Below are 1,134,687 nucleotides of genomic sequence, written 5' to 3'. Positions count from 1 at the left end.
GAGCCCCACCAAGCCCCTAGCCCTGCCCGATCCCCGGTTCCCTGAGTCCTCCTCTACCCCCTAGCCCCCACCCGGCCCCCGCAAATTCCCCTCTCCCGGTTCTCTCCTTCTCCCCCACCGACCCCCACTTACTCCCGGGTGCCCCCTCCCCCCACCCTATCCCCGACCCTGGCCGGAGGGCGTGGCCACCTCCGCCCGGGTCACCGAGGCAACGCCCGAGAGGCGCAGTGCGCATGCGCGACGCTGACGCTCAGGCCGCCGGAAGGCTGAGAAGAAGGTGGAGGGCGCAAGGTCCGCGGAGCGGCGCCTGTACCCCAGCGCTTCAGGGCATCTTTCGGAGCCTGGGCGCCGGGCATCCGGGACTCGTCCCCTCCGGCGCCCAAGGTCGCGGGATAGTGGGGACGCCGAGAGGAGGCCTCGCCCAGCCCTGGGCACCGCGGGCTCGGCCCGGACTGACGGCTGTGGGGGGCCGGGATGGGGCCGTGGTGCCTGGCCGCGCAGAACCCCTGGGACCTCCGCGGCGCCCAGGGTGGGGCTCAGGGCCCGGAGAACGTTTTCCCGCGTGGCTATGGCTTTGTCAGAGTCAGGAGCGGGAGAGGCGCCCACAGATTCCTGAGGGCAGAACCACCTGCTTCCCAGGGGGAAAGGAGCTGGCGAGGCTATCCCCGAGCCCGGGACGGAGCCGCGGGAACGGGGGACTCTGGACGTCCGCTGCCGCCAAGCAAGTTAATTTTTCCCGCGACGCGCTTCGTATCGCTTCTTCCTCACACCAAATATGTATTCATGTGTTCAGTCATGTAAAAGCGCATTTTAAAGGAGGATCCAGAACTGTGAGCTCCCTTGAAAACTGCAAGCTTCGTAACTTTACGACTCTTAAAAAAATGAAATGTATCTTTTGAGTTTCCCAGAAGTGATGAGCAGCAAAGCTTTTAAGATGAAAGGGGCTCTGAATTGCCTTTGGGAGATGCTGGCCAGGATCCCTGAGAACCGAGGGGGTGGCGCCCTTGCCCAAGGCCTGGGGGGACCTCGGGGCCCTGGCGCGAGACGCACAAGGAAGGCGGGGGCTGGGCCTGGCAGGAGCCCCCAGCCGAGTGGGAAGACCCAGATAATAACCTAACGATACTAATCTAACTGTACCGTCACCCAGAGAGGAGGGCAGCACCCCTCCCACATCCCTGCCCCGGTGACCGCTAAACCTCCCGGCCACAAACTTCACGAAATAGAATAAAACACTGGTGCCTAATAAGGACCACTCCACCCAGTACAAACTAAATTTGAGAGTTCCTCTTCACGCAAATAATAAGAATGTTAAAAATGTATATACACTCCTTTTCAAACAAGGCCTAATAGGCCTGGCGTCCTGGGCTAGGAGGCTTACAAAATTGCAAATGCAAGATGGCATGGTGTGGCCCCGGGGTGTTGTCAAAATAAGCACACCGCAAGCACAAACTGATGAAAGTCAAAAACTATCAAACAGAGGTTGCAAAACAAAGCCAGGATCCAAACACGGCCCATATAAAGACGCTACAAATAAAACACAGAAAACCAACTCAAACACTTGGACAAATAACACAAATCCCCCTGGCTAATGGGAAGGAACACAGGGCTTATGCCCAGACAGCTGGCTTCCTCTCAGTCTAGCAACATCCACTGCATGAATTGTCATTAAACTGTAATCCCCTGCAAATCCACGACAATCTGGAAGAAGGCGAGAGTTGCTAAACAAAAAAGCTAACTTACTGAACATTTTAATACATTTAGCTTTCTTCTGCAGAAGAGCACAGCTGGTCAGGATATCTACAACCTAAAGGCCTGGCGCAAATGATAGGGAAGGGGGTTGGGTGGGAGAAGCCAGTGAAATGGCTGCTACAGAGCAGCAGGCATTTCTGAAATTTTGAGAGGAACTTTCCCGAGTTCTATGAATTTGACTCAGTTCATTCATTAGCTCCTCTATGAGTTTTATATAATTAAATCATGCTATTGTTAAGGTCCATAAGAGGCATACTTTACACAATCCAGTGTCATAAAAATACTATTGTTACCAGTAAAAATCCACTTTGGGATCCAGAAATTCATGGTTAAACAATCTTTCCATATACTGAGGCCTCAGTTGGAGGGAGCTATTCATTTTAAACTGAATTGCCCTGATTGGCTAATTTGGTCACTGAAAATTCACTGGTACAGGAACTCTAATTTTTTACTAAGTAAAGATCAAGTGTGTCATCTCTCTCTGAATTCAAAATGCGTAAGGCTCAACTTAGTGAGATTTTGCTCTGGCAAACTTAATTTTAAATAGGAGTGGGGTTTGGTGTGCCATATAGAACTTAATAGCAACCACAGCTGTTTAAAAACTACAAGTTTCTTCTCCGTGGAAGTGATTCGGCACAGGCTGGATCTGAAGACAGTTGTACCCTCAGTCCTCTGACTTTTTTAAAAAATGGATACATAATATTTTACATATTTGGGGGTACATTTGATATTTTGTTACAAGCATGGAATGTATAATGATCAAGTTAGGATATTTGGGGTATATATCAACGGGTATTTTTCAATTCTATGTGTTGGTAATATTTCAAGTTTTCCTTTCTAGCTATTTTGAACTATACAATGCATTGTTGCCAACTATAGCTACCCTACTCTGCTATCAAACATTGCCTTCTAAACTGCATGTTTATACTCATTAACCAACCTGACTTTACTTCTCCCCCAACATACACAACTTCCCAGCATCTAGTAACTACCATTCTATTCTCTACCTCCAGGATATCAGGATTTTTTTAGCGCTCACATATGAGTGAGAACATGTGATATTTGTCTATGTCTGGCTTATTTCACTTAACATAATGATCTCCAGTTCCATCCATGTTGCTGCAAATGACAGGATATGATTCCTTTTTATGACCAAATACTATTCCATTCTGTATATGCACATTTTCTTCATCCATTCATCTGTTGATGGACACTTAGGTTGACTCCATATCTTTACTATTGTGATTAATGCTTCAATAAACATGGATATGCAAATATCCCTTTGATATAATAATTTCCTTTCCTTTGGATAAATATCCAATAGTGGGATTGCTGGATCATATGGTAGTTTATTTTCAGTGGTTGTTTTTTTTTTTTTGAGAACTCTCTATGGCTGTACTAATTTATATTCTTACCAACAGTGTATAAGCTCCCTTTTCTCCACATCCATGCCAGCATCTATTAGTTCTTGTCTCTTTATTTTTTTTCTTTCCTTTGGTTTTTTTTTTTTTTTTTTGATGGTCTCGCTCTCTCACCCAGGCTGGAGTGCAGTGGCACCATCTCGGCTCACTGCAACCTCCGCCTCCCGGGTTCAAGCGATTCTCCTGCCTCAGCCTCCCGAGTAGCTGGGGCTACTGGCACGTGCCACCATGCCCAGCTAATTTTTTGTATTTTTAGTAGAGACAGGGTTTCACCGTGTTAGCCAGGATGGTTTTGATCTCCTGGCCTCGTGATCTGGCCACCTCGGCCTCCCAAAGTGCTAGGATTACAGGTGTCAGCCACCACAGCTGGCCTATTTCTTGTCTTTTTAGTAATAGCCATAATAACTGGAGTAAGATGATATTTCACTCTGGTTTTGATTTGCATTTCCCAGATAATTAGTGATGTTGAGCATTTTTTCATATACTTGTTGGCCATTTGTATGTCTTCTTTTGAGAAATGTCTATTCGTGTCCATTGCGTACTAATCGGATGGTTATTTTTTTTTTTTTGCTGTTTAGTTGTTTTAGTTCTTTTTATATTCTGGATATTAGTTCCTTGTCAGACGAATTGTTTGTAATATTTTCTACCATTCAACAGGTTTTCACTTCACTCCGTTAATCATTCCCTTTGCTGTTCAGGAGCATTTTTGGTTTGGTACCACTTGCCTATTTGTGATTTTATTGCCTGTGCCATTGAGGTCTTAGCCATAAAATCTTTGCCTAGACCAATGTCCTGAAGTGTTTTTTCTGCATTTTCTTCTAGGAGTTTTATAGTTTCAGGTCTTACATTTAAGTCTTTATCTATCTTGAGTTGATCTTTGTATTTTGGGAGAAATAGGGGTCCAGTTTCAATTTTCTGCATATGAATATCCAGTTTTTTTAGCACTATTTATTGAAGAGCATATCCATTCCCCAATGTCTGTTCTTGGTGCCTTTATCAAAAATAATTTGGCTATAAATACATAGATTTATTTCTGGGTTCTTTATTTTGTTCCATTGGTGTTTGTGTCTGTTTTTATACCAGTTCCATGCTATTTTGATTGCTATAGCCTCGTAATATATTTTGAAGGCAGGTAGTGTGATGACTCCTGATTTATTCTTTTTTACTCAGGATTGCTTTGGCTATTGGGGCTCTCTTTTGGTTCCATATGAATTTTAGGATTTTTTCCTGTGAAAATTATATTGATATTTTGATATGATTTTCATTGAATTTGTAGATTTCTTTGGACAGTATGGTCATTTTAACAATAGTAATTTTTGCAATTCATGAGCATGGGATGTCTTTCCATTTGTTTGTGTCCTCTTCAATTTCTTTTATCGGTGTATTGTAGTTTTCCTTGTAGAGGTATTTCACCTCCTTGGTTAAACTTATTCCTAGCATTGTTTTATTTATTTGTTTGTTTGTTGTAGCTATTGTAAATGGGATTGCCTTTTTTTTTTTTTTTTTTTTTTTGAGTCGAAGCCTCGCTCTGTCTCCCACGCTGGAGTTCAGTGGCGCAATCTCGGCTCACTGCAAGCTCCACCTGCCAGGTTCATGCCATTCTCCTGCCTCAGCCTCCCGGGTAGCTGGGACTACAGGTGCCCGCCACCACACCCGGCTAATTTTTTTGTGTTTTTAGTAGAGACGGGGTTTCACTGTGTTAGCCAGGATGCTCTCGATCTCCTGACCTCGTGATCCGCCTGTTTCGGCCTCCCAAAGTGCTGGGATTACAGGCGTGAGCCATCGCGCCCGGCCGGTATTGCCTTTTTTATTTCTTTCTCAGCTAGTTCATTATTGGTATATAGAAATACTACTGATTTTTGTATGTTGATTTTGTATTCTGCAGTATAACTGCGTCTATCAGATCTAAGAGTATTTTGGTTTTTCTTTAGGTTTTTCTAATGTAAGATGAAGTTATGATCTTTAGGTTTTTCTAATATAAGATCATGTTATCTGCGAAGAGTGACAATTTGACTTCCTCTTTTCCAGTTTGGATGCATTTTATTTCTTTCTCTTGCCTGATTGCTCTGGTTAGCACTTTCAGTACTATGTTAAACAGGAATGGTAGATGTGGTTATTCTTGTCTTGTTCCAATTCTTAAGGGAAAGGCTTTCTGTTTTCCTCATTCACTATGATGTTAGCTTTGGGTTTGTCACATGGCCTTTATTATATTGAGGTATATTATTTCAATGCCTAATTTGTTGAGAGTTTTTATCACAAAGGGATGTTAAATTTTATCAAATGCTTTTTTACATCTATTATCATATGGTTTTTGTCCTTCATTCTGTTGATGTAATGTATCACCTTCACTGGTTTAGTATGTTAAGCCATTCTTGCTTCTCTGAGGTCAATTCCACTCGATCATGGTGTATCATCTTTTCGATGTACTGTTGGATATATTTTGGTAGCATTTGGTTGAGAAGTTTTGCATCTATGTTTATCAAGGATATTGACCTGTAGTTTTCTTTTTCTCTTGCATCTTTGTCTGGTTTTGGTATCAGAATAATGCTGGCTTCATAGGACGAGTCAGGGAGAATTCCTTCCTCTTTAACTTTTTGGAATAGTTTGAGGAGAATTTGTGTTAATTCTTCTTCATAAGTTTGGTAGAATTTGGCAGTAAAGCCATCCAGTTCTAGACTACTCTTTGTGGGGAGATATTTTATTACTGATCCAATCTCATTATTGGTCTGTTCAGATTTTCTATTTCTTCCTGATTCAATATTAGTAGCTTGTATGTGTCCAGAAATTTATCCATTTCATCTAGGTTTTCCAGATTGTTAGTATACAGTGGTTCATAAGGGCCTCTAATTATCTTATGTATTTCTGTGCTATCAATTGTAATGCCTACTTTTTCATTTCTGATTATATTTGGATCTTCTCTCTTTTTTTCTTATTTAGTATAGCCAGCAGTTTATCAATTTTGCTCATCTTTTCAAAAAACACTTTTTCCTTTTGTTGTTCCTTTGTATCTTTTTTAAGTCTCCATTTCATTTTGTTCTGCTCTGATCTTTATTATTTATTTCCTTCCGATGTTGCGTTTGGTTTTTTTTGTTGGTTTTCTAGTACCTTGAGTTGCATCATTATACTGTTTATTTGAAATACTTCTACTTTTTTTTTTTTTTTTCGAGACAGGGTCCCACTCTGTCACCCAGGCTGGAGTGCAGTGGCATGATCACAGCTCACCGCAGCCTCAAAATCCTATGCTCAAGTGGTCCTCCCATCTCAGTCTCCCAAGTAGCTGGGACTGCAGGTATGCACCACCACACTCAGTTAATTTCTTTTTTTTTTTGGAGATGGACTCTTGCTCTATTGTCCAGGCTTCAGTGCAGTGGTTTGATATCGGCTCACTGCCACCTCTGCCTCCTGGGTTCAAGAGATTCTCCTGCCTTAGCCTCCCAAGTGGCTGGGATTACAGGCACCTGCCACCAGGCTTGGATTTTTTATTTATTTATTTTTATTTTTAGTAGAGATGGGGTTTCACTATGTTGGCCAGGCAGGTCTCGAACTCCTGACCTCAAATGATCTTCTTGCCTCAGTTTTCCAAAGTGTTGGGATTACAAGAGTGAGCCACTATGCCCAGCCCACTCAACAAATTTTTTTTAATTTTTTTGTAGAGATGAGGTCTCACTATGCTACCCAGGTGGTCTCATTCCTGTCCTCAGCAATCCTCCCACCTCAGCCTCCCAAAGTGCTGAGATTACAGGAATAAGCCACCATGCCTAGCCTTTCTACTTTTTTGATGTAAGCATTTATTGCTGTAAACTTCCTTCTTAGCACTGCTTTTTTGCTATCCCATAGGCTTTGATATGTTGTGTTTTGATTTTCATTTATTTCAAAACATTTTTTGATTTTCTTCTTAATTTCATCCTTGACTCAGTGGTCATTCAGATGCATGTGGCTTAATATCCATGTATTTGTACAGTTTTCAAAGGGTTCTTCTTGTTACTGATTTATAGTTTTATTTCACTGTGGTCTGAGAAGATATTTGGTATGATTTTGATTTTTAAAAATTTGTCGAGACTTATTTTGTATCCTGACATATGGTCTATTCTGGAGAATGTTCCATGTGCTGATGAGACGAATGTATATTCTGTAGTTATTGAGTGAATGTTCTCTAAATGTCAGTTTGGTCTATTTGGTCTAAAGTACAGTTTAAACCCCCATGCTTCTTTGCTAATTTTCTGTGTAGATGATTTGCCTAATGCTGAGAGTGGGGTGTTGCGGTTTTCAACTATTATCTTATTGGAGTCTTGCTCTCCCTGGAGATCTAATAGTTGCTTTATTTATCTAGGTGCTATGGTGTTTGGTGCATATATGTTTAGAATTGTTACATCCTCTTGCTGAATTAATCCCTTTATCATTATATAATGACCTTCTTTGTCTTTTTTTTTACTATGTTTCACTTAGTCTGTTTTATCCGATATAACTGCTCCTGCTTACCTTTGGTTTCCATTTGCATGGAATATCTTTTTCCCTCCCTCTGCTTTCAGACTGTATGTGTCTCACTTTACAATTGAGGTGAGTTTCTTGTACACAGCACATAATTAGGTCATGTTTTTGTTCGTTTGTTTCAATAGTTGTCTATTGTGCACTTAAAGGTCATTTTTTAAATCCACACAACCTATGTGTATATTTTATGTGAAAAGTTTAATCCATTACATTGAAGGTAATTATTGATATATGAAGCCTTATCTTTGTCATTTTATTAATTGATTTCTGGTTGTTTTGTATATCCTTTGTTCTTTTCTTTTTCTCTTATTGTTCATCACTGTGGTTTAGTGGTTTCCTGTAGTGGTAACATTTGATTCCTTTCTCTTCCTTACTTGAATGTTGGTTCTACCAGTATGTTTTATACTTCTATGTGTTTTCATGATGGCGGGTATTGTCCTTTTACTTTGAGATATAGGCCTCTGATATGGTTTGGCTCTGTGTCCCCACCCAAATCTCATATTGTAGCTCCCATAATTCCAACACGTTGTGGGAGGGAGCTGGTGGGAGATAATTGAATCATGGGGATGAGTCTTTCTCATGCTCTTCTCGTGATAGTGTTAAGTCTCATGAGATCTGTTTAAAAACAGGAGTTTTCCTGCACAAGCTCTCTTTCTTTGCCATGACTTTCTCCTCCTTGCCTTCCACTATGATTCTGAGGCTTCCCCAGCCACGTGGAACTGTAAGTCCATTAAGCCTCTTTCTTTTGTAAATTGCCCAGTCTTGGGTATGCCTTTATCAGCAGCATGAAAACAGACTAATACAGCCTCCCTTAAGTATTTCTTTTAGGGCCAGTCTAGTGGTGATTACTTCCTTCTGCTTTTGTTTATCTGGGAAAGACTTTATTTCTCTTTCATCTATGAACTATGACTCTGCTGAGAACAGTATCCTTGGGTAACATTCTTTCTTTCAGCACAGTGACTATATCGTCTAATTATCTCCTGACCTATAAGATTTCTGCTGAGAAATATGCTGTTAGTCTGATGGAGTTTCCCTTATAAGTGACAGGATGCTTTTCTCATGCTCTTTTTAAATTCTATTTTTGCCTTTGACTTTTGACAGTCTGACTATAAGGTGCTATGGAGACCTTTCTGAATTGTATCCATTTGGGGATCTCTGAGCTTCCGGTGTCTGAATATCTAAACCTCTTGTTAGAGTTGGAAAATTTTTACCTGTTATTTTGTTTAAAAGGTTTTCTATCCCTTTTGTTTACTTTTTACCCTCATGGACACTGAAAATTTGAATATTTGGTCACTTTGTGGAGTGCCATTTGTCATGTAGTCTTTATTCATTCCTTTTTATTCTTTTAATATTTGACTGCGTTATTTCAAAGGATCTGTCTTCATGTTCTGAAATTTTTTTCTTCTGCTGCATCTATTGGGGAAGCTTTCAAATACATATTTTTTTCATTCAATAAGTTCTTCAGTTTTAGAATTTCTATTAGGTTGGTACAAAAGTAATTGTGGTTTTTGCATTGTTGGAATTTGCCATTTGATATTGGAATATAGTCTTAAATAAATGTGGTTATGTTATACATCATTTTAATGTACATTGCTTTATGTTTTTTGCTAATGACATTACTTGCTGTTTATTTTATATTTATTTAGACTATGGAAATGATGTTAGACAAAAAGCAAATTTGAGTGATTTTCTTATTCGATTTCAAAATGGACCATAAAGCAGTGGAGACAACTCACAACATCAACAACACATTTGGCCAAGGAACTGCTGATGAATGTGCAGTGCAATGGTGGCTCAAGAAGTTTTGCAAAGGAGACAAGAGCCTTGAAGATGAGGAGCACAGTGGCTGGCCATCAGAAGTTGACAACCACCAGTTGGGAGCAATCACTGAAGCTTATCCTCTTACAAGTATACAAGAAGTTGCCAAAGAATTCAACATCGACTGTTCTGTGGTCGTTCAGCATTTGAAGCAAATTGGAAGGGTGAAAAAGCTCAATAAGTGAGTGCTCATGAGCTGGGTGAAAATTTTTAAAAAATCGTCATCTTGAAGTGTCATCTTCTCTTATTCTATGCAACAACAGTGAACCATTTCTCATTTGGATTGTGACGTGCAATGAAAAGTGGATTTTATATGACAACCAGCGATGACTAGCTCAGTGATTGGGCTGAGAAGAAGCTTCAAAGCACTTCCCAAAGCTAAACTTGCACCAAAGATAAAGGTCATGGTCACTGTTTGGTGGTCTGCTGCTGGTCTAATCCACTACGGCTATCTGAATCCTAGCAAAACCATTACACCTGATAAGTATGCGCAGCAAATCAATGAGATGCACTGAAAACTACAATGCCTTCACCTAGCATTGGTCAGCAGAAGGGCTCAATTCTTCTCCATAACAATGCCTGACTGCACATTGCACAACTGCTTCAAAAGTTGAACGAATTGGGCTACGAAGTTTTTTCTCATCTGCCATATTCACCTGACCTCTTGCCAATCAACTACCACTTCTTCAAGCATCTTGACAACTTTTTCTGGGAAAATGCCTCCACAACCCGCAGGATGCAGAAAATGCTTTCCAAGAGTTCATCAAATCCCAAAGCACGGATTTTTTCACTACCAGAATAAACAACCTTATTTCTCACTGGCTAAAATGCGTTGATTGTAATGGTTCCTATTTTGATTAATAAAGATGTGTTTGAGCCTAGTTATAATTATTTAAAATTCATGGTCCAAAACTGCAGTTACTTTTGCACCAAACTAATACTTGGTTCTTTTTTATATCTATCTATCTCTGGTAAATTTCTCATTTATATCCTAAACTGTTTTTCTGATTTATTTGTTTATCTGTGTTCTCTTGTATGTTGCTGAACTTCTTTCATTATTTTGAATTTTTTCCCAGGATTTTACAGCTGTTTTTTCATTGCTGGAAAATTATTATATTCCTTTAGAGGTGTCATATTTCCTTGCTTTTTTATGTTTCTTGCATCCTCATGTTTGTATCTGTGTATCTGGTATAACAGTTGCTTTTTCCAATTTTTTAAATTTACTTTTGTAGGAGAGGATTTTTTCTGAAGATGTATCTATGCTTTTGGTTGGGTAGGGCACGTTGGCTTTGATTCTGGATGCATGCAGTGGTCTAGTCTCCATATGATTTCTTTGGCTATAAATAGTGTCAGTGGTATCTGTGATTTCCTCAGTGGCTTAGGGTGCAATTGTTAGTGGAGGCTGTGGTAGAGTTTTGCTGGAGATAGGGACACCAGGTCAGCCAGTCCTCAGGCCCCAGTGGTGGCAGCAGCAGGTCAGGCATGCCTGTCCTTGCCAGGGCAGCCTCTGCTGGCACTGATGTTAGCCGGTCTAGGTGAGCCAATTCTTGGTCGTCCAGGTGGCTTGCTTAGGTGCCAGTGGTGACAGTGGTGGGCCAGGGGAGTGGGTAGATCCTTGGGCCCCTGGGTAGCAAGCATGACATGGGCAATGGCAGTAGTAGTGGAGGGACAACCCTCTGGTTCCCACATGGTGGTAGACCCAATGGGCTAGGTGGGCCAGTCCTCTTAGACTTAGAAATCAATGAAGTGGGTTATATTTTGCCATGGTACCCATTCCTCAAACACCTATGGACCACGAAGGGCATGAGTGTCCAGCAGAGTCTGCACTCCCTACTGCTAGTGGTTATATTCACCAAGTTAAAGTGAGACTCACATAGAAACTTCCACTCCCCTGAAAGTGGTTTTTATTAATATCAGGGAAACAATCAATAATATCTGGACATTTCAGGTAATCTGTAAACTTTAAGATCAATATGGCCTTAAAAATCAACCTTCATATCCTGATACATTAAAATTTATATTTGTATCCACCCAAATTTCTCTCTGCACTACCTGAAACTGTAAGAGTATGTTAATATAACATTCTATACCCTTGCCTACCTTCTGTAAACCTTCTCATATACATTCTTCTACAACTATACCGTGCCTGCTATAGTGTTAAGAACAAAGTATTTGCCAAATAAATATTCACTAATTGATCAATTCTCTTCATTGAAAAGTATTAATAAAATAAAAATAAAAGTTACGTCTAATACTGACTGCTTTCTCTATGCCAGGCATTTGTTAGTATTTTATATACATTGTCATATTTAATGGAAAGACCAGAGTAAATTGACCTGAACTGCAATTTTAGCTCTGCTAAGAAAACACACAATCTGAAAGGATTTCCACCAAATTGTAGTGCTGGTTACCTGTTGGGGGGGTAAGGTTGGGGGAACAGAGTGAAAAAATTCCACTTTGGTTTATATAGTCATAGATACATGAATTATAACACACACACACATTTTGTATAAGCCTTATATATCTAGTATGTGTTATGTAGGCAAAGTGTTTAAAACTTATCTGCTGTTTTGAATTAAGAAATTTAGTACTCTATAAAATGTAAAACATTTAAACATTGCAACAGATAGGGAATTTACAACAAATTTAAATTAAATATGATTGATATTTTCTAATTCATTTCTCTTATTTTTCATGTTCAAAGCCCTACCATAACCTTTGTGACCATATCCAAATATATACATAATAATGTGCATATGTAAAAGGTCATACTTCTGCCATTAAATATAATGTATATCATAATAATACTAACAATCACATATATATACAAAATTTGTTTTTTGTCTTTTCTATATTTCTATATTTTTGTCTTTTCTATATTTTTCTATATATATTTTCTATATTTTTCTAATTTTGTCTTTTCTATATTTTTTATCTTTTTTGTCTTTTTTTTATCTTTTTTTAATCTTTTGTCTTTTCTATATTTTTCAAATTAAAAAGTTATTTGACAAATATAAATAATTTTGCTCTATAGCTTCCTAACTCTTGTGACCTTCAGCAAGGCATTTTAGAATTGTAGCTATGATCATCCTATAAGATAGGGATGATACTGCTTTATGGGGTCACAGAGATGAACAGATGAGACATGGATGGGGCACAATATTGGCACTGAGATGTCATGCAAGTCACTGTGAGGCTAGGGAGGTTGAGTGCCTGCTCAACCCTGAGCCTCAGCTCTTCACTCACACCCTGAGAATGACACCCCCTCCACCTGCAGGGCCACACTAGCACAGAATGGACGCATGCAATGTGTGAAGCACTAAAACCATTAACCCACTTCTTCATTGGCAGACAAGCTCTGTGTGGGGTATTGAGGCTGCTCAGGGGATCTGGACACAGCCCTAATTCCTCATCAGGACAGCTTTCCCCGCTCACATTCCTAAATGAAGTATGAACGCAAGGACAAGCAGAAGTGCCCCACCCCAGCCCCTAGGGCCCCTTCCCAGGAGAGTGTCCCCATCCAAGGTGCCTCACCTTGCTGAGGCCAGTGGTGACCGCCATGCTCTCATTACCATACCAGAGGCCATTGCCTTTTCATTAATTCCCACTTCACTGCAAGGAAATTATACAATTATAAGAACAATAAATACACTTGCCCTTGCTCAGCAGGCTTTATTTTCAAAGCACTTTTGTATCTGGTGTCTTGTATGAGTCATTCTCAATATCTTAATTAACAAGGGTAATATTTCCTTTTTAAAAATTGTAACTGTTGTTAAAGGTGTTAAAAAGTCATCCATGGCATGTGTTAAGACAGAGAGGAAGACTTTATTCAGGGGTCATTGTGACAGTTGCAGTAACCACTGCAACGGGGGTTTGGCAGTGGCAAAGAAAGGATGGATTCAGTTCCAAATATAGCAAGGAAAAGTGGGACTTTATAGCAAAGGAGCAGGGTGGGGGTCTGTGGATGAAAAATGCTGAGAGGAAACAAAAGAGTTAAGGGGGATTCTGGCTAAGCTGAGTGACTAGGAATCTTCTGAAGACAGGCCAGGGTGATCCTTGGGGGAGGGTGGGGATGAGGAATTTGACTGATATTAAGCGTGATCAGATATTGAGAGTGGGGGGATCTGGATAAACCAACCTAGCAGAGTTCTTACTAAAGGTGGGCCCTGCAGGTAGAGACGGAAGTCCCGGGTCAGGCCTGGTGGAGGTGAGGGCTCAGGATGCTGACTAAAGTTTGGTCCAGGAGAGAGGTGCCATCAGTCAAATGTCCTTCTTTCTTCTGAACAATGTAAATCTATTACTTGTTGTGTTCCCTCTTGTTTATTAAGGACCAGCTGATTCATCTGGTGAGACTTTGTGGTAGAGGACATTTGCAGGATGGTGTGAGCAGTCAGGCATTTAATGAAGGATGTTTCTGTGAAAATAAAAGAAAAGCCAGCAGGGCACGGTGGCTCACACCTGTAATCCCAGCACTTTGGGAGGCCAAGGCAGGTGGATCACCTGAGGTGAGGAGTTCAAGACCAACCTGACCAAGACGGTGAAACCCTGTCTCTACTAAAAATATAAAAATTAGCTGGGCGTGGTGGTGGGCACCTGTAATACCAGCTATTCAGGAGGCTGAGGCAGGAGAATCACTTGAACCTGGGAGGTGGAGGTTGCAGTGAGCCAAGACCACACCATTGCACTCCAGCCTCGGCAACAACGCGAGACTCTGTCCCCCCCCCCAAAAAAAAAGAAAAGAAAAGCCATAATTAATGGTTGGAAACCCAGCTTCTGAATCCACAGGGCAGCTAGTCAAGATTTCTAGAATTAAGCTCAAAGCATCATTCACTGGAGGTGTGAGGACCGCAGTGGTGAGCTGACAGTTTCCTGCTATGCAGTTTAATGTTTTTGGTCATGGGACTGGGTGTTCCAGTGAACTTTCTGAGTGGCCTATTCAGCAGTGGGCACATGGGTTACTCATATGTGATCTGTTGTGGGGGATTCCTTGAAGCTTCTTCAAGGAAACATCTTCAAGGAAGATTCTTCAATTCAGGAGCTCACCCAGACTTTGCCTGCAATATCTATAGATTTGGGTGAATTCTTCTCTACCAGAGGTACCTTAGATATCTTAAGTTTCCTGTCTGCCAGGAAGTGACTTTCCTTAGTCACCTGCAAGGCTGGGAGTCCAGTAATTGAGGTACCAAGATGGTTTTTCCAAATGGACTCTGTAAGCATTGGCTCTTTGGAGTTAACCTTACTTCCCTAAAGCTGTCTGGTCACCACAGATTCTCACATGTGACATTCCAGTAAAAGCCATGGTAATCGATCCAATGTATCCTGTTACAAGTAAAACATAGTCTTATTGAATGCATGCAAATAACTGTGTTGCCATGAAAATAAAAATACTCAGTAAGAGTTTTCCAATCCTGGAGCAATCAGGAGGGGAGAAACAATAAATGTTTCATTTCTGTTTATAAAAGTACAATAACTTAAGAGAAAAGAGAAAGGGGTCTCTTATGTCCAGAAAAGAGAACATTAAAGGATCATCAGTGTTCCAGACAATAACCATAATCATTTTTTATACGTTCATTCGGTCCCATGTGATTAAATCTTGTTCTGTGTGACCCTGAGATAGCAGTTTCATGAACTATCAGCTTCTGCACAAGAGCTCTGAAAATTCTGACTCAGCCCAGCATGGTCTTGTAATGGTCAATTTTAGGTGTCAACTTGACTGGATTAAGGGATATCCAGATAGCTGGTAAAGTGTTATTTCTGGGTATGTCGGTGAGGTTTTTCTGGAAGGGACTGGCATTTGAATCAGTGGACTAAGAAAGGGAGACCTCCTCTCACCAACGTGGATGTCATCATCCAAGCCACTGAGGACCCAGATAGAGCAAAAAGGCAGAGGGAAGGCAAATTCTTTCTCTCTGTCTCTCTTCTGGATCTGGGACATCTTTCTTCTCCTGTCCTGAGACATCAAAACTTCAGGTTCTCTGGCCTTTGGCCTCAGACTGAGAGTTACACCATCAGCTTCTCCAGTTCTGGGACATTCGGACTTGAGCTGAGCCATCCCACTGGCTTCCCTCAGTCTCCAGCTTACAGACAGCCTGTTGTGGGACTTCTCAGCTTCCATAATTATACGACCAATTTCCCTAAAAAAAATCCCCTCTTATCCGTCTCTCTCCTATTGGTTCTGTCTCTCTAGAGAATCCTGACTAATACAGGTCTCAAAGTTTTTCAAACGATGCCATCACAAATCATTCTGGCCTACATCTGATTGCAAATGCTTTCAGGGAAGAATCAGAGTAACACAAACCCATCTGTGAAAAACAAAATATTTTAAATGGGTATGGTTAGATATCGGATGAGAATTCATTTGACAAAAGATTTTTTTATATCATACAACATTTAATAATAACAATTGAAATTGTGACTGATAATATGGAACTGGATAAAGCATGGCCAGTGCAGGCACTGACAGTTGTCCATAGCTCTGCACAACTTCTGAAAGAGTTACATTAAGACGATGTACTTATATAAATACAGCCTAAAGAAGGTTACACACCCTTCTTATTTAACAATGACTCTTGATACAATTCAACATATCAAATAAACCAAATTAGGTTTTGACATTCTCCTACAAGTTGTCTTAGTCAGTGCTGTGCTGCTGTAACAGAGTACCTGGGAGGTTTAGTTCTTACAGTTCTGGAGGTTGGGAAGTCCAAGGTTGAGGGCCTGCATCTGGCAATGGGCTCTTGGCTGCATCATCCCATGGTGGAAGGTGGTGGAATATGGGGGGAGGAAAAGTGGTTGAACTCATCCTTTTATAAGAGTCCACTCCTGTAATAACCCATTCCATTAACCCATTCATGCAGAGTGCTCATGACCTAATCACCTACCAAAGGCCCCACCTCTCAACATTGTTGCATTGAGCGTTAAGTTTCCAACACGTGAACTTTGAGAGACACATTCAAACCATAGAAAAAGTGAAAGAAGTCCTTTGGAATTATCTGGGACGTTCTGGGAAGTTTCAGGTGAGTTCAAAAACAAGATTGCATTTAGGATTTGATCTGGGAAGGCAAAATTGTCAAAAATATTTTTTAAAAACCTTAGCTATTTTAAAGGCAAGAAATGTCCATTTTCTTAAATAATCCAAGATATAACAAAGGTTAACAGAAAGCTCGGCTAAAGCAGTGTTAAGAGGGAAATTTTTAGCACTAAATGCCTGCATAGGAAAGCTAGAAAGATCTCAAATTGACACCCTAACATCACACCTAAAGAACTAAAGAAGCAAAAGCAAACCAATCCAAAAGCTAGCAGAAGACAAAAAATAGCTAACATCAGAGTGTAATTGAAGGAGATAAAAACATGAAAAACCCTTCAATAACTCAAGGAATCCAGAAGCTGGTATTTTGAAAAAATCAATAAAACAGACTGCTAGCTAGACTAATAAAAAAGAAAAGAGAGAAGACTCAAATAGACACAATAAAAAATGATAAAGGGGATATCACCACTGACCCCACAGAAATACAAACTACCATCAGAGAATACTATAAAGACCTCTACAGAAATAAAATAGAAAATCTAGAAGAAATTGGATAAATTCTTGGACACATACACCCTCCTAAGCCTAAACTAGGAAGAACTCAAATCTTTCAATAGACCAGTAACAAGTTCTGAACTTGAGGCAGTAATAAAGAGCCTACTAACCAAAAAAAGCCCAGGACCAGACGGATTCACAGCCAGATTCTACCACAGGTACAAAGAGGAGCTGGTACCATTCCTTCTGAAACTATTCCAAACAATTGGAAAGGAGGGACTCCTCCTTAACGCATTTTATGAGGCCAGCATCATCCTAGCACCAAAACCTGGCAGAGACGCAATGAAAAAAGAAAACTTCAGGCCAGTATCCCTGGTAACATTGATGTGAAACTCCTCAATAAAATATTGGCAAACTGAATCCAGCAGCACATCAAAAAGCTTATCCACCAAGATCAAGTTAGCTTCATCCCTGGGATGCAAGACTGGTTCAACACAGGCAAATCAATAAATGTAATCCATCACATAAACAGAACCAATGACAAAAACCACATCATGATCTCAACAGATATAAAAAAAAGGCGTTTGATAAAATGCAACATCCTTTCATGTTAAAAACTCCCAATGAACTAGGTATTGATGGAACGTATCTCAAAATAATAAGAGCTATTTATGACAAACCCACAGCCAATATCATACTGAATGGGCAAAAGCTGGAACTATTCCCTTTGAAAACTGGCACAAGACAAGGTTGCCCTCTCTTACCACTCCTATTCAACATAGTATTGGAAGTTCTGGCCAGGGCAGTCAGATGAGAGAAAGAAATAAAGGGTATTCAAATAGGAAGAGAGGAAGTCAGATTGTCTGTTTGCAGATGACATGAGCCTATATTTAAAAAACCTCATTATCTGAGCCCAAAAGCTCCTTAAGGTGATAAGCAACTTCAGCAAAGTCTGAGCATACAAAATCAGTGTGCAAAAGTCACAAGCATTTCTTTATACCAACAATAGACAGAGAGCCAAATCATGAATGAACTCACATTCACAGTTGCTAGAAAGAGAATAAAATACCTAGGAATACAGCTAACAAGGGATGTGAAGGACCTCTTCAATGAGAACTACAAACCACTGCTCAAAGAAATAAGAGAGGACACAAAAAAATGAAAAAACATTCCGTCCTCATAGAGAGGAAGAATCAATATCATGAAAGTGACCATACTGCCCACAGTAATTTATAGATTCAATGCTATTCCTATCAAACTAACATTGACATTCTTCACAGAATTAGAAAAAAAACTACTTTAAAATTCATATGTAACCAAAAAGAGCTCATATATACAAGTCAATCCTAAGCAAAAAGAACAAAGCTGGATGATGGTTTCCAGCTTCATCCATGTCCCTGCAAAGGACATTAACTCATTCTTTTTTATGGCTGCATAGTATTCCATGGTGTATATGTGCCACTTTTTCTTTATCCAGTCTATCACTGGTGGGCAACACAGGAACAGAAAACCAAACACCGCATGTTCTCACTCATAAGTGGGAGGTGAACAATGAGCACACATGGACACAGGGAGGGGAACATCATATACTGGGGCCTGTTGGGGTGTGGGGGGAAAGGGGAAGGAGAGCATTAGGACAAACACCTAATGCATACAAAGCTTAAAACCTAGATGACGGGTTGGTAGGTGCAGCAAACCACCATGGCACATGTATACCTATGTAACAAACATGCACATTCAGCACATATGTCCCAGAACTCAAAGTAAAATAAGAAAATTAAAGAAAAAAAAAAAGAACAATGCCAGAGGCATCATGTTACCTGACTTCAGACTATGCTACAAGGCTACGGTGACCAAAGCAGCGTGGTACTGGTACCAAAACAGACATATAGACTAATGGAACCAAATAGAGACCTCAGAAATAAGTCCACACATCTACAACCATCTGATCTTCAACAAACCTGACAAAAACAAGCAATGGGGAAAGGATTCCCTATTTAATAAATGGTGCTGGGAAAACTGGCTAACCTTATGCAGAAAACTGAAACTGGACCCCTTCCTTACATCTTATACAAAAATTAACTCAAGATGGATTAAAAATTTAAATGTAAAACCCAAAACCATAGAAACTCTGAAAGAAAATTTAGGCAATACTCTTCAGGACATAGGCATGGACAAAAATTTTATGATGAAATCACCAAAAGCAATCGCAACAAAAAGTAAAATTGACAAATGGGATCTCATTAAACTAAAGAGCTTCTGCACAGCAAAAGAAACTGTCATCAGAGCAAAGAGGCAACCTACAGAATGGGAGAACATTTTTGCAATCTACCCATCTGACAAAGGTCTAATATCCAGAATTTACAAGGAACTTAAATAAATTTACAGGAAAAAAACAAATAACCCCATCAAAAAGCAGGCAAAAGACATCAACAGACACTTCACAAAAGAAGACATTTATGTGACCAACAAACATATGAAAAAAGCTCATCATCAATGATCATTAGAGAACTGCAAATCAAAATCACAGTGAGATACCATCTCACGCTGGTCAGAATGGTGATTATTAAAAAGTCGAGAAACAACGGATGTGCGCGAGGCTGTGGAGAAATAGGAACACTTTTACACCGTTGGTGGGAATGTAAATTAGTTCAACCATTGTGGAAGACAGTGTGGTCTAGAACCAGAAATACCATTTGACCCAGCAATTCCATTTCTGGGTATACACCCAAAAGAATATAACTCCCTGGGCTGCCGATATTTAATGAATATCTGTCATTTAATTTAACCTAGTATAACTTCAAGGTTTCAAGTTACTAACAAGGAACTCTTTTACGCAGACATAATATTACACAAAACTAGTCATCATCTCAAGTTATTTCCCTGTTAACTCCTTTAACCTTATTTGGCTAGTAAACCCAAGTATTATACTTAATGCTAAAAACTCAGAAGACACACTGTTTTTATTAAACTGACAATATTAAACTAATCTTATTTACCAAATATTTGCTCAAGACATGTGAGCTCAAAAAGGCATTTGGAGTAGTTCCTATTCTGAGAGTTGGGAAATATTTAATTAGTATAAGTGCTCATTTATCTGTAAGTCAATTTCAATAGAATTCCTTGAAGGGATTCTTTGAGTCCCTCAAGAGTTCCTCTGGGGGTGGGGCCCTAAGTTCCAGAGACTGAGGGGCTGGGGTGGGAAGGGAAGGTCTAACAGGTGGATGGAGGGTGGTGGGGCATGAAGGGTGCCTGCCAAGGGCTGCAGGGAGGGGAAGCAGGGAAAAAGAAGGAGCAGCCAGAACCTGGGAGAGCTTCAGGTTCCAAAGAGGCTGGGGAAGTTCCACATTACCCTCAGCAAACTGCGGCCAACAGGGAGGGGTAGGAGGTGGAGCACGCAGTCCACAGGGCTCAAGAAGGGGGTTCAGTCCAGGGAAGCAGCCCTGGATCCAACAGAGAGAACAGAGGGCCTCACAGAGAGCTGGGAGAAAGAAGCTTCCAGCCCAATAGGCTGAAGAAGCCCCACTCAGTGTGCAGGGCTGGGAGAAGAGCTTCTAGCCCAGGAGGCACCATTCAAAGGAAGCCTGGCCCTAGCCCCACTCCTGGAGCATGCTCAGAACCTGAGGAATGGAAGTCTGCCCTGACCTCCAGAGGACATTTGTCTCGAGCCTGACTCTCCAGTGGATCCAATGAATCAGGAGCAAACACAAACGCTTCAAAGGTGAGCGCTCAGGGGCCTGGGCGAGAGGTCTGGGCCCAGTGGTGAACCTGATCTCATCTAAGCTGTGGCTCCACAGCTGTCAATGGCAGAACGATTCCCTGGCACCTGTCAGAGCACGGTGAGGAAGACCCCATTCAGGACATCATCACAGGTGCGGGGACCACCGAAATGGGGTTTTGCAGTAGGGGAGAGAGACTGGGCTTAACCCCAAATTCGACAAGGAAAAGCGGGAATCTATAGCCAAGGAGCAGGGTCGGGGTTAGGGTTAGGGTTAGGGTTAAGGTTAGCGTTAGGGTTAGGGTTAGGGTCGGGGTTAGGGTTAGGGTTAGTGTTAGGCATTAGAGCGGGATCCTGGCTGAACTGACCCACCAGGATTCTTGCTGAAGACAGGTGGGGCCATCAGACATCACCTGGGGGTGGGGTGAGGAACCCTATCAGGTGTCAAGGGTCAGGGCTTCCTACTACACCAACTTCAGATTCTTGCTTAAATCAGTCTCTTGAGGACGTGTCCATGTGTAAGGAAAATAAATCTTGGGACCCCAAACTCATTAAGCCAAAGGGAAAAGTCCAACTGGGAACTGGGTCATGCAAACCTGCCTCCCCTTTTTGGTTCCTAAATAGGATGGCTACAAGGTGAAAAGCTACACAGTTCCCATAAGGAAATCCCCAGGGAGCTCCAAGATATTTTCCCTAAAAATCTTGTTATTTAGGGTAAAAATACCCGAAAGCATTTTTGTTAAAGTTCACCATGGCAAGGTCAATGGACAGCTCATCCTTACAGGTGCACTCACCCCTCTGCCCACCTGGCACGAATACACATCTGATTGCTCCCCTGCCCCATTTGTCTATATTATCTTATGTAAAAATGCAGATTCACTGAGCATACTTCCCCCATCCCCCACCAAATGAAAATTGTGTACTTCTCAATACCCTGTTCTTTCTTCTTTAAATTTGGAGCCCTCAATATCATCTTCGGACAAAGGCCTAGACCTATCTCCCGGGCGCATGTCAAACTTTGGCAAATAAACCTCCTAAAATGATTGAGACTTGTCTCATCATTTTTCTTGATTGACATCCAAGGATAGGCATAGTTGAAAAAAACCTCAGAAGTCCAACTGGAGTTTGGTGAAGGAGAGAAGCTTTGTTAAATGCTATTCTGTATTTAAATAATTATATTTATATGCCTTTAAAATGTGGAAACTGAACCTCATAAACACATGCATTGTTAAAGTCTGTGACCTGTAATCACAACAAAGCAGTGGAGGTGAAGACCCAGACGGCTGCCAGCCTGACTGCAGATCCAGGCTCCAGCTGCCAGCTCCGAGGCTTGGGTAAATCACATGCTGTCTCCATGCCTCAGTTTCCTCATCTGTCAAACAGGAGTAATAGGAGTGCTTAGCCCATGGGGTGGCTGTGAAGATCTAAAAATAGTGTCTGGTTATAGGAGGTGCTTACCAAGCCTTTGCTATGATTATTGATATCTAGGGACGTGCAGAGTCACCCTGAGAGGCACAGCCATGCCTAGACTGGAAAACTGGTTTTGAACCACAGGGCCAGGAAGAGAGAGCCGGGGGCAGGCCCTGCAGGGTGGGCAGGCACAGAGCTACGGGTAGGGGCCTCTCTCCTCCCCAGCCCAGAGCTGTTTCTCCTTCCATCACTCAGAGCTGGCCAGGCCAAAGCAGCCTGAGCTCCGGGCCATCCACACACCACCCACAATACACGCTATGCACACGCATGCCACCCACCACACATACAACACACCCCATGTGCACACATGCCACACACATGCTCCATACACAACACATGACACAGGCACACATACACCACACATACCACACACTGGCAATACCAGCAGGACGCAAGCCTGCCTCCCTCCCTGTGTTTCAGTCGGTGCCGGGGGACCTCGGCCTGACCTCCTGCAGGGACAGGAAGTGGAGGAGAAGGGAGTGGCAATAACCCACAGCTAGGTCCCCCTCCACCACGGAGTTTGTCATTTTTGTAAAGATGTCAACACAGAACATTTTTAAAGCAGAGACACAGAAGGACGCGCAACTGCAGCCTCAGGCCAACCTTCCTGCTTTCTCGGTGGCAAATTCCAAACCCCAGAGGAGAAAAGCCGGACCCAGGGGCAGGAAGTTGGACGCCGCCCTCACTGCTCCAGGGTTTGCCCAGAAAAGCTCTGGGTGAAACAATGTGAGGAAGCTCAGGTATCGGTCAACAATGGCCTGGTCATTCCCAGCCCTTTTCAGGTTTTCTGCTCCCTGGCTGAAGCCACTGGCATCTGCCTATTTCTTTAGTGATTATATTTTTAAAGGTTTCTCCTTAGCCAATTTGCTTGTCCCATTTAGTAGAAAAATATTTGCTATAATGGTGTTAAAATATTCTATATCTTTTAAAATATATTGTGTGTGATATTTTTCCTGCTTTAATGAATAATGCACTTCATAATAGGCTACTTGGTAGCTAATGAAAAGCATAAAGTAACTAGAAATTAGCCAATCTGATAACATAATAATCAAGCCGAGCAAGTTGGCACTTCACCAAACACAGGGGAAGCCAATGCGTCATTTGGCAAACGCCTGGTGACTTAAAATTGTGATGAGACCCCAAGGCTCCCTGCCCTGCCCTCCCTCCAGCCACACAGCTCACAGGTGGCCCCAAGTCATCCCCTAGGACTGGGTCCAGCCTGGCTGGAATTTTGGGAACTCTCCAATATCTCCTTTCAGGAGCAATCGCCTCCTCCACTCCCCCTCCCTCTCGTCCTCCCACAGACCAGCGGTGACCAGTCTGAGCCCAGCCCGCCGCAGTGACCAGTCTGAGCCCAGCCCGCCGCAGTGACCAGTCTGAGGCCCAGCCCGCCACAATACGGTGAGCGCCGCGCCACTCCTTCTTCTTCTCAGGGGCCACGGAGTGGCCTCCATCAGCCCCTTCCCGGGGTCCTGCCAGGCAGCCTCTCCCGGAAACTCTCCAGCCAGGCTCGTCCAAATCCTCTCCCCACCAGGCCTCAAATTTAGACTTCTGTGTCACATTTTCTAGAGGAAACCTGCTGGGCCAGTTCAGCCAGAATCCCCACCCTGAATGGCTGTGTGTCCTGTGTCCGAGGAGGGCTCAGAGACCCCCAGAGACGCAGGGCGTGTGCAGCGAAGGGAGCGGGTGCAAAACCCCCAGTTCGAGGTCTGAGTCTGCCCTGGGAAACTGGCCCCCATGCTCAGGACGGTTCTGGCTTGGGCTGGTTGGCAGGTGCATCACGCCCAGGACGTTCCTGCAAGGCCCCTTTGGCTTGGGCTGGTTGGCAGGTTCACGCTGGTGACAACAGGATCCCCAATGTAGCCGCAGTCCATGCGCTTATTAAGAAATTCGGGAAGGACAGCGTCGAGATCCGAAATCACCGCCAAGCAGATGCGAGCCATCCCAAGTTCTCAGGCCAGGCAGGGTCCTCACTAAGCTATCTACGTGAGATGTTCTTCCTGGACCCTATCCACAAAATCCGCAGGCAGGGATATCCAGACCTCAAAATATGATTTAGTCATTTATTAAAATAGCTTTCCCAAAAATAAAGGAAAAAGACAACAAACTCTTAAAGTCTAACAATTAAATATGTGTTCATTTAAAAAAATTAAACAACGCTGAGAAAATGCCAAAATAAAGCAATGAACATTGATTCCTGCCGCTCATAGTTTGGGAGGCAGAATAATGGCCTCCCCCAAAGATGTCCCCGTCCTAAGCCCCAGAACCTGTGACTATGTGAAAAAGGGGAAAGGGGGATTGTGGTTGTAGATGCAATTAATTTCACCAAAGCTGATCTTAAAACATGGAGATTGTCCTAGATTATCTGGGTAGGCCCAACGTAGCCACCAGTATCCTTAGTAGTGGAGGCAGGAGCAGAAGAGAGGACCAGAGATCTTGAGGACTCAGGCAGTCTTACCGGCTGCAAAGATGGAGGGGCCTGAGCCCAGGAGCATGGGACCCTCTGAAGCCGAGAAGAAGAGGAGAAGGAGCCTCCCCTGAGCCTCCAGAAGGAGCCAGGCCTGCCAACACCTTGGTTTCAGCCCAGTGAGACCTGTTTCAGACTTTGACTTCCAGACCATAAGTTAATTTGTTTGTGCTCATTATTTTAGCAGCAATACACACATAGATGACATTCATTGCATTTGGAGAAACTTCATTCAGAATTTGTTTTAATGTTTAAGAACCTTTCTGTTCACTCTTTTTCTGCCCTTTAAAAAGGGCACAGTGGCTCATGCCTGTAATCCCAGCACTTTGAGAAGCTGAGGCGGGTGGATCACAAGGTCAGGAGTTTGAGATCAGCCTGGCCAACATGGTGAAACCCCGTCTCTATTCAAAATACAAAAATTAGCCAAGCATGGTAGTGCGCCTCTGTAATCCCAGCTACTTGGGAGGCTGAGGTAGGAGAATCGCTTGACCCCAGGAGGTGGAGGTTGCAGTAAGCTGAGATCGTGCCACGCACTCCAGCCTGGGCAATAGAGCGAGACTCTGTCTCAAAAAAAAAAAAAATACTCTAAATTCAAATTTTTCATCCAGCCATTTTCCATTTAATGTCATGTAATAAGAATTTTAATAAGGCATTAAAAATTCTCAATAGTACAAATCTGTGTATTTCTGTAGGAATGCTCCCAGCCAAGTTTCTTAGCACCATGACAGTGTCCAGATGGAGATAAGCACTCTGTGGTTTATTACAGCTCTGGCCACACAGCCGTCGTCCTCACAACGGTGTGTCCGGCTACCCCGAGAGTCACTGGAGTAGATGCCTCTCCCTTTCTCGTGTTTGTGCTCAGAGCTCAGGACCTTTCAGGAAGCAGGTGCTCAAAACAGACAGGCTGAATGAACAAATTTAAACGGATCCATTCACAAAGCAACTCACTTCACCATGTCCCAAGGTCTTTTTGAAAGATCCTCGCCCATTAAAAATGAGATTCTCTTAGAAAATGCAGGACTTGACCTCGTCAAGGAGGTGGCACTCTCATGGGTCTGGCGCTGCTGGAGTCCCTCCCAGAGGAGCATGGGTGACCGCCCTGCATGTGGCTGACGCACGTGGACAGGCTGTAATATCACTGACTGAAAAGAAGGACTTTAGGGCCGGGTGTGGTGGTGCATGTCTATAATCCCCACACTTTGGGAGGCTGAGACGGGGATTGCTTGAAGCCAGGAGTTCAAGATCAGCCCGAGCAACACAGAGAGACTCCTATCTCTACAAACAATTAAAAAATGAGCTGGGCCAGGTGGAGCACACCTACAATCTCAGCTACTCAGGAGGCTGAGGCAGGAGGATCACTTGAGCTAAGGAGTTCAAGACTGCGGTGAGCTATGACTGGGCCACTGCACTCTAGCCTGGGCTACAAAGTGAGGCCTCACCTTAAAAAAAAAAGTACTGTTTCTGGCTAGGTGTGGTGGCTCATACTTGTAATCCTAGCACTTTGGGAGGCCAAGGTGGGCAGATCACCTGAGGTCAGGAGTTCCAGATCAGCTTGGCCAACATGGTGAAACCCCATCTCTACTAAAAATACAAAAAATTAGCTGGGTGTGGTGGTGCATGCCTGTAATCCCAGCTACTTGGGAGGCCGAGGCAGGAGAATCAGTTGAACCCAGGAAGCAGAGGTTGCAGGGAGGCGAGATCGTGTCACTGCACTCCAGCCTGGGTGACAGAGGAAGACTCTGTCTCAAAAAGAAAAAGAATTACTCTTTCCATTCTGTGAATTGGATGAATATATTTTGGTTAAGATGAGCAGGTTCAGAAACACAGAAAAATATGTCACATCCAAAACACAGTACATTAGAGAGGACGTAAAGCAAACTCAAGGATGGAACTGTGCCACTGCCTGCTGTCATAGCTAATGTGGTTGGCTGCATTGTTTGAAAGTGTGACTTGAATCATGAACTTTCGATGGGCTAGCGAGATTCCTTGCGGGTTGGCTGATTTGGGGGGGCTTTTTCCTCAAAACTGCACGTAGCAGCTTGGAGAGTATATGCTGGTTGGTCAATTCATCCTCAGATATTATGGGTTATAGACACTGAGACAATATGTGATATTTTGAGAACAGAAAACGAACACAACACCAAGTGCCTCACAACACCACAGGTGTCCAGGGCAGCGGCAGAAGCCAGGGTGTGCCCAGGCTCGGGGAAGAAGTCACATGGATATGGACAGGCAAAGGCCCTGCATTTACAGCTGGCTGTGGTGAGGGAGCGGCCCCATCACTGTGATTGTGGGAGACTCACAGTCAGGCCGGGGAGCAGGAATAAGAGGCCCAGGTGGGCCCAGTGGGGCAGGGGCGGCTCTCCAGGAGCTGGCGCACTGTGGGACTCATGGGGGTGCACTGAGCTTTCTCTGCTGACCTGAAGCTAGGAGCAGGGACGAAAGTCCAGGAAGTGTCACGCGAGGCCATTGAGGCTGCTTGTCACAGGGGCTACTGCTTGGCCTCTGAGACCTGCTCCCGGAGTGAGTAGCCGGCCCTCCTGCAAGGCGGGGGCTGCCGTGGCTCCTGCAGGTGTTGGGGCGGCTTCCCAGGCTGGCTGCTCTGCATCATGGGCCTGAATTCTAGTTTTACAAATGGCTGGTCCCTTGTCTGTTTGCATATTCGATCACCTCCAGGGCGTGCCCTGTCTCAGGCCTGGCTGCAGAGGAGTCACAGGCCCTGGAGCCCGGTCTGGGAAGAGGGTGCTGGCAGACACTTCAGTCCCTTCTTCCTTTATCGTGGAGACCAGCTCTGCCCAGGAGCCCCCCACCCTGGGCTGACAGAGGCTCATCCCCAGCCAGGCGCCAGTCAGACCCCCTCCTGCTATACCTATGTCCGTCAGGACCCTCTTGCTGCACCCACGCCCGTGGCAGCTACGCACTCACCAAGTGGCTGCCTCACCCATTATCTCCACACTCTTGGAATTTGGGCACGAGGAACCATGCACAGCCCGTGAGGAGCCTACATTATTTTAAGGTGAACTCTTGGGAAACAGCTGAGGAACTGCCTCTTCTTACTCTTTAAAAACCTACTGCTAACTGCTGCTAACTGAAGTGTGTATTCAGGGCACCTCAGATCTCTGCTCCTGGGTTGCAGACTCAAGCATGGCCTGAATAAACCCTCTACTTAGCTTAATTTTGCCTCAGCTTCTTCCATTCAGGCTGACACAGGCAGCACCACTTCCAGGTCTCTTGCTACAAGCAACTGCAAACACCCCTGTTCTCTGAGATGACAGGCATCGAGCTCCCTGGCTGATGCTGCCTCCACCCTCATCACAGACTGGGGAAGGCTGGACCAATGGCTGATAGACAGGAATTTTGCGCCAACGATGGATCTTGGGGGCAATGTGAAAAGCAGATTCTATGACATCTGAAAGGGAAGACTTTCCAGTTGTAAACCAAAAGTAAAATCCTAAGCTCTCAACTGGCTGAGAGAAACCCGAAAAACCGAATTCCAGGAGGGAGGTTGGACACTCCCATTATACGCCCTCCCTGTGGAGTGCAGCCACGACTGGCCAGCACTAACTCCAAAATGAGTAAGAACAGACCCTCTGAGGGAACCAAACTCCAAACCTGACTCTGGAGCAGAACCACATGACATAGCAGGTCCTGAGGGAAATCAAAGTATTTCACTCCAAAATATGTTTCTTTGACATATTTTGAAATGGCCCTGCGGGGAGCCTTTTGTGGGGGAAATCTGCATCTGTAGCGAGTCTCCATTTATACTGCCAGGACTTCCCAGATCCAGGAGAATTGAATTGAGCCTGACACCTTTGAGATAGGAAAGGAGACATTCACCATTCTTCTCTCGGAAGGCTACTACCTGGAAGCTTCATCTACACAAGAACCTTGGCTTACACAACCCCTCTTACCTTAATGCAAGCATCTCTTTCTGCTGACTTCCTCTTTACACAAAGCTTTATTCTTTCTACCAACCGCCAATCAGGAAACCTTTGGATCCCCCTCTGACCCGGACGCCCCCCTTCAAGATGTTCCACCTCTTTAGGCTGAACCAAGGTACACCTTCCATGTATTGATTTACGATTTTACCCATAATTCTTGCCTCTCTAAAATGCATAAAACTAAACTGTAATCTGGCTGCCTTGGGTACACATTCTCAGGACCTCCGGAGACCATTCCCTGGCCCGTGATCACTCTACTGGCTGAGAATAAACCTCCTTAAATACTTCACACAGTTTGGTTTTTCAGCTAACTCAGGGAAACGCTGGTATGGCCCTAACTGCCAGGACACCCTGCCGCTGGCCTGTGAGGGGAGCGGGTTGGGAGTTAGGCTGGTGGAGGCCTGGCTTGGCACACTTTTGTTACACGGAAAGGGTCTCCATCAGACAGCAGGAGAAGGTTCCTGGGTCTCACATGAGAAAGAATTCAGGACGAGTCCACAGTGCAAAGTAAAAGCAAGTTTACTAAGAGAGTACAATGGTGAAAGAACAGCTATTCCATAGACAGAGTAGCATGTTCCCGACAGTGAGAGGAGGATAGCGTCCACCCTAGGTACAATGCTTGCTTATGTATAGGATAAAAAAAGGTCATGGGGAGATGTGCTCTGCTACAAGGGTTTGTGATAAAGTATTAATTTTCTTAATTACTATATTTTGCAATAATTCATAGTTATCTTTAAAGCAAAATTAGGAATGCCTTTGTTCTCAAGATATCAGGATATTAGGACACTCTCAAGCCTGGGTCTGTTTAGTAAACATTAATCTGTTCCCTTCACCGTAAACATCTAGAGGCCAGGAATGCCTTTCTTTCCGGGAATGCAGCTCAGCAGATCCCAGCCTCATTTCCCAGCCCTCACTCAAAATGGAGTCACTCCAGTTCAAACGTCTCAGACACTTTGATGTTAAGTAGCTAAACAGGCAGTGTTCTAACAGAATTACAGTGCTTGAGGAAAAGTGTAAGACCAAGTCTGTTTGCAGCTTACAGCCATTATTCTAAATATTTCCTTTGTGAATATAAAAATCCACTCATAAGTTTATAAAACAGCCAAGATCCGGTTACAGATCAAACAGCTCTCCTTCCTGTAAAGGAAAAACATTCCAAGAGTTTTTCCTTCAGGAAGGAAGGTGGGGCTGGGGGCACAGGTAAGAAAGGCGCAGGCGTTCCTAATTCCACAGCTCATCTTCACACTTAGTGCTGTTTCTGTCCATGCTTTGTCCTTGTCCTAAAGAGAGTCTTATTCAGTTGTAAACTAAACCCTTTCTGAATGAAAAGCAAAAAAAGCCCAGTCATGTTTTCAAACAATCAGCAATTTAAATTTAAAATAAAAAATAAGGCCGGGCGCGGTGGCTCACGCCTGTAATCCCAGCACTTAGGGAGGCTGAGGTGGGCGGATCACAAGGTCAGGAGATCGAGACCATCCTGGCTAATACACTGAAACCCCGTCTCTACTAAAAATAGACCCTCTGTGGGTGAGGTGGCGGGTGCCTGTAGTCCCCAGCTACTCGGGAGGCTGAGACAGGAGAATGGCGTGAACCCTGGGGGGCGGAGCCTGCAGTGAGCTGAGATCGCACCACTGCACTCCAGCCTGGGCGACAGCGAGACTCTGTCTCAAAAAAAAAAAAAAATCTCCATAAACATACGCCCACAGATTTTATACTTGCACTGAGGAGACAGTAAATTCTCAAAGGTCAGCTCACTGTGATGTGGGGGGTGTCACGTGGTCAGTAGAAGATTACAGAGGCACTGAAGATGTATTAAACATGGAAATACCCAAAAGGACAGAGAGTATCCAAGAGGGGAAGAGGCCTGTCCCGGAGGGCCCCGGAAGGGCAGGCACCCTGGGAGCCAGGGACAGCCCAAGCCGAGGCCTTGACAGGGTCCATGCACTCGGTCCCTGGTTGACGCACGTCAACGAGGCCTAAGTGCTTGGCACGTCTCTCAGAGGCACCTTCTAGAGAAAAGGTGTTTGCAACGTACAGTGAGGCCTTGAGACATAAAACGAAGGGAAAATCACGGAATGCAATTAAAAGAACCGGCACCTGTAGTCACTCAGCAACCCCGGAGGTTCACAGAGATGCAATCGAGCCAGTCACTAAACACCATGAGAAATGGCAGAATGCAAAAAAAAAAAAAAAAAAAAAAACAACAAAAAAACACACACACACAACCCAAAAAATAAAAGCACAATCATTTGCTTTTGTCTGCCTGCCACGCCTGCTATCTTGCGTGGCCACAGAACAGAGGAGCCTGCAGCAGCCGCATTGCAGTCCCTGTCTTCCTGGGAGCTGCCCTTGGCCATGGCGGCCGCTCAGAGCCTCCTTTCCCTGAGATCACAGCAAAGGCAGAACTGTGGGTGCCTCCATCCTGTGTGTGCCACAAGCCTCTCCAAGACTGGGCCTACGTGTCGGGGATGACACCCTCCTACAGCTGGGGCTCCCCGAGGTTTCAGCCCCAGATGCTGGGGGCCCTGGCAGCTCTGGTTCCACAGGGACACACTCATACTTCCACGTCTGCGTCGCGAGCTCTGGTTCAGAAAACAGAATCATTATGCATAGAGGCTGAGCGGGTTTTTTGGCATCCCATTTTTTAATTGGCTTATTAAAATTTATGGTGCTTTAAAAGGAATTACTGGCCCTCGCTTACTGCCCTATCACATAATGTTCCCAGAACACTGACTGTTGGGTGTGTGGTTGGAGCAGCTGCAGCCCTGGCCCTGTTACAGATCATCCAGCACCCACCAGGTCCAGTGGGTCAGACACTCAGGAGCAGGGCCCAGAGTCTAAGTTTTCTTAACCCCCAGCCGACGCCCCAGGCGGTTCTGACACTGGGTCAAATGTGTAAACTGAAAAAGGACCTGAGACAGGACTCAATCAACTTAGTTTATTTTGCCAACATTAAGGCAGCACCAGTGACACAGCCTCAGGAATTCCTGAGAACGTGTGCCCAGGTGGTCTGGGCACAGCTTGGTTTTATACATTTTAGGGAGACAGGAGTTACAGGCAGAGACATAAACCAGTACCTGTAAGGTGTACATGGCTTCAGTCTGGAAACGGGGGGCAACTCAAAGTGGGGGCTTCTGGGTCACAGGTAGATTGAAAGATTTTCTGATTGGCAACTGGTTGAAAAAGTTACTATCTAAAAACCTGGAATTAATAGAACGGAACGCCTCGGTTATAATAAGCGGCTATGGAGATCAAAGTTTTATCCTGAAGATGAAGCCTTGGGGTAGCAGGCTTTGGAAAGAACAGGTAGTAGATGTTTCTTGTCTGTCTTAAGGTCTAGTGCTGACGTTTGCGAGGCCCCCCCTTCCCATCATGGCCTGAACTCGTTTTTCAGGATAATTTGGAATGCCTTTGGGGAGGGTCTGCTAGCTGGATGGGGGGCTTAGAATTTTATATTTGGTTTACACATGTGACAAGCATCACTGTGCTACATCATTCACCCTTCGCAGAGGGGTCACCTTGCTGCCCAGAGGTCAAACAGTGTGGGGACCAGACCTGCGAACACCCAGATCTGTGATCTTCTGATGGTGTTCAGAGCGTGGCCCTCTGAGAAAAGCAGGTAGGTGACTCCAAACTACCAATCCATGAGAACAAACGGGCCTCATGATGTGATAAGTAATGGATAATATTTATTATGATAGGCTGCTTTTCTGAAGAAGAGGCTGTCGGGAATACCTATAACTTCCAAATGTCTTATCCATGTACTTGGGATTTGTCCAAGAAGGACTTTTTGGTTCACATGATTAAAACAATCCACAGAGCAAAACCAAATAGAGTGAATGAACATCTGATTTGACCCTGTTGAGCAGCCTGCCACAGTACATTGTTATCTCATTCTAAATTAGATATCAGTTTTCCTTATGGATGCCTAAGAAGGAAATGGAATTTCTCTTATGTCCAGTTTCTGAAATTAGGAGTAAGGTACCTTAATTTATGCCTAGAATGATTAAAACCAAGGATGCTTAGCCAATTACTGAGTGAATATGCCTATTTATGGGAGAAGAATTGAAAGATATAATTCTCAAGAAAAGGTGGAAAATCTCCACATCCATGAATGACAAAATAAACCATAGCTGACCCAGTGGAGCCCCAGCCACTGAGGATACTTTCTGAGTGTCCGCTGATGTCTGTAAATTGAACTCTGCTATTGAACACCTCTCACATCGCCCTCAAACTGGCAAAATTAGAAGCTAATTCAAACATAATTATAAAACAGTTCATGAGCATCTAGATTTTTATAATCCCCTCAACAACCAACAAGGAGGCAAGAAGTGGAATGCGGACAGGCATAGCCGGGTGAGAATCCCGGGGGTGGTGCAGAGGCAGGGCCAGAACATGGTCGCCCGCCCCACCGGCTGGGTCAGCACCCTCCCGGCCTTACCGCTGGGCCACACTGGCTTTCGCGCAGAGCAGGGAGCAGCCAGTACGAAGCCCACGGTGCTCTCTCCTCATCCTTCTGTCCTTCCTCCATGAACTGGGGTGTGTTGGTCTGGGGAGGAGTGTAGTGTTGAACGAAGTGCAATTATTACTAAAACCTCTGATCCCTAGATTTCTCCAACAAATAACTCTAAAAGAGGGAGAGAGTGGAAGGAACCATTCACTTTGTGAGAAAGGAGAAGAGGAATTTGTTTTGTGTACAGATGGAAATCTCTGCATGAGAAAACCACCTTCCAGTAGCCGTGTAGACCCAGAGGCCAGGAGCCCTCTCAGACCCGAGGTTTCCTTATCTGGGCAGGAATGGAGTCATTTTACAGCCCCTTCCCTCCGTTCCTATTTCCTGGAAGGAAATCTGGTCTCAGGCTTTGAAGCCCGTTCAGATGTTGGTGAAAAATAGCTGAACTCTGGCTGCTTGTTTAAAGACAAGAACAGGAGAGGTTAGATAATGCCCAGTAATGTGTTCTCTGAAAGAAAAAGATACTTTCATAGAACAAGAAGAGAACAAAAATGAATACTCCAAAGGGTAATAGCTTGCTGCCCATCTGCCACCCCCGCAGGAGGTTTTCCTTTCCAAAAGGAACTTCTGTGTTGTATCCAGATGTTTTCTTTTATCTCAATAGGTAAATTTTGTCTCCAAAAGGTCGAATATTGTTTTGCTTCCTTTCCTAGTGTAAAACAAATCTTTTTCTTAACACATCTGCATTAAAAAGTATCATTAGTACTTTGTAATGATCTCGTCATTCTCTAATCACACTCAATATAAAATTGTGACTAAAAATTTTTCCTCCTTTTCTTCTTAGGCCAGGGATCCTGTCAGAGAAAAATAATTCCTGCCTGTCTTGAAATCTGTGGGCACCAATTTGAAACCTGGGTAATCACTGACCTGTCACTGACCTGCCACTGCACTTGCTGGTGACCCAGCCGAGTGAGAGCCAGAGTGCACGGCAGGAGATGGCCCTGCAGCCGGGCGCTGACTGCTTTCAGGGCTGACCTTAATGTGGCTTAATTTAAGGGTTGGAATTACCTACAGAAGGAATCACTAGTATCAGTGCAGAAACGAGAGAGAAAGAGGGAGGAAATACTTTCTCTGACTGGAAATAGTTTAAAATTACACCTAAGTGCTGCCAACTAGCCTGGCCCCTTCCTGCCTGTGACGCTCTCTCAGCCGCTGGCTCTTTTCTCCCAGGACGTTGACATGGCTTCCTTGACGCTGATGGAAACCCAGGAAATACAACTTGCTAAAGTTTTTGGTGGAACAGGGTCCTCTTGCCGCCAGCTGGCACTTCTGTAACAGGAGGGAGAACTGTATGTTCTGGTGTTGGCCTAATTGTTACTAAAAGTGCAGCTGTAGAAAAAGAAACCTCAGAGGCCTGTTTGTGGCTAAGAGCATGAATATTATTTTGAAAGAAACCATACCCAAGTTAGGCCCCATGAATACAGACTCAGCAGTGGGCAGCAGCATGGCCCGTGCTGTAAGGAGCACAAGGAGGCCACAACTCCATCATTGAAAGGGCAGTTTTTTAGGGTTCTGCACGCATTTATTATTTTTGAATCAGTCACTTATCCATTAACAACAGTTTATGAGGAGCCTGACTTGCCCCAAGGCATGCTAAACCCCACTGGGTTGGTTTCCTATTCCCGGACGGACCGGGGAAGGACCCACTCCAACCCTGACGAGGACCAGCACAGGCCCTGAACTGGAGCTGGCCATGGCGACGGGGTGGCCACTGCTCCAGGAGTGAGTCCAGGAGGTCAAACAGTGACCCCTTAGCAGTCGCTGCCCCACGCAGCCAGGACTTGACTCATAACCAATACCTTCCGGGATTTTTTTTTTTTTTTTTTTTTGAGACAGAGTTTCACTCCGTTGTCCAGGCTGGAGTGCAGTGGTGCGATCTCGGCTCACTGCAACCTCCACCTCCCAGGTCTAAGCGATTCTCCTGCCTCAGCCTCTCGAGTAGCTGGGATTACGGGCGCATGCCACCATGCCCAGCTAAGTTTTGGATTTTTAGTAAAGACAGGATTTCACCATGTTGGCCAGGCTGGTCACAAACTCCTGACATCAAGCAATCTGCCCACCTCAGCCTCCCAAAGTGCTGAGATGACAGGAGTCAGCCACTGTGCCCAGCCACCTTCCCTGATTTTTCTCCTACTTATAGTTTAAGATCAACCAGAGAAAGCACAGTGTGCCCCCCGCAATCCTGCAGGACCGTCTCCATTTCCACTCCCTGGCCTGCCTGTGAGTCTCCGCCAGATACAGTGATGGACGATGGATGATAGTTGATGCATGGATGAGCTGGGAAGTGGAAGGAGGGAGGTGGCAGGGCTGGAAGAGAGTTAGGGATGGGCGGAGGGACGAGAAGTCACAGGGCAACAGGTTAGAGGCCGGTGAATCTGGATTGAGGGTAATAGGCAAACAGGAATTATCTTTGTTATTCCTGCACCTTCTCCGTACACTGGAAATTATTTCAATCTGAAAAGCCCATGAAGGAAAGAACAAAGTAGGCTGGATGCCAGCGAAGGGGCCACCCTGGCTCTCTCCATCTTGCCCCTGCCGACTTCCACAGGCCACCAGCATTCTCCCATGGCAGAGCTCTGGGCTCACAGCCTTAGAAACCCAGGGCCCAAACGGCAGGATGTGTTTCCTTTGTTCCTGGACGTTCTGGCCGGAAGATCGCCATGGAAGGCCTTTGCTGGCTCTGTCTTGGGTCAGGCCGACTCTGTGGACCGTGGCCAGGGTCAGAGCCTCAGTAGTCAGGAGCCCAGCCAGCTCCCAGGCAGCCCTGCTGCCACCCTGGGCTCTTGGTGATTTGCCAACCGCACTCGCCCCCTTCCAGGGAGCACCTGATGCCCCTCCCTGCCCTCCTCAGCCCTCCCTGAGTGGTGCCATTCCCAGCTTCAGAGGCTGACACAGGACCTGGGCAGTCCAAGCCTGGCCAATCCCTGGACTTTGCTGGGCCACTCTTTTCTTCTGAACTTGAGTGAGAGGAGGCCCCACAGAAGAGGGCAGGGCCCACATCACTTAACCCGCAAGTCCTCTGGGATACTGTGGTCCTGCTTCCTGCGCCAGGCGTCCCTGGGCTCAGATCCTCCTTCAGGTCCTGACACTGCCTGGGGAGCTTGGCCTGGAGACTCCTGTGAAAACCACGTGGCACAGACCACATTAATCCCTAAGTCACTGTGGCTGTTTGTGGGCCAGGGGCACCCACCCCATGCAGCAGGGGTGAGTTGTCTCCTGTAGTATGAGAACAGAATCGTCTGCAACCTTGCAGGGGACTCACAGCGTGTGATGGCCGGTGGGCATGGTGGGGACCAGCCAAGCCCAGATACATCCCTCACCCCTAGATCCGAGGGCCCGGGAGACACGCGGCTAGGAACATGTCTCATGTGTCGTCAAGACACTTCCCTTGGCACAGTCCTTTAAATTACTGTGAAAGCCACTGGGATATGCGACTGATTTTGAAGCCCAAAGTGCCACAAGCTGCCAGGATCATCCTCTGGGGCTTAACGGCTTCGTTGTGGCTATTGAAGGAAAATTGATCGTGACGAGTTGGAAAGTCACCAGATGTCCTCTATGACAGTGAGCGCTGGAGACCAGGCATAGACCATGCTGAGTGCACCCCTGCCCCTGCCCTCCTGCCAAACACCCCGCCAGGTTGGCTGAAGTCCACAGGAGACTGTTCAAGGCATCATTCCAGACCCCTGTCCCTCGGCAGCTGAAGTGGCAGCACATGGCTGCCTCGCTATGAACACCCACATTTCCAGCTGTGGGTACTAAACTCAGGTAAAAATCATCCCTCTCCTGAACTGGACCTTGCTAATGAACACGTTCGCTGCCCAGACCGCACTGTATCTTGAATCATGGTCCTTCCTCCGCTAGCTTTGGTCTCTTCCATCGGAGAAGCGTGAGCCATGTGGCCTCGAAGTGCCCCACGGCTGGAGCAGTTAGAAGCAGCCGCTGTGGCTCCATGGTTGCCATCACCCTGCACTTCCTCAGGGTCCTTCGTGAGGTGACCGAGGGCCTCTGATGGGCATAGGGCTGTGGTGTGCAGCAGACACTAATGGAAATGGGATTGGCAAAGACACAGGAGAGCAGCCCGTGGAATGCAGCTCTAACCCAAGCGACCTTGAGCTATGATGCTGCTGGCACAGCCGCTCCTCTCAGAGAGCAGCTACCGAGCCTCAGAAGAGCATCTGCCACAGCCCCGACCAGAGACCCCAGCAAGGACGGTGGATCCATGGGGCCCTGTGGCCCTGGCAGCGTGGACAATGACCTCAGCACAAGACATGGATCTGCTTGGGACCCCTCCCTCCATGGTGTGGGCGCTCACTTCCCCACAGCACATGGGACCAAGGACATGACAGTGCCAGGTCCCTTGGTGCCATGCACCGAACGCTGTGTCCCTCACCTGGTGGCTGGTCGGGAGCATGGACTTGGCATCTCTATGTCCCCTCTGAAGGGACAGAAGCCCCAGGGTGACTGGGCCATGTCTGGTCGGGGCCAGGTGATGGCTTCCTCATGACACCAGCATGCCGGCTCACGTGTGCTTGAGTGCCAGAGTCGGCTCCCAGAGGGCCCGGGACTCAGCGCCACCCCCACCGCGGAGCCCAGATGGGCACAGGTGATGGAGGTGCCCCCCGGTGACACGAGTGGCAGTGCCATTGAGGATCTCAACATGCCAGTCAGCATGGCAGGGGTCACTCAGACATAGCCTGTCAGTTGTGGGGAGGCTCTGTCCATAGATGCACTGCCCGAGGCCCGTCAGGCATGGTGGTACTGGTCCTGTGTGTTTACTCCTCCTGTCTGAGGGCTGCTCAGGGCACTCCCTGATGCTCCCCAGAAGCCTCTGCTCGCTTGCTGGTGCAGCCTTGCCTGGGCCGCCTGTTCTCCTTCCTCATGGCTCAGGCCCGGTGTACGTGGCCCTGTGCTCACCTGTGCTCCTGTCAACACTGCAGGCTGGGAACTCAATATCCCATTCGCTGCCTGGTCACCCACAACCCAGGCTGAGTGCAGGTTCAGGAAGCGTTTGATGAGTGGCTTTGCAGTGTTTGTGCCTGGGTGTGCTGTTTGTGAGCGGCACTGGGCTGTCGACTCCACTATCTTCTAACTCCGTTCTCTCCATTCTGCTTGGCACATCCGTCCGTGGTGCTGTGGGAGCCTCCAGGTTGCCTCTCGCTGCTGCTGGGGACCCGCTCGCCATGCAGCACCTGCCCATGCTTCCCACCTGACCGCCGCCCACATGCGGATCATGCTGCCGCTCCACTGTGCTCACCAGCATTCAGGGCTCGACTCTATGGGCTTTTCAAGACACATGGAAGTAAAGTGGTGTCTCATTGTTTTCATCTGCATTTCTCTCCCTTGCAGTAACTTTGAGGTTATGAGCACACACATGGTGCTTGCGTCTCTTGAACTGGCCTCCTGTGGTGGCTATCAAATGACCATGGACGCAGTGGCTTAAACACACACACTTATCTTCTCCCGCAGTTCTGGGGTCAGAAGTCTGAACATGGGTCGGGAGGGCTGCGTTGCTTCTGGAGGCTCCAGGAAGAGCTGACTTCCTCACCTTTCCCAGCTCCCAGAGGCCCCACATTCCTGGGTGAGGCCCCACGTTCCTGGGCAAGGCCCCTGCCTCCCTCTGCAAAGGCCCCAGGAACAGTCCAGGGCCCATCCTGATCAACCAGGCTCCTTTCCTCACCAGGCCCCCACCCAGCACCTCTGCAAAGGCCCTTGTGCCCTGACTCATCTCCACAGCTTCTGAGACCAGGGACCCAGCAGCTTTGGGAAGTCACATCTCACCACACATATTCATCCACAGCACTTGTACATTCTTCTGTTGGGTTTCCTGCTTTCTTCTTGATGACTTGCAGGAACTCCTTGTATATTTTAAATATAATCCTGGTTGTCTGAAATACTGCAAGTATTTTCCCCCTGCATGGATGGGTTTTTGAACTCTGCCTCCCTTAGACTTCACTGAACAGAAATTATTAATGTTGACTAAAATTCTATCTTTTTTTTAACCTTATGGATGGTGCTTTGGGATTCTTGTTTTAAAAAATCTTTCCCAGCCTACAAAGATCCTTGCTCTCATTGTCCTTGTCTCTTTTAAAAAAAATATTTTTTCATTTTTTTAAAATTTGGAGATGGGGTCCATGTTGCCCAACCTGCCCTCAAGCTCCTAGGCGCACATGATCCTCCCATCTTGGCCTCCCAAAATTTTGGGATTACAGGCATGAGCCACTGTACCCGGCTCCTAGTTTCATTTTTATTATTTAACAAATTAACCTATCTAATCTGGAATAGATAGAATCTGGAACCTACCTTTGCTTAAATGTTGTAAGACCAGTTTTATCCACGTTGTGATTTTCTAAATACCACTGGCCAAACTGTCATTCTCCCATTGTTTTGTGATGTCCTCTTCATCACTTATGTGGGTCTATTTTGAACCCTCCTTTCCCTTCATCTATGAAAATGTTCCTATGTCAGCACTATAGTTAATTTTAAAAAATTCATCATTAAAATTTTCATATATAACAGAAGAGAGTCGTATAAATAACCCATGTGTCCGTCTGCAGCTTCAGCGATAATCAGTCTCTAATCTGTTGATGCCATGGCTGTGTACTGTGGCTTGTTATTGGTAGGTTATTTTCCTGCCTTGATCTCCAATGAAAGAGTTACTACAGCTACTAATAGGCATTTCTGCTTTCATGTGCATCTTAGAATAAATTTATTGAGGTCATCAAAAAATCCAGCTAGAAGATGAATACTCAAAGTTTGAAACACTTATAGCAGTAAAAAAGAAGGAGTGAAAATTGATTAATTAAGCATCTAACTCAACAATTAGAAACAACACAGCAAAATTAACTGAAGGAAACCAGAAGGAAGGAGCTAAGACAGAAGTACAGGTAATACAATAGAAAAAAAGATAACAGGTAGACTAACAAACAAATCAGAAAGCCAATTCTTTGAAAAATAAAGCAAGATAAATTGATAATGTTGTCAAGAATACAAGGTGAGAAAGCACAAGTATATAAAATAAGGAATGATGACGTGAAAATAACAAGGAAACAGATGAAATTAAAAGCATCATGAGACCATCTGCTTAATGCTATTCAAATCAGCTTGAAATCCTAGAAAAATGGACAATCTTCTAAGAAAATGTTGACCAAATGGATCTCAAAAGAGATGGAAAATCTAAATTAGTCACTTTATTTTAAAAGAGAGGGGCTCACCACTGACACCCAGAAGCAACAGGTACAAACATTTTTATAGGAGAATTGTAACAAACTTTAAATAGCGGATAATTCCAAAAATTTAAAAACTCTTCCAGAGCAATGGAAAAGAAGGTAAACCTCCAATTTTTTTCTACACAGCGAATAACATTAGTGACCAAAACCTGAAAAGACTGCACCAAAAAGAAAACAAGTCATCCCCAATCTCACCTAAACATATCAATAAAAATGTAAATAAAATATAGTCTGTTATGGAGAATGGTCTAAGCAATAAATAAATACATAAAGAGAAAAAAGAAAAACGTAGAAATACAGTAGCACATTTAAAATAGTGCAAGGTGATCAAGAATGGCAGGACGGTTCTATAATAGAGTATTATTGCAATTTATCATATTAATTCTGAGAAGAAATTACATCATCTTCAGAATTGCGGTCAACATATTTTTAAAACATTCCTTAATACTGAATAAAATGACATAAATATTTGTTTACTATTAAAAACATATCTAATATGAAATATTAATTTGCTTGCTAGGTTAGTACTTTCACTGGAATCAAGAAAATCCAAAAATACCCAGTACCAGCACTATTTACTATACTGGAGGCATCAGTGCATGCAATTAGATAAAAGAAACAACATAGAGCATACAAATTAGAAAGGAAGAGATGAAGTTGTCTACCAGTACTAAAACTGTATGTCTACGTTTTCAATACGGTACAAGACCATTCAATGGGGAAAGAATAATCTTTTGAAGAAATGCATCTGGGACAGCTAGAAATCCACATGCAAACTAATGAAGTTAGACCCTTCTCTCACAACATATACAAAAATTCAAAACGAATAAAAAACTTAAATACAAGTGCTTAAATCATAAAAGCTTTTGAAGAAAACATAGCAGTAAATGTTCATGACCCAAGACTTGTCAATGATTTCTTAGATACGAAACAAAAATGCTAGCAATAAAGGGAGATAAATCGGACTTCATGAAAATAAAATACTTTGTGCTTCAAAGAACACAACCAAGAAAGTGAAAATACAGCCTATAGAAAGGGAGATAATATTTACAAATTGCGTATTTCATAAAGGTATCTGGAATACATAAAATCTCTTCTAATTCAACAACAAAAGACAAGCAACTCAACTGAAAAATGGGCAAAGAATTCAATGGGCATTTCTCCAAAGAAGATTTACAAATGTCCAACAAACATATATGTTAATAGAAAAACTTCAGAAGAATTAAATTTAAAGGAGTTTAATTGAGCAATGAACAATTTATGAATTGGGCAGCCCCCAGAATCACAGTAGATTGAGAAAGACTCCAGGGATGCCTCATGGTCAGAACAAATTTATAGACAAAAAAGTGAAGTGACACACAGAAATTGGCAATGAGGTATAGAAACAACTGGATTGGTTACAGGTTGGTGTTTGCCTTATTTGAACACAGTTTGAACACTAAGCAGTCTATGAGTGATTGTAGTACGGCCGCTGGGATTGGCCAGGACTCAGCTATTGTTACAGGCACATACTCCTAAGTTTAGGTGTTCAATCTTGTCTCCCTGTTAAGCTAAGTTACAGTTTGTCCACAAGAACTCAAATATAGAAGTATAGAGTCCTTCTCAGGGCATATTTAGTTTGCTTTAAATCAAAACCACAATGGAAACCACTGCACACCCATTTTACACCCACTAGGATGGCTATACTTTTTTAAAAAAAATAACAGGAAAACAACAAGTGTTGGCATAGATGCGGAGAAACTGGAATTCTTTATTTTATTTATTTATTTATTATACTTTAAGTTCTAGGGCACAGGTGCACAATGTGCAGGGTTGTTACATATGTATACATGTGCCATGTTGGTGTGCTGCACCCATTAACTCGTCATTTACATTAGGTATTTCTCCTAATGCTATCTCTTCCCCCTCCCCCACGCCACGACAGGCCCCAGTGTGTGATGTTACCCACCCTGTGCCCACGTGTTCTTATTATTCAATTCCCACCTATGAGTGAGAACATGTGGTGTTTGGTTTTCTGTCCTTGCGATAGTTTGCTCAGAATGATGGTTTCCAGCTTCATGCATGTCCCTACAAAGGACATGAAATCATCTTTTTTTATGGCTACACAGTATTCCATGGTGTGTATGTGCCATATTTTCTTAATCCAGTCTATCATTGATGGACATTTGGGTTGGTTCCAAGTCTTTGCTATTGTGAATAGTGCCACAATAAACATACATGTGCATGTGTCTTTATAGCAGCATGATTTATAATCCTTTGGGTATATACCAAGTAATGGGATCGCTGGGTCAAATGGTATTTCTAGTTCTAGATTCTTGAGGAATTGCCACACTGTCTTCCATAATGGTTGAACTAGTTTACACTCCCACCAATAGTGTAAAAGTGTTCCTATTTCTCCACATCTTCTCCAACACCTGTTGTTTCCTGACTGTTTAATGATAGCCATTCTAACTGGTGTGAGATGGTATCTCATTGTGGTTTTGATTTGCATTTCTCTGATGGCCAGTGACGATGAGCATTTTTTCATGTGTCTGTTGGCTGCATAAATGTCTTCTTTTGGGAAGTGTCTGTTCATATCCTTTGCCCACTTTTTGACCGGGTTGATTTTTTTCTTATAAATTTGTTTAAATTCTTTGTAGATTCTGGATATTAGCCCTTTGTCAGATAGATTGCAAAATTTTTCTCCCATTCTGTAGGTTGCCTGTTCACTCTGATGGTAGTTTCTTTTGCTGTGCAGAAACTCTTTAGTTTAATTAGATCCTATTTGTCTATTTCGGCTTTTGTTGCCATTGCTTTTGGTGTTTTAGTCATGAAGTCTTTGCCCATGTCTATGTCCCGAATGGTATTGCCTAGGTTTTCTTCTAGGGTTCTTATGGATTTAGGTCTAACATTTAAGTCTTTAATCCATTTTGAATTAATTTTTGTGTAAGGTGTAAGGTACGGATCCAGTTTCAGCTTTCTACATATGGCTAGCCAGTTTTCCCAGCACCATTTATTAAATAGGGAATCCTTTCCCCATTTCTTGTTTTTGTCAGACGTGTCAAAGATCGGATGGTTGTAGATGTGCGGTATTATTTCTGAGGGCTCTGTTCTGTTCCATTGGTCTATATCTCTGTTTTGGTACCAGTACCATGCTGTTTTGGTTACTGTAGCCTTGTAGTATAGTTTGATGTCAGGTAGCATGATGCCTCCAGCTTTGCTCTTTTGGCTTAGGATTGTCTTGGCAATGCAGGCTCATTTTGCTTCCATATGAACTTTAAAGTAGTTTTTTCCAATTCTGTGTAGAAAGTCATTGGTAACTTGATGGGGATGGCATTGAATCTATAAATTACCTTGGGCAATACGGCCATTTTCACAATACTGATTCTTCCTATCCATGAGCATGAAATGTTCTTCCATTTGTTTGTGTCCTCTTTTATTTTGTTGAGCAGTGGTTTGTAGTTCTCCTTGAAGACGTCCTTCACATCCCTTGTAAGTTGGATTCCTAGGTATTTTATTCTCTTTGAAGCAATTGTGAATGGGAGTTCACTCATGATTTGGCTCTCTGTTTGTCTGTTATGGTGTACAAGAATGTTTGTGATTTTTGTACATTGATTTTGTATCCTGAGACTTTGCTGAAGTTGCTTATCAGCTTAAGGAGATTTTGGGCTGAGACGATGAAGTTTTCTAAATATACAATCATGTCATCTGCAAACAGGGACAATTTGACTTCCTCTTTTCTTAATTGAACACCCTTTATTTCTTTCTCCTGCCTGATTGCCCTGGCCAGAACTTCCAACACTATGTTGAATAGGAGTGGTGAGAGAGGGCATCCCTGTCTTGTGCCAGTTTTCAAAGGGAATGCTTCCAGTTTTTGCCTGTTGAGTATGATATTGGCTGTGGATTTGTCATAAATAGCTCTTATTATTTTGAGATACGTCCCATCAATACCTAGTTAATTGAGAGTTTTTAGCATGAAGGGCTGTTGAATTTTGTCAAAGGCCTTTTCTGCATCTATTGAGATAATCCTGTGGTTTTTGTCTTTGGTTCTGTTTATATGATGGATTACATTTATTGATTTGCATATGTTGAACCAGCCTTGCATCCCAGGGATGAAGTCAACTTGATCGTGGTAGATAAGCTTTTTGATGTGCTGCTGGATTCAGTTTGCCAGTATTTTATTGAGGAGTTTTGCATCGATGTTCATCAGGGATATTGGTCTAAAATTCTCTTTTTTTTGTTGTTTTTTCCACGCTTTGGTATCAGGATGATGCTGGCCTCATAAAATTAGTTAGGGAAGATTCCCTCTTTTTCTATTGATTGGAATAGTTTCAGAAGGAATGGTACCAGCTCCTCTTTGTACTTTTTGTAGAATTTGGCTGTGCATTCGTCTGGTCCTGGACTTTTTTTGGGTGGTAGGCTATTAATTATTGCCTCAATTTCAGAGCCTGTTATTGGTCTATTCAGGGATTCAACCTCTTCTTGGTTTAGACTTGGGAGAGTGCATGTGTCCAGGAATTTATCCATTTCTTCTAGATTTTCTAGTTTATTTGCATAGAGGTGTTTATAGTATTCTCTGATAGTTTGTATTTCTGTGGGATCGATGGTGATATCCCCTTTATCATTTTTTATTGCATCTTTTTGATTCTTCTCTCTTTTCTACTTTATTAGTCTTGCTAGTGGTCTATCAATTTTGTTGATCTTTTCAAAAAACCAGCTCCTGGATTCATTGATTTTTTGAAGGGTTTTTTTTTTTTTTTGTCTCTATCTCTTTCAGGTCTCTTCTGATCTTAGTTATTTCTTGCCTTCTGCTAGCTTTTGAATGTGCTTGCTCTTGCTTCTCTAGTTCTTTTAATTGTGATGTAAGGGTGTCGATTTTAGATCTTTCCTGCTTTTTCTTGTGGGCATTTAGTGCCATAAATTTCCCTCTATACACTGCTTTAAATGTGTCCCAGAGATTCTGGTATGTTGTGTCTTTGTTCTCACAGGTTTCAGAGAACATCTTTATTTCTGCCTTCATTTCTTTATTAACCCAGTAGTCATTCAGGAGCAGGTCATTCAATTTCCATGTAGTTGCGTGGTTTTGAGTGAGTTTCTTAATCCTGTGTTCTAATTTGATTGCACTGTGGTCTGAGAGACAGTTTGTTATAATTTCTGTTCTTTTACATTTGCTGAGGAGTGCTTTACTTCCAACCATGTGGTCAATTTTGGAACAAGTGCGATGTGGTGCTGAGAAGAAGGTACATTCTGTTGATTTGGGGTGGACAGTTCTGTAGATGTCTATTAGGTCCATTTGGTGCAGAGCTGAGTTCAAGTCCTGGATATCCTTGTTAATTTTGTCTTGTTGATCTGTCTAATGTTGACAGTGGGGGTGTTAAAGTCTCCCATTATTATTGTGTGGGAGTCTAAGTCTCTTTGTAGGTCTCTAAGGACTTGCTTTATGAATCTGGGTGCTCCTGTATTGGGTGCATATATATTTAGGATAGTTAGCTCTTCTTGTTGAATTGATTCCTTTACCATTATGTCATGGCCTTCTTTGTCTCTTTTGATCTTTGTTGGTTTAAAGTCTGTTTTATCAGAGACTAGGATTGCAACCCCTGCTTTTTTTTTTTTTCCATTTACTTGATAGGTCTTCCTCCATCCCTTTATTTTCAGCCTATATGTGTCTCTGCACGTGAGATGGGTCTCCTGAATACAGCAGCACACTGATGGGTCTTGAGTCGTTATCCAATTTGCCAGTCTGTGTTTTTTAATTGGGGCCTTTAGCCCATTTACATTTAAGGTTAATATTGTTATGTGTGAATTTGATCCTGTCAGTATGATGTTAGCTGGTTATTTTGCTCGTTAGTTGATGCAGTTTCTTCCTAGCATTGATGGACTTTACAATTTGGCATGTTTTTGCAGTGGCTGATACCGGTTGTTTCTTTCCATGTTTAGTGCTTCCTTCAGGAGCTCTTGTAAGGCAAGCCTGTGGTGACAAAAATCTCTCAGCATTTGCTTGTCTGTAAAGGACTTTATTTCTCCTTCACTTATGAAGCTTAGTTTGGCTGGATATGAAATTCTGAACTGAAAATTCTTCTTTAAGAATGTTGAATATTGGCCCCCACTCTCTTCTGGCTTGTAGAGTTTCTGCTGAGAGATCTGCTGTTAGTCTGACGGGTTTCCCTTTGTGGGTAACCCGACCTTTCTCTCTGGCTGCCCTTAACATTTTTTCCTTCATTTCAACCTTGGTGAATCTGACATTTATGTGTCTTGGGGTTGCTCTTCTAGAGGAGTATCTTTGTGGCATTCTCCGTATTTCCTGAATTTGAATGTTGGTCTGCTTTGCTAGGTTGGGGAAGTTCTCCTGGATAATATCCTGAAGAATGTTTTCCAACTTGGTTCCATTCTCCCCATCCCAGGTACACCAATCAGATGCAGATTTGGTCTTTTCACACAGTCCCATATTTCTTGGAGGCTTTGTTCATTTCTTTCTACTCTTTTTTTCTCTAAACTTCTCACTTCATTTTCAATCACTGATACCCTTTCTTCCACTTGATTGAATTGGCTACTGAAGCTTGTGCATGCGTCACATAGTTCTCGTGCCATAGTTTTCAGCTCCATCAGGTCATTTAAGGTCTTCTCTACGCTGTTTATTGTAGTTAGCCATTCGTCTAATCTTTTTTCAAGGTTTTTAGCTTCTTTGTGATGGGTTCGAATATCGTCCTTTAGCTTGGAGAAGTTTGTTATTGCCGATTTTCTGAAGCCTACTTCTGTCAACTTGTCATTCTCCGTCCATCTTTGTTCCATTGCTGGCGAGGAGCTGCGTTGCTTTGGAGGAAAAGAGGTGCTCTGATTTTTAGAATTTTCAGCTTTTCTGCTCTGGTTTCTCCCCATCTTTATGGTTTTATCTACTTTTGGTCTCCGATGATGGTGACCTACAGATGGGGTTTTGGTGTGGATGTCCTTTTTGTTGATGTTGATGCTATTCCTTTGGGTTTGTTAGTTTTCCTTCTAACAGCCAGGACCCTCAGCTGCAGGTCTGTTGGAGTTTGCTGGAGGTCCACTCCAGTAGAGGCTGCAGAACAGCAAATGTTGCTGCCTGATCCTTCCTCTGGAAGCTTCATCTCACAGGGGCACCTGGCTGTATGTCACTCAGCCCCTACTGGAAGGTGTCTCCCAGTTAGGCTACTCGGGGATCAGGGACCCACTTGAGAGGGCAGTCTGTCCATTCTCAGATCTCAAACTCTGTGCTAGGAGAACCACTACTCTCTTCAAAGCTGTCAGACAGGGACGTTTAAGTCTGCAGAAGTTTCTGCTGCCTTTTGTTCAGCTATGCCCTGTCTCCAGAGGTGGAGTCTACAGAGGCAGGCGGGCCTTGTTGAGCTGCGGTAGGCTCTACCCAGTTCGAGCTTCCTGGCTTTGTTTACCTAGTCAAGCCTCAGCAATGGTGGATGCCCCGCCCCTAGCCTTGCTGCCACCTTGCAGTTCAATCTCAGACTGCTTTACTAGCAGTGAGCAAGGCTCCATGGGCGTCGGACCCTCCAAGCCAGTCACGGGATATAATCTCCCAGTGTGCTGTTTGCTAAGACCATTGGAAAAGCACAGTATTAGGGCGGGAGTGTCCCGATTTTCCAGGTACCGTCTGTCACAGCTTCCCTTGGCTAGGAAAGGGAATTCCCCAATGCTTCACGCTTGCCAGGTGAGGCGATGCCCTGCCCCACTTCAGCTCACACTGCGTGGGCTGCACCCACTGTCCAACAAGTCCCAGTCAGATGAACCTGGTAACTCAGTTGGAAATGCAGAAATCACCCATCTTCTGTGTCGCTCACAGTGGGAGCTGTAGAGTGGAGGTGTTCCTATCTGGCCATCTTGGAAGAGAGACCGAGAAATTTTAATTCTTATACTGTATTGGTACCTTGCCTTAGATTTGTAAAATGGCGAGGCTGCCATGAAGACTTTAACTCAACAAGTACCCAGCAATTCCAGTGTTGGGTATATAACCCCCCAAACCAAATTGAAAACTGGTGTTCAAAAAGAAACTTGCTCATGAACATTGATAGCAGCTTTATTTTCAATAGGCAGAAGGTAGAATCAACCCATACGCCCATCAACTGAAGAACAGGTGAGCAAAATGTGGTGTATACAGCCAATGGAGTGTTATCTAGCCACAAAAAGGAAGGAGGCACTGACACACGATACACATGCATGAAACTTGAAAACATTATACTAAGTGAGAGGAGGGAGGCATGAAAGGCCACATATTACATGGCTCCACTTACATATCCAGAGTAGGCAAGCCAAGAGACAGGCGGCAGATTAGGGACTGCCAGAGGCTGGGGGCCAGGGGATGGGGACAGACTTCTAGCTGGGACAGGGCTTCCCACTGGGGTGATGGAGTTAGGCAGAGGTGATTCACAATATTGTGAATGCATTAAATGTCACTAATGGTAAATTTTATGTTACGTACATAAAATAAAATACAGTAACAAAATTAGGAGGCTGATAAAGACCATATATCTGGAGCATCTGGCAGAATGAACTGAAAAACAACCTCAAACAATGAGAGAATTGGTGCGGCAGTCTGGTATGAAATTAAAAGACACAATCCAAGTGCTTTCATTAAGCAAATAACAAGCTAGAAGCTACAAACAAAGGGAAAGACCACATTTATAAAAGCAAAAAAAGAGCAGAGGAACAGCTCATTTGGGATGTACATCCTCTCTCTCACCTCCATCCATGGCTCAGTTCCTTCGTGCACCACAGGCTTGTTCCTAAGATGGGGCCCAGGCCCTCCCCAGGTGCTCTGATGGGCTGGGCCTACCAGAAGCACCACTGGTGGGAAGGAGAGGTCAGCCCTGTCTTCCTGGCCCTGTCTTCCTGGCTCCCTCTACAGAGACAGCTCCTCCTCTAAGCCTTCTGGAGTGTCTGCTAGGGATGGAGGTACTTTGAGACAGCAGAGTTTTAAGGATGCCCCTGCACCTGGGGCTGCTCTTATGATTGTGTTAAGTTACCTGGCAGGGGCTTCAACTCATCACATATTTGGTGAAGCAGGGAGCTTTCCCCAGCTGGTGCAAAGGGCAGTCAGACAGATTCAGGATATGCAAAGGACTGGGCTCACTGTCGTCTCTGGCTTTAAAGACAGATGTGGCCCTGAGAGAAGAATGCAGGTGTCCTGAGGAGCTGAGAGTGGCCCCAGGTGACAGTCAGTGAGGAAACAAGGGTTTCATTCCCACAGCTGCAAAGAATCAACTGCTGTCAATGACCTGAAGGTGCCCTGGAGCCCTTAGTTCTGTTCCTGCTGTGGCTGCACCTCTCCCTTTCATCCAACAAAGATGCCCCAGATGAACTCTCACTCAGAGAGCAAGGCACTGACAGCTGCACACTGTTCCATTCCCAAAGCATCATTTATTTAAGTTATAAAAGGGAAGAGAATAAAAGCCTGAGATGGTCTTCAAAATGTTGTATCTTGCTGAGCAATGAAAAATTATGCATGCTTTCTCCTATGATATGCGTCTATTAGAGAGAGGAGAGCTCTCTGAAGGCCAAGTGAGGCACTACCTCTAGATGTGGGGCACCGAGTCACTGCACACATTTTATTATATGTGTGTCTGTTCCTGTGCTCAGGGGACAGGAGTGCATAAAGCACAGGCCCTTCAATGAATCCACAGTTGCGTGATTGGACGTGGCCAAGGAACTGTGAGGGAACACACTCATGAAGAACAATGCCATGGAGGTCACAGCAGCAGGCAGCCAGGTCTGGATGAGATGTATGGGAGCCAGACATCCACATGCCAGCGAGGAGGGCGCCCCCAGGACTCCACAATTTATATGTCAGCATGAAAAATCCCATCTGGGACTTAAAATCCCACACAATAATAATGGGAGATTTTAACACCCCACTGTCAACATTAGACAGATCATCGAGACAGAAAGTTAACAAGGATATCCAGGAATTGAACTCAGCTCTGCACAAAGTGGACCTAGTAGACATCTACAGAACTCTCCACCCCAAATCAACAGAATATACATTTTTTTCAGCACCACATCACACCTATTCCAAAACTGACCACATAGTTGGAAGTAAAGCTCTCCTCAGCAAATGTAAAACAACAGAAATAATAACAAACTGTCTCTCAGACCACAGTGCAATCAAACTAGAACCCAGGATTAAGAAACTCACTCAAAACCACTCAACTACATGGAAACTGAACAACCTGCTCCTGAATGACTATTGGGTACATAATGAAATGAAGGCAGAAATAAAGATGTTCTTTGAAGCCAATGAGAACAAAGACACAACATACCAGAATCTCTGGGACACATTCAAAGCAGTGTGTAGAGGGAAATTTATAGCACTAAATGCCCACAAGAGAAAGCAGGAAAGATCCTAAATCGACACCCTAACATCACAATTAAAAGAACTAGAAAAGCAAGAGCAAACACATTCAAAAGCTAGCAGAAGGCTAGAAATAACTAAAATCAGAGCAGAACTGAAGGAAATAGAGACACAAAAACACCCTTCAAAAAATTAATGAATCCAGGAGCTGGTTTTTTGAAAAGATCAACAAAATTGATAGACCCCTAGCAAGACTGATAAAGAAGAAAAGAGAGAAGAATCAAAAAGATGCAATAAAAAATGAAAAAGGGGATATCACCACCAATCCCACAGAAATACAATCTACCATCAGAGAATACTACAAACACCTCTACGCAAATAAACTAGAAAATCTAGAAGAAATGGATAAATTCCTCGACAAACACACTCTCGCAAGACTAAACCAGGAAGAAGTTGAATCTCTGAATAGACCAATAACAGGCTCTGAAATTGTTGCAACAATCAATAGCTTACCAATCAAAAAGAGTCCAGGACCTGATGGATTCACAACCGAATTCTACCAGAGGTACAAGGAGGAACTGGTACCATTCCTTCTGAAACTATTCCAATCGATAGAAAAAGAAGGAATCCTCCCTGACACATTTTATGAGGCCAGCATCGTCCTGATACCAAAGTCTGGCAGAGACATAACCAAGAAAGACAATTTCACACCAATATCCTTGATGAACATTGATGCAAAAATCCTCAATAAAATACTGGCAAACCGAATCCAGCAGCACATCAAAAAGCTTATCCACCATGATCAAGTGGGCTTCATCCCTGGGATGCAAGGCTGGTTCAACATACATTAATCAATGAATGTAATCCAGCACATAAACAGAACCAAAGACAAAAACCACATGATTATCTCAATAGATGCAGAAAAGGCCTTTGACAAAATTCAACAACCCTTCATGCTAAAAACTCTCAATACATTAGGTATTGATGGGATGTATCTCAAAATAATAAGAGCTATCTATGACAAACCCACAGCCAATATCATACTGAATGGGCAAAAACTGGAAGCATTCCCTTTGAAAACTGGCACAAGACAGGGATGCCCTCTCTCACCACTCCTATTCAACATAGTGCTGGAAGTTCTGGCCAGGGCAATCAGGCAGGGGAAGGAAATAAAGGGTATTCAATTAGGAAAAGAGGAAGTCAAATTGTCCCTGTTTGCAGATGACATGATTTTATATCTAGAAAACCCCATTGTCTCAGCCCATAATCTCCTTAAGCTGATTAGCAACTTCAGCAAAGTCTCAGGATACAAAATCAATGTACAAAAATCACAAGCATTCTTGTACACCAAACACAGACAAACAGAGAGCCAAATCATGGGTGAACTCCCATTCACAATTGCTTCAAAGAGAATAAAATACCTAGGAATCCAACTTACAAGGGATGTGAAGGACCTCTTCAAGGAGAACTACAAACCACTGCTCAATGAAATAAAAGAGGATACAAACAAATGGAAGAACATTCCATGCTCATGGGTTGGAAGAATCAATATCGTGAAAATGGCCATACTGCCCAAGGTAATTTATAGATTCAATGCCATCCCCATCAAGCTACCAATGACTTTCTTCACAGAATTGGAAAAAACTACTTTAAAGTTCATATGGAAGCAAAAAAGAGCCCACATCGCCAAGTCAATCCTAAGCCAAAAGAACAAAGCTGGAGGCATCACGCTACCTGACTTCAAGCTATACTACAAGGCTACAGTAACCAAAACAGCATGGTACTGGTACCAAAACAGAGATATAGGCCGATGGAACAGAACAGAGCCCTCAGAAATAATGCCGCATATCTAGAACTATCTGATCTTTGACAAACCTGACAAAAAGAAGAAATGGGGAAAGGATTCCCTATTTAATAAATGGTGCTGGGAAAACTGGCTAGCCATATGTAGAAAGCTGAAACTGGATCCCTTCCTTACACCTTATACAAAAATTAATTCAAGATGGATTCAAGACTTAAATGTTAGACATAAAACCATAAAAACCCTAAAAGAAAACCTAGGCAATGCCATTCAGGACATAGGCATGGGCAAGGACTTCATGTCTAAAACACCAAAAGCAATGGCAACAAAAGCCAAAATTGACAAATGGGATCTAATTAAACTAAAGAGCTTCTGCACAGCAAAAGAAACTACCATCAGAGTGAACAGGCAACCTACATAATGGGAGAAAATATTCACAACCTACTCATCTGACAAAGGGATAATATCCAGAATCTACAATGAACTCAAACACATTTACAAGAAAAAAACAAACAACCCCATCAAAAAGTGGGCAAAGGACATGAACAGACACTTCTCAAAAGAAGACATTTATGCAGCCAAAAAACACATGAAGAAATGCTCATCATCACTGGCCATCAGAGAAATGCAAATCAAAACCACAATGAGATAATGTCTCACACCAGTTAGAATGGCCATCATTAAAAAGTCAGGAAACAACAGGTGCTGGAGAGGATGTGGAGAAATAGGAACACTTTTACACAGTGGGACTGTAAACTAGTTCAACCATTGTGGAAGTCGGCGTGGCGATTCCTCAGGGATCTAGAACTAGAAATACCATTTGACCCAGCCATCCCATTACTGGGTATATACCCAAAGGACTGTAAATCATGCTGCTATAAAGACACATGTACACGTATGTTTATTGCGGCACTATTCACAATAGCAAAGACTTGGAACCAACCCAAATGTCCAACAACGATAGACTGGATTAAGAAAATGTGGCACATATACACCGTGGAATACTATGCAGCCATAAAAAAGGATAAGTTCATGTCCTTTGTAGGGACATGGATGAAACTGGAAACCATCATTCTCAGTAAACTATCGCAAGGACAAAAAACCAAACACTGCATGTTGTCACTCATAGGTGGGAATTGAACAATGAGAACTCATGGACACAGGAAGGGGAACATCACACTCCGGGGACTGTTGTGGGGTGGGGGGAGGGGGGAGGGACAGCATTAGGAGAAATACCTAATGTAAATGACGAGTTAATGGGTACAGCAGACCAACATGGCACATGGATACATATGTAACAAACCTGCACATTGTGCACATGTACCCTAAAACCTAAAGTATAATAGTAAAAAAAAAAAAAAAGAAAAATCCCATCTGGAAAGGCAGTGATACACAGCAGTAACTAACAAGGACAAAAAAGGGTCAAATAAGGAAAAAAGCCAAATGTATCTTTTCTGAAATCTCTCCCAAAATCTTGAGAGGAGGCTACATTTGCACTACGTAACAGATTATCTCTCTTCCTCCTCCTCCTCTTTCTATCTCTCTCTGTCTCTCACACAGGCGTACTCCCGAGGCTCTGCACCCAGCTGCTCCCCTCAGCATATAGCTCTGAAGCCCAGTCAGCTTCTCCGATGCTGCCAGCCTCTCTCCTCTGCTCAGTACGTTTTATCTCCAAGAGCGCAGCGGGGCCTGACACATTGCGGTGTTGGGAACTTTAGGGTTTCACGTTCAAATCTGGTGCCAAAATTCACGGGATGAGGCTGTCTCTAAAGTCTTTCCTGGCTCTCATATTTTATGAGTCAATTCTATGATTTTGGAGAAAGGAGATATCCCGAACGAAAGGAGTGAGAACAAAGGTTGTAATCTATCTGGGTTTGAGAGGGAGAAGAGGAAAGAGTACTCCAGAGTAGGATAAAGGAACATAAGCCAGGCGAGCACGGTGGCGCCTGTGGTCCCAGCTACCCTGGCTACTGAGTCAGTAGAGATCATACCACTGCACTCCAGCCTGGGCAGCAGAGCTAGACCCTGTCTCAAAAAGTAGATAAATAAAAAGGAATACATTGGAGGCAGGAATGTCCTGGGCACCTTGGCTCTAGACCTGCCAGAGCACTGTGATAGGAGGGCAGTGAGGGCAGCGCTGTGAGGGGAGCTCTGAGAGGGGAGCACTGTGAGGGGAGGGATGGGAGAGGGGGAGCTGTGAGGGAAGGGATGTGAGGGGAGCGCTATGCCAGAGAGCTGTGAGGGGAACACTGTGAGGGGGTTGTTGTGAGGGGAGCACCGTGAAGGGAGGGATGTGAGGGGAGCGCCATGAGGGGAAGGATGTGAGGTGAGTGCCGTGAGGGGACAGATGTGAGGGGAGCGCCCTGAGGGGAGGGATGTGAGAGGGGCGCTGTGAGGGGAAGGATATGAGAGGAGTGCCATGAGCGGAAGGATGGGAGGGGGCGCTGTGAAGGGAGCACGCTGGAGGGGAGGGATGGTGAGGGGGCACTGTGAGGGGGAGGGGATGTGAGGGGAGCGCTGTGAGGGGAGAGATGTGAGGGGGAGAGATGTGAGGGGGATCACCCTGAGGGGAGGGATGTGAGGGGCACTGTGAGTGGAGGGGAGGGCACTGTGAGGGGGGGATGTGAGGGGAGGGATGTGAGGGGGCACTATGATGGGAGGGATGTGAGGCAGCGCTGTGAGGGGAGCGCCCTGAGGGGAAGGATGTCAGGGGAGTGCCGTGAGCAGAAGGATGTGAGGGGGGTGCTGTGAGGGGGCTGTTGTGAGGGGAGCACCATGAGGGGAGGGATATGAGGGGGGCGCTGTGAGGAAAGGGATGTGAGCAAACATTGTGAGTTGAACCCCGTGAGGGGAGAGATGTAAGGGGTGCGCCCTGAGGGGATGGATGTGAAGGGGGCGCTGTAAGGGGAAGGATGTGGGTGAGTGCTGTGAGGACAGCTCAGTGAGGGGAAGTTTTAAGCACAGTTCCTTGGTTTCACCTTCATCGTTCTCCCCCTTGTTCCTCCACACAGGCCTGGCACTGGCACATGTTGCTGAGAAGGCCCCTGAAGCAGCATTTCATCACCACCAGTGCCTCCTATGAGCCCTAGAGTGCAGGTTCTCCAAGGGCCGCTGAGGCCCTCAGAACCTTCCTCTGGTCACCGTCAAGGTCAGCCAGGACCTCGGAAGCTGCTGTTCCTCACTCTCTCTCATGTAAACACCTCTGGCTGACCTGGTTGTGGGAGCAGGCTCCGGCCTGTGAGGCCAGGCAAGTGTCCCTGGTGAAAAGGGCCTGGGCACCTCCCCTGCCTCCTGCCAGTCACTGTGGTTCTCTCCGGGGTCATCATGGAAGTCTCCTTCTTGGTTCTTCATCAGCCAAGAGTGACAGGAACAAGAACAACAAGAGGACCTCGTGCAAGGAGCTCCTGACACCTTCCCCAGTCAATTTGTCCACCCCTTGGGTGGCTCAGACACAAGCTGCTCTTCTCTCCACACCTGCTCATAAACACTGGGGATCATCACTCACGGATAAGGGTTGTTTTTTTTTTGTTTTTTTGTTTTTTGTTTTTTTTTTAAACCAACAATATCTTTGCTTTAAAGCAAAGCAAAGCAGGGCTGAAGATGGAGAGACAGAGACCTCCCATCTTTGCTCCTTCACCTGTCAATCAAAAGGGCAATAAAGTAATTGAAAAGGCATAAAAACAAAACTCAGAGAGGAGAAGACAGAAAGAGTCAGCCAGGTGGGAGGACTGAGCAATCCCAGGTAAAGCAGGAACAGGGAAGCCCAGCTACCACCCAGGGGATCTGAGCCAGACTCAGGAAGCCTCAGAAGTCAGGGCCGTCAGGGAGCTCGAGCGATTGTGAGGCACCTCAGGCATGCAGGGGCAGCTGGGCAGTGAGGGTGGAGGACACCGTGCTGAGAGGGGTGAGTGGAGCCCCCCTGTGGAGAGTGGGATATCTCACCCACCTCCCAAGCTCCCAGAATGTCAAAGGCCAGGCTCATACCCCCAGGCAGGAGGTCAAAGAATTAAAGGACCCCTCTCTCGGCTGTGGAGGGAAAATCTAAAAATGCAGTCTTTGGACTTAGGAGTCCCCAGTGGAAGAACTGGGCCATCTCCACCGCTGTGAGGTGAGGGCCACTCGTAAGCAAGCCCCCATATGCCGCCTACAGCTGTTAGAGCCCTGGTCTAGCCAAGGGCACTTGGCTGCAGAGCTGTTGTCAGCCAGGGTCCCGGCAGGAAATCCATGACAAGCTCAAGCTTGGTAAATCGACTAAAGTTTAATTAAGGAACTGCTAATGAAAAGCAATAATCAAAAAGGAACTAATGGCAAATGTGCAGGCAGTCTTGGGCAACCATGGGAGAGCTGTAGCGCCCTGCCACCAGCACAAACTACAGTCCTGAAGGACATGCCTGGGCAGTTAGTGGAACCCAGGAAGGCCACGGGACAGCAGGGATGCCCAGCAAGGCCTTCAGGAGAGGGATGCATATGACTGGAGGAAACCTCGCCAGGAAAGAGCCTGGCTGCATCTCCTCCCCACACACCATCCACTCCTATTGGAAGCACATGTGGCTGCTTCCTGCATGTGAGCAGGTTGGGGTGGGGGGTCTGTGTGGAGGATGCAGGCCAGAGACCCACGGAGACCCTAACATGACACAGACCCAGAGAGAAACCTGGAGGAAGCTGAGTGGATGGAGGGAGTAGGACGCAGACAAACCTATGATATTCGCGGAGAAACAGGAAGGCTGTGAAATAAGAACAGACACCATAAAACTACACACAGAACCTTTCAATTAAAAGTACAATAGACATAAGTAATTTAATAGAAATGTTGAATATTAGACTCATTTACATCTCCCAGAAACAGAATAAAAAGATGCACAGATGAAGAATTACGGAGGAATGACAAAAGAAATGGAGAATCAACCCAAAAACTCCAATACCCACTCAATGAGAAGAGAGACCAGAGAGGTCAGACAGGAGGGACCAGCAAAGAAATAACTCAAGTGGTCCAGAACTGCAGACAGGAGCCCAGATTGAGAGAGCAGTGCATGCATGAAAGAACAGAGTAAAAACACCTGTGTCATCCACATCCTCATTGCCAAGACACTGCAGGCAGAGCTCACCAGCAGCCCGGGGGCCAGAGCCACAGGCCCCAGCACTCTCGTGGCAGAACTGGAATGGCTGAGACCACCCTACTGAACACTGGAGTCCGCAGGGCGGTAAGCAAGGCCTTCTCAGTTCTGAGAGACATTACTTGCAGCCTAGAATCCTGGTCCCAGAAAGAAAAGGTCAAGGAGAGAATGACGACGTCTCCAGACATTGCAGGTCTCAAAGTGTTCCTCCCACACAGGGTCTCTCAGGGAGCCCTGAAGGTGAGGAGCAGGGAGATACAGGGAGATGTGGCTGGAGGCTTGGAAGCTGAGGCAGTGGGGGCCTCAGGAACGCCATGGCTGGACCGTCGATGTGCCTGATTGTCCAAGGGTCTTTCTTATTTCTGTTAGGAAGTGCGTGGCTAGAACAGTGGTCCCTTCCTAGAAGTCTAAGGAAATAACAACTAAAATGCAACAGCTTCTAACCCCAGAGGAAACAGGGAGTGCATGAAGGGAAATTTAATCATTTTACAATTACACAGCTCAGCTGAGAATAAGCTCTGCGTGATCACAGGATGGCAACCTGGAATACTGAGGTCGCCACAGAGTGTGGCTATTGCACTGGAGGAGAAGGGGTGCAGCGAGTGTGGGTGCATGCATGTGCTTAGCCGAAAAGTTAGGTCCTCCCCCATCACTGAAGGAAATCAATAGATGAGCCCCAAAATAAACAACATGAAACACAAGCATGTTCATTCACAGGAGGCAAATACCAGAAGACACAGTGACAGCCGCAGGGACCAAGGGTGGAATAAGGAAGCTGCTTTCACTACAAACCAGGCAGTAATGCTGGCACTTAGAAGCTTTGCAAGCAGTGATTCTTGACCTTTTGGCTAAGATCAAGTGTAGTACCTGTTCTTAGCCGTTTAAGAATTTTACATGTACAAGTGTAATAAAAATTACAAGTAAAACCTTAAAAATATGTAGAAAGTTACGTTTTAAATAGCAACAAATAATTTAGCTGTTGATGTATAAAACAGAGCAGGGCTACTGGGCTTAACTGGAATTTGAGGCACATGCAGCTTATAAAATTTCAATAATTACTTTCTTAAATTTTATTTTAAAAAACAGTTACAAGTAGAGGACACATTGCTTTTTATTTTGCTGGTAGTTTTCACTATACACAGGCTGCAATTTGGGAATTGCTGAAAGAGACTGAGCTGACCAACTTAGAGCTATGTCAAGAAAAGTCTCCATTAGGTCCTAAAGTCCCCAGAGGCTGGAGGCTAGGGAGGGCCTGCTGCAGGGGCCAGCTGGTTGGACACGGCCTGAGCCCCCATACTCGCCCACAGATGCTGTGGTTCTGCTGCAAAACCAGCCCCTTGTTTCCAGCATCCTCTGTTTCCATGAGCAATACCATAAGCCTTGAACAGAACAAGAGCTGAGCGCATGGACACAGGTTCCATCTCATGATCTCCACCTCCTGAACCGTGTGTGGGCACTGATGGCACAGTGGAAAGCGGAAAGCTGCTAGATGTAGTCCTTGCATGGACCTCATGGCCAGGACTACCTCAGAACTTCTGAGGGTTGTGTTCCAAGTTCATTCCTGCCCCTGCTCAGGCCCCAAATCTGCCTGCATCTGCAAATCCCTAGAGCCTGGAGTCCTTAGACTTAAATAAGGGGCTCCTGCTCCCACGAGGCCAGGCCAGTTAGGAGAGAGGGTCAAAGTCATAGGTCACAGAGTGATGCAAAGGATGATGAGATCAGGCAGTGAGGCTTCAGTCTGGGGGTTTCCACAGTGGTCCCAGCCCGTGGCCATTGCCTCTGCACCTAGCCAATGCACCACCAGCCCCCACGCCTTCCCTAGAGGCAGAGGAGGTGGTGATAAGGGGACACTGTGAGGGGTCTTCTGGTCAACTTGCTTTTCTGTGGCCTTTTCCCCTCTTCCCAGTGGAACAAATTGTTTCCCTGTAGGAGAAGAAAAATGGGACGCCTGTAACCCACGGCAGATGAACAAGAGAAAAACAGAAGTTTATTAATCCACACACCTCATGCATGGGTGGGAGACTCCAGGAGAAGATGCACAAATCTGCAGGAGGTGGCCCAGAACCCTAGCTTATCTTCAACTAAAACAAAGAAAGAAGTGGGGGGTGGCCAGCAATGGGGAGGTGACCAGAAAGGCAGGTGACTGAGGCCACAACTTGCTGTGGGCTTGTAATAGAGCTTTCTCCTCAACAAGTGTCTCTTGTAACTGAGTTTCCCTCCTCTTCCTGGATCCCAGAGGAGACACCCAGCACGTAGAGAATCCTTCACAGAAGCAAATTCCCCTTCCAAAAGGGCGACTTCTTAGAGCTTCTCCTGCAGCTGCCATTCCTCAAAATCCTTGTTCAATGAGGCACACTCTGGGATGGGGCCTTCTCTCTCCTGAAGGTCCCGTGGGAAGGCCTGGGCTGGGTACCAGACTCTCTTACAAGCCAAACAACCTATCACCTGGAAACACACCCACTTTTAACCACATGTTATGAGAAATGCTTTATTCTCTATTTGGATACTTTTAAGTGCCTCTGTACAATTGTCTTTGTCACCAAGCCAGTTCCACTGATCCGAGCACTGCAGGGGACATCAGGGCAGGGATCCCCAACCCCCAGGTCATGGACCAGTACTAGTCTGTGGCCTGTAAGGAACTGGGCTGCACAGCAGGCGAATGACAGGTGAGTGGGCAAAGCTTCATCTGTATTTCCACCTGTTCCCCACTGCCTGTGTTACCGCCTGAGCTCTCTCCTCTCAGAGCAGTGGTGGCATGAGATTCTCGTGGGAGCACAAACCCTATTGTGAACTGTGCACATGAGGGACCTAAGTTGCATGCTCCTTATGAGAACCTAATGCCTGGTGATCTGTCACTGTCTCTCATCACCCTCAGATGGGACCCTCTAGTTGCAGAAAAACAAGCTCAGGGTTCCCACTGATTCTACATGCGATGACTTGTATAATTATATTACAATGTAATAATAATAGAAATAAAGTACACAATAAAGATAATGTGCTTTAATCATCCTGAAACCATCCCCCCACCACCAGGTCCATAGAAAAACTGTCTTCCATGCAACTGGTCCCTGGTGCCAAAAAGCTTGGGGACCACTGCTTTAGGGTGGAAAGCACTGTGCAATCCGCATGTGCCATGGGCTCCACAATCCATCCCACACGATGCTGCTTTTAGGAGTCCAACAAACATCTACAGAGCATCTGCCACACACCAGGTGCCACACCTGGTATTTGGGTTGCAGAAATGAACAGAACATGACACTCACCTACTGAGAGGTCGAAGGGAGCTGAGGGCAACGGGTCATAATAAAGCGAGTAACCTAGAGCCGCAGGTCTACAGCCGGGCTAGAGCACGAGATTCTGTGGCACCAAGGAGGTCACCAATGCCCCTTCTGTAGGACTTATCTAGGAGCCGACAGAGTTTCCGGCAGTGGCCATGGCGCATTCCTCACCCCACCAGTGTCACAGGTTCTCGGTCTGAGGGCGACCAAGACAGCCTTGCTGGATTTGCTGAACTCACAGGCACGTCTCAGACATGCACTCAGCAGTACCAGTTTAGAGCACCCAGGGTCTGCTCAGATGCTGAGTCCCTGAACAGGAAAGCCTCTTACTTGTCTCTGTAAACCAAACATGCTCTCAGCACACTGTAAACCTTAGGAATGCTTGTTGAATAAATAAAATTAAAAAGAACCATAGGCCATAAGCTACACGAGGCAGGGAGCAAGGTGGTTCCTGCAACACAGAGTTGTGTAAATCAGCATGGCCCAAGCTTCCTGACACAGACAGGGAATGAGCAGAAGAGAAAATAGAGCGGGAGGAACTGAGAAAAGGCTAGGAGGTGAGGGAGGAGGTGAGGGGAAGATGAGAAGGGAGGCTGTAGGGAGGCTGCCAGGCAGATGAAGGGTGAAACATGAGTAGGGAGCAGTTCACACCACTTGTGTCTGTTTCCAGCTTTCATTTTCCAGTGAACAAAATGTGAATATTCTCCACATTTAGTGTCACAGAGAGGTGTTGTAAGAGGTTGCAAGTTCAGGCTTAATGCAGAATTTTAATGAGATGCATACCCACTTCTCTTCACTGGCTCATTTTGTCCCACTTAGGGCTCCACAGAGCATGTCACAGGGGAGATGCATGTTAGCTCATCTTTTCCATTTAGAAAACTCAGTGCCAGTGGTGCTGGCAAGTCCCATGAACTTGGACAAACATATCATGAAGCTCCATTGTTCTTGGCTTCTAAGACCTCTCTCCCGACCCGATTTGCTGCTGCAGTATTACTATGCTAATGATGAAGGAAGACACTGAAATACCGACTTGGCACAAAGATGCTCAGATACACAAGCTGCCTTAAAAACATGTGAAGACCCTTACAGACCACTAGGGGTAGACGGAAAGACTTTAAGTATTAATATTTTCAAAAGCTTGTACTTTCACACTTCATAAAGTGCTTTCATGAATATTATCTTTGCATAATGACGTGTTGGGCACTTTTCCCACTTTGTGGGTTATGGAGAGACTTGTCTGCAGTCACCTGGCAAATGGGGCCTCAAGCCAAGCTTCCTTCTGCCAAATCTGGGCTCTTCGGAACATGGAGTCACCATGTGGTGGGTGGTGGCTGCATTGGTTCAGCCCTGGAATTGCAAAGCTAGAGGAGACAGCTGGGCAGGAGCGCATCTGGCGACTCCTCCTGGCACGGAGAGGACAGAGAGGAGCAGTGGAAGGCGTTGGGAGTGGGAAGGGGCTGCCGCCTGCCATGCAGCCTGGGTTCTAACCCCCTCGGGACAGAGAGGAGCAGTGGAAGGTGCAGGGAGGGGGAAGGGGCTGCCGCCTGCCATGCAGCCTGGGTTCTAATCCCTTCCTTCAGCCCCCTCTGCCATGGAGTCACTGCTTAGAGGCATTGCCACGTTTCGCCTCTCTGGAACCTCACAGGGTTTTCTATGTCCTGAAACTGCTCAGTGTCATCTGGATGTCAGGGCTTTTCCACAGAGACCGACTGCCACGCTTACAGAACTCTCTCCAGGGGATACTGGACAGCACAGGCCACCCCTCCCACCTCCCCCGAGCACTGACGGAACCATCAGGATCAGGAGTGAGGGAGAAGCAAGAAGCCAGGAGCTACTGCCTGGCCAGGAGCAGGGGCAGGCAGGGGCGACGGCACTCCAGGGCCACTCAGGCTGCACCCGGAACCTCGTGGCTCTGGAGGGCAGGCCTGCGTGACTCTGCACATCCCATTGCTCACAGCACAAACTGCAAATATTTTTAAGGGGAATTTCCACAGCCAGCAACAAACCCATGATCAGAAAGACATGTGGCCATCCCTCCAATGAGGAGGTTTACTAGGAGGTGGGAGGGAGTGAAAAAAGGAGAAGGAGACAGAGAGAGACACAGAGAGACAGAGACACACACCCACAGAGACAGACAGACACAGTCAGAGAGCACCTTGAGGGAGGGGTCAGAAGGCACAGGTGCTGGAGGCCTGGAGGGAAGGGGGTGCTGGGCAGCAGAGAAGCGAGAGAGACAGAGCAGGAGGAGCTTTGATCGGGGCCCATCAGTGCAGGCTGTGTGAGAAACCATATGGATTCAGCTGCCGCCATGTAGAGACCAGCAGGGAAGAAGCCACGCTGTGCTGAGAACTTAGACAAGCCCTCCACACACACCACACGCGCCCACAGGATCTGTCTTGATCTCATTCTCTCTCTCCCTCTCCGCACGCCTCTCCAGGGTTGCACTACATCCCACACAGACCGATGGATTCGAGCTCGAAGCATCTGCAGGACTCACCAGCAGCTCCCTCAGAGACCCTGGACGGGAGGGAGGGCTGAGCCACGCAGACCACTGGGACTGGGATCTCTGGAGATCACGCCCAACCAGGAGGGTTTCGAAAATGCCCTGGTTAAGAAACTCTGACTCTGACCTCCGATAGGGGACAGGGGAGCGCCAAGACCAAGGAGGGTTCCTGGGACCTGCCAGGCTCTGGTGGGCCAGTAGCCACACATGGGCACACCCAGGCCCCTCCCTGAGGTTGGAGAGGCACACGCAGGCCCCATTTTAAATAAATATCCTCTTAGAAAATACAGGCCCTAAAGCAGTGGCTTCAAATTCTTTTGACCACAAAGCACACCACGAAAATTGCTTTACATCAGGACACAGCCGTGACTAAAATGACCCATCCACAAATAATGCCACGCTGGCGCTCAGCATACCGCGATCTGTTTATTCCATACTGGCTCACAGGGAAAGAGAATCTGGGCAGTGAAAGGGCTCTTTTGAGTTTCTCGCACAATGCCTGTGGGTGCAGAAGTGGGGTTCAGCCTGGGGAAGCCACCTCCTCCACCTGAACGAGCGTGGGTCTGTGAGTACACAGAGGGCAGATATGGCCGACCCTCGGGATGCTGCGTGGCTACCTCAAACATTCCACAATACTTCCAGTCAAAGTTTCTCACAAACGAGGGCCAAGGTCAGGAAGTGAGGGGAAGTGAGGCTGCAAAGGGAACCATCAGCTCCCACGGCTGACCCCAGCTCAGTGCCCAGGCCCCTCACACCCAACCCCGCCTCAATGCCCGGGCCCCCCCACACTCCACCCTGCCTCAGTGCCCAGACCCCCCATCCCAGACCCTACCTCAACATCCCGGCCCCCCAGATTCTGCCACTGCCCCTCGACACAAGCTGACCTCTGCCGCTGTTTTCTCATTTTGAGGAAAAGCAGCCTGCCCCTCAGCTCACACCCACGCTTTGCCTCTGCAGCTACTCCAAGCCTCATCCCTCCCGTATGTGACAGCCCCTCCCAGACCGGGCGACAGCTGTGTCCTCCTGAGATGGATTCGCTTCCTACCAGTTCTAGGCCAGGACACCCAGCATGTTTTAATGATGCTGCAGTCCATTGCCATTCACCTCATGTTTATTCGACTGCAACAATGACGCCCTGGAAAAATACATTGTAGTCGTTTCTGTAGAAATGGGAATACGATTTATTTCCATGGATGCTAAGGCACTAGGAAGCTCAAAGTTCGTTTGTTTGTTTGTTTGTTTTGTTTTAAATTGGTCCCCGACAGCGGATGTCCCAGTGGTGACTCCTGAAATTACTTTGGGAGCTTCAGATTAAAGAACCAGATTTAAGTGCTTTTAGATGAAGTATATGTAATATTTGTATTAGATCCAAGATCTTTAAAAATTAGATGAGAGGTTACATAACTACGGATTTAGTAATTCATCTTTTAAATTAAACCCTTTAATTCACAAGCAGGTGTAAGAAATTATACAGAGCTCCCTCGAAACCGTCATCTCCTCCCCCAGTGCTGATGTCCTGCAAAACCATGTCACATGGGCACAGCCCCGTGTCAACACCCATCCGGCCAAGATGCAACCCAGCGATGCCTTTCACGGCTGCACCTGAGGCCTCTGTCTCCCTGCTACCCTGATGGCCACTCCTCTGCTCTCCATCTCCTCTAATTTTGTTGCAAGAATGTTATGTAAGTGGAATCACGCAGTCTATAGCCTTTTGTGATTAACTTTTTTTCCTACTTGGCACAATTCTCTGGAGATTCATCCAGGTCATGGTATCATATTCCCTCCCTTTTAGCGTAGGGGTAGAATTTCATGGTCGGACATAACGCAGTTTGTTTGACCCTTCAGCCACTGAAGGACAAGCTGACAATCTCTTGTGCACAGCTTTTGTGTGGACATAAGTCTTCATTTCCTTGGGATGAGTGCCCGGGGTGCGAGTGCTGGGTTGCAGGGTAGTTGCAGGTTTAGTTTTTAAAGCCACTGCCTGGTGCCCTTCAGGGTGTCTGCACCGTCTCATGTTCCCAGCAGCAAAGCAGCAGCAAGCGGCCTCTCCCCGGCCCAGGGCCTGGCATTGCCACTGTCTGTCATGTTAGCCATCGGGATGGGGCGCAGTGGTTTCAATTTGCAGTTTTCTGATGACTAATGCTGTGGAGCGTTCTCATGTCCTTATCTGCCACCTGTAGGTCCTCTTTGTGAAATGCCTCTACAGCTCTGTTGCTCATTTTCTAGTGGCAATGTTGGCTTTCCTTTCTTGCTGGAGTTTGAGCGTTCTCTGCGTGTTCAAGGTGCCGGTCTGGTATTGGATTTGTGTGGATTGCTCCCACCTGGGGCTTGTCTTTCATCTTCTTGGCAAGGTCTTTCACACGGCAAGTTTTACGTTTTCGCAGAAGTCCAATTTGTAATTATTTTGCTTTGGATATTTAGTGTTAAGAGTAAGAACTCCTTGCCTTGGTAGACCCTGATGATTTTCTCCTATACTTTTCCTGACATGTGTGTCTGGGGTCCACTTTGAGCTAATTTGATAACAGATGTGAGACTCAGGATGAGGCTTGTTTTTGCCTCAGGGGTCCAGTGCCTCCCACTGCTTGTGGACAGAGACCTCCTCTCCCGAGTTGCACACATGCCTTCATCAAACATCAGCAAGGCGAATTCGTGTAGGTCTATTTCTGGGTCTCTAATCTTCTTGATCCAGGGTCTGCCCCTCCACAAGTGTCACACTGTCTTTACTGTCACTGTGAAATAAGTCTTGAAATTGGATAAAGTGTTCCCTCCCACTTTATTCTTCCCAAAATTGTTTTAGCTAATTTAGTTCCTTTGCCTTTTCATCAAATTTTAGAAAAATTTTGTCTATATTTCAAAAAGTAATTGTTAGGTTTTGAGATGGAGTCTCGATCTGTCGCCCAGGCTGGAGTGCAGTGGCACAATCTTGGCTCATTGCAACCTCTGCCTCCCAGGTTCAAGCAATTCTTGTGCCTCAGCCTTCGAAGTAGCTGTGATTAAAGGTGTGCGCCACCACACCCAGCTAATTTTTGTATTTTTAGTAGAGATGGGGTTTTGCCATGTTGGCCAGGCTGGTCTTGACTCCGGACCTCAGGTGATCTGCCTGCCTCAGCCTCCCAAAGTGCTGGGATTACAGGTGTGAGCCACCATGCCCGGCTAATTGTTGGGGTTTTAATAAGAATTTTGTTAAACTTGTATATCAATTTGGGGAGAACTGGTATCTTTACTGTGTTGTGTCTTTCAATCCATTGATAAGCTACCTCTATTTATTTAGATTTTGGTTTCTTTCATCAGTGTTGTCTAGTTTTCAGCACACCAGTCCTGTAGAGATGTGTTACATTCACATACATTTCTTTTTAGTAATTATGAATGGTATCATGTCTTCAATTTCAGCATCCACGTGTGCCTTCCTAGTATACAGAAATGCAATGGATTTTTGTGTGTTTAATTTGGAACGAACCTTACTTGGCCATGGGTGGATAATTATATCTTACATTGGTGACTTCTATTTGCTAATATTATGTTAAGAATTTCTGTAGCTGTATTTATGGGGGGTATTGGTTCATGGTTTTGTGTACTGTCTTTTTGTCTGATTTTTGTATTAGCATAATACCAGCTTCATAAAATCAATCAGGAAGCATTCTCTCTTCTGTTTTCTGAAAGAGATTGTGTAGAATTGGTGTTAATTCTTATATAAATATTTGTTAGAATTCTCCAATGAAACCATCTGAGCCTGGAGCTGTCTTTTGAGGACTTTTTACATTACAAATTTAATGCCCTTAATAGATATAGGGATAGTTGAATTGTTTATTCCATATTGGGTGAGTTGTGGAAATTTGTGTATTTTGAAGAATTGGTCCATTTCATCTAAGTTGTCAAATTTATGTGTGTAAAGTTGTTCATGGTGTTCTCTCATTGTCTTTGGATGTCTGTGGTGTCTGTACCGATGCCCCGTCTCATTCCTGATGCTGATCAGTGCCTTCTCTCTTGGTATTGTTGCCTGCCCAGGCAGAGCCTTGTTGGTTTTGTCACCTCCTTGCAGATCTTTGACGGGGAGAGTCTAGGCCCCCACACCCTTTGCTGGTACAAGTAAGGTTGGTGCAAGTGAAGCTGTGGCCCCAGCTCTCTCTCCCTGAACGTTCTCTCTAGGCTCCCTGGTTTCTCATCCTGCGGCTGGTGTGAGCAGGCTTCCCTTAGGCCTGTTATTGTCCACACCTCTTGTGTTGCAAGTTCCTGGCTTCTTCAGCTCCAGGTCTGGGATACACCAGGAAAAACCCATGGCTCACTCCATGCCACTTCTCAACTCTGGCATCCCCAGTCAGTCTGCTTTCTTCTCATCTTTCAGTCTTTTTTGTTTCCTTTCCATATGCTGTATGGTTTTTAATTGAACTTAATATGAGGAATAGAGAGAATTATATCTTCATCTTCCCATGAATGGAAATCCTAGTAATTCATTTCTGAGGAAAGAAAGTCGAGCTGAAACGATCTGTCACTTTGAAGGATCCTTCTCATAAAGGATCCTCCCATAAAAGATCTTTCAAAGTGATGATGTCACAAATGACCACTGTCTTTCAGGATGTGTAAATATTTTATTTTTGGCTTTCTGTGCATTATAATCTTTATGTGAGATTAAATCCTTTCTGGGTGGCAACTTTACAAATGTCCCTGAATTTTCTTCTACATTCTGTAAGATTTCAGTTAGAACTCATGAGCTCAAGAAAGTCTTCCTTGTACATTCTGGTTTTCAAGTGAAGACAGCAGTTTGAATTTGTACAGAAGTGATCATGACAGCACCATCAGACCCGAAGTCACAGCAGGGCGATGTCTGAGCTCTCCTCTGTGCCCAGCACATGACTTGACTCATACCAGATGCCAGATAGATGTTGATTGAATTGAATTTACAAATGCCGCTTCCTCACATCTGAGGTTTGCCTTGAACCTCTCCACACCTCTCTAACGTTGGCAGTTTGCGTGATTATTTCCTCTTTAAAGAAGAGGAGATGGAGACTGAGGGGCTGAGGCTACTTGTCCAATGTCAGAATACCAAGTTCAGTGGCTGGATTAGGACCAACATCATCTGCTTCAACTTAAGGGGTCCAGAACTTGCCACCCCAAAATATGCAACAATAGCATATTGATTAGTTTGAGCTAAAAGAAACTGAAGGCCAGGCACAGTGGCTCATGCCAGTAATCCCAGAACTTTGGGAGGCTGGGGTCAGAGGATTTCTTGAGCCCAGGAGTTTGAGACCAGCCTGGGCAACATAGGGAGACCCCCGTTTTTTGAAAAAAGTAAAAAGATTAGCTGGGTGTGGTGGAATGCGCCTGTGGTCCCAGATACTCAGGAGGCTGAGGTGGGAGGCTCACTTGAACCTGGGAGCTGGAGGCTGCAGTGGAAAAAAAAATTAAAAAATTGAGAGCCAACATAAGAATGCTCTTTGCCTCCTCATGAAATGCTTAAATTAATGCATTAGTTTCCTCTTTTGTAAAGGAACTGAAACTGATAAGGGAAGGCTCATAAGTAAAGATCTGGTACCAGGAGGAGAATTACTCTAGACAGCCTCTACCCCAGAGCACCAGAGAAACTTTTTTTTTCTGAGACAGGGTCTTGCTCTGTCTCCCAGGATAGGGTGCAATGGCACCATCATGGCTCACTGCAGACTTCACCTCCCAGGCTCAAGTGATTCTCCTGTCTCAGCCTCCTGAGTAGCTGGGACCACAGGTGTAAACCACCATGCCCAGTTAATTTTTAAAACCTTTTTGTAGAGATGGAGTCTCACTACGTTACCCAAGCTGATCTTGAACTCCTGGGCTCAAGCAAACCTTCTGCCTTGGCCTCCCAAAGTATTGAGATTGCAGGTATGAGCCCCTGAGCCTGGCCCAGAGAGACTCTTACCTGCACAACTAGGCAACTTTATTCACCAGACAGCACCTTCTTGCACCCTCCCAAAATTTGCCTCCACCATCCCCAAGAAGCCAAGCCTCTATTCCCTTCTGTGGCCAGGATGCTGTATAGCCCCCATCAGCTGGCCCTTCCCAGTCCCGATGGCCCTGGAATGTCCACCTGTGGATTGTGCGTGGTCACCCCCTCCTGTCCCCACTGTCCCCCACCCCACCTAACACAGTCTGTGGCCGCTAAGTCATTCTGGACTTGAACCTCCTGAAGCCCAGAGCATTCTGCTCCACACAGTCACCAGGAGGTCACAGCCACCAAAATTCCTGTCCTTGGAAGCGTGAAGCAGCATCCACTCTCTGCCCCGATGTCACGCCTTCTGAGGGAGATAAAACCAAAGGACATAATGAACCCCAAAGCAAAAAACAAAAGACAGTTCTGCCTAATACCCCCTCGCCACTCAGCCAAAACAATGAAACACCAACCATTTAACCTTCACAAAATTCTGGCTCCTTGACAAAAAGAAAATGCATGGAACACTGCTCTACGAAGAATAGAGAATCCACAAAATTACAGATGGACGAGCAGGTGGGGAGGATGCTGCCTTCACTCTCCATCCCTGACATACACACTCCAGTATGGAGTGGAATTTAAGAGAGTCAAGTGCATCGTCATCTCTCATTTCCCGTTGGATCTCATTCTGCCAGGGGGAGTTTAAACAATTGCAACGTGCTTTCTTATACCCTTGTCTTAATGTACACCAATACTTTTATATAACTTCTGGTGCCTTGAATTAGCTAGAGACACACATGAACTTGTCCAACATTCGTTCTTATTTTAGTGTCAGTCTCTCGGGGAATGTGCCTTGCTCTGTATAATAACAGAAAACACGGTCCCTAGATTTTCTGAAACAAAAATAATTTCAAAATTCTTTTCTATTTTCCCTGAACTACAGTTTTACTTGTGAGATTGTATCTTATTTAAACAAAATGATATGAAACACGTTTTTAATGATAAAGAATCATATTTTCATTGCATAAAAATAAGAAAATTCACTAAAGTATAAAGAAGAAAACCAAAACTATTCATAATCCATCATTAGAGGTAGCCATTAACATTTTGGTGTATTTTTCCAATATTGACACATATAATTGAGATCATACTCTGTATGCAATAATTTCAATAATTTTGAATATAGCATTTCAAAATAGACTATTTTTTTAGACAAGTTTAGATTTACACAAAAATTGAGCAGAAAGTACAAAGTTTCCTCATACCTCCCTCCAGCTCTCCCTATTATTTATATCTTGTCTTATTGAGGTGCACTTGTTACAATTCATGAACCAATATTGGTATATTATTATTAACTAAAGTCAACCCTTTAGAACGGTTAGAACTCACTGTTGGGGCTATAAATTTTGTGGGTTTAGATAAGCGTATAATGACCTGTACCCACCATCACAGTATCACACAGAGTCTCACTGCTCTGAAAATCATCCGTGCTCCGTGGCTTCAGCCCTCTCTTCACCAATCCTGGCAACCACTGAGCTTTTTCCTGTCTCCATAGTTCTGCCATTTCTAGACTGTCCTGTAGCTGGAATCACACAGTGTGCAGCCTTTTCTGATTGGCTTCTCTCACTTAGTAATCATATCCCGTTGTCTTGAGTGAAGGTTAAACTTCACCTGCCCTTAAAGGTATGAAAATGAAAGGATGGGGTGAAGTCTCAGGGGAGGGACTAAATAGAAAACCCAGAACTGATTGATCCTGATGGCTGACTGATTGGCAGGAGCACCAGTGTCATCTCTGGTGCCCCATCGGATCCCTACAAGCCCCCTGCCTTACGAGCAGGTACTTCCCTGCCAGGAGGGACCGTGCTGCATCCCCCTGGGGCTCTTGCGAGGATGATGGCAACCCCTCAAATAAAGCGAACAGCTAAATCGCCTCAGCAATGCTGCATTTATCAGTAACAGCATCCTGGCCCAGGTGGGAGGCAGGCAGGCTCTGTCTTGCGAGCTCCTGGCACGAGAGCTGCATGATGTGCTGGGCCTGTGAGTCACTGAGTAGCTGGAAGGGGCTCCGGGGACCTTGTAACATTTGTGTCTTTTTAATGTAATGATGATTTAATATCTGATGAGGTGTAATAAATATTTAGTAGCACATTTTTCTGCAGATGGTGAGGGAGGAGGTCAGTCCCTGTCAACAAAACACAAGTTGTCTGATTTACTGAACTTCCTGGATGGTTTGGGTTTGTGTAGAACCAGCATCTGTTTGAAAAATGCTTGAAAAATAACGCAAAATCTTTCTCCAAAAATAACCCAATTACCAAATACCGTAACTTATCTCTTTCTTCCCAGTGGACTAAGTGCTAAGTGTGGCTTCCATTTCCTAAAATAAAGTGCCTTGCAATTAAGTATATATTCAACGACTGCAATGAGATTTTCATGTTGAGGGTGCAGAGCCCAGTGCAGTGGAGTTGATTAACTGTTGTGAAAACCAATTCCATTTATTTTATCTTCCAGTGAATTTTTAAAAGGAAGTTAATATGCTGACTTATCTTGGAACAATGTGTCATTATACTCCACACTTAAGCCCTGGGTATTACTTTTTCTATCTTTAGAGTGACCTAAATTGAAAAGCCGCTGCCATTCTCTCTTCTGATCTAGAGCTGTCTCTAAGTTTGTCTTTCTTACTTGTAAAGACTGAGTATCACCTCATCACAACATTCTAGACACTGCCTATGAAGGTTCCAGAAGGCATCGTGGTTAGGTTTAGAAAGACTTGGGAAAATGAGCTTTATTTTGAGAGATAAAATGTCCCAAAGTGAGATTTGAGAGAATAGATGTCTAATAGGGTCATTCATATCAACCTCGGAGACAAATGATATTTTTTGCTCATTCTTTTTTGTGGGCCAAGCTCATCTATGTTTCAACTGCAATTTATTTTATTGGACTTTCTTTTTATGTAACTCAGACTTAAGAGTGACTATATGGCCCTGCCTGGCGCTGCCCGCCCAGTTCCTGTCCCCAAACTGAGGCCCAGCCTCCTTCGCCTGTTTCCATCACGAGTGCTGCCAGCATGTCTGACAAATTGCCCTACAAAGTCGCTGACATCGGCCTGGCTGCCTGGGGACACAAGGCCCTGGACATCGCTGAGTACGAGACGCCGGGCCTGACGCGTATGCGGGAGCGGTACTCGGCCTCCAAGCCACTGAAGGGCGCCCGCATCACCGGCTGCCAGCACATGACCGTGGAGACGGCCGTCCTCATTGAGACCCTCGTCACCCTGGGTGCTGAGGTGCAGTGGTCCAGCTGCAACATCTTCTCCACCCAGGACCATGCAGCGGCTGCCACTGCCAAGGCTGGCATTCTGGTGTATGCCTTGATGGGCGAAACGGACGAAGAGTACCTGTGGTGCATTGAGCAGACCCTGTACTTCAAGGACGGGCCCCTCAACATGATTCTGGGTGATGGGGGCGACCTCACCAACCTCATCCACACCAAGTACCCGCAGCTCCTGCCAGGCATCCGAGGCATCTCCGAGGAGACCACGACTGGGATCCACAACCTCTACAAGACCATGGCCAGGGGGATCCTCAAGGTGCCTGCCATCAATGTCAATGACTCCGTCACCAAGAGCAAGTTTGACAACCTCTATGGCTGGCAGGACTCCCTCACAGATGGCATCAAGCGGGCCCCAGATGTGATGATTGCCGGCAAGGTAGTGGTGGCAGCAGGCTACGGTGATGTGGGCAACGGCTGTGCTCAGGCCCTGTGGGGTTTCAGAGCCCACATCATCATCACTGAGATTGACCCCATCAACGCACTGCAGGCTGCCATGGAGGGCTATGAGGTGACCACCATGGATGAGGCCTGTCAGGAGGGCAACCTCTTTGTCACCACCACAGGCTGCGTTGACATCATCTTTGGCCGGCACTTTGAGCAGATGAAGGATGATGCCATTGTGTGTAACACTGGACACTTTGACGTGGAGATCGATGTCAAGTGGCTCAATGAGAACGCTGTGGAGGTGGTGAACGTCAAGCCGCAGGTGGACCAGTATCGGTTCAAGAACGGGCACCGCGTCATCCTGCTGGCTGAGGGTCGGCTGGTCAACCTCGGTTGTGCCACGGGCCACCCCAGCTTCGTGATGAGTAACTCCTTCACCAACCAGGTGATGGCACAGATCGAGCTGTGGACCCATCCAGACAAGTACCCCACTGGGGCTCACTTCCTGCCCAAGAAGCTGGATGAGGCAGTGGCTGAAGCCTACCTGGGCAAGCTGAATGTGAAGTTGACCAAGCTAACTGAGAAGCAAGCCCAGTACCTGGGCATGTCCCGTGGTGGCCCCTTCAACCTGGATCACTACCGCTACTGAGAGCCAGGTCCAGTGGTTCTTCAGCCCATGACAGATGAGAAGGGGCTATATTGAAGGGCAAAGAGGAACTGTTGTTTGAATTTTCCTGAGAGCCTGGCTTAGTGCTGGGCCTTCTGTTAAACCTCATTACAATGAGGTTAGTACTTTTAGTCCCTGTTTTACAGGGGTTAGAATAGACTGTTAAGGGGCAACTGAGAAAGAACAGAGAAGCGACAGCTAGGGGTTGAGAGGGGCCAGAAAAACATGAATGCAGGCAGATTTCATGAAATCTGCCACCACTCTAAAACCAGATGGTTCCTTTCACAACCCTGGGTCAAAAACAGAATAATTTGGCCTATAATGTTAAAAGAAAGCAGGAAGGTGGGTAAATAAAAATCTTGGTGCCTAAAAAAAAAAAAAAAAAAAAAAAAAAAAAAAAAAGAGTGACTATATGGAGACTAGAGTAAATCATGTCATGAATTACCCCACATCCTTTACCCTAAAATGCAGTTTGCTGCCAGAATTATGCTTCCAAAATGGTCACAGATAATTACTCTGTAGGGTCCAAGCACAAAACACCCTGTGGGGAGAATCTCAGATTTTCTGCATAGCTGTGCTTCCTGAGACCTGATATTTTCAGCAGAGTACTCTGGAGCACGCACACAAGTAAGACGCATCCCCGCCCTGCCTGGCACAGACTCGCCGGAGTGTGAGAGGTCTGCCTGAGGAGAAGGACCGTATCTAAAACCCAGTATCAGGATTTCAGGCTAGATTGCATCTTCCACTAAGTTTTTAAAATATAAGATTTTTTTAGAGAAGCATAAAAGGGTAATACCACAAATGTTCAAAAAGTTATAGAAATACTATTGCATATGGATAACACAGGATGCTAGTGCTCATTAAAAATCTCATTATAGAAAATCATGCCAGGTGCAGTGGCTTATGCCTGTAATCCCAGTGCTTTGGGAGACTGAGGCAAGGGGATCCGTTGAGCCTAGGAGCTGACACCAGCTGGGCAATATAGGGAGACTCCGTCTCTACAAAAATACAAAAATTAGCTGGGCATGGTGGTGCATGCCTGTAGCCCCAGCTACTCAGGAGGCTGAGGCAGGAGGATTGTTTGAGCCCGGGAGGTCAAGACTGCAATGAGCTGTGTTCACGCCACTGCACTCCAGCCCGGGTGTCAGAGAGAGATGCTATCTCTAAATAGATTTAAGAAAGGATGAATTGTATTTGCAACAAGCCATCGTGGTGAGAGTGAGGGATTCGGGTACCATGGAGCTCAATAGCTGGTTTTGAATGCACCAGAGCATTAAAGGAAGGAAATGACACGCTCAGGATTTTAAATTCCTGGATCAACTCTTGGCCAGAGGCTCCTGTGACTGTCCTTAAAGAACATCTTCCTTCCATCTGAAATGGATCCATTTTGATTGGAGCTAGCACGCTATATCCGCTATATCTTTCTCTACCTCCATCTCTATATGCTGCAGCATAAATGCATTCCCTCACAAAATAAAATACATAGATTTTCTTTCTCTTTTAACTCGATTTCTTATGATTAAAAGAGGAAGAGCAAAGTACTCCGCCGATGGAGCATGCGTGGCTGAGCCAGATTTGGTCTTTTCCAAGCCCCACGTCCTACTCACGGGCTCAAAGACAATTACAAGGTAGAGTAACAAAGCAACGCACTGCAATGCCTGCTTTTAAGATATCGGGGCAAGTCCTGAGGGTGTAAGTTACTTGAACATGAATCAACTGTCTAACACAGTAACTAGCAGAGTTTGAAAGGCCTCAACACTTGAAAATGCTCACGGCCTCGTTTCCATGGATGAAGAAAATCTTTGCAGATTTGTTGTATCTTTTATTAATGTTAATTTAGCTAAGTAAATAGATTTATTTTCATTTACTTTCCAATTTTTTTTTAAAATGACATGCCAGTGGATAAAATCTGGAGACCAATAAAGTATTTGTGCATATGCATGCATAATATACATAGAATGTGCAAAATAAAAATATTAAAGAATGAATTATGAACCTCATTATATGGATAAAATGCACTTGAAGTGGAAAATATTCCAAACATGAAAGAGAATTTTCATTAGGTAGAGTTCAGAAATTGTGACAAAGGTATATCTTAAATGTATTACTCTTCTTATGTAAGAACATTTGTTTAAATTATAAGAATGCCTAATGGGTTGAATTTCATATGTGTAGACAGATCCAAATTTTTTAAAATGAAAATTCAATATTCATGAGACTCAATGTAGAAAATACATTAGAAAAGGAAAATATATGGAAAGTTATAGGAGTAAATTACAAAATCCTAGTCAGAACTGATAAATAAAACACAAAATATTTGCTCAATAAGCTCTCCAAGGCCCCTGTATGACTAAATTTCTTTGTGCCTTTGTTTCATTCTCTGTGAAAGAGCATCAAAAGTTGCATAAAGTCTCAAACTGGTTTGAAAAATTTAAGAGCTGTATTGATTTATTGGTCATTCTTTTGGCAAATACTTATCAAGTGCTTTACTACAAACCCAGATGGTAGTCACCAAGACGCCTCTAGCATGTAATTTTCTCCATGACCAAATTCACTTATTCATTCTTTTGCCAAGAAGAGAAGATTCCCACAAGGATTGCACACTCCATCAAGCTTCCTTTCAAAGCCTTGCTGTCTCATGGCCAGCGATCAAACACCAGTGCCCTAAAGCGCTGGTGCCACAGGCCAAGCGCACCGTGCGTATTTCCCCCGTAGGGCCCAGGAACTCAGGGCAATCGCTGTTCCCATCTGTAAGTGAAAGCAGGGCCAGGGGGCTATTTCTTTCCTAAGGTCTCAGGGACTGCCCAGAAGTGTCAGCCTTAGAATGTTCACCTGCTGCCCGCGTGTCATGAGGAAGAACTCCCAGGCCCTGGCTGGCTCCTGGGTGGCTTTGGTACTGGTTTGGCCCCACCTCCAGGGCAGCGGGCCTGACTCCCAGGTGACAGGCAGGTGGTGATGGAGGACGCAGGTGCAGCTGTAGCAAGGGCTGCCTCTCTTTGGAATCTGCCCAAAGACGCAAGCAGGATTCCCAGGAGGCACTGGCACTGCAGACAAGTGATTGCAACAAGGACAGCCTTGAAGAAATAACTTTGAAAACCTTTCGGGGAGACTCGGCCAGTGTCTGAGAATTCGTGCATTTCTGTACGTGAATCACCTGTAAACGACAGCCTGTTTGCTCTGGAAAGCCCATAGGCCAGATTTTGCATTCCTCTTTTATGACCTGATGCCTCCTCTGTCAGCTGTCTGCAGTCCCGGCCATCACCTACTGCCCCACAAACAGCTTCCCAGCCACCGAGGGGTGAAGTCTGAGGAGCCTCATCTCAGATCCTTTGAAAACTCTCACGCTTTGAGACTTGGGGCCAACCTTTCGGAAATGCAAAAGGAACATCAACATACATCTTCATTAAGCCAAGACCACTGGGTACGGTTTCATGTTTTTAGAGATATTTCACCTCTCTCAGTTCTGGAATTTTGTTAGCATTTGAACTTTTGATTCATCTGACTCCAATATAACCCCCTTGGCATCTGTCTAGACAGGTGCTGCCTATGCAATACAGTATTTATTATTACAGATCTGTCAGGTTACTGGTGGGACCGTGTCAGGATCGCTAATGGTCGTGTACGTGTGTCTATGACCCCTTCCAAATTCTAAGCTCTTCATGGGTAAAGACTAGGATTTCTCTTCCTCTAGTGTTTCATGTAGGACTAAATAATAAGTATGAAGGAGTGTTGAGTCAATGTTTTCCATTCACTTCATTTCATCAATTCATTCTTTATTCAACATACACTTGTTGATGCCCGCCTCTGTGCCTGACACAATGGTAGCTGTGGAGATTGATCTGAAAAAGCATCCTTCGTGACAGGTGGAAGTCACCTGTCAATTAGGTTCCTCAGCTACATGACACCAAGGAGCTGCTGTCTGGGAACTGCACTTATTAGGAGAGGGACAAAGTGTGTGACTGAGCCACAGGCTCACCTCAGCCAGTCAAAAAGACTTGAGCACTGCCTCATTCAAGCCACCTTGGAGCAGACATGGCTACGCTCCCAGCAGCCCTGTACCCGTCGCCCACTGAAGAGCTCAGCTCTCGTCCGCCTTGCAAAGCTCGCTGCATCTGAGTCTTGGGTTCCTGGTCCACTGCTTAAAAAGTTATTATCACACAACGTCGAAAGCAGACAGTTCCTCTTGCCCGGGAATTGTCCAAGTCAGCACCACAGCTGGTTAAGGCAGCCCCTCTCTCTTTCCTCTTCTTATTTTCTCAGCCTTAAGTCTCCTTAGGACTCCTGGAAAATCAGGTTAAGGGAGATCAGTTGTGTTCATCATTTTAGTACAATGTTTATTGATCCACAGATGTGTGCCGATTGCTGGGATAAAGAGATAACTAAGATTAGTCTTCCTAAGCCCTGCTTTCCTCAGCCATAAACAGAACAATGATCCAAGCAGTGGTCACAATAGTGCCTGGGGTAGCTGTCATCTCTACCAGGACTGGTGCACTGATGCCATTCCTGCAAAGGGCAGGCTCAGACAATGGCAGTGTTGATTACGGAGGTGATGGCTGCAGCTGCAGACAGCTATTTGGCAAATGCTATGAACTATCCCTGATCCGCCCAGGGGAGGTGTGTCTGACCCTTCACCACTGGAAATCAACTTAATGGACTGTCCTGGAAAGGCAGTCAGTCTAGTCTAAACAGGAAAGACGACATTCTTATTGCTTGGAGGTTTACTCGAGTGCGAATTGAGTGGAATGACAGAGAAAACACCCATTCTATGAGCTATGTGGTAAAAGCTCAGAGAGGACAGAAAACTGCATTTGATTTTCTGATAGAACAACTTGTTAAAAATTTACAACCCTGTTTTCTGTCAATATTCTGCTTTCCTCTTTAATGAATATGCTCATGCAGTACAGAGAACCTAGGGAAATTATCCTAATTAATTACTAAGTTACAATTTTCCAGATGATGCCGATTGCCGTTTTCTTGAAAATGTAGACGTTTGGGAATTGTTGGAGACACACACACATTCTCAGCCCATCACTCCGCCCCGTCACCTTAGCGCACGCCATGCCCAGCAATGTGCAAGAGAAGAAAGTCCGTTAAAAACACCCTGTACTTCTGGTAATTTTTTTCTCTGTAATGATAAGTTATTAATAAGTATATTAACCTCAAGGGTGCACCTTAAAGAAATTCCATAACCTGAAAAGTGGAGTCACATGAGCTCATGACAGTTTCTCTGTGTTCAAGTGGTGTCTGGGGCACAGACTTTGTAACGTTGCATTTTCACATTTGTGTGGCAGGACAAGCATGGGGCAAGAAGGACGCGTTAACTGGCAGTTGCTGAAGACAGGCTCCTGTCAGCCAGATGTGGGCAGCCGCCGTCCTGAGAGACACTCCTGCCATGTGTGTGAGGCTGATCGAGCCCCGCACCCCCCAGGACATGCTCTCCTGGCTAAGCGGATTCAGGGCTGGACAACAAACCCGGCAGGTACGGCCAGAGCACTGCTCCCAGGAGTTTGGAATTGATATCTGGGGACCACAACACGCGCACCTGGGAACTGGAGCTGAAAAGCAGATAAAGTCAGGGCTGGAGAGAGAGGAAGACAGAATAATAGGAGGGGGGAGAGGGAGGCAGAGACAGAGAAAGAGAGAGACGGGGGTGCGGGGGACAGACGCAGAGTGAGAGGAAGACAGAGAGAGGGAGGGTGGGATAGACAGAGACAGGGAGAGAGAGAGGGACAGAGGCAGAGGGAGAGGAAGACAGGGAGAGAGAGGGAGATAGACACACACAGAGAGAGAGGGAGGCGGGAGAGAGAGAGGGACAGAAGGAGAGGAAGACAGAGAGAGGGGAGAGGGAGAGAGACAGAGAGAGAGATGGGGGAAGAGACGGGGGGGGAAGAAGAGATAGAGGGGGAGAGAGAAAGAGATAGAGAGAGAGAGGGAGACAGAGAGAGAGAGAGGGAGAGAGAGAGAGAGAGAAAGAAAGAGAGAGAGAGAGAGAGAAAGAGAGAGAGAGATTGATTATATAGGCAAGTAAATACCCAAAAGGAAGAAAAACGATTCAGGACCAATGAAATAATTCTGGTTCCTACTTTGATTCTTTGTCCCAGCCCACCCATGACTGTATGACAGTTCATATTATTCCAGCTTAGCTGGCTAGGAAACTGAGAATGAAAGAAGGCAGGAGTCCACTCAGGGTACAGGCGGTGGGGACCACACGATTCCAAGTGGTACCGACACCTTCATGAAGGGCTTCTATAAGAAGCGGGAAGTACTCCAATTGCTGGGAGCATTTTCGAGGGATGTTCCTGGCAGTTCAGGGCAGCTGAGAGGATGCCTCCTCAGAGGGTTTCCCCCACCATGTCCACAGCATCCCCATTGCTCATGGCTCCACGCCTGCCTCACCGTTCTCAGCACTGATCACTCCCTGTCACCTACTACCTGCGTGTTTATCCATGCGGTCCTCATCTGACCCCACTGGGGAGTGCTGAGTGCTTGGTGGTCGGTCTATGCTCACTTCCCTCTGACTGCTGAGTGCTTGGTGCTTGGTCCATCCTCACTGCCCTCTGAGTGCTCAGTACTTGGTACTTAGTCTGTTCTCACTGCCCTCTGAGTGCTTCATGCTCCATCTGTTCTCACTGCCCTCTGAGTGCATGGTACTTGGTCCATCCTCACTGCTCTCTGAGTGCTTCATGCTTGGTCTATCCTCACTGCCCTCTGAGTGGTCAGTACTTGGTGCTTGGTGCATCCTCACTGCCCTCTGAGTGCTTGATGCTCAGTCTGTCCTCACTGTCCTCTGAGTGATTGGTGCTCAGTCCATCCTCACTGCCCTCTGAGTGCTCACTACTCAGTGTTCCATCTGTCCTCACTGCCCTCGGAGTGCTCACCACTGAGTGCTCCATCTGTTCTCACTGCCCTCTGAGTGCTCGGTACTTGGTCCATCCTTACTGCCCTCTGAGTGCTTCGTACTTGGTCCATCCTCACAGCCCTCTGAGTGCTTGGTGTTTGGTCCATCCTCACTGCCCTCTGAGTGCTCAGTACTCTGTGCTCCATCTGTCCTCAATGCCTTTTGAGTGCTTGTACTTGGTCCATCCTCACTGTCCTCTGAGTGCTTGGTGCTTGGTCCACCATCATGGCCTTCTGAGTGCTCAGTACTCAGTACTTGGTCTGTCCTCACTGCCCTGTATGTGCTTGGTGCTTGGTTTGTCCTCACTGCCTGGAGCGGTGCCTGGCATAAGCTTAGTGGGTACATGCTAACTGACTGACTGATTGACAAAGCCTCCCCCTCCCACCCCACTCTCTTTCAGAGACCTTGGGCAACATTATCAAATCCTCCAGGCCTCAGCTATGAAATGGGTGTGACTGGAATCTCTCTCCAGGCTGTGGTTGAGACTAACTGTGTTATCACACACAGCACGCTTGGAACAGCACCCAGTGGACACTAACTATTAAAATTGTACTTAAACCTGGTGTCACGGACTACACTGCTACGTGTAATCTTAATTCAAGAGTACACAGACTGAGAGGGCCACTTGAGACACGGTCCCCCAAACGCCTGACCAAGATGGAGATCAGGGGTGGAATTTTCAAACCTAGAGGACACAGCTGCCGTCTTGGGAGTGGTGGACTCCTCCCAGAAGACAATCATTTAACCAGAGAAAATGGTTTTAAACATCATTTAAAGTCTCTGAAATTATCCTAAGAGCATACACAGAATGAAAAACTACTTATTCAGGAAAATCCAGTAAATTTTAGTAAGAACAGTGAGAGCCTGTGGCATTTGAGCCTCAGCCCCCTTTCTCCCCTCCCTCCAAGCCCATCAAGAAAATGGAAGCTCTGCTCTCTACAGATGTGGAAAAGAAAATGGGGGCCCTACTCCCCCAGTGCCCGGTCTGGGGCTCTGGCCACCTGTGTTTCCCACCTCGCAGCCCCGTGTTAAAATGTTGAAAGCCAAATAAAGAGAAAGCCTTGAGAGCACCAAGGGCATGTGACTCATCGTGCATGAGAGGCCCTGGTGAGACCCACTGTGCATGAGGGAGCCCCGGTGAGACCCATCGTGCATGAGGGGGCCCCAGTGAGACCCATCGTGCATGAGGGGCCCCAGTGAGATCTATTTCACACAAGGGGATTCTGTAGATAATTGTAAAAGACAGTATAACATACTTCTTCTGCTCTTAACTTATTTTTAAAATACTTACATAAAAGAATATGTATATAATTATATTATTTGTATTATAACATATAGAAATGTAATACATTTGAAAATAGCAGCACAAAGAAGGAGGGTTGGAACAAAGCTGTATTGGAGTGAAAGAAATGACATCAGATAGTAACCAGAATCCACGGGGGAAGAAAACAGAATCAGAAATGGTAAATAAGGAGATCAATACAACAAACTTTATAATCATATACTTGCTCTCCTTTATTCTCTAAACTTCCTTAAAAGACTTAAGATTATATAAAGTAGTAATTATAACAATATATTGTTGGGTTTGTAATATATACAGGGACAATATATTAAACAACAGCACAAAGAAGAAGTCTATGGAATGAAATTATGTTGTATGAAGTCTGTGGAATTCCACAAGAGTATGTTTCTGTATTTCACTGGTATTAGGCTAATATAAATCTACAATAAAATTTAATGTTAAGATGTACATTGTAAGCCCCAGAGCAACCACTAAGAAAATAAACAACCCAGTAAAAAAGTCATTTAGGTAATAAAACATGTTACATTATAAAATAGACACTTAACACCAAAAAGCAATAAAAGAAAATGGAGGAATAATAAGGACATATAGAAAACAAAAAGTGGGCCAGGCGTGGTGGCTCACACCTGTAATCCCAGCTCTTTGGGAGGCCAAGGTGGGTGGATCATGAGGTCAGGAGTTCGAAACCAGCCTGACCAACATGGTGAAACCTCGTCTCTACTAAAAATACAAAAATTAGCCAGGCATGGTGGCGCACACCTGTGATCCCAGCTACTCAGGAGGCTGAGGCAGGAGAATCACTTGAACCCGGGAGGTGGAGGTTGTAGTGAGCAGAGATCGTGCCACTGCACTCTAGCCTGGGCAACAGAGTGAGACTCTGTCTCAAACAATAAATAAATAAATAAATAAATAAATAAGTAAACAAAAAGCATAATGTTAGATATAAACCCAATAATCAATAAAAATAATATTTAAATGTGAATCAACTGAACAAGTCAATCAAAAGGCAGAGATTATCAGATTGAATAAAGGGAAACAAGAAACCTGCTTATCAAGTGTGTGTCTCTGTGTGTGCCTGCATAGTATCTGCAATGTACACTGACTTCCTATAGAAAAAGTATTCATATTCTGTGGAAAATCCAGTGTAGCTTTTAAAAATATAAATGAGTTGAAAGTTAAGGAACAGAAAAACATATGCCATGCAAACAGCAACCATGACAGAGCTGGAGAGGCTACACTAACATCAGAAAAAATAGACTTTAAAACAGAAAATGTTACTAAAGACGAACACTTTGTAATGATAAATGTTAACGTAACAATTATAAACCCATAAGCACCTAACAGTGGCACCCAAAAATATGTAAAGCAAACTGGTGAAATTGAAGGGAGAAGTGGACAATTTAACAATGGTTTTTACAGACTTCAATACCCCACTTTTAATTATTTATAGAACGAATAGGCAGAAGATCCACACAGAAATAAAAATTTAAATAAACTTAGATTTAACCACCATCTACAGAACACTTCACCAAAAACAGCAGAATACATATTCTCAAGTACACATAAAACATTCTCCACAACTGACAATATGGTGCATACACCATAAAATAAACTTGAGTATCTTTAAATAGGATTGAAATCATAAAGTATATTGTCTGAGCACAATGGACTTAAATTAAAAATCAGTAATAGGAAGAAACTTGGGAAATTCACAAATATGTGAAAATTAAACAATACACTCCTAAATAACCAATGGATGAAAGAAAAAATTACAAGGGAAATTAGAAAAAAACTTGAGAAGGATGAAAATAAAAGCACATCATGCTAATACTTTAGAATGCAGCTAAAGCAGTGCCCAGAGGAAAAGTTACAGCTATACATGCTTACATTAAAAAAGAAGCTCTGAAATCAATAATCTTTCTACCTTAAGACACTAGAAAAATTTCTCACAACAAAAGATAACTGTATGACGTGATGGATATGTTGATTAGCTTGATATAACCACTTAACAATGTATACATGTATCAGACATCACCCAGTAAATATATGTAATTTTTGTCAACTATATGTTAATAAAAATTTTTTAATTAAAATAAATAATTAAAATAATTAAATAATTAAAAAGAGAAAGTAGATAGAGAAGAGCAAACTAAACTTAAAACCAGCAGAAGAAAGGAAATAATCAAGATTAGAGCAGAAATAACTGACAGAGAGAATAGAAAAACAACAGAGAAATCAACAAGACCAATGGTTAGTTCTTTGAAAAGATTGACAAAGTGACAATCTTTTACAAAGACTAAGAAAAAAAGAGAGGGACTAAATTACCAAAATTAGAAATAGAAGGGAGGATTATCTTGTAAAATAATGACCTTATAAAAGTAAAAAAGGATTATAAGTGAATATCAACATTATATGCCAACAAAGTTAAATACAATTCCTAGAGAAACACAAACTACCCAAACCAACTCAAAAGGAAATAGATCTAAAACAATTAGAGATTAAATTAATAATGTTAAAACTTCCTTGTGGCTGAGTGTGGTGGCTCATGCCTGTAATCCCAGCAAGTTGGGAGGCCAAGGCATGATGATCACTTGAGGCCAGGAGTTTGAGACCAGCCTGGACAACAGAGTGAGACCATCTCTACAAAAAATAAAAATGAAAAAAATTAACCAAGCATGGTGGCATGTGCACCTGTAGTCTTAGCTACTTGGGAGACTGTGGCAGGAGGACTATTTGAGCCCGGGAGTTTGAGATTATAGTGGCCTAAGATTGTGTCACTGTACTCCATCCTGGGTAACACAGCAAGATTCTGTCTGAGAAAAATAAAAATAAATAGATAAATTCCTTGCTATGGTCTGAATGTTTGTATCCAGCCCCCATTTATATATTGAAACTCAATCAGCAAGGTGATGTTATTAGGAGGTGGGTCCTTTGGAGAGTGATTAGGTCATGAGGGCCCTGTGAAAATGAATAGGATTAATGCTTTTATAAAAGAGGCCCCCAAGAGCTGCCTTCCCTTCTGCTGTGCAAGGATGCAGTGAGAAGGCACCATATCTATGAAGCAGAGAACGAAGCCTTTCTAGATACTAAATCTGGTGGTGACGTGATCTTGGACTGTCCAGCCTCCAGAACTGTGACCAATAAATTCTGCTGTTTTATAAAGTACCCAGTCTGAGGTATTTTGATATCACAGTCCAAACAGACTACCCCTGAAAACCCAGGCCAGGCAGCTTCACAAGCAAATTCTATCAGACATTTAAAAAGGCAGGGCACAGTGGCTCACACCTGCAATCCCAGAACTTTGGGAGGCTGAGGTGGGAGGATCACTTGAGCCCAGGAGTTTCAGACCAGCCTTGGCAACATAGTGAGACCCAGTCTCTATAAAAAATTTTTTAAAAACTAGCCAGGTGTAGTGGTGCACACCTGTGGTCCCAGCAACTCAGGATGCTGAGGTGGGAGGATTGCTTGAGCCCAGGAATTCAAGGCTGCAGTGAGCCATGATTGCATCACTGTACTCCAACCTGGGCAACAGAGGAGATCCTCTCTCAAAAAAACAGTAAATAAATAAATAAAAGAAACATCAATACTTATCAGTACCAATACTGTCAATACCAATCCCACCAAAAAATTAGAATGACCACAGATAAAACAGGCAAAGATTTCGGAAGAAAACTAGACTAATATTCCTTATGAATATAGACACAAACACTAGCAAACAACTTAAAACAATGCATAAGTGGAATTACACACCATGAGTAAATGGAATTTATCCTAGAAATTCAAGGTTGGTTTGGCAACAACCAATGTAATAGACACCATATGAATAAAGTACAAAAACCACGTGGCTTCCCATTAGATGCAGGAAAGAAATTTGAGGAAACTCAATACCCTTTCATACTAAAAGGATGCTCAACAAAGTAGAAATCGAAGGAAACCTCCTCAGCCTGATGCTTGTGTTTATGGTCAATTGATTTTCAACAAGAATACTATAACAACTCAAAAGGGAAAGAACAGTCTACTATTTTTAATTTAAAAATCTTTGTTTTTTCCAGGTTTATGGAGGTATCGATGATAAAAATTGTATGTATTTAGGTTGTACAATAGGATGTTTTCATATATGTGTCGATTGTGAAATAACTACCACAATAAAGCTAACTAGCACATCTATCACCTCACAGAATTACCATTTTGTGTGCATGAAGAACAGCCATTTAAATAAATGATGCTGGAACAAGTGGACTTCACGTAAAGACGTGAAGTTGAACCCCTTTCTTACACTACACACAAAGACTAACTCAAAATGGACCACAGACCTTAGTGTCAGAACCGAAACCATAAAACTGTCCGAAGAAAACACAGGTAAAAGTCTTCGTGACCTTGGATCAGACCATGGTTTCTTAGATATGAACCAAAAGCACTAGTAATGGAAGAAAAAGGTAGATAAATTGGCTACATTAAAATTAAAAACTTTTTTTGTTGCAAATGATACCATTAATAAAGAAGACATCATACAGAATGGGAGAAAATACTTGCAAATCATATATCTAATCTAATGAGGGACTAGTATCCAAAATAAATAAATAACTCTTACAAGTCAATAATAAAAAACTCAACTACAGATTAGTGAAAGATCTGAATAGACACGGTTTTAAGGAAGTCATGCAAATGGCCAATGAGCACACGCAAAGATGTTCAACTTCATTATCCACCAAGAAAATCCAAATCGAAACCGCAATGAGACATCACCTCAAACCTGTGAGGATGGCTAGATGAGAAAGATAGATGATGTCAAGATTGGAGAGGATGTGAAGAGGTCGGAACCACTGAGATGAGGAAACAAGGAAAAGCATACATTCCTGATGAGGATGTGAGATGGTGCAACCATGTGGAACACAGTCCAGCAATTTCCCAAAAAAGGTGAACACAGAGTCACCACGTGAGCCTGCAGCTCGACTCCTAGGTACAGACCCAAGAGAAACAAAAACACATTCATGCCAAAGCTTGTACGTGATTGCTCACAGCACAGTCTGTATCAATCCTTTCTTGAACTGCTATGAAGAACTACCTTAGACTGGGTAATTTCTAAAGAAAAGATGTTCAATTGGCTCGTGGTTCTGCAGGCTGTACAGGAAGCACGGATGGGGAGGCCTCAGGAAACTTACAATCATGGTGGAAGGTGAACGGGAAGCAGCCACGTCTTGCATGGCTGGAGCAGGAGGAAGAGAGTAAAGGGGGAGGTGCTACACACTTTTATTTTTTTATATTTTTTATTTTTTTATTTTTATTTTTTTGAGACAGAGTCTCGCTCTGTCACCCAGGCCGGACTGCAGTGGTGTGATGTCAGCTCACTGCAAGCTCTGCCTCCCGGGTTCACGCCATTCTCCTGCCTCAGCCTCCTGATTAGCTGGGACTACAGGCACCCACCACCACACCTGGCTAATTTTTTGTATTTTTAGTAGACACGGGGTTTCACCGTGTTAGCCAAGATGGTCTCGGTCTCCTGACCTTGTGGTCCGCCCGCCTCGGCCTCCCAAAGTGCTGGGATTACAGGTGTGAGCCACCGTGCCCGGCCTACACACTTTTAAACAGTCAGGCTTCCTGAGAACTCACTGCCACAAGAATAGCGAGGTGGATTCCACATCCATGATCCAATCACTCCCACCAGTCCCCTCCTCCAACATCGGAGATCACAATTCTACATGAGATTTGGGTGGGGACACAAATCCAAATCATATCAGAGTCATTCACAATCACCCAAAAGCAGAAACAACCCAAATACTTGCTATCCGATGAATGGATAAAGAAAGCATGATCTACTCAAACAATGGAATAGCAGCCACAAAAAGGAAAGCAGCGGTTCATGCTGCAGGAGGAATAAGCCCTGAAACCACGATGCTGAGTGAAAGAAGCCGGACACAGGAGGCCACGTAGTGTCGTGTCTGTCTACAGGACACGTCCAGAGGAGCGGACAAATCTACAGAGACAGGAAGTAGACGAGGGGTTGCTGGGGCTGAGGGTACGGGGTCTGGGTGCATGGTGAGGTCTAAAGAGCACAGGGTGTCTTGGGGGTAACAAGTGTTCTCACGTTCATCGTGATGATGATTGTACAACTCTGAATATACTAAAAGCTGTTGAATTACACTTTAAATCAGTGAATTTTATGGTAAGCAAATTATATCTTAAGACATTCAAAATAATAACAAAGGACGGAACTCACACGTCTTCTTTAGACAGAAATGTAGTCTCACTGCAGCAAGTGTGCTTAAACCTGCTTCGGAACCGTGTGCAGTCGTAGGCCTGTCTCAAGTGTTCCGTCGCTGGCCTGTGTCCTGCCTCACTGGGGGATGTGTGTGTGCGGTGCAGTCATGTTCTCTGTTATGCAACAGAGTTTTCACCTTGGGCTAACACAACGTGATTCTTCCAAGGTTTATGGCAGAAATCCCATTTAAGAAACTGGTCCAGACTTCTTCATGCCATAAAATTGTTTAAAGAAGTGATTTATTCTGCCCAGCAAAGGGTATTATTTTTATTCCATTTTCATCCATTCGACAATAGAAAATGTACTTCACACTTCACGGCTTTCTTCTATACATATAAATCTTTCAAACATGTGAATCGTTTCCACACACCCTCCCTGGCCTTCTGTGTTGAATTTTCTTTGCCATTTTCTCAGGGAAAGGAAGCTGCATATTTTGTGGCTGTTTTAAAGACAAGCGAAAATAGACTGCACAGAATTGTCTGTAGAGTTTGACGTACAAATTGCTGGCAGTTAGGCCTGAGTCTAATTGGAAATTGTGATGGTTGAGAAAATCCCATTCTCTGACAGTTCTACTCAGAGCCAAATATTGAGGACCTGGGCACTCACGGCTTGAAAGGGAGTGACCGGGGGGCTGCTCTAAAGACCCTACTTGTCTCCTGAGCCACGTCCGAGCCTCTGCCGGGTCTGCAAGGGCTGGGGTGGGGTCGTTCCGAGCGGGTTCTTAGACGAAGAAATGCACATGAACTCAGCTCAGAGACACAAATAACATGATGCCTAGCGCACCTGCTGCAGGTATAAAGGTGAGCACCAGACAGAGCTCCCCGGGACACAAACTGAATGGACGCGCTGCCTGCAGACGCACAGTTCCCTCCGAAAAGTGACACTCGGCCGGGGAACAATTTCATTATGAATGACCTTGTCAAGGTCCTCCTAAACATGGAACTGTGGCTGATGGCCTGCCTAGAGGGTGTTCCAGCTGGTGTCTGTCTCTCATCGCGATGCCACCCTCATCCGGAACCCCTGGACTCCTGTCCTGTCTCTCGGTTGCAGGGTGAAGATTTTGTTTTCCATATTTGCTGACTTATATCACATCATGGAGTTTTTGGTCTCTTGATCTGAGAGGCTGTACAGGGAGAGCTAAGGAAATGTTGGCGGTTGGAACCTGCTCATTCTTGTCTAGAGTTAAGGTACCTTCCAGCAACCCCAACCCCAGCTGTGCCGTGGAGGAGGAAAGCGCAGCTTGGCCTGGTACTCACCAAGCTCTCGTCATGGTGCCCAACACTCCCTTCTGTCTCCTCGGAGGGCCAGGCTTCCGTTCTCTGGGTCCAGCAGGACGGGGATGGACGTATCCCTGGACACCTGCATCAGTCAAGGTCATGGATATTGGGAAGACAGACAGCAGCAGACCCAGGTCTGTGCTCACATGTAGCCGCTGATGTGCTGTGTGACCTGTGGCATTGGCCCAGGCTCTCTGAGCTTCAGACTTCCCACCTGGAAGTTGGAGATAAGAGCACTTACCTTACAGGATTAAAAAGGGGTGTATAACATGCCATGGGCTGGCAGACGAAGCGCTTGAGTGAATGACAGCTCCTTGTCTCCCATCCCTGGACAGGAAAAGTCTGCACTTCACTGAGAGCCTCGACTTCACATGCCAACTTCAACAAACTCTCACTGCACCTCTCCCAGGGGTCAGGCATTCACGCTATGTTATATCGTTAACTCCCAGCACAGCCTTCTAAGGTGGGACACATGACCGCCATCATTTTCCACACCAGCCAAGTTTTACAAAGTATCAGTGCCTTCCCAGAGCCATGCGGCCAGAGGGTAAGAAGATGGCTCTCCAGCCGCAGGCCAAGCACGTCGTCCTGTCCGTTTCACTGGCCTTCACGGAGGCCCGGGGTGCCTCCCTGCACCACCTGAACCTGACAGCAAGGCCACAGGGCTGTTGCTCACCCCAGGGCTCCTCTTGGCCTGAGAGTTCCATGTTCAGCCGCAGGGGAATTGCTGGCCCCTGGTCTCTGCCTTTTCCTTGGAGAAGCCTCTGTCCAACTGTGTGGTCATAGCAGAGAGACAGCGAGGGTCTGACAGGCTGGGGAGCCTAGGAAGAGGAGGGCGAGGACCAAGCTCTGGGCAGATCCCAGCTGCCTCCCCTAGTCCTCTCAGGAAGGGGAGGCCCAGCAGAGAACACAGGGGCCCGGGGGCCTGGAACATGCTGAGACCACAGTGCCGGACATTCCTGCTCAAGGGGCTGCAGCAGGGGAGCCTTCCTGAGGAGTGAGAAGCCAGCGGCCCCTCCCTTCCATTCTCGTCTAAATGGCCCTCTCTCTGTCCCCACCTGAGACCGCAGAGGAAGGAAAGCAGGTGCCATGAAGAAGCAACACGGGACCTTGAGACTTTCTAGATGGTTCATTATGAGGCTCTGGAAGTGCTGTGTGTGGAAATTATGAAATTACTTGATGTTATCTGCAGGCTAGCGAGGGCCCCAGGCAGGGAGAGAAGGGTGGAACTCTGGCCAGGGCCCCTGTGTCAGCTCAGAGCTGGCTGTGGGTGGACCTGCGTCCCAACTGTCTGCTGTGGAAATTCTACTTTACCGGGAGTTTCTCCTGAAGTTTGGTCATAACTTTTGGCCTCTTGAGAGTGGCGATCTCACAAACAGGACTGTTGTGACGGAGAGCAGGGCGTCCACCTGCACCTTCCTGGCAACCACTCCCCTGCACAGGGCATGTGGCTGCTCCCTGGTCCGCAGGCAGCTGGTGACCCTGGCCAGGCCCATCAGGGTGACCACAAGGGGCTGGGAGGGGCGTGGGACCTGAGAGGACTCCGTGGTGTCTTCTGGAACTCCTGTGGTGATCAAAGGCTCAGGGCTGCCTTTCTTAACATTCTGAAGTCAGCCTCAGGATGCGGCCGCGCAACAGAAAGCAAAGCCAGAGGAGGACGATGAGACGGGAGTAACACCCTGTGGGCCTTCCCCTCATTCCACCCACACCCTCAGGCAGTCCCTGCAGTTACAGCCCTGGGGTGAAAATCCTTCCTGCTTCCCTTTCAGAAGCTTTCATGAATGTTTCCTGGGCTCCCCCAATGCAGAGGCAAACAAGCCCCCTCTCCCAGCTCCCCTCCTGTGTGCCCTCCTGCAAACCCTTCCCCTCACGAACCTCGGGGTCCCAGGACCACCCTGGCTCAAACGTAAAGACTGAATGAGATGGGAGGGAGGGCCCAGCACCCGCCAAGGTTGCTTGAATCCAGCAGCGTCCTCTGCTCAGAAGGGCTCTCAGGGCCATGCAAACCCAGACAGCAGGACTCAGGCCATTGCTTGCATCCCATACCCCAATACAAAGCACCCCCAAAGTGATCAGCAGTCGTGGGCCCAGGGGATGGCTGAGGATCAGTCCTAAGGCTCTGACGGTCGCCGCCTCCTCTCCAGGTTCCTCCCATTTCAGCCAGGAGGCCAGAGGTCAGGCCAGGACCCAGTCCGAAGGTTGGAAATCATTAGGGACAAGCTCCTTTCTGTGAGACCAGTCACATGACAACCACATATGCCAAATTGAGCACACGTGATCACACATTCCCACCCAACACCCCCCTTCCTAGCAACACTCAGGGCTTCAGAGTGGCAACAAAAACTGCCGACACATTACCCCAGGATGCAGGTGGAACACGCAGATGACCAACCACACGAGATACAGCTGACTCACACCCTCCCGTGATCACCCACACGGACAGAGCTGACTCACACCCTCCCATGAACACCCACACAGACAGAGCTGACTCACACCCTCCCATGATCACCCACACGGACAGGGCTGACTCACACCCTCCCGTGACCACCCACACAGACAGGGCTGACTCACACCCTCCCGTGACCACCCACATGGACAGAGCTGACTCACCCCTCCCATGATCACCCACATAGACAGAGCTGACTCACGCCCTCCCGTGATCACCCACACAGACAGAACTGACTCACACCCTCCCATGATCACCCACACGGACAGGGCTGACTCACACCCTCCCGTGACCACCCACACGGACAGAGCTGACTCACGCCCTCCCATGATCACCCACACAGACAGAGCTGACTCACACCCTCCCATGATCACCCACACAGACAGAGCTGACTCACACCCTCCCATGATCACCCACACGGACAGAGCTGACTCACACCCTCCACCCCACGGACAGGCTGACTCACCCCTCCTGATCACCCACACGGACAGGCTGACTCACACCCTCCCATGATCACCCACACGGACAGGGCTGACTCACACCCTCCCATGATCACCCACACGGACAGAGCTGACTCACACCCACCCATGATCACCCACACGGACAGAGCTGACTCACGCCCTCCCATGATCACCCACACGGACAGGGCTGACTCACGCCCTCCCATGATCACCCACACGGACAGGGCTGACTCACACCCTCCCGTGACCACCCACACGGACAGAGCTGACTCACACCCTCCCGTGACCACCCACACGGACAGAGCTGACTCACGCCCTCCCATGATCACCCACATGGACAGAGCTGACTCACACCCTCCCGTGATCACCCACACAGACAGACTGACTCACACCCTCCCATGATCACCCACACAGACAGGGCTGACTCACACCCTCCCGTGACCACCCACATGGACAGAGCTGACTCACACCCTCCCATGATCACCCACACGGACAGAGCTGACTCACACCCTCCCTGTGATCACCCACACAGACAGAGCTGACTCACGCCCTCCCATGATCACCCACACAGACAGAGCTGACTCACGCCCTCCCGTGATCACCCACACAGACAGAGCTGACTCACGCCCTCCCGTGATCACCCACACAGACAGAGCTGACTCACGCCCTCCCATGATCACCCACACGGACAGAGCTGACTCACACCCTCCCATGATCACCCACACGGACAGAGCTGACTCACGCCCTCCTGTAACCACCCACACGGACAGAGCTGACTCACGCCCTCCCATGATCACCCACACAGACAGGGCTGACTCAGGCCCTCCCGTGAGCACCCACATGGATAGACAGAGCTGACTCACACCCTCCTGTGAACACCCACATGAGGCAGAGGTGACTCACACCCTCCCCCGCTGGACATGGCCTGAAGCCTGGCTCTGGGAGGAGAACAGGGGTACCCGTACCATCCTCTGCTGTGTTTACTGCCTGGTGCTGCCCACACACTGGCGGCACCCGCCCCCCGTGCCCGTGCTCCACGTCTGTGAGTATGAAAGTGTCAGGAGTTGGCTGCTCCGGACCCAGTGAGGTGGTGAAGGTGACTCAGCTGCCAGAGGGAACACAGGAGGCTGCTCAGAGAGAGGTGTGTGGGGCAGGGTCAGCCTGGTCATGCAGGCAGGTGAGGATGAGGGTGAGGATGGTGGGGATGTGCCCTGGGGTCTGTAACCTGAGTGGGAAGTGCAGAGGCCTAACAGTCCAATGTCTGCGCCTGGAAGTGGTGACGGATTGGGAGAGAAGTCTCGAGGCCTGGGTGTCTCCTGGGAATTTTGGTCTCTCCTCCCACAATAGACACTGCCAGGGAGCGGGGGCAATGCCAGGAGTTTTTTGTTTGTTTGTTTACATCGTGGTAAAATATACATGACATAAAATTTACCACCGGAGCCCTTTTTCAGTGTGCCGTTCAGCGGCACTGAGCGCTTCACACTGGTGCAGCCGTCCACACCAACGTCTCTAGAACATTCTGATCTTCCCAAGAACTGCCATGTTTACAGGCACTGACTAATTTTCTAGGATGACCTCGTCGGGTGATGTGAAGGTTTGCAGGTGCCGCCCCCACAGCTCCGCCCCATGCCTTTGCTCAGTCAACGCTGTACTTGTTGTACGGGAAGATTTAAAGCCCGTTCTCCGCTCTGGAACGCAAACCCTCCTCTTTTCCCAAAGGCGCTCCCTGTCCTTCCAGGGCTGGGCGAGACAACCCATGCTGCTTGGAACTCCCTCAGCTCCACAGCCAGGACACAGGCTCTACTCTCTGACTGGCAGGGCTGCGGGTCCCACTGAAACCTTTGTGCTCAGGAGACGAAAACTTTGTGGGATAAATGAATAAGGGAGGCTGTGACTTTTCCTCACTCTTGAATTTTGATGCTGCAGTGATTTGTCCCGGGGTCTCATTTTTCTATTGTGTGTCATATTTATCTTGATAACATCTGCTTTTCAGATAGTTTTTCTCAAAACTATTGTTGATTTCATCCAGTCTTGCTGACAATTTCTAATTAGCAGTAAAAATATAATAATAATGAATGCCAAGGCTGCAAGAAATGTTTAAAAATGATCTTATTTCAGATGAAAAGAAAGTGAAAGATCAAATAGACTAAAGGTTCTTAAAGCCCATGTTTCAAAAAAAATGTATGCAACTCTACAGTTCAATGTTTTATATTTCCCGTCTTTCTAAGAACAAGTTTCGAACACTGTTTTGGGGACAGCGACTACTAGAATAGAATAACAGAAGGTAAGTATCCAGAATACTTGAGGAAAATACAAAATAATAAGAATAAAGTGAAAAACCCAAAGAAAGGGGCAGACATTATGAACATAAAATTCACAAACAGGAAGCAGGAGTGGCCACAAGCCACAGACATGCTCAGTCCCACCAGTGCTCAGAAACACACAAACTTAGGTGAAATGGACAAAAATTCAGATCATCGTGGGCAACATAGCGCCCAAGTGGGTGACTTTGCCCTGGGGGACAATGGGCAATGCGTGGAGTCGTTTCTGGTTTCATAGCTGGGGTTGTCGTTATCATCTGTGGGTGGAGACCACGGATGCAGCTCAACGCCCCACAGTACACAGGATGCCCCACAGCAAAGAGCCGTTTAGCCAAAACCATCAGCAGTGCCAGACAAAGATGCCGAGACGCATGGAGGGAGGCAGATCGGCCAGAGCTCTTGGACGTTGCTGGTGGCCTGAGAAATGTACAACCAGTGTGGAGCCAGCGCGATGCCACCCAGGACAGATGGAGGCTGTGCACACCCTATGGCCTGGCGACTCTGTTCTGAGGTTTACGCCTTAGAAAACCTCTCACATTCAAGCACAAGGAGACCCAGCTAAACACGTGTATCGCAGCATTGCTATAACAAAAAATGAACACATCTGTCCAGGGGAAATGGATCAGGATGCACTTGTATGATGTACTATATGCTGCATTCAGTGAGGTACTCACAACAGCATGGTTAAATCTCAAAAACACAGTGTGGGAAGAAAAGGGCCCCCAAAGTACAGTAGTATTTATAGGAAGTTTTAAAGCCCTCAAAACAATATATCTTCCTGGGAAAATCTCAAGGATGTCTCCCAGAGAAACAGAAAAACCCTCCCTAAATTCACATGGAATCTCAAGGGACCCTGAATATGCAAAACCATCCTAAAAAGAACGAAGCTGGAGACTCACGTTTCCCGATTCAAAATTTCACTGCAAAGCCACAGGGATGAAAGCATCACAGTCCCGACATAAAGGCGGTGTGTGGACCAAGGGAACAGAGGCGAGGACCCAGAAATAAACCCTCACACTCCAGGTCGAATGGGCTTTGGCACGGCTGCCAGGACCCCTCAATGGGAAAAGACAGCCGCTTCCACCGATGGTGCTGGGAAACAGGACCTCCACGCGCAAAGGAATGAAACTGGCCCCTACCTTACAGCTGACAAAAGTCAATGCAAAATACATCAAAGGCCTAAATGTGAGACCTAAAACTGTGAACCTGTCATAAGGAAACACAGGGAAAACTGTGTTTTTTAGCTCAGTGGTTCCAGCAACCCCTTGAGTCCACGTCCCTGAGTGTCCAAAGCCTGGGACACCCCCAGGTGCAGTTTGAAGCCACGGGTGGCCAGACTGCAGGAGGGAACTCCGAGGGCCCCCGTGATCCCTTTTCCCTCCTTCCTTCCCCAGAGGCACCAAGAGGGCAGCCACAGCCCAGCCCACAACATCCACGATGTTGGATTTGGTAGTGACTTCTTGGAGGTGACACCAAAGGCCCAGGCGACAACAGAAAAAGCAGACAGTGGGACTGCGTGGAAACGAAAACATTTTGTCCATCAAATGACATTAAGAGTAAAACGGCAGTGCACACAACAGGGGAAATATTCACAAATCATGCATCTCGTAAGGAGTTAATAACCAGAATCTATAGAGAACTCCTAAAACTCAAAAAAACCAAACCTGATTCAAAAATGGCCAAAGGACTTGAATCAACATTTCTCCAAAGAAGATACAAAAATAGCTGATAAGCCCATGAAACGGTGCTCACCTCACCCGTTGGGATCCCTGCTATAGAAACAAAACAGAGAAGGTAATGAGTGTTGGGATCACTTGGAATCCTCGTGCACTGTTGGTGGGAATGTGAAATGGTGCAGCTACCGTGGAAGCTCCTCAAACAAGTAAACATAGAATTGCCACAGGATCCAGCAATTCCTCTCCTGGGCGTACACCCAAAACACTGAACAGGGTCTCGAAGATACGTCTGCACACCCATGCTCACAGCAGCCCCATCGGGCTGGCACCTTCAATAGCAGGTTTGTTTGCAGCTCACTCCAGCTCTAAGCACAGTGCCAGGCAGGCAGTAGGTGCCCACTGTGTGCACAGAAGGACAGCTGCCCTTGGCACCCACTCAGCTGGTCCCGGGCGTGAGAGGGGCCGCTGTGACACTGAGTCCCACACGGGATGACCACGGTGTCCAGAAGCCTCTGCACTTCCAAGCCCCGCTGAGCAGCCCAAGTCAAGCATCAGAAAATCAGGGAAAGGTTCTTTTTTTGTCTTAATTTTAAGAGTTTTGCCGCGCTATAACCTCTCTGCTCCCAGGAACCAGGTAACAGGGCAGCGTCGGGCAAGGACCTCGGAGGCCGGGCTGGGCTGCGGCTGCCCTCTTGGTGCCTCTGGGGAAGGAAGGATCACGGTGGCCCTCGGAGTTCCCTCCTGCAGTCTGGCCACCCGTGGCTTCAAACCGCACCTGGGGGTGTCCCAGGCTTTGGACACTCAGGGACGTGGACTCAAGGGGTTGCTGGAACCACTCAGCTAAAAAAAAAAAAGCAGCTCAGCACGAGTGGGCGTGGCCGCATCCGCCTCTCCCTGTGACCATTTCACGGTGAAACCCCCCGAGAACGGGCCCCTCAGCCTCAGGAAAGAGCCGGGAAATGCACGTCCGAGCTGACGAGTTTCCCTTGAGTCGCGTCAGGTCCATAGAAAACAGGCGTCTAAGTGTGGAGTCCCCCACACGGGTTTATCCGGGGCGACGACGCACGCCAAGCCCAGGCCGTCGGGACCAGCCAGAGCTTCCCTCCAAAGTCCCCGCCGGGCTCAGCGCCACTAACTACAGTGACGGCCGAGGCTGGCTGTGTGCGGGGCTGTCTATAGGGGGTTCACCTGCACCAACGCCGCGCCCAGCCCCCCGCCTGTCCTCCCTGCTACATGGGAGGTCTTGGGAGCCCAGATCACAGCCCGCGGGCGGCACAGCTGTGGTCGACCTGGACGCAGAGGCCGGCCCGGCCCCGACCTGCCAGAGGACCCCCGGGATGTGTCCAGGGACTCCCAGCAACCCGCCCCTGCACCCTCACACTCGCCTGTCATGACTGGCTTCCCAAGCAGGGTCCCTGGAAGCTCTGGCAACGGGGAGTGAGCACACGTGTCACCATCGAGTGGGGCCGACGCTCCCCCGTGTGTGTGTGTCTGTGTGAGTCTGCGGTCCACAGGCGTGCTGCACCCCACAGCGGGGACGGTTGGCTCACCAAAGTGTGGGTTCAACCAGCTCCGGATCCAAAGCGCAGCAGGTCCTTCAAGGGTTCACCCCATTTAACTTGCAAGCGGCTCTTACGGGGCAGGTGCGGTGAGTCCCCACCCTGGGGGCCGTTCAACCAGAGCGAGAAGGCTTCCGCCTCGGGAGGGACAGCCCAGAGCTGCGCCTTGCCAGGGCCACCTGGTGCAGCGAGGCCGTGGGCTCCTTCGTGCCATCCCTCAGAGATGCAAAAGCTGGGATCCTGTTACTAGCATTCTCTGTGGAAAACACTCAGCCTGGGGCTAATGTCGCTCTAAGGCGGCTGAATCCCTGTGCCCCGGCCACCTCCACGGCCCTGAGCCCAGCTGGGCGTGCACAGCCTACCTGAAACTCAGTCGCGCGGCCACGTGGGCTTCCACGTCAGCTGGGAACTGGGTGCAGCCACAACCAGGGAGCCAAGGCCTCGGATGTGTGGAAATCACTGATGCTTTCTGCTAGAGACTGTCCTTCTGCTCACGGGATGCCTTTTCATCGTTCCTCCCTCACAGAAAATACTCTCAGCTCTTCCCAAAGGAGACAGCCCAGAGAGCCTTCCTCTCCCAGGTTTAGCTCAGAATTGGGGTATCTGCATGGGTTCTGCCCCACTTGGGCCCAACAGAGTCTCCTCATGGACAGAGGCCTGTGCACTGAGCACAAGCCCTCCACCAAACCCTCAGCCCTGTCCCAACAAATGCAGCACAGCAGACAGGAGATCTGCAACAAAAGCACAGTCCAAATGAAGGGTCGCTGCTGCAGTGGCTGTGCAGCCTCCAACACTGCGACCTCCGGGCAGGAACGGTGCAGACCTGATGAGGCCCCAGATGTGCTCCCAGGAGGGGTGCTCTCGGCTCTGCCCTCCTGTCCAGAATCCTCCATGACTTCCAGGACATGTGTTGGGAATCGCCTTCTCAGCATTTCCCAGCCTGCACAGCCCACTTTCTGCAGGGTCCGAGGGTTGGTTCAGGACTTTGAGCCAGATTTCAAACGCACCCAAGGCATCCAAACCACCTCACCAAGTCCGTTCCTTGTGCAGTGACCACACCAGGGCTGCTTCCTGTTGCCTGAAGGCTAACGACCTGTTTCTGCTTCTCTCTTCTCTCTGCAGCCACTGTGGCTTCTCTGGGCCCGCCGGGCCTGCAGCTCCTGACTCTGTAGTTGTGTCTGCCCTGCTGGAAACAAGCTGGATCTGGCCACACTCGTTCTGTGAAACACCCGGTGAGGTTCTGCGAGCAACAGCCTCGTCCCAGGCATCCTGCATTCCTAGCCGCTTCCCAGAGCTGCCGCCCTGGGACCTCTTGGCCTGAGTGAGTGGGTAAAAGCCATGGCTGTGCCTGATTCTGTGGCTCCTGGGCTGGGCGTTCCTCCAGCCCCATGTGTCTCCATCACGCTGCCCGGGATTCCATCCTCACCGCATGCTCGGGGTTTTGCTAGGGCAGCTCGCCACTCTTGGGGTGGATTTCTGTGTACCCTCAGAGCCGGCTGGCCTAGAAGCAGAGCCCTGTGTGCCTGTTCTGGCTGTTTCTCCCGTGGAGTCATCCAGGGCCCAGCTCCTGCTGCCTGGCTCTGCTCATGGCCACTGCAGATGCTGAATTCAAGAGAAGAGGGCAGGGAAGCTGTGTGGGGCGCTCCGCCGTGAGGATGACATCACGGGGCCACAGAACCTAGTGGGGTACGGAAACGCAGCCCCACTGTGTGCCCAGGAGCAGGAGGAAAGCTGGGGAGCTTCTGCCAGTTCCTGTCACAGGAGCCACGGCTGCTCAGCTGGGCAGTGGAGGAGCCGGGAGTCAAACAGTGCTTGCCTGATGTCCACACCCCCCTGTAGTCACCAGCCATGCGAGGGCAGAGCAGCCAGGGCCCTGCTCTCAACACGTAGCCTGCTCTGGCCACTGCAGGCAGCCGAACAAAATGCAGGGGCCAGGCTTTCTGCTGAGGACTTTGACAAGCCCCTAAGTTCTGTGGACTGTGTTTTGTCAGGGCAGGATTTGATGCGGAAGCAAAATAATACCTTTACACAGAAGCCTGCTCTCCAGGAGGTCCTGATCATTTACTTCCGTGACCTGGGGCAGCAGTCAGGCTGCGGGAGCACAGCCCAGGCACAGCACCTGCGAGGAAGGGCCCAGCGTCCTGTAGAAGCTCCCACCATGCGTGGAGCGCCCGGCCCTGGCCTTGGCATTTCTTTGCTTTTACTTACATCTGCGATTCCAGAGCCTCCCAGTGTCCTAAGACCTTGTTTACAGGGCTTTGGGCCAGTTCCAACATTCCCGGGGCTCTATGGGAAGCCCAGCGCCAGACAGCCAGGTTCATACCCTCAGCCAGCACGGGCCGTGCTCTTCGGGGAGGAGGCCTGCTTGAGCAGTGCTGTGGGCAGGTGGGCCGGTTGTGCCTGAAAGGAGGGCAGTTGATGAAATGCACCTGGGAAGGTTCGTGGGTTCAAAACTGTCTTGTCAGGAGGGAACTGAGTGTGGGTCAGAACAAGGCCACGGAGGTGGCATCCACTGAGCTGTGATTGTGTACGAGGGCAGGATCTCGCTTAAATACAGTGAAACTGTCTTGCGATGGAAACTCCCTTTGCAAACAGCTCATGATTCTGTTTGTGGATAATTTAAGTTGCAGTCGTGTCTCCTGCCTTATGACAGCTAATTGCAATCACTCCTCCCACAGGAGGTGTGTCTAACCCACCTGAACGTGGCTATCCCTGAAGCCATTCCACCCTTTTGCTGCGTCAGCATTGACCCAGAAACCCCATTTTGACCCCGGCCTGTCATCGTCAAGAGCAAGGCCACGGCAGTCACGCGCTGCCGTTGTGCACAGTCACTGCTTGGTGGACGCCGCCTCCGTGGCCTTGTTCTGACCCACACTCAGTTCCCTCCCGACAAGACAGTTTTGAACCCATAAACGCCTATCTTTCCAGGTGCATTTCACAACTGCCCCCTACTAGTCACCACCGCCCCACCTGCCCAGAACACTGCAACGGAAACCATCTCTCAAGCAGGCCTGGCTGAAGACCACGGTCCGTGCTGCTGAGGTCATGAATGTGCCCAGCGTGGCCACCTGGCACTGGCCCTTCCCCATCTGGGGAAGCTGGAACTGCCCAAAGCCCTGGTCTTGGATTCTGCATTTTCTACTCAGATAAAGACACTGGGATCTGGGTCTGAAGCGCAGTCCGTGTTCCTACTCATCCCATCACGGAGCGTCTGTGACCCCAGGTCATGCTGCCTATTCTTCCCAGGCTGCATATCAGGGTACACATATCAATGTATACCATCAGGATGAAATATCTTCCTAGAAGTGATAGAGAAATAAATGAGGCGATGATTTGAAAAGCACTTTGAACTAAGAATTCTGAGCCTCTGGGCTGTCACTCTGGGCAAACCACAAAATATCAAAGAGCCTGTCTGTCATCAGCCACCAATCCAGTTAGCAGACAAGACCGAGCACCCTGGATTGAGAGGCAGCCCGGTTTTTCAGAACAAGTTCTGTTGTTTACTAGCCTCCTGGCCTTAATTAAGTTTCTTATTTCCTGAGCTTGTGTTTCCAGGTGAGATTCTCAAGAGACAAAGGAGAATAATGCTCCCTAAAAGCTGCCGCACACACACCCTGTGCGTGCCCATGACATGTCCCAAGCCCTGATGGGGAGTGGCTGATTTTGTAGCACACGGCTGTCATCTGCACTTTACAGAGGAAGAAACTGAGGGGGCTGAAATACTTGCGTGAGACATGGAAGCAGTCAGTGGCAGAACTGAAGATAAACGAGAAACTGAGAGGAATGCCGCCTAATCAAAGGACTGCTGTGGAGAAGGTCCTCATGAGAAGGCAGCAGGTGCTCCTTTTTTATAGCAAAAATGTTAATTCTTTCTATTTCGGCCGAACTTTTCACATCCCAATTCCTCTCTGGAGCTGCTGACACACAAGCCCCAGGTGGCAGCACGAGCTCTCGCTGCCTGCTTATGTTTTTTTCTTGCTTGTGACCCAGAAAAATTGCCAAAGTCAAGGAACATTCTGTAATGAGATTTAACTATGAAAAAGGAGATTTACTCCCATGAGTGTCGAATGGCACAACTTGTTTGTCAGCTAAGACCGCTGCTTTCCAGTCCTAATTCTGTTCTGGTAGATGTTTTAAGTATTTCATTTTTGTTTTGTTTCTAGTGAGAATGTAATGTGATAGGAGGCTAACCTCAAGCTGCAGACGTAGAGAATCACCTGGAATTATCACAGGGCGTTGCCCTGTGAGGATCTGGGCACTCCAGGTGGTGAGCGGCATGTGCACGAGAATGTATGGATGGAAAGAGTCCACGCAGGTTATAAGATTCCTCAGTCCATGTCATCAGTGTTGGTTCCTCGGGGACGGACCTGGAATACTTTTCCACATTGGGTGCAGCTGGGACTGAAGTTCTTCCAATTTGATTTTGACAAGAGCCAATAAAAGCTGGAAACACCGGACAATTGAAAATACTAGAAATTGTTAATTTCCTTAAAAATCTCAACTTTGTTTCAATTAAGACTTCCAAACCACTGCTTCCAGAGTCAGTGAGTTTTGAGGCAGATGTGGAAGGCAACAAAACACTCCAGGATAGTTCAGCTCACTTTTCGGCCTCACGCGGGATTCGCCCTGATGCTTCCCCTGCCCCTATTTATTAGGAGAAAACTTGAGTCAGCCCCTCTGAGACCCACTCCCAGCTTCTCACTTCTGAAGGTGGTTGACGTTTCCTTACTTACCCAGGACAGATGGAGGCAGAACACTTGACATTTAATCTATAATTTTACATAGAAACAGAGACATCGGTGGGAAACGATGGGTCATGTGCTGGAGTCTGACCATGAGTTGATTTTCAAATTTCCTTAATTCTAGCGGAGGAAAGTGGTACAAATCTGTGTGTAATTAATAATGCCACAGCAAACAATATTCATACTTTAAAAAGAAATCAGCCATTTAGGAGGCCACTTAATGGCCAAATATAAGCAGTGTTTACAGGGCCTCATTTTCAAAATTAAAAGAGAAAAAGAAATCGCCAAGTCCCCTTAAGTAGAAATCTTGAGGAAATTGATGCAAAGTGACATTGACAGCCTTAACCCTGGCTGGCTTTAATTAGCTTGGTAAAGGTTAATAGCTTGTATCGTAACGTATTTCCTCAAAGGTCTCTCTCATTCCACATCTAAAGGCCTTTTCACACAGATCATTCAAATTATAGCTTAATAATATTTCTTGATTAACTGCACTGGGAGGAGGCAGTGTGTCTGAGCGTGATCTAACCAGTGGAGAACGCAGTGGCCGTCGAGCCTGGGTTTGCTGGCGGTGGACCTCCTCCCGGAGGAGCCTTCCCCTCCCCGCCCTTTCCTCTCCTGTCTGCGTTGTCCAGGCTCATCTCAGATGCTGCCTCGTCGATGAAGCTCTCCTTGGTCCCTGCCAGACCTCATCAGAATCAACGCCCCCGCGCGCTGCCGGCCAAAACCCTACGGTGCCTCTGGCTGCATGCAGTCCTTTCTTCTGACCCCATCTCGCCCTCCAGTCTCCACTCGTCTCAGGTCAATAGCTTTTTCCAAGGAGGCATCTATTAAATGTTTAAAGAATAGATTCGCAGCTGCCACCTGCTCAGAGCAGTGGGAGACCATGTGTGAAAATGGCCTGCCAGGCGGCCTGTGCCCTTGCAGGTTCCTGATTCAAGGAGAACTTAGGGAAGGCCCAGAGATGGTTTCACTTTGGGTGAGAGCACATGCAAGAAGGGGCGCGTGCAGATTCTTCACAAGCCCTCCTTGGACATGGGCCCACCATCCCAGCACTTAACACGACTGGCCCAGGTGGCAGAGGCGCTGGTGTCCATCAGGGCCTGCAGGTCGGGAATGCACACTGCTAACTGCAATTTGCTTTGCTCTAATTCATCTTAGCAGGGGAATTGCTGCAAAGAACATCCCTAAAAAGAATATCATGGTCTGGACTTTTTTTTTTTTTTTTTTTGAGACACAGTCTCACTCTGTCGCCCAGGCTGGAGTACAGTGGCGCGATCTCTGCTCACTGCAAGCTCTGCCTCCCAGGTTCACGCCATTCTCCTGCCTCAGCCTCCCGAGTAGCTGGGACTACAGGCACCAGCCACCACACCCGGCTAATTTTTTGTATTTTTAGTAGAGACGGGGTTTCACCATGTTAGCCAGGATGGTCTGGATCTCCTGACCTCGTGATGTGCCCGCCTTGGCCTCCCAGAGTGGAATGTTCTGCATTGATCTCGTGAGGCGCTGGCTCCCTTCTTGGGGAGTTCTCACCAGCTCAGAGGGTCAATGTGAGTGAACCGATGTGTGCCACACACCCAGGATGTCTACAGGACTGGGGGCTGGAAAATTGAGTGACACCTCTTGCCCTGGCGCTTGTGGCAGGCAGTTCCAGGCAACCAACAGGAATCCCTCAGGCTGTGGGGCTGGACGGGAAACGGCAGCCTCCTGAGTGTGCAGGTGGGAGACGCCGAGGCGCTTGCTGGAACCCGGCCCTAAGCAAACTGCGGTTTTTGCTGGGCCCTCCCTTTGCTACTGGAAGAGTCTTGTCACATGGATAAGTACCCCTGCCCCTCACGGCCCCAGGACACCAGGTGCCCTTCAAGGTCCAGGGGAAGGCGCCCTGCCTGGCACAGCCTGGACTCTCCTGTACACAGCCGGGGACTGCTTCACACCGGGTGCCCGCATCCTGCCTCTCGTTAAATATTGAATGCGATTCCTGCGAGTTCTCTGGCATGAGAGGGTAACGCAGTAATGGGGTCGCAGCAGGGACGGGAAGCTGGCCGGGCGCAGGCTGCGGTGCGGCACAGGGGGACCAACCAGAGGGAAAGGCTGACCCCCTGGGTGTCTCAGAGTCTGGCAGATTCCAGCCTCTCCATGGCCCGGCTCTCATGGCACGCCCCATCCAGGGAGCATTTTGCACACTGGGGATAGGACTGTCACGGTGATGGGCGGCACTGATGGTCACCAGTGTGCAGGGCCCTGGGCCAAAGCCCCGTCCCTCCTGCCCCTGCCGGCTGGGCCCTGGCAACTCCCCCGAGCCCCACACCTTTGAAGAAAACCACATTCCCGCCAAGCCATCCTCAAAGGATGGACTTGGTGTCCATGTCTGTGTCTTGGGACTCTGAGCGATGGGACGGCGTCTGGAATGTCACTGAGCCGTCCGTGATTTCGGGAGCTTGTGGGATGTGGCGTCAGGCACGGGGCGGCTGCCAGGGCTGTCTGGACGGTTGTGGGCACCACTTCCTTTTGTCTGTCGTTTTTATTGCAGTGAGGAAGCAGGATTCAGATTTGAAATGATGTTTGTAAGTAGATGCTAAACTCAAATGATAAGATGTGTGACCGAAAAAGGAGGCACGGACTCAGCGCCTGGAGAGACACCCGGAATCGTGCTCCCAGCAGGGTGCAGCCCCCTGAGCACCAGCACCGTGGGCCTGACGGGCAGGCGGCTGTCCAGGAGCAGGAGTCCCGTGGGCCTGAGGGGGGCACACTGGGCTTTGTCCAGCTGATGTTACATTTTAAGTAGGGACGCAAATTGAGGAAGATGTCTGTTATGTCAAGTCTTGGCCGCATGGGGCCACTGCTGCAGGCATCACTGTGTGGCCTCCTGGCCCCGTCCTAAGGCGAGTGCCTGGCATCCTGGCCCCGTCCTAAGGCGAGTTCCTGGCATCCTGGCCCCGTCCTAAGGCGAGTGCCTGGCCTCCTGGCCCCGTCCTAAGGCGAGTGCCTGGCCTCCTGCTCGTCTGGCCCCATCCTAAGGCGAGTGCCTGGCCTCCTGACCCATCCTAAGGCGAGTGCCTGGCCTCCTTCTCGTCTGGCCTGTGGCAGGCTGGCTTCAGGGCTTCTGCAGAGCGTGGCTCCTTCTTCCTTCCCATAGGCTGTGGTCATCGTCTCTGTAAATTCAGTCTCTCGCTGGGGCCCACAGGTAGTGTTTTCTTGCTTGTGATGCTGAAAAATTGTCAAAGTCAAGGAAGATTCTTTAAATGAGATTTTGCTATGAAAGAGGAGACCTACTCATGGGAGTCAAACAGCACAACCCATTTGTGAGCTAAGACCGCTGCTTTCCAGGCCTAATTCTGTTCTGGTAGATGCTTTAAGTATTTCATTTTCATTTTGTTTCTAATGAGAACGTAATGTGATACAAGGCTAACCTCAAGCTATACACATAGAGAATCACCTGTAGCAAGTTCACAGGAGCCCAGCGCCTTCCAGGAGCTGCGTGAGTGGTGTTCAGGGCCTTGCTGCATCTCTCCCTCTCTGCCCCAGCATTGGTCTTAGGAGGGAAACATCCAGCCTGACCCGTTCTATGACAGACGTGTCGCCAACCTATCCAAACACTTCTCTCCCCGCAGCAGGTCTTGGGGCTGCTAAGTGGACCTGGGGTGAGTGGGGCAAGGTTTACCAGCAACGCCTACATGTGCGTTTCGGACTCGGCCCTGCACCCACTTCCCAGCAAGCCCAACAGACGCTGAGCACTCGCGGGAGGCTGGGCCCCAAACACACTCTCTGCTCTCTCAGAGGCAGGAGCTACGGGGCCCAGGACCAGAAGGACTGAGATCCTTCTCCTCCCACGGGCTGGCCACTGCTGTAATCTCTCCTCTTTGCTTTCTGAAAAATGAAATTTTTATCGAAGACCTGAGTCAGGGTGAGGGGATTTCAGAGGCAAATTCCACACAGAGCAGTGAAGCTGAGTTTCGCTGGCCCCGGGGGGAGGTGGGTGCAGCCCTCTGTAGGAAAGGCCCCTTTCCCTCGGCTGGCACTGGAATCTGCGTCGAGCACTGTCCTTGCATCGGGACGCACCTGCAAGGAGACCCAGTCCAGTCCCCACCAGAAACACGAGGCCTGGCCTGGGCCTTGTGGACTTTGCCCCAAAATGATTTCCTGTTGTTGAATAAACTTTCAATCTAACTTTCCCCCGAAATAACACCAGCAGGGTTTATTCTGGTATTTTTAAGTAAAAGATGCTTTGATTATTTAGAAAACACCGCATGCCGGATACTGTGCTTGAAAAGGGAAATCTCTTGAACTTTATGGCAGACAGTCGCATTTTCCTTACTGTCCCCCAACCCTCATCTTTCTTCTGAAGGAATTCCACAGCAGACCTGCAGTCATCCTGCCATTGTTCCCCCAGCCCTGACCCACTTCCAGGGTGTGGCTGTCCATGGTGTCAGGAAGGCCTCTGTGGTATCAGGGAGGCGACCGTGCTGTCAGGGAGGCGACTGTGGAGGTTTGGGAGTTGGCGGGAATTTGAATTTCTGTAATTTTGCTTTGCTGCCCAGGCTGGTCTGAAACTCCTGGAAGCAATCCTCCCACCTCAGCCTCCCAAAGTGCTGGGATTACAGGCATGAGCCACGGTGCCCAGCCCAGAACTCTGAACTTCTAGGACTTTCAGCTCCTGTATCTTTCACCGCAGCTCTAGCCCTGCTATCCACTTCACAACTGGCCCCCACTGGCTCCTTCTGTTCTGAAACGGAACCCGGTGCTAACTGGATGATCAGGCATTTCTGCATGTTGAGTGCCGCGTCTGTACATCCATGAGATGCACTGAGATGCATGTTTTTGGCACTGGCTACTCTCGTTTGTCTCCAGCACGCAGTTACTCGAGGATGAAATGCAGCAGAGAAACATGGATTGTTTAATTAAAGCAGGAGCTCTTATAATTCTTTCTCTGAAGGTTTGGCATTGGCCTTGCAAAATGGCAGCCATCATCAAAGGTTATCAAAACTCACTTGCTCCTCAGCAGGGGCTTAATGACGTCTTCATGAACTAAATATTATGAGACTCAACCAGGAGAAGACCACGCTTACTCAAACTGGCTTCACAATGCCACAAACTAGAATGACTTTGAGAAAACTTAATTAGAGCAATTCAAAAGCTCTAATTAAAAGGAGAAACAAGAACATTTTTCCCTGCCCGCAGCAGCCATATGTATTCAGGGTGATTCTCCATAGATTAAAAAAAAATGATCCTATCAAGAGTAACAATTTAAGTCCTACAAAAATCTTTAGCTCTCACAAAGACTAAAATTGGGAAATTTGCCTAAACTGGTGTTTAATTAAATGCAGAACAGAAATCCATTTTGGAAACTGCATTTTATTCCCAAGTAAGAAAACTGGCATCGAGGGGGAAACTGATGGAAGCTGCCAGGCAGATGAAGTATGTCCCAACAGCACCAGCCTGTCCTTGGGTCCTGTGGCCGAGCCCCTTCCGCGAGGCTGGATGCTGATGGAGCCGTGCAAGCCGCAGCCCCACTCCGAGGGCCACGTCCACTTGGAGGTGCATCAGAGCCCCGGCTTGCCCCAGCTTCCCCTGCACCTGCACTTGGTTGTCATGAAGAAGACGGCAAAGGAGGGCCTGGTGGTGTCTGCTATGAACAAGAATACAGGCGATACGTGACCTCTGCAAATTCCCTGCTGGTGCCTCTGGTGAGCGTCCAGTGAACCAGGTGCCCCAGGGGTGCAGAACTGTGCTGCCCACGCCTGCTCCTGCTGGCAAACAGGCTCATCCCCGAAGTCATGAGGCAAAGCAATTCATGTCAGTTAATCTGTGCCGAGGGCGTACCAAGCACTCCACGTTCATACAGGGTCCTCATTTAATCCTTCTCAAAATCCTGTGAGGGTAAGCGTCATCCCAGTGTTCAGATGTGGATGCCAAGGCTGAGCATATTGAGGTAGCCTGTCCACGCAGGTGGCGGGAGTCACACGGAGGCCCTTGGTGCGCCATTAGCAGCAGTTACACGGCCTGCTTTCAGAGACAGGTCGGGTCATCGTAACAGTTTCTAGATCACAAGGGGGAGGGATCCTACCTCTCAGGAAGTGAACCCTGTCATGCCACTGGTTGTCTCTGAACCGCAACTGTTACAACGGTGGCACTGGTGACAAGACGCGTGAACCTTACCAAGTGGATGCTAAGTCTGTGGTCTTAATAAAATCCAGAATTAGGCAAAGAGGAGGGTCTGGCATGAGTGTGAATGAATTATACCTCAACACTGGACTTACACAAGGGTCAGGAGTTTGAGTGAATTTTACCTTGGCACTGGACCCACACAAGGGTAGACATGCGTATGTAGGATAATTTAAAAAGGACTTGAAATGTGAAAAGAAATTTAAATTTTAATTTTAAAAGAACTTGAAATTTGAAAAGGAAACAGTGAGTAACACTGGAAAGGCAGAAGATAGCACAGTGGGTCTGCTAGGAGGGAAAACACAAACAAATGGACCCTTCGTGAATGGGTCACAGGTGACCTGGGAAGCTGTCGGGCAGCCCTGATGGATTTGGGCCAGCCCACTCTCCTGGATGGGCCCCAGAAACACTCCCCATAGTCTCTCAAGGTGGCATCCTATGGCTGTTCCCAGGATTTCTCTATGGTATCAGGGAGTGTCATCATTAGGGGAGCTGTATTTGTGGGGTGATGGGTTCAGGGGACATGGGGCCCTGCCCACGGGGCCAGCTGGACTCTGAGTCTTTCAGTCTTGATCTACTGCTGCCAGACGGTCTCTCCCCGAGGCTGAAGCTGGTTCCCTACAGCCACGTCACAGCACTCTAGCCCCTGAGAGGAGGGACAGGAGATGGGTAGACAGATTTTTTCATAAGGGCCTGGCCTGAAAGTTGCAGCCTTTGCTTTCCCTAAGGACCTCACTGGCCAGAACACAGTTACATGGCCGTGTGCACATGCAAGTTAAAACCCACGCATCAGTTACTGAAAGGAGGAGGGCGGAATGGACATGAAGACAACTCGTTTCTGCCACAGCAATGGAAACGTACAGCGTGGCTGACGGAAACGACGGCAAGTCAGACAGCAGCTAGCATCCACAGTGAGGTGCACAGACAGCAAAACGTGCGCGCATCTTAGAAACAGGCTGTGAAGAGGCGAGAGGAAGTGAAAGGCACGACACTGCTCAGCTGAAGGCTGCTGTGGCCTGAATGCGTCCCCTCCCCAGAACGTCAGCCCCTTCGCAGTGGGCTTCCCAGCACCCGGAACTATGGGAAATACATTTCTTTGCTTTACGGATGAACCAGTCTTGGGTATCGTGACAGCAGCCCAAGATGGACCCACACAATCATCCCGTGCACTTTAATGGAAACGACTCAAATGCACACATCAGGCCCACAGCAAGGACAGTGACTCCACGTCGCAGCAGGGGAGGTGCTGGGGACCCGTGGGGCTGACGCAGTCGTGTCCCAAACTGGACACAAATCACACAGCTCCCTGTGGCCAAGGTCACCAGAGGAAAGAAAAAGCAAAAAAAAAAAAAAAAAAAGTCGAGCAGACATCTGAACAAAAGGGATTTTTCACCCCAAGTATGAAGCCAGGAAGGAGCCCTCTGGTTCTCCCCTTCACTCCAGCGTGCACTATGTGTGAACACGGGGCTGTCCTGTGGGCACCGGCCTGGCACCACCACTGCCAAAGTGCATCTTAAATGCAGAACAGCAGATCATGCTTCTGTGTTTTGCATTTTGAAAATACTGGAAAGAAACCTCCTTTGCAAGTGATTGAAACAGTTATTTTATATTTTGATGACTGGGTGAACACCAAATTTCAGAGACGAAAATTAAAGAGGAAATTTAATAATTGCATAATGATAGTAGATTCAAATGTAAAATACTGGGAATCTAATTTTCTGAAGGCAAAAATAGGGAGCAGTTCTGTCATTTCCCATAAATCTATACACAGGACATTTTCCTGCCTATGATCTCCTTGCATAATTTAAAGTGGATTAGTTCCAACGGGTGTGTTCGGGGATATTTGCATACTAGTGCAAATACGTTAAGCTCGCAGGGTGGTTTCCCAAATTCATTCAAATGCTGTCATTGAGAACAGGATTTTCTGTAGAACTGTGTGCCACTGTGGAAGGGCTGATCTGAGGTAATGCCTGTAGAGACACAGATGCACCTTATTACCTGGATGAATTTAGACATGGGGGGCAGGAAACTGTGAGGCCAGGCTTTCCTCCTGTCCCCCATCATCTACCAGCATCCAGGGAGAGCAAGAGATGGCATATCTGTGCCAGTGGAGCTGTCTTTAGAATAACCAAATATTTAGCTAAAATTACACATACCTATTTCCTTGCATGTCACCCTGAAAACAACAAGAATCGAGTTTGCGGAAGGGCTTTTACACTCAGAGTGCGGTAAACTGGCTTCTCGGCTAAGAGCGGGGCTTGCTTTTATTCTATGCTGTCCTCAAGGTCAAGCACAGAGAATTCCAGGGTGGGCGTATCCTGTGCATCGTGGAAATGCTCAGAGCCCCTGGGCCCTGGGGGGAAGATCCACAGGGGAGAGGTGAGCCCTGTTGTCACCTTTGTTGGACGTCCAGGACCATACCTCTCCCGGGGGAGGGGCATTGGGGTGGGGCCGCGCCGGCTGCTCGGAGCCCTTCCCGCAGGAAGGTGGGCTCAGATCATGAAGCACTCCCTCCCGGAGGCAGGAGCTGGAAGACGGGGCTCCCAGGCTCTGTGGCCCCTGGCTGAGCAGTGCGACCATGAGCGCAGGCACCATCCATCCACGAGGAGACGAGCAGCCGCACAGGGCGGACGGCCTATCAGAGCAGGTGAGCTGACAGCTGGGCTCCAGCAAGAGCTTTCCAGGAATCGGTGTCAGGGCTGGGAGGAGCAGTGGCCCCAGGTCGGGAGGAGACGTGACAGGACTGGGCCTGGGGAGGCGTGTGCTGGGTGTCAGGGAGAAGACGGCAGCCGCAACAGCTGACACCTGGGGCTGCAGAGCCTGAGCACCCCAGACCGGGCCGGGCGAGGGCGGCCTCCCTGTGCTGAGTGTGACCTGCGTGTCCTGCGCTCGGCTTTGCTGCTGGTTCAGAAGAACAAGGCCGTGGGGTTGTGATCTCGGTGCTCGCCCCACTCCGGGAGCGCGCAGAGCTGAGTGCAAGTTCAGTGCAGCACAGCGTGGAGCCCGCGTTCCTCTCTGCACTCCAGGGAGCTGCTTCCCGTTCGGTGCTGTCGATGAGGGTGCCGGCCTCCGCCAGGCCGGGTCAGCACCCTGTCCCCGGGGTCTGACTCGGTGCCCCTGTCCTCGCTGGGTCTCCCTGTTCCAACTTCAGTGACACAGTCTCAGGAGAGGATGCAGGCAGAACGGGCTTTCCTTTTTCCTGCCCTGGGGGCTGACATCTGACTCACGGATGCCACTGAAAGGGTGGCCCTTGTCGCCTGAACTCGCTTTTCATCTCAGTTACCGTCCTTGGCAGGACATCGTCACACCCTAAGGGGAGGATGAGTTGGGCTTGAGCTCCAGCAGCAGCTGCCCGGTGGCTGCAGGTGTCCCCGAGGCCGGCCCCAGACACTGACAGGGAAGCAGCCAGCCTGGCCAGGGAGGAGCCGCTGTCAATGCGCCCAGATTCCAGAGCCGGCGCCGTGCCGTAGGGCAGGAGAGGAGGAGAACATGAGGCGCAGGACGCAAGTTCAGGCCACCCTGACGTGAAGAGGGGGCAGCCACCCCGCAGCGCACGCTGATAAAAAGGTCTCTTCTGTTGTGGGCTCCGAGGCCTGCAGAGCCGAGACCTGATCTGATAAAGCGAGAGCAACGGGCTGCAGCCACCGCAGGACGGTTCACCGATTCACAGTGAAAGGTCCAGGTGAAAGCCCTGGAGTGTGTAATCCCAGGAGAGCTCCTTGAGTGTGACTGAGAAATAGATCTGGGGTCCTGTCACCAAGGCGGTATGTAAACAGTTTACAAATGAGAGCAGACACGAATCATCGAAGCCAGGCAGAACACCCCTCGTTCGTGCACGATAGAGCTCTAGTCTTGCAGAGGTTCAATGGTTTAAGGAAGGTGCGTTGTTGGGGAGCCACAGTCCCTGGCTTATCACACATCTTGCCATGGCTTGATTCAGGCCAACACTGATAGTGCATTTCAGTTAAGCTGAATTAGACGCTGCAAGTCAATGTCAGTTGTTTTGGGCTTAAGTTCATGTCTGGTTCAGCTCAAGTTGTTAGTCCAGGGTTGGGAAGAGAAGTGGCGCTGGGCTTAGGGGTCCTCATCTCCCAAACCTGCCTGACACTGTGACACGGGGTTGGGTGGGAGTGGGAAAAGAGGGGAAGGGATTTGGAAAATACTAATTCTAATTTTGCGATCTATCTTTACAAATATCATCCCAGGGCTCCTTGGAGACGCAGCTGATCCCAGCTCTGGGCACAGAAAGTTTCAGGTGAGCCTGGGGCTTCGGGGCCTTCAGAGCAAGAAAGTGCCCTTGGCAATGGGGCAGGTGGAGAAGATGCAGGAGCCAGCCCAGAGAGGCTCCCACTGGCCAAAGAAGAACCTGGGAGTCCACGAAGTGGGAAGGGGCATTAGAGAGTGAGACAGAGAGCTGCAGGTGGGGGAAACGGGAAACCCAGAGAGAGTGCTGGTGGGCAGGGACAGGACAGCCAGAGAGCTAGGGAGACAGGCAGGGTGGGGGAGAAGACTGAGGGGAGAGAGGCTGAGATGGAGTGGGAGGGGAGGGCATCTGGTTTCCCTTCGGCGGCCACTCCGACATCACTGTCAACTCTTTACTCGGAAATCCATGAGGGAAGGGATTGACTTCAGCAGTTCCCCGTTGCTTAAGAGAAAGTGTGTTTCATTTCCTCTTGATGAGAAAAAAGCCTTTTTCACAGAATGCTTGGTAATAAATGTGGCAGGAACTGTAAAATTAGAAGATCAACTATTTTGCAACCCGAATGAAGGCACTGATTTAGGAAAAGGCCGTTGGCAGTTGCCGAGGCATCCGCGGACCTGGAGGCAGGGCGCTGGGGCATCTGTGCATGGGTTTACCACCGATGGCTCTGCACTCACCTCTTCAGACAAGCGATTGCCCTGGTGCTCCATGCCACCCCACCGATGCCTTCCCTGAGCTCACCCTGCACCCATGTGCCCTCTGAATCTGATGCCACCTGCAGACCTTACTTGCGGTGGCAGGAAATGCAGCCAGCAGGAGGAAAAGTTACGTGATGGAGGGAGAAGCCGTTCCACAAGAGCAAGACTGTGGCCTGGCCCTGTCAGAGTCACCGCCATTAGGGAAGCAGTGGACAGAGATAAATGAGACAACATAGGCCTGCAATCAAATGCAGAGCCCGACTGTTGTTGGCTGCTGGTTGGAAAGATGTGCTGGGGACAGTGGGGAAATCCAAATAGGAATGGAGTGGAGTTGGTATCACATAAAGTGACCACGAGCTTGCCTGGGATAGTTCTGGCTCACACCTGCTGTTCAGGCATAATTATTAACCCCACCTCATTCACTTTCCAAAGTGTTGTGTTCTGGTGATAATTCCTACGGTCATTCAAAAGCTGGGGAATTGGTGTAGTTGTCTTAGGTGTGAATAATGGTGTTGAGCTTACAGGGTGTCTCCTTTCCTAGGAGATGCCTCAGGCTCAGTGAATTTAAGCTACTTGGAGAGACCAGGGGCACACAACTCATATGATGCAGAACTGGTTGATAAAAACTGTGGTAAACAAAACAGCCCAAAATTAGGCACGGGACTGGAATGGACACTTCTCCTAAGAAGATAGACAAAGGTCAACACGCACGCAAAAATACGTCCAGCACAACTAATCAGCAAGGAAATGCAAATCAAAACCATGAAGTGCTGCTTCATAACCATCAGGATGATTATCATATATTTTTACCAACCAGAAATAAGTGCTGGAGAGGATGAGGAGGAATGAGCCCACTCATGTGCTGCTGCTGGGAATGAAAAACGGTGCAGCCATTGTGGAAGACGGGGTGGAAGTTCCTCAGAAAATGAAACCCAGATTTAACTACCGTATGATCCAGCCCTTCCACTTCTGGGCATAAACCCCCAAACTGAAAGCTGGAACTCAACAGGTGCTTGTACACCCATGTTCAGAGTAACATTATTTGAACAGCCAAAAGGTGAAAACAGCACCATGTCCATCTACAGATCAATGGACAAACACAGTGCCATGTGCTAACGTGAACTAAATATGGCCTGAGAAGGATGCCAGGATGTCTATATTTGAGTCCTTGTGGACGAACTGTAACCTACCTTAATAGCAGACAGGACTGAAAACCTAATTCAGGAGTCTGCGCCTGTAATAGTGGCTGAGTGTTGACCAATCCCAGCGGCCATACGTCAACCACGCAGACTGCCGAGTGTTCAAACTGTTCCAATAAGGCAAACGCCAACCTGGAACCAATCCAGCTGTTCTGTACCTCACTGCTGATTTTTATATTTCACTTCCCTTTTCTTTTGTCTATACATTTGTTCTGACCACGAGGCATCCCTGGAGTCTCTCTGAATCTGCTGTGATTCTGGCGCTGCCTGATTCATGAATCATTTATTGCTCAATTAAGCTCCTTTAAATTTAATTCAGTTGAAGTGTTTCTCTTAACAAATGGAATATGATTCAGCCTTAAAAAGGAGGGGAGTCTGGACACAGGCTATAACACGAGGAACCCTGAGGATGTTATGCTGGGTGAAATGAGCTGGTCACAGAAGGACGAATCCCACAGGGTGGTACTGAGGAGAGGTTCCCGGAGGGGTCGGAGCCATAGAGACAGAAAGTAGGATGGTCGGTGGCTGCCAGGTGCAGGCAGCGGGTGAGGAGTTCCTGTCTAATGGGGACAGAGTTTAGGTTTGGGAACTCTACATTTTAAAATGTAAATTTTACAGTATGTGTATTTTATCACAATACAAATGATTTCTTTAAGTGTAGTAGACTTTGCCTCAAAAGCCCCATTTCTTTCAACCTAAATAAGAAAATAATGCAAAACACACTAAAGGCTTTAAGACCCTGTTCATCCTAAGGCAACGTAACAGTTCACAAATAAAAGAATAGCTAAGTTAATTGAGGCCCGTTAACTTATTAGCATATTGTGCTACCATTAGGAGGGATGGCCAGGAAGCTCCTTCAGAAGCTTAGTAAGAGAAAACCTGGAGCGCCTGGAGGGGCAGAGCTGGGACGGGTCCTCCTTGAGGGGCTGCGGCGCTGGGGAGGGCTCTTTCCCAATCTGGGTATGGGTTACAGGGGTCTCGGCATTTGGTGAGAATTCAAGGAGCTGCGACGTTGTGGTTGATGTGCTTTTCTATAGGTATGCTATACGTCAAAAAAAGTTAACTACAGTTTTAAATAAATTAAAAAATGATGGATCCACACAGTCGACTGTGTAAAGACACACACTGAAGGGAAAGATGGAAAAGAACCTCCCACCGGCTACCAGAGATGGCTTAGGTGACGTCCCCGAGGCCACCACACTGACATCCCCCCAAGGCTGCCATGGAGACGTCCCCACAAGGACTTGGGCCGACCCCACACTGTCCCTGTTGCTGCGAGGGGGGCAGGCAGTGGTGTCCGTGGTGGCAGTGCAGGTGGATACACCACGGGTTTGCCCCAGGAGAGGACCCCCCCAGTGGCTGCTGTCCCCCAGGCGGGGACCCGGGGCGGGACCACCTGCCAAGGTGGAGACAGCGGGTCACAATGGCTTTGCTCGCGGTGACCACGTCCTCTCAGGCTGGACGCCAGCCCCCTGGGGAGTTGTGCCCTGGTGCTCACTTGGGCACTTTAATTATCTCTAGGAACAAATTCCCTTTAGCCCAACTCACTGGCAAAAGCCATGGAGAACAATAAAAAGGAAAACCAACCCGAGTGGTCTCCGCTGAGCCGAGATGCATGACGGGACCTCAGGCCAAGTCGGCCCCAAGGGACTAGGAAGAGCAGCCACGTTTGATTTTGTTCTTCAGCTTCGCCTTTCTAACAGCAAGGACTTGGCTCTCCCTAGACAAGAGACAGAGGCTGTCCAACTGATTCTACAATTCTCTTTCACTCTTACGCTCAGGCGCCCTCATGCCACAGGCAGGTTGTAAGCCAATCCAACGCAGCAAATAGTAATTAAGCCTGCAGAGAGGAATTTTGTATGTCAGCACACCCAGCAGCGTATGTAATAGGAGTCTCACTCGTTTTCGTTTGCACTTCTGTCACATAAACTTATGTTCTTACCTACGTGTGGGTTTCACGTTCTGGGTGATGGTGCACCGGCACCTGCCCTCGCAGGAGCTCCTCTTTTCTTCTTTGCTTTGGTCAGTTGCTGGGACCCAGGGGCCGAGTGGATCATACAGCAACCTTCATCACGGGGGTCATTCTGGGGGAATGTGTGGCCTTTACCCTGGCTTGCTCGCTTCTCATCTGCATTCATTCTGTCCTCTGCATTCCTTCCTTCTTTCCTCTGTGCCCCACTTGCATTCCACTCCTCTCTCATGCACAGTCACACACGGTAGACAGTGTATTAAATACATTCTTGCAGAATTTCTATTGTTGTATGTGCCTCACTTTTAACTCATGACAATGTTTTTCATGACACATCCTTTCCTGTCTTACTTTTCCCTCCACGCACGCAGGTGCAGAGACTGCATGCAGGTGCAGAGACTGCCGATCCACTGTGCTGTTCTCACAGTTACACCTGATCCCAACAGGTCCCTCCCCCTGCCCAGGTGGACACCAGGGGCTCCCTCTTCAGCGTCTGCAGATGATGCTGCAGGGCTGTCTCTGTGCCTGCAGACTCATGGCCTGAAGACTCCCCCAAATCAGGCTGTAGAGCTGCCCGCCAGGCCTGAACTGACTGTGACCACAGCCATTCTCAAGTCCTCTCTGAATGGCCTCGCTGCTGGCACGGTCCTCGAGGGACATGCCCCTCATCCCCACAGCATCTTCTAAACTCCCCCGGTTCCTCCTTTTTCTGTTTTCTCCTATGAGCCTTGCATCTTGGTGCTCAGTGCCAGTGGCTGGATCCCCACTGCAAAGCTGTTCCTCCCCTTCAAAATCCGCATCACCTGTGGGGTAAGGTGAGGCTTCAGGACTCTCCCCTTCCCCAAAATATCTGACCCGGTGATTTTAACATCCGGATCGTCCTTGTTGGGTGTGGTTATTATTCCCTTGGGGACGACAAAGCACTTTTCTAATTCTGTCATCTCTGTTTGTTTGCCCCACTTTTTTGTGAGAAGTAGAGCTTTCTCCTCCTGACCCTCCCCACCTGCGCTCTGGTGCTATGGACCATGCACCGTGGATTACACTGCCCTTTGTAATGCGTCATCTTCCATTAACAACCTTGTTCGCATTGAGGCTAAATCAGCCAGGGCTCGCCCCTGGGACCCTGTCACTCTGACAAGTGTGGAAGTTTGGGGCTTACTTGCCTCTGGTAATAAAGGACATCCCCACTCACGCTGTGTCTTTCTTGCTGCAGGTCTGGGAAGAACATTTCTACAAGGGGCCTCAGCTAGTGTTGTGCCAAACGGTGCACAGCAGTGGTTCCTGGACCCCTGGCTTCAGGACCCCCTCAATCTGAAGCGCCCCCCAGCACACTCCAGCCTAGAAACCAAAGCAGAAACTTAAACATTATGGATTAATTCATTTAAGATAAACAATACACTCCTTATATGTTAACCTAAATAATGCATTTTAGTGAAAAATAATTTTTAAGAGCAAACAATTTTACTATCATTTAGCAAATGTTTAATAGAACGGGAAAGAGGAGATTATGTTAATAGCTTTCTCAAATAAATATGGATTTTTTTATACAACAGCAAAACTCAACAAACTAGTTTCTTAAAGGTTGGTTGCAATGTGGAATATGAAACCATAACAATGGTGATAGATACTGCAGGAGATGAAGAAAGAAGAAAGAAACACGAAGAGGAGCTCAACAGTCTAAGACAGGTTTATTTTGGAGAATAAACCTGAGAGAGGCTTCTGCCCCATTTCGGTCAGGAGCCTTCTCTTGGAGACTAAGGTTATTTAAGAGTTCTGGGAGGGGGAGCTTATTGCAGACTACGAATGTTTCTGTGTGGAGGAGAGTCTTATTGCAGGATTGGAGTGTCTCTGGTCGGAGGGGAGGTTATCTCGGGGTTGGCACGTCTCTGGTCAGAGGTTTCATTTGTGGTTTAAGGTCATGCTGACATTAGCCATTAGGCTAATGTTTTGGGGCTGGATTCGGGCAGTTTTGAATCAAGGAGAACTCACAGGGGTGATGCTTGTCTAAGATGATGAGGCTTCTGCTCCGTCAACCCAGACTGGCACCATTGTCTCCCTGATGGTAAATCCAGTCTGGGTCCTGCGGGGAACTGCATCATTGGCCACTGGATTTTGTACAGGGGCTTGATTATGGAGTTCATCTGTGTGGGTTTCAGCTGAACGCCAGGGGGGCCCTTTTCATCAGGAGTGAGGGTGGAGGTTAGAATGATATAAATGTCATGCCACGTTAAATTAAAGGACTGAGTAATGTGCAGGAATTCCTTGCAATAATGAGAGGGATTTTCAGAGGAAGATCCCAGAGGCTGTTGGATCTGCGACAAATCAGACGTAGCAAAAGGGCCATGAACGCGAGCACGGCCTTCCACCCCAGCCACTCCCAGAAGAGGAAGAACGGTGGAGGTGGTTTGACTGGCTGGCGTTTCCTTTGCCTTTAATGTCCAAATACAAGCCTGGGCCCACCAGCCCCCAAGGGGCATCCAGGAGGGGCCCCACCCCATCCCCATGGACCACGTTTGACAGAGTGGCTGGCACAGCCCCTTTCTAGAGGCCATTCTTAGTTCTGGCTGCTGCTGCCCTTCTTCGTGCCCAAGTGGCCTCTGGCTGGGCCCCAGTCTTTGGCTTCCAGGGCTTGGGCTGCAGCTGGACTGTGGTTCCTGGACTTTCTCACCCACCCTCACCACAGGAACAGAAGGGCCCAGCCTGGCCCCTTGCTTCCCCCCCCCTTCTCATTTGTCCCCAGGTGAGTGGGGAGAGGGGCTGGTTTCCTATAGGAAGAAGACTGCCAGCCTGGCCTCCGCTGGGCTTCCTGGGAAATGGGTCACTGTGAGCCCCATGGGGTGGTCAGGCCAGAGCCCTGGAATTGGGTGGAGACACAAGGCCATGAGTCCAGTCCAGTGTAAAGCAGGGGCCTCAACCTCCCTGAACACCTGGCACTGTGGGCCAGACCCCTCTTGCCAAACCCGTCATCCCACCCCGAGGCACAGTTCTCTCCTGTTCCTCTCCTCAAATTATTCTTCCCGTGTCATGGGCTGAACTGTCCGTGTACCCCGTCCATGTTGATCCTGGCCCCCGATGTGGCTGCACTTGGAGACAAGGCCTTTGGGAGGTGACCAGGCCTCAATATCATCAGGGTGGTCCTGACCCAATTGGACAAGAGGACAAGATCCTAGAGACGCCCCTGGTGCATACAAAGGCCACGTGAGGACTCGGGGAGAAGGTGCCGTCCACAGCCTGGGGGCGAGGCCTCGATCGGGGACTCCACCTGCAGGACATGAGGATGCCAGACTGTGGGGCTTTGCTTATCCTGCTATGGGGCCCGAGCTGGCACCTCCCCAGTTCCTCCTTGGCCGTCTTTTCTCTGCCTTTTCTTCACTTGCTCTGCGACCCAGGGGCCCTTGCTAGGCTCCGAATTTCGGGAGCTGGGACTGTATCACCTCGTCTTGGTAGGGTCCCCACATCTCTGGTGTGCACTGAGTGTCTTGGGGAGGGGGTGACCATCGAGATCTCCAGTGTGCACTGAGTGTCTTGGGGAGCGGGTGACCATCAAGATCTCCGGTGTGCACTGAGCATCCTGGAGGTCTTGGGGAGGGGGGGGTGACCATCAAGATCTCCGGTGTGCACCTGGAGGCCAGTCCTCCTGGGGGAGGGGGTGACCATCAGAGATCTCCAGGTGTGGCACTGAGGCATGATCTCTGGGGAGGGGAGGGGTGACCATCAGAGATCTCCCAGGTGTGCACTGAGCATCCTGGGGAGGGGGTGACCATCAAGATCTCCAGTGTGCAGGCTTGCTGGGGAGGGGTGACCATCAGATCTCGGTGTGCACTGAGCATCCTGGGGAGGGGGTGACCATCGAGATCTCCAGTGTGCACTGAACATCCTGGGGAGGGGGTGACCATCGAGGCTTCCTCTGGCCGGCTGCTCCCTGTCTGTCCGTCCGCGTTCCTTCATGTCCTCATTCGATCCCTTACGAGGATCCTGGCCTCAAGCCCCCCAAGGGAAGGGGGCAGCCCCTTGTCAACTCACTGTGCCAGATACAGCTGCAGTGGAACAGAGGCCTATGCTGAGGCAACGAGGTGGGGCTGAGCTCCTGAAGGCAGGGCCTTCCCCAACTCTCCCCCTGGCCCCTGCCTGGTGTCATGGCCTCCCCTCCAGCATGTGCTCATGTTCACACACACCTGGGGCCATCACCTGTGATGAGGCCTGGCAGTTGTTATTGTAACATTTGACTTTTAACAAAAGGCAGATTACCTGGGCAGGCCTGATAGAGTCAAATGAGAGCTTTAAAAAGAGGTTCTCCAGACCAGAGGGTTCTTCTGCCACCCTGAGGTCGGCTGCCAGGTTGGAGGGGCCATGGGGCTGGGACTTGGTGCCTTGAGGTGTGGCAGCAGCCACAGCGTCAGCCAGCAAGGACATGGAACCTCTGTCCTGCGGCCACATGAACAGCATTCTGCTGGTGGCCCGTGAGTCCCCACACAGAGGTCCCAGCCCGGCTGTACCGAATCCTCACCCACAAACCCTGCCAGGCGGCAAATGGTGTCACTTCAAACCACTGTGCCTGTGGTCATTTGTTATGCAGAATAGGAAAATTAATTAATACTTGTTACGATAAAAATTTTGGAATTCAATTTCCTCCATCCCTGGCCCCGGCCCGAACTGGGAGGGAGCAAGAGATCAAAGAATGGCTGGGACACAGCCTGTCTGGACAGCCTCAGGACAGCGCTAAGATCCGCAGCTTCCGAGCTGCTTCTACGTGGGCTCCCTGGCTCGCTGACGGCCATGAGCCATGAGACTGCTCTCCTGGGCGGTTCTCGGGTTCCTGGGATGCCTGCTCCCCCGCCGGGTCCTGGACGGTTCTCGGGTTCCCGGGATACCTGCTCCCCCGCCACGTCCTGGGCGGTTCTCAGGCTGGCTCCGGGTTCCCGGGATACCTGCTCCCCAGCCCGGGCACTGTGACCTTGGCTCGCTCTCAGCCTTCAGGGTTCACGCAGTGGACAAAAGCCCTAAGTAACCTGGTAGGGAACTCACTGCACCACAATACCCTGTTCAATAGGTTTTGAGGAATTTCTGACCCTTTCAAAGCTGTACGCAATATTGCAAGGTGGGGCAGATGCATGCACGCTTCTTATTTTGGAGGGGGTGGAACCCATTCCTGCGATTCTCTGAAGAGCCCCGGGATGAGAGGGCATGTCACCTGAGAGTGCTCGGGGCAAGAGCTGCACAGAGAGGCAAAGCCCAGAACTGACCCTGTGAACCCGCCACAGCTCTGCCCTGGAGCCTGGCGGCAGCTGGGCCTAGGAAGCAAATTGGAGACGGGCTCGTGCAAACCTTCCCTTCCCAGGCTCTGCAGACACAGGGGAGGTCCCAAGGTGCAGGCAGTACTTACGGGCTCAGAAATTCTGTGTTTTTTTCCTTCTAGGCACAACTGTCTTAATATTGGCAATTCCACATGCTCCTGAGGGCTTCCTTCTCTGCCTGTCTTAACTGACATGGTTTACAGAAAATAAATTACATGAACTGAATATTTTGCACTATTGTAGAAGATAAATTGATCTAATTATTATCTAACTTCAAACACAGTGGAATAAACAGATTATAATATCTATGCTGACATATTACAGACAAGATTTATTTGCTTTTGTTTGGTAGAAGATGCATTTTCCTTTTTGGAATCAGAATGATACACAAAACGAATTAACCCTGAACACCCCACCTGCTCGACTGTACCCCTATTCCTCAGTATTCTCAGGGTCAGGAAAGTGAACGCAGGTTTCACAAAGTAAAGCCCTACAGGATCACAGAAGCAAGAAGGGAGTCTACAGGGATTCTGTGGAACCCACAGGGACCCAGGAAAAGGCCACACAGAACCCACCACCCCCTGCAATGGCACACTCACTTGCAGGGGATGGAGAACGTGGAAATGGTTCATCATTAAAAAACACAAATGGGATATTAAGAAGAGTAAAATTATGAGTCTGCTAATATTGAATTTATTTTCATATTTGCAAAGTATGTGCTATTAATTAAGAAGCATTTAGGCTGGGTGCAGTGGCTCACGCCAGTAATCTCAGCACTTTGGAAGGCTGAGACAGGTGGATAAACCTGAGGTCGGGAGTTCAAGACCAGCCTGACCAACATGGAGAAACCCTGTCTCTACTAAAAATACAAAATTAGTCGTGTGTGGTGGCGCATGCCTGTAATCCCAGCTACTTGGGAGGCTGAGGTAGGAGAATCGCTTGAACCTGGGAGGAGGAGGTTGCGGTGAGCGGAGATCGCACTATTGCACTCCAGCCTGGGCAACAAAAGCGAGACTCCGTCTCAAAAAATAAAAATAAAAAAAAAAAATAAAAAAAGAAGCATTTAAACGGGAGGTGTGCAGGCTGGTGCCTCTGAGAGCCCAGGTTCCACGAGGCCATGGAGGTTCTCGGTGGAGGTAGGAGTCCAGCTTGGGCACCGCTGCAGCATGGGTTCTTAACGTGGGATGAGGGGCTCCTGGCCACTCCCACGCCTCACAGTGACTTCTGAGTTAGGGGAAGAGAAGGGAGGGCAGGGGCGGGCAGGGCACCCTGCAGACAACCACAGCTCCCCTGATGCCAAAAGACGGTGAAGCAGCGGCGCCTGCAGCTCCTGCCTCACATGTGGCCTCCTGGGAATACCCTGTCTGGAGCAGCCTGCGTCCTGTCCTCGGGTGACACTGGGAAGAGTGGCGTCCGCTGCCACACGCCTGTGCTCCAGGGCCTGCAACCTGCATCAAGACGGGGACACTGCAAAGCCACTAGATCCAAGGGGACTATTTTCAGAGCCAGAAACATCCCTGTTTCACATGCTTCCAGAAGGTTCCAACTTGTGGAAGGGACGTCTCTTAGGGACCTGGAGGGAAGTGGCAGGACAGGGGCCGGCGGGGACGCCAGGGCTTCGTTCCCCTCCCTCGACGCTGCCCACCTGAGCATCAGCTTTGGGCAGGGGTGGTCTGGGCTGATGTTCTCCAAAGACAGACAGAAGCAGACAGCAACACTTGAGCAGCCACCTCCACCCGTTCGAATGGCCCTGATCAGCATCGGGGACGTAGGGAGCCCAGCAGCCCGCCTGACACCCCCTCAGAATGTCACCATCACCAGGCGACCCTGCAATTCCACTCCCTAGAGGAAGGCAGACAAGCACCCACACAGCGTCTGGGACACGGATGCTCACAGGCGGGACAGGCAGGACGGGGGGACAGGGCACACACAGGTCCCGGAAGGCACAGTGGAATGCTGTCACCACAAACAGGACGAGTGTGGTGGTCCTGGCAGAGCATGGCAAACGCATGTGGTACCTTGAATCATGCACCTAAAAATGACTAAAATGAGTTGTATGTATGTTTTACCACAATAAAACCCTTTTCATAGATACACGCACCTGCGCTCACAAAATGCTGTACCAATTGACTGATGGTTTTTTTTTTTGAGATGGAGTCTCGCTCTGTCACCCAGGCTGGAGTGCAGTGGTGCGATCTTGGCTCGCTGCAAGCTCCGCCTCCTGGGTTCATGCCATTCTCCTGCCTCAGCCTCCCGAGTAGCTGGGACTACAGGCGCCCGCCACCACGCCCAGCTAATTTTTTGTATTTTTAATAGAGACGAGGTTTCACCATGTTAGCCAGGATGGTCTCGATCTCCTGACCTTATGATCCGCCTGCCTTGGCCTCCCAAAGTGCTGAGATTACAGGCTTGAGCCACCACGCCTGGCCTGACTGATGCTTTTAACACTTAGTAATACCAAGAACTGACGACTGCTTCTGTGACAGAAAAGAAAATCGAAACAGGAAAAACAGGTATCCGATATGATTCACAAAGTAGAGAAGAGAAAAAAAATTCAACTATAATCAAACTACTTAAACTAGAACATTTTAATATCCAGAAAACATTCTTAAAACAGAGACTTTCAGATACAAGGTGATTGAAAACTTCACAAAAATATGAGCTTCAAACTATACAGCTTAACTTAACAGAATGTCCATTTTCAATTTTTACAGTAAGTAGAAAAACAGAATCAAGTTTTATGTAGTAATTCGAGACATATATAATTGCAAATAAGTGAAAAATTTCCATTTTACCCCAATTTCTCATCCGAAGCCTCAGATGGCACCTTGCCCATCAGGAACAAACACGTGAATAAATAATATGGCAGAAATGTCTTTCAAGTTCCCAGAGAACTAATTCTAAGCTCATCTCACATTTGTCTTTTAAGTTTTTTGTTAAAGAGGAGCTGTCCTTAAAGAGATATTCCATTTTAGTCACTGCTCTTCTCAGGAAGGATATGTGTGATCCAGTAACTCAAGAAAGTTGAGATTACTCTGGCATGGTCTGGAAAGCAAAAAACACAAACAAAACAAAAAATAAAACAAAGACAAAAAGAAAAATTATAAGTTATTACTATGTAGACACGAGCCTTTGGGCCCAAAGTGAACTCCCAAATAATCTAATAAAATGCAACTGTGGCATAAACCTGATGTTGAAAGTGACACATTACACTTCTTAATCACACATTCTGTGATCAGTATGGCAACACAATGGCTCAATTCTGAATACTTGTATTTCACTGGGGTATGAACCCTTGGTTCACTGGCTCTATTACACCTAAACTTCAAAACATCACAGTGCAATATTATAGGCTTAACATCAGACCTGGAAGAAACCCCACATACAAACCGAAATGAAAATGAAATACAAGTTTATGTCAAGGACGAACAAGTAGAAAAATGCCAGAAGTGGAGCCGTGAGTGAGACAACACAGGACCACGTGGCACCCACGTCATGAAACCAGGGCTGTGGCAGTGCAGGCCAAAGGCAGCCGAGACAGCACAATCGTGACGCCACCATCGCCCCTGATGTCACCACCAACCCTCAGGGCTTCACAGGGCGACATGGCTCCAACCTCTGAGCCCACTGGCCCCAGCTCCGACCTCTGAGCCCACTGGTCCCTGGCTCCAACCTCTGAGCCCGCTGGCCCCGGCTCTGACGTCTGTGCTCAGTGGCCTCACCGGGGGACACTGGCTGCCAGTGAAGGCTCTCCCCAAGGTCAGGTTTTACAACTTGTCAGGGCACCAAATGCTGCACCTGGAGTCTACTGCTTCTGAAGCTTCCAACCACAGAGAGCCAAGCCACAGACAACAGAAGCCTCATCCACGCTCCCCCCAGGCAGGCTCCATCGCACCCAGGGACAAGTTCTTGAGCTCTAGAAAGCCCCAACAGTCAGGATAATAAAAATCTCATCACCATACAGAGGCTTAGAGGAGGGTGATGTTCGGAAATCCGTAGCCCTTCTCAGTGCAGGGTGCGAAGAACACTCAGGGAATGGCAGCTACTCCTGATAAGGAGTGCGTGTAATAAAACGTCACAGCAGCGGGAGAGCTTGGCCCTAACGCTGGCATCGCAGCTGAATGCAGCCCCTATGACTGAGGAAAAGTAACTGCTGAGCCAGAGAAGAGGGAGAGGAGACACGATCGGCAGAAAACACCCACACCTGCTTTTCAAGTGTGATCTCTGTGCTCATCCTACAGAGGTGAGAGACACAGCGACCAAGGAAACTCCTAAGCTAGTTTTACGGAAAAAACCCTTAATTTCAAAAACTCGTATAGGCCAAGTCTGCATTAAACAAATACAACGTGTGAAAATGAACTTCATTGTTTGTAAAATTTTATTTCATAAAACAGCTTGACATAGAAAAACTTTAAGCACATATCCTACAGAACTCAAAGGAGTCCTTTCTTAGAGAAAACAGGTTCCTACACACAGTTTAGTTCTATTGGTGGCTTAACGTAAATGTGTGTGTATACAAAACCTGTCCGATGATTTTAATATAAGAAACCAATTGTTTTAATAATGGGGGTTCTGATAAATTCCCCACAACTGCCAAAACTCTTTTGGTGCATTTCAGAAAAGCCTCAAGTGTGAGAAACAGAACAAAAATTAAAAAAATTTAAAATTTAAAATCATCTCTCATAAAAATCTCCTATCAGTTTAACATAATAAAATCGGCTTTTTTTTCGCCGTTTGAGATAAATCTGATTATGGAAATCTAAGTTTGTTAAGTACTTGCTGTAAAAGGCCTGACAACCAACCAGAAACAAAGAGATGCCGGCCTGGGGCCAACGCTGCACTCTCTGCACACACAGGTGCCTTCTCAGGAGCACTGCCACCTTCCTGGTGGGGCTCCTCCTCTCTCCTCCAGTTGCCCGTGGGCCCTGCTTCCTCCCCCAGTGTCGTTTCTCATGGCCGCTGGCCACGCTCCTGGTGGGCATCTGTACTCACTGTCCCTGATCTCTCTCCTCCCTGCACTCCGGGCCCTACGGCCCTCTTGAGCCTCAGCTAGAACCTGAGGTCTGACTGGCACCTGCAGAGCTGCCCAGCCCTGCGCTCTGGGCACGGCCTCTCACCTCAAATCCTATCTTCCTGGGAGCCCCTCCTCCTCCAAGCGGTGACCTGGTCCTCTCAGTGTCTCACCGGCCACCCGGCAGCTCCCACTGGTTCTACCTCCATGGTCCACCTGGATGTTGGCTACAGCTGCCTAACCCGTGGCTGCACCTTGCTCCACGCTGCAGGCCCCTCTCGGCAGGTCCTCAGCAACCCCAACCTGGTCCACGCTGCAAGTACCTCTTGGCAAATCCTCAGCTGCCCCCACCTGGTCCACGCTGCAGGTACCTCTCAGCAGGTCCTCAGCAGCCCCCACCTGGTCCACGCTGCAGGTACCTCTCAGCAGGTCCTCAGCAGCCCCCACCTGGTCTCCATTCTCTGTCTCCTCCAACCAGCCTCAAGATAACAGCCCAGAAGCCTCACAGCCTCCAGGAACCTCCTGTCTCTGTCTGTGTAGAAGCCCACAAAGCTCACATGCTCAGGGTCCCATGTGCCTGGTCCTGTCACCTCTCCCCCTTCTGAGACTCACTCAATTCACCTGGCCCTGTCACCTGCATCCCCTGGTCCAGCCACCGGGCTCCTCCCATGTGCCTGGCCCTATCACCTCTCCACCTTCTCCACCTTCTGCGACTCATATCCATCCCCTGGTCCAGCCACCGGGCTCCTCGCAGCACCCAAACGCATGGGTTCACCCATCTCAGCGCATGTGCACTTGGCTGCAACAAAACCCTCCTCTTCCCGCTCCTCCACAGCCTCATCTCCAGGATCTATCTGCAGCTCTATGACGCATCTCACCGAGTATCTGGCTTCTCTTCCAGCTCCTCAGCTAGGGAGCAAGCGCCCCAGGGTGGGGTCCCCACCAGCCTTCCTCAGTGATAAGCTCCACAGCCCGGAGCACCATGCAGGGCAACACAAAGCCAGCACCTCCTCGATGGATGAGGGCGTTCTGCATAAAGGCAGCTCCTCCGGCACCCACATGCTCTGCACACTGTGATTCCAGCCTCGTGGTCCCCGCAGCCCCCGGCTCCCTGCGCCGGTGCCACGGCATCATCATGCCACGGTTATGTAACTGTTCGCTACCTGGCTTCTCTAACATGCTGGTCTTGACCCCTCACCAACCCTGAGGGTTTCTACGGACAGAAACCACTCCCGACACTTACTCTGAAACTCCCTCCACGAAATCTGCAGAGCCTCCTTCACTCCTTCTCTGGGATGGGTGCCACGGACCCTCCTCCACTCCTCCTCTGGGGTGGGTGCCACAGATGGGTGCCACACGCCAGCCCTGGGCCAGGTGGGCTGCTTTGCACTCAGTGGTGTGCAGGTAAATGGCTCAACAGCCTGAATTTCTGATTTTCAGCATCTGCAGGTTTCTGTGGCCTGAATACCCTCACCACAGCTTGCGTCACCACACATGGCATTGGGAAGACATAAGCACAGCTGCTCCAGCACACAACAGTTTGTGTGAAAAGGATGCCCGGTGAAGATGGCACAAAATAAAAGTCAGCATCGCCACGTCAGGGGTTCAATAAGGTACCAGAGAGTTGGAGGCCAGCAAAAATTTACCATCTACCACACCAGTAGAGGAGAAGGAAAAGAGGAAGAAATGAATTCATTTCTATTTAAACTTAGGAAAATTTGGCTCCAAGAGTTGACAGCTCCCAAGTCTCGAAACTTAGACTGCACATGCATTTCTGCATATATTATGGGAAATATTTTTATATCAAGCAGAGATGCAGGAAGCCTGTTTCTCTCTGGGACTCTGTTCTCTCATGCCATATGTGCAGTGTCATATTTTCCAACTCATTGCTGTTTTGGTGGCGTGTAAGTCTTTTAGAGGCAAACCTCGATGAGAGTATCTTAGCAGGACCTTGAATAAATCGTACGGTACTTACCAGGAGGCATCGTGCAGTGTTCTGGGAACATTTCCAGAGCATGCTTCAATCTCTCGGTATCTTGCAGAAGCAGCAGCGTTTTCATGTGGTACAGGATGGACACATCTGAGGGCGGCATGCTGTGTGACGCAAGACGGTACAGCAGCTCCTCAGCGGCATCTGCGAGGGCAGCTGAAGCTGCATCTCTGGAGACACCTACATAAAGTCAGTTGTGCTTGGAAATACAGTTTTGTTTTTATTTCTATAAACTAAAGGTAAGCTTCCGTCTCTTAAGGAAGGTCTCAAACCTATGCTTCCACATAGAATGAGATGTCTGGGAGATGAGAGGCTACCAGAAGAGAGAATCAGAACAGAGCTCAGTACAAAATACCACTGCTTCAACAACTGTGGAAACCTGGCCCGTCTACACGTCTGTCTGGTGAGATGGCTCCCCTGCCGGTCTACATGTCTGTCTGGTGAGATGCGTTCCCTGGCCCGTCTACACGTCTGTCTGGTGAGATGGCTCCCCTGGCCCATCTACACGTCTGTCTGGTGAGATGCCTCCCCTGGCCCGTCTACATGTCTGTCTGGTGAGATGCGTTCCCTGGCCCGTCTACACGTCTGTCTGGTGAGATGGCTCCCCTGGCCCGTCTACACGTCTGTCTGGTGAGATGCCTCCCCTGGCCCGTCTACACGTCTGTCTGGTGAGATGGCTCCCCTGGCCCATCTACACGTCTGTCTGGTGAGATGTGTTCCCTGGCCCGTCTACACGTCTGTCTGGTGAGATGCGTTCCCTGGCCCGTCTACACGTCTGTCTGGTGAGATGCTCCCTGGCCCGTCTACACGTCTGTCTGGTGAGATGCCTCCCCTGGCCCGTCTACACGTCTGTCTGGTGAGATGTGTTCCCTGCCCAACACACGACTCAAGGCTATGAACAGAAGCAGGATAAACCAGACAATGAAACCAACCTCTCTATGTCCACGCCACATCGCTTAAAAAAAGAATCAGACCATGGCTGTTGAGAAGAAATCAAGCAGAACTGAAAACAAGGCCCTGACTTCCCCTGGGTCTGGCTGCTGGTCTTGCTTCTCTGGCTGCTGTTCAGCAGTCTGACTGCAATGCGCTCGCCTCTGGTGGTTTCGGTGTTAACCCTGCTTGGACTTGGCAGGACTTCTTCAACCTGTGACTCTGTGTCCCATGACAATCGTGTAAAACTCCCAAGTGTCACGTCTCCGTCCCGCCCCCGCTCCGTCCTCTCTCCTCTCCACCTGGGCCTGTTTCAGGGACACCAGACTTCCCACTCCATGTCTGCCGTGCTCTTTCCTGTTTTCCATCCGTTTTCTCTCCACCCTGCATTCTGGAGACTTTCTTTCACCTGTCTTCCCGGTCACTAATTCTCTTTTATGCCAGCTCTCATTTGCTGTTTCTCTGTCTTTTGAGGCCTGGATTTTAGTTACTATATTTCTCAGGCCTAAAATTTCCATTTGGTTATTTTAGTAGATTCAAATTACCTGGCAAAATGCTCCGATTTTTCCTCCCTGCCGCCTTATTTTAGGCTCCTTGTCTGATAATATGAGCATCTCCCACTCCGGCTCTACTGCTCTTTTTTTCTCGTGGTTTTCGGTGCTGTGGTCCTGTCTCGTGGTATGCCCAGTAAACTGTTGCTGAATGCATAGGAAAGACTGCAGAGGTCTAGGATGGCGATATTTTCCTCTAGAAGGCTCACCCTTTGCTCCGCCACGTAGACCGAGTAGAGGTGGGTCCCCCGGACCATGCAGGGACTGAGCTGACTCCAGGGTGGCCACACATTTGGGACAGAGTCGTCTGCCTCTGGGCTGCCCTGCTCTGCTGGGCTCAAGGGTCAGGCCGATCCTCATCTGATCAACACCTCAAGATGGCAAAGAGGCCCCTATGTTATTCAGAGGCTCTCTGTGTGGCTTCTCATCTTCCACCCACAGCTTCAGAACTGGGCAAAGGCTCTAAGGGAAGCCATGCAAAGTGTTGAGTTCTGTTCTCTGACCTCTAAGTCCACTGGCCCAAGCTCCAACCTCTGAACCCCCCGGCCCCAGGTCCAACATCTGAGCTCACTGGTCCCCAGGCTCCAACCTCGGAACCTGCTGGCCCCGGCTCCAACGTCTGAGCCCAACGGTTCCCAGGCTCCGACCTCGGAACCCGCCAGCCCTGGCTCTAATATCTGAGCTCACTGGTCCCCAGGCTCCGACCTCAGAACCCGCCAGCCCTGGCTCTAATATCTGAGCTCACTGGTCCCCAGACTCCGACCGTGGAACCCGCCAGCCCTGGCTCTAATATCTGAGCTCACTGGTCCCCAGGCTCTGACCTCGGAACCCGCCAGCCCTGGCTCTAATATCTGAGCTCATTGGTCCCCAGGCTCCGACCTCTGAAACCCCCGGCCCCAGGTCCAACATCTGAGCTCACTGGTCCCCAGCTCCAACCTCTGAACCCCCTGGCCCCTGCTCCAACCTCTGAGCCCACTGGTCCCCAGGCTCTGACCTCTGAACCCGCTGGTCCCCAGGCTCTGACCTCTGAACCCACTGGCCCTGGCTCTAATATCTGAGCTCACTGGTCCCCAGGCTCCGACCTCTGAACCCCCTGGCCCCAGGCTCTGAGCCCACTGGTCCCCAGGCTCCGACCTCTGAAACCGCCAGCCCCGGCTCTAATGCCTGTGCTCGCTGGGCTCCAGGCTCTGCTTTTGGTCTCTCAACCTCTGAGGCTGGTTTTTCTGCCTCTCTGGGCTCCACCAGGTCCTTTCCCTAGACCCTCACTCAATGCCCACACTCAGGACTGGCAGATTCCTGAAGACAAGTGGCTGCAGATGTTTCCATTATAATCTCCCCGTGAGGGTTCCAGGAGTTTCATCTTTCTATGAGCTGGTTTCCTGAGTAGCTTGCTGATTCCTTCAACAGGTGTTTCTCAACCTGGCTTTTTGGTTACTCCTGGCATGACTGTTCGTCTGCCCCAAGCTGCTTGATCACACACACAATAGAAAGTTTAGTGAGATCTTTCTGAATTCTATGTCTACTTTGCAGTGTCTTAGCCATGTCTTCCTGATGTGCCATCTGGATATGTGTTTTCAATTTGTTAATACAATCTGCTGAGAAACACACTAAAGAGGAAGAGGCTAGAGTGCTCTTCGTGTTGAAATCAATCTATTAAAAATGGTACTTCTGCATCATTGTTAAAATCAGTTACTTACTTCCCAAATTATTACACAGCTGATATTTCTCAATCTTGTTCATAAGAACACCATCAAGTGCCTTGCTTACATCTGGATCTGCTAAACCCACCACATTAACCTGAACCTGCTGGTAAAGTCATTGAAAAGACACCTATACCCGCAAAAATTAAAAAGTATTAAAAAAAATTAAAGGGACGAAAGCCAGGAAGCCAGCCCACGGTGAGTGTATCTGTTCTGGGGCAGCCACGTGTCCCTGGGTCAGCTGTCAACAAAACGTAGTGTAGATGTAAGCAAGTGCCATCTGTGACATTAAACCTATGTTTATTTTCCTTATCTTACGTCACTACAAACAACTGCACAAAAATGCTTGCTGAGAAATCGTGCATCCGTTCTATGTGGAAGATGAAATGAAATCTGTCCTAAAGGCGCAAGCTGTGTTTCCTTCACCTCTCAGTCTGCTTATGAAGTGAGCTCAGCTCATCAAAACCTCCAATCTGGATTTATCTCTTGTTTAGAAAAATAGCATGGATGCCAACAAACTCCAAAACCTGACCTTAGAGGCATGGAGGACACGGGGCCAGCCCGTCCTTGGCACAAGCCACAGCTGGCCACGGCCACCACACTGCTTCTCTGGATACGCCAGGGGCCCACGCCCATCCACATCATTGGTGGAAAGCACATAAATACTCTGATCTTTGACTTATAACTAATTATTTACATTGAATATTTTTAACATATGTTTTAACATTTAAGCATTATATTTGCTTATTTTAATAAACTTTTAAGTGGATGTTACTATGCAAGAGAAAAACAGTAAAAAAACATACCGTCATAAAAATACATTTCCTGTGTTGACTTCAAAAAATTTAGAATACTGTCTGCCTTTTCATTGGTAACTGTATCATCTTCCTCACTGGCATCAGCACCGTCCTCCTCCCCGGAGTCTGCACCCTCTTCCTCCCCAGCTGGTGTCGGGCCTTCCTCGCTGGCGTCCGCACCGTCCTCCTCCCTGGTGTCTTTAACGTCTTCCTCCCCAGCCAGTGTCGGGTCTTCCTCATCGGGGTCTGCACCATCCTCCTCCCTGGAGTCTGCACCCTCTTCCTCCCCAGCCGGTATCGGGTCTTCCTCGCTGGCGTCCGCACCGTCCTTCTCCCTGGTGTCTTTAATGTCTTCCTCCCCAGCCCATGTCAGGTCTTCCTCATTGGGGTCCGCACCGTCCTCCTCCCTGGTGTCTTCAACGTCTTCCTCCCCGCCCCGTGTCAGGTCTTCCTCATTGGCGTCCGCACCTCCCTCCTCACCAGCCTCTCCCACACCTTCTCCTTCACTGCTGCTGTCCTCTGGCTGGTACATGAAACTGACACCAGCAGCCTTTGCTGCCAAGCCGGCTGCTTTCTTCCTTTTAATTTGCTGTTTCTTTTTCAGTTTCCTTTTTTTATTTTTGCTTATTGTAGGGCCATCTGTGTGCTGTGGCTGAGATTTCTCCTGTAACAGACTCTGCTGTTTCTCTAATTCTGCTTGTTCTATAAGAATATTATTGGGATTTTTAAATTTTTTCTTTGATTTATGCTTCCTAATTCTTCTTCTCTTTGGCTGGTCATGAGGATCCTGATCTGTTAAAAAAATTCAAATATAACAACTTTCAGCACAATGAAACCATAACAAACACATTTAGGCTAAATAAATTTTCCATCAGGATCTCATAGTTTTAGTAGAAAAAGAGTTTATACTATTTACTTTGGTGATTCTCAACTTTACCATCAAAGATCCTGGGACTAACATAATATAAATTACCAGCCTACTTTTTTTTTTCCCCATAAAAGGCCCATTTAGATGTATATACACTCACAGATGCGACAATCATAATATATGGTATGTTTTGAAGGATGTACAAGTTGTTGCTTTTTTTTTTTTCGTTTTTGAGACACAGTCTTACTTTGTTGCACAGGCTGGAGTGCAGTGGCTGAATCTCGGCTCACTGCAACCTCTGCCTCCCAGGTTCAAGTGATTCCGGTACTACAGCCTCTAGAGTAGCTGGGAGTACAGGCAAGCACCACCATGCCCGGCTAATTTTTGTATTTTCAGTAGAGACGGGGTTTGACCATGTTGGCCAGGGTTGTCTCAAACTCCTGGCCTCAAGTGATCCACCTGCCTCGGGCTCCCAAACTGCTGGGATTACAGGAATGAGCGATTGCGCCTGGCCAGCTGTTGCATTTTTATAGTAAAATTTCGTTTCTATGGGCCTTTCCCTCTATGGCGGGGAAAACCCTTATTTCTTATGTTTTTTTTAAAAAAATTTATTTTACAATTTAGTCCTTTCTAAAGTTACTTGTGAGAATAAAAAATAAGTAACAATGATTTGCCCATCTGAGTCAGAAACAGGTTGCGTTTTGACACGAAGTGAGGACAGAGGCGCGGTGCCCCCTCGGTGAGGACGGAGACGCAGAGCCCACTTGTGAGGACGGAGACGCGGAGCCCACTTGTGAGGACAGAGACGGGGACCCCCTCGTGAGGACAGAGGCGCGGAGCCCACTCGTGAGGACAGAGGCGCGGTGCCCCCTCGTGAGGACAGAGGCGCGGAGCCCCTCGTGAGGAGGGAGACGCGGAGCCCACTCGTGAGGACGGAGACGCGGTGCCCCCTCTGTGAGGACAGACACGCGGCGCCCCCTCTGTGAGGACGGAGACACAGAGCCCCCTCGGTGAGGACGGAGGCGCGGAGCCCCCTCGGTGAGGACGGTGGAGCCCCCTCGGTGAAGGTGGTGGAGCCCCCTCGTGAGGACGGAGGCGCGGAGCCCCCTCAGTGAGGACAGAGACACGGTACCCCCTCGGTGAGGACAGAGGCACAGTACCCGTGCTGCTGCTCCCTAATAGAAGGGTCTCAGATGAGTAACTGGCGCCAGGCAGGGGGAACAGAGGATGTGTGTGCAGGCCAAGAACAGACAGCACATGGCGCACACGCCCTGCCCCACACCCAAGCCATGCCCAGACACTGATGGGTAAAGTCTATACCACAGGCGTCTGTGCCACGGCCGGCACACGGCTCCCAGGTGTTGCCCGAGCAGATCTAGAACTACAAAGCTTGCCGCTGCACCACGCCAAGGGCGGGGGTTCAGACAGTTCTCATTTTTAGGAAGTGCCTGTTAGAGTTTTCTAAGCTGTGCACTCCATCATAGATTGTGAAGAATCAAGATGAAACAAGGTGAGTGAAGTTTGTGAGACACCGTAAAGGCAGGTTCCCTATCATTTCCACTCAAGCGCTTTCCCTTCACCTCCGAGATGAGATAGAATACACGAGTTCCTCTTCCACAATGAAACTCTTCAAAGCGGCTCCCTATTCTCTGTCTCAACAGCCTCCAGCACACCACCCTTAAAGTCCAGGGCCTGCCCGCGTACTGGAGAGGAACCCAGCAGAGGGTGAGCTCCAGGCTCTTTGCCAGCTGTGGACACCTCAAGCTGTGATGCAGTCCCACCCCACGGCTCGATTAAGCAGTCACATCGGTTTCTCTCACCCTGAAAATACAGAAAGTATTTTACCAAGCACCAGCCTCCCCTCTTCGTCGGATGTAGACACCTCCCACCCAGCTCTGTTCATGGTCAAACTGAACGCCGCTGTGAACTGTGAGATGACATTGCTGCCGCTTTGTGGAACAGAGTTCCCACCGTGTCTTGATGTGATTGGCATCCATTCTGCACAGCCTCCACCGCCGCAGCGTGGCACAGGCTGAAGCAGCTCCGCACACAGTCGCAAGATGAAGCCGCCCAGCCTGAGTCTCCTCGACACCTTCATCTCGCTCCTCACTCACCAGTGGGTGTTTGAATAATTTCATCTGCGAGTGTCTGCTGCTATTGGGGTCCACTGCGCAGGTCTGACCAACCAGACTGGTCCAGACATCTTTGAGGAGCAGCCCCTAGATCTGCCCTGAATGCACTGATGTTTAAAACCAACCACGTCTAGGAAATCCATTTTAATTTCCCAGGTTCCGTTAAAAAAAGATGAAATTAAGCCTCTACTCTTAGGTGTCTATTAAAAAATATGATTGCCTTCATTAATTTGGAGATAAGTAACACATCGAGTGTTTTCCCACCCACAGGAAGCCCCTCTGGGGCGTGACAGGTCACAGGGGCGACCCTCGTCACCCAGCAAGAACGCTCGAGAACGCTGGTCATCAACCCCCAGGCTCCTCCCGGCACGTCCTTCTCTGCCAGCTCTGTCAGTGCGGCTCATCGCCAGTGTCGTATCCCAGGGTCAGCTTCCCCTCCTAAGACTACAAGACAATCAAATGGTTGCCCTGTTGAGATCGATCGCGCTATTGATCTATTTTTATAAGACTATAAAACAGTAACTTAAAAAGGTGAAGGAGGCAAAAAGGCCACAAAATGGTAAGTTTATCATATTTTCTCAGATAAATGTGTGTGCATGTGCTTTTGAAAAGGAAAAGTTAATATACATTTAAAAAAAGAGACTGGACATCCATTTCTCAGGATGCTCCCTGCAGTTGCTCCTTGGGTGGTCTAAGTATAGGCTGCTTTTTTTCCCCCACTAATTTCTCTGATTTTCAAGTCTAGTTTAAGAGACGAGGCTTGAAAAACCAGCATCGGGAACACAGAAGTGCTGATACGTCTTGTTGGTGTTAAGAAGGTAATGAAAGGATACTGCACACAACGCCATGCAAATCAGTTAATCCGTTAGACTCCTGAGAAAAGTACAATTTATCCAATGGGCACACAAAGAAACAGAAAATCATAATATTCCTGCATCTGTCTTAAAAAATGACTCTAGTTAGAAATAATCCCACAAAAGAACTTCAGGCTTAGATAGGTTCACCTGAGACTTTTACTAAACATTTAAAGAAAAAGTCTTGGGAGGCCGAGGCGGGTGGATCATGAGGTCAGGAGATCGAGACCATCCTGGCTAACACGGTGAAACCCCGTCTCTACTAAAAATACAAAAATTAGCCAGGCGTAGTGGCAGGTGCCTGTAGTCCCAGCTACTTGGGAGGCTGAGGCAGAAGAATAGCTTGAGCCCGGGAGGCAGAGGTTGCAGTGAGCTGAGATTGCACCATCCAGCCTGGGCGACAGAGTGAGACTCCATCTCAAAGGAAAAGAAAAAGCCAACACATGTCTTACATACCCGTTTCCAGAGAGCAGAAAAGATACTGACCCCTGACGACTCCGACGTCCCTCAAGGCTCTGGGTCCTCATGGCTCCGACGTCCATCACAGCTCTGGCCTCTTATGGTTCTGGCCCCTCACAGCTTCAGCTCTGACCCCTCACGGCTTTGATCCCTCACAGCTCCTACTGCTCACAGCAAGTGACCCCTCACAGCTCCCACTCCTCACAGCAATGACCCCTCACAGCTCCCAACTGTCACAGCTCCAACTACTCACAGCAGTGACCCCTCACAGCTCCCACCCCTCACAAAATCTCTGGCCCCTCACAGCTCCCATCCCTCCCTCACAAAAGCTCCCACCCCTCACAGTTCCCACCCCTCGCAGCTCCGTGAGGCCCCCAGCGCCTCCACTTCCCTGACAAGAGTATTGCAAGAAGGGAGTGACACAGGCCCATCTCTCCGTGGATGCTGCTATCAATATTCCATGCAAAATATTCACGAGATTCCACTCATGTGAAGTGTATGATAAAATCTCGAATCAAACTGCCTCAGAAGAAGAAATTTAAATCAGATACAAGATACCTAAAAGAACCCACAGCCAAGGTCATAAGTGACGGTGAAATGCTCAAAACATTTTCTCCAACAGGTCCTGTGACATCACTGTGGTCACCTCCACACCGGGGCCCCAGGCAGGGCACGAGGGAGACAACGTGTGCAAGAGCTGGAAAGGAAGAAACACAGCTGCCACCCCTGTGAACACAGAAAGTACAAGAGAATCCACAGCTGCCACCCCATTAACAGGCAAGTGTGTCACAAACGCAGTGGTCACTACCCAGGAGAAAAAAGAACCCGCCACCAACACACACATCACGAGCTGCAACATCCTGACAGTGTGTGAGAGAGCCCAGACTGCCCCCGCTCCCCCATTTCCACACACCACCTGGCCCCACTTCTGTGAGTCCTGGGGTCTGTGAGCAGATCCACTGGGGCTTCCTGGACAGGGCAGAGGGGAGGAAGGGGCAGTCTCAGGGCACAAGGAGACCTGGTGGTGACTGACACATTCATTATTTCAACTGCGATAGTGGTCTCAGGGTCATGCTACACGCAGACTCATGAACTGCACACTTTGAACGTCTGTGATGCTGCCCAAAGCCTCTAAGAAACACCGTATCCCAGAGCCAGACGGGATACGTTTGGCAGGCTCTGCCACACCAGCTTGTGGCCTCTGCACCCCACTTCCCCTGCTGTCAACTGGGGGTGTGACAGCAGCTCCAGGGTCACCCAAATCCCCATGCCCAGAGCCCTGCAGCGCTGCCCCGCCTGAGGAGGCTGAGTCATGGTGGCTACTCCATCCCAGATCTCAAAGTTCCTGATGCTTCTGGACAATGGAGCACTGTACAAAATAGCTTACGATCTACCTCACGAGAAAAACAACATCCTTTAACTCTGTCTTATTTAAAACACGTGCCTGCGTTTGTGGTGAGACATACCCAGCAAGGGTCACACCAATTTCGCAACTGAGAAAAAAAGATGTTTATGAATGACTTTCACGTATGAGATGGAGAAAAGCTTCCCTGGGGATTGGAGTCTCATACAAAGAATGCAAGAGTAATCAGAACTTGGAGGAAGAAAACGCAAGCAGGATTGCAAAGCAGTGCCCTCCACCTAACTTAGACAGAGGTCCTCCGCAGGTCTTGCCACCAGAAGCCACAGAACCCATCCGTTTTACAACTGTTGAGCTGCGGTTCATTCAGACAGATCTATTTCTTTGTAATGATGTTTTCATTGTGCTGTTAGGTTTCCTGCCAAGCCAGAAACCATTTCTGAAGCAGAAGCCGCACTTACATCTGGGTGGGAAGATGGCCCGCAGAGGCTGCCCGGCTGAGCCTTTGTCAGGCTCCGGAACCTCCTCCGAGGCCCACCTGTGCGCTTCCCTGCAAAATCCAGTCTCAGCAACAACCCTGCTAAGTCACTTTAGCAAGGACCCCACCCTTGACACCTGATTGGGTTCCTCACCCCACCACCCCTCGGTGACGTCTGATGGCCCTGTCTGCCTTCGTTAAGAATCCTGGTGGGTTGGCTTAGCCAGAATCTCCCTCACCTTTGATGTCTCCTCTCAGTTTTCCATCCACCCCCACCCTGCCCCTTGGCTACAGATTCCCACTTTTCCTTGTTGTATTTGGTCTTGAGCCCAGTCTCTCTCCCCCCGTGCAAAACCCCGTTGTGGTGGTCCCTGCACCTAGGGTGATGTCCTGAATGAAGTCTTCCTCACTGTGGTCTGACAGGTGTCTTGATCACCGTAACACAATCATAGTTGCAACCTCCCAGCTTCTCAAAGTCTCATCTGAGGGGTCTGCCAAGCATTTCATTCTCAGGTTTAGTGAGGAACACAAGACCCTAAGGAATATTACCCAAAATAAGACAGCTGGCTCAGCAGGTCAAGGGGAAAACAACTGAGGCTTCATCCAAACAGCTCTGAGGCCCTGAGCATGTGCTCTGACATGGCGTCCCAGTGGCTCTGACATGGGACCTTTTACCCTGATGCACTGTGACTTCTCCGCTCATGCCGCACCCTCCATATGACTTTTCAGAACCACTCCACAGACTCCAAATGTCCACATCTCCAGGGCATCAAAGGCCCACAGTCTACGCCCTTCACACCCAGCAGCTGAAAGCAATGTGAGGGAACCAGAGGCCTGGCTGTTTATAATCTGAGCAGCGCACTTTGAAAAGGTGCCATCCCCAAAACATACCTTTCAGACACACTAACTTCAAAAGTTAGTGTGACAATGTGTCAAAACTCTCTCTGCTACTATTTGGCACCTACGTTCTGATGAACTGCTGGAGTAGAAATAGTTAGATACCAAAAATAACCAGTCTTCAGATTATTCTAATTCTCACAGCTGCACCTTCTTACATGAAAGTAGGCTAGGCATTTTAAAGGAAATATGAATTTTATTCTAGATTCAAATCTAGCCTACAAATTGCATCTGATAATTACCCTCAAGCTACCAATGTCCTCTAGGTGCCAAATAAAAAGTAGTAAACTTCTTCTCAAGTTGATCTAAACCCCATCTGTGAAAGCAGATCTTTAAAATGTACTAAGATGAAAAGCTTGCAATTGCTGAGTGTGTTGTTTGCCTGAAATCGAGGACAATATTTGCAATAACACACATAGATTGTACTCATTTAGCCAAGGAAACACTGGAGTCTCACAGACGTGGACACTCAGGCCTCCTGAGAAGCATGTGCTGCCCCGGGCAGGGTGGTTTGAGGACCCTGGAGACTCAGGGATGGATGAGCGGTGGCTGTGGCTGGTGTGGACCGTGGCAGTTGCTTTCCATGTAGAAGACCTGCCACAGAGAGAGGAATTCATGTTCGGTTTGGCTTTTGAGGATAAAACTCAGACCCGGCAAACAGGGCTTCAGGAAATGAAGGTGGCTCACACGGCTCCTGGGACAGAGACTTCTCCTCAGGGCCTCAGCCACCATGGACTGCCTGTGAGACGGGGAGTACCCCTCCAGGGTCAGGTATGAGGGTCAGCAGGTGCCCGAACACCTTCCGAATAAAGAGGACTTGAAGAGTTCCCTGTCACTTTAAAAAAAATGGATTCCCGCTCTCTCTCTCTTAATGGATCTGAATCTGGAGCAGTAATTTCCAAAGACAGCAAAGGAGGCGCAGCCTTGGAGCTGGAAATGTGGCTTCCTCCCCCGGCTCCATGCCAGCTGCAGGACATAATTTAGCTTTTGAATCCAAATGGCACTGAAAGAACATACGGGACCTCAACGTTATAAAAAACTGAGTTGGGCTAAAACTCAACAATCTAGATGCTAAAGTTTTTGTGATTTTGAATTTGGATGCCTGGTGGTGATCAGGAACCACCAAAGGAAAGATGTGTTTTGCTCTAGATGTGATCCGCTGCTAAGCTAAATATCTGCCTTATGAATACTTACTAAAATGTGGTCAAATACACGTTATTTCATAATCTTCAACAAGATTAGCTCCTGAATTCTTCCCTGAGACAGACTTTGATACCGAAATAATGTCCAAATTTTCTACGTTAGTTTTGAATAGGCTTGAATTATACGTACCCAAGAAAATGTTCTTATGTGTCATGTTTACATGTTTGAGTCTTAAAAACTGACTTAGTGGAAGAGTGAGTAGTTAGTGTCTCACCAAAAAACACTTTGAAAGATACTTTTAAAAACAACTCACAGTCATTTTCTATAACTTTCCATAAAATGGCCAACAAAATTTTATAAGCAATAAAAGGCTTAAAATAGGGCAATAAAGTGCTAAATTCCCTTAAATAAAACTGTCAAAACCATGAGGCAAGTCATTAAATTAAAATTAGATGAAGGAAAATTTTTTTAATTTAAAGAATAGGAAAGTTAAGAAATTAAAACAGTACAAATGAAGAAAAGGCATTGAATTATTCAATAAATATAAAGCCATAGTAAATAAAAAATTTAAATAGAGTAAATGTATCCTCAAAAAATGTTAAAATGAGGTTATATTTGTGGGAGGCTCTGAAACTAGGAAATGTTTTGTAAATATTCTTCATTGACTTGGACTCGTGACTTTTTGAGTTGAAAACTTAACTAAAACGCTCATTTACTTCACGAGTTTTCAGTGGTACCACAGAGAAGAGTGGGGCTCTGAAGCCTGCAGCTTAATTCCAATTTCTGTCAAGACATCTGTTTTCCTCCTGGGGATATCGGGAGAACCAGCCCCAGTATTTCAACGTAGGAATCGGGTTCCCACATGCACTGGGGAAAAAAGAAAGACCACATTGGGTGCCAGATAGCGGGGGAACCAGCCCCCAATATTTCAACGTAGGTTCTTTTGTATTTTCCCTAAGTGTCGGCCAGTCTGAGAAATAAGCGGAAAGAGTACAAAAGATAGAAATTTTAAAGCTGGGTGTCCGGGGCAGACATCACATGTCAGCAGGTTCCGTGATGCCCCCTGAGCCGCAAAACCAGCAAGTTTTTATTAGCGATTTTCAAAGGGGAGGGAGTGTACGAATAGGGTGCGGGTCACAGAGATCACATGCTTCAAGGGCAATAAAATATCACAAGGCGAATGGGTAGGGCAAGGTCACAAGGCCAGGGTGAAACTAGAACTGCTGATGAAGTTTCATGGCCCACTGTGCACGCATTGTCATTAATAAACATCTCAACAGGAAACAGGGTTCAAGAGCAGAGAACTGGTCCGACTAGAATTCGCCAGGCTGCAATTTCCTAATCCTAGCAAGCCTGGGGGCGCTGCAGGAGACCAGGGCGTGTTTCATCCCTATCTGTAACTGCATAAGGCAGACACCCCCAAAGCGGCCATTTTAGAGGCCCCCCCTGCCCCCGGGAATGCATTCTTTTCCCAGGGCTGTTACTTTTTAATATTCCTTACTGGGGAAAGAATTCAGAGATATTTCTCTTACCTGTTTTTGGCAATAAGAGAAATATGGCTCTGTCCTGCCCAGCTCCCAGGCAGTCAGACCTAATGGTTATCTCCCTTGTTCCCTGAACACTGCTGTTATCCTGTTCTTTTTTCAAGGTGCCCAGAATTCATATTGTTCAAACACACATCCTTTACGAACAATTTGTGCAGTTAACGCAATCATCACAGGGTCCTGAGGTGACATACATCCTCAGCTTCAGAAGATGACGGGATTAAGAGATTAAAGACAGGCATAGGAAATTATAAGAATATTGATTGGGGAAGTGATAAATGTCCACGAAATCTTCATAATTTACGTTCAGAGATTGCAATAAGCCAGGCATAAGAAATCATAAAAGTATTAATTTGGAGAACTAACAAATGTCTATCAAATCTTCACAATTTATGTTCTTCTGTCATGGCTTCAGCCAGTCCCTCCGTTCGGGGTCCCTGACTTCCCGCAATACAGGGATATTGTAGCATCTTCTTCAGAGGCCTTGTCTGGCATTTCAAGGGTCTTTCTTCATTATTATGGTAGGGACTTTCAACCACCTTTCTATTCCTGAGAGTCTCTACAGCTTTGGGCAATTCATGTATTATTTTTTCAATAATTGGCTGGGCACAGTGGCTCAGCCCTGTAATCCCAGCACTTTGGGAGGCCGAGGCAAGCAGACCCCAGGGGTTCGAGACCAGCCTGGCCAACATGGTGAAACCCTGTCTCTACTAAAAATACCAAAAAAAAAAAAAAATTAGCTGGGTGTAGTGGCGTGCACCTGTATTCCCAGCTTCTTGGGAGGCTGAGGCAGGAGGGTGGCTTAAACCCAGGAGGCAGAGGTTGCAGTGAGATTGCGCCACTGCACTCCAGCCTGGGTGACAGAGCGAGACTCCATCTCAAAATAATAATAATCGTCATCATCTTCTACCTTTTTTTCTCAGTTATTCTTTAACTTCAATTAAATAAATAATAATATCTAGTAAAATATTCATAAATCACTCTTTTTGTAACACATTCACTTCAAGCTAAAAGCAGTGTATGGATATACCAATATCTAGACATTTCTCTAATCCAAATTGCTTAGGAATATGTGCCAACAATAGCTTGGAAATCAAGTAAGTATGTTTAAAGAAAATAAATGGCAATAAGAAATGCATTCTTTTGTTTTTTCCTAGGCAAGCTAAAAAAAAAAAAACCGTGTAGATCCCACAGGTGAGCTATTTCAAAGTTAATGCCTGACACGCCGCACCCACAGTCTTTAATCAAACAGCCAATGCTATTCTCATTGGCTTCATGAAGCCCAGGAAGAATCCAGGAGATGCCAAAGATACAAAAACATGACCATACACAGTGCCAACATTTTAGAAACCATCACAGCCTTTTCTGACGGCCCAGGATGCATGAGACCACCACGTCCAGGCTCTCATCCCACTTGTGGATAGGTAAAGGCAGCCGAGCAACAGGTCTCTCGCAGGACACCCAGAGTGAGAGAGAGAGAGAGCGCGCACAGCAGGGCGTCTCTCCCCTGCTCTAGGACCGGGCGAGCTTGGACACAGGTGAATGAGTGAAGTCTCATATCAATAAATCAGCATGACAAGAAGGAAACACTGCTAGCTCTGACTTTGTCAGGCCCTTGAGAGGGTGAGATGCGAGGAATGCGCAGCGGCGGGGGGGCAGCCCCACCACTCCCCACCCCTTGCACCCATCGGCCACTCTGGAAGGGCTAAGAGAAGTCAGGCTAGGACTCCTTCAGCAAAGGCAAAAGGCAGAGAGCCACGATTCTGTCAAAACAGAGCATGGACGGATGTTTAACTCACACGGAATCCACATTAGAACTGTGCATTTACTGCATGCTTCCAGAAGCCGTGAAGTTAGTAACTATTTCAACTGCTGCTTGCTGCTAGAATCATCATCACAATAGCTCTCCACAGAAATGGCTTATGTTCATGATTCTGCGGCTGGATCTGAGCACGGAATCTAAGTCAATGCCTCACAGCGCTTGTGATTAGGAACCGGGGAAATACTGACACTTGCCTTACGGGCTGTTTTTATACATAATCATTCAACGCAGTTCACCAAATATTGACTTAAGACTTAATTCCACCAGGCGCCAGGATAACGCTCCTCAGGGAGTAAAAAGCCGGCAACGCTCACGTTTGCACAAGCTTTGCAATAAGCCCAGACGGTCTGGCACAACAAACGCTAAGCGTGTGGGTCCAGACTATCACCCTACGGGCAGAGAAGGGACCCGCTAACAGCACGCGCTGAAGGGGCGCAGGGGAGAGGCGGGAACTCGTGGAGGGAGGCGGCGGCGCGGGGAGCGCGACTGGAGGGAGGCGGGTCCCTGTGGAGCGCAGCAGGAGGGAGGCAGCAGCGCGGGGAGCGCCCAGGCGGCCCAGGCGAGGCAGGATGCAGCGCGGACTGGACGCAGGGCTGAAGCCGGCGGAACCGGGACCAGTGCGCGCCGCGCCAGGGGGAGCGCGCCAGGCCTGCGGGGCGGCCTCGGGGCGTGGCCAGAGGGGAGCCGAGGCCGTAGTAGGTGGACTTCGGGGAGCCGAGGCCGTAGTAGGTGGACTTCGGGGCGGCCACGGAGGAATCGGGGGCGAGGCGCGAAGAGGCCCCGGGTGCAGCGGCCCCGCCCCGAGAACGGAGCGCGCGGAACAGCGCAGGCCTCGGAGGCTTCCAGCCGAGACGGGACCCAGGTTTCCCAAGCAAGGTCTGAGGCTCCAAGGACATCCCGGCGGCGAGAAGGCGCCGAGAGGTCTGCCCGGGGCCCCGAGCCCCGACCGCGGCCCCAGCTCCCGCCGAGGCACTGGAAAGGCGGGGGAGACGCGGGGCGGCCCTCGGTTAAACTCCTCAGGCACCCAGTGCAGTTCCCGGCTGCAAAAACAGGGGAGACACGAGAGGAGGGAGGGTCTGCAACCCAGGCGGGGCAAGGGCGCCCTCAAGGCCGTGGCGAACGGGGACGCAGGGCGCGGCGAGGCCCCTGAGCCGCCCACGCAGGTTTCCCACGCAGGTTTCCCGACGTTCTCGCAGAACGGGTAAAGCAGGACCGCAGCGCCAGTTCCGCCCCGTCCCGGCCCACCTCGGCCCCATCCCACTCTCCGCTTCGCCCCATCTCGGGCCCCGCCCCCATAGCCCCTTGCAGGCGCCCAGGCCTGCTTCCCTCCCGGCTTCCCTCCCGGCTTCCTTAGCGCTGCGCCCATTCTGTAGGCCAGGCTCACACAGGAGCCTCCCCAGCTAGGGGTCAGCTCCTACAACGCCAGGGCCCTCCTGGCGCTCTTCCCTTAGGCCTGAGCACACCGCCCAACACAAGCGTTTAAAAACCATTTGATAATAGTGAATTACTTGGTAAACCCAATTACTCAGTGTACTTCCAAAAAGGAAAAGATGTAGCTCAGAAAACAAGCCCTATTTTAAGAACCTAATCTAAGAAGAATGAGTTAAGCAGCTGAGAAGTGGGGAAAGGTGGTAACTACCAGAAACTGGAGGTCAAAGGAAACAACTGCTACTGAATAAAAACAATGAAAAGCTGAAATCTGAGCTTCCTGGTGTCCAAAGCAAAAAAGGGTATCAATGGGAAATCTCTCTCTTACCCAACAAGAAGTACATGAGTTCATAAGAACAAAATATTTTTTTAGCGCTGAACTCTAAAGGGAATACCTTTCACCTGGATTTTTACGTAACTGCTAGTGACTGCACAGTGCCTAAGGAACAAGATTTTAAATGACAGTTTTACAAAAACAAGGAAAAAAGGTGAACACTCTCCAGGTCTTTTGATTAATTTGCAATAAAAGATGAATATAAAAAGCGAAACTCCAAGATGATATTTTCCCAGAGAGGTACGCTCACATAAATTAGGTGAAGAGCCCATGTATGATCTTTTTTTTTTTTCTTTTTTTTTGAGACGAAGTCTCACTCTGTTGCCCAGGCTGGAGTGCAGTGCTGTGATCTCAGCTCACCATGGCCTCCACCTCCCCAGTTCAAGCGATTCTCATGCCTCAGCCTCTCGAGTAGCTGGGATTACAGGTACGTGCCACCACACCTGGCTAATTTTTGTATTTTCAGTAGAGACAGGGTTTCGCCACGTTGGCCAGGCTGTTCTCAAACTCCTGACCTCAGGTGATCTGCCTGCCTTGGCCTCCAAAAGTGCTGGGATTGCAGGCGTGAGCCACTGCGCCTGGCCTCACCTATGATCTTGACTTGATGTAAGGTAAGCATTTCCAAAACCCAATGGACTGATCAATTCTTGTGTTCCCTGAACGAGGCTTTCAGATGCTGGCGGTGCCCCCACACCCCTTGTCTCCTCCTGGAGGGGTCTGGCAGGAGCAGGAAGGTGCACCACCATGCAAGTTGCCAGCACTGTGTGCCACTGGAAAACCCAGGGAAGAGAGGCATGTTGGGGGCGCTGTAGATATTTTCTTCTAAAAATTACATGGCTGGACTTGTTTCCGCCACAGTGGCATACGGACACGCTGTCGTGCGGCTGGGAAGGTGCCCAGCATCCCCACAGTGGTCAGCTGGGTCCAGAGTCCTATAATGTGGTCTACACAGGAGAAGACGGACATAAGGGATATTTTGAGGACAACGTGCTTATCCCAGCTGCCCGGAGGAATGTTCACATCACTGTAAAAGACTCTGTAACTGCATGTAGGGCAGTGTTCCTACGACACGCCTGGACCGTGAGAAGAGTGTCCTGCCAGATAAGTGAGTGCGCCTGCTAAATGCGGCTGTGTAGCATTCTCCATAGAGAACCTGCCAAAAAGGACAACTTTCTTCTGGCATAATGTATAGTGGGTTGTTCTGTAACTAACAGGCCAGAGGTTGACTGGCTTCTGGAGAGCAAGATGCAACCCCACGTCAACAAGAGGAGGAGTACGTGCATGTTTCTGTCTAGAGCCAAGACCCATCAACCAAGGTGGGAGAGGTCCCAGAACCACATCCAACACAAGCCATTCAAGACTGCCCACAGCCAATCTCCTTCCACCTGTTCCTGACAGGCTGTGAGCCCAAAAGCACCCTGAGTCTCTGCTTGTCACATTCAGAGATTACCCAAAGAACACAGACAAGACAGACTGAGACAAACGGCTGGTACTTAGGTCTTCCTGTCCTGGCTTTTGGGCACAGGCCTGCCTGTCTTCATAACAAATATACACAGGCCCTAATTGATATGGTTACTGAGCACTAAATCTCCACTTATCACAAGACAGTGGCCAGGTACCCAGGACAAGACAAAGGGCAGGGCCTCAGGCTGATGGAACTGGGACCGGCAGACCCAAAGGTGCAGCAAGTGCCGCTGCGGGGGCCTAGATGGCCTCCAGGAGGGTGGAAACCAAGTCTCAGAGGCTGGGCAGCCAGGAGGGGCCAGACTGAGGGCTAAGCACCAGGTATGCCACCCCTGCCTGGGCGACAAGGCCCTGGGCAGCCGATCCAAGTCGCTGTGGGGCCGCCCCGGTGCAGAGCAGGGCTGCGCAAGGTCCTGAGTGTGAATGCCCAGGGGGCCTGGTGCCAGGCACAGCAAAGGCAAAAACGAACAGCACTTTCCTCTGCAGCTTCCTGGGAGTTGACGTGTGGGCCCCACGTGTTCAAAATGAAAGCCAGTGACCTGAGTGCTTCCAAGAGAGATCACGACAAGAACGCTGGCCGTTATTTTTCCAGCTCCAGTGCTCACCTCTGTGCTTAAAACTGCAACCGAAAAAGCTCAAAGGCTCTTCCTTCTTGTGTGCCGTGTTCCCACACTGACCTTGGGGGGTGAGAGAGAGGGGTCCCATCCTTGCTTCTCACGGCCCCTGGCTCCTGAGGGCCCTGGAGGCTCCATCGGCTCTGCAGCTGCAAGGCTGTGCTTGGGGTTTGCTCTGGGCATTTTCTCTTTCATTTTGAAGAACAAAGGTAGGAAACACAATTAGAGGGTGGGCATTGCTGACTTTTTCCCAACTTTACCGTTTCGAGTCACTGGCGCCAGGCGATTCTGACAGCCTGCCTGGAGGAGGTGGCAAGGGGGCCCAGGCAACAGGAAAGGAGTGACTCCTCAAGGGCTCCTGGACACACGTCGTCAAGAAGCAGCTTGTGAAGTGAAATGCCAGTCTATGTGGTGCAAGTATCTTTCCACTTCCTGTAAGAACACTGCTCTGGCTCAGTCCTGACACAGCCTGCCTGGGAAGCACTGTTGGCTCATGGCCAAGCGAGCCTTCTACCCTGGGGTCCAGCACAGGCCTGCCCTGGGGACATGAACAGCAGGGACAACGGGGTAAAACAGGGCGTGAAAGCCAACCGCGGACAACAGGAAGGGCGTGAGTGAGGGCCGACGCACTTCCTTCTTGAACAGATTAAGTACACAATGAAGCATATTCACCCAGAGTAATTTATCTTCATAAGAACACAATTCAATTTTCTAGTTAAATAATCTACTTAATAATTGTGTTTCAAAGATTTTCAACAGGGCTTGAAAGGATGAATCCATTATTCCCTAGTTATCTCATTTTTGTTTTTATGGTTTCTGATCCTTGAATTTAGGACGCCAGAAAGACAAAAGCAGTCAAAAACCACATTTTGTTGACATTCAACTTAATTAATGTTTATAGTATAGAGTTTCTTAGTTTATATTGTTACAAATCATCTAGGTACAACTTTTACTTGAAAATTCTAAATTCCTCTTGTGCACCTTAAAAAAGATCAACGTGAAGCGAAAAACAACTATTTCCCCCTTAAGTTAAAAAGTATATGGGCAACTTCAGCTTTTCCATGCTCAACGTAAACCATATTAGGAGAATATTGTATATTCTTTCATTCATACGACATGCAACAACAATAGCAATTATAATAATTTTTTCCAAAAGAGATTCGAAATACGTTATTTCCTTGATTACACATTTGATACAATCTCAGAAATTTTGAAAAACTTGGAAAAATCAAGAAAATAATATTTTGCTAAACCAAGACAAGTAGTTAACAATTATTTAATGGTATTTAATGTGTATTTAGTTCCAGGGTACTCCAAAAGCATTAACAAACATGGGATATAGTCATATTCCCACTTTCAATCTCCCCCATATGAAGTCTTTTTTCCTGTCATTACGAGTTTTTTAAGCATCACTTTTCATGGCTGTAAAATACATAGGTACACCATGTGGTTCATTATACAGTGTAACAACGTGCTCACCCACCCCGCCCAAGTATAAATTTAGATACAGGTATTACAACACTGGAAAATTGGGAAATAAGAGCTTATCTGCAAAGATGTCTACCTTTCCTCCCACCCAGCATTTTACCTTCTGTGTCATCCCCGCTGGAGGCGTTCTCAGGGCTCCCACAGCTGCTGGGCTCCGGCCAACAGGGGACGTACCCCTCGGGAGGCCCGCTGGCGGTGTAGAGCCGTCGGACAGTCGCGGTCTCAGAGCCAGCGTCTGCAACACAGGAGGAAAATAACAGGAACTGGTAAATATCACAAAATGCAGTCATTTATTTGCCTTGATTACATCAGCATTGTTTCTCTAAATTCATTCAAGACGTGAAATCAAATAGCTCAATAAAACCTAACCACTGTCATAAATACTGATTTTAGTATGTCAAGTATTGTGCCAGAAAAGCAAGTCAGCTATACATCCAGCCAAGAAGAAGGAACTGTCCATGATTATTTGAATTCACATTAAATTGCTTATTATGTAAACTTCTGGGTTTTTGTAACACAATACAAAAACATAACTAATTCATGAGTATAAAGCAGCAAAATATAAACAGTTTGCATGACACACCCTTTATCATCACACCAGGAGTCCCTGGGGATTTCAGTGCACAGCCTTCTGGGTCTTTTTCTCCACACGAGCTAACAACATGTATACACTGTGGGTGTGTGCACACACAGCCACACACACAACAGACACACACGCAAACATCCAGAAAACACACAGAGACAACACAGAGATACACACAGACAGAGACACCATGCACAGCCACACACACAGACACAGACCACACACACAGGGACAACAAACACACACAGACACAGACATGTACAGAGACACACAGAGAGATACACAAATACACAAGCACACACAGACACACATACATCTTCAGGAGATCCTGTCACATACTTTACTATTATACACATGTAAGTTATACATTTATATATTACATGTATAATAGAGTGAATACAGTGTGTTAAAATGACATATTGTAACAAATCTGCATACTTTTAATGGCTACATCATATCCCATGCCATGGAATTATAACCAGGACTTAACCACTTTCCTCAAAGGCCATGTGGAGCTGACCAGAGGTCGTCGCCACTGCAGACGGCTGCTGGTACCTCCCTGCTGTGTGCCCCTCTGCGCACGGAACCTCCCCTGCTGTGTGCCCCTCTACCAGAGGTCGTCACTACCGTGGACGGTGGCTGGAACCTCCCTGCTGTGTGCCCCTCTACCAGAGGTCGTCACCACCGTGGACAGCTGCTGGGACCTCCCTGCTGTGTGCCCCTCTGCGCACAGGACCTCCCCTGCTGTGTGCCCCTCTACCAGAGGTCCTCACTACCGTGGACGGTGGCTGGAACCTCCCTGCTGTGTGCTCTTCTACCACAGGTCGTCACCACCGTGGACAGCTGCTGGGACCTCCCTGCTCTGTGCTCCTCTACCAGAGGTCATCACCACCGTGGACGGCTGCTGGGACCTCCCTGCTCTGTGCCCCTCTACCAGAGGTCGTCACCACCGTGGATGGCTGCTGGGACCTCCCTGCTGTGTGCCCCTCTGCGCACGGGACCTCCCCTGCTGTGTGCCCCTCTACCAGAGGTCGTCACCACCGTGGACGGCTGCTGGGACCTCCCCTGCTGCATGCCCCTCTGCGCACGTGGCTGTTTGGTTCCTGCACAGGGATCTGCTGGTTTAGGGGGCAGTGCTTTTGCCCGCTTTTCATGCGCACTGTCTGTAAGGCAGCAGGGCCACTTCCTCTCAAACTGTCTGACACTGGGCAGCCTCTGTCAGTTTAGTCTTCCTTTTTTCATGCAGTACATGGCAGTGATGCTCTCGCAGGTGACAAACACAAGTGGACATCCCAGCTGGGCTTTCACCAAATGATGTGCATTTGATTTTGAAAACAACAATGACAGATATTGAGCAAAATCACTAACACATAAAACAGAATGTAACTGTAAAAACCTTGAAGCCTTTTCAGGTTCCATTGTCGTCAATATACTTTGCTCTCTTGAGGATAGGGTGCCAGGATCCTAGTTCTTAAACTAATCTGATTCACCGCAGCTGATTAATTACTATGTCATTCCCTGCCAGAGCCAAGGGCAGATGGAGATGGCTTCTAAGTACACCGTCCCCTATTGGGTAAATCAACATTTGATCATTTTTCACAGAATATTTTTGGAAGCTTTTAATCAGCTAAATCTTTCTTAATAAGAAAGTTAAACAGAACTTAGAAATGTCATTGTTCACTTAATCATTAGGATGGACACGGGAGGGATCAGGGAACACTCAACGACTCATGCAGAGAAAACAAGGACGCAGCTAAGAGGACGGGTCCAAAACGTACCGTGCCAGGGAGACAGTTCCGGTCCGTGGGGTGACCGCGGGCCGGGGCTGCGCTTCTAAGCCTCAAGTGGCACCTCCTGCTACAGTCACAGGCACCGGGCAGACAGGAGCACCACAAGGGGCCTCAAGGCTTGGTCGTCGGTGAATCACAGTGACCATGTAATTCATAATACCTTCTGCTTCTGACTTTTTATATTCTTTTGGGTAATGTATGGTTTACTGTGAGGACACTTATGCCTTGCACAAGTTGGACGTTACATGCCTTGATCAGGTGCGAGGAAGAGACCGGTTACACTTTATGGGGTGGGCAGCAGCGAGAGGGTTCCCCGTCCCATCATCTCCTCCGCCGGACGCACAGAGAATGCAGCGTCTGTGAGCACAGCTGCCCTGGACCTGGCATCTAACAGTCAGGGTCAGAGAGGGGCGGTCAGAAACCTACCTGCCTGCTGGATGAGTCACAAGCATCAGCAACCCTCGGGAAAGGCAGAGGAGCATGCTGGCCCGGAGCCCTGGGGTGACAGGCAGCTGGCTGCCCTGGGGGTTCCACCAGTGTCACCTCTTTGCGGGTGTCATTGAACCTGGCTCCCTTCTCCCTGTCAAGTTCCCCTCGGCTCATCTGGGCTGCTCCTGGCACCGACAGCTATGGAGTGGCTCACAGCCAGCCCCTGGCCCACTTCAGGTGAGCGCTGGGTACCACCCAGCCCTGTGTGGAAGGGACCCTCATCCGTTCCCTCCTGGCTCTCCCACCATCTTTCAAAGCTCCTCCTCCCTCTCCCCACAGCCCTTGCCCTTGCTTCACCAGGAAAATAAAGAAATCAGAGAAGACTGCCACAGGCACCTGCCCACCATGCCGGCTGTGAGCAGAACCCGCATCTGACACAGATCCTTACGCCACGCACCTTGCAGAGGCCAGACACCCCTGCCTCTGAGACAGTGCAGCAGCTCCCGCCTCCCTCCCTCTCCTTTCCTTCCTCCCCATCAGCCTGTGCCTGTGCTGGCTCCTCTCACCCTCCACTCGTCTCCTTCCTCCCCATCAGCCTGCGCCTGTGCTCGCTCCTCTCACCCTCCACTCCTCGCCTTCCTCCCCCCCCCCCCCCCCCCCCCCCCCCCCCCCCCCCCCCCCCCCCCCCCCCCCCCCCCCCCCCCCCCCCCCCCCCCCCCCCCTCAGCCGCCCTGTGCTCGCTCCTCTCACCCTCCACTCCTCCCTTCCTCCCCATCAACCTGCACTCGCTCCTGTCACCCTCCCTCTCCTTCCTCCCCATCAGCCTGCACCTGTGCTCGCTCCTCTCACCCTCCACTCCTCTCCTTCCTCCCCATCAACCTGCACTCGCTCCTGTCACCCTCCCTCTCCTTCCTCCCCATCAGCCTGCACCTGTGCTTGCTCCTCTTGCCCTCCACTCCTCTCCTTCCTTTTGGAGCCCTCCGTGGGGCTCTCCTGTCCTCACTGTGACTTCCCTCCCAGGAGGCAGCTGGTCTTACCACTTGCTGCATGTGCTAGCAGGGCTCTCTGTGTATACACAGATGGACACGTATTGTTCTTTCCTCTGTCTTTTAAATGAATCCAGCAGCAAACTCTCGTGGCCTCTTGCTTTTTCACCCATAGCCTGTCTTGGTGCTGAGGCTCCCGTCCCTCCTGACAGCTGCAAATGGCCCCAGGCGACAAGGCGCACACCACTCACTCTCCAGCCTCCTGCCAGTGCAGGCGCAGGCTTGGCCTTGTCTCTTCTCTGAACAGCGATGGAGAAGCCTGTGCAACGCTGACCCCACGAGCAACTGAATCGGCAGGAAAAAGTGCTGGAGGGGGAAAACCAGGGCCCACGGTGCACCTCCGTCCTCCTGCTGCATGCCCACACCTCAGGGGTGCTGCCAGGGTGCCCAGAAAGAAGCCTGGCTCAGACTCCCAGTGACAGCCCTGCAGGTCCCCAGCCCCAGGCGACCCCTCCTCCTGCCTCCCAGTCAAATCGTCCCCTCACCTGGCACGGAACTGGAGGCCTAAGGGTGGGTGAGGGGTCAGGGCAGGTTCTACCAGCTCTTTGCCATTTTGATCTCCCTGCCCACCTCACACAGCCCTTGTGGAAGCCACACAGCCCCCGCCCCCTGCCCCCTCAGCCACCCACACTGGCGCCCCTCTCAGGAGGGGAGGGACTTCAGCTGTCAGCACTCTGTTGCACAGGTTAGAATGCAGTGGTGCGATTACGGCTCACTGTCTCCTTGAGTTCCTGGGCTCAAGCAATCCTCCGTCGTTGGCCTCCTGAAGTGCTAGGATTACAGGCATGAGCCACTGGGTTTGGCCTGAAAAGTCTTTTGTCCATTTTGCTGGAAAAAGTGCTGGAGGCAAAACCAGGGCCCACGGTGCACCTCCGTCCTCCTCACATAGGATGCCACAAAGTAGCATCCGATGGTTGTCTCTGTGAGTTTTTTTTTTTTTTTTTTAACCAGAGAGGCTCTCCAGGTTCATCCTGCAGGGGAACTGCAAGTGCCAAGCACAACTGCTGTGTGTGCTCCAAAGTCTCGGCTCAGCCGTGGCGGGAGGCTCAGTGGAGCCCAGGAGCTCAGGGCCGTGGGTGCCAGGACCATGCCTGGGAAGAGCACGGCACTCCAGCCTGCGCAACACGGGAAAGCCTGTCTCAAACAACCCCCCAAACCCACTACATATCAGCTCAGAAACTCCCCACGCATTTGGCTCCATTCTACAGTATGGTCACAGTTACCCTGATATGAGATGTGTAAAGTTGGTTATCATCAGGAATGAAAGAAAATGGTATTTCCCACCTGCATGGATAACTGGCAAAATGCTACCGCAGGGAGCGCTAGCCCCACCAGAGGGCTGGATGGAAGAGTGGACGCCACCCCTGATTGCTGTCCCGGCGGCCTTCTTCTCTCCTGGTACCACGACATTTCAGGTAATTAGATCTACATCAACGCGTGGCCACAATCACAGCAACTTCAAGTGAAATTAGTGTAAAATCCGAGGACAAGCACAATGCTGCCTGGTATCTCCACTGGGCGCCACACCCAGACCCTCTCCACCCCTCAGGGAAATGGCGACTCACAAAAGCAGGAGTTCCAGAGAAGGAAGACGGCTTCATTTCCCTCCTATTTTCACCATATTTAAACAAGCTCCAGCATCCAAGATCTCAGCACACATGTGAAAGCACACACGAGCACGTAGACACTCACAGACCCGCACACGTGCACAGACCCACACAGGCGCACAGACCCGCACACCTGCACAGACCCACACAGGTGTACACACCCGCGCACCTGCACAGACCCACACGGGCACACAGACCCGCACACGCGTACCGACACGCACAGGCACACAGACCCGCACACGCACACAGATCCGCACATGCGTACAGGCCCACACAGACCCGCACAGGCGCACAGACCCGCACACGCGCACAGACCCGCACACATGCACACACCTGACAGCTCCAGTGAGTCCTCACTATCCAGCTTCCAAGCTGCAACTCATTACAGCTGTTTCATGTGCAGTAAAAGGGCCCACTGCCTCGTGGCTGCTCGGAGAAGGTGCTCAGCGGTGGAGGTCCTGGCCCCATCGGATGGGCTCCTCCATGCAAATGTGGTTTGCTGTCTTTCACAGACTCTTAACCAGCTAATCAGTCTCGGTAAAATATTCCTTTATCAGAGGCTTCCAGACGGCAGATAAGAGGAAAAACTCTCCTGAAAAATACTTAACAATGCCAGATAAAACACAGCAAACCTACCTTAAATGCACAGCCCAGCTCTCAAGACAAGGGCAATCTGGCCTAAAAATGACAGAGGAAAAGCATCCGAGAGGACGTGCAGGTGCCAACCACGCTGCGTGCAGTATCAGGGACAATGTGAACTGCCTCCAAATCATCCACCAATGACACAAATGCAAACACATTTTCAAGATTTTTTTGCTGCAACTTGACCTGATTTTAAAATACACATGGAAAAGCCAAGGGCCAAGAAGAGCAGAGCAAGGGCTGGAGAAGAACCAGGTGGACGGGTCTGCCCTGTTGGATGGGAGCACGCCTTACCCACGGGTCTGCCCTTTTGGATGGGAGCACGCCTTACCCACGGGTCTGCCCCACCGGATGGGAGCATGCCGTACCCACGGGTCTGCCTCGCCGGATGGGAGCACGCCGTACCCACGGGTCTTTCCCGCCGGTGGGAGCACGGCGTACCCACGGGTCTGCCCTGCCGGATGGGAGCACGCCTTACCCACGGGTCTGCCCCGCCGGATGGGAGCACGCCTTACCCACGGGTCTGCCCGCCGGATGGGGCACGCCTACCCACGGGTCTGCCCTGCCGGATGGGAGCACGCCGTACCCACGGGTCTGCCCTCCCGGAAGGGAGCACGCCGTACCCACGGGTCTGCCCTCCCGGAAGGGAGCACGCCGTACCCACGGGTCTGCCCTGCCGGATGGGAGCACGCCGTACCCACGGGTCTGCCCTGCCGGATGGAGCAAGCCGTACCCACTGGTCTTTCCCGCCGGATGGGAGCACGCCGTACCCACGGGTCTTTCCCGCCGGAAGGGAGCACGCCTTACCCACGGGTCTGCCCTGCCGGATGGGAGCGCGCCTTACCCACGGGTCTGCCCCGCCGGATGGGAGCACGCCGTACCCACGGGTCTGCCCTGCTGGATGGGAGCACGCCTTACCCACGGGTCTGCCCTGCCGGATGGGAGCATGCCTTACCCACGGGTCTGCCCTGCCGGATGGGGGCACACCATACCCACGGGTCTGCCCTGCTGGATGGGAGCATGCCGTAGGATGGGAGCATGCTGTACCCCAGAGCAGCTGGGAGGCTGAGGCACAGACGCGGGCCCAGGACAGAGCCGCTGCCACAGGGACTGGCCCAGCACAGAGAGCTGAGGAAACTGCAGCGTCAGCTGGGCAACACACAGTCGGACCACCACCTCACACCAGACAACAACTGCAAGGGCAAACGCTGTCTATGATACGGGTATTTTTTTTGCAAAAAAGTATAAAATATCTTTGTTATTGAGGGAGATTTTAGATAAAGATTTCTTAAAACACAAAAACTATGAAATTAAAGATGAACTCACATTATATCAACTTCTAAACAATGGAAGACACTGACGTTTTTAAAAATGAAAAGGCAGCCAGGCGCGGTCGCTCACGCCTGTAATCCCAGCACTTTGGGAGGGTGAGGCAGGCAGATCAAGAGGTCAGGAGTTCGAGACTAGCCTGACCAACACGGTGAAACCTCGTCTCTACTAAAAATACAAAAATTAGCCAGGCATGGTGGAGTGCGCCTGTAATCCTAGCTACTCAGGAGGCTGAGGCATGAGAATCGCTTGAACCTGGGAGGCGGAGCTTGCAGTGAGCCAAGACTGCACCACTGCACTCCAGCCTCAGCAACAGAGCAGGACTCCATCACAGAAAAAAAAAAAAAAAAAAAGGCAATCCACTGAGAGAAGGTGTTTGCTGGGCTTGGAAGCATCTAAAGAACCCCGGAAATTGGTAAGACAAGCCCCGCAGAAACATGGGCAAAGGCAGATGGCCAGGACGTGTGAAAGGCTGTCCAGTTTCGTTAGCTGGGTAGTGCGCATTGAATAAGAAACAGAAACCTCACACTCAATTAGCGAGACTGCAAACACTCTGTATTGACCGGGGCCTGGAGAAACGAGAATGCCGGCGAGTCAAGTGAGCACACAGCGGCACAGCTCCTCTGAAGACAAGCTGGGAATCTGTCCCTACGATGAAATGTACAACCAGCACCTCTCTAGGCACACACCCCAGGGAAACTCCCTGAGCGCAGATACACAAAGACAGCAGAGAACAATGCCACAAACCACAGGAGCAGGCACCTCCCACTTCCAGCCAAGACGGAAAAGTCTTGAACAGACACTTAGAAGAAGAAATACAAATGCACAATAAGCACAATCAAAAGCAAAACATGAAAGAGGCCGAAGGTGCACCACGTGCTGCAGGATTCACTCTCCCCACACTCAGCACCAGGTTCCGCGACAGGCGACGGTCACGGCTTGGCAGGAGGGTTTGCATCTTGTGTGGGAGCGACACTGGTGCCTGCAGCTAACGGCCAAGAACCGCCAAAGTGGACCCTTTCAGCCCGCACAGCCTTGGTGATGGACGCAGAGGGGCAGGGTGGAAGCCAGAACGCAGAAGCGAGAGCTGGACGCCCCGGGAACCAGGTGGAAGCCTGTCTCAGTCCTTGCTGCTAAGGGTAGCAGAGGGTGTCCTACTCAGGCCAGGTACCCCGCGGGCCTGGGGTTAGCTGAAGCAGGGCCCAAGGAGCTGCAGAGAGCCGGAGGCCCAGAACTGCCCACACCACCCAGGCAGGCAGCAAGTCTGCAACCATGCACATGAGCTGCGGGAGCTTCCACCCCCAGGAGCTGGAAACTAAAAGGGCTTACGTCCACCTTCTGAGTTTCAGGCAGAATCGCCTCTCTTGGCCCCCTGTAACCAGGAACATTCGGGGAGGGAACTGTGGGAACCGCAGTTCAGCACAGCCAAGTGGACAGAAATGAACTCATCCTATCTGTTAATAGCACGTCAGTTAGATACAGATGAAGGTGCAGGACAGAACAAATGCACACACCCCATCCTCCTCCTAAGGCCCCACCAAAATGAGAATAAGTGGGTTTGCAACACAGAGAGGACAAATGAAGGACAGATGAAAAAATACAGTGTTGCAAAGTGAAAAGTAGATGGGATACTGAATCCTAGAATGGCAGCCGAGACACAGCAGACACGAGACCTGCTCCAGAGGGGCTGCCAAGGAGCCTGGAGGTGGGGAGAAAAACGGGTGCAGGCAGGCTGTGAAGCCTCCCCATCACCGGTGGGAGACCAAGACTTGCTCTCTGCAAAGGCCAGGCCTGGCCCCCAGGAGCCCCAGGCACCACAACTGAAGGCAAAGACCCCATAAGATAAACAGGGAGGGAGAGCCTGTCCATAGAGGGTGTGGGAGACCCTTCCTCTCCTCCTTCCCACTCCAACTCTGAGATGCAATGACAGAAACGAAGGGTGCAGCAGGAAGGGTGGAAGATGAAGTTTGAGAAAATCTCCCAGAAAGTGGCCTCAAATCACTAAACCTTAAAATCCGGGAGAAGATGTAAGAAAAAAAGGGGATCTATTGGGAGACTCAATGTCTGAATGACAGGAATTCCGTAACCGAAGATTGAAAGCAAAGAGGAGGAAATGATCAAGGAAACCAGAGAGTGGCACATGTTCCCAGACTACGGAGGCCACGACAGATGAAAACAGACCACGCTCAAGACCTCAGCGTCAGGCTCCACCACATGAAGGCCAGAAGCAAACCCTCAAACTGTCCCAAGGGAGGGAAACTGCTCATAGCCAAAGGAATCGAGAATGATGGCAACTGCCTTCTCACAGCGACATTGGATGTTAAGTCTTAAAGTGTGAGAGACAATTATTTAGCCCAGAATCCTACAGCCCGAAAAACTTTTAAGTACAAGAATTAAGGTATACTTGACCTTCAAGATCTCTAAAATATTTATCTCCCAAAAATCATTTTCCAGGAAGTTACTAGGGAATGTGTTTCAACAAAATGGAAGCAAATCTAAGAAATGAAAAGACTGAGGCCCAGGACAGCAAAGGAAGCCCCCAGGAGACTCGACACGCAGAGTTACCGCAAGGACTTGGGGACGGCCCATGCTGGGGGCGGAACGGTCTGGAAGAGGCCACGAAAGATGAAGCTCATTGAGCCCTGAATGTGTCTGACCATAGAACAAGGACAGGGAGGTGCGGGGAGAAATTAGTACTATTAAGTATTTAGAAGAAAATGTAAAAATCCAACAAAACTATTAACTCTACTAAAGCTCCGTTCACTCTACTAAACGTTTCACAAAATGGAATAATCGTGTTATGTGACTCAGCAAGAAACTGTTTACGGAGACATAAACATGTAAACAATACTGATGTACAAACATTTTGAAAAAATCATATTGGAAGGACAGGGGTTGTAAAAAATATGCATCCATGATGGGGGAAGGTGCTAAAAAAAACCAAAATCCTTAGTTTCCAAAGTCAATACCTAAGATTTAATCCCTTCCCTCCCCGCCAAAAAAGAAAGAAAAAGAAGAAGAAAACAGGAAGCAACAGCGTAAGGGTGTGACTCTGAAAGGGGGGGTGGTTTTACCCAGGAGCAGCCGCTGCAGCGCTGGAGGGTGTGTGACTGGAGTGACGGGCAGAACACTGCTGTTTTTAGTAACTCCTGAGAATTATTTCAATCTAAAATACATGCAACACATAACTGACAAATTAAAAAAAAAGTTCAATATGGGCTCTTCAGTGAAAAAAATTTACCAAAATGCGCATACACCGGTTATTTTGGTTGTTCACAAATCAGTCTTATCTTTGGGACAAATGGAGTTATCAACACTCTTCTAGAACCAAAGAAACAGATTGTGTAAAGTGAACAAATATCAATCAACTGGCTAAATCAGTGCCATAATTACCATGCTTTGTCCTAACTGTACAAGAACATTTTCCTCCGTCTCATGTCCAAGGGTGGATGTGGGCACCGTTCCTCCTCCGGCCGCCTCCTGTCCCTCACAGGGCGCCACTTGGCCGAGCCCTGATGTCCAGCGGGCCTCCTCCTGGACGTGCATCTCGACGGACCCTGCGTGATGGCCCGTGCAGAAGTGACCCACGCTTCTTACCTTTTTTATTGTGATTTCATCATTTTGCCCCTGGCCAAGACTTCTCTTTTTCCAGGTGCAAGTAAATTATAACATTTTTCCTTTAACATTTCCAAGGCATAACGCTTCAAAAAATATGTTGCTCTTTCATGATTAAAAACAATCAGTAAACCAGACATAGAAGGTAACTTCTTCAACATGATAAAGGCCACGTGTGAAACCCACAGCTAACATCATACAGGATGGTGAAAACAGGGATGATTTCTCCTCAAGATCAGGAATGAGACCAGGATTCCCACTCATGGCACTTTTTGTCAACATCATATTAGAACTTCTGCCAGGACAATTAGTAAACAACAATAACAAAAGGAAGCAAAGGGCATCCAGACTGGACAGGGAAAAGTACAACTATCTTTACTCACAAAGGAAAAAGTAAAACTACCTGAAATCACAGATGACAGCATCTTGCACAGTGATGCACCACAAAAGACGCTGGTGAAAGGCTGGCTGCATATAGGATGGCGGACCCTGAAGATGGTAACACTGCACTTTCACCGTACCTTTCTAAGGTTTGGATGGTGAAAGGCTGGCTGCATATAGGACGGCGGACCCTGAAGATGGTAACACTGCACTTTCACCATACCTTTTTAATGTTTGGATGCATGAACACTCAGCATCGTGTTATAGCTGCCACCGTGTTCGGCACAGGCATGTACTGATCGGGCAAGCAGCCTGGGAGCAACAGGCTGTGCCACACAGCCCAGGCCTGCAGCTGGCTCCACCGTCTAGTGTGTGTAAACTCACTTTGCTCACACAACAATGGAATCCTCTAAGGATGCATTTGTTGGAATGTATTACCATTGCTAAGTGATGTGTGACTGTATATAGAAAATCCGAAAGAATCCACAACAAAATTGTAAGAGCTAATAAACTAGTTCGGCAAAACTGCAGGATACAAGGTCAATACACAAAATCCCTTGCATTTTCACACACAAACACTGAACATGGTCGAAAGAAAACAAACAAAAAAGAAAGCAATTCCACTTACAATAGCACCAAAAAGAATAAAATACTTTGGAATAAGCTTTTTAAAAAAGGGTAAAACTTTTCTATCTCCTGGAAGTACTGTAAGGAAAAATATAAAAAAAGATAAGTCCGGGCGTGGTGGCTTGTGCCTGTAATCCCAGCACTTTGGAAGGCTGAGGTGGGCGGATCACCTGAGATTGGGTGTTCGAGACCAGCCTGACCAATGGGGAGAAACCCCATCACTACTTAAAAAATACAAAAAAAATTAGCCGGGTGTGGTGGCACATGCCTGTAATCCCAGCTACTCAGGAGGCTGAGGCTGGAGAATTGCTTGAACCCGGGAGGCGGAGGTTGTGGTGAGCCAAGATCATGCCATTGTATTCTAGCCTGGGCAACAAGAGTGAAACTCCATCACAAAAAAAAACAACAACAAAAAGATAAAACTGCAGTCTGAAAACTACAAAATATGCTTGATAGAAATTAAAAAGGACTTAAATGAATAAAAAGACATCCAAAGCTAGGGACTGGACAATGTAATAGTGTTAAGAAGACAATACTGCCCAGTGTTCTACAAACTAGTGCAACAGCCATCAAAATTTCAAATGATATTTTTTTTTGCAGAAATTGACAGGCTGATCCTAAAATTAATATGGAATTGCAAGAGACCCTGAGTCTTGAAAAAGAACAAAGTTGAGCAACCCACACTTCTCAATTCAAAACTTAGTACACAGCCACAGCAATCAAAATAAGATGGTGGATGGTACAGACATGGTATGGACATAGATGAATGGAATAGAATTGAGAGTCCAGAAATAAACCCCACATCTGTGGCCAACTGATTTTTTTCTTTTTCTTTTTTTTTTAAGACAGAGTCTCACTCTGTCACCCAGGCCAGAGTGCAGTGATACAATCTTGACTCACTGCAACCTCTGCCTCCTGGGTTCAAGCAATTCTCCTGCATCAGCCTCTCAAGTAGCTGGGACCACAGGCGCCTGCCACCACGCCCGACTAATTTTTGTATTTTTAGTAGAGATGGGGTTTCACCACATTGGCCAGGCTGGTCTCGAACTCCTGACCTCAAGTGATCCACCCACCTCAGCCTCCAAAGTGCTGGGATTACAGGTGTGAGACACTGCACCTGGCTGCCAACTGATTTTCAAAGAGTGCTAAGTCCACTTGATGGGGAAATGATGTCTTCCACAACTGGTGTTATGACAACTGGATATCCACATGCAAAGGAATGAAGTTGGAGCTCTACCTCACACCATACACAACATCAGCTGAAAATGGATCAAGGACCTACACATAAGTGCTAAAACTATAAAACTCTTAGAAGAAAACCTAGGCATAAATCTTTGTGAACTTTGATGAGGCAATGATGTCTTAAATATGATATAAAAAACACAGGCAACAAAAGAAAAAATAAATAAATTGGACTTTATCAAAATTAAAAACTTTGGGCTTTGAAGGATACCATTAAGAAGTGAAACGATAACTCATGGTATGGAAGAAAATATCTGCAAATCAGGTATCTGATGAGCACTCAGTATGGAGAATGTACAACCAACTCCTACAACTCAGCAACAGAAAGACAATCCGATTAAAACTGGGCAAAGGACGTAAACAGATATTTCTCTAAAGAAGATACACAAATGGACAACACGCAGGGAAAGATGCTCAACATTCTCAGTCATCACAAAAATGCAAAACCACAATGAGATACCACTTCACACCTACTAGGGTGGCTATTACCTAAAAAAAAAAAAATAGAAAATAAGTGTTAGTGAGCATGTAGAGAAATGAGAAGCTTTGTACAATGCTGGTGGACTTGTAATACGGTTCAGCTGCTGTGGACGAGTCCGGCAGTTTCTGAAAAAGTTAAACATGGAGTTACCATTTGACCCTGCATTTCCACTCCTAAGTATAAACTCAAGAGAATTGAAAACATGCGTCCACACAAGAACATGTGCATGGATTCTCATAGCAACGTTACTGACAACAGCTAAAAAGGAGAAACAACCAAATGTTCATCAACTGATGAATGGAGAAACAAAATGTGGTCCATTCATACAATGGAATATTATTCAGCCTTAAAAAAGAAAGTTAGTTCTGACCCATGCTACAACATGAATGAACCTTTAAAAAATTATGCTACATGAAAAAACCCAGACACAGAGGGTCATACGTTGCATGATTTCATTTATATGACATGTCCAGAACAGACAAATCTATAAAGAAGATAGATTAGTGGTGTCCAGAGGCTAGAGGGAGTGGGGAATGGGGGCTGAGTGGTTAAGGGATAATGAATTTTGTTTGTTTGTTTTTGAGACAGGGTCTCACTGTGTTGCCTAGGCTGAAGTGCAGTGGCACAGTCTTGGCTCACTGAAGTCTTGACTTCTCAGGCTCAAGAGACCCTCCCACCTCAGCCTCTTGAGTAGCTGGGACTATAGGTGCACATCACCATACCTGGCTAATTTTTGTACTTTTTGGTAGAGATGGGGGACTCGCCATGTTGCCCAGGCTGGTCTCCAACTCCTAGGCTCAAGTGATCCACCCACCTCAGCCTCCCAAAGTGCTGGGATAACAGGGTGAGCCACTGTGCCTAGCCAAGTGTTTCTTTTTGGTGGGGTAAGAATATTCTGGAATTAGATGGTGGTAATGGAATGGCTGTACAACAGTGTCAATATACTAAAAAACACTAAATTGTATACTTTGAATTGGTTAATGTGAAATGGTAAATTTTCAGTTACCTTTCTGGGGTGCAGCCTTATCTATCTCTGTCCCTGTGACACAACCTTATCATCACAAATCCCTTTTCAGCCAGGGCCAAGTGGTTTTGGTTGCTTGTAATTTAAGGGTCTAAATTGTCCAAGCAACTGATCTAAGGACATCAGACTTGACAGACCAGAGTCTGAACCCTCCGAAATCACATGTGAGACCATGTCACCGAGGGAACCAAAGCAGGGGCAGCATGTGCACCCTCACCCTGGCAGGGTCAGCCCTCAAGGGCCATAGCCTGTTTCTCCGTGTGCCCACCCATCCTGATTCTGCGTTGGCACCTCCACCTGGACACGATTCCAACTGTTCAGCAAAAGGCTTGTGCACCCAACCTTCTCATTCGCTCCCTGGAAAAATAATCTTTTACCCTTTTAGGCTAGGTCAACTCACATCAGTATTTTGACTTTTAATTCAACATCTTCTTCTTAAACAATATCTTACAAACGCCACTGAAATGAAGTGGCTGAATGCTGAAGCTTTGTGAAAAGACGTCACCCAAAGGATCACCAACAACTTCAAAGCCCAAGTGCTTTGTCAGAATCACAATGGACCCAGCCACTTAAAAACCAGAACTCTTTCAACACCAACTTGAAATAATCATCCTGACATTGTAAGCTTCCCATATGCCACTGCTGCATGAGTGCGTAACTCAGTAAAATGAAACACGAATAGCAATGCAAAGAATTGTCTCCTAACAATTTCAGAGAGTAAAGCAGGTCTTGAAGTGTTTATTTTTAAACAGTGATTTTAAAAGTGAAAAGCCAATCACTTTAGGCAAGAAAATATACATCTTCTGGAATGAAACTGGCCTGGAATTTACAGATATTATTTTTTCACTTAGAAATCATCCAGCATCCATCCATGCACACAGCTTCAACTGCCCCACCTAATTTCATCCTCCTACCACCAGATATGTTACTGGTGAACAATCACCGTTAAAACTTTAGTTAGGTTAGAGCAAAGAAAAAGTAAATCGACCGTAAAAATACAATTTTAAAAAAGATTAAAAATGTTGGTTCAGTAAAATTCACAGAAAAACAGGAAATGTTAGGGATGGCCTGCTTCTTGTAAGGCGTAACACTGTACATGCTCCCCATTATCATCACCGTCAGAGCCGTACATTGTTACAATCAATAAACCTACGCTGACACACGGTTGCCACCCCAGTCTGCAGTTTACACTGCGGTTCGTCTCGCACATCCTGTGAGTTGGAGTCCTGCAAGTCCTCTGGGCTCCAGCTGCTCCTCCCACTGCTCGGCAGTCACCGATCTTTTTGGGGTCTCCTCAGTTTTGCTTTTCCACAGTGTTACAGAGCTGGAATTGCAGTGTGTAGCCTTTTCAGATTGGTTTCTTTCACTTAGTAATAAGCATTTAAGGTCCCATCATGTCTTTTCATGGCTGGATAGTTCATTTCTTTTTAGCCCTGAATAATTTTCTGTTGTCTGGATGTACCACAATTTGCTTATTCGTTCACTTACTGAAGGACATCTTCGTTGCTTCCAAGTTTTGGCAGTTATGAATAAAGCCGCTATAAACATCCATGTGCAGGTTTATTGACATTTTCCATCTATTTGGATAAATGTCAAGGAGCATAACTGCTGGATCCTACGGGTAACAGCACGTTCAGTTGTGTAAGAAACTACCAAACTGTGTTCCAAAGTGGCTGCCCTGTTTTGCATTCCCACCTGCAGTGATGAGAGTTCTTCTTCCTCCAGCATTTAGTGTTGACAGTGTTCTGGATTTTGTCCATTCTAGTAGGTGTGGGGTGGTGTCTCATTGTCTTAATTTGCATTTCCCTGCTAACATATGATGGGAAACATCTTTACATAGGATTATTTGCCATCTACATATTTTCTTTGGTGAGGTCCACATCTTTGGCCCATTTTCTTATGAAGAATTCTTCAAACATTTTGAATAACAGTCCTTTGTCAGATATGTCTTTTGAAAATATTTTCTCTAAGTCTGTGGCCTGTCTCTTCATTCTCTTGACAATGTCATTCACAGAGCAGAATATTTTAATTTTAATGATGTCCAAGTTATCAACTGGACATCTACTAATCAATTCTTTCTTTGATTGATCAAGCCTTCGGGGTTGTAGCCAAAAAGTCATTGCCGAAACCAAGGGCACTGAGATTGCCTCCTATGTTATCTTCTAAGAGTTTATACTTCTGCATTTTACACTTAGGTCTAAGATCTTTTTTTCTTTTTGTTTTTTCAGATGGAGTCTTGCTCTGTTGCCCAGGCTGGAGTGCAGTGGTAACATCTCAGCTCACCGCAACCTCTGCTCTTGGGTTCAAGCGATTCTTCTGCCTCAGCCTCCCGAGTAGCTGGGACGACAGGCGCCCGCCACGACACCCAGCTAATTTTTTGTATTTTTATTAGAGACAGGGTTTCACCATGTTAGCCAGGATGGTGTCAATCTCCTGACCTCGTGATCCGCCCATCTTGGCCTCCCAAACTGCTGGGATTATAGGTGTGAGCCACTGCACCCGGTCCAGATCCATTTTTAGTAGATTTTTTTGTGAAAGGTTTAAGGTCTGTGTCTGTATTTTTATGCACGTGGATGTCTAGTTGTGCCAGCACTATTTGTTGAAAAGACCATTCACTGAATAGCCTTTGTTTGCTCCTTTATCAAAGTAACTCCGTGGTACCTATGTGGGTCTATTTCTGTACTCTCTATTCTGTCCCATTGATCTATGCGTCTACTCTTTTGCCAAAAATACACTGTCTTGATTACTGTAGATTTACGGTAAGTAACTCTTGAAGTCAGGTAATGCCAGTCCTTTAATTTTATTTTTCTCCTTTAATATTCTGCTGGCTATTCTCAGTCTTTTGCTTCTCCATCTAAACTTTAGAATCAGTTTATCAATATCCACAAAATAACTTGCTATTAATCAGGATGGTATTGAATGTGTATATCAAGTTAGCAAGAATGAGTATCTCTATTATATTGAGTCTTCCTATCCATGAACATGGAATATCTCTTCAAGCTTTAGTCTTCTTTGATTTCATCAGAGTTCTACAGCTTCTTCATATAGATGTTGTACACATTTGTTAGATCTACACCAAAATATTTTATTACGGGGGGTGGTAATATAAATGATACTATGTGTTTTTTTTTTTTTTTTTTTGAGACAGAGTCTTGCTCTGTTGCCCAGGCTGGAGTGCAGTGGTGCGATCTCGGCTCACCGCAACCTCTGCCTCCCAGGTTCAAGTGATTCTCCTGCCTCAGCCTCCCGAGTAGCTGGGATTACAGGTGTGCACCACCATGCCTGGCTAATTTTTTGTATTTTTAGTAGAGACGGGGTTTCTACTGTCTACTGTGTTAGCCAGGATGGTCTCGATCTCCTGACCTTGTGATCCACCCACCCTGGCCTCCCAAAGTGCTGGGTGTTTTTAATTTCAAATTCCGCTTGTTCTTTGCTGACATATAGGAAAGCAGTTGATGTCTGTGTATTAACTGTGTATCATACAACCCCACTATAATCCTTTATTAGTTCCAGAAGTCTTTTTTGTTGCTTCTTTCAGATTTTCGTTACCTGCTTTTTATATAAAACTTTGTTATGCTGATTGAAAAGGCAAGAAAATTTCTAACAGGCACAATGGACAGTGCATTAGCTTTCTAGGGCTGCCACTACAAAGCCCCACAGACTGGGTGAAGTCAACAACAGACATCTGTTCTCTCACAGCCCGGAAGGCTGGAAGGCCAACGTCATAGTCACAGCAGGGCTGGCTTCGGACCTTGGCTTGCAGATGCTGTTTTCTCTCAGCTGTCACAGGGTCAAGCCTCTGTATGTAGGTGTGCCCTGATCTTGTCTTCTAATATGGACACCAGTAGTATTGGATTAGGGTGCAACCTGGCGACGTCATTGACCCTTAATCAACTTTAGGACCCCATCTTCAAACACAGTCACATTCTGAAGTACGGGGGCTTAGGGCTTCAACATACAAATTTGCTGGAGGTGGTTGCGGGGCAGGGAGGGGCAATTCAGCCTATAACAGGTATATTCTTTAAAAGGTAAAAATATGCCCAAAAGCAGTCATTTACTCCTTAATTGGAACGTTATCCTACTACACTGGGAGCTTGTACCATTTGAAAACGTTAAGTCATATGGGAAAAAAGCAGAAAAGAACATGGAATACATGGATTTGTCCCATAGGAAAAGCATGCTTAGCGTAACCCCGTATCTAGGAGACGTGAAGGAAACTTTTCCTTCTCACTTCGCTTCTATCCTCGACCAAAACGGTGTTGGTGGCACTCATCACATCACAGGTTAGACAGGCTTTCTGAGCCGGCCTGGAAATGGAATCACCACACAGAATATTACATGTGTGGGAAAATGTGTTCACAGTCAATGGATATCTGACCTGTGGGGCTGGAAGGTGATCTATGGGATGACGAGGACTGCCTGCTGAGATCCCGGCGAGCGGCTCCATTATAAGGTGTGTGAAAACCAGAGACCGCGCAGCTCTCAGGAACACAAATGTGTGCAGAACAAATGCCCAGTGAGAGACCACTGCTGAACAAACATGAACGAGACCCCCAGAAATGGCACCCAGGAACCCACGTCTGGCTTTATGGACTTATGTGTTTACTGGGGAACCGAATGGACCCGCCCACATGTGCTGCACCCAGGCGGCCTCTTCCCGCATCTCTCAGTGGGATGTGCTCCACTCCACACAGGCGCTCTCTTCCCGCGTCTCTCAGTGGGATGTGCTGCACACAGGCCGTCTATTTGCATCTCTCAGTGGGATGTGCTGCACCCAGGTGGTCTATTCCTCTGTCTCTCCGTGGGATGTGTTACACCAAGGTGGTCTCTTCCACATCTCTCAGTGGGATGTGCTGCACCCAGGTGGTCTATTCCTCTGTCTCTCCGTGGGATGTGTTACACCAAGGTGGTCTCTTCCCGCATCTCTCAGTGGGATGTGCTGCACCCAGGTGGTCTCTTCCTGTGTCTCTCAGCGGGGTCCTCTCACAGTCTCACAGGTGAGCGGAGCTGCACTGCAGGGACCACAGCTGATGGGACTCTCATGGCAGATGATCCTGCAGCCACCAAGAGCTTACGTGGGGCTGTCATGGGACAGACGTCTGCCAAAGACCATGGGACAAGAACATCAGAAGCCTGTCCCTGAATGGGAACAAGCCAACAGGGCCAAGGAGGCTACCACAGTGACTGGGGACATGGGTGTTATGGTGGGGAAGGCTCCTGTCTTCCTCAGATGACAGGAAGGCTGGCCCAAGCCCCAGTTACAGTCCAATCGCCATCTTCAGAGCACACGAGTAAATGACCCCAAAAAGGCAGCACCCTGACCTGGCCTTGGCTGGGGAGTCCACAGGGGCCTTGGCAGAGCTTGTGCGGAGAGTGATGCCTGCCCTGCCCACCTGCTGCAGGCCCTCTGCAGACCTGCAGACACATGCCTGAGGCCCAGAAGACACATTCTCCAAAGCAAGTGATGATGACGGAGGTTAACTTCAGTCCCTGAGACCCACCCACATCTGCAGACAACCTCACCTGTCAAAGGCTGAGCATGTTTCCGGCTCACTTTCTCAGAGATCAGTTTCTTTGGTGGATTCTGGACGGTCAGCGTCTGGAGTTCCAACCTCCTTCCTTGGCCACTTGGAACACGAGGAAAAAGTCTCTGCAGCACCTTCTCCACAAACACTGTACAGACAACCGATTAAAAGAAAAGGAAGAAAAGGAGCGAGTTATGCAGTTTATCTGAATCACACATGACTTTTACTCTACACAAACACACACATCCTGAAAGCACCAACGGAGACCCAAGTCCCTGGTCCTCCCACGCTGGGCACTGCACACCAGGATCCCCCAGGCTCTGCCCCTCAGAGGAACCTCAGAGGCGGCCCAAGGACCCCCCACCATCCTGCCATCAGCTGACCCTCTCCCCAGGGCATCACCCTGCATCCAGTAGGCTGTGCACTGCCCGCAGGCGCTGCCTCTGGCTCCGGGTCGTTCGGTTCCTCCCTGTGAGGTTCAGGCGCATGCAGGCCGTGACCCCTGTCAGTGGGGGTAGTGGCCCTGGGTGGAAGGTGTCAGTGGCCCACAGCACCTGGAGCCAGGTGTGTGAATGCGACAGGTATGGGGGACCCTCAGGCAGGGCAGGCACCACCCCGCGCTGTGGTCTGCACTCTCTCCCTTAAACTGAACAGGTCAACAACTGCAACTAGGGAGAATTCCGTGCACCTGACGTGGTTTAACCACTAAACACAGATTCTTTACTTTGCTTGTTTTAGCTTACGTTGCTTAAACTGTGGGACAAACTGTCATAATGAATAAGTATCTCTGCCCTGATTTAAGTGTGGTTAATGAACAGGCACTGATCTCAAAATAGCATAGTGGATAAGGTGCGGGGAAAAGTTAATGAAATGAATTCTTTTAACCTCATAAAATTTAGAAAAAAGACAGCTGCTTTGGAATAACCAAAAGTCGCACAGTGGAAATCAGCACTCCTGACACAAGTGCCTGGTGCCTTCAGGAACAGGGAGGTGGGGACTTGGCCTGACTGGAGGCATGCAGGGATCTGTCATGGGCTCCCTGAGAGGAGACACTGGGGGTGGCTTCTAGGCGAGGCAGGGAGGCTCCATGGCCCTACATGGGAACACTGTGGCTGAAGGCACAAACCCTTCCTAATTCTGGCCTCTCGGACAAACACGTGATAGAAATAACCCTCCTACAGGCCCCGCTGTTAAGAACACTGTGGGTTTCCACGCAACGCTCGCCGGAACTCCCCATGTCCTCCATGGATGGACCATGAAAACCCTGACCACAGAGCTCAGTGGGAGCGGGTTGCAGTGTGATCACGAACACGGCGGCTGCTCACCTGACACTCTGCACCTCCGCGGCTCCCAACGAGTGAGCACAAAGGCTCCTTTTGCTGGGAGGAAAGGACCTCTGGTTAAGTGGAAAACCTGAACTGAAACGGCGTGATTCCTGAGACCCTGGGGTCTTCACCAGGTCCTGGCAATGAGAGGGTCCCCGTACGCTATTTTTTGAATACGATGCAAAAGTGCCCTAGCACAGGACACCTCAAAAGCTCCTGCCGGCCGCGGTGAGCGGGTCCCACCCCTACAGAAAGGCCTTGCCTCAACCACACCTTTCCGGAGCAGACACCTTGGCTCTCAGGAAGCAACAGGCGGTCTGTGAAATGCTTTTAAAAATGTACTGCAGTGCTACCAGGTGTGTTCAAAAGAAGGTTCCAAGACTTCAGATAAAAATCCAATGGTCACATTTCCTTCAAATGTCAAAGAAGAAAATGTCCTATGCCCGATGACCAAGCTGGTGATGAGCAGAGGAGATGGTAGGCAGATAAGATGCACTTTATCCAACATCTTCACAAACCAGAACAAATTCTAAGACAAAACCATAACCAGCCACCCAATTCTGCAGACAAGGACAGGGCGCTCAGAGCTAAAAGCTTGCTAGGCCTGGGGCAGCCAACGCGGACGTGGGGCTAAATTCGCCTCCCCAGGCCCAGCTGCCTGTGAGTGTCTGGAGCTAGGAAAATACTACGGAGAAATCCCAGGCGATGGTCACAGCCAGGCAATGCTGCAGAACGCCTGAGGCTGGACAGGCACCAGACAGTCCCAGGGAGGGGGCAGGCCAGGGCAGGCCCTGACTAATAGCCACCGCCAGGAGACGCTGGACCCAAGCAAGCATCAGATGATAGAGTTTGCTGAAACAAGGCAGCTGATCCCAAAGAAAATGGCAGAACACACCAGGGTACGGATCGGAGCACACTGAGAAACTGCAGAACACAACAGGGTATGGATTGGAGCACACTGAGTCTGTCCCCAGGTCACAGTCTTTCAAGGCTTCCTGAGGCAGATATCTGAGCTAAAAGCAACATAATAAGAATGTACCTAAAAAGAGAAAGCTAGGGAGCATTTTCACTGAATTCTATCCAGTGCCTGAAATAAATTACATTTATAGCCTAATTAACAGTGGTTTTCCACCAACACTGTTAAATTTCATGTTTCTAATGAAAATATCTGATATAGGTGTATAGTACATTTAGAATTTTTATAAAAATTCTAAAATGGAAGTAGAAGGCGGGAACAATCTAAAGTCAGCTGGCTTTAAATTCAGTGACAGCTGGCGAGGGTTTCTCAGGGATAACTGACACGGCAGAGGCCACCCTGGGAGTCACAAGCTCTGCCTTTTGTAACACAGGCTTTTCTCTCAGAAGAGATTTACCTGATTCCAGCCTCACGACCTGAAAGCCAGGAATCAATCTGCTGGCACAGCGTGCAGGGCCCACAGAACCCCAAGGCCTCTGGGTCTCCAGCCTCTACGATTTCTGCAATTCCCCCGCACGCCTGCTCAGGTGCCACACGAGCAGATTCGGGAGGGGTGATTCCCAGGACCATGCAGACCCAGGGGGTCCAGGCCACATGCCGAGGCCCTAACACCCTCCTAAGGAGCTTCCCCACAGACCACCTAGGCAGGTCCTGGACTCACCTCCCACCAGGAGCCCGGGCCCTGGGGCCACTGCCTGGGCTGAGAGCCCCACCCTCGGGGCCTTGCCACACGAAAGCCCCAGGCCTGGCGAGGCTCAGGGAAGCCGTTTCAACCGTGAAAACTTGGGTTTCTGCCCCACCCCAGCCCTGGCTGTGTGAGCCCTCATCCAACAGCAGGCTCCCACATCAACCAGGCTCTGATCCTGCCCCATCCGCCCTTGGTGCCTCACTTTTCTCCCATTTTCCTCGTCCTCCACCGTCGTGACATCTCTTGCGGCAGAGTTATTTTTTGGAATTGCTGTAACTTGGGTCCAGTGTTCTCAGGGTGACTCTGAGGTCATTCACTTCTGCAGAACTGCAGATGGGCGCTGGTGCCCACATCCAGCTGAGATGCTTCTCTCCGCTGACGCCCTTGGTCGCCCACAGGTGCTGTGAGGTCTGCTGGGTTTCTCCCTGCCAAGCGACTCTCTTTCCTTTACAACCAACAAACTCTGTGGAGGAGACACCGCGGGACTAGATCCTTTTCCTCCTCAATCTCACCCACTAATTCTGGCATCCGCTGGCGGGTGGGCTCCTCAGTGGCTTTCCTTCCTCACTCCTTCCGTGTTTATCACATGGAATTCTGTACTGAAGAACTGCCCACACTTGCACATGTATTGAATTATTACCTTTGTGTTATTTAATACTTTAAGGACTCGCAGATGTTTCATTTGCTCCAAGGACCATCACCCTGTACTGTCCACATATACTTTGTTGCTCAAATAGTCCCGGCACTGGCCACAGGGTCCACCGCAGTGTGGACCCAGCGCCCTCCAGCCTGGACCCGGCGCCCTCCCATGAGCACACCCTACAAGGTACTGCAGGCTCATCTTGGATTTTCTCTGCCTAGGCCTGGAACCAGCCCCTTCTCCAAGGAGCCCAATATTTAGAAAGCAGAACGGGGCCCTAGACGTGCACCTTGCTCCTCGTCTTCTGAACACAAAATCTCATCATGCCAGTCCTTGAAAATCACCGACTACTCTGCAGAAATGAGGCCTTGGAGGAAGAGGAATGTCCTGGACACCCTCAAAGACAAATGAGACGTCCGAGAGGTAAATGCAGGCTGCACAGACATGACCAACGGCAGGACGCCGAGGTGCCCACGAGGAAGGACAAGGACACACACCTGCCCCGCGCCAGCATCACCCATGGACATGACCAATGGCAGAACGCTGAGGTACCCACGAGGAAGGACGAGGATGCATGCTTGCACCGCGCCAGTGTCAGCCACAGACACACAGGACAGCAAAGCTGATATCTGGGATAATAAATCAGGATGCCAGGAAGAGCATGCAACTACTTAAGAATGCAGGAAAACAGGTTGCTCAAAAATCTTATGCAAATAATACAATTTAAGTATAGAGGTTTAGTCCTTCACGTTTAAATCCCAAGTTTTCATATGGAGGGTGGGAGTGGGAAGAAGGCCGTAGGGATTTGGATGTGCTAATTCACGATGGTCAACACATAAAGGTCTGTACAGTTTACAGCCACGGGAAAGACAACATCCCTTTTCAAATTCAAACTTGAGCACGGTCATCAAAAAAAAACTAAAGCAAAAAGAAAACCTTTCAGCTGCCTAAGCTAAACTGGTTTAAGTATCTCGTGAACCCCTGTGGCTGAAGAGGCTCCATATCGCATGGGTGTTCTAGAACCTCGTGGAGGAAAACATCTTGCCCAGCGGCCCACACACTCCTGGAGGTCACCATGTCTGCTCCATTGCTGGAATGAGCCTGAAGCCACTCTGACCCCTGCTACTTCTGGTAAGCCTTGTTGCAGAAAAGACGAGCACATCCTGCACAGTGCTTCACTGACAGGAGTTATAGCATGATTTTGATACTAAATATTGGCAAAGGCCGGTTTTGTGTCATATTATCCATGACCCATGAATTATTCATAAAGCGTCCTGTAAACAGGCACAAAAACAGATGATCTCAAATAGACGTCAAAATGGATATCTCATTATAAAGCGGCAGATTTTGTCTTCAACAAGAATTTTAATAAATCTTTACTCAGTTTAATACAAATATCCAGGTATCTAAAAATTAATTTGCTGACAAATAAATGTCTAAATATTTACAGCTGCTAAAATGTAAATCATAAAGTATTTTTTAAAAATATAATTTTAACTTTTTAAAATCAGTTTTTAAAAGAGCGACATTTAAAATGCAAATTTAAATATTAATAATTACTTTCCACCAGCTAATATTGCTGGCAGATTCATAGACGAGTTTCACTTCCTCCCAGCCCCGGAGATGAGAGGACGGAGGTTGGGGCTGGGAGAGACCTCGTGGACACGGCGCCACTTGGGTTTAGCATCTGAGCTGACAAGCAGCAAGTGTGCGGCCCCCACACACCTGGCCCAGGCACTCAGGGCCTTTATCACCAGTGCTCACACTGTTTATTTACACACAAATAATCAGCTGTTTTGGACCAAAACCACATTGCATGGCACTGATGCCCTTGCTGGTTCTCGGAACCGTCAGAGGAATGACACGAGGACCCCACGAACTGCTGGTGGTTTCCTGCAGATATGGACACGATTCTGTAAACACAGCCTGTCTTCCAACAGGCCAGCTCTACTTGCTGACTAATACCAAAAGCAGAACATAAACGAAAGGTTTTTTTTCCCTCCAGAATAACCAGGACACAGTGAAGCATTTGTCATTTTTGGTTTGTGGAAATGCTCCTTTTTGATCTAATGTGTTTTTACCTAAGTGTGTGTACGTTTATAAGCTACAGATGGAGGCTGACAAAAATCAAGTTACGGGATAAAAGCCTCTTTTCTGTTTAATTTACAATGTGTTGAAAACAAAAAGAACCCACAACAGAGCTGGACCAGCTGGTGCAGCAGGAGCTCCTGCAGCCCCCAACGCTGTGTGGCCCAAATGAAAGTGCCCTGTACTCACAACGACTCCATGTCTGTCAGAAGCCTGAGGCTGGTTCCGTTCTCCTTCCCACACCTCATCAACGTGCTCCGCTTCCAGCAGCAAGAGCAAGTTTTAACTTGAAACTCTAGTGCCCATCAAAAAGCAATCACCGGAAAATAAAAAGACAGAGGACTGAGTGTTTAATGCCAATCGAAAAAAATAACCTGCAGGAAAACAAATAAATTACCAAGCAGGCCAAGCAATCAGCATCGAGAAAGGAGAGACACAACAACAACAGGCCAAGGCCCAGAAAAACACCCCGTCTGAAATTAACACGCCGCAACACCCCGCAGAAATGAGTCCCTTTCACAGGAGAATTAAGTCACTTCGGTATAATTCTCAGAAAGGACTGCTGCCTACACTTGCTATTTCAAGTCAAAGACACAGCCAAATACCAATAAAATCTTTCAGTAAAGTGTTCTTTGGAAATTAGACACTTAGGAAAAACTGTAAATATATGTACCTCACAAAGAAACGAAGTTTGACCGCTGGAAGTGAACCTATTCAATTCTAAACTCTTCCTAAATGCAGTTGCTGAATTTAAAATCTAACAGTCGGGTATGAAACTCTTGGTGCTGGAAGAGATTAAAATAATGATCATTCGTGATTCTCTAAAATTTCAAAACTTTTGCTATCACCCTTATAAACTGGTGTCTCTTGAAAAGTGTGACTTTCAGAGAAAATCTGTGTACAGCTTATTTGGGGATGTGAAGAATGAGATCAGTTCAAAAGGACCTATTTTAAAATGTGGATGCTTAGGAGAAGTGGTAAAACCGATAGGACCACATGCTTACAGGAATTCATTAAAATGAGAGACCACAAATATTCACGAGTAACTTTACAATGGAAAGCCCTGTAGGAGAAAAACATACTGATGTAGTTTGGATGTGTCCCCTCCAAATCCCATGGTGACATGCGAGCTCCAGTGTTGAAGGTGTGCCTGCTGGGAAGTGTCTGGGCCATGGGACAGATGCCGTGGGAATGGCTTGGTGCCCACCTCCCGGTGACGAGCTCTTGGAGATATGGCTGCTTAAAAGGCCGGGACCTCTGCCTTCTCCCGCTCTCCCTCCGTCACCATAGGACACTGGCTCCCCTCTGCCTTCCCCAAGAGTGGAAGCTTCCCGACGGGGACTCACCAGGAGCGGGTGCTGGCGCCATGCTCCCTGTACTGCCTGCAGAACGGTGAGCCCAGCAAACCTCTTTTCTTTATAAATTACGCAGCCTCAGACATTCCTTTACATCAATGCAGAACAGACTAATACTCATAGAGAACAAAATCGGTTTATAACATTCCTTTTTAGTTTCCACTTAATAGACTTACAAACAGAAAAGCGATTAGATTTTCAAACAAGAGTTGGCAGTCTTTTAACATCATATTTAAATGAAAAACTGCTACTGAAAACAAGACTGGAAATAATTATTAGTAGAAATTTCTACCATGGCCAGCTTGGAGGTGCTTGCTCCCTGCCTCCTTCACCCGTCATATTAGAGAAATCTCCCAAAACATTTCCACAAAACACACACACCACATTATTTCATCAGTCTAGAGAAAATATCAAAATTCTGCTATCTCAGCGAACAGCAGCTCTAGCTGATCTCTTTTTCCTCCTACATCTGCCTGTCTCATTGTAATAGGCATTTTAAATTTAACATTTATTAGGGTTATTGTATTTTTTGAAAATCTGTTTGAATTTTCTTTTTTCAGTAAAAACTATGTTTAAATGCCTGCTGAAAATATGCTGCCCCAGCCACAGCTTTCTTTAAAATGATAATCACTGTGAGTTTTTTTTTTTTCATTTTATCCCTATAATGAGGCAAGGTATTTAGCCTTTGACTATAATTTAGAAATAAAGGAATAAACTGGTAATAGAATTACATCACTCTACAAGAAAGAAAAGTTCAGTATGTTAATTCAATGAGTAGTAGATTCTTGAGGAGTTTCATAGCAGAATGACAAATGGAAAAATAATTGGCTAATACTTAAGCAGAAGTGGGCAAGCTTTCTGAAATATCAAAAACAAAAAACAAAAAACAAGTGCTTGACATCAAACCAGAAACAATCCTCAAATGGGACATCACCAGAACCTCACACCATGACCAGTCTGACGTGCGATCCTCACGTAGGAGGTGAAAATATACCAAATAGTCATTTTCTACTGAAACTCTAACCCTTAAACAAAGAAGAAAGCCGGGCACCTGTAGGCCAGCTACTCAGGATGCCGCGTCAGAGGATTACTTGAGAACCAGCCTGGACAACATAGTGAGATCCGATCTCTACAAATAAAAAAGGAGAAGAAAGAAAATATTCCAGGCAAACTTTGCGCGGAGTTTCTCCTGGTAGTTTTTTAACCAGCATTTGTCGTGTCATGAAGTGTTCATAAACATCTTACTTTCAGGGGCGGCTGCAACAGTTTTCATTAAGTACTGGTATAAACACACCCAGCGGGATGCCAGCAACCCAAGGGCTCCCGGGTTGACCCTCCGGCAGCCCACTCAGTTCTCGGAGTCAGTTTCTCACCATAACAAGGCTGGGCTAAAACATGCTGAGAGGTCACTGGGAAGGCAATTCAGCAAGCTGCTTTATGAAAATCAGGAGACACCAGATAAACTACACCTTTTACTCCAATATTTTAATTTTTTCCTGTTTCATTAAACATTGGCTTTTTCACTAGATAGGTCCTGAATTCAGCCCAAAAAACTTGCAACCCATAAGGGATTCCACACCGACAAGACCCATGTTTGCACGGGCAGGTTACACTCACTGAGGAACGCTATCAAGGATGTGGAACCCAGAACCCGGGAAGCAGCTGTACCTCCTGCACCCATGCTGCCTCGCCCAGAGCATGAGGGAGCCACGGCTGCCCCAGTGTGGCCTCCTGGACCCAACTTCTTCCCTGTGCCAGCCACGAAGGACCATGGGGTCCTTTTTGGGTGCTTTGGTTTCTCGTCCTACACCCTGACGCAGTGACGCCTGCCCACCTAGTGTCCCCTCCGGCTTCCGTGCCTGCTGCCCCCTCCGGCTTCCTGTCTGCTGTCCCCTCCGGCTTCCGTGCCTGCTGTCCCCTCCGGCTTCCGTGCCTGCTGTCCCCTCCGGCTTCCGTGCCTGCTGTCCCCTCCGGCTTCCGTGCCTGCTGTCCCCTCCGGCTTCCGTGCCTGCTGTCCCCTCCGGCTTCCGTGCCTGCTGTCCCCTCCGGCTTCCGTGCCTGCTGTCCCCTCCGGCTTCCGTGCCTGCTGTCCCCTCCGGCTTCCGTGCCGTGCCTGCTGTCCCCTCCGGCTTCCGTGCCTGCTGTCCCCTCCGGCTTCCGTGCCTGCTGTCCCCTCCGGCTTCCGTGCCTGCTGTCCCCTCCGGCTTCCGTGCCTGCTGTCCCCTCCGGCTTCCGTGCCTGCTGTCCCCTCCGGCTTCCTGTCTGCTGTCCCCTCCGGCTTCCGTGCCTGCTGTCCCCTCCGGCTTCCGTGACTGCTGTCCCCTCCGGCTTCCGTGACTGCTGTCCCCTCCGGCTTCCTGTCTGCTGTCCCCTCCGGCTTCCGTGACTGCTGTCCCTCCGGCTTCCGTGACTGCTGTCCCCTCCGGCTTCCTGTCTGCTGTCCCCTCCGGCTTCCGTGCCTGCTGTCCCCTCCGGCTTCCGTGCCTGCTGTGCCCTCCGGCTTCCGTGCCTGCTGTCCCCTCCGGCTGTCTGCTGTCCCCTCCGGCTTCTGTACCTGCTGTCCCCTCCGGCTTTCATACCTGCTGTCCCCTCCGGCTTCCGTGCCTGCTGTCCTCTCCGGCTTCCTGTCTGCTCTGTTCTCACAGGCACACAGGTCCCCTACCTCCGTGTCTCCTGCACCCAGGGGACAGGACCAGTGGCAGTGACCAGCTCGTGATTCCAACAGAACCTTGCCTGTAATCGGTCACCTGGCTGGGTCCTCACGGTGCTGCCGCCCGCTTTACAGATGTGCGACCTGAGCATTAGTAGAGTGAGCTCTGAGGCAGCAGCCCAGCAGGACTGACCTCGGTGGACGTCCCCATCGAGACCTAGGCCTGCTGTGCATTGGGGCGCCGGCCGTCAGGGATGGGCACATTTGGCATCCATCACCTCCTGGCCCACTTCCCTCTCCAGCCGCACACCGAGCAGGACTCTCTCCCAACCTGCAAGGAGCCGAGACTGCAGCTGCCCCCATGTCTGAGCAGCTTCTGCAACACTCCTCCAGCCGCAGTACCGCATCTCCTCATCCCCACGTGCGCTGGCCTTGCCACCACTGCACCTGCCCTTCCCTGCTGGGGCCGACCCTCACCCCCTAACCTCACCATGCACCAACACTCCCGCAGGGCCTGGCTAGCACGGTGCCTCTTGCTTTACCGGGATTCTCTAAACCTCCCTGTTCCATGAGGCTGATTCCTTCCTTCCTTCCCTCCTTCGTTCATTCAGTCATTCACTTGGGAAGTGCTCCTGAGCACGCTGTCCTTCCTTGAAGATGAGGAAAGAGGTGCCAACTCCTGTTCCAGAGGAAGGATTCTACCGCATCTGAGTAGAGAATGACACAGCCACACGTGTCAATGAACACAGCCCCACTTTTCCTGCAGCACAGCGATGACTCCTGTCCAGGTCTGCATACAGTCCCACACACGGAGCCAGAATGAAAGTCGGCCCCAACAGTCACCAGGCACCCAACCAGACCAACACCACGCTGTAAGAAGAAAAAGGGGCCTCTTTCCAACGGAAACAAACCCGAACCAGCATCTTCAGCTCTGGGACTCCAAGGGAGAGGCAGGTATCACAGGCAAGTTGCAGGGTACACCTGGGAGATGCACACACCACACAGGGACACACCCATACACGCATGTACACACACGTCACACGCAGACACGTGTATGCAGGCATACGACACACAGGCGCACACACAAATGCGCACATGCATGCATATATACACAGGCAAACACACACACATGTACACACATGCCACAGGCAGACACGTGTACACAGGCACACGACACACAGGCGCACACACATACACACACAGGCACACATGCATGCACATATACCTAGGCAAACACCCAGACACGCATGTATACACATGCCACACACAGACACGTGTACGCAGGCACACGACACACAGGCGCACACACATACACACACAGGCACACATGCATGCACATATACACAGGCGAACACGCAGACACACATGTACACACGTGCCACACAGACGTATACACAGGCACACCATACACAGTCACACACATGTACACACACAGGCACACACAGGCAAACAGATATGCACGTACACGCACACCATACACAGACACATGGACACACACACCGACACACACACATACATGAACATGGACACATGTACACACATCACACAGGCACAGACACCAAACAGGCACATACATATGTACACAGGTACGCATGCACACACATGTACATACACATCACAAGCAGACATGCATGTACACACACACCACATGCAAAACACACATACATACACCACACAGGCACACATACGTACACACCACACACAGGCACACACATGCATGCACACACAGACACCACTCAGGCACATACACATGCACACATGTACACATACACACATGCACACCACAAAGGCACACACATGCACGCAGATACACACCACACACACACCTGCACAGATGCACACAGACATGCATGCACACACACACCAGACGTGTGCACACACAAAGGTATACACAGACACGTGCACACATAGGAACAGCGGCACACACACATGCATGCACACTGACAATATGCACACACAAGCTCACAGACCCAAGCCTACACACAGACACCTCTCCCTGACTACTAGAGCTGCAGGAACTCTGGCACCAGCGCCAGCACCGTGGACAACGCCAGCGATTCCTGGTGTGTGAAGTCCGGGCAATCCACTCCCTGAGGTGCAGGAGAAACCAGAAGACGACAGGGAGGTGGCGAACAGGAAGTGTGACTGCTCACTGCAAGGCACTGGCAGCTCCAACTTCATCTGAGGAGTCTCAGGAAGACAGAGGCCGCCTGCCTGCTGCAGACCCCTTGGCCCTGGAGGATGCACCTGCAAGAGTGACTGAAGCTGTCGAGTAAAGCTGTCCTGTGCGTGCAGCAGTCACAGCAAGAACGGATTCTTGTTAAAAAGCAACCAAGCATCCCGCGCTCCAGCACATGTTCCCCAGGCTGACATAAGGCTGGGTGCCTCCCAGGAGGAGGCCTCTGCGACAGGGCTCTGTGGCCTTCCCTACAGAAGGCCCAGCTGGGCCAGCAAGGCCATGCCAGCAGCATGGTGCCCTTGGAGCTCTCTCCTCGACGCGAGCGGCTGGCACCACTGAACCACCTTCATGGGAAACTGCAGGACAAGGAGTCAAAGGACTGGCCTCAGGGTGCAGTGAGACGAATGCAGGGGGCACTGCGGGGCAGGGACTCTGCTTAAATCCAGGGGCGCGTCCTCCCACCACACACACAGCAGCGGGTGGTGAGGACAGGCCTGGTGCAGGGAGACAGGGAGCGGCCGGACGGCCTGGCACTCCTCTGCCTGCTCAGGGCTGGGCCCTGGGACGGGGCTCCCGCCTCCACGAGACTGTGGTCCTCACCCCAGCATCTGAGGATCGCCTCTGCCCAGCAAACCCCACGAAAGCTTTGCCTCCTCCGGAAACGTCCCTGAAGCACACACGGAGTCAGGGAGAGGACCAGAGCCAAACCCCTCACAATGACCAGGGAGGAGGCTCCAGAAGCCCAACAGCAAGACTCCGCCCAAGGAGCAGGGATACAGTCAGCGTCTCGGGATGGAAGCAAGGGGCAAGTCCTGCATGGCTCTGCTCACCAACACGAGATGTCCTGATAGGCACTGGGAACCGTCCAGGGAGCAGGAGGCAGCAAGGCTCAACCACGCCAACGCCAGACGCAGTCACTCCTTCCAGGAGTCACCCGGGCAGCTCGTAAGGTCCTCACCCACAGCAGCAGGCCCCTTCCTCCAGGAGCACGCAGCCCCTGGGGGATCTGTGACACTGGGGGCCTCCCCAGTCCACTGCAACCCCACTCCAGGCTCCCCTGACCGCTGGCTACCCTACATGCCAGAAACAGCCCGACCTGAGCTAACACTTAATTACATGCCAGATATTCACCCAGTCTCCCTGGGTAGAATGGAGGCCACAGTGCCCTTCCCCTTCCTGGGACCCTCTTCAATTAGGAGAGCGGTTCATGGTCAGAGCTGCACAGCACCTCTCAGAGGCTTGCAAAGTAGGCCCAAGAAACATCCTCCGGTGCTATACTTACACTAGCATAACACAGAGCACATTTGAGGAATTTTTACTCAAGTGGTGCTGCTTCAAAGGCACCACATTCTTCCCATTAATCCTGCAGAGTTTTGCTACACATTGTTACAGGGAAACTGTGGCATTAGCAGGTTATATTGCCTAGCAGAAACAATCTACTTCCAGGAAAAAAAAATGCTCAGAATCACTGTTTAGCCTGACTGCCAACCTTTCCACCTCATGTTTCTTGGTCTGTGCCAGGGCCAGGCAGGGGAGTATGGGCCCCTGGGTGTGTCCTCTGTCAGCAAGCACTGCCCTAACCCCAAGCACAGCCTCAAAGCACAGCAGAGCTTCACTTAGCTTGGGGAGGGAGGGATACCGTGCCTGATTCGCTGCCGCAGCCAGGGCCTAAGGGGCTCTGCCACACTCAGCAGATGCTCTGCCAACACCCGGTGGTGAATAAACGACGCCAAGTCAGTTCTGTGTGGGGTCTGCTCCAGGAGAGGCACACCTGCGTCTTGTGGCACCTGCGTCCTCTCCCACCATCAACAAGAGTGCCCAACCCCCATCTCCAACCACCCCATGACCCTGAGCTGGACTTTGGGAAAAGAGACATCCCTGCGAGGGGACATGCTAAGCTCTATCCCCTCCTCCTGCGGCACGTTCCCCTAAGTTCACTCGTTGCAAGCCACACAGAACGGAAATGCTCTGAAGAAGACACACACCCCAGTTTCCTACTCCATCAGGTCACAAATGCTGGGAAGTTTTATTCCAGCTAAATCCTCCCTTCAGTGCCTCTCAGAGCCTAAGTGCCACTCAGCCGACGGGCTCTTCAGGAGATCTTGAGGAAGACACACAGAAAACTAATATTTTCTTTCCCACCTACATTTTATACTTTTGGGATTTATTAATCCATCCTTCCAACCACAATGTCCTTAAACAACGTAAATTTACTTGACCATTCTATCACACATCCAATGGGAAAAAAAGGCTGTTTCGAGGGAAGATGATTTGTGAATGACTAAAACAATTAACAGCTTTCATTCACTTTAATTTAGTGAATGGAGAAAGGTTTTTTTTTATAAGTTTATTAGGTACATGACAGATGCTATAATAATTTCTTGAATAGAAAAGAGCATTTATTTCAAGCTTAGAAGAGCTGCAAACATTTGAAGGAATGTAAGAGAAGAGTGTGCTGTGGTTTAAAACGAGGAGAAAACCGGCAGTAGCAAGAAGCCCCCCACCACGAAGGCAGGGACAGCTTTGCAGGCAGCTCACCGTCAGGTCTGCTCCTAAGAACCTCGACACTGAATTCACAGCCTGCCAGCCCTGCTTCCAGGAGAGGGTCATGAACAAGGTATTTCTGGTGCTCATTAACATATGTGAATGTCCGTTTTAGAGCCTAACATCTGACTGCTTAAAAACTGTTAGGCCATTTTTAAACTGTGAGCTGATCAGGTGACAATTTCCTGCCCTGAAGGACAGGGGGAAGCTCACGTGCAGTGTTTCCCTAAAAAGGAAGACTTGAGACCATATTTTTCTCCACATTCTGCCTGAGAAATGTTTTCTTTTTAAGCAATTGTTTTATAACTATAGTTTGCCATTACCTTTTCATTTCAAACATGATTATCAGTTTTAAACACAGAGAAGGAGAAAAACTCATCAGCGCCTGAATTAATACAAGTAACACGAGATTCATGTCAAAAACCGCCACTCTTTTCATTATAATGATGATTACACGTGAGGGTCATGAGCTGGGGTTTGCAGGAGGCAGGAGCACGTTTTATTTTCTAACACTTCCGTTCTAAGGCACGGCCAGGTTAACCAATTCCATTTATTATGCTCCTGTCTTTGGTACTAACTAATACTATCACAGAATTTAATACGCACTAGGATACACCCCACACCTTAGGTCCACTGAAGGTAAACACCATGACCTCCGTTTCTCAGATGAGGACACAGTGGCTCGGGGAGGTTCTGCTGTACTTTTCGGTGAGGCTGCCAGAGCCGGCTGCAGCCCCACCCCAGAGCCCGGTCTAGGACCCCTCTGAAGAGCTGAGCGGCCCCTACTCACTCACCGACAGGGGTTCTGCTAAGAACACGAACCCCTAGCTGGGCTCGCCCCCGCCCACGTCCCCAGACAACAGGTGGGGCCTGGCAGGGCCGGCCCGACCAGCATCCATGCAAGCAACAACACGGGCGAGGGGTGGGCCGCGGTCCGGGGTCGGGGTCGGGGTCGGTGTCGGGGTCGGGGTCTGGGGTAAGAGCGGGGGATGGGTAGGGACTGGGGAGGAGGTGGGGAGTCGGTCTGGGTTTGGGATGGGGCCTGGAGAGGGGCCGGGGTCGGGGTCCCGAGTCAATACCGCGGTCTGAGCCGAGAGCCGGGTCTGGGGTCTGGGCAGGCCTCCGCGCCGCACCCACCTACCGTGCTTCCTGTGCGCCGCCATGCGGGACCCGGCCGCTGACCTCAGACCACCGCGCGCGGTCCTGACCTGAGCGCCGTGCCTTCCGGGTTCCGCCCTCCTGGGCCCGCCCACAACGGCAAGAATGCCCAATCCGAATACGGGACCCTGCCACGGGCTGTCAGTCATCTACATCACGGCCGTAGAATGGCTCATATCGAGTCTGTGGGCGTGTCGCGAGGCTCCAGACCCGCCTGTAGGAGCCTCGCTGTGGAGCATGCGCGGAGGGAGGGCTGCGGGGGCGACGGCGCGGGCTCTTTGGGGCTTGAGGACGCTGTGGGAGCGCTGGCGGGGACTGCTGTACGCGGTGGCGGAACTCTGGGGCGAACACTAGGAAGGGCGCTATGAAGAAGAGGGAAACCGAGGGCCCCGGAGAAGAGGCGCCCACCCCCAGCCCCACGGGTGCACCTGCAGATCCCCAGTGTCCGCTTCGCCCCCAGGCACCTGCCGGACACAGGGAATGGCCAGGGGAGTGTCCCCGGCCCCAAGGCACCTGCTGGACACAGGCAGTGGGCAGGGCGGTGACCCCCAGCCCCCAGGCACCTGCTGGACACAGGGATGGGGCAGGGCGGTGTCCCTGGCCCCCAGGCACCTGCTGGATACAGGGAGTGGCCAGGGCGGTGACCCCCAGCCCCCAGGCACCTGCAGGATACAAGGAATGGCCAGGGCGGTGTCCCCGGCCCCCAGGCACCTGTGGGACACAGGGAGTGGCCAGGGCAGCGGCCCCCCCGTCACCCCGGCTTGCCCGACCCCTTCTTGTCTCCCTGTCCAGTTTCCAGGGCCTCTGCCCTCCCGCTCCACCCCCTCAGGACCCTCCTCCTTGAATTCGTTTCTTCCAAAACATTTCCCAAGTGTGTGCCAGGCGCTGTTCCTCATGTGGGCTGTCTCAGGAGAGGAACCCACGGAGATGGGTGTTTTGGAGGAAAATGAAGCTGGTAGGGCCTAACCGGAGAGTGATGGGCGCGGGCTTGAGGTAGTTGAGGGAGCAAGACTGGGGGTACCCAGGGAAGGAGAGCCCACAGGAGGGAAACGATGTCCCAGGAGAATGGCTGCCCTGTTTGAGGTTGGGGACCAGAAGCAAGACCAGGATAAGGGGAGCTCAGATCAAGAGGAAAGGAGACCCAGGCCCAGGCGGGGTCTGCAGGGAGCCTGATAACTTTGCATGTTCCAAGAAGCAGGGTGGAAAGTTGTTACACGATGTAGAGCAAAGGGGTGAAATGATCTGACACATTTTCTTTCTTTTTGGGGTAGACAGGGTCTCACTCTGGCCCAGGCTGGAGTGCAGTGGTGCCATCACAGCTCACTACAGCCTCCAGCTCCTGGCCTCCAGCAATCCTCCCACCTCAGCCTCCCAATGTGTGGGATTACATGCATGAGCCACTGTGCACGGCCTGATGTACGTTTTAAAGAAGTCATTTAGCCTTGTGATAGGAATAGAGTTGCGTGGAAGGAAGTGTGGAGATTTCATCTGCTTCAGTAAGAGATGCTGACAGCTCACATCCAAGTGGTGGCACTACAGGTGGTGGGTGGGGTGGGGGGGCTAGTTGGATTGTGGATATGGTTTAAGGTAAAGCCAAAGAGATTTTCCGATTGATCAAATTGGGCTGTGACAGAAAAGGAGAAATGTAGAGTGGCTGTAAATTTTTTGTTTGGAAACTGGAAGGCTGGCGTTGCCCTGAGGAGGTGGAGAGCCTCCTGGGGATCTTCGTTTGGTGGTAGTGTGCAGTTTTAGACAGGTCAAGTTTGAGGTGCTCATAAGATGAGTAAGCATATGAGGTCATGAAGGGAGCAGGCCTGAACTTTAGAAATTGGTCCAAGGAATAAGCCCTGAGGGGCTCTGTCCTTTGAGAGGTGGGGAGATGAGGGGGCCCCAGCTATTGTACATGAAGGGTGGCCAGGGAGAAAAGGAAGGTCCTGAAGCCAAGTCAAAGAACGAACCATTCGTCTCCAATGATGTGGATGAAGCAAGACGAGGACCAGTGATGGACAGTTGCATTTGTCAAGGGCAGGGGCCATCAGGGATCTTGGTTATAGGAATTTTGTTGAAGTGGTAGAAGCAGAAGCTTGATGGAAATTCATAGGATTTTGAGGAAAAGTTAGACATTGACTGTACACTATTCTCTGGTGCGACCATGCAAATGGGGCAATAGCTGGAGGATTTTTGAAGACAACACACACACACACACACACACACACACACACACACAGAGAGAGAGAGAGAGAGAGAGGGAATTTGACCTGATCAAATTGCTATTGAAAATGAATGATGCAGGAGGGAAAACAATCCCTGTAATGAGGCTGCGTCTTGAACTTGTTCTCCACTTCATCATTCTCACCAGCACTCAAGCCCACTGTGGACTCCCCCATAACAAAATCTTCTCAGGAAATATGTATTTTACTCTAGCCCTGTTTCTTCAATCTCTCCCACATTCAAACTGGCGGAAAGAGTTGACTACAAAGCCAGTCTCCTCTTTGACGTCTTCCATGGACTCTGTGACCCCGTCCAGCTTTTCTCTCCACCCCTCCACTGCACCTGCTCATGCCAAAGTCCCCAAGGCATCCATGTCCCTGGCCCTAACACACAGTTCTCAGTAAGCATGTTAACATGCTAAGGCCTCCCAGAAGTGTCATCCAATTGCTGGGCCAAACTTGGGGGTCATTGGTGACTCTCCTCTTCCTCTCTTCCTGAATAACCCATCCAGAAAAATCACATCAAGCGCATTCTACTTGCAACGTGTCTTACTTCCACTGCTGAGTTTGTGTCTTCATCATTTGTCACTAGGATTTCTCCTGCCTTTTTTAAGTTGATCTCCGCAATCCCAGGATTTCTCCGAGCATTTTTAAATTGATCTCCCCAATTCCACTCTTGTTCCTCACTCCCACCCTACGGCCATTTCTTCTTATAGCAGCCAAAATGGTCATTTTAAAACCTCACTGCCATTCAAAAATCACTGAAGGTGGACCATCACAGCAACAGGACAGGGAAGAAAAACCACAGCATCACATCATTAGATGCAGACAAAGCATTTGACAAAATCCAACACCCATTCATGATTTAAAACCCAAACACCCTCAGCCAACTATGATTAGAGGGTAACTTCTTCAATTTGATAAGGGATACCTACAAAAACCCTAGAGCTAACAGCATACTAAACGGTGAGAAACTAGAAGCTTTTCCCACTAAAAGCAGGAAGAAGGCAAGACTCCCCCTCTCACCACTGCATCTCACTGTCACACTGGAAGTCCTGGCCAATGCAATGAGACAAGAAAAGGAAATACAAGGTATGCAAATTGGGAAGGGAGAAATAGAAGTTTTGTCTGCAAATGACAGGATTGTCTATGAAGAAAATCTCTGCGTTGCTCAAAATCCTGCATCATAATTCATTGTGTAGAGGATACAAATCAAAGTCCTTAAAATGTCCTGAAAGACCCCTGAGTTTTTCTCCTGTCACAAAATTGTGGTCCTTTTCTCCCTCCGTTTCAGTTATTCTGACTGTTCAGTTAAAGGAAAATGTGGCCAGGCATGGTGGCTCATGCCTGTCATCCTAGCACTTTGGGAGGCGGAGGCAGGAGGATCACTTGAGCCCCGGAGTTGGAGACCAGTCTGGGCAACATAACAAGCCGGTGTCTACTAAAAATACAAAAAGTTAGCCAGGCATGGTGGCACACACCTGTAGTCTCAGCTACTCATAAGGCTGAGGTGGGAGAATCACCTGAGTCAGGGAAGTTGAGGCTGCAGTGAGCCGTGACAGCACCACTGTACTCCAGCCTGTATAATAGGAGTGAGACCCTGTCTTAAAAAAAAAAAAAAAAAAGGCAAGGCACAGTGGCTCACGCCTGTACTCCCAGCACTTTGGGAAGCCGAGGTGGGTGGATCATGAGGTCAGGAGATCGAGACCATCCTGGCCAACATGGTGAAACCCCATCTCTACTAAAAATACAAAAATAAAAAATTGAGTTTGGTGGTGTGCACCTGTAATCCAGCTACTCGGGAGGTTGAGGCAGGAGAATCGCTTGAACCAGGGAGTCGGAGGTTTCAGTGAGCTGAGATCGTGCCATGCACTCCAGCCTGGTGACAGAGTGAGACTCCGTCAAAAAACAAACAAACAAACAAACAAAAACCCAAGTCCTTCTACCTCCCCACGTCTTCTGGCCTGCTCTTATCTCCCTAAATCCTGTTCCCAGGGCCATGGCAGAGGCCACCTCTGATGCCACCCTCACTGTGCTCTCAGGTCCCCGTGCACTCCCCTGCTGGTTGGCCTCTGGACTTTCTTTGAAGCTTTGGAAGGTGCTCAGCTGGGGGAGTGGGGTGTGTGGGTGAGGAGCAGCCCTCAGTCACTGAGACCTAGAAGCTGAAAAGCTGTCCAGCCTTCCTAAGCTGACGTGCACTCCAAGCTGCTCCTGTTAGAGCACCCCAGCAGGACGGGGTCCCAGTGGCTACAGGAGCAGCCCAGTGTCACTGCAGCCTCTGGGACGTCCGTCCCCTCCTGCCCTGCCTCTCTCTCCCTACTTCCTCTCTCTAGTTTCCTGGGATCGATCTCCCAAATGAACTACCTGCACCCAAATCCACCTCTCTAAACCAGCTTGTGGGAGAACACAGGGGAAGATTTAATAACGACGTCCTCAAAAAGTTCTTTTCTGATATCACAAACTGTATTTGTTGCCCTTTTCACATTCACCAGTAACACTCCATATGTTTCCTTCAGAGAAGTAATTATAACTTGTAATTGTCTGTTCCTTGGGTAACTTCTGGGCGGACCCCTCTCTAGACTGAAGGCTTCGTGGGGCCGGCGACCGTGGCTGTCTGTGCTGCTCACAGGCTGAGAACACAGGGGAGGCCGTCAGTACATTGGTGTGATTTTCTTGTTGCTGTTGCATGAAATAATAGAATTTTTTTTTTTTAAAGGTGAAGGGATGGGGACGAAATGCAGGGGAGGAAAGCAAAGGGAAAGTAAATTGTGAAATGAAAATAAATTGGCCTGGAATCTCTCCCTAGTTGAGGTTTGGGCGCTGAATCCACCGTTTTTTTTTCTTTTTCCTTTTTTTCTCTTTCTTTCTCTTTCCTTTCTTTCTTTTCTTTCTTTCCCTTCCTCCCTCCCTCCCTCCCTTCTTTCCTTCCTTCCTTCCTTCCTTCGTTCCTTCCTTCCCTTCCTTCCTTCCTTCCTTCCTTCCTTCCTTCCTTCCTTCCTTCCTTCCTTCCTTTCTCCGGGAACCATTTAGAAGACATGGACAGCGGCCATTGACCTTTCTACCCCCTCGTCGTTTAGCACTCTGCCTTGAAAATAAACTGCAACTGATGAATACTTGGGTGATCAATTATACGGGAAATTCTTACAGAGCCTGTTTTTTGTTTAAAGATCTTGGAATTTCTGGAAAAGATTGGTTTGTCCATTCCAAATATTTTGGATGACCTGATTTCATTCTAACTCCCATCCGTCTTTCTATGCGGTTTGTTTTCGCATCTTTTATCTCATTTAAATGCCATAGCCACGCAGGTGGAAAGCAGAAATCCATTTCTGCATTTATGTTAAACTCGGGCTGAGAGACTTGCCCAGGGTCGGTGACCGCCCGGGGACCCCCATGCCAGCGCGTCTCGCTCCCGCGTTCCGCTCCTGGAAGGGCAAACCCACGACCGTGGCGAGGGTCCCTCCACACGTGGCCAGGGTGGCTGATCTTCCCGGCTGCTGTGGTTGTCAACACCACTTCTCCGGGTCGATTTTCCCTTTTCCTCGGCTCTGTCGTCCATACGCCACTCACAGCAAACCCAGGCGGCGGCCCCCTCCGAGGGCGCTCCCTGCGTCCGGACCCAGTTTCTCGGGGGTGCCCCCGGTGAAGCCGCGGCCACACACCTACCTCAGCGTAGCCCGCCCGTGGAAACTGCAGGAGGTTCCGCCTCCAGCACCCAACGGCGGCCGCACCCCGCAGAGAGACCCTCGCAAGCGCCCGCACCTCCCTCGCCCCGCGTCCCCTCTGCCCCGCGAGCTCCCCTGGGCGCCGAGCCGACTCGAACCCGAGCGCGAGTCCCTTGCACAAACGCGCCGGCGCGTCTCTAACCGCAGTCCAGAAAGGCTGACCCTGCCCAGGGGTGACGGGTGTGACCGGGTCCCCCGCTAACTTTCGGGCGCGGTGAGCGTCGCCCGCGCGCGCCGCGGTGGAGGCTGCTGCTTTCCCACCGGGAGCCCGGCACAGTCCCCGGGTGACCCGCGCGCCCCGCTCAACAGTTGGGGCCCGCCTGTCCGCGCGCTCCCCGAGCCGGGCCCTTCCCCAGATGCAGCCGCGCGCCGGCCGCCCCCCAGTGCGCCGGTGCCTCCCCGGGCGCCGAGTGCGCAGGCGCCGGCCGTGAGGACCGACCGTGCGCCGGGCTCGAGCGCGGTCTGAGCGCGCGGCGGCTGGGGCGGCGGACGGACGGACGGACCGCGGACGGACGGACGGACGGACGGACCCCAACCCGCGAGCCCCGGGAGCCGTCTGCCTGAGGAGGGGCCGCTTCGCCATGTCGCCCCGCACCTGCTGAGCCCGGAGGGTCCGAGGATGTCCGCGCTGAGGAAGGTGCGAGCCGCCGGGGGCCGCAGGGAGCTGGGCGCTGGGAGCCGGGCGCGAGGCTGCGAGAGCCGTCGAGGCGGGGAGGGGGCGGCGTGTCGGACCCGCGGGGACGCCCCGAGGGCGTCAGGGTTGGGGGCGGGGGCAAGCGGGGGTCGTGCCGCCCGCTGGGGCCGGAGCGCCAGGGACCCCAGGGACAGCCTGTGCTCGGGGGTCGCGCGTTGCGCTACTCGCCAGGCTCCTCGCATCCCTGGCCGCGCTCGGGGGTGCTGGGACCCTGGGGTCCAGGGGTGCGGGAGCGCACCGGGCCGCGGAGGTGTGAAATTCTCCGCTCTGCCAGCCCGGGGTGGAGGGGGCAGAGCCTGGGGGGCGCCGGCGGGCCAGGGGCTACGCGCCCAGCTCCGGTGGGGCAGCTGCGAGCGAGTGGGGGCGGCGGGCAGCAGACTGCGTCCCCCTCCCCCCAAGCCCGGTGGAAACGCCGACGGGGACCGGGAATGAATGAAGGGTGCCGGGCTGGGCTGCGCGCACGGGGGCTCGCGGGGACGGGGGCGGCCAGGAGGGGCACCTTGTGCCGGGCTGCCGCGTCTGCCGAGACCAGGCGGAGTGGAGGGTGCGCGCAGCGAGGGGGTGGCCGCCGCCCGGCTCTCCAAGTGCGAGCGAGGAGCACGGGGGCTTTTTTAGGGGTGGTTGCTAAGCGAGGCGCTACCCAGCGCAGGGTTTTGTAACTAAGCCTCCCCCGGCAGCGGCTGTTGCTGTCTCCGGCTCCTTCGCTAACGATTGCAGGAGAAATAATGAGGATGTAATTATTACAGCCCTGAGCGGAGGGCTGGGGGGCGGCGGGCGCGGGCTCCTCTGCCTGCGCGCCCAGGTGGGGCTGGGCTGGGCTGCGCTGGGCTGGGCTGGACGCCTCTCCCCGCCCGGCCCTCCCTCCGAGCGCGGCGTGTGCCGTGCCCCAGGCTTCGGAGCAGGCTGGACCCGGGGACCCGGGGAGGGGCCTGGAGGAGAGATAGTTGGGCGAGGTGGGCACCGGCGAGAAGGCGGAGCCCCGGGACAGCGGAGGTTCGCAGGTGGAGAGCGGGCGCGGGGGCGAGGGTGCGCGGCGGGTCTGCGATGCGCGTCGGAAACTCGCGGCCCCCGGTCCCGGCCCTGCGCGCTTGGAGCCCGGGTCCTTCCAGCCCCTGCGCGACGCCGCCGCCGCCGCCGGTGAATGGCGATCCCGGCCACGGCTTGGAATTGGAAATTCGTGACTTATCGGCAGCGCCGATCTTGTATCGATTAAAGATAAAGCGATCAGCAGTGAATTTATCCTTCGTGTGGATGAACTCGGCCAGCCCGGTTGTGGGGGTTTGGGAGCTGGAAATATTCTCCAAAGCGCCGCCGCTTCTTCCGTCCTCCCGGACTGGAGGCTGGAGGCAGCTCCCGCGACGCGAAGGCGAGGACCCCCCACGAGATCGGGCCTGGGGTGCGGCGGACAGAGACCCGGTCCCAGAGCCTGGCGGAGCCCGACAATCCGCTCTGTCAGGAAGACTCTCATCAACAGTCGGTGAATTAATTGTGCTTGCAGTTGGGAAATAACCCGGTACCTCGTCGTAGCCCGAGGGAGTCCAGGAGGCTCTCCAAGGACCCTTCCCCCAGGTCGCGAAGCTGTGCTAAACCCCGGCCCCAGCGCACCTTGGAAGGCACATTTTGGCCTGAGGTGAACGCACCTTACACCATTTTCATCTTACTTCCTTTTCTCTGAGAAAGGTAATAGATAACCAAGGCCAAAAATGGCAAAATGATGAAAAAAGGATAATTATTGGCAGGTCAGGTTGTTACTCCGGGTTTAAAAAAATGTCATTAATCAGGATTTTCTAGTAGCCAAATTGTCTTGTGCCGGCAGCTGGGTGACTCACAGATTTGGCTCCAATAGTAATTGTAGAGTGTGCGTACCATTTCCTTCTGGATGGTGTGACTTTTTCATTGCTTGGAAGAGAACACATTAGAATATTTTATCCCCTACATCTGGCAGCATGGGGAGCAGGCTGTAGGCAATACTCTGTCCAAGCACATCTGGGCGGGAAGGCCGTGGAGGGACCGAGGAGGCACAGAGCCGGCCCTGTCCTCCGTTCTGTGTCGGGTCACCTGAGGCATCTTCTCCACCTACGCTCAGGCGCGTAGGATCTGCTCTCAGTGATGACCTGGGACGCATCCTGCCTCTGTGCGCCATTCCTGCCCCTTCACTGTCACTCCTTGGTGATCGCCCCTGTTCTTGGGTAAGAAGTGGAGAGGCACAGAATGGCTTCCTCTGTTGATCTACCGCGTCAAATCTGTATATTATAATTTCAGGTTAAAGGGTAAGCGTTGTAAGCAAAATGAGTACTACGTCAAGTAATTCAAAGGAATGAAGTAATTAAAAGTAAAGTTTTCTCATCACGAAGATGTTTTCTCAGATAAGCATTCTAAGTCAACTTTGCATAGTATTCAATGTCTATTTGTTATTCTTCGAAAGAACTTTGCACTTGTGATTGTCCAAAGTGGTACAGCTTGAGACAGAAATAAACATGTATTTATTTACCAGCTTTATGTATGCCTTTTGTTACTTGTGATTTAAATGAGTTAGTTCGACTTTTATTTTTATAGAATTCAGATCACATTACATTATTTGTCCCCAGTGACATACATGTCCTTCTGTGGCAATCTATTGCTTCTCTTATTTTTGTCTACTTATTTCAGTTTTGAAATTCGTAGAAATTCCAAATTAAATATTAAAAGCAAAAATAGGCTGCATGGAATTTAAACTACATTGGATTCTGTGTACCCAGAACCCAACTAATTCTGAAACTAAAGTGCCCTAATATCTTTTTAAGGGTGAGAGGATTTTTTTTGTTTTGCTTTGAAGACATTATCTTCCATAATGTTGAAATTGAAGAAATGCTATGATTTTTTTATTATATAACCTTATTTGAGGAAAAGCTTCACGACTCCTCAGTGATCCAAGGAGTTGAATGATGTATACTTTGAGTGTAGATTTTAAAATGAAGTTAATTAAATATTCTATTTATTGACCCTCAGGACGGATGCTCCGTGGTCATTCATTGGATACAATGAAAATAACTATGATTCATCATTTTGGCCAGATGGGAGTCATATTTAGAGCATTGCCAGCATGCTGGTTATAAAAGAATTATAGGCTGCCATACAGGAAGTTAGTGAGCACACTTTCTATGCAGTTAAAAATTATTCTTAATCAACCGTAGTTTTACCAAGTAGTTTTCATCATACGAGGCTTCCTAGTGCCACTAACTTCTTAAATATGTTTTGTTGTTTCCTAGGTACTTGTGTGTACAAAAACTGAGCATGGTGATTTCATGTGTGTTGATGACAAAAGACTTTAATTTCTAGGGAAGTTAAGCAGATGGGCTTCGGCATTGACCAGGCATGGGGTCGTAGGGTGTGCAAACTCCAGTTTAAATTTTGCATCTGCTGGTAGCAACCCTTCCCTTCCAGGGCTTAACAGCAGTAACAAATTAATCTCCTCAGCAAAGGCAGTAGGAGCTCATCGGTAAACCTCTGTTTTTCTTTTTTCATGTCATTCTTCTGTGCACTGACTTCATCTGCCTATGAAAATCTTCTCCCAATCCTCAGGTCACGGGCCTTGACATGCAGTCTCTTAACTCTAGCTCCAGGAGAGGAGCCTGGCTGTTCTGACATCCCCGTGATGGGTGTCCGCTGCAGGTGCTCTAAGGCAGGCACCTCTCCTGACTTGCTGGCAGTGTCTTCACGTGGGATGTCAGTTGCCTTAGTTCTGAAACTGTCCTGTCTGTATTTATTGGTGGGCCTTCAGGAGTTGAGCTTTCTGGACCTGTTACTGCAGGCTCTGGTGTATTCGCAGTTCAGTGTACGCTTGCCTTTCCAGGCAGCAGCCAGCTCCCATGGGAGAACACCTGCTCCCTCATGGGGTTGGCTTGGTGGACCCTACTTCCCGTCAGAGGTGGCTCCTAGCTCCCTCTCAAGAGCAATTGGATGAGTGAAGAGCGGGAACTTTCAAGGAGAGGAAAGCTTTAGGAAAAATGGTGGGAAAGGTGTAAGGCCTAGAATTGAGGCATCAGTGCACAGCCTTTTGGGGATGGCCTGTCTGGAAATGACGCTCTCATCATCTGTCTGTGGAGGAGAAGGGTGGCCATTATGCAGAGAGCTTGGTCCTGAGATGGCCTGTCTGGAAACGACGCTCTCATCGTCTGTCTGTGGAGGAGAAGGACGGCCGTTATGCAGAGAGCTTGGTCCTGAGGATGCTGTTGGAAGCTCTGAACTAAGTGATGCCTGAACCATCATTACCCCATGACTTTCAGTTACATAAACCAGGAGATTCTTTCTTTGAATTGAGTTTTCTGTCCCTGACAAGCAAATGGGATGTATGAGTTTTTAGTTTCTCCAAACATTTCCGTGTTAAACCTCTTGTTGCAGGGAAAGGCTTGTTCGTCTTCAGGTACTGTTTCTTACATGGAACATTGTGTGTATCGGCAGGAAAAAAAGAGAAAAATTTAAATCAACCATTTTAAACAATGAATAAACATTTGGAAACAGCCCATCTGTAAACGTGTGTTAAAAATGTTTAAAGTAACCCGTGAATTTGACTGATCATTGTCTTTAAAATGTTTCATACTCTGCACAAAACAAGAAAAATGGAAATGACCTCAAGTGTCCACAGGTATGCATTTTAAGGTAGGCTGTATTAAAAAATATCCTTTTGTGTGTAATGAATGTTTGTCCTGTGACTTTGGCACAGCATTGTAAGTGGCTTTTTAGAGACAGGGTCTCCGTCTGTCACCCAGGCGGGAGTGCAGTGGCATGATCATAGCTAAATGCAGTCTTGACCTCCAGGGCACAAGTGATCCTGCCACCTCAGCCTCTCTAGTAGTTGGTGTATGCCACTGCAGCCAACTAATTTTTACTTTTTTTTTGTAGAGATGGAGGTCTTGCAGTATTGCCCAGGCTGGTCTTGGATTCCTGGCCTTAAGGAATCCTCCTGGCCTGGCCTCCTCAAGTGCTGGGATTACAGGAGTGAGTCACTTTTCCCAGCTGCATTTGGCTCTTTATTTGATCTCACTGTATTTCAGTTTTCTCATCACCAAGAGTAGGGCCAATGCAATATTAACTTGATAGGGTTAAGGAGGATTCAATGAATTGATGACTGTAAAGTGATAAGAATGGTGCATGTAGTAAATGCTGGATTAGTCTTGACTATTTTCATCTTGAAAAAATACAATTTAGGCCTACTTTGAGCCAGTCCACAATGGAAGTTATCAAGCCACTCTTTGATTTCTCTCAAAACTCTTTTACTTATTATTTCTGGTCTTCTTTTACTCTTTTGTATATCTCTTGCCACTTTCCGAAAAGTTTTGGACCCAACTTAACCACAAAAGAACAAGGGCAGAAATGCTAATTAGAAAATAGAAATAGAAAATTGGAAGAAACAAATGTGATAACCATGAGGATGGACGTAATTCTCTGGGCATCACGTTTGACACTGAGCTTCTAGGGAGTCAGGTCAACAAAAACCCAAAACCACAAAGCCATGTTCAACCTCACGATCATGCTGTCAGGGTAGATGTTGCATACTCATTTTTTGGTGAAGATGAATTTTCTCTGGCACTAACTTGTAAGAGATGTTCTGAGGGTAGATCTTATTTTCAGGGGCTGGGGTTGTGTAACATATAACAGTTAACAATACAGAAGTCTTTTTTAATGATTTTGTCTTTATTTGGTTTCTTTGAAATAAACCAAAAGCAAAACTCACATGCACAGCCTACACTCAGCACTGATGACCTCTTCTTGGTATTTATTTACTTACTTATTTAGAGACAGTCTCACTCCCGTCTTTCAGGTTGGAGTGAGTGGCATAATCACAGCTCACTGCAGCCTCGACCTCCTGGGCTCAAGCGATCGTCCCACCTCAGCCTCCCGAGTAGCTGGGACTACAGGCACGCACCACCATACCCAGCTAATTTTTTGTATTTTTAGTAGAGATGGGGTTTTACTATGTTGTCCAGGCTAGACTCTGATTCCTGGGCTCTAGCCATCAGCCTACCCCAGCCTCCCAAAATGTTGCGATTATGGGCGTGGGCCACTGTGCCAAGCCTTTTGCTGGTATTTGCATGTGATTTCCGTGGCCAAGTCTTCATGTCTGCATCACTCACTAAGCTACTGTGGTTAGGGCTGAAGACATGTGGATTCACGTTGTGTGTCCTGCAGACAACAGCAATTTCTCAAGTTTCATGTGCCTTCACATTTCCTCTGAGTCTTTGCATCTAAATGCCCAGAAACCTGTTTTAGCTGAAGGTAAGTGACTGTTGTTCTGGTGGCTGTGGCCGTCTATGGATGGAGCCGTCATAATGGTTCTCTCAGACCCAGCGCCACTTCCTTCTTCTCTCTCTCGTCTTGTGCGTTGGGAAGAAGTGCTCGTTCGCTCAGCAAGCTTAGAGGCAGCGTCTCCTCTCCGCACATCCCCCTGACCCACGAGATTGGGTTGGGCAGGTTTCTCTGTGCTCTGACTGTTAGGGTGACACCTGTCACCACCTTGTAATTCCCACTTTCCTTGTCTTTGGTGTTTTGGAATAGCCACTCTGTGAGGAAGGGTCTTGATCACCCTTGAACCCCGGCCCCGGGTCTCGTCTAATAATCTGAATGGATGAAGGTGCAGAAGAGGGGCTGATGCCTCCTTGAGGTACGGATTCCTGAGCCCAACCTGCATCCCTCCCTCTTTTCCAGCCACGTCGCCCTCCCAGGGTGCTGGCTTTCTGCTCCCCACGGTCATTCCCTGCCTCTTCTCCAGCCACGTCGCCCTCCCGGGGTGCTGGCTGTCTGCTCCCCATGTCCACTCCCTGTTCCCTGCCTGGGCTGTGCCCCAGCAAGATTCTGGCTTCACCCACACTTGATAGTGCTTTTCATTCCCTCTTTTCCTCATGTCTGCTCTCTCAAATCTAGTTGGAATGCTGCTTCCCCGGCCCGGATGCCTGAGTGAGGTCATGCTCCCAGCCTCCAAATTCCTTGCTGGGGCTGGGTCCTGGCCTGCACCTCCCCCAGTCTGTCCACATGCTGTCCTCAGTGCAGCAGAGATGGCGGGAAGGGGTGACCCAGGCCATCCCCACACCTGCCACAGGGTTTTAGGTCATGTCACTGGATAAACAGTTGCATGAACTCGTAAATACTCATAGTTAATGCCTCGTTACGCCACTATCCCTTCTCCCGCTGCTTCTGAGTTGTGGGTGCTAGAGACAAGCACAGCGGCAGGTTCTTTACCTTTTTTCTTGGTTTTTAATATGAAACCTTTAGCTCTTTAAAAATAATTTCCATTTTGTAACATTCTTTGTAATATTTTGACATTCTGAACAAACTTCCAAACATCTGTTTTCTGACTATACTATATATAATTTAGAAATTTGCATAAACAATTGAGAGTTGTAGTTTCAACCTTTTGTTGTGGCCATTTTAGAATGTAACACTGCTGGGTCTGAAACAAAATGTTCTAGGTTGTCACTATAATTAGATTCATAGTTTTATTTTTGTTGGTGAAACTTGAGTTCCCTAGTTCTTTAAAGCAACCAAACAGTATTTCTCAGTCTTCAATTTATCCAGTACTTGCTTCTCTAATGATATTTTCTCGAGTCACAGCACTCAATTTTTAAAAATCTCTTCTTTGCATGTAACTATCCCAGCAATTTCACTTCTGGAAACTTTTCCTGAGGAAACAATCATGAATTTATAGCAAGTTAGCTAAGTGGATGTTCCCTCCAGTTTTGTTTCGCAGTATAATATTGGAAAACAGCAGTAACAGGATGGGGTAAATTCATGGTGATACAGCAATGTTATAAGAAATACACATCCACAAAAAGATGGAGGTTAAGTACTTAATTCTATAAGAAGGTGTTCATACCATATTAAGTAAAGAGAGCGGATTATAAGACAGTATGAATACTTTCATCCCATTTCCCTAAAGCTACTGAGTTTGGAGCATACAGACCAGACTGGAAGGACACTGACTCCAGAATGAGGAACCCTAGAAGCCTGATCACATCTCCATCTCACTCAGCACCAGGTCACCTGCCTATGGGGGTCCGCACCACCCCTCATGGCCCGCGCAGGCCAGCCAAGTTCATCCCCTCAACGCTCTGTCCCTGTCACCCAGGCCTCCTTGCTCGTGCCTGAACGTCAGTGATTGTCCTAGTCGGGGCCTGTGTGCCCTGCAGGAAGGCCGGGGTGTATCTCTCCCTTCCTCCAGGCCTTTCCACATGTGGAGCTTCTCAGAGAAACCAGGCCAAAGTGGGTGCTGTCCCTCCGGTGCTCCTGGCTCCCTTGCCTTCTCACACCCTGTGTGACTTATTGATTTTTGATGTTTTCTGATCATATCTGGCATCTGCTGAGCGCTTCTCATGTGCTGGGCGCTGCTGGGTGAGTTACTTACATTAACTCATATAATTCTCATGCCAGCCCTGTGAGGTCAGTGCTGGCGTTGTCTACAGGCTGCGGATGAGGAAACTGGGGTAGAGGGGTCACATGGCACATTGGATCCTGTGTGGGGTCACACAGAGCCGCAGGCCACATCAGCAGGGGGGCTCCAGATGGGGGCTGGGGGTGCAGCCTCCATCATCCAGTGCCATGGGCTGGGAGAGAAGATCTGCGGGATAGAGGGCCATCCACTGTGGTCATGGCAGTGTCCCCCATGCCTGACACCTTGCTGGGCACGAGCCCCTCATCTGCTGAATGAATGTGGATCAGAATGCCAGCTGCACACCGGCAGGTGCCGAGGTGGACAGTGGTTTTGATTTTCTGTTTTTGTTTTTTTTGCTGTATCAGAATACTTTTGGCTGCAAGTAATAGAAAGTCCCACACAAAACAACTGAAACTGAGGATTTTTGCGCTCTTACCACAAAGCACCACATCGGGGCGTCCTCAGCAACCAGTTTCCCGCTGTCTGCTCTGTGGCCTTCACCATCTGGGCGTAGCCCCTGCTGGCTGCAGATGCTGGCCCTTAAGGCATGATGCGAGGATGGTGCCCCTGTTGGTGACATCGGCCCTGCAGGCATGATGGGGACACCTTTGCAGTAAGGAAACCTTACTGTGAGTTCTTGGGAAGACATCCTCTCCCATCTCATCATGTCCGAGCTAGTGGCTGGGAAGGGAAATGGGGCTCTTGCCCTGGGCCTGGGGTGGTCTTACTCGCCCTCCTGGGCTGAGCTGTCCTGGTTCTCCGGGTCTGGGGAGAGCGACACCGGAAAGCCGGCCTGTCCTAGAGACCAGGAGGCTCTAGAGGGTGAGGGGCTGCCGGGCACTGCCCCGCCTCTGACTGCTCTTCTGAGTTTGTGCTTCTGAGTCTTACGGGACTTCTTTACGTTTGCATTCAATAAAAAGACTGTAAGATATCATAAAGCAGACAGGGAAGGAGAAACTTCCCCTGGAAACCGTCGAGCCATAGTGACAAATGCACCATTTACCGTGCTCCGCGCCAGTCACGCGATGGGCTTCACCGCCGGGCCTCGCTTAGGCATCTTTGGTCCCAAGTTCCAGAAACAAGCTCTGGCTGACGAAAAGCAAGGTGGAGAGGCTGGGAGGACAGGCCACGTTTCAGCCGAGGGGAACACAGAGGACACAGGAGGCTGGAGGGTGAGCTCTGAGGTGGGACGGGGTGCAGGGTGGGGGTGGGGGGGCTCTGCAGCAGTATGGGGGGCTCCATGACGGGACGGGCAGGCTGTGTGGCAGGATTGGGTGGGGGGGCAGGGTGGGGGCCTCTGTGGTGGGACAAGTGGGCTCCATGGTGGGATGAGCAGGTCTGTGGTGGGATGGGCTGCCCTCTACGGTGAGATGAGCGGGTTTGTGGCGGGATGGGCGGGTCTGTGGCTGGATGGGCGGGTCTGTGGCGGGATGGGCGGGTCTGTGGCGGGATGGGCGGGTCTGTGGCGGGATGGGCGGGTCTTTGGCGGGATGGGCGGGTCTGTGGCGGGATGGGCGCGTCTTTGGCGGGATGGGCGGGTCTGTGGCGGGATGGGCGGGTCTGTGGCGGGATGGGCGGGTCTGTGGCGGGATGGGCGGGTCTGTGGCGGGATGGGCGGGTCTGTGGCGGGATGGGCGGGTCTTTGGCGGGATGAGCGGGTCTGTGGTGGGATGGGTGGACTCTGGTTGGGGCTCCGTGGGGGACTCCTTGGTGGGATGGGTGGGCTCAGGTGCCTTCTGTCTCTGTCTCGCTTCTCCAAGACTGAGGTCCACAGAGCCAGCTCAGCTCTGCCATATGCTCCATGTCGCCATAGGGGTGCAGCGTCCCGGGTGGGGACAGCGTGGGCCATGTGGGCATCGGTGGGTCAGCATATCCCATGCTGTGACCCGAGGAGGAAGCCCTTACCTGGCGTTTGTTTTTTCCCAGAAAAGCACCAGAGTCCAAACCATGGAGGAGCCTGGAGATAGAATATCTCGTATCATTTACCACGCACTTTAGCTTTTTAAAAAGTGCTTACATATATTGGGTGACATCCAGCCCCGCAGTGCTGTGAATTTGCAAACGGCCTCACTGAGGAGCCTGTGGCGGCACACAGGTGCTCTGCACTGCCCATCAGCGCCTGCCCGCTCCTTAGAGCCCTCCTCTGCAGTAGAGTGGGACGCTCTCGGAAAGCAGCCAGTGGCTTCCCAGTGGACAAGGATGGGCGAAACCCCGGGGTTACTGCTTTGTCGTGCAGCATGGAGACCTTTCCTTGGCTGCCAGAGCTTTGCTTTCTGACAACTTTTATTATATTTGTTACATCTCTTGAGATTCTTCTCACCTACAATCTATTTTGTTCTCTCTGTATCTGGTGGTATAACGGGAGACGAGTTAGGCTACTTTTGTACATTTTCTTTTCTTTTTTCTGTATTTGAGAGAGGGCCTTGCTTGTTGCCCAGGCTGGAATGTAGTGGCATCATCATAGCTCACTGCAGCCTTGACCTCCTGGGCTCAAGTGATTTTCCTGCCTCAGCCCCGAGTAGCTGGGACTACAGGTGCACGCCACCACACCCAGCTAACTTTTTATATTTTCAGTAAAGCTGGGGTTTGGCTATATTGCCCAATCTGGTCTCAAACTCCCGGGTTCAAGCAATCCTCCTGCGTTGGCCTCCCAAAGTGCTGTGATTACAGGCGTCAGCCATTGCACCTGGCCTTCTTTTCTTTTATTTCTGGTCATTTTATCTGCTAAGTATTTAGGAGCTAATTAATGTATTACAAGTCAGCAATCATTCCATGACCTAGAAATGATTATAGTTTATTGGTATGTTTCTTTCCAGCCTTCTTCTAATTATTTTAAAAATCAGAATTGGAAATTACCTCTTTTTTTCACGTTATATTGTTTTCTAAGAATTTGGCCATATATTCAAAACATCGTTTTATAATTTAATTTTCTTCGATGTGTAACGTTCCTGTATGGAGTGTGATTAAAACTTTCCCCTATTGTTTGACATTTAAGTTACTTACAAAATGTTTGGCCATTGTTCTGTGGTTAATGTATTTTTAAAAAATATTTTCTGAAAATGTAGATCTTTTTTTTCTCCAGTCAATTCCTAGGAACAGAATTATTGATTAATGGGTGTGTTTAGTTTCCTAGGGGCTGCTATAACAATTTACCACAGATCGGGTGCTCGAAACGGCAGAGCGCACTCTTGGTGCTGGAGGCTGGAAGCCTGGAGCCAAGGCATCCTGGGGCCTGCTCCCTCCAGAGGTGCAGGGAGGGTCCCCTCCTCTCCTGGCTTCTGATGGCTCCAGGCGTCCTGGCTTGTGGCCTCATCACTCCAGCCTGCTTCTCTGTCTCCACGTGGCCTCCTCCTGTTCTCCTGGGGTCTCCCCTTCCATCCATCTCAGATCTCTCCTGCAGGACACATGTGAGTTTGGTCAGGGCCCACTCAGAAAGCCCCGGGTTATCTCCTCATCAAAGAGCCTTAGTTCATCACCTCTGCAAAGCCCGTCTTCCAAACACGCTCACATTCCTGGGTTGAAGGGCTTTTCCTCGGTCTCCCCAGGGCCGGTTAGGCCGGCTGCATGGGCGAACGTTCCCGAGTCTGGAGGCCGTTGCCAGAGCTCTCTCTAGACGCGCACATCCACCCTGGCACCACCGGTGGGCACTGGCCGTGCCGCATCCTTGCCACACGAGGGGAAGTCAAGGCGATTGTGCAGAGTGGGCTCAGGGAGGACGTCACAGGAAAAGTAACAAAAGAAACCAAAGTAAAAAGGGACAAAGAAATGGATCGATAGATCTAACGAAAACATTTAGAATCTTTTCTATGTCTACAGGAATAAAATCAAGTGCATTTAGAAACTGGTTAATACCCCAAATATGAGGGTTTTCCTAAGTGCATAAAAATGGACAAAGAATATAAACAGAAAATTAAAGAAGCCAATATTTCAGTTAATAAGCATTTGAAAATGGTCAAAATTGCCAATGAATGGTAACAGAAAACATGACTTTTAAAAACTACAAGCGAGCTATTATTTTACAGATAATTAACGGCCGTGCATTTTGGTGTCTGACTTCCAGGGCACCTGGCCCATGTCCCTGTCTGCCTCTGCCCTCCCCTGCACGGGTCCGTCTATCCTGTGGCCCCTATGGCTTGCCGTCTGCAGCGTTTCAGGCTGATGGGAGAACAGTGTGTCCTGTCTTTATAATGAGATGTAGATTCCCTATTTCAAAAGGCCTAATGGGATAGCATTTTTTAAAAAGAATTCAAAGTGGCTAAATTTAGTTTCTGAAAAATGTCCAGTCCAAAAATAGACCTATTCTGAAATATTCGTCTCTGGGCCCCTGCTCGTTTTGTCTGAGAAGGTGAGTTGGCTGAGTTGTGGACGGTTGGAAGTTTCTTTTTCCATCAGCAAACAGGTGTCCGCAGGCACGCTGATCTCCGGCCACCCTCCCATGGAAAGGAGCGTTTTCCTGGATCTCCGGCCACCCTCCCATGGAAAGGAGCGTTTTCCTGGATCTCCGGCCACCCTCTCATGGAAAAGAGCATTTTCCTGGTGCTTGGCTGCTGCAAGTTTCTGACAGTTGCTCAGGAGGTGTCGCGCCGTCTGTCCTTCTCACTCGGCCATCTCGTGACTCTGTGACCAGGCCTCATATTTTTTTCCCCTGGGACATTACAGAAGCTGGATCATGAGGTTAGAAAAACCTCTCTCTGAGTTTCTTGTCTCTTTCTGGTCCTTATAGTAATTTCATCTGACACTTTATAGTAAGTCCTTATATTAAGTTCTTCTGACACTTTATGGTAAGTCCTTATAGTAAGTTCATCTGAAACTTTATAGTAAGTCCTTATAGTAAGTTCATCTGACACTTTTTTCAGGCCCATTTTTTCTCTTTAAAGAAGTGGTCATTTGCTGCTAGCTTAGAAGAGGGTCTTCCTTCAGGGCTCTGGTGTGGCCCGGGCTCTTCCCTGGCATTCACTCACCCAGTTTTCATCTCACTTGCTGCTTGGAGATGAGGGTGCTGGGTTGCCTGCACCCCCTTCTCCCTTCCCTGTGCTGAAATCATTGGTCTGTCACTTTTTCCTCACTGTGAGGTCAGTGTGGGCTGAATTGTTCTGTCCAGTTGTCCTGCCATGAAGCAGAGAGGGAGAGGAGAGTCTCAGATAATCCCCAGGCTGCTGGCTACCACTAGCTGGCCCAGAAGGCAAGGTGCACATTGCTCCATGCTCATGCCTCGCCTTCTTCCAGCCTAGTATGTCCGGGCCGGTCTCACACCCATGGATTAAAGAGCAGATGAGGCCTGGTCTTGCCCGCCGGAGATCCACAGTCAGGCAGGAAGCACAGATGTGCCAATGTCGGTCGTGCCGCCAGGCAGAGATGCAGCAGTGCTGAGCCGGATGCCCCTGCTGATGGCAGGGCCCGGTCAGCGCCAGCTGCCTGTGCTCCATGCGGGGTCAGCACCAGCCGCCTGTGCTCGGTGTGGGGTCAGCACCAGCCGCCTGTGCTTGATGTGGAGTCAGAAGGAGGGGATGGGGCAGGAGGTTCACCAGACAGCTCTGTCCTTGCTGAGCACAGTGGGGGCTGCCCAGAAGATGAAGGCTTAAATTCCCTCCTGAAATTTATAAGTGGGGAGATGCCATGGCGGCCAGGAGGCACTGGAGAGAGGCAGCCTGGAGGTGCAGGTCGCGCTTGTGAGGGATGCTTGTGACTGGATGCTGTGTCTTCAAGGTGGGCAGGGGAGGCCTTCATGGTACTGTCGGCTGGGCCCAGGGCACTGCACGTCCAGCTCAGAGCCTCCTACTCCTGCCCCTCCAAGAAGGTGACCTCCGGGGTCCTCAGAGCAGCCTTCTGTAGGTGACTCTCAGCTGTTTAAATAGATCACCCTCACCCGGTTCCCAATTACTATCACGTGAAAAATGGCAGAAACTGCAGTCATTGTGTGGTTACCACTTTCCCACACCTCTTCCTTAAGGGAACAGAGTACAGCTCAAACAGTCTTTTAACTTTATGTATTTGGGGCAAGTGTTACCATGTGTCTTGCAAACGTGAAAGCAGAGGTGTGGAGAAGCCAGGAGGGTTTTGAGAAGCCAGGAGGATTTTGAGAAACCAGGAGGATTTACTGGTGGCACGCAGACATGACCGTTTAGGGCCGGATGGGTGTTGCTGCGGACCCTGTCACTTACGCAGAGGAGGGGCCCGGTATTTATGAGGAATTGCTACTCTGTATCACGGAACACAAACTTTACAAACGCGTCTTTGGAGGCTCATCAGTGCCGGGAGGTCAGGCTGTCCCCTGCTCTTTCTTGCGTTTTCAGCTCACATGGCCCTGGTGGGTTTGTTCTGCAGCCCCCTCTAGGGAAATGGGACATTCAGTCACTAGGAAGAATAAGGGCCTTGAAATCATAACTACGCCAGCAAATATTTACTTCCAGGAAAGAAGAATTTCAGGGATGCCTGTGAGGTGGGAGGTGCCGCTGAAGCTCTTTTCAGATTGTGGACAGACCTGCAGGAATGAGAAGTTCTCCACAAGGCACTGAGAGGGAGGCACAGATGCCTGGGGGAATGAAAAGGAGCTACAGACGGTGGATGGAGCAGGAGGAAGTAGTTGGTGCAGCAGCCAGCAGCCCTAGGAGCTTCGAGTTCTTTATTCATCATTCGAATGCTGTGGGTATAAAAACGTGCCGGCTCACCAGATGGAGCCTTATCCACTCCACAGACACACTTGCGTGTCCTCTAAGATGATCCAAGATAATGAAATAGATAAATACTTGTTATTTTCCTTGAGGTCTTAAAAAATCCTGCGCAGAGACAGCCGGGTATGTTGAGTGGCCTGCCATGGGGTAGGCCGTTCCCTGTCTAGGTGGCGCGGTATGGCGTGTGATTGCAGCAGGAAAGGCCTTCGCGGTACCACCACGCGCAGACCCTGGACGCGGCGTCAGGTGCTCTTTAACTCCCCATTTAACAGCCGTGCCTTCTTGTCTACCTTGCCTGGAGCCCTCTTTCCGAGGGTAGGAAGCTTCGGTTGCCTGGCGGATCTGAGTGAGGTTGGAGCCGCAGCGCTCCACGTGGGGAGTCAGTGTTAGCGCGTGGGAGGCCTCAGAGCAGGTGCCTTTCCGAGTCCTCACGGCAGCCTCTGCAGCAGGAGTCCCAGCCACACTTGACAACCTTTCCTGGGGCTCACTTTGCGAGACCCTGACGGATTTCGTCCACTGTCACTGCCGTATCCCATCGCCAACTCTGCGGAGTACTTCCCGATCTCGCTGACACACGGTTCCGTTCCACACTGACGTGGACAGATTTCATTGAACCTTAAACAATAGGACAACTCTCTTCCTAAAAAATCCAGGACTGACAGGACCCAAGACACTTTCAGCCTGGGTTTTGCATGTTTTACCTGCCTGCCTCTGTGCCCATGCCTTTCCTGAAAGGTGCAGTGAGCTTTGCGTAGAAACAATGGTTGCAGTGTCAGTATCTTACATTCCTGAAGCTGGGAATAATATTACTTAGACGTCCAAGGCCACAGAGTAGGGATTGAAAAGCAGTGTGCCTGCCCAGGTGCGGGGCTTACACCTGCAATCCGAGTGCTCTGGGAGGCCAAGGAGGGAAGATTGAGGTCAGGAGTTTGAGACCAGCCTGGGCAGCATAGTGAGACCCTACCTCTAAAAAAACAAAGCCAGGCATGGTGGTGTGCACCTGTAGTCCGGTTATTCAGGAGGCTGAGGTGGGAGGATCACTTGAGTCCAGGAGTCTGAGGCTGCCATGAGCCACACATGCCACTGCCCTCCAGCCTAGTGACAGAGTGAGACCCTGTCTCTAAAAAAGAAAGGAGAAAAGCAAGTAAGGAAGCAAGCAGTGTGCTGTTGTAACCAAGATACATATTTTTAGTCCATCTGGTAAATCATCCTAGCAATTTGTGATAATCTGGATGACTTTGGCTGAGTTTCTGGAAGCTTGCTGACAATATGGTCTTCCAGAAGAGGCTTTTGGCATGTGTGGTGGATACAAAAGAGGACACGAGGGTTTATTACTGATGAGTCATTCATTCATTTGATGTATTTACCAATAACCCCCAGTGTGCCTGTCACTGGGTTTGGCCTTGAGTATGCTTTTGTAAATATAGAGGACAGTGTTTTCTGGATTTAGGGTCTGTGGAAGGAGATAAATATTAAGTATCCTGTAATCCCAGCACCTTGGGAGGCCAGGGTGGGTGAATTGCTTGAGCTCAGGAGTTTGAGACAAGCTTGGGCAACGTGGCAAAACCTTGTTTCCACAAAAAAATACTCAAATTATTAATACGTGGGCGTGCTGGCTCTTGCCTGAAGTCTCAGCTACTCGGGAGGTGGGAGAAACAGTTGAACACAGGAGGCAGAGGTTGCAGTGAGCTGTGATTGCCACTGCACTCCAGCCTGGGCGACAGAGCAAGATCTTGTCTCAAAAAGAAAAAAAATTAAGTGCCAAGCAAGTGAATTGCTAAACATGTTTTTAATAATCTTAATTATAACTGAGCTCTGGCTGTGGGAGCAGCTGGAAGCCCATTGGAGAAGCGGCATTTGAGGTGAGGTCTGGAGCGTGAGCAGGAACGAGGGGCAGGTGGGGGTGAATGTATTCCAGGCCCAGGGAGAGAGGGAGGGGCGGAGCTCTTGGTGAACCTGAGGACTGTGAGTCGACTAGCGGCTGGCATGGCTGGGGGCCTGGAGAGGGGGCCCCATGCGTGTCAGATCCCTGGCTGGGCTGCCGTCCGCCGGGTGATGCCCCCAGGTGTGGTTTTGAAAGAGCAAAATGCCGGGCGTTGGCTGGGAAGCCAGGATTCTGAATTTGTCAATTGACTGTCGGGGCTGTGCCACCCACACACCAGAGACCATGGCAGGCAGGGAGGCGGGTGGAGAGTGTGGGATAATGCTGGGGTGTGCCCACAGGGGGTTGGGGGATCCACAGACATCCTAGTGCTTACCTGAGGCTTGGTATCCTGAGCTGTTGGGTTCCTGTTTTAGGTTATAACGGGTATTTGGCTGACAAGGCAGTTAGGAGCCAGGCTGTGAGGGCCTTTTGGGTCATGTTAGTGGCTTTTTTTGTGCTAATAGTCATAAGAACACACTGAGTTTGTGGCTGGAATACCTTGCCGGGGGCTGTGTGAGGATGAGCGGGTTGGGGCCCCGAGTGTCTGGGAGGAGCTGGCGTCTAGGGGGAATACTGCTGGTGGCATAGGAGACGGGAGAAGGTGATGGACTCACGCTGTTCAGCAAGTGGACCAGGCATTGTCATGACCAGAGGGGGAGCAGGTGTGGGCAGGTGAGGGCTGAGGGCAAAGACTGTGCCATTGTGGGACCGCCGTTGACGGCCAGGTTGGGTCGGAAACCATGGAGCTGATATTGAGAATGTTCTCTAATCTGTTTTTAATTAGCACACATGCAATCTTATGTATTAGAGAAGATTTTAAGACACAATAAAAAATGCATGAACTTTAGTTTGCCAAACCAGGCCTTGTTCTTTAGGTGTGAAAGTTGGGATTTACTTTTTTTCGTCTCCCTGATTTCATATTCATATCCAGCCTACCCTGAGATCATACTGGGATCTCGGGACAGAAGTCTGTTGAGTCAAGACCTGTGCAAGCTGAAAGATCGTCCGGTCAGGCCTCACCTTTCACAGATGCGGAAACTGAGGCTGGGCCTGGAATCCCCCTTCCCCTGAGTGCTGTCTCCCACACAGGCTCTGCCCAGCCACGCCCTCCTCACCCTGAGCTTGAGTCAGGAGAACGTTCTTTTAGCAGATCTCCCGCCTCCGGTCTCTCTCGGCTTGAAACCATCCTACACACAGCTGCCGGGATAATCTTTCTGGAGCCATTTTTATCATGTCACTTCTCTGCACGCGGTGTTTTCTGTTGCCTTTTGGCAGACCCAGATTTCTCCTTTCTGGCTCTCAAGCTTTCTGCAAAATGTCCTCTTTCCTGGGGTGCCCGCAGTGGGGCTTCCGGAATGTTGCCGCAAGAAGCTGTTTCCGAGCAGTTCCCTGATCTTGGCTCCCTGTTTCCCGCCATGGGGCCTTTGCACATGCCGCACCCGCACCTGGAATACTCGCCATCAGCCCCCACCTGGAGCTGTTCTTCCTCATCGCTCTCGGTCCCCTTCCCTTTCCCATCTAACTCAGGGCCCTTTCTGCTTTAAACTTGCTCCAAAAAATTCTTCCCTCCCCTGAACTCTGACCATTTCTTCACTTTTGGGTCCCGTTTAGCAGTGAATTATCCAGTTTACATTTATAGAATATGTAAAATACTGCAATCCAGCCACCCTGCCCTCATCCAGTGATGAGGCCGATCTGTGAAAAATGCTAAGAAGGCCCCCATGAGATTTACTGAAAACACGGTTTCCTTCATGTGTTGGCCATGGTGCAGTTGCATGAGACTCGATTTATTTAGCACCGTGTTTTGAGGACTGTTGCTCTGAAAGTTGAATGACACCCGTAGGCACTGGGCTGATGGGATGTTCTGGTGGGTTCCTAAGCGTGAGCCTTTGCCTCATTTGGGTTTTCTGTTTGGACCCTGCTGTACCCTCCCCTGTGTCACGTGCTGCTCACGGCAGCTGACGGATGGTGCTGAGTCACAGGCTGTGTGGTCCACAGGCTGGCTGAGGCTTAGGATCGTACGGGACCATATCTGAGATCAGATGTCTTTGAATTAAAGATTGTGTGTCTTTGGTTTTCCTATTTTAGGTTCATGTTTTTAGCAGAATCTCGAGGGTGTTGAAGTTGTTCTGAAGCTGTATCCAATTCCCTGGTGCTCTGCATCAAAGTCACTATGTAATCAAAGACTGAGTCTCCTCTCGTGTATTTTAAAGAGGAATCGGGGCACATGTACCAGGCATTTCCGAATGCGTCTTGTCTCCTCCTTTCCCACCTCTGCGCTCATTAGTGACTGCCGGGCGGCATGGCGCAGGTGTGTGGGGTTGAGTGCTGGTGCTGCCTGCCGCCTTTGAGCAGTGAGGACATGGCTGTGCCCTTTACTGTCCCTGCCCTGTTATTTTATCTGCAAAATGGAGATGATGGTAATTTCACCACCTACCATACATGGCTGTTACAAAGATCAGAATGAAATTGAGGTCCCTGAGGCCTAAAGAGCAGGGGTGGCCATCCCGAGGTTCCCTCATGGCCAGGTGGACAGTGAAGCCAGGGCTGATGGAGGGGCCCCTGTATTCTGAGCAATATTTCTTATTTTTGTTTCCAAAAATATTTTTTCGTCCAGCAAAAACTCGGTAGTGCCACATCTCTACTTTCTGAATAAACCTTGAAACAATCATGAAGGCCTTTCTGTAGGTAGAGGGTTACATCGTTTCCCTGTTATTGCTTATCAGGTTGTATTTAAAAACTTAAAAATGATTTAATATTTATATATTTATAGATATTTTAAATAAAAGTAACGTTTGCGTATAGTTTACAAATCAAATAGTTCAGAAGGAACTACAATTGAAAAGCAAGAGTGTCTTTCTCCACCTCTGCCCATCCGAAGGTGCCCAGGAGAATCACTGGTAAGTCACTGTTAAAGACTCCCTTTTCTGAAATTTTATTTGAGACAGGGTCTTATTCTGTTGTCCAGGCTAGAGTGCAGTGTTGCGATCATGGCTCACTGCAGCTTCAACCCCCTGGGCTCAGGTGATTCTCCCACCTCAGCCTCCTTAGTAGCTGGGACTACAGGTGTGCACCACCACACCTGGCTAATTTGTATATTTTTTGTAGAAATGTGGTCTTGCCATTTTGTCCAGGCTGGTCCTGAACTCCCGGGCTCAAGTGATCTACCCGCCTCAGCTCCCAAAGTGCTGAGATTACAGGTATGAGCCACCATGCCCGGCAAAGACTTTATTTTTCAAAGAGTTTTAGATACACAGCAAAACTGGGCAGAAGGCACAGAGAGTTCCTATCTACCCACTACCCTCCCCAACAGCCTTCCCATTATCAATGCCCCTGAAAGCCTTCCCATTATCAATACCCCCGACAGCCTTCCCATTATCAGTACCCCCGACAGCCTTCCCGTTATCAATAACCCCCACAGCCTTCCCATTATCAGTATCCCCGACAGCCTTCCCATTATCAATACCCCCCACAGCCTTCCCATTATCAATACCCCCCAGAGCCTTCCCATTATCAATACCCCCACAGCCTTCCCATTATCAATATCCCTGACAGCCTTCCCATTATCAATACCCCCCACAGCCTCCCCATTATCAATACCCCCCACAGCCTCCCCATTATCAATACCCCCCACAGCCTTCCCATTATCAATACCCCCCACAGCCTTCCCATCATCTATACCCCCGACAGCCTTCCCATTATCAGTACCCCTGACAGCCTTCCCATTATCAATACCCCCGACAGCCTCCCCATTATCAATATCCCCGACAGCCTTCCCATTATCAATACCCCCAACAGCCTCCCCATTATCAATACCCCCGACAGCCTTCCCATTATCAATATCCCTGACAGCCTTCCCATTATCAATACCCCCCAACAGCCTTCCCATTGTCAATATCCCCTACAGCCTTCCAATTATCAATATCCCCCACAGCCTTCCCATTATCAATACCCCCGACAGCCTTCCCATTATCAGTACCCCCGACAGCCTTCCCATTATCAATACCTCCAACAGCCTTCCCGTTATCAATATCCCCGACAGCCTTCCCATTATCAATACCCCCCAACAGCCTTCCCATTATCAATATCCGCTACAGCCTTCCGATTATCAATATCCCCCATAGCCTTCCCATTATCAATACCCCCGACAGCCTTCCCATTATCAATACCCCCACAACCTTCCTGTAATCAATACCCCCCACATCCTTCCCGCTGTCAGTACCCCCCACAGCCACCCCATTATCAATACCCCCCACAGCCTCCCCATTATCAATACTGCCTGAGTGGTGTGCCTTCCACAGTGGATGGACCCACACTGACGCGTCATTGCCGTGTGGAGTCCATGGTTGATGTGGGGCTCCCCGCTGGGCTGCATGTTCCCAGGGTTGGGACACGGTCCCGGGGTTGGGACGGGTGTGCACAGGTGTTTGTCCAGCACTCCGGAGTCCACGGTTGACGTGGGGCTCCCCACTGGGCTGCACATTCCCGGGGTTGGGACGGGTGTGCATAGGTCTGAGTCCAGCACTACGGAGTCCACAGTTGACATGGGGCTCCCCGTTGGGCTGCACATTCCCGGGGCTGGGACGGGTGTGCATAGGTCTGAGTCCAGCACTCCGGCATCCCCCAAGGTGGTTTCCCCATGTGACTCCCTACAACTGGTTCCTGTGTGTAGTTCTGTGGGGGTGACTTACCCACTCCTGATGTATCTACTCTAGACATTAAGTATTTATCACCTCTTCCCCTCTCTTGATAGAATTGAACCGTTGCTTTTAGTTCTTCCTTTGCTAACACATTAACTTTAAATAATAAATTGCACCTTAATTTCTTGCTCTGTCACCTCTAGGCAGTGTCAGTTGACAGCCCAGCTTGCCGTAGAGAGATGCTAGCAGCTCCACACTTAACTTCTCATTTCACTTCCACCACCCAGCATTTGTCAGGGTCGCGACCGTTGAAAGTCTGTTTAGTAATCAGAGTTAATTTTGGTGCTTTTTTATATAAGCCCAACATTGAAAATACATCTCTGTGTCCACCTGACGCTGACATTTTCCCTGCAGAGCTGACTGCTGCACACTGAGGGTTTTCTTTCTTGTCCTTCCTGGAATTTCTGTGGCTTTTTCTTTTCTTGCATTTCCATCTTTATTCCTCTTAAAGGCGTTCCAGAGGCCCAAGGGATGATGCAGTTTTTCACTGTGACACCTCCTGTCTCCTCCCTTGCTGCCTGAGCTGTGGGGGTTTCTTTCCTGGAGTCTTCACTGTGACCTTCAGAACCAACTTCTCTTTAGGCCTGAATGCAGTCCTGTCCTTTCTAACCCTTTCATCTCTCTCCTGGTTAGACTGATTGTTTCTGAAATTTCTCGTGTTTTTCTGTCTTTATTTCCACCCTCATTTTGTTGATGTCCATCTTCAAATAATTTCCTAAAGTTTCTCATCTGGCCTGTCTGAAACTCTACCCTAATATGTTTGTAAGTTTGGTTGGGTATAGAATTCTGACACCAAAATAATTTTGCCTAAGAATTTTGAGGACGTTTTCCTTTCCTGAGTTTGTTGGTTTTAACTCAGTGTTGTTGCTGGGAAGCCTGATTTTTGTCCCTTTGGTGAAACTGACTCGTGCTGTCCCGACACTCAGTTTCTTCTCTTTATCCTTGTGTTCTAGAAACTCACAAAGGTGTGCATGCATGTCAGGCTTGTCCCTCAGTGCAGACGCAGCTCTTCGTGGGCACCTCTGATTTGGAGTTGCACGCGTGCACCTGCTGCTTCCACAGGTGCTTGGCGGTGTCCCCCCACCCCTCCCACCTGCTCTTCTGTTGCTGGGGTTTGCTGTTCTCCTCAGGGTGCTTGCACTGAGAGCCATCATGCTGCACGAGACCCTCATTCCCAGAGCTTAGGTCTCAGATCAGTTTTTGAGAGGGAGAATGTTCCAATTTTGTGAGTGGGTGGTAGTTTCCAGGCTGATGGGCATTTTGGTGGGGGGGCATATGAGGACTGGCAGCTGACGTGGTCGGTCCTGGCTAGCATCGAGTGTTTGCCTGTGCCAGGCGCTGTTCTGAACCATCCGCTCTCCGCATGTCGCGTGTGTCCATTTCATCTGTGCCTGGAGTGACCAGGCCTGGGTGTCTCGAGCCTGGCGTCGGGGGCCAGGTCCCTTCTCAGCTCCCCCCACTTTACTTTCTCCTCTGCTCCCTTCCTCTCCCGTTCCCAGCAAATTGGTGGAACCTGCTGGTCTTCCAGCTAAGCCTTTCATGTCTGTAGATTTCTTTCTTTCTGAGCTCCTTTACTGTCACTCACTGGGGGTTTGAAGGAAGGGGAGGCACATACATACAGTTCCTCAACCACCTCGAATTGGGAGCAGACTGCAGTCCTATTGTATCACAGATTTTGACTTGAAATGTAGTATAATTCTCTAACGTCATTCACATAATAATGGCCAGGCCTTCTGTAAGATTGTAGTGTTTTCTATCTACATGGCGTTGCTTTAAAAAAAAATCTGTGGATTTTACAGTTTCACAAGTGGACGTGTGACTGAAAGGCCAGTGTGGGGGATCCTGGCCGGGATGGGCACTGAGTCCCCTCCATGCACCCTTGGGGAATGTCTTCTTTCATGTTTGAAAGCAGAGACATCAACAACCATGGAGTGAGAATCATTTCTGTGTGTCAGGCACTCCTGGAACTGTTTCTAGAAGACAGCCTGAAACCCGAAGCCAGCTCCCTCTGTCCCTGAAATGAGTGCTTGAGGAAGAGCCTGAGGTCCCGCTGTCCTCACGGCTCCGTCCCGGGCTGGCTTCTTGCACCAGCTGTCCAGCCCGGCGTGTGACACTCTGGGGAGGAGGCTCTGGAGAAGGGACGTGGAAACGCTGGCCTCGAGACTGAGAAAGTGAATGCCCCTGAGGGCTGGATGAGGATGCTTCTGAAGCAGGAGATGTTCGCTTTAAGAAAACCCAAGGGGGAACTGATGAACGTGCCTCGGACGCAGCATCGGGAATATTTACGATGATAGGTCGTCTTGGGTTTTGGGGTATATCTTCCAGGCAGTCAAAGGCTGTGCTACGTAACTTCACAGAACTCCTATGTATCTCTTTGTGAGCAAGGTTTCTCATGCTCACATCTAGAAAAGCAAAACATAATCCTAGAAATAATGCTTGGCCCAATTAGTCCAACAGAAACTAATATTTATCCATGGGAGAAAAAGCCTGCTCTTACCATGAAGTGGTAGAAGTTTACTTTTTATGTGTAACTTATTACTAACGATATGGAATATCTTTGTCAAACGCTTGGGACCTCATGGTCACAGGGTGTTTTAAAATGTAAATTGTGTTTGCATATACATCTTTGTTGCAGAGAAGCATAACATGATGGATGACAACTTTCAAGCATGTAATAGGTTATTTTGGGATGAAATCTTTGGCTCAAATGGAGTGGAATTAAGAAGTGAAAGAGAGTAAAAGTAACAGTGTCAAATTTGTGCATGTATTTAAGAGAAACCATTCCAAGTTGCCACTTTGCTGAATCTCAGGGATCACCCACTACTTTGCAGAGCTCTTCTGCTCGCCACCTGGGCAGCCCTACCATGGCGGCCACCCAGTGAGTATGACCCTGTGGGGTGCACTGAATACATTTAAAGGAACAAGGTGACAGTTTGGTTGATTGATTGAAAGAGACAGGGTCTCACTCTGTAGCCCAGGCTGGAGTGCGGTGGCACCATCACAACGATCACAGGTCACTGCAGCCTCAACCTCCTGGGCTGCACTGATCCTCCTGCCTCAGCCTCCAGAGTAACTGGGATCACAGGTACATACCACTACACCAGGCTAGCCTTTGAATTTTTTGTAGATACAGAGTTTCAGCATTTTGCTCAGGCTGGTCTCCAACTCCTGGGCTCAAGCAGTCACTCACCTCGGCCTCCCAAAGTGCTGGGATTACAGGCGTGAGCCACTGCGCCTAGCTGACAGTTTTATTTAAATGTTCAGTAATGACAAATGGAGTAGGAATTAAGTCACTTGCAAGACTTCACTAGTTATTCAAAGAGGGATTGGAGGAAAAAAAACAAGGGAAGACCAGTAGTTTAGGGAATCAGGAATCCAGAAATCTCGTGGGTTTAGGAGCGCAGGGACGAAGCCAAGCCCAGGCTGACTGTGCCCTGGAAGGAGTGCAGCGTTGTGGAGACGTGGAGGATCAGCAGTGCAGCCGGGATGAGGACTGGGGTTAACCCGCACTTGCCTTCACATGCTACTGCTGTATTTATTGAGAAGGTTGCTTGTTAAGGACCCACATCGTATTGAAGTGAAGATCACTGTTACTGTTTTCACTCATCTTCTTGCATATCAAGATAAAGAGCCCTCCATGGTTATCAGAAAAACTGCTTGAATGTGAAGGGGGAGCTTCACTGTTGCTGCCGTGCTGTTGTGCTATTAGAAGTTGTTAAAGGAGGAGAACTTATCAATGGCATCTTGAATGAGATTTTGATCCATAAGTCCCACTTTTAAGACCATTCCTCGTAGAATTTGCTCAAAAGGGTCTGTTGAGAATAAGAGAGATGGAGTGACAATTTATGATGGAAGCATATGATGAATGGCAGTCATTAGGCAGGTGAGCAGATGGTGGCGGTCAGTGGCGACCCAGAGAGGCAGTGCTGGCTGAGGAGAGAGCAGCACACCTCACCGGGGACTTGGTGTGTCCTTCATGTCAAAGACAATAAGTGTGTCCTGAGTGCAAGGCCTTGAACACACTTGAGGTGTGGAAAACCTGATACTTGGTGGTAGAATTTAAAAAAATGAAAAGAATGAGGCAAACGATGAAATAGAAAATCCTTCTAACTGCAGTCTTGACTCATAGCTGATGATTTCCTTAATTAAAATTCTGAAAGTATTTAGAATTAAACAGAAAGTGACAGCCTTATAAAGTGAAACCAATTGGTGTTTGGAGGGCCAGGGCCTTTACTGTGTTTGGCTGAGCTTCCGGCCTTTAATTGGAAATTTTCTTTTTTAAGAGTCTAGTTTGTTCCAATAGGGTGTGTATGTCTTAAGACTTCCTAACCTGTAACCACATGTAGTTTCTGTGGTTTAAATAGACTGGTGAGGTACTGAGTCATGCCTCTCCCTCTTGAAGGCATGACATGCTGTCTGAATTGGGCCAGGGCTCAGCACCGTGCCGCAGCTGCCGCTCATCCTGCCTCATTTTGGCAATGAAGAGTCACAGGCGTGGATTTAGACTGGAAGGCTTCTCACTACCCAGAGGTGAGGAAGTGTGGGGTACAACATTTTTATTCAAGTTTCCATCTAGAGAAATTGCTTGTATCACAAATCTTTTTAAACCCTTACTCGGTAATTTTCTCACTTCCTATGAATTACTCCATCCATCCGAGAGAAGAAATGAGATCAAAATTTACATAAATGCCTATTATATACTTTGTCACTTCGCTGTTTAAAAAAGAACTGTCATTTTCTTCTAAAACCCATCAATGTGTTTTCTGACAGGATAGCAAGTAGGAGATACCTGTGGTAGAGCCACAGACTCTACGGCTGATTTTGTGGTCTAGCCTTGTCACCCGAGTCCAAGCTCTTCTCAGTCTTATTGTTAGGTACTAAAAATCACCCTCGTATTATTCATCAGTTACTTTTCTAATTAGACACATCAGTAACCTGTACCGTAAGTACCATAAAACTGGCCCCATCACACACCTTATGGTTATAGTGGAGGAACGACTTGTGTCGTCTTCTAACCTGTTGTGTAAGGGGCTCGCTCTTGTGTAAGGGGCTCGCTGTTGTGTAAGGGGCTCACTGTTGTGTAAGGGGCTCATAACTTGCAGGTTCTCTCATAGGTATAACTGTGACCTGAGCAAAAAGCCGTCTGTTCTAAATACTAGCCACAGAACTTTACAAAAATTTTGTGCCAAAATTTACCTATAAATCCAGATGTTTCGTATCTAGCCTACTCAAAGCAAAATGAAGATTCAGGGAAAAGAATGAATGATTCCTCAGTAACCAGAATAGATTCAATACAGCTTGTGGCTGTTACTGATATAAATTAACAGTGACTAGTGGTAGTGAGCAAACTTTATTGAAAAGTTTGAAATGGCATTTAGAAAGTATTTAGTAAAATTGCAGTATTGCAGAAAGGGACTTTGGTGCCCGTCTCCATGCCCAGGCTTCAGGATGAGTTTCTCTGCTCTTATCTGTTTTTATATTGAAGTTTTTGCATATGAGTTTATTTAAAAGAAAACTTTATTGCAAAAAAAAACCCTAATATGAGCTATAAGATTTTCAAGGGCTGTTCTAGGTCTAAAATGATCTGATAATGTATCAGTGTTAAATACTGTATTTGGTAAAATATTTTTTTCTTTATTGTGCAGGTAGTTTATTAATAATATCCTTAAACCTGTTATGCGGTGGATAGAAAACAACAAATTCTTTGTCATCAGTCTAACAGTGTTGGCGCCACATGTTGGTGGAGACCATTTTTGTTGACTTGTGCTGGAACCAAAATAATTGTTAATTGCCAGATACGTGGCATTTGACCTGACTCAAATGACATTGGAATACAGCAGCCCTTGGGGCAGGCAAGTGTCAGTCTAGTTTATGTTGAACACAGTGCCCCAAAATGGTCCTGAAACAACCGTGACCCTAGGGAGAGAAATTAATTTTTGTATAATATAAACAAAGGTCACGTTTGGGACCTCTAAGGCTCTATGGAGGTTCCTCTATCATCAGCAACATGGTGCCTTCACCTCGTTGCTCTGCCATCCTTGATGTCTGTCTTTCATCTCATGGACCAAGAACGATGGTAGCCATCTTCCCTGCCTTCTTATTTGCTTCCTAGCCACGGCTTAGAAGAAAGGGGCAGAGAAGGACACATTTTCTGTTCTTACCAGTGTGTTTTAGGGCCACACACATATTTCTGCTAACAGCTTAACATCCAAAACTTAGTCAAATGGCCATTCTTAGCATCAAGATAAGCTAGAAGATATAGTCTTTATCTTAGGGCAAGCGCATGCAAACTTTTTCTTTAGAGGGTCAGGTAGAGTAAGTGTTTTAGGCCTTGCAGTGCATGCGGTCTGTGTTGCAGTTACTGGAGTCTGCCATTGCAGCCTGGAAGTGGCTCAGACAGTGCAGGAGTGAGTGCGCATCGCCACATTCCAGTAAAGCTTTATGGACCCTCGAATTTGAATTTCATCACGTCATGAAATATATTTTGACTTTTCAGTCATTTAACAGTGCAAAAAACATTTTTAGCTTGTGGGTCATATAAAAACAGGCAGTGGTATTTGGTTTACTGGTCTGAATTTGGCAATCCTTGTTCTGGAGTGTTCTAAGTCTAGGGGTTCTAGAAACAAAGAAGGACATTTTTACATTCATAAGAGACTCAATACAACAGGAAGATATGACAATTATAAACATGTAGGCACATAAGAACGGAGTCCCCAAAACATAGGATGTGCTAATTGACAGAATTGAAGACAGAAATAAACAATTCTACAATAATAGCAACTTCAATAACCCATTTTTCAATAGTAGAACAATCAGAAGATCAATAAGGAAATGGAGGACTTGAGTAACAGTATAAGCCAATTGGATCTAACAGATAGATACAGAACATTACAACCAATGATAGTAACTACACATTCTTCTCAAGCACGTGGTCTGTCCTGTAGAATGCTATCCAGACCATTCTCCAGATAGACCACATGCTTGGTTACAAAACAAAAATTTTAATAAATTAAAAAATTTAATGTAATGCAAATTATCTTTTCTGACCACAATGAAATAGAAGTAGAGATCAATAATAGAATGAAAACTAGAAAGATCAGAAGTACGTGAAAATTAAACACACTCTTAAATAATCAATGGATCAAAGAAGAAATGACAAAGGAAACAAGAAAAGATCTACAGACAAATGAAAGCAAAAGCATAGCTTACCAAAACTTATGGGACGCAGTGAAAGCAGCACTCAGTGGGAAATTAATAGCTGTGAACAACACCTACATTAAAAATCCAGAAAGATCTCAAATCAATAACTTAATTGCACATCTCAAGGCATTAGAAAAAGAATGGCAAAGTAAACTTAAAGTTAGCAGAAGGAAGGACATAAAGATTAGAGTGTAGATAAATAATTCAAAAAATAACAAAGCCAAAAGTTGCATCTTTGATGGGAAAATTGACAAGTCTTTATTGAGATGGATTAAACAAAAAAGAGGGAAAGCTCTCATTACTTAGAAATGACAGAGGGGGCATTACTTACTGAATTCACAGAAGTAAAAAGGACTAAAAGAGAATACTGTGAACAACTGTAAACCAACAAACTGGATAACCTAGATGAAGTGGACAAATTTCTTGAAACATACTACTTGTCAACACTGAACGTTAAAAAATAGAGAACCTCTACAGACCTATGACTAGCAAGGAGACAGAATTGGTAATCAAAAACCTCCCAAGAAAGAAAAGCCCAGGACCTTATGGCTTCACTGGTGAGCTCTATCAAGCATTTGAAGAATTAACACTGGCCAGGCGCGGTGGCTCATGCCTGTAATCTCAACACTTTGGGAGGCCGAGACAGGTGGATTATGAGGCCAGGAGATGGAGACCATCCTGGCTAACATGGTGAAATGCTGTCTCTACTAAAAATACAAAAAAAAAAAAAATTTACTGGGCGTGGTGGCACGCACCTGTAGTCCCAGCTACTCGGGAGGTTGAGGCAGGAGAATCGCTGGAACCCGGGAGGCAGAGGTTGCAGTGAGCCGAGATCATGCCACTGCCCACCAGCCTGGGCGATAGAGCGAGACCCTGTCTCAAAAAAAAAAAAAAAAAAGGAAGGGAAAGGAATGTCCCTAACTCATCCTGTGAGGCCAGTATTACCTTGATACCAAAAACCACATCAAATCACTAGAAGAAAACTACAGACCAACATCCTGCATGAATATACATACAAAATTCCTCATCAAAACACTAGCAAACCAAATTCAACAGCGTTGTAAAAGGATTGTACATTGTGACCAAATGAGATCTTATTCCAGGAATACAACAGTGTTTCAGCATATTAAAATCAATCAGTGTAATGCACCACACTAATAGAATGAGGATTGAAAAACCGCATGATCGTCTCAATTGATGCTGAAAAATTATTTGACAAAATCCAGCCTTCTTTATGATAAAAATACTCATTAGGAAAAGAGTGGACTTTCTCAACATCATAAAGACCATGTGTGAAAAACCCACAGCTGATATCATACTCAATTGGGAAACATTGAAACTTCTCTCCTAAGACCAGGAACTAAGTAAGGATGCCCACTTCCTAACTTCTATTCAACACAGTGCTAGAAAGTTCTACAGAGAACAGTTAGGCAAAGAAAATAATCCAAATTGGAATGTAATAAGTTCAACTATTTCTGTTCACAGATCACATGACATTATATATAGAAAATCCTAAACAATCCACAAAAAAAATCTTTTAGAGCTAGTCAACTCAGCAAAGTAAATTTGGCAAAGTTAAAAGATATACAGTCAGCCCGCAATTAGTTGTGTTTTTATGCACCAGCAATGAACAATCAAAAAAGGAAATTAAGGAAACAATTCAATTTATAATAGCATTAAGGAGAATAAAATACTCAAATATAAATTTAACCAAGGAGGCAAAAGACTTGTACATAGAAAACTATAAAACACTGCTAAAAGAAATTAAAGCTATAAACAAATGGAAAGACATTGTATGTTCATGGATTGGTAAATTTAATATTGCTGAAATGACAATATTACCCAAAGTGCTCTAGAGATTTAATGCAATTGTGGTCACAATTCCAACCACCTTTTGGGCAGAAATAGCAAACTCCATCTTAAAATTCATGTGGAATTTCAATGGAGCCCAAATATCCAAAATAATCTTGCAAAAGAACAAAGATGGGGGAATATATTCTTCATTTTAAGACTTAATTCAAAGCTACTGTAATGAAAACAATAGAGTACTGGCATAAGGATAGCCATATAGATCCGTGGAATAGAATTTCAAGTTTGTAAATAAACCCTCACCCCTCTAGCAAATTTTATTAATTTATTAATTAATAAAATAAAATTTTATTAATTTTAAACCTTTAAGTTTTAGAGCAGTTTTAGGTTCACAGCAAATCTGAGTGGAAGGTTCAGAGATTTCCCATGTACCCCCTGCTGCCCCCACAGACTCATTATTAATATCCTTCACCAGAGGTGGTGCATTTGTCAAAATTGTGGAACCTAGATTTACACATCATAATCACCCAAAGTATGTCATTTAGAGTTTGCGCTTGGTGTTCCGTGGGCTTGGACAATTGTGTATTGACATGTATTCACTATTATAGTGGCCGATTTATTTTTGACAAGGGTGCCAAGTCCATTGAATGGGGAAAGAATATTCTTTTAAGTGATGCTGTGAAAACTGTGTATCAACAAGCAAAAGAATGGAATTGAACCCCTATCTCACACCGTATACAAAAATTAACTCAAAAGGGATCAAAGACCTAATTGTAAGAACTAAACTGTAGAGTCTTTAGAAGGAAACAGGGCAAATCTTTGTGGCTTTGGTTTAGCAATGATTTCTTAAATATAACGCTAAAAGCACAGGCAGCAAAAGAAAAAAAATAGATGAATTGGACCTTGTTTATATGAGAGAAAAACTTTTATGTATAAAGGGCACTATGAATGGAAGAAAACACCTGTAAATCACACATGTGATAAAAGATTTGTTATTAAGAAAACATAAATAACTCCTACAACTCAACAACAGAAGGACAAACAGCCTGAATAAAAATGGGCCAAAGATAGGAGCAGACATTTTTCCAAAGATGATATACAGATGGCCAAAACACAGAAGGAAAGGTGCTCAGTGTCATTAGTCATAAAGGAAATGTCAACCACATGCACAACAGGATTCTGTTTTACACTGACTACATGGCGGTTAAAACAACGACAAAGGACAATAGCTGGTTTTGGCCATGATGTGGAGAAACTGGAAGCCTCACACATTGCTGGTGGGAATGTAAAACTTGGCTGCTGTGATAAATGAGCTGGCAGTTTTGTGACCCTGCAATTCCATGCCTCAGCCTATGCCCAAAGGCGGTGATGACAGTGACTCAAACAGATGTTTGTGCTCCAATGTTCGCAGCAGTATTAGTCACAACAGCCGAAAGGTGGAAGCAACCCAAGTGTCCATGAATGGATGGACAGATCAACACAATGTGGCTTGTGTGGACAATAGAATATGATTCAGCCATAAAAAGGAATGAAGTTCTGATACGTGTGACAATATGCATGAACCTTGAAAAGATACTAAGTGAAATATGCCAAACAGAGGCTGGGCGCGGTGTAATCCCAGCACTTTGGGAGGCCAATGTGGGCAGATCACGAGGTCAGGAGATCAAGACCATCCTGGCTAACATGGTGAAAACCCGTCTCTACTAAAAATTCAAAAAATTAGCCAGGCATGGTAGCGGGCACCTGTAGTCCCAGCTACCTGGGAGGCTGAGGCAGGAGAATGGTGGGAACCCAGGAGGCGGAGCTTGCAGTGAGCCGACATAGCGCCACTTCACTCCAGCCTGGGTGACTGAGTGAGACTCCATCTCAAAAAAAAAAAAAATATGCCAGACACAGAAGTATAAATATTGAATGATTCCGGTTATACAAGGTACCTAGAATAGGCAAATTTTAAAAGACAGAATCTAATAGAAATTACGGGGGGTGGGGGGAGGAGGGAAGGGGAGTTACCGCTTCATGGACACTAACACAGAGTTACTGCTTGTGGCTTTGACAAATTTTGGAAATAGGTAATGCCGATGGTTGTACAACATTGTGAATCCAATTAATGCCACTGAATTAAAAAACAGTTAAAATGATTAAAATAGCAACATTTGTTATTTATATTTTGCCACTACCACAACAAAACAGTTACTAAGGATGAAAAAGGGCGTGAGTCTCGGGCGAGTGTTTGTGCTGTGCTCCCTCCTCCTTCAGCAACCTGTTGAGCATGTCTGTCTCCACCGTGTTCTCTGGGCTGAAACAGGTGTGTCGGCACTTCCAGAAGAACAGCCTGCCATTTTAGTGTTGAAAACCATAGACCACTGAACAATAACAGCTATACCTTGAGTATTCATTAACTAGAAAACTTAACTATCCTATTAATTTGCTAATTCATTTAAGTGAGGGTATTTTTTGGGTATATTGTCATCCGTATACATTTTAGCAAAAATAAACATTATAACGATCTCTATTTCTACTTAACTACCTCCTTCTGTGTCTCCCACAGTGCCTCTGGTATCCTCGGCCTTCTTTGCCCACAGGTGGGGAATCTCTGGATAATGCATTTCTTTTTCATTGGCACCTGCTATGGTTTGGATCTGGTTGTTCTTCTCTCCCAAACTCATGTTGAAAAAAGTCTGAAAAAATGCGTAACATCACTAATCATCAGAGAGTTGCAAATCAAAACCACAATGAGAAACCATCTCACATTGGTCAGAATGGCTGTTGTTAAAAAGTAAAAAAATAACAGATGCTGGAAAGGCTGTAGAGAAAAGGAACACTTACACACTGTTGGTGAGAAAGTAAATTAGTTTAGCCCCTGTGGGAAGCAGTTTGGAGGTTTGTCAAAGAACTAAAAATAGAATTACTATTCAACCTGGCAATCCCATTACTGGGTATGTACCCAAAGGAAAATAAATTATTCTATCAAAAAGACACATGTACTTGCATGTTCATTGCAGCACTATTCACAATAGCAAAGACATGGAATCCACCTAGGTGTTCCTCAGGGGTGGACTAGATAAAGAAAATGTGTATATTTACACCATGATATACCACACAGCCATAAAAAGAACACAATCGTGTCCTTTGCAGCAACATGGATGGAGCTGGAGGCCATTATCCTAAGAGAATGAACACAGGAACAGAAAACCAAATACCACATGTTCTCAGTAGGTGGGAGATGAGCCTTGAGACTCATGGACATAGATGTGGAAACAGCAGACACTGGGGACTCCAAAAGTGGGGAAGGATGGGAAAGGGGCAGAGGTTGGAAAGCTGCCTGTTGGGTGCCATGCTCACCACTTGGGTGATGGTATCGTTAGAAATGCCGACGTCAACATTGCACAATGTACCTACCCATGTAGCAAACCTGCACATGTACTCTCTGAATCTAAAAAAGAAAAAGACTGAAAAATGAAACAATGCATGTTGAAATTTGACCCCCAGTGCTGGAGCCGGGGCCAAGGGGGAGGTGTTTGGGTCACGGGGGTGGATCCTTCATGAACGTGTCGGTGCTGTTCTCTCGGTGGGGAGTGAGTTCTCACTTTCACAAGACGGGATTCGTTCTGTTGGGGATGGATTAGTTCCCTCGAGAGGGGGTTGTTACGAACCCAGGATGCCCTGGATCCCTCATGAATGTCTCGATGCTGTTCTCTTGGTGGGAAGCAAGTTCTCGCTTTTGCAAGATGGGATTCGTTGTGTTGGGGGTGGATTAGTTCCCTCGAGAGGGGGTTGTTATGAACCCAGGATGCCCCTTGCGCATTGCATCTTTGCAGGTGTCTGCTTCACCTTTGACCTTTGCTGCTGTGTTGTGACATAGCATGAAGCCCCTGCCAGAGGCCAGAGCCAGGCCCTTGAACTTCTCAGCCTGTGGATGTGTGAGCTAGATAAACCTCTTTTCTGTATAAATTACCCAGTCTCAGGTATTCTGTGATAGCAACACAAATTGACTAAGACCTCATTCATTAATATGGTAGTACTCATTGCATGTGTGGAGCTGGTGACTTTATGTGATTTAAAAAGTGTTTATGAGGCCCTTGAGTAAAATGATCTAGATGTGGCAGCATGAAGCACCCCAGGACAGACGAGGAGAGGGGCGCACCTCGGGATGACGTGAGGAATTCCCCTACAGAGCCCATGACGGTGAATGCGCTACCGCTTGGCGTTTAGCCATGGTCATTCCATCCACGGAGCCGTCACTTCAGATGAGTAGAACCACATGTAGCATGCAGAGAAGCAGAATCACCTGGAGTGGGCTGGCCTGGAGCTGGCATGAAAACCATGGAGAGGGGACCTGGAGGGACGAACGTCTGAGAGGCTTGGCGCTGGCCCCTCACAGCTTCCTAGAGCTTCTCCGAGAGGCTGCCTTGAGTGGGTTACTCAGGCTCAGGCAGGGCTGGAATCCCTGCGAGGAGGGAGGCGTGAGCCTGGAGGAGCCACATCTGTGAATGTTGCCACATCTGTGAACAGTGCCACGTGCAGCCTGTGGGTGGGGGACTGGTACCTAAGTCTGGCATTTGAGTCCATGGTGGCCGCGTTCCCATGACTTTGAAGTTAATCTTTTTTTTGCTTTCCTCAGTGACACCCGGGTGCTTAGGATTGTATCTGATTTTTAATTTAGTTTTGTGTGGTGAGCCTCTTTGCTATTAATATTTTAAGTTAATTACTGGTGATGGCAGCACAGCATTGTGGATGTGCTCAGTGACACAGAAGTTTCACTTAGAAACGGCTCAGGTGGTGAATGTTAGGTCCCACGCTTTGCGTCCAAGAGGATGCTGGGTGCTTGATTTACTGAATAATACAGAGCTTTCCACGGATGCTGTGAGAGCCTCATTAGCCTTCTCCCTCTCGAAGGCATGCCTCTGCACCTGTCGTTTGGAATAACTGTGGGGATTATTTTTGATGGCAGGTGTAGATTTTTAAGAGGTGATGTGATTGGTGCAACTTTGTTTGCTTCTGTGTCATAGGTGTTAACTGATTAAAAATATAGTTGTTGGCTTATTGAACTCCGAAAATAATTTTTCAGAATGGTTTTTGCATTTTGGTTGTACATGCCCACTTCAGCATCTCTCATAGTTTAAAGAATAATATGTATCCTTTGTAATCAACTGAGTAATTTTGTACATAAAATACATTTTATGCCATCCCATATATTAAATTTGTTTCCACACAAAAGAGTTGAGAAGTCTGTCTTGTTGCCTGGAGATAGAAAAATGAATCCTAGCCTATTACAATTAAAATGATGTGTAAAAATGAAGTTGACCAACAGAGATTGTCGTTCTACCTCTTAAGCCAGAAGCACGTTAGGTAGAGTGTGTCTTCAAGCACGTGGGACGCAGAACTCTTCTCACGTGGGCTTTTTCTATTACATTTAAAATTGATTTTGTAAACGATGTGTGCTGTAAAATGGAGAATGTGCTTCTCCCAACATCTTCATTTCTGTTTCCAGACTCTTGCTACCTCTCGGCTTCTGTCCTCTCTTCTCTGAGAATTTCTCTCCTGTTACGTGCCAGACGCATCCATTCCTAAGGAGCGTCTTGGAAGTAAACTCACTCCGCTGTTGGGAGCTCACGTCCTGGGAGGGGGTGGGCTGCTGTGTTTGGATTCTGTTTGTAGGCATTTTTTCTGTCCAGGTGCACATATGTGTGTGCTTGTGTGTGTGGATGTGCACATACCACTCATCGTGTGTGGTATGCGTGCCACATAATCTGTGTTCAAGACCTGACCTTACCACTCACTCTTCTGAGTTTTGGGTAAGTCACTTAATTTAAAGATGGGTCTCCTTACTTCAAAAGGGGATGCTTACACCTGCCTTGTGGGGTTTCTGTGACAGCCGACTAGAGGGTGTGGGAAGAACTTGCATGGCTCCGACAGGCAGGTGCTGGGAGGTGTGCATCCACTTCTCCACACCTGCCTCTCCCTCTTCACCAGGGAGTGGTGTCCCTGTCCGCACAGACGCTACATAAGACTGGGCTCTGCACATCCTGGATGATGATTCCAGGGACCAGTGGAATTATCCTGGGGCGTCTGGTGGATGGGACTGTTTCTTTGCATTTTCGCATGTAATGGAGCTATATTCTTTCCATTATAGTTGTTATTCCATTCACATGTAATGGAGCTATATTCTTTCCATTACCGTTGAATTGTTACTGTCATTACTGTTGCTGTCGTAGTAACAGCACAACAGTAGTAACTCTGTAAAGTATGAGCTTCTCCTTGCTTTTCCAAGGTGGCTGTTGCTAATCTTCATTTTGTTTTCTCATTTTGCTGTTTTGTCTCCGTGTCTTCATGCTGAGTAACGCAGAATCCTCTTGCTTGACCGCGAAGCTTTTGAAACAATTTTCACTCCTCTGGAAATCACGGATAGACGTTAAGCAGTGTGTTTGCACACTTGTATGGAACCTACATGGTGCGGCCCTTTGGGAGGCAGGCTGAGGTCAGGGATAGCCCAGGTGTGGGCTCCAGATGTGAGCTTGCACCTCCTGAGACTCCGGACGGGTGTTGTTCACTCTTTCCAACTCGCTGCCAAGCTCCCACTGCATCGTAAAACAGGGGTTCAGAGAGGAATAGGAGGTCCCCTGCCTTCAAGACTGCACACCCCATGACATGTTGGAGAGCAGACAGAAGAGACGGGGAGACACCAGGCACGGCTCTCACAGGGGGTTTGCACCCCGGGTGCTGGTTGCGTGAGGAAGTCCTGCCTGGCTTTGACTGTGGAGTCCTTCAAGGGTGGCTTCTCAGAGTTAGCAAGGCGGGTGTAGACAGCAGGTGCATCTTCTACAACTTCAGCTTCTTCAGGTCTCTTTTCCTAGGCGCGTTACTGAAAACCTGGGTCAGGGTTAAATTTTACCAATTCCTCTGCCACTGTCCCTGGCACACTGAGCAATGGAGCCTGACTTCTTCCCTTGAGGGTGGAGACCTCATGCGCTTGGGAGAGTCTCACACCCTCAGCTGCCTGCTCATCCTCCAGCCTCTCTCCTTCCTGAGAAAACGTCTCTATTCCACTGCTCTCTGCAGAATTCCTCCCCATCTGCATCAACGCAGACTCTCCTGGCCCCGTGTTGCAGTGCGTTGGCCTCCCGTGCCTGGTTGCTGGTCACGCAAGCTGCCTCCCGGCTAGTGATGGTCATGCCAGCTGTCTGGTGCCCTCCCGTGCCTAGGTGATGGTCATGCCAGCTGTCTGGTGTCCTCCTGTGATGGTCACGCCAGCTGTCTGGTGCCCTCCCATGCCTAGGTGATGGTCACGCCAGCTGTCTGGTGCCCTCCCGTGCCTAGGTGATGGTCACGCAAGCTGCCTGGTGCCCTCCCGTGCCTAGGTGATGGTCACGCCAGCTGTCTGGTGCCCTCCCGTGCCTAGGTGATGGTCATGCCAGCTGTCTGGTGCCCTCCATGCTAGACGATGGTCATGCCAGCTGTCTGGTGCCCTCCCGTGCCTAGAAGATGGTCACGCAAGCTGCCTGGTGCCCTCCCGTGCCTAGACGATGGTCACGCCAGCTGTCTCGTGCCCTCCCGTGCCTGGTTGATGGTCACGCCAGCTGCCTGGTGCTGACGCTGAGGGTGACGCCGTAAGCCTGGGAAACCGCGTTCTTCCGGGATGTCTTCTTCCCCCGGGCCTTCTGAAACTTATTTTCTTGATCGCTGAGGAAAAACAGTTCCTCAGTGATCACAGGAAAGAAGTCTGATTGCTGCGTGGAGGTTGTGTTGGCTGTTTATGACGGTTAAATGCCTCACACGGACAGAGGTGGAGAAGAGCAGTCCTGTTCCCCCCAGGGCCTGGGCCCTGAGATGGCTCCGCAGGGCATAGTTCTGGGCTTTGGGCCTCTTGCTTTGCTTCTTACTCCACACGTGACTGTTTATAAGGGATGTAACGTTCCCATCAAGCAAGAGGAGTAAGTTTTAGAGGTCAGCTGCGTCACAGGAGGTCAGCTGCGCCACGGGAAGTCAGCGGCGCCACGGGAGGTCAGCCACGCCATGGGAGGTCAGCCGCGCCACGGGAGGTCAGCTGTGCCATGGTAGGTCAGCTGTGCCACAAAAGGTCAGCTGTGCCATGGGAGGTCAGCCGTGCCATGGTAGGTCAGCTGTGCCACAAAAGGTCAGCTGTGCCATGGGAGGTCAGCCACGCCACGGGAGGTCAGCTGTGCCATGGGAAGCCAGCCGTGCCACGGGAGGTCAGCTGTGCCATGGGAGGTCAGCTGTGCCATGGTAGGTCAGCTGTGCCACAAAAGGTCAGCCGTGCCACGGGAGGTCAGCTGCACCATGTGGTGTACGCAGCCCTCAATGATGTGTGGTGCACTTAAAAATTGCAAAGGGAGATTCCATGTGAAGGGTTCCCATCACGTTAGAGAACCACACACACACTCCATTCGGATTAAGCTGCCTTTCAAGGATAATTCATCTTTGCGTTTCTAGCACACCATCCATTTGTTTATTTACAAGTCAGCTTTTTCTTGAGTTTGAGACTTAGTTACGTAGCCTTGGGAAGACCTTGGGGTTGTGGATGGAGGAGTGTGCACTCGTGTGTGGGTGTTGCTGGGGTCTCTGGGGGTCTCGCTGCACTAGAACTGGGGGAAGAGGCATGGCCCCAGAGCTCGGCTGCATGAGTAACAGGACTTCCGGTGCCCTCTGATGTCACTGGGACTCTCCTCTCTGTGCCACCTGAGCAGGGGAGAGGTTGCAAAGCTGCCGTCAGGCCTAGCAATGGGGTTCGTCATGTTTATCAGGATAAAAGAAATACCGTTCTTAATTCTTTCAGGAGAGCTGCCTTTTGCTGGTAAGAGGGACATAGATTTCTTTTCAAATGATTTTCAGTTTGTTTAGCAATTTGTGCACAACATTTGATAAAAACAATTTAGAAAATGCGGACAAAATTTATCATTTTTTCTAATTAAAATTTTAGTTCTTTCTTCTGAATTTCATGTATTTCTAATACATAATTGGTTGAAGCAGAATGTTTCACAGACTTGCCCTACAGAGTGGGGTGGGGTATCTCTCATGCTTCTTTTTACCTGGATGTATTACTCAGCTCAGGGCATCGTAGCAAAGTGCCCTGGACGGGGTGGCTCACACAACAGGAGTCTGCCTTCTCGCAGCCCTGGATGCTGGAAGTCCGAGATCACGGCATCACCATGGCGGTTCCTCTTGAGGCCACTCTCTTGGTTGTGTGGACACCACCTTCTCCCCCTGTCCTCACAGGTCCGGCCCTCTATGTGCGTCTGTGTCTAAATCTCCTCTGATGGGGACGCCCATCAGATTGCAGCAGGGCCCTACTCCTGTGACTTCATTTAACTTTAGTTACACCCTTAAGGCCGTGTCTGCAAATTCGGCCACACCGGGGGTTCAGGCTTCAACAGGTGAACGTTTGGAGCATGGTGACACTGGGGGTTCAGGCTTCAACAGGTGAATGTTTCGAGCATGCAGTTCAGCCCATAACACAGGTTAAACCATGTATATGTATTTCTGTGTTTCCACAGATTAAAATGGTTCTTGAGTTCAGTTGTAGAAAAGCAGGTGCGGCCGGGCTCAGTGGCTTACACCTGTAATCCCAGCATTTTAGGAGGCCAAGGTGGTGGATAACCTGAGGTCGGGAGTTCGAGACCAGCCTGACCAAGATGGATAAACCCTGTCTCTGCTAAAAATACAAAATTAGCCGGGCATGGTAGTGTATGCCTGTAATCCCAGCTACTTGGGAGGCTGAGGCAGGAGAATCTCTTGAACCCAGGAGGCGGAGGTTGCAGTGAGCAGAGATCATGCCATTACACTTTAGCCTGGGCAACAAAAGCAAAACTCCCTCTCAAAGAAAAAAAAAAAAAAGAAAGAAAGAAAAAAAGAAAAGGAGGTGCATCCATCAGTGTCACCTCTGTGGATTCTTGTGGCTTGGTGACATCGTTCATAAGATGAGGGCACACGTGACTATACCAGAGTTAAAACAGGAGCAGCTTTGCGTTCATTTTCTAATCTGCAGGTGTTGTCTAGAGGAATTAGTTGAGTTGTTTTTGCGTGTCATGCAGGTGATCATAAGGGCAGAGGTGCAGTTGCCAGAAAGCCTGGTTCATTTCCATGGGAAAATGTTTCAGAACCACAGACCATCTGTTATCCGCGACAGGTGCTCTTTCTCTATCAATAAAAACAAGGAGGTGGAGTGTCCACTAATGTTCCAGGCACCGTCTAAGTAGGTCTGTTTGAGATAGGTCTATTTTCTTCGTTCAAGATCACACAGTGGTGGTACCATTATTTAAATGTGGGTGATAGGGTTTGGCTGTGTCCTCACCCAAATCTCATCTTGAATTGTAGTTCCCATAATCCCCATGTGTTGTGGGAGGGACCAGGTGGAGATAATTGAATCATGAGGGCCGTTTACCCCATGGTGTTCTCGTGATAGTGAGTGAGTTCCACAGGATCGGATGGTTTTATGAGTGTATGGCATTTCCCCTGCTTGTACTTCTCCTTCCTGCTACCATATGAAGACGGACGTGTTTGCTTCCCTTTCCACCATGATTATAAGCTTCTTGAGGCCTCCCCAGCCATGCTGAACTGTAAGTCAATTAAACCTCTTTCCTTTGTCAGTTATCCAGTCTCTGGTATGTCTTTTTTAGCAGCGTGAGAATGGACTAATACCATGGGTCTGTTTTGAAATTTGTTGGCGTAAAACCTAATTTAAGGAACTAAAATTAGCAGCAGAAATCTGATGATCTACTACACTCTTTTGAATGACGATGTGCCTGTCTTTTGTGATCTGTCCCTTCTAGTTCTTCTTTATATGGGTGGGTTCTGTCTGCACCTCTGTCCTGGGTACCAAGCACAGATGCATTGCAGAACTCATGACAGAAAAGACAAGGTTGTGCAAGCCATGGGTTTCCAAGGAGACCAGGTGCGATAACACGGATGGCTCTGGGTTCTTTGTAGTGTTCCTAAAAAACAGCTCAAAGGGCACGTGCTGCTGAACGTTAGCCACGGCGATCTTCTGTGCACAGAACAGTGCATCGTTATTGTAAGACACTAATCAGTGAATGTTTGTTTATTCCATTCTTGATAAAAATAGATTTGTGAATTCAAAGGTGATCTCTCAACACCATCCAATTCTCAGTACATCTTATGTTAAAAATGGAGCGTGGAAAACCTCTACATTCTGCAGTTTCAGTATTTGGTGCCTCCAGGAGTGGTGAGGCAGGTGCAGCTTGTCTGAGGCCATCCCAGGGTCTCTGTCTCAGTCCCAAGGTGGGTGCAGGCCGCCTTCTGCTGCTTTTCTTGCGAGATTTTCTCCCTGCTCCTTGCTGACCCCCACCTGGTCTGATCTGACACACTTGTTGTTCTCATGGGGAGCAGCTGCCAGTGGCTGGAGGTGTGGTGAATTCACATTTTTGTTGGCACTTGGGTTTACTTCTGGGCTTTCTGTTTTCTCTCTTGGTCTGTGGATTTACACACGTGCTAACTTGTGGTCTCTGCTGGGGTCTGTCTCAGGAGGCTAGGGCTGGGAGGGCGGCCATCACACTGGTTTTCGTGCATGTGACATGGTAAGCAGTGTCTACAGGAATCTGGCAGGGAAATCTTGACCCCGCTGCAGGGAACAGGGACAGCTGGGCGAGGGGCTGGGCCTGGTCATGGAGGGCCAGAGAGCCGAGGGCAGTTGACCCTGGGATCCTAATTGATTATGTGCCATGGAGCCTTTGCTCATTCAGGGTTGGGTCCAGGGAACACTCAGGCTGAATCGTTCCTTATCAGCAGTGGAGTCATCCTAGCGCCCAGGCTGCAGGCTGGTTCTGCCTCCCTCACTGGAGACCCTGCCTGTCCCTGTGCTGCTGAGGGAGAGTCCTGGGGACAGGGGCTCCCTTGAGAAATGAGGCACTGGCTGGTGGGTCTCTCTGGAAATGAGCAAGTTCTGAAAAAACCCAGGGCAGCGATTTCATTTTTATTTTTTATTTTTATTTTATTTTATTTTATTTTTTTGGACACCTGTCAGGAGAGAAGTGTTGAAGTGAAGATGTGTTTCTTGGGGATATCAGAAGTCTCCCTGTTCTGCCGGGAGGTTGACAGATGAAGAACTCAGATGAAGTAACAAGGGCAGGCCAGTTCCTGCGCAACACGAAATGAATTAAGGAAACACGAGACACTGCAAAAGAACTGGAGCCTGTCAGGTCCTTGGAGAAGGGCTTGGGTCTGACTCTAAGAGCCGAGCTTCCTGGTTTCCCCTTCCGTAAGGGACGGCCTGGGAGGCCTGTGTGTTCAGCTGATATGGAGCGGAGCTGTGGGCCGGAACCGGCACTGAGGGGGCCACCTGCACCCCAGCCTGAGTCTTGGAATCTGAGCCGGGAACTGATCCTGCATTTTGGGGAGGATCTTGGAGCCAGGTGTGAGGCTGAATGTTAGATCCTGGCATCCATAGTGGATTTCTCATTTTGAAACAGAGAAGGAGTTAAAGGATTTAATTCATTTTCTCAGTGTATTTTCACTCCAGAAAATGTTGATACTCCCTGCTATAACCAGACAGGCTCTGGAGCCCAGGCGGGGTCTGCCCGGAGAAGGCCCAAGTCCGGATATTGAGGGTGGGGCTGTGGGGTTTAGAAACCTAAGAGTCACCCAGGCACAGGAGGGCCCGTTCCTCACGCCAGGGACGAACTGATCATACAAGCGGCATTTTTAGGTTTCAGGAGGCTGCCCTGAAGCCAGGCGCTGGGGTGGCTGGTGGGTCTGAAGGTGAGGAAGCCTCCAGCTGGGGGCAGGGGAGGAGGCCTGAGAAAGCAAGTCAGCTTTTGTTTTTAGAAAATCCCCCTTCCCCCATTAGAAATGTCATTATTTTGGTGAAATCGTTTGGGTGTCTTAGACACAGGTTTCCAAACTGCCCCTTTCTATGCGAGAATACGCTTGGAATTCTGGCAGGTACCGGAAGGCACCGCAGGTGCCTCCTAAGTGTCTTTTCAAGCGTGAGAGGCTTTTGTGTTCCTACAGCAAAAAAAACAGACCAGGTATTGATTAGGCACTGTTGGTTCCTATGATTATATTTTGATGTTTTAGGAAAATGGGAATATATAAATAAAATATAAACTTAAATATACATAAATAAAAATACGCTGTTAGAAGAAACATAATTTCATGTCATACCTTAAAACCAGCTGTTATGAAGTATCATAGAACTCTGTGCATTTCAAATAGGAATGCAAGAACCACGTACACAGCTGTGTCCCGGGAGTGAGCAACACTCAGGATAATCTCAGCACACCTTCTCTTTTTATAAAATAACAGCTTTATTGAGGTAGAATTCACAAACCATACAGATCACTCGTGTAAAGCGTCGGATTCTCTGGCGTTCGTGTACTCACAAGGCAGTCACTCATTTAAAGCATACGGCTCTGACGTTCATGTACCCACAGAGCTGTACAAGGGAACCACTCATGTGAAGTGTTTTGTCCTGACGTTCGTGTACTTACAGAGTCGTACGAGGAAGCTTAGCCAGTGGATAAACACAGCGCTCTGGAAAGTGTAATTTCAAATATCAGCTGTAATTTTACACCTGTCATATTCACAGAAATAAAAAAGCTATACCAATCAGTACTGGAGAGGACACGGGGAAGCAGGAACTTGCATCGCATGTTGGCATGTAAATTAGTGCAGAGCTCAGTATGGGGCATGCCTACAAGTGTAAATTGTGAGGAGAACTTAGCAGTGTCTAGTAAAGTCAAAAATGTGTTACCCTGGAACCTTACGAACTCCCCTGGTTTGTACATCCCAGAGAAATTCCCACCCACGTGCCCGAGGACTTACTGACGTGTATTTCAGCCTTGTCAGTGATCTGCAGGTGACACTTAGAAATACTCTTGAGTGGAAAATACGAATGTATATGAAAGGATTATATCATAGGCGATAATTGACGCAGATTAAACACATGGGTAACTTATTTATTTCTGGGTAAAGATGAAAACATGGGTCACCTGACTCTAGATGAGCACTAAATTCTTCTGACCATGGTCTCTGGGGAAGAGGATTGCCAGGAGGCTGATGAACTTTTATCATTAATATTTCATTTCTTAAGAAAATACAGGTGGTGGTTACGCAGTTTTGTTGTATGACCCTTTGCATTGTCTTTCATCAAAAATTCAGATTAAGGGCCGGGTGTGGTAGCTCACGCCTGTAATCCCAACACTTTGGGTGGCTGAGGCAGGCAGATCACGAAGTCAGGAGTTTGAGACCATCCTGGCCAACATGGTGAAACCCGGTCTCTACTAAAATACAAAACATTAGCTGGGCTTGGTGGTGCACACCTGTAATCCCACCTACTCAGGAGGCTGAGGCAGGGGAATCGCTTGAACCCGGGAGGCAGAGGTTGCAGTGAGCCAAGATTACCCCACTGCACTCCAGCCTGGGCAACAGAGTGAGTCTCCATCTCAAAAAAAAAAAATTTCAGATTAAGAAGTAGCCACACGACATAAAGATTTTAATCAGGGAGAACATTCAAATACTTTGAGTGAAAGGCAAAATTCACGTGAATATTTCAGACAGACACGGTCCTTTAAATAAAATTCGTGCTGTGGTTTTTCTTGTGGCTCTCGCTCCACCCCTGCCTGGGCTGCTGCAGCTTGAACAAGCGCTGCTGTCTGCCCCTTGCCTGGCCTGTTGGGTCCCAGCACCAGGGATGGAGCCACCTTCCTTGAATCCGGTGTTTCCGCAGCCACTGGCTGAGGAGCACTGTAGAGTTTCTGAAGCAATTCCTGGCAAACCCTCAAGCCCCAAGTGTGCGTGGCTGCTGTCCAGAACACATCTGTGAGAACGCTCTGAGGTCCAGGCTGCCTCTTCAGCAGCACCTTTCCTGTGGGGGCCACGACCCCGCCACGTCTCCTGTGTCTGCACGCCGGTGCCTGCCAGGTTGGCCCCGCAGACACTGCCCATGCTTCTCTCCTGCCAGGCTGGCCCCACAGACCAGCATTTCTCTCCTGCCCAGTCGACGTGCATGGATGCCGTGTTTCATTGGTCTGTGTTGATTGCCAGTAAGTGAAAGGGGCGCGTCACGAGGCCATTCGGTCCCCAAACAAATCTGTTGTGCACCAGCTTCTGCTCCAATTGTAGAGGTGCGGCTTTCTGCTCAGTTTGCTCCTGGTTACCCGCTAAATGTCCCTTCTCTCTCACTCGGATTTTACGCAGTTTTGATAGTAGTGAAATCATTTTAAATGGCGTTCATACAAACCTTAAATCAGACTTCTTTCCAAGCAGAAAGCCTCGAACTCCTGCCGTGGGGTGTATCATCGGGCTTTCCTGGGAAGGCGCAAGTATTGGGTGTTACCTTTCTTTAATGGTATATGTACCTGTGTGTGTGTGTGTGTGTGTGTGTGTGTGTATTTTTATTCCCCAAGACAAGGTCTGGCTCTGTTGCCAGGCTGGAGTGCAGTGGCATGATCTTGGTTCACTGCAACCTCTGCCTCCCAGGCTCAAGCGATTCCCCTACCTCAGCCTCCCAAGTAGCTGGAAATTCAGGCATCTGCCCCCACACCTGGCTATTTTTTCATATTTTTATGTAGAGATGGGGTCTTGGCATGTTGCCCAGGCTGGTCTTGAACTCCTGGGCTCAAGTGATCTGCCCGTGTCCTGGGATTACAGTCGGAGGGCCCAGCTGCTGAAATATGCTGCATGTCTTATCAGAGAAGACTTGAGGCGAGTCCTCTAAACCAGGGGCTGTTTTCTCCCTGACTTTCGTTAAACACTGGAAGCTGATTTCCTAGTGAACGTGAAGGAGTTCCGGTGCCAGAGAGTCCAGGGCTCTGCTGCTCGCTCCGCTCCCTTTGGGGCGCGTCTGGACAACGGATCCAGCGTTTCTCCCACGCTTCCTCCTCTCCTTCCCTTTGGGGCTGGGCCAGGTCTGCCCCTGGCTTTCAGCATTTTGTTTTTCTCAGGTCTTCTCCTCTGTTTGTTTGGTTACATTTAATTTAGGGAACGATGGTTGGCGCTGTTATGAAGACATGCGCCTGTGGACTACGCAGTTAGAGAAGGTCAGAGGAGGCTGCTCCGTGCTCTTTGAAAGTTAAGCACCGGAGGCTGCAGAAAGCTACTGTTGCTGTCCAGCCATACCACACAACCACCAGAGCAGAGTTCATGCACCCCAGGGCCTCACTTGGTCCTCGGCTGTGTAGTCAGAATTGCCGTCTCCGCTTTACAGAGCGGCTGGGGATCACGGTGATCACGTGATGTTTCAGGAGACTCATGGTGAACTGGTGGCACGAGAATGCACTGGGTGTTTCCCTGGTTCAAAGTCATATTCGTGGGAATATTCTATTTTATAGCATATAGGGGCAGCCAATTTAAAAATAATGTAATTTTAAATCTCTGGATTAAATAAAATTTAGCAATAACACTTATTAAGGGATGCTCTGTGGGCACTGAATCCTGGGAACGGGACCTGGAACCCAGCGCAGCTCCTCTTCCTGTGGAGCTTTGTCTTTATCGGGGAAACGGGTGTGGAAACAAAAGCACGATGCAATATTGGGGAGTCACAGGTGCAGCAGAAAGGGAGGGCAACAGTGAGTGCAGGATGCTCTTTTAAGAATGTTCAGGAGAGCCTTCGATTGTCCTCTCAAAGGCGACTTGCCTCTTGTTTAATGTGCCTTCCTGTTGTTGACTTGGGGTCTGGGGGTGGTATCTCGTCATCAGTCAGTATTTCTGCAGTGGAGGATGTGAGTATTCACATGAGGGAGGGTGAAGACAGATGGTTTTGTATCAGTTCAGGTCCTAGGCTGCCTCTTGGAGGGTGAAGGAGCCAGGCTCTGTTGCCAGCACACTCATGATTTTCAGAACTTTTTGAATTTTGCATTTTTGGATGAAGGGATAGTGGACTGGCCTGTATTTGTGACAGTGGAGGAGACCAAAGAACTGAGAAGGGACACTTACAGGGAAGAAGACACAGGTCATGCATTTTTCGCTGCCGTTCTTTCCCACCGTGGCACATGTGTGTACACACATGCAGGTACACAGACACACACACATGCGATCATGCACACACAAATGCATAAACACACCTCCACACACATGCAACCACACACAGGTGCACACAAACATACCCACATATGGCCAGGTGCGGTGGCTCACGCCTGTAATCCCAGTACTTTGGGAGGCTGAGGCAGACACATCACAAGGTCAGGAGTTCGAGACCAGCCTGACCAACATGGTGAAACCCAGTCTCTACTAAAAATACAAAAATCAGATGGGCGTGGTGGCATGCACCTGTACTCCCAGCTACTTGGCAGGCTGAGGCAGGAGGATTGCTTGAACTCAGGAGGCAGAGGTTGCAGTGAGTCGAGATTGCACCATTACACTCCAGCCTGAGTGACAGAGTGAGACTCTGTCTCAAAAAAAAAACAAAAAACAAAAGCAACCCACAAAACCCACATACATGCAATCACACACAGGTGCACACAAGTGCACATATGCACACACATCCTAGGTGTGGGGTACATTACATGTACCCCAAACCTTTTCCCAGTCAGCTCATCACCCTGCAGTTTGGCTGCACACCTCTTGTTGGTCAACCCTCTTGTGTGTTCAAGTCACACTTATGCTGGAGGCCATCCTTCCTCTATCTGAGCTGCAGCGTTCTTTGAAATCAGTCACATAAATCTTTCTAATGTCCTGCAGAATTGAACTCTGGAGTGACCCAAATTAGTGCAGCAAATATATTGTGATAATAGATGAATTACACCCAGTGCCTCTGCCTTTATCAATGTGTCCAGCGTTATTGGCCGTTGGAATGGGAGGCAGAGCTTATTCCATCAGCATTTCTCTCTGGGCAAGCACGCACATACATGACACTTGGAGTGATCATGTCCGTTGACAGTGGGCACTGTGCAGTCTCACAGAGGATGGTTTTCATTCTTTGAAAAGCAGCTTTTGTTTTACCAGAGTAAAGCACCAAAGAACTAAGCTGTCCTGTCAACACTGCCAGCGTCAGACAGTTTAGCAGATGCAGTCCAGACGGACACTGTGTCCATCCTGAGGCTTGGCCAAAAGTGATCTAAGAGCTGCTTATTCTTGGGCTGTGTTTTCCAGTTCCTTGGGTGGATGGGCGGCCTAGACTTGTAACATGTGAAGACCCGGGTGGGCAACAGTGAGGGGACATCCAAGGCCATGACTCAGCAGGACCACAGCTTCCTCCTCCTGGGGCTGCCCTGGCGTCAGGTGCCCATGAGATGGGAAAGCCAGGCTCTGAGATTCTAGATGACGAAGGTCCTCAAGCATTGTAACTTCTAGGAAAGGAAGTTAGATCCAGGGCGCCATCCCTGGGCTGTGTCTCCTCTTTTGAGGTTGGTGTCCTGGTTATGAGCCATGTGTTTCTGCTGGGACCGCATCCACGGCCCTGCTTCTTCCTGGCTCCTTGTGGTCTGCGTGATGGACCTTCCACTCTTGCTAGCAAGGAAATAAGAACACAGGAACACCAGCCCATGAGGCACAGTCGTGGGAGGAAGTCAAGCGGCTCAAGGATGCCCAAAGGCACAGGCACAGGTGTTGCTGGCTGTTAGCTGTTGCCTTTTTTTTTTTTTTTTTTTTTGAGGCAGAGTCTTGCTCTGTCGCCCAGTCTGGAGTGCAATGGTGCTGTCGTGGCTCAGTCTTGGCTCACTGCAAGCTCTACCTCTCAGGATCAAGCAATTCTCCTGCCTCAGCAAGCAGCTGGGATTAGAGGCACCTGCCACCCTGCCCAGCTAATTTTTGTATTTTTAGTAGAGACAGGGTTTCACCATGTTGGCCAGGCTGGTCTTGAACTCCTGAACTCATGATCCGCCTACCTCGGCCTCCCAAAGTGCTGGGATTACAGGTGCGAGCTACCACGCCCGGCCAGCTGTTTAACTGTTTAAGGCACAAGGAGTTTGTGCATCAATCATTAGGGTTGAGACATTATATTTCTACAGAGGTGGTGAGAATATTTGAGACACAGGCTGCTATCTGCAGCTGCAGCAGAACTTGGGGTGAGCACTCTTGATAAGTGGTTTAGAATTAGCAACCGATAGCAAGATTTTTATCAAATTCAGTACACTTGACCCTCGGGGAGAAGTTTCTTGCAGTAGAAGGCTTCATTTGTGCCAGTGATGGTACAATAATCTCTTGAGATGGACATTTAAGCTGTTTTTTACAATGTAAGAAATAACCAAAGACATTAACGCAGAAAAGCAACACTTCTCTGATGTATAATTTAGAGGGACGTGATGGGGTGAAGGAAGATGTGTGTTCTCTTTCAGCTCTCCAGTGTTTTCCTCATTTCCCATGGGCTTTGGGGGTGTAATCAGGCGACAGGAAGATACAGGTCCCCTTACTCATTGTCCAGTTGGGTTTGAAATAAAAAGCAAGCTGGAGCCCATTCACTGCAGCATCTGAGGGAGGCCGGGGAGGCACTGCCACGTGCTGGTCAGACAGGCGCGTGGTAGCTGAGCCCTGCCTTTTGTTAGCGTCTCCGCCTTATTCCTGAACCACTTCTTCTAAGAGTAGCATTGTCGTTATTTGCAGTCACTCAGACAAATTACTCAAATAACTGTTATTTCAGTTAAGCTTTTCTCTGTGGGCTCGTAAGGACTTCGGCATGAACCTGGAGGGAAGGCGTTGATTTTTTTTTTTTTTTTTTATGAGATGAAGTCTTGCTCTGTCGCCCAGGCTGGAGTGCAGTGGCGCGATCTTGGCTCATTGCAACCTTCACCTCCCAGGTTCAAGTGATTCTCCTGCCTCAGCCTCCCGAGTACCTGGGACTACTGGCGCCTGCCACCATGCCCGGCTAATTTTTTGTATTTTTAGTAGAGATGGGGTTTCTCCATGTTAGCCAGGATGGTTTTGATCTCTTGACCTTGTGATCTGCCTGCCTCAGCCTCCGAAAGTGCTGGAATTACAGACGGCGTTGATAATTTTGGTCTTCACTCTGAGCCCACCCCTCCTGGTGCACTCCAGCATCACAAAACACTTAAAAATGGTGCGTTTCCATCTGAAAACCTAACATTTAAAATTGGCATGCTTTAAAAATATGAAATTCATTGGCTACTTACATCATTTCGTGTGTCTGGGGTCGGGAGAACGCGGTCTGTGTGGGGCTGAGGACACTGGCCTCACAGGGGGCTGGCTCTGGTCTGAACGTTGGCTGTCCCCAGCCTGTGTGAGGGGCATATCCTTATCCCTCATGGTTGCGGCTTCCCAGAGGAGGGTGACACCAAGGAATTGTTTTGAGTATTAGGTGAGACAGTGCATGCATGGTCAGGTATGGTCCCTGCACAAGCAGGTGGTCCGTCAGACTGGCAACAGTGAGTGTGAGCAGCTCGGATCTCCAGAGAAAGAAAATCAGCTCAGAAGCCTTTTGAGGTTCATAAATAATGATAAACAGAAGCGTTTCACCCCGAGGGGCAATTTGAAAGTTAAGAGACTAAGACATGAAGGCACATGGAGTGCTTGCAGTGTTGGGTCTCAGTAGGGAAGAAGTGTTGTTCTCTTGAGTTTCCACTTGGATATCCAGCAGAAAAATGCTAACAAGAACTTGTTTAAAGGTGATTGTCAGTGTCGTCAGTTGTGAAGTGGGATGCCCCATAACAAGCAAAACGGTGGCCGACAGGAAGCATAGCCATTAACCCCGAATACAGGAAAAAGGGACAAACTATTTAGAAAAATGAAACAATAGAGAATCCCCATGTAATTTTCCCTTTTAGTGTTGCTCCTTTTTAAAAAATTATGAGAACTCTTTCAGAAAGTTTGGGAAGGAATAGAGAAGTAAACTGGGCTAATTTATTGATTCGAAATTTTGATGAGTTACAGACATCTGTGGGGACGTGTTGGGATTTGAGTGGCTGAGGTGAAGCTTATGTGTCTGCACACCCTAGACGGTGGCTTGGGTTAGGGGCAACAGAGGCACTCATTTCCACCCCTCTTCCTCCTAGGGACACGAGCCTCTTGCATTCCCTGGGATTCTTCCCATTAAAAATGACAACTCAATGGCAACAGAAGCCACACTGTATGCGTCCACAGGCCCCCAGTGCAGCCTCCATGGACACGTTACAGAAAACACGAAAGACGGAGTCAGAAGCTGCGAAAATGGACCACGGCTGAGCTGGCTGGCTTCAGCAGCTGCGGGGGTCATGCCGACCCCAGAGTCACTCATGCAGCTGTACATGGGAGGATTTTCTTCCTGTTCAGAATCATGAAACATTGGGGTAGAGATAGCTTTAAGTATGAATAATAATAAGATCTTAAATGCATGCATCATTTTCCTAGCATACCTTCAAGACCTTTTCTAGATTATCTTATCACAGGTTTTGTACGGTTTTATAAAGAAGAAACATACATTATCCCTATTTATTCAGATTCATTTGCACAGCACAGTGTTGCTACAATTTGCCTGGAGTTGTGGAGTTAGTGAGGGGCTGTGGAATGCTCATGTCTTGAGGGGTGAGGGAGAGTGCGTGCGTGGCGTGCAAGGTGTGCGTGGCTCGGAGGGAGGATGGAGGTGTGAGGGAGGCCTTGCTCTTCCTCCGTGTCCTCCGCCTCCCACCCTGGGGAGCACGGTGCACTTCTGGGTTATTTAATCACAGGTCCATGCTATGCCAATTTGTCTGTGACTTAAGACTTTCTGACTGATGACCAAAGGCTTTTTTTCTTATAGAAATTGAATTTTGAGACCGAAGATACATGTTGTTCACTGCAGAAAGCCATATGTTCCTCAGCTTTACAGGGCTGCCAACCCCCCCGCCTCCTCTCAGCTGATTTCTGTAATTCACTTGGTGTCTCCTTGGCAGTTTCTGTAGGCTCCGAACAATTTCTAAGCATATACCTCTGTCCTGTGTGGCCGAGGAAGATTCGGTGGCGTCTCTCCTTCGTGCTGATCTCCTGCTTCTGGCTGTGGGATGTGATTGCTGGGCTGGCTGTGGAACAGGTTCAGGGGGTTATGCTTGCACTGTGAGCTTCTGAGCTGTAAAATCCTGGGTCAGGCATCACACAGTTATATAGTGACCTGTATTACTCTTGTCCTTGATAAGACATGAATGACATTTAATTCATAAACCTAATTTTGGTTTAGAAATTATGCCTTTTTTTTTTTTTTTAAAGTAGAAGGACTCTTAGGGATGGAAAAAATTTTTTTGTTTTCTGTGGGGCAGGTTGATGTAGTCTTCTTAGTGTAAACAGCGGTCTTTAAAATATTACTGCTACATGTTTTTATGATGATTTTGGAAGTGTGAGTATCCTATTCTCCAGACGGGTGCCTTCCAGCTCCATTTCTCCATTTCGTGAAGTTGTGACAGGTCCCTAGGTCCTCCTGTGCTGGGGTCAGAATCGAGTAGTGATTGCAAAATTACCTAATTTATGTCATGATTGCTAACACTTCCATGAACTCTAAACACTTAGTCATGCATATTGCTACTTTTCTGGCCACATCTACTTGCAAATATCCTTAAGAATTTTGTGCAAATGCTCAAAACTAAGAGCTATGAGTTTTAATGCAAACGTGCTGTACAGATGCATTTTATAAAAGGATCGAGGGACCTCTGCGAATGCTTAGATTTAAATACATTTCATAGAGTTATTAGGTAGATCTCCCTTATTAAGTAGAGAAAAACACTTTCAGAAACACATTTAGATTTTGCCAAAAGGGTTTTATCCTCTTTATCCAAAATCCTGGGCCTGCACTAGCCGGGTCTAAGGCCGGCCTGCTAGCTCTGCCACTAAGTACTTGCCATTTAATTGTTTCATACCCAAAACTTGTGGATTGCCAGGGCAACCTTCGATTCCAAATTAACAGGCTGTCTGTACTAGTCCAACCCGGGTAGTTTAGTTAGGAGTAACGGTTATGAGAGAGGCAACCCCTACCTTGCTACCCAGAGATGCACTGAAGACGACATGACCTCTGTGGCTCTGCCCCAGTGTTAGGAGAAAATATTTATCCACAGAAGCTCCTTTATTTTAAAATGACTTTGTTTAAAAAATTATGGAAGTAATTTACACTAACCATAAAAATCGAAGCGGCACATAAAGAATGAACGATGGAATGAGCAGTGCGGAGCTTGTCCATCTAGACTGATTGTGTCTGGTGGGGACAGAATTCTAGGCTCATCTGAAATTTTATTTCATGTTGTTTTTTTGGAGACAGGTTCTCTCTCTGTCTCCAGGCTGGAGTGCAGTGGCACCATCATAGCTCACTACAGCCTCCAACTCCTGGACTCAAGCGATCCTCCCGCCTCAGCCTCTCAAGTAGCTGGGACTAAGGCACGCACCACTCTGCCTGGCTAATTTCCTATTTTTTGTAGAGACAAGGTCTTGCTCTGTTGCCCAGGCTGGTCTTGACCTCCTGGGCTGAAGTGATTCTCCTGCCTCAGCCTCCCAAAGTGCAGGGATTACAGGCATCAGCCATTGTGCCTGGCCTCATCTGTAATTTTAAATTTTCTACTAGCCACATTGAAAAAGTAAAAACAGGTAAAATCATGTTTAATAATATAGTTTATTTAAACCATCATGTTTAAAATGTCATCTCATAATCATTATATTAATATTAATAATTTTTTTTGAGACAGAGTCTTGCTCTGTTGTCCAGGCTGGAGTGCAGTGGCACGATCTCTGCTCACTGCAAGCTCCACCTCCCAGGTTCAAGTGATTCTCCAGCTTTAACCTCCTGAGTAGCTGGGACTACAGGCACACACCACCGAGTCTGGCTAATTTTTGTAATTTTAGTAGAGATGGGGTTTCACCATGTTGGCCAGGCTTGTCTCAAACCCCTCGCCTCAGCTGATCTGCCTCCCTCGGGCTCCCAAAGTGCTGGGACTACAGGCGTGAGCCACTGCACCCCGCCTTAATAAAGTATTTTACTTTCTTTTTTTCCGTACTAAGTCTTCAAACTCTGAAGAGTATTTGAGACTTTTGCAGCCCATCTCTACTGGACAGGCCACCTTCCAGGTGTTTGAGAGGGATGTGGGGTCAGTGCGCCCTGGCTCCAGCACAGTGCCACACACGGCTTCTTGTGGCATACATGGAATTATGTGCTCTGCAAGTCACTTCTTTCACTGAACGGTGTACATCGGAGGGTTTTGTGTGTATGTGTAGGCAGAGCTTCCTAATTCCTCTGGGAAGTTAGAGCTAGAGTACATGGACTGCACCCCAGATGCATTGAGCCATCAGCACACACACTCCATGAAGGACCTTCCGGATTGTTCTCTGTAACAGCAAGATGGCATGGACATGCTTGTTTATGCTGGGTGAGGGAGTGCCCAGGCCATTGCTGACAGATCTGCTGAGCTGCTTGGCTGCCGTAATCAAGTCCTGGAGCCTGGGAGGTCTGAACAGCAGAAACTCATCTTCTCACAGCTCTCGAGGCTGTGAATCCGTAGTCAATGCGTCAGCAGGGCTGGTTTCTGCAAAGGCTTCTTTCTTTGGTGGCCAGACAGCTGCTTTCTCACAGTGTTTTCACATGGTCTCTGGTGTCTTTACAAGGGCACCAATCCTACTGGATCAGGGCCCCATCCTCATAACCTCATTTTACCTGAATCACTTCTTTATTCCAAATACACCTACACTGGGGGCTCAACACATGAATGTGGGGGAGGTACAGTTCAGTCCAGAGCATTCTTTTCTCTTCTTTTCTTTTCTTTCTTTCTTTTCTTTTTTTTTTTTTTTTTCAGACAGGGTCTCGCTCTGTCACCCAGGCTGGAGTGCGGTGGTGCCATCATAGTTCACTGCAGCATCTGCCTCCCGGGCTCAAGTGATCTTCCCGCCTCAGTCTCCCAAAGTGTGGGGATTACAGGCATGAGCCACCATGCCTAGCCTAATAGCATTATTTTCTGAGAAGGTGGTAGTGACTTAATGTTTTCTGGTTTCTAGAACTTTCTTCTAACATTGTTAGCCATTCAAACCTTTGCCTTCTCTCAAGCAGACACTAACAGGGAAGATTTGTAGCAGGGCCACATTTTTCTGTATCGTTTGCAGAGTTCATTGCATAGTCTTCCAGTCCTGCCTGCATTCCTTTTTTATATTTTATTTTTAAAATTTAATTATAAATTTATATTTTATTTTAAATTGACAAATAATCACTGTATATTTATGGAGTACAATGTGATGTTTTGATCTATGTATACACTGGGGAAAGCTAACTGACATACCTGTCACCTCACCAACTTAGCATTTTTTCTTTTTAGTGAGAACATTAATTCTATTCTAGAGATTTTGAAATGCTTGAATTATTATTAGCTGTGTTCGCCATGCAATGCAGTGATCACTAAGCCTTAGTCTAAACTTTGTACCCTTTGACCTACATCTGCCCTTTCCTCATCCCCGCCAACCCTACCTGCCAGCCAGGCCCTCACTGTTCTACTCTGTTTCTGTGGGGTTCACTTTTTCAGATTCCACATATCTGTGAGATCATGAGGCATCTGTCTTTCTGTGCCTGGCTTTTTCCACTCCGCATAATGTCTTCCAGTCTAATTCACATTGTCATTAATAACAGGATTTCTTTTTCTTTTAAGACTGACTGGCATTGCACTGTGCACACACCACGTTTTCGTTATTCATCCATTGATGGACACGTAGGTTGATTCCATATCTTGTCCATTGTGAGTAGTGACCATGCAGTGACCGTGGTGATACAGACATCTCAACGTAGTGATCTCACACCCAGAAGTGGGATTGCTGGGTCTTGTGGTAGCTCTACTTTGGTTTTTCAGGGAGGCTCCGCACAGTTTTCCACAGCGTTTCACTAATTTACCTTCCCGTCAGTGGTGAACGTGAGTCCCCTTCCCCCATATCCTCAGCCACACTTACCGTTGCTCGTTTTGAAAATATCCTCCGTAGTCGCATGCTGGTTAGCTCAGTCTGCAGGGCAGGAGGGTCTTGTGGCAATTTGAAAACTCACAGCACATTGTCATTAACCAGAGTCACCGTGCCTGGCAGATCTCCAAACCCGTTCCTGCTGCCTCACCGAAACCCGGTACCCTGTGGCCAGGTTTGTTCCTTCCCCCTTCCCCACACCTCCTTTTTATTCCTTTTCCAAGGATCCAAAGGAAGCCCCCTGTATCAGAATAGCAATTATTGAGGACATCAAAAAGTATACCAAGATATATTTGCTTGTGCTAGGATTTTGTGCAAGGGAACTAGCATCTGGAAATGAATTACATTTCTCTCCACGAGGTTGTATAGTACCTTATGATTTTCAAAGCATTTGGTAGCTTTCTTTCAGCCCAGGCATGAAAATATGTATAGATAACCGCTTTTTTTGGTTTTTATTATTAAGTGATCTGTATTCCCTTAAGAGTAAGTCATGTATCTGTTAAGAATTTCTAGTCTTTTTTTGTATTAAAACTTCATATTTATTGTTAGTAAGGACTATATTGCTCGGTATGGTATACCTGATAGTGCCAAATTTATGAGCATCATCAGATGTTAAAACTTTGTGTTGAAAATTTTTGCTTATGTTTTCTCTATTATTTAAATGATGTTAACTTTTTTTCTTACTATTTCTTGAAGTTCTTAATAATGAGGTTTGATTCCTAAAGCTACTCATGGAAGGGTTAGAAACATCACAGAAAATAACTGTTAAGACCTCAGGGATTTTTTTTTTTTTTTTTTTTTTTTTGCTATTTTAATTGCTTAAAAGGCAAACCTGAATGCAAATATGAAAGTATTTTGAGGCTTGCTACAACTGTGATTAACTGCTGTAATTAACTTTTAGTGTGACAGCCCTCTGAAAAGTGAGGTGTTGCCCAAGAACTGCATTCAACCTATGAATGACTGCAGATTACAGTGGTGGTGGGGAGCGCTGAGCCCATTAACACAAGAGGACAAAGAAATTCATTGTGACACGGTGTTTTGGCTGAACATTTAAATGACTTGTTAAGGAACGAACTTACTTCTTAGAGTCACACAAAGCACATGAAAAATTTGTCTAAGGGCCCATGTCATTGTTGCTATGGGAACTACAACTTCATTTCCTGACATAGGTTTGTTAGAATTTTTTTGCAACAACAATTATATAACCTAATGTTTGTGCTATAATTTTTTGTTTCTTTTGTGAAAAAGGAGTTGAGTACATTTAGGAGATAGGATAATACTACTGCTATTCAAAATTGGGAGCTGGGGGGATGGAGAGAGGCTGATTAATGGGTAGAAATGTACAGTTAGAAGGAGTGAGAAAACCTGGTGTTCAATCGACCAGCAGGATGACTACCATTAACATTAATTGATTGTACATCTCAAAATACGTGGAAGAGAAAAATTTGAATGTTTCTAGCATAAAGAAAAGATCAATAAGGTGACAGATGTCCCAGTTATCCTGATTTTATTATATGAATTTATCAAGTTATTGCATGCACCCCCCCAAATATGCACATTTATTATGTTTCAATAAAAAAGTATAAAAGTTAGATCTTTAAAAAATATTTACAAAAAACCAGAAGAGAGGGGAATGTCCTACTCATTAGAATTCCATAGATAACCTCTAATAACTTGTGGTATCTTGATAGAATTCCAGCTTGATTTTTTAAAAAAATCATGTAAGACTTAAGACTGTCTCTGGAATTGATGACATATTATATTAATAAATACTCTCTCACTAGGCCGTCAATTATGAATACCTAAATATTATAATGTTAGATATTCCATGTCACTTCATGTGGATCAGTATTTTAAGTTTAGCCATCCTCAATTATTTGTCAATCTGTACATGTCAATATTTGATGAAATATGTTAATTATTGACAAAATAGTAAGAATTGGAAAACAAATGCGGGTTAAATTATTGCTATGGCAGATTCAAATCAATGTGAAGAGACCTGAAGGCAGAGTTTATGTGTTAAGGCAGTTGAGGGCCCCCACCACTGAGCATTGATTTTATCACCTGTTTTTCTCTACTCATCACTTTTGCACTCTTTCTTTACAACTAGTTAATTCATGAGGATTTGTTGTCTGCCAATCCCATTCCTACCTCAGAATGCCTTGAAAAAGCAGAAATACCACTGAGACCTCGTCTCCCTGTTGGCCCTCTTCCGCGTCTACTGTGTCCTCAGCTGTCAGGTGACAGATGAAGAACCAAACCCCAAATCACAATGCTCCATTAGGGCTCAGAAACAGTGCGTGGCTGTGCTGCCTGACCCGGGAAAGCTGGATTAGGATGGATGGGTGTGTCTGCAGCACTTCGTGAGATTAACCAGTGACTGCATGATAACATAAAGCTGATGCAATTGACTTAAGTTACAACAAAGATTCTGCCTTTTCTAGGACATCATCTCACAATGACAGATAATGTGACCAACACAAGGTCTGTAACCTTTCCTACTGTAAAACTTTCTTACCTCAAGAAATATCCCAGATATTAATACATGTGTCTTTTTGTGCTGCTTAGGAGGAATGTAAGAATCAAACACTCTTCATTGCTCAGAAATACTACAGAGGATGGTTTGCCTGCACTGTTCCCTTGGAAACTTGTTTAAGGGAGAGAAGGAGGTTAAGGAAATTAAAATGCATGCTAACATTTCTTTCTTCTGTCTTGGTTCTGGTTTTTTGTTTTTACAGGTTTAAAGGAATCTCATGATATTACATACGCGGGAAAGTATCACTTGTGACTGTTTTCTAAACTAGGTGCAAACGACAGAGATGGTTTTCTGGGCATTTGGATCTGAAAAGGATGTTGTTTTGTGACCTCACCTTAGCACAGCAGACTTCACAATAACGTGCTCACCGTTCAGTGGCACATCAGGTTTCTTATAGGGGCTATGATATGAGATGATTTTAAGGAAGTTGATTTCTTATCTTAGGGTTCACGGATGCCTTTCCCTACAGTCTGCTAATCTGAGAAAGTGTCTGAGTGATGATTCTGAGTTTTTGCCTACTGTGTTCTCAAACTCACCCTTCCCCCTCTTATGAAAGAGGGAAAAGGTATACCCTCCCACCACATCTGGAATCTTGCAGGGAGTGTTGCCCTCGGGTGTCAGAACAATGGATAGTCTGGGTATCTGTCTCACTGCTGGTGAAGTTAATGACTGTAATCTATGGGCGAAACTTATTTTTGGTTTCCCATTTCTTGCTTTCAACATAATTAAAAGAGGATATCATAAAGTTATCGGCTAATTCTTAGGAGTAATTGTTAATGGTAAGTGCTCAGTGATTTCTGAAGGAGTTCCAAGGCTTGAGGGCCATCGCCAGAACAACACACTTATGTTCCATCCAGGTATTAATGCAATCTAAGTTTTGCATCTTACAGCTATTAAAAAAGTCATTGACACTGAACCCAGGTTTCTTTCACTAAAAAGTAATATTTATCCACAAATATATTAACCAATTGGGGAAAATCTCATTAAGAGATGCATTTCCAATTCAGTTTTAATGGTAATATTTAATGTTCATCAAAATGTATAATTATATTTTAGGGTCACCTCTAAAACTAACAATAGTTTAGTCAAGAAGACAGTTTTATCTTCTAGAATCTTTGTCACAGAAAATTTAAAAATGTATTTTTGCTTTTATATGCATACACATGAAATGTGTGTTCATGTGGGTATAGATAGAAAAAGAGGAAAACGTCTTTTAAGCTTAAATATATGTTACAGTAGGATATGGTTCTGTAGGAGGAGCTGGAATGGAAATAAGAATTTAAGGACAAAAATGAATACTGTAATATTTTAGGCCATTTAATACTAACATGTTCATATGTGCTTTGAATGGATGATGGCTGGTATCAAGTTGATATGGTAGATTGTGGTATTTAGTTAGATTACCGTTGATATGTTTAAAAGGGTGATATAACAGTTTTATCTCAGAATGTCAAATGTACCCTGTCAAGATCTTTTCCATGGGGAGGAATTTAAGATGTGGACTTGACCGTGTGACCCTGGACCCCTATACAGTGTTCACGAATCCAGCAAAGACCACACGGGCCAATGCCTGTGAAGACCGGTGCCATCTGTACACCTTTTGAAAAAGACCCAGTATCATAATTAACATGGGAAAGGTAAAATAAGCCGCATTTTTATAGTGTTCTTTTTCTAGTTTGTAAACTTGACCTCAGGAGGTGTGAGAAGAAAGTTTCTTATTTTACAGCCACTCAAAAAAGGGCACGTCCTGGCTGGGCGCGGTGGCTCACGCCTGTAATCCCAGCACTTTGGGAGGCCGAGGCAGGCGTATCACAAGGTCAGGAGATCGAGACCATCCTGGCTAACACAGTGAAACCCCATCTCTACTAAAAATACAAAACAATACAAAACATTAGCCGGGTGTGGTGGCGGGCGCCTGTAGTTCCAGCTACTAGGGAGGCTGAGGCAGGAGAACGGGGTGATCGTGGGAGGCGGAGCTTGCAGTGAGCAGAGATGGTGCCTCTGTACTCTGGCCTGGCCTGGGCGACAGAGCGAGACTCCGTCTCAAAAAAAAAAAAAAAAAAAAAAAGGCACGTCCTGACACTTTAGATGCGGCCGCATCCTGCCATGCTTGCGCCAAAGCTCTGGGCGATTCCCGTGTGGCTCAGGCTGAAAACAGAGCTCTCATGAGGCAGGCCGGGCCCTTGCACCTCATGCCCCTCTGAGACCGGCTTCCCTCCTCCCCTCAGGCCCCTCTGAGACCGGCTTCCCTCCTCCCCTCAGGCCCCTCTGAGACCGGCTTCCCTCCTCCCCTCAGGCCCCTCTGAGACCGGCTTCCCTCCTCCCCTCAGGCCCCTCTGAGACCGGCTTCTCTCCTCCCCTCAGGCCCCTCTGAGAGCGGCTTCCCTCCTCCCTCACCCGCTGTACAGGCTCCTGCCGGGCCTCTCCCTGGTGCTGCAGAGACGGAATGAATGAATAAGGGAACGGGAGCACCAGGCGATGTCACTCCTCCGTGGGGGTGTGATGTGTCACCGTCACCGAGGGCTGTGGGCCTTTTGTGCAGAGAGCTTCGTCAGGAATGGCCCAGACCAGAGCTCACTGCCCACCGCCTCCGTCACCGGGACCAAAGCCCCTTTGCGAAACACACCCATGCCTGAGCTTCGCTCCGCTGGGCCGGCGCGGGGGCGGGAAGAGCTGCTCCTGTCAGGCGTCCTTGCCCCTCCTCAGTCTCGGCTTCTGGCTCATCAGTTTCCTTGGTAGCTCACGGGGCCCAGTGGCGTGTGGGGCGCCTCCGAAAGCCTGCAGAGAGGGTGCAGTTGGTCCATGGAGTTGAGTCCCGGAGGTCACCAGGAGCCATGGTCCGGGCTCCCACTTCTCAGGGCCGAGTCACTGGCGTGGTGCTTCTCATGCCTGCATCTTCCGGGGACAGCCACCATTTTCGTCGATTCTCAAAAGAATGACCGAGGGGGAAGGGCCAGCAGAGGACTTAGAAACGGCAGCAAGTTTTGAAAGCGTTTTCTTCCCACCCTCACATAAGTGTAAAAAGCGTGAAGCAGCCTTGCTGTGTACACAAAGGCACTGCGCGGCCACAGAGAGGCGAGTGGCCCGCCCCTGACGAGCGCACCACGCACAGCTCCCTCAGAGACCCGGGAACCACCGGCTCCTCGGGAGACGCGGGCGCTGCCACGGTGGTGCCTGTAGAGACCTCCAGGGAGGGGCCTCGCTGCTGGCTGGGAGGGGTGGGGTGGCTGAGAAGGGAGAGTTTCCCTGTTAGCAACTGCCTCCAAGTGATGACTGCACCTTTTAAACTTTTACAAATGGTACGAGTTGGAAGCGTCATGAACCTTGTCTTCTGTTTTTTTTTTTTTTTTTTTTTTTTAACAGCGTCTCAGTGAGACCTGTGAATGTGGCTTCTTGGAGGGGTTACCAAGTGATTTGAAGGGGCCTTCAGCTCACCTAAAACCTCTAAGATGAGATGCTTCAAAACACTTCTGTCCTTTGAGCTCTTTCAGGTGAGGGCAGAAGGCAGATTTGGTCCTTTCAGATTCTAACCAGGAACAAGAGCTTTCTCTTTCGTTTTCTTTTGGCTTTTCTTTCTTCATTTTGTTTTGTTGTTAAAGAACTTGGAATATTATTCTAGGTAAACTGACGATGCTTTATTCAATTTTCCTTCACTTAGCAAACCTCCCTATCCCTCATTCATTTATCCCACCGGATGAATCTTCACCCTGCCTTAGTTGGTCCTTCCTTTGAAGACTGCTATGTGTCTTTCCTGCCTCCATCGCTCATGTCCAGGCATTAGTAACTATGGCAGAGCCTGACGGGTCTGTTCTCTCCCATTTGCCTGTCGATGGTGATACTGACGTTCTGTGATGCTGAGGACCCTCCTTCCCATGTTGTAGCAATCATATACCCCTGGTTAGCCATGCTCATTGCAAGCCGAGGAAGGGTGGCCTCTAAAAAATATCTTCTAACTTCTCTCTGCTTCTCCAAAAAGAGCACCCTTCTCCACACCTGTGCTTGTTTTGAAGGAAGGATGGTCCCGTGATGCGGTCATTCCATGGACCACTCAGGATGTGCAGGGAGCGCTGGCCCATGCTGCCCTGTCTCCCCTGCAGCCTCACTTGGTGAGGTCAACAGTGTTGGGTGGAAGCTGGAAGCACCCGGAGTCAGGTTCCACCAGCTGGTGGCCTCTTCCCCCCTCGGTGTCATCTTGCTCTGGGCCCCCTTGCCAGATGGCTTTCTCAGCATCCCAGATCACCCTGGGGGCTGTCTTTGCCTACGTCGGAATGGTCACGCATGAAAGTTCATCTTCTTGGAGTGTATTTGCGCAGCGCCCCTAGACTGGTGGTGCTATTGGGGCTTGAGGCCTGGGTTTGGGCTCGCTCAGCGCTTGGGGCTGCTGTGAGGTGAGGGATGGTGGGTGATGAGAGGCTGTGCCTCTAATTTTCACCAAATCGATTAAAACCACCTTGCTCATGTATGGTGGCATTCCAGGTGTGGCGTCCCTCTCCACCTCCAAGCCAGGATGCTCTGTGGCTCAGGATTCTAGGCAGTAGGACAGCAGCATGGTGGCCACAGGGGTCTGCCCCTGCAAAGGTGCAGCGATGGTACTGGATCCCTCCCATGGCGGCTATGCTGGGTCTCCCCCCACCAGGAGATCCTGTCTCATGATAAGCATGCTGTTTGGTGATGAAGTGTGATAGAAGATGGGTGAAGGATGAAGCTGGTATGTCTCTCCCAAATCATGAATCTGATCCTGTATTTTCTCACACAGCTTCCTGTTGTTATTCTGTAGCCAAATGGCTGTTTCTAGGGCATCGACATCCATGCCCATGTGGTCTGGTCGAGATAGCAGCGTTCTGTCGAGGCCTCGGCATCTGTGTCCACGTGGTCTGGTTGAGGCCTTGGCATTTGTGTCCACGTGGTCTAGTTGAGGCCTTGGCGTCTGTGTCCACGTGGTCTGGTCAGCAGAAGCCTCATCCTTTGGGGCTTCCCTTGCAAGTTTGGCACCATCCCAGGTAGTGTCCAGGGAGCTTGTGATTATATTTTACCCTTAGATAAGATAGTAGCCATTTACAAACAACCTACACCTTTGATAAAATAAATATTTTTTCTCAAGGTGAAATATCTCTGCTTGGAAAAAAGTGAAGTTTGATTTTGTGAGAAGAAGCCCAGAGGAGGGAGAAGTCAGTGCTGTTCTGCTGTCCTTCCTGGAGGCAGTGTTTTAATCAGATTTCTTTTAAGAAGTGGGGTGATACAGTAAAGAAATACAGCAGAAGTCACTTTTTTTCACTGGGCCATGATGGGTTCTGTTCTACTCTATCAAAAGGTTAATGCGTCTTTGTGACTTTTTCCTGTGGGTTTTTGTTATGCTTTCGCTGCGGGTGATGCAGCGTTTTCCTGGTGAGACGCCTTTGGCCTCAGGTGGGAAGCACAGGTGGTTCCTGTGTCCTCACAAACGTCAACACCAGAGCCAGCAGGAACCCTAATTGCCACCCGTCTCTCTTCTGTGGGGAAGTGACTGTTCAAGGTTTTGCCCATTTTTTAAAACATGCTTTTCTTCCTGTTGAGTTTCGAGAGTTCTTTATCTACTTTGGACACAAAATGCAGTCAGAGGTATGATTTGCAAATATTTTCTCCCTGTCTGGAGCTTGTCCTTTCTTTCCCATTACCATGTTGTATTCTTTCTCACACTGCTGTAAAGAAATACCTGAAACTGGGCAATTTATGAAGAAAAGAGGTTTAATTTGCTCACGGTTCCTCAGGCTTTACGGGGAGCACGGCTGGGAGGCCTCAGGAAACTTACAATCGTGGCGGAAGGTGAAGGGGAAGCAGGCTCATCCCGCATGGCCGGAGCAGGAGGAAGAGAGTGAAGGGGAGGTGCTACACACTTTTAAACTACCAGCTCTTCTGAGAACTCACTCATTATCACAGGAACAGCAAGGGGAAATCCACCTCCGTGATCCAGTCACCCTCCACCATGCCCCTCTTCCAACACTGGGGATCACAATTTGACCTGAGATTTGGGTGGAGACACAGAGCCAAACCATATCAATTGTCTTTTGCAGAAAACTGACTCTGGATGATGGATACTTAAATTTTCAGTTAGATAATTCTTATTCTTTTTGGGTAACATACTAGTATATATTCTAGATAGCACCCAAAGTGGAAGCTATTGCACTGTCAGCAGACACTTACTATAACTCCAGTGCATTCCAGTCCTTTGGAAGGTGTCTGCTGTACCCAAAGTTAAATGAAACACAGGCCCTGTTTGGCAAAGCTGGCAGTGCAGTTTAGAGACCTGGCCTGCGGAAGAGGATTGTTTCTCTCTCTCAGGTTAGTGTGGACCTGGACGAGAGGTATTGCCCTGTGTAATGATCACAGCAGCTGGAGATGTGAAGCCAGGAAGTCGGAATCTTAGCTGCACCCCGACCTACAGTGCTTAAGTTTTCTGAGCTCTGTTTTGTCCTGTGGAAAGTGGGGAGATGATGCTGCCTCCCAGGATGGCAATGGTAATTCAGTCATGGGATGGACGACGTCAGTGCAGTGCATGTGAAATACGTCCTGGCTCCTGTTCTACACTCCCCAGAGCCAGAGCCAGTGGAGAAAGTAAGAACTGGAGGAGAAAAGGTCACCTTGGAAGCTCACAGGAGAGAAGGAGTTTGGATCTAATCAGGGACTTGGAGAATGAGGAAGATCTTGACAGGGACAGAAAAGGGAAAAAGGAGGCTCGAGGCAGGGGATGTTTTAGAGGCTGGACAAGCACCATGCATTCAAGGGAAATAATAGAAGGGTTTGCCTGGACTGTGCAGGGTGCAGAGACAGATGAAGCTGTAAGAGATGCGTGGAGATGATGTGACCAAAATGAAAAGATATTTGTTGAGTCTATATATCTTGAGTTTGTTTCCCATTTTCTGGCCTGCAAGTGTCAGGAAATGTATCTCATACTTTGCTGTGGTTTTCATCTATAGAAGTTACCTTATAAATGCTTAGCATAGAGATCAGAATGTAGCAAGACCAGCATGGAGAGTGAAACCTGGAGAAAGGTGTGAGTAGTTGGCTTAGCTGGTAGATATTTCCTGGTCCCAGTGTAAAATCTGAATGGACTTTGTATTTCAGTAAAATAATATTTAATAATATTTGGTCTATGCTGACAGGAACTCCATATTTCATTTCCTGGTTTCTGTCTTTCATTTTAGGAGAGATAAACCCATCGGCTATTTCTCATTTTCACCCTCATTTGAAAACCATTTTTTTTTTTTTTTTCCTGATTTTGAAACAGGGTTTCTTTCTGTTGCCCAGGCTGGAGTACAGTGGTGTGATCATAACTTACTGCAACCTCGAACTCCTGGGCTCAAGTGATCCTCCTGCCTCAGCCTCCTGAGTAGCTGGGACTACAGGTGCACGCCACCATGCCTGACTAATTTTGTACTTTGTAGAGTTGAGGTTTCACCATGTTGCCCAAGGTGGTCTGGAACCCCTGACTTCAAATGATCCGCCCGCCTCGGCCTCCCAAAGTGCAGGATTACAGGTGTGAGCCACCACGCCCGGACTGACATGCATTTTTAAATCATTCTTTGTCATTGTGAAAATTGGATTTGTAATTGTTTTCTTATTGGCTTACTTTTTCCCCCAGTTTTAAAAATAATGCAAGCACATTGCAGAAAATTTGGAAAGCTTTAGAAAGTAAAGGGAATAAATAATCAGACCTAATCCTGCCAAAGATATTTGATTACTGTTGGGGTTCCACCATGTTTTCCGAGTGCATGATCCTCACTTCCCATTTCTGGGAATTATGTGACTGCCAGTGGCTCCCTCCACAGAGAAGCCCAGGCTGTTCTGGGTTCTCATCTTCCCTCCTCCATGCCCCAGTGTTATCAGGAGAAAACAATGTAAACAGGGATATGTTTTTAAATTATCTAAAAAATATTCTGGATATTCAGAGCGGAATACTGAATTTCGTTTCACCCTTCAAATTCCTATCCTCCCCACCTGTAACTGGATCTAATAAGTCTCTTGTGTCTCAACAGGTGTATATGAGAAAAACATACTGTATAATATGAATACACATTTAAATGGCCACATTTCGATTCTAACATAAATAATCATGATGTGCACAGTGTGCTGTGAATTCTTTCGATGTAATATGCCAAATCTTTGTTTTGATATGTGCACATAAAGTTGATTAATTTTAAAATTCCTTTAAAAAACCTTTTTTATTTGGGAGTAATTTCAAACTTCAGGACGACTTCAAGAAAAGCATAGCAGAGAGAACCCGTTATGCCTCCCCCTTATTCACCTTTTGCTGGTGTTTTCTTGTTGCTTGAGCTCACACGCGCTTGCTCTCCTGTACCCTCTCCACACACATGCACTGTTTTCTGAACCATAAGACAGTAAGTTGCACACCCCATTGGAGTTAACCCCTAACGACGTTGTGTGTGTTTCCTAAGAATGGGGATGTCTGTTACATAATCACAGTGCAGCTGTCACTGCGTTAAGCAAGTAGTTGGATTTGCTGAGTCGCTGGATGCACCTGTATGATGTTGATAGACACTGCATTTACCAATGTGGATTTTAACAGCCTTTTATGTTTTCTACTTTGATGAAGAATGATTATGATATGGTTTTAATTAAATTCCAAGATTTCTAGAGAGGCTGAACAGGCTGACATAATTTTATTAGATATTAATATTTATGTAATCACCACTTATTTCATAAATCACCTTTCCATATTCTTTGCCCATTTTTAAATCATGGCATTGTATTATTTTTCTTACTGAAGGATTTCTAATTGGTTGTCAACTGACACCCCCGGATTTTCTAAGTGGATAAATTATGAGTAAGTGCCAATTTTTTTTTTTGCCTTCCTAATATTTATACTCCTAGTTTTTGTCTTATTTCATGTTTTAGGACTTACAGCACAGTGCTGAATACTAAAATTGATCCTGGGTGTCCTTTTATGTTTCACCGTAATAAAAACGATTCTAATGTTTCATCATAGCATGAACGTTTGTCAGAGATAAGGTAAATTACCTTTAATCAAATTAAAGAAGTTTCCCCTTAATCGTATTTTACAGGAATATGAAGTAGAAGGTTCATTCACTCAGAAAATGCAACACAATACCAACGTTGATTGCATCTCTGTGTCAGAGTAAAAATGGATTGATCTTAGTTAGAAAGTTATTTATAAAATTAGGAATGGTGTTAGGTTTTATCAAATGCTTATTTGGTATCTGACTGATAGGAGTTCCCCCGTTTTGTAAGTTTTGAATGAAATAATAACTGTTTTAATACTGAACCATCTTTTCATTGTGTAGTTATGTATTATTTTAATACAGTGTTGGATTCTACTTGCTTCTATTTATTGAAAGTTTTTGCCTTTTTGTTTATGGAGCTGAGTGTGTTTTCACTTCCCATGCGTTTTTATTGTGCTTTTCTATCAGCACCTTTTACCTTAACAATGAGTTGTCTTCCCCGCCCTTCCCCATGCTGAGACGATGTGAGCTCAGTTTCAGAAGATTATTAGTTGACTTTGTTATGCATCGTCAGTCATTTCCTTTAGCCGTATTTTACTATCAGCCCTCCTTTCTTCTTGCCGCTGGCTCTTCTCCTATGCCTTGCTTGTTAATTTTTATTCGCTTTTCATTTGGCTGATGTCTATCTTCTAGAGAGTCTCTTTGTTCACATCTGTGGGTGGGAAAGCTCTTAGAATCCTTGGATGTCTAAAAATATGTTTATTCCCACATAAAATCTAATTTTACGGAGCACAAGAATCTCAATTCAAAATGATTTTCCTTTAAAACTGCTGCCTTCTACCAGTCACTGTGGTTAGTGGAAAGTCTAATTCTAATCCCGTTGCGTTTCTTTGTCAATAAATCTCTTCCCTCCTCCCCTCGCCCTGATGGTTTTACCCATTTTGCTGTGGGGTTTCACAGAGCTGTGCTTGCCTTGGGCTGCCACGGTCTGGGCTGGTGAGCTTGGCTTCCCCCCACCACGCTGCTGGGTCTTCACGGCTCTTTCAAAATCTGGTGGCTTCTCTTCCTTCAGTTTTGGAAATTTTTCTTCTATTATTTCTTTCTTTTACTCCCTCTCTTCTGAAACTCCTATCAGACGGGCCTTGAGACTTCCTGGACTTGTTCTTCATGTCTCTGGACATGTGAATTTGTCTACTCTTTGCATTTTGTGCAATTTCCTTATAGATTTCCCAGACGGAGTCCACAGCTCACAGTCTTTCTCTTCTGTGTTCTCCTGTGTGCCCAGGCTGTTTTCTGCTTCATCACGATGGATGTATTTTTGATTTCCAACAACTCTGTTATTTGTGTTTACAGAACCAAGGACAACGTCTTCCTGGCACTTCCTGTGGCCACGCTGGTTTAACCTGTGACCGGTTTCTCAGCTTTGTTTCCTGCTGACTGAGCTGGGGGCTCTCCATCTAGTGTGGGTTTTCTTCACCTGCCTTACGACTCCAGGCATCTGCTTGTCTTTGTCTCTGAAATCCTGCTGGCCTGTGGGCAGAGGGTGTTTCTAGCTGCAGGTCGGGGTCCCTGGTGATGTGAATGAGGTTGGGATGAGCTGTTTGCTGTCCTGTGGGTGAGTGGTGTTTCTAGCTGCAGAATGGGGTCCCTGGTGGTGTGAGTGAGGTTGGGATGAGCTGTTTGCTGGCCTGTGGGGGTGTGGTGTTTCTAGCTGCAGGATGGTGTCCCTGGTGGCATGAATGAAGTTGGGATGAGCTGTTTGCTGGCCTGTGGGTGAGTGGTGTTTCTAGCTGCAGGATGGTGTCCCTGGTGGTGTGAGTGAGGTTGGGATGAGCTGTTTGCTGGCCTGTGGGTGAGTGGTGTTTCTAGCTGCAGGATGGTGTCCCTGGTGGTGTGAGTGAGGTTGGGATGAGCTGTTTGCTGGCCTGTGGGTGAGTGGTGTTTCTAGCTGCAGGTCAGGGTCCCTGGTGATGTGAATGAGGTTGGGATGAGCTGTTTGCTGGCCTGTGGGTGGGGGGTGTTTCTAGCTGCAGAATGGGGTCCCTGGTGGTGTGAGTGAGGTTGGGATGAGCTGTTTGCTGGCCTGTGGGTGAGTGGTGTTTCTAGCTGCAGGATGGTGTCCCTGGTGGTGTGAGTGAGGTTGGGATGAGCTGTTTGCTGTCCTGTGGCTGAGTGGTGTTTCTAGCTGCAGGATGGTGTCCCTGGTGGCATGAATGAAGTTGGGATGAGCTGTTTGCTGGCCTGTGGGTGGGGGGTGTTTCTAGCTGCAGGATGGGGTCCCTGGTGGTGTGAGTGAGGTTGGGATGAGCTGTTTGCTGACTGCCAAGACCAGCTCGATCAGGGAGACCCTAACCCAGTGGCACTAGAGGAATTAAAGACACACACACAGAAATATAGAAGTGTGAAGTGGGAAATCAGGGGTCTCACAGCCTTCAGAGCTGAAAGCCCCAAACAGAGATTTACCCACGTATTTATTAACAGCAAACCAGTCATTAGCATTGTTTCTATAGATATTAAATTAACTAAAAGTACTCCTATGGGAAATGAAGGGATGGGCCGAATTAAAGGAATAGGTTGGGCTAGTTAGCTGCAGCAGAAGCATGTTGTTAAGGCACAGATCGCTCATGCTATTGTTTGTGGCTTAAGAATGTCTTTAAGCGGTTTTCCACCCTGGGCAGGCCAGGTGTTCCTTGCCCTCATTCTTGTAAACCCACAACCTTCCAGCTTGGGCATTGGGGCCATTATGAACATGTTACAGTGCTGCAGATTTTGTTTATGGCCAGTGTTGGGGCCTGTTTATGGCCAGATTTTTGGGGGCCTGCTCCCAACAGCTGGCCTGTGGGTAGACGGTGTTTCTAGCTGCAGGATGGGGTCCCTGGTGACATGAGTGAGGTTGGGATGAACTGTTTGCTGGCCTTTGGGTGGGGGGTATTTCTAGCTGCAGGACAGGGTCCATGGTGGCGCGAGTGAGGTTGGGATGAGCTGCCATTTGTGTTATGCGTGTGGCTTGTCGATCCCTCCAGGTGACCTTAGCTGATGGGGACTTCCCTGTCTTGAGGTCCTCCGTTTCGTTTGGGAGAGAAAAGTTAATATTGTCAGTGACTTGGCATACAGACCACAGAGCACTGTTTAGACACCCGACTGCATTTTCTCAAGTAACCACCTGGTTCCAGTGGGTTTTTGTTATTAACAGCGGTTAACATTCTGTGAAGTCACCATGAACACCGAACCCTTGCTCCTCGAGAATCACAGGTTCCTGCGAGTCAGGGCAGTTTTGTCAACCAATCAATGTATAACCTTGTTTTACGTGTGTTTCTGCTTAGACACCTCATTTAATATCTCCTGCTGACTCATCAGTGCTGAACTCAGAGCTGACAGCCCGCGGCCCGAGCTTGGGCAAAGCTTCTCTGACACATGTTTTCTCTGTGGGGCGCGTCACAGCCTTGCACTTAGAGTGTCTAGACAGCACCTCAGCACTAAGCTTGGGGCCATTTTAAACAGTGAAATCACGCACAAAAAGCACAAAAATGCACCAAATCTGGACCAAATAAAGCATGCAAAGGACATTTGTGTGCAGTGTGAGCTGACACGAGGCGGCGTGTCGTCCTTTCGACTGCAGTGGAAAATTGTGCGTCGGAGACTCACACGTTCATCATGGAACAGTTGTCCAGTGAGAGCAGGTGTCCAGTGTGAGCAGGTGTCCAGTGAGAGCAGGTGTCCAGTGTGAGCAGTTGTTCAGTGAGATCAGGTGTCCGGTGAGAGCAGGTGTCCAGTGAGAGCAGGTGTCCAGTGTGAGCAGGTGTCCAGTGAGAGCAGGTGTCCAGTGTGAGCAGGTGTCCAGTGAGAGCAGGTGTCCAGTGTGAGCAGGTGTCCAGTGAGAGCAGGTGTCCAGTGTGAGCAGGTGTCCAGTGAGAGCAGGTGTCCAGTGTGAGCAGGTGTCCAGTGAGAGCAGGTGTCCAGTGTGAGCAGGTGTCCAGTGAGAGCAGGTGTCCAGTGTGAGCAGGTGTCCAGTGTGAGCAGGTGTCCAGTGTGAGCAGGTGTCCAGTGAGAGCAGGTGTCCAGTGAGAGCAGGTGTCCAGTGAGAACAGGTGTCCAGTGTGAGCACAGGTTTGGGTGTTCCAGGTAGAGTTTAGCACGCAGGTGAATTCACAACTGGGCTCCCCGGTGATGAGCTGACTCTGGTCCTGGGATCCCACTTGGACTTTGTGTCCCTGTTCTGAACTCGTCATCTGGCCATCCGCTCCCGGGAGAATTCTGTCACGGCCCCTCTGAGCCTCCGAACTGACTTCTGCCTTTCACGGTACCCTCAGGATTTCCCTCCAACTGCCTGGATGCTTTCCTGATGTTTGGTGCCGTTCTGTAAAGTCTTGGTAACATCTGGAGGTTTGGGTGGGGAGGGGCAGAGGGAGTGGCCTGCTCTGTTCTCTCCCTGCCTCTCCTCCCCATGCCGCTCCCTTCACTCAGGCGCTCACTGGCCCTCCTTGGTCTGAGTGGATTTCTCCTCTGCAGCCTCAGAGCCTAGCAGTGCATCCCTCTTGTCCCTGCTTCCCTACTGGAATGCTTTCTCAGACACACAAGGCCCCCGTGCTGCTCCCCTATTTAAACTCCCCTGCTGGCTGCACCTCTAGTGTGCAGTTGTGACTTTGTGGTGTATGAGGCCTTCATGGCCCCATGCCCGCACTGTGACATGCCAGCTGGTTCTGCAGCTACACCTCCACTGGCACCATGACAGCCAGGTGGCTTCTATGTTCCAGCCTCCCGGGGCCACCTTCCTTTCCCTTAGTGCTGCCCACTTCACCCCACCCTTTTTGCTCAGCAAACACCTACTTATCTTGCAAAACACAAGTCAGGGATCACTTTTGCATAGGATCAAATGGCAAGCCTTCCCCAACTCGCAAACTTTTAACCGTGTTTGCAGATAGTATCTTGTACTTAAAATGTATTTCCACTGGAAGAGCCAATATTACTTTCTTGTTTTTTAAACTTTTCTTAAGGAATAACTTTTATGCAATAAAATGAGCAACTATTAAGTGAGTTCCATGAGTTTTGACAATTGAACATGACCGTGTAGTCACCACCCAAGATGAAGACGTCCCATCACCTCTGAAAGTCCTCTGTGCCCGTTCCTGGAAGATCTGCCACCCACCGTCCCCAGGGGCTCTCACTTGCTGCTTCTATCACTGTAGAATATTTTTCCTATTCTTAAAAAAATGGATTCATAGAGTATGGTATCTTTTTTTTTGAGACGGAGTCTTGCTGTGTCGCCCAGGCTGGAGTGCAGTGGCTCGATCTCGGCTCACTGCAAGCTCCACCTCCCGGGTTCACGCCATTCTCCTGCCTCAGCCTCCCGCGTAGCTGGGACTATAGGCGCCCGCCATCACGCCTGGCTAATTTTTTGTAATTTTTTTTAGTAGAGACGGGGTTTCACCATGTTAGCCTGGATGGTCTTGATCTCCTGACCTTGTGATCCGCCCGCCTCGGCCTCCCAAAGTGCAGGCTTGAGCCACCGCGCCCGGCAGAGTATGGTATCTTTTTGAGTTTGCTTATTTCACTCAATGTAGCGTTTTTGAGATTTATTCATGTTGGTGCATGTATCAATAGTTTCTTTCCTATTGTTGATGATCAATCTTCGGCTGAAGAATGTGCCACAATTGGCCTTTCCATTCTCTGGATGGACTCCTGGCTGTTAGGAATTTGAGGCTGTTGTGATTGAGGGTGCTATGACTATTTCTGTTGAAGTCTTTCCATAGACATATGTTTTCATTTCTCTTGGGTAACTGCTAGGAGAGGAATTGCTGGCCATAGATGTCGATGTGAGATGTTGTAACTTTTGGAGAACTTGGCAGACAGCACTCAGTGATGGCTGCACTGTCTTGTACTCCCACCAGGCAGGGCTGGGCGCTCCTGGCGATCTGGGTCCTCATCAGCACTTGTTGGTGTCAGTCTTTTGTGTTTTGTTTTATTTTATTTATTTTTTTGAGATGGAGTTTCACTCTTGTTGCCCTGGCTGGAGTGCAGTGGTGCAGTCTCTGCTCACTGCAACCTCCGCCTCCCAGATTCAAGCAATTCTCCTGCCTCAGCCTCCTGAGTAGCTGGGATTACAGGCACCTGCCACCACATCTGGCTAATTTTTTATATTTTTAGTAGAGACAGGGTTTCATCATGTTGGCCAGGCTGGTCTCGAACTCCTGACCTTGTGATACGCCCACCTCGGCCTCCCAAAGTGCTGGGATTACAGGCGTGAGCCACTGCGCCTGGCCAGTCTTTTGTATTTTAACTGCTCGCGAGGTCCCTGTTGCATCTTCACCAGGCTGTTTGCATTAGTTTCCTGTCTGTCAGCTGAAAGACTCTCCAAAGGGGCTGCTTCTCTGTCCTGGCACCCCCCGTGGTGCTCAGGAGCTGCTGTCCTGTGCCCCGGCGCTGGCCAGGTGATGGGTGCTGGCTTCCGTTGGCACTGAAAGCAAACGCTTGTTGAGTCAGGACCTGCAGCCCCGTGTCCCGGCGCCGGCCAGGCGGTGGGTGCCTGCCTCCGTTGGCACTGAAAACAAATGCTTATTGATTCAGGACCTGCAGCCCTGTGCCCCAGCTCTGGCCAGGTGATGGATGCCTGCTTCCATTGGCACTGAACGCAAACGCTTGTTGAGAGCCTTCCCACTTGATATTTTCCTTAGAATCTTGGAGTGTTTTTGTGTGTGTGCATGTCCTGACCTAGGATTTCAGGTCGCTGGGGACAGTATGACACCTGTTGGGATTAAGATACTCTGGCGGTCCCGTGCCCTCCCTCAGTGCCTCTCACCCCACACGCTCACACCAGCTGTGCCTTCTTTTGGATGAAGCCAGTGACACCCCAGGCCTTCTCTTTGGGTTTCAGCTCAGCCTGGGCTCATTTCTCAGGCTCCTTCCCTGGTCAGCACCATCGCGGCGCTGTTTTCTAAGTGCTTATGCATAGGCACTTACAGTTTCATGGGTAGAGGCCTTGTTTACAGTTATGCTTGTCTTGTGGGCAGAGGAGGGAGTGTGGCGGGAGGGGGTTGAATAACCAGGAGCAACAGGATCCTGGGTGCCTGGGTGGGAGGTGGTCGTACAGGAGAATTAGATGCATTTGACGTGTGCTCTGCTGGGAGTTGGAAAACAGGATAGAAGTTGGCAAATTCAGCTTACTTCACGTTTTATTTTTGGCTGGCTCTGTGCACCTACCAGAGTCCACATTATGACAATGTATATTCTGGAAAAATGCATATTGCAAATGATGCCTATCAAACAGCTGATATGAACTGTGAACTCACTTTTAAAGACAGGGTCTCTGTCACCCAGGCTGGAGTGCAGTGGTGCAAACACAGCTCACTGCAGCCTCAAACTCTTAGGCCCAAGTCATCTTCCCATCTCAGTGTCTTGAGTAGCTGGGACCATGGGTGCACGCCCCCATATCCAGGTAATTTTTAATTTATTTGTAGAATTGGGGTCTTGCTATGTTGCCCAGGCTGATTGCGAGCTCCTGGGCTCAGGTGGTCCTTGCACCTTGGCCTCTCAGAGTGCTGGGATGACAGGTGAGAGCCACAGCGCCCGGCCCCTCACTTTGAATTATTAAAAGGACTTAAGCCTCATGAATTAATGCTGTAATTGCAGTGATAGGATTCGCATATCTGATGCTTTAATGAAAGCTGCAGTCATGGCCAGGCAGAAGGAGCATACCGAGGAAACCATGTTTCTGGATGTCCTTTTAAAACTTTCAGCACAGGCCCACCTTCTGAAGAAAGCCACGCCTGCCGCTCTTGGTGTCTGCTGGCTCTCATCTGGTCTATGCCGCATGCCAAGTGGAGCTCCTGAGGATGTGGTGATGCTGTGCCCGAGGTGCGGGTCCTGCCAGGCTCCAGGCCTGCGTGAGGACTTTGTGCGGCAGAATCATCACATTCCTGGGTGGTTTGAGAGGGTTTTAAAGATGTTCAGAGATTGTGTTTTCTTTAAAGATCAGAGGGCAAGTGCTGGAGAGGCCCAGTGGGGCATTTCTGTGGCATTTGTTTGGTGTTGCCTGCGAAGGAGAATCAGCTAGATGTGGGCTGTTTGCACAATGAGTTTAGACGATTGTACACAAGCATGTAACCAACACCGGAGGCCCAGCCCTGGCTCTCCTGGCGGAGCAGCCTCCATCTGTCAGGCATGGAGACTCTAACCCACAGCTGGGCCGGGGCCTGTGTCCTGCTGCCTTGGGAGTTGAGATTGACGTGATGAGATGCCTGCATTGACTTCCACAGTGGAGAACCTTGTGCACCTGCATGTGTGTGTGTACATGTCTGTGTATATGTGTGTGCATGTCTCGTGTGCACGTCTGTGTGCGTGTGTGTACATGTATGTGTATGTGCATATGTGTGTCTGTGTACATGGGTGTGCCTGTGTGTCCATGGGTGTTTGTGTGTATGTGTATTTGCGTGTGTGCACGTATGTTTTCTCAGAGTGGGGTTGTGCAGGCGGGGCTGTGACATTTGCTGAGAAGACGCTGCTGTCGGCAGCCCTGCCTCCCTGAGGCCGGGTCTGTGCTTCCCACAGCACCCCCCGGCCGTGCTGTGTCCTTGCCCCCTCAAACGCTGCTTCTCTCCTTGGCTTGCTTGTTGTGCCCCCCACCCTTCCTGGGTCCCCATCCACCTGCCATCGTCACAGCCTGATACAATTTCAGTGGCTGGTGCAGGGTTTCTGGCTCATGAATCCTGTTGATATTAACCTCTCTCCAGATCCGTGGTCTTCTCTTACCACACCGCATGTTCACAGATCCCACTGCGTGATCGGTTGATTAGACTGAAGGCGTCGCTCTTGCGCGTTTCTCTCTCACTTCACAGAGTACTGGGTGCACCTTCTGTGGTTAACACGCACAGTGACAAGCAGGCGCAAAGCGATAATTATGATCAATACAAGTTTGTTGGATTAATGAAGCAGTTTAAGGAAATAAGAAAAGCATCTCCGTGAGGAGATAATCTGAGGAGTGCAGCAGTGGACCTTAGGGCCTTGGGTTCAGGTGTAGGGAATCTTCTTTGTAAAGAGAAACTGAGGAAGGTCGGGTTTGCATAAGGCCCGGTGGGCCCGATTCTTATACTAAAGTCTTCAGGCTGGAAGTGCTGCCTTCATTAGGATGGAGCATACGCAGTTTTAGAGCACTTGCGTTCATGAAGTTAAGGAAAGAGCGGTGAGATTACGGAATGCTAAAAGGCTGTGCTGCCTGGTTCTGCCTTGGCCCTGGGTCTTCCCTGAGTAGCTGTGTAGCCAGTGGGCTTGTGGGGCTCGCTGGACAGTGGGGCTGCTGGGATGGGCTTTGAAACACTTGCTTCTCCTGTGCAGCGGGCTTCTCGTGATGAGCTGCTGTCCTTAGCCCACTGTGCCTTCCCACTCTCCAGCAATATGACTTTCAGCTCATTCTGATGAAAAATAACGTTCACAATAGGCTGGTTATCTCCTGGGAGTTCACACAGATGATCCCTGCTTAGGGATGGCTCACCGCCCTTGCTCGCCACCCAGGTGGCTGTGCCCTTTCATACCTGAGTCGCCTGGCCCCATTGTCATCACTCAAGCTCACTGTCATAGTGTAATAAATGGCCATTCGGTGAACACTGGGTCCTCCGTCCTCATGGCCTGGGGAACGGTCCACACCCCTCCTGGGTCCTGCATCTTCACGGCCTGGGGAACAGTCTGCACCCCTCCTGGGCCCTCCATCCTCATGGCCTAGGAAACAGTCTGCACTCTCCTGGGCCCTCCGTCCTCACAGCCTGGGGAATGGTCTGCACCCCTCCTGAACCCTCCGTCCTCATGGCCTGGGGAGCAGTCCGCACCCCTCCTGGGTCCTGTGTCTTCACGGCCTGGGGAACAGTCTGTACCCCTCCTGGGCCCTCCATCCTCATGGCCTAGGGAACAGTTTGCACTCTCCTGGGCCCTCCGTCCTCACAGCCTGGGGAATGGTCTGCACCCCTCCTGAACCCTCCGTCCTCATGGCCTGGGGAACAGTCCGCACCCCTCCTGGGTCCTGTGTCTTCACGGCCTGGGGAACAGTCCACACTCCTCCTGGGTCCCCCGGCCTTAGGCCACAGCTTCCCTCCTCCAGCCCAGTCTTCCTGGTTGAAGTCAGTGCTCTGAGCCCCTGGGCAGCACCTGCGTCCTGGGGTGGCCTCGTCGGGTCCTGCACTGGGGTCGTGTTGTCCTTGCCGCTGCTTCCCCACTTGCTGGGTAGTGGTAGCTGAGGTCCCAGGTTGGCCCATCCGGTCCCGACCGCACATCCAGCTCTGTGCCAGGCACTCAGGGGCTGCATGGTGGGGCGGGACCCAGCCACCCTCAGAACCCACAGCCCTCGAGAGGCATGTCTCACCCTCTAAGGGGTCTTTTAGACGGGTTTTCCCTTGATGGCTGCCCTCCATGGAATTTTACTAGCAGAGACAGGCTGCATCTTTCTGTAGGCCGTGGTCTCTCAGAGGGTCACACACCCACCATAACATCTAAGATCTCTTCAGGTCCGAAGTACCCGTTTTCAACCCTGGGGCCTGATGTGGCCTCTCTGAGAAAGTGAATGGGAACAAACTCGTTTGCAGCAGTAAGCAGACTCTGGGCAGAGTGGACAGTGCTGTGTCCAGGAGGGGGTGTGATTTTACACATAGCCCAAATAAAGGAAAGGTGTGAGGGGTCAAAAGAGATAGAGAATGATTCCCAAAAAGGTAGGCATTTGTTGGGACCTTAAATCCTCTCTAGGGTTTGAGTAAGGTGAGAAGAGGCCACAAGGAGACCCAGGAAGCAGCCCCCATGACGGGCTTGGATGCTGGTGGCGGCTTCTGGGCTCCATGGCTCCCATGGCTCCTGGCATTGTGGCTGGGGTGCATTTGTGTGTCTAGACTTTGGGCCTAGGTTCATCCCCAGGCCCCGTCAGGGTCAGCTTGAGTGTCGCTTCCTCCCCACAAACCTCTCCATGTTTCTCCAGCATGGAATTGCTTCCCACAGCCTAGAGCTCACGCCCCATTTTACCTCTGCCTCTCTTCCTAGAATTATAGTATATTCCTTATATTATACTTACTTTTACTTGTGGTTTATTCCTTGCTATATAGGCTGTAAACCCTCTACAAATAACATTTACCTCTGCATGTATTGTCTTTTTTCCAACGTTTATTGATTGAAAGGGAAAGGGATCCTCGAGGCCACCTCTACTCCAGCTGCTCCTGTCCATGGGGAAATGGGAGCCCAGGAAAGCTTGGAGAAAGCTCCCAGTAGGAGCTGCCTCTGACGTTACCAGTGAGATGCCCACCAGAGAAGGATCCCACATCTACGTGCCTGGAACTCTGCTTTTAAGTTAGTTGTGGGTTCATTCTTTTATAAAACTCGAATCACAAGACACAATTAGAAGCAGGGCTGCCTCAATCCACTGGCCTTCCATGGTTAGTAGGAGTGGTTGGGTCAAAGGGATGTTTTACTGTTTTAGCCAGGGAAACATGCTATACTTTGAATTTTATATTCCCATTTTGTGATACTTATGCTAAAATCATGAGCATAATGAATGAGCACATTATGTTTGCACTGCACTATTGATTAGACATTAACATTTTGCTAACACCAGGAAGGAAATATAATGCATGCACTTAGGGCTTTCAAAAGAAATTTGGAGTCAGATTATAGATAGAAAGATGTATCCGTGAAATACATTTAACTATAGCTCCAGTGTGAATTTTAAGCTGCTGCCTTCTTGCTGGGTTGACGGGGATTGTGGATTTTGGATTTAAATGGTGGCAAGAGTGACGCTGGTTCAGAATAGGAAAAGGCCTCTCTGTGGCAGGTGATTAAGCACTAGGATATCCTATGCGTGGCCTTATAGAATTCTTATTGTAGAGATCTTTAAGAACCAGAGGGAGAATCATATATTTGTTTAATAATAGATAATTATGCTCCCTGGAGTCAGAGCTATTCTAGATTTTTCCTTGAAGTCTATTTTAGTCCAATGATTCTGGGGTTTTTAAGGAGACTGTTTTCCTCTGTGTCTTCTTAGATGTTATGGATCCAGTGCTGAGACTCTTATGTAAGTTCAAAGAGAGGCAGGTAGCGATGGTGTCTGTGTTTGGGGTCCACACACATCCCGCCCTCCTGCCTGTGTGGGAGTGGTGGAAGCTGCTACTGCACCAGATACGTGTTTCTGTTTCGAGGAGATCTGGGGTGACCAATCCTCTGGCCTTGTTGCTGTTTCCGTGTGTTATCAGGTGATGAGACGCAGGGCTGACATGCTGTGGTTTGCTCTGTGTTCTCTAATTCACAATTTGTGCTTATTCGAAGAAATGAACACTGGCTAAGCTGCCTGTGCTTCACCAGGAAAATTCTAACATAAGAAAAAAGGCTCATTATGTTCTCTCTTTTCCCCCAAGATATTTGAAACTTTTAAATAATCTTTTCATTTTGATTCAGCTTAAGTCTTCCAGAAAGGGCACTGGTTGTCCTATACAAATTAATATCCCTTCTTTTTCATTTTCTTTTTTTTTTTGGACGTAGAGTCTCACTTTGTCACCTAGGCTGGAGTGCAGTGGTGCAGTCATGGCTCACTGAAGCCTCGGCCTCCTGGGCTTAAGTGACCCTCCCAGTGCAACCACTGAGTAGCTGGGACTACAGGTGTGCGCTAGCACGCCTGGCTAATTTTTTTTGTTTGATTTTTTTGTAGAGACGAGGTCTCCCCATGTTGTCCAGGCTGGTCTTGGATTCCCAGGCTCAAGTGATTGGCCTGCCTTGCCCTCCCAAATTGTTGGGATTACAGGCGTGAGCTACTGCTCCCTGCCTCTTCCTTTTTGTAAAAGCTCCAGATAGTGATTCGTAATGGGAGTGATTTGCCCCCAAGCAAACTATTATTGTATAAAGGTAGAGTTTTTCTTTTCTCATTTATAATGACCAGGATAATGAAGGGTTTTCATGAAGCTCTGTCAGTAGTGATTAGGATAAGGACTACTTCTTCCTGTCCCCAACCCCGTGACCATATATCCTTCCTAAATTATTTTATTTCTCCTGGGTGGTTTCTTAGTCTAGGGAAGCCCTTCTGATCATCAACAATCCTTCCTAAATTATTTCACTTCTTCTGGGTGGTTTCTTCATCTAGGGAAGCCCTTCTGATCGCCCTTCTGACCCCTCAGTCTGCTGAGGGAGGGTCTTTGGGGCCGGGGCTTTCTTCCTACGACACTTCCTCATCTTTGGGGCCAGGGCTTTCTTCCTCCAGTGCTTCCTCACCCACTGCCACTACGCTTTTATGTGCCACTAGACTCTTCATTTATCTAAAGATCCTCCCTGAAAATCAAGCCCACACCCAAATTCAGATGGCTCCCAGCTCACAATCGGGTTGCATTTCAGAATGCCCTTGTGTCAGTTGTTTTGAACTCCCAGACCACCTGTAGTTTCTAAGGTTCTAAAAGTATCTGTACTATGATTTTTTTTTTCTTTTTTGGGACAGGGTCTCTTTCTGTCACCCAGGCTGGAGGGCAGTAGCGCGATCTGGGCTCACTCCACCTCCCAGGCTGAAGCAATCCTCCCTTCTCAGCCTCCTGAGTAGCTGGGACTACTGCTGAGCCCAAGCAGTCCGCCAGCCTTGGCCTCGGCCTCCCAAAGTGCAGGGATTATAGGCGTGAGCCACCACACGCAGCCTGTGCTATGATTTTCGAACGGCAGTTTCTAATGTCCCGTACGCTGCTGCGGTCTGATCTTGTTTGGATGTGGTCCAGGATGGGAACATAGCCAGCACCTACACGCATATTTCTAGGGGAAACCACATTCTGAATTTCAACTTGGTCTGTGAGTTCCTGCTGGGTTTCCCATCTAGCCCTTCCATTTTGAGGAAGAAAAAGATAGAATGATGCATTTTGCCAATTCCTTTTACACAGGCTTTTTGCCAAGACTGTTTGGAAACCGCATGGAAAATTGGGTGTCAGTTATCAGCTTAAGACTCGAAGAAGATGCCAGGCAGCAATTTACCTGCGTAGAATTCCAGCTGACTTGGCTAATCAGATTGACTTGGTTGCAAGTGACAGATACTCAGCTCATTCTGGTTGACAAAAGAAGAGACTTTACAGGATCATGTAATTGGAAGCAGGATCTGAGGCCGCACAGGTGTCATGGCGCTGGGTCTCAAGGTGTTACGGCTCTTCTCTCTGGAGGGCAGCCCAGGCAGCCAGGATTCACTGGCCATCACTCTGCAGCAGCCGTGCCGCCAACCGTTTCTGGATCTGTGAGGGGCGTGCGCGTCTCTGGACTGGTCACTGCGGCCATGGGATCCAATGCACACCTGGAGAATTGGCAAATCCTGGGAAGTACGGAGAGGGAGGGCTCCCCAAAGGGAAACTGAGGCAAGATAGCACGAGAGGGACAGGTGCTCTGCATAGAGAGTTGACAGGTGCCTTGGAAGCAGGTGCCCCCAGAGCAGGTGTCCCCGGAACAGGCTTCCCTGCTTGGCTGCTCCTGGAGTCCCTGCTGACCGATCTCCATTTCCTTTCTCGTAGGAACTTTTCAATGCATTTCAGAGAGGTCATGATGGATTAAGCAGCATTTGCTTCACAGAACCATTGTTGAGTGACACAGCAGACTCTCCTACTCAATTACCATTTGAGATATGATGTCACTCTTCTTATTAAAGAGGTTATATAAGTTAGAGAACAGTATATAAAAGAAGAAACATTAAATTATCACTGATACAAATGACTGGGACCCCTAAGACCAAGGCTGGAAGGAAAGACGAGATGCTTGATAACCGCACTGTGTGTTTGGGGTCGTGGACACTGTGGTTTTCCCCTGTAACTGGACATCTAATAACACAAGCACGTGCTTTCACCCTGAATCTCCTACCTGGGACAGAAAACCTCAAATAATTCTTGACCGAAAGACTTTCAGCCACTGCTGCAGAGGTCAGATTCTGCCATGCACTTCTGTATTCAGGGTTTTAACTTGCTCTGTGTGGATTTTTCCCAGTGGGCTGGTGGCATGAAATATTCATCTTCTCTTCCTAAACTCCGAGCTCTTCTCTGGTCTGATGCAAAGAAAGATGCTCGTTCTCGTTCATATATTCTCTCTCCTCTTTTTCTTTATTTTATTCTTGATACAAACCCAAGGACTGAGGTTGTAGATGCAATATGTATGTGTCCCTGTGTGTTTTTCCATAACTAAAAGGCAATTTCTTAGCTACTTAGCTGTCTCTTTTTACTGCTACCCATTTTCCCTTTGAACTTAAAGCTACTTTCAAAATGACGGGGTTGCTGGTGCACAGGAATAAGGAAGGGAGGACGGGGAGGAGTAAATCACAGCAGCCGGGGGAAGATAAAGGGGAGAAGGTTGGCGGGGAGCTAAGAACCGGGTCTTGTGATAAAATGTGGTAGCAGTGAGGCCCCTTTCTAAGCAATTTATGCTACTAAGCAATTGCTATGTGCAGGTCCAAGGCAGAAGATCTGTGGTGGAGTCCGGGCTTTGCTTCTGGTTGATTTGGATAATTTTATGCTCATCTGTGTCAGCCTTACCTGTCCTGTGGCAGATGTGACACCTGCCTCACAGGGTCGTCGGCACATGGATCCTCGGCTTTCTGTGTCATGGGGTGACATGAAGTCTCTGATTTCAGCATCACACAGGTTTGGCACATTTGACCTCTGCCTCAGTGATACGTGTTGACGATGACGTACGGGTGCATGTAGCGGTGTTTGGTGCAGCTCCATCTCCAGGGGGCCTGTGCACCATGCCAGGAGTGTGGTGGTGCGTTTCACTGAGAAAGATGCCTGAAGTTCGTGGTGTGGGGCCCTTATTTCCTCTGATGATCGGAGTCTGTTCCTGGGTCTGCTGAGATCCAGGAAGGTCGCATTCAGTCCTAGGAGAGGGAGTAGCCCCTGGAAGGACATTCCACCCCAAAAGGGTGTTCTGGGAACAGGGAGGACCAGCAGTGAGATTCCTTCCTCATGCAAATGGAACCACAGAGACTGAAGGGTGGGGTTGGTGCCTCCAGTGAGGATGGAATGAGGGGATGTGTGAGCGGCACCCGGGGCGGAGCCTGTGTGAGGAGGGCGGCCGCTGCCCGAGCTGCTGCCTACCCAGGGTGGACGGTAGTGCTGAGGGGCAGTGCTGCTTTATGGCACAGGTGTGTGGGCCATCTCAAGGCAGCCTGCCAGCCAACCCACCTCACGCTTGTGGGAGGCACCCACCCTAGGTTTTCAAGCAGTGTGCTAACACTTTCTCTTTGAGAGAAATACTTGTGAAATACTTGTTTAGCCAGCAATAACCCTTATATGTAACCATTAGGTACTTAGTACCTTTCACATTGGATGATAATTGCTGTTGCTGCTTTTTTTTTTTTTCTCTGAGACGGAGTCTAGCTCTGTCCCCGAGGCTGAAGTGCAGTAGTATGATCTTGGCTCACTGCAACCTCCACCTCCTGAGTTCAAGAGATTCTGTTGCCTCAACCTTCCAAGTAGCTGAGATTACAGGTGTGCACCACCACGCCTGGCTAACTTTTTTATTTTTAGTAGACAGGATTTCACCATTTTGGCCAGGCTGGTTTTGAATTCCTGGCCTTAAGTGATCTGCCTGCCTTGGCCTCCCAAAGTGCTGGTATTATAGGTGTGAGCCACTGCGCCCGGCCAATGATTACTTCTTCATATGTTATTTACACTCTCTATATTAGCACGTGGACACACTTCAATGATTTACTATTGAAACACCTTTAATGTCCAAATTGGTTCATAAACAATTATTTTCATTTAGGGTTCTTTCTCACTATTTGAAACTTTGCCCAGTAATCTTTTGACTTTTACCTACACCATTCATTTTGGTCTGAGTTTTGACTGCTAAGGAAATACGTCATCAGTAACGTGCTTAGGGTAAGTACTCCGTCTCTGGCAGGTTTTTTTTTTTTTTTCGTGGCTAATTTCATGCAGCCTGATATCTTAGGCACTTTCAGCTTCCCGTTTACACAGCATGAGTCTGTCTAGTTTGAAGTGGTTACTTGATGGTGTGGCATTGGGAAAAACCTTGAAATTACAGATGAAATGGCTTCTTTTTGCACAAGTTAGAATCTGTCTACCAATACGAGTCAACCTGACTGAAATTGGTAAACAACGGAGGTGCTGTTTTCATGTGAACTCACCTCCTTTGAGATGAGTGTTTGGCTGAAGATTCCCCTCCCCTGGCCTTGGAGAGAGAGCGTGACCAGAGGAAAGGGAAGTGCTGCCATTCTCCCGGTGTCCTAGGGTGATGAGTTTTCTCTGTTTGCTTGTCCCTCACTGTTCATTCTCTAGGATTTGTCACGGGAAGTACCACTCTGTCGTCCGTCTGGCTCTGACTCGCCCAGAAGCATGGTGTGCTCTGGTGCTGATTTCTCTTTGGTTGGTGATGTCTTGGAGAAGGCCTGGACTGCGGTCAAGGCCCTCAGCTCTGGGACTAACTCTGCACCTGACAATCTGCTCTAACTCCTCCTCTCAGTGGGGCTCAGCCCATCAGCACAACTGGGGGTGTGAGCTTGCTCTGTCTCCATCCCTTTCTAACTACGTTCATGACCTGTACGTCTTCAAGTCTCATCTCCTCACCCTCCTCTCTCTGGAACATGTGGACTTTCCGCTGTGAATCTCATGCTGTTTACTGCCCCCACCTCTAATCTTTGCGGCTTTCCTCTGCCTTTTAATTCCTCCAATTTTACTGATTCTTGGAATACTTGACAATTTAATATTGCTCAAAATACATTTTGTACTGAAATGCTGTTTCATATTATTTTAGTCAATAATTAAAATATTAGGGAAAATATGGGGTAGTTTATCTGGTACACACCATTACACATTTTATGTTTGTGGCAATACAGTGATTTTAAAACAATTGCAGATATGAAGTTGTAAGTGCCTAATACGCTGATAATTGGATTTCACACAAAGCTCTTTGCCACCTATTGTTTTTGAAGTACATTCTATAAATGAAACTTCATTACACAGTAAATTATTTTTCTGTAATCCTTATTTATGAGACATGCCGTGTTGCAATATTTTTCTAACCATTGTTTACTAAATTCTGTTGCCATTTTTAACATAATAATCAACAATAAAAAGGTGTAATTGAGTTTTCTTGTCCAATTTGTTTATCAGTGGGTTTTTAAACTGAGAAGAGAGGAGGAAGAAAAATAGCTGGCAGTGATTTATGAATCAGTTCCTTCATCTTATCCTGTGGCTGTTTTCCCACTATGCCAACACATGCCAGAGCTCAATTTCTGTCTGACACACTTCTAGTTCAGTAATGCAGTTATGTTCCTTAGGGACATGTGTTTACGCGGAATTGCAAACTTGATTAGGAGATCCTTTGTCAATGTTGACATCTAGAGGTGGCTGTGGTTGGATGTTCGGGTATAATGCCTGTTGGAAAAGGAAGAGCGTACGGGGAGGGTGAACTTGAGGCTGTGAGCTTGTATGGCCGCCGTGTAGAAGGCATCGCTCTCATCTCCTGGACTTTCCTCTTCGCTTTCTTGGTCATGACCCTGATTTCTGTTTGTTTGTCCACGGCGCCTCCCCGACCTGTCCCCGTGCAGCCTGGGTGTGCTGGTGAAGCTCACTCCATTATCCTGCCTGCGGGCGCAAGCGAGTAACCTGATTCAAGTCTGTGAAAGTGGAGAAGGGGCTTCTGGGAAAGGTTTCCTCCCTTCTCAGAGACAGCTTCTAGGAGTGCGATTGCTCCCCTTCCTGGGAATGAGCAGGAGCTATCTGGGGGCCCTGCCAGGGCTTCTGCCGTGGTGAGAGGCCACCAGCTTTCGGATGAAGCTCCCATCAAAAGATATAAGGAGAAGAAAATAAACCACGGCTTCACTGAGCCATGGGACCAAACTGACTCTGAGGCTCTGCACTTTGCCCTCCTGTGAGCCAGTAAGTTGCCTTTACTGTTAGGCAAGCGTGAATTGGCTTTTCCTTGAGTCTCCATCAAACATGACATGACCGGCACCGGCCGGAGTTCTGGAAGGACATGGGGTGGTGAGGCCTCCAGACTTCTGCCAAAGCCTGTACTGGTCGAGGTTCTCCAGAGAAACGGGATCAGTAGGATGTGTGTGCTCCTCCATCTCTGCAAGAGGGAGGGAAGGAGGGAGGGATTTATCGCCAGGAATTGGCTTGCACAATTGTAGAGGCCGGTGCGTCTGAAATCTGCAGGGTGGGCCAGCAGGCAGGAGACCCAGGGAGGAGTTGGTGCTGCAGCGAGGGTTCGAAGGCCATCTGGAGGTGAAGGCCCCATGACCTTCTGTGTGACCTTGTCCCTATGGCAGTGGGCACGCTTGTCCTGGGGTGTGTCCTGACTGCCCATGGGGGATGGTGAGGGAACTGGAGTTAGCGATGGTGTCTGCGGGAAGTCCCTGCCTCCCAGCCTCTTGTGCACTGCTTCTCCCTTCTGCCGGCCCCGCCAGAATCTCGGCATGGACTCAGGAGTTCTTCCCAAGAGGAGTGTGGAATTGAAGAAAGGGTGGCTGCGTTGAGTGTGGGAGAAATCAGGTGTGGCATCTTGTGGCAAAGACAGTGTCATTAGAGAAGGTAGTTTTGAGAATGATTTCTTTTGCTGATAATGAGATGCCTATGACATTTCAATTAAATCTGTAATTATAGAGTAATATATTATAAACTAATCAAATAGATGAAATTATCAGCTACAGATCCTTGCATTTGGTGTGCTGAGATTTAATGAAAGCTTTGATAAGGACGGGGATAACAGATTAGCAATCAGACGGCATACAGGAGCTAAGTGTTTAAATGGGGTTGAGAAGTCAGATCAAAATTACAACATTCAGCTTTGGAGCATGGGAGCAGCTGAATTCCAGGCACAATAGTGGTTATGCTAATGCACCCGTAGTAAAATTCCTATTTAAGTATTTAGGTATTGATTAGATTAATAGTGCTTTTGAATACATTTATGAGTTTAAAACCTTTGGTAGAGAATCTCTGGTTCTCAAATGAGGAATGGTTGATGGCTGTGTGTCGTGTAAGTGACAAAACATGATAATAGAACACGTGTAATTTTTCATAATACCCTGGTATGCTCTGCCATAGCTGCTTCTTACCTATAATAGAAGACTTTCTAAATTTTTTATTATTTTCAATCAGCAATACCTTTCAACCAACAAAATGGAACATAAAATTGCTGTATTTTCTCACCATATTATATGGTCAAGACAAAAAACCTATTGTGATCTGTAGTTTCTGTTATCTCCTGGATATCCTAGTGGTTTATATTTCCTTTTTAAAAGGAAAAAAAAAACAAAAAGCTGGGACATTTTGGGATTGTTATAGTATTTATGGATATAAATTAGGTGGGGGATATTTGATGAAGTGTTTACATTCATATAAACACTTGTATTTTGTATTACAGAAAATATGTTGTGATTTGGAAGGTAGATTCTATAATGTCATCTTGTTTCTTTTTATTAGAAAAAGATGCCCCATGTGAAATAGAAACATGAATTCTGCTCTTCCTGGCACCCTTGAGGTGTGTGTGTTTTGGATTTCTTCAAACCTATTCTTTTATTATCAAAACTGAGGAATAAATAGGAAGGTAAACCGATATGGAAATTATACAGTGTGTTTTAAAGGAGGTGAGGGCCTAGACACTCGTTGATGCTGCTGGGTGAACTCTCCTCCAGGGGCCTGCCCTGCTGAACTTTTTATCTCTAGCACAAAAGTGGAGGCGGTTCCCTCTTTCCCCAGCTCTGCATTCCCAGGAGAGCCAAAGAATCTGGGGTTCCTTCTCCCTCCACTGATTGAGGCTCCACGTTTCTCCAGCAGATAAACAGTGAGATGCCTGTTATCCTATGCAACAGCTACCTGCCTGTCAATGTCCTTCTGCCAAATGTTCTGGGGCCCCAGAAGCAGGACTCGTGTCTGCACTCAGTGTGTAGTGATGAGGATGAGTAGATGATAAAAAGTACAGGACATCTAAAGGGAATCATCCCCTTAAAGGAGGAAACATGCTGAATTTTAATTCTAATGGTGACCTCTTATTAAAATAAGGTTAAAGGAGGGACTGGAAAAGAACTCAGAGAAAGATCTAATGTGTTTTTGAAGGAAGGTTTCAGATTTCTTCTATAAAATAAGAGCAGGATGCCATAAAAAAGGAAAAATTTTAGAATCACATTTTTGTTTCTTTTCCCCTGAAAATCAATAGAGGCAGTGAAAAGTATAATAGACATTATAACACCTCAGTTTTGGTAACTGAGTTAAGTGACTGACCCCAGGTTGTGTAGTGCCTACTGTCGAATGGACACACTTGGCTCCAGATGCCATGTTTGCAACACTGGTTGAGCTCTTAGAACATTTCTATTCATGTTCTGAGGACTTTACCTGAATAATTCATTGAATCCTTACAAATAGCGTATGAGGTAAGTCTTATTACTTTCATGTGCCCATTAGGAAGCAGCCTTGGAGACTTTATGTAACTATGTCCTCAGGATGTATTACTAGTAAGGGCTGGATCCCGGATTCAGACCCTGATTCAGATCCCATAAAGCAATACGCTATGTGGAACACCTGTAAAGCAAGAATAGGTAGTTTTGTAAAATGACCAATTAGAAATACTATGAACATTGGGAGGCTGAGGCAGGTGGATCACGAGGTCAGGAGATCGAGAACATCCTGGCTAACATGGTGAAATCCCGTCTCTACTAAAAATGCAAAAAAAATTAGCTGGGCGTGGTGGCGGGTGCCTGTAGTCCCAGCTACTCAGGAGGCTGAGCCGGGAGAATGGTGTGAACCCGGAGGGCGGAGCTTTCAGTGAGCTGAGATCACATTACTGCACTCCAGCCTGGGTGACGGAGCAAGACTCCATCTCAAAAAAAAAAAAGAAAGAAAGAAAAAAATACTATGAACATTATAGCCCTTGAAATGAAAACTCAGTAGATATTTATAGATGAGATATAGCTGCAGAAAACATTAATGGACTAGAAGATGAAGCTAAAGAAATTTCCTAGTGTTAAGCATAAAAAGATAGAACATGAGAAAGCACAGTTAATGGAGTGGATATGTCTGAAAAGCAAAAAAATAGATCCATTAGAATCTAAAGAAGAGGTAATAGAAAGGGGGGTGTCATACTGCATGTGTGCTGCTACAACCAAATACTTGAGACTGGTTTCTTTATAAACAGAAGGAGTTTATTTCTCACCGTTCTGGAGGCCAGGAGTCCAAAGTCAAGGTACAGGAGGCTTGGGGTCTGGTGAGGGCTGCTGTCTGCTTGCAGGGTGGTGCCCTGTGTCTGCGTCCTCTCAAGGGAGGAGCACTGTGTCCTCACTTGGTTGGAGGAGCAGAACACCCTGTGCCTTTTTAGGAGGGCCTTAGCCCATCCATGGAGGCTTTGCCCTCATGACTTGAGTTTTAGCATGGGAATTTTGGAGACATTTTCAGACCATCGCAGTGGTCAATCAGTATTTGACATTGAAATGGCAGATAATTTCCCCAAATTGAGGGAAAATCCTTTCAGATGGATACCTTGTATCACCTGCTAAGCAGAAATAAAGATAAATTCAATATCCTGATGTATCTCTGTAAAATTTCGCTGTGTCCAGGATAACAACAAAATCCTAAACAACTTGGTAAAGAAAATATAAATTGGTTATAGATTGGTAAATAATGCCTTAACAATAATACTAGAAGAAGATGTTTATTGAATGTCTTGAATTCTATCTCTAATGTACGTATCATTTGATATTGAGGGCAAATAAAGACATTTTCAGACTTGGCAAGTTCACAGAGGCCATATTGAAAGAAGGACAAGAAGATACAAAACAAGAATACTTTGGAGCATGCGTTTTCATTTATCTCATTTCTTAGATGTAGTAGTCATTGTTTTATAAATTTAGGAGCTTCAGTGTTAGGTACATATATATTTAGAATTGTGATATTTTCCTGTTGGACTAGTCCTTTTATCAGTATGTAATGCCCATCTTTGTCTTTTTAAAATGCTGTTGCTGTAAAGTTTGTTCTATGTGATGTAAGAATAGTTACTCTTGCTTCCTTTTGATGTCCATTTGCATGGAATATTTCTTCCACCCCTTTCTTTTAAGTTCATGTGAGTCCTTATGTGTTAGGTGAGTCTCTTGAAGACAGCAGAAACTTGGTTGGTGAATTCTTATTCATTCTACCATTCTGTATCTTTTAAGTGGAACATTTAGTACATTTACATTCAATGTTAGTATTGAGATGTGAGGTACTATTCCATTCATCCTGCTATTTGTTGCGTGAATACCTTGGGGTTTTTTTTTCATTGCGTTATTGTTACATGTAATAGGTCCTGTGAGATTTATGCTTTAAGGAATTCTATTTTTGTGTATTTGAAGGATTTGTTTCAAGATTTAGAGCTCCTTATAGCAGTTCTTATAGTGCTGGCTTGGTAGTGGGGAATTCTCTCAGCTTTTGTTTATCTGGAAAAGAGTGTAACTTTCCTTCATTTATGAAGCTTAGTATCAGTGGATGCAAAATTCTTGGCTGATAATTGTTTTGTTTAAGGAGGCTAAAAATAATACCCCAGTGCCTTCTAGCTTGGAGGGTTCCTGCTGAGAAATCCGTTAATCTGATAGGTTTTCCTTTATAGGTTACCTGATGCTTTTGCCTCCAGCTCTTAAAATTGTTTCGTTTGTCTTGACTTTGGATGACCTGATGACTATGTGCCTAAGGTGATGATCTTTTTGTGATGAATTTCCCAGGTGTTCTTTGAGATTCTTGTATTTGGGTGTCTAGATCTCTAGTAAAAACAGGAAGTTTTCCTTGATTGTTCCCTCAAATATGTTTTCCAAATTGTTAGATTTCTCTTCTTCCCTGGAAACAACAATTATTCTTAGGTTTGGATATTTAACACAGTCCCAAACTTCTTAGAGGCTTTGTTCATATTGAGTGGATTGCGAGGTCAGGAGATCGAGACCATCCTGACTAACACGATGAAACCCTGTCTCTACTAAAAATACAAAAAAATTAGCTGGGTGTGGTGGCAGGTGCCTATAGTCCCAGCTCACCAGGAGGCTGAGGCAGGAGAATGGCGTGTATCTGGGAGGTGGAGCTTGCAGTGAGCCAAGATCATGCCACTGCACTCCAGCATGGGTGACAGAGCGAGACTCTGTCTCAAAAAAAAAAAAAGTTTTCTTTTCTTTGTCTTTGATGGGTTGGGTTAATTTGAAAGCCTTGTCTTAAGCTCTGAAGTTCTTTCTTCAGCTTGTTTGATTCTATTGCTGAGACTTTCCAGTGCATTTTGCATTTCTCTAAGTTTGAACTTGATTTCCAGAAGTTATCATTGTTTTTTATTTATGCTATCTATTTCACTGAAGAAGGTTTCTTTCATATCCTGTATTATGTTTTTTCATTTCCTTAAGTTGGACTTCACCTTTCCCTGGTGCCTCCTTGATTAGCTTAATAATTGACCTGAATTCTTTTTCTGGCAATTCAGAGATTTCTTGGTTTGGATCCATTGCTGGTGAGGTAATATGATCTTTTAGGGGTGTTAAATAACCTTGTTTTATCCTGTTACCAGAATTGTTTTTCTGGTTCCTTCTCATTTGGGTAGACTACATCAGAGGGAAGATCTGGGATTCAAGGGCTGTTATTCAGACTCTTTTCTCCCGCGGTGTGCTCCCTTGATTTGGTGTTCTCCCTCTTCCCTTAGGTATGTGGCTTCCTGAGAACAAACTGTAGTGATTGTTTTTCCTCTTCTGGGTCCACCCAGTGGAGCTACCAGGCTCTGAGCTGGTGCTGGGGGGTGTCTGCAGACTCCTGTGATGTGATTTTTGTCTTAAAGTCTTGCAGATGTGGACACCAGCACCTGCTCCGGCAGAGGAGGCAGGGAATGAAATGGACTCTGTGAGGGTCCTTGGTTGTGTTTTTGTTTAGTGTGATGGTTGGCCTCCAGCCAGGAGGTGGTGCTTTCAAGAGTGCATCAGCTGTGGTCCCATAGGGAGGAAGCAAACTTGCCCTAGGGTCACCTGGTTAAATATTCAGGTTTCTCAGGCAGTGGGCAGGACCATAGAGCTCCCAAGATATTATGACCTTTGTTTCAGCCACCAGGGTGGGTAGAGAAATATCACCAGGTGAGGAGCAGGTATAGGCATGTCTGAGCTCAGACTCTGCTTGGGTGGGGCTGGCTGCAGCTGCTGTGGGGGATGGAGGTGTGGTTTCCAGGCTAATGGAGTTATACTCCCAGGGGGATTATGGCTGCCTCTGCTGAGTCACACAGGTCGCTAGGGAAGGGGGGGAAAGCCGGCAGTGACAGACCTCACCCCACTCCCATGGAGCTGGCTGTCCTAAAGCTTGGTCTCACCCCCATTGTGCCCCACCAACAGCACCGAATCTATTTCCAGGCAGCCAGTAACCCCCTGAGAATTTTCCCTGGAATTTTCCCTAGACCACGAACCTCCCCATTGAGAAAGCACAGACTCATGGTTTTTCCGCATTTCAGGGAGCCCGCAGCAGTGATCCAGTTCCTTCCAAGGGTCTGTGGATTCTCTTGGCTTTCCTAGTATGTTCCTGCCATAGTTCTTGGGGCAAAAATTCATGACGTGAGTCTCTACATGCTGCTCTGTACATCCGAGTGGGCGCTGCAAGTTAGCCCTGCCTCCTGTCTGTCATCTTAATCCTCTCTGCTGTTTGAAAGAAGATGTGCAAACTGTGCTGGGAATAGGAAACTTGTGGCAAGATTTATAAAGAAAATAAAGAGAAAATTCAAGAATATACAGTTAGTGAAAAATGTGATAGAATCATAAACTTAGAAGAAATAGAAGATCTGTAGAAATTTTTGCTGAGAAATTTGAAAGTCAAGACAAATGATTTGTTTTCTTGGTGACTATAAATGATATAAATTGATTCAACAAAACTTAGAAAAATTTAATGGAACAGTAACCATGGAAAAATTAAACATTTTCATAGATGTCTCTTTATAAGAGGAACTGGCTCAGATATTTTATAGGTAAATTCTGGACAGCCTTTTAGGAAATGATCATTTTATGTTATCTCAGACTAATAAGCATTACTCTCATTTAATGACTGTATCCAGAATTTGATAAATATCACAGAAAAGGGCTGACCTTATTTAAGAATATATAAATTTCCTACCCAAAATGTTAGTCAATTGAATCTAGTTAGATGTTAAGTATGACCATAAGCTTTGCCTTAAGTGCAATATTATTTTAATAATAGTATCTCTATGTAGTAATGCATAAGATAAGGATATTTTAAAAACTCCTCATGACTATATCAATAGATATCACAGGACCTTTAAGCAATGTAGCAGCCACCTGTGATAGAAATTCTAAGTGAAAGAGAAATGGCAGGGAACTTCCTTGAAACAAGTCAAGATATAATCAGAAACTCAACAACAAGCACAGGAGTAGGTGGGAAAATGCTAAAGCATGGAGCAAAACGGCAGTGCCACTGTTATTACTATTATTCCATTTCTTCGGAAGTCTCTATTATCTTGGGAAAATGTATGAGAAAAGATATTAGGAATTAAGAGACTTATTTTCGTTGGAAAATGATAGAGACTACACAAAACCCGTAAGATAATTAGTAACGTTGAGCATGGAGAACAAGTACGAGATCAATGAATGCAAATTATTAACTGTACTGTGCTTGACAAAGTAGTGGAAAAGTCGGCTCATCCTCAGAAAGAATAAGCCTCACAAAATACATTGGAATGAAACAGGAATGTGTAAGATTTGTAGGGAAAAACAACGAAACACTTGGGAGGTACGTAAAACATCACCAAGTACTTGGTACAGAGCAGTCCTTATGTGGCCGACTCGGCGTGGAAACGTGGCACTTCGTGGAAGTAGGGGTGTGGATTATATCTTTCCGTGGGAACGCTCTCCTGTTTGGATTGGTCATGAAGGTGGGAATAGGGTAGTGGATTATGTGGTAATGAAGTTAACCTATAAGAACAAATTCACAAGATTGTTCAATAAGATGTGTTAGAGAAAAATATGAACCGTGAGAGTTCTTGTCTACTAAGAGAAACACACTAGTGCTGGAGGAGATAAATCAATCTGTAGAACAAACTCTTTTATATGGGTAACATTTTCAAGTTAGTCAGGAAAATATGGATTCTTGAGTAAATTTGTTGGGATAATTGGTTATCCATTGGAGAAAAAATTCATTTCCATCTCATAACTCAACAAAGTTTTAAACATGTTAAATATGTAGTCATTAAAGATAGTTACAAAAAGTCTAATAGAAAATTTAGTACAATGTGTTTTTTAAATTGTAGAATTGGGTAGATCTTTTAAATCATAGAAACGGTGAAGGAAGGAACTGATAGATTTGGACACGTGCATATGAAACCCTTCTAAACTGTTGAAAGATAGAATTAATGAGGCTAACAGGCGAATCATAAATTGAAAAAACATTTGCAATGTATAGAATAGATAAGCATCTGGCATATGTAAAGGTTCCTAGAAAGTAATGAAAAATGTATCCCCCAAAAGAAAAAAACTAAGAAACAGCTTACAGGGAAGTTTGTTTGCTCAATAACCACATTAAAAGGTCCCCAGAATCTAGGAAAACAGTGAGAAACTATTTTTTTCCACCAGAGGCAAAAGCAAGAAGATTGTTGCTATGTCGCAATGTAAATGGACAACAATGTTTTGGTAGCATTTTGGGCTAATGTGCTATCCCTTGACTCAGTAATTCTGTCTGGAAACCTACTCTGCATAAACTCACATAATGAGAAGCATTAAAAAATGTATGCAGAATTCTTAGGAAATGGGAAAATTGGAAATAACCTAAATACCCAAGAGTAAGGGATTTGTGGGGCTAAAATAATTGTGATTCTTTCATGCTGGGAAAGATTTATTTCTGTCTGTGCTGATATGGAGAAATGTTGATATATTAATATGAAGTGGATAAGGCTCCATGAAGAGCAGAATGTGAATTCTAGAAAGGTGGAGAGTTTAAAAGTAAGGGATTTGTGGGGCTAAAATAATTGTGATTCCTTGACACCGGGAAAGATTTAGTTCTGTCTGTACTGATATGAAAAAATGTTAATATATTAATATTTCACTTCAAGGAAGTGGGTAAGGCTCCTTGAAGAGCAGAATGTGAATTCTAGAAAGGTGGAGAGTTGAACAGTAAGTGCCTGGAAATGAATATGCAATTTAGACTGACAATCACATAAAGCGTACGTTAACTGGTTACAAGAAACCAACGGTTGATTTTCAGTTTGTTTATTATTTTATGAATATTTCCCAAATGTGCTTGCTACGATAAAAGTCAGCTAATTTTCTTACCTTATTAGGATTTTACATTTGAAAGTATTTACATGGCATTAACTAAGTAATCATGAAACAGATGTTTGGTCAGAGATTTTGGTGACAACAAAGTTTGAGCAGATAGCAGGCAATGTTCAGCAGCCCTTACCTTCAGGAAAGTTAATATAACATGATCATAGTTTTTAACGCTATGTAAAGTGTACGTAGGAGAGTGTTTTGCCCAGTGAGAAGAAAAGACTGGCATATCTTTCCAGTGTAACTTTATAAACCTAATAAGTCTCCTTAAAAAATAACACAAGTGTTCATACTTCCTCCGATTCATTTCTGGCGGGGAATAATAATTTCATGCATTAGTATGCCATGGAAAAAATGAGCAGGGAATTTTGTAATTTATCAAAAATATGTATATTAGCACCTTCTTTTTAAAAACATGTTATACTGAATTTCATCTGGGTACATAGCATTTTTGTCTCCTGGAAAGAAAATGATCAATTATTAATATTCTCTGGTACTGCTTTTTTGTTTCTTGGAATCTGTTTGGTTCTTTGCAGAACTGGACTGAGTTCACAGATACATTTTTTTCATCAAACTATGTAAGGAATCATCATAATTGCTGATTTAAAGTATGGTTTTATTATTTCTCTTTGGTTCAGTATTTCGAAATGGTTAATCGTATGTTATTATCATTTCAAATCCTGCTTTAGAATGGAAATAGTAGTTTCCACAATCATACATCCTGGATCCACTCACACAGCGTGCCGTTCCACGGTCTGATGTACAAACACTTGGTGGTGATTTTTATTTACAGTTTTTGCACCTACTTCTTCTTGCCGCATTGCTCTTTTCAGCTGATTAATTATTGCTTAGTCTCACTTTTTAATGTACATTCCATTTTTTTTCCATAGGGGAGGTTGTTTGCCCTTTTTATCACATTTTCCCCATCTCTATCCGTTCCTCACCTAGGCTTTCTCAGCATCCGAGGCTTGGCCCTAGCCCTGTGCGGCTTCCCTGGCGGCTGCGACCCCTCTGCCTGCGCCCAGCCCAACCACAATGGGGACTGCTCAGGTACAGTGCCATCTCGCTCTTGCTTCCTGTGTGTGTCCGTCCTGCGGTCCTTACTCAGCGTTTGCTTACTGCCTGCTGTGATGGGCGCTCCACCCGGGGAGGGGCACAGGGCTGACGGGGGCCTGGCCAGGCGCAGGCTTCCTGGAAGGAGCCAGGCAGCCGGGTGTGGTAAGGCCGGGGGGGTGAGTGTTCCTGGGGCAGAAGCAGGAGAGGCTGTGGACACTGCCCACAGCTTCGGCTGGATGTTTCTCTGTTCAAACAGAGCTGTGTTTAAAAACTTGTCATGCACGCAGTGTTTGTTGCTCTGTTATCATTGGCAGTGGTGAGAGAATGTTGAGAAATTCGGGAGGCCTGACAGAGAATAGGAGCAGGGCCACGTCACTGCGTGTGCTCCGAATGAATCTGTGCATTCACCGAATGTACGTGTGACTGCAAACTGTCCCCAGATACTGCCAGAATGGAGCTTTTCAAATAGCAGTCTCAACTACTTTCCAGTGGCTTTCAAAGAGCGTTCCTGTGGAAGCCGGTGGTGTGTGGGGAAACAGGAGTGCAGGTCCACAGGCCTGGGCGTGGTGAGACGGGACACAGCCTTCGGACAACAGCATCCTGGGGCTGTGGACGCCACAGTGACCACTGCCGGGTGCTGCAGGTCACTGCAGACTTTCCAGGGGGCCATGCCCACCTCCTGCAGTCCCCAGACCCACAAAGAGCAGATTCGAGAGGAGGGTTTTGTCAGTTTACCTGCCCCAGTGCCAGTGGGTGAAGCACACAGTCACGGAGACGGCATTTCACAAGACTTGTCAAAGGGAAGAGAGGATTATTTCTTATTTCTTATTCCAGAAGTGCTTTGCACTGATGGAAACGTCTAAATTTCAGGGGGGGCCATGTTGCTGCCGCTGCCCTGTCATCCCCTTCTGTTTCTTTCCTTCTTTTACGTCTCACTGCGTGGCAGCTTCACACCTTCTGGCTCAGGGTTCCCGATACTTTCTCTACCCGCTTGGTGGCCTCAGAAGATGGTGTTGACTTTAGGCTGCCAGACCAAGTTGCCACCCCAGGAACAGGCAGCTCTTGTTCTGGGATTTCGGGAGCTCTGTGTACAGCTTCTGAGGAGTCGTAAGGCGAGCTTGAATTCATTATTTTTTTTTGATATCTGCTTTCCCCCCAATCAGAAAAGATGGTCCACAGTATGCTTGTCAACTCTCCATTGAAACTCCCTGTAACCAGCAAGGGGCAATTGCTTTTTTGTCCTGTGAATTAGTTAGGGTGCTTAATTGCAACGAAAAGACTCACTCTGATGTGTTTAAGCAGAAGATAACTTGCAAAAAGGAAATCAGGCATCCCATAGACCCTTGGCCTCCGTCAGCTCCAGCAGCACGGGGCTCAGCAGCAGACCCCCGAGAGCTCTGCACAGACCCCTTCCTGGGACACGCACCCCAGCAGGGATGTGTGGGTGTCAGGATATAGCTATGGCACCTGCCTCCGGCTGCCAGAGATGTTGATCAAAACGTTTTTATTGTTGATGTTTGTTTTCGTTTTGTCTTGCACTTTGGGAAGGGGTCATTTGCAGCACGGGAACCTGTCAGAAGTGCAGGGAGGCCATTCGGGAGCCCAGGGCAGCCAGGATGGGGGAGGTCAGGAGTCTGCGGCCTGGGTCCATCCACCCAGGCTGTCCTCTCGTTCTCTTGTTGTGTGATGACAATGGCAGCTCCCGTGAGACACGGCTATCCCTTATACGATGGAATCCCACTTAGCTTTATCCCAAAGGGGAAGTTGCAATCGCATTTGTCACGTCCCCTAACTCCTAAAGGATCCTGGGACAAAGTTTCTTCTTCTTTTCTTTCTTCTTCCTCCTCATCTTCCTTTTTCCTTCTTTCTTTCTTCTTCTTTTCTCCCTCTGTCACTCAGGCTGGAATGCAGTGGTACCATCATGGCTCACAGCTCAATCTCCTGGGCTCAGGTGATCCTCCCATCTCAGCCTCCTGAGTAGCTGGGCCTATGAGTACTTGCCACCATACCTGGCTAATTTTTGTATTTTTTTGTAGAGATGGGGTTTTGCCACGTTGCCCAGGCTGGTCTTGAACTCCTGGGCTCAAGCGATGTCTTTGTCTTGGCCTCCCACACTGCTGGGATTGCAGGCGTGAGCCTACCATGCCCGGACACATTCCTTCTTCTTTCTCTGGTTCAGCACAGCCCCTCTGTATTTAGACGCTGCCAGGGTTCCCTGCAGGAAATGAGGGAGCGCGTTGGCTTAGTTTTCATATATAAATACCTACATGACACAGCAGTGATACGGGCAGCTTTTATGGTTTGAGGATCCAGTGTTCATGACTCCTGTCCCCACCCCCACCTGTGTTCCCCTTGTCCTGGCCCCAGTCCTGGCTCCGGGAGCTTCCCCTCTGGTGAAGACGAGTGCTCACCTCCTGGTGGTTCCGCCTATTTGGGGTCACTGGGATCACTGCCATCCTCTGCAAGCTTTGTCTGGTAAGTGTGGGAGTGCTAGCGATTCAGAGGACCCAGGGTCCAGACATGCTGCCCTCATCAGCAGCAATAGAGGCTCTCCTGCACCCCAGGGATGTGGTCACACCCCCTTCCTTTCTGCCCACTGGTCTGGTGGCACAGACAGCTCAGCCTTCAGCCGCAATTCACTGGAGCACCCCGCATGTCCCCTGGCACCTCACTCCCTGAGGGGCCATGGAAGCCGCAGGGCATCAGGGGACAGGAGACAGATATTGAGAGGGGCCGCCCCACCTCCGTGGCGGTCTCTGGAGCGATGTCTTCTGGCTGCAGGACAAGCAGCACCCTGTGTTGGCTCCAGGTGCGAGTAAGATACCCACCACATCCTGCAAGAGCCGGCTGGAGAAACCCCCCAGAACTCACCGCAGACCCTGCCAGAGGAGGGCTCTTCCTCTGCCCTCACTGTCCCCAACATGACCCCACAGAACCGTCTACAGGATCTCTGCTACTGTACAGCTGTCAGGACACATACGTGCCCTGGACGCCTGAGACCCACGTGCCTGTGGTTCAGCCACACAGATGCTGAATCAGGTTGTGCTGTTAGATTCTACCTGGGGAGGGTGGAGCTTTCTGTGGGAAACTGCACACCTTTAGGATGGATAGGCACCACGGTTAGGATTTGGGGTCAGAGAGTTCTCTGTTGTGGGCTTTCCTGGGCGTGGAGGCCGCTCCACAGCAGCTGGCCTCTGCCCAGAGGGAGCCGCACTCCCCTCCAGCGGTGAGTGCCAGGCAGTCTTCAGCACCAGCAATTCCTGTGGACAAAGCATCCCCACCCACTGAGAAAGTTTGTTAGCATGAAGCTCCTCATGTTCCCTTATTATCTCTAACGACGTCATCCCTCTCATTCCAGATGTTGCTAATTTGGGTCTTCTGGCTGTTCTTCCTCTTCAGTCTGAGGTTTTTCCATTTTATTGATTTTATCAATGAACCAGATTTTGATCTCATTGATTTTCCTTTTTAAAAATTTTTAATTATTGTGGGTACATATTAGGTGTATTTATTTACGGGCTACTTGGGGTATTGTGATGTAGACACGCACTTCAAAATAATCACATCAGGATGAAAAAGGTATCCGTCACCTCAAACACTTATCTTTACTTTGTGTTATAAACAATCACTTATACTCTTTTAGTTATTTTAAAACATACAAGAAATTGTTGACTGTAGTCACCCTGATGTGGCATCAAATACTAGACTTTATTCATTCTATCTGACTATATTTTTGTACGCATTAACCAGACTTTCTTACCCTCCACTACCCTGGTAACCATCCTTCTGCTCTATCTGCATGAGTTCAGGGTTTTAATTTTTGCTCCCACAAGTAATTGAGAACATGCTGTGTTTACCTTTCTGTGCCCAGCTTATTTCACATAACACAATGAACTCCAGTTCCATCAGTATTGTTGCAAATGACAGTATCTCATTCTTTTTTATGGCTGCATAGTACTCCAGTGTGTATGTGTACCACCTTTTCTTTATCCATTTGTCTGTGGATGGACACTTAGGTGGATTCCAGATCTTGGCTGTTGTAAACAGAGCTGCTGTCAACATGGGCATGCAGATACCTCTTTGATGTCCCGATTTCCTTCCTTTTGGCTTGGTTTTATTGATTTTCGTTGTTGTGTTTATATTCCCTGCTTCACTCATGTCTGTCTTGGTCTTTATTATTTCCTTCCTTTCATTCACTTTGGTTTTAATTTGCTCTTCTTTTTCAGGTTTTTTAAAGGTCAAAGCTGAGGTCAGCAATGTCAGACTTTTTTCCCACAGGCATTTAGTGTTATAGAATTTCCCTGTGAATTTTCAGCTTTTTGGGTGCTGGGTATTTTGTGTTTCTGTGACATTCTTGGGACATAGTTGTTTTGCTTAGCAGAATTAGCTGGGAGCCCTGCCTTCTGCCTGTGGCTGCAGCCTGGTGTCTCGAGGGGCCTGCGCCCTCTCTCACAGCCCTCTCTGCCCATCTGTGCTTCACTTAGTCATGCTGACTTGTCTCTTCTGTTGCTCGAGGGACCTCAGTGTTTCGTCGGTGGCCTATGTGATCCTGTGTCCCAGCTACGTTTGGGATTTCTTCTTAGACCTTTGTCATTTATGTGGATTTGAGGAAGGATAGAGAAGCTTAGGGGTGTCCTCATTTTCCAACCTCGTGCCAGTCTTTCTCATGAATGTTTTCGTAGAAATATCCACTCTTTCCATTCTCTCTCACTAGAGGAGGTGTTTCAGAACTAGAGGAGGGCTTACCCCATATCCACGGGGATGTATGCTGTTTCCCCTTATGGCAGTGGTTCTCAAATGGGGGCAGTTTTGTCCCCAGGGACATTTGGCAATGTGGGGAGACATTTTTGGTCACACAGTTGGAGGGCATTTACTTCCACATCCAATGGGTCATGGTGGGGGATGCCACAGAACAGCCTACAGTGCCTGGACAGCCCCACAGCCAAGAATCATCCAGACCAAAATGCTGAAAAAGGCTTCATTTTTATTACCTAACCTATAAAACTTAGGTATCTTCTGGGGTGTGAATAAGAAGGACAAGGAGATAATATAACCTTGATATAGAACTGATTGTCTTCAATGTGAGGATTTTTCATGGGAGTTCTTAGGACATTGAATGGTAGCAGACTTGCATGCAAATTCATTTAAATGGATTATTTTTAAAATACACATTTGGACTTTCAGGAACAACAATAAAATGTCTTTGAGACAACCTGCTTAGCTTATTCAAATGGTTATTTCAATGGTATGATAGTTCAGTGTAAATAACTGCATGTATAAGCCTTACTTTGGTAATTATTGCAATTGCAATCTTCATGCAGAACTTAGAACAGTATTTACATTTCTGTTGTGCTTACACAAACATAAGAACGACTGCATTTTGATATTTTGTCTCATTTGAAATAAGATAAATTATAGCATGAATTCTTAGCATTAGTTCTGGGTCAACCCACAATAATTCTGAATGTAGAAATCTAATTTATTTTGCAAAAGAAAATTCTCTTTCCTCCAGGTAACTGAATAGATCTATGTTGCTCAGAGACAAAGAGTATGTGGAAAAGAAACTAAGGAGGACACATTTATTATTCTAAGTGTCTATATGTAATGGATTCATGTACCAAGAAGCAACTCTGTATTAAAACATACTATTTTTTATTTCTACTGGGTAATGAATCATTGGGTTTTAGTTAGGGTTTGGGAGTGCCTTCTAATTTTTTCAAGTGTGTTTAGCTTTGACAAACCTAATTTTTTAAAATTAAACCCATGAGTCCTGTTTGGTTTCATTGTTTATGAGGCTAAACCAGGACAAATCCATAGTGTTTTCTTCCATTTCTCCCTTAGCTAGCAAGAACACCATGAGATAACTGACATTGCCTGTTATATTGGTAAGGAATCCAGTTTCTAATGTTGCAAAATAAAGTGGAGGCAGAATGTGTAAAAATAATCAATATTTGCCTGGCTGTTGGAAGCCGAGTTCTAGTTCAGATTTGTCAGTCTCTTTTTTGACCCTGATGAAGTTTGTTCCATCTCTCCCATTTCATCACCCATGAAGGTGACAAGCTTTGACCAAGTGCCCCGAGGTCTCTCTGTTTCTCAAGGAAAGAGAACACTTGTCTTATTACCAGGCCTTCTGGGTATGGGATGATGAATACCCATCATGCTTATTTATAAGTAAAGAATTCTAAGTTTTTTAGTTCAACAAATTAGGAAATAAGTTCATTATTTAAAAGTAAGTATACACATCATAAAGGTAAAAAGGACCTTTCATCTAATTCAGAGCTGTGCTTCTAGAAATCATGAAAACTATAAATTGTTTTAAATTAGTTATTTTTTTTTCAAACTATATAAGCCATATGTCTTACCATAGAAAAATTAACAAACAAAATGAGAAAAGTTGAAAGGTTCAGAGATGGTTGTTATTGACGTTTTGGTTTACTTTCCATATTTTCTATGTTCTTAGTCACATATAGGTTCATAGTTTATATTAATGAAAATTGATATCTTGTGCCTATTATAATAACTGCAGTATATGATAGTACTTTCCTTGTCAATCAAATATTCAAAATGTGTTCATAGCTATGAGGTTCCCCATTACATGGGCACACCTCAGTTTATGTACCAGTCTCTCATTATTGATAACAATGTTCAGTTCTCCAGTGATATAAATAATGCTTGGATAAATTACCTCTATTTGGGTACTTAATTATTTCCTTGGAATAGCTCTTTGGACTTAAAATATTTCAAAAGATGTGGAGATTTTTAAAGATCTTCATTGTAAAGTTTTAAAATAGTTTCTAGGCAAATGTACCTATTTGTACATGTAACATTTGCTTTTTATTTAATTTTTTTAAGTTTTAATTTTTGTGGGTACATAGTAGATGTATATGTTTATGAGGTACATGAGACATTTTGATACAGGCATGCAGTGTGTAATAATCACATCAGGGTCAGTGGGGTATCCATCCCCTCAAGCATTTATCCTTTTTGTTACAAACAATCCAATTATACCCTTTTAGATATTTAAAAATGTACAATTACATTATTAAACTATAGTCCTGTTATGCTATCAAATATTAGATCTTACTCATTCTTTCCATTTTTTTGGACCCACTAACCATCCCCACTTCCTTCCAACCCCCATGACCCTTCCCAGCCACTGGAGCCATCATTCCACTCTCTAACTCCATGAGTTCAATTGTTTTAATTTTTAACATTTGCTTTTTAAATTCTTGGTATAGTTGTTGGTTTGGCAGATGATACATAATTTGCAATTCTATTTATTTAAGTTACGGGTGCTACAGAGTATGTTTCTTCGTTGTTTTCCCTCTTTTTTTTTTTTTGGTGCGTGCATTGCATGGTCTATTTTCTCGTTTCAATATTATTAGGATGTTTATTTTATTCTTTTGAAATCAAAACAAGGTATTAACACTTTTTCATATATTTACAATTCAAGTATTTTTGTTTCTGATATTGCCATTTGAGTTATTTTGTTTCATATGTAAGAAGTAAAATTTCTGGCTTTGATGCCTTACTTTAAAAACCTTTCTTTGCCGACAAACCCTATTTAAACATTCAGCTATAACTTCTCTTTTTTTGAGATGAAGTCTTTTTCTGTCATCCAGGCTGGAGGGCAGTGGAACAATCTCAGCTCACTGCAACCTCCACCTCCCGGGTTCAAGCGATTCTCCTGCGTCAGCCTCCAAAGTAGCTGGCATTACAGGCACGGGCCACCATACCTGGCTAATTTTTTTGTACTTTTATTAAAGACAGGGTTTCACCGTGTTGGCCAGGTGGGTCTTGAACTCTTGACCTCAGGTGATCCGCTGGCCTTGGCCTCCCAAAATGCTGGGATTACAGGCGTGAGTCACCATGCCCGGCCCAGCTGTCACTTATTTTTTTTTTTAATACTTTAAGTTCTAGGGTACATGCGCACAACATGCAGGTTTGTTTCATAGGTATATACATGTGCCTTGTTGGTTTGCTGCACCCATCAACTCATCATTTACATTAGGTATTTCTCCTAATGCTATCCCTACCCCAACCCCCTACCCCCCAACAGGCCCCAGTGTGTGATGTTCCCTGCCCTGTGTCCAGGTGTTCTCATTGTTCAATTTCCACCTATGAGTGAGAACATGTGGTGTTTGGTTTTCTGTCCTTGTGACAGTTTGCTGAGAATGATGGTTTCCAGCTTCATCCATGTCCCTGCAAAGGACATGAACTCATCCTTTTTTATGGCTGCATAGTATTCCACGGTGTATATGTGCCACATTTTCTTAAACTAGTCTATGATTGATGGACATTTGGGTTGGTTCCAAGTCTTTGCTATTGTGAATAGTGCCACAGTAAACATACATGTGCATGTGTCTTTATAGTAGTATGATTTATAATCCTTTGGGTATATACCCAGTAATGAGATCACTGGGTCAAATGGTATTTCTAGTTCTAGATCCTTAGGAATGGCCACACTGTCTTTCACAATGGTTGAACTAATTTACATTCCCACCAACAGGGTAAAAGGGTTTCTATTTCTCCACAGCCTTGCCCACATCTGTTGTTTCTAGACTTTTTAATAATCACCATTCTGACTGGCATGAGATGGTATCTCATTGTGATTTTGATTTGCAGTTCTGTAATCAGTGATGATGAGCTTTTTTTCATATGTTTGTTGGTCGCATAAATGTCTTCTTTTGCGAAGTGTCTGTTCATGTCTTTTGCCCACTTTTTGATGGGGTTGTTTGTTTTTTTCTTGTAAATTTGTTTAAGTTCCTTGTAAATTCTGGATATTAGACCTTTGTCAGATGGGTAGATCGCAAAAGTTTTCTCCCATTCTGTAGGTTGCCTGTTCACTCTGATGGTAGTTTCTTTTGCTGTGCAGAAGCTCTTTAGTTTAATTAGATCCCATTTGTCTATTTTGGCTTTTGTTGCCATTGCTTTTGGTGTTTTAGTCATGAAGTCCTTGCCCATGCCTGTGTCCTGAATGGTACTGCCTAGGTTTTCTTCTAGGGTTTCTATGGTTTTAGGTCTAACATTTAAATCTTTAATCCATCTTGAATTAATTTTTGTATAAGGTGTAAGGAAGGGATCCAGTTTCCAGCTGTCACATTTTAATTTTATGGTTTACAGTCATTGCCTGCATTCTTCTGGATTTATTTAGGTGTGTCTGTAAGTCAAGGCTCTGCTTGTCTCTTCCTCTGATTGGTGAATCCACTGTTGTATTTACTGAGAAGTGATACTATTAAAGTTTTCTAATGTCAGATTATCTTTGTATTTTGGGAAAATGTTAATTGTGGTCATGGTATATCTGCTTGTCACTTTTCTTTTGCATTGATTTTTTTGATAAACACTTATGTTAAAGCTTTATTTCCCTTTTCAGAGTGCCTGTGGAGGAAGTGAGGACAACTGTGTTTGTGTAAGAATGTCAGATGCAGTAGGCAGCACATGCTGAGAGCCTCTGCTGGTCCCTGACAGGAGATCGTGCTCCGCTTTGGGTGGGGGCTGAGCAGCGAAGACACTGTGGGATCAACTAGGAGGAGAGAGATGGCACGGGGTGTATGGGCATGGGGTGGGTCTTTCCTCCTGGGAGTCAGTTCTTTGTAATGGGATGACGGTTACGGGGCCCCTCGTTCACTCTGGGTTCTCACACAGCACACTGATCTGGATTTCAAATTCATGTAGGTGAAGGTACAAACATAGTAAACATCTGTGACAAGCACTGCGTCCTCCCATCATCCCCGTGAGCAGCACTGGGGTTGAGACAGGGATTACCTGTCTTCATGCTGTGTTCACAGTGTTTCTAAAAAATGGCAGACATATGATTAATGCCAATGTCTGAGAGCTCTGTCAGAGTAGTGGTGACATCACCCAATTATTCCTAAGACTTTGGGAAGGCGCACTGGGGGAGTCAGCACTCCAGTACCCATTTCCTGAGAGAATTCAGGCTTTTTGCTGCAACAAATTGCCACACACTTCTTGGCTTAAACCATACACATTTATTATTTTAGAGTTCTGGAGGTCGGAAGTCCAACAGGGGTCTTGCTGGGCTAAAATCCAGGTGTCAGCCAGGCCAGCTCCTCTTGAGGTTCTGGGGGCACCTGTTTCTCAGCATTTCCCAGCTTTGGAGGGTCCTGCCTGCCTTGGCTTGTGGCCCCACCTCCGTCTGCAAAGCCAGCAGCAGAGGGTGGGGTGGGGATGTCTCTGATGCTGCATCTCTGGCTCAAGATTCTTTGGCTTAAGGACTCTTGTGATTAGAGTGGGCCATGGCTAGTACCGGATTGCCCTTGTCTCATCTCAGGACCCTTGGCTTCTCCCCTCTGCAAAGTCCCTCTGCCATGTGAGGTCACCAATTCTCAGCTTCTGAAGGTCACAGTGTAGACTTCTTGGGGGGTCATTATTCTGCTGCCAGAGGACTTGTTTTTTATTTAAATGTATGCATACTTTTCATCTTTAGAGATTTTATTTTTACCATGGATTTAGACAAAATTTCTGTGTTTCCTGGGAAAATAGTTGCAAAGGAAGTTTTTCATCTTTTATCTCAGAACATGACAGGTTGGATTAGCCTCTGCCATTTTCAAAGTGGTAAAAAAGAAAAAAATTATTTATGGAGCTGGTGGCTCCTCAGTGGGACGAGAATTCGTGCCTTTTCATTGGTGCAGTGGGCTCGCCCTTGTGTGGGACACACACAGGGCTGGAGACGTTGCCCAATTCAATCAGTAACCAAGGAGTGGGATTCATTAGGGGAAATGGAAACCAGGGCTGAATCACGTTCCCAGGCAACTCAGCGTTGCCTAGTACACCAAGCTCGTCTCAGGATGCGATCCTATTCGGTCATTTTGTGTCTCCACTCGTGGAAGAAGCGGAGGACTAGACCATGGGCTGACCAGTCCCAGTAGAGCAGCTCTGGCTTTTGTGACCCCACACGCCCCTGCCCCTCACTTGGGGCAGAACCAGTCCTGCATGCCAGCGTGTGGCTGTTTTAATTTGTGGGCTTTAACATGCAAAATACGAGCCAGGCATAAAGACAAGCTGAGAAGTTTAAGCTATTATAATTCCATGAAGTTCATAATAGACTCTGAGCAAATGCAGGCGGACTCATGCTCCTGCCTTCCTCAGTGCCACAAGCACATCATTCAGGACATTTTTGATGAACAGAATTAATGCTATTCAGCTTAAACATTAAGTGCAAATCTCATTGCTGTGTTCCACCTACCTGCACTTTAACTTGTGACTGTTTTAAGAGTGTTAGATCTTTCTACCTTTAAAACATTCTGTCTTCCTTGACCAAATCACTGCAAAAAAAGGAAACCTTCTGGAAAATGCAGTCCTGGACCTCCTCCTTGTTGCTAGGGAGGAGGGGGTCGAGTGGGTGCTATGCCCTATTGGGTACTATACTCAGTACCTGAGTGACACGATCCTATTGGGTACTATGCTCAGTACCTGAATGTCAGGATCATTTGTACCCCAAACCTCAGCCTCATGTAGTGTATCCATGTAACAACCCTGCACATGTAACTGTGAACCTACAATAAAGGTTGAAATAGTTTAAAAACAAAAACAAACTTTCTAGAATGAGACTTCATTAACCCAAGCAAGGCTGTCACATTGTGTCACGTGTGTATGTGTGCCTGTCTGTGTGTGCATGTATGTTAGTGTGCACGTGTGTACATGTATGTTGGGGTGCACAGGTGCATGTAGGTTACTGCTCACATGTGTGCACATGTGTTAGTGTGCATGGGTGTTTTTGGAGGGGGGGCTGCTTTCATATGGATGGAGTTAATGCTCCTCCTCTGGTACCATGCAGTGAATTGAATTCACCAAACAACTGAGTAGTAAGGAATAAAACTTTATTTGAAATATTGCCTACCATTTAAAACATTTACTTTTAAATATGTTTCTCTTTATATTCTTGAAATATTATCCACTTCTATTCAAATATTAGCTGCTTCCAAAATCTAGTAAGCCAACATTTGGGGTTTGAAGTGGCTTTCTTCAGAAACATTGGGAGAGATGAAGTGAAAAATCAAAACATGACGACATCACTCCCAGGCCAGGCCCTATTTTAGATTCCGCACGGTGCTTCACGCCGCCCCCTAGAATGCTCCCCACCCCACCCCCTCTCCCATCTTGACATTTCAGGGTTTTGGTGGTAGCTTTGTAGTCCATGGTCCGCCGTGCTCCTATGTCTGGGGGTTCGTTTGTAGCTAACCCTGCTGACAGGGCTTCTCTCCGCAGTGCAGGTTTTGAGGCACTCTTAAAACGAGCTCTCTTCCTGAGCTTCAGGTTTGCTACCTGTGAACTTGGAATTAAATGCTGTTCTCTGTGCTAGGCTGCGTCACCAAATTTCTGAAATACTTAGTTATTAAAGAGTATTTATGGCTGTTAATTTACAGTTAATTCAGGCTTTCCCTTCTCTGGAGTTAATGCTTTCTCCCTGTACCAGCCGGTCTGTGGCACGTTTTTTCGTGTGGGTCCAGGCTCACCGTCGCTGTCTCAGAACTGCTTTCCTGTTACGCTGCCATAACTGCGATGTTTGTGTATCCATCCCTTCATGTATCAAACGCAGACCTTTTCTCACAGGTGTGGTCATTTTTGGGTCTAAGACACGCTCCTTCCTTGGAAGACTTTTTGTCCATGAGGGTGAATGGATCCACACTTACACACAATAAATGGCGAGATGTAAAGGACACCCGCAGCCATGGAGCACAGCGGTGGCGCAACAGCTGTGTTGTTCGTGAACGCTTTTTCTCTGGTCTTAAATTTAGACACCGAATCCTACAGATATCAGGAAAAGCTGGAGAATACAGCTGCGGGCCGGGGACTCCGCCGAAAGCCCCGGCCGCCTCCTGCTTCCAGTGCCCGGCAAGTCTCAGGCGGGAGGTGACTCTCCCGTTCTACATTCTTTCCTGTGGAGTAGACGCTGTGCGGGCATCGGGTGAGATGTCGGCTTGGTCCTGGGCCCTGCCTTGAGGGCGTCCATGAGATAGCAGGTCTTAGGGCACTGGGCCTTGTCCTGGAAGAGGCACTGGATGGGGCGATGCTCTGCAGGTCCTGCAGGCGCCCTGGCAGGGATGGGGTCCGGGGGCTCCTGTGTGCCAGGCTCCTGAGATCTCCTGGGCAAGCATTCGAGGCCTGGCAGGTGCGGGGGCACAGAAGGCCGAGGCTCTGCCGGGGTGACCCTCTGCAGGCCAGCATCTGGTGGGAAAAAAGCCCGAGCTGGGGAACCTGCCCTGCGGGCAGGGGGTGGGGGTGGGGTGCTCCTACTTCCGTTTCCACGCCTGCGGGCGCTGCCCTTTGACCCCGGAAGGGCTTTGGAGAGAGGGCTCTGCTGGGGCCAGGGCCGCTTTGCTAAGGAGACAAGAGCGTTTCATGTGAACACCACGTTAACAAGCTGCTTATTTAAAGATGGCATCAAACGGATATCTTTTGTTTCCCTCATCACTTTACCGAAGGACGATACCAGACTCTGCCCTCGTCTCCTTTCATGTTTTTCTTCCATTCTGCCTCTCCTCGCGCGTCTCTCCCAGCGCACATGCGCACACATGCTGCTGTTCTCCTTAGCAGATCCCACCCCTAACATTCTGTGGTAGAAAAACAATGTTCTTCTCTTACTTGGCAAGATAATGCCATGGTTAGAAACACAGATTCTGGAGCCAGATTCCTGGGGTTCGAGTCCCATCTCGACCACGTCCCATCTCCTGGGCAGGGATAGGGCGCTACCCCCGACATTTCCATGTTCTCATCTGCGACACGTGGGTGGCAGCGCCTTCCTCCTGGCGGGGATCCCGGGAGCGGATGTGCTCAGGCCTCGGGATCTCTTGGGCCGTGTGCCCAGTGCTGCTGGCATGAGCTCGGCCTGGTGTTGGAGGCAGCCTGGCCAGTCCTCCGACCTGGGCAGCCTGCGGAAGAAGGGGCCGCACCTTGTGGATAAGGAGTGTGTTTCATTCAACTTTGTGTTTCTGGCACTTTTTCTGGTGCCTGATTCATAATAAGTGTTGTTCATTGAATTTATTAAACGCCAGTTTTGACCAAGACTCCAAACTGAAGCACGATGAGAATACTAGAGAACGTAATAATAAAAAATTACTTCTCAGAATCCTTTTCAACATTTTTATAATGTGTTCACCACCGTCCCTACTTTAGTAAGTAGCGATGCAGACGTGTTTTTATTTGCCTGCCTGACCTAAGGCGGTGCTCAGTCCGCAGGCAGCGGTCTCTGGTCCATCCTGGCTTCCCAGGCTGGCTGCTATGTGGGACGTATTGTAGAAATCTGTGTGTGTGTGTGTGTGTGTGTGTGTGTGTATATAAAATATATAATTTTTTTTTAGACGGAGTCTCACTCTGTTGCCCAGGCTGGAGTGCAGTGGCACGATCTCAGCTCACTGCAACTTCTGCCTCCCTGGTTCAAGCAATTCTCCTGCCTCAGCCTCCTGAGTAGCTGGGATTACAGGCGTGCACCGCCACACCCAGCTAGTTTTTTTTTTTTTTTTTTAAGTAGAGACGGGGTTTCACCATGCTGGCCAGGCTGGTCCTGACCTCAAGTGATCTGCCTGCCTTGGCCTCCCAAAGTGCTGAGACTACAGGCGTGAGCCACTGTGCCCAGCCTGAAATTCATTTACATTAATATTTGGTAAACAAATGTTCAATTAGCTACTCTGTATGGATCCTATAGTGTGGATGATGGTGGAAATTGCATTAAATATGTGCAGACTCCTGATGGTGTCCTAAACATACTTGACAATAATGTAAGCGATGCTGGCATCGTACTTCTTGTCTTTCCCCTCCCTTTGTTCCTTTTAAGTTACTTAATGTTTTTAAAAGGAAAAGTGGTCAGAACCTTTTTCTCTTTCAGCATAACGACTTCATTGTGTTTAGGAATCTCATGGTTAAAACCTAAGAGAAATCAGCTACTCCACTCACAGAAATCCTGGTTCACTTGTTCTGGGCTGTGGTCTTGGCATCAGTATTTTATTTTATTTTATTTTATTTTATTTTATTTTATTTTATTTATTTTTTAGTGCTTCCTGAAAAATTTCATCGTACAGCCAGGGTTGTGAACCACTACTGTATGTTGATAATATATGGGTCTTCAGGAATTTCATTTAATCCATCATATACATTGTTTGATAAGCTTTAAAGTAAAAAATATTAATTATAGATCCAATGGATTTCCGTTTCTAGCTTGGACAAGTGCTCAGGGACACCAAAAAAAGGGAAAAGCTCTTGTACATTTTTTTTTTACTCCTAACTATATTGTCATGTTAATGCAATTAAACTTCTCTTACTGCAAACAGGGATCCCTTAAGACTGAAAGAACAAGTAATGAAGAACTTTCTTTAATGAGAGAAAAAGAGCCTTCTTGCTTCCACGTCATGGCTGACAGCAGACAGAAGTAAAGGCAATTAATCAAAGCTGGATTGTGATTCCCCTGCTGGTGACTTCCTGGGGAGTGAGAGCATGTCTGTGGTTATGACAAATAGCATCTGAAATGGCGAAGTGCTGCTTTTAGCCAGTCTGTAAGCAGAAGTTCATCACAGTGATTAGATGCTCAAAATTCTCATCAGTGAGGTTACCTGTTATTTTGTTAAATCAGGAAAAGCTTACATATGACCACAGTGAGATATCACCTCACACCTGTTAGGATGGCTGTTATTGAAAACCAGAAGACAACAAGTGTTGGTGAGGAGGTGGAGAGAAGGGAACCCTAGTTCCTTTTCTACAGGAACAGGGAACTCTGTAGGTGGGAATGTAAATTAGAGTAGCAATTATGAAAACAGTATGGAGGTTCCTAAAAAAGTAGAAATAGAACTACCATGTGATCCAGCCATCCCACTTCTTGGCACAAATCCAAAGGAAATGCACTCAGTGTGTTGAGGAGATGTCTGCATTCCTATGTTCACTGCAGCATTATTTATAGTAGCCAAGATATAGAATCATTCTAGGTATCCAAGAACAGGTGAATGGATAAAATGTGCTGATATAGATGCACAATGGAATACTATTCAGCCTTTAAAAAGACGAAGGCATTTGTGTCATTTGGATGAATCTGGAGGACTTTATGCTGAGTGAAATAAGCCAGGCACAGAAAGACAAATGCCGCCTGTCCTCCCTTATGCGTGGAATCTAAAACATTGAGCTCACAGAAGCAGAGAGTACCATGGTGGTTCCCAGGCCTAGGCTTAGGATGGGTGGGAAGAGTCTGGCCAAAGGCTACAGAAGTTTGGTTGTGAGATGAATCTCCACCTCAGTGAAAAACAGGATGGTGCCACCTGTCCCTCTGTGTGCCTCGTCGTGGTCAGCACCCTTGCTCCCACCCTAAGTGCCCTGCCCTGATGCTCATGATTATTACTTCTTCATGTTTATTCACCGTTTCATCACCCACATGGGCATTCCCTGCCTCTGCAGCTCAGCCTTCAGGTCCGTCTCCACTGAGATGCCTTTTAGGTCTCTTTCGATCCACAGCCTCTTCTCCTGCTCCTCTTTCCCCGGGCCGTTTGGCCTGCACATGCCCCCACACTGTGGATTCTGCGAGTGCGTCTACAGGGTGCACGCCTGCACGTCTCCCCACACTCTGGATTCTGCGAGTGCGTCTACACGGTGCACGCCTGCACGTCTCCCCACACTGTGGATTCTGCGAGTGCGTCTACAGGGTGCACGCCTGCACATCACCCCACACTCTGGATTCTGCGAGTGCGTCTACACGGTGCACGCCTGCACGTCTCCCCACACTCTGGATTCTGCGAGTGTGTCTACAGGGTGCACGCCTGCACGTCTCCCCACACTCTGGATTCTGCGAGTGCGTCTACAGGGTGCACGCCTGCACATCTCCCCACACTCTGGATTCTGCGAACACGTCTACACGGTACACACGTGCACATTTCCCCACACTCTGGATTCTGTGAGTGCGTCTACACGGTGCACGCCTGCACGTCTCCCCACACTCTGGATTCTGTGAACACGTCTACATGGTGCACCTCGTGCATTCCTCTGTGTTTTCAGCCTTGGCAGCTGGATCCAGAGACTGGATCCCCTTGCATATTCTGTTTGGCAGGACTCAGCAGTGGCTGTGCCCTTTCATCCACGGACACTGTGTCTAGCTCTCGGTCTCTGGTGATGTCACAAAGTATTTATTGATGAGAGCCTAGGCCCATGAATTCACTGGGGGTTGGAGAGTGGTAATATTTTGATTTTACCTTTTATTTCTCATATATAAATTGTACTTGTTTCTATAAAACAACAGCCCTTCATCTATTTCATTATGAAATGGAGCAGTTCATACGAGAAGGCCAAGATAAATTCTCGATTCTTCCCCTGAATTTAAAAGTTATCAAGTAATGAATTGGTTTATCTCACCCTCCAAAGAGGACCAATTCATTAAAACTATTATGATGAACTCATGCATGGTGCACATTTGGCATCTCAGCGCCTTGTGATGGTCGCTCATACTGACACTCACACTGGTCCATCTTTGGCCAGTGGGGGCCTCTTCACTTGGCTTCTGAGTCCTTGGGACACAATCCTGGCAGCCCTTGATAGATGTTCATGTTGCCCGTATTCTGTTCCAGACTTGGAATTATCTGTTATCTAAGGAACTCTGCTATGTTTAGTGAAACCGGCATTTCAAGAACACAATCCAGTTGCTAGGGGTATACATTGCTACATAAAGGTCATTGTTTCTAGACCCTTCTGATGCAAAGCTAGAAATACATGTGATTTTTTTCTGAGATGGGGTCTTGGCTATATTGCCCAGGGTGGAGTGCAGTGGCCATTCACAGGTGTGATCTTGGGTCACTGTAGTCTTGAGCTCCTGGGCTCAAGCGATTCTCCTGCCTCAGCCTCTGAGTATGTGGGACCCCAGGTGCCGCCCCTACACCCGGCAGCATGTGAGTTTTTGAAGAATGTCACATGAATTCATACTGATACTTCCAATTTGAACTTAGGAATTTGGAATACTTTTGACTGTGGCTATTTCATATCACATTTGTGTCTCTTGTATGCCTTACTGACTATCCTGATTCTCAAGAGCACAGGATATAATAGAGTTACAGCAGTCCATAATTAAACATTTCCTCTGTCCTGTGTCGTGAACCTGGCAGTCTTAACATAACAGTGTGGACACTGCCACCAGTGTGACTACGGAAGACACCAAGCACCTTTCTCACGTGCTCCCCTGTGTTCTGCATTTTTAGTGCCATAATATATTGGCATTGTCAGAGCAGATCCATTAAATTCTGCATCCTTTCCCTTCTGGTATTCACTTAGGGTTCTATGAGTAGCCACATGTTTACTCCTAACTACTCGTCCTTAGGTCGCCATCTCTCTAGTCCTTGTGGTTCTCTGGAGTTTGTTGTCTAGAACTTTCTTCAAAACATATTCATGGGAACAATACTCCTTGAGCGATTGTATGTTGCTGTCAGTTTTTCTGTGTCCCTTATACCTGAAGGCCAGCTTTGCTGCATATGCAATGTTGGGTTTATATTTACTTTCCTGGCATATCTTAAAGATGTTGTTCTCCATTCCTCTAACCTGACATGATGCTGTTGAACAGGCATGTGCTCGAATCTGCTTCCCTTAACAGTAACTCATCTTTCTGTCTCGATGCCAGAGGACTTTTACTGTCTTTATTGCTCAGTAACCGTATCATTGTATGCCTTGGTGTTCATCATTCTGAGTTAATTTCTCTGGTACATGGTCGTTCTTTCAATATGTAGTCAAACTTTTAAATTTTCAGGGAACATTTACGAATTGTAGGTTCTAACATTTGTCCTCTTCTGCTGCTCTGATTTTCACTTTTAGGGATTCTTATTACCTGTTCTTTCTGTTTTCTTTGCCTGTCTAATATTTGCAACTTCATTTTTTGGGGGTTTTCTTCTTTTTTCAACCATATATTTTTCTTAATGCATCATTTGTGATTATTCATTCTTGTTTCCTCTATTTTATTCTTCATTTCTGAAATGAGCTATCATTTATTTATAAACCTTTTTCCCTCAGTTCTCTTGCTTTAGCTTTAAGTTTTTCTAATTCTGATTTACATTGTTCTTTTCTGCCTTATGTAATCTTCTTAGTGTCTTCCAACTTGTTTTATAGCAGCAGGTGGTAGTTTTGACTGACTTTGTGGATATGCCTGTCTGGCGGGCTTTCACTCACTTTGTGGATGTACCTCTCTGGCGGGCTTTCGTTGTGTGTAGGCAGGGGTGTCGTTCGGCTTCTTTGTTTTCTGTAATAACTTTTATTGGATTGATTTGACCATGATGATAGCTTTCTGTTGCTTGTTTTTATATGACCTTAATGTAGCTGAACTTTGGGAAGAAAGCAGAATCCGGGACAGCTTTTCCGACTTCCTAGAGCTCTCCCTTCTGTCGTTTTCATGTGAAGTTAAGAAGGTGGCAGTTTGACTTCTGAGATTTCGTGGCTCTGTTCCCTGCCCCTGGTTTTATCGACGTGTTTTTCCCTCAGTCCTATTATCATCTCAGAATGAGACCCTTTCCTGGAAGGACGGTGTGGCTGATCAGTATCAGGAGTTCATGGGGGCTGTCTTTACGGGGAGACACCTCTGCTCACTGACTGCTGGTGGGCAAATCCCCTTCCGGCTTTGAGGCCTGGCTTGGGCCACCATGCCGTGGTGTGGAGTGGGTGCCACGGCCTCTCCTGGGGTTCCACTGGGCCTGGCCTGTCCCTCACCAGCCACTGCCCCTCTGTCCTTGGACACAGATGCCATGCAGATCCTGGGGCGGTTCCCCATGTTTTGCACTCCCTGGGCTGTCTGGTCACCTGGTTGCTGTAAATGGTTTTTGGGTTTTGCTATCTTGTTGCTTTGTGTGATGCGATGTGTGATATGATTGGTCTGGGAGGATTGAAAGCTGATGTGTGATATGATTGGTCTGGGAGGATTGAAAGCTGTGTCGCTGCATTCGCCACATTCCTCACGCAGAGTAGTTGTTAAGGAGTATTTAAAAAGAAAGCCTTAGACTTTCTGTCACTGTGTCCTTGCTACATGATATCTTTACATTTCTTCATGTGTGTTAAGTTGTCAATAAGAGTAACTGTATGGAAAACATATGTTTAAGTCATTGATGTTTATCTGGCTTGTTTTAGACACACTTTAATGGATTACTTAGGGGATTAAATATTTTAAAACATTGGTAATATGTTTTAATGTGTGAGATGTAAATTGTTTTTTAAATGACTTTTGACATTTAATAGTACCTGTTGCCAAAAATGTTTTGATATGGAGTGCTCTACTAATTTTTTTCATTTGTTTAACATATTTTTGTTTACTTTGTGGTTCACCATGAATAGTATTCGTCAGCTCTGCCATTGCAGTGAATGAGTTAGAAAGGAAGTGTTTGTGAGAGTGAGGAATTAGTAATTTCTCTATTAGGAAGTGAAGCTCCATCAAAATAGTAGGGATGGTTCATGTATACATCGATTTACCTTTTTTTAAAAGACATTTTTATTGAACTATGACATACCTGCAAAAGGTTATGCCACTTGTTAAGTTCGCAGCCACTCAGTTTTCATGAAGGGAGCACAGCCTTCTGCTCAGCAGCCAGATCAACAAAGAAATATTGGTAGACTGCAGTCTCGATTGACCCCCTTCCCAGCCATGCTGTCTTTCCTCGCGCATCAAGGATCAATAAGGAATTACTGGTACACTACAGTCTCTCTCGACCCCCTTTCCAGCTATGCTGTCCTTCCTCGCCTATCAAGGATCAATAAGGAAGTACTGGTAGACTACAGTCTCACTTGACCCCCTTCCCAGGCACGCTGTCTTTCCTTGCCCATCAAGGATCCCCACTGTGGGGACTCCAAACCACATGGATTAGTTTTGCTTATATTTCACCTTCATATACATGAAATTTTACAGTAAATGTTTTTTTATTAACAAATTTACTTATATGTAACTCATATACTGTGCAGTTGAGCTGTTTAAAGTACACAATTCAATGGCATTAGCATCTCCCAAAGAAATGCCACCTGCCTTAGCCATCCTCCCTTCCCCTGCCTCCTCCCCAGGCCAGGCCTGGCCACCACAAATCCACTTCTGTCTCGGTTGATTTCCCTGCTCTAGACATTGCGTGTAAACAGAATCATACAATATATGGACTTTTGTGACTGACTTCTTTCACTTAGTATAATGTTTTAAGGTTCGTCCATGTTATGGCAGGTATTTTCTTTTTATTGCTGAATGACATTCATTTGTACAGATATACCACATCTTATTTATCCATTCATCAGTTGAAAGCTTTTGGGTTGTGTACACTGTTTGTTGCGAATAATTCTGCTGTGCATATTTGTGCACAACTTTTTGCGTGAACATATGTCTTTATTTCTCTTGGGTATATACCTAGGAGTGGAATTGTTTGAACATTTTCAGGAGGTTCCAGACTGTTTTCCAAATTTGCAGCACGATTTTACGTTTCTGCCAGCCATATAGGAGGGTTCTGATTTTGTCACATCCTCACTAGCACTTGTTATTTGGCTTTTTTATTCTATCCATCCTAAGTGGTGTGAAGGGTATGGTGTTGTGGTATTTTAGGGTATGGTGTTGTGGTTATGATTTGCATTTCTCCAATGGCTAATAATGTTGAACATCTTTCCATGTGCTTGTTGGCTATTTGTATATCTCCTTTGGGGGAAATATCTATTAAAATCTTTTGCCCATTTTAAACTAGGTTATTTGTCTATTATTGGATAGTGAGGATTTATGTATTCTAGATACAAGTGCTTATCAGATGTATGACCTACAAATAATTTCTTCCCATTCTATAGGGTGTCTTTTTACCTTCACTTTTCTTGATGGTATTCTTTGAAGCATAGATATTTTAAATTTTGATGATATCCTGTTTATTTCTTTTTTTGTTGCTTGTGCTTTTGATGTTATATTTAAGATACCATTGCCTAATCAAGGTCATGAAGATTTATGCTGTTTTCTTTTAAGAGTTTTATATACCTTTTGCTCTTACATTTACGTCTTTGATCCATTTTGCATTGATGTTTGCATATGGTGTGAGGAAGGGATCCAACTTCTTTCTTTGACATTTGGCTGTCCAGCTGTCCTGGCACCATCTGTGGAAAAGACTGTTCTTTCATAACTGAATTGTCTTGGCACCCTTGTCAAAAATCAGTTGGCCATAGATGTATGAATTTCTTTGTAAACGTTTGTTATTTATGTTTGAAAATAATACTTATACACACGGAGTACAATGTGATGTTTTAATATATGTAGAAATTGCATAAGGGGTAAATAAGGGCAATTAGCTTATCTATTACCTTAAACATTGGCCATTTCTTTGTGATGAGTACATTCAAAAACCTCTGTTTTAGCTATTTTGAAATAAACAATACGTTATTGTTAACTCCAGTCATTCCACTATGCAACAGACCACCAGAACTTAGTCTTCCTATCTAACTGTAGCTTTGCACTATTGACCTTCCTTTTGCCATCTGCCCCTTCCATACTCTTCCCCAACCTCTGGTAGCCACAATTCTACTCTCTGCTTCTGTGAGATTGGGTTTCTGAGATTCTGCACATGAGTGAGATCATGTGGTCTTGGCCTTTCTGTGCCTGGCTCTCTTCACTTAACATAGGTCCTTTATATTCATCCATGTTGCCCAAAGTGAAAGGATTCTACTTTTATGGCTGAATAGTATTCCACTGTGTATAAGTACAATATTTTCTTTATCCATTCATCTTTTGGTGTGTGACAGTTGGGTTGGTCCCATATCTTGGATATGATGAATAGTGCTGCAGTGAACATGACAGTGCAGAGATCTCTTTGAGACTGACTTTATTTCCTTTTGATAATACCCAGTAGTGGGATTGCTGGATCATATGGTAGTTGTATTTTTAATTTTTTTTAGGAAACTTGATACTGTTTTCCATTCCCACCAGCAGCGCTAGTGTTTTCTTTCCTCCAGATCCTTGCTGACATGTTTGTCTTTTTGGTAATAGCCATTCTCATTGGGATGAGGTGATATCTCTTTGTAGTTCTGATTTGCATTTTCCCAGTGATGAGTGATGTTGAGCACATCCATGTCTGGCTTGCTCTTATTTTGTTTAGGGTTATTCTATCCATCTTCACACATGATGCTAGCCTGTAATTCTTGCTTCTCCTGTTTTTCTTGTTAGGGTTTACTATTAAGGTTATATATCCTTATAAAATGAGTTGTAAAATGGTGCTTTTGATTACTATGGAATAGTTTTTCTATAGTTGGAATTCTTTTACCTTAAATATTTGGCAGAACTTGCCATTAAAAACACATGGGCCTGGGTGTTTTCTTTGTGGAAAGATTTTAAACCACTGGTTCAATAACTGTTAGAATTATAGGAATATTCAGGTTTTCTGCTTCTTCTTGACACAATTCAGGAAAATGTTGTTTTTTCTGAACTTTTCCATGTTATCTTAGTTTTCAGATGTATTGGCCAAAGTTCACAGTGTTTCTTTTGATGTATTTAATCTTTGCATTGTTTTTACTTATGTTTCCCTTTTCATCAATACTGGCTATTAGTGTTTTATTTTTAATTTTTGACTAAAATTAAAAACAGTTTTAATATCAGCGTAATTGAGATATATTTTACACTTTTTTTCCTTCTTTTTCATGTAACTCTGACCAGAATTTTAAAATGATCTTTTTGATTGGATAATCTTGATTGTGTACTTTTTTCTTTTCCTTTTTTCTTCTTTTTGAGACAAGGTCTTGCTCTGTCACCCAGGCTGGAGTGCAAGTGGCACTTTCTCAGCTCACTGCAGCCCCGCCTCTTGAGTTCCAGCAATTCTTCCACCTCAGCTTCCAGAGTAGCTGGGACTACAGGCGCACGCAACCGCACCCGGCTAATTTTTGTAATTTTAGTAGAGACAGGGTTTCACCATGTTGGCCAGGCTGGTCTCAAAGTCTTAGCCTCAAGTGATCTGCCTACCTTGGCCTCCCAAAGTGCTGGCATTACACAGGCTTGAGTCACCGTGCCCGGCCTTTGATTGTGGACTTTTTTCTGTTTAGTTTCTATGAATTTCTGCTCCTGTCTTTATTATTTTTTTTTTCCTTTACTTTCTTCTGTTCGGTGGTTCTTATTTTGACTTTTTAGCTTGGATGCTTGCTTGCTTGTTTGTTTATACTTTGATTTAGACTTAATGTGAGTATTAAAGGGGTAAACACTTCTGCTAAGATCTTGTTTAGTGGCACCTGCAAGTGTGGGCCTGTTACTCTTCAGTTCTGTGTTTCCTATTGCCCTGCTCCCAGCCACAGGCACCTGCCTGCCTGTTCTCTGTTTGTCATGTTTCCTTTTCCAAAATGTGACATAGATGGAGTTTACCAGAGGCAACCTTGAGACACTGGCTTCTTCCAGTTAGCATGATGTATTATAGACTTATCTATATTGCTATGTGAATTCATAGTTTATTTTTATAAATTGCTGAGTAGTATTCCCATATAGGATCATGTGGTGTGTGTTCCAGTATAGGAACGTGCGATGCATGTTCCAGTATAGGATCATATGGTGCCTGTTCCAGCATAGGATCGTGCGGTGCCTGTTCCAGCGTAGGATCATGCGGTGCCTGTTCCAGTGTAGGGTCGTGCGGTGCCTGTTCCAGTGTAGGATTGTGCGGTGTCTGTTCCAGTGTAGGATTGTGCGGTGTCTGTTCCAGTGTAGGATTGTGCGGTGTCTGTTCCAGCATAGGATCGTGCGGCGCCTGTTCCAGTGTAGGGTCGTGCGGTGTCTGTTCCAGTGTAGGAACGTGCGGTGTCTGTTGTAGTGTAGGAACGTGCGGTGTTTGTTCCAGCATAGGAACATGCGGTGCCTGTTCCAGTGTAGGGTCGTGCGGTGCCTGTTCCAGTGTAGGAACGTGCGGTGCCTGTTCCAGTGTAGGGTCGTGCGGTGCCTGTTCCAGTGTAGGAACGTGCGGTGCCTGTTCCAGTGTAGGGTCGTGCGGTGCCTGTTCCAGTGTAGGAACGTGCGGTGCCTGTTCCAGTGTAGGGTCGTGCGGTGCCTGTTCCAGTGTAGGATCGTGCGGTGTCTGTTCCAGTGTAGGGTCGTGCGGTGCCTGTTCCAATGTAGGATCGTGCGGCGCCTGTTCCAGTGTAGGGTCGTGCGGTGCCTGTTCCAGTGTAGGAACGTGCCAGGGTTTGTTCCAGTCTAGGATCTTGTGGTGCATGTTCCAGTATAGGATCTTCTGGTGTCTGTCCAGTATAGGAACGCGTGGTGTGTGTTCCAGCATAGGATCACGCGGTGCACGTTCCAGTATAGGATCGTGCGGTGTCTGTTCCAGTATAGGAACGTGCCCGTGTTCCAGTACAGGAACGTGCTGGTGTTTCTGTGTACTCCGTTGCTGAAAGCGTTGGAGCTGTTTGCAGGTTCTGGCAATGATGAATGAACTACTGTGAATACTGAGCGCAGGATTTTTTGTGGAAATTGGGTTCATTTCACTTGGGCATTTAGTTTGATGCCTGGGATGGGAGTGGCTGTGTCAATGGTAGTGTATGTTTAACTTTATGAGAAGCTGCCAAACTGCTTTCCAAACTGACTGCTCTTTTGGGTTTCTACCAGCCTTGCCCGAAGGTTCCAGTGGTGCCACATCCCTCCAGGATCCCTGTAGCCTGGGCTAATCATCTCCTAGCTGTCCTAATAGTGGAGAGTTGTATCTCTTTCAAGGTTTTACTGCATTACCCCTGATAACTGATGACATAGGAACTTTTTTCACATGCCTGCTTTCCGTCTTTACTCTTTGGTGAAGTGTCTGTTCAAATATTTTTCTCACTTAAAAAGGGTAGGTTGCCTGGGCGCAGTGGCTCACACCTGAAATCGCAGCACTTGGGGAGGCCAAGGTGGGCCAGGAGTTCGAAACCAGCCTGGCCAATGTGGTGAAGCCCCATCTCTACTAAAAATACCAACATTAGCTGGGCATGGTGCCATGGGCCTGTAATTCCAGCTACTTGGGAGGCTGAGGCAGGAGAATTGGTTGAACCTGGGAGGCGGAGGTTGGAGTGAGCCGAGATTGTGCCACGCACTCCAGCCTGGGCAACAGAGCGAGACTCTGTCTTAAAAACAAAACAAACAAACAAACAAAAAAAAGCTAGGTTGCTTGTATTTTAATGTTTGGTTTTGAGACTTCCCCCTGTATTCTGGGTCTGAGTCCCGTGTCAGATGTGACATTTGCAGATATATCTCCCCCACTTCTGCGTTGTCTTTTCATTTTCTTAAGAGTGTATCAAAATAGTGTTTTGAATAACAGAATATTTTAATTTTAATAATGTCTAGTTTATCACATTTTTAAATGCATTGTGCTTTTGGAGTTGTATCTAAAAGCAATTTTTTGAACTTTCCACCTGTTGCTACAAGTTAAAAGTTATGCTGCCTCTTGAAAGACTTCTGCACTTTGTGCAGAATTTTATTTCCAATTTACAATGTATTTTAAGAAAAAAATCATCAAATTTGCTTTTAAGTGTTTTTATTGCTTCACAGAAAGCTTTAAATTAATTCTTAATAAGAATATTTTGGAATAGGGAAACTGTTCTTTTCACAATTTGGCAGAGTATATATCTATGTTTATGTATATTTGTGTGTCTGTGTGTGGATGAAATGAGGCTGTTCCTTGAATAGCCCAACTAAATGTTGGCATGCTTTATTTTAGCTAAGAAGTAAAATTAGACCCCAGAAAGCAATATATGCATCATTGGCCTTTATGTATTTTATAATTATTTTATAATAGCATGAAATGTTAATGTTGCGAAACTGTCTGGCTACTATTAGGCTAATCCTGAAAGTTTGCCACAGTGTTGTAATACACTGTGATTGTCTCAATTTTCCTAAAATAATAGTTAATAATTTTTTTTGACTTTAAAGAATTCACAGATAAGTTAGTTAAGTTTGGTAACAAATTTTTCTCACATAATATTGTCTTTCACTCTCTCCGTTTTCGCTTTTGAAATAACCAAGATTCACAGCATTAGAAAATGTTGCAAAGAGGCCATGTAGAGAGCTATGTGATGAATGAGGAGAGACACAGCAAAAGATGAAAGACGCACTGTCCAGACGGAGTTCTCTGTATCAAAACAACATGTTTTTAAGATATGATTTTTCTGTTTGTGCCATATATGTTTGCTGTTGAGAGAAGACTTTTCTGTATGTAGTTGCACAAGTGCTGTGTGTTACAGTTGCCTTTGGTGTTCAGTACAGTCACACACTGTGCAGGTGTACAGCCCGGGAGCTGTGGGCTGTGCCATTCAACCCAGGGGTGTGGTAGAACGCACCATCCAGGTGTGTGTGAGTACACTCTGATGTTCGCAACCTGACAAAGTTGCCCGGTGACGCGTGTCTCAGGACGTAGCCTCATTGTTAGGTAACGTACGACTGTGTTTTCTTATCACGTCAGTGTTGTGTTACCTGTGAGCGACATGTAAGCTCATCGCTGCTTTGGAATGGTTGCTGCTATTTCCCTGCTACTAGGTAATTTAAAATAATGTGTTAATGGAAGCACCTGTATTAGTATATTATGATGAAGACTATTTGATTAGTCTATTTCAGTATAATTTTTTGTGTATTTTATTGTGTACATTTACAAACACCGTTGTGAGTTCCTGGGATTTGTGGACTGGTCAATTCAGCCTCTGTTCAAAAAACTTGTCACATTTATTTATCCAGCTGCCACATTGCTCAGATCAACTGCCAGAAAGCATGCAGTTTTGTGGTATTTGTGGCTATGGATGGGGGCATGGATTTCCTCCCTCATTTAAGAAGATTCATGGAGCCCACGCCATGTGCCCCACAGCCTGCTAGATGCCAGGAACCACACTCGGAGCTGGGAAGCAGTGACTGTTCTGTGACTGCTGGGTGGCGGGAGCTGCAGGTGGCCCCGCTGCGTTTCCCTCTCACCTTCACTAATACCTGGAGCTGTCTTTATTATTACTCCTCTCTTATTAGCGAGGACACTGGTCTTGGGAAGGTGCAGTGACTTGGTCAGGGCACTCAGCTGGTGGGCGGCGGTCCTGGGACTCAGCCTCTAAACCCAAGCTCCCACCTGCCGTGGGGACGACAAAGGCGTGCAGCCTCCTGCTAGCTGTGAGAATTGGCTTTGGTGTAAATTTTGATTTCCTCTTATGTGTGTGTGGAGATTCTGAGAAGGGACACATTGGAAGCTAAAAAAAAAAATACGTCAAAAACAGTTGAAGGAATTGCTCTGAGGGACAGGAAATCTGTCTCTCTCACCTTTCTCTGTCTTGCTGGATGGCACAGACTCCCGTGTCCCCTCTCCGTGCACCTGGATCTGGAGGCCACAGGCCTGGGGCTCTGCCTCCTGCCTCCACTGAGCTGTCGTAAAACCACAGTAGCCTCCTGTCTGAAATCTGAGATTGGCTTTTCACACGTGATCTTCAGTTTTCCAGATGGAAGAAAGAACACTAATGGCAAATCCAAGGAAACCATCATGATTCTTTTGTCTGTCTTTTATCTGCTCATCAGCTGTAAATTGTCATGAATTATTAGCTTGATTTTACTCAAGATTCCGTGGGTCATTTTCCTCTTTCTCTTGCCAGCTTAATGGATTGTCTGATTGTGGTAAATGAGCAAATCAACATCTCTCAGCCTTGTGGGCTTTTGTATAAATTGCGGACAGAGTGTTATGTTCCCAGTAGACGGGATTTGTGCTGATTATGTTCGCAGATGTCAGATAACACCTTGGCTACTTCAACGTTTCTGTAAAGGGTAAAATATCCACGCAAACCCAGCAAGGCTGAGTGTGTTCTCGGGTGAGTGTTTCCTTGGGAAATCCGAGTAGCACAGTTTCATTCTGAATGACAACGTCCTCCATGTAGAGTTACTGTCGCTTCACAAAAGGACCTCATTTTCCTGTGTGCTGTTTTTGTTTATGGATCCTCTGGCTGATTCCGTCATTTCTGCAACAGATTTTGGTAAAACTGGCTGTTCTCATGTGCAGCATGATGCCGGATCTTTGCGGATGGGTCAGACTGGCTGCTTTGGGGCAGTGGGCTTTGCAGTGACACATTAAATAGTTACAGATACTTTAGGAGCAAAAGAGGAAATTCAGTGCTTAGTTTATGATAACTGGGTGCTAGAGTTTGAGTCTAACATTACACTTACGTGTGTGTTGGGGTCCCCAAGAGTACCCGCAGCTCTGTGATTCACTGGGAGCACTCCCAGGGCTTGGCACAGCTGCAGGACAGCTGTGAGTTGTCACAGAGAAAGGACGTGGAGCATGGTCAGCAGAGGGAGAAGGTGGAGGAGGAAGGTCCAGGGAAACCAGGTGGAAGCTTCCAGAGCTGCTCCCCACAGAGTCCCAGGAGGGGCTTGGTTCTGCCAGCATCAGGCGCTGACCACACGTGTCATCCAACAGGAAGCTTGTGAGAGACATGCTGCCGAGGGTTGTGCTGGGGTCTGCTCAGATAGACAGCCCTGCCAACAGGAGAGCAGGTGTGTGGTATAAACATCATCTGCACAGATGGCTTAGGTACAGGATGCCCCTCATCAGTTAGGGAATGGTGGGGACCCCTCACGACATCCAAGTTCTCAGATGAAGCCCAGGACCAGCCTCACCCCTCATCATTTAGGGAATGGTGGGGACCCCCCACGACATCCAAGTTCTCAGGTGTAGCCCAGGGCCAGTCTCGCAAGCAGCCGTTCTAGGGGAACAGTCTCAGGCCTGCAGCCACACCGCCCCCTGCACAGGCTTAAGTAGTTTAAATCACTGGAGGATGTGTTTGTCATTTAATTTAATGAGAATTCAGTATTCATGCCCTGACTGCTACGGACTGAACCAGGGCATTACCCAAACAAGGCAGTTTTCTCTCTATGTTGATTCTCTCTGTGGTGGGCTGAAGGTTTGTCCCCCAGGTTCATACCCTAACCCCCAGTGTGATGGTGTTAGGAGGAGAGACCATTGGGAGGTCACGAAGTCATGAGGGTGGGGCCACCACAGGTGGGATAAGTGCCCTTTTAAAAGGGACCTGAGAGAGCTCCCTGCACCTCCTCACTAGCAAGGACACAGTGAGAAGGTGCTGTCTCTGGACCAGGAAAGAGGCCCTTGGCAGAGACTGGAATCTGCTGTGCCTGGATGGTGGACTTCCAGCCTCCAGAACCGTGGGAGATGAATTCCCGTTTCTTGTACGTCACTCGGTCTATGGTACCTTGTTCTAGCAGCCACATGGACTAAGACCCTGTAGGAAAACCCCGCAGCAGAGGGGACTTGGGCTCGCTGCCATGAGGGTAACAGTGCATTGCGGGGTCAGTGGGGCTTGTGTAGGGGACCTTAGAGCAAGGCCCAGCAAGCAGCAGCTGCCGAGTGGGGACCTTGAGTGGATATCCTTATCCTTTTATTCAGGAGGCAAAAAGGACAGAGTGGGCTCTGTCTTGGTCTATTTGCGTGGCTATAACACATCACCTGAGACCCTCACAGCCTGCAGGCTGCAGTCTGAGGCTAGGAGGCTGTGTCTGGTGAGGGCCTTGCTGTATTGTCATGTAGCAGAAGGGGGAGGTGGGTGAGAGTGAGAGAGTGGGTGAGAGAGGGCTGGACTGACATGTGTGTTCATGTGTGCATGTGTCTATATATGTTTGTGTGTTCATGTTGTATGTGCATGCATGTGTGTGCATGTTCATGCATGTATGTGTCTGGTTTTAGGTGTGCATGTGTCTGTGTGTGTGTTGACGTGTGTGTGCGTATGTGCTTTCATGCAGGGGTGAGGGGACATGGAGGGCCAGGGCTGTCTGCAGTCTGCAATGGTAGATTGGATTCAGGTGTTGTAGGGCCTGCCTCAGTGGCAGGAACGTGGTTCTGGAAACACTGAGCTTCAGGATGAGGTCCCTGAGATGTGATGAAGCTCTGGAGAAAAGCTTCCCCCATGGGAAATGCTCCCACAGGTGTCAGGAAACAGTGGGTGGGGAACGGCATGCCCAGATTTTCTTTGTGGAAAGATGATGCTGGCAGCAACCGAGGAGGGGCTTGGGCAAAGTGCAGGTTAAAAAAGAAAGAGGCCAAAACAGAGGTCCGGCAGTCAGAGATCCGGCAGTCAGAGTCTGGCAATCAGAGGTCCGGCAGTCAGAGGTCCGCAGTAGTGGGTCCAGCAGTAGTGGGTCCGGCAGTCAGAGGTCCGGCAGTAGTGGGTCCAGCAGTAGTGGGTCTGGCAGTAGTGGGTCCGGCAGTCAGAGGTCCGCAGTAGGGTCCAGCAGTAGGGTCCGGCAGTCAGAGGTCCAGCAGTAGTGGGTCCGGCAGTCAGAGGTCCGGCAGTCAGAGGTCCGGCAGTAGTGGGTCCAGCAGTAGTGGGTGGTCCGGCAGTCAGAGGAGGTCTGGCAGTAGTGGGTCCGGCAGTCAGAGGTCCCACAGTATTGGGCACGGGAGGGAGGGATGGGAGGCGCCTGCTGAGTGGTGGTGAGGAGGTGGAGCGGGTCCTTGAGTCTGGGATGTGCGATTGGGTTGCTGTGTGTGGTGTCTTCATGAGGGTGGTGGTTGAAACCGTGAGCATGAAGATTGTTAGGAGAAGACACCTGCAGGCGTTTATGTGGGATCGTTGACTCCAGCTATGTTTTACTTTTAGTTTCCTTTCTATTTTCTTTTCTCAGAACCAGGTATTCCCGTGGGCACTTTCAGCATGAATGCCTCTGTTTTCTATTAATTCATGTGCTCCCAGCTGGTGTGTACGGTCAGGAGCGTTCTCTGTGCTCCCCACTCAACACTGGAACCAAAGCTGAGTGTGAGCTGCAGGAATGTTTGCTGAATGAATGAATGAGTGACTAAAGAGGAGTGACCAGAGAGACAGGAGAATCAGGAGGCTGGCATATTCAGGGAGCCAAGAGAAAACAATTTCAAGAAGGAGGGTGTTTAACAGCGCCACATGTCACACAGACACATCAGCAGGAGTGAGAGGGGGATGGGTCTGTAAAGCTGGTGCTGTAAGTTCCCATGTAAGCTTCAGGTGCCTGAGAGTGAAGCCAGGTTGTATTTGGTTGGGGAAAGAATGGAAGTGCAGGAAGTGGGGTTATCAGTTACTGATTTTTGAGGCCCTACATAACAGGTTGAAGCTTTACTCTAGCTATGCAAGGCTGGTTCAATATTCAAAAATCAGTTGATGTAATCACCCCATCAGCAGGCTAAAGAAGAGAAGTCCTATGGTCATATTCATAGATGCAGAAAAGGCATTTGAAAAAATCCAATGCCATGAATGATAAAAACTTTCAGTGAGCTAGGGATGGAGGAGAACTTCCTGAACTCGATAAAGAAAATCTAACCCCCACACAGCTAAGTTCTTACTAAATGGTGAGAAATTTGGAGCATCCCACAGAGATCAGAAATGAGGAAGCGTGGCCTCTCATCCCTCCTTTTCAGCATCATACTGGAAGTCCCAGCTAATGCAATAAGACAAGAAAAGGAAATAAAAGATATGCATATTGGGATGTAATAAATAAAAATGCATTTGTCAACAGATGACATGATTATTTATGTAGATGATCCCAAAGAAGAATTAGTGGAAAAATCTTCTTCTTCTTCTTTTTTTTTTTTTTTTTTTTTTTTTAAGACGGAGTCTTGCTCTGTCGCCCAGGTTGGAGTGCAGTGGCGCAATCTCGGCTCACTGCAATCTCCGCCTCCCGGGTTCACGCCATTCTCCTGCCTCAGCCTCTCTGAGTAGCTGGGACTACAGGCGCCCGCCACCACGCCCGGCTAATTTTTTGTATTTTTAGTAGAGACAGGGTTTCACCATGGTCTCGATCTCCTGACCTCATGATCCGCCCGCCTTGGCCTCCCAAAGTGCTGGGATTACAAGCGTGAGCCACCGCGCCTGGCCTTTTTTTTTTTTTTTTTTTTTTTTTGAGATGGAGTTTCGCTCTTGTTGCCCAGGCTAGAGTGCAATGGTGCGATCTCGGCTCGCTGCAACCTCTGCCTCCTGGATTCAAGCAATTCTCCTGCCTCAGCCTCTTGAGTAGCTGGGATTACAGGCATGCACCACCACACCCAGCTAATTTTGTATTTTTGGTAGAGATGGGATTTCTCCATGTTGGTCAGGCTGGTCTTGAACTCCTGACCTGAGGTGATCTGCCTACCTCAGCCTCCCAAAGTGCTGGGATTACTGGTGTGAGCCACCACACCCAGCAGTGGAAAAATCTGAAACAATTAACAGTTTTAGCAGGGTTTTAGAATACAGGGTTAATATGCAAAAGTCAATTGCTTCATTTTATACCAGCAGTGAATGAGTAGAATTTGACATTAAAAACACAGAACCATTTACATTAGTACCAAAAAAACATAAAATGCTTAAGTAAAAGTTGAACAAAATAGCATAAGATCTATATGAGGAAAACTACAAAACTCTGATGACAGAAATGAAAGGAGATCTAAGTAATGGGGAGGCACCCCATATCCTTGGACAGGAAGAATCCATGCTGTTGAGATATCCATTCTTCTCAACGTGTTCTGTACATTCAGTGCAATCCCCATCAAGATCCCAGCATGTTCTTTTGCGGATATCAACAAATTGATCCTAAAGGTTACATGAAGAGGCAGAAGACCCAGACAAGCCAACACAGTATTTAAGGAGAACAAAGTCACAGAACTGATAGTTGACCTCAAGACTTACTAGAAAGCTACAGTAATCAAGACAGTGTGGCACTGGTAAATAAATAGGCAAACAGATCAATGGAACAGAACAGAGGGTCTAGAGACAGACCCACATAAATACAGCCAGCTGATCTTTGATGAAGGAGGAAAGGCCATTCAATGGAGAGAGGATGCTCTTATCAACAAATGGTGTGGAGCAATGGGACGTCCATGTGCAACAAAATGAACCTAGAACCAGATCTTACACCCTTCACAAAATTAACTCAAAATGCAAAACTATAAAACTCCTAGGAGACAATGTGGGAGAACCCTGGGTAAGCTTTGATTTGGTGACTTTTTAGATATAACACCAAGTGCATGATGCATGAGAAAAATTGAAAATCGGAGTTCATTAAAATGAACAGCTTCTACTCTGCAAAGACACTCTTCAGAGGATGGAACAACAAAGTCCAGACCGGGGGAAAATATTTGCAAAACACACATCTGATGGAGGACGAGCATGCAAAATATACAAATAATTTTCAAATTTCAACAGTGAGAAAACAACCTGATTTTTAAAATGTGTAAAAGATCTTAACAGACACCACCAAAAAAGATACAGAGATGACAAGCATCTGAAAAGATGCTCCATGTCGTGTGTCATCAGGGAAATGAAAAATAAAACAACAAGGAGACAGCACCACACCCCTGGTGGAATGGCCAAGGTCCAGACACTGGCAACACCATCAAGTGCTGGTGAGGATGTGGAGCAACGGGAACTCTCATCTTCACTGTGGGGAGTGCAAAATGGTTTTTTTTTGTTTTTCTAGCCATTTTTTTTTTTTTTTTTTTTTTTTTAAATAAAAAAAAAAAAATGGTGCAGCCACAGTGAAGACCGCTAGGTGGTTTCTTACGAAACTGCACATCTGCCATGCCATCCGGCAGTCAGCGTCCTAGGTATTCACCCAGATACTTGAACACTTCTGTTCACACAAAAACTTAAACATGATTTTTTTTTTTTTTTTGAGATGGAATCTCGCTCTTGTCGCCCAGGCTGGAGTGCAGTGGTGTGATCTCGGCTCACTGCAGCCTCTGTCTCCTGGGTTCAAGTGATTCTTGTGCCCCAGCCTCCCAAGTAGCCGGGATTACAGGCATACGCCACCGTGCCTGGCTAATTTTGTATTTTTAGTATAGACAGGGTTTCACCATGTTGGCCAGGCTGGTCTTGAACTCCCCACCTCAGGTGATCCACCTGCCTTGGCCCTCCACAGTGTTGGGATTACAGGCATGAGCCACCACGCCCAGCACACATGAATGTTTATAGCAGCTTGGAAACGACCAATGTGCCTTTAAAAGATGAATGAATAATCAAACTGGCCTATCTGGACAAGAAGTGCTGAGAAGGAATGATCTACCAGGCTGTGAAAGGACGTGGAGGAACCGTAAATGCATGTGACTACATGAAAGAAGCCTGTCTCAAAAGGCTACGCACTGTAGGATTCCAACTCCACGGCATTCTGGAAAAGACAGAACTGTGCAGACAGGAAAGGTTCAGTGGCTGCCATGGGCTGTGGGGAGGGAGGGGTGAATGGGCGGAGCACAGAGGAATTTTATGGCAGGGAAGTGCCTCTTTGTGATGCTCTCACCGTGGGGACATGTGTGATGCTGTCACCGTGGGCACATATAAGATGCTGTCACCGTGGGACATGTGAGGTGCTGTCACCATGGGCACATGTGAGATGCTGTCACCGTGGGCACATGTGTGATGCTGTCACCGTGGCACATGTGGATGCTGTCACCGTGGGCAATGTGTGATGCTGTCACCGGGCGATGTGTGATGTGTCACGTGGGATGTGATGCTGTCACCGTGGGAATGTGGATGCTGTCACGGGGCATGTGAGATGCTGTCACCGTGGGCACATGTGAGATGCTGTCACCGTGGCACAGTGAGATGCTGTCACGTGGCACATGTGTGATGCTGTCACCGTGGGCACATGTGAGATGCTGTCACCGTGGGCACATGTGTGATGCTGTCGCGTGGGCACATGTGTGATGCTGTCGCGTGGGCACATGGGTGTCAGGGCATGTGTGTGCGGGGGAATGTGAGTGCTGTCACTGGGGCACATGTGAGATGCTGTCGCCGTGGGCACATGTGTGATGCTGTCACCGTGGTACATGTGAGCTGTGGGCACATGTGTGATGCTGTCACCGTGGGTACATGTGATGCTGTCACGTGGAATGTGGATGCTGTCAGTGGGCACATGTGGGGGGGGGGGGGGGGGGGGGGGGGGGGGGGGGGGGGGGGGGCACATGTAGATGCTGTCACCGTGGGCACATGTGATGTGATGCTGTCACCGTGGGTGGGCACATGTGTGATGCTGTCACCGTGGGCACATGTTTTTTATGTGTGATGCTGTCACTGTGGGCACATGTGATGTGCATGCATGTGTGATGTGTCATTGTGGGACATATAGATGCTGTCATTGTGGGCACATGTGTGATGTGTCACTGTGGGCACATGTATGATGCTGTCACTGTGGGCACATATGTGATGCTGTCATTGTGGGCACATGTGTGATGCCGTCACCGTGGGCACATGTGTGATGTTGTCATTGTGGGCACATGCCACCATGCATTTGTCCAAACCCACAGAATGGACAACACCAAGAGTAGCCCTCGTGTAATCCGTGGACTTAATAATTATCAATATTCGCTCATTACAGCAAATGTTTCACACTAACACAAGATGTTAATGGTGGGGAAACGGGTGGGGAGGAGGGGTTATATGTGAACTCTGTGAACTTTGTGCTCAACTTTTCTGTAAGCCTATAAAAAATAGTATTTTAATTAAAAAATATGTCGACATTCTTATTTTATTGTCAGTAAAAACCTGAGAGGTAGACCAGCCCCGCCTTAGTCTTCTTTTTTTTTTTTTTGAGATGGAGTCTCGCTCTATTGCCCAGGCTGGAGTGCAGTGGCTCAATCTCAGCTCACTGCAACCTCCGCCTCCTGGGTTCAAGTGATTTTCCTGCTTCAGCCTCCCAAGTAGCTGGGATCACAGGCGCACGCCACGAAGCCCGGCTAATTTTTGTGCTTTTAATATAGGTGGGGTTTCACCATGTTGGCCAGGCTGGTCTCGAACTCGTGACGTCAGTTGATCCACTTGCCTTGGCCTCCCAAAGTGCTGAGATTACATGCGTGAGCCACCACACCTGGCCCCCTCTTAGTCTTCTAATTGGAGTTTAGGTGACTGGAGTTTACGCAAGATAGGGTGCCTTGCCTGAGAGCTGGTTAGCAGCACGTTTGAGCTGATCTCCAGTCTTCTAACTCTGTGGCTTAGTTTATTTCTACAACACAGGAACTGAATGGCCCATCGCCCCCTGCCCAAGCCTACTGGGGGAGGCTGGCTAGCTGGACATGAGAGTCTGGGGATGAAGTTGGCTTTCTCAGCACCAGGACTCTGGCTGCCTTCGGTGAGGAGCCAGGTCAACAAAGCAGAATGAGAAGTTCTTAGAATTCTGGATTTGCTGCGTTCACTCTGGCAGGTGATTTTTCTCCAGGGCCTTGGTTATTCAAGTAGCAGGAGTGAAGGGGTTAACTGGCAACCCTAATTAGAGTGAGGTGCGGTGTAGGGGCTGCCTCGCAGGCAGCCGAGATGGAAGACGTGGCTGGGTTTATAAACACACACGTGAGACTCGTGGGCTTATGTGGGCTTCCCGTAACATTTCCAGTATTGAGGTGTTGCTGTTGCTGTTGTTTGTTTGTTTGTTTGTTTTTGGAGCTTGTTAGTGTTAATGGTGATAAAAAGTAGATTAAAGTTACTGCTAACTGGGACGATTTCTTTACATACTAAATGTGGTTTTAGGTTTAGATTGTTGTTTCCAAATTAAAGAAATAAATGAAGAAGGATAAATATTTCTGATTTTTGGCCTTTTTGGTTTTTTGCTGTAGATTCTGTCGTGGGTTCAGGACCTTTCCGTAGTTCTTGTGGTAGCCTTAAATACAGCATTTCAGGTGGCCTTCGTTATGTAAATTTTCAAACCCACTGGGTAGAAATTAGAAAGGAGTTTTGGGATGACACCCCAGGTTTTGCAGAAAAATCACTTTTGTCACCAACGACTGGCTGCCGCTGCCAGCTCTGCTGACACCAGCGAATAGCAGAGCTCCTGACCTGTTGGCTGCGGCTGAGAAATGAAAACAGCCCTGGGCTCCAGAAACACCTTCAAGGCTCTCCGTTATTGATCTCCTTGGCTTTTGTGTCCCAATGGAATGAATTTCATTGTTGGGCCGTAGAGAACGGGAAGGGTGGACGCCTCCCAGCAAACCGTCTGCGTTTGCATAACACTCACAGCAGTGACTCAATTTTTACTGTGGGGACTGACAGAGTCTTCCTTTTCCAGTCCCTAACCTGTCACCCTGGACTTAAACCATTTTTAACTTTTATTTATTGGCAAAAAATGTAAAGATGATAAATGTCCTTTCATTCACTTTTTCATTTATTCCACAAATACTTAATCATGTGCGTGTGCCAGGCATGCTTCTTGGTGATGGAGATGGAGCAGGTAGCGTGTGTACCCGGTGTGGATGGGAGTCAGTGAGAAAGATAGAGAAGAAGCAGACAAATCATGCTATAATATCATACCAAACCGTGACGCCTATGAAGAAATGGTAAAGTAGGACTAGGGTGGAGGAGCAATGGCCGTTCTCTCGGGTAGGAAGGCTGCTTGTGACCTGAGGGTGAGGGCTGTGCCTGTCCGCTGCTGGACAAATATTCCATACATGGGGGCCACACATGGAAAGGCCCTGAGGTTGATGTGTATGTAAGTGGCCAGAGAACAGTGGGAACAGAGGGGACAGGAGGAGAGGGAGTGGGGCAGTGAGGTGGGAGGCAGCCGGGGCCGGGTGGTGCAGGGCCCAATCCGGGAAAATGAATGATTGCATGTGTTCTGAACATGCACAGACTTCTTTTGGACATTGTTCCCTAAACGATACAGTATAACGACTATTGACATAGCATTTACAATGTCCTAGCTATCACAGGAGCTAGGAGCTGCATATCTGGGAGCTGCGTAGGTTAGATACAGACACTACCCCTTTTTATGTAAGGGACTTGAGCATTTGTGGAGTTTGGTGTCTGCAGGGGGTCCTGGAACCCCTCTTCACACATACCGGGGATGACTGTACTTCTGTCTCATGCTTGCGGTAGAAGAAGTTTGAAGCCCCTAGCAAGGAATTTGCTTTGTCCGTTTAACAGAAACCAAGAGACCAAACATTTCATGGATCCATAGCTCCTGTCATGCTTCTTACTACTTAGTAGGTCTTGTCGAATGATAACATAAATTAGTAAGTAGAGTCAGGTAGTTTATCCGCTTTTATTTTAACAGTGCTTTTGAAAAGTTGTTACCTTTAATATGAAATCAGATATGGAATTCCAAACAACCCAGGAATAATTCAGGAAATGACGAGAAACGTATCTGACAGCGTTAGCTATGGCGGTTGCAAACCTGGCAAGGCCTCCGTTCCTACTCAAGGGACAGCAGCGTTGACGTGCAGCTTGTACCATTTTGCAAGCAGGACACACCTAACGTCCCAGTGGAAATGTGTTTGCTGGTGGGTGCTCGGCTGTTTTTGCCAAGGCTTTATTCTTTGTTGATGATTCACATGTTGTTTTATCCTTTAGGTAATATTGTAGGGCTCAGTATAAATAAATGCAAATTGTCCCCTTTGAAATCATTAGGAAATTATTTTACAAGGCACTTATGCATAAATTCTCATCCCACCAACTGTTTAGATTAAATTTCTTTTGAAAGAAATTCCAACCTTCTGCATCAGTGTTTCTGACACAGTTTTCCGTAAATCTCCTGAACTCTTTGTAGAAACAGTCATTTCTTGGTTTCATGAATTTATGGTGGGGTCTCTTCTAGTAGAGCAAAATAAAATTGAACTTGAAATAAATTAAAACCTTTCTTCTGAGATCTGTGTGAGCTGTGGAGATGCGTGATACATACATGCTGATGGGCAAAGCCGCTTAGAAGTCAGCCAGCGTGTTTCTGTCACAGTTGGAGTGAGCCCCGTGTGATGGCCAAGAGAAGACTCTGGGCCTCGTCCAGAACAAAAATAATCCACGGGCTAGGTCGCACCCAAATTCCGGACATGTCCTGTGGCGGACGGGACCCTCTTCTCAGTTGACTTGCAGTGAGTCCTGGACAGTCAGGAGGATTGGACTCCAGTTTTTTTTCTTTTTCTTTTTTTTTTTTTTTTTTTTTGAGACGGAGTCTTGCTCTGTCACCCAGACTAGAGTGCAGTGGTGCAATCTTGGCTCACTGTGGCCTCCACCTCCCAGGTTCATGCCATTCTCCTGCCTCAGCCTCCCAAGTAGCTGGGACTATAGGCACCTGCCACCACACCTGGCTAATTTTTTGTATTTTTACTAGAGACGGGGTTTTGCCATGTTAGCCAGGATGGTCTGAATCTCCTGACCTCATGATCCGCCTTCCTCAGGCTCCCAAAGTGCTGGGATTACAGGCGTGAGCCACCATGCCCGGCCAGACTCCAGTTTTATTCCTGGAAATAACCGTGTGATCCTGGGAAAACCTCTTGACTCCACCCTGGCGTCAGTTTTCTCACCTGTGAAATCAGCAAGTGAGAACAGATCTCGTCCACCATTGTTTGGAACCTCAGGTGTTTTGAGTCCAATTGGACATGGTTGAACTTGAAGCCTCAGCTTTGAAATGGCTTCCCCAGGGCCCCGAAGTCTGGTGTTGACTGAGGACGCACTGCTGATGTAGGACTGTGGGAGATCTCTGATCATGATGTTATTTTATATTTTACTTATTAGCATACATAATTGATCCACAAAATCAGGAAAATAAATCATAGTACTTTTCTACTGCCACAGAGAATATGGGTTATTTGAATATCTGAGTCAGTTTGTGTCTGTCTCCAGAAATACAGATATGAATATGGCAGTGAAATGGATTTCAGGGACACGCTGTGAAATCTTGTACTTTGCTATTTGTGAATTGTCTATGCATGCACGATTCCGTTGGAAGGTGTGAATCCTCTGGGGTTTCTTTGGTGCGTATTATTCCTGTTGCTCATGGCCAAGGAGGTTCAGACACACAGTGGTTAAGGGACCAGCCTATTTTGTGGAAGGGGCGGTGGTAGGATTGGACTGGAAATTGGGGTCTGGACATGCTCTCCCTCCGCCAGCTGCACCAGGGTCATCTAAGGATGTGCTTTGATCCCAATAACATGGATTTCCTTGTAAGCAAACCCTCAAGTCATTGATGGACTGCTAGATTGCATCACACAACAAATATTGATGACTTCCCAAATATTTAAGGTTAGCTGTCCTTAGACTCACTTTGAAGAATAATTTCTCCATTCTCATTTCCGTGTAAACAGACACAGCACCTTCTTGTGTTTCGGCATTCTACTGGTGCCCACACCACTCGGAATTAAAATTTCAGGGTGCTGGATATTACCCGCTGTCAGATGCATGCTTTGCAAGTATTTTCTCCCATCTGTGGGTTGTCTCTTCACTCTGTTGATTGTTTCCTTTGCTGTGCAGAAGCTCCAGTTTGATAGAATCCTCAGCACCACGGATCATTGGGGAGATACAAATCAAAACCACAATGAGCTGTCCTCTGGCTCCTGTTCGAGTGGCTTTCACCAAAAAGACAAAGACAGCAGATGCCAGCGCTGATGTGGAGGGAGGGGAGCTCTTACTGGCTGTTGGTGGGAATGTAAATTAGTACAGCCGCTATGGAAAACAGTGTGGAGGTTTCTCAGAATGCTATGATCCAGCAGTCCCACTACTGGCTACAACCCCATGGAAATGAGGTTGGTGTGTGGAAGAGAATCTGCACCCAGGTCCGTTGCGGCACTGTTCCCCATAGCCCAGAAATGGAATCAGCCTGCGTGTCCATCAACAGGTGAATGGATAAAGAAAATATGGCACACAGTGGATAGATATGACTCAGCCATCAAAAGGATGAAATCCTTTCATTTGCAGCAATGTGGATAAACCCAGAGGACGCTTTGCTAAGTGAAGTGAGCCAGGCAGAAAAAGGCAAACAGCACATAATCCCACTCGTGCAGAATCTCAGCGGATCTCACAGGAGCAGGGCGTAGAATGATGGTTACTGGGGACTAGGGGAGGTGGGAGGACAGGGATGCAGGAAATGAGTTAGGTGCAGGGACTTGGGTAGCGAGAAGAAGCTCTTGTGTGCTGCTGTGCAGAAGGTTGACTACAGGTGACAATATCGTACGGTGTGTTCCAAAATAGAAGAGAAGATTTGGAATGTTCTCACCATAAAGAAACGATGAAAGTAGGAGATGTTGGAAACGCTACACACCCTAAGTTGACCATGGCACAAAGTCTGTGTGGAATGGAACATCTCACTGTGCCCCATGGATAAGTACAACTATTGTGAGTCAACCAGAAAATTGTAGAAACCTCACTATTCCGGGACATCTTTTGGCCAGAAAAATATATAAGGCCAATCTCTGCAGTGGTTTTGGGAGACTTGGATCATCAAGGTGCTTCCACATGATATGATATTTTAACTCACTTTCGCTCAAATGACTGGGAGTGAGGAGCTATGAGCATAGGATTCAAGGACGACAGTCACCGGTGCACTTTCAGTAAACCTTTTGCCATTGCACAATGCTGAGTATTCTGTTTCAGAAGCAGATGCACCTGCTGATGGGAGGCCCGTGGGAGCTGCCAGAGTCCTGTGTTAACACTGAGAATTTGTTTTTAAAAAGGGATGGCTTAAAATATTAAAATATAAAATATTAATATTTATATTGGTCAATCTTCTTGTCATTGATAATTATAAGACAAATTATACACCTCCCTCTTTAAATGTTTCTCCTTTAATATTTCAAGTTAAATGTATTCTTAGATATAGGAAAACTGGGAAGTGGATTTAGGAATCTCAGATATAAACTTGTTGAACATCTGAATCTTTTGTAGATGGAGTAACCTTGTTTCCATTCTCAGATTTGGAAATGATGTTGTTTTCAATCTCGGCTATGCGGTCTCATGGCCGCTGTCCCTGTAGGACCGCCATGGAACCAGGGGGCCCCTTCCAGATTTCCATGGGCTGGCCTGGCCCACCGGGATGACGGGTGCCCTCGCTGGACACGCTGTATGCAACATCTTTGCTCCAGCAAGATTGATGTATGGTAATTTCCTTGAAGGGATCTCTAGCTGTTTCTGTTGAAGTCCAGTTAATTCCAAATGACAGAGAGGAGGGTTATCGCTTCTAAACGCTGAGCTCATGCCACAGGCTCATGCTTTTATATTAGCTTCCGGCAGAGAAGATGGGTTTTAAGATTGTGCTCTAGAGTTGGACTTTCTGGGATGTGTCTTGATTTGCAGTATCAGGTCTACCTGCAGGCTTTTTTCAAGCCTTGTGCTGTTCCCAGTGTTGATCAGATTCTGTGATGTTTCCCGGGGCTGAGTTTACTTTGTGAGCCATTGTGTGACTTCCAAAATCTATAATTCTCCATCTGTCTTCTCATCCTTTTCCTTCCAAATTGCTCACCTCTCTCCAGCATATGAATTTCCATGGTGTTTACTGTTAGGAAAGATAAGGTTTATAGCTAAATCCGGTTTTAAGGTTGTGGGAATGGCCGCTCGCCCTCACAACGTGCTCTTCTTTTTATAAGGCGGCTGTGAGCTGCGTGGATATCTGCCAAGGAACCCTTTTCCCTCCTGGCAGGGATGGGCCTTGGTGGACATTGCAGCTCGGTGGATGGGTCTGCCCAGCTATGGGGTCCTGAGCTTGCCCCGTCAGGGAGAGGTGCGATCTGCGGCTCACAGCAGGGCAGTGGGGAACAGCTGCCAAATGCATTCACTTGAAATAAGAACATCTTTTTCCAGCCCTCCCTGTTCAGCCTACATTCAAAACAGGGCAAGGGGAGTGCTTAGTTGGGTACAATATTCGAATCCAATTCCTGTTACGGGTCTCTTTTTAATTTTTATGGGGAAGGAACTGTGTGTTCTTGGGACAGGATGGTGTTTCGGAGCCATGGTGCCTGTTTGTTTATCTCAGGCACAGCGGCGGGCAGAGTCCTGTGATCTGTGTGTCCTGCAGCATGGCTGGCTGGGGCCCTCGGTGCCTCTCACACGCCCTCAGCACCCTGACACCCCACGCCTGGCCAGGCTCCTTGCCCGAGGCCTATGCAGGTCTTCCGGGGGCCGTGCCGGTATCTCTCATGGACTGGCTTCTACAAGGGGCACTGATTCCCCCTTCCAGTGTCTTGTCCAGGAAACGTGCGTGGGGCACCTGCTGTGTGTTGGGAGTCAGTGCCAGGCGGGCGCAGGCGACCAGGAGAGCTCAGGGCCTGGGGACCATCTCTCTGGGTCCAGGGCAGCATCTCCTCAGGCCTATCTTCCAGTGCTTTCATTTCAGTTCCCGTCTGCATAGGGTAGCTGATCAGTCCCCACTTTCTGGTAAACTCACTTCTTGAGGGCCTGGCCTGTCAGTTGATTCTGAAAAGAAGGGTCTGGAGGACCAGAGTGCTGGGGGTCGTGTCTCTGTGGGACTGGAGAGTCGGCCTTGGTCCATGTGGCCATCAGGAAGGGCTTGCTGCCAGCTGTGACGGCTCCTGATGTGGCCATCGGGAAGGGCTTGCTGCCAGCTGTGACGGCTCCTGGTGTGGCCATCCGGAAGGGCCTTCTAAATACTTTCCCAGACGTTGTTAGCTGTGAGCATCAAAATAATAAATGTTCTTTTCTAGAATCGACCATTTCTCCCTTTCTATGACTCAGACTAGGATTTGCCATTCATTCCAGGTCCGCTGGGCCTTTCCCGCTCCCTGGGACTTGTTGGGAGAAGCTGCCCAGAGCTGATTGTTCTCCTGTCGCCCCAACACGGGGAAGCCACGTTCCCGGGGTCTGGAGACAGTGTCTTCAGCACTTACAGGCTCACTGCCTCGTGCTGGGGTTTGTTCTGTCTCCAAATCGAGGGCCTCTCTCCTACCCCACGAGTCAGATGTCCAGCGTTTCCGCCATTCTGTCCTGTTCACCCGTCAGCTGTCTAACCTGGTACCACTGATTCGTGTGCCGCCTACCGGCCATCACCGTGGGCAAAGAATTCTGAGTTCAGACGTGGAATTCGTAAATTAATGTTACCTTTGTTGATCGGGGATCTATTTGCTTTATGCAAGAAAAATGCTGAGTTTTCTTTGGGTCTTTCCTGGATGCAACCAGCTCTTTGCTTTTTGCAGTTTTTTATTGGAATATGTTGAACTCAAGTATGTATAATTATTCAAACTTTGTACCCTCCTTGTTTTAATTAGCAAAGAAAAACCCTTTAAGCTGTGATTATTCTAATTTGCTGGAGTCAGTAGGAAGCCTGGTTGGAGGAGGAAGACAGAAGGTCCTTCAGAGGGTTCTAACACGCACTAATCCTTGAGGTGCTACCTTCTTTTGATATCCAAACTAGTTGAGAACAAAAGAGGAACAGTGTGTGATTATGTCATTACGTGGCTTTCTCTACGCTGCATTCAGGCTGGACCTGGTGGTAGCAGACGCTAGGGACACACACACATCTCGGAAGGCTGTGTATCTGGGATTACTGATGATGAATAAGTCACTGATACTGGCTCGGCTGTAGCCTCATGATTTAATGTGAGACATTGCTGTCACCTGGTCACTTGTGCTTTCTGCTGTGGTAGAGGATGCAGGTTTCTCAGTGCGTAATTCCTGTTCATATTGGTTTCTTATAGGGGAAATGAAGCTTTGAATGTTTCTGTTTTGAATAAACCTCAAAATTATGAGATGTGAGCCGAGCGTTATTTCAGTGGTGTCTTTGGCTTTCCACTTAACGCATTTATGGCAAACGTGTTTGCTCAACTTTCTTGTGGCAGTTGTGCTAATTTTGTACTCGTTATGAAAAGATTTATTAACATCTGAGATGATAGTTTAATATTTTTGTATCATTAAAAAAATTCAGCAATAGCTTCATCCATCATGCATCCATTGCTTAAAATGTATGATACTTATAAATTATTTGTAGGCGTCCGTTTTCAAAATGGTTATATACTTTAAGCTATTTTTAAAAATGATTTTGCATTTTTTCTTTATTATTTATATTTAAGGAGTGTAATTAACCTTATCGATACAATGAGTAAAGGGCTTATGAGAGGAGGAAGATTGTTTTTTATTCTGAGCACTTATTTTTGTCTGTGCTGTCAGGTCACATGTTCTGGAATAGCTGTGGCTCTTGTGTGTCAGCAGCTGTGGAGGTGCGTCTTGTCGTTAGCGTTGCTGTCGATCGTGTTCTTGTATCCACATGCGGATGCATGTACTTACAAGATCACCTAGCACCTGTTCCTCCAGAAGAGATTTACAGAAAAATGAGCCATCTTCGTCATCTTACAAGACACAGAAACGCCTCGCTGTGAGAAGGTCCCTGGTTGGTGCACAGTGAGCCATGCACTGTTTCACAGCCCCACACCCACACTGCCCAGAGTCAGTCTCAAGTGATCGGAGACGATGAAGTTGTGTCACTAATCCAGAAAAAGTGTCCGTCGTCTCCGAGATGATTTAAAGAAGAGCTACAGGTGTACTTTAGTGTCCGCCTCGCTGGAGCATTCATGTTCTCTTCCAAGGGTGCGTGACACCTTGAAGAAGGCGCTAGTGTGGGCTTTGGTGTGTCTGAGGTGTGTGCAGCCCTGTCTGTCACCTTGGAGTTCTGTCGCACAAACAGTGTTCACTCTTCAGGTGGATCACGTGTTTGTCTAAGGCCACCGCACCTCCAGGCCTAGAGAGCGCAGTCACTGGAGGCTGGACATGTCAGGCAGCCCAGAGTGAGGGTGAAGTGGGGGCCGCACAGGTTCCGGTCATTGTGTCTCCTGGTGTTTTGGGTTCTCCACGATGAAGTGAATATGTGACAATTTAAAAACTGAATTTCTGTCTCAGAAAAGCTTTGATTACCATTTGGTCTAACTTTGATCCACAGAAAAGGATGCCAGGTTTGTGCACAGGCGTCCTGAGTACCAAGTCAGAAAGCAAGTTTCTGGCCTGGCTGCCCTGGGACCTCCCTTCCTTCCTCCCCTCCTCCCCTCCTCCCCTGAGACACCGCTTCACCCCTCCCTTCTTCCCCTTTATTTACATACATGGCTTAGTGTAATTTTGAGTCAGTTCATTTGTTTTCCCTGTGGTTACCGACCAGCCACCCCCAAATGGTTCCTCTGTGGCTGGAAGTCACAGTGTGGATCTTCTGTTACTGTTAAGCCATTTTCGCGTCCTTCCTGCGCCGCATTTGATGAAGTGAGTTGAAGGTGCTTGTTTCCCTCACAAGAGTCACGCCCTCCCTGTCAGATCCTGAATCCCAGGGATTTATTTGCAGTTTTGTTTCTCTGGCTGAAAGAATGCTGCATGTTTTCTCTTTCATCAAAAGAAAATTCGGTTTACATTTGTACGCTGAGAGCTCGAATATACAGTAATTAAAATAGACATTTCTTAATTTTGCTCTGTGGAAAGTGATAGCATGTCACAATTAATAACTTTAAAAACTCTCAAACATGGGCTTTTTAATAACTCCAAGACCTCCCCATCTCTTCCAAGGCTGGCGGCTGGATAAAGGTGAATTTAATCAACATAAGAAAAATAAAAGTCTCCTTGGTCTTAATGAATACGCATATGTTTTGAATCGTAGTTGGTATATTCAGGGATCAGGAACTGCTTGGGAGAGAACCCGTGATATTTTGGCAAGGCTGTTTCCCCAAATCTGGGTCACAGGAGCTGGATGCAGTGGTTTATGGTGACGAGTGGGCGGGCCTGATGGGCACCCCGGCAGCGGACACGTTCTGAACAGCAGGACTCTGCTCAGGAAAGGACACGTTCTGAGCAGCGGGACTCGGCTTCGGAAGGAGGACTAATCAGTCAGTACAGAATGAGGTTACTGGTGGTTTCTTCAGGAAAGCAGGGCCATTTAGAAACTGGCTGAGAAAGATGCCATGCCTAATTTACAAAAAAAAAAAAAAAAAAAAAAAAAGATTTGAGACTTAAAGTCAAATTCTGGGTTGTCTTTTCGTTTCTTATTGTACATTTAACCATTTTATATCTACAAAACTATTGTTTTCCTAAGATTTTCTCTCTGGCTTCTGTAATACTCCAGTATCTTGATTTTATTTCTTCTGTGGCTATTTCTTTCCTCCAAAATGTGGATATTTTCCAAAGTTTTCTTGCAGATATTTCTCCTGACAGGATCCCTGAGCTGTCACCGCTTAACACCTGCGGTTATTACAGCCATGCAGATGATGTTTATAAACCTCTGTGTTCCATGCTGACCTCTCTTCCAGTACTGGACATCTTCACTGAGAGATACTGACAGCTCTTAAAACCGGTGTTTGTGTTTCCTCCCAGGACCCTAAACACGCAGCTGCCCTTACTGCTTACGTTAGTGGGTCTGTCTGCTTGGCACCCTGGCTTCAACACCTGGAGAATTCAGATTTCCTGCACTTTCTCACCGCTTTGCTGTCTGTCTCCTCTCACTTCCTGCTCTGTTTCCTCTCACTTCCTGCTCTGTTTCCTGGACTCCTCAGGCACAACACAGCCTCCTTCTTTTATTTTTCCTTCCTGTGGTCATGGCCCTAATCCAGACCCATTATCCAGCTTTTGGATCGCCGCTTCTTGGTGAGAGATTTCCAGAAACCTGCACAGCACCCCAGCACATTCCCTGAGCCCCTGGAGCGGGCTGTGGGTCTCTGGGTGTCTTCTTTCCCTGGTGACGTCCATGAATGACGGAGTGGAGGGAATGCCAGGCCGGGCCTGGAGTCTTGGCTCCCTCTCCCTCGCCGCTGATAAGGACAGAACTCGGGAATCTGAGAATCACGTCTTGGGACCCCAGCAGGTCTCTGTGACCATCCTGTTGTTATTCCCCCAATTCCAAAATGTGTAACTGTGGTAGACGTATCCAGCACCTGAGCTCCACATTTTCCTTCCCCTGGTTCTTCAGAATAAATAGAAAGGACTCAGTGTTCCCGTTTACCTTCCCTGAGATGTTCAGTGGCGGCGCGCACTCTTTGACATCAGTCAGAGCTGACCGCCTCTGGGCACCAGCGTGCAGGTGTCTGCCTGTGAGGATTTACTCCACTCTCAGGTGCCGTCCCCTGCCCAGCCCGCACCCCTTCGCACTGAGAAGGCCTGTTGCAGGCCCGGTCCAGGGTCCCTCGTGCGTTTCTTCAGATGGCCATCCAGTGTCCACCCCGATTTAATTGGCTGTGCTATCTTCTGTCCAAACTGTTAGTTGAGTTTTGGATGGAACCTTTATAACTTGCTACATTTCCGTTTGTGCTTTGGTTTACTTTTGTATTTTGCTGTTCTAAGAATAAGTTTGTATAAAATCTGACAGGGTGATCCTGCTTCTGAGTCCACCGTTGCTCATTTTCCTACATGTTTCTTCATCCAGATAAACTTTAAAATCAGTTTTCAAGTTTCTAAAGATTTATGTCTGAAATTTTGATTGGGATTATCCAGGTTTAGCGTCCTAAATCTTAAAATTTGAAATCCAAAGTGTCCCAGCTTCCAAAACCTTTAGAGAGCTGACACGATGCTCAACGGAACTGCTCATTGGAGCATTTCGGATTTGGATATGTGGATTTGGGACATTCAACCAGGTAAGTATAGTCCATATCTTCCAAAATATGAAAAAAATAAACAATTTGAAGTACTTCTGGTCCCACGCATTTTGGGTAAGGGACACTCAGCCCGGGCTGGATTTACAGATCAATGGGAGAAACTGACCCTCTGTTAAGGATCTGGGGTCTCGCAGAGCAAGGTGGGCCCACCTAATTCTTACTAATATTTCTTTCAAGGTCTTTGTCCCTTCATGCATTTTTTGTCTACTTGGTGTTATTTGGGCTGTTCTTGTTGAATTTCTTCTTACATATTCTACAGTTTTTGCTTTAGCTATTTCCACACGTATAGCAGGTTTTATGATGTGATTATAACCGATATTTTTGTGCTGTTCTTGTTTAGGTTTATATCATTGTCTTCATTGCTTAGAAACTTAAAAAAATTACGTGGTTTTCTTTATGCTGTGTGTGTATTTAGTGAGCTTTCTTCTCATTTTTCTCCAGAAATTTAGAAGGAATTTATTCGAAGTTTCATTTTTAATAATGTAATTAAATCGTATTTTTTTTATTATTCAACTTCAAAGCCAGAACTATTAGGACAGATGAAAAGATGCTGCACTTATATTTAATGACAGCTAAACTTCCTTTCAACAGAGGAAAGTTTTCTCTGACTTCTTTTTTTTTTTTTTTTTTTTTTTTGAGGCAGAGTTTCACTCTTGTTGCCTAGGCTGGAGTACAATGGCGCGATCTTGGCTCACAGCAACCTCCGCCTCCCGGGTTCAAGCAACTGTCCTGCCTCAGCCTCCTCAGTAGCTGGGATTACAGGCATGTGCCACCATGCCCGGCTAATTTTGTATTTTAGTAGAGATGGGGTTTCTCCATGTTGGCCAGGCTGGTCTCGAACTGTCCTCAAGCGATCCACCCACCTCGGCCTCCCAAAGTGCTGGGATTACAGGCGTGAGCCACTGCGCCTGGCCTTCTCTCACTTCTTAAAAGTAGTTTTATTGAGATATAATTCATATACCCCATACAACTCACCCATTCAAAGTGTACAATCCACTGGCTTTTATTGTATTCAAAGAAGTATGTGCAACTATCACCACAATCAATTTCAGAACACTCTCCTCACCTAACATAGAAGCCCTGCACTATTTAGGCGACCTCCCTGTCCTCCACCCCTGCCTCCTGTATCGGCACAGTCAGTCCTCGATATCCAGGGTGGGGCAGGTGCTAGGACCCCCACAGATACCCAGATCCACGGATGCTCAAGTCCCTGATAGCAAAAGGCTATTTTTGCCTATAACCTACACACATCCTCCTGCATACTTTAAATCATCTGTAGATTACATATAAAGCTTAGTACAGTGTAAGTACTGTGTGCGTGTATGCATGTGTAGTATTACAACTGATTCTTTATATTGACCACACATGCTCCCACATACTTTAAATCATCTCTAGATTATTTATAAAACTTAATACAGTGTAAATGCTTTGCATGAATAGTATTACAACTGGTTCTCTATATTGACCTCTTGTCCTTCAACCTTGCCAAACTCATTTATTCATTCTAACAATTTTTAGTGAATTTTTAAGAATTTTTTGTATATGACATCATGTCATCAGGAAACAGAGGTAGTTTTATGATTTCTTACTTTAAATCTGGATGCCTTTTACTTCTCTTCATTACCCTGGCTAGGACCTCCAATGTTGAAAGGAAGGAGTGAGAACCAACATCCTTGTCTTGTTCCTGATCTTAGAGAAACAGTATTTAGTCTCCCACCGTTAAGTATGATGTTACCTATGTGGTTTTCATAGATGCCTTTTATTAAGTCAAGGAAGTTTCCTTCTATTTCTAACTTATTGCTTGTTTTTAATTAATACTTTATAATTCTCTATATATAATTGCTGGGTTCATTTTACTAATATTTTGTTGAGGATTTTTTATCTATATTTATGAGATATTCATCTTTAGCCTTTTTTCTTATGATGTATTTGCCTGGCTTTGATATTAGAGTAATATTGGCCTGATAAAATGAATTAGGAAGTACTTCCCTTTTTTCCATTTCTTGGAAGAATTTATGAAGCATTGTTATTAACTGTTCTTTAAATAGATTTAAAGAAAGTTTGTTTTGTGGCTTAGTTAAGGTTTGTTTTGATTTGGCAGAATTCAGTAGAGAAGTCGTCTGGGCCTGAGCTTTTCTTTGGGAGGACAGTTTTTTGATTTGCAGTCTTGACTTGTGAGATGTCTGTTTAGATTGTTGTCTCTTGAGTCAGTTTTGGTAGTTTGTGTCTTTCTAGAAATGTGTCCATTTCATCTTAGGGCATCTGATTTGTTAGTGTAAAATTATTCATAGTGTTCCTGTACAATTCTTGCTATTTATGTAAGGTCTGTGATGATAGATATCCTTCTTTCATCTGATTCTGTTAAACTGAGACTTCTTTTTTTTTCTTTGTCAATCTACCTAAAAGTTTGGCAATTTTGTTGATATTTTCAAAAAGCCAGCTTTTTGTTTCATTTACTTTCTCTTTTTTGTGTTCTCTGTTAATTTCTGTTTTAATATTATTATTGTTTCTTTTTTCTGCCTGCTTTACGTTTAGTTTGTTCTTCTTTTTCCAGTATCTTAAAGTGGAAGTTTAGCTTCTTTATTTGAGATCTTTCTTTTTTCTTCATAGAAGCATTTACAGCTATAAATTTCCCTTGAACACTGCTTTGCCTGCATCTCATAAGGTTTGATATGTTGAGTCTTCGTTTTCATTAATCTCAAAGTATTTTCTAATTTCCTTTGGGATTTGTTCTTTGTCACATTGGTTATTTGGAAGTACCTTGTTTAATTTCCACAAACTGGTGAATTTCCAAAACTTTTTTCTGTTGTTGATTTCTAATTTGATTCCATTGTGATTAGAGAAAACAATTTGTGTTATTTGTATCATTTTAAATTTATTGAGGTTTGTTTTATGGCTTAACATATGGTGTATTCTGGGGATGTTTTATGTGCGCTTGAGAAGATTGTATATTCTACCGCTGTTGTTGGATGGAATGTTCTATTGGTGATTGTTAGGTCTAATTGGTTTACAGTGTTGTTCAAGCCTTCTCTTTCCTTGATCTTTTGTCTAGTTGATCTATCCATCATTAAGAGTGTGGTATTAAAGTCTTCAACTGTTGTTGTTGAATGACAACTTCATTTTTGTCAGTTTTTGCTTCACATATTTTGGTGTTCTGTTATTAAGGTGCATTTGTGTGTATATATGTATGTCTACATATGCATATACACATGTACATATATATTTATAATTGTTATTGGTCCTGATGGGTTGACTCTTTTATAGTTAGCCCCTCTTTATCTGTAGTAACAGTTTTTGTTTTAAAGTCAATTTTGTCTGATATCAATGTAGCTATTCTAGCTTTCTTGTGATTGCTGTTTGCATAATATATTTTTCTACCCTTTTACTTTCAATCTATTTGTATCTTTTAATCTTTAAAGTGTACCTCCTCTAGGAAGGATAGAGTTGGATCTTTTTTAAAAATTCAGTCTGACAACATACTTCTTTTGATTATATTATTTAATCCATTCACATTTAATATTATTGATATAGTTGGATTTACATCTAGTGTTTTACTTTTTTCCCCTCATATGTCTCTGATATGGTTTGACTGTGTCCCCACCCACATCTCCTCTTGAATTGTGGTTCCCATAATCCCCACGTGTCATGAGAGGGACCCGGGGAGAGGTAATTGAATCATGGGAGCAGTTTCCCCAATGCTATTCTCGTGATAGTGAGTAAGTTCTCATGAGATCTGGTGATTTCGTAAGGGGCTTCCCCTTTCCTTTGGCTCTCATTCTTCTCTTTCCTGCTGCCATGTGAAGAAGGATGTGTTTGCTTCCCCTTCCACCATGATTGTAAGTTTCCTTGGGCCTATCTAGCCATGCTGAACTGTGAGTCAATTAAACCTCTTTTCTTTATAAATTACCCAGTTGTGAGTATGTCCTTATAGCAGTGTGAGAATGAACTAATATAGTCTCATACCTTTTTTATTTCTTCATCCCTCCTTACTCATTTTTGCATTAAGTGAATATTTACCAATGTAGCATTTTAAGTTCCTTAAGGATTTTTTCACTATATTTTTGAGTCATTTATTTCGTGTTTGCTCTAGAGTTTCCCATATATGTTTTAGCTTATTAAAATCAGTTTCAGACTTATGCTGGCATAATTCTAGTAATAAATAGAAGCATTACTTCTATGTAGCTATGCTATGTTTCCCCTCTTCTGTGGTATTATTATACTTATTACATCTCTTAATGTTGCAAACTCAACAGTACATTGTTATAATTATTACTTTACCACCTGTAATTGTGTTCTTAGTATAACATACCTTTGCTTCCACTAACCCTCTTTGTGCTGTTATTGACAAACATGTTACACATGTATTTTTATGTTTGGTAGGTCCACCAATCTTTTTCATATGTACTATTTTGTACAATTTTATTTTAAATCGGTTGGGAGGACAGAGAAAATATGTTAATACTGTCTTTTATAATTATGTAATTACCATTACCAGTTATCTTAATTTTTCATGTGGATTTTAATATTATCGGGGTCACTTGCTTTTAGCCTCAAGAACTTTCTTTAGAATTTCTTGTAAGGTTGATCTGCTAGCAATAAATCCTGTGAGTTTTTATTTTTTGGAAATGTCTTTATTTTGTCTTCCTTTTTGAAGAATAAGTTTTCTGGATATAGCATTCGTGATAGACAGTTTTGTCTTTCTTTTGAGCACTTTCAGTATGTTATAACACTGCTTTTCTGGCCTCTACTGTTTCTGCTGAGAAGTCAACTACTAATCTGATTGGGATTCCTTTGTAAGTAACAAGTCATTTTTCTCTTGTAGCTTTTAAGATTTTCACCTTTTCTTTGACTTTCAGCCTTTGTACTGTGACATATCTGTTTGTAACTCTCTTTGCTTTTATCCTTGTTGGAGTTTGTGGAGCTTCCTGGATGTGTAGGTTATTGTTTTTCAGTGTGTTTGGGAGGTTTTCAGCTATTATTTTTTGCATATCTTTTTTTGCTGCTTTTTCTTACCTCCTTCTGAGGTTCTCATTGTGCTTGTGTTTGTGTGCTCTAGGTGCCCTGTGCTTCTGAGCTCCCTCAGTTGTCTCTGTCTTGTTTCCTGTCTCTGCTTTATCTTGCAGAACCTCTATGGATCTCTTTTGCAGTTTGCTTATTCCTTTTCTTGATGTTGAAATCTACTGTTAAACCCCTCGAATGAGTTTTTATTTCAGTTATTTTACTTTTCCAACAGCAGAATTTCCATATGCTTATTTTTGGTAATTTCTATATTTTTACTAGGTTTTTTTTAAATTTTTTGCAACATTCTTCTACGATCTTTACGTCTTCAGTCATAGTCTCCTTTGGTTCTGTGAACATCTTTATGACTCCTTTAAAATATTTTTCTAATAAACCTGGCACCTTGTCACTTTCACAGGTAGTTTGTGTTGCCTGCCTTTTATTGTTTTTTCATTGTATGGATCATACTTTCCTATCTCTTTGCATGTCTCATGATTTGTTTTCAGAAACTGGACATTTTGATAATATAATGTCACAGCTCTTGCCAGTGATAGTGGTCCTTCCCCCACCTGGGCTTGTTATCGTTGTTTCTTTGTTTGGTGATTGGCTGGGTTTGTTTAGAGGAGCCTACTCTCTGCCCTGTCCCCCATGGTGTTTAGCCTCTGATGTGGCTCCTTTTTGGGGGCAGGGGTTGCAGCTTTGGATGTGACCCCCTTACCTGAGATGACAGTTGTGTAGGCAGGCTTTCTTCCTCTCTGTCCCTGACCCACGCAGGTATTAAACTTCACTAATTACTGCTGATTGCCGTATTGTTTCAAACAATGTCCTGGGGCATGCATTGCTCCACAAATAAATCTAATCAAATTGTGGCTTCTTTGAAGGAATAGTTTGAGGTTCCTCTCTGATACTTGCTTTGACACAGAAGGATCCTCCCAGCTGTCTTATTCCCTAATTCTTCCCTGCAAGCCACTAACCTACGGGTTCGCCTGTGCCTTGAATCTCTTCCCAATTGCATTTCACCACAAACTCCAATGCTCCCGAGAGCCCCGTTAGGTTTAAGCTTCTCTATATTCTGTGCAAATGAGGTTTGGCTCCTTTGGAAAGAGATTGTCTTCTACGGTTCTGAATGCTAGTGATGGCCCATGACTATCTGCTTTTCTTCTGCTTCTCCACCAGAAAAATGAAGACATCCCACGTGAAGTCTCTGACTTTCTCAGCAGGGAGGGGTAGAAGGGAGTAGACTTGGTTCAAATCCCACAGGTGCTTGTCTCCCTGAATTTTCATAGCTGTTCTTGAAAGATATTTCTTCATACGCTGTTTGCCAATGGACCATTTTCAGAGACTGTAGATGTTTTGTTGTTGTCATAATTTTCAACAGTTTTCCTTGAGAGTACTGGGAGTCCTCATACCGTCATGCTGGAAGTCATTCTCCCATTTTTTAATGGTGGGGGAGACTTGAATATATTTAAATACTCATGGGAAAAAGTCAGTGGTGGGAGGAAGGTTGAATTTATAGACAGAGATGGAATCATCAATAGAAACAAATTCTTCCCTTTGTGGGTAACTCGACCTTTCCCTCTGGCTGCCCTTAACATTTTTTCCTTCATTTCAACTTTGGTGAATCTGACAATTATGTTTCTTGGAGTTGCTTTTCTCGAGGAGTATCTGTGTGGCGTTCTCTGTATTTCCTGAATCTGAATGTTGGCCTGCCTTGCTAGATTGGGGCAGTTCTCCTGGGTAATGTCCTGCAGAGTGTTTTCCAACTTGGTTCCATTCTCCCCGTCACTTTCAGATACACCAATCAGACGTAGATTTGGTCTTTTCACATAGTCCCATATTTCTTGGAGGCTTTGTTCATTTAGTTTTATTCTTTTTTCTCTAAACTTCTCTTCTCACTTCATTTCATTCATTTCATCTTCCATCACTGATACTCTTTCTTCCAGTTGATCGAATCAGCTACTGAGGCTTGTGCATTTTTCACGTAGTTCTCGTGCCTTGGTTTTCAGCTCCATCAGGTCCTTTAAGGACTTCTCTGCACTGGTTATTCTAGTTAGCCATTCGTCTAATTTTTTTTCAAGGTTTTTTAACTTCTTTGCCATGGGTTCGAACTTTCTCCTTTAGCTCGGAGTAGTTTGATCATCTGAAGCCTTCTTCTCTCAACTCGTCAAAGTCATTTTCCATCCAGCTTTGTTCCATTGCTGGTGAGGAGCTATGTTCCTCTAGAGGAGGAGAGGCACTCTGATTGTTAGAGTTTCCAGTTTTTGTGCTCTGTTTTTTCCCCATCTTTGTGGTTTTATCTACCTTTGGTCTTTGATGATGGTGAGTTACAGATGGGGCTTTGGTGTGGATGTCCTTTCTGTTTGTTAGTTTTCCTTTTAACAGTGAGGACCCTCAGCTGCAGGTCTGTTGGAGTTTGCTGGAGGTCCACTCCAGACCCTGTTTGCCTGGGTATCAGCAGCGGAGGCTGCGGAACAGCGGACATTGGTGAGCAGGAAATGCTGCTGCCTGATCCTTCCTCTGGAAGTTTTGTCTCAGAGGAGTACCTGGCCGTGTGAGGTGTCAGTCTGCCCCTACTGGGGGGTGCCTCCCAGTTAGGCTCCTTGGGGGTCAGGGACCCACTTGAGGAGGCAGTCTGTCCATTCTCAGATCTCCAGCTGCATGAAGGAGAAATAAAACCCTTTACAGACAAGGAAATGCTGAGTCATTTTTTCACCACCAGGCCTGCCTTACAAGAGCTCCTGAAGGAAGCACTAAACATGCAAAGGAACAACCGGTACCAGCCACTGCAAAAATGTGCCAAATTATAAAGACCATCGATGCTAGGAAGAAACTGCATCAACTAACCAGCAAAATAACCAGCTAGCATCATAATGACAGGATTAAATTCACACATAACAATATTAACCTTAAATGTAAGTAGGCTAAATCCTCCAATTAAAAGACACAGACTGGCCAATTGGATAAAGAGTCAAGACCCATCAGTGTGCTGTATTCAGGAAATGCATCTCATGTGCAGAGACATACATGGGCTCAAAATAAAGGGATGGAGGAAGATCTACCAAACAAATGGGAAACAAAAAAAGGCAGGGGTTGCAATCCTAGTCTCTGATAAAACAGACTTTAAACCAACAAAGATCAAAAGAGACAAAGAAGGCCATTACATAATGGTAAAGGGATCACTTCAACAAGAAGAGCTAACTGTCCTAAATATATATGCACCCAGTATAGGAGCACCCAGATTCATAAAGGAAGTCTTAGAGACATACAAAGAGACTTAGACTCCCACACAATAATAATGGGAGACTTTAACACCCCACTGTCAACATTAGACAGATCAACAAGACAGAAAGTTAACAAGGATATCCAGGAATTGAACTCAGCTCTGCACCAAGCAGACGTAATAGACATCTACAGAACTCTCCATCCCAAACCAACAGAATATACATTCTTCTCAGCACCACACTGCACTTATTCCAAAATTGACCACATAGTTGGAAGTAAAGCACTCCTTAGCAAATGTAAAACAACAGAAATTATAACAAACTGTCTCTCAGACCACAGTGCAATCAAACTAGAACTCAGGATTAAGAAACTCACTCAAAACTGCTCAACTACATGGAAACTGAATAATCTGCTCCTGAATGACTACTGGGTACATAATGAAATGAAGGCAGAAATAAAGATGTTCTTTGAAACCAACAAGAACAAAGAAACAACATACCAGCATCTCTGGGACACATTTAAAGCAGTGTGTAGAGGCAAATTTGTAGCACTAAATGCCCACAAAAGAAAGCAGGAAACATCTAAAATTGACACCCTAACATCACAATTAACCAGAGAAGCAAGAGCCAACACATTCAAAAGCTAGCAGACGGCAAGAAATAACCAAGATCAGAGCAGAACTGAAGGAGATAGAGACACAAAAAACTCTTCAAAAAATCCATGAATCCAGGAGCTGGTTTTTTGAAAAGATCAACAAAATTGATAGACCACTTGCAAGACTAATAAGAAAAGAGAAAAGAATCAAATAGGCACAATAAAAAGTGATAAAGGGGACATTACCACCGATCCCACAGAAATACAAACTACTGTCAGAGAATACTATAAACACCTGTATGCAAATAAACTAGAAAATCTAGAAGAAACGGATAAATCCCTCGACATATACACCCTCCCAAGACTAAACCAGGAAGAAGCTGAATCTCTGAATAGACCAGTAACAGGCTCTGAAATTGAGGCAATAATTAATAGCTTACCTACCAAAAAAAGCCCAGGACGAGATGGATTCACAACCGAATTCTACCAGAAGTACAAGGAGGAGCTGGTACCATTCCTTCTGAAACTATTTCAATCAATAGAAAAAGAGGGAATCCTCCCTAACTCATTTTATGAGGCCGGCATCATCCTTATACCAAAGCCTGGAGGAGACACAACAAAAAAAGAGAATTTTAGGCCAATATCCCTGATGAACATCGATGCAGAAATCCTCAATTAAATACTGGCAAACCGAATCCAGCAGTGCATCGAAAAGCTTATACACCTTGATCAAGTGGGCTTCATCCTTGGGATGCAAGGCTGGTCCAACATACGAAAATCAATAAATCTAATCCAGCACATAAACAGAACCAACGACAAAAACCCCATGATTATCTCAATAGATGCAGAAAAGGCCTTTGACAAAATTCAACAACCCTTCATGCTAAAAACTCTCAATACATTAGGTATTGATGGGGTGTATCTCAAAATAGTAAGAGCTATCTGTGACAAACCCACAGACAATATCATACTGAATAGGCAAATACTGGAAGGATTCCCTTTGAACACTGGCACAAGACAGGGATGCCCTCTCTCACCACTCCTTTTCAACATAGTGTTGGAAGTTCTGGCCAGGGCAATCAGGCAGGAGAAGGAAATAAAGGGTATTCAATTAGGAAAAGAGGAAGTCAAATTGTCCCTGTTTGCAGGTGACATGATTGTATATCTAGAAAACCCCATCGTCTCAGCCCAAAATCTCCTTAAGCTGATAGGCAGCTTCAGCAAAGTCTCAGGATGCAAAATCAATGTGCAAAAATCACAAGCATTCTTATACACCAAACACAGACAAACAGAGAGCCAAATCATGGGTGAACTCCCATTCACAATTGCTTCAAAGAGAATAAAATACCTAGGAATCCAACTTACAAGGGATGTGAAGGCCCTCTTCAAGGAGAATTACAAACCACTGCTCAATGAAATAAAAGAGGATACAAACAAATGGAAGAACATTCCATGCTCATGGGTAGGAAGAATCAATATCGTGAAAATGGCCATACTGTCCAAGGTAATTTATAGATTCAATGCTATCCCCATCAAGCTACCAATGACTTTCTTCACAGAATTGGAAAAAACTACTTTAAAGTTCTTATGGAACCAAAAAAGAGCCCGCATCACCAAGTCAATCCTAAGCCAAAAGAACAAAGCTGGAGGTATCACGCTACCTGACATCAAACTATACTACAAGGCTACAGTAACCAAAACAGCATGGTACTGGTACCAAAACAGAGATATAGACCAATGGAACAGAACAGAGCCCTCAGAAATAATGCTGCATGTCTGCAACCATCTGATGTTTGACAAACCTGACAAAAACAAGAAATGGGGAAATGATTCCCTATTTAATAAATGATGCTGGGAAAACTGGCTAGCCATATGTAGAAAGCTGAAACTGGATCCCTTCCTTACACCTTATACAAAAATTAATTCAAGGTGGATTAAAGACTTAAATGTTAGGCCTGAAACCATAAAAATTCTAGAAGAAAACCTAGGCAATACCATTCAGGACATAGGCATGGGCAAGGACTTCATGACTAAAACACCAAAAGCAGTGGCAAGAAAAGCCAAAATTGACAAATGGGATCTAATTAAACTAAAGAGCTTCTGCACAGCAAAAAGAAACTACCATCAGAGTGAACAGGCAACCTACAGAATGGGAGAAAATTTTTGCAATCTACTCATCTGACAAAGGGCTGATATCCAGAATCTACAATGAACTCCAACAAATTTACAAGAAAAAAACAAACAACCCCATCAAAAAGTGGGCAAAGGATATGAACAGAGATTTCTCAAAAGAAGACATTTATGCAGCCAAAGACACATTAAAAAATGCTCATCATCACTGGCCATCAGAGAAATGCAAAGCAAAACTGCAATGAGATATCATCTCACACCAGTTAGAATGGCGATCATTAAAAAGTCAGGAAACAACAGGTGCTGGAGAGGATGTGGAGAAATAGGAACACTTTTACACTATTGGTGGGACTGTAAACTAGTTCAACCATTGTGGAAGTCAGTGTGAGATTCCTCAGGGATCTAGAACTAGAAATACCATTTGACCCAGGCATCCCATTACTGGGTATTTACCCAAAGGATTATAAATCATGCTGCTATAAAGACACATGCACAAGTATGTTTATTGCGGCACTGTTCGCAATAGCAAAGACTTGGAAGCAATGCAAATGTCCAACAATGATAGAGTGGATTAAGAAAATGTGGCATATATACACCATGGAATACCATGCAGCCATAAAAAATGATGAGTCCATGTCCTTTGTAGGGACATGGATGAAGCTAGAAACCATCATTCTCAGCAGAGTATGGCAAGGACAAAAAACCAAACGCTGCGTGTTCTCACTCATAGGTGGGAAATGAACAATGAGAACACATGGACACAGGAAGGGGAATATCACACACTGGGGCCTGTTGTGGGGTAGGGGGAACGGGGAGGGTTAGCATTAGGAGATATACCTAATGGAAATGACGAGTTAATGGGTACAGCACAGCAACATGGCACATGGATACATATGTAACAAACCTGCACGTTGTGCACATGTATCCTAAAACTTAAAATATAATAAAAAAAAAGAAACAAATTCTTTTAAGACAATATGGGATATAGAACAGAGCTAGAATATTTAGATTGAGATCCATGGGACACTCTGAATGTAATGAAAATCAGAGAGGAACACATGGTAGGTTTTGTGGTTCAAAGTTCAGAAAATTCTTGATGAATGCTTTGCTCCTCCTTCTGAAGGTAGTGGTGGGGTTGTGGGTCAGAAGATGATGTGTAGAGGTTGTAGGGACTGCAGAGCTATTGGGATGAATGAGAGATTAAATTTCTAGGAAAATGGGTTAGGATTTCCTTGTTGTGATAGCTATTCTCAATCTTCTTGTTCCAGTGGTGCTATGGTTTGCTATGGTTGGTCCTCACCAAAACTCGCTGAGGCTTGGTCCCTATTGTAATGGTGTTGAGTGGTGGGAGGTGTTTGGGCCACGAAGAATTCTCATGGAGAGATTAAATGCCATCTCTTAGGAATGAGTTCTCCTGGGAATGTGTTGCTTTCCAAGAAAGTGGATTTTATAAAGTGAGGCCACCTATCCTGTTTGGTTCCTCTTTCAGAATGCTCACTTCCCCTCCCACTTCTCTACCATGTTGTGAGATAGCACAAGACTCCCACCAGAAGCCATGGGCACCATGCTCTTGGACTTTGCAGACACTAGAATCATGAATTAAATACCTCTTCTCTTTACAGATTACCCTGCCTCAGATATTCTGTTATGGCAACACAAAAGGGACTAAGACAGATGGCTTTTAGAGTCCTGGGACTGATGGTACTCTGGTCTGGGCTCAATGAAGGAGGCTCCCAATATCCTAATTGACCAAAGCCAACTAGGTTGTGTGTGAAAGCAACTTTATTATACTATGTTCTTTATTTTTATTTTTTACATTGACAAATGCCATCTAAAATCTTACCTAGGATCACAAAGGGAGTTTGTGGATATATCAGTGTGGGTTTGACCAGTTTATTCACTGTGATACAAGAACAAGTCCAGAGGCACATAGATAATTTCCCTGTTAGCCACTGGCTAGAGAAGAATTATTCACTCTCTGGGCAGTAATTTGTGAAGACCATTAGCCGGAGAAGACATTTGTTTTGCTGTTAGGACATTCACGGAAATGACACTGTCTGCTTGGGGAGCATAGGGCTTACTTGAAGATAGAGGTCCTTTGGGTCTGGTGGTACCCACGGATAAGTTCCCATGCAGGTGTCACTTTCCCAGGTGGGGGTGTTGAGCACTAGGCTCAGTTTGTCCTGTGAAGGCATCTTTCTGCCATCATTCCTGCCTTAGGTTAGAGTCATTACCATATGACCGACGATCTAGTGTTTGAACATCTCTGGTTCCTTCCTCCATGTCCCCCTGTTGTCTTCATTACTTTCCTAGGAGCCAAGAACACACAAATCCGTTCTTTAGTTAATTGTGCCACGACCTCCCTTCTGACTCACTTCCCTCCCTAATCTATCATTTTGTTACTTGGCAAAATTCCAATGTTGGATTTTTTCATCATTGACGTTTACCAGTCTATACCCCAAATTGTTGATTGCTGCTAGGGAGAACCATTTATCTGGGCAGTGGATGCTGCTAAAACAACAACAACAGCCTCCACTTTTTGTGAGCTCTCATTGTTACCTGCACTCTCTTCTCCATGTCATTGTCAAGCACTTCTCCATTCTCCTTCCGTGTCCCTCCTCCCTAATGGAATTTTATATCTTGACCATATCCCTCCAGCCTGCAGCCTCCGTCTTTACTCATTTGATCTCAGCAACCAATGGGCACCCTTATTTTGTGTAAGAAATGTAGAGGTCTTCAGGAAATTCTGTCCTGGCCTTCTTGTCCTGCTGCTCCCAAATTCGTCAGAACTGGTCTTTCCTTTGACAGGGGTGAGGGGAACTTTTCTTCACATCCGTGGTGTTTGTGTTCACCTGTGTTCTTGGCCTCGCCCCTTCTCCCTCCACTGCGCTTGCATCTCCTTCTCTTAGGTTTGTTCCTCCATCCCTGTTTTTGACCACATCCTCCTCATCAATTTCTGTGCTTCTAATATTCTCCTCATGCACACACTTTGTGCATCGTGCTGCCAAGGCCGTGCATCTTCTAGAATGTAGATGTGCTTCTGTCTCACAGAAGACACCGTAAATCATTCCCCAGTAAAGTGTCCATGCTCACACACAGAGGGTTCTACTATTGGGCTGCTGTCCGGGGTGACCGTCCAGTGTGTGTCCACTCTCCAGCCCTTGCCTGCGACATGGCATCGCGCTGGGGGGACTTTGTATGTGGGTCCTTTCTCTCCTGAGAATGTCCCCATCCCCCACTTGCCACTGTAAGTCCTGCTTATTCATGGACTCAACACAGATGTAATTTTTCCTGAGAAGTTCCTCCCTCATAAATTAGGGTGGGTGCCTCCTCCATGCATAAACATAATGCCCTGATCTCCACTCTGTTAATTTATAACTAGTTGTATCACTTAATATCTAATTGCACAGCCAACTTTCTATCTCCAGGAGCTGCACAACAGCTCATGCTTGAAAGGTGCTCAGTAAGTGGCTTATATATAAGTGAGTAAGGTCTACCTTCATTTTGTAAAGCTCAGGTGATATTCACAAGAATTTGCAAAGATTACATAAAAATGACTTAGAGCAATACACTTAATCTTACTTATTGCAAAGTAGAACATTTCTTTTTAAAACAATTCAGGAAAGTTATGCGACCTAGGATAGGGATTTTTACTTTTCAGAAAATTAGTAGATGATCTTGATTTGAGCTATAAAACTCCCTCAGAGTAGTCACACATCTACATGGACTTAGCTTGGCTGTGAGTCTCATTTATCCCTCAGTTTTATGCAGGACGTTTGCCCCGATGATTTGACTGGGTGTATCTCCATCTCTGTAGACACCAGAGAATCTGGTTTCTCTTTTGTTCTTGTTTCTCAGATTGTTCTGTTTTGGAAACAAAATTACAATGAGAATACTTTAATGCATCAATAGAAATAAATGCAAAAGAACATTTATTTTCTCATCCTCTCCTTACCATTTCATCTCTTTTTTTTTTTTTTTTTTTGAGATGGAGTCTTGCTCTGTCGCCCAGGCTGGAGGACAATGGCGCAATCTTGGCTCACTGCAACCTCCACCTCCCGGGTTCAAGCAATTCTCCTGCCTCAGCCTCCCAAGTAGCTGGGATTACAGGCGCACACCACCACTCATGGCTAATATATATGTATATATACGTGTGTGTGTATATATATATATATGTTTTTTAGTAGAGGCAGGGTTTCACCATGTTGGCCAGGCTGGTCTCGAACTCCTGACCTCGTGATTCACCCGCCTCAGCCTCCCAAAATGCTGGGATTACAGGTGTGAGCCACTGTGTCCAGCCCATCTCTCTTTTTATTGGAAACATATGCTCTGTCACTTTGTTCCCAGAAATAAACTGTGAAATGTCACAGAGAAAATATACATTCTCCCACCCAGTCCCCAGTCTGGTTGAATTTATTCGTTCCAGGATATCTGAGTCCCCTGCTGTGCAAACTCATAGCCTCGTGTGGTATATTCCACCTTTCCAGAGGGCATAAGTGTTCACCTGTGTCTTGCCCATTCTGGGCACTGAATTGTGTGCCAGTGGTCACATGATATCACCCAGTCCAGAGGCTTCCCTGTAAATACTTGAAATGGCTCCTTAACAGAGAACTTAAGGGAGGCGTCAGGGATACTCCAAATGAGACATGAGACCCAGCTGAGGCCTGAGACATGAATGAGACTTGACGGGAATTTATCTAATTTAGTTAGCACATCATCGGAGATCTGCAGAGGCCTCTCCTGCGGGCACCCGTGCCTGGCCCAGCTGCACCTCTCCCAGGTGTCGGCGGCTTTCCTGTCCGTTCCTCTCCGCCCCGTGGTGTCCTCACTTCTCGGCTGCTCATGCTGCGATGTTGTTTTGTTGGATCAGATCTCTTCATCGGTCTGGGTGTGAGTAACTACTCAGGGTTAATATCACAAGTAGAGTTTTTGTTGGTGACACTGACAAGCTTTGTTTCCCTCCCTGTGCTCTGCACAGGCCCTGGTCCTCTAACACCATCTTCCTGAGTCCCGTGCTCTGTGGGGCCAGGTCAGATGATTTCCTGAGTAGCGTGTATGTCCTGTGTTGCTGGAATGGAGTGGATTGGAAGAATAGCTTTCTGATTGTGATCTGAGTGGAAGTCACGTGCTGTCCCCACCACTGGGCAGACCTTGCTGGCCGTGGCCTCCATGTGCAGTGACCGTTTTCATGGCAGTGTCTCAGGCTGTCTGGACCAGCTGTCACAGTCTTGCTGTGGGTGAGTCATCTGAGGCACTGTATGGTGGATAAAAGGATTCATTGCCCTGGGAGGTAAGCCTGTGCCTAGATTGGCCTAGGGACAGTTGTGAAGCTTATCTTGTTTTGATTCCCTGGCCACATAGAAATTTGGAATAATGATCCTTTTTTTAAAAAAAATGGAATAATGCTTTTATTACGTGGTATGCAAATGCATATTCTTTTCTTTTGTTTTCCTTTATTTCTTCTAAAAAAAAACCCTGGGATACATGTGCAGAATGTGCACGTTTTTTACAGAGGATATGTGTGCCATGGTGGTTCGTTACATAGGTACACGTGAGCTGTGGTGCTTCGTTACGTAGGTACATGAGTGATGTGGTGGTTGCTTACATAGGTAGGCGTGTGCCATGGTGGTTGGTTACATATTCAGGCGTGTGCCATGGTGGTTGGTTAACATACGTACACGCGTGCCGTGGTGGTTCATTACAAAAGTATGCGGGTGCCGTGGTGCTTGTTATATAGGTATGCGGGTGCCGTGGTGGTTTGTTACGTAGGTACGTTGGTGCCATGGCGCTTTGTTACATAGGTACACGTGTGCTGTGGTGGTTTGCTGCACCTATTAACCCATCCTCTAAGTTCCCTCCCCTCACTCCCCAACCTGCAACAGGCCCTGGTGTATGTTGTTCCCCTCTCTGTGTCAATGTGTTCTCATTGTTCATCTCCCACTTATGAGTGGGAACATGTGGTGTTGGGTTTTCTGTTTCTGTGTTAGTTTGCTGAGGATGACGGCTTCCAGCTTCATCCATTTCCCTGAAAAGGACATGATCTCTTTGCTTTTTATAGCTGTATAGTATTCCGTGGTGTATGCGTACCACATTTTCTTTTTGCAGTCTATCATTGATGGGCATTTGTGTTGGTTCTATCTCTTTGCTATTGTGAATAGTGCTGCAGTAAACATACGTGTGCATGTGTCTTTGCAGTAGAATGATTTATAATCCTTTGGGTATATACCCAGTAATGGGATTGCTGGGGCAAATGGTATTTCTATTTCTGGATCCTTGAGGAATTGCCATACTGTCTTCCACAATGTTTGAACTAATGTATATTCCCACCAACAATGTAAAAGCATTCCTGTTTCTCTGCAGCCTTGGCAGCATCTGTTGTTTCTTGACTTTTTAATAATTGCCATTCTGACTGGCATGTGATGGTATGTCATTGTGGTTTTGATATGCATTTCTGTGATGATCAGTGATGTTGAGCTTTTTTTCATATGTTTGTTGGCTGTGTAAATGTTTTCCTTTGAGAAGTGTCTGTTCATATCCTTTGCCCACTTTTCGATTTTTTTTTTTTCCGGTAAGTATGTTTAAGTTCCTGGTAAATTCTGGATATTAGACCTTTGTCAGATGGGTAGATTGCAAAAATTTTCTCCCATTCTGTAGGTTGCCTGTTCACTTTGATGATAGTTTCTTTTGCTCTGCAGAAGCTTTTTAGTTTAATTAGATCCTATTTGCCAATTTTGGCTTTTATTGCCATTGCTTTTGGCATTTTTATAATGAAGTCTTTGCATTCCTATGTCCTGAGTGGTATTGCTTAGGTTTTCTTCTAGGGTTTTTCTGGTTTTGGGTTTTAAATTTAAGTCTTTAATCCATCTTGAGTTAATTTTTGTGTAAGGTGTAAGGAAGGGGTCCAGTGTCTGTTTTCTGCATATGGCTAGTTTTCCCAGCACCATTTTACTGAATAGGAGATCCTTTCCCCATTACTTGTTTTTGTCAGGTTTGTTCAAGACCAGATGGTCATAGATGTGTGGTGTTATTTCTGAGGTCTCTGTTCCTGTCCATTGGTCTATATGTCTGTTTTGGTGCTAGTATCATGCTGTTTTGGTTACTGTGGCCTTGTAGTATAGTTTGATGTCAGGTAGCATGATGCCTCCAGCTTTGTTCTTTTTGCTTAGGATTGTCTTGGCTATATGGAGTCTTCTTTGATTTCGTATGAAATTTAAAATAGTTTTTTCTAATTCTGTGAAGAATGTCAATGGTAGTTTGGGAATAACATTTAATCCATAAATGGCTGGCAGTATGGCCATTTTCACAACATTGATTCTTCCTATCCATGAGGATGGAATGTTTTTCTATTTCTTTGTGTTCTCTCATTTCGTTGAGCCGTGGTTTAAGTACTTCTCCTTAAAGAGGTCCTTCACATCCCTTGTTAGCTGTATTCCTAGGTATTTTATTCTCTTTGTAGTGATTGTGAATGGGAGTTCACTCGTGATTTGGCTCTTTGTCTATTGTTGGTATAAAGAAAGGCTTGTGATTTTTGCACATTGATTTTGTATCCTGAGACTTTGCTGAAGTTGCTTATCAGTTCAATAAGTTTTTGGGCTGAGGTGATGAAGTTTATAAATATAAAATCACAGAATCTGCAAACAGAGACAACTTGACTTCCTCTCTTCCTACCTGAATACCCTTTCTTTCTTTCTCTTGCCTGATTGCCCTGGACAGAACTTCTAATACTATTTGAATAACAGTGGTGAGAGAGGGCCTCCTTGTCTTGTGCTGGTTTTCAAATGGAATGCTTGTAGCTTTTGCTTATTCAGTATGATATTGCCTGTGGGTTTGTCATAAATAGCTCATTATTTTGAGATATGTTCCATCAATACGTAGTTTGAGAGTTTTTAACAATCAATGTTTATCAGGGATATTGGCCTGAAGTTTTCTTTTTTTGTTGTGTCTTTTCCTGGTTTTGGGATCCGGATGATGCTGGCTTTATAAGATGAGTTAGGGAGGAGTCCCTCCTTTTCAATTGTTTAGAATAGTTTCAGAAAGAATGGTACCAGTGCCTGTTTGTATTTCTGGTAGAATTCAGCTGTGAATCCGTCTGGTCCTGGGCTTTTTTTTGGTTGGTAGGCTATTAATTACTGCCTCAATTTCAGAGCTTGTTATTGTTCCATTCAGGGATTCAATTTCTTCCTGGTTTAGTCTTGGTAGGGTATATTCACCCAGGAATTTATCCATTTATTTTAGATTTTCTAGTTTATTTGCATAGAGGTGTTTATAGTATTCTCAGATGGTAGTTTCTATTTCTTTGAGGTCATTTTTCATTGTGTCTATTTGATTCTTCTCTCTCTTTTTCTTTACTAGTCTAGCTAGCAGTCTATTTTGTTAATTTTTTTCAAAAAACGGCTCCTGGATTTGTTAATTTTTTTTTTTTTTTTTTTTTTTTTTGAGACAGAGTCTCGCTCTGTCGCCCAGGCTGGAGTGCAGTGGCGCAATCTCGGCTCACTGCAAGCTCCACCTCCCAGGTCCACGCCATTCTCCTGCCTCAGCCTCTCTGAGTAGCTGGGACTACAGGCGCCTGCCACCACGCCCGGCTAATTTTTTTTGTATTTTTAGTAGAGACGGGGTTTCACTGTGGTCTCGATCTCCTGACCTCGTGATCCGCCCGCCTCAGCCTCGCAAAGTGCTGGGATTACAAGCGTGAGCCACCGCGCCCGGCCGGATTTGTTAATTTTTTTGGAGCATTTTTCATCTATCTCCTTCAATTCTTCTCTGATGTTATTTCTTGTCTTCTCCCAGCTTTTGGATTAGTTTGCTCTTGCCTCTATAGCTCTTCTAATTGTGCTGTTGGGGTGTCGATCTGACATCTTTCTAGCTTTCTGATGTGGGCATTTAGTGCTATAAATGCCCCTCTTAACACTGCTTTAGCTGTGTCCCAGAGATTCTGATACGTTGTCTCTTTGTTCTCATTAGTTTCAAAGAACTTCTTGATTTCTGCGTTAATTTCATTATTTACCCAGGAGTCATTCAGGAGCAGGTTGTTCAATTTCCATAAGACTGTGTGGTTTTGAGTGAGTTTCTTAATCTCGAGTTCTAATTTGATTGCACCGTGGTCTGGAGAGACTGTTATTTCAGTTCTTTTGCATTTGCTGAGGAATGTTTTACTTCCAATTACGTGGTTGATTTCATAATAATTGCCATGTGGCACTGAGAAGAATGTATATTCTGTTGATTTGGGGTAGAGAGTTCTGTAGACATCTACTAGGTCCACTTGATCCAGAGATGCGTTCAAGTCCTGAATATCCTTGAGAACTTTCTGTCTTGTTGATCTGTCTAACACTGACAGTGGGGTGCCAAAGTTTCACACTATTGTTGTGTGGGAGTCTAAGTCTCCTTGTAGGTCTCTAAGAACTTGTTTTGTGAATCTGGTTGCTCCTGTATTGGGTGCGTATATATTCAGAATAGTTAACTCTTCTTGTTGAATTGATCCCTTTACCATTATGTAATGCTCTTCTTTGCCATTTTTGATCTTTGTTTGCTTAAAGTCTGTTTTGTCAGAGACTAGAATTGCAACCCCTGCTTTTTTTTTTGCTTTCCATTTGCTTGGTAAATATTCCTCCATCCCTTTATTTTGAGCCTACGTGTGTCTTTGCATGTAAGATGGGTCTCCTGAATACAGCACACTGATGGGTCTTGACTCCTCATCCAATTTGCCAGTCTGTACCTTTTAATTGGGGCATTTAGCCCATTTACATTTAAGGTTAGTATTGTTATGTATGAATTTGATCCTGTCATCGTGATGCTGTTTGGTTATTTTCCACACTAGTTGATGCACTTTCTTCATAGTGTCATTGGTCTTTATATTTTGGCATGTTTTTGCAGTCACTGGTACCAGTTTTTCCTTTCCATATTTAGTGCTTCTTTCAGGATCTCTTGCAGGGCAGGCCTGGTGGTAATGAAATCCCTTAGCATTTTTTTGTCTGGAAAGGATTTTATTTCTCCTTCACTTATGAAGCTTAGTTTGGCTGGATATGAAATTCTGGATTGAAAATTCCTTTCTTTATGAATGTTGAATACTGGCTCCCAGTCTATTCTGGCATGTAGGGTTTCTGCCAGAGGTCTGCTGTTTGTCTGATGGGCTTCCCTTTGCAGGTGACTTGGCCTTTCTGTCTGGCTGCCCTTAACATTTTTTCCTTCATTTCAGCCTTGGAGAATCTGATGATTATGTGTCTTGGGTTGATCTTCTCATGGACTATCTTAATGGTGTTCTGTGTATTTCCTGAATTCCTAGCATGTTGGCCTGTCTTGCTAGGTTGCAGAAGTTCTCCTGGATAATATCCTACGGTGTGTTTTCCAGCTCGTTTCCATTCTCCCTGTCTCCTTCTGGTACTCCAGTCAATCGTAGATTTCGTCTTTTTATGAAGTCCCATATTTCTTGGAGGCTTTGTTCATTCCTTTTCATTCTTTTTTCTAGTGCCTTATGTAAGGTCTGTATGCCTTATTTCAGTAACGTGATCTTCAAACTCTGATATCCTCTCTTCTCCTTGGTCAGTTAATATTGATACTTGTGTATGCTTCATGAAGTTCTCATGCTGTGTTTTTCAGCTCCATCAGATTGTTTATGTTCCTTTATAAACAGTTATTCTAGTTAGCAATTCCTCTAACCTTTTATCAAGGTTCTTAGCCTCTTTGCATTGGGTTAGAACATGCTCCTTTAGCTCATCGTAGTTTTTTGTTACCCATCTTCTGAAGCTTACTTCTGTCAATTCGTCCATCTGATCCTCCGTCCAGTCATGCACCCTGACTTGCGATCATTTGGAGGAGAAGAGACACTCTGGCCTTTTGGGTTTTCAGCATTTTTTAAAATTGATTCTTTCTCATCTTTGTGAGTTTGTCCAGTTTTGGTCTTTGAGGCTGCTGACCCTTGGATGGGGTTTTTGTGGGGGCCATTATTGTTGTTGTTTATGCTGTTGTCACTTTCTGCTTTTTTTTTTTTTGTTCAATAATCAGGTCCCTCTTCTGTAGGGCTGCTGCAGTTTGCTGGGGGTTCACTTCAGGCCCTATTCATCTGACTCACTCCTGTACCTGGAGATGTCACTCAAGGAGGCTGGAGAACAGCCAAGATGGGTACCTGTACCTTCTTCTGGGATCTCTCACCTCGAGGGGCACCAACCTGTTGCCAGAAGGGTGTCTGACATACAGGGTGTCTGACAACCACTGTTGGAGGATCTCACCCAGTTGGGTGGCACGAGGAGCAGGCCCCGTTTAATGAAGCACTTTGTCCCTTGGTGGAGAGGGTGTGTTTCACTGCAGGGAAGCCCATTCATCTGGGCTGCTTGGATTTCTCAGAACTCCCAGGAGGAGAGGCTAAGTCTGCTGGTCCGCAGAGCCTGCGGCCACCCTGCAGCTAGGGGCTCAGGCCCAGGGAGTTCTGGGGTCTGTCCCTGAGCCTCTGGCTGGAGTTATTGGAGTTCTTGCAGGGAAGACACTCACTGAGGAAGGGTGGGTGAGAGTCGGGCCTGAAGAGCACTCTGGCCACAGACGGCCACAGGGTGTGTTGGGCTGTGGGGACAAGTTTTGGGACCAAGCCATCCTGGTTCCCTGGCTCCAGCAGGGGAAGAGCGCAGCCTGGAGCTATAGAAACGGGTGTCGGGGAGCTTAGCGTGTTAGGCCGTTGCGAGCCCCGGTGTTGGCTGCTGCCCCTCCCCAGGGAGTTCAAACACCTTAGACAGCAGGCTGCTGCAGCCAGTGCTAGTCACCCCTCCCCCCAGGAGTTGTGTAGGCTTAAGCAGAGTCCAGCTGAGAGGCTATAAGAGTCTTCACGTTCTGGCGCTGGAACTCTAGGCCCCAGTGGCATGAATTTGCAGGTGGGATCTTCTGATCCGTGGGTTGCACAGTTTCGTGGGAAAAGCACAGTTTCCCCCGCTGGGTAGTGTGATTACTCACCACCTCCCTTGGCTGGGGAGGGGCTCCCTTCCCCATGTGTTTCTCGGGTGGCCTCCACACCACACTGCTCTTCCTCCTCTCTGTGGGTCACGCCAGCCTTCTAGTGAAGTTTGATGAGAGAACCGGGATAACTTGGCTGCCGGTGAAGGATTCATACGCTTATTACGGTTTTTTCCAATGGGAGCCTCCAAACAGCCCTGCTTCTAGTCAGCCATCTGGGCCAGAATCATCATCCTTGGGCATTTAGTTTCTGATACAGACATTAAGAAAAGCCATCTAGGATGAGCTGCACACGCGCATGCACATGGCAGAGTGTGGTTTGCTGCAGGACTTTTCAGAGCGCTTGTGGCCACTTGTCATTGCAGGCGCCTGGATGAGTGTTTATTCCTTGATTCTTCGACTTCTTTGACCATCGAACGTTCTTTTTCCCCATGGGAATATAGTTCGGGAATTGCCACTCCAGCCTGATGGAAGGTTGGGGCCGTGGGCCATCTTCCGTTCTGGTTCTGGTTCTTATTCCTCTGCTCGGCCTTGCCAGGACGGCCCTTCTCTTCTGGGTCTCAAAGGCGCCTCCTCCTCCCATTCCTCCTCCCCTCCCTCCTCCCCTTCCCTCGGTGGCTGCACAACTCTGCCTTGTGCTTTCTTGATTCTACCTCAGGAGCCTCACAGTGAGGACTCGCAGGTTTGCCCTCACCCACCCGGTGCCACCCCCAGAGCCACCTGTCCAGGTGCAGGTTTGATGTTGTCCTATCACAGATCCCCTTGGCAGAGTGTGGCTGCGATCTTCTTCCCATGTGTCTCTGGCCTCAGTCCCCTGTCCTTTGCAAACCTCCCCTCTGTGCCCAAGCTGCCCTGGGCCATTTCCTGACCCTTCTCAACTCTAGGGCATGGCGACCCTGCTGCATGGGATGTCCTTGGCCCCCCGGCTGGGAGATCCTCACTGTGTGACCTTCCCGCCCACCCAGCTGTGCCCCTTACTGGCTCCGCCTTGTCCTCACTCCCCCCAGGACCCGGGTCAGTGCTATTGGGTTTGCAGGGCTGTGTCCCCCATTCCGTCCCCTCATCCCTTCACGGTGGGCAGGGTATGGCATCCTCTTCTGGCTCCCCCTCCCTTGGGGGGCGCTTTTCGGAGGCTGTGAGGAATTTGGGGGAAATAAGGCACCCCCCGCCCAGTTGCCAAGGCCGAGGACGTGGGCTTCCAGCCCGCAGATGTGATTCAGGGCACAGCTGAAGGTGAAAGGCAACCAGGACCCGTGCGGCGTGTGCATGTCAAGAAGCGTGTTTTATTTCATCTTAGTTTTGAGAAATGCTCAGGATTTCAATAGAAAAGCAGAAGAAAGGCCAATGGTGGGGGCTGAGAAACAGCAGACGCCCCAAAGCTCAGGCTGTGGAGAATGTGAGCAGTGCAGCCCTGGTGATAGACGAGGGATATGCTCCCACTGCGGTCGGAAGCCATTCTCTTGGGGTTCTGGTGATGCCAGGTGGCACCTTCCCTGCACCCATGCGTGCGTGGGCAGCTGCTGGGCCGCAGGATGGAAGCCTCACCCGGGGAGGGCGGATTGCAGGACTGCTCCGTCTCAGAGAGCGTGAGGCCGGCCTTGAGAGCCTCGGGGACTCAGAAGGTGGCCAGTTCTGGGAGCAGAGGGTGCGTTGTGTGGGCAGGAAGATCTAATGTAAATGATAAACAGGACCCTTGAGAAAGAAAAATCCCATGACAAAGAGACAAAGAGACAAAGAGAATTCCAAAAGACACTGTGGAGTGCAAAGCACGCCAGGATCCCAGTGAGCTGAGGAGGGGGAGGGCCTGGGAGAGCTTCTCACCGCCTGGGGATGGAAAGCACACCAGGACCCCAGCCAGCTGAGGAGGGGGAGGGCCTGGGAGAGCTCCCGCTGCTGCGGGGAAGCCGGGCTAGTGACTGGGGCCACATCCACAGGCGTCTGGGGGCTGCGCCACACAGCACATGGGGGTGATGCTTCCCTGTAACAGCGCACGTAAGTGTGCATGAGTTAGTGCTGAGAAAGCCCCTTTTGCCCCTCAGGACGGCCACCGGCAAAACTGCAGAGAATAACAAGTGTTGGGAGGATGTGGAGGAATTGGGTCCTGGGCGCTGCTGCAGGGAATGAAAGATGGGGCAAGTGCTATGCAAAGTGGTTTATGGAGATTCATCGAAAACTCGAAACGGAACCACTTTGTGACCCAGCCGTTCCACTCCTGAGTTGATCCAAATGATGGACAGCGGGGTCTCGGGAAAGCCCCTGCACACCCAGGCTCATAGCAGCTTGTGCGCTGCAGCCGGAGTGGCGGCAGCCGGCATGTCCGTCCATGGATGGGAGGATAGGTGAAAAGCGGCCCATCCACGCAGCTGAACATGAGTCAGCCTCAAAGAGGAAGGAGATCCCGACGAGGCCGTGGCGTGGATGAACCCTGAGGACGCTATGCTGAGTGGAATAAGCCAGTCACAGAAAGACCGTGCTGTGTGACTCCACTCATACAACGCCCCTGGGGTTGCAGATTCATAGAGGCAGAAAGTAGAATGGGGGGTGCCCAGGGATGGGGAGGGGTGTGGGAGGAGAACACAGTAGATGGGGAAAGCAAACATGGTTAGAGAAAATGGAGTGTTTAGCTGCGTGGCCTCCCTGGGTAGGTCAGCTCCCTGGTCTGTTCCCTGTGCTGGAAGCACATTTCCATTTGTGCTGCAGAACAGAGACGCGGGGGAGACCAGGAACCACCAGGTGGGGCACAGGGTTGGGTAGGAGAGGCTGAGCCAGGCGGGCTGTGCTCCAGCAGTAGCAGCAACGTCTCAGGTTTAGGAGGGAATTTAGGGTTTTTCCTGCTGCAGTTTCTTAGTCCTACAGAAATGTTAGATGAATGCAGTTTCTAAGCATCCCTAGCCAGCCAGGGCATGGCCAGGCCTCCACCCCCAACCCACCCCCACGGAATCCCGTGCCTCCTGGTCTGTATCCTGCCTCTGGGATTGGTTTGTGGTTGTGCAAACAACGGTTGGTTCCAGGTTCAAGCTCTCAGACTCACAGAAGTACTTTGCACCTCCAGAGGAAAGCCTGGGGCTATAAAGAGGCTCCCTTTGCCTTTTGCAAGATGACCTGAAGTGAGACACCCTTGCCTGCAAGTACAGAAGTGGGGGAACCAAGGGCTGCTGAGCTGCGTGCGATGTGGGGCAGAAGTGGAACCAAGGGCAGGCCGGGCCCTGCAGAGCTGTGTGCAACATAGAGTCCTGGGGGACTCCCGCCCTCCTGAGTCACTTTCCCTTTGGGTAAAATGATGAGGTTTTGCAGAATGCTGCTTCCAAGCTTTAAGATTCCACATCTCTCTCTGCTCCACAGCTAGGAAGGCAGACACCGTGGAACACCCTGAACTGCTAAGTGCCTTGTGACACTGCCAGGATGACCAATTTGATGAGGCCGCCCTGTGATTCATCTAACTTACGTGTGGTATCTAATTTCTCACATTGGGAATCAATTCAATTAGATTTAATTAGGCAGATGGAGCAAATATGCGCCCTTGTCTGCAGCAGATAGGCAGGAAACCTGTCCCATGAAGGGGAGGGCAGGTTAGAGTCCAGTTAGAGTCCATGAAGCTGCCCCTCCATCCAGTGTGGCCTTGGGGCTGCCCCTCAGCCCAGAAGCTGCCACGAGGGTCTTTCTGCAGGGAGGGAAGTCCGTTAGATGTGCTGTGGTTTCATGACAGAATCCAGCAGCCCTCCTGCCTGCGGGTCTTTCCAGGACTCTGTTAACCGTCGTTCTGTTGGAAAATGTTTGCAGAGCACCAGCTCTGCCAGGTGCTGGCCTAGGCTCTGGACAGGGGGTCTCCAAGGTGTGTCCTGACTGAACGAGACCCCCTTCAGCCAGCAGCACGGGGCCCGAGCCCCTCCTCTTGCTGTGACAGTGCGGATGTGGTTGTCTCGGAGTGCAGAGGTTCCCATGGTTACTGTTGAAGCATTGGGAGGTTTAGTGTCTCTGAGTAGCTCAGGCTCCTCTCCTTGGCTGTCGGCCCAAGGCTCTGAGGTCACCCAGGCCGTGTGGCTCAGGCGTCAGGTTCCCTTTTGCGCTTTCCAAGGTCACCCAGGCCGGGTGGTTCAGGCATCAGGCCCCTCTTGCTCTTCCCTTCTGGCAGTCAGGGGTTTCTTCCCCTCGTGGGTGAGACGTCCTTGTGGGAAGGGCCGTCTGGAAGCAGTGTGTGTCTCCCTCTCCCATGGCCACTGTGATGTTTCTGCTGTTGGAGGCTCAGTCAGCTGAGCCCTTGGGTGGGAGATGCCCCCAGAGCAGCCTCCCTGCAGCCTGGGATGGACATGGAATGAGTGGTCTTTGTGGCTTCCAGTCCTTAGACTTGGAGGTTGTCACTCCAGCACTGTCGAGACATCTCCGTGTTACAGAGACTGGTGTGACAGGGACAGGGCTGCCCTCCCCTCTGGTGCATTCACAGCAGCCAAGATGCTGAATCTGCCTGCGTGCCCAGGAGTGATGGGTGGGTGAAGAGAATGTGGCATGTACACAATGGAATACTATTTAGCCTTAAAAAAGAATGAAATCCTGTCGTCTGTGGAAACATGGGTGGAGCTGGGGGACACCATGACAAATAAGCCAGGCACAGAAAGACAAGCACAGCTGATCTCACTCACGTGGGAATCTATGACAAGGCAAATGTATGGAGGTGGAGCAGGGGTGTGGTGGGGAGAGCAGAGTGGTGACTGGCAGAGGTAGCGGCTGGCAAGGGTGGGGTGGGGAGAGCAGAGTGGCGGCTTGCAGGGGTGGGGTGGGGAGAGCGGAGTGGTGACTGGCAGGGCTAGTGGCTGGCAAGGGTGGGGTGAGGGTAGTGGAGTGGCGGATGGCAGGGGCAGGGTGGGGAGAGTGGAGTGGCGGCTGGCAGCGGTGCGGTGGGGGCAGTGGAGTGGCGGATAGCAGGGGTGGGATGGGAAGAGTGGAGTGGTGGCTGGCAGGGCAGGGTGGGGAAGTGGGGTGGTGGCTGGCAGGGCAGGGTGGGGGAGTGGGGTGGTGGCTGGCAGGGCTGGGGTGGGTGTGGGGAGTCAGGTGGGTGGGCTGGTGGGCTCTGGAGGCTGCACGGTGTGGTGACTGCGGTTAATAATAACACAGAGCTGCATATTTCAAAACAGAAGAGGGGATTTAAAATGTTCTTACCACAAAGAAATTTTAAATCCTTGAGGTGATGGATATGCTAATTAGCTCAATTTGGTCATTCCACAATGTATGCAGGATGGAAACATCGTATCAGACTCCATAAATATACACAGTCATTATTTGTCAACTAAAAATAAAACTGTTAAAATTATGGCTGTGTATAATGTAATAGCTGTTGCAGTCACAGCGTTGTTTTATCTGCAGGCCCCCCTGGGCTGAGACACAGCAGCTCTTTCCACCTCTGTTTCTGGGGAGCCGGGGGGCATCGGCCTCTGGACGTCACCACCCACCCCTCTTCTGAGACACTGCAGCTCTCTCCACCTCTGTTTCTGGGGAGCAGGGGGCTACTGGCCTCTGGACGCTGCCTGTCCCCCCTTCTGAGACCACACGCTTGGCGCTGATGAGGAGCAGGAAGGGTTTGTGTAGCCAGAGCTTGGGAAGAGGCTGGGAGTCGTAGCTCGAGCCACATTGCATGGGGCCTTCAGGCCCTTTAAGGACAAAATGTTTGGGGCCATCGCGGACGGTTTTCAGCAGAATGATGCAGTGTGACTTGGAGTTTACCAGGTTTACGAGAACCCTTTCGGTGGTGGTGTGAAGGAGGGTTATGGGACAGGAGGCTGCTGGACCAGTCAGGCTGCGGGAGGATGGTTGCTGGCCAGGTTGGTGTGGGGCAGTGGTGAGAGGTGTCAATCCTGAGGGTTTTTTGGATGGGGATAGTGGACAGGATGCAGGTTTGGAGGAGAGGATGTGGGGTTTTGTGCAGGACCTGGCTGGGGAGTGGAATGGTGGTACCATTTCGAGTTCCACCTAGCACCCTGAGCTGCCGGGATGGGGTGACACCAGGGTGGGGGGGCTGGGTGGTGGGGAGACGACGTATTTGGGGAAGTCACACTAATTTGGGGGTACTCATCCGACATCTAAGTGGTGCCATGGACTGAACGTGTCCCCCCCAAATTCCTATGTTGAAGGCTTGGTCCCCAGTGGGATGGTGCTTGGAGGGTGGGGCCCTGGGGGGCGAGAAGGGCGAGATGTATTCACGAGGGTGGGGCCCCCATGTTGGTATTCGTGCCCTTGTAGGAAGAGGAAGAGACCAAGTACTGTCCTGCATGGGAGGGCATGGCAGGAAGGCACCATCGGAGCCAGGAAGTGGGTCCTCACCAGACGCTGCCGTCACCTCCACCCTGGACTTGCAGCCTCCAGGACTGTGAGACATGAATTCTGCTGTTCATTTATGAGCCCCCCGGTCCATGGCTTTTGTTTTATCAGCCCCAGCTGACTAAGACAAGTGCTGTATCTTGATGAATTGATGAATTCTCTGTGGTTTGAAGAGTCTTCACGGATGGTACTTCAGCCCGAGGAGATGAGTGTGCTTTGTAAGAGATTTCAGGGGTGAAGTTGCCCCATGTTTTACATCTGTAACAGGCTGTGAATGACTGTTTTTGCCTCAGTGCCACCAGAGTCGGCAGCGCAAGGGAGAAGCATCGGAGGAAACCCCCTCAGTGGGGTGGAATCGGAGCCCCCTTCCTGCGCTTGGCGTGGGGGTTCAGCAGCAGGTCTCTGTTCACTGTGACAAATGCTGACGTTTCATGGAGATGCTGGAATCTCATGTAAAACATGAGCGTGGACTCGCCCTCAACCCCCTATTTGGCAGGTGTTTGTCACCAAGCGACCCTGGTCCTGCCAGGCCGTGTTGAGGGTCCGTTCTTTCTCCGAACCCTGTTTGCGCTTGTCTGGGTTTGCTGGACGCATGTTTTAAGTAAGAGGGTGAACACCACGAGTGTGCGGATGTATCTACATTGTAATGGGAAAGCTGTAGGAACGCCTGGGAGGACTTCAACTCCAAATGAATTTCACGGTCATTTTACATTTTTTCTTAAGGACATTTCAGCGCTGCTTCCTCACAGTTGTAAAAATTGTTGTGCAGACTAGCTGGATGTTGTTTTACGTGAGTCCGTTTTAATCTCATCTAATAAACATGGGCGCCCGGTAAGAAGCCGAGGAGTCACGGTGGTGTGTGCGAGCATGAAGGGCTGTGTCTCCCGGCACCCCCTGCATCCTCCGTTCTCTCTGCCGCCCCGTCCCTGCCCCGGCTTCCACTCTCCTCCCGCCCCTCCCCCTCCCCATGGGCTCACAGGGCTGCATCCTGAGTTTCGGGTGAGCCAGAAGTGAGCAGCGCAGATGCGTGAATAATGCTTTTCTGTTCAACGGCATTTCGTTATGACACTGATGAGGAAAACATTGATCCCAGCTGGGGTGCTGTCCGTGTGGGGTTGGCTCCTTCCCCCAGGGCTGTGTGAGTTTCTCTGGGGACCAGGTTTCCTCCCACATCCCAAAGCCCTGCACGTGCGGCGAGTTGCTGTGTTCCCTCGTTCCCTGTCTCAGTGCCTGCGGTGACCTCCATCCAGGCCTGGTTCCTGCCTGGCACCCTGAGCTGCTGGGATGGGCTCCCGCCATGTGTGACCCTGATCTGCAGTAAGTGGGTTGGAAAATGAATGAATGAATGAATATAAATTTTTGTAAAAACATGTGTCAGGTCTACGGTACCCGTACAAATGCGGGGTAAACCGTGCAGCAGGACAGCGCTCAGTCAGCCCCTGTGGGCTGTTCTTGTCTGTGACCTGTGTGGGGGCGGAAGTGCTCCCCATGGTGTTTGCTTTGCAAATGTTTATCCCATGACTTAACCCACTGTGGCCAGGGCTGTAGCCTCCTGCTTAGGTGAGGCCTGGCGACTTCACCCAAGAGGACTTGGGGCGACTTCACTCCCCAAATCTCTTACAAAGCACACGCGTCTCCTCGGGCTGAAGTGCATCCTGGCGTGGTCCCTGGAAGGCAGTCATTGGCCGGGGCGGCACTGTTTGGCGTGCGAGCCTTGCACTTACTGAGACGCTTCATCCGCAGGGCACACGTTCAAAGCCCGTGTGGCCTCTGGTTCCCTCTCATCCATTTCTCTAGTCACGGAGACGAGGTTGGGGTGCTGTGTGCAGGGAAGGGGCCTGGAGAAGCGCCAGGTTTGGATGTGGATTTTCAGGCACCTGCCTTTTGGGAGTCCGTGTGCGTCCAGCCCCGGCAGCTCATTGCTGGGGTCCTCACTCAGATGCCTCTGTGGGGACCTCCGGTCCTGCATTCCCAGCTCTAAGAAGGCCCTCCATCTGCTCCTTATCTCACAAAACACGTGGAAGCTGTTGCTTTGTGCTCGCGGAGTCCGTTCTTCTGGTGCTTGTGAGTTTTTGCCTTGGTCACTCTCCCTTGTAAAATGGGGTTTCAGCGGCAGCTTTGAAGGGGGTTAACGGAGTGGATCTCCCTGTTCACTGGAGGCTGAGCTCTGCACATCAGAGAATGTTTCTTGCACCAGCAGTACCAGCAGTGCCTGGGAGCTTGACATACAGACGGACTCTCGGGCCCCGCCCCGGAACTCCTGGGTGGGCCCAGCAGAAGGTGTTTTACAAGCCCTCCAGGTGGTTCTGACATCGGTGGACGCGTGAAGACCTCTGACTCGTGGATTACAACCGTTGACTGATTGCGGCTCATCCCAGTGCTGGTGAGATCCAGCAAAACAGTAGCCTGATGTCTTCACGCTGCTGACGCGACATGTCCAGCCCCTGGATGGTTCCTCTGTCCAACCTGCTCACACAGTGCCTTCCTCATGGGACTTCTTCAGTCCTCAGCTGCCCTACGAGCTGTGGTTTTGCCTGGACACGGAAGGTGCAGCACAGCCTGCTAGCCGTTGGCCAAAGATGGCCTTCCCGTGGCGGCAGAGCTGAGATGTCCCCCGAGCAGCCTGTCTGATGCCTGCACCTGCCTTCCCTGGGCCATGCTGCTGACAAGGGCCTCAGTGGTGAGTGTGACTCCTTCGAGCTGTTAAGACCCAGGATGTCGGCCCTGCCTGCAGAGGCACGGGTGTTACACGGGGTACATGACTGGGCTGCGAGAGGCAGAGGGGAGTTCTGGTCCCGGCCTCTCTGGCTGTGTGTGTGTGGTGGCAGGCACCTCATCTCTTAATTACTTTTAATGCCACAGAAAGGAGGCCAGAGATAGAAGACATTATCAAACAAATATGGAAATCTTTAAGTCCTGGCATCACAAAAATTAAAATGCTATACGTCTCATCTCATAGCAAGCTTGTAATGCCACATATGCTAGAAACAAACCTAAGGCAGTTTATTCTAGGTTGAATTAGCTGGAAAGAATTAATTGAGTACGTATTAACGTTCTTGACACTCTAAAGCGTGTAATCACGTCTCGGGCTCATGTGGCTAGAGAAGCACATTCAATGGCGTGGTGTAACTGCACGTGTTTCACGGACACATCACTTATTTGTTATGTGAACTGCAGAGGGTGAGGCTGTGGGACGCCCCATGGGACATGTACCCTCCCTCCCGAGGCCGACAGGAACAGCGAGAGGTACCATCCCAGAATGCAGAAGACACAGAGGATGGGTGACAGAAGAGAAAGCAGAACATGTCTTTAAGACCTTTGTGTTTGGAAATAAGTTCACATGTAAAAGTTGTAAAAAGAAAGGAGGACAGAGGGCGCTGGGTGCACGGTGGGCGCCCTCCTCTTAACGGCGTCACTCCCGGGTGCACGGTGGGCGCCCTCCTCTTCACGACGTCACTCCCGGGTGCACGGTGGGCGCCCTCCTCTTCACGGCGTCACTCCCGGGAGGACGGTGGGCGCCCTCCTCTTCACGGCGTCACTCCCGGGTGGACGGTGGGCGCCCTCCTCTTCACGGCGTCGCTCCCGGGTGGACGGTGGGCGCCCTCCGCTTCACGACATCGCTCCTGGAGCCGCGAGGCCCACATCTCCCCACTCCTGGTGTTCGTTTTGGTCACACCTTGGAGCTGGTGGTCTTGCCGGCATATAATTACTATTCTTTGTCTCCCCTTGCAGCAAATAAGCAGTGTGTGGGGAATAGTTTTCAACCACATGATACCTTGCTCCCCATCAGAATTTCCCCCAGTTCAGCACCCATGGATGGCTCCTGCCCCATCCTATGTTTATGAGGCTACATTTAAACTGGAAGGGAGGAGCTGGCGTTAAATCCATCACCAGGAGGCGGCTGCAGCCTGAAAGGAGCATTCATGGAGAGAAATGTCGGGAGGTTAACAGCAGGAAGGCAGAAGCTGAGATATTCACTAAAGGATTGGAATGTGAAGGCAAGAGAATTTCCCAGGGAGTAGAACAAAAACACAGAGAAACAGAAAACAGAAGTGAGATGTTAAAAGAAAATGGGCTCCATAGGTCCGACAGCTGAATAATAGAAGTTCCAGGAGAAGAGAACAGAGAAGAAGTATTTTGAACTTCCAAAAGTGGAAGGATATGAGTTTTTATTGTCAAAACTATAGATATCGTTTTAAAAGACAAGTTGGTGTAGGTTGGGTGTGGTGGCTCATGCCTGAAATCCCAGCACTTTAGGAGGCTGAGGCAGGAAGACTGCATGAGGCCAAGAGTTTGTGACCAGCCGGTAAAGACCCCATCTCTTTAAGAAAATTATTTTTAATTACCTTGGCATGATGTTGTGTGCCTGCAGTCCCAGCTACTCAGGAGGCTGATGTAGGAGGATTGCTTGAGCTGAGCCCAGGAGGTTGAGGCTGCAGTGAGCTGTGATCGCACCATTGCACTCCAGCTTGGGCAACAGAGCAAGACCCTGTCTCAAACAAAAAGCAGGTCCAAAGGATTAAACAGCAATGCAGTCCTCCACTGCACAAACCAATCTATTTCTATATTATTTGAATTTCTTCCAAAGAAAGTGAACACGTGAATCTCTTTATTAATAAAAAGTAAAGTGTTTATCTGCTAAGAAACAAAGCAAGTGTAGAAACACTTCTTGGGTGGTAGAGAGGATTGACCCTTGAGTGTGAGGGGCAGAGGCGAGGGTGCAGGCAGAACATCCAGAGAGGAGCGAAGTGTTAAATTGTCACGGTGAGACGTGTATTCCGAGGGCTTGAGAAATGAGGGGTGGGGGTTCAGAGGAGAGCCGTAGGTAGCGTGTGGAGTCTTGTTGTACAGGGAGGGCCGGGTGGGGGTTCAGAGGAGAGCAGTAGGTAACATGTGGAGTCATGTTGTACAGGGAGGGTTTGGACCGGAAGTTGAAACCGTTTCATCAGTGGAGACGGAGATCCAGCAAGAACAGCCTTGATGGCAGCACGGGGCTTCCCCATTGCCGTGGCAGCGTCGTTCTCCTGACGCTTGAACTTGACCCCTTCCAGGCTCATCAACAAGCATCTCGTTCGTTGCGAGCCATTTAATACTTGCCGTGTGACATTGTTGCTCCCATTTGCAGGCTGGGCATGAGATTTCCAGGGCTTTGCTGGACGTCTGTGGCTCAGTTGGGAGCCTTGGGGGTGGGCAGGGAGGAAACTGGCTGGAGGGCAGCGTGGGAGCCGTGCAGCCCCCACTGGACCCCACCTGCGAGGTTCTGTGGTCAGGGGAACCCAGGGGGATTCCAACCCATGGTCATCGGAACCAAGGAGCCCTGGTGGGTCCACCGCAGAGGGATTGGTCAGGAATGTTGCCCCAGAAGCAAGACACAGGCTGGACTGAGGCTGAGGCCAGCAGACGGGGGACAGTGCCCAGGCACAGACCCAAGCCCGGCCCCTCCTTGGGCGCCCAGCCATGTTCATTTATTTCTCTCTGGCTCTGATCATTCCTACTGGATAGGAGTCCTCGCTGAGCCCCCACTGTACCTGGCACAGAGCAGGCGTCTGCTCTGGGACTGTGTTTTAATTTGTGAGGGGAGACTTGGTCTTGCATTGGCGGGCGCAGGGGGCGGGTAGGCGCTCCAAGGGCAACTGGAGGGTTCAAGGAAGGAGTCACGGTGTGCAGTTCGTGCTGGTGGAGAGTGGAGGATGCAGGTGTGTGCAAGGTTTGAGCCCAGGGAGCCTGGCGTGAGTCACAGAGGCGCCGGGTGCCCTGCGTGAGGGTGACTGAGATACAGCCCCCGCGGCCTTGGGGAGCCGAGAACCACGAGGAAACAAGCGGGCTGGGACGGAAGAAGAGGGCTGGCGGCAGGAGGATGCCAGGGGTGGGGGTGGAAAGTGTGCGGGTGGGCGGGGGCTGGGGGTGGGGCGCAAAAGTGTGTGGGTGGGGTCGGGGAGGGGGTTGGGGGGTGGAAAGTGTGCGGGTGGGCGGGGGCTGGGGGAGGGGGGTGGGGGGTGGAAAACGTGTAGGTGGGCGAGGGCTGGGGGGGGGGGCGGAAGGGGCGGGGGGGGGGTGGGGGTGGAAAGTGTGGTGGGGGGGCTGGGGGGAGGGGTGTGGAGAGTGTGCAGGTGGGCAGGGGCGTGGGGGGGCTGGAAAGTGTGTGGGTGAGCGGGGGCCGGGGGGGGTGGAAGTGTGGGGTGGGCGGGGGCCGGGGGTGGGGGTGGAAAGTGTGCGGGTGGGCGGGTAGTTTGAGACCAGTGTTGTGGAGCCCCAGGCGAGGGATCCCCCGCGGCCGTCAGAGTCCCTGTGAGTTATCTTGTAGCCTCCATGCTCTTTAATCTTGTTAATGTCAGGACGTTTTTATCCTTTGATTTCTGGAGGCAGTCACAGGTTGGTTGGGGCCAAAGATTACAAACAAGGGTGTTTTATGAAGCTACTCAGCAGGTTGGGGAATAGCTGGGTTTGGCTGTAGGATAAGCGAAGTGTAGGCGTCGCATCCGCTGGTTCAAACATCAGTTCGAGAGCAGGGAGGGGCGGCAGAAATAACTGTAGAGCCCCCCGGGCAGTACCTTTGAAGGCTGTGATGTCAGCTCAATACAGGTGCAAGGCCGTGTCCATAAAATCAGCCACAACAGGCCTGTGTGTTTTTGTGGCTGTGGCTTGTGTAGAGCTAGTGACGATTGTCACCATCTCAGAATACAGCAGCTGCCAGTGTCAGATTACTTCCCATAGGACGTCATCGCGAGGCAGCTTGTTTCTACTGCTGGACCCCTGCCTCGTATAAGTGTTATTCCCCCACTCTGTACATGGGGCCACTGAGACCGAGAGCTTAGTGACTCGGTGCCTGGCACGGCCAGGGAGGACGCTAAGCCCTCCCTCCCGCATCCCTGGTGATGTTATGGCTGAATCGTGTCTCCCGAAAAGTGTGTGATGGAACCCAGTGCCTCCAGACATAACCTTATTTGGAAATAGAGTCTTGGGGGAAACCAAGTCAGCACATTTCTGATTTACGGTGCTTGTTATGCAGTCACCTGATTTACAGTTCTTGTTACGCAGCCGCAGGAGACTGATGCGTTCCACAGGAACACTTCCCCAGCTCAGACTGTCATTCATCAGGGACCCTCTGTTCCCCTGGAGGACGGAGCTGCACTGGAGGCATCAGGAAGGGTGAGGAAGAGGCGTGGCCGGGCCTGGGCCTCTGGACGCAGGGGACACACGTGGTCCAGGCCCTGAGTGGAGAAAGAGGACGCTGGTGGGGTGTCCGGAGCTGGCTGGGGCTGTGTTTCTTCATCTGAAAATTGGTCACGTATCTGACATCTGCAGCATTTGACGAGGCCACTGGCCACACATAGCCTGTGAGCATGTGGTGTGTGGACGGTGTGACCAGGCATCCAGATTTCAGGTTTTAAATGATTTTCATTAATTAAAATTACATCACTGGCCAGGCGTGATGGCTCACGCCTGTATTCCTAGCACTTTGGGAGGCCGAGGTGGGTGGATTGCTTGAGGTCAGGAGTTCGAGACCAGCCTGGCCAACGTGGCAAAACCCCATCTCTACTAAAAATATAAAAATTAGCCAGGTGTGGTGGCAGGCGCCTATAATCCCAGTGACTAGGGAGGCTGAGGCAGGATAATCACTTGAACCCAGGAGGTAGAGGTTGCAGTGAACTGGGATCGCGCCACTGCACTCCAGCCTGGGCGACTGAACAAGACTCTGTCTCAAAAAAATTACATGGCTGCATGTGACGGCCCCAGTGGACGTGCGGCCACTGACCTGGGGGTGCTCCCTCTGCAAGTTCTGTGATTCTGCTTTCCTCAGACAAGAAGGGCCCTGCCTAGGCTGATGCCACGCAGGGGTTAGAAATCAGTATTTCAGGAACACGTGTCAGTGCTCGCAGCTGGGCAGGTGTGGACAGACACCTCACGGTGACTGCTGAGTACATTTGGTGGCCCTGGCACCCCTGGCAGGCAGAACTCACACCTCCTGATCTTTCTCAGCTGCTAAATGCTGCTGTAGAACAGGCAGGTTGTGTGGAATTGAACTTTTAAAAGTGCCTTTGGGCAATAAGGATAATTTCATTCTCCTCTCAGGACTTCCATAAATCCTTCAGAGAGGAAGAAAGAAACCTATTATGGTCCTGCCTTCCTGCTCCAGCCAGAGCCGGCGAGGGAAGCTACGTGTGCTCAGCCTTCCAGAGGCCGAGGGTGGTCTGGATTTAATGCACTATCCTGCCTGTGACTGTGGCAGGCAGGACGCTGTCAATGTTAGGGATGAGCGCCTTTTTCGAACATAGATTGTCTGCCTTTAGGGAAGTCACAAGTGGATTCTAACCTGGAAGTGTGATTTGTCTTGGATCCTCAAGTAAAAAGAGCTAGTTGGGAGGTTCAAGGAAAGCTCTGTGGGAGCCTCAGGGTGGGCACTGTGTTTGTGGGACCATCCGACGAGATCCCAGGGTGCAGTGAGTGGCTCTGCTGGTCGGAGCTGCTGGGGGCTGTCTCCTGGGGAGAGCGAGAGGTTGGAAGGACCCCAGGGGTTGGGCGTACTTGGCTCTGTGAGAATGGACGGTGCACAGCTGCCCCGGGAACCCCATGACTGGCTCGTGGGATCATTCGTCATACGGCTGACACGTCATGCGTCTGAACTGGTGACTCTCAAGCGATTTCCTCCCCCGCAGCCCTTTTTCAAATCAAACAGAGACGGCATAAAACAGGCCCTGGCAGATGCCATTGTGTCATGCGTGAGGTCTGATCGCCTGAGTCCAGGGATGAGGTTTGAGGTTTGCAGTTCTGTGGAGCAAGGGCCCTGCCCGTCCCTGACCCTAAAGGAGACCCAGAGGCAGGATGTGGGCCTCCCGTCAGCACTCCAGCGCTCTGGTTCTGTGCATCGTCAGAATCTAGGGTTTGGAGGGGCAGTCAGTGGAGCTGCGGCATTTGAGGGGGGCGCTGGCTCCCATGGAGGTGACATCCTGGGCTGGTCCTGCTGCGGCAGACCACAGCTTGGGGTGCCAACCCCACCCTCCTGCCCCCAAACACGTGTCCTACTGACCTCACACGCACGTGTCGTGGCGTCTTGCGGCCCTCTCCAATGCTGTCGCCGCTGCGCGTGTTTGTCATCTGGGTAGAGACGTGGCTGAGACTGTGAAAGGGCAGCGATGGTGATGGAGTCCCGTGCTGTGATGTGATTGATTGAGACTTTTTTCCCGCTTCTTGAAGACATGTCTGTGGAATGGGGTCACCTGTGCTCGCGTTAGTCTGGAGCTAACGGTCGGTGCTGGGGATGCCGGGGCAGGGCCCTGAGTTCCACTGTGGGCGTGCGTGGGGCTCCCGTGTGGGCAGCTCCTCCTTAGGAGCAGTACCCAGCAGGAGCAGCTCGCGATTTCAGCCGGGAGGAGACTGTGAGGGAAGAGATCCCTTAGGTGGCGTCTGCAGCTGACTAGGTCAGCGTTTCCCCTCTGGCAGTTAATGGGAAGTCGGCACAGAAAAGTAGTCGGTGGGCAACAGAGTTTAGGGAAGGATGTGGCGGAGAAACGTGTGTCTCTGATCTCCACCTGGGGTGTGGAGGCAGCAGCCTTTTCAGACCTGGTGGATCACTGAATGCCTCCTGAGGGGGCGGGTTCTGAGGCCTGGCCTTGATCCCTGAGGCCCTTTGGAAAGTGCTGGAAAAGGCGAGTGAATGGGCGTGGCTGTGGAATGAGACAGAGGGCAGATCTGCAAGGAGCCCTCGAAGGCGTTGAACCCAGGACTTGAGTGTGTGTATGTGTTCTTGCACTGTTGGGCATGGGGGCTAGGAGCTCATCAGGGAAACAGTGTCAGATACGACCCCACAGGCTCAGGCTGCACTGAGAAAAATACCGACAGCTTCCACACGGCACGGGGCTAACACCTGATCCTGTGGTTATCACAAGGCTTAGCGCCTCCCTGCCCCAACTGTCTCACCAGGGTTTGCTCTCTCCCTCAGCCACACAGTCAGCTCTGTGCACGTGAGAAGCATGTGATTGAACTTTTAATTCCACATTTTGCACAGCATTTGCTAGGTACTAAAACTCGTTATTGTTTTATTTTCTGTCTGTTGATTTGCACAGAGTTGAAAGTTGGTAATACTGTCTTGTTTGCGATGGATTATATTTGGGAGAGAATTGTTCTTTTTTCAACCTAGAAGAATTGGTGGGGTGGGGGGATGGAGGAGAAGGGAGTGGTTATTCCAGATCATGTCTTGTGGTTTCATCCATTGCATTTATGAGAGCCTGCTGTATGCTCAGCCAGACCGAAAGTCGATCGAGGGCAAACGTATGACTGGTGTTTCTTTGCAGCAGCCTCTATTCACCCTCTCTCCTGAGTAAATTGCCCTAGAACAGGTAATAAGCAGAGACTTGTAGATGCTGTCTTCATGGAGGGCTGAGGAATGGCTGCAAGTTCGTCATGTGGAGTATTTAGGATGAAAGTTCAGCTTTTCCTCTAATTGAACTTAGAAAGATAATCACACCTTTCCCACAGACATCTCTTCAGCTGCATGTTAGCCGAGTCTGTGCTTTGCAGTTTGTTTTATGCTGCTGAATCTTGGGAAAGCCATTCTCTGTTATTTTCACCTCTCCTTCACTTACCAAATAAGATATTTTCTTCACATTTTACTACTGAAGTATGAATGTAAATATAGCCCTTACTTCCACATTTTTCTTTGTGATTCACCCTTGATGGAAGCTCAGACTCTAGAAGACCCAACACAATGTTCCAACAGCCCTCCATTTCCAGGCTCTAATTGCGCCTAATATTTTAAAAGCCATCACAAAAATTGGTGGGTCCATTTACCTTATTGTGGGAGCCCCTGGAGTACAGCTTTCAAGACCCTGATGGCCCATTAGGGGCATCCATTAAACCCGGCTGCATTCCCATTCCAGAAACGGCATAGATGATAATCACACTACCTGATTAACCTTTTCATTGAAAAATCTGTGTCATCAAGATTTTTCTGTACCGTTTAATTTGTTAGGCCTTTCTGGGCGCTCTGACTTTGTGCAATGTCGAACGACCGTATTAGAAGAAACACTCGCAACAGTTAATGAGATGCCTTCCTCCACCCGAATGATAACACATGTATTTTATTTATTTGTTTTAAAACAGGTTTTGCCTGGCATTCTGCAGAAGCATTGCTGTATCTTACCAGACAGGAATACAGGTAAATACATTTCATTCTTCTGACTGGTTGAGATTGTATGTTTCATATCAGTGGCAAAATTGAGAAATGTGATTACCTAATTTAGATATTTTGTGCATTTTTATTTTGTGGGATTTCAGTGCAAGATTGCATATTAACTAACTGTAAGACGTGAAAATAGGATATTTAGTTCTGTGGTGAGTTATGAGCTGAGCCCAGAGATCTGTTTTTATTTGACAGAGGAAATAGATTAATAGATGATTGTTGTCTTGGGTTTTTAAGGGAAACTGGTTGTCTTATAAACTAGAATTTGTTGGTTTCAAAGTTGTTTCTTTTGCTAATTATACTTATTTATTAAAGAAAATCACCATTCTTATTGGCTAGAGTGAAGTGTGTTTGGAGTCTGTTTGCAGTCAAGGCCTTTCTTTGTGATCAGGGTAGGAACTGGCTAGATGTTATGTTCTCAAAACCCTCAAGGTCTCAGTGAATAAAACACAGGCATGAATGTTTTGAAGTGGGAGATGCATCTCTGTAATTTCTCATGGCAGGACAGGCGTGTGTGGCCGGTGGTTGTGAGGAAGTGTTTTGCTTGACTTTTAAGGAAACATGACAGAGAAAAAGAAGGTCTAAAAAAAAACTTTGTTATCATACATTTAAGGGGCAAAAAGAATCAATCGGGGCTTGTTATCCTGTGGATATGGATCTGCATTTTTGTTATCCTTCTGCAAGGTTTCTGATTGATTTTTATCAAAGAAATTGCAAGTCCTGAGGAAAGTGTAGAGAAGGTGCCTCTTTCATGTGAGGGGCTCGGCGAGCAGATTGATTTCTAAAAGCAATCGTGTGCTGTCAAGTATGTATTTGTGTCCCAGGATACTTTAGTTGGGTATGAAACAGAGGTTTGCTGACTTTTTCTTACTTGTTTTCTAGCTATAACAAGGTAATTACAAAGACTCTTCTATAGTAGTTAGAAGAATTTAATTTGTTGGGATTTACTGTTGACTCACCACTAAGAATGATGGTATCTCAGTAGCCAACATTGTCTGTATTCTACATTCCAGAGTAAAATGCCAGGTGTGTTGAGAAAAATACAATCTTTATTAATTATGAGCACGGATGGATGACATTACTGATAGAACTCTTCTTCAGAAGACAGAACTGTCCCTATTTTGTTTTCTTTTACCCAGTCAAGTGTGTCTCAGCTACGAGTTTGAGCGTATCTGCTTACAGGGAAGCTTGTTGAGTGTGTCAGATATTTTTGAGCCTCTTTTTATTTTCTGGAAGTCTTGATTATGAGTAAAAATATATGAAAAAGTCACGTGTGCAAAAACAAAGATTTTTGTAACTGTGTCCATCAAAGTCAGCATCACACAATTTTTTAAAAGAAATTTATTTTCCTGATTCAGGTGAATCATTACTCTGATTCTAAGAAACATCAGGAATAACGATAAAATAAGTTAAAAGTTAACTGCTGTACTGTGGGCATCTCAGTGGGTCTTAAGTATGGAGATGAATTTTCCTTGTCTTTTTTTTTTGACAATTTGTTCTGTAAGTGGTTTTAAGTTAATTTGGAAAACATCGCCAACTGGAGATGTTTTATTTACTTTTCATGAGACTCCAAGTAATCAATCTGTAGAACCAAGAGAGCTGCCTTCCACTGGGGCCTCAATGCAGAGGACATTAGCTGGGCAATTTCCTCAAAATTACTTTTATATTATAGAATGTTTCACTGTCATTTCAGCTGTGGAAGACCATAGGCTTTAATATTCGGTGTGGACAAGGGAAGGAGTGGCTCCAGAGAAGAGAGAGGAGTTGGTTGAGATTATAACTCTTAAAAGTGTAAGTCCATTCAGAATGGAAAGATGGGGAGAATTCTAGCTTTTAGCAAAGAATTTGGTCCAGTATGTCCAAAGCTGCTTCATGATTTAGGAGATCTTGTTTGGAAATGTCTTCAGACCTCAACACGGTGGAGGTTCTTGGTGATTGCTTTTGCATTTCAGTGGCATATAAAGGTCCTTGTAAGGGCGACTGTAATTTTCTTCTACCTTAATGGCTTTGTGGAGGAGTTTTCACAATTTCTCATTAAGGAGATTAACTTCGGAATGGGCACCAAGTTTCCGTTCTGGAAGACGAAACGAGTTCTGCAGATGGAGGGTGGGGACGGCTGCCCGGCCGTGAGAATGCAGTGAATGCCCCAAACTGGGCGCTGAGGCAGCATCACCATGGTGGATTCTGCATTACGGGTGCTTGACCACAATTAGAAAGAAGATTAACCTTGGGATGAATCATCACTTTTTTTGCGTTTGGTTTTTACTTATTTTAGAAATGCTTTATACTCCATTAACTTTATACATGTCATGTTTCTGAATTAAACATGGCTGCTTGTGAAAGATAAATATACTATCATTTTCTCTTGTGATTTTGATTATTTGTGATGGTTTTAGGCAATGCCGTGAAGCGTCAGAGGGAATTCCACTGGTTACTTTCCCATACGGTCTTGTTTAGCTGCTTGTTCTCAGGAAAGTGTATTTGCCGGTGGAGGAGAATGTGACCCAGGAGACCATCCTTTTCATGAAGGCACAAACGTGAATGCATATGTGGCTTTTAAGCCTTTAAATAAAAACCCAAAACACATTTATGCCTGTCTTTACTTCTAAGCATTCTTCCCTTTTCTTGCTTTGGTGACCCCTGATTGGCCTTTCACAGCCCTTTGGTTTGCGACCTACCTGGAGTGTGCATTGAAGCCGAGATACACAGGAAGGTGGAGCGAGTCAGGGAACAGTGGATGTCTCAGGTGTCTGGATTTTTGCAGCTGCCTCTGGCTTGAATCCAGCACGATCTTTTGCTATGATTGGTGTCCTTGCAGGGACTTTCATCCTTAGCACCTTTTTTTTAGTTAGCGGGCTATAAAAAGGATCACCAAGCAGAGCAGGCCTTGGGCACAGTGTCCTGGATGCGCCACCATGTTTGGGCTGAAGGCAGGCCCACTTGCTGCTGGACTCGGGCTGTCGAGTTTCTGATGGAACTCAAGGCATCATGCAGTTAAAATAGTCCCAGACGCCTGGCCATTCCTGCCTGGAGCTGGAATCCTCATGTGAGGAGTGACTTCTTCACAAACATCCTTTCATGACGAGTCGCTGTTTTCTGGGGCAAAGTGAACCTGTCTAAAGTTTTATAGTCAGGTGTTCCTCCTAGCAATAGAGACCTCTTACATTTGCTTTAGTACTTTCAACCCAACTGGAGGGGTGAGAACTTTGGCTCCATGGTGAAGAGATGACATGGCCTAAGTGGTGCGTTTTCCTTCAGGGACTCTGTTTCTTAGGATGCGTGTATAAAGTACATTGGAAGGATGCTGGAGAATGTTGGAAGGATGTGTGTGTAATGTATGTTGGAAGGATGCTGGAGAATCTTGGAAGGATGCATGTATATGTTGGAAGGACGCATGTATAATGTATGTTGGAAGGATAGGTGTATAACATATGTTGGAAGGATGCGTGCATAATGCATGTTGGAAGGATGCTGGAGAATGTTGAAAGGATGCATGTATAATGTATGTTGGAAGGATGCTGGAGAATGTTGAAAGGATGCATGTATAATATATGTTGGAAAGATGTTTGTATAACATGTTGGAAGCATGAGTGTATAACATGTTGGAAGGATGTGTGTATAATATATGTTGGAAGGATGCTGGAGAATGTTGAAAGGATGCTGGAGAATGTTGGAAGGATGCATGTATAATATATGTTGGAAAGATGTTTGTATAACATGTTGGAGGGATGAGTGTATAACATGTTGGAAGGATGTGTGTATAATGTATGTTGGAAGGATGCTGGAGAATGTTGGAAGGATGCATGTATAATGTATGTTGAAAGGATGCATGTATAATGTATGTTGGAAGGATGCTGGAGAATGTTGGAAGGATGTGGGTATAATGTATGTTGGAAGGATGCTGAAGAATGTTGGAAGGATGCATGTATAATGTATGTTGAAAGGATGCATGTATAATGTATGTTGGAAGGATGCTGGAGAATGTTGGAAGGATGTGGGTATAATGTATGTTGGAAGGATGCTGAAGAATGTTGGAAGGATGCTAGAGAATGTTGGAAGGATGTGTGTATAATGTATGTTGGAAGGATGCTGGAGAACACATCAGAAGCCACCTTCCATCAAACCCACATTTCCCTGACAGTGAGATCTAAGCAGGGAAAACGTTGAGAGCTATTCAGTTCCTAGAAGATCTGGCTTCCTTACCTTGATTATTAATGACCTTCACTTCAGAATTGCCATGACATTTGGGAAAATTAAGTTACACAGTTGTAAGTGTAATACATTCTTTTCTTTAGGCTGCACAATTGACCGGGATTCTAACTTTGGGCTTAGCTGCCTTACACAGCCTTTATCCGGAGTTTTTCAGGAGACGGCCCGTTCTACTGCCAAGAATAATTAGAATTTTCAAGAATGAACTGATTTTGCAATATGGCAGCAGTAATTACCCATGCAAACTTTGATAATAACAACTGAATAATGAAACCTCGAGTAGATCAAGCCCGCGGGAGTACTATGTTTGATTTTTGAGTGGCACTATGTTTCTAATTGACAATGAATGCAAAATGACTGTGAAACAGATTATATATAAAAGTTGGGTGGAAAGGTTTCACGTGACTTCCCTGTGTTTGTGGGACTGACGGTTGCTTATTTGCAAATATGTAACGGAAACTCCTGATTCTGAAATCGGGTCCCTGCAGCGATGTGCAGGTCAGTGTTTATCAACTGACTTTGCGATGCTCAGTGAGAGGGAGGGTGGGGAGGCCTCGTTCTAGTGTTTGCCAATTTCTGTGGTCCAGTTTTCAAGCTGCTGCCATGAAGTTCCTGGACATGGATTTGTGAGGAGTTCTTGGCAGCCACCAGTTGTCTCCAGCTCATTGGAGCCGGCTCCTGCACCGTGGTGCCCACCTTCCTCTCTGGGTAGCTGACTCCCCACACCAAGATGCCCGCCTTCCTCTGTGGGTAGCTGACTCCTGCACCATGGTGCCCACCTTCCTCTCTGGGTAGCTGACTCCCCACACCAAGATGCCCGCCTTCCTCTCTGGGTAGCTGACTCCCCACACCAAGATGCCCGCCTTCCTCTCTGGGTAGCTGACTGCCCACACCAAGATGCCCCCTTCCTCTCTGTGGAGCTGACTGCTGCACCATGGTGCCCACCTTCCTCTCTGTGGAGCCGGCTCCCCGCACTGTGGTGCCCACCTTCCTCTCTGTGAACTGACCCCCACCATGGTGCCCCCCCCCTTGGCCCCCCCCCCTGCCCACCTTCCTCTCTGTGGAACTGACTCCCCACACAATGGTGCCGCCCCCCTTGGCCGCCCCCACCTGTCCCCTCCTCTGTGGAACTGACTCCCCACACAATGGTGCCCGCCTTCCTCTCTATGGAGCCGGCTCCCCACACCATGGTGCCCACCTTCCTATCTGTGTAACCTTCCTGTGGTCGTTCCCCTCAGTAGCTGCAGTTGCTGTGTGCTCTCTGCAGGGTGGCGAGTTGTTTAGTTGTGCATTGGCAAAATGAAATCTTGGATTGAAATGCAACCTTTGTAATGGAGTGCTTCATTTTAAAAAATCTACATAGGTTGAGCAAATTTTTTTTGTGATTTATGTTTGGATGTTGAGTATATTTGTATTACAAGGTAGGGTTTTAGAAGCCTACAGGTTGGCAGACCTAATTATACTTTATTCACGTTTCTGCACGTAGAGCTGTTGAAACAGAGTAGCCACTGGAGCAGTTTGCAGGTTTAGTTCAAAACGGCAGAGGGACACCATTGTTGAAATGTTAGGAAAGGTTCTGTTTGGTAATTGTAAATCCTCTAGATTTCTCGTGAGCTAAAGGTTTTAAAGAGCTTTTAATTTCATGATGGACAAATAAAGGAAAATCAGTGGCAAGTTCGCATTCTGTCCTACAGGCCTGTCTGAAAGGACAACAGTTGGCGATAGCTGTTGGCAGTGAGAGTTTGGCGTGAGCATATATGTGGAAATGAGACTTGACTTCATTAGTGTCACACCTCCCTGGTGTAGGATTCCTAAAGCTGTGTAGACAATGACATTGTTACTTTGAATTCTTACACTAATAGTGGATGTTACGTGCCTTTTTATAATGCTTTCCAGTTTATAAGGTGCTTTCACATTCATCTTGACTAGTCCTGTAACTTTGTTGTGAGATAGAAAATGTGTCCCCATTTTGCAGAAGAGAAAACAGATCCACAGGTACTTGTGACTTCACTGTCCCCCAGCTGTGCCTCAGATACAGGTCTGCGCTCAGTCAGTATGTATACCATATGACCCTGAATAAGTCCTGAATTATCCACATGTGACTTTCCGGTCACATAGGATGCAGAACAGCACGGTGTGGACTGGGAACCCTGATGTGGGAGCCGAAAGACGGGGAGGCTGTGGGCACAGCCTCCGGAGTCCTGGGACTCAGATATGCAGGCACCTCAGACGGGTTTGCTGATAAAATAGGTGGGAAATCTCCACATGTGGATTGCTTACCTGTTTTCAGGAGGTCAGGGAGTGGTATTTACCCACACAAGGTTAAATATGACGTCCCATTTCTTTGAAAGACCAAATACTTCAAGTAAATTTCTTTTTACCCAGATACTAAAATTATTTATAAAACCTTTTCTCTTTCCAAAGAGCACTCAGGTTGTGCAGATAGAATTCCATACGATGTGATTCACGCAGTAAGAACAGCAAAAACAAAGTTAGGGCTGATCTGGAGGGAGGAAGCGAAGGCAGATGGCCTTCCCCGTGACCTGCCTCTAATGACGCAGCGCCACCTTCTAGTGAGCTGGGGGCCTCTTTTCCTGCATCCTCTCTCCCTCCCCACCAGCTAAAGAGAAAAAAAGCCACGTTCCTCTTATGCTTGAAAGGACTTCATTTCATAACCTGGAAATGCCTTTATTAGCAAATTGGTCATGCTATTTAATTCCTGCTAGAACAAGGGGGCGTGGATCAATAGTGTTGGGACCACACATCTTTCATTTCATGAGGCTTGCTTCTTGCATGGATGCTCTCTTTGTGCTGAGTGGGAAAGTGTGACCCCCTGGGGAAAATGCAACCCCTGAATGAAGCAGTGTCAGCCCCCATCCGTTCTGGGTGGGGCACTTCTGTGCAGAGCAAGAATTGCACGGTTATAGATGGTGGCCCTATTAACCCCGGAGTAGGTTAATGTACCTATTTACCTAGGTTTGTGGTTTACAGCCAGTTTAATGGGAAGACATAAAGAAGTTTTATAGCTCAAGGCTGCGTGTTCTGTGGATGCTTCTGTGCTGAGAGGGTTCATGACTAAACCTGGTGTGTGATACTCCTGTTTTAATGATATACCAATGTATATTCCTGGGAACTTTCTGTGTGGTGCAGATCTGTGGGGCTGGAAGTAGACCTACAGTTACTTTTTGGGAGGTTTTTGGCTTTGTCTGAGGGTTTATCCTTGGGGGTGTCAGGAGGGTGGATTTCTGTCACATCTCCTGGTTCTCCAACCCCCACTCTCAGCCATCGTGTAACTTTGTGTGTAACTATCGATGCAGGGCACACTGCCACAGGTTCCTGTGAGAGGGTCTATGCCAGGTTCTTAGAGGAGGATGGTTCGGGCAAAGCCTCCCCTTGCGATACTCTGAAATCTCTTCCTAAATTGAGAGAGAGCCCTGTCTTGAAGACGTCTTCTACACCTCACCCTGCATCTGTGTTGATGGTGCTTTGGTGCCGTGGCGTTGGTCTCCCTTGGGAGCAGGGAACGTCTGTGAAACCTATGGCTGGGCCGGGCGCTGTGGCTCACGCCTGTAATCCCAACACTTTGGGAGGCTGAGGTGGGCGGATCATGAGGTCAGGAGATCGAGACCATCCTGGCTAACAGGGTGAAACCCAGTCTCTACTAAAAATACAAAAAATTAGCCGGGCATGGTGGCGGGTGCCTGTAGTCACAGCTACTTGGGAGACTGAGGCAGGAGAATGGCATGAACATGGGAGGCAGAGGTTGCAGTAAGCCGAGATCACGCCACTGCATTCCAGCCTGGGCGACAGAGCGAGACTCCGTCTCAAAATCAATCAATCAATCAATCAATCAATCAATAAAAAAAAGAAAACCATTGCTGGAATGAGACTGTTGTCGGAGTCTTGGTGTCACCTGCCACAGCCCCCACCCGCTCCCCTGAAATTCCTGAATCACACGGCTGGTCATGCCTTAGCCTTAGCTTTTGGAAAATGAAACAAATGTGTGGTCATTTGTTAAGTCTCCACTTCTGTTGATCTCTCTGTCCGTCCGTCAGTTCACCCGTCCATTCATCTGTCCCAGGGTGTGGTTTCCGTGTGTGTTAACTGCAGGTCCTCCTCATTGTAGACGCTCCCCACTCTCTTTTTCTATCCACCCCAGTTTTCACACCCACGTATTTGTGGGTTACCTTAAATTATTTCCAGTGTAAGACAAGCTACCTGTGCCTTCATACATACATGAAATTGATGACAAAACCCAAGGTTGACACCAGTGCTGATGTTGCTCATGAAACCATTGGGTTAAGAAAACGTGGCACATATACACCATGGAATACTAGGCAGCCATCAAAAATGATGAGTTCATGTCCTTTGTAGGGACATGGATGAAGCTGGAAACCATCATTCTCAGCAAAGTATCGCAAGGACAAAAAACCAAACACCGCATGTTCTCACTCATAGGTGAGAATTGAACAATGAGAACACATGGACACAGGAAGGGGAACATCACACACTGGGGCCTGTTGTGGGGTTGGGAGAGGGGGAAGGGAAAGCATTAGGAGACATACCTAATGTAAATGACGAGTTAATGGGTGCAGCACACCAACATGGCACATGGGTACATATGTCATAAACCTGCATGTTGTGCACATGTACCCTAGAACTTAAAGTATAATAAAAAAATTAAAAAAGAAAGAAATTAAAAAAAAAGAAACCCAATCCTGCCTTCTCCAGTGGCAAAGCAGAGGGGCACCTGAGTCACCCACTTGTTATGATTTCAAAGCAAAAGGCTGATTTGTTGGGCAGTGGAAGTGAAAATGTTAATTGAGCAGCGGGATCTTGCATCTTGATTTGGGAATTTGGTCTGGAAGCCTGGAGGTGAGCTCCTAGAGAGCCGCATGGAGACCAAGATGATCCTGGCACTGATGCCCGGGTGGGCACGCCCAGGGCTCAGCCTCCCGTGGGGACAGCCTGGGCCACAGCCTTCCTCAGGACTGGAAAGGTCTCTTCTCTAGGGTTTGCCCCTTCCTGGGAAGAGAGGAAGGTGTGAGAGGCAGGAAGCTTATGGAGCCACTGCTTTTTCATAGCTTGTCCTGTTTCAAAGTAAAACACCAGTGAAGCACATACATTTTCAGGAGTGAAGGCCCGGAGATAGTAAAGCGATTTTTCAGTCACCCATTTTGCCTATTTTCCCCACAAGGTTTGGACATCAGTATTGTTGCCTCCCTCCCTCCCTCCCTTCCTTCCTTTCTTCCTTTCTTTCTAGACAGTCTCACTCTATCACCCAGGCTGGAGTGCAGTGGTGCAACCACAGCTCCCTACAACCTCCACTTCTCAGGCACAAGCGATCTTTCCACCTCAGCCCCTCAAGTAGCTGAGACTACAGGTGTGCGCCACCACACCCAGCTAATTTTTGAACTTTTTATAGAGGCAAAGTCTCCTTATAATCCCCAGGCTGGTCTCGAACTCCTGGGCTCAAGCCATGCTCCTGCCTTGGCCTCCCAAAGTGCTGGAATTACAGGCGCGAGCCACTGCACCCAGACTGATTCTCTTTTGTTATTGTTGTTACTGGACAACGTCTCCAGAGTATTCTTTTGTTGCTGTTGTTGAGACAGAGTCTCACTCTGTTGCCAGCCTGGAGTGCAGTGGCGCAATCTCAGCTTGCTGCAACCTCCACCTCCCAGGTTCAAGAGATTCTGCTGCCTCAGCCCCCTTAGTAGCTGGGATTACAGGGGTGTGCCACCACGCCTGGCTGATTTTTGTATTTTTAGTAGAGACGGGGTTTCCCCATGTTGGCCAAGATGGTCTCAATCTCCTCACGTCGGGATCCACCTGCCTGGGTCTCCCAAAGTGCTGGGATTACGGGCGCGAGCCACCGTGCCCGGCCTCCAGAGTATTCTTTTGAGAGGTAAAGTTGATCAAAATGAATAAATAAAAGTTGAATGACAATGAGACTGCCTCCTGAGTTTCTGAGATATGTAATGATTCATTTGTAGAGTGCAGAGACAAATTATTTGGTAGGTTGCGTGTCTAGGGCCATGGATGATGTGAACAGCTGAAGATATTCAGCCCTGCCATTTGGGAGCTACGGATGTAAAATCTAAGTGAATTTACCCAAGTTTTGTGCCCTTCCCAGCTCTGGAATCTCAACCTCATCTGAATTCCAAAGGTATTCTTTCTGGTCTGTATGGGTCTGTGTGTAGGGGACTGGGGCATGGAAACGTGTGTTCATGCCTGCAGTTACTGGAAATTCAAAACATTTTAGATTTAAGCCTCCTGTTTTAAAATATGCCTCTGTTATTTGGTTTCAGCCAGTCAAGGCCCCTTAAAATGGTGAGTGTTGGTAATTTGTTTTCAAGCCATTCTTGGAATTAAGGTTTACCAGTCTTCTGACAACCTGTGTCGCTTAGATGGGCTTTTATAACAACCCACGTTTAGTTCTCGACTGTTTTCTGATTGTGTAGACTGGGTGCAGTATGATTCCTTGTGAAAGACAGTGAGACAGGCACGGCCATGTCTGTGCCACGCTGTGTGCCATGCTGTATCTGTGCCACGCTGTGTCTGTGCCACGCTGTGTCTGTGCCACGCTGTATCTGTGCCACGCTGTGTCTGTGCCACGCTGTGTCTGTGCCACGCTGTGTCTGTGCCACGCTGTATCTGTGCCACGCTGTGTCTGCGTCTATCCTGAACAGGTTTACTTGGTGTTCACTGCAATCTTCTGTGTTATTGTCTTTGTGAACAAGGCTGTGGTGATACCTTGTGGATAAAGTACCAGCTGCTGTAGATTTGTTTCCGGGAAGACAATTGTGTTAACCCACACTGTTATTCAACTTAAGTTCTTAACTAAGAAAATGTTGTTCCATCCTTTTCTTTTATGGCCTTTTAGAGCTAGAGGCATGTAGACATATATGGGTAAGACAAACTAGCTTGAATTGAAGACAAACTGATATAATTATGAGTTACTGGAGATGTCAAAGCATATTTTTTGAGTTATTGGAAAGATCTAAACATTATTTTTTAAAACATTCAAATCTGAAGTGCTCTAGGGTTTTTGTTGTTGTTGTTGTTTGTTTGTTTGTTTTGAAACAGGGTCTCACTGTGTTGCCCAGGCTGGAGTGCAGTGGTGTGATCAGAGCTCACTGCAGCCTCTAACTCCTGGGCTCAAGTGACCCTCCCGTCTTGGCCTCCCAAAGTGCGTGGATTATAAGCGTCAGCTACTGTGTCCAGTATGAAAGCTTTCCTCTATTTTGAGAGTAAAAAGTACGTGGCATCTAAAAATACATTATTATTTGACCTGAAATGGAACGACTTGACGTTGTAATTGAAACTGGTTTAATGTATTAGCAAGGAGTTGTGCACACAGTATGGTAGGACTGGTAGGAAGGAAAAACAGCCGTGCTGTCCTAGGTGCCCTCACGGTGCTGGGGTAGCTGAGACAGAGCTGCCGACGTCAGGCCGCGACGGGCGGGATGCTTATGCTTTCTGATGCATCAGTCTTTCTTCTTTGCCTGAAGGACTAGGTTTTGGGCAGCGTGGGTGGGGAAGGGAAGCTGGGGGAGTTTGTGAGCCCCCTCTGCTGATGAGCTCCAAGGAAAGGCAAGTCCTGCTGGGCATTGTTCACTTGCTGCCACCATCCACCCAGTTAACATCAGGTTGGCCTTGAGAACAGAGTCCACTGTTCACACTGGCGTCCTTAGAAAAGGAGAGGCTGCGTCAGTACAGGGTGGAGCCCCAGTGTGTCCGGGGTCCGTCCGGCCGAGAAGCAGCCAGTCCCTGGAGGAAACTGTACCAGGGAAGATGGTCAGAAAGAGCAGAGCCTGGGTGGGGTGTGAGCCGCTGGGCCGTGGTCGCCACCACCCGCCTCTCTTTCCTCTGGGGACACAGAAGGCTCCGCCATGTGGCTGTGCTCTCTGTGGTGTCTGGAATATTTTCTTCCATTTCCTCACTACTGAAATCTTTCCCTTTACTGAGAAGTGCCTTTAAAATGGAAATGTCTTTGAAACCTGGGTAGCAGTTTTAATAACTCCCTTCCACCCCATGTGTATAAGTAGCATTGGGGTCCCCAGGAGCACCCCCACTCAGCGATTCGCTGGGAGGACTCCTGGAGCTCACGCCCAGCAGGATGGCCATGATCGGTTACAGAGAAAGCGCGTAGAGCATGATCAGCAGAGGGAGAAGGTGGAGGAGGGAGGTCCAGGGAATCCAGGCGGAAGCTTCCAGAGCTGCTCCCCACAGAGTCCCAGGAGGGGCTTGGCTCCTCTAGCATCAGGCTGTGACTACGCATGTCATCCAACAGGAAGCTTGTGAGAGATGCGGTGCCCAGGGTCGTGCTGGGCTCTGCCCCCAGGGGCACCCCTGCCTGGCACTTACCCGAATTCTGGGCTCCCAGCAGGACAGCATTTGTGTGGTATAAACCACATGTTTGCAGAGTTTAGGCACAGGAAGCCCCTGTTATCAGCGAATAGCCCCCAAATCCACATTCCCAGGCCCAAGGACTGACTGTAGAAGGTTCCCTTTCTAGGGAGCAGAGTTTCAGGCCTGCTTTGTGAATCCTGTGTGCATAGTAACAATAAGCAAACCCAAGCACAATTCAGCAGGCACAGCGGCTCACGCCTGTAATCCCAGCACTTTGGGAGGCAGAGGTGAGTGGATTGCTTGATCTCAGGAGTTTGAGACCAGCCTGGGCAACAGGGTGAGACCCCAACTCTACCAAAAACAATTAGCCAGGTGTGGTGGTGCACGCCTGTAGTCCTAGCTACGCAGGAGGCTGAGGTACAAGGAGTGCTTGAGCCCAGGAGGCAGAGGCCGCAGTGAGCCATGATCGTGCTTGGGCAATCTGCCCAGCCTGGGCAACAGAGCGGGACTGCACTCCACCCTGGGTGACAGAGGGGAACCCTGTCTCAAAAAATATAAAAAAATAAAAAATAAAAATAATCACAAAAATGATTTTCAGATACACTTTGCCAGAAAAACCCGGTGAGGATGAGGGCTGGGCTTCCTGTGTGCTTGCTTCATGCTGAGCACGTGGCAGGGTGAGCTCAGTCCTGGTCCTCACCTCACTCTCCCTCTTTTTGTTACTGCCTGTCATTCATTCCTCGGGTGCTCTGGGAAACCTTCCACCTGCAGCTCCATCTTCCACATCACATTTTTACCTAAGTGTGCATTTGGCTCTTCGTGACTTCACAACTTGGTGCAGATTTAATCCTTGCCTTGTCTTCCTTCTTTAACTCACCATCTCCATCTCGTTCTGTGAGATTTCATCTCAGTCCCTTTTCTTCCTTTTTTGTTTATAGTCCTAGGAATCTTTTTTATAACTTTTTTCCCCAAGACTAGGTGGCTCTTTAGACTTGTTTCTCCTGATTTCTGTGGCACACAGTTTCCCGGGCTCAGGATTTAAATGTTGGTCAGACCCGACCTCCCTGTTGCAATGTTGAGTGTGGATGTGTGTCTGTGGCCATTTCTGTGTCCATGTGTCCACAGACCCGACCTCCCTGTTGCAGTGTTGAGTGTGGATGTGTGTCTGTGAGCATTTCTGTGCCCACGTGTCCACAGACCCGACCTCGCTGTTGCAGTGTTGAGTGTGGATGTGTGTCTATGGCCATTTCTATGTCCACGTGTCCACAGACCCGTCCTCCCTGTTGCAGTGTTGAGTGTGAATGCACGTCTATGAGCATTTCTGTGGCCACGTGGCCATGTGCTTTCACATGACCCATGCATCCCGGAACGGGAGGAGACCTCCCTTTCAATGACATCTCCCATAGGCAATCTGTGGGATTGTCCTGATCCAGTGTCCCTTCTGCCTGGAGCACCCTGGAAACTCCTCCACTGGCAGTGCAGCTATTACAGATGCTGTTCGGTACCTGCTGTGGCTACTGTCGCCCAGCCATCCTCCACCCAGGGGGCTCCGCTGCTCAGAGCAGGCTTCCCACTGCCAGTCCTGTCAGGCCGCCTCACTTTGAGCCAGTGGCCGCGACCTGGCTCTTCTGGCCAAGGGAGCCGGGCCAGCGTCCTCACCCACCGCTGGTCTCTGCTCGCCTCCAAAAACGTGCATCTTCCAGTGGACAGTGAGAGGTTCAGGCAGAAGAACTGGACAGCTGCTTCTGGGGTGATGTCAGCCTCATCTTATGGGTGGGAGCCAGCTGCAGGCTGCGTTTCTGAAACGGCAAACATCTGCATGGGACGCAGGTTTGTGGCATGCTGGCCTGGGTGTGGCACAGCTGGGCAGGTGCCATGTGCACGGTTGGCACCACGTTCATGGGAGAAATGGCTCCTTGTTCCTTGCAGCAAATGATGATCTGTCCTTGTTTTCAGAGGCACCAAGTTTTTGGTATTTTCATGGAAGTTGGTGGAGGCTGTGTCAGGGCTGTGAGCCAGATAATACTTTAAACTGGAAGCGGAAGCCTTCTCTCTTCTCTAACCCATTAACCGTATCTCTTTGGGATGAGTCCTGCTCGCTTTATTCTGAGAGAGAGAGGTGCAAATTGCGGTAAAGGGACAGCGGACCCTTCCGGAGGGAAAAGCAATCCCTGAGGTTATTCCAGTCATGCTGAATTTCTTACTTTGACGTGGAAGACAGTTTTAATATTCGCCCCCAAAATTTAAAAGTAATTCCAGGAAGGCATTTTATTGAAAAGAAGACTCTGCACTAAAGGGGAAAGGTTTTTAAAACTATGACTTACTTCATCTTTGATGAAAACTGTTGTTTGTTGGGTTTAAAATAAATTAAAACTATTTCTAAGCACCACCTTATTCTGGGATGGTTTTGTGGGGGTGTGCATTGTGTTCTGAGAAGCTTTGATTGTTTGCAAGCATGAACCATATCTAATAGAAATAGTTTTAGTATGTATTTTAATACCCTCCCTCTAAACAGAAGCATCAGATAAAGACAGTGATTGATTTTTCCAGCAAAGCTTTGCTTATTTAGGAGTGGCAGTTTCATTGCTAAACGGGTATTCAGGTGGCACATAAATCAAATTGGGGAGACTTGATTTATGGCCACTGTTCTCTCAGGTATGAGTTGGGGTTAATGTGCAGGCATCTTAAGCATCGATGCACAAATAATGAAAGAAAAGAAAATGTTTCTTGAGGGAAAATGAGGCCAGGAGTTTTGGAATATAGAGGGAGGTGCCCAGGGCTGGGAATCACAAGCTCTGGGCTCTGATGGATGCTTGTTACCATGGAGCGCATTACTCTGTATCACAGTCGGGTGTGTGTTGATTTTGCTACCATGTTAAAAGCTATGGCAAACCCCGGTGGGTGTTCCCTGACTGTGCAGCAAGTTACTGTGGAACAAGTTAGTAGGTAGCAAACCACAGGTTTTGCGGGCTGTGTCGTAATGTCTGTAAATGAGACGGCTGGTCTGTGTCAGTCTTGGTGGATAGGCTTTCTCTCCTGTGTCACATCCCGTGACAGTGTCTTTCCCTAGGAATGTGTGGAGGAAGACTCTGAGGGGCCACTGCCATGATGGATTGTGACACCCACCAGGGCATGGGTGTGAGTGCTGATTCCGCCCTGACCCTCCATTTTAATTACCTTCCACCCAGGAGCTGGAGATGCCAATACTCTTAACCCTGCATTCAGAATGAAAAAGCTACCGTTCCTGAAGTTTTTATAACTAGTTAGGATATTCGCTAAGAAGGAAGCAGGGGGTGACGTTTAAATGTATCTTTTTAAGGGTATGGCATAGAATTCCTTGGGAATCAGGATTGCATTTTACCAGTTTAGTGACCCCTCTGAGCTTGGTGTATAAGGGACAGTCAGTGGAAGCATTTAAATTTGAACTGAATTGAACCTGTGTTTGTATCGGGTGTCAGGGGTCTGTTCCCGGAGAAATAACGTCGGAGAAAAGCGTAACTAATTAAGGGAAAATGTCTCAGACACTGGCTTTTAAAATAATTAAACAATCAAAGACGGCCGAAGGTCTAAAATTTATTAGATGCACACTCAAGTAATTTAGCGGCCGTGTGGCAGGCAGAAATGGCCTGTGAGTGATTTCACGGTCAGCTCAAACAGAAATTACCTTCTGAAGAGAGGGTTCCAGCTTAATGTTCTTAAGTTAAATCAATGATGCAGTTAACATTGCTTTGAATTCCATAGTTACTGATGGATGTCACATGACAGCATCCATTGCGTATTGATGGCTGCAGATAGGAGACTATAAACATGAGAAGTGCACATTTGGAGGGAGCTTCATGGAAAGATCTCTGGTTTTCAGCTTGTAGTCCTTTTTAGGGTTTCCACGTGGGACCAACACCAGCCACGTCCCTCACAGCCACTGCTGATTATGTCTTGAAGGAGGTGACATTAATTCAGTCAATCCCAGAGATACTGGCCCTTGCTAGGTGGTGTGGGTAGAGGACAGTGAAGCCATCTCTGTCCTCGGGCTCATGTTTTTGGACGCGAGAGGGCAGTACTGACAGCAGGTCAGCAGGTGTTGGGACTAGATCCTCTCGGAGCCCTGGGCTTGGGCGTTGGGTGGGGTGGATGGGGAGGGACAATGTTGTGGGGTCATGTTGTGTGGTGACTGTTAGGGCAGGACTGTAAGCCTGGTGAAGTTTAGTGCTGGACTTGCCCAGGTGCAGGACGTGAATTTACAGAGGCACATTTCAGAAACATCGGGAAGCTGGCACTGCATGCTTCTCCGCATTATTCTTTTTTTTTTTTTTTTTTTTGAGACGGAGTTTTGCTCTTGTTGCCCAGGCTGAAGTGCAATGGTGCGATCTCTGGTCACTGCAATCTCCGCCTCCCAGATTCAAGTGATTTTCCTGCCTCGGCCTCCTGAGTAGCACAGGCATGCACCACCATGCCTGGTTATTATTATTATTATTATTATTTTGTATTTTTAGCAGATACATGGGGTTTCTCCATGTTGGTTAGGCTGTTCTTAAACTCCCGATCTCAGGTGATCCACCTGCCTCGGCCTCCCAAAGTGCTGGGATTGCAGGCATGAGCCACCGTGCCTGGCCAATCCGCGTTATTCTTACTAAATCCAGATGTTGTAAAGGCCTGCTTGCTATTAATGTATTGATAATTATACTGATAATGGTGGAAGTATAGGCACGTGTGGGTGATTGCTTGCTATCGGTGTATTGATCACTATGTTGATAATGGTGAAGATATATTGATAATTATGTTGATAATGGTGAAAGTAGGCATGTGTGGGTGATTGCTTGCTATTGATGTATTGATAATTATGCTGATAATGGTGAAAGTGTATTGATAATTATGTTGATAATGGTGAAAATTTATTGATAATTTTGTTGATAATGGTGAAAGTGTAGGCGTGCATGGGTGATGGCCACTTGGAGAGTTTTGGGCATGTTTGTTTTTAGAGAAGAGATCTTATTTTGTCACTCAAGCTGGTGTGCAGTGGCCCTCTGGGCTCAAACTCTCCTCCCATCTCAATCTCCAAAGTAGCTGGGACTACAGGTGCACACCACCTTGCCCAGCTAATTTTTATTTTTTAATTATGATTATTTTTTTTGTAGAGGTGGAGTCTCCTTATGTTGCCGAGGCTGGTCTTGAATTCTAGGGCTTAAGTGATTCTCCCATCTCAGCCTGTTTCATACACATATATGAAATGTGAATGGTTGTCTCTGGGCTGAAGTTACCTCATGGAAGGATGCTGTTCTGTGTGGATGCTGGACAGGGCTGGATTTGTGGTAGTCCAGGAATCCATGACTTGGGGGGCAGCCTGGGGGATGGGTGTGGAGACAGTGTATTAGCACAGCTTGGCTGTCTGCACGGTGGACGGGGTAACCCGGTGGGCTTTGCAGGTGTATTAGGGACCTCCGGAGAAGTGGAAGTCATCGGATATATGTGGGTGTGTTTGTTTACACATACATAGACCCCATGCTTATATATATAAATCTCATCATGTATATCTGTGCGAATAGAAGGAGATTTGTTATAAGGAACTGGCTCATGTGGTTGTGAGGCTGACGAGTCTGAGATCTGCTCAGCCAGTTGAAGGCCCAGGAAGAGCCGACGTGTCCATTCTAGCATGAAGGCAGGAAAAAACGTGGTGTTCCAGTTCAAAGGCAGGCAGGGGCGTTGCAGAATAAAATTTATTTTAATTAATTAATTCAGGGTTTTCCTGCCCTACTGAATGGGGTTGAGCTCCCAGGAGGAGCAGATATGTCATGGAGAATGAACACATCACACTTCCATTACTCAGTGAGTAACTCGCTTGGGCTCCGGGCCGCTCGAGGGCACAGAGCAGGTCTCAGCCACGCTGTCAATTTTCCGTGTTCTGACGCTTTTATGTCTGGGCATCGCTGACTGGGGAGGGGTGGCTATTCCTGGGCTGGCTGGTTCCTGGGGACAGTGAGCGGCTCGCCTGTGGTCGTGCCTGTACACGAAACCGACTTTTCCCACGCCCGCCACTCCCTCCGTGGGCTCTCATGCTCCTGACCTCTGACAGCCCAGAGCCCTGGGACCATTCAGCCTCACCAGGCCTAAGCCTGCTGGCCCTGCTTTCCCTTTTTTCCTTCCCAGATCCCAGTGAGGGTTCCCCGTGTTGGCCGCCCCCTCACGCCTCCTGGCCCTCCCGGTGCACCTGTGTGTCCCTGGCCCCATGGCAGGCCCTGCCTCCGGGTCTGGGGTCTGTTTGTTTCCACTGCCCCATCCATGGTGGTTATTTCTGTCTCTGTGTCTCACCGCACCTGAGTAAACAGATCCCAGGAACCCTGAAAACAAGCAGAGTCTGTGCCCGTTGCTCTCCTGGCTCCTGGAGGGCACGGTGGGCTCTGCTTCTGCTGGGAGGAGAGCGGCAGGTAGCACTGGGTGGCACAGGGAGCTGCTCTCTGGAACCGCCTGGGCGGCTGTGGCCAGGGCATGAGCTGAAGGGGGTGTGCGGCAGCCGTGGGTGGCCGCAGAGGGGCTGGCAGCAGCTGAGCCACGTGGAGCTAAACTGAGTGAGCCGGGAGGAAGGATGAGGGTGCTGGCACACAGAGCCGGCCGCACCCACAGGAGCCGTCACAAGCAGAGCTGCCCTCCTCCGGCAAGGACGGCTGTGGTTGTGTAATAATCCCGGTGGGGCTCACAGCACTGCGTGGCCGGAGCGGAGCGAGCCTCGTAGGAGTTCCAGGTGTTCCCTGAGCCGGATTAAATGCCTCTGCGCTGTGGGGGTGGGGACAGCGTGGGGGGAAGCCAGGAAGAGCCGAGGCCAGAGGACCCCCCGCCGAGAAAGAGAAAGAGCTCAGAGCCGGGGACTGGAGGCCTGGAGGAGCCGATGTGGGAGAGAGCCTCGTGGGAGGGCCCCAGTGGCCGGGATGGTAAAAGACTTCGGAGCAAACTGATCGATTGTAATTACATGAAGGTGAAGCTGGTGATGATGTGTCAGATGGGGAGTGTTCAGGAAAACTCCTACAAAGGTAAGAACGTTGTTTACAGAACATGATCCATTACAGGGGATTCCTGTTGCTGGAGGACAGTGATGAGCCTGTGGGGATTTTCTTGAAGCTTCTGTGGCGACTGTTTTCTTACTTGAACATGTTGATTCAATGATTAAAATTTACCGTGATTGTAGCACTTTGTGGGGGTGCGTTTAAAACGTTCTGGTCCCCAAGGCTGTTGGGTCTACCTGAGCATATGCGGCACACGCCAAAGGTCTCAGGGTGGAATTGTTCACATCAGGAATGTGCTTTCAGCAAGTGGCCGATTTTGAGGTCCTTAAAGTTCAAAGTCCTCCGTGTGTGTCCCTCACCCAGAGAGGGCACTTAACGCCTCCAGGCCTTGGTTTCCTCATAGATTGGACATAATCGTAACAATTCTGTTCTTAACAGGAGAATTGTGGGGCCCAGCACAGTGGGGTAGGGTGTGGGGATGTTGTCGGCTGTCATACAAACGTGTAAAGCCAGACACACCAGGGAGGGACAGAGGTCTCGGGATATATGGAGTAGAAGGAGATTTGGAGTATGGGGTTAGAATTGGGAATTATTGCTCTTGGTCATTCCTGGAGATTATAGTTAGAAATTTCTCAAGAAATATATAATGAGAAAAATAGGACAGAGTTCAGAGAGCTAAATTGCAAAAAAAAAACAAAACCAAAAACAAACAAACAAACAAAAAACCACAAAGGACCAGCACACAGATGCACAAGGCCCCCTGAAGGGGCAGAGTGGGGCCAGGCCCATCAGACGCCACGGGACACACTCGAATTCCATAGCACAGCAGAAGGAAGCACGTGTGTGCCGTAGAAGGGACGCCGGCCAGCCATGGGTTCCCGGGAGAATGGGACCAGAGTGCCCTGCCCAGGGCTGAGGGTCTCATGGTCTTTGTGGCAGGTCCCATGACTGGGGAGGGCGCCAGCCTGAAGCCACCTCCTAGGAGAATTTCTGGTCATGTCATAGACATGGATTTACTGAGGCTGAGTACATATTTAGTAGGCGTCATGGGACACAAATTTATGAGATTTTCCTGTACATGATTCACCAAGGTCCAGTTTGCGTTCACTGGGTGTCCTGGACACGGTTTACCGAGGTTGAGTGTGTGTTCACTAGGCATCCTGGACTTGGATTTACGGAGGTCGAGAATGTGTTCAGTAGGCGTCCTGGACGTGGATTTACTGTGTCCTTAGTGTATCCTGGGCTTCATGGAAGAGGAGTGAGGAACAGGTCCCCAGCTTGGTGCTCAGGTGCCTGGTTGATTCTTGTGGTGACAGCACGGGTGATATTGGCGGGGACTGCGTACTTGACACCTTGCAAAGGCATCTGTGAATGGTGGGATGCACTCAGAAAACAGCATAAGATTTTTGATTTAGAGGAATAAAAAAAATAAAGCACAGGGGAAGAACTCGGCCATACTGGACAGGTCCTTTTGGGGCCTTTCCCACGCACCCCAGGTCAGGAGCAAGGTGGCAGGAAATAGGTGGGAATCACTGCCCTCGATGCAGGAAGAACCGGAAGATTCACAGAGCCTTCAAGTTAGAAGGGACTCGAGGATTCGCTGTTGCAAAGCCTGATTTCACCGAGCAGGAAACAGGAGCGCTGAGGCCGCACGTGGGTGGGCTGGGTTCACACCAGAGTAGGGGCAGGGTGGGCCGGACGGCTTTTCAGGCAGTTTTGGCTGCAACACACTCCTCAAGATTTGTCTGGAAAGATGAAGACCCCTTCGCCATTCCCCCTCTAAACATCCCAGACCCCCTGCCATTCCCCCTCTAAACATCCCAGACCCCCCGCCATTTCCCCTCTAAACATCCCAGACCCCCCGCCATTCCCCCTCTAAACATCCCAGACCCCCTGCCATTCCCCCTCTAAACATCCCAGATCCCCCTCCATTCCCCCTCTAAACATCCCAGACCCCCCGCCATTCCCCCTCTAAACATCCCAGACCCCCTGCCATTCCCCCTCTAAACATCCCAGATCCCCCTCCATTCCCCCTCTAAACATCCCAGATCCCCCGCCATTCCCCCTCTAAACATCCCAGACCCTCTGCCATTCCCCCTCTAAACATCCCAGACCCCCCGCCATTCCCCCTCTAAACATCCCAGACCCCCCGCCATTCCCCCTCTAAACATCCCAGATCCCCCTCCATTCCCCCTCTAAACATCCCAGATCCCCCGCCATTCGCCCTCTAAACATCCCAGACCCTCCGCCATTCCCCCTCTAAACATCCCAGACCCCCCTGCCATTCCCCCTCTAAACATCCCAGACCCCCTCGCCATTCCCCCTCTAAACATCCCACACACGCCCGCCATTCCCCCTCTAAACATCCCAGATCCCCCGCCATTCCCCCTCTAAACATCCCAGACCCCCCTGCCATTCCCCCTCTAAACATCCCAGACCCCCTCGCCATTCCCCCTCTAAATATCCCACACACCCCCGCCATTCCCCCTCTAAACATCCCAGACCCCCCGCCATTCCCCCTCTAAACATCCCAGATCCCCCGCCATTCCCCCTCTAAACATCCCACACCCCGTGCCATTCCCCCTCTAAACATCCCAGATCCTCCGCCATTCCCCCTCTAAACATCCCAGACCCCCCTGCCATTCCCCCTCTAAACATCCCAGACCCCCTCGCCATTCCCCCTCTATACACCCCACACACCCCCGCCATTCCCCCTCTAAACATCCCAGACCCCCCGCCATTCCCCCTCTAAACATCCCACACCCCCCGCCATTCCCCCTGTAAACATCCCACACACCCCTGCCATTCCCCCTCTAAACATCCCACACCCCCCACCATTCCCCCTGTAAACATCCCAGATCCCCCCACCATTCCCCCTCTAAACATCCCAGAACCCCCCGCCATTTCCCCTCTAAACATCCCACACCCCCCACCATTCTCCCTCTAAACATCCCACACTGTGGAGCTCAAGCAATGTTTGCCTGGCTTTGATTCGGAGTTCCCGGCAACAATGAGGGCTGCAGTCTAATAATACTTAGAAGGAAATATTGATCTTGGTTTCCATGAGTTATACTATAAGTCATTTCCACTTTAATTTGAGTTACCAAGAATGGACACATTAGTGCAGGACGAAATTGAAATGTATTGGGCACTATAGAAATTACTTTGGTCTCTGTGGCTTTGTTTTTTCACCTCAGGAATGTGTATTTTTTTCTTCCTGCAATTGCAGTTCTAATTTCTGTGTTGTGTCTCTAGGAGGAGTGATTTGGTGCACCTGCTCATCCTGATTCATGATTTTCTTGTGCCTCTCAGTCTGAGACGGGCCACACTGATGCGTTTGCATCGGGTTGAAGGCTGAGAATTCTGACTCAGACCTGGTGACCCTGGCCTCTCCTTTTTGCAGACCTTAGAAAAGTGAATGACTCACTGTAGAACCCAGGGCTACACAGCCCCTTGCCTTCCTGGAGGAAGCAAAGGCCAGACATGGAATCCAGTTTGTTCTCCTCTTGGCTGATCGCATGGTCACAGAGTCAGTGCGCGATCCGCCTGCTCTGCCGGCCACAAGGGTTTAAAGACAAATGCAATGTTGTCTCTGCTTTAGGGGAAATTATTGTGTCCTACGGAGACAGCAACACGAACAAGGAGTTCCCGTGCTGAGGTGCACACCAGGGACTCCGGGCACACACAGCATGATGTAACAACACTGCATTGGCAGCCAAGGGCTGAGAGGGTTCTCTGCAGAAAAGGTCCAAGGAGGGGACTTCAATGCTGAGTCTTTTACAATAGATTGCCAGGCAGACAGAGATATTCTAGGTAGTGGAGGAAACCTGCAAAGACTACATGGAAATGCAGAGAGGGCAGGTGTGTCCTGGGCTTGTTGCCACGTAGGGTGTGGGACACAGGCTGTGGGCCAGACACCAAGAGCAGGTGCAGGTGTGCACGATTGGGAGCCTCATGGAGACCCCACCCTGCAGAGACTTCCTCCCGCTGTCTTCCAGAGCTGTGGGAGCCACAGCAGCGTGCCAGGGCGTGGCGCAGAGGCCATACTGTGAACAGTAAAAACCAGGGAACTCAAATTTACATCCCATTTATTATGTAATGGGAGGGAGGCCCCTCACTCATGGAGATCCCTCTGGAACTGCATTAATCGGGAGGACTCTGTGGGTTGTTCTGGAAATGAGTGGGGCTGGAGGCAGGGGAAGGGTGGAGGTTTGGGGGCTCAGATCCATTCTTCTGGGTTTCCTTAAATCCCCAGTGAAGATGACATAATCACAGAATTGTCTTCGTCCAATGATTTCACGAGGCGGGGGCAGTAAAAGAGAGGATTTTTTTTTTTTTTGCAGCTGAATAGAAACGCTTGTGTAGGTAGGAGGTGTGTGTGAGAAAGCCGTCAGCTGAAGTCCAGGCACTGAGGCCACTGCCTTGGGCTCCTGGATCTTGGTCCTGGGGCAGGCGGGTGTCTGAGGGCTGAGGAGCTGCGTGTGCAGCTGACACGGGCCGGTTGTGTTTCTGAAGAAGTGATTCCCAGTTATGTCCACACCCTGGCGTCTGGGGGACTCCCACGCTGAGGGAGCAGGGAATGGCAGGGGCGTTTCACGCGAGGGTGAGAACAAGAGCGCTCTGCCTCTCCCGCCTCCTGGCTCTGGAAAAAGAATCAGTAGCATGTTCTAGAAAAAGCCACCTGTCATTCCTTCCTACATTCCCTGGCTACCTTGGGGTCCTGGGATTCCTTCTTAAATTCCCTGGCTACCCTGGGATCTGGGATTGCTGGCCCTTCTGTTAAGAATCCCAGGTATCTCGGCCATTATTTTTAGGCACTGCCACTTGTCGTGATGTTCTTCCTGCAGTGAGAGCTGGGACATTTGGCTCCCGGGAAGCTTGGCGGGTTCCTTGCTTCCACTGGAATTTCATTTGTTCTCTGGAGCCCTTGCCAGCCCATTCTGAGTTTCTGATTAAAGCCCTTCCCGTCGTCCTGGTGGCCACAACCTGACTCCCTGCCCTTCTTACTGGGCTGCTGAAACTCGGTGGTGGGTGTTGGCACAAGAAAAAGGGCCCCATTTGGTTTTTCTTTAAAAATCTCTGGAGTCTTATGACAGCCTTGATCTTCATTTTTTGGACTCTCAATGAAACAACATAATGTATGTAAAACCTGCAGTTTTGAGTCCTTTCGCTGGAACTCGTTTGGCCTCTGTCTTCTCAAGAGGAGTAACCAAGGGGATGTTTGGTCCCCATGGCTGGAAGGAAACGGGGGAATGTTTGCCTTTCGCAGGTTTTATTTGGTAATCTTTCTTTTATTTGAGGAATGTTCTGTTATCAGTGGAAATATTCCCTTCTAGGAAATATTGCAGCACAAACATGTACTCTAAGACCTTCTGACATTCCTGTGAGTTTGCTGGGATCTTGGAGGAAGAGCAAGTGTCTGATGTTTTTGTCAACAAACCTTTTCCTTTTCACCTTTTCCCTCTCACCTTTGGCCTCTAGACACTTTCCTGACCAAAGTCCATAAACGCACATGCAGTCCAGCAGCCACGTGTGTTCTGAAATAGAAAAGGCTACCAAATGTTCTCTGAAGTTCATAAGCTTTGGATTTTCACACACTGTGAATAATTCATAGGAGGGACTCATGATCCAGTTCTTTTCTTCTTATGATTTCTAAAGGGAAAAATTCTCAGTAGAGATGGAGAAAGACTGATAAATGGTTCCAGGTTAGATAAAACTAGAGATGTGACAAGTGCAACATGTGGTTTTGTGCTGAGTTTTTTTTTTCCATTTCCTATAAAACACAGGAGTGGAACAATTGGCAAAATGTGAATAAGGTTTGTCAGTGAAATACTAGTATTTCAAGATTTTGTTGATCGTACTGTGATTATTATGAAAACGCCATTGGTTTTAGTAAACACACAATGAATCATTTATTATGTGAAGGGCTATTATGCCTGCAATGTAGTGTCAAGTGGCTCTGAAAAAAATTACGTGAAAGACAGAGAAAGAATAGTAAACATAAAATGTCAGGGTTTGGGAAATCAGGGTAAAGAGTATGTAGGAATTCCCTGTACTGCTTTTGCAACTTTTCTATATGTTTGAAATTATTTCAAAATGAAAAATTAAAAAAAATTTCTTAAGATGAAGAAATATTGATAACCAACAGTTTGAAAAAGATCAGTCAGCATTTTGCATTCTTGATTCAAAACATAACTTCCCCCCTTCCCCCCGATCTTTTTGTAGGTTCTTAGACTGCTTTGGGCAAAGATAAAGAATATTGGAAATATATGGTTAGGGTTTTTTCTTCTTTCCTGTAAGGATATGTGGGAAGGAAGTAATATTTCCTGGAGCTCCTGTGGACTGGTCTATAAGGGTACCTTCCGCTCCTGTCCCCATCCGTTCCTGCAGAGCCCTGCACAGTGGCAGCTGTTGTCTGTTTCTTTCAGACAAGGAAGCTTTGGCTTATGAGGTGGTCGGGTCGTGATGGGAATTCAGGTCTCTCTAGGGTCAGATCCTCTTTGCCACGTCCGCTGCTTCCTTGACCCCTGATCCTTCTGTGGGTTAGGGAGCCCTCTGTCCTGGAACAGCTGGTGGCCCTGGCCATGGGCCCGGGGGTGACGGCAGAGCCTGCTGTGCGGACACGTGGCCGTGGGCATGAGGGGAGGGTGAGGGCAGAGCCTGCTGTGGAGACACCTGGCCGTGGGCACGAGGGGAGGGTGAGGGCAGACCTGCTGTGGAGACACCTGGCCGTGGGCACGAGGGGAGGGTGAGGGCAGAGCCTGCTGTGGAGACACCTGGCCGTGGGCACGAGGGGAGGGTGAGGGCAGAGCCTGCTGTGGAGACACCTGGCCGTGGGCACGAGGGGAGGGTGAGGGCAGAGCCTGCTGTGAGACACCTGGCCGTGGGCACGAGGGGAGGGTGAGGGCAGAGCCTGCTGTGGAGACACCGGCCGTGGGCACGAGGGGAGGGTGAGGGCAGAGCCTGCTGTGGAGACACCTGGCCGTGGGCACGAGGGGAGGGTGAGGGCAGAGCCTGCTGTGGAGGGGGGGGGGGGGGGAGGCTGGGGACGGGTGGGAGGGGGGGGGGGGGCTGTGGAGACACCTGGCCGTGGGCATGAGGGGAGGGTGAGGGCAGAACCTGCAGTGCAGATACCTGGCTCTTTGTTCTCATCCCACTTAGCGGGAATGGCAGCCTGTCGGAGTCGATCTATTTCCAGCTCCATTGAGTGGGACCTGCTTGAAACAGGCCACCTCTTCGATTCTTGCCTTGGTTTCTGCCCATCCCTACTTGGGGTGGCTCTGAGTCAGCTGCGCATCCCAGGGGGCGGAGAGGAAGCGAGTGCTCACTCCTGCGAGGCGTGTGGCGTGGTTATTCCTGGCTTGCGGTGGGGAGGGTGGAGGCAGAGCGGGCACTGGGCGCAGATGTGGAGACTCATCCTGCTTCACGCTCGCTCGTCCTCATGAGCTCAGTGAGGCGGTGGACCCCAGCCCCGTGTCTGTTCTCGGGGAGATGGAACATTTAGGGAACCAGAGTACTCACCTTTTCTTCAGTTCAAGGCTATTCTGTCTGAAGAAGAACAGATCAGACGCACATGTGTTCCCGGCTGTAAGAGCAACAGAAGGAAAGAGTGATTTGCTGTCCAAAGATAGAGCTTTCCCCCAGCTCTGCCTCTTTAAAGTCTAAAGAGTATCCAGCGTTCCCATAGTCTCCTTTCTGTCTCTTCAACGTTTCCAAACCATCTGAGAGTGATTTGTAAGAACGTATATTACTCGGGTTCTGTTGGCACTGGGAAGGGCACGGTACCTCAGCCTGGCAGACCCATGTACCGTGAGCTGTGTAAGTGGCCATTAAACCCCACATGCTTGCAGAGGGCCTCCTGCCGTTCCTGCAGGAGACGCTGAGGCGGCTGCCCCTCGGGAGTGTTGGAAACACCGTCTCTGAGCGACTCCACCATGGGGGTGGTGTGGGTCTAGGGCTCAGAGATATGCTCTTTGCCTTGGACCCAAAGCTGTGCTTGGGAGTCCTCGCTGTACCATCCGTGTGTCAGCTGCCAACCACATGCGGTCGTGAGCCCAGGATGCCCGGCTCCTCAGTCCGGAGGGCCTGCCCATGTAAAACGTTTTACATGCTGGATTTTGAAGACTTGGTATGAAAACACACGTGAAGTAGCTTATTAATTTTTTTATGTTGATTGCATGTGGAAATGATATTTTGCATATGTTGGATTAAATAAAATATATTAAAATTAATCTCACCTGTTTCTTACGGTTTTAATACAGTTAGTAAAACCATAAATTGCACATGTGCTCACACTGTATTTCTCTTGCGTGGTGTGGCTCTATTGCATCTGCAGACTCCTCCACTGAATTCCATGTTTCAGGGCCGGGTGTGCCTCAGTCGTGTTCTGTCATCCGTCATGTCTAAGTGTGCGTCCTTCACAAGATCTCTACACCCCAGCAGCACAGGAGCCGTGCGTCCTGCTCTGGTTTCAGAGCTTCCCTCAAAGCACAGTGCTTCCTGTTTGTTGGATACTGGGTGGAATTCCACATAAACCTCTGGGTTGGTTTTGTGTTTTTCAGGAAGTATGAGCATTTATGTGCTTTTTATGTGGTTATTATTAAAATGTCTATTGATTATTGTTCATATTTGCTTAATGAAATTTGGAGAGCTGCGTAAGAGTGGGGACGTTTAACAATGACTGTTTCTAGGAAACTGGGAACATTCTAAGAGTCAGAGTAGGAAGTTCATTAAAATGACCGAGGACCCTGCCCAGTGGGACCCGTCTCCAGCCTGCTGGAAATTAGCTCGGGGAGCACGATGTGGGTTGAGCTGCCGGTGTGTTCTGACTGAGTAGAACAGAACACTGTGTACCGTGCATCGCTGAGTCACAGTCGGTTTATGAAGAGGGTCTCTGAAGAGAATGAGCCTCTGTAGGAGTCTGTGTGGCCCAGTCAGCAGAGCCCAGAGGGCCAGAGCAAGCAGCCTTGACTGCTCCCATTAAGAAAGAGAAGGGGACCCAAGGGGACCCTATTCGAAGGTGGCCACACATGCTTCCACATGGGAAAATGCAAAGTGCAGGAACTGATGGGTGTGTAAAACTTGGGAGGGACATTTGCTGTTAAGTGGGACCTCTGATTGCATTGCCTCCCCTGGGAGATGGTGGCTTGCCTTTTAAGAACTTAATGCCTAGGGAGGAAAGGAAGCGCAGCCGCCTCTCCATGGGTCCGAGCTGGAGCCTGGTTGGAAGCTGGAGCCTGGTTGCAAGCTGAGTGCAAGGTCTTCTCTTTTTGATTTGGTTTTTTGGTTGCTGTTGGGCACTTAGGGTATAGCGTGGAGGTGGCAGGGAGCTACTGTTTAAGGGAATGCTCTGCAGATGCCTGGGAAGTTGGGCAAGAGAGATCATTTAGTCAACTTTTTCATGACTTTTGAATAAAACAAAGTGCTGACCAGGAGAGTGTTTCCAGCAGTGTAGGAGAAGATGCTGGCCCATCGTTTCGCCACCGTGGACCATTTTCACAAAGCTCACCGCATGACATCAATGGCTGACCAATACTGACCTTTCTAAAGGCCTAGGCTTACGTGTGAACTTTCCTCAGGCCTCAGAGCTGGTGGCGGGGCCTGTCTCTGTGTACAGAGGTCTTGGCATGGTGGCCTCCTGCGTGAAGGCCCCGCACATCTACGACATGTGGTACCCTTCAGCTGTGGCACTCTTCTTAAGACCTTCTCCTGAGGATGCTCCTCAAGCCTCCCTCGCTCGCCTGACGGGCTGCTGCCTGTCTTGATGTCGTCCTGGGAAAATGCTATCATTTAGAAAGGATCTCTGGTGTATCAGGTGGGGCAGCTGTCCACATATGGACCAGGAAGTGCTTGTTAGACTTCGTATCGTTCTTGCTGTGTGTGCTCAACACAAGATGCGCTCACCACGGGCCGAGAGGCAGCTGTGAGTCCTCTGTAGTTATTATCACCATGATGGGCACGCTGTTTCTTATCGATTCAAAAACATGCCCATATTTCACCACATTAAGATCAAAACAAAAGTGACGTTTTAAGTTTTTCATCATCTCTATTGTTTTAAAATCGGATCTAATTGTCACTGGCTTTCTCCAAAAAAATTTTTTTAATAAGGCTATTTTTCCTCATGACTATGAGAGAGGCTTCTTTAAAGAGATGCCAGTAAATGGAATTTTTTAGAATGTCGCATGATTTTCAAAGCCGAAAACAACACAGCGGAAAGACCCTCAGCTCTGTGGATGGTGGGGTGCATTTATCAGAGACAGCAATCTTTCTCCACACAGATCCCTGGAGTTGCTTGGGGATGGAGGAGCCGGAGGAAATGCGGGAGAGAATACCCTTGGAAGGCGGGGGCCTCATCTTGCCCAGCTGCCTCGCCAGGTGCCAGGTGGAGCTGGGATGGGACAGGGTCTTCTCCTCCATCTCCCACAATCAGGGGAATCTGTTGTCTGCGTCTGTGCTCTGTGTCCTAAGGTGTGTGTTCCCTGTCTAGGCCTCATTTTTCTCTTACTGAAAGTGAAGGAGTGGGACCGACTCTACGGATGCCTCCAAGTTCAGTGTCCTGCGTTTTGGTGACTCTGTGAGGAGGTGACAGGTGCCTGGGGTAGGGGAGACAGGAGGTGTCCATCCCGGCCTTTCTGCAGTGCTGATCCAAGTTGGAGCTGAGGGTAGTTCAGCGGTTCTTACTCTCATATCGGGACCCTCTGGCCTTGTGTCTCAGACAACCACTCCTTCCACACACATCTGCTGAGGCCCTGCCGTGCACTGTGAAGGAGGGGCACCCCACTTCCTGACTTAGCACATCAAACATGCAGTGCGAGCCGCGGATCCCACACCAGCCTGGGAAGGCCACAAAGCCCAATGACAAGTCAGACTCAGCGTGTTTTCCTTTTAATTTGAGACAGGGTCTGTCTCTGTTGCCCAGGCTGGAGTATAATGGTGGCAGAGACCCTTCGAAGGCTCACTACAGCCCTGAACTCCCGGGCTTAAGCCATCCTCCTGCCTTCGTCTCTGAGTAGCTAGGACTACAGGTATGCGCCACCATGCCTGGCTGATATTTAAATTTTTTTTGTAGAGACAAGGTCTCACTATGTTGCCCGTAGAGAGTTTGAGGATGGATCCAAGTTCTCGAGAGGGCAGAAGTGAAGAAGAAAGACCAGGCCTGGACCCTCAGCAGGCTGTAGTGGATGCACGGTTTGTGTGGAGCACACGGCGGGGTAGGGAAGGGATCTGGGCCAGACCCAGCCTACAAGGGCCTCCCCTGCTCCCTGCAGAAGTGGTTCCTTATTCCTGGCTGCAAGAAAGAGGCTTGGGGGGCCACACTGGCCTCCTGCTCAGAAGCCAGAGTATGACCTGGGGGTGACCAGCCGGCATGGCAGCCCTGTGTAGCTCAGCTTGTGGGGGGCTGTGGCCTGGCTGTGAGGTGGCGTGGGCATGGCCAGCCAACGTGGCAGCCCTGTGTGTCTCAGCACAGGAGCCATGGGAGCCAGAGGGAGCCCAGGTCTCGGCTCTCATTGCCGCAGAGGCTAAGGAGAGGGCAGAGGACGCGAGAGAAAACGGCAGAAACTCCCAGGCCTCTGCCTTAGGACCCGAGGAAGAGTGTGAGGATGAGACCAAGGTATGAGGTGAAGGACATCTGTGCTAAGGAGGCTGATCCTGTCTGTTCAGAAACCTCTGCAGGCAACCTCCGGAGACGCAGCAGAGCAGCCACAGCCAGGGCTGCAGAAAGCGGGATCACAGCCCCTGTCTGGGAGTGGGAGGTGCAGACACAGAGGGGCTGGGGTGCCCACTTGGAGGCCCCAGGCTGCGGTCCTGTGAGGGGATGGCTGAGGCCTTCCCGGGGTGAACATGCACGGGCTCCTGAGAGTGCACACCAGGCCCCCACCTGCCCATGAGAGAATCCGGGAATAGAAGGAGCCGGGATCTCTGTCTTTAAGGTGGGAAGCGTCTTTGGCTGCTATGGAGTGCAGTAGGGTGCTTGGAATGTGAATGAAGACCACAGAGCCGTGGAAGGACCGTGGGGTGTGGGGCCTGAAGACATGGCTTATGGCTTGAGTTCTACTACGTATTTGATGACTCTTGTGACATTTACTTAAGTTCTCTGAGTTTCCATTTCACCTTTAAAATTGGGAGTACAATAATGGTGACATTCTGAGCTGGTCAGGTGGGTGGGATGGGCAGAGGCACGAAAACCAGTGCCTGCGACATGAGGTGGTCCTGTGAGGTTGACGGAGCCAGGCACAGGGACAGAGAGAGAGAGGGAACAGGGTGCTCAAGTCCAGGAGTTCCCTGCGATTTCACCCTGGCGGTTCATCCCTCCTTAGCTGGGATTCCTCATCTGAAATGTGGGTGTGGAGCTCGTCTGTGAGTGTATTGTGAGGAACATACAGGAGCTGACCACATCCGTGTCCACGACGTGGTCAGAGGTCCTGGGTCGCTTTGAATTCAGGACTCTGGCAACAGCTGGGGAGGGCAGCCTGGGATGTTTTGGAGGGAAGGGGGAAGGAAAGGTTTTCAGGACAATTTGGACAACCAAAGTTCATTGATGCTCTCCCTCTTCTCCCATGTCTCCAGATGCTGCGGTTTTGTTTTACAAAAATTTAAAATAGTTTTCTGCATCCGCTTTTGTTCTGATCATTATCCAATGAGAAAAGATCACCCCCTTTCTGGGAAGAGCTGTTGGTGGTGGTCCACCTACCTCACTGAGGTGTCTGGTCCGGGAGGAGGGGAGGGGGCAGTCCGGCTGCCCGGGAGGCTGAGCCCAGGAGTCACCAGCCCTGAGATGTCCCCCAGAGCGGGCAGAGGGTGCCACCTGCCAGGAGAGGGGAGCAGCAGGGTCACAGTTCAGGGATGCCCCCACCCACCTGAAGGTTTTGCAGGAATCGCACACAGTTAGCCTTTTTACCAGAAGCACGGTAAGAGCTCAGCAATGTGCTGTCAGCCCCACCAGAGAGCAGGCCCTTTCCCGGGGGCTTTCGTGTGGGACCCTCAGGGGGCTCCTGGGATGCTGCCATCCCTGTGTCTGAGTCCTGTTTGTGGGGTAGAACTGGTCACCTGATCTCAGCTGGGCACAGCTAGTGTCCAGACAGACAGAGCAGATGCTGTCTGGTTTTAGCATAGACTGAAGTTTGGGCAGTTAGCATCTGTGTATCTAGGATTTTGGGAAAAGCCAGTGGCTTTTCTTGGGCAGCGGCAAGGTGAGATGTAGTGGGGTCGTGTCCCAGGCTCGGTCCAAGCAAGGCTTCCCCATGCACTTTTGCTTTGTCAGCCGAGGGTCTATGTTACTCACTCGAGATGCGCACATCAGGCTGGAAACCCATCAGACTCTAGATGCCATGAGGGCTCATTACTGACTAGAAAGTGCCTTTAAAAACCATGGAAGAGTGTCTCCATCTGGAGATTGCCTCTCTCCCTGCTCCCCTTTCTCCACAGGCGCTATTGGAAAAAATAACAGCAACTCTCATCGTTCTGGAGATCGAATTCTCAGGAAGTGTACATTTCAATCTGCCAGCCACAGCGAAAAGCCGTCGTGTCCTAAGCAGCTGTGTCCTCTCGATGTTATTATTCTTTGTGCAGCTTTCTTTGATTGGGATGAGCTCTCTAGCATTTATGAAATTGCAAGCATATAATATTTTACATCAGTGTAGGTCCTATATTCTGATTCAGTAGCCACAAAATACATTTTTTTCAATATCCTCCCTTTCTTTTTTTCCTCATTGGAAGTTTACTGAAACCTCTGGCATTAAACTCAGCATTTACAGAGCTGACATTACAGGTGCCTGGAGGTCCTGGCTGGGAAGCACATGGGGCTGATGCACCATCAGTGGGAATATTTTTGTTGTCTCTCTTTAAAAAATGGTCTTTTTTGTAGAGATGGGCTCTCACTCTGTTGTCCAGGCTGGTCTCGAATTCTAGGCTCCAGTTATTCCCCTCCCCTGGCCTCGGGTCCCTGGGACCACAGGTGCATGCCACTATGTCCAGCTAATTTTTGTAGAGATGGGCCTTGCAATGTTTGCCCAGGATGGTCCCGAAATCCTGGGATTAAGTGATCCTCCTATTTCAGCCTTCCAAAGTGCTGGGATTACAGGCATGAGCCACTGGGCCCGGCCCTGAGCATTTCTGTTTATCTAAAGCTCTGCGGCAGCCTGTGTAACCTGACCTCACATTTATTCTTCCCACTTCAGGGAGGGAGCGACACACACTTGTAGTATTTCTGGCACACTCAGCACTCACCTTAGAAATGTTAGAGTCTTTCTCCTCCCACCTGGAGGAGAGAACAGAAAACCAAAGTCCTCACCTGGGATGTACTTTTCCCACTCACATCAGCCAGAACAGCCAAAATCTGTCCCCAGGTCCAGCAACCCAGCTCTCCTGGGCTTGGACTATCATTTCTAAACTCCATTGATGACTTTTACCTTTCACAGCATTTGGCAGCTCAGCTGCATTTCATGCTGTGGAAGACTCAGGAGCTAACATCTCATCTTCACCTCTTCATCCTTCATTTTCCCAAAGAAAGCTTTCTTCGTATTTCAGTGAGGCAGAGTCATGTTAGCGAACCCCACTTCTGACATCAACTTCACTGGGGTCCCTAAGACCAACCACAGGCTTGGTGATTGGCTAGGATTCACAGGGCTCAGCATGAGGTTTTATTCACAGGTAGAATTCATTACAGTGAAAAGACATAGAGCTAAGCCAACAAAGGGAAAATGTGCACAGGTTGGAGTCTGGAGGAAGACAGTGCAGGCTCCCAAGACTTCCTCCCAGGAGAGTGACACGGGGTGTGTTTGCCTCTCCAGTGATGCGTTGCAAGGGTGTGCGGAGTGCTGTCTATCAGCGCTGCTTATCGGAGCCTGGGAGTTCAGGCAGGAGAGTCACACGGGACGTGTTTGCCTCTCCGGTGATGCGTTGCAAGGGTGTGGGGAACACTGTCTATCAGCGCTGCTCATTGGAGCCTGGGAGTTCGGGGTTGGATTGTGGGTTGGCCACATGAGCATATCGAGCTTGTGTGACTGACCACAATCCGAATTCCTGACTTTCAGAAGAAAATCAGGTGCTCAGCTGGCGTCACATTGTTTATACAGAGGGTCTGGGCACAGTGAGGCACTCTTACAATTTTAGGGGCTATTTTATACCAGACCACAGGGTAGAGAAATGTTGAGTGCTCAGACAGACACAGGACGGCCGCCTTTCCAGGCAGCCTTTCTAGGGATCGCATTCTCAGGCTTGCTGCTTGCCTTTCTGCACATGTGTCATCAGTGGGAAAAAAAAATCATATGGCGAGATTTTACGTTTTTTAATGCGAAGTCCTTGAAGTCCAGTGTGTATTTTTATGCACGGAACACTTTGGTTTTGACTGGCCACGTTTCACATGTGTGGCACCTGCGTGTCGGGTGGCTGCTCTGTGGGAAAGTAGAACTCTGGCGTGTGGACGTCATGATGGGGCCATCCTGCCACAAGCACAGTGAGAACCACTGTGTACAAGATCATGTGGAGGAGCTGGTAGTAAATTTTGATCTAACGCACTATTTAGTGAAACATTATTGATTAGATTGAAAATTGTCAAAAGTTAATGAAGGTATCTGAACAGTAGTGCTTAAATTTCTCATCCATAATTCCAGGAAGTCAACCTTAGTCTCTCACAGATAAGATTTGAATCTATCAGTGTTGAAGATCAATAGTGAAGACATCAAGATCTCCCTCCAGATGATTAGTTTTGAGATTACAAACATAACGCAGCTCTGTTTTCACAAATCTGTGATTTGTTTTGGCATAGAGACCATTTGGTATCTAACTATGTTATATAATTTGCCCTAATGAGGAAGGTAGTATGACTGTTGCTCAGAAAATATTTTGTTGCTGATCTGTTAGGTGGTAACTGATCCCTGTGGGGTGATCCAGTGGGTGATAACCCATCCCTGTGTGTGATTCAGTGGGTGGTAACCAGTCCCTGTGGGTGATCCAGTGGGTGGTAATTGATCCCTGTGAGTGATCCAGTGGGTGACACCTGATCCCTGTGGGTGATCCAGTGGGTGACAACTGATCCCCGTGGGTGATCCAGTGGGTGACACCTGATCCCTGTGGGTGATCCAATGTGTGACAACTGATCCCCGTGGGTGATCCAGTGGCTGACAACTGATCCCTGTGGGTGATCCGGTGGGTGGTAATTGATCCCTGTGAGTGATCCAGTGGGTGACAACTGATCCCTGTGGGTGATCCAGTGGCTGACAACTGATCCCTGTGGGTGATCCAGTGGATTGTAACCAGTCCAGGTGGGTGATCCAGTGGATATGGTAACCAGTCCATGTGGGTGATCCAGTGGGTGATTACCAATCCCTGTGGGTGGTAACCAATCCCTGTGGGTGATCCAGTGGGTGGTAACCAATCCCTGTGGGTGATAACCAATCCCTGTGGATGATCCAGTGGGTGGTAACCAATCCCTGTGGGTGATCCAGTGGGTGGCAATTGACCCTGTGGATGATCCAGTGGGTGACAACTGATTTCTGTAGGTGATCCAGTGTGGTAACCAATCCCTGTGGTGATCAGGGTGGTATGATCTGGGGTGATCCAGTGGGTGGTATGATCCTGTGGGTGATCCAGTGGGTGACAACTGATTTCTGTAGGTGATCCAGTGGGTGGTAACCAATCCCTGTGGGTGATCCAGTGGGTGGCAATTGATCCCTGTGGATGATCCAGTGGGTGACAACTGATTTCTGTAGGTGATCCAGTGGGTGGTAACCAGTCCCTGTGGGTGATCCAGTGGGTGGTAATTGATCCCTGTGGGTGATCCAGTGGGTGACAACTGATTTCTGTAGGTGATCCAGTGGGTGGTAACCAGTCCCTGTGGGTGATCCAGTGGGTGGTAATTGATCCCTGTGGGTGATCCAGTGAGTGATAACTGATCATGTGGGTGATCCAGTGAGTGATAACTGATCATGTGGGTGATCCAGTGGATGGTAACCAGTCCATGTGGGTGATCCAGTGGATGGTAACCAGTCCATGTGGGTGATCCACTGGGTGGCAGTCGATCCCTGTGGGTGATCCAGTGAGTGATAACTGATCATGTGGGTGATCCAGTGGATGGTAACCAGTCCCTGTGGGTGATCCAGTGGATGGTAACCAGTCCATGTGGGTGATCCAGTGGGTGGCAGTCGATCCCTGTGGCTGACCCAGTGGGTGGTAACATCCCTGCAGGTGACTCAGTGGGTGGTAACTGATCCATGTGGGTGATCCAGGGGGTGGTAACCAGTCGATATGGGTGATCCAGTAGGTGGTAATGATTCCTGCAGGTGATCCAGTGGTTGGTAACCAATTTGTGCATGTGATCCAGTCAGTGGCAGCCAATTCCTGCAGGTGATCTGGTGGGTGGTAGCTGATTGATGTAGGTGATCCAGTGGTTGGTAACCAATTTGTGCATGTGATCCAGTCAGTGGCAGCCAATCCCTGCAGGTGATCTGATGGGTGATAACTGATCCATGTGGGTGATCTGGTGGGTGGTAACTGATTTTCCTAGTGATCTATGGAGTGATAGTTGGTCACTTCCGGGTGTTTAACACAATCTATGTGTTAGATGTGACTAATTCAAGAGCAAAGTTCTTTCCACTCCAATTTCTGTTCTGTTCAGTTTAGGGATTCTTTGACAGAAACCTGTATTGGGGAGAATGAGGATTCGGTGCACAAAACGCCCCTAAGAACCATGACTTTTGTTTTTATTTTTCCATTATCTGACTGGTTTATAAAAAGTTTGAGCACTGTTTCAAATCCAAGGCACCAGCAGCTGATGGCTGCTTCTGGTCCCCTTCCCTGCATTCCTGTCTGCATCCTCCCTCCCGGGAGTGGATCTATTCATCTCTCCTTGGCCTGTCACCAGAAACAATTCTCAGAATCAGGTCATTGGCCTATGCAGAAAGAGTGAGTTTCTATACCCCTTTTGAAACTGACACGTTGTTTGACCTTGAATACAGGTGTAGCATTTCTGTGTTTATTGTTAGACTTTAAATTTTCCTAGTTTCCTAGCAGTTAGAAATACTGAACTCAAGAAGAATGAGGCTGAGCCCCAGACAAGCTGGGGTCACCATTTCCCTGCCCACCCCATCTTTGTCTCTTCTTACTCAGCCTGGAGAACAGCTAAAAATGCCACCACTTAACGTGCATTTGTATAAGAGTTTGTTCCCCCAAAAAGCCTATTGAGCATTACTTGTGGTTTATGAGTTTAAGGAATGAAGATTGAGTCATTTCTCTAGCAGCATCTTTGTTGGGAACATTTACAGGGAACATTTTCTAATTTTCTCCAAGTTAATTCCTTTTCTTGCTTTTGCTCTCTCACTCCCTCTCTCCCTCTCTCCCCATCTCTCCCTCCCTCTCCTCCCTCTCTCGCTCCCTCTCCATCCCCGCCCCCCGTGTCTCTTTGCCTACATTAATTTTGTTTTGTCTGAAATATGTGTGTTGAAGTTCCCATTTTTCCTTGAAGACGTGGGAATTTTCTGGAAAGAAACGAGACTGATTTTCTCCTGTGCCCTTTTAGGAAGTTAGTTGATGACTGTGCCCCACTCTGCTGCATGGTCTCTGGGGGGTTGAACTCCTTTGCTCCCGAATAGACATAAACTTGCCCTCCAGGGATGCAGCTTCCTGTGCTCAGCACCCCCTTTTGTGTGTCCTTGTGATTGCGGGAAGGCTCTGGGAAGCTGCGCTTGGGCAAACCCTTAGTGTGACCCCCTGCCTCCCCAGGGAGTCACACATTGATTGTCATCTGATCTCCTGGAATGTGTATTGGCATTTGTCCGAATAACTTGGTGCTTCTGTGAGAATAATGCTGTTTCTTATGGGGTTTTGTTTTTGTTTTTTTTGTTTTTTTTTGACGGAGTCTAGCTCTGTCGCCTAGGCTGGAATGCAGTGGTCTGATCTTGGCTCATTGCAAGCTCCGCCTCCCGGGTTCACACCATTCTTCTGCCTCAGCCTCCCGAGTGTCTGGGACTACAGGCGCCCGCCACCACGCCCGGCTAATTTTTTGTAGTTTTTGTAGAGACGGGGTTTCACCGTATTAGCCAGGATGGTGTCAATCTCCTGAACTCGTGATCCACCCGACTTGGCCTTCCAAAGTGCTGGGATTACAGGCATGAGCCACCATGCCTGGCCTCTTTCTTAGTTTTTAGTTGTCACACAGTGTGCATGACAGAGTGACTAGATAGGGGTTCTTTCTGTTTTTGTTTCTAGATTGAATGAAATTTTACATGGTAACAGCAGACAGGTAACACCTGTCTAGGTGGCTGCCACCGCAAAGCCCATGTTATCACTCTGAGTGTCAGGACTGAGTGCCAATAGTGGTCTTGAGAATTCTCAATGAACTCTGTGGACTGCAGAGGCATTCTCATTACAAAAGAACCCCCATTACGCACAGAGAGAAATAGCAACAGCACGGCAGCTCCCCCGTCCCGCACGGTGGCTGCCAGCAGCCCTAGTAGCACAGTCTGTGCATAAAGCAGGAGGGAAAGCCACCGCCCGCCCTGTCCTGCTGCCGGGGTTGCGCACCGGGCGAGGGCTCTGGGACGTCGGGTAGCAGCACCACCTGCTGGACACCGGTGACTGCACTCAGCTGCACCTGGGGCTGGGACGGCTTCAGGCTCCCCGGAAGGCACCTCCCAAGAGAGAGACTCTCTAGGTCCCTCTGGGATGGCATCCCTGGCTCCCAGTGCGCCTGCATCTGCCAGGAAGACTGTCTTTCAATTGAACACAGCAGCCGAGTCATGCTTTACAGTTGTTCTTACTGTAAGAACGACCCAGGAGCCTGGGGAGCTGCATCTGCTGGGCTGCCCCACACCCTCTATCAGGAATCTCCCGGGGTCCATGCTCGTTCCAGTCAGGGACTGGGCCCCAGGTGGTTTGGGCCTTGGGGACGGCGGCGGGGGTCCTGTCAGCAGAGGGGTCCTGTCAGCAGGGGCTCCCTCACACAGGACATAAGTTTGCGGGAAGGATTTTCATGTTGCACTGGCCTCGCACTTGCTGCGACAGGCCCTGTACGTCCACGCTGCTCAGCCCTGCCTTTACCCAAGGGGTAGAGACGGTGGCGGCTGTGTTCCAGGAAGATGTGGCCTGTGGAGCCTGTGGTGGCTGCAGGTTGCCGATCCCGACCCCAGGTGCCTGCCAGCCTCACACCAACCGGCCCAGGCCCCGATGGCCTCAGCCGGGTCACCTCCCCCGCCCGCAGCACTGTCTGCTCTTGGCCGGGCCATCCTGTCCTGGCCCTCCCTGTCGACGACTCCGGGAAGGGCTCCGTCAAGAGACTTCTCCATTCCCACCTGTCACCTTTGAGGACCCGGCTCCCCGGTCCCTCCTGTGCCAGCCAGCATGTGCCATGGCTCCAGACCCCCTGCCAGCCCGTGTGTGCCATGGCCCCACCAACCCCGTGCCAGCCCGTGTGCGCCATGGTTCCACCGACCCCATGCCAGCCCGCGTGCGCCATGGCTCCCGAATCCCGTGCCAGCCCGCGTGCGCCATGGCTCCCCCGACCCCGTGCCAGCCCGCGTGCGCCATGGCTCCCCCGACCCCGTGCCAGCCTGCGTGCGCCATGGCCCCACTGCGTGTGCACCATGGTTACCCCCGACCCCGTGCCAGCCTGTGTGCGCCGTGGCTCCCCGGACCCCGTGCCAGCCTGCGTGCGCCATGGTTCCACTGACCCTGTGCCAGCCAGTGTGGGCTTATCTGCTGCCCAGCTGTGGGCGTCCTGAACCCCAGGCCGTGGGACAGCTTGGGCTGGGAGAGAAGATCTTTCACTTTGATTTGGGGCATAGGTGGAGGCTCCCCGCTACGGCCCTGTGTGGAGGACCCTGTTTCTTGGGTGCTGTGATGCCAGCGGCCTCGGCCCTGGCTCCTCGCGCATGTCGCCTGCGGGCGTGAGGTCCGTGCAGAGGAAGGGAGAAAGAGGAAGGAAGACGTGAGCTCAGCCCCGCCCCGGGTGCAGGAGGAGTGGGCGAGGCGGGTGACAGGGTCCCATGGGAGCGCGGCCATTGTGGTGGAGGCTTCTTCCCCTTCCTTCCTCAGGCCCGGCCTCCATCTCTTCCACCACACCAAGCGCCTGCTGGGTGATGGCGGGGTCACAGCAGGGGGGACGTTGGCTCCTCCGCTCTGCTCTCTGAGCCCCACGGGGCCTGAGTGCAGAGGATGGAGGTGAAGGAAGCGGTGAGAGTGGATTCCTCAAGGCGCCGTGGAAGGCGAGGATGCGTTCTCACAGCCAGGCCGGGGTTGCAGTGTGGAAATGCCGCGGCGCTGCCCGGCCCCACGTCTCCCTGCTGCTCCAGCGCAGCCCAGGCCACACTTCTCACTGCCCCTGGGGCTGAGTGAGCAGGGCTCAGGTCGCGGGGAGCCAGCCTTGCCGGACACTGCCCTTCGCCATGAGTGACCGCGGAAACACCTCATGCTTTGGAGTAGAGGCGCGTCCTGGCCTGAGCTATGCCTGAAGCCACTCGGGAGCCAGGGCTGGTGCTGGGGTGGGAGCAGGGCCCGTGGGCGTGACTGCCGCCATCTTGAGGGGACGCCGGGGTGGGAGCAGGGCCCGTGGGCGTGACTGCCGCCATCTTGAGGGGATGCTGGGGTGGGAGCAGGGCCCGTGGGCGTGACTGCCGCCATCTTGAGGGGACGCCGGGGTGGGAGCAGGGCCCGTGGGCGTGACTGCCGCCATCTTGAGGGGATGCTGGGGTGGTTGGAGGTCGTGGCACTGGAAAGGTTGGATATTTGGAGATACAGCTGAAGGGATTTGCGGGTGGAAAGGACGTGTGGTTCTTGGAGAAGATGGGATCAGGGATGCATCAAGGGTCCAGCCTGTGCTGTGGAGAGCCGTGTTGCCATTTGTCGGCAGGAAAAGGAGGAACTTTTCCTAGTTCAGGCACAGGTGCGGGCCAGGCCGTTGGACGTGAGTCTGGGATTCAGGATGGGTTCGTGGCAGACAACACGCTGGATAGTCCCAGCTGTAGACAGTGTCTAGAGCCATGGATTGGCTGGGGCCGCCCAGGAGTGAATGCGGATGCAGGAGAGAGGACGAGGAGGGAGGGGTCTGCAAGAGGAGCCCTGGGCTTCCGGTGCTGAAACTCGGGAAGATGCGAACATTCAAGCAGAAAAGAAGAGGAAGGCACAGTCGGGCCAGTGCCTGCCGGGCAGGACCCCACATGTGGGCGCGTGCCAGGGCGTGTGCTCCCCAGGACGGGCCTCCCCGCTGCAGCTTCCTCATTGCGGGTCACTCTCTTTCCCGCAGCTCCTCTTTCTCCTACACGTCCTCGTTCCCACCCACTCTGCAGTGTCCCCGGTTGTCCTCAGGTCAGTTCAGGGACACGGCAGACGTTCTGCTGTCAGTAACGGGCAGAGAGTAGAGCTAAGAGGCCTTTGTGGGGGCCTTCCTGGGTGGCAGGTCACGCGGGCCCTCCAGAGAACGCAGGCACCCACAGTGACCCTTTGGTTTAATGGAACCGGCGCTTTTCTCTTGAGGGCAGATGAATAAAAATAGCATTGATTTTCTGCTAACAGGAAATGGGAGTTGTGGAAGATATTTATCTGGGCCCAACATCTTTTAGTACATTTTCAAAGCGAGGCACACACACAAAGAGACACTCGGACAAATCGCTGCAATGTGTCCCGTCTTGCTTCTCCAGGGGACCCAGGTCTTCAGGACGCCTTATCTGCCCGGCAGCACCTGCCTTGGTGCCGCGGGGCTCAATACTCAGGGACTGCAAATGAAGTCACCTGGAGCAGGAAAGTCCAAAACAGTGACTTGGGCTGGGTTTTCAATCTCATGCCTGGCTGAAGTTAATTTTGTGATCTGAAGATGCAGCTTCTTGATACCGTGGTACCAAAAATCATGAGGAAATACAGCATGGCCCATTTTGCTTTATTTGATGATTGTGATACAATTTGACAGGGACGCAGGTTTACAAAAGAGCACTTCCCAGAGAAAATCATTCAATATCCCTTTGTTCAACCTTTTAATTATTCAAATAATACATAAAATAATGCCTCTTACCGAGCGCTTCCTGCGGGTCACGTCATGTCACTTGCAGGATTATTTATGAAGGAACATTTGGTATGCAGGTGAGAAAACATCTTTGATGATAAAATACAGCACAGCTGGTAAATTGTAAGAGCGAAATCTAAACCTGACCTGTTCATCTGACCATTACTTCTCACCTTTCCTTGTAGAAAAATTTGTAGAATATTTGTTTTTTTTTCTTTTCTTTTCTTTTTTTTTTGAGATGGAGTCTCGCTCTGTCACCCAGGCTTGAGTGTAGTGGCACGATCTTGGCTCACTGCAACCTCCGCGTCTGGGGTTCAAATAATTCTCCTGCCTGAGCCTCCCGAGTAGCTGGGATTACAGGCATGTGCCACCATGCCTGGCTAATTTTTTTGTATTTTTTTAGTAGAGATGGGGTTTCACCATATTGGCCAGGCTGGTCTGGATCTCCTGACCTTGTGATCCACCCACCTCGACCTCCCAAAGTGCTGGGATTAGAGGTGTGAGCCACCACACCTGGCCCTAGAATATTTCTTATATGATTGAGTGAAGCCAAGGAAAAACTCACCTGTATCTCCTGCCCAGCAATAATCACTGTGATTATTTGGATTCCTATTTTGTTCATATTTTCTTCACATAGACCATGTAAATAGCATAAGAATATGCATACTACATTCTATTTTTTTAACTTAACATTGTATTGCAAATATCTTTCCATATTCATTTTTCCAAAACGTTATTTATAATATTCCATTGTGTGCCTATACCATAATTTACTTAAATTATAGGATGTCTACCTTGTTTCTGATATTTTGTTACTTTAAAAAATATTGCAGTGACTCTGTGTCTTTTCACACATTGGATAAATGTATTCTGTTGCCCTGGCTGGAGTGCAGTGGTGTGATGTCGGCTCGCTGCAACCTCTGCCTCCCAGTTCAAGCGATTCTCCTGCCTCAGCCTCCCAAGTAGCCAGGATTGCAGGCACCTGCCACCACACCTGGCTGTTTTTTTATTTTTATTTTTTTAGTAGAGATGGGGTTTTGCCATGTTGCCCAGGCTGGTCTTGAACTCCTGACCTCAGGTGATCTGCCCGCCTTGGACTCCCAAAGTGCTGGGATTACAGGCGTGAGCCACTGCACCTGGCTGATAAACGTATTTTAAAAGGGAAAGCACACTTTTAGTACCCTTGATAATTATTGCATTCATGAAGCTTGTCCTAGTTCATGCTCACTATTTTTAATAACTCAGAAGGTGTCTACTGTGTGGCATGCTGTGCTGGGACATGTCCAGGTGCTCCTTGCAGGCATTAGAGCATCGTCATTCAGACGGGTCCTCACCGGGGGTGTCATGCATTTTCTAGATCAGATGAGTTTTAAAGGAGGAGAGTAACTACTGACCTTAGTGGCTAAAGGCAGTCTCAAATTCATGTTTATCTTACCCCGTTTTCCCACAACTGTTAAGAAACAATCATTTCAAGGTCCTGGTAGACTCATTGGAACCACTTGGAAGCAAAGTAACTTGAGGAGTAAGGGGATGAGTGGTCATGCCGTTTGCTCTTGCTGATCCTGACTCTGGTTCCTCTATTTGGACTTTGTCCTTGCCCTCCTGGGAATGCCCTCTCCCAGTGGGTTCTCCTCCAATGGCACTGACCTCTCATTTTTGGTTGAGTTTTCTACTTCCATTTTCTCCCCAGGTGTGGAGGAGTGCAGGCCTCCTGCCCAGCTCATGGAGCCTGCATTGATGGAACCACCTTGTAAAATAATCCAACCCATTTTGCACAGCTGAAAGGATGTGCCTCCCTGTCACCCCATATTTCCCAGTACATCCTAGAGCCCAGGTTTTGAACTTTCGGAGCTTAGGACCTCTTCATGCTATTACTAAGGGCCAACAATTCCCCAGAGCTTCTGTTTATGTCTCTTGATGTTTATTGCATTAGAAATTAAAATGGAGAACATTTCAATTCAGTGCTTCATTTAAAAATAATCCTTTGGGAGGCCAAGGATCGTTTGAGGTCATGAGTTCAAGACCAGCCTGGCCAACATGGTGAAACCCCGTCTCTACTAAAAATACAAAAATTAGCTGGGTGTAGTGGTGGGCACTTATAATCCCAACTACTCATGAGGCTGAGGCAGGAGAATCATTTGAGCCAGGGAGGTGGAAGCTGCAGTGAGCTGAGATCACGCCACCGTACTCCAGCCTGGGTGACAGAGCAAGACACGATCTCAAAAAAATAAAAATAAAATAAAAATAATCAACATATTTCATGTTAATAAAAGAAGCAGGTATATCTGAAAAAACACCTCTTGTCCAAAAAACACCTTACCAAATTTTTGATGAGTGGCATTATTTTATCTTATTTTTTCAAACTTCTCTAATTTCTGGTATATTAGAAGCGTGTGGATTCTCATGTTTGCATCATTGATGTGACGTGTTATTTTGGTTCAGGTATATGAAGAAAATGCATTCTCACGCAAATATGGAGTTAGTCCATATTGATAAACATTTTGTCATTCTTATGTTGAAATCTGTTGGTCTGTTTTATGCTTTGGAAGGTTCTTTTGCTCATACATGAGATTATAGCATCAAGCACTGGTCATTTGGAAATTATTGGTTCACTGAATTATGCAGGTCTTCAAAATGCTGACAGATCCTATACAATATGGAAAAATCTCGTTCGTTAATATCACTACCAATTTCATCAGAAAATTTAAAGTTTTGGAAAGCTTCCTTGCTCATGGTATTGAATACAGATATTCTAAATTTCTAAATTTCTTTTTCTTCTTTTTTCTTTTTTTTGAGACGGAGTTTCGCTCTGTTGCCCAGGCTGGAGTGCAGTGGTGCGATCTTGGCTCACTGCAACCTCCGCCTCCCAGGTTCAAGCAGTTCTCTGCCTCAGACTCCCGAATAGCTGGGATTACAGATGCTTGTCACCATGCCCAGCTAATTTTTGTATTTTTAGTAGAGACGGGGTTTCACCATCTTGGCCAGGCTGGTCTTGAACTCCTGACCTCGTGATCCACCAGCCTCAGCCTCCCAAAGTGCTGGGATTACAGGCGTGAGCCACTGTGCCTGGCCTAAATTTCTAAATTTCTAATTTTTGCTTGGAAGCTTAAATTTGATCACTGATAGCAAATACTTTCAGTTGTTTTTCTAAAAGTTATAGTCTCTTTGATTCTCTTTAAAGAATAGAATGTCTCCCATCTTGCCAAATCTCAATGACTGTAGTTTGTCCGTCAGTCTTTTTTCACATAAAAACAGAGTTGCAGGAAAGAAAGTGCCTAGTGGAGCTGACACTGTCACATTGAAATTGAGTACTTTCATCTGAGACAATCATTTGCTGTGCAGCACAAGAGCTTTATGGGACTTTCCATTTGGTCAGTCACTCAGATGGTTGAAAAGAGCTGAGATTTAATAAAACTGATCTTGGTTGACGCCTCATCAAGGATATTCTTTAGTGAAACGGACTTTTTTTAAACTGCAAGTGTTTGCTGTGGAAGGTGCCATGAGGACTTGTGCCATTGGCACTGGCTGTGTTGACCTCTTTGGAGGCAGCAGCAAGCAGTTAGCTCTCCCCTATATGTGCACTGCTAGGCAACCCTCCCCATTATTATGAAAGTAGTTTTGACGTCTTGAACCCCTGAAAGAATGTCAGTGGCTCCCAGGAAAAAGTTGTCCACGCTGCCTAAGAGAAATTTTTTTAAGGTGCATAATGTGGCATTTTTAAAGTTACCACTTTTTTGTGTAGTGAGAAAATTTGAGATCTACTCTCAGCACATTTTATGTGTACAATGCAGTATTATTAACTATAGTCACCATGTTGTACAATAGAACCCCAGAACCTGTTCATCTGTAAGTGAAAATTTGTATTACCCTTTGACATTTCTCCATCCCTCTCGCCTCCCTTCAGCCCCTAGGAGAAACTCATATCCAAGTGACCAAGAAATGTGTTCAAAATGTTCACAGAAGCAGTATCTGTAGTACTAAAATTTGGAAACACATATAAATGTTTACAGACTAGAGAATGTATAAATTGTGTTGTATTTATAATGTAACTGAATATTACACAGCAGTGAAAAATGAACTGCAGCTTCATACATCAGAAAGGGTGAATCTTAGAAACATTCCATGGAGAATAAAAAGCAGGTCATACAGGGAGACGTATAATAGGATTGGATTTAGATAAAGTTTAAAAACCTGGAAAATAAGCAATATATTGATTATGGTTACATATATGATACAGCTGTAATAAAAATCAAGGGACTAATTAGTTGAAAATGCATGACACTTGTTAGCCTGGGTAGGGAAGAAGATAGCCAGGGAGTTATGTCCAGGAGTCTTCTTGGGTAGGGCTGGTCTGGTAGGTTCATCAATGTAAATTTCCTTGTTATTTTTAATACCTTAGATGTATAGGTGTTAGTTTGCTGTGTCTAATATTTAAGTAAATTAGAAAAATTTTAATGGTCTTTCGATTTCAAATGGTCATCAGTTGTTCCCTAAGTGCCTAGATGAGAATGAAGATTTTTAAAAGGACAAGCAAATAGCATTCCACAGAACAGTTTCATTTTCAGTACAGAACTGCCAGTGCCTGTTTTACCAATTTGTCTCCGCTTGGCCAGTATTGATATCTGTGAGAGGCCATGAGAATTTGAAAGTTTGCCGTTGACACCAGGCGTCATCACCTGGCAGGTCTTCATGCTCATGGAAGCTCACCTGTGTATGTTGTGTTTGAGTTTGCTTCATGAAGACTGCGAGCGTGTCTCAGAAACCACCTTCCCGGGCGCACATTTGCCTCTTCACCTCACATATGTTTATGTAGTTAAACCTGTGATGCCTTTCTGTTCTTAGTATCCCCCTTACAGCTTTCCAAGTGCTCAGCGAGGCCTCTCAATGTCAGAAGCAGGCACGTCGCTCTGTTTCCACCCAGTGGAATCTTGTGTCCATTCATCGTCCTCCCTCCTCCCCACTGCTGCCTGCCCCAGTGTCAGTTTTTGGAAGTAAATGCTACCTTCTCTGTGTGCTGCTCTGTGTTAGGATCCTCAACCCCCATTTCTGAGCCCCGGGGTGGGTGGGCTTCCTTCTTGGCTTGTCTGTCTTACAGGGCTGCTGCACACGGACGTTACACATTTATAATACATGGGATTTACTACTTGGAGTGACAGCGCTCCGTTTTTCTCTTTTTTCCCCAAAACGTCAAGGCTTTTTTCACTTAGTGTTCCAGATAAACTTTTGAATTATTATCCCAACTTCTTCAAAAAGTCGTACATGAATTTTAAATAGGATTGCATTGATGCAGTCTTCCGGCTTGGGAAGAATGGACACGTTCCCAATATCTTACCTTGTTGAACAAACGTGGTGCCCTTGCCATTTGCAGCTCTCTGTTCTCATCTGTAGTTTTCCTGGGAACATCGAGGGGTGGTGGCCTTGAGTGGCGTGTGTTGCGTGGTACTAACAACACAGACAGCAGCCCAGACCGCCCAGATTGGAGTCTTGGCTTTTACCTTTGCGGCCCTGTGACTTTGGGAGGCTGATTAACCCCTCTTCCCTCATAGCCCTCCTCAGAAAGATGGGGTGATGGTGGAGTTAAATTCCCTCATGGGGCTGTTTTGAGGGTGGTTACCAACACAGGCCAAATGTTGACACTAGTACCAAGCACATTGTATAAAGCAAGCTTGAGGTATGTAATCTGTGTGTGCGTCTGGTGCATTTCTTTTGAGTTCATTTCTCACGGGCTTCACTTCCTGTGCAGCAGTGGATGTGATATTGGAAACTTTTCCACTGTGCACAGCATCTGAAGACTGGCAGCCCACAAGCTGTGCTTCCCAGGAGCTCAAAAGGTGCTTGGCAAGGCCAGGCCTTGTTAGGGAAACACAGTGTGCTCCAGAAAGCTCATGGTCATTTGGTGGATGTACGGTATTGACAGGGTCACAGCGAGCGTGTGGGGGTGGCCTGAGATCACTGCAGGCTAGGGTGGCCAGCGAAGGCCAAATGACAGGACCCTCTCACCTCTGAGAAGCATCTGTCCACCCGCTGGTTCCTGGCATGACAGGGGCCACAGCCCAGATACCACTCAGAGTTTTCTGAAGGGCCAGAGCAGGAGGGGCCACAGAGCCAGGCATCCTAGGCATGAAAACACCCCTGAAAGCTGATATTTTAGACTCCTGCCTTCATTTTCCTACAGCCACATTCCATTTACAAATCTAATACATGTGATGGCAAAATATCCAAAGATTTTCCATGCTTGTCAATTACAGTTACTTAGGCAAGGGAAGCCCTCTCCAATCTGTCCTGAGGTCTAACCATGATTCAGGGTTTATTTTATGCTTTTCCAGATTCTTTAGTGCACGTGTGTCACTGTTTAAATGCTATTTAAGTGGTAACAGGATTATCGTGGTTGTCCAGCCACTTGCTTTCTGCATTTCTTATACATTTCCACGAGAGAATGGATGAAATTGAGTTTTAATTTTGTTTTCACATTTCACACCTCCCCTCCGGTTCATCAGAGCTATCTTACTTGATTGCTCCAAGACACACACACGTCAGGGCAGAAGAAATGTCACCTGTCAGTTGTCCTAGCTTATAATTTCAAACACCCAATCTGGTTGGAAAGCTCAGACCATTTGCAAAGATGTGGGAGAGGAGGTTTGCTTAAAGAATCAGAGTCAGTTGGTAACATGGGGAATGGGGCCTTGAGCTGGCTTCGGAAAGAGTACTGGACCTGGCATAGGATGGATAATGGCGAGAGCTGTGGGCCTTTGAAGGCACGGTCAGTGCTTGTGGGACAGCCAGAGGCCCCTCCAGGGCCTCCTGTCTTCCCCATGGCACCACGGATGACCCTAGAAGAGGAGCCAGGGAAACACAAGAGTGCATTCCATCGGCCCTGTGTGTGGAATTCAGGTTAAAAGTTGTCCTTCGTTGATCTATAGAAAACGCAGGGCTGCCGTTTTCTGTCTTGGAAGCTGGATTTGAAGTGTATTTTTCACTCATGACTCCATTATGTTCAGAACTCTCACATGTCAAAGCAGCAGCCTAGAGATGCTGATATTAGGCCACTGCTGATGTGTATTGGGATTGTGTCCATGTTTTGCCGAAACGCGCAGCAGCGTTCATCTTTGTGCTCCTGTGATTATTTCAGAGGGATACATTGTTGCAATTTGTAAGTGTTGAAGTAGTCAAATGACTGTCTTATATAATGACCGTCAGTAGTGACAGTATCTCTACTGCCTTACCCTTGTCGGTCTAGTTTTATTAATCTTTCAAAAATCTTTGTCATTCAGATGTGTTTGTTTTATTCCAGCAGAAATGAACATTTTAAAAGAAGGTGTAGGCTGGCAATAATCTATGTCTAATTGGTATAGTTTCTCATTATGAAAGAAATTATATATGGGAAAAATAGTTTAAAAATATTTTTATTGTGGGAAAAGTATATTAAAAACACAGGATTTCCCACACTTGCCATTTTAAATGTACAGTTCAGTGACAGACAATACGTTCCTGGTGCTTCGTGACCCTCAGCACTGTCCACCTCTGAAACTCCATCATCCCCTTAGAAACTCTGTGTCATTAAACAGCAGCCCTCACTAACCCACCCCCAGCCCCTGGCAGCCTCTATTCATTCTTTCTGTTTCTATAAATCTGACCATTCTAGGTGTTTCTCAAAAGTGCAGTTATAGAATATTTGTAGTGTTTATCTGGCTTATTTCAGTTAGCATGATGTTTTCAAGATTCATTTATTTGTGGCCTGTGTCAGAACTGCACTCCTTTCTATGTCTCAATAGTAATCCACTGTGTGGACAGCCCCCCCGCCGCCATGTTTTGTGGATCCATTCATCTACTGATGGGCATTTGGGCCATTTCTGCCTTTGGCTGTTGTGAATAGTAAACAGTGGACACTGGCGCGTGAATATGTGTGCAGGTCCCACTCTTCCCCTCCATTGGTCCTCTCCCTCGGGAATGACCTGCAAGTGGAATTGCGGGGTCATATGGTGATTCTGTTTTTCATTGTTTCGGTGGGGATGAGAGATGGAAGCTGCTCATTCAGCCATCTTTCTGGAATAGTATTTTGCAGGCATTCCAGTGATTGTAATGCCATTAGTTATTGGAAATTAAACTAGAACTTACAAAAAAAAACTTTTCCCAGGGATGTTAATGATGGGAAAGACCCATTTGCAAGCCATGCAAATGGAAGCATTCGTGCTTCTGTGTTGTATTTAGGGCATATTTCTGTATCTAGCATATTAAAGCTTAGCAGAATTTCAGTAGTTTAGTTGAACCAAGTCTTTAACTATTGAACGAAGGTATTGGAATGGAAAGGGTATGTTGTGGGATTTAGAATGTGAGCAGGATCTATAGGAAAAGATTTGATGATGGGACAGGAGGCACTTGACGGAAATCTTATACATACAAACTACACAATGAGAACGTCAGGTGGCCTGATTTTATTAAAGAAAATTTATAAGTAGATGTTTTGGTGTGCAGGCTTTTAAAGTTTAGATGCTGAAGCTTATGCAGCAACAAAATGTCTTTCCATGGATATAATCCAAATTCAGTGAGAAGGGCATGCTATGATAATATCCATGTAATTTGAATTATGGCTATGTAGGGGGTGTTTGCATATGACTAAAAGCTAACAGAAATAAAGTGATATTATGCACTGTGTCCGGGTAGCTGGATAAAAATATATTTCCTAATTTTTTAATAAACTTGCTTATACATCTCCAAAAGACATGTAAAAGAGTGAGTGATTCAGAGGAAAGAAGAGTTGTGTAAGTGCAGCGGCTGGTGTTGTGGCTCTAACATGTTTTGGGGAAGGAGGTCTCAAGTGCATTTGTGTGGCACACGTGAAAGAATAATTGATGTCTGCTCCACTGTCACGGACGAGCCAGGCAGGGCTGGGTCCCTCAGAGAAACGGCCCTGTCCTGTGAGAAACGGCACTGCAGTCATGATTTTCCCACAGTCTCAGCTCGGAGAATGCCCTGGTTCATGCTGGCTTAGAATGTGATCTGGAAGAGCTTGAAGATGATGCTGTCTTCTGCATCCAGGGCAGCCTGGTGCGACAGCAAGCTCTGTGCCCGTCATCACAAGGCTGGTTCCTCACTGGGATGTGAGTCCCCTGGGCAACACTCTTCATTCCACTGAACTTGAGTGTGGTCTTCTGGGAAACTGTTAACTGGTTGCCAGTCATGTGACATTGTGAGAGTTAACTCATCATGGGTGTGAGAGGTCTTTGTGAGAGATGCAAGGTCTGGTTGGCTCAAGGGCAAATAACTTGTCCATGTGACATTCACTTTTATTTTAAACTGAACAGGAGAGAATATGACTATATTCTCATTTATAAAAAACATAATTATCAAGTCATTAAAAACAATTATTTTCATGTTCATATAAAATGAGTTTTATTTAACTTACTGATGAGGCAAATAGAGTAAACAGCTGTGTCAAAAAGGATTTACATAGCGAGGAAAGGAATACTGAAAAAAGATAGTTATGCGAGATATAAAACTGGGTATTGTTCTACAGGGCAATAAACTGATGTTTGAGGATTATCCTCTCTATCAGGAAGTAATAAAATCTTCAACCCTTAAGTTTTCTAGTTAGGCTCTACATTTAAAATGTTTTAAATATTAATAATTTGTTAGTCATGGTTATGTTTCCAAAGATGGCCCAGTTCCCCTCATATGGGTTCTTACATGCTGTTAGAAGGGCATATAGTCCTCTTTAAAAATTTATTTCCAAGTTTTGGGCAATTATTCCTGAAGTATATCTTTTTTTTTTTCCGAGACAGTCTCACTCTGTCGTCCAGGCTGGAGTGAAGTGGCGCAATCTTGGCTCACTTCAACCTCCACCTCCTGGCTTCAAGCGATTCTCGTCCCTCAGCCTCCAGAGTAGCTGGGATTACAGGCAGGCACCACCATGCCAGCTGTTTGTATTTTTAGTAGAGACGGGGTTTCACCCCGTTGCCCAGGCTGGTCTTGAACTCCTCCTGACCACAGGCAATCCGTTTGCCTTGGCCTCCCAAAGTGCTGGGATTACAAGCATGGGCCACCACTCCTGACCCTGAATTGTATCTTCTGTGATCGTAAATCTCCCTAAGGATTATTCTTGATCATAAAAGGCTACTCTCACTTGTGTTCACCCAAAGACCATTAATTGAATTTGTTGTTTAGTCAGCTGGTATTTACTTATCTGATAGATACTGGAAATTGGACATTTAATTTACAGGTGCTCCTCGACTTATGATGGAGTTATAGCCCGATAAACCTATTGTAAGTTGAAAATATTGTAAGTTGAAATGCATTTAATACCCTGATAAGCCCATGGTAAAGTTGAAACATCATAAGTTGAACCATTATAAGTCCAAATGCTTCTTGACTTACGATGGGGTTATGTCCCAATAAACTGATTGTAAACTCAAAAATTGTAAGTTGAACCATCATAAGTCTGGAACTGTCTGTATGCCATTTATACAGTTATGATTCTAAAAAGTAATTGTGTGGCCACTGATATTCTTTTTCATCAATTTTCTAATTTGGAGAAGGGATTCTGCACAGACCCCCATGTTGACCCAAATTCAGCGGTGGCTCTCTCATGTTGCCTGTGAACTGTACCTAGACACTGTACATATTCCATTAGGCTTGCCTGATCTGTGCACACAGATGCATTAAAAGGTCTTAGTTAGCATACATACTTCTTCATATGTGGTCAGTGAGAGCTGGGGCCATACAATATCAAGGCCACTGACTTCTATCATGTGGCTTTATAAAGTTCCTGATGTCTTATTTCGACCACTTCAGTCATTCCAGAACTGTGTGCTCAGGAAAATGAGTTCCATCATCAGCTCATTTATTTTCAGGCTTGGATCCAAGACCCATCCAGTTTGACTCCACACAATTTTGCATGTTTCACCTGTAACAGAGGGTGTATGCTTCTTTCTACAAGTCCCAGTTTGCCGAGGTTCTGGCTTGCAGAAGTGACATTCTTTTCTTTCTTTAAGCTGTGAAGTTAAGCCAAAATGTAGATGCCAGTTCTGTTTCTTAGGAGGGCTTTCTGGATGTCGTTTCCATATAGGGGGAGCCGTCCTGGCTGTGCAACAGTGGGACCTGTCATTTTATTGAATGAGATTTTCCTTAAATTTATACACAAGTATTTGTGATTATTAAGACATTAGAATTAATACATTTTCAAAGTAACATGCTAGTATTTTTATTTTCTTTTAATTAAAACATAACTACGTCAAAATTATGGAAGATATGAAAGAAATTTATCCTGACATTCTGACATTCTTAAAGTTACATGTTTGTCTAAATTTTTTGTTTTCTTCTCTGGTAGAAATAAGGGCAGGTTCTTATTGAAACTGTATAAGTAACTAAACTGTTATGATAAGTACTGGACTGGGGAAGGCTTCATAGACCGTTTGATCACCACGTGGAGTGGCTTTGCTGGCAAGGGCGATCAATATGTGGATTATTTTCTCCAGCGTCATAATGGACGCCACCAGTGTGGCCATCCACACAGAGATTTGATTGGTTTGAGGTTATAATAGTTAGAATGAATACCATTTAAATGTAATCGTTTATGAGATTTCTAAGCTTAGCATTTGTGCAAGCATTTCTCTGAATTCTATTTATCGTAGTCGTCATCATACTTGTGTTCGGATGGCTTATTTTCTTATAATTTGCATTACATTTTCCATAGGACATTTTTACCAAATTATGAGGAATTAGGTGGAACAAGATACCAGTGAAAGGGTCTCTCATCTCAAGCAGTACAATTACAGCTAAAAACAGATGGCGAAGTAAGGAGAGGGGCTTCTTCCCATGGCCCTAGACAGCAGAACAGTGAATACAAGTAAATTACCCTCATCAGTGCCATCCGGTCTCCATAATTAACTTTTGTTCTGCCTGATCTTGGATCAGCAGCTGCCAGTGCAAGTCGCCTGCCTTTGGAGTCAGTGTCCAGGAGTTGCTGACCCGTCCTTGCACTGTGGCCATGGAGCGGTGCTGGGATTCCATGCCGGGGTGGGCACCTTGAGGGAGCCTCCTGGGGCTGCTCACGTGGGCCCTGGCCTGATCTGTGCTCCCAGAGACTCCTTTTGAGGTCACCTGCTCCAGCAGAGGCCCCCGCCCTCAGAGAGGGGAGTGGAAAACCAAACCTGTGACAAAATGGAGAGGTTCCGCTTTGTATTCCTGGCAACAGCGACATCAGATGGAGCAGAATGGAGCCCTCCCTGGAGACCTGATGTGCTATGACTCCACAGGGGTGGCCGTAGCAGCAGGGGTGGTCACAGCAGGGAGCATGGCCCTCAGCCCCCAGGTGCAGGGCACTTTGCTGTGGCCCTCAGGTGACAAGAGCCTTGGAAACCCTGATGGCCTTCGTAGGATCCATCTTGCGAGTGGCTTTCATGCCAGGCTTTGTGACCGTGCCTCCCTCCATGCTGAGAGGTACCGACTCTAGCAGCCCATTCCCATGGGCAGGAGGCAGGTCTTAGGTTTGGGGTCCCCTGACGGGAAGAGTGTGGGAATGGGCAGCCCTTGCACAGCCATGCTGGCTGCTGTGCCCCTCTTATCCAGGACTGTGTGGGCTTCGGTGCGGGCGCCATCCAGGAAAGCACCAGTGGTATCAGCATGAAAAGCAGCAACAACGGTCGCCCTCCGGGAGCTTCTTGTGTCAAAGGAGGGTCCACACCCAGGAAGGAGATGGCCACTGGTCTCATAGGACCTTGCCTGCAGGGAGCAGGGGTGGATGTAGCTCAGCCACCCCCACGACCCCATTTAGAAACAGTGTTTGAAAATGAGTATTTCAGAAGGCAGCCTACATAAGACAAGTTAGATCTCAGATGTGAGGGAAAAACAAAAGTTAGCATCTTTGGAGTGGACATATTTTGGAATCTCAGCTCACTGGGCAGATTACACAAAAGATAAAGAATAACCTTTTACTGCCTCTTCTTATTTAATTACCAGTCTTCTCTATGTATATGGTACATATATGCATTTTTGCTTATTAATTTTAATATAACTTTTATGTATGTAAAATATTCCTATGGATGACTATTAAAGTAAGCGTTAAATACAATTCCCAACATAGTGTAAGCAAGGAATAATCACATTAATTGTATCATCTTAATTGGAACTTTATAAAAAGGAAATTTAGACAGTAAAAACTGTGGTTGGTGACCCCCAGGACGTACTCTTTCTCTGCCTTGGTGAATTTTAATTAATTTAATAATGTCTGCGTAACCAAAGATTTCTCACTTATTAACTCAATATTATTTCAAGATCCTAATGTCATTTATGAACAGTAGGAATTCCATTAAATGTTACATAAAAGAGCCAACACCATCACAGTTAACATGAAAAATTTGACAGCGAGATGACATTTAAAATTTTTGTGCAATCAATACAAGTGTAAGGCCAAGTCCAGGTGGCTTGTAGCTTTGCCTAAAATTTGAAAGAACTGACTCTTTTTTTTATCCCCTAGAGATCACTTATTAAAATTCAACTTAGTTGACCCAAATGTGTATATTTTCATAATCTCAAACATTATTTGGAAACGGTAACTGATAAAACTATATGGAAAAATTTAGGAAGTTTATGCTTTCCATGAGAAAACAAATCCAAGCCTTATGTAAAATGAAATGCATCCTTCCCTTGTATTCCATGTTGTGATACATTCAGGGAGACATAAAGCTGTTTTTAACCACCAAATTTTTGAACCTATCTGATGTCTTCAGGGATTCACCTTAATTTGAAGCATGATAGGCCTGTGTCTAGGTGGACTCTCCGTTTATAAACCAGTAATGAAAAAGCGCTTCACAGACGGCCGTTCACGCATGTTTTTATGCACGTGGCCCTGGTGGCGCTGTGCTGTCGTGGACTCTGCTGCGACGCAGTTGTCACTTGCTGTCCTGCCTTGAAGACCTTTCTACGTAGACACACAATTCTCCCACAGAGCAGAGTCGCAGAGGACCCAGCCTTTTATTCAAAGCCTATCAGAAATTGAGAACAATTATTTCTAACATGCTCTACCTATCTCCAGGTTCAGCTGTTTATTTGAAACATAAACAGAGTCCTTGGGAAATGTTGCTGCTATCTGCCGTGTTCCCACGCGGGAAGCCGGAGAGCGTGGCAAGTGTCTGTCCCGTCCTGGGGCCTCGGCCTCCTGATGTTCCTCACCAAGGCCTGGTCCTTCTTCAGGGGTCCCAGTGTGGCTTCCGCCCACACCCAAGGGGCCCAGGCCTTTTGACATTTGCTCCCACGGGTGGGCACCGCGTCCACTTACCCTCCCCTGAGGGCCACACCTCCTGCTGCTCTGTGCAGATTCCACTGGAAGCCCTTCCAACGCTGCCAGGCTCGGAGCCTGGTGGCCTTACGATGGCCATTGGCTCCGCCTGTGGCCACGCTTCTGGGGGTGCTGCCTTCCCGCTGGCTGAGCCCGACTTTCACGTGCACACGGCACTGTCGCCACCGCACACACGGCTCCTGAGCCCAACCCCCACGCTGCACACGGTACTGTTCACCTCACATGTCTCCTGAGTCCGACCCCCGAGTGCACACGGCGCTGTTCACCACACAGGGCTCCTGAGTCCGACCCCCGGGGTGCACACGGCGCTGTTCACCACACAGGGCTCCTGAGTCCGACCCCCGGGTGCACACGGCGCTGTTCACCACACAGGGCTCCTGAGTCCGACCCCCGGGTGCACACGGCGCTGTTCACCACACAGGGCTCCGGCGGCCGACCCCCGGGTGCACACGGCGCTGTTCACCACACAGGGCTCCTGAGTCCGACCCCCGGGTGCACACGGCGCTGTTCACCACAGAGGGCTCCTCAGTCCGACCCCCGGGTGCACACGGCGCTGTTCACCACACACGGCTCCTGAGTCCGACCCCCGCGCTGCACACGGCGCTGTTCACCACACACGGCTCCTGAGTCCGACCCCCGGGTGCACACGGTGCTGTTCACCACCGCACGCGGCTCCTGAGCCTGAGGAGGAGCGTGGTGGCAAGGACAGCTACCATGACTCTCCACGCAGCCGGGTACCCTTCTCCTGGGCGGGAGCCAGTGTAGAGGACGGGGACACTCCTCAGCTCCGCCGTGACCCCTGTGGTCTCCCAAGGACAAGCGCCATTCTTGAGGGAAGATCACAGCTTCTCGCCAGCCTCCCTGATGAGGTCAGTCACGCGCTGAGACCAGAGCGAGGGCATCATCCTCGTTTCTTGCACAGTAAATACAGCTGTAACATCTGGATCAGTGGAGCTGGTTGTAGGAATCCATAGGAATTTGAGTTTCAGCGATTGTTCCAGGCAGTGTTTTCCCAGGAAGTGTTTACCAGTTGTCCACGTTGGGGTGTGAATGAGTGAAGCTTCATGAATGTAACTTTGAACAGTTGATCAGAAAGAGAAAACAGATGACATGTTTCTGATAAATCATGACTAAGGTGATTTTTTAAAATATCATTTAAAAAGATAAGTATAGAGGAAGCTTCCATTTCAAACCAACTCCACAGGAAAGTTTTAGGGTGAATCAAACATCTTTTTCTGTAGTTGAGTTGATAACTCTAAATATATCTATTTGGTCTATGAGAATGCTTTCATATCTTTTTTAAGTATTTTTAAGTTTCAAACTTTTTAAAAAATGACAGGCCGGGCGCGGTGGCTCACGCTTGTAATCCCAGCACTTTGGGAGGCCGAGGCGGGCGGATCACGAGGTCAGGAGATCGAGACCACAGTGAAACCCCGTCTCTACTAAAAAATACAAAAAATTATCCGGGCATGGTGGCGGGCGCCTGTAGTCCCAGCTACTCGGAGAGGCTGAGGCAGGAGAATGGCGTGAACCCGGGAGGTGAAGCTTGCAGTGAGCCGAGATCGCGCCACTGCACTCCAGCCTGGGCGACAGAGCAAGACTCCGTCTAAAAAAAAAAAAAAAAAAAAAAAATGACAATGGATTAATGAGTATTTTTGCTAATGATGAGTTTATGCTATGCACACTGCTTTGTAACCTTCTTTTTCCCTCTAATGAAATGGGATGGGTGTCATCTTTTATTCACTTTCATGGTTTTTGCTACTGGTGGAGTCTTTTAGATCTGGGTTTATTCAAACACATAGAAGCAAATGGATTGAGAGTGAGCATCTGCCACTCCTCACATTTCCTATGCTAGAAATGACTGTTGTTAGGATGGTCAACCTTCTTCCAGCCTTATTTCCATGCCTATAAAATAAATGTGTCTCTATGTAAAGTACACTTCTTTTTCTCACAAATCAATCCTGAGCTTATTTTGTGCTTCACTGTGCCTTTTGTCACTTGACATACATCAGATAAATTTCCTGGCCATTGATGTGTCTCTTGCATTTGAGTGGCTGCATGACATTGCAAATACGGATGCTCCGTCACATGTGTCATGTGGACATTTGGGTTACTTTTCTTTTAAACGAATGCTGAAATAAACTTCTTTGTGTATTTACCTTTCTTGATTATACAGATGTCTTTCCAGCACAGGCTCCTTGGAGAGGTGGCTGGGCCATTGCTGACATTCGTGCCTTCACTGCGCATGTCATGTGCTCATACACTGTACACGTTTAAACACTTCCTTACTGATGGACAGTGAGATTCTTTCCCCATGTTAGTTTTTCCCAAAGTTCATTCTAGTTTTAAGCAAATGGGAATGAGCCCAGCTTAAGGTCATATCCCTTTTGAACATGAAGGTTCAGATAAGGCATGAACTTGAGAAATCTGTGCCAGTTAGGCTTTGGGTGCCTGTGGTTTTGAGAGTGGGTAGATTATTCTTACTCATTTGATTCTAAGAAAGAGTAGCTGTTGCTGAGTCTTAAGATGCCCTTAATTGTTTGGATACCTTCACGAATTTCAGATTTATTTATGTTCAATAGTTGTATGGAAAGATAAGGATGTGAAACCTAGAATTCAATTCAGAGCAAGAGGAAAATTTCAAAATTTTGCCATGCATGGCTATTTCAACATTTCAATGCACAATTTGTCTTAAATTGTGGATTTTTTTCTTGGATGGGTTGTGGATTTCTGAGGAATATACAAATACCTATGTACATTTATTGCTGAAAGAGGTTTGTTTTACTACTTTATAAAATCTTAAGGGATCCCAAAGGTGGTATTCAACAAAGAAGTGTATATATATATATTTAAAATACTTAAAGTTCCCGTAACAAACAGGTGTTTTCTTCATGATGACTGTGATGATGTATTTTCTTTATCTCTGGTCCTTCACTGTATTTAGTCTGCAGCCTCTCTGCTGACACACAAATGCACTCACACACATGCTCATTTGCCCTCATGCTGACACACATGCACACACATTGTTATTCACCTGTCTTCCAAATTTTTCTTTCCTTTGGTGTTCCCTCAGTTTTGAATTTTAATTTGGTGACTGCAGACAGATTCTGATTTGTGATTTCTGTTTATGTTGTAACTTGGGACTATCTGACTTTTACTGAATATAAGCCACATGTGGGCAGTAAAAAGAAGATTATTATGACAGCTATGCTCCTGGGGCACCTGTGCCCCCCCCCCCCACCACCCCCGGTGCTTTGCCGTTTGCTTTCAGGTACCGACCCACCTAATTCTCTGAGAACCTTTCATGGTCAGTAGGAATAGGAAGCATGGCCCCTGTGAGCTGAAGTGACCCATGGGGGTGCCATCAGTGTGGAGGTGTGCACGGGAAGTCCACAGGGAGGAACTCCAGAGCCTGTGCCTCCTGTTGCTCCCTGCCCACGTTCCTCCAGATCCTTGCATTCACTCGTGCACCTGGACTAGAAGATGGGGCTCCCTGGCATCCCTGTGGGGCTCCTGTTCATACTAGCCTCCCCTGGTGGCAGCCAAGCCCCAAGCCAGCACCACGAGTGCATCCTCAGTCGGGAGGGCTGGGCAGACCTGACCACCTTTTTTTCCACTGTGTTTAAGTTTTCGTAACATACAGGGACGAAAGAAAGAAAGCCCTTATACATGCACTGGGCAGCGCCTGTGTCAGCGAGTGACAGGCTTTCAGCAGCACAGTATGTCCTCACCTCATATCTTCAATAGGGTTCCTGGAAGTTGCGACTTTAATTGGATCCACGTATAATGAAACCAATGTTTTTTCCTCATCCGCCTTGTAAGGAACCAAAGTTGAACTAAAAGACATTATCGTAGTATTTGCTGTAAGTTGTTTCACCTAAAGTCACAGTTCCCGCGAACCAATCAATGACATTGAGGACTTGCTGCATAGCATGTCGGTTCATTTGTGGCTAGCTAGAGTGGGCCACGGGGTTCCCAGGCATCAGTCAGATGTTCTTCTGGGGATGCCTGGAGGCGTTTCTGAATGAGATTCTCATGATAATTTTTTGCCTCAGTGAAGCAGACCTCTCCCCAGGGTGAGTGGGCTCACGCAGTCCCCTCAAAGGCCTGACGAGAAGGAAGGACACCTTCCCCCAAGTCTGAGAGAATTCCTGTTTGATGGCCTCCGATGTCAGCTCTTCCTGGGTCTCCAGCCTGCAGGCTTCAGACTGGAACTTCACAGTTGCCTCCCTGGGCCTCCCGCTGGCCGACACACTCCGCAGATCTTGGGACTCGTCAGCCTCCATGCGCGTGTGAGCCAATCCTTTAAAATCTCCTTCTCTCTACACGTGCACACCCTATTAGTTTCTCTGGAGACTCCTGACGAATACACAAACCAGTGCAGGTTTGTAGCCCAGCAGACCCAGTGGTGCTGGAGCAGCTCGTACTGGCTTGCAAGAACCAACTGTGAAGTTTTCAGGAATCTTGTGTGCCAGTTAGAAAACAAAAGATATAAACTTAAATAATTATATTACCAACAAAGATAATACATATTCAAAACCTGTCATGTCCTGGGTACTTTGTGGGTGCTCTAAAAGTTCCTTATTTCTCTCTTGTCTGCAGGGAGGTGCAGTTCATGCTGTGCTGCTGCACACCTCCCCTCAGCTCCCTGTTCTGTGATGTCATAGGGGTGGCTTAGAGGGAGCCTCGTGGGAGAATTCATACCATGGGAATCAGCAGATATTTTGCATCAGGCTCTGAGTTATTGTTTTGGTGATCGTGTAGACTTAAACTGATGGGTTTTATGGGAGCCTAAGCAATGAGAGTGAAGGGGAATTCTCAATTCCAGCTCCATTGTCTTCCTTCCTTCCACAGGGGGAAGAAAGCTAAGAAGAAGTTGTGATGGTTGCAGCCCAGGGGTACAGGCTTATTATAGAACTGAGACCCAATCATAGCATTGTTTGGTGGCTCTTTTCCTTCAACACCTTTCCACCACATCAGTAGGGTTCCTGTATAATAACATGGAACTAGAGCTGAAAGGCGTCATTGCTAGATTCAGGCCCTATTTAAGAAGTCATCTTGGGGAAACCAAAAGGTGTAACAGGAGAGACAAAAACAAGGACAACAGAGGACATTTTAACCTCTTAAACCTACAGCCATAGCAGACATAAACACAGCCTGACTCCTAGATGGACAGACATAAATCTCACCCTAAAGGTTCATTTATCTTAGTGCACTTTTACCTGCTGCAGTATATCCAGCATGCAACAAAAAACCTACAAGCATGCTGAAAGGAAAAAATGAAAGATAATCTGAAGACGCAAAGCAAGCACCAAATTAAGACCTAGATATAGCAGACTGCAATTATCCACAGAGAGTGCTAGGGGTTCTAATGGAAAAAAGTGGACACTTACAAAAACAGATGAGTGATATAAGCAAAGAGATGGAAACTGTAAGAAAATCAAAGATAAATGCTGGACATAAAAACACTGTGACAGAAATGACAAATGCTTTTGATGGCCTAGTCAGTAGACTGGGCATAGGCCAGGTAAAAATCAGTGAGCTTAAGGAACTTCCAAACTGAGAAGCAAAGATAGAAAAGATTTTTTGAAAAGTGGAGCAGAATATTGAATAACTGTAGGAGAAATACAAAAGAAGTAACATGTGGAATGGGAATACCAGAAAGAGGAGAAAGAAAGAAAAGAAAAGAAGAAATATTTGTAGTAAAAGTTGATGAGAATTTTTCACAACTAATGGTAGACACCAAACCGGATTCAGGAAGCTAAAAGAACAAGTAAGATATATATTAAAAATCCACAACTAAGCATTTCATATTCAAAGTATAGAAAATCAAAGATGAAAATAAAATCTTGAAAGAAGCTACAGAAATAAAATGGCTCACATACAGGGGGGTAAGGATAAGAATTACTTAAGTCTACTCTTTAAAATCCATGCAAGCAGGAAAAAAGTTGATTCAAATGTTTAAGGTGTTGAAAGAAAAAAGTAAAACACCAACCTAGAATTCTGTAAATAAGTGACTTCATCCAAAACAGCAGAAACACATTCTTCTCAAGCTTACATGGAATATTCACCAAGATAGAATATATTCTGGGTTATAAAACACACCTTAAAAATTTAAAAGACTAGAAGTAACACAAAGTCTGCTCTTAGATCACCGTGGAATTAAACTAGAAATTAGTAACAGAAAGCCAGAAAATTCCAAAATATATAGATGTTAAACAACATACTTCTAAATAACACATTGGTCAGAGAAGAAGTCTCAAGACAAATTTTAAAATATTTTGAACTAAGTAAAAATGAAAATTCAACTTATCAAAATTTTTGAGATACCAAAAAAAGCAAGATTAAAAGGAAATTTATTTAGCATTGAATACATATTTAGAAATGGAGTAAGATCCAAAATCAATCATCTAAACTTCTGCTTTAAAAAACTAGAGAAGAGCAAATTAAATCCAAAATAAGCAGAAGAAAAGAAATACTATGAATGAGAAATCAATGAAACTGAAAATAAGAAATCAGTAGAGAAACTTAATGAAGCCAAGAGCTTGTTCTGTGAAAAGATCAAAACATTTGGTAAACCTCTGACCAGGCTAATGAAGAAAAAGGGAGAGAAGATCCAAATTTCTGAAATCAGAAATGAAAGAAGGACCATCAGTCCTGATTCCAGGAACATTAAAAAGATAACAAAAGAATACTATGAATAACTCTGTGCCCACAAATTTGATAAGCTGTATGAAACGGACAAGTTGTTTGAAAAACAACAAATCTGTCAAAACTCATGCAAGAAGAAATAGACAATCTGAACAGGCCTATATCTGTTAAAGAAATTTAACCAATAACTAATAACTTTCCAAAACAGTAAGCACCAAGCCCACATGGGTTCATTTGTGAATTCTATCAAATATTTAAGGAAGATAATTATTTCAGTACTCTACAACCTCTTTGGTGTTGTGGGGAGGGCGCTGGGGATGCCCTGAGGGGCTGGGTTCTGGTCTTTGGTTTTGTGGGGAGGGGTGTCGAGGATGCAGTGAGGGGCTGAGTTCTGGTCTTCAGTGTTGTGGTGAGGGCATTGGGGATGCAGTGAGGGGCTGGGTTCTGGTCTTTGGTGTTGTGAGGAGGGTGTCGGAGATGCAGTGAGGGGCTGGGTTCTGGTCTTTGGTGTTGTGGGGAGGATGTCGGGGATGCTGTGAGGGGCTGGTTTCTGGTCTTTGGTGTTGTGGGGAGGGGCATCGGGGATGCAGTGAGGGGCTGGGTTCTGGTCTTCAGTGTTGTGGGGAGGGCGTCGGGGATGCAGTGAGGGGCTGAGTTCTGGTCTTCAGTGTTGTGGGGAGGGGCATCGGGGATGCAGTGAGGGGCTGGGTTCTGGTCTTCAGTGTTGTGGGGAGGGGCATCGGGGATGCAGTGAGGGGCTGGTTCTGGTCTTTGTGTTGTGGGGAGGGGTTGGGGATGCAGTGAGGGGCTGGGTTCTGGTCTTCAGTGTTGTGGGGAGGGGCATCAGGGATGCAGTGAGGGGCTGGGTTCTGGTCTTTGGTGTTGTGGGGAGGGTGTCGGGGATGCAGTGAGGGGCTGAGTTCTGGTCTTCGGTGTTGTGGGGAGGGTGTCGGGGATGCAGTGAGGGGCTGGGTTCTGGTCTTCAGTGTTGTGGGGAGGGCGTCGGGGATGCAGTGAGGGGCTGGGTTCTGGTCTTTGGTGTTGTGAGGAGGGTGTCGGGGATGCAGTGAGGGGCTGAGTTCTGGTCTTTGGTGTTGTGAGGAAGGTGTCGGGGATGCAGTGAGGGGCTGGTTTCTGGTCTTTGGTGTTGTGGGGAGGGGCATCGGGGATGCAGTGAGGGGCTGGGTTCTGGTCTTCAGTGTTGTGGGGAGGGCGTTGGGGATGCAGTGAAGGGCTGAGTTCTGGTCTTTGGTGTTGTGGGGAGGGTGTCGGGGATGCAGTGAGGGGCTGAGTTCTGGTCTTTGGTGTTGTGGGGAGGGTGTCGGGGATGCAGTGAGGGGCTGAGTTCTGGTCTTCGATGTTGTGGGGAGGGCGTCGGGGATGCAGTGAGGGGCTGGGTTCTGGTCTTCGGTGTTGTGGGGAGGGCGTCGGGGATGCAGTGAGGGGCTGGGTTCTGGTCTTCAGTGTTGTGAGGGTGTCGGGGATGCAGTGAGGGGCTGAGTTCTGGTCTTCGGTGTTGTGGGGAGGGTGTCGGGGATGCAGTGAGGGGCTGAGTTCTGGTCTTCGGTGTTGTGGGGAGGGTGTCGGGGATGCAGTGAGGGGCTGAGTTCTGGTCTTTGCCACACAGGCATGTGTATATCATCTGGTAAGGCATTTCAAAGGTGGGATTTTCCCCAGAAGTCAATGAAGACTTTTCAAAAAGCTCACCTTTTGATAAGGTTGACGAAACCAGGTTTCTTTACGCATTCCCAGTTAAAAATAATGCTGATCCCAAATACTAATAGCCAAAAATATATGACATCTTATTGCAAAAATAACTCTGCAATCTTTCTCCGCTGGCAACAAGTTTAGGGTTTGCTGGTAGATAGGCAAGATTAGTGAGACACCCTGTTAGGAAGCTTGGGTCACTCCCCAGCTTGTTGCTACACTTCATTCTCCGCAAGAGTGTTCAGGAGCGTGCAATCCGAATGCTAGCCCCCTTCGTTAAGAATTCTAAATTGGGGGTGGGGGTTGGTTACTGCAGCTCATGAATCTAGATGAGCTCAACATTGTTAAGATTCTTCAAAAGCAATCACAATGACTCCACAAAGGATCATAATGGCACCTAGCGTCTCTTCTGATGGGATTATAATGACAAACTAATAAAAACAGTAAGCAAATGGAGATTACAGGTTTAAATATACTGACATCCGAAGAGGTGGGAAAATAGATGTTAAGACTGACGGGAATCTCAGTGGATATCCACCCTGCAAGGGAGAAATTGAGTAGTTGAACCGAACAGCAGACATAATAGTCTGTGATTTTATCCCTTTTCTAAAAATGTGCTGCCACCAAAGTGACGCAGTGACCTTGTTCCCAGCCTCATATCCCTGACTTGTAACTGGAGAGACAGGAGACATGGTATTGTAATATACTCGTGAAATTTGAGAAAAAAGTGCTTGCTGATTTTCACTATGTGGGCAGGTTTTGCACCTGCCTGTAATGATGGCGTAATTTCTCATTATCAGGTAAAGTGTGAGCCTACTTTGAAATGAGAACTGCCTTCTTAGCATCAGGAAGGGGTTGGGTTGGTGGAAACTAGGTGTGAAGCATAGCTGTCCACCCAAAATGACCCGTTGTTTTCAGGGACTTGTGCCAGTCCTTTCTCTTGGATGCAGTTTTAAGGAAGGGTTAGGATATTTTGACATGTAACAGTTTTGTCTCATGGCCTGCCTAAGTGAAAGAAGGGAAGCATTTGTAGTCTCGGACACTCAGTCATTTGGGAGGAAGTTTGCGGTTTCCTTGGGTTTGCCATTCCGTGTTCCACATCACAGCTGTGGTAAGAGAGGGATGAGGGAGGGGCTGGGAGTGAGGCAAGCAAGAACCATGCAGCTGCTAAGGGGAGATGTCTGTCTGCAACCTCTGGGACTTGGCAACTGTTCAAAGGTGGATTTGTGGAAGTTTTGGCTTCAGTGACTGGGGAAAGGATAATGCTATCCGTGCATGGGACACCAAGGCCAGGCTCAGAGCTGGACTTCCGGGAGTCGGGAGTGACTAAAGAGGACACCTCTCAGCAGGCAAATCTGCAACGTGGAGGGGTTCAGGCCAGACTTTGTGATTTGAAAATCATCTGTGTGGACATTGTAGCCAAAGATACGGGATGGGAGGAAATCTCCATAGAAGGTGCAGGGCCCACCGTGTGGAATGGTGGAATCCTACGTTTTGGTTAATGACCTGGGAAAGACATGCTTTGGGGTATTGATGGCTGTAGGGTCCAGATTGCAAAAGCTCAGTAGTGGGTAGGGATAGAGCTTCTAGAAACACAAAGTCAATTATTGCAGTTAAACTGCATATAATCAGCCGCAATTGAACCAAATTGTCAATTAGGGGATGATTCTTTAGTGACTTGAAAAAGAGCATAGAAAACAACATCTATGAGCGTGGCCTCATTAGTTTCTTAAGCAGATATTTTCTAACACTTAGTTGACAAATAGGTCTGAATCCAAGATTAGCATGACTTGTAATGCCCCATACCCCATGACATGACAGTGCCAGGACACACTGGCCGCAGCCCGCGCCCAAGGCACTCCATTGTGAGCCTCCATTGTGAGTACCTGGGTGATGGGGTGAGCTGCATCCAGGGAGCCTGGTTTTGTGAGCACCAGGGTGATGGGTGAGTTGCATCCAGGGAGCCTGGTTTTGTGAGCCCTGGGGTGATGGGGTGAGCTGTATACAGGGAGCCTGGTTTTGTGAGCACCAGGGTGATGGGTGAGTTGCATCCAGGGAGCCTGGTTTTGTGAACACCAGGGTGATGGGGTGAGCTGTATCCAGGGAGCCTGGTTTTGTGAGCACGGGGTGATGGGTGAGTTGCATCCAGGGAGCCTGGTTTTGTGAGCCCTGGGGTGATGGGGTGAGTTGCATCCAGGGAGCCTGGTTTTGTGAGCCCTGGGGTGATGGGGTGAGCTGTATCCAGGGAGCCTGGTGTTGTGAGCCCTGGGGTGATGGGGTGAGCTGTATCCAGGGAGCCTGGTTTTGTGAGCACCGGGGTGATGGGGTGAGCTGTATCCAGGGAGCCTGGTTTTGTTAGGCACATCACTCCTTAAAGAGTTTTTCAACATCCCCAAATTCCTATATCGTTAGCAAATCTGGGTTAAAAAAAATCATGCTGTGTGTTGAACATGATGCTTGGATTCTCACTGCTGGGGAAGAAATAGAGAAGAAGGGACTGACATTCAAGAGCTCGACAATTAAATTGAGCTTTTAAAACAGACAGTTAAAGAAGAAGATAAGATTTAAATCGACAATTCATGGGGACTAATGAAGAAGTAATGTTGATAAACTGATTGTAATTCAATAATTCTAGAGATTTTTTGTGGTCTTTATGTTGTCTTAACCTATACATTTTAAGTAATCAAGCATTAGGTGTGTAGGGAAAGGAAAGAATCAAAGCCTCATAATGAAAACTTACCCCGACTGTGCTTCTTGTTGTTGAAAGTGTCTTTAACAGAGTGGTTTATTATGCCTGCTATAGGAGGCAATGTAATGTCTTAACACTGCAAGCCAGAAATAAATCCTGAAGGGAAATGGGTGTATCGACGGTGATTATCCTTATCCTCAGTGCTTGGAACCAGAAGTGTTTTAGATTTTGGATTTTTTTTTATTTTGAAATGTTTGCGTATATATAAAACAAGAGATCTTAGGGATGGCATCCAAGTCCAACTGCAAAATTCACTTCTTTCATATGCACCTTAGACACATAGCCAGAAGGTAATTGTATGCAATAACTATAATAATTTTGTTCGTGAAACAGAATTTTGGCTGCATTTTGACTGCAATCTGTTACGTGAGGTCAGACGTAGATTTTCCACTTGTGGAGTCATGTCGGCACTCAAAAAGTTTTGGATTTTGGAGCACTGCAGATTTCAGATTTTCAGATTTGGAATGCTCCACGTGTACTTGGTTAATGGTTTTTGGTAACAATTTTGGTAACAGCATTTGCCTCATGAGTTATGCAAGCCCTCCACTAATGTGATTTCTATTCTTGCAGTGCCATAGACTGTTCTGTAATGAATATATCCAGGAAAACAAAGGCTTTTTTTTTTTTTTTTTGACAGTGTCTCACTCTGTTGCTCAGGCTGGAGTGCAGTAGTGCAGTCACAGTTCACTGCATCTTCAACCTCCTGGGCTCAAGCCATCCTCCTGCCTTGGCCTACCAAGTAGCTAGGACTCCAGACGTGCCCACCATGCCCAACTAATTTTTAAATTTTTTGTAGAGACAGAGTCTCGCTATATTGCCCAGGCTTGTTTCAAACTCCTGGCCTCAATCCTCCTGCGTTGGCCTCCCAAAGCACTGGGATTATAGGCGTGAGCCACTGTGCCCAGGCTGAGGACATTGTATACTTAGAAAAAGTACACCCTTTAAATGAACATTTGGAAAAGCAAGCGCATGAAACACTGAATGTCTCTGTATTAGGTCGCTCTTGCGTTGCTATAAAGAAATGCCTGAGATTGGGTCAATTCAGTAGAAAAGAGATTTAATTGGCTCAAGTTCTGCAGGCTGTATAGGAAGTGGAGCACCAGCATGTGCTTCCAGGAGGCCTCAGGAAGCTTCCAGTCATGGCAGAAGGTGAAGAGGGAGCGGGCATCACACAGTGAATGTAGGAGTGACCGAGAGGGAGGGAGGGGGTGCCACACTTTACAACAACCAGGTCTCATGAGGACTCACTGTTGTCTGCCATGAGGGGACCACCGTGATCCAAACACCTCCCACCAGGCTGCACCTGCAGCATTGAGGATTACAATTCAACATGAGATTTGGGTAGGGGCACAGATCCAAACTCTGTCAGTTTCTGAGTAAAGTTTTTGTGTGGTTTTTTAAACTTATATGCTTATTTTGTGAGCTAGATATTCTCATTAGCTAAATTTGCAAGATTTCTTTTTCCCATTAAAATTTAAAAGAAATAACTTCAAGTGATTTAAAAATTCATGAAAATTATTAAAAAATCAAATACCATCATTTTACTTTCAGAAGAGTCTTATCTAACATTACATGTCTATTTGTTTTATAATAAAATCATTTGTACCTATAAATTAATGTTTTTAAGAGGAATTTACATTTATATAAAGTGTAGTCTGTCAGGGATCTTTAAAGAATACACACGAATATGTGAATATCACCTATCTTTGCACATGCCATAATCATTGAATAAAATGATGGGTTGGGTGAAGAATAGGAAGACATCCTACTGTTTATCTCACAAACTAATCATTTTGCGACTCCATCCCACTTTCTTGGCATGTTTCGTTGTTCTCTGCGACAGCCAGTTGATCTGAATATTCTAGTCTGGCTCTGCTCTCTCTGGTGATTGCCGTGAGGGGAGCCACTGGCACAGCAGAGCCCTCCCAGGGTGTCCTGTTAACCGCGTGCTGTCTCACGTAAGTTCCACCAAATGCCATCTACAAAAGCGTGTTGAAAAATCAGGGAAATTACTCCAACACTGAGACAGAAACTGTTTCCTAAGAAAGGAAATGGGGCTTTGGTTTTATAGGTCTTAATGGACACGTAACATTGATCCATAAAAGCTGTACAATTTACATAATTGCTTTATTCAGTCTTTTTTGTTATTAATCAGGAGCAGTACATTGTCCACCTGCTTGACAGAATCCACCCTTTGTGAATTTATTCTTCAAGATGTTTCCAGGTTTTTTGGTTCTCGGCAACTTTCGAGTTTTGGAAATGTTTGCTCAGTGACCCTCACTGAAATAAACACCCAGCAGTTTCTTCTTATGAAGTACTTAGGTGCAGCTGACTTGATAAATATTTATCACCTAACAGGGTCGTAGCTATTCAGAAAATACATATAAATGGAAAGAGAAATCTTCACATTTTATTCCTAAATAGCCATACCTGTGTAATTTTTTTTTTTTTTTTTTTGAGATGGAGTCTGGCTCAGTCACCCAGGCTGGAGTGCAGTGGTGCGATCTTGGCTCACTGCAACCTCTGCCTTCCTGGGTTCAAGCAATTCTCAGCCTCCTGAATAGCTGGGATTACAGACGTGCGCCACCACGCCCGGCTAATATTTTTGGATTTTTGATAGAGACGGGGTTTTGTATAGAGTGTCTGTAGGCTTCACACAGCTTGTAAAGCTCTGGAGTCAGAGTGGACATCATTGCCCTCACTTACTTTTCCACAATGATTTTTGCTTGGCACTTGCTTTGAATGAAGGAGCTACCAAAAACCCAGCTTCCTAAAGACATGACCTCACCTCAGGGAATGACGCACGGCATCACGTCGGAAACCTGAACTCCTGAGAGGCAATCCTTTGTGTCCAGTCATTTCTGTTTCCCGGGGAAGTTTACATTTCCTGCGTCATCCTCGTACCTGAGAGTGCCTTGGAGCAGAGATTGGGAACTGTGACCTTGGGTGCTTATTTCTGTTCTCTCTTCACTGATTCATTCGCTCATGGTTGTGAAAACGTGCTATGTGCTGTCCACGGAGCTAAACTCTGTTGACACAGAGGTGAATCCAAGTGGGCAGGTAAGAGGAGGAGTCGGTTAAAGCAGCCGCACTGAGGAAAGAGAGACTCCAGCAGGAAGGAAGGAAGCTGGGTCCCAGGAGGACACGCTGGCTGAGCTGAGGGGACAGAGATGGAGGATGGGGAATGGGGGCTCGAAAGGTGGCAGCTGGGCGTTTGGGTGGCCTGGGGCCAACAGGAGTGGGAGGGATGGGAGTGGACAACTGGCAGCAGTCAGGGAACATCCAGGAACGTCTGGAATTCTAGACTGAGGAGCTGAGACATTCGTGTGATGGTGGCAAAACGTACATAACGTAAAATTTACCATTTTAATCATCTGGGCTCACAGTTCAGTGGTATTAAGTATATCTATAATGTTACGTGACCAACATCACCATCTATTTCCAGAACATTTTCCTTAGGCCACATAGAAAGTCTGCCCCTGGTGAAGGCTGGCTTCCTGTCCCCTGCCCCAGACCCTGGACCTATAACCTACTGTCTGTCTCTGGGAATTCACGTATGCTAGATATTTCATGTAAGTGGGATCATAAGGCATTTGTCCTTTGGTGCCTGGCTTATTTCACTTAGCACGGTGTTTCCAAGGCTCATCCGGGTTGTGGCATGCATCAGAATACCATTCCTTTCTGGGGCTGAGTTGCCCCTCCTTGTAGGCATACACCATATTCTGTTGATCCGTCTACCTGCTGATGGGGACTTTGGCTGTGTCCCACCTTTTGTCTATTGTGAATAAGGCAACAATGACACTGGTGTCCCAGTGTCCACTTGAGTGTCTGCTCGTGATTCTTTGGCTTTGTATCTAGGAGTGGAAGCGCTGGGTCATATGGTAAATCTGTTTAACCTTTTGAGGAACAGCCAAACTGTTGGCACAGCGGCTGTGGCATTTTACATTTTCCCAGCAGCGTATGAGGGTTCCAGTTTCTCTGCGTCCTCTCCAATATGGTATTTTTTGTTGTTCGATAGTAGCTGTACTAGTGAGTGTGAGGTGGTATCTCACTGTGTTTTATATTTGCATTTCCCTGACGATTAGTGACGTTGAGCACCTTTCATGTATTTATTATCCGTTTGTTCATCTTTGGAGAAATACTGATCCAAATCCCTTGTTTATTTTCTAATTGGTTTGCTAAAGTGTTGTTGACTTGTAGAAGTTCTTTATATATTGTGGATGTTAATATCTTCTCAGATGTTTTGTTTGAAACTATTTTATCCTGTTCTATGAATGCTGTTTTCACAAAGAGTTTGAGCTTTAACGTTGAATGGGAATCTAGTGCATCTCCGTGCCTGCGGGTCTTCCTTGTTTTCTGCTGTTCACAGATAAACTGGATACCACGTCCCTGGCCTTGGAAGTCATCTCTGGGCAGTGCTGTCCTTTTGCTCCTCCACCGTGAAACTTGCTTTGCTCCTGGCTGACCATGTCTTCTCTGCACAGCATGGGATGGGTTAGATAGGAATGCTCTTCGCCCTCCCAAGGGGCCTGGCTCTGGTGCCTTCCAGTGGAGCAAGTGTGGACAGGTTGTTTAACTCCACTGTGTCTCAGTTTCTGCATTTCTTCATCTGCAGAGCAGGGATAATAATAGTACCTAACCCACGGGTGACCATGCAAGTCCCATTAATGGATGAATGCACATGAACCCTTAGAACCATGCCTCAGCAGGCACTCAGTATGTGCAGCAGTTTTTACGGTAATATTTTTTATTTTCAACTAGACTCAAGAGCTGTTGATATTTTTGTGACTTCTTTACTCTTATCTCATTCTTTTACCTCTGCTAAGTGGAGCTGTTTAGCAATCAGTCGAGGGTTTGAGTGGCTTTTCTGTGCCTAGACCCACAAGGGGCTTTTTTTCTGGAAAGAATTTATAAAGAATTTTTATGAAGTGATAGATATTGTTTCTTTGTCAAGGAAAAATAGAGCCTTATAAAGAAAGCTAGCTTGCTATGGAGGGACGCGAAGGTGAAGAGGCTTAGGAAGATGAGGATTCTTTGCTATCAAATAAACTTCTTTCAAGAAAAATAAATGCCATATGGATATGTGCAAATTCTTGGATTTCTGGTCTCAAGACTTTTGTGAATGCTGCTGACCTAACCAGTAAGTCTCTGCGCTGTGCTGGGACCTGAAGCCGCCGGGCTGCCTGTCGTATGCGGCTTTCCAGTCCACAGTCGGTCTGTTTATACTGCCTGGTAGTTTAGTATTTGTGTTCATTTTTTATCTGCTTTAATACATTCTAGGACTTTTAAAGGTGGGATTTTTTTTTTTTTTATGTTTCTGATTCCTTCATGGGTTTTTGCACAAAAAGCTCCTTAAGAAAGATTTGCCAAATGCATATATCTGCTTTAGTTTCCTATTTCTATATAGAGCCTCCCTTTAGATAGGGAGCTGTTTGAGAGACAAGAGCTACTATTCACTTTTCCTGTGGGATAGGATCAGGGCAGGGTGAGCTTACCCGATGGACCTGATGGACTAGCCAGCCTCGGTCCACACAGCACAAGTTTAGCATTTAGATAATGTTCTCTTGAAAATCAGATACTGATGGACCTTTAAATATGCCCTTGGAATCCATGTGTTGGTGGAAAGTACAGGTCCTCGAGATGTTCTTCTGTTCAAGTTCCACCTTCATCGTACATACCCTGGATATGTCACGTAACTTCCCTGAGACCCAGATTCCTCATTTGTTAATTGGGTGACTCTGAAGATAAAAAGCAGTAGCATTTATTTTAATCTTTTTTAATTAAAAGAAGTTTTTTGGATAGGGTCTTGCTCTGTTGCCCAGGCTGGACTGCTGTGGTGTGATTGTGGCTCACTGCAGCCTCCACCTCCCAGCCTCAAGCAATCCTTTCATCTCAGCCTCCCGAGTAGCTGGGACTATGTATAGGTGTGTGTCATATGCCCGGCTAATTTTTTTTATAGAGACCAGGTCTCACTCTGTTGCCCAGGCTGGTCTTGAACTCCTAGGCTCAAGTGATCCTCCTGCCTTGGGCTCCCAAAGTGCTGGGAGTGCAGATGTGAGCCGCTGTGCCCAGCTGAGGTAACATTGCTAATGCCCAGTGTGGTGCCTCACTGTTCAGGATTCCTGACGAAGAATGTGCCAAGCACACGGAAGTCAGAGAAATGGTCCTTGGGTGTGCGGGTGGTCACTCCTTCTGGTGTCTCATGTGTAGCTTTTGGGCACCTGTCCCTACCTCATAGCAGGAAACCGTTTATTGGGATTCCCAAAAGTTTGTATTTTAAAAATCATATGGAAAGAATCTTGAATTGAGACTTAAACGTCCTGGATTCTAGCCCAGTTTTGCTGACACCTGACCTTGGGCACAGCACAGCTTTGTCGGCCTGTTTTCTTCTACACGAGGTGAGGTGTCTAAGCTGGTCGAAATCTCTCTCAAGGCTAATATTCTCTGTCTCTGTGAAATCCCAGTGCATGCCTTTCATTTTTGCTCAGTCCATAAAAAAAGTTCACTAAAAGCTTTTAATTGTGCCCCTATACGGCTCAAAGCCCCTGCGTCCAATCCAGGAGCTGGTAGCTGTCAGAGGGCCCTGTTTCTAAGGGGTTGGGCCTAGGTTTATCTTGGTTCTGGGGATGGTCAGCTTGGCCCACACTCCTGGCCACAGACCAAACCACGGCCTTGCCTGGCATCTTCCCTGCAAAGATTGTGTAGAGCAGGCCTGGCGCAGTAGTAAGGACAGTTCTTGACAAATCTGCCACCCTCCAGGAACAGCAGTGTAAAGAGCATGGCCTCCCAGTCAATATGCCGACCTCACTTAAAGACAGGACGTGATTAGCTGAGATGTGTTTAGATGTACAGCTACCCTTATTGCATCTGTTTTTATATTTTTAATTATTTAGAATTTGGGTTGCTGAGTCCCTCATCAGTGATCGATAAGGACAGTGAATGCAAGTGGCATAAACAAACGCACCTGATTCTTCACTGGTCATAAAATGAGGGTGACCTGAATTTTTCTCTGTCTGTGTCTGTTACTATTGATCATCATAATGGGAAAGATAGCCAGGCTCCTAACCTCACATCAAAATAATTGCTTCCTGTGTGTACTTATCTAAATGCTAAGCTTAAACAGAACAGATGTGAAATGTCTCAGGCATACTTCCAAATAAATCTTGAGGGGAAAGTAAAGCAAATATTTATAAAGAGACTCAGAGTTTGCATAATGTTTCCACGTAGTCATATCTTGACAGCGATTATGCCAGAGATCTTCGGGTGTTTCCGGGGTCCCTGGCTGAGCACGGTTGTGTGCAGGTTACAGCCTGACCCAGAGGAAAGAGAAATCACTGGAAATGAGTCAAGATACAAGGTCCGAAGGCCTGGCTCAGCTCTCCACACCCACCGTCCCTAGATGTGTGTCCTTCAGCACAGTCTCATGTAGAATGCTCACTGTTGGCATGGTGGATACATGAGCTTCAGAATCAGATCTAATGCTGTGTAGACAAGTTGCTTAATTCCTCAGAACCGTCATTTCCATACTGACAAAACAAGGGCCATGACAAACACCTCATAGTGTTGTCAGGATTAAATAAAATCATACATGTGCTAGCACATCCGTAGCCTCAAAGATGTTAATTTCCCTGTTCTTTCACCATTTGCTTAGAAGTAGATATGATTAATGCAGATAAAATTTTACAAAGAGAATTTATTACGCTGTGAAGGAGAGTTGACCAATCAAATTAATGTAGGATGTTTATAATGTTTTATAACATGAAATTCTAGTAAGTCTAATCTGTATTATCTGAGAGCAGAATATCTGGTAATGGCAGAATATTTTGCCTTTGTTAATTTCCCTAAAATATTGAGAATTTGTCATGAGAAAGATTACTTGGAGGTAATGCTTATCTTTGGCCTTTTGATCCCAGTGTTTCCCCAGATGTGAGAATGAGGGATGTGTGGTTCATTAGCAGCAAGGACCACAGGCACAGGAGCTGCCCGTTTGCTCAGTCAATCACCTGACCAAACCCCATGTTTCAGCTTTCAACCTCTTCCTGGGCCTCCATCCCTGAAGATGCTCTTGGTGGAATAAAAACGTCGCAAAGAAGATGCTCATTAGTGGGGAGTATGGCTGGTTGGGAAGAAGTTTCTGGAAACTCTTGATATCCCAGTTATCGGGGGGAAAGTGGCTGGTTGGGAAGTAGTTTCTGGAAACTCTTGATAGCTCAGTTATTAGTGGGGAGTGTGACTGGTTGGGAAGAGGTTTCCAGAAGCTTTTGGATCCCAGTCATGAGTGGGGAATGTGGCTGGTTGGGAAGTGGCTTCTGGAAGCTCTTGGGATCCCAAATCACTTAGGATGTTTAGCACAGCAGGGGTAGGGAGAGCTGTGTCAGCCTCTTGAGCCGCGTGGCTTCTGTGCCGGGTTTCCTTTATGTTAATGGAAATGTGAATTAAACTTTTATTTTTTAAAAAACTTTTACTTTAAGTTGTGGGATATATGTGCAGAACGTGCAGGTTTATTACAAAGGTATTCATGTGCCAAGGTGGTTGCAAATTAAACTTTCCTCTAGATAGTTTAGTGGCTTACTTTATGTGGTTCCTAATTATTATCTAGTGTTAAGTGTTGCATAAGTATAATTTCTTACTTAGAGTTAAAAATTACAGCTAAAACAAAGTTTCTCCCAATTGCTGAGAGAGAGAAAGGGGCTGTGTTCTGAGGCAAGTGGCCACAGCTCACGTGCAGACAATGTGATTGGAAGGAAGGACTGGAGGAGAAAAGGAGACTAATAATATATTTACTGGGCACTCACTGCATGTCAAATACTGTATTTGATTTTTCTTTTTTTTTTTTTTTTTTTTTTTGTGACAGAGTCTCACTCTGTTGCCTAGGCTGGAGTGTAGTGATGCGATTTTGGCTCACTGCAACCTCCTCCTCCCAGGTTCAAGTGATTCTCCTGCCTAAGCTTCCCGAGTAGCCAGGATTACAGGCACCCGCCACCACGCCTGGCTAATTTTTGTATTTTTGGTAGAGATGGGGTTCTGCCATGTTGGCCAGGCTGGTCTCAAACTCCTGACCTCCAGTGACTCACCCGCCTCGACCTCCCAAAATACTAGGATTACAGGCATGAGCCACCGCACCTGGCCCGTTGATTTTTAATAATGTGGTATCATTTAATCTATACAGTAATCCACAAGGAGGAAGTAAAAATCATGGAGCAAATTCCTGGTGAAATCAGGTTCAAATTTGATTTTTTTCTGCTTCACCAAATTCCCGTCTTTTTTCCTGTACTTCTTTGGGCATTTCGGTTGTCCCTGAATTCTGTCTGCCCACCTTCCTATTCAGTGATGCCACTGCAGGTTGGCTTGTGACGGTGTCTTTGCAGGAGTGCCTGGTGCCCTGGCCGGGGTTGCCTGAGATCATGAGGCCTGGGCAGAGATGGTCAGTCACCGTCTCTGAGATGGTGAGCTCACCTGCAGGCTTAGGACGTGTCCACGTGTCCTGCTGGGATTCTGCAGGCCTCTGTGGGGCTGGGCCAGGAATTGCCTTCGGCTTGGCTTGCACACCTGTAGGAATCTTGTGGAAGGAGGCATCATCACCTCCCTTGGCTGCAGCCCATCCTGTTGTGAAGATGAGGTCTACAGAGACCACAGGAGGAAGAGACAGGCCCAGAACAGTTCTGCTGGACGCTCCCACGGCCTTCCCTTGTCCATTTTCCAGCCTCTGTTGTTGAACTCCTGGTTTTGTGGTTGCCCTGGAAACTCAGCCAGCAAACAAAATAGACAAACTGCTTATTTGTCAGATCTTTAGCTTCCTGCTCTTATTGCAGCTCGTGGGAATCCTGCTCTCTCCCCCTTGAATCGTAACCTCAGCTTTTCTGCCTGGAGGTGGGTAATTAGTCCAAGCAGATGACAAGCCCACTCCTTTCACCAAGGCAGTTGCTATTTAAGTGATTCTCACTTTTACTCACACCGGGTGCTTCCTGTGTGCTGGCTTCTTCAATTTCCCCCAACGTTTGACAGATAATAAGGATCCTCTTTTTCAGCTGTTAATTTCCAACTCGCCTAGGATTCTATTACATGTTTTACATATATGGTCAGCAACATTCTCCGTATGTATTAAGGAGATCAGTGCTTCTCTGTGGCTTCAGTGATATCCATCAAAACAAGTCTGGTTCTCAATGTAGCTTCTAGTACCATTGAATTTTCCTCCATGTGCGCCTGACTGGGGAGGAAACTGTCTAAAGGGGCCTAGCATGGTTCTATTCTCATAGGCCCTGATGGGAGTTGCGTTATTTTCTGTGGTTTTCACATTCTTGTAGGTTGGTAGCTAATTGCATGATTTTTATGTGGAATGTGTATTCTGAAGAGTATGTATTTAGTACCCTTTAGTATTCAGATAGAGAAATAGGTCCCAAATCACCTTCAGAAGCAAAATAGAATTTTGTAAGTGTGCATTTTAAAAAGCAAATAGATTTTAGCTTCAGGGTCACTGTGGAATCTAGAAGTGAAACTGAAGCCCTATAAGTCTCTTGGCAAAGTGTCATTCTTCATTCTTTTCTCCAAAGCTGCAGGTAACGCTCAGCCTTAAATTCTCTTATTATCTGCCCAAAGTCATTTCCTTTGGTATTCATTTCACATGAAGGACAGGGATGTGGCGTCTTCTTTTTAATTTGCAGTTTCTTTGGCAACAACAGGCCTTGAAGAAAATGCTCCCGGCTCGGCGTCTGTTCAGCCTTGATCTGGCTCGGCCCTGGGGGTGTCTGGCCTCTGCCTCCTCCCTTCCTGGGTCTGATGTCCCGCCCCATGTGGCACCTTCTCTCCTGGGCTCCTGCCTCCTCGCCATGATTTGCTGTGGCCCTGACCTTCCATTTGATGTGCTCCCTGCCTGCCCTGTCCACCTGCCTTCTGGGTCCTGGCCTCCGTCCCCACCCTCCCTAGACCCAGGGCTTGTCCCCTAGGGACCTGGTGAGCGCATGGCTCTCCTGACCAATCCTGCTTTTTCTGCATCATTTCCAAGCTCCATTGGTGGCATTGCTGTCCCACAGTCACCTGCGTGAGAGCCCCCGGAGTTTCTCAGATGCTTCTCTGTCCTCTGACCCTGCAGGTGCCTCTCCACATGCTGTGGATTTTTACCTCTTTTCGTCTTAGGTCTCCTCCCCTCCGTCGCTGCCTGCACTGCCTCTGCCCAGGGCTTCCTGGACCTTGTCTCTGCTGTCGAAGGCTCTCCAGGTTGGCCAGGCGACTGTTTTAAAGCACAGATGCCATCTTGTCAGCCTCTAGTGTGACAACCACAGTGCAGTCCCAGCCTTCAACCCTGCGCGGCACCACCTTGCCACGTTCAACGCTGGCCTTTGCTCAGAGCACGTGGGGGGCTCTCCCTCATGCCACGTTAGGGCCCAGCAGTGCTCCCCCGGAGTCCCTCTGGGTTCCCAGGAAGGAGCACCCCTCCCCACTTCACTCACCCTCATCCTAACCTCCTCTCCATCAGTGGATGGCTGCTCTCCCAGGGCGTGAGGGAGGGGCTGTCTTTGGGTTTTTTATGCCTGACACCTTATCCATGGTAGACGTCCAAATCTTGCTTGCACCTGAATCGGCCACACTTGTGTTTTTGGCCTCTCCTGTGTCCTGGGCGGCTTCACTTCGTCTGTCCTCTACATCTGGGGTTCCACCTGCAGTCAGTGGAAATACCAAGATGCAAAGGCTTTGGTGCCAACTTTCTCACATGTCATGTGTGATGTGATCCAGCAGGACGAGTTCTTGCTGCCCTGGGGTCAGGCTGTTAACCGCGTTGAAAGGTAGACATTCCTCGAAGGCTGGTATGTATGATTCTGCTCCACCTGGAACCTGAGAAAAGTGAATGAGTGTCATAATTGATAATAGTTTGAAACTGCAATTAGTTTAAAACTTTGAAATTGGCTTAATCTTATGAAATACATAGTATTGTTTTTGTATTTTGGGATTCAGAAATTGAGGCTTCCCCAGGGTCCCTGCTAATGGCTGGCAGTGTGGCTTTGGAGGAAGTCTCTCATGACACCAGCTGCTCTTGTCACTTAAGAAAATATTTTATTTTTCTAAGTCTTTTAAAAATAACTGAACTGTAATTTGCATTCAGTGAAATATAGCTGTTGGCTGTTGAGTTCGACGAACTTTGAGGAACGTATTCCTCGGAAAGCCTGTCTTGCTGTTCCCAGCCAACCTCCTGGACCACTGTGCCAGCCTGATGGCTTCATTACAGATCACCGTTTCCCGCTGTAGAATTTCATGAAAGGGGTCGTCTATGGCGGTGTTACCTCCTTTCTATCAGCCTGATGATTTGAGATCCATCCATGGTATTGTTTATATTAGTGGTTCATTCTTTTTGTTGGTGAGAGTATTCCCAATTTTTCACCTGTTATGTTTGTGTCGTGATGTTGCCACGTGGGTGCCCAAGTCCTGTGCTGCATGGGAATCGGCCTTCTGAAGTTTTCTATGAAAGTGGCCCAGACCCCCTCCACCCCCATACTCGGAGTTCCTGTTCTTCTTTCCCATCTCCAGGAACTTCCAGGGGTGTTTGTTTCTCCTGGTCATCTCAGCTCGTGTTCTTCTATTGCTGATGCCTGGTGTGTATCCTTTCTCCTGTATCAAGCGTCTCCTTCATGGGCGATTCTGCCATTTAGCCTGAGAGGACGTCAGCACACTCATGGCTCTCAGGGATATTTATATTTCAACATAGTAGCCAGAGGAGCAGTTCTCTCTATGCAGACTTTAAGACACCATGCAAGCAAACTGATTGGCTATTTTTTTTTTATTTTTTGGTGTGTGTGTTTGTATTTTTGCTTTTTGTTGAGGGCCTTTCTAGGACCTTTGATAATATACCAGTTAGCTGTGTCATTTCAGCTAGTTAGAGGCTTGACTCTAATAGCAGATCCTGACTGGTAATTTTCCCTTTTTGGATTGTAATTGTGGAGTAGACTTGGTGTAGAGAATGAAAGTGCTGTTTATTAGTGTACTTTTGTATTTACACTCTAGCAGTGCGCTTAAACCCAGCAGGCGTTGTGTAGACAGTACTATCATGGTGTTTGGATGAGACTGGTGTTTTCGTATTAGAAATCACCACTGCACTACAATGTCATTAGAGATTATTACTGGGGAGTTTTAGGAAGTAGATAGAAGTTATTTTGACCTAAACATCCCTATGGTGTTTTGTTTTATTTTTTGAGTTGGAGTTTCACTCTTGTTGCCCAGGCTGGAGTGCAATGGCGCGATCTCGGCTCACCGCAACCTCCGCCTCCCACGTTCAAGCGCTTCTCCTGCCTTAGCCTCCCGAGTAGCTGGGATTACAGGCATGGGCCACCACGCCCGGCTAATTTTGTATTTTTAGTAGAGACGGGGGTTTCTCCATGTTGGTCAGGCCGGTGTCGAACTGCGGACCTCAGGTGATCCGTCTGCCTCAGCCTCCCAAAGTGCTGGGATTACAGGCATGAGTCACTGCACCCAGCCTGGTATTTTTTAATAACAGTTGTCTCCGGGAGTTTTCCCAGGCTCCAGATCCTCAAGAACAGTGCTCTTGTCTAATTCTGCACTTGTGCTGCTTCGTAGAACACGGTAGGTGGGAGGTCTTGGGATGGATGCATCTTTGCCTTTTAAGATGCATTTACACAGGGGCTGGAACTCAGCTCTGTAGGAGATGGCATGATCTATTGTCGTATGACTGCTGGGCATTGGAGAGAGCCGGAATAGTTACAGGTCAGACCTGCTCCCTTGCTGGCAGTGAAGCAAGTCCCCAAAGTGTGATTCAAGTTCCATATCACAGCAGACCAAGAGTCATTCGGCTCCAGTTTATGGACTGCTGGGGTATTTTACACTTGAGTGCATTTTGCTTTAATGACCTGGGAAATTGAACGTCTAAGGAAAATCGGACATTGGTGGTACAGTTGGCTTCACAGGGGCAGGGCGCATATTTAGTACCTGAAATATGTATTTTTCAGCTTACCTTTCAAGGTTCTGAAATAGATTCTAATGCTGTTCTGTTCAGGTCAACAGCCTCAGAGTCCATAAACATGTCTGTAAATTATTGAGCAAAGAAAAGGAATACATAAAATTATTTTTGTTGCCTCAGACAGCCTTTTAATTGGGTAATATGGAAAAAATCAGATTTTTTCACATTATACTGTATAAAGCAGTATAATTTTTTCACATTACTGTATAAAACAACTGTTTTGTGGGAGGAAGTGGGTGAGGTTGGAAGTGCGTTGCACTTAGAATAAGCACTCTGGTTTCTGTGACATCAGTTTTTTGATTTTTAAGAAGTTAAAATCCAACTGCAGTTGGTAGAAACATCTTTTGATGTCAATGAGATATTATAGTAACTTTGTAATTAAACATTTTATTTCCCAAAAGATGTTTCTAATTAACAGTGATTTATATTCCACATGATCAAAAACCAAGTCTCATTATGATTTAATAGTTTTCCTCTTATAGTTTGCATTGCTGGATTTTAGTATTTCCATTACATATATGTATAGCCCTTGCAAACAGAATTTGCACCACAAATGTTAGCCATGCTCTGCTTAGTTATGGGAAGAATCTGCCCTGTCCTCGTTAGGAAGCGACTTGCGCATATTTCTATTCAAGATCTAAGATGGCTAATATACCAGAAACAGAAGTGACTCAGCATGGGTTGTTTACAAGCAGCAACTGTTTCAGTTAGAAAAATACCAAAATAGTTTGAATCTCATTTATGAAAAGTAGGAGTGATTGCCATAAATTAGGTTCCCCCTGTTTGGTGATGCTGTGGTGCTAACAACATGGAGACTTGGGGAAGTGAGACGTGTCTCTCCATGGAGGGTTAAGCTTATGGCTTCACAGGTGGGCCGGGGGATGCAGGAGACAAAAGAAAAGATGGGATTTTTGTTTTCTTTGGCTGCAGCGCAGGCAGGAACCAAACAGGCTCCCGGCACCTGAACATCCCTCCCTTTTCCGTGTGGTTCTGAAGTCAGCAAAGGCAAGGCCGTTGTTAGTTACTTATCTGGAATTAGACTCAGGAGAAATCCAACCACAACACCGTTTAAGGAAGTTCCTCAGACCTGTATGCTGTGTTCTTCCGGCTCCAGGGACCGCTCCCCTCTGTTCCTCTCCACTCCAGAGCTAACGGAGGACTCACAGAAGGCAGGAACTCTCTGGCTAGACCAAAGCCTTCTTTACTGATAGTAACTTTTCTTTGATTGTGAGATGGAAGCTGTGAGTTACTTCCCCAGAATCGCTCAGGTTTCTTTCCGAGGGGTCATTCATGTTGTTTAGAGACTACAGAACTCTTCTCACAGGGCCCCGGTGTCGCCATGGGAACAGGGAAGAAATGGCATCTGACTGGGGTGTGGATCCCGTGTCCTCAGCGTGTGTGCTTTGAGCAAAGCAAAGGCCATTCTGGAGGCTGCTGGGTCCCGTGCTGAAGGAGCATTGTGTTAGGGTGGAGTGGCTGGAGGCTCAGGTTTGTGCCTGTAGATGGGATGTGGCTACATTCATCAAAGCCCTTCCGTGAGTGAGGGTGTTTGTTTTCAGTTCTCTAATGATGGAGAGACAAGTCTCGTTATCAACCTATGAATATAAAAGGATCTTTGCAGAAGGTTTAGTTTGTTCACTAGTTTTCAGCCTTTAAAACATTCCATGGATTGAAGCCCCCACAAGTTAATCGTCATCATTCACTGTTTAATACTCAGTTTTCTACCTGTGTTGATTGCTGGCCTAGTTGACGAGGAAATGAGGAGAATCGTAAGTGTGAGTTAATATGAGTGGCAGACGTCTATCTAAACAGTAATAGAGCTGGTTTCTTCTGAGAAAGCCCCCAAGAACTTACACATAGGTTTTAAAGCTGCCACCTTCCCACAAGTCACACTGTTTCTCACCATTTTTAGAATTTTGCTTTGGAACCCTTCATAGACCAGGAATCTGTCTGGAGGTATATTAATCATATCTCATGTGGACAACGATGTGTGATCGAAAGGCATTGATTGCTGTGTTTTTCAGCAGTAGGAGAATAGAGAAAGCATAATATGCATGCAGGTGACGGACTGTTTTGTTCATTGTATGAAAATTAATTGAAAAAAAACAAGGTATAGAGTAGCATGATCCTAATTTTGTAAACTATGTCGTGATCCTCAGTTTCTGGGTAGAATTCACTTAGCGACAGCGTGCTTTGGGAACTTTAATTTTCAGACTGATATATTAACCCCTACTGATTTACATGGGAAATGAAGTCAAATATTGAAATTAATTCATGAAAATTATAAAATATTACTTTCAAAAATGCTATTTAAATATCTGGAAAGCCTGGATGGTTTTACTTGGTACTTTTTCCCCTGTCCTTTTTAGATTATCTTTTTTTAAATGAAAAGAAATACATGTTGTGAGACATTGAACCAATATCGAAAACTGCAAAGAAGACAACAACTGATCACAAAGCCTTGTACCCGTCAGGGGTAACCATCATTCACTGCCAAACACACACAGTATAAAATGTGGAAGCACTTCATTAAATGGGATGATACTCTATGTGGTATTTTAAAATAAAGTATAAAATGTAACTATTTAATTTTAATAAAACTAATAAATTGACTTGAAAAATGGAACTCATTCCTATGCTTCACACAAACATTTCTTCATCCCACAGAGAAGCTTATAAATGGTCATATGAACCAGGCAAATTGTCTCTTTTCTGAAAGGTTTTAATTTTCCTTTAAAAGGCTAAGAATAAAGAAAGAGAAAATTTAAAACAATATAATTTTTGAAAAATGAAAGTACTATTCCTGCGTTTTCTCATGCATTTTCTCCTCTACCACGAAAATTGAAGTGTGCTTATACGTATGCATACATACAAACACGCATACATGTGTGCGTATGTACACACATACACACAAACACACATATACACATGCCTACAAACACCCATGCACATGCATGCATACACATAGACATACACACACACCCATGCATATACACAAACATACACATGCATGCACACATGCATACACACATACACACGTGTACACACACAAACACGTGCACACACAAACATGCATAGACGGGCACACAAACATGCATACACATGTGCATACACTCATGCACAGAAACACATATACACATGCACACACACGTGTCTGCACACAAACATACACACACGTGCATGAACAAACATGCATACACGTGCATACAGAACACACATACACACATGTATGCACACAAATGTGCATACACACGTACATACACACATACACGTGCATGCATGCACACACAGGTCGTCACTGTTCCATCTGTGTCATGTCATGCAACTCCTCAGCTCCTACATAGGCTCGTCTTTACTTTTAGTCAGTTTACCTAGACAGACAGGGTCTTGCTCTGTCACCCAGGCTGGAGTGCAGAGGCGTGGTCCCAGCTCACTGCCGCCTTGAACTACTGGGCTCAAGCTATCCTCCCACCTCTGCCTACTGCGTAGCTGGGACGACAGGTGTGAGCCACTATGCCGAGCTATTTTTTTTTTATATTTTCTAGAGATAGGGTCTCACTGTGTCACCCATGCTTATCTTGAATTCCTGCACTGAAGCGATCCTCCCACCTCGGCCTCCCAAAATGCTGGGATTACACATGCCAGCCACCATGCCTGACCTCTAGAGATAGGGTCTCACTGTGTCACCCATGCTGATCTTGAATTCCTGCACTGAAGCGATCCTCCCACCTCGGCGTCTCAACGTGCTGGGCTTACAGATGCCAGCCACCATGCCTGACCTCATCTTTTTTACTTTGATCTCTTGGCTGGTCAGTTTTATTATCAAGTTGTTCTTTTCTGCGTGGGTCATGAGGGTTTGCTTCACGATTTCTTCCTGGGTGAGAATGCCTGCCCTTTGCTCTTGTAATCTGAGGAAAACTTGGCTGCTCTTAACTGTTTGGCTCACACCCTTTCTTTCCTTGGAGCTTGAATATACTGTTTCACTGTCCTCATAACAGCAGTCTTTATACTGTGGATATTTTGGGGGAACTGGAATGTGTTGTGACATCCCCGTCTCCAGTGCAGTGGCCTGGGTTTCTGTTTCCTGCGTTATTCATGTGTGAAGCCGCAGGTGGTGTTATGCCTGAAGGATACGTGGGCTGGGTATAGCGTGCTTGGGTCATGTTACCTGTAGAATCCTGAGATCAACATTGCTCCCTCCAGATGAACCATACCAGGTTAGCTTCTTCCTGCATGCTATGCCTGTGTGATTGATCACCTTCTTAAAAATATGTATTTAAAGCTTAATAACCTAGTCAGGACATTTTCTGATATTTGTTATTCCACACAAAGTTGAGAGTACCGTTAGTACACCCGTCCAGTCAGTCCTCTCCTCATGCCAGAGATACTTTCTCCTACCGTGTTGGTGGAGCCGTTTTATCTCATGCTTGTTTTCATTTGGTGTTGTCCTTTGCTGCTGCGTCTCTGGCTGTGCCTGTGATCCTTCCTATGTATTCCCCTTTCCATCTCCTGTTACCTCTTCTCTCACTTTTCTCATCTTCTTTCCGTTGTTGAATTTAATGTGATTATTTTGAATCTTCTATGTCAAGAATTTTCCTGTGCTATGTATCTTGTTTTAATAGTTGCTGTCCTGATTTACCTCTTGGTCTTGTGGTGGTGGTTTTTTCTTTTTTTCCGATGGAGTTTCGCTCTGTCGGTCAGGCTGGAGTGCAGTGGCACGATCTCGGCTCACTGCAAACTCCACCTCCCAGGCTCAAGCGATTCTCCTGCCTCAGCCTCCCGAGTAGCTGGGATTACAGGCGCCTGTATTTTTGTATTTTTAGTAGAAACGGGGTTTCACCATGCTTGCCAGGATGGTGTCAGTCTCTCGACCTCGTGATCCACCTGCCTGGGCCTTCCAACGTGCTGGGATTGCAGGCATGAGTCACTGCAGCCGGCTGGTGGTGTGGTTTTAATACTCAGTTGAGTTCCTTTCCTGTGAAATTTCTTTTTTCATCTCTTTTATTATCTCATGTTCAAGTTCTTGCCTTGTTGAATTAATGTGCTTGCTAAGAATTTTCTCTAGAGCAGACAGATCTGGGCTGGGGTGGTTTTCTTTTGCACTGGATTTTCTCTAGAGCAGACAGATCCGGGTGGAGGGGGTTTTCTTTTGCACTGGTGTCTGGATTTGGTTTTTGCATGCAGTGTTCCATTTACTCATGCATTTTTGTTATCCTAGTTGCTCTGTTATTACTTTTCCTCTTGGTTATGCACTGTCCAGTATTAATGTTTGCTTTAATGTGGGATAAATTCTTCTCCAAGGTATTTTTGTAGCATTGATGTTTACTCAACGTCAACTGCAGGGGCGTTGGGGGTGGGGAGGGTGACGGTGTGGAGGTGGCTCCTGAAGACCTTGAGCAGCCTCTGTGGATGGCCTGCTTCTCTTCTGAGATGTGGGTGGACAGGTGTGGGGGGAGAGGACAGGGAGACCATGCTCATCGGGTGCTGATTCTTGGTTCCATGTGGCGTCCGAGAGTGCCTGGGAGCAGGTGAAACTCCCATCCAGGGATTTCCTCAGTGTGGGCAGGAGTGCCACTCACCCTGTTCACTGTGTCATTTAAAATCAGGAGGTGTCGATTACATTTGCGGGCTGTTGTTGATACTTTCCACTCACCTGTCTGAGTGTCGGTGACAGAGGGAATCACAATTCCTCCATTCCCTTCTTTTGATATAAAACATTTATTCATGAGTGTGTGCCCCTTTTTCTTGTGTGCTTGCTGCTATAGATATGTTTTTGGGGGAGACAGGAGAGCTTTGACTATTTTTCCCATTGTATTGTGATCAGGACAGGGTTGTACTGCATACAGCCTTTCTCCACTGGCTCTGTCAGAAGCCTGAGAACTTGACATCATTTTAGCCAGAAGCCTGCCGAGCACTTTTTGAACGAAAACATAAGTTTGTGTTTCATCCATGTATTCATTTATGTCTAATTTTTATCCTTTTTAGGCCAACATTTTGACAAACTTAACATAGTATTTATAAGCTCTCAAACTTTTCATCTAGAAAATGTTTTTATGACCTGATACTATTATTGATGAGAGCAAATGCTTTTGGTTATGAAACACTGTAATAATTAAAATATTGAGGAAGGTGTAATGAAATCTCAAACGAAAGTTATTGAGAAATGATAGGAAAAAACTGAATTGCTCTTAAGTGCAAAACAGAGGTAATATTTTAGAACTACATTTATTTTAGCTAAAGCATTCAAAATAATATTGAGGTTGTAAAAGTTGCCAAGTCCCATGAGTTTGGCAGCAGCCATTTATCTTTCCTCTACTATCCTTGTAATGTACATACACATTTGAATGTCCTTCCTCCACTCGCCCAAATTTCCATTACAATTTCAAGAACAAGGAACAAGGAAGAAATCTTGACGCTCAGAAGAGATCCTGGCCTCAGGGTCTGGGAGATAACGCCGCCGATGCTTTGAGGCTCAAGAAAGGGCTTGGTTTGAAAAGTGATCCCTGTAAAAATGTGTTTGAGCTTAAAAATGGTCGTATGAACCAGGCGAATTGACTCTTTTCTGAAAGGTTTTAATTTTCCTGTGCAATATACAATGTGGGCACTTAGCATATTCCGGGACGGTGCTACCTCTTTACATAGATTTTCTCAATTGTCATCCACCTGCTTAAATGAGCCATGATGCCTATCCCTTTCCGCGGATGAAGATGCCCAGGCACAGGGAATTCGGTTACTGGCTGAGGTCTCAGAGCTAATAAGGGGGAGCCTGGGGTTCCTTCCTGGGTGCTCAGACCCGAGACCCTTTTGTTTGTCCCGTGTTCAAAGGCACTGCTGCACAGACGGGATTCTTCCAGCTGCTTTTGAGTGAACATCTCCAGGACTTCCTCTGGGGTCTGTGACCTCATGTGTAATTAAAGGGAAAGAGATCTTCCTGAGATTAGCCCATTTAACTTGTTTAACTAGATGTATGCTATAAAAACTGTTTTCAAGAAATGAATAATTCACTATTTAAAAAGAGCCAAGCCTTAAAAGAAGACCAGGTTTTAACAGGGAAAACATTCAGTAAAATATGATTCTGCAGTACCTTGTGGAATGACTGCTGTGCACACAGCTCTGGGCTGGGTACCTGGCAGCTCACGAGCTTGTTTGCCTTCCCCGCCCGGACACAGGAGGTGTCAAGGTTGTGGTCAGCAGAATCTCTACAGCTGGACACTGAGTGGACGCCCTGTGGGGCAGCTGTGATGTGGGTCCACTTTGTAGTGGCAGCGTCCCTGATAGTACTTCTGAAAGGGACAAGATAGAAAAGCAAAGCAAACTGAAACTGAGAAGTCGTGGATGATCCCAGGGGGCACAGTGGCTGACAGGAAGAGCCCACCTGGAGAGTCTCGGAGCCAGTAGCTGGAGTGGAGTTAGTTTGACCGAGTCCTGGACTAGGGAGGGGACCCCCAAAACATGCCCAGAACAGCCCTAGTGGGGCCCAGGCACCCCGTTTGCCAACGGCTAGAACCAATAATCAGGTTAACACTCATTAAATAAGAAGTGTCTGTGCCCCCTGGGATAGAAATCCTTTATAACAATCTGGGACGCCAGCTCAGGTCCGTGTTCCCTTGTCCTCCGCAGTGGTGTGCAGCGTGGAACTTGGCAGTTTGGGGTCCCTGAGTCCCTGAGCCACTGTCTACCCCCTGCTCCATCCCAAATTGCGGGGACCCCTGAGCACTCATGTGGACATGCCCCACCATGCCCTGAGTGCTCCTTCAGGATGGCACAGGGCCACCGCTATGGGAGGACTCTCTATAGGGTGGGTCTCAGGCCCTCCCCCGCTTACCCTAAATCAGGAGAGCAAACCGAATGCACTGCCCTCTTCCTTCACTCCTGCGTCCCATCCCCCACTGTGGCCTCACTGTCAGGTGGGCATCTGTGCTCCTAGTTTTCAGGGGTGGCCCGACGGGGGCTGCAGAAAGTTCATGCATCGCATCACCCATCAGTGTAAGGTGAAGTGATCCTGCCACAGGTGTCTTTGTCGCAGATCACTAGAATGAAGGCTAATATATCCATGGGTGGATGGAGTATTTATTTGGCCAAATTGTCGTCTAACAATCCACTGGTTTTGGTTTTCTATTGCTGAGTAATAGGCCACCTCAACATTTAGTAAGCAGTGAGCATTGCTTGAAGCCACTGTTCCTGATGGCCAAGGTTGCCCAGGCTTAGCCAGGAGGCTCTTCTGCTCTGTGGTGTGAGCTGGGGCTGAGCATCTGGAGACTTGACTGGGCAGTCAGGCACTCACTCACACAGCCGGTGGGGCTGCCTGTCAGCTTGTAGCTCATCTAGGGCTGTTGTCTGAGTGCCTGGATTCTCCCTCATGAGACCTGTCCAGCACCTTGGTCCCCCTATACCCCAGAATGTTGGCTTGGCCCTTAGTGGGAACCACTGAGTTAATGATGACATGACATTCTATCAAGAGATGACACCACAAGCCATACTGACATTTCTTACTTGGTGTTTTTGTCATCATGTTTCAGCTTGTTTTAGCTTGGTGTCCCCCTCCCAAAAGATTATAAATTCTTCCAGTGCCAGGAATATATTTATTTCAATTCTTTTATACCATCTTTTTTTATGTTCATGATGTTGCCTGGCACATAATTGCCCGATACGTGTTAGGACAGAAGTGATATTTAGATTGTTTCCAATCTTCTGGCTTTTATAGTATTAAAACAAAAATTTAATTTCCTAAAGCTTTTTCCATACAAATTAAAATTCCCGTAGAATTTTTCCTACGAGTGGAAACACTGGCTGTAAGTATATGAATGTCGTAGACTTGCAATGCACACTTCCAAGCTGCCTTTTCTGTAGGGATCACACATATTTATGTTGCCATTGGCAAGCGTGAGAGAAACCTCCCAAGCAGCTTAACCAGCATTTGGCCACTTTAATTTTGTCTTTTATCTTCATAAATTTGGTAAGCCACGGTGACATTTTATTGCTTTAATTTGCGTTTTGCGATTATTACCTGCTGTTTCAAATACGTGAGCTCTGCTTTTTCACATACACATCGAGATTTGGCTTGACTTGGAGTATTACATTCAAAATAGAGTCGGCCACAGTCAGGGTTGGAAGTACCTAAGCTGTCATCTGGAATCTCCCTTTGGCCTCACGACTCTCTTGAGTTTCATACCCTCCCGCAGCGCCTGTGAAGGGATTGGGCTGTGTCCACAGCTTGCACACTGAGCCTCTGGCTCAGTCACAGCTTACAGCTGGTTACCAACTTAATTCTGTTTTCTTAGGAAGGTAGGATTGTCTCCAGTAGGTGCGGCATCTTTCTCAGATAGGAGGTCTACTTCACATCAGCAGGTCGAAGCCTGCCTTCACTGTGCCCTGCCCTTGGTGGAGAGACCTGTGTGGCCCAGTATTGCAGCTGAAGTGTCCACATCAAGGCGTTATCATATGTTTTGTATCCTCAACTGTAGCAAAATGAAAATGTGACACAGTGGCCAGAACTCAGGCAGGAGGGGGCTGCTGTCGGGCACCACGCAGGAAGGCTCCGTGGCAGCGGTGATAGTCACGGACACACACATGTGGCAGCGGGGATGTTCACGGACACACACACGTGGCCCTGGCTTTTCGGCTGGGTCTTGTGCAGTGGTTGAATGAGATGTGTCCATGGAGAGCAATGAGTGAAGAGCACGCAGAACCTCTGTCTACTGCCCTTGTGTCTTTCTGTGGATGGATCGTTATTTCCAAAGAAAAGATCAAAAGTAGTGTCACAGATGCATCTCTGCGGAGTTCCTGGCCCACTGATTGAGGCTGCTGACCTCACCTCCAGGTTGGAGCCCTTTCTGCTGTTTTCCCAAAATGCATTTGCTTGGCCTTGAGGGAACAGCTGTGGAGCTTGTATTCTTGGAGTTGAATCAGCCTTCCTGTGACTTCTACTCAGAAAGTCTGCAGAGAATGTCGTGGAAAAGGGAGCCGCCTCCTTAGCAAGTCAGCCCGTCAAATGGTTGATGCCCATGTTGTTTCCTGTATGCAAAACAACTCCACTTTTTTTTTTTTTTTTTATTTTGAGACAGGGTTTTGCTCTGTCACCCAGGCTGGAGTGCAGTGGTGCAGTCACAGCTCACTGCAGCGCCAACCTCCTGGCCTCAAGTGATTCTCCTGTCTTGGCCTCCCAAATAGCTGGGACTACAGGTGTGTGCTGCCATGCCCAGCTAATTTTTTTTTTTTGGTAGAGATGAAGATTCAATTTGTTGCCTAGGGTGGTCTCAAATTCCTAGGTTCAAGTGATTCTCCTGCCTCAGACTCCCAAAGTGCTGGGATTACAGGCGTGAGCCACTGCTCCCAGCCCTACATCCCCAATGTTCCCAGCTCTACATCCCCAGTGTTTAAGCCATGCCTCGTGCAATGGGAATTGCAGACGCCAATCTGGATAATCTCTCTTGTACTTGCATTGAGTGTCCCTCTTGAAATTCAGTGACCCAAATAATACCTTCAGGGAATGTGCTTCAGATGTCCCATGACTGGCAGAAGCAGAACTTAGGTAATGGGGAGTGAGGGAGATCAAAGAAATCTCACGTCCCGGTCTGGTGTGGTGGCTCATGTCTGCTGAGGTGGGCGAGTCACGAGGTCAAGAGATCAAGACCATCCTGGCCAACATGGTGAAACCCTGTCTCTACTAAAAATACAAAAATTAGCCGGATGTGGTGGTGGGCACCTGTAATCACAGCTACTCGGGAGGCTGAGGTAGGAGAATCACTTGAACCAGGGAGTCTGAGGTTGCAGTGAGCCAAGATTGGGCCACTGCACTCCAGCCTGGGCAACAGGGCGAGACACCATCTCAAAAAGAAAAGAAGAAATCTCATGCCCCACCACCACCCCGACCCCTGAAAAAGATGGACACCTGTGCTGTGCTCCTGGGGAGGATTGTGCCTTTATCACATCGGGGATGCCGTGCGTCTGAAGTCTTGGGATCTGGTCCTCTATCACATCGGGGACTCCTTGCGTCTCAAGTCTCGGGATACAGTCCTTTATCACATCGGGGACGCTGTGCATCTCAAGTCTCGGGATCTGGTCCTTTATCATGTCGGGGACGCTGTGCGTCTCAAGTCTCGGGATCCGGTCCTTTATCACGTCGGGGATGCCGTGTGTCTGAAGTCTCGGGATCCGGTCCTTTATCATGTCGGGGACGCCGTGCATCTCAAGTCTCGCGATCCTGTCTTTTATCACATCGGGGACGCCGTGTGTCTGAAGTCTCAGAATACGGTCAGTCCCGCCCTCTCATGCGTGTGCATGGGTTATCTCCGTGACTGCTGTGATTTCCTGGAGGGGTTTGCAGGAGGACCCGGCTGGCCGCTCTCAGGTGCCCACATCTCGCTGTGGTGACTTGTGTGTGCTGTAACCAAGGGGGAGTGAAGCCGAAGGAAGACCAGCGTTTTCCTGCTACCTTTGAATATTGGCAATCATGGCCCATTTTACCATGCCCTTCAGGCAAGAGCAAGTCAGCTGACTTATATCCCAGGAGGGAAAGATGTGTATTTAACTAAATCCTGGGGAGGCAAGGCCAACTGATGTACACGAAGCCATGTGGGCATAGTCTGGCGTGCTCCCTTTACGGATGAAGGCACCAGTGGTCCAGTGGTGTTCTTCTCTATGGGTAGTTTTTTTGAGGGCAATCTTCTGTGAGTCCACTGGCTCATCCATTGTTTTGGGAGTCATCCATCTCTTTGGGAGTCAGCAGTAGAAATATCTGCCAGCAGTGATGGAGACCTTCATATAAGGAAGCAGCTGATTTGGGATGTACAGTGAACTGTATTTTATGTTGCAGTGAAATTCATTGTGATTTTAGGGACAATGCTTTTGGTTAATTTGTGCCCAGTAACATAAAAACTTATAAACTTCTCAGTTTTTATGGCAAGGTCATTTTAAAAGAAAATGTCCCATAGTGGGGGAGGGAATCAACCCACTCCATGGCACTCGGTCCGTCTCGCTGGTGACAGGACACCCTCCATACAGAAGGAGATGTGTTTTTTTCCTGTGATGGATGAGCAAGGCCCTGAATGTGCACCTTCAAGTTATTAGTTGAAATTGACATGCACTCTCCAGGCTAGAATAAGTTTTAAAGTATTTTCTTTTTCATCCAAATTGATTAATGAAGCAAGATCGTGATCTGCCTTGCCATTTGGACATAATTTATGTTTGAAATCAGGAAGTAGTTGAAACATTCAAGGTCAAGATCTTGATAAAAGATAAATGTCAGTAGTTATTACATAGAACAAATGCTAAGACAAAAACAGGCCATTTGAAAACTGGCTTGCCATTAGTTTCTATCAAGAAGTTAAAACATTTCAGCTTTCTTTTACCTTCCTTTTCACAACGAGTGTCTATAATGTAGCCCAAGCCAGGAAATAGTGAAAACTGGTATTCATTTTACATATATGGTTTTAACATAATTATCATATTGTAGTAATAGGCAACTCAACTTTTAAAAAGAACTAATTATGTTCTTGAAAAGGAAACAAAGCAAACGTTTGTATACAAAGTCATATTTTCTTATTGATGCATTATAATTTCTGATGGCTGTTCCTGCACAAGAAAAAGTTCAGACTTGCATGAAAACTTGATATAACATCTTAAATGCTTAGAGCTGCCTTTGTCAGTGGAAGCCAGTGTCCTTTGCATGGTTCTTACTATGCCGTAATTAAGTTGGAGAACAGCTGTCTGCCTCTGCAGGAGGACTTGTACTCACTAGATCACCATGCCAAGGCCGATGTCCCGCTTCCCCCACCCCAGCACTGAGGGTCCGTCGGGGAGCAACCCTCTAGCTGCGGCATGGCACTGCACCCCCACCGGTGTGCATGGGAACTGGGAGAGGGGCCCTGGGCCTCCTAGTCCTGATTCCGCCCAGGCAGCTCCGAACATGGGTGAGACCACATGGCCCCTTCTGCTACCCAGATGCAACCCTGTGAGGAGCTGGAGTCAGGTCAGCAACACCCAGAGGCTCCCAGGGATGCAGAATCGCACTGCCATGGCCAGACCCTTCCTCACAGGCCTCCAGTACCCCTTTCCACCCATGGGATTTCCCTGGCAAAAGCCGAGTGGGGACCCTGATGGGGGGCAGACAGGAGTGTAGCTGCACAGCTCAGTCTGGGGACCCTCTCCCATGTGGCCGAGGGTGGTGGTCTTGTAATGCTCGGTCAGCTCTGCCTCCTGCTTTCCAATCTCCTAAGGCCCTGGACCCCCACCTCCCAGTTCTATGCCACAAAACTAGCCTTCCTCCCCTCCTTCAGTGGAATGCATTTTCTTTTTGTTCGTCAAGACCCAGCAAAACAGACATTAGAATGTTCCCAGTTTCCATTTTATTAGAACATTTCATAGATGTCATGTGGGATAACAGGCTTTTTCTACAATGGTTTATTTGACCTAAGGAACACACAATAGATTTTTGGAAGGAGATTCTAAATATTGAGAATTAGATTGTTATTCAGAGTTAATACCCTAGGACAGACTTTTGGTGTTGCTTCTGACATTTTCTTTGACTGTGAATGATGAAGTTGAATTCTAAATTCAAATGTGGGAATTAGCTTTACACGTGGGAATTTTTTTCAGCTCACACAGTTCATAGTTGAAGTGGATGGAGTCAGGTAATTATGTCTTGTTTCAGTCGGAAGCAGAGTCCATTACCGGGACTGACTTGGCTCAGTGCTGGTTTTCATTCTTCAAGGAACTTGCATGATGAAGAACCAGAAACGGAACCTTTTCCTTTCACTTGCTGTGTGTGTACAGTGGGCCGCGCCTCGTTTGTCTCCACGGCCTAGACCTTGCTCACATAATCCTGGCGCTTTGCAGAGGAAGGAGGTAGTAATTTTGCAGATTGTTATCTAAACCAGATAAAATATCAAATGCCCATTTATCTGTTGGAAATACCTCATAGGAGTTTCGTGTTTGGAATTGGTTTTTCATTAACAAGCCAGTAAGGTCTTGTGTTTTCGCACAGCTGATTAAAACAATGGAAGGTGATAGCACACCTTATCTTTCTGAAGAAGTTTCCAGGTACACCTTATGCTAAAAAGAATGTTAGCAATTCACTGTAGTTGCTTTTAATATTATGGTATCAGTGAGCGACGGACTTACTCATCTTCAACAAACTAAGGATTTTTAAAATATCTTAATTGGTTAATCACAAGCTGCTTAAATACATATATGCACACACGTATGCACACACAGACACATGCACATACATGCATGCACATGTGCACACCCAGATATCACACACTTTTATACACACATGCACACACACGCACACTCATATTCTCACGTATGTGTGCGCACATGTGCACACTAAAATACTACACATTACACACATACAAACATACGCACACACACACACAAAGTTTGGGCAGGAATAGTAGAGCTGTTTTACTGGTAATCTGCAAGTCCAGTTTACTTATGACATCAAATGGAGCTTAATGAGATTTAAACAAAACCTACAAGAGTGGGTGAGGCTTTTCCCGTAGGTAGCCACGTGAGTGGTGTCATTTCAGGGACCTAAGAACAATTTCTTCTCAATTTCCTGCCGTAATGCTTGATTTCTACCCTTAGAAATGAATTCCTAAGTGTCTTGAAGACTTTTTGTTTTTAGTTAAACGTTAAAACCACCTCAGAGATCTAATCCCCAGGGAGCATCACGGGGCTCCTCTCCTGTGGGTCAAGCCACAGGCAGGGGCCTGCACAGTGAGCCCTGGGCAAGGGGCCTCAGTCTACAAGTGGGCCCTGGAATGAGGGGTCTCAGTCTGCACAGTGGGCCCTGGGTGAGGGGCTCAGTCTGCACAGTGAACCCTGGAATGAGGGGTCTGAGTCTGAAGCACAGATGTGTAACCAGGAGATGTGGATGGACGTTTTCCCAGGGCTTTGTGTTTTACCGAGGACGCTCTGTTGCCCTCTGCTCTGCCTGGGCGTGTAGACGGATGTCTCAGCTCACTCTAAATTCAAGCTGCTTGCCTGAGTGGCTCAAGCCCAGCGGCATGGCTTTCACAGAAGATGTTTTCTAGGCCCTGCAAACACATGCCGGGTCCTTCACATGCACGGCCCATGTCGCAGGAAGACCAGACTCTGTTCCCCACTCGCAGACTCAGCCAGGTGCAGCGTCGTCCCCTTGCTAGGCTGTGTGATTTTCTCCTTGAAGTTCTGCCTTTTAATTTTCGTCCTCACTCAGGCCTGACATGTCTGACAGCCCTGCTGACTTCCATCTCGGATGGGCTTAAATCCCCTTCCCTGCACTCTTCCTGTAGTCCTCTCTGTTGCAAGGATTAAAGTTAAAACAGAAGATGATGAACGCACTCTCGGAAGCCCGCCTGCCACGTGGATACTGTACTGTGATAGAAAGCACTCCCGGCGAATGCTTCCTGGCCCGACAGGCTGGTGTGCGAGCGAGGATCTCCCCTGGTCTCTGTGTGGCTGCCTCTGCAGGAACTTCCAGTGCCTCTGCCGGAACTTCCAGCGGCAGTGTGGACACCCTCCCACCAGCACCCCCCCACTTCAGCAGCAGTGTAGACACCCTCCAACCAGCCCCCCCACTTCAGCAGCAGTGTGGACACCGTCCGACCAGCCCCCCACTTCAACGGCAGTGTGGACACCCTCCAACCAGCCCCCTACTTTCCAGTGTTCCCCCACCTCCACCCATCGCGATAAGCATGCCAGGTTCTGCTGAGACCACTGTCCCATGAGTATGTGTCGTGTGCCTGGCGATTGCACCTGTGTGTTGCTGTTTAACCTCTGCAACACAGGGGGTCCCTGCCAGTGTGGCTTCAGTTTTGCAGATGAGGAAGTTGAGACTGTGGACTAGGAAGGTGTTTCCCTTCTTCCTGCGGCTCATAGATGCCGGGCTCTCCATGCTCCCAGCCCTCTGGCCCCTGGGCACCTGTGTTCTTTGTGGGCCACTATGATGTCTTTTCCCTGTTCCAGTTTTTGATCTAGTTACTGAAAGGCCCATGCTGCTAATTCCTTTCATATGTATCAATAGTCAAGAGCTCTGTGTATAGACTTTCAGCATTTGAACTACGTTATTGGTGTGAAAAGTTAAGCATTTGTGAACTAACTGCCCACAGTGTACTGCCCCGTGCAGGATACATTAGAGCTTTGAACATCTCGTAGGTTGATAAGGAAAAGCCACAGGCACAGATTAAAGGACAAGAGGAGAGGGGAGAGCCTCACGCATGTTTGTAGAGCTGGTGTCATGACACTCTAGGGAGAAAGATGGGAGGTGCTGCTGGACCAGCTGGAATCGGAACAGGAGGCAGAGGAGCCAGCCTTTCCCAGGACGAGCAGTGTCACAGGGTCTCGGTGGGGGCATGGTGGGGGTGGGTAATGATGTTGCTGTGGATGTATCCAGACAGCACTAGTGTGACCCAGCCCAGCAAACGGACAGAGGGCACCTCCACTTTGTGTGACCAGGACAGAGGGCACCTCCACTTTGTGTGACCAGGACAGATGACGCTTCCACTTTGTGTGACCAGGACAGATGGTGCCTCCACTTTTGTGACCAGGACAGATGGTGCCTCCACTTTGTGTGACCAGGACAGATGGCACCTCCACTTTGAGCAGGACAGATGGCGCCTCCACTTTGTGTGACCAGGACAGAGGGCGCCTCCACTTTGTGTGTGACCAGGACAGATGGCATCTCCACTTTGAGCAGGACAGATGGTGCTTCCACTTTGTGTGACCAGGACAGATGGCGCCTCCACTTTGTGTGACCAGGACAGATGGCACCTCCACTTTGTGTGACCAGGACAGATGGCACCTCCACTTTGTGTGACCAGGACAGAGGCACCTCCACTTTGTGTGACCAGGACAGATGGCACCTCCACTTTGTGTGACCAGGACAGATGGTGCCTCCACTTTGTGTGACCAGGACAGATGGCACCTCCACTTTGTGTGACCAGGACAGAGGCACCTCCACTTTGTGTGACCAGGACAGAGGGCCCCTCCACTTTGTGTGACCAGGACAGATGGTGCCTCCACTTTGTGTGACCAGGACAGATGGTGCCTCCACTTTGTGCGACCAGGACAGATGGCGCCTCCAGTTTGTGTGACCAGGAGCCTTTTGACTTGTGTTTCCTGTGGGGTTTCCATACCCAGGGCCGTAGAAGCAGGACGGGGACTGACTGAGCCTGGCAGGGGCCTGCCGTGTGCGGGCGGACTCGTCTCAGTGTGACTGGCTGCCTCACTCCTCCTCATGCTACTGGGTTCATCCCTGTCACAGGCCTCCAGCTGCTTTAGTTCAGGGCAGGCAAACTGTGGCCTGCATGCTGCCACCGAGTTTGCAGAGAAAGTTCGATTGGGACACAGCCACACCTATGCCTCTGTAGGGCTTGGGGCCACTTTCCTAGTTGTGGCAGAGAACATGTGGACCCCACAGCGTAAACTATTCACACCCCATCCCTTTGTGGAAAGTGCTCACTGCCCCCGGCCCCTACAGGCCCTCCATCCTCAGCCTGGCCCTGCTCAGTCAGATGCTTTGTCCCAGACTCTCACACCGTAGGACTTCCTTCTTTCAACACTGATTCCGGCTGATGTTCAGTGCGTAACTAAACTGAGCTGTAATAAACCTAATTGATCTGACCACAGCATGTTTTACTGGGATTCTATTTTGTATTAGGTTGGGAAGTCCGCCTGCAAGCAAACCTGGCTTATTGTCTTATTAGTGAGCGCCCCAGCTCTTGGCTGCGCTCTGAATGGCAGTTGCTGCCAGGATCAGCCAGGCCTGCCCTGCTGAGGTTGACCGGCAGTCCCGCGGCTGAAGGCCTGGAGGCAGCAGTGACTCCTGTCCTCCTGGCTCTGCCTGTGCTGGGCTCTAAGCACACATTGCTCTTGGCAGAAATTAAAGTTTATCTGTCCTCATAATTACATTGAGGTCTCCTACATTAAGTAATCTGTGATATTTAAACAACGTTCACACTTTTTACATTTAATTGACTATTTTAGGTCATATTCCTTATCAACTGCAAATATTTTGTTAATTCAAAGGAAACACATTTCAACAGTCACTTTAACTAAAAAGTCATTGCTATTTGAGATTTTATCTTCTTGTCTGTTAAAAAACTGACGCCTTTTTTTTGCATGAATTGATTTGCAAATGCTCAAATCCGATGTATGCAATGACAGGCTGGTGTGGCTGAAATAGCAGTTGCTGAAGAGCATCAGAACAGCCTTCGCCGTGTGGGTTTACATGGACAGCACGGTGAGCAGACAGTGAGACAGGCGCTTGTCCACTTGTCCGACACCATGGGGCTGTAGGAGGCGGCGACTGAGAAGGTCAGTCCCATTAAAAATGCCCTTTGGCTCATCTGGAAGCTGTATCTCTGGGCGTGCACCACGCCAGCCATGCCAGCATTATCACGACACATGCGTTTAATCATGCAGTCATTGTTCTAGAGTGAGTGTGAACAGCTTTCACACCTGGGCACTGTGCCACTTCCCATGCTGGCTTTCCCACGTGCACACAGGTGGCTGGCACGCAGCTCTGCACCTCTTACTGTTGGAGCTCAGAAGCCTCTCTCTGTGGTGGTTTTTCATCTCGGGATAATTGAACCCAGCTGGGAAGTACCAAGACCAGAGAATCTCTGCTGCATAATATCACCACCCCGTGGCAACTCACAAAGCAAGATTTTCGCCGAGAATTGCACATAGAAAGAATTCCACATCTGCTTCTGGAGCACATTTCCCTCTACAGAGAGGGGCAGAGTGACTTCACCGTCTGTCTCATCTGGTGGTGGAAACCACTTCTAGGTTTGAAGGTGAGTTATTCATGCTGGAATTTCATGATCTCTGTCTGTGGGGACCGTGGCTTATTTCACGCTGGAGTTTGAATATTTTTCAGGGTTTGCTTTGGTGTGATTATGCGTATAGAGCTATGTCTAGAATTCATGTCTCTATCAGACTCTGATTCTTTCATCCTGAGGTGTACCCACTTCTGCCCTCCTGCTGACCTAGCACCTATGTCAGACTGGGGGATTCAGGTAAAATAAGCCGAGGGAAGTCTTGAGCTTGGGGCAGAGCCACTCATTTCTTGCAGGGTCAAAGTCAGACAGCAGTGACAGTGTTCCCTTCTGGGACAGCGTATGTGTGTGTGAATGCAGGGCATGGGGACAAAGTCAGGCATCAGAGGTAGCGTTCCCTTCCGGGATGGCCCGTGTGTGTATCAGGACGTAGGGAGGGACAAAGTCAGGCAGCAGAGGTAGCGTTCCCTTCCAGGATGGCCTATGTGTGTGTGAATGCAGGCCATGGGGAGGGACAAAAGTTGTTTCCCAGCAGCACAATAAAATCACTTTATCAACTTTGGTTCAGTATTTTAATTGTCAAAGATGTTAAGTTGCTTCACATTTTAATTGTCAACAAATAAGTAGATACATGCATTAAAATTTGATGGCCATTAAATAATTTTTATAAAGCAAATATATCATTTTCAAGTATAAAATAAATCGTATAATTATTCAAGTATCCACACAGTGGCCTTTTATTGATTGCCTTGCAAGTAAAATCTACTTATTTGTTTCTAAAGGAAGCCATCCTGCTTTAAAAGGTTTTCAGCTCCAGAGGGACCAATTTGGGTATGAAACCCTGAAGCATATTAGAAAGTGACCCTTAATGGCTAACCTGAGAGAACGTTTGTATTTCAGGCTGTCTTGAAGCCCCCGACTGGCTTAAGGACAGAGTATTTTATTCAACAGTTCTGGTTGATTTCTAACTCTAATCGAAGCCCTCTGTTTCTTACTCTACATGGTAAGGGCTGAAGCCTTATAGCCTAGCAGTTTTCAAAAATCTTTTACATGTATTATCGCACCTGATTTTGTACTGAATTGAAGAAAGGATTGAGGTCTCAGAGACGGTGCTCACACAACGTGTTGAGCCCATCGGGGCGTGTCTGAGAGGGAGAGTGAATGCTTTGACAGCGTTGTCTGGACAACAGTCATTAACCGCAATGGTGGTGAGCACACTGGGACCTGTGGGCACCCTGACCTTAGGACTCACTGAGTAAGGGGAACCGATACCCACTCAGACTGTCTTTGGTAAACGTAAGAGTGTAGCCGGGTGAGTGTCAGGAGAATATGCACAGAGCCCAGGGCACAGAGGGCAGAGGTGGGGCTCCAGCCACGGGTTTGGGACCCAGGCTTTACGGCTCCAGAGACTGAACAGTCTTGGGATTCCTACAAGAGTGACTGTGGGCCGCTCAGCACAGCTGGGGCCATCCCTGCCTCATCCCCCATTCATACAAATGGTCATCTAGGTCTTAAGAGCAGGCAAAGCAATTAATCAGTATCTCACTGCAGCAGGACAAAGTGTTATGCACCTCTTATAGATAAACTAAAAGGAAGAGACATTCCAAAGAGTACCATGCATGTGTCACATCTGGGATGCAGATTCATGGTACCGGATTAGCCCACAGTTTTGTTCCTGCGATGGTCACTTGTGTGTACAGATAATTAATATTAATTTGAGCATATTCTCGCGAATAAATAACTCTAGTAAAAGTGATATAGCTTAAATATCTTAAGAAGATATTGCCACCCTTGACATCAGAAACATAAGAAGGATGGAATGCATAGATTTGCTGATTTTTCCAGGTGTACAGATTATAAGCTGCCAGCCCTAAAATACAATATATTTTGGAAAGTGCTCTGAGAGAACAACTGAAATGACCCATTTCATTCCCTGATGAAGAAAGTGCTCTAAGGTGAGAGCAGAAACCATGAGGGTGGCTTGTGGCATTTTTCTTGCTTGGCTCGAGCGAAGGCATTCCATTATTGACACGGGCGGATTAGCCATGTTGAGCTCAGCAAGCATCTTTGGACCAATTATTGGAGTTGATTTCCCCTAATTATAGATCAACAGTTTGTGGGCAGGCAGACACCTGTCTTGGCTGTCTTGATCTCAGGCAGTCAGAGTTCTGGAAAAACTATTGATATGATGACAAGAGGTCAGAGACCGCAAATAATTCACTAAGTTAATAAGAACTCAGCTAAAGACTCCGTGAGACTTCAGCTCACATAATTTTATAGGAGGGTACTTCCCTGGGAAAGATGGGGGACCCAATGTCTCCTCCCACCACGTCTCCTGCCCATCTCCCCGTGGGACACCCCAACCCAGATGCTGTGGGGTTGGAATTTGCACACCACTGGCAGTGGTGGGGAGGAGGCAGGCGCCATCAGGTTCTGCCTGTGACATGTTCCTCTCCCTGGGCTTCTCCTCTTGTTTGTTCCACGACCATCTCCACCCCCCACTTCCCGGGAGCATCTTCTCTCTTGATGTTAGCGCCACTTTTAGGAAAGGGCCTGAGACCATCATGGCCAACTTGGATGTGCAGAAGCATCATGGACAAAGCTACTGGCCTTGCAAAGGGGTGAGTTGTACGAAGTCCTGCACAGAGCATGTTGGTTGTCACCAGCCAACAGGTGCAGAGAATCCCAGACAGCACCCAAAGCCCGTCTGAGGGCCGTGTCCCAACCACACACCCACCCTCCCTGGGAGTGGATGGTCCTGTGCCGAGGTAGACTCTCCAGCCGCCACCCACCCTCCCTGGGAGTGGACGGTCCCGTGCGAGGTAGACACTCCAGCCGCCACCCACCCTCCCTGGGAGTGGACGGTCCCGTGCCGAGGTAGACTCTCCAGCCGCCACCCACCCTCCCTGGGAGTGGACGGTCCCGTGCCGAGGCAGACACTCCTTGTTGGTATTCAGGGTATTCAGAGTGTTGTCTTTACACTGAAATTGGCAGCTTTAGAAACACTGGTGGATTTAAACAATCTTGATCCAAATCTTAGAGGCTGTCATGTGAATGTCCTCACGGGGAACATACGAAGAACATCAAACGTGCATGTGTCTCTGCACAGAGGGAAGGAGCGTTGCAATCTGCAGACATCCAGCCACACGCCGTGTGTGATGCTGGCACCATGGTCAAGATGGTGACCTTTCCTCCCCGGGGATTGGCGTGATGCCGGTTTTCAAATTTTCAAAGGTCACACTGTCGCTAATAGAAATATTTTCTTTTGTTCAGATGCCCAGGGCCAATGGACTCATGAGTATCTGGTCAGGTTGCTCTCAGAGTGCCTGAGATACAGCAGTTCAGAAGCAGAGCTATCACGTAGGGCTGTTCGCTGGGCTCTACGTCTGTGACTGTAGCTGGATCAACTCGGCTGTCTTTGCTCCTCTCTCTGTAGCAATATGTAGAGGGGGTGTTGGTTGATGGATTGATGAGGTCTTCACGATGTTCCCAGGCCAGATTCTAACTCCTGGGTTCAAGCAGCATCCCATGACCTGAGCCTCCCCCATAGCGGGCAGTGCAGTTGCACACCTGGCTGGAGTCCTGTTTGAGGTGCAGCAGCAAGCGAGTTACTGAGAATGAGAATGACCTTTGTGTGTGTGAACCTCAGTGTGCATGTGCTTCAGCGTAACAGTGTCGGCAGGCCCTGTTTGTTCCTGCTGAGGACCTGCTGGTCATCACTCCCCACGTGTGGCTCCAATATCGTTAGTGGCTCTTGTTTCTTATGAGCATCTTTCCCCCATCACAGCCCAGCCCTGCTGTCCTTAGAGTGCACCTGTGAGGTCTTGCCTCACCGTATTCTGCAGCGAGATGGGGCATTCCCATTTCAGTGTCTATCTGTGTTGATATTTTCAAGTGCTCAAACTTTATATATATATATGTATTTGTTGTGTATGTGTGTGTGTGTGTGTGTGTAGTTTGCCTCCGATGCTCTGCAAAATCCGGCTGCTGTTTTCTGTTGTAAGTGTGGGTGGCTGCGGGCCTGCACCTTCCCCTTTTTCTCAGCCTCCACCTTCCCCTTTTTCTCCGCCTCCACCTCTTGTGTTTCAGGGCCCCTTTCTTCCTCACGCCTCTGCCCAGGTGCCACGTGTGGTGTGGTATGTTTCAGACCTCTTCCTGCAGGACGAGGCCTCCGGCTTGGGCTCTAAGTGAACCCCCAGTGGAGGAGTGCCGGGCCTGCACCTCTGCCTGGCACAGCAGCTTGGGGGCGGCTCTTCCCCGGCTGTGCCCTCTGTGGTGGGGGCACCTCTTTGCTTCCTTTGAAGAGCTTTACTCCCTCATGCTGCGCTGTACGACTGGGGACAGAACTAAAACTAAAAGGAGGCGACAGAGGAGGAGGGCGGTGGGTTTGTTCTCTCTGCTTGTGAAGAACTCACAGGTGCTTCAGCAAGGCTGGGTCATGGTCACGTAGGGTCTTCTGGATGAAACGGACCTTCTTTCGGAGCCTACTGTGGGACACGCATGAGGGTCTTAGGCCAGTGGCATCTCCAGCTCCTGTCTTGAAGAACCGAGATGTGACTCCATTTCCCAACTGCAGCCCTTGATCCTTGTAATAAGGGGAAGCTGGGATAGAACCCTGGGGCGGCAGAGTCTGGAACGACAGTCAGAGGTGTCGGTGTGGGTCTGTCTCTTTCGGGAGTGGCTGCCTCTTTCCACAAGAATAGCCATCCTCTCTCTCTCTCTCTCTCTCTGTCTGTCTGTCTCTGCTCCCCCTCTCTCCTGTGTGTATATGCGTGTGTGTGCGTGTGCGTGTGTGTGCCTTAATTAGTTGCATTGTTTCTGTTGCCCTATAACATTCTTAAATCATAGCCCGAGTGACTTCCAAACAAGCAAAGCGCGGTGCCGCCCTCTTTCACGCTCCCCCGACCTGGATCCCTGATCCCGAATCCAAACTTCATGACATGTCTGAGGATTGTTTTCAAGGCCGTCCTCTTGGTCTCTGTCTTCCCATAAACTTACTGAACCCGGCATTGGGATGACAAAGATTAATAAAATAGGGTTCTTTCCAGAGGAGCGCATTTTCTGGCTGGAAAAGATATAACTACAGAATAACTATAATGTAAATAAATACAGTAAAAGAAGCACAAAGAGTTACCAGAATAGTTAAGTCAAATATCTTTGGGTTTTAAGTAATCGATATGGCAGAGAGCAGCTGTGTGGAATTCTGCCCCTCGGGGAGGATCAGCGATGTGTGGAGAACCTTCCGCATTTGGTCTTCTCTATACTTCCCACCCTCCCCTAGAGCCATGCCTGGCTCTAACAAAGTGCTACTTTATAAATTTTGGGTCATTAGAAAGAAACAAAAGGAACAAACGCCAGGGGAGGCAGGGAGGGGCCAGCCCAGCGGGGGTTCTGAGGGACAGGGTTGCAACGGCTCTCAGGCTGGTCAGCCTTGGGAGTTTCCAGCTGTGAGCATGGCGCCCTGGCTTCTGTGTGTACTGAGAAAAGACAACATACAAACAGAGGGACAGGGATGGAGCATGCTGCAGGGAAAGTTCTCTAGAGTTTCTAGGGAGCAGGGAGCGCCTGGGACACACAGCTGGGCTCCAGCAGCAGGGCTGAGACGGTGCCCTGAAGCTGCACCAGGGATGCCCAGCAGAAGGCTCCGGCTGGTCCAGGCCACCTCCAGCACCACCATGCACCTCATCCCGGCTTCCAGGAGCCCTGGCAGAAACGCAGCTCAGCTGCCAGCCTGCGTCCTTTAACATGCTGCGAGTGGCGTCGGTGCCCACGGCTGTGGAAATGGGAGTTTTTAAAGCTGGAAGTCTTTTGATCAGAATTGCATTTTCGGAAGCTGCCTCGAGCTGCAGCATGGAGATGGGTTAGCAGTGTGGAGGGAGGAGAATGGCGGGATGTGGAGGCCTCCACCGTGAGCCTGCGAAGGACGGCCTGACTGAGGGGCAGCCAGGGCAGGAGGGACGCAGGCCCTGAGGGAGGAGGGTCATTGAAGATGAATTGGACATGGCTTGTGAGGGCGAGGGATCCAAGCCGTCCTAGCTTCCCCGGAGCCTTGGAAGGACTCTGCACTTTCAGCTGCAAACAGGTAGCAAGGCTCTGCGAAGGGCTGCATGTGCAGGGGGAGGAGATAACAGTGCAGCCGGCCAAGTCCCCAGGGCGTGCCTGTGATCTTGAGTCTAGCAGGCAGCAGGAGGGCTCCATAGAGAGGCTACAGAGCCTGCACTGGAGCCGCTTGCGTAAGATTCTTCCAGATTTGGATGTCAACTGAAGCTGGAATTCTGGCTGAGGCTGTCTTGGATGGGACATTAGGGTGAGAAGAGTACAACCTGGGACAAATTTCCAAGGAATACCAGCATTTAGGGTGGGCAGAGGAGTGAGGAGAGGGGGCAAAGAGTGGCAGAGGTACAGAGGAAACTAGAGAGAGAAGCGTCAGGGAAATCATTGGAAGAGGTTCTGGTGGGATGGCCAGCGGCATCCATCGGTGCTGAGAGGTTGGGGTGGGACGGCCAACGGTGTCCAGCGGTGCCGAGAGGATCGGGTGGGACGGCCAATGGTGTCCAGCAGTGCTGACAGGTTTGGGTGGGATGGCCAAGGGTGTCAAGCAGTGCCAACAGGTTCTGGTGGGATGGCCTAGGGCGTCCAGCAGTGCTGAGAGGTGAATCTGTGTTTTACTGCTGAGAACAGTCACTGGGTTAGAGAAAGGCGGGTGACCTTGACTGAGGAACGGAGGAGGGGCTGGGCCTCAGTTATAGGGGATGAAAAGTGAAAGGGGGACGGAGAGGAGGCCATGAGCGCCAAAAATGCGTCCTTGTCTGGGAGGGGCAGGTGGGTCAAAGGAGAGACATTGGTTACTGTTCGAGCTGGGAAAGGCAAGAGCTTATCTGAATCTTGACAGAAAGACTCTTGCAGACCCAAAGGTGTGGGCAATGTGGAAAAGGAGGGTGTGGTTGGTGCAGAGACCTGGTTAAGGGAAGAGGAGCTCATCCCGAAAGGAAGCTGGGAGGCCTGGCCCGGTGCAGGGGAGGAGCAATGGAATAGGTTCATTACCTGGATGTCATCAGGATTAGACAAATGTTAACTTTATAAATCTTAAAATACATATTTTCACCCCAGTAAATAATAGTTAAGGCCCTAATTCCTCCTCCTCTTATGATATTCTAACTGGGAGATCTAGCTCTTGCTAACAGACCCAAAAGCAATGAGCGTACCTGAGATCCAGATGTTCAGCCTCTTAATTAAATAAAAAGTGAAAATCTGTTTTGCTGGACTTTATTCTCAAGACTCTTGGGTCCCATTGTGTTTTGTTTCTGAGGTGTTGTGAAACTCTTTGTATATTTTTTTCGAATACAATTCTGTTCAAAATTAGATTTCTTCATCAAACATACCAAGGCTTTGAAGCTCCAGGGCCGGCTGCAGGATACAGAATCCGAAGGTGCCTGGGCTGAAATGGACGTGCAGTGTGGGGTGCAAAGGTGCTCACGGACTTGGCTGTAATGTGTGTTTTATTATTGCTCTAAATATTGCAAAGAGGTGCTAGTTTAAAAACATTTGACATAAAATAGTCTCCGTAATATTTTTCACGTTTAAGCTTTAGTAAGGTGGACTCTTAGTGGATTAGGTAATGTGTTGTAGAGTCTGTTCTTAGAACAATCAGGAATGCGGGCTGTACCCTTTCTTTTGGTTGCTTTGCAGTTTTGCTACAGAGAAGCAGCTGTACTCTTGATGTCCTCAGATGCCAGGATGCTTCCTAGGGACCCAGGTTATTGAGGTTTTGTGAACTGTCCTAAGTTAAAGCAAAGGCACTGAAGGCAGCCAGTGGGGCCACAGCCGGGACCTTCCCTCTCCTGGAGGAAAGCAGACAAAACACTTCTCATACCGCAGCCACCAGACCCTTGAGGTCACTTCTGAGAAGGGCGCAAGGTCAGTGCCTGACCCAATTTCAGATCCACAGCGACCTCCTGGGAAACTGGCCAGTTGTTTTTGTTGTCTTTAGAAAATAATGTTTTTTAGAAAAGGTTGTTTTTCCTGGTGGCTGCAGGTCTTCTGCCTCCACTGTGTTCCCAGAGCCTGCCTGGTGTCTGCGGGAGAAGCTTCTTAGCAGGTGCTGGTATTGCGTCTGACGAGTTCCACTTTCCAGTTTTGTTTTTGTGTATGATGCTGCCTGTGCCTCACCCCATCTGTACACACTCGGTGTCCTTTACAAAAGAATATCAGGGTGGCAAGAGATGAGGGCTCCCATTTTCTTGAGGTTCAGGATGGAGGAGAAAGTGTAAAATCAGACGCTCTGCAGGGCATGGGTTTGGTGGCTCCAGGTCTTGTGCTAGGATCATGTTAGTTACAGCTGGGAGGCCCTGAGAACTGAGTTGGAGACTTCTTGCACTTTATATTTTTAAATTTTATTTATTTGTTTATTTAGTTTTTGAGACAGAGCCTCACTCTGTCGCCCAAGCTGTGGTGCAGTCGCACAATCACAGCTCAGTACCGCCTCAACCTCCCGGGCTCCAGGGATCCTCCCACCTCAGCCTCCCAAGTAGCTGGGAATATAGGGTGCATGTCACCATGCCCGGCTAAGTTTTGTATTTTTTGTAGAGACGGATCTCATCATGTTGCCCAAGCCAGTTGTGAAACTTCTTGCACTTTATAAAGTGACAGGATTAAATTAGATGTTCCTCTGTGATCACTTTCAATGGAAAAAAAATAATGACCCCTTTCAAAAAGAGCATTGATGCCGAAGTATGGAAATAGTTTATTTAGTATGTTTTTATTAAGAATGAGTTTACCAAAAAATAAAAATCATTATGATTCTTAGAAGATCTCTTCAGTGCATTAAGCAGAAATGCTGTTTATGTTAGAAATGAATTCACCTGTGGCCACCATTAGTCCATGCTCCGCTGGTCTCTCAGATCTGGATCCTTGACCCTGAACAAGCGAGTCCATCTGGGGTTACAGGGTTTGCATTCTAGCAAATCGCCAGAGGTGTTTCGAGGGCCCTTGCTTGGTTCGTGGGAGCTGATGACTGATGGCGTCAACATCTTCCATCCGGCTTACGATTCAAGGAGCATTAGTGAAGATGTCCACATTTCTGAAAACACGTCTGCCCCTGGGTCTGCAGTACGCTGCAGGGGTCTGCTCAGAGTGAGCCAAGACGGCGCAAGTTAGCGCATCCATAGAGGCTGGGGCCTTTCGCCTTCCCGAGCTCATAGTAGGTGGGGCAACAAAGGTGTGTTCCCCCCCAGCACCACCCGTGGCTCTGCTGTGCAGGCAGTGGGCAGCCGGCGGGCAGCCTGGGTCACAGCCGCACCCACTGCAGTCAGTGCCCTGGGACAGTGCCACCTGCCTGCCTGTCACTCGGCAGGACCCGGCTCCCAGCTATTTCTCCACAGGTGGAAGTATCCATCTTGAGCCAGCGCACGATGGAGAAATGTTTGGACACCTGAGAATCATTCCAAGCCAGCCTAGGGAAAAATGACCTTGACATGCTGACGTGTTGGCTGCCTATTACAGGACTAAGGGAGTCCACCCGCAGCTGTTTTTCTTTGTTGATTTAAACATTTTCTGGTATGTTTTTCTGTTTAGATCTACTGTGTGCCAAAATATTTTACCATGCCCTAAAAGTGAGATGTTGGAAGTGGACAAGGAGGAAATATTTATGAATATTTGAGTCTGTTATTCTTCATGTGAAGCCATTCTGGCTTCTTTTGTACTCCTAAATCACTACCAAGAGCAGAGAAAGAGCTCTGTCTTCGTAGAAATGTGATGTGTTCCTGTGTGCAGCCTGTGACGCATCTCGTTGTCACTGGAGTGCTGTGGCCCTAAGGAATGACTGCATTAAGGCATGGACGTTGAAGACAGACAAAAGCATTGTTCATGGTGTTGTATTTTAAAATGACGATGTGTATGACAATTAAACTATTGTGTCTTCATTTACTCCATGTGTTCTGCCTGACAGCGGGGTGCTGGTGTTCAGATGCCCAAAGGGTGATCTTGGGTAACTAGCACCTGATAGATTTAAAAGGTAAAACCTAAAGTATAAAAAAAAAAAAAAGGTGGGACAGTAAATCTGCAAATGATAGCAGTTCTGTTGCTTTTGTAGCGAGTGCAGCAGCTTAAGCTGATCCAAGGATGCAGAGATTCTTCCTCTCCCTCCCCCGCTCCCTCTCTGTCTCAGGCACTGACCTTCCTCTGCACAGACAGATGCATGCTGTGACTGATCATGGCCATCAGCTCAGGCCTGAGCATCTAAGCAATGCTCAGAGCTGCTGGAACAGGAATGACAAACGGGCCCATCGCCTCGTGTTCTTAAAATTCTCTTATAAAACTTGCTTGTCTTAGAAAACACATGAGCTTCTTATCTCTGTCTCAAGAAGGGAGAAAAATGGGATGAATGAAGAGTAAAGGCTTAGCTGGGGGTTGGGGGCAGTGGTGGCTCACACCTGTAATCCCAGCACTTTGAGAGGCTGGGACGGGCAGATTGCCTGAGCTGAGGAGTTCGAGACTAGCCTGGGCAACATGGCAAAAACCTGTCTCTGCAAAAATATACAAAAACTAGCTGGGTGTAGTGGTGCATGCCTGTAGTCCCAACTACCAGGGGGACCGAGGCAGGAGGATAGCTTGAGCCTAGGATGCGGAGGTTGCAGTGAGCCGAGGTCATGCTCTGCACTCCAGCCTGGGTGACAGATGGAGACTCTTACCCCAATTTAGGGAATGAGAACCGCGAGTGGATTCACACGCTCATCCGCACCCCACGTGTAACCACGAGTGGATTCACACACTCATCCCGACCCCACGTGTCACTGCGAGTGGATTCACACCCTCATCCCGACCCCGCGTGTCACCGCGAGTGGATTCACACTCATCCAGACCCCATGTGTCACCGTGAGTGGATTCACACTCATCCCGACCCCACGTGTAACCGCGAGTGGATTCACACCCTCATCCCGACCCCACGTGTCACTGCGAGTGGATTCACACACTCATCCAGACCCCACGTGTCACTGCGAGTGGATTCACACCCTCATCCCGACCCCACGTGTCACTGCGAGTGGATTCACACCTCATCCGACCCCATGTGTCACTGCGAGTGGATTCACACTCATCCAGACCCCATGTGTCACTGGAGTGGATTCACACTCATCCCAGACCCCATGTGTCACCGCGAGTGGATTCACACTCATCCAGACCCCACGTGTCACTGCGAGTGGATTCACACCCTCATCTGACCCGCGTGTCACCGCGAGTGGATTCACACCCTCATCCCGACCCCACGTGTAACTGTGAGTGGATTCACACCCTCATCTGACCCCGCGTGTCACCGCGAGTGGATTCACACACTCATCCGACCCCATGTGTCACTGAGAGTGGATTCACACCCTCATCCCGACCCCACGTGTAACCGTGAGTGGATTCACACCTCATCTGCACCCCACGTGTAACCACGAGTGGATTCACACCCTCATCCAACCCCGCGTGTCACCGCGAGTGGATTCACACCTCATCCTGACCCCTGCGTGTAACTGTGAGTGGATTCACACTCTCATCTGACCCCGCGTGTCACCGCGAGTGGATTCACACCCTCATCCCGACCCCAGTGTAACCGGAGTGGATTCACACCCTCATCCAGACCCCGCGTGTCACCGCGAGTGGATTCACACTCATCCAGACCCCATGTGTCACCGCGAGTGGATTCACACTCATCCAGACCCCATGTGTCACCGCGAGTGGATTCACACCTCATCCCGACCCCAGGTGTCACCGCGAGTGGATTCACACCCTCATCCCGACCCCACGTGTCACCGCGAGTGGATTCACACGCTCATCCTGACCCTGCTGTAACTGTGAGTGGATTCACACGCTCATCCCGACCCCACTTGTTCACGTGTTTAATGGACACTGTGCTAGAAGGTGGACAGTAAACATGCCACAGCACCCCGTCTCCTGCGGTGGATGCTGGCTTGGGGAGGACATAAGACCCCCTCACGTGTGGTGTGAGGTGGGGCCTGTGAGAGCTCAGTTCCTCAAGGCTGGAAAGGCTTTTGTCCAGGGGACCCTACACGAGGTGCGGGTGGGAGCTGTCAGTCAGTCTGGTGGCCGTGGGGAAGGTCACGGGGAGCTTCTCTGCTTTGTGGAGGGAAAGCACTGTCCCTCAGATGCTGGTGAGAGTGTTGGGGCCTTCAGGGATTCTGGAATGGGCCTCATGGGGCCTGGGGGCTGTAAGGGGAGGACTGGCAGGCTGTAGAGACCAGGGCTTGGTTAGGGCAGGGCCTTGAACCATGCACCCTAGAGAGCAGCTGATGTGTACATGGAGGGGAGGGCGCTGGCTCCGGCTCAGGACAGCTCCCAGCTGTGGTGGACGGTGGAGTGAACAGGAGGTGCTGCAGGCTGGGAATTGCGGTCACTAAGAAAAGTGTCAATAGGCAGTCATGGTTCAGAATCCTGAGCACCCTCAAAATAATATAAGGAGATTCCCTGCTCTTAATTTTACCCCTTGAAACATAAGCTGCTTTTTTTGGACACCAGAAGGTGGGCCCCCCTCCAGGAACAGTTCCTAAAGTCCGGGCTCCTGGCTTCCTTCTCCTGATGAATCAGGGGCCGTGGAGCCTCCTGAGCCAGTGACTGGGGAACGCACAGGCCCTTGCTGTTCTGCTGGCCAGATGGAGGAGCTCCCTCATGGCGGGCGGGCGTGCTGTGTCCCTGGAGAGTGGGCAGTGTGGGCTCCTGCCCGTGGTCATGGAGAGAGAGAGGAATCCCGAGGTGGATTCAGTCCTTCCTGCCACCTGCACCCAGGGAGCTCAACAGCCTCGAGCATCTGCTGCCGTCCTGTCCTCCCGGCCCCGAGCGCCCCGAGCTTTCCGCCTTCCCTCGGGCCTTTCCCTCTCTGTTTTCACCTGGTGTGACTCTGACTTCAGGCTCTGGCTCAACCCGAAGGACACCTTTTATCTCAAACTCTTCCTGCCCCTTCAGTAGAATCTGCTGTTCCACCTCGGGCCCAGGGCTTCCCTCGGTGTTATCAGTGTCTCGGACCGTGAAGGGGCCTCTCTCCACAGCCCCTGCACCCCCAGGGCCTGGCGGTAGCCTGGCTGCTGTGCACTGAAGAGGCAGTGCTGCCTTGACCTGTGCGAGGCACAGAGCACGTGGAGCTGTCAGCCGCGTCATCTGCTGTCCCTGCCAGCATCACCTGCTCTTTATCCCCTAAGGGGTTAATTTTACGCTTTTGTTCTCTACAAAATGTAGTTTTTAAGATGCCGATGCAGTGTTCAGTGAGCAGTGGCTCTGCCCTTGCTGGGTTCTTGTCCTTATCGGGAAGTTTAACCAAAGAGGAAGATGCAAAACCCAGCCCCCTTTTAGCCGCTTGGGGCCGTTAAAATATCCAGGCAGACTGGTTCCGTCTGCCTTGTCTCAGCCAGGGGCTCTCCAGCGTTAATGTGTGTCAGAATCATCCCGGGAAAGCTTATCAAAGCTCAGACAGCCGGCCCCTCCACACTTCTGATCCAGCAGGCCTGGCGTGAGCCTGAGCATTTGTGCTTCTGAGGCCCTGGCTTGACCACATTTTGAGAACCTCTGTGCTAAGCTGAGGTTTTGTAGACATGGAGCAGTTTGGTGTCCATTGTGTGTAACTAGAGGCTGGGAGAGCTGGTGTGGAGCCTGCATGGGCAGTTGGACCCCTTTGCCGTTGGCGTCCTCGGATGCTGTAGGTAGGCTGCCTGTGTTAAGTGTGTGTTTTCACATACAAGTGTTCGTCCCTCGGGAATGACTACCTGTGTGTTTCTCAGGAAGACAAAGTGTCTTCTGTGCTAATGCAGATGGTGTCTGTGGTTGAGGGTCCCTCATCCCTCATCAGAGCTTGCATCTCTCCTCTGGTTTGAAGAGTTACAGCTTCTTGGATGATTCTGCCAGAACCTTTTTTCCTTCCAAGTATCCTTCGGCTCAATGATGGGCAATTTGGTCCAGGAATGCCTGTGGGACCCTCTGTGCGATTGACCTTGGCAGGGACCCTCCAACCCCACCAGCGACTGTCCTCTGAAGTCCAGGAAACAAGGAAAACACCCGCAGCTGTGGGCAAAATGACGGTGTTGGTATCCTCTGGAGCCTCTGTTCAGTACCGAATTGGACATCACGTGGCAGGAAGGAATAATTCTTGAGCAACATTTTATGGGCTATAAATAAATATTAAACAGGAGTAATTTTCAAGAAGTAGCCCCACTGTGCGTTAGATAATTTGGATAAGTTGAAAGCCCTCTTTTGGTTAGCACTTTAATTTCACAGTGTCCTCCCTGTGGTTTCCGTTTCTGTAAAAGCAGTAAAATGTGAACCTTGAAAGGAATCATAGCACTCAAGCAAAATATGAAAGTAGGTGAGGGTCCAAATTAATACGTGGGTGGGAAGGAGGACAGTATGTGTAACTACGACCCCACATGTGCTCATGGAAACATCCGTGGTTTTTCCTTCGGAAAATCAAGTTGTTGTGTAAGGAACCTCTGTGAGACTTGGTGTCATATTACACCAACCATGTCAGTTTCTCGGGGAACCCGTCCATTTGAATTGGATGCTTTTGTGTCTCTCCAAGTTATATTTAATTCTTATGCACTGAAGTCATGTAGCCTGTTAGAAAGATTTTAGGATGTAGTTGATTTCTGTAATTTTTCAGAAACTTAGTTTTCAGCCCCACTTTCCTCCTTTACAAAATGGAAGCAATCACCTCATTGGAGCAAACTCACACAGTTGGTTGCGTCGAGGGAGACTCGTAGGAAGTGACCCACGTGGAGATGCGTGGTCAGCTCGGTTTCCGTGGTCAGCTCCGTTCAGAAGAGCCGCATATCAGGGTACACGATGCTTTGGGCTGTGAAAATGCGAATCCAGCAGGAGTCCGGAGTCGCGGCCCCTTCCTGGCGGGAGGATGTTTTTCATCACTGACTCCGAGGTGAGCTCTCCTTCCTCCTCAGCACGCACCCTCGTTCCTGGAGCTGCCCCTTTGTGATCGAGGCTGTAAACCAGGATTTGTGATGTACTTTTAGTCTGTAAGGGTGCAGGGTGTTTCCAGAAACAACATACATAGGACGTGCCGAAACTTCTGCTTTCAGCTACTCGGTGTGAGTGAGGGTGGCGTCTTGATTTTAATGGAGTTCCAGGAAATAGTGCAGACTGCTTTCCTCTTGCCTAAGGGGAGGTATCTGTCCTCGGCCATGGATATGGTTAATTTTAAATAACAGTTAAATATAATCTGTAATGGCAGGATTATTTAAATTTTGGGAAATTTAAAAGTCCCCACCCACGTTGCACCTGCCACGGACCCCAAACCCACATCGTGATGGCGATCGTATGTTAACACAGTCATAAATGGTAACCAGTAAGTTAGCTTGGAGGGGAGTGGAGATCGCCCCTTGCAGCTACTCTCAGCCTTTTTCTTTTGAGTTGGCAGCTAAAACCTACATGGCCGAGGCATCCGTGTCGACGCGCGCACTGGCCAGAGGCACTCGGGAGGGGACAGAGCCTGTTTCAAACCCCAGGTTTTGGGGTGAGGGAGGAAGTGGCATTTTCTCCTTTCCTGTATTTCTGTGCCTGTTTCTCCTGTTTCTGAGAAAAGTGTTCTCCGAGCCCCTTGCCGTAGGTCAGCTGGACTCTCGCCATGTAGAAGAATGTCGGGTAACCATCAGTGCCTGCTCTGCTCTTGGAGTGAGCTCTCTCTCTCTTTCCCCGGTTGTTTCGGGAGCCTGCGGGGAGTTCCTCTGCCTCAGCTGTCGAGGTAATTCTGTGTCCCCTAGATGGAGCCGTCGACCTGACTTGCAGAGCAGAACGGCCAGGGAGTGTCTCTGGGCCATGTCCTCAGACTGCAAACCCCGGACACAGAGAGGCAGGAGAGCCCGCAGCCCCAGCACCTGCCTGGCCAGGGAAAGCCAGCGCCCCCAGTGAGTCCCTCACACCTGAGTGATGCCTCGTCTGGCTTTCCAGGGAGGCTGCTCACCCCCTGGCTGTGGAGAGTGGAAGCAGGGACCTTCTTGGGGCACAGCCTTGATTTGGATTGAGCTGTTTCCAAGGTCATGATCCATGCTGGAGAAAATCAACAACGTGCCTAGTACAGAAAGCACATCTGTGGGGCTTCCTTAGTGGTTTCAGGAAAAACATATTGGACTCAGAGGTGGCTTAGGATTTAACGTCTGACCTTGTATCTGTCTGATCACTTGTTATCTTGTAAATGTGAGCCCTCAAAGGAAGCCGTAGGCCTGCAGTCGTGTTCTGCCTGAGATGTGCTTGGAAAATGGTGGTGAGAAGGGCCGTGAAGCGTAGCCCAGGAAAGCACTGCTGGTATTGACTGATGCATTCAGCACGTGAGGTCACAGACCAGGTCCCCAGGAGCCAGTGGCCAGGGAAGGCCTCCATCCTGGGAGCTGCATCCTCTGGGAAGTCCTGGGGGTTTGGTTGTAGGTGGTGGATGTGGGTGGTGGATGTGACTCACAGGTGCTGGATGTGACTCACAGGTGATGGATGTAGGTGGTGGATGTGGCTGGTATGTGATGGCTGTGGCTGGTATGTGGGGATGTGGCTGGTGGGTGGTGGATGTAGGTGGTGGATGTGTCTCACAGGTGGTGGATGTGGCTCACGGGTGGTGGATGTGGGTGGTGGATGTGGTTGGAGGTGGTGGATGTGGGTGCTGGATGTGGGTGGTGAATGTAGGTGGTGGATATAAGTGATGGATGTGGGTGATGGATGTGGGTGGTGGATGTGGGTGGTGAATGTAGGTGGTGGATATAAGTGATGGATGTGGGTGATGGATGTGGGTGGTGGATGTGGGTGGTGGATGTGGGTGGTGGATGTGGGTGGTGGATGTGGGTGGTGGATGTGGGTGGTGGATGTGGGTGTGGATGTGGGTGTGGATGTGGGTGGTGGATATAAGTGTGGATGTGGGTGATGGATGTGGGTGGTGGATGTGGGTGGTGGATGTGGGTGGTGGATGTGGGTGGTGGATGTGGGTGGTGGATGTGGGTGGTGGATGTGGGTGTGGATGTGGGTGTGGATGTGGGTGTGGATGTGGGTGGTGGATGTGGGTGGATGTGGGTGGTGGATGTGGGTGGTGGATGTGGTGGTGGATGTGGGTGGTGGATGTGGGTGGTGGATGTGGGTGGTGGATGTGGGTGGTGGATGTGGTGGTGGATGTGGTGGTGGATGTGGGTGGTGGATGTGGGTGGTGGATGTGGGTGGTGGATGTGGGTGGTGGATGTGGGTGGTGGATGTGGGTGGTGGATGTGGGTGGTGGATGTGGGTGGTGGATGTAGGTGGTGGATGTGGGTGGTGGATGTAGGTGGTGATGTGGGTGGTGGATGTGGGTGGTGGATGTGGGTGGTGGATGTAGGTGGTGGATGTGGGTGGTGGATGTGGTGGTGGATGTGGGTGGTGGATGTAGGTGGTGATGTAGGTGGTGGATGTGGGTGGGGATGTGGGTGGTGGATGTTGCTCACGGGTGGTGATGTAGGTGGTGGATGTGGGTGGTGGATATAGTGGTGGATGTGGGTGGTGGATGTAGGTGGTGGAGGTAGGTGGTGGATGTGGGTGGTGGATGTGGGTGGTGGATGTGGGTGGTGGATGTGGTGGTGGATGTGGTGGTGGATGTGGGTGGTGGATGTAGGTGGTGGATGTGGGTGGTGGATGTGGGTGGTGGATGTTGCTCACGGGTGGTAGATGTAGGTGGTGGATGTGGGTGGTGGATATAAGTGGTGGATGTAGGTGGTGGATGTGGCTCCCCTGGGGCTTCTCTGTGGAAAGCTCCCCCTGTCCTTTGTGGGACAAAGGATTCTTCAGGAAGCAGTAGGTGGCTGAGAGACCCCTGTGACAGTGTTGGTGAGTGATAATGAAAACCAGGAGGACTGCAGTAGGGAAGGGGGATGAAGGGGGAACATGAGCCTTGCTGCCTTTTCAGGGGGAGCTTGGTCCGTCACTGGGTTTGGACCAGGTGTGAAGGGGGGGAAGCGTTCTGGCCTTTTGGGTTGTCCAATAGTAATAATGCCCAGGGATTCTGTGCGTGGGATAACTTAATCACCTGTGTTTTGGGCTCTCAGGGGTGGGCGATGCCTCTTTGGCTCCTGTTAGAAGGACACAGTAAGGCAGTGAAGCAATCAGGAAGCAGGCGTGCCTTGCTGCTGGGCTCCAGGAAGGCAGGTGTGGACAGATGGGCAGTGAGATCTCAGCTGGGGTGCAGTTGCTTGTGATGCTTTCTGGGTTAGAGACTTTGCATCATCTCTGAAGCCCCCAGGACTTCCCAAAGGACGGAGCACGAACATGACACTTCTCACAGCAGTGACCGCACTGTCATGCCGTGCTCTGGTTTATAGCTCACTGGTGCCACTTCTGCTGAATGCGAAGCTCAGGATGGTGAGATATTGCCTCAGTCCCCCTTGTAACCCATGCCCTTATAGCCTGGCACAGACTAGGGGCCCAATAAAGCCCTGTTGAGAGGAACTGGTGGTCATAAAACCCAAAATATGGCAAGTTGTCCCTTAGTGTCATCCCAGATAAATGGAATATGTAAGAAAATGAAAAGATGGGGGTTCGTGATTTCAAACTCTCCCTGGGCAAAACTCAGTCATCTGTGGATTTGTTATGTTCCCTTGGCAAAGCCCTGTCCTGTACATGGAGCCTCCATCTTTCCTGCACCTGCCCAGGTGACTGCACAGGCTGCAGGGCCACAGACATCTGGGCGAGTTGGTCTCACTGCACATGCGTGACCACCAAGCTTAAACACAGTCCTAACACTGAAATCTGTGCCATAGGACATTTGCTTTGCCAGTTTGGGATCAGGAGTGTCAAAGTGTGCATGTGACCTGGCAGGACACGACGTCTCTCTAGGCCTCCAGACTGTTGTTTCTCTCGCATGTATCCCAGTGTCTCCTCTCCCATCCTGTCTCAGTAGGGGACTTCCATTCCCATTGCACTAAAAGACTAGAAGCTATCGGAGGAGAATTTCTGCTACGCTCCACCTTACCACATTTCCGCTCCCTGTGTCTGTGCCTGTGGCTGCTCCACACCCCCTCACTATGGAAGAGCCGCCCCAGGTCTTACCTCGGGTCACCTTTCCACCTGCAGAATGGACCCACCCACGTGCTTTCTCAGGGTCAAAACCCCAATAATTCTTCTCTCTTGTTCTGAATCTTCAAACCTTTCCTCTTGACCACATGATCCCCATCACCCCATGGTGAGGCCAGCATTCCCTCCATCTTCAGAGGAATACGCTTACCTTCAGCCACAGACTCAGAAGGCCCTTGTCTTTTCCTCATAAGTGCACATGGTAAGTGAGAAGAGAAAGAACCTCCTGCTTATTTCTTCCTTCTTTTCCAAGACAGCTCATCTGAGTGCCCGGTCCATTCCCTGAATGACAGAGGTTGAATGCAGAAACCCTGGTCTAGACTGCCATGCAAGTGTCCAGTCTGCTGCCTAAGAGCTGTTTGGCCTTTGGGAATTTACTGAAATTCTCTGCGTCTTAGCTTCCCTGTTTATGAAAGTGGACAGCAGTAGTGTCCACCTAATAGTTTGGTTGTGAGCATTAAATGAGTTAGTGTGTCTAAAGCACTTCGCACATACAGTGCCCAGCATATACTCAACAGGCCTTACTTTTAAACATTTTCATTTTTTAAAGTTGATAAATACAAATTGTATATGTCTATGGTATACAAAGTGTTGTTTTGAAAGATATATACACTGCGGAGAGACTAAATGGAGCTAATTAATGTATGCATTACATATACACTATCATTTTCTTGGATGAGACCCTTAAAATCTGCCCTCTTAGCAGTTTTCCACTATGCAGTGCCTGGTGGACTGCAGTCTCCATGCTGGGCATCGGTCTCTTGACTTACTCCTCCCGTCTCATTGGCATTTTGGGTCCTTTGACCTCCCCAACCACGCCACCACCCAGGTCCTGGTAACCACCGTTCTATTCGCTGCTTGTGAGTTCCTTTGTTTAGATGTCTTTTTTTAGGGACAGGTGCGTGTGTGTTGTCTGTTGTGTTCACTTTTGGATGGGGACACCTAGAAGAGTTCCTGGCACATAATAATTGCTCAGTAAACATTGGCTGCAAGCAGGAATGTGCATTTCTAGGAGACTCGCCGTAGGACGGCGCCATCTGGGTGCTTGGATGTCTGCGGGAGGTTGGAATGTTGACTCCGAGACCCGCCGTCTGTAATCAAGTTTAACGGGGCTTGGGTCCCAGTAATTTCAAAGTGAAGGGGGCAAGAGGTAAAGCCTTTGGGTTTTAATTAGTGAGAGGGGGAAAGTGAGAGAATGCTAGGAATGTGCTATTCAACTTTGTTGAAGATTTTTCTATTGAGTCACGGAAAGCAGCCCAGCAATATAAAAGCTGCCCAGTTAGCAGTAAATTAGTGGTAAATAGAATAAAGTCAGGCAGTTATTAGCAGAAACAATATTTTTAAAGGCTAATGTGCGTTTAATCACTTTTATTTTCCTACTGCCTTCATTTTTGTTCTGCCTTGAATGCAATCTGTAATTTGGCATAATGAAATCCATGCCATAGGACACTTGCTCTGCCAGTTTGGGATGAGGAGTGTCAAAGTGTGCTTGTGACCGAGGGCCATGATTCACTTTACCCCTAGTTTGGAGGTTGCTTTTTCTTTTGCTTGGACTTCATGATCTAAATTCCCCCTCCCATTTCCTCGGCTGCTGTGCGTATATGACTTTGCAGGAGTGGATGTGTACATGAATGGGACTGGCTGATTCAAACCTTTTCTGCTGGAATAAAAAAAGATACTAAAGAGACATATTAAAGGGGGCCTAAGTAAGAATCCACGTTGCATGTGGGCGTGTTTGAGGCTTTTTCACATAACATCTGTGTTTCCTTCATCCCCGTAACCCGGACCCTGTTGGAGATGTGTTAGCACGTGTTGAATAAGGGAATAAGCGAATCAACTCTCTCCTTAACATCAGTGTCGTGCGTATGTAGCTGCTTTACAAATATGAAATGGTTTTACAAATGCAAATACAGTATGATCTCTATTCAGCTCTTGATTAACAGAGATGCTTGTGGAATGAAGAATTTGTGATTTATTAAATTTTCTGCTGAATTTGAATTTCACCGCAAACTCCTTTTATTTATTTATTTTTTTTCTGCCTAGCCATCTGGGGTCAAGGCCTCACCCATTGTCAGTGCTTGGTAAATGCATGCAAGGTTTGAAAAGACAAATGCATCCTTTTTCTATTGTTTTATTAAAATAACAGGATTTTTTTTAACAAAACAGCTTTATTGAGACATAATTCACGTACCATAAAATTTACTCATTTCTAGTATAACACTCAGTGGTTTTAATATATTCACAGAGTGGCGCAGCCATCACCACTATCTAATTGCAGAATATTTCCTATCCCCATAAGAAACCCCTAACCAGTTGGCAGTCACTGCCCATCCTCTCCTTCCCCAGACCCTGGAAAACACCGCAGACTTTCTCTTTCTATAGGGAGCCTGCTTTCAGCATTTCCTGTGAAAGGAGTCATACAACATGCAACCTTTTGGGTCTGGTTTCTTTCACTTAGCAAGGTTGTCAAGTTTCTTCTATAGTTTATGATATACAGGTAGAGTATCTCCTATCCCGAAGTTTTGGGAAACGAAGTCTTTTGGATTTTGGATTTTTTTTGGATTTTGGAATGTTTGCGTTATACTTACCAGTTACTGACCCCACATTTTACAATCCAGAATGCTCCCATGAGCGTTTCCTTTGAGCATTATGTTGGCACTCACAGAGCAGATTTTAGGGCATTTTGGATGATGGAGTTTTGGATTAGGGATGCTAAACCTGTATCAGTGCTTTCTTATTGCCAAATAATATTCCATTGTGTGGATAGCACATATTGTGTCTCTCCATCGTGTCTGCTGATGGACGTTTTTGTTGTTCCCAGTTTTTTGCATGTCAGGGATAATGGGGCCCTGAACACCCATGTGCCATGCATGTGTGGCCCAGTTTTTTTGTTTTTTTTTGCATGTGTGGCACAGTTTTTTGCATGTTAGGGCTAATGGGGCCCTGAACACCAGTGTGACATGCATGTGTGGACGAACGTTTTCGCTTCTCCTGGGCCTCGAAGTAGGAGTGGTATATGTTGGGCCATGTGGTAAGTGTAACGTACTGAGGAAGCACCACTGTTTTCCACAACAGCTGCACCTGTGTGCATCAACCCCTGCAGGGTGTGAGGGCTCCACATTCCCTGCATCCTCACCATCACCTCTCAGTGTCTGCCTTCTTCATTATGGGCACCCTAGTGAGTGTGAAGAGGCATCTTAGTGTAACTTTGATTTGCATTTCTGTGTCTGTCAACTGTGTTCAGCATCTTTCTGTGTGCTTACAGGCCGTTTGTATTGGACAAATATCTATTCTGATCCTTTGTTCACTTAAAAAATTTTACTTCTTACACTTTTGTTGTTAAGTTTAAATAAATATTTAAATATTGTGGATATAAGTCCTGTATCAGTGATGCGACTTGCAAATATTTTCTTCCATTCTGTAGATTGTCTTTTGGGTTTCTTGATGGTATATTTGCAGCACACGAGTTTTGAATGTTGATGAAGCTAATTTACCTATTTTTGCTTTTTGCCACTTTTTTCTTTTGGTGTCATATCTAAGAAATCATTGCCTAACCCATGGTCACAAAAAAAATGTTTCCTAGGCTTCAAGCATTTTCGAGTTGTAGCTCTTACAAAAGGTTTGCAATTGATTTTGAATTAATTTCTGTTTATGGTATATGAGAAATCCACCCTCATTTTTTTCTTTTTTTTTTCCCCCGTATGGATATCCAGTTACCCCAGGTTCATCTGTTGAAAGGAATGTACTTTTCCCATTGAGTCACCTCACATCTTAGTTCGCTCAGACTGCTGCCACAGAATAGCCTGGACCTGGTGTCTTATAAACAACAGTATTTACTTCCCAAGGTTCTGGGGTATGGAAGGCCAAGATCAAGACACTGGCAGGGTCAGTGTCCAGCGACGACCACTTCCTGGTTCCTAGATGGCCTCCCACTGTGTCCCCCTGTGGCACAAGGCCAAGGCAGGTCTCTGCGGCCTTTTTTATAAGGACTCTAATCGCATTCATGAGGGATCGGCCTTCATGACCTAATCACCTTCCAAAGGCCCCACCTCGTAACACCATCACCTTGGGGATTCAGTTTCATCATATGGATTTGATGACAGAAACATTCAATCTATAGCAGCATCCTTGTTAAAAATCAATGTTAATGTTTATTTTGTGGCTCTCAGTTTTATTCCATTGATCTACATGTCTGGCCTACATACAGAGTGGAAACTGAGTCTTTATGTTTGAAAACCTCAGACCGTTAAGGCCTGCAAGGGTGCGGACACTGTGGTATTTGACCCAACTGTGTGTAGCTCAAGTTTTGGACCAACCTGCCTGAGTCCGAGTTTCCGCTGGAAAATATTTGACCTTGTGAGAGTTGTTCAACTCCCGAAGCCTCAGATTTTTAATCTACAGAATACAAACGAACTTGATGGAACTGGCCTGCAGTGTAAGTGAGACGTCTGTGAAAAGCATGTAGATCACGCACAACTGTGCCCGGTGTGTGTTCTCGTTCCACCCTCAGTCCTGTGAGGCTGTCGTCTCCACTTTACAAAGGACACCCCGAGGCTCACAGACATGCAGGAAGTAAACCAAGGTGAAATGTGAGTCCAGTTCCACCTGATTTCAAAGCCGTTGCTACTTCAGTTATTAGGGCCTCTCCGGGTCTCAGTAAGTGCTGATTCTAAAACCTGCCACCAGGTGTTCACAGGTAGCCATGGCGTCGTCCGTGCGTCTGGGCGCAGTGAATCCCTGGAAGGTGTGGGGTGGGCCCTGCTACACTTCGCAAGGCCCCTGATGTGCAAGACAATGTCCCTTCTCTTCTGCTTGAAATGATGTTTAACTAGCAAAGTACAATGGTGAATGCTTGGTGTGTTTCTTTGGGCCACATAATTTGAATAAGCTGGGCTCAAGCCACATGCCTGGATGTGGGTGCTGTGATGCTGTTTGACTGAGAAGAGGATGCCGCCCAACACCCTAGACCTGCAACTGGGGCTGCGGTGGGCCTGGCCTGTCCCCAGATCTGCTGCTGAAGCCGCAGTCTTGGGACAGCCATCCTCCCCCATGTGCCTTTCTTCTCTGTAAAATGAGTAGCTGGGATTGCATATTCTCCTGGTATGCTCCGACTTTAAAATTCAGTGTGCCTATAAATATGACTAAGTGATTTCACAACTATATTTAAAACTACATGAACAGACTCACTGGTAGAAAAACAGCAGTGATTTGACTGAGCCACGCCAGCTCTCGGTTTTCCAGGAAGCGTTATAAATTGTAGAATTTTCAGAATGACATTGTTAAGAGATTGACAAAGTTATGTCTCTGTCATTGACCAGTTGCTTCCCGTTTAGCATCCATTCCTGGAAAATACATGTGAGGGGAAGCATCCTGTGGCAGGTGCCATGAATAATGTTTAGATGACGATTGGTGTCTCTGAGCCTCGATTCCCCGAGACTTCATCCTCATCGTCTCTTGAGTTATGGGGGAAAATGTGTAATGAAATGGCAAGTTTTATGCAAACGGGGGAAATGTATAATAAAATGGCGAGTTTTATGCCAATATCAATGTTAGGATGGAGGCCTGTTCTACTTCTATAATTTTAACGTCTTTGAAGACACGGACACCTTCTTCCTGTGGCTTCGTCAGAGGCTTCCCCAACCAGTGCCACCTGGTTAGGAGCATTTGGTCAGCGGCCGCTGTTGGAGTGTTTCTTTCTAAACACACTGCTTAACATCACATGGGAATACAATTTACCCTCTTATCCTTTATTTGTAAAAATGTATTGTGCTTTCCTCGCATTAGATAAATATTGTTTATGTTATAAAAGGTAGGGTGTATCCAAAAAGAAAATATTCGGTTATTCCATATTCCTCCACTCTGAAATAACCACTATTGACAGTGTGCTGGATTTACTTTCAGGACACACACAAGCAGAGACATCCTTCCATGAAAACAGACCCATGCATGTGTGGACACAGACACAGGCACATATGAATGGAGGCAGAGACATACATGAACAGAGACACACAAACACGGTGCATAGACACAGGCCCATGCACACACGAGTGCAGGCAATCACACGTGTTCATATGTGTACATATATGCACAGGCAGTCACATGTGTGGATATGTGCACACACATTTGCAGTCGCACACAAGTACATATGTGCACACACATGTGCAGGCAGGCAGACCTATGCAAATGTACACATGTCGATATTTGTACACGCATGCTGTCACACACATGTACCTATGTGTATGCACATGCACAGGCAGGCAGACACATGCATATGTACACACATGCGGATATGCCTACTTACATGCTGTCACACACATGTACATATGTGTAAGCATGAGCAGGCAGTCACACACATACATATGTGTTCAGGGATGTGCACGCATTCACAGCCACGTGTACCTATACTTTCAGAGAACAAACTTTGTGTCCTTACAATTTTAACCAGCTTTTAAATATTCATTGTAAGTTGTAAATACAGACAGTCCCTGATTTAACCGTGGTTTGACGCAGAATTTTTTGACTTTAGGGTGGTTCAAACATGATACAGGCTTGGTGAATGCCGTAGAAGTGCCCCTCTGCTTCAGTTTTTCACTTTCAGGATAGTACTGAATATTGTATGGGATACCCAACCCTTTAGTATAAAAAAAGGCCTTGTGTGAGGTGGCTTTTGCTCACTGTAAGCCGGTGTGTGTGTTCTGTGCACGTTCAAGCTGGGCAAGGCTGAGCCGTGATGTTCTGTGGATTAGGCGTATTAAATGCATTTTTGACTTACAGCATTTTCAGCTCATGATGGGTTTATTAGGAAGTAACCCCATTATGAGCCAAGGAGCGCCTGTCCCTGAATGCAGGAAGTTGGTGTTCTTAGACCACAGGAATTTAATAGCTAATTGCATCCCATGTATATGGGAGAATTCTTCCAACCCAGTCTCCTCATCTTGACATTTGAGTAGCTTCCAGTTCATCACACACGTAACACATTTTAAAGTATCTTCTCCTTAAACTGCCTGGCTGTTTTCTCAGGAACTAGTTTGAAGGGCAGATTCTCAGAAACCTTTAGTCAAGAGGTCTGTGGAGGGATGAAAAGGACCTGAATTTTTTATGTGCTTCCTCATAGATTTCGATGTGGCAGTGTGTGAGGAGCATGTGTGACCTGCGGGCCTTAGAGTGAGAGAGGCTGTCACCTGCCTGGTCATTTCGTGGGTGGGGTCATTTTGTGGTGGAGTCCTTCCGTGGGTGGGGTCATTTTGTGGTGGGGTCCTTCCATGATGGCCTTTGATGGGACAGGGCACAAGAGGAGCAGCTTCGTCCTGGGCAATGTTGTCAGCACCACCTCGAAGCACACCTGCGTGATTTGACTTTATCCCAGAAATTTTCGTTTCTCCAGAGGCCTCAATGAAGGGAACTCAGGCTCTCTGGATGCAGCATTTCTCAGCAGCACTCACCTGGGAGTGGCACTGGGCTGTGTTGTCTCAGATCTGGCTGCATCTTCTCTCTATAGAAGATCATTTTACCCTCAGATGCAGAATGATCCAATACTGTCAGCACGTGGGGAGTGTGCTGTCACTTCTGAAGTGAAGGCACAGACCATATTAATGTTAATACCACTCAGCATAAAGATGACATATGCAGAGTATTTTGTCAAAAAGACACAACAGAGAATTTACACATGCACAGATAGACTTGCTACTATGTAATTTTATTTAAAGGAGCATTTCCTGGAGTCTTAAGTGGACTGATTTTGGGATCCACAGTAAAGTTACGTCTGGTCCACATCACAGTTTAGACTCATGGAAACTGCTTCCTCTCATGCAGATCCCGCCATGCTCAGCACAGTGGCTGTATTAGGCTGGGGGGCTTCACCTCTGTCTCATGCCTGCTCAGTCAGCTGCAGAGTCTCCTGCCTGGGCCCCTCAGGGCTTAGCTCTACTCTCTAAGTGGGGAAGTTGACTGGGAGTCTGTTAGGGATTTTTTCCTTTCAATGTCAACATGCCATGGATTCATGAGAGCAAAAGAGCTTAAATATGTCATCTATAAGCCTATTAATTTTTAAATTTGCACACCAGAGGAGTGCCACCTGCCCACATTCTACCCACAATGGGATGCCCCACAAGGATGCAGAGGAAGAAGCCAGGCTCAACACGCCTGTTACCAGCACGCCCCTGCCACTGCACACCGACGTTGTTGTTCTGTGCCTGGTGTTGCAGCCCCAGAGTGCCTGTTGTGGGCACTGAACTCCCATGTCATGAGGTGGGTCTCTGCCTGGCTGCCCTTCCTGGGTCTGCCTCTGACCACCCCTTCCCCCATTCTCATGCATATAGACAGTTCATACATAGCCCAGTGGGTTTTACCTCATTGAGCTGTTTCTTCCTCCTTTCTACAAATTCTGAGGACTTTCTTTACATACAAAACCATGCCAAATGCCATGGGGTATTTAAAGCTCAGTAGCCTGTAACACCTGACTCAAAGGCAGTAAGAAGGAAATGATTTTTGCAGGTAATTTTAGTGCATGGCATCGCAGCATACACTAGGAATGGGGAAAGTTTGCTCTAAGGTGTAGAGAAGACAGTGAGGAGAGGAGGGAGTATCATCTTTGGGGGAGTTACTATATTCTAGGCATTGTGTAGGAGGAATCCTCTGACGGGGACTCACGGGCAGGGTCCCTGGAAGAAATGGCATTTAGCTTTGGCCTCGAAAGATGGCCAGGGGATCATTAGCTTCTATAGGAACAAACCCCGTAGATGTTGCTTTGGCCTAGTAGGGGAGCAGTTTGTTTTTTCTGGTTGGCCTGGTCATTAGAATAACTCATCTGGGTAATACAGGGAGGGGTTTTCTAGGGGCTTGATTACACACACTGGACTTGTTTTTAACATATAGGAGAGGCTGGGAGCATTTCTGAAAAATGGCCTGTAGAAACACAGGGCAATGACAACCTGTAAGGAGGATAGAACTGGCTGCAATCCATACCTGTAATATTCAAACTCATTATTAATCTTCCCCCAAATGTCTATATAGAGAACCAGGCGATATCCAGGTTAAGCAAATATTCAAGAGAAATGTAAATGTGACCTTCCTTAATTAACAAATTTGCTAACATTTCTGATCTCTGCAGAGTTGCTATAGGATGTTCAGCTGCCCCTGGAATTTACGTGTGTAGAGTAACAAACAAGCAAGCATATGTAATGCGCTTTGCCATTTGCAGTTTCACAGTGGAAAAGTGCTGTACGTTTTGCTCTGTAATTTTGGATTATTTAAAAGAAATCAAAATAGAAGCGTGGATGTTGTGGAGTCGCATCCATCAGATGTGGAACCTTCTCTCTCCTGGTGAGTGGCCAGTCTATTTGGACAAATTATTTAACGCTATCAGACCTCAGCCTTGTAATCTGTTAAATGCCTTCTTCATAAGACGGTTATGAAGTTTGGGGGAACATAGAATGAAGTGCTTCCTACACAGGCAGTTCAAGTGATGAGTTCATACCCTTGGAAGAGAAGGAGCTTGTGCAAACTTGATCTCCACAGAGAAGGAACCAGAAAGACCAGGTGTGTCCCAGTCAGCTCTGTCATCCCAGTCGGCTCGCAGTCTCTGAGGCCAGGGGTTTTAAAACCTGGGAAGTGAAATGTGTGCATGCAGCTGAAGAAGAGACAGACGCGTGAGTGATGAAGATTGACACAGAAACACACCAAGCAGAGGCCCGATAACTGCGAGGAATTCCGCGGATGTGTACTGTTTTTGGAGACGAGATAATTCCTGGATTTAATTGCAAAGGGCCCCAGTCTTTCTGCCTGACATATTGGGTGCTAGCAGAATGTTGCCATAGCAACCAAGCAAGTAACTGTGGCAGGTTAGCAAGCAGCCAAAAATCATTATAATATTTAAGAACCAAAACTTTAAAATTATATTTTCGTTACCGTCACTGGTTTTCCTTCCTAGCAGAATGGATTCCTGTGCTATTTATGGGAACCTTTTCTGCAGTGCTTTTCGAGCAAGTACTGTTGAGTTTATATTTTCCAAAAGATTAAAAATGATCCTTTTGATGAATTTCACTTTTATTTTTTTTGTGTGTAAAGAAATCTGTGGTTAGTAGTACAACAAATGTGTTACACCGTCTTCCTTTTCCTGGTCAGACGCAGCCTTCCACTGCTGGGTGCTGTTCATCATCATGAGTGCTGAAATGGGAGCCCCTGAGCCTGTGTGCTGCGCCCGGCGTTTCTGGGAAGCTTCCTGTAGATTTTTCCTCTCCTGGTTTGAATACAGGCATGAATGCACGCACACATGTACACACAGGCACGCGCACACACAAGGACACACACGCATGCGCACACACATGTATGCACACGCACACATGGATGCACACACACACACACGCACATGCACACACATGGATACACACACACATGCAGACATGCATGCACACACACACACATGCATGCACACACACGGTCCATGCAGAAAAGTCATTTGCAGTCATGTCTATGTTCAAACCCAACGTTAAAACATTTCGTGTCGCTGTTTCAGTGTCTGTATTAAATGGCTTGGACTTTACTCTTGGTTCCAAGCATCTTAGATTTGTAGACACCAATTACACTTCGGCTTTGTGGACTTCTATCATGTCCACATAAGTTTTCACATAACAGCTGTCATTAAAGTAGTCTAACTTACTGTATATTAGAATATATGATATTTCTGCAAATATTTCTATTTTCCATGGCATTCATTATAAGTATAGAAATTAAATAAAACATGCCCAGTCATTTATCATCGCTTTTTTGGGTTGTGTACCTAGGAATGATGAGATAACAATTGACTGATTAATTTAAATAAAATAAAGTAGTATTCTCAGCAGGAATTAACATTATTTGGAAGGTTTGATTCATGGTTTTGGCATTGTGTTAGTGTTATGCTGTTGCATTGGAAAAGACTTTAAAAAGACTCTTGAAGACTGAGACTCAATTACTCTCAATCAAATTGTAAGGAAAAACCATAACTTATCTAAAAAAATTTTTATTAACTGTTTTCATTAATGCTTTGTGTTTGTTTTATAAAAAGCACTAGAACAAAATAATAACAGCCTTCATAGACAGTGGCACACAAAATTAGTTTTTTCCCATGAAGCAATAATCACATATAGCAAATTGAATATACTTCCACAGCAAGAAATGTTGAGCCCACATGGTCAGGAAACAGTTCCGTGTAACGATGCACGTTTAAGATGTTTATAAGGATCAGCTTTCTAAAAAATTTTACCAAGAGTGAAATCTATGGAACAGACACTTTGTAAAGATGGATGCTAACCGTGTGTGTTTTGAGACCACTTTTTCTCAATTGTCCAATTGTGTGATTGTGTGATGACATTCTCTAAACATAAAGTGCTTTTGCTGGTGGTTTGGGCCTGATGAGCTCTATTTTCGTGAAACAGAAGATGAGTACATTAAGAACTGTAGCTTCAACTTATCAAACTAGCAAACTGATTTTCTGTTTTTCCATTTCAAATCAGAATCACAGTGATTTGGAATCATCCGTCCACTGTAAGTCTCTTCTTCCTCCTCTAAATATTAATGTAATAAGATATCTAGGTTCGTTATCTATGAATGCGTTAGGACTTTATCTGGTTTACTGTTTGGATCAGATAAAATATTTTTCTACTTAAACTCTGTAGTTATTACTTATAAGAGAGTTTACATGTGAACTATTTATTTAATGGCCCTGCTGATATTTTCCATCAAATATCTAAAGCCAAGGACGCTCGCCTTCTCACTGCTGTACATCTGGATACGATGCTGGAAACAGCTGTTGGATGGGCCCTTGGTTACCTGTCTTCAAGCTGCTCCACAAAGCAGGCTCCAGAGCTGCTTCCCCTGCCATAATAGCCCGGGAATCTGCAGCCAGCACTGTTGCCATGCTGAGCGTTTACAGCTCATCCCACGGAGGAGGCTTCGCCAGCAGAGAGGGGTACCTGAGTCAGGCTCATCTGGGCTTGAGTCCTGATTCTTACTTCAAGGATTTGGGCACAATATTTAATCTCTGTGGATCTCTACTTCTCAATCTTCAGATGTCAGGGATAATAATACCTGGCCTGCTACAGAAAAGAGTGGTTTGGATTGTGGTCACCTTGGTGTGCCCTGGGGGATGTTGAGATGCAGGAAGCAGCTCCTTATGGAGGCAGCTCAGGGAGTCGAGAGCACAGTGGGCTTGGTTGCTCCCAGGTAGCAATATTTCACGGCTGAGTAAGCACTCAGCTGTATGACTTCCTCAGGCAATTCAGTGTAACACTGGAGGGCTTTTACAGAAAAACGTAATTCTTGTTTTAGGAAAACATACCCATTTGTTCCTGGTCATCACTTTTGATCAGACACCCTGGGTTGCGTGTGTTGTGTGGAATAGTTTTACAAGGGTCTGGTCACGTGGGCCTCTCCACTCGCGGCGTCCGTGGCTCCTCTCATGCATCCCATAGTTTCACGTAACTGTTCCGTGCATGTGGCAGAGGGTGGAATTCCTCTAGCTGTGCGTGTCCTCTGCCCTGGTTTACTTCAGCCTTCTCCCATTTTTCCCGTCTCTTTTTCCTAGTTTGCTTATTTACATGTCTTAACTTTGGAACCTTTTTCATGTTTTGGAACTGTGTTTCAAAGAGCCATTCTTTAGTCTCTTGTTTGCTCTAGAACTATTAGAGAAAACTTTATTTTTCCCCTAAGCCAGCAGGACTCCAACTAATGACTTCCAAAATATGTGTAATGAAACACAGCTCCGGTTGAAAGGTGCCAGGACACCGACACACCCGTGCCAAAATGTGGATTTATACAAGGATGCGCTAGCACTGTGCTGCTGTCAGCATCAGCTCTGGAGTCAGACTGAGCTGGATTTGAATTCTGACCCTGCCAGGTCATCACTCCAGAAGTTTCTTAATTTTGATCTCAGTTTCTTCAGTTGTAAAATGGGAATTCCAGCACTTACATCAGAGCGGCTGCAATGAGTACATGCAACTGTGCCCCTGAATTTCTAATTGTACCTAGTAGGTGACTCAGTAAATAGCAATTCCCTCTTAATCCTCTACCTTCATTTTCTGGTGAATACAACCCAAATAGGGAGGTGAGAAGTTCATAACGATAAATCCCCTCAAAGAGACAGAGACAGACTGTGTTCGTTAGTTTTCATTAACCCTGAGAACTCACGGACCCACCAGAATAATCCACACCCGCAGTTTGAGAAACTACTGTGAGATACATATTTTTTACATGAAAATGAGTTGTAAAATTATTACTGCAGAGTTTTACCTTTCAAACCTGTGAAACCTTTCAGTGTGAGAATACTTTTTATCCTAGGACACACACTTCCCGTGAGATGTGCATCTGTTACGATACGTTGAAGTTAGCTGCCTGTATTAACATAGGTTATTAAGAAACAGGAGTTTTAGCACAAGGAAGTTTGAATTACATACATTGAAGTTAGCCATCTGTATTAACAGGTTATTAAGAAACGGGAGTTTTCACACAGGAAAATTTGAATCACATACAGTTCATGTTAATCCAAACATTCAAATGCTGCACGTATTTTCCATTTTACTAAATCTTTATTCACATTAGGGTTATGCACACAAGGGCTAAGTCTTTAATTGATGATTCTTCCCTTCTATGGATATAAATGGCATTGCCTAAGATTTCACCTGTTCGTTTACTGTCTCTCTAACTTACTGGCTGTGCTATCTCTTGATTTCTTATGTCTATCTATGAAAGAAGATTAGAAACCTCTATTCTAAACACCGACAAAGTCTTTCTGGAGGATGTTAGCAGGGACCAGGCAAACAAGAAAACCTCCGGTGTAATTTTCTCTGAATTAGATTTGTTTGCGAACAGCTTGTGGCCTTTCATCTTTGAGAATTGTGACTATGTTCATTGATACTAACAGCAGAGGTTAAAGTGTGTTACCAAGAGAACAAAAGGGAGATAATCTTTAATTTAATGTAGCAAAACAAAGTACTTGTTGAAGCTTTGATGTTTAAGTCTGGAGAAATAAAAAAAAAAAGATGTTGAGTTTCTGGCTCTTATTTTCCGGTTCTTAAATCCTTCATTTTATATTAGGACCCAGAGACATCAAGCTGCTTTAAGAAGAAAACTTGTTTTGCTTTATCTGTGGCTCTACATGAACCTAGGATTACGGGAAAACATTCTATCAATAGTCTGCTTCTGGTGAACTTAACAGTTTCTTTTTTTTGAGACGGAGTCTCCCTCGGTCGCCCAGACGGGAGTGCAGTGGCGCAATCTTGGCTCACTGCAAGCTCCGCCTCCCGGGTTCACGCCATTCTGCCCCAGCCTCCCGTGTAGCTGGGACTACAGGTGCCCACCACCATGCCCGGCTGTTTTTTTGTATTTTTACTAGAGACGGGGTTTCACCGTGTTAGCCAGGATGGTCTCGATGTCCTGACCTCGTGATCCGCCCACCTTGGCCTCCCAAAGTGCTGGGATTACAGGGCGAGAACAGTTTTGAGAAGAAAAGATGTTACTCTGCTCTGCCACATTCCCCGAGTGAGGATCACGTGGGGTTGCATGCGGGTGGATGCCCACAGGGGGCGTGGCCGGATTGACTAGCAGTGGGTCTTGATTTCAGCATTTTGCTAAAGACCCTCTTTTGGGACTGAGATGTTGCTTTACAAATAGATAATCACTCACTTGGCACTGAGAGAATAAGCCCGAATTTCTGTAGCAACCCAGCACCTGCCATGGCTACAGTGGGTGACCTGACTGCTGCAGGCCACGCTCGGCTGTGAGACGCTGTGTGATGTGGGTTCGAAGCTTTGCACCGTCCAGTTCAATCATCAATACAACTCTGAGAGTGTCTTCTAATACCTGCCCATGCACCCATTCTCAGGTCAGCCTTGAGGGGCCATGCAACAACCTATCTGGCTAATGGGGTTCAGCAATGTGGAGCACTGTGTTGGCAAAAAGGAGATCAACTTGGAGGGAGCAGGGGGAAACCTGGCTCACCAGGGCTGGTTAAAATCCAAGTTTATAGCCATCTACCAAGCAGGTTGTTTAACCTGTTATCATTTATGTGGTTGGTAAATTAGGGTTGTGGTTGTCTCCTCTTAAGACAGATTGGCCTTATATTGTATGGACAAGCTACAAAGATCAAGTGATCTTACAAGTGCTATTTGAGGCCCACCCCAGATTATTGGATTAGGAATCAGGAAACACCTTGTGGTGTGACTTCATGTGAGTTCCCGGACACCTGTGCGCGTTCGTTGCCCTTGATGGCCACACCCATCTGTGTCTACCTCAAAAGACCTCATCAAAACTGGTGTTAGAAGCTTGAGGTGGAAGGCAATTCAGCAAACCTTTATTTAGCATCTCAGGGCTATACCTTGGGCTAGATGTTGGCCGTAGCAGCGTCTGCTTCTGTGAAGACAAAAACAGAAGTCTCCAGGGCTCCCCCCATGTGTCCATGGATAAACCTCAGGCTCGCCCGTCTCTCTGTGTCCAGTGGGAGTCCTAAAGCCAGCAGTGCTGCTCTCTGCTCTGGGGCTCCGTGACACTCTCTTTGGGCCCTGGATCCTCTGGGCTTCAGTTACAGGGAGAGGCTCCATCACTAGCTGGGCCTCATCCCCTGCCGAGTCACCCCTCAGGGTCCCAGCATAGTCCATCCCCGAGGGCCTCCTGGGACCCCTGCTTCCCCTGGGCATGGACTCTCCCTGCCTTCTCCGTGGAGGCACGAGGGGTGGCATATTCCTTAGGAACACAGCTCTGAAGCCGCACTCCTGAGCCTGAAGTCTTGGGCTCCTCTCTCAGCTCTGTGCCTCAGTTTCTCCCTCCGTGAGACGGAGACCCTAGGAGCTCCAGCCTCAGGGGCTGCGAGAGGATTGAATGAGCAGGGCACATGGTGTGTGGCAAGTGTGGGCTGTTCAGTGCCCGTTGCCTCCCCTCCATTAGGCTGTGAGGTTCCCGGAGGCACGCGTGTGTTCATCGCTTTTGTTCTGGTTTGCTCCCTCCTGTGTCCCCACCACTTCACAAATGCCTCGTATGAATGCTTGTGGGTAAACACGCTGTGGTCAGCCTCCTTGGACCAAGGCCCCCTCTTTCCTGTGGGAAGGCTGAGGTGGGTGAGGCACGTGAGGGAATTCCACATCTTTGCAGGTGCAGTGGTGACCACAGGAAACACCAGGACAGACGGAGACACGCCTCTTGGGAAGACAGGCTGTGGGACAACCGTATGGGGCAGTGCAGAGAGCCAGGGGCAGCCGCAATGCAAATGGCCATTCTGTGTGGCCCTGGGAGCATGGATCGGGGGTATTAAGAGCTGGTGGTTTTGAAGTATGAGTGGGCTCTAGAGGGCCAGAAAATTGGTAGCTAGGACGTCTTGACAGCAAGCAAGCAGCGGCCGGGATGGCTGGGTGAACTGGAAGCAGAATCTCAGGACGTGAGTCTGGGGCGTCAAGTTCCTGCACAGGGTCAGACGTGAACTGTTCCCAGGGTCAGATGCGAACCACGGAGTGGGTGCATGGAAAAGCCTCAGGGCATGCATGGCTGCATCCTTTTCCCATGGCCGCCGTCATGATGACCACAGACTGGGTGGCTGAAGGTAACAGAAACGCACTGTCTCACAGTTGTGGAGGCCAGAAGCCCGAAACCGAGGTGGTGAATGCTTGTGGGTAGATGCGCTCCTAAGGTGGGCTCCTTCTGGAGGCCCTGAGGGCCTTGGTGCCTCCACTGTGTCCTTGCTGTTTCAGGCCCGTGGAAGCGCATCACCAACCCCTGCCCCTGCGTCACACGGCCGCCTGTCTCTGTGGGTCTCTGTGTCGTGAGCGTCTCTTCTTAAAAGGATGCCTGTCATCAGATTTAGGGCCTACTTTAAATCCAGGATGACCTCACGTCAAGGTCCTTAATTAATCACATCTGTAAAGACCTCATTCCCCAGTAAGATCACATTCTGAAGATCCAAGTGGCCCTACATTTTGGGGGATGATGTTCATCCCGTCACTCCTGGTGATGGTGGTGTCCTCACTGAATGACCGCCCCACATTTCAGGGCATCCTGTGGGCTGCCTTTTCCTCGGAGGGGGGCCTGCGGGTTCCACATCCTGGCCTCCCTTTGTGCCTGGGATGAGGCAGGATGCCACAGCTGGGGCAGCCTGGGGCGCTGGTGAGGAAGAGGAGGTGGGCTCTGCCCCCTCACAGTCAAGGGATCTGAGGGAAGGGAGACTTACTTGCCTTCTGGGGGTGTCTCCCAGCCTTCAATGTGTTGATATTTTGACATTGTGTAATAAACACAGGCATTGGTGAACCGTGGATACTTCTCTATGTTGGGCAACCATAGCAATTCCCCAACGTGGCCAGAGGAACGAATTCCCTGATGTACCCTACACATTTCCAGCATGAAGAGCCCATCCACCAGGACTGTTTTCCAGGAAGATTCTCATCTGATTTGGTAGACCTGGCACTGTCCTTTGCCAGCCAGCCTTGTTCACGGTGAGCCATTCTGTGGAATTGCTGCCCATTCCAAGTGAACTCTTTGGGTCACTGGAATAGTTGAGGGGAAATTTTAGAAGATTTTTTGATGAAAATATGCCCAAACACCTGCCTTACTCTCTCCAATGTAGGCCCAACTGTGGTTTCTACCATCAGCTTTCTTTGTAGGCCTGGGTGGTGTGGAAGCTGAAGCGTGTGTAGAAATGAGTCCCAGCTCATTGGCTCATTCACATGTTCATTGAGGGAAAACCATGGTGCCAGTTAGAATTTACTCTAATTATAACTCTGCCACCCATGACTGTGGAAGGATCCTGTGACCCCTTCTCATTTGCATCCCCCCCCAGCCATGCATTTTGTTGGGTAAGGCGTGTGTGGACTCGGGTGGAGCAGAGCTGGAGTCTCGCTACTTCCAAGAGCAGCAGCAGCAAAATGGCCCCAAACTGTCGCTGTCCCAGAGAGTGTCCCTGTGGTGTTTTCCAGGGAGCAGGGGCCCAGGTGGGTGGCGGGTTGTGCTACAGATTCAGCGAGCTCCACACTGCTTCCCTTCCCTCTCCCTCCCTGGTGAGGACTTCCTCGGAGGCCGCACTGAGCCATTTCCGTGAAGGGCTTTCCTCCTCCTGTGTAACTTTTCAGACACCAGGGAGCACAAGACGTCGCCGGGAGGAGCTGCTCTGTGTGGACGAGGCCCCTCCGAGCACCCTGCCCACTCACTCTTATAAAGACCCATGTCGTCAGCACCGTGACGCTCCCTAGGAAGTTGCCCATTTATGGCTACTAGAGCAAATGATATCATCACAATAGGTGGCTCCTGTCTAAATAGGGATCATTTGTGAAATGAGATTATAGACATTTATCTGAAAAAAAAAAAAAAAAAAACAGGAGATAGAGGCACCTGCTTTCTGTAATTGATATCCTGGGGGAGAGCAGTGTGCGGTAATTAAAGCGTCCATCTCCATGGCTAACTCTGTTACGCGGAAGGAGCTCGCCTCTCCTGCTCTGCACCAAGCAGCCCCCACATCCACATGGAGTTGACTCCAGATCCATGTTTTCTATTATGCTTGACTATATGGGCCATGCATCGCAGTCCTGTGCCTGCCACGCTGCTGCAGTGCCTGGTTTGCAGAGCTCCGTGGCAGCCTGGTCGGGGCTGTGGCTGACTGGAGCCTCGGAGGCACACTCGGTCGTCTTGGCCTGCTTCTCTTGCAAGGATGTGGAAGCTTCCCTGAGTGCAGGTCTCCCCGTCCGCCCAGACACCTCCTGCGCTCGGCGTTTGGATGCTGCAGACGGAGTGGCAGGAGGGTCTCCTCGGTAAGTCAAGGATGACTCATTTCTGACTTTCTATACCTGGAACGTCCACTTCCCCTGGTGCCCCGGCATCAGGTAGACAGTGGCCAGCTGGTAGCACTCAACTAGTTAATCCCAATAGCCGCTTTCCCTAGATACTTTGCAGCATGTTTTTCCCCTGCCCTCCCTCCCTCCTGGCCATAGGTCCTGCCTTTCTTATAAGTAAAGCACTCATCTCTGGATAGTCGTTGTGATAGCAGCTGGGGGTAGAGGGGGAGACTAGTATGACTGCAATCCAGGGAGCATCTTAATTGCCAGGAGGCTTTGGGGGAAAAGCTCTTGCACAGCTGTCCAGAACTACGGTGCTGTAATTCTAAGGAGACAAGTTCAGTCTTCAGTTAACCATTATTCCAATAGTCACCGAATACCGGAGCGATTTGCAATGCAGGAGGTGTTCCAGCTTATTCTCCATTTGCTATAGCAAAGATGCAGCAGCCGGGCTGCTGGTTTCAGTACTCCTTTGGGAATGAGTAAATCCAGGGACCTGCAGCTATTAAGACCTGTGTTTTTCTATGCAAGCAATGAAGAGAGAAGCCTGTGGAGACGGCTTCCTTTGTAATGCCGAGTGCAGTGAAAGATTGGGTGCCTCTTATCAGCTGCATTAAATAGGATAAAAAGAAAAGGGGGAAGATGTTTGAGATGCCACAAAGTGCTGCCGTATATTTGTCATTAAGACCAACAACCTCTTCAAAAGCAGAGATTCCAAGATTTAGCTGACCAAGTGGACTGTCCTCTGTTCTGTCTGAAGACAGTGTTTTAAGTGTGATGGGAATTGCTGAGATTTTAGAGGAAGCATGCTTCCGAGTGCACACATTTTGAGGAGGCTCTCTGCGGTCCCCGAGGTCTCAGGGTTGTACCATCCACAAAGGGCCTCAGCAGTGGGGAACTTTGTAACAAGTGATGGGCACCTGCGCAATCCACAGGATGACGGTCAAGTGTGTTTTGGGAGGGTTTTTCTTTTTGTGCTTCTTGCCTTACTATGCTGGCTTTTTTTTGCTTTTGCTTTTGCTTTACCTCGTGCAAAAATATGCACCTCTTTAAATGGTATTGTCTAGCCTCTTTCTGATGAAATAGAATGTCAGTAAAAGGATGTATTAGCTTAGGCATCTAGGTAATCGCTAGCTTTAAAAGTTCCTGTTATCAGTGACCAAAATATCTTACATTAAAATGTTATACTCTGTACAAGACTGAGCATGGCCAATAGGAAGCTGTTATTGGTTTGTCCATATTTAGGTGGGTATCGACTATTTCATTCATAATTTTGTTCCCAGAACTCAGTGCCTCTCCACACGGAGGTTTAGTGTTAAAATGGTGTCTGTGTGGCCTTTAATTTGCTCGTTAAGCAGAGCAAGTCAGTGGGACTCTCTCCAGCTTGGTGAATCACACTTGCTGTTTAGAAACAAGTACTGGCCTCGGCAGCCAGGGTCGCCTCCCACGCATGCCGTTCATACGTTCATACACAGGATGACATGGTTCTCCACAGGAGCATTTAGGAGACGCCAGCCTCTAACGTGGTGTGTGGCCCAGGGCGGAGAGTTTCATTGGGAACAACTGCAGCTATGGGAAAGCTTTAGGTCATGGGGACAATCCAGTGGCTGGTGGGGCAGTGAGGGACTATTTTACTAAGTTTAATTCTTGCTCCCAATTTGCAACAATTACTCAACAGTAAGTACTTGCAAGTAATGAATATTGCTTTTTTAAGCCAAGTCAATTTGTTTATGGTTAAAACAAAACTGGATAACCAGAAAATAAGTGGTGTGTTTATACAGTGTTCAAATTGGAAAAGTATAGCTGCAAGAGGTACACACAATTCCTCAAATATGTCAGGCAACCTGTTTTTTACAACCAAACCAGAGTGCTGTTTGAGGATGTTGTATCTTTGATGGATATACAACAAATGTGATTTCACCAGCATTAATAGCTTCAAACCAAGTGCATTAATAACTTCAAAACAGCATTAATAACATCCACTCAAATGTTATTTAACTGGCATTAATAACTTCAAAACCACCTGCAGTTGTTTTCTAAAGCAATATCTGTTTTATTTAAACACTATTTAATTTGATGGCTTTCTTTTTTCTTCAACAAGGAAGTCTTTAGTAAATTTGACATTCTCTAAAATATTCGCTGTCAACGCGGGCTGAATGTGACCTCTCCACACAGTCAACACATAAAAATTAAGCTCTGCCAATTATATATAACATTTTAAGTAAGTATTTCCACTCTCCTTTTATCCTGCTGTATGCAGCAGAGGGACAAATGCTTATTAGGAAGACGAGCATGCTCCGTTATACCCCCCTCCACCCTCACATGCACACATCTGGCCCCTGCACACACCTAATGTGGAGAATCTCTTTAAGGAATGGTGAAGGGTGGGTGCATGGAAGAGCGTTGTGGTATCATGGGAGGTGTAGAAAGGTGGTTTAAAGGCGTGCTGTGCATTCACAGTTTGTTGCTGTGTGAGTCTGGAGATACAGCCAGACACCTCCACACAGCGGCTGCTTCCCACCCACCAAACAGTGTGCCCAGGGGATTTCTGAGAAAATACATCTCCACGCACCAGGGCACCTGCCTTTATTCACTCTTTCAGTTTAAAATACAGAGTTATTCACCCCTGAGCTTCTGTGCACACAACCCAGTGTTCGCTGAAGCTGTGTCTAAACCTCTGACTCAGTAAGGTCTTTTCAAATATACAGCCGTTGCCAGAAATTTGATTATCAGATCATTATTTTATTTAAGATTATTTCAAGATAACACTGGCAGTAAAATTAGCATTTTTCATATGACTAGCATCAGGAAAAAAGTCATCACATTTTCATTTAGAGAACAGTTATTGTGAAATTACTTTCCTGACCACACGTCTTTGTTAAAACAGCACTGTATTCAGTAGAGATTGAAAGCACCATATTCATGCTGGAGTCGACAGTTTCTGTCTCTCATCACACAACACGGAGCGTTTTGCTTCTAACTCTGGATGGGGAGTACAACATCCTCTAAGCCACTGACCTCTGAAAAATGCAGCTCTGCGCCTTAAGAATGACATTGTTAATTATGAAATGTTTAAAAGATGCCTGTGTGCTTCCTTTCTTATGGGGTCATCAGAGACTTTTATGCTTGTCTTCCTTCCAATTCGATACTCTCCTGAGATTTGTCTGTGCCGAGCGTCTGCACTTCTGGTTATCCCATTTAAGTGCATCGTTTGCTCCTTGTGGGGACAGTTCGGAGACAGAATCCTGACTGTGGGAGCCCCCGAATGCTTCTGTAGGATGGTCTGTCTGTGGGCATGGCCTGGGTCCCAGGAATTCTGGGAAATCTTTCCTAGCTCTTTGCTTTCGAGTTGTCATTCTCCGGCGTGGTCTGTGGGGAAAATGCTGTGGGCCTGACTTGAGTCTCAGGAGCCCTCGGAGGAGAGACCGCCGAGCGGGACCCTGTCCAGCCTGAGCATGGCCGCGCCGTGGTGGTGTCCAGGCTGTGCAGCTGCTGCAGCTAGGTCTGCCCGCTGGATTGTGGGGCAGGTCTGAGCAAGGACAGCTCCCCACCAAGGGCAGGTCTGAGCAAGGACAGCTCCCCACCACGGGCAGGTCTGAGTGACGACAGCTCCCCACCACGGGCAGGTCTGAGTGACGACAGCTCCCCACCACGGGCAGGTCTGAGCAAGGACAGCTCCCCACCACGGGCAGGTCTGAGCAAGGACAGCTCCCCACCACGGGAGGTCTGAGTGACGACAGCTCCCCACCACGGGCAGGTCTGAGCAAGGACAGCTCCCCACCACGGGCAGGTCTGAGCAAGGACAGCTCCCCACCACGGGCAGGTCTGAGTGACGACAGCTCCCCACCACGGGCAGGTCTGAGTGACGACAGCTCCCCACCATGGGCGGGTCTGGGCGAGGAGGGCAGCTCCCCACCACGGGCGGGTCTGAGTGACGACAGCTCCCCACCACGGGCAGGTCTGAGCAAGGACAGCTCCCCACCACGGGCGGGTCTGAGTGACGACAGCTCCCCACCACAGGCAGGTCTGAGTGACGACAGCTCCCCACCACGGGCAGGTCTGAGTGACGACAGCTCCCCATCACGGGCAGGTCTGAGTGACGACAGCTCCCCATCACGGGCAGGTCTGAGTGACGACAGCTCCCCACCATGGGCGGGTCTGGGCGAGGAGGGCAGCTCCCCCACCACTGGCCCATCTTTGTCCTCAACCTCCACATGCGGCACCTCCATCCCTGCTGTCTGGACGGCGAAGCTGTGCTTGTCGAGGGGAGATCTTCGTGGTGAAAAGGACCCTGATGGGACGTGGGAGAGCTGCGGCCCAGCATAGTCTCAGTCCCGTTTTCTTGAGTCACCGTCAGAGCCCACGACACCCATTGCCTCGGACCTCAGGCGCTTCCTGGTCGCAGCAGGCGGCCCAGTGGCTTCTGCCACATCCGCAGTCCAAGCTGCCTGGGGCCCCCCCGATGCCCGGCTCTGACTGGTGGTGTCTGGTTTGCTGCAGAGAGGGGTTGGTCTCCTTCCCTCCTTCAGGTTCCGTCTGATCCCAGGTGGGTGAGTGGCTCTGACCCAGCCTCTCCCTGCAGCCGCCTCTGTGATCTTCCCTTCCTTCTGTGACCAGGGCTGTGGCCACGTTGTCCACGTGCCCCGTACCTTGTGCTGCTGTCCTAGACCCAAGTCCCTTCCGACCCCCGGTTGCTGGGCTTCCTCCCTGTTCTTCAAGGAGAGACTGAGAAGGCTGAAGGGTGTGCTGTGGTCAGGAGGTTCTACCCTCCTGGCGCTCTTGCTTTGGGTTTTCTGACCTGTTGGTGTTCCAGCTGTGGTGCCTGCCCAGCAGTGGCCCTGCCTGTAGGCGCGTCACCTGCTGCCTGGGAAGCTGCAGGCTCCTGAGTAGACTTGGGAGGTCAGAGGCTTCCTGGGAGGTGGCCACGCTGAGGAAGCCTGTGTGGGAAGAGTGTCTCAGCTGTGCCGTCCTCCAGAAGGGGCCATGCCCGGCCCACACACACCTGGGCAACTATTTCCACGCCCATTTTCCAGATGGGAAAACCGAGACTCAGATGGTTGAGTGACCTGTGTGTGTATGTGTGTGTGTGTGACTTAATATTTTTAGCACAGTTTTAGGTACCCAGGAAAATTAAGTGGAAAGTGCAGACAGTTCCCATATGACCCCTGCTCCACCCACGCCCTCCCTCATGACCAGTCCCCTCCAGGGTGGTGCATTTACTGCAGCTGATGAACAAACACGACACATCATCCTCACCTGGAGTCCGTGGTTCACTTCGGCGCACTCTTGGCGTTGTCACTGCATAGGTTTGGGCAGGTGTTTGATGACGACACACCCCCCCATTACAGCAGCCCACAGAGGAGTTTCTCTGTCCTAAAAATCCCCTCTGCTCCGCCCACTCTTCCCTCCGTCCTCATGAGTCGTTGGCAAACACAGGACCATTTACTCTCTTCATAGTTTTGCCTTTTCCAGAACGTCATTTATATGGTGGGAACTACAGTGCACAGCCTTTTCAAATGAGCTTCGTTCACTTGGTAATGTGCATTTAAGGTGCCTTCATGTCTTTTCCTGGCTTAGCTGCTCATTTCCTTTTAGCACTGAGTGCTACTCCACTGTCTGAATGCTCATAGTTTATCTGTTCACTTACGAGGGGCATCTCAGTTGCTTGCGAGTTTGGGGAATGATGAATGAAGCTGCCATAAATATCTGTGTGCAGGCTTTCATGTGGATGTAACTTTCCAACTCATCTGGGTAAATATGAAGGCATGTGATTGCTGGGTTGTATGACAAGCGTGTGCTTAGTTTTGTAAGAAAGCACCAAACTGTCTTGCAATGCAGCTGCGTTGTTCACCCCCCACAGTGGATGAGAGTTCCTGTTCCTCCACGTCCTCAGCGGCACTTGATGCTGTCTGTGCTGGGTTTTGGCCTTGCTCAGTGATGTGCAGGGAGGTCTGAGGCTGTCCTGGTGGCTAGCAGTGGCTCTATCTCTGCATCCTGTGCTGTTATTTTGCTGCTATTTGAGTAGAAGGAGGGAAAGGATGGACGCACAGGAGTGGGGAGATGAGGGAACAAGGACGGAGGGAGGGAAAGGCTGCACAGCAGGGGCTCAGTACATACAGGACCGGGATCTGCCTGGGGGCATGGGCCCCTCCCTGAGTGCTTTCCTGTGAGTGTTCCCAGGGAGACCTCGTGGGGGCTTTTTCTCCAGCCCGCCTCTCCTTGAGCTTGTTTGTCAAGAAGATGCTTCAAGAGTGAGGATTTTGGCATAAGAAAGGGAATCTGTGGACTTGGGCAGCCCCAGGGGCTGGGCTCAGGGCAGGTTCTGCGCCAGGCCTTTGACCTCTGTGGGACCCAGTCCTTGAAAGACTCACAGGAATGTGTCTAGTGCAAATCCAGTCCCGGTAACAAGAACAAACGTGGAAAATCCCTGGCTGAAGTTGGGGATAGCGCCGCCTTGCGCTGGGCACACATTTGTTGCAGCTGACGTGGCAGCAGCTTTCTTCGTCCCTGGAAGAGGGATGCAGATTCTGGGCAAAAATTTACGGAGGAGGGATTGGGCCCCAAATTGTGTTTGCTAAGGCAGTCTTGTTCAAACTGAAAAGAAGGGGCTGGTGGGCAGGGAAGTGGGAGAGGCGGTGGGGGCCTCCGGGCAGGCCGGACAGGGCTGGGGCCCGTGGACAGGTCGCGAGGAGGCCGCGTCGGACAGGGCTGGGGCCCGTGGACAGGTCACGAGGAGGCCGCGTCGGACAGGGCTGGGGCCCGTGGACAGGTCGCGAGGAGGCCGCGTCGGACAGGGCTGGGGCCTGTGGACAGGTCACGAGGAGGCCGTGTCGGACAGGGCTGGGGCCTGTGGACAGGTCGCGAGGAGGCCGCGTCGGACAGGGCTGGGGCCCGTGGACAGGTCCCGAGGAGGCTGGGTCTTACGGGAGGACAGGCTGGCTTCTCCCATGCCCCGGGCGCTCCACACACTCCTGTCCTCTCAGCCCTTGAGGTCAACTGTAACATGTTTAGAATGTGACAGAAAGAAGGCCCGGCAACCCCAGGACCTGCACTTTTGCTCTTTTGAGATAATGGTTTCTAGGGAGAACAGTGGGACCTGTGCATCCGAGAGTCCGAGCCTTCTGCCCTTCACCATGGAAATTATCATGGCTCCCACCTCAGTTGTCTTTTGCTTAAAAATAGTGCCACTGATGTATAATAATATATACTCCCATAAGCACCATACTTAATATGATATTATAGTGCTGTACCTACGATAAAAGTTATTGGTGCTCGCCAAATGCTGAGTGCTGGCCTGAGGGCTTGGCATTCACCATCACGTTTGGATTCCACAGCAAGATGAGGTGGAGCCACAAGGCATGTCTTGTGGAGGAGGGTGCTGTGAGGGCCTGTGGCTGCCTCACGTCTGCAGAAGAGGCCAGAAGCCAAGCTAGAGAGGCGTCAGTTTCCCCTCCCATCCTCGTTTTGCCAGACTGAACTCCCTCCCCAAAGCTACGTCAGAGGACAGAGGGAAGGGATTTTAGATCAAAGTACATTAAACACACATTTAGCTTTGGAAATGTTTTGTTCTTGAACTTAAAAGTATGTCTTTCTGGCACTGTGCATATTCAAACATCGTTTTCTCCAAATCACGATGCTACTTCCTGAAAACCTCTACTTGAGGAAAACCTGAGAAGGTTTTGGGGCATATTGTTCACCTCTTTGCTCTCTGTTCTTTGACTTAAGCTGATTTGTAGACTCAGCAAGTCCTTTCTTGCTTCCTTTCCTGAGTTCTGTGTTGTCTTAAATGGGAGAAGGAGGTCTTTTTTCATGGCGTGGGTTCAGGGCAGCTGGGAGAGGCCACAGCAGGGCCTCAGGCACAGAAGAGGCCCCATGTCCCGGGTGCCTGGTGAGCAGCGGCTGACATGGTCTCGCCCCGCCAGGGCCCAGTAGATCTTGTGGTTCCTGAGGGAGGTGTGCAGATTTCACATACAGTTTTAGAAATGCTCTTGCTTCTGCCATTTATAACATCAACAGACAACCCAAAAATGTGTCGTGAAAACACGTCAAAGTCAAATATGCATCCTTGGGCTTTGAAATATCTCAGGTGAGGGGGAGTTTCGGCACTGTCCAATGTCTACTCATGTTCCAAACAGAAAGACAGTTTGAAAGGTGCAGCTTTCACATACATACGCGTATGTGAAAAGTGTGAGTGTGTCTGTTTAGACACACACACACAAACACACATTCCCTCCTTACAGAAAAGACCGTGGGGAAAGTTAACCTTCAAAAGTGTTTTCCCTCAGCTAGTATTTGGAATGAATGAATGACTGTGCACAGGAAGAAGGACACGCTGGCTTTTCCGTGTAGAGAGGCCGTCCGCGGATTCTGAGGTGGGCTGTGGTTGTTCTGACTCGCCCCTCACCCTCACCCTCCAGACCCCACAATTGCAGATGAGCATTGAGCAGTGTTGGCTCCAGGATCAAGAGGCAGAGGGGAAGTCCCTCGAAGATTCAGCCTGTGTTCCGATGGCTGCTTTTCCAAATCAGAAGGGGCGTTTTAGCAAACACCGTGCTGTGGATGAGATTCAGGTCTGGCAGCTCACTGAGCAGGACGAGGGTCCTGTGTTTTGGGGGCAACCCGGGCCTCTCTCTCATGGTCTCCTCCTGCTGGCTGCTCCTCCCACGGATTTGCAGCTGACTGCAGCCCAGCTGCCGAGTAGAAGCTGAGGAGGAGAGGATGGTGAGTGGTGCTTTCCAGTTTTAGCTTTTGTGTGAGGATAAAAACTGTACTTCTAGAGTAACCCAGCATTAAGCTAGAATCCACTTGTCACCTTATTCTTGTGGGTGAGAGGAATAACCAGCACTTTCCACAATGCCTGAAATAACCACTTCGGCTGCCTCCACGGTGCTTGACTTTCAAGGGTGGCTTCCTGGGTGACACCCCTCCCTCCTCCAGCACCACCCTGGACGATGTGCAGTCTCTCCTGGGTGGGGGTGCGCCGGCCTAGGCTGGGGCAGCTGTGCTCAGCTACCAGTCAGCAGAACACTTGCTCCTGGGCGTCCCAGTGCCAGACAGGATCCAGATTCCCCTTCTAATCATGTGCCTTTCACAAAACAGCGCTAGCCTGATTCTTTCCATTTTCTATTTTCTGTGTCTAATTTTTTCCATATCCATTTTCCACCTCGTTCATTCAGCGATCCTGATTTTTGAACCTTATTTTTTAAAGCATTTGTGAATATTGTATAATTTATTAGGATAACAGTGGAATACTAGCTCCAAGGATGTGTGCAATTTCAATTTATTTTCCTAATATGTGCGTGTATAGATAAATGTCAGTGAAGTGATATGTGTGTGTGTCAATAAAAGAAATATCCTTAATCACCCAGTTATTTAGTCAAACATTTAAAAAGTGACATGTCCTTCTGACCCGGCCCTGCAAGCTGCAGGAGGCTCCCTGGCCTATGAGTTTAGGGGACTCGTGTCAGTCTGGTTGAATGGGTGGTTTGGGTGCAGTCCTGGCTGTACGTGGTTTCTCGTCAGTGTGCTGGACATTGGATGGCCAGCACTGCCTGGGCCTTGAAGGCAGAAATGGCTACAGACACCACTCAGATCAGGGAGTGGATGATCTTTGGCTCCATAGTGCCATGAAGGTGTGCTGAGAGTTGGTTGTGCCACCCCCCACCGTCAAGGCATGCAGTGGAGGGGTGCAGGTTTGTTGCAGTTACAGAAAAGTTGGTGACATTGAGAGACATTCCTCCAGGGACTGTGAGGGGACCGGGAGCCTCTTGATTGATGGTGTTCAGACGCAGGGCACTCTCTCCAGCTTTCCACTTCCATCAGGGATGACGGAGGTTGTAATAACATTTTGGAAAGAAAAAAGCTTCCTATTCATTAATTCTTCATCCATATAATTCATAAATCTTGGTTCTTGCACGTGATCATCCAATGAAAATTTGATGAGTTTGATTTGTTGAAATCTTTACTGGTGTCCTCCAATGGAAGAATGTTCTTGGAGGTTTGAAATGCAGAGTCCTCATTCATGTTATCCTGGAGAACTTGACGCGTGTTTGATTTCACCGCAGCGTTTCTCCCCGCGGTAGTGCAGGCACCTGGCAGGGAGGCGCGGTCTGGCTTGTGGCTGCTCCTGAGAGCATTGGGTGTGTGTTCAATGAAGATGCTGGTGGGTTTGACCTTGCTGTCCTTTGAAAACAGATCGAGCAAGTCTGTTCACCATCATGCTCTCCTGGAGAAGATGTGCTTCTTATTAAAAATACATCAGCTGCACACAGTGCTTACACTGGCAGGTTCTGTTTAGGGTGGAGAATGACACTTTCTGTTTAGCCAGAGTTTGTTAGGCACGTACCTGAGATGGAAGATGAGGCCATTGTGGGGCTCCACTGCTGGGAAGGTTTTGGGGAGGCTGCGTGTGCCCGGGGACCCTGCACCACTGGGATTTCTCCCTGCTGGCTGAGATGGAATCCGCTGTTACTGTATTAATTTCATTAGGGAGTTCCTATGTGACACATTGGGATTTTTAGCTTTATCCCACTAATTATCACTCCCCATTTGTACGTCTCATTTGTACCTCTGATCTTACATTGTCACAATCATTATAGCACTGTACTTTAACCAAGAGAAAAAAAGCCCACAGTTGAAGTCAGTCTCATAGCTGTTATTTTGATTTGAGGCAGGATCTGGCTTCCAGGTCTGTCTTCCAGCTTCCAAAATCATTTATTCAATAGAAATGCCACCAGCAAAGCATTTGAGATCATCTTTCTCTTTGGCCTTTGCAATGTATCAGTTTATATTTTCTTCCAAAATTAGCTCTAAAGACTAAAATTGTAAAAAACCTGGGTATAAGACAAATAGCCAAATCATTTGTTTTACTAAATTACATGGAGCTATAAAGTTTTGTAGTTAATACGTTAAGAAATGGTCACTCTGAAATATTTTTTAATGATCATGGAATCTCTGCAACATTTCTCTATAGGTATTTCTATGATAGAACTATTTTTATATTAGCCTTGGAAATTCAGACGTGGATATGTAACTGAGAAAAAATATACTTGCTCCTGAGCTCAGAATTTAAAAGAACAAAACGGGTGATTCAGGATAAACAGCATGCGTTCTGGTTTTTGTCTTCTCAGAAGCACTGTGTTGTACTTCCTTGAATGAAATGGTGGAACATGGCACAGACGTGTGGAAGGGGATGCACAGCCCTGCACGGAGGAGCTGTGTCCATTTTGTAGATGGCCTGGAACTTGAATTTGGCCAGTGGTTTCCACAAATATTTCCCATGCACGGCTCTCATGCAGAAAGTTAGTAATCCTGAGAACAGCCGTTCCTCGCCATACCCTTTATCTTTTCACACGTGGATATTTTTATCTTCCGCTTTTCTGTGGCAGAGTCCAGGGGAGTAAGTTCTCATGTTTTTTGTACATTTACCTTCAGATTGAGGCTGAACTCACCCGGCTGCATGTTCAGGATTCACTGTAACAGAAGGGTTTGCAGTAGACTGAGGCTGAACTTACCCAGGTACATATTCAAGATTCACTGTAACAGAAGGGTTTGCAGCACAGCATTTCTCTTCAGGCTTTCAGTTCACATCACGCTCAGTCTCTGCCTACAGTGTGTCCAACTGACATCAGAATACAGAAACCCTTTCATGTGCGACAGAGGGAAGTGAGTGAATGCCGGGGACAGAGAGAGCTCCCACCTTCACAGCCGACGCTGCCCTGGCTTAGGGGCTGCTCCACTCTCCTCTTTTTGCTTCTTACCAAGAGCAAGCCTAGATCAGTAAGAGAGTTGCAAGGTAAAGATGAAGCGTTTGATCCGCTTGTGAATTAGGTGGAAAATGGACCTCGGTATGAAACTTTGGGGAAAGGAAGAGAGCGTTTCCCACTCTTCGTCTTTCCAGTGACCAGGTGGTCAAGGCGTGGGTGAGTTTTGAGAAGTCACCTGGTGTATCCTTTAAGATTATGTAGACTTGATGCAGGTCCAAGAAAATTCAGTACTGCCCAACAAAGGGATCCACAGCCTGCAGTGAAACTCTCCTTGGTCACCTTGCTGTTGGCAGGGGTGCAGCACATCTCACCAACAAACAGTACAGTGGGGAGTGGGGAACACGTCTCACCGACAAACAGTACAGCAGCGTGGAGTGGGGACCATATCTCACAACAGTGCAGCCGGGGGTGGAGTGGGGGTGGTGACCACATCTCACAACAGTGCAGCGGGGGGTGGAGTGGGGTGTGGCGACCCCATCTGACAACAGTGCAGCAGGGGGTGGGGACCACGGTGCCCACTGCACACACCTGCTGTGCCAGGTGAGCCCTCTGGCGATGTCCTCAGACTCAGTGGAGTTCACTCCTTGGGGCTGAGACAAACAGCCCCTCCTTTTCGAATGAGTGGGAGTTGCTGCAGAGCTCTGGGGAGGTTCTGCCCAGCTGACCACTCCGGCTGCCTTTTAGAGTTAGGACCCTCTTGTTGAGGAACATGAGGTAGGGAAAAGTTGAGCTGAAGGATCCCCAGGAGAGCAGGTGACACGGATTGAGGCGTGCGTTGTGGCGCGCTGGAATCCGTGGGAGCAGAACTGCGGCTGGGTGTTCTGCAAGCGGCTGGTCAGGCTCCCAGAGCCGCTTTGTCTCCTGCAATGGGCTTGTTTCTGTGGGTCTCTGGGGTGTCTGCGTTCCGGTCACACTTTGCCCTCCACTGTCCTCTTCCGTGATAACATTTTCATCCCCTACAGGGGAGATAGAACAGAAGTTTGCTTAAGTGCCAAAAGCTCTGCCCACAAGTGAAGTCTGAGGGCAAGTTAGACATACTCCGCTCTGGTTGAGGTCTTTGTACGTGACGTCCTTGATGACCACTTGAGCTTCCCTTCTCCTGCAGGTCCTTTGTGGAAGCGGCAGGGCCTGACAGTGACAGCAAGGTTGCGTCTGACCCCAGGGCATGTTGTGTGTCAGGGCTGAGTGATGAGCAGATGGTTCTTTGTAAAAATAGCTCAGGGGCCGGGTGTCCCAACTCAGGCCTGTAATCCCAGCACCTTGGGAGGCCAAGGCAGGAGGATCACTTAAGCCCAGGACTTCAAGACCAGCCTGGGCAACAGAGGGAGACCTCGTCTCAAAAAAATAAAAAGAAAAAAAAGAAAAAAATAACTCGAAAAATCACAGGATGGTCTGGACCTGAGTTCTTAATAGTTATTCTGTGGGGTTTTTCCAGAGAGAGCAATTGGAGGATACATTTGAGGTGTGTCTCTCAAACAGAAAGAGGAATTCATACTAATAGCAAAAGGTAGGAGGATTTTTTCACAACAACGTTATCTAGAAAATCCACAAGTGATTTAAAAGCACAGGCTAGCTGGTCCTGCTCCAGGCGGCACAAGTGTGCCTGTCCCTTGAAGGTGAACCTGACGTTCTCCATCTCTCCCCTCGCCCCTGTGCCACCCGATTTCCTGCCTGTGAAAGAAGGAGCCTATACCGCGTGCTGGTGGTTGGGAATGGCGTGAGCCCCCGCTGGCCGTGTGCAGCCCACATGGCACCGACACAGACACTGAGCTCCAAGTCCCAGCTCACTATGTGGCAGTGAGTCTCAGCTCCCCGTCTCCAAGCCTCAGTTTCCATTCGGGAGACCTGATGGCATTTTGCAGAAAGTCGGATAAGTTAGAGGGCAGGATGCTTTCAAAGCTCTTGCCAAACAGGGGGCAGATCTCCTGCTCATGGCCCACACCTGGGTTGGTTTCGGAGGACGGCGCCTGGGCTGTGATGCTTCGGCCAGGGCCACGGCTCAGCCCCTCTCTTGAGCCTCTTTCCGTTTTCACTTGTGAATGACGTTAGAAACTTTGCAGTCTGTACGTCTCCTTTGTAGCAGCTGGCAGAGTTTTAGGAAAGAGGCATCATCTTCCTCATCGTTAAAGGCCATTCCCCTTAGTGTGTTAGTGTCGTGGGCTGCGGTAACACAGGGCCTCACACCAGAGATCCCATCTTCCTCATGGCTCTGGAAGCTCGAAGTTCAAGACCAAGAGGGTGGAGGAGGAGTCTGTCCCGGGTTCCCCAAGACCAAGAGGGTGGAGGAGGAGTCTGTCCCGGGTTCCCCAAGACCAAGAGGGTGGAGGAGGAGTCTGTCCCGGGCCTCCCCAAGACCAAGAGGGTGGAGAGGAGTCTGTCCCAGGCCCTCCAAGACCAAGAGGGCGGAGGAGGAGTCCGTCCCGCGCCCCCCTACGCTCCTGGTTTGCTGTCAATGTTTCGGGTTCTGTGGCCTGATTGTCCCAATCCCAGCCTTCACCTTCATGCGGTGTTCTCCATGTGTGTCTGTCCTCAGGTTTCTGCTTCTGATGAGGACACCAGTCATGTGGGGGCAGGACCCTCCTCTCCAGCGTGACCTCACCTTACCTTGTCACCTCTGTAGCAGCCCCTGTTTCCAAATGCAGCCATGTTTGGAGGTCCTGGGCTACGGCTTCAGCACACGCCTCTGCAGGGCACAATTCTACCCACACCTGTTAGTAAACACTCAGCTCGGCACACAGCAGTCCCATCATATCTGTGGTTCTCAGGAGCAGAGGGGCAGTGGTGGTGTTGGGGCCTCAGCTTCTAAAGTGAGTCACTTTCCTGTTCTTGCTGCCCCTGAGATGTTGGACTTTTAGGTGAACATCGTTGGACCCCAATTCCGTTCTGGCTCCACTATCTACCAGAGGTACTTCAAATATCAACTGGTGTGCTAACAAGAATGTGAGATGGTGTATGCTCAGGATTATTTAACCACCAACGGCCATACAACATTTGCTGGGAAATCTGCCAGAATTCCATCTCTGTTTTATACTAACAATGTTCTTAAGATGCCCTTGAGCTATGTGTTTTGCCCCGTTGTTTCTGTAGAGAGATTAGTCCACAAAGTGGTTACTTAAAAATCTTGGCATAGTTTATCAAAGCCCCCTTTTCCACAAGAAGATGCAAGCTTCCTGTGTCCTTTTTCATAGCTCTTCTGGGTGACATAGCAGAGCTCATGGCTGTCTCAGCAAACGCCGTTTTTCGTGTGCTCCAGTGGCCGCCACGCAGCCCTGGTTCTCCCCACACGACTTTCTAGGGCATAACTCCAGGGGCATCATCCATGCTGTGTCCTCTGTGGCTGTTGCCAGCTCTACAGGATAAATACATGCTTCCAGGTGAAACACGGAGCAACTTAAATCCCACCGGAACCTGGCAGAGGTTACCTTCTGTCCCTGGTTTTCCTAAATTTCAAGATCGGAGGGATGGTGAGTCCCTTCCCTTCCAGCTCCCTCAGCAGACTGGCGCTCCAGAGATGCTCTCCTGGTTTAGAGCCTGTATTCATCTAGAACATTATTAACAGTGGGAAGAACAGTGGCTTGCACTGTTTTTTAAATTAATAGAATTTATTTTTAAGAGCAGGTTTAGGTTCACAGAAGCATTGACCAGAAATCGCGGAGTTCCCACATACTCTTTCTGCCCCTATTCAGCTTCTCCACTGTTAGCATCTCACACGAGGTGGCACATTGGTTGCCGTTGAGGAACCAGTATTGATACATGATTATTGATGGAAGCCCACAGCTTATATCACATCCAGCCTTGTTGCACATTCTGGGGGTTTTTGGCACACATGGAATGGCGTATGCCCACCATGGCAGCATCACACAGAGGAGTTTTGCTGCCCTAAAAACCCTCTGTTCTCTGCCTGTTCCTCCCTCCCTCCCCTCTAACCCCTGGCAAACACTGATCTTTTACTGTCTTCATAGTTTTTTCTTTTCCAGGGTGTCACAGAGTTGGAAATAGACAGTATGTAACCTTTGTAGATGGCCTTTTTCACTTAGTAATATGCATTTAATTTTCCTCCGTGTCTTTTTGTGGCGTTATAACTCATTTCTTTTTAGCCCTGAATAACGTTCCATTGTCTGGATGTACCATAGTTTATTCATTCACCTAATGAAGGACATCTCAGTTGCTTCCAAGTTTTGTCAGCTAGAAATAAAGCTATTGTAAACATTTGTGTGCAGGTTTTTGTATGGATATATTTTCAACTCATCCAGGTAAATAGCAAGGAGTACAGTTACTGGATTGTCTAGTAGAAGTACATTTAGTATAAGAAACTGCCAAATGGTTCTCCAATTTGGCCGCACCATTTTGTACTCCCACCAGCAGGGATGAGAGTTCTCGTTGCTCCACATCCTTGCCAGCATTTGGTGCTGTCAGGGTCTAGCTTGTGGCCATCTGAGCAGGTGTGTGATGGTGTCTTCTTGATTTATTTTGCGTTTCTTTGGTGATAAGTGGTGTGGAGTGTCTTTTCAGATGTTTGTTGCCCTCTGCGTATGTTCCTTGGTGAGGTGTCTCTTCAGATCTTTGTGTATTTTTTAATTTGATTGTTTTTCTTATTGTTGAGTTTTAAGAGTTATTCGTATGTTTTGAATATCCACCTTTTATAAGATTTGTGTTTTACAAATATTTTCTCTCAGTCTATGCCTTGTCTCAGTCTATTTTAATAGGAGTGCATGTGCTCTTTTAAAATGTATTAGTGCCTTAAGTTCTTATGGATTATTTTGTTTAAACTGTTTTTCAAAAAAATTAAAGTCAGATTAGCAGCCTTTATTGGTTGCTTACTGAGAAACAGATGGTATGTTAAGAGCTCATTTGGTCCTATAAGCTCCCTTATTCTGTGTTTTGTGGTTTCGTCATACAGCTAGGCTCCCCAGCAAAGGAAGAAGTTCTAATGGTCATGCGTTTATCTTAGGAACATGGACTGTGAACGATGAATAGGAACTCTCCGAGGTGCTGGAGACACAGAGACAATTAAAATATGATTCATAGATTGGGCGAGGTTATAATCCAGTTGGGAGGACAGGCATGGACATAAATAGCAGCAATCCAAGGCTGATGAGAAGTGTCTGCAAGATGAGCCCAGAGCGATGGGGCAGAGGAGAGAAAATCAGCTCAATTTTGGTCTGAAACATCAGTGAGGATTTCACAGGAGAGCAGCTTTTGATTGGACTTGGCAGGCAGCTGGGGCCACATGGCCCTGTGAGGGCACGGGCTGGTTAAGTGGCAGTGTAACAATGCCGGAATGGACTCCCCTCTAACATGGGTCATGGTTACTGTTGTTATTGTGATTCTAGAGATGAGGAAGTGGAGGCTTCTGAAAGAGGAGCGGGTTAAGGGCATGGGTTTTGTTCTCAAGCGTATGATCGGGGACCTGGCACAGGCCTGCTTCCCCAGCCTCCCAGCCATGTGGCTGGTGCTGCAGGTTCGCTGGGGGGTTGCAGTGGCCACTGAGCAGGTGTGGAGCTCCACATTAGAACTGCTTTCATTTTTATTTTCCACAAAATACTGAGCTTACTGTCAGGCACACAGCAGGCACTTGGTAGAGTCTCGAGGGTGTGATGTGGACGCCCTCCGTGCTGCTGTGCTCTCCTGCTGGGGGCCGGCACTCTCCTCAAGTGCCTTGTTAATGCTCCTGCAGCTGCCCTCTCTTTTTTTTTTTTTTTTTTTTTTGCTATAATTTTTTTTTTATTGTTATTATTTTTTATTATACTTTAGGGTTTTAGGGTCCATGTGCACAATGTGCAGGTTTGTTACATATGTATCCATGTGCCATGTTGATTTCCTGCACCCATTAACTCGTCATTTAGCATTAGGTGTATCTCCTAATGCTGTCCCTCCCCCCTCCCCCCACCCCACAACAGTCCCCGGAGTGTGATGTTCCCCTTCCTGTGTCCATGAGTTCTCATTGTTCAATTCCCACCTATGAGAGAGAACATGCGGTGTTTGGTTTTTTGTCCTTGCGATAGTTTACTGAGAATGATGGTATCCAGCTTCATCCATGTCCCTACAAAGGACACGAACTCATCATTTTTTATGGCTGCATAGTATTCCATGGTGTATATGTGCCACATTGTCTTAATCCAGTCTATCGTTGTTGGACATTTGGGTTGGTTCCAACTCTTTGCTATTGTGAATAGTGCCGCAATAAACATATGTGTGCATGTGTCTTTATAGCAGCATGATTTATAGTCCTTTGGGTATATACCCAGTAATGGGATGGCTGGGTCAAATGGTATTTCTAGTTCGAGATCCCTGAGGAATCGCCACACTGACTTCCACAATGGTTGAACTAGTTTACAGTCCCACCAACAGTGTAAAAGTGTTCCTATTTCTCCACATCCTCTCCAGCACCTGTTGTTTCCTGATTTTTTAATGATGGCCATTCTAACTGGGGTGAGATGGTATCTCACTGTGGCTTTGATTTGCATTTCTCTGTTGGCCAGTGATGATGAGCATTTCTTCATGTGTTTTCTGGCTGCATAAATGTCTTCTTTTGAGAAGTGTCTGTTTATGTCCTCTGCCCACTTTTTGATGGGGTTGTTTGTTTTTTTCTTGTAAATTTGTTTGAGTTCATTGTAGATTCTGGATATTAGCCCTTTGTCAGATGAGTAGGTTGCAAAAATTTTCTCCCATTCTGTAGGTTGCCTGTTCATTCTGATGATAGTTTCTTTTGCTGTGCAGAAGCTCTTTAGTTTAATGAGATCCCATTTGTCGATTTTGGCTTTTGTTGCCATTGCTTTTGGTGTTTTAGACATGAAGTCCTTGCCCACGCCTATGTCCTGAATGGTATTGCCTAGGTTTTCTTGTAGGATTTTAATGGTTTTAGGTCTAACATATAAGTCTTTAATCCATCTTGAATTAATTTTTGTATAAGGTGTAAGGAAGGGATCCAGTTTCAGCTTTCTACATATGGCTAGCCAGTTTTCCCAGCACCATTTATTAAATAGGGAATCCTTTCCCCATTTCTTGTTTTTGTCAGGTTTGTCAAAGATCAGATAGTTGTAGCTATGCGGCATCATTTCTGAGGGCTCTGTTCTGTTCCATTGATCTATGTCTCTCTTTAGTGCCCTCACAGAGGTGTGCGTTACGAAGGGACGCTCGTCACACTTAGAAAATCGCCATCAGCCTGTGCACTCTGTGCTCGCACGTCTGAAGTGGGGCGGGAAAGCTGCAGGGACGCAGAGCTCCTAGTTTTGAGTAAGGGACTCATCAGGCGGAACAGGGACCTGGGCCCTGTGCTCGCACGTCTGAAGTAGGGCGGGAAAGGTGCAGGGACGCAGAGCTCCTAGTTTTGAGTAAGGGACTCATCAGGCGGAACAGGGACCCGGGCTCTGTGCTCGCACGTCTGAAGTGGGTCGGGAAAGCTGCAGGGACGCAGAGTTCCTAGTTTTGAGTAAGGGACTCATCAGGTGGAACAGGGACGTGGGCCCTGCGCTCCGTCCTTCATGCTGAACACAGTAGTTACTTAGTTAAAGGGCTGTTGAACAGGTGCTTGTTCAGCCCGTGCGTCTGGATCCTAATGGTTGTCTCTGTTCCAGTTGTGAGTCCTGTGCGCTAAAACATTTAAATCCTTAAGTATTGAATTTATAATAGGTCAGATCCACTCACTCAGCACTCTGAGGAGTTGTCCAGGCTACTTTCTTGTACTGGACATTTACTGTATTAAATATTGGTTTAAAGGAATATATTGCCTGGAATTCTACATATCTAGCACTAAAATATTTTTGAAAATGGAGAAGCCATCGATATGTTGATCGTTTAACAATACAAAATTATGTGCATATTACCTCATTAGCATACACGTATGTTGTGTTTGGTATATTAAATTTAAAATGATTTTATTGAGGTGATGATTATAAAACCTTATTAAATTTGTGTTAATTTTTTCCATCATTTTTTACAATTGAAATAATGCTGAACATGCCACCTTTCTTACTGTTTTCTCATTTCTGAAATAATAATGATATTAATAATAACAACACATACCTCACAGGGTTAAAGGCAGTATTAAAAGTGTTAATCTATAGGAACTACTTACAGGTTCCTACACTTAGTAAAAGCTCAATAAAAATTCATTCTTAGCCATTGCTATTTGTGTTGCTAAATTTCTGGTTAATAATAAGGTACATAAGAAAGGTTTTAAGAGAAAGTTTTTTTAGAGATGGAGTCTTGCTCTGTCGCCCAGGCTGAAGTGCAGTGGCACAATCTTGGCTCACTGCAACCTCCACCTCCCAGGTTCAAGCGATTCTTCTGCCTCAGCCTCCCTAGTAGCTGGGACTACAGGCCCCTGTCACCAGGCACAGATAAATTTTGTACTTTCAGTAGAGACACGTTTCTCCTTGTTGGCCAGCCTGGTCTTGAACTCCTGTCCTTAAATGATCCTCATGCCTTGGCCTCCCAAAGTGCTGGGATTACAGGCATGAGCCACCACGCCCAGCTAGTTTTAAGAAAAAATATTCAAGATGGTGTTCCTTTTCTTATTGGTTCCATTCTGTTCTTTCATGATTTATTGAGTCTTTCCTATAGGCAGGGCGCCCAAAGTTCACCAAGGACAGTAGGAACTTCGAAAATTTAAAACACTCTCACGTGTTCTGAACTTAATTTCACCCACAGTGACAAAGAGGAAAATAATGTCAAGCAGGCATATTCCATCTGCAGCAGCGGGTGGATGCCAAGGCTGAGGCTGCTCCTACCCCTGGCCACTTACTCCCCAACCATGATGCCAGGAAAATGCCCACTAAGTCCTAGATTAAATCAGAAGGGGAGATCTCCAAGAAAAGAAGACAGTGAAACTGTCTTTTCCCTGTTGTGAAAATGGCAGGGCCCTCTCTGTGCAGGAAGAAATGCAGCTGGCAGTGGTGAGTCGTGTGATGTCTGCCTACATGTAATATCTTCCTCTGCGCTGAGGCTGTGTGCAGTTTACACAGACACCTTCCCGTTACCTAAAGAACGTCTCTGTCTGTCTGGATCCATCATTTGTCGAGCTAGAACTCGAGTGGCAGGTGGAAAACCGTACTCCAGTGTGTTGTGTTTGTAATTTGAAAAAAGTTTTCAAGAAATTTTTGCAAAAACAGGAAAAATCTTTTACACGTTAATTTTTTCTCTCTCTTATTTTACCCCATTGAGTCTTTCCATTTCTACATTTTCTTTATTTTTTTAAAAAATCACCTTTTCAAAATATTGTCTGGATCTAGCTAAGGGTGGGGGCAGCCAACACAGGATACTAATTCAGAAAATATTCTGTCCACCTTGGGGGTGCCATGGCTCTCAGAGGAAACTGATAGCAAACTCATGCACAATTAAACTCAGAAGGAGAGGCACAAGCCTCAGAACAAGCGTGCCAGAGAACCCACATTTGGCGTGAGCAGAGCTGGGCACGGTGGTGGCTCCACGCTGTGTCAATCTGCCTCCATCCACGGCTCCTTCTGGAGAAAGATGAGAAGGGCTTATTCGAGGACCGCTGGGAGATGAGAGGTATTCATCACATAGGAAGAGGGTGTGCACTCTCTTTTCTTTGTTAAAAATTTTATCTAGATTGAAAAACCTGGTAGGAATAAAACTCTACTTTGTGGAGAGAATCAGTGGTGACTAATTTGATTTGGGAAGGTAGAATTCAAGATAGACGGTTTCTGAAACCATTTAAAATGAGGACGGGGAAATTAAGGTATTATTTCCTAGTTTTATTCAACTTTTGGGGGAATAGTTTACAAAACTTCTTTTTAGAAGGGATCTGTTATGGAGTGATAGTATGTTGAAATGTTAAAATACGTGTCAAACTTTATCAAAAAGAAGAAGATATATATTGACCACAGTTAATTACTTAGTTATAAGACTCCATGCTGAGTTTGCTGACAGTCAAGCCAATAAGAGATGCGGTCAGGTACACAGTTATCTCTGTGTGAGAGAGGAGTATTTTTTCTTTAACAGAGGCCAGTTTTGGAGAGGAATATCCTAAATTTTGAAAGGAATTTTTCACATGGATCCTCTACAGGGGCATCGCGTAACACAAATGTCAGTTCTCCAGCAAGGGCGGGACATCGTCTCACAGCCCTGGTTCCTGCTGACCAAGGCCAAGTGTGGGACGTGACCTTTGCTTTTTAATTCTTCACGGGCTGCAGAGCCCCAGCCTTTCGGAGAGGCAGGGGAGAAGAGTAGCCATTCTCTGTTTCCAAATCTTCCTTTCTTGATTTTAGGAAGTAACCAGATCTTATGGGGGGGTTGAAGTCATTTTAAATTTTATGACGTTCGAATTTGTATTGACCTTTTAGTGCTCAAATTTATGCTCTTGAGCATTTTGAGCTGAGCTTATTCATTCCACACAGTATACGTTTATAAATATTTTAAGTATGAATTTAGTAACAACCTTTTCCCTCATAATTATGCTAACTGACGTAGTGAAATGTTGAGAGAATCAGATATTAATGGTTGGCTGAGCTGGGGCAATTAGGTGGCATTTATGAGCCTTTTGTTATGGCACCCAGTTCCAAAGTAGATAATTTAAAAGCATTAATTTCATGTGCAAGCGCCAGTACACGATTCAGGAATTACATTGAGTTATAAAAGTTAGATATCAAAACTATGAATGTACCTTAATGAAAAAAGAAAGTCTTATTTTGCACCACAGTGAATTTTTTCTTAATATAGAAAGTGACTCATGTGCCTCAGTGGCTAATAAAGAACTGTGTTCATGTTCCTGACAAAATGTCAAATCATAACTTTTTTAAAAATTGGCCTATTTTATTTTATATAAATTATGCCTCAAAATAATGTAGGGCCCTATGATTGTAAGCTCCTGATAGGCATATGTCCCTGTGTGATTAACATGCAAACTTTTCTTTTATCTCATTGTTTGGTCACATTTTATTATTTGATTGTACTCTTAACTCAGTTATATATTTTAAAGCATTTAAATTTGTTTTGTTTAATATCAGTAAGTGTTTTATAGTGACAAGTTTCTTCAAAAGGTCTAGTCTGTCAAACTGCCAAGAAGCAGTGCTCAGTCCTTCTGTTTTTTAAAACGTATTCCTTACATATTTATCATGTTATACTGATAAATTATAGTTGCAAACTTTATGGAGCACAAACTGGTGCTATGATTTATGAATCCAGCATGGAACGATTAAGCTCATTAACATATCCATTACCTCACATATTTAACATTTTTTATGATGAGAACATTAGAAATTTACTCTTGGCAATATTTAAATGTAAAATACTCATTAATTAGCTGTACTCAGCATGCCGTGCTATTGATCTAGAGACAATCAGAGTTGCCCTCCTGTCCGAGGCTTTGTACCCTCTGAGCACCGTCTCTGCCTCCCCACGTCCCCCAGCCTTTGGTGACCACCCTTCTCCTCACTGCTTCTGTGAGTTCAGCAGTTTTAGGCTCCCCGTTTAAGTGAGGACATTCAGTATTTGTCTTTCTGTGCCTGGCTTCTTTCACTTAGCAAAATATCCTCCCATTCCATGCCTGTTCAGAAATGACAGTCATTCCTTCCTTCTTTTAAGGCTGAATGTTTTTCCATTGTGTGTGTACCGCATGCTTCCTTTATTCATTGCTCCCTTGATGGACACAGGTTGATTCCATGTCTTGGATATTGTGAATGGAACTTTAGTGACCATGGGAGTGCAGGCATCTCCACATGCTGATTTCAGATCCATTTCTGAATAAACACCCAGAAGTGGGACTGCTGGATCATATGGTCATTCTTTTTTTTAATTCCTGAGACACCTTCGTACTGTTCTCCATAGTGACTGTTAATTTACATTCCCACTAACAGCAAACAGCGTTCCCATTTCTCCGCATCAAAAACTCTTGGTATCTTTTGTCTTTTGGATAATAGCCATCCGAGCAAGTGTGAGCTGATATCTGATTTGATATTGACTGGCATCTCCCTGTGATTGGTGATGCTGAGCTTTCCTACATGCGCCTGTTGGCCGTTCAATGCCTTCTTTTGAGAAATGTCTGTTCAGGTTCCTTGCCCATTTCTTAATTGGATGATTGGTTTTCTTTCTATAGAGTTGTTTGAGTTCTTACATATTTTGGATATTAATCCCTTATGAGATGTATGGCTTGCAAATATTTTCTCCTAACCTGTAGGCTGTTTCTTCACCGAGTTGATTCTTTGATGGGCAGAAGCTTTCTATTTGGATACAGTTTCATTTCTCTGTCTATGCTTTTGTTACCTGCGCTTTTGGAATTAAATCAACCAGCATCACCCAGACCAATGTCATGTAGTTTTTTTCGCCTAAGTTTTTCTCTAGCAGTTTTGCAGTTTCAGTTCTGATGTGTAAATCTTTGATGATTGTTGAAGAGACTGTGCTTTTCCCGTGTGTATTCTCTGTGCCTTTGTTGAAGATCAATCCATGCCTGTGTGGGTTCTTTTCTGGGCTCTCTGTTCTGTTCCATCCGTTGATGTGCATATTTTTATGCCTGTGTGATGCTTTTGTAATTACTGTCACTTTGTAGTATAGATTGAAATCAGGCAATGTGATTCCTCCAGCTTTGCTACTTTTGCTCGTGATTGTCTTATCTATTTGAGTTTTTTTGTGGTTCCGTATGAGTTTTAGAATTGTTTTTTCTGTACCTACAAGGAATGACGTCGGTGTTTTAATAGAGCTTGCACTGAATCTGCAGATCCCTTTGGGTATGATGGACACTTAACAATGTTATTTCAATCCATGAACACAGAACATCCTTCTATTTATTTGTATCTTCAGCTGTCTTTCATTAAAGTTTTCTAGTTTTTAGTGTATAGTTCTTTTACCTCCTTGGTTAAATTTATGCCTAAGTATTTTATTTTTATTTTTTGTAGCCATCGTTAATGGGATTGTTCTCTTGATTCCTTTTTTACAAAGTTTATTGTTAGTGTAGAGAAACACTAACGACTTTGGCATGTTGACTTTATATCCTGCAATTTTACCACGTTTGTTTATCGGTTTTAACAGTTTTTGGTGGAATCTGTAGGGTTTTCTGTATATAATATGGTGTCATCTGCAAACGGGAACAATTTAACTTCTTTCCAATTTGGATGTTTTTCATTTTTTTCTGCTGTCCAATTGCTCAGCATAGGACTTCCAGTACTATATCGAATAGAAGTGGTAAGAGTGGGCATTTTTGTCTTGTTTTGGGTGTCAGAGAAAAAGCTTTCACCTTTCCTCATTGAGTATGATGTTTATTGTGGGTCTGTCATATATGGCCTTTGTTGTATTGAGGTACATTCATTCTATATCTAATTTGTTGAGAGTTTTCTTAGTGATTAAAAGATGTTGAATTTTCTCAAAAGTCTCTTCTGCATCTTTTGAGATGATCATATGATTTTTGTCCTTCATTCTGTTAATATCATATATCACATTTATTGCTTTGTATATGTTGAACCATCCTTGTATCTCAAAGATAAATCCCACTTGGTCATGGTGAATGACTCTTTTAATGTGTTGTTCACTAGTATTTTGCTGAGTATTTTTACATCTTTGTTCGTCAAGGATTTTGACTTATAATTTTCTTTTCTTATGATGTCCTTGTCTGACTTTGGTATTAGGGTGATGCTGGCCTCATCAAAAGAGTTTGGAAGAATTTTCTTCGCTTTAATTTTTTTTGTAGCAGTTTATGGTGAATTGGAGTAGTAATTCACCATAAATTACGTAGGTATTTAAATGTTTGGTAGAAGGCAGTAGTGAAGCCATCAGATCCTAGGATTCTTTTTTATAGGAGGCTGTTTATTACTAATTCAATCTCCACTCTCATTTGTCTGTTCAGATTTTCTATTTCTTCATGATTCAGGCTTGCTAAATTCTGTGTGTCTAGGAACCCATACATTTCTTCTAGGTTATCCAGTTTTTTTGGCATATAATTGTTCATAATTGCCTCTTATGATCTTCTGTATTTCTGTGGTGTCAGTTATAATGTCTCTGCTTTCATTTCTGATTTTATTTACTTGAGTCTTTTTTCTTTTTGTTTTGGTGTGTCTACATACAGATTTGTTGCTTTGGTTTATCTTTTTTTAAAAAAAGCTTATTTTCATTGATCTTTTGTATTGTTTTCTAGTCTCTTATTTTATTTCTGTTCTGATCTTTATTTCTTTTCTTCTGCCAACGTTCGACTTATTTTTCCATTTCCTTGAGGTGTAGTGTTATTTGTGATCTTTCTTCTTTTTTGATGTAGGCATTTACTAAGTAATACTGAGCAATGTTAAGAATGCTCTGGGGCTGTAATGTTGGTTTATAATTTTTCCCTCACATAGAGTTAATGGACAAACATTATTAGTAACAACTATAGATAAAATAAACTGTCAAGGAATACATATTAAAGAATAATATAAATTTGGACATCAAAAACATAAAATATCGGAGAGAGTGAGTAAAAGTGTAGAGTTGTATACATTCAAAGTTAAATTATCAGCTGAAATAGACTGTTATAAGTGCAAGATGTTCTCTGTAAGCCCCATGGTAACCGGAAAGTGAAAATCTGTAGAAGATGCAGAAATAAAAATTTTTAAAATATTCAAAACATAGCACTACAGAAAACCGTCAAAGCACAAAGGAATACAGCAAAGGAGGAAGACATAAAAAAAGTATCTATAATAAAACTAGAAAACAATTAACAAAATGGCCATAATAAGTCCTTACCAATCAACAATTACCTTAAATATAAATGGATTAAATTTTCTAACCAAAATACATACAGTGAATATGCGTATAAAAAATAAGACCCAACTATATGCTGCCCACAAGAGGTTCACTTCATTTTGAAGGACACACAGCCTGAGAGTGATTGAAAAAGATAATCCATGCAAATGGAAGTCAAAAGAGAGGAAGCGTAGTTACATAAGACAAAATAGACTTAAAGTGAAAAGCTGCAAAAAGAAATAAAGAAGAACATTATATAATGATAAAGGGGGTAATTCATCAAGAATATGTAACAATGATAAATATATACACACCCAACAATGGAGCACCTAAATATATAAAGTAAATGTGAAAAGGATCTAAAGGGAGAGATAGGCTACAATGCAGCAATCATTAGGGTACTTTAATATACCACTTTCAATAATGGAAAGATCATACAGAAAATTAATTAATAAGAAAACATTGGACTTGAACAACACTTTAGACCAAATGGACCTAATAAATACAGAACATTGCCAAAAACAGCTAAAGAATACACAGTCTTCTAAAGCACACATGGAACATTCCTCAGGATAGATCATTTGTTAGGCCACAAGACAAATCTTAGCAGATTTATGAAGATTGAAATCATATCAAGTATCTTTTCTGACCACAACGATATGAAACTAGAAATTAATATGAGAAAGTTCAGAAAATTCATAAATAGGTAAAAAAGTTAAATGACGTGCTCTTGAACAATCAATGCATCAATAAAGAAAAGAGAAATTAATGAATATCTTGAGATAAACAAAAATGGAAACATCCTGTGTACCGAAACATATGAGACGCAGCGAAAGCAATTTTAAGAGGAAAGTTTATAGCAATATCATAACATTTTGAGGTCTTTTCTCTCTGTCTCAGTAAGCATGGTTTTAGTATGCCCTGACTCTTTGCCTTCCTCCGCTGTGTCCTCCAGCTCACTTGAAGTCTTTTCATTCTTCTCCTCTCCACTTCAGAGTGTTGTCTGCGCCTGGCTGCGTTCGTCACTCCACCTCCTTTCTCAAGGCCGTGAGCAGTATCAAATTGTGTGTGACTCCTGCAGTATTTGGCAGGATGATTTGTAATCTCAGACATTTTGTTTAGCTGTTAGTGAACCACATGTGTGGCTCCTCTTTCTCTCTCTCTTTTTTTTTTCATGTTCTCTCTGTGCCGTCTTCATCTTCTAGGCTCTCTCCTTTGGCTATTTCATCTGATCTTATTTCTCCAATTGTCACATCAACATCTTTGATTCCCTGTAGCTAAATGCTAGTCTTGATGCATCTCCAAATTGTCAGAGCCTCCTTCCAAAATCTACTGCACATTCTCACCTTGGTGACTGGTTATCACTAACAACCCATATCCAAACAGAATCCATTTCACTGTCTCCTGACCCTCCTGCTCCCTCTGTCCTTTCTTTTCGTGGGCTCACCATCAGCAGACACTCGAGTGCAAAGCTCTGGGTCCTTCTGCCTCCTCCCTGTCTCCATGTCCATGTCACCAGGTCCCCACCCTCACACAATCCGCCTTCAGGGCACAATGTCAACGGCAGTTCCTGGGCTGTGTGGCCTCCTTATCCATCATGGATAGAGATGCACGTCACTGCCTCACAGCTCTGGGTCCCTTCCCATCTGACTCTGCCTTCACACCACTGCCAAAATCGATTTCTACAGCTGGGCTTGGCCCCACAGGGGATGTCTGCTTTGAGAGCTTTGCTTGTTCCACGTCACCAAGGCGGCTGCTGGTCCACCTTCCAGATGACTTCCCACCCCCTAAACGGGCCCTGCAGTTTCTGCACTAGTCCTGATAGCCAATATTCATTGGTTCTCCCTGGACCTCTGTGGCATTTCATTAATAGACTTTAGACCTACCATGAAGAGTTTTTCCATATCCGTCTGTCTGTGGGGGGGAGGTGTGGGACAGGGCACCAAGGGCCTGGTGGGGACTGGGTCACACAGGACTTTCTAAGCCAGGTGAAAAAGCTTTTCTCCTCCTCATCTGAGTGCTGTTGGCTGATTTCCATCCTCTATGGCAGTTGACCAGTAACCCACTGCCGGAAATTCAGAAAACAGCCGAATTTTAGTCTTTCTCTGTTTTTCATGCCCTTGAGATGGGATAAAGCTGTCAGATCTCTGACATGTGGTGCGTCATCACAGATTGTAGGAAATTTGGTTGTGGCTTCTTCCAGGGTCTCCGAAAGGTAAACAGGCGGAAGAACGCTACTTCCTCCCACCACCCGGCTCTCTCCACCCCTCATCCAGCAGGCTAGGCAGTTCTCGCTCCGCCTGCCTCACTCTCTCCACCCCTCATGTAGCAGGATATGCAGTTCTCGCTCCCCCCGCCTCACCCTCTCCACCCCTCATCCAGCAGGCTATGCAATTCTCACTCCCCTGCCCCTCTCTCTCCACCCCTCATCCAGCAGGCTATGCAGTTCTCGCTCTCCCAGCCCCTCTCTCTCCACCCCTCATCCAGCAGGCTATGCAGTTCTCGCTCTCCCAGCCCCTCTCTCTCCACCCCTCATCCAGCAGGCTATGCAATTCTCGCTCCCCCTGCCCCACTCTCTCCACTCCTCATCCAGCAGGCTATGCAGTTCTCGCTCCCCTGCCGCTCTCTCTCCACCCCTCATCCAGCAGGCTATGCAGTTCTCGCTCTCCCAGCCCCTCTCTCTCCACCCCTCATCCAGCAGGCTATGCAGTTCTCACTCCCCCTGCCCCACTCTCTCCACCCCTCATCCAGCAGGCTATTCAATTCTCACTCCCCCTGCCCCACTCTCTCCACTCCTCATCCAGCAGGCTATTCAATTCTCACTCCCCCTGCCCCACTCTCTCCACTCCTCATTCAGCAGGCTATGCAGTTCTCGCTCCCCCAGCCCCCTCTCTCCACCCCTCATCCAGCAGGCTATGCAATTGCTCTGGCTATAGTAACTGCTGCAAAAGTAAAAATGAAAGTAACAAATCTCTTAGGCCGGCACAGGCTTTCTCTGGACGTGGTCTATTGGTTTGCCTGTGTCAGCCTGAGTAGCACCACATTATGAAAACAAATGTCTTACTTTCCTTTTTGACACCAGCCAGCCCTTTGTCCCCCTTAGGCATGCTGCCCTCACTCATAACCACGGGCTGGTGAGACTCTGTCGCCTTCCTCCAGCATCAGATGCCTGAATGGGCCCAGAGTCAGCTCCGTCTGTTCCCCAGGGTCTCTCCTGCTGCCCCAGGCCTCCAGCAATATCTCTGTCTCTGCAGAGACTGGCACCCTGCCTCCTTGCCATGCAGGCTGAGAGCACTGAGGCCCACTGCTCAGATTTGGGTTGGAAGTAGCTATTTTGCAAATGTGCTGAAAAATGATAGGTTCATATTGATTTTCAGGCCAAAGAATGCTGTTCTTATAAATGCTGTGTTCATGATTTTATCATTTATCATGGCAGTTTAAAGGATATTTTTAAAAGGAGGGGTGTTTTTCTCTGGAGGACATTAAAGGACATTCCTACAACATATCCGTCTGTTCTTTCACTGGTGTATGGATTCCACATTGTGATCAGACCTGACTGGGAGACACTTGGGAGTTGGAGACACATGTGACAGTTTCTTGCCAAAGTGCTGCAGCTCTGAGCTGTGCAAATCCACTGCTTGGGATGAAGTCCGTGACTTCACTGGAAGAAGTGACTTGGGGGGCTGTGGAAACTCACACCCTGAGGACCTGCTGCCTGTCTGCCCTCTGGGGCCGCCTGGCGGCAGGGTGGCCACCTGGGCCTGCTGCCTGGGGCCCTCCTGGCCAGGCAGGGGTGGAAACTCACACCCCGAGGACCTGCTGCCTGTCTGCCCTCTGGGGCCCTCCTGGCCAGGCAGGGGGGACTACCTTGGGACCTGTCTTCTGCTTTGGGCCTCCTGGAGCAGGGTGACCACACGGGACGGCTTCGCCTCTGCTGCCAGCAGCTTGGCCAGCTGACCAGACAGGGCCTGTGCAGTGCCACAGGATGCCTGAGGCAGTCCAGAAATTCAGGGCCCAAGTGGGAGGTTTGAGAATCCACAGGGACTTGTTCCTAGGGGGAGAGTGGCAGCCCCCCGGGCCGGGAGGTTGGGGGTCTTGCCCCTTGCTGGCTGAGCCCTGCAGGGCCTCCAGAGGCTGCTGTGCAGGTGGAAGGCAGCACACTGTGTGGATGTCTGTTGACTCCAGGGCACCTTGGGAGCTGTTTTCTGTTTCCAGGTTTTTATCCTGCAAAGGTTGTTGTTGTTGTTATTATTATTATTTGGTACAAAAGCTGAACGTAGGGAAAATTCTTTTCATTGAGGACTCTTATTGATGGAGATTTTGTCCAAAAGTCTGTTTAGACTCACGTGAAAATCATTTTCTAAAATTTCCATGATTTCAGTTTAAACTTAGTATTCCAGTGGCTTGGAGAACTTAGCGAAACTGATTACTTTGGAAGAACATCTTCCATTCTTTGGAATTCTAACCTCATCAGAACGTTAACTTCGGCTAGAAGATGGTGGTATTTTTCAGTCTTCACTCCGGGTCTGAAAGGCAGTCTTGCCCCGTCTGCGCGCAGGGCTCCGGGCGGCCTGCAGAGCCCAGACCCACCTCGAGCAGTGGAGAGCCAGAAGCACACAGCCCACCCCGGCTCTCTCTGGGAGCCTGTGCATCTCTTCCTGGTCATGTAAACGTCTTTGTGAAGTACTGGAAGCACCCGGTCAGTCCCACTGGGCCACCAAAATTCCAGAGCAGATACTGGAAGGTGAGGCCTGCGAGGATTAAATCCGCCTGCACCTTGTCTGTAAAAACTGTACGAAAATGTTGAGAAGTGTCTGCTGAGCATCGGGTTGGCAAAGGACATGGGAGAGGCCAGTGTTTCGCTGCCTCAGTGGATTCCTTTTCTCAGTCTAGTAAGACGCTAACTATTAAAAACATCTACTTAAGAAAGTTACAAAGAGAAATGGAACATCGTCTTCTTTCCACCATCCGGATGGCTGGTATTTTGCTGTGTTGCCTTCCCACACCCACCTATGTGTGTGCGCACACCTGTAGTGCTTTTCAGCCAAAAGCCCACAGTGATGCTGTACCACTCGGCAGGTCCCTCCAGCTGTCGTTATCTCTGTGTTAAGTGGAAACCTGCATCATGACGCCGGAGGCTGTGGAGAGATCGTGAGAGGTGGTGAAGCAGTTCTTGTGGGTGGACGTCTGGGTCGTTGACGTTGCATGTCTTGCGTGGAAGCTGTAGCTCTGGCCCTGAGTCTCCTCCACGGCCCCCGACCCTCTCTGCACTCCTGCCCCTCCGCAGCCCCTGTAATTCCTGCCCTCGCTATCCACACACCTGCCTTCCCCCTCCTTTTGCTCATTCTGCTTTTCCTCTTCTCTAACGCACAGCTTCCCACATCCCAGGCTGGGGTGTAGTGGCCCAGCCTCTGGGAGTTCCATGTCATCCACTGCTTCTGCCCCACGTTTTATTTTCTGATTGTTCAGTAGTGACAATGGAACAAAACACAGTGTCAGAGAGCAGCGTGTTTGAACTGCACTCCAGCAGTGCAGCCTCTTCTGCGTGTCTCCATGTTTTAGGGACTCTTATGGGAGTGGCCGGTGTCTGCCCTTTGTATCCAGGACAGGCTCTGTCCTCACCTGCCTGGCTCAAGTCCCGGGTGCAGCCGGGCTCACAGGTTAGTGCTGGGCAGTCACACAGTCCCCAGAATCAGTTTAAGGCCCTGCTGTCTTCACAATTTTCCAACCCAGAGCTGGCATTTCCCCTTTGCCAGGCTGGCACCTCCACAGCCCTCTGCTGATGTGCAATATGTGTGCTTAGTGCCAAGTGGACGCGTAGGGTCCACCCGGCAGCTTGAGGCCTGTTGGAGCCTTTGCCGTCAGCGATCCCGGGGCTGGCCTGCCTGTGGTTGGACTTCGTGCTTTCCCCTTCTCTTTGCCCCATGGTTCCTGCAGAGGGTTTCAGGGGTGGGCATGCATGGAGCATGGGGGCCCTGAGTCCGGGGTCTCCTGGCAGGAAGAGGGGGCTGTGGCTGGCTCTGTGGCATCCACAGGTGGATCTGCTTCAGAGGAGTCACATGCGTCTCCAGGGACAGAGCTTTGAAGGCTGCAGACATTGACTGGATCATGTAATTACAGTCACACTGTCTCGTGCTGAGGTTTCAGGGTTGGTTCTGCAGAATCGTGAAGACAGAGAGGAACCTGAGGTCTAGGTGGGTCCCGACGTGGCCTGGGAGCCGAGATGTGTCTCTCTCAGCAGCACAGATGATGTGGGGGCCCCTCCCATGGAGGGCAGAATCCAGCCACAGGGACAGATTCCTGGAGGGCAAGAGTGTGGACCAGGGCCTCATAACTGGGTTCAGCCCAGATCAGTCACTTACACTGTGTGATGTGGGACAGTGAACAGACCCCATAGGGGTGTTTGTGGATAAAGAGAGAGATCCATTGTAAGGAATCATTTCACCGGATATGGGGGCTGCAGGTCCGAAATCCCTAGAGTGGGCTGTGGGCACGAACCCTGGGAAGAGCCAGTGCTGCAGCTGAGGCTGAAAACCGAGGCTGAGCTCCTTCCTCCTTGGGGACTGCAGGCTTCTTCTCTCACAGCCTCCAGCAGACTGGGTGAGGCTCACGGTATGAGGGTCATGTCCTTCATCCACAGTCCACCGGTCTAAAAATTAATCCCTTCTAAAAAACACCTTCACACCAACAGCCAGACAGAAACACCTTCACACCAACAGACAGAAACACCTCCACACCAACAGCCAGACATAAACAAACACCTTCACACCAACAGCCAGACAGAAACAAATACCTTCACACTGACAGCCAGAAACACCTTCACACCAACAGCCAGACAGAAACTCTTTCACACTGACAGCCAGACAGAAACACCTTCACACTGACAGCCAGATAGAAACACCTTCACAGTGTCAGCCAGACAGAAACACCTTCACACCAACAGCCAGAAACACCTTCACACTGACAGTCAGACAGAAACACTTTCACACTAACAGCCAGACAGAAACACCTTCACACCAACAGACAGAAACACCTTCACATCAATGGAGAGAAACAATTTCACACTTAACAGCCAGACAGAAACACCTTCACACCAACAGACAGAAACACCTTCACACCGACAGCCAGAAAAACCTTCACATCGATGGAGAGAAACAATTTCACACTTAACAGCCAGACAGAAACACCTTCACACCGACAGCCAGAAACACCTTCACGCCAACAGAGAGAAACACTTTCACACTAACAGCGAGACAGAAACACCTTTGCACTGACAGCCAGAAACACTTTCACACCAACAGCCAGACGGAAACACCTTTGCACTGACAGCCAGAAACACTTTCACACCAACAGCCAGACAGAAACACCTTCACACCGACAGCCAGACAGAAACACCTTCACACTGACAGCTAGAAATAAACACTTTCACACTGACAGCCAGACAGAAACACTTTCACACTGACAGCCAGACAGAAACACCTTCACACCAACAGCCAGAAACACCTTCACACCGAGAGCCAGACAGAAACAAACACCTTCACACTGACAGCCAGAAAAACCTTCACACCAACAGCCAGACAGAAACACTTTCACACTGACAGCCAGACAGAAACACCTTCACACTGACAGCCAGAAACACCTTCACACGACAGCCAGCCAGAAACACCTTCACACGACATCCAGACAGAAACACCTTCACACTGACAGCCAGACAGAAACACCTTCACACTGTCAGCCAGACAGAAACACCTTCACACCGACAGCCAAAAACACCTTCACACTGACAATCAGACAGAAACACTTTCACACTAACAGCCAGACAGAAACACTTCACACAACAGAAACACCTTCACACTGACAGCCAGAAACACCTTCACACCAACAGACAGAAACACTTTCACACTAACAGCCAGCCAGAAACACCTTCACACTGACAATCAGACAGAAACACTTTCACACTGACAGCCAGACAGGAAAACCTTCATACTGACAGCCAGACAGGAACACCTTCATACTGACAGCCAGACAGAAGCACCTTCATATCGACAGCCAGACAGGTGTTTGACCAACTCTCTGGGCACCATAGCCCGCCAGGTGAATACACAACATCAGCCATCATGGGCCGGCACCTGCTGCTTCTGGCTCTAGGAGTATTCAGGTCTGGAATGAGGGTTGAGGTCTCAAAGGCGACGATGTCTGCATTTACTCTTCTATGGGTGCGAGCCGAGGGGTCTCTCTGCATCTGAGGAAGCGGGGCTGAATTCCACACCTCTCTGCCCGCAGGTGCTTGTGGAGGGAGGGCAGCTCTGTGGTGGAGGGAGGGCAGCTGTGTGGTGGATGGAGGGCAGCTCTGTGGTGGAGGGAGGGAGGGCAGCTCTGTGGTGGATGGAGGGAGGGCAGCTCTGTGGTGGAGGGAGGGCAGCTCTGTGGTGGAGGGAGGGAGGGCAGCTCTGGAGTGGGCAGGGGGCACTGTGTGCTTCTTGATGCCGTGGCCCATTTGGGAACAGAGCCCTGGGAGGGGCAGAGAACTGGAACTGTGGCTGAGACTCCGGGTGGTAGAGCCGGAAGGTTGAGCATTTCCAACGTGAGTAAAGCTTTCAGCAACTGAAGGCTGAATATTTTAAGGCATTTTACCCTTAATTATGTTATAAAAAATGATTTCTTTCCAATCCACTAATGGAGTTAGAAAGTCACAAGGTGGGTCCACAGTGAACTGCAGAGGTGGAGAATCCAGTATTTATGGTAAAACTGAGGCCTTCCTATCAGTACAGAGAATGAATAATTAATTGTGTTTTTTTGGGTGAAGAAAAAGAAACAAAAAACCGGCTTCAAGTGCTTTTCTCTATTTTGTGCTGAGGCTTAAATTTCTCAGTCCTTTGATGGTGCATCGCACCTTCCAACGTGTCTTGTTTCTATGGCGACACCGACGAGCTGCAGCTTGAATTCCTCGGCTCATCACAATATGAGGCTTCTTTAGGGATTTACCCAAAGCCTTCAAAATGCACTGTGTTTTGTGTCTTTATTGACTGTGCAGTGGGCACAAGGGTGGCTGGACAAGCTCCGTGCCTCCCCCTCTTTCTCTGGACCCAGCCGCACGTTCTTCTCTTAGCATGGGTGTGGCATTGAACACAGAAGGCTTGTATTAGGATGTTAGAATGTACTGAGATTATACAGGGATTATCCAACCAAACGTCTTGACCCCTTGGGTGAGTGTTTCCTTTGCATTGGTTTTGGTGGTTGTTTTCCTGGGGGTTTAGTTTGAGTGGACACAGGGAGAAACAGAAGGGCAGCTCTGCTCTTCAGGGGCAGCGCTTCTGGGTCTTAGCAGCCTGCTCCAGGTGGACCACCTTCCCAGGGTGCAGCAGAGACAGCCTGGTGCAGCAGCCTGTGCCGCATGGACCACCTTCCCACGGTGCAGCAGAGACAGCCTGGTGCTGCAGCCCGCGCCGGCGTGGACCACCTTCCCAGGGTGGAGCAGAGACAGCCTGGTGCAGCAGCCTGCGCCGGCGTGGACCACCTTCCCAGGGTGGAGCGAGACAGCCTGGTGCAGCAGCCTGTGCCGCATGGACCACCTTCCCAGGGTGGAGCAGAACAGTCTGGTACTCCTTCAGGAGGGAGATGAAGATGCTGTGGTCATGCTTTGCTTGTTGTTTTTAAATCGATGAACATAAGAGCACAGGAATGGAGGCCCTCATAGTTGCGTTAGGGCCACGTTTGGGAAAGAACAGAGACGGGTTTAGCACCCACATCTGCAGAACCGCTCTCTCCCCACCACCTACCCTCTGTAGACCCTGGTCATGAGGCTGATCCCAACCCTGTCCACAGGAGACCCCAGGCTCACCCTTGCCTGGGAGGTCTTTGTTGGGACCCTCCATCAGGGCTGCTTCTGGTTACCCTTGACTTCCCGGCAGTGAGCACAGGGGTTTTTGGGTGACGTGATTCAGAGTCTACTTCCTGGTGACCTTTCTGAGCCCCCTTGCTTTAATTTTAGTAATGGGTTAGCAGTGTCCACTGTCAACGCTGTTGTGAGGCTTGGGGGTCTTCAAAGTAAACCATTTTCCGAGTGCTGGGCGCACAGCCAGGGCACACAGTGAGGCCTGGCTGTAATTACTGTGTTATTGTCAGCTTTATCAGGTCCCGGGCCAAAACAGTCCCATGCTAGAGAAGAAAGCTCTACTGAGGCTCTACTCTTAAGTGTCTTTTTCTTTTTGTAATATAAAAACCTTATAATTCTAGAATACAAAGTAAATAGGTAATAAAGCAATTGCATGCATTAGTAAGAGCTTATTTATTTTTCAGTGTGGGCCAAGCTTGAGATGTGTAAGAAATGTTTACAGAGTGAAGGCATGCTCTTCCCTAGAGAGTAGGCTCTGGCTGAATTTGACACCAAAACTATCTGACAATTTTAGAGAACTGAATATTTTAAAAACAAAATTAATGATTTTTTTAAGCAATCAAGATCTAGATGCTAAATGAAGAAAATATTCAGTGTAAACATTTTTCAAAACATTGGTTTGTTTAGAGATGATGTTGCCCTAAATTATTTTTCCATTTACATCACACAAGTGTGTAAATGTGTTCTAGGTGTGTTTGGGGTTTATTGGACCTGTTTTCATGCTGTTCACCATGGCTGACTTTCTGTGGTTGCTGCCAAACCAGGACTATTGATTATTTCCCAAGCTCTAAGAAGCACCTGGGCCACTTATAAAATCAAGGCTTGCCAAGCCTTCACTCAGACCTCTCCCGTGGATGTAGGAGGTTTGTGTGTGGGCTCAGGGCACCAGCATTTAAATGCATTCCGGGCCATATTCATTGTCAATAACTTTAGGGAGCAGTGTGTTAGACAGCACAAAAGGAGAAGCAGCAGCACCCAACCTCTGTGGCATGGAGAGGACCCCCCCAGCATGAGACCTACCTCCCTGTGCTCCAGAGTCGAGGGACTCATCGAGCTCTGTGGCATGGAGAGGACCCCTCCAGCGTGAGACTCACCTCCCTGTGCTCAGGAGAGTCGAGCTGGGAGCCCGGGCAGGCCTTCACCCTCTGTGGCATGGAGAGGTCCCCTCCAGCATGAGACCCACCTCCCTGTGCTCAGGAGAGTCGAGCTGGGAGCCCAGGGCAGGCCTTCACCCTCTGTGGCATGGAGAGGTCCCCTCCAGCATGAGACTTACCTCCCTGTGCTCAGCTGAGTCGAGCTGGGAGCTCGGGGCAGGCCTTTGCACCATGTTGATTCTGCCTTTGACTGAATCTGCTTAGAGGTTTGTATGAACCCCAACCACATGGCCTTCCATGTTTCTGCCTCTTCTCTTACCTTGTTGACTGGTTTTGAACTGAAGAGAAAACTGCAGTGAGTTATATTCCCCTTGCAATGCAGCTCTGCTCTCAGCAAACGTCGGCGGCGCCACTGGACACACGTCCCTCCCCAGGAGTACACACGGGCATGCCAGCCTTGGATCTGGACTGAGTCCCGGCGTCCTCTGCATGTGCAGCACAGAAACCCCACCGCACACCAGTTTGTTTCCAAAAATATGTTTACAATTTGGAAACTAACTTGGAAATGGATGGTTTTAGATGCAAAATGGCAAATGAGTTGCCCAAACAATGAATATTCACCTTCAACGCTGGAATGCGCTTCTGGAACATTCAGGGACACCTGACGTGTGACTGGCTCCTCCTCACACGGGCCTCCTGGGCAGGTTTGCTCTTTTACAACTTTGTGGGCAAATTTGAGAATGTTTTCCAAGGCACGGAGCAGCTGGGAATGCAGCCAGTGTTAGTTGGCCTTCAGGGAGGACAGGCACACCGGGCTCCACCCTGCGATGGCCACCCACAGACGCGGTGACCCACCCCAGGCTCCCAGCCACCCACAGATGCCGGGACCCACCCCAGGCTCCCGGCCACCCACAGACGCCGTGACCCACCCCAGGCTCCCGGCCACCCACAGACGCCGTGACCCACCCCAGGCTCCCGGCCACCCACGCGCCGTGACCCCCCCCCCCCCCACGACGCCGGACCCACCCAGGCTCCCGGCCACCCACAGACGCCGTGACCCACCCCAGGCTCCCGGCCACCCACACGCCGTGACCCACCCCAGGCTCCCGGCCACCCACGGACGCGGTGACCCACCCCAGGCTCCCGGCCACCCACGGACGCCGTGACCCACCCCAGGCTCCCGGCCACCCACGGACGCCGTGACCCACCCCAGGCTCCCGGCCACCCACGGACGCCGTGACCCACCCCAGGCTCCCGGCCACCCACGGACGCGGTGACCCACCCCAGGCTCCCGGCCACCCACGGACGCGGTGACCCACCCCAGGCTCCCGGCCACCCACGGACGCGGTGACCCACCCCAGGCTCCCGGCCACCGACGGACGCTGTGACCCACCCCAGGCTCCCGGCCACCCACAGACGCGGTGACCCACCCCAGGCTTCCGGTAGGGCCCTTTGTCCTCACTTGCTTTGAACATCACACAAATCACAGAGCGACTTTGCTGTTGCTGTTTACCAAATGCGTTGCTAAATGGTGCCTGGGAGGTGGGATAGGTGTGCATTCCAGCAGTCTGTTCATTTGGAAAAGGGTACATTTCATGGCTCACTCCTCTGGGGCTAGTGTGCATTTTAGAAAATACTGTTCTTACAGCATTTCAAAGAGATTCTTTGAAGGCAAAAACTATTTACTAAAATAACCTCAGTTCTCAGCCTCGCCAGCATTCCTGGCTTCCTGCTTTCGAAAGTGCCCACGTGCCTGGTGGTTTTCCCTGGCTGTGCTCTCAGATCCTCTCCGAATGCATAGTCACTGCGATGAATTCCCGCAGAGGGCTTCTGGGAGTTAATATTTCTGTCAGCAGTTTCTTCACATTCACAACAATGAACAGACAACAAGGAGCGACCTGGGTGTTGCGTAGAGACGTGTGTCTCCCGCTGTGTGGAGGAGCCTTTGATCATTCCTGCAGCCATTTATCTTTGCTTACAAGTTTCATTCAACAAATTACCGAGTGTCTGAGAAGTACCAGGGCCGTACTGGGGCTACGTTGATAAGTAAACTCGGTGCCGACCTCAGTCCTCAGGGAGCTTCTGGTCTGTGGTACCGCAATCCTCGCAGGGGTGTCTCTTCATTGCAGGAGGGACTTCGTCCCTTTCAGAGGCTACCAGGAGGATTAGGAAGAGTGTTCGGACGTGTTTCTATGTGAAGGTTTGAAGCTTCAGAGGTGGAGAACGTCTTCTGCCCTGAGATTTCTGCATTAATTAAGTGGGTAGCTTGTTTGAAATCAATTGGTTTACTTACTACAAGTAGCCTGACATTTAGACATTGGTAATTAGTTTGTACAGTATTTAGAAATACCACAGGTCTTTTATATTTACCCAATCCTTGGGATTCTGAATATAATTCACTTAAATGTGATAATTCCTTCTTAGTATCCATAGACATGCATTCAAAATCCTCATTTCAATGGAAGCATGTCGCATCTATTATGCCACAAAGCTCATACAGTTGGCCCCCTTATCCAGGGTTTTCTTCTCGAGCTTTCAGTTACCTGAAGTCAACTGAGATCAGAAAATATTAAATGAAAAATTCTAGAAATGAACAAGTCATAAGTTTTTAATTGCAGACTGTTCTTAGTAGCGTAATGAAATCTTGTGCCTTCCTGCTCTGCCCTGCCTGGGACATGAATCATCCCTTTGTCCAGCATATCCACAGTGTACGGTGTGTGTAGGGAAAAGCTTTGTCTAGCATATCCACAGTGTACGGTGTGTGTAGGGAAAAACGTGTATTAGGGTTTATGGTGTGTATGTGTGTGTGTCTGTGTGTGTGTGTGTGCGCGTGCCTACCCACAGTTTCAGGCACCCCCTGGGAGTCTCAGAATGTGTCCTCTCTGATACAGGGGAATTACTCTATAAGAAGTTGAAGGTGGGTCACACACTTAGAAAGTATATTTCAGAGGATAATTGTCAGACGTCATGATTGAAGAGTGTGTGAACTTGGCACGCCTGTATCATGATTGAAGAGTGTGTGAACTTGGCATGCCTGTTGCATTTCAGCTCCTTTTGACTTCATTCTCTTCCCACGCGTGATCTGCCAGGCAGGACAGAGTTTCGTAAGAAGGAAGGGCTGCTGAGAAATCGTGTATTCTGTAGAAGTAGAATAACCTTGAAAATGGATTCAATTTCATATAGATGATAGCATTTAAAAATCAATTTCTTAAAGCCACTCACTTTAACCATAGCATTTCAATTGCTTTATAGCTGTTCCAGTGAAACTTTCTTTAAAGATAAGCAATACCAGTTACATTTCTTTTACCCGCGTCACCTGCAGTGATTGGGAGGGTGTGGTGAGATTCTTGTGCCGGTCCCATGTGGGGTTTCTTCTGGGGTTCCTGGTGTTCACAAGCCCACGTCTACTCCTCGGGGGCTAGAAGGGCCTGAACGGCATCTTCACTCTGATATTAGCAGTTTGAATCCGCGCTGGTGGGCATGGCAGGCAGAAATGTTAAGTGAAATAAAATCTGTCTCTGAGTGGGCAGCCTGGGGGATCTGGAAGCACTGCCTAATGGAACTGGGAAAACAATTCCTTAAAATCCAACAAAGGCTCACTCACCAACACAGGGTGGGGGGCCAAGGCTGACGAGCAGAGGGGCTGTTTGTTGGCCAGTGTATGCTCTGCTTGCAGAATCAATAAGTGAGCATGCTGTTTATTAGAATTCCGCCACAGGCTGCAACGTGGATGAACCTTGAGGACATTAAGCACGGTGAACAGGCCGGCCACAGAGGGACACCCGCAATGTGAGCGACTCACAGGAGGCACCCAGAGTCTGCAGATTCACAGAGACAGCGGACAGGGGGGTGCTGGGGCTGGGGGTGGAGGGGGCATTTCATGGGGCCAGAGGCTAAGTCTGGGAAGGTGGAAGAGTTCCGGAGATGGCGACACAACGATGGGAAGGTCCTCGTCACCCCTGAGCCGAACACCTAAGACAGTCAAGGTGGTGGATTTTACATTATGTTTATTTTAGCACAAAAAGAGGAAAAAAAGATTTATGAACTAAAAAAAGCAGCCAGCATATTGTATTATAGGGGAACATTCAATTCGGGAAATGTTCAAATAAAGAGAAGAACTCACATTATAAAACAATATATGTGATATGACACACATTTTATTCAATATAAATTAGTGAAAGCTTAATATATATTCAAGCTTTTACTAATTTATAATTATAATATTGAGTATATATACTGAATATATAATGAATATATAGTCAAGCTTTTACTAATTAATATTAATATATATTTACGTACATATATAATATACAAATTACATATAATATATAATTATATAATAATATATATACATTACATGTATAATTATACATTATATATGTATTACTTATATATATTTATATATAATTTATAGATACATAAAATATTACAGACACACACAGCTGTCTCGAGTCACTCAGTGATTGGCATACCATCCAAAAATCCATGGCAGAGAAAGACTAAGTCTCTTAAATGAGAAATGCAAGCTATTCGTGTGATTTGAGAGAGAGTAAATGATTTCTTTTAACATTATATATTTGTACCATAAGTGTTTAGACATGGTCTCCTGAAGGCTCTGCACAAGTCAACTCAATTCTGATAAGATTTCAGGAAATGTTATATCCCCACTGGGCCTGTCACGTGGGCACTCGCCTCTGTGGCAAGGGAGCCTGTGAAGCTGTGGCCTCGTGCGTGGCGGGATTTAGGCACCTGTGCATCTGCACTCAGGATCCTGATGTCCTCACAGTTGAGAGGTGGTGATGTGGGGTGGAGAAAAACAGGGAGAAACACAGGCCTGGGGAAGGTGACGGGGCAGAAAATGTGCGTGGGGCCTTGTGAGTCCCCGGGGTGTTCATGATTCTCTGGGGTCCTTGTGAGTTTCTGGGGGTCTCTGTGGTTTTCACGGGTCTTTTTGAGTTTCTGGGGGTCTCTGTGGTTTTCTGGGGTCTTTGTGCCTCTGGAGTCTCCGTCTGGTGGAGGTAAGAAGGGAACGGAGGTGGCTATGAGTTCCGGCGGCCTAGCTGCCCTGTGTGTGTATCACATCCTGGCTGCCCTAGGCGTCGTCTGGGGGTGTTTGGAGACTTCCAGTCTCTGTTGGGTTCATTTGGACCCACAATGCTGAGACTTTCAAGGCTTCTCAGAGTCATACGGCCTTGGTTAACGGTGGTGACTGACAGGGCCTTGGTGAACGGTGGTGACTGGCGGGGCCTTGGTTAACGGTGGTGACTGGTGGGGCCTTGGTTAATGGTGGTGACTGACAGGGCCTTGGTTAACGGTGGTGACTGACAGGGCCTTGGTGAACAGTGGTGACTGGCGGGGCCTTGGTGAACGGTGGTGACTGGCGGGGCCTTGGTGAACAGTGATGAGTGGCAGGGCCTTGGTGAACGGTGGTGACTGGCGGGGCCTTGGTGAACGGTGGTGACTGGCGGGGCCTTGGTGAACGGTGGTGACTGGCGGGGCCTTGGTGAACAGTGATGAGTGGCAGGTGTCTGCCGTATTCAGGAGTGTACAGTGGTTGATTGTTTATTGGAAATCAGTTTGGGGGGACCCCTCACCCATGTCGGGGCTGCATCTGCCACTGTTGAGTTGGCCTTTGGTGAGGATGCCAGTGATGGACTTGGCTGTGGGAATGTTCTAAAAACAAACACTTTTTTTGGGCCCCTGCATTGGGTGGCATCACAAGAACACAAGCCACTTGCTTGTGGGGCACAGGATTGCTCGGTCAGCTCGTCTTCACGCGTGAATCACCACAGCGAGATGTGTGCACATTTCCTTCATGCCATGGCAGAGGGAGCCACAGGGGTACCACGTGTTAGGGTGAGGGGTCGCTGGCAATGGATGATTTGGGAACAAGAAGAGCATCCAGCCCTGGCCACGGTAGAGCCTCAGACAAGGTGGCTGGAGAGGGGTGTGCAATGAATAGTGGAGGGAGGGTTGACACCAGCCCAGTAAAAAGAGCTCAGGAGAGGGTTCCAGCCAGAGGACCAGCACAGCTGTGTTACAGCACTGAATAGTGGAGGGAGGGTTGACACCAGCCACATAAAGAGAGCCTGGAAGAGGGTTCCAGCCACAGGACCAGCACAGCCGTGTTACGGAAATCCCTTTGGTGACAGGAAGTCAGGGCACCTGTGGGCCAGAACACATGCCTTAGGGGTGGGCGTGTAAAACCACTATCATCTTCAGAGGGGCTTGAACTCATGACTTAATTGACCCTGAGCACGATCAGTAACAGAGGCCCGAATGGTCTCTAGCCTGGCCGAGGCGTTTGCTGACTGTCTCATTTAATCCTTGGGCTGCTCCAGGAAATCACAGCCCGTAGCCCCGCTTCGCAGAGGAAGAGGCTGTCACTTCCAGGGCTGGTGGGCTGCACTGAGGGGTTGGGGTCCCGGGTCCCAGGGCTGCCACCTCCTTCCCCAGTTTGCTCCTGTGCTCAAGGCTTGTCAGCGAGGCAGCCCCGGGGACCACTTGCACCTGCTGTTGGGTTAATTACCCTTAATTAGGTTGCATCCCTCACCAGAGAGCGGGAAGTGGAGTGTGCTTCCTCCATCTGCAGGGCCTCTGAAGAGCACCCGCAGCTTCCTCCTTAGCAGAGGAGAAAATCTCTGCCATCTCATCCTCACCTACCTCGACTTGCCAGATGCCCTGGAGCGGAGGAGGAGCAGTGATCGGCAGCGGCCGTGCAGGTGCCGCACCTGATGGTCCACCTGGGAGAACCCGGCAGGAAGTCCGAAAGGTGCGGTGTCCCTACATGGGGATGTGTTGAAGGAGGCCCACGGGTGCCCGAACCTCAGTGTCCAGGTTCATACTTTGTCCTGAGATTTCGGAGTGATGATTTGTCATTGATTTACCTTCTTAACAACACCTTTTCATATGTGATCCAGTCTACAGAGAAAAAATTCTGACACCTTAAAAATCACAACCATGGTTCCTGAGAATGAAAAGTGTTCCGAAAGTGAAGACTCTGCCACAGGTGTGATTACTTAGGGCTCTGGAACTGTAGGGGTCTCATGTTGTGGGGATTAACCCTGTTCTGCCTGAAGGAGGAGACAGTGCTGGGAACAGGTTCCCCACATTCTCACCAGCACCTGTGACTTTTGTCCCTTGATGAGAAGTTACCCTAACATGGTTCTACTCCGCGTTTCTCTGATGGTGGGAGATGCAGGGAGGGATAGCCATGCTGAGCCGGGGTCTGTGCCTGAGTGACAAGGCAGGAGCTTCCTGCCGGTGTATTTTCTACTGAAGGGAGCCATTCTGGGACGGTTTTCTATTGAAGGGAGCCATTCTCAGAGGGTTTTCTATTGAAGGGAGCCATTCTAGGAGGGTTTTCTATTGAAGGGAGCCATTCTAGGAGGGTTTTCTGTTGAAAGGAGCCATTCTAGGAGGGTGGAGGTGCTTGTCACTTACTTGTGAGTGACACCTGTGATGAACTGTGTTCAAAGGGAAATTATCAAATGAGAATAGAACCATTTGGACTCTGTAGAGGATAAGACTCTAAGGTTCTAGGAGCAGGTTTGCTTCAACTTCTCAGACGTATTTTCTTCTGGGAAGAGTCTTGCCAGATAAGCAGAGTGAAAGTCTATTAAACCGCACCTGTGTTTGGCATGTAGAAGGCAGCAGTGAGTGCACTGACAATGGATTTCCCATTCTAACAAAATGTGACTTTCGTGTGAGTTGCTCGGCTGGGGGCAGTATCACCCACGCATCAAAATAAAACAAGTGGAGGTATTTAAAGCACCGCAAAGTGGAGAGACCAGAGGCTTTGCAGTGCACTGGTTCTGTGACTTTGCTCCGAGACTTGGTTTTCTCATCTGCAAAATGGAGACAATAGCTCACAGAGAGGCTGGAGGTGAAGGTGACTGAGTGCTTTCTACATACTCATCACCACCCAAGGGCTGGGAGGCTGGGCTGGCACAGACCCCTCGCTGTTGCTGAGCCCCCACACCCGGAGCTGCCTGGGCCTCAGATCCACTCACACAGAGGTCAGCGAAGGCTTCCAGAGGCGTCCAAAGGAAGTTTCTCTGCACCGGCTCGATCCTTGTCCTGTGTGGGTCACGTTTGGCCTGAGAAAAGGCCACAGCTCTTCATAGGGAAAGCCAGGGCCCTTTGCGTGGGAAGCTCATGTGCTGTTATTTTCCAGCGGAATTTTAGGGTGGAAACACAAGAGGCAGCTAACTATGGAGAGTCCTAGGAGAAGGGGCTTTCTGTGTGACATGTGCCTGGGAGGACTTCCTGAGGCTTCATTTCCTCTGTTCCTCCCTGCTCTGTCCCAGCAGAGCTGTTTTTGTAAACCACACATAGTATTTGCCATTCTTCACTTTAATTGTGCCAGGGACTCTGTTCTCCTTCCCCCTCTGTGAGTTACGGCCCCTCCCATGCTGTGTTTCCACCCCCATGTTGCATTTGGCAGGAGCCTTCCCGACCCCGAACCACCCTAAGCTGTCAAATGTCTATGGCTCGGGGGGCAGGAGAGGGAGCTCATGAGATGGCAGACAGACCAGGGGTGGGCACAAAACGTAACCCTGGGTCGTGGACTCAGCTCTGCTTCCTGAAGCCCCTGAAGCAAGTAGAGAATAGTCGTAGTTGAGACTGAGTTTCCAGAAGGGCAGAAAACCAACTTGCATGTTTTCTTTTTTATTGTTGCCTTTTTGAAAAAATGGTCCTAATTTCAGCTTGTTTTTCCAACTGTGTGTAAGGATGGACTGGACGCTGTGCAGAAGTGGAGATCTTAGGTAGGAAGAAGGGATGGGAAGGTTGATGGGAAATGAATTGGCTGTCACTGTCTGTCCTGTCCAGATGCATTTGGAGACTTTCTGGAGAATGATTTCCAAACCCAGTATGTGCTGAAGGTTTCCCCAATCTATGGGGAAATGAAAAGAAGACAGTGCAGTGAATTTCTGAAAGTTAACCACTTTCGGCATTAATAAAACAAACGAAACCCTGGGAGCAGCCTTCATGCTTGTTTGACGTTGCAGGGCTGCCTGTGATTGAGGCCATCATATAAGATGATGTTGTGAGGATGTGAGCGAGTGCACATGCCCGTGATGTGTGCTGGGTCTGTGAGGTGTGTTGGGTCTGTGAGGCGTGCATGTGCCTGTGATGTGTGCTGGGTCTGTGAGGTGTGTTGGGTCTGTGAGGTGTGCACGGGTCTGTGACGTGTGCTGGATCTGTGAGGTGTGCACGGGTCTGTGACATGTGCTGCGTCTGTGAGGTGTGCACATGCCTGTGATGTGTACTGGGTCTGTGAGGTGTGAACGGGTCTGTGATGTGTGCACGGGTCTGTGACATGTGCTTGGACTGGGTCTGTGATGTGTGCGTGTGCCTATGAAGTGTGCTGGATCTGTGAGGTGTGCATGGGTCTGTGAGGTGTGCACGGGTCTGTGACATGTCCTGGATCTGTGAGGTGTGCACGGGTCTGTGACATGTCCTGGGTCTGTGAGGTGTGCACGGGTCTGTGACATGTGCTGCGTCTGTGAGGTGTGCACGGGTCTGTGACATGTGCTGGGTCTGTGAGGTGTGCATGGGTCTGTGAACAGTGCACATGATGTGCGCACAAGCCTGTGAAGTGTCCTGGGTCTGTGAAGTGTGCATACGGTGGGTGAGGTATGCACGTGCCTGTGAAGTGTGCATGGGTCTGCGATGTGTCTGCATCTGGCACGTGAGAGAGCCAGCAGTGCCATATTGTCCCTGAAATTAGGGGAAAACAATGACAAACCCAAACATCTGCAAATAACTGCTTTCCATTTTCAGGGAAGATTTATAGCATTTTTTGTTTGTTTGTTTTTGAGAGATGTTGAGCGTCCCACAGCCCTGTGGCATCGCTGTTCTTACAGACCCTCTCTCTCACATACAGCTGTCTATATTCACCCTGCACAGCCCTGACCTGTGTCTCAGGTGTGAGGACCCCCAGGACCCCACACACTGTCTGTGCCTGGTGCAGGGCTCAGCTACCCCTGTCTGTAGGGCCCTTCCCTGTGGATGGTGCTCTTGGGGGTTTGGGGTCAGGGAGTGTGAGGGGTTGGTTTCTTGGCTGGGTAAGTCAGATGCATCTGCCAGCCGAAGGTCATACGTGGGTTTGAGCAGCCTCTCCTTGTGCTTGCTGGAACACATGCTCCACACACATGTGCCATCTGCATGCCGCAGTGCCCGACTCCAGGGCTGCTTTCTGCCCAGGCCTTCCTCCACCTCACAGAGCCCAGAACATCACTCATGGCAGGGCCGGAAATGCAGAGATGGCCTAGCTACAGAAAATGATTTAAATACAAAGAAAACGTGGAGAGAGGAGGCTTAGCATCCGACTTGCCCAGTTTCCCATTGGCGCTCCCAGAGTGATGGCAGAAATCATCTTCCCTCGGCTCCCGGAAGACGCAGCACTGTGTGTGCTGAAGGCTGTGGATTCTGGGGCCAGACTCCCTGGGTTCACATTCCAGTCCCCATTTTCTGTGTGACCTTGGGCGTGTTTCTTTTTTTCTTTTTTAACTTTTATTTTTGGTTCCGGGGTACATGTGAAGGCTTCTTACATAGGTTAACTCCTGTCACGGAGATTTATTGTACAGGTTATTTCATTGCCGAGGTTTAATTAGGTCTACTACTCAATAGTTATATTTCACGGTCCCCTCCCCCTCCCATACGCCACCCTCCAATAGACCCCAGAGTGTGTTGTTCCCTCTGTGTGTCCGTGTGTTCTCATTATTTAGCTCCCACTTGCAAGTGAGAACATGCAGTATTAGTTTTTCTCTTCCTGGGTTAGTTTGCTGAAGATAATGGCCTCCAGCTCTATCCATGTTCCTGCGGAAGTCATGGGTCTTATTTTTTTATGGCTGTATAGTATTCCATGGTATATATGTACGACGTTCTCTATATTCAGTCTATCATTGCTGGGCATTTAAGTTGATTCCATGTCTTTGCTTTTGTGAACAGTGCTGCAGTGAACATTCACGTGCATGTGTCTTTATGGTAGAATGATTTATATGCCTCTGGATGTATACCTGCTAATAAGATTGCTGGGTCGAATGGTAGTTCTGCTTCTAAGTCTTTGAGGAATCACCACACTGCTTTCCACAGGGGTTGAACTACTTTACACTCCCACTGACAGTGTGTAAGTGTTCCTTTTTCTCCACAACCTCACCAGCATCTGTTATTTTTTGACTTTTTAATGATAGCCATTATGACTGGTGTGAGATGGTATCTGACTGTGGTTTTGCTGTGCATTTCTCTAATGATAAATTATGTTTAATTTTTTTCATATGCTTCTTGGCCACATGTATGTCTTCTTTTAAAAAGTGTGTACATGTCGTTTGCCCACTTTTTTTTTTTCTTTGAGACAGAGTCTTGGTCTCTTGCCCAGGCTGAAGTGCAGTGGTGCGATCTTGGCTCACTGCAAGCTCTGCCTCCCGGCTTCATGCCATTCTCCTGACTCAGCCTCCCAATTAGCTGGGACTACAGGCGTCTGCCACTACACCTGGCTAATTTTTTGTATTTTTAGTAAAGACAGCGTTTCACCGTGTTAGCCAGGATGGTCTCGATCTCCTCACCTCATGATCCACCCGCCTCGGCCTCCCAAAGTGCTGGGATTACAGATGTGAGCCACTGCACCCGGCCGTCCTTTGCCCACTTTTTAATAGGGTTGATTTTCTCTTGTAAATTTGTTTAAGTTCCTTATAGATACTGAATGTGAGACCTTTGTCAGATGCGTAGTTTGCAGATACTTTCTCCCATTCTGTAGTTTGTCTGTTCACTCTGGTGATCGTTTCTTTTCTCTACAGAGGTCCTTAAGTTTAATTGGATCCCATTCGTCAATTTCTCCTTTTGTTGCAGAAACTACATGAATCATGAAATCTTTGCTCATTCAGGATGATATTGCCTAGGTTGTCTCTCAGGGTTTTTATAATTTTGGGTTTTACTTTTAAGTCTTTAATCCATCTAGAGTTGCTTTTTGTACATGGTATAAGGCAGGGGTCCAGCTTCAATCTTCTACGTAGGACTAGCCAGTTATCGCAGCACCCTTTGTTGACTAGGGAGTCTTTTCTCCATTGATTATTTTTGTCAGCTTTGTCTAAGATCAGATGGTTGTAGGTGTGTAACCTTATTTTTGGGCTGTCTATTCTGTTCCATTGGTCTATGTCTCTGTTTTTGTATCAGTGTCATGCTGTTTGTTACTGTAGCCCTGTAGTATCATTCAAAGTTGGATAATATGATGCCTCCAGCTTTGCTCATTTTGCTTATGACGGCCTTGGATATTTGGGCTCTTTTTTGGTTCCATATGAATTTTACAATAGTTTTTTTTTTCTAGTTCTGTAAAGAATGTCATTGGCATTTTGATAGGAATATCATTGAATCTATAAATTGCTTTGGGCAGTATGGCCATTTTAATTAAATTGATGCTTTCTATCCATGAGCCTGGGATGTTTTTCCATTTGTGCATTCTCAGATTTCTTTGAGGAGCATTTTGTAATTCTCATTGAAGAGATCTTTAACCTCCCTTCTCAGCTGCATTCCTAGGTATTTTATTCTTTTTGTGGCAGTTGTGGATGTAATTACCTTCCTGATTTAGCTCTCAGCTTGGCTGTTGTTGATGTGTAAGAATGCTAGTGATTTTTGTATATTGATTTTGTATCCTGCAATGCTGGTTAAGTTGTTTATCAGCTGAGGGAGATTTTGGGCCAAGACTGGGGTTTTCTAGATATAGAATCATGTCATCTACTAACAGGGGTACTTTGACTTCCTCTCTTTCTGCTTGGATACCCTTTATTTTTTCTATTGCCTGATTGCCCTGGCCAGAACTTCCAATACTGTGTTGAATGGGACTAATGAGAGACGGCATCCTTGTCTTGTGCTAGTTTTCAAGGGGAATTCTTCCAGCTTTTACCTGTTCAGTATGATGCTGGCTGTGGGTGTGTCATAGATAGCTCTTATTATTTTGAGGTATGGTCCTTCAATACCTAGTATATTGAGAGTTTTTAACATGAAGAGGTACTGGATTTTATTAAAAGCCTTTTCTGCATCTATTGAGACAATCACGTGGTTTTTGTCTTTAGTTCTGTTTATGTGATGAATCACATTGATTGATTTGTGTGTGTTGAACCAACCTTGCATCCAGGAGATGAAGCCTGCTTGATTGTAGTGGATTAGCTTTTTGATGTGCTGTTAGATTTGGTTTGCAATAATTTTGCTGAGGATTTTTTTCATCGATGTTCATCAAGGATATTGGCCTAAAGTTTTCTTTTTTTGTTGTGCCTCTGCCAGGTTTTGGTATCAGGATGATGCTGGCCTCATAGAATGAGTTGGGGAGGAGTCCCTCCTTTTCAGTTTTTTTGAATAGGTTCAGTAGAAATAGTACCAGCTCTTCTTTGTACATCTGGTAGAATTCAGCTGTGAATTCATCTGTCCTGGGCTTTTTTTTCGTTGGTAAGCTATTCATTACTGATTCAAATTCAGAGCTTGTTATTGGTCAGCTCAATGAATCAGCTTCTTCCTGGTTCAGGCTTGGGAGGGTGTAAGTGTCCAAGAATTTATCCATCTCTTCTAGGTTTTCTAGATTGTGTGCATAGAGGTGTGCATAGTAGTTTTTGATGGTTATTTTTATTTCTGTGGGGTCAGTGGTAACATTCTCTTTGTCATTTCTAATTGTATTTATTTGGGCCTCCTCTCTTTTCTTCTTTGTTAGTCCAGCTAGCAGCCTATCTTACTAATTTTTTTCTCAAAAAATCAACTCCTGGATTCATTGATCTTTTGAATGGTTTTTCGTGTCTCGATTTTCTTTAGCTCTGATTTTGGTTATTTCTTGTCTTCTGCTAGCTTTGTGGTTGATTTGTTCTTGCTTCTCCAATTCTTTTAATTGTGATGTTAGGTTGTTAATTTGAGATCTTTCCAACTTTTTGATGTGGCATTTAGTGCTATGAATTTTCCTCTTAACACTGCCTTAATTGTGTCCCAGAGATTCTGGTATGTTGTTTCTTTGTTCTTATCAGTTTCAAAGAGCTTCCTGATTTCTGCCTTAATTTCATTATTTGCCCAAAGTCATTCAGGAGGATGTTGTGTAATTTCCATGTAATTGCATGGTTTTGAATGACTTTCTGAGTCTTAACTTCTACTTTTATTGTGCTGTGGTCCAAGATTGCACTTGGCGTGGTTTCAGTTCTTTCACATTTGCCTGAGGATTATGATCAATTATGTGGTTTGTTTCAGAATATGTGCCTTGCGGCAAAAAGAAGAATGTATATTCTGTTGCTTTGGGGTAGAGAGTTCTATAGAGGTCTATCATATCTATTTGGTCCAATGTGGAGTTCAGACCCTGAATATCTTCATTAATTCTCTCTCGGTGATCTGTCTAACACTGTCAGTGGAATGTTGACATCTCCCACTATTACTGTGTGGGAGTCTTTCTCTCTATGAAGGTCTCTAAGGCCTGCTTTATGAATCCAGGTGCTCCTGTGTTGGATGCATGTATATTTAGAATAGTTAGGCCTTCTCATTGAATTGAGCCCTTTACTGGGCATGTTTCTTAGCCACGGGGAATAACTTTTCATCTGAAAATTGGAGTAGTAATAACTACTTTATAAAAATATTATGAAGATTCTGAGTTTGTGTATGTAAAGTGCCTAAGACAGTGCCTGCCACACCATAGATGCTGTAGAAATTTAAATGATCTAAATACAGTGGTGACATCTTTAGGGATCCTTCTTGCAGGCAATGGTAAAATCCAAATAATTCAGAGCACGGAGGTGTAGCTGTGAAGTGTCTGTGCTGACAGGAATCCCCAGTGCTGCAACCACTGGCTGTGTAGAATTACAGCTGGTGCTTTGGCATGAGAATTCACATCAGTGGTCAGCCACACTCATTTTAAGGCTCAAAGGACAGTTTTCAAATTTTTTGAGATGATCTCATTTGGGCTCTTCTTCTAGTCAGTCATTTATCCCTACCACATACAGGGGACTGTGCCAGGTGTATGGAACGTTGTCCTTTGCTCAGTGATGGGAAGTAATGAGCCTCGAATCTTCTAGAAGACATGAGAGCATCATTCACAGACATCAGTGCCCAGGAAATGATCCCAGCAGACAGCACTGTGGGAGCCATTCACTCCGTCGGACGTGCCCAGTGACAGTCATTTGGGAAGGCTTTCCAGGGGTTCTTGGAAAGCTGGGGGTTTGGGCTTGGTGGGGGTCTATGGTTTTGGAGAGCTCGGCCTTGATGGGGTACGCAATCCCATCTGCATGGGGTGTGCAGGTGTCAGCTGGGGACACCCACACTGGCCTTCTGTGTGAGAAGGGAGCAGGCCTTCCCCATTCATCTGGGTCCTGGCATGCTCTTGGGTTTTCTGCATTGTCAGGTGACTAAGGGTTACTGACCACGATGCCCTCCAGAGCACCAGCCGTGTCTCAGCCACAGCCTGGATGAAGAGTGAGGGGTTGACGCCCAGAAGACCTGGGGTCAGAAAACCTGGGTTTGGATTTAAATTCTACAGTTTGGTGCTACATAACCTTACAGGAGGCATTGAGGATTTTCCTATTTCTTCAGTTTCTTTATCTGTAAAGTGGGGGTGACAATATTTACCTCACAATGAGAATGGGGCAGATAATATATTTGAAAATATCCAGTGCTTACAATCCCTGCACTTAGGGAGGCCAATGTGAGTGAATTGCCTGAGCTCAGGCATTTGAGACCAGCCTGGGCAACATGGCAAAACCCCATCTCTCCAAAAAATAAAAACAATTAGCCACACGTGGTGACATGCCTGTAGTCCCAGCTAACTCAGGAGGCAGAGGTGGAAGGATTGCCTGAGTTCAGGAGGTCAAGGCTACAGTGAGCTGTGATTGTGCCACTGCACTCCAGCCTAGGTGACAGGGCAAAACCCTGTCTCAAAAACGAGAAAAAAAAAAGAAAATATTCATTACTGTGTTTGGAACATAAAGAACTGAATAAAAATTGGTTGACTCTGTGTCTGAACATAGTCGATGGGAAGACAGAAACCATAGCAAAACCTCTTCGGCAGCCAACAGCTACTGGCTTCCTCTGCGGAAGGGAGATCCCAGGATCGCTTCTGCCAAACGAAAGCTGAAAAATAAACCCGATGTACAGTCCTCAGATGAACCCTGTGGTTCGCTACAGGATCCCAAAGCTTTATGGGTTTTTAAAATTTGCTACAGCCGATTCCTCTCCTTGGGACCCAGCATGAAGAAGAGGTTTTGGAAAACCCCACACCATCTCTTTGACCTGTCTTCTTGAGGTGAGCCTGTGGACGAAGCACAGTGCTGAGCAGGTGCCACGGGGCTGTGCCCTCTCTGAGGCTGACGGCACAACTCTGAGCAGGTGTGCAGACACATCCCGCCACTCGGAAGTCCCACACTGGGGATGCCATGCTGGGGATGCGGTGACGATGCGCCGTCTTCTTTGAGCCAAGAGATTGAAGCCAAAGTTTGGAAATGTGTAGTGGATTATGGGTAATCAAGTATCAGATTCAGAGAGAAGAAGCAGGCTCACGGTGGGAAGATGCTTAGAAACCAGGACTGAGGGTGGGGTGGACGCTGCGTAGGACAAGCCTGAACCAAGATGGCCTTTTCATTCCTGCCCGTCAGATTCAGAGAAAATAAACAGGCTCACAGTGGGAAGATGCTTAGAAACCAGGACTGAGGGTGGGGTGGACGCTGCGTAGAGCAAGTCTGAACTGAGAGGACCTTTTCATTGTTACCCTGTGGTTGCCGGAGTGAGGGGAGGGCAGTAGAGAGGAGGGGGAGGCGGCTGTTCTCCAGGGGAGGGCTGTTTGTGAGACACCCCACGGGGCTCCCCCAGGAGGGCGGGCTCACAGAATCACCTGCACATTCTTCACACTCACTTGGCCTCAGACCCTCCCCTTTTCACAGTGGGCAGCACTGGTTCACAGTTAGGCTTTTGAAAGTGTTTTTTATCTTTTTAAGAAAATCAGACATCAGTATCAGCAATTCAAACATGGAAAAAGCATTTTAAACTAAAAGTTAATGAGTACCTACCCTTTTCCAGATGGAATAGCTCCAATGAAATTATAAAGCAAAATCGTTAATCTCGATATGTTTTCAAAAGTTGTGTAGATTCATTTGGTCTTAAGTGGTTTGGACCTGAATGCTGTACCTCATCTCCCAAAAGCATTGCATGTCAGTTGACAGAGGAGCAGGCGGAGTGGGGACATTTACCGCAGTTCAGAAAGTGTTTTAATGGCTTTTCTAAAATGCATTCATTACACTTTAAATAGGCCATGTCTGGAGATTCTGAAGTCCGTTACGTAAGTAGGATGTGAGCTCGGGGGACCTTCTTCAGCTTCATTCTGGTGCTGATTCCAGCATCTGCAGCTCTTGACCCCCTAGTGTGTGAGCAGAGACTGAGAATGGGGTGAAGGCTTTCGAAACTGCATTACGTTGTCTCTGTTCAGCTCCTTACGTGACTGAGGACAGTGAAAACAGCCTGCCTGGTGGAAAGTACTCATTTTAGCTGCCAAGAAAAGCCTAATTTATTTTCAGGGCAAAACTTCTGCACTGGGACAAATGTCTTCATTATAATCCGAAAGCAGCATCAGGAAAAGAAGCTAAACTGTGCGAATGGAAACAAACGGGGCTGCTGATGCTGCTTACTTTTTAATCAGTAGAAATGGAATTCCGCCTCCCAAACAGAAGTCTGCGAGGAACTGCAGACGGTCCCTGTACTGAGGGCACTTTGTCAGTGTTCAGAGCAACCTTCAAGATCATGACGCTGTGCTCTGAGGACCGAAAGAACTTGGAGATAAATATGCTTGTACTATGTGGTGGGACCCTTTTTGAATCTGAACTAAAGTAAATGATGGAACACATCCTTGGGTGAGTTCTTCATGGCTGTACTTCCTGGAATGATAAAATTTTTCAAAATAATTTGTTTCCTTGAAATGACACCAACACCTATAGTTAAGTTTAAATTTATGGGACTTACGTTTTTTTGTGTTATTTTGTGTTATGTATGCTTGTGTTATTTTGTGAGACATAGCATAATGCTTACATAGAATAATTTGTCGGTTGATGTTCAGTATCATTTTATTCAAGCATAACTGTGGAGAACCATTCAAGTGATTGTATAATTACTTCATATAAGTACTTAATAGACAACTTTAGCATTAACTATTTTCCTACTACTTTATAACTGATTCTATTTTGAAAAGATAAGTGATTTTTTTCCCAGTTAAGTGCTGATTTGAAAATTAGGAATCAATTTGGCCCATATTATTTTGCACTGAGATGGCATAAATGCCACATCCTTCCCGCACTTAAGGCATGCAATTTGCAGAATAAGATGTATATTTTAAGTAGGTTTGGAATCTTTTGTAGGACTACTTTTATTTCAGGCCATAGCCTTTGATGTAATGTAAGCTTGTTAATTCATCTGCAAAATATTTTAGTGGCCAGGGTGTTTAGCTAGAAAGAAGCTCCAGTTGCGTCCCCATGCTCTTGCATGGGAGGCTGACTGTACCTCTACTGCGGTGTGTCATGTGAGTGTTGGATTTATTCCATGACACTGAGAACATTGCTTAACTTCTGTACTCATCAGTTCATAAATGCGCACAAGGCCCATTGCCTCTCGCAGTTCAGCCCTGCCGCTCTTCTTCAGCAGATTGGGGTAGCAGGGGCAGTAGCTGAGAGATGCTGAGCAGCCTGAGGCTCCTGGGTGCCATGCCTGGAACTGGTCTCACCACAGCACACACGCTGTTTCCTCATGTGACCAGCTGAGCTTCAAGTGATAGCGTGTGTGAGAGGCTTCCCTACTCAACTTTGAATTTAAGTCTCCCCAGGGACTGTCAAACTTTTTATATCCAATGGGGAATTTCACCTTGAAGTTGCACCACAGCTGCCTCTAGAGTTGGTACAAGCTGTAAGAGTCACAGTTGACCCTACCTTGACTTAGGAGGGTGGTTGGCACCATGATTTTAAATAAAATACAGTGAATGGGGTCCAGCACCCTAGCTTATTCTACGTTAGGGACTGTTCACTAGAAAGGTTTCCTTGTAGTTGGGAAGACCCTTTCTGGAAGGCTGCTATAGGAAATGGCTAAGATGGAAAGTGAGGCTCAGCACTTTTACGGGTGGACTGAAAAATGAGTCTGCTGGCAAAACCCTGTGTCAGGCGCCAACTTCTAACAATAACAGGAAAATCCCTGCTACAGCTTAGCTAAGTTGGAAATTCAAACACCTTTGCAGGTCCCATTTTACCACCGTTGGGTCTGTGGACATAACCCTACTGAGAGTTAGGCTAAGGGTTCAGTCCCTCCGTTTATGGGAGGAGGAAGAGAGCCATCCTCCATGTGGCTGCTCTGTGGCTCACACCCAGACACGGGGGGGTCAAGCAGCAGTCAGGGCCAAGGCCTGAGAAGCTCAAACTGCACTCATTAGGCATCTTCATTCCAGCCAACATGCATCTGAATGAGAACAATACGAAGGGGCACCCCTTCAGAATTTGTGAACACTAACTCTAGTCCTTCAGATACCATGACACCTATGCTGGTATCTTAAGAACCCATGACTGCCCATTCAGAAACCATAACCACCTTTCTGCTGCTTTCTTAGCCCACAGCCACCCATCCTTCAGAACCCACAGCTACCCATCTTCATCCCTTCAGAACCCATGACCACCCATCCTTGTCCATTAGGACCCATGACCACCCATCCTTGTCCATTAGGACCCATGACCACCCATTCTCATTCCTTCAGAACCCATGGCTGTAAACCCTAGTCCTTTGGATGCCATGATGCCTATCCTGGTATCTTCAGAATCTGTTACGGCCCATTCTAGACCCTGCAGAACCCATGAACACCCATAGTAATTTACTTAGAAACTAGTCATTCTAGTCCCATCCTAGTCCCTTCAGAACTCATGATCTCCCATCCTCGTCCAGTTAGAACCCATGACCACCCATACTCGTCCTTCAGAACCCATGACCACCCATCCTGTCCAGTTAGAACCCATGACCTCCCATCCTTGTCCAGTTAGAACCGTGACCTCCCATCCTCGTCCAGTTAGAACCCATGACCTCCCATCCTCCCCTTCAGAACCCATGACCTCCCATCCTCTTCCACTTAGAACCCATGACCTCCCATCCTCATCCATTTAGAACCCGTGACCTCCCATCCTTGTCCAGTTAGAACCCATGACCACCTGTCCTCCCCTTCAGAACCCATGACAACCCATCCTCGTCTCTTCACAACCCATGACCACCCATCCTCGCCCAGTTAGAACCCATGACCTGCCATCCTTATCCCTTTAGAAACCCTGACCACCCATCTCTTTCCTTCAGAACCCATGACCTCCCATCTTCATCCCTTGAGAACCCCTGATCAGCCATCCTCATGTCTTCAGAACCCATGACCACCCATCTTCATCTTTCCTGAACCCGTGACCACCCATCCTTGTTCCTCCAGAACCATTACCACCTATCCCTGTTCCTTCAGAACCAATGACCACCCATCTTCTTCCCATTAGAACCCATGACCTCCCATCCTCTTTCCTTCAGAACCCATGACCACCCATTTTCATCCCTTGAGAACCCTTGATCTCCCATCCTCATGTCTTCAGAACCCCTGACCACCCATCTTCATCTTCCCTGAACCCATGACCACCCATCCTTATTCCTCCAGAATCCATTACAACCTATCCTTGTTCCTTCAGAACCCATGACCACCCATCTTCTTCCCGTTAGAACCCTGACCTCCCATCCTCTTTCCTTCAGAACCCATGACCACCCATCTTCATCCCTTGAGAACCCCGATCACCCATCCTATGTCTTCAGAACCCCAGTCCACCCATCTTCATCTTTCCTGAACCTGTGACCACCCATCCTTGTCTCTTTAGAACCCACAACCACCGCCTTCATCTTTCCTGAACCCATGACCACCCATCCTTGTCCCTTTAGAACCTGTGGCCTCTTATCCTCATTCCTTTAGAATTCATGACAACACATCCTTGTCCCTTCAGAGCTTACAACCTTCCATCCTTGTTCCTCTAGAATCCATGACCATCTATCCTATTTTGGCCATTTCCTCAGAATTTAACTTAATGGGAGACAGACCCTCTTAGGGATTCAGTGCATCTTTCTTATGGTGTTGCCCCAACCAATTCAGAATTTCGTTTAATGGGAGACAGACCCTTCTAGGGATTGAGTGCATCTTTCTGGTATTGCCCCAACCCATTGAGCCAGAGATTGCGCTCCCTTAGGTGAGCTTTGAGCCAGATGTGGAGTGGTGTTATCACTGTTACCATCAGGTTCCAGTCTTGTTTATGGCTTTAGGGATCATTCGATTCCACAGCAGACTCTCATTTCATAGAAGAATGAAATGGGACATCACTGGGTGACCCTATTTCTCCTCTTCTGTCCATGAAGATAGAGTTTTCATGACACGCACAGGTTTTGCCAGTTGGATCCTCTGGTCAGGGCTGAAAGAACTTCTGAGTCACTGGCGACACATGAGATACTAAATGGCTTTCCCCAGGATGGACTGATCTTTACCAATGGGCTGTTTAAATGTGCAGCTGAGGAGGATTCCTGGGACCTCTGTTACTGCCATCCAGACCTGAGGGGAACGTAGACAAGAATCACATTTTGGATCCCACAATACGTTGAATTGCAATTAAGAAAAACCTTTTTCTTTTATCCTAAACAGTTTTGTCGTAGTAAACTTGCTTCCATTTGGTGATTTATGTACATTTTTCCTGCTAACTATGTGTATGTCTCTCAAAAATACATATTGGTTTTTATATCAAGGTAGAACTGATACTGCTTTTTGAAGAATTTTTTAGTTGATAAAGTAGAAGCTATACTCCCTTTCTTCCTCCCTCTTTCCCTTTTTCTCTTTCTCTCTCATTTCCTTCCTCCCTTCCTCTTCTTTTTTCTTTTCTTTTTTCTTTTCTGGGAGCTGCCTTTTTAAGTTTGATTCAGTCTTGAAAATACCATTTCTCTCATTTCCCCGACCAGTAGCTCCCCTCGCATTAGATGGTGAAGATTTGTTAGGCTCTAAATGGAATCACAGGAGCTCTGGGAAGAGCGTGATACCAGCTCTTAAGAACATCACACAACGGGAGTCTTGGCTTAGGTCTGCCAGATAGAGGGTGATCAGGAGATACAGTTAAACTCAGCATAATTCTATGCCTTCAAATCTTTTATACAAACTGGGTTGGGGGCACTAAATATTCAAATGTATTTGAAAATAACTATGCAAATCTTTCTGTCAAAACTATCTCACAGTTCAGAGAATAGGTTTCAGCTCAGAAGCTTTGAATGATCGCCTTTGACTATTTTGTGAATTATGAACCAAAAGACATCTCCATTAATCAACTTTTATAGAAATTTTAGTTACTAATGGCTTTTGCATTCTAAAATGTAAAGCAAAGAATAATGAACAATGCTTTTTATTACTATAAACTCACATGGTGGTTCTTTTATGTTTCACTTCTCAGTTCCCATGAGGTAGGTGATAATATTTAAATTTGCTCAAGTAACACCTGAAACTTAGTAGGTACAGCCTCCACCCGGTCAGAATGAGACTCCAGGACCTAGTGAGTCCAAGCCCAGTGTTTGCCAGTAAACAAGGAGGTTCCTCATAGTATTTTCCAAGCACACATATCGTGGAAAGATGCCTGTTAGCTTTGGAGATTCTAAAAGGAAAAATCATTACAGTGTCAGATATTTGGTCTAAAACCTGGAAAAATGATACACTATAAACCTGAGAAGGCCATTCATATAACATATACATTATTCCTTTATTCCTAAGGAAAAAAATAAACAGTTCTATACACAATCTCCTTTTCTCTTTTTTTCTCTATACACAACCTCTTTTTCTCCTCCTCCAGTTCCTGGGTGTCTCTCCCTCCCTCCCTTTCTCTCACCACCCTCCTGACTCCCTTTAGGAATAAAACTTCAGTACTTTTTACATTTATCAATATTCATTAATAATGTCAAGGATTAACCACACCTTTTCCTCAGTATTCTTTCCTGTTTGCCTAAAAATTATTTGATTTTTCAGAAGAATCTTCTTTCTTCTGAAACAAAGACCGTGTTCTGATTGACAGCATGCATTCAGGTTGCTCCCCGAGCAGGCAGTGACCTTCTTTTTCTTGCCTGTTTTTGGAGGAAGCGAGAGCGTGGCATTGTTAAAAAAAATTCAGCCCTTCATTTCCCCTGGATGCAGAGCAAACAGCACTGTCCTGGCACCGTGAACGTTTCTCATGCCCATCATTTCCCCAGTGTTTAACGCCAATAAAAATGTCAGGTGCTATTGTAAACGCTGTCTGTGTATTGACTGATTCAATCCTCATAACATACATAGAACATAGTCCTTGGTTTCCATTCTGAAGGCAGAAACTGAGTCAGCAGGGAGAGGACCATGGGCTAAGGAGCTCACCAAAGAGAAGAGCCTGGAAGCAGCTCCAGGGTTTCTGCTTCCAGAAGGGTTTCCTGTGGCCCAGACTCCTCTCTCAGGCACCTCAGAGCTCAGTCCAGGGCCCAGATCGTTGCTGCCAAGGGCTCCTCCTCAGACTGTGTGTTTGAGAAGCTGGGCCACTTAAGTAAGCTACATTTAGCCACCATGACTTGGCTAATGTTTCCCTATGCTTCTATTTTTATTACTCATCAAATATACTTTTCTGTTTATTTTCTACCATTCATGATGTGTAATTGTGAATTGAATATTCTCGCCATGTTATAATCTAGCTGTGTTCCTGCACTAAGCTGCTTAAGAAAGCCAAGGAGCTGACAACAGGAAACCTGCATTTTAGCTAATCTGTGTTATTGATCCTAAGCAAATGTATGATTTTCACTATCTTTTGAAACACAGATAATAACCATTGGTGTCGTTGGTATCATCTGAAATGCCACACACAGCCCCCATGTGGTGTTTTCATTTTTCCCGTCAAATCATCTCATTTTAGTGGGTAGAGGCCAGTCTACAGGATGGCTGAGCGGGGTCCGGAACCCCAGGCTAGGGTTTCAGGCATGATTCCCATTCCAGTTGCTGAGGCTGCCCTCGGAAGGCTCTGCCCCCACACGGAGGAGGCATCGTCCCCCTCATTGCTAACTGTCCAGCACCTGCCCTGCCCCCACATGGAGGAGGCTTCGTCCCCCTCATTGCTGACTGTCCAGCACCTGCTCTGCCCCCACACGGAGGAGGCATCTTTCCCCTCGTCGCTGACTGTCCAGCACCTCCTTGTTCAGGGTCTGTATTTCTAGTTCTTTGAATCCCATCATGTCTTTGCGTTCCATAAAACCTCTGCCTTCTCTGGCAGACTCGGACCATTTTCCCAAGATTGACTTTAAATATTTCCCCGCTAGTGTGTATGGCCTTGCAATGACAAAATGAGATACTTACAGCTTCCTCCATGCATAATCTATTACACCACCAGGGTTGTAAAAATCTTCCTGTAAGATATTTAATTGTCATTCTCCACTTGGAACTTCCAGCCTCCAGAACGTTATGGTTAGAGCTTTGGAATCGAAATTCCACTGCATCCCAGACAAATACCTGGCTCTTGATCAATTTTTTTTTTTTTTTTTTTAGTTTTGGAGTAATTTTTTTTCTTTTTTTTTGTTTTTCTTTTTTTTATTATTATACTTTAGGTTTTAGGGTACATGTGCACAATGTGCAGGTTTGTTACATATTTATCCTTGTGCCATGTTGTTTTGCTGCACCCATTAACTCGTCATTTAGCATTAGGTATATCTCCTAATGCTATCCCTCCCCCCTCCCCCCAACAGTCCCGGAGTGTGATGTTCCCCTTCCTGTCTCCATGAGTTCTCATTGTTCAATTCCCACCTATGAGTGAGAACATGCAGTGTTTGGTTTTTCGTCCTTGCGATAGTTTACTGAGAATGATGGTTTCCAGTTTCATCCATCTCCCTACAAAGGACATGAACTCATCATTTTTTATGGCTGCATAGTATTCCATGGTGTATATGTGCCACATTTTCTTAATCCACTCTATCCTTGTTGGACATGTGGGTTGGTTCCAACTCTATGCTATTGTGAATAGTGCCGCAATAAGCATACGTGTGCATGTGTCTTTATAGCAGCATGATTTATAGTCCTTTGGGTATATACCCAGTAATGGGATGGCTGGGTCAAATGGTATTTCTAGTTCAAGATCCCTGAGGAATCGCCACACTGACTTCCACAATGGTTGAACTAGTTTACAGTCCCACCAACAGTGTAAAAGTGTTCCTATTTCTCCACATCCTCTCCAGCACCTGTTGTTTCCTGACTTTTTAATGATGGCCATTCTAACTGGTGTGAGATGGTATCTCACTGTGGTTTTGATTTGCATTTCTCTGATGGCCAGTGATGATGAGCATTTTTTCGTGTCTTTTGACTGCATAAATGTCTTCTTTTGAGAAGTGTCTGTTCATGTCCTTCGCCCACTTTTTGATGGGGTTGTTTGTTTTTTTTCTTGTAAATGTGTTTGAGTTCATTGTAGATTCTGGATATTATCCCTTTGTCAGATGAGTAGGTTGCAAAATTTTTCTCCCATTCTGTAGGTTGCCTGTTCACTCTGATGGTAGTTTCTTTTGCTGTGCAGAAGCTCTTTAGTTTAATTAGATCCCATTTGTCAATTTTGGCTTCTGTTGCCATTGCTTTTGGTGTTTTAGACATGATGTCCTTGCCCATGCCTATGTCCTGAATGGTATTGCCTAGGTTTTCTTGTAGGATTTTAATGGTTTTAGGTCTAACATTTAAGTCTTTAATCCATCTTGAATTAATTTTTGTATAAGGTGTAAGGAAGGGATCCAGTTTCAGCTTTCTACATATGGCTAGCCAGTTTTCCCAGCACCATTTATTAAATAGGGAATCCTTTCCCCATTTCTTGTTTTTGTCAGGTATGTCAAAGATCAGATAGTTGTAGATATGCGGCATCATTTCTGAGGGCTCTGTTCTGTTCCATTGATCTATGTCTCTGTTGTGGTACCAGTACCATGCTGTTTTGGTTACTGTAGCCTTGTAGTATAGTTTGAAGTCAGGTAGCGTGATGCCTCCAGCTTTGTTCTTTTGGCTTAGGATTGACTTGGCGATGCGGGCTCTTTTTTGGTTCCATAAAGTAGTTTTTTCCAATTCTGTGAAGAAAGTCATTGGTAGCTTGATGGGGATGACATTGAATCTATAAATTACCTTGGGCAATATGGTCATTTTCACGATAGTGATTCTTCCAACCCATGAGCATGGAATGTTCTTTCATTTGTTTGTATCCTCTTTTATTTCATTGAGCAGTGCTTTGTAGTTCTTCTTGAAGAGGTCCTTCACATCCCTTGTAAGTTGGATTCCTAGGTATTTTATTCTCTTTAAAGCAATTGTGAATGGGAGTTCACTCATGATTTGGCTCTCTGTTTGTCTGTTATTGGTGCAGAAGAATGCTTGTGATTTTTGTACATTGATTTTGTATCCTGAGACTGTGGTGAAGTTGTTAATCAGCTTAAGGAGATTTTGGGCTGAGACGATGGGGTTTTCTAGATATACAATCATGTCATCTGCAAACAGGGACAATTTGACTTCCTCTTTTCCTAATTGAATACCCTTTATTTCCTTCTCCTGCCTGATTGCCCTGGCCAGAACTTCCAGCACTATGTTGAATAGGAGCGGTGAGACAGGGCATCCCTATCTTGTGCCAGTTTTCAAAGGGAATGCTTCCAGTTTTTTGCCCATTCAGTATGATATTGGCTGTGGGTTTGTCATAGATAGCTCTTATTATTTTGAGATACGTCCCATCAATACCTAATTTATTGAGAGTTTTTAGCATGAAAGGTTGTTGAATTTTGTCAAAGGCCTTTTCTGCATCTATTGAGATAATCATGTGGTTTTTGTCTTTGGTTCTGTTTATATGCTGGATTACATTATTGATTTGTGTATGTTGAACCGGCCTTGCATCCCAGGGATGAAGCCCACTTGATCATGGTGGATAAGCTTTTTGATGTGCTGCTGGATTCGGTTTGCCAGTATTTTATTGAGGATTTTTGCATCAATGTTCATCAAGGATATTGGTCTGAAATTCTCTTTTTTGGTTATGTCTCTGCCAGGCTTTGGTATCAGGATGATGCTGGCCTCATAAAATGTGTTAGGGAGGATTCCCTCTTTTTCTATCGAGTGGAATAGTTTCAGAAGGAATGGTACCAGCTCCTCCTTGTACCTCTGGTAGAATTCGGCTGTGAATCCATCAGGTCCTGGACTCTTTTTGGTTGGTAAGCTATTGATTATTGCCACAATTTCAGAGCCTGTTATTGGTCTATTCAGAGATTCAACTTCTTCCTGGTTTAGTCTTGGGAGGGTGTATTTGTTGAGGAATTTATCCATTTCTTCTAGATTTTCTAGTTTATTTGCATAGAGGTGTTTGTAGTATTCTCTGATGGTAGATTGTATTTCTGTGGGATCTGTGGTGATATCCCCTTTTTCATTTTTTATTGCATCTATTTGATTCTTCTCTCTTTTCTTCTTTATTAGTCTTGCTAGCAGTCTATCAATTTTATTGATCTTTTCAAAAAACCAGCTCCTGGATTCATTAATTTTTGAAGGGTTCTTTGTGTCTCTATTTCCTTCAGTTCTGCTCTGATTTTAGTTATTTCTAGCCTTCTGCTAGCTTTTGAATGTGTTTGCTCTTGCTTTTCTAGTTCTTTTAATTGTGATGTTAGGGTGTCCATTTTGGATCTTTCCTGCTTTCTCTTGTGGGCATTTAGTGCTATAAATTTCCCTCTACATACACACTGCTTTGAATGTGTCCCAGAGATTCTGGTATGTTGTGTCTTTGTTCTTGTTGGTTTCAAAGAACATCTTTATTTCTGCCTTCATTTCATTATGTACCCAATAGTCATTCAGGAGCAGGTTGTTCAGTTTCCATGTAGTTGAGTGGTTTTGAGTGAGTTTGTTAATGCTGAGTTCTAGTTTGATTGCACTGTGGTCTGAGAGACAGTTTGTTATAATTTCTGTTCTTTTACATTTGCTGAGGAGAGCTTTACTTCCAACTATGTGGTCAATTTTGGAATAGGTGTGATGTGGTGCTGAAAAAAATGTATATTCTGTTGATTTGGGGTGGAGAGTTCTGTAGATGTGTATTAGGTCCACTTTGTGCAGAGCTGAGATCAATTCCTGGATATCCTTGTTAACTTTCTGTCTTGTTGATCTGTCTAATGTTGACAGTGGGGTGTTAAAATCTCCCATTATTATTGTGTGGGAGTTTAAGTCCCTTTGTACGTCACTCAGGACTTGCTTTATGAATCTGGGTGCTCCTGTGTTGGGTGCATATATATTACGATAGTTAGCTCTTCTTTTTGAATTGGTCCCTTTACCATTATGTAATGGCCTTCTTTGTCTCTTTTGATCTTTGTTGGTTTAAAGTCTATTTTATCAGAGACTAGGATTGCAACCCCTGCCTTTTTTTGTTTTCCATTTGCTCGATAGATTTTCCTCCATCCCTTTATTTTGAGTCTATGTGTGTCTCTGCACATGATATGGGTTTCCTGAATACAGCAGACTGATGGTTCCTGACTCCTTATCCAGTTTGCCAGTCTGTGTCTTTTAATTGGAGCATTTAGCCCATTTACATTTAAAGTTAATATTGTTATGTGTGAATCTGATCCTGTCATTATGATGTTAGTTGGTTATTTTGCTCATTAGTTGATGCAGTTTCTTCCTAGCCTCGATGGTCTTTACAATTGACATGTTTTTGCAGGGGCTGGTACCGATTGTTCCTTTCCATGTTTACTGCTTCCTTCAGGAGCTCTTTTAGGGCAGGCCTGGTTGTGACAAAATCACTCTGCATTTGCTTGTCTGTAAAGTATTTTATTTCTCCTTCACTTATGAAGCTTAGTTTGGCTGGATATGAAATTATGGGTTGAAAATTCTTTCCTTTAAGAATGTTGAATATCGGCCCCCACTCTCTTCTGGCTTGTAGAGTTTCTGCCAAGACATCAGCTGTTAGTCTGATGGGCTTCCCTTGGTGGGTAACCCGACCTTTCTGTGTGGCTGCCCTTAACATTTTTTCCTTCATTTCAACTTTGGTGAATCTGACAATTATGTGTTTTGGAGTTGCTCTTCTCGAGGAGTATCTTTGTGGCATTCTCTGTATTTCCTGAATCTGAATGTTGGCCTTCCTTGCTAGATCAGGGAAGTTCTCCTGGATAATACCTTGCAGAGTGTTTTCCAACTTGGTTCCATTCTCCCCGTCATTTTCAGGTACATCAATCAGACGTAGGTTTCGTCTTTTCACATAGTCCCAAATTTCTTGGAGGCTTTGTTCGTTTCTTTTTATTCTTTTTTCTCTAAACTTCCCTTCTCTCTTCATTTCATTCATTTCATCTTCCATCAGCGATACCCTTTCTTCCAGTTGATCGCATCGGCTACCGAGGCTTCTGCAATCTTCGCGTAGTTCTTGATACTTGGCTTTCAGCTCCATCAGCTCCTTTAAGCCCTTCTCTCCATTGGTTATTTAGTTATCCATTTGTCTAATTTTTTTTCAAAGTTTTTAACTTATTTGCTATTGTTTTGAATTTCCTCCCATAGCTTGGAGTAGTTTGATCGTCTGAAGCCTCCTTCTGTCGACTTGTCAAAATCATTCTCCATCCAGCTTTGTTCCGTTCCTGGTGAGGAACTGCATTCCTTTGGAGGAGGAGAGGTGCTCTGCTTTTTAGAGTTTTCAGTTTTTCTGCTGTTTTTTCCCCATCTTTGTGGTTTTATCTACTTTTGGTCTTTGATGATGGTGATGTACAGATGGGTTTTTGGTGTGGATGTCGTTTCTGTTTGTTAGTTTTCCTTCTACCAGACAGGACCCTCAGCTGCAGGTCTGTTGGAGTTTACTAGAGGTCCACTCCAGACCCTGTTTGGCTGGGTGTCAGCAGCGGTGGCTGCAGAACAGCGGATTTTCGTGAGACCACAAATTCAGCTGTCTGATAGTTCCTCTGGAAGTTTTGTCTCAGAGGAGTACCCAGCCGATTGAGGTGTCAATCTGTCCCTACTGGGGGGTGCCTCCCAGTTAGGCTGCTCGGGGGTCAGGGACCCACTTTAGGAGGCAGTCTGTCCGTTCTCAGATCTCCAGCTGCATGCTGGGAGAACTACTACTCTCTTCAAAGCTGTCAGTCAGACAGGGACATTTAAGTCTGCAGAGGTTCCTGCTGAATTTTTGTTTGTCTGTGCCCTGCCCGCAGAGGTGGAGCCTACAGAGGCAGGCAGGCCTCCTTGAGCTGAGGTGGGCTCCACCCAGTTCGAGCTTCCTGGCTGCTTTGTTTACCTAAGCAAGCCTGGGCAATGAGGGACGCCCCTCCCCCAGCCTCTCTGCCACCTTGCAGCTTGATCTCAGACTGCTGTGCTAGCAATCAGCAAGACTCCGTGGGCATAGGACCCTCCGAGCCAGGTGCGGGACACAATCTCCTGGTGTGCCATTTTCCAGGCCCGTTGGAAAAGTGCAGTATTAGGGTGGGACTGACCAGATTTTCCAGGTGCCGTCTGTTACCCCTTTCTTTGACTAGGAAAGGGAACTCCCTGATCCCTTGCACTTCCCGAGTGAGGCAATGCCTCGCCCTGCTTCGGCTCGCACACAGTGTGCTTCACCGACTGTCCTGCACCCACTGTTTGGCACTCCCTAGTGAGATGAAAACGGTACCTTAAATAGAAATGCAGAAATCACCCGTCTTCTGTGTTGCTCAGGCTGGGAGCTGTAGACCGGATCTGCTCCTATTTGGCCATCTTGGCTCCACCCCCCTCAAATTTTTTTTGTGGAAAAAAAATGAGTTTCTGTCATTGCATGAAATGGAATTTCCTATGATAGCATGACGCTTGTTTTTCCACCAATTATAGGTACTATATTTATAATAAATATTCCTAGACTGTGTTTGAATGCCATATAACCACTTATTTTGAATTATGTCATGCAGATGAAACCAACTCAACTCTTAAAAGTAGGGGATATTTCTTCTTGCTATCTAATCTGATTCAAATCTAACATTATGAAAGCCAGGTGATTTATGTGTTTATGTTTTATTAGATAAATAACATAAAAATACCCATCACAAATGGATGTTTTCTTACTAATGCGCTTTAATTTATTTGTGCGTTTCAGACTCGCAAGGTTTTATGTTGTCTTGTGTATAACTTACTGAAACCGGTGTTTGGGAATTTGAAAGCAAAACATTGCAGAGGCGGGAAGGCCGCCCTACAGTTAGGGTCTTAAGCCTGGAGTTAGTGGGGCTCAGGCGGTGGGGAGGTGGAAATGTGGGGAGGCAGAAAGGCAGGGAGGACTGTGGGGGTTGAAGAAGGACCCAGCGGGCTTGGCATTGGCATTGAGAATCCCTGGTGCCCCATCCGCCCTTTGCTGTAAATAACACGCTCCTCTCCGTGGACACTTCCGGCTCTGGAAGTTGATAAGTTGTAAAACTGTTTGTGTATCCCCTGCCATGGTCTTATCCCACATGTCTTCGAACACGTGGGAAATCAGTGACTAAAATCCCAGTGTCTTATGGCCCCTGTGGTGAATACGTGAGGCAGTGGTGCCATGGATTCTGCATTTCTGCAGATGGGCCGCCTGCTCCACCTGCGAGGCTTTGGCAGGGCCACGGATTTTCACAGCCCTATACCCTTTATTCTCAAAAATAGGTTGATTTTTTTAAGTAGGTAGGTCTTTGAAAGCTTCCTCCATATATAAAAATATATTTCCATGTAGCCAGAAACAGGACAGAGAGGAAGAGACACAGGCAGATGAGGAGGGAGGCAGGGGAGGTGAGGGGCTGGGGTCTTTCGTCATGCTGTGCATGGACAGGAGGCAGGCAGAGGTCAGGCTGGGAGGTCCCAGTGGCGGGATCAGAGGCTTAGACTCCCGCTGTGGGCGGCGCTGTGCTGCTGAGGGCTTTCAGTGAGGGTCTCGGGGTCACCTTAGTCAGAATGTCTTTTGGAAAGAACATTTGTTGTCTCTGGAAGGAAAGATGTGCAGAGACTCTCGAAGGGTCCAGGAGACCAGACGTGGCTCTGGAGACTCCCACAGGCTCTGGAAGGCACCGCCCCGTTGTGGTGCAGGTGAGGGGCCTCACTGGAGGGTCCCTAGGGGAACGGGCCTGCCCACCAGCCAGCTCCCCCTGAGGCGGGGCCCCTGCGTGTGCTGGCCTAATGAGGGACCCCCGACCCTGTCCCCAGCCCAGCTCTTAAACAGTCCTTCGGCTTGTGTTCCTGGAGCCGCCTCTTGCAGGGTTGCTGTGGCCACACTTTGAGGAGTTGGAGATTTTTGTGGTTGGGCTCAGCGGGGTGACCCCAGGTCGGGTGAACCCCATTGTTTTCCTGAGTGCTACGGCCACCGTGAGGGGTGAGGGAAGAGGTGGGCTCACAGCCACGGGCCCCAGGTCTGGTGGCCCTGCATATGGAGGCCCGTTCACGTGTGGGGCCCCTTCGTGTGTGGAGGCCCCATCCTGGCCACGTTAGAGCCTCGCATTGCTTTTCCCAGGAGGGTGCTGTGGCTCCCAGGCTAATCATTTGGGACAGTGGCATTCAGACCACTTGGCTGACCCTACTGCATCCGATGGACATGCTTGAAGTGGCCTCATCCCTGAGGCCAAGCAGTGAGAGGAGGGGACAGCCTGTGGGCAGCCCCAGGCCTCTCCTTTCCCTGTCCTTGTGCAGAACCCTGGAGGGGAGAGGTGAGACTGTTCCGGCATTAACAGAAAACCTCGGAAACTGCAGCTTTCAAGAAAACACTAAGGCCCAGAGGAGGATGGTTAACTGCGCCCGTTCTGTTGTAACTGGGTGTGAAGTAGAAAGGCTGGAGGTTGTTTTGATGTGGCCTCATCACGGTTAAGTGGATTAGTCATTCGAGGCTTGGTATAAAGAGCCTGAACTAAGAGTCTAAAGATGAACTTTCCTATTCTGGATCTTTCAAATAATGATTAAGCCACACAAAATGTTCTAAAATAGATTCTCATTCTCCCAATTTAAAAGTAAAACAAAATAAGCCAGGCTTTTTATGTTTACATGTTTGCCTTTTTAGAAAAGCGCAGCCCCACATTTGAATACGGTTGTGCACCATATCCCGGTGTTGTGTCTGTGAGGACCTGATCCCCGTGTTGTGTCCGTGAGGACCGTCCCTGTTGTGTTGGGGTGTGTTGTGTCGTGAGGACCTGTCCCCTGTTGTGTTCGTGAGGACCTGATCCCCGTGTTGTGTTCCTGAGGAGCTGATCCCGTGTTGTGTCCGTGAGGACCCGATCCCCGTGTTGTGTTCCGTGAGGACCTGCTCCCGTGTTGTGTTCCGTGAGGACCTGCTCCCCGTGTTGTGTCTGTGAGGACCGATCCCGTGTTGTGTTCCATGAGGACCTGATCCCGTGTTGTGTCCGTGAGGACCGATCCCCGTGTTGTGTTCCGTGAGGACCTGCTCCCGTGTTGTGTCTGTGAGGACCGATCCCCGTGTTGTGTTCTGAGGACCTGATCCCCGTGTTGTGTTCGTGAGGACCGTCCGTGTTGTGTTCCGTGAGGACCTGATCCCGTGTTGTGTCCGTGGACTGTCCCGTGTTTGTCCGTGAGACTGATCCGTGTTGTGTCCGTGAGGACTGTCCTGGTCCCCCGTGTTGTGTTCCGTGAGGACCTGTCCCCGTGTTGTGTCCGTGAGGACCTGATCCCTTTTTCCGTGGTGTTGTGTCCGTGAGGACCTGCTCCCCGTGTGTGTGGTGTCCGTTTGTGGGACCTGCTCCCCGTGTTGTGTCCGTGAGGACCTGATCCCGTGTTGTGTCCGTGAGGACCTGATCCCCTGTTGTGTCCGTGAGGACTGTCCCTGTTGTGTCGTGAGGACCTGATCCCGTGTTGTGTCCGTGAGGACCTGATCCCCGTGTTGTGTCCGTGAGGACCTGATCCCCTGTTGTGTCCGTGAGGACCTGATCCCCGTGTTGTGTCCGTGAGGACCTGATCCCCGTGTTGTGTCCGTGAGGACCTGATCCCCGTGTTGTGTCCGTGAGGACCTGATCCCCTGTTGTGTCCGTGGTGAGGACCTGATCCCCGTGTTGTGTCCGTGCAGGACCTGATCCCCGTGTTGTGTTCTGTGAGGACCTGATCCCCGTGTTGTGTCCGTGGGACCTGATCCCCGTGTTGTGTTCTGTGAGGACCTGATCCCCGTGTTGTGTCCGTGCGGACCTGATCCCGTGTTGTGTTCTGTGAGGACCTGATCCCCGTGTTGTGTCCGTGAGGACCTGATCCCCGTGTTGTGTCCATGAGGACCTGCTCCCCGTGTTGTGTTCCGTGAGGACCTGATCCCCGTTTTGTGTTCGATGAGGACCCGCTCCCTGTGTTGTGTCTGTGAGGACCTGATCCCCGTGTTGTGTCCGTGAGGACCTGCTCCCCGTGTTGTGTCCGTGAGGACCTGCTCCCCGTGTTGTGTCCGTTAGGACCTGATCCCCGTGTTGTGTTCCGTGAGGACCTGCTCCCCGTGTTGTGTTCGTGAGGACCTGATCCCAGTGTTGTGCTCAGTGACGACCTGCTCCCGGTGTTGTGTTCCGTGAGGGCCTGCAGGGGACAGTGGTCCCATGGGATTATAATGCTGAGTTCTTACTGCACCTTTCTACGTTTCGCTGGGCTTACATGCACACACCCTCGCCACTGTGTTCCAGCTGCCTGCAGGACTCAGCACAATCACATGCTGTGTGGCTGTGTAGCCCAGAAGCAACAAGCTGCACCACACAGCCTGAGTGTGCGGCAGGCTGGATTGCCGGGTTTGTATAACAGACTCTGATGTTCACACCGTGCCCAGATTGGCCAACAACACGTTTCTCAGAACCTATCCCTGGTGTTAAGAGACATGAGATTGATTTAGCTACTTGGTATTTTATACACTTGGGAGCGTGTGTCAGAAATATTGAAACACTAGAACTTAGTGACTTTTTATGAGGGTCCTAAAATATCCAACCTGCAAATCAGTCTCTGATAAGAGATTAAAAGCTCATTGGAAAGTGTTGGAAGTCTGTTCTTTACTAGTTTTTGGCTGATGGAAATAAGCCCTGAAGGTACAGCGTGAGCGAACCCGGACGGAAGCGTCAGAAGTTCCGTGAGGCAAGGTGGCCAGTGTGTGTGTCTCAGGACACTGGCAAGCTTACGCTCCCCACAGGAACTTACAATTCTTTGCCCATTCATATTCATGTGTTTTCAGTAACAAGAAATCAAAACAAACTCACAATTCCACTTCATGGTCCTCTATCGCTTTTGTGTACAGACATGGACATTGGAATCACGTTTTAAATTTTACTTAGGGCCAGGCGCTGTGGCTCACGCCTGTAATCCCAGCACTTTGGGAGGCCGAGGTGGGCGGATCACGAGGTCAGGAGTTCGAGACCATCCTGGCCAACATGGTGAAAACCCGTTTCTACGAAATACAAAAAATTAGCCAGGCAAGGTGGCACGCGTCTGTGGTCCCAGCTACTCGGGAGGCTGAGGCAGGGGAATTGTTTTGACCTGGGAGGCGGAGGTTGCAGTGAGCCGAGATTGCGCCACTGCACTCCAACCAGGAGACAGAGCGAGACTCCATCTCAAAAAAAAAAAAAAATTTACTTAAAGAGGTAAAAACTGATTAAAAATTGAAAGTGATTTTATACTCTTCTGGAATTGAAGCACGTCTTATCCCTCACATTTGCATCTATAATCCTAATGAAGTTTCGTAAAATGCTGGGGGGAGACGTTGATATTATCTTGAGAGGGGCACCTGCTCCCACGAGCCTTGTATGAAGCCTGAGAGTTTGCCAGTGTTGCCCTGTGGGTGACCCCTGCTGTCTAGGTTTCATTTTTGCTTAGTTTTCTTGTAACTGTGGATGCAGTTCGAGTTGGTGCCAGCCTGTTCCATTCTCCCACATTGCACCTTTTCACATGTTAATGGGAATCCTGCATTTTTTGATAGGAAGGAATCGGTCCTTGTGGCAGAGGCCCACTGAGGAGCAGCCTGGATTCACGGCTGGGAGCGCTGACTCTGAAGTCAGCAACCATGGGCCTTGGACCCCCAGGTCCGCATTTGTAAAGTGAGTAAGGACAGGCGGTTCTAATTCTAATCACGGTCAAGGGATCCTGTGCCTGTAGCTCGTGTGGGGCACTTTACGCGAGTTAAAGGATCCTGCACGTGTAGCTTGTGTGGGGCGCTTCACAGGAGTTAAGGGATCGTGTCGGGCAATTCACGCAAGTTATATGAGATGATGCAAAGAGTGGTGTCCAACGCGGAGGGACCTTCAGTTAATCTGCCAGAAGTGAGGTGCATTATCGACAAATGCACTCCAGCATCTCTAGATTTAAAAGTTGTTATTTGGAGAAGGAGATGTTTGGATTGATGGGAAGTTTAATGTTCTGTTTTTTGCTATAGATGTGATTATATGGGTGTATTTATTTCTTTCTCATTTATTATTCAAAAAAGTAATAAAAAGCAACTCACAGATATGACAACAGACATTCAAATAAAACAATATTGACAAGATAAACCAGGAGCAGAAGGGACCTGTCAGCATGAACTGCCGTACGCTTGAGATAAGCCAGGAATTTAGACTTGTGTCTAAACAGGGATGGAGGCTCAATTAGGTGACTCATGCACCCATTAGATAAAAGCAGATGCCGCGTTTTCTGAACCACAACTGTACCTGGTCCCTGGTGACAAGGAGACACCCCCCTGGGTGTTTACCAGGAGGCTGTAAAGCGTGGCAGGGACCAGAGGCTGCACATCAGCATCTTCGTAACCATAGCAACCAGCAACCAGCCTCTTCCTCCCAGGCAGGGCGTCCCAAGCAAGCCGCACCAGAGGCCTGATGTTTGGTGCAGTCATCTTTGGGAGGAAATGGGAGTGTGGCACAGCACGCCCCCCAGCTCTGCAGCGGCCGGGCTGAGAGACCAGAGACGGGCCTCCCTGATGAGGGAAGGGGTGGCTCTGAGGGGCCGGTCCTGGCTGTGTCCTGCTGTTGCCCAGAGCACAGCTTACTCCATACACATTTCCTCATGCCACTCAGTTTTCTTTAGAAGGATGCAGATTTTTCCTTAATTTTGAGAAAAAATGTTTATTTTTTAATGTTATGGGAAATATAAAATGCACTCATTTTATAACAGAAGAAAAGCAGTAATTCAGCCTTCACGAGGCTGGCTGGATCTTTCAGCTGCTTCTCCTGGGTTTCAGGGGCCCCATTAGTAGCCACTCGGAGTCAGGGGTGCCCGGCATGTGCCTGCTTTCAGGAAAAATGACTGACTGGCTTAGTCGCCCAGGCTGCTGTAACACGTTGCCATAGATGGGCGGCTGAAAACAGTACGTTCATGTCTCACAGTTCTGGAGGCTGCGAGCTCCAGATCCAGGTGCCGGCAGGTGGGATTTCTAGTGGGAACCTTCTCCCTGGCTTGCGGGAGGCGACTTCTCACTCTGTGCTCATGTAGGGGAGAGAGGGAGCTCTGGGCTCTTCACATCTTATAAGGGGCTCATCCCATCGTGGGTTCTCCACCACCCCCATGACCTTATCCCACCCGAATCACTTCTCAAAGGCCACACCCTCCTCATACCCTCCCACTGGAGGTTAGGGCTTCACCATGTGAATTTAGGGGGACGCGAACACCTGCTCCATACAGCGACTTTTATGAGAATGAACATGGGTGCTGTTCCATGTTACGTCAGATGTTTGCTGGACGCGGGCGCCATTCCACATTAGGTGCGATGTTTGCTTTGGGGTTCAGGTAAGATATGCTGTGTTACAGACATTTCCTGTATTTCTAGCGTGTGAAGGGTTTTTATCCAGAATATGTTTTGAATTTTATGCTTTTGAGGGACATCTGAGTTATTTTTTCCTGCCTTGATTTATCAGTGAGACGGTCCCGTTTTTCAATGCTGAGTCATTCTCCCATTCTACTGGATTTGATTGACAGATACCTTAATTAGAATGTTTGTATCTTCTTAAGTGTGACTGTTATGAATTAGAGAGGATCGATGGTGTCTTAAGCTTGACCAGCTGTGAAAGAATACAGGTTGCATTTAACTGTCAACACAGACTAGAATAAGATGGTATGTGTGTTCCCAGATAATGCACAAAGGTTAGTGCTGTCATCTCTTAATGAATGACAGTTTTTCGTTATATGTGTTAATTGCAGAATCAACAAGTCAACCTTATTTGAGAGTAAAAATCTACTATCGTATTTTAAAGACATAAATTTATAGAAATAGCCATGTTTTTGATGAGTTTTAAATCCTGTAGAGAATCTTTATTTTGTTTTTGGTGATTTTTATTGCAAAATCTCTTCTATTAATCAGTTTATGTTAAAGCCTGGGGTAAAAACTAGACTACCCGAAGCATTGCCTGGAGATGGGTTAGCGAGGGACCAGCAAAACCAGCTGGTAGATACAAATTTCCGTAAAATTACAGTTAAGTTACTTGTCTTTCCTGAGCGGTTAAAAGAGGAGTGCAAGGTTAAGAATCAACTAAATAATTAAAAGACTGATCTGCAACAGTGAATACAAAACTCATTGGTGGTTTTTCTTGGCACCGTTTACTTACTGTAACATATATGTGTATACCTTGATATAGAACTGAGCTGGCACCCACTTGCCCAACACAGTAGAGCCAGACGCTCACACCGAAGTTTTGGCAGTGATGTAAAGGAAGGCGTTTACTGCGGAGCGCTAGGCAGGGACACCAGGCAGCTGCCGCTCTAATCCTGCCTGCCTGATAGCTACAGCAAGGATTTTTAAAGGCAGGGGTGCCGAAGCTACCGGCAACATCATAAATCAACCCATGGAGGCCACACATTGGTTTAAGCTTAGAAGGGTAGGACACCCTGTCGCCGGGGCTCACGGATCATAGATGGATTCAGAGATCTTCTCATTTGCAATTGGTTAAAGAAGAGAAGCTTTGTTTAAAAATCTGGGGTCAACAGAAAAATGTTAACTTGCTAGAAAGACTGACTTTTTCCAAGGCCCTCAGGAAGAAATTTAGAGCAAAGGGCAATCCTCGAAGTTGCATCTTCACTTCCCCCTAATCTGGGGTCTGTGTGTGGTGGGGTCCTTAGTCGGGGTCAGAGCCTGTGAAGGACAGTTCAAGGGCAGTGGCCAGGCAGAAGAAAGCAAACATCTCTGTAGCGCTGGCTTCCTTGGCTGTTGTTTTAGGCGATTACCTTCTTAACAAGCTACTTAAGCACCCCTGGGGACAGCTAGATACCTGGAGTTTTTCTGAAAAGAACTTTAGAATTTTCCTTTACTTCCATGCATGGGGGTTTGCAAGCTCCTGAAAGTGGGGCATTTCTGCATCATTTCAACCTCTCTGCAGAAGATCATGATTAGAAAATCATCAAAAATAAATTCATCTTTCTGTAAAACCAGGAAGTTATCATAAAATTATAGTGATCATTAATAGGAATCATTATGAGAAATATATATGAATAAAAAAGATGTATTTTTGCCTTTAGAAGGGACTTAGAATGATAACTAATAGATATGTCTTCTGGCAAACAATTAAGTCCAACTTTATCAGAAATAGATTTCTGGAACTATGACTATTTTGCCCAAATTATAAAGCTGGTTTGGAATTAAGAAGGGCCTGGACGCAAACACTTTGCTCACCAAGTCATAATAAATATTATTCAGATTTTATTACAGCATAAATTCTAGTTTAGCCAGCACCACAAATGTGAGGAATTCATATTAATATTAATCATATGAATGTAAGCAATAGAATTAAGAGTAATCTCAAACTAGACTTTGTTTTTTGGATTTCAAATAACACAGTAGTATTTAATTTGTAATGAACATCACACAGTTGTTTTATACAATCATCAAATCTGTATTGGGAATTTATTAACCCTTTTTTTTTTTTAAGTTCAGTGGTACAAGTGCACGTTTGTTACATAGGTAAATGTGTGTCATGGGGGTTTGTGATACAAATTGTTTCCTCATCCACGTATTAAGCCCAGTACCCACTGGTTACTTTTCCTGCCCCTCCCCCTCCTCCCCGCTCCACCTCCCGTGGGCCCCTGTGGATGCTGTTCCCCTTTATGCGTCCATGAGTTCTCACCGTTTAGCTCCCACTTACAAGACAGAACATGTGGCATTTGTTTTCTCTCCATTAGCTCGCTGAGGATAATGGCCTCCAGTTCTATCCATGTTCCTGCCAAGGACATGATCTGGTTCTTTTTTATGGCTGCATGGTATTCCATGGCGTACATGCACCACATTTTCTTTATCCATCTACCATTGATGGCGTTTAGGTTGATTCCGTGTTTTTGCTATTGTGAAAAGTGCTGCAGTGAACGTGCATGTGTCTTAGTGGTAGAACAATGGTATTTCCTTTGGGTTTATACCCAGTCATGGGATTGCTTGGTGCAAGGGTAGTTCTGTTTTTAGGTCTCTGAGGCATCACCACCCTGTCTTCCACAATGGTTGAATAATTTACACTCCCACCAACAGTGTATAAGCAATTCCTTTTTTTCTGCCACCTTGTCAGCATGTGTTATTTTTTCAGTTTTTAGTAATAGCCAGGAATTTGCATTAAATTAATTAACAATAGAACATATATTAATCGTATCAATAATGTAAGCAGTGTAATCTAAAACATGATTTCAAATTGAATAACCTTGTATAAGTTCGTTTTCACACTGCTATAAAGAACTGCCTGAGACTGGGTAATTTATAAAGGAAAGAGGTTTAACTGACTCACGGTTCAGCAGGGCTGGGGAGGCCTCAGGAAACTTAGTCATGGTGGAAGGAGAAGCAGGCACGTATTACGTGGTGGCAGGCGAGGCAGAGCATGTGAGAACACAGGAAAAACCACCATTTATAATATAAACCAGATCTCCTGAGAACTCACTATCACGGGAACAGTGTGGGGGAGACCCCCCACCCCGTGATCGAATCCCCTCCCACCAGGTCTCTCCCTAAACACCTGGGGATTACGATGCAAGATGAGATTTAGGTGGGCATATCAGTAGAATCAATATCAAACTCTATTCATTAGACTTTGAATACAATTTTTAGTGCCAAAGAGGTTCCAATAAGATGATTCTATTCTTTATTTTCTATTTCCTCCGTTCTTGTCACTGAAGAGTGTCCTTCCCCAAGGACTCTAACACCTTAACCTATAAAGCTTTCTGGGATTTGACAGTTTTTTTGCTGCTATTGGTTACATAAAATTACAAGTATAGGCGCTTACCCTATGTAACGTTGTGGGTTTTTTTGTTTTGTTTTTGCTTTTTAACAAATATATGTCAGTTAGTATTTTCCAGGCTGCCTAAGCAAAATCTTTGTCCCCAAATCCAGTTTCAAGAATTAAAAAGCAGCTTCAGGACACAGTTTCAAAAAAACAAAAGCAAAGCTAAGGACCCAGGCGGCTTTCTGAGTGCATCTAGTCTTAGGGGAAAGAGGCTTTGAGGGTGCGTCAGTGGAGAGGTGGAAATGGTTTTTAGGAACCATGCAGAGATAGTTACTTAAAAATTTCTCACCTTGGATCCTGGAAGGGTTTTGTTTTGTTTTGTTTTGTTTTGCCCATTTCTTTAAGAAGCACTAGACTCTGAGAAGGGGCATGCAGTATTTCAAGAGATGGAGCACGGCACACCTAAGGGGAACGACGTTCTCTGTATTTCAAGTGATGGAGCATGGCACACCTAAGGGGAAAGACATTCTCAGGGTGATCCCTTCCTCCCTGCCTTGCGGCGTGCCAGGAAGCGTCCTTTCCAGGAACTGCAGGTTGGGCACTAAGCCTTCGTTTGAAGAAAGCCAAACTTCTCCATGGATCCGTAAGCTTACCGACGCAGACGATGGCCACTTTTGTGGATAGTATGAGCTGGTGATATTTCTGGTAGAAAAACACGAAGGAGATGATCATGATGACAAAACAACAGAACTCTGCTGGGCACGGAGGACTGGCAGGAATCATCGCAGGGAAGGTTGCCCGTCATGTAATCACAGGCAATCATTTTTCGAAGTTAATAAACGAGATTTAAACTGCTTTGCAGTTTGCCTCTTGCCACAGACCGTAGAATCATTGAGCCAGATCCTCCAAAAATCAAACTTTATTCAAGTCAAGAAGCTCATTCTCTTCCTGTGCTTAAGATATTCTTCCCAACCTGCTCACGAAAAATTCATGCAAGGGATTTGAGATTCCCCTTGCCTTCCTCTTGCTTCCAGGGGAAGCTGCCAGGTCAAAGCAGTGAGGAATCCGGTATCGCACTGTGCCGAGGGGTGGGACGCCTGCTTTGAAGACCCCTCGGTTCTGCTCCCCTTAGGCACATGGGTTGGGTTGACCTCATGACTGGCCTCAATTTCCAGCCCTCTCGTTTATCAGCAAATAGACTTCCACCCTCTTAAAAAACTCCCCTCCCATCAGCCATGAAGGGAGCTTGTAACTCAGATGCCCACAGCCTGTCCACGCAGATGCTCGTGGGAGAGAAGGGAGTGGGAACACAGCTTCCCTGCAGCAGCAGCTCTGGACACCACTCTGGCTCCCCATACAGGCTGGGGTGGATGCTCTCCTCATCATCAGGCGGGCTTTGCATAATCAAAGCTTCCTTCGCCTCTCTGGGGAGGACCCAGGGAGCTCGTCTCACTCACAGCCATCAGCCCTCAGGTCCATGGAGCCCTGAAAATGCTTTGAATAGAGCAGGCTGGGGTGGGCTGGCAAGCAGAGAGGGACACGGGCAGCCCATTAGAAACCCGAGAAGACACTGAGAAGTTCAATGCGAATAAAGTGCTGAGTGACATTCCTGACAAATTCCGTCTTTAAGTGGAATGTTGCTGGCCTCCCTCTCAGGTGTGCAAAAATTTTTGCTGAAGCCAAGTTTTCAGTCTGCAGTGGTGCCTTCTCTTCCTGTTTATTTACTAGTCCTGGCCTGTGCAGCTGGTGGGAAACTCTTCCTATTTATTTAGTAGTCCTGGCCTGTGTGGCTGGTGGGAAACTCCTCCTGTTTATTTACTAGTCCTGGCCTGTGTGGCTGGTGGGAAACTCTTCCTGTTTATTTACTAGTTGTGGCCTGTGCGGCTGGTGGGAAATGTTTACCCCGCCTCAGTCCCATGGCTGGTTATGCGTCATTCTGGTTGAAGGAACTTTTGAAATTGCTCTGGAAGTCCTGGTTGTTCAGGTGTTTCCTCGGGTGATGACTGTGTTTCCTGAATGCCTGCTGCCGGCCGCTGCGGCCTGGCTGGGGGGACGTGGGCGTGGGTAGCCTACTGGGCCGCCTGTGAGAATGGAGTGTGCACAGGACAGGGGGAGCGCCCAGCCACCAATGACTGCCCCTCATTGCCCCTGTGTTCTCTGCCAACAGCTGTGCTTATCTTACAAAAGCAGGTCAGTAAGCGCTGTCTCAGCCGAGGCTGCCAGGACGCAATACCGTAGGCCGGGCAGCCTGGGCAGCAGACATTTCCTTCTCACAGTTTTGGAGACTGCAAGTCCATGATCAAGGTGCAGCAGGTGTGGAATCTGTGGAGGATGGTGTCCTGGCTCACAGATGACACCCTCTCATGTGTCCTCACGGGGGGCAAGGGCCCTCCCTCGGTGCTAATCCCATTTGCAGGAGCCCCCCCCTCTCAACCTAGTCACCTCCCAAAGCCATCACCTTGAGGGTTAAGATTTCACTGTGTGAATCTTAGGGACACAAACGTTCAGTCCATGGCAAAAGGAAGCCCACAGATCACTAATTATTGTGAAGCCTAGGGAGACACTTTATCAAGGGAAGAGTAAGGCCACCTAGAACTGTAGCACCCAACAGGCCCCTATTATTTCAGGACCTTCATGGAGAGGGAGTGAGGATGGTGCCTGGCACTGGGTTTGGGGTCTAACAGTTCCCAGGGGCTCTCTCAGCACCGTAAGTGTATTAACTTACTTAATTGTCATAAGGGGTCTGTGGCGTAGGGTTCTATCACCGGCTGCAGTCGAGGTAAGGGAAATGGGGGAGAAGCGAGGGGATGTCCCTGAGGTCACACGGCTGCTATTTGGCAGAGCGAGGCTTGAACTTGGGTATTCTGGGGCCTGAGCCAGCCTTGGTGCCCTCTCCACTGTGCAGGAACCTGGCACATTTTCATAACATTTCGCATTTTAAATGGTGCTTTTTTGCTCTGTAAGCATCATAACAGTGTGGCCATCAGCCCGGTAAGAAGAATCATCTCCCATTTCCATTATAGGGAAACCTAGACTCAGAGCAGATATAGCACTCGGCCAGCCCCACGTCGTAGTGGGGAGGGGCAACCAGGGCGACACGAAACTCCAGGCCTCAGCACTCGTCCCGCTCTGCCGAGGGCATTCCTGGACGAAGCGTCGCCGGGTGCGTGACAGCACCTCTGCCTCTTGGGAGGTCCTGGCATGGTCCCATGCCTTCCCTCTGGCCTCCCTTCCATCTGGAAGGCAGAAGAGGGCACACACACCTGCTCCGTCCTCTTTGCAGTCTCCTCCATGCCTCGTGCCCTTCCCTCTGGCCTCCCTTCCATCCGGAAGGCAGAAGAGGGCACACACACCTGCTCCGTCCTCTTTGCAGTCTCCTCCATGCCTCGTGCCCTAGGGTGCTTTTTCCCCTACCAGTGGTCTGTCCCAGCAACTCCCAGAAGCAGCCCTTGTGCCCCTCGGAGGCCCCTGGGTCCCACACACCTGCTCAGAGGCCTCCTGGGGCTCTGGCCCTGACCCTCACTTCCGTCACTCAGCCCAGCTGGGAGCTGACTTCCCAGATTGTCCTCCTGTAGTTCTTGCCACCTTATTCTTTTTAAATTCCCTGCCTTGGCCAGGCACAGTGACTCACACCTGTAATCCCAGCCCTTTGGGAAGCTGAGGCAGGCAGATCACTTGAAGTCAGGAGTTCAGAGACCAGCCTGGCCAACGGAGTGAAACCCTGTCTCTACTAAAAATACAAAAATTAGCTAGGCATGGTGGCATGCGCCTGTAATCCCAGCTACTCAGAGGCCAAGGCAGGAGAATCGGCAGAAAAATCGCTGGAACCCGGGGGCGGAGTTTGCAGTGAGCAGAGATCGTACCGCTGCACTCCAGCCTGGGTGACGGGGCAAGACTTTGTCTCAAAAATAAATAAAAATGATAAGTTATCTGTCTTCTTCATTGAAGGTGTGGCAGGAATATGGTTTGGTTTCCTTGGGCCTGTCTTTGTTGAGTTGAGGACTCTGCTGTGTGCTGTGGACAGTAATGACAGGGAGGCCGTGCTGCCTGGGAAAGGCAGCTTTCTCCTGGGGAGTGACTGAGGGGCGTTTACATGGGGGCTGGGTCATGACTTCCAAAGCAGGTGTGGGAGTGACAGCGAGTGTTCAACTGAGATTAGAGAAAGGTGTTCATTTCAACTGAGCGTTGAAAGTTGAATACTTTTTAAATTAACTCATTTTTGAATTCTGTAACTGGATTCCCCAACAAAATTGAATTTGGGCTAAAGAAACCCAGTTGGACCTGATTTATTTTATGCTTGATAAAGCATTTCAAGTATTATTTTATGCTTAAAAATTCACGGGCACATGAATCAGGACTCTTGAATTCAACTCTTGAATTAAACTCTTGATGTTTAGAAGAGAGCCTATTTTTACAAAAAGAAAAATGTAATCCAAAGTGTTGGTGCTGTGGTCAGATAGGAAAAATGGAATCCAAAATGTTGGTGTTGTGGTCAAACAGCATCTTTCTTGTATGATTCATGGAAACTCAGACAGCCATAACCTTTGTCAGAGATTACACCAATTCTAGAATAGTTTTACTGTGGACATACTCAAAGACATGGGTAAATATTAGCAAAAATTTGGAAACAACCTTCAAGTTCTAACACAGAGGAATGAGAAAATGAATTATGTACCCAAAACTTGGCAACAAAAATCATAGTTTTGAAGAATATTTAATAACATGAGTAAAGTGCTTAACATATAAAAATGACTGAAAAAAATGAGTCAAGGCTGAATACTAATGATATTTATACAAAAGCTTTATGCTTATGTTTAGATTTTAGATGCTTTCTTTGTTTATATTTTGAAAAATATTTTCAAAAATTTCTGAAATGAACTCATAATTTTTAAGCATGCTATAAAGATTGTATATGGAAAAATTCACAAATAAGTAACCTTATTTTTTGTTTAAGAATGACTCGGGAAAATATACCTCAAGGTATTTTGCTGCTTTTTAGAAGATTTAGAAATGTCCATATTCTGCCTACATATATAAGTTTTTTTTTGCCATGAAATTGCCATTTTAGACATTGTTTTTCCTAAGAAATCTTCGGAAAGTAAATTTGCATTTTATTTAAGGATTGGAAGATCTTTCAGGTTCTGAGAGGTTGCTATACAGTTTTTTGTGTGTAATAATTGTATAATAAAATTATGCATCATAAGGTGGTTCACCAACAGAATGAAGGGTTATACAGTTAATTTTTTTCTGAAGAAAAAAGTACGACACATAAGCCATGAGTTCTGAGCATCACATGCCTCATAATTTTAAATGTAATAGAAAATGAGTTGATAGGCTTAGCATATCCCTTGAACGTAGAGATTTGCAAGAAAGAAACTAAATGGACTGTTCACACACAGAGATTAGAAGGGAAGCCAGTGTTCCCTTACGGCTTTGATAGATATTTGTGAATTATTTGGGTCTAGTGTAGAACATCTTTTGTAAAAGTGCCATAAGAAGATAAAATGTGGCATTTCCGCCGTGAAGAGCTGAAAGGGGCAGATCTCAATTCCTGCTTGTTCTGTAAGCCCTGGAGTCACAGGGTTTTGGGAAGTGCGGCGACTTCGTTGAAGTGGTAACAGCTGTTCCGTTCGCCGTTGGAATGGCTTTGCCAGGGCAGGGCGGACCCACTATTGTCATGCCTGCATTGCTGGAGTCAGGACAGTTCTAGCTAGGCATGGGGAGCGTGAGGGGAGGGAGGTTAGGCAGAGGATTGAAAAGCAAGGAAGGCCAGCCCTTCAGGAGAGACGTGGCGGGAGGAGGAGACGCTGGGATCATGGCACAGGGAGCCGCAGGCGGGCAAGGCACACCCAGGTTTCCAAAGAGCCAAGAGAGGTCGTATCCCCTTCCTTTCAGAATTGCTTGTCGTGTTCTCATAGACACTTTCCCAGGGAGAAGCAGAACTACACAGGATAGAGGCCATTTTTCCTGAGACTGGATTTATAGGAAGCTCAAGGGACAGCATCCCCTCTGCAGGGGCCTCAGGGTGTGGGGACTGCCTGCCACGCCGGGGCCACCAGCTGTTTGATGTTAGTGCAGTGGCCACCCTCCAGCCAGGGTTCTCTCCTTTATAAACTGGGGGAAACAGTCTCTCCCAGTCTCTGCTGCTGTTCTCTGTACAAAGTTACTATATGACAAGGGTAAAATGAAAACACATACAACGTGCTGGAAAGGACAGAAAGTTCCATAAACTGATGTGAATTACGCCCTGAAACGTAGACATCCTAAGCAGGGCGTCTGTCTGAAATGGGCAATGAGGAGAATTTCTCTAAAATCTCTGCATTCAAATTTTTAGTTTACTGTTTCACCACTCTGAGTCTCTCCCCTTAATATCTCTATCAAACTTTCAGTTTTTGGTTCCACAATTTCTTTCCAAAAACCTACAGATGGGATATTTACTGAGTTGTGATAGCACTTATGATTCAGGAACTGGAACAGGAACCCACGGGTGTGGTCGATTTCAGCGAGGTGTTTCAAGTTACGTCTGGTCAGCGCTCAGGACTCTGAGCCCCGGGCTCTCCAGGCTGCCTGGGAGGGAAGTGCAGTTCTGCAGGTGGCATCTGAGAGGCTTCAGAACGGGCCTCTCCTTCCCTCACCCACGCTCCCCACTATTTGGCCCACGGATACTACACACTGGCCACCCTGAGTCACTGGGTGCCTTCACCTTGTTCTCTGTTCTTTCAAACCCAGCCTCCCGAACAGTCACCAGCACCTCTGTGGGCAGGCGTTGTTGCTTTCCCTCCTGTGCAGTGCTGGGCTCTCCTGACTTACACCTGTGCCCCTCGCTGAGGGCCTGTGCAGTGCTGGGCCCTCCTGACCTTGTGTACCCATGCCCCTCGCTGAGGGCCTGTGCAGTGCTGGGCCCTCCTGACCTTGTGTACCCATGCCCCTCGCTGAGGGCCTGTGCAGTGCTGGGCCCTCCTGACCCCCTGCACCTGTGCCCCTCGCTGAGTGTCTGTGCAGATGCAACTTTCTGTCTCCGTTGCTAGCTCAGCTAGCTACGTAACAGAGGACTAGATGCACGTGTGTTATTTGAATGGCATAACAGATAAGGGAAGGCAAGATAATTAGGTGGAATTTTGGAATACCTGGAGTTAGGACCGTATTCCACACAAAGCACATCTTAGTCCTGTTATTACTGCCAGCACCACTTGTTCCCTCCATTGCGTACCTTTCCCCTGCGCTCAGAATGTGAGGAATGATATCGAGTAAATTAATGAGGGGAGTCACGGAAGAATAAAGATGAGGCAAAAGGAAAGGAGGGGAATGGCTTCCAGTGGGCACATTTTCACCGCCCTGTGCTGGAAAGGCACTTAGGAAGATAATGAATATAAACTCACACTATCTGGACACAGATGGAGAATGCGGCAAAGCATTCGAGTGGATGATTAAAGAGAAAAACAAATTGGGGGTAAAATTAGTGTTTATGGGCCAGGGAGGCCACATCGTAAAGTTTAGTGGAATTGTGTTTTAGAAAGAATGCTGTAAGAAATCTAGAAGCTGTGAAGATGGTAAAGACAACGAAGATGATAGTGAGCTTTCTTGTTTCTTTGAGGCTTCCGAATGCTCCTCCCCAGTCTGCGTCCTGCTTTGACAGGACGTTGCAAATGAAAGATTCTTGCTTTGTCTGTCTCCATCCTTCTGGCCCCCTCCAGAAGCTACAGGAAATAAACGCTCTTTCCATCCTGGTCCCTTTGCCACCCGCAAATACAGAGAAGTTACATCTAGGTGAATATTAATCTCTGCTTCTGCTTTTCCTTCCTTTGTGCTGTGAATACAGGCCCTGTCTGCAGTTTTACTGTTGGCTGAAGTAGCCCATGCTCTAGGGTCCATCCAGGAAACACACAGCCCACAGTCAAATCATAGATGGTCTGTACCCACAGTCAAACCGCAGACAGCCTGTATGCAGTCAAACTGCAGACGGCCTGTATCCACAGTCAGACCGCAGACGGCCTATATCCACAGTCAGAGAGCAGATGGCCTGTATCCACAGTAAAACCACAGACAGCCTGTATCCGCAGTAAAACCACAGACGGCCTGTATGCACAGTAAAATCACAGACAGCCTGTATGAACAGTAAAACCACAGATGGCCTGTATGCACAGTAAAACCACAGACAGCCTGTATGCACAGTAAAACCACAGATGGCCTGTATGCACAGTCAGACCGCAGACGGCCTGTATCCACAGTAAAACCACAGACGGCCTGTATTCACAGTACAAAGGAAGGAAAAGCAAAAGCAGAAGTTAATATTCACCTAGACGCAACTTCTCTGTATTTGTAGGTGGCCAAGGGACCAGGATGAAAAGAGTATTTATTTCCTGTAGCTTCTGGAGGTGGCCAGGAGGATGGAGACAGACAAAGCAACCAGATACACAACTTTCCCCCCAGCCACCATCCAGAAACGCAGCTTCCCTCCAGCCACCGTCTAACAACACAGCTTCCCCCACCCAGCCACCATCCAGAAACACAGCTCCCACCCAGCCATCATCCCTCCAGGAAGCCGCTGTTTTTAATCCCCTCCCATGGGTTATGAATTGTGTCCGGTGTGGTGGACCCTGAAGCGTGGGCTTGCTGGCTGGGGTTCTCCTCGCCTAGCGTGGGGCCTGGGAGACCTGGCTGAGCTGGTGTGCGGTGTCCTCTGTACGTGACTCTGCTGTCGTCTCCCATCCTGTGGCTGTGCGTGCTTCATTCATCCATTGCAACCTCAACAGACCCCTCTCCCCCTTCCACTTTTCTCCTCCTCTTTTCTAGTTTGAAACTCCGACCAATAATGCTGCTGTAAACATCTTCTGCATATTTTTGGTAAATCTATGGATGTATTCTGTTGTATGTGGGTAGCCCCAGGATGCCAGGTGGCAGAGCATGCCTGTCCCCTCTAACACATCCCAGCAGACACTTCACTCCACCAACCCACACACCCACTGCCAGGCCAGGAGGGCACCTGCCACGCATCTCCACAGCCGCAAGGGTGTCAGCCTTTCTGCAGGAGCCCCTGCAGGTGGTGTGACGGCATCTTGCCATGGTTTAATGTAACTTCCTGGACACCTGGTGACCTCGAACGTCTTTTCTTTATCCACCATCCGATATCAGGTAGCCTCTTTTAAGAAGGACCGAATGGAGTCCTGTGCCCATTTTCCTAGTGTGCTGTCTTCATGGAGTCCGGATATGAGGCCCTTTACAAACACGTTTGCTAACGCCTCCTGCTCTGTGGGACATCTTTTCATTCTCTTAAATGGGATCTTTGATGATCAGAGGTTCTTACATGTAATTCAGTCCCATTCATCAATATTATCCTTTGTAGTTAGAACTTCCGTTAGGTTCTGGAAGCATTACTGTAATACCTCTGGAACTGTGTGTGTGCACGTACGTGTGTGTGTGCATGCACGTGCGTGTGTGCCTGTGTGTGTGTGCATGCACGTGTGTGTGCGTGTGTGCACGCATGTGTGTGTATGCACGCACGCATGTGTGTGTATGCACGTGTGCCTATGTGTGCATGTGCATGTGTAGGGAGATGGGGGGCTACATTCATTCCGTTTCCCAAGGCACATCCATTTGGCCCAGCACCAGCTATTGAAAGGACAAGCCGTCCCCACTGTCCTGAAGTGCAGCCTTTCAGAGTTCAAGTCCCCACACAAGGACAGGCCTGTTTCAGGGCTGCCTTTTAGAACCATTGATCTGAGCCAATTCCGCACTGCCACAGTTATCGTTATCACCAGATCTTGCTTTTCTTTTCTTCCAATAAATTTTTCCTCTTCAGAATTGGCTTTATGTTCCAACCCTGCATTTCCAGATGAATTTTAAAATCTGCCTCTCAGTTTTTAAATAACAACTCACTGGGCTTTGATTAGGAATTTGTGGAATACGTAAATTAAATTTTGGGCATTCGGCATCTTTACATCGAGTCTTTCAAATACGCTGACATAGTAGTTTCTTCTGTTGCTTTGGACCCGCTGAAGTTTCTCCCAGTGTTTTACAGTTTTCCGTGTATTTGTACATCTTCCTTAGATTTATCGTAGGTATTCGATATTTCCTCACGCTATTGTAAACTTTATGTACGTGAAAAAAGATGTTTTTGTAGAAATGAAACTCTATAAAATAATTTACAGGTTTTTTATTGCTATTGTATGGAAATAAATTTTTTATTAACTTTGATTCTAGTGATCTTGCTATATTTATGTATTATTTAACTCTATGTTTTCTGTAGACATTTTAGACTTTCTAAATTTATAAGTTGTCTGCAAATGCCAGTTTTATTACTTTCTTTTGAAATTCATAAATTGAATTTCATGTAACATTTTTCTCATCAAGATGATTATGCAATTTTTATACCTTCTTCTTTTTTTTTTTTTTTTTTTTTTAAAAAAAAACAGAGTGTCACTCAGGCTGGAGTCCTGTGGTGAGATCAGAGTTTACTGCAGCCTTGAACTCCTGGCTCAGGCTCTTCTTCTGCCTCAGTCACCCTAGTCACTGAGACTAGAGGCAAGTTCCACCAAGCTCAGCTAATTTTTGCAGAGACAGGGTCTTGCTGTGTCTCCCAGGCTGAACTTGAACTCCAGGCCTCAAGTGATCCTTCCACCTTGACTTCCCAATACAGTGGTATAGTGACTGATTTCTGAATGATAAATGAAATTTTCATTCCTGAAATAAATACAATAATTTTATAATTTAAAAATTGTTTTAACATGTAATATTTGCTAATGTTTTATTTAGTGTTTTTGTATTTACGTTTACAACAGATTGTCTATTTTTTAAAATTCCTTTGATTTGGAATTAAAGTTAATCTGGCCTCAAGACAAGTTTGAGAAGTATTTCTTTTTCTCTACTTTGAAGAATTTGTATAGTGTGTATTATTTATTCTTTAAACATTGGAAATATTTCTGGAGAAGCCATCTACTTCTAGTGGTTCTGTTATGGGACAGTATAATTACAGATTTGATACCTTTTCTAGACAGGACTTTTAAGATTTTTTATTTCTTCTTGTGTCAGTTTTTGTAAGTTGTGTTTTCCAAGGACTTTTTCCATTTCAGTTGGATTTACAAATTAGTGATATAAAATTAGCTATACCACCCTCTTAAAATCTTTTCATGTCTTTAGGATCTGTGATAATTTTCCTTTTCAATTCTGATGTTATTGCTTTAAGCTTCTTTTGTTTTCTCTATTAGTTTCAATAGGAATTTATCAATATTACTAGTCTTTCAAAGAACAATTTTTTTGGTTTTGTTGATTTTTTTCCCTACACTGTGTTTTTAAATTAATTTCTGCTTTAATGTTTGTTATTTCTTCATTTGGTTTTAATTTCCTATCCTTATTCTAACTTCCTGTGATTGATGTTTAGACTTTTATCTTCTAATACATGAACTTAATACTTTTTTTATGTTCAGCTTTAGCTGCCTGTCAAGTATTAATATTTAATAATTTCATGAACTTCAGCTTAAAACATTTTCTAATTTTCATTTTATTTCTCTTTTGACAAAAATATTTTAGAAGTATATTTCTTAATTTTAAAATAATTAGCCATTTTCTAGTTAGCTTTCCATTATTGAGTTCAAATTTAATTCTACTGTAGTCAGATAATATATTCTGAATGTATTTTAAGGATTTCAATTACTTGAGCTTTTCTGGGTCTTTTTTTAGTTTCCTGCATATGGCCAATTTTGGCAAATGTTTTGTGTGTACTTAAAAAATGAAATTCTTTTATTTTTGACTTTAGTGGTCTCTACGTATCAATAATTAAGTATTAATCCTTGTGTTCAGATGTTTTAAATCTTGTATTTTCAGACTAATTTATGTGCTTAATTGATCAGATTTATCCAGGTTTGTTTATTTTTGCTTTTGATTCTGTCAATTTTTGCAACTGATATTTTGAAGTCACATAGTGGGATGTACAAATTCAGATTGTCATACCTTCCTGAAAAATTCACTCTTTTATCATTGTGAAATTACCGTCTTTTTTTGTTTGTTTTGAGATGGAGCCTCGTTCTGTTGCCCAGGCTGGAGTGCAGTGGCACAGTCTCGGCTCACTGCAAGCTCCGCTTTCTGGGTTCACGCCATTCTCCTGCCTCAGCCTCCCAAGTAGTTGGGACTACAGGCACCCGCCACCACACCTGACTAATTTTTTTTGTATTTTTAGTAGAGACGGGGTTTCACCGTGTTACCCAGGATGGTCTCGATCTCCTGACCTTGTGATCCGCCCGCCTCGGCCTCCCAAAGTGCTGGGATTACAGGCACGAGCCACTGTGCCTAGCCTGAAATTACCCTCTTTATCCCTTTCAGTGATTTCAGTCTTAAAATCTACTTATCTGATTTTAGTACATATGAGTTTTCTTTGGGTTAATATTTGCATGTTATGTCTTCTTGCATCATTTTACTTTCACACTTACTATATTCTAATATTTAAGTTTTATTCTTTAAGCATATAGTTGTTTTTATTTTCATCTGGTCAGACCATATATATTAAACGTAATTCCTGACATCCAGGAATTTCATCTGCCATCTTACTATTCATGCTGTATTCTCCACCTATTTTATATTCTTTGTTCTCCCTTTCTTGCATCCAGTTGTATTGACCTAGATTTATCTTTTTTATTCCACATTTTCCTCTCTTGACTTGTCACTTTCACTTTCAGTAGTTCTTGAGGATCACCACAGTCTTCTCTAGGTTATTAGAAACTCAGACGGATGGGTGTTGTTATCACCTTCCAGAAAATGCCAACACCCTGAAACCTTTTAACTCCTTTAATATCTTCCTGCTCTGTGTTTAGCCACAAATACGAATTTTGTATATATGTTTAAGGTCAGTAAGACATCCATGTTATTGTTTTCTGTGGTTGATATTTAGTGACCCACATATTCACCTTTCTTTGTTCTTCATTTCTTCACTTATTTCCTTATTTTTTTTCTGGGGTTGTTTTTCTCCTTGCTGAAGAGCTCCCCTAATTTTTGCTTTAGTGTGAATTTCTTGGAAGAAAATACTCTCAATTTTTGTTTGCCTAGAAATGTCTTCATTTTGGCTTTTGGTGAAAAAGATGTTTTCTCAGCTCTAGAACTGTAAGTTGGCAGTTATCTATTTCAGCCTTTTAAAGCTGTCATTACACTGTCTTCTGCCTTCCCTGTTTTTATTTGGAAACCAGGGCATGGTATCATTGCTTAAATCTTACGTTTCTTTGGCTTCTTATAATATTTTCTCTTTGCCTTTGGTTTTTAAAACTTTTACCCTGCTGTCCTAGGCATGGCTTTGTATCCATGTGTTCTGTGTAGAGCTGAAGGCTGAAGAATCTTCTATCTGAGAATGCAGGATTGTGCCGGATTTGTCTTTTATACTTAAAATTCCCCTTGGGGCAGAGACGATGATTTGTCATCGTTCCTTATTCTTATTAATCTACTGTGGCTTCTTGAAAATCCGAAAAGAGAAGGGTGGTGTCCATGCCCTGTTGACAGGATTGGATACTGCTCAACTTGGAGGTTATTCTAATGCTGGAGAAAGAAAAACAAAATGGATGAATATAACACTTTCTTCTGTGTATAATGGACATAGAAGTGAGATCGTACATGTCAGACTCAAAAACACAGATGAGTTCTTAAAACCTGAAAAAAAGTGTTATTTGAGAATCTGAAAAACTAAATATCATTATTTGAAATATATTAAACATCAGTTGTCAAATAAGTTTTTCTGACTTTAAAAATAAGACAGACATGAAAAATATATGTAGTATTACTTTCTGAGATAATCATTATTTCTTGGATATAATTATTTCTGTTTTTTGATATGTTTACAGGCACAAGTATGAAACACACATGCATATTTAACCCCTATGCTGTGTTTTTGATTTGGTACTCCACTTTCTTTTTTCATTGAAGACGATGTTAACATTTCTGTATTTCACTAAAATTTTTTCAGATGATCTTCGGTAGTGACTGGCTTATATCTCATGGATGCATTTTTATTCATTTAACTATGTCCTTGAAGAGGAAGACAAACTTTTCCTCCAGCCTCTTTCATTTTTTAGCTGGAGTCTGCCAGTTAAACTGACAAAAGATAGATTCATAGGAGAAAAGTCGTACAGATTTTACTTGATGTTAACATTTTTACATGCACAATAAAAATGAAAAGAAGCTCCACAGTAAAAAGTGAAAAACTCAGAGAAGCAGGGGACTCGGGGGCTCATCGGTCACTTTAACAAAGGGTGGCCCGATGCAGAGAAGTGACTGGACAGAGGAAAAGGACATTTGGCCTTCGCGGTGGCCGCTTTGGGACGGTGAACACGTGGAAAGATGAATAGGAGAGGAGGATTATCTCAGGAAGGCTTGTTTGCAGATCCTCTCTGTGCAGGCTTTCCGTCTCTGGTGATTCCGGTTGTTCTTTGCCTGGTGTGGGAGGTGAGGGCCTCCTTCACAAGGGGAAATGCGTGCACTGGCTTTCAGTAGAAAGGAGGAGGGCAGAGAGCTCTTCTGTGTGCGTGCTTTCTCTCTTACCTTCAGCTCAAAGCGGTGCTTAGGGCAAAGAGGGCAATCGTCACATGCTGTCATCTCATCTTCTCCATCCCCGGGATCAGGCATTTAGGTTGTTCTGTTTATACAAACTACTCTTTGTACTGTTGCAGTCAACTTATTTTTACACAAATCTTTGGCTTAGTTTCTGGTTATTCCATTAGAACAAACTAATGGAAGTAAAATTATAGGGTCAAATATCATGAACAGCGAAGGGTCCTCATATGTAAAGGCTGATTGCTTTTCTGGTTGTCGGAATAAATGTAGGTTCCCACAAGACACCTGTGAGTAGTTTTCTCACCTCAACCTCACTAGCATTGAACTATAGTTCATTTTTAATGTTTTCCAAATTAGAAGATGACAAAGATATTCCATTTTAGTTTGCATTTTTCTGTTTCCTTGAGAGGCACAATATGTGTTCAAATATTTACTGGCTATATATAATTCTTTTGTAAGTTTTATTTGTAGACATTTATCTATTTTGCTATGAGAGTGTTAGTGATTTTCTTGTTTCCTTCGAATTCTTTATATGTTGTTGATACTAATACTTTGTGACTTTTAGAAATATGTTTGCAGCCAAACTTTTGCCTTTTTATTTTGCAAATGCCATATTTAACATACATAAATTGTGATGTAGTCTTAAATTTCCCTCTAGAACATACCATCATTAAAACACAGAGTTTGATGGAACGTGTTGCCTCAATGCAGTGATAGTAAGTATTTAAATGGGATGAAATAGAGTCTCTGGAGCTATGAATGACTAGAAGACTTTTCCTTCCTTCAGTTACCTGGTTGTAGTGAAATAGGGAAATGTATGTTCATTCCTCTCCCAAATGGCCTTTTGTGGATGACTTAAAAAATGCAAAGCAGTAAGTAAGGTGGTGGTTGATGGAATGATGTCATGGGGGACCCAGCAGGGGAGGTTTGGGGAGGGAACGCCAGGGGTGCCTGCAGGGCCTCCTATGATGCAAACTTGGGGTTGGGGAGAAATGGGTCTTCCACCTCTTGGCATCATCACTGTCTTAAACGCGCTTGCTTAGAATCAGCTTCCCCCCAGAAGCTGAAGCTAACGGCTATGTCTAAAACCAGATGGGCCAAACCTACATCACATTTTGCCTCTTAGTGGCTGTGTGCAAAAAATGCTGCTGTGTTCTCCCACAAAACAGCCATTTATCTTGCACACCATTTGCTTTGGAAACTAGAACTTAAGCAAATCAGCATCTTTTCGCAAAGTATGGAAGCACACCCACTCAAACATTTTTCCTCTCTGATGTATTTGGCACTATTAATTCAAGCTATTCTGTAGAAATTTAAAATGAAACTTACCTCCTTTACTCATGCTTAAGATTCTTTTAAAAGACAGGAACTGATTTTATTTCAAGAGCACTGCCTTTGAGACGCCTTCTCCCCCTGCTTTGACCCACCCTGACTTAGTGCATTTCCACTTTTATTCCTGCAAAGGGCCTGACCCCTCAGTTTCCAGGCTCCGAGCAGCGTGGCAGGCAGAGTGGTTGGTTCCTCGTGGCCTGGCCAGAGAATCATCAGTCTTGATCTGAACATGCCCAGATAATTGGGGTCATCTTCTTCAGAAGGAAAAAAATCAGCTTTTGGCACTGGCTATGCCTAAATCATAACTTGCCTACCTCAAGAGCTATAAAAGCAGTTTAATCGGGCTTCTAAACATGCCTCTTTCTAGTCAGTGATTTAATCAGTGTAGAACATCATACAGTTCACTCTTTCTCAGCAATGTGTACCGTAGAAAGCCTACCGGTCGCGTGTATTATTATATGAAATCCTTTCCCCGCTAATGAATCCAGGAACACATTCTACCAATGTTGATGTATATGGTGCCCACTGAGTTAATTAACCTGTTTTTATCCTCTTTTTCGTTAGAGTAAAATTATCAACCAACATTAAGTGCAAGTCACAAACCAATATTTTTTAGGCTTTTCACAGACATATCAGAATGTGAGTCTAATGAGAACTAACTCATCAAAACTAGGCTTTTCCTGCATTGCCAGACCATTAGCATGATTTTAATGTCATTAGCTCTGTTTAGTGGCAGACATTTGCAGGCGTTAACTGTTAGGAAACACAGCGTAATGTTTTGCAGATCTCATTTCAGTGGTAAAATTTCACCACCTAAGGTCTTGGTAAATGCATCTAGCACTTTCCTTGGCAAAAATATTACTGACATGAAAATCAGTTCAAATGCACTGGACCCCATAGACGTTTTTCTGTCTCCTCCCACTTCCTAGGGGGTTTCATGTTTGCAGTGATCTTATTTTTCAGTAATTTTCTTTTCCTTTGTTTTCCTTTCACAAATAACTTTATTGAAAGGAAGCAAGCGTAAACAAGGAGAATATGGAAGAAAAGAAACAAGCAAGCAGAAAAGAGAAATAAGGACCTAAAAATGTGCATAGATGGATATGCACCAGTATCAAATGAGATGGCTTCATTTGGATATTGGGAAGCTCAAATGCCTCACGGTAATGTAAGGGGTAATTGTGAATCACTACGACGTCGTCCGAGCAAAAGAGAAAATGCATTGCAAAGCAAATGACACTAATGTCAGGTCTGAGGAGCTGATTTACTGACCTTGGGCGACTTTGTGAGATCCCCCAGCACAGCAGAACAGCCAAGACCAGGCGTGGAGATGTGCCAGTATTTGCTCCCAAATGAATACATCGAGACACGATTTTTTCAGGAGGCCCCTCTCTTCCAACTGATCAAAGTAGTAGGTGTCACTCACTTCTAACGTAAATTTGTGCATATTAATTATTTCCCTTATTCAAAGACAAGACCGAGAAAATTGATCAGAAGAAAACTGAGAAACTAAAGCAATTTTTCATTTATTTTCTGCTCACTTTCTTGTTTCTTTTCTTTTCTCATCACAATCACAAGAAAAGACAGAAATAGATTAATCATCCATAAAAACCCCAGCAGCCAGTTAAGCTGCCACAGGAGGAGGCCGGGACCAGCTTCCCAGGCCCCTCCGCAGCCGAGGACGAAGCTGCCTTTTCTCCTAGCGTCAGTCAGGATTTCCAGTCCTCACTGTGGCTGGGCACCCTCTGCAGTCGTGCCGTCCATCCTGCCCTTAAATAGGACTGTGGGCCTGACAAAGGCCAGGGGTGCCTTGGAGTTAGGATTTCAGCTGCCGCTCTGCGCTTCCACCCTCCAGTGTCTGCTACCTGGACGCGCAGTGTCCTCGGCCTGCAGGAACCATGTCTCTCTTCTTACTGTTTCTCCTCACTGCAGCCCCTCACCAGGACGTGAATGGCTACTTCTTCCCGGGCCTTGTCCCTCCCTCCCTTCCTGCTTCTGTTCTTCCCACTCATTCTCGCAGGCCTCTGCCTGGGCACCAGCACCTCTCACCCTGGCCACTGACTTCCTCAGAGGGGCCGTCTTAAATCCTGCCTGGGTCCCGTCCCCTGGGTGTCCCTGGGGCAGGGGCTGGCCGGGTCCCACGTCCCCTGCGTCTGTCCTCTGCCCAGCACACACCAGGGTTTCTTGGAACGGTTGTTGGATGAGTGAACAGATGCGTGAATGAGTTGTCGCTTCTTCTCGTTTTGGCTGCACCCCGTCTTCCCAGAGGGAGTGGTTTCCAACAGCTTTCTTGGCCTCTCTGGAAAGTCCCACGGCTTCCTGCGAGGGGCACCGGGGCTGGGGGTCTCCCCGAACGGTCTCCAAGTGGAGCTCTTGCCAGGGGGCTGCTAGCTGGGATCACAGCGGGCACACGGGCTTCCCTGGGAGTGTTTTAGGAACGTTAGAAAATTCACTCCCAAAATCTTGGAGGGAAGTTTTCTAAACAGCATCCATGGCAGGAGGGTGTTGAAGACAGCATGTGTGATGTGTGATGTGTGGTGTGTGGTGTGTGATGTGTGATGTGTGGTGTGTGGTGTGTGGTGTGTGGTGTGTGATGTGTGGTGTGTGGTGTGTGATGTGTGGTGTGTGATGTGTGATGTGTGGTGTGTGGTGTGTGGTGTGTGGTGTGTGGTGTGTGGTGTGTGGTGTGTGGTGTGTGGTGTGTGGTGTGTGATGTGTGATGTGTGGTGTGTGGTGTGTGATGTGTGGTGTGTGGTGTGTGATGTGTGGTGTGTGATGTGTGATGTGTGGTGTGTGGTGTGTGGTGTGTGGTGGGGGCTCGCAGGCACAGGGCAGCCCCAGCTCCCACCACATCTGGCCGTGGTTTTGCTTCCTGGTGGGCGCGGTCTTTCCGGACTCCGAGACCCCCAGGCCCCTCCGAGGCTTCCCGGCACTTCTCACTTCCCCGTCCGCGCCGGCTGCATCCCTGGAGCGCGGGGCCTTGGTCGGTGGGCCTGGGACGCCCCCGTTCAGGGGCAGGTGCTGCAGGCGTTCGTGGAATGAACACACGATCTCGAGTGGGCGAGCGGCGAGACTGGAGAGGAAGATAAGGAAGATGAGGAAGGACGCACCGCTCGCAGCCAGGGGCGGGGGAGGCCGGTGTGCAGAGGCCGAGGGAGCTTCGGGGCTCGGGGAGGCCGGGTGGGCGTCCCGTTCCCGGGCTGCACCTGACAAGAGTCCCCCTCGCAGAGGCCCGTGGGCCGGTGACTTTCTGCAGCTGCTGCTGCGTCCCTGACAGCCCCATGGCTGAGGCCCCTCTCGCCATTCGATGGGGAAAGCTCTTGATACCGCCGAGCCCTGTTTCAGGGGCCGCAGGTGCAGGGGCCTCCCTCGGAGCCTCCCCTGGGCTTGGCTGTGTGTGAATCACTGGGGCTGTGGCTCTCAGACCCTCCCTCTGCCGCCGGGAGCAGCCGCTTCAGTGAACCTGAAACCCAGGACCCGGGTAGGTCTCCTCGTCCTTCCCGGCTTGGCGCTGCTTACCCAAGGAGAGCCAAGGCCGCTCCTGAGGGGAGGATGGGAGCTGCAGAAGCCCGGGCGCCCCTAGGAGAGGAGTGGAGGCGGCGGTGGCCTCACTCTGGACGCCCCTGGGTCTGGCCGTGGGCCGTGGCACAGACAGTGTCCCTGTCTGGCCTCACACGGTGCGGCTCACGTCTCCACCTCACCTGCCCGGGTGGCACAGCCCGTCACACAGGGAGTCAGGCGTCTTTAGGAACGGCCCCAACTCCCCCAGATCCCGTCCACGCTCTAGCTCAGTGCCCCGGCTCAGCCCCCCAGCCCAGCCCCCAGCTCAGCGCCCCAGCCCAGCCCCCCAACTCAGCAACCCGGCTCAGCACCCCAACTCAGCACCCCAGCTTGGTGCCCCAGCTCAGCCCCCAGCCCAGCCCCCAGCTCAGCGCCCCAGCCCAGCAACCCGGCTCAGCACCCCAACTCAGCACCCCAGCTTGGTGCCCCAGCTCAGCGCCCCAGCCCAGCCCCCCAACTCAGCAACCCGGCTCAGCCCCCCCAGCCCCCCCCCCCCCCCCCCCCCCCCCCCCAGCACCCGGCTCAGCCCCCCAGCCCAGCACCCCAACTGAGCAACCCGGCTCAGCACCCCAAGTCAGCACCCCAGCTTGGTGCCCCAGCTCAGCACCCTCAGCCGGTGCTAATGTCTCCTTTTCACCTTGTTCCCAGGTTGCATTTTCCATCCACCCTCATTCACGCTGAGAGAGGTTGGTGGAAAGGTTCCGATTTCCACATGAAGATGAGGAGGCTGAATCAGGAAGGCCCTGCCGTCCACTCAGGGTTCCCAGTCGGTCCATCCTTGAGTTCCTCGTCTTCACCGTGCTTAACTCTCCAATGTTCCAGCTCCTCCCCCGAGTCCCCTCCAAGTTTCGGGCAGGCCAGTGCCCCAGGCTCTCGGTGGTGCCTTCAGAGGTTGCCTCTGAGGGACTCGGTCGTGTCAGTTAATTACAGAGGTTTTGATAGACTTTGGTTTATCCTTTGGTCTTTCCTGGGCTTGTGGATTTACTGGTGACCGCGGGGAAAAGTTCTCTCTGTTTAGCTGTGATCGGCCTGTGGGTTCCATGCCCCGTGTGTGAGGCAGTTCCCGGGAGCATTCACGCGATTCCCCAGACACACTGGAGGATGTGGCACATCGTGGCACAGATGAGGGCTGTGACGTTCAGAGATGGCCTGCTCAGCCATTTTGCCGATGGATGCTCTTCCAGCGACGACGGCCCTCGGGGAGTTCGAGTCCTCTTGAGAACTTGTCGTTTTTAAGAGTACGTGCTGGGAATGGTAGAATCGTAACTAGAAACCAAATTTCGCAATGTTTTTCTATTCCCTTTCAGTCTAAAGTTTTCATTCCCATCTCCCAGCCCCAGGAGACCCATCGTAGTTTTAGACTAAATTACGTGGACCTTTCAGAACCAATCAGGCCGCACTCTGTGTCCCGGCTCCCACAGCAAGACCAGCAGACAGTGGCGTTGTGTTTGTCTTGGGGCTATTCTCACCTGTGCGTCCTTTTAGGCAAATGTACTGTAGAAAGAGAATTCTAAAACTCTAATACAAATAATAATAGGCTCTTAATAAAAATAACACATGGCGACCTGATAAGAGAATGTCAGCCACCCACCTATGCGTGGAGCTTCGTCATTTGAAAAGCCTTTTCAACACAAGGTCGTCCTGGGATCCGAGGGAGGCGATGAGGGCGCTTCCCATTCGCTGAGCACAAAGCGTGTCCCAGGCGCTGTCTCAGATGCTGCCTGTGTTGCGTCTCATTTAGTCTTCTGGGCACCTTGTGTACGTCAACAGTTACCAGCCACACTGTTCACTGTGCCTTCAAGAGTATCAGGAGTTACACAAGAGACAGATTCCAGTTTTACAGAGGAGAATCCTGGGCACCAAAGCGGTTAAATCATGGCCCACCCTAGCTTACGGGCAGCTGCCCCTCGCGGGTTCCGCCTGTGCATTTAGTTTTTCTAATAGACCATGCTGCTGCATATTTACAGCTATTTATATAAAGCTCATGTAACTCAAACATATTTGGTCAGTCTAAATTTGCCGTTTGAAAAAGCTATATAATGATTTTTTGGCCAGTATAACTTTTTGAATTAAAATGAGGTAATGTAAAAAATTGCCATTATGATGCTGCATTATACCGAGGAAGCAGCAGACATCATTTTGTGCGTACATGTATCTGTGTGTTATATATGCATGTATGTAGGTACGTATGTCATCTACTCCCCTCAGTATACAGTGTGTGTGAAGATGTTTTATTGACTTGTATTTGAGAATGCCAACTTTTACTGTATACTCGATTTGCAATTCATGTCACTATACCTTGGATCATTGGGGGTTATTAATGTAATAATTATACCTTTCCAGTGGTGTGTATGTGAGTGGCTTTCTAAAGATAATGTTTTCATTTATAGAAACTGCTCTCTTTTTATGGCTTTGGACAATACCCGTGAAATGAGTGGTTTATGTGGAAGCCCTCTATCGTGCCAGGTTGGTTGAACCCGCAGACGGTCGTTGCACTCTGTGTTTAGTGCGTGATGCCATCCACGGCAGCTTTGACCTTTGTGGGCTGAGCACCGAGAGCCACGCGGGTCCTGGTGGCTCCGAGTCACACAAACCCCTTGAAGTCTCCTCCATGATTCTGTCCACATCGACAACCGCACAGTTGATTTTCTTATGTGTTGGTCACTTTGGGGACCCCGTTAGTGGGATTCTTACTTCCTATTTTCAAAGGACGTGCTTAGAGGGTTCAGCATGTCCTTTGGAACATTTGCATGGACTGACCCCTCTCGAAGGTACAGAACTTTGTATGTTTTTCTCTTCCTTTCCCTGTATTTCTACAGAGACGAAAACACTTTCATGTTAACCTGGATGTCAGTGAGTTTACCCAGGAGCCACACTGCTCTATTACCCTTGATGAGGGAAGAACATAGATCTGGTCATTTGACACCTTTAAGGGATTTGTGTGATTCTTGGACAGATGTCTGATAAAAAATACAGACAAGGTTGAGGTCTCTGCATTTAGTCAAAGCTATTATAAATGCGAGCAATTGTTGTTTTGGTTCTTGTTCCATCTATGAAATCAAATTACTACTTTATCTGTCTCAAGAGTCTCCTGTTGTTTAATCCTTTAAGGAAACTTGTAATTAAACAATATAAGAAGAGGTATAAGGAATGCTGATTTTGATTTTCAGGAAATCGTTTACTTTCAGGACTGATTTATTCTGTGGGATCAAAAATGCATCTCAGAGCCCAGGTTACTGAGATGTATCACATGTCGACAATTAATACGCAGTCATCGGAGTTCCTTTCGTATGGAGCATTGCACTTGGTTTATGGAGACACTGGATTTTAGTTATTAGAGTTTTTACTAAGGTGTGTACTAAACAACTCATGAACCAGCACACTCTTCTGTGTATTTAATTTTTCTGTCTAGATTTGTACAACAGAGAAAGAATACCTGCAATTATCAAAAATATCTCGGAATGGAAATATTGGGATACTTTGGTTATTATAGATACATTTTCATTCCACACATAACTGGTGCAGTTAGTTATACGGGGTTTGAGGCTATATGATTTCAATCATACATTGAAAAATAGTAGTGAAGTATTCAAGGAACGAATTAAAACTTGCTCTGTGTTTATTGATTGATTATCTGGAACAAGGTTGAACACAGCCCCTGCAAGGGTGTCTGTCTACAGGCCCCCAACCCTTGAAGCAGGCAGGGACACCGGGCCCTAGAACGCCGCTCCCACCTCCCTGTGACATTGGAACAAAATTTAAACAAGCATCACCTGAAAGTGCTTGGCGTTGTGGAGGCGTCCATAAGTGTGAGGAGGCAGCACCACCTGCATGCTGTTTGTGATGACCGTCGTCGTAAACTGAGCCCCCACCACGCCTCACAGGTGGAACTTCCGTCTCCCACAGCCCAGAAGCTGACACTGCGGCCCCGTGGGTTCGGAATTGCTCTGAATCACTGTGCAGTACTTGGCAATGTAAAACTTCGGCTGCTACTTAGAAGTAGGCAGTTCACCGTAGAAAACACCCGTATAAATAGCACCGTTTTTCAGCCGGGTGGAGATATAAGCATGGAGCCGTGGCTTTGACATGCCCTCCGCAGTCAGTGATTGACAGGTCCCGCACCTGGTTAGCAGGGTCCTTCTCGAGAGTCTGAGGATCAGCCCCACCCCGAACTCGGGGCAAGGAAGTGCTGGTCTTTGCCTTCAGGCTTTCTGAGATGTGGGCGCAGGTGTGAGTGTGCACGTGTGCGTAAATTTCTCCAGCCTTGGAGGTGCTGTTTATTCCTCTAGGGGAACCTTCTATGTTCATTTTTTCCACTGCAGACTGAGAAGGACGTGGTCCACGTGTTTTTGCTTTGGATGCCTTTATCTTACACTCGTTATTTTGCCAGTTTGGGGAGTAGCAACTTAGCTCTATGTACAGGCCTTGGAGGAGATGGCTGCTCTTCGCTGGACCCCATTCGTTTTTACTAAAATGTGTGTGTAATGAGGCTACCATCAGGACAGTGCGGACCCTAACGTCAGCATGGTGCAGACCACAAAGCGCAAAGCCACCCCGGGCCTGGCTCCTTCCGTGCAAAGCCTGGCGAGGAAGGCGAGGAAGCCTGGCAGGGATGGTTCTTTCACCACCTCGAAAACCAGCACGCGATTTTACCTCCAGTTTGATTGTTTCTGTTGTTTAAATCTGAGTCTAGCAATCAGGTAAGTAACTAAAGACTGGCTGTCTTCTGGGTTTTTCACCCAGGGAATTATTTTACCCCATAGCTATGGCAAAAATAGCCACCAAGATATTGGTGAATGTATTTCATAATTGGATAACATTCTAATTCATTTATTTATATCCAACTTATTCCTGAAGGTACTTAAAAAATTGGTAAGACACTTTGCCTATTCCAGCAGGTTTACTTTTATGGCTATTACTAAATTATCAGCAGTCATGAATAGAAAAAGGTCTTACATTTATTAACAGTTTGCATTATGTCAGCTTGTAAACACATCGATGTATCCCACTGTGCAGAGATACCTTTGTGGCTGGCATGGATAGAACCATCAGCTGATTTTAAATACACAAGCTGACCACACTGGCCTAGGGCCTGGTGTGGAACAGGCATGAACTAGGTGTTGTAGGAAAGGAAATGGTAAGTGGAAATGTGGGCTTAACGTTTTACAGGCTGGTAGAAGATTTCACTGAGCTTCTCAACTTTCTGATCAAAGGGATCAAAAGGCTTAAATGCTGGCAGAGGGCTCAGCGATCTTGCAAACTGACCTAAGAGTGAGGGACAAATTCCGTTGGGATGTGTGGGGTCCGGCACAGGGAGAAGACCTCCTGGCAGACACACACTCAAATTTCAGACAGAAAATCGGTGCCTTCCCAAACTCTGCTCCACAGAATGAGTGGATGAGACTCGGCCCTGGAGTCCCGCACGTGGTGGTGGGGTTTGAACGCCTGTAGGGAGATGGAGCCTACCTAGGGCTCACACCAGGGGTCCGTGTCTCTGTCTCAGGGCACGTATAGTCCAGCCCCGCGGAGCCGTCCTGTGTAGATGAAGCCTCCCCCGGGTGCCATGGTGCACCCACGGGGCTCCTGGAGGCCTGTTGGGGATAGACAGAGGCCACACTGGTGCCTCTCGGTGGCTTCCTGTGCTCACGGCCTGCAGGTGCCCTCTGGAGCACAAGCTCGAAGGAGACGTGGTTCCCACCCTTGGGGCTTTAGGTATAGACAGGAGATCCGTGTGCCAAGTCGGGGGTGTCTCAGAGTCACCTGGGGGCCTGCTTGCTAGAAGGCAGGTGCCTGGGCCTGGCAAGATGCACTGGCTGGACCCCCAGCCTGTGAGGGGAGCCAGGAGCCTGCGTTTGCAGCAGAAGTTCCAGCTGATTCTTATCTCATTAATGCCCATAAGCCCGTGGGGCAGATTCCACGGGAGGCTACAGAGGGAGGAAGCCCTCCCAGCAGCAGGGGCGGCCGGTGCTGCAGAACTCTGAGGCGAGGGAGGTGGCGATTCATCCATTTTGAATGAAGAGTGGCGTTATTCATTTATTCATTTCACAAATATTTGCCAGAGTTTACCGTGCACCGGCGTCTGCGTAGGTGAGTCTGACTCCATTAGATGTTTGTTTCTAGCCAGCGTGAATTGAGCAGTGGCTGAAACAACACACACTGATGGTGGAGACGTCTTAGGTGGAGGAGAAAGAATATTGTTTTCAATAGGAAAATGCATCAGTTAAAGCAGTCTATTTCTACTCGTGGAAGTGAAATGTGCAACTCACTGCTAGCATCACTAGGAACAGAGACCATAAACACAGAGAAAATTAAGCAGGTTTTAAAATGATCAAAATATAAACTATCCAGTAGTCTTGTAATAGTCAATGACATTCAGAATAAATGATGTGAAATGTGAGCGTGGAAACCTTGAAGTTCCATCTCAGGGCTTAGAAGGTTGAATGTTTGTGGATATATTTTTATTTCATAATATTAATTCCATAATATAGTTTAGTATGAAAACAGCCCCAGGGAGTGACGGGGAAGATTCAGCGATGGAGGCTGTGTTCGTTGTCTGTACGGCGCTGTGGCTGCCAAGTGGTCCACTCCTGCTCTCGGGAGTTCCCCTGGGTGCTGCTGTGGGCAGATGCTAGCTCCGGCACAGGGGCACCGGAAGAGGGTGCTATGCTGGGGTCCACGATGGCTTGTCCTCCGTTTGCTCAGCTGACGGGCTCGCATCTGAGGAGGAAAGTCAGAGTTTGGTGGAAGGCACCTGTGAGGCCCCAAGTGATCCCTTCCACCTGGGAGCTTTGGTGTTTGGTGTAGGACTCCGAGGTGAGGCCCTGGAGTGTGAATGTGGAGTCCTCGGCTGGTAAGAGGCCCGGGGCTGTGGCGTGTGGGGGTGATTGTGTGTCTTGTCCCCTCCTCCTGTCCTCCGTGGCCAGGACGCACGGGCACTGCAACTAGCACCAGTACTGGAGGCCACCGATGTGTCTGTGCCAGTGAAAAACTGACGATGGCAGATGTGCCTTCTACCAATTGTCTCGCCTCTGGGGAGTCTCCTGTGAGATATTAAACTCCCAGACAGGACCATGCAGGCTGTGCTGCACCCCCCTGCTTGCCGCCAGCCTTCCCGGGGTGTCCTGTTCCTTTGCCTCTGCTGAACGGTTGTGCGGTTCAGGCTGGAGACAGGCTGCCCCACGGTGGGCGAGGGGAGGCCTGTGTCCGATGCTCTGGGACCCTTCCCCACGGGAAGCAAACTCTGTGGATGCCAGTGACAGTTATTTATTCACGAAGATTCCGAAGACTCAGGAGCTGTAGGATTTGGAATTAATTAGCGAGTGTGAGCAAAGTGCTTTTGAGGCAGCTGCGTGAGCCAAGAACGCGGTTATGTAACTGACTCGGGAAGCGCAGGGCCCGGGAGAGACTGCAGGCGGCCGCCTGCTGAGGGCCGGGGATAGAGAAAATGCTTCAGGAGCTGTTTGTACTGACTGGGCACATTCGGTGGTAATGGGTGGAAGTAACACGGCTGCTGTGGGTGAAGAACTCTCCTGCCTTCTGTTTTCTAAATGACAAGTGGTGAGGAAGCAGCTGCCCGCGGGGTGTGCTTTGGGAAGGGAAGCTGAAGAGCTCTGCTCAGCGCTGTGGCTGCCCACACGTCCTTGCTGTCGGGTTCCCTTCAGGAGAGAGAGTCCAGCGTCTGCAGACCCTGGCTTCCTCTGTGTGAGCTGGTGGAACCGCCTCCCAGGCCTCCTAGACAAGAGCCCTCTAAGACTCATTGTTCAGATTTTTTCTTTGATGAGATGCCTTCCTTCATCTCCTCCAGTGAGACTCGGTCCGTAAAGCTGACACTGCGGCCGTCTTCTCTTCCCTGTGGTGGGGACAGATTTTTCTGTGAGCCCCCCAGGGCCCGTCGTTTTGGTTTGTGGGGACAGATTTTTCTGTGAGCCCCCCAGGGCCTGTCGTTTCGGTTTGTGGGGATAGGTTTTTCTGTGAGTCCCCAGTGCCCGTGGTTTTGATTTGTGGGGACAGATTTTTCTGTGAGCCCCCACTGCCCTCATTTTGGTTTGTGGGAGAGATTTTTCTGTGAGTCCCCCAGGGCCTGTCGTTTCGGTTTGTGGGGATAGGTTTTTCTGTGAGCCCTCCAGGGCCCGTGGTTTTGATTTGTGGGGACAGATTTTTCTGTGAGCCCCCAGTGTCCGTCGTTTTGGTTTGTGGGGACAGATTTTTCTGTTAGCCCCCCAGTGTCCATCGTTTTGGTTTGTGGGGACAGATTTTCTGTGAGCCCCCAGTGTCCATCGTTTTGGTTTGTGGGGACAGATTTTTCTGTGAGCCCCCAGTGCCTCATTTTGGTTTGTGGGGACAGATTTTTCTGTGAGCCCCCAGGCCTGTCGTTTTGGTTTGTGGGGACAGATTTTTCTGTGAGCCCCCACTGCCGTCATTTTGGTTTGTGGGGAGAGATTTTTCTGTGAGCCCCCCAGGGCCTGTCGTTTCGGTTTGTGGGGATAGGTTTTTCTGTGAGCCCTCCAGGGCCCGTGGTTTTGATTTGTGGGACAGATTTTTCTGTGAGCCCCACTGCCCGTCATTTTGGTTTGTGGGGATAGATTTTTCTGTGAGCCCCCATGCCAGTCGTTTTGTTTGTGGGACAGATTTTTCTGTGAGCCCTCAGGCCATCATTTTGGTTTGTGGGACAGATTTTTCTGTGAGCCCCCCAGTGTCCGTCGTTTTGGTTTGTGGGGACAGATTTTTTTCTCTGTGAGCCCCACTCCCGTCATTTTGGTTTGTGGGAGAGATTTTTCTGTGAGCCCCCAGGGCCGTCGTTTGGTTTGTGGGATAGTTTTTCTGTGAGCCCCAGCCCGTTTTGTTTGTGGGAAGATTTTTCTGTGAGCCCCCACTGCCCGTCATTTTGTTTGTGGGGAAGATTTTTCTGTGAGCCCCCAGCCCGTCTTTTGGTTTGTGGGGATAGATTTTTCTGTGAGCCCCCCAATGCCAGTCGTTTTGGTTTGTGGGGACAGATTTTTCTGTGAGCCCTCAGGGCCCATCATTTTGGTTTGTGGGGACAGATTTTTCTGTGAGCCCCCAGTGTCCGTCGTTTTGGTTTGTGGGGACAGATTTTTCTGTGAGCCCTCCAGGGCCCGTGGTTTTGATTTGTGGGGACAGATTTTTCTGTGAGCCCCCACTGCCCGTCATTTTGGTTTGTGGGGAGAGATTTTTCTGTGAGTCCCCCAGGGCCCGTCGTTTTGGTTTGTGGGGATAGATTTTTCTGTGAGCCCTCAGGGCCCATCATTTTGGTTTGTGGGGACAGATTTTTCTGTGAGCCCCCCAGGGCCTGACGTTTTGGTTTGCGTGGGCAGATTTTTCTGTGAGTCCCCCAGGGCCCGTCGTTTTGGTTTGCGTGGAGCTGCGATTCAGCCCCATGTGAAGGTCTGGAGGCGAAGGCCTGGCTCTCACTGACTGACGTCCTGTCGGGGGACTTAACCAGGTAACCAGGTTGGCCGTGCGGGAAGTTTCCTCCGTTCCCGGTGGTGCCACAGATGCTGCCCAAGTACTTGTGGGTCATATTCTAAGCCCAGATGCCACAAAGCCCAAGTCAGAGGGATGAGCCGTCTCAGAACCGCCGGGCCTGACTCTGAGGCCCTTGCCTCAAGTTAAGCTGCATTCTCTGGATCTCCACTGTCAATTTTGTGAAGCTTATCATTCTGACTCCACCAGGCCCAAAACAAATGTCTAAGGTCTATGTGAAAAGTCATTCTTTCAGAGGAGCTTCCGACTGCTGCGTATGAAAAGTGTGTGTGTGTGTGAGAGTGACAATACCAGGTCCCTTTGTCAGCGTCGCTGAGACAGCTCCAGTCTCTCTGTGGTCTCACTCTTGACCTCCTCTCCTGTAAAAACACGTGCAAGACGCATTCGTGGAAAATGATCAAGTTCTTGAGCTGTAGAAACCCAGAGGATCTTCCCATTATAGAGAGTCTGGGAGTTGGAGACTGTTCTGAGTTCAGGGATGGGGTTGGGTGTCGCGAGTCTGGGGTCCCGGCTAAGGATTCTGTTCCCTCTGGGCCGCTCCAGATGACATGTTTCCTTCCCTCTCAGGCCCTGCACTTCTGCTGCCAAAGAGAGAGAGAGGAAGACACAGAGAGGGAAAGGGAAGGAGATGGAGGGGATGGGGGCTGGCGGTGGGGGGATGGAGGAACAGAGGCAGAGGGGGAGGAAGACAGAGAAGAAGGGAGACAGAGACAGAGATGGGGAGAGAAAGAGAGAGAGAGCGCGCGTGCAGCATCAGCCCTCAGGGCCCCAGGACCGTCGGCCAGTGGCTACCAAGCACTGGCACAGCCCAGCCGGGCTTGGGTCTTAGGGGACAGGTGCTGTGATCAGAGGCTGATTTTTCTCAAAGTGTGCATATGCGTCTGTGCATTTGTTTTTGATGCAAAGGGCATCGCACTAATTAATGTGTACATTCGCTCATCGGATGGTGATTTGCATGACATGTGTTGCCAAGCCTTGTTCTAGATACTGGAATACATCAGCCAGCAAGACAGGCTGTGGCCCCTGCCCTTGTGAAATTGTGCAGTCGCTGTGTGTGACTGTTACGTGATTTTCATCTTTTTTAATTTTTAATTTTATTTGTTGAAATTACGTTTTTAGCTCAGTTTGCTGTGCAGGTTTTACAAACAGTATTCTGAAGATTTGCTTTTTCAGTTTTTCTTAGGAACTCTAAAATTTTACAACTTGTATCTCCTCCTGTTACTTTAAATTTTCTTCTTTGACTATCATTTCTTAAAAGCCTAATTTCCCATGTTAAATTTAAGGAAAAAAAAAAAACATTCAGGAAGGCTTAATAGATGTGCCACTTTTAAGATAATAACAGATTTTGTTGGTTGCCATTTTAACCATTATCGAGTTTCTTATAGTTGCTGTTGACTTTTTTCTTCCAGTAATATTTGGAAAAAATGTGGCTAATTATTAAGAAAACTGAATAATCTATTGTCGGTAACCCATGGGTGCTCTGTTGCCCAGGGTTATCTAAAGAGGAGGCTCTTGCCGTCTCTCAGGTCATGGCACCTTAGCTGCTCTGTGCCACGGCATCAGGCCTGTCCTCCCTGGCCTCTTTGAGGTCTTGTTTGTCTTATAGTCTCTGAATTTATTTATATATTTTAAACAAATGCCTGCACCACATCCTTCTACCCTCCTGCTGCCTTCCTGAGTCATGGCTAATGGCCCAGTCCCCGTGGGAGATGCACCACCCTGTGCTTCCTTATTCCCGAGGCCCTGGCCTGTGATTATCCTCTTCATTCAGGACTGACATCTCCTTGAAGATGTAACCAGGTTGTTTATTTAATAATGCACCATCTGATTTGACTTCTGATAGTTCAAGCTTTTACCCTCTGTTCGTCTCCAGGAAGGAGTGGGCAGAGCCTACCCATCAGAATATTCTGTTTGTTTTTTCTCCTCCTTTTCACTGTACGAATTGCTCCAGTTTGCTGACATTTTTATAGAAGGGCAGAACATTCATGAGAAATAACCCTGCAGGTTCATGGTGTTTATTTCTCCAATTATTTTATCCTTTCTAAGAATACGGAGTCTCCTGTCAACGCCGCATAAGCATGTCTTCTCTGTTTCCAAACATGCCTGGTTTAATCACCCCACATTGTGAACATATATCAAAAAACATCAGTTTACCTCTCAATACATTATACAATTATTATTTGTCAATAAAAAAATTTACATACAATAACAATGGTCTCTGGTAAATGTAAGTATTGTTTCCTGGTTTTCTACATATGGATAGTGATAATACTATATTAAAGTAGCTTATCAATTTTGAAAGAAAAAACACTCCTAGTGTTTGGGAGGCCAAGGTGGGAGGACCACGAGGCCAGGACTTCAGGACCAGCCTAGGCAACGTAGTGAGACTCCATCTCTGCAAAAAATGTTACAAAACTTATCTGGGTATGGTGGCATACACCTGTAGTCCCAGCTAATCTGTAGGCTGAGGCGGGAGGATGGCTTGAGCCTGGGAGGTTGAGGTTGCAGTGAGCTGTGATTGCACCACTGTACTCTAGCCTGGGCAACTAATCAAGGCCCCGTCTCTAAAAGAATAAAAAGAAAAAAATTTATAAAAGCCTCCTGACTTACGTGACCAAAAAAGTTAGAAGAAAAAGCACATGCATGAAATTTACAAGAAAAGGCCCCCAAAGGTTCTGACTCCATGAAATTTATCACAAACCCGCAACCACAGCAACTTCAAGAGCAGGAGAGAAGTAATTGGCTTTCTTGAGTCCAATACACACTACGGGGCAGACCAGCGTACCTCACAGGGAGTTGCTAAGCTGGAAGAAAAAGGCAGAGAGGGATGAGGCTGGCAGGGCAGGGGCTGTGTCCCGGGCTGCTAGGGAAGCAGAGTTTCAGGGTTTTATGCCTGTCAAACCCATCATGTTTCTACATGAATGACTGGAATTGAAGTGTTACAGCCCCAGGGGATCTTGGTCATGAACTGCACCCTAGTTTCCTTTAATCAGATGATCATAAGTGGCCCACATGGAGTTAATACTTAAAATTATATTGAACATAATTTAACCTTTTTTTAATGTTTGTGAAAGTTAATTTCTTTAAGGTAGTAGGCATGAAATGGAATATTCTTGGTTTAGGGAAATCTGGAACCTCTTAGGGTATTGTTGGGCATCAGCATCTGTTCAGGTGACAAACATTTGTCGAATGTCTACAGTGCCTGACACTGAGGTACAAGGTCAAGTTTAAAGTACATGGTTGAGGTCCTAAACCAACGTTCAGTAGAGGGATATAGACAGACAAGTTAGCAAGTACTTAACCTGAGCCCATGGTTTATGACACAGCTATGTCTGGGCTGTTGTAGGGGTCATGGAGCAGTGTTAAACCTTGACAGAGGGCTCAGGGCTTAGGAGAGATCTAAGTGGGGTGGAACTGGGTATTGAAGGGTGAGTTAGGAATTAGGTACATTTTCCAGAATTTTAGGAAGAAGGGAGAACAGAAAAAGTGCTATTCTGTAGGGAATGTGATAAGTCTACCCACATACTCATCATCACCATCGCTGTCATCATCACCACCATCACCACCATCATTACCATTACCAAAATCATCATCACCATTACCACCATCATCATTACCATCACCAAAATCATTATTGTCATCATTACCATTGCCACCGCCATCATCATCATTACCATCACGAGTCATTACTACCATCACCACCACCATTACCATCATTGTCGTCATCATTACATCACCAAAATCATTGTTACCACCACCACCATCATCATCATCATTACCATCATTGTCATTATCACCATCACCACCATCATTACCATCACCACCACTATCACCATCACCACCATTACCATCACCAAAATCGTTATCACCATTACCATCACTATCATCATTGTGATCATCACCACCGTCATTATCACTACCTTCATCATTACCCTCATGTAGACCATAGCAGCTGGGTTGTGTTTATCTATGTTTACAAAATCCTAAGTGAGTGAGGGAAAGAAGGTGAGACAGGCAGGAAGCAGCTCTGAGAGAGCTTATGTTGTTCATCACCCTTCTTGTTATCATGATAAGAAAATTCCCCTTTGTAGTTTACCCCAAGAATGAAAATTAGATATTTCCCTATAAAAGTAGTCAGATGACAGTAGAGAGTTTGGATGGAACTCAAAAATAAATTTAGTTTCCAAATAAAATTATTCTAGGATTCCCCTTCCCACACTTTTTTGCTACCTTCTGTCTTCAGATCTGGAAGAATCTATTTTGTTAAATGTTAGAATTTATCTGATGACATTTCTGCTATGGCCGTAAAATTACTAACTAGTAACCTACAGTGAGCACAGAAATGTCTTCAAATGCTTGACTTTAAAAAAAACCTAGGAAGTGTGTTAAATTTATCCTAAGAATGCATTTCATGGGGAAGATCAATACATGAACACGTGGGCTTAGTTTTCTGTGAATCTCTGTAGCACATCTAAGCGTCTAGAAGAATATCATTAGCTGTAAAAATTACATTACCATCATATTTGTGACGAAAATAGCCTTCATTTACAAAAAGGAAACTATTATGAAAGCATAATTTGATGACTAATATATGTACTTGGGCTAATAAAAGTTGTTTATCATGTTTCATTGAGGCCGTCAGGGGAAGGGAGAATACTGTGTTCTAACTCTATATGCGACTCCATTAGTACAGTAGGAACATGACTAAATGCCAGGCTGTCCTTGAGAAATTTGGAGGGTGTTGCAATAAATACATCCCTTGTGTTTTGCCATGGCTTGGTTTTGTCAAACTTTTAGAGGTTAGATATCAGCACCTTTAAGAGCTCGATTCTAGGCCTGCTCTGTGTGAATGAACTAGATCTTTGTCATTGACTCTGTACCTCATCGGGAAAGTAAATCTTAATAGTTATCTGGGCACGTAGTATAGAGGAAGGCACTCGGCACTGGATTTACACAAACCTAGATTAAAACCCTGTGCCCCTTGTTTATTATCCACGTAGTCGTGAGGAGGTTGCATCCTCCCTCTTGGCTTTGCCATCTGCAAAGTGAGGACAAAGCGATTAGCAGATGTGGGAACTGGTACAGGGCCTATCTCATACCATCCGCCTGATAAATATTGACTAGTCCATCTTCCCAGATGGATGAGCCCATTCTCACACTGCATAAAAATACTACCTGAAACTGGGTAATTTATAAATAAAAGAGGTTTAATTGACTCACAGTTCCACGTGGCTGGGGAGGCCTCAGGAAATTTACAATCATGGTGGAAGATGAAGGGGAAGCAAGGCACACGTTACATGGTGGCAGGTGAGAGACAGTGTGGGAAATGTTGCCACTTTCAAACCATCAGACCTCGTCAGAATTCCCTCACTACCACAAGAACAGCATGGGAAAACCATCCCCATGATCCAGATGCCTCCCTCAGGTTCCTCACCCGACACATGGGGATTAGAGTTTGAGGTGAGATTTGGGTGGGGACACAGAGGCAAACCATATCACCAGACTTTCTGTGAGCTCCGTTAGATCTACACTTTGGGTGTTTGTTCTGAGTATTTAATTGAGATGTAGAACGATGAATGGAGTCACGAGCATTACAGCCAGAAGGAACTACACTAGGAGATCCTGCCCTCACAGACGCCCTGTGAATGTAACTGGTTTATTGATGGCGTTAATGCTCAGGTCCCACGCATCTCAATCCAGTGCCCCTTTTGTGTTTCCTTGTGGGGATGACAGGGAAGAAGCTGGAGGCTGGGCGAGAGGGTGGGAAGGTGAAGGTCACCAGTGCGGCCACCCAGGACTCCGTCTGCCGTGCTGCCTCTTGTGCACTCAGGTGCAGCCCCACCTGATGGTCCAGAACAGACGGTCACTGGGTCCCTGCGGAAAGAACTCTCAGCCAGAGGCAGGCCTGGTGGTCATGTTCTCTCGACACACCCTCCAGCTTCTTTCCACACACTCATGGAGTGACAGAGAGAGCCAAGGACCAGATATGTCACCAACTCAGACAGGACCCGCATTTCATGCCGTGGCAGCAAAGCAGCACAATTCTGGGAACTCAGCAAGCAAGTCACGGTTCACACAAGCGGTGGCCTGGCTCTGGAAACTGGGGAAAGTCAGTCTTGAGATCATTGTTAATGTTGCGTTAACACTTTAAAAAATTATACTTGCCTTGGCATGTTATAACAATATAGTCAACATGATCTAACCTGTTATACGTGGTCTAAAAGTCCCAGCCTCCGAGTGGACGCACGCACGCCCAGCACCCCATGAATGAAGAACTTTGCTGGGGCCCTTACATCTTATCTTGTAGTTCAGCTATGCGCTTTGTCTCGTGTCCTGTGATTGTGCTTTATTTTAGATCCGTCGCCAGTGCCCATATTTATTTATCTTTTCAAGTATGTTCTTGGAGTACTTTTTGCTCAGGAGAGGCATTATATCATAAGCCTGGCTGTTTTATCACGTTTACCAGATGGAAAAAGTTATGGTCTCCTGGCCCGAGTTCCGCCATCTGTTGTCAGGAGGCCTCCTGACCTTCCCGCCATCTTTGGGCACGCTGGAGCGTATGCACGAGACCCGATTCTGAATGCTTGGAGTCAATGTCAGATATTCGCACCGTTGTTTTGGCGTGTGGTTGTGTTGCTTCATTTGTTTTGTGTCTTTACTCTTAGATGACATTTCATTACATTTCAACCTCAGAGAAAATAGGCAAAGCTTGTTTTAGTCTATTTGGGCAGCTGTCACAAATACCCCAGACTGGGTCATCTATAAATAATAGAAGTTTATTTCTCACAGTTCTAGAGGCTGGAAGTCTGACATTGAGATGCCAGCAGGTTCGATGTCTGGTGAGGGCTGCTTCCTGGTGCGTAGGTGACACCTGCCGTGCCCTCACAGGGTACAAGGGGCAAGGGAGCTCTCCAGGGCCTCTTACCTCATCACCTCCCAAGGGCCCCACCTCATAATACCACCACTGTGGGGGCTCCCTTTAAGCATATGAATTTCGGGGAGATGCATTCCGACCAGCAAAGCCTCAGGAAGCACCAGCTGAGGCCTCAGTGATTGACATCTCCAACACAGCATCTCCCGGTGAACGGCTGTGGCCATGGCCAGTGGTGGTTGGTGCCTCTCGGCTCGTGGACACAGTGCTCTGGGACCTGAACTGGTGGCGTTGGAGTCATTACCCCAGGATCCAAGGCCTCGGAGAGAACTAGGGGCCCCTGGAGGACTGCCTGAAGGCAGGGAAAGATTAAATTCAGGAAGATAGTAGTTGAATGTGCATCAGCAGGTAACGTCCCAGAGATGATTTACAGAGTTACCGCGTGATAGCATTTGGCTGGTGAGGCTAGAAGGCTGCGAATTGTTCTTTTCTCATTCGGACAAGACCTGCACTTGGAGAGAGTGTCTGCTGGCCGGGGTGGGGAGTTTGGGGGGGCGACGGTGGTGGTGGCCGTGGTTGGGGGTTTCCTAAGGCTTACTTAATGGATTCGGGGGTCGGTGCCCCCACTCACTCTGTATTTCTGTCCTGCTTGCACTATAATAATAGACGTCCTTATTAAAACAGCTAAACATAAATATCAAGTAACGTTGACGAACACAGCCCTTGGTTTCATCTGGGATTTAACAAAAGGCACATTTTTAGGCAGTTAGGCATCTCTCTTTTTTTTTTTAGGTAAGCTTAGCTGCTACTTAATTTTGCCCAGATTCTAAACTATAAATGCAGCTCAGCTCTCAAACCCACCTTGAATGGATTTTGGGAAATGCACAAAATGTAGAAGGTTTAGCAACCACAGGGCAGTGCTTTTCTTACACTTTGGCTCAGAGACGGTCTTACCTGCAATGATTCTCTGCCGATTCCAGGGAAGACCCAGGTCAGCTGTGCCGACTGCCAGCATATGTCCACGCTGGTATCTCACAAGAGGGTATGGGTGTGATTCAGCTGCAACTGCTCTTTCAGTTAGAAGCCTCCTGCCCCACACCGTCGCCCCTTCAGCCTGGGCACACCGGCCTCTGCACCAGGGCCCACGCCTCCATGATCTTGTCTCCAGTTCACCAGCTTTAGGTCCCTACAGATTAATTTTGAACCCCTGCTGTAAAGCTCCCAGCTTCTATAAGGAGTTGAGTCTTAAGAACATGTACACACTTAAACGGGGTTTAAAAGAAACATCAAGTGACTTTTCTACACCTGCTTACAATACCAAAGCACCTGGAGTGTTTCAGGGATTTAATTTCTTTAATCCCTCAAGTGCCCAAAGAAAGTAAATGGCGAAGCCTGTTGTTTTTCCGACTTTGCAATTTGGGAGAGGGGATGGCTTAGTATTTCAGAGGCCTTAGATGCAGAGTGGGGGTGGGTAAGCGCTCAGCTCCGTCGTTCCCCCACCCCCCGTTTTCGCCTGTGCCAAGGTGGCCGGCTACCAGCTGAGGCTGTGGGTGGGGGAAGCGCTTCGCTGGGGGACTCTGACTGTGCAGTCGATGGATACCTGTGCTGCCAGCTTTCTGGGAAGGCTCAGCTCCCTGCTGTCCACACATTCAGGAGCATCCCCAGCAGGCTATACAAGAGATGTGGCTGCCCCACAGGTACCTGGCTGCTGGGATGAGCCTTCCACCTCTCTCCAAGTTTCCTTTTACTCAAGACGGTAGAATTAATTTGGTACTGTGTAATTAGATTAACTCTCCAAGTTTCCTTTGCATGCAGTTTTAAATAAAGCTGTTGTTCTATGTGTATTGTAATCCTAATTTGTGGTTTTTTTTTTATTATACTTTAGGTTTTAGGGTACATGTGCACAATGTGCAGGTTTGTTACATATGTATCCATGTGCCATGTTGTTTTGCCGCACCCATTAACTCGTCATTTAGCATTAGGTATATCTCCTAATGCGGTCCCTCCCCGCTCCCCCCACCCCACAACAGTCCCCAGAGTGTGATGTTCCCCTTCCTGTGTCCATGAGTTCTCATTGTTCAATTCCCACGTATGAGTGAGAACATGCGGTGTTTGGTTTTTTGTCCTTGTGATAGTTTACTGAGAATGATGGTTTCCAGTTTCATCCATGTCCCTACAAAGGACATGAACTCATCATTTTTTATGGCTGCATAGTATTCCATGGTGTATATGTGCCACATTTTCTTAATCCAGTCTATCGTTGTTGGACATGTGGGTTGGTTCCAAGTCTTTGCTATTGTGAATGGTGCCACAATAAACATACGTGTGCATGTGTCCTCATAGCAGCATGATTGATAGTCCTTTGGGTATATACCCAGTAATGGGATGGCTGGGTCAAATGGTATTTCTAATTCTAGATCCCTGAGGAATCGCCACACTGACTTCCACAATGGTTGAACTAGTTTACAGTCCCACCAACAGTATAAGAGTGTTCCTATTTCTCCACATTCTCTCCAGCACTTGTTGTTTCCTGACTTTTTAATGATGGCCATTCTAACTGGTGTGAGATGGTATCTCATTGTGGTTTTGATTTGCATTTCTCTGATGGCCAGTGATGATGAGCATTTCTTCATGTGTTTTTGGCTGCATAAATGTCTTCTTTTGAGAAGTGTCTGTTCATGTCCTTTGCCCACTTTTTGATGGGGTTGTTTGTTTTTTTCTTGTAAATGTGTTTGAGTTCATTGTAGATTCTGGATATTAGCCCTTTGTCAGATGAGTAGGTTGCAAAAATTTTCTCCCATTCTGTAGGTTGCCTGTTCACTCTGATGGTAGTTTCTTTTGCTGTGCAGAAGCTCTTTAGTTTAATTAGATCCCATTTGTCCATTTTGGCTTTTGTTGCCATTGCTTTTGGTGTTTTAGACATGAAGTCCTTGCCCATGCCTATGTCCTGAATGGTATTGCCTAGGTTTTCTTGTAGGGTTTTAATGGTTTTAGATCTAACATTTAAGTCTTTAATCCATCTTGAATTAATTTTTGTATAAGGTGTAAGGAAGGGATCCAGTTTCAGCTTTCTACATATGGCTAGCCAGTTTTCCCAGCACCATTTATTAAATAGGGAATCCTTTCCCCATTTCTTGTTTTTGTCAGGTTTGTCAAAGATCAGATGGTTGTAGATATGCGGCATCATTTCTGAGGGCTCTGTTCTGTTCCATTGATCTATATCTCTGTTGTGGTACCAGTACCATGCTGTTTTGGTTACTGTAGCCTTGTAGTATAGTTTGAAGTCAGGTAGTGTGATGCCTCCAGTTTTGTTCTTTTGGCTTAGGATTGACTTGGCGATGCGGGCTCTTTTTTGGTTCCATATGAACTTTAAAGTAGTTTTTTCCAATTCTGTGAAGAAAGTCATTGGTAGCTTGATGGGGATGGCATTGAATCTATAAATTACCTTGGGCAGTATGGCCATTTTCACGATATTGGTTCTTCCAACCCATGAGCATGGAATGTTCTTCCATTTGTTTGTATCCTCTTTTATTTCATTGAGCAGTGGCTTGTAGTTCTCCTTGAAGAGGTCCTTCACATCCCTTGTAAGTTGGATTCCTAGGTATTTTATTTTCTTTGAAGCAATTGTAAATGGGAGTTCACTCATGATTTGGCTCTCTGTTTGTGATTGGTGTACAAGAATGCTTGTGATTTTTGTACATTGATTTTGTATCCTGAGACTTTGCTGAAGTTGCTAATCTAAGGAGATTTTGGGCTGAGACAATGGGGTTTTCTAGATATACAATCATGTCATCTGCAAACAGGGACAATTTGACTTCCTCTTTTCCTAATTGAATATCCTTTATTTCCTTCTCCTGCCTGATTTCCCTGGCCAGAACTTCCAGCACTATGTTGAATAGGAGTGGTGAGGGAGGGCATCCCTGTCTTGTGCCAGTTTTCAGAGGGAATGCTTCCAGTTTTTGCCCATTCAGTATGATATTGGCTGTGGGTTTGTCATAGATAGCTCTTATCATTTTGAGATACGTCCCATCAATACCTAATTTATTGAGAGTTTTTAGCATGAAGGATTGTTGTATTTTGTCAAAGGCCTTTTCTGCGTCTATTGAGATAATCATGTGGTTTTTGTCTTTGGTTCTGTTTATATGCTGGATTACATTTATTGATTTGTGTATGTTGAACCAGCCTTGCATCCCAGGGATGAAGCCCACTTGATCATGGTGTATAAGCTTTTTGATGTGCTGCTGGATTCGGTTTGCCAGTATTTTATTGAGGATTTTTGCATCAATGTTCATCAAGGATATTGGTCTGAAATTCTCTTTTTTGGTTATGTCTCTGCCAGGCTTTGGTATCAGGACGATGCTGGCCTCATAAAATGTGTTAGGGAGGATTCCCTCTTTTTCTATCAATTGGAATAGTTTCAGAAGGAATGATACCAGTTCCTCCTTGTACCTCTGGTAGAATTCAGCTGTGAATCCATCAGGTCCTGGACTCTTTTTGGTTGGTAAGCTATTGATTATTGCCATAATTTCAGAGCCTGTTATTGGTCTATTCACAGATTCAACTTCTTCCTGATTTAGTCTTGGGAGGGTGTATTTGTTGAGGAGTTTATCCATTTCTTCTAGATTTTCTAGTTTATTTGCATAGAGGTGTTTGTAGTATTCTCTGATGGTAGATTGTATTTCTGTGGGATCAGTGGTGATATCCCCTTTTTCATTTTTTATTGCATCTATTTGATTCTTCTCTCTTTTCTTCTTTGTCTTGCTAGCGGTCTATCAATTTTGTTGATCTTCTCAACAAACGAGCTCCTGGATTCATTAATTTTTTGAAGGGTTTTTTGTGTCTCTATTTCCTTCAGTTCTGCTCTGATTTTAGTTATTTCTAGCCTTCTGCTAGCTTTTGAATGTGTTTGCTCTTGCTTTTCTAGTTCTTTTAATTGTGATGTTAGGGAGTCAATTTTGGATCTTTCCTGCTTTCTCTTGTGGGCATTTAGTGCTATAAATTTCCTTTTACATACACATTGCTTTGAATGTGTCCCAGAGATTCTGGTATGTTGTGTATTTGTTCTCGTTAGTTTCAAAGAACATCTTTATTTCTGCCTTCATTTCATTATGTACCCAATAGTCATTCAGGAGCAGGTTGTTCAGTTTCCATGTAGTTGAGCGGTTTTGAGTGAGTTTCTTAATCCTGAGTTCTAGTTTGATTGCACTGTGGTCTGAGAGACCGTTTGTTATAATTTGTGTTCTTTTACATTTGCTGAGGAGAGCTTTACTTCCAACTATGTGGTCAATTTTGGAATAGGTGTGGTGTGGTGCTGAAAAAAATGTATATTCTGTTGATTTGGGGTGGAGAGTTCTGTAGATGTCTATTAGGTCCACTTTGTGCAGAGCTGAGTTCAATTCCTGGATATCCTTGTTAACTTTCTGTCTCGTTGATCTGTCTAATGTTGACAGTGGGGTGTTAAAATCTCCCATTATTATTGTGTGGGAATTTAAGTCCCTTTGTAGTCACTCAGGACTTGCTTTATGAATCTGGGTGCTCCTGTGTTGGGTGCATATATATTTAGGATAGTTAGCTCTTCTTGTTGAATTGGTCCCTTTACCATTATGTAATGGCCTTCTTTGTCTCTTTTGATCTTTGTTGGTTTAAAGTCTATTTTATCAGAGACTAGGATTGCAACCCCTGCCTTTTTTTGTTTTGCATTGGCTGGATAGATCTTCCTCCATCCGTTTATTTTGAGTCTATGTGTGTCTCTGCACGTGAGATGGGTTTCCTGAATACAGCACACTGATGGGTCTTGACTCCTTAACCAGTTTGCCAGTCTGTGTCTTTTAATTGGAGCATTTAGCCCATTTACATTTAAAGTTAATATTGTTATGTGTGAATTTGATCCTGCCATTATGATGTTAGTTGGTTATTTTGCTCGTTAGTTGATGCAGTTTCTTCCTAGCCTCGATGGTCTTTACAATTTGGCATGTTTTTGCAGTGGCTGGTACCAGTTGTTCCTTTCCATGTTTACTGCTTCCTTCAGGAGCTCTTTTAGGTCAGGCCTGGTGGTGACAAAATCACTCAGCATTTGCTTGTCTGTAAAGTATTATATTTCTCCTTCATTTACGAAGGTTAGTTTGGCTGGATATGAAATTCTAGGTTGAAAATTCTTTTCTTTAAGAACGTTGAATATCGGCCCCCACTCTCTTCTGGCTTGTAGAGTTTCTGCTGAGAGATCAGCTGTTAGTCTGATGAGCTTCCCTTTGTGGGTAACCTGACCTTTCTCTCTGGCCGCCCTTTACATTTTTTCCTTCATTTCAACTTTGGTGAATCTGACAATTATGTGTCTTGGAGTTGCTCTTCTCGAGCAGTATCTTTGTGGCATTCTCTGTATTTCCTGAATCTGAATGTTGGCCTGCCTTGCTAGATCAGGGAAGTTCTCCTGGATGATATCTTGCAGAGTGTTTTCCGATTTGGTTCCATTCTCCCCGTCATTTTCAGGTACACCAATCAGACGTAGGTTTGGTCTTTTCACATAGTTCCAAATTTCTTGGAGGCTTTGCTCATTTCTTTTTATTCTTTTTTCTCTAAACTTCCTTTCTCCTTTCATTTCATTCATTTCATCTTCCATCACTGATACCCTTTCTTCCGGTTGATTGCATCGGCTGCCGAGGCTTCTGCAATCTTCGCGTAGTTCTCGATACTTGGCTTTCAGCTCCATCAGCTACTTTAAGCCCTTCTCTCCATTGATTATTCTAGTTATCCATTTGTCTAATTTTTTTTTCAAAGTTTTTAACTTCTTTGCTATTGTTTTGAATTTCCTCCCGGAGCTCGGAGTAGTTTGATCATCTGAAGCCTTCTTCTCTCAACTTGTCAAAGTTGTTTTCTGTCCAGCTTTGTTCCATTGCTGGTGAGGAACTGCGTTCCTTTGGAGGAGGAGAGGTGCTCTGCTTTTTAGAGTTTCCAGTTTTTCTGCTCTGTTTTTTCCCCATCTTTGTGGTTTTATCTACTTTTGGTCTTTGATGATGGTGATGTACAGATGGGTTTTTGGTGTGGATGTCCTTTCTGTTTGTTAGTTTTCCTTCTACCAGGCAGGACCCTCAGCTGCAGGTCTGTTGGGGTTTGCTAGAGGTCCACTCCAGACCCTGTTTGGCTGGGTGTCAGCAGCGGTGGCTGCAGAACAGCAGATTTTCGTGAGACCACAAATTCAGCTGTCTGACAGTTGCTCTGGAAGTTTTGTCTCAGAGGAGTACCCGGCCGAGTGAGGTGTCAGTCTGTCCCTACTGGGGGATGCCTCCCAGTTAGGCTGCTCGGGGGTCAGGGACCCACTTTAGGAGGCAGTCTGTCCGTTCTCAGATCTCCAGCTGGGTGCCGGGAGAACCACTACTCTCTTCAAAGCTAGCAGTCAGACAGGGACATTTAAGTCTGCAGAGGTTCCTGCTGAATTTTTGTCTGTGCCCTGCCCCCAGAGGTGGAGCCTACAGAGGAAGGCAGGCAGGCCTCCTTGAGCTGTGGTGGGCTCCACCCAGTTCGAGCTTCCTGGCTGCTTTGTTTACCTAAGCAAGCCTGGGCAATGGCAGACGCCCCTACCCCAGCCTCTCTGCCGCCTTGCAGTTGGATCTCAGACTGCTGTGCTAGCAATCAGCAAGACTCCGTGGCCATAGGACCCTCCAAGCCAGGTGCAGGACACAATCTCCTGGTGTGTCGTTTTCCAGGCCCGTTGGAAAAGTGCAGTATTAGGGTGTGACTGACCAGATTTTCCAGGTGCCGTCTGTTACCTCTTTCTTTGACTAGGAAAGGGAACTCCGTGACCGCTTGTGCTTCCCGAGTGAGGCAATGCCTCGCCCTGCTTCGGCTCGCGCACAGTGCGCTTCACCGACTGTCCTGCACCCACTGTTTGGCACTCCCTAGTGAGATGAAACCGGTACCTCAAGCAGAAATGCAGAAATCACCCGTCTTCTGTGTCGCTCAGGCTGGGAGCTGTAGACTGGAGCTGTTGCTATTGGGCCATCTTGGCTCCACCCCCCCAATTTGTGTTTTAAACATATTAAGTGACACTGGAATATCAGGCGCTACCTTAATATACAGTTACACAGTTATTATATGTTTATGAAATATAAATGGGAGTAGAAAATTTTGAACTAGAGAATAAAAACATTTTAGGGTTCACGGCATACCCTTACATTTATACCCAGTGATTGCTAAGAATAGACTGAAAGATATTCAATATATAACAGTAGCTAAAGTGTACAAATAATTATGTGAAAACAAAATAATGAGTAGATGGGAAATTAAAGCATGCCTTTAGAAATAAAGATTGGATGCTTGTTTGAGTAAATGAAATTAAAATACTTGGTGTTTTATACTAGCCAGTTAAAGTGAACACATAATTTTTTATCTGAATAGAAAAGCACTTGCAAAGAATTGTTGAATGTTCATGTTGTATCAATTCCATAACATTCAGTAAATAAGTAAAAATGGATGTCCCTTCATAGTGACGTGAACTTCCTCCTTTTCCAGACTGAGGACCTAAATTACACTTTTTTTCTGATAAAGCCAGATTTGTTTTTTAATTGACTTATAACTTACAGTGAAGTGCCCAGATTCTAGCTACACATATGTCCATGTAACCCACATGCCAGTCAGACGTGGAACTCTGCCACACTCTAGAGCATTCCCTCCTGCTAAATCCCAGTTATACCCTGGCTACCAGAAGCATGCTTCTGATTTCTTTGATTCATTTATTATCGTTTTTGAGACGGGGCCTCACAATGTTGCCCAGCCTGGTCTCGAACTCTGCCTCAGGCCCGTGTGCCTGGGCCCTCAGGAAGGAGCCACCATGCTCAGCTCTTAGTCTTCTGTCTTGCATCACCATGGATTATCTGTTGTAATTTCACACAAGAACCAGTGTGTGTGGCACACGTCGTGTGCAATGGCAGCACACTGTCGAGTGTGGGTGTGCAAGGTCAGCACACTTACCGTCGAGTGTGTGTGGTGCACGTCATGTGCAAGGGCAGCACACTTACTGTCGAGTGTGGGTGGTGCATGTCATGTGCAAGGGCAGTACACTTACCGTGTTTTGTGGTCTGTAGAAAAAGCTTGAGTGCACTGTTTGATCTTTAACAATGGGAAGAGTGTTTTCTGTTCCCGTGTTAGATGCTAAGGATAATGGCCTCCATCTACATCCACATTCCTGCAGGGTACGTGATGTAGTTCTTTTTAGTGGCTGCATAGTATTCTGACCTCTAAGTGGAGCCGAATGAGGAGAACTTGTGGACACTGAGAGGGACAACACACGCAGCGGGGCCAGGTGGAGGGTAGGAGGAGGGAGAGGATCAGGAAGTAACTAATACCTGGGGGGTGAAATAATCTATGTAATAAGTCCCCACTACCCAAGTTTACCTCTAAAACAAACCTGCCCATTTACCCCGGAGCTTAGAAGTTAAATAAGAAATGAACAAACGATGGGAACAATGTAAATTTGCAATACTGAAGCAAAAGCAGCCCGTGCTCCCCAGGCTGTGCCAGGGAGTGATGGATGGAGACCCCGGAAGGAGGCACCCATGCAGAAGGCCATGAGTGACAGGCACCACCTTCCTCCCTGCACGGCACCCCCTGGAGAGGACTTTGCCATCATCCTTGCAATCCCAGGCGCATTTCTCCTGTTCCTTGTCTGTGAACCACTGATAGACAATAACATTTTAGGGGAATGTAGATAGAGCAGATAGTTGAGGCAGAAGGTGAAGTGGAGCTGTGGTTTCCAGACGCTGATGTTGGAGGTTGCAGCCTCTGCGCTGTGGTGTGTAAGAGCCATGTGCCTCATAGATGGGTCTTGCTAAGGAGCTGATCTTCAGCTCACAACAGTGTCTCCTCCGCGTTCTGTTTCTAAGGTGGCGAGTCATGTGCGGCTGCCACTTCATTTGCATGGGGCATCTCAGTCACGGTGCTCTAAGCAGGGCAGAAACCACTGTGCGTTCCCAACAGGGGCTTAGGGGTGACTGCCGTGTTCCTATTTTGGACAAATGGAGAGAAGAGCAAAGGTGTGTTCACCTGAGGTCCCTTGACTGTGGCAGTGCTTACACATGCAACATCTGTGTGGGATGCCAGGGGGCTGGATTGAGAGTTGGCGCTTGTGGCCCTAACAGAATTGTATCAATAGGTCCTGAGCATGCATTTAATGCTCACATGTGTGATGTGTATGTGACATGCTGGGTGGCTGGATTCAGAGTTGGCACTTGTGGCCCTAACAGAATTGTGTCAATAGAAAACAAGAGTGCATTTGGCAGTCATCGTTGCCTGTCCTTCTGTGACCTCTGCATGGTGAATTGGCCATTGAGCTCCCGTAGGTCAGTGAGTCTGCCCTGCCATCAGGTCTGCGCTGCCCTGAGACGCGGAGCTCCAGCACATTCTGCAGAGCGCACACTACCGAGTCCAGCATGCGTGTGAGAGGCAGGAAGGGAGAGTCCAGTCCACGGGTCGGCGGCTCTGGGCAGCGGCACGTGGGGGACGGGCTCTGCAGCCTGTGGGATCAGCAGCATCCAGTGAGGTGGAGCGGGGCTCAGGGGCACTCAGGATGCAGTGAGCGCACAGCCCTGCGTGGCATGGGTGGGAGACGCGCACCGTGGAGCCGGTGGAAGGTAGACATTCGAGCGAGCTGGGGCCAGTTCCTGGAAGTGTGTCGCTGCCAGTGCGGGGAACGTGAGATTTACTCACCCAGCAGCGGTACCTACTGGAGTGCTTTCGGTAAGAGGTGGGATGACACAAATGCATTCGAGTTCATTTCTCTCGAGATGCCTTGTGAGTGGGGCAGGGAATCAAGGAGCTGCATGAGGACACAGCAGCCGGGGTCTGGGATGGAGCCGGGAGGGCTTCTCGGAGCGGGGTCCTGGCGTGGAGGGGAGGAGAATGTGACAGACATGGAGGTTCACGGAAGGGGAGACTCCAGAATAATATCAGTTCACGCAATAAATAACTACAAGGGAAAAGGGCCAATTTGTAATTAGCCTAGCAATTATTTATTTTTAGATTATAGATCTGGCAGTGCTTGATGTGTGCAAGTGTGTTTTCTGATAATGATATTTGGTCTAGTTCGTTGACATTACTGATCTATAGAGTGCACTGCTAAGAGTAATTGCAAATGTTTGCTTGTCAAGAAGGGTTCCAGGCACTGGAAATATCCTTACCGATTTGTTAATCTCAGCAGCCTATGAGGTAGATGCTGTTAGCATCCCCACCACGTTGCACATGCTGCACGGGGCCACAGAGGCGGAGGCTTGTGAGGGAGGCACGGCTCCTGGCTCGAGTAAGTCCACAGGGCAGGTGGTGGAGCCCAGGAGACAGGGCAGAGAAGGCTGCTTCCACCCCAGTCCTCATTCCTGTTACCACCGCCTCCTGGTCCATGGCATCGTTATTAATGAATGTCTGCTCTTTTGGAATCATAATTCTAAACCAAGCTGCAGAGCACGGAACACCCTTTGCAAGCCTTCAGGCAGAGAACGTCCTGCCTCCATTCAGCAGGTGTGCACCCTGGGTAAATTATTTAAGGTCTCTGAGCCTTTGTCTATTTATCAAATAGGAGTAATAGTATGTAATCATTGTGTGATCATTACATTAAAGTAATATATGTAAAAATGATATTTGGCCAATAAAAACGTTTCTGTAGCTTTTCACCATTATTACTGTTAATACTGTATGATGGTCATAGAACTCAGATGGCTGAAAGGCTTTGGGGAAGCAGCATGTTTGCGTTGTGTTTGGGGAAGCAGCGTGTTTGCGTTGTGTTTAAAGCCACTTGATGTCTCCAAGTTGCATAACGGTCTCTATCATGCACCCGTCATGTCTCATTCTAAAACCATAGAAAGCATGCCATTTCAAAGGTTAAAATGTAAGTTGCACTAAAGAGAACATATACTAAAATACGAAGCATTTGTGATTTATTATTTCAAGACGTGAAATTTAGTGGAAGTGCACACGGTGCTCAGTAGTGAGAGACGCGTCTGAAACGCAGACTGGAGTGTGAGTGCTTCTGGGGAGCGGCTGTCTGGAAGCTCATGTCTTCCTTTCTTCTCGTGGTAACAATTTAGTGCTGGAAACATCCTGGGTGAAGGAGATGGGCAGAAGAGGCTGAGGCCATTCTTCTCTGGGAGCCAGTGGGGACCCGGGGTGCACGCGCTGTTCTCAGGGCAGTTGGAAGGAGATCATCCCTGCAAATTCTAGTGACCACAGAACAGGTGGTCGACCTGCATCTTAAACTAGTAGGGATTTCCCAGGCAGACGGCGAGCCTGGGGCTGGAGTGCAAGGTAGTTTTCAGCAGGCAGCACCGTTGGAGTATGCGGGAAACAGTGGGATGTGGTTAGGGAGCAGGAGGACAGCTGTAGCCTGGGAGGACGGTGAGGCGACCGGGAGGCAAGCGGGCTGGTGCCAATGACTGGTTGGTGAATCTGGCCCACTCCAGGCCTGGGCTTAGTGCTCCGTGCACATTGCACACCTTAGCCTTACAATCTCCATGCCAGTTAAGGATCTCCTGGTTGGAGAGAGCTCGCTGAGTTGCAAAGGTGACTCACTTGCCCCAAATCATATAGCCTGGTGCAGAAGAGGCAGATTTCAGACCCGGGTTTGCTGGGGAGCTGAGACTTTAGGGCAGGAGTGTGGGGAGCTGTTGAAGGGTCTGACCCAAGGGACGGGGGATGGTGAAGTGACTCATTTCCCAGGAAAGGTCGGGCAAGGGTTCTGCGTCCTGCGGGCTCTCTTGGGGTTTTGGGGCAGAGGAGCACCCTGGCACTGGTGGCGACGGCATAACTGTTGAACATGTGCCATGGGAATGCTGTTCATTTTTATTCCGTTTGCTCCTCTCCAGGGCTCCACAGAAAGGTGGTTTTCCTGTATTTTCTAGCCCTATATGATGGGGGCTCTGAGAGTTTCTCTGTCAAACTTCAGGGCTGTGGTGCAATGAACATAAGCCTTGGGCTGAGTGACACCATCGTTCTGCTGACATCCTGGAATCGGGTGTTGTCTCCAGGGCACTTTCAGGGCCATCTGCAGGCACGAGGTGACCCCTAAGGCCGGTCAGCTGGGCCTCTGGGATGAGATAGAATGGTTTGAGATGCAAGTAGGATGCTGAAATTGACTAAAAGGACTTTTTGGATGTGGGAGTTGTTTGATCAAGCTCCTAGGAACTATTGTTCCACAAAACATCCTAACATCCACTAGTCATTTATTGACTCCCTAATTCCATCATGCAAAATGGTAAAAAAGAAAATGTAAAAAAGACCACACAATTCCAAAAGCAGTAGGAACCAAGGCTGGTGGAAGAACAGTGTAAACTAGCTCTAAACACACACACACATTCAGGAGATGCAATCAGCAGTGGCGCCAAACTTGCCCCACAGAGAACACTCTGGAACTGAGAAGCAGGGTCGCCTCTGCCGAGGACTTCTCGCCTCGGAGTTCCGTGATCTCGGTGCCTCCTGTCACCTCCCTCCAGAAAGTATTAACCAGGCCAGCTTCCTCACCCTGTCCCTGTGTTCATCAGTGAGTCAGGTTTGTTAACCAGGCCGGCTTCCTTGCCCTGTCGCTATGTTCATGAGTGAGTGAGGTTTGGAGTGTGGCAATGCGGGCTCTGGAGACAGCCCCAGGGTCGAATCCTGGGCCACGACCCAGCTCAGTGGCCTCGCCAAGGCGCTTCTCGGTCTGCGTCCTTGTCTGTGGGCAGAAGGTTTTGTGAACATTGGTGCCTGGATTGCAATGGGTCGGTGGCACCGAGGGCGGTGCTGCAGTCTGTGGTAGGTGCCCTAGCAGCAGCTATGCCAGGGTTATCCGGAGGGCCGAGCGTCTGCAAACCTTGGGAGCAGATCCCGCATACCCACCATTAAGGCAGTTCATAAAATTATTTCCTCCTTATTCTAACCAGCATCCACATAGAATCTACCAGCAACAAAACTGTGACCAGGCAGAGAAACGGGTGGGGGACAGCTCCCAGGCCTCCTTTCCACCCCGCTGTGCAGTGAGTTTAGTTGCTTCATGCCCTAAGCCAGCGAGTACCTATCAACAAGGCTGTCACTGACTGCCACAACTTCCAGGCACCTTATCCTCTCTAAGCGTCCTGATAACCCTGCAAGACGTTATTACGGCCATTCCCTTTTTGTCATGGAGGTGGGGGTTGGTGGTCTTCTGAGCTGATACTCCACTCCACTGTGAATATCTGTGGGATATGACCATTCCCTTTTTGTCATGGAGGTTGGGACTGGGGGGGCCTTTCTGAGCTGATACTCCATTGTGAATATCTGGGTTAATTTCAAGTCGTCACCTCCCCTGGCTCTAAGGAGATTGGACTTGTCTGGAGGTGCCTGGCTTGGCTTTGCCTTTTTGTCTTCTTCCAACTCTTCTCACTCACCTTCAAATGCCCGCATGTCTGCCCTACCACACCCACCCCATATCCCTTAAACAGGTATTTGGGAAATTGTGTGGGGCAGAAGGAAGATCCAGGAGTCTTGTTTTTCACACATTTCCATCACACCCGTTAATCGAACAATCTAAGCCCGGCCTCAGCGCAGGCGGCAGACGTGAGCTTTCCCCAGGCCCCAGCATCCCATGGAAGGGCTGTTCTGAGCAGCTGCTTGGAGATGCATCAATACTTTCAAAGATGGTTGTGATTTGCCAAAATAGCACCAGCTACATATTCACTGCGATTTAACAATGGGGGCAATAATCACAACACCTGGGACCTCTGTGACATTTGCCTCACAGAATCTCACACACCCAGGACCTCCGTAATGTTTCCCTCACGGAATCTCACACACCCGGGACGTCTGTGATGTTTCCCTCACGGAATCTCACACACCCGGGACCTCTGTGACGTTTGCCTCCCAGAGTCTCACACACCCGGGACCTCTGTGACGTTTGCCTCCCGGAGTCTCACACACCCGGGACCTCTGTGACGTTTCCCTCATGGAATCTCACACAACCAGGACGTCTGTGACGTTTGCCTCACGGAATCGCACACACCCGGGACCTCTGTGACGTTTCCCTCACGGAATCTCACAAACCCAGGACGTCTGTGACGTTTCCCTCACGGAATCTCACACACCCGGGACCTCCGTGACGTTTGTCTCATGGCATCTCACACACTGGGGACCTCCATGACATTTGTCTCATGGAATCTCACACATCCAGGACGTCTGTGACGTTTCCCTCACGGAATCTCACACACCCGGGACCTCTGTGACGTTTCCCTCACGGAATCTCAACACCCGGGACCTCTGTGACGTTTCCCTCACGGAATCTCACACACCCGGACCTCTGTGACGTTTCCCTCACGGAATCTCACACACGGGAACCTCCGTGACGTTTGTCTCACGGAATCTCACACATCCAGGACGTCTGTGACGTTTCCCTCACGGAATCTCACACACCCGGGACCTCTGTGACATTTGCCTCACGGAATCTCACACACCCGGGACGTCTGTGACGTTTCCCTCACGGAATCTCACACACCCGGGACCTCTGTGACGTTTCCCTCACGGAATCTCACACACCCAGGACCTCTGTGACATTTCCTTCACGGAATCTCACAGCTCCTCCCAATAGAACGGCGACTCATCCGTCCAGCACTGTCGGGGCACGAAGCGATGTTGCTTCTCTTTTTGGCAAGCAGATGAACAGTAATCATGAGCACAGAGTCTGAGATGTCAGCGTCTGGAAAGAGATTTCCCGTTACATGCTGAAGAAAAGCTTTGGGGTGGCCACCTGCTGCGTCCTCAGGATGTGCCTTTTTTAGTAAACGTTGACTTGTCACTCCAAAATGTTAAAAAAGCACCTCCAGATATAGACGATGCCACATCTTCTCACACAGGTTGCCTTGCGGTGCAGCTTCCAGGCCGGTTCTGTGGTTGGGGTTGACCGTACACAGGGTTTGGGCCCCAGCGAGAGTCACTGTCAGTCAGTGTCAACGCCAGCTGCAAGGGCAGGAGACCCAGGAGCCCATCGTGGGAGTCACACGTCCAGCAGGAAGATGGGTCAACCTGGTCCCTAAATAACATTTAAGACACTGAACCATCTAGAGTGCAGTTACCATGTGAGAAGCATTTGGAAGAGGGGTGGTCACCACCAAGAGACGTTTAAACCACACTTTCTTTTATCCGCTCAAGCAACTAGTGTAGAGTAACTCAAGTTTACACTCTAAGGATTATGAATTCATGGCAGTTAGTTGGGGAAAGAGCAGCTTAAACTCTACCTTTTATTGTGTAGAAACCGTATTTTTCATCATTCAAGCACGTTTAGCAGTTGATGTGTGACGTCCCCATGCCTGGAAACGGGGGATGGATCAATGACAGGGCCGGGTTTTCCCCTCAAGACGTTTGCGGTTTGTAATGTGAAGCAAGCTCGAGTTACCCAATAGGCGTTTGTGTTGAGGACACGGCAGGTACAGCCGCCTGCCTGGGCCTCTTGCATAAGCGGGAGGGTTTTAGGAGGGGTCCCTCAAGGGGAAGAAGGCGCTGCTCCAGGAGGCAGGAGGCAGAGATTAAGGAAAATCGCAGAGCTAATGGGGGAGGATAACTCACGGCTTTGGGTGCCAGGAAAGGAGGTGAAAATCCCAGGAAAAGCCAAGTAGGGTGAGTGAGATTGCAGCAAATTCTTAGCACTGTTAAAAGGAGAATCCCCTGTTGCCTGGAGTTTAAAGACCCTCCTTTATTCACTCAGAGTTGGCAGGCTAATTATGGGCTCTGGTTTTCTGCTCCCGGAGGGAAGTGCCCTGTGGACTCCTACTGCTTATAATAAACAACTGCACTTTGTAGGGCCTGGGTTGAGTTATGGATTGTACTTTAGGTAAATAGATTCCATGTTGCCCTAATGCTCAGGCCCAGACCTCTTCCGGATTCTGGTGTCACAGAGAGTCCTCCAAGTCCACGGCACTCCCCGGTTGCTGTGGTTTACACACCAACGCGCCCTCCGGCCACTCTGTTGCCTTTCATGTGGCTCGGTGAAATAGAAGCATGATGCTGAGGCCTGTGTTAGTTGGCAGTTACGTACTTGGAGTGGCGAGAGTCAGGGTCGGGGCGTCTGCTGTTGGGGCATCTGCTGTTGGAGTCACTCCCTTGTGGCTCTGACACTTGCTGCTGGGTGTTCTTTCCTGGCAGCGTCTCGTGCAGGAGGCACCCGTCCCGTTCGACGCCTCTGGCCGCCCTGTCCTTGCTTCTCATCTCACAGGGCACTGCGAGCTGCCTGTCGCCATCAGCACTGAGAGCCAACACAGCTGTTTGGTGCCTGTGCGAGGTTGTGAGTGTGTGGTTGGCTGGGAGGCTTCTCCTCATCCCCTAATCCCCATGTCTTAGGTAGAGAAGAAGAAAGCCAGGGCCAGAGGTCACCTGCCTCAATGAAGGTCCTTACACCAGGGGCAGACCGATGACCAGAGCCCAGGCTCCAGGTGCACGTGGCAACAAGGCATGGGGTCTGTGGCTGCTCAGTGCATGAGGCATGTTTACGCTCCACGCTTCTGCTATGGAGGCCGTCCTACCGTGCGACGTCCCCAGCAGCCCAGCGAGGGGGGTGGGTGAGGCCTGGGCCAATTCCTCTCGGTCGGGGTAGCTAAGGGACCTGAGTCCAGCAGGTCCGGGATGACCCTGCCACGTCCCACAGGGAGAGGCTGGGTTCTGAAGATTGGAGGCGTGTTTGATTTATTTACATGGGATGCCTTGCAATACATTTTGTGAATGAATTTCTTGTAACTTAGTGTTTCAATGTAAGTAGATAAATCTTATCTATAAGAAAATTCCACAATCCTGTCTAAAGTACTAAGTAAAATAAGAAGTAGAAAGTGTTATCTGTTGAAACTAATTCTGAAAATCCACCCTCTACACTTCTCACATAGAACAAGACAGGCAGCCACAATGCCCTGTATGTGTTGATATAACATTTAACGCCAGCGCGTGTAAGATCTGGGTTCCTTCTCTGTGTTCCAGTGAACAGGCAAAGCTTCAAAACATTAGAAATCAAGAGAGAACTTGAGCTCGTTGCAACTTATTCTTTAATTTCTACCTCTGATCACACTTTACCCTCCTATTTTTATGTATATGTATTTTCCTTCTTCCAGGGGGCCTTTACCTTGAAATTCAACTGTAGAGAAATAAACTATATTATATAAGATATGCCTTTAAGCTGATATTACGTGTTCACATTACAGTCAATAGGAAGCACCTTTATTCTTGGCGCAGTCGGCCCCTCTGAGCATGAAGCTCACTGCTCACCTCAACCATGGCCATTGTTTTCTCATGTGTATGTGTTTCAATAACTTTAAAACTTAACATCTCAAAATCACAGCATGGGGCTGTGGGTTCCGGTTACCTTGTATGACTGGACATTCGTAGCTGCTGCCAGCCTCCCAGGGCTGAGATGGATTTGAGGTGTGCGTGGCCCCTGCACTTTCTAGATGACTTTCTCCTCTCCTACCTGGTGAAACTGGCTGCCATGATGGGCTGGGCTTGCAGCTGTGGGTGGAGCTGTCGAGATGCTCCTATTGCTATGATCAATCACAGCCAGGGCCATGAAGCAGGTGCCAGCTGAGCTTGGCAATGGGTTTAGCCTTTCTTTTCAAGTACTTATTTATGCTTATTAATTTTAAGTGACAAAAATATATATTTATGGTGTAGAATATAATGCTTTGAATTATGAATACCTTGTGGAATAGCTCAGTCAAGCTGATTAACAGATGCATCACTTCACTTTTTTGCGGTGAGAACAATGAAATCTACTGTCAGTGATTTTCAAGAATATGATGCGTTGCTATGAACTGTAGTCACCGTGACGAACATTAGAGTTCTTAAACCTGCTCCTCCATCTGTCCGAAATCTCATGCTCTTTGTCCAGCCTCTCTCAAGTCTGTCCCCAGCCCTGCCCTACCTCTCCACTCCCATGAGTCTGAGTGTCTTGGATGCTTCGTGTCGGCGAGTCCGAGTGTCTTGGATGCTTCGTGTTGGCGAGCTCTGGGGTGCTCGGCTTTATGTACCTGGTTTCTATCACTTAGCACCATGAGTTCAGGGCTCCTCCACGCTGAAATCCACAGACGGCAGGGTTTGCTTCTTGTTTAAAGCTGGACGTACGCCGCTGTGTCCACACACCACCCTGTTATCTGTGTGTCCACTGGTGGATACTTAGGTTGCTTCCCTGGCACGGCTCTTTCTGTGAACGATCCCATTGACACCACCTGAGTCTCGTGTAGCTGGCCCTCTCTGCACCTGAGACCCCCAGGCAGCATCCGGGTGGGGTGTCCTCTGGGGCAGATCCCAGCCTCGGCCTCCAGAGCCTCCGCACCGCCCGCCCACAGCCAGGAGGAGCCGCTGGAGGGATGTTTTCGTTCTCAGTAATTTAAGGTCTTTGATGAGAGCCTGACGGGAAGGAAACCGCGGTATCCGAAACCTCAGGTGAAATTTCTCCTTGGCATTACCGGGACCAAGTCCACTTACTGTGACATTCAAGTCAACGTGACAGATGTGAACTGAGATGCCGCAGTATAGCAAGTGCAGTTTTGACACTGTGGAAGATTAGACAGAGTAAGACACAGTCCCTACCCTTGAGGGGCGGGGGAATTTTAAAGAAGAAACTGCCGCCTGTGGGAGGCCACACCTTGTTCTGAGCCCCACTCAGGAGGAGCTCAGCTGCTGGGAACTTCGAAACAAAGGCTCTGGTGATTTTGAGAGTGAACCCGCAAGAGACGAGCAGATGTTGGCAGTGCCACGTCCTGGCTGTGTGGAGGGAGCCCAGATGCCCGACGGACAGTCAGTGGTCAGTTGGCAGCCAGCCCGCGTAAGGGCACCGTGCCTGCCATGTCCAGGAAGAGCTGGAGGCTCCTCCTGCCCAGGGCGGCCTCCAGGTGGGGAGGACGGCAGAGCTTCCCTCAGTCCCACTTTCCGAGTCATCCCCAGGGCTCCCTCTTGGTCACTCCTTGTGATGTGAAGAAATTCTCCATCACATGCAGAGTTCAGGACCAGTCAGGAAGCCCTCAAGCACCCACGCCTGCCTGTTCAGGGAAGATTCTGGAAGCCGAGTCCTTGCTGCAGGAGCGTGTTGGGGCTGCTGCTTTGGGAACCGCACCTGACCACATGCTTGTCCCGGAGCTGCTGCAGGTGTCCTGGGCGTCCATGAAGAGTCCCTGGGCCCAATGAGCTTCATTAGATCTGAAGTTTGGAACCCTCTGCTTCCTACAGAAGTCTCTTATCGTTGCCTGTGGCTTTAGGCCACCACTGTGAGATGCGTGTGTCCAGGGTTCTTCCCTCAGGGTCAGACACTGGGGCTGTGTCTGGGCTTGCTGCTCACGCTTTGCTGCTGAGACCACCTGGGCATTCAGTTGTCAACTACCAACGGACGGTCACGGCTGTCCCAGCACAGGGCTGCACTCCCTCTGCTCTCCCAGCCTTCATTCCACGCGCCCTGCTCTCCTGAGAAGCTTGAACACACTTTGTTCGTTTCAGAGGCATCCGCCCCAGTGTGAGTGCTCAAGCTCTGTCCAGGCCCCAGCATCCTCATGGCTGTAGCAGGTGGAGATTAGAGTGCCCGTGGTTGCAAAGGCATCGGAACAGTGAACGCCTGAAGAGACGAGAGTGTCAGGAAGGTGCCCCATGGTCATCCCAGCTGGGACTGGGGCTGCCGGTATCCAGGACGGGCCTCCCAGCTCTGCCTCCTGCCGGCCAAGCACCCAGTTAGAACTATCAGGCATGGAAGCCTGGTCAGATGCACGCAGCCACCGACAGGTCAGAGACGGAGAATGTATGTGTTATTAATGAAAAACCTGGTGAAGTGTTTTTAAATGGGAAACAGGCTGCACAGTGAACCAGGACAGAAAACTGTTTTCAGAAAGCACTGCTGAGAAAGCAGTTGTTTCCTCACTTGGGAAAATGCTTGCTGCACATCCAATTATTTGGTACCTTCCTAAAAATAGTCTTTTAAAAACATGTAATTCTTAATTCACTCATAAAACATATAATTCTTATGTAAAAGTTTCTGTAATTATTTTAAAATTATCTTCCAAAGGACTCTATTCTTTTTTGTTTATGGACGTCTTATCAGGCGTGAGGGGCGTGTGTTGTATGTCAGAACGTTTGTTTAATTTTAGTTACACAAATAATCCCATCACTATCGTTGCTCACCCAGGAGCTGAGCATGTGGCGCGTTCCCCGGAGCGTGTGACCTGCTCCGAGGCCTTGCAGCGGTAGATGCGTTCTGCGAAAACGCTTCCAAATGAGGTTCATTTTTCTTAACCGAAGTTGTTAGCATTTCTCATTCTCCCACAAAGTGTGAGAATATTTTATTTCAAGTTAGTTAATAGTTCCCTCCATGTCTGGATTTTCACACTGGGCACTGTGGGCGTGCTCACGTTCGTGGGCAGCGTTCAGCTTCTCTCTAATAGCCATGACGTAGAGAAAAATGGAACTGAGGCCACAGCCCGGGAACCTCTGTCGTAACGTAGCATCACCAATATCCAGGACGCTTTCTCCTGATCCACTTAACTGCCTGTTGCAGTGGTGGTCACCTGTTAAAGACCCTCCTTTCATGTTATGTGTTTTGTTTGGTAAATTATCCTTCACTTCTTTTATAAATAGGCCACGTTTCACTGTGTGTGTGTAAATGCATCTGCATGGAGAAAAGCGTTTGTGTCCACACACTGCAGCGACAACTGCTTCCCGAACACCATGAAATTCTCCTGTTTGGAGTGTGCCTGTCCTTCCCCCATCCTCAGGTGTCAGCACAGGGGCTGACACAGGGGAGAAGCCGGATAGATGTGTGATGTTAATGCTGAGTGAGTGAACGAGACAGTGATCCTGTGCTCCCGAAGGAAATATTCATGCTTTCCTCACGTTTCCAGCCTGAGCTGGAACAAGTCTTCTATGATTTTCATAGCATGGAGTTTCTCAGCTGATAACCTGAAAGAATAATGACAAAAAAGTGGCTGTCATCACCAACGACCCTTGTGCAGAGGCATCTGCAAGTCGAGAGGGGTATTTCTGAGATGAAAAGAGTAATTTGAAAAACACATATGTCAGGAAAGGTAGTGCCATCTGCCATGATTTCCCAAGCAGCCGCAGGTTGTCAGTGGGGCTCCAGTAGCTGCAGTAGGAACCCACGCCTCCTGGCTCGGATGGCTGCATGTCAGCTGCAGCAGTGATGAGCCTGCCGCGGTTACTGTTCATCACACATACACCAGGGTTCTCCCGAAAAGCGAGACTGACAGGACATATACAGATAGGCAAGAGGAGATTTATTATGGGAATTGGCTGCTGTGATTATGGGGGCTGAGAGGTCCCACCATTGTCCATCCACAAGCTGGAGACCCAGGGAAGCCAGGAGTGTGATTCAGTCTGAGTTTGAGGGCCTGAAAATGGGGGGTGGGCAATGTACATGGTTAGGAGGAGATGGAGGCCTCAGCCCAAGAAGAAGGAACAAATTCTCCTTTCTCCACCTTTTTGTTCTTCCTGGGCCCTCAGTGGATTGGAGGGTGCACACCCACATCGCGGAGTCCAATGCAGGTCTCTTCTGGAGGCACCCTCACAGACACCCCCGGAAGTCCTGTTTCACCAGTTACCTGGCTATCACTTACCCCTGTCCATGCTGACACAGAATTCACCACGACACCCTCCCTCCTCTTCTCCCAAATGAACCACCAATACCTGAGCCCTTGTCTCAGCCTCTTCTTTTGGGAACCCAAACCAAGACAAAGTCCCTGGATGGAAAATGCTGTAGAAAAAGGGCTACTTCATAGCCCTGGATCAAGCACTGTTTATGTCCATAAAGCTAAGCCACGTGGATGTGGAGCGTCCGGGCCACCAGCTGTCCACATGAACTGCACTACGTTTTTCATCTCCTGGGCCCCCTACAGCATTCCCTCCCATGGGGGATGAGTGGAATCAGGTTTCTTGTCTCCTGGGCCCCCTGCAGTGTTTCCTCTGATGGGGAATGAGTGGAATCAGGGTGCATCCTCGCAGAACTGGCCTACCCGTGCATATGTCCTCACCCTTGCACACCCATGTCTGTCCTATGAGTGACCTTCGAGGAGCAGCCTGGGTCACTCAGGGACCCACTGGAAATGAGCTAGGGCTGTGGACAAGGAACAGAGGCCTGTTCTGTGGATTGTTACCTGTGTGGTTTTGTGTGTGTGTGTGTGCGTGTGGGTGCGTGGATGTAGACTCCCACACAGGCCCTCCGATGTGGTGCTGGGCTATGCTTCGGCCAAAAGGAGCAATGTCCATGAGTGTGCCAGCTCCTCACCCCCATTAACAAGCCACACATCCCTCTGAGAAGGAAAGGGACTTTTGTAAGCTTCAAGTTGGTGACTAGAAAAACCTCCCTATTGTTTTGAAATGACAACTACAGCTTCGTCGTGGGGTGTCATGCATGTTGCACCACTGCTTTCTGCAGAGAGCTGCCTGGAGCTGTGCCCTGGGTGTGCAGAGGGAGCACAGGTGGCAGCTTCCTCCTACCTGCCCCTATAAGTGCAGGTGGAGTTGGGGCCTGTGGTCCAGAAGGATGAGCGTCCGCCAGAGCTCGGGGAAGGGGCTGCGAGGAAACCAGTGATGACTCAGGAGGGCCAGGTCCCAGGCGGCAGGTATGGTTTGCAGATGAGTGCGTGCTCTGCATACAGGCAGAGTCCAAAAGGCAAGGGTAGGGAGGCCGAGCCACTCAGGCCCAGCTCCACCCCACGTCCATGGGTCAGGCAGGCCCCTCATGTCCTGAAGAGACACGCGTGCCTGGGTGTGCAGGAAGGTGTCCTTTGGCAAGACCGCACCTGAAGGATGCTTCCCTTTCCCCTCGGGAGTGAGCCCCACAGGAGGGGGACGGGCACCTCCCTCCTGGGCTGCGCATTGGTCTTGGCTGGGGGTTAGGAGCTACGCCCCCATGACTGCCTGTGCAGGTGCACGGGGAAGGGTGGCAGCGCGCATGTGTGCCTGGGACCTGGATACATGCAGACTGTGCTTGGCAAGGGCTGTACCAGTTGTGGATGAGTCCTCAGAGCTGAGTTTCAGCTGCTCCTTAAAATGCAGCAGAGGTCGCATGGCTGAATAAAGGTGAAGTTCCAGACTTCCAGACTGCTCAGTTTAGAAAGGTTCTAAGTCATCTGAAATAATTAAAGAATACTTAAATACACATACAACAACAGCAGCAATCATCTGAAGTACTGAAGAGAATTCTGGGGTATTGAGTAATAGTGCAGAAATGAAATTTTAATATCTTCACTCAGTGGGGATAATTGAAAGCATGGCTGAGTAGATATCGTTTAAGACTCTTCTTCACTCAACAAGTATCTTGCAATATTTGAGCAGGTTGAGCTTCTCCCTTGTGATCTAGTTTGGCTATTAATTTATGTAGCAGTTTCTTTTTTGCATACTTAGTAGAAAAATAGATTCCAGGATTACAGAAGAGAAGTGAGCATTTATTACAAATTAGTGGACGTGTTAAAATGTCGGATAAAAGTAGGGTAGGAGGACACAGTGAAGGCACACGCAGTCCAGTGAAGGCTGGGTGTGTGTCCGGATCACGGCACAGCTCCCTCCTCTACGTCGGGAGACTCAGCGGTTGGCTTCGGAAAGGTAATGACCTCAGGGAAAAGGAGTCTTCATGAACCAAAGTCGTGCCGGCAAGATGGGCGCTGGAAGGTGAATGCTGTCCTTTTAGTGAGAAATCCCACTTTCTGGTGGAGAGCCTTACGGATATTTGTACTTGGTGGCTCTCACTCGGGCTGAATGTTTGTATCTAGGACACTTTAGCATGAGAGCTCTTGCATGATGGAAGGTGTATGGAAACACTTAAACAATGATTATTTTCAGATCAGTGAAGAGGGAAAAAAATAAATCTTAGAAACACCGGAGTCGTTGGCTGTGTCACTCAGTGGAGAGCGTGATCTCCGCACCGCCCCCTCCCCTGGTGTTGACACAGCCACGAGGTGGAAGGACCCCCCCCACCACCACCTGCAGAGGCAGGGTCTCAGCAGGGGTTGATCTGTTCATCCCCGGGGGGTCCCATCCTTTGGAAAAGTGTGGGGAGGCTGGGGGTGACCCCGAGAACAGGAGGGTGAGGACGACTCCGTTCAGGGAAGCTGGGATGGACGCGGGCTGAAGGGATGGGGGCGTGGGGGCCAGGAGTGGATCCTTGCAGAGGCCCACGTGGGAGGCTGGTTTTCCCTGGGCCCGGGCCTGCCCTCCCCACGATGCAGCACGGGCTGTCAGCTTCCTCCTGGGACAGCTTCTTGTCTCTCCCTCACTGCCTCTTTCTCCAGCGAGGCTTCATGCGCTGTCTCCAGACTCCTTCTCCGGGGTCCTGCGTGTTCTTTTCTCATTGAGCTCAGTCCTGTGGCTCGGGCTCCTAATTCATCTTAAGAGCTTGTTAAAACTGTGCTTTCTGATGTGTTTCCTCAAGGATAGTCACTAGCAGTTGTTGTGAAATGATTCATGGTGTTTCCGTTCACACCGCGATGCTTATTCATCATAAACCATCCATCTGGCCTCGTGCTCCTCGGGGGCCGGAGGGCCTCGGTGCTGATTGTTCTGTGGTCTGACCCGCCAGCTCCTCAGCCGCGGACCCCTCGGACCTCCGGAAAGAGCCTCCCGCCTGCACGTCCCACTCCCACATCCATTAGTGCCACCAAAGCGTCACTTGCGCTGGACGGCAAATTGCAAATGTTGGTTTGACAAAGCCTCGGGGGAGTGCGCAGCCCTTGACCTTCAAAGGGTGGATCTTATTTAGAGACACATTGAAATCAGGGAGCCTAGATTCGGATTTACAGAGCTGTAATTGATAACACGGGTTCCTAAGTTGCCGGAGAGAAGCTTCCAGAAGACTCTGAGAGAATGGAGAGGAGCAGCTTCGGCTTTGTTTTCTGTTCACACACATTGGTTTGGCATCAAACGATGCATCCGCTGCTGGCTGCTGTGCACGGTGTCTCCACGCCGCCTCCGGGCGGTGCGCGATTCAGCTCAAGGAGCCTTTTGTGCACGGCAGGGCGCTGCGCTCAGCCTCAGGGAAAGAAGGCGCGGCTGTCTCCCTGGACGTGTTGGAAAGTGGACCCCAACGTTAGGGACCCTCACCTAGAGGTGTGTGTGGCGCGAGCGGCCAGGCGGGTGCCGAGATGCCCAGAGACCAGCACCGGTCCCCGAGGCCTGGAGCCGTGGAAGGAAAAGGCGGATGCCACGGAGCTGCGTGGAGGCTGCAGCCTCTGAGTAGAGAGCCCCGTGTCCATCAGGGTTCCCGAGAGACGCAGAGCCAGGGGTGCGTGCACGTGATTGTGGAGGCTGGCAAGTCCCAACCACAGAGCCGATGTCCCTGGCATCCCCGCCCAGGTGTGAGGCCCGCAGTGACCCTGGAACCAGCAGGAGCTCTACTCCTGCTCAGAGGCCGTGGGGCAGGGGGCTCCCCCTTCCTCGGGAAGGGACGGCCTTCTGTTCCCTTCAGGGCTTCAAGGATTGGATGAAGACGCCGAGAGGAGCTGGAAGGGGAGGAAGGTTCTCCGCAGCCTCCAGAAGGAAGCCAGGTCCTGGGGACAATGTGCTTCAGCCCAGGGAGTCCGTTTTGGGCATCGCATCTCCGGACGGATATAGATTGCTTTAGACACTCAGTGTGTGGTCACTGGCACGGCATGGGTAGACACAGGTGCAGCTCACACAGGGATTTACACACGCAGAGCTCTTCGTTCAGTGCCTGTTTGTCAGATGCCTGTGACGTGGCCCAGGCGGTGGGATCCAGTGAATGGAGCTTGACCCAGAGCACATTTCCCTGTGAGGGGCCTGTGTGCTGTTCCCTCCCTCATCACCAGGCAGCATCCACAGACACACAGGGGTGCCTCTGTGTACGTGTGTGTGGTGTAGGTGCATGTGTGTACAGATGTGGTGTGTATGTACATGTGTGCATGTGTGCACGTGTACGGTATCTGTATCTGTGTGTGTGGGGTGTGTGTACACATGTGTGTACAAGTGTGCACATCTGCACATGTGTACCGTATCTGTATCTGGTGTGTGTGTAAGCATGTGGTGTGTATGTACATGTGTGCATGTGTGCAGCATCTAGCTGTGTGTGTGATGTGTGTATGTGTACACATGTGTGTACAAGTGTGCACGTGCGCACATGTGTGTAATATCTGTATCTGTGTCTGTGGTGTGTGTGTGCATGTGGTGTGTACAAGTGTGCACTGTGCACATGTGTACAGTGTCTGTATCTGTCGGTGTATGTGTATGCATGTATTCTGTATGTATAGATGCATTGTATGTGTGTATGTGGTACATGTATGTAGCGTGTGTGTGTGTGTGTGTGTGTGTGTATGTAGTGGGGGTGAGGCCTGGGCCAGGGGCAGGCACGACTCCTCTTGGCAGCTGTTATGCTGTGCAGTGGACATCCATGCTGGTGTGGGGCATGTGTGAGCCCTCAGGAATGTGGGGACGTGTGGTTTCAATTTGGGTTTCTTATAATGGGGAATGATTACCTTTTCTGTAGGAAGAAGGAGATGTCAGACATACAAAAACATGTTTTAAGAAATTTAGTCCAAGTCCATTTTCTAATGCACAGGAATTCCCCAGGAGATGGGGGCTGTGAAGACGCCACAGAGGCGGTAACACGGGACAGTCACAGGCAGAGGCTCTGGGGATGGGGGCCAGGCTATGCCCCCTTCAGTGTCACAGTCAAGGCAGCAAGTGGGGCCCCAGGATCCCTGCCGCCCAGCACTTCCTCCTCACTCTCCTTTGCACCTGTGTGAGATGCAGAGGCCTCAGGCTTTCACCTTGGATCCACCCGAATGATAATCACCCAAGCCACTGAACACGCCTGATCGGATGCAGCTCGAGGAAAAAGCAGCCATGTCTTGTCTGAGCTGTTAATCAGCCGCTGCCCACCGACCACCCGCGCCTCTTCAAGACACACGCATTTTTCACGGATGGGGCGAGCACGTGCACTCCTGAGAAGCTGAGCAATACCGCGGTTTCTGCGTACTCCAGTGATTCCAGAGTTCTCCTCACCGCCGCCCCGTCCATCTGCCAGGCACCCACATCCACCCTGGTTCCGGAGGCTGCTCTCAGGCTGTACCGAATGGGCTGCTTGGCTGTTCTTCTTGGGGTTTTCGTTTGTTCTTTTGTTTGTTTTGAGGTCTGTTATTCCTATTAACATGATGTGTGTGTCCTGCACGAGGGGATTATAGACGTGCGTGTCCTGTGGCACCCACCCGTCAGTGTTAGAATCCATGAGACTGGCATGTCCTTCGGTGACAAGGCCGCCCACCCCTCGGTGTTAGAATCCATGAGACTGATGACCCTGAGGGTTGAAGCTTCACAGAAAGGGGGCCTCCCCAAAGTGCCTTTTCTGTGTGTGCATTTTGCGTGTCCTGAGTAGGACATACCCTTCTCAGGGTATGAGTAGGAATACCCATCTCAGCGATCTCTGTGAAACAGACGCTAAAGGTTCTCTTTTATCTAGCAGTTTCTCTGCTCTTCCCTTTAACTTTCAGCTTCTCATCTGAATGTACCTCCTACAGATAAGAAGAGTTATGTTGTCTTTATATCAAAGAATGGATGATGGTGCAAAGAATTGAGGTTATAGAAATCCCCTTATTTCTTGCTCTATACCCGACCAGACGCAGAAATGATTTTTCCACTCTCACTTCACAGTGATAAAATATCACTGTTATTCTCATACAGCCAGTGTCACCTAAAGGTTGCCCTCTGTGTTCTGGTGAGTGGATGGTGCAGCAGTCAGGGGGCTGGATGAAGGCAGGCTCATTCTCATTTAGGGAGGAGTGGGAAGTGCCTGTGTCAGGGCTGAGCCTGCTCACCTTTGAGCCTGCCCTTAGGTGTGTGCATGTCAAGTGTCAAAAAATAGGTCACTTCCAAAAAGGCTTTCTTTTGAGCTGAGCATGTAGGGTAAAGCAGTTCTCTTGAAAGTTTGATGTGCTTTCGAACCACCTGAGGATCTGAGGAGAATGCAGATTCTGAGTCATCGGTCTGGAGTGGGACCTCAATTCTGCATCTCTGAAAAGGTTGCCATGGATGGCAGCGATGCCGGTCCACAGACCAGAGTTTGAGTAGTGAGGGGGCTACGTCACACCTATCATAATATCTCAGCGGGTTTTTATCTCCTCCTACTGTGTGCCCCATGCTGTGTTAGATTCCGCAAGAGATTGAAAATAAGCAGGATGAGACAATCTCATCATCTTCTGAGATGGGAAGTGCTCAGGAGAGCACAATTACAGAGCATGGTATGGAAGAACCCGGGGATTCTGGGATTTAAAGAAGGATGGATTTTGGAGCAAAGTGATAACTCATGGGTGTGAGTGGCGGTGGACCCTGGCTGGAAGCCAGGGTGACTGTGTAATGACTGTGTGGCCCTTAGCAACTTACTGCATAGCTTCATCTATTCAATCTTAGTTTTCACATCTGGTGAAGCTGGACTAAGAACACACATATATGTGTGTGTCTGTCTGTATACACCTATGATGTGTTAGTTTGTGTGGGTGATTTTGAGGCCTGAAGGACAGGAGAGACAGGCTGGGAACTGCACGTTGGCTGATTCGCCAATGAAACCAGCCGATTTCCCCATCCTTCTTGTGAGATCCTTGACATCTGCCTAGAAATGAGGGAGGGAGGGAGATGGATGAGGTGGTAGGAGAGGAGAAAGCAAGGGAGAGGGAAGAAAAATGTGAATAAGAGGTTCTTATGGGCAGTACAGTGGAAAGAGAGAGAAGTTTAGATTTATGAGGCTGAACTAAATTACAAATGGCTTTGAACACCGGCCCTCTCCAGGGCCTGGACTTGGTCCCAGAGCCAACCAGGGCTGTTTGCCTGGAACAGGAGCAACAGATGAAAATGGTCCTCCAGCAGGATTAATTCAGTGGGGCTGACAGCTCCATTGTAACATCCAGTCAGTTGTTTGTTAAACGGAGCCATAATTGCAGTCATTAAGGCCGGTCTCTGCATCACAGGAAACCAGAATGTGGTTGGGTTTCCTGTGTTCCCTGTCCGTCAAGGAGGGGTCAGGTGGGAATTTCTGCATCTCATGTCCCTCGTCCTGGAACGGTCCATGGCATTTTTCCCTCTCCTAAGACAAAACCGGTTTTATTTTTATTTTTGTAACTGTAGGTTAAGAAGTTAATGCTCTGCCTCAGTAAAGTGATAGTTTTACAGCTGATGTCAAGGAGGTGTGTCCAACCAGGAGGGGCAGGGGGTAGCCCCTGAGGTGATGGGCAGCCTGTTCCTCGGGGTCTTGGCTGTTTGAGAAAAGGAAGGGTCCAAAAGTGCAGGCTGTTCCTGAAAAGGCTCTAGAAACACATGACGTCACAACCTCAAAGAGCTTGGGAGAGAGTCCAGGCGATTGACAGGGGGACCCTCTGTGGCCACCGATTAATTCCCAGATAGCTGGTGGGGTCTGCTCTTAGGAAGAACCCTGGGAGCTCTTTCTGCAACGCAGAGGCACCAGGAGTTGCCGCTGGGACGTGGTGTGTGAACGAGCCTCTGCTCACCTCGCCTCAGGAAAGGAACAGGTGGGAGGGCTGGGCAGGTAGCAGGTGACCCGAGCCCTGGGATTCGGACAGGTTCTCAGCGTCTCCATTTCCTAATGGAGTCCTTGTGATGCGGGAGGGAGACGTGGCTGTGCCGTGACTGGAAATTCATGGAGTCCTAGGAAGACTTCAGTCCGCCTGAGTGAGAATACATCACATCTCAAGTAGATATTTTTCCCTTCAAAAATAAAGGGCAGCCGAGTGCAGTGGTACATGTCTGTGATCGCAGCTACCTGGGATGTTGAGATGTTGAGACAGGAGGATCGCTTGAGCTCAGGAGTGTGAGTACAACCTGGGCAATGTAGCGAGACCTCATCTCAAGGTAACAAAAGTGAAGGGTGACCTTGGGGATTTCATCAGCAAATCAAGCAGGAAGTTCAAGCAGCCATCTCAGTCAGGATATCTGTGAGCATTTAGAAATCCTCTTAACCCCTCTGCACCCAAGGTGATGTTACTGTGAGCTGCTCGGTGGATCACAAAGGAGTTTGAAGGAAAGAGGCTGTGGGAAGGGTATGTACAAGTGTCGGGCTGCTTGATATGGGGGTGTTTGAGCACCACAGTCTCTTGGCCACGCACCACTGGGCACTCCTGCAGCTTCAACCATCCGTGGGCTGGGGTGGACTGTGAGTGGTTAATCTCCAGCCATCCGTGGGCTGGGATAGACTGTGAGTGATTAATCTCCATGCCCTCCTGGTCTCCCGAGCGCCTGGCACAGGATCCGGCTGAGTCCTGGAGAACTGGTCTTTCGGGCCCTGCCTACTTCTCTGCCATTGCTGCTACCATTCTTTGTCTGCACCTGCAGGCTAAGGCTCCACAGGCCCCTCTTCTGTCCCTGACACAGCAAGGTTTTCCTACCTCAGCCTTCTCCCAATCCATCCCTGTCCCCGGTCTGCCCCCATCTCCGTCCACGAGTGTTCCTTGTCATCCATCTCAGTGCTGGGTGGGCACCATCTCGGTGAAACCTCTCCTGCCCACCCTCCCAGAGAGTTTCCTCCTGTCCCCACCACACCCAGAGCTCACCCAGGTTTCACCCTCTCCATTCCTAGATGTGTCCTTCCCACTGTTAGCTAAACCTACAATTCTTCCTTTTTTATTTCAATAGGTTTTTGGGGAACAGGTGGTGCTTGGTTCTATGGATAAGTTACTTAGTGGTGGTTTCTGAGATTTTAATGTACCCAAGCCCTGTACACTGTACCCAATGTGTAGTCTTTTATCCCTCACCCCTTCCCATCCTTCCCCGAGTCCCCAAAGTCCGTTGTGTCATTCTTATGCCGTTGTGTCCACATAGCTTAACTCCTACTTGTAAGTGAGCACATACAGTGTTTGGTTTTCCATTCCTTCGTTACTTCACTTCAGATAATGGTCTCCAACTCCAACCAGGCTGCTGCAAATGCCATTATTTTGTTCCTTTTCTTGGCTGAGTAGTATTCCATGGTGTATATGTACCACATTTTCTTTTTTTACTCATTGGTTGATAGGCATTTGGGCTGGTTCTGTGTTTTTGCATTTGTGAATAAACATGCTTATGCAAGTATCTTTTTCGTATAATGAGCATTTTCTTCTGGGCACATACTCAGGAGTGGGATTGCTGGGTCAAACAGTAGATCTACTTTTAGTTCTTTAAGGAGTCTCCACACTGTTTTCCATAGTGGTTGTAGTAGTTTGCATTCCCACCAGCAGCGTAGAAGTGTTCCCTGTTTACCACATTCACACCAACCTCTACTTTTTTTTGTTTTTTAGTTATGGTCATTCTTGCAGGAGTGAGGTGGTATCACAGTGTGTGTTTTTTATTTGCATGTCTTTGATCATTAGCGATGTTAAGCATTTTTTCCATGTGTTTGTTGGCCATTCGTGTATATTCTTTTGAGATTTGCCTACTCAAGTCCCTAGCCCACTTTTTGATGGGATTATTTGTTTTTATTTCTTGCTGATTTGAGTTCCTTGAAGATTCTGGATAGGAGCCCTTTGTCAGATGCATAATTTTTGAAGATTTTCTGCCACTCTGTGGGTTGTCTGTTTACTCTGCTGATTATTTCTTTTGCTGTGCAGTAGCTTTTTAGTTTAAGTCTCATCTGTTTATCTTTGTTTTTGTTGCATTTGGTTTTGGGTTCTTGGTCATGAAGTACTTGCCTAAGCCAATGTCTGCAAGGGTTTTTCCAATGTTATCTTCTAGAATATTTAGGGTTTCGGGTCTTAGCTGTAAGTCTTTGATCCATCTTGAGTTGATTCTTGTATAAGGTGAGAGATGAGGATCCAGTTTCATTCTTCTACGTGTGGCTTGCCGATTATCCCAGCACCATTTGTTGAATAGGGTGTCCTTTCCCCACTTATGTTTTTGTTTGCTTTGTTAAAGATCAGTTGGCTGTAAAATCATGTGATCATCTCAATAGATGCAGAAAAAGCATTTGACAAAATCCAGTATCACTTTATGATTAAAACCCTCAGCAAAATTGGCATAGAAGGGACATACTTTAAGATTATAAAAGCCATCTATGACACACTAACAGCCAACATAATACTTAACAGGGAAAAGTTGAAAGCATTTTCCCTGAGAACTGGAACAAGACAAGGATGCCTGCTTTTACCACTTCTATTCAACATAGTACTAGAAGTCCTAGCCAGAGCAATCAGACAAGAGAAAGAAATCAAGGCCATCCAAATTGATAAAGAGGAAGTCAAACTGTTGCTGTTCTCTGATGATATGATTGTATACTTAGAAAACCGTGACGACTCATCACCTAAAAGATCCTAGATCTGATAAATGAACTCAGTGAAGTTTCAGGACACAAAATCAATGTACACAAATAAGTTGCACTCCTATACACCAGTAGTGACGAAGCTGAGAATCAAATCAAGAACTCCACCCCTTTACAGTAATAGCTGCAAAAATAAATAAATAAATAAATAAATAAACAAATAAAATGGTTAGGAATATACCTAACCAAGGATGTGAAAGACCTCTACACCTCTACAAGGAAAACTATAAAACACTGCTGAAAGAAATCATAGATGACACTAACAAATGGTAACACATCCCATGCTCATGGATGGGTAGAATTAATATTGTTAAAATGATCATACTGCCAAAAACAATGGATAAATTCAGTATCATTCCTATCAAAATACAACCATCATTCTTCATGGAACTAGAAAAAAAATCCGAAAATTCCTATGGAACCAAAAAAGAGCCTGCATAGCCAAAGTAAGACTAAGCAAAAAGAACGAATCTGGAGGCATCACATTACCCAACTTCAAACTATACTGTAAGGCTATAATCATCAAAACAGCATGGTGCTGGCATAAAAATAGGCATGTAGAGCAATGGAACAGCATAGAGGACCCAGAAATAGAGTGTAATTTTTCTTTATGGGCTTGTTTATTTGTTTATTGGCTTTTTCCTTCCCTACATTTTAAATTCCAAAAAGACAATCAGGTTTATGGTACATCATTGCACATGTAGTCCTAGATCTGTGCCGGTCCCTTGGTGGACATTAGCTGTTCCGTCAATGTTTCTTGAGTGAATAGTTGTCATAAATACAATTAATCCGTTTCTGTACTACTCTAATAAATTCCTATGTTGAAGCCCAAACTCCCAATGTGATCGTATTTGGAGATGGGGTTTGGGGGAGGTAATTAGGCTTAGGTGATGTCATGAGAGGAACCCCCTATTCCAAACACTGTTGAAATGTCTGAACATTTTATTAATGAGTCATTTTTATAATCAAAGGAAAACATTTAAAGGTGTTTTTCCAGGAATAGTCATAAGTGAGCTTATTTTGCACAACTGTGATGGTCTGGCTTGTCTGTATCCTAAGTTGTCACAGCTCCCTGAGATATTAGGATTCTTCCACAGAAACCACTTAGAACCCCCAGGCAAGTCCTACCCCCTCGTAATCCCACCTCCCTCCCTGAGAAATAGCGTGTCATCAGCGGTGCTTGACCACTTTCAACTGGAGAAATTTTATCTTTTTAGCAACTCAAATAATTTGCCAGTTTCATAATCTCCAGGATTCAGTGTCAGTCATGGTGCTCAGTGATCCACCTGGCCCCAGCGTCTTCCAACCCCTGAGCCTAAGAGCCTGTGATTGACTGAATCCCAGGTAAGGTGGGTGCTGGGCCTTGCTTGGTGTTTAGTGGTGGCCAGATTTACACATCACCACCCCCTAGGTTCCAGGCCAGGCTCTGTGAAGTGGGCTCTGCTGGGCATGTGACAAGGGTCCCATCCATCCAGCGCTCAGGTGGCCTTCCTGGAGTTGCTGGCTTAGGGCAGGATAATGTTGAAAGCATGGCAGGAATTCAGCTGATGATGGCGAGGTTTGGTTGTCTGGAAGGGCGTGTGTCCAGGGCCAGGTGAAACCAGTGCAGTGTTTAACAAACTGGATGCAGCCTGCAGCAGGGGAGCTAGAGATGTCTTGAGGGGCGACCCTGTTAAAGAGTTTCCATGTTCATTCAAGAGCAGCAGGAGTGTGTCAGGGGAAGGAGAGGGGCTCAAGCCCTGAGGCGGGGCAGGCAGCTCAGCTCTCCTGAAACACAGAATGCCCCTAGCAAGCACAGCATGGGCCCCCTGTGTGGGGACTGTGCAGAGAAGTTTCTCTGGTAGGTGGGGTATGGCATGGAGGGGCTCCCTCTGGCGCCCAGTTCCCTCTTGCCATGGCTGCTGCCTTGGGAATATTTTAGAAGTGAGTCTGGGGCCACTCGAGGCCAAAGAAGGGAAACTGGCAAAACTGACTCCCCACCCCCGGTCCTGCTTCCAGTGGCGGCACCCCTGCAGGGCAGGTGGGTCCTGGGTCCCTTCCCACAGCTCCCCTGGGCCCCATGTGGTCGGTTTTCCCATGTGGGACACTTTGTAAGGTCACTCCCCTGTGGCTCCCCCTCCCTCCCAGATCCTCTGCCAGTCTGGGCAGCAATGTCCCTCCCAGGACGCTGCCCTTCTGCCCAGCAATCGATGCCATTTTCCATTAGATTCAAGGACAGATGCTCCCCAACGTCCAGCGAGGCTGTGGCTGTCTTTAAAGGACAGGCAGCCCCCACCAGGGAGGACCTGGCAGGCTCGGCTCTTCCGCCAGCTTTGGGCATGTGGAGATCAAGTGAGGGTGAGCTGTGGTTTAAGGGCATTTCCAAGCTTATTTTGAACAGTGTTCCATGGTTTTGCAACATGATCTCACGTCAACAGCCTGCGTTCAGCACAACATTCTCAGGAGCTGCTGACCTGCAGATCCTCCCCATCACTTCTGTCATTTCTCAAGTAAAATCCACCTTCCTTTATGGCAAAGACAGGGTGGCTGTGGGGACACTGTTAAAAGGGGGTCTAATCAGTGGAGCCTGTGAGGGCTTTTGCAGGGGTAATGAACACCACCAGCCAACGATCTTGTTTTTCCATAAGATAGATGCACAGAAAAACAACTTTGGGTGCAGCAAAAAGGATTTTGCTTTTCAACTTGGAGCTGTTGGATTTTCAGTTAAATCCAGAATTCATTAAAAATTTCCCAACGATGATATAAAGTACTCTCATTATATTTAAAGTTTCTGTTTGGAAACACGTAAACAGCTTATGTGAGCTGTTGCCACCACATCATCATGTCCATTAATCAATACTCGTCTGTGTCCAGGCGCAGTGGCGCACATCTGTAATCCCAGCACTTTGGGAGGCCAAGTGGGGGTGGATCACCTGAGGTCGGGAGTTCGAGACCAGCCTGACCAACATGGAGAAACCCTGTCTCTACTAAAAATACAAAATTAGCCGGGCGTGGTGGCCCATGCCTGTAATCCCAGCTACTCAAGAGGCTGAGGCAGGAGAATTGCTTGAACTCAGGAGGTGGAGGTTGCAGCGAGCTGAGATCGTGCCATTGCACTCCAGCCTGGATGACAGAGCAAGACTCTGTCTCAAAAAATAAAATAAGATAATAATAATAATCATTTGCTTCCATTGCTTTCAGTATTCCTTGTGCTCCAGGCCACCGTTGTCAGGATGCAGGTCTGATTGGCGCTGTGGGAACACAAGGCTCTTGGTTCTTGGTTCTGCACCTGATTGACAGCCCTAAAGCCTAGAGCAGAGTGGGCACACAGTCGTTTTATGAATAAATGAAAACGTTTAAACCTGGGGAGGTGCAGTGACTCAGAATACTGAATGTGCAGAAAAAGAAATGAAATCACAAGAAAAGGGCAAAATCCCCACATTCCCAAGAGCCCTCATGTTCATGATCTTTCAATCTTTCGAAGACACGCAGGTTGTCCCACCCTTTGGATACCTGGAATCTCACCAGGGAAAGAAGGGACTGTACTTGGATCTGCTTTTGGTTCTAAGGGAAGATAACATTAGGGAGGTTTGCTCCGTCTCCAGGGGTCCTCCTTCCTCTCAGGCTGAGACCCACGGAGCATTAAGAGAACTCCAGGTTATGGCACAGACGATGCCATCCTTTGAGCTTTTAAAAGTCGTTCATTTGGTAGAGATCTATTTGGTGTCTAGTTAGTATGAACCAGACATTTATGAGCCACAGAGCACTGTCCATAAAGAGATGAGATAGATGAAATCTCATTGTCTGCACACTTGGCATTGTAGTGGAGAGAGAGACGTATTAACAAACTGCAGTCTAGAATGAGGAGGCAGACGTGGTCATCAAGGAAGGCTGCCTGGAGGAAGTGACTTATATCTGGGTTTTGGAGGACTGTTGCCAGCAAATGACCTCACCCCAGGTGTGATTAAGAAAACTTCTTATATCTTTATTTTTCCAGTACCTTTTTGCCAAGACCTCTCTCTCTCTCCGCCCTCCACCCTCCATGATTGGAATTTTAATTGGATTAGTGTTCTTAAATTCATGTTTCTTAATAAGAATGACATGTATAATATTTACACGTCTTCTCAAAAACATCATGTATCTCTTAGTTTGTACAACTCTTCATTTATAGACATTGGAAAATTTTAGTGCTCTTCATATAGATCACAAACATTTCTTATGAGGTTTATTCTATTTATTATATGCCATTGTTGCTCTTATGGCAGAGATTTTCTAGTTAAATTCTGTAATTTTTCTCATGATGAGAATTTGGGAGACCACAGAACGGTGAGTATCTGGAATCTTAACAAACTGTTCACTGTCTCAAAGACCTCCGGGTTTTCCTAGAAAGAGAATCACATCATCCGCAAGTCTCTACGTGGTTTCATTGCTGTGGGCGGGATGTTATTAGCTGTTTTGCAGGTGTCATACTCACAGTCTTGTCTGTGGCTTTCCTGGCATTACATCTGCATGTCAACAACAGGCTTCAGGATGTTCATCGTTTAAGAAACTCAGGAGGCCCACATTTGTTTGATTTTACTAAAAGTTTTGATCAAGTTTGGAAACTAAATTTCATCAAATGCCTTTCCACTGTGTATTGCAGTGATAATCCAGTATGTCTCTATTAATTTATGGCAATAAATATTGATTTCCTAATATTACATCATCCTTAATGTCCCAGAGTAACTCCTCGCTGTACTCACCATCTTGCTCACATTGTAATGTTAAATAGTCCTGAATATTTATCACCCGTGTTTTAGTGAGGGATTTCCACCTGTATTCCCAAGATTGCTGGGTAGGTTTTCTGTGGCTTCTTTCTTAGATGTTGATAGCAGGGGTAAGTGGGGTTCATGCATTAATTAGGGAGCTTCCCTTCTTTCGGCTCTGATCCTGGTTAAATGGTGAAGGAATTACATCTTCTCTAATACTGAAGGTGCTTTCTGGACACCAGCATCCTTCTTTCCAGTGGCTCCTATGGCCATTGTGCTCAGCCACCACTGCGTCCTGAGCTGATCTGGGTGATCCCGGCTTGCCTAGAAGATGAACATATAGCAGACTCTGCCCCATCACTTGGGTCCTCACTCCTTTTGCTGGCGCAGTTCGTTTTCCACAGTGAACTCAGGGTGACTGTGTAATTTTCCCCTCTCCAGGCTTCAGAGGCCACCTCTGTCCTAGCATCCATTCAGAGACCCGGCCGTGGCCTCTGTGCCTCCCTTGTCCACAGCCGCCTGTGCTCACCTCCATGTGGTTCCCAGGCTCCTCCCAGGCCTGGAACCCTCCACAGGGGGCCTTGCCTCTTACCACACTTTCTCCCAGCCCCCTTCCCTCCACACCTCATTCCCTGCCAGGCCTCCCAGAACTGCCACCCAGCAGGTGCCTTTTATTCTTCGAGTCTCATTTTAAATGCCCGTTCTCAGCAAGGCCTCTCCCAACCAACCCAGGTGGAATTGGGAGTAGGACACCACAGCTCCAGGACAAAAGCTCACTACCTGCGGCCCCGCCGCTCAGGTGATGGTTTTTCTGTTTGCAGCCCATGGTGCCTTCCAGGGGGAAGAGGTGCCGTTGCTGATCACAGAAGGGCAACTCGTAGATTGGGATTGCAGGCAGCAAGCTGGGCCTTTTGGTGGTTTTAAATATCAGCTGTGATTATTACCCCCACTTTACATAGGAGATGCTGAGGCAGAGGGCAGTGGCCAAGGTAAGACCCTAACCCGGAAGTCAGATCCCAGGAGCGGAGTTATCTTCTCACACAGCCTCCTCCTCATTTATCCTGTGGCCTCTTTCAATTAATTGATCATGTGTCTGCTTCTTTCCTATTGTCTGTTTTCAGTTAGGCTCTGAGGTCCTTCTTAACAAGGATGGCGTCTTTCATTCTGTGCACTGCACCTAGTTCTTAGCACAGACATAGCAGGTGTGCCTTAAGTCTGTGTAGAGTGAATGAATGCATAAATATTTTCTATTGTTACTACTATCAAGATTTTCTAATTAGCCTTGACTTCCACATAATATTCTCTAATGAATTAAAGCCATCTGTTGCTGCTGTTGTGTTTTCCACGTTTGTGGCCATAACCTGAACTTAACTGGGGCAGGTGCATCCGTCCTCTGGCTGAAATACACTAGAAGATGCATTTAAAAATGCAGTGCAATCTCGTTTCAGGCGAGCAATCTGTGCTCTTGTATCTCAGTGCCCACTTCTGTGTCTGAGGCTCATGGAAGTAGTATAAGAACACAAAAGGGAAAATCAACTTCATCCATGCAGGAAACAGTAAAGGTCGTCAAGTGAGGAAGTTTGGGGCACTAACAAAAATGTGGTACAAGAGGGGGAGAATTGAAGAAAGTCATTAATGGAGTGTCTCACTTTTGGAAAGGTAAACAAAATCCTAAAAATCCAATTGGGAATTAAGATAAAGAATTTGTGAGTAGGAGAAGAGAAAGTCAAATTAAAATAATGTGTTATTAATTGTCTTCTGGATATGTCAGCACCTTCTGAGCATGATCATGGGAGGCTGATAGCTGAAGCTGGTTGACAGCTGAGGTCTAAAGCTGATCATGCGGGTTGAGAGTGGTACCTTAATGGGTCCATTTGGGTGCATTACCTGGAGACGTCCAGGTACCTGTGTGAGTTCATTTGGGTGCGTCACCTGGAGACGTCCAGGTATCTCGATGGGTTCATTTGGATGCATTACCTGGAGATGTCCTGGTACCTTGATAGGTTCATTAGCCACATCACCTGGAGACGTCCAGGCTCATGCAGTGCTTGGGAGGAGCTTTCTGGTGCATCTGTGCATGTTGGTTGGTTGCAAGTTTGAATTACTTCTAATTTGTGAAAGGAGGTTCTGTTTTCTGGGTTGTAAAGGGTGTGTCTAGACAGGGCAGTGTGTGTTCGCATGTTTGCACACATCTGCAGGGGACTAGTAGCTGTGTTTAACCATGTCAGATTGGGGTCTTCAGGTCTCACGTGAACTGAGGTCTCAGTTACCCTGGATGTTGAATGGTAACTACAGACAGCTCAGTCAACTTCATACAGGGGCTCTGACATCCAGGAAGGCACGTCCATACTTCAGGGAGTCAGGCTCTGTCCTAATTGGTTTTTTGTAGGAGGCAGGTCTCACTATGTTACAGATGGTCTCACTATGTTGCCCAGGCCGGCCTTGAACCTCCTCAGCTCAAGCAGTCCTCCCACCTCAGCCCCTCAAAGTGCTGAGATTACAGGCATGAGCTACCACATCCTGCCGTCAATTGATTTTTAAGCCCCAATAAGTTTTTATCTAATTTTTGCCTTAAACTGCACTATACGATCTCATATTACCTAGCCCTCCCTTTCTCTCTCATAACTGTTCATACACCATCCTCTCTTCCCCCACCAAAAATCTCAGATTTTTCTGAATCTGATACGAAGTGAACAGGAGTAACCTAATTAGGGAATGAGTTCTATTCTGTCTTAGTTGGTGGAAAGTAATTGACAAATCAAGGTAAATATGAGTTGTTTACTCTCCACAGAGGTACTGTTTCTCATTTACAGTGAGACCTGGCAAGGATAATGGTGCTGCTTGCTTTTTTCTTCAAATTTTACCTTAGGTTTGGGGTGCACGGACAGGCTTGTTACATGAGTAAATTGCATAGCTGGGGTTTGTTGTACAAAAAATTTCATCACCTGGGTAGTGAGCATAGTACCTGATAGATGGTTTTTCAGTACTCTCCCTCCTCCCACCCTTCACCCTCAAGTAGGCCCCAGTGTCTGTTGCTCCCTTCTTTGTGCTCATGAATTCTCAGTGTTTAGCTCTCAATTATCAGGGAGAACATGGAGTATTTAGTTTTCTGTCCCTGTGTTAGTTTGCTTAGGATAATGGCCTCTAGCTGCCTCCATGCTCCTGCAAAGGATATGATCTTGTTCTTTTTTATGGCTGCATAGTATTCCATTGTGCATATGCACCACATTTTCTGTACGTAGTTCATCATTGCTGGCTGCTATGTTGATTCCATATCTTTGCTATCGTGATTAGTTCTGGGATGAACAGAGGAGTGCATGTGTCTTTTTGGTAGAATGATTTACATTTCTTTGGGTATATACCCAGTAATTGGATTACTGGATCAAATGGTAGTTCTAGTTTTAGTTCTCTGAGAAATCTCTGAACTGCTTGGACTGTTTTTCCATTTGCTTGTTTCATCTCTGATTTCCTTTAGCAGTTTTGTAATTCTCATTGTAGAGACCTTTCACCTCCCTGGTTAGCTGTATTACTAGGAATTTTAACCTCCCTGGTTAGCTGTATTCCTAGGAATTTTAACCTCCCTGCTTAGCTATATTCCTAGGAATTTTAAATTAGTTCACAGTGGCTGAACTAATTTATATTCCCACCAGTAGTGGGAATATAAATTAAGCATTATCTTTTCTCTGCAACCTTGACAACATCTGCTATTTTTTGACTTTTAATAATAGCCATTCTGACTGGTGTGAGAGGGTATCTCATTGTGGTTTTGATATGCATTTCTATAATGAGTACTGATGTTTAGGATTTTAAAAATATGCTTGTTGCTTGCATATATGTCTTCTTTTGAGAAGTGTCCATGTCCTTTGCCCATTTTTTAATGTGGTTGTTTTTTGCTTGTTGATTTAAGTTCCTTGTAGATGCTGGGTATTAGACCTTTGTCAGAAGGGTAGATTTGCAGATACTTTCTCCCATTCTGTGAGTTGCCTGTTTGCTCTGTTGATAGTTTCTTTTTCTATGCAGAAGCTCTTTAATTAGGTCCCAGTTGTCAATTTTTGTTTTTATAGAAATTTCTTTCAGAGGCATCATCATAAAATCTTTGCCAACACTATGTTCAGAATGGTATTTTCTAGGTTCTCTTCCAGATTTTTTATAGTTTTAGGTTTTGCATTTAAGGCTTTGATCCATCTTGAGTTAATTATTGTATACGGTAAAAGGAAGGGGCCCAGTTTTAATCTTCTGCATATGGGTAGCCAGCTATTCCAGCACTGTTTATTGAATAGGAAGTCCATTCTCCAGTTGCTTGTTATTGTCAACTTTGTCAAAGATCAATTGGTTGTAGCTGTGCCACTTTATTTTGGGATTCTCTATCCTGTTCCATTGCTCTGTGTGTCTGGGTTGTGCTGTTGTTGTTGTTTTGTTTTTTACCAGTACCATGTTGTTTTGGTTACTGTAGTTTTATAGTATAGTTTGAAGTTGAGTAATGTGATGCCTCCACCTTTGTTCTTTTTGCTTTGGACTTCTGTGGCTATTCAGGCTCTTTTTTGTTTCAATATATATTTTAGAATAGTTCTTTCTAATTATATGGAAAATCATGTTGATAGTTTGATAGGAATAGCATTGAATCTGTAAATTGCTTTGATTAGTATGGCCATTTTACAATATTGATTCGTCATAACTATGAGCTTGGAATGTTTTTCCATTCACTTGTTTCATCTCTAATATCTTGCAGAATTTTGTAATTCTCATTGTAGAGATCTTTCAGCATGCTGGTTAGCTGTATTCCTAGGAATTTTATTCATTGTGTGACTATTGTGAATGGGATTGTGTTCTGGATTTGGTTCTCAGCTTGGATGTTATCGGTGTACAGCAATGCTATTAATTTTTGTACACTGAGTTTGTATTCTGTGACTTTATTGAAGTTTATCAGTTTTAGGAGCCTTTGGGCAGAAACTACGGGGTTTTCTAGGTATGGAATCATATAGTCTAAGGACAGGTAGTTTGACTTCTTCTCTTTCTATCTGAATACTTTCTATTTGTTTCTCTTGCCTGACTGCTCTGGCAAGGACTTCCAGTACTATGTTGAATAGAAGTAGTGTAAGAGGGCATTCTTGTTTTGTTCTGGTTCTCAAGGGAAATGCCTCCAGCTTTTACCCATTCAATATGATGTTGGTTGTGGTTTTGTCATAGATGGCTCTTATTTTGAAGTAAGTTCCTTTGATGACAAGTTTGTGAGGGTTTTTAACATGAAAGGATGTTGAATTTTATCAAAAGCCTTTTCTGCATCTATTAAGATGATCATGTAGTTTTTATTTTTAGTTATGTTTATGTGATGAATCACATTTATTTATGTTTGTTAAACCAAACTTGCATCCAGGAATAAATATTGCCTGCTGGACCATGGTGGATTAGCATTTTAATGTCCTGCCTCATTTGATTTGTTAGTATTTTGCTGAGGATTTTTGTGTCTATGTTTATCAGGATACTTAGCACAAGTTTTCTTTTTTCTTTGTATCTCTGCCAGGTTTTGGTATCAGAATGATGCTGACCTCATAGAATGAGTTAGGGAGAAGTCCCTCCTCCTTGATTTTTTGGACTAATTTTATCAGTTTGGTACCAGCTCTTTCTTTTATGTCTGGTAGAATTTGGCTGTGAATCCATATGATGCAGGGCATTTTCTGGTTGGTAGCTTATTACAGAATCAATTTTAGAACTCATTATTGGTCTGTTCAGGATTTCAGTTTCTTCCTGGTTCAATCTTGGGAGATGGTACGCTTCCTGGAATTTGTCCATTTTTTTCTAGGTTTTTTAGTTTGTGTGCCTAGTGGTGTTAGTAATAGCGTCTGAGAGGTTATTGTATTTCTGTGGAATCAGCAGTAATATCCCCTTTGTCATTTCTGATTGTGTTTATTTGGATCTTCTTTCTGTTTAAACTTAATCTAGCTAGTGGTCTATCAGTATTATTTATTCTTTCAAAAAACCAACTTATGGTTTTGTTGATCTTTTGAATGGATTTTTGTGTCTCAATTTTGTTCAGTTCAGTTCTGATTTAGGCAATTTCTTTTCTTCTTCTACCTTTGGGGTTGGTTTGCTCTTGCTTTTCCAGTTTCTATAGGTGTGATGTTATCTTATTTGAGATATTTCTAACTTCTTGATGTAATCATTTAGTGCTATAAACTTTACTCTTAACACTGCTTTACCTGTGACCCAAAGATTCTGGCATGTTGTATATTTGTTTTCATTAGTTTCAAATAATTTTTGGATTTCTACCTTAATTTCATTCTTTATCCAAAAGTAATTCAAGAGGAGGTTGTTTAATTTCCATGATTTTGTATGATTTTGAGCAATGTTCATGGTGTTGATGTCTGTTTTTATTGTGCTGTGGTCCAAGAGTGTGGTTGGTATGATTTGGTTTTATTGGAATTTGTTGTTGAGAATTGCTGTATGGCCAAGGATGTTATGAATCTTAGAATACATGCCATGTGGAGATGAGGAGAGTATACATGCTGTTGTTGTTGGGGAGAGTATTCTTTAGATATCTATTAGGTCTCTTTGGTCAAGTGTGAAGTTTAGGTCCCAAATATCTTTGTTAGTTTTCTACCTCAATTATCTGTGTAACAATGTCAGTGAGATGTTGAAATCTCCCACTATTACCGTATGGTTATCAAAGTCTTTTCATAGGCCTCTGAGAAATTCTTTCATGAATCTGGGTGCTCTAGCATTGGGTGCCTATATATTTAGTATTGTTAAGCCTTCTTGTTGAATTGAACCTTTTATCATTATATAATGCCTTTTTTGTCTTTTTTGATCATTGTTGGTTTAAAGTATTTTTATTCTGAAATAAGAATAGCAACTCTTTCTCTTGTTTGTTTTCCATTTGCTTGATAGATGTTTCTCCATACATTTACTTTGAGCCTATGTGTGTCTTCACATGTGAGATGAGTCTCTTGAAGACAGCATACAGTTGAGTCTTGCTTCTTTCCTCAACTTTACATTCTTTGCCTTTTAAGTGGGGGTGTTTAGCCTGTTTATATTCAAGGTTAATATTGGTATGTGAAGATTCAATTATGTCATGTTCTTAGCTGATTGTTATGTATACTTTGTTGTATAGTTGTTTTTTAGTGTCAGTGGACTATGTACTTATGTGTGTTTTTGTGGTGGCAGATAAGGGTCTTTCATGTCCATGTTTACCAGTCCCTTTAGGACCTCCTCTAAGGCAGGTGTGGTGCTACTGAATTATCTTAGCATTTGCTTGTCTGAAAAGGATTTATTTTTCTCCTTTACTTATGAAGCATAGTTTGGCTGCATATAAAATTCTTGGTTGGAATTTCTTTTCTTTTATGGATGCTGAATATAGTTTCTTAATCTCTTCTGGCTTCTAAGATGTCTGCTGAAAGGTCCGCTGTTAGCCTGATGGGGTTCCCTTTGTACATGAGCTGCCTCTTCTCTCTAGCTGCATTTAACATTTTTTTTTTCATGCTGACTTTGAGGAAACTGATGACTATGTATCCTGGGAATTGTCGTCTTGTATATTCTCTCTCAGGGGTTCTCTGAATTTCCTGAATTTTCATGTCAGCCTCTCTGGCAATGTTGAGGAAATTTTCATGGACAGCTTTCTCAAATATATTTTCCAAATTGCTTGCTGTCACTCCATCTCTTTCCGGAATGTCAGTGAGTCATAGGTTTGGTCTCTTTACATTCTCACATGTTCCTCAGAAGTTTTCTTCATTTTTAAGTGCTTTTTTCCCTTTATTTTTGTCTGTCTGTATTGATTTGAAGGAGTGGTGTTTGAGCTCAGATTCTTTCCTCAGCTTGGTCTATTCTGGTATTAATGCTTCTAATTGCATTCTGAAATTCCTGTGGTGAATTTTTTATTTCCAGTTCAGTTTGGTTCTGTCTGAAAACTGTTGTCTTTCAACTCTTGTACCATTTTACTGTTTTCCTTGGGTTAGGTTTCAGCCTCATTCTGAATCTTGATGAGCTTCTGTGCCATCCAGATTGTGAATTCCATGTCTGTCGTTTCAGCCATTTCAATTTGGTGAAGAAACATTGCTGGGGAGCTAGTGCAGTCATTTGGTTGTAAGAAGACACTCTGGCTTTTAGAGTCACCAGAGTTGTTGTGCTGGTTCTTTCTCATCGGTGTGGGCTGATGTTCCTTTAATCTTTGACATCACTATCTTTTGGATGGGGCTTTTTGATTTTATATTCTTTGATGCCCTTGTGAGTTTGACTGGTATAAGCTGGACTTAGTCAGTTCACTTTATTTCTGGAAGATTTCAAGGGATAAAGGCTCTGCTCAACACTCAGGGGCTGCATGCTCTAACCCTGGGGTCTAGGACCAGTCCCATGGCTTTGTTCTCTGGCCCGTCAAGTTTAAGTACCTGCTGTGCTGGAGGGGCCAAAGTGTTCTCGGTCCACTGGTAACAACACTCCACAGGGGCCTGCTAGCCAAAGTGCTCTTGCAGAGTGATGATAAGTGGGTAAGTGCACACGCATGTATGTGCTGGCAAGACAGCAGGGGGAGGCTACACGTAGGTGCATGCTGGCGGGTGAAGGCTGTAGGTGGGTGTACAAGGTGGGGGGAGGCTGCAGGTGGGTGTACCTGTTGGGGGGAGGCTTCAGGTGGGGGCATGCTGGCAGGGGAAGGCTGTGGGTGGGTGCGTACTGGTGGGGTTTATCTGCAGAAGTGCTCTGACGGACAGACAGGCTCAGCTGGTGAGAGGGCTGGTGCTGCGGCCACTGATGAAAGCCTTGGCAGCTGTTGCTGTGTTGCAAGTGGGTGCATCCAGGCAGGGAGCCCGGAAGAGGCTAGCATTCAGAGGGGCATTCAGATCGGACTGGCTGCATCCCAGGGGCCGGCCAGCCCTGCTCTCTCCTGGCCCTACAGCTAACGAAGCCTAAAGCCACCTGGAGGAGTGTGGCAAGCCTTGGGGGACAGGTGCCCATGGGTGAGCTCCACTGCAGCCATTCTCACACCAAATGTTCTGGAGTTCTATCTGCCAACTCTGTGGGCCCTTCTCCCTGACAGCTCAGAGGTCTGTGGGGGCCATTGAGTCTCCCATAGCTGGGATTTGGGAGATCCATGTCAAGAGTGGGCCACTCCATGCCTGTCTCTCTCAGTCCTCCCTTAGGAGTCACTCAAGGCCAATAACAAGTCCTGCTGCCCAGCAACCCTGTCCAGTGTTCCCAGCTTCCTCCCTGGGTCTATGTCCTCACTGTCCACTGTCAAAGCCTTTTTTCCAAGGATCTGTTCACAGTGTGCTGGTCTACGCCATGGGCTGTTCTCTATGTGAGAAGCACTTCCCGTATGCATGGAGCCAGCCATCTTGGCTTTTCTCTGCAGTGCTGCAATTTTTAAACAGTGACTACTGTTCAGGGTGGGGAGAAGAAGTACTTTGAAACAATTAGTGGGTGGATGACATTTCTCTTTCTTCTACAAGATGACTAAAAGTTTAAAATATTAAAGAAAATAATCATTGTATAAGAAGGGCTGCTTGAAAGAATGGTTTGACCAGGGTGGTTGATCTTTACTTTCTCTTTTTAAAAAATATGACATTAAAAATTGTAAGCGCCTTAAACAGTGGAGACATATGCACTGATTTGTGTTCCCACAGCAAGATTCCTGAAAGGGAAGAGCAAGCCTTGTCTGCCACTGTGGACCCCTGCAGCCGTTACGGAGGGTTGTGCGATGACTGTTTGGTTTTTCCTAAGGGAAGTGGGATAATCAACCTGTTGGAATCCCAAGGATAAAAACAATTGAACAGTAGGTGGAGATTTATTGAGCACTAGATGCTCTATATGTGTGTATTTATTGAGCATCTACATGTTCTGTTCTCTAGCAAGCAATGTGTGAGGTGGAGAAAAACAGAAGACATAGTCCTTGTTCTTAAAAACAATAAGGATATTTTCTTAACCTTAATTATTTTACTTCATTAATTTTGATTTCTCATTGTTTCCCCTTGTTGTGGATTAATATCAGATTCAAGTTAAGCAATTAATCAAAATGATATTCTTTGAGCATACAGTACGTTTGTGGCATCATGGCAGGCAACATTTAAACCACATGGATGATTAAGATAGGTTTTCTCCTCTCAAATGAGCCATTGTCTAAGAGGAATTGCAAGAAAATGACAGATAATAAAAATATCTCTTATTTTAGCATTTACCTGACATTCATGGGACATTTAATGTGGGTCAGGAAGAGGGAATATAAAGATGAGTAAGGCACAATTCTTTCATATAAGAGACATAATTGATACACATATTTGTAAGTACCATCATGTAGGAAAAATTTTCACTGTCATATCCCAAGCACCAAGAACAGAGCCTGCTTGGCATATAGAAAGCATCTTAAATAATTATTGAATTAATACATATTTATACAGAAGTTCATTTTTAAAGGTACTTTCACATTCAGGTGTTTATTTCATCTCACAATTATTGAGTGTAAGAGTAGACCAGAAATTAATAACATACAGAATACAAAAAATGATAGAAAAAATCAATGAAACTGTAACTTTATTATTCGAAAAGCTCAATAAAATTGTTAAGCCTTTAGTTAACTCATAAGGAAAAAAAAGAGATGACTCAAATTACTAAAATCCAGAATGAAAAAAGAGAGATTACTGCTAACCTTACAAGAATTAAATGAATTATAGTGTCTATAATAGTTGAAGAACTCTTAGAATTCAACAACACAAAAGCGTAATTTTAAAATGAGCAAGGGACTGGATGGACATTCACCAAGGAAGGTATGCAAATGGTCAACAAGCACATGATAAGATGCTTAAAACTAGGAGTCACTAGGGAGATGCGAGTCAAAACGACGACGAAGTGCTCCTCCACATGTGCTAGGATGGCTGTCAGTGACAGAATTAATAGGAAGCAAAGTAACAAGAGTTAGCAAGGATATGGACAAATTGAAATCCTCATATGTTGCTGTTGGGAATGTAAAGTTATTTAGCCATTGTGGAAAAGAGTTTAGGTTTTCACTATCCACAAAAACTTAAACATGGAAAAGAATGCCATCCTGCCTATGTGCCGAAAAGAGCTGGAAATAGGTGTCCAAACCAGTGCAGGAGCTTCCATGCTCACAGCAGTGCTTGTATGATTGCCAAAGGGGAACCACCTGGACGTCCACAGGAGTGGATGGATAAGCGCATGCCATACATACAGACAACGGAGCATTTCTCAGTTATGAACATGAGTGAGGGATTGGTAGATGTTACAGCGGAGGAAGAACCTCAGAAAACTTACGCTCAGTGAAAGAAGCCTGACACAAAAGGTCACATATTATGTGATTTCACATCAATGAAATGTCCATAATTGGTAAATCCACAGATATGGAACACCGAGGTAATTGCCAGCAGCAGAACAGAGAGGAGAATGGGGAACGGTCACTTACTAGGGTGGGGTTTCCTTTTGGACTGATGAAAAACGTCTTGAAACTAGACAGAGGTGGTTGAACAACATGTGAATGTATTAAATGCCACTACATGGATCACTTCAAAATAGTTAATTTTGTGTTTTTTAATTATACCTCAACTTTAAAAATTAAAATCATATGCAAGTGTGATGAACACTTTTAAGCCAATAAATTTGGTAACTTAGATGAATAAATTTCTACTAGGTACATACTACCAAAAATAAGAAATCTTGGGGAGCTCTTGGTCCAAGGGCAGAACATTTCACTTAGACCGAAGGACTAAGTTCAAGACATCTGTTGTACATCGTGGTGAATGCAGTTTATAATATATTGTATAAATCAAAATTGCTAAGGAGTAAATTTTAAGTTCACACCACAAAAAAGTTTAAGCAGCTTGATTTAGGCATTCCATAATGTATACATATATCAAAACATCATGCTGTATGCTATAAATATATATGTAATTTTTCCTTTTGATTTTTAATATTTTAAAAAGATATTTTTACAAGGTGGTGATTTCATTTCTCATAGGTATATATGGATATATATATATATATATATATATATATATATATATATGGTATATATGGAAGAGGAATTGCTGAGTCATATATCTATTAAGGGGGTAATATCCCAAATTTATAAAGAATTTATACAATTAAATAGCAGACAAATAAATAGCTCAGTTTAAAACACGGGTGTTCTATTATAAAGATGCACGCACACGTATGTTCACTGAAGCACTGTTCACAATAGCAAAGACACAGAATCAACCCATATGTCCATCAGTGATAGACTGGATAAAGAAAATGTGGTGCACCATGGAATACTATGCAGCCATGAAAAGGAATGGGACCATGTCCTTTGCAGGCACATAGATGAAGCTGGAAGCGATTACCGTCAGCAAACTAACACAGGAACAGAAAACCAAACACCACATGTTCTCACTTATAAGTGGGAGCTGAACAATGAGAACATATGGACACAGGGAGGAGAACAGCACACATTGGGGCCTGTCAGGGGGGAAGGGGGAGGGAGAGCATCAGGATAAATAGCTAATGCATGTGGGGCTTAATACCTAGGTGATAGGTTGATGGGTGCAGGAAACCACCATGGCACACGTTTCCCTATGTAACATACCTGCATGTCCTGTACATGTATCCTGGAACTTGAAAAATAAAAATAAAATATGGGCAAAGGACCTGAATAGATAGTTCTCAGAAGATGATATAAAAATGGCCAACATGGTTTTGATTTGCATTTGCCTGAGAATTAGTGACGTTAAGCACTTTTCACACAACTGTTAAAAGTGCTCAACATCACCAATCCTCAAGGAAATGCAAATCAAAATCACTGAGATATCACCTCATGCCCACCGAATAGCGCAGCTATGAAAAGGGAGAGGAGATAACAAATGTTAGTGCAGAGAAAAGGGAACCCCCAAACACTTCAGCAGGAATGTAGATTTGTGCAGCAATTGTGGAAAATAGTATGGAGGTTCCTAAGGAAAGTAAAAATAGAACTACCATATGACGCTGCAACCTGTCTTGTGATTGTACCCAAAGGGAATAAAATCACAACCTCGGAAATATATCTGTACTCCCTGTTCACCTGTTAATTGCAGTGTATTTCACAATAGCCAAGATATAGAAATGACCTGAGTGTCCTTCAACAAATGAATATATATATACACATATATATACACACGTATATATACACACACATATATATACACGTGCGTATATATATGGAGAGATATACACGTATATATATGGAGATATATACACATATATATATGGAGATATATATATGTGCGTATATGTATATGGAGATATATATATGTGCGTATATAGATATGGAGATATATGTATGTGCGTATATAGATATGGAGATATATGTATGTGCGTATATAGATATGGAGATATATGTATGTGCGTATATAGATATGGAGATATATGTATGTGCGTATATAGATATGGAGATATATGTATGTGCGTATATAGATATGGAGATATATGTTTTTTTTTTTTTTTTTTTATGATATATGTTGTGGTTATAGATATGGAGATATATGTATGTGTGTATATAGATATGGAGATATATGTATGTGCGTGTATAGATATGGAGATATATGTATGTGTATATATATGTAGTATAGATATAATCCATTCATTTTTAACAGTGTTATATGTATATTTTATACACACACACATACACACAATGGGATATTATTCAGCCTTATAAAAATAAGATCCTTATGTAATGCCTTTCTTTTTGTACTTTTTCATCATTGTTGGTTTAAAGTCTGTTTTTTTTTTTTCTGAAACAAGAATAGCAACTCTTCCACTTGTTTGTTTTCCATTTGATTGATAGATCTTTCTCCATACATTTACTTTGAGCCTATGGCTGTCTTCACATGTGAGATGAATCTCTTGAAGACAGCATACAGTTGAGTCTTGTTTCTTTTCTTTTCTTTTTTCTTGTTTTCTTTCTTTTTTTTTTTTTTTTTTGTTGGAGTTCTGGTCTGTCGCCCAGACTAGAGTGCAGTGGCACAATCTTGGCTCACTGCAACCTCCACCTCCCAGATTCAAGCAATTCTCAAGCATTGCCATTTGTGACAATGCGGATGGACCTGGAGGCCGTTATGCTAAATGAGATAAGCCAGACACAGGAAGAAAAATACTACATGATGTCACTTATATGTGGAATTTAGAAATGTAAAAAGTCAAATATAAAGAGATAAAACTAGCTATCAGGGATGGGGTAGAGAGATGCAAAGGAGAAATGTAGGTGAGAGGGTACAAAGGAGCAGATATGTAAGATGAACAAGTCTAGACATCTATCTTACAACATGAGAATTATAGCTAATAAAATTGAACTGTATTTGGAATTATTGCTAAATTAGTATATGTTGGCTGCTCTTGCTATACACACACAAAATGGGTAACTATGTGAGATGATGGAAATGTTATCTTGCATTACTATAGTAACTGTTTTACTATCTATATGCATCTTATGACTTGTTACATACCTTAAATATACACAGTAACACTTGGACACAAGAAGGGGAACATCACACACTGGGGCCTGTTGTGGGGTGGGGGAAGGGGGGGAGGGACAGCACTAGGAGATATACCTAAGGTAAATGACGAGTTAATGGGTGCAGCAAACCAACATGGCACACGTATACATATGTAACAAACCTGCACGTTGTGCACATGTACCCTAGAACTTAAAGTATAATAAAAAAATAAATAAAACTTTAAAAAAAGGAAATCTGAAAAGATCTATAACATTGAAAGAGATTGAATTATAATCAAGCTAACTGTGCCAAAGGAAATCCAGGTTCAGATGGTCTCACTGGTGGATTCTGCGAAACATTTTAAGAATAAATTAATAACAATCTTCCATATGCTCTTTCAAAATCAGAAGTAGGAGGGAGTCCCCAACTCATTCTGTGAAGCCAGTATTTCTCTGATACTAAAACCATACAATGACATCATAAGATACTACAAACCAATGTCTCTTATGAATATAGATATAAAAATTCTCCACAAAATAACTAGCAAACTGAATCCAGCAACATAGAACATACCCAACTAGATTGTTTCCAGGATTGCAAGTTTGTTTTGACATCTGCAAATCAATTAATGTAATGCAACATATTAATAGAATAAAAAGGGGAAAATGACATCGACTCAATAGGTGGAGGAAAAGTATTTCACAAAATTCAACACCTCTTCATAATAACACTCAACAAACTGGAAATAGAAGAGAAATCCCCCACGTTAAAATAATGTATACAAACAATCTATAGTTAACACCGTATGTAATGGTTAAGGACTGAAAATTTTGCCTCAGTGACCTGGAGCAAGACACAGATCTTGGCTGTCACTACTTCTATTCAACATTGTACTGGAGGTTCTAGGCAGGAAAAGCAGATGAGAAAAAAGAAAAAGCATTCCATTTGGAAAGGAAGAAGCAAAATGATACCTATTTGCAAGTAACATGAAGTTGTATAGAAGATATTTAGAAATTTTCTAACAAATTATTAGAAATAATAACTGAATTCAGCAAGATTGTAGGACACAAAATCAGCAAACAAAACTCAATTGCATGCATGTATACTGCCAACGTACAATATAAAAATGAACAAAATGTTATGAAACTTATACTCTGAAAACTATAAAATATTGAAATATGGAGAAAATTAAAGAAGGTTTTAGTATCAGGCTGATGCCGGTTTCATAGAAAAAGAAGTTCTACCTTGATTTTTTTTTTTTTTTTGGAATAGTTTTAGAATCGGAATGAGCTCTTGTTTGTACATCTGGTGGAATTCAAGTATGAATCCATCTGTTCTGAAGCTTTTTTAAGTTGGATTTTTATTACCGATTCAGTTTTGGAACTTGATAATGGTCTGTTTAGGTTTGTATTTCTTGCTGATTCAATCTGGCAAGGTTGTGTATTTCCAGGGATTTATCTACTTCCTCTAGATTTTCTAGTTTGTGTATGTAGAGGTATTTTTAATAGTCTCTGAGGATCTTTTGTTTTTCTGTGGGATTAGTTGTAATGTGACCTTTGTCATTTCTGATAGTGCTTATTGATGAACACAGATGCAAACATTCTTAACAAAATACTAACCAAAGCAACAACACATCGAAAAGTTAATTCACCACAATCATGTAGGCTTCATTCCTGGGATGCAAGGTTGGTTCAGTGCACACAAATCAATAAAATGAGGTTCACCACATAAACAGAATTAAAAATAAAAACCATACGATCATCTCAATAAATAAAATCCAGCACACTTTCATGATAAAAGCCCTACAGAAACTAGGCATCAAAGGAACATATCTCAAAATAATAAGTGCCATCTATGAGAAACCCACAGCCAACATTAATACTGAATAGGCAAAAGCTGGACGCATTCCCCTTGGGAACTGGAACAGGACAAGGATGCCCACTCTCACCACTCCTATTCAACGTAGTGCTGGCCAGAACAATCCGGCAAGAAAAAGTAGTAAAAGACATCCAAGTAGGAAAACAAGAAGTCAAACTATTTATCTTCACAGATGATGTGATTCTATACCTACAAAACCCCAAAGACTCTGCCAAAGAGCTCCTGGAGCTGATAAAGAAAATTTCAGTAAAGTTTCAGGATACAAAATCAGTGTACAAAAATCAGTAGCATTTCTAGACACCAGTGAAGTTCAAACTGAGAGCCAAGTCAAGAACACTATCCTATTCATAATAGCCACAAAAAGAATAAAATACCTAGTAATACATCTAACTCAAAGAAGTGAAAGACCTCTCTACAAGGAGAGCTATAAAACACTGCTACAATAAATCACAGGTGACACAAGCAACCAAAAACATTCCATGATGATGGGCTGGAGGAATCAATATTGTTAAAATGGCTGTACTGCCCAAAGCAATCTACAGATTCAATGCTATTCCTATCAAACTACCAAAGTCATTTTTCACAGAACTAGAAAAAAAACTATTCTAAAATTCACGTAGAACCAAAAAGCTCGAATAGCCAAAGCAATCCTAAGCAAAAAGAACAAAGCCAGAGGCATCGTGTTACCTGACTTCAAACTATGCTATAAAGCTACAGTAGCCAAATAGCATGGCACTGGTACAAAAACAGACACATAAACCAACAGAACAGAGTATACAACCCAGAAATGAACCGATACAGCTAAAGTCATCTAATCTTTGACAAAGTCGACAAAAATAAGCAATGGGGAAAGGGCTTCCTATTCAATAAATGGTATTAGGATAGCTGGCTAGCCTTATGCAAAGAACGAAACTGGATTCCTGCCTTTCAGCGTATGCAAAAGTTAACTCAAGATGAATTAAAAATTTAAATGTAAGACTTCAAACTATAAGAATCCTAAGAAAAAAATAGGAAACACCATTCTGGACGTCAGCCTTGGGAAAGGATTTATGACTTAAGTCCTTGAAAGCAATTGCAACAAAAACAAATTGACAAGCGGGACCTAATTAAGTTAAAGAGCTTCTGCATAGCAAGAGAAACTATCAACAGAGTAAACAGCCTACAGAATGGGAGAAAATATTTGCAAGCTGTGGTCTAATACCCAGAATCTATAAGAAGCTTAACAGTTGAAGAAGCAAAAAACAAATAGCCCCATTAAAACTGGACAAAAGACACGAACAGACTTTTCTCAAAAGACATACATGTAGTCTAATTGTTATAGAAATGTACGTCAAACCACAATGAGATACCATCTCACACCAGTCAGAAAGACTATTATTAAAAAGTTGAAAAATGACAGATGCTGGTGAGGCTGCAGAGAAAAGGGAACGCTTATATCCTGTTTGTGGGAATGTAAATTAGTTCAGTCACAGTGGAAAGCAGTTTGGAGATTTCTCGAAGAACTTAGTATGACCATTTGACCCAGCAATCCCATTACTGGCTATATATCCAAAAGAAAACAAAATTGTGCTGCTGAAAAGACACACACACTCACATATCCATTCCAGCACTACTCATGATAGCAAAGACAGGAAATCAGCCTAGGCGTGCAACACAGGTGGACTGGATAAAGAAAATGTCTGTGTACACTGTGGGATACTACATAGCCATAAAAAGAATGAAACCATGTTCTTTGCAGCAGTGTGGATGTAGAAGGTCATTATACTAAGAGAACTAACCCAGGAACAGAAAATCAAATACTGAATGTTCTCGTTTGGAAGTATGGATATAATGATGGCAACTGTTGACCCTGGGAGCCAGTATAGGAGGAAGGAAGGGCGGGAGGAAGTGTTGGAAAACTTTTGGGTACTATACTCAATAGATGGGTGACAAATTCAGTCGTACCCCAAATCTCAGCATCCTGCAGTAGAGCAGGTAACAAACCTGCACATGTACCCCTGTATTTAAAATAAAAGTTGAAAAAATTAAAAAATTTAAATCTTCAAAGTAAAATAATAAATGTCAGAAGCCAAAAAAAAATTGCTGTGGGAATCTGAAAGTACCACACAAGTAGTGAACCAATATTTTGAATTCCTTTTAAACTTCAATTTGAAGAAGGGCCTGGGATGGTTATTTCAGGAGCTCTCATCCAACACTGTCCCCTTCGTGACTGGGTGGTGCTGAGCCTTTGGGGCAGCTGGAGAACGAAGCATCACCTTGCACACCTGCCGGGGTCATCAGCCGGCAGGAGCTGGCCCACAACGCAAAAGGACCCAGTGCTGGGGAGTGGGTTTTTCAGGCTTGGCTTTGCTGTTTGGACCCTGAGCGGGGGTGTCTTCCTTGGCCCCACAGGCTGTGAAGAGCCTGCTCTTTGGGCCAACATGAGCAGTCCTCTGTCCTCGTCATTCCAGGTCTCCACCCTATCAGTTTCTCCAGCACCGTCATGGTAGTGAGTACCAGGGTCAGGTGCAGGCTGTGATGAGGGGAGGATGTCTCCTCTCTCTGAACCTCATGTCAGCTCCGTCCCTCTTGCATCGCTGTGCTGGGCTGAGGCTCAATGTGGTGATAGGGGCTATGGCTGTTGGGAACAACTTATCCTTTACATTGGCTGATGTTTGTATTTGTTGAGTGTGGAATCCGCAAGATGCTTTAATGCACACGTTTCATTTATCCTTGGGAAATCTCTGTAAAGTAGACACCCTCCCTCTCAACACAAGACAAGGTGCATGTTCAGTAACTTGTCTGAGGCCACTCACTCGTTCACGCATTCATTTATTCCACTAACTTTTTTGAGTAACTTTATTGAAGTGTGGTAAACGTATCACAAGGTTTAGCTTTCTGAAGTGTGCGAGCCAGTGGTTTTTAGTGCGTTTGAACAGTTGTGCAGCCATCGCCATAATCTAATTTTAGAACATTTTATCATCATTAGTAACCACTCCCATTGTAGGCCCACCCCCTGCCCAGCCCTAGGAAGTCTCCTGTCTACTTCCTGTCTCTATGAACTTCCTATTCGGAACATTTCATAGGAATAGAACCATGTGGCATTGGCAGACTTTTGTGCCTGGCTTCTTCCACTTAGCACCACAGAACCACGTGTTCAAGGTACATCCGTGTGGTAGCAGTGCCAGCGCCTCATAGACACTCCCTCCATGCTTTTAATGAGAAAATAACATTCCATTGTTTGGATATACCCCATTGTATTTATGTGTTTGTCAGTCGTTGGACATTTGAGTTGTTTCTGCCTCTTGGCTATGATGAATGAGAGGCTGCTGTGAACATTTGTGTGGGCGTCCTGGATGCATTCCCCTACCTTTCACTGAGTATTTGCCACGTGATGTATTTACAGAGATGAGTCAGGCCTGGAGCCTTTAATTCAATAGCAGAAGACTCAGCTGTCACCCCCTGGGAGTAAGGGCGTGTCTGTCTTAGTAATTCTTAAAAGGTCGTGCCTTCCATGGGCCTGAATCGTTGGCTAACAGGGCTAATTGCAGAGCGCAAGGGAGGGTGGGATGCAGACCGCAGCTAGAGCCCTGTGATGTGAGAGGCCTGGAAGGATTTCAGAGGCCACTCAAGGGGACCTGATGCAAGGGGCAAAGATGGAACTCAGGCTCAGAGCTGCCCAGTTCTGGGTCCAATGGGCAAAACTTGCTAAGCTTTGTTTGTATTTTTGGTTATTGATAGATTATCTCAGTGCCTAAGAGTGTGTTGAGCACATGTCAGTTGACTTTCTGGGCAACACGAGAGGCTGTAAATATTTAGAACATCAGGGTCCCACAGGGAGCTCTACTCCATACTTGAAAATGTAAAATGTACCTAAATATAGAAGTCTTGGAAAGAGATATTTTAATCTGTAGGCTAAATCACTGTCCTCTACACATGATAGTGTCACACAGATGTGTATGGAGGATAATAATTGTGATGGTATTAATGACACAAAAGGAATTAAGGTGTCCCAGGATGGGGTTTGACCAGGTGGTCTGTAGGCCTGCCCTGGGAGGGCTCCATGGTGAGTGATCTGTTGGCGACTGGTAGTGGCACTATTGAAAGGCCTAAGTGAATATCTAACTTTTTTAAAGAGATAAAGAGCCAAAGAGAAGTTCTTCACCATTGTAGCCTATTACTATAAAGAGGAATTAAGTTTCAAAGGCTTTTCTTGTTCTCCCTCCAAAGCAGAAAGTCCTGTGCGGCTGTTGTCATAGGTGGTGCACTTGTCTGCTGGGACTTCTGTAACCAGTGGCACAACCCTGAGTGGCCCTAGCACAGGAACGCGCGTCTCACCGCTCTGGAGGCCACAGGTCTGAAATCAGGGTGTCTGCAGGCTGCTTCCTTCTGAGCCTGCGAGGGAATCACGTGTTCCAGGCATCTCTCTTAATTCCTGGCTGTTCCTTGGCTGTGGCGGCATCACCCCAATCCTCACATGACACTCTCCCTATGGGTCTATTTCCAATGTCAGCTTTTCATAAGTACACCAGTAATACTGGATCAGGGTCCATCTCCCCGGGATGAGGGTAACCTCTCCTTAACCAGTTACAGCAACAATGACCCTATTTTTAAACTAAGGTCACATTCTGAGGTCCTGGAGGTGAGGACCTCACATTTGAATTTTGTGGGGAGATAGCCTGTTCTAGATGGTCTCAGCTCTAAAATAATCCCATCTCTGGAAGAGATCAAGACCAAGCCTTAAAATTATGTCCCACGAGCTTAACTTTGGACTGGCAGTGATTCTGTTGCACGTCACACCCTTTCTGAGAACTCCTAGGTGGTTAGGATCAAGCTGCCTCTTCCTTGAGCAACTGCGGCCTTGCATCTGCCCTCAAGTGAGGGAGTTCACGGCGTCACATCAGGAGTGATACCTGGACTGTTCAACACTTAATTTTCACAGCGCTTTGTCTAGGAGTTCCCTCTCACATGGCACCATGTCTAGTTCTCTCATACACGTAGCATTGCGTCTAGTTCTCTCTCACACATGGCACCATGTCTAGTTCTCTCATACACATAGCACAGTGTCTAGTTCCCTCTCACATGGCGCCATGTCTAGTTCCCTCTCACATGGCACCATGTCTAGTTCTCTCATACACATAGCTTTGCGTCTAGTTCTCTCTCACACATGGCGCCATGTCTAGTTCTCTCATACACATAGCACTGTATCTAGTTCCCTCTCACATGGTGCCATGTCTAGTTCCCTCTCACATGGCCTTGTGTCTAGTTCTCTCACACAGAGCGTCGTGTCTAGTTCTCTCTCACATGGCCCTGTGTCTAGTTATCTCACATAGTGCTGTGTCTGGAGCTCTCTCACACCCTGAGGCGTTATTTATTTCTTCCTTGATGTCATTGCAGTTACTCTCGGAGGCCTATATGGGTAGTAGCCCTACAGAGGAGGTAGAACATGCTTCCTATGGGGACCTTTGATCCAGTTCTCTCCTGGCTAGAGCCAGTCAGCTTCTAGAGACTTTTCACTCCACACTGGGCTTAGGCATTTGTAAAATATTCCATTATAAACCAGTGGAAATGACTTGAATTAACTGTATAATTTTAATTTTTCAGGGCAAGTGTGCGATTTAGATTTTAACCAGCAAAACATGTGTAAGTGGTGGAAAAACAAAAACTAATAAATTCTGGAAGCCTTCAGGTTGGTCTTGTTTAAAGTTCAGAGGCACGACACTCTTAAATCTGATGAGTTAATTTTCACAACTTGGTATTGTAGAGAAAAATGTAGTTGTCACACTGCTAAAATGACTTTTCTAATAAATGTTCTTGAAGTTTTAATATGACAAGGTACGTGAATGATGAGCACTGCCTCTACTGAAACATTCCTTTATGGCCTGAGATGGTCTCTGAGGGAACTCCAGGGAATGGCATGCTGGTAGACTTGCTTTGATGATTGGCGTATATTCCAGTATAATTTGGTATAATGGGATTTAATTTGTTTGTAGATAAACCTACCTAAAGGGAGCGTGGCAGGAACAGAAATCCCATAGTTTATATAAACAACAGAACATTAATTAACACCAAGACACTAATTAGTTTATCCAATTTGCTGGCAGAGCTGTGGGAACTGAGGGCCTGAGAGAGGCCTGATGTGTTTCTGGAAGAGGGGCGGTTGGGGGAAAGGGGTTGGTTGTCAGAGACATGAGAGGATGCAGGTGACGGGGCAGGGTTGGGGTTCTTGAGGATTTGGGGGATCTATGCTGTTACCTGCTCACGGCTGGAAAGACCGTGGAATGGGCAGGGCCCCACGTCACCAGCCAGGGGTCAGCAGTGAAGGGCTTGGCCCCTCTGTTGTTTCCTGGCCATGGACCTTGTTCACTTGTTTCTTATGAAACATCCCATCCCTGGAATGCTGCGCCTACCCAGCCCACTCCCTCTTGAATTCTGCTCAGGTACATTTCCTCAAGGAAGCTCCCCCAACGCAGAACGAGGCCCACCCTTGCCTGAGCCCTCTGCTGCACTCCTCTGTGGCAGTTGTTGCCCTTGACCTTGTGTGTTTGTTCTTGGGGTTCCCTGATTAACATGCCCTCTCCTCCTTAACCATAAAGGGCCCACAGTGAGTGAGTGGGTGGGTGGATGGATGGATGGACAGACAGATGGACCGATGGACAGATGGGCGGACAGATGGACAGATGGATGGATGGATGGATGGTCAGACAGATAGGTGGATGGATGGATTGACGCATGGATGGACAGATAGACAATGGATGGATAGATGGATGGATGGACAGAACTTTCTCTGATGACTCAAATGTCATCCCAAGCATCGTCTTCTCTGGGGAGCCATTCCTGACCCCCTACCTCAGGCAAACTTGCGAGCTCCCTCCTTTGTTTTCACATCCCCATGTTGCCTTACTTTGTTTTTCCCGACTACTTGAATATTTGTCCTTTGTGGGAGGTCATCCTGAGCACTGCATGGGAAAGGCAGGGCATGCTCATGGAGCTCACATTAAGTGGACACACGAGGGGAGTGAGGACCCCCCTGGCCTTCAGAGCGCCTGCAGGCACCTGCCCGGGGGTTTGCTTGGTTCCTGAAGGGAAGGGGCTGGTGCCCTGTAGAGCTGAGGTGGGAGCTGGTGCAGCTCTGCTCTGCGAGGTCTTGGCACCTCAGTAAAGCTGCCAGGTGCACGTGCACACATCTACAAACCCAGACACTGGTGAGCAACGGTCATTCCTCCTGCACAGCTGCCTGGGCTGCACTCTCTGTCATCTGAGGCCAGATGTTCTGGACTTGGCCCCTTGGAGAGATGTTCTGAACTTGGCCATTGCGTTATGTATGTTCTGTTGTCATTTAATGTTATTCTCGTTTCCTCTTATTTTTTCTTCTTGCTCATGATAAATTACAAAATCCTTTATGTTCTGGTTTCCTCACATTATTTTGTTTGGACCCGTCTTCTTCCCTAAAGAGGATTCAGAAAACCAAGTCTGGCGCGGTTCCCACGTCCCACACTCAGTGAGGCTGGAGCCTGCTGGTGCCCACGCCACCACCTCAGTCATGCCCCGATCCTCATGTCCCAAACAACAGAGCATCTCGCCTCTGCTGTCTCCTGTCTCAGGTGGGCCACCACCCTGCTACCAGAGAAACCTTCCTGAGTCCACATTTACTTATATAACTCCTTTTCTTCAGGCCCCTGAGTAACCTCACTATCCATATGATTAAGTCCAGTGCCTCAGCATCTGTTCTCTTATTAAAGAAACTGATCAAGTCCCTGCTGTGTGTCCTCATCTACCTTCCAGCTCCCAGCCTCCGCACTCCACCATAGGGATGGTGAGTGCCAGCTCCCAGCCTCCGCACTCCACTGTAGGGATGGTGAGTGTCAGCTCCCAGCCTTTGCACTCCACCATAGGGATGGTGAGTGTCAGATGCTCCCAGGTGCGGGCTCCTGTGCATGCCAGAGGCTCTTCAATGCCTCTTAGTGTGATACGGTTAGAGCGCATTTGTAGGTGCACATACCTGTCTCCTTAGACAACTTCATTTTGCACCCTAGTGCCTGGCATAGACTCTCTCACACTGTGGAGGTGCTTAATAAATAATTGTTGAATGACTAATACATCGTAGACCATTTTTTCTCAAAAGCATGCACTATTGACTGAGCATATGTGTCAAACGCTGTATGAATATAGAGATTTGAGCTCCTGAGGAGGAAAGGCGAAATATTATATTATAATGAGATTAAAGTTTTGTAAAAGAGGTGCCATAGAAACAGAGGAAGGGGCAATTAGTTCACGATGGAGGGGTTGAGGCTGCCTCCCCAAAGGGTCGATATTTACAACAAATCTAAAGAATGAGTAGAATTTCTACAGATGGTACTGGGGCAACTGGACACCCACAGGCAGACACTCCAAATCCAGCCCCACCCACTCCATACACAACACTAACTCACAATGGGTCAAAGACCTAAAGGCAAGAGATAAAATTATAAAAGCGCATGGACATGTGTCTTTGTGATCTTAGATTAAGCGGTGGTTTCTTAGAGATGATACCCAAAGCGCAAAGTACAAGCAACAAAAGAAAAAAAATAAACCAGTTGAGCTTTAACAAAATTAAGTTTTTTGTGTTTCAGAGGTTACCATCAAAGAAGGAAACTCATGTAATTAGGTAAAATGTTTGCAAAGCGTATGTGTAAAATAGGTTTATATTTAGAAGAACTCCTACAACACATAAAAAGACAACTAAGCAGAGAACGGGGTGGGCAGAGGGTGTGAACAGGCAGTTCACCCACTGAAGGTGTGAAAAGACACTGGACATCATTGGCCAGCCGGGAAATGGAAATCAAAATACAAAAAGACACCATTGCCCATGTGTTAGGATGGCTGTAATGGCAGAGACAGACAATCGTAAATGTTGGCAAAATTCTGGAGAAATTGGGACCTTCGTACATGACCAATGGGAATAGAAAATCGTGCAGCCTCTTTGGAAAACCACCTGGCATTTCCTCAGAAGTTTAAACATAGAGTTGCCATATGACCATAAATCCCATTTCTTGGTACATACCCAAGAGAAATGAAACATATGTCCACTAAAAAAAACTCATACCTGATTGCTTACAGAGGCGTTATTCATGATACTCAAAGATAGAAACAACCCAGGTCAAGTATCTGGAAACGGAGGGGTGGATAAATATGCTTTGGTTCATCCATGCAATGGAATCTTCTCTAGCAATAAAGGAATGGAGCACCGATGCGTGCTGCGACACAGGCGAACGTCAGAAACATTTTCTACGTGAAAGAAGCCAGTCATGAAAACCATAGATAGGGTTCCATTTATATGCAGTGTTCAGGACAGGCAAAGCTATGCAGAAAGTAGATTAGTGGTGGCCTGGGGCTGGGGGCAGAGAAATGAGGGTTGGCTGCCGAAGGGCATGGATTTATTTTTGGAGTGACGAAAGGTCTGCAATTGATTGTGGGGATGGCTGCACAGCTCTGTGAGTATGCTATTGAGCTGTACGCTTTCAGTGGGTGAATCATATGGTGTGTGAATGATATCTGAATAAAGCTGTTAGGAATAAATCACTTCTAAAAAAGCAATGAAGAACAGTTTTCCAGGAAAAAAAGGGCAGAGGCAGACACACTTTGTGCACAGTGGCACACATGGAGACCCCGAGGTGTGCGGGACCCTGGTGTGGCTGGGCACCGAGGGTGGGTGGTCCCAGTGTGACCGCCCTGGGGAGGACAGAGGTGCCTCCTATGCCTGACAAGCAGGGAAGGCCTCAGCATTTAGGAAATGCATCTTTTAAGGAAGAACTCTTTCCACTTCTGCACTCAAATTTCATGTTGATGTTTGTTCCTGCTATTTATGTACTATCAGTGTCTACCTTTTAATTCAAATGAAGCCATTTGGTTTCTAAATATCTTAAACGTGTCATGAATAAGATTCCCATAGGTGTCTTCTGAATGTTTTGTAATTACTCCATAGCACTTGGTCAATTTAATATTCAAGATGTGGGTAATTGGCCCAGACAAAAGTAATAAATTAAGGCGAGAACGTAACCACAAAATGGTAGAGTTCTAGAAACTTGCAGTCAGTCTGGGCATATATAAACGAATCTCCCACTATTCACAGTTCTATTTAGGAATGTGAATTTAAAGTGATGGTGCTTTTGGAGGCACTAACCGCTTTCCCATCTCCCACTGGGCATCCTTCCCTCAACCAGGGCCTCCTGCCATCCGCGGCTGCTGAGAGCGCAGGGACCTTCTCCTCAGTGTGTCTCCTTAGCCTCCTCTCACTGAGGGGAGCAGCACAAAGCCATGGGATTTGGGAATTCATTAAGGTCTTCTGCGTCAGGTTGAAAAATTAAATACTGGGTTTTTATTGAGATGCACAATGCTTAAGACACTACTAGGAAATTCTAAACCTACCACCCAAGTTTAGTGAAGACCATTGCACCTGCTTTCATGTGATGAAGATGGAATTAGAAGGATTTGTAATTGAAGGACTCCTGGAGGTTGAGCATGAACCACTGGGGATGTGTGGCATCGCCATGCAAGGGACATGCCCTGACACCAGTGCAGATGTTTATGTGAGTCTGATGGCCCACGTTGGTGGCTGGCAAGATCTTTGAGATCAGTGTGGGAGTGATGGTCCACGTCGGTAGCCGGGAAGAACTTTGAGATCAGTGCGGGAGTAATGGTCCACTTGGTGGCTAGGAAGACCTTTGAGATCAGTGTGGGAGTGATGGTCCGTGTCGGTGGCCGGGAAGGCCTTTGAGATCAGTGTAGGAGTGATGGTCCGTGTCGGTGGCCGGGAAGACCTTTGAGATCAGTGTGGGAGTGATGGTCCACGTTGGTGGCTAGGAAGGCCTTTGAGATCAGTGTGGGAGTGATGGTCCATGTGGGTGGCCGGGAAGGCCTTTGAGATCAGTGTGGGAGTGATGGTCCACGTTGGTGGCCGGGAAGACCTTTGAGATCAGTGTGGGAGTGATGGTCCACGTTGGTGGCCGGGAAGACCTTTGAGATCAGTGCGGGAGTGATGGTCCACGTTGGTGGCTAGGAAGACCTTTGAGATCAGTGTGGGAGTGATGGTCTACTTGGTGGCCGGGAAGACCTTTGAGATCAGTGTGGGAGTGATGGTCTACGTTGGTGGCTAGGAAGACCTTTGAGATCAGTGTGGGAGTGATGGCCCACATTGGTGGCTGGCAAGACCTTTGAGATCAGTGTGGGAGCAATGGTCCACGTCGGTGGCTGGCAAGACCCTTGAGATCAGTGTGGGAGTGATGGTCCACGTCGGTGGCGGGAAGACCTTTGAGATCAGTGTGGGAGTGATGGTCCACGTTGGTGGCCGGGAAGACCTTTGAGATCAGTGTGGGAGTGAAGGTCCACGTCGGTGGCTGGCAAGACCCTTGAGATCAGTGTGGGAGTGATGGTCCATTTCGGTGGCTGGCAAGACCTTTGAGATCAGTGTGGGAGTGATGGCCCACATTGGTGGCTGGCAAGACCTTTGAGGTCAGTGTAGAAGTGATGCTCCATTTCGGTGGCCGGGAAGACCTTTGAGATCAGTGTGGGAGTGGTGGCCCACATTGGTGGCTGGCAAGACCTTTGAGATCAGTCTAGGAGTGATGGCCCACATTGGTGGCTGGCAAGACCTTTGAGATCAGTGTGGGAGGTGGTGCCAGCCTGGGTAATGGCTGAGCTCAGGGCACCTGTGAAGAGGACTGGGCATAGCAGAGAGGGAGTGGCAGATGCCCTGTAGGTGGAAGTGGACGGTGAGGTTGAATGTGCAGAGAAAGGTGAATGGAGGAGGCTTCTGGGTCCGGAGTGTGGGAAGTGATGTCTTCAATGGAGTGACGGAGATGGGACCTGCACAGTCACCAGGTATTTGGCTCTATGCCTCTGAAGCTTGAGGACACCTTTGGCATAAATAAGTGGAGGTGAAAACCTTGACACTGGATGAATTTCCCAGAGAGGCTGTGAAGGCTGAGCTAAGCCACAATGTGAGAGCAGGACCCCGGGGCCATCCCATGTTTGGGAGAGAGGCCCTTTATGCTGCTGTGACATTGAAGAGACTAAGCTGGGACAGAGGCTGAGAATACCAGAAATGGAGTTGAACACGAGTGTCCTGCACACCACCCCTGGGAGGGTGGCTGGATTAATGAGAAAGCTCCACTCTACCCTTGCCTGCTTTGTTGCTGGAGAGAAGAGAATGGCAGGAACTCCACAGGCTCAGAACTCTTAGCATTGGGAGCGCATTTCAGGAGCAGAATGGCAGACTCAGAAATGGGCCACTGGGCCTGTCTCTGGGTCCCGCGGGAAGGTCTCAGCCTGCATGAGCGAGCGTCTCAGGGCCCCTCATTTGCCCGTGAGTGGAGTTCACCGTCAGCGTGCTTCCCATGTACTTCCTGATGTGATTTCTTCAGGTGTTTCTTAACTACTGAGGCCTAAATACAACTTTCTTCTATTTCTCTGCTCTTAGGTATTTCTCTTCTGCACATAAAAAGCTAGGAAAGAGATTGCACTGAACAATCTTTTGCTTGATGAAATATTTTGAAAATTGTTAAAAACGAAACTAGAATAATTCCTTATATGACTGAGTGAGTGACCGCAGGCAAATCACTTCATTTCTTTGGGCATATTTTTCCTGAACTGAATGAAAGACATAAACAAGCTGATTATTCACACACAGCTGTCATGGAGCTGGTGAGATTGGAGTCATGAGCAGCATTGAGTTTCATAGATTAAAAGGATATAAAAATAAAGTATTGATTACTCAGGGGTGGGCCATTTCTTTTTTAGCTAGTTTTTAACCCTGGGTGCACATCCATTAGGCAATGAGCACATATTTGGGTTGAATAATACTGAGACCTTGTTTTTCCTTAGAGATTTTAATAAGTTATTTAACTTTCCTGTCTTTTGTTTTTTTTTTTTTTTTTTTTTTTTTTTTTGAGGCAGAGTCTTGCTCTGTCACCTTGGCTAGAGTGCAGTGGTGCGATCTCGGCTCACTGCAACCTCTGCCTCCCAGGTTCAAGTGATTCTTCTGCCTCAGCCTCCTGAGTAGCTGGGACTACAGGTGCACGCTGCCATACTCGGCTAATTTTTGTATTTTTAGTAGAGATCGGGTTTCCCCATATTGGCCAGGCTGATCTTGAACTCCTGACGTTGTGATCGCCTGCATCGGCCTCCCACAGTGCTGGGATTACAGGCGTGAGCCACCGTGCCCAGCAGTCTTTCTTAGGCTAAACTTACTCTAAAAATAAATCTGCTCCCCAGAAACACCCCAAAGTCAGATATGGCATTTCAGGACGTGACAGTGGCGAGCAGAGAGGCTGAGCCGTGAGCTCACAGTTTGTCTCCAGAGCAGTTACAGTGCTGGGACCGTGCACGTCGTCCTGCCACAGCTGTGGGGGTCAGGGGCTCCACAGTGAAAGCTCTGGGAGCCGGAGACATCCTGTGTTGATCGCAGCCGCCCCCAGCACGTGGAGCAACACTAGGACTGTGGTACATGTTCAGTCATGTTCACTGAAGGAAGAAGGGAGTGAATGAATGTCTTCTCCAAGGATAGCTGAGCCTCCGTGCGTCCGTCTGGTGCTCACATGAGGATCCCGAGCAGGTAGTTATCTCGGACCGGAAGTAATAGCTTCAGGCAGAGAGAAGACGCGTTCCCTCCCTGTCTGTGCATCTGACTTTCAAGGTTGTTCCTACGGTTCATTGCTTTATTAAAGCCAGTCACTCCTGGGTTTGCCGTCACGTTGTTTCACTTCACTAAAAAAAACTGAATGAGACTTGAATTTGAATGCAATTAAGTAATTGAAGGAACTATCCTACACACGATTTATTAGTTAACATTGGAGCACACTTATGTCGGCGTGCTTCCTGATTACAGTCAGGCAGCAGGTAACAACGGGGTGACGCTCTGAGAAACGTGTCGTTAGGCAGCTCTGTTGTGTTGTCTTCACTTGTACAAATTTAAGGGATACAAGCACAGTTCTGTGACCTGGGTACGTGGCACAGTGGTGAAGTCTGGGTGAGTATTTAGGGGTTGGCTTTGTGCTACGGGTATTTTTTCTTTATACATCAACTATCTGCAGTTTAAACATCGGTTTTCAAATTAGAAATTAACCCATGTTCACGAGAATGTTACTTTGAATTCTTGTCTCCTTTCCATAACCCGTGCAACCAGCAATATTGTTACCACAGTTTCTCCCTGAGAAATAACTTCTAAAAATTTACTGTCATCCTGGGCTTTTACTTAGCATTTATAAATATACATGACTAGTGTTATTAGAATATTATCAATGACTATCTCCTAGCATAGTACCTGACACAAGGTAGGTTTTCTATGAATATTAAGTCAGTATTAAAGAATACACATCCAAAAATATTTTTAAAAATGAGATAGTGTTTTACCTTTTGCTCTTTCTGTTTTTAATGTTGGATACTTTTCCATTTGAGCAGATAAGATTCAATAGCATCCACAAATTATATTTGTTGATTTATTTTTGTGACAGGGTCTCTCTCTGTCCCCCAGGCTGGAGTGCACTGGTGTATTTTGGCTCACTGCAGCCTCAAATTCCCAGGCCTAGGTGATCCCACCTCGACCTCCCAGAGTGCTGGGATTATAAGTGCAAGCCACGGTGCCGGGCTGAAGTATAAGTTATTGAAGCATCACTCAGTTGATGATGAGTGGAGTTTTTGGCCTCTGTGTCAGGTCATGTTGGAATGCAGTCGTGATCGTGGAGTCAGGTCATCGTGTCATACAGCCATGTGGCCATGTTGTCATATAGTCATTGTCATACCATCACGTTGTTATCTTGTGCTAGGGTCGTGGTGTCCCATAGTCACGTCACATCATCACACTGTTGCACGGCCGTGTCCTGTAGGTGTGTTGCATATTCTCCCATTATGTTGTCTTAGGGTCATGTGTCCTATGGCCACGTCACAGTATTGTGTTGTCACGTGAGCCTGTTTTCCCACAGTCATGTTGTCCCGTGTCATGGTGTCACAGTCATGTCATGTCACAGTTGTTACACTGTGGTATTGTCACATGGGTGTGTTGTGTTGTCCTCGGTCATGGTATCACAGTCACATCATCACCGTGGCACACTGTGGTGTTGTCACATGGGTGTGTTGTGTTGTCCTGGGTCATGGTATCACAGTCACATCATCACCGTGGCACACAGTGGTGTTGTCACGTGGGTGTGTTGTGTTGTCCTGGGTCACAGTGTCACAGTCACGTCATCACCATGTCACAGTGTGGTGTTGTCATGTGGGTGTGTTGTGTTCTCCTGGGTCATGGTGTCACAGTCACGTCATCACCATGGCACACAGTGGTGTTGTCACGTGGGTGTGTTGTGTTGTCCTGGGTCACAGTGTCACAGTCACGTCATCACCGTGGCACACTGTGGTGTTGTCAGGTGGGTGTGTTGTGTTCTCCTGGGTCATGGTGTCACAGTCATGTCACAGTCACATCATATCACACTGTGGTGTCACATGGGTGTGTTGTGTTGTCCTGGGTCACGGTGTCACAGTCACATCATCACAATGTTACATGGTGGTTGTGTCACATGGTGTGTTGTGTTGTCTCACAGTCATGTCCTGCGTCCTGGTGTCCCACGGTCGTGTTATATCAATTGCTTGCACGAGTGAGGGCCTTTTCACATAATCTTGACAAAGGGTCATAGTTTCATGCTCTCTGCTGTGTGAGAAGTGCCAGCGAGGCCGCCGGGTGTCATGGCTGGGCAGTGGCCATGGCGGCCTGGCAGGCCTGCTGTCATCTAGAGCTCCTGTTGAAGCGTGGCTGGACGCGGTGCCTCCAGGTGGGTGCTGACATGGAGCCTTTCTTGATGAGCACAGCAAAGGATCCTGTCGTGTGCTCGGAGACTTGGAAGAGGACAGACGTTGGCGGTTTTCTCTCTCTGTCTCTTAGTCGCTGTGGCAGCTGGAGGGAGGCAGAGGAGGACAGAGGACGGGGGAGGCAACAAATTAGTGCAATTGTCACAGCAGCCCAGTGCTGGGCCTCGCATCTAGGCACCCCCACGAGCCTCCCAGCACTGGCCCTCTTCCCGCTGTCCCTCCGCTGCCTGCACAGCCCAGCCTACGGCAAATGCCGCCCACGCCCAGGCCTGTCCCCGCGTGGCTTCCTGCAGAAGGAGCACAGATGCTCTTTGCATTCACGCCTAGGTTGGAACCAGCCTCGGGAAAGTGGTACCCATCCCCAGCAACGCTGAGCTTGTCTTCGCCCTGAGGACCTCCAGCCAAGGGCCCGGGCCGTGTCCACCATACATGGCTGCAGCAGCTGGGTGGTTCCCGTGTGTGCCGTTTCTTCCTGGGGCTCCAGGAGAGCTGCCAGGGCTCCTTTATCTCCCGACTCCTTCGGCTGCTACTGTGCACCCCTCCCCGGGTTGGTGTCAGGAGGGAGGGCGGGTGCTGCGGAGGCCGAGTCCATGCAGAAGCCAGAGATAGCGTGCACTAGGCTTCACAGACCTCAAAGCTGCCTCTCCAAAAATATGTGCCTAAATTTAGGGTAGCCTCCATAGATAAAATGCTCTATGAATTTACACAGGAGATGCTGCAGTTTCCTCTTTTCTAGGAGATTAAAATAAGGCACCTTGTGCCAGAAAACACTGGGCTGGGCGTTTGCTGTTCACGTCTGGAGCTTGGGGAATGAGCCGGTTCTCAGTGGGCCGCGTGTGGTGGAGGTTCAGGTTCCGCTACACAAAACCATGAGACAGATTACTCCATCTGTGTCAATTAGCATAGATCAGAGTGGTCTTCTCCTAATTTAAGTGAGACTCTGCACTAATGATGATGAATCCACAGTGTATTGCGGTTAATTCTTCTCTACGTTGTGAATATTTTTTAATGGGTGTTCCCTGGGGAAGAATTCATTGAAAGGGTGCATGCTGCTGTTAGTAAGCTTGCTGTGTGTTCAGCTTGCTGGGTGATTTTAAACATATGTGACCTGTGATGAAGATGAACTCTGTGGGGAAAGCCTTGAATCTGTCGTCAGTTTTGGCGCACATTTTGGGTCGCGGTGGACGAGTGGTGCGGGACCACAGTCTCTGATCCATGTTTGAGTAAGCCGCCTCGTGAGGCTTCCAGTCCCTCCTGGGCGCATGGAGTAGGGACAGCCATGGCCAGGGGGGCCGAGTTGAACCCCGTGTTCCTGTGGGCTCAGCACTGAGGGCTGGTCACAGATCCCACCCTTGCAGGTCTCAGTCTGCCTCTCCCTTCCCTGAAATCAGTGCCTCCCACAGGCACCATGGTGAAGCTGGCATCTGCCCTGCCCTGGGGGAACCGCGGGCACATCCAGGACTCTGCTCTGTCCCCGTCATGTGGCCTCCGATGGGTCCATCAAGGCATTATGGTCTCCTCCATGTGGGAGGCCAGAGTGGATCCTGCAGTTCCTGACACACGTGTTCACTCCGTGTTCCTGAGTGTCCTGCCAAGGTCTCAGTGGTTACATTTAGGAACTTGTTGATTAAATAAGATGAAGCGGACTCCTATGCCGTGGGCCTCCTCGGAGCCTCTAGTTTGGGAGTGGCTGTCATGAACTTACCGTGGGGGGCGATAATTGGCAGCACTGACTTTTTATTTGGGGAAAATAACGATCTGTGGCCTAAGACGGCTTCTCGCATCTCGATTCCAAAATAGGCTTTCAGAGCCTCGTGCTCTCTTTCAAAGCAGTTTTTTGTCCGTATGACTCAATGGCGTCTTTCCTGGGAACTTCCTGCCTTAGCTCTTCTCAGGACGAGACGAAAAATCCCTTTTGGGTTTCGGGGGTCGAGTGAGTGTGCAGAGTTGTTGACTTTTGGATTTTAGCTTCCCTGGCCCATGTAGTTCACTGCACTCCCGCAAAGACCGCTCCTGCCTTTTCCTCCGTGGGCCTCACTCCCTGGCCCTCTCATCCTGCCCGGGCGCTGTGTGTGTCCTCTCCTGCCGGGCTGTGTGTGTGTCCTCTCCTGCCCGGGTGCTGTGTGTGTGTCCTCTCCTGCCCGGGTGCTGTGTGTGTGTCCTCTCATCCTGCCTGGGTGCTGTGTGTGTGTCCTCTCCTGCCCGGGGCGCTGTGTGTGTGTGTCCTCTCCTGCCCGGGTGCTGTGTGTGTGTCCTCTCATCCTGCTCGGGTGCTGTGTGTGTGTGTCCTCTCCTGCCTGGGTGCTATGTGTGTGTGTCCTCTCATCCTGCCCGGGTGCTGTGTGTGTGCTCAGGGACACAGTCACGTCCGCACCTCCTGCAATCAGATGCCCGCGAGGGGAGTCTCACCTTGGAAACTGAGGGGAAACTGACTGTGGGCCCTCTGTTCCCAAGCGAGAGGCCCTCTGCTCCCCACTTTCTGCAGAATTTGTGAAGGGGTGGTGACTGCGTTTCCAGGTTAACTAAAGCTGAGGGTCTGCTTCAGTGATGGCAACGATGGGATGGCCCAAGCCTGAGCTGGCTGCCCCGTGTCCCCTCGGTGACAGGAGCCCCGCCTCCCTCCACAGCTTTTGTGAATGGTAGTGGCTGGGATTGAGGTGGCCCCGTGCGTGGACCATGGCCTGCCCCATTCCTCTCACACAGAGCAGTGTGGCCCTGGGCCCAGGGCTCCTTTGTCCGACGGCTGCTCCTTCAGGTCCTGCCCCGCGGCCCCGACGTCTTCTCTCCCCTCCCCTACACCGGCGCCCGTGAAGGCAGGTGGAGTCAGAAGTGTCTACCCCGCGGCATGTGGCTCTGTCTCCCCGAAGTCGGGAGAGCTCGGTAGAGCCGTCAGTCACAGTTTTAAAGGACGATTCATGCTCTTTCCTTTCCACCAACCCTCTCCCGCTCACCCACAGAGCCCGACCTGCCACACACACAGCTCCCACGTGGGCTCTGTCCCCGCCCCGCCCAGCCACCAAGGTCACCTTCCAAAGGAACCATGAGAGCCTGTGAGGCTGTGCCTCAAAATCCCTTGTTGCCTCCCAATTTTTATTTTGAGCAACACCTCAACTCCCTTTTTAATGTTCCACTCCCTCCTGAATGCTCTCCGCTCACCTCCCTGCCTGCCCCTCCATCCCCCGCCCCATCCTTCCCGGCAGATGCTGCTGCTGCTGCTGTCCCCTTGCTGTCCACCTTGTCCGTGCCTTTCCTGGGACGTCTGTGCTCCCTCCCCAGATTCCTATTTAAAATACTGCTTGTCCTTCAAGGTTCAGGCCAGATGGCGTCATGTGGCATCTCCTCTGTGGGCCCTGGGCTGTCAAATGGGATGGCAGAGTGTGTGCCTCTGTGGCTGCTGTGGAGGGGCCATTGTCTTTCTGAGGGCTTCGGCAGGCCAGCGCTGATGTGGAAGAGCCGGTGTCCTCCCCAGGGCCTCTGCAGGCCAGCGCTGGCGTGGAAGAGCCGGTGTCTTCCAGAGGGCCTCTGCAGGCCAGCGCTGGCGTGGAAGAGCCGGTGTCCTCCTGAGGGCCTCTGCAGGGCAGCGCTGTCGTGGAAGAGCCGGTGTCTTCCCGAGGGCCTCTGCAGGCCAGCGCTGGCGTGGAAGAGCCTGTGTCCTCCCAAGGGCCTCTGCAGGCCAGTGTTGGCGTGGAAGAGCCAGTGTTCTCCCGAAGGCCTCTGCAGGCCATCGCCATCCCTGCAGCCTTGATATCTGATGCACATGCTCATTCCCCCTCCCACCCTTGTGGGCTCAGGGTCCTTGACACTAGTTCAGGTCTGGGGGTTGGGTCACCTGCCTGCATGTTCTCAGGAAAGTAGATGGAAGCTGGCTTTGAGCTCAGGCCTACCCGGCCCCCAAGTCTGAATTCTTTCCCATGAAGACCTTGGGCTTGTGTGTCTGTGCACTTGCTACAGCTTCCTTGTGTGAGGATCACCTGTAAATGCCACGCTCCCACAGTGTCTGTGTCTGTTCTGCAGGCAGAGCCAAGTTCATAGTCACCGAGGGACCTACTTAAGTGGGACTCAGTACCCATGGATCTTAGTGTTTCCCTGAAAGATAATACACATTTGCTCATAACTTTTGTGCCTGAAAGGAGATGTAAGAGAGCTGTAGCTAAAGTCAAGGTTTCCATATTGAAACTGGGATAAAATATACCGTTCTTATTTCATCTAAGTAATTTGTGTTCAGCCATATATAATTAAGAAAGTATATTTGCTGTGTGCATATGATAGGTCGTTATTACCAAACACCGCATGTTTTCATTCATAAGTGGGAGTTGAACAATGAGAACACATGGACATTGAGGGGAATATGACACACTGGGGCCTGTCGAGGGGTGGTGGGGGGTGACGGGAGGGAGAGCATTAGAACAAATACCTATTGCATGTGGGGCTTAAAACCTAGATGATGGATTGATGGGTGCAGAAAACCACCATGGCACATGTATACCTATGTAACCTGCACGTTCTGCACATGTATCCCAGAACTTAGTAAAATTTAAAAAAATTTTTTTAAAAAGTCTCAAAAGTAAAAATGTAATCTGTAAAACATTTGCCAAGGGTAGCTTTTGAAATAAAAGTTGCTGGCATGCAAGGTCACAGCTGGCTTTGTTTATGGAGGGGTCCACTGGTTCTGGCGTGGTCAGGCGGCGTCATCTTAAAGTTGTAGTTTTGTTGTTGCCGATACTGAATCTTTTTAACTGCATGGTTGAGACCCCGTGGGTGTAACAGCTTCTCTCTGTCTCTGTTTTCAGAATCGCAGTGCACGCTCTGCGGGGAGCCGGAAGGTGAGTACCTGACATGCTGCCTGTGGTGGGTAGGGGTCCGCGCAGCTCACAGGTTTGTGGCTGGCGACAGTCTGCCATGGAACGTGTTAGAAAGAACCTTGAACGTTGAGGACGCGGTCTGTGTGCTGTTTGATACGAACGTGAGTAAAATAATTGAAGCAAAGTGCAGGGTAAGTGTTAGGACTGAGCAGCTCGCCTCTGAAGAATTGGCTTTACCATCAAATTGCAATATTTTCTTTATTTTTTTTGTTCTGGATCGATAAATTTCCATCAGCTTCTGCGAGGTAACAGATGCTGATAGAGGCTTATTGGCTTTAAGTGCATTCGCCAAGGTGCCAATGAGCCGCAGGCTGAGTCGGATCTGGGAAGCCGTTCCCGACTGCCGGTGGTTTAGCCTGAGAGTGTGTGGGGCCTTTGCTGGCCGTGAGTGATGTTCATCAGTGTTGCTTATTTAACTTTCTGCGCAAGTCTCGTGTGTTTAAAGCACGTGGCAAAGTAGGGCCCTTGAGTCTGTCATTTGTTGACTGTTTGCAATTAGTGAAAGCCAGCATTGATGTAATATTTTTCAATGGTCTAATTAGAAAGAATAAGGAAAATGTGATAAGCACCTGACCCCTATTAATGGGGGCTCTGAATTAACTGGGGCTTTGATTTCGAGGTCTGCTTTCAGCACAAAGAGGCAAATTGGCTAGAAAATGAGTCAGCCTTGGGGAACTCGGGACACAGCCAACCCCAGGAATGTGCCTTTGGGTCAGAGCCCAGCCCAGCTCTGTTCCCACGGGGAGAGGTGATCCCAACGCGTGACTCTAAGGGCCGAATATTAAAGGCCTCTGTATACTCAGGGCCACAGAAGCTCAATTGTGTCCACTGGAAAGGCTCTTACCCGCAACTTAAAACATAAAAATGAACAAGTCAGTATAGGGTTAACTTGGAACTTCTATCAAACACTTAATTCCCTCATTTGGTGGTTAAGGGAAGTATGACAAGGTTTTAAAACCTTTTCCTGAGTCATTTAGTAGGCATGTAATGCACAGATATATCCATGGTAAAGTCAGTTACTGTACAGTTTTAAATCTTAAGCTTCACTTTCATGCAAAACATCAGACTTTGGACCCCTGACGTTTCCAGAGTCAAAAGTAATGTGATGTTTTAGAGTCAGGTGAGTGGGGACTGTTCCCGGGTGGAGCCTGGGATGCTGGTCTGGGTGTGACAGAGGCCGCCTGTGATGGGGAAGCCACAGGTCCTTTCCCCTGGAGACCCCAAGGCTGCTGCAGGGGATGATGACATTCTGCAGTCTGTCTGTTGGGTGTTTGAAAGCTTTATTATTTATGATCATTATAACTTCCGTTGCCGTTCCCACCAGGGAAAGCATATCATGCTTTGAGTTCATTTTTCATTCTCTTTCCCCCAACCCCTTACCGAGAGTTTTCAGTGTGTGAGAGAAACTGTGAAATATAAAACCTTGTAAATAGTGGTTTGAACACATTGCATCTTGCTTTTCGTCTACTTGTTTCTAATAACAAATGTCTGCCTCTGCCAAGGACAGTGGCCCATTTGGGGTGTGTTTTTTTGTCACATGCCACTTAGTACTGTCACAAAAGAAGAGTTTTTTCCCAGTAAGTCAGAGTCCGTGATGTTTGGAGGCGAGGGTTTCGAGCGAATGAAGGCCGGTAAATCACCCCGGAGTCCTGGCTCAGGGATGGATATTGGATGAATTCTGGGGACGTTCTAGGTCATGGCATTGACTCTAGAAAGGACCTTGGCTCACCCAGGCTGACTTGAGGTGACCATAGTTGTCCAGAGCACGGGGAGGTGAGCTGGCTCCATCACCGCACTCCAGCCTTAGGTCTGTGACCTCTGAGGCCCAGCACCACTGACGTCAGACCAGAGTGCGTGGTCCTGGATGATCCCAGGGTCACTTCCCCTGGTCACCTGCCTTTGATCGGCCTCCACATCACAGACACTGTCGGCTCCCAGCAAATGTGTGACAGTGGCATGAGGAGGGGAAGAAATGTGTTTGTTCCTGCCACAGAGGGCAGGTCAGCTTCCAGATCTTTAAAGCGAGACAGACTGGGAGGGCAGGTCAGCTTCCAGACCTTCAAAACCAGGCAGACTGGGAGGACAGGTCTGCTTCCAGATATTTAAAGTGAGTGAGACTGGGAGGGCGGGTCAGCTTCCAGACCTTTAAAACAAGACAGACTGGGAGGACAGGTCAGCTTCCAGATCTTTAAAACCAGACAGACTGGGAGGGCAGGTCAGCTTCCAGATCTTTAAAACCAGACAGACTGGGAGGGCAGGTCAGCTTCCAGATCTTTAAAACCAGGCAGACTGGGAGGACAGGTCTGCTTCCAGATATTTAAAGTGAGTGAGACTGGGAGGGCGGGTCAGCTTCCAGACCTTTAAAACCAGACAGACTGGGAGGACACGTCAGCTTCCAGATCTTTAAAACCAGACAGACTGGGAGGGCAGGTCAGCTTCCAGATCTTTAAAGTGAGACAGACTGGACTCCAAATAAGAAGACTCCGCCTGTGCGGTGGGGAGCCCCTCAGAAGTCGGGGGGCTCTCCAGCCGAGGGTGGGGGTGGGGTGCGGCTCGCTGCTCTGGCCTGCCCCTCCTCACTGGGCCGCGATTCTCTGAAGCCGCCCCGTGTTTCAGATGTACAAGTGCAGTTGCCCCAGATCAGGGAGGAGGAAGGGTTCGTGGCGAGGTCTCAGCTGTGCTTCAGTTTTTGCAAAGCGCTGTCATATGAATATTCATACATTTTTAAAATCATTTAAGTAATTAGTCTAAGTGAGAGCGGGCTGGGCGCAGAGAGTAGAATCTGAAATCAGCCTTTTTGTTCGGTAATTTCTTCGGCAGCTTCTGTGAGTTAACTCATAAATGTCGTGGCACAGAAATGACCAGCCAGAGGCTGGCGGCAGTGTGTGTGGCTTGGATGTGGGTGTGCAGCGCTCATTACATCCAGAAGGTTAAGCCACCACCTCATTTAGCGTCTCACTTTCTTGTCAGAAAGCTGTTAACAGCCTTCCATGGCTAAGCCAGTGATGTGGGAAACACCTATTTGCATTTTTATGATTCATTCTTTCTGTGAGAGCTAGTTCTTTGGATACAGGTTGATACAGATTGAATAATTAGCCTGGTCTCAGATGATAATATCTGTCAAACGCGACCAGGGACAAAGTTTACAGGATGCCGGAGACCTCAGAATTCTACAGTTGGGGAATCTCTATAATGGTGTGGCCTATTTTTCAGAAAACTTAAAATTTTAATTATTTATAAAATGTAGATCAGGATCTCAATATGCAAATTACTTACGTGTTCTGTATTACGAGGTTTTGAAACTTGTGAGACTATTTTTTCATGAGATAAAAATGTTTAATAGATTGATTGTTATTTATTGGTACCTTTGTTCCTACCAAGAATATGCAGACAGCCCAACTCTAAATCCTTGAAATGCAGCGTGGAGTGAAAATGGAGTGGCATTTTCGTTAAGGAGGGTCTCGATGCCATTTACAGGAATGCAGTTTCTGCAGTGTTCTGCTTTGCAGAGACCTCTCCTGATAATAATAAATTTACTCAGAACAATCTCAGTTGTCATAATAATTTGCCGATTTAATACTAAGACGGTCTCAATTTGTATCATTTTCATAGTGATTCTTGTTACCTTTTAGATAAAGGCAGTAATCAGTTACTATATAGCAACAAGATGGCATGCTGGTTTATCCTGACATAGCAAAAATCCGTGTGTGATATAATCTGTCAATTTAATATAGGAAAATAAGAGTACATGATTCTTTTTAAACTTTATTGACAGATGCATGATACTACATGCTTTTCAACTAGAACACAGGAAAATTTATGGACATTGGGTGGGGCCACAGATGTCAGCTCATGGATTTGTCTGTTGGTTTACATTTTTATGGCTTCATTTGTCACCACAGCAGATAGATTTTCCAATGTGGGAAGACAGATAATGATGCCTGGTGGGGCCGGGAGAACGTATTTGAAATCCACAGCGATGTAATAACAGTGTCTTAGATCTGTGTTATTTGCCCCCATTAAAACTAAGAAATAAAATAAGCTATTAATATTATTATATAAATGTAGCGTGAGAAAATGCTACAAAAATGTTGGGATACATTAACATGAAAGATTCTTTAGCAATTGAGGCCCTAAGATTGGAACTTTAAGAAGCAATAGATGATCGTGATGGCAGAAATATATATAGGATTATTTGGGTAATGTTTTAGGAATTCCAGGCTAAAAGCAAAATTCAAGTCTTAAAAAAAAACTAAGTAGTTTAAGGTAAAATATTTTCTTTCTATATCTGTTTTCATTTTTGTTGTTTTTACTTTCGTTACTGGAAAACACAGTCTGTATGCTGCCGTTGGAATTTTGGGAAGACGTACAGAATTTTATATTTTAGAATTTTGGGAAGATGTACAGAATCTTATATTTTGGAATTTTGGGAAGATGTACAGAATCTTATATTTTGGAATTTTTAGAAGACGTACAGAATCTTATATTTTAGAATTTTGGGAAGGCGTACAGAATCTTATATTTTGGAATTTTGGGAAGATGTACAGAATCTTATATTTTAGAATTTGGGGAAGACGTACAGAAACTTGTATTTTAGAATTTTGGGAAGACGTAGAGAATCTTGTATTTTAGAATTTTGGGAAGACGTAGAGAATCTTGTATTTTAGAATTTTGGGAAGACGTACAGAATCTTATATTTTACCACAACTAGGAGGAACCCAGGCTACCTCTTCTCCCTTCATAACTCATAATCAAGATATTGGGAAAGTTTGCCTGCAGTTAGTAGCATTAAGTTCTTGCTTTTTAAATAAAAGATACTCAAGATTTTCCCCACAAGTGGCTCCAAACAATGCAGTCTCCTTAGTGGTTTTTGGTTTTTAACCTTAATTGAATACGTGCTGTCTTGACAGTTTAAGACCTCTTAACAATTCTGGGGAAAAAATGGTAGGGTTGCTTCTTGAAATTGCATATTGAAGAGCTTAGAAAGTACCCCCAACCCTGTTCCCTGCTCTCTGTGGAGAGGGAGGACACCACCTTTTCCAAGAGAGCTGCCACCCTGTCTCTCTGAGACCATAGCTTTTTAATTGAACGCTTTGGATAAAAATGATCTTTTCTGATTGCTATTTGTGGTTTTTAGTAATTATTGTTGCTTAAGAACTAAAAAGTTCAACTAATATTTGAAGGAAGACAGACTCAGCTCTAGCCAGTCTGTCTTCTGGGACCTGAACATGGTTAGGGTTTTAGTGGAAATCAGAAAACAGTCTCTAGGGTGAGAGACAGAATACTGCTCCTCTCTTAGACCAGATGGAAGACTGAGTTGACCCCTGTCCTGTGCCCACTAAGAATAAATAAAATGCTGTACAATATGTAACAAAATTTATTTCAGTGGATAGTTGAGCTTGGATGAAAACAAAAGAAAAGGGATCCCCCGAGCCCCAAGAACTAAGAAGGAATTCCAACCAGGGGATCAGCACGAGTTCCAGCTGCAGTCGCTCCTGAGATGCAATCCCAGAAAGGGGCCTGGGATGGGGCTGGGATTGCGGTCTGTGCCCCGTGAGGCAGGGGTGGTGGAAACACTGGAATTGAGACTCTTGAATCAAACCCAGACACTCACCCAGCTTCCCCGTTTGTGAGAAAGAACTGGAAAAACATGCCTGAGAAAGTGTGGAGGAAGCTCTTTGCACATCCAGGGCCCTGGGTAGGATATAAAGTTACCAACGAGAAACGCCCCCTCCAGGTATGGATCTGAGATCTGAATTTATATTACCTGTGTGTTGCAGAAGGACCCCATGGTGACATTCATATGAAAGTTGTTCCAAAATCAGTTATGATTCTGTCAGAACCTAAGGGCTCTGGGAGAATCAAAATCACAAACTATCTACACGGAATTCTTGACAACATAGGGGTCAAAGGACTTCACTATAAAATAGTAGCCACTTCAGATAAACATACAGAAAACAGTATAACCCATATAAATAAACTTTAAGGAAGTGATATGGTTTGGCTGTGTCCCCACCCAAATCTCATCTTGAATTGTGGCTCCCATAATCCCCACATGCCACGGGAGGGACCCGGTGGGACGTAATTGAATCATGGGGGTGAGTCTTTCCCGTGCTGTTCTCATGATAGTGAATAAGCCTCATGAGATCTGATGGTTTTATAAAGGGAAGTTCCCCTGCACACATTCTCTTGCCTGCTGCCATGTAAGACATGCTGTTGCTCCTCCTTTGCCTTCTGCCATGATTGTGAGGCCTCCCCAGCCAAGTGGAAATCTGAGTCCATTAAACCTCTTTTTAAGAATAAATTACCCAGTCTCGAGTATTTCTTCATAGCTCTGTGAAAATGGAATAATACAGGCAATAAGAAGACACAACAGGAGAATGAATAACCAAAGCCCTAGAAATAATAGACTTGCCTAGATATTGCATACATTTATAATTATTAGACTTTCAAAAGAAACAGGAACCATAATGTGAGAATTATCTATTATGAGGAAAGAAAGACTTCACAACAAGCAGAATATCTGGAAACAAGATGGGTCGTTTAAATTGACCACTATGTGGATATATTATTATAAAGTAGATTAGACAGAGCTGAAAAGAGAGTTGCCAAACTGGAAACTAGATGTTAGGATATTACCTAGAACTTTGCATAAAAAATATGAAGGGAAATAGAGGAATTAAGGTCCATGGAAGATGGCTTGAGAAACACAAACACATGTCTGGAATTAAATGAGAAATTAAAAAAGAATGGGGAGAAAGGAGAAGCAGCATTAGTTAAAGAAGTAAAGGCCAAGATTTTCCTAGAACTGAAGAAATGTTTTGAGCCTCTTTGATCTAAAGACTCCTAAGACTGAAGCCAGACAAGTGCAGACACTCCCATAGCTTCTAAAGTGAAACCACAGAATAGGAGACAAAGAATCAATAAAGCCAGAGAGAATACAGACAAATGTACTTGATTTTCAGGAGACTTTTTATAGTCAATACTGATGCCAGATGATGTTGGAATAATGTCTGAGAATTTCTGAGACAATAAAGAGGGTGAATAGAGTACAAAATATTTAATGTAAAGGTGAATAGAAGAGGAGACAGGTAGGGGAGGGGAGAGAAAAAGGCTCAGACAACAGAAAGCACATGGTAGGATGACTCACGTATTTTTATAGATAAAATCATTGTTCAATGATAAAGGGAATCTGCTCCAAGCAGCTATAAGAACCATCTACTTTATAATAGATTCAGGATATGCAAAGAAAAAAATAATTACAAGGAGAAACCAACAAATGAAAAATTCTGACAGGAGACACCCTTGTCTAAGGACACAGAACCTCACTGAAGGGAGTGGGTCCCACCCAGGAAAAGCAGAGACACTCTGAAAGGGGTTTCCCTGGCCCCAGCATTCCCAACAGGGACGCTATCTACTATCTGCCAGAGGGGGTTCTTGCCAAGTTTACAAAGTTTAATTTTTTGCTTGACTTCAGTCCTTTTTTGGCTTATGTGGCATTTCAGGAAGCACTTACCCAAGCAGCTGTGCTTTTACTGGAAATATTAGCAGGACCCTTCTGGTTTCCAGATGAGCACAGATTCACCTGGGTGATACTCTCTCTACGGGGGAAGGTGTGGAGCAGGAAGCGGCATCTCTGCTGTCCCTTCCCAGGGTCCTCAGAAGCTCCAAGAGTCCCTCTCCCCATCACCTTGGTCTTTATGGCCAGCCATAAATAACTATTACCAAAGCATAAGTCAGATCATATCATTTCCTTCCTTAAATCCTGTCAGTTCCTCCTCTGTTGGATAAATTCCACATTTATAATCTTGCCCCTACTGGTCTGTCCAGTACTATTTGACCACATATGAAATATGCACCCTCTGTTGTCACCCACCACACACTGACATACACCTCCGTGGGTGCACCCGGGATGTTGAAGGCTTTAGGATAAAAGCATGATACAGTGACAGGAGAGGGAGGTGTTGAGTGCAGACCGAGTGTGTGTGTAGGTGTTTGTGTGTGTATTTTATGAACAAAGAGAACGCTATCGAGGAATACTTTGGAATCCGTCCTCTCTCCCCACCGTGTGTGCAGCTTCTGCTAGGATAATGAATGGCTTGCTCATTAATGCATTATCCCAGTAGAAGCTGCACACACAGTGGGGAGAGGGGATGTGTAATAGTTTGTATTAAAAATAAAAAGGGCGCAGTGGCTCACGCCTGTAATCCCAGCACATCGGGAGGCCTAGGTGGGCGGATCACAATGTCAAGAGATGAAAACCATCCTGACTAACATGGTGAAATCCTGTGTCTACTAAAAATACAAAAACAAAATTAGCCAGGCGTGGTGGTAGGCACCTGTAGTCCCAGCTACTCGGGAGGCTGAGGCAGGAGAATGGCGTGAACCCAGGAGGCAGAGCTTGCAGTGAGCCGAGATCGCGCCACTGCACTCCAGACTGGGCAACAGAGCAAGACTTCATCTCTAAATAAATAAATAAAATAAAAAGGTCGTCTGGGCTCAGTGGCTCATGCCTGTAATCCCAGCACTTTGGCAGGCCGAGGCGGTGGATCACTTGAGGTCAGGAGCTTGAGACCCGCCTGACCAACATGGTGAAACCGCATCTCTACTAAAAATACAAAAATTAGCCAGGTGTGGTGGGCGCCTGTAATCCCAGCTACTTGGGAGGCTGAGAATCACTTGAATCCAGGAGGTGGAGGTTGCAGCGAGCCGAGATTGTGCCACTGCACTCCAGCCTGGGAGACAGAGCGAAATTCCCACTGAAAATAAAATTAATGAATAAATAACTAGGTCTAGAAAAAGACCTCCAGGGTCAGCTCAGACACCCTTTCCCTGATGAGACCCCCACGTCCTCCCTGTCACTGGCCCCCTGCCTAGCAACTCTGTTGGACTTCGTTTGCCATCCCTTCGCTTTTTCTCCTCTGCAGATGTCTGTTGGAGTAGAATGTGTGTCCCACGCTGAGCTCAGTGCTGGTTCTATGGGAACTCTGGGCAAGGGGACTGATTTTCCTCCATTACACCCACCCTAGTCCTCTGCATTTCATAGCCGTGCGTTTTTGAATCAAGTGCATAAAGCTGGCTTAATGGATGTCTGTTCTTATTACAATATAAGTGCTGCATTTAGAATCAGAGGTGAAGCCACAGCTATGAAATATGATAAGACAGAGTGAAACGGGGATGAATTGCACATACCATCTGGTGTCTGAGACTGCGACAATCACCCATTTATGCAGAATGATAAAAAATTCACAAATACACCCTAGTTTGCAAATTTCTTTCTTTTTAAGAAATAATATCGAAGATCAGAGGTTCAGGTATTCTGGTGCTGAAACAATTTTACCTCAATGATAGACTCAGGAATACCTAAATATTTTATATTTTTGGTCACTGGGTAATTTAAACATCAGGCCATGGGTTTAGTGTGATTGGAGAAAATACTCTCTATTTTCTTGTTGCTAAACATGCCTAATTGTTGAATTTTGAAGCCTATTTGGGAGATGGAAATATATGCAATTGCATGTTGAGGAAAAGAAATATTAGAATTATTCTCAGTAATTCCTGATAAGCTCATTTGCAATATTGAAAAAATCGGCCAAAGAGAGAAATTGAATGTGGGAGAGAGTCTGACAGCTGTCTTCCATGTTAGAGTGTTGCCATCTCCAAAGCAAGAACTATGTTTTAAAATTAGAACATCATTCGTGCCATCTCACAAGAAGCATAAAATGCCCCCAATTTAATGTCTTTCCGTTGATCTGCTGAGAGTCAAGTATCCTTAAGAGAATTCTTACCATCTTCCTGAGCTCCAGGAATACAAAGATGTTGAGTGGTTATTAGATTTCCTGAGAGTTACATGTCTCTGCAGAAGCCACATTATCTCAACTTACTACTTGTTTCTTTAAAAATGTAAAAACATTTCCTAATCGTGAACCTCATGTTGCACGCTGGGAAATGTGAGCATTGTCCTGGGGTCTCAGTCTGACGTGGCAGGTGCCAAGACATTTTCAAAGACAAAGAAGCTTTTATTTGTCTTAGACTTTCAGGCTAAGTCAGCTTTGTGGCAGAATGACATGGCCAGAGCCAACAGCAGTGGGGCCCTGAGATCTGTCTGCAGCTGATTCTGCAGGCGGCTCAGCTGTGGTCCTTGGTCTGAGATGAATCTTGGAGGGAGACCAGAGAAAAGGAACAGAATTCCCTGATGAACCAGTAGGGCATACAGATGTGAATTCATCAAGTCTAAATATTCTGGGCTCCTAAGCAACTGCACATCAGCTCACCCCTTCATCGGTGGGCCCATCTGCCCCTCTTCTCCGGGCCATGTTCGTTGCTGCTTCCTTCCCTGCACTTCTCCTGGATTTTCTTCGTATTTTCCTGCCTGCATTTCACAGCAGTAAATGAGTCCCAGGACACCATGCTGGGTGCTGGGAGGAGGAGCCAGAGGTTGTTCCAGCCTTGAGCTCCCAGCCTGCAGAGGCTCCTGGTACAGGGAGGACCGGACCTACTAGAAAGACCACCCCGTGTGGCACCGTGGCTTCACAGGGCAGGTGTGGTGAGCCCAGGTTAGAGCCATCCATCTTCCTGTGACACTTGCTCCAGGGCTTGTGTTTATACATTTGAGCTGGGTTTTAGATATTCTTTGTCTGTTTATGTGACTGGGAGAAATAAGAAACCCTCCACCCTGAAACCCCGTATTATTGTGGCTGTGAATCCCTAATTGTGCCCTCCTCTCTGATTGGTACATCTAACAATAATGTTACCAATTACGAAGGACTGAAATTTTTGCAGCACCCACCTTTATAAAATAACCTTGGAAGGAAAACACCCCAGAATAGAATGACTGTGCACCCCCCTCTCCCAGCCAATCTTGTGATCAGATGACCCAGAACTCAAGCTGTGAACCTAGAAATAAGCAAAAAAGGCTGGCGAGGAATTTTAGACACTGGCATTGTATTTTTAAAGCTAGAGAATCACCGTGGTGTAATGGGCGCGCCAGAAGCCCTGGAACCAAAAAGGCAAACTCGCTGCCTGACTCATTTTCCAAAAAAAGTTGAACTAAATCTTCATCTCCTCTTCATGGACCGTGGAGAGGCACGTGCAGAATCCTGCGTGTGGAAGAAATTGTGCGTCTTGAAACTGGTATTTTCCTGGGTGGGGAGCGTTTTCGTCACAGGCCTTGCCCTTCTCAACATGCAGTAATGGGTGGTCTTTGCCCATTTCCTTTGGGGTTCTGGTCTCTCCTAAGGAAGTAGACCCTCTTCCTTCTCCCTGTGGACACCTGTATTCCACTCAGAGCCCACATCTTGGTTGACTGACCATGATGCAAAGCTTTCTCCTGCTGGCCATGGGTTGCTTTGATTTTTAAAAACCGGGTGGGTCTTGTCTCACCAAGATGGGAAGCCACGTGCAGGACTCTGTATTCAGTCAACAGCATGGCATTGAGAATATGAGAGCTGTGAACCGTATACACAGAAGGGACTTGGATCAACAGAGAAGCAACGTCTGCGGACGTGCTGGAACAACCGCTCTGAAAAATGTCCAGAAATAGAAGGAAAAGTAGCACCTGTGATGTGGGCAATGGGGAGAATGAATGTGGTTATTGATCATCACAGCCTCATTGACTTAGAGGATGCAGAAGCATTTGTTTTGCTTTAAAAATCATTTTCAGTGTACGTGTCCTCTGTTTCCACTCTTGCCTTACGTCCAAGATTGACTTTCCTCAGGAGAAATGCAGGCTTCAAGCCTAGTGGACAGAGTCAGGCCACCTCTTTGCCATTAATTCGAAGTAGGGGCTTCTTAAGAACGTAATTTCTCTGGCTCTGACGTTCTCCTGGTAAAATTTCATTTGCCTTAAAATTGTGTGTCTTTGTGTGTGTCTATTTGTGTGTCTGTGTGTGTGTGTCTCTGTGTGTGTGTCTACATCTCTCTGTGTGTCTCTGTGTGTGTCTACCTCTCTCTGTGTGTCTGTGTGTGTGTCTACCTCTCTCTGTGTGTGTCTACAGAGTGAAACCTCTGCTCTCAGGGTCTGGTTTTTATTTTCTGGATGTTCTGCATAAATTTGGTTTCCACGACTGTATGCACCATTGCCCTGCTACTTAGTAAAACTCTGTTTCTTATTGTTAGACGTGTTGCAAAAAGGCAGATGGGAAGTGATTTTTTAAATTTCAGAATTGTAATGACCAATGACCCATTTCCTAATATTGCAATTCTCAAATGCTTTCCCCACGTCTTCATGAAATCAGTCATAGTTAATTTTGGCAGATTAACCATTACCAAATTAAATGATTAAATAATTAATTAAATTATAAACCCACAAAAAAGAAAATACGTGAAAAGGGGAAAATACCATAAATTGGGAGTCAAGATTAGCGCTAAACAGGCCTTGGTGAGAATCCAGCTTTCTCTACCTAGCACTGGGAGACCGCCAGCCAGCGGTGTGAGTTCACGGCATCCGGAGTCCTCAGCCAGGAGGGGTGAAAGGGCGCCCATTTCAGTGCGATTCTGAAAATTATGCTCTTTAAGCACAATGCGTGGCACACAGTGGGGACGTAGTGACTTCTGTTTTACTTTTATTCTGGAGACTTGACTTTATGAACCTCCTTGTCCATTTGTTGATTTTTCACTTCATGTGTCTTGCCCCAAGCTCATTTATCAGGCATTATCCAAGTGCCGATGAAACACCGGCACGAACGAGATAGTTGTACATCCGAGAAACATCTGAAAATTCACTCAATAGTTGCAATAAAGAGTTGTAAATACAGCAATAGTTGTACTGTAATGATGATGAATATTGATGTACTGTTTTATAACAATGGTTCCCACAAATGGTGAACTCATAGAAACAGGGTAGAGTGGTGTCTGCCAGGGCTCAGGGGGAGGGGAAATGGGACAATGTTGGTTGAAGGCTACAAGCTTGTTGTTTACGATGAATAAATTCTGCGGATCCAATTAGAATGATTTCTTTTTTAATTTTTATTTATTTATGAATTTATTTTTTAAGAGGCAGAGTCTTGTTCTGTCACCCAGGCTGGAGTGCAATGGTGTGACCTCAGCTCATTGCAGCCTCCACTGGGTTCAAGTGATTCTCCTGCCTCAGCTTCCCAACTAGCTGGGACTACAGGTGTGGGCCAACACACCCAGCTAGTTTTTGTATTTTCTTTAGTAGAGATGGGATTTCACTACATGTTGGCTAGGCTGGTCTCAGACTTCTGACCTCAGGTGATCCGCCTGTCTCAGGCTCCCAAAATGCTGGAATTACAGGTATGAGCCACCATGCCTGGCCTAGAATGATTTCATTATTCTCCATTTTCTTGAATAAAAAATAAGAAAGTTATTATAATCACTTTTTAAAAGCAATTAGGATACCCTCATTTTAGGTAAAATGTAAGACAAATTGAATTTGAGTTGGTATTTCTGCAGTTAGAGATGGAAACGTCAACTCAGTTTATGTGAGTGAATGTATACAACGCATAGCAGGTCCAGAGCGTGCAAGCATACTGTGGTAGGGGCCAAGGAATTTCCAAAAAGTGAGATCGAGCTGGAAAAGAAAGTTTTTATATTTATAAAAGTTTTATATATTTAGAAGTTTTATATATAGAAGTTATGTATGTATATTAAACATTTTGTATATAGAAAACATATATTACATATAAATGTTTTATGTAGAATATATATTCACATCTATGTTCCACATAAATATGTCTATATATCATATAAATTCTGTAACATTTTAAACTTTGTTTTATGATCCTGCCAAAGCAATGCAAATGATTTCAGCTGTGGAAAGGAATAATCAGTGGGAAGCACCGGACATGGGAGAGGCATTTGATAAATGGTGCGCAGGACCCTATGGGGAGGCCAGGCCTGAGGAGCGTGGTGTCGAGGTTTGAGGGTCTGAAGGACTCGGACCATGGGTGACTCTTCCCATCATGCTACAGATGTCTCTCTAGAGCTGTCTAAGAAGGTCCATGAGCTGCCGGCCTGCAAGATCCTCTCACTGTTGTAAACATCTGTAGAGGCTTTGGGGGCAGAAGGAGGTGTAGTTTTCATCAGATTTTCATGGAGATCCATGACCACATAAAAGGTGGAAAGACGAGCTTTCCTGCTCTGGGTTATGGAACCTGGGAAGGCATGTTCAGAGTGTGCTGACATTCCAAAGCTATCTGAGTCCACGTCTGCCTTGAATATCTCCACCAAAGTCCATTTGACCACTGGGGTTGATCCTGGTCTGGCTCCTGAATTTTTACCTCGGGCCCATTCTTATGATAAAAATGAGTAAATAGTAGCTGTGGATAGCTATGGAGAGCTGTCTCTGGAAGGTGTTTGTCTGAGTGGACCTGGCTGGGTTAGTCTACAGGGGGGCCCTCCCTTCAGCCACAGACACACATGCACCGTAATATCCAGTACTTGGGTGTGGAAAGAGGTGGGAGCAGCACGAAGTCTGGGAGGGAGCCACATGGGCTGCTCTGAGAGAGTCCTGCTGTGGACTCGAGTCCCTGCCGCCAGCTGAGCATTCGCTTGGGAGCATCAGGCACAGCTCACATCCCTAAATCACCCCAGGTCACAGAGCTGGCTTATGGAGTGGACAACCAGGGGGTCAATGTGCCTTTACGTCCCACCTTAACTGGACGAGGTTTATGCTCAAGATGGGTGACCAGGAGTCTCGAGCTGCAGCAGTTCACGCGCTCAGGTGTGGATGGCCGGCAGGAACATCCTGCTCTGCTGGTTCAGACGTGCCGTGATGGCTTTATCATGTGCAGAGGCAGCTCCATCCTTCCCGGAAGCCCCTGGCTCTGCACAAGCCCTTGGAGTTTACTGCAGGCAAATTTGGCCTGAATTTGAATTCAATCCAAATTCTCCAGCCCACGTGGTACCTCTGCTCAAAGCTGCTTCTAATGAATCAGGATATATGCTGCATGTTAAATTAAGATAAACTTGTTGTAGAATTCCCAGGGAGCTAAGTGGGATTCTGTTCAAAGAGCGAGAGGCTAGAATGACATTGGTGTAGAATTCAAGTGGGAGACTTTAAATGAAATTTATGGACTTTAATATCTTCATATATAGCCAGGAATCTGCTCTGACTCTGGACAATAAGGTGTGTGCTCACTAATGCTCTTTCTGATTTTGAAATCAGTTCCAAACCTGAGTCATTCAGTAACCACTTTTCGTATATGAAAGTCTTGTCAGTTTAAATAATAGCTTTGAGATAAAATCATTAGAATTCTAACAGCATAACAGCTCTGTTCAGCATATCGGAATTCGCAAGAGTCATATTTTTTACATTTATAGATAATTTTAAAATTATATCTTAAATTTTTAACTTAATTTTTTAATTTTAAAATAAATACTTGATGTATTTATATTTCAAAGAAATCTTAAATTTATTTAACAAATAAAATTATTTAAAATCGTGAACTCTTCCCCACCCACTATAAGTGTCCTGGAATGACACACGCATGACACAACCACACATGTGCCCCACACACTCATGTGAACGTGAAAATAAGCCAACACATGTAAGAAAATAAACCATAAAATAAGCCAACAGGTATAAGAACATGAACCATAAAATGAGTGACTTTGGATTTGTTTTCTGAGATAGTTGTTTTCATTTATCTTTTTGTTTGTTTGTTTGTTTGCTGTAATTGTGGTCAAGCTGAACTAAAGCTAAGAATTACATACCAAACATTCATGCTGGATGTTTGGTTTGTAATTCTAAACAAAAGGAGGCAAGAAACCCTCCTTCTCTTAATTTACTGACTTAAAATGCTCTCTGGCTGTAATTCCTTCATTAGCAATTGCTTTATGAATATTCCTTGTAGACCTTACCTAATCCAGTGCTAGGAATTGCCACAGCCATGAGTGAGTGTTCACTGCCTGCTGCTGTGTCCATAGTCCCAGCTGTCTGATCCACTTCCCTGTTTATTGCTTGTTCTACCGCAGACGGACAGACAGAGCCCACAGTGGTGGAGGCTGCAGCCCAGACAGAGAGGATCCCTGAGGACCTGCCTTTTAATTTCGAGCACTGGCTCAATGTCATGGTCCCAGTGCCTCCCTGAGTTACACAGAGCAACTCTGGAGTTATTATGTATAAAACCTGATCCCAACGTTAAGGGGAGGGAAAAATAATTCCTTTGCGATCACATGGTTCAGATCCCTCAGTCTGCAGTTAAGTAACTGGGGGCTCAGAGAGGCAGAGTAGCTTACTACATGCTCACAGAGCAGATAGAGCCAGGTACAGGCTCTAGCTCGAGCAGGGAATTTGGAATGGAAAAAAAAACACAACAGTAGATTTGCACCCCAGATGCTGAAGGAGTGCTCACATACATCACATTTACCGTAAGGCCTTGGACACTGGTCCTGGGGCCATCCGGAGATGACTTCCTTCTCCAATCAGACATCAGCGTCAATCCCAGATGCAGGTGGAACTCATAACAGCATCACTTTCATGCAAACTGAATTTCTTTTCATTCCCAGATCTTCACAAAGACAAAAAGAGAATGTAAAACCTCTATTTGTAAGAAGTTTATAGGAAAAGGGTCCAAGTAGTTCTCACTCTAGGACTTCTGGAACTTTGTCCCTGTATGAGTCATGGTTCTCTAGAGGGACAGAGCTAATAGGATATATATAATATATATTATATATATATGATATATAAAATATATTATATAATATATATGATATATGATATATAAATAAATATATATGATATATAAAAATAATATATATGTAAATATATATAAACTCGGCGTCATCCTGCCACGGAGAGACTCAGGCATTGCTCAAGGACTTGCTCCCTCTCAACTCCGATCAACACTCCCCACTCTAGCTCTCAATATTATATTTCTTTCATAACAACCTAAAAAATCATGATAGCTTCTTTTTTACCCAAACACTATGAAAAGTGATACTTCAACATGAGTGCCTTGGACTGACACATGAATTCACTTGGAATGTAGATTCGCGTCGGGCACTATCCGATGGAACCATTTTGGATCCTGGCCGCACGTTGGGAAACCCGCCCGGCTTTGCTGAGTGGGTGCCGGGGGGGGAAGGGTGAGGGGGGGACGAGAGGGCTGCTGAGGTGTCATCTTCACTTTGCTTGCGTTTGCATCTTTACATGTTCGGTCTTTACCCTGAAGGTGTTTCTCTTGCTATAGTTTTTACTTTGAGTGCGGTTTGAGTACACGGTGACCAGGAAGCCCCAAGGTGGTGTGTCTGGTGTCAATGTTTTGACTTTGCAGCACACCTCCCCAGACCCCTCTAGAAAGTCTGCTTGGATGAGTAGAACAGGACACTCTTGGTCACATTTTATTGGCCAAATGTCTTGGTTTTCTTTAAATGTAGTGCTTATTTAAAACGTAAAGTTGTTTTCATTGTTTAATTGATATTTTATACTGGCAAAAAGAACTTCAGTATCTTGGATTGGAAGACGTTATCATTTTCTAACTAAAATTAATTAAGTTTTCATGTTGTGACAGAGTTTTCAGGAATGTCATGAGCAAGGAATAGGTGTGTGTTTTATGCAATCATATAACATCAAATATCTTCCTAAATATCATTGTTAGTGGTTGTATAATATTCCATTTTGTGGGTCCACTGTGATTTACTGAATCGGTCCCCTTTTAATGGAAATTTGTGCTGTTTCTAATCATTTTTCTGATACAAGTTCTACCTTTCAGAATATTATGTCCATAGCTTTATCTGCATGTTCATTCATGATTATTTCCTTAGGGCAGAATCTAGAAATCTCAGAAATAAAGTGGTTCATTCAAAGTGTGGCTATTTTCCTAATGAATTTTTGGAACCCAGGAGTGACTTATAACATGTGCTTCTTCCCCATTCTAGAGTGGCGGACATATATCTGTGCCTATGTAGCCCCCCCCCCCCGCCTCAGTTGTTTGGAAACTGGTTGTTTTTGTTGCTATTTCAAGTTAATCTAGACAGCCTGTTTTTGGTAGGCTCTAGACTAAGCACTAAGGATGCAGCAATTAAGCGAGCAGGATAAATACATATAGCAAGAAGCATATAAAACAAACATCTGACCTGTGATAGATGTGTGGGGTCAAATGGGAATGGCCAATTTTACCAGGAGTCAGAAGAATTAGAAAAAAAAATGATTATGAAACAGATGATTCTTGAGCTGTCTTGGTATCCAAGAATTAGCCCAGCAGATGAGTATCCAAGCGTCAGCCAGGCAGGTGAGTATCCGAGTATCCAAGTGTCAGCCAGGCAGGTGAGTATCCGAGTATCCAAGTGTCAGCCAGGCAGGTCAGTGTCCGAGTATCCAAGCGTTAACGGAGATGAGTGGTGGGATGGGCTTCCAGGCTGGGGGCAGCTGCACTGAGTTCGGGGCAGGAATCAGCATACCCACGTCAGGAAGCACCCCCACCCTTGGCACGGCTGGCTTGCTCTGAAACCTCACCTTCCTCCACACATTTCTGTAAGGGGTCCAACTCCCCACCATTTGCTGGGGCAGTGACTGCACAAGGACAGTTAGGCAGATGTGTCCTGTCCGTGACAATGCTGACAGCAGAAACGTTATCTTGAATCTCTGTTAATATCACATGATTCTAGATTGGGTATTGGGAGGGAGTTCGTAGGGGTGGGGGCTCATCAAACATCTTAAAAAACAAATTATTATTTTTAATCATCATTGTCAGTAACAACTTCTGAGTAGCCTCTTGCAATTTCAGCATTCAGGAGACATGCCTTTCTTTTCTCATTTATTCAGATGATACCTCACACCAGGTCAGGTGAGGGAGTGGCATCCGTGCTCACAGAAGTCAGCAGAGCTGTGTTCTAGCTGTTTCTCCTCCACCAAAGAGCTGGATGCATCGGACAAGCCGCTCACTCCCTTGGGCTCTCAATTAATTTACCTATAAAAGTGGAAAAGAAGATCTATATTCTTTCTAAGGTCTCTTCCCGTTGTAAAACTCCAGGGATTAGAAGAACAGAATTAGACAGCGTGGTCCTTGACTTGAAAGAGCCTCAGCTCTCTGGGGACTCTGCTCCCCGTGTCATCGGCGCAGTCGTGAGCCTGGTCAATACTCAATTACTTTCCCTGTTGTTGGTTGAGGGATAAATGCCAAGAAGGATAAATGAATTCCAATACAATTAAATCCTTATGCTAACTTAAAAAAACAACTGCATATCATTCTGTTTACTTACTGGTACTGTCAGGAACGTGATGAATCTTTAAAAATCAGGTTTAGTAAAATTCACATTTTAATAAAAATGATGTATTTTTTTAGTCAAGCCAAGGATGTATTGCAGAAAAGAGATCCCTGCGTAGCTGGTGCCTTCGTCTCTGCCTTACCTGATCAGTGGTGTAACCCTCCTATCTATATGTTTTACGCATAGGCAATTATAACTGCCTTTCACTTGATAAATGAATTATGTAATGAAGATCCTTTGACAGTGAAAGGCTTTAAGCCATAAAACTACTTTCAGTGTTCCATTTGATTAAACATAAACACTTCTTAGTCTTTCCAGAGCAGAGGAAGACGATGTATATAGTTTTTGGACAATTTAATGTTTAGGGGATATTTATGCAGAAATGTCCTTCACATTGTTGAACGCATGTTTGTACATGAGTAAAGTCACTTATGATTTCTTTCAGTTAAGATGAGGAGAAAGAAGATACAGAAAATTAACAGTAATGGGGAAGAAATGAACCATACTTACCCCGAGGGGTGTGCTTTAACTGCAAACGTTTAGAAAACAAGAACAAAATAGTATTTTTCTAACTGGGACTTGGGCAACGTTGCAAACAGAGGTGTCAGTAGTGTGCTCTGACAGTCTTATCTGTGCTAATTTTAAGTTAGGAAGTTCTTAACGTCAAAAGCCCTTTGTAAGAACAGCGCTAAAGTCCTTGGATTATTTTGTTGTTAGGATTCGTCAGCTCCTTGATTCTATGTTCTAGAATCTTCTTCAACTCAATTTCAATCCAGTAAAATTTTATAACTGCCTGCCATGAACGAAGCTCTGTTTGGCACTTTATGTAAATATGTGGGCATAAATACGATGTCTGTCTTAATTGATTTTACCAAGAAGTATGAAAGTTAGATGTGTTCAAAACTAAGCTTCAAGGCAGAAATACCTATCCTAATTAATATGCCAAGAAGGTGCTGCGGAGGGAAATTGCAATTCTGGGTGTATTACATTCCTATGGCTGCATAATAGACTACCGTAAGCTTAGCAGTGGAAAACAACACACATGTGTCATCTCGGTGTCTGAGAGTCCAGGGTTTGGGAATGGCGTAGCTGGGTCTTCAGCAAGGCTGCCATGAAGGTGTCAGCTTGTGAGGCTTGGCTAAGTTGGTGCTAGCTTCCAAGCTCGCCCAGCCAGCTGTTAAGATTTATTTCCTTGTGGCTGTAGGATTCATGGCAGCTGCTTCAAAGCCAGCAACAGAACAAGAGCAAGTGGTAGGCAGGATGGAGTCTCATCACCACATCACCTACTCGCAGGAGGGACACCCATGACCTTGGCCGCCCTCTGTTGGTTAGAAGTCTCATGCCCGGCCTACACCCCAATGAAGGGATTCATACAGGTTCACACACAGGCTTGAGCATCAGGAGGCGGGGAGCCCACGAGGTGCCTACATTCTGTCCACTGCACCAAGATGAAGAAGTAACATGAACAAAAGTTCTGGACTTTGAGGAGCTTAGAATTTAGTAACTTGCTGACATGCGCTCACATAAGGTCTGGAAGTTTTGAGCTTTCTGATATGTGAATGCTCTTGTGACCTTAACTGATCACCAGATGTGGCTTCAGGGGTCGCATCATTCCTTTCATTCATTCTTGGTGGTTTTTCACTAGCTGGTTTGGATGCCTCTGGGATTTCCTCTTCATCAGCCAATTTGATTGATCACATCTCATGAGTCCTGCTACTGAGGATTTGAACCATCTCTGCACTTAGTTTATAGCCTGGCTGTACTCCTAACCCCTTCGCATCTATTTCCTTGAGATTAAAAGTGATCCGTGAATATTTAACTGAGGAAAATTTTCTGAAAGCCTAACTGCGTCGTGATACTTATTTATCTCTATTTGATAAATATGTATTGATTTTCCCTGTATCAGAAAAATACTTGCTACTAGGTTTTTAAACAGGAAGGTATTTAATTGGAGGATTTAGGAAAAGGTAATATTTTGGGGGTCTATAAAAGAGGAGGGATTTCTTGTGGCTCAAAGAACTTCATGGGAGAAGTGACATTTGATGTGTGTCTTGAGGAATAAGGGGAATCTCGTTCAGTGAAGAATGAGAAGACCTGCTGCCACCAGGGCACCTGTCAGCAGGTGCATGGGCCATGGGCATGGAGGGGAGGTAGGAGAGCTCGGTGCCGCCTTCATCTGGGCAAAGGAGTATAAGGATAAGAGGCTGGAAGGGCAGCTTGGGGTCAGGTTGCCGTGCAAGCTTCGTGTTTGCAGATGTCACCTGTAATGGGGAGATTCTTAAATGGGATGCGTAGGCCATCCTAGGGCTTAGGTATCTTCAGACCTATCCCTGAAATCACATTCACCTATTAAATGTGTATTCTAGGAATAAGTCCAGTGTGTTTGTATCAGAAGCTATATGTGGAATGTGGATTTGGAGCCAGCTGGATGTGGACAGGGAATCATTACGATAGCTCCACGGCCTTGGTCAAGCAGTGGCCTTCCTGAGCCTTCTCTGTAAAACTGAGATAAGAATCGTGCCCAGCTCAGAGAATGCTGTAGGCATCAATGACATTACGTGTGCCAAGTTCTTATGGTGCCTAACACACCGTAATTGCTTAATTTTTAAAAATGTGTGTGTGATATTATGAGTTTTAGTCTGTATCCTATAGATGTCTCAGTAGTGCTGATTTAACTTCAGAATGCAGATACCTTCAAAGTTGTAGATGTGGGTTTTGAGCCACGTGCCACATTATGTTCTGTGAGAAACGGGGGATGGTGGAGGTGCCTCCGCCCCTTGCTTCTGGTGAAGGCAGCCTCTTGGTGGCTTTCCCTGTCATCATGACCTTGATTTGATTCCTAGTCCCTTAGGCGCCCCCAGTGGCTTACAGCTCAGTGCTCAGTAAATATTCCAAATTCCTGCGCCTCCCCAGCCCTTCTGTCCCCTGGGCACAGGCTGAACACACATCAGCCCCGGCAGAGAGAGCCCTGGGCTCCCTGAGGTCACCTGCGGGGTTCAGCCAACATCAAAGACACGAGCGGAGACCCAAGGTTGACCAGCTTTGAGCCTGTCCTCATTCTCACTGGGGAGTAGTTATTAATAAAATCCATACACAGTCAAGAGTACAGCACCAGTGATTTTCATGAAATTCAGCTCCCCACACTCCCTAAGGAGGAGCTGACCAGGGAGAGGCAGATGCCCGAGCTCCTTGGAAGGCTACCCCGGGGAGTCAGCTGTACGAGATGGGAACAGAGGTGTGCAGGGACGCGGTCCCACCCCACCGGCCTTTGATCTGCAACGTTTGATCTGCGACGTGGCTCCACCACGCTGGGCTTTGATCTCCCCTGGAAGAGACGTTCAAACCACAGCCAGAGGGTCATGAGATGGTGTCAATTACTGCTGATGAATAAGCATGCACCAGGGCCGCGAACCATCCGGACGTGGTGTGACCTGAACCCAGCGCGTGAAGCATCTGGACGTGGTGTGACCTGAACCCAGCACGTGAACCATCCGGACGTGGTGTGACCTGAACCCAGCGTCCTGGATCTGTCACTCTTCGTTCCCTCAGTGGCGCCCAGACCTTCACATTCGTAAAAGAAAAGGCACGTGTCTTTGGGTATCACATGTTTGTTTGGATTTATTGAACATGAGTTATTTTAAAATAAAATACAAATGTATCATCCTTTGCTCTGCCGAAAAGATGAATCACTTTAGCAGCTGCAGAAGATAGTTCCTTTCAGCTCTGGCGCTCGGCTTTGCTTCGTTATAATTTCCAGTTTTCTATTTGCCTTTGCTTAAACTGCAGAAAGGAACAGCGATGACATTGATACAATTTTCGTTGAATATTCAGCTTTCCTTTTGTGAAAATTCTTTTTTCCACCGAAAAAGCGTTTTGAAAATGTTCATGCCCTTTGGCCTTGTCACTCTAATTCTGGGAAACAATCCATGAAAATAAGTAAATATTCAGAAAAAGCTTCAAGTATAGCATGTTTACTGCCATTTTATTTATGAAAGCAATTTAAGCACTACCACACTTAAAGTATAAGAGTAAACTACATCGTTCGTGTGATAAAAATCACTCATCGCCCCTAACTGTGATATTTTATAACATTTCTGAAAACGTGGAAAATGCTAGAGTGTCCATCTGTAGCTAAAGTAATGTTCAAAGTGATTATCGTTCACGATGGAGTTCTAGATGCCTATTATCTTCCTGCTTCTCTTTTATAGAGTCCAAATTTTCTGTGACAAGTACGTGGCCTTCTTGATAATAGGAAAAGTTGTTTCAAAATTACTATTGCCCAGTCCTTAGAGCAGCAGGAAGGTGAGACAGCTCAGAGCATTCTGACTGCGCGGCTGTCTCCTGCAGTAGCTAAGTGCAGCAATTTCTGGAAAAAAGGGCTCTATGGTTGCCAGTGGTCATTTAAGGAGTCCACTGCAGGCTTACATTTCCAGGACAGATTTTCTAAATTGCTTCAGAGGAACCCATTAAAATGATCCCATCAGTAATTGAGGTGCAGCACGGAGAGGAGACAGTGAGGGTGTGCAGGCGTGTAGACCGTCACCTGGGCTCCAGCGCTAACATAAAGATGTGAGGATTTGCTGCACGACAAGACCACAGTCCCCATGCAAACCACGAGCTGTCACCTCACCCCTTTCAGTGCTGCCTGTTTCTCGTGATTCTTTTTATTGCTTTTCTGTTCGTCACAAAACATTTTTCCTATCTTCTTCATTCGTTCTTTGTTCTTTATTTTATTTCATTTTTTTGCTCTGTCACCCAGTTTGGAATGCAGTGGCACCATCTCAGCTCAGTGCAGCCTCAACTGCCTGACCCTCCCTCCTCATCCTCTCAAGTAGCTGGGACCACAGGCAGGTGCCACCACCCCCAGCTAATTTGTGTATTTATTGAGAGATCAGGTCTCACTGTGTCGCCTAGGCTGGTCTGGAACTTCTGGCCTTCCACCTTGGCCTTTCAAAGTGCTGGGATTACAGGCATGAGCCAGGACTTCTCTCCTCATTCTTGACCTTCTGTGTTCCTTTGTTTTTGCTTGCCCATCTTTGCACCAGATTCTTAGGGCTCAAAGCCAGCAAATGCCAGGTTCTTGGCTCCACGTGCATCCTGATTTATTTCCCTTGCTTTTTGGTGTTTTGCCAAAATTTAGCACTATCATACCCATGCCATTTAACAGGTTATATGTAGTATACGTTCTGCCATATATTTTATGTGACTGAATTCCACACGGCTGGAATGAGGAAACTTGGCTCTTGCATCGTATTTTTCTGAGTGTCCTGTTATGTTGGTCATGTTCCCAATGGCTCCCATCGTGGACTGAGAATATAAGTAGATGACTAAACTAGAGGTCACACATCTCAATATCTACCATATGAATGGTTTGCTATGATTCATTGTTAAAAAATAAAGCTGCATACATTTATTTTTTTAATAATGTCTTTTATTTTTCTCAAAAAGCTCAGTCATACTTCAAAAAAGACACTAACAAATGAAAATAACACTGTGCATTTAGATTAGTTTTGGAAGATATTTGAGAAGAATATGCTTGTGAGTAGAGCCTGTCCTGGAGATGATGGAAGGCCTGTCTGGATTCTGCTGTGCAGGTATCTGGTATCTGGGGCTGTGGAATAATAATAGTGCACTGCCCACGTGAACAGGACACACCTGTTGGAGGAAATAATTCTGCTGATTCATACAATAATCACTGCTTTTTCAGAGGGGAGAAAAGCTTGTTATAGATTGTTGTAATGAAGTGGTAGACCATAAATATACCTTAAATACTTCTATTTTGTGGCTCATGTCTGTAATCCCAGTACTTCAGGAGGCTGACACGGGAGGATTGCTTAAGCCCGGGAGTTCAAGACCAGGCTGGGCAACATAGCTAGACTTCTTCTCTACAAATAATTTAAAAATTAGCTGGGCACAGTGGCACACACCTGCAGCCCCACCAATCCTTGGAAGGATTACCTGAGCCCAGAAGGTTGAGGCTCAATGAGCTGTGATTGCACCACTGCCCTCTAGCCTGGGCGACAGAGACAGACCCTGTCTGAAAGAAACACCCAAAATCTTTCTATTTTTGACTTGTTGACTTACATTTTTCATTTATAGTTTACCAACTGATACGGTTTGGCTTTATGACTGCACCCAAATCTCACCTTGAATTGTAGTAATCCCGGTGTGTCAAGGGCAGGACCAAGTGGAGATCATTGAATCATGAGGTGGTTTCTGCCATGCTGGTCTCACAATAGTGAGTTCTCACAAGGTGTGATGGTTTTATAAGGGGCTTCCCCCTTTGCTTGGCACTCATTCTCTCTCCTGCTGCCTTGTGAAGAGGTGCCTTCTGCCATGATTGTAAGTTTCCTGAGGCCTCCCCAGCCATGCAGATCTTTGACTCAATTAAACCTCTTTACTTTATAAATCACCCAGTCTTGGGCAGTTCTTTACAGCAATGTGACAGCCGACTAATATACCAATGAATACAATGTATATAGAAATCGAAATGCAAAGAGAATGAAGGAAGAAGGTGGGTTCAAAGCAAGCTCTACCAGTTACCAGCTGTGGAAGAGCTTTCCCTGTAGACTGTTTTATTGTTTGTAAAATGAGGACGTTGCATAAACTGAGGGCTGAGGCCTGTGTCTGGGATGCGGAGGTGCTTGACAGTGAGAGCTTTCCCCTCTCCATGCCCATACCCTCCTATGCTGCTATAATGATGTAGTCTGACCTGAACTGTGTATCCGTGCTGGGCTGTACAGCATCTCACTCAGTCCGTATGAGAACACTTATATATCTCCAAGGCATTAAGCAGAGCAACTGGAGTGTTAATCCGCACTTACCTTCAAAGTGCACCCTCTTTGTGCTGTACTGAACCACTTCCCCAGTGTCTCTGGATTCAAATCAACTCCTGTGGAAGGATCAGAGTTGTTAGACCATGTGGGGAAAGTGACTTGATTTGCACAAGTGTATTCGAGGAGAAAACCAATTCTCAGTAGAATGAGAATGTTAAATACAATGAGGGCTTATGCTTGAACTGGTCGTCAGCAAGTTATTTTAGGCAGTTATAAACCTTAGCAAATTATTTTTAAAAAGAAAAGGTCAGTTTTATAATGTGAACCAATTGCTTCATTTGTTCGGCTCAGTGTGTGTGTGTGCGTGGTTCTATTAGGGGAACTAGTTTCGGTTCAGTGTGTGTGTGTGTGTGCGTGGTTCTGTTAGGAGGGGAACTTGTTTTGGTTCAACACGTGTGTGTGTATGTGTGTGTGTGTGTGTGCATGGTTCTGTTAGGGGAACTAGTTTTGGTTCAGTGTGTGTGTGTGTGTGTGTGTGTGTGCGTGGTTCTGTTAGGGGAACTAGTTTCGGTTCAGTGTGTGTGTGTGTGTGTGTGTGTGTGTGCGTGGTTCTGTTAGGGGAACTAGTTTCGGTTCAGCGTGTGTGTGTGTGTGTGTGCGTGCGTGGTTCTGTTAGGAGGGGAACTAGTTTCGGTTCAGTGTGTGTGTGTGTGTGTGTATGTGTGTGTGTGTGTGTGTGTGTGTACATGGTTGTCTTAGGTTCTATTACACAATGTTCACTCCTCCGTAGGCTTCAAATGAATTCAGTTGCTTGGCTTGCTTTGTAGAAAACTGTGTAAGACTTTTAACATGAAGTTCAGGACTTAGAAAATACAAGTCATTTATGCATTAGAGTTACTGAATTTAAGAAAACCTCTAAGGAAAACAAAAATCCCTTTGAATCTGTTTTCTCTTTTGACGTTGGCAGATAGAGCTGGTATTGCTTCTGTGGGAACTGGCAATGCTGATGTACTCCATGAAGGCTCCTGAACTGAGACCCCAGGCTGTTTCTAGCCTGGAGAAAGCCAATGTCTGCATTTAGCTGTCTTTATGTCCTAGTAACCAGTATTGGGAGTGAAGGATTCATCAAAAACCATTTAAAGATTGGATGAGGTATATGGGTCAGTAAGTTTGTTATAGGATTGCTAATACATAGAGACAGCTACTTATTTGACCAAATTGGAGGAATTGAAAATTATTACATGTAGAAGACACATTTAACAAGTCCTGGTTTTTTAGTTTGAGATACAGGGTTGCCGCCTAAATTCCACTGTTAGTTCACAGAGTGGTTGCTACACATATGCCCTATGTTGCAGGGTTCCCTTCTTCTGTTTTTTTTTTTTTGAGACGGAGTCTCGTTCTGTCGCCCAGGTTGGAGTGCAGTGGCGCAATCTCGGCTCACTGCAAGCTCCGCCTCCCGGGATCACGCCATTCTCCTGCCTCAGCCTCTCCGAGTAGCTGGGGCTACAGGCGCCCACCACCACGCCCGGCTAATTTTTTGTATTTTTCGTAGAGACAGGGTTTCACCGTGGTCTCGAGCTCCTGAACTCGTGATCCGCCCGCCTCGGCCTCCCAAAGTGCTGGGATTACAAGCGTGAGCCACCGCGCCCGGCCCCCTTCTTCTGTTTTTAAGCCCCTCTGCACAGCCGACAGTATTAGTAAGATCTGCGTGTGGGGATAGAGCTGTGAAAGCTCATACCTTGCTCCTTCTGTTCCTTGTGGATGCCAGTAGCTTTGCCATGTCATTTTCAGTGCAGCCTTGGGAATACCTGTCCCTGGGGGCTCTCCTGGCTAGCGTTCCTGCTTAGTCTCTGCTGCCTTTGAGATGGATGGTGAAGCCTCTGCCGTGCAGTGTTCTCACACAATTACCCACCTGGGCTAATGTTGCGAGATTTTGCAAACCCAGGAGAGCCCGGCCTCCCCAGCGAATGCAGGAATCGCTGGGCTGCAGACCACAGATGAGGAGGAGGAGAGCCTGCTCATGACCTGTGAACACGGGATTTCAGCAGTGATGGGAATTTAGAAAATCTCTCCTAAGATATTTAAGATGATTTGTAAGTGGTTTTATTCAGTTCAGTATATTCTTGACCATCTATTGATACTCAAGACAGATCAAATGGTAGGTTCTGGGGATAAGATGTAGGCAGAAAGGAAGGGGTAGCTGCTGAAAAAGGTTCTATGCACCAAGTAGAAAACTAACCACTGTTCAGGGTCCCTGTCATATTATCTCAGTGACATGGTTGGTGTTGGGAATTTATTCCTACCTGGGTTGCAGGTGCTGAGGAGAGAAGAGGCTCTGACTCTGTCATATAATGTGTGACATGAGTCATCGCAGGCCTCTCTAAGCAGATCTAGTCAGCCAGACTCGAGCAAAATGTAGACAGTAAGTTAGCAAAGCTGAGAAAGTCGGGAAAGGAATCACGTCTTTCGCACTCCTCACGTGGCTACACAGGGCATCCAATTCCATCGAGTTGTCATTTACACCCCACCTGCAGTTTGCATATGATGGCCCCACTTTACAAATGGTGCCTACATAGTGACCTCAGGGTTTGAATATCGGGCCCTCTGACGAGCACACCTGTGCTTCTGCCATTCCACGAGACTGTTGACGACATCTTTAACAGCTTTTAATTCTCATCAGAGGAAAAAATCATATAAGGCTCTAAACCCTTTATAATGGATCAAAGTTTAGTAATTATAAAAGAGACAAGTCGCCCGCAGAGGCCTTTAGTAACAAGTGCTCCCATGGGGAGACAGCGGAGACAGCAGAAAGACCAGAAAGGCAGAGGCCTCTGTGGCAGGACGGTGGCTAACCTTTAATTTCCTCCCATCCACTTTCCTGTGTTTTCTGGGAGATTTTTTAGACTATGTATACATTTTACATTCCAGACAGTATGTAGTTTAAATGCTGAAATGCTGTGTGCACAAAGCTTATGCTCAGGCCTGATGGCTTGCAGCTGTCAACGTAAACAATACTGTGTAAGGTGGTGTTTTAAAGAAATGGCATTACTTTTTCTATTGTGGAAAAATAGACGTAACGTGAAATTTACTACTAAACTATTTTTAGCGTACTGTTCACTGGTGTTAAGGACATTCACAATATTGTTCAACCACCTCCCCCATCCATCCACAGAGCTTTTTCTACCAGACCAGCCCTTCAAGGAATACTAAAAGGAGTTCTAAAGCTTGAAACAAAAGGTTGTATGCACCAGAATAGAACCTCCTGAAAGCACAACACTCACAGGGCCTATAAAATACCAACCTCATGAAGAAAACTAAATATCTAGATAACAGTCATCACGATGATTGGAAATGGACCTCATGTCTCAATATTAACGTTGAACATACATGGTGTAAGTGCTCCAGTTAAAAGTTACAGATTCGCAGAATGGATGGAAAATCACAAACCAAACATCTGCTGTCTTCAAGAGACTCTGCAAACATGTAGGGATTCTTGTGGACTCAAGATAAAGGGGTGGGAAAAGCATGAAGATGGAAACCAAAAGCAAGCAGCAGTAGCTATTTTTCTATCATGGGCATTACTCTCTAAAGTCATGATTCGCACATGTGAGAGTGAATTATTGGTCAAGGGGAAAATTTTGCGTGGCGAGGCAAGAATGAAAGGCAGACGTGTGGCTCCCTTCAGTGCCGCATTTCCCATGTGGAGGAGAAGCGCATGTCACAGAGGGCTTGTGTGGCATATTCGAAGCCCTGCCATTGCTAATCCGGGAGTGATTCTGGGGAAGCCCCTGCCTACTCTTAGCATATTTCCTATCTTTAAAATTAGGGGATCAGGCTAAGGGATCACCAAATATCTTCCAGTTTAAAATCTAAGATGCTTTAAGTGGATGTCCCAGCAGAGCTCATCCTCCTCAAAGCTGGGTGTTCCAATGTGCTTTGGACCCCAGCACCACTCCCAACATTGAGACCCCTGGGGCCAGTTTTCATCATACAAGCAAATCCATCTAACTGCCCTCCAGCCACACCTTGTATGGCTCACCAGGCCATATGGCTTAGTCTAGTCACCCAACCTTCTCTCCAGTCTTGCCCTTGACTAACTTTTGGCTGTTACAAAATGTCCACTCTCAAAAGACTCTTAATCACAGAATCCAGGGGCCTGACAGATGTAGGGACATGAGAGGTTTTCAATAAAGATGTGGAAAACAAATGCTAGTGGTTGAAATGTTTAGAGATGTGACATCAATAAGGAAGATTCAGTAGAATGTTCCGACTCTGAAGACAGATGAATTATGGTGTGTCAGCTGAGCCTGTGGTATTAAAAACAGCAAAAACCCTGGACACCCTACAGAAGCACTGTCTTTGGGGGGAAGCATGCTTTGCTCATGCACACTCTCCTCTGTTGGCTGGAAAGTGAGCTCTGTCACCTGTACTCAAAAACAACAAAGGTATTGGGTTCCCTCTGCCCTGGCTCTTTCTGGCCAAGGAATGTGGAAGGACAGGGGGAGACGTGGTCCTAGCATGTGGTCTGACGTCTTATGGATCATGTGAGAGTCCGATCAGCCACCTGGAAACAGCTCATCCTGCCAGTCAGGAAGAGCTGCCTCTGGTTGGAGGATGGGACAGTGCTGTTGTGTTTGGGCAGCTCAGAAGTGTGTGTGGTCAACTTGACTTCTCAGGTGAAGGAATAGCTCATCTCTTTCCTTTCTCTAAAAAATTTTGATCTGTTCGTTTTATACCTTTGTTAATAACTTCTGTATATATGTGGTATAATTTTATTTTAAATTCTCCCTGAAGTATTTTTGAAAGTAGGTTGAGCAAAAAGACAACACATATTCTGTTACCCAACGTAACGGCCTCCGTCGGTCAGACGCTTTGTACACTGAGAAAGGCCGCGTGAATGGGGCTTTACTTTTCTTCTGACCCAGGAATTATTTGGAGCTGGTCACCTTCTGTTGCTGTCTCGAGCCTCCGCTTTCCACTCATGTCACCCCTCTTCACGGAGCGCCTTCCCAAGCTCTTTCATTTCACTCCTGCTCATCCACACATCCCAATCCTATGCTGCCACCTCCAGCAACAGTGCCCATCCCGTGCGTGGCTCGGGGTCCCCTCTGAGTGCCCCTAAGCACGTGTCCTGCCTGCATTAGGACCCTGGGCATGTCTGTCTCCCCCAGAGCACAGCGGCCGTTCCTCGTCTCTCTTTTTTCCGCCTAAGACAGGTACTCATCCAGGGCTTTGAGTCCAAAGCAGCTGGAGTGAATGTTGAGTAAGTCGGCCTGACCCCCGACGAGGGGGGAGAAAGGGACTCATGAGCAGGGTCCCTATTTTCAATCCTTGTGTGTCTCAAAATCCCTCCCTGTCTCCCCGTCTCTGTCTGTCTCTATCTTCCTCTTTCTTTTTGTCTTTTTGTCTCTGTCTCCCTCTCTCACACACACATATGCCCACATGCCGTCTCCCTCTCCTGGTGCAGTGCAGGGGGACTCAGGTGTGCAGCATGGTCCCCAGCCAGGCAGCAGCAGGCAGGGTTCCCGGATGGCTGAGCCATGGCTTCTTCCCTGTGCCTCCCTTTTCTGGGCTCCTGTGCAGCTTATCTCAGTGAGATTAATGGCACAGGAGATTTTCCCATTATCTTCCTCTGGGCCTGGAATTTTTCCTGAAATAACCTACGTATTTCTTCATTTCCTTGTGTGCTAAAATTTATTTGTCACAGCCTCAGCCATTAACCTCCAATTTGAACAGAAAAAAAAAAATTATCATGCCTGCTGTCTCTAGAATTTCTCAGAAATCAGAGAAACAGTGCCCAGCCTCAGCCGTTCCGCACTGTTTATAATACAAACAATAATTAACATTTTGGAGGTGGGGGGAAGTGAATCCCAGAGTGTCCTTCTTCACTTATTAAAAATTTTCTTTTCATTGGATATTGTTTTTCTTTCTATCTGGTATTCTTATTGAGCAGTATATTTAAAAAATAGTTTATTGTCTTCAGAAACAGATGTGCTAAGGTCATAAACGTGATTGATTTTGATGCATATCAAGTGTCAGGCTGCGGGTGCCTTGCACCGTATTAGAAAGAAAGGTTGCAGCCTTTCCAGGCATCTCGGAGCCCACACAGGAAGGCGGCTCGCTGCCACCAGGGCTCCTGCCAGGCAGAGGAGAATGGACTCGCCCTCGCTTCCTGGAATTCAAACAAAACTATGTGGAGGAGCAGGTGGTCCCTCAGGGCACACACATCACCTCCCGAAACTGTATGGAGGAGCTGGTCGTCCCTCAGGGTCCCGCAGGGCCCACACATCACCTCCCGCCTCTCGCCTTGCCAGTGATTCAGGTTACAGGCCTTTCACAAGAATTTAATTTTCTTGATCACATCATACGTGGCCTGGTAAACATTGTCTTATTAAGGCAATAATGCCATGTTCACATGGGAATCTTGGAGAAGCCAGATTGTGATTGGCACTCTCTGTCGTCGTCCACGAGGGACAGGTGAGGTTTTTATGGTGTCTCCTGTTTGAGGCACCATTTTCCCCATTTTTCTGATGAGTCACTGAGACCGTGTTTTGAAACACATTCTCACCGTCACATTCTAAGTGTGACTGGCGATGGAGGTGCGTTTCTCTCCTGTGATTTTGTGAGCTCTTTACAGCAAGGGTGGTGTGGCGTCCCACCTGTGTCGCGGCACTACTGGGTCAATGTCGAATTGGATTTTTAAAATTAAGAGTAAATAGGCTTTTTATTATCTGTTACCAAATGTTTAAAATATAAAGCCATCCCATTGGAATAATGTTGCACATGTGAGAGAGTTAGATTATCAAAGCTTATTTTGGCTGGGTGTGGTGGTGCACATGTGTAATCCTGGCACTTTGGGAGGCTGAGAGAGTAGGATTGCTTGAGCCTGAGAGGTGGTGGTTGCAGTGAGCTGAGATTGTGCTGTTGCATTCCAGCCTGGGCGACAGAGCAAGACCTTGACTCAAAAAAAAAAAAAGCTTTTTTTCTTTTTTAAGTCACTAAGTTTTGTTATGCAGCAATAGATGTATACTGGATATGATATAAATTAAGATTTTACAAGATACTTGAACTTCACTTGAGGAAAAAAGGAGTCACATAATCATTGTTAATAGAAGGGTGACATTGCTGAGCAGAAGGAAAGGAAATAATTTTAAAAGGCAAACATCAAACAGGAAATGGAAATCTACTGCCACGGGCTCATGTTGCAGTGGGGTCTGCGGGCTGTTCTCAAACTCATCTCCTCGGGTGCCTGCATGTTCTGGCCTCCCTTGCAGCAGACGGACATGGCAGCAAGAGTGAGTGACAACCAGACTGAAGGCAGAAACCTGAAAACCCCAAATTCCTCCATGCCATCTCTTTCTGTCCAGGGGACAGATACTCACACACAGCATATTTGCATATTGAAGATGACAGAACCTCAAAAACCGAGCTTCCTGCTGACCGTGGGCCCGGAGTCCCAGCGCCGCAGCTGCAAGCTCTGCCCTCCTTGGAGTTCTCCCTGGGCAGCTTCTTCCAGCCGCCAGGAGGGGAGGGAAGCCGGGAAAGGCTGTGGGCCCCCAGCCACATCAGCAGGAAGCCCACTCGCTATCCACCATGATCTGCTGGAGCCACCCCAGCCATCCTCCCCCACCGAAGTGGAAGGGGCTCTGGTTGGCCCCTGCTCCTGGAAACAGCTCTCCACAAATGCAGGGGAACGTGGGTCAAGGTAGGATTATGCCTATAAATCCCAAAGGGCTTTGAAGTGTTTCGTAAAAGCCAATTTGGATCCTTTAAAAACAAATAGAAGAAAACCCACTCCAGGCTCCAGTCTCTCTGTGGGCCCAAGGGCAGATGATGCCGGGCAGGGGAGCTGTGGGGTGTGTCCCAGCCGTCGTCCCCACGTGACAGGGAAGTGGGAAGAGATGTTCCGTTTTGCTCACAGCAGAAGCCATCATTTACACACCTTCTCCTGGCACCTGCCTGGGAGTTGGAAATGATTTCCGGAGCCTTAATTAATGAAGCCTCACAACATGCCTGCAGGCTACGTGAGAGTTATTATCCTGATTTTGCCAGGAGACAGCCGGATGCGGAGGAGTACAACTCGCCTTTGAAGGTCACCAAGCACGTTAATGAAATCCCTGGAAATGTGTCTGCCAACAACCCTTTTATTTTGGCTTTACCTGCTGTTTGCCCGATGCCTTTAAACCTTTCCCCTGAGTGTTGATTTTCAGAAAGGTGCTTTGCAGGATGGAGTTGTGGTGGATGAAATGTGGGCCCCCGGGTTTCTGACTCCCTTTTCGTGTGCAGGTGGGCTGGGACCCTTGATGACCGAGAGCTTAGAAATCAATGGACATAAATTCAGCACTCTTGTTCAATAGATATGACCCTTGTTCTATCTTGGGTTCTTTTCTAGAACCTCAATTATAACTTTATAAATAAATTCCAACGAGTGCCTTAAAGAGATTTTCAGTGTTCCTTAAATCTCCATGGCACGCTGGCTGCATGTGCCTTGTAACTTCCAAAAACAAAATATATCATGATTATCCAGATCCAAAGGAGGTGTTACCAGTGGAGATCTCTTAGCCCTCAAACTGCATGTGTGTCTCCAGGAAGCAGAGCCTTGGGCTGGTGCTGATCTTTGTCGAGGCCTATCTTGCAGAGTGTGCATTTTATTAAATTCTTTTTGGGATTCTACATGAATAAATATTTTTTCTGGGGTAGCATAGAAGCTGCTTTCATGATCTGTGCAAAGTCTCAGTGAACGTGGAATTTTGACAAATCCTGGGAACAGAGAACACAGCCCTTTCCTCCCCACTTTACAAAGGAGACACTTAAAGCGCCAAAGGCCCTTTGGGTTCGTTTGCGGGAAACGTGGCAAATGAGTCCCTGAACGTGACACTGATGTACGGACGGTATGGTGGGTGCACAGCTGCACCGGAGCAGCCCCCGAGCCACACAGGACAGTGCTTCAGAGGGAATGTTTCATGCGGGGCTCAGAGAGGCCAGACTGGAATCCTGAGTCTGTGTAGGCTGCGTGGCATGGGTGGGGTGGAGGTCATTCAATCCCAAGGTAGAGTTGAACATCCCGGGTAATGGGAACTGGAGACCTGAGTGCCTGTGCTAAGGATGGAACTCAAGGAGCTGGAGAAGCCTCAGATCGTGCCAGGCACAGAGCAGCTTCCCAGCACAGAGAAGGTTCCCAGCAAGTGCTGTTCCTCTTCTCCCTCTTTGCTGCGTGGTTTTCGTTAACTTGGGGAGAGGGAACATTTTCACAGCAGTGCGTCAAGAACGCAATCACAGCGATGAGAATGACATGGACCTCCAGGTAGTGAGTAATCCCCAGTCTCGTGCGAAAGGCATGCATTTGTATCCACAAATAAATCTTCACGCATGTAAACGTATGTCAGAAAAACATGTCTCCCCTGCTGTTTAGGATGAGAATGTTCTAGAGTCTAGAGGTTCTTGGCCATCTCTCTAAGAACCAGAGCTTCAGTGAGAGCTTTAAATCGTGTATTCCACCTGGTGAGAAACATGGCACATGTGAACAGACACCACATGAGACAGGGAGGAGAAACGTGGCGTGCGTGAATGGAGAAATGTGGCATGCATGAACAGACAGCACGCGAGACAGGAGAAACGTGGCGTGCGTGGAGAAATGTGGCATGCATGAACAGACAGCACGCGAGACAGGAGAAATGTGGCGTGCGTGGAGAAATGTGGCATGCATGAACAGACACCACGCGAGACAGGAGAAACGTGGCGTGCGTGGAGAAATGTGGCATGCATGAATAGACACCACGCGAGATAGGGAGGAGAAACGTGGCGTGCGTGAATGGAGAAATGTGGCATGCATGAACAGACACCACGCGAGACAGGAGAAACGTGGCGTGCGTGGAGAAATGTGGCATGCATGAACAGACACCACGCGAGATAGGGAGGATCCGGGATATGATCTTATTTCAGCATCTTTATAAGTGATCAAGTAAAAGTCATATAATTGAAGTTATCTAAACCCCCCATACACCAAATGTGTCCGCTTCCTGGTCTGTCTGTCCTGCAGCCTACAGAGGCTGCGTCCTTCCACGCGATGGCCCCGCACCTGGCACTGTCGCCGTCCCTCAGTGGAGAGACCTGGAAGCCCTAGATCACAGTGTGACATGTTCTGTACTGAGGTATAAATACAGTTTTATGGGGACACACAGGAGGGAGCTGAGTGTGCTGCTGTGGCCCTGGAGAGTGCTGAGAGGCAGCGCACCCTGCAGAAGCGTGGTAGGTGCTGAGCGTGGGGGATGCCTCATTGGGCACCTCTGCCACGGTCCTGCCTGTCCACATGTCCTGCAGAAGCGTGGCAGGCGCTGAGCGTGGGGGACGCCTCAGTGGGCACCTCGGCCACGGTAGATGCCTGCGGCCCCTGTACAAGCATGCATGCATGGCAGAGGGGGAACTAGAATGTCAAAAGGGCAAGACAATCCCCTTATAAAAACTTTAAACTAAAGGCTTCCATTCGCAAAGATAGTCTTGAGAGGCAACGTAATGCTGGCTGTGGCAGCTCATGAGCAGGTGCTGGTAATTCGGATGTCCCAGCGAGGTCCCATGGGGAATAACAAGGCCTGAGGCAGGAACGGGAGGAGAACCTGGGGGAGAACCTCTTTCCAGGGCCGGGGTCGAGCTGTGGCACTCACATCTGTCTCAGTGGCTCGTGCTGAATGACCCAAAGGGGCCCAAGGGGAGCAAAGGTGGGCAAAGGCTGTTGCTGCCATCAGTCTAGTCCAGTGCTGCCGGCAGGTAATGTGAGCCTTGTGGGTAACTTTTAATTTGGATTACTGACATTTGAATGTGTATGGTACAAGGAAGTAGGCAAAATTAAGTTTGGTTTTGACCAAATGCAAGATGGCATTTCAGGGGCTCAGAGTGGTGGTGGGTACCGTGCAGGGCAGTACAGCTCTGGGCTCTGCCGTGGGTGCCCGTCCTGACCATCGACAGAGGCCCCCACCCGAGGCCACCCAGGGTGCTGCACGGATGGCCTGTCTGGCCTCCCTGGATTTTCCAGTGGTGTCTCCACCATACAAGGGAAAAAACAAGTGTGAAATCCGGAAACAGATTCTCGTGGCCCTTCTTTCACATGTGGATCTCATCTAATGTTTTTCCATAAAATTGTGATAATGTTTAATAATACTCTGTGTTCATCTTAGGAATCTTAGGAACGCCAGGTTGCATGAGGTGAGCATAAACGCATAGGGAGGAACAGTCAGGCCAACTGCAACATGGTTTTCAGAATTCGATCGCACCTTTGGCTCAGTAACTAGCAGATTTGTTCCTGCTGGGATATTCATTTTAAAAGCTTGTCTTCTGATGTTGGCTGCAAAATAGAAGCAATAATGCTATCCCCTATCTAATACTTTTAAATAATTTTTTTAAAGTGCTGCAAGCTCCTCAGAATAAAACCAAGTGATATTATCATTATTATCATCTACAATTCCCCCTGGACTGCACTTTTAAAGGAGGTCAAGAATGGATCTGAAGCAACTTTCTTATGTAAGTAAAATTTGAAAATCAACCCAAATGACTTTGTCTTAATCTGCTGGGACTCCCACAACAAAACACGATAGACTGAGCGGCTTAAGCAACAGAAATGAATTTCCTCACCGTTCTGGAGGCTGATCAAGGCGTGGGCAGACCTGGCTCCTGGGGAGGCCTCTTCCTGGCCACCTGCTCACTGTGTCCTCAGGGAGACAGGCTGGTGTCTCTTCCTGAAAGACGCTGATCCATTCAGATCAGAGTCCCCCTCTCATTACCTCGGTTTACCTTCATTACTTCCTTACTCCAAACACAGCCGCACTGGGCATCGGGGTTCAGCATATGGATTTGTCAGGGAAACGAAATTCAGCCCCTAGCAACGTTCAAAGCCAGTAGCACCGTTATACGTGTGTTTCTGTGTGCAAAGTGTGCATATGTGTACAGTGTGTAGGTGCACACACATGCATATACACACACATACACATGCGCTGGCCCCTGGAGTGGGTACTTGAACCCTGCAGGGGACTGAGGGGAAGGGTAGGAAAGGGGCGCTGGACTGGATTTGACCAGACGTCTTTTCCCTCCCTACGCTGGCGTTTGTTTGCACGGCTGAAATGCGGCTCTGCCCTCCCCAGATGCATAACAGGAGGTGAATGCCATCTTGCCTCTGCGAATCCCCTGGGGGCGTAGAGCCGTGTTTAGTACCTATCGAATACTGACCGTCCCTCTTGTCCCTGTTCAGTCCTGCCGCGAAGCAGACCCTGCCGGATGTGGGGTCAGCACCCAGCACAAGTCAGAGTTAGAGGCAAGGGGGCCAGTTTTTGGTGAGAACCCGGAGTCCAGCTTTGAGGTTCATCTGCTCGACATCTAAGCTGCAGCTTCCTGGATGTCGGCCTAGGAGACGGGGACTGTGGCCTCCGTTGTATTTTCTGAGACTGCACCATGAACAGGACGGGCCTCACATCCAGGGACACAGCACAGGAACAGCGAGAGCGGCCCCTAAAACCACAGTGTGTGTGGCACGTTGCAGTTCTCTTCCTTTTCCATGTATATTTCATTCTTGTCTTATTATCTAAGCAAATATTTCTAGCCAGTGAGGCCGGGTGGATAAACCCTAGAGCCTGCTGCATGAACCGAGCTCAGCGTCTTCCCTGCGGCTCGGCGTACACTCTGTGCTCGTCTGGTGGGGCTCATCACCCTCACGTGTGGGAATCGGCCCTGCCTGGCCCCACATGGCTTCCAGGTCCTGGCTGTGCCGCCTCTGCAGCTGAGTAGCAGAACTGCCCGCCCCCCGCCCTCCTCTGGCCATGGAAGAGGCCAGGCCATTTCTCATAGGCAGCGTGGCTGTGTCCCATGGCTGGCCAAGTCCTTCTGGCTCTGACAGGGCTGTGGATCCTCTGAGCTTGAGGTCCTTCTCCTATCGATACCTGACGTGGGTGCTGGACCTGATCCCTCCTGCAGGACTCTGTCCTGAGAGCACCACGTGCCACCCCTTCTATGGAAGCTGCTGTCTCCTCCCTGAGAGGCCTCTGCCTGGACATCATGCCTGAGCTCCAGGGCCTAGGAGGCACGGGAAAAGCTCATCTCTGCTGCAGGCTCTGCTCTCAACAGCGACTGATGGGCTGTGAGATTTAGAACACCCTCCAACCTCCACTTTTTTTTTCTTAATAAAGTTTTTTTTGAAGGTGATCAGCTCAAGATAGGTCTGAGGTTCATGCTGGACATCGAATGCGTGACACCAACACTTTCACTCTCTTTCTTGCTGTCACTATCCTGATGGTCCCGATCCTGCCGGTGCATGGGCGTCCCTGCCTGATGGACGCTGGGAGAGGGTGGAGGAAGGCCCAACATAAGCTTCACATTTTACAAATAAACAAGGCGGAGATGATTCCAGGTTGGGATGAGTCCTGCAGAGGATGTCAGGAGGCCTCTGATGTTCGAAGGAGTTCCTGGGCTTGTTCTCATCACAGCGCCCCTCCCCTTCCCACGGCAGCAGAGCGTCGGCTGGCTCCATTTCCTCATTCCTCTAGGAAGGGCTGCGACCACAGCAGAGGCAGCGGCGGGAGGCCCCCTCAAAGCAACACGACATTCTCCGCAAGGGTTCTGCCAAGGTCCCAGGGAGAGGGGAGGCAGGACAGAGAGTTCTAGGAGAGTAGTATGCATGGCCATTAAAATAATCTTTGGTAATTATTAAGTCAGTTGTCTGATGAATTACTAACAACTAGGCATTCTGTTCTTAAACTCTTTTCCAACCTGTGTGTGCTGGGGGAAAAGGGTGCCAGTAGCTGGGAAGGGAAGGGGAAGCAGAAGCTGTATAAGTTCCTGAGCCTTGCTCCATACCTGGGACCGGACTCGGTATTTTCTGTGAGTTCCCGAGCTCTGCTGCATACCTGGGATGGGACTAAGCATTTTACATGAGTTCCCGAGCCTGCTCCATACCTAGGGCTGGACTCAGTATTTTATGTAAGTCCCCGAGCCCTGCTCCATACACAGGACTGGACTCAGCATTTTACGTGAGTCCTGTATTTAGTCATCAGATCGTCCTATGAGAACTGTGATATGACCCCTGTTATGGGTAACGGGCACTGAGGTCGAAGGGAAGGGCTCTTGCCCCCGCTGGGGACCATGGAGCAACCTTGCCCAGAGCTTGGCTCTTCCCCTCGCCCCCAGGCGGCCCACGCCTGACAGCGCCGCTGGGATCGATTCTGTCCTGCTGCTCACAGCTCTTAGGTACTTTCCACAACCTCTGGCTGTGACTCATCTCCTTCTGCCATGCTTTTGGTAGATTCAGAAAAACATGCCCATCCTTGGAGATTCCATGGCTGCAGGAGTCATTCCTTAGCTGTCGGCTGCAGGCTGAGGATAGACCTTCATAAGGACACAGATGGTTGGATGTTCCTGGACTCCACCTCACAGGGGAGTGAGTGTCCTTCGAAGAGGAAAAAGCCAATGAATAAAAAGGAGGAAGGGGCTGGGCGTGGTGGCTCACGCCTTTAATCCCAGCACTTTGGAAGGCTGAGGCGGGCGGATTACAAGGTCAGGAGATCAAAACCATCTTGGCTAACACAGTGAAACCCCGTTGCTACTAAAAATAAAAAAGTTAGCCAGGTGTGGTGGTGTGTGCCTGTAGTCCCAGCTATTTGGGAGGCTGAGGCAGGAGAATCACTTGAACCCGGGAGGCAGAGCTTGCAGTGAGCCAAGATCGCGCTGCTGCACTCCAGCCTGGGCGAGAAAGCGAGACTCCGTCTCAAAAAAAAAAAAAAAAAAGGAAGGGGAAGAGGAGTGTTTTCCTCCAAGAGTTCCCATGGAAGGGAAGGAGTGCCGACCTGGAAATGAGATCTGAGCTTCGCAGACCCTGCTGGGCTGTGTGCTGTCCTGGTCTTATCTATTCGCTTTAATGGGTTATTTATTTTATGTTTAAAGGTGTGACCCTCTCTTAATGGAGAATCAGTAGACAGTCCTCCGTCCACGCCTCTGAACACACTCCTAACTGCCCACACTCGGGATGCTGCCGGAAGCCCTAAGGCCCACGGTCTCCTTGGGAGGCACGGGTGCTTCCTCCCGGGCGTTTTGTCCTCTGGTCTCTGGGGTTTTGCTTCTCATAGGGGCTAAATTAATCCTGCATTTGGTGCTCGTCCAGCACTGCACTGTGCTGAGGAGAAGGCAGGACTCCCAGGAGGAACCCTGCAGGCCTGGATGGCCTACCCCTGGCCGGAGGCCGGGAGGTGGAGGGAGATGGGGTTTTGAGGCCATTCGCCTTCCTCGTAAATGGAGCCGCTGATGCACTCTCACAGAAGGGAAGAGGTAATTTTTCCATTTGTGAGGAGAGTACAGACCTTGGAAGGCTGTGTAGCCACTCAGCCTCTTCCAGACAGCTCATTTCTCAGACTGCAAAGGTCAGCAGCAGAATCGGGGGAGGGGGTTTTACTGCATTCTCTAGTGCAGAGGCCATTTTAATATTCATGAAATTGCAACTGAAGCCACTGGAAGGTTCCGTGAGAGCAGGCCAGCGTGTCCTTGCAAGGAGCTAAGAGCTGACAGCTTTTGTGTCCATGCTGCACTCTTCCTGGAGGAGCCCGGGGCATGGGCTATGGAGACACAGGACACCGGCCACCGTGGCCCCACACCGAGGGTGGCTGTCGGCCCTGATGATGAAGATGACACAGATCTCTCGCTCTGGAAACCTTTGAACCTGGTAGAACTAGGAGAAATTTCAAGTGCCCAGGTTTCACGTGTGGAGAAAGTTGTACATGAGATTTTTTTTTTAAATGACAACCCACATGTACCAAAAACAAACACTAAGCACTTTCAGCAAAAGCAGGAGATGTAAGGAAAACGGCTTCAGTGATGATTCATGGTTAACAACAGAGGGTCTGAATCCACCTTTGTTTTAAAAGAAGGAAGTAGGATGAGAGAAAAGATGAGTACAGTTATTCTTAATCCAATAATAAATTTTTATGGCTACACCTTAAAGATAAATACAGTGCGGAAGTGCTTCTGATGGAGTGGCGGGAGAGAGAATGAAGGAAGATGATCGATAAAAGCAAAAAGGGTAATTTATCGAAAGCTAAGTAACCCTTGCTACGTGAACATTTTGGGGTCCTGTACTTGTAAGTCCATATTTTGTGGAACATCATCAATTATGATAAATGCTAAATACCCTTCAGTACTGCACAGGATAAGCTGAAAGGCACAGTCTATGTTCACTGCAATTGCCTTTGACATAACGTCTGTCATTCATGCATATAGCGCATAAGGTAATAATCATATATATACCCAGCTGAAGTAAGACAGATATTGAGTTTGACAAATACAGCTAAGAATAACTGTGCAGGAGGTGTCATACGTGGTTTCCACCATTGCAGTGGCTGGTGGCTGGCAGGTAACCCCCACCTGGAGGTGACCCCAGGGATCTCTCTCAGAAGCACCAGAGTGGCCTGGGCTTTGGAGTCGGCAGCCTGGGTAAAAAGCTTGCTCTGTCACTTCCCATTCAGTGACCTAAGCAAGTGACTTCTTGACTCTGAGTTTAGCTTCCTTGTTTAAAAAATGAAAGTAGCATCTCTCAATGTTAGGGAGTTGTGAAAATGAGAGACAGCGTGAGGTGCCTGGCCTTCTGCAGGTCTCTATCTTCAGTGGCTGTTGTTTCTGGGATATTGTGGGGCTACCGAAGCTATGATCTTCAGCATCATTTTGTATGGTTTAGATAATTCATGTGTTTATTTTACATTTGGGTTAAAAGAAATTAGTCCTTACAGTTTTCATGAGATGTAAACTGCTTACATTCATCCCTGGGTGTCTGTAAGGACTTTATTCATTCATCTGTGTGTCTTTCTGTTCTTTGTGCATGTGGCCTGAAGGACAAATGCAGGGTGCTCATCTGTGTTTCACCCAACTCGAAACTCAAGCCAGAGAAACTAAGGACATTGCTTGAAACACTGCAGGCCTCCAGCAACCTCCCAGGACAAAAATTACACTGAAAACATACTGTAAACACTGCAGGCCTCCATCAACCTGCGGGGACAAAAATTACACTGAAAACGTACGGTATAGCACCTAAAGCCTGGGAGCAGAAGCTGGGAGAGCTCCTTCAGTAAATCAGGACATTCAAGAGCAGTTGTGTAACAATAGCTACCGCCCCACTCAACAGCAGATGACTGAAAGTTCTTCCTGTGAGGTCAGGAACAAGGCAAGTGTGCCCTTGCATGCCTTCTACTTATGTGCTTTTATAAATGGGATTATTTTCTTAATTTCCTTTTATTTGTTCATTCTGATAGTATAGGGAACAACTACTAATTTTTGCATGTAATTTTGTATCCAGACACTTTGCTGAATTCCTTTCTTAGAATAGGAAATGCCACTTCTGTTCATCATAGTAGTAGAAATCCTAGACAGATAAATTAGGCCAAAAAAAAAAAGAAAAAACAGAAAATCATCAAAATTGGAAGGTAAAATTATTATTTGCGGATGACATAATCTTATATGTAGAAAACTGTAAAGATTCCCCCCACACACACACAAACACAAGGTTATAAAAAAGGAATTCAGCAAAGTGTCTGCATACAAAATTAACACACAAAAATCAGTAGTGTTTGAAATACTATCAGAATGAACAACTTAAAAAGGAAGTAAATAATTGCATTTATAATAGCATCAAAAAAACCACCAGAATTCTTAGAAATAAGCTTAACTAAGGAGGAGAGAGGCTGTACACTGAAAACTATAAACTGTTGCTATGAGACATTAAAGACACTACTGAACGGAAAGACATCTGTGTTCATGGATTGAAAGGCTTACTATTGTTAAGATGTCAGAACTACTAATGGTGGGTTTTTGAGAAATAGAAAAATCCACCCTAAAATTTATATGGAATTACAAGGGATCCGAAATACTCAAATCAATCTTGAAAAATAAGAACTAAGTTGGAGTCTCACACTTCCTGATGTCAAAACTTACTACAGAGGTATGATAAGCAAAATAGTGTGGTAAGTGCTGGCATAATCACAGACATCTAGACTAATGGAACAAAATAGAGAGTCCAGAAATAAACCCTGGTGTATATTGTCAAATGATTTCTGACAAGGGTGCCAAGACCGTTCAATGGAGAATGAACAGTCTTTTCAATAAATTTTGTTGGAGAAACTGGATATCAACATATAAATAATGAAGTTGAATTCGTACCTTATACCACATATACACAATACTCAATAGATGAAAGACCTAAACATAAGAGCTAAACCTGTAAGACTCTCAGAAGAAAACAGAGAGGATAAGCTTTATGACATTGGACTTGACAGTGCTCTTGGATACCAAAAGTACAAGCAACAAAACAATAGATACATAATTTAGACTTCATCAGGATTAAAGCTTGTGTGCATTAAAGGACACTTTTAGCTGAATGAAAGGGTTGGAATGGGAGTAGATATCAAATCATATATCAAAATTCAAATCATATATCAATCTGAAAATGGACTGATATCTACACTATTTAACTACAACTCAACAGCAAAATAATCTGATTCAAAAATGGGCAAAGGACTTGGATATTTCTCCAAGAAGATTTACAAATGACTAATAAGCACAGCAACATCATTAGTTATTAAGGCAATACAAAGCTAAACCACAAGGGAATGTCAACACACATTAGAGTGGTCATTGTAAAACAACAACAACAACGAAAAGAAAAGAACAAGTGTTGGCGAGGATGTGGAGAAGTTAGAAACCTTGTGCGTTTCTGGTGAGAATATAAGAAGATGTTCCCATCGTGGAAAATGATACGGCAAGTCGTCAGAAAATAAACATGGAATTTTCCTATGCTCCAGAAATTTCACTTCTGGCCATACACCCAAAAGAAGTGGAAGCAGGGCTCAGATAATTGTATACTCAAGCTCAAGCAGTATTAGTTACAGTAGCCAAAGATGGAAGCAGCCCATGTGTACAATAGACATGCGAATGGATGGATAAGCAAAATGGGGCCTAGACGGGTGAAAGAAGAACACTTAGCCTTAAAAAGAAAGGAGATTCTGACACATGGCACGATATAGATGAACCCTGAAGACGTTCCACCAAATGAAATTCGCCAGTCACAAAAGGAGAGTGACTGTGATTCCACTCATATGAGGTACAAAACCAGTCGAATTCATAAAGACAGAAAGTAGAAGGAAGGCTGCCAGGGACTAGGGGCTGGAGGGAAGCAGAACTAGGTAGTTAGAAATGGGTACAGAGTTTCAGATGAGGAAAAGGATGCGTTTTGGAGATGATGGTGGCACAATGGTGTGAATGTCCTTAACACACCACAGAACTACACCCATGAAATGGTTAAGATGAATATTTTACCACCGTTTTTCAAAAAGCACCCATGTACATGGAACGCACAAAGCTATGCACACACCAGGTCAATGCGAGTGTTCAGAAAAGGCCTAAGAAGATCCGCAGCTTTCACCTCAAGTGGTCCCTGGGCTCGTTGCAAGCCAGGCGATGTGTGGAAGAAGTGCCTCAGGACAGAATGCCTGCAGAGAATGGGAAAGGTGTTTTTGTCTTTTTGATTGTAGCTCTTGGCATTTAATGAAATATCTGTCAACATACTAGCTTGAAACAACCTGAGAAACAGAGACTCCAGTAACTGCCCACAGTAAATAATACAGTGTTTTCAAAAAGTAGTTTGGAAAGTCACTAAGCAGACTACAGCAGCCTTCAACAATCAAAAACAGCCAAACCAGAAGAAGGGTTTCCAGAGTCAGCACCTTCTAATATCCAAGTGTCCCGTTTTCAACAAAAAGATTAAAAGACATATAAAAAACAGGAAAGTATGGCCCATTCTGAGCAACAAAAGAAATCTTTTGTTTTGTTTTGTTTTGAGATGGACTTTCACTCTTGTTGCCCAGGCTGGAGTGCAGTGGTGTGATCTCGGCTCACTGCAATCTCAACCTCCTGGGTTCAAGCAATTCTCCTGCCTCAGCCTCCTGAGTAGCTGGGACTACAGGCAGGCGCCACCATGCCAGGCTAATTTTGTATTTTTAATAGAAACGCGGTTTCCCCATGTTGGTCAGGCTGGTCTTGAACTCCCAACCTCAGGTGATCTGCCCACCTCAGCCTCCCAAAGTGCTAGGATTACAGGCATGAGCCACCGTGCCCAGCCCTAAATAATATTTTTTAAGGTTTTCTTAAATATGCCCCAAAACTAAAGAACACTGGGAAACAATGTATGAAGAAAATGAAAATTAAAGAGATCAAAATTATTTAAAAAAAAAAAACCAGCAGATATTGTGGAGAAAAATAAATGAAAAATTTACTATAGAGGTTCAGCAGCAGATTTGAGCAGGTAGAGGAAAGTGTCTACAGTTAAATATGGGACACATGACATTGTGGAGCCTGAGGAGCAGAAGGAAAAAGAAGAACAGGGAGCAGAAACTTGAGGGCCCGTGGAACATCATCGGGCTGATCAGCCTACACGTTACAAGAGTCTTCGAAGAGGGAAGAGAGAGAGAAATGAAAAGAAAGAATATTCGGAGAAATAAAAGCCAAAAACATCCAAAATTTGAGGAAAGATATGAATATACAAATCTAAGAAGCATAATGAACTTCAAGTCAGATAAACATGAAGAGATTTGCAAAAGACCCATTATAATCAAACCAGTGAGGGATAAAGAGAAAAATCCCGAAAGCAGCAGAAGACAAGTGACTCATCACACACAAGGGATGATTATTTATTTTTCAGAAAAAGCTTATCTCTTGATTTCTCTAGAAACCATGGAAGACAAAAGAGAATGGGATGATAAAGTTCTTAAAAAAAATTAAAGAAGTTTATAGTAAGTAAAACTGTCCTTCAAAATGAAGGAGGAAGTAAGACATTCCCAGATAAACGGAACTTGAGACTTGCTCTACAAGAATGCGAAAGGGAATCTTGCAGATTGACATAAAAGGACAGCAGCAGTAGGCAAAGCTGTATGAAGAAAAAGGTCTTCAGCAATGGCGAATACGGGGGCGATGAGGAAAACCAACAATATTATGTATTTGGTTTGTAACTCCACCTTTTGTTGCTACAGAAATTAAAAGATGAAAGCATAAAAGATAAGTATACATCTACGTTACTGCGCACTCCGTGTATAAAGGTGAAACTTATGACAGGCCGGGTGCAGTGGCTCACGCCTGTAATCCCAGCACTTTGGGAGGCCAAGGTGGGCAGATTGCTTGAGGTCAGGAGTTCAAGACCAGCCTGGCCAACATGGTGAAACCCTGTCTTTACTAAAAACACAAAAATTAGCGAGGCGTGGTGTTGGTTGCCTGTAATCCCAGCTATTTGGGAGGCTGAGGCAGGAGAATTGCTTGAACAACTGTATACCAGCCTGGGCTACAGGGCAAGACTCTATCTCAAAAAAAAAAAAAAAAAAAAAAAAGATGAAACCTGTGACAGCAAGGGAGGAATGGAGCTGTTATAAATCTAGGGTTGTGTGTTTAATCCTAATACTCTAAATTTATCTTCAAAGAAAGTATTTTGAAATATATACACAACAGGAAATAAAAGGGAAATCATAACAGGTAACTCCAAAAAAATCAACAAAAAAGACAGTAATTAAGAGATTGAAGGACAGAGGCTATTTATATATTGACAGAAGGGTCACTTCAACAAGGAGATACAATGATTTTAAATATATATGTACCAAAATCAAAAACAGAGTCCCAAAATATGTGAAGCAACCATTGATAGAATTGAAGAAAGTAAGGGGTAACTCCAGTCATAGCTGGAGGCTGGAATGAAGCACTTTCAATAGTAAGCAGGACGTCTACACAGAAGATTAATAAACATGGGGCTTGGACAGACACATATAGAACCATCCACCTGACAACAGTGGAAATACACATTCTTCTCGAGTGTACATGAAACGTTCTCCACAGTAGGCCACATGTGAGGCCAAAAGACAGGTCTCAATAAATTGTAAAAGATTAAAATCATACAAAGTTTTTTTTTTTTTTTTTTTGAGACACAGCCTCACTCTGTCACCCAGGCTGGAATGCAGTAGTCAATCTCGGCTCACTGCAACCTCTACCTTCTGGGTTCAGGCAATTCTGCCTCAGCCTCCTGAGTAGCTGGGATTACAGGCACCCACCACCAAACCCAGCTAATTTTTGTCCAAGTAACATTTTAGCCACAATGACATTAACAATAGGAGGAAAACTGGAAATTTGACAATGGGTCAAATAAGAAATTACAAGATAAGTTAGAAAATACTTAGAGATAAATGAAAATGAAAACACAACATACCAAAACTTATAGATGGTTACAAAAGCTGTGCTCTGTGGACAATTAATAGCCTACGTTTAAAAAGAAGAAAGAGCACAGATAAATAACCTAACTTTATGCCACAAAGAATGAGAAGAAAGCTATCAGATGGAATTAACACAGACTGAAAAAATCATTAAATTAAATTCAAAAAATAGAGTATCAACAAAACTGAAGTCGGTTGGTTGAAAAGATCAAAATATTGACAAACCTTGAATGACGCTGACAAAGAAAAAAAGAGAGAAGACATAAACAACTAAAGTTGGAAAGGAAAGTGGGGACATTACTACAGACTACACAAATAAAAAGGATTTAAGACAATACTGTGAACAATTGTACACCAATAAACTAGCTAACCCGGATGAAATGGACAAATTTATATAAGAATGAAAGTGATCTAAACTGACTGAAGACAAGATAGAAAATCTCAACAGATCTATAATAAGTTAAGAGATCGAATCTATAATGACAAAAAAAAAATCATTGGAAAGAAATATCCAGAATCAGATACCTTCACTGGTGAATTCCACCAAACAGGTAAAGATGGATTAACACAAATCCACAGACCCTTCCAAAAAAATAGAAGTGGAGGAAACATTTCCTGACACATTCCTTGAGGCCGGCATTACCGTGGTAGCTGAGCCAGATAAAAATGGTCGTAGAAGAGAAAATCACAAACCATATCCCTCATCAAGGTAGATGCTAAAATTTTCTACAGAATACCAGCAAACCTACTCCAATAGTGTATTAAAAGCTTTAGACTTGTGATCAGGTGGGACTTATTCCAGGAATGTAAAAGTGGTTCAGTTTAAGAAAATTAACACTACCTGCACATACCAGTTGGCACACAAAAGGTATCTGACAAAATCTCACAACTGTTCATGATAGAAAAAACTCTTACAAAATTAGAAGTAGAAGCAAAATTTCTCAGTGTGATAAAGGGCATTTATGAAAAGCCACAGCCAAGACGTCCAGTTTCCGGTCCAATGTTATACAATAATAGAGGGATTAAATCTCCAAGAAGACACAGCAATCCTTAATGTATATGCACCTGACAACAGTGTGTCAAAATACATAAGGCAAAGACTGATACAACTGCCAGGAGAAATACATGAGTCCACCATTAATGTTGGAGATTTTAAGCCTCCGCTCTCAGTAACTGACAGATCCAGCAGTCAGAAATTCAGAAATTCAGCAAGGACAGGGTTGAACTGAGTGATACCATCAATCAACTGAATCTGACATCTGTAGGCTACTTCATCCAACAGCAGCAGAACACAGATTCTTCCCAAGCTCACATAGAACATTCGCCAAGATCGGCCACATTCTGGGCCAAAAATCTAGACACAGATCTCAACCCTTTCATAAAAGTTACCTCAACATAGATCACAGACCTAAATGTAAAACACAGGACTCTAGAATTTAACATCAGAGAGAACCCAGGTGACCTTGAGTCTGGTGATGAGTTGTTAGAGACAACACCAAAGGCGCCTGGGAAGGAAAAGATTGACTGATTGGACTTCCTTAAAATTTAAACTTTCTGCTCTCTGAAAGACAGTTCAGAGAGTGAAATGACAGACCACAGATTTGACAACATCTTCGCAAATCACGTATCCAGTGACAGACTGGCATCCAAAACGTACAAAGAACTCTTAAGCAACAAGAAGAAAACACACATGGAGACAAGAATAGATTCAGAGTTTCTGGGGGCTTGGGGGAGAGGGAACGGGAGTTATTTCTGAACGATTATAGAGGTTCTATTTGGAAATGTGGGGCACGTGCAGCCTTGCGAATGTATTTAATGACACATAATTACACACTTAAAATGAGTGAAATGGCAAATTTTATGTCATCTGTACCAGAATAAAACATATTTACAAAAAATAAAATTAAATGCACATACCTTTTGACTCAGTTAATTAACTTGGAATTCATCCCATAGGAGTGCCCATATGCTCACAAATGTAGGAGAGCTGCTTCTTGCAGCAGGATTTGTAGGAATGAAAGATGGGAAATGAACATCAGTGTCCATCTGTAAGAAAACGGCCATTTCACTGTGCATCTGTGCAGGGAGCACCATGAAGCCCATAAAATGAGGGAGGCCAAGCCCTACGTGCAGTATGGACTGATACCAAAGATAGTGTGTCTCATTTAAAAATAGCAAGATGCAGAACCCCAGATGTCCTGTGTTTCGTGAGGTCAGGACTGAGACGCACACCGTGATATGCCTCCCGGCCACTGTCTGTGCTGACTGGTGTGTGCCGGGGCCCCTGGACCCGGTCAGGTATTTGATGTTGCCCCTTTTGGGGGTGACATTGACCTGTCTCTGTGTATATAGACATAGAACATCTCTGTAAAACAAAACAGGCCAGAAACCCAGTAGCAAAAGTTGTCTGTAAAGAGGGGCGCAGCGTCTCTCAATCACGAGTACCTGGCATCTTGTTGTTCAGCATGCGTGCGCATTATATATATTCAGTGTTGATTTAACAGTTAGAATGTAAAACTTGACACTTAGAATAAAAACAAATTAGTCTTCTTCACCCCCGGATTCTGGAGGAATCCATGAGTCTTCGGAGAACCCTCCGGTTGTCTGCACATGTGCCGTTCACCTATAGTCTCCTCTATATTCTCCCATATACTCTCCCCTATACTCTCTCCCTTAATTATGGAGAATTGTAAAGTCCAGAATTTTGATAAACCTTTGAAGAAAAATCAAGAGTGGACAAACAGTAGTGAGGATGGATTCCTCATAAAGGTTTTTCCTACTGAACACCATGACACTTCCTCAGGCCATTCAGTAACAGTCGAAAGTCAGGGGTGGATTCAGGCATCACAGCGGCAGGCTCTGTCCTGGGATACCTGAAGTCCCACCTGAACCCGACGGTCACTAAAGGATAAAAGAGGGTTTCAGTTAGAGACTGGAAAAGGTAAGATTTTTGAATATCAGATGTAGGAAAGCTGAATTATGTCTGGGGATGGGAGAAGGAAGCAAGATCCAAGTTCAGCTGGCGCCTAAACTGAACCTTGATAACCATCCCTCTCTCATATTCATCAGCGACATCAAAGACTAAGGGCTCAAATCCACCTGACTCCCAAAAACCACCATACAGTAAGTTCCCACACAAAATGATCGCACTTCACTGTTGGTTATCAGATTTTTAAAATTATAATATTTCATAAAATCCTGTGAAACTATATGATAAGAAACACGTGTTTATTTGCTTTAGAATTCGTAGCAACACATGCTTTTCAGTTATCCATTTTAATTGAGTTACTGCTGACTTAATTAGATATGTGAAATATTAGTTTCAGATTTTAAAAATTATAACATTTTATAAAATCCTATGAAACTATGATAAGAAACACACATGTTTATTTGCTTTAGATTTCATAGCAACCCACACTTTTCAGTTGTCCATTTTAATTGAGTTACTGTTGAGTTAGATACATGAAATACTTTTGGTCACTGACCCTTAAAAAGTAGAGATTTTCTTTGCACCTAGAAGGCCAACTTCACATTGCAGCCAACTGAAGTGATTTTGCTGTCGCACTGTTCACCGTGGAAGTACCTATTCTGTCGCAGTAATGAAATTAAAGGACAGACAATATTTTTTAAAACTCCTTTAAAATAATTACACTCTAGAACTGTATGTGCTGTAACAAAAGCATTTTGGGATTTCTCCATCTAAAAAATAACATTTTTAACATGTCAGGGGAGACTTGGCCGAGTTAACCCTCCGGCCACCATCTGAGTTTCCCAACATCACTCCTGTGTCACCGCCTCTCAGGTGTGTGTTAGATTGAGGGTCTCCTTGCAGAATTGGGGCAGCCCATGGTCTTGTGTGAGGAGGGTCCGTCCGCCTGGGGCTGGGCTGCTGGGGGCCCCTCTCCCACCCCCGTCCGCCTCCTCCTGAGGTCGAGGACTTTCGGGGGTCTCCCTATGGTGCCGCTTCTCTCTCCCTTCTGAATTTTTGTGGAAGTTTCCCTTGTTCATTATGAAGGATACACACACGATTGAACCTGTCACCAACCTAAGTGTCCTCTGAATTTCCATGGGTAACTCCTAAACCTTTTTGAAGAAAAATACTACACGTTTCCTTTTACAGCTCCCACGTGCCCTACCTGGGAAGGCGCAAGTTGCCCTCTGAAAGGGTGACCCACCCCAGCAGCTCTAAGCCACCGTTGCGAGTTTTTAATTATTAATAGGACTTCCAGAACACCGCTTCATGGCGATGGTTTTCTTTCTTTTTTTTTTATTTTATTAACATAATATTTATTTTTTAAGAGTTAAAAGTCATATTCCCAGGTATGGTAAGAGTAGTTCCTTTAGCTGAAAGCAGTGGAGGCCCATATAATACTATATAAGTGAGGTCTAATTTTTACCAATTATGTCTCCAGTTTAGGTAAACATCTACTATCCTATGTTGCCTCCCTGTCACTGGGAGATATCCTTGTCACTTCATTTCTTTTTCTCTTTTAGAGATGGGGTCTTGCTTTGTCACCTGGGCTGGAGTTCAGTGGCTGAACATAGCTCACTGCAGCCTTAAACTCCTAGCCTTAAGCAATCCTCCCACCTCAACCTCCCAAGTAGCTAGGACTACAGGCATGTGCCACCATGCCCAGCTAACTTGTTTTATTTTTGTAGAGATGGGGTCTTGCTATGTTGCCTAGGCTGGTCGCAAACTCCTGGCCTCGAGCATTCTTCCTGCCTCATCGTTTCATTTCTTAATGCAGTGAGAAGATACTATATTAATTAAAATCAGTCTCAGAAAAATTACTTGAATTTTGGTAATGCACAACGAAATTATTCTAGCAAATTGAAAGGGCAAAGAATCTAGATAGGTCCTGATTATTCAAATGGTTTAGAGAAAGAAAAAATATGTCCTAAAGTACCAAAAGTATTGCTTTAATTTTTCCTCACGTTTCTTAGTGTTAGGCTGATTAACATTTTTTTTTCAGTTTAATTTTACTGTATTTTGTTTCATTTTTTTTTTTTTAGTTTTTTTTTTTTTTTAATTATACTTTAGGTTTTAGGGTACATGTGCACAATGTGCAGGTTTGTTACATATGTATCCATGTGCCATGTTGATTTCCTGCACCCATTAACTCGTCATTTAGCATTAGGTATATCTCCTAATGCTGTCCCTCCCCCCTCCCCCCACCCCACAACAGTCCCCGGAGTGTGATGTTCCCCTTCCTGTGTCCATGAGTTCTTATTGTTCAATTCCCACCTATGAGTGAGAACATGTGGTGTTTGGTTTTTTGTCCTTGCGATAGTTTACTGAGAGTCATGGTTTCCAGTTTCATCCATGTCCCTACAAAGGACATGAACTCATCATTTTTTATGGCTGCATAGTATTCTATGGTGTATATGTGCCACATTTTCTTAATCCAGTCTATCGTTGTTGGACATTTGGGTTGGTTCCAACTCTTTGCTATTGTGAATAGTGCCGCAATAAACATACGTGTGCATGTGTCTTTATAGCAGCATGATTTATAGTCCTTTGGGTATATACCCAGTAATGGGATGGCTGGGTCAGATGGTATTTCTAATTCTAGATCCCTGAGGAATCGCCACACTGACTTCCACATTGGTTGAACTAGTTTACAGTCCCACCAACAGTGTAAAAGTGTTCCTATTTCTCCACATCCTCTCCAGCACCTGTTGTTTCCTGCTTTTTTAATGATGGCCATTCTAACTGGTGTGAGATGGTATCTGACTGTGGTTTTGATGTGCATTTCTCTGATGGCCAGTGATGATGAGCATTTCTTCATGTGTTTTTTGGCTGCATAAATGTCTTCTTTTGAGAAGTGTCTGTTCATGTCCTTTGCCCACTTTTTGATGGGGTTGTTTGCTTTTTTCTTGTAAATTTGGTTGAGTTCATTGTAGATTCTGGATATTAGCCCTTTGTCAGATGAGTAGGTTTCAAAAATTTTCTCCCATTCTGTAGGTTGCCTCTTAACTCTGATGGTAGTTTCTTGTGCTGTGCAGAAGCTCTTTAGTTTAATTAGATCCCATTTGTCAATTTTGGCTTCTGTTGCCATTGCTTTTGGTGTTTTAGACATGAAGTCCTTGCCCACGCCTATGTCCTGAATGGTATTGCCTAGGTTTTCTTGTACGATTTTAATGGTTTTAGGTCTAACATTTAAGTCTTTAATCCATCTTGAATTAATTTTTGTATAAGGTGTAAGGAAGGGATCCAGTTTCAGCTTTCTACATATGGCTAGCCAGTTTTCCCAGCACCATTTATTAAATAGGGAATCCTTTCCCCATTTCTTGTTTTTGTCAGGTTTGTGAAAGATCAGATAGTTGTAGCTATGCGGCATCATTTCTGAGGGCTCTGTTCTGTTCCATTGATCTATGTCTCTGTTGTGGTACCAGTACCATGCTGTTTTGGTTACTGTAGCCTTGGCGATGGTTTTCTAAGTAGCGGTTTTTTACAAGAGAGGTTTTTTCAGATGCGGCGACACCATAGGACTGTATTTAGTATGTAACATTTTGAGAAGAGTAAAGCTTCCTGAAGAAAGTCAAGAAATAACTTGGGATAATTCCCAACACTCGAGAAACTCAGCAGCTTTTAAAAATAGAGCCTGTGCGAGTACAGCGTCTCTCCAACAGTGGTCTACACTCGATAAACTCGGCAGCTTTTCAAAATAGAGCCTGTGCAGGAGAATGGCATGAACCCGGGAGGCGGAGCTTGCAGTGAGCCGAGATTGCGCCACTGCACTCCAGCCTGGGTGACAGAGCAAGACTCCGTCTCAAAAAACAAAAAAAAAAAATAGAGCCTGTGTGAGTGCAGCGTCTCTCCAGCCGTCTACAAATGGCTTTGCTGCTTTTCGTTTCTTCGCAGCTCTTGAAGGGTACTGTTTCAAACTTTGATTTCTCCAAATCGTGGCAACAACATGAAATAAAAAGGGTTGTGTTTAGGTTGTCAAAGAATGCATGGCTTTATCAGTTCAGTTTTACTTTCCTGGGTTTATTTTCAAAACCATCTTTGTATTGTTTTTCTCCCACAGGGCTCCCCACTGTCCATATCTAGTACACCGAGATTGTTAGTGACCTTCGTTTCTTCGTATCCAGCATATTCCAGTTAGCAAAATGGCAGCCCTCTTCGCGCCTTTGATTCTGTAAAAGGCTGTTCCCGACTTTGAAGTTCAGGCCTCCACAGGAGGCCCGTTTTCAGGGCCGGTTGATCACCTCCAGTTTATCACCTGGGGAAACAGGTTCCCCCGCCGATGTAGAAAGGCAGTTCTCTCATGTTACAAAAATGGGATCTGTGGCTATAAGTTAAATACTGTCAAGCAATATATTAACTTAGCACTTTCAAAATGAAAATTGAGTGCTTCCTATTCGTATTTAATATAATTTTACTGTTTTCATTGTGCAGACGCGTGGACTAGATGCCCACCAATGGGAAGGCTAGTGACATTGGATCGTCTGTTTCTGTGGCTTAGACATGTTCCAGGTTGAACCTTCTAAGCATCGTTACCCCTCGGCTCAATGGAGCTCTCAGTCTCTGTTGACGCCCGTGGGCAGCCACACAGTTATGGAGGAGGAGGCTGCTTGGGGTGGGAAACCTGCTGTGTCCAAACAAAGCTGCACAGGTGGTGCTCCCCTGGAAGTTGTGGGTGCCCAGAAAGGTGGGGCCACGCCCTGCAGAGAGGGTAGGGGCTGCCCAGTACCCTGTGCCCACACAAAGCTCTCCTGACGGCTGGGCCGACCGACACATCTGTTCCTGCCTCTGCCGCTCGTGGGGACAGTGTGTATGAAGTGCTTCCACTATTCCCAGCTTAGTTTAGGATTTGGGGGGTGTAGCAAGAGTAAAAACATTCTTAAAAAGTATCTAATCTGAAGACAGAGTAGAAGCTAATGAAGTTCAGAAAAAGGGACGAAAGGGAGCCAGGAAGGCAACCAGTGAGGCAGGAATGTGGTCCATCCAGGCAGTGGAACATCCACTCCCAGCCAGGCATGGGACGTGCACTCCCAGCCGTGAGGAGGAAGGAGGCGCAGACAGCCTGCAGGAGGATGCTCCTCCAATGCACGGCATGGAGGGAAGGAAGCTCAGAAGGCCGCTGAGTGTGGGATTTTGCAGACGGCCTGTGGGGAGGATGATCCTGGAATGCACGGCGTGGAGGGAAGGAAGCACGGAGGGCCATTGAGTGTAGGATTTCGCAGATAGCCTGAGGGATGCTCCTGGAATGCACGGCATGGAGGGATGGAAGCTCAGAAGGCCCCTGAGTGTGGGATTCCTTGAATGGGGATCATTTAGCACAGGCAGGGCTGTAGGGGCACAGAGACTGCTGGGGCTGCCAGGGGCTGGGGAGGGGAATATGGGGCAGATGGGGTGATGAGAATATTCTGGGATTTGATAGCTGTGAAGGCTGCGCAATTTTGTTACTATACTAAAATCTGCTGACTTGTACACTTTAGAATGTAAATTTTATGGTCTGTGAGTCCTGTTTAGGTGGTTCTAGGGATTGGCGAGTGCCACCAGAGCTTTGCTAGGCTTACGCTGTCCCCAGCGTCACTAGGAAAGCACAGCTTTCTCCATTTGTAAAAGAGCGAGCCCAATAGGGCGTGCTGAGCTCTCCTGCAGGGCTCTGTGGTATCTCCACGTGGCCCCTGGGCTCCAGCCGGGTTGGAAGATGGTGGAGAGGAGGACGGAAGTCACCTGGAGGATGCTGGCTTCAAGCCATGGGTTGAAGCTGCCTTGGAGTGCCCTAAGTCCCAGCATCTTGTATGATGAAATAAAGTTTCCTACTGTGTAAGGAAGGAAGGAGGCAGGAAGGAGGGTCCCTGCGATTGTGTTTTGTCATTCGCAAGCAGCATCCTGGGTGGGAGCTGTGCCTCTGCATTCCCTGCTGCCGTCCTGTCTGCAGGTGCCTCAGAATGTGGCTGGGTTTGGAAGTAAGGCCATTGCAGAGGCAGCTGGTTACGAAGAGACTGCTCTGGAGAAGGTGGGCCTAGCTCAGCAGGACCGTGCCCTTCTGAAGAGGGGGGTCTGGACACAGACATGAACATGGGGAACGCTGTGCGGCGATGCCAGCAGAGATTGGGGTGACGCATCTGCATGCTGAGGAGCCCCGAATGCTGCCAGCAGTCACCAGAAGGCGGGGAGGCCAGGGACAGAGTCTCCCTCACAGCCTGGGAAGATCCAGCCCAGCCCACACCTTGATCTCTGTTTGCTTCCCCCAAGGCCCTGAGCCAGTAGTTTTTCTCATTTACACACCCGGTTTTTGGTACTTCATTGGGGCAACTCAAGGAAACACATGCAAGTACTTGAAGCGTAAAAACCATTTTCCAGAATCCCCGTGAGCTTCTTAAGGTTTTATCAATGTCGTGTTTTTAACTGTAGGTTTTTCCAGTCCCTGAGCAAGAACACGATTTCCCTGATCATTTCATTCACCATAAGCCAGTGAATTAACTTTACCTTTGTACGAGTTAATGAATGAATAAATGCTTGAGTCAGCCAGGCGAGCAAGGGACCCAGCAACCCAGACAGCGGCCAGGATATGCTGAGCCTAGATTTAGGCAGATGAGTGGGGACCCACCAACCCAGACAGCGGCCAGGATATGCTGAGCCTAGATTTAGGCAGGTAAGAGGGGACCCGCCAACCCACACAGCGGCCAGGATACGCTGAGCCTAGAGTCAGGCAGGTGAGCGGGCACCCACCAACCCAGAGAGTGGCCAGGATACGCTGAGCCTAGGGTCGGGCAGGTGAGTGGGGAACACACCAACCCAGACAGCAGCTAGTGTGCACGGAGCCTAGAGAGCAGCTTGGAGGACCAGCAGTCACCCACTGGATTCCCAGATGAACATGGGTGTCTGGTAATAGGTGACTTTCCTCAAAATCTAAACTCCTGATTGAGGGACACAGTTGTGTATATACAAAAATGTTTTAGAGTCTCTAGTTTTAATAATTCACATGAGGACGTCATTTGCTTCATCAGGGTGGCTACAACATGTATTCACCTTGATTAAACCACAGCAATTGTGTCATCCCAGCACCCTTGTCTTTCAATATCCGATGCCTGAATTGCTGTAATATGCATCAAATATGCACCAATTTAGTGAGTTCACACAAAGCAATGAATAAACAATAATGCACAGTTGTAGTTGAAGCCTTGTCCACATTAGCAGGTTTAATAGGAAGTTTTGCTTTGTGGGCCCCCCTTATCTGTGACTGTATTTTGCTTCAAAGCCCCGTTTTCTGCTGTGGGGATAGTTGCCTCAAGTGGATACCGGTCCCTGTTTTTGGCAATAGCTTTTCCTTGGCAAACCTGAGTGCTGAGAAAATAAAATGTATGTATTTAATTATGGTTTTCTTTTCTTGCGGAATGGCTCATTACTAGATTAACAAAATATGAGAATCATTTTTGTCGCGTGTGAGTAGAAAAGTAGGTGTGTCGAGACGGAAGAGTGGGCTCCGATGTCTTTCTAACTAATCCATTTTCAGTGATCAGCCCCCCTTCTCACCTGTCCTTGGGGCCTCCATTATGTTCCCCAACAGCTGCCAGAATGGTCTTCCTAAAAGGCAGAGTTAATGATGTCCTTTCACCACTTAGAAGGGTTGAGTGGGTCCCCGTAGATTTCAGGATTAGGTCAGAACACTCAGCATGGTTTTTCTCACCTGTGAGATGGGAAGCGACATAATATCTGCTTTATGGGGCTTTCAGGAGATTTAGGTGATGTATCAGCGTGAGCTCAGTGGCGAACAATGGGCTCCCTGTTGCTCGTTGAAGCAGAATGGAGACTTGGTGGGATTAGCGGCTTCTGAGGTCGTCCAGGGCTGGAGGGCCAAGATCAGCCGGGATCTTGTGCTCGCTGCCTCCCTGCAGTGCCCGGGACTCCCGTGGCTCTCCTCCCTCCTCCCTGGTCAGGGCGTCTGCTGCCACCCCAGTGAACTGCTGAATTCTGAGCTAAGCTCTCTGGAATTGTTACCACCACCTCTGCCACAGTGTGTGCTGGTAAAATGAATTCCCTGAAACCTGAGACCAACCTTCCCTGACTCAAATCCCAGATCAGAGGCTCATGCAGGTGTTGAGATACAGGCCACGTGTGGAAACCTCCTGGCAGGATTCTAGGAAATGAGTGTGTCTGTCCACCCACTCACCCATCCTCTGTCTTCCAGCTCTGTACCTTCGGAAAGATTGGAGTGGGTGTGGAGGCAGCTGACATGGAGCCAACAGAGCGTTCCTTATGGGAATACAGCATGAGTTAAAAGTCACAATCACTGATTTCAAGGAGCTTGTCTTCTCCCAGGAAGGTAGGCTTGCCTGATGTCCATCAGCTGTGATGAGATGAGAACAGGGCCTGGAGAGTGAGCAGGGAGGGGCTCCTGTCAGTTAAGGGAAAGCCTCTCGGAGGAGTGCACATTGGAAAAGACATCAGAACCATGGGAAGAGGCAGGACATCAGCAGCTTTGGGAGACAGTTTCCAGTCAGGGAGGTGTCGTCTGTAAGGGGCCGGAGACCGGAAGGAAATGTAGATGACATGCCAGACAGCGGCAAGGTCAGGTTGCTGGAGTGCTGCAGTCAGCGTGGAAAACCACAGGAGACGAAGCTGGAGGGAAGAGTCGGGGACGATGGGTGACCCAGGGCCTTTGAGAATGTGCCAGGACTTCGCTTTTACCCAGAGTGGGCTGTCAAGTTATTGAGGGCGCCAAATGCTGGTGGAGTAACGGGGGTGGGAGAGAATAGGGCAGGAGACAAAAGGTGAGTGCACGTGAAGAAGAAAGGTGTTGCGGCCTCTGGGCCCAGGGAGTTGAGGAACTCGGGAGTGGCTGGGCTCTGGGTGCATTCTGGAAGTAGAGCCCCTGAGACTGAGGTGAGGAAGAGGAGCGTTGAACAGGACGGTCTGTATTCCAGCTGAGCGTTGTCATTAGTCATGGTGGCATTGTTTCTGGAAATGGGGAAGGGTGAGGATGAAATGATTTGCAGGGAAAAGTCATGTGTTCTCCCCGAGCTGCAGTGAGTGTAGTAAAGATCCAAGCAGACATGTCAAGGCGGCAGCTACCCGGAGATGCCTGGAGTCCAGGAAACAGGCCAGGACCTGAGGGAACCATAGTGTCACATCCTACAGATGACACTGAACCCTGGAGCCAGACCGGAGGAGGAGGAAGGGACACGGTGAAGAAGGGTGGGCGGGTGGAGCCCGGGGTGTCTGTCTGCTGAGGCTGGGAAGGCACCGGGAGCCGGGCAGACTGGTGAATGGGCAACGTACGGGCACAGAGCTGGGGGTCCCCCATTGATATGATAACCACACCTGTGCTTGAGCTCAGCCTGGTGCTTCATGCTCAGCTCTCTCAACTTCTCGAACGTATTCTAAGTTCTGGTTATATGGGACTAATTGCCGGTGTCCCGAAGCACGACGTTCTCACTTCTGTCAGCTTTGAACCAGCTGTCACTTCCCAGCACCTTGTGCACACCCACCCCAGTCACGACCAGACCCTCCAACTCCTTCCCCCGTCTTTCCCCAAGCCATAGCCCCACAAGAACAGTGTTGTGACAGCCAAGGCTGGAGGTGCTGCCAGCTGTGTGTGTCTGTGCATGTGTGTTTTTCTCTGTGCATGCATCTGTGTGTGTGTGCAGATGTCTGTATGTACAGGTGTGTAGGTGCATGTGTGTGCATGTATCTCTGTGTATACATGTGTCTGTGCATGCATCCCTGTGCCTCCACGTGTGCATGCATCCGTGTGCCTCTGTGTGTGTGTGGGCATCTGTGTGCCTCTGTGCATGTGCATCCATGTGTCTCTAAGCGTGTGCGTGCGTCCTTGTGCATCTGTGCACGTGCATCCATGTGCCTTTGTGTGTGTGCATCCATGTGTCCCTGCATCTGTGCATGCATCCTTGCCCATGTGTCTGCATACATGTCTCTACGTGTGCACGTGCATCTGTGTGCCTCTGCATGTGCGCATGCATCTGTGTGTCTCTGCATGTACGTGTGCATCTGTGCCATGTGCACATGCATGCATCCATATGTGTCTGTGTGCGTGCATCCATGTGTCTCTGTGTGCATGCATGCATCCATGCCAGGTGTGTGCATGTGCTTCCATGTGTCTCCATGTGCTCATACCTCCGTGTGTCTCTGCATGTGTGTTTGCATCCGTGCCATGTGGATGCGCATGCATCCGTGTGTCTCTGTGAGTGTGCATCCATGTGTCTCTGCATGTGCATGTGCATCCATGCCATGTGCATGTGCATGCATCTGTGTGTCTCTGTGCATGTGCGTATGCATCTGTGCCGTGTGCATGCATGTGCATCTGTGTGTCTCTGCATGTGCGTTTGCATCCCTGTGTCTGTGTGTGTGCATCCGTGTGTTTGTGTGTGCGTGTACACATGCATCCACATCCATGAGCGTGTGCATGGTCCGTGACCACCATGGTGCTTGCCTCTCCTGGGAGGACTTGTTCACGGCCTCTGCCTTCTACGTCCTGAGCTCACAGGAGTTCAGTGGGTAATTGCTTTTACATCAGGATACTTTTTTCATTTTCACCTTTAGTATTAGAAAGGAATTGAAGCTCCTATCAGGATGTTTAAAATCACCTGCATAGAACTAATGGATTTTCTCTAGAACTCAGCTTCCTCATTTATAACATCCAAAATTTAGTGATTCTCTGACTTTAGAATTCTGAAGGGGAAAATGTGTAATTAGAATTCTAAGGCAAAGAATGTGCTTGGTGATTATTTGGATTCTGGATAAACAGGAGTTCCTTTCTTTGTTTTCAATTAGTGGAATTAATATTCTCAGACCCATTCTGCAGCTTACAGAGCAACCAAACAAACAGATTCAATAAATACAGGTATTAAATTTTATGTTGTGGTTTAAAATCTGGCTTAAGCCCTGAAACGTGCTTAAATTCTAGAGATTAGAATGTATATCTTTTGTGATCTCCAATGGGTTTTTATTTTGTAAGTGAGCCAACAGGTTAGCAGAAATCCTACATAACAGTGAACTAATGGTAAAAAAAAAATCCCAACTTGATATTAAGTGAATACTTATTTTTTTCTAGCAAACTGTTCCTTCAACATAGGTGAATTCTTTAATTTTGAATTAATTAGCCACTAAATATTTCAGATGTACATCACTTAATAGAAATTAGAGTATTTCATAATTTCCAAAAATATAATTTTAGTTAAAACCCAAGCATACTGAAAAAACTTCGAAATCTCAAAATGTTCATTCTTTACCACAATAAATACAACAAAGGCAAATCAGGACATGTATTAATAGAGAAGCGTCCGTGGAAAAGCATGTACCCGCCCGGTGTGCTGGATCCTGCTTCTGTGACTTCATGTGTGTTGATACGTGGAAATGCGTGCACCCGCCCAGCATGCTGAGTCCTGCTCCTGTAACTTCACATGTGTTGGTCCATGGAAATGTGTGCACCCACCCGGTGTGCTGTGCTGTGCCTCTGTGATTTCATGCGCGTTGATCTGTGGAAATGCATGCACCCACCCAGCGTGCTGTGTCCTGCTTCTGTGATTTCACACGTGTTGTTCCATGGAAATGTGTGCACCCACCCGGCGTGCTGCGTCCTGCCTCTCAGACTTCACGCATGTTGTTCTGTGGAAATGTGTGCACTCACCCGGCGTGCTGCCTCCTGCCTCTCTGGCTTCACGTTTGCTGTTCCTTCAGCCTAAGATGATTCCCTGCATTTCTTGCCCTGGGAAACATAGATCAGATTGGCCCCTCCCTGCTGCATCAGGGCATTCTCTGATAAGCCGAGTTAATAATTTCCTCTTTAACGGTCCTATATCTGTAGGTTTCTGTGATGTGTGGTTTGTCTCAGTGCATAATTATCATAATCATTGTGTATTATAATTGGAGCGTCTGCTTCACTTTGTAGATTATTAACTCCTTGTAAGTCGTCTTATTTTTAAAATTCACCTTTGTCCCCTCCATACCCCACATAATAGGTGCTTAATAGATGTTGATAGTGTTAAACTCACGATTTTTTTTTTTTTTTTGAGACAGAGTCTCACTCTGTTGCCCAGACTGGAGTGTAGTGGCGCGATCTCGGTTCATGCAACCTCTGCCTCCCAGGTTCAAGCGATTCTCCTGCGTTAGCCTCCTGAGTAGCTGGGACTACAGGCACCAGTCTCCACGCCTGGCTAATGTTTTGTATTTTAGTAGAGACAGGGTTTCACTGTGTTGCCCAGGCTGGTCTTGAACTCCTGAGCTCAGGCAATCCACCTGCCTCAGCCCCCCAAAGTGCTAGGATTACAGGCGTGAGCCACTGTGCCCGGCCTGAAACTCACAAATCTTAAGGCTTTTGAAACAACCATGATGCACATCCTCCGGGAGGGAAGGTGGTTAAACTAGCTCTGACTTTGAGTCTGGGTGGCCCCGGTAGTAAGTTTACGTGACAGCCATGACAAGGGAGCTCTTCCTGCCGCCCCACACGGTGGCTTTTGCTGTACCAGGATGCAGATGGAATACCAGGATGAATGTAGTGCGGGAATTAATGGCTCCTGCTGAACCAGGATTCGAATGCGGGGCAGGCATCAGCAGCTCCTTCTGTACCGGGATGCAGATACAGAGCGGGGAGCAATGCCCCGATGCCCTGTGGCCTCTTCCGGGCAGTTATGCTTAGTACCCTGTCCTAGAACAATACCAAACTTGCCAGGTGAGACAGGTGCCCTGCCTTTGCTCCAATGACTGAGTTGCTGTCTGTGCTGCCCAGGACACCTTTTTATTTGGATCTTTGAACGAAGAGTTTCACATCATGTTTCCTTCCCTAAGCACGTGTGTCTGGAGCTGAGGGCTTGGCTGTACTAGTAGCTGAAACGAGGGCATTTTATGGATCATGTTTCCTAATTATTTGTTTATGATTTATGCTCTGCCTCCTTCAAAAAGCCCAGCTGTTATTTAATAGGATTAATGTGGGGAGTTTCGACACAGTAAAGAAGTTGCTGTTTCTTTACACCAGATTCATCTGGCAACTGAAGTGTGTGTCTGCTGTGATATCCAACAGGAAAGGCTGAAGCTATGTCTCTAGGGCCCCTGGCTTAGTGAAATAAGAAGTGTCCATTGAAGGGGGTGAAAGATGACCCCAAAGTCTGTATTTTGAATATGGACTGTTTGCTGTTAAGTTGCTTCGAACATGATACAACCTTTCCCAAATTAGGACAAACCACTGTCTGTGCCCCCTTAAGAACAGAACGGTGTTAGTAATTCAGTAACAACGGAGTTTTCACTGAGCTCCAGACCGTTTTGTCCCAGAGAGCACATTCGTATCCTGTCTCTTCTGTACTGACTCAACTTATTCCTGAGTTTGACTTTACAACACTGGAAGAAAATTAGATTGATGTTTCAGCTGGCTTTTATAAAATGCACATGATTTCGTCTGTGTTATTGTCTGAAATTCTTCCACAGTGTTGAAGCGACATGTTTCCACACACAGAGCAGGCACCTTCTTCCGAGATCATCTTACCCATTAACACATCACTCAAGATGTAAAACTGTCCAGGACACAATGTTACATCCATTTTCCATAGGGTTTTCTTAAGCTGCATGGTTTGCAATTTAAGGACAAGTGTTATCCTCTCAAAAGCTCCATTGGACTGGGATTAATTCCTGTGTCCTTGAGCCATGTCCTTTTCAGCCATTTCGCAATCCGTTAACTGTTGAGGACTTAACATATATGAGATTCTTGGGCAGGCACGAATTCCATGATCCTGTCTTTCTTCCTAAAATATCAGAGGAGCGGGAATCACAGCATCTAAAATGAAACTCATCTTGGCAGTCCCGCCAAATACGGAGCTGACTTGTTTTCTTGCTGCAGAGAGCACAAGAATAAAGGAAGAATCCGCAAGCCTTGTCTTCCAGATCGTGCTGACCTGCTTGGCTCAGCCTTGCCCTGGAGGCAGACTCGGGATGAGAGTTACGGATTCACAGATATCCCAAACCATCCCTGTACTTTCCCAGGCCAGATCGTTCTCTCAGTTTAGACCTCTCGACCTGATCCGATGGATACTCTGTCTGGCATCCTCGGCCTCCACTTCGCCCAACACTCACCTTCTTGTCTTTCCAGTCTTAGTTTAAAACTCAGCTCTGCGGGGACACTTTCCCCCAGTCCCCCAGAGCTGGTGTAGCGGGTGGTCTTCTCAGCGAGGCTTTCCTGAGATGTTCAACATCGCAATGAGACAGTCATTCCAGGACCCCAAGAGTGAGAGGTCCGATGGTCTCACCAAGCTTTCTTTGTTGGACCAAGGCAGCTCCGAAACAAGTTATCATCTTAAGAGTTAAAGCTGCCTGTGTGTCCAGCCGTCTGCCAGCAGGGGGCGTCCTCCCACCTGCAGCAGCACTGGTCCCTGGGTGTGGTCCTGCGACCCTGCAGCCCAGCTGCTATAGCACGTTTTTGAGCTACCTGCTCCTCAAGTGAGCTTTCATTGTCTCCCACGGTTTCAAGATTTGGGGTGCACGGTGAATTTATCTTTAACAAACTTTGTATGCATATATTGCTAGTTCAGCCCAAATTAAATCTCGTAAACGTTTGCTTTTACTTTATTTGGGATGCAAAAGGGATCTCCCCTGAAAGGATCAAGGAGACACAGGCATACCCTACAGGCCATGAACGGAGCAGCCTCCAGCAGTGCTTGGCGGGGTTTTCATTATTCCTCTCATGTGGTGCTGCTAAAGAGTTTAAAGCAACTTTGGTACCGCTTGCCAAAGAAAAATGACAGACTCAGATGTGTTTTCCTGAGACTGGTGAAATGTTAAATTACTGTGTCAAGGGTTGTCCTCAGCTCCTTTTGGATTGTTTCTTTGCAAGGACCCTCCGTGGAGATGGCTTTCCAGCCACAGTCTCCTGTTTTGATCTCCTTCTTCTATTTTATAATCTTTATTGTAGTGGTAACTACAGGTGTAATCACTGTCTTCCCCACTAAGCTGTAAGGCCAATGGGAATGTAAGTTTCTGCCTCCGGGTTAGCCATCTAGTTTTCAGGACGCAGTGTAGAATGAAAATATGGGCCACTTTTCCATAAGCAGGAAAAATGGGCATAAGTGGACTCACTTCTACAGCTTTTTTCGTCTTCTGTGGTTTCTTGACTTGCCATGGTATTTTTTATTTGCTCCTTAATGCTGTTTTGAATAAAGATTAGAAGGCTAAACTATTAGCATGGTTTTACCATTTGTCTTTATACTGTGTGACAGCAGTTTTAAATAAAAAAGGGCATGTAACTTGTATGCAGAATCACTGAAATTAGACAATCTGTATTTTACTATTGCACATATATTTTGTTCTTCCTGGAACAATGGAAATATTGAACTAAATAAGTACTTTAATATCACTTCACAGTGTGCCACATTCTAACAAAACTCTCTCCCATTGATTCACTGATGAGCAAGGAAGGAATGAAAGGAAAGGAGCTCTGGGTCGGCCTGTGTTTCAGGACACGGCATGCGCTCGGTCTCGGTCCGGGCTTGTCACTCAGGACACAGCACATGCTCAATCTCGGTCCGGGCCTGACACACTCAGGACACGGTATGCGCTCGGTCTCGGTCTCGGTCCTGTCTTGCAGGACACGGCACATGCTCAGTCTCGGGCCAGGCTTGTTACTCAGGACACGGCAGGCACTCGGTCTCGGTCTCGGTCCTGTCTTTCAGGACGCGGCACGCGCTTGGTCTCGGTGCAGGCCTGTCACTCAGGACACGGCGGACGCTTGGTCTCAGTCTTGGTCTGGGCCTGTCACTCAGGACACGGCGCGCGCTTCATCTTGGTCCGGGCTTGTCAAGTGAACAGGAGATTTCCATTTGGGAAATTAAAACCTTTAAAGAACATGCTTGAACCTTAGTTTCTTCTTCCTGTTTTTCCAACTGGAGAGACTAACTTCACAGCTCTTTCCATCTCTCATTTCTTCACGTGACTCATTTGTCCCCTGTTTTCACAGTACCTGCCTCCCTTTGGTATTGTAGTATATGTTGTTGTGGAAACAACTAAACACAGTGACAATAGAGGGAGAAGAGAAAAAGGTGGAACAAACTGTTACATAAGATCAGCCGTGCCCTTTAGCCAACATAAAACATCTTGAGCAGTGACACAGGCCTTGGGCTGTGAGGGTGAACCAAGGCCCAGGCAGTGGTTCTGAAGCAAATGTTTCCATTGCGAAAATCCTGGGCAGGCCCCTGGAGGCAGAGCCCTGGTTCCACGTGGCCCAGCCGTCTCCTGAGAGCGGAGCCTGCCTTCCATCCTCCTGACGCCGAGCGAGATTACGGTTCCGAGGCGTCTCACGTGTGACCATTTAGGATGTTAACACTGCTGTGTAGTTCTTTGCAATTTTACAGGTAAGGCTGAGCTAAATGACCAACCAGGATCCCTTGGCCAAGGCGGATGTGATGGGCCCACCCTTTGCTGCACAGCCTCACAGCTCCACACCTGTGGCTCTGCGGGGACTGCAGTGGGTTTTCTGTAAAAGGTCATCGGTCTCTCTGGAGTATTTTGGAGTCATCAGAATGATGTATGCCTGAGTCATCATTCCATCTCTTCCTTTGTCTTATTTATTGGTTTAGTGATTTCTGGTCATTTAGTTATTACTTGCCATAGTTTGTGGAAAATAGATGCAGAGAAGTTGAACTTGACCTGTTTAAAAATTTAAATCTCTCTCAAGTGTAAAGAAACATGGTGAGCCGGGCGCGGTGGCTCACGCCTGTAATCCCAGCACTTTGGGAGGCCAAGGCGGGTGGATCACAAGGTCAGGAGATCGAGACCATCCTGACTAACACTATGAAACCCCATCTCTACTAAAAATACAAAAAAAATTAGCCGGGCCCAGTGGTGGGCACCTGTAGTTCCAGCTACTTGGGAGGCTGAGGCAGGAGAATGGCTTGAACCCAGGAGGCGGAGCTTGCAGTGAGCAGAGATGGCACCAGTGCATTCTAGCCTGGGCAACAGAGCGATATTCTGTCTCAAAGAGAAAAAGAATTAAAAAAAAGAAAGACAGATGGTGGCGGGAGATTCAAGGAGAATCGTCAACAGGAAGAGCTGCCTGTCCCTGTCAGCCTCAGGTGTGCACGACACACAGTTGGCGAGCATGAGCCTCCAAGGTGAGACCAGTGGCTTGGTGTTCAAGCCTCCGTTTATCCCAGGGGGGTGTCTGGGCGCCCACGCGGGAGCCAAGCTGCCTGTCTGTGCCACATGGTACCTGCTGCCTGGCGGACAGTCTCCACCATGCACACTGAGAGGTCACGTGGCCTCATGGGGAGGTGAGCTTCCCTCCTTTGAGGGCTGTAAGAGGTGTTCTGAAGTCCAGTAGCATAGCCCAGACTTCAGATGGGCACTCATTTTCTATCGACTCTGGGAAGAAACAAAATCTCCAAACACTGGGAAATACAAGAAATATGTTCTTCAGTAAATTCTGGTAGCTAGAAAGCAAGCCAAATACGCAATAAAACTGAGTGATTCCTATGTGACAGTTTTAGGCAACGCAAACGTATCAGTAAAAAACAGAAAATAAAAAGAAAAGATACAAAGCGTGAGTGTGTGTACAGGTGGCCACACAGTGTAGATGAAGACGCGCTGTGACCCGCTTGTGTTGGGCCCGCAGGGAGGTGACGCGTTGGCCGTTAGAGGGGTCATTGTTCTCTTGCTTGAGTAGAAGCAAATATCGCCCAACTAGTGGAATGGAATCAGCAACAGAAAAAGTCATTACATTCTGCTAGAAATTAGCTTGAACCTTATTCGAAAGCCGTTGTTTTGAGAGTGGGTTAGAACAATAATAAATGTATATCATTTTAGTTTGTGGAATAACATAAAATGTGTCTCTGACCGGCTGAAAGGCTTCTGGCTTTTCAATTTCAAATGCCCACAGGAAGGAGGTGAAACTCCCATCTTTGCTGCGATGTGTGCGAAGCTGCTGTGCTCTGGGGCAGCACCTTCCTGATGCTCAGGGACGCTGGCCTCAGGCACTCGGCCTCCCAGCAGTGATGGGCAGGCGGCTTCCCTGGCCTGTGAGCCACACAAGAGGGCCCTGTGCTGGGCTTACTGCTCTGCTGCTGACATCCTGGCATTCTTAATAATTTCTCAGTAAAAGGGGGATCTGCCTTTTCACTGTTCAGTGACCCCTGAGATTGACGGCCAGGCCTGTGACAAAGGTGCCTTCAGGGCAAGGCAATTGTTCACAGTTTATTTTTTGAGGGGAATACATCTTATATTCATGCAAGTAGGGTTCTTAAAATTGCATGCTTGTAGGCCACGCGCGGTGGCTCACACCTGTAATCCCAGCACTTTGGGAGTCCGAGGCAGGCAGATCATCAGGTCAGGAGTTCGAGACCAGCCTGGCCCATATGGTGAAACCCCATCTCTACTAAAAATACAAAAAAAATTAGCCGGGGGTGGTGGCGTGCACCTGTAATCCCAGCTACTCAGCAGGCTGAGGCAGGAAAATCGCTTGAACCCGGGAGGCAGACATTGCAGGGAGCTGAGATTCCGCCACTGTATTGCAGCCTGGGTGACAGAGTGAGACTCCATCTCAAAAAAATAAATAAATAAAATTACATGCTTGTAAATGAATTCATTGTCCACTTTTTCATCAACTCTGGTGGATCATCGTCAGACTGTACAAGACCACAGGGATTGCTAGTTTGTGTCTTTGGGCCCTGGAGGCGGAGCAGAGCCCTTCAGACTTCATGGGTGAGGCTGACACTGCGTTTCTGTAATAAGGGCCTTTTTACAGTTCCCTTTTTTTTTTTTGGAAGACAGAGCCTCACTCAGTCGCCCAGGCTGGAGTGCAGTGGTGCGATCTCAGCTCACTGCAACCTCTGCCTCCCAGGTTCAAGCTATTCTCCTGCCTCAGCCTCCCAAGTAGCTGGGACTACAGGCGTGTGCTGCTATACCCGGCTAATTTTTTTATTTTTTTAGTTGAGACGGGATTTCACCTTATTGGCCAGGCAGATCTCAAACTCCTGACTTCGTGATCTGCCCACTTTAGCCTCCTAAACTGCTGTACAGTTAATATTGTTGTTATTATTTTTGAGATGGAGTCTCACTCTGTCACCCAGGCTGGAGTGCAGTGGCAGTCTCGGCTCACTGCAACCTCCGCCTCCTGGGTTCAAGCTATTCTCCTGACTCGGCCTCCCGAGTAGCTGGGATTACAGGCTCACACCACCAAGCCTAATTTGTGTTTTTTTTTTTTTTTTAAAGTAGAGACGGGGTTTCACCATGTTGGCCAGGCTGGTCTTGAACTCCTGACCTCAGGTGATCTGCCCGCCTTGGCCTCCCTAAGTGCTGGGATTACAGGCAGAAGCCACTGCGCCCGGCCTTACAGTTAATTTTCTTAAATTTAGTGATCGTCGTTATTCATTCGTTTTAAAAACTCTTAGTAAAGACGGAACAACAACCACAGCAAAATGAACTAAGCTTCCCATAATAATGGGAGACGGTGGAAATGTCAGGATGCTGTTTACGTATCGGGGTGTTTATGCAGAGCTGTGTTTCTGAGAAAGGCGGAACACAGATGCTCGTGTACACGCTGTGGTGGTTTGCTGAGAAATATGGTAGCAGCTTTCAGGAAATGGTATGAAATAATGCAGTGTCTGATTCTCTGCGACACTGACACTCTGAGTAGCTCTGTTGTGGGTTATGCGTGGAAGGCGCTTCTCAGCCTTAGAGCTGCAGGCAGAGTCCACGTCCTGGGCACATGTGTGCTGCTCTCATGATGACTTGGCTAAACTGTGACAAGAGACAAGTGAGTGGGAAGAAAAGTCTTCAGAAGGTGACAGATTCAAATGTATGGACCAAACTGGGCCCAGATCAGCCTGGAGTTCTCAAGAGACTTGGAGAAAACTTTATGGATTAAAAACAATATCTTTTAGTCAGTCTTTAAAAGTATCTTTAATTTCTGAAATTGTTTCATGGAATGAAGTTTACTCTGAATAATCGCACAAGTGCACCAGTGAATGCTGCATTCCCGAAATTTCCGGCTGATTGAGATTAAATGGCGTTTCATTTAGAATTCATACTCATTTTCGATGTTTTATTAATTAATTGGTTAGATTCAGCTGGATCCATTTTTCAAAGGTCATTTTAGACCAAAATATTATTTTTGTGATTTCTGAAATTTTGCAATTCTATCCTTTCTTCCCAAGTGTTTCATTTAGAGACTGCGTGCATGTTTGTGTGTGTTCAAAGAGCAGGTGAATTCTATGTGGGGAAATTCAATTCAGTAGACACTTACTGACTGTCTACTCCATGCTGGTTCTGTGCTGGGTCCTGGGGTAGCCGAGGGGAATGAAGATGGGCCCTACATGAGGTTGCCATCTAACAGCAGAGACCGTGGGGGTGAGTGAAGACGAGCTGTGCATGAGGCTACCTTCTAACAGCAGAGACCCTGGGGCTGGGGCTGCATTAGCCCCGGCTGCACCTGCCTGAGCCCAAGTTAGCACTGCTGTGAGCCCTGTCAAACTGGGGCTGGACTTTCCACCATGTGTCTCATCCCAAACAGGCCTAGGACATTTCAGAACCTTGTCTTCTAGCTCTCCTGAAAGTATAACTCATTGCTGCGAGCCACAGCCACCCTGCCATGCAGTAGAACTCCAGAGCTTCGTCTCTCCATCTGGTTCACTTGGTTGTCTGACTGGGGCGGGGAGTGAGTGAGCTGTGGACCGCAGGGACAGCATGGGTGTCCATTAAAGCGGCTTTGCTCCATGTCCCATGTTTGTGGTGGGTCACAGTCCCTCATTTGCGGCCAAGGTTTCTTTCTATCTTGCCCCTGCGAGAGGTGTGGCTGCGGGAGTGAGGAGGTGGTGGCAGGAGCCAGCAGGTGCTGGCCATGGTGCTGACACCCGGGGGCTGAGTTCTGGGTGGGAGCACCGCTTCACGGGGGCTGAGTTCTGGGTGGGAGCATCACTTCACGGGGGCTGAGTTCTGGGTGGGAGCATCGCTTCACGGGGCTGAGTTCTGGGTGGGAGCACCGCTTCACGGGGGCTGAGTTCTGGGTGGGAGCACCGCTTCACGGGGCTGAGTTCTGGGTGGGAGCACCGCTTCACGGGGCTGGGGGGGAGTTCGGGGGTGGGGGAGCACCGCTTCCGGGGCTGAGTTCTGGGTGGGAGCACCGCTTCACGGGGGCTGAGTTCTGGGTGGGAGCACCGCTTCCCGGGGCTGAGTTCTGGGTGGGAGCACCGCTTCACCAGGCTGAGTTCTGGGTGGGAGCACCGCTTCCCGGGGGCTGAGTTCTGGGTGGGAGCACCGCTTCACGGGGGCTGAGTTCTGGGTGGGAGCACCGCTGGTCGGGGGGGCAGGGGCTGAGTCTGGGTGGGAGCACCGCTTCAGGGGGCTGAGTTCTGGGTGGGAGCACCGCTTCCGGGGGCTGAGTTCTGGGTGGAGCACCGCTTCACGGGGGCTGAGTTCTGGGTGGGAGCACTGCTTCACGGGAGCATGAAGAGACTGCAATGCCGAGGAGGATGTGCTGTTCCTGGCTGGCTTAGCTGCCTGCTGGATACTCATACACACTTTCTTTCATCTGTGTTGATAGTCAAGTGGCTGTCACAGTGCACTGGGGGGAGTGGATTCTTAGTCAAGAGGTAGAAATCCAGCGATGTGGCACTGATGTGCTAATTGAAGCCTTACTGTGTGCTGTAAGGCCACAGATTCCTTCAGAGGTCCTGGAAGCCGCAATGTCTGGGGTTATGCTTGTTGGGTGGGTTGGCTGCACACTCTCCTCACACACCCATTTCACAGCCCAGGGTGGGCTAGTGGGCAGGTCTCAGGCCTTTCCTACAGACCCCAGCCTGAAATATGTCCCTCCCTCCCCTTCACAAACCTGCCCTCCTTCCAGGCACCATGCCAGGCAAACGACAGACTCTGCCTGCCCCGAGAAGCCTTTTCTGATGATCTGGGGGGCAGGGATCTGAACCCTGTTTGTAAACTCTTTGCGTTTAGAGTCTTTGGTGTTCATCCACCTCAGTGTTTAATAATATAATCCATCTTGTGTTTTTCTTGGATACTTCTTTTGTGTTAATCTCAGTTTGGAGGCAACATCTTGGGTATATGACAAATGTGGTTAAAATATCTTGGACGTGAAAGATGACGCACTTATAAAAGGGTTCTTCCGACGTTTAAAGCGTGTCTTGTTTTGCTCTTGGCCTGGGCACACCTTCTCTCACATCTCTCAGATACGTGTAAATCGAACCACGTTTCTGGGATCTGTGAACAGGCAGGAGCAGAGGGAGAACGGCTGTGGGTCCCTCCTCTCAGACGTGCAACCTTCCCACTAGAGCAACGCTGGGGTTGGTGGGCCGTGTGTCAGCAAACAATCCCTAGGGAGCCACCGGGGAGGGCATAGCCACCTCCTGCCAACCCCCCGAACAGCCCCAGGGTGGGCCAGGGCTGGCAGCAGGTGGCAGCGCCTTCTTGCTTTTGCTGGTGAGCCAGTGTGGGGGTGCAGCCCTCTGTGAGGGGTTTCCATGGCCTGGCGCAGCTCATCCCCAACAGCCACCTTCCCTCGCTGCAGCCAATGTGTCCTGGTGTAGAAATGGGGGTGTGTGAGTGTGTGTGTGTGTGTGTGCGAATGTGAGTGTATTTGCGTTTATGTGCATTGTGTGCTTGTGATGGTATGTGTTTGTCTGCATGTGTGAGTATATGCATGTGTATGTGTGTGAGTGTATGTACATCTGTGTACACATATCTGCACGTGTGTCTGTGTGTCTGCATGTGTGAGTATATGCATGTGTGTGAGCATATATACGTCTGTGTACACATGTCTGCACATGTGTGTCAGTGTGCACACACTCCTACAGATGCACACACACTTGCTATCTCAGGGAGCTTCCCTGTGCTTGGCTGTTACACATGCTCTGAGAAGCACAGTCATCCCCCCCAGGCCCCACGTCTACATGGCCGGCCTTTGGCCTCCTCAGGCTCAGCCTGCAGCCACAAGAGCACTCAGAATTCACGTCTGAGTCATTGGTGAGCTCAGCCTCACCTCTCACGCCCCAGACAAGGGAAAGCCATCGTGGCTGCAGGTAGCTCTCTAGGGTCCTGGACCATTCATAGCCGAGCATCAAATCAGCACGGCTGGGATGAATGAAAACACATCGGCTTCATGCTGGGTGCAGCAGAAACGTGTGTTGAAAGCACTGGGCGTGTCTGGGAGTGGGACCACTTGCTGATGTTTCCTCAGACAGCCCCCAGCAGCAAGCCCACTCCCTTCCACAAGTATGTGGCCGCCTCAGCAGGCCCCCCTTCCTCGAATAGTTTGGAGCATCACGGCAAGGGCAGCTCTGTGACACCTTCTGAGGCGTTGAAAGTGACAGTGATTGGAAGAGGTCAGGCTCTTCATGCCTCCTGGGGGTCTGTTCCTGCTAAACAGATTGACCTCTGGCTGCAGGCGTGAGCACAAGGAGAGAGATCAGGGACCATCCAGAAGCCTCCACAGACTGCCTCCTGGCACATTACATAGATGGAGGAAGGAGAAACCCACTGCTTCTCTGGCCAGGAGGAGCAGAGCCCATGGTGGGCCGTGCAGTGCGTGGCACCTCGAGTCTCGGGACACGGGGACGGGCAGGGCTGGGTGCAGGCATCTCCCTTCCCTTGGGAAGAGGAAGCAGAGGTGGCAGAGATTTTTTTGTTGTCCTCTAAGGACACGGGAACGGGCAGGGCTGGGTGCAGGCGTTTCCCTTTCCTTGGGAGGAGGAAACGGAGGTTGAAGAGATTTTTTTGTTGTTCTCTAAGGACATGGGGATGGGCAGGGCTGGGGTGCAGGCCTCTGCCTTCCCTTGGGAGGAGGAAGCAGAGGTTGAAGTTTAGTTGTTGTCCTCTCAGGACACGGGGGTGGTCAGGGCTGGGTGCAGGTGTTTCCCTTCCCTGGGGAGGAGGAAGCAGAGGTTGAAGAGGTTTTGCTGCCGTGTTCTAATGTCCAGCGCAGTCTTCATTTATCCAACTGTGATCTCGTCCCTGACACTTTCCCATCCCGTTGTCAGACTCTCTAAATAGCGATGTTTAGTGAACTCTTCCATGGATGGGGGTTCACACCCCATTTCTCCTCCCGTGAGTCCTGTGTACAGGGTTTATTCGTCCAGACACCCCCATTGCCTGAGCACTGTGGAGCCCATATCAAGCCCTCATAATAGGCGGCGACTGTGGAGTGAGGCACTCAGAGGTAATTCACGTGCTGGTGTAACCGCGGGCTCTCCAGGCAGGTTTGGACTCGCGTATGTGAGACTTGTCTCAAATTCAGTTTCATATGATTCTCACCTATTCTCACACCCAATTTTAATGGGGAACTTTCTTTCAGAGGAGGTAAGACACGGGGTGGTCCATCTCCACCCGAACTTCTCTAGCAGAGCAGGCGGAAGAGAAACTCAGATCTAGCAGAGCAGGTGTGAGATCCAGCAGATCAGGTGGAACAGAAACTCGGATCCCAGTTGCATCGTTGCCTCCCATCTGAGGCTCGGCCCTGGGCTGCTGAAGGCGCAGATGCGGTGGCGCAGGGGCCAACACGACAAAAGCCACACGCTCTACAACTGAGGGCACCACGCTGGGGGAGTGGCTTCCTTGCATGAGGAAGGACCATGGAGTCCAGATTTCACCGAGAGACCCCTGCACCGCTGAGAGCCCCAAACAGCTCATGCGTGGACTGGAAAGAGTGACGCACAGTGATATCACTGCGTCTGAGAGCTCCTCTGTAAGGTTCTGGACGTTCTGATGGGCTGCCTCCAAAGCAAAGGAAATGTTGCCTGTGACGAAAATCCACAGCTTTTGGCTGCATACCTGAGCTGGTTAAGCTGAGAAGCCATGCCGGTCAGCAGTTGCCACCCTATGCAGCCCTGGCAGCTCCCTTACAGCCATCACTGTGACCCAGCGTTCCTGGCATCGGCCCTCAGCCACCTGTCACCAACTCAAAAATGACATCAACAAAACCATCCACATGAAACGGTGGATACTTCAAGGACTCAGTGAATTTTCTGTGAATATGTGCTGTGGGGACGTGCTGTGGATTTCTCAGGCCTGCTTTTCGTTCCACTAAATCTTCTGTAAAAGCCACTGGTACGATTCCTAAAGCAGCTTCCAGTGAGGAAGTCACGCGGATGTGAGTGTGAGAGGCAGGCCCTTCCCCACCGGCCTTCGACCCCCCAGTGCAGAGATGCGTCCACCATAGGCCATGCGTGGACGCCGGTGGGATGACCTGTGTGGTGCCCACGTCGGCATTCCCGGCACTCCAGGGTAAACACCTCCACAGAGCCGGGCCATGTGCCTTCTGCAGCGCCACATGGCAGCTATTTCTCCTACCACCCAGAAGCCATAATGTAACATGATAAATACATGATACATGTGTTGACACGGTGTAAAGGAGGAGACATGAAATTGCCTCACTAACACCCCTGTCTTGCCTGTCTCACCTCTTTCCTCCGAATGTTCTGTCTGCTCCTCCCCGCCTCGGCCCTCCCTGTGAGGCACCGGTTCGCCATCTCCCATCAGGGAGTATCCCGGGACCCAGCGCTCACAGGCACTTCCATCAGGCCTTGAAAACACAGAAATCTTATAAGCATCTAAGTAAATCCTAGCTGGTGCTGGATTGTCTAGAAACTCAGGGCAAACCTGAAGGAACACTTAGTTCTAGGAACTGTGGTCTGATGTTTCCGCAGAAGGGAACTCCTCATTCAGGACACAGTGGTTGAGTCACTGCCCAGATAATTTCTGGATTTCTTGGGAGTGACAAAGCAGAGGTAGTGTGGCCCTTCTCTTTCAGTCTCCACCTAAACCATCAGGAGGCTTCCAGCTCCAAACCAGCTGTGACCAGAAGGCTGAACTCTTTAGGGTGGCCTAATGAGGACGCTGCTGGAGAAACAACCTTCAGCTGGCCACTGTGGACAAGGAGTTTAGAAAATCAAGTTTGGTGTTACGTTTTCACTCTAAGACAGTCCTGTTCACACTCAGGAACACATATGAGTGTGTTCCGTGGGCCGGCATTATGCTGTGTCCAGAGACCCAGAAACAAATGGGACAGTGTGCTTCCTCTGGAAGAATGGGTAATAATTAAGTTGCAACATCGGACTTGATGGGCCAGAAAGACGTGCCAACTGCTAAATGAGCTCAGAGGAGGAGGGCGCTTGTTGGTAGGGCAGGGTGTGGTGCTGGGTGGAAGTTTCGGGAAGCAGGGAAGCTTTGGATTGGTCATGACGGATGAGTAGGAGTTTGATGGATGGAGGAAGAGCCAAGAGCAATCCAGGAAGAACACATATTGTCTGTGAGGGATGCAGGATGCCCAGGGAGCCCTGAGTATGGTTTATGTGTTTTGTTGCCATGTTTATTTATGTCCTTCCTTGTTCCAGAGTGGATTTATTGTGGTGCAATAAAACAAGTTTCAGATAAATAAGAAAACACGACTAAAAGGAAACTAAAGGAAGCAAAGTGTGGCAGAGTCGGTGCTGCACGTGGTGACGCGGGAGGCATCGGGGCCCCTAGAGCCGGGGCTGTGCATGTGATGATGCAGGAGGCATCAGGGCACATAGAACTGGGGCTTTGTGCTTTTTCAGGTAAAGAGCCCAGGCAAAGGGCCCCCGGGGAGAAAACATCACAATATAAAGAAACTCTGAGCGGTGCTGGGCGGTCAGCCCATCTCATGTCAAGCCTGGTCCTCCACACGTGCGGTCTTGGCTGCTGCATCCAAGAGCACCCTGTTCGTCCCCACATTGGTGACCCCATGGGTCCCTCCTTTCTGTGGATTTGTTCTGAACATTAAATAATGTATTCGATGAATGTTTTTGAATGTAACTAGTTTCATTAACTGTATTTGTTTTGAAGACGCTGATTCAATGCTAGCATGGAAACAGTCAAGCAACTCTGAGACCTGAAGCACCTTAGTTCTGGGCAGAAAGGATGGAAGTGAAGAAGGCAGAGGGGTGGTGAGAGAAAGGAAGCAAAGAGCTGGAGGAAAAGTCGTGAGGAGCAGGAGGAAAGGCATCATGCATCCAGAGGCTGCCAAGAAGCAGCCGGTAGAAGTCGGGGCTCTTTCCCTCATCTTTACAGACATCTGTTATGAGGACGTTCCGGTGTGCCACTGAAACACACGCAACTCTGTGCCGGAAGACTTTCCCAGCACAGGAAGGACTTTGGCTGGGGTCTGGGTTTGGCACAGCTTGTTCAGACTACTCACAGGGGCATGCACACCAACAGCCTCTGTGGCTTCTGCACCTCCGGTGCATCTGGAAGAGGCTGGGGCCCCTCGAGGCCCATATCTTGCTTCTGTTGAGCCCCTCTTTTCTCACCCCTAAATAAGATAGATGCACTCAGTGACCTCTCAGCTTACCAGTGAAAGCAGTGGGCTTCTCTCACCCTTTTTTAATAAACTACTTAAGAGCTATTGTTCATTTAATACATACACACATTTTTCCTAATGTTTACTGCAAGGGAATTTAAGGAGTAGTTAAAATTATCAATTCTGGAATCAGAAAAACATGCTTTTCACTAGCAAAATGACATTGAGCAATTGGTATTTTCTAAATACTACTTATCCCACCCTAAAATGAAGATATTATTGACCATATGGGACTGAGGAGCAGAGGCAATGAGTTCCTAGAATAGTGATTGGTGATCAGTACATAGTAACCAGTAATGACAGTGTGTGACATGATGAGGAGAAGAGAGAGAGGAGGAGGTGGTGGAAGAAGAAATAGATAATGATGGTGATGAGGAGGATGATGATGATGATGGTGATGGTGAGGATGATGGGGGTGAGGATGATAGTGGTGATGAGGATGGAGATGGTGATGCTAATGACAGTGATGATGTTGATGATGGTGCTGGTGATGATGGTGAGAATGATGGTGATGACGGTGATGGTGAGAAGGATGACAGTGATGATGGTGATGATGATGACGGTGATGGTGATAATGATTATGGCGATGATGACATAATGAGGAGAAGAGGAGGAGGAGAAGGATGAGGAGGAAAAGGATGGGGGAGAATAAAAAAATGATGATGATGATGATCATAATGGTGGTGATGATGAGGAGGAGGAAGATGGCATGCTTGGGTTCCCATTGATTCATGCATTAATTCATCCGCCCAAAAATGGTTAGGCAGTGGTTTCTTAGATGTGAAACCAAAAGCATAAGCAACACAAAGATAAAACCAGACTAATTAAACTTTATTGACATATTTTGTGCTTCAAAAGACACAATCTAGAAAGTGAAAATACAACTGACAGAATGGTAGGAAATATCTGCAAATCAGTTATCTGAGAAGAATCTGGTATCTGGATTATATAAAGAATTCTTCCAACTCAATGAAAATGACCACTGAAATTTAAAATGGGCAAAAGACTTGAATAAACAGTTGTCCAAAGAAGGCCTACAAATGTCCCACTAAGTACAGGGAAGCTCAACATCATGAGTCATTACAAAAATTCAAATGAAAACCAAGATGAGATACAATTACATTCCCACTAGGATGGCTGTCATTGAAAAATGGACTATGACAAGTATTGGTGAGGACTGGAGGAATGGGGCCCTTCAGAGACAGCCCATGGGCATATAAAACGGTGCAGCCACGTGGTTTAGTTTGGAAATTCCACACAAAGTTAAACAGAGAGTTACCTTATGACCCAGCGTGTGTATTCCTAAGCATTCATCCCAGAGAAATGAAGACTTATGTCTACACAGAAACTCACACACAAGTGTCCACAGCAGCATTGCTCAGTCAGAAAATGGAAACAGCAGGATGTTTCTCTGTTAGCCCATCTGCTGGCTAAGGGATAAAGAGCAGGCCATGTGTACGATGGAGCACACACCACACACGGATGCAAATACTATGTGAAATGAGAGAAGCCAGACTCAAGTCCACCTACCGCACAATTCTATTTACATGAAATGTCCAGGACAGGCAAATCTGTACAGACAGAAACTAAATTGCCTGGGTCTGGGGGCAGGAAGGAATGAGTAACTGCTGATTGATACAGAGTATGTTTTGGGGTGATGCAAATGTTTTGAAATTACATAGTGGTGATTCTTGTACACCTTTGTGAATATATAAAACCACTGAAGTGTAAACCTTGAAACAGTGAATTTTATATCTGAATTATGTCTTTATTTTAAAAATCTAAAACAAACCAAAAACTAAAGACATGATCTGTACAGTATCAGGAGCATAGATTTCCATAATGGGGAGAGAGTGAGTCCAGGATACGTTACAGGATGAGATACACACCCTGTGGAGACTGCACAGGAAGTACCATGGTTTCAGGACCTGGGAGGGAATGCAGTGACCTTAGTGAGGCGTCAGCAAGAAGGTGATTCATGGGACAGCCTTGGGAGCCTGGAGGACACAGGGACTGTCCATTGGTGAGCTCCGTTCTGGAACTGCAGCTCTGTCCCCTGACACCCCCAGTGGGAACAAGCTTCAGTGTCACGTACGTAGTCTTCACTATTTCTCAGTGTATTATTTTTTCCATGTTTTCTGATGTAGAATCTATAACGGGAGCTCCACATGGGTTATCTCATGTAATCCTGTGCATTCTCTTGGCCATTGTGACCTTCATTTAATAGGGGGATCCGGAGTCTCAGAGGTGAAGTCTCACCCCGGCACATCAGGGCAGAGGAGCCACCTGCCCTGCGCTGTGGGTTCCTGGATGTTGATACTCTAAATAGGGTGGAAGGCGATGGCCCAGCACTGCTGGCAGGAATTCTGTAGGACAAGCTCTGATAATAGATCAAAGGTGGAACTTATTCTTTTATCTCTGGGATCCTGTGATTCAAAGACAAAATATGTGTATATTGACAGGAAGCTGTGTAAACAACTAGTATCATATGATCCTGCTTAAATGTACATGAGAAAAGCATTCAAATACGTTATGTTTAGAAAGGATTCCCTATTCAGTCCGTGGTGCTGGGAGAACTGGCCGGCCATGTGCAGAAACTGGACCCCTTTCTTACACCATATGCCAAAATTAATTCGAGATGGATTAAAGACTTTAAAACCCAAAACTATAAAACTCCCAGAAGACAACCTAGGCAGTACCATTCTGGACATGGGAACTGGCAAAGATTTCATGACAAAGACACCAAAAGCAACGGCAACAAAAGCAAAAATTGACAAATGGGATGTAATTAAACTAAAGAGCTTCTGCACAACAAAAGAAACTAGCATCAGAGCAAACAGGCAACCTACAGAATGGGAGAAAACTTTTGCAAACTATGCATCCAACAAAGGCCTAATATCTGGCATCTATGAGGAATTTAAACAAATTTATAAGAAAACATTAAAAAGTGGGCAAAGGACAGGAACAGACACTTTTCAAAAGAAGACATACGGGTAGCCAGCAGTCATATGAAGAAAAGCTCAACATCACTGACCATTAGAGAAATGCAAATCAAAACCACCATGAGATGCCACCTCACACCAGTCAGAATGGTGGTTATTAAAAAGTCAAAGCATAACAGATGCTGGTGAGGTTTTGGAGAGAAAGAAATGCTTATACACCATTAGCTGGGAGTGTGAAGTCATTCAGCCATTGTGGAAGACAGTGTGGCAGTTCCTCAGAGACCTAAAGACAAGTACCACTGGACCCAGCAATGCCATTAGTGGGTAAAGACCCACAGGAATAGAAATCCTTCTGTGACATACACAGACACATGCACGTGTGTTCACTGCAGCACAGTTCACAATAGCGGAGACATGGAGTCAACCTAAATGCTAATCAATGGTAGATTGGATAAAGAAAATGTGGTGCATGTATACCTTGGAATACTATGCAGCCATAAAAAAGAATGAAATCATGTCTTTTGCAGGGATATGGCTGGAGCTGGAGGCCATTATCCCTAGCAAACTAGTGCAGGAACAGATAGCCAAATACTGCATGGTCTCACCTATAAGTAGGAGCTAAATGATGAGAACTCATGGACACGTAGAGGGGAACAACACACACTGAGACCTTTGGGAGGAGGAGGGTGGGAGGAGGGAGAGGATCAGGAAAGTAACTAATTGGTACTAGGCTTAATACTTGGGTGATGAAATAATCTACAACAATCCCCTACGACACAAGTTTACCTATGTGAGAAACCTGCACAGGGACCCCTGAATGTAAAATGAAAGTTAGAATATGAGATACATATCAAATAAGTTTTCAAATATTCTCCTTTTGTTTGAAAAATAAGCATGTTTTGTATCCCCCAGCATTTTTCAACAGAGAAGTGCAGCCCTTTTGGCATACTTTCTTTTTGCAGTACATTTAATTTTATTAGACAGTTCTTACCCAGAAATTATTCATAGCCAAATTGTTATTGAACATTAGCTTCATAAATCACTCCTCTCAGAAACATATATAGGCGTATTTAACGGAATACCTGCTTCAGCAGTTCTGCCTACAGTATGGGCTGGATGAGTTAGCTGAAACCATGTCTCAAAAAAATCAGAGAGACAGCGTCTTTCTCTGTCACCCAGGCTGGAGTGCAGTGGTGTGATCTCAGGTCACTGCAGCCTCGACGTCCTGGGCTGAGGTGATTCTCTCACCTCAGCTTCCCAGGTAGCTGGGGCAACAGGCGGGCGCCAGTACTCCCAGCTGATTTTTTTGTACAGATGGGGTTTTACCATGTTGCTTCCCCAGGCTGGTCTCAATCTCTGGTCTCATGCAATCCACCCACCTCGGCCTCCCAAAGTGCTGGGATTACAGGTGTAAGCCACTGCACCTGGCCGGGTTGTGAGGTTTTTAAGTGACTTGCTTCAGGCAGATCAGAGACTGGATTGCAAATCTCCCAACCTCACATATTATTTCCAGCAATTTAGTACATTGCCGGGTCCCACAAATGATATGTTTAATTTGTGACGTATGGGCGGTCTTCCAATTTTAAGTTATACATAATGCATTGTAGCGTACATAATATTGAACCACTCTGTTGTTATTAAATGGTACAGAGCACAGTTTAGCTAACTTTTTCTGTGAAGGGCCAAGTAGTTAATAGTTAGGGTTTGTGGGACATGTGGTCTTGGTCGCATCTACTGTACATTTGTGGTAGGGTAAGTTTCGATTCCTGACATGTACAAGTGCCAAAGGCTGGCTGTGCACCGTGCTGGCCTTTCAGCAAGTGCTTTATGACATGCGAATGCTGAATTTTCTGTTATTTCTCATCCCTAACTTTATATTCCACTCTTAACATTAATTGAAAATGACTAAACAGAACTTCAAAGTGAAAATTAACAAGCTTGTGAAATGCAGTGTGTGTGTCCAAGTGCCGGAAAGAGTCATGTGGTGCCTATTTGTCATTTCTCCTATGGTTAAGTTAGCGCCGTATTTCTAAGTTCCAAGTAACAATTCTTTCCCTTACCTTTTGCTTTCCTTCTAAACTGCTTTCTCTCATCTTTGCAATGAGACCAGGTGCCAGGCACCAGCTGTTTGTCTTTTTCTGTAAATGTTAGGCTCTGGCACGTGCTCGTGCATGGGTGCGGGATGCTGGGAGCGCAGAGATTATTGAGAAATCTGTTCTTCCCACATTGATTTCTGTACTTTCTGTTCATATTTTCACAAACGGGGACACATACACTGGCCAGTCCTTAGTAGATGGTGCTTAATTATTCGCCAAGCGTGCAGAAGTCCCCAAGACCACCTGGAGGCTCAGGATATGCCAGAAGGACACAGAAAAGCAGTGTGCCTGGTTAGGGTCTAGCACAGCAAAAGGACACCGATGAAGTCCACCACGGTGAGAAGTGTGCAGGGTAGGGCTCAGGACAGACCAAGCCTGAGCCTCCAGGTGTCTCTCCCGTGGAGTCACACAGGAAGTGCTTAATGTCCCAGCAGTGACATACATACAAGACTCACAGACACGGCCAACCGCAGTTGCCCACTAGCCTGTGTGCTGAGGTTTTCTTGGGGCCCATCATGTAGGCTTGGGGTGCTGAGGTGACTGAGCCTAGATGCCTGGTCTCCAGCCCCCTCAGAGGGAAAACTGGCACCACATGGCTCAGAGCCCAGGTAAGCAAAGACTGTCTCAGGCTGGAAGCCCCAAAGGCCCATAGGTCACCCCCAAGGCGCTGGTCAAAACCAGAACTTTCTTGGAAATATTAACCCTTTACTGCACGCCAAGTAAATGCACTTCCTGTTTTTCCTCGATAACAACAGGGAGATGGTTCCCGTAGTCAACTCTTGGAGCAGTTTGCACATGGGAGATGGAGGGGGGCGTTAGAGGCTCTGATGTGCACGACAGTGGAACGGAGGCCTCTCCAAGAGACAGAGGCAGTTCTGTGGGCTTCACGCCCGCTGTGGCACGAGATCCTCCCTGCACGCCCACCCGTGACGAAGCAGGTGATGCCCCATTTCCAGGGAGTAGGGGGAGCTCAGCCCTCTCACACTTCTCATGGGTTCCAGCTCCCTGCTAGGTGATGTATGCCAGGGCTCTCCCTCCTGACCGAGGGCAGGTATATGGAGAAACATGGGGGACAGAGGAGACCTGCATTTACCAGTGTCCCATTCACAGATGTTTCCGGTTCGTTCACAGAAAAAACAGGTCCTGTCTTTACAGTAACGGAGTAATGCCTGCAAATGTCACGTAGATGGGAACTGTTCACGATCAGGTGTTCAGTGCTTGTGTCTTATGTGGCGTTAATGGCCGCAGGACGGAGAGAGCAAGAAAGCTCACAAGATTATTAACTGAGATTTCACCCACTCCCCTTTATCAAGGCTATACATTCATTTACTCTGTATAAGGTAACTGTGTGAGTCTGCTCAGGCTGCCCGAGCAAAGCTCCGTACACTGGGGTGGCTTAAAGAACAGAAATGTATTTGCTCACTCCTGGAGGCTGGAAGTCCAAGACCAAGGTGTTGGCAGGGCTGGTTTCTCTGAGGCCTCCCTCCTGGGCATGCAGGCACCGTGTTCTCCCTCACAGCATCATCCCTCTGTGCCTGTCTGTGTCCTGATCTCTTCTTAGAGGGACACCAGTCAGATTGCATCAAGGCCCACCCTAATGAATTCATGTTACCTTAATTACCTCTGTAAAGGCTCATCTTCAAATGAAATCATATTGGGGTTAGGGCTTCAACATGTAAATTTTGGGACAACAGAATTCAGCCCATGGCAATAAACCTATTTTTAAGAAATCCATTAATGCCCTGTGAAGCTCACTGCTTCCGGCAGTGGGTTTCAAACTCTGGCTCAAGAATGTAACCAAGGGTGATAAAATTTTCACTGTCCTGCAACAAAGTAAGAAAAGGGGGGTTGAAGTCCATGTCGTGAGATTAAAAAATAAATAAAAAGTAAATAAATGTATTCCAGTTAAAAATCTTTTTTTCCCTTGATATTCCACTCTTTCATAAGTACATGTTGTTTTATAACAGAGGGAAAATGAGTAGTGTTTTCCTTTTTACTTTGTCATTTGTTGAAAAAGATGTTGGGAATCCCACGTGGGTCCGTGTACTCGGGGCCCTGTCGTGGGTCCGCGTACTTGGCGCCCTGTCGTGGGTCCGTTCACTTGGCGCCCTGTCGTGGGTCCGCGTACTCGGGGCCCTGTCATGGGTCCGCGTACTGGGGGCCCTGTCGTGGGTCCGCGCACTCGGGGCCCTGTCATGGGTCCATTCACTTGGCGCCCTGTCGTGGGTCCGCGTACTCGGGGCCCTGTCGTGGGTCTGCGTACTCGGGGCCCTGTCGTGGGTCCGTGCACTCGGAGCCTTTTCGTAGGTACGTTCACTTGGCACCCTGTCGTGGGTCCGCGTACTCAGGGCCCTGTCGTGGGTCCATTATTCGGGGCCCTGTCGTGGGGCCTGTGCCATGTAGAATCTGTAGCTGCATGCTTTGCCCAACCTCCCCTCGAGCTACCTGCCCGGGCATTCTGGGTGGCTGGCGGGTCTGTGCAGACAACAGTCTTTGTGGTACCACCTGCATTGCCCTCACACCTCACACACGGCGGGGGCACAGCTGTGCATCCTCCAGAGAGGTGTAGTGTCACTTTCTCTGAGCAGCTGCTCTCCAGATTAGGTGGCCACGTGGGTAAAAGTCTGGACTCAGACTCACCTGTTTGACGTTAGTTACTGAAGCACTTTCTGCCTCAGTTTCCCCATCTGTAAAATCGGAATATTCATATTTTCTCCATAAGGATGTCACAGAGATTCCATGGAGTAATTCCTGTGATAGACTAAGAGTGCCTGTACCTCTCAGTGTTCAGGAAAACCCGGCACTGTTCTATCCACTACATCCTAACACCGTGCTCCACTCAGTCTCCACTCAGTCTCCTGCACTCCTCCCTAACCCGGCACTGGTCTATCCACTACATCCTAACACCGTGCTCCAGTCAGTCTCCACTCAGTCTCCCGCGCTCCTCCCTAACCCGGCACTGGTCTATCCACTACATCCTAACACCGTGCTCCACTCAGTCTCCACTCAGTCTCCCGCGCTCCTCCCTAACCCAGCACTGGTCTATCCACCACGTCCTAACACCATGCTCCACTCAGTCTCCCGCGCTCCTCCCTAACCTGGCACTGGTCTATCCACTACATCCTAACACCGTGCTCCACTCAGTCTCCACTCAGTCTCCCGCGCTCCTCCCTAACCCGGCACTGGTCTATCCACTACGTCCTAACACCGTGCTCCACTCAGTCTCCACTCAGTCTCCGGCACTCCTCCCTAACCCGGCACTGGTCTATCCACCACATCCTAACACCGTGCTCCACTCAGTCTCCACTCAGTCTCCCGCGCTCCTCCCTAACCCGGCACTGGTCTATCCACCACATCCTAACACCATGCTCCACTCAGTCTCCACTCAGTCTCCCGCGCTCCTCCCTAACCTGCCCCTGGTCTATCCACTACATCCTAATGCCGTGCTTGGCTCCATTTCCTGTGCTCCTCCTTGGGGATCACTGGTAACTGAGGCATCTGTGCAGGACCGGGCATGTGCCTGGCTCACAGCAGGTACAGAACACATGTTTGTTGAACTAATGAATGAGAGACTGGAATATGAAGGCTGACCTGTCTCCTGGACCGAAATATTCCACTTCCAGTCAAAGGACAAGGTCTTGGTGAAGACGAGTCAACATCACCAGGCACTACCAGAGGGCTGGACCGCCAGTTAATCACTTTCAGTAAAATTCCTTCCACATTTGATATTGAGACCATTCATCTTTCAGAGGAATCATTTAAAAGCTCAGTTATCTGGCCCTTTGCAAAGTTCATGACTCGGGAACAATCAGCTTAGCTGCTTATATAAATGACATAATTCAGTTTTGGTGCAGTGTTGAGACCAAGGAAACTCATTAGGGTGCAGTACATGGTTTCTGTGAAGTGGAGTTCTCAGGAGCACTGCTGTATCCTGTGCTTAAGATGCAGGCTCAGTGCCTTCAGAGCGGAGTGTGCACTACTGTATCCTGTGCTTAAGATGCAGGCTCAGTGCCTTCAGAGCACAGTGTGCGCTACTGTATCCTGTGCTTAAGATGCAGGCTCAGTGCCTTCAGAGCGGAGTGTGCGCTACTGTATCCTGTGCTTAAGATGCAGGCTCAGTGCCTTCAGAGCATAGTGTGCGCTACTGTATCCTGTGCTTAAGATGCAGGCTCAGTGCCTTCAGAGCGGAGTGTGCGCTACTGTATCCTGTGCTTAAGATGCAGGCTCAGTGCCTTCAGAGCATAGTGTGCGCTACTGTATCCTGTGCTTAAGATGCAGGCTCAGTGCCTTCAGAGCAGTGTGCGCTACTGTATCCTGTGCTTAAGATGCAGGCTCGGGGGGGGGGGGGGTGGGGGGCTCAGGGCGGAGTGTGCGCTACTGTATCCTGTGCTTAAGATGCAGGCTCAGTGCCTTCAGGGCGGAGTGTGTGCTACTGTATCCTGAGCTTAAGATGCAGGCTCAGTGCCTTCAGGGCGGAGTGTGCGCTACTGTATCCTGTGGTTAAGATGCAGGCTCAGTGCCTTCAGAGCGGAGTGTGCGCTACTGTATCCTGTGGTTAAGATGCAGGCTCAGTTCCTTCAGAGCAGAGTGTGCGCTACTGTATCCTGAGCTTAAGATGCAGGTTCAGTTCCTTCAGAGCAGAGTGTGCAGTTGTTCTGTTTCTCTTCGCCAAACACACTTGTTTAGATTTCTTTCCTCTGCTATTGAGAATAAGTACGTTGCATGTAGTTTCCCCCATTTTGCCCTAGTTGCCAAATCTAAAGAAACTACATCTACTACACAGTAAACAAACGATTTCACTCTCTCTCCCTTTGTTGAAAATAGTTTTTGATATTACTTGGCATAAGTTTTTCTGTTATATGCATTTTAATCTGATAAGCCATCTTTATTGTTTTAAGAAAACACTTTGTGTTGATGTGATTCTTTGGTTATCATAGTCCTTCATGTGTGTTAACGCATCTGATCAGCGCACAGCAACCCTGAGGGGTGGGCAGGAGAGGGAATGACCCCACTTCAGGAAAACGCACAGAGGGTGGTGAAGGGCTCATGGTTTGGAATTAGAAAGACGTTGTTTGAAACACAAGTTATTGAACTTTCCTAGGCTTTTTTTCTTTGATCAGTGTAATGATGCTTATAATGCCTACCTCAGCAGTGTTGTAAAATTAAGTGAGCGTGTTTAGAGTGCACTGCTTGTCATTATTGCTATTGGTTGCCCTGTAGGAAGGAAGCAAACTTGGAGACGTGAAATGACTCCAGGCAGGAAAGACACAAGGCAGTGCTTGACTTCCGAGCCCTTGAGCTGCCCATAGAAACAGGGTCCAGACTCTGGTACCAGCTCCTGTGTCCAGTGTAAACAGGACAGGCTCAATGCCCACACCATGGGCATTGCACTCACAGTGGCTGAGTGGAGATTGAGTGCCCAGCAGAGCCGCATTGCACTTATGCTAGCTGTGTGGAGGTCAAAAGCCCATAGACGTCTGCATTGCTCTCATGGTAACTGCGTGGAGGCTGAGTTCCCGTGCAGAGCTGCATTGCTCTCATGGTAGCTGTGTGGAGGTCAAAAGCCCATACATGTCTGCATTGTACTCATGGTGGCTGAGTGGAGGTTGAGTTCCCATATAGAGCTGCATTGCACTCATGGTAGCTGTGTGGAGGTTGAGTTCCCATACAGAGCTGCATTGCACTCATGGTAGCTGTGTGGAGGCTGAGTTCCCATGCAGAGCTGCATTGTTCTCATGGTAGCTGTGTGGAGGTCAAAAGCCCATACATGTCTGCATTGCACTCATGGTGGCTGAGTGGAGGTTGAGTTCCCATACAGAGCTGCATTGCACTCATGGTAGCTGTGTGGAGGTTGAGTTCCCACCCAGAGCTGCATTGCTCTCATGGCAGCTGTGTGGAGGTTGAGTGCCGGCAGAGCTGCATTGCACTGATTGTGGCTGTGTGGAGGTTCAGTGCCCATGCTATGCTGTCTTGCACTCATGGTGGCTGTGCAGAGGACCCAACGCATTCTGAATGTGGTGGAGCGTGTTAATGATTCAGCACCAGCCAGTATCAGTCCCCACCACACGTTGGCTGCTTCCCCATCCATGTCCTGCTTATGCCTTTGGAATCTTGTGGCATCGTCTCAGGGTAGGATTTTGGATGTGACCTGAATTATACTGAGGAATGGTCACCATGGTCTGTCGCCTTCCTTAGAGATGTTTTCAAATATTCTCAGCATTCATTTATCTTCCTGGAACTCATAGTGAGATAAATTAGCTGCAGGGTGGAGATGCGGCCACTTGCTCCTGTGAAGTCACCTCAGGGGTGAGCTGCCCAGACAGCGCTGCCATTTTTAAGGGGCCAGCAAGCCCATCAGGTCTCTTTCTCTTCCCATTAACCTAAACAGACATAGCTTTATAAAACACAGCTATGTTGTACATTCGCATTAAATATTAAAATGTGATATTAAAGTAGTTGAGATATGTAAACTAGGTGTTTGAGGGGGCCCTATCGTGAGCCTCCTGCCCACATCCACGCACCGGTAGGAAGAGGAAGGACGCTGTCTTTCCCATTAGACCACCGCTGACTCTACAGAGAAGTGCAAACTCATTACACACCTTGAATTGCTCTAACAACTTCTGTTGCTACATAATAAATTGTGTACTTCAGTTACATTGTATAGACTGTGTATCTTTGTTTAATATTCCAAACAAACACATTTGCCTGTATCTCTAGGCAGATTCTTACAAATATGCTGTACTTTATAGAGGCTCTATTTTTTTTCAGCAACCACAACAGCACATATGACCTTACAACTAATATAAAAGGGAACAAAATGATGACTTTAATATTGAAACCGTTTCGATATTAAACCGTTTATAAGGTGCCAATAATTTATTCATATTTGTAAAATCAGCTGGTTATTAAAATGCAGGAAGAAGTACAAACATCCCCAACTGCTTAATGCTCTTGTGGCGTGGAAAGGCCGTGCAGGACAGACTGTGGCGTGGAAAGGCCGTGCGGGTCCCGATTGTGTGTGGAAAGGCCGTGTAGGCCCCGACTGTGTGTGGAAAGGCCGTGCGGGCCGGACTGTGGCGTGGAAAGGCCGTGCGGGCCCCGACTGTGCGTGGAAAGGCCGTGCGGGTCCCGATTGTGTGTGGAAAGGCCGTGTAGGCCCCGACTGTGTGTGGAAAGGCCGTGCGCGTCCCGACTGTGTGTGGAAAGGCCGTGCGGCCCCGACTGTGGCGTGGAAAGGCCGTGCTCCTCCTGTCCTCAGCGACTCCCCCTGTACCGGCCCTTCCCTCCCCTTCCTGGGGTCACCACTGGGTCTCAGCTCTTATCACCTCCTAAAAGCTCTTCGCACCCGAGACAGACGTTTTAAGTGCCACCATGACATTAATATTCTTAGAGTGTTTATTATAATATCATTTTAATTCATCCAAGTTTGTAATAATTACAAAGTATATCAATTCCTGGAAGCAAAAAGCTTCAGTTGGCCCATTTCTCTGAATAAGCTTTGAGGTAAAGACTCGAACCCTGACTGGGGCGTGGCTGGCCTTCCCCACGTTCCTTCTTTACACGACTTCTCTGCCCTGAGTTTAACAGCTCGCTGTGCCCTGCAAATGCGTTTCCCCTGCCTTTTCTGAGCTTGGTGCTTTGCCAGCCTTGGCTGCCACTGTCCAGCCCCTGCCCAAGGTCTGCTCATCCCATACTAAGTCATTCTGTGGAGGTGCAGGAGATCCTGGAGGAAGGAGAGAGAAGGACTGAGAGAGCCTGAGAATGGGGCCTCCGGTCTTCCAGCTCAGCCTCCCATCGAGGTGCTGTTTGACTGTTCCAGGGCTCTGAATCCATACCCATGTGTAGACAGGATTGAAGGCAGATTTTGACTCAGTTGAAGGGAGAAGCTGCTAGGATTCAGCAATGTCCTGAAGTGGCGTGAGCTGCCTTGAACAGCGAGAAACTACGAAGGACCCCCCGAGGTCAATGATCAGGAGTTTGCAGATCCGTAAGTGTCCATTTACTTCCCACACCCACGTGTGTTGTTGATTTTCAGAGGCAGGTAAGGATGTCCCGCAGTCGCTTCCTTCCATGCTCAGCTCCCAGCTCAGGGCTGTGTGTGCACAGAAGGCTTTCTCTAGACACGTGTGAACAGAGGGACAGATGGTCCTGGCTCACAGGAGTTCGTTAAGGTTGTTTTACTTTATGATGCTGTGAAAGTAATGCACATTCATTAGAAACTGTACTTCGAGTCCCGCACAACGCTTCTGGTTTTTGCTTTCAGTACCGTGGTCAATGAATTATGTAAGATATTCACTGTATGATGAAATAGGCTTTGTGCCAGATGATTTTGCCCCGCTGTAGGCTCATGTAAGTGTTCTGAGCACGTTTAAGGTTGGCCAGGCTAAGCTATAATGTTTGGTAGCTTGGCTGTATTATTTTGACTTTCAATGCTTTCCATTTATGATGGCTTGTCAGGACATAACCCCACCATAAGGTGAGGAGTATTTGTACTATGATAAAAATAGAGGCAAATCTTGGATTAGCAAGGCTTTAGAAGCATGAAAATGAATCAGGAATAGTAAGAAAAATAATTTACTTAACATAAGATTCAAATTTCTGTAGGTCAAAAAATCTTGTAAACAAAATTAAAAGACAGAAACATGACAGGAAAAATATTTGCAATACATTGACACAAAATTTTTAATATAGGAAAATATCTCAAATCAATATGAAAAATGCAGGTTAATATCCCTAGAGGGGAAAAATATCAGCAAAGGGGAAAAAAGCAGTTATTTAGTCCAGGAAAAAATTCCAGCATCACTAGCAATGAAGTAAGTTTTTTTAAAAAATACCTATTGCTTCTTCTATTTATGATGGAGTGGCAATGGCCAGCTCTGTTTATAGAAGGATGAATAGTTGCAGCCTTCAGGGGGGCAATGTCGTATCAGAAGCCTTAAAAATATTCATTTACGGCCGGGCACGGTGGTTCACGCTTGTAATCCCAGCACTTTGGGAGGCCGAGGCGGGCGGATCACGAGGTCAGGAGATCGAGACCACGGTGAAACCCCGTCTCTACTAAAAAATACAAAAAAATTAGCCGGGCGTGGTGGCAGGCGCCTGTAGTCCCAGCTACTCGGAGAGGCTGAGGCAGGAGAATGGTGTGAACCCAGGAGGCGGAGCTTGCAGTGAGCCGAGATCGCGCCACTGCACTCCAGCCTGGGCGACAGAACAAGACTCCATCTCAAAAAAAATATATGTATATATATATTCATTTACTTCACCTAGAAATAGTAATTCTGGAAATTTACCTCGAAGAATATTCTCTTAGCATGAACCGTTAAAAACAACCTGTTCAACAGTGGGATGTAATTTAAGAAAAAGAAAATAATTATGGAGGCCGGGCACGGTGACTCACACCTGTAATCCCAGCACTTTGGGAGGCCAAGGTGGGTGGATTGCTTGAGGCCAGGAGTTTGAGACCAGCCTGGGCAACATGGCAAAACCCCATCTCTACTAAAAATACAAAAAATACAAAGTAGCTGGGTGTGGTGGTGCGTGCTTATAGTCCCAGCTACTTGGGAGGCTGAGGCACCAGAATCCCTTGAACTTGGGGGGCGCAGGTTACAGTGAGCTGATACAGAGCCACTGCACTCCAGCCTGAGCAACAGAGCGAGACATTGTCTCAAGAAAGAATGAAAAGAAAAGAAAATACCTTGGAATGAAAGACTATGGGGCCGTTAAGATGATGCTGTGGATGAAGGTGGAAAGTCACGGATGATGCTGTGGATGAAGGTGGAAAGTCACAGACATGTGCGTTGTATGTTTTAAGTGGCAAAACAGAGCAGAAAGCGCCGTGACAGCGGTGACACCTGTGCGTCCGTGTGACGGCGGGGACACCTGTGTGCCGGCATGACAGCGGTGACACCTGCGTGCCGGTGTGACAGCAGTGACACCTGTGCGCCCGTGACGTGACAGTGGTGACACCTGCGTGCCAGTGTGCACGGCACAGGCAGAGAGCACCTGTGTGCTGACAGGCAGTAACAAGGGTTGTCTCTGGGTGGTGAGATTGTCAGAGATTCTTGTTGTTTTTTTATCTAAGCAAGTATGAATGGTTTTTTGTTTGTTTTTGTTTTTGTTTTTTTTTTTTTTTGAGACAGAGTTGCACTCTGTCCCCCAGGCTGGAGTGCAGTGGCATGATCTTGGCTCATTGCAACCTCTACCTCCCAGGTTCAAGCGATTCTCCTGCTTCAGCCTCCTGAGTAGCTGGGATTACAGGTGTGTGCCACCATGCCAGCCTAATTTTTATATTTTTAGTAGAGGCAGGGTTTCTCCATGTTGGTCAGGCTGGTCTTGAAGTCCTGACCTGGTGATCTACCTGCCTCAGCCTCCCAGGGTGCTGGGATTATAGGCATGAGCCACCGCACCTGGCCAAGTATGAGTATTTTTTAATGAAAAAATAAAACAAATGCTTAATTGACTGGTAGCCACAGAGCTCTGAACAAGACTGGTCCTGTCCCTGTGGACAAGTGCCCCACAGCTGTGTGGCTCCCTGTCTCCTCCCACAACCCCCACCCCACGGTCCTGGCTTTGCCCACCAGCCAGTCCCTCAAAGCTAGTCCCCTTCACTCCTACCCTAGGATCTCTGTCTGCATTGTAATCACCTGTTCATATTCAACTTAAGCACATTCCATGCACAGGCCATTCAAGTACATGCGTGTTGGGAAGCATAGGTGGCCTCACCCAAGGCTCCTCATTTGGGTAGTTGTGTATTTCCCCCTTCCCTGCCCTGCATGATCGGGGCCACTGAGCTGTCAGTCACTGTGGGGCAGCCCTCATGCTACACCAGCCAGTGCAGGTCTCTGGACAAGGTGGACCCTACTGGGAGTTGATGGACGGTTCAGCGGACCTCACAGCCCCTCCATGGCTCTTGCCCTGTGGTTGATCCTGTTCTGTGGACCCCCAGAGAGGCTCCCTTTGAATGGTTTTGCTCAGGGAGATGTGACCTGGGGAGTCATTATGCAGAAAGCTCACCTGCTGTCAGCTGTCCTCTGGTTTTGCAGCTGTATCGATCCCCTCATCTTACGGTTTGAACGTTTACAGGCAGTAAAACAAATCCTCATTTTCTAGATGTTTAAAGCTCATTAAGTTTAGGATGCCAACCAGAAGAATAAAACCATGTGAAACCACAAGCACTTTCAGGGGAAATGCCCGTCAGAGGCTGCAGTGGGCGTCTGCAGGGCTCTGGACTCTGGACTCTGGACTCTGGGTCCTGGATCTGTCTATGGTGGTCGCCTGGGACGGAATGCCAGGAAGTGCTCCTCCCTCGGGGTCCACACTGCGAGAGTTATCCTGTGGCCCCCCCAGGCAGAACATGGCGGAGGTAGGAATGGCAAAGTACGAGGGGAAAACAGACAGTGGGATATGGTGAAACCATGACAGTCAGTGAATGAGGTGAGTGTGAGCAAAGGATCATTCGCCACAATGTAACACTATAGTAAACGGTAACAGCCAAGGCCAAGTATGGAGGAAAAATGGACAGTGGGATATGGTGAAACGATGACGGTCAGTGAATGAGGTGAGTATGAGCAAAGGACCGTTTGCCATGATATAACACTACAGTAAGGATAACAGTCAAGCCCGCACAATGAGGAAACACCTCGTCTTCAGGGTGTGCCCTTGTGTCTACAGTGCCTGTGTGTACAGCGCACATTCATTCAGCAAACCGGCGAGCAGCTGCGAGGGCTGAGGCTGTGGTGATAACTGGGAACTCACAGTGGGGTAGGGCTCGGAGCTCAGAATCCGGTGGGAGAGATCATCCTCCCTGTTAATGTCTGTTCTGTTTGCAGACTTTGATCCCATGACATTAAAGCAGATGAGCGACCCAAAATTAATATACAGTGCTCTACTGCAGAAGAAGTGTGCTCTACACCAGTCTGTGGCCCAGGAAACGAGCCGCTGGGGGTCTCGGTTGCAAGGGTGGCCTCGGGTGGTCTTGGTGCAGACACTCGCGGTTCTCCAGACTGAGGAATGTGCCAGTCCTCGGAGAAGGGGTGTCCTTCAGGGCAGCGCTTCTGTGGCTGATGCCACAGAGTGGCCAGTGGATGGCCAGACTCATCACACTGACACCCCCGTTCACCTAAACCAGATACAACCCCTTCCTGATGCATCTGTTGGTATCAAATCTTTTTTTTTTTTAGCTTGTTATTATTAAAACAGTCACTGCAATTATCAGGAGTCCTCTAATGTACAGTGACTGCTATTCCTGTTGTTGGTGAGTAATAATATTAATACCATCTATAGTAGTGAGACAGCAAATATTTCCCACCTCACAGGTGCCCTGGCATTTTAGTGCAGAAAATATTCTCACAGTTCCCTGGAAAGCACGCTTTATAAACTCTTACACATTTTCAAAATAAAGATTTTTTAAAATCAACCCTTTTGCCTCAGACGGATTTTAACTCTCATAATGTGAGACGTCAGCCTTGCTGCAATACCCGGCACCACAGCAGAAGCCTCCAGCAAGAGCTGTGTTCTGCTGTAGTTCTGAGCAGCCATGTAGTGCCATGCAGTGCTCTTCAGAAATACGCTGGGGCTCAGGGCTGTGGGCCTCAGAGCACAGGGAGGGGGCAGGCCCCCATGGGGAGCAGCACCTGCACCTGCATCTAACCGACATGGACGTTGGCTCCCCAGCCTGTGAGCCCCCGGGTGTTCTGGCTCCTTTGCTGGTGAAGTTTAGGACAGACCCAACTGCCTTGGAGAGCCATCTCAGGACTCCTTGACAAACCAAATGGAAGAAGGAGGGGAACAGCTGGCAGGTGCTCTAGGAGTGGGGGCACAGGCAGCATCAGAACGCAGCCCCCTCCCAGGAGGAAGCTTGGGTAGAAGTGAAGATGGTAAAATAAAAGAGAAAAGCCAGGTGCATCCTTTTCTGAAGTAGCTTTGTAGGTGAAAAGTTATTCAAAAGGATGTGGACGCACAAGGAGAAGGGGCTGCAAAAGGTTTGGTGAGTGGAATGCGGTGAGAATCTAAACGATTTCACTAAATATTTTCTTAACGTCTTCATTTCTAATCAGCAGCTTTTGTTGCAAATATGTCAGGTTCAATCATAGATTACAGCAAAAAGGCAGGATGGACAACTCAAGAGATCTGGTGTGGGACCCAGGTCTGGGGCTAAAATTGTATTGATCGGGGGTTTTGGTTAAGGAGGTAGATTTTAGCTGCTTCTCTACACTCACAGACGTAATCATGTGAGGCACGGGCTGTGTTCACCCGCTTTACCATAGTCACCATTTCCCTCTTTGCATCCCGTAACATCACGCTGGAACCTCAAGTCTGTACAATAAAATTTATTGCAAGAAAGAAAGACCTACAGTGAAAGCGGCGTTTCGACGGCTCTTTGATGTTGGTGTTGAGGGTTGGCTGTGGTGAAGAAGGCTTCTGATGGGCAAAGCGTCTTTAGGAGAAACGTGTTATCCCGTCTGTGTAATCTGGAACCATGCTGTGCAGACAGGGGCAACCCTGGCCTATTCTTCTGCCGTGGGCTAAACGGGGCTGGGCGGCGTGGAACGGAACTGCCTGATCAGGCCACCTTTGTCCTCAGAGGCACAAGAATTCAGGAGCCCTGGGGCAGGGCGTAGGCTGTCTGCCACACCAGGGTGAGGTGCAGAGACTCGGGAATTCTCGGTGCAGAGGCCCCAAAGGGAGAGAGTCTAGCTGGTCAGCAGCAGAACCTCCGCATCAGCGGGTCTGAAACCTCCCTGCACATCAGAAGCTGCTGAAAGACAGAGTGCAGGACCCCGCCCCAGAGCTTTGGATTCAGCAAGTCAGGGTGGGGCTCAAGATTCTGCATTTCTAGCAAATTCCCAGGGGATGCTGAGGTCGCCAGACCGGGGACTGCACGTGGAGAACCACCCCTCTAGGCCACGTATCCCTCCACCATAGAAAGAAGGGCCCAGGACACCCTGGAGGACAGACACCACCTGGTAAACACAGCAGGAAAGTCCACCTCCCGGGACGCATCCCCTTCTCCCCGCTGCCCGCCCTGCTGGGAAGAGCCTGTCCTCAGGCGGTCCATGCGCCCTGGTTAGACGCCTTCACCCAGAGACAGGCCGGGCACTCCGGTGCAGTGGAGGAGAAAGGAAATGGAGCCTGCGCTGCCCTTGGATTCAGAGGACAGTTTTCTTTTTTAAAACAGGAAGTAAGGAGAGGTTGGAGCCCGGGAACGTGAACGTGGGGACACGGGTGGCGCAGAGCTGCCGATGGCATAGCCTCCTGGTGAAGGGGCAAGCTGGTTCATGGGGACCACCAGAAGGCCCAGAGGGACTTGGGCTGAAGCCCAGGCCGCTCGGCGGGAGTGTGTGCTGTGGAGTCCCTGGTGCAGAGGCTGACGCTGTCGGCGGCTGTCCCTGTGGGTGATGCGGTGGCGCCGGCAGAGAGCCACCCCCTCCCAACCCCGCAGCAGACGCTGGCCTCAGAGCTCTTATAAAATCTGTGCGCTCCCTGCACAGCGTGGGACTGTGGCTGTTGGACGGAGGGCATTAGTATTCTCTTGTAATTCGGAACCTAAGGGGCTTCGTGCACTTCTCCTTAGGGTTTCTGTCACTCTGTAAGCGTTGCTAGATGAAGATAAAGTGTTTTTCCGTCCCTAAATTTGTTAAATAAAATCTCTTGGAATTTTGCTAAGGCAGTTGGAGAGTGACTTAAACAGGACCGTCCTGAGTTTGTGGACGAGTCCTTGGGTCCTGCCAGCACACCTCAGCATTGCTGGTGTTTCTGCAAAGAATCCAAAGAAGAACAGGACCATCGCGAGCCACTCTCCGCCCCTTCATCCACGTCCACTGAGGAAATCCACTGAAGCCCTTCATGTGGCGTTCGGAGGAGAGCGGGTTGCAGGGATTTGCCTTCCGGGTGTGACCTTGGTGCAGATGCATGAGGGTTAGCGATTCCTGCAGCTTCCCGGATGTGCTCGGGAGCGGGGCTTCTCCTGGGCGAGGCTTCCGTGGGGCGGCGCTTCACTGCGGTGGTGCTTCTCTGGGGCAGTGCTTCTCCAGGGCGGGGCTTCCTTGGGGCGGCGCTTCCCTGGGGCGGTGCTTCCTCGGCTCGGGTGGTGCTTCTCCAGGTCGGTGCTTCTCCAGGGCGGTGCTTCTCCAGGGCGGTGCTTCTGTGGGTTGGTGCTTCTCTGGGTTGGTGCTTCTCTGGGTTGGTGCTTCTCTGGGTTGGTGCTTCTCTGGGGCGGGGCTTCCCCGGGGTGGGGCTTCTCCAGGACAGTGCTTTCAACAAATTACCAGTCCAGGATGCAGCTAAAGGCTTTGCTCTATGTCTGTCTGAGCCTGTGTTGGAGTAGAGGGCTTGGGTGTCCTCCACGTGCCCAGAGTGTTGTGCCCACTTCAGGAAGAAAATTGAAGGGACCCACCCAGCCCCACTGCGTGCGGACGTGGCTCAGGGTTGATTGTTTGCCCTGAAGAGGCAGCACGGGACCGCGGCTGTCCCCTCTGGGTGAGCTGGGCTGGCAGGCACCCCGAAAAGCACACGGGGAATCCTCTTCAGCCAGGGACATATGCACATGCCCCACATTCTGAAGGCAACTGCAGCTCTCAGAAACCGAGAAACACACACCCCACCGCCCCCACCATGGAGATCAGCGGCCTCGTTCTTCTGGTAGCTTCCAAACTCCTGTTTGATCATGATGGTCTGTCTCTTGTGTAGCCTGACACGGTTGCCTAGAGGCATGAGGAAACAGGCATCCTGAGTCCGGGCGTGGGCCATCTGCAAACGAGGGTGAGATCCAAACAGAGACCCAGGAATGCTCTGGCCCCACCGGACACGTGAACACGGTTTCACGCCTCTCATCGCTCACCTGTGTTTGAGAAGCACAGTGCCGAGTGTCTAAAAGGGAAGTGGCTGATTACAAAAAAAGTTGCTAGGCTTAAAATTTCATCCTGAGAAGGGGAAGGAAACTGTTCTGTGATCCTTTCCTTTAAAGCTTTGTGTGGCCTGTGCCCGGGGCCACCCCGGGCTGTTCACAGTGATGGTGCAGAGGAGCTGAGATGGTCCTTGGTGGTGACTGCCTGGGGCCTAACCACGCGAGATTTGCAACAGTGTCCGCAGGGGTCGAACCACCAGCTGCAAATGTGTAGCCCTGACTATGGTCCCTGTGGCAGGGTGACTCCCCGAGGACAGCAGAGACCCTGCTTCTCCAGTCAACATTTCATGGATCAAATTCTCCCCAACACACAGCTTTAGAGTAGACTTTTATCCATCCAAAGTCTCTACTTCAGATTCTGTTTATGGGACATGGATTTATCTTTCTTAGTGCTTTATACAAATACAAACAGAAATCTATCTGTTGCCTTTAAAAATTACTCTTATCTCTGTAGTTTTTCCCCCTTCAGAATTAACATAACACATGGCTCTGTAGGTAGCCGTCTGGTACTGAGAATTGCATAAACATTTCTTCAGCTTCTTCTTGCTCGTGATTGTTTTAGGGAAATGATGTTAAATATGTTATCGAACTTGATACATTCTTAACTCACTGCATCGTTTAAACCGAGCATGGGAGCCCACCTGAGTCTGATTATTAGCTTTCTCCGTTTACCAAGCTGATGTCAAGGACCTTCCTGCTGGGCCCTACATGGTAACTGAGCTATGAGGAAGCTGCGAGTGAGTCGAAAATTTGTAGAAAAATCCAGCGGAGGAGAAGATCCTCCCAGAATCCACCTCCGTGAGTAAAGTCCTAAGAGAAAAGTGCCTGCGGTGTCTTCCAGCTCAGGCCTGAGCCTGGCTCCCACGGTTTCATTTCCGCTGGTTTCTTTTCTGCTCTCCTGGGCGCTAACTGTGCTGCCCCAGCCTGGCAGGTCTCCTGGGAAGGTGCTGGCTGCAGAGGTGGAATGGCCCCTTCCGTGCTACAGCGGCAAGTTCGGTGTCCCGGGTTAAAGTTTAGGAGAGCGGTACAGCTGGGCCTCGGGGAGTTGGCATAGTTTCAAACCTAATTGTGTGGTCTGAGCCTTCTGAGGCATCTGCAGCACGGTCTCAGCACTGGCAGGGGAGGGGCAGGGGCGGCCGAGGTGGCAGCAAGTCTTCCGGAACTGTGGGTGGGACCTGGTATTTCCCACGGTGGCAGCTCCACTCAGGGCCAGGCAGGTAAACGGGTCGAATCCTGGGTCTTAGGGATGTGGCCTGGGTTTGGACCCAGGTCCGGCCACTTACAGCTCATGACCTCAGGCAGGTTGCCACTTCTTGATCTTCCATCTTCCCATGTCCCATACGGACAGCAGTCCCGCTGTCACAGCACCCTTGGGAGGCTCGGTAAGGGCCGGCGTGGTGCATGTGCAGCCTCAGGCGAGGACACCCGTCAGTGTCCTCATTTCCCCTTTCACTGTGTGGTCCCCATGAGCCATGGCTTCCACACTAACCATGGTCTAGCCCTGATCTGTCACGGCCACAGTCACCACGGAAAACTCTGACACGAGGCCATCTGTCCCCTTAACACCAGCACCGTCCTCAGCTTTCTCTGAAAGCATTTTACAGTGGCAGGCAGTGCTGAGTCCCGAAATAACCTAAATCTATTTTCTGCCCATTTGCTTTTTAATTCAAGAGTGAAAGCCTTAGTTTCAAGCAACGGCGTGCATTTCTTTACTTCTTTGACCCAGTGCATTAGGGGTTAGGAGGCGCGACTGCCTGGGCTTCTCATGGTGAATTTTGTTGAACGTTTCGAAGTCCATTGCTAGTTTCTCTTGTCTTTTCCCTTCTCTTCTCATCGTTCCTGTCTGTCTGTCTATCCTGCTGGCGTTCTTCATTTCGGGGCAGCAGCCTCAGGGGGTTTCAGGGCCTGGGGCAGCCATGGAGGAAGCCCCATCTCAGCCCCGCCGCGGGACACAGGCCTGCGCCACCAGCTCCTCTAAGCTTTAAAGAGGAGCTAAAAATCTGGTTTCTGTCTGAAATCTTCTCATTTTTAGAAGTTGGCAAGTAATTCATAAGAAGAAAATACCACGTGGGCCACACAGAACCATCTGCAGGTGGAACTGGCTGCCAGGCTGCGGGCACCAGCCTTCCTTTCTGGGAAAGAAAAGGAGATTCACACGAAGGTACGGGCAGCACAGGCAGCATCCCGAAAGCGCCCCCACGCCCTCGGCACACCTGCGGCAGCCTCTCCTGCCTCCACATCGGAGGTCAGGAGGACACAGAGGCACACGTGAGCCCTCCGTCCTCCACATGCATTTCCTCCACTGCCCAGTGATGGCGTTGTCCACAAAAAGTCATCGTGGCAGGAGCTCAGGGCACGTTTCCCTGCAGGGGTGGTGGGGTCCCCGGCATTTCTAGAGGAACTTGGTCCCGGCTGGGTTCTCACAGCCCTGTCAGGGGACATTGGGATCTGGACCTGCAAATCTCCTGTGACTTCTGGCCCTCTGGACCTTGCTGCTGGGTGGGGACAATGGTCAGGACATGGAGAGAAGTTGGAGAGAAGGAAAGAGAACCTGAAGCTCTGGCGGCTCCTCTGTGATGGCCAAGGTGCAGCTTTGCTGTGTGGGAACCACGGAAGACTCAGCCAGGCCTCAGAGGCTGTGGGTGTGACAGAGCCCGGCTGCTCGTGGCAGGCCTGGCCTTGGCGTGCCACATCTCTGGGAGGCCCCTTCTGACTGCCTGCTCCCTGTGAGGTTGTGCCAGCTGGGGGGTCCCTCCCTGACAATGACAGCCGGGCTATTGGCCATGGTACAGTAGGAGTCAGGGTGCCTCCCCAGCCCCTCACCGTCTGTCAAGTGCACCAGGTGGTACCTTTCACTGATCCTCATGGAACCCCATGGGCGTCTTCCTCACCCCCACCGCCTTCAGGTGCAGACCGCATCTCTGGGATAACACAGCTCTCGGCCCCACCCACCTTCCCTCCTGAGCCCCTGTCTCCCCTGCCTCCCCCCGCTGGATGACACGTTGCATCAAGGAGCCCTGTACACAGGGTGAGGGGGAGCGGACGGTGCCCCAGGGCTTCATCCCAGCTTTGCATTTTGCCTCAGGTGGCCTTGAAGCCAGCTGCCCACAGAGGAGGGGTGCCCTGTGGTCCAGGTGTGAACAGAGCTGGGGTGAGAGAACCCAGACTCAGAATAGGATCGTTCTCCTGATCGCCAAGGGCTGCCAAGTGCAGAATGCGGAGTGTGTCCTGCTGTGGGCTGCAGTGGCCTCACAGGCCTTGGGGCCTCCTCGACCTCGACCTTCAGGAACCCCAGATTCTGGTGAAAGGGAGCTGCTGCGAGAGGGAGGCAGGCGCCGGTCATGGGAAGGGCATGGCGGGCAGCGAAGCAGACATTTTCCCTGGAGGACTGGGGATGGCGGGCAGCATCTCTCAGCTCCCTTCCCTCATCTTCGCAAGACAGGCCGGCGTGCCACCTCTTGGGTGGTTCTGTCAGTGACGCAAATGCATTGTGTCAAAGTGAAAATTGCTCTGGGCAAAGCTCTACTGGCAAGGAGGACTCCGCTTAAAGCTTGCTCAGGGGAGACAGCCCCAAACTCAGCCAGAGCTTAGCTCCCCTTAAACAAAGAACAGGAGGGCTTCTCAGAGCTGGAGAGAGAGGGGACGCTGTGCGTTTACGTCTGACTGGAGAGGGTCCCAGGGCTTTATGTTTGCTGATCGCCCTTTCCCAGAGGAAGAGCAAATTCTCTTATCTGCATGGCAGGGGGTAGTTTTAAAACTGGAACAGCAGCGAGGTTCCTACCCTCCCCAGAGACTGGGCACAGGCCCCCCGCCCCCGCCATGCCTGTGTTCAGACACGGGCACAGCTAGGAAGAGCCCGGCAGAAGATTTACGCCTGAGATGAACAGAGAGAAACCCTGCATGGACATGTTTTTATAAAGTAGATGCTCTGTGAAGCGGGAGGTCAGGGGCCTGCAGTCAGGACAAAGCCATGTGAGCTTCAGGGCATTCAAGGGGTGCGTTAGGGCCTATGTGGTCACTTCTACCCAGTCCACACCTGCGTCTGGCAGATGCTCCTTAGGGACCCCTCAGCCTCCCAGAGCCTCGAGCTCCGGGGATGTGTGGCTCAGGTGCTGAGCCTGGGATCTCTGCACCGAGGCCGCAGGTGGCCCAGGGTCCCCAGATGCTGGGAAACAGGCACAGGGGAGCAGGCAGACGCTTGGATTCCTCCCTGTCCGCCAGCTCTGCTCTCCAACCGTGGAGATGGAAGGGGCAGATGGAGCTCACTGGAATCCACAGGGCTCACTCGTCATGAAGAAGAAACTGCAGTTGCTGAGCAGGTGCCCTCCCAGGTCCAGGACGGCAGGTCCCGGAGAATGTGGGAATGGCTTCGGGAAGTTTGCTCATCCAGATGAAGTAATTCTTGCTACACTCAAAGCTGCCACTTGGATGTCCTGTAGCTATTAATGGCGTTGACCTGTCTCAAAAGCCAAGCATCCAAGTGTGCCGAGCCGAGCAAAATCAATCTCGGGTCCCAGTAGATGGAGCCGCTGCAGCCAATGTCACTAAATTTCTACATTTCCTGGGAGCTCTGAGGCCCACGAGGAGGGCGAGTCTGTGAGAAGGCACTTGGGGGACCAGAGCTGTGCCACGTCTCATGCCGGGGCCCTGGGGGTCCGCAGCTCAGACGTAAATACAGTGTCACTTCTGTCTTACTACCCAGAATAAACGTCTGCCCAGGAGGAAAAACAGGTAACGGCAGAAGCCACATGCCTGTAGCTTCACATCTCTTTGTGGAGAAATTGCTCAGATGTCCATCATCCTTGTGAAACCTCCCCTTGCGGCACCGTCCAGCCTGGCTTCTGCCACAGAGGTGCCATCCCATGAACCGCAGCCGGGCAGGGGCAGGTCTGCCTTATGTCACTGTGCACCCGAAGGCCAGACGCTGTGCTGGGGATTCATTAAGTTTTTACAAGTTGAAAAGTTTCCTATTTTCTTTTTTCTTTCTCTCCTTTTCCCTCCACTTAAAAAATGAATTCTAATGTGCTGCTTTCTGTACTGTCAATATTCATGCATTTGTTTATTCCTTTATAAAGTAAACATTTATCACCCATTTGTACCATATCCAGTGCTAAGGACTGGAGATACAGGTGCATGAGACACGTCTCCTCTTCCTTAGGAATTCCCAGGCTGGAGGGGCTGCACACCCAGGGACAGAAAACTGTCATTCTGCAAGGGCATGTTGTGAGAGAATCAAGTGCACTGTGTCCTCAGGGCAGCGAGAACAGACGTGGGTCACATCTGAAGGAGAGGCAGCCCAGGAGGCCTTCCTGGAGTTGGTCTTCCTGAGCTGAGGCTTTAGGGATGAACAGCGGCTGACCTGGGACAAGGCAGAGGTGTGAGGGGAGGGATAGGTCAGAGGCACCCTGGCAGAGCAGAGTACAGGGGCACAGGAACAGAGCAGGGGACCCAGTGGCATGGAGCGGTGGCAGAATTCACTTGGTGCAGAAGAAAGGGGCAGGACAGGAGGTGAGCTGGGAAGTGGCAGGAGACACCTGCACCCCACAAGGATGGAGAGCAGGCATCATCCAGGAGGCTGGGCCTTCTGTCTCGGGTCCCCGCAGCACGTTTGCTCAGAATAAGAAAAATGTAATAAGGGGGTCTGTGGTGAAGTGAGTTACTGAGAGATGTGAGAAATGCTAATAACAGTGTTAACATTTACATGGCAACCCCTCCAACAGACACGCACGTGACCACAGACCCCAGTAAATAACACTATTAACATTTACATAATAACTTTTCCAACACACATGCATGTGACCCCAGACACCGGTAAATAACACTATTAACATTTACATAGTAACCTTCGCAACACACACGCACGTGACCACAGACCCCGGTGACCATATGATTTATGAACTGCAGATCATATTTTGAGAAACAGTTTATCTTAGGAATGGGGGGTTGGCCATTGAACCAAAATGCAAGAATTTTGACCATTGCCTGGTGACTTCCTAGGAGTCACCATAGGTGACATAACACAGAACATGCAAACTCAAAAGCTTCCTCTAGGAATTGATGCCTGAAGATGATTCTTTTGGATTCTCCTTTTCATCTCAAACCTTTTAAGAATCTGCTGAAAACTTGTTCGTGTCTCTCGGGGAAAATCCACAGACCAACCAGCACACAAAAATTAGCACACACTACTGGGCGTTGTGGCTCATAGCCTCATTCATAACTCCCAGGCCCAGCTCGTGCCTGTGGAGCAGGCGGAATTCCAACAGTCCAGGCACACCCCCTGCTGGGAGCGCAGAGGACAGTGGGATCGTTGTCACCTCCCCCCTAGAGCTGCTCTCGCCATTCTAAAACACGAGGAAAGTCATAGCTCACAGGTTGCTAAGAAAAAGCATTTTGGAAGGTAATTGTGGTTGCTATGCATGGAAACTATGCTACCTCTTAGTTTTGTAACAAAGACTGTTTAATGCGTGTCTCATTTAGAACGGTTCCGTATTGCAGCACGTCCTTCACTGCAGTTCAGAAAATCACTCTCTTGTATATTTACAGTGTATTTGGATTAAATATCAAGATTTTATCACAAATAGCAAGTTATTTAGCCTATATCTAGACATAAATCATATATAAACTGGTAAGAGAGAGAAGAGGGGGCAGAGAAGTCAGATACCCATACAAGCTAAGTTGTTCTGGATGATCTTTAGTGCCTGGCACGGAGCCAGCACAGGCTCTGCCATCAGGATTCACCTCCCTCCTCAGTCCCCAGATGGGGACTGTTTGATTTTATTTTCGGGATTGTCTCTGCTTTAACATTTTAATGTGCATACCTATCACGGTGGCCTCCTGTGTTGCTGTTGCGTTGAGCCCTGATTGTAGGCATGTGTGTGTGCATGTGTATTTGTATGTGCACATATGTGTGCATGTGTGCGTATGTGCACGTGTTTGTACGTACGTGTGCATATATGTGTGTGTGCAGGTGTGAATGCATGTATGTGGGTGAGCATGTGTGTGCGTGTGTGTGTATATATGTGTGTGTATTATGTGTGTATGTGCATGTGCATAGGTATGTGCATGTGTGCGTGTTTGTGTGTGCGCATGCGCATACGTGTGTGTGTGCATGTGCATGTGTGTGTGTGTGTGCGTTTATGTGGGTATGTGTGTGTGCATGTATGTATGTGTGCAAGTTTTGTGGCCACATGGGGAGCTGTGGGCAAAGCTCTGCCCTATGCTGTGCTCTGAAAAATGTAGAAATACAGTGAGGATTATCACAGTAAATATTTATAGAATATACCATCAAGCCTGGCCTCCATTTATTAAACGTGGGTCTATTTTGGGAGGATTAATAATTAAAAATGGATAAAGGCAAATCTTTCAAGATGACTAAGATGTTTATGAGTCTTTTTGTCCTTCTGGTGCCGTATATCAATTTTTTTTTTATTTTTGGCATAAAGCACGTGGTATGCTACAGAGTTATCTCATTAGCTGATGATCTAATAATTCATTATCTGCTGACTCCAGAAATAGAGCCGCAGCAGCCCGTGCTGGTTTGAAATCCAAGGCATCTTTGCAGCATTTAGGTAAACTTTTACTGAGCCTGAAACCATCTATTCCTGATGCTTCCCCAGCACAGAGGTCAAATTGAGTCCGATGGCTCCAAGTGGCCTCTTCCTGTAATACAGCATCCACAGCTGATTATCCATTCCTGTGCCAGACATGGGTCCTCCACACATACTAGGTGTCACCCTGAGCTCTGTGCACATGACGCCTGGTGCCCTGCGTGGGACACAGGTAGACACTGAGCTAGTTCCTGCACACAGAGCCCCTTCCTGCTTGGAGCTTACAGCAGAGAATGCAGAGCCCTAAATCCACATTGGAACTCCACAGTTCTATGTTATAAAGTAACAGACAGCTTTTGATCAAAGCTTTCAAGGCTGATGTTTCTCTGCTGGGGCTGTCATTACAAAATTCCACAGATAGTGTGGTTTCAACATTTATTCTCTCATAGTCCTGGAAGCCAGAAGTCCCAGATGGAGATGTGGGTAGGGCTGGATTCCCGAGGCCTCCCCTTGGCGGGCAGATGCTATCTTCTTGCTGTGACCTCACCTGGTCATCCCTCTGTGTGTGTGTCTGTGTCCTGATCACCCCTTCCTGTAAGGACCCCAGTCCTGTTTGATGAAACCCTATCTTCAAATGCAGTCACATTCTGAGGTCCTGGGGGTTAGGGCTTCAGCGTAGGAATTTGGGGGCCACAATTCAGCCCCTCACAGTTGGTTTTGCACCGAGAATTCTTTCCCCTTGTTTCCCTGTCTACTTCATTCGGCCTCCAGTGTAAATTCTTGATGTGTCTTTATCTTACAGGACGTCTCATTCTGCTACGTTCCTTTAGGTGGAATGCATGAAATTCCATTCTCACATCTAAATCGCATCCACCTTGCAAGACCTGTCCAAATCTCTAGGCTCTTAGGAAGCCTTTTCGAACTTAGCCCTGCCAAGACCTGCAGCCTCTGAACTCTTTTAACATTTTGTATCTGTGCACAGCACACGGCAGTGATGTAGGATAATGCTTTGGTTCTCTGATGCTCTCACGTATCCACAGTAGACACTTGGAGGTGGAAGGCACAAGCCTGGTGGGAAGACGCTGTCCCAGGGCATGCAGAGGCAGCTGCCATAGCCTGAGGACGTGCCGGGTGTGCCGGGCTTGACTGACCACATTGCTGAGGACGGCCCTCGCGCTGGCACCACACACATGTCATGGGGGCCTTGTGCACGGAAGGCGAGGACACTGAGTGCCTGGTGCTGCCTGTAAAGGATCACTCTGTTCTTCCCAAAGTGGAGAAAAATGAGAGAAACAAACAGGCTGGAGGTAAAACAGTGAAGCAAACAAAACTGAGAAGAGCACACACATGTTGTGGGCTAAATGTGGAGCAGAACACAGTGGCGTGGAGAATTCTTGAGTCCTGAACTCTCGGAGTGAGCAGTGGTGCTAACACGATGGAGTGGCACGGAGAATTCGTGAGCCCTGAACTCTCAGAGCGATGGGGGCCTTAGGGCTTCTTCACGCAGTTGCCCTGAGACCTGAGTTCAGCAGCATCCTCCCCAGGTGTGGTCCAGCCCCCGTTGGCCGTTGCTCAGGGTGACCAACACTGTCCCTAGGCAGTTTTGCTCCCACAGGTCTTTGGATATTTATGACAGTTGGAAAGGTCTTTCTCGAACTGAGCCCTAATCTTTCCCTGACAATTCTCCGTCAGTGTCCTCAGCGCTGCCCTTCAGAGTGGCTGACTCTGAAGGCAAGTAGAAAATGGAGGTGATGTCCCACGGTGCCTGGTTCTGACAGGCTCTCAGCAGTTCCCCGAAGGTCGGCAGCAGTCACATGGCGTGATTCATCCCAGCCAAACCCTTGCTCTCCCTGGGCAGGTGGGGTTGTACTGTGTCGTCACCATCTTAGTACTCTCCAGGACTTCTCACTGTTTATCTTACCATTCATGCTTTCAAAATAAGTGGAAAATGAACTCAAAATAGGTTGGGGCATTCCAGTCTCCTTTATCTTCTTTTTAAACCATCTATAGTTAAGTAATAAGTCACATATTTATTTGTGTTTCCTTTGCTTAAAATAAAATGCTGATAAATCAATTTTACAAAAGAAGAAAAGCTGTGTTTTATCACTCTCTGGTTGCTACAGGGAGCACAGGGAGCTGTCACACCCAACGAGGATTAGAAGCCGTCTGAAGGCACCTGTTCCTGGGATCACCCCAGACAACCCCTCCACTCTCGCTTTCTCTTTCTCTGCTGGTGTATGTAGGAGCCGGACTCGGCACCCAGGCTCTGACAGTTACCACTGCCTGGCCTGGGACAAGTTCCTGAAATGTGCTATTCCATTCCTCCGTTTCTGCCTCATTAAAATGGGCGTAAAAGATGAGTAATGCACAACACAGGACTGCTGTGAGGATCGAATAAGTTCATCTGTGTATTAGGTGCCTAGAACAGGGCTTTACACCATGGATAGAATTTGAATAAGTTCATCTGTATGTTAGGCGCCTAGAACAGTGTTTACACCATGGATAGTAAGTATTTTATGTGTCAGCCACTTCTATTGCCATTCGTGTAATATGACTGCAGTAATTATCATCGGAAGCAGCCCTGGCTGAGGCACTGTCATTGCTTTTATAAACCATCCTGCGTGTTTCTTGCCTCCCAGATGCATGTGTCAGCTCCTTGAGGAAGAGAGTAAGGCACGTCTTTCTTTTGCCCCCGTCCTGTACGCATTAACAGTGTCAGCACCTGGTCAGCAGTCCTCAGACAGGCATTGATTGGAACTAAACGGATGCTGTCCTTAGCCGTAAGCGTTTCATTCGGCCTCTATGTCTAGTGACTCACTCATTTCCTGACTTGGACCTGGCTGGTGCTGTATCCACGTGGATGGCATTTGCGCCAGGGCAGAGGCTCAGAGCAGTTGTCTGCTTGGCAGAAGTCAGGCATGGTTCCTGGACTCCGGGCATGGGCGATGGACAGAAAGCCAGGATGACTCAGGCTGCTCTGCCCAGTGCGTCGCTGCCCGGTCACTGCAGGATTAATATGCAGTGGTGGTTTGTGGCTTCTGTAATTGGAAATCTCTTCTGCAGAACTCTGTCATCCTCTCACTTCCCGTGACTTGATTGGAAAAGAAGGAATTTAAAGATCTTTTATGTTTTCTTAAATTTGATGGTAATGAAACTGGATGTTGAAATTTGAAGTGAATAAATCATTGCTAACAGGACGTCACAGGGCTGAGCTGGAAGAATAGAATTGTGGCCAGGGCTTTTAGTTCACATGTCATCGCCGCTTGAGAGGGGAAGTGGATATTTGTGCATTTCTCATTCTACGTGCGTCGTGGAACTGTCCACTCACCCTGGAAATGGGCTTGACTGTTCTGCATTTCAGGATGAGGAAGCTGGGCCCCAGAGAGTCTGGCATCACACAGATCAGCAACAGAGCGCAGGGCCCTTTTCAATATGTCGCTTTTCTCTGAAAAGAGAGCCAGGGAGAACAGAAAAGAGTTTCTTATGAACATAGACTTGGCATTTCAGTGCTGCAGGTCAACTTAGCGGTGCAGCCTGCTGTCTGTGCAGGTGGGGGAACTGAGGCACACACTGCTCAGGCACCTGCCAGATGATGGGGCGGGCGGCTAGGGGCAGCTCTGGGACCTGGGCCCTCACCTGCAGGCCTCCTCCTCCCTCCCACGCATGTGCCGCAGTCACCCGTCATTTCTGCAGCTGGAAACTGTCCCAGCAGCCCTCCTACAGGGCTCACGGCTCCTGATTTCCTAAAACCTTCAGGGTAGTGGCATTTTTTACAATTTTTATTCAAACTGTTTCATGAATAAATGCAAATTGCCAAATAGGAAAGGCCACTTAATTGCAGTTGGTATATGTTAAAATCCTCTTCCCTGCCGCCCTCCTTCCTTCCCAGAGAACGAGAGTCAGGAGGAACATCAGCCCGAGTCCTGTCCGTGTCGTGTGCACACTTGGGTCTGGGTCTGTCTCTGTTTATTTGTCTGAGTTACACTGAGGTACTGTGTGTCCAGTGCCAGAACAGAGGATTTACACAAGTAAGTTTGATGCTGTAACTTTTCTTTCTGCCTTCGCTTTAGAATAAGAAATGAGGGCGGCAGGGAAGAAGCTGGTTTCCTGACGTTCGAGCTTTCTTGTGGCCGGTGGTGCTTACTTTCAGTGAGTCTCAGTCTCCCAGGAGCTTGTGGAAGCAGAATTCTGGGCCCACCCCAGACCTCTTGATTCAGGGGTTCTTGGGCAGGAGTCAGGGGTGCACAACTGAGAGTCTCCAGGGGAAGCCGAGGCTGCTGGTCCCAGGGCCACTCTCTGAGAACCTGCACGCTAAGCAGTACGGTGGCAGCAAAGGGCGTTAAGGATCCGTGACAGGAACAGGTTTTCATGCTGCAGATGGATTCTCCAGGGAGAAAGTCTAGGTAGAGGGACCGGCTGGGACACTGGTCACCGTGGCACCAACACTAGGACGCAAGTCACCGTGGCGCCAACACTAGGACGCAGGTCACTGCGGCGCCAACACTAGGACGCGGGTCACCGCGGCACAAACACTAGGACACTGGTCACCGTGGCACCAACACTAGGACGCAAGTCACCGCGGCGCCAACACTAGGACACTGGTCACCGCGGCACAAACACTAGGACACTGGTCACCGTGGCACCAACACTAGGACGCAGGTCACCGCGGCGTCAACACTAGGACACTGGTCACCGCGGCGCCAACACTAGGACGCAGGTCACCGCGGCGCCAACAGTAGGACGCAGGTCACCGCGGCGCCAACACTGGGACGCTGGTCACCGCGGCGCCAATATTGGGACACTGGTCACCACGGTGTTTAATGTGCTTCCAACACTTATCAAGGGCCAACTCTGCAGGCAAGCAAAGCAGACACCGTCTTGCCCTCACTCCTCCCTCTCCTGGTGTGGGGAAGACAAATGTCGTGCGGCTCCCCTCCACAGCAGGGCTTCTCGCCCTCAGCTCTCCTGACGTCTGGGCTGCATAATTGCTCTGTGTGGGCACTGTGCTGTGCATTGCGGATTTTAGGAGCATCCCTGGCTGCTGCCTGCTAGGTACCAGGAGCACTTCGTGATAGAGGTGCGGAGACTTTAAGCCGCTCTCCAGAGTGACCTGTCTGATGATTCAAAGCCATTTATCGTAATGCTTTTCAATAAGTTGGACATGGATGGCGTGGTTTAGAGCAAGATCAGAGAGAGATAACATTGTGATCTATTTCCAGTGTTTCATCGTTAAACTCTTACTTATTGTACTGCAATAGGAGGCAGTATATTTTCCCAAGTGAACATGGGGTTAGATACAACCAAATCAACTTCATTTCAATGCCAGAATTCCTTCAGTTGTGTTTCATTCTTCCTTGTGAAATCTTCGGGGTTCAGTCTTAAGATCCGTATGGGGCACTCTGAGTGTGTTATTAAATGTGTCAGTGAAAGAATGTGGGGTTACGTGCTCACCTACGTGGCCACCTATGCAAGTTGACAGTTTCGTTCCTCGTTTAGCCGTCCTTTGAGAACAAATCCACGTTCCTCCTGTTTCTTCTGGAGCTCGGAGGCTTCGCTGGTGAGAGCGATTACCACGAGACCTCCGTGCCTGGGGAGGCGCCAGCATGTAGGGCGGGGGCGTCTTCAGGGGTCTCATTTGGTTTGGCCGTTGGAGCGTTTGCATTTGCTACCGTTTGCTTGAGTGACTGCGCGGCAAGACTCTGTGCTGGAGAAAGCCACGCCCCTCGGGGGACAGACGCCGCCGCCACGCGTGTGCAGCCCGGACCTGCCTCGGGAAGAGACGCCGCCGCCACGCGTGTGCAGCCCGGACCTGCCCCCGGGAGGGTGTCGGGAGCTGCGGGCAGCGGGCAGCAGGTGACGGGCCGGCCCTTCCCGAGGCGCCACGCCTGGACCGTGGCCGCAGGTTCGGCAGCGCCAGACCCAGAGGAGCCCTGTGCCGCTTACGTCTCCTGGGCTTTCTGCCTGACAAGGACGGGGAGCTGGACAGAGAGACCCAAATCCGGGGTCAGGTTTGTGTTTCTGTGGAGGCGTCTGCTCACAAAGAGGGCAGTGGGCGATTGTTCCCTTCACCAAGACATGGTTTTTGTCAACATTCAGTGAGATCATTTCACCAGTGAGGCGGCCACAGCCGCGCTTTCTCTACCCAAATCTCACTTCCTCTTGCAGAACGGGCTCCAATCTCGATCATCAGTGAAGTCCTTCCACATCCATGGGGCGTGGCGCCCACCAATTAGGAGCTTAATCAATACAACCTTGTGACCTCTCCAGCTCAGGGACGTGCCTTCCCCGTGTCTTCTTCTCACACACAAAAGTAGCCTGCAAGGAAGGTCAGATTCAATGCACAGAATCTACTCTGCTGCCTGCTAGGAGGTCATATGTGTATCACAGACCCGCAGAGAATGCTCTCCACAGTACATGAAGCGCCGTACAAATGGAATGAGTGTAACGGGCATTCTCTGTTTGAGAAAAGTTATCCCAACAGAATAGTCAGTAATTTCTCTTTATTGTAACCCAGTAGATCACAAAATGCAACCTGAGGTTTAAGCTGAGGAGTGGAGTGTTTGCAGAGGGCTCTGGTGGAGGTTAGATTAGGTTTGCAGAGGGCTGTGGTGGAGGTTAGGTTAGGTTTGCAGAGGGCTGTGGTGGAAGTTAGGTTAGGTTTGCAGAAGGCTGTGTAGTGCAGGTTAGATTAGGTTTGCAGAAGGCTGCGTGGTGGAGGTTAGGTTAGGTTTGTAGAGGGCTGTGTGGTGAATGTTAGGTTAGGTTTACAGAAGGCTGTGTGGTGGAGTTTAGGTTTGCAGAGGGCTGCATGGTGAAGGTTAGGTTAGGTATGCAGAAGGCTGCGTGGTGGAAGTTAGGTTTGCAGAGGACTGTGGTGGAGGTTAGGTTAGGTTTACAGAAGGCTGTGTGGCGGAGATGGGGCCTTCTCCCGGCCCCAGGGTGGTCCCATGAAGCCTCCAAAACACACACGTTCGGCGCAGGTCCAGTGACCTCAGCAGGGAGGCAGCTCCCTGATTACAAGGCCGACTTCTGTTCTTGGACCAAAGCTGATTTTGCCTTCTCTATAGGATAATTGTGCAAAAGGTCACCAGAGTCATTCTGAAAGCAGCAGGAGTTCTGAGGCTTCTGTTTGCTCCAATTTACTTAACAAAGGGCGTTCAGGTGGATTTGTTTGGGCTGTGCTTTATGATTCTCTGAAAATTAAAAACCCTTCCCGTGATGTAACCGTGTGGCAGACGGAGTATCTGCATCGATATAGGAGTTAAAAATTTGAACCCCAAGTTCATCTCTTGAGTCACTTCGATTCTGTAATTACTCATCCTTTTTGACTTTGTTTTACTTTGCATTATCAAAATGCATAAAGTGGAGACTGGACGGTGGAAATCCCTGCAGGGCACCGAGGCACCTAACGTCACAGCTGCAGTCTGAATCGGTCCAAGCAGAGGCCACTCAGGAAAGCAACTGTGCGTGGGATGCCGGTGCCACACGGCCTGGAACTTCGTCTTCCATGACTCGCCTGTTTCATGAGTGGGATCCAAAGCCCAATACGACAGCCAGGGCCTTGTCCTCACTGACAGCAGGTGGTCACTGGGGAGCATGCCACTGAGGTGCTGTTCATCTCTAGGAAATTAGATTCTGAACATCACCTCTCCACAGTATCAGAACTGAGCCCCCACCTCCTACATTTGGGTTAACGTCACCTCTCCATGACCTCAGAACTGAGCCCCCACTTCCTACATTTGGGCTGTTTCTCAAATAAGACAGACATCAGCCATGAAAGGAATCAGAATGAGGCAGTAAACTCAGAAAGAGTCCTTGAAGCCGAGCTGTGGGTGAAGGGTCTGGGACGTGCTGTCTCGTAGCTGTGAGCCGCCTCCCAGGAGACAAACCAGGTCTCTGTGCCTTTTCTTCTCACTCCGTCAGCCAGCTCCTGTGCACTGCAGTCCCTCTAGAGAGCATCGGCCACGGGGGCCTGTGGAGAGAAGACCTTCCTTGAAAAGCGCCCCGCCGTGGCCTCTGTGCCCACCTGCTGGTGGGAGTGAATCAGCCTGGAAGCTGGGCCAACCTGCGCTTCAGAACTCAGAGCTCCAAGGGCGCTGGAGGCCTTGCTGGTACAATTGAGGTGCTTTCAGAGGAAGACGCTCCCTTTCAGAACCTGCTCTCCTCCTGCTGAGGAAGGGGGAGCCGGGTGGCAGCGGGGAGCCGGGTGGCCGGGACGTGCCAGCTCCCAGGGCTGCCGAGACCCTCACTGGAGCCTGGTGGGATGTGTGGTCGGTGGGTGGGGTTCTTCTTGCTACTGCAAGCGTGTTTGGCCGTGAAAGCGAAATGTGCATGGGTAGGAAATGGCCTCAGAGCAAGGCCCGCATGGAAGGATTCGTCACGGCCCCTTCTGTAGATGCGGTTCTGAAGGAATGGGAACTGATTTGTAATCACACCATGAGATTAACGGAGTGCATCAGGGGCCACATGCTCCAGCGGTACCACAGTGTCAGTTATTGTGCATGGTCCCTGGCTGCTTAAATTAGAATAGAGCAGTGAGACGCCTGCCACTTCTGCAGGGAGCTTCCAGACAGGCGTGTGCGTCCCAGCGAGAGGTAGTCCTCGGGACCCAGCCCCACAGTACCTGTCCCTGCCTGGCCCCTGCAGATCAGTGGTGTGCAGCTGTAGGGTTAGGGCAGCAGAGCTGTTTGGAGCCAGCCAGGAGGGGGCTACTTAATGCACAGGTCTTCGGCTCACACTTGTCATCCCTGCACTTTGGGAGGCCGAGGTGGGCGGATCACGAGGTCAGGAGATTGAGACCATCCTGGCTAATACAGTGAAACCCCGTCTCTACTAAAAATACAAAAAAAATTAGCCGGGCGAGGTGGCGGGTGCCTGTAGTGCCAGCTACGCCAGAGGCTAAGGCAGGAGAATGGCGTGAACCTGGGAGGTGGAGCTTGCAGTGAGCCAAGATCACGCCACTGCCCTCCAGCCTGGGCGACAGAGCAAGACTCTGACTCAAAATAAATAAATAAATAAACAAAATAAAGATATACAGGTCTTCATATCCCAGGAAAGGTGAAGCTGGGAGGCAGAGAGCATACCCCAGCCTGTCAGAACCCAGTGTGCCCGAGGGCCTGCGGGGAGGGCCTTGCCAGTGTAGGGGTCGGTGGATCTAAGTCTAGCTCCTTCCTGTCTCCTCCCAAGACAATATAATATTGTCAGCTCTGGTATTCTTGGTCCAGCACAGCCTCTTAATATTCTTCGCCTTTGTGATGTAAGAAGGAGGCCTGGAGCCTGCGTCTCCTCAGCCAGGCTGCGCCCACCTCGTCTATCTGGGGGAGGCAGCCCCAAATCAGCTGATGGAGTTCACGCACCCCTGTGCAGACGCAACCTCCCCCAGGGCCTTTGGCTGTGATACACCCTCAGGCTTGGTCCCTCTTAGCAGCTGCAGAATCAGACAGCTGCCCCGAGACCTGACTTGCACTGTACTCCTGCTGAAGTGACCTGTCTCAAGATATCTGGACGCAGGTGCACACCTGGCCTCACTTTTCCCTCGCACGTATGCCTGACTTTGCCTGTCTGTCCTGCACACACCTGACCTCACCTGTCCGTCCTGAGCACACCTGACTTCGCCTGTCTGTCCTGCGCACACCTGACCTCACCTGTCCGTCTTGCGCACACCTGACCTCACCTGTCCCTGCCACACACACCTAACTTCACCTTTCTGTCCTGCGCACGCTTGACCTCACCTCTCCCTGCCACACACACCTAACTTTGCCTGTCTGTCCTGCGCACACCTGGCCTCACCTGTCTGTCCTGTGCACACCTGGCCTCACCTGTCTGTTCTGCGCACACCTGGCCTCACCTGTCCGTCCTGCACACATGGGTTGGGCAGGGACAGGCTCCATCTTCCTCTGTGCTTTCATCAGCCTCATTTTTGGAAAGTCACATGTTTTGCTTTCATTCTAATTTCCATTCTCACTTTTTCACTCTTTCCTAATGTAGTTTCTGGCATTTCCTTCATTTCCCCAGATTCTTTCAAATCCTAATTCTCTTCTCTGAGAAGTCTGTGCCGTCCCCTTCAGGGCAGTGTGGTCGGCCGGTTCAACACTCACGCTTCCCTGTCCTTTGGCCTCCAAGTTGTTAAAACATTCAATCACTTCTAGTTCCGGGTAGCTCAGTGTTAGCCCTGTAGGATCCAGCACAGCATGTGTCCCCTTGAGATGACCTTGGGCTATGGATAAAGCTTCTTTTCGAATTAAAATGAAAAAATTCAATTTCTTTCCCACAAAGGTTTAGTTAGCTTCTATGGCTACAAGACCATGAAATGCACAGCTAAGTGAGGAGACGAGGCTGGTTCTGCCCTGAACCCTGCCGAGATTGTGGCACGTCAGCCTCACGGGGCCACCCGCTGCCATCAGCCCGAGCCCTCCTGCGTTCGCGCATGTTAGCTCACGTCCATGCAGTGCCCGCTCTGTGCCAGGCACAGGCCTGAGGGCCACATCTTTGCTGAGTCACCAGCTCAGTGCCAGGCATGGGCCTAAGAGCCGCGTCTTTGCTACGTCATGTCCCCGGCACAGCCGCCCCACATGGCCCGTACGCCCGGCATCCCTTATCTGAGAGGTGGAGAAGCAGGCAGGGAGACTAAATACCTGGCTGGGATTCAGACCAAGGCAGCCTCTGTCCGCTGAGGCCTCTCGTCATGGCGGGTTTCCTCTTCCCACTTCCTTCACTCATTCACTGAGCCACCATGCACGCTGCTGTGTATACTGAGGCGTCATATTCAGTCTCTTCTTGTAAGAACCGTAACCCCTCTTGTCATTGTTAACCAGGTCCCTGGAGGTGTTTGTCACATAGAGATGGGAAAACTCAGTCCAGGCCCTGAAAGCGTTTACTTTCTAACTGGCAGGGACCCCGCACTTAAAATCAGGAGCCCCCAGTGCTGTGAGTGACTGAGGTTCACATGGCAGCCGTGCCTGGGGAAGGGAGGTTGTGCAGGGGCTGACAGGGAGTGGCCAACACCTCCATTTCCCTGCTCGGTGGGGGCCTGCTGATTTCGGGGTGCCCTCCCTTCCCTCCCCTCCTGCTCGGTGGGGGCCTGCTCTTTTGGGGGTGCTGTCTTCAAGTCTCTTCTGAGCCCAGCTCCATCCCAGCATCTCCACCCTGGTCAGGAGATGCCTTGGGGCAGGGGCTGCCTCTTCTGGGTCTCATTCTCTTTTATGTCCCAGCCAAGCCGCTGGTTTGTAGCAGTAGTTCAATAAACACTTTCAAATGAACATACATAGAAATCCTGAAAAGAGTTCTCGAATGTGAAAAAGGGTGTCTCTCAGCACTTCAGGCAGCAAAGCGCTTTGCAGAGATGAACATGAGTGTTTGCTGTGCGTTTGGGGACATGAACACGTGTTTGCTGTGCGTTTGGGGACATGAACACGTGTGTTTGCTGTGTGTGTGGGGACATGAACACACATGTTTGCTGTGCGTGTGGGGCTGCTGGCACCGAGGGGAGCTCAGGCTTTGTTACTTCCTGCATCGCAAATTACCTGCACCTGGTTAACGGCAGCAGCCGTCTCTTCAGAAATTATGAAATAAATCGCAGGTTACTTCAGAGGCATTTCAGTCACCATTGAGTTGAACTAAAGAGACTTGGGAAAGCAGAAATTCATGCATAAAACTCACCCCTCCAGTTGTCAGAGATGCTCAGCTGCACAAAAGACTTGTGATAAGCGAGGCTTTTTTCTGAGATACTGTGCGGGCCTTTTGCATCTCACCTGGTTACAAAGCGACGTGAATTAAAGTCCGCACGAAGGATCAGCATGAACACCCGAACACGTCTTACTCCAAATTGCTTCTGAAATTAAAAGTTCACCGAGGGGTCATGTTCAGTGGGGACTCTCTGTAGCACTAAGCTACTTAGAAAAATTCTTTAATTACGCTCCTGCTAAAGTAATGACTATTGGTATTAACTGGGACACAGGGATAGCTATTTGGAAAAAAAGTGACATTGAACTCACCATACCTTATCTTATTAAATTCTGCGGAGACTAAAGGTTTAAACTTAAGAAAATAAAGCCATAAGAATTGCAAAAGATGATTTTGGTGACCATTTGTATCATCTCACAACCGATTAGGTTGTTTTGAACATGATTCAAAAAAAAAGTACCCAAAAGGCCAAAAAGGAAAAAGGCCATTTTTTATATTTTATATTTTTATATTTATATTTTTCTTAAATAATATAAGGAGTTCCTTTCTAAATCAAAATTAGACTTAAGAGGCCAATTAAAAATAAAGGCTGACAGCACATGGTGAGAAGTTACTCTTCGTAACCGACGGAAGAGGCTTCATACATGAACATGGCTGGACAAGCGGCCAGAACAGGTGCTTTCCCAGGATGTCCAGAAACAAGCAGAGACCGTGAAGGAGGGTTTTTTTTTTGTTTGTTTGTTTTTTGTTTTTTGAGACGGAGTCTCGCTCTGTCGCCCAGGCTGGAGTGCAGTGGTGCAACCTCAGCTCACTGCAAGCTCCGCCTCCCAGGTTCACGCCATTCTCCTGCCTCAGCCTCTCCAAGTAGCTGGGACTACAGGCGCCCGCCACCATGCCCGGCTAATTTTTTTTGTATTTTTAGTAGAGACGGAGTTTCACCGTGGTCTCGATCTCCTGACCTCGTGATCCGCCCGCCTCGGCCTCCCAAAGTGCTGGGATTACAAGCGTGAGCCGACCGTGAAGGACGTTTAAGCTCACCACCAATTTTGTGTGTGTCCATGAAAACAAGATTCCATTGTTGGCTGTCAGATTGGCAAAGATTAATACTAGCCAATGTTAGCAAAGATAGGAAAAAATGGGCCATTATGGTTCCTGCTTACACATTAAACATTTCCGTGGGCCAGTTTGGCAATTTGAACTGAGCGTAACTCTTCTGTACTCGAGGAGTATGATATGATGATTTGATGTCTATATACTTTGTGCAGTGATGACCACAACTGGGTAGATGAACACACCCATCCCCATCCATGCTGGACGGTGCAGCCCCAGACCTTGCCAATCCTGTGACTTGAATTTATATCCTTTGATCAGCATTTCCCTGTTCCTGTTTCCCTGGGCCCTGGTGCCCACTCTTCTACTCTGTGCTTCCAGGAATCTGGTTTTTTCTAGTTCCACAAATAAGTGAGGCCACGCAGTGTATGCCTTTCTGTCCCTGGCCTGTTTCACTCAGCATCATGTCCAGCTCCATCGCATGGCTGTGAGTGCGGGGATTTTCTTCCTTAGTAAATCTGAGGGTTATTCTAGTTTGTGTGCGTGTGTGTGTCACATTTTCAAAGTGAGTGTAGACATTCAGATAGGAATTCCATGTCTACTCATTTATGTTAAGGAAATATAAAATGTACATTTCTTGTCTGAACCCCAGCACCAAGAACGGTAAAGTCTACACAATGTTTTTTAAATTATATATATGCAATCTTGGAAAAAAATCAAATAAATACGCAGTTGACCCTTGTAAAAAAAGCAGGGGTTAGTTGTACCAACCCCCTCATGCAGTCAAAAATCCGCAGATAACTTTTGACTCCCCCAAACTTTACTACTGATAGCCTCCTGTTAACCAGAAGCCTAAGCAATAATACAGTCACTGACACACATTGTGTTTGTTACATGTATTACATGCTGTATTCATACAGTAAAGTAAGCTGGAGAAAATGTTATGAAGATTATAAAATACACGTACTGTTTATTAAATGGAAATGGACCACCACACAGGCCTTCATCCCCGTCTTCACGTTGAGTGGGTTCAGGAGAAGAGGGGTTGTTCCTACAGTCTCAGGGTGGCACAGGAGGAAGAAGATCCATATGTGAGTGGACTCCAGCAGTTGCAACCAGTGTTGTTCAAGGGTCAAGTGTCCGTGAATATATGTGCAGAAATATGTATCATCGGTCAGGCGCAGTGGCTCACAGCTGTAATCGCAGCGCTTTGGGAGGCAGGGGCAGGAGCATTGCTTGAGCCCAGGAGTTCGAGACCAACTTGGGCAACACAGTGAGACCCCATCTCTACAAAAAATAAACTTTTAAAAAATTAGCAGTGCAGTGGCGTGTGCCTGTAGTCCCAGCTACTTTGCAGGGTGAGGTGGGAAGATTGTGTAAGCCTGGGAGATGGAAGCTGCAGTGAGCCATGATCATGCCACTGCACTCCAGCGTGGGCAACCCAGCGAGACCGTATCTCAAAGGGGAAAAAAAACAAAAGAAATATGTATAGTTCACATTGATTATAGCAAGAAATCAGAAGCCATGTTGAATGCCTCATCAAAGAGGACTGGTTGAATAAACTTTAGTATATCCCCCCAAAAAAAGTCCTGTAGCCAATTAAAATTATGGAAGGGATGTGTGTATACAAACTGTGTGTGTGTGTGCGCGTGTGTGTGTGTAGAGAGAGACCCTAATCAATGAGAAATTATACTTACTGTGTTAATTAATCGGGCTGATACAATTAGCATATGCAGTGTCATCTTGTTTTTGTGGAACGCAAATCTAAGGATCTTTGGACGTAAGTATTCTCAGTTGGATATTCATCACCACGTGAGCATATGCCATATCTGTGTTGTGAGATTGCAGGGATCATCCCCTTTATCTGTTTTGGCAAATTAATAATTAAGTTTGTCAGGTACATTCATTAATTTTGTAACTAGAAAAATAAGGGATTTTTATTTTAAAAAAAGTAATTACATACTTTCTGGAAAGTCATCAACTTCTAAGGTTTGGAGAATATGTTACAGTATTTCAAATTCTCACATATGGAAAAGGTGCTGGAAAAGTACTGCTGCCACCACTTTGAGCCAGATGCTAAAAACATAAAGGGCAGCAACCCTGAATGAGAAATGCATTAATAATCTCAGACTTTTATACAGCGATTCTGTCAAATGGTACGGGTTGTGTTAGCCCTGCCTTGTACTCACCAGAACGCAGATGTGGAGGCTGACTGGCCTTCGCTCAAGGAAGGAGATGGTTTAGGGACACATGGAGTTGGCAGCGTTACCAGTCTGAGGGGCTTTAGCCTTAGGGACACACACAGTTGGCGACGTTACCGGTCTGAGGAGCTTTGGCCTTAGGGACACACGGAGTTGGTGACGTTACTGGTCTGAGGAGCTTTAGCCTTAGGGACACACACAGTTGGTGACGTTACCGGTCTGAGGAGCTTTAGCCTTCCTGCCTGTGTTGTATTTTGGGGGAAGCTCAGAGGCTGCTGGATTAACGACCAGATGCCAATTCTGTGGCTCCCCTTACTGGCTGGGGCTGGGACAGGTGCCGTCCACCTGGCCGGGGGTGCTGAGGCTCTTCTCTGTAAGGTCAGTGATAACTTTTCAGTATTGGAATGGCCACGTCAGAGCCTATGTTAATGTGACAGTAACAAGAAGCATGAATTAAACTCCTGGTCAGATGACCACCAGCAGTTCCCAGCGAGCACTTCCCAGCAGAGTAAACTAATGAATCTCTTTACTCTTCATGGGTGAGAGAGCGGCAGATGTCTTTGGCGGTGGACTCTGACAGGAAGGTCATTTCACTCCCATTCTCTTCTCTGATGTGTTATATGCATGAAGGAGACCCACACATGCATGTCTGGGGTTTTGGTGTCTGTACTTAGTGATAAAATATGTGACCCCAAGAATAAAGGGGTTTTCGTTATTCACTGGCTCATTCAGACGTTGAGAAGCAATATACGCTTATGTAGGTATCAATTAATAGAAGAACTAGGTCAGAATTCATTAAGTTACCCTGCCAGGTCTGTATTTTTTAAAGTGAAAGTTACTGTGACCAAAGGATTCATAAAAGTTAAGGGATGAAGTGGCCTTGAATGCCATTTTCAGAATTTAATTTCTTTCCTGGAAAGAGCAGGAATTGTGACTGCACAGTCTCTGCCCCGGCGTATGCCCCAGCCTATGCCTGGCCCCTGAGAACTTGGTGCACAGTTACCCCTCTCCAGGAGCCACGGGAACCTCGGCAGCAGCACCCACACTCCTAACACTGGAATCAATGAGATCTGAAGATTCGAGCAATTCCCAGGCAAGAGCTCCTAGGAATTACATCTCTTGTTGCTAAAATATGCTTTAATCTACATGGGATTTTGAAAATAAAATTGAAAACAGCAATCTCCCAGAAAACAGGAAAATGACAAAATAATGGAAAATAAGAGTAAAAAGATGAGATACTCACAGTGACTTTGCAGAAACTCCCACATATGATGACAAAGTTCTCAAAAGAGCATAGAGAAAGCAGAGTGGGGAAATTATCCAGGAAAAGGAAATTCTAGAAGAATCACCAGTTCTAGAAAAATCACCAGACCCAACGCTGGTGAGATTATAGATGGCAGGCGCATGAACTCCCTGGAGCCATGAACACAACATAGGCCGACACTACAGGAAAACTGCCATACACCGGCATAGCCAGGGGAGCCTGTGAGCTTTCAGGGAGAAAAGACAGATCGAGAAACCAGATGGCTTCCATCTTCTCCAGAGCCGCAGGGACAGCTGGGAGAACCTGCAGAATTCCGTCTAGAATCCTGGAGAAGTGGTGGCTGCTCCAGAGCCCCAGACACAGGCACACCACTGGCCAGATGGGACAGTGGAGTAAGAGGGCCAGCCACACAGAGTCTCTGCGCTTCCCCTTCCCTCTCTCACGAAGATTCGGAGGATGTGCTGACCCAGAAACGAGAGAGGAAGGTGTGGGGATCCAGGAAACAGGGATTCAGCCAGGTGAGCAGCTGAGGAGATGCTCAGGATGGGCAGGAAAGCCCAGGCCACACAGGCATGGAACGTGGCAAGAGGGTGGGATCCGAAGAACAAAAGGATTGATTTTTGAATGGGTTTTACCATATTGACGGAAAAAAAATGCTATGACTGTGTTGAGAGAATTTTGAACTGTATTAATGATATAAACTATGCACATTAAAAAGTAATAACTCCAGGGAAGGTAAAATGTTGTATGAGGATAGATAATAATAGCTCATTATGCAGATTCACATCAAATAATATTTACCTAAAAATAATTTTAATACTAAATATTAATTTGAACGTCATATTGGTAAGCCAGCGAAGAGGGGAACTAGATACCGGCATGTATTGTGGGTGTGGTGGAAAAGCTCAGGTGTCATACAGCAAAACAGCAGAGCCGTCCTGATCATTGTCAGTAAGGAGGATGGTATTGAAGAAAACAGCTGTAGGAGGTGAGGGCTTCGCTGTGGGAAGAGTTCTTCTTCATACAGAGGGTGGAAACACTGAGGCAGGTCTGCTGATTTTCTTCATGAGTCTTGTAGTAGTATCAGATTTTCGTAAAAGCATATACATGAAAAATTAATATAAAGATGAAATTTGGAATTTAAAGTAAAAGAATGGAATAAATTTACAGAGAGTAGAAACCCTGAATTGGGCAGTGGCCATGCGACTGCAGAGAAGGCTGGGTTTGGCTACCTGGGGACACATGTCTCAGCATTAAGATTGGCGGTCCGGTGCACAGGGGCCGAGGGGAGTTTGCAGAACTGAAGAGGTTCTGGAGATGGACGGTGGTCGCGGTTGCACGGCACAGCAGTGAGTGTATCTGATGCCACTGAACTGCAGCACTGGACATGGGTAGAATGGCCAATTTTGTGTATGTTCTACCCCACACAAAAAGATCAGGTGCCTGATTGACTTCGAAGTGGGGAAGAAATAGGCGCTAAGTTGGGTCCTGGGTTTTGGGTTGAGGTGGTTGGTGACTGGTAGGGCTGAAGGGTGAGAGGAAGGTTCAAGTAGGAATGGCAACCAGCTTTTTCTCAGGAACCAGGTGGAGGGCCTCACCTGTGCCACAATCGGAACCAGGAAAAGGCAAAAAATTGTCCAGGAGGCCAGTGAAGTCAGTTAAAGAGCCTGTGGATTTGATGGCACTGGAAGCCAAGATGTCCTCTCAGTGGGTTCACCTGGGGGCCTGGAGCCCCACAGTTAGGGTTATGGGTGGGTTAGCGATTAAGACGTGGAGGTCCCCAGCGCATGAGCAAACACGGTAGGCACAGAGCTGCTGGAGACTCACTGGCCAGAGGTGGATGCCGCCGGTGCGTGCGGGCTGGGGCTAGTATCAGCGTCTCATAGCATCAGGGCTGTGAGAGGCAGAGGCCGTGGGTGGAGAGGCGCTGGTTCAGGTGTCAGGGCTGTGAGAGCAGAGGCTGTGGGTGGGGAGGGCTCTGGCTCCACAGACTAAGGGTGTGGAAGTGCAGGGCCTCTTCATGGCGGGAGGTACGTGGACCTCTTTATGGGAAATGCCATAATGGGAGGAGCGGGACTCAGGAGGAGGGGGATGGGAAGGGGACATGGCTTCCTCCCAGTCAGTGGGGAGGGTGGCTGCAGCATCCCAGGGAAGCCAGAGGATCTGCAGAGAGGAGAGGTCAGAGAAAGCGGCGGAGCTTGGAATGATAACACGGGAGTTGGCGAGGGGCCCTGCTAAGGGCACTGAGAGCTGGAGGAGGTGTCGATGAGGGGCCCCGCTAAGGGCACTCAGAGCTGGAGGAAGTGTGGACGAGGCTGCTCGGTGCAGACCACAGGTTTTTAGCAGAACCAATCTGCACATTTCTTTGATTTGTATCCCCCAAGGCTCAGCAGCTTGGATAGGAAAAGCTGATGATGAAATGCTTCCAGACCTCAGATTGTGCAGAATGGATGCAGCGGAGAGACAAGCACTGCCTGTCCGTGAGAACATCCTCCAAGGACAGCTGTTTTCCAGACCTCCTCTTAGGTGGCCGTGGAGCAGCTGGGGACCTACAGGTACAACCCTGGGTGGAGACGCAGAGCGAGCCTTCCCTGCGAGGATCCAACGCAGACCCAGATCCCCCCCAGACCCAGATCTGCTGTTTCATGAAAATCGGAAGACAACGGTGATTGCTGAAAAACAGCTGGCAGGCCTCCCACAGAGAGGGGCCATGGAGCACCCAGCCCCGGCCGGACAGCTCTTCCTCACACGTGAACAGGAGCAACCGCAGGCCCTCATCTGCACCCACGAAGTGTGTCTGCATGGATGTTGCCTGGAAATGCTTCCAGGCAGGAAAAACTTAACAGGCCGACATTTCATCCATTGATGGAGATCACAGGGCCCTGGTGGAGTATCAGGCTTAGAGGAGAAACTCTTCCAAAAATCAATAACTAAATTGAGGCACTCTGTGAGCTCTCCAGATGTAAACTAATCAACTCTGGAATGATCTTTGCCATAGTAATCCTGTCGGTGAAAACCAGATGGGAGCCTCTCACCTGGGCTTCTCCAGAAGGCGTGGGCACGTGTCTGTCACCTACACAATGCTGTGGTGTGCTTGTATCTTTACAAACTCTTATGTGTGACCTTTTAGAACTCCATTTATTAAAATAATACTGTTTTTCATTTTATTCCTTTTGCTGGAGTAAGTTTTTTGTATGCATAAAATGAAACAGGTGGCCATGAACTCAGAACATCAGGATTAGTGCGAGGCCCACCTACAAACCCTTCCTGCCCATTCTGGGACCTCTGTGTCCTGCACTGCAATTAGAAAATTACAATCCGTCGAGCTCTGTGCTCCTGTATGCATGCGGGCAGCTGGGCTCTGTGTGCCGCGTCGCTTCCCTGTGCGCGGACCGGACTTCTGCCCTCTAACTCTCTAACTGCAGTCCCATCCACCTCTCACCTCTGTTGAGCCGCCGGGCTCTGATCTGAGTCTCTCGTTGGGTGGTCGTGGTGAGCAAGGATCTTTTCATTCGGCGGACGGCTCTGCCTGAGAATACTGCAGGTGGATTTCAGCTCAACCGTCTGTTACGAAACCATTTTTCAAGTCTGTTATCCACAGAGCGAGCCCATAGCAAATGCACATACACAGCGCTGTGCAAGAGTCATGAAGAATTACAAGGCAGCATCACCGTCCTCAGAAAATGGCAAGGCAGGCAGCAACCTTGGAAGCCAAGTTAAACACAGCCAGCATGGCAGCACTGAAATCAGAAGGACCCAGGGTCTGTGCTGGCGGGACGAAGGGACAGCAGCTGCACCCCCCGTGTGGGGTCATCTGGAACAGGTGCCTTGGGTGAATACAACGGGACCTTGAAAATGAGTTGGACTAAGTTAGAAGAAAGAAGACGTTCCAAGAGTAGGAAGCAGCTTTGGAGGCAGAAATGTCTGGGGATAATGAGGCGCCCGGTTGGCTAGATAGGAATTGGAAAGATTAACACGGAAGTGTCCGTGGGGACATTGTCCAGGACGTTGAATCCAAGGCTAGACATTACGAGCTTCCAAATCAGGCAATGGGGCATTCAAGGATTCGCAGCAAGAAAACAAACGGCCCGAGGTAGGGGTTTTGGGGTACCCTGCAGAACGTCCTGGCAGTACCCATGTGTCTGGATGCCTCATTCAGAGACCAGATCAGATATGTGCAGAGACACGCAGCTCATCAAGAGACAACAGGCTGTGGCTGCCAGTGGGATATCAGGAAGGGGTGACTCAGTGCCAAGCAACGTGTGGGATGATGAAAAATGATAATAGCTGGGGTTTAGCCCAGCGTAGTGAGAGTAAGATTGGTGTTTTTATCGGTTGGAGCACTACCAGCACATGTTCCACCATGGATGCCTTGCAGAGCTGGCCCCATCCACAGTCCAGGAAGGGGCTGGGCAGGGGACTGCTCTAGAAGAGGAGATGAGTTCATAAAAGGTTTAGAGGGCAGAGGGTCTGGCGATGTGTTTTCTGTTCTTGATTTTACTCCAGTTTTTAAGGAGCTCACTTTGGTGCAAATAATTTTTTTGTCCTAGATTGAAGAAAACACCCTTTCTCAAGCCAGTTTATCCTTAGAAGAGGTCATTTCATTAAGTGGAAGCAGCACACGTGTTGCCACATCTCCAAGACCCGAGTGTGTGTCCTCCCCTCCTGCACGCCTGTGCGTCCACCTTGGACAACCGCGGGGCCATGAAGGAGCCGTGGGTGTCTGTGAGAAAGTAACCCGTTGTTGCGATGCTGTAGGATGTTTCAGAAAACCAGGTCGTAGGACTGAGAGCTGAAGAACTGTTTGAATCGCCTTATCTACATCTCTAATTTTTCGGAGGCTGGGGTGGGCCTAGAGAGCAAGACCCCTGAGTTCCAGGCTTGGGTGCCATTGGAACACCCAGATTATGGACAGGGCGGCCTTGAAGTGGATGCGAGTATGAGGCATTCCTCCATGAGTCCAGATCCCGGGTCGAGGCACCGTCCGGATCCCAGGTCAAGGCGACGTCCGGATCCAGAGTCGAGGTGCAGGATTACCTGTTACCTGCACTCCCAGGAGAAGGGCTTTTCTTTCTTCCCATCAACTCGCGGCACTCGGGGAAAACTTGTGGCCCGCGTCGGCCTGCCTTGCTAATGGGAGGCGAACCCAGTCCACTGACTCGGATGCCTCGTGGTCCTTCTAAGTGCCATTGTCCTGCTGTGCCTCATTGCCGAGCGTGAGAATGCAACTAAGTGAAAGCAAATAGACCTTGTCCAAAAAGGCCTAAAATGGACTCTGCTTATTTTTGTATTAACTTTGAATTTTAATTGTGACCCTCCATGGTGTGGAAACCCATGGGGAGTCACACGGGTCTGCTAATGCACGGCTGGGCCTCCCTGCGTCTCTGGGGACTGGGTAAGGCCTGGGTCAGCACTTCTGCATTTCAGTAAAGGTGCCAGGCCTGTGCCAGGTGATTGCACAGTAGCGATGCTCGTGGGCAGTGTTCTTTCTTCTGGATAATTGCAGCTTAGAACTCCTGGGCATCTGTGATTTGACTTTGGCAAAGTGAATGTATGTGTGTTGGAATGGGGCATGCATCTTTGTTAGATGTAACTCTTTTTTTACAACTATTCCCCCCAAATGCAGACAGAACAGTTTTGCTCTAAATGTGAATCCGAGGCCTCAGGAAGGCATTTGAGGTTTTCAGAACCTCCTTGTCCTCCAGAGTCATGTACTGAGTACTTAGTGAGCGCCACCTCCACGTCCTCCAGAGTCGTGTATTGAGTGCTTACTGATCGCCACCTCCACGTCCTCCAGAGTCGTGTATTGAGTGCTTACTGAGCGCCACCTCCATGTCCCCCAGAGTCGTGTATTGAGTGCTTACTGAGTGCCACCTCCACGTCCTCCAGAGTCGTGTATTGAGTGCTTACTGAGCGCCACCTCCTGGTCCTCCAGAGTCGTGTACTGAGTGCTTACTGAGCGCCACCTCCACGTTCTCCAGAGACGTGTATTGAGTGCTTACTGAGCACCACCTCCACGTTCTCCAGAGTCGTGTATTGAGTGCTTACTGAGCGCTACCTCCTCATCCCCCAGAGTCGTGTGTTGAGTGCTTACTGAGCGCCACCTCCTCGTCCTGCAGAGTCGTGTATTGAGTGCTTACTGAGCGCCACCTCCTGGTCCTCCAGAGTCGTGTACTGACTGCTTACTGAGCACTGCAGGGCTTCCAATCCACCTGAGGGCTTCCAACGGTTCCCTGTTGGGGGTTGGCATGGGCTGTCCTGCACAGCACAGCATGTTTAACAGCATCGCTGGACTCAGCACTGGATGCCAGTCAGGACAACCAAAAATGCCTCCAGATATTGCCAAATGCCCCCCAGGGGATTGAATCGTCCCCTGAGAACAGCGGGTCTTCACTGAGATGAAGGCAAGCCCGGTCTCTGCCTCACTTTCTTTCCAGCATCTCCAGCTAACATTTTATTCCTGGAGTTGAAGAACACAGGAATCCCCGTGCTCTTTCCATCTGTCTCACTGTCCAACTCATGTTCCACTTTCCTTGATGCCATTTCAGTTTCCCCTCCTCCTGATGATCTGGGTCTGTTTCCTCACTCTCCAGAGTGTCTGAGGGTTTCTGCTTCCCTCGGGGATGCGTCTGTGTTCTCATCAGGGGAGAAGTCAGTTCCAGGCCCCAGCTCCAAGTTCCCCACAACCTCTTAGTTCACCTGGGGCCTCGCATAATCTCCACGAGCCTCTGGGGCACCGTGTCAAGCCCTGAAGCCCCCATGGCCCTGCAGAAGGACCTTCTCTGGGCTTTGGATGATTAGGCTGCTCTCCACTGCGTCTCCAGGATTGTCAGGCACAGACACACACAGTGTTGACTGTTCAGCACCTGGAGTTTCTGAGCCTGTTTTCTGGAGCAGGCAACATGGATTCACGCATAACTTCTTTGAAAACGCATCTCGGATGTTTGAGGCCTTCTAGCAAGTCCTTGTTTCAGGCTTTCACAGGACAGTGCAAAGGGTTTTCTGGTGAAAGCAGAACCCGGGAAAGCCAGGTTTTGGGAACTCGTAGCAGCTGTACCACGGAGAGATCCTTCGTCTGTCACTTTCACTGTGTTAATGAGAAGACTTGACTGTCATTTAACATGAAGGTGCGCAGGGCCCTGAGAGGAAAGCCGGGCAGTGGTGGTCCGTGATGCCTGTCTGCCCACCCGCCTGGGCCACGGGGTCTGTCATGTTGGAGACAGTGGACATTTAATCGATGTCTGTTGGGGAAGCATCAGTTAATTCCCGGAAAGATGAATCCACCTGTGAAAAAGACAGCAGCATTGCCTCAGTTCCAGAATGTGGACCAGTGCCCAGTCCCTTCCTCACCATAGCAGGCGCCCGGCTGCACTTGGACCACTGCCCAACCCCTTCCTCACCAAAGCAGGTGCCCAGCTCCCCTTGGCAGTCCTGGTCCCGAGCACAGAATTGTCTAGACCAGCTTAGAATCAACGGGAAGAAATGGACTCGGTAAAGACTGGTTTCAGAAATTCTCCAGACACAAGTTCAAGAAGAGACCTGGGTGTGAGAAACGTGCTCAGAACCCTCCTCGCTTCCCGGCCTGTCACTGTGTGATGGTTAATCTTCTGTGTCACCTAGACTGGGATAGGGGATGCCCACGGAGCTGGGAAGACATTATCCAGATGTGTCTGTGGTGATGTTTCTGGAGGCACCAGCGTTTGAATCAGGGAATGAGTAAAGCAGACCCCACCCCAGTGCAGGCAGGCATCCCCCAGTCCATAAGGGCTCAAATAGAACAGAAAGAGGAAGGCAGGACCTCCTCTCTCCTTGAGCTGGGACCTTCATCTTCTCCTGCCCTCCACTGGAGCCCCAGGGTCTTCGGGCTTAGACTGAATCACACCCGACCCCGTGGGTCTCCAGATGTGGGGCTTCTCGGCCTCCATAATCACATGATCCAGTTCCGAAAATAACCCCCCTCTTATGTGTCTGTGTGTCCTGTTGGTTCCATTGCCCCAGAGAACCCCGATTAATATATGCTGCAGGTGTGTAGACCGTCGGCTAACTCAGAAACGGTGTCAGGTCCACAAGCCAACCGGTGTCATCCCCAGGAATGCCAGACTCTGATACCAAGTGCCCAAGGGGACGGGGAGGTTTCAGAACATGCCCTCGATCTGTTGAGGAGACCGCAAGCTTCGATCAGGGCCCAGACCGTCTGGTAGTGGCTGGAATCTCGCTGCTTCAGAGCACAATCTTTGCACTGTGAGGCACTGGCAATGAGGATAGCAGTAATAGTGATGCGGAAGATAACATTCGCGGGCATGGCTTCAGGCGTGCGGCACCGTGGCCCAGGCAGCCTCATGGTGAGGAGCTCACAGCAGAGCAGACACCGCTCTGACCCTTTTGAAATACTCACTGAGTGCCTCCTTTTTATTGTCTCCCCTCAGTTCACATATTTCTGTAGCAATAACTTACTGTCATGTCCCACAGTTTCATGGGATCACTGGAGGAAGGCTTCCTGCAGGGATCTGTCTACAGGCTACTGCATTTCTGCACAGGTCGAGTTAAAGCAAAAGCATCAAGTCAGCTCCCTTCTCAGAAAGAAATACAGTGAAATTATGGCTTAAAACTCCTGGGGGAGCTTGTAAATGTGAAGAGGCAGCAGCACCCGAGTGTGTTTCACACACGGCCTCAGGGACACCGCATGGGCCTGCGTCAAACCCCACATCCAGGTCAAGGGATGCAGAGATGCTGATTTGGAACCTGGTTTTCTTGTTCAGGGATTTTCCCAGATTATGGCCAGTTTGCCCTGTGGGAATCTCCCTGCCTCACTCGGGAGCCATTTTTTTTTTTTTTTTTAAAACTTCCTTGTCTTGAGTTGTCTTATCCAGGAAGGAAGGCTGAGTTCCTGGTGAACATGTAAACATCTTTACATCTCTATTTAAGAGATTGTAATCATTATTTTGTTATAATTGCATAGTGTTGTACATTAGTTTGACTTGCGAGGTAAACTAATATTTCTCTGGCTTTATTTGTTGAGTTTCACTGCATGAAAGCTGACCAAAGTGTCACCGTGGAAAGCTACCTGCATACGCCAGATGTTCCCTGCAGGTATTCAGTTGTGGTCTCTTGTTCTGGAAACCCAACATCTCCTAATTAAATGTTAATTGTTCTGCTTAACTACAGAGAAATTGTTCATTGCAATAATTTGGTCTGAAAATGAGTGTTTATATTTATATATATTATGTCTTTTAACAATGTGCAATGAATAGCTACATTATATACTATAATAAGGCAAAGAAAACAGAGTTAGGAATAATCAAAACACCGAAAACGTTATATGGTTTTGAAGGCAGGGAATTATAATGTTGATACATATGGGTTTCCATATAAAATAGCGTAAAAGCACGAAGGACTTGACCCCTGAGCCAGGCGGTCCTAGCTGGCCTTTGGCCCCACTTGTGCCAGCGTTGTAACTCCAGCCTTCTTGCCTCCGCCTCCCTAGCCTGGCGACATTGGCAGGAAGATAGAGTCCTAAACCGTGCTGGTGGAGCCTTGGGCAGATTAAACAAGGTAACCGAAATGCGAAACCTGCAGGTGGTAGACTTGAGGGCCTCGTGCTCCTCCTGGCCCGGTTTATCCACTCATTTCCCTCCTGCTCTGAACCATCTGCTAAACTTCAAACAATGCCAAGAATAAGCATTTCACAGGCTCACTAAGCTGCGTGTCTGCTTCATTTAAGGGCTTCTAAAATTATTTCCGTGAACTTTCCAGAACTTGAATTTATGGAAAGCTATGCATGAAGTCTCTCTCACTAAGGGTGAATTTTCCCAAATCAGCTCTGCCCTCATGTGCCGTCATGCGGCACACTCATCCAGGCCTTTGCAAGTGGGACACAGAGTGTGGGGGTGGATGCCGCCATACCAGTATCCTCCACATTCAGACGCATGCTCTGAAAACCTAAAGGCAACAGCAAGGGCTCTGGAAGACGCAGACGACATGGGCAGGTGCCCTTTGCTAGGGATGTCCTGCCATGGGCACTCACTTCCCCTGGAGTCACTGCCCTTTCTCCATTCCTGCCTCCAGGCCTCTCAAGCATGGGCTGGGCTTGCTGCATCTCCTTCTTCCTTACCTGTGCTCCCTTTTTAGCCCCAGTGCTATGGCTCCCACTGCCTTCTGCAGAGCCCCCAGCACTGGGACTTTTATGCTGAAGGGGAGGTCGCCTGTCAGCCTCCCACTCTGGGCCCTAGACTCTGCGGCCTGCTTGTCCTTCAGGCCTTCTTCTCCCTGGCCTTCTGAGGCTCCATTCTCTCCCTCAGCCTCCCTGTCTCCCGGGCTCTTTCTCCTCCATCTATCTTACAGATGTGGAGGTTCCAGAAGGTTCTGGAAGTTTCACCCACTTCCATATGATTTGTTACACTGCCAAATGCATGCATCTGATCTCACGAATTCAGTGCTGAAATATCCCACTGCTGCTACTCGACCTGCAGAATAAAGGTGTGGTTTCTCAGGTTGGCCTTGTGCATCCTCAGTAAGCCCCAGCCTTTCCAGCTGTGAGCCCTCAGATAAGTTCCTTCACCCCTCTCTGCCTCAGTGTCCTCATCTGAGAAATGGTGATAGCAGTGGAGCCCACTGTGAAGATCACAGGCTCTTTGTGAAGGTCAGAGTCAGTGCATGTAATTATTGAGTCTTTCTTGCTGTTCTTGGGCACTTAGCAAGACCTCTACAGGCACAAGGCAGTTGCCAGCTGTGATGGCCATTCTGGCTCTAACATACCTTCCCTATTCACAGCTCTCCCCAGCAGATGCCCTGTGTTTCCAGTGCCCAGGGCCATCTGCATTTCCTGAGATTACAGTGCCTTTCGCATGCTATTCCCTGTCTCTGACTTCCCTCCCTCCTGCTGGGAAAAATCCTTCAATACCTAGCTCTAGTGTCCTCTCCTCTGTGAAACAGACTTGCCCTTCCTGACCACAGTGTGGGAAAAATCCTTCAATACCCATCTCAAGTGTCCCCTCCTCTGTGAAGAGGGCTTCCTCTTCCTGACCACAGTGCCATTCCCTCCTCAGTTCTCCTAGTGTCTCCCTGGAACATCCCTATTCTGGAACTCACAGCCTTGTGTTTTATTTGCCCCTCTGTGTTTTTTATTGGACAGTGGCTCCTTCCAAGTCATAGCTTGTCTCCCTGCTCTCTGTAGCACCTTTGTATGTTTCAATACCTTTATTATTAACTATTTATTTATTGTATTTTTAAAGTAAATAAAGGAAGAAGCATAAAGGTAGAAGGATGGGAAGCAGAATGAATAAATGGATAGATATTTATGAGAACAGAGGAAGAAAATGAATTACTATTGTAATATAAATGAACAACCTATTGAAGAAAGGAAAATGTAGTTTCAATGCTCAAGAAGCATAAAAAAGACTTTCAAAGTAAGTCCAATTTAAGGGCAAGCAAAAGTCACTATGCATATTTTACTTAGATTCTCAAAAAGTTGTAGGTTACTTTGCACTAAATCTGGCAAGTATAGAGTCATAATGGAAATGAAAAAATGTTTTGTCACAGAAAAAGTATTGCCTTAAAGTCCACAAACATGTTTGAAGGCCCTTCTCTACATGGAGAAATAATATGAAAGAGAATGAAAATCTCAGTAATCACTGATTGGAGTCACTCTTATTTTTGATAAATGGTCTTGAACTCAAAGGGCACCACCCAGTCTCCCAGTAAGTAGCTCTTCTGCAAGTGCAATGACAGGATGATGGGGATCGATTGTGCAGCTCTTACAAAGCTCCATCAGTGCACACACACCTGCCAGGTGGGCCTTGGTGAGGCACAGCCTGAGAAGAGGCATGTGTAGATGCACAATGTCAATGGCATACTTATTAACTGGTGAATTCTTGTTTATCATTTTTTTTTTCCAAAAGAGCTCCAAAGTCATCGTAAGCTGTTCCCTGAACAGCTTCACCATCAATAGGGTGCTGTGATTTAAAGCAAATAGTCAAAAAGTGCAGCTCAGGGCACCATGTGGACACTTAGTGACATATCTAGGAATTCTGCTTTTTCCTCTGCTGTTAGTGTTGGGGACAGGCATTCTTTGAAGGTCTGTAATGTCAGAGTTACAGGGTGTTGAAAAAGTGAAATATTCAGGGTTGGGGGGAGTTGTCTGTTTAGAGGAACTTGTATTCATAAAGATGGAATCTGAGAAAGTGCTAAAGCCAGAAACTGGCATGGCAGGGGTGTTCTGTGGACTCTTGTGGGGTTGGCATGGTGCCCCAAGCATGTGATTGGAGGGTGTGTTTCACAGTTGTCAGCATGATGGGTGAAGTGAGGCCAACAAGGCTGAAGGCTGTAGCCAGGGAGAGGCAATGGGGACTTGCCAAGGCCAAGCCAGAAATGCAAGGTCCAGGTTGTGAGCCAGGTCATGACTCACAGAGCCCGTAAAGTGTGGGAGGCAAGAGGCATGGGGACACGAGGGACTGACCAGGCTGGGGGTCCCAGCGCAGGGTCCACACCAGAGTGCAAGCAGAAGGTGGCAGGCAGGGACTGACCTGGCTGGGGGTCCCAGCGCAGGGTCCACACCAGAGCGGAAGCAGAACAAGGCGGGGAGGGACTGAGCGGAGCTGCCCGGCAGCTGTCTCTGAGGCTCCCGCCATCCACGCACGTCCAGGTGGCCTCTGCCCTCAGCGTGTCTTGCCTTACAAGCATGGAACCTCCTGTTAAATAATCAGGTGTCTGGCTGGGCGCACAGTGGTGCATGCCTGTAATCCCAGCACTTTGGGAGGCCAAGGCGGGCAGATCACCTTAGGTCAGGAGTTTGAGACCAGCCTGGCTAACATGGCGAAACCCCATGTCTACTAAAACTACAAAAATTAGCTGGGCATGGTGGCAGGCACCTGTAATCCCAGCTGCTTGGGAGGCTGAGGCAGGGGAGTCACTTGAACCTGGGAGGTGGAGGTTTCAGTGAGCTGAGATCGTGCCCCTGCACTCCAGCCTGGGCAACAGAGCAAGACTCCGTCTCAAAAAAAAAAAAAAGGAAGAAGAGGAATCAAGCATTTTAATCCCTGTATTACACTTGTCCAGCCTTTGGCTGTGGTGCACATGCATACACGTGTACAAACAGCTACATGCGTACAAACAGGCAACTCTACTCTGCCAACCTATGGGCTGTCTGTATCTTTAATTTGTGAACTTAACTTGACTCCAGGCAGCCCTAAACTGGTTTTAGAATACGAAACTTTCACTTTTAATGATCTTCATATGACTTTCTCTAGTGCGTCTTTCTGATTTAAGGGCTAATTTTTTTTCTTTCAACTTTATTTTAGATTCAGAGGTACATGGGCAAGTTTGTTACATAGGTTTATTTCATGACACTGAAGTTTGAGGTGCAAATGATCCCATCACCCAGACACTGAGCACAGCACCCAATGGGCAGTGTTTCTTCCCCAGCCCCTTTTTCCCTCCCCCTCTAGCAACCACAGCGTCTGCTGTTCGCACCTTCATGTCCACGTGTGCCCTATGTTTAGCCTCCACTTATAAGTGAGAATACGTGGTGTCTGGCTTTCTGTTTCTGTGGTAATTCACTTGGGACTAAGGCCTCCACCTGCATCCATGTTGCTGCAGAGGACATGATTCCATTCTCTCTTATGGCTGTGTAGAATTTCATGGTGTATAGGTAGCACTGTCTCTTTATCTCGTCTACCGTTGATGGGCACCTGCGTTGCTTCCATGTTTTTGCTATTGTGAATCGTGCTGCAGTGAGCATACGTGTGTCGGTGTCTTTTTAGTAGAATGATTTATTTTCCTTTGGGTATATACCCAGTCATAGGATTGCTGGGTCAAATGGTGTTTCTGTTTTAAGTTCTTTGAGAAATCTTCAAGCTGCTTTCCATAGTGGCTGAGCTAATTTACAATCCCACAAACAGGGTAGAAGCTCCTTAAGCGGTAATTTCATGACTAAAAGAATATTTTTTAACATATAAATTGGGGGAGGGTGATGGGCGACAAAACTGACTACCCCTGCCAAATGGGAAGCAGATGGAAAATGCAAAACTATTTGACAGACTTTGAGATGTTTTAGATGACAAAAACGTAGAGGACCCTGCGTAATATCTGCTTGAGCTGCTAAAGAGACTTTTCAAAGTATTTTCGGTGCTCAGTTTGGACGTGAAAGCCATCCTGTCCCCAGACGATGCCCGGATACCAGCGTCAATACAGAGTGGCGACCAGCTGATTCCAGCGTCCATACAGATTGGCGACCAGCCCGGCCTGGCGGGGGATTGTAGGTTTCCCCTCCGACGGCTGTGGAAACCACCTTCCCGTGGTCAGCGCAGGTGTCCGCCTTCGTATCTCAGATGTGCCTGGTCACTTGAGGGAGGTTCAAACCTCTGCAGTGCAGCGATACTATAGTTTCTAAGGTGAATTAAACTTTTCCGTAAACGTGTCTGATCCTCAGAACAGTCCACCAGGCGGGAGAATCCGGTTTTCCTGCTCCTTTTTCCCAAGTGAGGACATGGAGTTCTAGTCCCGCTGAATGAGCCACCGGAGGCCTGAACCAGAACCCCTCTGCCTCCACGGCCGCCCCTTCTTTGAAAACGTTACCAAGAAAACAAACAGTTTCTTGTCACCTCAGCATAGAAATGTCAACATGGAAACTCTGGAAACTCTGTTTCCATGTTGACATTTTAATCCAAAGTGTCTATCAGGTCGCTTAATAAGTAAAATAAGGAATCAAAAACCAGGTAGTAAGAAAAGGAATCGGACATGTTGGCTGCTTAAGAGGAGAGCCTGGCGGTGGAATGTGGCTCGCGAGCATCCGGGCCGGCCTCCTTTTCTTTCTCTCCTCAGACATTTGTTTCAAAGCGTGAGCATAATCCGTTCTCTCCCTAAAACTTGTTCATGTGAAAGCTTCTCAAACTTGGAAAGAATGCGCTTTTGTTCCAGGAAACAGATTTGCTTCGTGAGGAGGCCCAGCTCAGTGTGGCTGTGGATGTGGGACTCAGAGCCCAGGGCTGGGTGGCCCCCATCGCTCCTCTGTGCAACCGTCAGCGGTCCCGCCCCGCACTCTCCCAGGCGGGCTTGGCAGGAGAAAGGGTGGGGGTGGGGAGGTGGGGGGGAGACCCGCGTCCATTTAGCGTCTTGGGTGGGGAGACCCGCGTCCATTTAGTGTCTTGGGTGGGGAGACCGTCTGAGTGGGGGAGACCAGCGTCCATTTAGTGTCTGAATGAAGGGGGGACCAGCGTCCATTTAGTGTCTGGAGGGAGGGGACCAGCGTCCATTTAGGGTCTGAGGGGGAGGGGAGACCAGCGTCCATTTAGCACTGAGGTCGGGGAGGGGAGACCAGCGTCCATTTAGCGTCTGAGGGCGGGAGGGGAGACCAGCGTCCATTTAGCAACTGAGGTCGGGGAGGGGAGACCAGCGTCCATTTAGCACTGAGGTCGGGGAGGGAGACCAGCGTCCATTTAGCACTGAGGCGGGGAGGGGAGACCAGCGTCCATTTAGCGTCTGAGGGCGGGAGGGGAGACCAGCGTCCATTTAGCGTCTGATGCGGGGAGAGGCTGGCATTCATTTAGCATCTGAGGCGGGGGAGACTATGTGAGTTGGGGGAGACCCGCGTCCATTTAGCGTCTGAGGCGGGGGGGAGACCAGCGTCCATTTAGCGTCTGAGGCGGGGGGAGACAGCGTCATTTAGCGTCTGAAGCGTGGGGGAGACAGGCGTTCATTTAGCGTCTGAGGTGGGGAGACAGGCGTTCATTTAGCGTCTGCAGGGCGCACAGGTTCGACAGCATCTCACCGCATGTTCATAGAAGCCCTTACAGCAAGCAGCATTGTCACTGCCTTCATCCTGATCAGGACATGGAGCCTTTGATCGTTGTGGCAAACATTGTTTTTCTCTGACTTCAGCTCTCTGTGTTCTCTTACTGTGAAGGTTAATGTGGTAACAGTGGTTTCCACGGGGCTCACCAGGGCAGGCATGGTACATAGCGCAGGTGTGAATGCACTGGGGATCCGAAGCCCAGACCTGGGGAGGAGACGAGAAAATGCGGACAGATAAATAGGAGGCTCAGAAGGAGTTGACTGCGTGGCCGCCTCCAGGGGCGCACAGGGGGCCACACTCCTGCCTCGGTGAGGCTCCAGGGGGCTACAGGGGGCCACACTCCTGCCTCGCTCAGCGATGCTCCAGGGGTGCACACGGGGCCTCACTCAGCAAGGCTCCAGAGGGCCACAGGGGGCCACACTCCTGCCTCAGTCAACGAGGCTCCAGGGGGGCACAGGGGGCCTCACTCCTGCCTCACTCGGCGAGGCTCCAGGCACAGAAGCCCACGTAGCCCTATGAACAGACCAGAGGGTCCTGGAATTATTTCAGAGAAAGTGATCAGTGTCTCCACAGACGCAGTTAATGCATTTGAAGAATTCGATTATTACTTCATCTTTATTGGCGGGAATTCAGAATTCACAACACAAAAGTGCAGCTCCAGGAACTCGCTCTGATAAAATATTACATTTTCCAAACAGAGCTACCACTGACTTTCATCTGTCGTGGGAAAAAAAAAAAAAAGAAATATCTGAAATCAGCACGTTTGGAGAATGGGGTCTATAGTCCCATTCTGGACAGTGGAAGTGGGGGATTAGATGCCCTCAAGAATATTGTTATCTCATTAGCAAAAATAAATCTAACTCCTGCCCTCCAGCAAATAAAAGATCTCCAGCCATACAGTGTGGCCTGATGCACAGCATTCTCCTTCCGAATCATTTTCCAAGACCTTGATCTTGGGTGGCCCAAAGAATGATGATGTAACTGTCTCCACTACTGAACGTTTAAGAAATGGATGTTCCATGTGTAATAACTAAGTCATTTATTAAATAGTATGGTCTAAAAATTAAACAACTTCACTTTAGATGGCCTCAAACATGAAAATATTCAACTTTAGATATTTATATTCAATATCCTCAAGTCATTAAAAAATATAACTAATGAATGGATTTGATTCTGGCATGTTTTTAGAAAAATGATTATTTCTGTAGTCGCTTAGCCTGAAATTATAGCCATCGTTAACTTCTTTCCCTCTTTTAACCCCAAACCCACGATTTATGTCTCTACTTTCACAGTTAAAATGGAAGCTTCAACTGGCTGCCAGTGCTCTCTCTGCGTTCACATGACACTCCACTCTGACGCCAAATAAAAGGGAAAAAAGTGTTTCCTTCTCGATACCAAATGCAAGAAAGATTCCATTTTTTTTCTTTGCTACACTCACACCAGTATTTCTGGCCACCAAATGTGTGGGTATTTCCCCATGCACTTTCTGCCACTACCAGGACACCAACTGGGCATCCTCTAATTCATTGCCATCCTGACCCTGACCACCTGTGCTTAGCCTCAGACCCCGCAGGTTAAGGATGCAGCCCCGCAAGACCAGAGCCAATCCCAAGTCGGGCTTCTGGCCTGCTGGCTAGAGATCATGCGTTCCCATGGCTCCACCTCCGGTTCAGTGATTTGCTTGAATGGCTTACAGAACTCGGGGAAACACTTTACTTATGTTTACCCGCACTGTATAAATGCTGCCGCTCACGCACAGCCGAAGGAAGGGGCACATAGGGCGAGGTAGAGGCCGGGGCCACGTGGACCCTCCGTGCCCTCTCTGGGCACCGTCTCCCTGTGTTCAGCCCTCTGCAAGCACTCCAAAACCCTTGGTAGGTTTTGTTTTTCCTTTTTAAATTTGTTAGTTGACTCATAATAATTGTACATATTTGTGGGATACTGTGTTACACTTTGATGCGTGTGTGTGTGTGTGTGTGTGTGTGTGTGTGTAGGTTTTGTTTTCCTTTTAAATGGTTATTTTTGGTTTACTCATAGTAATTGTACATATTTGTGGGATGCTTGTTACACTCTGATGCGTGTGTGTGTGTGTGTATAGGTTTTGTTTTCCTTTTGTAAATGGTTATTTTTGGTTGACTCCTAGTAATTGTACATATCTGTGGATCCCGTGTTACATGTTGATGCATGTATATAATGTATAAGGTGAGGTATAGGAACACATGCTCCAGCATCCAGCATCGCATCACTAATCCCCAGGGAAGTGCAAATCAAAACCACACTGAGATACTGTCTCACTCTGGTTAGAATGGCAGTTACCAGAAAGACTAAAAATAACAGTTCTAGCAAGGATGTGGAGAAGGGAATTCTTAGAGTGTTGGTGAGAATATAAATCAGTCTAGCCACTAAGGAAAACAGCATGGAGATTCCTCAAAAAACTAAAAGCCACCATACGAGCCAGCAATCCCACTACTGGCTGTACGGCCAAAAGAAATGGTATCAGAGCTGCACCATTCACAATAGGCAGGAGATGGAATCAACCTGAGTGTCCATCAATAGAAGAATGGAGAAAGAACATGAGAAAGGGGGTAGGTAGACACAATGGACTACAGTTCAGCTATAAAAAGAATGAAATCCTTAGGGTTTTTTTATGTAGACTTCCTTACGTAAGCACCGTGAATTAAATCACTGGCCATCCCTGATTCGGCTAACCTTCAGTCCCTTTTCCCTTCCTGGAGGTCTGGGGTCAGGAGGGGCTAGAAGTTCCAATCCTGTAATCACAAGGCTAGTTCCCTGGGGACCACCCCATCCTGAGGCTCTCCAGGGTCCACCTTGAGTCTCTGCATTAGCGTAAACTCAGGTGTGGTTGAAGGGCTGGCTGGGAATGACTAAGGACTGTCCTTTCGACCTTTATTGCCCTTATTACTTAGGAAACCATGGGGTTTTAGGAGCTCTGAGCAAGAAGTCGCTCTATCACAACAGTGTTTAGATAAATACACGTAAATGAAGCCTATTTCTGGCCACCTCACTTCTGCGATTCTCTCTTCTACTCTATGCTGGTGTCCCAGGTCATCTCACCACTTTTGAGTTTTTTCTAATTCCAATTCATCCTGTAGAAAATTTCCTAAACTACAACTCTATGCATGTCACTCTCCTACTAAAGCATGTTTAAGATATCCACAGTGTATCCTGAATATATTTTAAAACATGATCTTCTATGTTGAGCGTCAGTGCCAAAGCCTGTGGGTCAAGGTTTCACGCTCTCAGGACCCAATTTATGCTTCCAACTGCATTCCCTCTCGACAGAATGCCCTCCACTCCAACCAGTAGAGCCACTGCTGTTTCCAAAATCTATCACAAAACTCAGCTCCCTGGCTCAGTGGTAATGTTGTTAACTTGGCCCTCCCACAGTGACCTTGATTAAAATCCCGTAATCGTCCAAATTTGGACCTGTTGGTGCCATTTCAGAGGTGCTTCCATGTCTGCGCAGTCCTGTTTGGTGTCTTCGTTGCCTGGGCTGTGGGTGTGGCAAAGGGTCTTTCTTTCTTGCATCTTAATCATTTGATCGGCTGTTTTGAGGCTGTACTGAATGTTGCTTCCCAAAGAGCAGGGTCCTCTCTCATGGGCTGTAGCTCCCCTGAGGAGGATGGAAGTTGTGTTACAGACTTTCCAACTCAGAATAATACACTGGAGAAAATTTCAATCTCTCCAACAAGTGACTAGTAGAAAATGGTAAAATAACTTATCCAAAGTATGTTTTTCAGACATTTGAATTTTGTGGTTCACAAACAGGAAGCCGAGCTCATTTTTCCTGGAAAATAGCTCTCACATCTGTTTCATGTCGTGCGTGTGAGAGCTGCTGTAATCTGTGAACACAGCCTGTCCTTTGCTCTTCTTTGATTTTTCTATCCAGTGCTTTTTGAACTGAAAAGCTTGTGTATAGGCCTTGCATGCATTAGAATCTTCCAGCTATGTTTGAGTGAAGTTGTGACTGCAGTTCATCAATCAACATCCCATTCTGAGGCTCCCAGAATAATAACACCCGCACGAGACACACGGAATTAATATATAGGCCAACACAACCTGAAAATACATAGAATCACTTTCATGCTACGTACTCAGCCTTTCTATAATATCCCAGTATTCCATGGGGTGGGGGGAATTTAGTTATTTCATTAAAGTTAGGAATATTATGAAAGTTATATTTTCATATATTGAAGAGAGTAACGATTGCAAAAGATGAGAATAGAGATTAGTGATGAACAAGAAGCAAGTACGTATGTTTGTCTATAATAAAAGTGGTAAGGCTAGGCACAGTGGCTCACGCCTGTAATCCCAGGACTTTGGGAGGCCGAGGTGGGTGGATCACGAGGTCAGGAGTTCGAGACCAGCCTGGCCAATATGGTGAATCCGCATCTCTACTATAAATACAAAAATTAGCCAGGTATGGTGGCGCACGCCTGTAATCCCAGCTACTCAAGAGGCTCTGAGACAGGAGAATCACTGGAACCTGGGAGGTGAAGGTTGCAGTGAGCCGAGATCATGCCATTGCACTCTAGCTTGGGTGACAAAGTGAGACTCCATCTCAAAAGAAAAAAAAAAAAGAAAAAAGAGAAAAAGTGGCGAGTAAAAACGTTAGCAATCATAATAGCTGATATTTGCCGAGCATCTATCACACGCCAGGCACCGAGGGCGAGGCTGCGTTTCTTACTCCGTGGAATTTCAGGGCACCCGGACAAGGTGTGTAGGACAGCTACCCTGTTTCACGGACCACATGGCTGAGTCTCGAGGGTGTTGCCTAATGTCTCACGGCCGCTAGGCAGGAAAGACACAACCCCTCCTGAAGGGTGTTTTTTTAGGAGTTATGGAATATGGAAAAGATACCAGAAGACCAGGATAGAAAAATGTCATTCTAGTTTTCAAAATAGGGAAGAAGTGGATTCCAGCAATTAATTATGTACCTGTGACATTTCCGTCCACTGCAGGCGAAGTTACACAACTCAAGTCTTAATGACACGCTTGTGTATATGTAGGGAGAAAAGCGAAGATGGCCATGACTAAGCGTGGTTCACTAAGAGCAAGTGCTGCCAGGGAAACCTCTCCTGTCTTTAGAGACTTCATGTAAATCTGTGTCTTGATCCCATGAAGGCAGAAGAGTGTTTGGAAAAGGCTTTCTTTGACATTAAAAAAAAAAAAAAAAAAAGGTGTAGATGGAACAGACAGAGTGGATGCGTCTTGAGAAGCCGACTCATGGTTATCGGCAAAGACCAGAGGGCACGGCTGGTGTGTGTTCCCTGCCCACCTCGGGGTGGTACATAGCAGGTGCTCGTTAAATGCTCAGGGAACTCAATATGCTGAGACCAGCCAGGATTAGGGGTGGGGGAATGTGTCCGTCCTTTAGGAGGGGAAAGGCTGAGGGCATGGGAGTGTTTCATCCACAGTCTTCAAATGTGAGAGCTGCTCAGGGCAGAGTTGGATGCTGTGCTGTTCCAGAATCAAGCGCTGTGAGGCCTGAGGAAGCTCTGGGTCCCTCCTCACTTCACCCTAGGCCAGCCCTGTCTAGGGGGCCCCTTAGCCTGGGGAGGGGGTCCGTGCATGTGGCGTGGTACATGTCACTGTGGCCACATCTTGAGCACATCCAGATACTTGGTGCTCATCATAGTGATATCAAAACAAAGGTGAAAATGTTCAGACTGCCACAACAATGCAGACAAGTGGAAGTCTTTTAGGGGAAATACTATGTTTTTAAAATAATGAATGAATTACAACAGCTAAAGCCTGGTGGCAAGTTAATAGTTTAATATAGTTTTGAATTTAACCAGCAGAGATTGAGTTTTTTAATGTAAACACAGGTGTGTAGAGCTCAGAACTCTACTTAGTGACAGCTCTTATCACTCCCTGACCCCAGGCCCGCTCAGTGCATGGGACAGACAGGTTCCCCCAGGCACCGGGGCAGCTCAGGTGGAGGCAGAGCCCAGGATCACCCCAGGTTCTGCCTCTGGGAGGGGTCGGGACTGGAGGAATTGCTCCGTGCGGCGAGAGCCTGGCCTGTGTAGCCGCTAACACCATTGACTGTGTGTGCAGGAGCACTCCAAGGGAGAGAAGTGAGTGGGGAAGACAGCCAGGGCTAGTGGCAGGAGCAACGGACCCATGCACTTCCAAGCTTCTAGTTGCTACAGGAGAAATTCAAGCAGGTTAATCCCTCTTTGAAATGACACTTGCACGTCTACAGCCATTCCCTGCATGGAAACATCAGGAAAGCAAAAATATCCCGCATTCAGAAGAACCCAAATGAGGAAGCAGTGCTGAAAAATAGATGTACTCTTGTGATCGACTCACATGACTGGAATGAATTCTGCAGAAATAGCAGCCGCATTATTCAAAGCTCGTATCAGGCAGCCGGTTGGATGGAGGTTCTGCTCCCATGTGAGATACTCTCCCGTGGCGCTCAGAGGACACCAGCATGAATGTCCTTGTGAACTAAAGTGGGCTCCGCATGGGTGAAGGAACACAGAATGAGCCTGCAGCTATTTCTCTCCTTCACACGAGTCAAAAGACCTCTGGAAATTCAGCTAGTCTTAAACTGATGGCTTGGCATAGGTAAGAAAGTCACAGCCAAAGGAGGTCCCTTCTGTAGTCTGCATCCAACTCTTCAATCTAAAGACAACAGAGGCTTATTAAGATGTGCGTATTGAGGGTCCACTATGAGCCAAGCCCCTTGTTACACATTTTTCTTGTTTTTCTTTGGCCAGAGCATATTGATACTTGGCATAAGGAATGGTTGTGATTTCCAAAAGAAATAATAAAGTGAAAATGTTCAATTGTGTACAGCTGCCCAATGGAATGTTAAACTGTCATAGAAAGGAAGGAAATTCCACACATCCTACTACTTGGGTGAACCCTGAGGACACTATGCTGAGTGAAATAAGCCATCACAAAAGGACAAGGACTGTGTGATCCCCTTATACGTGGCACCTGGAGGAGTCGGATACATAGGTTGGAGGGAGGCTGCCAGCAGCTGGGGAGGGAGAATGAGGAGGGCTGTTTAATGAGGCAGAGCTTCAGTTTAGGAAGATCAAGAAATTCTGGAGATATTGGCAGTGATGGCTGCACAACAATGAGAATGTGCTTAATGCTACTGAAATAGACAAAAATCGCCACGATGGTGAATCTTATGTGTAGCTGACCTCAATTTAAACATTTAAAAAGTTTTAAGCACTTAGTTTTTAGTAAACTTGTATAGTACTTTGCCAACTAAGGTAGTTTTTAAAATTATATTTCAGCACTGGGTAATATAAGGATTTTTAAATTTATAAAGTATGCCTAACTCCATAGCCTCAGTCATGATAACATTGTGAATTCAATCTTTTAAGTCACTTCAATGATAGTGAAAATATCTGTCTGTATTTTAAAGAGTATAAAAGACTTAGCCATGCCCATGGTAAATGGGGGGTTAATAAAAGCCTGTGCTTGATCTGTCAGAAGGGGACCTGGTGTTAACGTCTAGCGTCTTCCCCAGGAGGCCAGCCAGGTACAGTATTAGCTGTGCTACTCGACAGCATCGCCTGTGGTACCAGGGACCCATCAGGAAACTGGAACCTGTGTGGGAGAGAAAGAAGTGTCTGATGGGAACACTGTGCTTGGGTCTTCCCTGAGGCCAGACATGGACAGCTGGGTGTATCTCTGCAGGGGCCCCCAGAAGGTGTTCCTCTGGATCCCTTGGAGCAGATGTGGACCTCTCCAGATCCTGGACAGCCTCAGTGCACGATCCACATGGTCATCCACAAGCCTAGAGCTGTCATGTGAACCCCTGAGACAGCTCTGACGGCAAGATGAGGCTCCTGTCCTGTAGAGAACTGGCCCCTGTGGGCTCATGAACGAAGAGAAGGACGTCTGTGCACCATTAAAAAAATAAACCCACAGCAAAGCCGCTGCGGGGTGAGCCCAGGGGATGTCAGGGCCCTAGACGCAGAAACAGAGACAGCCAGAAGTTCAGTTCAGTGCCTGAGGTGCAGAATGTGGACTGGAGCTCATTGTGTGAAACCAGGGAAGAAAGGAGACTTGGGAAAAGCAACCTAGCCAGGACCTGATGTAGGGCTTATGGAAACCAGGCGCCTGGAGGACAGCACTGAGCAGAACATGCTACACCTGCAAGGTGAATGTGTGGGTGTGGGGTCCTCAGTGTGAGAGTGAGGCCAAACTCTGAACCGAGGGACAGCATCCCCCAAGGCTGGGAGAAAGCATCAGGGTAGGGCAAGAGGAGGAAGAAACCAGCTCAGCTGCTGGAGAAACTCACCGCACGGCCACAGATGCAGCAGGACAATGGTAAACTGACTTTGTCCACCCCATACCCACAACAGCAAATTCAAAATGATGAGAAGAGAGGCAGATATAAGTTAAGAACAGATGTCTATGAAAAAGAAGGAGAGGAAGGAATTTGGAGACCTAACATTGGGAAGGACAGACTCCAAACTAGATCTGCTCAAAGTCCATCTGGAGGGAAATGCTGAGTTGTCCACGAGAACATGACCGAGGAATACAAACAAATGAATGGCATGAAGCAGAAGCCCAGGGCTAGGGAGGAAAGATGTAGAGACTCCAACAAGTTAGCAGAATTCCAGAAGAAAAGATCCCAGAGGGTGACAGAAAAGTTGTATCCAAGGAACAGTGGCTGGAAATTGACCAGGATAACATCACCCATCCAGACTGAAAGGGTTCAGCTGTTGCCTGGAAGGAAAAATCCCCAACCTGGACAGATGATGTGAAACTCAAGACCATGCATGGCTAAGAGAAACTCTTATTAACCTCACCCAGAAAGATAGGAATCTACAAAGGAGCAAGGATTAGCCCAACAATAGATTCTTCATTAGTAAAAACATATGCAAGAAGATGGTCAAATTATGGCTTCCACGTCCTGAAGAAAAATAAAATTCCCTCCTAAAATCTCATGTCTAAGTAGGTGTAAAAAAAAATTAGTGTCAGATATGCAAAAACTCAACCTTCTATTCTATTTGAAAGATTACTCCAATGCATGTGAAAGGGGAAAAAAATAACAACAGAAGATACAGGATACAAGAAACAGCAGAGAGATCAATAAAAAATATTGTGTCTTATTGACAATTAAAAACTACGAATGCTTATTTGAATAATTTAAAGAAGTGGCTTCAATAGGTAAAAGGTGTTAAGATTTTTATTTTAATAAACTTTAGTTAAGGCAAAATACAAAATGAAGGACAAGAAACACTACATAGGTTAAAAATCTAATCAGGAGCATAGTAAGTATGAACTAATAAGCCTTTTACAACTAGCATGAAATTTCATAAAATAAAAAGGAGAAATTGACAAATCTACAATTATAGATTTCAGTATATTTTCTCAGAAAAGGAATTGCTCAAGCAGACAAATTAGTGAGGATATAGATGACTTGAACAACACAATGACAAATGTAATATGATAAATAAATATTACCAAGTATAAACACTCTTTTTAAGCATACCCCAAAGTAACAAAATCAATTACAAACATTTTAAAGAATAAATATGATGTAGCTACTCTCTCATAATGTAATGCAATTGAGTTAGAAATAATATAAAGAAACATCCTCATATATTTGAAAATAATCAAATGTCAGCAGAAAGCACTTGATATGGTTTGGCTGTGTCCCCACCCAAATCTCATCTTGAATTGTAACTCCCACAATCCCCACATGTCATGGAAAGAGCATGTTGGGAGGTGATTGAATTATGGGGGTGGGTCTTTCCTGCTCTGTTCTCCTGATAGTGAATGAGTCTCATGAGATCTGATGGTTTTAAAAATGGGAGTTACCCTGTACAAGCTCTCTTCTCTTGTCTGCTGCCATGTGAGACATGCCTTTCACCTCTCGCCATGATTGTGAGGCCTCCCCAGCCACATGGAACCATAAGTCCAATAAGTCTCTTTCTTTTGTAAATTGCCCAGTCTCAGGTATGTCTTCATCAGCAGCATGAAAATTGACTAATATAGTACTCTTCTCCATAATTCATAACTTAACAATGCCACAATGAATATTGTAAAATACTTGGAATTAATATAAAGTGAACTTATATCAGTATTTGTAGGAAGACAGCTAAAATGCAACTTAGATTGCAACCTTAAAAGTTCATAAATGTATTTATTGGAAAATGACAAGGAAAATAAAAATAAATGACTTACATAGCAAAATGAGCTAGAAAAAGAACAAAGTATGCTAATAAAATAAGAGAAAATGATAAACATAAAATAAAAAATAATCAAAATGGAAAACAAAATGCTAGTTCGTTAAAAATGGACAATCTCTGTCAAAACTCACCAAATCAGAAAAAAATTTTAAACCCTATTAGAAATATAATTTTTTGAAAAAATATAAGACAATGAGCAATTTTATGATGTAAAATTTAAAAAGCTAGATAAAAAGGACAATTTGTCAAAAAAATAAAATTGAACAATTCAGTGAGAATGCAAATAAACTTACTACCAGTAAATAATTCCATAATTTTAAATAACTGGATCTCTCTTTCCTTGAGAGAGAGAGAGAGAGAGAGAGAGTGAGTAAGTATGTGCCAGGGAATACAAAACAGGGGAAAGCTACTCGGCTAACATGAGAATGATATATTCTTGATAACAAAACAGGCCAAGGACAGTGTAAGAAAAGAAAATTATAGGTCAGATTGACTGCTGGGAACAGATGGAAAATATTAAATAAGACATTAGACATTTACAGGTACAGAAGTATGCATATGTATACCTCATAAATATGCACGTGCCCATACTTTTAAAACAGTGATGGCTCTCAATCGTGTAAGGTTTATCTCAGGAATGCAAGGATGGCTCAATGCCAGCAAATGTGTCGAGTGGAAGCTTTGCAGGCAGGAAGATGCCATGTGGCACATGTCACTGCATGTGCTGCACACCCACATGGGAGAGTCTTAAACAAAATCTGGCATTCACAGTCCATCATCCAGCTGCTCACTTACCAGCTAGGTGACTCCCACGCACAGGACATCTTCTCATGCCCTGCTTGGCTATCTAGGGTGACCCATCCTTGTTTTCCTGAGGTTTGGGCATTTCTGTTGTTAAAAGATCAACTTAGGCACATTAAAATTCTGTGGAGTTTATTGAACAGACAGCAATTCATGAATTGGGCAGCACCAGACTGCAAGCAGTGTAGCACTTCTCTGGGGCTTGAGAGGTGAGGCAGAAACTTTCCTAAGTTTTCCTGGAAACAAAACAAAACATGTCAGATTAGTTAGAAAAATCCCTACTTAGAGTTAATTGATAGTTTCTGATTGGTGGAGTCCCTACTTAGAGGTCAGTTGGCAGTTTCTGAATGGTGGAATTCCTACTTAGAGTTCACCTGGTGGTTTCTGATTGGTAAGGGCTCTCGTTTCATTTCACCATTTACATGGGACTTTGGTTTGCTTACATAGGAACTAAAAGTGCTGGGGCTATCCCAGCCCAGTGGCCTCCCACTTAAACTTTTGTTAATGCTGTGGTGGCTGCTGTCACTCACTGTGAGCTCATGGGGTCCAGGATTGTGTCTTGTTCATTGCTGTGGCTTCCATGCTGAACAAAGTACAGGAGACATAAGAGATAGAAAAGGCTGGGTTAACGTGCTGACGACGTGTAAGCTGAAGATGACTCAGGGACATGGAACGCTGCCCTTCTGTGAAACATTCTTACAATAACAACTTAGAAGAACTAATCCTAAAGACCGTCATCCACAGCCACCGAGAGGAGGGGAGAAATGTGTTCTACTGCCCGGTGTCAGCACAGTTAAAACCAGCAGGGATGAGCCTGTAGCAGGCACATGGCACAACTCTCCAAACAGACCTCTACTCCCTGGCTTCAGTCCCAGTGCTTTTCATTTACACATAGAGGATATTCAGTGCAGGCTTCACACTGAGGCAGAAAAGCAGTGTTTTTATGTCCTTAAAAAAATAGGCAGTATTCATTTGATTTGTCCAAGGTGATCTGGCCATTGATTGTGGAGTCAGGCGCATGCTCAGAACCCATTTTACCTTCATCATACATGGCCTTCTCCATAATTTTCAGATATGCACCTGAAAATATCATCGTGCAGAATGAAAGCAGACAGAAGGGGAGAGATGCGTATATATATATATATATATACACACACACACACACACACACATATCTATATGTATGTGTATATGTATATGTGTATATATATACGTGTGTGTGTATATATATATATATATACACATACATATGAACACAGAATTCATTTTTAGTGAGAATAATCATGTTACAGTGTGGTAAGATAAGCCACTGCCACAGCATTTTGCCTTTTAGGATAATTTTATGGCTCATTAGGAGGTTTCAGCACTCACTTTAAAGATGACATTCTCTGCAAAAATATTTTAATCCCTGTATGTCACCAGTGATCTGGGATTCGTTTGGATAGATTTTAATTTAGATTCTAAATAAGCATTCGAAATCCTCCTTGCTAAAAATAAGAAGAAAATAATAGTACAGATTAAATCTTAAGCGGCTTCATTGCTTTATAGAGGAACTCAGCCACATTTACATTGCATTGCGAATGTGTGGGTGTTTTCTCAAATACAAGGAAATCATGCTGATGTTTCTTCAAGGTCGGTTTGATCAAATCACATTAGGCAAAGGACTTACTTGTAAGTTGGTCTTCTAGTGGAAGAAGCCTGGAAAGATTGATGTCGCAAAGCCTAGGTCTATAGGCCTTGTAGCTAAGGTGACTCAGACAAACCCCATTGCCTCTGGGCCTCAGAGGTTTTGTATTTAAAATGAAGATCAGACCATGGATCTCAGTGTCACAGCTGCCTCTGACTGCTGTTCTGTGAGATTGAGAGGAGTTTCTGACCTGCCTTTCATATTTTCTTGAAGAAAAATTAATCATTTTAAGTATTCTTTTCTGTCACAGTTTTCTTCCACTCAGAAATAGCTTCAACCTGCAGATCCAAAAATAAGATGAACACTTATTAAAACATCCTTTGTTAGTCTTTAAAGGACGACCCTGACACGTCTGACACATTAAATCAGGAATGGCACGGCAGCATCTTCGATATCAGGCATTGGCGATAATGAATGAATAATGAAAAGATCTGGTTTCCAATTCTGACTCGGCTGTTGACTGTCTCTGGGGTTCTGGGCAAGTCATTATCTTCTCTTTTACTTCAAGTCTCCTATTTACAAGATGAGGCTAGCACTCATGCCCCTCTTACGGAACGGAGCAAAGGAAATATTTGGACATAGAAACAAAAATGAGCCTGCAAACTGTAAAATGGGAAGCAAAGGCTGCTACTGTTATTTCCATTGTTACCGCCCAGTGCAGAGAACGGAAACACGTGCGATTCAAACACAAGTCACTGAGCTGAAATATCTTTAATGCCTGGTACAGGCCATTCGCAAAAGTTACATCTTGTGTCAATCTGACACATCATTAGAATCATTATGTGTAAGTCCTGATTCAAAGTTCCGGGATGTTTTTAAAGACTAAAACTCACTAAATTTAATGTTTAGTAATAGAGTAGGGGCTTTATTCATCTGTTTATTCATTGTGCTCCTTGACTGCACGTCTGATCCTTGCTGACAACCTACTGGGCGTCAGTACTGTGCCAACCTCAGTCCCGTTGGCTGACCGGATGGACCCTACCCATGGGCAAAGGGAATGCATAGAAACCGCAGCAGCAAGAAGAAGAGAAAGGAGAAAGGAAGAGGCCAGCAGCTGCCTGGCGCTCAGCAGCCGTTCATGCACGAGTTCCGAGGCCAAAGGCAGCACTGGCCACATCCACGCGTGCAGAGTCAGCTGACCTATCACAGGCTCACTGGCATGGTAAGGAGACCAGGGCTTGGTCCTTCCGGTGTAGCCTTCAGTCCGACTGCTGAGTGGAGGCACTGGCTCCCGGGCTTAGCCTCCTTGGGCTATTGGGCAGCTTACTCAGCCTTCCTTTCTTTACTTTGGTGTTTTCATTTGTGAAATGAAGATTTATGCTTGCATAATATGGACTCTTCTGATGCCTCTGCGTCGATGGTCACCAAGCCCTGAGAACCCTGCCAGCACCCAGCACCCCATGCCAGCCAACACCACTACAGCTGCCATCCATCAGGGCTGAACCCTGCCGGCACCCAGCACCCCATGCCAGCCAACATCGCTACAGCTGCCATCCATCAGGGCTGAACCCTGCTGGCACCCAGCACATGCCAGCCAACAGCGCTACGGCTGCCATCCATCGGGGCTGAACCCCGGCGTTTGATCATTCGGGGCTAGTTCCACCTCACACCCTCATATGGAAACAGTCGTTTCTCTTTCTGCTTTTTTGCCCCATATTTCATTGCTGTAAAAGCCAGTGGCCAAGATGAAGTTTGCAGCATTTAAAAATTCTTTATTGATTGGCTTTGCTTCCTCTACAAAAGCAGCTGCCAAATTTAATGTGAGAAACTGCTTTTATGTTCAAGAAATTCTATGCACCTAAAAAAAATGGTAGAGGGCCTGAAACATCCACTTAACTGGAAGAAGTTAAGAGTCTGGGGATAGGCCCAACCAAGGAAGCCACAGTCCTGTCTAAACGTTTATTTGTCATTTTCCTATAAAGATTCATGGGGCACATTCTCTTGAAATTGCCGCTGAAATTGTTGACTGGGGAGAGGAGACAAAAGAGATGGGCGAGAGAGTCAAGGGTGTGGAATTTATGAAACTTTGTCTTTTGTAGTTGTAGTTCTAGAAATTCAAGGCCTTTTAAGTTAATTGTAAAAACACATTTGAAATTTTTATATTGAAAGCACTGGCCCTGAGCTGTTCTCTTCTGCGTCTGTCATGTCAGCATGCTGTGAATTTGGCTGGTGAGATGCCAGGGCCTCTGGGCACCTCCATGACCTGCCAGCATGCAGGATACGGGTGATTCCCATGGTCACGTGTTTGGGTTAAACCAAGTTCAGCGGGAGTCACCTGGTCCAGACACACTGGACCCCAGTGACTTGGGTCCTGACACAGCCTGGCCGAGCCGAGCCGAGGGTGTCCCCAGAGACCCAGAGACTCTGGGAATGGCGAGCATCAAGGCGTGGAGTTGCATGGAAGGCCCAGGGCCCGCTGTGCCGCTGACCACTCGAGGACCCACAGGCGGCTGGACCTCCATGGAGGTGACCCCCACAGTCTGCTCTCCTCATGATTCTGCCAGGTTTTAGTCCCAGGGCACTTAACACAGGCTTTGGGACTCCCTGGCCAAGCCACGTGTCCCCAGGGTGTGGGTGGGAGTCAGCAGGGGAAGAAGCCCCTGCCATGAGCCCAAAGCCCCCCAGGAAGGTGCTGGAGTTAAGTTCCATGAACTCTTGAAGGAGCTCACCTTGAAAATAAGTCACTGGAGATGCTTCCTGTGTTTCTGGCAACAGAACCCATCCAGGTTTCTGCCCTACACGTAACGAAACAACCCCTGTACTGGTCCAGCTGTGGCTGTCAGGGGCATCCAGTCCCAGGCAGTGCATGGCCCACGTGGAGCACAAACAGGAGGGGCTGGTCCTGCCAGGCACCCGCTGCATGGTGGCCAGGGCCAAGCATCTGAACCACACGGTTTAGGAAGGTCTTTTGCAAAGGTGCTTGCTGCTGAGCCCGTGAGGCTGCTGTGGTGTGCAAGTGTAGAGATGGTGCTGTCTGGTGAGCCTACCCAAGTAGGTCCTCGAGCTGGATGACACATTTGAAGAAGAGTCCTAATCAATAATGTGCAAAGTCAGATACTGGGCAGCAAACACAGCTGACCGAGTGACTTGGAATTTTTTCTGTATCCACAAACACACATTTGGCAAACCGCTGAACACTGGTTAGGTGCCTGGAGTTTTGCTAGACACTGAAGATAAATACACAGATGAGGCAAAACTGGCTTTTTTTTTTGCTAGGGGAGTTCAGATATTGTGTTGACAGCTGAGCAGGTCATATTTGTAGGAATCCAAATTTTTATTAAATGGTATAAACCTCTGCTTATTTGTTCTAAATTTCTCCACGATGCACATGGAACCCAGTGCTGTCTGCAGTCCCTGGGGTCGTTACACTCTCAGAAACCGAGAATAACACCTCTTTGCAAACCACAAGCCAGGATTCTTTATGTGAATGTTATTGGAGAGAAAGAAGGGACATGGGCATCTCACTAAACCTCTCCATGCCGTGCAGGAAAGTGTTGTTGCACAGTCCCAGAAATGGCACTGAATGACGCTCTGTGCTGTGGGCGTCGCTGCTCTGCAGGTGGAGCATGGAGAGGCGGCCTCGGGGCTGAGGGTTTGGCGTTGGAGGATTAATATGACCGTCAGCAGCTCAACCGCTCTCTCTTTCTGGGTGGGTTTCATCTTGGTAAACGTGGATTCTCAGAATAGCCCTGAGGAAGTCTCCTTCCGTTTCCCTGCAGATTATCTGAGTCTGCAGAGACGGGGTCCTTGAGTCACCCAGGAGGCTGACAGGAGACACCAGGTGGAAGAGCCACATGGGAGGTAGCCTCACGCACAGACAGCAAGTGCTCCATCTGCCTGGCCCATCTCCTGTGTAAGAGAGAGCTGTTAGCATCCTGCCACGCCCACCACAGCGTCACCGAGATACCGCCTGGGAGAGTACTGGCAGTTTGGGTTTTGGGTTTTTTTTTTTTTGAGACAGGGTCTCACTGTTTCCCAGGCTGGAGGGCAGTGATGCAATCTTGGCTCATTGCAGCCTCAACCTGCTGGGCTCAAGCAATCCTCCCACCTCAGCTTCCCAAGTAGCTGGGACTACTGGCGTGCGCCACCACACCTGGCTAATTTTTGTTTTAGTACAGATGGGGTCTCACTATGTTGCCCTGGCTGGTCTCGAACTCCAGACTCAGGTAATCCGCTGGTCTTTGTCTTCCAAAGTGCTGGGATTACAGGCGTGAGCCGCTGTGCCCAGCAGTCACTGGCATTTTGAGACACAGGAAATGCTCCGTGAACATGAGTAACATGCATTATCGTTCCTTCCTCCCCTCTCTCCTCATTATCATCACTGGGCTCTGATGCAGGAGTGGGCGTGCCTGGTCTGCATGTCACATGCCTCTGGCCCTGGACTCTTGATCTTGTGGATCCAGATGTACAACACTCAGTAATCTGTGTTATTCTTCCTAAAACTTGAGATTTGCCAACATTTCAATGGTCACGTTGGCCCCACCGTCCTCATTGCTCCTGGAAGCTTAGGGACCCAGGGCCCTTCCAACCTACTCGGGCCTACTCTGTCCTCTTGTATTTTGTGAACAGGCACAGTTTGGGGATATTTGGGTTTAAGCCCCAGATCTTCCACATTAGCTGTGTGACTTCAGCAGGTTTTGTAGGTTTTGGGGTGGTAGTGGAATGAGGGCAACAAAGCCTTTTTCTAAGAATAAATGTGAGTTAAGTGCCATCCATCAGAAGCAGGCAAGGGCTTTATAACCTCCCACACCGGTGCTGTGACTACATCACGCACCGCACAAGGGTGTTTCAGTCAAAGACAAACTGCAGGTGCAGCAGTGGCCCCGTAAGATTATCATCAGCTGGAAGACTCTTACCATCCAGTGACCTCATAGCCGTCACAATGCGTGACTCACGTGTGACTTAACTGGGTAGCGAAACCCCCCGTGCAGCCACTGTACGGAAGTGTTGCCATACAGGGATATGCAGTGTATCTTGCCATGGTGCTGACAGACGATCGTGTCTCTGGTTTACGCATCTAGGATGCTGTACGTTTCATCATTATTTTAGAGCACGCTCCTTCTGCTTGTGGAAAGCCATTATCTGTAAACAGCCCTGGGCAGGTCCTTCAGGGGGTGTCCAGAAGAAGGTACTGTGGTCGTAGGCGATGGCGGCTGCATGTCTGTCACTGTCACTGCCCCTTAAGTCCGAACAGTGGGACAGGAAGTGAAGCTGGAAGATGGTGATATCGACAGTCCTGACCCTGCACAGGTTGAGGCTGATGTGTTTTTGGGTCTTAGTGCTTAATGAGAGAGTTTAAAAAGTAAACTTAAAAATTCAAGATTAAAAATAGTAAAAGGCTTATAGAATAAGAATGTAAAGAAAAATATTTGTACAGCTGTACAATGTGTTTGTCTTTTAAGCTCAGCCTTAGAAGAGAGTCAAACAGTTTTAAAAATAAGATTTATAAAGTACAAGAGTTACAGTCTGTGTATGGGTCTGGGTTCTCTAGAGGGACAGGACTAATAGGATAGGTGTATATATGAAAGGGAGCTAATTAAGGAGAATTGACTCACAACCACAAGGTGAACTCCCACCACAGGCCGTCTGCAAGCTGAGGAGCCAGGAAGCCAGTCCGAGTCCCAAAACCTCAAAAGCAGAGAAGCCAACAGTGCACCCTTCGGTCTGTGGCCAAAGGCCTGAGAGCCCCTGGCAAACCACTGGTGTGAGTTGAAGAGCCCAAAAGCTAAAAAACTTGGAGTGTGATGTTCCAGGGCAGCACGCATCCGGCACAGGAGACACATGGAGGCCGGAAGACTCAGCCAGTCCAGTCCTTCCACCTTCCTCTGCCTGCTTTTATCCTAGCCATGCTGGCATCTGAATAGATGGTACCCACCCAGATTGAGGGTTGGTCTGCCTCTCCCAGCCCACTGACTCCAGTGTTAATCTCCTTTGGCAACACCCTCACAGACACACCCAGGACAATACTTTGCATCCTTCAATCCAACCAGGTTGACATCACGGTATGCTAAGGTTAACTTATTATTGAGGAATGAAAAGTATTTTTTGAAAATTGAATGTAGCCCAAGTTTGCAGTGTGTGTAGAGTCTACAGTGGCGTACAGTGATGTCCCGGGCCCCACATTCACTCCCCGCTCACCCATTCACCCACCCGCTCACCCATTCACCCACCCGCTCACCCATTCACGCATTCACTCACCCGCTCACCCAGAGCAGCTTCCCGTCCTGCAAGCTCCATTCATGGTGAGTGTCCTCTGCAGATATACCATTTTTAACCTTTCGTACCATAGTTTTACCGTAGCTTTTCTTTGTGGAGACATGATACACAACTTCTTACCACTGTGTTACAGTTGTCTACAGTCTTCAGTGCGGTCACACGCTGTACAGGTGCAGCCTGGGAGCAGGAGGCCTATGGCATTCGTTCAGCCCAGGCGCGTAGGGGCGACGCCATCCGGGTCTGCGTTCAGCGCAGGCGTGTAGGGGCGACGTCATTGGGGTCTGCGTTCAGCCCAGGCGCGTAGGGGCGACGCCATCGGGGCCTGCGTTCATCCCAGGCGCGTAGGGGCGACGTCATCGGGGTCTGCGTTCAGCCCAGGCGCGTAGGGGCGACGCCATCGGGGTCTGCGTTCATCCCAGGCGCGTAGGGGCGACGCCATCCGGGTCTGCGTTCAGCCCAGGCGCGTAGGGGCGACGTCATCGGGGTCTGCGTTCAGCCCAGGCGCGTAGGGGCGACGCCATCGGGGTCTGCGTTCATCCCAGGCGCGTAGGGGCGACGCCATCCGGGTCTGCGTTCAGCCCAGGCGCGTAGGGGTGACGTCATGGGGGTCTGCGTTCAGCCCAGGCGCGTAGGGGCGACGCCATCCGGGTCTGCGTTCAGCACAGGCATGTAGGGGTGAAGCCATCCGGGTTTGTATCAGTGCACTCCACAATGCTCACACAACCACGAGGCCACCTTACATTTCTCTGAATATGTCCCCTCATTAAGTGGCACATGACTGTACTTATTACTTCTAATGATGGAACGTAGAACCCCACTGGTTTGCAGCGTAAGACCATGTTTTCAGTGAAGCGCTGTTTTAACAAATTTCTGAGCAGGTTCTGACACCGACCTAACTTCCTGCAACACCTTAATTCACGTGGATGCATGTAACAGAACGCTATCTGAGTGGTGAATTAATTCCTTTTGTGATTCCTAATTGTGTGAGGAAAAGTTATTTCCCCTCCATCACTTTTTTTCTGTAAATATGCATCAGTTTATACATTAAAAGTAAATATTATTGGCCGGTGCCTCATGCCTGTAATCCCAGCACTTTGGGAGGCCAAGGCAGGTGGATCATTTGAGGTCAGGAGTTCAAGACCAGCCTGACCAACGCTGTAAAACCCCATCTCTACTAAAAATACAAAAAAAAAAAAAAAAATTGGCTGGGCGTGGTGGCACGTGCCTGTAATCCCAGCTACTCAGGAGGCTGAGACAGGAGAATTGCCTGAACCCCGGAGACGGAGGTTGCAGTGAGTCCAGATTGCACCACGGCACTCCAGCCTGGGCAACAAGAGCAAAACTCCATCTCAAAAAAATAAAATGAATAAAATAAAAACCAAAGTAGGAAAAGAGGCCTAAGTTAAAATTTTGTGTAGAGGATTTTTCGGGTTGTGGGCTAAGTGTTTTCACTTCAGAAACACCTGCTGGTCCCCAGAGGTCAGTACTCCTGTCTCAGGAAGTGCCGGAGGAAGCGTTCCCATCACGTGGGTGTGGTTACGAGAGAGAACCAGAGCTAGCCACCTGGTTCTTTTAAAATGCATTTTAAATAGTGTGTGTTTCAGACTTTGAAGTCTTCTCCCACCCCGGTTTCCTCCCCCGACCTATTCCCGTCATGGATATGAGGAAGGGTAAGGGGTCTTTCCATTACTGAGAATTAAAACCAGGAGACCAGTTACAATCAGCGTTTTCGTCTTAAATCTCTAATTTAAGACGAAATTAGAGGCCATTTTAGTGGGTTACTAAAATGCTTAGGAGGCCATTTTAGTGGGTTGCTAAGGGAGTTTTTCCAAAGAATAAAATTACTAATATAACTTAACAGTAACAAGGCCCAAAGAGCTGTAACTTGTTAAGAAAACCTACCGCACGTATGTAAGTGGTGACTCACCACTAGCTTTTGACTAAGTTTTTTTTTTCTTTTCAAAAGAATGACTGGTATCGAAAATATTTTAGTGAAACTAGCAGTGAGGAAAGAACCAAGAACTATTTTATACATGGAGAAAAAGCTGGGCAACACTCACCAGAGTTTTTTCCCCCAAGGGCAGGATTTGATCTATCACAGTACACACTTCATCAGAAAATCACTTCCGCATGCACAGGCTGTGATGACAGCGAAATTCTTAGAATGGAGGCAGCAGCAGGCTCTAAAGATACCTTGCTGGTTGCTATGGAAACTGCCATCCACAAATGTTTCATAAGCAGAATCTGGTTGGAAGTGGAAGGGGTTCTAATACCAATATCGTAATATTCACATTCTCCCTCATTTTTTTATTAGAAAAAAACACGCTCACAATTGTGAAGCATGAAAATACGAATATTTTGTTAAAATAAGGTTGGCCACTTTATAATAGCTTCTGCTCATGAAGAAACAAAGCTTCAGTGTAGAGTCAGATGAGTGTAAACGGGAGAGGAGAGAACGCACATGCTGGGTTGAGAAAGTGGTGACTTCATCCTCCCTAATGATTTATGGAGCCACGTGGAGCGTTAAGTGGTGAGAATTTAAGAAAATGAATGAAAAGCATAGTCCGCCCAGCCCCTCCCCTTGAGAGGCGAGAGCATGGTCATGGGTGCCAGGACTGAACAGCACATGGCAGCCGGGTTCTGATGCAAGAGGGAAGGGAAGGAGGGACGGACGGATGCTGTGGGGGTTTCGGGAGGAAGCTTCACGTTGTCCGTGGGAGCTGGAGGTGGATGCTGACAGCATCGTCATTGCCACGGGCCTACCGTGTACCACATGCCCACCAGACCCTCTGCATGTCGTCTCTAGTTCGTTACGGGAGCCTACACAGGAGGCCCTGCTGCCCAGCCTTGCTGACCAGGGCTCCGCGTCTCAGCCCTGTGATCAGAGGCCCACAGTGGCTACATTGCTGAGCTGAGATCCTAACGTGGGCCTCGCTGAGTCCCACAGCAACACGGTCTCCACTCACTTTCCTACCTTTTTTTCTAGACAAATAGTAAGAATGTTGCAGGCAGAAGGATGGAGTGCGCAGAGAGACAGGGTCCTGAAACGGAAACAGCAACGTGAGCAGTGGGTCTGCTGCCCATCCTCTCCCCACCATCCTCCAGGCTGTTTCTGATGAGCCACGTGTGCACACAGGGCCTGGTGTTTGAGGGCAGAGACGTTGCATAGTGAGGTACTCGCTCTGGAGGCCTCCTGTGTGAAGAGACATGAGACCGTTGATGAGTTGAATGTCCTCATCCCTAGACAGTGACTGTGAATCGAGTTTTTATTAAGGCCACCATATATTTTGATATTTGAGCACCTACGACGTGCAAGTCACCAGAGCCACACTCTAGTAAGTGATAGAGCGAGGGCGTAAAGATACAAATGTGGTCTAAAGACTCTTATCAACCTGTGAGCTCAGCTACCTCTCAGGTCCCATTATTCTAGAAAGCAGAAATGTGAGACTTTAATCCTCTTCGTTTTAAGAAGAAAAAAAAAGTCTGTTAAAGTAAGGGGAGAAAAGACCCTGATACAACTCCCACCAAATATAAAACAGACATAGCCCTGAATTGTGGTATAAATCGGGTATCTATTTTGAGTTCACGTTCTACTTTAGCATACTTTTAAATTCAGGGTGTTACAGTTTGTTGAATTTAACATTAAAATGGACTCACATGAGAAATGGAGTCAATATTTTACTCATTGAATTTTGCATTACATTTCAAAAGTGAATGTAAATATACAGGTGTAAAATCAGCTGGATGGCACCCGAGCCCTCCGCTGTGAGTGCGCTGCCCACCCTGCGCGAACGCAGAGAAACACTAGAAGCTCTTGACCCAGCAGAGAGAAAACCCAGAGAGTCTGAGCGGAATCTGTTAGCCATGCAAATGTTACACAATGCACATTTGCTATGACACAAATCTAAGACTAAAGGGGGAAAACGGCAGAAATTTTGAAAGACTCATGGGCTCTCCTGAATAAAATGCTGCTGAACTAGTGACCGGCTGAGCATGGATTGTCGGGTGAGCCGCCCTCTGGGTCCTGAAGGGGACTTGGTGTCTCTTTACAGAGAAGCAACCCCGACATTGGTGGAGGCAGGCGCTCGTGGTAGATGAACCTGCAGATGAGGCTGGGCGCTGCCCGGGTTATGAGGACAAATGGCTCTGTTTATATTCCACCAACCACGGAACTCTCTGGAGTGCCCAGGGCTGTTTTAGGACATCGTAAACTGCTACTTTCATGCCAAGTTTGGAGGAGTGTCTTCCGAAATATCTTTTATAAAAACAAATTTAATGCAAAAGCACACAAGTGTACATGAAACCCTCCCAGCCCGGATTTTCCAGCCAAATGGTAGGGGCCTACGTAGAAAAATGAAACATTGGTGGTTGTGTTTTCAAGGCAGAAAAGATGCTGAAGGGAAAAATCTATGTTCAAAACATAATCTCAGAATAAAAAGCTCCAAGAAATGCAGTTTTGAGGAAGTATTGTCTAAACAAAGAGATGTATTAATTTAATTGATGTGCAATATTTATTCAGTGTTAACCTTTTAATTAAAATGCATCCTGAGTTTTCATAAATTCTGGCAGATTTAATTATGTATATACTGTTTATCATTGTATTGTAAAATTGCATAAAATTAGGTTACTTATGTCTGTGCTTGTGAAATAATAGAAATGTCTTCACACCCCTACTTTTGTTAATTATTCACTGTTTCTGAGAGTGATTAAGCTATGGCCCCATTTAAAGTAGAACTCAGCCGGGCATGGTGGCTCACGCCTATAATCTCAGCACTTTGGGAGGCCGAGGTGGGCGGATCACGAGGTCAAGAGATCAAGACCATCCTGGCAAACATGGTGAAACCCCATCTCTACTAAAGTACAAAAATTAGCCAGGCGTGGTGGCCGCCACCTGTAGTCCCAGCTACTCAGGAGGCTGAGGCAGGAGAATCGCTTGAGCCCAGGAGGCAGAGGTTGCAGTGAGCTGAGATCGCACCACTGCACTCCAGCCTGGGTGACAGAGTGAGACTCCATCTCAAAAAAAAAAAAAAAAAAAAAAAAAAAAAAAAAAAAGTAAAACTCATATTTAGGATCACTGTTCGATGTGAAATTTGCCCTCTCAGCTTGTAACATATGGTGAGAGTGGGCTTTCACCAGCTTGACCAGTTTCTTTTTTTTTTTAATTTAATTTAATTTAATTTAAAGTTCTGGGATGTGCAGGACATGCAGGTTTGTTACGTAGGTAAGCATGCTCCACGGGGGTTACTGCACCTATCAATGTGGTCCATATACACCCTGAAACACTATGCGGCCATGAAAAGGGACAAGATAATGTCTTTTGCAGGGACATGGATGGAGCTGGAAACCATTATCCTCAGCAAACTAACAGAGAAAGAGTGTGACCAGTTTCACAGGGGAACTGTGCACACAGGCCCAGAAGGCACCTTCCCAATCTCAGGAGCAACAGAGTGAGCATGTGTCTGCTCTGACCTTGCCAGGAGACGGATCCAGGCATGGACCTGCCAGGCTGCTGTGGGTTCAGGCACTGGAGGAGGAGATGGATCCAGGCATAGACCCGCCAGGCTGCTGTGGGTTCAGCCACTGGGATTGTCCCGTAAACCACAGGATCCTGAGTCTAGCTATTTGTATCACATAAATGTGCTTACATCTTTTTCCATAAATATGAGTTCTGAAAGCAAGCAAAACTTACTTGCTTACGTACTTATGGAAGCTCTTGTAGTTAAGATTTTAAAATTCACTTTATCATTCATTTAATATTTAGTGCATTTCTCTTTGCTAGACAGCCCTTAGTTATGTTATCATTTTAATACTACAAATACATGGAAAGTATATAGTTTAAAAAAACGTGAAAAGTTTTATGTTATGCAAGTTGTAATCGTTACAGAAAAACTTAGAAAACATAGATCAACATGAAAAGATATTGACATATAATCCCACCGCCCAGCCTTCCCTCCACTGGCTGTACATGGGTTTATTTCTACCAGTTTCACTTAATGCTTCATGAATATCTTCTCACATCACTCAGTCTTCTCCTGCAACACAGGGGTAGAGTGGTGTACTCGTCTGTTCTCACCCTGCTGATAAAGACATACCCAAGACTGGGTAATTTATAGAGGAAAGAGGTTTAATGGACTCACAGTTCCACATGGCTGGGGAGGCCTCACAATCATGGCAGAAGGTGAATGAGCAGCAAAGTCACATCTTACATGGTGGCAGAGAAGAGAGCTTGTGCAGGGGAACTGCCCTTTATAAAATCATCAAATCTCATGAGACTTACTACCACCAGAACGGTATGGGGGAAACTGCCCTTGTGATTCAGTTATCTCCACCTGGCACCACCCTTGACACATGGGGATTATTACAATTCAAGATGAGATTTGGGCAGGGGCACAGCCAAACCATGTCTCATGGCCAAAATGTTTAGGGTGAGTGACTTGGAAGTGGTACTGATAAAAGACAAAAGCCTTCGTTGATTAAAAACAACAACTTTAGCTCTATAACAAGACAGAGCTGTGACTTAAGCCTTCTAGACTGTCAGAAGCATGCCAATTATGTGTTCTCCAGTGTTCATGATCATTGTAATCATGCTGAATATGTGGATGGAGGAGAAAAAACATGATCTTCCTACACCTCCTTGTACCTGAAGCTGCAGTGCTTTTTGTCTCTCTCTGTTGCCCAGGCTCGAGTGCAGTGGTGCGATCATAGCTCACTACAGCCTTGAACTCCTGGCCTCAAGCGATCCTCTCGCCTTGGCCTCCCACAGCTGTGGGATTATAGGCATGAGTCACTGCACCCATCTCAATATCATCATCTTCAATACTGTGACTGAAATATAATTAACTAACTCCATATTAATGGGCACTTACATGGTATTAGAGTTTTTAACTGTTGACAACACTACCAAATAGTCAAATTGCTATTGAAAAGGGGCATTGTGGCTTTATTCATTTCTGGAGATCAGTGCCTACAATATTTCCATATTTAAGGCCTTCCCTAACCTTGTTTTGTTTGATGTCTTTCATCTGCCTTCATTTGCATGGTGGGTCTTTGCATTGCTTATGGAATTTTTAAAGAGACAGTGTGCATGATCCTTCAAAGAGCACGTTGACAATGCTCCGTAATCCCTGGAACCCTCCCTCCACCTCCTTCTCCATCATCCCTCTTTCAGGGTCTTCTTTCTCCATTTCCAGGCTGATGGTCCCATGATTTTGACTCAGTTTCACCATCTGCAGTCCCCTTTCTCCCCTGCTTACTCCTGTAGTAGGCATAGTAGGCATTTCATGATCACACCTTGAGCCAGGTCATTCTTTTTTTTTTTTTTTTTTTTTTTTTTTTTTTTTTGAGATGTAGTTTCACTCTTGTCGCCCAGGTTGGAGTGCAGTGGCATGATCTCGGCTCACTGCAACCGCCGTCTCCCAATTCAAGCGATTCTCCTGCCTCCCGAGTGCCTGGGATTACAGGCGTGTGCCCCATACCCAGCTAACTTTTGTATTTTTAGTAGAGACGGGGTTTCACCGTGTTAGCCAGGATGATCTCGATCTCTTGACCTCGTGATCCGCCCACCTCAGCCTCCCAAAGTGTTGGGATTACAGGCGTGAGCCACCGCGCCCAGCCAGGTCTTTCTTATATATTCAAACAAACACTATCGCCCACAAAATAATACGCCTAAATAAATTTAATACTTCTGAGCAACTGTCTTGAAGACTTTGATAGTTCTTTGCTGTTGTTTTTAAACGTACTTTTCACTTGGAGACCCAACATTTTTGTTCCGCATTCCCGTTCCCCTCACTGCATGCAAAAATCAATGTATGACATCAATCATTGCCCTGATCTGGCCATGGAAAGATTTGGAGAAAGCCTGGATTCTAATGTTGATCCTGACCCATAATAGCATGTCACATTTCAGATGTGTCTACAGTGGGTCAAACATGCAGCTGCTGTTGGGCCTTCAAGGAAACAAAGTCTGTGTCCTTAGGTCATACAAAGTCTGGATTAAAAACTGACACGTGTTCTGAGAGCTGTAGGCTGTGATGGGGAGGCTCAGCACGGGTCAGGGACGGCACATCCCGGCCCCCCAGGGCAGTTCTGGGAATGCCTGGTGCCTGTCATCCCGGCCTAATGATTATTAATTCCTCTTCTCTTTCCTCTCATCTTCCCCTGATGGGGAAGGTCACTTATATGATTACACTGGCCACACAGCACAGTTCTCAGCCCAGCTAAGCCCCCTGTTGCCAGGGAGGTTTTTACACGTACCAGTTAAGTCTTCACGCTGGTGATTCCAGGGTAATTGTTCTGAGACAGGGTCAGGGCATGATGGGCTAAAGGGTGAAGGGTCACTGGGGCATGGGCAGGCGTGCTTAGTTCAGCCCAGGCAGCCTCAGGAATTCTCTCAGAGTTGACTTGGAGCTGGAGCTTCCAGGGTACTCGAGTTTGACAGAGCTGGGAGTAGAGCCCAGCGTTTTGGGAAGAGCAGTGGGATGGGGCAGCACCAGCGTGCATGGACCTGGGATGTCAGAGGCACTCACAGCCAAGCTGCTGGCTTCCAGGCACCACAGCCACTGAGCCCTGCCTGCGCCCAGACTCCGTTCCTTAGCTCCAGGGCGGGCCTGGCACTCTGCATTCTGAATGGGCAATGCTGAGGCTGCAGGTCCCTGGGCCACACTTGGGAAGGCCAAGGCTTCAGCAGAAGGTGGGAGCAGGGGGTGTGCAGATGACACCAGCCGCCAGGACAAGCCTTGCTTTAAGGATGCAGAATGCGAATGAGAGAGGCACCAAGGGCCGCAGAGCAGGAGCTGTGCTGCTGTGGGCTGCTGTGACGATGAGGTGGGCGGCGTTGGTGCTGAGGCGGAGCTGTGAGGGTGAAGATGAGGTGGCGGCGTTGGTGTCTGTGGCGGAGCTGTGAGGGTGAAGATGAGGTGGGCGGCGTTGGTGTCTGAGGCGGAGCTGTGAGGGTAAGATGAGGTGGGCGGCCTGGTGTCTGAGGCGGAGCTGTGAGGGTGAAGATGAGGTGGGCGGCGTTGGTGTCTGAGGCGGAGCTGTGAGGGTGAAGATGAGGTGGGCGGCGTGGTGTCTGCGGGGAGCTGTGAGGGTGAAGATGAGGTGGGGGCCTCGGTGTCTGCGGGGGAGCTGTGAGGGTGAAGATGAGGTGGGCGGCCTCGGTGTCTGCAGGGGAGCTGTGAGGTGAAGATGAGGTGGGCGGCCTCGGTGTCTGGGGCGGAGCTGTGAGGACACATCCAGAATTAGGGCACTGCAGGTCTGGCGGGACTCGCCTTTCTATGAACCATGGCCCCAAGGCTGCTTCCTCCTGCCTACCTGTTTTCTTTTCCAAACTTTGTCTTCCCCCGCATCGTGCTCACTCTGCAATTATGTGACACTGCGGTTCTAAATGACCAATGTCCCCAGGGCCGTGGGATAAGGAGGGGGCTGAGCGACAGGCAGCATCCTCCACGCAGCATGGCTGTGTGTCTGTGCTCCACGTTCCAAAGCCTGGGAGTCAGAAAAGTACTATTTGGGCAGATATTTAGAAGGTATTTGTTCTGGTAAAAAGCAAAATAATGATATTTATTTTAAAAGAGACACCGTAATACAATTCTCTATGAATTGCTTAGTCAAACACTTTTTATGTTCCTTCTCTTTGTCTAATTTCTCTATTTGGAAATGCATCGTACCTCGTAAAGGCGCCAGTGACAAGGGAGTCCCAGCGTCACGGAATTCCAGGGCGTCACTGGCTCACTTGGCAGAGCTCCTGTGGTCCCGATGGTGGTATTAAAGTGACATGAGTAACACATATCCTACTTAGTGGATTCGGTTCTGTGGGCCATGGGTGGGACTGGAGTCACAACTTTCCAGCATGTTCCGCCGCTGCCAGTGCTGCTGCGTGCGGGCCCATATTTGGAGCCTAGTTCCTTCTTCTACACCTGAAGGAGGAACAGGTCTGTTGCAGTGTAACTAACATTCTGCGTAACTACACCACTAAACTCAGCTGCTCTCCCCAGACTCAGTCCCTGGGGGAGGAGGCCGCCGAGGCCAGCACCCCTTTCCCTTTCCAAGTGCCTGCAGGTTGTGCGCATGAGTGAGTCCTCCTGCCAGCTCCTGCCAGACCTGAGGTTTGCTTGACGCTTTGTCACATCCATCAGCCCCAGCGCGCTCTGAAAGGGCGCAGGTGCCAGGGTCCCTGTCCCGCCTTGATCCTTCCCAACCTCGGCACCGCCCCCAGTCTCATAAACCGCCTCGATCCTTCCCCCGCCTCGGCACCACCTCCAGCCTCATGAAATCCAAGGCACCTGTTCCGCCTCCGTCACTTGTCCCCTCCTGGCTTCCCTCTGCCTCTGCTGCCATTCTTCTTTCCTCCCCACATGGAAAACTGAGGTCCCCAGCAGCCCCTTCTCAGCCATCACACAGCCTCGTGCTGCCTCCGCCTCAGCAACTCCATCTATGTCCAGGACCTCCCTCCACACTAACGACTCCCACCTCTTCCTGAGGCCACAACGTTCTCTAAACATCCGGATGTCCCACTAGGTAGCTGGGCCCACATTCCCTGCGGTCATCACAAATGGACCCAAACCATCCTGTTCCTTCCAGCAGAGCTCACGGGCTCCCAGAGACACGGCCCAGACCCCACACCCTACTCTCTTCTGCGTTATCTGTGTGCCACTCCCAATGTGACTCTTAAAACAACAAAACAACAAAATCTGGTTAAGAGAACCGGAACTGCGGTTTCTGCTGTCGCGTCCTGGGCAGCGCGCAGCCAAGGCGTCTGGATCTGAGCCATCTGTGAATTTGCCACTGGGCATGGTTGTAGCAAACACACGCATGCCAACACTGTGTCTTCCAGCTGTCTGTCAATACGGCACCTCAGTTTGAGGCATAGCTCCGTGGCTGGACGTTCCGTGGCTGGATGTTCTGTGGCCGGGTGTTCTGTGGCCATGTGTTCTGTGGCTGGGCGCTTTGTTGCAGAGTGAAGGGCCATGCACCCTCCATACAGGTGTGCACACGACAGAGGTGCCTATGGGAATAGCACCAAACACCAGCCCTGAGCCGAGGCTATGCAAGCGACAGGTTTATCAGCCCCAGATGGGGAAGGAGAATGAGAACAAGTGGATGATGTGTTCAGCACCAGTGGACATAGAATATGGTCATCTCAGGGCCGCTAGGATGCCTAACGCTTGTGAGCTTGTGGGACATTGGGCACTTGGGGGACAGCTGGAGGCCCAGTGGCCCGGCTTAAATCCCCAGGTAAAGGGTGGAGGCAGGACACAGGGAAGAGGAGATGGAGAATTCTGGAGGGAAATAGACCACTTAGGGGGCAGGAGACAGCGAAACATTATCAGCACAGGCTCTGTGCAGTTTCTGCCCTGGGCGGCTGAGCCGTCGCCTCCACCACAGCCAGGGTCAGGCTGGGTCAGTGGTTCTGCAGTTGTTTCCCAGACCAGCATCTCTGGGGACCCGAGCTTCTTAGAAATGCAGGTCCATGGACCCCAGCCTGTGAAACCAGATTGTCTCAGGACTGTGCCCATTAAAGAGTCCCTGTTTTTGTAAAAGGGGGGTGGCCAGGTCTATTACGAAGGCCTCTGTGCCCCCACCATGCAGTGGATCACGGGGGTTTGATACTTGTTGGGGGGCAGGTGTTATGGATGGGAAGGAGGCGTGAGAAGTCCAGTATTCAAAGGAAGAGACACTGAGTGCCGTCTGTGAAGGGTTAGACATTTCTCTGGGGTGCAAATGGACGCAAATGACCAGAAGGGAAATCCCTCGTGAAGGAGACAGCTTGGGAGCTGAGATGCCAGGAAGGGTAACGTTGCGGGTGTTGGAGGGCGCTGGGCAGAGGGCTGGGGTGACCCACTGAGCCCAGGATGGAAGGTCTTAGGCACGCAGAGCTGGGAGCTGTGACGGTGACAGGAATGGGCCGTGCTGGCAGGTCAAGCTGGGGAGAAGCAGGAGGAGCCTGGGGAGGTGTGTGACTGTTGCCAGTGGGAGAAAAGTATTTTTCCTTCATCATATTTATCTCCTTTAGTATTTATCACAAGTGTCTGAGAAAGAGAGACAGCCCATAATGAGATTCACCTTCTTCAGTAGGTTATTGTTAGGGTCAACCTAATTATTCCATACGTAAGAGAGAGGACGGAGTGTCTGCTGGAGTGTTTGTGTGGCCGCGTTGAAAATCGTTATGTATTCTGAGTGAAACACCCAGAAATGAAGCGGATTATTCTTGAGTACAGTCATTTGCAAACTGAGTTCGGTGACACCTTACAGAATGTCTCTTGGGGTCCGTTGCAAGAAGCATAATTCAACCTGTGCCTGCAACACCACCATCCACCCAGCCGAACTATGTACCTGGGCCTGAGAAGCGGGAGAATCAGCCCCATCAACTCTTCTCATGAGAGTATGCACTTGCGTATTAGAAAATGTGTTTGGAATAGTAAGCAGCAGGAGTTTCAACATGCCTCCAACCCATAAGGCATCACGCAAGAATTATGAAGAAAAACGCCCCCTCATTAGACAGCTCACTTTGATTTCAGTCTCCATGGAAACTGGATATTTAGATATGCTGAGATATTTTTGTCTTTGGGGTTTTGCATGTCTTGGAATGTGGACATGTGCACAGACACAAAGCCAGATGTGGCGTGTGACTTAGGCGATGTTGGCCAGCGTGGCCTCCTGCCAGGCAGTGGGATCCGCTGAAAGGCAGAGTGGAAAGTTAGCACTGTTGAAGGACAGATGGCAAAGTTGAAATCTGAGGCACGATGAAGCCATGGAAACCACATGCAAAGAGATTCGAGAAGGTTTTCTGGGCTGGGGATGGGGTTCAGGTCTTCACAAACCCTGTGTGGATGTGTGTGTGTGTCTGCGTGACAAGCACGTCCACAGCCGCCTGGCAGGACGTCCCCGTAAGGTTTCATCCACAGTGTCCCCACTTGGGAGGTGGCCAGGTTCCACTGCCAGCTTTCCCAGCTGCTGAACAGTAGCGTCTGTGGCAATCTGAACACAAGTGAGGTTTTTCTTCCTCTGTAACGTTTTGATTTTTTTCTCTTTTGTCTATACTGAACCTACCATCCCTGCGTGAGTTTGAGAGCAAGGGTGTTCCAGCCGGCGACTTCACAGAGGGGAGGGCAGGTCTTTCTGGTACAGCAACTGTAGTGCTGACTCAAACCAGAAACCCACCCCCAGAGGAGAGGAGCAGAAAACACTGCTTCCTCCTGGGTGGGTTGAGATCGGCCAGTGTGAGTGTTCGTTGCAAGGAAAGCCAAGATTTATCTCCAGTACGATCCCTTTACATTTTGGAGCTCCATTCCAGGGGCTGGGCATTTCCAAAAACTCAAAGGACATCTTTGACTTCACTTTTTCTCTAAGGGAGTTCAGCTTGAGGGCTAAGATATGTGTTTGGTGGTTCAAGGTCATGAGCAGCATCCTAGTCATGGAACAGGCACGTAGAAAAGGAAAAAAGTCAGTGGCCCAGAGACTCCCACTGAGCACTCAGACCTTCGATACCCCATCAGGATGATAGAAGGTTAGGGCCTTTGGTGGTCCTGTGGCCCACACTCCTGTCATGCAGACAGGATGACCTGATGGCCAAGACAGGAAGAACAGCCACCTCTGAGCTTCCTCGCCCATCGGGCCCCCAGTTTCCACACATTCACCCATGGTAAGGCACAGCCACCCGTGAGCACTGTCAGCTACATCTTGGGGGTCTGCGGAGGGTGGGGTACTGGATTCAAGGAAGGTTCCAGACACATCATTAGATCCTTGGCTGCTGTGAGGGGTGGTTTGAGCAATGCAATGGGGTCATGGCAACCTTGCGAGTGGCTGGCCCAAGAGCCCGTCCAATGCCCTGAGAGAGATGCTGGCACCAAGTCTGTGAGTGCTCAAGGTCACTCTAACCCTAACCCTAACCCTGGATGCCCAGTCAGGTGCAGGTGCAGGTGGGTCCCGCCCATCTCAGGCACTGATTTGCATGCGATGGGGCAGGGCCCCTGTGGAGCTGCCTGGCTGCAGGTGGTGTTTCCCGATGGTGGGGCCAAGGCCGCTGCAGACGGGAGTCCACATGAGTCCCCCTGCCCCTCGGGGTCCCATGCGGACCCTGGTCTGTCAGGACTCAGCTGTCGGGGAGAGAACTGAAAGGAAGATGTCAACATTCGGGTGCGAGCCTAGACAGCTTTGCCCCGTCCTTCACGCCTGAGTGGGGGCGAGAGGAGGAAGTCAGGCCGCGTAACACACAGAGGCTTGCCAGGACCTTTTGCTTTTCCTCGTGGCCTCGATGGAGGCAGAGCGCACCTCATCTTTGAGCTTGTCCTGCTGTCTCAGCCCAGGGCCAGTCCGACTGCCGGGGCATGCCCCCCATTTATATATTAATTAAGGGTTGCATCCTCCAGAGGCACTTCCTGACCCTCACCCGAGCTGCATCATGCTGCTGAGTGAGTGTGTGGAAGGCACCACCTCCTCCCGTCAGCAAAGCTGCAGCGTGCCAGGCAGACCACAGACTCCAAGACGACAGGCAGTGGGTCTGTCTTGTTCACTGTCTCGGCCTCCGCCCGGCACGAAATCAATAAACATGACTGAGAGGCTGGATCCGAGGCCCCCAGCATGTGGTCAGACCCATTACACATCATCTTGTCTTAAAAAGAGCTGACGCCCCATGATGCACACCAGCCCGATGGCTGCTTGCGGGCTGGATTCTGAGGAGTCTGTTGTCGGCCAACTCCTGGGTCCCTCCCAGCAGCTTTCGATGGATCAAAGTTTGACTCCCATGTCGCACTGAACGCAGAAGTGAGTTCATGCTGGTTTTTGAGCCATCTCTCTCCTAAGAAAGCTGTGGATTCTGCAGCATTTTGCAAACAGGACACCCTAGTCCCTCTGCCAAACACCGAGTGTGCTGCACGCTGCCTTCCTCATTGGCAGCGTTGTGGGTTATGGAATGTTTCTGCACTCACGCTTCTCCCAGGCGGCCACCCTGTACATATTCATCACGCCCTTTAAATGTGAGTGATAAATTCTGTCATCTTCCTGACTAATGGTGCCATGTGTCTAAACATCAAAGCGTCTTCAAGGCAATCACATAACGGTTCAAAATTGACTTTGCTGTCTACTTTGCTGCTTGCAAACAGCGGATCAAGAATCTGCTGAATCATAATCCAAGGCTCAGTCATAATCCAAGGATTGTGATAATGTGGCCCCAGAAAAGGCCCATTTCATAGTAAAAACTGGTTTGTAAAAATTATCATCAGAAGCATCACCTTTTTGCAGCAAACTAAGCAATTGAATTAATGAAAAAGTGTCACCAGAGAAACACAAATTGCATCATTAGAAAAATAAAATGAGACCAATTGTTGATGAGTTGTCTAGGATGCTTTATGTGACTGGTAACCAGCAAACGCTGAAGGCCCCAGTCGTTGGACGTCAGCAGGCTGTGCCAGGCTCTGCACTGGTGAAATCGGTTTTGCGATGGAGCTCTGTGATGCTGATAAGCCTGGTGCCTGCACTCTGGTCGTTGGACATCAGCAGGCTGTGCACTGGTGAAATTGGTTTTGCCAGGGAGCTCTGTGATGCCGATGAGCCCGGTGCCTGCACTCCGGCCCCGAGTGGTCTCTCAGTGACACCATATCACAGCACATTAATAGGCGCTGGCACCCGGGCCTGCAGTTAGCCTTTCCCGAGTTCAGAGGGCTTCTCGGCTGTGGTCCTGCAGATCACGGGGCTTCATTTCAATGCGGTCATCTTTGTTCTCTCCGTGCCCCTGGTGATTTGATGAAAGACTCCTATTTTATTGGAGTCGCAAGATTTTTAACGGTATGCTATGTTCAAGCAGATGAAATATGTGGGAGCAGGCGTTCTGTGTATTCTTTTTCATCCCCTTGTATTTGTTTTGCTTATATACATTTTTAACAAGATCTAAGTCCAAGGGGTTGTTCTCAAGTTATAGTCATAATTCCTCGACGTGTTCGATGGTTGGCAACCACAGAAATAGTTGCGGAGAGAAAACAAACGTCTCCACTAGATTTCTTCATTGTTCCTGCTCTAAAATGAAACTCTGAGTTTTCATGGAGGCTGTGTATGCTGTAAGAAATTTACTGAGAAATGTATTCCAGCATATTCATCTATACTCGGTCCCCTAGAAACATAGGTTTGTATCCTTAATTAGTAGCCCAGAAATCTACTTTGAATAGTAATAGGACAAGCTGATGGCAGCAAGTCAAAACTTTAATTCTGATAAGACAGATGGTTCTTTGCAAACCAGCTTCGTTTTGAAATAAACCGATATCTGGTATTTACTAAAAATGGCATCTTTCTTACAGGCAATTTTTCCTCACTATGTTAATTGCCATATTTCTCTTCCCTCTAATGCAAAGCATAACTTCCTTCATGAAAGCCAAATATTGTAGCCCCACACACCTCCCCCGTCCCACCCCCTCCGCCGGAAGGTTGCGCTTCCTCCCTCCAGGATGCCTCAGTGATGGCAACGAAGAGCTGATGTCTGCAGAGTCATGGAACTCACTACTTGTCATTTTCTTTGTTAATTGTATTTTCAAGGGCACGCACATTTCTGCAGCTCATGAAATTGCTTTAAACTATGATGCAGGGAAATTATAAAAGCTAAACTCTGTCAATTATCTCTGTTCTGTGATCATATATATATATATATATGTAAATTTTTTTGTATGCGTTTTTAGTAGAGACGGGGTTTCATCATGTTGGCCCAGATGATCTTGATCTCCTGACCTCGTGATCCACCCACCTCAGCCTCCCAAAGTGCTGGGATTACAGGCATGAGCCGCCGCACCCAGCCTCTGTTGTCTGATCTTAATAAGGTCTTCTATGTTGCCTTCCTGCAGCATGTTTGGAAAGACACAAAATTTTTGAGTTTTTAGAAATCTGGTCATCGAAGTCAGTTTAGTATCCTGAATAACTGAGCACCTTCCCCACAGTAAGGATAAAACCTCTTACTCTGTTTTATGCCTTCAGGTAGAAGCTATTCTAACATGTATCATGCCTGGCCTTTTATTGTGTTGAATCAGATGAGATGACTGATATTTCACTGTTTTTGACCTTTACAAATGCCGGCTTCCTATGGTTCAACCTGACGTATTTAGACAGGCATTGTTGCCTGGCATCATGAATAATGGTTCAGACTTCAGGGAGTTCATGAAACCCTACAAATTTCTGCAAAGTGGTGTGTAAATGTGTCCATGATTTTGGATCAAACTTAAAACAATCTCTAAGCCTCCAGCAGCACAGACCTGCGTGGGGCTTCAGGTTGCAGGACAGGGCTCAGAGCAGCATTCCCCGGGGAAGACAGGGTTTGCACACAGCCTTCAGGACCCACCTAGGACGTGTGGCTTTGAGAGAACACAGGGAGTTTTCTCTGCATCCAGACATGAAAACAGGAGTGGGAGAAGGCAGCCATGCAGGGCGTCCCAGGACAGAGAGCAGGGCCAGGCGTCCCCATGATATGGGGCTCTGTAGGCTCTGCTAGGGCCTCTGTCCACTCAGCATCTTTCCCACCAATGTGCAAGACCAGTGTGTGTCCCAGACAGGAGTGACAGCCAGCTGGTTTACATGCATATACCTGAGGGGTCACCCTGCAGACCAGCATGCATCCCAGACAGGAGTGACAACCAGGTGGTTTACATGCATATACCTGAAGGGTCACCCTAGAAGACCAGAGTGCGTCCCAGACATGAGTGACAGCCAGCTGGTTTACATGCATATACCTGAGGGGTCACCCTAGAAGACCAGCGTGCGTTCCAGACAGGAGTGACAGCCATGCATAGACCCCAGGGGTCACCCTATTGTGCTGAGCATGTTGATATATTAAGCGTCACGTTCAGAGTTTCTCACTTGTCATGATATTCATTATCCATAATTAATATTGCAACTGAGGAATGCTTGAAAGATGTTCTATTCCATGCACACTTGTTTGTCACTGTCAGGAAAACTTTAAATGGGCTTGGGGTCATTTCTTCTTCAAATTAACTGCAATACCAAGCATGTGTTGTTTATAAAATTGATTAATTGCATGTATGTAGGAAATGGGAGCAGGACTAGAGCACTCACAGAGCTGTCAGGTTCATCCAGCGCCCCTCTCTGGCATTTTAAATTCTGTTGTTTTCTTTTTCCTTTTTTTCTTTTTCTTTTTTTTTTTTTTTTTTTTTTGAGATGGAATCTTGCTCTGTCGCCGAGGCTGGAGTGCAGTGGTGCAATCTCAGCTTACTGCAACCTCTGCCTCCCAGGTTCGAACAATTCTCCTGTCTTAGCCTCTCAGGTAGCGGGGATTGCAGGTGCGCACCACCATGCCTGGCTAATTTTTGTATTTTTAGTAGAGACGGGGTTTCGCCATGTTGGCCAGGCTGGTCACAAACTCCTAATCTACCCACCTCAGCCTCCCACAGGGCAAAAACTGCTCACAGAGGTTCGGGACCTCGGGTGTTTTTATGTAATGGAATGAAGTCGGTAAACATTTTCGCTTCGTGGAATTGACAGAGGGACCCTGAGAGTAACCACCCCGTGTCAAGAACACGTGCGGCATGAGTAGGAAGGACACTGGCGTGTGGCCGGACTCGGTTCCGCGGACCTGGGCTTCTGTCCACACCATGCTTCCTTTGAAACATGGAACTACATAAGCCTAAGAATTGCGCCTGTCATGAAGTAATCCTCCATTGAAGACCACTTGCTCAAATACAGTAGAGCCATGTTCTCTGTGTACACGTGGCTTATGATTGAACTTGTGTCTTATGACTATTTTGGTTTAATTTACTATGAAGAAACTAAACCATGGGCTCTGATTACTGTAAACAAGTATCTGCGGAGTCAATTTAATGTGTCAGATGCTGGCTAGGACTTTAATCAGCTGATTTCGTGTCGTCCTCACCATAACCCCTTGAAGATTAGCATGTCACTTTATTGATGAAGCCAGCAGAGCCCAGATAAGTCAGGTGACTCCCTCCGGCTGCACAGCTGGGGCTCACTCAGGGGACGCCCCTCATTCCCTTCTGTCACGGCTGCCTTCCCGGAGCCACAGTGGATCTTAGCAGAGCCATGGTGACTTGACGGCCTTTTCCCTGCTGGTTTTCGTGACAGGTTTTTAATTGACAGAATTGTAAAATTTGATTCTTTCTTGCAGGAAGACAGATAATTTCTTGTGCATTTTTTATATATTAGATGGGGGTAACATTTTCTCAACTTTAAAGAGATAAAAACTCATAATTTGTTGTGTGGCACAGTCTCTTTGGAGACTTTAGGTTGTAATCAAGAGTAAAGATTGATTTTTACTAATCAGAGAAGATACGTTATGGGTAAAGACTGCAACATACAAACCTGGCAACCAGCCCCACTCATCTGGGTGGCCAGTGGGTTTTATTCAGTATAATTTCCACACAAGTCTTTTGGTCAGTAGGGATCAGAAAGGACTCTCTCCAGACCATAAACACCAGGGTACCATTCGGACAGAACTGAGTTTGGAAAGCCTGGCCTGGGTTTCTGCCTCCATAAACCAAAATCAGCAGCTCTCATGTGGGCTGGGTGCAGTCGCTGATTCGGTGGCCAGGAGGAGGGAGAAGGGCGGCGTTCGGGTTGGGAGAAGGTGCTGCTGTCACAGGACTGCGGCTGCCTCGGGTGGACGGGAATTAGTTCAGTTCCTCCCGCACTTGGTCACCCTGCAGTAACTCAGCCTCCAGGACTCAAGCTGCCAGCATGGGTGGCTGGGGAAGGGGAGGGGACCAGGAATGTACCATCTCAGGCCCAGGGAGCCACCTCCCCCCGCAGAGGCCGGGGCCGCCTCCTGAACAAGCCTCATCTCTGTGAGAGACACCAGGCCTCAGGCCCCCACACAGCAGTGGCTTCTGATTTCTAGGATCTATTTTATCTGAAAGGATTAGTTCAAGAAGGAAATGTTACTTCCCAGCAAACGGGTCAAACACATGTTGCCCTCATCCCATTCCATGAGAAGTTGGAAGTAACATTAAAGTTCAAGTGGGCCGGGCCTGGTGGCTGACGCCTGTAATCCCAGCACTTTGGGAGTCTGAGGCGGGCGGATCATTTGAGATCAGGAGTTCGAGACCAGCTGGGCCAACATGGTGAGCCCCCATCTCTACTAAAAATACAAAAATTAGCCTGGCGTGATGGTGTGTGCCTGTAATCCCAGCTCCTCGGGAGGCTGAGGCAGGAGAATCTCTTGAAACCAGGACACCGAGCCTGCAGTGAGCCGAGATTGCACTCCAGCCTGGGTGACAGATCGAGACTCCGTCTCAAAAAAAAAAGAAAGAAAAAAAGATTAGGGAAGGTGCTGATAAGACGAGCAGCCCCAGCGTTTGTGCCAGTTTTAGTTATTGATGAAATAGTGGGAGGGACTGCGTTACATGTGTCATAAAATACGTATGATGACCTGACAGAGAAAGCCACTCACAGAACACAGCGTGGCTCTGTAGTGTGTCCAGGGACCACCAATGCTCCCCAGGAACTCCCTTTGAACCCACCGTCCAAAGCCAGGGTCAGGCGGCCTCGGGTGTGGTTGGCTCAGGGTCCTGTTCCCAGGATGCTCCTGCCCCGGGTGGCCCCGGGCTGGTCCATCCTCGCGTTGAGGGGTCCAGTGGTTTCAGCCTGAGTTCTGAACATGTGTCAAACAAAGCAATCCCATCCAGGAGGCAGTTAGGATACCCAAATCTCACTTGTACTTCCCAGCAAGCGTTCATGAAAACAGACTTGCTGACCAGACACTGGCCACGTTGAACGTTGTGTGAGCAGCCCAGGCCCTCCTCCGTCAGATGGGCCTGGAACACGGGGTGGGTGAGCAGGTGGAACCACGAGGGCTTCAGGAACTGCAGAGGCGATGGTGTGGTTTGAGCTGATTCACAAGCTCTGCTGGGGTTTTCTTTCCATCTTGTGACCTGGGCGTTCCAGGGAGCTGCACCTGCTCCTGGGACATGTGGAGCTTTGTCAGTTGTCCTGAGGGAAGAGGAAAAAAAATCAGGCACGGAACAACTGAGGAAAGAGCTGAAACCTGGAAGAAAAAGACCAAAGTATCATGGGAAAAAAAGGGAAGTCAACCGAATTCACTGAATGTCACAAGAGCTGCCTTCCTGAACAGCTTCCTTCCAGCTGAGCTCCCAGGCAACTCACTGTCCCCAAAGCCGCATTCCAGGACAGCACCCATCCAGGACAGCTCCCTTCCAGGACAACACCCTTCCAGGACGGCACCCTTCCAGGACAACACCCTTCCAGGACAACACCCATCCAGGATAGCTCCCTTCCAGGACAGCACCCTTCCAGGACAGCTCCCTTCCAGGACAACACCCTTCCAGGACAGCACCCATCCAGGATAGCTCTCTTCCAGGACAGCACCCTTCCAAGACAACACCCTTCCAGGACAGCTCCCTTCCAGGACAGCTCCCTTCCAGGACAACACCCTTCCAGGACAGCTCCCCAGCACCCTTCCAGGACAACACCCTTCCAGGACAACACCCTTCCAGGACAGCACCCTTCCAGGACAACACTCTTCCAGGACGGCTCCCTTCCAGGACAACACCCTTCCAGGACACACCCTTCCAAGACAGCACCTTCCAGGACAGCACCCTTCCAGGATAGCTCCCTTCCAGGACAACACCCTTCCAGGACAGCTCCCTTCCAGGACAACACCCTTCCAGGACAGCTCCCTCCAGGACAACACCCTTCCAGGACAACACCCTTCCAGGACAGCTCCCATCCAGGACAACACCCATCCAGGACAACACCCTTCCAGGACAGCTCCCCAGCACCCTTCCAGGACAACACCCTTCCAGGACAGCACCCTTCCAGGACGGCTCCCTTCCAGGACGGAAGATGACGAGATGAGCAGAGGGAAGGGGACAGATGACGAGATGAGCGGAGGGAAGGGGACGGATGACGAGATGAGCGGAGGGAAGGGACGGATGACGAGATGAGAGGGGAAGGGACGGATGACGAGATGAGCGGAGGGAAGGGGACGGATGACGAGATGAGCGGAGGGAAGGGGACGGATGACGAGATGAGCGGAGGGAAGGGGACGGATGACGAGATGAGCAAGGGAAGGGGTGTGGAGTTTCTGTGCCTCCCAGGGAACCACCCTCCAGGAACCTCCACAGGTTCAGGTTTCTGGAAGCTCCACAAAAACCCCGATCCCAGTGCTAGGCCTTTTCATGGAGACTCCACTGGATGGGCGTGGCTGAGGCACAGACAGCCGTGTGGAAATGGGACTGGACGCAGTCGCTGCGTTCTGTGCTGCTAACAGACCAAGGCGGGAAACCAGCAAGGCCTGCGTGTCCAGACTCTTCCCGGCCCCTCTGTGATGTCTTGCTTCCTCCTGGGTGTGACGTGGGACCCTCTGGGGTGAGGGTTTTGGGACTCACAATGAGAAAGGTGGGTCAGAGAATGTCTTTATGGCCAACGCCACGACAGAAAGGCCGGGAAAGGTCCCTGTCTTGGGGAGAGAAAGGAGCAGTGAACAGTAGTGGGAGGTCAGAGAGAGATTCCCAGCGTTACCGCAGAGGCCGTGGGAGTCATGAGGCGGGCACCATGGGTGAAAGCCGGTTGCATCCGTTGTAACAGCGCCGCCTGCTTGTGCTGCCTGACATACGTTGCATTTTGAGTAATAAATTAACCACATTCATGTTGGAGCGTTTAGGTTGAAGTCAAGTGTGCTCTTGACCCACATGGAGAGTTAGTCAGGGGGTCAAACCGACAGTAAAATAAAATATTAGACTCTTTACTAATCCACAGAATGGCCTTTGCTTCCCAGAAAAACAAGATTTTATCATTTGGGCTTGAATGGTTTAACTGAAAATTTGGTGCCAGGCAACCTGCGCCAAGTGGAGCAGTTACGAGGCCCAGCCGACCCTCATCCTCATCCACGGCTGCCGCAGCAGACATTTCCCCTCCCTTTTCCTCTTTTGGGCTGGAAATCCGCCCACTGGAACCACGCGTGCAGTGACCGTGTGGAGACACGGTAGCTCAAAAGGGAATTTTTTTTTCTTGGCACAGCGTATCAGGTACCAGGGTATAACTTTTCCAGACATCTCAATTTGTGTGTGTGTGTGTGTGTGTGTGTGTGTGTGTGTGTGTGTGTGTGTCTGGCCCACACGTGATAAAAACCTTAATTTCAGTGCTTTCCAGAACTCTCAGGTGCCCAGAACTTACCTAAATTCGTAGTAGTAACATTTCGGATTAAAGAGCTGCACTATTTCTGCTCAGCGGCGTTTCTCTGTTAGATAGAGAGGCTGTGTGTGCCACGCAGCTCTCAGCGAGAGGAAGGAAATGATCACCATCGCGTGGAAAGAGGTGTAATGTGGTCAGTGAGACATGTGTGGTAATTACTGTTTTCCGTGAAGTCGCCAGAACCTAGGAGCTACCAGGGCAGGGAGAAGCTGTTTCTTTTCTTTCTTTCTTCTTCTTTTTTTTTTCCCACCTTAACTACAGTCTAAACACACCTTTTAGAAATTAGTTTAAAACAGAGCTAGTTATAGAAGTGATTTTTAATTTTTGTAAAAAGTAGCTGAAAGGCTGAACACTTTGAAGCTTCAAGAAATTGGGGGGAATGTGGGCAGATGGGATTTTGCCGGGTGATGACGAGGAAGGATGCCCGGCCCCGGGACTGGGAGGGTCAGTCCCAGATCCAGCCAGACAGAGGGAGGGGCCAGCAGGGGCCCGGGAGGGTCAGTCCCAGATCCAGCCAGAGGGAGGGTCCGGCAGGGGCCTGGGAGGGTCAATCCCAGATCCAGCCAGAGGGAGGAGGGGTCCGGCAGGGGCCCAGCAGGGTCAGCCCAGATCCAGCCAGAGGGAGGAGGGGTCCGGCAGGGTCCCGGGAGGGTCAGTCCGGGACCCAGCCGGAGGGAGGAAGGGTCCAGCAGGGGCCCAGGAGGTCTCTCGTCGTTACGCGTGGCTTCTCCAATGTCACTGAGTGTCCTTCACCGTGGTCCCTCCCCCCAGCCCAACTGCACCCTCATTTCCACATCCAGCTCTCCTTATGGTCCTCCTGCAGGCCCTGTTGCTCAGACCCATCCCCGTGTGACTCTGCACTTCCCGTCCACGGCCCCCCAGAGCCCCCCAGAGCTCTGCCCTCTAGCTCCTCAGGACACCACCCGGGAGCTCCAGACAGACCCAGGACCCCCACTCATCAAGAGGCCTCCTCACTACACTCCTTGAGGGCAGGGACTCTGTGACCTCGGCTCCAGACCCCCAACACATTGGCAGAGCCTGGCACAAGCCAGTGTTTGCTGAGCGGATGGGAGACCACGGGCATTTGGTGTGCACAGAGGGAGAGTTTCAGGGAGCCTTCGTATCAAGTGGACAGACTGCCCTGCCCACCTTCCCATAAGCCTGCACATTTTAGGCCCCAGCACAGAACCATGGCAATGTCCCATCACTAAAGGGAGCATGGCCTGGCTGCTCTCTACAGCTCTCTACTGCCAGTAAGGGGGGCAGAGCGGCGGAGACCACGGTGGTTCTCAAACTGTGTCCCACAGTGCCCTGGGGTCCTGCGCCCTGCTGCAGGGGTGATGCCAGGGTGAGAAGCTGGCCTGGCTCTGAGATCCCAGATCACCTGTGGTCAGGAGGTTACCATGTCATACAGCTTTGTTTCGCTAAACATAAATAAATAAATAAGTTCTGAGGCTACACATTTCTGAAAAGCGTTACCCAGCTAGAACCGTGCTAATTCTTTCAGCCCTCTTAGTCTAAGAATCTTTGTGCTGCAAAGTGGGGGGCACCGTGGCTTGCATCTTGATCCCCCTGCAGAGACATTTTCAGAAATCATTTGCCAAAGGCGTGGACCCAGGGTCACAGGAGCAGGGGAGTCCAGACGGGCTCTGAGTCCCCAGCAGCCTTGGTTTGTTCTGAGAACCTCCCCTTTTCACACGGTGTGGGTCCAGGCTGGTCCTGAGTCCGCAGCAGCCATAGTTTCTTCCGAGAACCTCTCCCGTTCACATGGCGTGGATCCGGGCTGGCCCTGAGTCCTCTGCAGCCGTGGTGGGTTCTGAGAACCAGCCCTGTTCCAATGCATGGATCCCAAGCCTTAGGCTCCTGGTGCCACCAGGTCAGGACTCCGGCGTCTCTCCATCCTTGAAGGAAACCTGGGAAGCCTGTGCTTTGGGGCCAGTGCATTCCTCGCTTTATCTACTGGGGCTACCCTAAAACGTGACTCCAGCCTGGGCAGTGTAAACCACAGAAAGGCATCTTCTCACCATTCTGGATGCCAGAAGACCAAAGCCGAGGCATGGGCAGGGCTGCACTCCCACTGCAGGCTGAAAACCCTCCTCTTCCCTCCCATTTTCCATGGATGCTGGCAGCTTGTGGTGACCGTCGTCCTGGGGCCACGCTGCCCGGCCCAGACTCTCTTCCCGTGTCCGTCCTGCTGTGCTCACTCCAGCCTCTCTCTCTCCTTAGAAAGACATCGTCCTTGTATTAGGACCACCTTCCCTCTCTTCAGCCTCATCTGAACTTGGGGCCACTGCAAAGACCAAGGTCACAGTCACAGGCTCTGGGATGAGGCTGTCAACACGTCCTTCTAGGGGACACAGTTCAACCCGTGACATGTCCTGTCATTCATTCTATGAAAGAAATCCGTGCTGGGTGCCCCCCGTGTCCAGCTGGGATGTGAGCACCAGGCAAAGGCCTGCCCTGCGAGCTCTGGCAGATCCTCCAGGCCTGGGGCTTCCTCCCTTCGCCCAGCTCCTGCACGGTGAAGGGTGGCTGTGGCCAACAGTAGTGGCCGTGACAGCAGCCACTCTGACTCCCAGGACAATACCTTGGGGCATTCAGCTCTGAGCCACTCCCTGCCCAGCAGGCCCTGTATGAGAGTGAAGGGGGCTTTATTTTGGCTCCTAGGGGCCGGCTGTTAATGCATGGGCACCATCTCCTCAGGAGACCCTCCGTGTCGCCACCAAGGGCAGCAAACTGCAGTACATCACTCTCTGCCATTTCCTGTGCAGGAGAGGTTTCTTCGGAAGCTACTGGAAAGCAGCCTGGAGAGAGACGCCTACTGTTGAGGACCTTGCCTGCTCCTTCGCTGCCCGCACTGACCTTCCTCAGAAGAACCTCCCACGTATTCGTATTTTCACTGGCAGCTCTCGGGCAACGTGAAATCACTAATGCATCTGCCTCACCCCAAGATGATTCTCGCGTCAGAAGTATCTCCTCTGCACGTGCCTGGGAATTCTTTGTTGTGTTAAATTTATTATTTGTTGCCCTAAATAAAATCAACCCCAGAAATGGGCCCTCCTTGAAGTGCTGCCATTGTTTGAGAGGAACCGACTTTAAAAGTGCACGTGTGACCCTCGATTATTTCTCCAGGAGATGCACAAAATACAGACTCCTATAAAACTCATTTGAGGGCCAAGCGTGGTGGTTCATGCCTGTAATCCCACACTTTGGGAGGCTTAGGCAGGAGGATTGCTTGGGCCCAGAAGTTCAAGACCAGTCTGGGCAATATAGGGAGACCTCATCCCTAAAAAAAAAAAAAAAAAAAAAAAAATTAGCCAGGCAGGGTGGTGTGTGCCTGCGATCCCAGCTGCTCATGAGGCTGAGGCAGGAGGATCACCTGAGCCCAAGAGGTCAAGGCTGCAATGAGCTATGATCATGCCACCGCACTCCAGCCTGGGTGACAGGGCCAGACCCTGTCTGCAAAGAAAAGCCTCAGTTGTGGCTGCTCAAAGACACGGTCATGCCGGACCATGGATGCTTCACTCCGCCGTCTCACTGGGCATCTACACTGTCGCCTGTGTTAAGTCCTGGCAGCCAGGTGCTCCATCTAGCGCTTCTTGGCCCCCAACGCCATCCCCTATCCCTCAGCTGGTGCCACCAAGTCAGCCCCACTGGTTCCTTACAACCTGAGTACACCACGGTGGGGGCTGGAATTCATTCTGAGCGGTTGATGCAGTGACATGGCAGCTGATAGATATGCTTAATATCATCCCTGCTGAAATACCGCCTTCTGCCACCTGCTGCCTTCTGAATACTTTCGCAGAATCGTTTACATACAACGAAATCCATGCACCAGTCACACGTAGAAGCACATATTGGAATCCTATTCTGTTCTCTCTTAAATATTTGATGTTTGACTAAATCCCAAGCCACTGAATAAACAGTTTAGCAGAATAGAAGTGAAAATGACTAATGTCTCAGCACAATCCTGCCATTTTAAGATCCTGTAGGTCCGCATGGATATTCTGTGATGAAGGCATCACCGACCACAGCCTCCCCTTCCCTACCTCCTCCAGGCTTTCCCGGCTCCCCCAGGCTTTCCTGACTCCCCCAGGCTTTCCCGACCCCTCCAGCCTTTCCCGACCCCTCCAGCCTTTCCCCACCCCTGCAGCCTTTCCCGACCCCTGCAGCCTTTCCCGACCCCTCCAGCCTTTCCCGACCCCTCCAGCCTTTCCCGACCCCTCCAGCCTTTCCCGACCCCTCCAGCCTTTCCCGACCCCTGCAGCCTTTCCCGACCCCTCCAGCCTTTCCCGAGCCCTGCAGCCTTTCCCGATCCCTCCTGCCTTTCCCGCCAGCTGCTGACCTCAGCACTCTGTCCCCAGCACAGCTCCCAAACAAGGCTTCCGTCTGCCTGTGAGGCAGGACATCCCCAGCCTCCTCACTTCTGTCAGAGGCCTGTGCACCATGGCCAACCCAGCCTCTGCGATGCCCTCCCCTCCCCTCCCAGCCTCCTCCTAACCTCCTCTCACCTCCTGCCCACAGCCCACTCACCCCTGAATTAAGGGATCCTCAAACAACCACTCCACACACCTCCCTTTATGACCATGGGAAATGCCTCTTCTTCAAGACCAAGAAGGGCTCATATCCGTCAGCAGCGGGTGACGGGCCACACTACATAGGAATTCACCCTTGCTACTCCCAACCTTGGGTTCAAATCCCACCTTTGTGGCTAAAGCTGGGTGAATTCATATCAAACTCTCCAAGTCTTCTTTTCTTCCACAAGCTCACAATGCCGTGACAGTTGAATGGGGCTCTGCGCAGGCCTGCGGTCCGTAAATGGTTATGATTGCAACCACGTCTTCTGCCCAAGACAACATCATTAAATTGTTCTTTAATCCTTCATTAAATAAACATGTATTTAGCAATGGTCTCTGTGCCAGGCACTACGTTAAGGATAAAGCAGTGAGCACGGACAAGCCCTGGTCTCATAGCAGCCACGATTGAGCATGGGAGTGAGACAGAGGGCCTGAGGCGTAAACAAGTGCCCCTCCGCAGTGAGAACACAGAGCAGGACATGCAGAGCTCAGACGGGGCCCCACTGGGGAGGTGATGCTGGAGGAAATCCTTGCAGCAGGCGGGATGCCTGCCGCCGTGGTGGGAGGGGAGGGGGGTTGAGCCATGCAGTAGAGCAGCTGTGCACCAGATGCGGGGCTGGAGCAGGAGAGGACGCAGCCGGGAGGGAGGCCAGGGTGCAGGTACCATCATCCGTTCAGGCCCTTCTGATAAATCCCAAAGCGGGTGTGGCCCTTGCAGTTGGCTTTTTTCTGTTGGTGATTTTCATTTTGTTTTTTAGTGAGAATGACATGGTCTGGTTTACATGTTCCCAGAAACGCTTCCACGTTGTTTCTTTTGAAATCACTAAACAAGGTCAAGTGTAGAAGCAGGGAGACGGGGCAGGAAACGTCAGGGTCTCGGGCCCGAGTGCCAGCAGTGGAGGCGCTGAGGTCAGACTGAGGAGGATGGAATAATACACGATGTAAACAATCCTCAGTATATACAGGTTCAGAATCAAAGCCCAGCAGGTATTTTCTACAGATGAGGCAAGGGGTGCACCTGCCAGCCAGCCACAGTGGTCTCTGCAGAAAGTTAACCCTATCGTGACTAAAATTAGAAAAACCACTAACTGGGGTGAAAAGGACGCGGAGTGAGTTGAACTCCCATAAAATGCAAAACAGAGCACCTGCCTTAGAAACTGGTCTAGCAGTTCTTAAAAAGTTAAGCGTACACTTTTCACATGGGCCAGCCATTCCATTCCTAAATATTTCCCTAAAATAAAGGAAAACTTATGTCCTCACGATATAATTCACACAATTTTTTTTTTTTTTTTGAGATGGAGTCTTGCTTTGTGCAGGCTGGAGTGCAGTGGCTTGATCTCAGCTCACTGCAACCTCCACCTCCCAGGTTCAAGCAGTTCTCCTGCCTCAGTCTCCCCGGCAGCTGGGATTACAGGCACCTGCCACCACACCCGGCTAATTTTGGTATTTTAGTAGAGACAGGGTTTCGCCATGTTGGCCAGGCTGGTCTTAAACCCCTGACCTCAGGTGATCCATCCACCTTCGCCTCCCAAAGAGCTGGGATTACAGTCGTGAGCCACCGTGCCAAGCCCACAAATAATTATAGCAGCTTTATTCATAATCACCTAAAACCTGTAACCATGCAGTGCCCTTCAGGGGCTGAGTAGATGAACAGAAGGAGGTTCCTCCACCCAGTGGACTCCACTCAGGGATGAGAGGAATGGAGAATGGAGCCTGCAGTGAGGGAGAATCTCAGATCCACTGCAGGGGCTGGAGGCGAAGGTGTTCAGTTGGTCCATGTTGTAAAAGAACCAGAAAATGGCAGCGTGTGGTTTGATTCCACACATATCACATTCTCAAAAAGGCAGAACTGAAGGGAAAAAGCTGCATCTTTCTTTTCCAGGAGCTGGAGACTGGGGAGGGGTTTAGCTGCAGGGAGGCTCGAACGAGCTTTGGGGTGAGGGGGTGCACTGTCTTGAGTGTGGTGTAGGCGATGGTATGGTTTGGCTGTGTCCCCACCCAAATCTCATCATGAATGGCAGCTCCCATAATCCCCACGTGTGGTGGGAGGGACCCAGTGGGAGATCACTGAATCATAGGGTGGGTCCCCCTGTACTCTTCTCGTGGTATTGAATACGTCTCACAAGATCTGATGATTTTCTAAGGGGTTTCCCATTTTGCTCGGCTCCCATTGTCTCTTGTCTGCCACCATGTAAGACGTGCCTTTCACCTTTCACCATGACTGTGAGGTCTCCCCAGCCATGTGGAACTGTGAGTCCATTAAACCTCTTTTTCTGTGTAAATTACCCAATCTTGTATATGTCTTCATCAGCAGCGTGAAAACAGACTAATATATGAGCAATGTATACTCTACCCAATGTGTAGTCTTTTATCCTTCACCCCTTCCCCCCGAGTCCCCAAAATCCAATGTATCATTCTTATGCCTTTGCGTCCTCATCATTTAGCTCCCTCTTACAAGCAAGAACCTTCAATATTTGGCTTTCCATTCCTGAGTTACTTCACTTAGAATAATGGTCTCTAACTCCGTCCAGATTGCGGCAAATGACCTTATTTTATACCTTTTTTTGGCTGATTAGTATTCCATGGTATATGTATAGCACGGTTTCTTTATCCACTCATTGATTGATGGGCATTTGGGCTGGTTCCACGTTTTTGCAATTGCGAATTGTGTTCTGTAAACACGTGTGTGCAAGCATCTTTTTCATATGACTTCTTTCCCTCTGGGTAGATACTCAGGAGTGGGGTTGCTGGGTCAAATGGTGGATCTACTTTTAGTTCTTCAAAGAATGTCCACACTATTTTCCATAGTGGTTGTACTATTTTACATTCCCACCAGCACTGTAGAAGTGTTTCCTTTTTATCACTTCCATGCCAACATTATTTTTTGATTCTTTGGTTATGGCCAATGAGTAGGCACCTCTCAAAAGAAAGAAGACATACAAGTGGCCAGGAAACATGATAAAATGCTCATCATCAGTAATCATCCAAGAAATGCAAATCAAAGCCACAGTCAGATACCGTCTCACGTCTATCAAAAATGGCTTTTGTTAAAAGGTTAAAAATAAAAAAACAGATGTTGGCAAGGCTGTGGGGAAAGGGAATGCTTGTACACTGCCAGTGTGAATTTAAATTGGTTCAGCCACGGTGGAAAGCAGTTTGTAGATTTCTCAAAGAACTGAGAGTTGAACTACCATTTGACCCCATAATGCCATTACTAGGTATATAGCCAAAGAAAAATAAATCATTCTTCGAAAGGGCACATGCCCCCATAAAGACATCACAGCACTATTCACAATAGCAAAGAAATGGCCTCAACCTAGATGCCCATCAAAGAGGGATTGAATAAAGAAAATACAGTGCCTACACACCATGGAATACTACGTAGCCATAAGGAAGAATGAGATCATGTTCTCGCAGAGACAGAGGTGTAGCCAGAGTCACTATCCTAAGTGAATTAACACAGGAACCAAATACTGCATGTTCTCACTCATAAGTGGGAGCTAAACATTGGGCACACTTGGACACAGAGATGGGAACAAGACACTGGGAACTACTGTGCTCACTATCTGGGTGACGGTATCCATCATACCCCAAACCTCAGCATCACACAATCAACCTACATAACACACCTGCATGTGTACCCTCAATTCTAAAATAAACGTTAAAAATGAAAAAAAAGCGGGGGGAGCAGGTTTTAGAGCAGCTATAACTCTGATAACATCTACTGAGAAATCATGGAGCAGCCTGATACCTTTTGATCTCCCCCAGAAGTGCCCTAGGTATGGAAAACAGAGCCCGTAATGGTGACCAGTCGTCAAAATGAGAACACTCCACACCCCAACATTTTGCTTTGGAAGCACCCCGCTGATTGTTGCAGACTGTTTCGTGAAGATCAATGAAGGGCTGGGAGTAAACATCTTCCATACTGGCTCAGGTCACCACCCTCAAGCCCTACAAAGTCATTGATCCCCATAATTCAGGAACATCGCCTGTCGTCCCGGGACCCACCGCAAGGCTGCAGCAGAGAAGAAGCCAGAACCCTCGCGTGGTCCACGGCAGAACACGAGTGGTACCTGCCGGCTTGGAGAGGTCAACAAAAGTCTTGTCAGAAGGAATTACTGTTCACCAACTATTCAATAATGCTTCTAGTGTGTGATTTATAGGAGATCATTACTCTTTGTAAACAAATGGAAAGGTTCAATTTTCAGGTCCCATTTCTTGTTTTTTTTCTCTCCCCTAGGAAATCTTAGAAGTAGCTCTTCCAGGATTTCATTAAAATGTCTTCTTTGTTATAAAGAAAAATAGTTTTTGTAGTTACTCTTCTCAGGTTTAATCTTGCAGGAGGCAGAGCTGGCCAGCAGTCCTTTTGAATAAGGAAATGTGAGGGGCCCAAGGCATCCTTCAAAAGGGGGCATCAGTGTTCTGTTGGGATTATAGGGCACACAGTAACCAGTGTCTGAAGAACAAGACAGTTAGCCCATTCGCTTTGTGAAACTCAAGACCTGCTTTGACTCCCACCGACTTTATGAGCAAAGGTGCTTTCATGGACACGTGGCTCATCCTGGTACGTCTCTTAGCTTTTAGTTCCATTTCTGTACGTTTTTGAAGTGTCATCTGAATGATTTTTTTAATCCCTCTGAAGTCTTATTTACACGTACATCTACGTGAGAGAACAATACAATCCTAATAATAATTCTGCAGCACATTCTTGGCTGCATCACAAAGTAAATCTATTCCCATCGCGCCTGTGACTTCCTTTCTCCCCTCTGCACTCCGAGGGCGTCACCTGTTCCTTCCCGTTTTTTATAGTTCAGCTGAGCGCAGCGTGGGTATTTTGAGCTGAGTCAAACTGATTTCCGCTGAGACCAGCTTGGATATTTTCATCACACACCTCCTTATGGTTCCCCACCCCGCTCCCCAGGGCAAATGTTAGTGCTGTCCCCATCAGTGACATTCCTCAGAAGCCAGTCTCTCCCCCTGTCCTGGAGCCAGACCCACCCGTGATGGCTGAGTGCTGTCGGCCAACCACCAGCCCCTTCTGCAGACCCACCCGTGATGGCTGAGTGCTGTCGGCCAACCACCAGCCCGTTCTGCAGACCCACCCGTGGTGGCTGAGTGCTGTCGGCCACCCACCAGCCCCTTCTGCAGACCCACCCGTGATGGCTGAGTGCTGTCGGCCACCCACCAGCCTGTTCTGCCAAGTCAGACGGACATTGTGATCTCTATGCTTCATATGACCCTCCAGGATTCTAAACACCTGTGAAGACAGGTTTATTCTTAGGTCATTCCTGCAGAGCAAAACCTCCACCGTAGACACAATTAATCATGTCACTGCCGCAGGCACTGCACACATAGCCTTTTATCTCAAGAGGGCTGGACCCACCCGCTGGGAATGTCACCAGCTGGCTATCAGATGGGAGAGGGAGTTGCGGGGGTGGATGCGCATCTGTCCAGGATGAGAGACCCCACCCACCCTCTTTGCCTAGGTCAGGTCTCAGATGACAGCTGGAAGGTACTGGACCATAACTGAGGGTACTGGACAGATGTGGAGTGTCCCAGGCCGTGTCGGTGGCAGAGCTGTGGAAGGCGCAGCTGGACAGGCTGCCTCCCTATGCTCCGGCTCTGTCCTTTCCTTCTGAAACAAGCCTCTCTCCCCACCCCTGTGAATCTCCATTTTGCCTGTCCTTGCTGGGCAGATTCAAGTTCACTTTCTCCATTTGGCCTTAACTATGAGGAACCTTGCTCTTTTATTGAAATTCTGGCTCAAAAACGCAGCTGCACAGCCTGAGAGCTGGCGGCCCGGCGGTCATCTTCAGAGCCTGTCTGCTGTGGCTTCTAAATCCTCACAACTCACCTGTCTGTGGCCGTGATAAACAGCCTCCTTCTGCCCATCTGCACCCAGGATTGTGCATCCAAAGTAGCTTGCTTATTTACTTCCCTGAGATTTATTTTCTCATGTTTAAACATATGGATTATTATGGGTTTATAGACTCAGAGCCCGCAAGAAACCAGATTATGTGGCCTAGAAAAATTGAAAGGTGAGAAAGAAAAAAAACAAAAGATGCCTAATGAAATGATAGTCCCAGCTGTGGAATGAATAGACCTGATTCCAGGTGCCGGTGGTATCGGGATGGCAGAGTGACCCTGAGTCGTTTTGCCCCGGGCAGAGCGCCTGTCAGTCCAGTGGAAAACGCATTTTCACGGGTGGGAGGCAGGGGACTGCCTGCCTGGTTTGGTGCTGCCTGTCACCCTCTGTTCATAGGGTTTAATTTACTTTCATTCCCCCTACGTAAGGGGTAAATGTGACCTTCACAAGTCAGAGTGTTTCCTTTCCCCATTTGCCGTCCTTCACTGAAGCATCAGGCTTTAACCCGGCAGTTAAAATCGCAGTGGCCTTCTGAATGTGACGCGTGTGGACAGTAAGGAGACCATTGCCATCTGACAGCTGTTGAGAAGCCTGTAGGACTGGGCTGGCGGTTCAGGTCTAGTCTCTAACTAAAATCTGCTTACGTTTTTCTGCAAATCTGACCAAACAGGAGCTGTTGCCTAAGTGATTCAGCGCTAAGTTTTCAAGAAACATTTTTTGCAAACAGTCCCTGAGTGCTTGCTCATGGGAACTTAACTGATGCTAATTAATGAAATGTCCTCTCTTTTTTAAACCTGGGTGTCTGTCCACTCTCTTGCATTCATCTCACCCATGAGCCTGTGGCCATCTTTGTTTACTTCTCCTTCTGGCCGGGACACTGGTGGCTTCCTCTGAGCTGTCTGGGGTGTGGGTGCCAGCCTTCCTTCCCTTTCCTTCAGGAATTTGTAGCCAGGAGGGCACATACAGGTATGAAGGAACATGAGAACCCCTCAGCTCATGCGAGACGTAGTGTGTGTAGACATAGCGTATTTTCCCAGACTTTCCATGAGATTTTCAGGAGTTCCTCGCGGTGTGAAGAGCCTGGTTTCAGCCGCGGGTTTCCTCAGGTGGCCAACAGCATCCGTGATTCTGGCCACCCCTACCCAGCAAGATCCTCCGTTCTCTGTTCCTCTCTCCATCGACACCATAGATGCCCAGGGCAATGGTCAAACCAATAGAATAGACCTGGTCCAGGACGTGGCATCTGGATGGCAGCCATCCCCCACCACCAGTTGGCTCCTCAGCATGAGAGCTACATGTCGCTGGGAATCCTGGAAGGCTTGTGAATGGAGGGTCATTATTCCAGCCCCCTCCTTGATGAAGATCAGCCATTAGCCAGGTACAAAGGAAGAGGAAAGTAGCTTGGAATGAGTCACGAAGCTGCAGGTTGAGGGAGATGACGGTGCATTCCGGAGACTGAAGGTCAGGCCGCAGCATTAGCCACATGCGACTTACAGAAAATAACCTCTGGGAACATGTTAATTTATTAGCATTTCACAAATGATGCTGAAACACTAGAAAGGAGCACCTGCTTCCAGTCGCATAGCACCAGCTGGGAGCACAAAGGCCTCTGAGGGTGGAGCAGGGTGAGCCCGGGCAGGGGAGCAACCCTGGGACAGCAGCCAGCAGGCCAGTGTTTCTCCAGCGACCTTCAAAGGAGAGAGGCCGTGAGTCTTGGAGTCAGTCAGGTCTCACAGGATGCTCCTTTTCAAAAACTGCAGGACTTCTTGACCTTTACTCCGCCGCCAAACCAGATGGGGATTGGGGGCGGTGGGGACAGAATAAGATGATGGGCACAGGGATGATTAGCCGCCTCTCAAGCTTTCATCCTTTAGGCATTCTGGGGACGAAAGTGACCTCTGTTTGTTTTTGCATAGGAAGCATTGTCCTTGGAAGCTGGCAGAATTTACTGCCAAGGTGCGAAAACACAGAGGCATATTTAGCCAGTAATTAATTGCAAATGGGCATCTGAAAATTGTATCCATCCTGAAAGAGGGTGGGGAAAGTGGCATTTACTTGATGGAGGACCTAATTCATAAGCAAAGGGGAAGGCTGTGCGTTTCATTTCCCCTGCTTATCAATTCTTGAAAGCAATAAATGGTAGAGTTTGCTGTTTCATTTCGGTGAGTCATTCGTTTCTGTTTCCTTTATCATTCCTATTATGCAAAGGGGTTGGCCAATGGTAAGATGAAGAAAATAGTTGATTTCAAGGTAGTCTTTTCCTTGTGCCTCATCAGAAGCCCCCTGCCGTCCAAGCTGGCTGTTAATTTTTGGTGTCTATGCTTTGCGATAAAGTAATATGAATAGCGAAGAGAATTTTGGCCTGGGAGACTTTGCGGGGATGGAAAATGTCAATGCTATGATTATTTACCCCGGTGGGATTCATTGTGAAAGTATTTCAGCTGCATATCTAAATTGGGTAGTGCTGGCGTGACTTTTGTTTTTCATAAGAGCTGGAGTCCCTGTGCTAAATGTTTTACATAGATTAGTCCTCACCAGCCCCTGTAAGACAGGTGCAATTAGTAACTCTCTTGCAGAGAGAGGCACGGATGCCAAGGGCTGGCAGTGAGTCCCAGAGACGCCCCGCGCAGTGCAGAGCCGAACCCCGGCTGTCTGGCCACAGGCGCGGAGCCTTTAACTACCACTGTGCCGAACATCGCCTCCTCCTGCTGAGCTTTTCAGAACACAGGAAACATGGGGCTAGATGTAGGTTTTGAGTCTCCAAAAGCCAGGTCTTGTTTTTATGTCTCTTTGGAGTCCACATGTGATTTAAATGGATTTGCCTCCAGATTGTCTTGGAAAAGGAAGAGGGTGGGTGATGGGGGCATCTCAGTGCTGACTCTGTCTTTCTTCCTAATACTCAGGGTCATGTTTTACTGGCAGAAGCTCTCTGCATTCGTGGCAGGGCACGTTCCCACACACATATTTTGCTTAAACCCAGAAATACAGCGTTGAAGCAAACGCATGGCTGGCTGAGCCTTGACCTGGCCCAGTCCATCACTCATCAATGATTTGCCAAATAAAGAGTTATGTTAACAAGATAAAAGAACAGGCCAGACGCAGTGGCTCACACCTGTAATCCCAGCACTTTGGGAGGCCGAGGCGAGCAGATCACCTGAGATTAGGAGTTCGAGACCAGCCTGACCAACATGGTGAAACCCCATCTCTACTAAAAATAAAAATAAAAAAAAAAGAAACTACAAAACTAGCCAGGCATGGTGGTGCATGCCTGTAATCCCAGCTACTCGGGAGGCTGAGGCAGGAGAATCACTTGAACCCTGGAGGCAGGTTGCAATGAGCTGAGATCATGCCATTGCACTCCAGCTGGGAAACAAGAGTGAAACTCCATATAAAAAAAAAAAAAAAAAAAGGCTGGGTATGGTGGCTCACGCCTGTAATCCCAGCACTTTGGGAGGCCGAGGCGGGCAGATCACGAGGTCAGGAGATCGAGACCATCCTGGCTAACATGGTGAAACCCCATCTCTACTAAAAATACAAAAAATTAGCTGGGCATGGTGGCGGGTGCCTGTAGTCCCAGCTACTTGGGAGGCTGAGGCAGGAGAATGGCATGAACCTGGGAGGCGGAGCTTGCAGTGAGCCGATATCGCACCACCGCACTCCAGCCTGGGCGACAGAGTGAGACTCCGTCTCAAAAAAAAAAAAAAAAAAAAACTAGCAAAAATGAAAGAAGGCGAAGGAGGCATTTTTAAAACCTCCTGGAGCCTAGTTTTATGCTCTTCCTATGTGATCCATGTACAGGGCCATTAAAACAAACAAAATAGTGTGATAACTGATGAGTGTGACCATTCAGAGACCAGCCTGGAGGTGGAGATAGGAAAGATTTACACTTTTCTTTCCAATGGCAAATCTTTTCCAGAAAAATCTTAAGAGGAAAGGTCAAAGTGAGATGATATTTTATTGGATTTTCTTTTTCTTTTTTTTTTTTTTTTTTTTTTTGAGATGGAGTTTTGCTTTTTTCGCCCAGGCTGGAGTGCAATGGTGTGATCTTGGATCACTGCAACCTCCGCCTCCCAGGTTCAAGTGATTCTCCTGCCGCAGCCTCCTGAGTAGCTGGGATTACAGGCATGCGCCACCACGCCCGGCTAATTTTTGTGTTTTTAGTAAAGACAGGGTTTCACCTTGTTGGCCAGGCTGGTCTCGAACTCCCGACCTCAGGTGATGCACCCGCCTCGGCCTCCCAAAGTGCTGGGATTACAGGCATGAGTCACCGCGCCCGGCCAGATTTTATTTTCTAAAACATGAGAAACTCAGAAGGGGAATTTAAAAAATCTCTGACTCCTTGCCTGGCCCACAAAACTAAACTCATGTCAGGGCACCCAGTGGGTTGATCGTGTCTCAGGCTCAAGCTTCCAGCCCTACCCGATTATCCTTCTGATGCCAGGGTCCCCCCACCCCAACCCCTGTGGAGAAGGGCCAGGTGGGAGGGGCCCCAGTGACTGCCCTCAGCCCTCCTGTGGAACCAGGTCTGTGTTCCTCTGGGGAAAGTTGATCATGTCTTCACAGCAGGGCTGGAAAATCACCATGCTCACAAGAAATGAAAGCATCCAAGTGGCTGTGTGATATCTGTCACCCCATGTCATGCTCACATGACAGTCTGGGAGGAATCACACAGTGATGTCAAATGTGATGTGCTTGAGACCATGTGGGTTTTAAAGATATTTTGAGATTCAGAACACTTGCTTTTCAAGTCACTGTTTTTCTTTTTAAAAGAAACGTGGAAAGTCGTTTGATCTGCTTCTTTTTTTTTTTTTTTTTTTTTTTTTTGACATGGAGTCTCTCTGTCTTCCAGGCTGGAGTGCAGTGGCTGGGACTACAGGCGCCCGCCAACACGCCCGGCTAATTTTTTTGTATTTTTAGTAGAGACGGGGTTTCACCGTGTTAGCCAGGGGTGGTCTCGATCTCCTGACCTCGTGATCCACCCGCCTCGGCCTCCCAAAGTGCTGGGATTGCAGGCGTGAGCCACCGTGCCCAGCCTGATCTGCTTCTTGATAGCTGGGCGGGACAGCACCGTGGTCAACGCTGCACGAGGCTTGCCTTGCTCAGAGTTCTAATCTCCACCCTCTGTCTGTTGTGGTCAGTTCATGTGTCTTTACACTAGAAACATAGCTTAGCATTTGCTGAAAATCATTGCATTTCTTTTTAAAGAATGAATTAAAAATAATCACAGAATGTATGTAATGTCTGCTCTGAGCAATTTATATGCATTTTTAATTTTTCACACGGCAGTCCTGCAGAGAATCTTGTAGTTAACAAAAAATGCTCAACAAGCCCGGCTCAACAAGCCCGGCTCACCGGCCTGGCCCGCTCTCATGGGCCGCAGGGTGGGCAGCTTGCTCGGCCGGCTTCTCCCGTCCCCTCCCCACGGTTTCCGGGAGTCCCTGCGCGGTGGTTCCCACGGCCTCCCCGGCCGGCCTCACCTGACCTGGGATGCGCTTCCTTCCACAGCTGCAGCCCTCGGCGTCTCCCCGCCCCAAACACAGAGCAGGAGCTGCAAGAGGCCGTGGGTGGATGTGGGGATGAGCGTGGGACCCTCGTTCAGGGCGTCAGGTTGGACCAGAGGAGGAGGGAGACGCAGGAAGAGATGACAAAGAGAGAAAGAAGAAAAGACATGAGCGAGGACAGGGACCCAGGAGAAGAGGGCGGATGGCCTTGGAGCATTCAGCCCTCCCGCAGCCCGGCCATCCTCACGTCCCATGCTGGGGCCCTGGCGCACCTGTTCTTCCCTCCGGCACTGCCTCCTCCCCGGAGCTCGCTTGAGTGAGCCTCAGGGGCGTCCGGCCCCAGAGGCGGAAGGGAGCCCTGCGGCAGCCGGGCAGATAAACCGTGCTCGGTGCCGGCAGGAAGGGCAGCAGTGCGCCGAGCTGCTGCTGGGCATTTGCAGGGAGTGATCTGTGGCTGATGAGAGGCCCTGAGGGGTCCAGGGAGTCCATACTTTATGGGGAAACTCAGAAGGTTTTCATGAGGAAGTGACCCAGCCCAGGCTTTAAAATGCGTCCCTCTAGAATCTGCTCCACGCGTGAGGAAGTGACCGTGGCGGGCAGAGACTCGGCTGGACGCGCGTGAGGCCGCGATGTGTTCCAGAGTCTCCAGGCGCCCCGTGGAGATGAGCACACCTGGTGTTGGCTTCACGGACCCAGAAGCTGAACTGCTGTGCAAGAGGCTTAGGGAGCAGGACCTGAGGGCGTCTCCACAGGGCAGGGAGGCAGGCGCAGGATATGAGGACTAGGGAGGCAGGTGCAGAATGTGGGGACCAGAGAGGCAGGTGCAGGACCTGGGGACCAGGGAGAAGCAGGTGCAGAACGTGGGGATGAGGGAGGCAGGCGCAGGATGTGGGGACCAGGGAGGCAGGTGCAGGACGTGGGGACCAGGGAGGCCAGTGCAGGACGTGGGAATGAGGGAGGCAGGCGCAGGATGTGGGGACCAGGGAGGCAGGTGCAGGACGTGGGGACCAGGGAGGCCAGTGCAGGACGTGGGGACCAGGGAGAGGCAGGTGTAGGACGTGGGGACCAGGGAGGCGGGTGCAGGACGTGGGGACCAGGGAGGCCGGTGCAGGACATGGGGACCAGGGAGGCTGGTGCAGGACGTGGGGACCAGAGAGGCCGGTGCAGGACGTGGGGACCAGGGAGGCGGGTGCAGGACGTGGGGACCAGGGAGGCAGGCAGGGCTGCCAGGAGCAGCCACAGACCACAGGGCTTTTCTAAGTGTCTGGGAGCTGTGGTTTGCTCACAATTGTTTATTGATTAGTGCCTGTTAGTTTCAAACATAGCAACACAATATAGTAATCAGAATGAAACTCCTTTTAAAAAGAGTTTTAAAAAGGTGGTCAACGGTGTTCTTGCCCATGGGTTTAGCGTGATGTGGAAACTGGGGTGTTTTGCCCCATTTCAAACACTGTTCTAGGAAGAGGACCCCAGCGGTCCGTGTGAAGGCAGCTGGAAGGAAGAAAGACAAAGCCAGCTTCCTTCCTGGGAGCCAGCGTGGGCTGAGGAGCTGGTGACGTGGCAGAGAGCAGCCAGGGCAGGCCCTCCAGGTGCCAAGGCCATGGCCTCCTGGGCTCTGAGCCCCATGAGCTTCTGAATAAACAGTGAGCTGGCTCTGCCACGGCTCTCGGCTTTGCAGGGTTTCTTGTCAGCAGTCAGACCCATATCACTGCCTGGTCCAGCAGAATCAATGGCCTTGATTTCCAGAATTCATTTCTGATTTAAAAAAGAAAACATCCATGATCATTTTAAGACATGGACATGAGTTCCTTAGATCCTCATTGCCCAGGGACACTTCAAAAGAAAATGGGAAATTGGAAAGCTGCTGGCTTAGGCCTGTGACTGGACGGCTTTGTCCCAGAGCAGTGCCCACTGACCGAGGGTCCTCCATGGTGTGTGATGTTTTGATCATGACGGCTGAGGCCTTTGGTGAGAGCCCAGAACAGCCATCCAGACACTCAGAGGAGGTTCACACTGATTCAGAGTCATCAGGGTAAAACAAATTCAGACCCAACTTACAAGCTGGACAGGAATTTCTGGTGAAAATGGGTGAGGCATTTGATAGAAAGATATTCATGTTGTTAGTCCGTAAACTCTTATGGGAGATCCATGAAAAATTAAACCAACCATAGTTAGGCATCATATTTGAGGGACAGGGTGGCAGCAGAGCCTTCTGTGGCTTCTGAGACGGCTTCATGTCCTCCCACCCTGAGTCATCGGCTGTATCACAATATTTCCTGGCAGCAGAGAGCAGACCTGGTCTCTCAGCCTTTCAGCCTCCTCCGCTTCCTGCTCTGCTGTCTCCTTTGCTGTCTGCCCCCTAGGACCTTCATTTTGCACAGTGGCTGCAATGTCAATAAGAAGGCATTATCTTAAATTCCGCTAAGAATAACTGCATTAAGGATGAAAATTTTACATTACCATCAGGCTTTGCCACGGCCTCTCTTAAAGAACTATAGAGAATGATGTGGACACTTACAAATATGCCTTGACAGGAAGTTTCAGAAACGAGCTTGGAAATTGGGACGATGTTAATGCAGCTGCCCTGTTATTTTCTGTAAAATTATTTTTATCTTCCTTTCCTCTCATCTTGCCAGATAATTATGATACGCTTTTTTTGTATAATTTTGATTAGGTTGATTAGCCAGACCCACTCTACGCTATAAAATGCAGCTAATGAATTGCAGATTTTTTCGTATCATTTTTCCACCTAGAGCATAGGCAGGACTTATCTATGATTCAAATGCAGAAAATGTTTTCAGAGCGTTCGTGCAGGTTCAGAATTCAAGGAAAACCAGTTTAGAGGCACAAGCGCCATGAGGCTTCACATAAGAAAGGAAGTAGGGAAAGCATGTATGTAAGTTATGGACTCGCTGGATGCAGCTTTTTATAGCAGACGCGGTTAAGGAAATTTGGAGAGGCCCCGTGTCCCACGTTGCGTCCATGTGAAGATGGCGATGCTGGTTTATCCCCGTTCCTGGTTCCCTGAAGGAGAACGCTTCAGTTCCGCCTCCCAGGTCTCACTGTGGGAAGACAGGTGTGGTCTGAAGCCCTGCCCCTACTTGACAGAGGGAGGAGAAGGGAAGCTTTGAAAGGGCCCAGGGAGGTCATAGAAGGTCAGTCATCAGGCTGAGTGCAGTGGCTCATTCTTGTAATCCCAGCATTTTGGGAGGCCGAGGCAGATGGATCACTTGAAGTTAGAAGTTTGAGAACATCCAGGCCAACATGGCGAAACCCCATCTCTACTAAAATACAAAAATTAGCTGGGCATGGTGGTTGGCACCTGTAGTCCCAGCTACTCAGGAAGCTGAGGCAGAAGAATCGCTTGAACTCGGGAGGTGGAGGGTACAGTGAGCCGAGATCATGCCACTGTACTCCAGGCTGAGAGACAGAGTGAGACTACATCTCAAAAAATTATAATAATTTTAAAAAGGAAGATCAGTTATCTGCGTGGCCCTCAAGATCCCTGCTTGCGTCCCATCCTCTACCAAGATGCTGCATGGATGTTTTCTTCACCTCATCTTCAGAACCACCCTTGGCACGAACAGCATGATGCCCATCCTACAGATAAGGAAACCAAAGCTTTCATTACTTGCCCCAAATCATAAGAGCCAGAGCCTGGATTTGAGCAAGTCAAGCCTGCATATTATGGCACATGGAAAGCTGTGCAGTCTGCGTGTTCAAAGAGCATTTGCAAAAGGCAGCTAAGACAGGTGGGGCCGGAAGTCTTCCAGAGAATGTGAAATCTCGGCTCCCGGAGGCTGTTAGGGCTGTATCATCTCTGGGTCTGTGTTGTTTATAAAGGACTGCCATGTGGTGGCATGTGCGAAGCCTGTCATGTTCCACAGGCTCTGAAAGCAGTTTGCCTTGGAGAGGGGAAAGACCCCCTACGGAAGACTGTCTGCTCAGCATATTCCAATAAAAGGGGGAATGTCTCGGTTTCCTTAGGAACAGTTCAGCATCAGCTGAGATGGGGCGGCATCTCCTGAGCCTTGCACAGAGCCACAACACTAACAGAACTCCATTTGTCTCCTCTTGCTCTTCCAACTCTAAATAATATCTTAGCGTTTCATGCCAAATAGGATGAAATTGCCAGGGTTTTTCATTACAGAAAACATAAATTGCTGAAGGCAAATACACTGCCACTGGAGCTGGCAACATGAGAATCATGCATTTGAGTCACAAACAAGCAGTAAAACACATGCATTTATGCAGCTGCTAATCTCAAGAAGCACCAACAGATGGGAAAACTGGAACAGCCTCTACCTGGAATCTTTGTCTCCACGTTCCTGATACTGCTGGGCAACCCAAGGAGACCAGCCATTTGGGGAGGTTGAAACAATATTGGGGCCCGCCAAGCTGCCACGGCCTGGCACAGTCATTTCTTGGTTAAGTTTCAGGTCGGGAGCTCTGTAACCTGTTAAAGCACAATCGATCTGGAATCCGAGGCTTTAAAAATGAATTGCAATCTAGGTGCTGTGCTAAAACCTTGTACTTATTTGTTTTTTTGTGAGTAAACTTGACATGTGATGTATTTAAAAGAAGAAGAACGATGCCTTAGGCGTGATTGGTCTGTGAATAATAGGAAACCGGTTTCATCTGTCATTTTTTAACAAATGCCATTCACTGTTATTAATGCCCAGAGTGGAATAAATGAATAATGGCTAAGCCTGGGGATATAGATCAAAATTCAGTTCTGTGGCTAAGTAGTACTGAAAGTGGGTATTTACAGAGAGTCAGGGAAGAAAACAACCAACCACAAATCAGATTTTTGAAGTTACTTTCATTTAGAAAATGAGAATAAAAATACTATTTTGGCTGTGAAATATTCTGGTATATAGATTTATATAATAAATTCTACCTATAACTGACTGAGTTGATTCAATTCTGTAGGACAACTGAATGTAGGTTTAAAATAGTGTTACTGAAGTGAAGGATGTGCTTTTTAAGCTGGTTTGCCTTGTGAGGTTGTCTGTCTAACCGAGAGAACACGAGTCACTCTCCCTGTACATGTGTCCGTGACTGAACTGATTTCGTGGTGTAGGAATCGTCTGTTCAAACGTGATTCTCCTGCCTGGCTGTGAGCCCGCAGGCCGGGTCCCGCCTGTGCACCGCTGCCTCCCAAGCACGCACCACACAGCACCGATTCTCAGGTCCTCATCCTCAAGGGCTGGTTGAATATGAGTAGTCGGTGAAGCTTCACGTCCTAACTACCTGCCAGCAGGTGCGTGGTGGCCCCTTTACCCATAACTGGGAGGACAGCAGTCACCACAGTTGCTGGAGCTGCTCTGCCACGTCATCCTGAGATTATTCCTCTAAACTTCATTCCCAGGACATTCACTGTGAGGTGAAATCGCACCTGTGGAAATCACCGTTGAAATGATCGCTTCGAAAGCAGTTTCCATCATCGCCAAGAGTCTTCCACGAGGAGGGCGGAGGTGTTGAGTTCCTGGGCAGTTTCAAGCTGTGGCGTATTCTTCAGGATTTCTTGACAAGCCCACTAGGGGCAGAGCCTCCGCTGAGCAGCCAGGTGGGAGGCTGGGAGTCCTCCTTCGACACGGTCCTCCCCACACTGTCCTCCATGCAGTCCTCCACACCCCTGCAAACTCCCACCCGGCAGTTCACGGAGAGGCTTATGTCCCGAACACAGATGCCCGTCTGAGATTTGGCCATAGCAGGAGGACGCAGCAGGGTGGCTGTTCCATGGAGGCCACTGGAATCCACTCGTACTCAGTATTGGTGAGCTTGGCAGGTCTCTTTTCCAAGCTCAGATTTTGATGCCAGAAAAGGAGTGGCTTAAAGAGAAAGAGAAATGGGAATGGGCAGTTGAGCACCCAAAAGAGGCCTTGAGAGGCCGGTCAGAATGGTGCCTGGCCCACGTTTCATCTTCCCTTTATTTTTGCAAAGCCTGGTCCTACGCAGCTCCACAGGTAGCCCGAGGTGGGCTGCAGCTGCCCAGGCCGAGAGGTGAGCAGTAAATGCTGACACGCCACACAGGAGAAAACGGGTTTTGGAGCCAGAGAGAAATTGAGGATGCAGGTTCTCATACATGCTGCCATGGAGTAGTTGTGGGATTTTAATTCTATAACATCTCCAGAGCTCCTCCTCTCCACGATGGGTGTGACGACGTTCTATCTGGTGCATTCAGATGGTGTGTGTTCCCTCCTCTCAGGCAGCTGCAGTCAGTGACTGTGAGGTCCAGAGATTGCCCCAGGCTGACTCTTGTCCTGCAGATAGTGGGACATGCAGGGGGCTTCAAAGGGGACCTGGATTCGGGTGGGGGAGCAAGTGCAGGCATGTCATCCCAACAGCTACCATTTCACATCTTTTTACAGAAATTGATTACAGAAAGCCACTGGACAGAGCCCCATAGACTCAGTTGGCATGCAGCTTAAATAATCTGTGCTGTTAGCTTCTGCACACGGTCCAACTCCTTTAAGGAACCAAGGTATCGCCCTGTTCAGATTCTTCTTGCAGAGTTGCTTTTCTAGTTGCCCAAGAAAATATGGCCTCCTCTGTGTTACCTGTGGACTGTAAAAGCTTGGGAAACAACATTCCATGCTGAAATTTGAGCTGCTCGAGAATGCGACTAGTGTACTTCTGATGTGTGGAGTTGGAGTTAGTGGAAAAACGGGACCGTCAGCTCTGAGGGCAGTATGTGTTCCTCACTGTGGGTCTCCTGCAAGATGCGCCATGCGTCGATGGCACCGGTGACTGGCGGAGTGGATGAGTGAGGGACTGTTCTTCTGTGGATGTCTTTCTAGATCACAGCGGTGCCATTATCTGTGTGAGGGAACAGGAGTCATCTGGGGCTGACCCACGTTAGAGGAAGAAGGAAGGAAGCTGCACGTCTTTACCACCACCCTTTTCATTCCAGGCCATCTCATTCCATAAAGGAAGGCAATTTAGATGTTGTCTTTACTGAAGACTGTTGGATGCCAAGTACTTTTTATAATGTTTTATACTTAGGCGTACAGGTTGGTGGGAGAAAATTTGGAAAGCACAAAAAGTTTAAAGAGGAAAATAAAATACGGCCATAATTTCGCTCATCAGAGAACATCACTGTGAGCATCTTGATTAATTGCCAGCAGACATTTTCCAAAGCAAACTCATATCACAAACCGTATCAAGTTTGCGTATACCGTTTCTCACGTAACGTTACCATGGGAATTTCTATAACACTTGGAAGCTTTCTAACATTCTGCATGATAATCGCACCATAATTTACTTCACCATTCTGCTTTCATTGGACATTCTAAGATTAAGGCATATCAATTTTGTTTTTTTAAGATGGAGTCTCGCTCTGTCTCCCAGGCTGGAGTGCAGTGGTGCAATCTTGGCTCACTGCAACGTCCACCTCCCGGGTTCAAGCAATTCTCCTGCCTCAGCCTGCCGAGTAGCTGGGATTACAGGCACCTGCCACCACACCCGGCTAATTTTTTTTGCATTTTTAGTAGAGACAGGGTTTCACTATGTTGGCCAGGCTGGTCTTGAACTCCTGGCCTTATGATCCACCTGCCTCAGCCTCCCAAAGTGCCGGGATTACAGGCGTGAGCCACCGCCCCCAGCCTCAATTTTTTTAAAGTAAAATAAATGGGCACAACTTACCCTGAAGTCATTTGCACAAGACCCAGAACAAGTGTCAGCAGTAATTAGAGCTGTCATTGCTCCTGCCACATCAAAGCACCTCACATGTGGGGTTGAAATGGCGGCTGTGGAGAAGGAACAGAAGCCAATCGCGGGCATCCATCAGGTGCAGAAAATTCAGACAATATGTCAGCAAAAGAAGTTAAGAGCATTTCAAAGTGAACATTTTTTTAATGTTAAAATGCCTGAAGAATTTCTATCCAGAAAGCATGTTGTGTAACAAAGACATTGAGAGAGGGTGATGGGAGAGTCCTGTTCTGTGTTCGTGTGGAAAGGCAGTGATTCCACAGAGGTCCACAGAGGTGGGGCAGCCCTGGGCCACAGCCACCTCAGTGGGTGAAGGTGAAATGGGCCCTCAGTTACTCACTTTTGTTCTTCCCCCCTTATTGGTGGCCTCAGCCCTGGCTGTGGATAGATTCACCTGTGGCACTGTGAAACGAACTGACCTGGGCCTCATGTGAGAACAAATGGCAGAATCTCTGGGCTGGGGCATGAGGAATGTGTCCTCCTAAAAGGTCTCCAGTGTCAGGAAGGCAAGATTTAGCCAATAAAAATATAGGATGCCCAGTTAGGTTTGCATTTCAGAAAAACATTTGATGTTGCATGAAATGTATGACAAAAATGCTCACTGTTTCTCTGAAATTCACATGTAACCGGCGTCCTGTGTTGCCTGGCAGCCCTGCCCAGGAACTGCCGATGCAGTGAGCAAGGAAACAGTAAGGCTAGTTTCAGGCTGCTGCTCCTGATCCTAGAGGTTTCAGGCTGCTCCTGATCCCAGAGGCTTCAGGCTGCTCCCCGCAACCTCAGAGGCTTCAGGCTGCTCCCCCGATCCCAGAGGCTTCAGGCTGCTCCTGATCCCAGAGGCTTCAGGCTGCTTCCCCCAACCTCAGAGGCTTCAGGCTGCTCCCCTGATCCCAGAGGCTTCAGGCTGCTCCCCTGACCCCAGCCCCAGAGGCTTCGGGCTACTCCCCCAACCTCAGAGGCTTTTGGCTGCTCCTCGATCTCAGAGGCCTCAGGCTGCTCCCCCAATCCCAGAGGCTTCAGGCTGCTCCCCTGACCTCAGAGGCCTCAGGCTGCTCCCCCAATCCCAGAGGCTTCAGGCTGCTCCGTCTGATCTCAGAGGCTGTTTCAGAAAGTGAGCATGAATAGCAATAGCCTGAGTTTTGAAGGCCACATTTTTCTAAGCTTTGTAAAATGCCCTTCACTCTGTCTTTAAAGTAGTGGTTCCTGGGTAAGCATGGTGGACATATCTTTAAGGTATCTTTCATATAAAACTTTATTAAGTATAGATGGTAGTGCAGGGGACCTAATGCCGCATGCATTTGGAATTTAGATCTGAAACAGGTTGTATAAAATATAAGTAGGTGTCACTTTTCATGCGAACAATGTTCAAGTTTCACTGCAGGCAGATATGATTTCATCTTGAAGTTTTCAGATATTTAAATAAGAAATAGTGCACCTTTCTACTTCAGCACTTTTTAATTTTTTTCTGAGTCCAGAAAAAATGCAAAGTGAAGTGTATGTTGCTGTTAGTCATAACTGAATTCCTTCGGAAGACGATGTGGTAATTTATCGGAAGGCATGGTGGTGTTTAAGCTGGTAAGGCCCGCAGAGCTCGCCAGCGGGAGGCGAGGGGGTGACGGGCACACCTGGTGACTGGAGCGCGGGCTCCGCTGTCGTGTGCCTTTGCGGCCATCTGTTCTGACAGAGGCACTGATTGTCATTCTTAGTTGAGTGGGGTTGCTTCATTAGTGACTTTGAGACTTTCTCTTGGCCTGATTTCAGTGACATTTAACCACTGGTAAAAATTCTGCAGAGTTTAGGGGCAGCTTCTGTGGAGACTTGATCCTCGGTCCAAAATAAAATTATGATCATTTCTATGGTTTTCAAAGAAAAACCATTAGTAATCATTACAGCAGTGGCTGAGCGCGGCTGGTGCACAGCTGCGAGTGAAATGGAGGAGGAAGCCAGCATTAAAACCAATCAATGTCATTGTCCTAACGGAGCAGAAATGAATCCCTAATTTAAACAGCCTTCAAATCCTGTCATTAGGGAAGCGGCTCAAATGTAGGCTCGAGCGTGCTTTCTGTAAAAGTAAACTTTTCAAGAGTTAGAAGAATCTAGAAATGGGGCAAACTCAGATGGCTGAACTCTGTGCTGACTCTCAGAGGGCTGCTTCTGCTGAGCGTTCCCTGTGCGTCCCGGAAGCAGCTCCTGTGGGCGACACCCGATGGGGACCGCGCTTTGCTCCGCAAACATTGTCACTGCACCTGCACGGTGACTCCAGGAGCCGAGGCCCACGCCTGTCCCCTCCCACCAGGAAGAGGTGCCGTGTAGCACGTGACCTGACCCCCCCTCACAGCTGGGAGCAGAGGGACCGGGATGGACCCCATGCCTCCCTGACTTCCAACCAGGCACCTTCCACGACTCCATGCTCATGGTGACACAGCTGATTCTGCGTGAAGATGTGTGTGCTACCCATGGGAGGCCAATAAGGAGAAGGGCTGTGTAAGACCACAGAGAGCTGCGGGGCAGTTGGTCGGAGGAAAACAGGAAGAACTCGAAGACAGGCACCTCCACACCTTTCCACACATCTCCAGAGGTACATGTCAACCCGCCCTCCACTGTCCAGTGCCATCCCACCTACGCATAGGGAACAGGTAGCATTCCTTGGGAAGGATGGAAACCGAGTTCTCACCCAGGTGACAGAAAATGCCAGGATCCCCGGGTCAGGCTGGACAGAGATTCAGCCTCAAGGAAAGTCCAGAAGGATCTGGGCAGGGCACAAGGTGACAGCGAGCTCAAGCTGTGCAGGTAGAACCAAGGGGATCCGTGTAGCAAGAACTGGGGGAGAAGAGGCAGCGCTCTAGGAGCCCAGACGGCTGCGTTCATCTCCGCCGCTCTGAGACGCGCCTCTGTGGACTGAGTGCATAGACGGCTGCCTCCATCTCCATAGCTTTCAGACACGCCTCTGCGAGCGCAGTGCATCCCTGGATGAGAATGAAGCAATGGAATGGTACAGTTAGAGGGACGGACCCCCGGGAAGACCCAGAGACACACCTGAATGTGTGTGGGAGCGGCGAGGGTCCTGGTGAAGTTTCCCAGATTCTGAACGTTGGTTTAATGGTGAAGGCTTCACATTCTAATCCTCCTGTGAGCAAAGGTGTCCATGAGCTCAGAAGACGTCCTACCGGCAATGAAAAGAAGTAAGTGTGCTTTTCAGAAACGAAAGGGAAGCAAGCACACCGCTTCCTGCCGTCTCCCTGGGCAGCGGCTGGGTCCTGTAGAGAAGCTGGGGTGGGCAGTGGGCACGTCAGGGGTAGATGCGGAAGGGGTGGACGCAGCAGGACCCTACTTCTTACCCTGATTCTTCCAGGGCAGTGCTGACAGCGTCTGTTTTATGGTTTGGGGTTCTGTGTCCATTTTATTTCGAAAAAGTCCTGTCCTATAAAAAGTACAGTGTGGACTCACAACACTGGTGGGAACGTGTTGAATCTCCTGAGCACGGTGGGGCTGGCCTGCCATGCCAGGAGGACGCAGGGCCCCTGCCCACCCATTCTGCATCGGAGGGCAGTGGGATGAATCCATAAGCACATAACACACACTCTGCCGGGCAGGAAAGGCTGCAGGGCCCACAGACAGTGGACGAAAGTGGATCATGTCCTTCTCCTGGTGTTTATGAGGTAATAATACTATTGTTTCCTTTTGCACCAAGAAATCCAGTCTTTTCTTATGAGCAATTTCCCTTTTCATGTGTGAACCTGGTTTTTCCTTCTGATACTTTGAAGGCTTAACTGCTTCCTTTTGCTTCCATGTTAGCATGATTTGGAGACAACTTCCCTCTGAGAAGATGCAATTTGGCTTTGAGTTTAAAAACCTGTCAATTTAAAGTGTGTGTTTCCTCCTCTTCCTTCCCAAACCTTGCAGTTGGCATTCACGGGGCAGGTGTTTAAGAAATGAGGGGCCACTTGGACAGGTGTGGTGGCTCACGCCTTAATCCCAGCACTTTGGGAGGCCAAGGTGGGTGGATCACGAGGTCAAGAGTGTGAGACAGGCCTGGCCAACATGATGAAACCCCGTCTTTACTAAAAGTACAAAAATTAGCCGAGCGTGGTGTCAGGTGCCTGTAGTCTCACCTGTCGGGTGTCTGAGGCAGAAGAATTGCTTGATCCCGGGAGGTGGACGTTACAGTGAGCTGAGATTGTGCCATTGCACTCCAGCCTGGGCAACAGACCCAGACTCCATCCAAAAAAAAAAAGAAAGAAAATAAAAGAAACGAGGTGCCACTCAATGCAGCCTCCCCCAAACAGACGGCACCACACAACAGAGCACACAGAGCTCCAGCTGCGGGGTTGAGGCTCAGCTTCACAGAGATCTAACTCTTCTGTGGTGACAGAGAACTCACTTAACTTCCCCAGGCCTCAATTTCTGCATCCAGAGAACTAGAGATGATTGCTCCTGGCGTAATGACAGAGTGGTTGGGTGTTAGAGTGAGGTCCCGAGATACGCCTATTGGCAAATGTACCTTTAAATTATCATACGTGCCATTTTTCTTCATCAGTTCTCCATAACGAGGCATTGCCAGGACCCACTGCAGGCGGCAGCTCAGCCCCTGGCAGTCTTGGTGCCCACCCTTACCTGCCAAGATCAGACGGGCCAGCGTCAAGGTCAGTGGAGTCCTGCGGGTTCATCATGTCATCTTTTAGGCAAGCTGTCTGCTCGTGTAGTGGCCATGCTGGGTCTGAACCTGTGGCCTTCTCGGTGCCAGAGAAATGACACCAGAGAGCCAGTGCCAATGTGCCAGGGGCTGGCTCAGATGCCCGGCAGCTGTGGGAGAGGCATCGTTTCCACTTCCAGGACAAGGAGAGGCAGCCGAGGACGTTTACTGTCCTTTGTTACCCGGCCACACGCCCCAGGGCCCCTTCTCTTCCCCTTCTGCTGTGCTGCTGTGGGCTGGGGACTGAGCCGGCCAGGGCAGCTGAGGCCAGGAGTGGCGCTGCTGAGGGACCACCATCATGAGGGATCACAACGTGGTCCGTGAGCCAGGACTGTGCTGGACCAGTGAGGTTGGTGTGCTGAGACCACAGTGTGCTCGGGTCACAGTGGTGATTGAAATGTTTGGCTCTGCACCTATTGGGAAGCCTCTTTCTGGAGGTCCCTGGCTTTGGTCTGTGGTTGTGCTGACGTGGACATCTTTGCCTGGCAGGATGCAGATCGCAGATGCTCAACGTCTTGCAGGCAGCTCCAGCTCGTGTGGTGGCCGTGCTGGGTCTGTGCCCGGGGCCTTCCCCCATAAGCTTTCGCTTTCTAGTGTCTGCGGATGACGTGCAATTCACTAATCACCCGAACTCAGCGCATCTCTGTGTTAAATAGTGCGTGTCCATCTGCAAAGCACACGACAGCCCCCGTGGCCACTGGGTGCTGGCGCCCAGACCTGTCCCGAGAGCCCCTGACAGCAAAGGATTGGCCCAGGTGTGGCTGATGGATGAAACAAGACTGTGAGCATTCCCAGACGGTGCAGGCGGTGACGTGGGGCCCCCGGCATGGTCCTCCTTCGAGTGCCCGGAAACACGAGCCTGCGTGATACATAGAGAATGTAAAACGCCCACTGGCTTCCATGAAAGTCAGGTTTATCTTGCAAGTAAGTCTACCCTGGGCCTACATGGCCCATCGGTCAGTCACCTGCCCACAATCATTTCTTTCCTCTCTTCTGCCTCTTCACTGGGCGAGTGTTCTGCCTCCCTCCATCATCACTCAGGAGAACCCCATTGCAGGTCAGTGCAGAATCTCTACAGGAGACATTGCGGTGTCGGTGGAAGCATCACAGAGCCTCATGGGGGCACCGAGAGGAGCAAGTGGGGGCCGGAAGCTGCAGGTCTGTCTGCGCCTCTGTCCTCTGAGTATGCGCTCTGCCTCTCTGGTGCTGATTTCCTCAGTTTCTGAAAAGTGTTAATGATGCGGCCACCTGGGCCCAGGCCTCTGAGGATGGGTTCTGGGAAGCATCCCGCTTCCTTCCTTTCTCAAGGCACATTTCCCAAGTCTCCCTTCCAGGAAGTGTGAGCAGCTTGTGACATTGAGACAACTCATCACTTGGCGAAGGAAGGCAAACGTGGTGCACCCCACACAGTGATCACGGTGCCCTGTGTTTTATTAAGGGCCATCACAGACCCTCTCAGATCCACCCAGACCCCTCTGGGCCACAGGGGAGCAGGACAGCCATTTCTCTGAAGCTCAAGGTTGATCAGAGATGTTACAAAGGGTGCCTGTGTTGTGTGTTCACTCGGGACAGGTCTGTGCTCTCCAGGCGGCACCCGAGGCACCGCACACACCATCCACACATCCGCTGCTGTGCCCAGAGGTGTGCGTTGCTGGAGGAGGGTTGGGTGTTGACTCCAAGGAAGCACCAGGGTACAGAATTGCTAGACGACCTCGCTACAGCTCCCCCGAGACGGTTTACGGGGTCTCCAGTCACACGTTACAGAGTACGGTTTACAGGGTCTCCAGGTCACACGTTATGGATCACTGCCTTCATCGAGCTCCAGCGGGTGAGAAAGGTGACTCCTATAGTGCATTCTGCCAGAGGGACCCTAAGCGAGGGGTGTGAGTGAGGAAGCCCCGCCCGGAGTTGCCGCGGTGAGACTGTTTCTCCAGTGAAGACAGACGTGCGTTCCCACGTGTGAATGGATGATTCCCAAGACTTCTCAGTCAAAGGCACGTGTCTGTTTTGGTGATAGAAATGTGAGGTCAGAGGTCAGTGCTGTCAGTTTCACACCACCCATCAGCCTCACACATGGGAATGGGACAACATCCAGCCTCTCCCTGGGAGGTATTCAGTTTGGACCACGGGAAGTAAAGACGCTAGGTGGAGGAAGCTTACGGTCACGTGATGTCAGAACGTCTCAGTGCACAGACAGAGCTGTAGTTGTGTGACAGCAGCCAACGCTGGCTTCCCAGGCCAGGTGGCCCATCTTTCCAACAACTGGTAGAGCAAATGGTTCTCCTCCCTCACACGAGGAGGCCGGGAGAGAGAGATCTACTGGAAGAAGGAGGGTTGCCGTGTCTCTTTAAGCATCGAAAAGGGCATTTCTGAGGTCGCTGAGGTGGTAATTAACGTTTCTCCCACGCTGTCCCAGATGCTGAAGATGTAAGGAAGAACGTGGCTCTACCCGTGGCCTGTCCGGGCGAACAGGGTTCTTGCCGAGTGAGGGTTCTGGACTGGGGGTGGGAACGTGGTAGAAGTATGGTTGTCCCCTCTGTCCACGGAGACATGTTCCAAGACCCCCAGCGGATGCCTGAAACCTCAGCCAGTACCAACACTTGTAGGTAGATTTTTCCTATTGTCAACAAAAAGAGTCAAACTGTGTATTTTGAAGGGATTTATTCTGAGCCAAATATGAATGACCCATGGCCCGTGGCACAGCCCTCAGGAGATCCTGAGAACACTTGCCCAGCGTGGTCAAGATACAGCTTTTGGTTTTATACACTTTAGGGAGACATAAGCCGTCGGTCACTACCTGTAGATGTACGTTGGTTGGGTCTGGAAATGCAGGACAACTGGAAGTGAGGCTTCCCAAGTCATTATGGAGTCAAAGGTTTTCTGATTGGCCATTGGTTGAAAGACTTAAATTATTGTCTAAAGACCTAGAATCCGTAGAAAGCGATGTCTGGGTGAAGATAAGGGGTTGTGGAGATGCAGTTTCCACTGTGCAGAGGACGCCTCCAGGCAGCAGGCTGCAGAGAGGATGGATGGTAAGTGCTTCTTACGACAGTCAATCCTCTCCTGGATCTGGGAAAAGGAAGGAAAAGTAAGGGAATTCTCTTCAGAATGTAGATTTTCCTGCACTATACCCAGATACAGCAAAAAAAAAAATTTGGGATTGAAATATTTTTATTTTGTTCTTTATGTGTTACGTGATGTGCCCGAGTCAGGTTGAAAGTGAGCCGTGTTATGCAGGGTAAAGAAAACCCCTCTAATGAGACTTCATGGTTTGTAGGGCATGACTCCCCAGGCCCCTTGGATAGGAATTTGGGCAAGAGCAGAAGAAAGCCGGAGTGCAGAGCTCACTGTATCTGTGCAGCCATGATAAAGCTCAGCGCGTATATTAAGCACAGTCAGAGAGTAACCTGAATAACTATAATGACATCGGCACTTATAACAATCTACTATAATAAAACGTATGTGAATGTGGTCTCTGTTTCTCTCTCAAAATTGCTTATTTCATACCTCGGGACTGAAGCCACAGAAGAGAACGTCCAAGAAAGGGTGGCTGCCCTGTACAAAATGTAGGCTGAAAACACAAAGCTTCATTAGATAAGGAAGGATGGTACCCACAGTTATACTGACACACATGCTCCATTCAGCTCTCCCAGCTAGAAGGCCACACCACACTCGGAAACCTTCCGTGCGTGTACCCTTAGCCCATGCTGGATTTTTAACTTTGAATGGTGTCACCCGAGCCACACAGCTTCCAGAACTCCTGTTCTCTCATGTGATAAACAGCAAGGGCGGGTGGGAGGAGATGAGGCAACGAAGCATGTGTACTCCTACAATTCAAGGCTGACCTTCAAACATCCCCACTCCTCATTCTTGGAGTGCTGTTCTCAAGATAATTAGGTGTGTTTCTCAAGCAAAGCGCAGGCTTCGGATACCAAGCTTGTGCTCCGTGTGAAGCACGTGGCTTTGCTAAACGCCATGCCTGTTGCTGCTGGTGTTGTTAGCAGAGTGCTCATACCTGTCATTGCAACTGTGTGATGTTGGCCCATCCTTCAAGTCCGCCCCGTGAGAGCCCTTGCCTTGTCTCTGTGTGCATGTGTGCTGAAACTCTGGTGTAAGGAGGGCTGAGGGTCCATTGTTTTAGTTTATCCCCAAATTCCTTTCTCACCCAGCTGGATGCTCTGTTCTCACATTACTCACACATGTGACGATGGTCTCCATGGAAACTGTAGTTAATTAGAACTGTCCGTCATATTTCTACATAAATGAGACCATTCCGGTCTATGGTTTTATATTACACTTAATGTGGACATTTGGCAGATGTATTTCATTAGCTGAAAAATGCAACTTAAAGTACGCAAAAAATGCTGTTAGCCTTGAAGCAATGGGGTTATGTTAAATCATTTGAATGAGCTGTCTTGTAAGATACTTAACCTAATTCAGATAGCTACTTCTCATACATGTATGTTTTTTAAAAAGCTGTAACTGGGAGATCCCATAACATGAAATCTTAGTTCACATTTACCTGAGAGGCGACCGTATCCTCTTCATCAGCATCTCACATTCCAAATCTGTCATCTTCCTTTCCCAACCTTCTACCAACTTATTGAAAATGGCAGATGCCGATTTGCTGAATCAGAGATGGTGATTGCAGTGTAAGTGGCTCCAGCATCGTGTTCTGAAGTAAATCCTTTTGCAGACTACAGCCTGGCTAACTGCATCTAACACTTGGGTAGGGGGTAGGAGCAAATGTGAGATGTACCTCAAGCCTGTCCATGAATATTGGAAACCCACATATGTGTGCGAATACATGCCTAGAGTGTGACCTGCAATGATATTTATATTTTGGGCATATATGCCAAAATGGTGACAAAGATGTGTGTACATACATGTGTCACTATTCTGATACGTACCCCATAAATAACATGTTTACATGCATGTGTAACATGGTGCCAAATGCTCCCTTATCTGATGCTCCCTGCCCCCTCCTCAGGCCACTCCCCACACCTCTCACTGTGGCTGGTGCGAGGCAGAGCATCCCTGAGATCCAGCTGTGTCTACACTGCCTCTGCAGCCAGGTAGAAACCAAGGCAGCCTGGAGAGTCAGCACCTGGTTTCCTGGGCAGAGCATCCCTGAGATCCAGCTGTGTCTACACTGCGTCTGCAGCCAGGTAGAAACCAAGGCAGGCTGGAAAATTGGCACCTGGTTTCCTGGGCAGAGCATCCCTGAGATCCGGCTGTGTCTACTCTGCCCCTGAAGCCAAGTAGACACCAAGGCAGGCTGGAGAGTCGGCATCTGGTTTCCTGGGAAGAGCCTCCCTGAGATTCGGCTGTGTCTACACTGCCTCTGCAGCCAGGTAGAAACCAAGGCAGCCTGGAGAGTCGGCACCTGGTTTCCTGGGCAGAGCCCAGTGGGAGGAGAGCCACTGGATGATGCTCAGTCCAGCTCCTCAGGGAGCAGTTAAATAAAATCAGAAGCTTGTCTGTCTCCCCAGTTCCCTGTTGCCCCACAGATGGAGGGAAGAGAGTGCTCAGTGACCCCAAGACCTCTTACAGCCACATAGTGATGTCATTCTAAGAAAGTGATGTCTGCTTTTCTGTTAGCACAGAGTGAACAATGGAAAATCAATGCCAGTGACCTGGATCATCTCCCAAAAGAGGGAAATGAAATCAGCGTTTTGGTCACAGTGGACCTAATATGAGCTAATATTAAGAACTAAGACCACAAATGCAGGCTTTGAACATTGCAAAATGAGGCTTCGAATGGCATGAAGCTTTCTAGACAGGAAGGAAAGTCTTTATCATGGGCGACGCGGGGCCCTCATAGGACTCACCCAGCTGGAACGAACGGGGGAAAATCAGAGTGGGCTGATTTTACTGAAGTCTGTTCCAATGCATATAAGGCCTAATAAATTTGAAGTTAGACCGGAGTTAAAGCTGAGAATCCTTGGGACTCACTGCCTGTGTCCTTGTGTAGGGGGGAGAAATACATGCATCTGTGGTCACAACGCTGCTTCACAGAAAACTGGTTGTTCCTGAGGTTATTGGCACAAAATGCTGGGCTCTGAGCAGTGACGTTTGAAGAAATATGAAGGTGTCCGTCATGTGTGAACTGTGTTGAGTGTAGAGGGTTTTGAAGATGTGCAGGGAGTTACTGCAGTCTACACCAGAAATGCATTAAAGAGTGATTTTGTTTCTGTCTTTGCAGAGGAAGAAGGTGGAGACCTGGTCCAGCCGGGCATCAGCTTTCCGGGGCCGGCAGAGGAGGATCTAGGTAGAGTACAGACGTCAGCCCTGCTGTGGCAGGGCCCGGACAGAACCGTGCGTGCTCCGGGCACCTCCCATCCTGGGGACCTTCCCGCAAACACACGTTAGCATGTTTGCCTTTAGAAAGGGAGCTAAGAAGAACTAAGTACAATGCGGCACTTTTTTCCAAAAATAATAGTTTTTAAGCATTACGGAAGTGCTAGGTGAGGAAGGGCTGTTCCTGGCCCTCAGGAACTGAGGCAGCTGTTCACGTAAATGATGCATGTCTCCAGAGGTGAAGGACCCCTCCTTCCCTTGCTCCTCTGTGACTAAACATATTCTAAGCAAACTGAGGAAGCAGGGGGCTCCCCCATTTGCATTTTTCATGTAGCCCTTCCTTGGCAGGAAGCAGCTCATCTTTCCAGCTGGCCCCACACGCTGGGGTCTGGATGCTGAGTATGACTGTGGGCTTCCTTCCAAGGGCCCTGGGAGAGGCTGCCACGACATACTTTCCCCAATGCTGGTTAAAATCACGCGGAAATTTCATTTCTGAGCTGCCAACGGCACAGCAAAGCTGGTGCCATATTTGCCATCAGTTTTTTGACGTGGAGCTATGCTTACAAGGACAAGGCCAAATGCTTCTGCTAAAGATGTGAAATGTTGAATAAATTTGACATCAAACTGTTGAATAAAATCAACGTCAAACCACAGCTGAAGACGGAAGCCCCATCAATGGCTGTCTGTGGTTATTCTCTAACCTAAAAGAGGTTTGCTGTCTGTGGTTATTCTCTAACCTAAAAGATTGTCAGCCTCTTTCTCAAGCCACTGATGGCTGTCTGCAGTGACAGCACTCAGGGCTGGGTCATGGATCATAAGTTCAATTTATATTTAAATGTGCATTTTTAAAAACGTATTTCAGACTTTTAGCCAATGCATCTATTGCTGGTTTGATTTGCCTAAAGAATAGTATTGAAAATTGAAGGAGTCCATTTTGTATAAAGCTGTGATTTCTGTTAAAGAAAACTACAGCCAAAAAACGTTTGCTTTTCAATTTAAGATGGTGGAAATGGGTAGAGTTCTAAAGGATGACAGTCCATTATCCACTGCAGCTGAGTCCTAAATTTGTTGCTAACTGACCTTCTACACAGCCTTTCTTCACTCGGAAATAGACGAGTGAAAGTATTTCGACTTCTCCTTAGGAAGGAACAATGGCTATCCTATCGTGTTTGAATAATTATGCCTCTGTTTTTTTAAACCTCAGTCTGGCAATACTCCATCACGATGACTCTTCACTACTCGGCCTGCCTAGGGAGGCTTCTAAATGCATGTGACTGATTTGACCTTTGTTTTCTTGAGGCTTTGGAGGTAGCTCGGCTGCCTTTTGCGCTGTCTCTGGACAATGTTAATGTCATAGTTGTGTCTATGCCAGTTATTCTGCATAGCAGTGGCCCTCCCGTGCCCCAGGGGCCTTCTCTGGGGCAGCAGGAGGTACCCGGGGTGGTTCTGCTTGGGCACAGGCACAGTGAGAAGAACCTGGAGGCTGGAGCAGGGAGCACAGAACTGAAACAAGAGTGCAGGAGTCACTCTGGGGAGGCCAGCTTTGCCCGGATTCTGACCCTGGACTCCGTGGTTGAGAGTTTGTTTGTTCCACAGCCCTACAAGTGAGCATCAAGGGATGAGGCTGTGGGACGAAGGAGGCAGAATGTCACATGGGTGGCTGGGTGCAGGCTGGATTGTAGCAACAGAAAGCATTTTTTCATCTTATCCCTTTGTAAGTAAGTTCAGCCACATTAAATGCATTCATGTTGCTGTATAGCCGTCAGCACCTATGTCTCTAGAACTTTTTCCTCTTCTGCAAGTAAAACTCTGTCCCCATGAAACACTCACTCCCATTCCCCTCCCCAGCCCTGGAACCCCCATTCTGCTTTCCGTCTCTGAATCTGACTCCTCCAGGGCCCTCCTAGAAGTGGAACCACACAGGATTTGTTGTTTTGTGACCGGCTCATTTCACATGGCATAATGTCTTCTTGTTACGGCACACATCCATGTGTCAGACGCCCTTTGTGTTGAAGGCTGAGCCACACTGCACCATGTGGATGGACCACACTGGTTTCTGTTCCTCCATGGACAGACCCCAGGTCATCTCTCCTTGGCCATTGTAAATGGTGCTGCTGTGAACACGGTGTGCAGCTCTCTCTCCACGCCACTGCCTTTGCTTCGTTTGGGTAAATGTCCAGAAGTGGAATTGGTGGATCCCATGGTGAACTGATGCTTCCTCGTTTTGAGGAATCTCCAAACTGCTTAGGGACAGGGTGTGCTTTGCGAGCTGCCTCTAGAATCTTGCCATGGGTGGGGGCGGGGGGGAGGGTTGGCCGTTGTAAGAATGAGAAGGGTCAGATGTTAGAAGCTTTGGAAATAAGGAAATGAGAGGATTAGGTGACGGTTGGCTGTGAAGACCCTCAGACACGCACCTGGCTTTCCCCTCTTAGGGCGGTGCGTGGGTGGAGGACTCTGGAGGGAGAGGGAGGAGCCGCCGTAGCCATCTGGTGAGCCCAGGGAGCTGAAACAACCAGGTGCAGGCACGTGGTGACCTGGAGTCGCAAGATTTTTGCAGAAGTGCACCTCGTGAGGAAGGTGGACGCTTTGGTTCCAGTGAGTCCTTTTAGCCCATTCATGGAAATATTAGGCCTTGACCCTGGTTCTGTGTCAGTCAGGATCACTTGGGGAAAGTTTAAAAACATACCAGTGCCCAGGCCCCATCTGATGCATTTGTCTGAGGAAGGACCTGGCCATTGTCATCTTTAAAAGTTCTTTACCTGATGCTTTTTTTTTTAATGGAAGAAACGCTTCTTGTTTTACTTTAAAAATATTTTTTTCTAGCTTTATTTAAAGTTATATTCACAGATATAAATTGTGTATGTTTATGGTGTACAACGTGATGTTTTGATACAGGTATACGTTGTGAGATAAGTCGACAAAGCTAATTAACATCTTGCCACCTCACATCCTTATCATCATCTTGTGCTTGTGACAACATTTAAGATCTCATCTCTTAGCAATTTTCAAGTATACAAACCATTTAACTGTAGCCACCATTTGGTACCACAGACCTCCTCACTTACTCCTCTTGTCTAACTTAAATGCTGCACCCTTCCGCCAACATCCTCCTGAGTTCCCCCAACCCTCCCTCTGTTGACCACTGTTCTACCCTCTGCTTCTGAGTTCTGTGCTTTCACATTCCACGTGTAAGTGAGGTCACGCGGCGTCTGTCTTTCTGTGCCTGGCTTGTTCCACTTAGCATGATGACCTCCAGGCTCATCGACATTGTTGCAAATGCCAGGATTTCTCCCTTTTTAAGGCTGAGTAGGTATTCCACATTTCCTTTATCTGTGCCTCTGCTGATGGGCTTGAGGTTGGTTCTGCGTGTTGGCTGTGGTGAACAGCATCTTAATGAACACAGGAGAGCAGATACCCCTTCCACACGTCGATTTTATTCCCTTCAGAAAAATACCCAGAAGTGGGATTCCTGGAGTATTCCTTTATCTTTCTAATGTACCCCTAGGATTGAGAATCCTGATAAAAAACATATGAAAGGATAATAAAGAGAAAAAGCGAAAAACACAAAAAGAAAGGAAGGAAGATGGAAGGAAGGAGGGAAGGATATCTGAGTTATGTTCCTAACACTATCATAATAACATTGGGAGTAAATAGTATTATTTTAGACATTTGTTTTTCCAAATTGAGTGTTCCAATCTCCTCATCTTTAAATTGAGAGAGTTAAATGATGATTTTTAAGGGATCTTCCGAGTCACGAATTTATGGATCTATAATTCTACTGGGTCAAATTAAAATTAAAAACACTTCATAATGATCTTGATGCTATTATAGTGAATGAGTAACTATCATTTCCAAAATGCTGTGGGACGTTTTACAGCACAGTATAGGTTAAAGTCATAAAGCAATGAAGTGACATTTGCTTCTGGTCCTATTTCAAAGCATCAATCTTTTTTTTTTTTCCAACTGCCTTCAGTCTCCAAAAGCTCCAAGGAAAGCTGAGTGGCACTGGCTGAAGAACTTAAGATACCATTAGTGCCAGATGAATTAATAAAACCACCCACGCCTGTGTTACTACCCATTACCTCTCAAGAGCATGTGCGTTCTCTGAAGCTCATAGAGTGTAATGTATGAAAAGTAATTTTATGATGGGGAAAATGGCTGTGAAATATAGGAGGATAAGGAAGTTTTCCATAAAATTAAAGTCAGTGATAAAATAGATTAATGTGGCACATTCAAAACGAATACCATGAAAGAGAAAACCTCACTTTTTCAGAAGAAATGTTTCTAGGGAAGACCTTCAGGCACAGTAGAATTAAATTGCTCTCTTAGTAACTTTTGTAACAGTGGCTCATTATAGATGTTACTTCTAAGAATGGCATTTTTTCATTTTCCCGAGTGTTATATTTAAATCAGCTGTGAAGAATTGGTGATTTATTTGCATCTATGAAGAGTGTTATATTGACCCAAATTTTGCATTGGTAAATGAATGCAAAATGAAATTTTAAAAAATTGGCAGATGAAATCATCAAAGGATATTAAGCACATATTATATATGCAGCACAACGCTGAGAAAATGTACACACTGTGTAATTTTGAAATACCTGAATATTAAAATAATACGTAGAGCCTTCCAGCTGGCAGGCACATAGATTCTGAACATGTTTTTCTATAATGGGACATCAGCTAGCATAGCTTTAATCATCTCCACAGCATTTAAGTGCACCAATGTCTCATTCTAATGACGATACATATCTTGTCTCAGAGGAATTCCCCTTGGGATGTTTATCTTTGTGTATTCTTTCATAAAACAAAAACCCAGCTCTACCTAGACTTGTCACTTTATCGTCCGTACTTATTTCCTTAAGGGAAATTTCTAGAAATAGTGGAAATGTATCAGATATTGGTGGGTTCTTGGTCTCACTGACTTCAAGAATGAAGCCGCAGACCCTCGTGGTGAGTGTTACAGTTCTTAAAGATGGTGTGTCCAGAGTTTGTTCCTTCTAGTGTTCGGATGCCTTCAGAGTTTCTTCCTTCTGGTGGGTTCGTGGTCTCATTGGCCTCAGGAGCGAAGCTGCGGACCTTTGTGGTGAGTGTTACAGCTCATAAAGGCAGTGCGGACCCAAAGAGTGAACAGCAGCAAGATTTAGTGTGTAGAGCGAAAGAAAAATGTTCCCACAGCGTGGAAGGGGACCTGAGCAGGTTGCCACCGCTGGCTCAGGCAGCCTGCTTTTATTCCCTTATCTGGACCCACCCACATCTTGCTGATTGGTCCATTTTACAGAGAACTGATTGGTCTGTTTTACAAAGACCTGATTGGTCTGTTTTGACAGGGTGCTGATTGGTGCGTTTACAATCCCTGAGCCAGACAAAGAGTGCTGATTGGTGCATTTACAATCGTCTAGCTAGACATAAAAGTTTTCCAAGTCCCCACTACATGAGCTAGACACAGAGCATTGATTTGTGCATTTACAAACCTTGAGCTAGACACAGAGTGCTGATTGGTGCATTTACAATCCTCTAGCTAGACATAAAAGTTCTCCAAGTCCCCACCCAACTCAGGAGCCCAGCTGGCTTCACGTAGTGGATCCTGTGCTGGGGCCATGGGCGGAGCTGCCTGCCAGTCCTGCGCCAGGCTCCTGCACTCCTCAGCCCTTGGGTGGTCAGTGGGACTGGGCGCCACGGAGCAGGGGGCAGCGCCCATCAAGGAGGCTTGGGCTGTGTAGGAGCCCACCGCCAGGGGGAGGCTCAGGCATGCCGGGCTGCAGGTCCTGAGCCCTGCCCCACGGGAAGGCAGCTGAGGCCCGGCGAGAATTCGAGTGCAGCACCGGTGGGCCAGCACTGCTGGGGGACCCAGCACACCCTCTGCAGCTGCTGGCCCACGTGCTAAGCCCCTCACTGCCTGGGGCCTCCTGCTCCAAGTGCCGGGCCCTCCGAGGCGCGCCCACTCAGAACTTGCACTGGCCCTCGAGCACCCGTGCACAGCCCCGGTTCCCGCCCACACCTCTCCCTTCACACTTCCCGGCAAGCAGAGGGAGCCAGTTCCAGCCTCGGCCAGCCCAGAGAGGGGCTCCCACAGTGCAGCGGCAGGCTGAAGGGCTCCTCAAGTGCAGCCAGAGTGGGCGCTGAGGCCAAGGAGGTGCCGGGAGCGAGTGAGGGCTGCCAGCTCGCTGTCACCTCTCAGAAGCAGTGATGTGCTGAGTTTCTGTCTAGAAGGAAGATAGCAGTTCACCTTCCTGTCTCCCAGGTATTTGTTCACCCAGGTCCTCAGCCACCAAGTCTTACTCCTCCACTCACCACCCTCCTCCACTCATCACCCTTCTCCACTCATCACCCTCCTCCACCCACCACCTTCCCTCCCAGGCATCCTGTAGCCTCCACCACCACACTTCCTGGGAGGTTCGGGCTTCAGCCTTGACCATCCTGCACTGACCAATGGGAGCGCTGTAACCACACTTTTTAGGAGAAGGCTCTTTCCCCACTGTGACATCAAACACGTGGTCGCGTGAAAGGCCTAGTCTGTGGCACAGGAAAGGGGCCCTGACGTGCAGGGGAGGGTCAGTGTCAGTTAATCACATGAAAGCTCAGCAGGGTGCACTGCATTTTAACAACCCCGTTTTTAAATTTTATTTCCACACAAACACATCAGATACCTTTAAAGTTACACGTATCTAACATTGGTGAAACTTAGGATGCCGGGGTTTTTCATCTGAATTTCTGGGGTGCATTTACAGCTTTTCTCCTAAACATCACGTGGTCCAGCCTGGCCCTGCCTCCTGAGCTCATCTCCTAAACATCAGGCATTCCAGCCTGGCCTCCTGAAGGGCGGTGCGCCACCCCCCGCAAACCCCCGCAACCTCCCTGCAAAACCCTACCACCCCCGGCAAACTCCCGCCACCCACCCCCACAAACCCCACCACCACCAGCAAACCCCCACCACCCCCGGCAAACTCCCGCCACACCCCCCCACAAACCCCTCCACCACCAGCAAACCCCCACCACCCCCGGCAAACTCCCGCCACCCACCCCCACAAACCCCACCACCACCAGCAAACCCCACCACCCCCGGCAAACTCCCGCCACCTCCCCCCACAAACTCCCGCCACCCGCCCGCAAACCCCCGCCACCCCCCGCAAACCCCCCGCAAACCCCCGCCACCCCTGCCCCACAAACCCCCGCCACCGCCGCCCCGCAAACCCCCGCCACCCCCCCAAATCCCTGCCACCACGCACACATCGCTGTTGATCATTCCTGCCTCCACGCACGACAGCATCCATTCAAACAGCAATTACTGGTGTTTTCTCCTCTGTGGGATGTGCCTGTAAGAATGACCTGGAAGCTCCCAGACATACGTAGCAGGCTCAACGTGGCGGGGGAGTTGGAAAGAAAAAAAGGATCCACAACTGCTGCACACAGGAGGGAAATGACCCCAGTGCCCGCAGGAGGCGCTGAGGGCGTTCCCTGAAAACACAGTGAGCAGGCAAATGAGTGCAGACTAAGCGCCCCGGGAAGACGGGGCCAGGCTCGGGCTCCGGGCATTCGTAGGATCTCCAGAGGGGATCATTTGTAGTTAAGGATCTAGTATTGCCTCATTGTCAATGGCTTTCTGTTCTGCAGTTCTTTTACAGCACTGAGTTTTAAACCATGGGCTGCAACTCATTAATGAGCCGTGAATTCAAGTTACCGATCGCTGCCAGCAAATTTTTAAATGGAAACAAAAATACAACAGAAAAGTATAGACTAGGCCGGGCACGGTGGCTCACACCTGTAATCTCAGCACTTTGGGAGGCCGAGGTGGGCGGATCACGAGGTCAGGAGGTCCAGACCATCCTGGCTAATGCTGTAAAATCCCGTCTTTACTAAAATACAAAATATTAGGCGGGCGTGGTGGCGGGGGCCTGTAGTCCCAGCTACTCGAGAGGCTGAGGCAGGAGAATTGCTTGAACCCCGGAGGCAGAGATTGCAATGAGCTGATATTAAGCCTCTGTGCTCCAGCCTGGCAATAGAGCAAGACTCCGTCTAAAAAGAAAAAAAAAGTATAGACTAGAAAATACCAAAGTACCCTTTGGATAATAAGGGCACATGTTTAAGGAAACACTTTTTGGGGTGTGTGTGTGGGTGTGTGTGTTAGGTTCTGATGTAAAATATACATCTTATTGTGGAATATAATCCAAAAAGTTTGAAAGCCCTTGGCAGGAGCAATGCCTTGCAGCAGTCAGGGTGGTGGAGAGAAAGGAAATAGCTTTTGTGCTGTCTCGGTGTTTGAAACAGGAAGCAGTGTGTGTCGTGGGTTCTCAGAGTCAGGTTCTGCAGGCAAAGCCTCGGCACCTCTGGTGGAAGTTGAGCAATTCACTGAGCTCTCCTGTTCTTCTCATTCTTTGTTTGTTAACAAAAAGGGAAGGGATCGTAACCTTCCTACCTCGTTGGATTTTTAAGATAATTAAATATGGTAATATAAGACCTCAGAACAAGGTGTGGCTCACAGGAAGTGTTCAATGTCAGTTTTTACCATGATTAGTATCTTTGTCATCATTGCTCTTATGCTGTGACCAGGTAACCCAGCATCACCTGTCCAGGTGTGAAGGTGCATTCAGGAGGTTTCAGGAGTGCAGCTCTGGAGGACGCGGCCGCGGAGAGGAGACAGTGTAACACTCCAGACAGATGTCCCCACATTAACTTCATGTGTTTCCCGAATATGATTTCTATGACAACTAATTTATTTGCATATCGCAGTAACTGAAAACACAGACTTCTGAGATTAATTTTAGATTCTGAAGATTTTTTTGTAAGGATTTGCCCCTTTAACTGCCTGTAAATTTCAAGCATGCTCCCGTGCACATGGGCATTCAAAAAGGAGTCGTAATTTGTCCCTGGGAGGTGTTTGTGATTTAGATGGAAAATTAAATAGAAACATGCTGGCTTTCCCTGGACAATAGCAATAACTTGCTGATGTGTTTGGAGGTCGGCCTGTGGCTGTGAGGTGTGGCTTCCAGGCTCACAGGAAGTGAAGGTCCGCTGTCGGGACCGTGCCAGCCTCATAGCCCCAGATGTCAGGCTTCCAGAGGAACTCTGCAGTGCATGATGAACATATTGCTGCATCCTCTGAAGAGCTGAGAAATGTCACCAGTTTGTGATGCCTGGGCCACTCCATGAAAGTGCTGTCAAGGATGAGAAGGTCCACTTGTGTGGCAGATGCAAGGGTCGAACACGACGAAGGAGGGATAAGGAAAGGAGCAGCCTCCCACCTGTCACTGTGCGTGGGCTACCTGCATTCTGGTGCCTGGGGTCAATACGCTTAACCCCACAGCAAACACGAAGGTCACGGGGCACTCATTCTCATTCTGCAGGTGAGGGAACGGAGGCGCAGAGAGAGTGACTGACTCCTCCAAGGTCATTAGTGAATGAGTGGCCAGTCTAGGTCTGAACGAAGCCAAACCCTGTAGTACCTTTTGACTATCCACACTGCTTCCCCAAGGAAACCAAAATATTATATATCCAAGCCCAGGAGGTCCACTCTACAAAAAAAGGCAAAGCTTGCCTTTGACACCTGAAACTGAGGTGGGTGTTACATAATTAATAAGGAATTGTGTCTGGAGTAAAGCTAGAAGGAAGTTGCACATAAGATAATTTGCTGAATCAATCTGGCACATCTCCCTCTGCTAATGAGTTAGGCTTCTCTAGATAAATCTGTGAGAATGTTCCGTTTTCTCAAACAATATTTGTTATCCCCAGGGCATCAGTTAGTTCAGCTTAAAACCTTTCTTCTAATACAAGCATCCTGATTTTGACCACAATGTGGAACCGAAAATAAATTTCCCTAGTGGGTGACCATCTTCCATGGATGTAAGGGCTGTCTAGTGTAGGACAATCAGTAGGTCACATGAGCAAAGATGAACCCCAAAATGTGTTTAGGAATTGGAAAGAGAAACGTTAGGCACCAAGTCTTAGCAGAGCCTGAGAAAAAGCGTGCGTGTTTTCTGTGCACTTCCTACCACCACTCGGGTTTGGTATTGGATGAATGCTAGCTGCAGTTAGCAGGAATTAGACATTTGACTAACAATCTTGAGAAGTCTCCCTGAGAACGGTCTTCCTCTGCCCTGTGACACATCAGCCCAGGTAGGCAGGGCTGAGGGCTGACGGCCACCCTAACGCGTCTGGTCCACGGTCCAGTGGGAGAAGCCCTGCTGTGAACAGCTGGGTTAGAATGCACTCACGTTGCAGAAAGCCTGTTGCTAGCAAACAAACGTCCATTGTATAATAATGTGTTCTCCTCCACCTAAATTTCAAAGAAACAAATGTCCCATAAACTTAAAAATAACCCATGAATATTATTACACTTACCTTGACAACATGATCAAAGTTGTTCATTTCACACAGTTTGATAAGCAGAAATCACCAGCTGGTGATCACGGTTCAGGCAAATGGTGGAAGTCGTCAGCGGCATAGGGACGGGCCCCAGCGTGGGTGTCAGCCGTGAGTGTGGCAGTTCTGCCCTGACCTCAGTGCATGCCTGCTCTGGAGTCTAGCATCGGAAAATCACAGCCCAGAAGACCCTCGGGTTGCACGTGTGACACACGCACTCCCCCGAGGGAGGCCGACACGTCACAGCAGCCTGACGCAGCAACGAAATGCCTGCCCTGAGGCTATCCGTTAAAAGCAAACACCGTGGCGGTTGCTCTAAGCTTGCTTCTTGCTGAGAATTCTAGGAGGTTCAGCTGACAGCAAATGTGTGCGTACCTCAGCTGTCTGTGTCCATGGAGTAGAGACCTCAGCCTTCGCAGCTTTGACTTACCAATCTAAAGGTTAATTAGACAAACTGAGTGACTACTGCCAACATTTTCTAAAGACAGGTCACACTCTAGGTTTCTAATTTGTCTTCCCAATAACCCTGATTCTGGAAAGTGAGGCCGCAGGTCCTGGTCGCACCGCCACCGTGTGCTATCTGTGTGTGCACTTTGGTGTCCCAGGCCACAGCGGAGGAAGACGGGAGAGACCACAGGCCAGCTCCAGGGAGGCTCGGTGGGATAAGCATCTGCCTTTCCCTGGGAACAGCTGGTGGGAGTGGTGCAAGCACAGCCCAGCTCAGAGGGGCCATCACCCGCCATCACTGGCAAGTGGTTTGCCTCTCTGGCATAGCACCTGCCCATCTCCCAGAGACAAATGCTGCCTGGAAAATTGCAGCATTGAATTTCTAACCTAAAAATTGAGGTGAGACCTTGCTAAGCCCTCCTGGTCATGTACGTAAGCCCATTGGGAACTGCAGCTTTTGTCAGTAAAAGCTTCCTAATCATACGCAATTTCCTAAAACTAAAAGTACACTTTTTAATAAACAATTATAGATGCCTAAGAAGTTACAAAAATAATACAGAGAAATTCTGGGCACCCTTCCCCCAGTTTCACCCATGGGCACGTTCGTACAGTCCAAGGTCCTACACGAAACATCCTTCTTCCAGACAATGGTGGTGGAACTCTCAGAGCCATCCATGCCTTCCTTCCCTCCTTCATTCATCCATCCATTTCAGCATTTACTGAAACCCTGCTGCATACACAATGTGATTGAGATGTTGAACTGAAACGTAGCAGGAGCTCACACATCCCCTCCCCTTCCCGGGTTATCTTACGTGATGTGGGGCACAGATTTGCTTTAAATAATTTGCTTCTGAGAGCCCCCCACTCTGGAAAAGAGCTAGGCAGGCACTGGGTGGTGTCTTGTGGCCACGTGAGCAGCCCCAGGTGAAGCAAAGCCTGCACCCAATTAGACATCGAGGAATTCACAGTGAGGGGAAAGAGGAGTTGTACAGAATTAGAAATATGTTTTCTCTCCAGTACAAATGTCGTCTTTCTGCCTGAGTTTAAATGCAACTCTCATTTTTTCTTATGCCAGTATTCCCAGAAGGCATCCCGCATCCTGCGAAGCGAAGGGTAACCCACAACAGCCCAGGTGTTTTAAACGGCACACATGGTTCCTGCTTTCTGTTTCATATAACACAGAACCCCAGAGCACGTTTTAAGCTCCACTTTTAAAACTTAATGAAATTGTATAAAATTCAGCGACTGTATCAAGGAATAGCGAGAAAATATTGTGTTGGAGAATATAAAAGGAGAAATATGAATAGCATTAATATTTAAGTAAGAGCTACAAATGCGGTCAGGAGTGTGAAACTTCTATCAGCCATTTATGGCCGTTTCTCACCTTCCAGGTGCCGCTGGAGAACTTTGCTTATACTCACCTGTGTCACTCATCCCTCCACAGCTGTGTGGCCTCTCTGCTGTTACCTCACCCTAAAGGAGGGGACAGCACGTGACAGACCGAGTCCCACAGTCAGTGAGGATGGGCACACGGCTGCAAGTGGAGGCCCAAGCTCCTAACCTGTGTAGCTGCTGCTTCTCCTAGCAGGATAGGAAAGGAGGCTGGCCTGAGTCCGGAGGGTGGCGCTCAGTGTGATGCCACCCAGAGTCTGACAGAGCCGAGTGGCAGGACCCGGGGGAGATGAAAGCCAGCCCCACGAGGGGAAGAGCCCCTGCGACGGCACAGCCAGCGGGCAGGAGCAATACAGGGAGACCGACGTGCAGGGAAACCGCCGTGGAGGGAGACTGATCCATGCAGGGAGACCGACATGCAGAAAACTTACGTTTGGCCTGAAATGGGATGGATGCATCCAACCAAAGAGAAAACAAGGAAGGAGGAGACATGGAAGGCAGCCTTGAAAATGATGGAGAGTTGTTGCATTGATTGTTTTGCAGCGATGAGCACGCCCACCCTGCACTTGAGTCTCAGGGCCAAGGTGTCTTTCTTTCATTTGAAGGGAAAAAGGACCTGGGCCAGAGAAACCACCATGGAGGCATCCTGGGAGGGGCATGGAGAAAAGGAGTTCTCTTCCTTCCTTTAAGACAGGGCAGTCAGCATACACATGCACATACATGAACACATATACACATGCATAAACACACAGGCATGCAAACAGATGTGCACACGCACACAGACACACACATGCAGACACAAGCACACACAGACACATGCACACACACGTGCGGACATGAAAACAATAGCAGACATGGAAAAATAAGCAGACACAAACATGCACACTCACACACAGGTGCATGCACATGCAGACACATGCAGACACATACAGATGCACACAAACACGTGCAGACATAAAAATACGATTGCAGACGTGCAAAAATATGCAGGCACACACATGCACACCATCCACAGGTGCATGCACACAGACATGCAGACACAAGCACACATGCACACACATGCAGACATGAAAACAAATACAGACACATGTTGACACGCACAACATGCACAAATACGCAGACACACAAACATATGCATAGATAGGCACACTCACACACATGTATGCACACACATGGACAAACATACAAAATGCCTGACCTGTCTATCCCTCCAGTCTGTTCCCTGCTCCCATTCCCTCCTTACTGTGCTATGGACTCTTTAATTCCTTTCCCTTTTCCTCTACATCTCACGGAGGGACGGGCTCATTAAAATGTTCTGTTCCCTGAATGGATGAGTGAGTGAATGCGTGCAGGAGGGAATGATCGAGTGAGTGACTGGATGAGTGAGTGAGTTACTGAGTGAGAATGAGTGAATAAGTGCATGAATGAGTGAGAGAGTGAATGAGTGAGTGACTGAGTGAATGAATGAGTGGGTGAGTGAAAAAGAAAATGAATTAATGCATGAATGAGTGACTGAGTGAATGAGTGACTGAGGAAGGGAAAGAGGGAGGGAATGAGTGAGTGAGTGATTGGATGAGTGACCAAGTAAGTTACTGAGTGAGAATGAGTGAATGAGTGAGTTACTGAGTAAATGAGTGAGTGAAAGAGAACACGAGTGAGTGAGTGAATGAGTGCATGAATAAGTGAGTGAATGAGGAAGGGAGTGAATGAGTGAGTAAGTGAATGAGTGAGTGACTGAATGAGTGGGTGATTGAGTGAATGAGTGGGTGAGTGAGTGAAAGAGTACATGAACGAGTGAGTGAGTGAGTGCATGAATGAGTGAATGAGGGAGGGAGGGAGTGAATGAGTAACTGAGTGAATGAGTGGGTGGGTGAGTGAAAGAGTACACGAATGAATGAATGAATGAATGACTTCATGAATCAGTGAGTGAGTGAGTGCATGAATGAGTGAAAGGCACAGTCAGGCTTGTGCCTGTTTTGTGCTGAAATTATTTTTAAGCAGGTGAAACTCCCTACAGCTTCAAGAGGGTGAGTAGGTATGTTTTGTTCTGTTTGCTTGAAACAATAAAATACATAAAAAATGAAGCACCTCATCCACTGTCTCAGGCAGCGACAGCCTGCCAGTCCCCACCAGCCCCAGGGTGCAGAGGTGAGGAAGTCTTTGTCACCGCCGGGGTTACCAGGAATCGAGGTTCAGTAGAATCACCGCATCTTGAAGGCCGCAGCCTCAAGGTCCAAGTCTTCATTCCCCAGATTGAAGACATGAGCTGGGGACTTGTGTGGCTGTGGGTGAGGGTGAGTCCTGGACATAGTGCTTCATTCTGTCTTTTGGAAGGGGTGATGTTAGAAGGCGAATTCTGGCAGCCGTGGGGAGAAAGAAGTCGAGGCCTCTGTGGGGTCAGGAGCTTGGAAAAAGAACCCCGAAGAGTTAGATTTGGAGTGGCCAGACCTAGGCAGGGATGGAAAACAGATGTAGAACCCAGGAGGAGCAGAGGCATGCCCTGAGGGAGGGGCCATGGTGAGGGGCACCCCTGGGTGCTTAGTGATTGTTCCTGCACCACCTTAAGTCCCAGGGCGTTTCCCCACCCCCTGCTCCACCAAGACCCTCCCACCCTGGCCCCCTTTCCACCACCGAGCTGTGCATCCTCAGGGAGAGACAGCAGAAGAGCCGCTCCTCTTTGGAAAACTGAGAAGGTGTCCTTCAAGTCAGTGCTCTCCCCATCTGCCAGCAAGGGGCCCATCCGAATGCAGGCACACACCTGCTAAAATGCACCACGCAGCAGAAGGGCCTCCCGTTTCTGGCTAGGAGAGCCGTGCCTGTGGCAGGCGGCGGCATTTGCAAGCCTCTCTGCAGTTACGCTTGGAGTTTTGGTGTGGTGGAAATAGGCAAGAAGTCGATGTCCAGCTGCTTGTTGGACTAGGGATCACAAATGTGTGTTTATTTTCCAAAAACAAGACCCTGGCATGGTAGTGTGACCCTGAGGGCGGGGTCATGGAATAAGACAGAGACTGGGGAGCCTTGCACAAAATAACCATTCCCCACGGTATATTGTTTGTACCTGGGAACTTTCTGGAGTGAGTGCCCATCGTCAGTAACACCCAGTAACTGAATTTCACTCAAGGAAGATTTGTGGACTATTTTGTTGAAATGACATCTGTAGAAAAATTTAAAAGTGATTAAAACTGATGTCTGCTGCCGGATGATGAAGTCTGCTGCGTCTCAGACAGCCCTTATTTGGAACAGTCTGCGGGCATGTCTAAGTTATTGAGTGTTACGCTTCTGTGTTATGTGACTTGTCCGTACCATTTAGCCTTCCAATTGGACATGGAATCGAGTTTGCTAGCGTCCAGCCCTAACTGGAATGGCGACTGCTGTCAAATTGCATTCTGGCCCTAATGAAATCTGTCTGCTTCATCCTCATCTGCCAGGACACAGCACATTAGCTCTTATGGGTTTTGTTGTTTGTTTTTGTCTTCAAATTGTCGATTCTGTGGCTGTGGCAAACCAAGAGGAGGTTTAAGATGGACTTTTAAATACAAATTATGAAGGGAAAAAGCAAGTCAGTTCATATATGCTTGTGCATTTACAAGGCACATAGAACAAAGCTGACGTTAACATAACGTCTGAGTTTCGTAAGAGCATGGCTGTGGTGATTATCCTATTTTTAGATGAAGAAATTGAGTCTCATCCAACCTGGATCAGCTAATAAATGACCACGCAGTGATTTGGACCCAGACACCCTTATGTTCCTAGTAGATTTGAGCTCAGGTCATATCAATTTGGTTCTCCTTACTGTGGACCATGGTTCTTGAGTAAATTATGGAGTCTTTGAGACTTGTTTTTCTCAGACTCCAAATATTGTGATAATATATAAATTGTACAGTGATTCTGCAAACCATATCAAACCAATGTTAGATATTTGCATTCTAGTCACCATCTTTGGCTACTGGAAAATGAATATGTGTGCACACATCAGCATTCAGTGGCTACTGAGTGGCATCTGGATATTTAGTAAAACACATTGTCACGCCAGTGCCCATGCTTCTCCCTCTGCATGGCTAAGATGAGACCAACTCTGCTTGGAGGATCCTGTCCATCCCAGGCCCTCCCGACCCTGCGTCCTCCAGCTAATTCCGAAATTCTGAGCGCCGGGATCTCAACAACGAGCCACAGACAGGGGCCTGTGGTCCCTGCGGTGAAGGAGCTGGCAGTCCAGGAAGGGATGCGAAGGCTTGGCTTTCACATCTGATGTGCTAAGGTGTCAGAAGGGAAGAATATTTCAGCTGCAATTGGGAGGAAACAGAAAGTGCTTCCAGAAAATGAGCACTGCTGTCCTGGGAACTGAAGAACACCAAAGTTAGTTCAGCTTTACGCAGCGGCATGTGCCATCCTACACCTGAAAACCAAAAAGCCTAGAATGTTTGTCTACTTGGAAATCTTTAAAAAAAATCTGAACATGTGCTTCATGTGCCAAACAGTAACTCCAGGTTCACTTACTGCCCAAAATTCAGTATTTTGCATGACACAAGTTCATTAACCTGCTGCTCAAAGAGCCTTTGAAATTCAAGGTTGGATTCATCAGAAAATAAAATATGGAATTGATAAAGCTCTCTTTTCAACTCAATACTTTATTTCCTCTCCAGTAAGAGACTTTCATTAGAGAGGCACAAGCTGCATTCGCTGAAGTCTAAGTGAAAAAACCCTGATCCCCTTGTTTAACGGTTCCGACGGCCCCGACCCTGGCTCTCCCCATGCACCTTCCCCATGGATACCACCTCTTGCCTAAACTAGATTAAATGTTCCAGACCCCAAAAGAAAAGTCCAGAATTCACTGTGGGCCTGGAATCCACATGCACTTGACTTCCTGCGAGAAGCCAGCATGCGGGCGCAGCCCAGCTGGGATGTCAGTATCCTGAGGACCTGGCCCTCTGCTGCCTGTCACAGTGGGTTTTGTGCTCAGAAGGTGATGGCCCCGGCAGGGCCGCCCATGGCTTCCTTTGGGGGCACAGAGCAGGGGAGCATGGGCGGGGTTCGGATCCTAGACCGGACAGGCGTGGCTGGGTTTGGGTCTATCCTCCCACACCTGACCTGGGAGCCTCCGTTTCCAGTCTGCGGAAGGAGGAGGAGCTCCCAGCTGCTTCGCAGGAGGTGTGGGCCATCGCTGTTGGGTGCATGTGAAGGAGGGGCCTTCTCCACTGAGAGCTCTCTCTGCCCCTGGAGTGCTGGGCCCGTCGTCCCCGTCTCTTCTTCCTGACACACTATGGGCCATACACCTGATGAACATGTTAGTGATTACATGACGAGATCAATGATTCATCAGCTATTGATGGTATGTCCACAATGACTGAAGAGAAGAACAGTTGCAGACCCCAACCCCGGGGCTCATGGTTCAAAGATGGAAGAAGATGGGAAAATGCTGGGCCGCACGGAGGGGAGTGATGCAATCGGGGAACCCAGAAAGTGCTTGGAGAGCAGGAGGAGGTTTACCCTGAGTGGTTTCCTGTGCTCTTCACCCCTCGCACTGGCGCGGTGCCTCTGTCACGATTGATGAGCCAGGATTGATGTGTTAGTGACTAAAGCCATCCTTCATCCTTCACGTCAGGGCTCACGCTTGGCGTTGTCCACCCTGTGGGTTTGGATGAGTATTTAATGGTGTGGAGCCCCCACTGCCACACCACATGGAGCAGTTTCCTTGCCCTAAAAATCCTGCGTGCTCCCCCTGTTCATCCCTCCCTGCCCCCACCCCCTGGCAAACACTCTTTCACTGCCTTTGTAGTTCTGCCTTTTCCAGAAAGTCCTGTGGATTCAAAGAGTGCGTAGCCTTTTTCATTGCTTGGGAGCTCATTTCATTTTAGCACTGAATAATATTCCACTGTCTGATATAACAGTTTACTCACCTCCTGAAGGACATCTTCCAAGTTTGGGCAATTGTGAATAATGTTGCTATACACATCTGTGTGCAGGTGGATGTGTGGATATAAGTTTTGAGCTTATTTGGGTGAATACCTGGGGGCGTGATTGCTGGATTGCATGGTGAGAGTGCCTAGTTTCATAAGAAAACACCAAACTGTCTTCAAAGGTGGCTGCACCACTTTGCACTCCCACAGGTAATGAAAGAGTTCCCGTGGTTCTGCATCCTCGCCGGCGTCTGCTGCTGTTGGGTTCTGGATTCTGGCCACTCTAGTCAGGGTGTGGTGGTGTCTTGTTGTTTTAATTTGGAATACTCGGGTGGCAGGTGATATGGGGCATCTCTAGTTTGCACACTTGTTTTAATTTGGAATACTAGGGCGGCACGTGGTGTCGAGCGTCTTTGGTTTGCACGCTTGGCATCTGAATGTCTTCTTTGGTGGGGTCTGCTCAGACGTTTCGCCCATTTTTCCCAGTTGGGTTTGATGCTCCAGCATCCTGCCATATAAGAGTCTGGTTCTGATGCTTGCTCTGTTTCTTCCAACTGTGTGTTCTGTGTTGAAATATGCCTTGTGGTTGTTTTGCTGAAAGCCGAAACAGCTGAGCGCATGGGGAAGCTGGCAGGTGTGCAGTAGGCGAGGCCCAGGGCATCACACCCACAGGGTCCTGGGGGACCTCTCTTTGCTCAGAGCGCGGGATCCACAGTGCTGGGGCCAAGGCCAGTCAGAGCCTCACACGCGGGTGCTGGGTCATCACCATGCCCAGGAGGCTGGGCCTGCGGCCATCAGCAGACCCTTTACTCCCTTACATCTCGGTTTTCTCATCAGTGAAGCAGGACGCACAGGCTTCCTCGTGTGGCTGTTGCAAGAATTTAAGGGGATGCCTGTAAAGTCACCAGGAGAACCTGGGAGCTGAGTAGAGGAGCTTCTGTTTCAGCAGAAAGAGGGAGAATGAGTTTTCAGGATCAGGAGACGGCGGTGACCTGCTGTGTAAACTTTCGAATTATACGCGCCAGGTGGTTCTAAATAAATAAATGAGGTTAATTAGCAAACAACAGCTATTTATTCTCTTTAATAGTCTCATGGGAAAAAACGTGATATCACGCATTTTGGCATGAAAATTAGGGAGTAGCTCTCCATTGCTAAAAGGGATGCAGCTTTTTACCTGGGTGACAGATGTATATGTTGTAAAGTAATTGAAATGCATTACCCCTTGCTCTTCACATCAGCCACGTAAACTAAGGACCAGGGGCAGCTGGAGACTCACCGGTCAGAACCAGCAGCACTGGGATCACACCCAGGCTGGGAACCTACAGACGGCGCTGCCCGTGCGGCCTCCCCTGGACATGGGAGCTTTCATGCCACGTGTACAATTAAGTTTTGGGGGGTGGGAGTGAGGAAAAGGCCCCCCTCTGGTGGTCGGGGCCCATGGTCCCGCCAGGGGCCCACAGCATGAAGACGTAGCTCCCTCACACACACGTTGAATTTGCATTTGCTTCTCTGGCTTCTGCTGGAGAGGAGGATGTGGGGATGGAAGGACCAAGACATGCAACAGAGAACAGCGTCACGGGGTCACCATCCCACTTCCCACCCCGGGCCTCACAGCACAGACGGGGGTTTCGCCGACCCCACAACGGCTGAGCCACTGCTGACTTCACGCAGCCCCAGCCATGCCCCACACAGACACACGGAGCCGCAAGGCGGGCCAGGTCTCAGGGCCAGATGGGGCTGTGGAGCCGTGCCTTAGACGGCGGGAAGGACTCCCTGCCCCAGGCCAGCACCGCAGGGTCCCTGGGTAGAAAATTGAGTCCTGTTTGGAGGACAGCTGCACCCACATCTGGGGGCCTCTGGATCTGCAGGGCAGGGCTTTGGTGGTCCATAAACATCCCCTGAGGAACACTCGTGGAGCCGTCTGCATTTTATTTTTGTCAATTATGGCACTAATCATGTCCTTCTACTAGAGGTCCTGCAGTGTCTGTGCTCCTACGTCACATCGCTAAAAGAGAAGCTCCCCAGGGCCATCCATGGTGGCCTCCCAGCAGTTCCTGCACGTCATAGCATTTAAAAGGAATCCAGTGAATAAAACAATTCAGCTTCAATTCAGTAACCGCATGGAATTTCACTTGTGAATCGAGAAGTTGAGGGCCTGAGACAATCTTAAGCCATTGGATCTGTGGGGAAAACAAACATCTGAGGTCCAGAATTCATTTGGAGACTCTGCCGCAGGTCCGGATTTGTCATCAGATCAGCTGGGCTGTGTGTGCTTCCAGAGACGTTTCTGATCTGCAGGGACGTCGTCCCGTGTGAGCTCAGCGATGCCTCCACTCTGGATCGCTGAACTGATCCCCAGATGGGGCTGGCCTTTCAAGCAGAGACCAGAGTGGGCTTTTAAAGGGGAACATCTTCAGGGTGTGCGTCGGGCTCAGCCTTATGTTCCCAGAGCCCATCCGAGAGGCTGGCAGGGAGTGAGGGACCCTGATCCTTGTTGTTTGTTGTACACCAATCTCCTTAGAAGGCTTGTTGTCCTCTTTAGGGGACAACATAGAGCCTCAGCAGTGCTGACTGGGAGGAAGGAGCCTGGATCCCCCCAGCCGTGCTTACAAGCATTGTGAGTCACAATTAATGTTGTTTGCAGAACTGAAATGCTCCCTGTAGAGTCAGCTGGGGCAGCCCTAACTAAGTAGCTCAGACTGGATGGCTTAAACAATAGACATTGATTCTCCCATGTCCTGGAGGCTGAAATTCAAGACCAAGGTATGGCAGAGCTGGTTCCCACCGAGGTCTTTATCCCTGGCATGCAAACCCCGTCTTCTTCCTGTGTCCTCACAGCATCGTCCCTCTGTGCGTTTTTGTGTTCCCATCTCATCTTCTCAAAAAAATAGATCCTGGAGCTCTTTCCCTATAATCACATAAAGAACCTTTTCATTGCCTTTCCAAGGGTGCAAGTGACGTCTCACGGTGAGATGGACACAGTCATCAGACCAGCTTACAGTCTTCCCACCGCCTTGCCACAGACCTGGGCTTTCTGTGAACATCTCAGGTCCTTCCGTCTGCATTTCTCTTACCACCCGTGTGTTCAGCATCTTCCCACATGATCCTGGGACCTTTTAGCGCTGTTTGCTGCTAACCGTCCTGCACGCCCTTGGCCATTTGTCCCCGGTTATTTGTTGGTATTTTTCTTCTTGACTTCTTAGTGGCTTTGTGGGGAGATTGTCATTTTGTGGATGGCAGAGCAGCCAATCCTTTCCCTGACTTTCACTTGCCTTTACTTTGCTTCATTGTTTTCTTTCTGTTCAGAATTGTTGAGTGTGCTCAAATTCCTTGGTCCCTTTTGTACAGCTTCTGGATTTTGAGCTGTTGTTAGGCCTCCCAGGACAACAACTTCAAAGCAATTCACCCGTGTGTCTCTAGGACTCTGATGTCTTTCTTTTTTTTAAATATATGACATTGTTGAAACTTTTGGGGAGCGAACTTACCTTAAAGTCATGACTTCAAAATTCAAACCAGGGTTCTGCCAAGTTACTACCACTATGTTATTACCTAATGTTTAGTTTTTGGTTAATTGCTTTTTATTTTAGTTGGATTTTTCTGCATGAAATTGATTGCTGTTAGCTGGTGGAATTACAGGAGCATTTTCCGTCCATTTTTTCTGAGCTGCATAGTTATTGATGATGACCATCAGAGTCCCAGTGTTCAATCCTGGCGATGGCAGAACAGGGAGGTGGGCAGACCCCAAAGCTGCGGTCCTCAGAAAATGGAAGAACTCAGGACTTACACAGCAGAAGCTCCACACTTCTAAAGATTTAGTGAATTCCCGGATCCAACCATGTGCCTATCACAAAAAGAATAGTAGATTTAAAAAGTCACCTTGAGATGCTAATGCTGAGAGGTTCTTCCTGATCTCACCTCTACTTATACAGCGTATCCTCACTCCCAGCCTCTTTGCAAAATGCCCTAAATCACCTGTGTGATGTTGGGCAGTGATGGAGCCTCGGTGTGTCTTGGCCTCATCTCCTGTGTGACTTTGGGTAGTGACGGGACCTCAGCGTGTCTTGGCCCCGTCTCCTGTGTGATGTTGGGCAGTGATGGAACCTCAGTGTCTCTTGGCCTCATCTCCCATGTGACACTGGGTGGTGATGGAACCTTGATGTGACACTGGGCGGTGATGGGACCTCAGTGAGTCTTGGCCTCATCTCCCATGTGACGTTGGGCAGTGATGGAACCTTCATGTGACATGGGCGGTGATGGGACCTCGACGTGTCTTGACCTCATCTCCCTTGTGACGTTGGGCGGTGATGGAACCTTGATGTGACATTGGGCGGTGATGGGACCTCGACGTGTCTTAGCCTCATCTCCTTTGTGACGTTGGGTGGTGACGGAACCTTGGTGCATCTTGGCTTTGTCTGTAAAGTGGATTTATGCTGCAGGTTGAGCATCCCTCTTCTGAAATGCTTGGCATGAGACGTGTTTCAGATTTGGAATTTTTTTTGGAATGGGGGACATTTGCCTTATATACTTGCCAAGTGAACATCCCTAATCCAAAAATCTGAACTCCAAAGCGCTCCAGTGAGCATTTCCTCTGAGCGTCACCACGGCAGCCGGTAAGTTTCAGATTTGGGAGTAACGATGTATTGACAACGCTGTGAGCGCCTTTCAGTTCCCGTGGTGTTCCCAGTGGGCTTCGGTTCCTGAACGCTGTTCCCTCCTCTGCTGGAGCCTCCTGCATTGACTCCCCAGGTGGACATTGCGGTGGGGATTGTGTTTTTACACTCGCGGGTCCATAGCACTGCTCTGTGACAGCGCCTCACCTGCATTTAACCTTCCTACCTCTTACCTGCACACCTATCGGGCAGAGCTGAGAGTCTCCCCACCTCACAGGGGAGGAATCGGGGGCTCAGAGGGTGGGAATGCATGTGGGTCCAAGGGCAGTCAGTCGTGGAGCTGGATTTAGACTCATTCAACTTCGGAGCCTAGGACCATAATCATGGGCAGTGCTGCCTCTTTATTTTGGAAGCAGATAATGAAACACCTGAATTACAATCATTTGAACAAGCGAAGCTGGTTTGTTCTCATAGCAAGACTTCTCGAGGAGGATGGTTGTGAGTCCTGGCTGACTGCTGAGTCCTGCCACCGAGGACAAAGGCTTTCTTCATCTTTTCACTCTGCCATCTTTATTGGGTTGACTTTAAGTCCTCTTGGTTGCAAGGAGGTTGCCAGATATCCAGCCACTAACTCCACATCAAGAGAGGAAGGAGGGAGCTACAGTGGTGTGAGCTATATCTATCCCTGTTATTGGAAACCCAGAGCTCCCCAGGGACTTCCCTACGTGACTTCCATTTACCTCTCAGGCCCAGGGTTCTCTCTGGGCAGCCCTCCTGCAGCAGAGCCTGGAAAGGGGGTGGTGGCTTTGCCACCTTGGAGAGGAGGGAGCAGGGCAAGAGGGAAGGAAAAGTGGTTTGGCCTTGAGTTAGGCTGCAAGCAGCGGGTGCCATCACAAGCCCACCCATTACCACGACTTTGCATCGTCTACACTGCAGGCTCACGTTCATACACCCTATCCAACCCTCTCCTGTGAGTTCATAAATCCGTGATTGACATGGTGTACCCCTCGTCCTCTTGTCCAGGCTTCTCACAAACAAAACGTCCCACCCCAGCTTTCAAGTCTTCTCACCAGAGCGTTTGCTGCCCCATGCCTGAGTGACACCACCATCCACCTGGCTCCAGCCAGAGGCCCCCTCCTCTCCCACTGCTCCCCTCTGGGCGGGGCCACCTGGCACATCTCTGAGTCAAGTCACCATCACAGGCAAGCTCCTGCTTCTCACATGCAGGACAGATGGCGCCAGGAAGAGGATGTCAGTGGAAAGCCATAATAAGTTCAAATGTGAAATTAGTGTCTCACAGCAGCTCTGGTCTTTGTCAGACTTTAATTGGGATCAGCACAGATTCATTGCCATGGAGAGGGAAGTAAAATGGGTAAATTTCAGTGCATTTCTGAGAGTGAGAAAAGTTTCTATTTTTCCTAAGGAAAGAAGAGAACTGAAATACGCTTCCTATTATAACCTATCTATGTGGGAATGGAACGGAAATATTCCGAATGTAAAACACTCCTGCCTGTGTCTATGCAGCATGCTTGGTGTGAGTGGGGCTGGCAAGAGGGGTCAAGGACAAGCAGGACTCTCCCTCCCACCCGCCTCGGGGGGACACAGTGCACGCATTTAGTATCTCCCAGGACATGTGCTACCTGGAGCCCAAGGGAAAGTCCACCCATTTTTAATATTTTCTGTTTGAAAAAAAAATACACAGCTCATCTTTATGTTCAACTATGCTTTTAAGTATTTGCAAAAAAAAAAAAGTTCGTTCAACTGATTGTATTACATACAATATTCATGGACATTTTTTGTACAGTGATGACACTTCAGCTAAAAGAAAAAAGTGCTTACTGAAAGAGGCTTAAAATACAGAAAGCATTGCCTCTCCTGGAGGAACCATCAATAACGTGGCTTCCAGCCACAGCACGGCAGTGACTGCTGTGGGGTCCAGGCCTCCACTCCATCAGACGCCGCGATACCTGCTGAAAAGGGCACCTCCTCCTGGGTCGCTGGGTTCCACCGCTGGAACACCCGCCCCGAGGCTTTCTAGCTTTCCTCCTCAGGCCACTGGCCAGGTCTAGACCCAAGCAGGAGCCCACCCCAGGCAGGAGGACAAGTACCCCAGGAGGACCTGAGCCCAAGAACACTCCTGGCTCACTGTCCAGGCCTGGAGTGAACAGGGCATTGTTCCCACCCCAGTGCCAGGGATTAGGGTAGAGGAAGAAAGTAAAGCAAAACAGAAGACGTCATAAAGTCCTAAGCCCAGGGCACTGGGAGATCTCACATCTTTGAAAACTTCTCAAAGGGCGGTGCCTCCACCAGGAGCAGCAGCAGCTAGGAACTTGACAGAAATATGGATTCTCAGGGCCCACCCAGGGGGCTGGCCTGCGATGCCCCAGGTGATTCTGATGCTGAGAATAAATGTGATGCTGGCTCTCTCTCCTGTCACCACCTTCAGCCTGGAGCCTTTTGTCCTCAGTCAACGTGGCTTTGCCATTCCAGCTGTAGGGACAGGTGAGTGGGTGACCAGATGACCAAGCTGAAAGAGAGGCCCTGGTGATAAGGAGCCTGGCCGTCCTGTTTGGAAACAGGAGGATGAGCCAAGGAGGAGACATGGGAAAGGAATGTCCTGCCATCTTAAGGAAGGACTGGGAGCTTCCCTTTTACGGAAAGCAAACAAATGCTTGATTTCCTAGGTGACTTCCAGGCAGAAAATAGTGATGCTCAGGAAACAGGAAAAGCCTTTCCACAATTTTTAAAAATCATTCTTTCCTCACTTATTGATTCCTAGCATTTCCTAAAATGTTCGTGTGATATTTAACCTTCCTCATATTTATAAAATTATAGTGGCTAAAAATCCTTCTGTATTAGTCTGTTTTCATACTGCTTTATATAAAGAACTGCCTGAGACTGGGTAATTTATAAAGGAAAGAGATTTAATTGACTCACAGTCCAGCATGGGTGGGGAGGCCTCAGGAAACTTACAATCATGGCGGAAGGCGAAGGAGAAGCAAGGCACCTTCTTCACAAGGCAGCAGGAAGGTGAAGGGGAAGAGCCCCTTGTAAAACCATCAGATCTTGTGAGAATTCACTCACTATCATGAGAACAGCATGGGGGATACGGCCCCCAGGATTCAATGACCTCCACCTGGTCTCTCCTTTGAAACATGGGGATTATAGGGATTGTCACTGAAGATGTGATTTGGATGGAGACACAAAGCCTGGCCATCTCACCTTCTCATAATGACTTTCACGCCACAGATTCTCTCAGTGGTGGCCAACGAGATGGAATGAAGACTTCAGAAGCAACAAGAGAGCTGAGAGATTGGAGTGTTCATCAAATGCTCAGAAAAATTCAGGTTTATAGAAAATACCAAAAATATTTCTTACCCAAAGAGAGTGAGTCACCAAGTGCTGTGAAACCCAAGGCAGGGACTCGAGTTGCCAAAAATTCCAGACAACTGCTGATATGGCGAACATTAAAAAATTACAGAAGTTAAGCTTGAACAATGTGAAAAAATGGCAAACAATTACTTTTTGAACAGACGCTTAGCAGGGAACCTGCGCCGATATTCACGTAGGTTCTTTTCTATTTTCTTTAAGCGTCGGCCAGCTTGAGAAATAAAGGGACAGAGTACGAAAGAGAGAAATTTTAAAGCTGGGCATCTGGGGGAGACATCACATGTCAGTAGGTTCCGTGATGCCCCACAAGCCGCAAAAACCAGCAAGTTTTTATTAGGGAGTTTCAAAAGGGGAGGGAGTGTGTGAATAGGGTGTGGGTCACAGACATCAAGTACTTTACAAGGTAATAGAATATCACAAGGCAAGTGGAGGCAGGGTGAGATCACAGGACCACAGGACCGGGGCGAAATTAAAATTGCTAATGAAGCTTCGGGCACCATTGTCATCGATGACATCTTATCAGGAGACAGGGTTTTGAGATCAACCAGTCTGACCAAAATTTATTAGGTGGGAATTTCCTCTTCCTAATAAGCCTGGGAGCACAATGGGAGACTGGGGTCTATTTCACCCTTGCAGTCTCAACCATAAGTGACAGGTGCACCTCGGGGGGCTGTTTATAAGCCTATACCTCCAGGCACGTATTCTGTTTCCCAGGGATGTTCCATGCTGAGAAAAATAACTCAGCGATATTTCTCCCATTTGCTTTTGAAAGAAGAGAAATATGGCTCTGTTCTGCCCAGCTCACCTGCGGTCAGAGTTTAAGGTTATCTCTCTTATTCCCTGAACAATTGCTGTTATCCTGTTCTTTTTTCAAGGTGCCCACATTTCATATTGCTCAAACACACATGCTGTACAATTTGTGCAGTTAATGCAATTATTACAGGGTCCTGAGGCTATATACATCCTCCTCGGCTGACAGGATTAAGAGATTAAAGTAAAGACAGGCATACGAATTCACAAGGGTATTGATTGGGGAAGTGATAAGTGTCCATGAAATCTTTACAATTTTTGTTTAGAGATTGCAGTAAAGACAGGCATAAGAAATTATAAAAGTATTTATTTGGGAAACTAATAAATGTGCATGAAATCTTCACAATCCACGTTCTTCTGCCATGGCTTCAGCTGGTCCCTCCATTTGGTGTCCCTGACTTCCCGCAACAGACACTCAAATCGTTGTGATGATTATAACATTTCCACATGCATACCTTCCCCGCTTCCAGCAGAGGTAGGTGAAGACTTGGGGTCGGAAGAGACTGTTTCCTATGTGTGAATATCAGCCAGGGGTGAGATCTGGTCTATCAGGAATTCAGTAGGCTGAAATTCCAACTGTAAAGAACATTTTTGGATTCCATATATAAATGGTTAGGTACAAAAGCTTGTTTTCTAATATTCATCACTTTGAAAATTCATTCGAGTGTTTTGTGTTTAATAAATATTGAGAAACCATAAAGTTTCCAAATGTATTCCACATTCCGTTGAATGTGCTGAAACTTTGTTTTTTTTAAGTTTATATTTGAAGCAACTTAAGTTCCTCCCCTGCCCCCTAAAAAAGCAGACAACTGGTTAAGTATGGTGCATTAATTAGATAGTAAGATATTATTAGAGAGCGTGTGTGTGTGTGTGTGTGTGTGTGTATGTTCTTAACCTGGGACGAATTTCATAAGAGATAATAATGAGATAAGGGCAACCTTCTTTCTGTATTCTTCTAGAATAAGTTTCCAGGTCAAATTATTTGCTAAATGGACCTATATTTCAAAAGCTGTTTTCTTTATTTCAGTGATTTGACTGTTAGTGAGGTTAGAATTTTTTTCAGCTATTTGTTATTCATTTGTATTTTCATGTCTATGAAATGATTTTATACTGATAATTTTTTAAAGGAAATGTTTTCTTATTTACAGGAATGTTTTAAATATTAAGTATGTTATTGCACTCCAGCCTGGGCAACAAGAATGAAACTCTGTCTCAAAAAAAATTAGGTATGTTAGTGTTTAGGATGTATATTTCCTTTTTTATATTTTAATATTCTCTTAAAGGAAAATTCTCTTTTGATTTTGAAATGTATTTTTCTGACCAACTTGTGTGGTCTTGGTGTGTGCATAACTAAATTTTGTTTCTCTCCTTGCATTGACTGGCAGAAAGTTAGAGATACATGTAAATTATGCCCATAGCTAACTGTGAACCTTGAAAATTTGAGACAGGTCTCAGTTTATTTAGAAAGTTTATTTTGCCAAGGTTGATGATGCACACCCGTGACATGGCCTCAAGAGGTCCTGAGGACATGTGCCCAAGGTGATTGGGGCATAGCTTGGTTTTATACGTTTGAGGGAGACATGAGACATTAATATATATAAGAAGTACATTGGTTCCGTCCAGAGGGGGTTCCAGGTCACAGGAAGGTGACAGACACATGGTTGCATTCTTTTGAGTTTCTGATAAGCCCTCTGAAGGAGGCAATCAGAATATGCATCTATCTTAGTGAAGAGAGGGATGACTTTGAATAGAATGGGAGGCAGGTTTGCCCTGAGCAGTTCCCAGCTTGATTTTTCCCTTTAGCTTAGTGATTTTGGGGCCCAAAGATTTTCCTCTCACATAACGTGGGGAAGGTCCTGGAACGCACTCTGTGTGGAAGCCTCCCTCCTGTGCCACTGCCATTCCAATCCGTCTCTCTCTTGCTTCATATCTAAATGCTTTATAAATTTACCTGACTTTCTCATTTGTATTTACAAATCAAATTAGCTCCTTTTTAGAATGTGTCAGGGAGTAAGTAAATAAGCAACACAAGATTGGTTTTCTGATCCTACAGAAACATACTTCTGCAGTGTCTTCGTTTAAGAGTATTTTCATGTGGAATACTACAATTACCTAGCCAAAGGATGGAAACATTTTTATGGCTCTTAAGATTTGGCTCAATTTATTTCTCAGAATGTCACACTAACTGATAAATGCCCTCAAATAATCAATTCTTGCTTTACTGCATCCTAATCATAACAGTATATTTTAATTTTTAATGTATCTATTTGATTCAAAGAAATGTGCAAAAACTTTTACCTTAATTTACAATAGAGTTACTTTACTTTTTAAAATAGGTAGAAAGGAAAGATTGGGTTTGTGAAAATACCGTTTCTGTGCTTTCTGCTGACGTCAGTTAGGAGGTTTGGTTATAGTCACATGTTTTGAAACAATTTTAAGGAATTGAACTCATAAAAAGGCTCTTCCTAGGACAGGAATACAAGTCCAGCATAACTTTTTAAAGTCGTCATGAATGTGGCTGCCTTTCCACCCTCCGAGCATCGCCCATGCCCTGCGGTGAAATCACACCTTTTTTGGGCTCTGAGATGCATTCACCTGCACTTCTGTCTACTCTCGTTGCATATAAATAATTTCCAGATGATTCTTTCAAAATCATAGGCCTGATTTATAGATTCCCAAATGAGATATTCTCCCCGGAAGAACTTTGTCACGTTAAAAAAATGTGCAGTTGTTAGTCACTGATTCCAGGGGAAAAAAAAAAAAAGACTAACGGCATAAATCCATATTGATGTTGCCTATTTATCATTTGATTTAGTAAAAGAATATGTTTTCCGGCCGGGCGCAGTGGCTCTCGCCTGTAATTCCAGCACTTTGGGAGGCCGAGGAGGGCAGATCACGAGGTCAGGAGATCAAGACCATCCTGTCTAACATGGTGAAACCCCATCTGTACTAAAAATACAAACAAAAAAAAATTAGCCGGGCATTGTGGAGGGCGCCTGTAGTCCGAGCTACCCTGGAGGCTGAGGCAGCAGAATGGTGTAAACCCAGGAGGCAGAGTTTGCAGTGAGCCGAGATCGCACCACTGCATTCCAGCCTGGGTGTTAAAGTGAGACTCTGTCTCAAAAAAAAAAAAAAAAAAAAAAAAATGTTTTTCCTAAAAATGCTCTGTGCACTGATGGCAATAAACGAATACTGTCTGACCATTTTCAGGATTTAAATTTTAATTTTAATTAAATTTAAAATTTGGATTTTAGTTGCAATGTTATGCCAAAGATTATGAGTTTCTGTCATCTTAAAACTTAAAATTAACTTAATTTTCATGAAACTTCAAGTTGATAAACTGAGAAGGTCATCAACAGTACCTTAAAAATACTGTGAATAAGCCCAGGTAATATGAAGAGACCCCGTCTCTAAAAAAAATTAAAATATAGCCTGGCACAGTGGCGTGAGACTGTTGTCCCAGCTCCTCAGGAGGCTGAGGTGGGAGGATTGCTTGAACAGGAGTTTGAGGCTACAGTGAGCTATGATCACACCACTGCACTCCAGACTGGGCAGCAGAGCAAGACCTTATCTAAAAAAATAAAATACTCTGAATACATATTTGAAAATTACATTTGTTTATGAAATAATTCTAAAAGTCAAATGTTTTAAAACAAGCATTCTTCTTTTGCTGTATTCTGGTATATACATTTGGAAATTGTCAGCAGGTTATAAATGTGTGTCAAAGCAAAAATATAATCACCCAAAACCATATAAAAGGTAAAAGAGAAAGATTGATTGGTTGGTTTAAACTAAGAAGCCCCTGATTTTGTTTCAAAGGAAACTCAGGAAGATATTTGGGAAACAATTATAGTTACTTTTGTGAAGTGAAAAGTGTGTTTCACAAGGCATATTTTCTAGCACAGAAAGTAACGTATGACCTTTTGGCTTCAGGAATAATGAGATTAGGTTTACAACTGATAGCAGCTTTCTTTTGTGCTTTGGAAGTCATTGTTTTCGAATGTTACAATAAAGATCTGTTTAAAAGCTGCTTATTTTGCCTATAAATAAGATGTCATTTGGTAATTAAGTGCAATTAAGTTGCAAATGTGCTTACCATAATGCTTAATCGAAAATGTAATGAAATTCTGAAAAAGAGTTGAAGAGTTGAACACCTGAGTTTAGAATTACAAAACTCCTTATGTTCACCTTATACCAATCAAAAGACATCTATGAGCAGTTTTTCTTTAAAATTAGAACTTTGATATTTGTGGAATCAGTGGGGATTTTTTTTTAAGATTTTTTTTTATCCATCTCACTATTGAACCGGCTGGTCTGAGAACCTGCTGGTCAAAGATGAATCACAAGGCTGTGTGTGTGTGTGTGCGCGCACGTGTGTGCGCGTGCCCGTCTGCATGTGTGTGTGTGTGTGCATGTGAGCGTGCGTGCGTGTGTGAGCATGCATGTGCACGTGTGTGCATGTGTGTGTGTGAAATCAGACTTTGCATGAACCACTCTGGAACACATTATGAGAGTTAATGAGATCCTAAATATTAGCTGAGATTGTGTCGAATGGATGAAATCTTCTCGGCCAACTCCGTTTCCAAGGTGGCCTTTTGACTCCATTTGCCAGGGGGCACTGCTTTTGTGTCCCAAGTGTTCATTTAATTAAGCTCTTTCTGGTTGCCAGGGGCAAGCACCCAGAGCCACCTTCTGTAGGGCAAGGTCCCGTGGAGCCACGGGAGGAATCGAGGGAGGCAGGCCCTGTCTCAGCAAGTGGTGGCCACTCCCTGACAGATGCCCAGAAGTCCCCCCAGGGGTAGTGGCCGCCTCTGTGAGGACACTCAGGTAGAGGGCTGGGCTGCAGCCCTGGTCATCACAGCCTCTGCCCTGGACAGCTGAATTGAGCCTGGCAGCTGTTCTGGCAGTTTGTTCTCCACAGACAAACTCCTGTTCTGAGTGTCTGGATTTCAAACACCCTGAGAAAGAGGATGTGATTTGTCCTCTCAATCACCCACAAACATGAAATGCACTTGCCTGGCCTCACCCTACAATGGGTCAGGAACGATGGCCAGGTGGGCAGGATGTTACGGGGGTGAGTGTGGCAACACGTGTGTTGTTCACCACGCGGTTGGGTGGGCGTGTCTAGCACATGTTGTTCATGCTGTCAGATGGGCGTGTCTGGCACACACGTGTTCAAGCGGTCAGATGGGCATGCCTGGCACACACGTCGTTGTGAACTGTTGCATTGCTGGTAAGATGTGTGATGGATTTGGTTTTACCAAAAATGGCGAATGTGGAGTTATTTTTAAGGCATACTTCGTGTGCTATTTCTTGATGTGGTTTTATCAGGCAGTGTTGTTTTCGTCCGCCTTGGTACAATAGCCATGGTGTTGCAAAAGGAGGTGAGTTCTGAGCAGAATTCTCACGTGTCTCCACTTAGGACAATGTTGAGCATCACTGTGTGCCAGAGACTTGCAGGGCATTGAAGACAGACAATTGGCTGCCCTGTGCCGGCTCTCAGGGCCCAAGCCTGGATGACTAGGGCGTGGACGGTGCTGTGGATGGATGGTGTTGGTGGTCAGCCAGCACAAGCACCACAAGCACTGCTCTTCCATCCCTTGAGTGGCAGACACGTTGCCATCCTCTCCGAGGCTCAACCTGAGACTCTGTTGTGTCTGCTATAATGTAAGGGTCATGACACGTGAGTAGCATTAGCCCCAGTTTCTCCATTAAAGGAATTAAACCTTTTGTGACAGTCAACTCGGTGTAGCAGGACAAGCACCTGCGGCAGGTGGGGGCACCGTCAGTATTCAGGAGAGCTGTTGGTTGATGGAGTGGAAGAGACAGAAGCTAGGGCACCGTGGTTCTGGCTGAAACTTGCGCACCTACAAGCCATTTGAACTTGGGAAAGTCACCTTCTTGGAGCAGTAATATTGCCATCTGCCAGTCATAGGTAGTGACTGATGACTTCCTGGGATTGTTAGCAGAATCACATGAAAGCAGCACCATGCTGACGACCATGAAAACTGCCTCTCATTTCATACCCAAGAACCAATATCTTATTCATTCCCAAAAAAGGATTATCTAACATCCATGGGGTCAGATTAGCCGTACAGAGGCAGGTGCATTAAAATTCTGAATTTTCAAGTGAAATAAAAGATCTTCCTTTTTCCATTCTGTAAACCAGAGCACTGCCTTGATCCGGAAGCATTTTGAGCCTGGCATGATGGACTTTGCGCTTCTACTAAAGTGTGGTATAAATTCCCACGGGGCCAGCCCTGCGTCCTGACTGTCCCCGAGGGCTCTCTAGAGAAAGATGTCAAGAGCAGCCCTGTCCTCAGGTGCAGTCAGCAGAGTCTGAATCTGAACCTGCGTTTGGTCTCATATTCATTTCCTCTCCCTTTTGCCCAAAGCATCCCATTCCTTTTCTGCCACTTCTCTCCCACGTTTTCCCACCTCTTTATTTCCATTCAAATATTTCACTTCAACACCATTGAACAAATTTCTCCCTGTAGGTGCTGGCCAGGCCCAGGAGGAGACATGAGGGCAGTCAGTGCTCACAGTGGCTAACATGTGATCTGCTTGCTGCAGGCCTGGCATGGTCTAGGATGTTTACCTGTGTTGGCTCATTTAATGCTCACCACGACCCTCCAAGGCAGGCACAATGATTACGGGCCCTTCACACCTAGGAGAAGGAGTCAGGAAATCTCCCATGGTGGCATCACTGATATGTGATGGACCAGTGCAGCTCTACAGCCTGGCTGTCAAGCCTCTGTGTTCTCCTGGAGCTTACGACCTAATGGGTGTGCATGCATGCATATGTGTGTACAAAGGCCTGTGTATCTGTATGTTTGCATGTGCGTGCAAGTTTATGCATGTGCATAATCATGCATGTGTGGTTACACGTGTGCACATAGTTGTGTATGCCTATGTGTGTGTGTGAGTGTGTGTTGGGGTGGAGGTGAACAAGGCAGGAAAATGGGGAGGCCATGACAGTTTTTGTGTCATGAAAATGATTACCTCTCCTTGAGTTCCAAACGATGTCTGCCAAAGACTTCCTTGATTCTCCCATGCCTGCCACCACCACCCTGCCCCAGTCTCTCAGCTGTACCCTGTGTACCTCTCTTTGTCTGCAGGAAAAACCCCATTCCAAGGATTGGCTTACTCACCCGTTTCTCCTATTAGACTTTGAACACCAGACCTTGCTTCTGTAGGACAGGGAGAGTCCTGCTCATGTCTCTGTCCCCAACATCTCCTGTGGAGCCTGGAACTCATGATGCCTGTGGCTTCATGGGTGTAAGGATGGAAGGATAGATGGAAGGATGGATGGATGGATGAAAGGATGGGTGGAAGGAAGGAAAGAAGGAAGGATAAATGGATGCATGGATGGAGTAAATGTCATAGGAAAAATGGAGATAAAATTCTAATGTTCAGAGAAAAGAGAACTAAATTTAGGTGGGAGAGTTTAGGAAGATGCTCATAGGAGAAGAAAGCTCTTACAATGGGTCTTAAAGATAAATGGAGTGGCTGTAAGTAAAGAGGTGAATGAGAGGAGGACCCTGCCAGGGGAACAGAGAGCTGCTGTCCATGGTGAGGGCAGCTATAGCCTCAGGCAGAGTGCCTGCATTTGAGGAGGAGAAGCTGGCATGGGGCATCTGCAGGGCTCCGGGCTGCTGATGCACTCATGTCCCATGCACCATGGCCTTAGTCCTACCTGCATTCCCTGCCTTTTCTTCCTTTTCCTTCCTGTTTTCTCTCTCATTCATTCTCAATTTTCTCTTCTTTTTATCACTATCTACATCCACTCAAAAATACTTCTTAACTAATTAAAATCTCTGTAGTGTGTTCAAAAGTTATTTCTCACCTGCAGTACTCCCTTGACCTCCAGGCTGTCCGTTCCCCCCATTTCATTATGCCCCCAAAAGGCTGTGCACATTTTAAAACATGTTCTTTCCACAAACACAGAATTCCCTGAGCGCCTAAGCAGAATTGAATGGAGAGGAAATGAAGAGCATATTAAATTCCTCTTAGATCCCCGGGCTGATTTATTTAAGGCTCAGGGCTCAGGCTGCATGATAAGATAACCATTTTGTGAAAAAGATGAAAGCTGCTCCGTGTAGGCCGCATTTTGTGCAGGTACAGAACAGATAGGGAGGGGCTTGTGTCTCCGTCCCTCCTCCCTCGCTCCCATGCTCACCGCTTGTTTTCTGTTCAGAGTGTCTAGCATGCCCTGGCCCTCTTTTCTAGGAATTGGATTTTACCATTGTCATTCCAACCTCTCTTATCAGAGGCAAAGCCCCAGGGTGCAACCCTCCCCGCAGTGTGGCCACAGCCACTCAGAACTCCAGAGAGTCACGCCCTGGGTAGACATGTGTGTGAATCCATCAGCACAGCGCCCTCAGATCCCCACCCTGAGGCAGAGCCCCGCATGTCATGACAGCTGTCACTCATCTTTTTTATTTTTTAATTTTTTTTTTGAGACAGAGTCTTGCTTTTGCCTAGGCTGGAGTGCGGTGGTGCGATCTCCACTCACTGCAACCTCCACCTCCCAGGCTTAAGTGATTCTCATGCCTCAGCTTCCTGAGTAGCTGGGATTACAGGTGCACACCACCATGCCTGGCTAATTTTTGTATTTTTAGTAGAGATGGGGTTTCACCCTGTTGGCCGGGCTGATCTTGAACTCCCAATCTCAAGTGATCCGCCTGCCTCAGCCTCCTAAAGTGCTGGGATTCCAGGTATGAGCCACGGCATCTGGCCTGTCACTCACCTTTTTTCGTTTGTTTTCATAACTAACAGCATGTCCACCAACAGACTCTGAGAGAGCTCAGGCAGCACATATTCCCTGGGGCATAATCACTGCTGTTGGTCAGATGCCTTCCACATTGAGATTCAACCCACAGACAAGTTGTCAAGTCCATCTGGGTGAGGACTCCGAAGAGGAAAACAGGTTACCACGTGACACAATTAGCCAAACCATTAAAACACTGGCGACTGTTCCCATGATGGACGGCTCTAATCTCGGTGCACTGGGAGATAACAAGCCCATCCCCACGAGCTGAGTGAGAATTTAACTTGTGCCTGGAGCCAGAAGCGGGACACGGAGTGGACTGGGGTGCATTGAGCTTTGCCAGGGTCCTGCGCCCTCACCGGGAGCTGTGAAGGAGCCACCTTCTCCCTCTCCAGGCCCCACTTTCCTGTCTGGAGGATGCCGACAGCAAGACCTGCGCACACTGCATCGCTTTGCATGTCTAGCTGTGCTGGATATAGAAGACCTTTTGTGTGGACGTGTGACTCGCCTCAGAGACGGCAGGTGGGACACAGTTGTGCCATTAACACCACGGCCTGTCCTTGTGGGGCCTCCCTTCCCTGCCTTCTTCCTGTGCTCCCGAGGCCCCTCAGTCCGTCCTCAGCAGCCAGGGAGACCCCTTCGAGTGTCAGTGGCTTCCCATCTCTTCTCTGCTCCTATGGCCTCCAGACTCAGAAGCCCAGCAAAGTCCTGTGATTGCCGGCCCCACCCTTCAGGACCCAGACAGGGCCTCCTGCCTGGCAGTGCCACCACAGGCACCAACTCAGAGCCTGGAACCGTCCACCCAGGACCCTCAGAGATCTGTCCTACTTCCTTAGGTCTCTGTCCCACTCAAGCTCTCCCCACCACACCTGTCCCAGCGGGTAAAGGCCTGAAACATGGGATGATCCGCCCCTTGCCCCGTGTTTTTTAGAGCGTTCATCACTGTCTGACATTCGCCTGTTTATCTGTTTATTGCTAGTACCACCTCCCACCTGAAGGCTTTGGAGCAGGGGCTGTTTCACTCGCTGTCTACCACGGTACCTTGTTTGCAGCAGGTGCTTTGTAAATTTTGTTTGAATGGCTGGGCTGAGTCATTAATGAAAGAGAGAGAAAGGAAGGCAGGAAAACACTTTCAAAACTCATACTACAGAAGATCTATCTAAAACCTCTCCAATTCTGTAATTCTATGACCTCATGAGAAAAAAAAAATCAAAAACACCCACCTAGTGACCATAATGTAGCAAACTTCCTCCCAGGCTGGGCGCTGGAGTCGGGTGCAGCTGCACAGCTCTGCTGCCTTGCAGACCACTCCAGGGAGCTGCCGGGAGCTGGACGCACGCTGGTGTCTCACCCCACGGAGGGGGCATCAGTGCGGCCAGAGCCCAGCGGGGGTGGCCGTGACCGGCAGTGCTTCCTCTCAGAAGCTGCCTGTACTTTCTGGAAATATGAAATATGGCAACCATACAACCATTTCTGGATAATACAGTTCTACCTTTGAAAATGGTTGGAAACTATACAGACATCCAGGTCTCATCTATTTGGGGCTAAGATTTTAGAAACAGTAGAATTCTTCTTACAAAAACATTTAAATAAAAAAGTACAAAGAAGCGCCTGTGAGCACAGCGGCAGAATCGAATTTTGTTTCCGCAAAATTCGGCCCAAGGATCCACAGTTTGGTAGTCAGCACAGGATTTTCTACAGAGCCCAGGATTTTCTACAGAGCCCCTCCTCTCAAGAGCATCAGAGTACTTGAAAATACTAACCATGTGTGCTTCAGAGCAATTCCAGCCTTGGAAATTTGCGGAGGATGTAAACTTTGCCAACTAACCTAGGGGAGAGATTCACCCAAATTCTTATCTCCACTGAGCCCCTAATGCACACTTCTTCTTTACGTTTAATCCATTTATTTGTTTAATCCATTTATTTATTCATTCCATTATAAAACATTCATTGAGACCTCTGTTGGTAGTTTAAGAAATTCTACTAAGTATACAGCATGACTCAGATTAACGAGGCTGGTTGGGAGACACAATATCAAACATAAAAATTAATGTAAGACAACGCAGAGCATAAACCTGGTAGCTGCTGATATTTACTGGTATCAGTAAATATCCTGAGCTGCACCCCAGAGGTATGGTCTTACTGTGCCTGTGATGATGTCCAGAAATTTGTCCTTTACACACTTCCTGGGTGATGCTGAGGTATAGCCTTGGTTTAAAGCCCTTTGAACTACGGGGAAATAAAGGCAAACCTCAAACAGATAAGGAAATGCAAGATCTCACGGAGCTGTCCCAGGACCAAATCTTGGATCTCATGAGTGGGAACCAGCAGAGCCCACTGGGTTCCGGACCCTCTGCCAGCTCACCCAGATGGGATCTAAGGATTTCCCTTAAGCTTTCCTCAGCAGTTATCTGGGTGGGGGACTAAGTAACCATCAGCCATTGGTGTGTAAGTCAAACTCACATTGTCGGGTCAGTTAACAGACTTACGAATTTATACCTTGCTTCGTTTCCTGAGGAACTGAAGTGAGAACAGAAACGTGTACAATGGAATGATGGAATGTCCACTGAATCCACAATCGTGGTCAAGGAACGTTAAGTGAGATTGAAGGGCAAAGAAAAAAGATGCATGTGACTGTCACAGGACCTTCGATTATTGATTTAAGAGCCTCAGGTGTTTCTCTGAGCCATATGGTGATCAGAGCAACACAGGAAACAGCTTCAGCCACATTCTTGTTCTGTGGAGAAGGAGGAGATTTAGAAGCAAAAAATAAACATAACTGCTTTCCTAAATTTTACAAAACAGATCTTTTACTGAGTTCTAAAGCAAGTAAAGAAAAATTTTAAGTGAAGTGTGTCTATATTTGATTTTGAGTTTCTCTGTATGTCTTCCTCCATCACATGTGTGTATTTATTTTATTCGAGCTTTATGGGGATATAAGTCACACAGCATACAAGTCACGCTTTAGGAGGTACAATTTGGTGGCGTTCAGTAGATTTACAGGTATGTGCAACCATCACTCTAATCAATTTAAAACAGCTTCACCCGAAAAAGCAACCCTGTGCCTTAGCCGCCACCTGCCCTCTCACCCACCCTGACGCTGGGAATCAACAATCTGTTTTCCGTTTCGAGATCTGCCTGTTCTGGACACTTCATACGAGTGAAATCGTACGTTGGTGGTCGTTTGTGACTGGCTTCTTTCCCTTGGCATAAGGTTTTGAAGGCCCTTACCTGATGCAGCACGTTTCTAGGCTTAATTGGTTTTAATTGCTGAAAACATTTCTGTCGTCTGGTGCAGTCCCCATGTTTGTCCATTCATCCGTCGGGCGGCATTGAGGTCGTCTCCACTTTTTGGCGACTATGGATGATGTCGCTGTAAGCATTCTTACACAGGCTTTTGCCTGGATGTGTTTTCATTTCTCTTGGATGTGCACCTCGAAGTGAACTCACTGGGGCATTTGGTGACTGTATTTAGCCTTTAGAGGACTCGCCAGCCTGTGCTCCCTTCCCCAGCAGTGTGCGAGGTTCCAGTTTCTCTGCATCTTCATCAAGCTTTGGAACTGTGTCCTTTTCCCTCTGTCCACCGCAGGGGGCTTGAGTGGTACCGCACTGTGGTTTTGATTTCATTTCTCTACTGGGGAATGATGCTGAACGCCTTTCTGTGTGCTCTTTTACCGTTAGGCCATCTTCTTTGGAGAAGTATTCAGCTCCTATGCCCATTTTTATTTGGATTATTTGTCTTATTATATTGGAGTTGTCAGATTTATATATTCTAGATTCAAGTTCCTTCTCAAATACGTGATTTACAAAAATGTTTCACTGGCGCGGTGGCTCTTGCCTGTAATCCCAGCACTTTGGGAGGCTGAGGCGGGCGGATCACAAGGTCAGGAGATCGAGAGCATTCTGGCTAACATGGTGAAACCCCGTCTCTACTAAAAATACAAAAAATTAGCTGGGCGAGGTGGCGGGCGCCTGTAGTCCCAGCTACACAGGAGGCTGAGCGAGGAGAATGGCGTGAACTCCGGGGGTGCAGAGCCTGCAGTGAGCCGAGATCACGCCACTGCACTCCAGCCTGGGTGCGAGACTCCATCTCAAAAAAAAAAAAAAAAAGTTTCCCATTCTGTGGACGGCCTTTGCATTTTCTTGATGGCATCTTTTAAAGCATAAATGTTTTTAATTTTAGGAAGTTCATTTTATCTATATTTTTTCCTGTGCTTTGGTGATATGTCTAAGAAACCATTGGCTGATTCACAATCACAAAGAAATGGATCTATGTTTCCTTCAAATAGCTTTATAGTTTCACCCCTTTTCTGTCTTTAAGCCACTTTGAGTTCATTTTTGCAGATTTTATAAGATGGGGGGTTAAGTTCATTGTCTGGTGTGTAGAAATTGGGTTATCCTAGCATTATTTGTAGGAGAGACTATTCTGTCCCCTCTGGGTGACCTTGTCTCCGTTATCAAAAGTATCACATGTGCAGGTGCATGTCTGGACTCCAGTTCAGTTCCATGGGTCCATGTGTGCATCCTTGTGTGGGGCCCCACCCTTTTGATTACTATCGCTTTGTGACTCTTGGGATCCGTAAGTGTGAGTGTTCCAACCTGGTTCTTCTCTCTCAGATTGTTTTCGCTTCTCAGGACCTGTTGCATTTCTATATGAATTTGAGGATTGGCTTTTGCACTTCTGCAAAAAAAGCCATCTGAGGTTTTGACAGGAATTTCAGGGAATCTGTAGGTCACTTGGGGTAGGACCTACCTCATCTTAACATTTTTAAGTCTGCCAGTCCATGAACATAGGATGTCTTTTCATTTATGTAAGTCTTGCTTAATTTCTTTCAGCAGCGATGTTTTCTAGTTTTCAGTGTACGAATCTTTCACGTGCTTTTTTTTTTTTTTTTTCTTTTAAGCGACAAAGTCTCACTCTGAGATTCAGGCTGGAGTGCAGTAATGCAAGCTCGGCTCACTACAGCCTTGAACTCCCAGACTCAAGCAATCCTCCCACATTAGCCTCCCAAGTAACTGGGACGACATGTGCTTACCACTATGCCTGGCTAATTTTTGTATTTTTTTTTTAAGACAGGGTTTGCCGTGTTGTCCAGGCTGGTCTCAAACTCCTGGGCTGAAGTGATTCCCCCATCTCAGCATCCCGAAGTGCTGGGATTACGGGTGTGAGTGACTGTATCTGGCCCTCTTTTACCTCCTTGGTTAGGCGGTCCCAGGGATTTTATTCTTTTAGATGTTATTTTAAGTGGAATTGCTTTTCTAATTTCATTTTTGGGTTTCTCATTGCTAATGTATAGAAATACAATTGATTTTTTATTTTGCTCTTGTAACCTGCTCCTTTGCTGTGCAGCAATGAAAGTGGGCATCCTTGTCTTGTTCTCTTCTCACAGGGAGAGCTTTCACCCCTTCACCATTGAGTATGTTGTTAGCTGTGGGTTTCCCATAAATGCACATTATCATGTTGGGGAAGTTCCCTCTAGTCCTAGTTCTCTGAGTGTTTTTATCATGAAATAGTGTTGCACTTTGTCAAATGTCTTTTCTGTATCAACTGTGTTGAGTGTGTGGCCTTTTCCCCTCTGTTCTATTAAAGTGATTTATTACATTGATTGATTTTCCTATGTTGAACCACCCTTGCATTGCTGGGGTAAATTCTTCGTAGTCACGGTATATAATTCTCCTCATATGCTGCTATATTTGATTTGCTAGTATTTTTGAGTTTTTTTGTTTTTGTTTTTGTTTTTTTTTTGAGAGAGTCTCGCTTTTGTCGCCAGGCTGGAGTGCAGTGGTGTAATATTGGCTCATTGCAACCTCCACCTCCCGGGTTCAAGCGATTCTCCTGCCTCAGCCTCCTGAGTAGCTGGGACTACAGACACACACCACCATGCCCAGCTTATTTTTGTATTTTTAGTAGAGATGGGGTTTCACCATGTTGGCCAGGATGGTCTCGATTTCTTGACCTTGTGATTCACCCATCTCAGCCTCCCGAAGTGCTGAGATTACAGGCATGAGCCACCATACCTGGCCTATTTTTTAGGCTTTTTGCATCTCTATTTATAAGGGATATTTATCTATAGTTTTCTTGTCTTTATCTGGCTTTGCTAGCAGGGTAATTCTGTCCCTGATAGAATTAGCATAGAATGGGCTTGGAAGCATTCCTGCCTATTGTAGTCCTGGGAGACTTTGAGAGGGATTGGTGTTAATTCTTTTTAAAATATTGATAGAATTCACCTGTGACAGTATCTGGTCCTGGACTTTTCTTTATCAGGAGTTTTTCAATTGTTGATTCAATCTGTGCTTGCTGTTGGTTTGTTGGGATTTTCTGTTTCTTCTTGAAGTAATTGGTGTTTTTTTTATTTATTCATTTCATCTAGGTTATCTAATTTTTTATCAGGTAATTTTTGTAATATTCTCTTATAATCCTTTTTATTTTTTAAAAGTCAGTAGCAATCCCTCACTTTTAGTTCTGATTTTAATAATTTGAGTTTTCTCACATTTTGAGTTTTAGTCTAGGTAAAGGTCTGTCAGTTTTGTTGATATTTTTTAAAAACAAAATGTTGGCTTGTTGATTCTCTATTGTTTCTTTATTTTATTTATCTCTGTGCTGATCTTCATTCTTTTTTTCCTTCTGCTCGCTTTGGCTATAGTTTTCCTTTCCCGTTTATGTGAATTTTAAGATCAGCTTTTGAATTTCTAAGCAGTAACCAACTGGGATTTGATAGGGATTGTGTAGAATCTGTAGATTAATTTGGGGATTCTTTCTGTCTTAACCATTGGATTAAGCCTTCCAATCCATGAATATGAGATGTCTTCCCATTTATCTAGATTGTCATAATTTCTGTCAACAATGCTTAACAGCTGTCAGCATTCAAATCTTATACTTTTTCTGAAAATTTTAAGGAAGTTTTTAAAAAATGGGGCTTCAGATAGGCTCCTTTTGCCATATGGTGGACTATGCCTTTCATACCATCATACAGTAAATACAGGAATAGGTTCAATCTGTGTTTCTTACTAGGATCCTTGGCCTCTGTTTGCACTTGTGTTTGACCAATGTTTTGACCAATGGCAGGGTGGGCTCCAGGGCCTGGGGGTCTTTAAGAGAGGCAAGATGAGCAAGTGTCACTTGGGGGACAGAAGAAGGGACAGCAGAGTGGACGGAAAGACCAGGATGGCCGAGACAGTCAGCATGATTCCAGCACCACCAGGGCTGTCTCACCGTCTTCAGCAACTCCAATTACAGTTTCTGAGGAAACGTTGCTTACGTTTAACTAGTTTGTGAAAAATACACCATGGTAGAGTATATCAGTTTTTATTTAGTAACTCGCTCCATGGTCCACTTTATAAAGCTTCTGCTGTTCTGTTTGGTTTGGTTTGGTTGGCTTTTGCTTTAAGTTCAGCGGGCTTCCACTTCCAGCAGGGCAGTTCTTTTTAGGGTGGAGCGCAGGAGAGATACATACTGAGGGACTCCCCATCCCTTTCCTAAGCAGAAGAAAATGCAGGCAGATAAGGCTGGGTCAGATGAGCTTCAGGCAGGGAGGAGGAACTGGCATTCCTGGTGGGAAGGGCCCCTCATTGCCTGTGGTCAGGGGAGGGCTGGGGAGGACCCCTGTGCACGGCGTCTTCCTCTCTGCTCTCACTCTGGTGGCTGCCCTGGGTAAGCTGCATGATTTCCCCAAAGCCCTGGGCTGCATTTGTCACCGAGGTGTGCAGGCATCTGGCTGGCTCAGGTCAGCCCAGTGTGGAACTACTCGCTGGGTTTGGACAAGACAGTAGGAAAGTACGGCTCCAAACACTGCCATCCCATCCATCAACGGCCAAGTGTAAGATGTGGGAATGCTGCCCATCCATCCTCAGTTTCCTCAGCCTGCAACAGGGTAAGCGCTGCTCCGTAAAGGCGGTCAGACGGTTGGAGGGGACTTCCAGGGAAGAGCCTCACCAGCACGACATGCACCCTGTAAACATTCACTGCGTTCTTCACGTTTTTAGGCCAGCCGCCCCATAAGTGCAATAGTAAGACATGCATTTACATTCTATTCTGAATTTGGGGAGATGGTTCTACGTTCATGAATAATGACTGTAATTGCTGTTTTCTCTCAGTGACAAAAATGATGTCGTGAAGAGCTGGAAATTAGGAAACTAAGATGCTTTCCGCATTTTGTGTTTGCGACCTCATTTTCACAAAAAGAAATTACCAGCCCCTAAGTATTTATTACACATTGTGCACACCTAAAAAACCCAGAGACCTAGCACAGTGCTCATTACACATTCTAGTGTTGCCATTGTTTACAGCATGCTGCCATTGTAATTATTGTGATAATATTTTAAAGTACATATTTCCATGTATCCATCAGGAAATCCAGTCTTGTACAGTGGAAATGAGAATGTGGTATCAACATGTGGCATAATCAAATTTAATTCGTTTTGGTTAAATTTTATCTTTTATGCCATTCTTTTATGGAGCCACATTCATAACATAGCTTCTAGGCTAAACATTAGGCAGAAATAGGATACGTGAATCGGGCAGTAATGGACTCGCTTTTTAATATGAAGGAAGTAATTGTATTAAATTACATGTTAATGGAAAAACAAAGCAGGAGATAATAGGATGACAACTTTCTGCTGCTGTAAATTCTGGATTGCAGCACGTGGTTTTGCTATTTAGCAGTTGAGTATTGAATTTGATTTGAAAACTTGCTTTTAATTATATTAAAATAATATCTAAATATTCCCCTAATACATTAAAGTGCTCTCGTTATAATTTGACTATTTGAGAAAGGAAGGCGCCACCGACCGTTACAGCGTAGGTGCTCCTGTGAGACAGCGTAAGCACCTGAAATATAGCACAGTGAGAGGCTCACTTTGAAGTTAAAGGATCTGTTTGTCCTTGAACTGGAGACTGTTTACTGTGAGAAGATGCAGAAGCGATCCCTTTGCTGGCCTCAGTGGGAGAAACAGCCCCACACCTTGCTGTCAGTCTCTGGAGATCCCTCGGGAAATCTTTATGTTCCCTTCTGCGTTCACACCTGGGTGTGAGAAGCTGGTCCCTGACTTCCCAGGGACCCATGAAATCTTCCTTATCCCATGTTTCCATGGCCATGCTGGCCCAGACAGCTGGCAGCCCTGGATCCTGAAATCGGGGACATTTTGAGGCCATTCCTAGGACTAATCACTTGGTGAACATTCTCAGCAGGGGATTTTTTGTTGTTGTTTGTTTGTTTTTGCCTTGGTTACCTGGAGGGTTGGGGTTGGACCAGATGGGAAAACTCTCACTCCCCATCACTCCGCTTGCTTTCCCTGGCGTCCATGTTGCTCAGGGAGTCAGAGTGGGCGGCTCTCCAAGTGCAGGGTGTGACGGACTCACCCCAAGACTGCAGGCAGGGGTGCATCTCATGCTGCAGAGGGTGGTGGCGAGAGAGGAGCAAGTGGGAGAGACGCTCATGGTGATGGGGGAGCTGGCAGGCAGGAATCCGTTCCGGGATCCGAGGCATGGAGGTGGCCCAGGGGAAGAAGGTGATGGACAAATGTGTGGGGGATAGTTCCCTTCCTGAGGAGATGGCCACTCTCAGCCCTCGAGGAGGCCACTTCTTGGCCCTGTCTGGGTCTTTGGCCTCGAGGACAGCACACAGCAAGGCCAAGTGGTGTGGAGCCGGGTCTTGGAGTGAATGCAGGGGATGCATTCCAGGCCTGGAAGCAGAGGCGGTAGAACCCAGCCAGCGACATCTACAAATGATGGCAGCCGGGTGTGCTTAAGGCCCAGCAGACTCACAGGGACGTGTGGACCGTGGTGCAGAGGGAGGCTCGGCAACTCCTCTGGTCATCACAGAGCATGGACATCTGTTCTGGGCCTGGCACTGCTCTGGGGTGGCGTGTGGCTGTCAAAAGGCAGGCAGCTGTGCCCTCAGGAAGCTCGCTGTCCTAGATGTGGCCCTGGGTGACAGGTCGAGAAGACAGGGCTCCCCTAAAAGTTGGTGGATGGGCTGGGGTGCATTTGAGGGGAGTAGCCTCACAGCTGTGTATGGGTGGAGGCAGGGGGAGAGGGGGACAGAGGAAGAGGCCATCGTGATGGTCCTGGTGACAAGGAGGAGGGTCTGGGGAGGGAGGGGCCTGGGATGGAAGAGGCAGGTGTGGGGTTGAGGGGGGCCCACCAGGAGGAGGAAGGTGTGGGTGCAGAGACCAGGGGAGCAACAGGCGGTGGAGCTGGCAGATCCTCCTTCTCTGCAGGTCACCCCAGCGCCCAGCTGCCTTCCCAGGGAGAGAGGAGAGAGCAAGCGACCTGCCCCTCGGTGGCTCAGAGGCCATAAGACAGGCTGTGCTGTGTTGTAGCTATGGCCTCACTCCTCCAGGCATTCAGGGAAAGCTCATTGCAGGCTGCAGGAGGGCACAGGGAGGAATCGGGCGGGAGGGGACGCAGCCTGGCCTCTGGGAGGAGTCAGGCAGGAGGGGACACAGCCTGGCCTCTGGGGAAGGAGGCACAGCTGCCGACACACAGATGGGCTTCGAGAAAGCCCCTCCCATCCTCACTAGCCTGTAAGGGTGTGGACTGAACAAACGATTTCACGATTAATACGTGTGTATGTGATACATGAGCTTATAGATAATATCACCCATCAAGTACCAGATGCTATTTTTAAAACTTCTTAAGCTGTACCACAAAACTGAAATCTAAGTGAAATACAGTTATGGTTTTCCCCCAAATTGTTAATTTCCTTTAATACCACAAAATCCGGCTGTCAAGAGACCTGTTGAATCTACTAGATGCTAAATCTTGGTCATTAACCATATGGGAACATCAGTGTTGCCTTTCCACTCCTCACACTTTGCGATATAAAAACAACTGCCTGGCCGGGTGCCGTGGCTCACACCTGTAATCCCAGCACTTTGGGAGGCTGAGGCCGGTGGATCACCTGTGGTCAGGACTTTGAAACTAGCCTGACCAACATGGCGAAACCTCGTCTCTACTAAAAATACAAAATTAGCTGGGTGTGGTGGCACATGCCTGTAATTCCAACTACTCAGGAGGCTGAGGCAGAATTGCTTGAACCCCGTAGGCAGAGGTTTCAGTGAGCCAAGATCGTGCATTGCAGACTGGGTGACAGGGCGAGACTCCGTCTCAAAAAACAAAAAGAAAATTAGCCGGGCATGGTGGCGGGTGCCTGTAGTCCCAGCTACCTGGGAGGCTGAGGCAGGAGAATTGCTTGAACCCGGGAAGCGGAGCTTGCAGTGAGCCGGGATCGCGCCACTGCACTCCAGCCTGGGCGACAGAGCGAGACTCTGTCTCCGAAAAAAAAAAAAAAACAACCCACAAACCTGCCCTCTCGCGTGCCCAGGCCAGGCACGGACACTGATTGCTGAAGAAACAGTCCACAGTGGGGGTCACATGTGCCCCTTCCCGCACCTGAGGGTTTCCGCCGCGCTTCCAGGTGTTGAATGCCGTTTCTGTTTCCCCGCAGACCCGCAGTACTCATGGTCGCCCACGCAGCACTTCAATGAGGAGCGCTACTCGCCCGCGCCCAGGAGCATGAAGGGCCTTTCGGGAAGTCGGACGCAGCCGCCGCTGTGTTCCGGGCACACGTGCGGTCTGGCGCCCCCCGAGGACTGCGAGCACCTGCACCACGGGCCCGACGCGCGGCCGCCCTACCTGCTGAGCCCCGCCGACAGCTGCCCCGGGGGGCGCCACCGCTGCTCACCGCGCAGCTCGGTGCACTCGGAGTGCGTGATGATGCCGGTGGTGCTGGGCGACCACGTGTCCAGCAGCACGTTCCCGCGGATGCACTACAGCTCGCACTACGACACGCGCGATGACTGCGCCATGGCCCACACGGCCGCCAAGATCAACCGCATCCCGGCCAACCTGCTGGACCAGTTCGAGAAGCAGCTGCCGCTGCACCGGGACGGCTTCCACACGCTGCAGTACCAGAGGACGTCCGCGGCCGCCGAGCAGCGCAGCGAGAGCCCCGGGCGGATCCGCCACCTGGTACACTCCGTGCAGAAGCTCTTCACCAAGTCGCACTCGCTGGAGGGCTCCGCCAAGAGCAACGCCAACGGCACCAAGGCGGACGGCCGGGCAGACGACCACCATCACGCCCACCATGCCAAGCACAGCAAGAGGAGCAAGAGCAAGGAGCGCAAGCCGGAGGCCAAGCCCCGGCCCGGCATGAGCAGCTGGTGGAGTTCGGACGACAACCTGGACAGCGACAGCACCTACCGGACGCCCAGCGTGCTCAACCGGCACCACCTGGGCCCCGTGGCCCACTGCTACCCCGACGCGCTGCAGAGCCCCTTCGGGGACCTGTCCCTCAAGACCTCCAAGAGCAACAACGACGTCAAGTGCTCAGCCTGCGAGGGGTTGGCGTTGACGCCCGACGCCAAGTACCTGAAGCGTAGCTCCTGGTCCACGCTGACGGTCAGCCAGGCCAAGGAGGCCTACCGCAAGAGCTCGCTGAACCTGGACAAGCCGCTGCTGCACCAGGACGCCAAGCCCGCCCTGAGGCCGTGCCACTACCTCCAGGTAAGCAGGCGCACGGCCCTGTGGAGGCCGTCTCGGCATAGCAGGTGGTATTGTGGTTATTCCATTTTTAATTGACAGATAACAACTGCATACACATTTAGGGTGTGCGACAGGATGTTCTGAGATACGGGTATGTTCTGGGAGAGCTCCACTGAGCTGTTAACACGCGCATTACCTTACATACGTAAGTTTTTTGGGGGGAACACTTAAAATCCACTCTGGGTGATTTCCAAGTATTCAGTACATGGTTGCTAACTGCAGCTACCGTGCTGGCCAACAGGTCTCTTGAGCTGACCCCTCCTCACTGAAATGTCCTTTGACCAACATCTCCCAATTCCTCCCCATCCCCAGTCCCTCCGGTAACCACGGTTCCACTCTCTGCTTCTGTGAGTTCAGCTGTTTGAGATGCCACCCGTGAGAGCGACCGTGTGGCCTCTGTCTGTGTGCGCCAGGCTCATCCTGCTTTGCAGTTTCTTCCAGCTCACCCATGTTGTGGAGAATGGCAGATCTCCTTCTTTCCAAGGTTGAATAGTGTCCCCTGTGTATGTATCGCATCTTCTTTATCCATCATTTGCCGGTAGACTCGAGGGTTGACGGCACGCTATGGCTTTGTGCACGGGGCTGCAGGGATGGCAAGACGTTATCTATGGGCAACTCTCATGAGTGAGTCTGGCCTGCTCTGGGAGGGCCTCTGAAGATCCCGCCTCCTCCTTGGAACCATCCCTCTAAACCCAGCGTGCCATTTCTTTAAGGCCTCTAGGGCTGGAGGGTTTAACAACCACAGCAAACACAGACTAGCCCATGTGGATGTTTTCCATGTGAGAGCTGATCGACCGGCCTAATGGAAATGGGCCTGCGACATTCGTGAGTTCACTCTCTGCACCTGGCCACAGCCTCTCTAAGCATCCCCCACCACAAAAAGCCTGATTATGGAAAAGGCCTCTGTGTCTCTGGGGTGTGGATTAAATGAATCTAGCAAAGGCAAAAACAAATTAAGGTAGATCCCTGGAGCTGGCATATTGCAGGATTCCCTGTTTTATGTGATTTCACTCTCTGTCTCTGAATCGTGTCATGCCTGAGTTTACTAGAGAAGCCCTCTGGGAGGCACACGCTACTTCTGAGGATGCCGCTCAGTGACTTCCGTCAGTCGATAGCGCTGTTAAAAAAACATAACATGTGTGTCCCAACTCACAAATCACTCTTGCTTGCCTAGAGCAGTGGCTGTGGGCCACGCATCGGGTTAGAGACGCCTTCATGGAGTAATGGGCCATTGCTGGCTGAGCCAACAGGCAGTCAAGTAATGCGACGGGGGGACCAGCAGCCATGATTCTTTCTGGGAGTCGTGGTGGCAGATCCTTCCAGCGGCACCATCACCATCAGGTGCAATGTCCTCATCTCAGTAGCTCTGTTTTGAAAGGAAATGCTAACCAAATTGCCTTTGCGGGCAGATTTATTCAGAGACAAATTGCTAGTTGCATAAACTATTATAGCAATGGAAGAGGCATAAATTTTGTTTGCCGTTGGCAAACCCTAATCATATCCAAATGTAAAAGTTGTGTCTGCTTGTTTAGAGAAGCCTGGTATAAAGAATCGGGGTTCACTCTGATCTGCCTCCTCATTGTCACAGACGCACAGCTCTCTTGTTTTTGTCTGTGCCTGGGGTGGATAGTCAGTGTTCCCTGAGTGAGCACTTCAGGACACTGTCAGAGCCTCCACGTTTTGCCCCAGGGTCACCTGCCTCCAACGCCTGCCACTCTCCCCCAGCCCCTCCGGCCGCGCCTTCTTCGCAGGTCCTGTGCCCCTTGGACCTACCTTCTCCCAGGAGCTTCTCCCACCCACTTCTTCCCAGGAACACGCTTCTCTCTGCCTCCAACAGCTATTCCATGGTCTAGGCGCAGGGAATACCAATCGTCCACAAAGGTGAAGTGAGACACAATGAACCCGCACACCGTCAGCCCCGTTCAAAAACCATCCCTCCGAGAGTGACCTCATTCCATCTGCACTCACGCCCTCCCACCCAGGCTACACTGCAACCAATCCCACACGACAGACAGATACAACCGTAAATATGCATGTGTTGATCTCCAAAAGATCCACACGGAACGATGAGGATGCTTTCTTTTGAAACATAACCACCTGCATTATATCAGCCTGGTCAGTGGTCACACTCCCCTGCGGGCTCGCTGTCTCTTGTTGGCTTTTATTTGAATCAGGAGCCAGAGAAGGGGCCCACCTGGCAGCTGCTGATGAGCCTCTTCATCTCGTTCAGGCCGAGGTTTCTCCTGTATGTCCTGTCTTCCTCCGCCTGGTTTTTTTTTGTTTCGAACCAGCTGGTTGGTCTGATTGTGTCTGTCAGTCTGAGTTCCGTGCCATGGGGTCATTCCAGACAGTCTAGTCCTGTTGTTCTGCAGCCGGCCACCCAGTCCTGGACTTCCCTGCCCCGAGGCGACCGGCCCCCTCTCGTGTCCACTCAGATGACACATCCTCGGAAATTGAACCCAGAGCGTTATCGTGCGGACGTTGGGAAGCACTGCCCGGAGGATGGGAGAATGTCTGCAGGGAGCAGCCATGGCTTTCATGGCGCTCGTTCACAAGGGTACCTTCTTGCAGTAGCAAGCTCCCCGCATCCCCACATCCACCTCCCAGTGAAACCCCCTCTTTGGGGGATGCAGCTCGGTGACTTCTCTCCCCTCCTTACTGTCCCCCAGTGGTCACCGCTGGACTGCTTGTGGAAAGATCTATGCAGCTGAATATCAGGAGCTGTGTGCAACCTCCTCGGGCTGTTTCTGTCCTAGGACTCAGCTGGATTGACGTCTGGCATTTTCAAAGATGCTTGTGCAGGGCTGTCCCTTCCTGTCGATTGCATTAAACTTTCTGGTGGAAAAGGTTTCTGCATCCTCACAAACCCAGATTTTATTTCACAGGCAGGAAATAGGGAAACTAAAGGAATTTGTCTGTGGGTCCTAGTGTACGGATAAGATTTGAAAGAATAAGAAGAGAGAAATAAATGTTTATAAATTGTCTTCCTTTTTTCACTATGAACACTTGCAGCTGGATGACAGGATCACTTTTCGTTTTCACCCTTGGTTTGTACAGAGTATGTGGTTCACATTAGAGGAAGATTTTTTTTTTTTCTTGTTTTTAACTAGGTCAAAACAGAGACTAAGTGGAATTGAAAGGCAATTCTGGCCTCAAGGTATTCTTTCACAAAGCTCTTGTTTTCATCTTTTCTGCATCAGCAGACGAAGCATCTAAGGTCAAACTTTTAATGAGCATTGTAGGAATGCAGAAGGGATTCACCGAGGCTTAGCTCAGGATGCCAAAGGCTCTCTATGCCACAGTCCACAGAAAGTCCCAGGGACGTGCAGGGAGGCAGAGACACTACCTCCCTGGGAAGGCTCCCGGCGGCATCAAACGGAGGGACATAGGAGCCCCTGCTGCCTCCCACAGAAGACCCGGCGGCCCCTCCAGCCCTCGGCATCTGTCCCTGCCTCCGTCCCTCCTGTCCTCAGGCCTCCTCTCTGTGGCCTCCAAGTCTCCCACCCCCTCCTGCACTCCTGGTTTTCTCCTCTTCCAGTGTCCTCCCCGCCTGGCATCACCCAGCTGCAACCGTGGCCCTCCTGGGGAAGAGGTTCGGACCCTACGCTTTATTTGACATGAAGAGGTTCAGACCCCCGTTTTATTTGGTGTGTTCACGGGCAGCAGCCCCGTTTTATTCGCTGTGTTCAAGGGCAGCAGCTAGTTAGGCTTTGGGTTTTACCTGTCAGGCTTTTTACATGTTCACGTGTTGGAAGCAAATGGCAGAAAGGAACACAGAGGGGAGGGGGTGGAATGAAAACGCGGAGCGCTCAGCATTCCCTGCCCGCGTGTCAAGTGTTTCAGAACCTCTCCCTGCTCCCGCCCTCTGCAGCGGGTCCCATGGCCCAGTACTGACCTTTCCTTGCAGCCATTCTCTGAAGGACGTGTCTGTTTTGCAGGCTGTGCAGATCCCTGGCTTTCAGGTTCAGCTACTACGTTTGTGAAGTTTCCAGTTAGGTACAGAAACAGGTCTTAAAAGTCCCTTCTCCCAGGTCAACAGGTCATGCTTGTGGTGTAGTTTAGAAAAATCATCCGTCTTTTACAAAATGGAGCCAGGCTCCCCTGTTTCTTGTGTCTACAATAAGCATTTAAAAGGCTTGTCACAGGGCCAGGCGCGGTGGCTCATGCCTGTCATCCTAGCACTTTGGGAGGCTAAGGCAGGTAGATCACCTGAGGTCAGGGGTTCAAGACCAACCTGGTGAAAATGGCAAAACCCTGTCTTTACTAAAAATACAAAAACTAGCCAGGCATAGTGACAAGTGCCTGTAGTCCCAGCTACTCAGGAGGCCGACGCCTGAGAATTGGTTGAACCTGGGAGGTGGAGGTTGCAGTGAGTCAAGATCATGCCACTGCACTCCAGCCTGGGTGGCAGAGCAAGACTCCATCTCTAAATAAATAAATAAATAAATAAATAAATAAATAAATAAATAAAATTGTTGGTCCTGCAATGCACGACGCTGGCCGTTTGCTTCTTTCTGCCCCATCTGGGGTGGAACGTGAGTTTCATCAGAGTTGGGTGTGGTGGCCTGGGACAGCCTGGGCCGCCTCTGACCCTCCTGCCGTAGGGCCACCTCCACATGCTGCGTGACCCCTCCCTGCTTGTTTCCTTCACGCCCTCAGCTCAGCTCGGCCTGCATCTTGACCTTTATTGAGTGTCCCTCTGCTCGCCATCTGCCTCCTGAGCCTGGGTCCTGTCTTTGTCCCGCTTGGCCCCTGTATCTAAGAGGGTCCAACACACTCAGTAACAATTAGCGAGGGGGCACCTGGCTAGGTAGACGCTGGCTTGAGCATAAGGGTCTCTCTGGGCACCTAGGTGTCCCATGTTCCAGAACTTGGCGAGCAGGAAGGACCCACGTGCCCCAGGCCACCCCCACCACCACCCTCACGGTATCCCCACCTGTTCAGGAAGGCTGGCGTTGTGGCTTATGGGGTGCTTTCAACTCCAGAAAACCAATAGTTCTGACAAGCTTCTTAGAAAACTTCTCTGCATTTGTAGTTTTGGAGGCAAAAGAGTGAGAAAGGAGATTGCTGTGGTTGGTTCCTGTCCTTAGCAATAGCAGTGCTCAGCAGAATGGAAGAACTGGCCAGCCTGGCTGTGCTCCACTCTAATGCACGTTTGCAATTTGAAAGGAGGGCTTTTGTTTTAAGTGGCTCGTGGTATAGGTCTTGGGCCGTGAATGGATAGGAGAGTTGGGGTGTGGCCACACCTCACTTCCAATCCCCTAGTGGAACGGCAGGGCCGGGAGGAGCTTCTCATCCCCTTTTAAGCCGCTCTGGACGCAGACGCACAACCCTGCACTCCTTCCGCAGTTTCTGGTCTGGATCTGTCCTCCACTGACACCCGGCCATCAGCTGCCCCATCCGTCCGCTGTGAGTCCTAATATGCCTCCTTTAGACAAAGCAGTGGCCTCCGCTTCCAGCACCAGGAGCCATGTGTGCCTACCCCCAACACTCTGTGTTCCCTGTCCTGTGGCCCAGGCCACACCATTTCCTGACTGCAAAGCCTGTGTTGTGAGGGGCTCCTCCACAACTGCCCTGCCTCTGGGCCACCCCTTCCCCCCGGCCCCGGCTGCCACAGAATCCTCTCCCACCTTGAGAAACGTCACACAGGGCTTGGCAGGATCTCACTGGCGCTCACCGAGCCTGTTTGTATAATCAGGCAGCGTCTGCAGGAGTGCGGGAGCTGGACCTGTGCCTTCGAGCCTCTCACTTTCTCCCCGGCTGGACTCCTCCCATCCCCCCCCAAGTTGTCCTGGGACTTGGCATGTCATCACTAGGAGCAGCTTGGTGCCGGGCAGGCAGGGAGATCACTGGGCTGTGTCACATCTCAGTGACGTCATCTTAGGACCCACCACATTCTTATCCCCATGACAGAAATTCCAGCAATGTTTGCTGAAATGCTGATGGATGTTGAAGGGTGTCTGGTTTTGGGTTATTGGCCAGCCTTGTGTCTGGTAAATCTTTGTGCCTCTTCAATCCTGCACGCCTCAGTGTGTGGTGAGATTCAAGATAGTGTTCCGAAAAGCACAGTGGAAATCATAACTCATGTGAACATGGAACACTGGGTGGGTACATGCGCTGTTTTATGCAGGTTTATGAGGGGAGAATGACATGGCCTGCGTGTAACTCAAGATGGTCGTGGATGCAGAGACCTCGTGGTGACTGGGTGCAGAAACCCTGTGACCTGTGACTGGGTCCTTGGATTCTATGATCTAAGACCCTGAGGAACCATCTGCATTTACGCCACGAGGGCCACCGAGTGGTCACCTTGTTCTGGGTACGGTGCCCTCAACTTGGCAGCTGAGGCTCTGCTCCTGCAGGAGTGCAGGTAGGTGGGGTCCGGCTCTGTCCTCTCCCTCCCAGGGCAGCTGAGGCTCTGCTCCTGCAGGAGTGCAGGTAGGTGGGGTCCGGCTCTGTCCTCTCCCTCCCAGGGCAGCTGAGGCTCTGCTCCTGCAGGAGTGCAGGTAGGTGGGGTCGGCTCTGTCCTCTCCCTCCAGGACAGCTGAGGCTCTGCTCCTGCAGGAGTGCAGGTAGGTGGGGTCCGGCTCTGTCCTCTCCCTCCAGGGCAGCTGAGGCTCTGCTCCTGCAGGAGTGCAGGTAGGTGGGGTCCGGCTCTGTCCTCTCCTCCAGGGCAGCTGAGGCTCTGCCTGCGGGAGTGCAGGTAGGTGGGGTCCGGCTCTGTCCTCCCCCCAGGGCAGCTGAGGCTCTGCTCCTGCAGGAGTGCAGGTAGGTGGGGTCCGGCTCTGTCCTCTCCCTCCCAGGGCAGCTGAGGCTCTGCTCCTGCAGGAGTGCAGGTAGGTGGGGTCCGGCTCTGTCCTCTCCCTCCAGGGCAGCTGAGGTCTGTGGGGTGCAGGTAGGTGGGGTCCTACTCTGTCCCCTCCCACCCAGGACAGCTGAGGGCCTGCTCCTGCAGGAGTGCAGGTAGGTGGGGTCCGGCTCTGTCCTCTCCCTCCCAGGGCAGCTGAGGCTCTGCTTCTGTGGGTGTGCAGGTAGGTGGGGTCCTACTCTGTCCCCTCCCACCCAGGACAGCTGAGGCTCTGCTCCTGCAGGAGTGCAGGTAGGTGGGGTCCGGCTCTGTCCTCTCCCACCCAGGACAGCTGAGGGCCTGTTCCTGCAGGAGTGCAGGTAGGTGGGGTCCGGCTCTGTCCTCTCCCTCCCAGGGCAGCTGAGGGCCTGCTCCTGCAGGAGTGCAGGTGGATGGGGTTTGGCTCTGACCTCTCCCTCCCAGCGCAGCTAAGGGGTCTGCTCCTGTGGGTGTACAGCTGGGTGGAGTCCGGCTCTGTTCTCTCTTTCCTAGGGCAGTGGATGCCCCAGGGTTCTCTGTCCCCACTGAGTCAGTGTCTCCTGCCTCGGACTTGGTGGTCCACATGCAGGGCTGGTCCGTGAATGATCCTGGAAGGGCCGACCCAGCCCAAAGTGCAGCAGGCCTAGGAGCTATTGGAGCTCAGGCCGGTGAACTACGATTTAAGTCATCCCTTGTCTGTCTTGGTGTTAAGGAGTGAAATGGAATCAAGTTTGTCTCTAAGAAAATGAAGTGGGCAGCTGAGCTCTAAACCTAACTCTGACTTGGTTCCAGTGGCTCAGAGGAAAAACCACAACAAACAAACAGGAAAGGAAAGACTTCCCGCCCAAGCTAAATGGCTGTAGGAACACCAGAGTGGATTTGAGCAGCATCACGAAGATCTCTTCCGTTGAGGTGTACACCCCGCGCGGCGGCAGCCGTGCACCCAGCATTTCTCAAGCTCAGCATGGCGGGGTGGGGGCTGGGAGACGCTTGTGGGGTCCGTCTTATGCACTGGGGGATGTTGAGCAGCATTTCTGGGCTCCACCCACTACCTGCCAGAAGCACCCCCATTTAGTGACAACCAAACACGTCTCCAGATGTCACCAAATGTCCCCTGGGGGCAGAATTACCGTTTTGGGAGCCGCTGGTGTCATTCAAAGAGCGTGAGGTTTAGAACACGACAGACATGTGGAATCTTCTCCCAAGCTGTGCAGCCGGGGGCTCGCAATAGGGGCTTTCCATGGAAATAAGTGGCTATGACTGTGCTTGCCTGACTTCCCTCAGGGTCCTGGAAAGAGCCTCTGGTAAGATGGACGTGCCGATGGCCATGGGTGTCCTCTCAACAAGGAGATGGTGACTCAGGGGCGAGGACACAGGATGGGGCAGAGGGCAGGGGTGAGCAGCAGGGAGGGGTCTCAGCCGATTCTGAGAGAACTCGGGTGCTGTGTGAATTCAGGGGTCCCCGCACAGAGGCAAGGAGTGGCCGTCCTGCCTTCATGCCGCCAGCCTGGGTGGTGCATGAGTCAGCTCGGGTGCCATGATGGGCATCCACACCCGGGGGCGTCTGAAGGCACATTCATTCCGCAGGGTCCTGGTGGCTGGCACCCAAGACCGTGGAGTCCCAAGGCCAGCTCCTGCTGAGCCTCTCCTGGCAGCGCAGACGCCATCCTCTCCCCATTTCCCCACAGGGTTGCCCCCTCCCTGCCTGTCTCTGACCTCATCTCCCCTTCTTAGGAGGACACCAGGCAGACAGGATCAGTGCCCACCCTGGTGACCTCATTTTACCTTCTTCACCTCTGTGAATGTCCCATCTCCAGATAATCACATTCTGAGGTCTCAAGGGTTAGGGTTCAACATAGGAATTTGGGGGAACAATTCTGGCCATAACCTGTGTGTTCTTCCCAGGGAGGGGTGTGGGGAAGGCAACTTTCTCCCGCTTAGGGGCTGAGGGCACACCCTAGAGAGACTCAGCCATTGGCCAGCGCCTCCCGGCAGTTTGGAGCGGGCACCTTGGTCCTGGAGGGGTGAGTGTGGCATCCACGCATCCTGGGGGCTCCCGTGTGGGTGGGGTCATGCCGGGCATGCAGCGCCTCTGTTGGTGGCCTCCTGGTGTCCATGAGCCCGTGGCTTCCATTCCAAGCATGAGGGCAAGAGGAGCTGGACAGGGCCAAGGGGCCCAGTCACGTGTGCACAGTCGCAGGCGGGTTAGATGGGGGTTTTGTAGCCTCAGCCGTAGTGTGGCCCACAGGTTTGGAGATGGCCATAGGAAAGACAGTTCACAACTCACAGCCCCAGAGGAGGGTGAGGCCACACCCCAGGGGGACGTACCTATGGGTCAGGAGTCAGGGGAGGAGGGAAGTGTGGGCAGGAGCCTTTGCCATAGTCTCCCGGAAGGAGGGAGACACATACACACATGCACACACATATGCACATAGGCATGCATGCACACCCATATAGCTGCACACACACACGTATATGCAACTTACACATGCACACATAAACACACATACACACATAGGTATGCATGCACACCCATACACCTGCGCACACACATACACATATATGCACATTACACATACACACACATACACACATAGGCATGCATGCACACTCATACACCTGCGCACACACATACACATACACGTACATTACACATACACACATACACACACACACACACACACACACACACACAAGGCTTGGAGGAATGCAGAAGACATTTCCCTGCTGGAACGCACAGCAATGGACGATAATGTTCTTCCTCAGTTCCAGTGCCTCAAAGAGAATATGATGATAGAATCGTGGCCGCTTTCACCTGGGCATTGCAGCTTGGAAGAAAAAAAGGATATTCCAGTTTGTGCAGTGTTGAACTATCCCTAAAGCAAGTAACAGGAGACGTCGAAATGTATGCTGATGTCACCCTTATGAAAATGCCTTTTTGTTAGAAATTATGAACATCACCCATCACTAGGTGCGAGGAGGTAATTAGGGTAATTGATTGCCGTTAAATGCAGCAAGTACTGCAAACTGGATTTGCAGAGTCTGGTAGCTGTCGTGAAAAGAAATTTATTCATTCCTTCACTGAAGGCCATAAAGCCATTTGGGTTTCAGAGCGTGCACTTGGCCACCCTGGGCTGAGGGCTGCAGGGTTCGAATGCTGTAACATAACGGAGAGAGATTTGTTTGCTGAGGCAGGCTGGCATTTTAGTATTGCTCTTCTGTTCTTTTGATAGTCTCCAGACATATGCTTTGGAATGGGGATTTGGTACTTGAATTCATGCTTTGAAATTGACTCTGGTTGACATTCTTTCTGTATTGAAATTTCTTATGTCAAAGACTGTGAAATTGGCCTCTTAAATCAGAAACAGAAACATACAAGCTGGTCTCATTTGTTAGTTAATTTGCAGGCTGCTGAAAAAAAAACTTTACTTTGTTTTTTATGGAAACATGTTTTTAATTCACACACAAAAAAAAATTCCATAAACCTGCCAAAGTGAATCTCTTCTTTGATGGCAGATGAGCTGCTCTTCCATCTGCCGCCAGCCAGCCTCAGCCTCCCTTCCTGAGCTCAGCTTTTCACACGTTCCCAGGAGAGTGGCAGCACCAGCTCCCCCATGCCCAGGAACTGAGTGGCCGGGCCTCCCTCTGCCCCGTCGCCTCTGCCTGCACCTTCTGCTGGTCCAGCTCAGACAAAAGGAAACCTGGACCTCACCCCAGGACCTGCCCTGATCCTGGCCCCTCCCGTCGGCCAACAGTGACCTTCAACACGTGTCCCCTCCACACTGGCTTCTCCACCCTTATGATGCTATCACTCATTTCATGTCCATCTCCTGTACCGAATTGTAATGTCATTGAGGACTGTGGCTTTTCTTAAATTAAAAATAAGAGTGTTTATTACAAAAGTCATATAGGGTTAGTGTAGACAATTTAAAAATATAAAGAAAAGTCATTGAAAAGCCTGTAACCCTCATTTTCTAGTGACGGTCCCTGTTTTACATCTTCTGGCCGTTTCTGCACATAACACAGTTACATCTTTAAAAGGCATAAAAAGCATCAAGTGCTTTAAAAATTGCTTTTCGTCTCCTGAGCATCTTTTCATCGCTAAATACACGTTGTGCAATATTATTTTTGATAGCTGGGTAGCATCTGTCCTGTGGTTTTAATAAATATTGTGAGCCATCCGCTGCGACACAGTATTGTCGTCGTTCTCCTTTTTCCCTGATTAACAATTCCCCAGTCCCTGGCCCTGTGCTGCATCATCTTGGGGAACCTTCATGGAGGGAAAGTTGCCCGGTCCAAGGACATGACCAGTCCGAAGGCCTCCAGTCATCTCCAGAAAGACTGGGCGCTTCACTGCCCACCACCTGGCCTGAAGACACGGAGATAAGAATTGTCAAATCCCCAAAGTTGTGAATTCTTTATTCTTCCTTAGTCATCTTTTTCCAGTGCTCACACTTCCTCACTGTCAGGAAATGTGAAACCGAAATTCACATGGACAAAATTTGAACAAAACATGGGCAAATGTACACCTGTTTTCTTAATTGCCGATTTCTTGCTGAGAGAACGTGCTGTGGCTGAGGCCCCAGGCCTCTCTCTTACCTGACCTACAGCTCTGCAGCTCTGTGGTGTCATCTGTGGGACTTTTACCTTGACCAGGTCATTAGTACCTGATATGGTTTGTGTCCCTGCCAAAATCTCGTTTTGAGTGGCAGCTCCCATAATCCTCATGTGTCATGAGAGGGACCCGGTAGGAGGTGATTGAATCATGGGGGCGGGTCTTTCCTGTGCTGTTTTCATGATAGTGACTAAGTCTCATGAGATCTGATGGTTTTATAAAGGGAGTTCCCCTGCACACACACTCTGGCCTGTTGCCATGTAAGACGTGACTTTGTTCCGCATTCACCTTCTGCCATGACTGTGAGGCCTCCCCAGCCATGTGGAACTGTGAGTCAGTTAAACCTCTTTCCTTTATAAATTGCCCAGTCTCCGGCATGCTTTTATTAGCAGGATGAGAACAGATGCATACAATACCTCCAGTTCCCTTTCAGCGTGGTCTGTATTCCTCTTTGAACCTGTGCAGACCTGGGCACAAGGCACCAGGTCATAAAGGCTTTAGAAGAACCCAGCTGGAGAGGACCACAGATGCCGCCTGTCCAGCTCACGGTCACAGTTCAGGATCCTTGTCCTGAGCCTTTTGGCCTCTTGGAATCTGGGTGGAAGGAGAATCTAGAACTTTGCATCCTGTCAAACCCTCTCCTCATCACAGCATCCGGATCTTCTAGTGTGCGTGGTGCTGGGGTGTCACTGCTTGCTGCCGTGTGTCTGGGCCACGCTAGGGGTGCGACAGCTGTGATCCACCTGCACCGTGACCCACAGGGGTCTGCGGGACTGCGGTGTTCGGGTGTCCGCGCCTTGTTGCCGCGGGACTGTATGTTGGGGTGTCTGCACCTTGTTACTGCGGGACTGTGTGTTGGGGTGTCTGCGCCCTGTTACTGCGGGACTGTGTGTTGAGGTGTCTGCGCCTTGTTACTGCGGGACTGCGTGGTGTTGGGGTGTCTGCGCCTTGTTACTGCGGGACTGCGTGGTGTTGGGGTGTCTGCACCTTGTTACTGCGGGACTGTGTGTTGGGGTGTCTGCGCCTTGTTACTGTGGGACTGCGTGGTGTTCAGGACTCCTTGCCACACTGGGTCCATGGTAAGGGGAGCTCCTGCTCGTCCAGGCTGGAAGTCCAGGATATGTGAGTGACAGAAATGAACATGCCTTTCCCTCTTCCTTGGCTCCTGTCCTGGGCTGCAATGTGGAAGATGTCAGATCTGCCAGAGCGCTGGTGCGGCATGGCATTTAGGAATGAATACGGGGGCCTTCAGCCAAAAGACCTGCCTTTACCACCAGCCACGCAGATCCCTGCTGGTAGCGCTATGGATCGGCTCACACGCGATATGGACCCTGGAAAGATAGCAGGTTCCTTTCACGGTGATATAAAGAATATACCTCAGTATCTAAGTATTTTACAGCAGGGGAGAAAATACCCTGTCTGAAGACTTTTTAAATACGGAAATGTTTTATTTTCTTTCTCTGTAAACAGCATTTGGGGAGATTCTCTTCTCCAACATGAAGAACATACTGTGTTAGTTCCTTGGCTACAGACTGTGGGTGATGATCTCGTTGCTGTGGAAAGCTTTGGAGTTCTCTACACTCAGCGACTGCATGCTGTGTTCTTTTGCCTTTGTAAACGTGAATTTGACCTATGGAGTGAACTTTATCCAGAGCCTCTGGGGAGCTGTTCAAAGCTAATGAACCGTAGGGAAAAGAAACCAGGTCCTGAGCTGCACAGAGCAGCTCCCACAGCGCAAACCGTTGTGTTCCAGTTCCAAGACTTTTTGCTCATGGCCACGTTGGGTTTCCAGTTTCACAGATGGTTGATGGAAACGGAATATTGGCCCGCACTGTCATCTTCGTGGTTTACCCTCCCCTCAGAGAGACACTTAACACAAACACACAGCAGGCAGCCTGTGGGGCCGTTGTGGGTGAGATATAAAATGCACGTAGGTTCCGTTCTCGACCAGTCAGATACATAGCACAGGGGGGTTATATGTATGGGCTCTCAGCTCTGTGCAAGGCAGATATATAGCAGGTACATGGGCCCATTTCTGTGCCAGGCAGGTATATAACAGGCATAGGTGCTCACCTCTGTGCCAGGCAGATGTATAACATGCACAGTTGCTGAGTTTGGTACCATGCAGATATATAATATGCATGGGTGCTGAGTTCTATACCACACAGATACATAACATTCATGGTTGCTCAAGTCTGCACCAGGCAGACACATAACATGCACGGTTGCTCAGCTCCGTACCAGGCAGACATATAGCATGCACAGGTGGTCAGCTCTGTACCACACAGATATATAGCATGCACAGGCGGGTGCTGAGTTCCGTACCACACAGATATGTAGTATTCATGGTTGCTCAGGTCTGCACCAGGCAGACATGTAACATGCATGGGTGCTCAGCTCTGTACCACACAGATATATAGCATGCACAGGCAGGTGCTCAGTTCTGTACCACACAGATATTTAACATGAATGGGTGCTGAGTTCTCTGCCACACAGATTTATAACATTCATGGTTGCTCAGGTCTGCACCAGGCAGACATATAACATGCATGAGTGCTCAGCTCTGTACCAGGCAGATATATCACACGCACAGGTGATCAGCTGTGTACCACACAGATATATAACATGAAAGGGTGCTGAGTTCTGTAACAGGCAGGCATATTCCATGCACAGGTGCTTGGTGGTATGTCAGGTGGCATGTGATGTGGCTGGGCAAGATCCTTTTGCAATTGTGAGTACTGAGAATTTGCATGTATGATAGAACTTGGCTTCCAGAGTTAAAACCGTCCTCTTTTATTTGCTTGCAATTAAGATGTAAATATATAATAAGATAGGCATTTTCTCCTTGTTTTCTTTTTTTTCTTCCTTTTCTTCTCTGTTCAGTTTCTCAAGTTTCAAAACTTCCTCTTATACCAGAGGGAAATAAAACTAAATATTAGCCAGTGCTTTGTCCCAGCTGCTGAGATTGCAAGTGTCCCTTCTTCTCTTACTTTTCTCACATGTTGTTACTTTATCCATAGTGTTTACCTGTCACTTATAATGAAGAAAAACCCACATTTTTATATTCATATCCTTTTAGGGTATGCATTTTTATGCGTGTGACTTTAACTGATAAATGACCATAAAGAGCTCTATCTTTACGGAATTGTAGAGGATTTGTTTCCAGAGAGGAGCTGATGCCGCCGTTCTCAGTGACAAAGCTGACGCGTGTTTCGTGTCTGTCTGCTCCCAGGTGCCTCAGGATGAGTGGGGAGGGTACCCCACCGGTGGCAAAGATGAGGAGATTCCCTGCAGGAGAATGAGAAGCGGGAGTTACATTAAAGCCATGGGGGACGAGGAGAGTGGAGAGTCAGACTCCAGCCCCAAGACGTCACCAAAGTCGGCCATCCTACCAGAGCCACTGCTGAAGTCCATTGGACAGAGACCGCTTGGAGAGCACCAGACGTAAGTGAGACCAGCTGCCTTCCCGCTCCAAGCACTTTCCCACTGTCTGCGAGCTCCCTCTCCAAAACCACTTCACCGTGAGCTGAGTGCCATCCATTCAAACCCAATTCCCAAGCTGAAAATATTAGAGCCATGGCTGTCAATTTTCAAGTATTTTTTTAAAGAACAACCAGAGCTTTTGTTATTTATTAATTACATAATAATTAAGGAAGTATGCTTGGGCAACTTCCTGGTCAAATTTTAAAGCCAACGTGAGCCATCGTATCTTTCTGGTCATTCAGATTATCCTCAGGACAAGCACAGGTCTCTGTTTGTATGAATGTGTGCGTGTTTGAATGTCTTTGTGAGTAAAACTCATTAACAGGGAATTTTGTTGTTGACTATAAATTTATAAGTGCATTTCTAGGCAACACATTTTTTGTAGAGGAGGGAGGAAGTGGACTAGCTTTATAAATATAATACCGTACACTTTACATATTTGCTCAAAATTTGTTATTAATTTAATTTTGAAAATATGGACAGATAAAACTCTTTGGGAAATCAGCAATTCCTATGAACCGTGAAAATACGACCGTTACTCTCAACAGCCGCGCTGCTGTGTATCTTGAGTCCCACCAGTTAGTTTGGGTGGTAATGCCAAGAACTGCCTGGAAGCTACCCCTGCCTTCTGCGGCTGGCTGTGAGGTCCTGGGCAAGTGGATAGCCAGGGCGGAACTGCTTCTCAGCCTTGGCCAGTGTCACATAAGAGTTATTTATTATGACCTACCTGTCAGACAGGGAGCCCTGGGCCACAGGACCCTCCCTGTATCGTCTCTATCCACGCCGGGTGCACCCAGTGATGAGCCAGTGACCATATAACCTCTTCCAATACATCCAGTTGTTCATCGCTTACAAGATGAAAAAGTGAAATTTTAAATTGAAACCAAATCTTACAAATTACAACTTCACAAATCTGAACTCTATCATTGTTGCCTAGTTCAACTAAATTCAAGAGCTATAGTATCGGAATGCCAGACAAGTCATGCCCTGAGACCGGGCCACATGTCCGCCTGGCCGAGGCCCATCCATTTCCTGTCCCTCCACAGAGGGTGGTCAGTGCCAGCTTGTGGGACAAGTGGCTGAGAACAAAGCCAGAGTCTTGCCCTGTGGAAGCTCTTAGACTTGTTGGAAGGAAATGGGGAGCAGGTGTTTGTAAGCCAGGAAACAACCAGGAAACACGATTACCAGGCAGGGGTTGGGGAGCTGGACGGAGCTGGGAGCAGAGCCAAGTTGTCTGACCCATCTGCTCCAGGAGGAAAGTGAAGGATTGGACTGGATGTCAGCTCTCACCCGCCTTGTATTTGGCGGCACTTAAACACCTTGGGAGAATTATGAATCATCTGAAACCTCTTCCAGGGGAAAAGCACACACATGCAGAAGCTATGCTTTGTGGGTCCAGGGCTCCAAGGCCAGCCTCAGTCCTGGGGTTTTGGACCCCCGGGTAAACAGCCATTGATAACTTCCCACTTTAAACGTTTGTGATTCACTTCATGATTCTATACATTTGAAAGCAAAGCATGAAAAAAAAAAGCCTTTTCAGACCATGGGCAGGGACTAAGTGTTTTAAGAATTACGAACGGCATTTTCATGTTGACGGGTTCCTTCTTCCACTCATTCACCATCACTGCTGCGGGTCCCCCAGGATCATTATCACCTCATTCTTCAGTGGCAGAGATGGTGTCTCATTCCTTTCTTCACATCAGGGACTGGTCCAGAGTCCTGTACAAGGCTCCAGTACTAACGGTGTACAGAGGACTCTCTCAGAACTTCACACTGGCAAAACTCACGCCATCACCCAATGTAGTTGAAATTCTTCGAAAAGCCAGCAGAGGGATGTGAGCCTGAGGCCCCCTGGCAGCATCACCTAAACACTGGCCAGACCCTTCCCTGCCCAAGTGGGAAACCCTCTGGGAGTTCGCCCACCAACAGCCCTTAACACCTGACCAGAAAGCTTTCCACAGCCTCAGATCTGATCAGATGTGGGGAAAATGCGTGAGACGTGCTGCCTAAGTTACTCCTGTTCTAAACGCAAATCCACCCTGCCTGTGGCCCCCGTGCCACTGTCCACTCAGCAGAGATGGTGCAACAGTTGGGTCCATCCTTCCATTTATCCAGGATTTATCATTCCATTGATGAGTCCAACACATGTCAGGCATTCTGCCAAACTCAATTTATACGTGCCCCAATCATTCTTTTTCCCTAAATCTGACGCCGTGGTGTAGATAACAGAGCAGAGGAAGCAGCTGTGTGATGGGTCTGGACAGCGGCCTGCCTGCCGGGAACCTGCTAAGTTGAAAGTCCTCGAAACTCGTCTGAGTCACTCTTTGGGGGTTAATGTAATGAAAGTTTCTGCAAAAAAAAAAGTTATGTTACCAGGAGGTATCAACACATTTTTGCTGTTGCCTATTCGCATCTTAGTTTATCTTATATTCCTTTACGTTTTATGGATTCCAATGTAGTTCATTTATTTCCATTTTAAATGACATTGCCGAGACTCAGCTACCTAACTCAGGGAAGCTCTCATGATGCCTGTTTTATGGACAGAAACATGACTCAGGGAAATGAGGTGCTGGAGGCTGCACAAGCCACCAAGGCTCTAGGCTGAAAGTAGCTCAGCCCCAAGCCCCGTGGCCTTCACCCCATGGCACTGCTCTGTGGAGGGCAGAGTAGATCTTCACCCCATGGCACTGCTCTGTGGAGGGCAGTGGCTGAGGCCAGGGTAGATCTTCACCCCATGGCACTGCTCTTTGGAGGGCAGTGGCAGAGGCCAGGGTAGATATTGCGGGGAGAGGAGAGAAAGGAAGAAAATGGCCAGGACTGGGAGAATTCCCATAGTTGCCACTCTGTAACCCGGTGTTTCCAGGAAACAATGGCATGCTAAGTTGTAGTGAGTGTGGACAAAATTCCCTTGAAGGATTTTAACAGTGGAGACATCAGAAGCACATCACAGGGACCTCAGATGAAACAGGAAAGACAAGACCGGGGAGACACGTACACATCCATGTGCCGTCTTCATTCTGCTGGCCTCCAGAGTCAGGTTAACTGTGCTGGGAACGACTTGGGTTTCACCCACGTGAACGCCCAGCACCACCTATGACTGTGGCTGGCACCGTGATGTCGTCTCTGCATCCTGTTACGCACAGCCCTTTGGTAACGATCACTTCTAGGGGCTCTTTCCATCTGGGCACATTTAAATATCTGCATTTTTAACATGTAGCAGGTGAATATTCATATCCCAAACATGTTCTCCTAATCCAATTCCTCATTTATCTTAGTTTTAAAATTGATTTCTGAATTGATCATTCCCACCTAAGCTTTGAGAAGGTTTGGTTGGATTTCACATGTTCACCACAATGCGGGTGCAGACGCTGTAATGCCCAAGAAGCTGGCTGTGGGGGCGTCTGCTGGAATGGAGAGGAGAGAAGGATGAAGAGAGGACACGTCTGCTGGGATGGAGAGGAGAGAGGGTGAACTGTGGGGGCATCTGATGAGATGGAGAGGAGAGAGGGTGAACTGTGGGGGTATCTGCTGGGATGGAGAGGAGAGAGGGTGAACTGTGGGGCATCTGCTGGGATGGAGAGGAGAGAGGGTGAACTGTGGGGGTGTCTGATGAGATGGAGAGGAGAGAGGGTGAACTGTGGGGGCATCTGGGATGGAGAGAGAGGGTGAACTGTGGGGGTGTCTGATGAGATGGAGAGGAGAGAGGGTGAACTGTGGGGGCGTCTGCTGGGATGGAGAGGAGAGAGGGTGAACTGTGGGGGCATCTGATGAGATGGAGAGGAGAGGGTGAACTGGAGGAGCATCTGATAAGATGGTGAGGAGAGAGGGGTGAACTGTGGGGGCATCTGATGAGATGGAGAAGACAGAAAGGGTGAAGAGTGTCTGAGAGAAAAGTCCTTTAGACCCCTGACTACCATCCACGGGGTTCACAGCTTGGGGAACGTGTTCTTGCTTAAGTTATATTTAATCATCAATAATAACAGCTCGTTTATTCGGGAAGTATGCAGGAAACATCACGTGCTATTCAAGTGCCCAAATGCAGATAAACTAATGCCAGAGAATGGAGCTTTCAGTCCAGATGCTGGCAAGCAAGGGCCTGCCAAGGGCCTGTTTTGTGAATAAAGTTTTATTGGAATGTGGCCCGCTTGCTGGTCACCATGTTGCTGTGGGTGCCTCCCAGCTTCAGACAGGGCTGAGCAGGTGTGAGGCACCCCGACAGCCAGCAGACCCTAGAATACTCACATCTGGGCCTTTACAGAAAGTGTGAGCCCACCCCTTAGAATCTAGGAGACCCGGTGCACTTTAGTGCGTAGTCATAAGTGGCGTAGGTAACTTACAAGTGTAAAGTGAGGTGCTCTCCTCACTTTAGGACTCCTAACCCATTCCTGGACCTCCGGGCTTGTCTCCCTGCAGACTCACATTTGCATTGAAGGGTCCACCCTAGAGCATTAGGGTAAGCGGTGGGTAGGAGAGCATCAGCCCTGCACAGAGTAGGACCAAGTTCCCAAAGACAGCATATTTACGAGAGAGGGAAATAATATTTTATAATAACATTATTTCATGTTGAATGCCAACTCCGTTGAATCACTCAAGTGTGATCAGAAAATGGAAACACGTTCTGTGTCACCAGATTTTAGCGTATGTCGGGGTAACGTGAGACAGGAGAGCGATGAACTAGGCATAGCACCGGCAATAATTACAGGACTTCTAGTACACCAAGACCAATAACCATCCCCGCCCTCACCACTCTGGTAACTGTGCTGAAGCAGACACCATGACCCAAGCCTTAGAGATAAAGAGCCGTGTCTCAGCGAGTCACACCACCGGAAGTCAACTCTAGGTCTCTCGGTTTTACGTGGCTAAACCATGCTGCCCCCTGCCCCCGGAGGCAGCAGAATCTCCCCTCGGTGATGAGTCACCTCCCTTGGTGATGAGTCACCTCCCTTGGTGATGAGTCACCTCCCTTGGTGATGAGTCCCGTACGTGGCCTTCCCACCATAGCCTCAATACTATTGAGCAAGCGCATTTATTAAACAGTTAGTTGACATTTCCATTTTATTATGACCCAAATAATGTGTTACTGCAAATAAAAGCTTCCACTTAGGCTGAGCTAAGCACCTTTACTGTGCTGAGTTGATAAACTTGGTTGACCTACATTAAACTGGCAATATTTAGCAAATATTCAAAAGCAGAAATTGTGTATTGTTCAACCTGGTCATTCCAGTCCCAAGAAAGGAAACCCATGAACGTACATGTGACAGGAATCTCACTCTGCATAAATACGTGACTTACGAGACTTTGCAAGCACTGAGAGAATAGCTAATGAGTCTCTCTTGAAGATGTTTCTTCACCTAAGAATTGTATTTGGAATCCACTGCTGGGCTTCCTGCTAGTGACTGAGTAGCTTCTACAAACAATCACGTGCACACACACTCACAACACAGAGACAGAGGCAAGCGGGGGAGAAATGCAATGTTAGGTCGTAATAACGCACAACAAGAAACTATGAACAATACAAAAAATCATCACAGACGACAGAGTTTCTTCCTCTTTAGGAGTGACTAGTATTCCACACCATGTCTACTGCATTTTCATCCACTCACCCTTTGGTGACAGAGGTTGACTCTGTGACTTGGTGATTGTGAGCAGTGCTGTGGCAAACGTGGGAAGGCAGACATGAATGGAAGCGGAGGGCACTAGGTTACATGAAGTAAGCCAAAATACAGAAAAACAAACACCACAAATCCCCACCTAAACACAGGACCTAAAACAATGGAACTCACAGGTACAGAGAGTGGAATGGACGTTACAGAAGCTGGGGGTGCAGGAATATGGAGAGTTGAGGGTCGAAAGAACCAGCCTCCGTGAGACAGGAGGATATTCTTTCTTTTTTGTTATACTCTAAGTTCTAGGGTACATGTGCACAACGTGTAGGTGTGTTACGTATGTATACATGTGCCATGTTGGTGTGCTGCACCCATTAAGTCGTCATTTACATTAGGTATATCTCCTAATGCTTTCCCTCCCCCCTCCCCCCACCCCACAACAGGCCCTGGTGTGTGATGTTCCCCTTCCTGTGTCCATGAGTTCTCATTGTTCAATTCCCACCGATGAGTGAGAACATGTGGTGTTTGGTTTTTTGTTCTTGTGAAAGTTTGCTGAGAATGATGGTTTCCAGCTTCATGCATGTCCCTACAAAGGACATGAACTTGTCGTTTTTCATGGCTGCATAGTATTCCATGGTGTATATGTGCCACATTTTCTTAATCCAGTCTATCGTTGTTGGATATTTCGGTTGGTTCCAAGTCTCTGCTGTTGTGAATAGTGCCGCAAAAAACATACGTGTGCATGTGTCTTTATAGCAGCATGATTTATAATCCTTTGGGTATATACCCAGTAATGGGATGGCTGGGTCAAGTGGTATTTCTAGTTCCAGATCCTTGAGGAATCGCCACACTGACTTCCACAATCATTGCACTAGTTTACAGTCCCACCAGCAGTGTAAAAGTGTTCCTATTTCTCCACATCCTCTCCAGTACCTGTTGTTTCCTGACTTTTTAATGATCGCCATTCTAACTGGTGTGAGATGGTATCTCATTGTGGTTTTGATTTGCATTTCTCTGATGGCCAGTGTTGATGAGCATTTCTTCATGTGTCTTTTGGCTGCATAAATGTCATCTTTTGAGATGTGTCTGTTCATATCCTTCGCCCACTTTTTGATGGGGTTGTTTGTATTTTTCTTGTAAATTTGTTTGAGTTCTTTGTAGATTCTGGATGTTAGTCCTTTTTCAGATGAGTAGGTTGCAAAAATTTTATCCCAGTCTGTAGGTTGCCTGTTCACACTGATGGTAGTTTCTTTTGCTGTGCAGAAGCTCTTTAGTTTAATTAGATCCCATTTGTCAATTTTGGCTTTTGTTGCCATTGCTTTTGGTGTTTTAGACATGAAGTCCTTGCCCACACCTGTGTCCTGAATGGTATTGCCTCGGTTTTCTTCTAGGATTTTTATGGTTTTAGGCCTAACATTTAAGTCTTTAATCCATCTTGAATTAATTTTTGTATAAGGTGTAAGGAAGGGATCCAGTTTCAGCTTTCTACATATGGCTAGCCAGTTTTCCCAGCACCATTTATTAAATAGGGAATCCTTTCCCCATTTCTTGTTGTTGTCAGGTGCGTCAAAGATCAGATGGTTGTAGATGTGTGGTATTATTTCTGAGGGCTCTGTTCTGTTCCATTGGTCTATATCTCTGTTTTGGTACCAGTACAAGATAATTTATAGATTCAGTGCCATCCCCATCAAGCTACCAATGACTTTCTTCACAGAATTGGAAAAAACTACTTTGAAGTTCATATGAAACCAAAAAAGAGCCCGCATTGCCAAGACAATCCTAAGCCAAAAGAACAAAGCTGGAGGCATCACGCTACCTGACTTCAAACTATACTACAAGGCTGCAGTAACCAAGACAGGAGGATATTCTTCATGTTTTTAGATCAATAGCGTGCTGAATACTGCAAGTATTTGAGTACTGCACATTTCAGTATCACTGAGTGAATTTCTAATGTTCTCCTCACAAAAAATGTTAAATATTTGAGCTGATAGCTATGGTAATTCACTTAATTTTTCTACATTGTATTTAAAATCACAACACACTTTTTAACCCCATAAATACACATACTTTGTCAATATATGATAAAAATTTTTTAAGGGGCTGGGCGCAGTGGCTCATGCCTATAATCCCAGCGCTTTGGGAGGCCAAGGCGGGGAGATCACCTGACGTCAGGAGTTCGAGATCAGCCTGGCCAACATGGCAAAACCCCATCTCTACTAAAAATATAAAAATTAGCTGGTGTAGTGTCACATGCCTGTAATCCCAGCTACTCAAGAGGTTGAGGCAGGAGAATCACTTGAACCCAGGAGGCGGAGGTTGCAGTGAGCCAATATCGTGTCATTGCACTCTAGCCTGGGCCATAGAATTAGACTCTCTCTCAAAACAAAAAAAAAAATAAAGCAAGTAAATGCCACAGGACTTCCAACGAGACGTTTATTGTGAGAAGTGGAAGAGGAAAGGCATCCCTGCTGGGGGCTGCAGCCTGGTGTCGCTGCAGCAGGGACAGGTGTCGAGAGCAGCCTGGGGTCAGGGGAGTGAGAGGAGTCTGCAGGACCCAGGAAGGAGCAGCAACGTCAGATTCCCACGGGGGCACACGGCATGCTGGGGAACAGGCGGCACTCAGCATGGTCAGCACTGACCTTCCTCCTCATCCTGCCCTCGGCTCCGCAGGTCCTGAGTCCCGCCTGGTGCCTCCGAGGTGCCACTGGCACCAGCGCGAGTGCTCATAGCTGCCGGAGGCAAGGTGTGGAAATCTGCATTAATGTAATCTGATGACGTTTTGCTGGTAAATTACATAGACACCCTTATCCTAAGTTTATTTTATACCCAAAGGCTGCTTTAAACAAAATTGGTGATTCTATAATTGTATTTTAAACAGAATTGAAAGTAATTGGATACAGTGCACTGGTGTTTTTCTCCTTTTTCCACCAAAGAGCTTCCCAGCAGGAGCCGATTGACAAAATCTTTTACGTTTCCGAGCGATTGAAATGATAAAAATGAGAGTGAATGTTCGCTTTTCCCCATGAGGATTTTATTCCCCTCTTGGTGTGCATGAGCAACTTCTCTTCACCTGAACAATAGTTAAGAATGCAGATGTTATGGGAAGATCGACTTACTAATTGTACTTAATTTTAATTTGATAGTTATGGGTTCAGGTTCTTACCCCGAAGTTATCAGGCACACCAAGGCCCCGGGAGGCTCTGGGCACCTGCGTTGACTGCGCTGTCCCGTGAGATGGACTGCGTCAGCAGTTCTTTTTTGACTGCCTGGTATGGGACTGGAAGAAGGTTGAGTCTTTAATTGGCTGTTATCAGCCCTCCTTCTAAACCACAGAGCATAGCACTCCTTCGGCAAAGACTGCAGGAATTCTGCTTCAAAATGTTCCACCTCTTGGAACAATGCCAGAATTATTCTGTTAAAAACCATCTTATCTTCCTGCTGTAAAATTGAGAAAAAATCAGTCTTCTCATTAATCACTTAATATGCACATCCTAATTATGTATATATATAAGCGCTTTCACTTATACCCTGCTATGTTCTCTAACATAGTGCACAATAATAGAAGGCCTTTTGCTCTCAAAAATAAAAATAAAAACAAGCAGAAATCCTGTCCCACCTGTCTCATGCCCTGGTGTACAAGTTGTCGGCCTTGTGTCCCCAGTCAGGAAGGTGGGATCCCCAGGGCTGATGGCCCCGTCTGTGGGTCAGACCCTGCCCACGTGCAGAGCACCACTTAGAATTATTATCAACTAATTGAAATGCAAATTCCAAGTCCTACTGAATCCAATTTACTGCATTTCTAAATTAGCTTATGTATTAGTGTTTGAGATACTGGACTTGCTTATATATTAACATTTGAAATACTTGAATAACCAATTCAATTCTGATTGTGATGAAATGTAGACCAAATAATTTCATCTGGAGGCCTTTGCTTTTTTTTCTGCTTAGTTCAATTAAAAAGTCAAAGCTCTAATAATTTGGAATATTTCTGAGTCATTCTCTAGTGAAGGTAGCACGTTAAATTTATGAAGAAAAAAGGGCTTATTTCAAAGATACTTCATATCATATATAAAGATAAATTCTGATGGATTAAATATGTAAGCATAAAAATCATACATATACACACACAGATATGTGTACATATGTATAGACACATATGTATTTGAGTATTCTATACTCTGGTGGTGGAGAGGAGGTATCTGGGCATGATTCCATGAGGCGGAATTATAAAGATACCACTTTAAATTCATGAAATTAAGAACTTATTTATGATAAAAGCCAACAAGCAAACTAAAAATAATATCGCCAAAGTAAAATCATAATAAAAACCTGAGTTTTTCAATGTAAGTAACAAATGTTTATATTTTTAATATATAAAGAGTGCCTTACAAATCAATAAAGAAAAAAATGAATGGTGCAGTGCAAAAATGAATAAAGGCCAAGCAAAGACTATGCATCTACCTTGTCAATAACTAAAACTGCTGGAGAGCATGCCAGTTAAAACTGAAAATCTGAAAGTTTATTCTAGAGAAATTCCTGAGAAGCATGCAAAGACGTAAAAAATACAGCCACGTTCACTATTGTGTTACATATCGTTGTATGACATGGTAAATTGCCTAAGTGCCTATCGTGAGGGGTTGGTTTGGGTGATGTGGGGGCCCTAAGGAAACCACTCCCCGCCGATGCCCTGCTACTACCCTCAGCAAAAGGCTGCTCTGGAGGAGGTAAAGTGTGTGCTGCGGCGCAGGTAGCCCTAGGGCAGCCCAATTCAGGCAGCTCTGCACCTGACCTGATGGTCTCAACATCTCCACAGAAGGCCTGATCGAGTAAGAGCCCTGTCCGTTTCCCAGCACTGATACCATTGACCTCCATTCCCACTGTTCTGTACACGATGACCAAGATTTCATCAAAACTTAGGAGACACAGTAAAATTAAAGCTCCTTCTCAAGACACAGGGCAATCAAGAGAAGATTCAGAAGTGGCATGGATGTTCCTTCAAACTCTCAGAGAAAGCGTGAAAGTAACTATGGTTATGTGATCAAGCAGCAGCACGGTGGGCCTGGCTAAATGGGAAGCAGTGGAGAGAGGAGAACTCTAAGAAAGAGGCAGAGGGAAACACCACAGATGGGATTCATGGTTTCAGAAATAAAGAATTTTGCTGATGAGTCGTCAGTAGGCTCGACATAACGAAGAAATCAGTGACCTTGAAGATAGGTGCACGGAAATTACCCAGCGGAGGCTCGGAGAAAAAGCGTGGGAACCGAAAGGCAGAAAAGAGCATCCGAGACCTGCGGACAGCTCTCAAATGTTCTCACACAGAACCCGAATCCCAGCCAGAAAGAGGAACGGAGAGCAAAACAGAAGAAACATGGGGAGCACTAATGCAGGGAGGTTTTAACATTAACGAGATACGTCACTTCACAGACTGAAGAATCCGAGAAAATCTCAAGACAGATCGACACTGGAAACAAAACCCCACACACATCTACACACCACAGGCAAACTACCAGAAGTGAAGGATACAGACAAAACTCCACACACACACACACCACAGTCAAACTACCAGAAGTGAAGGATACAGACAAAACTAAACTCACACACACACACACACACAACACCAAATAGTCAAAACTACCACAAGTGAAGGATACAGATAAAACCTATAAAAAAAAAAAAAGCAAGAAAATTAAAGACCATTGTATACAGAAGAATAAAGAATTACAGCACACTTTTCATCATAAATGATTCTGGCCAGAACATCATAAAGTGGCGTATTTAAAATAGGAAAAGAAAAGACATTAGCCCAGAATTCTAGACTGAGAGAAAATATCTTTCATAAATCAAAATGAAAAAAGACATCCTTAGGAAAAAAAAGAAAAAGCTGGGGAAATTCATTGCTAGCAGATCAGTACTGCAAGAAATATGAAATGAAATTCGTTCTTTTTTTTTCCCCCAAGACGGAGTTTCGCTCCGTCACCCAGGCTGGAGTGTGGTGGCACAATCTCAGCTCACTGCAACCTCCTTCTCCTGGCTTCAAGCAATTCTCCTGCCTCAGCCTCCCGAGCAGCTGGGATTACAAGTGTGCACCACCACACCCGACTAATTTTTGTATTTTGTATTTTTAGTAGCGACAAAGTTTCACCATGTTGGCCAGACTGGTCTCGAACTCCTGACCTGAAATGGCCCTCCCGCCTCGGCCTCCCAAGAAAGGAAGTTCTTTAAGCATGGCTCTGAGAGAAGAGGGCAGCAGGAAATTAGAACTGCAGGGAGAGGAAGGGCTGCATGTCTCGGTTGTGGTGGTGGCTGCATGACCATGCATTTGCGAAAATTCTTACAGCCATGCAGAAAGTGAGACGCACTGACCCACTCAGCATCTGAACCAGAGCTGCCAAAAGTGAGTGTTACGAAACAATAGATCGTGGAGGTTAAAACGGAATCCTGTGAAGCCATTTCTCCAAGGTAAGAAATAAACTGTCTTCTTGTACAGGAAGAGAAGGGGCACACCTCAGCCTCCTGACACTTCCTTTTTGGGATATATTTATGAGTGGGCTATTTAAGTCATGAAATGGCTCCAAGCCTCCTCTCCCTCCCAGCTGCCGTGGGTTGGGTGAGGTGATGAAATGAGTAACCAAGAGAGCACCAGCTATTGGTGGACGCATCTGAGAAGAGCTCAGAAGACGGGCTCAGATATTCCTCTGGCCCATCAGCCTGCCCTGGGATCACCTTTTGCTCCACACAGCGTACCACCACCATGCTGGCAAGCTGGGTGCCTGGCCTGGGGATCTCGTAGTGTCCACTGGCCCGTGGCGGGTGGCTGTGCCTCCGTAGGCAGGGAGCGTCAGGGCTGGTTTTGAGACCTTGCAGAGTCAGGCTGACATCTGAGTAAGAAGCCTTTCAAAGAAATCACAGTTTTTGCAGAATCCATCTAGAAAAATGAAAGATCCTTCAGAGCCGCTTCCTGTGTTCCTAAGCCCAGCAATCCTGATGTTTTTGCGTTTCCTGATGCTGAGACTCCATTTGGTATCTGGGCTCTGACACTTTCCTTCAGACCACTCAGCTCCTAGTACCTGTCGGCCACCAGCTCCAAGTCCTGCCTCTCACCTCAAAGGCTGATCTCACGTCTCAGCTTTCTGTTTGAGACCCTCCACGCGCTGGTTGCGGGGGTTTGCCACGTCCCAGTGCAGATCCTTCGTGATCTGCCCCCGGAAAGCCTTGTGCCCCTGACAGTTTTCTTCCTCCTCTCTCCTCTGACTTGAAGTCTGCTGTTGACCGTCTCCTCCTTGCTGCCGGTCATCCTTCCATGCCCAGCTCTGATTGCCACCTCCAGGAAGCCTCCCTGGAGTCAGGTCCCCTGCAGCACTTTTCCTCACTGCTCGTCCTTGTCTCTACCACACGCCTGTTTGCTCTTCCGAGAGTCCCTATAGCCTTTGAAAGCAAGAGCTGTCTCACTTATCATTTTCATTGCGCCTTCACTGTGAGGCATTATACGTGCTCCGCAGATACTGGATGAATGGATAAAACCAACATCTTATGACTCACTTGTCAGGGATTATTGATAATCAACTTAATAAATGAACTGCTATTAGCGACGCCGATAAAGTAATCCTGTTTAGAGCCTGAACATAAAGATAATCAATTTAAAAGATGTGTGTAAAGCTGATTCACATTCACCTGATTTCTTAAGCTCCTTTAGGTTCTGTTAGTCAAAACGGGAGCAGACGCCAGCCTCCTCGTGCGTGCCACACATCTGCAACCTGCAGTTCTTCGGTTAATAGGAAGCCATATGCTTCTGGGGAGGAGACATCCTCTCTCACAGTCTCCTCCACCACCGTGGGCTGCAGGCTCTTCATTTTTAGTTTCAGCTGGAGCGTAGTGGAGGGGAGATTCTGGTCCAGCCTCTGTTGCAACCGTTGCCAGCACATGCAGAGAGAGCATTTGCACTCTGATCGGTCCAGCCCTAGGGGTTCCCAGGTCCCTGATTATGTCTCTTGTCAGAGGCGCAGGCATCTGGGCTTGAGGTGAAGACCTGGGGATTCGAATGGCTCTTGGCTCTTGGCTCTTGCTCCTGGGGGTCTCTGCCCATCGGGGAAGCAGCTCACCCCACACCCGCCGGACCCAACAGGCAGCCGTGAAGAAGGGCAGCGGGACATTATCCAGCCACCTGTTTCGTGCTGTTTCCAGTATCTTACCTTACATCTCTTCTTGGATTTCTTTGTTTCTCTAGTAAATTCTTCACTTTTTACCTCGTTTCTTTTTTCTTGTGCATACCAACTCTAGTCTTATTCTAACTTTTTTCTATTAGAAAAAATGTCCTTAAAGTTAAATCAAAAACTTAAGTAAAATGAAAGACAAATTAAAAACTTCCATTTTTAAATTTTGTACTTTACTTATTCTTTTCTATTCTTTTTCATATTTTACTTTAACATCTAGTTTTTAGCCTGCTACAACTGATATTGTTTTCATGAAGACCTTAGTTAAGAGGGAAGTTCCTAAGACTGGGGCCTGCTTCGTTCATTAATACTCCTGCCTATGAATGAGGGCTCATACCTGTAATCCCAGAACTTTGGGAGGCCAAGGTAGGCAGATCACTTGAGGTCAGAAGTTCGAGACCAGCCTGGCCAACATGGCGAAACCCTATCTCTACTAAAAATACAAAAAATTAGACATGTTGGCGCGTGCCTATAATCCCAGCTACCCAGGAGGCTGAGGCAGGAGAATTGCTTGAATCTGGGAGGCAGAGGTTGCAGTGAGCTGAGATTGCACCACTGCACTCCAGCCTGGGCAACAGAGCGAGAAAGAAAAAAAAAATACTCCTTAGGGCTGTCAGCTCAGGGGGCTGCAGTGAGTGCTGTCTTTTACCATCCAGCCCTTTTATGGAGAACTGCGACTTCGGAACACATAATCCACAGAAGACGTAAGCTTTTTTTTTTAAGCCAACTATGCCATTGCAGGTGCAAACAAGAAATGCAGCTTAGCGAGCTCACTACAGGGAGACATCCCTAGAGATGCGTGTCTGGGAAACCTGGCGGACCTGTGCCCCTACCACCCAGCCATGGGCAGTGCCTGGGCAGTACTGTAGCCAGCCTCTCAGCACACTGGCAGTCCATTCATTGAATGAGTTATTAAACTGATGCTTAAACTGTAAAATTAGGACTCGTTGTAAAGAGCTAACAGAATACGTGATTATGTGAAGTGGAGTGTCACTCTGTCTCTGGCACGTCCATTGCCGGGGTATCCACTGCCCATGATTTTATCCTGTCCAGACACTTTCTTGTGTGTATAAAAATGTACACATATGGACGTATTTTACAATAAACATGAGGTCCCACTGCATGCATTACTGTACAATTTCCTTTTTTCTCCCAAATATTTTGTTAGTTTTCTGTTGCTATCATACAAACTGCCACAAACTTAGTGGCTTAAAACAGGACGTCTGTCCTCAGCCAAGTCCTGCAGGTTATGAGCCAACACAGGTCTCTCTGGGCTAAGGCTGAGGTGTCGGCAACCTACCCTCCTTCCCGGGCTCTGCGTGGGTCTCTCTGGGCTAAGGCTGAGGTGTCGGCAGCCTGCCCTCCTTCCCGGGGCTCTGCGTGGGGAGTGGTTTTCTTGCACATCAAGGTGTTACAGTTGCAGGACTGAAGCCCCATATCCTTGCTGTCAGCTGAGGTCAGCCCCCGTTTCCAGAGGCCGCCCACAGGGATGTGTTAGCTCTAGCCCCTGCCTGCATCTTCAGAACCAGCTGGACAGGGTGTGGGGTCTCTCTCACTCTGCAGACCCCTCCTGTCTCACATCCATATTGATCTCCGACTCGCTCTGCCTTCGTTTTCTGCTTTCAAAGCTCCTGCAAGGAGAGGGGGCCTGCCTGGGTCATCAGGAGATTCTCACTACCTCAGGGCCTGCTGGTTAGCAACCTCAGTTCCACCTGCAGCCTTCATGCCCGCTTGCTGTATAGGGTAACGTGTTCACAGATGTGGCCCCAGCATGGAAGGCCCTAGGGGTCAGAGTCCTGCCTGCAGAGCTACCATGTGCATCCTTCTGTGATGGACTCTAGGCCCAGATGTCACTGGACAGACACACTGCTGCGTGACTTTAACGTTACTGTCAGGGAACTGCCTCTATGTTTTTATTACTGCACATAGTGTTGCAAAGAAAATATCTGTGAATGTGCAGCCACCAGTCTACTTATCGCCAAGCTATCTCTTCTTCTGGGTAGCATCATAGGGGGATTTTCCGGGGGTATGGCTGCCTCTGAAGCTTTTACCTTCATCAGTGCTGCTAAGGAGATTCTGACTAGAATGGAGGTTATTCCAAATTGCTTTTTCTTAATGGGCTCATTATACCCATAATCTGTGCATAGTTTAACCCCTACCTCTGGAAAGTCCTAGCGGGAGGGGCAAGGACCCTACAGACGCTGGCTTATTGCCTGTTTCCCTAAAAACGTAACAGGATGCTTTCTTAAAAACATCCTACTTCCAAAGGGCAGTTTGAGAATCTCCTAATTTTAGGCAGCAAAGCCTTATTCCAAATACTGGTCTCTCTGCAGAAATCCATTGCCCGTTCATCTACAGGAACTATTTAAGTTCAGGATATAACTTTCTTAGAAGATTTTTACGTGTTTGCGTCTCAGGAAAAATAACTTTGCCTATAGTGGTCTGCCAGCTTCAGGGGATGGTCTTGAAAAAGGAAAATGGTGATCTGTGGTGAGGCCAGAGAGGAACTGGCTCTTGGGTGGATTTATACATTTTCAATTGTTTTCTAATTCATTAACTTCTGCTTTTATTGCTATTTCTTCTTTTACTTTTCTTAGACCTATTTTTTATTTCATTCTTCATCTGAAAGCATATTTAGTAATAAAAGTATATAAGGCTATGAACGTTCCTTAGAATTTATCTTATCTACATCACAAATGATAGATGATGCTTTTAGAGTCACTGTTTTCTAAATACTCAGCAATTTTGACTTTGATTTCCACTTTGACTCAAGGTATGAATGAATGAAATGAAGGAGAGATAGGGTTACTATTAAAAATATAGCTACTATTAATTATTTTTCTCTCTTTAAATTACTTTTTCAAATTTTTATAATGTGTAAAATTATTTAACACTGGCCACTTTCTCTTTTCAGCCCCTGCTTTTGGTAGGGAGTTAGGTTTAGAGACATAGATAAAATACCATGATTTTTTTCCATTTCTAGTTATATAAAGTCTTAACTTTCCAAAATAGTTAAGTCATTCATGACAACACTCAGAGCCACAAAATGCATCTACTAGCTCTTCAGTATATCATTGAGCTACTTTTCTGTGTTTTCCTCTAACTGTGATATGTGCATTCCTGCCCCATAACCAAGGGCCTTACCTGAGTTCATCACAAGATCCTAATGGAGTTCTGGTAGCACAATAGAAAAATAATTTTTCACATTCGCACAATGAAGAGTGTTCAGAACAATCATTCCTTAAATATGAGTCATTCTCTTTACTGTCAGAGACTTCAGAGTGCCTAACAGCAGCAGCACAGATAGTTCAGCTAAATACTTCTGTGAAAGTTCATGCAAGGCTTTCTGTTCATGTCTGTAAATCTAATGGCTGTTGAAGGTCTGACCTTCAAGATTCCAGAGAATGTACTGAATGAAGAGAATAGAGCAAAAAAGAGTCCAATCTGTAAGATTTGAGGACACAGTTAAGCAGAATCATACCATTAGTAGAACCTAGTGCTAACCTTGAAGCAGCAGTGAGTTTTAATAAACAACTCATCTTATATGTAATTCTCCCTAATAGTAAAGACAATCTATTCTATGAGTTCATTGTCTTCTTTGGCATATGATCCCTAATATATGAATTTTTTCATTTAATCATTCAGTAAGTAAATATGTATTAAGGACTGAATAGATAAATAAAATAATTGTCAAGTAAATAATATGTGTACAGACTGTTAAAACATTAACAGTGTTTAACAGGGTGCTGTGGCTCATGCCTATAATCCCACGATTTGGGGAGGCTGAGGCAGGCGGATCACTTGAGATCAGCAGTTCAAGACTAGTCGGGCCAACATGGTGAAACCCCGTCTCTACTAAAAAAAAAAAAAATTAGCTGAGCGTGGTAGTACGTGCCTGTCATCCCAGCTACTCAGAAGGCTGAAGCAGGAGAATCGCTTAACCCTGGGAGTTAGAGGTTGCATGGAGCCGAGATCGCAGCACTGCACTCCAGCCTGGGTGACAGAGTGTGACTTCATCTCAAGTTTGGAGGGAAATCTCGTTACTCAGAGTCTGCCAGTGTGAGCATTAATCTCTTCTAAAACATACCTTCACATGCAGGTGTTTGACCAAATGCTGTGGTACAATATCCTAGTTGACACACACAAACTATCACATACAGCAATGAAAACTAATAATGCGTGAATGCACAATAATCCTAACTGTGGTTATCTCTGGGTTTGTAGTTGAATTGTATTTTCTTTTAAATATATTCCAAATTGTCTGCAAAAAGCATGTAGCACTAAAATAAGAAGAGATATTGAAAAAAATTAGTTTCATTGTATTCTAAGCCCCCTAGCAACCTATAAGGACAGTTTTTCCAATAATAATGCTGCATTTAAAAACAAATTATCCTTGTATTGCAGTTACCATAGTAATAAATTTGTGATCAACAGCTTTATTTTACTTTTCAGCTATGAGTGGAATAATAATTCTGTGTGTTTCAAAGCCTCAGAAATGAAATTTATTCCTGGTATATTGCCACATTTTGTGTCTCCAAGGTAATTTTTTTTTGAGATTGGGTCTTGCTCTGTTGCCCAGGCTGGAGTGCAGTGGCAGGATCACAGTTCCCTGCAGCCTCAACCTCCCCAGGCTCTAATGATCCTCTCACCTCAGCCTCCCCAGTATCTGGAACTACAGGCTTGTGCTACCATGCCCAGCTAATTTTTGTTTTTGGTTTTGGTTTTTTTTCTTTGTAGAGATGGGGTTTCATCACATAGCCCAGGCTGGTCTCAAGCTCCTGGGCTCAAGCAATCCACCCGTCCAAGGCTGTTTTTAGAGAAGACGTACAGTAAGGGAATACTTAGAGGCAGAACCACATCACGGGGAGTGGTTGGGGTTTGCCGTGAGCACCGGGTAACCCCTTGCCTTGATGGAGGGTGAGGAATGTGCATGTGAGTATTGCTTGGCTAGAAGCTTTCTGAGGTCACTTCCGACTCCGCAGCACCATTTGCATTTGGGGGATGGACTGTACGAGTTTCTGGAGCTGCCATAACAAAGTACCACACACAGGGTGGCTTGAAATCATAGAAATTTACCCTCTCGCAGTTCTGGGAGCCAGAAGTCTGAAATTAAGGCGTGGGCAAGTCCTTGCTCCCTGCACGTCTCTAAGGGAGGATCCCTCCTTCCGCTTCAGCGTCCGTGGCTGTGGCTGCATCACTCCACTTTGGCCTCTGCCTCCCAAGACCTTCCCCATCTTCATCCCTTCTCCTCTTCTCATAAGAGCACTGTCGTCCCAGGAGCCTGCTCCAGTGACCTCATCTCATTTCATCTGCAGTGACCCTATTTCCAAGCGAGGTCATGTTCTGAGGCACTGGGGGTGAGGATCTCCATGGACCTTTTCTAGAGGGACACACAGTTCAGGCCATAACAGAAGCAATTGTGTAGCCAGGATAATGAAGTATGCGTAAAATGGCACCCCTCTATCTTGGTCATTATCAGACACTGTTTCTGAAACTTATTTCCATCTCCATGTTGCCTTTTCTCTTCCGGAATCTGTGGTCAAACATAGGATGTCATTTCTCCAGCTGGGTGACCATGGTGATTTTGCTGCTGACTACTGGAAGCACGGATTACTCAGCTGAAGCCTAATTTCCTTTCCTCAGTTATCTGTCTTCAAATCAGTTTAGCGATTGGTTGTGATTCTTCATGAAGAGCAGTAACTTTAGCTGTCTAAAATAAAGAGAAATGTATACTCCACAGTCTGAAGTTCCACTTTAATTTCATGATTAACTGAGTTCGTAGTTCTACAAAATTGGTTGCTCAAAATCTTGTTCTGTCCTATTCACTTGAAAATGGGAATCCCACTTCTGTGCTCCTGTGTCCTGAGGGACATTCCTTCCTCCCCATCCCATTTGGAGGCTCCCTCTGGTCCAGAGCAGACAGCCCCTTACATCCCTGAGCCCCACCCCTGGCGGAGGCCTTCACTGTCAATGTCACTACTAGGGACTGGTGGGTCTCTATCCCTTAACCATTCTTTAAGCAACCTTAAAGAAGCCATCTTCAGTGGTGTTGGACGACCAAGCAAAACATATGTGCTTGTAGTCTTGGGATAATTAAGGAAGCTCAAAACACGAGGATGTATATATGAAAACATCTTACACATTCTTGCCCTTCCGTGCTTGGGACCCAACCCCATGCCGGCAGCTGCAGAACTGGGTGCGCTCAATCTCAGGTGCAGCCCATGAAGACACCAGCCCTTAGCCCTGTCCAGACAGACTTGATGTCTGTTAACCTTCAGTCTGTTTTCCTATTCAAAGTTATGTTCTTCCCTTCCCTATGCAAAGCCCAAACATTAATTTGCAGGGACTTACAGGGAAGGGAGATTAGAGCATGGGGGTCATTCACACCCCGTCCCCTCCTTCTTCCTAAGGCTGGCTCCATCTGGGCCGGGTGGGAAAGAGGACGGAAGAGAAAGAAGGCTCTTGACTGAACAAAAAGAAAGGGCCCTCCTGGTCTCTGGTCACTGCTTCTCTAAGACTGGATGTTGGACTGGGCATTTTTCAGTTCTTTTGAGCATCCTGATGTGGTCTTCCCCTCCTTTCTTTTTTAACATGGAGAGATGGCTCAGCGTCCCCTTTCCTGCCTAACCCCGTCCTCCCACTCCACCTCCACGGTTCACCCCTGCAGCCTATGTGGATCCTGCACTGTGGGGCACGTTCCTTTGGGACTCACTGTGGGTAAAATGACCCACACCTGATACTTGCCACGTATCTTCTTCACCTACAGGAAATGTGTGTGTGATTGCTCCACCCAAAGGCCGGTGTGCAGCCCCATTTACACCCCACACACCCGCGTCTCTCCTGGCCCCACATCACACTCAGCTGCAGTGTGGATCTGCAGCGGGAGGTCCTCATCCATCCCCAGCAGAGGGAAACCCTGCTGCCCTTCACGTTTGTGGATTCTGGAGCCCACGCTTGGCCTCTATGTCAATAATTCTAACACAAACTACAAACTCCCACGGACTCCCAGGGAGGTTCCTCCCACCCGGATCGGTGGATGGAGGAGGAGCCGAGGGAGGAGGTGGCATGCAGAGAGGCCTTGGAAATCCGAGCACGTTTTCCAGGATGTAGCTTCATGCCTCCTGCCGCACAATTCTGCTGGGAGCTGGGGCACTGAGTATCCAGACTCGTTTCTTCCTTATCCACCATGGCCCTTGTTGGGCCCATACACACAAACAGCTGCAATGGCTGCAGAGCAAGGTGTCCCAGCACACGCCCGCCCAGCCTCACCTAACGGGGCCATCTCCTGGCCACAGCTCTCCATGGTTCCCCACTGCAGTTTAGTCCAGTTCACATTTACCTAGAGCCTTCACAAAATACGCCCCCCGGCTGTTTCTTATTACTCTAAGGTTGATTATGTTCGATTATGTTCAGTAAAAATCTTTAATTATGAAAACTGAAAATCTTCACATACTATTTTTTATCCCTTTCTAAAATCTTTATATTGACGATTGGCCTGATGTGTGCCTCTGGCCCCTTTGAATTTACCCCTGTGTTTCTGCTTGGAAAGGCCTCCCTGAAGTGCAAATATGGTCCTTTTGCACCTTTACGCCCTGAAGTTCTGGAGAGTGGTCCCCAAATCCCATCCGGATGTAACTGGAAGAAACTTCCAACATTCTCCTAGTGCAGCCAGGGGGTTCCCACCACAGATTTCCTTTTCAGGGTTCCCATTGTATTACTAGATAACTTCTAACTATTGAAAATTTTCCATTGGGAGAATTCTCCATGTGTCATTTTTCTGTAATTCCATTTAATGCAGTGATAGTTATTTTTTATCTTCTGTGTTTTCTCTACTTCCTGATTAAATTATGACCTCCTCAAATGGAAGGGCAATATAAACTCATTTCTTCTTATTATCCCACAGTAATTGTCAGGCTCAGACTTCTCTGTGAGCATCACCGACTGACCAGGGTACCGTTGGCTGGGATGTTACATGGTGCAGTTACACTAGCATTTTAGTTTCAAATGGATGCACATTCAGCAAACACTTTGATTATCTAAAATCGCAGCAAGATGATAGATTTTACTGTCTACTGATCCTTACCTTTATATTATGAAGTACTCCAATTATTTATTAATTCAGCATTTGTGATTATACATTGCAATAGTAAAAATCTTTTGGGGAGTGATTTCAACAAGATAATGGAATAGGAAGGTCTGGGCCCTCCTTCCCCTCAACAAACACAGCAGCTCAATAATAATTTGTGGACAAATTCCTTTTACAAAAATTTAGACACTAGGCCTGGCATAGTGGCTCGCTCCTGTAATCCCAGCACTTTAGGAGACCGAGGCAGGTGGATCATGAGGTCAGGAGATCTAGACCATCCTGGGTAACACAGTGCAACCCCGTCTCTACTAAAAATACAAAACAATTAGCTGGGCATGGTGGTGGGCACCTATAGTCCCAGCTACTCAGGAGGCTGAGGCAGGAGAATGGCATGAACCCAGGAGGCGGAGCTTGCAGTGAGCCGAGATCGTGCCACTGCACTCCAGCCTGGGCAACAGCGTGACTCTGTCTCAAAAAATAAATAAATAAATGACACTAATTGAAAATCTCCTGCACCTTGGGAATATATAAAACCAGACTTATCAAAGATGCTCGAGAGATTCTCTCAAGAATTCGTACCCTGGCACTGCACCCTACAATCAGGAAGAGACCCCGTGGCTCCCACCTTCTCCCAGGGGAGGGAAGGATCAGTTAGCACATTCAGCACCCCAACTTTTTCAAGAGGGCTCCCAGAGGTCTGGCCTCCGACATGCAAGCATTGGGCCTGCTAGAGTTTGACCCACTCTGGCTGCCTGGGGGAGAATGAAGACAGTGGCATGGCTGGTAGATGCTGTAGATCCTCTCCCTCCTCAGCACAGAATATGCAAACAAGGACTCGTCTCTCAACTTCCCACTGAAGAGGAAAGAGGTGATCCATGCATCCCACACCTCAGCTTCTTCAGGGTTGCACAGAGAACTGGCATCTACCTTCCAAGCCTTCCAGTCTTCGAGCTCTGATGGGTCCAGCAGTCCAGCCACATAGGGGAGGACAGAGATGACGGCTTAGACTAGTAGATGCGATGGCGTTCATCCCTGACTCTGCCAGAACAAGCAGGCGAAAACCACAGGTACCTTCTTCTCTCTGGGAAGGGAAAGAATTGGCTGAGACCCTCAGAATCTCGGAATGATTGGTGGGGGTCTTCTCATGTACAAGACAAGGTCGTGAAGACTGAGAGAGGCACCAACGCAGAGAGTCAAGGAAAATGAAAACTCAGACGAAGACATTCCAAAGAAATAAAACAAATCTCCAGAAATTGACCCTAGTGTAATGAAGTTATATGATTTATTTGACAGCAAATTCAAAACAAGGGATATGAAGATGCCCCCTAAGGTCAATAGAAAAATGAAGGAACAAAATGAGAATTTCAATAAAGTGATAGGACATATTTTTAAAATGTGCCAAACAGAAATTACGTTCCTGAAGAACATAATTGACCTGAAAATTTTACTAGAAGGATTCAACAACAGACCAGATGAAACAGACAAAAGCATCAGTGAACTCAAATACAACGTCATTACAAATAATTCAATCAGGACAGCAAAAAATAATAATAAAAAGAATGAAGAAAGCTTACAACACTTACGGGAAATCACCAAGCAGGCCATTATAAACATGAAGAAAGTTCGAAAAGGAGAAGAGAAAAAGAACCACACAGCTTATTCAGAAAAATCATGGCTAAAAACTTCCCAAATATGGGGGAGGAAATAGACATTTAGATCAAATAAGCATGAAAAACCAAATATGGAAGACTGAAAGAAGTACCACCAAGACACACTCTGATCAATTTGTCAGAAGTCAAAGGCAAAGAGGGAATTTTGAAAGCAGCAAGAGAAAAGTAATTTGTCACGTACAATGGAGCCTCTCCATGCCTAGGATTGAGTGGATTTTTCAACAGAAACCTTGGAGGCCAGAAGGGAATGGAATGATATATTTAAAATGCTCAAAGAAAAAAAATGCTCACACGGAATGCTATATATCGCGAAACTATCCTTCAAAAATGAAAGAGGGAGAAAGACTTTCCAAGACAAACGAAAGTTGAGGGAGTTCATCACCACTGCACCTGCCTTACGAGAAATGCTAAAGAAAGTTCTTCAAGTAGTCACAAAGGACGCCAAGCAGTCGCATGATAACACAAGAAATTTCAAAACTCACTGATAAAGGCAAATATATAAAGAAATACAGAATACTATATACTACTGTAATAGTGGTAGGTAAATCACTTTTCATTCTAGCATAAAAATTAAAACAAAAATATTAAAAGCAACTGTAAGCAAAAACATTAAAATGCACAATATAAATAGTTATAAATTGTGATGAGAGCATGGCATGAAGAAGGAGGGAGAGTGAAAGTGCAGAGCTCTATGTGATTAAACTAAGTTGTTATCAGCTTAAAATAGATTGTTACATGTTATGTAAGCCCCAAGGTAACCAAACACACCAAAAGAAAAAGCTGTAGAAGTTACACAGAAGAAAAAGAGAAAGTAATCAAAGCATACCAGTACAAAAAAACTAACAGAATATAAAGACAACAGAGGAAAAGACAGACAAAAGAAATGTGAAACTAACAGAAAACAACAAAATGGCAATACTAAATCCTTCCCTAGTAGTACTTATTTTAAATAGAAATGAAACTCCCCAATCAAAAGACAGTGCCTGTACAGAATTTTTAAGTAAACAAGACCCGGCAATATGCTCTCTGTAAGAAACTTGCTTTAGATTTAAGAACACACATAGGCTGAAAGTGAAAAGATGAAAAAAGGTATCCCAAGCAAATGGTAACCAAAAGGGAACAGGTGTAGCTATACTTATATCAGACAAAAACTGTCAGAATAGACAAAAAAGGATATTATATAATAGTAAAAGTTCAATGCAACAGGAAGACATGACAATTATAAATACATGCCCTCAACATCAGAGCACCTGAATATATAAAGCAAATATTGTCAGAATTAAGGGGAGAAGTAGACAGCAATACAATAATAGTAGGACCCAGAAGCAACGACGCACGGCGGAAACCAGCGCCTGCCGCCAGACCTTGGTTACCTAGCACCGTCTTCTCATAACAGGAACCAGGGCTCTTGGGAGAAATGTTTGATCCCAGTCTCGTGCAGGGAAATGGGAAGATGAGCGTGGAATCTCGTGTGGCTTCAGAAAATAAGGAAAGACTGGAAGCGTGAGAGGAGCAGGCAGAAAAGGTATAGACACCAGCCTGGTCCGTGGCATATCCAGTTACCTCCATTTCAAAGGGAGCAGGAGAAACTTCACAGTGGAGGGAGCCAGCCCCCGCGCCTTGACCACATGCTCAGGTGAACGCCAGCCCTGCCGGACACCTTGATGTCAAATGGCCCTTGACCCTGTGCACCGAGAAAGCCGACATCACGCCTGTGGGGTTCTTGCCAAGAACAGGTTTCCTCCTTCTAATCGTGGGCAAACATCATGCAGCCCAAAGGGACATTGTTCAAGGTAAGGGACAAATGCTCGTTGGAAGCATCCAGGCCACAAAAGACAAGGGGAACCCTGGACGCCGTCACCAACTGGAGGACGTTTAGGGAGGCAGGAGAGTGAGCGCAGTGTGGGGTCCTGGACAGGACCCAGCACCGTGGAGGGATCCTCAGTGGGATACAATCCGGATGAGGTGTGTCGTGAGCTGGCAGTGCTGTCCTCGGTGGAGTTCCCTATCTTTCTCACCCACTGTGGTGATGTAAGATGTTACCATTAAGGAAGGGTGGTGGAGGGCAGATGGCAGCACTCCGCACTGTCTTTGCCACTTTCCTGTAGGTCTACAATTGCAAAATTAAATATTTTAAAAGTTAAAAATTGATTATTGAACTCAAAAACTTCCAAAAAGTAGACATATACAGGCCACACTCTTTTGTTTTTTTTGTTTTGTTTTGTTTTGTTCTGAGGCAGAGTCTCACTCTGTTGCCTAGGCTGTAGTGTAGTAGCACAAAAAATCTCCGGTCACTGCAGCTTCTGCCTCCCAGGTTCAAGCAGTTCGCCCACCTCAGCCTCCCAAGTAGCTGGGATTACAGGTGCACCACCACGCCCAGCTAATTTTTGTATTTTTGGTAGAGATAGGGTTTCCCCATGTTGGCCAGGGTGGTCCCAAACTCCTGACCCCAGGTGATCCGCCCACCTCGGCCTCCCAAAGTGCTGGGATTACAGGTGTGAGCCACCGCGCCTGGCCAGGTCACAGTCTCTTATGATGACTAATAGAACTAGAGTTTAACTGCCAAAAATACAGTTTTTTAAAAAAAGTTAAACATTTTAAAATTCGAACACTCATCCCTGCCCCTGCTCTTTCTCTGTGCTCTACCTCCTGCCAGCCGTGCCCCCTGGGCACAGCCAATTCTGTCCCAGCTCTGACTTCTTCCTGCCGCTCACTTGGGGCTCCAGCTGTCAGCAGGACCGTCATGGGGTCACTCCGCTAACTGGCCTTCCGCTTCCCATCCTGAATCCACGCACGCTGTTCTCCACGCAGCAGCTCCTGGGGTTTCTTTTTTTTTTTTTCTTTTTTTGAGTCTAGATCTCGCTCTGTCACCCAGGCTGGAGTGCAGGGCATGATCTCAGCCCACTACAGCCTCAGCCTCCCGGGTTCAAGCGATTCTCCCACCTCAACCTCCAAAGTAGCTGGTGTTACAGGCGCTTGCCATCTCACCTGGCTGATTTTTGCATTTTTAGGAGAGACAGCGTTTTGCCATGTTCACCATGTTCACCAGGTTTTACGGGCTTTTTAAATATGTATATAAACTCTTTATTGACAAAGAACACGAAAGAGGAGAAATAATGGGTTCCCACCTCAAAAGTCCTCCCAAATACTGAAGTCAAGAAATAGGTCCTTCCAGAAGCCCTCAGCTAGCTCCCTGCCCACTTACTCCCTTCTTCCCAAATTCGCCACTACCCTTCCTATTACTGTTTTTTTAGATGAAACCTGATAATTTTATTGTATGATACTCCTATTATTATTATACTTTAAGTTCTGGGATACATGTGCAGAATATGCAGGTTTGTTACATAGGTATACATGTGCCATGTTGGTTTGCTGCACCCATCAACCTGTCATCTACATTAGGTATTTCTCTTAATGCTATCCCTCCCCTAGCCCCTCACCCGCCGACAGGCCCCAGCATGTGATGTTCCCTTCCCTGTGTCCATGTGTTCTCATCGTTCAACTCCCACTTATGAGTGGGAACATGCGGTATTTGGTTTTCTGTTCCTGTGTTAGTTTGCTGAGAATGATGGTTTCCAGCTTCATCCACGTCCCTGCAAAGAACATGAAATCATCCTTTTTTATGGCTGCATAGTATTCCATGGTGTATATGTGCCACGTTTTCTTTATCCGGTTTATCACTGATGGTGATTTGGGTTGGTTCCAAGTCTTTGCTATTGTGAATAGTGCTACAGTAAACATATGCGTGCCTGTGTCTTTATAGTAGAATGATTTATAATCCTTTGGGTATATACCCAGTAATGGGATTGCTGGGTCAAATGGTATTTCTAGTTCTAGATCCTTGAGGAATCACCGCACTGTCTTCCAGAATGGTTGAACTAATTTACACTCCCACCAACAGTGTAAAAGCATTCCTGTTTTTCCACATCATCTCCAGCATCTGTTTTTTACTGACTTCTTAATGATTTCCACTCTAAATGGTGTGACATGGTATCTCATTATGGTTTTGATTTGCGCTTCTCTAATGACAAGTGATGATGAGCTTTTGTTCATATGTTTGTTGGCCTCATAAATGTCTTCTTCTGAGAAATGCCTGTTCATATCCTTCACCCACTTTATGATTGGGTTTGTTGGTTGTTTTTTTTTTCTTGTAAATTTGTTAAAGTTCCTTGTAGATTCTGGTTATTAGCCCTTTGTCAGATGGATAGATTGCAAACATTTTCTCCCATTCTGTAGGTTGTCTGATAGTTTCTTTTGCTGTGCAGAAGCTCTTTAATTAGATCCCATTTGTCAATTCTGGCTTTTGTTGCCATTGCTCTTGGTGTTTTAGACATGAATTCTTTGCCAATGCCTATGTCCTGAATGGTATTGCCTAGGTTTTCTTCTAGGCTTTTTATGCTTTTAGGTCTTATGTTTAAGTCTTTTATCCATCTTGAGTTAATTTTTGTATAAGGTGTAAGGAAGGGATCCAGTTTCAGTTTTCTGCATATGGCTAGCCAGTTTTCCCAACACCATTTATTGAATAGGGAATCCTTTTCCCATTTCTTGTTTTTGTCAGGTTTGTCAAAGATCAGATGGTTGTAGATGTGTGGTGTTATTTCTGAGGCCTCTGTTCTGTTCCATTCGCCTATATATCTGTTTTGGTACCAGTACCATGCTGTTTTGGTTACTGTGGCCTTGTAGTATTGTTTGAAGTCAGGTAGTGTTCTTTGTCAGCTTTGTTCTTTTTGCTTAGGATTGTCTTGGCTATACAGACTCTTTTTTGGTTCCATATGAAATTTAAAGTTTTTTTTTTCTAATTCTGTGAAGAAAGTTAATGGGAGCTTGATGAGGATGGCATTGAATCTATAAATTACTTTGGGCAGTATGGCCATTTTCACAATATTGATTCTTACATTTATGAGCATGGAATGTTTTCCCATTTATTTGTGTTTTCTCTTATTTCCTTGAGCAGTGGTTTGTAGTTCTCCTTGAAGAAATCCTTCACATCCCTTGTAAGTTGGATTCCTAGGTATTTTATTCTCTTTGTAGCAATTGTCAATGGGAGTTCACTCATGATTTGGCTCTATGTTTGTCTGTTATTGGTGTATAACAATGCTTGTGGTTTTTGCACATTGATTTTATATCTTTAGACTTTGCTGAAGTTGCTTATCAGCTTAAGGAGATTTTGGGCTGAGACAATGGGGTTTTCTACATATACAATCATGTCATCTGCAAACAGAGACAATTTGACTTTCTCTTTTCCTATTTAAATGTCCTTTATTTCTTTCTGTTGTCTGATTGTCCTCACCAGAACTTCCAACACTGTGTTGAATAGGAGTGGTGAGAGAGGGCATCCTGGTCTTCTACCGATTTTCAAAGGGAATGCTTCCAACTTTTGCCCACTCAGTATGATATTGGCTGTGGGTTTGTCATAAATAGCTCTTATTATTTTGAGATATTTTCCAACAATACCTAGTTTACTGAGAGTTTTTGGCATGAAGCAGTGTTGAATTTTATTGCAGGCCTTTTCTGCATCTATTGAGGTAATCATGTGATTTTTGTCATTGGTTCTGTTTATGTGATGGATTATGTTTATTGATTTGCATATTTTGAACCAGTCTTGCATCCCAGGGATGAATCCGACTTGTTCGTGGTGGATAAGCTTTTTGATGTGCTGCTAGATTGGGTTTGCCAGTATTTTATTGAGGATTTCCATGTCCATGTTCATCAGGGATATTGGCCTGAAATTTTCTTTTTTTGTTGTGTCTCTGCCGGGTTTTGGTATCAGGATGATGCTGGCCTCATAAAATGAGTTAGGGAGGAGTTCCTCTTTTTCTATTGTTTGGAATAGTTTCAGAAGGAATGGTTCCAGCTCCTCTTTGTACCTCTGGTAGAATTTGGCTGTGAATCCATCTGATCCTGGGCTTTTTTTGGTTAGTAGGCTATTAATTACTGCCTCAATTTCAGAACTTCTTATTGGTCTATTCAGGGATTTGACTTATTCCTGATTTAGTCTTGGGAGGGTGTATGTGTCCAGGAGTGTATCAATTTCTTCTAGATTTTCTAGTTTATTTGCATAGAGGTGTTTATAGTGTTCTCTGATGGTAGTTTGTATTTCTGTGGGATCAGTGGTGATATCCCCTTTATCATTTTTTATTGTGTCTATTTGATTCTTCTGTCTTTTCTTCTTTAATAGTCTGGCTAGCAGTCTATCTGTTTTGTTAATCTTTTCAAAAAAACTGCTCCTAGATTCATTGATTTTTTCGAAGGGTTTTTCATGTCTCTATTTCCTTCAGTTCTTCTCTAATCTTAGTTATTTCTTGTCTTCTCCTAGCTTTTGAATTTGTTTGCTCTTGCTTCTCTAGTTCTTTTAATTGTGATTTTAGGGTGTCAATTTGAGATCTTTCCCACTTTCTCCTGTGGGCATTTGGTGCTATAAATTTCGCTCTAAACACTGCTTTAGCTGTGCTCCAGAGATTCTCATATGTTGTGTCTTTGTTCTCATTGGTTTCAAAGAACTTATTTCTGCCTTAATTTCATTATTTACCCAGTAGTCATTCAGGAGCAGGTTGTTCAGTTTCCATGTAGTTGTGCAGTTTTGAGTGAGTTTCTTAATCTTGAGTTCTAATTTGATTGCACTGTTGTCGAAGAGACTGTTTGTTATGATTTCCATCCTTTTGCATTTGCTGAGGAGTGTTTTACTCCCAATTATGTGGTCAGTTTTGTAATAAGTGTGATGTGGTGCTGAGAAGAATGTATATTCTGTTGATTTGGGGTGGAGAGTTAAGTATATGTCAATTAGGTCCGCTTGGTCCGGAGCTGAATTCAAGTCCTGAATATCCTTGCTAATTTTCTGTCTCGTTGATCTAATATTGACAGTGGGGTGTTAAAGTCTCCCATTGTTATTGTGTGGGAGTCTAACTCTCTTTGTAGGTGTCTAAGAACTTGATTTATGAATCTGGGTGCTCCTGTATTGGGTGCTGCTGTATTGGGTGCATATATATTTAGGATAGTTAGCACTTCTTGTTGCATTGATCCCTTTATGATTATGTGATGCTCTTCTTTGTCTTTTTTGATCATTTTTGGCTTAAAATTTGTTTTATCAGAGACTAGGATTTCAACCCCTGCTTTTTTTGCTTTCCATTTGCTTGGTACATATTCCTCCATCCCTTTATTTTTGAGCCTATGTGAGTCTTTGCACGTGAGATGGGTCTCGTGAATACAGCACACTAATGGGCCTTGACTCTATCCAATTTACCAGTCTGTGTCTTTTAATTGGGGCATTTAGCCTGTTTACATTTAACATTAATATTGTTATATATGAATTTGATCCTGTCATTATGATGCTAGCTGGTTATTTTGCCCGTTAATTGATGCAATTTCTTCATAGTGTCGATGGTCTTTACAATTTGGTATGTCTTTGCAGTGGCTGGTACCAGTTGTTCCTTTCCATGTCTACTGGTTCCTTCAGGAGCTCTTGTAAGGCAGGCCTGGTGGTGATAAAATCTCTCAGCATTTGCTTGTCTGTAAAGGATTTTATTTCTCCTTCACTTATGAAGCTTAGTTTGGCTGGATATGAAAATGTGGGTTGAAAATTCTTTTTTTTAAGAATGTTGAATATTGGCACCCACCCTCTTCTAGCTTTTAGCATGTCTGCAGAGAGATCCCTGTTAGTCTAATGGGTTTCCCTTTGTGGGTAACCTGACCTTTCTCTCTGGCTGCCCTTATCACTTTTTCCTTCATTTCAACCTTGGTGAATCTGACAGTTATGTGTCTTGGGGTTGCTCTTCTGGAGGAGTAACTTTATGGTGTTCTCTGTATTTCCTGAATTTGAATGTTGGCCTTTCTTGCTAGGTTGGAGAAGTTCTCCTGGATTATATCCTGAAGACTGTTTTCCAACTTGGTTGTATTCTCCCTGTCACTTTCAGGTACACCAATCAAATGTAGGATTGGTCTTTTCACATTGTCCCATATTTCTTGGAGGCTTTGTTTGTTCCTTTTCATTCTTTTTTCTCCGATCTTGTCTTCATACTTTATTAAGGTGATCTTCAATTTCTGATATCCTTTCTTCATTTGATTGATTCAGCTATTGGTACTTGTGTATGCTTCACGAAGTTCTCATGCAGCATTTTTCAGCTCTATCAGTCATTTATGTTCTTCTCTAAACTGGTTATTCTAGTTAGCAATTCCTGTAACCTTTTTTCAAGTTTCTTAGCTTCCTTGCGTTGGGTTAGAATATACTCTTTTAGCTGAGAGGAGTTTATTACCCACCTTCTGAAACCTACTTCTGTCAATTTGCCAAACTCATTCTTCATCCAGTTTTGTTCCCTTGCTGGAGAGGAGTTGTGATCGTTTGGAGGAGAAGAGGCGTTCTGGTTTTTGGAACTTTCAACCTTGTTGTGCTGGTTTTTCCTCATCTTCATGGATTTATCTATCTTTGTTCTTTGATGCTGTTGACCTTCGGATAGGGTTTTGGTGTGGACGTCCTTTTTATTGACGTTGATGCTATTGCTTTCTGTTTGATAGTTTTCTTTCTAACCATCAGGCCCCTCTGCTGCAGGTCTGCTGGAGTTTGCTGGAGGTCCACTCCAGACCCTGTTTGCCTGGGTATCACCAGTGGAGGCTGCAGAACAGCAAAGATTGCTGCCTGTTCCTTCCTCTGGAAGCTGCGTCTCAGAGGGACACCTGCCAGATGCCAGCCGGAGCTCTCCTGTGTGATGTGTCTGTCGATCCCTGCTGGGAGATGTCTCCCCAACAGGAGGCATGAGGGTCAGGGGCCCACTTGAGGAGGCAGTCTGTCTCTTAGCAGAGCTCAAGCGCTGTGCTGGGAGATACGCTGCTCTCTTCAGAGCCAAGAGGCAGGAACGTTTAAGTCTGCTGAAGCTGCATCCACAGCCTCCCCTTCCCCCAGGTGCTCTGTCTCAGGGAGATGGGAGTTTTATCTATAAGCCCCTCACTGGGGCTGCTGCCTGTTTTTCAGAGATGCCCTGCCCAGAGAGCAGTTTTACAGGCTTTTTACACACAGATCAGACCATGTCCCTGAAAATCCCGTGACAGATGTTTGTCACATTGAGTAAAACGGAGCCTCTCCACCTTGGCCCACAAATGTCTCCAGTACCAAGCCCGGTCTGCTCACTCGCCACACTGGTCTTTAATTTCCTCAAATGCTCAGAGCTGTCTGGTAGCTTAGGGTCTTTGGAGTTGCTGTTTCCTCTCCCTAAATGGTTCCTCTCAATCCTTGCATAATTAGTCATTGAGGTATCAGCTTAAATAGCAGCTGTTCACTGAGACTTTTTTTTCACCACGCAATCTGAGGTAGCTGTGTAGTCACTTTTGATCCTAAAACCTTAATTTAATAGGGTGTGTGTGTGTGTGTGTGTGTGTGTGTGTGTGTGTGTGATCAGCCCGTGCTGCCTTCTTGCTTGTGGGGGCCTCTCTCCCTCACGAGCTGTCAGTCATGCTGTCTGCTGCCTCCCAGACCTGGGCCAGGCAGGCTACATTGAAGCGCTCGGCCCACACTTGTCAAATATGTGAATGAGACAGTGAGTGAATGGATATGTTCTTAATGCCCAGCATCATTCACAGCCCATATTCGATATTAATGTTTGTTGAATGGCCCAATATGACAAGAGGAGTAAAAGTGTTTCTACTAGAAAGTGTAAGATAATGTTGTTATTTCTAATTAATGATATTCTAGTAGAAAGTGTAAGACAATATTGCTATTTCTAATTAACGGTGTGCTCTGATGAATTGATGTCACTTAAATGGGGTCTTTCTTTAAAAATGCAGACATGCTTTACAGACTGCTGCTTCAAAGTTGGGCATTATTAAGAATCTCCAGCTTTAACAGTGAAAGGCCCCTTCCACGCAGGGAATATACTGATTCATGCAGCTGCGTTGCCTAGAGCTAGCCAGGCCTGGAGGCCCGAGTCCACGGGGGCCGGACCTGGCCACCCCAGCATCAGGTCTCAGGCCTGCCCACCTGCGCTGGCTTCATTCAGACCATCCCAGGCAATGATGAGATGGTACCAGCTACTCCAGGCTGACCCTCTACCAGCCCAGAGACCACCAGGGCAGGAAGGAAGCCCCTCCTCCCCAAGAGTGACAGCAGTTTATTCATTCATACATTTATTCATTCCACAAGTGTCTCTTGAGCTCGTCCACATGTCAGGCACTGCTCTAGATGCTCCACAATGTCGTGGGCATGGCAGGCAGCGACTCAGCTCTCGTGCTTCCCATGCTGTCACAGAGGAGGACAGATAATAAGCAGTAAACATGACAGGTGTCAGTAAAAAAAGTGAAGTGTGTAGCATCTTGAAGGTGTCGACTGCCACGAGGGAGAATTCAACAGAGTGAGGGGGTCTGTAAGGGTGGGAGGCTGGGTCTCAGTTCTGTAGAGGCTGGTTAGAGTGGAGGCTGGGTCTCAGTTCTGTAGAGGCTGGTTAGAGTGGAGGCTGGGTCTCAGTTCTGTAGAGGCTGGTTAGAGTGGAGGCTGGGTCTCAGTTCTGTAGAGGCTGGTTAGAGTGGAGGCTGGGTCTCAGTTCTGGTAGAGGGGGCTGGGTTGTGAGGCTGGTTAGAGTGGAGGCTGGGTCTCAGTTCTGTAGAGGCTGGTTAGAGTGGAGGCTGGGTCTCAGTTCTAGTAGAGGCTGGTTAGAGTGGAGGCTGGGTCTCAGTTCTAGAGGCTGGTTAGAGTGGAGGCTGGGTCTCAGTTCTGTAGAGGCTGGTTAGAGTGGAGGCTGGGTCTCAGTTCTGTAGAGGCTGGTTACAGTGGAGGCTGTTGGAGGCTGGAGGCTGGGTCAGTTCTGTAGAGGCTGGTTAGAGTGGAGGCTGGGTCTCAGTTCTGTAGAGGCTGGTTACAGTGGAGGCTGGGTCTCAGCTCTGCAAAGCTCGGTTAGGGTAGAGGCTGGGTTTCAGTTCTGCAGAGCTTGGTTGCGATGGGAAGTTGGGTTTCAGTTCCACCGAAGTTGGTTAGGGTGGGAGGTGGGGTCTCAGTTCTGCAAAGGTTGGTCAGGGTGAGAGGCAGGGCCTTCATTCTGTTAGGTTGTGCAGGCAAGGCCATGACATCTCCTCTACGCTGTGATGGGCCCAGCATCCAGCTCATAGTAGCTGGAAGAGTCAGTATTTCTGTCTCAGGGATTATTTGTCTAAGGCACTGGGGCTGAGGACGGATCTGCAGGCTTCTAAACCTGACTGCATCATCCTCCCCACGTGTCTTGCTGGCAGGAGACCACTGTTCAATATTCGACCACTTACTATTTGGTGAGATTCCATTCAAATTATTAAACTCAAGTTGCCTCCGCGTGAGGTGTTTTCTGAGTCCTGCAGCTCCTCCTCCCACCTCCGCACACACCCCAGCCACCGCGTCCGCACCTCTCCTCAAGTCAGGCAAGCTGCGGCCACACATTTCCATTCTGATGCCCAAGACACAGCTGGGACAGAACACGTACTTAAAGACCCTTTGGTGAACAGCCACAAAGATGAATGACGCTTCTTCATTTTGTGGACACTGCAGACCCTGTTCACATACGGCGGGTATCGACATGGATTCAGAAATCATTTTGCTGGAAGCATTGCTAGGTAACTGGGGGAGAAAGGACCTTGCCATAAATGCACTGGAGTTTGCTGAAAATGTAAATATGAATCTTATCTTCTAACACCAGGGAGAGATGTTTCACTAGGGTGTTCATTGTGATTTGCAGATGAAATGGACAAAATTCAGATTCTCTAAACAGTACCTCAGTGGGGCACCCTGTCCCTCCATCCAAAGAGATCCATGTTTCTCAAAGTGTGGTCTGGCCCATAGACCACCAGGAATGGAATCACCTAGAATGTTTTTTTTTTAAATTTGGGTTTGGGGCTGACCCCACCCTTCTAAATTCCATCTCCGGGGATGCGATCCAGGAATCAACATTACATGCAAACAAGAAGTAGACCGTGATCCAGGAATCTATATTACATACTAGCATGCAGGAGACTGTGATCCAAAATCTACATTACATGCAAGTATGCAGGAGACCATGATCCTGGAATCTGTATTACATACAAGCATGCAGGAGACTGTGATCCAGGAATCTATATTATGTACAAGCATGCAGGAGACCGTGATCCAGGAATCTATATTACATGCAAGCAGTCAGGAGACCGTGATCCAGGAATCTATATTACATGCAAGCACTCAGGAGACCGTGATCCAGGAATCTATATTATGTGCAAGCATGCAGGAGACGGTGATCCAGAAATCTGTATTACATGCAAGCACACAGGAGACTGTGATCCAGGAATCTATGTTACATATAAGCACTCAGGAGACCGTGATCCAGGAATCTATATTACATGAAAGCACTCAGGAGACCATGATCCAGGAACCTATATTACATGCGAGCACTCAGGAGACTGTGATCCAGACTGGGATTTGCAAAACCATCCAGTGAGTGTTTTCTTGTTGCTCCGACACCATCCTTTAAATGTAAACTGACAACAGTCAAACATACTTATAAATAAAAAAGCAATGTACTTGTTAAAAAAAAAAAAAGTCAAACCTAAGTGGCTTAGATGTAAATAATAATGAAGATACCACAGGCAGAATCATAGCTTCTCTGTGATAGGCCAGGCATTAGAATCGCTGAGCTTAGCATCTGCCAGGAGCTGCTGCAGAAAAGGTCCGATATTTTGCATCATGTGTGGAGTAGTTTTGGTGTAACAGGATGAAGACAGTGCAATCGCTTTGTTGTTAGAAGCGACAGCACCAGAAGCCAGGCGCGGCGCACCACCCTGCAGCCAGCCTCGGTGCCATCTGCTCGCCCGACCTCATCGGCCCCTGAGGATGCAGGCCAGGCACCATCATTGCTTCCACTGCCGAAAGAGGAAACGGTGAACAACTTCCGTGACTTACCCAGGTCCATACAGTGAGGATGGACAGAACCGAATGCAAGCCCCAGACCCGGACCTCCTGACCTCCACTCCTGTGTTCTGGACACAGCTCCCTGCCACTCAGGGGAGTAGACCAATTTGAGCCGAAGATGGTTCCATACTTGATTTGCACATCCGTCACCACACAAGTGGATACAGCAGGGCTGTCAGAGCGCGTGCCTCTGAGATGCTTGAGAAGCAAAGCGGTCTCCATATTCCCCTGACGTTTTCTGTTCGCTACTTGAAGGAAGCAGATGATCACAAGAATCTGTGGTGAGTGCGTGAATCCGGGGCTGTAGTGAGAGCGGCCTCTCCTTTGCGCATTAGGTTTAGAAACGTGCCACATTCTTGCGGGCCTCAGTGCCTCTTTAGGAAGACATCTCTTCAATTAGCAATCAAAGACTTTTATGCCCTGCTCCTTTCGATGATGGTCACCTCTAGCAAACCTGTGATCCCGCTGATGTTACGTTCCCTGTTATAATGGAGAAAACAGAGCACGCAGCCTTTGCTAACTGTCTGAGCCCACAGCGTCCATGACGGGCTGAGAACTGAAGCCTGCAGCTCCCCACTCTGGAAATATACTGTTGACTCGTTTTCATGTTTGTCTGAATTATTAGTTTATCATGTAGTTGTGATAATCCATGGCAAATGTTTAAAATATGCCACAAAAGCAACACATGCCAAATTTGTAATCGGAAGGTCTTCAGGCTCAAATCTCAGCTCGAGCTCTTGCTGTAGAACCTGTCACCTCTGAGTGAAGACTTTCTCTTCTTGTTAAAGCAAGGTTGATTATAATACCTTCCGCAGAGAATCATAACCAGCACCAAATGAGAGGCGAAGAATGAAAGTATTTGTGGAAAATGAATTATTGCTAACTCTGCTGCCCCAGAGCTCCCTCAGTGTCCTCCCTTGAGGCCCGAGAGAGAAGACGAACTGAAGGTACCGCTGTTTTTTATTTTTTGAAAATTTGCTTCAAGTCTACATTCAGAGCGTACGGTTCATTTCAACTTTCAGATGACATAAAGCTAAATAGAGTGCTCTTCGTATCTTATTTTCCTCCTTTATTGAGATATGATTTAAGTGCCATACAATTCATCCACTTGAAGTACAATTCAGTGGTTCTTAGTTTATTTATGGAGTTGTGCGAACGTCAGTGCAATCCATTTTAGAACATTCACTTCACACCAGAAAGAAACCCTGTACCATCACTCCCCACTTCCCCTAACTCCTCCAACCACTGGCAACCACTAATCTGCATTCTCCCTGTCGTGGCCATGGAACCCCACAATGCTGTATCTTTGTGTCTGGGTTCCAGCATAAAGTTTTCAACGTTGATCCACATTGCAGCTTATGTCAGAACTGCAATTCTTTTTATAATGGGACCGTATTCCTTTGTATGGATAGACCACAGTTTATTTACCCATGAATCATGGATGTATGCTTAGGTTGTTTCCTTTTGCGGGCTATTATGAATACTTCTGCTGGGACCATTATTCTTCTTGTTTTCTGAGATGAGGTCTCACTCTGTTGCTCAGGCTGGAGTGCAGTGGCACAATCTCGGCTCACTACAGCCTCCACCCCCTGAGCTCAAGCAATCCTCCCTCCTCAGCACCCCCAGGTAGCTGGGACCACAGATGTACACCACCACACCCAGCTAAGTTTTTGTATTTTTGGTAGAGATGGGATTTCACCATGTTGCCCAGGCTGGTCTCAAACTCCTAAGCTCAAGGGATCCACCTACCTCAGCCTCCCAAAGTGCTGGGATTACAGGCGTGAGCCACGGCACCTGGCCTCTTGTATGAGTTTTATGTGGACACATGTTTTCATTTCTCCTGGGCATATACCAAGGAGTGGAGATGCTGGGTCCTTGATAACTCAATGTTTAACCTTTTGAGGAACTCCAAGACTGTTTTTCAAAGTGGCTGTCCTACATATAATGTTAGATAACATAAATTAGTTGCATATGTAACATTATATTATTGTATTATGTTTTCATATACATGTTTATATAAAAATTATCCATCATTTTTAAAAATCTGATTTGTATTCTTTAATCTCTAAAGATTTACAGAGACACAATTTTGTAGCAAGAGCAGATTTTTCATCTATCTTAAAATGTGTATATTCGTCAGTATGGATATACTGACACCCACATCCTGGAGGACAAATGATTGGAGGATTTCCATAATGTTCATCACAGCTGTTCTGACATTTAAGTCACTGTCCTTTCTCAAAGGGAATCTAATTTATACTCCTTAGCACAATATTGCTATCTTTTCTTAGAAATACATTTTAAGCAATTTGAGAAAAATAAGATTTTTAGAAAGACATCGGGCTTCTGTAAATATATCCTTTAGAAAATTGACTTCAACTGAAATTTCTCCACTGCGCACCCAGCTCCATGAGGACAAGGGCGACGCCTTCATAAATGATGCCCAGGAGGTATTTGATAGATGAGTAACTCCTTTTCTAAATTAACATGTTTTGGGAGAGTATTTTGACAGCAGCAGTAAACGCCCTTTTTTGAGAACCTGTTCTGCCCCGGTTCGGACAGATGTAGGTCTCCATTCTTCTGAATTCATGTCAACCCTGCGTGTTCAGTTCACTCATACTGGCCTGCTCTGTATTCTTTTTGGAAAAATCGTAGAGAAAGATTAGCAAATTGAATTTTTTAAAAATAGGCCTCAAAAATGTTGAATGCCAAAGGACTAAATTGCTACCTTCCATCCTAGTTCAATCAACTATTCCCAGTACAAATGTCAATGACAAGTCCAGGCTTTGCAATGCGTGACCTGACAGGTCTCAGACTTGGCAGTGTTTTCAGTGAAAATGGGCCTCAGGGGGCCTTCGGCAGAGCCAGGTGGGGGAGGCTGGTTCACTGCAAGTGTATGCCCTGGCTTCAGCGGTGAGTGAGTCCTTGTAGCCTAGGGGACATGGTAGATCATCACATACTTCTCATGGGATCCTTCACAAACTCCACCAGCACCTTCAGCAGATGGGGAAATCAACTCTTCAAAGGCAGAAAAAAAGTGGATGGCACAGACCTGGGGTCTCCTGAGCATTTGCCGTCGGGCAAGAGAGCAGCCGTGGGGCCTCAGTGAACACGGAATCACCAGCCGCGTTGGCAGAGACCTCACAGTCAGCGCTGCTGGTACCACAGGCAGGACAAGGGGTGCCGATGTTGGAATATGACCACAGACACCCAGCGGACTGGAGGTGGCCTCTGCCGCAGCTGCCATCGACGGCTTGGACCCCACTTTGTGTTGCCAGCATCACCTCCAAGTGTGGAGAAAACATGTCTTACTGGAGGACCTTGTGCCCACACGAGCTCCGGGGACTCTGGGAAAGGAGACCTCCCAGGCAGAACCCACCATGGTGCAGCCTCTGCCTCTGCAGTGCTGGGCTCCCCAAACCAACAACTACAGCAGCAGAACTGAATGCAGGTTGGCCGAGACAAGGACAGATGTTCACCCTGGCGTCACGATTTTTTAAAATGTAATAATGGGGAGTTCTGGCTCTGGGATAATAGCTTATGTTGAACAAATGCGCATACAGATGACAGCCATGAACTGTGGAACCCACATACACATGCACGCGCACACACACACATACACACACACATCCTCCTGTTAGTAAGCAGAGTTGGGCAGGAAGTGGAGACTATTCACATTTTAAAGGAAAGGTACTGCACTCACTCGGGGCTGCCCATGGTCCCATGAGTTCCCTCTGAGCACCCTCACTACCTGCCGCGGGAGGGCAGTAGGAACTGGAGCAGAAAGCCGCAGTCTCCTTTGATGTGTCTGTTACAGGATGGGATTTGGGACTGCCGGAAGAGGTGGGGGCCAGCACAGAAGGGATGGAGCCACAGAGGGAAACTCCAAAGTCTGTTAACACTTGGAGACCCCTGAAAAAGTTTAGTTTGCAGCTGCTGACCACAAACGGTGAAGATCAGTCTGGAGGCTGAACCCCACCAAGTGCACAGGCCAGGTAAACTATCTGCAGCCTCCCCAGGCCCACACCAGCAATGCACGAGCCAAACACCCAAAGCTCAGGAGGATCGGCCACAACGAAAACTAGCATACATTGGTGGAGGGAGCAGGTGCCAGGGTCTCTGTCAGTCGTGTCTTTTATGCCAAAAAGAGGCTGAAGTTGTAGCAACATGAAACCCACATGCAAGGAAAAAACTGATGTGCTCAAAACTGATGAGAAGACCCTGATGTTAGAACTCACCGGAAAGATCTTTAAAGCAGTCATTGTAAGGTCTTATGAATGACACAAAAATGGCTATTGCAAGGTTAAAGATCTTAAAGGAAAAGAAGGTCCTAATGCCTGACTAGATGGAGAAATGAAAGCCATGAGAAAGAGCCAAATTGAATTTTCAAGAACACAAAACCACAATATCTGAAATGAATTTATGGGATGCGTTTAAGAGCGAATTGAGAGAGCAGGAAAAAAGCTTAGTAATTTGAAAATAAAAGAGTAGATATTCTCAAATATGAAGAAAGTAGGAGTAAGATGTTTAAAAAAAGAACAGAGTCTCAGTAATATGTCTAATAAGAAGAAGTGAAGGGACACACATATAATTAGAGAATCAGGGAGAAAAGTGAGAGAATTTGGCAAAAGCTTTTGAAGAAAAAATGGCCAAATATTTTACAAATTTGGTTTGAAAGAATCCATAGACCCAAAATACTCAGTGAACTCTAAGAAGATAAATAGAAAAAAATCATACCTAGCCACAAAATAGTTAAACTTTGGAAAACCAGAGAGAGAAAAGTCTATAAAGCAACCAAGGAAGGGGTCAAACAGAACACAGAGGAATAATTAGGAAATTATGACTGCCTTATTGTCAGAAGCAATGGGAGCCAGAAGACAATGGAATCGTATCTTTAAAGTGATCAAAAACATCTATTGATTCAGAATACTATACCCAGCAAAAATATCTTTTAAAAAATGAGAGCAAAATAAAGACTTTTCAAATAAACAAAAGCTAAGGAATCTATTTTAACTTAAATACATGTATCCACATGTGGCTACTTTTTATCTTTCATTTAGTTTCAGGGGTACATGCACAGATTTGTGATTTAGGTAAATTCATGTCGTGGGGGATTGGTGTAAGATTATTTCGTCATCCAGGTAATAAGCATTGCACCTAATCGGTATTTTTTTCTGATCCTCTCCCTCCTCCTACTCTCCAGGAGGCCCCAGTGTGTGTTGTTCTCCTCTCTGTGTCCATGTGTTCTCATCATTTAGCTCCCACTTAGAAGGGAGAACATGCAGTATTTGGTTTTCTGTTCCTGTGTTATTTTGCTAAGGATAATGGCCTCCAGCTCCATCCATGTTGCTGCAAAGGACATGATCTCATTCTTTTTATGGCTGCATAGTATTCCATGGTGTACAGGCACCACATTTTCTTTATCCATCTGCCACTGATGGGCATTTAGGTTGATTCCATGTTTTTGCTGTAGTGAATAGTGCTGCAATGAATGTGCATGTGTTTTAATGGTAGAATGAGTTCTGTTCCTTTGTGTGTATATACAATAATGGGATTGCTGGGTCAAATGTTAGTTCCATTGTTAGTTCTTTGAGGATTTGCCACTCTGCTTTCCACAATGGTTGAACTAATTTACGCTCCCACCAGCAGTGTATGAGCACTCCCTTTTCTTCACAGCCTCACAGCATCTGTTGTTTTTCCACTTTTTAGTAATAGCCATTCTGATGGGTGTGGGATGCTATCTTATTGGGGTTTTGGTTTGCATTTCTTAAATGATTTATGGTGTTGAGCATTTTTTCATGTGCTTTTTGGCCACATGTGTGTCTTCATTTGAAAAGTGTCTGTTCATGTTCTTTGCCCACATTGTTTTTTGCTTGCAAATTTGTCTAAGTTCCTTGTAGATGCTGGATATTAGACCTTTGTTGGATGCATAGAGTGCAAATATTTTCTCCCATTTTTTAGGTTTTCTGTTTACTCTGTCAGTAGTTTCTTTTGCTGTGCAGAAGCTCTTAAGTTTCATTAGATCCCATTATCTACCATAACAGACAGCACACCTCTAGAGCAACCACTCAAATATTAACGCTATGCCATACAGCCAATACGAGCTAAAGCTCAATGTTAAAAATATTTGATTAACCCAAAAGAAAGCAAAAAGAAACCAGAGGAACAAATATATGAATAGGACATTTGGAAAACAACAGTAAAATGGTAGGCTTCAACCCAGTCATAATAACAAGTGTAGTAAAGTAAGTGGAATAAGTAAGTAAAAGGCTACAATTCTAACCCTGGGAAACAAAAATGTCACCATTAAGGGTGCAACATTTAACTCCCTCCCTAAGATGAGATAAAACACCAGGGTGGGAACTCTCATCTCCTCTACTTAACATTCTAACGGAGGTCCTTTCCAGACGCAGAAGGCAAACAAGAAGAGAAAAAGCACCAAGTTTAAAAGGAAGGAGCTCCTTCCATGTTTATATTCCAGGTTTATTCTTAGATCACATAATTGTTTACATAGAAAAACTAAGGAAAATACAAATCAAATCCTGGAACAGATCATGCCATTCATCAAGGCTAGGTCGTGAATGAAATAGGTAGAAATCAATTGCATTTCTGTAGACCCGTAATGGATAATTGGAAAATGCAATTAGTTTTAAACATCTCAACAGCATTGTAGAATTGTGGTGCTCTAAGACAGACCATCTAAATAAATCGAGAGCTAGACTGTGATGCATTGGAAGCCTCAGTAATGTGAAGATGTGAAATCTCCCCAGATTGAGGTATGGATTCAGTGCAACCTCAGTAGAATCAATGTGATTCAAAGCAACCTCAGTTTTTAGAGAAACTGACAAGAAGCTTCTAAAATGTGTGAAAATGTGAAGAACCTAGAAGTGCCAAAACAATCTTGATAAAAAAGAACACAGTTGGAGGACTCACGCTATCTGATTTCAAGACTTGCGTTAAATCTAATCGGGACAGTGTGATATTCATGTAAGAATAGAAAAGGGTCCCTCAACCTCAGCACTCTTGATATTTGGGGCCAGACAATCCTCTCTCATTGGGGGGGTCTCCGTGCAGCTTCAGCATTCTTGATATTTGGGGCCAGACGATTCTCTCTTGTTGGGGGCTCTCTGTGCACCTTCAGCATTCTCGATATTTGGGGCCAGATGATTCTCTCTTGTTGGGGGCTCTCTGTGCACTGTAGGATCTTTTGGCAGCATCTCTGGCCTCTGTCCAGTAGACATGAGTAGCACCCTCCTCTAAATTGTGGCAAACCCAAAATATCTCCAGACATCACCAGATGTCCCTTGAGGGCATAATCACCCCAGATTAAGAACTACTCATATAGACAAAATAGATCCGTGTGACAGAAGAGAGACTCCAGCCGTCAGAATCTTTAAATTCTGATCATTAAAAGACACAATTAAGAAAATGGAAAAGCAAGCCATAGAATAAGGGAAATGTCTATCCGACCAAGGGCTTGAATGCAGAATACGTAAAGAACTCCTGCAAAACAAGAACATGAAGACAACCCCACAAAAATTGGCATAAAAGCCAAAAGGTTACTTTGCAAAAGAAGATACATAAATGTCCAGTAAGAATTAGTCATCTGGGAGGTGACAGTTAAAACTTTAGTGGGATACACTTCAATTTCACTAGAATGGCCTAAGTTAAAAGGAATTACAATACAACATGCCCATGAGGTTGTGGGTGGAAGTCACCGTGAACATCTCTCAAAACTCACTGAGTCCTGCAAGTGAGACCTGTGCCTTTCACTATCAATTTTCTCTCAATTAATACAATTTAATGGGCATTTATTTTTCTGTTTCATTTCTATGTAAGAAAGAAAAATAGTTTTTTTGGTGAGTTTACCTGTTCTTTTAAGAAAAAATTAAACAGTTGAAATATTTTGTTCAGACCGGTTCTTTCTGAGACATCTACCAAATGCCAAAATCTGGAGTCACAATACAGGTCTCACAAGGACAAGTTAAACATACTGTGTGTTAACATTAACTAAGTGCTTACTATGTATTATACTTGTATTACGTGTAACATTCTTACCTAGTATTCACAGAACTCCATAAGTTATGTCCTGTGACAACTGTTCTCATTGTACATTGCGTAGATTAAGAGATTTGTCCAAATGACACCGTTGGCGAGTGGTTGAGCCAGGATCTCAACGTGGGCTTTCAGGCATCCACACACGTGCTCCACTGTGCATACAAACTGCCTTCTGTGCACCGTGTTACTTCCTACCTGTAAAGCACATTTCACGGCCCAGCACACTGTTGGCCTCAGCATAGCATTTCCTGTAGACAGGAAAAATGATCCCAGGCCAGCTTCTTTGAGTGTCTTTCCCATGGTGTCTTATTTTCACCTTCTAAAAATAAATGTTCCTGTTGTCTCATCCCCCCATCCAAGAAAACTCACAGCCTTTCTCAAATCGCCTGTCCTCTGCTGTTTCCTGACAAATTGTTCAAAAGTTCCACTCGTGCTTCCATTTTCTTACCTTAACGTCTGCAATCTCATTTCTGCACCCAGATCCACTGAAACTGTCTTTTTTGAAAATGACCCCAGATTGCTCCATCTGATGGCCTTTCCCCATCTCATTCCACTTGATTTCTCAGCGTCTCCTCTGCAGCTGGGCTCCTCCTGTCCCTCGGGTGCCCAGGAGCCTCCCCTGCCCCATGCCCCTCTCACTTTCCTCCTGGATTCCCTTCGTGGCTCCGCCTCACCTGGGAGGCCTCCTTCACCATTCTGCTGCGTGAGGCTCATAGCCTGACGTCTTCCGCGCTTTCACATCTGAAGCACTTAGAGGTTCACAGCCCTGACCGTAACACTTGCTCTGTTCTTTCACAGGCTTCTTGGAAGTGCCTTAGAATCAGCAAGTCCAAATCAAACTCACGTCCAACCTCCGAAACCTGTTTTTCTTCCTAGCGTAGATCTTGCCTTTGTTGGGAAAAGTCAAGGCGCCTTGGAATCATCCGAGCTCTAACACATTCCTCATTCCTCTAGGCTGTGTCCCTAAAATCTAAGCCGTTTTGTGTCTCATGCGAAAGCAGCTCAGGTCTGCAGGAGCCTCTCGGGGACTGTGTACAGGGTGCCACTTCCTGCATTCAGGCACCTCGTCCTCCAAGCCCCACCCACAGGGACCGTCCTGAGCTCCCAGCTCACAAGTCCCTGATCAAGAACTTGCAGTGCTTTTCTTTTGCTTGTGATATAAACATCAAGCTCTTTGGGGTGTCCCTCACAGTTTCCCACTCTGCTTCCCCAAATTTCTCTCCCAGAATGCCTTTACCCCGTTACCCTCTGCTCTCCAGACACACAGTGCTCAGTCCCCGCCTCCAAGCTGGCACATGCTCTAGATTTCCTTTTAGCATTTTGCATTAAAAAATCTATGTTCCAGTCTTTGTCCCCAACACACTGTCGACTACACGGGTGCTACTCTTGCCATCTTGCAGAAGGCCTTTCTTGCACTTCCAAGTACCCAGACTTACGTGGCGGGTGCACCTTACTGAGATGCCTTGGCCTTGTGTTCTGTTTGGGAAGCCTTTGGTGGCACATCCTTGCAAACCTGCCCAGCCCTGGTTATAGCAAAGGACGGGTAGACCCAAGTGGCGAGAGCCAGAGGAGGTTGTCCTGGCTGGGTGAGGGGCAGCTGCGCTGGGCAGAGGAGAGCCAGAGGAGGTTGTCCACACTGGGTTGGGGTCAGCCCCGTTGGGACCCAGGGCAGCATCATGCATCTGAGCATGCTGGCCCTCACTCTCAGCTGGCCCTGGGTCAGCCAATGCAGCCCCACCTGCCACGGGCCCCAGGAAGAGCAGTTGTCAGCATGGAGAAGGCCGGACTCTGCTCAGAAGCCCCTGAGCAGGTGCTCCATGGACTCACCAGCTGGAGCAGTGTCACACCTCGGAGGCACCATCAGCACCAGAAGGGCAGCCAAGCAAGGGTATGGCATTTCTGAGCCTCTGCAGTCAAGGGTATGGCGTTTCCAAGTCTCTGCAGTCGAGAGCCCAGAGATGGGTTGTCGGGGTAACTGTGGGGCATACCAGTTGTGGGCGCCAACAGTGAGATGCAAATGTGGTTTTCCCTCAAAAATGTACAATCAGGGAACAAGCATGCCTTCATCTCCTGCAAGGGCACTGAAAGCTGAAGAACACTTTTTACGCTGAATGTGGAAATAATCTGGAAAGAAGCCATTTTCTGAAATCCAGTCATTAATTGTGATATTATTTGAAATGTGTACTGAAAGATGTTCTAAGAATTTCCATTTTGCAGGTGGAATACTACACACACGTGCATGCACAGCACACACACATATGTGCACACGAATGTCTGTTTCACTAGCACTGTTTAGCGTGCTCCATTTTCCATTGAATGCAGTGAGAGAAACAATTCTTATATTTGGGAGCTTCTCCTGTCAGATCCCATTTATAGACACGAGAGGATGCTCTCTGTATTTCAAATGAGCGCATTTAGTATGGGGAAAAAAATGTCTTAAATATCTCCTTAGCATAACCTGCATAGAATCGTTACTGCTTTCCAAGGTAACAAAGGAGATGGTTTACGCTGTGTATTTTCAAGCATGTTTAGACGGATCTAAACAGCTGGGGTCAGAGGCCCTTTCAGGACTACCCGTTGTTATGTACATTTGTTCTCATAATGACCTAAGTCACAGAGGAGGTTCTGAGCCCAGGATTCAGCAAGCAGCTCTGGAACCATTCGCAAACAGTGAGAACAAGGTTGAATACCAGGAATCCTGCAGTTCTGTCTTGGGATTGTGGATTCACCTGCACAGCTTTCCCTCTCTCCTGTGTGTGGATGACAATCTAAGGGGAGCAACATCTGACAGGCAAAACTAGAACAAAAACATTTCTGTGTTATTCTAGAAAACTTTTCACTGTTTAAAAAAAGAAATTCTGAGCTACTAAGTCTATATAGCAAAATATGTTTCCATTTCTGACACCTGGGATGCCGTAGGAATTACCGCTTGGAGATAACCAAAGGGGCTGAAAGTCAACTTCTAAATGCCCTGGGACGTCTAAGGGGGATTTTCAGGGGGAAGAGACAGGCGGATTTTGTGGAGTGAGCTGTGCTGGGGACTTCACCCTGTGTCACGTGGCAGGGCCGTTGGAGGGTGCATGCCCCCATCTTGATTGGCTCCCCTAGTCCTAGTTCTTGAGTTTTGATCTGTGACTGTGAGGAACCTGGCCTTCTGGGACTCTATATGGTAAAATGCTAAGCCATTATGGTATTTTTTAAAAAGCCTCTTAAGTCAAATGAGGCTGAGGTTTTGTTTGTTATTTTTTAACTATTTAAAAAGTCTGTGGTATCAGAGGATGGGATCTCTGGGGCTCTGTGGTCCTATGACTCAGCACCTGTGACCTTGGGATTTTAAAGCATGAATTCCAGAGCCAGGCCACCTGGACTCAGAAGGGAGCGCTGCCCCCACCCCGCCCAAGCCTGAGTGCATGACCTGGCACCAGTGCATGATGACCTGGCACAGTGCACGATGACCTGGCACCAGTGTGTGATGACCTGTGCGTGATGACCTGGAACCAGTGTGTGTGACCTGGCCCCAGCATGCAATGACCTGACAGCAGTGCACAGTGACCTGACACCAGTGCGTAATGACCTGGCACCAGTGCGTGATAACCTGGAACCAGTGTGTGATGACCTGGCACCGGTGCGTGATGACCTGGAACCAGTGTGTGTGACCTGGCCCAGCATGGAATGACCTGACACCAGTGCACAATGACCTGGCACCAGTGCACAATGACCTGACACCAGTGCTGATGACCTGGCACCAGTGCGCAATGACCCAGCATCAGTGTGTTATGACCTGACACCAGTGCGCGATGACCTGGCACCAGTGCACGATGACCTGGCACCAGTGTGCGATGACCTGGCACCAGTGTGCGATGACCTGGCACCAGTGCACGATGACCTGGCACCAGTGTGCGATGACCTGGCACCAGTGTGCGATGATCTGGCACCAGTGTGTGATGACCTGGCACCAATGTGCATCTGATGCTGCATTTGTAGGAGGAAGGTTGGGTAGAGGCCTGGTTTATAGGACTAATGTAAACATTAAATGTGTTTGGACAATGCAAAACACTTAATAGCATCTCTGGCATAATCGTGCATAGAAAATGTTAGCTATTGTGAGTCTGTGTTTTAAAAAAAATTATTAGCTTTCTTCAGTGGCAACATTTACGTGTCACACTCCATTGTGAAATAAAGAGAATCGTTGAGAGAATATGTATTTGAAACATAGACTCACAAAATACGTGGATCCACCTGTGAGGGCCGTCCAGCAGCCACTGCCAGGGTGACGAGCAGTGGCTCTGAGGTGATCTCTTCGTTCACGTACCAGGCAGTGGTTAGAAACTGTGGACACCAGATCCAGAGAAGGAGAATCCTTCTTTTAGGTTTTCTCAGTCTAGAAGGCAGCTTCAGTTTGAGAATGTTAAAATGCAAAACGGTGATATTAATCAGAAGGGACGGCGGTTGTATTGGAAGAAAATTGGTAATTGGTAGAAAGTGCCGATTGGTAGAAATGCAGGGTATGAAACCAGCAATCTCAAGGAAGCACGGAAGGAGAGCAGAAGTGCAGGAAGTTTACGTTTCTGCAAAGACAAAGGTGAGTCAAGTTAAGAGCCTCAGTCGGGGCTCTTGGCATCTGAGGCCATATTGCTCGGGCTCCAGAGCTCGGGACTCTATCCCCTGCACATGACCCTGTATTAAACACGCACAGGCACGTGGACACATTCAAAGGAAGCCAGCAGTGGTCCCTTGCAGAATGAGTCCACGCATCCATCAACCTGAGCCTCAAACTTGCGACCGTGTCTCAGGATGCTCTTGACATTTTGCTACTCTGTTGAACCTGTGCATTCATGGTGGTGACAGCAAAGGTCAGGGGTCCGTGTTTGTTCACCTTCTGTTCACTGGCAGTCGATCTGGGGGATCCACAGAGGAGGGGAGGGGACAGGGCCCCTGCTGGTGCTGGTGCAGGTCCCCACATCTGCAGCAGAGCTGCCTGTCCCACTGCCCGTGTGCAGCGGGAGTCGGCGGGTGTCGATGTGAAGACTGTGTGCTTCATACACAGTAAAATTAGAATTTTACAGTTCAAAACTAATTTCCTCCCTTCACTTTCTCTCTCGCTCTCTCTCACTCTCTTTCTCTCTCTCTCTCTCTCTTTCTCTCTCTCTCTCCGTTTTTTGGTTTAAGTCAGGGAGGGGAAGGTAGGTAGGAGCTGCTATATGTTATACATTTTCTTTTAAAGCAAAAATATTTAGCAGAAAGAATGACTTTAAATCTATAATGAATAAGCTTCACTTAATAAGAATTCATGGAGTCCAGTTGTTTTTCTCTGATATTCCATTTTTAAAGACTGAAATAAATCAGAGAAAAACTGCACCAAAGGTTTACTTTGAAAAGAAAGTGCGTGCTTTAATGCCCAACTCTGGAGTCAGAATCATCCACCTAACATCTGTAGACATTTTTATGTACCTGCTTGTGAACTGATATTTAATGTTCCTACTATCATCCAAAACAGGCAAGAAGAATAATTAATCATTTCTGTCCACATTTCTACAGCTTTTGATAAAATAAAATGAATTTTACTGCACTGTGGAAAGATTGTCAATGAAACTGGAAAGCGGTCCAGTTAGCCAGAAGTTTAAGCTAATCCAGACCTTTCATCTACCAGACACTCACAGGGTTCTTCCATGCTTTTAACATTTCACAAAATGGCAAGAAGGAAGACCAGAGAACATTGATTCATTTTAAGGGAGTTTGGAAGAAAACTACCGTTGTGATAATAAAATGGATTTCACTCAGCCTACTCCTCCTATTATATTTGCCGATATTGCATAACCTGGACAAGTTTGCATAAGTTAAAACTGAAAGTGAGCCTTGTATTTTTCCTGTTATTTTTTAAATATGTAAAGTTGCCAGAGAGCTAATAGTTTTTATGAGACTCTCAGTTTTTTGGCTTAAATTCAGGAGCTGAGTTTGCTATTATGCTCTATGAGTTACTAGTGCTTACAGCACTTTTTTTAAAAATATGGCATGATCCTAATTTCACTACCTGGCCATAAAAGCTCAGGTTTCAAAGGCAATTTTGTAAATAGCCTCCCCTATTACTTTTGATGAAATTCACATTCCTAAATGTGAATCTCAGAATATTTGCATATGGCAAAGTTACCCATAAAAAGACACAGACATTCATTTGGAAATGTGATGCCGGCCTCGGGGTGTAGGTTGGATGGTCATTCCCATCTCTGCCCTGCAGCGGGTCCTCAGCCTCTGGGTGTAGGTTGGATGGTCGTTCCCTTCTCTGCCCTGCGGCGGGTGCTCAGCCTCTCAGTGGGTTGGACAGTCATTCCCATCTCTGCCGTGTGGCAGAGGCGCTCAGCCTCTCGGTGTGGGTTGGATGGTTGTTCCCATCTCTGCCCTGTGGCGGGTGCTCACAGAATGCCTTTTCTCCTGTCTTCTTTCCTGTAGCCAGAGCTACCTGCAAGCTGCAAGTGACGTGCCTGTGGGCCACAGCCTGGACCCCGCTGCGAACTACAACTCCCCGAAGTTCCGCTCCCGGAACCAGAGCTACATGAGGGCCGTCAGCACCCTGAGCCAGGCCAGCTGCGTGAGCCAGGTCAGGGTCCCTTCACCCTTTCTCCCTGGGGTCCAGTCTCCCCAGCCAGGCTGGCACAGAGGCCCTGGCTGTGCAGGCGGCGATGGCATTGCCCTCCCGGTCAGCAGCGCCTGGGCGAGGCCGTGCTGCAGGGGGTTCCCCTGGAATTAGCTCTGGCTGATTAAAGACTCGTGGACTTATTATTGTTTTCGACATGTGTAACTCCGTATCATTTTTGCGTTGATTTTTTTCTAAGGAAGCAATGACTGAAAGGCTGGTCATCCTGGCCTCTCTTTCTGATAAAGCGCAGGCTGTTTTCCTTCTTCCCAGGCTATTTTTCCAGTAAAAGTGGGCCAGGGAAAGGCTCTGGCAGCATGGATTTCAGCTCTGTCCTCTGAATCGTGCCTCAGAAAGTCCTGTGAGAGGACAGCCTGGTGTTGCTCACAGAGTCCTCCCAGTCGGGCCCACTCCCAGGGCAGGACTGACTTCAGGACAGACACAGTGGCCAGGAGAAGGGTCCCTGGGCACCACGGGAGGGGTGGTGTTAAAATCAGGTCCCTGAGACATGGGGGCTGTGGAAGGGAGGCCCCCCTGCCCCCTACCTGTGTTGGACAGGCCTGAGAACGCACGGTGACAAGATGGGCAGGTATCCTTCAGTCTAATCATCCTGTATTCTATGGCAAAGTAGAATCAACATTTTATCATTTTAATTGAACACGTTGCTTACTCATTTAAATGCCTTTGAAAACAGTGCTTGAGCTGACCTTGAGTTTGTATACCTAACATTTTCTCTTAGTGTGGGGTAGGGATTAAGAGCTTGAGCCGACGTAACCTTCTCTCTGACTTCCTGTGGAGTAGGGATTAAGAGCTTGAGCCGACCTCACGTTCTCTCTGATTTCCTCTGGAGTAGGGATTAAGAGCTTGAGCTGAACTAACATTCTCTCTGACTTCCTGTGGAGTAGGAATTAAGAGCTTGAGCCGAACTAACATTTTCTCTGACTTCCTATGGAGTAGGGGTTATGAGCTTGAGCTGACCTAACATTCTGTCTCACTTTCTGCGGGGTAAAGGTTAGCCTGGGCTTCTGGTCCGAGGCCTGGGCTTTCTGTGCCCTCCCGTGATGCAGTTAACAGCGTGACAAAGTAAGTACGCAGTCAATTTTAGATGTTATTAGGTAAAGAGTCCAGCATATACTGAGCGCTCAAAAATGATAGCCCTTATTATTACCATGATAGCAATAAGTAATAGTATATAACTTGGGGCACTAAAGCCCTCCTGGCTGCAGGTCATGCTATGAGCTCTTGGTAGCTTGCCTGGGGCTCCATAAGCACAAGTCTTTCTTTTGCCGCAGACTTTAAATTCCTCATGATGTAGAGTCTATGCATTTTGCAGGTTCTTTCCTCATCAGAAAGTTGTACTCAGAACTTTTTCCACTGAACTATTAAGTTTTTTCCTGTTCCACAACTCAAGAAGGATACCACCTCTTTTACCTGCTCGGTTACCTCTTATTGCGTTGACTCTTTTTCCCAATGACAAGGAAAGACCATCCCTAGCCCTGCACTCAAGTCCTGGGCAAATGGGAAGGATGGGTCCTCCCGCCCCCTGCTCCCAGCCAGCCCCCTGCAAACAATAACATCAACTGATCCTCAGCAAGTAGATAACTGTAATTATTTTAATAACTGAGGAAACATTCTATTTCAGCATAAAGTCCAAGATGATTTGCGGAGACACTAATTAACTAAACGCAGTAACTGAAAGTCAGTGATACATTTTAACAACTTTCTCCCTACACAGAGAGGAGGATAAAGCCGACTTTCTTCTTTTAAATCTATCACCTTCCCTTTCAGTGGATATAACCTAGTTTACCAAAATACAGCTTTAAAAATCAGATGTAACCCAACAAAAGGTTTAAACAGAAGTTCAAAGTTATCTCATCCGAGGTATGAACATTCATCTCTAATGCTTTTCCACAAACAACTTTCAATTAAATGGATCTCACACCTCTTTAAATGCTCTTATGAAACATTCAGAGGCTCTCTGCGACTCATTGTCATGTTTGGGAGTAAATGTAAGCTAAATATACTAGTTCTCTTGTCATGTTGCTTTTGATGAACCCAAGATGGTATCTACAAAAATAAGTCAGTAAAAATAACATTTTCTCACATCTTTTTCTATCTGAAAGGATTCATCATTGCAAACAATGGTTAAGCAGACAAGTTGGGTGCTTAGGGATTTAATGACCTTGAAATTTAGAATTCTAAGTCATTCCTATGCAGAGTTCTGTGGCATTACTTTAAATTGAACTCAGTTTTGAATTCTCAAAAAAAAAAAAAATAGTGTTATTTAAAATAATCCTGGAACGCTGGTAGTAGGTGAGACTGTGTCACACCCAGAAACAAACGTAGTAGGTAAGACTGTGTCACACCCAGAAACAAACGTAGTAGGTGAGACTATGTCACACCCAGAAACAAACTTCCACTAATTGATTGTCCAGCCCTAGGCCACGAGACCCGACAATTCTGGAAGGAGGGGGACAGTTCCCATGGTCGAGGGTGGGACATCTGGAATTACTAACACTTCAGGGCTCTGGAGAGATGTGAATTTGGTGACAAACCAAAGTTTGTTAAAAGTTTGCCCTTGGCCAGGCGTGGTGGCTCACGCCTGTAATCCCAGCACTTTGGGAGGCTGAGGCAGGTGGATCACAAGGTCAGGAGATGGAGACCATCCTGGCGAACATGGTGAAACCTCGTCTCTACTAAAAATACAAAAAATTGGCCAGGCGCGGTGGCTCACGCCTGTAATCCCAGCACTTTGGGAGGCCAAGGTGGGCAGATCACGAGGTCAGGAGATCAAGACCATCCTGGCTAACATGGTGAAACCCCATCTCTACTAAAAAAAAAAATACAAAAAATTAGTCGGGCAAGGTGGCGGGCGCCTGTGGTCCCAGCTACTCAGGAGGCTGAGGGAGGAGAATGGCGTGAACCCAGGAGGCGGAGCTTGCAGTTAGCCAAGATCGCGCCACTGCACTCCAGCCTGGGCGACAGAGCAAGACGCCATCTCAAAAAATAAAAAATAAAAAAAAATAAATAAAAATAATAAATAAATTACAAAAATACAAAAAATTAGCTGGGCATGGTGGCGGGCACCTGTAGTCCCAGCTATTCGGGAGGCTGAGGCAGGAGAATAGGGTGAACCCAGGAGGCGGAGCTTGCAGTGAGCCGAGATCATGCCGCTGCACTCCAGCGTGGGCGACTGAGCGAGACTCCGTCTCAAAAAAAAAAAAAAAAAAAGTTTGCCCTTCATCCTTAACATTCAGTTTTTTCTCAAGCACAAGAAGGGAATTGAAAATCTAACTGAAGTCTTGTGAGAGGTAAAGGGAATTGAAAATCTAACTGAAGTCTTGTGAGAGGTGCTTATGTCCATGCTGTTTCCTCATTGGAACCTCAGTAGCCGCACTCTGCTTGGGTTTCCTGCAGCTCGTGTCCTGAGGGTCTTGGCAGGAGGTCCAGGTGTCCTCAGTGTCTTGGCGGGAGGTCTGGGTGTCCTGGGTGTCCTGAGTCTCGGCAGAAGGTCTGGGTGAACAGATCATTTTAATTCCCTGCTGGACCAACTTGAGATGCTCCTTAACCACTTTTTATTTGTTTTGGGGAGGAGGAGTCACCTTCATGTCTAGAACCTCATTGAAAGGCTTTGTAGCTGGAAGCATAGCCGAGGGTCCTCGCTGAGATGCTGGCTTCTGTTTGTGAAATGCACGCACCAGGTTAATGGTGTCTCTTCTTTAGGAGCGAGGGCAGCTGGGCCCTGGGCCAGGCTTGCAGAAGGGTGTCCACTGAGGCATACCAGGGCCTCACATAGGTTCTGACCTTCTCACGCTGCCTACTGTAGATCTTTGACAGGAATGACATAATCTAAGACTTTTCCATAAAATTCTACATAAGTGAAAAGTTAGATTGGAAGAAATTTATGGTCCAGAAAAATATCCTGTTTCCAGGCCAGTGTGCATGCTTCTTTCTGAGCACTTCGCTAGGTTCCTCAGGCCGTCCTGCCAGCTGTGTCCTGGTTGTGCCTGCCTGGGTTTGTCTGTCTCTGTCCAGTGTCAGGAATCCTCAGACCTTTCTGAAAAAGGCCACTCCACCAGTGTTGCACCAACTCTTTCTGCAGCCCAGCATGGGTCTGTCTTCCCTGCAGGGTGTCTTCAGGTTTCGCTGCCCTTTGCTCACAGTCTACCTCTGCAGGGTCTGTGCTGAGTTAGGTTCATGAGGAAAGAGGCCATCCCAGCATGTAGGTCACCTCAGGTGAAACCAGAGAAGTCCGCAGTCTGAATTTGGAGGTGGGCAACCAGTGTTGTGTTGTGTAAACAACACGACTACTAGAGGGAGAACCTGATTCTTTGACCTTGCCTTTTACTCTGCTGACAACTAAAGGAAAAGAACTAATCTGGTGTTTAAAACAGTATGTTTTTAAAATGTATCTGCCAACATAATCCAGGGGGTTCAGAAAGTTGTTGGTGCTTTGAGCTCTCACACATCCCCAGGAGAAACAAGAAGAGAAATAATCTGAATGGGTGGGGGTGAGGGGAGAAAGAGAGAGGGGAGGAAGGAAGGAAGGGAAGGACGGAGGGAGAGAGGGAAAATGAAGTGAGTATACTAATATCCTAAGCTAAGGAAGAATAAAAAAGCCTGGAATTTAGGTGAAGCAGCACATTTCATGTGGACAAAAACACCAGTACAGCCGTTTCTTTCTCATCTGGACTCAGATGTGTGCTGCCGTAATGGTGAGAAGCAGATGAGTTTAGAAGCCAAATTTGTGATGAGTTGCCATGGCAATGGGTAGAAGCAGGCTCCATATTCTGAAAAAGAACTGAGTAGTGTATGCACTGAATGTGCTTTCCCTTACACAGCCTCAGTGCCCGGAGCCATTGTGCCATTAGTAGCTTGGAAAGGTGGGGCAGTCATGTGGGAAAGGGAAGGAAGAAATGGATTCTGAACACTTCCTCTGTACCATGTACTTTGCTAATCTTTTAAAAGTTCTATCTCTCTTACACTTTGTAATAACTGTCAGCCTTACCTTGAAGGTTCGCCTTGCAGTCCCCCAGAATTTCATCAACACTTGGAATTGGCTGTTTGCCTAAGTGTTTTGTAAGGGATAAGCCAATGCTCTATTTCCCAGGCTCAGCTGATGGCCATGCTGACTTCAGGTTAACTGTGCTGAACTATGAGGTAGTGAAAGCAAGCCAGGGAATGAGCGCGCACATCTTCTGTAATGTGGTGGTGACCCCGGAGGGCCGGGGGCATCACGTGTGCTGTTGATGATTGCAGGTGAGCGAGGCGGAGATCAATGGGCAGTTCGAGTCTGTGTGCGAGTCTGTCTTCAGTGAAGTTGAATCTCAGGCCATGGATGCCCTCGACCTCCCGGGATGTTTCCGAACAAGGAGTCACAGCTACCTTCGAGCCATTCAAGCCGGCTACTCCCAAGATGACGAATGTATTCCCATGATGACACCCTCCGACATCACCTCCACCATCAGGTCAACGGCAGGTAAGAGAATGCCGTTTTCACCATCAGGTCAAGAGCAGGTAAGAGAATGACGTTTTCACCATCAGGTCAACAGCAGGTAAGGGAATGCCGTTTTCAGCCTTCCAGCAGGAACTCTAGAGGCATGCCTGTCTTCATCCTAGAAGGAGCGAGGAGCACGCAGCAACACAGGTACAATGTACTCTCCTGACATTTAGTAACGTTTCCTAATTGCATTTGTTACACTGTCGCATTCGCCAGGGTGTTTTGTCTCTTGTAGATAACCTTTCTTTTTCTTAGAATGAAATCTACTAATTATCAAGTTTCCTTAAAATAATCAAGTGTAACTTGTATAAAGTTTTAGAGAGGAGAAAAAAATGGAAGTGCTAACATTTGGAAGGTGATTAAGTTTTAAATACCGAAGTTTAATGGATTGCAGTGAGATTTCGGCTGATGCGCGGTGACTCTCAGGCTCCCCTGTAGCGACGTCCAGCCGGTCTCTTGCTCAGTAAGCAGATCTGTAAACATGACTCACCACCGCTAAGCAGGCCATCATTAATGCAGATGCACTAACTATCTTAGAGCTCCGAAGACTCAGTCTCACAATTTCCTTTAGTTCTCATGGAAAACCATACCCACCCCTTTGAAAATTTACTGCCCAACCTCAATATCACTACCTAATATTTTACTGCCTAATATGTTATTATTTCTATAACACGATGAATATACATGGCCTAGAGAAACCCATAAAACACAGCAAGCAATAAAAGCTCAAGGCACTGCACATAGAGGCTAAGGAGAGAAGCTATAAAATAACATAGTGTTGGGGCGTGAGGTGTTCTGAATACCAGAGGGCTTGGAATGCTGCAGCTGTATCTTAAAAATTTAAAGGACAGCTCCGAGGGGAAATAGAACAAAGCTATGTTCATGATAAATAGCATTAGGAACAGCAGACACATAACAGGAGAGAAGCAAAGAGAAGTTCAGGCAGGAGTGTGTCATCATACCCGTGAATAGGTCTTGGTTTGTTTCAATGCTAAAGTGAACAAGAATTCCAGGAGATTGCACTTTGCAGAATTACAAATTGCAGTCAGCACTATCATTGCACTTTGTGAAGAAAGTATTTCATAGTAGAGTCTGTGGATGGAAGGGAAGGAACTGTGTTCAAACCGTGTTCCATCATGTCCTCACTGCAAGACCTTAGGCTTGTTAACGTTTCTGACTCTTGGTTTCTGTGGTATTCAAAAGAAGCTGTAGCCATAGATACTTTATTTGCATCAATTTGAAGATTATTTTTTAAAGAAAGCTGTGGATCCTTAGTGTGCTTTCGATGTGGTAGATATTTCTTCGGTGCTCGCACCACTGAGCCGGGGGCTTCGGGAGAAAGGCAACAGATCCTGGCTCTCTGGCTCCCAGCAGGGCTTTGTGTATGAGGGAGGGTGGTGCCCAGGACCCACGCCAGGGAAATCCACAGGCTGACAGCACATGCGCCAGGTGCATCCACCGGGCAGCTGTGGGTACCCGGCATAGCCTCCTGTTTTCCTCTGGTTTGGCCGGTTCTGCTCGCTCCTGCCCCTTGATGAAGTCCTGGGCCAGTTCTCATGTTCTGCCCTGATGTGGACATTGAACAAATTAGAATCAGAGAAGTAATGAGATTTACAATGATTGCATTGAAAAACAGCACTCCAAGAGATCATTGCTCATCCTTTCAGCAGTGTTTGTTTACTGTCTCTTAGGAGCAAGTAAACAATTAAGAACTTTCATAGTCTTCAGAAATGCTTTGAAACAATCATTACCTTGTAGAAAAGGACTTTATTGTTTTTAGGACTGTCATTATAGAGAGAATAAAAATAAAACAGATTTCACAGAGATAAGAACCAGTTCTGAGCTCAGACTAAAATTTTAATTTATATATATACAATTTTTACCATGTATATTTTGTATTCCAAAAATACACCTACCAAATAAATTACAAAAAGAAGATTCCATTCAGAGTTTCTACTGGATCTTGGCTTAGTTTTGAGTGAGAATTTCCTCTAGGTGATGCAGGGCACTGTCCGAGTTATGTGACATCTGAGAATCAAATGAGAAAAGAAATGAAAAGCACTAGGGGAAATACTTAGCACTGTAGCATTACAAGTTACCCTTGTGAAGAAATATAAGTACAGATTAATCATTAACCTTTCCTGTTTCCCGTTTTACTCTAAGTATTGTATATTAAATATTTAAATCTTTATTTACTAAATAAAATTTAGATGACATGCAATATAGTTTATTTAGCAAGATTATGAAAAAATACCAAAGAAATGAAAACTCCCTGTCTGGGAAAACAAAATTATGGAGGAAAACTATCAACATGTGTGGGATGTAAATGCCTAGATAATTGTGATAGCTGAACTTCAAATTGCATCCAAAGCTTCCTGTCCGTGAGTCAAGTGGATTTCAAAAATTTTCTGCTTAAATACTTCTGACTTTTGTATTTAAATACTTGGAAATTGATATCCTAGCACTATGTTCAATAGCTGTCCTTTATTGATCCATGTATATGTGTGTGTGGGGGTCGGTGTGTGTATGGGGAGAGAGGTTATTTTGACAGATTGATTTATGATTTTCTTCCTAAAACTAGCTCATGAAAATAATTCCAAAGAGTTATTTTTGAAAACATTCCAAAGTGAATACCTTGAAGAAGGAGATTTATTTAAACACATTACTTTATGCAGGCTCAAAAGGTAAAAGTTGATGTTATTATTAGATTGTTTCACCTTGTATAAATACAAATGTATAATATTCATATAATAATAAATTAAATATTGAATATATGCATGAAAGATGTATTGAGAACTTAAAAATACATCTTAGACCATCTGTTTTAAACATGGACAGGTTGAGGTTCCCAGAGGATGTTTGTTGGTTTGGGGACACCCCATTTCACCTGCTTTTTCACTCAACCTTTAAAGGCAGCTGGTGATTCAGCTGAGACAAACCCTTTTAATCTAATGGCCAGGGAACTGCAATAAGAACAGAATACCCTGTGAGGCGATGTGACCCATGCACATAAACATTCCTTCGTCCCACTGTTTCTCTCATTATGAAAAACACTGCATATTGATTCATGTCCTCTCCTTGAATGAAGTGGTTTTGTAAACATCTAACTTTCATTTCACACATGGTTTCTTTCTCCTCTGGGAAATGATTTATCGGATTGCATTACTTGTCCAAATATGCATCTCACCTGATTTTTCTAGGGAGGGAACATTACTGATATTGTGAAGGAAAATGGTGTAAAATTAGATTATAATGATTTTTCTCTGGGCCAGAAATTTTCTCAACATATGATACAACTGATTCTAGAAGTCATTAAAACAAAGGGAAAATCTACAGAAAGCATGGCAGGGGAGACAGCCACAGACTTATTTTATTGTTTGTATTTCTACAGCAACTTGTCTCTCAAGGGTACATAGTACTTCCATTTCCAAGATAGATACTTGCCAATGTAGAGGAGAAAAATTATCTCTATATTTCAGTACCTTGAATATAAGAGATAGAATAACTATTTTTCAATACTATGATTTTTGTTGCTGTTTTAAAATTTTACTTCTTTGCCGACCTTCCTCAGTTTGAATAAATGATTACATATTCTATTCTCCCATTTATAATCTTCTACAGTAAAAGACAGTGTTTCACTTAATTTTATCTTGCCACAAAGAGTGGATTTTCAGGTGTGTGAGCCTGGGGAAATTTTCATTGAGGACTAAACGTGTTGCCTCAACCTTCTTCTGATATCAGGGTCTGGTACCACTGAGTTACTGTGTAACTGTTATGCAAGTTTGCCTGACAAGATGGTGAACGTATTTTAAAACTTGAATTTGAAAAAGCAGAGAATTTAAAAGAAAAGGCACTGAAAATGGATGTCAGCTGGGCTGTTCATAAAACGTTTTGGCCAATAGAGTGAAGGTGATTTGAAATCATAAAATACTACAGGGCATATTCAGGTGTGTTGGGCCACACAGGCACCACTTGGTAAACCCGACCGAAGGCTACTGAACACACAGCACCCCAGGTTGGAGGGAGGAGGTGCACCCCAGAGGAGGAAGACCCGCCTGGCCACTGGCTGGCTGTCAGGGCAGGATGTCTCTGCAGACGTGCTTGCTCGGGGACCAGATGTGCAGTGTGCAGCCTTTGCAGGTCCACGTACCTCTGACCGGGCCCTTCATCCTCCTCTCCTTTGCCAGAGGGCTGGCAAGGAGGCCCTGCAGCCAGCTTCTTTGCAGAGTTAAAAATAAGACACGCTATATGGGGAAAGGCTTTGGGAAGGACATTTAGCTCTTTACTGGAAAAATGAGCAGCTGGAGGTTCTGTGAGCCACAAAATCTGAAAACCAGAAGATTCCCCCAAACACGTCTTCTCCTTGGATCTGTGATTCAGACACGAGGGCTTTACAAATAGGCTCAGAAAGTGTTGCTCAGGGCTCTCAGACCCGTAGCCTCAGGTCATAGCTTTCCACAAGTCAACAGCTATGCGCTGCCCGGACCAGCCTGCACACCCCACAAAGGCGATGAAAAGCTGCATTTCAGTAAACAAATGAACAGAGGACATGAATGAAAAAAGTCATACATGATCACTTTCTGTTTTAGAAATGTAAAAAATGAACTAGAATAAAGAACAATCATCTTATATGCCAATTGAAGATTCTAAAGAAAAGATCAAATTACATTTATGTCATAAGCATTTATTAAGTGTTTGCTGTGTGCTGGCCGCTGCACTAGCTGCTCTGAATCCAGAAGCACTGAAGTCCTGAGCGTTGGCCTCAAAGGCCTAAAGTCTGGAAACAATTGTGGTTGAAGAGATTGTCAGCCATGGCACACCTGCTGGGTGCTGTGAGATGTGTGTGGATGGCTCTGGAAACACAGGGGAAAGCCAGCACTGCAGCAGCGTCCGGGAGGCCTTCTGCCTGCGGGAAGAGCTGAGAGGCTGCGGCAGCATCCGCGAGGCCTTCAGCCTGCAGGAAGAGTTGAGAGGCTTCAGGACTGGGCAGGAGAGACCCGGGTAGAGGGAGGTGCCAGCCTGAAGTAATGAAAAATGTCCCGAAAACCAATGGGCACTTCAGCACCGGGATTCACAGGGCACCCGGCCTGGAGGGAGAGGCTGGAAGGCAGGACAGATGGGGGACATCAGCTGAGGGGGACGTCCATGCTGCACCTATGGTACTTGCACTTGCAGAATTCAGAGGTCACTGGAGGACTCTAAGCAGGAGAAGGGGGCTGTGGCTGAATTGTGTTCCCCGGACTTGGTGCTGAACCCTAATCCCAGGACCTAAGAATGTGACTGCATTTCAGACAGACCCTTCGAAGAGGTGACCAGGTAGAATGAGGTCACGGGGGGCCCAAATCCAATCTGTCCAGTGTCCTTATCAGAAGAGGAGATGAGGACACAGACATGCAGGAAGGGACCAGCCTGTGAGGACCCGGGGAGAAGACGGCATCTGCACGCCCAGGAGAGGCCTCAGTTCTCCCGGCACCTTGGTCTGGGACTCGTGCCCTCCACGACATGCGAGAATCAATGTTGCTCTGTTACAGCAGCATGGGAGGACTAACACGGGGGCCAGACTCATGTTATAATGAAGATCCGCGGCCCTGCCATACTGCAGAAGAGCATAGAGAAGACAGCTCCTCAAATAGCACAGGCGAGAAGGGACAAGGCCAGGCTGTGCCAGACACAGGTGCAGGAATGGCTTTCAGAGGGAGCTCCAGGGGCACCTGGGTAAGCTCTGGGGAGCCGTGAAGAGGCTTTTAAGAGGCCTCCTGCCTGGGCCGTGGATGCAGCCCAGAAAGCCAACATGCAGGCAGGGAGTCTCCAGGACTTCATCCAGGAAGCTCGGTCTCCCCGGGAGTCCAGGAGGAGAGGCCGTAATGATGGCTCCATTTAGGGACAGACGCAGAGAAGGCGGTGGATGCATGCAGATCCCAGCGATAGGGCTGTGCCATTGCCTCCTCCAGCTGAAGTAACAGGATGGAGGTGATGCTGTCAGAGCCCAGAGAGCTGGGTCATGGAGTGTGGGTAAAAGAAGGGATGGCCAGTACAACTGGGGAGCTGGGATGGAGCGGGATTAAGTGCCTGACAGCCCTCTCCAGCTGCTGCCTCTCAGCAGCCGAAGCCAACAGGGCCCAGCCGACAGGTGCCGAGTAGTTCAGATGTGTTGAGCTAAGGGTCCAATGACTTGCTAACCCAACTTCAGGAAGAGGTGTGGAGGTCGAGGCTGGAGATCCAGAGCCATGGAGCCACCCCTCAACAGGAGGGTGTAGAAAGAGAAGAGGCCTGATACCAGAGCCCACAGCGTCAGCATCGTGGGGAGAGGTGGCCTCCAGAAGGAGCAGTGGAAAGGTGGGAGCCAGGAGGGATGGGGAGGGGCCACAGGAGGGAGTTCAACGCTGCCCCAGCTCACCACAGTGGGAACAGAGGCTGCCCCTGTGTCTTGGCACTGTGGGCAGAGTCCTGGAAGGCCGCTGCGAGGACTGAATTGTGCAGCCCCTCTCTGGAGCAGCAGGGGTCCTGTGCCACCCCCACCCAGGGTAAGCCCAGGTTCCTGGTGTCCATAAGCCCTGCACAAATTCAGCACAGCGGAGACCCGTGTGGGTCTTCCCAGAGACGGGGCTGGACTGAGGAACCCCTACAAAGCAGGTGTGTTTGTCTCATATTTGCAGTTGTAAAAATGGTCACAAGCCCTGTGGTCTACAGCAGCACAGATGTACCATCTCACAGTCACAGAGGTCAGAAGTCTGAAGTAGGTTCTGTGGGGCTAGCATCAAACATCGGGTCCTTCTGGAGGCTTCCGGGGAGTCCGCTCCTTGCCTCCTCAAGCTTCTGGAGTTCTCTGCTGTACTTGGCTCTGGGCCACATGGCTCCCGCCTGGGCCTCCATCGTCCAAGCCTCCTCCTCTGATTCTGACCCTCTCCCTTCCTCATGTAAGGACCCTGGGGATCACACTGGGCCCACCTGGATGATCCAGGATCATCTCCCCATCTCAAAATCCTGAATTGACTCGCATCTGCAAAGTCCCTTTTGCCACATAAAGTACCATGGTCAGAGGCCCTAGGGACTAGGGTGCGGACATTTTTGGAGGGGTGTTATTCTATTTACCATGGTAGGTTTCGGTGAATACTGGTGGAGTGCATGAATGAATGAGGTCTTCTCTGAAACCGAGCCCTGTATAAATGGTGACATCCTTTAGACACTGACCCAAGGGGAACCCATTTGTCTTCCAAGAGTATTACACAAATCCTTGTTGTAAGTCCAGGTTGATCCTGATGAAGAGGAGCCAAATCTGGCTGGGGTTGATGGACGCTGTGTGTGGGTTCAGAGTTCACCCTGGGAAGTCCAGGTGTGCTGCCCCGTGGGTCCTCGGTGTCAGACCTGCTGCTGACATCACCTCTCCAACCCCGTAGCACAGCATAGGCCAAATTCCGGAAACCTGGCAATGACGGTGTCATGTGGGAGTCGGTCCGAAATGTCCCAGGGAATCTGAACGTCTTCCCAGCCACTCAGGAAGTCTCTGATTGTCATGATCCCTGTTAGAACGTCTCAGAAACTGCCAACCATGATGGCTTCCATGAAGCCCCAAGAATACTTCAGCAAAGCTCCCTATTGCAAAGTAAAGGCCAGGGTGTGCATCACGAAGACGCCATCCCTGTGTCCCAGGTTCAGAGGCATGTACCCGAGACTCAGGTAGGAGACCCCCTTATGGGCTTGAGCACAGCACCAAGATCGTCAAACGCTGAAAGCAGGCACAGGTGGAAGTGTCACGTGGCTCCCCTTCTGCATCTAGACTTGTGTTTTACAGGAAATGACGAAATGCAGCCCAGATACCTCAAAGATGAAAACTAATCTTTGTGCTTTTCATTGTCTTTGATTTTTTTGAACTATAGCCAAAGCCTTATGTACTTTATCCATTGTGCGCTAAGCCTGTCGGGTGAGTGGATGAAAGCCGGTCGGCCCTGGGGACCGGTAGGGAGAAGCCATGGCAGAGCACAGTCTCTGCAGAGAGGAGGGAGGCCCAAGCTCTCCTGGCTGTGGGGAAGGAGAAGCACTGGGGGGCATGGGTAAGGGTAGGGTGTTGGAATTAGGACAGGAGCCCCCAGTCTGTGCCGTAGAGAAGGAGTGGAGCCAGCTCCCAGTAAGGGTTTCCAAAGGTAAAATACTTGACATCTCTGTCTAGAACAGAGATGGCAGACGAATCACGTGCATCCCGGTTTGCAGAAGGCGAGTGTGATGCAGATAAATCATGCGTGTGTGTCAGGAACTGCATGTGTAAGCCAGAATTGCTCGGGTGAGAACAGATGTGTTCATAAAGATTTTCCCCAAGTGTGTAGTCTGCTCTTCCCTTCAAAACCACGGTTTTCAAGTAATTTGTGTCCTTTTCTTATAAAATCCTCCTGTCTGCGTACTTAGATTGGTATTACAACATGGATGCTGGGATGCTTTCCCAGGTAATGAGATTTCAAGATGAGGCTGTCATTGAACAAGTGAACTTGTCTAGATCAATTAGTCATAATAGGAATGAAACTAGAGCTGCGGGTTCCTGACTCATAGTCCAGGACTCTTGCAGTTGACAACGATCTGCATCTGTCCTATGGCTCTGTCTCCTCCCTGAAGTAGGGGTACAGTTGGAGGGACATGTGTATGGGGATGGAGTCAGAAGTCCAGTGAGGACTTCCGTGTTGTTGTCCTAAGAGTAACAGTTACTGTAAGAAAGGATTTCTAATTGGTCATTTAACATCTTATCACCCAGAAAAGTAATGGCTGAAATAAATAATTGATGCTTGCGTAAGTCAGTAGGTGAATAAATGAGTCATTTCAGGTTTTCAGATATTGTGGAGATGGAAGTACTGTTGAATCTGCCTCCCATGCCCCTCTAACCTGCCAGCCCTCACCTGTGTCACCCTCGAACCCGCCAGCCCTCACCCTGTGTCACCCCTCAAACCCACCAGCCCTCACCGTGTCACCCCTCGAACTCGCCGGCCCTCACCCGTGTCACTCCTCGAACCCACCGGCCCTCACCCTGTGTCACCCTGAACCCGCCGGCCCTCACCCTGTGTCACCCCTCGAACCCGCCGGCCCTCACCCGTGTCACCCCTCGAACCCGCCGGCCCTCACCCGTGTCACCCCTCGAACCGGCCGGCCCTCACCTATGTCACCCTCGAACCTGCCGGCCCTCACCCTGTGTCACCCCTCGAACCCGGCAGCCCTCACGTGTGTCACCCCTCGAACCCGCCGGCCCTCACCTGTGTCACCCCTCGAACCCGCCGGCCCTCACCTGTGTCACGCCTCGGGGCTGAAACCATTGTCATGCTCACCTGGGTGCCTGCTCAGCCTCCAAGGGGCCTGGCAGGACTTCCCACCCACTCTCCATCCTGCCTCCAGGACATTCTTGCTGAAAACGCAGCCTGACCCTAACCCCACCTGACCAAGAGCCTTGTCTTGGCTCCGTGCAAGAGCCGGAGGAGTGAAGGCTGCCGTCCTCTATGGGGTTGCAAACCCGGGTGACTCGGCCCCACCAGGCGGCCCAGCTGCCCTCTCGCTCCCACCCCCTCCCAGCCAGTCTTCCTGAAATTCTCTCACCTCCATGCCGCTACGGCTGCTGCTCGTCGGCCCAGAGTTTCTTCTTTGAGTTTCTCCCTGAGTCCTAGCTGTGCTTTAAGCCCCAGCTCAGGAATCATTTCTTCAAGGAAGCGGCACAGACGCGCTCCTGATCTGATCAGCGTCTACACAAAGCACGGCCTCTTCTCCTTCCCACTCCCTGACCAGGAGCTCCAGACACAGAACACATTTACTGAAACAAACAAAATCCCCATGTTCATCTGTTTTTAAAATGTACTTATCTTTTAAAGACATAGAAACATTAGATGCCAAAATATCTAGGCCATGGTAGAGAATTATGTTTATTATTTGTATGTCATTACATTGTCTTACGAATATATTTAAAACGTATTGACACCATGGCTTTTATTCTAACAGGATGTTCGTCTAAAAAGCATTACATTAAAAACAAATTATTTAGATTCATAACATTAAAAATATTCTGAAAACATTGAGAAAAAAATACTTTTGCTCTCTTAGGGAAAAAAAACTAGAGTGATGCTTTTAAATGAAATTACTTGCTGGGCACAGTGGCTCACGCCTGTAGTGCCAGCACTTTGGAAGGGTCACTTAAGGCCAGGCATTCAAGGTTAGAGAGAGCTCTGATTGCACCACAGCACTCTAGCCTGGGTGACAGAGCAAGACCGTGTCTCGAGTGAATGAATGATGAATGAATCAAATGAATTGAATGAATGAATGAATGAATGAAACAAAATAATTCAGCATCAGTACAGACCATCTGTGACTTAATGATGGTTGGACTTACAATTTTTCAACCTTATAATAGCATGGAAATCACATTCTGTAGAAACCATACTCTGAGTGCCCACACAACCATTCTGTTTTTCACCTTCAGTACAGTGTTCCATGAATTCGAGGAGATAGTCAGCACATTATAAAACAGACATTAAGTGAGATGATGTTGACCAGCTGCAGCCCAGTGTCGGTGTTCTGAGCTTATTTGGAGTAGGCTGGGCTAAGTTACGATGTTTGCTGGGTTAAATGTATTAAACATGTTTCCCACTTAAGATGTTTTTAGTGTGTGATGGGTTTGTGGGGAGATAACCCCACTGCAAGTTGAGGAGCATCTGCGTGTATTTATTTTTTCCCTGTAATCATGCAAAATGTGGATTATATGGAGTCACGTTTGAAATATTTAAAATGTGATCATGAAGTCCTATATATACATTTGGGCTTGTTGATTATCCAGACAATAATCTTACAGATACTACATATTACAGTAAAAGGTTGTAATTTATTTGTTACTTTTATAACTTGAAATTTTCTTCCTTTGCTTCGTGGGTTCCAAGAGTCATTGAGATGATTTAATAGGATATTTTTGGACTTAAACAAAATTGCTTCCTGATAGGTATTCCTAGATCCCAGAGAGTTCACCTTAAAAGGGTCTTTTTCCTTTGAAGCATCACACGGAAATGAAAGTGGAGTGGACGTCTTGCTCCTGACACGTCATATTCCAGCCTTGTCTTTCCCGTTCAGTTTGGGAATGGTTAGGTGATGTTTGCCATTAGTGGTGGAGGCCAAATAATGCCAGACAGTTCTCTGTATGATAGTGTGATGGTAGAGTTCATGTGGCAACTTGACTGGGCCATGGAGTGCCCAGATATCTGGTTAAACATTATCATGGGTGTGTCTGAGAGGGTGACTCTGGATGAGGTTAGCACTTGGAGGGGTGGATGGGGTTAAGCAGAGGCTTTCCCCAGTGTGAGTGGGCCACGTCCTATCCAGTGGAAGGAACAAAATGAACGACTCTTCCATAGAGAGAGGGAATTCCTCCTGCCTTTGAACTGGAATTTGCACCATGAGCCCGCCCAGATCTCCAGCTTGCCACTCTCCCTGCAGATCTTGGAGCTCGTCAGCCTCACTGATGACAGGAGCCGATTCCTTATCCTCTTTCTCTATATGTATTCACCTATGTCTCTGTTAGCTGTCTCTTCCTTACCATCTCTCTCTATATGTGCTCATCTATATCTCTATCATCTGTCCATCCATCCCACCACGTTCCATTAATTCTGTTTCTCTGAAAAGCCCCAACTAATATCATACCCTTAAAGGGTATTTTTTCAGGTTCTATATTTAAAATGATCAGAGAATTTACTAAGAGAATTCTCACCATCAGCTCTTCACACTGGGAAACAACTTGAAAATTAAAAAGCTAGGTCAGAAACTTCAGTCTTTGTAGCTGTGTTGGGGGAAGGTTCATTAAAATAAAGGCCACTGTCTCAGTGTCAATGAAAACAGGTATCAGAGGCACAGTCTCTGCTGACGGGTCGGGGCCAGCACTGCTGGGACAGGTCACTAGTTAGGCTGGTGTGTCAGGAGTGAAGGGGGCAGAGGGCGAACAGATCGAAATCCCTGTCTAGAAAGGAGAGCCCAGGTGGGTTTAGAAAGCCAGCATTGAAAACTTTTGTCCCTTCTTCTCATCAGCGTCTCACCACAGAGAAGTGATGGAAAGGCCAGGGCACAGGGCAGAGGCAGAGGTCAGAGGCCGGTAGAGGAGGATCCAGGACTTCAGCAGACACAGGGCTCAGGCTTTGGCTCATGTGACAGCGGCGCCGGGGCATGGAAGCCACCACCACTGAAGGCCTGTGGACTGGTGGTTCCAGGGACAGGGTCCTCTGTGAATTTCCAGCAGGACACTGCAGTGAGTCCAGTGCAGACAGTCCCCCAGCTGGTTGCTGGATCTGGAACTGAAGTCTCCAAGCTAGAGTCCATGACCCCGAGGGAAGCCTAGCGTAAGGTATTCAAGAATTCAGGGCTGCTCACAGTTAGGTGGGATAAAAAGTACATCTTTAACCTGGCTAACACAGTGAAACCCCGTCCCTACTAAACAAAATACAAAAAATTAGCTGCGTGTGGTGGCGGGTGCCTGTAGTCCCAGGTACTCAGGAGGCTGAGGCAGGAGAATGGCGTGAACCCGGGAGGCAGAGCTTGCAGTGAGCCGAGATCGCACCACTGCACTCCAGCCTGGGCAACAGAGCGAGACTCCATCTCAAAAAAAAAAAAAAAAAAAGGTGCATCTTTATCTTCACTAACTTGAATTTACAGTTTCCTTCCATTATGAATGCAGACAACAGAACACATTCCTATGAGATTCATGCTAACAGTATCAAGATAGCTTATCATTGCTGAAGAGTTCTAGCAATGGTCTGGAAACACCACCGTCCCCACTGAGGTTGCAGGAGCTGCCAGTCCCCTGCCGGGTCTCTGTCTCATTCCACGCCGGCTGTTGTAAGGAAGCGTCATAGCCTGGCTGGCTTATGAACCCCAGAGATTTATCTCTCACGGTTATGGACGCTGGAAGTCTGGGGTCAGGGTGTCCAGCGTGAGCAGCCTCCTTGTTCATACGCAGCAGCTTTTCCCTGCATCCTCACATGGTGGAAAAAGCATGAGGAAGCTCCCTGGGATTCCTTTATAAAGGCACGAATCCCTCATCCTGCCTCCAGACAATCCACAAACCGACGGTCACAGATCTTGGTCATCTTTGCTACATTTCATGTCACTGCCATGCCCAAGGCCTGTGGCGATAAGCCAGATGAGTTTAAATTAACCTGTGCCATGTACCGTGCCACACCGGGCTCAGTCAATATTGGTTGAACGTATGAGTGAGTGATTTGAAAATTTACAGTTGATAAGATCTTTAACTCCCTTTCTATTGAGAGTTCGTCCTAACTTAGAGGACTCCGACGTTTAAGTTATAAACTGTACTGTGCTCGGCTGTTACCCTTGGCATCGACTTGAGCCTTTTTCTGTAGAGTTCCTTTCTGAGGACAATACTTATTCAGGGGCACCCATGCATCCTTATCAGATGTTCTATGTGGACATGATTCAATTATCTATAACCGACATGTGCAAGAAATAACATTATTTTTTTAAATCAACTTAATTTCCATTCTGAGTTCCCACCCCTCCTGCCTGGTGTACTGTGAAATTCAGCCTCTGTCATTTTGGGTTAAACCCAAGGCAATACCAATGCCAGGACTCCCAGGAGGTTTGGACATCTGGGAAGCCTCCTGGTCATAGGCCATTGGTCCCCTCATTGGTCCCCTCCGGCTCTCCTGAGATCCCCGGGTCCCTTTATGCATGCAGGATCCGCTCAAGTCTGCAGGTCTTCCCTGGGGCATGATCAGGACAGGATCTTCTGCAGCTGCCCAGAGACCCGCAGGTCCCCTTCCCTGCTTGTCATCATTCCTGGCTTCCAGCCTCTTCCCTCCTCTCCCTGAGCCCCTGGGCCCCTCAGTCATGTCTCTACTGAGCACAGGCTTTTGTGAAAGTCAAGGTGATCTTTGCCAATGGAGAGAATATCGTGGGGTTCGCTTCCTCCCATAGAAATCTCTGAAAGGAAGAACCGCTGATCTCACTTGAAATGGGAAGAATTGTGGGGAAAAACCTACAAATCCTATCACAAAGGTTTATTCTGCAATGTGAGCGGAGTGCAGGCGTTTCCCAGAACGGCAGCCACCATGCCGTCATCCTTGGGTGGCCTCTGAACACACGCCTGGGGAGAGGTCCGGAGGGGCCTGAAAAATCATTGCCTGTGACCCTTCAAAATTTAATTTTATTCTCCAGAAAAGTAAAAATTATTCAGGTATATACATTGAATTTGAATAACTGCCTTTACCTAAAGCTTAAGATGTCCAAAAGCCAATGCTATATATCAAAAATATTTTTAAACTGAAGGAAAAACCCAACCACTAAATTCTTTTTGCTTCTTCAAAGCCACCAGGACACTCAACACCCAGTGTCCAGTCATTGCTATTTATATTGTCAGCAGTGGTGTTGGGCTAAACGGAATTTATTTAGGCCATTTTAATGTTCCCAAAATTAAAGCAAGAGATTAAATGAGAATGATTACTCTGAATTAATCTTTGAACCCTTTCTCAAACACCAAAAATGTAGAGTGCCAGAAACTTAATTGGCAAGTTTGGTCTATGGTTTTAGGTACTTGGATGGTGAGATTTGTATCACTACTGATATTTTCCGATGACATAGAAGGTGGCAACAAAATATAGTAAGGAAATAATTATATAGGAAGGAAATATCTATGAAGGTAGGAAAAATACTCCTTTTTAAAATATTTAATTACGCTGGATTTATTTCATCCTAACATAGCCACTAAGATAGAGGATCGTGCTGTGCTTTTTAAACATAAGTCATGAGAAAGCTTTGAGAATCCTAGTGGATTCATCATGGGGAATATTTGTATCTCTATTTATTTATTTATTCGGTTTTGGAAGCCAAGAAGGAAAGAGCTAAAGAATGGAATGATGGATCATATCACATGTTACCACGAGTATAAGGAAGATAAACAAAAAGAAAAAGGTTATTTAGCTAAGGCAACTGAAAGATGATGGTTGACATAGGCAACTGCAGATTCATGGAATTTCTGGAGGAAAAGCCCCACACCTTAAATATGGGGGTGGGTTACATTTCCAAGTCTTTCAGTGGCAGGATATGCTCCTACTCTCTTTCTGTAATAAAAACGAGTATTTCTTGTATTCATTTATTGGTTTACGGCAGGTCATTACTTTACAACCATTTCGATCAATTACACAATCAATTGAACAAACTCACAAATATGTATTTAGTGCCTGATGTGTATACGATAATGGAGAGGTACTTTATAAAAGGAAAGGAAACCGAATTGGAAATAGATTTAGAAGCTCCATATGCATGAAGGGATAATCATGTTCAAAAACTTTTGTCCCTTCTTCTAATCAGTGTTGCATGATTATAAACTGTCCCATGATTCATAAAATGGTCAAAATTCCTTTCTCTTCTAAATATTGACAGCACAAGATTAGATCTTGAGTAATTATAAGGCACAGGAGTGGTCTCCCGCACGCTTATTCTGTGGACGGAGGTTTTGTCTGTGAGGGTATTCTAAAACACTCGTGTTATCTGGCAGATGGCGCTGAACAGAAACGAATTATTTGACGTCTTCGGCTATTCCAGAAAAAGACACTGGGTGCTTTTCAAAAGATTCTCAGAATCTGCATCTGCATTTCTTGAACGAGAAGACAGAAGCTTGGGTGACAATTGCTGGAGCAGAGATGGGAGGATGGTACGGACATTCCTCCCATTGCTGCTGCTTCCCATGTCTGCCTCCAGCATCCACCACCAAGAAAACCCCCGTTCAGCAGAATTTTGGTATTATATGGGGAATAATCTGAGGAATTGTGCTAACAGATACGTGTATTCACTTTCTCAAATGTAGCATCCAGGGTCCACGTTCTGAAGATAAACAGGTTTACTGATTCTTTGCAAACACTCAGATACCATATTTCTTCCTCCCCACCTCTGCCTCACAGCAGAAGGGCCAGGTTTGAATCAAGAGCCACACACATATGTGGCTGGAAGTGTCGACCCACTAGATTCTGTGTGTTCTGTGTGGCCCCTCTTCACGGGGTGCCCTGAGCCCAACCGAATGAAGCGCTGGTCCCGTCAGCAGCCATGGTCATGTGCACTTGGAAGTTCCAAATCCCGAGGTTCCTGCAGAGAGCAGCTCTCTCTTGTAGTACCAGCTCCTGGTGAGGGATCCAGCTCCCCTAGTTACCTCCCCCCATCACCAAGAGACTGGAAGTTCCTGGCATACAACATAGGCTGAGATCCCCAACTGAGCTGCTTCTCCAAAGCGGGGACAGCGGGCATAGCTCCAGCACATGGCGGCTGGGGCATCCATCCCTTCTGGAAGATGCCCTGCCATGACCACCCCACTCCTGCCGGGCTCCTGCCTGGCCCCCAGCTCCAGCGGCTTAAGCCCCTAGCTCCGTTCTCTGTGTTCACAGAACCACCACGGGCTGTGTAGCTCTCCACATGTGAAATAACAGGGGAAGATGTCTGACTTAAAAGGCAACTGCCAGGCAGCAGAAATCCTTCTGATTTTATTCTCCATCAGGGTGTGTGCTCATCAGAAGTAAATTTGAAAAGTTAAAAAAAAAACGAAGTGATGGAGGGGCACAGTCTTTTGTGTGACCACCCAAGGCAAGCCGCTGCCTGCACCTCTGGCCAGACATTCCTCAGCGCCAGCCTTTGCAGGAGACAGCACTCAGAGCCTCGTCAGAGTCGGGCTGGGCAGGCAGCCTGCCCCAGGCACCTATACAGCTCGTTTCCACAAGCCCCACTTGCCCAGTGAGTCTTTCTCTTCTTCCTTGAGAATTAAGTTGGTTTTTTTCTGGTCATACACTCCTTAACATGCAGGTGTAGAATTAAGAGATATTTGTGTTTCTTTCCTAAATAATTCCGTAAGCCTGGTGCTAAGGAACTATTACATTAGACCCTTGGTGTAGGCAGCAAAGGAGATTGGCTTTAAGGCGCACCAAGGTTCTTAGGTGAAGATGCTAATGACAGTCCTGCTGGAATCTGTGTAAGCCCACCACGTTCCTCATCCTGTTATGTATATTTTAGTAATTCGTTCCATTCATTGAGAGTCTCTCCCCTGGCTAGAATATAAGTTCCACAGGGGCCGGATTTTCCTCGCTGCTGAATTCCCATGCCTCAAACAGTACTTGGCACATAGTAGATACAAATGTTTGTTGAATTATTTAGCGAAAACAAGGAACAAATGAATGAATAAGAAGGATTCTCTCTCTCTGTGAACTACTACCTTAGCACTCCTGCCCACTTGCAACTGACCCTCATCTGTGAGTGATATTTCTGAGTTTCCAGGAGGGCAGAGACAAGGTAGAGAATAAAACCTTCTGTCAGGTCAGCGACACCTAGGAAGTGGTAGGCAGTCCACAGGTTTTTGATAAAACCTTCTGTCAGGTCAACGACACCTAGGAAGTGGTAGGCGGTCCACAGATTTTTGGGGACATGTACATGTATGAATCAGTCCTTTCTGTGCACTTATGTAGAACTTATTTTCATTCATTATGGAATTTGCATCATCTGTTTCTGTCATTCTTGAAGTCAGGGTCAGATCTTTGTTTTAAAATACAGAATAACATGCGAGACAGACAGTAATGAGACCAGCTGGCAAACCAAAATGTTATGAGCAGTTTCTGAAAAGCAAAGTAAGTTGCCTCCTTGGTCTGTGTATCATCCCGTCAGCGTTCGTATCTCAAGGCTATGCCACAGATGACTCATGGTGCAATTATCATGCCAGCCTCTCCGGTCCATATGCCCTTTGCCTCGGGCCCATGAGAGTCGCAATTTCCTGGTGACACAGAGGACTGTCATGAGCCTTTCTCTATTTTGTTAGAAGCTCTTCATTTTCAGGGTACCACTGTAAATGGGGGATTTGAAACACATCTATTTCGACCATTGGAATGAAGAAGGAGTGCCCAGATGCTGCCAGGCCTGGAGACACTGTGGCAGCGTGCTGGTTCTTAGTGCTGGCCGCGTGGGTGGGGTAGGGGGCCAGCAATCCTCACCACACAGATCCTGCCAGGCCTGGAGACATTGGTTGGTTCTTCGTGCCTGGAGACACTGGTGTTGCGGTGGTTCTTGGTGCTGGCCCTGCGGGTGCGGTAGGGGGCCGACAATCCTCACCCCTCTCACGGGGAGGCTACGGGCGCCTGGGGTCATAGGGCTTCCTGTGGTGGGGCCAGAACCGAGCCTGGGTATCCTGTGGCCATCCCACACCCTCAATGATCTCAAGGCTGCTGGCTTCCTGGCCACAGGAGTCGTTCATGCTCAGCTAGCTCAAACTGATGCTTACTGATCCACATAGGCTCTGGAGGTTCACAGAGCAACTGCAGTCCAAAGAACCCTGATTTATTGGCAGGACCGACGGCAGCCATCTGATGGGTCCATCTCTCAGAGGCATGGGCAGAGGGCAAGTCAAGATGCTTGGGCTGTGAACTGCACGGGTGGATTCCTGTATTTGCTTGGGCTGTGAATTGCAGGGGTGGACTCCTATATTTCCTTTTCCATTAGGGTCACCTTAAGAATGAGATTATGACATTCATAGTGTGGGCTTGGGGCCTTCCAACCTTCTGACCAAGCTTTATGGGAGACGTTGACATGGTTTAGGATGTATTCATTTGACTCTGAGGTGTAAGTCAGAGGTAAGCACGGTCTTAACTCTTGCCAGTTGCCTTTGCTTTATTGTTTTATTCATTTTTTAATTGAAGGTCACTTCCTCTTCCTTAGAGAGACATTAGTAACTTCAGGTATATTAGTTGATGGATCAATGTCTGTGCACTCACTATTTGCCATGTGCATGGTAAAAATAAATTCTTTCATCATCAAATAAAATACCACCTACAGAATTAGCCCTCCCTCGAAATCTTAGTAGTAAAGATTTCGTTCTGATACAACTTCAGTATAGATGTCATTCACAATTAGGTGTCCCATGTACACACATGCACACACAGAGAGACACACTGACTGAGGAGGTGTGTAACAAATGCTACCTCCTGTAGCAGTTCACAGCATCTCAAAAAACAGGCTCTCCAGCATCCTCCAGTTCTTGGTCTTTTCATTTTTCCACTGGAAAAATTATTCCTTTCCAACATGTTTTTATCTAAGAAGCTTTGCATTCTTAAAGAATTGGAACATCGCCGGGCATGGTGGCTCACGCCTGTAATCTCAGCACTTTGGGAGGCAGAGACGGGTGGATCACCTGAGGTCGGGAGTTCAAGACCAGCGTGGCCAACATGGTGAAACCCCATCTCTACTAAAAATACAAAATTAGCCAGGCATGGTGGCAAGCGCCTGTACACCCAGCTACTCGGGAAGCTGAGGCAGGAGAATCACTTGAACCCGGGAGGCGGAGGTTGCAGTGAGCTGAGATCGCGCCATTGTACTCCAGCCTGGGGCAACAAGAGTGAAACTCCGTCTCAAAAAAAAAAAAAAAAAAAGAATTGGAACATAATTATGTCCTACTGATCAACTGGATTGGGAAGGAGCCAAACTATGTTCCTGATATGTTTCTATTTTTTTGTGTGTTGATGTCAAATCATTGTAAAAGTCAGTGTGCGCCATCACTGATGATGGATTCCTTTTCTGGGTTATCTTTTAGTTTTGTTACCTGGCCCTTTGAAGATTCAAAATTCTGTACTTAGAAACATGTGACTCTTCAGTTCACTAAAAGTTGATTCGTTCTCCGTATTCTTCAGAAAATACAAGTTCTCACTGTGTGATGTGATGTTCAAACCTTTTAAATGGAAACAGGAAGTGTCTCGCACAGCAGAGCAGCTGTCATCACTTCATTTTACTGTCTACAAGATGTTAAATGCTGGTTAGACTATAATTTCTTGCTAATTAACACATTCGAAATAGACATCTTTGCTGCTAACCTATCAATGTTGCCCCAGAACTTGTGGGGCCCACATAATTTCTTATAACTCCAGGAAAACCATTGTGTGTATGCTTGTGGGATGTGACTTCTGTGTCCTGTCTGATTTATTCTTCTGTTTTGTGACTAACATTAATTAAAGTGTCAAAATGGCTTTAATCCTCTATGTTGAATCTTTTGCCTTGAAAGTTTAGTTTGTCCAATATTCATTCTCTCATTCAGACAATCATGGGCTTGATGACTGTAATTCCTTTTATGCTATCATCCTTGAAGTTCTAATTAAGAGAGTGCAATGAATTCAAGTGTGGCTGTTACATTCAAATAGAATGGCAATGCTTGCCATTCAAGGGATATTTTATCTTGATTACGTATTTGTGCTTTATACGATGGAATGCTAATTTTCAAATTCCCGTTTGGCTTGCAAATGACTTTCAAGGATTGAATTCAGAAGTGGTGTCCAGAATTCCAGGTGTAGAAGGATAAATAAACATGTGTTTAAAGCGATGATGGATTCATATTTGCGATTCCTCAAAGCTGTGTGAAGCGTAGATTGTGGAGCAGTTTCTTTCATCTCATTCACACGAGCTTCTTTCCAGTAAAATGTGTTGGTCCAAAATGTCCTCCAGCACGTTGGCTAGCCCAACACCTTGAAGACCTGACGGACCTTCATGATCAGAGTCCTCTGCTTCATGTGCTGTGTTAGAACACTCAGGGAACTATGTCCAGTCACGGCCTCTTCATCTAGGACATGTCCTAGACAGCACTACCAGCACAGCCCTCATGATGAAGATGTTCCATGCTTAGGCAGGCCAGTGTGGTAGCCGCTGGCCACACCTGACCATGAGCAGTGGACACACAGCGTGTGCCGCAGAGGAACCCAAGTGTAATGGTATTTTAGGTATTCAGATATTTTAGAATTTTGGAGGCCAGGTGTGGCGTCTCACACCTGTAATCCCAGCATTTTGGGAGGCCGAGGTGGGCAGATCGCCTGAGGTTGGGAGTTCGAGGCCAGCCTGTCCAACATGGTGAAACCCCGTCTCTACTAAAAATATAAAATTAGCCAGGCGTGGTACCACACGCCTGTAATCCCAGCTACTTGGGAGGCTGAGCCTGGAGAATTGCTTGAACCCTGGGGGGGAGATTGTAGTGAGCTGAGATCGTGTCACTGCATTCCAGCCTGGGTGACAGGGCAAGACTCTTGTCTCAACAAAAAAAAAAGTTCGGGCCATTTGTTGTGGCCAGTAGCTAAGTTATTGGTCAGGGCAGTCTAGAAAGGAATCTTTCTGACACAATTGCGGTAAACCTAAGAACGTAGGCGTTTTCAGTGGGTAGCAGTCTCTCACCCCTTCACTCAGAGTGCAACACTGCAGCCCCCACTGCGTATTTGTCAATTCTCCCCTTCTGACGGTCCTTTTGACTCCAGAAATTTGAGCAATTTCTTCAGAAAGGGTTTGCAAATGAGATGAGCTCAATTCCAGATACATCTGAGGAAGGTCAGTTTTTACACACCTCTTCCCTGCCCCATTTATTCAGCTCTAACAGGGAGGGACCCATCCACCCGAATACATTTCCTTTAAGCATCAACATGCTTGTTTCATGCGATTTTTATAGAAATTTTCCTAAAACTTACTCTATGCTTAGCTCTCTCCATCCTAAGTAGTGTAATTAACCTTTTCTTCCTGCCCCAAGTCATTCCATTGGCCTCAGAGTGCTCAAGAGACAAGGTATTTTACATGCACAGTTTCCTGTGACCACAACCCCATTATTCTCAGGGTGACACTCACCAACTTATGTGATCCCTGTGAAACAAACAAAATCCAAACCAATTCAGTAATTGAATTACAAAGCCCAGGTATGTTTTCATCTATTTCCCTGTAATTTGGAAGACACTTAAAAAACATCATCAGGGATTTTATAGTGTTGTTTACATGGTTAAAGAAATCAATGTTAGGCTTTTAAAACCAAACACATACGCATGCTTGGAATTGGTATTTTTTTTTTTAACAGAGTAGTCAGGTCAGGTTTTCAGAAACTTTCAGTTATTAAACAATCATTTCTTCTTCTAATTTCAAAATACATATTTGATCACTTATATAATCCCATGTGGTTCTTTAGCAACCTCTGTCTCGATTCATCTTCTTTTTGAGGATGTAGACTAGAATTACATTGCTAAATTAAACTTCGAATTTTCAAATACATTTAATGTTTGACATACATATAGAAAGTGATAGATAACACAGCCTGTAGCTCATAAGGGTTAGTTCTGATAAATGCATGCTAAGCGTGCACTCACAGAAACAGAATTAAGACGATTATTATCACCCACACCATCCAACTGAATGGCTGGATATTTTTCTCTAATGTGTAAAATGCTTTCATTCATTGATTTTAATCTGTGGCAGCAAATTAATGTGGTCAAATGATCATTTTAAATTCTTTCTTTTTACTATTGTTTCCCAGCCTCCAATTTTAACTTTAATGAGCGTGTAGAGATTTACAATTCTATCGCACAGGGCTGTACAGGCACAACAAATGTTTGTCAAAAGAATGGACTAATGAATGAATGGATGCAGTGATATACTTCCATGTTTCAGAAATCATTTCTTAATGTTAATCTCTATGTCGAAAGCACTTAAATACTGCAATTTTTATTTAACCAAGACAACTGATAATTTTTAAATTATAAACAACAAATATTGCCAGTATAAGGAAAATGTAAGTGAAACAGCTTCATTGTCTGTGGTATATACCCTGGTCCTTTTGTCATGGCCGAGAAAGAATTTACGACATGGACACATGGTTTTAGGGACGGAAAGTTTAATAGAAAAAGAAGTGAGAGAGAAAAGTCTTCCTTATGGTGAGAGAGCAGATCGCCCAAAAGAAGGTCTCCGGTTTGCAGCAGAATGCAGTCGGTTCTGTACAGAGGCTTGAGGAGGTGGCCATTGGTTTATACAGCGCCCAGGGGCTCTGTTAGACCAGGTGTTACATTTACATAGCCCGAAAAAAGACTGGCCCTCCCACCCTCGTCTTTTATTATGCAAATGCGGGCTCCACCCTCCACCTAGGTGGTTGCCATGATACCTGTATCCGTGGTTTTACCTGGAGGCTGCCATGACACCCTCCACACACTGACAAGCAAAAGCGAGCAGGAGATGCCATATTGAATGCACCTGGCTTCCAGGTACAGCTGCTCTATTTACATATGAAAGCTCCTAGTCTGCATATCTATGCCTGACTTCTCAGGCAGCTTTCCCTTAAAGAAGAAACGGCTTAGGGGCTACTTTTTTTTATGCATACTTCAAGTTCTGGGATACATGTGCAGAACGTGCCGGTTGGTTACATAGGCTGTGAATCCGTCTGGTCCTGGGCTTTTTTTGGTTGGTAGGCTATTAATTACTGCCTCAATTTCAGAACTTGTTATTGGTCTATTGAGGGATTCCACTTATTCCTGGGTTAGTCGTGGGACGGTGTATGTGTCCAGGAATTTATCCATTCCTTCTAGATTTTCTAGTTTATTTGCGTAGAGGTGCTTATAGTATTCTCTGATGGTAGTTTGTATTTCTGTGGGATCAGTGGTGATATCCCCCTTAACATATTTTATTGTGTCTATTTGATTCTTCACTCTTTGCTTCTTTTTTAGTCTGGCTAGCGGTCCATCTATTTTGTTGATCTTTTCCTGGATTCACTGATTTTTTGAAGGTTTTTTTGTGTGTCTGTCTCCTTCAGTTCTGCTCTGATCTTAGTTATTTCTTGTCTTCTGCTAGCTTTTGAATTTGTTTGCTCTTGCTACTCTAGTTCTTTTAATTGTGATGTTAGGGTGTCAATTTTAGATCTTTTCTGCTTTCTTCTGTGGCAATTTTGTGCAATAAATTACCCTCTAAACACTGCTTTAGCTGTGTCCCAAAAATTCTGTGTCCCAGAGATTCTGGGACACAAGCTAAAGCATTGGTTTCAAAGAACTTATTTATTTCTGCCTTAATTTCGTTATTTACCCAGTGGTCATTCAGGAGCAGGTTGTTCAGTTTCCATGTAGTTGAGCGGTTTTGAGTGAGTTTCTTAATCCTGAGTTCTAATTTGATTGCACTGTGGTCTGAGAGACCGTTTGTTATGATTTCCGTCCTTTTGCATTTGCTGAGGTGTGTTTTACTTTTAATTATGTGTTTGATTTTAGAGTAAGTGTGATGTGGTGCTGAGAAGAATGTATATTCTGTTGATTTGGGGTAGAGAGTTCTGTAGATGTCTATTAGGTCCGCTTGGTCCAGAGCTGAGTTCAAGTCCTGAATATCCTTGTTAATTTTCTGTCTCATTGATCTGTCTAATATTGACAGGGGGATGTTAAAGGCTCCCACTATGATTGTGTGGGAGTCTAAGTCTCTTTGTGGGTCTCTAAGAACTTGCTTTATGAATCTGGGTGCTCTTGTATTGGGTGTGTATATATTTAGGATAGTTAGCTCTTCTTGTTTCATTGATCCCTTTACCTTTAGGTAATGCCCTTCTTTGTCTTTTTTTTATCTTTGTTGGCTTAAAGTCTGTTTTATCAGAGACTAGGAGTGCAACTCCTGCTCTTTTTTGCTTTCCGTTTGCTTGGTTAATATTCCTCCATCCCTTTATTTTGAGCCTATGTGTGTCTTTGCATGTGAGATGGGTCTCCTGAATACAGCACACTGATGGGTCTTGACTTTATCCAGTTTGCCAGTCTGCGTCTTTTAATTGGGGCATTTAGCCTGTTTACATTTAAGGTTAATATTGTTATGTGTGAATTAGATCCTGTCATTATGATGATAGCTGGTTATTTTGCCCGTTAGTTGATGTAGTTTCTTCATAGTGTCAATGGTCTTTACAATTTGGCCTGTTTTTTTCAGTGGCTGCTACCGGTTTTTCCTTTCCATGTTTAGTGGTTCCTTCCGGAGCTCTTATAAGGCAGGCCTGGTGGTGACAAAAATCTGTCAGCATCTGCTTGTCTGTAAAGGATTTTATTTATCCTTTGTTTATTTAGTTTGTTTAGTTTGGCTGCATATGAAATTCTGGTTGAAAATTCTTTTCTTTAAGAATGTTGAATATTGGCCCCCACTCTCTTCTGGCTTGTAGGGTTTCTGCCCAGAGATCTGCTGTTAGTCTGATGGGCTTCCCTTTGTGTGTAACCTGACCTTTCTCTCTGGCTGGAGGGCTGCTTTTCATTAAAGGAAAATTCTACTAAGATCTTTCACCTTTTCTAGCTGCCTAAAAGTAATTTTTTAATAACTGCTGTAATATTTGTAACTTACTGTTCTGCTATAAACAATCCCATTCAGAATGCATGAGGGATTATATTATATGCATATAGGCCCACTGTAAGTGAGAATGACAAAAGCTATATTTAAAATATATTCTAAGTGCCTGTCCCAGGTCTTCACACACAGATCCCCCTTGACCTCTGTACTCACATGTAAAAATGTATCTGCCATCTGCATGCCTGGAAGTTTTTATGTGTATTGCTAAATGTTTCCTTAACTTCTACATTGTTTCCAATTCTTTAAACATTATAGGTCAGTTATTTCTATTAAAACTATGTGTTGGATTTCCCATGGGGTCATTAACAAAGGCACTCACATGGACAAGTGATTAATATTTTTAGGGCATTAAAAATATCCTACCAGGACACATGTTCCCTCTGCAGAGATGACATTTCAGATCCTGTGGTTGGTAAACCCTCAGATGATCAATCAGAACTTTCCCTTGGTCCTTTAGCTAAATGGCCCAAATGTTTTTGAGAGAACCTTAAGTTCTGATAACATAGTGAGCTTTTCCCCTTGAATAGTGTCACCGAAGAATACACGGCACCATGATTCCGTAGCTAATATCGCAACCTTCAGCAACAAGGCTGCTGGAACCGGAATCTTCCACTTCCTGTCTACAAGACAGGGAGAAACTGCACCTGTTTCTGCTGGCAAGGGTTGGGGGAGGCTAGGGGACAAATCCATGTAAAGACAGCAGTGACTGGCAGTTCACAAGTGTTCGAGCTCTAGTTGTTTCCAAGAAAACGTTGTCTAAATGGAAATCCTTTTCAAAGCCATTCAAGCTGGTTTTTTTCCTTTTCACATTGGAGCCCCAGGAGAGCTCTCATTCTCAGCCTGCTGGGCCCAGCTTCTCCTCATCCCGCTCAGGTGCTGCACCTTATGGTGGTGGGGGCTGCAGACCTGTGTGATGCATGACCACCAGTTCTCCATGGCCTCTACTATGTTCACATGGCCAGTAGGAGCACTGAGAAATGGCAAAGAGTAACATCACTGTTGACAAAAGGCCAGAAGCTGGGTCTAAGTTCTGCTGCTCACTGCACAGAAAGCCAGTCACTGAGACAGCGAGTATTGCCAGGGAAGAAGGCTTTCATCAGATGCTGCAGTAAAGGAGATGGGAGATCCATCTCAAATCCGTCTCCCTGGCAAACTAAAATTAAAGGTTTATATAGCAGGGAAGAAATGTAACCATGTGTGGGAAAACAGAAATGAGGGAGCTGTGAGGAAGAGGCGGCCACCAGGAAGCAGATGATGGGTTGGGCAGTCCGGGTGGATGTGGGGTCTTTGGTCTCATGGTCTAGATGCAGTGATATGGTGAATTGCAGCTCCATGATGCTATCTCGGAGGCCTGATGGCTGCTGTCCTTAGAAGGAACTCAGATAAGACAGATGTAACTTTCTCTGGTTTCAAGACTAGGAGGGTCAGTTTCTATGTTTATTTAAAAGAAACCATAAACATCCGCCCTATGGGACAGTTCAGCCGGTATCATCACTATCACTCAGCCGCAACAGAGAACCACATCTCCTGCAAAGCCCGCTCCTCACAGTATGGTGAGCCTGGGTGCTCTGCCAGAGCAAGACCACAGGGGAAGAACATGGTCACACTCCTCACAGTATGGTGAGCCTGGGTGCTCTACCAGAGCAAGACCACAGGGGAAGAACATGGTCACACTCCTCACAGTATGGTGAGCCTGGGTGCTCTGCCAGAGCAAGACCACAGGGGAAGAACATGGTCACAGTCACAGGGCTGCTGCACAGGGTGTTCCGCCCATAGATCATGAGGGAGAAACTGACGCTTTGGAAATCAGCGGGTCCCACATGCCTTTCCCATGAGCCAGGGCAATATATCATCAGGCCAATAAACAAATATTCGAAGGCCTCTTTCCCAAAATAATTTTAATTGATTTGCTATGATTTAAGGAATTGAAAGATCATTTCATATAATCTCTTCTTACTGTGGCTTAAGCTCATTAGTTAATAGTCCCTTTAAACAATTTGGGTCATGGAGTGTCAGGGTGTAATCTTTAAAATGTCTTCCTCCACCAAAGGCATTTTGATTTTTTGTTTTTAGGAAACCTGGAACCGCCATAAATCTTGCTGAAATAAGTGCTTCTTTCATTGAATCTTTCAGTGGGCAAGGATTCCGATGTGCACTCTTGCAACTGTCTCTTCAGTGAGAAAATACTAGACCAGGTCATGAGAAATAAGGTTCTGCTGCGTAAATGGTCACAAAAAACGAAACTAAACTCATTATAACCAACAACTAGAGAAGAATCTGAATCTCAGTTCTACCATTTTTCTTGTGGGCTAATGTAAGGAAGAGGTTTAAGCCCATTCAGACTTCCACCTTCTCTTCCAACATATGGAAATGCCAAGACCGCCTACCCCACAAGGTTGTATCGAAGCTTAATGAACTGCAAAGTATAATGTGCTGCACAGAGTGCCTGCCACAGAGCAGATGCTCAGTGAACTGTGGCTTTGTGTGTGTGTGTGTGTATTTGAGTGTGACTGTGAGCATTCGTGCATGCATGTGTGTGCATGAGGGTGTGTGTTCGTGTGTGTGTACGTGTGTGTGCATGTGAGTGCGGGTGTGTGTACGTGTGTGCAAGTGTGAGTACATGAGAAGGTACTAGTCTGAGTTTGTGAGTGGTCTGCACACGTGCATGTGTGCATGTGTGCGTGTCTGCGTGCATGAGTTTGGGTGGGTGTGCATGTGGGTGTGTGCACGTGTGAGTGTGGGGTGGTGTGTGTGCATGTGTGGGGGGGAGTGTGTGTGTATACGTATGAGTGTGGGTGGTGTGTGCACATGTGTGAGTGTGGAGCAGTGTGTGTGCATGTGACTGTGGGGAGTTTATGTGTACACGTGTGAGGTGTGTGTACACATGTGAATGGTTGTGTGTACACGTGTGTGGGGGTGTGTGCACGTGTGATGGGTGTGTGTGTACACGTGTGAGTGTGGGGTGTGTACACGTGTGATGGTGTGTGTACACAAGTGGGGGGTGTGTATGTAAACATGTGTGGGGTGTGTACACGTGTGTGAGGGTGTGAGTGTGGGGGTGTGTATACACATGGGTGTGTGCATGTGTGAGGTGTGTACACGTGTGAGTGGGTGTGTGTGTACGTGTGTGTGGGGGATGTGTGCCTGTGTGTACACACGTGTGTGGGGTGTGTGTGTACGTGTGTGTGGGGTGTGTATGTGTATGTGTGTGGGGTATGAGTGTGTACACATGTGAGTATGGAGGGTGTGTTTACGTGTGTGTGTACACATGTTTGAGTGTGGGGTGTGTGTACTTGTGTGTGGGGTGTGAGTGTGAGTACACATGTGTGAGTGTGGGGTGTGTGTGTCCACGTGTGTGTGGGGTTTGTGTGTACACATGAGTGTGGGGTGTGTGTGTACACGTGTGAGTGTGGGGTGTGAGTGTGTACACGTGAGTGTGGGGTGTGTGTGTACACATGTGTGAGTGTGGGGTGTGTGTACACGTGTGTGAGTGTGGGGTGTGAGTGTGTGTACACATGTGAGTGTGGGGTGTGTGTGTACACGTGTGAGTGTGGGGTGTGTGTGTACACATGTGTGAGGGTGGGGTGTGTGTGTGTGTACACATGTGTGAGGGTGGGGTGTGTGTGTGTGTACACGCACATGCGCACTCCAAGGTGACTGTTTTCTCATACTGAGGTGAAGGGGTGGTGGCAAGTTTGCAGGTGCTGCTGGCATTTTCTTCTCTTCTTTGATGGTGGAGACAGCTAGTGCTGTTTGGGGACCCGGTGGTGACAGCGCCCTTACTGTGCACCCGTCTCCGCCAGCTTCCCTGGATGCTTATCTCCGTTTCGTGAGACGCCGGACACCGCAGAGCACCCTCAGACCAAGGGAAGGCAGTTTCTCCAAGATCACACGATGACATCATTTTATGTCTGAAGCAAGAAAGGCTGATTTAATAGAACCAGAAGGAAGTGTGTGAGATTTCCCTGTCCAAAGATTTTGCAGGAAAGGACCGAGAAGCCCCCTTTCCCTTGGGCCCTGAGCGAAATGGTTAACTTCGACTCACAGGGGAGGTTTGGTCTGACAGCTGTGACTTCCCTATGAGTCTGTGGATCCTGTAAGTGAAACTCAACTGCAGGGATTCTTAAAAATTATCTCAAGATATTAAATCACCAGAGGAAAACAGAGCAAAACAAGGGTTCAAGCATCACAGCACATGTTTTTATTTAGAGGAAGAGAGAACGGCAGAATGGTCATTTGCTGTTTCTGCGAGAAGGTAAATAATTTGAAGAAAACTCCATGACACTTGTAAAGAAAAGAAGAAGTCGGGCTGTATCCCCAGAGCACTAACGCGACCAGTCGGTTCAGCCCCCAGAGGAGCCTACAGACGTCTGGGGAAATCCGAGTAAAGTCTGCAGTGTCCTTATGCCAGAGAATAGTGGTTTTGTTGATGACAGCTGATCCACTGATATCAAACCCTCCTCCACCAGGGCTGCCTTTCTAGAGCTGAGGCTGTGGATGCGGGCGTGGCAGCATCAGCATTTCTGCAGGACAAGCCATGCCCACTGGCCCTTCCCGTGGCAGCGTTGGTGCATCTACAGAACAGGCCGTGTCACCTGGCCCTTCCTGTGGTGGCATCGGTGCATCTACAACACAGACCATGTCTGCTGGCACTTCCCGTGGTGGCATGGGTACATCTGGGCACAGGCCATGTCCGCTGGCCCGTCCCATGGTGGCATTGGTACATCTGGGCACAGGTCATGTCCGCTGGCCCTTCCCATCATGGCATGGGTACATCTAGGCACAGGCCACGCCCACTGGCCTGTCCTATTCCTGCTTCCCGGGAGCAGCTCCATCCATCTCAAGGCACGGCCAGGCTCACCCCCAGGAGACTTCCTTCAACCCAAGTCTCTCTCTGGGCGTCCCTAGTCTCTGATGCTGCACCCTCAGTTCTCAGGGCCGCCTTTTCAGTGTGATTATGGAGCACACCGGGGCCAGGCTCTTAGGCTCTTGATAAATGCTTCCTGAAATCAGCGAATCTTATAATATTATACCCACCAGTGAAGCTTGCCAGGCCCTTTACGTCAGTGCCCAGCATGGAAGAAAGCCGAGGGTCTTCAGCCCCCTTATCAGTGGTCTCTGGAAAACCCATATGGTAACAGCAACCATATGGACATTCAGTTCACCTGTACATTCAGTTGGACGTTGCAGCCTTGCTGATACGGTGAAAAACAATACTCTTTCATAGAGTTCTAGCTATAACTTTTACGAAAGTCAGTCAGTGATAATCTCTGCACCACTGCAGCACAGCTAATTGCTTCAAACCGCCTTTTCCTTTTAGTGGTTCTGCGAACAGCCTGGCAGGCATGTGCACACACGTTTAGAAACAGCATAATCTCTTTCTTTTGTCATCCAGGAAAAATCACTCTGGGTGCCCTCCCAGGTGGAGTGTAGTAAATTCTTCTTTTTGTATGCTGGACGTGAACTGCTCCTTGTTAATCTGTTTGTTTTAAAAGTGTGGCATGCAGCTACATTTTTACAAAGCAATCAGTTTAAAAAATCACTTCATCGGCCTGTAGCAAACACATTATAAAGTGAGAAGATGTGGTATGCGATTTTCCTGTCTTCATGGAGATAAGTCATAACCTGCCACATAAGTTTTTTTTTAATTTATGAGATATTCCATACAGGAAGGAACGTTTACTTGTTTTTGTGAAATTTTTCAGACTCTTTAAATTTTACTTAAATACACTTAGTAAGGTCTGTGATTTTGAACAGTGGTGACAGACCTTTGAGAGTAACTGTGAAACACATAATGAGCCAAGGTGGGGATGAATTTGCATGCATGTGCTTAAATTTTCTGGGAAAGTCACTAACTGATTAATTTCCTCCCTGTTGCATTTGCCTGTGACGTGTGGTGACGTGGTTATGACGCTTGATACGTGCCATCGTTCACTGCTGAGGTGAACCTCGCTGGAAAAATCCAAACAACTTGGTGTGTTTAATGTCACTTTTCTACTCATCTCAAACTTGCCAAAGAAAAATGTAACTATACTAAGGCAGATGTCACATTTTAATCTGTATTCCTGCGTCTCTCTGTTGCTTTTGATTTTTACTACACCTATTGCTGGGACTCAAAACTTCTTCGGAATCAATATTTCTGCTTAAGAGAACCAACGCAGAAACAGCTTTGCCCCTGGAGAGGTCACCCAGAGCCCGCGTCCGCAGTCTCACTCCAGCGCGCAGCGGACACCGTGTCTGCCTTTGGCTAGAGCCATAGAATCTGAAGACGTGTCATTAATGATGAAGATTCTGTTTTCTGTAAATGACCGATGACAAATAGGTTAACATGAAAACAGCCGCCTACTCTCCAGGGCTGTCACGTGGAAACCCTTTTATCGATGAGCCTCTTCACACCTCCACCCGCCGGCTCTCTGATCATGTGTCCGTGTTGCACTTAACACCCTTGATAAATCAGCACTGTGAAACACTGTCAGGAAAGGCGTTATCAGAAGCAAGTGTTTAAACAGACCTCATCCCTGCCAAGGTGAGATGAATGCGCGGTCCCCACCGCATCCCACCCAGAAAAACGAAATGATTTCCTAACCCAAGGCTCTCCCCGGCACTATTGGCCTCTGGGATGGAGAAGCCTTGGGAACTTTCTGAATCTCCTGAATAGTGCCTTGAATCTTGTCAGTTTTCAATAATTTTGCTTAAGGCATTGATTGATGTTAGGGGGAAAAGTCAGGAACAAAAGAAAAAAAAGACAGGATTTTGAATGTTTGTCTGGTAAAAGAGAAGCTCAGCACCCGATTGATTTAATAACATCTGATCATCCTTCCTCAGTTTTCTAGCCTTCAGATTCTCTTTCCAATGCATGCTTTTAAAAAATGTATCCACTTTGGGCTGGATGTGGTGGCTCACACCTGTAATCTCTGCACTTTGGAGACCGAGGCAGGCAGATCATTTGAGGTCCTGAGGTCAGGAGATGGAGACCATCCTGGCCAACATGGTGAAACCTCATCTCTATTAAAAATACAAAAATTAGCCAGGTGTGGTGGCAGGTGCCTGTAATTCCAGCTACTCCGGAGGTTGAGGCATGAGAATCACTTGAACCCAGGAGGCGGAGGCTGTTGTGAGCCAAGATCATGCCACTGTACTCCAGACTGGGCAAAAGAGCGAGACTCCATCTCAAAAAAAAGAAAAAAAAGGTATCCACTTTGTAAATGTTAATATGTAACATTATGCCTTAAAGCACAGGTCGTCCTGAATGGCAGGCTTGTTTTGTCATCTGTCCGTGTTAACTTGGGATGACATTAAAAATGATTGGAGGAGGTGAGGGATGGGAAGTGTCCTGCAGACACAGAAAGGATGTGTTTCCACCTGCAGCAGCCCGCATCTGCTCTTGGACACCGTGTCTGGACGTCCTTGGGGAAAACCACTGCTTGGTCTGTCCTCACAGACGGCGCTCAGACCTCCCCAGGAGATGCCCACGAGCGCACTCACCTACGTCACAGGCAGCCTGGCAGTGCCTCCTACTGTGTGTGTGTGACGGGGGCGGGGTGGTGTTTGCTTTGCACTGTGATGAGGGGAGCGGATTCCCTTCAAGAAGCATTTTTATCAGCTCTTCCTGCACAATAAAGGAAAATAATTGACTGTAATGGACAACCAGTGCCTGCTGAGGGAGAATGTTAGGGACTTCGCCCTCTCTATAAAAATAAGTCATAACCTGAGTGCAGCCCAAGGTGTCTCATGCATTTTTGGTAGCTTCTAAGAGTTATACAGTCTTCATCTCCAGATGCATTTATTTTGCTTTGGTGGCCTGTCCGGCTGCACAGCCGGTGGTACAGAATGCCCCGTGCAACTCGAGTTCGGGAGGAGACTGGCTGGTGACAGCCACAGGTGAGTGTGGCCTGGCCCAGCTCAGATGCATAGAGCTGGCCCCTTTCCAGTGGTCTTCCTACAGCTTAAACCTATGGAGCCTGTACTTATATGGAAGCAAATAAGTTTCTGCTGTTACATATTTTCTCCACTATGGAAACAGTAGCTATTCATTATAATGATGTTTAGAAAAACATACAAGCCCAAGAGCAGACAGTGCCCATCCTGTCACTCAACAGCGGTGATTAACATCTTCAGGTGCTGGTGACCTCTTCTCACACACAGGTTTCCTATACAAATGGATTCCATCTTGACCTATGCATAGTTTAGCATCCGGCCTGCTTCTGAACCTAGCGTGATAGAATCAGCGTTTTCCATGATGACATGACCTGCGTAGAAATGACACACACCTGTGCGCTGTCCTGCAGGGACACACCTTGCTTAGCTGTGTCTCTGCTGCTGGGTTTGCTGGTATTTTTAAATGATGCCATGCTTGCGTGCTGTCCTGCGGGGACACACCTTGCCTAGCTGTGTCTCTGCTGCTGGGTTTGCTGGTATTTTTAAATGATGCCATGCTTGCGTGCTGTCCTGCGGGACACACCTTGCCTAGCTGTGTCTCTGCTGCTGGTTTGCTGGTATTTTTAAATGATGCCATGCTTGCGTGCTGTCCTGCGGGACACACCTTGCCTAGCTGTGTCTCTGCTGCTGGGTTTGCTGGTATTTTTAAATGATGCCACGCCTGCGCGCTGTCCTGCGGGGACGCACCTTGCTTAGCTGTGTCTCTGCAGCTGGGTTTGCTGGTATTTTTATAATGCTACACAGTTACAGGTATATTCATGTCTGCTGTCTCACTGTCCCCCCATTTCACTATTTTCTTAGGCTAGACGTCCAGGAACAGACTTGCTCCATCAACCACAGGGTGTGGGCATGGGGAAACAGTAGACCAGAGGCTGACGGGGGAGAACACGCCTGTTGACTTGGGACTTTCTTTTCTTACAGCTGTCTCATATACAAATTACAAGAAAACGCCCCCACCCGTGCCCCCTCGGACCACCTCCAAGCCTCTGATCTCGGTGACGGCGCAGAGCAGCACCGAATCCACCCAGGATGCCTACCAGGACAGCCGTGCTCACAGGATGTCCCCGTGGCCCCAGGACAGCCGCGGCCTCTACAACTCCACAGACAGCCTGGACAGCAACAAGGCCATGAACCTCGCCCTGGAGACGGCCGCTGCCCAGCGCCACATGCCCGAGAGCCAGAGCAGCTCCATGCGGACCAGCGACAAGGCCATCCTGGTGTCCAAGGCGGAAGAGCTCCTCAAGAGCCGCTGCTCCTCCATCGGGATTCAGGTAGCTGCTCGTGGCCGCCCCTCAGGGCCTCGCTCCACTCAGTCCTGCCAATAGCATAGAATAAACCAAAACCCACCCAGCAGCCCTGGGTCCTTAGCACTGACCGTAACCCCAGCAGGGCTGTGGAACCTGGGAGCAGGGCTGTGCATTCGCGTTGCAGACCTGCCAGCGCAGTGAGTAGGCGGGAGACCCCCAAGGTGACGCGGGCCCCAGTGCAGGGCTGAAGGAAACCCAGGGGTTCCAGGTCCCTGTCCCCTGCCACCCTGAAAATACACTCCGGGCCACTTGTTTTCCAAGGGCCAAAGGCTGCCTAGAGAGTATGGAGATAACACTGTTTTGATGCTTAAAAGGGGAGGTTTCTGTTGGAGTCTGATTTTTCAAAAGCTTTTTGGTACTGTGGCCAAAGAGTTGAGTGGGGAAACCAGAAGGTGTTGGGAATGAAGAGGTAAAAGGAAAGGCAGGCTCTCCTCTCTACAGAAACTGGACGTGCTCACAGCAACTTCAGGTGCTGGCAGGCCCCTCAGCTGGGGTCACAGATGTTGCCTCCACGGTTTCAGACCACAGACGGTTGACCCGCCGTCCATCTGGGCCCCCAGATGTCTACCCATGATACAGACCTGGCAGACGGCTCCTTTCCCCGTGAATGGAGAGCTCTGGCCGGCTCCTGCCCACGCCGCACCTCCCTCTGCAAGTCTGTTTTAGGTGCAGTGCTGTGCACCCAGGGAGGCCGGGAGATTGTCCTGTGATCTGGGTCAGGCAGCGCATCCCTCCGGGATCTGGCGGCCGTGGTTGAGCAGGGCTGGCCATCAGGCCGTCTGCCAACACGGCCCACCTCCTGCTTCCTTTTACCCCTGCACTCAGCCTGCGTTCCTCAGAGCTTGAACAATCAGATTCTTGATTGCCGCTGGGGCGGTCCAGGGAGGCGGGTGAGTGGAGCGTGCTGAGAGCCGGGCCCACGCGGCGCTGGTAGCTAGGCACGCGGGTGGAGAGAGCAGGGGAGCCGTCCGCTGGTCCAGGGCCTCCGAACCAGGTCTCCACACTGTGGCTTCGTTGTTTTGTTTAGGATTCTGAATTCCCAGAGCATCAGCCCTACCCAAGGTCAGATGTAAGTACCGAAATGTGCTCCAAAGCCGCGTCCGCATGACTTTCATTTCCTCTCCCTTTTTTGGATGTTCATGCGACCGCTCTTGTCGCCTCTGTCCTGATTCTATGTGCCAGGCACTATGCTAGGTGCTCCCATCCATCCCCCTTAGATGAGGACAAGGGGCTCACCAGGGTCCGTAACCTGCCTGCAGCCCTGGGCCTCGCTGGGCCCCGGCGCCCGTAAGCAGGAAAGCTAGGGTGCCATCGCCCGTCTCCGTCTCCAGGGTCATGTCTGCAGTAGAGACTGGAGAGGTCCCCAAATTAGCCAGGTCACTTCCCATTGCCGGACACTCCCACCCTCTCTCTTTTCTCCTCAGCCGCCTCCCACGGGTGCCCTCCAGGATGTCCACCCAGCCATGACCGAGACAGTGCCCACTTCTAAGCATGTGCAGTACCGACTTTATCTGAAATGAGTGGGACATAATTTTGGAAACTCATGCAGTTAAGTCAGCACGCTGGGCACAATGCCGCCGCTTCCTGCCCCGCCCACAGCCAGGACCCCACACCCCTCCGTGGTCAGCCCTCTTCCGATCGCAGCTCCCACCCCTGGCATGGCAGCCTCTGCTGAGTACAGGCTTCTCCTCATCCCCCCAGCTTCCCCTGGAAAGCTTAGCCTGTGCCTTTACCCCTTCCCGGAGGCCTCTCTGGACCCCAGCCCCACACAATGTGTCCTGTGAGAGGGAACTGCACCCCCAGCCTGTTGCCACCCTGCACCCAGCACTGTGCCTGGCACATAGGGAGTGCTCAGTAAATGTTGGGTAAGCGAGTGGACGGATGGGTCGCTGGGTGCGTGCTGGGTGAGGATGGACGCAAAGACAGGAATGCAGGTGGATGATGAAGTCACCTTTCATGGCAGTAAGAAAAAAAAAACACAACATCCTGTGTGTTTTCTGTGCATCCTGTGAGCTGGTGACCTCACAATTATCCAAAGGAAGTGAATTGAAAAGCTACAGAGAAAATGCAGTTGCAGCAGCTCCAGTGTCAGGATAAAGAAAACAGCCAGAGAATTGAAGCCGCTCCAGGAGTAAAGGGGAGGAAAAGAAGGAATCGAGCGAATGAAAGACAGGTTCCTGTGGGTGCCTGGGAGGCCTCAGGAGGGGAGCCGCAGAGGGCAGCCTTGCCAGGGCAGGAGGTGACAGGCTGAGACAGGAGTGAGCAGGCTGTGGACAGGCGGCCACGTCCCTGCCAGGCACCATTTAATCCTTACAATAACCCTGTGTGCTGGTTGTTAACTGTGCCCAGCCTATGGATGGGAAAACTGAGGCTCAGGGAGGGTCAGTGACTTGCTTAAGGGCTCACGGCCAAGGCCATGAGTGAAGCCAGTGGCTGAGACTGGAGCCTGCATTCCACTCCACCCCTCTCTGCTCTGCTTCTCAAAGAGGAGAAAATCCCAGAATGATTCCATGCCCTCAGGAGCCTGCCCTGGTTCTGTTCCTGTTCTGGGACACAGGGCAGGTGTCACGCTGTTCTGCAGCTCATAGACAAAGCTGGCTAGGCTGTGTTCCACCAGCATTCAACGGGACTGGCTTCCGGGACCTTTGGGCACAGTTTTGTCTGAGTGGGGGTAGCAGGAGAATCTGTGTTCTGCAAATGTCATTCCTACAAATGAACAGTGTCCACACCATTGAACACATCTTCTGTGGAACTCACATCCTCTGTGACTCGCTGGCTCGTGGAGAGACAGCTCCAGAGGGGTTCCATCCCGTGGTTCCTGTCCCACAAGGCAGCTCCCTTGTTCGTAGTGCATTGCATGACCTTTTACTCTCAGGATTTGAATTCAGGATTCTCATTATAATTACTGGGCTATGTCTAACATGATCCCCAGTGAGTGAGGGTCCTCAGCTCACACCTCCTATGGCCCCCGTCCTCCTTCCCTGCCCAGCTTAGAGCAGAAGCCAGCAGCAAGTCCCATTCCTCAGATGTCTGGACACGGCCGCATGAGTCTGGCCCTTACAGCAGGACACACAGACAGGTGTCATCACAGCTCCAGATTTGCAGGCCAGATGCCCGAAGGAGAGAATGGGCCCCAGCCTTGGCACTCATAGGCCAGTCCTAGGATAAGGGGGAGAGCTTGTGGGCATGGCTGAGCCACCTCGGAGAGGTCCTCTGACCCGGTCTGGCCTGACCTCGCTTTTCTTCATTCCAGTTGGACCATTTGTGTATTCACTTTTGTTTTTATCCTTTATGGTTTGTGTCTCCTGCTAAGTTTTCTATTTTCTTTTCTGTGCATGTGTGTGTTTGGGGAACTCTGGGAAATGTTTATAGCTCCCAGATACTGCAGGTAGGTGGGATGGAGGCCTGGTGTAACACTCAGGATACTTCTGTCCCTGGTGCCTTGAGAGCCCCATCTTTATAAATGACATCAGTTTTTTTGTTGTTTTTTATTTTTAATTGTTTTTTTGAGATGGCGTCTCACTCTGTTGCCCAGGCTGAAGTGCTGTGGCACGATCTCAGGTCACTGCAGCCTCCGCCTCCACCTCCTGAGTTCAAGGGATTTTCCTGCCTCAGCCTCCCGAGCAGCTGAGATTACAGATATGTGCCACCATGCCTAATTTTTGTAATTTTAGTAGAGATGGGGCTTCACCATGTTAGCCAGGCTGGTCTTCAACTCCTGACCTCAGGTGATCCACATGTCTCAGGCTCCCTAAGTGCTAGGATTACAGGCATGAGCCACCGTGCCCAGTCAATGAGATCAGTTTCTATTCTGTGATCTCAGCAGGTTGTGAGAAGGCAGGGGCAGCCTGGAAAAGACTCTGTGGCGGTCCATTCTGAAAGTCCTGCCTGTGATAAAAGTGTCTGCCTGATTCTCCAGGCACACAGGCAGCTGCTCTTCCTTACAGCTGCCCCAGAGCTGAAAGCCTCACAGGCAGGGCTGGCCACTTACCCCTAACTCTTGGAGGCAGAGCACGTCTCAGAGGGAAAGAGGAGTTTGCATCAAATCCAGGGCACCTGCCCTGCTATGTGTGAGGTGTTGAAGGAAGAGCAGACAGTGAGTTTGCTGGGAGAGCAAAGATTACAGATTGGCACCCTGGCCCAATATTACTAGTGAGCGGTTCCTGCTGCCAGCCCCGCCCACATTCATTTTCTCAGCAGCCGTACAGAAGCTGGGCTCGGAGGAGGCTGGTTGGCTTTGACGCTGCTGCTAGCCTGGGACTGCATGGGAGGTAGGACAGTGATTTTGCTCATTCATCTTTTTTCTTGCACCCATATATTTTTCAAAACTTTAAGAGATGAGGGCTTGCTGTGTTGCCCAGGCTGGAGTGCAGTGGTGCAATCATAGCTCACTCCAGCCTCAAACTCCTGGGCTCAAGTGATCCTCCCCCTTCAGCCTTGCAGCACTGGGATTACAGGCGTGAGCCAGTGTGCCTGGCCTCAAAACTTTTTAAATCTACTTCTAGTCAGAATTTCCTTTGGAAAAAACTGTCGAATTGCCTTTCCACTGTACAACATAATTTATTTTCTTTGTCCCAGATTTGCTTTTCTGTCTCACATGAAGCCTCTCTATGCCCAGGATTTCTGAAATTGATAAATACTTACCTCCTCCTGGCCAAGTATGATTTTACAATGTCCCCTTCAGACTTCACCTTCCAGCAGTGGAGAACTTCATTTTCCTTAGAAAGATTTCATAAGACAGCCACGATAAAAATCTGTGCAGTTCATCATATGCGTGTGCCTTTAATGTAATATACATACCACTATTCAGCTGACCGTCCTTAAAGCTGGGATGAGAGAACAGGGAATTCACATTTGCTGTGGACGAACCTACTTGAGTCAGGCCTCAGGCTGAGAGTTTTACATCAGTTAACTGAGGCATTGGGTGTCCCCTGTTTGAGACAAGGAAGCAAAGATTCAACAAAATTTAAAAGAGTTCCCTAAGAGTTGCATGGCCAGCAAGTAGCAGAATCTGACCAGCTCCAAAAGCTATATTTTCAAATTCACTATAAAAATAACAAAAATATATTAGAGGAAATTTGGAGACAGAGGAAGGAAAAGTTCCTTTTACTTTTTTTGTATTTCTCGTCTTTTTCTGGTACACGTACATGCCTGTGACTATGAGTGTTTCCACCTGTGTGCATGCCCCTGGTGATTGTTGTCCATGGCACCTGTTAACCTGTGTTCTTTAAAGCGTGTATTATAAGCATTCTTGAGGTTATCTTTATAACCATCTTTATTTTTTAGAGACAGGGTCTCACTTTATTGCCCAGGATGCAGTAGAGTGGTGCAATCACAGCTAACTGCAGCCTCAATGTCCTGGGCTCAAGTGAGCCTCCTGCCTCAGCCTCCAGAGTAGCTTGTCCTACCGACGCTACCACTCAGCTAATTTTTTTCTTCCCTTTTGTAGAGATGGGGTCTTGCCATGTTGCCCAGGCTGGTCTCTAACTCCTAGGTTCAAGTGACCCTCCTGCCTCAGCCTCCCAAAGTGCTGGGATTACAGACATGAGCCACCATGCCCAGCTCCGTCGTTTTCACTGCTGTGTGGTATTCCATGTCACCAGTAAATCATGACTTACTGCACATTCCTATCCCACTGTATCACCCTCATTCTCCCCAGGTGCTACTTTATAAATAATGTTGCAATGAACACCTCACACATTGGTCAGAATTTCAGATCCTTTGTTTAGGCTGGATTCCTAGAAATAGAATAAGTGAGACAAATATTCTCCACATTTTTATGATAAAAACGAGTGTTCCTTTTACAAAATCTCTTTAAAAGTATTCATTTGAGTTTATTTCATATCAGATTTGACACTATCTACCAAAATTATAAAGTGCAAATGCCTCGGACCCAGACCTCCCATCCAGTGAATATATTCACAGAAGTTTTCACACAAGTACAGACATGTATTTACATAGCAGCATCATTTATAATGGCAGAAAACTAGAAATAACCAAATTTCCCCTCCACTGAAGGTTCATTAAATGCACTAGGCTATACTCATAAAATGGAATCCTTTGCAGTTAAAACATGAGGCAGCTCCATATGTAGACATGGAATTTTAAATATATTAATTGTATTACAATCCTTTGTTTAAAATAACACTGATAATGTTTATGTCGAGCAAGGTAAGGTTTAATAAAGCCGTGACCCGCTTAAAATTAGAAACGGGAATGGTAAATTCTGACAGGAAGGCCAGGATCTTCACTCACGAATCTGCTTCCTCCTGTAGCCCATCTCACCCAGCTATGACAGCTTCTGCGCCCGTCTTCAGAATTACACCCGGTGAAAGTGGACGTCTCTGTCCATTCCCCTGGCTCCACGGCCGGCCAAGAGCTCCAGGGTTTTCTCCCGCTCTTTATTCTGTGCCGCACACGCCTCTGGGGTCAGAGAGATCCGGGCAAGAGCCCTGGCCCTGACCCCACCCAGGGGACGCTCCTGAGCAAGTCACCCCCCTCTGATCCCCCAGGTCTCTCCCGGGGCTGGAAACATCCTTGGGGTTATTGTGTGGATTACAGGTGATAATCCTGGAACCTCAGCAGAGTGCCTTGGGCAGGGTACGCACCAAGTAAGTCTTCGCTGTTACCATCATTACTTCTCTTAGCCACAAATCTGAGCCAGTCCTTGTTGACACAGGCTTAACCTTAGGACAGTCACAAACTGCAACTCAAATGTTAACGTGCAGCTCCTCTCTCTTGCCTCACAGAGGACAGGGTCAGAAGTATTTAATGCTTTGCACCTTTGCCTTGGAGTGGTCAGTAATATTTTTAAGAAAAGAGAGATTTTATAACTTAGCTATGACATTTCAGAGAGGGATCAAAAGTCCTTTTGATACAGTAGGTAATATTTTTCTGGAAAGAGGAATGACTGAGTGCCTGGAATCATATCAATAGCTCAACTAACCTTTGGTTTCTCAGAGTTTTCCTACTTGGTTTTGTTTTGTTTTGTTTTTTTTAAAAAAACATGCTGTACTAGAATTCCCTTGTGGGATAACTTTACATAGCTGATGATCATTGAAACGCTTGGTGGGTCCGTGGGGACTTTTTGGCAAATACAGCCACAATCAGAATTCTCTGTGGAATACATGATTTTTGTTCTGATATGACATCACCCTGCTGGCCATCCTCTTAACAGATGTGAGACAGCTCTGTGGAGATCAAGGTGGAGAGTTTGCCTCTGTTTCTGATCAGTGCTTAAATTCCTTTCTGTGTCTTCCTGTATGTGGATGCAGCCATCAGTATAACTCTATTAAATTGCTTATTTGTTGTCATTAGCTATGTTTGGTTCATGCTGTACTTTCTTCACTGTAGGGCGTGATAAGAGCTTTTAAGTCCTCTAATAATGCAGTTCAACAAAACCTATTTTTTTGTCTGAGCTGAACTAAGCAGTTTTATTTGCATACATTTAAAAGACCAAAGTGCAGCACTGAGTTCAGGCAGTTATGTAAAATGTGATGAGACGCAGGAGCGATGTAATTACTCCAGTGTGAATGCATTTCCCTCGCTGCGATTTTACTGGGTCAAGTGCACCGCTGCATTAATTAAACAAATGCGCAATTAATTACAGCAAATCCACAACAACAACAAAATAGTCCCTTGCCCCGGCCCCATGTTTCAGTTCTAAAATAAGATGTTCTCTGTTGAATTAGGTGGAAACGGCCACAGATTCTGACACAGAGAGCCGCGGTCTGCGGGAATACCACTCTGTCGGGGTGCAAGTGGAAGATGAGAAGCGGTAACTCAGCCCCTCCTGACGCGCGGTGACCCCCGAGCGAGGGCTCTTTGTCAAACGCCTGATGGAAGCTCCTAGATCCTGCCGGCCCTCAATCATGCCGGTCCTTGTGGAAACAGGGCCATACGTTATACTTTTCCATTGATAACCCTCAAGTATGAGTTAACACCCACCCATGTCTTGTTTTTGCAAGAGGCAAGGGAGTAATTCTTTCCAAAGTAATTTATCACCTCTGCAAGCAGAGCAGCTGACGGCCTGAAAGTCAGCGTCCTTGATCCAAAGGAAAGGACGGGCTGAGTGACGCTAATGCAGGCCTCACGCCTTGTCGTGTTTCACGTAAAACGACAGAAAGCAAAGCACGTTCAAGGCCTTCGTACACTGTGAAATTGTTTCACTTCAAAAATATTACCTGGAAACAAAAAATACAAAGTGATGTCCATTAGTCGTATTTTTGTAACAAGGCAGGACGATCATTTTTTTAGTTTATATTTAAAATAGCATGTATTGTCTATTTCATAAAAACAAATTTTGATGAGAATATTACATTGTGAGGGCTCAGCCAGGGTCTGACAGGGACAGTGTTGGGTGGCCTCCCTCATCAAGGAGCGTTTTAGCACCCGCCCTAACCCGTCCTGTGGAGATTTTGATTGCAAAGGGCTCAGCCAGCATCTGACAGGGACAGCGTTGGGTGGCCTCCCTCATCAGGGAGCATTTTAGCACCCACCCTAACCCGCCCTGTGCAGATTTTGATTGCAAAGACATTCCGACCCCAGCTAATGGCTTCCGTAGTTTCCAAGAGACCTCCTAGAACCTGGCCATCTTCTGCACCTGCGAGCCGGGCAGGCTGCCTTCCATCCTGCTCTGTGGCTCAGTGTCCCTCCCTGTGCCCCCAGCAAAGGGAACACGTGGCAACGTCACCAGCCAGCTGCATGCACAGCTGTGTGCTTCTGTGTGTTCAGTCTGCAGAGCCACAGCGATGGCTGCGGTAGCTGGGGCTATGTAGACACAGAGAGACACACACACCACACAGAGAGACAGACACACATCCCACACAAACATAGCCATATAGAGCATACCCACATGCACACACACACACTCACAGCATTCTCACCCAGAATACTGGTCTCCAACTATAAGCCCCTTCCTACCAACTATTTTGGTGATCAGCTATGTGGAAAAGATGACATTAAAATATAGACAGTGAAAATGATTTTCCAACACCTGCCAAAGTCAGAATTTGGAGTCATTATTTTGCATACAGGGGTTAATGGGGACATATTAAGTTATCCAGATAGAAGTGGCTCAGGCCCTGAAACACAATTTGGAATCCACTAAAACTCAGTATGATGTGGCTATTGTTTACATAAAAGAAGCAACCCACCGCCTCGGCTGCATAGTTCGTAGCATGTTTCTGAAAGGGAGGTAGCCATTTGCTAATAATGGTTTCAGGAAACATGTTAACTCTCATTGTATCCTTCAATAAACTTAAATCCCAAGTGGGCTTTATTTAGGCCCTGAGATTTAGGCAGATGTTAAAGTTTAATGATTTGCAAAACCAAATGTTCTTCTACAGACAGACAAACCACCACCTGCCCTTGAGCTGCCAGGCTGCTGCGCTCCTGGCAGGTGACATGTAGGAGTTTGTTGCATGAAGTCCTCTCAGAAGGGCTACCATCTTTCTTCCTTCCCTCCTTTTGCAGACACGGACGTTTTAAACGTTCTAACAGCGTCACGGCCGCCGTCCAAGCTGACCTGGAGCTGGAGGGGTTCCCAGGCCACATCACCATGGAGGACAAAGGCCTCCAGTTCGGCTCATCCTTCCAGCGGCACTCCGAGCCCAGCACCCCCACCCAGTATGGCGCGGTGAGAACTGTACGGACCCAGGGGCTCTTCAGCTATAGAGAAGACTATCGGACCCAAGTGGACACCTCCACCCTGCCCCCTCCGGACCCCTGGCTGGAGCCCGCCATCGACACGGTAGAGACTGGGAGGATGTCTCCGTGCCGCAGGGATGGCTCGTGGTTTCTGAAGCTGCTGCACGCAGAGACAAAGAGGATGGAAGGCTGGTGCAAAGAGATGGAGAGAGAGGCGGAGGAGAACGACCTCTTGGAGGAAAGTAAGAGCTCAGGCTTCCCTGGGGCCTCTTAAACATCATTCCTCAGTAATGCAGACATGCCCATCACAGCATTAATGGAGAAAAGTTCCTCCCTTTGGTATTCGAGTGAATGAAAATAAACGTGCTTTCTAGTATATCCCCCTCAATTCTAAGAAAAGATATAAATTACATGAAAAGAGAAGCAGTCACTAAGATATGGAAGGAAAATTGTTTGTATTTTGTTTTGTCAGGTAAGTTGAATAGAAGATCAACTGTGCTAACAGTTTTCTTGGGAGCAGAGTTGATCTCAAATTCCACTTAGCGGTTTTCTTGAATTTTGGCAAAAACTTAATTTGGAGCATTTATGTTATTTTCTAGTATTGTTACCAGCTCATGCTTTACAAGAAAATGCGTTGGCATTATGCCAAAGAAACGTTGAAGATAAGTAAAAGATAAAGTTAGTTAGTTAACTATGTGATGATGTGCCCAAAGGTCTCACTCCTGGGTGGAATGGGAAGGCCGTGTCATTCCTCTGTTAGTGTCACCATCAAAGGTCTCACTCCTGGGTGGAATGGGAGGGCCATGTCATTCTTCTATCAGTGTCACCAGGGCAGATCTGTCCCAGCCCCTTTGGGGCTCACCTCTGCCTGTCTTCGTGGAAGGGGACAGCCCCTTATTCTCTACCCTTCTCCCATTTGCCTAGAGAAACCGCGGATCGCCTGAGGTCAGGAGTTACAGATCAGCCTGGCCAACATGGTAAAACCCCATCTCTACTAAAAATACAAATTAGCCGGGCGTGGTGGCGGGTGCCTGTAATCCCAGCTACGTGGGAGGCTGAGGCAGAAGAATCACTTGAACCTGGGAGGCAGAGGTTGCACTGAGCCAAGATCATGCCATTGCTCTCCAGCCTGGTGACAGAGTGAGACTCTGTCTCAAAAAAAAAAAAAGAGAGTTCAGAAGCAGCACCCATTATAAATTGCTGTATTTGACTTCCAAGCTAATACCACCTGTCTTTGTTTATAGACCAATTACATAATTGCACAATACCTACAACTAATGCTTATGTTGAACACAGTACAATTTCACAAAGCTATTTCTGAACGTCTTGACAAATTATGCTCTTTCTAAAGTATTTTTCTTTTTCTGTGAATTTATTTGTACATTGACAAGATCACTATAAATTCTGAACTTCAAAAGGATAGCTGAGATCCTTGGGAATTTGTCCCTGACATTCCATTTCTAGATGGCTGTTTTAATGGGGCATTCACTAATCCTAGAAATAGAAGTGCAACGATGAAACTACTTCGACCATGACTTACAGAGAACAATGGCCTTGCATGCTTGGCAGTCTGAGAAAATCATTGGCGTGCTGATATTTTATGTTATAACTTAAGGTCTGAACCTATGAAGAAAGACAGACATTGCCTTTAATTGACTAACTAACTCTGTTCTTCTACATTTGTCTCCTAATCATCAAATTCCACCTATTCTTTACAGAAGGTGACGTTGGACGCTGAGTGTTGGGGAAGAGATGTTGTCTTCCACGTGACCCACAGTCCCCACAGCACCCATGGCTGCATGGGGCTGGCACAAGTCAGCGTAGCTGCTTTCTGATCGTTCACACGGCATTTGCATTTCTCATGGTTAGGGTACATTTAACAGAGTGACCTCACAATTTTGATATCTAAAAATCACTCATTTTCTGCAGCATCTTCCGCCCTTGTTAGTATATGCCTCAACTTGGCCAAATTGTCTTAATTTTAAAAGGGATTTATAATCTTTAGCACAAAGATAAAACACACAAAAAAACTGCATTGCCTAAGTTGATGCCAAATTCGAGTTAAATTGCCAGCTCTGGTTTTGTGCATGCTGACAGGGGCAGCGTAGGGCTGGAGTGCCCTCCTTCCAGGATGAGAGCAGGTGATGAGACCTGCATGTCACTCAATCAGGCTGCATTTTCTACACCATGTGGTTCCTCAGAAGAACACCTTTGAGGAGGAGGAGAGAGGAAAAAAATTTACAAAGAGGTCATGTTTGTCAGGGTTTAGCCCAGAAAATGCCTATAAAATTGTGTACTGTTGTCATTTGAGTTTATCCCATTTGGGAGACATTCAGAAAGTTCTGGTCTTCTTTGGAAGGTGTAAGACATTGAGACATTAGCCATTACTGTGTTTATAACACAGAGACTACTTCCCCTGTCATCATTTTCCATGTTTAGTGCATACTTTCAATTTCATTTTTTCTAGTATTATCATTTTTGAAAAGATATCTTTTAAAAAAAATAGAATCCTCAGCGAGGCACAGTGGCTCACACCTATAATCCCAGCACTTTGGGAGGCTGAGGCAGGAGGATTGCTTGAGCCTAGGAGTTTTAGACCAGCCTGGACAACACAGTGAAACCTTGTCTCTACCAAAAAAAAATAATAATTAACATTTTAAAAAGTAGCCTGGGGTGGTGGCACATGCCTGTAGTCTCAGCTACTCAGGAGGCTAAAGTGGGAGGATTGCCTGAGCCGCAGAGGCAGAGGTTGCAGTGAGCCGAGATCCCACCATCACTCCAGAATAAGACCCTGTCTCAAAAAATAAAGAATATCTAGACCAGTTCTTCCTGAACACATATGATTTGTCAGGTCCTATGCTGAATGCACTACAGACCTCATTAATGCTCATCCCGATGGACTAGGAGGGTAGTACTGTAAGCATTCCACAGAATAAACTGGGGCTCTGAGAGATTAAGATCTTGCCCCAAATCACAGAATAGCAGCAATGACCCGAGACTGGGAGTCACAGCCCTCTGACGTTGAAGGCTCTGCCTTTCCAGCAGTGACTCGGGTCTGGGAGTCACAGCCCTCTGACGTTGAAGGCTCTGCCTTTCCAGCAGTGACTCGGGTCTGGGACTCACAGCCCTCTGACGTTGAAGGCTCTGCCTTTCCAGCAGTGACTCGGCTCTGGGAGTCACAGCCCTCTGACGTTGAAGGCTCTGCCTTTCCAGCAGTGACTCGGCTCTGGGACTCACAGCCCTCTGACGTTGAAGGCTCTGCCTTTCCAGCAGTGACTCGGGTCTGGGACTCACAGCCCTCTGACGTTGAAGGCTCTGCCTTTCCAGCAGTGACTCGGGTCTGGGAGTCACAGCCCTCTGACGTTGAAGGCTCTGCCTTTCCAGCAGTGACTCGGGTCTGGGAGTCACAGCCCTCTGACGTTGAAGGCTCTGCCTTTCCAGCAGTGACTCGGGTCTGGGAGTCACAGCCCTCTGACGTTGAAGGCTCTGCCTTTCCAGCAGTGACTCGGGTCTGGGAGTCACAGCCCTCTGACGTTGAAGGCTCTGCCTTTCCAGCAGTGACTCGGGTCTGGGAGTCACAGCCCTCTGACGTTGAAGGCTCTGCCTTTCCACCCCATGGTCTGAAGGCATCAAGTCAAGAAGTTCCCTTGTGGGAAGCACTACCTCCACTGCCTGCTTCCAGGCTGGATGTGCATCCCATCCTTTCACCTGCTGTTTCAGACAAGGTCGTGTCCCATCCCTGACCCTTCAGCTCATTCTGGTCCTCCACCACTGTGACCCACATGGTCCAGAGAGTCCCTCAGCCGTGAAGACAGAGGCCAAGTTTCTCCCGCATTAGCCATTGGCACATAAGTGGCAGGAGCTGTAAGGAGGCAAATTATTTCTCAAACCAAGAATGAAAGTCCTTACAAATGGCTTTAGTGCTGAGGCCCTGTCACGGTAAGTCCTGGTTTTCTGTCACTGGAGGCATTCCAGAATATTCTATAAATTATGCCATAAAAATACTACATACAAAATTGAATTTGATGGCATATAGGGACCCAAATCAACAGTAAGATTCCAAAATCTTAGGATATATAGTATTTTTTTTCATACCTATGTTATGAAATTATATTTTGGGCAAAAATTACTTCATATAATGGAAATTTCAATATTCAGAGATCAGAGATTTAGTCTCATAAGCCATTTAATTTAATCTTTATTTTAAAAAGTGCCATATCCAGTAACACTGCCCTTCATCCTGCCTATGGGGAGGGTCTGCGCTACCTGACCTCACAGAGCCTCTGTGGCTGGCCCTTTCCCCATGCCCTGGGGGATGATGGAACTTGCCTAAAGCTCCACCCCTCTGCTGTCATTTGAGATTTTAGACTCCTTCAATGAAGTGGTCACATTTGACATTTATCATCCACAGATATTGCCTCACACATCACCTGTCACAGAGTGCCAGGCAACAGGAACGGGGAGGAAGAGAGGGAAGCAGGAGGATGGGCTGTCTTACCGAACAGGATGCCACACCCCTGCTCACACCTTTATAAAAGCAGAACATCTAGACTCCCAGAGAATCACCTGGCCATCCTCAGTTATGGAGGCTGGGAGTAGCTTACACACTTCCCATTCTACAGACATGCACTGACATGATCCTGATTTTGCTTGTCTTTGCTCCACTATATATATATACACCTATTTTTTTTTTTAAGACGAAGTCTCACTCTGTCACCCAGGCTGAAGTGCAGTGGCGCGATCTCAGCTCACTGCAACCTCTGCATCCCGAGTTCAAGCAGTTCTCCTGCTTCAGCCTCCTGAGTAGCTGGGATTACAGTTGAATGCCCCTACGCCCGGCTAATTTTTAATCAGAAAATGTAACTGCCTTGCTATAAACTTTGAACACAAGGAACAGAGAATGGATGAACTTGATACTTTTTGTGATTTTCTTAATTTCTTAAATTGCCCAGATACTTTCATCTTTTTGTGGACAGATGTCAAAACACTTGTTATGCCTCTCATTTGTGTGCTTTGTCCATAAAACTAGCACAATATTAATCAAGTTCAGATACTTCCCTAAATGTTTAAAAGGTAAGATGATAACCTTAATTTCCAGTCCTAATTTCAGGAGCAGATACAGGGTTACTGGTTATGGCACTTTTTAAAATAAAGATTAAATTAAATGGCTTATGAGACTAAAACTCTGATCTCTGAATATTGAAATTTCCATTATATGAAGTAACTTTTGCCCAAAATGTAATTTCATAACATAGTTCCCTGAACTGATTGAATGAATCTAGATTGAGTCAGTCTCCTATGGTTAATAAAAACTATTGTGAACCCAAAGAAATGCTGGTCTGCATGAAGTCACATTAATGCAGGTCGCCTATTGTTAATAAAAGTACTTTCAAGACACTGTGAATCATTACTAATGTTTTAAGATTTTTGTATTAATTATGTTAAACCAAATGGGTAAATACATAAAGGAAAAATCAAAAATTTGCATATTTTCTAAAACAAAAGGGATCCTTCCCAAGCTAAGACTATTGAATAATTCCATTGAGATGCAATTCTCATCAAGAACTCACCAAGGAAGCACATGTACACACAGGATCTTTCAAACGGTATCGGAAACTTCCTTGCCCCAACAACTCCTCCTGAAGTAACGAATAACCTACATGTTCACTGGGTCAGATGCACATTCAAGGCAAACACTAATGCTTGGAGGAGCATAGGGATTTGCTCACTGAGGTCTCCTTTTACAGCCAGAATGACCACAAGTCATATTAACACAAGAGCCAGGGTCAGATGTGTGACGTTGTATCTCCTGGGCCATCTTCCATGCTGAGACACAATGGTCTGGATGGGGAAAAGCACCCCAGCAGTTGGCACTCACACAGGGGTCAGCAGATGACAAAGAGCCCAGAGAGACTCTGAGAATGAGCAGAACACATGCACCATGCAGGGCACGAGGAGGACATGGCCACAGAGAAACTGTGCCTGTGTCCATGGTTGGCCCAGGTGGTTTCAGACCAACAGAAAAGATTGAGGAATCAGAAATACTGATGATGTTCTGAGCACAGCAGATGTCTGTGTGCATATTGGCAGCTACCGGCCTTAGGGGTCAATATATCGCACGGCTTAATGGAACGTCCACTGCTTCCAGACCTCCTGGGAGATGCAGGTCATGGACTGTGTCCATTATGCGGATCAGACTAAGACAATCAACCCACTGACCAGGCCTCTGCTAAGCACCTATGAAGATGTTGCCACACAACCCAACTAAATGGTCATGGGGAAATCAGACCATAAAAAGACATGGATTCTTGTCAGCATAGGAAAAGGAAACAGTCAGAAAAGTGAAAAGACAACTCACAGAATGGGAGAAAATGTCTGCAAACTGCCCATCTGACAAGGGACTAAGAACCAGAATATACAAGGAGCCCAAACAACTCAACAGCAAAAAAAAAAAAAAAAATTCAAAAATGGGCAAAAGACCTGAATAGGCATTTCTCAAAAGAAGACATACAAGGGGCCAACAGGTATGTGATAAAAGATTCAACACCACTAACCATCAGGAAAATGCAAATCAAAACCACGATGAGATGTCACCTCATCCCAGCTAGAATGGCTATTATCACAAACACACACACACAAAAAAACCCCAGCAAATGCTGTGACACATGCAGAGGAAGGGGAAAGCTTGCTCACTGCTGGTTGAAATATGAAGTAGCCACTATGGAAAGCAGTATGGAGATTTCTCAAAAACTAGAAATAGAACCACCATGTGATCCAGCCATCCTGCTGGGCATAGACCCAAACAAAAGGAAATTCATGTATTAAAGGGATTTGTGCACCCACATGTTTATTGCAGCATTATTCATATTATCCAAGATATAGAAGAGACCTAGGTTCCCATCAGTAGATAAATGGATAAAGAAAATGTGGTAAGAAAGAAATGTGTGTGAATAATATTCACAGTGGAATATTATTCAGCCATAAAAAAGGAATTAAGTCTTGTCATTTGCAGCAACATGGATGGAATTGGAGGTTATTATGTTAAGTGAGATAAGCCAGGCAGAGAAAGATAAGTGCCGCATAATCTCACTCAGATGTAGAGCTCAGCCGGGTGCAAGGGCTCATGCCTGTAATCCCAGCACTTTGGGAGGATAAGGGGGCAGATCACCTGAGGTCAGGAGTTTGAGACCAGCCTGGCCAACAGGGTGAAACCCTGTATCAACTAAAAATACAAAAGTTAGCCAGGCATGGTGGCACATGCCTGTCATCCCAATCCCAGCTACTCAGGAGGCTGAGACAGGAGAATCGCTTGAACCTGGGAGGCAGAGGTTGCAGTGAACCAAGATCATGCCACTGCACTCCAGCCTGGGCAACAAGAGGGAGGCTCCATCCAAAAAAAAAAAAAAGCAGAGCTCATGAAGGTGGAGAGTAGATTGGTGGTTACCGGAACAGGAGAGAGGAGGAAGAGAAATTGATTCATACTAATGGGTACAAAAATACAGTTAGGTGGAAGAAATAAGTTCTACTATACAATAGTACAGTAAGAAAACATGGTTAATAATGTATCTTGTATTTCAAACTAGCTAGAATTGTAATGTTCCCAACACACACAGATAAATGTTTGAGGTGATCCACATCCCAGTCACCCTGATTTGATCTTAGCACATTGTAGACATGTGTTCAAATATCATCTCTGCCCCCAAGAATATGTACAACTGTGATAAATCCATTAAAAAAACACAGAAACATGTGCTCAAAAACATGCAAATGATGAGGCTCGAGATCTTGAAAGGAGATTTCTGGGAGCCGTAGCTTAGGCAGACCCCACTACAAAATCAGTTACAAGGGAATCTCAGGGGATCAGAGAGGTTACAAATACTCAAATGATCATTTCCAACTCTCTGCAAATTTTATAAAAATCCATCTCAAATATTAGAACACCAGAATAGTGTAAATTATGTTACTTCATACCAAATTTAGATAGAATTGGAATTATAGAAAAAATAAAAGAGCCAAGTATGTTAATCAAATTACTTTTTACATCGAAGGCAAGGGTTCTAGCAGGTTCTTTGTGAGTTTGCATTCTCATGAGAATTAGTCCTTAGTATAGCTCCTGCAAGTGTCTGAACTATGGCAAAATTAGAGACAAATACTGGAAGAGAATAAATTGAATTTTTCCTTCAACTTCTTTGCAATTATAGGAAGCTATTTACATTATAGGGATCAGATAGGATCATTCTCATTCACTGAGCAGCAAAATTCTACCATAAGCAGGCATGTCATTACCTACACTTTTTGACATTATCTCTCCCTAGCGATATTCAATTTATTCCCTTTATAATAACTCTCCACTACATTAAATCGATACCAAGATATTGCCCATGTATTCATGTTGTGTTAAAGAGTATAAATTGAAGTACTTTGTATTAACAGTTCAGTTGAATTCCATTTTAAGGGGAATGTGAAAATTGGGGATTAAACTTCAAATTTTAAGAAACTGATAGACTTAAATTACCGTTTGAGGAAGCATAGAGTTGGCAAAATAAATTCATTTATTCATCCCCTTCTATATATTTCTGCAGCAACAACTTGCTTAAAATAGTCCCTTTAAATATCTTCATTAATTACCCAGGTTTTAGAATACAAAAGAAATAGAAATTCAACATTTCAAAAGCAAAGATGATTCCTCCCCTCATTATCAGCGAGACCAGGCCTGCAGAACACGTTCATTCTGGGGGCATCGGAATGCACAGGAAGGATGAGGAGCTTTCACGGTCACCCCTTTCAAGAAACCACTCGAGCCCCACCGCCGCCAGCTGCTTTCTCAACCAACCACAGCGGCCCCTCCACTCCCCCTCACCCCAGCTCAGAGCCCTGCCAGCTCCATCTCATGCCACATGGCCAGGGGCTCCTGGCTTCCTTCTCTAGTCCTCCCCTCCCCTCTCCGATCCCAGGCTGGCTGGCAGATCAGGTCCAAGGAAGACCAGCCTGTCTTGAAGTGGATTTGTGAACGGCACGAGGCCCCGGTATTAAGATGCCCGACAGACAACCTTCCATCCTTCTTTTCAAGACTGAAACGATGCCAAAGTGTTATCCGAGTTATTTGCTTTTATTAAAGTTATGCTTCTTTCATCTTTTTCATACCCTAGAAGCAATGGAGAATTAGAAGATATTCAGGAACTATTGTCACCTTCGTGGGGATGACAGTGGCCCTGGTTCTACAAGGTGGTCGCAAGTAAAGGCTCAGGAAGAGGTAACACAGGACGACACTTACTGCTGTCTCCACGGAACGGGGAGGGAGCTGTGGGCTACACTTTTCTTTCTCATTTTCTGCATGTGTGAAAGTTTTCATAATAAAACTTTGGGGAGCAAAACAATCTTCATTTTAGAAAAATAAGACAAGACAGAAAAATACGTTTTTAAGTCCATTATCCTACCCAGGAGAAAATCACTTTGAAGAACACGTGGTACAGAATGCCAGAACTTCATGTTCTAAAAAATGAGGGACATACTGCACACACAACTCAAAAATGGTTGACTTCTGAGTCACAGCGTGCCATAAGCCCTTTCAAATCAAGGTTATCTCTGCAATGTCATTTTCAACTGGCTCATAGCATTTTATCACATGAACTTATTAAGGCCCTTTGTGCCCATGACATGCGATTCTTTTTCCCTAAAGTCGGGCTAAGGAGGACACGCCGCAGCACCCTAGCTTGGGCGGCAGGATGCCAGCGTCTGTGATGCCAGTTTCTGGGTCATGTGGAATGAATCTCACCAGTAACTGTCTCTGGGACTGACTGTTAAGGAATGTTTGGGGAAAGAGCTGTTGTAGAACAACCTACTCGAGGATTGAGTTCACCTCCCTGGACCTCGGTTTCGACTTGTGGAAATGCTGTCTAGGCTTCCACAGTCAGGTGTGCCCAGGGAGCCAGCAGGAGCATCTCCTAAATGCTCGAAAGAAACGGATTCTCTGGCCCCACCCGGACCCCATGAGTCAGGCCATGCCCGGCACAAGAGCCCCAGGCGAGGCACAGGTGGGTCTGCAAGGTCCCTTGAGCTCCAAGCACCTGCACGTGTCTAGGCAAAACCTCCAGCACATCAGTATTCCCTCGTGAAGTACGTAAAGCTGCAGATTTAAGTGGCGATGGATCTCTCGCCTCTGCGTTCAAGGGGGCAGATCTCCAGGATAAACACCACCTTTTCCTACACCATTTTCCACCAGGCTTGGAGAGTTGGCTTCCCATGGCTTCCTTCCAGCAAAAGCAGGAGAAAGGGCTGGGCTAGTTAAACCAGCAGCACTTTCAGTTTTAGGGTGTGTCGTGTCGGTTAGTGATTTGTGCTCTGCAGAGAATCTCCAGGGGGAGCAAACAGCGCAAGTGGGATAATCAGCTTGGCCAGAAGAAGCAGATGACGCCCCATGAGCGAGCTCAGGAAAGATGGCCCCACCTTGAAGCGCCCACGCTGAAAGCCAGTGATGGGGAGACGTGGTGTGAACCGAGAGATGATGAGATGCATAGATCATCTGCCCCCAGCCCCACGCGCTGACCCAGGCACAGAGAAGCCACATACGTGTACTGGGCACACTATGGAATAACGTTGAATTGTTGCCCTGGCAAATAAAACCCAGCAGAGATCAGTGGGCCCAGGGTACACTGGTAAGAAATGGGTTCCAGTCGATTCCTGTGTGGTTTTGAGGATCATGGTGAGCTAGGATCTACCAAAGCTGCTATTTACAAAGTGGTGACCATGCTGACAGCAGACTCAAGAGAGGGTGTGGGGCCGGGTGCGGTGGCTCACACCTGTAATCCCAGCACTTTGGGAGGCCAAGGCGGGCTGATCACCAGAGGTCAGGAGTTCAAGACCTGCCTGGCCAACATGGTGAAACCCTGTCTCTACTAAAAATACAAAAATTAGCCGGGCTTGGTGGCAAGCGCCTGTAATCCCAGCTACTCGGGAGGCTGAGGCAGGAGAATCACTTGAATTCGGGAGGCGGAGGCTGCAGTGAGCCAAGATGACACCACTGCACTCCAGCCTAGGTGACAGAGCGAGACTCCATCTCAAAAAATAAAGAAAGAAAGAAAACAAAATAAACACACACACATATATTCTTTTAAAAAACTTTACAGCCAGGCGTGGTGGCTCACGCCTGTAATTCCAGCACTTTGGAAGGCTGAGATGGGCGGATCACCTGAGGTCGGGAGTTTGAGACCAGCCTGACCAACATGGAAAATCTCCATCTATACTAAAAATACAAAATTAGCCAGGCATGGTGGCATGCACCTGTAATCCCAGCTACTCGGGAGGCTGAGGCCAGAAAATTGCTTGAACCTGGGAGGTGGAGGTTGCAGTGAGCCACGATTGCGCCACTGCACTCCAGCCTGGGTGATAAAGCAAGACCCTCTCTCAAAAAAAAAAAAAAAAAAAAATTAGTATTTGATTAACCACATAAAGTCACTGCAATTAGGAACCATTTGTAGATTAATTCTTCCTACTAAACTGTGGCCTGCTGACTCATAGCACACTCAGAAATGTAGCACAAATGTAGCGTTAGCATTACACATATACTGGGTACATGGATTGGTGAGTTTAGTAGCTGTGAGCATATTCAGAAACTCGTGACCCTTTTGTCATCTCCAGGAGGGAAGCCACGTCTTCTTAGCTGCCACGACCTTCCTGTGAGACCTCTGTGCACACAGCCTCTTCCTACGTAACACACACCTCACAGCAATGCCAGGAGATAACTGCCCACAGTTCACTAGATATTATTTAATTGAATCCAATGAGAGAACACGTATGGATGTGTTTTTTCTAAAAATGAAGGAATTCACATCTAACCGAGTTCACTAACACGTTACGGAGTCCATAAAAATAGGAAGAACTCCATGTTGCTTTTACTCACAAGCGTTCTTGGGTCTTGCAGCTCATCCAAACAGCAGCACTGAAATAATCTCGATGCCAGAACAAGGAAAACTCCCTGAGGTACAGGCCACCTTTCTAAACTCAGTTTCTTCCGGTACCCAAGGAGAATGTCCTCACGGTGACATCTGCTCATCTCTGGATTGCCTTCATGAGTTGGGGACGAGCAGACTGAGGCACAACGCAGCAGCGAACACGCTCGGCACGATGACGTCGTCAGAGTTTTCATCTCCAGTGGGACCCGGTCCCTTGCTGTGACGTTCCTGCTTTTGTGTAACTGACCCAGTTTTGAAGCTGTTGTGTTTTTTGTTTTGTTTTAAACAGTTCTCGGTAAAATCAGGAGTGCTGTTGGGAGTGCCCAGCTTCTCATGTCCCAGAAATTCCAGCAGTTTTATTGGCTTTGCCAACAGAATATGGTAAGTGAATCCTCAGTGAACCCCTGTTCCCTGTAACCAAGCTAACGGCCCTGGTTTAAACGCGGTACCGAGGCAGGGAGGCGGATACGGCCCTGGTTTAAACGCGGTACCGAGGCAGGGAGGCGGATACGGCCCTGGTTTAAACGCGGTACCGAGGCAGGGAGGCGGATACGGCCCTGGTTTAAACGCGGTACCGAGGCAGGGAGGCGGATACGGCCCTGGTTTAAACGCGGTACCGAGGCAGGGAGGCTGCAAGGGAGAGTGGGGGACAGGAAGAGGGGGGCTGCAGCAGCACGGGGTGTCGCTGTGTCTTTGCAACTGGATGCCCCACCAGAGCATCTTAGAAGAGGAGAAACAATAGATATTTCTATTACGGCTAATGTCACAAATGAAGAAAATGATCTGAGGTGCCTGGAAATAAAAATACATAAACAACTACAATGAAGAGATTAAGAAGAGATTTTGCAAATGATTTAGCCTTTGTCTTTTACAGTCAGTAGTGAAACGAATATACCATGAACTAGATGCATTAATACAGTTGATGCTAAACTTGGTTATTCTTGACAAGCAAACAGAAAGAAAAACCACACATATATTTACATATACTTACATATATACATGTTAATGTATACTTATATATGCTTATAAATATATATACACATGTTAATATATAAATATGTATTTGCTATTTCTGACAGCAGAAAAGCTCATATATATCTCTCATATATATTAGATGTATACATGATTATAATCATATATGCATCTATATGTTTATATATACACCTATATACATCTATATATACATCTATATATGTTTATATATAGGTGTATTTATATATACATCTATATATGTTTATATATAGGTGTATTTATATATAAACATAAATATTAACATGTATATGAAAGTTTACTTATCTATCCATATACACATGCTAAACATTAACATATAACAAATATATAACATTAACTATATATTTTATATATACAAATATATAGTATATATAAAATATACAGTATGTGTGTAGGCAAATATATAGTATATATAAAACATATGTAAGTTTACATGGTAATATATTTTATATATATATTTGCCTACACACATACATACATATACATTCTATATGTTTACATATACATGTTATTATATTTTATATATACTATATATTTGCCTACACACATACATGTATACTTTTCCTTAGCTGACTAAAGTATTTACTATTTTGAGAAATAGTAAATAATATTTATGCTACTTAATACGTTTTTTTATAATACATACATCGATTTCTTTTCAGACCAAACATTTTCAGTCAAATGCAAATAGGTCTCCTCTAGGCCTCGCGTAGCAACGGTGCCAGGTGTTTTGATGATGTTTTCCTTGGCTTTTTCACAAGCAAAGAGACATGAGGATATTCTTACATATCAAAGGATGCACGAGCAAGCCAGAGTTGCCATCTCATGTCTTTTCATTAGGGTCATTAAAAAGTACGCCTTCTCTATCACTGTCCAATCACCCCCACTGAAGTTCACGGTGAATTTAAAGAGTTACCATCCCTCTGACAAAGTTATAATCATCATTTAAAAGGGGGAAACAGAAAGGTTTTGACTGCCTCGAAAGAAGCTCGTAACTGTGTAAACACTCAGCTGTCACGTCACCTGTGAACGATCTTGCCTCCTCCGTAGTATCTATTTAATTATTACCTTTAAAGGAATTGATTTGGGCCACTGACGAACTCTGTGTAATATTATGCAGACTCGGGTGAGCCTAGGCAGGCACTGTCTTTAGGAATGCTCGTCCAAAGCTTCCCACACACAGCCCAAGGTGCATATTCAGACCTGCTAAATGTTCCTTTCTGCTCTGCCAGAAATAGCTAATATTTGGCTTAAAATTGTTCATCCTAGTATTTGTTATGCCTTCTGAGTTTTAAAATAGCTGGCTTGGCTACATCCTTTTCTTTCGACTTCTATTCAGGATTAGTAGAAAAACACTCTGACACGTTTGCTGCGGAAGAGTGGTACAGGGAGGGGTGGTGCCTGAGACAGGCCTGGCAGGAGACGAGTGCTGACATGTTAAGACACGCTTTGCTCATCAAAGCCAAATGGTCCTCAGCGCAAAGTAGCACCTCTGTCTGCTGGAAGTTGTTGGTACGTAACTAAGCTTTAAGTCAAAGAGTGACCCTAGAAAATGTCAGAACCCCACCCCAAGATTAAGGACTGACCACAGGGAGTGGAGCCTCTCAGGACGGACCACGGGGAGCGGAGCCTCTCAGGGTCAGGATGTGCAGGTGGCTTGTGGCGCAACCAGAAGGCACGTAATACCGGAAATAACCTCAAAGCATGCAGCCTGATTGCTGTGCTTGTGGGACCAGCAGTTTGGTGTTCCCAGAAACTTAGTCTCATTCAGACCCTCTGAACCTGCCTCTGAATTTTAACTCCGTCCAACCCCGGTGGTGTGTGTGCCTGAGCAGATGCCGGCACAGAGAGAGCTGCCCTAGGCCACACGGGGCACCGAAGTTCCTATCCAGTGGACGCCGGATGCCAGAGCCACAGAGCTGTGTGAATTTAAAACGACGGCAATTTCATAAGGAACAAGGCCCTGCATGACTTTGCTGGGGTAAAGGGAATGGCATGGCACAACCATTGACTTTTTTTTTTTTATTAATATAAACATCTTATCGTCTCTCAATGTCCACTGGATTCAGATGCAAGTGCCTCCCCCACCAAAAGACAACAGAAGACAAAACCAAATCCTGACCATGCCACGCTATGCCCGTCCGGCCCCAGCGCGTGGTCTGGGTGAGCCCAAAGGACGGGTTTGTTGTTGCCAAGGAGCGGAGAGGAGGGGGGCACGGGAAGGCAATGCCTGCTCTCAGGCAGCCTCCACCACAGTGGCTGGCCATGTTCCTCCTGCATCCCCCGGGAGATGTGACCAGGACCACCCAGCTGTGGGCGAGGGAGGAGAAGCCACTCCGCTTCCCCCCACACCATCAGGTACAGCTGTGCCCAGCCCTACAGAAAGAGGGGGCACAGCCATGCCCGGCCCTACAGAAACAGGGGGCACAGCCGTGCCCGGCCCTACAGAAAGAGGGGATATTCTTAGGTTGGGGAAGATCTGGAAGCCAGGTAGGCACGACCCTACAGCCTCTGAGTAGCCTCCCCTGCTGCTTCTCACCCGGCCTGGCCTGCCCTGTGGCTGCAGCTCCTGGCGTCCCTCGACTGACTTCGGTGCAGAACATGGCTTCCTTGCCAGGCACTTTTGTTGTCCCCACCCACAGAGGCTGAGTTCGGGCTCCCAGCCGGTGGCCAGGGCCGCCCTCCTGGGGAGCTCCTCAAGTGCCTGGTGGGGCTTTGAGCGGCCAAGGCTGCCCTCGTGTGGCTGCAGAGAAGAACGGGCTCAGCAGCGCGGAGGGCAGCTGGGGAACCCAGGTCCTGGCTCTGGATGAGGAATCCCAGAGCTGTCTGGTCAGCATGCTCTTCACTGAGCATGAGGAGTGTGCACTGCTGAACCCGTAAGCAAATCCAGTTGAATGTCGACCCACCAGAACCTCCTCTGATTCTGCTGAATCCCCACTGAATCAAGGGAACCACGGCTGGAAAAGTCATTCGGATTTCAATGTAGGGAGCAAGCTGGGCACGGTGGCTCACCCTGTAATCCGAGCACTTTGGGAAGCTGAGGCAAGAGGGTTGCTTGAGCCCAGGAGTTTGAGGCCACCCTGGGCAACAGAGCCAGACCCCATTGCTACAGAATTAAAGAAATTAGCTGGGTGTAGTGGCCTATGCCTGTGGTCCCAGCTACTTGGGAGGCTGAGCAGGCAGGATCCCTTGAGCCCAGGAGGTGCAGGCTGCAATGAGCCATGATCACACCTGCGCTCCAGCATGGGTGACAGAGCGAGACCCTGTCTCAAAAATACATACATAAATGTAGGCAGCTGGCAGAAATCATGTATCTATCAGGCACTGTGCAGAGAAACCAAGCACATCTCTGGGCCACTCGGCCCGGGGCTGCAGCCCAGCAGCGTCACCTGCGCCTCCTAAGTGTGGGCGCCGGTTGGTGAGAGCGTCCTGTTCCTTGGCACGTTACATTTGTAAGGTGTCATCACCGTAAGCACGAGAGCTAAGAGCCATCAGAGAACAAGCAGGTATAGAACGGGCTCCAAGCTAGTTCCCCACCGCCACCACCAGGCCAAAACCACGGCAGGCTCACGGAGCCCTGTCCCTTCCGAATCATCCATAGGTGACCAAAAACACAGGGTCCTACTGCTTTTATGAGCTGTGAAGCATTTAGAAACTCTCCCATCTGCCCCATACCCAGCATTTTCAACGTGGAACAATGAACGGCTGTGCTACGTGTTTTTAAGCCGTCAGCAAATACTTGTGCTAAAGTAAACTGTCATGGAAGCATGGCCTTCCCAAATATCTGCCTCAGGGTGGAATTAGCCAGGCTTCTCCCTAATCCGCCTCTTGAAAGACATTCGTGGGGAGGAGTGGCCTCCCCAGCCTGCACCCGCAGGAGACTCTCCTAGCTCTGAACACCCTGTGTGTGTCCACAGGACCCCAGTGCCATGCCAAGGCCGACGTCGCAGGACCTGGCCGGCTACTGGGACATGCTGCAGCTCTCCGTTGAGGACGTCAGCATGAAGTTCGACGAGCTGCAGCGGCTGCGGCTCAATGACTGGAAGATGATGGAGTCCCCGGAAAGAAAGGTAAGGGCATCCGTGCAGGGCGGGCTCCCAGCAAACCCCCTTTCCCACTGCACTAACGACCTGCTGCAGAAAGCAAGGTAAGGGCGGCCGTGCAGGGCCAGATCCCAGCAAACCCCCTTTCCCGCTGCAGTAACGACCTGCTGCAGATACAGCATGACAACGGGGTTCTCAGTCTTTTGCTGGCAACACAGGAGCAAATTTCCCTCTATGTATGTGTGCACATGTGTATACGCACGTGTGTGTGTGCATGTGCCCAAAATGGGGCCGAAGTGAAGGCTTGGGCATGGATGGTAAATAATAGGGTCTTCCCTGCTCTGTCTCTTCTATATAAGCCTTTCAGAGAGACTCCAGCCAAGATCACAAGCAAATCTGCAGCCTCATTCCTGACAGGGCTCTCACCTCTGAATTATCTTTATCAAACTTGTTCTGATTGTGTAAATATTAAGCTGGCTTCCCACAGGGAAAGTTTTAGACCTGATTATGGACTGTGTCCTATTCAATATACCTTCCAGTATGGCCACTCCAGGCAGGGCAACATTTTATACCTTATTGAACAGTTTGATGAATTAATCTTCCTGTAGATCCATCAGCCTCAACCCTTAAAATAGGCTGAAATTTGCCATTAAATCTGAACCCTGGCATTTCACTTCTTCCATGATGCTGTCGTCAGAAGAACTAGTAGATAGTTCTGAGTTAGCAGCAAAGACATAGATTTCCTCACACGTTTTAAAGACGTCCTGAGGAAACATAAATGGATTTTTCTAGACAAATGCTATCAATTAAAAGGATAAAGAAAATCAAGTCAGCATCCTTTGGGGAAGTGGTGTTCGGTATCCAGCAAGGATGCACATCTGGGTCATTAGAACTAGAGCCAGGGCTGGTCGTCCTCATCATCGACTCCTGCCAGAAGGTGCCCTGGCCGCTAGCGGAGTTCCAGGCCAGATGCCATCGATCCACAGGTTCCCTCTCATCCCAGACGACAGGGGAGTAGGGTGGGAGTGCACAGGGTCCATGTAAGCCATGTGTGGGACAGGTCGACATAAGCCATGCATGGGACTAGGCTGGTCCACGTAAGACATGCATGGGACAGGTCCATGTAAGCCATGCATGGGACTAGACAGGTCTGCGTAAGCCATGAGTGGGACTAGACAGGTGCAAGTAAGCCATACGTGTGACAGGTCCACATAAGCCATGCATTGGACTAGGCAGGTCCACGTAAGCCATGCATGGGACAGGTCCACACAAGCCATGTGTGGGACTAGACAGGTCCATGTAAGCTACGGTTTGGTTCTGAGGTGAAGGAGATGATCAGTGATGCTCCTGAGGGAGAAGTCTGTTCGAACGGAACGTACTGAAGTTAGCCCAGATGCACGTGATGGTTCCGTCTAGTTTCCATTCTTTGGTCATTGAGAGCGAATGTGAGCCCACCTACCCAAGCTGCACATAAAGTATGATTCTTAAAATGGAAACGTCTTAGGGAGGCCAAGGTGGGTGGATCACGAGGTCAGGATATCAAGACCATCCTGGCTAACACGGTGAAACCCCATCTCTACTAAAAATACACAAAATTAGCTGGGCGCAGTGGCTCACGCCTGTAAACCCAGCGCTATGGGAGGCCGAGGCAGGCAGATCATGAGGTCAGGAGATCAAGATCATCCTGGCTAACATGGTGAAACCCTGTCTCTACTAAAAATACCAAAAAAAAAAAAAAAAAATTAGCCGGGCATGGTGGCGGGTGCCTGTAATCCCAGCTACTCGGGAGGCTGAGGCAGGAGAATGGCGTGAACCCGGAAGGAAGAGCTTGCAGTGAGCCAAGATCAAGCCACTGCACTCCAGCCTGGGAAACAGAGCGAGACTCCATCTCAAAAAAAAAAAAAAAAAAAAAAAGAAAATGGAAATGGTTTCTCGCTGAGGGCAGAGCACACCAGTCCAGAAAGCGAGCAGATCTCTAGCACAGCGGAGGCTCCATGCCTGAAGAGGAGGCCCTGCCCCTCCTGAACACGGCATCTTAAAAATTCCCTAGGGTGGGCCCTGCACAGCGTCTGCTGGACACTCCTACAGTGCCACACCCGCAGGCCTGGAAGCTCCTCTGATTGGGGAACCCCCACAGGAAATACTGATGCGTACGTCTCACAGGCTCACAGTTCAGGGGACACCAAAGAATGAAACAGATCCTCTTCTCTCCCTTCTCCTGGCATCCCCTGAACTATGAGGACAGTTACCATGTGCTGAAAAAAGGAATTACTTGTTAAAGTAGCTGAAGGTTTCAATGAACTCATCCCCCCATTGTTTTATATGGATGCCAAGAAGTCAGGTAAGAGTCATTGCTTCTGGCCTAGTCATGTAAAATAAGCTGAGGGAACAAAGTTCCAGACACCAAAGCAGCCTTCTTGCCACAGGCCTCCTCGTACTCACACAACTGCCTGTCTTCCCCCAGTCTCCAAGCACCTCTGGGCTCCCTTTGGAATTTTTCAGAGGCTGAAGAGAAAAAGACATGAGTGGAGTTTTCCTGTTTTTCTCCCCCAAAACTAGATACCTGCTTAGGAAAGTGGTTCTGACGCCTTCTGCCGTGTGCCCTTTCATGGGAAGGAAACAGCTGGCTATGGAGAGTCCCTGTTACGGCTCCGTCCAGAAGGGGAGAGGGGGCAGGTCCCACTGTCTTTAGGAACAATGTGAATCACACAGTTGTCGACACAGACCTTTTGTGGGAGCAAGTGCAAGCATTACCCTTTGCATTTGTTGCGTAATTGTGAGATTTATCTTTCTAAAAAGGCATACACGTATTTTAGCGTGACTTATCTGAGAGTCTGAGCTAAGGGTCAGAAATACTTATTTGCATCTTTTTACAAAGCAAGTAAGTGAATAGTGGTTTTATAAATATTGTCCATGTCAATGGGATTTTAGGCCAATAAGAGAATTGGGCCAGTGTTTCCCGACACACCTGCCCATGTAAGATGGTTTTCATGAATATATTGAAATCCCAGAGTCTGCAGAAAACCCCGCAGTGTTGATTAGGGATGTCCAGCGATGGTATCCAAAACCCTCGCGATGCTCTGAGCTTGGCAACGCAGTTATCGGCCGATGCTCGGAGATGACACAGGGCTTTGGGAAGTGCAGGAATCGGGCGACAATGTCCGATTAACTCAGTGACTCCAGAAACGCAAGGTGCGCATCTGCGGAATGTATTTCCTGATTTGCGAACACTGCTCCCGACGCCTCTGCCCCTTTGGAGAGTGTGAGGGAGCTTCTACAATGTCCATACTGTGTAGAAGGCAAGCCTGTGGCCTGGCAGTCAGGGGCCAGGGGCAACGTGGGAAGGGAATGAAGGATGCTGCCCTGGGGGTTGCGGTCACGAAGGGTGTGGGCCAGACCCCAGGGCCACTGAGCTCACGAGCTGTTAGGACCCTCCTCCCACCACCTGCCAATGTTGACTTGTGATGCTTTTCAGGAAGAAAGAAAGCTCCCGCCTCCAATACCAAAGAAGCCTCCCAAAGGGAAATTTCCCATCACAAGAGAAAAATCCCTGGACCTGCCCGACAGACAACGCCAGGAAGCCCGCAGACGACTCATGGCCGCCAAGCGAGCGGCGTCCTTCAGGCAGAATTCTGCCACCGAGCGCGCGGACAGCATCGAGATCTACATCCCCGAGGCCCAGACCCGGCTGTGAGGACAGGGCCCGGCCACCTTCCCCTTGGTTGTTTCTGCTTTTCCACAAAACGCCTGTACAGTCCGTGGCCTCCCTGGTGGTTTGTCTCCTTTCTTCCACCGAACACGCCCTTGCTCTTGTGCTCCTTGTACCGTGAACACAGTGGACAGTGGCCTCCGAGTCCACGGAGCTCGTGGCGAGGACGACGTTTGCTTTTTTTTTTTAAAACTGGTGGCCTGGCTCACACTTGGCTCTGAGGGACAGGTGTGGTGAGACCTGATTTCTCCTCCGTGTTCTCAGAGGACGGCGAGAAATGCCTCCGGACCTGGAACCCAGCTTACATTTTGTTATTTCTATTTTTATAACTTGTGTGATAATTAGAGGTAAGAATAACAAATAACTATAAATGGGTGCATCTCACCACTCCCTAGAGGCATTAGACACCCAAGTGGAAGGTGCTACAACCTGAAGTGCAGGAAAGAAAGACCCATTCCCCTCGCACAGGCGAGCTTTTACTCCCTGAGCACGGGCGGCCCGACCGCCCACTCCACTCTCCTGCTCCTGTCTGTCACAGATAGAAAACATGAGGCTCCTTGTGTCAAGCTTCCTGTGATGGAAAGTGGCCTCTCCAACCACCAAACTCCCTGCCATACAGTTCTCCAAAATCCCAGGCGATGACAAGTCTGAACCCACGAAAATACCCAGCACAGCATCTACACATTCAAAAGATAAGCTGAGAGTTCCCACAAGGAGGTCACACGCAGAGAGGAGAGTCTTACGGAGGGCTGGGAGCATAAAAGGAAAACAATGTCCTTACTTCTATGAAACAGTTATTGTATTTTTTATTTCTTTGTAACTTAAAATACGACACCCAGTATTTTCTTTACGTTTCACCATTTACGCTACATGTGATTTTTTTAATGTATGTATATATATATTCTCAAATTGCTCTGTCAGCTGACTTTTCAGGGTATCCTTAAAAAAACACACACACACACAAACAACAAAAGTTTGCTCGTTTAAAATGACAGTTGTGAAGTTGTAAAAAGTTTAAGAAATATGAATGTGAGTGGTAAGTATATCTCAGTTTAAATGGTAAAGAAGAAATGTAGTTTACATTTGTATTTTTCCAGAATTCTTTTGTCCTATGCAGTATTGCTAAAGTCAAGAATATATTCCTTGCCTGTGTTAGACATGAAGGGAAAAAGAGGTCACATATTGTGATTTCCAGCTGTGGAATTCAAAAAAAAATTAGTGTTCACGACTCTATGGTCGGTGCCAGAGGAAAACAGGAACGATTCTAATTAATAGGCTTTCCGTGTATATAATTAAATTTAGCTGCCGCGACCACTGTTCCGACACGACTTCTGTTTCACAGTTCAGACCAGTCTTCAAAGGAAAAGCCTATCCGATTTGTCCATCGGGTTCCAGTTTCAGAGTTCTCATTATTACTCAAAGTAAAAGACTGCGATTTAAGATGTTTCCACCCCAATACCTGGTCTTCCTTCCTGGCTTAAGGAGTACCATGTACTAAGCCACAGGCAGAACAGCTTTTGATGACCCCGTAGCACTTTGTTTCTTCACCTTGATTTGCACTTTACAATGTCCCCAGCCCCTCTGCAGCCCGTGGCTGGCAGGGCGTTCGATGTGCGGTTGCCCCCCAGAGTGCCCTCCAGAGCTGCGGTGTCTCCCCTGCCTCATTCCCCACATCCCACTAAGCATGGGACCATTGGGAGCAGAGCTGATATTAAAGCATGTTTAGCTTTGAAGTTTTACTTTTTTAAAGCTGAGTAGTTAAGAATTCCCTGTAAAAACAAAACCCTGTAAATTGAGCCTCATATCTGGTATATATTTTACCAAACAGCCTTAACATATATTTGGAAGCAAAAATCAGTACGAATGTATCTCCTTGAAAAATGCAAAAAAAAAAAAATCCCTGAAATATTCTTCTATAAATGAATCCTATTTCCCCAGAGTGTTCAAAGCATTTTTCTAGCTAAATAAATACCTAAATCTTGAGTAGTGTACAGTAATGACGCTTCTTCCTATATCCACTCTATTATGTTAAAACAAATGTAGTTGCGAGTATTGGCATTTTAAACTTTAAAAAAGCTGTGTGATGTCAGATGAACTCTGCTGTTTGGAAGTAACCACAGAAAAGCAAAGTCAGTGTACACTCCGAGTGAAAGGAAATGTAATGTGCATAAAGGCCCGCCACCTCCCCACATTGGTCTATCTACTGGCAGCTGATATGTTTAACTCATTTCCTTGAGCTTATACAAAACATATAAAAGCAAACTGTTAAAGTAGACAATAATTATTTGTCTCAGATCCCAGATTCTATGATCCCTGCTTAAAAGAAAATGTTCACTAAATGTAGGTTGATTTCTTATGTTTTGTAGACTCATTGTCATTTTTCAATCCCAAAAAGTCTTGGCCTAAACCATCCCTCGGTGAGCAGATTAAGCTACCACTGCATTGCACAGGGGTTGGCGACTCGACGTGGTGAATGTGCACACGCCCTGCTTGGTCCGCCGTGTTCCAAAGAAGATGATTTAATGGTAGAACGGGTACCTGCTGCTAGACCTGATGGAATGTTACCTGTCCGTGTTACATACTCAAGTGCAATATACTCAGTTCTCATGCAGGTGACATTCTACCATGAAACGCAGAAGATAAGCCATGTTTATATGTTGTACATGTAAAGAAAAATAAAACTGTTTATGATACTTGTGTTAGTCACTGGAGCTAGCTTATTTCAGCCACTTCTAGCAGATACAGGCCATGGAGCTCACAACGTGTGACCATTTCGTCATATTTAAAATATAACTTTAAGAAAAGAATAAAAGATACATTGGAGAACATGGCTGAAAATTATTGTGCTGTTCTAGGAACATCATCCTAGAGAGAGTGATGTTCACTCTAACCCCATACCCACCTTCCTAATGATACAGCCAATGACGGGTGAAACCCAGACACTCTCCTTAGAGCCGACAGGTTGACCCTGCTGTGTTGAAGGCTGTGGTTAATAAAACACAAGTATGATAAACAGGACCTAGCATTTAGCCCAGGAAAGGAGAATGCTGCTTGTCACCTAGAGTGCTTTCCTCTTGCATCTTCACGTGTTGTTGTGTTTGAAGTAAAACTAGTTGTTATCAGTGACAATTTTTAACATATTTTTCTCAGCAAATTTATATCACCATCTTAGAATGGTATATAAAAAAATTGAACTGTTTATGATACCAAAAAATTACAGTTTTGTTTAAAAGGAAATGTTGATGTTTTCAACTCCAAATCAATTCTAAAAACTTCAAGCACTTAATGGAAAGGTAAATGGTCAGATAAAAATATAATTACATGGAAGGTTATCTGGTTTTAAAAAAAAAAAAAAAAAAAAGGCTACAAAATCAGTGACCTACTAAGTGGAGGGAATTTTTCCCTGCTGCTTCTCACGAAAGTGGCCAGGTTTATGATTGGAAGACACAGTGGCAGAGCACACGCGTGCATAGGCTCTGATTATTTCTCTTGGAGCATATGTCCTTGTCTTGATTTTTGCCTTTTCGATGCCATATTAAGCAGCCACTGTTTCCACCCCTTTCATTAGAAGGCCCTGCACCCGTAAATTCGCTCATCTCTGTTTTTGTTAGATCCTTGAAAGCATCGCTACCCCAGTTCAGGATGGAATTTCACAGGAAAATGAAGGGATACTGCAGGCCTGTGTTTGGAGCACCTGTGGTGACCGTGGAACGAGCTCTGTTAGAGACAGCTCTCCGGTTTGCGCCAAATCTTTTGGGGGCGAGTAGGGAATGGGGGAGGCGAGTCCAAGTCTTCCACAGGAAAGACTTTTCTATCTGCAGGACCTCCATCAAGCCAAGCCATCCTGTGGTCTTGAGCATGAAGGGGCCAGGGGACCTCCTGGGAGACGCAGCCTCTGTTTCAGCTGTGTTTCATCAGTCAGCCTTGCTTGGAATTCTGGCAGGTTCCCCGGGGTGTTTCAGCAGACAGGAGGCCCACATGCCGTGGCTGAGTCAGCCTGGGTACTCCAGTCACCAGCAGGGCCATCCTTGATGACAGGCCCCCCCACCCCCAACAAACCTGGGAGAGGCAGCAGAAAATGTGTAAGAGGGTGTGCGCTGGTAGGGACATAAAAGCATTGCCCAAAATCGTGCTGGTCTGGGGAGGACCCCTGGATACTCCCCTTGAGCCACACTGAAAACTGGAATTGCCCCACCTGTGAGCACAGAAACACGCTCCTCCAGCACGGGCCGAAATAACTAAATTCCACGTGGTTCTCACCTGCTCATTTCCTAGCCCTCTTCTTCTCAAGCGTGAACTTCTATTTTTTTTCTAACTGCAAATTTAACAGGCTAGTTTAAAACAGCAGTTTTCAGACGACAATCCCTGGGAATGTTCCAGGGTTCTTGTTTTGATCTGCATGTCTGTTTACACTTCTCTGCAGGCGTGGGTTGAATACAAGTTTCCAAAACTTGAAAATAAAATAGAAAACCATGAGCTTCAGAGATGAAAAAGATGACCCCTTTCTGATTAGGATCCACAACTCTGTGGGCTGGGGCAATGCAGTGTGCTTCATTCAGTGCCCCGGGTCAGCCATAACACACATCACGTAAGATCAGCTCAGAGCCCATTGCTTCCCTGCGGGAGCCCCATCTTGTTGCTATTAGTTGGGAGTTTCAACACATTGTTGGCCATAAACAAAGTGCTAAAAGAAAGGGTTTGCTTCTATGCATTCGGCTGAATGTCCCCCAGTGCAGGGTGGCAGCAGAATGTTCTGGAAATGAAGGAGATATTGCTAGGAATCTCTAGGCTCTTAGGCAACCTGGCTTTTATTCATCCTCAGCCAGCAACTCATCTCAAGTTTATGTCTCGGTTTTTTCCTCTAGAAAGGGGATTACAGTTCCTGTCCCTGTCTCCCTCGAGGACACATTGTGAGGATTAATGACATATTGGCTATAAAGTCCTTTGAGTTCCTGGAAACAGGTGGTGAAAGTGTGAGTTATTGCTAAGGATTAGTCCCTGGCCTCTTCTGGAACGCCGCCCTCCCAGCTCTGCAGCGGACGCTGCCAAAATCCAGGCTGGTCATGAACATCTCAGAGATAATCAGGGACCACCAGAGGCAGAGGCCATGAGACTGTCTTTGGAAAGGTTTGGAAATGGAGAAATAACGACAAGGGCCATTCTCCTGAGCTTCTGGCCTTCAACTGTTTCTAGATGCTTCCAAGAACAACAACCCAGCACCAACCAGAATTAGGCCCCGTTTTCACCATTACTTAAGCTCAATTGCCTCTTAGATGAAGTGAGGAGATAAACATTAAAATGATGAAGAAAAAAAATTATTTGGAAGCAGAAAACTGCATGGGTGGGGAAACAGCAGGAACGAAATCAGACAAACTGACTCAAACCACGGAAGGGTTTGAAAAGCCCACCCCTCTAATTCCAGCTGTTTGTTATTTCTCTGCTTCACACTTGAGAGAAGGCAAAGGTGGTCTGTGGGAAAGCTCCAAGAAATAACCGTCTTTCATCCTTGCCACTTTGAAAAATGTCCACAATTTTATGAATTGCTGTCCTAACCCTGGTGTTTTTATCCAGTGTTAAAATAAATTTCAAGTTTCAATGTAAACACTTAACTGATAACTTCTTTGCAGAAGAAATGTTCGTTACCTACTATCAAACTACTTTTTAACAGATTTTGTATATACACACACAAGGTAACAGAGGTTTACCTCCCTACTTTCTTAGATTTTATGTAACTCTTTTCATTGGTGCTTATTCAGAACCTGAAAGCCTTGGGCATCCAAGCTTTCACCTACTCAGTAGAGGAGAGGCGATAATGAATGAAAAGATTGACACCAGGTTTCTTCGACAAATTTAAGTTCAAATTTATCTCTTTCAAGCTAGACCATGGTCTCCCTAGAGAGTGTGTTGGTTTGTGTCTGCCAGTACGACAAAGGATGCTCCCAGCTTGATCGTGGTACCTTATGGAAGCCACTCACCCATTCTCTGGTTTACCCCCAAAACACTACCATGCCCCAGCCCCACTCATTTGAATAATACAATCATATCACTTTCGAAGGGCTCAGCATGAATATTCCCCTCACTCCACTTTTTAACTGGTTTGCTGAACTCAACAAAGCTTCCCCTCACGAGCAGTGAGACCTAGGCTCCTTTTGAACGCTTCCTTCCGAACGGTAAGCCACTTGGCTCTCGGACAGGACAGGCCCTCCCTGCAGAGAGACACAGCTCATACCCCGACCTTCCATACTACAGACCAAAATACCCAGGTGTGGCCTAAGGACTACATTAAATGCCTCCTATAGAAATTCAAGGAATGTTAGAACCAGGAAACTAGCTGTTTAAAGTTTTAAAGAAGTATATATATATAAATATAAACACGAAATCATATCGAGTGTGAGGATGAACAGAGTGCCAAATATTCAGCATCTGTACAAAGTCATTCACTGGAATTAAACTATTTTATGTAATTCTCTTTCTCATGCTTTTATGGTTCTTTTGATAAATTCTATTTAGTAGCATGCAGGATACCTAATCTGAATGTGCAATATGCTATTCATCACCACGACAATTTCTTACTTCTTAATAACTTACCAGAATGTCGGTCATTCCTTTAAGGCATTTAAGGATTGCTTTATTTGTGTTCTTTTTTCTCATGACTTTTTTTCACTCTCAGCTGACTGTAAGAAACTGCGCACCGTTTCCGCCATAACCCTCCTGTGATGATGCCTCCATTTGACTTCTGTATCGCTGATGTTCACCTCCTGTAAATAGTTCTGCAATTAAATTTTTTGAGAAAAGTAATGTTTACTTTTTTATTGGAGTGAATTCTCGTGTTATTTTAAACTCAGAAAAATTATATAGACCAAAGAGTTTTATCCGAAAAATTACACTCTTCCTCCATTATATATTTCATTGTTGAAATATCCTCAATTTCTCTATATTTTAAGAAGTAATGGACATTTATTAAGGCTACAGATTTAATATGTATGCAAAATGGTATAGATTAAATGAGTTTTTAATTAATAAATCCTACAGTATTTAGTTAACGGTTGTTTTACGCTCTTTTGAGTTGCATTGAAAAGAGACGCACATTAGCTCACTGGACCTCATGGATCCAGGCTCCAGTGAGACAGGGTGGGATGTGGACTTGGTGATGAAACTCCAGGACGACAAGTGGGTTCCAGTCCCCAATGAGCCTGCAGCTGCCAGGAAGCAGTGCAAGCCAGTCCATCCAGGAAGGGGACCGGTCCAGCAGGTGGACCAGTCCAGGGAGGGAACCAGTCCGGGGAGGTGGACTAGCCCGGGGAAGTGACCAGTTAGAGAACGTGGACCAGTCCGGGAGGTGGACCAGTTAGGGAACATGGACCAGTCCGGGCAGGTGGACCAGTCCGGGAGGTGGACCAGCCTGGGGAGGTGGACCAGTTACAGAACGTGGACCAGTCCGGGAGGTGGACCAGCCCGGGTAAGTGACCAGTTAGAAAACGTGGACCAGTCCGGGAGGTGGACCAGTCCAGGAGGTGGACCAGTCCGGGGAGGTGGACCAGTTACAGAACGTGGAGCAGTCCGGGGAGGTGACCAGTCCAGGGAGGTGACCAGTCCGGGGAGGTGGACCAGTCCAGGGAGGTGGACCACACGTCACCACTCGGAGCAGTGGCTCCCTGCCTTCCACCTCCTTGATCAGTTGCACCTGCCCTTCTTTCTCTTGCCTGTGACCAGCTAGTCTCACCCTCCTCAGTGAGAAATCCTGCTGGCTCACATCTCTGTGCTTCTTTCCATGCACTCCCTTCCTGGATACTCTTGAGTATTGCTATCCAGTCTCCCCAGGGGCACAGTGCAGCTCTTGAGGACGACCCTCCCCCAGAGCACATCAGGATTGTGTTTCATGCATTGTTTTTCAGGTCTTTCCTTTGCTGTATTTCTTTTCATGATACACTTATAACCAGCAAAAGCAAAGCTTTATATATTTTTCTTTTTTAATCCCATAGCCCTTCAATAAATATTTTAATTTACTTGGCCTTTCATTTGAAACTGTATACCTTCATCCTCATGTGGTCAAACACTATTTTCCCAGAAGTCAGTAAAAGTACAAATAAACTCCTAAGGAATTCATTTTAAATTATAACAAGATAATTTATAGAACCTTTTAATTAAAAACCAAGGGACCAGTGCATGAGAATTTCTGGTTTCTCATACAGCATTCTGTCCTCACAACGAGAAAAAGTGGAACAAGCTGAAAATCAGCAATTCTTTATAGATTCTTATCAGAATGAATGTCACAGGGCAAACAGCTCCCCCAGAGTGAGAGAGGCTGACACAGAGACTCACAACCCACTGAGCAGATGCCCAGGTACAGAAACCTCTGTGGGTACCCGTGCTGGGCTGGGGAAGCCTGAACCACAGCTGACAAACCAAGAAGCTCAACACGGACAAACCTGAGGATTAAAAACTCCAGGGGGCCCAGTCTTTGGACGCCCCCCACACTTTGTGAGCTTTACCCCCAGGAACCCCACCCAGGTTCTCAGGGTGTAGATCAGAGAAAAACGCCCTTGTGTTTCCAGCAGGTGGGGGGAAAGTAGCCATTCTGAAATATGCCCAGAGCATCTGTTCACCTTAAAAAAGGCCCTCAAGTGAAAGTATCCTACCAAAGCCTAACAGACAGACTTGGGGTTTGCCAGCATCTGACATATCTAGGGGAAGGGAAAGACCCAGTGCCAGCCCCATCTAGCCATCCTAAGGCAGGGGTGGGGAGGGGGGACTAGGAAGGATTTACAAAGATCAGACCTCAGGGCACAGGCTCACTGAAAGACTATGACCCAATCATAGGATAAGAGAACGCTTCCCCTCTCCCCACACCTTACCATTCCATCAATAGCACTTTTGTATTAAAAAGGGGGAGGCCGGGTATGGTGGCTCACACCTGTAATCCGAGCACTTTGGGAGGTCAAGGTGAGAGGATCACTTGAGCAGAGGATTTTTTAAAAAAGAGACCCAACAACATGCTCTCTACCAGAAAAGCGCTTTAAATATAAAGACACGGATTAAAAGTAGTGCCATGGAGCAGGGTATACCGTGCTAACACTAATCCAAAGAAAGCTGCAGTCACTGCATTAACACCAGACAGGGCGCCTTTCAGACAAGGAGTCTCCTCCAGGACACAGAAGGATGTGACATAACGATAAAAAGGCCAGTTCTCCACAAAGGCATGACAATGCTCAACATGCCTGTGCCTCAAAACTGTGTCAAGTGACATGAAAACCAGCAGAACTACAAAGAAAGAGAAATCCACTGTGGCGGTTAGAGAGCTCAGCACCTGTCTACCAGTAAGTGACAGATCCAGCCATCAGAAAATCAGGAAGGACATAGCTGACCTCAACAGCACCACTGGTTACCTAGCTATAATGAACACCTAACACCATACTTCATCCAACTACAGCAGAACGCATATGATTCCCAAGCTACACTCTGGGCTACGAAACACACCTTAACAGACGTAAAAGAAGCACGACTGGTTACCTAGCTATAATGAACACCTAACACCCTACTTCATCCAACTACAGCAGAACACACATGCTTCCCAAGCTACACTTGGGGCTACGAAACACATCTTAACAGATGTAAAAGAATAGAGTCATACAATCTAAGAACTCTCAATTACACAACAGATTAAACTAGAAATCCGTAACAGAAAGATAGCTGGAAAATCCCAAAACACGTGGAGATTAAGCAATGCACTTCTAATAACACATGGATCTACAAAGAAGTCTCAAAAGAAATTGAAAAATATTGAAACTAAATGAAAATAACAACACAATATATGTAAATTTGTGAGATGCCCCAAAAGCAGTGCCTGGAAGAAATTCGCAGCATTCAACGCCTGTGTTAGCAAAGAATGATCTAAAACCAATCATTTAGATTTCCACCTTAGGAGGCAGTTAAAACCAAAGTAAGCACAGGAATAGAAATAATAAAAATTACAACAGAAATCAATAAACTTGAAAAAAAGAAATAGAGAAAAATAATGTAATCAAAAGCCAGTGCTTTGAAAAGATCAATAAAATTGATAATCCGCTAGCCAAGCTAAGCACAAAAAAAGAGAGATGACACAACTTACTAATATTAGAAATGAAAGAAAAAACATTACTACGATCCATGAACATTAAAAGGCTAACAGAAGAAAATCATAGGGCTGGATGTGGAGGCTGACACCTGTAATCCCAGCACTTTCAAAGACTAGGGCAGGAGGATTGCTTGAGGCCAGGAGTTTGAGACCAGCTTATGTAACACAGTGAGACTCCATCTCTACTAAAAATTAAAAAAAAAATTAGGCTGGTGGGGATTTCCTGGCAAGATGGCTGAACAGGAACAGCTCCGGTCTGCCGCTCCCAGCAAGTTTGACGCAGAAGGTGGGTGATTTCTGCATTTCCAACTGAGGTACCTGGTTCATCTCACTGGGACTGGTTGGACACTGGGTGCAGCCCATGGAGGGCGACCTGAAGCAGGGCAGGGCGTCACCTCACCCAGGAAGTGCAACGGGTTGGGGGATTCTCTCCCCTACCCAAGGGAAGCCATAAGGAACTCTGCTGTGAGGAACGGTGCACTCCGGCCCAGATACTGCACTGCTCCCATGGTCTTTGCAACCCGCAGACCAGGAGATTCACTCCAATGCCTATGCCACTGGGGCCCTGGGTTTCAAGCACAAAACTGGGCAGCCTATTAGGATAGACCAAGCTAGCAGCAGGAGTTTTTTTTCCCATACCCCAGTGGCACCTGGAATGCCAGCAAGACAGAACCGTTCACTCTCCTGGAAAAGGGGCTGCAGCCACGGAGCCAAGTGGTCTGGCTCGGTGGGTCCTACCCCCAAGGAGCCCAGGAAACTAAGACCCACTGGCTTGAAATTCTCGCTGCCAGCAAAGCAGTCTGAGGTCAACCGGAAATGCTCGAGCTTGGTGGAGGGAGGAGTGCCCACCATTGCTGAGGCTTGAGTAGGTAGTTTTACCCTCACCATGTAAACAAAGCCTCTGGGAAGTTCCAACTGGGCAAGCCCACCACAGCTCAGCAAGGCCACTGTGGTCAGAATGCCTCTCTAGACTCCTCCTCTCTGGGCAGGGCATCTCTGAAAAAAAGGGAGCAGCCCCAGTCAGGGGCTTATAGATAAAACCCCCATCTCATTGGGACAGAGCACCAGGGGCAAAGGGCAGCTGTGCGTGCAGCTTCAGCAGAATTAAACGTTCATTCCTGACACCTGTGAAGACAACAGCAGCTCTCCCAGCACAGCGCTCAAGTTCAGCTAAGGGTCAGACTGCTTCCTCAAGTGGGTCCCTGACCCTTGCGTATCCTGACTGGGAGAAACCTCCCAGTAGGGGCCAACAGACACTTCATACAGGAGAGCTCTGGCTGGCATCTGGTGGGTCCTCCTTTGGGATGAAGCTTCCAAAGGAAGGAACAGGCAGCAATCTTTGCTGTTCTGCAGCCTCCACTGGCGATACTCAGGCAAACAGGGTCTGGAGTGGACCTCCAGCAAACTCCAGCAGACCTGCAGCAGAGGGGCCTGATGGTTAGAAGGAAAACTAACAAACAGAAAGCAATAGCATCAACATCCACAAAAAGGACATCCACACCAAAACCCCATCCGAAGGTCACCAGCATCAAAGATCAAAGGTACAGTAATCCATGAAGATGGAAGAAACTGGCGCAAAAAGGCTGAAAATTCCAAAAGCCATAATGCCTCTTCTCCTCCAAAGGATCACAACTCCTCACCAGCAAGGGAACAAAACTGGACAGAGAATGAGTTTGATGAGTTGACAGAAGTAGGCTTCAGAAGGTGGGTAACAAACTCCTCTGAGCTAAAAGAGCGTGTTCTAACCCAAAGCAAGGAAGCTATGAACCTGGAAAAAATGTGAGAGGAATTGCTAACTAAAATAACCAGTGTAGAGAAGAACATGAATGACCTGATGGAGCTGAAGACTGCAGCACGAGAACTTTATGAAGTATACACAAGTATCAATAGCTGAATCAATCAAATGGAAGAAAGGATATCAGAGATTAAAGATCAACTTAATGAAATAAAGCATAAAGACAAGATCAGAGAAAAAAGAATGAAAAGGAACAAACAAAGCCTCCAGGAAATATGGGACTATGTGAAAAGACCAAATCTAAGTTTGATTAGTGTACCTGAAAGTGACGGGGAGAGTAGGACCAAGTTGGAAAACACTCTTCAGGATATTATCCGGGAGAACTTCAACAATCTAGGAAGACAGGCCAACATTCAAATTCAGGAAATACAGAGAACACCACAAAGATACCGCTGGAGAAGAGCAACCCCAAGACACATAATGATCAGATTCACCAAGGTTGAAACGAAGGAAAAAATGTTAAGGGCAGCCAGAAAGAAAGGTCACGTTACCCACAAAGGGAAGCCCATCAGATTAACAGTGGATCTCTCTGCAGAAACCGTACAAGCCAGAAGAGAGTGGGGGCCAATGTTCAACATTCTTAAAGAATTTTCAACCAGAATTTCATATCCAGCCAAACTAAGTTTCATAAGCAAAGGATAAATAAAATCCTTTACAGACAAGCAAATGCTGAGAGATATTGTCATCACCAGGCCTGCCTTACAAGAGCTCTGAAGGAAGCACTAAACATGGAAACGAACCACCGGTACCAGCCACTGCAAAAACATACCAAATTGTGGCCAGGTGCAGTGGCTCACACCTGTAATCCCAGCACTTTGGGAGGCCGAGACAGGCAGATCACGAGGTCAGGAGAACTCAACTGATCTTTGACAAAGGAACAAATGCAAGTCAGCGCTGAAAACATCGTTTTTTAAACAAATAGTGCTAGAACAGCTGCACAGCCAGACAAAAAAAATAAATAAATAAGAATCCAGATTTAGACTTTAGACCTTTCACAGAAAGTCTTATTAACAATGGATCATGGCCTAGCTGGCACAGTGGTTCACTCCTGTAATCCCAGCACTTTGGGAGTTTGAGGTGGGAGAATCACTGGAGCCCAGGAATTTGAGACCAACTTGGGCAACATAGAGAGACCCTGACTCTACAAAAAATAAATACAATTAGCCAGGTGTAGTGGCAGCAGCTATAGTCCCAGCTACTTGGGAGGCTGAAGCAGGAGGATCGCTTGAGCCCAGGAGGTAGAGGCTGCAGTGAGCCAAGATCACACCACTGTACTCCAGCACAGATGACAGAGCAAGACCCTGTCTCAAAAAAAAATGTAAAAATACAGAAAATTTTAAAATAAAAAATAGATCATAGACCTAAATGTAAAATGCAAAGCTATAAAACTTCCAGAAGATAACAGAGGAGAACCTCTAAGGTTAGAGGTGACCTCTAAGTTGGTGTTGATCTTTTAGATACAACACCAAAGGCATGATCCATTAAAGAAAGGATTGATAAGTTTGAATTCATTAAAATTTTAAAACCCATCTATTCATTGAAAGACTGTGGTCAGAAAATGATACGACAAACCCGAGACTGGGAGAAAATATTTGTAAACATTTATCTAATAAAAGACTGGCATCCAAAATATAGAAAGAGCTCTTAAAACTCAACAGTAAGAAAACAAATAGGCCGGGCGCGGTGGCTCACACTTGTAATCCCAGCACTTTGTGAGGCCGAGGCAGGCGGATCACGAGGTCATGAGATCGAGACCATGGTGAAACCCCGTCTCTACTAAAAATACAAAAAATTAGCCGGGTGTGGTGGCAGGCACCTGTAGTCCCAGCTACTCGGAGAGGCTGAGGCAGGAGAATGGCGTGAACCCGGGAGGTGGAGCTTGCAGTGAGCCAAGATTGCGCCACTGCACTCCAGCCTGGGCAACAGAGCAAGACTCCGTCTCAAAAAAAAAAAAAAAAAAGAAAACAAATAACTGAATTAAAAAATTGGCAAAGAGGCGTGGTGGCTCATGCCTGTAATCCCAGCACTTTGGGAGGTTGAGGCGGGAACATCACCTGAGGTCAGTAGTTCGAGATCAGCCTAGCCAACATGGTGAAACCCTGTCTCTACTAAAAATACAAAAATTAGCTGGGTGTGGTGGCAGGCGCCCGTAATCCCAGCTACTCAGGAGGCTGAGGCAGGAGAATTGCTTCAACCTTGGAGGGAGAGGTTGCAGTCAGCCAAGATCATGCCATTGCACTCCAGCCTGGGTGACAGAGCAAAACTCCATCTCAAAATAATAATAATAATAATTGACAAAGACCTAAGGAGACACCTCACCAAGAAGATATCCACAAGGCAAAAAAAGCATATGAAAAGGACATCACATGCCATCAGGGAAATGCAAATTAAAACCACAGTGAGACACTACCACACACCTATGAGCAAGTCTGCTATTCAAAACACTGACAACTCCAAACACCAATGAGGATGCAGAGTGACAGGTGCCCTCGTTTGCTGCTGGTGGGAATTCAAAATGGTGCAGCCACTTTGGAAGACAGTTTGGCAGTGGCTCATAAACCTAAATATTATAGTGAAGCTATTAATACGCACAGTATGAAGACCTAAATTTTCATCCCTATCTGATTCCCACAACAGACCTTAAACCAGGAGAACTACCACTCCTTCAAGTTGGTAACTGGGTAGTCTTACCGGCTGAAATGTCCATCCACGTATCAGTCTCATCTGGAGACGTACTGCCCTCCTGAGCTGCCCCCTTCTAGGCCTAAAAATGGATTCAGATCCAGAACTTTTAGATAGAGCAGCTCTGACATCGGCGCGACCCAGCCTCAACTACGGACAGTGCTTAGACATTTCTAATTAAACTTTCCATTCAATCCAGGAATTGTGCTCCTTGGTGTCTACACAAAGGTGTTGAAAACTTGTGTCCACACAAACACCTGCACGGAAATATTTACATTCATAATTGCCAAAACATGGAGGCAGCCAAGATGTCTTTCTGTGGGTGAATGAATCGTGATACCACATCTACAACCATCTGATCTTCAACAAACCTGACAAAAACAAGCAATGGGGAAATGATTCCCTATTTAATCAATGATGTTGGGAAAACTGGCTAGCCATATGCAGCAAACAGAAACTGGACCACTTCCTTACACCTTATACAAAAATTAACTCAAGATGGATTAAAGACGTAAACGTAAAACCTAAAACCATAAAAACCCTAGAAGAAAACCTAGGCAACACCACTCAGGACACAGGCCAGGGCAAAGACTTCATGAATAAAACACCAAAAGCAATGGCAATAAAAGCCAAAATTGACAAATGGGATCTAATTAAACTAAAGAGCTTCTGCACAGCAAAAGAACCTATCATCAGAGTGAACAGGCAATCTACAGAATGGCAGAAAATTTTTGCAATCTATCCATCTGACAAAAGGCTAACATCCAGAATCTACAAGGAACTTAAATTTATAAGAAAAAAAAACAACCTCATCAAAAAGTGGGCGAAGTATATGAACAGACACTTCCCAAAAGAAGACATTTATGTGGCCAACAAACATTTGAAAAAAAGCTCATCATCATTGGTCATTAAAGAAATGCAAATCAAAACCACAATGAGATACCATCTCACACCAGTTAGACTGATGATTACTAAAAAGTCAGGAAACCACAGATGCTGGAGAGGATGTGGAGAATGAGGAATGCTTTTACACTGTTGGTGGGAGTGTAAATTAGTTCAACCATTTTGGAAAACAATGTGGTGATTCCTCAAGGATCTAGAACCAGAAATAGCATTTGACCCAGCAATCCCATTACTAGGTATATACACAAAGGATTATAAATTATTCTGCTAAAAAAATACACACACACATATGTTTATTGCAGTACTGTCTACAATAGCAAAGACTTGGAACCAACCCAAATGCCCATCATTGACAGACTGGATAAAGAAAATGTGGCACACATATGCCATGGAATACTATGCAGCCATAAAAAAGAATGAGTACACATCCTTTGTAGGGACATGGATGAAGCTGGAAACCATTCCCAGCAAACTAACACAGGAACAGAAAATGAAACATTGCATGTTTGCACTCATAAGTGAGAGATGAACAATGAGAACACATGGACACAGGGAGGGGAACATCACACACCGGGGCCTGCCAGTGGGTGGGGAGCAAGGGGAGGGAGAGCATTAGGACAAATACCTAAGGCACGCGGGGCTTAAAACCTAGATGATGGGTTGATAGGTGCAGCAAACCACCATGGCACATGTTTACCTATGTAACAAACCTGCCTGTTGTGTACACACATCCCAGAACTTAAAAACAAACTGTGGTGCATCCAGACAATGGAATATTATTCAGCACTTTTTAAAAATGAGCTATCAAGCCATGAAAAGACATGGGGGAAATTAAATGCTTATTACTAAGTGAAAGAAGTCAATGTGAAAAGGCTACACACTGTGTGACTCCATCTGCATGACCTTCTGGAAAAGGTGGAACTATGGAGAGAGTCAAAAGATCAGTGGTTGGTAGGAGTTAAGGCAGCTGGAGGGCGTGGCTGGGGGGGTTGGGGGGTGGGGAGGTTGGCGGGGTTGGGGGGTGGGGGGGCAGGCAGAGCACAGAGGATGTTTAGGGCAGTGAAACTATTCTGGGGATATTGTCATGGTAGATCCATGTCATTACACATTTGCCAAACCCACAGAATGTACACCAAGAGTGAACCCACAGGTAAACTATGGACTTTAGTTAATATTAATGTGTAACTGTAAAATCAATGATAAAATATTCCACACCAGTGCAAGCTGTTAACAAAAGAGGAAATGGAGGTGAGACTGAGGGGGTATATGAGAATTCCCTGTACTTTCTGCCCAATTTGTCTGTGAACCTAAACTGCTAAAAAAAAAAAGTTTTATTAATTAAAATCAGCAACAAAACAAGAGGCGATGATGACAAAATGTCAGATACAACAATTTGAATGTTTTCGGCTTGTTTTCCATTATTTGAAATTTTAAATGAAGTTGCCTTTTTAAAATTAAAACACTGGAAAGAGTTCTGCTCCTTATTTTTAATCTTGTGAGTTCTTAAGTTAGCATCACTTAGTATGTCCCAAGAATCGCTACTTGCGTCTTACTGAAGGTGAGGAGCAATGCACAGATGTTGGGCTGGGAAAGAAAAGATTTTGGAGAGGGCCGCTCTAAGCGCTGGCATCCAGCCACAGGGTGCAGCTTCAATTCTGGGGAGTTCTCCATGCAACCTCCACTGTAGTTTAAAATGGGCTAAATGGATTTTTTCCCAAACAATTAGGGTCCAGTGCAGATGGAAATCCATTTCCAAATGACCTCATTATACTCCTAGGGTCTGTAACAATTTCAAGTGTGAAAAATTCAATTTTATACCAACACCACATTTTGCATAGCCAAGATTCTCTGAAGATTCAGACCACACTGACGACACACCGCCCTGTGTGTGGGCCGCGGTGGCTCTGGTCCTCCCCAGTGGCAGCCTGGTGCTCACAGCCTTGCCCTCAGTTTCCCTCCTCTGAGGGGCCCTCGGTGTGCAGGCCACACGAGGAAGAGCAAAGCTGCTCCATGAGCCTCCCCTTTCTGGGCTGCCTGCCCTGTCTCAAGGTCTCCAGCCTTTGCTCAACCTTCCCCACTCTCTGCACAGCACAGGACACTGACATGGAGGGCCAGTTTCTGGGAGCTGAGACTCTGCCTGGGGGTGAGCACCAGGCACCAGGCAGGCAGGCAATGTCCACGCTTCTCACTCCAGTTTGTCTTCCTGGTCACAAACGGACCTACTGCCCTCGGCAGCCGCCTCCACTTGTGCACACAAAACATCCATTTCCTGTTGAGCTCATCCATGTTGCTGGCAATAAGCTGTTTCTAAAACTCAAATTCCCCAAAAGGGTTGCTCCTGGCTGAACCATTTCAATGACTCCTCCTCACATTCACAGAACGTCCACATCTGAACCACTTCAGTGACTACTACTCACGTTCATAGAGCATGTCCAGATCTAAACCATTTCAATGACTTCTCTCACATTCACAGAACATGTCCACATCTAAAACATTTCAATGACTCCTCCTCACATTCACAGGACATCCACATCTGCACCATTTCAGTGACTCCTCCTCCCATTCACAGAACATGTCCACATCTGAATCCGCCTTGCTCTCCAGCCCCGCCTCCTCCGGCAGCCACTTTTCACTCGATATCCTAGCTATTCCCAAATCCACGTTCTGTCCAGGGCTCTGCCATTCCCTCCACACGCCCTCTGTGCCAGCACCCCCATGCTGCCTGGACCGTCACCTCCAAGGGCCTCCCTGGTCCTTCAGGGTGAATTGGTTACCTTCCTCTTCCCTCTCCCAAAATGATGGTCAACCTGGTAACTGTTATCATACATCACAATCAGCAGCAAGCATTTTTTAACTTGCTTGTGATCGAATTGTGGGGCTTTTAGGAGCAAACATATAAATTCCTCTTTATGACTCTGGCTCCCAAGAAAGTGTGGCACTGGGTACATCCTCACAGGGTTCTTAGCGCACCGTGTGTGACTGGTTGGATAATGAAAATACCAAACTCCTCTCTGTACCATTCATTGATTCAATAAATATTTACTGAACAACACTTATGTGCTGTCCACTCTGCTGGAAATACTGTATTTAAACAAACAAACAAACAAACCACAATGGGTGCGGCTTCCCGGAGGCAGTCAGGTCCCACCTTGAAAAGGATGGAAGTAACTGGGGACACCAGGGCAGCACAAGCCGGCAAGATTCATACTCTAAAGCTGGGCCGGCTGCACTGCAACTATGGCCATGAACAGCACAGGCCCCCCCCCCCCCCCCCCCCCCCCCCCCCCTGCAACTGGCCCATTTTTTTTTTTTTTTTTGAACAGCACAGGTGGCCAACTCCTGCCTCGAGGACCTGAGCAGCACAGGCTGTGCCACCATCCAGGGCCGCAGAACGCACTCCAGCAGGTGCTTCGCAGAGGAAGCGGTCCGTCCGGGCAGCTCCTGGAGCTGTACCTCCAGGTTTTGGAGAAAGAGGGCAGCCTCTTGTCAAAGCAAGAGAAGTCCCAAGCAGCCTTCGGTGACAAGGCAGAGGCAGCAGACATGATTTTGACAAAAACACTCCTCCGGGCTGGGCGCGGTGGCTCACACCTGTAATCACAGCACTTTGGGAGGCCAAGGTGGGCAGATCACTTGAGGTCAGGAGTTTGAGACCAGCCTGGCGAAACCCCACCTCTACAAAAAATACAAAAAAATAGGCATGGTGGCCTATGCCTATAGTACTAGCTACCTGGGAGGGTGAGGCAGAAGAATGGCTTGAACCTAGGAGGCAGAGGTTGCAGTGAGCCGAGATCACACCATTGCACTCTAGCCTGGGCAACAGAGCAAGACTCCATCTCCAAAAAAAAAAAAAAAAACTCCCCTGAAATTGCACCGAGGAGCCAGTCCCTTCCCACACCGCAAGAGAAGCCAGCCCTGGAGCTGGGTGTACCTACTCAGGATGTGGAGCTGGTTACCAAGGAAGACCCCAAGGCCCTGGCTGTTGCTTTCAACTGGGACATTACGAAGACAAACTATTCAAGAGGCTGGTGAACAGGTGCTCGCCCTGCACAGACGCAGAGCTTGAATTCTCCCAGGGAAGAACTCACTCCCGGAGACCTGCAGAACCCTAGGCCAGCCAGGCGAGACCCCACACAGCTGCAGCGGGAAGTGTGCCAGGGAAAGCCCTTGTCTCTCTTATTGGTATCAGCCTGGTTGTTTCACTACTCACACCCTACTCTACCGACTACCCTGGAGCACGTTCCAGTACAGGCTAGGAGACTGGCTTTTTGCCCCTTCTGGAAAAGCTATCTCAGGTCTCAACATATGCCCTTCCCCCGTTTTTTTCTTTTTTTGTTTTTGAGAGGGAATCTGGCTCTGTCGCCCAGGCTGGAGTGCAGTGGCGCGATCTCGGCTCACTGCAAGCTCTGCCTCCCAGGTTCACGCCATTCTCCTGTCTCAGCCTCCCGAGTAGCTGGGACTACAGGCGCCTGCCACCACGCCTGGCTAAATTTTTTGTATTTTTAGTAGAGACGCGGTTTCACCATGTTAGCCAGGATGGTCTTGATCTCCTGACCTCGTGATCCATCTCGGCCTCTCATAGTGCTGGGATTACAAGCATGAGCCATGGCACCCGGCCCATTTTTTTCTTTTTTTTTAGATTTTGGCTCAACCAGCTTCAGGACTTCCACCAAATTTATTTTTTCTTGAACACAGAGTTTTGCTCTTGTTGCCCAGGCTGGAGTGCAGTGGTGCAATCTCAGCTCACCGCAACCTCCACCTCCCAGGTTCAAGCAATTCTCCTGCTTCAGCCTCCTGAGCAGCTGGGATTACAGGCATATGCCACCAGGCCTGGTTAATTTTGTGTTTTTAGTAGAGATCACGGTTTCTCCATGTTGGTCAGGCTGGTCTGAAACTCCCAGCCTCAGGTGATCTGCCCGCCTTGGCCTCCCAAAGCGCTGGGATCACAGGTGTGAGCCACTGTGCTCGGCCTGGACTTCCACCAGTTTTAAATTATATAGATGCACCAACAATATGCTACCTCCTCTAATTACCCATTCTTATGTTCCCTGTATAACAGGAGTTGTTGACAGCTCAGCTGCACTGCCTAAGAGTTAGCCCTGCTCCACAAGGAGTGATTTAAAAAAAGAAAAACATTAACAAATAAGGAAACAAAAGTAACCGTCAGCCTGGGCAAATTAGCAAGACCCTGTCTCTACAAAAAAAATTTAAAATTAGCCAGGTGAGGTGGCTCACACCGGTAGTCCTAGCCACTCAACAGGCTGAGACGGAAGGATCTCTTGAGCCCAGAAGTTCAAGGCTGCAGTGAGCTGAGATTGTGCCACTGCACTCCAGGCTGGATGACAGAGCAAGACCCTGTCTCAAAAAGAAAAAAGATAATTGTCAAGGGCAATGAAAAGAAATGCTTGTATTTCAGACTCATCACCTTTATTCCAAAGATAGTACTGCAGAATTTTAAGCACAGATCAAGGTAGAGGAGGTGACACTGGAGAGTGTTATGCCACAAGCTTGCTTCTCAAGTTAATGAGTTTTTTGTTTGTTTCAAGGCACACTAATTACGTTACGAACATTAAATTAACGCTACGTTGATTTTGCAGACCCTAGGGACATACGGAGAGTCTACTTCACCATTTCTAATATCTAATTCAGTGTTGTGAAACTGTATCTGTTACCACTGTAAAACTCTTCCGTTTTCTAACTGTTTTATCAGCAGGGGATATAAAAGGTCATTAAAGCAATTTCCATGTGGAAAAAAATTAAAATTAAATAATAAGCCCTGAACTTACATGGAACTACAAGGTCACAGATTTACTTTACTTACAAGTTAATAAGTTACCTTTTGCTATTTCATTGACGCTGGTAGAAGCCAGGAAACCCGTGGATCAGAGGCCAGGGTTGTATTCCTCAGTGCACAGAAGACAGCACGGGCAGGAGTCTGTGGTTCCCTTGGCCCCACATCCCACAGGGCCACGTGGAACAGCTCAGCTCGGTGCCCGGTGCACGCTGGCTGTGTCCCCGCCGAGGAACACGGACGCTGCGACCCTGTTCTATAGCAGACAGTCGATGCCTGCTCCTTGTCCGCGGGGGACACATTTCCTCCTCCCTCGAGGATGTCTCCCTGCACGCACAGCCCTGACAGACAGTGCAGGAAAGAGCAATCCAGCCACTGTGCTCTGGACACGCTTGAGGAAGACACTTACACGTGGGAAGGACCCTGGGACTGTCTTTCCCGACAGCTACGAGCTTCCTGAGGAGGAGAATAGGGAATTAGGGCAGCCATGGGCTGGGGCTTTAGCAAATTACAGCAGGTGCAGTCAGTTCCAGGCAGGATCCGGCGGTACACGGGCCACAGCCTGGCTCCTGCGATAAGAAGACAGAAGCCTCCACTTCAGCCTCTGATTGACCAGGCCGTCTCCACTTCAGCATCTGATTGGTCACAGGTCCATCCTTCATGGGGAATAACCAATTGGAGGCAGCCAAAGGACACCTAGGGGGCGTTGCCAAGTTCTTTTGGCTTTATAAAAACCCTAATTGGGTCAGGCGTGGTGGCTCACACCTGTAATCCCAGCACAAGGTGGGTGGGCCGCTTGAGGCCGATAGTTCGAGACCAGCCTGGCCAACATGGTGAAACCCCATCTCTACTAAAAATACAGAAATAAGCCAGGCATGGTGTCAGGTACCTGTAATCCCAGCTACTCAGGAGGCTGAGGCACAAAAATCACTAGAACCCCGGAGGCAGAGCTTGCAGTGAGCTGAGATCATGCCACTGCACTCCAGCCTGGGCAACAGAGTGAGACCCTGTCTCAAACAAAACAACAGCAACAACAAACCTAATTAGAGAGGCTCTTGAGCCGCTTGCTCAAGCGCGTCCCACTTTCTGAATTGTGCTTTTGCTTCTTCAATACATCTGTGCCTTCGTTACTCCCTCTGTTCTTCTGTTGTTGTGTCCTTTTATTACTTTGTGCATTTTGTTCATTTTTCGTTCAACACGCCAAGAAACGACAACTCTATCCAGTAACATTCCGTTCCGAAGCCACAGAGATAACAAGATGCCCCTACTGAGAAGCCCAGGTGGCATTTTCTTACCCCCATCCTGACACTGCCGTTTTCTGTTTTGAACCCCAGTCCACCCCACAGCTCCAAACCACCCTGCCTGCCTCCAGCTACAGCCGGCACCTGCTGCCGCGCCGACGTGGGGCTGCCCCTGTGATCTGAGTCTGACAGCAGGAAGATCAGGCCTTTGTGCACCAGGCTGGCCGCTCCAGACGGGAGTGCCTGCGTCACTCCAGGACTATATACAGCACCTGTGATTTGCAGGTCCTTTCTTAAATTAACATCTACAACCTAATTCCTAATGAGTCTTGGAACTTCTGTAGCTCCCTGAATTCTCCAGGCCTAGCTTTGCAAAGTGATTGTGTGTGCTCACTAAGGACTTGTGACCTATAATTTGTTTTTTTGAAAAAGAAAAGGGGACTGGGCGCAGTGGCCCATGCCTGTAATCCCAGCACTTTGGGAGGCCAAGGTGGGTGGATCACTTGAGGTCAGAATTTCGAGACCAGCCTGGTCAACATGGTGAAATCCTGTCTCTACTAAAAATACAAAAAGTAGCCAGGCATGCTGGCAGGTGCATGTAATCCCAGCTTCTCAGGAGGCTGAGGCATGAGAATCGATTGAAGCTGGGAGGCGGAGGTTGCAGTGAGCCAAGATTGCGCCACTGCACTCCAGCCTGGGAGACAGAGCAAGACTCCATCTCAAAAAATAATAAATTTTTAAAAAAAATTTTAAAGGGAAAAGGAGAAATATCTTAAACGTTTAGCTCTAATAAGAGCCTATTTTAACTGTATCAACAAAGAAGGCGATTTCATAAGACATTACAAAAAGAACAAAATTCTAGCAGCGTTTGTGCTCCTAAACTGATCCAGCCATTTCCCTCTGAAATGCCCTCAGGCCATCTCCATTTGAAACATGACGAATTGAGGCTTCCAGAGGTGAGATAGGGAATTGGCTTTTGAGTTTAACAATTCTCTAAGCATATTCAGTTCTAGAGCACCAACCAGCTTTCACCATAATAACCATGAAGAAATTGTACAGGAATTCCTTATTTGAATTAAGCAATTGACACCAAGCAAATGTTTGACGGATTTATGCATTACGAAGCAGCTATGAAGGGCTAGCAGACTTTGTAAAGTAAAACATATTTTATCTTTGCTGCCTAAGGATATGTTTGGCTTCAGGCAAATGAAATTAGATTCGCTGGATTAGACTCAAAGTGTAAAGCTCTGCAGTGTTCAGGGTCTCCCACAAGAGGGCAGTGTGCTAGCATTTGGAAGCAGCGGAGCCTCTTCCTGGACTCAGCTTGAATTGGAATTGACAACTAAGAGTACTATGATTATACCCTGATTCTTAAGTTTATCTCACATAAAGTCAGTGTTCAAGGATGTTGAATAAACAAGGATTAGTAAAACAACATTGTATTTCAAAATATGAGCAGTCTGATAAGAGCTGTCACAGAGCTACAGTTGCCCTACTCAGCAGGAAATAGTATCTCCCATAACTGGCAATTCTCCTCTGAACTAATGAGCTGTCACCCAGAAAGTAAACTGCATGTTAGATTAACAAGAAAACGTATAGGATACATTGAGTAGGAAGTGGCTGAGATATTTTAATTTTAATCCTTCGTCAAAATCAGCCAATAACTATTGCCCCTTCTAAGCTATTCCTTGCATGAAAAATCCTTATCAGCTGCCACTGGACTCTGGACAGAGGTCTCTGCGCCCACATGGGCCTCCCTTCTCCTGTTCCAGGCGGTGGAGAAGTTTCACAGCATCTCTCAGGAGAAGGCTGAGCACCCAGCAGTGTAGACCACAAGGATAAATCAGATGTAATGTCGTCCACATGGGGCTGGGGAGTTTTCCACAGAAGCTTCTACATTATATAATGTACAGACTTAACCTTGTTTTAACTCATTAACCGTTTTAATTCTTTTGAGGCCAGGCATGGTGGCTCATGCCTGTAATCCCAGCAATTTGAGAGGCCGAGGCAGGCGGATGGCTTGAGCTCAGGCATTCAAGACCAGACTAGGCAATGGCGAAAACCCATGTCTACAAAAGAAAAGACAAAAATTATCCAGACACGGTGGCATGTGTCTGTAGTCCCAGCTACTCGGGAAACTGAGGTGGGAGGATGGCTTGAGCCCAGGAGGCGGAGGTTGCAGTGAGCCATGGTCACGCCACTGCACTGCAGCCTGGGCGACAGAGCCAGACCCTGTCACAAAAAAAAAAAAAAAAAAAAGATTTTGGGTGCACTTGCATGTTTGCCCTTCTTAGTCATTCTACACACCAGGGAACCAAGGGAGGATGGAAAGAGAGAGACCAACAGACAAAGACAAAGACAGACAAGGAAGGGAGAAAGGGAGGGCGATGGGGAGGAAGAAAGCCAATTTCATTAGGTGTTGCGTACAACATCAGAAAACTTTAACACGTATTTCCCATTTAACCCTAACACATGCCTGGTCTCAAGATAGATTAGCAAGAACCATTCCTCACCTTAATGTGGCTGGTGTATTCGTCTGTTTTGCGTTGCTATAAGGAATACCTGAGGCTGGGCAGTATATGAAGAATGTATATGTGGCTCATGGTTCTGCCGATTGTACAGGAACCATGGTTCCAGCGTCTGCTTCTGGGGAGGTCTCAGGAAGGTTTTTCTCCTGGCGGAAGGTGAAGGGGGAGCAGATGTGTCAGATGGCAAGAGAGGGAGTGAGAGAAAGAAGGAGGTGCCAGGCTCTTTTTTTTTTTTGGAGACGGAGTTTCGCTCTGTCGCCCAGGCTGGAGTGCAGTGGCTTAATCTTGGCTCACTGCAACCTCCGCCTCCCGAGTTCACGCCATTCTCCTGCCTCAGCCTCCTGAGTAGCTGGGACTACAGGCGCCCGCCACCACACCTGGCTAATTTTTTGTATTTTTTAGTAGAGGCGGGGTTTCACCGTGTTAGTCAGGATGGTCCTGATCTCCTGAACTTGTGATCTGCCCGCTTCAGCCCCCCAAAGTGCTGGGATTACAGGCGTGAGCCACTGCGCCCGGCCAAGAGGTGCCAGGCTCTTTAAACAGCTAGATTTCCAGTGAACTCACTGGAGACAGCAGGGAGCCACCAAGCCACTCACGAAGGATCCGCCCCCACAACACAGTCACCTCCCACCAGGCCCACCTCCAACACCGGGGGTCACATTTCCACAGGAGACTTGGAGGGGACACACGTCCAAACTGTATCAATTGGTTTGTTCTTGAAAAAAAAAATCGCTTGTGAGGAATTGTGCTGGCCTCAAATACAATGACCCGTCCACCGCGGGAGCCCCACTGTCTCCCAGAGCTCCTGCTACCCCCACAGCCTCCCTCTTTGCCCCCAATGCCTCATCCTCATGAAAATCCTCCTTACTTCAACACCAAGCCTGCCTGGCTCTCCCCTCTCACCTGGGACTCCCACAGCCAAACATTGTCGTGTTTGTGAATGCTGGGATGAGAAAACTGGAATGTTTAGCTTTGGGCTCACATTTCTCCACGCAGGTTGAGCTGGGCAGTAGGAAATAACCTCTAATTTACAATTCTAAACGCGAAACATATTCACTATCTGATATAGTAGTAAGTTCGGGGGGGGGAAAAAAACCTGAAACTCAGCCCCCACACAGCACAAACCCTGACAGGATTGAGATTTTTTGTCCCCACCCACATGCCTGCCATGAGTAAAAGAAAATGCTTCCTGAAGATAATACATCCAGATCCTCAAATCGTCCCTACAACCTTTAATAGGCAATAGCAACATTCAACCAAAACTTACCTAACAGAGGTAAGACAAGAAAGAAATTACCGACAGCCAAGAAAAACAGGCAATAGGAAGAGATCGTGGGATTTTAGGAGCTGGAGTTATGCGATGCGTCCTCTAAAAATACATGGGGTTACCCCATCCGAGTACTGAATGAGCCGATGGAGAATTTCACCAGAAAAGTGAAAATTATAATAATAAAAGAATCAAGTAGAAGTTTTAGAAATATGAAATGTGATACTGAAAACAAGAACTCTAACATGGACTGTAGGCAGCGAAGGACGGGGCGGGGAAAGTGGGCGAGTCCTCCGAAGCATTTGCATAGCCAGGACACGCAGAGAACAGAGGAGGGAAACGGTCAGGGGGCACAAGAGACCAGGGCGCCTGGGACGGGGGAGCAGGTCCTGTGTGCACACACAGCCCCAGAAGAGAAGACAGAATGGGGCAAAAGAATCTAAAAGAGGTGAGAACCAATGATTATTTTTATTCATTTATTTATTTTATTTATTTTTATTTTTATTTTGTTTTATTTTTTTTGAGACACAGTCTCACTCTGTCACCCGGGCTGGAGTGCAGTGGCGCGATCTCGGCTCACTGCAACCTCTGCCTCTGGGGTTCAAGCAATTCTCCCACCTCAGCCTCCTGAGGAGCTGGAGCTACAGGCGCCCACCACCATGCCCGGCTAATTTTTGTGTTTTTAGTACAGATGGGTTTTCACCATGTTGGCCAGGCCAGTCTCGAACTCCTGACCTTAGGTGATTCCCCTGCCTCGGCCTCCCAGAGTGCTGGGATTAAAGGAGTGAGCTACCACACCCGGCCCAATGATTTTTATTTTATTCCCCAAGATGGAGTCTTGCTCTGTCACCCAGGCTGGAGTGCAGTGGTGCAATCTCAGCTCACTGCAACATCTGCCTCCTGAGTTCAAGCAATTCTCCTGCCTCAGCTTCCCGAGTAGCTGGGATTACAGGCACCCACCACCACACCCAGCTAATTTCTGTATTTTTAGTAGAGACAGTGTTTTGCCATGTTGGCCAGGCTGGCCTCCTGACCTCGTGATCTGCCCACCCAAGCCTCCCAAAGTGCTGGGATTACAGGATAGTTTTTAATAACCAATCAAAGTCAAG

General features: G+C 47.3%; 3 protein-coding genes, 2 long non-coding RNA genes and 1 pseudogene across 9 annotated transcripts; 3 read left to right on the top strand and 3 right to left on the bottom strand.

Moving 5' to 3' along the window:
- Positions 1-58,373: 58,373 nt before the first annotated feature.
- On the top strand, positions 58,374-58,476 carry LOC115835017 (annotated as a pseudogene).
- A 13,813-nt stretch (positions 58,477-72,289) lies between these two features.
- LOC100605347 (adenosylhomocysteinase) lies at positions 72,290-73,588 on the top strand. Its single transcript, XM_012499038.2, has one exon. It carries the CDS (start codon positions 72,290-72,292, stop codon positions 73,586-73,588), a length of 1,299 nt encoding a protein of 432 aa, XP_012354492.2.
- Positions 73,589-77,362: 3,774 nt separating this feature from the next.
- On the bottom strand, positions 77,363-185,934 carry ERICH1 (glutamate rich 1). Of its 3 annotated transcripts, XM_030812422.1 has the most exons (7): positions 185,840-185,934; positions 170,252-170,401; positions 150,033-150,167; positions 133,057-133,839; positions 129,055-129,249; positions 88,025-89,557; positions 77,366-79,184 (listed from the first exon to the last, which is right to left on the bottom strand). In XM_030812422.1, exons 1-6 carry the CDS (start codon positions 185,859-185,861, stop codon positions 89,319-89,321), a joined length of 1,524 nt encoding a protein of 507 aa, XP_030668282.1. In that variant the 5' UTR covers positions 185,862-185,934; the 3' UTR covers positions 77,366-79,184; positions 88,025-89,318. The 3 variants fall into 3 exon arrangements, with proteins under 3 accessions (XP_030668283.1, XP_030668282.1, XP_030668284.1); XM_030812423.1 differs by lacking the exon at positions 88,025-89,557 and having other exon boundaries at positions 77,363-79,184; XM_030812424.1 differs by lacking the exons at positions 77,366-79,184; positions 88,025-89,557 and adding an exon at positions 124,639-125,113.
- A 6,244-nt stretch (positions 185,935-192,178) lies between these two features.
- On the top strand, positions 192,179-1,114,058 carry DLGAP2 (DLG associated protein 2). Of its 2 annotated transcripts, XM_030812421.1 has the most exons (16): positions 192,179-192,425; positions 289,639-289,740; positions 379,221-379,275; positions 707,028-707,060; positions 922,656-922,721; positions 969,873-970,930; positions 985,640-985,851; positions 1,036,851-1,036,998; positions 1,042,294-1,042,513; positions 1,076,513-1,076,862; positions 1,077,926-1,077,967; positions 1,084,590-1,084,675; positions 1,086,373-1,086,788; positions 1,098,787-1,098,878; positions 1,103,426-1,103,578; positions 1,107,027-1,114,058. In XM_030812421.1, the coding sequence occupies exons 2-16, from the start codon at positions 289,726-289,728 to the stop codon at positions 1,107,243-1,107,245; spliced, it is 3,165 nt and encodes a 1,054-aa protein (XP_030668281.1). In that variant the 5' UTR covers positions 192,179-192,425; positions 289,639-289,725; the 3' UTR covers positions 1,107,246-1,114,058. The 2 variants fall into 2 exon arrangements, with proteins under 2 accessions (XP_030668281.1, XP_003271430.3); XM_003271382.4 differs by lacking the exons at positions 192,179-192,425; positions 289,639-289,740; positions 379,221-379,275 and adding an exon at positions 398,523-398,879.
- LOC115834836 lies at positions 550,121-552,356 on the bottom strand. 2 transcript variants are annotated; one of them, XR_004029842.1, is made up of 3 exons: positions 552,228-552,356; positions 551,335-551,969; positions 550,121-551,201 (listed from the first exon to the last, which is right to left on the bottom strand). It is a non-coding gene; the product is annotated as an uncharacterized LOC115834836 (long non-coding RNA). The 2 variants fall into 2 exon arrangements; XR_004029843.1 differs by lacking the exon at positions 552,228-552,356 and having other exon boundaries at positions 550,121-550,953; positions 551,066-551,201; positions 551,335-552,068.
- LOC105740612 lies at positions 985,466-1,031,217 on the bottom strand. Its single transcript, XR_001116683.2, has 3 exons — positions 1,031,078-1,031,217; positions 1,030,404-1,030,598; positions 985,466-985,695 (listed from the first exon to the last, which is right to left on the bottom strand). It is a non-coding gene; the product is annotated as an uncharacterized LOC105740612 (long non-coding RNA).
- Positions 1,114,059-1,134,687: the final 20,629 nt, after the last annotated feature.

This window comes from Nomascus leucogenys, chromosome 4 (assembly GCF_006542625.1).
Source record: "Nomascus leucogenys isolate Asia chromosome 4, Asia_NLE_v1, whole genome shotgun sequence".
NCBI classification, from domain to species: Eukaryota; Metazoa; Chordata; class Mammalia; order Primates; family Hylobatidae; genus Nomascus; species Nomascus leucogenys.
This window is presented reverse-complemented; position numbering and strand designations above follow the sequence as displayed.

Bases quoted from the DNA above. Each gene is read 5' to 3' on its own strand.
- DLGAP2 (XM_003271382.4), top strand. From the start codon at position 398,615: ATGCCTCTGCGCTGTGGGGGTGGGGACAGCGTGGGGGGAAGCCAGGAA. The intron at 1,042,514-1,076,512 runs GTAAGAGAATGC...CTTTTCTTACAG, and splicing joins CACCATCAGGTCAACGGCAG to CTGTCTCATATACAAATTAC. The intron at 1,076,863-1,077,925 runs GTAGCTGCTCGT...TGTTTTGTTTAG, and splicing joins GCTCCTCCATCGGGATTCAG to GATTCTGAATTCCCAGAGCA.
- LOC100605347 (XM_012499038.2), top strand. From the start codon at position 72,290: ATGTCTGACAAATTGCCCTACAAAGTCGCTGACATCGGCCTGGCTGCC.
- ERICH1 (XM_030812422.1), bottom strand. From the start codon at position 185,861: ATGGCGGCGCACAGGAAGCACG. The intron at 170,402-185,839 runs GTAGGTGGGTGC...TTGTCTGTACAG, and splicing joins GGCGGCGCACAGGAAGCACG to TGTTTGTGGAGAAGGTGCTG. The intron at 133,840-150,032 runs GTAAAATGCTGG...TTTTTTTAACAG, and splicing joins CAGCGGGGATGACACAGAAG to ATCAGGATCCTCATGACCAG.